We start from the raw sequence: 1153433 nt of genomic DNA, 5'->3' as shown, positions 1-1153433 counted from the left end.
CTCACGCGACCGCAATCCTCTGCTGATGCTAATACTGTATTTAGACAATTATTTGCCCATGTCTTCTTCCATTAAATTTTAGCTATACATATATTACAAATATTTTTTTTTCATAAAGACACATATGTCATCAGCAGAGGATTGCGGTCGCGTGAGTTATAGTTGCCTGCACTAACTATAACGGGGGAATTTCATTGGTTTTTTATCAGTAAAATGTCCAGCTAACTATAACATGTGTGAAACCTATGGTTTTTTCAGTGAATATATATATATATTAGCACACTCCGCTTGCAGTTTTGCTGCCGCTCATCTGAGTGACGGATCACGGACCACGTTATCAGTGCAAAAGGTGTTTATTTAGACTCCTCAAACACCAGCCATCATGACGCATTTCGAGCCCTCCGGCCCTTGATCATATAAATATATAATATCTACTGCCGGTCGCCAGTAGATAGTTATAGTTAGGACCTAGTTTCCATAGGAAAAGCGTTTTTTGTTTTCCCATTGACTTTAGCGCGAAATTATCAAAACTCGTGGGGCGCTCCGTTCAGCTCCTATTCTGAAAGGCCCCCCAAGCCCCGGGGACCGCCATCCCCCGGGGCTTTTGTTAAATATTTGCGGGGGGAGCACATGGCCCCCCCACAGCCCCGGGGACCGCCACCTCCCCGGGGGCACTAAGTATATTAATTTGGGGGTCTGTTACGGACCCCCGAGCCCCAGGGACCACCACCCCCCCAGGGCTGTGAACACGTTGGGAGGGGGGCCGCGCGGCCCCCCTCCTTGAGCCCTTGATGGCCCTGGGGACCGCCACCCCCCAGGGCTGGCTCCTGCAGTGTCCCGGTGTGTCCACCCCGGGACACTGCTGTTTGCCATGACAGGGCGGGAGCCACGCAGCTCCCACCCTGTCATTGCAAACTGCTTTGCTTCATTGAAGCGAGAGCAGGAAAACCTGCTCTCACTTCAATGAAGCAAAGCAGATTGCTTTTCCACACGGGGAGCTGCATGTCAGAAGTCGAGCGTCTTGTACCCTTATTGTAGGTAAATCCCCGTGAAACATCAAGTCCCAGAATGCATTGTAGGAGGTAGTTCATTGTATGCCTTCCCATGCTGCATTAGGACAAGTCAGGTGACTGCTACCGGCATATAGCCTGCCTGCTCCCATTCCTGATTGCTTGGCCTTCCTTCCTGTTTGAGGACCACGCCCCCTTCTTCATGTTTGGAGCTCCCCGTAAATGGCTGCCCGCCATTATCCCATCTGACCTGTTTCCTTGGAATCTGCCGTCAGACTACCTTTTGTCCTCGCGCTTGGAAAGCGCTCCTGCTCCCTTCTGTCTCGCGCTTGGAAAGCGCCCCTGCTACCTTTTGTCCCGCGCTTGGAAAGCGCTTCTGCTACCTTTCGTCCCGCGCTTCGGAAAGCGCTCCTGCCTTGCTGTTGTCAACCGGGTGAACAACGCGGCTGAAAGCAATCAGTGTTATTTTGTATCACGTCTTTTGACGACTGCGTGCGGTAGCGCAGTTGCATCTATTCCTCGTTACTTTGTATCCAGCTGGTCACCATCTGCTCGAGGAAGCACGGTGGAATACTTTTCACTTGACTTTACCTTCTCTACATGCGGTAAGCGTTGGGAATCTTTTTTAACGGAGTACTGCACTGCTGCATTCTTTTTGGATAAAAGACTGTACAAACTTTATTGAAAACTTTATTGACAACATCTGGGTACAGCGTTTATACAGGATTACAAACCTTGCACTGCCCAACATTTCTCAGCATCTCTTGGGCCTCTGTCCTGTTTCTTTTTACCTTAGTGCACAGCCTACCGTCAAGGTTGAGAAAGGACTACAGACCCTATTCGGTGTGTGGAGGAACAATAAAGACAGCGCGTTATAAGACGCTGTAAGCTCCTATTGTTTGTGGGTCCAGCTTTTCTCTCATTGGATTCATAGTTCTGCAACTTCCTTCGTTTGGTTCCTTTGCCTTCATAAAAAGAGACCTCAGTTTGTTTGATACCAATCTTGGTCATGTAAGTATGAGAAGGCATATAATGTATATAAGTAGTAGGGGATATTAACAAGGAGATAGGGCTTATGTGTTCCTTTTTGTTTTCTGTCTCCCTGCAGGAACCTGATATCCGGCGCCTGACTTCTATTTAGAAGACTTGGTGGTCCTTTCTGGTCTCTTCACTCTCTAAGGGGTCTACATCTTACTGTAGTGTACTCTATACCTATAGAGGTGAGAAAATAAAGATTATGACAAGGCCTATGTGTCCCCTATGTGTTCCCCAACGTTTCGTGTACATGCATGTACACCATGCATTTTCCCTCCATGGCCTGTCAACCATGATGCCTATGCTATAACGTGGCCTGCCATCAAGTCTCCCATGAGAGAAACGACAAATCTGCACTGAGGCCTACACGTTTTGCATCATGTTTTCCTGCACTCATGCCATTTTCATGAAAGCCCATTTTGTGGCTCAGCCGGAGCCCGAAAAGAGGTTTCAGGCCTCAGACGCTCTGAGAGCTGCAGCTGCGTATCCTTGGCCTCGCACACTTGGGCCTCAGCCAAAAGGGCCCAGTCTGGGGTGCCGAGATAGTATTGAGCACGGTTATCTGCTTACTCCTACTGAATCACATGCCTGCCTGGAAAAGGAGGAATAAACAAAACCCGCCTGCAAAGGATAGAGCCTAGCCTTTCTGTCTCCCTTTCAGTGATTGCAAAGCTCACGTCAGTGAAAAACCCATAGCCCCCATGTAAGGCCCACGCAGTGAATAAAGAAATAGAAGCCACATCGGCTCTTGGTGATGGGCAACCTATGTCACAGATCAGTTCCTGCTCCGGACTTTAGATATCAGATAATACAAGATGTGCTGGTCGTCCTGACACTGAAGGCCTCTCTTCCAGACTCCCCGACTGCACAGCAACCTTCCCCCAGTTACACGTCAGTTACACGTCATGCTCGAGTTGAGCACAAGTAAGGCAAAGTTCCAGTAAAGTTCCAGCTGATCACGCAACCCCCTCCAGGTACCCACCCACCTATGACACTCACCTGTGACTCATCAAGTGGACGCCCACATGGACACCCACCTTCACGCCTACTTACACGCCCACATGCTCTTATCTCATTTTCTCTTGCTCTGCCTGAAGTGCTCCTGCTTACGTATAATATTGAATGTATATATACTGTACTCTGTGAATAAAGTTTCAGAAGACCCTTCCTGATCCCTTGTGGTGATGGAACCATTCTCCCTATAACTCGAGTTATTGGAATAAAGCCCTTTTGAACCTGATACCACGGACTCAGCCTCTTGCTTTATGCATGATCCTATTGATACCTATAGAAATTATGAGTGCGTAATACTTTATTTACGACATTTATATGGCGCCCGAACAGGGACGAATCCCCTTCCCCACGCGCCGGAGATGAAGGTCCAGTTTCCCCCCTTCTACAGCCGTGACAGACTTCAAGTGTACACGTCGCGGGTTTTCCCGCCAACTCCCTCAGGCCAACGGAGGAGACGGACTGCGACCAGGCATCCATACGAGGCGGTGAGGATTGCGGATCGTCCCGACCCAGAGCCCACCCTGCGAGAGAGCTGTGTCCGAGGTTTCTAGAGATCCGCCAAAGATACGCCATTCCCGCGCATGCGCAGCGTCGAGTGTCCGAGGCCTTCAAGTTCTGCTTCCCGGTGAGTTTCATGGGGGTTGCATAAAGACGGGTTCATTTAATGAACACGGTAAAGACGTGTCTCACTCGTGAGACCGGTATGGTTGTGCTGTATTCCAGTGCACAGAGTTTTCAAGTATTCAAGTATACAAGTGCATGCATAGAGTCATTCAAGTATTCAAGTATTCAGGTGCACCGATTCAACTGTATGAATGTTATTGTCTTAGTCAGGTTCAGTTAGGTTTGAATGTGTCAGGTTTGTATGTAAGATTGTTTCATTGTGATTTTGTTTTAGGTTACATTTCAACATGCCGTTGTTTTCGAAACTGCGTAAAATAGGTACTAGGAAAGGTGTATTAGAGGAATCAGTTAACATTCCGCCTAGAGACACACCTGGACATTTCATGTACTGTAAACATGGTTTAGAGGCCGTGTTGTTTTTAGAGCTATGGGTAGATTACACGAAGGATTTAGAGACACAGTATAGATGGCCTATCACGGGAACGTGGGATGCGGAATGCATTATGAAGGTAGAGGAAGAGCTATGGAAGAGAAAATGTAGACCTGCTCAGAAGGATGCCATTGAGTTTTGGCGCAAGGAGTCACATAGAAGAACAGAGAAAGAGTTCCACAAAGCAGAGCAAAGTAGACAGGAGTCTGAAAAACCCAAAGAAAAGAAGTTACAGGAGGAAGGGGAGCGGGTAAAAAGAGAACAGGCTGAAAGAGAAAGAAATACTGTCGTTGCTGGTATTTATCCCGTCCTTTCAGAGGAACTAGCAAGAGTGGCCCCAGTAGAAAGACCCGTTAGAGTGCCACCACAAGTACCCCGAAAAATAAGACCAACAGCATCCGAAGCGTTTGTTACCGCCTACCTAGAGGAATCCCCACCAGCATACCTAGACGGATCTTTCCCTGCAACCCCAACACAGGCCCAGCTCCAGGAGCTCGAGGACGGCGGGGAGGGATCCGGGACAGCATCAGGAGGGGGGCCGACTGTAAAAGTAGACATCTCCGAATGTATATACGATCCAGATCCAGGAAAGGGCAATATGCTCGTGATTTCACTAAGACTTAGACAAGCAGTCGCATATTTGGAAAAATTACCAGATATGGATAAAAACCTAAAGAAAATGTACAATTTCATAAGAACAGGGGAAGGTCCTGAGTGCATAGCAGAGGCCACACAAAACAGAAAAGTAATTATTAAGAACTATATCCTTCGTTTCCTAATTAACTGTCTGATCAGGGAAAAAGACGAAGGTGACGGGGACGTACACCCTTGTTATATAGGTTGGAGTGATCACATAGATGCCGGTCAGCATGATAAATCAGGACAGACAGACAGCATGTTGACCAAAATCCGAAAGGCAATAATAGCCTCACACGAAGCAGGACCGGACAGAAAGGCTGAGTCATCCTCTGATGACGAAGCCGGGGACAAAGACAAAGTACTATACGTGGGCCATGCCCGACGGTTCGAGAGGCCCAAGGGCCTCAATTACCGTAAACAGGGAACGGCTATAAAAGAAAGATATTCCCTTGAGAGTTTATTCCAAACTACCGAAAAGGCCCTGAATAGATGGATAGGTAACGACCAGCCCCTCACCCCGACCGAAAAAGAACTAGCACGGTCAGCCACCCTGTGGGTGTCCCAATATGATACATATAATAATGATATAGTAGCCCAAACGTTCTTGAGCCTCCCACCAAATGAACAGCGCATAGCTGGTGTTTACATGGTCCAACATTTGATTACATTGTATGAGAGTCAATATTCTCATCCCGGTCTATTGTATAAGTTGCTGGACGACATAGTACTAGACAGGTGGACGAACATGGGTACTGAATTGATTAATGTCATCCTAGATCAGCGACACAAATATATAGAATTCGTGACTAGGTCCCTGCTTCCCGCTCCACCCCATGATAGGCGACAGTTATACGACAAGCTGAACCCCCTACGAGAGGTTCATCCTGTAAAAGATACAAACAATGTGCTACAGCGGGTGTATGTCTACAAGCCCTTGTCAAAATTAGAGATACTGGAAATGAAAAAGATGTTGCCCTCCCATGATAAAGACCCGGGGGGTTTTCACCGAGAACTAAAAGACATTCTCCGCTTAGGAGAGTATACATATGCTGACATTCTAAAATTATTGAAAGTACTATTGCCTGCTGGTATTTACGAGAAGCTTAAAGAAAAGGACTGGGAGGTGGGAGAGAAAAAGATTAGCTGGGATGTGTTGGAAAAGGAGGATGCAGCCAGAGCCCCGGGGGTTGGTCTGGGTCCCCGAGCTAAAGAATTACCTGAATTCCTTGTACAAGTTTTGCCTAGATTATTAGTTACTAAAAAGGAAGACTGGGATGCTATTTCAGCCTGTAAGCAGAAACCAGACGAGGACACAAGCGATTTTTACTCTAGGTTTGAGAAATGTTTTACTATCAATAGTGGCCTTAAGCCCGGTAGCGAATCATATCCCCATCTTTTCGTGAGCAAACTAGTAGAAAATTCCCTACCCGAGATTAAGTATAGGTTACTGAAGGTTGAGAGTACTTGGCAAGCAAACAGCCCTTCACAAATGTTACAAATGTTACAATATCACCAAAACAGAATTAGAGAAGAACACGAGCAGGAAAAGAGACGCATGAAAGACACAAAGATGAAGATGCTGGTGGCCCAATCGGCACCGGCAAACACAAACACGAACAAGAGTAGCGCGACACCAGTTAAAGGGAACTGTAATTATTGCAAGAAGCCAGGCCACTACGTAAATGAATGTGCAGTCCTGAAACACAATATAGCTACAGGTAAAACAAAGCCACGTCCATATCCTCCCAAGGAAAATAACACACATCAGACATCAGATACGTTTCCACCGCCGCCACCGCCAGCCCATGCACCTGCACCCACCCACGCTACAGCACAAATGTATCAGCACGCTCAACCTAACTATCCAGAATACCAAGCATATTCATGAAGCAGCCTAGAGAGGGAATTCGACTTGCCCCTTATTCCAGTTCCTGTGGACCAAGAGGGTCCCTATGTACATGCACGTTTACTGGGACAGGATAAAAAGTTTTTGATTGACACTGGGGCGAGTAGAACTACCATCAGTCATTCCGAGGTTCCAGGGGCACCCCTCTCGGGCTCAAAGAGCATATCCCTGGGTTTTTCAGGAAAGCCAATTATTAATGAAGTTTCGGAACCAGTCTCTTTAGGAGTTGGTCCACTGATACATACAACAGACTTACTGCTTACTAAATCATGTCCAGAAAACTTACTTGGTATAAAGACATTAAAGGAACTGGGAGTAATTATCTGTTGCTCGCCAGAAGGAGTGCGACTGTATTTACGTGATTTCAAGGGACATTTTGCAATAAAAGATTTTGACATCAGGCTCCAAAATGTACCACAACACCTATGGGCACAAGGTCCGACTGACATAGGTTTCATGAACATTACACCACACCAGGTCACCCTCAAAGCAGGAGTAGTGCTGCCACGGATACGACAATACAAGATCCCACCTGAGGCTGAAGTAGGGTTACTGAAATTAATCGACGAACTCATTGCACAAGGGGTGGTGGTGGAGACTGATTCAAACGTATGCAACTCACCTGTTCTTCCTATTCTTAAGCGAACTGATCCCAAAGCACCACCTGTCTATAGATTAGTTGTTGACCTGCGAGAATTGAACAAATGTGTAGTCCCACAGTACCCGGTGGTCCCGGACATTTCTTCATTATTGACTGCTATTGACGCAGAGGCTACGTTCTTTACAGTTATCGATCTGAAGAACGCATTTTTCAGTATCCCAATACATCCAGACAGCCAATATCTTTTTGGCTTCAGTTTAAAAGGCCGCAGCTTCAGATTCACAAGAGCACCACAGGGCTTCACAGAGAGTCCTAGCATCTACAGTCAGGCACTCAAACAACAACTAGACATTATTCATATGCCTACCACTACAGCGCTGATACAGTACGTAGATGACATTCTCATCACAGCAAGATCAGAAACTGACTGCGAAGATGCATCACTCACGGTTTTACACTTTCTGGCTGACAAGGGGCACAATGTGTCCCCTTCGAAGTTACAATTCTGTGAACAGCAAGTGGCGTACCTTGGGCACTTGCTGTCCAAGGACGGTTGGCGACTGACACCGGAACGTATTCAATTGATTTCTGGCCTTTCACAGCCCAAGACACAAAAGGAGGTACGTGCATTCATTGGCCTCACTTCATATTGCAGGCAGTGGATTCCCCAGTATGCTTACATAGCCAAGCCCCTAATACAGTTGACGACACAGGAGGCAGCTTCTACTAATGTCCTCCCTTGGACACAAGAACACACTGTGGCATTTGAAGAATTAAAAAGAGCTTTATGTCAAGCACCAGTTTTAGCGACCCCTGATTACAACAAATCTTTTATGCTTTTTGTGACAGAGCAGGATGGAACAGCACTATCTGTCCTCACACAAGATCATGCAGGAAAACACAAGCCCTGTGCTTATTTTTCTAGTACATTGGACCCAGTAGCCCAGGCTTTGCCTGCGTGCCTAAAATCTGTTGCAGCAACGGCCTTAGCCATAAGACAAAGTGACTTGATAGTGCTGGGCCACCCCCTGACAGTACAAGTACCGCACGCAGTGGAGGTTCTCTTGAACCGGACACAAACCCAACACCTGACTGTAGCGAGACTGACAGGTTATGAGCTGACGTTATTTCAACCACACATAGAGATCAGACGATGCAACATACTGAATCCTGCTACTCTTTTGCACTCTAGTACAGAAAACGTTCCACCACATGACTGTGTTGAAGTAATACATACCGTGACTAAACCAAGACAAGACTTGACAGATGTTGCACTCCCAGACCCTGACCTAACACTCTATGTTGACGGCTCATGCATGAGGACGGGGGCGGGAGAATTAGTGGCAGCGTATGCAGTGACCACTGCTACTGAAATCATAGAGACTAAAAGAATAGACATACTGTCAGCACAAGCAGCAGAGCTCATCGCTCTGACACAAGCATGCATAAGAGCTAAGCACTTGAGAGTAAACATTTACACCGATTCACAATATGCATTCGGGGTAGTTCACGATTTTGGAGTACTATGGAAAGAAAGAGGTTTCTTGACCTCTCACGGGGCCAAGATACAGCATGGCCCCCTTATACAAGCCTTTCTCAAAGCGATACATTTACCGACTGCCATAGCTATCCTGAAATGCAAAGCACATACTAAAGCCACAGATACCATTTCTCAAGGCAATGATCTGGCAGACCGAACTGCTAAACAGACAGCTCAGACCCCACTAGACATGACGAACTCACAGATACCATCAATGACCAAAGCCATGACAGTCAGGGATCCTTCCAGGGATGTACAAGATATACAGACACATGCTACTCTAGACGAATTAAAGAAATGGTCGGAACAAGGAGGGGTTCTGACTGATCAGGGTTGGATGACTAAGGGCAAGGCAACATGGTTTCTTCCTGATTCGATGGTACAAGTGATCATAAATACCGCACATAGTCCTGCACACTTAGGAGAGAAAGCAATGCTAGACAGCTTACAGAATATCTGGTTCAACAAGCACCTGCGTGCAGCAGCGAAACAAAAGGTCAGAACATGTATGATCTGTTGCCAATTCAATCCAGGTAAAGGCATTCCGGTTGAACAAGGTGGATTCTCTCCACCTGACCATCCTTTTGAAGTCCTCCAAATGGATTATATCCAAATGAACAGATGTAGAGGTTACAAATATGTCCTGGTAGTTGTAGGGGCACTCACAAGATGGACAGAAGCCTATCCAGTCCCTGATTATACTGCTGTAACTACCGCCAGACAATTGGTGCGAGAGTTTTTCCCACGTTATGGATTACCGCGTGTCGTATATTCCGACAACGGTCAGCCTTTCTCCTCTGAACGCATGAAGCAGGTGTCCCTTCTGTTAGGGTATACCTGGAAGTTTCATTGTGTGCGACATCCTGAAGCAGCAGGCCTTGTAGAAAGGCACAATCAGACCTTAAAGACAAAACTAGCAAAGATTTGTGCAGAAAAAGGTGTAGATTGGATGGTAGCCCTGCCGGTTGCCCTCTTTTACATGAGAATGGTAGCCCATTCTAGAACTGGCTTATCTCCTTACGAAGTGGTCTTTGGTAGGCCACCGAATATGTGGGGCACTCCGATGCCTAAAAAGATTACTGATGTTGATAGTAACATGCTGACAGATTACCTGGCTTCCTTGATGTCTGCACTACTCTCTTGTCGTTCGCAGGTTGCCGCCGCCTTCCCTGACAACACCCAGGTCAAGGAACACTCCATCGCTCCTGGGGATTATATTTTAATAAGGAACTTTGACAGGACGAGCCCTCTTGAGCCGAGGTGGAAGGCGCCGAAGTTAGTGCTATTGACCACAAGGACAGCCGTTAAAGTCGAAGGACGGAAAGGATGGCTGCATATACATCACTGCAAGCGCTACTTCGGGAATAATGACTCTTTTAAAAAGGAGACAAACTTTTCAGACTTTGAGCCCCCTTTACTAGAGGAGACTCCTCAGCAGGAGTACAAAGCTAAACTTAGATCTAGAAAGCCAGACGCCGTTTAATCAATTAAGTCCACTAGGTGGTGAATCGGTTGAACATGTATTCTGACTTGCATAAGATCTCGGACAATGATAATCATAAAAAGTGCAAGATGAAAAGCAAATACTGTAAAATATTACGTGGTAGATGTATAGTGACTTTGATTTTTCTATCTCTTCTGTGCATCACGATAATATGTATCAGCTTAATACTACATGCTATTTTTCCTCCTATTGCCTCACTCTTACACTCCTCCACTAATGATACCATAAAGCACACATTTAGTGATCTGCCATCCTATGAGCTATCCTATCGACTTGCCCTGCGCAACAATACCTTTATTCAGATGCTGCACCATTCACATCAGACTAGCAATGCTACAGACTGCTGGGTCTGTGGCCGACTTCCCCCGTATCAGAAGGTGAAGGGAGTGTTGCCTCTTTTCCCTTTTCCGTTCTCCCATAATGGTTCTTGCGGAGCATGGTTTGCCTTAATGACATCCATCAACGGTGATGCCAAAGAATGTCACGACAAGGAGTGTAGGGGTGACTGGGTATGGGGTAACTTGAATAAAGTCATGAATGAAGCATGTTTCCCAGACGAAGAAGGTCTTCCCCAAAGAAAAGGTACAGATCTAGAAAATGAAGAGTATCAGCAAGGAAATGCGACCCTCGACTTTATAATGTTGAATGTCAAGCCCATACACAATGTAGGTCCATCCTCAATTACAATCCTGCCAGTAAAAGGGGACTTGTGTGTCAGAAAAGAAGGCTCAGTACATTTGGGGCACAGCGAGTGTAATACTATAATAGAGTTTAAAGACAAAGGAAAGTCCTATTTCAGAGCATCACGACACACCTACTTTATTTGTGGCCAGACAGCCTATGTACAGCTGCCCTTAGACTGGGGTGGGACGTGCTACATATCATTTCTTTTACCACCCGTTTTCTTGGCCCCATCGAACTATCATCAAGATCCCCAACTAGCACTTATCAGACACAGACGAGGGCTCGATGCCTCCGGCATTGACCAGACCGAGACAGCTTGGGAGCAATATACAGATTTCAACAAAGGATTCTTTTTCTTCATAGGTCCCGTCCAGAATAGTAAACTTATCCGCAGGCTAACAAGGATTCTAGAAACAGTTGTAAATGAGACTGCATCAGCCCTGGGGAACTTGACCCAGGAACAGTCTGCTATGAGAATGGTCGTTCTTCAGAACTGCCTTGTTCTTGATGTCATCCTGGCGGATAGGGGCGGGGCTTGTAGAATCATCGGCTCCAGCTGTTGCGTTTTTATTCCTAATAACGCACCATCTGTATACAAAGCAATAACAAGGCTCCACAAGATTGCCCAAAGCATACATCAAGACCCAGGCACGTGGACTTGGTCCAGTTGGCTCTGGGGAGTAATATCGGCATGGGGATGGAAAGTGTTGACCGTCTGTGGGTTAATACTACTAATGGTATTCAGTTGTTGTCTATGTCTGCAGTGTGGCCCGGCCATTTGCGGCCTGTGTGCTACTGTATGTGTTCCACGTCCCCATATACAAAGCATTGAAAATGGAAAAATAATGCTGCAAGAACAGATCGACTGTCTCATGAGAATAGATGTGACATGAAGGGTCCACTAGGGGACAAGGAGGGAATGAGAAAATAAAGATTATGACAAGGCCTATGTGTCCCCTATGTGTTCCCCAACGTTTCGTGTACATGCATGTACACCATGCATTTTCCCTCCATGGCCTGTCAACCATGATGCCTATGCTATAACGTGGCCTGCCATCAAGTCTCCCATGAGAGAAACAACAAATCTGCACTGAGGCCTACACGTTTTGCATCATGTTTTCCCGCACTCGTGCCATTTTCATGAAAGCCCATTTTGTGGCTCAGCCGGAGCCCGAAAAGAGGTTTCAGGCCTCAGACGCTCTGAGAGCTGCAGCTGCGTATCCTTGGCCTCGCACACTTGGGCCTCAGCCAAAAGGGCCCAGTCCGTGGTGCCGAGATAGTATTGAGCACGGTTATCTGCTTACTCCTACTGAATCACATGCCTGCCTGGAAAAGGAGGAATAAACAAAACCCGCCTGCAAAGGATAGAGCCTAGCCTTTCTGTCTCCCTTTCAGTGATTGCAAAGCTCACGTCAGTGAAAAACCCATAGCCCCCATGTAAGGCCCACGCAGTGAATAAAGAAATAGAAGCCACATCGGCTCTTGGTGATGGGCAACCTATGTCACAGATCAGTTCCTGCTCCGGACTTTAGATATCAGATAATACAAGATGTGCTGGTCGTCCTGACACTGAAGGCCTCTCTTCCAGACTCCCCGACTGCACAGCAACCTTCCCCCAGTTACACGTCAGTTACACGTCATGCTCGAGTTGAGCACAAGTAAGGCAAAGTTCCAGTAAAGTTCCAGCTGATCACGCAACCCCCTCCAGGTACCCACCCACCTATGGCACTCACCTGTGACTCATCAAGTGGACGCCCACATGGACACCCACCTTCACGCCTACTTACACGCCCACATGCTCTTATCTCATTTTCTCTTGCTCTGCCTGAAGTGCTCCTGCTTACGTATAATATTGAATGTATATATACTGTACTCTGTGAATAAAGTTTCAGAAGACCCTTCCTGATCCCTTGTGGTGATAGAACCATTCTCCCTATAACTCGAGTTATTGGAATAAAGCCCTTTTGAACCTGATACCACGGACTCAGCCTCTTGCTTTATGCATGATCCTATTGATACCTATAGAAATTATGAGTGCGTAATACTTTATTTACGACAGAGGAGTAGACTCTGGGAGAGTGAAAAGATATTATCTTCGCTCCCGTGGATATTGGAACCTCTGTCGTTGGGACAGAGACCGGACAGAAGGCAAAGCCCACGTATTTAATATCCCCTGAGCGAAGATGGATAAAGGCGCTTCATATGAGGCGTCTCGTGTAGACCCTTTGTGCCCAGCTGATCCTGACATTACCATGTCGGAGTTAGCAAATACTGTAGTCACTTTACAGGCCGAACTCAGAGAGTTAAGGGGTGAAAATCAACGCTTAGTAACTGAACTAGGGATATTAAGAACACACACATCATTGGAGGCTGTCAGAACAGGAACATATCCTAAGCAGAAGCGTAATTACATTCAGCCAGGTCATTTTCACCTCCCTTCACCAGACACTTCAGGGTCACCTGCTCCTGCATCTGCCCCGGTTAACGTAACTGTTGTCACTCCCCCACACACGCCCTTGGCCATGCCTTAACGTTTCAATGGGGATAGCACGAAATATGCAGTCTTTATGAACCAATGCCATCTCCAGTTCTTGTGTCGAGCTGCTGCATTCCCAGATGATGCCGCTAAAGTTGCATTCATCATTTCATATCTAAGCGGGAATGCCGCACTTTGGGCCGTGCCGTTAGTAGACAACGACGATCCTGTCCTATATAATTTGGTCCTTTTCAAAGAGAGAATGAGGAGTTTATTTGCTCGCCATTCATATATGCAGGCAAGCGACAATGAGTTGTTGAACCTGAAACAAGGGTCAAAGGATCTCATTACATATATAACCACGTTCAACAGGCTAGTCACAGAGACACAGTGGCCTGAAGAAAAAAGGACTTCCTTATTTTATAGGGCGTTAAAAGATGAATTAAAAGACATTCTGTCTCAGATTGTAGATCCTCCAGAGGAGTGTGCGTCTTTTATTGACTTAGTGGTCAAATTGGACCATAGGCTGACAGAAAGAAAGGGAGAGAAGACTAAAGGGGACTATCCTCGTCTTCTTCTTTCAAGAGCTGATAAAAAAGAGCCCAAAGATACCAGTGAGCCTATGCAGATAGGGGGAGTTAGAGGCCCTTTGACTGCGGAAGAAAGAGAAAAACGCAGACGTTTAAATTTGTGCTTGTACTGTGGTAAGGGAGGGCACTTCGCTAGAGAATGCCCTGTGAAGCCTAAAAAATTAGGTAGCAGTATTCTGAATAAATCTGGTGCTGTGTCGGTTTCGGAAAACTAAGTGACTTGGTAAATTTAGGGATCGATTTCCCAAGTCCTTCCGTGTCTCAGATCTCTCAGTCTGTTCCTAATCACTTAGCTACTGTGCCCAAACATTTTATTATATCTGCGGTATTCATTCTACCCTCCCAACTTAGAAAATCCATGGCTATATTAATTGATTCGGGGGCTACCGGGAATTTCTTAGATATCACGGTAGCTAAAGCCCTTGGGTTGCAATTTATCACGAAACAACATCCCGAAAAAGTGCAAGCTGTGGACGGATCAGAGTTGTCATCAGGATTGATTGAACATCATACACCAGACATTATCATGGTGTGTGATAATGGACACTCAGAAGCAATCTCATTCGATCTCATCGATACTCCCACGTTTGGGGCCATTTTAGGGGTACCCTGGTTACAACGACACAATCCCTTTATAGACTGGGTTGCTAGAACAGTAACTTTACGGTCCTCTTTTTGTACATTGCATTGTTACAGAGAAACGGCGCTTTGGCAAACGCCTTTATGTTGCGCAACTTCTTCATCTTCTACCTCTAGTCTGCCTGTTGAGTATCAACACTTTGCTAACGTGTTCGATGAGGTAAAAGCGACAGCTCTACCACCACATCGATCATATGATTGCAGAATCGATTTAATTCCTGGAGCCGAGCTGCCCATCAGTCGAGTGTATGCATTGACCGAACCCGAGACGAAATATCTGTATGATTACCTGCAAGAGATGTTGAAGAAAGGTTTTATTCGACATTCTACTTCCCCGGTCTCCTCGCCTCTTTTCTTCATTCCCAAATGAGAGGGCGGATTGAGAGCGTGTCTGGATTACCGCGCCTTGAATAAGGCGACGGTGAAAAACAAATACCCTCTTCCACTCATCTCCACTCTCTTGGATCAAGTAAGGAAGGCGAAAATATTCACCAAACTCGATCTCAGAGGAGCCTACCACTTGATCCGAGTAAGAGAAGGAGATGAGTGGAAAACGGCATTTCGTACAAAATTCGGGTTATACGAATATTGTGACTCTGTAATGCTCCAGCCGCATTCCAATTTTTTGTAAATGAAATACTTCGAGATTATTTAGATCTCTTTGTGATCGTCTACATTGACGACATCCTGATCTATTCACAAAACACTCAAGACCATGTAAATCATGTTAAACTAATACTGCAACGTTTGCAAGATCATCAGTTGTTTGCCAAATTGGACAAATGTTTGTTTCACACACAAAAAGTTGATTTCCTGGGCTTTGTTATTTCACCTGAAGGGATTCACATGGATCCTGCCAAGGTATCTGCAATCACCAATTGGTCCAGCCCCAAAACTGTGAAAGAAATACAATCCTTTTTAGGGTTTGCTAATTTCTATAGTGTCTTTTGATTGGGATAACAATGCCGAAAAGGCTTTCAGGGCCTTAAAAGAAAGATTTACCTCTGCCCCCATCATCAGACATGCAGATGAGACCCTACCTTATTTTGTGGAAGCAGACGCTTCTCAATATGCAGTGGGAGGGGTATTGTCGCAGCGAGATAGGAATTCGGGTACTCTCCATCCTGTAGCTTATTTTTCGAAAACACTTTCACAAGCAGAACAAAATTACACGATTGGGGAACGAGAATTGTTAGCCATCAAGATGGCTTTTCAGGAGTGGAGACATTATTTGTTGGGGTCACCTCATACTATAACCATCTATTCTGATCACCGCAATCTTCAATTCTTTAGATCAGCCAGAGCCCTCACCCCCAGACAAATGAGATGGGTGTCTTTCTTTTGTGAATACGACTTTATCATCACCTTTCGGCCTGGTGCCAGACACGGAAAAGCAGATGCATTGTCCAGATTAGGAAAAGAATACCATATCACAGAAGAAACTCCCATACCCATCATTCCCGAAAACAAGATTGTTGCTTTGGAAACAAAATAGGAGATAACTGCTGACTCTCTCCTTGCCCGACTAGAACTAGAGTATGATAAAATAGGACAAGAACAGTGGGTAGCTGATCCATTAAATACGGTAGTAAACGGTTTGTTTTATCATGAAGGAAGGTTGTTTCTTCCCTCCACTGAAACCCGTTCACTAGTATTGAGGTGGTGTCATACCTTACCCTTAGCTGCACATCCTGGAAGTGAAAAGACTCGCCAAACTTGCCAACGGTGGTTCTGGTGGAAAGAAATGCGTCAGGACATTTCTGACTTTTGTAAAGCTTGTTCTACCTGTGCACGACAGAAATCCATGCATAGTGCCCCTGTGGGTCTGTTACGTCCTTTACCAGTCCCTGAGTGTCCCTGGTCTACTATCAGCATGGATTTTATCACTGATCTACCTACAAGTAGGGGTTATACAACGATTTTGGTGGTAGTTGATATGCTATCCAAAATGGCTCATTTTATTCCTCTCAAAAAACTTCCCAGAGCAATAGAACTCATTGATATCTTCATAGACAACGTAGTGAGGTTACACTGGTTACCCTCGGTCATTGTGTCAGACAGAGGCCCTCAATTTATCTCAAAATTCTGGCAAGGCCTCTGTAAAACTCTCCACATAGATCACAGACTCTCTTCTGCTTACCATCCACAAACTGATGGACAAACAGAGAGAACCAACCAAACCCTTGAACAGTTTTTAAGATGTTTACTGAGTACTATAACCAGTGAATGGAGTAAAGCCCTTCCCTTAGCAGAATTCGCCTACAACAATTCCACGCATTCTGCTTCCAAAATTTCCCCTTTTTTCTTTGTGACAGGGCAACATCCAAAATTCCTCCCGTTACATCTGCCTCCTGAACTGCTAAACATACCTGCTGTACTTGAACATCACAAGGTACTTAAGAACATATGGGAACAAGCCACAAGAGAATTATTCGAAGCTAAACAAAGCATGAAGGAACAGGCTGACAAACACAGGCGATCCGCTCCTGTCTATTCTGAAGGGGATCAAGTATGGTTATCCCCAAAGAATCTCAGATTAACAGGACCACGTAAATTCTGACCCAGATATATTGGACCCTTCCCTATACTCCAGATAATCAATCCAGTAGCCATGAAACTCAAGCTCCCAACTGACATGCAGATACATCCAGTTTTTCATATATCTCTCCTTAAACCCTTCATTCCACCTTCTATTCCAGAACCTCCACCCCCGCCCCTCACTGTGAAAGGAGAGGTAGAGTTCGAAGTCAGACGGATTGTAGATTCCAGAAGACATCGAGGAAAAATACAATACCTCATAGACTGGGTGGGATATTCTCCTGAAGACAGAACCTGGGAACCAGCAGAGAATGTACACGCCCCAGTTTTAGTCAGGAGATTCCATGCATTGTACCCCTCTAAACCCATACCTGTTAATAGACCGTTAGGGGGGAGAACTGTCAGAAGTCGAGCGTCTTGTACCCTTATTGTAGGTAAATCCCCGTGAAACATCAAGTCCCAGAATGCATTGTAGGAGGTAGTTCATTGTATGCCTTCCCATGCTGCATTAGGCCAAGTCAGGTGACTGCTACCGGCATATAGCCTGCCTGCTCCCATTCCTGATTGCTTGGCCTTCCTTCCTGTTTGAGGACCACGCCCCCTTCTTCATGTTTGGAGCTCCCCATAAATGGCTGCCCGCCATTATCCCATCTGACCTGTTTCCTTGGAATCTGCCGTCAGACTACCTTTTGTCCTCGCGCTTGGAAAGCGCTCCTGCTCCCTTTTGTCTCGCACTTGGAAAGCGCCCCTGCTACCTTTTGTCCCGCGCTTGGAAAGCGCTTCTGCTACCTTACGTTCCGCGCTTCGGAAAGCGCTCCTGCCTTGCTGTTGTCAACCGGGTGAACAACGCGGCTGAAAGCAATTAGTGTTATTTTGTATCACGTCTTTTGACGACTGCGTGCGGTAGCGCAGTTGCATCTATTCCTCGTTACTTTGTATCCAGCTGGTCACCATCTGCTCGAGGAAGCACGGTGGAATACTTTTCACTTGACTTTACCTTCTCTACATGCGGTAAGTGTTGGGAATCTTTTTTAACGGAGTACTGCACTGCTGCATTCTTTTTGGATAAAAGACTGTACAAACTTTATTGAAAACTTTATTGACAACATCTGGGTACAGCGTTTATACAGGATTACAAACCTTGCACTGCCCAACATTTCTCAGCTTCTCTTGGGCCTCTGTCCTGTTTCTTTTTACCTTAGTGCACAGCCTACCGTCAAGGTTGAGAAAGGACTACAGACCCTATTCGGTGTGTGGAGGAACAATAAAGACAGCGCGTTATAAGACGCTGTAAGCTCCTATTGTTTGTGGGTCCAGCTTTTCTCTCATTGGATTCATAGTTCTGCAACTTCCTTCGTTTGGTTCCTTTTCCTTCATAAAAAGAGACCTCAGTTTGTTTGATATCAATCTTGGTCATGTAAGTATGAGAAGGCATATAATGTATATAAGTAGTAGGGGATATTAACAAGGAGATAGGGCTTATGTGTTCCTTTTTGTTTTCTGTCTCCCTGCAGGAACCTGATATCCGGCGCCTGACTTCTATTTAGAAGACTTGGTGGTCCTTTCTGGTCTCTTCACTCTCTAAGGGGTCTACATCTTACTGTTGTGTACTCTATACCTATAGAGGAGTAGACTCTGGGAGAGTGAAAAGATATTATCTTCGCTCCCGTGGATATTGGAACCTCTGTCGTTGGGACAGAGACTGGACACTGCATGTCAGCAGCTCCCCATGTGGAAAAGCAATGCCGGCTCCCACAGGACTTGTGGAGCCGGCAGGGTCGTGGGGGCATTGGGGCTCCCCCACGGTCCCCAACGGATAGGGCCTGCCCCGGTGGATGGGGTCCCCGGGGCTAAAAGTGGCCTGGGAGGGGGCCACGCGGCCAAAATTAAAAAACAAATACAAATAATAAACTAAATAAATAAAGGTCGGCCCTGGGGATGGGGTCCCCGGGCCAATAGAGGCCTGAGGAGGGGGGCCACGCAGCCCCTCCAAATAAATGATTAAAAAAAAAAGCACTGGCTATGCCCCGGGGGATGGGGTCCCCGGAGCCGAATATGGCCTCGGGAGGGGGGCCACGTGGCCCCCTTCCATTTTTTTACAAAATAGGGGTCAGACCCTGGGGGATGGGGTCCCCAGGGCCTATAAAATAGGTAAGGATGGGGGGCCACACAGCCCCCCTTCTTAAAAAAAAAAACAACAAAAAAACACGATGGTGCCGGAGGCCCCGCCCCGTCCCAGCAACACTCTGCAAACGCGCCCTGTGGCGCGTTTTAAGTTGGGGAATTCATTCCCCTTCAATACTGGGGTCCCTGGGGGCCAACTAGCCCACCAGGTACCTCCAGTAAGCGCCACAGGCCTGTGTTGCAGAGAGATGGTCCAGGCCACGCCCCTTTTTACACCTCTCTGCAACGCAGCTCTGTGGTGCCTACTGGAGGTACCTGGTAGGCTAGTTGAACCGCAGGGACCCTCAGCATCAAGGGGACTTTATCCCCCAACTTAAAACGCGCCACGGGGCGCGTTTGCACAGTGGTGAAGGGAGGGGGCGGGGCCTGAGGTGACATGTGTGCATACCGCCCTGTGGCGTGTTTAAAGTTGGGGAATTAATTCCCTTTCAATCCTGGGGACCTCTGGGGGCCAACTAGCCCACCAGGTACCTCCAGTAAGCGCCATAGGCCTGCGTTGCAGAGAGGTGGTCCAGGCCACGCCCATTTTTACACCTCTCTGCAGCGCAGCTCTGTGGCGCTTACTGGAGGTACTTGGTGGGCTAGTTGGATCCCAGGGACCCTTAGGATTCAAGGGGACATAATCTCCCAACTTGAAACGCGCCACGGGGCGCATTTGCACAGTGGTGAAGCGAGGGGATGGGGCCTGACGTGACATGTGTGCAAACACGCCCTGTGGCACATTTAAAGTTGGGGAATTATTTCCATTTCAATCCTGAGGGCCCCTGGGGGCCAACTAGCCCATCAGGTGCTTCCAGTAAGCGCCACTGCGCTGCATTGCAGAAAGGTGGTCCAGGCCACGCCCCTTTTTACACCTCTCTGCAACGCAGCTCTGTGGCGCTTACTGGAGGTACTTGGTGGGCTAGTTGGACCCCAGGGACCCTCAGGATTCAAGGGGACTTAATCCCCCAAGTTAGAATGCACCAGGGGCGTGTTTGCACAGTGGTGAAGGGAGGGGGCGGGGCCTGAGGTGACATGTGTGCAAACACGCCCTGTGGCACGTTTTTAGTTGCGGAATTAATTCCTCTTCAATCCTGATGGTCCCTGGGGGCCAACTAGCCCACCAGGTACCTCCAGTAAGCGCCACAGAGCTGCGTTGCAGAGAGGTGGGCCGGGCCACGCCATTTTTTGCACCTCTCTGCAACACAGCTCTGTGGCGCTTACTGGAGGTACCTGGTGGGCTAGTTGGACCCTGGGGACCCTCAGGATTCAAGGGGACTTAATCCCCCAACTTACAACGTGCCAGGGGGCGCGTTTGCAGAGTGGTGGAGAAAGGGGGCATGGCCTTTGTCTACCTCTCACAAATCCCACTGTGTGGGGCTTACTGGAGGTAAAAGGTAGTTAGTTCAGCTAACTATAACTCGCGCCCCCGCAATGCACTGCTGATGATGTCACATATTACACCACTCATGATATGGTCAGTGACATCACTGATGACATCTCTGATGACATCTCAAATGACATCATCCATGTGATAATTTGATGCATCTTCTCACACCCTAATATAACCTTTGATACACCCACTCTAAATTACAGACTGCCATTCTCAAAACCATAGACACTCCAACACCAATAACTACATACCCACTCACTGATTCTTAGATTTACACACACATCCACTCACTCAGCCGTACAGTCACTCATACTTATGGTCACTCAGTACAGGACTATCATATGCACTCATACACCTATATAGACACTCACACACCACCACTCATCCATAGAGGTACTCACACACCTAGTCAGTCATGCAAGTAATTAATCACACTGCCATTTACTCACCTATACAGTTATACACACACCAGCTCAATTCCGTACGCTCTTATACAATCACTGATACAAGCACATACTCATCCATGCAGCTACTCTCACAATCACACCCTCTCACTTATAGCCATTTATATACTCCAACACACATATATACTGCCTTTCACATATGTAGTAACTCACACATGTACCACTGAGATATACATTCACCCACCAACACACCTATACACACACTCACACACCAATACAGTCCATCACAGATGCACTCTTGAAACCATGCACCCAGTAAATCACCCACTCACACATATAAGCACAGAGTCACACACACCCCACCCACATAAACACTCAGGCACCCATACAGATACTCAGACAACCAATCAATAACCCATATAGACGCTTATGTAGCTATTCACAAACCCATGCAGCTGCTTAAACACCAACAGACAGACAGATACAGACATTCACACAGTTTAGTCACTAACCCATGCATTTAGTAAGATATGTTTAATCACTCACTTACAGAGTCAGTCACGCACCTACTAAATCATCCATTCAGACACTTATACACCCACTCATTCTTCAATACGCCTTTCCCTATATATATTAAACATATTTAAACTTTACAGAAACACACAGTCACTGGATGATGTCATCAGGGATGTCATCAGTGATGTCATTTGAGATGTCATCAGTGATGTCATCAGCAGTCATCAGCAGTGCATTGCGGGGGCGTGAATTATTGTTAGTTGAACTAACTATAAAAGGGGAATTTCTATGGTTTTATTCGAGTGAAATGTCCAACTAACTATAACTTTCCCTAAAACCTATGGTTTTTTCAGTGAATATATATATATATATATATATATATTCACTGAAAAAACCATAGGTTTCACACATGTTATAGTTAGCTGGACATTTCCCTCGTAAAAAAACAATGAAATTCCCCCGTTATAGTTAGTGCAGGCAACTATAACTCACGCGACCGCAATCCTCTGCTGATGACGTCAGATATTACATCACTGATTACATATGTGTCTTTCTGAAAAATAAATATTTGTAATATATGTATAGCTAAAGATTAATGGAAGAAGACATGGGTAAATAGGTGTCTAAATACAGTGATGTAATATCTGACGTCATCAGCAGAGGATTGCGGTCGCGTGAGTTATAGTTGCCTGCACTAACTATAACAGGGGAATTTCTATGGTTTTATTCGAGTGAAATGTCCAACTAACTATAACTTTCCCTAAAACCTATGGTTTTTTCAGTGAATATATATATATATATATATATATATATATTCACTGAAAAAACCATAGGTTTCACACATGTTATAGTTAGCTGGACATTTCCCTCGTAAAAAACCAATGAAATTCCCCCGTTATAGTTAGTGCAGGCAACTATAACTCACGCGACCGCAATCCTCTGCTGATGACGTCAGATATTACATCACTGATTACATATGTGTCTTTCTGAAAAATAAATATTTGTAATATATGTATAGCTAAAGATTAATGGAAGAAGACATGGGTAAATAGGTGTCTAAATACAGTGATGTAATATCTGACGTCATCAGCAGAGGATTGCGGTCGCGTGAGTTATAGTTGCCTGCACTAACTATAACAGGGGAATTTGATTGGTTTTTTACGAGGGAAATGTCCAGCTAACTATAACATGTGTGAAACCTATGGTTTTTTAAGTGAATTTGCAAGGTTTTTTAAATGCTAATTCCTAACTATAACGTGTGTGAGACCTATGGTTTTTTAAGTGAATTTGTACAGTTTTTTAAATGCTAAGTTATGTATTTATTAATATATATATTTTTTCTGGTTTTTCACCGTGCGCGCACCGTGCACGCGCTGTGGGCGCCCGGTGGGCTTCGCGCACCGAGCACCCACGATGCGTTGTGCGTGCCGTGCGCGCACGGTGCGCGCACCCCGCGCTTTTTCGTCAAAAAAAGAAATGTTTTTTTCAGCCTTGGGGGTCCTTCAGTGACCCCCTGTCAAAGGCTAGGGGGTCAGGAACTGTCCACCCTGCCCCCTTTTCACGTTCTCCACCTTTGTTTTTCACTGCCTCAGACTGCGAGAGACAAAATGGCGGCCGACACTTCCTGATTTCGACCGATTACAATGTTTACTGACATCTAACAACCAATCAGAATTGCGCTCGCGCACGTCACCGTGAGCGCCTATAGATATATATGTACTTTTAACTGAAATTTTCTCAGGAACTACTGAACAGATTGACTCCAGATATTCAAAAGGCACATCCCTGACCTGAGGACTACCTCTCTGCCAAATTTCAAGTAATTCTGTTCAGCCGTTCGGGCTGTACCTTGGACTAAAGGTCCCTATGGAAAAATGCATGGGGAAAATGCGTTTTGGGACCCCCCTTTTTTCTCGGCCCCCGCTTGACTAATCACCCCGAGACTTTCAGGGTAGGAGCGGAGCGGAGCGCCCCACCTATTTTGAAAAATTCGCGAGGATTCGTCAACCGGCGCCAAAGTTATTCAAAATAGAATTTTCAGATTTCCTATGGAAACACGGTCCTAACCATAACTACCTACTGGCGACCGCCAGTAGATAATATATATATATATATATATATATATATATATATATATATATATATATATATATATATATATATATTACCTACTGGCGGTCGCCAGTAGGTAGTTATAGTTAGGACCACGTTTCCATAGGAAAACCTCAACATTCTATTTTGAATAACTTTGGCGCCGGTCGACGAATCCTCGTGAATTTCTCAAAATAGGTGGGGCGCTACGCTCCGCTCCTACCCTGAAAGTCTCGGGGGGATCCGTCAAGCGGGGGCTGAGATAAAAGGGGGGTCCCAAAACGCGTTTTTCCCATGCATTTTTCCATAGGACCTTTAGAACGAGCTACAGCCCGAACGGCTGAACAGAATTACTCAAAATTTGGCAGAGAGGTAGTCCCTAGGTCAAGGAAGTGCCTTTTGTAGGTTTGGTGTAAATCTGTTCAGTAGATTCTGAGAAAATAGCCTTTAAATCAATATATATATCTGAGCCCGCTTACGGTACGCTTACCGTACGCTTACGGTAAGCGTACGGTGGCGTGCGCGAGCACGATTCTGATTGGCTCTTAGATCTTAGTAAACATTCGAATCGGCCGAAACCAGGAAGCGGCGGCCGCCATTTTGTGTATTTCACTCTGAAAAAAAAGAGTGAAAACAAGGAAAGGGGGCAATGAGGAGAGTTACAGACCCCCTAACATTTGTAAGGGGGTCAAAGAAGGACAGAAAAGTACAAAAAAAACATTTATTGATTTTAAAAAAAATCACGGGGTACGCGTACGGTAAGCTTACGGTAAGCGTACGGTAGAAAAAAAAAAAAAAAAAAAATGAAAATCAGATTTAAGTGTTTAGATATTAGGGGGCTCTAAAAAGAGCCGTTGTGTTTATGAAATGATTTTTTAGTGGTACCTACAAGTAAGTACCGATGCAGAGTCTAAGGTTCAAGAGGAAGACTCTGTTCCCTTCATCATTGAAGTGCACACCATCTCCTTTATAAATGTCTTGCATGTCATAACGCAAGTTGTTGTGGTAAATGGCACCCATACCATAGTCACGGAGGAAAGCAGAAACAGATTTGTTGACGTGCTTTCTTGCTTTGTCATCGCACCGCGTGCCCACCGTGCGTGCACGGCACTAACTGCGTAAAGTGGGCGCGCGGTGTGCGAAGCGCACCGCGTGCTCACTGTGCGCGCACGGTGCGCGAAGCGCACCGTGCGCGCACGGAACGAACTGCGTTAAGTGGGCGCGCACGCCACGAATGGCGTAAAGTAACTTAGCATTTAAAAAACCGTACAAATTCACTGAAAAAACCATAGGTTTCACACACGTTATAGTTAGGAATTAGCATTTAAAAAACCTTGCAAATTCACTGAAAAAACCATAGGTTTCACACATGTTATAGTTAGCGGAAATTTTACTGATAAAAAACCAATGAAATTCCCCCGTTATAGTTAGTGCAGGCAACTATAACTCACGCGACCGCAATCTTCTGCTGATGACATATGTGTCTTTATGAAAAAAAAATATTTGTAATATATGTATAGCTAAAAATGTATGGAAGAAGACATGGGCAAATAAGTGTCTAAATACAGTATTAGCATCAGCAGAGGATTGCGGTCGCGTGAGTTATAGTTGCCTGCACTAACTATAACGGGGGAATTTCATTGGTTTTTTATCAGTAAAATTTCCGCTAACTATAACATGTGTGAAACCTATGGTTTTTTCAGTGAATATATAAATATGTATATATATAAATATAGCCAAAATATGTACAATTTCAGTAAAATGAAATTAATTTGAAAATTACAAACACAAGTGCATCTTGGGAATACAACATAATACATGCTGGGTAGTTTTGCATCTTGCATTTTTATTTTCGGATTTGATGATGTTAGATTTTACATATGTCTTTTTGTTTTTCTTGTTTGTGTGGTATGTATAGGTCAACCACCCTCATAAGAAAAAGATCTGTTAGCCCATCACAAGGAAATCTTGGACGCTGTGGGTCCATAAGCGCCATAGCCTGCACCACGGGGAGCAATGGGAGGACCTGCGACGCTAGGCCAAAATCACAGCAGAGGTCCAGCTCAGAAAGTTCTCCTGGGAGAGGAATCAGTTGGCTGCACCATGACCTCACTTAGTGGCCTGCATCTTGTCGGTGGTCAACCCACCGCTTTATAGAGACCTGAAGGCCAGAGAGCAGCAACAAGGGGGTAATTGTAGGGTTGATGGTATGGTATTGTATGATTAATAAGGATTTTGTTTCTGAATCACCAAATTATTCTGAGTATTGCTACTCAAGCCACAACTATACAAGTGTGAAGTCCATCCTTTCTACAAAAAAAACTAAAATAGGTGTAATGTGAGTGATACTTTATGGTCAGTAATACATGTATAACATTATAACAACAGCTCAGAACTGTCTAAATATAAATGCCTAAGGCATATGGAATATTAGAGAAGGTTTGCATACATATGTGTGTATATATATCTATATCTATCTATATCTATATATATATATATATATATATATATATATATATATATATATATATATATATATATATATATATATATATATATATATATATATATATATATATTACCTAGGTAGTTATAGTTAGGACCCCTTTTCCATAGGAAAACCTCAACATTCTATTTTGAATAACTTTGGCGCCGGTCGATGAATCCTCGCGAATTTCTCAAAATAGGTGGGGCGCTATGCTCCGCTCCTACCCTGAAAGTCTCGGGGGGATTCGTCAAGCGGGGGCTGAGATAAAAGGGGGGTCCCAAAACGCGTTTTTCCCATGCATTTTTCCATAGGACCTTTAGAACGAGCTACAGCCCGAACGGCTGAACAGAATTACTAGAAATTTGGCAGAGAGGTAGTCCCTAGGTCAAGGAAGTGCCTTTTGTAGGTTTGGTGTAAATCTGTTCAGTAGATTCTGAGAAAATAGCCTTTAAATCAATATATATATCTGAGCCCGCTTACGGTACGCTTACCGTACGCTTACCGTAAGCGTACGGTGGCGTGCGCGAGCGCGATTCTGATTGGCTCTTAGATCTTAGTAAACATTCGAATCGGCCGAAACCAGGAAGCGGCGTCCGCCATTTTGTCTCTCGCATTGAGAGTTATTTCTCAAACTTGATGCCCAAAAACATGTTACGGGGCATTTTTGACAACTCCCTCCCACACAGTCATGTTGAGGGAGTCCCCAAACATCCCCCAAGAGCAAAAACGGTTTTATTTTTTTTTCGGCAATTTCGCCGAGTACGCTTACCGTACGCTTACCGTAAGCGTACGGTAAAAAAAAAAAAAAACACTATCCACACTTACCCCACCCCCTGTGCTTTTGGTGGCCGGAGGCCACCAAATGTACAGGGCTTATTAATAGGTAAAAAAAACAAAATTTTGGCAACATGAAATTATAAAATCGAAATAAAAAAAACACTATCCACATTGACCCCACCCCCTGTGCTTTTGGTGGCCGAAGGCCACCAAATGTACAGGGCTTATTAAAGTTGATAAAAACCGTGCACGGAACGAACTGCAATCTTCTGCTGATGACATATGTGTCTTTATGAAAAAAAAATATTTGTAATATATGTATAGCTAAATATGTATGGAAGAAGACATGGGCAAATAAGTGTCTAAATACAGTATTAGCATCAGCAGAGGATTGCGGTCGCGTGAGTTATAGTTGCCAGCACTAACTATAACGGGGCAATTTCACTGGTTTTTTATCAGTAAAATTTCCGCTAACTATAACATGTGTGAAACCTATGGTTTTTTCAGTGAATTTGCAAGGTTTTTTAAATGCTAATTCCTAACTATAACGTGTGTGAAACCTATGGTTTTTTCAGTGAATATATATATATATATATGTAGATATGTATATTTCCTACTGGCTGTCACCAGTAAGTAGTTATAATTAGGATGTAGTTTCCATAGGAAAAGTATATTTTTACGACTTGCATGTCTCTTTAGCCTCATTTGACAAATCTTAACAAAATTTTCCGTAAATGTACATATATATATATACACATAAATTGAAGTAAATATTCAAAATAAAAAGGTTGTTTTGTTGTTGAATTTATTCACATTTGTGGACAACAATATTTTCCAGGACACGTCTACACTCCCATATTATTATGGATGTTGCCATATTTTATTCTGATTTGTATATACAAGAGAACTGTGTGGCATTATCTTAATTACTTTGGGGGTCTATTAGGATGGCGGTCGGAAACCACCCCGACCGCCATGTTAGCGGAAATCAACCGTCCGCTGGTACCGCGGCAAAAGTGGCGGTCCGATTAGGATCAACTGCCAAAAATATCCGACCGCAGTGTAACGATGCCACAAAAGCCCGCTGGAAGGGGGCGGAGCTGGTGAAAATCCATCCGCAGCGGTTGGATTCGCGGCGGAAGCACACAAAAACGCCGCGAGGCCAGCGGAGTGACCGCACGTAAAATTAGGATTCCATTGAGGTGACAGCGGGACGATCCGCTGTTTCCGACTGCCTCGATTGCAAACAGTGATGAATGGGAGAGCCGGCAGAAGGGCTGTTGCATAGCCACCGCCGCGGACGCTCCGTGACAAATATGGCGGTCGACAAAAAAAACACACAACAAGGCCACCAAGTGCACACATAAAACTAGCTCTGCCACCAGAAACACCTAACACACCCCAATGACACACCCCATCGCAGCTTAAAAAATACAAATCCAGGACAAAGCACACAACACACCTGACAGCAATACTCCATTTTGACACACCCACATAGCTGAGTATAAAACCAGCCCCTTCCCTGACCAGAATCCTTTGCACTACTCCCGCCCTGAATGAACTAAACCCTGCAGCACATTGGAGAGGCAAAACACCACACATCTCACCAGCACAACAACACACACATACCACCTACACCACCCCCATTACCCTCACAACTGCACCTAAAACCATTTGCACATCACACACCATGGCACAAAAGAAAATGCCAAAATTCACTGAGAGTGAGTTTTCAGTCATGGCAGATGAGATTATCAGAGTAGAACCACAATTGTTTGATACCCTGGTCCAAGAGACACCATTAGCTACCAGAGCACAAATGTGGATAAGGATAGTGAACAAGGTCAATGCAGTAGGGACCACCCCGGGCTCCAAGGAGGAAATTGTGAAGCGGTGGCATGACCTCAAGAGGATGGTGAAAGAGAAGAACCACAAGAACTATCAGCTGGCTCAGATGACTGGCAGTGGCCCTACCATTCCACCAAGAACATTCACTGCATGGAAGGAGAAGGTGCTTGCCAAACCTGCATCCAGAGAGTCTCACAGGAATAGCCGGGGAAGTGCAGGCTGGTACAAACAAATGTATACCGTTACACTGCTATGTACTGTCTTGCAAAACTACAAAGCTACACCTCCGAGGCCCAATCCCATTAATCTGTACCACAATACCCAACACTAACCCCATCTGAATCACTCCAAAGGTAGCCAGCAACATTCCCAGGGTTGCATGTGTCCAGAGCCAGCACTACAACTCCCACCAGACCCCCTTGACCACTGCTCAGCAAGATGGACAACTACCCCACCCAGCCAGAAGCATGTGGCAGCCATTGTATCTCACCAACAAAACTTACAGGTAGGTAGCCATCTTCCCAAGGAGGACTGTTTGGGGGTGGGAGGCCTGCACTGCAACTCCCACCAGGCCCCCTGTCCCACCCCTGAAGGGGATGGAGCACTGCCCCCAGCCAGAAGCATGTGGCAGCCATTGTATTACAATAAACAAACTTAAAGGTAGGTAGCCATCTTCCCAGGGAGGGCTGTTTGGGGGTGGGAGGCCTGCACTACAACTCCAATGAAATGCCAGAGGGTGACACTCTTGGTGGAAATTCACCTATGACAGCAGATTGTTGTACTGTTGAAACGACCCCCTTCCATTTTCATCATCATATGTACTGACTTGCATGTGTAGGCACTGTTTGCCCTCTCATATTGCCCCTGCATGTGACACTTCTGATGCCCCACATTAAACCTCAGTGTGAGCCACCCTGGCCTGCACAGTGACTGTTCAATTTCACAAGGACCCATCACTAAATGGACCGAGTGAGACATATGGGTTGTCTGCCACACTATCCCTCAAAGGGCTATCTCAGGCCTGTGTATTGCACAAAACAGACCTTGTTCAAAGGGTGTGAGATTGTGAGATCATGTCCCTAAATGTGACCTCCATGATACAGTGAGCCATTCACAGGGCAAGGACATTGAGGGGTGTGCAGTGTTGGACACAGTGAGTCTGCCCCGCCACATTACTTACAATCTAATGTATGTCTTGCTCACCCACAAACTGGATAGCAGATGTGGGCCTCCTTCACATTGATTTCTGTGCTGGCATTCTGCATGTGTATGAGATGGCCAGGCACTGTGTCCATCCTCATACCTGCATGCATTTTGGTATGATTATCCCATGCTTATGTACATTCTGTATTGTCTCTGCTAAACATGTCTGTGAAGTTGTGCTGAGTTTGTGCATGCTCCTGTACTGAGAGATAGTGGTACATAACCCAGTGTCACTGAAATTTTTACCTCTTGTCTCCCATGCCTGCAGCTCAAAGTCCACCAGCGTAAGGCCGTATGGAGGGCCATTGCACGCAAGGTGCGGACTCTGGGTGTCTCCAACCGACGACACACACACTGTCACAAGAGGTGGGATGACATCTGCCGGCTGAGCAAAAACGTGACAGAGATGACGCTGGGGCTGCTCCCTCGGACTGGCAGGTTGGCGCGCCAGAGCATGACACCACTAATGGCACACATCTTGGCAGTGACACAGCCAGAGCTGGAGGCACGTTGGAAGGTCCATCAGCAGCAAGCTGGGGGTGAGTATTCTCGGAAGGGTCAACTCAAAAAGAGAACCAGAACCGGTTCAAAAGATATATGTTGGGTCCTAGTAAATAGGTACCTATTGAAAAACAAAACAGAACTGGAATGAAATGGACAGATAAAGATACATCAAACACCCAACAAAGGACATAGATATAAAAGTATATATCTTTTTATTTGTGTTTTATTTTTTAATTCAATTATTCATTTCAATTTGTAATTTTTTTTTTTATCTAATAGATACATGTATAAATATTCAACATACAATCAAAACACATCAGTGTATATATCTGTTCATCAGAACAAAGTTCAAGGCCCCACACAAAAAAAATCCAATTCATACATCTACTCACTCAATCCAAATCGCATTCAACAACACACATCATAAAATAAAACAGATTATCCTTAGGTGTTCAGATGGGTATAATAGTTGGTATATCTTCCAACGGAAGCCAGGTGGTACTCAAAGAGGAAGGAGGTCAGCGAATCAAGCGCCAACGCGCGTTTCGGTATAGGACCCACTGGGGGGCCCCACCTTCATCAGGGCGTGGACCAAGGATAATAAGGGGCAAGAACAAGACCTAAAAGTTTAATGAAATAAACACATATAAACCAAAAATAGTAAAATCGGATTCCAACAGCAGTTAGCTACATTCAGATGCATTTTTATTCAAAAAGAACATTAATGTAATTCAGTCCAAAAACAATTCCAGTAAATGACGGATACAAATCAATCATAAAATCATTTAATGTGGCCCAATGGGTCCCGAGGTAGCTCAAACAGACATTCACCAAGAGAATATAAGGGTCAAATGAGAAGAGAATAAAACCCAGCACCAAGGTAAACACAAAGGAAGATTCAAGAATAAAAGAAACATCACATAAAAGTTTAAAGAATTAAGCAGGAAAGGGCCTACACCAAACTTCCGAATTAACGGGTGTAAAGATTGAAATATATGCCCATGAGTGAGGGAAAGGTTCTTCCATAGCTAATACATACTAAACACAGGATCCTTGGTAAGCCGTAGGCGTCAATCAATCACACCTATATTCAAGACGTCGTCAGATATCTGACGAAAGCATCCAGCCTTATTCAAACGAAAAAAATTAAATTTATGACTCAAATCTATGCGATACATAAAAAACCTTGTAATGGCATGGAAAGATCTAACTACATTAGAATTTACAAAATCAATAGGGACGAAGTTAAAGACATACTTGGATCGGTGAAGACGGCGTGTGAAAACAAGTAGCCAATGCTATACAGCGGGTATCATCAAGCCCAAGGGCGTCGGGGTGCAAAGATATGCACTCGTGGATGGGTAGCCGATTGTAGAGAGGGAACGGTAACTGGAATGTATGAGCAAAAATCTATGGAAAAAAATAAATAAACAAACATAGTTGTATGTATGACAACCGCTAATGATAACGGACGGCAAACCAAAAAACCACAATAGTGGGTCTCGGCGGCGATATGCTAACACAAGTAATCAAATGAGGATGTTATGCGGGTAAATGGTGAAATACAGGCCACTGCCCAGCATGGAAATGTGCGGCAAACCAAGAGCAGATACCCGTGGTGGCGCTAAGCGATCAGGGGGGGGACCTATGGAACAGCAAATCGCTACCCAAACGTACTTACTAGCTGGTCAGGGGTTCGGATCCCGCGTTCCCTCAGTTTCACACGAATGGCAAGAGTGGGCGTCAGGAGACATCCTTGCTAAAGGAACTGGAGGTCCCGCCATTCTATATACACGTAGCCGATCGATCATCAACCAATGAAGCACTGGATGAAAGGAGAGTAACTCACCATAGAAAAGGGACTGGCGCACAGTAGAGAAATCGGCGAACCCCGCGCCATCTTGGAAAGGGTTCCTGATACCAAAATATAAAGGGGCCACTAATGCTTGGTAAGCAGTGTAATACAATACACATGGGTTAAAAATAATACTAATCTAGGACGGGCTATTGGGACCCGATGCTGGATAGAGATTTGCACAGCAGAGGCATTCGACTTCAAAGAGTATAGTTCCAACAATGCAGACATAATCGATGTACAAAGTCCTGCTGATGCGGCGAAAACACATTCTAGATCAAAAAAGAACATTGATGGGGTCGGAAACGCAAATGTAAACCCCAGTGCACTAATCACCAAAACCAATAAAGTTAATCATACAAATAAAGGGAGAAAAAAGTAAATCATAAATCCCTCACATAGGGATGCATTAGTACCGCAGGTTCCTTAATCAACAGCCCTGGATAGAACGCAAAAAGGAAAGGAGGGTAGGAAGGGAAGAAAGGGAAAAGGAATTAAATCAGAATCATACCTTCTAAAAGGAGAGTGAAGCCATACATAAAGTCATAGGGAGGAGATACTCAGAACCGGAATATCATATGATGGCATTCTCCCACGAAATAATTTCATTTAGGCCATGCTGGACAGAGTTAAGATAAAAAATCCAAAAGGTTTCCCTTTTCTTCCTGATAGAAGTGGGATTTCTTCCCGAGGGAGTGTATATCTTCTCCAAGATAGTCCATCTCAACTCGGTATCTTTGTGGTTCTTACTTAGCCAGTGATTGACTAGGGGGGCAGATGTCTTATTGGTGCGGATATTAGATTTATGTTCGCACATCCGCAGTCTTATCTCCCGGCTGGTTTCCCCGATGTAGGAGAGATTGCACGGACAAATAATGATATATATCACATTAGATGACCGGCAATTGGTCATTCCATGGAGAGTAATCATTCGATTATTGATACCAATGGTACTGCCCACAATCGCCTGGGGACATGCTTGGCAAGTGCCACACTGGTGGTTGCCTTCAACAGGTTTAATGCCGACAATAGCAGTTTGTGTGGGTGTTTTTTTCTTTTTATCCGAGATCTTACCTCTGATCAAGCAGTTTTTCAAGTTCTTGTTCCGCTTAAAAGCAAAAAGAGGTTTGGGAATCCCCATCCCATCGTTACCAACATTCAGCAGATACCAGAGGGAATTAATAGTTTTTCTGACCTTATGATTAATCTTGGAGTGCTTCGTGACATAAACCAACTTATCCATCGGGTCAGGTTCTCTTCGCTCAAACATGGTATCTCTGTTAAAATATTGCGCTCTTTTGAAAGAGTCTTTGATAAGCTTGTGAGGGTAACCTCGTTTGAGGAATTTGGTTTTGAGAATGTCGGCTTGGACCAAAAAGTCTTTCATTTGTGAACAATTTCTACGGAGACGTAGAAATTGGCTAAAAGGGATGCTATCCCTCTGACTCCTCGGGTGATAACTGCCATATTGAAGCAGTGTGTTTCTGGCAGTTGGCTTAGTGTATAAGGACACACTTACTTTGTTGTCATGATGTTCGACCCAGACGTCTAAAAATTCAACCTTTGTGTTGCTGGAATGAACAGTAAATTTAAGGTTGATGTCCGCTGCGTTCAACCAAGCTACGAATTCGCCCAAGGGGTCATGGTCTCCGCTCCAGATGAAAAATATATCATCTATGAAGCGTGACCATACTCGGACGTTCTCGTAGAAGGGTGCCATGGTGTTATAGATGTTAAACTGCTCAAATTTGCCCATATAAAGGCATGCAATACTAGGGGCACAAGATGCCCCCATGCTTACTCCCTGAATTTGGTGAAAAAAATCACCGTTGAATTCAAAGTAGTTGTCATTCAGGACAACCTCAAGACACTGGATGACAAATGAGAAATTGGTAATCGGATTATCGTTGGTAAGGATTTCTTGTATCACCGATAGTGCTCCCTCCTGCGGGATATTAGTATATAACGATTCCAGATCTAGGGTCACCAAAAGCTCCCTATCTGGATCAAAAGGGATGTTTTCAATCTTGGAGATAAAGTGGCCCATATCTCTCACATACGACTCCAACTTACTCACCAAGGGTTTCAAAAAACAATCCACATATTTCGCAAGGGGTTCAAGAGCCGAACCGATGGTAGAAACAATGGGCCGTAAGGGCGGGTCCATGGTGTTTTTATGTGTCTTGGGCACCCCGTATATGATGGGTAAACGTGTATATCTAGGGGTTAGATATTCTGCCTCTTTGGTGCAAATTAGTTCCTGGTCCACAGCATAGCTGACCATCGACAGGATCCGGGTTTTAAGGTTGCTCTCAGGGTTTCCTTTAATGGGCTTATAGTGTCTGGTGGAAGACAACAGCATGTTCATTTTTTCAATGTAGTGGTCAGTGCTAAACAGAACAATACCGCCACCCTTGTCACATGGTTTGATAGTCAGAGACTTGTTGTTTTGGAGGGAAACAAGAGCTTTCTGTTCAGCGGGAGGTAGGTTGTTAGTGGGTTTGGGCACATATTTGATAATTTTAGAGATCTTAGACATAACCGCTTTTTCGAAGGAAGGGTGACTTTTGTTGTGAGTGACTGCATGTATTCCAACCCTGAGCCAGTGCTTGGCTGTGTGATGTTGCTAGTGTGATGCAATGGCTTGTAAGTGGCCTCTGTGTTGGGTGCAGCTGTCATGCATTATCGCTACATGTACTTTCTCACGTCATTGATGTTATGGACCTTGACGTTGCATTCTGAGTTGCGGCCTTATGGCATCGGCTGCATTGGGGGAGTCAGGGACACCCCATGGCAGTGAACGGCAGTGTGCCTCACCTGAGTGTGCTTTCATCAATATGTGCAATGCCTGACCTCAAAATTGTAAGGACTACACATCTGACACCAATGTGCAACTGTGGTTGTGCCCCAAAGTACAACATGGTGGATGGCATGAGCTCATGGCCATTGCAAACTGACATTTTGGAGTCTGTACCTGTGTTGGCCCCTTATAGTGACTCCATATGTGACTGTGACAACATGTTGGGAGGTACATCTTTTCCACCCACAGGGCCCTAGGTATGCTCAGAGGGATCTGTATGCTTTGCTTGCATATGATGTTTGTGTGAATGGCACTATACTGAACCTACGTCTCAGTTTCTTGCAGCATCTACCGTGGGCACAGAAGGACAGGGGACGGACACCAGTGGTGAGGCATCAGGCATGACTGCTACCCACGAGAACACTGACACTGATATGACCAGCGCCTTGGAGGGGGACAGGAGTGTGCTTGAGGAATCTCAGCCAGAGACACCAACCTCAACGTCATCTGATGCCAGCAGTGACTCCTCTATGTTGGCGGGCACAGAGAGCGGGAACTCTGCCTCCTCTTCCACCACACAGCGTCCATTGCCCACCCTCCCAGCTACTTCCACTAGTGCTGCACGTGTTTGCATCAGTAAGAAGGGGAGAGTGTCCTTCCCCCCAGGCACCGCTGGCCCTACCCGTCTCCCCTACTGCCCAAAGAAAAGCAGACAGTAGCCGTACCTGCTGTGAAGCTGGTGCCTGCTAAGAGTCCGCAGAAAACACCCTCTAGGCAAAGTTACCCACAATCTCAACTCCCATCCACACCCCTGTGAAGCAGGGAATGGAGGGCACTGTAGGGGGTTCACCTGGTCAACAGGGGATGGAGAAGAAAAGGCAAGGCCAGGCCAAGCGTACCGCTGGATCCAGCAGGTCCCCAGAGGGAGGGCCACCGGCTGCACCTGATGCAGCTTTGGTGGAGAGTGTGCCTGTTGTGGCCGCCCCATCTCCCACTCCTATCAAAACCAAAATTCCATATTGAGTCCCCAAGAAGTGGAAAGGCACCCCTCCCCATTCTCCCACCCACACTGTGTCTCACGGCAGCATGTCTCCGCCTCCACGTGCCATCACACCACCCTGTCCAAGCAGCCCTCCGGCTCACAAAGCCACTGATGCCTCTACCTCAGCTGGTCCTCTCTCTCCCAGGTCCAGTCTTCCAACTGGCCCGACAATCAGCCACCTCCCAGTTCAACTGACAGACAAGTCTGAGGGAAAGTCCCCCTCACACACCTGTCTCTCCCACAGCGGTGCCTGGACTGCCCATTGTTATCCCCTAGCTGTGTTGCTGACCATGGCAGTGTACAGTCTCACCCATTCCCTGTGCAGGGTCTCATGCACACGTGCTTACTCTAAAATATGGACTGGCCACTGGCCTTGCTGTTTATTACTGTGTTTGCCCATTCCCTGTGCAGGTTCTCATGCACACATGTGCCTACTTTGAAATATGGGCTGTCCACTGGTCTAGCTGTTTATTACTGTGTTTGCCCTTTCCCTGTGCAAGTTCTCATGCACACATGTGCCTACTTTGAACTGTGGACTGGCCCCTGGTCTTGCTCTTGTCTACTTTTGATGCCTATCTCTGTAATATGTAATAAAGACAGTTACTCCTGTTGTCTGCTTTGTCAGTGTCCTTGCTAAATAAAGGGTTTTCTGTGTGGTATGGTTTAATGTGACACATGCTCTGTATGCCACTTTAACACTGCCAATGGCTTGTTCCACTTTTTCAGGGTTTAGCACAGGTGACAGGCACTTCAGTTTGTCTTGACTGAGGCTTGGGGTTGCAATGATGGTTGTTTGTGATGACCTACTGTTATCCTAATCATTCTATGGTCAGGTTTGCTAAATTGTACACATGTCATGTTTGGATGCACTGCCAGCACAGAGGGGGATTCTATCCACAGGAGTGCAGGCAGGGTGGCCAGGGTCCATCATGTCTCTGTGATCTTTCTTGATGTGTGAACAGCAGTGTTGGTGTATGGTCACCTTGTGATGGCCAGTCATCCTAGTCACATGGGTACATTTAAATGTGTGCACTTGGGTGGTCATGAAGTGTGCTGTGTGAAGGGGTGACTTGGTCAGTAGTGTTGATGTGTGTGTGCCCCTGCAATGGCAACTGCACACATGTGTCACCCAGGAGTTGAGTGCCTGTTAGTTTGATTAGTCAGCCCTGTGCTTTTGATTGTGTGCACATGTGGGAGTTGTAGGTTGTGCACTGTTCAGTGTGTTGGTGTGTCATTGCACTTCTGGGGACACCTACTTGTTGTTGCTGCCAGTTGTGAGTATGCAGAGTGTGTGACTGGTAAGTCTGTGTTGTGTTTTGTTGATCAGCCATGTGTCTTGATAGTGTTTGTGCTCACTGTGCAGACCTCCTCAGCCACACTGACATTGTGGGTGTGTTTTCTCATGCATTGTTGTCACTTGAGGCATTTTTGGCTCCAGTATGGCATGTGGGATGTGGAGTTATACCATCCCCTATCTGTGCTTCTGATGCCTACCCATTGTGAGTGACTACTCCATCTATTTGTGTATGGTGCACTCCTGACCTGTCCACTACTGACGTACACACCACTTCATTCTCATGTCAGCTATCCCCTTGGGTTGCCAGTGCGTGTTCCTCCCCACCACTTCATTTGTTACACTATGCTTTGTGGTGCTGATCTGTGCACAGAACCAATGTGCCAATCAGGGCAGTTTCCCAATTAGTTATGTGTGCTTTTCTTGTACTGGTTTGCAGTCGGGTTTGCTCATATGCAGTGCAAATGTTTGTGCTGCACAGTCCTCTGGTCATGTAGTTTGCACGTGGGTGTTCCTGAGTTGTGCATCTGTGAGTGTTGGGTTAGCTGTATGTGTGTTTGCTGAGGTACTGCTACCCTTCCTGTGTTCTGTGATGATTTGTTTTGTGGGGGTTCATGTTGTGGCACTCAGATATTTGTGCTACTGGTTTGGTTGGTGTGCACACACTGCTTGTTGTGCATGCAGTGCTGTGAGTGTATGTTGCCTTGTACTTGCCTGGTGTGCATCCCCTGATTTACAGCTGTGTTTGCAATGTGATGGATTGGCATGTGCATCTGTTGTGTGTTTGATGTGGATGTGTGCAGTGTTTGGCCTGTGTTGGCTCGTTCAGCTGACAGATGCTCTGTGTGTGATGTTCTATTTGCATGTCATTGTGTGTGAGTTGTTTGTGCACTGTGATACCTTCAGATGTGTGTTGCAAGTGTAGTGTGCATTACTTGTGTGTCTGTCACATGCACTTAGGAGTATTCTTGTTCCTGAGCTTGTTTTGAGTGCACCTTGGTCAGTTTTTAAATGGGGGGCTGGCGGTAACCCTGATAAACCACAAAACTGGGTTACACAAGATGATTGGGTCATGCATTTTGAATCTTTATATGCAACTGATGAAAACATATGCCCATCTCTAAACTATCGATATACTTTTTACAATGAAGATGCCTTTAGTCTGGGTGATGTTGTTACTGCCCTTAAGTCATTGGTTCCTGGGAGGGCTCCTGGGATGGATGGAGTCCCTGCTGATATTTTTTCCTGTAATAGTGAGTTATGGGGTAACTACATTTTAACTTTAGCCAATTTGATTGCTAGAGGCGCTCCTATCCCGACATCCTGGAAGGGAGCAGAAATTATTCCAGTGTTCAAGAAGGGGGACAAGTCTCTCCCCGCTAACTACCGTCCTATCAGCCTGATAGATACCACACAAAAGATCTTAGGCAGGTTGATCTTGAACAAAGTGTTGGATTGGGCCCTAGATAATGCAATCCTTTCCCATCTACAAGCTGGCTTCAGAGCAAGAATAAGCACCATCGATCAGGTGCTGCATTTGCTATGCTTTACTGGAAGGTGGTCTACTTGGGGGGAGGCAGCCTCTATGCAGCTTTTATTGATCTTAGGGCAGCCTTTGACTTAGTCCCTCGGCAAACCCTATGGGCTGTCTTAGACAATCTGGGGATGCCAGCTGTTCTAGTTTCTCTAATTGCTAGACTCCATTTAGACAACTTTGCGCAGATCAGATGGGGTGGTGTTGGACAAGTGACCAGGCAGTTCCCCATCCAAAAGGGGGTCAGGCAGGGCTGCGTCCTCGCGCCAACCTTATTTTCTCTATACATTAACGACATAGCAAAACTATTAATAGATGCGAAAGTGGATGCCCCTTCTCTGGCAGGTGCGAAAATTCCTATCTTAATGTTTGCCGACGATTGCCTCATAATTTCCAAAACCCCGAGCGGCCTACAGAGGTCCTTAAGTTTGTTTGAGGAGTTCTGTTTAGCCCGTGGGCTTGAAATTAATGTCTTAAAGTCTAAATTCATGTCTTTTAACCAACCAAAATCTTTTAAATGTAAGATATTTATGAATAGTTTGCTATTGGACCAGGTCCAAGATTTTACCTATTTGGGCATTTGTATTCAGCATGACTTGAGCTGGAAAAAGCAGGTTAACTTGGCATCTCTTAAGCACTCTCAACTCTCTGGTGCTTTAAGTAAAGAACATGCCAAATCTTTGACCAAACCCATTGATCCTGCTCTTCGGGTCTATGATGCAAAAGTGGTTGGAGCTGCACTTTATGGAGTTGAATTGTGGGGATTTGAAAATCTACATAAGCTATCTTCCTCTGAGAATAATTTCCTTCGAAATTTAACAAGTCTACCACAGAGCACTCCCCTTTGCCCTCTATTCTATGACCTTGGTATGAGACCGTTAGCATTAATTGCCTCATTCCGCCCTATTCTATACTGGAGGCGGTTATGGGTTACCCCCGAACTTAGGCTTTTTGCTCTTGGCCTCATGGATATTATTAAACTGGACATTTGCCGAAAGGTCAAGTGGCTCCGTAGGATCTACGAGTCACTTCGGGACTTGGGCCTAAAAAATCTGTGGGAGGATCCTCAAAATGCTTGTTTCCCCACCAAACAAGTCTTGAAGGCTTTGTACTGGGAAATGGTAGCATCCAGAGTTTTCAGATCAACAGCACCGCTTTCACTATCTGGCATCTTCTTCGACTTTAAGGATACCATTTCCTTGGCACCTTTTTGGGATGAGATAACCAGTCCTTTGGACCGGAAGCTTTATTTTCAGTTCAGAGTTGGTAGTCTCCCAGTAAGAGAGTTTACATCTAGATGGTCTACAGAAAATGTACTTAATTGTCCTGGTTGTACTGCACCTGTTGAATCTGTTAATCACTTTTTGTTCCAATGCCCTTCCTACATAATCCCTCGACAGACCTGGCTTAAACCAATGTGCCGGACCTTGGGTACCACGAATACCAAGGTGGCTGTTCGCATTTTACGATCTGCTGAAACTTCATTTGTTTACATATCTGTTGCAAAGTTTCTTGGCAGGGCATGGGTGATTAGGAGTAAAATGCTGTCTTGATTAATTTTCCTTCCAATGAATTGCTGAATCAGTTTGTAAATATCTCTATTTATTTATTGTTTTAAACCATTTTTAAATATCTTAAATATCTTAAAATGTTCTTATCTTTTAACATGTATGATATAAATATGCTTTTATGACAATCGTCGAATAAAGCTTTCTTGACTTGACTTGAGTGCACCTTGGTTGTTTGTCCTCCTATATTTGAGCTGTCACTTGTCAGGATTGTGCATGTGCATGCATGTGGTACACTATAGCACCATGTTGACTTGATGGGTGGTGTGGTATGTCGGTCTGTGTTTTCTTATTGACCCATTGATCCCAGTTTGTGTCCATGATTGTTTTGAGATGATGTACTTCTTGTCTGTGTTGGGGTATGTTGTCTGTGCATTGGTCCTGAGTTATAATGTGTGTACTCCTGTTCTGTCTGGGCTCCCATTGCATTTCCACTGTTTGTCTGCACATGTCTGTACTTGTTGGACTTCTGTGTATGTTGTTTGTGAGGTTTGTGTTTGGATATTGTTTTTGTGCCAGCATTGGTTCGGGCATCCCTGAGTGTGTGTGTGATGTTTGTGGATGCACCCCAGGGAGTGTGATTGTTTGCCAGTGTAGTCACAGGACATTATTTGCACCATTCTGTGTGTTTAACATTGGTGTTGAGTGGTGCAAGTGTGAGGTGGGTGGAGGAGGGGTATGTGTGAAGGATCCAACTTCTGTTTGACAGTTATGGAGTCTGGCAATGGGCCCTGTGTGTTGTGCTGATGACATACACATGTCAAGTAAGTTGTGACAGATGTGTGGCTGATCACTGTTTGACTTCAGACACTTCCTATCATCCCTGTGCCTATGCATGGCTTGCCTTGCTGTCCCCTGAGTTGTAGCACATGGGTCACTGTGGTTTAATTTCACTCACTGTGTCAGCCATGTCTGATTTGATGGCCTAAGGGGGTTGTGATATGTTCTTTCTCTTGCATGTGATGTACACATGCTTTGTGGCTAGCTCCTTGGCTTTCCATCACTGTCCACCTAAATTTTGTCTTGCCCATTTCTTGTCCTCCATTGCTGCTGACATCTGATATGTGTATGTGGCTGTGTGTCAGTGTGGGGTGTGTCTGGGTGATTTGACAGGTAGTGTGTACAGTTAAGTGATTGTTCATATTCAGTGTGAGTGTTCATTTTGTGATTGGACTCAGTTTGCTTGACATAAGTGGAGAGTGGGTGTGGGGAGGAGGGTTGCTCTGGCCCTGAGCTTCTGTGCTGGGACAGTCTCCCTGGTTGTTTGGTGTGTGTGGTACAGGGTCTGGGTTCACCTGGCTGATTAATTGTGCAGGGGGGAACAGGAGGGGTACACAGCACGCCCCCTAATGGGTGTGGGGGGCCTAGTGTGTGAAGGCTAGAGGTGTGGCCCTATGATCTTTGTGGACTGCCCATGCCTGGCGCTGGCACTGCCTACTACATTGTGCGCATGTTTTACTGCGTCTTCACCGCTGCGGGGACGTGACCGGGAGATTGCTGTGATTTCACGGTTGATGGGTGACCTGGATGCGGAGGGGTGATTTTGTGACAGATAGGACATGTGTGGGTACACTTGGGGATGTGTTCCTGTCCCCACCAGTGTGTCTGGTGTGGACAGGAACCGTATATCAGCCCAGGAGTTGTGTGTTGTGGTTGTGTGTGGAGTTGTGTCATTGCGTACCTGCGGCGTTGTCCTTGACGGTCCATTACTTGCTGGTAGTGGATCAGGTACAGCACCGGAAAGACGTGTAGAGCGGGATCCATTACGGTCGGGACCGGGTGGAGGGGACCGGGAGTGTTGTTACGTGCTCCGCTGTCGTGCTTCCTCCGTCTCTGGTTGGGTGGCTTCTCCGTAGCAGTGTGACGGGCTATTTGGGGCATCCTGATTTGTACGGTGGTCGGGACGTCATTCCGCACGACGGTGGGTCTCTCTTGGCTCCCACCACCCCAGTGGCGTGCGCATTTTTATGGCGTTCATGTCACACCGTGGAGGACGGGAAATGGGATATGTTTGCCCATTGTAATATGGCAGGCATGAGGACCGCTGCTGCCGTGCGGAAAATGACATTTTCCACCACCGCCTGCACCGCAGTGGTGCCTCGGCCCGCCATCCTAATGAGCCAATTTGTTTTATTTTCCTCCATGTTTCACGTTAACTGATCTTACATGGCTTCTGAGACACCAATATTGTATCAACGGTATGTATACTGTGTATGTCTTTACTCAGACAGTATCAACCATAAATTGTTTCCTGTGCATGAGTTACAATACATGTGCAAACATGTGTTGCCTCTGATGTTCTGTGTAATAATTGCATATCAGTTATAGTATATTATTGGCACAGTGAAGGGAATAATACTTAGATCTAATAGCAACCATTTCTGTATCTATAACAAGAAATCTCCCAGCATTATCATTTGACAGTTGATCAACTACAGTTGAAAGCTTCAGAATTTGTAAGATTACCCCAACTGAGGGTATTAAAGCACCAAAAATATCCCCTATAATTTCAGCAGCACTAATTCCCCTTTTGAAGCAAGTATGTCTTTTTTCATTGGTTCTACTGTTTTGAATAACATGATACATTTTTGGAATGATGATTCCCATGTAGCAACACCCATACCATTGGTAGCCTGTAATAAGCATTCCTCCTACAAACATAATATACTCCTGGAAATACAGGATCTGCTCCTGCCAAATATCTTCCCCAAAGTCCAAGTAGGAAGGTATGATCACTTTCATTGTAACCAACAAATGTATTGTTATGATTGGTTTTGGGTTAGTATGCAAAGTTTTTTTATGTTGCCAATACAGAGCCACGGCGCATGTGTTTCCCCCTTTTTCATTTCCCCCTCCCTGTGTGCCCATGGTGGTGTTCTTATTCGCGTATCAGATTTCCTTTTTATTTCCCCATTTCTATCTTCTACAGAATTAATAAAATCCTTCTCTATACTATGTAAAGCACAAGTCAGATTATGTCGGTACGCATATACGGTATCTATAGTTAATGTGGGTTGTAAGAATTCTCCCATTATCTTAGCATTTCACGCATCTGGCACTACAATCAAGTTCTTGACAGAAACCTCTGAAAAGATCAAATCATAAGTTGAATAATAATATTGTAAATGTCCTTTGCAATAAAATAAACTTGTTAGTACACTACAAGAGATACCATAGGTTAGTGGTAAGTCGTGATAAGTCACCTCCTCAGAAAATGAGGAAGGTAATTGCATGCACACGTAACAATCTCTTGCATCCATAGTGACAACATACTCATAGAGCAATTTAGTAAACAGTGGCATAGCAAGGGGGGATGGGGGCTGTCCGCCCTGAAAGGCACAAGTTTTGGGGGCAGCGGCCTTGCCCCTCCTCTTTACATGAGTTTGCAGCAGGGACGGCAAACCGCAAGAGTCCTTGCCAGCATCCCGTCCATGATCTTCAGCGCGGCTGTGGGGCTGCAAAGGCAGGGACCGCCATGGGCGGCAAAGTGCCTAGCTACACCACTGTTAGTAAACAGTTTAGTGAGAAATCGTTAATGGACTGATCATCATGCCTCCTCACCCCTTACCTTGCGCTTCTCTTGGTAGACTTTGAGAAGGCCTTCGACTCGGTGGACAGGGCTTCCGTGAAGATGTTCTTGACATGATGGGACTTGGTCCCCGCTTTCGGGCCATGGTCAAGGTTCTGTATGCCCTCCCGAGGGCTCGCGTTCTAGTTAACGGGGTCCTGTCGGAGCCCTTCCCGGTCTGTAGGGGAATGAGGCAGGGTTGTCCCCTTTCCCCCCTGCTTTTTGCTTTAGTAATGGAGCCCTTGGCGTCCTTGATGCGGTCTTGCGATTGGATGCGGGGATGGGAATGGCCCAGCGCTGCACCAGATAAAATCGCCCTCTACGCGGACGACGTTCTCATCTACTTGGCAGATCCTGCCCGGTCTGGTCCCCATTGTCTTCGTATCTTGCAGTCCTTCGAGCAGGCCTCAGGTCTACGTTTGAATCCCAACAAATCGGTCCCGGTTCCCTTGCACCTCTCTCGGGAATGCTTTGACTGGCAGTCCGAAATACCTCTACACCGTCAGTCATTCAAATATTTGGGGATCTGGGTGACCCTGCTGCCCGAGCTCAGCTGGGCCCTCAATGTCACTCCACTGGTGAAGCGAGCCAAGGCGGATCTCCAGCGGTGGCAGTCGTTGCCCCTCAACCCCATGGGGAGGGTGGCCCTTTTCAAAATGATGGTGCTCCCCCTCTTCCTTTATGTGCTTCAGAATACCCCCATGTGCTTTCCCAGAGCCTGGTTCCGTGAACTTGACGGCTTAACCAGCAAGTTCTTATGGGGGAAGGGTAGGTCCAGATTAGCGCTCAGTACTTGCAGGATCCCTTCGTTCGATGGGGGTTTGGGGATGACTCACCTTTACCTCTACTATTTGGCCACACGACTCCTCTCCATACATGACTGGTTCAATGTGGGGTGGTCCGATACGGCCTACAGGCTCGAGCTGGGGGAGCAGGGCCTCGACAGAATACAATTGTTTCTCTATGGGACCCCGATTCCATCCCGTCTTCCGGAGGTGACGCGCTCTGTATTACTGGCCGGGCGGGCTGCACTAAGGCACACCAACTGGACACACACACCGACCCATTGTACACCCCTGTGGTGCGGGACCTGGCTCAGGGAGGTGTCCGGGCTTCGGGGCTTTGAGCCTTGGGACCTTATAGGCATCAAACAGCTTGGGGACATTTGGGTGGGGGATCATATGCGCTCCTTTCAAGATCTCCAAACCAGGTACTCGCTGCATCACTCGCAATTCTTTTGCTACCGCCAGCTGCGGCATGCCCTACACTCGCACCTTGCAACAGGCACGCGACTGCCAGATCATAGCCCGCCTGAAGCACAGATTATGTTTGGGGACCTGGGGAAGGGGGGCATTTCCCGCATTTACCGCACACTGATTAACAACACCCCAACTTCCTTGGACCGACTGCGGACGCAATGGGAGGACTGGGTGGGCCCCCTGGAAGAAGAGGACTGACGAGATGCCCTTATGGCCCCTAGAACGGTCACCGCCTCCGCTAGGCCGCGCTTAGTGCAGCTCTACTATCTACACGCCGCATATCTCACCCCTGTACGCCTTTATCGCGAGGGGCTTAGTCCGTCCTCAGCCTGTACCAGGTGTGGCCAAGACCCCGTTGACTTCCTCCACATGGTTTGGGCCTGTACCCTCCTGGCGGGATTCTAGGAAGAACTCTCTGAGGTTCTGGGGTGGGGGGTTCCACATGACCCTAAGCACACGATTCTGGGCATCACTGATGGGTTAGACGGGTCGCGCAATGAAAAACTGTTCTTCACTACAGCCATGGTGGTAGCCAAAAGGAACATTGCAGCCTCTTGGAAGTGTCCTGATCCCCCAACTGTGGGGCATTGGCGGAATGGGGTGGACTGGTGCGCCACACAGGAGAAAGTTATGTACGCGGCACATGGTTGCCCCAAGAAATACCGCAGAATTTGGGAGAAGTGGTTGGGGGCAGAGGTCTAATCACGAGGGGTTTGATTATTTCCACCGTATCTTTGCTTTATTAATGTCTGTACACTGGGTAGTGGGATTCTGTGACTGTACTTCTCGATTATTGAAATATGATGCGATTTGGCTGGTGTGTTCCTTCTGTAAACTGAATAAAAATGTGTTTATCAAAAAACAATTTAATACCTAAGTACTTAAAATGAGTTGTGATGTATTATGACCTCAGGTTCTCTGGAATCAGTCATTCAAGGTCTCCCACATTTAGCATTATGGTAGTCTTATACCATTGAACCGTGAGATCCAAGCACTCCTCATATATCTCTTAGCATAGGCACCACCTGCCGAATGCATATATAAGAGTACGTTGTCTGCATACAGAAATATACAGTCCTCTAGGCTGCTCTCCCACTGGACCCCCTGTGCATTCTGCCGCACCTGCACCGCCAGTGCCTCCATAACTTATAATAATACATCCCCAAAGTTCTTCTTTTCAAGGACCTGGTGGAGATAAAGCCCCTCGACCATTGCAGTAGGTCCCGACAAAGCTCCTGAGTACTTTACAGCCTACAGAACCTTGTTAAACATAGCTAGTACATGAGGTTTGAGGATGCATTATTTTTAATGAACTCAAGGTGGAATCCATTGGGTCCTCTGTTGGCATCCTCTGAATGACCTTAATGAATACTTCTTTGGTAACCAGGCTATTGAGGTCAGGTTTGTCCTTGGGCGGAGGCGTTTTGGATGCGTTGTAGTTGACGCAGGTGTTTGACTGGGATTCCTGCGTAGAGTATGTTGCGTTGCGTTGTTTTTCTGATTTGATTTACATTAAAATGGTTCCAATACATTTTTGCAACCAACTAGTAATTACCTTTCTGTCGTGGTTAATTTTGCACTGCAGCTTCCACTTTTATTCTTCATGTCTACAACCGTACTATCTCTTTCCTGTGGAGGGATAAGACTCAAGTATTTAAGCAGTTTGTGGGGAGGGGGCTGGTGTGGTCAGGTATTATAAGGAATAAAATATCCTTTATGGTACCTTGAAAAGGATATTGCAAGTCACCTCAAAATTTCATGACTCTTATAAAAGAACTCTGTCGTCGGCCTTGTTTGTGTGTATGGTCACATATCTCCCCGTTAACTTGCAATATCCCCATAATGTGCGGAAGCAGGTACTTTATGCCATATTCAGTTGGATGGTGTTTCCTATAGCGCAAAGGGATGCACCCTACCCCTACCATTGCTCTGGCTGTACCATGCGGTTGTGCTGCCACAAGCATGGCAGTTTTTGCCTGGCTCTGTTTGGAAATTAAGCTTAAGCGACCTTTTCATTTGTTTAGTCTATGATCCAATGTCACGTAGGTTCTCTTATTTAACACTCGCTCGGGCACAGGGAGCCTGTGCTGTTTCTCCAACCCAGCTGTGCAATACAGCTGGGTTGGGGAAACCTGGGGGCATATTAACAAGCGGCAGCGATAATTATCGCTGGCCGCTCTTAGCGAGAAAAATGTTATCGCAGAAAATGCTCGCCATGCTAGCCTTGTATTAACAACGCATAGCGCAATGGCGATAATTTCCCAGCGATAGAGATGTTTTCCATGGAACATCACTGGTTTTCCAGCGATGTTCCATGGAAAACGGCGATAACCTTTCTGATACGACCCTGTGGTCGTATCAGCATATCCACCCCCAATGGTAAGTATAGCTAAGTCTGCATTTTAGCAGACGTTAGTTTTTGGAGAAAACAGCTGCTTTCTCCAAAAACTAATGTCTGCTAAAATGCGTGGGCAGCCTTGTAAATATCGCGATGTGTACATCAGCGATATTTACAAGGTTATACTGCCCAGTGACGCCCACTTTGCATCTCATTACAGATGCAAAGAGAGGCGTCGGGTAAAAGGGTGCTAACATGCGCTAATGCATATTATTACCTTCTTGTAAATAGGGCGGTATTTTTATCTCCGCTTTTTTGGCTTTGAAACCCAAAAAAGCGGAGATATGGCCCTTGTAAATATGCCCCCTAATCTTGCATGTCAGTTTGTCCGGCCTAAGACGGACGGCTAAATTGACATGGGCACTTAGAAGTGCACATCCACCACTCCTCGTCCCTCCTCCCATGGCCCCGCTCGCCCATCCTACAAAGGCTTGCTCAACCAGCAACTGAAAAATAAAACCTTAATACAATTTTTGATTTTTTTCAGCTGCTGGCTCTGAGCCGGTGGGGCGAGCAGCCGCTGTAATAGCAGCATTAGAAGTAAATAAATGGAGCACATATACAGCTACACAATGCGCATATTACTTGGCGAGTGTTCCTGTAGCAACCTACATTATGTAGGCTTTCCTTGGAGTTTTAATCAGTGCATCTTTTTGCCTTCCACTATTCTATTTAGTAGAATGTTCAAACTACTTGTCAGTCTCATATTTTTCACATATCCTAATTAAGGGTCACATGGGAGTGTTAAAATCTAAATTTAAAGGTCCACCGATGTGTCCCGTAACATCAGAGCAGGTTTAGTATTTTTTTTTTTAAGTTAATTCAATGGAGAAATTGTATGAAGTATGCTCCTTTAAATAACGATGAAATCACTATCACCCACAGGACCACCCTTAAACCTTCTGGGGTCACCTTTTCTCATGTACAAACACACGTCTACTTTCATGCAGATGTGTTTCCAAATAAAAACATCAAACGGATCGTTTTACACACTCGAGGGTGAAAATTGTTTTTTTGCTGCATCCCCTACAGTCCCGTGGAAGGCGTCCAATACCAAAAGGTACTCCCATAGGCGCACTGTTTCCACATAATTATCTTTGGGAAATTAGCAGAAGACCTGAGCAGGATGTAACCACTGTTCTGAAAAATACACAGAATACTTTATTAAGAAATGGAAACGTGCCAACCTAGGTGAGACATAATTAAACGGTTTGAAGAGATTCTCTTCTATAAAACAACAGACTTGTTATTCAACTCCAGAAATAGGGCGTCGTCCTGGTGCTGAAAGCTGGCATGGCTGCACCAGACCAACAATTACCAGATGTTTTGAGAGGGACTGATTGCTTCAATGGCTGAGTCCACACATTCTGCACATCGTGTCCAAAAGTCTGGATTCCTTACTTTTATACGGGAGTGATTGGGAATTGTTCTGGGTTCCCTTCATGCCATCAGCGGTGGCCATCAGTGGTGGACAAGGCAGACAAGAAAGGGGGATAGATTCCAGGCTATGAGGACAAAGTGTCAAACTACAGCTTACTCGTGTGACTTTCAAAAAGTATATCCAGATGTTAATGGTTTCCGAATCTCGCCCATAATGTGTGTAACCTGTTCCCACAGGACATCTCTAAATGGGCGGCGACTGTTTCTGGGTCCTGATAGAGTTCAACCCTTGCCAGGCTGCATCACTCACTGCCGGTGGTGACAAATGTAGATGTTGGGGCTCAGTCACAGACAGAATGGTTCAAGTAACCAGGGCACGCGCACCATCGTGTAGGTGGCCGTGACAAAACCTTGCCCAAAGGGTCACATTACAGATCTGGCTGCTGTGCCTTGAAGCCCAGCTAGTTCATTCCCTGATCTATATCTGGTCCGCCATTACATCCAAAGTGACGGTTCAAGAGATGGAGCACAGGCATATCTCAGGTGTGTGAGTGTGTGTGTATGTGTGTGCGCTCGTGTGTGTGTGTGTGTGTGTGTGTGTGTGTGCGTGTGTGTGTGGAGGGGGAGAGTGAGTGGGGGGGGGGGGGGGTAGGCAAGTGAGGAAGGGAGAAGAGGCCGGGTCTCCATCATGTTGGTGGCATCATCCCCTCGCTTGGATGCTGGTCCCCTCTCACAGGCCTCTATTGGTCTAACATCTCCTCCAGTTACTTCACAGGAGTACAAGGTTTTCCAACCCATTAGTGCAGGGCCTCTCTCCAAATCCTTTTACTTATTTTCAAAGTTTATTATGTTTGCGACACACTGGGGCCTACTCAAAAAGGAGTATACAGTATGTAAAAAAGTACTCCTGTAATACTCCTCACGTACTCTTACCTGCATTTGTGAATTGTCTCAGAAACGTCAACTCCATGTTAGTAAAAGTGCAAAATGGGAACAGCTCCTTCTATTTGAACTAACTGTATATGGATACTCGCTGCATATTCACATTTTATTGCCGTTTTTAGATGCTTTGGGGCTAATTCAAGAATGCACACAAAGTTACAAAAGACTACTAAAGTAGTATATTTTACGTCCTTTTAAATGCCTTTCTGAATTGGCCACACTGAATTTACGCGTTCGATGTACTCGCTTTAAAGTGACTGAAAGGCGCCCAGCAGCGCTCTATACATATACTTAATAAAAAAGTATGAACACAGTGAAAGGAGAAGCCAGCACATTAGATTCTGCTTTGAATAAACAAACAACACAGCACAGACGGGACATATAGAGACAGGAATCAATGTGCTGTTAATAGCACTGCCCACCAAGAATTACTGCACACCATCATACAACAACATATGCTAAGAAAGAAATCTGAACATGCACCTAACACATGGAGAATAAGCAACTATATGCCTTTTAGGGAGCTAGACTTCATGCCAGCAGCACAGCCAGAGTCAGATACAGGGACGGGATAATTTGTCAGGTGGGTGGGTGAATGGAGGTGTGTGTGCGGGTGTGGGCGTGTGTGCTTTTGTGTTTGTGTGTGTGTCACACACATATGGGTGGTTTGTTGATTCAGCTGGAGGTCACTGTATAATTGAGGGATTGCACAGTCACCCACTTAAATGCAATGGATATCGATTTGCAAAGTCTGAGGGGTAGCAGAACTATCAGACACTCTTTAACTCTGAAAATAATCCGGGCTTTGAGAGCTCTGGTTATTTTCTGTTCCTGCCGCTGCAGTTAATGCCCCTGAGACTAGTGGTAGGAAACCACTGATGGGGTTAATAACGAGGAGCAAGCCAGGGTAGCTGTGGAGACTCCTGATTGGCCTCCATGTTTAATGCTGCTTGAATAACTGAGGGGAAGTTAACTACTTGTAATCCCAATTCTCCAAAATGTGAATCTTAATTGAAGTCAAACATTTCCACCCATACATGGGATTCTGGAGCACTTAACAAAAGATAAAAGCGACTCTCAAGAAAACCCCTATTTTATGTGAGACTATCTTCACGCTACATTGACAGATTTTTGTTTTCCACCGTAATGATCAAGGTATGTGTGAGGGTACGGGATGTGTACGGTCGAGCGAGTGCAATTGACGTGCCAAGTGAATTAGAACTGTCTAATCATACCCAATAAATTTTAATATGGTGGTTACCTTGTCAGAGATAAAAACAATGGAATGAGGGCTCTCAGGAGAGCTGAATGAACCATGATGGTGTTAATGTATATGTGAGGTCGACATGTTTCAACCCTATTAGTTCAGCTGGATTCCTGGCTTTTCCTTGGGACCAGAAAGATCCCTACCTTACAACTAGAGCGGAATGTGTAGTGACAGGTACTCTCTGAATAGGTAAATAACTCAATGTAGAATTGTCCAACTTGTAGAGAAAGAAAGGATTGAAAGACATTATAACTATAGGTTCAAAACAAATGTGGGCCGATGCTTCTTAGTGTTTGAAACGGTTACTCAGGTGTCCTCATGGTGGATACAACATGCTTCAGAGGAGCTAAAAAGTCGCTGTTGCAAGTGCTCATCCATACAGCAAGCCAGTGACCACACGTGTAAAAACTTAAAAAACATAATGCACTAAAGTCTTACAACATATAACATTGATAAGCACAGGGTAGGGATGTCCGAATAGATGAGAGTAGGGACCTAATCCTGTTGAATCAATCTGTGAAGCCCCTTAGGTCAGAAGCAGAGGATTGTGCGCTGCTGCTAAGAGACAGGAAGAAACAGCGAAGGATGTCAGCAAGGGAACAGGAGAAACACTCTGGTAATACGGAGAAGTGTACCCTGCAAAAGATGCACAGTGAAAAAGTACTCACATAGTCCTGCGTGGCGAGCTCCAGAGACCTACCCTACTTCTGCTCACCTGGAACAGGAATGATAGGGTTGAACAGCAAAGTATTTAAGGTGAAGATTGCTCTGGTAATGATCGCCAGGTGTTTGAAATTGTGAGCCCAGTGTGAGCTGTTATGTTGGATGGGCGGGCATCACTGTGGAGAAGACCAATAGTATCCCCGGGTAAGGTCTGGAATGAAAATTAGGCCTGGTGTAAGCATGTACGAAGACGTATGCATGGTAAACAGATGGGGAAGCATGGAGCAGATTTCCATAGTCAACTTGTCTCCACGAACCTCCTACTTTTATGTTCTACCAAAAATACAGAAGGGATCCTTTCCCTCCTCGAAGATGGATCGTATTAGGGATACGCTCTTTTCTTGAGCCCTTGAGCAAGTTTTGTGACCACTTCCAAGAACCACTAGTTGAGAAGACCCTATCCTTCTTAAATCCTACCAGGGATGTTTTGCACCTGATCGCAGATACCAACCTTCCACAGGGTATTGGCTTACTGGTCACCCTTGTTGTGGAGGCCCTGTATACAAACATCCCTCAGGACACTACCATTGAGGTCATCATGGCAAGCCTTCGAACGGAAGTCTGTACTTCAGCCACTCCTATCGACTTCATTATAGAGTGTACGACCATCACACTGAAGAACAATTTCTTGAAGTTTAAAGATCAACTTTACCATCAGATGCGAGGGACCTCTATGGGGCGCACCTTTGCCCCGAGCCTGGCCTGTCTGTATATGGCCAGTTTTGAAGGAGAACATATCGATGAGGACCGGATTCCCTACAGGACGAACATCCTGTCATGACGATGCTACATTGATGATATCATCATCTTCTGGAAGGACACCACCACCACCTGTCGGGAATTCTGCTTACGGATTAACTCTCTGAGTCTATTTTTGAGATTTACCCAATGCATCACAGACATGGAATTGCCTTTCCTTGATCTCCATAAATGAAGGGGCTTTATTTACCGACACCTTCAGAAAAAACCCGAACTGGAATAGTCTGCTTTGATTTGACGGCCACTACCCCGGCCCCTAAGGAAAAACTTATTGTTTGGACAATTTCTCCGTCTCCAAAGAAACTATAGTACCTTAAAGGATTACGATATACAGGTCAAGGACCAGGAGTATACCTGGCGATCCTTACAGGAGCAATCTTCACATTAAATACTTTGCTGTTCGCCCCGATCATTCCTGTTCCAGATGGGCAGAGGTGGGGTAGGTCACTGAATTTTTAGGGATTCTGTGTGCCCCTATCTCCTCCTTTGGTGCCAGAGCTCACGGAAGCCCCTTTGTGCAGTCCACCCTTGCTGGCCTTCTGTGTGCCCTGCCCCCTGGAGTTCCTTTGTCTGCCCCCTATCACCCAGCAGCCCATGTGCGCCATCCTCCCACATGCCTGCTGACTCCGTGTACCCCTCCATCTCCTTTGAATGACGTACCGGCTTGCCACTGCAGTGCCTCTATATGTCTCTCCTACTCCTAGAGATACTCTATGCAATCCAACCTCCTCTCAAGTGCCCCTGACCCCCTGCAGCTCTTCTGTCAACCCCACCCTTGCAGGGCATGTATGCCAACCTACCCTAACCCTGCACCCACTCTGTGTGACCCTCATTTCCATGGCAGCCACTCTGTGGGCCCCCACCTGCCCATCAACCCCTCTGTGTATCCTCCACCCTTTGCAGATTCTGTACGTCCTTGCCTCACCGTGCGCAACCCACTATGTGGCCCACATAGGTCAGCTCCTGTCTGCCCCTGCTTCTCCTCTATGTGGCCTCTATTTGTGCAACTGCGCCTTCCTGTAGCCCCTGTGTGTCGCCTTACCCTGTATCCACTCCAAACTCCACATGAGGGACAACTGTGTGCCCCACCTCTATTGTAACTGCCTCCAACTCCTGCAGCACCTGTTTGTCCATGCCCCCTGCAGGTCCTGTCTGCCATTGCCCCTGTAGACCCCATGTGCCCATCCATTCCCCAGTCCCAGCCTGTATGTTCCCTGCCTCCCCTGAATCAGCTCTAACTACCCCTCTTGCCTCAAAAGCCCCTGTGTATCTTGAACACTCTTGCAGCCTGTGCGCCGTCCTTAGTGGTCCTGTGTGCCCCTCGCTCTCCAGCAGGCCCTCTTTGGAGCATTCAGTCACTCCTGCAGACCTTCTGTGTGTTGCACCCCCTGCTGCCACACTGTGTGCCCCCTGCGCCTTATTCCATGTGAAGCCTATTTGCCCAAACCCCACTGCAGCTGCCGTGTGCAGTGGTGTCCTACCCCTTCTTACCCCACTAAGTCCCAGCCGTCTTCCTCCCACTCCACTTTTTCTGAATATCAGGAGATATTTAAGAAAGCAACTGAGGGCAGGGAAGGGAAGGGGGTGTAATATAGACCCCGAGGACTGGGCGTTATGATGTTTTTACCCAGCTAACCCTCACCTTGGCCAGGGACTGGTGCTATAGCTGGGAATCAGGTCTCAGCTCAACATCCGTGATTGCAAAACTTCTGAAAGCAAATATTCTGTCCTTCAGATTCAAACAGTAATCAAATGCCTAAACAGACCTAACCACCAGACCAAATTAGTTTAAGTGTAACAACTATACCCTACATTGCACCTATTATGACATTGATAAAGCCACTTAGAAACACATACGGTAAACTGGAGTCTGATTTATAATATTTTAGAAGCTAAATACATTTTTCTCACAGCTAAGCAGCTGCTGCCCCAGAGGAACTATCAGGTCTCAATTCCCCTAATCTAAGCACAAGAGCCCAAAACTCCAAATAACAAACATCTGGAGCCTTGACAAATTAATGCGCGACTGCCTACTCAACAGTGGATTCAACTAAATCACTGAAACTAAGAGATGACAGATAATATCTAATGACTATAATTAGATTCTCAAAATAGAGGCACCTCGAATGTCGCTCTGGATCTCCATACCCCAGAATGGAGAGTCAGCAGTCCCATTGACTGTCCCTGTGTTTCAGCCCTAAGATTATAATTTCTTCCCAGTCCAGCCACTTGATCCCTCACCCTGTATCAAACACATCACCCTTCACTCTGATCCTTTACTTCCAGTGTCGCACAATCTTCAAAACCAATCCTCTCATATCACACCTTTCTTGACCTCACCCACTACCAGCACCCAGAAAATGATATATCTCCTTAACATGACTCTCCAGCCTTACAAACTAAAGGCCATATTCTGAAGGAGCTATCGCCAAGTTAACGGCACTTTATCGCACCCAAAGTTGCGATAAATATATCGCCCCATTCACAAGCTGGTGTCAACAGCCCATAACACCAGATAACCCGTGATAGCAGCCGCAAAAAGCATCGCCACAGATGACCCCGGCAACTATTGCTAATGAGATGCAGAGTAGGCATTCTCGTGCCAAAAGCCACGACAACACCATTCCACAACATTCTCAACGACCAGACAAATCGGCGATAAGATCAGGAAAACATGCGATAAGGCGCGTTAGCAGCAGGAAACTAACACCTGCTCTGACCTGGTGCAAAGTCGGACGGCAGCCTGCACCACAAAACGGAGCACAGCCCAGACCCACACCTGAAGAACAACAGATGCCATGGAGCCACTGAACATGCGTGCCGGACACCCAAGAGGGCCACAACACCCACCATACCAAGGACCACACCAGCCCCCGGACACCCACCGCCCCCGCCCCCGGACCAACACTGAGGCAGCGCAGACAAAGACAGCGACCTTCCCAAAATGCACCAACCACACAGACCCAACACCAGGGAATGTCATTGCCCACTACATGCCCAAAGGGACAACCCTCCACCGCATCCTGACCACTATTGCCCACAGGCTGACGGTACCAACACAGCAGACAACCAACATCCCACCTCAGACAAAGCTGCTGGCCGTGCTGCAGGTGCTGGCCTCTGGTACCCTCCAACCAACATCAGCCTGAGACGAAGGAGTCACACAGCCAGGGCAATCCAAGTCCCTCACAACGGTCATGGATGACACCATCAGCTTGGTACCCCACTATATATACTTCCCACACACTGTGCAGGAACAGCTGGAGACCAAGTAAGGCGTGTACGCCACAGCTGGCTTCCCGCACGGATCAGGGGGCAATTGACTGCACACATGTCCTACTAGTGGCCCCTGGCAACACTGCACACAAGATGCGCAACAGAAAGCGCACGTATCCCACCAATGTGCAGGCAATAGTGGACCACCGGGGAATCTCCGCCAACGCTGCCGCAAACCACCCAGGCAGTGTGCCTGTGCCGACCGCTGTGCATCCGGGGCTCCTAACTCTGTGCAGCTTACGACAGGGACCCTGTCTTAATGAATATTGGATGACCTCTGTGACGGTGTTCTTTGGGTCATTGACGTGCATGTGGCCCTGCGCTGTCCGCTGCCTCTTGCCTCAACTGCGGACTACCAGGGCTCACACATCAAATCGAGTCCAGACCGGCCGGACGTCGCATCACCGCAGGAGACACACGCCACCATCGCAAGGGCCAACTCCATCCACCATCTGCCAAAGTCGAAACAGTGGTACCGGCAGACTAATGGAGTTGCTCAGGCCTGCCGCGGATGCCATCCGCGGATGCCATCAACTGCCTGATCCCCTGCTCAGCACTCTGGGTGCCACTGACGCAGTGCACTGCAACGCATGAACCGTTACTGATTGAGTTTTGCACTGCGGAGAGGTTGCGCAGCAATGTCACCTCAGGCAGAGTGGGTGACCTGGGACGTTGATGAGGAAGTTGATGCAGGTGTAACACTCCACTGCATCTGCATCAGGACTAACCCGAAGGGACACAATCCTAGCAATTTCTTCACATGAGCGCGCTCATCTCTAGTGCCCCAACCTCAGTGCACTGCATCTCACAGACACTTCTGTTTGAAGGTTGGGTGACCGCTGTCCTTGCTCTGGCTCCCTCCATGTTGCTCAGCAGTTGACTCTGTTATGCAGGTGTTTTCTGTTTCCATTGCACTGGTGTCCACTGTTCAAGTTGTTGCCAGCACCAAGCACTCCGTGCGGGCTGGCTTATACTCACCCCACACACATCCAACACAGGCGTCACTGTACATGTGGCCCTGCCAATAAAGGGGTCAGGTGCACGTGCCCGTTGCCAGTTCAACATGATATATGCGTGTGTCCCTGTGGTCTTGTTGTATGCATGAGGGCCCTGGGCCCTACGACATTACATTGTGCTGTGTACAGCAGATGCAGACGCAGGCATAGGGTAAGACCTTGGACATGTAGCTTTGTCGTCAGCCACTCAATGCATATGAGGAGTGGACTGGGCCGTCTTACAGAGGTCCTGCTTAGGGGTGTGAATGATGATTCCGTAACTCTGGGCGTGGTTCATTGCGGGACATGTGCACATGCATGTGTATCTGTCGTGGTGTGGGTCTCCATTGTGGGGTGTAGGTGGTCCCTGATGGGACTTAAACACCCACATATGTGAACTACTTTGGCTTCCATGAGATCTGACCCCACCCGCACCTGTTCGGCCACCTCCTTTTGTCATTCTGACACCTGGCATAGGAATGCGATGTGTGCTTCGGTGAAGTGTTGGGAGCCAGGCGTGGTGGCGGGTGCTTCCTCTTGTGTGGTCTGTGCAGGGGCTGGGGGTCTCCTCTATGTAGCTTGGCTGCCCTGCTCCTGGGGGTGGGTTGCCTGAGATGCCCATGAGCTGTTGTAGGGCGTCGGAGGTGTGGTGGTCATCTCCGGCATCACTGATGGGTTGTCTGGTCTGACCTGCTGGAGCTGTTTTTTTGTCCCTCTGCAATGTGAAGGGGAGATGCATGTTGACATTGTGTTGACATTTATGTTTGCGCATTGTTCTTGTTTACATGCAGACTGCGTGACAATGTACATTGTGACTGTTTGGGCGGTGCTGTCAATTTGGGGGGAAAGTATACATTGGGACTACATGACGGATGTGAGGTTGTATCTGTGCATATGCATCTCACAGTTCCCTGCACTGTCCAATGTGATTGGCCAGTTTCTGAGCATGAGCGGACCCAGTTCTGCAGTGTCGATGTTGCACTTGGTGCCACATTGTCATGGGATGTGCTGTGATTGCTATGTGTGTGTGTTGCAGTGTGCCACGGGGATGAGGGACATGATCCTGGGTCATTGTAGGTGTGCAGTGTGCTATATTGATTGTGCATGTGTGCCATTGAGCCCATCTCCCCCCCGTTCCCCCAGTCCCTGGTCGCTACTCACCCCGTTGTCGTTGTGTCAGGTACTCTCGAGCTGTGTCCGTACTCCCACCTCCTTGCACCGTCTCCACACTGATGACTGGCCTCCATTTCCTCCTGCTCCTCCTGTGGCCCAGGACTCCCACCTCCTGTCGCCGTTGCTGCCTTCCTGTTGGCGGCGTCTTTGTGCCTGGTTTAGGTTTTCAGGTCATGCCAGTGCCTCTTGGCCTCCTCCATTTGCCTCCTCGACACTCTGGCTGCATTCCAGGTAGTCTATTTGTGGGACAGTTGCTGGTAGTGTAGTGTAGTTCCTATTTCCCTTAGAGGCTCTGCACATTGGAATAATATACACTATAGTTCTGTGCATAGAACTGAGGTCAGTATGCTCCTATCGAGTATATTAAACTTAATTACTTGTGTGCCAGCTAACTCAGAGGTCACTAGAAACTTCTCGAATGAACAAGAAGGGATTAGTTTCTGACAACCGCATAAACATGACCACTTTGTTTCCTTTCAGAATTGGAACGTGTCTCAGAATCGTGGAAACGATAGATAACAGTTTCACTCAGTCAATCGTGCATGCTTAGTTTCTTGGGAGTTACACAGAAAATAGGAAGACGGGCCTTTTCAATAAAAAAGGATTTATTGAACAGTCTTAGTTCTCGTGTAAGAGATATGAGCTGTCACGATCATTAGACAGTAAACAAGATATAATATGCACAGCGTCAGCAGTAATAAGAAGTAAAACTGCAACAGCATTGACTCTAACACACCCGCAAGGGGAGTTGGAACACTGGAAGCTGGAATCTCTGTGTGCAGGGAAGACAGCGTCTGTTCAGTGCGTCAGGCGGGGACTCGAACTCCAACAGGACTTGCCGTGGAGAGCCGTATAGCCGAGCTGTGCCATGCCATGATTTGCCAGGGCAAGTGAAGGTATATTTATACCTGGAAGGTGTCTAGGAATGTTAGCATTGACGTAGTCGGGCAGAGGAAGAAGTCATGAATGAGCCCCTAAGGAATAGTAGTTCATGCATAATAGATGAGTTCTTGGAGAAATCAATAATCCAAGCAGGGAAAATCCCAACTGCTTAAGGGTCTGGTTTCTAAGAACTCGTTGTGACGTGGGATGGACAGATGTAGGTGACCATGCCTGTATTTGGATCTGCATGGCCAATGCCTAAATAAGGACTGGAATATTATGCCTAAATAAGGACAACTCGAATTGTGCCTATATAAGGACATGATTCAATAGACCTATATACGGGTATCTAAAGCGACACACAACACCCTCTCCACTTTCGATAGAACGACATTACTAAATGCTAAACATGATAGATATGTAAAATAGAGTATCAAATGATTTACTAAAAACATATCTAAAAAGCATAAAAATCGTCACTAAAAACAGTGGCTATGCATTAAAATGCAATAGTGCTGTACATAATTAAAGCAAGTCTCATTCGAAACAAACATATTCCATCGATCGCTAAATAAATGAGCACAAGTATATACAAATATACATACAATGAAATGGTTCAATGGTACAGAAAGGAAAAACAAACCATTTCATGTCATGAATACATTGGTGTTAAAAAAAATATGATGACAATGTGTCCCCGGAAGTGTTCAAGGAAATCTATTCTCTATGAATAGTTCTACTATAAGCAAAGTCCATGAGCCAAAAAAGAAAAATGATAAAGGGAAAAAATGAAAAGTTCCAAGCTTTGTCTCTTGTTTTTAGAAAAATGAAGGCCAAATTCAGTGATTGTCTGGTACAATGTGAGCCAAATCAAAAGTCAGTGGAAGGTGTCGGAGAGAACAAGTAATCCTCCAATCCTGTAGGTAAGAAGTCGTCCACCGATATTGGTGACAGGTCAAATACCTCGTTTAGAAGATTAACTGCACATAGATGTGAAACATCGTCAGTAGCAGTATTCAATGTTACCTGTGCGCCTGTTGATCCGTCTTGTACCTCAGCAGTAGCATGTCGCGTCTGCGAGATCTCAATGAATGCTGTCATCAGGATTGGTAGCCGCTGGGGACAACACAGAGCATGGGCCGTTATCGGGTCCAGCAAAGTATCGATATCCGTAGGCATGACTGATGAAAGTGTCAGACATATGTCTAGCACGCATTCTTCACCGCAAAGCAGGCAGCGCAGAACAGGTATGATGCAATCCTGCCAGATTGGTCTGAATGACAGAAACCATGTGGCGTTCAGTTCTCGTAGACGAGGTAAACCCAGTAGTTCTACTATGCGCTCACAACACCTCCTCTCTAGGAGCACTTCCTCCAAATTGCTGGGAGTGACGTTGGTGGATTGGCTTGCCATAGCGTAGCAGGAGGAATAAAAATAGGATTCATGAGTGCTAAAAGAAGCGGTAGCCCACCAAACACCGAGTGCATAAAGTTTGGAATGATTCCGAGGACTGCTTGAAAAGGTGTTAACAGTCCTGAACATATGGTCTTAAATACATGCACAATCCCGCTCGTAAGATACATCCCAACATTTCCGTGAAATGTGTAGGGCAGTTGGTAAGTAAAAGTCTGTATCTCAGCCGAAGTCCTTGCAATTTGTAGATCATAGGTTTCTTTGGCAGAGGTCAAAGGCACAGTTTTCTGCAAAAGAATGGCTTTCATTCTACTTATAGTATCAATTTGTATAGAAGAGATGTTCAGTGAAGGCCATAAAGGCGACTCCCTGACTGTGTCTCTTTGGGGGAACAACACTTGCATACAGCAAGTGATCCTGGAAGTAACCATTACTAGATATGGGATACCTGGCAACATTCACACAAAGGTAAGAGGTGGAAAAGACGGAGAAGTTAGGTCACAGACTTAGTGCTTAAGGTGGGGAGAGGCATAAATTGTCTCTTGTTGCCCTCACACACCCTGAAGGATGTCATGCTTCATCATCGGGCGGTTGCTCCTCGTCGGGCCGGCGGTGCAATGCCCTACGGGTCCCCCGAAGGGTCTCTTTAGCGGAGATCTTTTAGAGAACTGCCGATGGGTGCATGTGGGTATGTGGATCTAAGTACCATGTGAGAGGTGAGGGTAGTGCGTGCAGTGTGAGTTAAAAATACCTAAGGGTTTCCAAACAAAGAAGAACATTTTTTTTAATAAAGAGGTGCCCTTGGTAAACTAAAAAACCCGTAGGTTAACAGTTACCAGTAGAGACGCAATGTGTCTGGGTAACTAAACTATGGTCGACATGTTTCACGCCTGGGGAGGTCAGGAGGATCCTTGGCGTTTCATCAGGACCGGGGGTGATGGTGATGTGAGGTGAGTGCACAAACTTATTAGTGTGAGTAGGGTACCATTAGCCCTCTCACTGATCAAATAGGGGGTCGCCTCCTACACTACTTGTGTGTGGCTCTTGAATAAGTTATGCCCCCTTTGATCGCGACCTAAGACAAAAGGGAAAAGAAAGCAGAAACAAAACAGAGAGGAGTAGAGTTCAAAAACAAATATACCGCTCATGCTGGCACATGTGGAGCGTCAGTGTATAAACATTCTGTACACTTAGCCAACAGACAGTAACTTAAAAACAGGAGATGAGACATGAAAATGCCAGGTTCAGTTCCGGTTACTCAGTGTATGGTGTGTCCCGTGTCAGCTCCTAGACTCATTGAGTAACCTTTGCTCCTCACTTAGGTAAGCCCGTACCTAACGCTCCCCGCTATTCTTTGACTGGGGGAAGTGTGGGTCATTGAGCACGACCTCCTCTGTCTTAGTGCTCTCAAGATCGCTACTGGTCGCACGTGGTATTGACCCACTGTCACTGCAACAGCCAGGGGTTTTGTGGTTTGGGACGCCTATCTACCCCACTCGGATGCCCCGTTTTGGGTTCAATGGCGCCCTCCCTTCCATGCCCCTGCCTGGAGCTGACACGGGACACACCATGTGTGATGTGCAACCCCCTATTTGATCAGTGAGAGGGCTAATGGTACCCTACTCACACTAATAGGTTCGTGCACTTACCTCACATCACCATCACCCCCGGTCCTGATGAAACGCCAAGGATCCTCCTGACCTCCCCAGGCGTGAAACATGTCGACCATAGCTTAGTTACCCAGACAAATTGCGTCTCTACTGGTAACTGTTAACCTACGGGTTTTTTAGTTTACCAAGGGCACCTCTTTATTAAATTTTTTTTATTTCTTCTTTGTTTGGAAACCCTTAGGTATTTTTAACTCACACTGCACGCACTACCCTCACCTCTCACATGGGACGTAGATCCACATACCCACATGCACCCATCGGCAGTTCTCTAAAAGATCTCCGCTAAAGAGACCCTTCGGGGGACCCGTAGGGCATTGCACCGCCGGCCCGACGAGGAGCAACCGCCCGATGATGAAGCATGACATCCTTCGGGGTGTGTGAGGGCAACAAGAGACAATTTATGCCTCTCCCCACCTTAAGCACTACGTCCCTGACCTACCTTCTCCGTCTTTTCCACCTCTTACCTTTGTGTGAGTGCAGGTTGCCTTCCGACTGCACTCACTACGGAACAGTGCCTCTTTTTTGATTACCTCATTGACTTTACGGAGCATAGGCACTGGACCATTAATGAGCTCCTGGTCCCCCCTTCTCCCTGATTTTTTAATACCTGGCAACATGCCACAACAGCTCTGATCATTCAACATGAGGTAACTCCCATTAGAAAGTTGTCCAAACGTTGGATTAATCACAGCGGCTGGTGAACCTTGCAGGTGGCCGGATAAATTTGAAATGGAACCGCTACATGCCCCGTGTAAACTAATATCCCGATATATGAGTGAACCGCATTTTCACAGTGTGTACCGCTAATTAACACTTTACGCCCCCCACTCCAACATCTGTGTGTGTATGGTAAATCCCAGGATGTCTTGATGTATTCTTTACCCAACTTTTCATATTTGCCCGTTGGTATGTATTTGAGGCAATAATGAAAATGGAAGGTTGTAACAGGCAGAGTTATTTTGCCATGAATTATCCATTCAGTAGCTGGTTTTTCTGCTACAGTAAATGGCATTTTTCCATTTTTTCAATGCTCAGCACAGTATACTTAGCTCCCCTTTGTGCCAGTTCGATCTGTTTATCAGTGAGATTGTATTCTGAGAACAGAGAAGACGTGTTGATGAAACACCAAGGCACATAGCCTGCACGCAAGTTTTGTAGCGTCCAGCCTAATGACGGAATAGACTGGCCTTGTTGCAAACTGGACAAAATCTTGGTCCATAATGTCTATTGCTGAGGATACAATGTTACCCAATGAATATATCCTGGATGACAGAGTCGTTGACCTATTGTCAACTACAGCGAGAGTTTTCTCTAAATTAATACGATCAATTTCTCGTATTCGTTCTGCAGCGTCTGCTTGGGTAACCTTCCATATTTCATTATAAGCAGCATAGATACCTGAATCTATGAAACGTTTTTGACGCGGTTTTCTTGGTCCTAGCAAGAAATCCCTATGGTCTGCGTCGTCTTTAAGTAAAGATAAGTGTTGTTTCGCATCCTCTAGTGTAGATCTGTGCAGCCAGTCGAGGCATAATTTTCCTACACTGTATGTTGTTACTACCCCTAGATGTTGTCTTTGGACATAGCGTGGGTCTGGCCTATTGATTGTGAAATCCTGTGTTCAGTTCAGGAATCTTTCTTGACAGTTGTTTGTATCTATGGGCCAGAGCAACCATTCGGAATCTGTTCTGTTATTTTGTAGAATTTTATGTACGTTGACCTCCCCCCGTGTAGTGCTATCACTGGCAGGTTTAGGTATAGACGGAGTCTTCATGTCTTTGATCTTGGCTTATCCAAGGCAAGACGTTTGTTGGACAGTGTCATTCAAAAACATTATCTGCTGTGGGATGATGCAGGCTCTAAACAAAGCTTCTAACCCCTGCACTTGCTAATCTTTTGTACCCCAGACAGATTTTGTGTCAATAGTTTGTTTCCAAAAATCGAAACCCTGTCTAGACAGTTGGTCAATAAAGGATGCAGAATAAATCTGTTTTGTAGTTGTTAGCATATTTTTCTTTCCTGTTTTGTTGACATTTTTATAATAAAACGTTTCTGGGATGGATGTATTGTACCCTGAAAAATATGGAAACTGCTTCTCAAATATTTTTGAGCTACCCCTCGGTGGTGTAGGACAATGTTCCCATTGGTTATACTAAAATAAATTTCTAGGAGTTGTGGATTTATGCAAGAAATGATTACCATAGTGGTTGTAACAAAAAAACTGTTCATAGTCTGTTGAACCCTCTAAATATTCATGGTTAGAAAATGCAGCAGACCTTTCTAGATCAGACATCATGTTTTTAACAGTCTCAAAATCCCAATCATCAGAACGGGTACTAGAGGTAATAAAGTCACTTAACGATATTTTGAATAAGTGTGGAATCTTCACAAGTTCAGACGGACCGAATATATCATAATCCGTTTTGTCCCAAACTATACCATCTTGTATAGGAACGGCTGTGATGTTCACTGCTGACAAGTCTCTTGCTTCATGATGGGATGATTTGTGTGGTTTAAAAAGTAAGTTCACAGTTCTGCTTTCTGTGTCCAAGTGAATATATCTTCTCTCCGTCAACATGCTCAAAGTTATTACCAAAGCAAGCCAAAGTAGAAAGAAGACAATTCCAGAAATAATCCATAGTTCAATCCATGGTTAAACCAGATAAGTCTTTTTCAAGTCATGAAAAAAGTCTTGTGCTTGTTCTTTAAAAGTCTTTTTTGCTGGCGTCGTTTCAGGTTCGCAGGGATCCTCAGAAAACGTATCAAAGTTAATGAAATAGTCAGAGGCAGTTCTGTCAATGGGTGGAATTGCCTCAGGATTCGTTGAAATCGCTGGCACCAGCTGATCACGTGTTACGTTGGTGTAGACAGGTGTATCAGGACGAACTGTTTTTGGGTTTTAAGAGGAACAAGTTACATAGCATTGTTGCTTAGACCTTCATTTCTTACCGCTGGAGTCTCAAAGGTGATGAGTCTTTCAGTTTGAACCTCTCGGATAGTAGCTAGAGGAGTGTGTCTGCTATTTGGTCAGAGTCCACTTGGCCTACTGTTTAGTATCGGCCACATAGTGTGGTTTGATGAGGTCGATGGACACAAATCTTTTCTCCTTTTTACCAGCAAGGGGCGGCAGGAGTACTGTTCTTGATCCGTGGATTGCTAGGACAGGTACTGGTTGTCTGTAAGAAGTCCCAAATTCCTTCTTATCCGCGATCTTTTCTCTGACTAGATCCCCAAGTTTTGGGATCCAGACAGGCCTTGCTGGGATGGCTGTTTTCTCCCCAGTGGTGGTTGGCTTCAGGAAGACGTTGCTTTGTTTCGTTCTTAATTCATTTAAGTCCTGTAAAACAGCCAAACGATCTTTGATAACAAAAGGTTTATTTTCCACTACTGTGCCTGCACATTCTAAATCTGGGACCCAGATTCTTGTCCCAAATAGGACCTTATATGGTGTGATTCCCCCTACAGATATACTTGGCAAATTGTTTAAAGAGCGTTGGACCCCATAAAGATGTTTGACCCATCCATCACCCGTACCTAATACTCTAGCTGTTATAGACCACTTTAAGTCCTGGGTTTTTTTTTTCCACAACAGAATTTCCCTCAGGATGGAATGGAGAAGAGTACCGCAATGCAACGCCCAAACTGGCCATGGCTTCTTTGTAAGCTCGAGAGCTAAACATAGGGCCCTGGTCAATTGCGTATGTGCCGATAAAGACTCGCACATCTTTTATAACAGTTCGAGAGTTAGCCGAGCGCTGAGGCAACATCAATAGGAACCTTGAGCATGAATCCACTGCGACCATGATATATTTATAGTTACCATCCCTTTGCAAGGGACCGCAGTCATCCAGGTAAACACAAGGTAATGGTTTATCTGAAATTAACAGGGGCGTCTGCGCAGGATGTTTCACTGTAGAGACTTTCACCTTCTGGCATATTTCACATTCCAAAACATAGATTTTGATCTGTTTCCTAATGCCAGGCCACCAATATCTCTGTTTTAATAACAATACCGTGGCGGAAACACCTGCATGGGCAGAGGCTATCCCTTCATGTGCTGCTAGGATTAGTCCTAATCTATGTTCCATGTTTGGAATTACCCTATCCCCCACTCCAGGGATTCGAGCAAACGGAACATTATTCGCATCAATTCTCTATGAGTATTTAAGTGGAAACTTTTTAGGTAACGCTGCGCCACTGACTTTGCTTGAAGCATTCACAGCCAGTAATATCTCACTTTCTATTTTCATTTTTGAACGAGTGATCACAGCTATGGAGGCTGTTTGCACAGCCCCCTTCGCGGCTTCGTCAGCCAATGAATTCCCTGCAATGTGAACGCCATCACGTTGATGACTCAGCGTGTGTATCAAGTGAGTGTTTCGTAGTCCGTCTCGCAACTGCATTACTTGTTCCCAAAGCATTTTATGCTTGATTGTGCCACCCTTTGCATCTTTGAAACCATTTTGAAGCCAAATCTGTAAATATTCATTATATGATTGTACACAGTAAAAGGAATCACACACTATAAGTGTGGGGAATTCGCGATCCGTATTTTCAAGTGCAAATTTGAATGCTTTTAGTTCAGCTCACTGAGCTGTACAATCGCCTAGAGATTGTGTTTTTGTAACCATCGGTCGGAATTTACCATTGCATATACGACCTTTAAGGATCGCGCAGGCTGCACTGTAAGCTTGCTTACTCCCGGTAGAGGGTTGTGCTGATATAAATTATAAATTTGTACTGGTCAAGAGGGAGAATCTCAATAGGCAGAGGACATTCATGTTCATATTGCAGGAATGCTTGAGTTTTCAAATAAGGATCAAAAACATATTCAACATCTGTTGCAGCAAGAGAATTAACCCATTGTATCCATCTTGGATATAAAGCTTTTGCATTCGGAATGCTCGCTTTTGTAACCGCCTCTAAGGCTAGTACCGGAGTCACGACAATAATGCATTTTCCCTGGGCTAGAGCTCTTTCTTTTGCTACAGCGGTTTGAACTGCTGTCAGAATTTTTTCGTTTGAAGTAAAGCGCATTTCCGTTTGTGTGTACAAATGGGATTTGTATGCAATCTGTACTTTTTCACCTTCTTTAAACGTTAAGTAGGTAAATCCTCATTGACCCAGAATTTTTTGGATCACTAAGTTACGTGTATTCACGCGTGTTTGTAAGTGGTTTGTTCTTAACATGTCAGCTTGTGTTGAACGCAGGATATTTGTGTGTTCCTGTGTCCAATCTTTTTGTTTGAAATCCTGTTTGATGAATTTGTAGAGAGGTTTAACCCTTTCTGTGTAATTTAGAATGTAAGTTCTTCCAAAATTCAGGAAACCTAGAATCGACTGTAAGTTTTTCAGCATTTTTGGAAGTTGGAGCAGCGAACATTTCTCTAAAAAGTCTGCTGCCAGGCTTTTGCCTTCACTTGAAAGTTCATATCCTAGCAAAAGGACATTGAGATGGGCAATTCCAGATTTTTTTTAAAAATTGAATTTGTAGCCCTCAGTGGAAAATCCCAGTATTATGGTATTTACCCTGTTCAAGTGCCTATCCAGGTCATCGTCTGTTAAGTATATGTCATTGACATATGACAATGCCTTATCATCATAAATTTGTAGTAACTCTGTTACTCTTGCTGAGAATAACCCCAGGCTGTTCTTGAACCCTTGTGGGAGTTGACAAAAGTGACGCTGGGTCCCCATTATTGAGAAAGCTCTCAAGTACCTACTTTCAGGTGCTATGTTTTGACAAAAGAAACCATTTGAAATATCCAATGTGGTTTTATATTTTTTACGCACAATATTATTCATTAATGCTGAACTGTGTGCATTTTGCACTGCAAATGTTTTAGAACAAGTGTTCAGGTGTCTGTAATCCAAAACTAGACGATATGTGTTGTCTGCAACAGGAAACAAAAGATTATGCAAACAATTGGCATGAGACACACCCAACAGTGGAGCCCTCTATAGAACAGCACCTAAACTGCTATCCCTTCCATATTCATGTCCCTAAACAGTTGCTAGGGGTTTGTGTGCACACTGAATCGCACCCACTGTTACAATGCAAGTCCCCAACAGGACCTAACAATTTCAAAACAAAAGCACAGGTGCACCACACATCAAAGATTCAGGAAGAACAATAATATAATTCATTCCCCACATCGAGGTTCTTCAAAAACAGTTCCTTTTTATTCCAAGATTATAATGATTCATTTTTTCATTTTAAAATACAAAATCATAGATACAATTTGATCTCGACAGCACAGTCGACGCGTTTCGTCCTTGAAGCGGACTTCTTTAGGGCTGTTTAAACACAAACACATAAATATACATATAAAGACATATACAAACCCAAGACATTACATGTTACAAACTCCATAGACACAATTACGTATAATTATATTACATCAACATAACCATTTAAAAGGCTACATAGCCTCTTTGTAAGAAATGAACGTATTCATTCAGTATAGCTCTTCTTTTTACCACTCAACAAATACAATGCAATATTGTTGCTCTTGACAATCATTGACATTTGTGTCCTAAGGATAAAAATCCTACATGAAAAGAGGACGGGAGGGAGAAAGAAACGTGTTCAACATAACCTCAAAGCTACCTGATTGGATCCCGCAGAACCAGTGAAAGCAAGGAGAAAGGGAAAAGGAAAAGGAGAAAACAACAAGGATATAAGTCAAGCATGAAAAGTGAAGAGAAGGAGCTCAACCGAGCTTTATAGTCTGAACCAATCAGCCAATTATATCTGGCTCAAATGCTTCTTCTCAACACTGCCTATAACCATTACCTCATATAGGCAATGCAGCAACAATAAACTTAAAGCTGCCAATGGCGTTTAGAGTGTCAACATCTCAACATCCCATGCTGTATGGGTGCATGAGTACATAAATATTCAATGATACCCACCGTGTATAAGATGCAAAACTAATCAATCCTATTCGGAAAGAATAGATACAAAGTCAGATCCGTAATTCTGTAGAGGATTCCCCTTTTTCTTATGTAGAATGAGATTATCTGAAGTCGAAAACAATAAGCGTGGTCGACATTTAAAATCACTCTATCGTCCGTGTGTGAAATCAATACACTGTAATATTTTGTCAGTGAATACCAGCCCTCAGGTTGGATACTTACATCAGAGCATTCTCTAGGGTCACCATGTTATTAAAAATCTGACCAGGTCACGTCATTCCAACCATTTCTTTGTTGTATAATACAGAAAGTATCAGTCTTCACAGCCTAAGGCAAAAGGGAACAGATTTGTGTAATAATATGGCCTTAGGGGACAAATCTTACAACGAAACGATCCTGAGACATCCCTTGACATAATCCTTTTAAAATTTAGCATAAATAGCTGATTGTTCTAGACATCACCATTTACAAGCACGTTACACGATACACCACGTTACTACTGCCGACTGAAAAGCCAGCCTCCTACCAGTATTACTGCAAGTGTAGGAGAGATACCGCCGGCCACCAGGCTCTTTTCCCACAAGTATATATGACCCAAAGTTTGGGAGAAAGGGTTCGAGTCGCATGCAAAGTACTTTAGTTAGCATGGGACTGAGAACGTCGTACTAACCGAGCAGCCTGTGGAAATACACCCGTAATATATGACAAAAAACAATGAGCAGGGAGCTGAACCGATGTCATACTGTACCTAACTAACAAGGTCAAGTTATATTCTCGTTGTAACAAGTATCCCGTAATTGACTTACCGGTATGAGGCTGTATCGAGCGCCCGAGTGTTCCGGAGATAACGGCTGGCGGGCAGAGAAAAAAGTAACGAGCAAGCAACAACCAGAGGAAGTTCAACGTTTAAATATACGTGGTAATTACCATTCAACAAAGCACACCTGTAGACCTTCACAACGTGATGTACGGACGTCTCCGTAGATCACGAAAAGTTCTCCAGCGACGCGGCCATCTTGAAGTGGTGTATTTAGATGGCCGACTACTATTATTTATAATCTGGCCTGAAAACGCTATGGCGTTCATTTGTTTAGAGAACAAATCCAATATATTTTGTTCTTGACATCCATAACAATCTTTCTTTTTTAGATTAAAAAGGAGGCACAGAGACCGGCTGCCTCCACAGGACAAGATAGCGTAAATGGCGGCCATCTTGTGTCAGGCAAATGTTAATGTATGCAGTCAAACTGAATTGACAACACAGAAAACGGCCGCCTTAATAGGTCATGCAGAGTCTAGCTTATAATGTGGTTCAAATCGTGTCAGGCAATTACTATTATATGCAAACAGTCTTAGATTTAACTTTAAAATGTGCAACCACCATGATATGATTTATATTCATTTTATATATATAATCCTAATGAGGCTATTAGTGCACATTTCATGCTTATGACTATGTGAAGAACAATGGAAAAAGGGGTACCCCGAACACCAGAAATCAATTTCAGAGTGTAAATATGTCGCGCAAGCTTGTAAACCAATAATAAAGCAGGACCCATAGTAAGGTAGTGCATTTAGATCTAGGCACAAACATAAAACAGGCTTTCCAAAACAAACTTAATAAATCAAAAGAAAGATAACCAAAAAGGAGGGAAGTAAGGGTCCAGAACCCAATTGTTCACGGACTCGATAATTCTCGCTTCGGTGCCCACTCTAAGCATGAGTTCACACTATGCAGCTCTGGGCAACAAGCCTGCTTAATCTCCACAACGGCCCCCCGCGGCGGGATGCCTGGCTTTCACCTTGGGGATGCCCAGTACGGGTTATCTTACAGGGAAAAACCAGGATGGGTTCCCAATGCAAGCGCCAAGATGCCCGTAGGGTGATAGCTGCGCTCTATAAGTACCTCAATCAATCAATCAATCAATCAATCCTGGGTCCATTAGCTACAAAGACAATAATTGACATGAGTAAATAACAGAAAGAACCACATTAGTAATGGAAGTCATTACAGGTACATCAAAGGTCGAAAACTACATTCAGCCCACATTGTCCAGTGGCAAGGAGTTCCTCAGAAAAAAATAATAACAAGTCCAGTATTCACATAGTGGTAGCTAAACACCGCACATTGGCTACAGAAAGTAGTGCATTTCGTCATCGCTGTTATGTCCCAATTCTACACACTTGAGTCTACATATCTATGCAGCCTCATTTTTTCTCAGGGCCAGTTCCCTATCTCCTCCTCTTGGGTGGATCGGGATATGGTCTATTCCCATAAACCAAAGGTCCTCCATACTACCATGGTTTTCCTGCATGTGATATGTAAGAGGGTATCTAAGATCCCCTTTGCGGAGGGCACGTAGATGCTCCTGGATTCTTATTTTCAGGGGTCTCTTGGTGCTGCCCACGTAGATCTTATTACACGGGCAGCCCAGAATATAGGTCACCAATGTCGATTTACAATTAATCATATGATTGATGTTATATGTTCGATTGGTGTTATAGCAAAACGTTTTAGTCTTGTTTTTGCCCAGCCTACATACGTTACATTCATTGCATATAAAAAAAACCTTTGTAGTTGAAGTTAACCAAGTCTGAGGTTTAGGAGTAGTGACATAACTAGGGCACAGTTTGTTACGCAAATTTTGTCCTCTTCTGTATGTCACTTTTGGAAAAGATTGTTCATTGATGAGGTGCATGTTTCAATCACCCCTTGATATTCAAGTTGATCTAAGATCTCCCTGACCTGTGTTTTCCTTTATTTATCTACTGTTTTTATTTTTTAGTTGCACACTTGGATTTTAACACTTAGCACATTTTGGTCTTTCGAACGTGTGTTTTTAGTTTCTATTACCCACGCGTATGGTTTACTTCCGGGTCGTACGCTTTTCTATCCGGGTCACCAGATCACAACACTTTGATTACACCATAACGCGAGGACGCCGAACGGGCGACGTTCGGTTTATGAGCTTTATCACAGGTACGACGCTGCTGTTATTATGATCTAACATGTCACGTTTTATTCACATTTATCTGTTATAACACGAGGTATTAATCAGCACTTTGTACAAGATCATACCGGCATTAATTTTCGTTTTAGGCATGTTCACCCGCTTTTAACACGCACCTATAGGATTGCACTGATACCGCTTTCGTTTCTTTTACGCATGTTTACGATTATTCAACACGAGCCTTGCTAGACTCACGGAGCACGCGAATCACCGTCCATTTGCCATTTAAATGGCATGATTTTGTTTTCACAAAACATTCAACTAATTGGGTTGAGGTAAATCCTTTACAGTATTATTCTTCTTTTCACTTTCAACGAACACTTCCTGTTAACACACAGACACTTGTATTTTTATGTTTTGAAAAACACTATATCACTACTTAAGGTTGATAATTTATACTTATCAAAATTTGAATTATAGCGTTCGCATTCTGACCATGGATCAAATAGTTCCTCTTAACTTTTTCAGGGAGAACCCCCTAAAGAAGGGCTGGACCCGAAATGCATCGGGGATTATTCTTTGTCAACCCTGTGAATCCGAAGAATATGGGGTCTATTAGCATGGCGGTCGGAAAATCACTCCGACCTCCATGGTAGCGGGAAAACACCGCCCGCCAGGACCGCGGGAAAACCGCCGGTCCAATTATAATGCTCCGCAGTGGAAATCTGACCGCGGCGGTCGGATAGCGGCGGTTAACATTGTGGCGGGCGGTGCTGCCAGCAGCACCGCCGCGATGTCCAAACAAGCTACTGCCAGCAGCACCGCCGTGATGTCCAAACAATCATGTTCTGCATGTCCCTGCACTGTGTTGCAGGCACTGCACAGTGCCTGGTACAGGGACATGTAGGGGGGGTACCATGGGTACCCCCCAATGCACCCACACCCCCAACACATTGGGGGTCCGCAATGGACCCCCGGAGACATTCTCCGCATGCCTTTCCATGGCGGTTCCACCGCCGCGGTAAGCTGGCTACCGCCGGCATCATAATCGTGCCGGCGGTGCTTGGCCCTGATCCGCCACAATTGTAGCAGTCCAGCTCCACACGCCAGGCAAGCGGGCGGACTGCAACCGGCGGAAAAGTGGCAGGCGGAAAATCACACCGCTGAGGTCACGACCGCAATGCTAATCGGACCGGCGGTGTCCAGGGCTTCAATGGCGGGCGGATGTCCGCCGCCGGTCCGGCGGTTGCTACCACCCGCCCGGCAGAGGTCATCCGCCCTCCATCCTAATGGACCCCTAATTTTCATATACACTTTGAATTGTCTTGAATTGAGATTTTTTCATCAAATGAACAAAAAGCACAATATTGGATTATGAAATGGAATAAGCCAATGTGATATATGATAATCAGAATCTTGAATTTTTAAGGCAATTATTATTGCAAAGGAGTGCTTACATGAGTGTGTCCTTTTAGCCTATAAGGACTTTTTCCTGCATCAAGCTACACACCCCATGATCAGGGGTGATACTCCATAGCACCCATAAAGGATTACCCACAGACTAAAATTGTATAATTATTTTATAAAACTTGGGATCCGACCACTTCCATACCTACTTCTTGTTTGGTTTTGTAACAGGAAACAAAGGATTGTTCATTGATGAGGTGCATGTTTCAATCACCCCTTGATATTCAAGTTGATCTAAGATCTCCCTGACCTGTTTCTTAGCTTCTTGCTTAATAGGGTACTGCCTTTGTGCAGTTGGTTGAGTTTTTTTTTATTGGATTTTATGGTGATGTGAGTCCTCATCCCATCGGACTTTATTTTTATATAATGCTGGAGCTTGGGCAACTGCCCATTTCCTGGCATAAGTATATTTTAGATGTACTGGAACATGGTTGGAGAAGGCTGGCATAATGATGCCTTCGCCATGTGGGCACTCCCTGACAAATTGTGGTGGCCAGTCTTTTTGTGCTAGAAGTATGTCATAACCCCTTGAAATCTTCTCCCAAAAGAGTGCTTTCACTTTTCTTGGTATGTCTCCCTCCATCCAGAGTGTTATTTCGTATAACTTTTGTGGAGAACTAACTCTGGTGGTATTCAAGTCCACTATCTCCAGAAGTTCCTTCTGGTTCTGGCGAGCTATTATTACTTCTGCTGCACTGTCCAGCATTGTCTGAGCCCATTCTCCGTTCTTGAGTTCTGTCCTCAGGATTTTCTGCATGTCTGATCTTCAGACCTGCTACCTTTTTCTTGCTTAATTGAGGTTTTGGTTTGTTTTTCTGAACGTGTTGATCGTCTCTGGACTTCACGCGTTCTTCTTTGTGTTCTGACCTTCCTCTTCTTTCGGATGTCTGTGAAGATGTCTGAAAGGTACGAGAGGAACGTGTATCAGTATCTTGATACCTGTCAGGTTTTCTCAAATTGTCCCTATTCCTGAGGTTATACCTCCTTTCAGTGGGCTCCTTTTGAGGAGACCTACCTCGGGATTGAGAACGTTTCTCTTTTGAAAATTGTTTTTTGTTTTCCCACTTCTTTTTAGAAGATGTAGGATTGTTTTTAATGAGTCTTTTTCATGACCCTCAGACAGTTGTGGTTTAACTGGTTCCCCACTTAAACAGTCACTGCCTAATTCTTCATAGGATTTTTTGATTATTCTGGGTAGTACATGTTGATGTTCTGTTACATCAAATTCTCTTAATTTCTGGCGGATCGCCACCGATGCTGCCTCACCTATTATATTAGATAATATTATTGTTGAGACCTGGTCGAAGTTTTTCAGTAATATCATACCTAAGTTCAGAGCAGGCTCTGCCCTGTATTCATTTTGAATTTGTTTCAGGACATCAGGTATTACCGCAAGAGACAGAACACAATGGGCCCGATTCACAGAACTAACTTAAGACAAAATCCTAAACTTACTACCATTCTGGTATTCACAGAAGGTACTTACTCATTTTGGTATTCACAGAAGGCACTTACTCATTTCGGTATTCACAGAAGTTATGAGTCCTAACTTTAGGACTCCAAAATGCCTTCTGTGAATACCGAAAACCTTAAAATTTGGATTTTTCTCAGTTTAGTAGTAGTATAGTTAGGACTCCTAACTTTAGGACTCCTAAATGCCTTCTGTGAATACCGAAAGTCTTAAAATTAGAATTTTTCTCAATTTAGTAGTAGTAAAGTTAGGACTCCTAACTTTAGGACTCCTAAATGCCTTCTGTGAATACCGAAAGCCTTAAAATTTGGATTGTTCTCAGTTTAGTAGTGGTAAAGTTAGGACTCCTAACTTTAGGAGTCCTAAACTGAGAAAAATCCTAATTTTAAGACTTTCAGTATTCACAGAAGGCATTTAGGAGTCCTAAAGTTAGGACTCCTAACTTCTGTGAATACCGAAGTGAGTAAGTGTCTTCTGTGAATACCAAAATCAGTAAGTGCCTTCTGTGAATACGAAAATGGTAGTAAGTTTAGGATTTTGTCTTAAGTTAGTTCTGTGAATCGGGCCCAATGTGTTTTAGTATAGATGACAGCAAAGACTGTGCCCCAAGTGGTGCAGTCTTCCAGATGTGGTGTGATCCCCATTGGTAAACAGATTGTTAGGATTCTGGGTTTCTCATAAAGGCTAGTATTAGGAAATACTGCTTCGATTTGAGCAATTTTTGGAGCTATCCAGAATGGAATTTGTTCACGTTTTGTGGCCATTTTACCCATGACAGCGTGTAAAGTCTGTGGAGTAATTTTTAGTGTATTCCCCTTATGAGGGGTCTGATTTGGAATGGTTATTGCTTGTTGGACTGTTAAAGTCTGCATCACATATTGTACTAACTGTGTGTACTTTTTTATTAACTCTTTGAGTTGAGTGAGTAATTCATCATCTGACATTGTTTCAATGTCAGGATGAGGTGTATAGCCGGGTAAAATCGGCCATGTTGCTCCTGGTCTACCTAGTGGACCGAGCCTGGTATGTGATTGGGCGCCTTTAAACCAGAGCTGATGCTCCTGGTATGTGAGTGGAATTTCAATATCCTCGAAGGGAATGTATTCTTCAGGTGGTCCATCTTCTTTGAAGAAGTGAAACATTTTTGTTACTGGATTTGATTCTGGGAATGTAATCCATGAATAGAATTCCTCAGTCTGAAAAGACTTATGTGCCTCTATATCAAAAACTGCTCTACCACCTCTTGGTGTTAGGCCATGTTTTATAAGTTTTAGAGTGATGGCTCTCCTTAAATTTGGATGGATGTTTATAACGCCCTCATCGGTTTCATTTAAACCTGTAGTATTTAAAACTGTGACAACTGGATCAGCCGTAGCCTCTGTATCAGACATTTTGTTTAATGAAAAATGTAGAACAAGTTTCAAGGAAACAAAGATAAGGTGCACAATATTTTGGAACACTGTATCCTTCAACGTTGAATAAACCAAACAGCTAATACATAGGACTCTCGTCCTACTCAGCTATGGCGGATATTATCCCTACCCACTCCAGACGTCTTATGGAGTATTATGAGTAGGGGTCTCTGAGAAAGCACGACTGAGTTATCTAGCGTTAAATTAGTGCCTTACCAAACGTTGGGCGCCATTTAGTGTAGTTCCTATTTCCCTTATAGGCTCTGCGCATTGGAATAATATACACTATAGTTCTGTGCATAGGACTGAGGTCAGTATTCTCCTATCGAGTATATTAAACCTAATTACTTGTGTGCCAGCTAACTCAGAGGTCACTAGAAACTTCGCGAATGAACAAGAAGGGATTAGTTTCTGACAACCGCATAAGCATGACAACTTTGTTTCCTTTCAGAATCTGAATGTGTCTCAGAATCGTGGAAACAATAGATAACAGTTTCACTCAGTTAATCGTGCATGCTTAGTTTCTTCAGAGTTATACAGAAAATAGGAAGACGGGCGTTTTCAACAAAAAAGGATTTATTGAACAGTCTTAGGGGCATATCAGCAAGTCGGCACCATGAAATTATTGCCGCTTTTGCATCCGTTTTCGGGCGAAAAGTGGCAATAATTTCATCACCTTATCAGCAAAGACACGCGCGTGTTTTGCTGATTTAGCACCCCTTACAACAACGCCCAGCTTTTCATCTCTAATAAGATGCAAAGTGGGCACTCCGTGCCAAAATACCTGGAGAAATGTCGCTAACTGACATTTCTCCAATTATCAAGCTGCACACAAACAAGCAGAGCGGTAAGAAAAGTAGCGCTAACCACAGTTATCGCTACTTTCCTTATGCCTGCTTGTAATATGACTTAGCCATGTAATCCAATGGGAGGTGGATTACATGGCTAAGACCAACCTGCCCTATCAGCAAGGTATCGCTGGTCGCAGTGCGATTATCGCTGGATTTCCAGCGATAATCACACTGTTTTCCAGCTAACGCATGGATTCCTATCGCTTGGGAGATAAGCGTTGCTGATAGCACTCTATCTGCGCGATAATCCAGCGTTAGCCTGCAATAATTATCCTCGCGCTAAAAGCGCTGAGCGCTAATTATCCCAGGCCCTTGCTGATATGCCCCTTAGTTCTCGTGTAAGAGATATGAGCTGTCACGATCATTAGACAGTAAGCAAGATATAATATGCACAGCATCAGCAGTAAGAAGAAGTAAACCTGCAACAGCAGTGTCTTTTAGCTATGACCTATATCTATATACATACACATAAATACACAGGCTAAAAGCGGATACTCATCTGGTGCTTCTAAATAATTATACCCCAGTGTACCTTACTTGAATGTAGTGCAAGGTAGGAAGTAGGTGCTGATTTAAGCTATAGTTGGTATGAGCTTAAGTTAGTATATTGTATGAGATGCCAAGAATTTCCTTAGGTTCTAGTCAGTTCCATACCTTAGAATGAGAGAGGTGGGAATCTCTTTCCAGATCTCGAACTCTAACACCCCGCAAGGGGAGTTGGAACACTGGAAACTGGAATCTCTGCGTGCAGGGAAGACAGCGTCTGTTCAGTGCATCAGACGGGGCCTCGAACTCCTTCAGGACTTTGCCGTGGCGAGACCTATAGCCGAGCTGTACCGTGCCGTGATTTGCCAGGGCAAGTGAAGGTATATTTATACCTGGAAGGTGTCTAGGAATGTTAGCATTGACGTAGTCGGGCAGAGGAAGACGTCATGAATGAACCCCTAAGGAATAGTAGTTCATGCATAATAGATGAGTTCTTGGAGAAATCAATAATCCAAGCAGGGAAAATCCCAACGGCTCAAGGGTCTAGTTTCTAAAAACTCGTTGTGACGTGGGATGGACAGATGTAGATGACCATGCCTGTATTTGGATCTGCATGGCCAATGTCTAAATAAGGACTGGAATATTATGCCTAAATAAGGACAAGTCGAATTGTGCCTATATAAGGACATGATTCAATAGACCTATATAGGGGTATCTAAAGTGGCACACAACAGTAGTGTTCTGTCACCTCCGTGACGCTGGTCTTGTGTTGCTGCGGACTGCACCCCGTCTTCCTCTCCCTCCTCTCCCTGGCCTTCACTGACCCCGTTGTACCTTGCTGGTGGTCTGTTGGACTTGTGGGGTTCGCGTTGGCCTCTGCGCTCGGTCAGGGTGCATCAATGGTGCTGCGCACTCTTGATTGTTTGATTGTTTCTGGTGCGTTTTTCTTGTTCTGCTTTTATAGTCCCCGCCAGACGTGTTGGATTTGCTGGCCTGTTGATGGTTTTTGCAACTTTTTGTATCGTGCTTGACCTCATCGCAGATTTTTTTGCATTCGTGTTTCGCATTTTTGCGGCGTGGCGTTGAATTTTACACAGTTATTTGATGCGTTATCTGGTGACTATCGCATGGTACCACCGTGTTGTAAATACTTGGTTAACATGACGTAAATTTCCCGAGGTAGACTGTGATGTTGTAGGTTGCGTTAAGTTACTTTTGCGATGATTATCACCCGTTCTTGTGAATATGCCCCTAATTTCTGTCTTAATCCTCTAAAAAATTACCCACATCACTCTTTTAATCATGCCCCACTCAATCTTCTGTGAACACTTTTGACACCTATACCTCTCTGACTGTTTTAAACATAGTGAAACTAAACTACCACAAGAGATTGTCATCACCTCTGCTGCCACATTGGAAATAAGAAGGAAAATTAGGAACTCTGGGATTGAACCAAATCTCTATCCATCACTTCTCACCGAGCAAAGGACTACTGCTCTCCATTCCAAAACAGGTCTCCCTTACACAGACAGGGTGCACCAGGAAAAATCAACTAAAGACCATCAGCCCTTTCAAGAAGTACTGCATCGCAATACACCAATATCAATGATATATTAATACCTTACCAACATCAGCATAATTCTTTCTTGAATCCACCAGCTGCTGCCAAATCTCAGCAAATCGTGATAGCAGCACTATATCACGGCATCAAGATCCCCTGGAACAAGGATCGCTGTGAAAAAAGAAGATCTGATATAGGCACTCCCCAATCAAAATCAGACGCAGTTGCCATGAATGTTAAGTAATGCTAGATAGCAAAAGCAGAAACCAAATCTGCAACCAGTAGACCAGTACCTTGAGCCAGATCTTAAAAAGGTGGTAAAGAGCTTGCAGTGATCCATACAAATACACTCTCAACTCTCTTCATTAACCCCTTCAGTGCCCATGACGAGATAGTCTCGTCATGGAGCGCGGTTGCGCTGTGCCCATGACGAGACTATCTCGTCATGAACCCCGCCCGCTAATGAAACGCCCGGCACAGGGCGTGGAAAGGGCGGGGCACTGAAGAGGTTAAAGTCTTTCCCAATGAAGAATGTGAAATAATGTTTATTTGCTGTTCTCGGAAGCACAAACCTTGTAATCCAAAGCCAATAGGAGCAATAAATGTTTTCCCATCTCTTCATATCCCAGCCAACAATGCACAAGATGAATGTGTTGGTTAGCAGCAGATCAGAGTAAAGGAGGATGGCATAACAGACACAAAAGTGACACTGGCTATCACTACTATGCCTCGTCGTTGCGATGGGCACTGAGTTCAAATGGTAAAGCTGAAATCTCAGATATATCTGCGTTCCAACTCTAAGTTCCCTTGATGCTCTGAAATTCCTAAGAACGGAAACATAAATTTTACCTAATAAACTAAGGTCAAGTATTTGGAATTAACTTACTTTTTAACTGATTAAGTATCCACCTTCTATTTTACTATAACATTCTCTTAGATTCAGGAATATATTCAAAGTTGATTTCCTAAATTGCAACTATGCATTTAGATTTATAAAATTCCCTTTGGATAACAAACCATCACTTTCCCAACATTTATAGAATACAAACATCAAGAAAAAGATATATCTAAGTCTTGAGGGATGAAGATCCTTCCTGTTAGACCTGTCAGCCCTAGGGTGGTCTTACCCCTTTTTTTGTCCTTTTCACCTTATTTTTGCCACCGTATTTGTTGGACCTAGGTCTCTGGGCGCCTTACCATTGCCAAACAGTGCTGAGGTGCAGGTGCTCTCTCCCAATAACATGGCTGCCACAGGCCCCTGCTACTGCGGAGTGGCCATTGAATACACGCACTAGTAGTTAGGAGCAGGCTGGGACATAGTGCTACTGTATCTTAGCCGTCCCGCCTTTTTGTCCCATTGACCAACATGTGAAAGCTCCTGGAACCTTCCAGCTCTGGGAGGGATTATGCTTTGCCGCCTTTACAGGAGGGTCACCTGACCTAGGGGTATAAGAGGAAAGGAGGGAAACTGAACTAGTCAGTTGGGGCACCACTGGACCTGGGGGAACCTCTGCCGGAGTATAGGCGGTTGGGCCTAGGGGAGGAACCTACACTACTGAGACTGACTGAGCTTAGGCCCTGCTGCACCCAAGTTAGATGAGGGACTCTGCCAGCCTGCTGATCTTGCCCAGTGAGGGGGAAACCCAGGGGACCAACTCCAGTGTGTTGTAGGGAACCATCCTGCCTCTGAAGCCTGCCAACTCAACCCCCTTCTTCCCCCCCAAGAACCTACACTGAGACCTGCTGTGTAATCTTTCCACCGAGACAAGCGCTGAACTGAAGTAGGGGACTGCCTGCTGTGAGCACTACTGGGGGATCAACCATGTAATCAGCGCTGTGTCACCCTGAAGCGCTCCTTTGCCTAGGACTTTTAATGACTGCTGCTGCAAGAACTGTGCCCCCCCTGCGCTGTGCTACTTAAGCACTGTGGGGCAAATTTATGAGCCCCTTGCGTCACTTTTGCGTCACTTTTCCCATGTTAAAAGTGACGCGAAAGTGGCCCCCGAAGCCTGGAGAGGGCCACCGCGGTATTGGTGAAGCCCGCACTGGCCCAGAGAAGCCAGTGCGTCCTTCGTCAGGTGACGGGGGTTCTGGCCGCATCATCAGTCGCGCCCCGTTTGCGCCGCACAGCCATTGGTGGTGGCTGCAGCACCCCCAGCGAGTCGCGCTGGGATTGGCGGTTGCGGGTGCGCCTCTCGAGGACCGTGCCCTGATTGGTCCTGAGACGAAAACAAAGCTGGTAAGCCGAGGCCGGTCCAGACCTCACTGTGGGGGATCCGAGAGGAGCGGGAGCCCCCCTGCCTCGCCCAGACGGACCGCGCGTGTGGAGCTTTTCCTGTGCAGCAGCTTGCTGTCTCAGGCTCTCAAAAGTTGGACAGGTCTGCTGTCCAAGGCACAGCTCTTCCCTAATGCCCCTATCACCTTGGGCCTAAGAGCTCTACCTGGTAAGGGTCAAGTTCCGTAGGCTCAGTTCCCTCTAGGGCTTCCAAGTCCTCTCCCTTCGGAGAGGGGTTTTGATTCTTTTGCTGGTCAGATGCTGGTTTACTGGTCTTCTTACCTTTCCTCTTGGAAGGTTGGTCCATTCTTTCAGGCTCCACACTTCTGTTTCACCCTGCTTTCGGCTCTGTGCTCTTGTCTTCACACACACAATCTCAGGGATGTCCAGCATTGCTACATGGGTTTTTAATTCTACCTCAGCCCATGCTGAGGTTTCCAGGTCATTACCAAGCAGACACGCAACTGGAAGCTTTGGAGAGACCACTACCTGCTTCAGGACAGTAACCCCCTTCCCCTCAGTCTAATGTCACCATAACCATGGCATGGTTAGAAGTAACACTGTCAGCATTGGTGATTGGGTGAGATTTCCCAATCAGGTATTGCTCTGGGGTAACCAGTGTATATCTCACCATAGTTACACTGGCACCTGTACCCCTCAGGGCTTCTATTCTAGTCCCATTGATCCAGGGGTATTGTAAAAACATCTTTAATTTGGGTGGCCACACAGATAAATTGGCAAACTCAACTTCACCCTCTGTTACTAGAACTGCTTCAGTGTGAACCCTGATTTGCTCTGGGCACTGTTGATCCCATCTGGAGACTGACTACACCTGGAGTAGCTACAGGGGGACTAGGGGGCTTTGTGTTAGAGCAAGTAGCATCTCCAGTTAAGTGTCCCAACTTCTTACAGTTGAAGCACCAGGCCTTAAGGGGATGAAAGTTATTTTCCTTGTACCTATTATTGGACTGGGAGGAGTTTGGGTATCCACCCCCCTGTGCAGGTGTTTGGGGCACTTTTGAAGACACAGGCTTTTTATCTTTGGGGTTCTCACCCCTTTTCCCCTGGGGGGGTTTTGTAACCCCTTTCTTTTGGTCACACTCAATTGCTGTTTTTGTTACCCTTGTCTTGAACTAGTGGTCTGCCTTCTTTCCCAATTCTTGGGGAGAAATTAGACCTAGGTCTACCAAATGTTGATGTAACGTTTCATTAGTGCAATTACTCAAAAAATGTTCTTTCATAAACAAATTGTAAAGTCCATTGAAATCATGCACATTATTTCCAGTTAACCAACCATCTATTGTCTTAACTGAGTAGTCTACGAAGTCAATCCAGGACTGATTTTGGAGTTGTGAGCCCCCTGAATCTAAATCTATATTCCTCAGTTGTGAGTCCAAAGCCCTCAGAGTATTTTTCTTGGGTTCATAAGACTCAGCATTTGCCCCTGTAAGGGTCAGGAGTCTGTCCCTGCAGTTACCAGTGAACTGTTACCAAAGGAGTGCCCCCAGTGTGACTTCATCACTTTTCTCATTTTACAGACCCTCTCAAAGGCTGTGAACCATTTTGTGATATCATCACCCTCTTCATATTTAGGGACAATCACTCTTTATCCTTACTTAGTAAATTGCTGCCAGCATTGTTGGGAGCTAAGCCCATCTCTGCTCTCTCTTTCTCTTTCTCTAGAGCCAGGAGTCTGGTCTCTAGTTCCAATCTTTTTGTCAACCTTATTAAAAGGTTGGTGTCCTCATTGAGGCTGTCCTCAATGTCCTCAGTAGCACAAGATCAACCTGTGTATGCTCTAGGTGCTGAGAGGTTTATTCTTGGAGTAAGGGCAACTGGGGCCCTTCTCTCCCTGGAAGTGGAAGGTGGGGGTTGGTAGTTATCTTCATCCCCTCCCTCTACCTCTTCATCTGAGAGGTCTTCACCATTCTCAGAAGGATGGTCTTTAGCATACCCTGCCAACAGCTCCCGGAGCTTTTGTTTGGATGAATGGGACCCCATGATTATATTTTTAAGTTTGCATAGAGACCTTAACTCCCTAAACTCAAAGTGGAGATAAGGGGTGATGTTGAGCTCCTCAACCTGGTTCTCTATGCCATTGTGATTTTCTTCACTAACAGCTGGGTTCTTCTTAAGAGCCATTGTTAAAAAACACATCTAACCCCTCTTACCCCTAACTAAAGTAAACTTTTAGTTTTCTAAAATTCTAAAGGGACTTAACCAAGGCTATCACAAGACTTTTAGTAATTTGGAAACATTTGTCAATTCAAAAATCTGAATTCTAAAGACAATTTAAGAGTTCTGTCGTGTGATCAGATGGTGACTAAGTCAGTCCAACAAATGCAAAGATCCACCAATGTAGGAAGCTGGCTCTGTGTATACTATACCAAAATGAGGTATAGTGTGCACAGAGTCCAGTGGAACCCCAAAAGTAGGCAAAGGTAAAAGTTGATAGCTCCTTACTCTCTATTTGTGGTAGTGTGGGCGAGCATTACGGTTTTATCAGAGAACAGTGTTAAGCATTTGCTGTACACACTCAATTAGCAAATGGTGTCACACACTCAAAGACTGAACTCAGACCAATTTGATTTGTACAAAAATATTATTTTGTTATATTTATTTTCTAGAAGCAAGGAAGCCTGGCACAAGTAAGTGTAAATGATACATTTCAAGGCAGGTTGAACAATACAAGCAACCTGAATGAAAATGTCTTTGTTACAGGTTTGTAAATCTTTTCAATACAGGAAAAATTACTATTAGATTACTTATGATTACTTTACAAATTCCTGTATGGATTACTTTTTCTACTCAGTGTGATATGCCTAGATATCACACTGGGACATTTCCTAGAGAAAAGGTAAGTAAAGCAGTTTTTCAATTTCTCATACAAAACCAACTCCACACTGAACAATTTTCAAGAAAAGCAGTCAATGCAATCCTATTGTAGGAAATTGAGCTATCGGTTTCAGGTAAGTACACGTTTGTGGAAGTTGGTATTCTGGGGTTAGAAACAGAGTTCCCCCAGGGCCAAGGATGCACTCTTGAAACACCCTCAGTGGCACTGGGGCCGCCGGGTGCAGAGTGCTGAAGCCCAATGTTATCCAACGGGGGATAGGGGGCCTCCGGTTGGTGGCTGCTCACGAGCAGGCCACATGGTTGTGAGAGCAGAGCTCCTGGTGTTAGGCTTAGGGCATAGGGGGGTCCGAGTTAGCACCCAAAGTACATCCACAGTGGCGCAGAAGTGGCTGGGTGCATGGTGCTGTTTTGGAGTCGGGTGCTATGTTGTTTTCAATGGGGATTCTCCGGTTGCAACAAAGACTGCAAGCTCGGGGACGAAGAACTTTTGGAGGAGACCACCGGTTGGAGAGGTAAGTTGGGATGCTTGGGGATGCTGGGACACTGTCAGTTGGGCCACCCAAGGTCGTGGGGCGTCGGGTGCAGGGGCGTCTTTAGGCGTCAGGATTTCTTACCAGCTCCGGTTGCGGTCGTGGGGGTCCTCCAGAAAGAGACTGCAGGCTTCGTTTGGAGTGTCGAGGCAGGTCAGAGATCACCCGATCTCAGGTGAAGATTGCCGGGGAGATCTCCTCGTGGTGTTGGGCCACTTGAACTCGGGCTGTAGGCTTCGGGTGCAGAGTGTTGCAGACTCAGGGTTTTGACTGGGGCCAGAATCTGTGGGTGAGCAAATCCGGTGCTCACAGGAGACAAAGTCTTGGGTTTGGAAGGCAGGGCAGGTCCTTCGGGTTCTTGAAGCTGCTGGCTGCAGGACACACTGGGATTTCGCTCAAGCAGATTCGAGGTGGGGACAGGCCGGTAGGGCTGGGGCCAAGTCAGTGGGCATCCTCCTCTTCTTAGCTTTGGCATGGCTTCTTCGGTCCTTCTTCTTCTTTTCTTCTTAGTTGGTTCTTGTCTGCGGAGGCAAGGTTCAGGGGTGCCTTTAAATACGAGATTTAGGGTCTTTACGGGTAAGTAAATGGTTGGGACCAATGGGTCCTTTCCCTGGGGTGCGTACACCCCCTATTATGCCACCCTCCAGCGGGAAGGGAGATATGCCTCACTCTGGTTGGCTGGGGATCCCATCTGCAAGATGGCGGCGACTGAGAGTTGTGTTTCACCTTGCCCCCCCACCTGAAGGGTGGGGTTGGCAAAGGTGGGCATACCTCCTTTCCTCACTTGGTTTTCCCACCGATTCTCCCTCTGAAAGTGGGGGTCAGAACCGGTGGCGGCCAGTTGCTGGAAGCAGCAAAGGCCTGGGGAAGCTTACCCTTCATGGACCCTGCCCATCCTGGGGAGGAGGCTTAGCACCTTATCCCAGGTTGTGCATTGTTTCAGCCCACCGAGAGCACCAGGCTCTCAACCCAGGGGTCCAGAAACATGTCTGGTGGTGGCAGCTGGCGAGTAGCGACTCAGCCTGGACACTAGTGTTAGGTAGTTTTTCAGGGGGCATCTCCAAGATGCCCTCTGTGTGCATTTTTCATTAAATCCCACACTGGGTACAATGTGCTGAGAAGTTTGATACCAAACTTCCCAGTTTTCAGTAAAGCCATTATGATGCTGTGGAGTTCGTAATGACAAACTCCCAGCATCATATACTCTTAATGGCATTACTGCACTTACAATGTCTGGACACTGTAGGGGTACAGGGCACGTGCACCTGTACCCTCATCACTGGTATAGTGCACCCAGCCAGAGGGGTGGCTGACCTATGCCAGGGCAGTGGGTTGTAGGCATGGCACACACGGATGTGTGCCTTGTAGATTCTTCACTTTGTTCTGCACCAAAACACACATCCTGCAATGGCAGTGTGTATGTGTAAAGGTATAATGCCTCGAAGGGTGGCACAATAAATGCTCCAGCCCTTAGAGGCCTTCCCTGGCCACAGTGCCCTTGGTACCTGAGGTACCATTTACAAGGGACTGACTAGTGGCCAAAGAGTGCCAATTGGGTTTTGTCTTCAATTGCAGTTTAGGGAAAGAACGTAGGCCCTGGGTACCTGTTTTGCAGGAACCCAGGGCACACTCAGTCAAAGTACATCAGCAGTTTAGCAAAAAGTGGGGGCAACCATGCAAAAAGAGGGCACTTTCTTACACAGCTAGATTCCTGAAATGGGATAACCATTGACAAAGTATAAAGTTATAAACTTGGCGTGATCATGGAGTCAAAGCTCTCCCTTGAATTTCAAATCAGCAAAGGACAAGGGATTCATTCTAATGAGAACACTTAGATGTATTTGACCCTATTTATGACTCTTACAGAGGAAATAGGTCTCTCTGGACCTAGTGATATCTTTTTCTGGAACACACAAATGGACTCTACATTGGGCTCTCAAAAATTGTCAAACTACGAACAATCCAGAACGCAGCTCCCAGAAAAGTATTCAATTTAAAATGATGGAGCCACTTTACTCTCGCATTAAAATAACTTCACTGGCTGCCAGTGTCTAGCCGAATATCCTTCTAAGCACTTTGCATTGCACACAGGGTGATCCATGTGACTTGAGCAAATTTCTTGCAATGTAAACTCAGGCCATTCTGCCTAAAGAGAAACCTTAGATCAAATAATGACCCATGCCTGAGTAGCCCTCCTTACCAAAAGAACTTGTCTGGATGCAAATTCCTCCTCACAGATACAGAATAGACTGCCAAAGTGGTATGGACTATCAACAATCATCAAGAATTCAGATGAGCATTAAAAACTTGGCTTTTTCTACATGCTGGACCCAACTAAATCCATCCAAAATGGTGGGCTGATTTGTATATTCCTTCTCCAATCCTATACTTAGACACCTTGCTTACAACCCAAAGAGTAAATTGTGCATTGCGTCTAAACCAAGTCTGGAACACACTCTCCAGGCTTCACACACAATTCCAAAACTCAAACCTAAAGGATGTAACAACTACCAGCGTCCTTCTCCCAGCCATGCACTACAGATGTATTGATTACTCACCAACTGTCTGAAAAGTGCTTGGGGCCTTGGCAAGAGGAAGGAAAGGGCTATAGAAATACCACAATACAAAACCTTACCTCCCACAGCTGGCACACGTTCTACAACGTCACTTATTATTTCACACATACAATATTGCAGAGCATGGATAGCATAATCTATGGCAGAGCTGATTACATCAATTGTTATTACACATGGATAACATTTCACATTTAAATGACAGAATCATAGAAGACCACTAACAATACCCAACACACTGCCATACAAAGGAATACAATGAATATTGGAACAACAACAAAGCAATGAACTGATCTCAGTGTCAATTACCAAAACACGCTTTACATTTGGATGGGGTTATGCTTACAATCCCTAATCCCCAATGATCAACTCATACAAGTAAAAACATTACATCTCTAGAGCAGAAAGAAAAGTTTTATAGTGATAGACATCTAGGTGGAAGCATTTAATCGAACCATCTCTGAGGTGTATAGAAAAGTAACCAGCTCCTTGGTGTGCGTGCGCCCGGTAAAGGCACAGACAGGATTGACCTGTGCACTGCAGAGCAAGGCACTCTCCCTCTTTTACCATTTGTACAGATCCTACCAATGGTGAGAGCTAGTGCCCTCGGATGTAACTGCAGGAACCAGCGGCGTAGAAAGGGGGGTGTGGAGGTTGCGGCCGCCCCGGGTGTCATCACTGATGGGGGTGACAAAATAGTGGAGGGTATAGGGATAAGGAAGGGGAGGAGGTGTTTCTTTCCGCCAAAGTCTGTCTCTGCAGTTTGTACTCGAGGGGACGGGGTGAAATTTTCTGCACCGGGTACCACTTGACCTTGCCACGCCACTTGCAGGAATGCGTCTGACGTGGTGAAATATTTAGTTCACGGCTGTGCACTGAAATCAACTGGATTTGATTTTGGGCAGAGAAGGCAGACCCAGGTGTTCCGCAGGGAACATAATCTGAGATTACAGAACAGACCCCAGGGGCCCATCTAACATGCTCAACCGGCATGGTGTGTCACTGTAGACTGCAGTGTATTTATAATGTATCAGAATAGTGACATTGCACAACATAATTTACATGGCATTCACATTGCATTATTTATATGGGCAAAAGCAAAAAATGGCCAAATAAATGTCACGGGGTACACAGTGTGCTCCTTTGCATGCCTGCGGTGCCCGAAAGGCCCCTGCGTTGAGCTGCTTTCATCTGGAACTGTGTAAGGTGAGCGATTGCCAGTAATCACAGCTGAGGGGGAGGCCGGTGTGTGATTAGAGATGGGCCAAACTTCAGGGCTTGAAGAAAACATAGCAGGATTTGTGTGAATGGTGCACGTGTTCCACTAATGCAGTGTTGAGACATCGTGTAGTCCTTCCTCTTTGCACACGTACTTTGAGGCAGATTTACAAGCCCCCTGCGCCACCACTACGTCACTTTTCGTGACGTAGTGGTGGTGCAGGGGGCTCCTAGATATTTACAAGGAGAGGAAAAGCCACACTGCGTGACTTTTCCTCTCCTCGTAAATATGGCCCCTTCACACACAGCACTGTGCGTTCAAGGGGTGTTCCATGGGTGCTGCTGTGGGTGTTCCCACGCAACACCCATGGAACAAGAAACATCTCCAGATTGACGAGAATTCGTAAATCTGGAGATGCGTGTGAATGCTACGCCACCCTAGAGGTGGCGTAGCGAGGCGCAACGAGGAGAAATGTTTTCATTTCTCCTAGTTTTTATTCCTCTTTCAATGCGTGCTGCATTCTACAGCACGCATTGAAAGGGGAAAATGCCTCTTGTGATTGTTTTTGTGCAGGAAGGTAACAACAAAAAAGCTACCAGGTGATGGGACATAATTGATAGCACCTCACTTATTCAAATGCCGCCTTATCAGGCCGTTGGTGCACAAAAGACTCCAGCACCCGTCACCTAATGGTGCCTCTGTAAACAGATTCAAACAATTTTTTCAAAAAGGAGGTGCACTAAGCGTAAAACACAAGAGTCCAAAATGTTTCTTTCCTTTTTCTGAATTTTATTTCGTAATTGTACACAACGACAGCCAACGCGTTTCGTTCCTATATAGATAGATAATGGAACTTCTTCAGGGCTCAATTTTAGCAAAATTGGCAGACCGAATCGATCCTAATCAGTTTCTTAACAACATCAATTTATCAAGATATAACAGATTCAGATAAGTCGTCTCCCCCAAATACGGGCACTTTTTATGTCCAGACTACCTTAATAAGCGATTTCCATCTCAGTAACCGGTTTCGTCTGCCTCGGTACGTTGCCAGAAAGGAGCTTTCTGGCAACGTACCGAGGTAACATGTAACATGTGGTTGCAGGATTCTGTATATTTCAGAAGAAACAATGAATAGTTTTTCTCTGGATTGAATTACAAATTATCTATTTCTCTACTTTGAGCCCTGAAGAAGTTCCATTATCTATCTATATAGGAACGAAACGCGTTGGCTGTCGTTGTGTACAATTATGAAATAAAATTCAGAAAAAGAAAAGAAACATTTTGGACTCTTGTATTTTACGCTTAGTGCACCTCCTTTTTGAAAACATTTGTGCAGGAAGGTGTCCCTGCCTGCACAAAAACAATCTCCCCACGACGCAGGCATCCTTGCACCATGGTGCAATGGTGCCTGCGCCAGCGCATGGCTGCAGTTTGTGCACCAGCGCAGGGGGAAGCACAGAGATGCGACATATTCTTGTAAATATGTCGCATCTCTTTGCTTTCCAAACTAACGCAGCATGGCGCAGCAAAATTACTTACTGCACCGTGCTGCGTTAGTTTGTTGTAAATCTGCCCCTTTGTATTTGCCAATAGCAATGCGTCATTATGTTTTTTAAACATCTGAACTCCAATTGAGGTGTATTACCAGCATTTGAGAAAGGCAAGGTGCTGAAGCGCATCACGCTGGTTGAAAATAAATTGGAACCTGACAACCCGCAGTTGTGCTCCTTTCTGTTTCCTGGGGAAGCGGAGTTGGTTTTATATACAGGGCTCGAGTCGGGGGTACACGTGGGTGGATGGCGTCCACCCACTCTTTTCACAGGGTGGACGCCGTCCACCCTGCCAAGAAGTTGAACCCCACTCTAAAATATGCTGAACTCGTCCCAATGTAAGTTTGAAACACCGGGATTCATTCAGCAGCGCCTGCTCATTATCTGCTTTCCTTCCAAGCAGCAACGTGCAGACGGAGAAGGGGGTTTTGTCATCTGAGTCTCCAGCTCGGCCATAACAAAGGCCGAACTTAATGGCCCATTTGGCCTTCTTTGTCCGAGTATCCAGGCTGGGGGCTGCCTGTAGCCTCACACCCAGATATAATGCAGAGGATGGGAAACAAAAGTAGCAGCTTGTTAACACTTCAAAGGAACATAAGAGAGGCACGATTTTGACTTTGTTCGGACCCCCATATATAATAGATATTCATGCACTGTAAGAATGTCAGATGCGTTACTCTGTCCCAGTGCAAAATAACAATTTAAATACCAGTATTTTTAATTTGTTTTACAGCACTTTTCATCCCAATGTAGGGTGCCTGATCACTTTACAGCAAACATACATATTATATTGTCAATAAATCACACAAATTTGAAAATCATTGTACAGGATGTGTTACCTAAGACAGTGAGGGTTACTGGGTGTAGGAGTCACATATCATCCTTCAGAGCTCACTGTGCTACACTAGAAGGATTACAATGCAAATGCAATTAACAAAAGGATCTCTGTGTTCAAAGCAGTAACCTATACCTATCTACATAAAATAAAATCTGTCATCTGCATGTTACATGATGTACTTTGCAGGATGCACATTCACCCTGTATGCTACTTTAAGTCAAAACTAGGACTAGAAAAAAACAGATCTTTCCATCAAATGTCTTAACCACCTGGCAGCTACAGCAATCACATCTACATGGAAATGTGCTGCACACGGAATATTACGCCTGGTGGGGTAGGCTGGCAGCAGAGTTAGTTTGTCAATCCTTGGGTAAAGGAACCTGTCAAGTGCCGTGATGTCACTTCTTGTGATGTCACTTCCTGTGATACTACCTAACCTGGAGAGTCCCCCCACTTCTGTTTTTTAGGACTTGTGCCCTGTATATATATCTATATATCTATATCTATATCTATCTATCTATCTATCTATCTATCTATCTATCTATCTATCTATCTATCTATCTATCTATCTATCTATCTATCTATCTATCTATCTATCTATCTATCTATCTATCTATCTATCTATCTATCTATCTATCTATCTATATCTATCTATATCTATCTATCTATCTATCTATCTATCTATCTATCTATCTATCTATCTATCAATCTATATATATATATGTGTATATATATATATATATATATATATATATATATATATATATACTTTTTTTCACTGAAAAAAACATAGGTTTCAGGGGCGTTATAGTTAGCTGGACATTTCCCTCGTACAAAACCATTGAAATTCCCCCGTTATAGTTAGTTCAGCTAACTATAACTCGCGCCCCCGCAATGCACTGCTGATGACGTCACATATTACATCACTCATGACATGGTCAGTGACATCACTGATGACATCACTGATGACATCTCAAATGACATCGCTGATGACATCACTGATGACGTCATCCATGTGATCATTTGATGCATCTTCTCACAATCTAATATAACCTTTGATACACCCACTCTAAATTACATACTGCCACTCTCAAAACCATAGACACTCCAACACCAATAAGTACATACCCGATCACAGAGTCTTAGGTCTACACACCCATCCACTCACTCACCCGTACAGCCACTCATACTTATGGTCACTCAGTACAGGATTATCACATGCACTCATACACCTATATAGACACTCACACACCGCTATTCATCCATGGAGGTACTCACACACGTACTCAGTCGTGCAAATAATTAATCACACTGCCATTTACTCACTTATACAGTTATACACGCACTAGCTCAATTACTCATATAAATACTAACACATTCTTATGCTCCTATAGAATCAATGATACAAGCACACTCTCATCCATACAGCCACTCACACTATCACACACTCTCACTTATAGTCATTTCTGTACTCCAACATACATATATACTGCTGTTCACATATGTACTAAATTACACATGTACTAATGAAATATATATTCACTCACTAACACAACCATACACATAGTCACCCACCCATACAGTCCATCACAGACCTAGTCTTGAAACCATGCACCCAGTGAATCACCCACTGACACATCTATGCACAGTCACACACATCCCACCCACACAAACACTCAGGCACCCATACAGATACTCAGACAACCAATCAATAACTTATATAGACACTCATGTACCTATTCACAAAACCATGCATCCGCTTACACACCAACAGACAGACGCATACAAACATTCAAACAGTTTAGCCACTAACCCATGCATTCAGTAAGATACGTTTAATCACTCACTTATACAGTCATTCACGCACCTACTAAATCCTCCATACAGACACTTATACACCCACTCATTCCCCAATACAGCTTGGCATATATATAAAACAAAATTAAACTTTACAGAAACACACAGACACTGAATGATGTAATCAGTGATGTCATCAGTGATGTCATTTGAGATGTCATCAGTGATGTCATCAGTGATGTCACTGACCATGTCATGAGTGATGTAATATGTGATGTCATCAGCAGTGCATTGCGGGGGCACGAGTTATAGTTAGCTGAACTAACTATAACGGGGGAATTTCAATGGTTTTGTACGAGGGAAATGTCCAGCTAACTATAACGCTCCTGAAACCTCTTGTTTTTTCAGTGAATTTCAATGTTTTTTAAATGCTAATTCCTAACTATAACGTGCCTGAAACCTATGGTTTTTTCAGTGAATTTCAAATGTTTTTTAAATGATAATTCTTAACTATAACATAGCTAAAACCTATGGTTTTTTAAGTGAATTTCAAAGGTTTTTTAAATGCTAATTCATATCTATAACTTTTCTCTAACCTATGGTTTTTTACTGAATTTCATAAGATTTGTAAATCTTTATTTTTCAGTGTATCAATTGCTTTATTTAAGTTTTTTATACTGATTTTCTTCATCTTTTAAAGTTCTTTTTATTACATTTTTTTAAAAATATTACATGTTTTTAGTGAAATTTAAAAAAAAATATTTGTAAACATTTTTTAACTCTATTTTTTGTTTTCTTTTTTGATTGTTTTTTAAACTATATTATTAATCTTTTTTTAAAAAAATTATTTTTTGGAGTCGCGCACCCAACACGTTAGGAATCGCGCATCATATGCGAGAGAAATCAAGCACCCAACGTGATAGGATTCGTGCACCCAATGCGTGCACACCAGGGGGGCACGCTGAGAGCCGCGCTGGATGCGTGACTCCTAATTTTACAGTAAAAAAAAAAAAAAAATAGCCCCTATCACTAATTTTTATTATCCCCGGGAACCCCATCCCCCGGCGGCTTATAAAAAATGTTGGGGACTGTGGGCGTGTTTCCCTGCTCTCTCTTTCAAAATCCAAACAAAGTTTGCTATGGGAAGGCGGGAGACTCCCGCCCTCTCATAGCAAACAACAGTGTCCTGGGGGTGGACACCCCAGGACACTGCAGGAGCCGGCCCTGGGGGGTGGCGGTCCCCAGGGCCCTCGATGGCACCTGGAGGGGGGCCATGCAGCCCCCCTCCCTCAAATTAAACCCCGGGGGTGGTGGTCCCCAGCCCCCACACCCTATTTATTTTCTAGCCCTGGGGGGTAGCAGTCCCCGGGGATGGGGGTCCCCTCTGGGCCCCCCATTAAATGGTTCAGTGTTTGCCTCCGGGATTTAGCCCCCGGGGGCTAATTATTAAGGAAGCGCGGAAGTCCGCGCTTCGTTTTTTTTTTGTTTACAGCTGGATCCGCGCACCCTGTGCGCATTTTGCCGTTTAAAAGAAAAAAAAAGGTGTCCTGGGAGTCCTTCTGGGACCCCCTAAGCAAGTCTAGAGGGTCAGAGTATTTCTACCCTGCCCCCTTTATATGTTTTATACACTTATTTACCTTACTTCTTCAGCCTCGCTTCTACCGAGGCACAAAATGGCTGCCAACAGTTCCTGGTTTCAAATGTTGACAACCACTTGACAGCCAATTAGCATTCAGCGTGTTATCGGGAGGGTGCGCGCACGGTGCACAGAGGGTGCGCTCAGGGTGCGCATAGGGTGCGCGGATCCTCCGAGGCCATAGATATATATGTACTTGTAACTGTAATTTTCTCAGAAACTACTCAACAGATTAACACCATTTAAGCAAAAGGCACGAGTCTGAACTGAGGACTACCTTTTTGCCAACTTTGGTGTAATTCCGTTCAGCAGTTCGGGCTGTAGCTGCGACTAAAGGTCCTATAGGAAAATGCATGGGGAAAACGCGTTTTGGGACCCCCCTTTTTTCTCGGCCCCCGCTTGACGAATCACCCCGAGACTTTCAGGATAGGAGCGGACTGGAGCTGGCTAAAAGTTTTGAAACTTATTGGGAATAGAATGTTGCGGATTTCCTATGGAAAATAGGTCCTAACTATAACTACCTACTGGCGACTGCCAGTAGGTAATGTATATATATATATATTCACTGAAAAAACCATAGGTTTCACACATGTTATAGTTAGCGGAAATTTTACTGATAAAAAACCAATGAAATTCCCCCGTTATAGTTAGTGCAGGCAACTATAACTCACGCGACCGCAATCCTCTGCTGATGCTAATACTGTATTTAGACACTTATTTGCCCATGTCTTCTTCCATACATTTTTAGCTATACATATATTACAAATATTTTTTTTTCATAAAGACACATATGTCACCAGCAGAAGATTGCGGTCGCGTGAGTTATAGTTGCCTGCACTAACTATAACGGGGGAATTTCATTGGTTTTTTATCAGTAAAATTTCCGCTAACTATAACATGTGTGAAACCTATGGTTTTTTCAGTGAATTTGCAAGGTTTTTTAAATGCTAATTCCTAACTATAACGTGTGTGAAACCTATGGTTTTTTCAGTGAATTTGTACGGTTTTTTAAATGCTAAGTTACTTTACGCCATTCGTGGCGTGCGCGCCCACTTAACGCAGTTCGTTCCGTGCGCGCACGGTGCGCTTCGCGCTCCGTGCGCGCACAGTGAGCACGCGGTGCGCTTCGCGCACCGCGCGCCCACTTTACGCAGTTAGTGCCGTGCACGCACGGTGGGCACGCGGTGCGCTACGCGCACCGCGTGCCCACGTTACGCTAGATGGGCCATGTACGCACGATGCGCTTCGCGCACCGTGCGCACATGGAGGACATATGATGCACTTCGTTTTGAAGGGTAATATTTTAATTTTTCGGATATGTTATAAGCCATGCACAAATGGTGCCCTTCGGGCACCATTTGCACACGGGGTGGAGAGAGTGTGGATCAATTTTTTTTTTTTTTATTATTTTTTTTAATATTTTAGTTTAACTCATCTTTAATAAGACATGCACAATTGGTGACCTTCGGGCACCAATTGCACACGGGGTAGGGAGAGTGTGGATAATTTTTTTTTTTTTATAATTTTTTACCGTACGCGTACGGTAAGCGTAATCGGCGAAATTAGCGAAAAAATAAAAATTCCGTTTTTGGCCTTGGGGGATCTTTGGGGACTCCCTCCACATTGCTATGTGTGTGGGAGCTGTCTAAACAGCCCCTTTACATGTTTTTGTGCTTTATATTTTAAACATCACTCTCAGTGCGAGAGAGAAAATGGCGGCCGCCGCTTCCTGGTTTCGGCCGATTCGAATGTTTACTAAGATCTAAGAGCCAATCAGAATCTCGCTCGCGCACGCCACCGTACGCGTACGGTAAGCGTACCGTAAGCGCACCGTAAGCTGGCTCAGATATATATATTGATTTAAAGGCTATTTTCTCAGAATCTACTGAACAGATTTACACCAAACCTACAAAAGGCACTTCCTTGACCTGAGGACTACCTCTCTGCCAAATTTCTAGTAATTCTGTTCAGCCGTTCGGGCTGTAGCCCTGTCTAAAGGTCCTATGGAAAAATGCATGGGAAAAACGCGTTTTGGGACCCCCCTTTTATCTCAGCCCCCGCTTGACGAATCCCCCCCGAGACTTTCAGGGAAGGAGCAGAGCGTAGCGCCCCACCTATTTTGAAAAATTCGCGAGGATTCGTCGACCGGCGCCAAAGTTATTCAAAATAGAATGTTGCGGATTTCCTATGGAAACGTGGTCCTAACTATAACTACCTACTGGCGACCGCCAGTAGGTAATATATATATATATATATTATATATATATATATATATATATATATATATATATATATATATATATATATATATGTCTCCTCCACTCGCCTTCACTCTTCCCTTGGTTGGTATATGTATGTACATATTCTCCCGATGCTCATGAAGAACCCTCTGCCTGGTCAGGAGGGTGGCTGAAATGCAACTTCAGGTGATGAATAAACCTCTCTTGTTTCATGCCACCCATTCCAGAGTGAGCGTGTCATTTGGACAAGTGCTGATAGTGATAGATAGATAAGATAGTTAAAATAGATAGACAGATAGATGGACAGACATTCTTCAGCAAAGACGTGATATCAAAGTAATCCTGATGTACTGAATGTGGTTGTAAAGACTCCCAATGAATTTCCATGCATATATCTCTTCTCATTCAACCCATCACAAGGTGGGAGCCATATTACAGTGTCTAAAACTATTTTATTTTTATGCTTCAAATATTTCAGTCCAGCCCCAAAGTTTTGTGGTAATGCTGTGATGTGTTTTTCTGCCAAACTCTGCAGTACCCACATGGGAGTGACTTTTTCTATCATCCGCAACATCATTCTGGCTCATTATGATCTGTTAGGATAGGACAGCATATCATAAACCCAGATGAAGTCCGTCTCAGGACGAAACACATTGGCTGGGGTAGATTACAATATTTAAAGCACAAAATAAAATCATTCTGCATACTGTAATATGGCTCCCACCTCAGGATGGTTTGAATAAGGATAGAAACACTTGTCCACATGACTATAATGATAACTCTGAAGAACTTCCAACAAATCTTTTTTGACTCTGATTGAGCGGTCCCTTTTATATATGGTTTTCTTCCCTTTTATATATGGTTTTCTATTTATATTTGATGATTCCTGAGCAGTGGAATCATATTGTTGTGTAGTTCCTACAAATCCGTATAGGATCTGCACGTTTAAACAACACAAACTAAGGGATTGGTGTCCAGACTGATTGCAGACACCCCAAATGTATATGTTAGTCTGTGGAATGGCTAGCTCACAATGCCACTATCAGCCCCCCTCACCAATGAATGAATAGTTTCTAGCAACTATCTAACATGACAACCCTAACCCCTCAGGGATCATGGAAACAGTACAGTAGTTTTCGCTCAGTCACTCGTGCTCACTTTGTCTCAGAGAGATACACAGAATAAACAGTGGGGCTGTTTTCAATAAGCATTTATTGAACCAGTATCATTCTAGTATAAAATATGTGTGCTGCAACAATCATGAAACAGAAACAGATATACACGATTAAAGCACCAAAAAAGTAAATAAAAGGTAGAATTCTTCCATGGTGCTAAAACAGTGAATATATGCAGGCATATAGATACATGGCAGTAATCATGAGTACTCCTATGATGCAAACCCTAACTAGATCTACCTAAGTGTACCTAGCATGTATGTAGGTGTATAGCCAAGAATCCCCCTAGGAAAGTGCCAACCCCATTACCTGGTGTGAGAGATTTAAGAACCCTGTCTAGGTCTCGATTTGGACACCCCGTAAGGGATGTCAGACCACTGTTCGCTGGAGTGTCTGCGTGCAGGGACATCAGCATCTTGTGTCAGCATTGAAGCTTCTCCTCTGTCTTGCCCAGCGAAGATGTGCTACTTATATACTGGAAAGGTACCTTCAGGGGTTATAGATGTGTCATGGTACTGTGGGCATGTCGGCCAAGGATGATGATAGCGGTGACTTCTGTACAGAGTTATTATGCAGAAGATGATAATCCTGCTGTGATACTAAGAATTCTCATGAATAATAAATTAGGCTAGTTTTGGGAGAAAACCGCACAATGTTTATCCGGCACCTAACTAGGTAAAAGGTCAGTGCCAGAAACATCATGTGGAGCAAGGTAGGACAAATGTAGGTAAAATGTTGTGCAACTTCCTAGGCCTAAAATTGGGGTACATTGTGGTTCATAACACCCACTCCTCATCTGACTGGACGACAAAACTAACAAATGCTAAAATATGACTGTTTAATAAAACATAAAAACCCATTGCTAAAATTTTAGTATAAAACATATAAAACATGGTATGTGTTAAAAACAATGAAAAAGTAAAAAAAAGCTCTATAAGTCCTGTAAATAGTCAATACACAGTTAGACCAACTGGGCACCCTGAAAGCCGTAGTGCTCAGTGCGAGCAAAAGAGAAAAATAAAGCAAAAATGGTGTTTTCGAATGCCAATTTGGGTTGTTTCCCATCACATGGAGAGCCAAATGTTTATGTGTCCTGTGTGGGAAACGCAACATCACTGCTGCTTGCCTTCACTGGCGACGGTCTCTGTAACAGCTCTTGGATCAGGTCAATGGAGCAAAGGTGAACTTCTCCGGTTCCCACAGCTGCTGCTGAGGAAACAGTTGAAATATTTGAAGCCTGTGTGCTTGTATAGAGCCGATATCCATTCCGACAGGAGCTGATGCATCCTGTGGTTGATCTAAGAATGCAGGCATCAACATTGAAAGACGCTGAGGACACTGTAACATGTGGGCCTTTAAGGGGTCCAGTAGTACGTCTATGTCTGGTTGCACAGCCGATGGAAGAGTGAGACACATGTCCAACATGCCTTTATATCCGCAGTATAGGCAGCGGAGCACAGGCAAGACACAGTCAACCCAGACTGATATGAACGATAGGAACCAATGCTCGCTTAGATCCCGAAGCAAAAGTGTGCCCAAATGAAGTACCATGCGTTCACGGCAATCTTGCACAAGGAGTGCTTTTTCCATCTCTTTGGAATCTGGGATGTCAATTGCGTAGCAGGAAAATTAAAATCAGGATACCCACTACTAGTAGTAGGACCAGTGGAAGCCATTCAAAAATTCTTCCTAATACAGAGTGTATGAATGCTGGAATCACTACGAAGACTGTCTGAAAGGTGCTTAACAGTCCAGAACCTATAGTCTTAAATAGGTGTATTATTCCCTTTGTCTCAGACATGTTAAAGATACGATGCACCATTTCCCGGAAATGCAGCGGGAAGTTAGTTTGTACTAGTGCCTGTATCTCAGCTGAGGACCTTGCAACCTGGAGATCAAAAGTCTCTCCGGCTGAGGCTAAGGCCAAATACTTTCGTAAAAGCATGGCTTTCATTCAGCTCAGAGAATCAAACCGTAGAAAGGAAACATTCAACGAAGGCCATAGCGGTGGTGCCTCCCTGACTGTGTGGGTCAGTGGAAACAATACGTGCATACAACAAGTAACCCTGGAACTTACTGTGGCCAGATATGCGATGCCTGGCAGATTCCCACAGCAACTTTTATTATTCAACATCAAATAACTCCCAATCGAAAATAGCTTGAACACCGGATGAATCATGGCAGCTGGGGATCCCTTTAACTGACATGATAGGTTTGCAACCGAAGCATTACAAGCTCCATGAAGCATAATATCCTGACAATATAGAGATTTGTCTGAACCGCTGAGAGAGGCTTCAGTGTCCCCATTGTGGTAATGTACCTTTTTAGGGGTACTCTGGTGCAGGGTCACCCTCTCGTCCATGGGTTCCAAAGACTAACAAAAAGAGATCGGCACTAGAGTTGGAATAAAATAACAAGTTTATTAACCCCTTCAGTGCCCATGACGAGATAGTCTCGTCATGGAGCGCGGTTGCGCTGTGCCCATGACGAGACTATCTCGTCATGAACCCCGCCCGCTAATTCAACGCTCGGCACAGGGCGGGGAAAGGGCGGGGCACACAAGGGGTTAATCACTCATGAGTAGGACCACGTCCAGACAACACTCTCAAGTATTGCAGGAGGAAGTACACTGAACTCACAAACCATCGTCCTTATATACAGCTTTTGTTGCAATGCAAGCATGTGGACAGAAATGGAAAGAACAAGTTTAGAAATAGCTATCAGCAAACAAGGGCAGATAGATGACTAAATGTCAGCAAATTGGGTGGGGGAGCAGGAATGCTTATGACAGCAGTAAACAGTCACACCCTGTCCCGGTCGCCCCATTGTATCTGGCATCTACTCACTTTTGGAACCTCTCAGCCAATTCAGTGATTTCTTTCTACGCCCCTTGGTTCAATCAACACCGGCGTACCTCAAAGATACCCGTGATGTTTTAAACCTCATCCAATTGATCAACAAGGAGAACACAGAGGACATCAATCTCTTGATCACCCTCGATGTCGAGGCATTATACACCAACATCCCTCAAGATGCCACCATCGAGGTCACCCATAACCTTCTGAGAGAATCCAAACTCGCTACCAACACGCCGGCGGAGTTCATAACAGCCCTCATCTCAGTGGCTCTGATGAACAACTTTTTCAGGTACAAATCCTCCATATACCATCAGGTCCAAGGTACCAGCATGGGGAGTACCTTCGCTCCTAGTCTGGCAGGCCTGTACATGGCACACTTTGAGGCGACCTACATTTTCACCGACACAAACCCCTTCAATGAGAACCTCGTCACGTGGAGACGCTACATCGACGACATCCTGATCCTTTGGAGGGGCCCAAGTACCCTAGCTAAGTCCTTCCACGAATGGATCAATAACCAGGACCCTCATCTACGCTTTACCATGACGGCTAACACAAAGGAGATTCCATTCTTGGACCTCAATATTAGCATTGAAAATCGAGTACTGCATACCACCACCTACAAAAAGGACACAGACTGCAATAGCCTCCTTTGCTACAAGAGTTTCCATCCGAAAGCGTTGAGAGAAAATTTACCCTACGGCCAATTCTTGAGGATCAGACGTAACTGCAGCAGGATCCATGAATTTGATTCACAAGCTAACCATCTGACCAAGAACCTTATGAATAGACATTATCCGGGAGATGTCATCAGAAAAGCCAAAAAACGAGCCAGAAACAACACCAGAGAAGGCCTTCTGGAAACAAGGACGCCTAAGACCAACGACCTCATCACTTGTGTCACAACCTTTACTCCTCTCTCTAATCAAATCAAGAAAATTGTCAACCGGAACTGGAGAATTCTCAACAGCGACACCCTGGCCATCGAACCACCCCTGTTTGCTTTCAAAAGAACTAGCAACCTCCGAGACCAATTGGTACACACACGTCCCCTGAACCCACAAGTAACCAGGGAGACAACTTTGTGGAACACCCCGGCTGTAACAGGACACTATCCCTGCGGGAACTGCGGCGCTTGTTCCTCTACACGGCACACCAAGTCACTCCAACTAGGGAACTTCCGATGGGAACAGTGCAGACATACAAACTGCAACACCAACTGTGTGTATCTTATCACTTGCCCTTGCTCTCTACATTACATCGGCATGACCACCAGAGCAGTTAAAACCAGAATCAGTGAGCATAAAAGCACAGTATGACGAGCACGCTCAGCCACTAAACTTACCAATCATTTCTTGGAAAAGAACCACCCTTGTGAGGCTATCCAGTGGACAATCCTAGAAGCTAATCCTGGCTGGAACAGTGACTCCTCATTCAGACGTGAACAACACTGGGTCCACCGCCTCCAGACCAATACCCAGGGCCTTAACGATGATATCCCCTGGACAGAATTATGATTCACTCATGTAATAAACATCAGAACAGCCTCTCTCTGGGAGAAACTCGTTCACTTCTGTGTATACATGGTCTCTAATTACCTGACCCCAACACCGGGATCTCTTCTCTCTCGCCTTCAGATAGGCGTTTGTGTGATCTTTCTACCTATGTGTACGCTGACACACATTGCATTCCATACTTACACCTAACGGTGGCTTCCCTTTTTCATTGCCACCTTGGATCGAGGACATGCTCATCCTTTTTCTTGTGTATTCTTATGACTTTTTGGTGCTCAATAACCAACAGTGAGAATTGGGTGCCCGATACTGTTTTCGACACAATTCAGCTACTGACTAAGTTTGAAGCCTTCTACACACACTGCCCATATACAGCACTTCCAAATTCTTTATAAACTCGAACTCCATAGATTTAGCCTAGACGCATGCGCACCTCCGCACCTCAGTGGATCATGATACGCACATGCGCTGTCGACATCTTCCGCATCAAGGACACCACGTGACAAACCCGGAAATGGTCGGCTACCCACTCCACGTAGCGTAGCTAAAAGAAACGGCAGATGCCCCCAGCTCTCTACCTACGAGCAGGCGTCCGGACGTGGTAGGCGAGTCACGCCAACACCTGAGCAAAACCGTGAGTAAATTACAGATGCATTGCCTTGAGTGACCTTACAGCGTACGCTTGCACGATTATGCCACGTTTATTACAAGACGACTTACTTTACGTCTTTTGCCCTGTCTCTCTCCCCCCTGCGCCCGGCATTTTTCCTGATTACCTAGCCCAAGAAGGTGCGGGCATCCCCCGCCATTAGCTCATGAAGAAACTTTTTCTTTGTATCTAGGTAAGCTGACCATTATACTCCTTCTGTGCTCAGCTTCAGCGTGTTTTGTGTGTATTTGCTCCTGGTCAAGACAATTAGTTGAGAGACTTGACCAGGTGTGCTCCGTACCTCTGATACCACACTACGATTTTGGGTCCTGACCAAGTGTGGCCACGAGGCGCTGTGTACAGGCGGTGCGTATCTCCACTTGTCCTTTAACCAAAAGGGCTTTCTATTTGGCTGCCGCGACCTGGTCCGGGGCGATCCATATGTTGTGAGGAGGTTTTTTCATCCTCTGAGCCCGGGCATGAGTCCTTTGCCTCATGGTCTGGGGTTTGAATTGCCTCCCCCTCCATTGCGCCCCGTTTCGGTTTGTGACACCACCACCCCTTGAGTGTTCATTTACACTTTTTCAGATCTCGCTGAGATCACTTGTGTTCATTGTCTCACTCCTGTTCTTTCGACTGCCTCCCCTGCACACTTCTTGCCAGGGCTTACATATCAGAGGACAGAGCAGTTTGCACTCTGACCCCTATGTGTTATATATTTTTTCTCTTTATGTTTCCACAGGTCATATTCGAAGGGGGCATTAATCTTATTAGGATATATATTGGCCACTGACTAGTAGCTGTAGGCCTCTCCCCCTCCTCTCTTTCCCCCACTTATGAGACTTCAAGTGGGCCATTTTTCACCCCACTTTTAACACAGATTTTCGTGCACTCACTACACTCCACCTACACTCTTGGTCCTGAAGAAGGATCGTTTGACCGTTTTCAGGCGTGAAACATGTCGACCTTTAACGCAGTTACCGAGGGTACATTGCGCCCACGCTGGTAACCCCTAACCTACGGGTTGTTTTACTCTGCCAAGGGTACATCCTCATTAAAAACTTTTTTGGCTACCCTTAGGCATTTTTACTCGCACTGCACGCACTGCCCTTCACACCCTACCTGTTACCCACACACCCACATGCACCCATCTGCAGCTCTCTAAAAGATCTCCGTCAAAGAGACCCTTCGGGGGACCCGTAGGGCATTGCACCGCCGGCCCGACGAGGAGCATGACATCCCCTGGGATGTGTGAGGGCTACAAGAGACAAGTTATGTTTCTTCCAAACCCATGACCTGACACCTCTTTTCTTCCCTTTCCTTGTCTCTCTCTTTTTTGTCCCCCTAAGTGTGAGGACTACGTGTTTACTAATTGTATACACATAACTTGGAACAGCGCCCCTTATTTGATTTACATATTATCCTTGTGGAGCACGGGCACTGGACCAACAACAGGCTCCCGGTCCCCCCCCCTTGAATTGAGCAGTAAACAGTCAACAGATAACATCTAAGACCAGGTGCACTGGCACCTACAAACCCCCAGCAAGTACATAGCTTAGCCATGTCAGTAGGTCAACTAAAATAGATGGCACAAGCAGAGTGAAAAGGCAAACAGCAGAGGACGAAAGAATTACGAAGGAAACAAAATAGACACCACAGCCAAAATGGCTATTGCTTATGCTAATGTAAAATATTACACGTTTCCACAGACACCCCTTTAGCATAAGCTAAGACATTTTCTTATGCTAAAGGGGTACGATAAACATCATGGATGTCAATTAACATAATTTCACAGATTTCTCGTTCTATTGCTGAACGGGCATTTGCATTTTGGACATTCGTTATAGACGATACACAAGTAGTACAAGTGGAAATACAGAGAGAACAGAGCATTGGCCCACATTGAATACATAAGCAACAAGAGAAGAGAATTGCAATAATTATGAACAAGGCTGACAATATTTTCAGACCCCATACAGAAAATATGCTCCAGAACTATCCAGTCCAAGTCCATGTTCCTGAGTCTTGATGTATATCAGTGGCTATTTTATGCATTTTGGAAATGGCATCATATACAGAAGGGGCGTGATCAGGGATGAACACGCAGCAGCTACTCCTGATAATGCGACATGCTCCACCACGATCAGCCAAAATAACATCTGGAACGATTCTATTTTGTAAAGTCACAATTCTCGTAATTTGGAGTTCTTCTGTAATATTTGCAAGAGCCATTGCTGTTTGATTAGTCACAGCCTCTACTACACGGGTCAAGCATCTAATTTTCCTACTGTTCAAAGCCGCACCAACAAAGAAAAAGAGTCCCAAATTAAAGTCAACATATTGCTGTAATGCAGTGTCAGTTTGATCCACTTCATCATTATTTATAGTTCTTTTGAATCTGTTCAAGGAAATGTCATTAAACAATATTTTATCTTTATGATAAGATGCAGGTGCCAAGAATACAGGAGGAAGCAATAAGGACACATAGCATATTCCAGACCATCCAATTGGTAGATGATAGCAACCTTTAATTACACAAATGAAATAAGTGTTGTGTGAGGATAGAAAACTGCTATTGTTCGTTCCAGTAATATTCAATACTGTAGTACAGTCACTTTTTCCCACTGGGATACTGCCAAAACTGCTCACACAAAGATTTGCTCAGGCTCTAGTAACAGCAATAACAGGAGGCCCGTTACCCTTGGCCGTTTGAGTGTTGGGGAAAACGTAGCTTGTGGAGGAATTTCCTTTGTGATACTCCTCCATTTCCCATACAGTTCCTTTGGCTTGTGGATCCCCTTCCTCATTGGGGTAACATACCTTATTTAGTTTCGCATTAAATCCTCCTATATTAGCTAGAGTAATATTACTGATTTCAGAGGCCCACAACAGAGCGAACCAGGCTCTACAGGAGCCATTATATGGCAGAGGAATGAAGGGTGTTCCTCCCTTCTTCTGATGGTCTGGCATCATTCCACATACCCAGCAGTTGGTAGTGTTCGTAGCATTATGAGTATGATGCAACATTTGTATGAAAGTGTTATTGAGATATGATATTCGGTGCTTCTTTTCATTATAGGGAAGAGTGAAGTCATAATGTTCTGTGGGTTCAGGAGTAGTAGCAGACAGTAAGTTTCGAGCCGGAGTTACTTCCTCCACAACCCACATTATTACAGCAATAATGACAGTAGTCAAAGTTAGTCCAATGATGAACATTGTGCATTTGCTACAGAGTTTTGCAGCATTCGATTTCTTCTCCTCAGGCATGCTCATCTCGTTGGCAAACAACAAAACAGATGGTGCCCTAAGGTCCTGGTCAGGCGTTGGATTCTTCACTAACGTTGAGACGAGTAGTCACTAAAAGGGTACCCCCCCTTTGTAGTCAGTCTCTAACCACCTAGGACAGTGGCTCAACAGTCTCTCTTTCCGATGAAATGTCTTTCTTCCTGGATCGAAGCAGATATCTAGATGCACCAGAAATCGTGTGGTCGGGGAAGACTTCCTCAGGCCCTTCAGGTGACGCTTCAGAGAGAACAGACCCCACTGTCTACACTAAAATGATATAGTTAAGCCCAAGGATGGGTCAAATCAAATAGAGTTAGGCCTCGGGCCGGAGCGAGTTCAAAGGAATCAAAAGAGCAAAGAAAATAAAAGTAACATATTTTATTGAGATAACAATGATCTGATAATGATTTTAACCAAAAATGTATACAATGGTGATAACTATAAAAATACAGTCCCACACAGAGACACAAACAAGCACACTATCATTCACACGACACATTCATATATGTGAAAAAACCAAAACAAATAGGTTCTTTATATATATAGTATTCTCCGCACATAAACATTCCCATCCATATTGGAAACGGGCTGATCCAGTCCCGTTTGGTGGAAATAGTTAAAGTTCTTCCAATGGGCCCACAAGGGCAGGAGCCAACGCACGTTTCGGTGTAAACTACACCTTCATCAGGGCAACGACGATGTGCGGTGTGTGGGACAACACAAAACGGATCTATAATAGAATCATACACAAAAGTGAACACCACAACAAAAATGAATGAAACATCATCAAAATTAATAGAATTATGCTAAAAAACAAGGAACATCATAATCCGTAAATTGATGTACAACAAAAACATGCATATATGCATATTGCTCTTTTCAACAATTAGATTTCAGAGAACGGCCCGAGGTTTAAGTGATATTAGGGTAACAAAGAATCAAACAGGTAGGAGGCTTAAACGTAAGGAAGAACAGAGTGCACCCTGCAAGATAGGGTCTATTCATATGAGAACAAGTTTACAAACCAAGAACTATGTCTGCACCCAGAGTGTGGAATGGAACGGGAAAAAGCGTGCAAAGGGAATCAGCCAATACAGTGAAACGGAAAATACAAGTGGAAAGAATCACAGAGAGTGGATAAGTTTATTATTGTAATAACGTATAGATAAAAAGTCGGAAAAAGAGATATATAAATGATGCAATACCTTTCACAGAACTGTATGCAAAATAGACTTTTCAAAACAATATGGAAGCTACAAATGCTAAACGTCAAGGGTACAGAAGTGTTCTGTAGAAGAAAAGAATGAGCAGGACATCAGCAAGCGATAATCAGATCAAGCCTAAGGGTCAATAGAGACAGTGTAAGAAAACAGAATATACAAGAATCCAAGTCATAGGTGGGGAACAAAACACAATATGGAAAAAGCTTACCACGGGGGAGATGAAATACACTGTATTCCTAATTCAAATTTAGGGTGCTGCAGTCAAAGGGCCACCCCCATTCGGCCTATCAGTGGTAGGTCCCCAGATTATGTAAGTCCAGCCCAGGGAGTATTTCTAAAGTGAAAAACAAGAGAGCAATAAATCCAAGAGAGGTCAGCTAAGGACCCAGAATACATGTTGAACCAAAAGCTAAGGAATATAAGAACTGCATAAATCACCACCTTTGGCTGGTGGTCCAATCGAGTGGTACGCGAATAGTCCACAAGTAGATTCTTGGAGACTCAGCAATTGGGGGGGGGGGGGTTGGTCGGAAAAAACGGGATGAGGCAGATGTCCGGTTCGTCAATGGAGTGGATAATCTGAAAAAACGAAACGGACAATGTGCTTAAGGGTTTCTAAACATGCGAGTGCCTGGTAGGTAGTAAATCTCAGGAGCCAGAAACCTTCCAACACACTAAGGGGGGTCATTGAATAAAGAGTATCCGAAACGGAAGGAATATTCTTCAGAATAGTAACAACCCCTGCTACAATGGGACTAATACGAACCAAAAAGGCGGGGAGGGATTTAAATAGGTCCAATGACCTGCCATAGTATTCGGGACCGCCACAGGGCAAACTGAATGGAGACACCGGAGAGTCTTACCGTAAATGAGCACGATGCTCAAACGAACGTCTATTCCAGCAGGATGAATGCGATGGTATCAGTTCCGAATGGCGAAGATGACCTGGGCCAAACCGTCCGGTGATTAAATAGGCGGAACCCTTCAACAATGGGTGGCATGTACCCAGTTCTTCCGGATGGTCACTCGCTCGGACTGCAGTTCTGTTAGCAAGGAGGACCTGCTCTGGGCCTCGCCACCGAGATGCCAGAGAATTTGTCAGTTGAAACAATTTCGTCAGCACAAAATCGCCTGGCCGCAGATCGTGGTCTTCACCCTGTGACCTATCTGGAAGGGCTTCCTGTACCTGCTGATAAATAGAAGACAGGCTGTCAGTTAACTGATACAAATAGTCACTCATCAGCACATGGGGTACATCATGCATAGGGCGAGGCTTAGGGATCCCCAAAATATTCATGGGTCTGCCAAAAACGATCTTGTGTGCATATCGATCTGATAGCGAACCCTATTGATGTTATCATTGTGCCGGACAGGGGAGAACTAGGAACCAATCTTTTAGACAGAGCACTACGGGTAGCCCCTGTATCAACCAGAAACCAATCAGTAGATCCCAAGACATTTGCGTCAATATAAGGACCCATTTGATCTACTGGCACCTCAACCGGTCCCTTACCCCATCCTAGGCATCCTATGCGCAATCAGAATCTGCAAGTGCATCAGCAGAATAATCAGACATCTGGTATTGATTTCGTCTATCAAAAGTATTAGAGTAATTTGCTCCTTGTTCAACTGCCTCAAACATGGGACGAGCTCCTGTACCTCCCCTGTTTCCTGAATTCCCTGGGCGTCCTCTTATACTATCCCTTCCCCACTGGTACTGCTGACCTCGCAAAAGAGGGAACTCAGAACGCCAATGCCCAGTCTCTTTACAATAAGCACACTGATCAGGGGACAAATTTGCTCGAAGAAGAGGGGGCACTCCAGGTGTATACATTGCACATCTGCCTCTTCCACCTCCCCTAAATGGTGGACCATATACTTGGGCCAACATAACTTTTGTCTTTAAGTCTTTAACCTTCTTATCCTCCCTGCCTTTCGCTTCCTGTTCCTGTCGCTCATAATATTGGGCCTTGGTCAAAAGGGAAACTGGGGAAGACGTGGTTCAAGAACTCTCGCTAGCCTTTAAGCAACTAGCTATCTCCGGTAACATATTAGTGACAAATTTGTCGACAAACAAATGCTTACCTGTATCATCGACCAATTACTTGCCACTAAAATCATGGAATGTCTCTTCAAATCTTGAAAAGAAATCAGAAACTAACTCATCCTTTTTCTATTTACCAATCTATTTTCTTAGGGAATATGAGTGTTTTTAATTTAGTCACAATAGCTTTAGGGAGATCTAATATCTCCTGTTGAGGTTTCTGCACAGGCTCCCTTTCCGCATCTATTTCTTCTAAATGTTCCCAGGTATCACCATATGCCACATTATCATCTATTTTACGTATTGTTTTCCACATATCAGGGGGTAGAATAAGCCCAAAGAACATATCAATATCTGGCACGGTCATAGTGCAGGAGCTGATGGCTTCCTCCACCTCCTCATAGAAGGTGGCGGGATTTTTCCGGGGCTCGGCAAAGCAGCCTTAAGAGCCATAACATCTGCTCTATTCCAAGGAGTGTAAACCCAATTATATATGATATATCCCTTTGCATCATCCGAAGTTTTATCACCATTTGTTCCCGCACCGTTCAGGGGAACATACAAGGGTGCGGCTTCACGCATTGGTTTCATAGTAACTTTATTACTGCCGGAATTGTCTCCTTCCATCGGAACATCTGTTGTCTCTGCCTGGGATTGAGCTGCTTCTACGACTTTACTCTTTCTAGCTAATTCTTGTTCCATTCGTTAACGTAATGTTTCATTTCGTAATTTAACTATTCGCCTAATTGTATCATGTATATCTGAAAAAAGGTAAGTCCTATCTACCAGCCGCTTATAATCAACGTTTAGATCAGCTGGTTCTGTTTCGTCAGAAATATGCCGCCAACCATATATTACCTCCCAACAGCACTTTTCTATGAAATATAACTGGTCTATATCTTTCCAAGGTTGAACCATATTTATGAGGATCGTCGCTGTAGTAGTCCGACGGGCTTCCTCTTTAGCAGCAATTTTTTATGTATTTTTTTATGCTTTAGTCAAAGTAGAGCGAGTCTGTCGCCCACCTTGCTTGTCTTTATCTTTATCCTCTGAAGAAGAATGCTCCTCGTCAGAAGCCTCATCCTCAGGGGCACTTGGAGTGGTAAATTTATACGGGGGTGGGGGTCCTTCTAATAGGATGCAATCATCTCGAGGCGTATTAAGTAGTGGAAAGATAGGGTGCCTAATATTATACTGGCCATTTACCTCTAATCGACGTTCCCTATTTTCCTTTTCTATTTTTTCCTTCATTTCTTTGTCTTTTAATTCCAATGCTTTTTGATAAATCGTTTTCCGCTGCTCTTTTTCTGCTATAGCTTCTGTTCTCTTTGCTCTCTCTCGCACTTCTTTTATCCCACATAAGTACACAATCAAACATATCCTGTCTATTCTTTCTTTTAAATAAACACTGCTCTGCATATTGAACCTTTTTAGAATCGAATGACCCATTCACTGGCCATTGTAAATCGGACTCTTTCTTTGTGTATTTGTACCACAATGAACCGCACATTATGGGACAAATACCATATTTAATATACCTCTCTTCTATTTGGCGTCCCTTCTGGAGGAGCCGGCGGTCTTTGTCCTAAAGTATTCTTGGTACCCCAAGAGCAGCAACATCACTTATGGAGTGTGCTGAGAACAGGCATGTTTTTCCAAGTATATGTAAAATATTACTACCCCAAACAAATATTCCAAAAAGGAGAAAAATCTCCACATTACCTGCCTTCAGTCTTTGCAAAGAATGGATTCCAAACCAAAAAACCAAACCAAGCAAATCAAGAGTTCCGCTTCAGCGACCTTACCAAACAAAAGTCTCCAACTCCCACCTGCTGATCTCTGGTTGACCTAATGGTCACTGCAAAAAGTATGCCAAAGAAAGCCCCATTTAAGACCGGCCACCACCTGGAGGGTCAAATCGGGAAAACTGGAAAAGTCACATTGGCCTGCAAAGACAAGGGTCTCCTCATGCAGTGCGCATGCAGTGCGCATCCTCAGTAATATTTCGATCCTCCGTCGAGACCACTCCTTCAGACAGCCACGTCTCCAATGGGGCTCCACGTGCCGGGCGCCAACTGTGGAAATGTACCTTTTTAGGGGTACACTGGTGCAGGGTCACCCTCTGGTCCACGGGTTGCAAAGACTAACAAAAAGAGATCGGCACTGCAGTTGAAATAAAATAACAAGTTTATCAATCACTCATGAGTGGGACCACGTCCACACAACACTCTCAAGTGTTGCAGGAGGAAGTACACTGAACTCACAATCCATCATCCTTATATACAGCTTTTGTTGCAATGTAAGCATGTGGACAGAAATGGTAAGAACAAGTTTAGAAATAGCTATCAGCAAACAAGGGCAGATAGATGACTAAGTGGTCAGCATTTGGGAGGGGGAGCAGGAATGCTTATGACAGCAGTAAACAGTCAACAGATAACATCTAAGACCAGGTGCACTGGCAGTTACAAACCCCCAGCAAGTACATAGCTTAACCATGAGTGAAATGGCGAACAGCTGAGGACGAAAGTATTACCAAGGAAACTAAATGGACACCACAGCCAAAATGGTGTTGCTTATGCTAATGTAAAATATTACACGTTTCCACACCATTCCTGCATCTAAATCTGTACGGTAATGCCCAAGATATATGTATATATTCCTTACCCCACGCTTCATACCTGCCTACTCGGTGATACTGTAGACAGTATTGAAATTGGAATGTCGTGACTGGCGTGTAATGTCGCCATGGATTAACCATTCTGTGGAGGGTGACTCAGCTATGGTGAAAGGCAATTGGTCCAATTTTTCAGTGTTGAGCATTGAATATTTTGCATCTCTTCGTGCCATTGTCAACTGTCATTCGGTCAGATTGTATGCTGAAAACAGAGACGTATCACCAGGGAACGTGACCAAAGCGCAATGATTTTAGCGTCCAGCTCAATAATAGAATGGATGGCATTTGCGACTACCCATCTTGAAAGATAGACAAGTCCTGTTCTATTATATCTGTTGAAGAATACACAATGTTGCCCAGTGAATAAATCCTGGATGTTAATTTGGTCATGCCATTGTCGACCACTTCCAAAGCCTTTTCTAGGTTAACCCTGTCAATCTCACGCAATCTCTCTGCAGCTTCCTGTTGAGAGATTTTCCATACATTATAAATGGCATATAAGAAGCGTTTCTAACATGGCTTCTGGGGACCTAACCAAAAAACCCTAAGATCCATGTCTTCTGAAAGTAAAGACAAGTGTTGTTACACCTGGGACAGTGTTGAGGCTTTTAGCTACTCTAGGCACAACTTCCCAACACTGTAAGATGTCACCACCCCTGGGTGTTCTCGTAAGTAAAGTTGGTCAGGCCTATGGATACAAAATTCTTTGGTGGTACCCATGAATCTTGACTGACACCTATTTGTGTCGAAAGTCCAGACCAACCATCCCTTTCAATTGGGGTCTGATGATTTGTATGAACCATCATGTTGAATGTCATTTCAGTGTATCCTCACTATGTTGTGTGTAATTCTGCCATCCCTCAAAGTGTGTAGGTGAGGGGATCGAGGTGTGGTCAAATCCTTGTCCCGGGGATGATCCGGATGAGAGTAATGTTGTTCCCCCTTCCTTTTTATTGTTGTAGTTGTCGTTCAACCCCTGTCCTGAAGAGGCCATAAGCTAATACTGGCTGAAACGTGGTCACGTCGTAGAGTTGGAGTCGTTTTTACTGGGATTTCATGGTGAGGTGACTCAACATCCCACCCTACATGATTGCAGTATAACGCAGGAGTAAGTGCTATCGCCCACTCCTGCGCGTATGAGTGTTTTAGTGATTCTGAAATGAGTTTGGAGAAAGCTGGTAATATTACAGTTTCTCCTTTTGGGCAGTCCATAATAAACTCAAGTGGTCAATCTTTTTCAGTCAAACGGATATTGTATCCAAAAGTCAGGTTCTCGCAAAAGAGTCCTTTCACTTTCCTCGGTATGTCCCCCTCCATTTGGATAGTTATTTCATGTAACTGATGTGGGACGCTTACCCTTGTATCAGGTGTTTCCACTGTGATAGGTTCATTCAACGCTGCTGTCAACAGAAATTCTATCAGGTTCTGGCAAGCTATTGTTACTTCTGCTGTACTGTCTAGAATCATCAGAGACCATTCCCCGTTCAGAAGTTGAATCCTTAGTAGCCTGGGCATTTCTTTTTTTAAGGCCAGCTACCTTCTTTTCAAATTGAGGTTTATTTTTGGGTTTAGCTTTTTGTTTGATAATGTAGTCTGAAGTGCTATGTGTGTCTCTTGGCTTGACTCACTCCTCTGAACTGTGTTCTGACCGCCCTACCCTCTCTGAGGTTTTAGATGAACCCTGAAAGGAACGAGAAGAACGTGTATCAGTATCCTGATACCTGTCAGGTTTTTTAATATCATGGTTTCTAAGGTTATATTTCCTGTCAGAGGGCTCCTGTTGAGGAGACCCACCCCTTGTTTTTGATGCATTCTGCTTGTTTTTTGATTGATTATTATTCCAATTTTTCTTAGTAGAATCAGGTGCTTGCTTTGAGTTATCCTTTTCAGGATTACCCATTAATTGTGGTTTCACAGGTCTCGCTTCCAAATCATCTCTTTCCAGTGAAGCATAGGTCTGTTCAATAATTTGAGGTAACTCCCGCTCATGTTGTGCAGGAGTGTATTCCCTCAAGCGTTGGTGTATAGCCACCATGCTGCCTCCCCCTTTATGTTGGCTAACATAATAGTGAATACCTGGGAAAAATTGCCTATCAATTTCATCCCCAAGTCCAGGGCAGGTTCTGCCCCGTACTCATTCTGTATTTGTTTTAATACTTCTGATATCACTGCTATTGAGGGGGGACCATGAGTCCTGGTATTGACGGCAGCAAAAACTGTATCCCAAGTGGTACGATCCTCTATCAGAGGAGCTATCCTCATTGGCAAGCAAATTGTAAGTATTCTGTGTTTTTCTTGAGGGCCTGTGTGTGGAAACACTGCCTCAAGCTGTGCTATTTTCTGCGCTATCCAGAATGCCATTTGCTCACATTTAGTGGGCATTCTTCCCATAACCTCATTCAGCGTTTGTGGGGTGATTTTTGTTGCGGTCCCTTGTAGTTGACCTGTTTGAGTGACCCTTGTAGGTTGAAGTGTGAGTGTTTGCATAACCAACTGTGTAAGATTTTTGTATAGATTTATTATTTCTTTGTGAAGGGGATGTAAGTCTGCTGCTGGCAATGTGTCAATTTCTGGATGCGGTGTGTAAGCAACTAGAACCAGCCAAGTTGCTCTGTCTCTGCTGAGCAGCCCGAGTCTCACTTTATCTGTGGTATGTGGGAGGGCGCCTTTAAACCAGTTTATATGTTCCTGGTACATTAACGGGACTTCTATGTCCTCGTATGGATTGTATTCATCTGGTATTTCATCCGCAGTATGAGAATGAAATGTATGTGTACATGCATCTACAGATGGGAATTTGTGAGTAGGGGTCTCTGAGAAAGCACGACTGATGTACTCAGATTTGACCATTAAATAAGAACCAAACCAACGTTGTCAGCAACATGTCAAGTATTTCCTACAAATCTATATATGATCTGCACGTTTAGACAACATAAACTAAAGGACTGGTGTCCAGACTGATTCCAGACACCCCCAAAGTATATGTTAGTCTGTAGACCAGCTAGCTCACAGTGCCACTATCCGCCCCAGTTACAAAGGAGCGAATAGTATCTGGCAACTATCAAACAGAACAACCCTGACCCTTCAGGGATCGTGGAAACAGTACAATACTTTTCGCTCAGTCACTCGTGCTCACTTTGTCTCAGAGAGATTCACAGAATGAACGGCGTGGACGCTTCCAATAAGCATTTATTGAACCAGCATAATTCTAGTACAAAGTACGTGTGCTGCAACATCCATGAGACAGAAACAGATATATACGATTACAAGCACTGACAGAATAAATAAAAGGTAGAATTCTACCATTGTGCTAAAACAGTGAATATATGCTGGCACATAGATACATGGCAGTAATCATGAGTACTCCTACGATGCAAGCCCATTACCAGATGTGAGAGAACGAAGGACCCCGTCTTGGCCCCGAGTTGGACACCCCGCAAGGGATGTTAGACCACTGCGTGCTGGAGAGTCTGCGTGCAGGGACTTCAGTGTCTCGTTTCAGCATGGAAGCTTCTCCTCTGGCTTTCCTAGAGAAGGTGTGGTACTTATGAACCCAAAAGGTACCCTCAGGGTTTCTTCCTAGATGTGACATGGTACCGTGGGCCTGTCGGCCAAGGATGACGATAGCCAGAGGCGCAACTAGAGCCAAATTTCGGGGGGCTGAGCAAAAATTTTGGGTGGGGCTGAACTTTAAGCAATAGGCAGAGTGGAGCTGCAGGGGCTCTTAGAAGGGGTGGAACAACAGCAAGGCCTCATTAACATGCAAATGGTCTTTTAAAGACCTGTGAAGTGCTCGGTGCGGCTGCTTTTTTGCCCAGGAAGGTGTCTCATCCTGGGCTGCCGCACACGGCGGGGGGGGGCTGAAGCCCTTTGAGTCCAATGGGTGCTGCGCGCCTGACGATAGCAGTGATTTCTTTACAGAGTTATTATGCAGAAGATGGTAATCCTGCTGTGATACTAAAAATCCACATGCATAATAAATTAGGCTAGTTTTCGAAGAAAACCAAACGAGATTTATTCCCTCTGGGCCGGTCACACCACCACGCACCGCGCACACTCCCCGTGGGTGTGCCCAGGCTGCCCCGATCCCGCCGCTGCCCGCAGCTGTGCTCCTGACCACTGGCGTTGTCTCAGCCTCCGTAGCGCAGCGCCGCTTCCTGCTGACTGCTTGGCTTTTCTCCCCTGTTGCCCGTTTGTAGCCTGCCACTGTCATTGCGGTATTGTTTCCCCTGTGTTTGTTGCTGCCCCTGGTGCCCTTCTGTGCCCAGCCTTTTCTCTTTTTTGTCTAAGTTTCGTTGCCCGCCATTTTTTTCCCTGCTGTGCCCCCGCCGCGTTTCCCGCCACCTCCCCGCTCCCCGCCGCTGCTCCCCTGCGGCCCCGCCCCCTTCCACCTGGGACCCTTCCCATTCGCCGCCCCGCTCCCGCCTCCCAGCTGCCCCTCCCTCCCACTGGACCTTATAGGGAGGAGTGCACGCAGTGGTGTACAGTGACTTCAGTCCCTCTGGGCCGGTCACACCACCACGCACCGCGCACACTCCCTGTGGGTGTGCCCAGGCTGCCCCGATCCCGCCGCTGCCCGCAGCTGTGCTCCTGACCACTGGCGTGGTCTCAGCCTCCGTAGCGCAGCGCCGCTTCCTGCTGACTGCTTGGCTTTCTCCCCTGTTGCCCGTTTGTAGCCTGCCACTGTCATTGCGGTATTGTTTCCCCTGTGTTTGTTGCTGTATCCCCTGTTGCCCTTCTGTGCCCAGCCTTTTCTCTTTTTTGTCTAAGTTTCGTTGCCCGCCGTTTTTTTCCCTGCTGTGCCCCCGCCGCGTTTCCCGCCACCTCCCCGCTCCCCACCGCTGCTCCCCTGCGGCCCCGCCCCCTTCCACCTGGGACCCTTCCCATTCGCCGCCCCGCTCCCGCCTCCCAGCTGCCCCTCCCTCGCTCCACCCCCCCCACTCTCCTCAGATGGCAGAGTGGCAAACGCGCAGCGTTGATGCGCAGCGGGCGCGCCCGAAGCGCGCCGAAGGTGCGCCAAAGTTAAGCCCGTCTGCGCCCATCCGCGCCTGGACCGCGCCCAGTGCCAGGACCCCTGGCCCCCGCAGTCACCAGTCCACCCGCCGGACCAACGACGCCACCGAACTCAACGCACTCAACGCCGGCCGAACCCCGGGTTGCTACCGAGCCACACCGAGACGCACCCACGGACCCTTCTGCTGTCACTCCTGCAAGTTCACCTGCATCCGGACCTGCACTACTCCAGCACCGACCAAGACCAAGATGAGCAATAGCAGCAGCCACCTGAAATGCATCCTGCTCCACACCCGCTCCGTCCACAGACACGCCGTCGAGCTCTGGAACTTGCTCGACACAACTTCACCAGACGTCGACTTCCTCACAGAAACCTGGATGAACGCCTCTTCAGCGCCCGACATCGCCATCGCCATCCCAGACGGCTACAAGATCATCCGAAGGGACCGCATCAACCAGACCGGAGGAGGCATCACCATCATCCACAAGAACACCAGCCGCATCATGACCAACACCGACGACACCCTAGCACCCGCCGAGCACCTGCACTTCCAGGTCCACATCAACCCCAAGACCACCCTCAGAGGCACCCTCATCTACAGACCCCTGGGACCATGCACACAATTCAGCGAAGACATCGCCGACTTCATCAGCCCACACGCCCTCCTCTCCGCTGACTACATCCTCCTCGGGGACCTCAACTTCCACCTGGAGAACAACAACGACCGCAACACCACCACCCTGCTGGACAACCTCGCAAACCTCGGACTCAAGCAGCTGGTGAACACCCCCACCCACTACGCGGGACACACACTCGACCCCGTCTTCTCATCCAGCAAGGACATCCCCCTCATCCACGCCACCGGACTCCACTGGACGGACCACAGCTGCGTCCACTTCAGCTTCAGAAGGACCACGATCCACCACCACCAGCAACAGGTTGCACGCAGAAGCTGGAACAAGATCACAGCCAACCAGCTCGCGACTTCCCTGAGCAAGAACCCACCCACCAGCGCAACGAACCCCAGCCAAGCGGCCACCAACCTCACGAAGTGGATCAGCGACTGCGCAGATGACCCCGCCCCCCTGAGGACCCCGCCTAGCAGACCCGGCAGCAAGAAATCCCCATGGTTCACCGACGAACTCAAGAGCTCCAAGAAGAACTGCCGAGCCCTCGAGAGATCCTGGCGCAGAGACCCTACACCGGACAACATGACTGCCCTCAAGCTCGCCACCCGAAAACACCACCAACTTATCCACGCCACCAAGAAAACTGCATTCAAGGAACGACTGGACAACAACGCACACAACAGCAAGGAACTCTTCAACATCGTTAAAGAGCTCTCCAACCCCAACGCCGGAAACAACGACATCACCCCTTCGCAAGACCTCTGCAACTCCCTCGCCTCCTACTTCCACAACAAGATCGCGGACATACACAACAGCTTCAGCACTCAACCAACGCACGCCACGACCGAACCACCGCCCCCCACCACCACCCTCCGCGCCTGGACCCCGATCAGCACCGAAGACACCGTCCGCACGATTAACTCCATCCACTCCGGAGCTCCGACCGACCCCTGCCCTCACCACGTCTTCAACAAGGCCAACGCTGTCATCGCACCCCACCTGCGGGACATCATCAACACCTCCTTCGACACCGCTACCTTCCCGGAGAGCTGGAAGCACGCCGAACTCAGCGCTCTACTAAAGAAGCCATCAGCCGACCCCACCGACCTCAAGATCTACCGCCCCATCTCGCTGCTCCCGTTCCCTGCAAAAGTCATCGAGAAGACCGTCAACAAGCAGCTGGCCGCCTTCCTCGAGACGAACGGATCCCTCGACCTCTCGCAGTCTGGCTTCCGGGCCAACCACAGCACCGAGACCACCCTGATCGCAGCCACCGATGACATCCGAACCCTGCTTGACAACGGAGAAACAGCAGCCCTCATCCTCCTAGACCTCTCCGTGGCCTTCGACACTGTCTGCCACCGTACACTAGTGCAGCGACTCAGCAATGTCGGAATCCAGGAGAAGGCACTGGAGTGCATCATCTCCTTCCTCGCCGGAAGGACACAGAGAGTCCGCCTCCCCCGTTCAGATCTGAAGCCACCGAAGTCATCTGCGGCGTTCCTCAAGGCTCCTCGCTCAGTCCAACCCTCTTCAACGTCTACATGAGCCCCCTCGCAGACATCGCACGCCAGCACAACCTTAACATCATCTCCTATGCCGACGACACCCAGCTGATCCTCTCCCTCACCAACGACCCCGCCACCGCCAGAGCCAACCTTCACGAAGGGATGAAAGAGGTAGCCGAATGGATGAAGAACAGCCGCCTGAAACTGAACTCGGACAAGACGGAAGTCCTCATCCTGGGATCCTCACCCTCCACCTGGGACGACTCCTGGTGGCCCCCCGCCCTAGGCAGCGCACCCAAACCAACAGACCACGCACGCAACCTGGGCTTCATCCTGGACTCCTCCCTCTCCATGACCAGACAAGTCAACGCCGTCTCCTCGTCGTGCTTCAACATCCTGCGCATGCTACGTAAGATCTTCCGGTGGATCCCCACCGAGACCAGGAAGACGGTCACCCAGGCCCTCGTCACCAGCCGTCTGGACTACGGCAACTCCCTCTACGCCGGAACCACCGCCAAACTCCAGAAGAGACTCCAGCGGATCCAGAACGCCTCAGCACGACTCATCCTGGACATCCCCCGTCGCAGCCACATCTCCGGACACCTGAGAGACCTGCACTGGCTCCCGGTCAACAAGAGAATCACCTTCCGTCTCCTCACCCACGCACACAAAGCCCTAAACAACCAAGGCCCAGGATACCTCAACAGCCGCCTCAACTTCTACGCCCCCAAACGCCAGCTTCGATCGACCGGCCACGCCCTCGCCGCCGTCCCCCGCATCCGAAGAGCCACCACAGGGGGACGGTCCTTCTCCTACCTCGCCGCCAAGACATGGAACTCCCTCCCGACCCACCTCCGCCTGACCCAGGACCACCTCGCCTTCAGGAAGCAACTCAAGACCTGGCTGTTCGAGCAGTAGCGGACCCCCCTCCCCTAGCGCCTTGAGACCCTCTGGGTGAGTAGTGCGCTATATAAATTCTTTGATTGATTGATTGATTGATTGGCACCTAACTACGTAAAAGGTCAGCACCAGAACCGTTATGTAGAGCAAGGTAGGACAAATGTAGGTAAAAGGTTGTGCAACTACCTAGGCCTATATTGGGGTACATTGGGGTTCATAACAATATGAGGTAGAGGGCTAACTCACTACTCTGAATTACTGACACCGATCCAATAAGGGTCAACACTGCTCTCTCTTTAGTTATAAAGAAATTGCAACCAGTATATGGTTCAATTCAGGGGCCCACATACACAAGTCATCGTGTCGTTACTAAGCCTGACATTACTTTACATCATAACAAGCTTAGTTGAAAGATTGGAAGCTGAGCTATGTATTCTCATCGTGACTATCGGGACTGGTATTAATTTTCGCAAGTTTTACGTTTACATCTGTAGACAGCTGGACGTTGTGGCACTGCGATACTTCACACTGGCGTTAGTTTTCGGAACCAGAGCCAAGGACGCACACCACTTCAATCAGGTAAAATCATCTTCATAAGCCTTTTAAACACATCCCTCGTTGAGTAGGTACTAGATATGCACCGGCAGCGACCTTTAGTTTTGGTTGGATGCGGAACCAAATAGTAAAGTAACTTCTTACAAGTTTTCTTACAGGCGCTTGAAAACTGAGCGGGTGCATTGTCATTGTTTAGTGTAACCCAATTGCGACCCCTGCTGGTAATTTTAATGAACAGTAGATGCTGACGTACTTTAACTATAAAATTGAACGAGGAGGTTACATCGGGAATTTCAATAGCTCTAACGAACTAACTTAATTTCCCCGTGGTATAATACTATTATACGTATATTGCCGAGTTTCCTCCCTTGAGAACAATTGCCAGTATCAAGCTATCAAGTCATTACTTTGCACACAGTAGAGCTGTTGTAAACTGAATGTGGAAAGATTTACGCCTGCAAAAAAACTCTGCTCTTAAACAAGGAATATTATTTTTTGTACCATTGCCACACATTGTACATGCGCCATTTTCTCTCTTTTACCGCGTTCATCTTTCTTTTGCACGGATATGCGACTCAGTGGAACCATCACTGGCATTTTAGGCTTGTCTTGGCCGTTAAATTCCTCTGTAGGGACAGAGGTCTTGCACGGGTAGTGATGGCGCTGTGAGGGAAGGAGTACCCTTCTTAAGCAATGGAAACGTTACTGGGGGTATTGTGCCCTTCTGGTATGCCATGGGCAATCATAGGGGCTAGTAATGTGTAAGTGGGGCATTAGGGCACTCGGGAGGATTGAAGAAACCACTGGCATTTTAAGCACTCGCAGGGGTAGTACAATCTACCCTAGGGCAACACGGGGAAGGGGAAGCCTCGGTTCCCTTCCATGCACCACCCCTGGTCTTGTGGCCCTTTAAGAAGTTGAGCAACTGAAAGGGTAGAAGGGGGTGATTTGGGTTTGTAATGGTCTATGGATTACCTATTTTCCTAACACAGCTGACCAATGGCAGCACACCACCCCATGGGCGTCCGCAGGGGGGGCAAGGAGGGGCGCTTGCCCCCCCCCCCCTGGAGTGCTCCTCCTTGCCCCCCTTGCGGCCATCCATGCTTTTACGGACGCCTTTTGTCCGTAATTACGGGCCCTGCAGGGAGCAGAGCTGTTCCCTGCCAGAGGCCTCAACTCCCTGATCGGGCGCCTCGCACTCCTCCTCGCAGCCCCTCCCGCCAATTGTCATGCTGTCTGTGGCTGATTATCACAAACAGAATGACAATGGCCAGTTTGAGCTGCGCGCCACAAGCACGAGTGGTTAGGTCTGGACACAAAGACCTCCTTTTAACCAGTGCTTAATTTGCAAAAGCAGAAGTGCCGGTGCCGAAAATGTTTCCAAGGAGGCCATAGCCCACTTCTATCTCTGGTGTGCCCCACCTTCAACACTAGCACTGCCTCAGTCTATCTTCTAACCTTGCTCTGATGTTTGTCCCATAGGTCTTTTCTCTAAGAGTCTATCCTCTCACCTCTCTAATCATTTTCTATCGTCTTTGTCACACCTGGTGTGTTACCTACTTCCCTGTATTTCTGATTTGCCCTCTATTCCTTATGCATTCTACCCATGCCCGTTTTCATCTTCCTTTGTATCCATATTCTGCTTTCTCTCCCCTCGATCTTGGCTCTTTACTTTCACTCTTCTAGCAGTGATTAGCTGTATCTCCGCTTTATCCTTTCTCTGCTCTTTTTTTCTCTCTGTCATGTCCTGTCCTCTACATCCTTTCAATCTATCTTCTCCCTTCTATCACTGTCTGCTGCGCACCATGTCTGCCTTCTCTTTCTCTCTGTATCTGATTTGCTCTCCTCCTTTTCTTCTACTCTGCTGTGTTTTATCCCTCTCTTCTCCTTGTTTCTTTCCCCTCTTTGCTCTTGCTCTCTCTCATCTTTACTAGTGCTCTCAGCCCTGTCTCTAGCCTGTACATGTCCCTGCTATTTTGTCATTCCTAAAGAAGGGCAAGGTGACATGTATTTTAATTCTTTATCTAAACCGACACGACACGAGTGCAAAAAAAAGAAATGCACACCAAAATAAAATGCTTTTTTGCACATATTAATCAGTGCATTGCGGAACAGGCGACTGCTCCAGCACAGCAGGTTAGGTCACTGCTAGTGCCTCCTGCAATTAGTAGGTCCAGGGGTGACAACGGCATCGGCATCCAATGCTGAGCTTGCTGTGACCCTGATTGCTACAGCACAAACATTGTCCCCGGCCGTAATGCTGCCAATGCCGGTGTGTATGGCTGTGGCGCCTGCTGGACTCACGCGCTGAACAATTAGCATGCTGGGGGGCAGCGCACAAACAGGTGACTCCATGGCGCACAAAAGTTGTGCTTGGCCACAGCCGTATTAAGCACATTGCGGATAGCAGCAATGTAGGGCTGCCATCTATACCACTCTGGTCACGAAGCAATTTGAAAATGCACACTTAATTTAGTTTATTCTTCCTCGCGACCTCACTCCCAAGTTCCAAATGAGCTCTCGGAGCTTCCTTGCCTGAAATCCGTCATGAGCTAGCCCCCACCTACAATTAGCCAATGGGAGGCTCAGGCAATGGCAGGGTGCAACAGACTCGGGGAATCGAACGCAAGCCATTTTTTGACGATGACTTCTTGAATTCGTGACAGGTGTGATGACATCATCACTAACGTGGTGATACACAATCATGCCTGCCTGAACCGGTGTATGCCTGCCTGTGAACACATACCAGCCAGTCACCATGGCAAGGTATGTTATACTTTATATTTTGGAATGGAATAATTAATATTGAGACGACCACCTGCAGGTTCAGAAATAAGTTCCGGTGCTGAGCACCGGAAAGCACCGGCTCAAATTAAGCACTGCTTTTAACACAGTGTAGCTTGAGAGCAAGAGGTCTTCTGAATGAAGTTCTGGGGGGGTTGATGCATTATTCTCCCAAGTCAAAAATTGAGGTTGCGCCATAGCCCAGATTTCAGATCCCACCAAAACGTACACAGACTCGTGTCAATAACATATCTATCTGCCAGTATGCACCCTATCATGTCTGGCAGGACATGCTGACCTTGTGTTTCACTGCCTCCTATCCCCCTGCACCCCACTCCCCACTGCCTCATATCCCCCTGTACCCCACTCCCCGCGCTCAGGGCCGGCTCTAGGGCGGTGCGACCGGTGCCACCGCCCCGGGTGCTGACTTTGTGTAGGGGGCGCTAATATGATTTTAAAAGCACCTGCTTCTTTCCTGGACTCCTAGAAATTTTCAGCCACCGATACAAATGTCTAAATGACTGCAGTGATTAATGCACTTCTTAGAGAGGGAGAGATCGAAGTTTTGTGTAATGGAAGTTTCTACTCATCCTAAGGTAGCGCAGAGGGTTACTATGCTTGCTGCAAAGAACGTGCAGCTCACAAAGTGCGTATAATGTAATGTAAATAGGTCAGTGGGTCACACTTTTGTCAGAGAGACCATATTGTTGATAACTCTTTATGAGTTAAAATCCTAATGTGGAACAGTGAGCAAGTAACTGTTATGAAAGATGCATGCAAACTGTAGGGTATGGGCTAGAGCGTTATGATTTCCCCCCAGCTTTTCATTATCCTAATGTGGCAACATGGGTTAATTTGGGTAGAAATCAATTCTTATTAATAAAGGGAACCCCCCATCCATGGTGCTAGGTTTTAAATTCTAGGTTTCTGATTCTCCTGGCCAAGCCCTCTTAAACTATCCTGCCTACCTGTACGGATGACCTGTGACTCCTACACCTTCTTGTCCTCTCTCTTATGTAACATTTCCTATGCACTGTTTACACACTTATGATTGTTTGTCTCTATGTAATCTGTGTAATGTAAAGTGTTCTGACACCTTACACGGATAGGAGCGGCGCTATAAAATGAATTAAATGCACCTGAGACTGAATGGTTACGGAGGCTTGAGGGGCGCTGTGAAAGGATGGTTATGAAGAACCTGTAGTGGAGGTGGTCATTGGGGGTGCCAAAAAGCATTGTCGCACTGGGCGCCACGAGCGCTTAAGCCGGCCCTGCCCGCGCTTACTGCCTTATATCCCTCTGTACCCCACACCTCGCGCTAACTGCCACAACATATCCCTCTGTACCCCACACCTTGCGCTAACTGCCACAACATATCCCTCTGTACCCCGCACCTTGTGCGCACTGCCACAACATATCCCTCTGTACCCCGCACCTTGTGCACACTGCCACAACATATCCCTCTGTACCCCGCACATCACGCTCACTGCCACATATGCCTCTGTATCCCACTCCTCACACTCACTGCCTGATCGCTCATTTTACCCTGCCATTCATCTTCTACGTGTTCTCTCCCCTTCCACTCGTTCTACCTCTGTTCACCCCCTTACTTCTTTTAGTGCCTTACATCTTTCTCAATATCTCTACTTCTTTTCCTTTTCAGTAACATCTGTGGCACATCTCTGCACTTCCATTATATCAACGCACCCCTCTACCTCACCTGTCTACCTCAGTCTTTATTGTTCCCTCTTCCTCAGCTGTCTCTACATGTCTATGACACACCTCTCCCTCTCTCTACCTGGCCCCCTCACGTTCTACGACTGCGTTATTCTCCCCTCTCCAGCTTTGATTTACCTGTCGCTGCTCCTGAATCTTTTTCTTCTACACCTCACTTCTTTGTCTACCCTTCACCCCTCGCTACCCTTCTGTTTGCCTTACTACGGTCTTTACCCGACCCACCTTTCAGTGCCTCTTCCCATTTCGCCTCACTCCCTCACAGCGCTCTCCTAGCATGCATCGGTTTCTCCCCTCACCACCATGCCTGTCTCTACCCCTCCTTATCTTTCTAACCAGCCTAACTTTCTACCTTCCTGTTATTCCTGGTAGCGAACCTTTCATTTCACCCCTCCGGTTGTATTACCTATGCATTCAAATTGAGTAGGTCATTGCTGTGCTCCCAACCAGACATCGAGACCCAGTCCCCTAGCCTCTCAACATGCCCAGATATAACAACAAGCATTGGCATAGCCAATTGGTCTCGCCTTTGGGACCTGCTGCAGAACTAAATACTTATACTGCCGGCATCATACTTACCCAGCGCCAAGACGCCTCGGCAAAAGTGAGCTATTTAAGTTCTTCAGTCAGTGAGTCAGTCATAAGGTCCCAAAGGCGAGACCTATTGGCTATGCCAATGCTTGTTTTTCTCAGGTTGGCCTGAACATTACCCGATCCTGATTGTCTGCCATTTTAGCCCCGCCCCCATTGATTAACATTAGCCACGCCCCTTCATTTGCCAGGTTCGCCCCACCCTGGAAAAATTTCTGCGGACGCCCATGCACCACCCCACTAATTGGCTCTTCAGATTCTCCAATGTCATGCTCCATGCTCGAGATAGTCCAATGCTAGGCCTCTAGGCTGGGGGTGCTTTACTTCCATCGCCCCCCGTAGACTGTAAGGGACACTGCCAGAGCCCCTCAGCTGCTGAGAGACCCAGCTCTCGACCAATTCCTCTGGCTGTGTGACGCATATGCGTTTCTCTTTCACTGCTACAAACTCGCCATAAACAGAACAAAGTCTTCAGTGTACATCAGCGAGGAATGGACATAGACACAGAAAATGGCTTCAATCAACACGGACATAAAGAAGGGTCCACAAAAGGTAAAAAGGCACACAGGATTATAACGTTTGATTCACATTTATAATTGGGTGCCTGGAGTCTACACTCCTGTCAGCAGCCTCCAGTGACAGCTTCTGCTCTTCTTCATGCAGCCTCCGTAGAGGACAACCTCAGCCCTGTTACATGCATGCTGCATTGCCATCATGTGACCTAATGATCCGGGACCGCAAGAATACAGCTGTGGCACCAAAGGGCGCCAGCGCCCTATGAAAAGGATATCATACACCCCCCCCCCCCCTTCACACCCAGTGGGTTTTAATCCGATAAAAACCACAAACCAACTATCTAACAACACAGATGGAAATAGAAAACCCAGGCATAGACAAGGGAGCAATTTGTGATGCCACAAAGAAGGGTCACCTGAACCATAGAGGGAGAAGCATCAGAGGGAAATGATGAGGCGTAAAGGGGGGCACCTGGGGCACAGGACGAGGAGCTGGAACATCTACGGCAAACAGGGTGGGGCATGTGAATGAATTCTGGGGGTTGGATAACTGGAGGTGATGCACAAAGAAATGTAGAGTCACACCCATACAGGGGTGGGATGCCCGAGGGTACTTGCAACAGGCACTTGGTGTGGAGTGGACTGTGATGGGGAAGCCTCAGGCTAAGAGAAAGGGGCACTTAAAAGGGATAATTGGTGAGGGCCATGCAGGAATTGCACCTCAGAGTGATAGATGGTACCTTGGGGCATTTGGAAAGGGTAAGTGGGAGTAGAGGGAGATCAGAGATGCAGGCGGGACACAGGCTTAGAGGGAGACTATGGCATTAGAGAAGGTGGTCAGGAGGTGATCACACTCACAGAGATGAATCCTTTGGGGTACAGAGCACTGACAAAGAGTTATTGTGGATCCAGGCTACAGACTGCAGGCTGCAGATAGCACGCGGGTAGGGTCAGGTTTGTCCCAAGGTTGCACCCTACCGGGGGCAGGGTGACAGTGGACCAGCCCGTCTGTCATGAGCTCCCTCAGGTGTCAGCACTGGCAGACTCAACACAGAGATTCCTAGCGCGTCACAGCCTCAGCACACTGACGCCACTCATGCAGGCAGAGACAAAAGACGAAGGGAGACCGGAGGCAGCACCTCCCACACAAAAGAGCACAGCAAACACCCCCTCTGCCAGGCAGGGCTGAAACAAACTAGGAACGAACCGCACATCTCTTCACACCCTCGATGGAAATATTAAGCTGCACTGATCGCACCACTGGAATTATGGGGCAGGGAGGACACATTTATGCGGCAAGGTATATTCATTTATGAAGAAAGAAAAGGCAAATGACGTGCTGCAATGTGCCATGTTCATTTGTCTGTCATGTTTACACTTCTGTACAGTGTCTGTGCATAGGCTGTACCTCATTAATGCCAGTTTAACACTCAAATACAACAATAAACAGCAGAAAGGTGAGCAGTCGACCTTTACAAGGCGTCTTGCACTGCATGACTACACGCGTTGACATGTTTTAATTAACTTTTGATCCGTTTGAGGTAGAAACAAAAAAAGTTATGTTCAATCCTGCAACAGATGTTGGATCATGTGGCAAGTGTGGTAAATCCATAGTCACGCAGAAAAAGATATAGCCGCAAAATCTCATAATTTCAGTGTCTCGAACTATAAGTAACAAATAGATTAATTTACAATGAATCCAATCCTGATTAACTCCTCAAAATCACACCAATGGCATCAGGAGATGGAGTACAGCTCAACACATTCTGTAATGAGGTTCCTCAACTTGCTGCACTCGCCCACTCACCACTACCGTTCCACGTGCATCACACACTCACAGCACACTGGCCTCACTCAGACAGAGACATACAACTGGAAGAGATAGGACACAACAAAGAGCAAAACTGGGGGATTTCTGAGGGGGGAAGCCTGGAGCCTGGAGAGGAGATACATGCCACCCAGGAGGATGGGATTCTGAGGGGCACATGTGCCAGTTTGGTTCTTGTGAGCCTGGGTAAGTGGCTTTTAAACCAGGCGAGGAGAACACATGCTGGCAATTAGAGACAGCAGTCACAGGTGGAAGCTCAAAGCAAGGCCTCTGTGCGCTGAGCCAATGTGGATGGAGCCTAGGTGCCCCCTAGAGGAATTCTTTATGTGTGGGCACAGAAAGGGGTCATCTAGGACACATAAGAAGGTGCACATGGACGAACAATGCCCATGGAGAAAGAGGGGCCTGGGGAAGCACAGTTCTTGGGGCACTTAGACAGGGTAATTTAAGTTGGGATACATTTTGTGAGCATAGGGTTAGGTCAAACTGTAGGACAGAGAAGGAGGGTGGGCCTTGGGGCGCTGAGGGGTGTGACAGAGGGCACAGAGAAGGGCATCAGTGGAGGTGGCTAGAGTGTGGGACAACCGGAGCACCACATAGACACACTGTGGGTGGGGATATGTGAGCAATGTATGAGGGCTAATATGGGACTCTCATAATGAGTGGTACCCTGCATGCACTGAATGGTACTGATGGAGCAGGTAGAGCAACATTTTGTATACTTCCTCTATTTTGCATGAAAGTACTAATTGAATAACCTACTTATTATAATTTACTAATTGTGTGCTGTGATATATTAGTCTAACCATTCGCATACACAAATTATACGTGGGAAATTGCCATTTGCATGGCAAAATAACTCTAATAACTAAAATACGTACGCATATTAATAGTAGTATATGTGGTAATTAGATATCACATGATATATGTCGCTTTTGTGACGTTTGCATTTTCGTGGAGGACCGTAAAGGTGAATATATTGCTTTAAATGTCGCTATATGCTAGGAAAAGACTAATACATAAAGGGATTAGTGAGGGGTTAACATTAGAATCTTCATTTCTTTGTATTAATTATTCTTTTGTGTTGGTTTCGCTTAAATTAGCATTTGGGCCTACCTAGAAAATGGCGCCCGAAATGGAGTTTAGAAGTGGCCACCATCTCGTGAGTGCGAAGTCTACTGCGCAGACTCGGATGGCTCCGTGAACTTCCTAACAACCTTTGCACACCCTGTCCTCAGTCAAGGATAGGATCTTGGTGGACTGCCAAGACCCCGTACAGTAGAAACTGGTATAAATGAACAATAGAATCATACAAGTAAAAACCAAAACTTTGCAACACAAGGACTATGTCATCTCTGGAAGTGATTCGGCAAAATCCATGTGAAACCTGACGGACAAAAATCAGATGTTTTTGATTAGCCAATCACAGATGTTCTCCGCCTAAAAATGTTTCATGTTATCCCAAAATTTATTATAAAAAGAATAGTAGAATAGGGAGGGGTCGGACATTCGGCGGTTACTATGACTGCACACCCTCTTTGGCCCTACAGGCGATGACTGATGCTGGCACGGCTTCTGGTCCTTTGGCGAACTTTGGGACTGTAACGTGCTGAGCAAAGGACTTTCGGACCTTGAGCTTTGGCCTGCTTTATTTGAACAAATTAACGGCTATTTTGATTATGCAGAGCCAAAAGAAATAGAGAAAATCCAGATAGCCAGAATAGGTAAATATAATTACCTGGGATTTGAAATTAATTGATCTAAAAATTCTAAACTTTTGATGAAACAAATGCTAATATTAAATCGCAATTAAATCTTGATAAACAAATATTGATTAACAGAATTTATGAGTTTTTGGTTTTTAGAAAATAAAAGATTTAGAGTCTTAAATGTGTTTTAGCTGATTCTAAATCACCATCAACCAATCCAACTAATTGGTCCGCCGACCAAGTGGGCGGAGTGCCTTGATGTTTGGGATTAGGAATCTATAGGTGACGAATGTTAATGTATATTCTGTCAAATAACTTTTCTTCCCTTTAGGTTATAAGGTATTCCCCACATGTCCAGCACTTGAATCATTCATTCCTCCTGTGTGCAGACCTGTGAGTGAAACGTGCGAGTGTTGGTGTTATGGGCCCCACCAATGAATGCGTGTGTAAATGAGTTAGTGTGACGATGGGTCTGCGACGCAGGGAGGATAAGTGTATATATATAATTTTGCTCTTTCACCCCTGTCTCGCGCTGGATCACTTTTTCTGGTAGCAGTATGATGGTTTTATTGCATTGGTTTGGTGATTATTGTTTATAGATTTGATTATGGTTTATTGATTTCCCATTTTTGCTTACTGATTTTTGATTGCTGATGTTTGGATGAGTATTGGTTTATGTATTAACACTCTATGTTGAGTCGCGTTGAGTTCTATGTTGTTTGACGGCTTCTGGGATGTAGGAAGTCGGAAGTCTGTAATGATTCCATAGTAGGGCAGATTGTTCGCTGCTCTCGGGAAAGACGGAATTATTGTGCCCTGTAGGTACACGGGGAACACGTGTAACGATTGAAGTTGTACAACGCATTGTCTGGGTTCGATTGGTAACATCGTCGTGTGTTGCCGTTAGGGATAATTTCTGTTTGAAAGAAGTGTATGGGTAGCGAAGGCCACCTGTGAAAATTTGTTCTTAAGTACCATGAGTCCAAAAGGCACTCTGAATATGCTTATCACTGGAAAGGTAATAGGTGTTCCCTAAGCTTGTGAGAAGAATAAAGTAGAGGGAAGTGCTACTTTATTAACGAGTGTAATAATTCTGTAGTAGGGCAGATTGTTCGCTGCTCTCGGGAAAGACAGGATTCTGTGTGAATGAACTACATTTTCCGTATGAATGTGTGTGAATAAAATAGCATTCAGGTTAATTGTGAAACTCTGGCTTTATTTTTCAGGAGCAGAGCGTCTCCAACAGGTGTCTTAATTCTAGAGAAACGGTTAGCTAATGCTTGTCAGAAGGGTAAGGTAGAGGGAAGTGCTACTTTATCAACGGATGTAATGATTCCGTAGTAGGGCATACTGTTCGCTGCTCTCGGGAAAGACGGAATTCTTGTAAAAAAGGTCAAGACTATACTTTTGTTAGCGAAACAGATAATCATGGCGGTTTTTGTCGTTACTAACCGATTTGTGAGTCAGAAAGAACGTAAGAAAGTTCGCCGATAACATTTGTAAAGGAGGGGTCAGCAGAAGCAGGAGTAGCGAGAAAAGGTGACGTCAGAAAGACCGCGCTGGGATTGGCCAGTCAGTAAGAAACGTAGACGCTCCTGATTAGTGCGTTAGTGTATGCCGCGCTAGGAGTGGAGAAGTACAGGGGGACTTAGACGCTCCAGATTGGTGCGTTAGTGTGAGTCGCGCTGGGATTTGAGATTTGCAAAAGTGACATAGACGCTCCGTATTGGTGCGTTAGTGTGAGTCGCGCTACGATTGGATAAGACAACAGAATAGTCGTAGGAGAAATCTAGCGATACACGGAATAGATAAAATGATGTATTACGATCCACCAGAAAAAGAGAAAAAGTCCTGGTATGGAAAGATCAAGAGTTTATTTAAAAAGGACAAACCGATTGTGACTAGAGAGGCACAATTGCTTCCTCCACCGAAATCGCCCGCATCCTTCATGGTTGCGAAATATGGATATCTTACATGTATTTGGTTGGACAATTGGGCAAAGTACACAAAAGATGATGGAGTTTTAGCATTTCCAGAACATGGTTCATTTCATTTAGCGGTTTTGAGAAATTTGAGAGAAAGAATGATGAAACTAGAACCAAGACCTAGACCTACACAGTTTGAAGCATTGACAGAATGGGAAGATGAGATGTATGACAGAGAACGGCAACAGTGTGGCGGAAGGTGCAAATATATGTTTGGTAGATCGTTTGGACAGGAAAATCATGAGGATAGAATGAAGAGATGGCGAAGTGCAAATATGACTGATGGGTTGTTCCCTATGAGAAATGCTGAAGAGATTAGCAGTAGAAAATGTGTGGAAAAAAGAAATAATACAGAATCAGGAGGGTACGGTGTGCATGAGTCAGAGGATGATGTTCTTGATGACATGTTTTATAAAAACCCACCCCCGTATCAATCAGATTCCACATTGTTGACACCAAGTGCCCCAGTAAAAGAAACACCATGAAATACAAAGTTTGAATCAATACCACATGAGGTAGGAAGAAATAATCCCTTTAGAGAAACAGAAAAAACACAACCTGGTAAAATGGCTGATGAAATTTCAGCTGAATTAGCGAAGACAACTTTAGAGTTAACTGAAAAGAGTAGGGAATTAACTAAAAACTTAGAAGCTGTAACCGTTCCTGTAACCATAGGACCTGTAATGCCTATCTTTGATAAACAAAAGGATAGTGAGCATTGTCTGACGATTCCTTATAATAGTAATAAACAAACCGAAATGCAAAGAAAGGGTTCAAACGAAAATTCATGGAGACAAACGGTAGGTATTTCGGAACAAAGTACGCCTACAAATTTGACAGTAAATCAGAGTCTAGTGGATAGAATAATAATGACAACAGAATCAGTACCAGGGTCACCAAAAGGTTTAGAACAAACAAGAAATGAACCAAATCCCGCGGGTCCTACTTCTGAAGAACTAAGTGAATGGTTGAGGAGTTTACGGCGGAAAGATGCAGAGCCCCTACCTTTAGATGTGGCCAAGTTGAAAATTGTCTTGGAAGAATTAATAGTAGGGACTATCCCCACGGAAAAATTAAAAGCATATCAGGATGAAGAGTTATTGTTTCTATGTAAAAGTATAACCTGGAGAGCAAGAAATTTACATGAAAGACTAGAAGAAGTAGCAAATAAAATGGGTATTGACTTTGAACAGGTAAAGTCTTTACAAAAACCATACCGAGTAGACTTTTCCGAAAAGGATATTGAGAATTTGAATACTACAGGACGAACAACTCAGATTAAAGATTTAATCATTTTACTAAGAAAATGGGGAGATGTAGATAAATGGAAAGTAGGTGGTTTCGGAAATGAGACGAACAAACAGACAAAACGTTTGCAGCCTTCCCAGTAAGAGAAAAAGAAAAGGTGGTAACTGAGTGTCCCATGAGGGAGATTCCTGGTGGAGGCTATGTGCATATCCCCTGGACCAGACAAGATACTTTATCATGTACCAATGATTTCCCTCGACTGCGCGAGAAGCCGGTCGAGTGGTATATAATGGATTGGCCAGGGGTAAGACTCTGGGCTAATATGGCCCCCCAGTGGAGTTCTACTCCGCATTTGTGAGCTCTCTGGCCTCCAGACTGGTCACACTCTATATTGACCCCTTCCGGATAGGCTGACCTCCGGATTCCACGCGGACTGCCACCAACAATCCCATACTGAAAACTGATCCCATGGGTGGGCCCCCATCAGCGTTTCGCTCACTGACCATGCTGAACTTGGACTTTAAAATCCTCAGCAAAATATTGGTGGGTAGATTGCTCCCTTATATGCAGGCTCTGGTGCACAGAGACCAGAACGGCTTCATCCCTAACCGAAGTACGTCACTCAACCTTCAGAGATTGTATTACATACTTTATCATTTTGAGGCGCAAACTGATCAGGAGGCATTTATTATGTCAATAGACCTTGAGAAGGCCTTTGACTCTATCAGATGGGACTTTCTAGCGAGGGTTATGAAAAGGATGGGAATGTGGGAGAGGTGGGCTAGGTGGGTCTCTCTCCTTTATACGGATCTAATGACTCGAGTGAAGACTGCCCCGGACAGGGTTGCCCACTGCCTCCCCTGCGCTTTGCCATGGCTATAGAGCCACTGGTGGAACTATTCAGGAAGGAAGGCGGAGGTGCTGGGATATTGATAGATGGCCATGAACATATCATCTCACCGTATGCTGATGATCTCCTCTTATAATTGATTGGGGGTATAGTCAGAATGCAGAGGGCATGTCGGCTCCTAGAAGGCTTTGGATCCCTGTCAAGCTTGAAGTTATTCAAGCTCATACATGTGTATTCCCTTATGTAGAGGGAACACCTTGGCCCCTGGATTTTCCTGCTGATCTTATCTGGCCTCCATCATCCTTTAAGTATTTGGGGGTGTGGGTTTATCATGACTTGGAGGATGTACAAGACGGGAACCTTGGGAGGGAACTCGTGTCCCTTCGGACATGTGTGACCTTTTGGAGATCCTTGCTACTCCCACTTATGGCCCGAGTATCTATTGCTAATATGGTGATGCTCCCCCCGCTTGCTGTATTCTTTTTACAAACCTAACAGTTCAGATACATGTGACTTCTCCGTGACCTCATATGGGATGGTCACTGCCATAGGGTGTTTCTGGTGATCATGAGGCGTCTGCTGGATGCTGGGGGTCTGGGAGCACCAGATAGTGAACTACAGCATCTGGCCACACAGCTGCAGTGAGTGGCTAGATTGTTAGATGATACTCATACACATTTCTTGGACCTCTTGGGGCTGGCCCCATATCAGGAGCTCTTGTTGGCATCCCTGCAGTGCCCGGGGGTGACTATTACACAGCCTAGTGTGCTGCTCCATGTGGCATTACAATGCCGGGGTTACTGTCTCGTGCGGATTCAGAGAACCCCACCTATGTGCACCAGCTCTGCCCCTGCTGGGCCTCCCCCATGGAGACCCGGTCACTTGTTTCATCACTGCACAACACTCAGGATTGATGGAAGCGGGGATTAGGATGGTGGGAGATTGTTTTCTGCAGGGATTCCTCATCCCCCTAGAGGGCTTGGCTATACCCATTCTTTACCTAGGGGTCAATTTCTAACATACGGGGCTTTAACGCAGATGTTCATAGACTTGTGGGACAGGGGACGATAGGAGCCCCCACTGCACACAGTCCTTCAACTTCTTCTGTTAATGAGCACAGCACGTCACATAGTGAAATGGTTCTACTGAGTATTGTGTGAAATGGAGAGGAGACCGCTGGCGTCCCTGAAGGCGCTATGGGAAGCAATACCGGGGCATAATATTATAATATTATAGCTAGAGAATGGGGAAGGGTGATGCCTTACCCTAAGAAGATTTCATGCAATACTAGACTGAAATATATACAATTTAATCATCTGCACATGACATACCTCACCCCCATAGATGGCATATCATATATGGGGATGAACCCCAGAGCTGCCCACACAGTCAGGTGCTTGACGTGTACTTCTCCCATATGCCCTTGGGATGTCACTTACTACAAACCTTCTGGACTGCAGTATTACACCGGCTTCAGACCACACTGGGGCGCACCCTTCCCTGTACATTACAGATTGTCTTTCAGGGAGCTTCCCCAGACCCAAGGCTCAGAAAGTGGGCTGTAGGTTTATTGACCTGGCCCTGGCCTTGGCTCACCGAGAGATAGAAATAGCCTGGAAATCGGAAAGCAGGCTGAGACTAGAGACATGGGAGAAGGATGTCACTACCTGGGCAGAGGCAGAGGGACAGGCCCTTAGAAGGGTGATGCCTAAGGACTGTCCAGGCATCCATTGGCTGAAACATGGAAGGAGATCTTCATGAACTGGGAACAGCAGAGGACAGATACAGACACAGAACCAGTTATGGCTGATAGCAGAGAACAGGAGGTCCTAGGAGACCTGGCGCAGAGAGAGCCATAGGAGAGGAGGGCGGCGAGGATAGGGGTACCGGGAAGATGGATTCTATGCAACCCGCATTTGTGATGCTAAGTCTTCCCCCGGCCGCAGCCCTGGTACAGACATTCCTGGTCTCTACCGCCCCCCCCCCCCCCACACGTCCTTGGATCTAGATTGACCAGACACTACTCCCACACATGTTAAGCTACCTGATTACTGGTAGCTTTGACGGTGCACACACATGCACCTTTGTGAACTGATTGATACCCGGCCCCCCTCTACTCCCTTGGAGACATAAATGATGAGGCGCTTTATTAGTTCTTTAGTTTGCTGAAATGTGTTTCTTTTTTCTCCAAGTTCCCCCCTCCCACTATTGGCCTACAATTACAACATCTGAAGCACACAGTACGTAGTGCCAGTGAGTGCCCATTGGCTATCCTACCCAGGTGCAAGACCTGCGGGGCGGGGGGAGAAGGTTTGCAGGTTGCACACTTTGGACTGTTTGATTCCCCAAAAATATTGAATCTCCCCTGAGGGACGTACACCCACAGCCATAATCCCTGCTTACTCCTCTCCCAGAAGGCTGGCCACTAACCATATTATTTTATATTGCAGTCTGATACTTGAATGTTAAAAATGTGTTACTGCTCGAAGTTTGATTATCAATATACTGTATTGGACAATGACTTCAAATGTCAATACACATTTTTTTTTTAAATAAGAAAAGAATACAAAAACATTGGTGTGCTACTCACTACTGTTTAGATCAAGTGAGTGAATGAGATATTGAAAAGGAATCAGGCAGATGTTTTTTAGTTGGGTTGCTTGATGTTTTTGAAAAACATGTACCAAATGCTTTCCTTTAAAAAGGAACAATAATGGGTGTGGCTCTAATCAGTAAGGCTGAGCCATTTTAACAATAAGAACAAACCACCTGCCAATACTGATAATTAATAATAAATCCAAGTTGAAACAACGCAAGAACAATGAATCAATGCATACCGTCACTAATCAATAGTGTTTATTTAAACAACATCATTTTGTTCAATTTTATCTTTTTTTTCTCAAAATAATACTTTATGTACAAAGATTCCAAAAAACACCACTACAATAATACAAGACGAAGAGAATTTAGGATAAGATTTTGAACCAAATCACACAAAGACCCTACTCACAAACATACTACATCATTCATACCACATTCCACAATCATCAACAAATAACATCCTACAAACACTCACATGCCCACTCCTTGGATCCCTGAATCTATTCCCTAACTTGTGGACCAAGGGACTTAGACCAAACAAAGGAAAGATCTACAAAGCAATTGGTTGTGCAAACCATCTAATCTCAAAAATCTAGAATCAAAACATCAGTTATTTAAGAAAGCACAACAAAAACAACATATTTTGAAAAAACAATTGTTTAGTATAAAAAGGAGGTCTACGCGTTTCGAACCCACTTTATTCAGGGGTTCTCTTCAGGACCAAGACACTATTCGACTCTCACCAAATGAGGAAAGTACAAACGAGTTCTCTGGTGCAATTCTGTGAATAGCAAGAGATATCGTAGTGTTGAAAAAACATAGTGTTGAAAAAGCCTCTGCAAATATTTACATTTTTCTGTTTCATCAATCTGTCCCAAGGCTGAGATGATGAAATGTTAAAGAGCGACAGTTTTTTTGTTTAAACCATGTCGCTGATCAAAGGCTATTTCGGCTTCAGTCACTGGGAAAAATCTCAGCTCCGCGCTCGCATACAGAAAAATGTAAATATTTGCAGAGGCTTTTTCAACACTACGTTTTTTCAACACTACGATAACAATTGTTTTTTCAAAATATGTTGTTTTTGTTGTGCTTTCTTAAATACCTGATGTTTTGAATCTAGATTTTTGAGATTAGATGGTTTTCACAACCAATTGCTTTGTAGATCTTTCCTTTATTTGGTCTAAGTCCCTTGTTCCACAAGTTAGGGAATAGATTCAGGGATCCAAGGAGTGGACATGTGAGTGTTTGTAGGATGTTATTTGTTGATGAATGTGGAATGTGGTATGAATCATGTAGTATGTTTGTGAGTAGGGTCTTTGTGTGATTTGGTTCAAAATCTTTTCCTAAATTTTCTTCTTCTTCTATTATTGTAGTGGTGTTTATTTGAATCTTTGTACATAAAGTATTATTTTGAGAAAAAAATATAAAATTGAACAAAATGATGTTTAAATAAACACTATTGATTAGTGATGGTATGCATAGATTCATTGTTCTTGCGTCGTTTCAACTTGGATTTATTATTAATTATCAGTATTGGCAGGTGGTTTGTTCTTATTCCTTTAAAAAGAGCAGGCTGGTATTTCTTCTCTTGCTATATTGTGTAGGCTTGGTATATTAGAAAAGTTTAAAAACAGATAGAATAACATATACATTTGAATGCGTTGCTAACGCATATGAATGTAAATGCTTTGGGGCCGATTTACAAGAAGGTGCCTCAGTGTGGCACCGTAAGCCCTTTGGCTGTGCCATGCTGCAGCACTTTTCAGGGCAGAGGAATGCGACATATTTACAATGATATGTCACATTCCTGTGCTCTCCCCTGCGCCGACACACAAACAGCTGCCATGCACTGGCGCAGGCACCCTTGCACCATGGTGCAAGGATGCCTGTGTCATGGGGAGATTGCTTTTGTGCAGGAAGGGGCACCTTCCTGCACAGAAACAATCACTACAGGCATTTTCCTCGTTCAATGTATGCTGTAGAATGCAGCACGCATTGAAAGAGGATAAAAACAAGGAGAAACAAAAAATATTCTCCTCGTTGCTCCTTGCTATGCCACCCATAGGGTGGCGTAGCATACTGACGCATTTCCAGGTTTACAAATCCTCGTAAATCTGGAAATGTGTCTGGTTCCATGGGTGTTGTGTGGCAAAACCCACAGCAACACCCATGGAGCGCCCCTTTCACCCAAAGTGCTGTGTGTAAAGGGGGCTGTATTTACAAGGACTGGATAAAGCCATGCAGGGTGGCTTTTCCTGTCCTTGTAAATATGGGGCAGAGAAATGCGCTGCCAGTGCATCACAAAAAGTGACGTACTGGCAGCGCAAGGGGCTTGTAAATCTGTCCTTCTGTTTAAAAAAAAAAGACGCAAATAGTTCAGTGCCAACCATGGGCCTTATTTAGAGTTTTGAGGACAGGATACTCCATCACAATGTGGTGCATATCCTGTCCTCCGTATTCCAAGTGCCATAAGCTACAGTGCATCTGTAACATGGCGAACCAAACATCTAGCATGTTCCTATGAAGTACACCGTCCACTAAACAGTAAATATGGCCCTGAATGTGCCCATTTGCCATGGGTTACAAAACTTTATGAGGCCCCCCTGTAAAGTATGATGAGGAGGCACCCAACATACCCTCACCGATCTTGCCCCCAATACCCTACGTCACAAAGCCTCAAGGAGCCTGTGCAACAGGGAACAAGCTTGGTGATTACTGGGACACACGGATTTTGGTGTATGGGCTTCCCCATCACTGGGGAAAACTCTATGTAGGTGCTATTTAGATGTTACTTATTGCACCCGATAAATTCCAATCCCAAGAGTGTTGGATTTTATTGGGATTGATAAATATTGAATATACCTCAGCGGCACACATAATCAGGCCCTAAGTGCTGTATTTCCTTTTCACTTTCTTCTCTTTCTCACTCTCTGCTCCTTTCATACCCATCTCTTTACAACCTCTCTCTCTCTCTCGTTTTCTCGGTCTTTATTTCTTTCTCTCTCTCTCACACACTCACTTTCTCATGTCCCTATCTGTCTATTAGGTGTCTAATATTCACCTGTATGTTTTTTTTACATCTTACATGTCTCTCGCTACCTCCCGCTATCTTCTCTCGCTGGTGTATCTCTCATTTCTCTCCCCACTCTTTCCTGTGTTCACATTCAGCTACTTTTCACTTATGTCTTTATAACCATTCTCTCGCCAATTCTCTCTCTCACTCACACGTCTCTTGCTTACTTGACTCTCTCTCTCCCTCTTTTGAGTCTTCATAAAGTCCTCTCTCCCCTTCATTCCTTCTTCCCTGGTGGTCCTTTCCCTCTGTTTCGCTCTGTTCGGATTCTCCCTCCTGTGTGAAGTGACACAGTCTCACAAGAGCCTTTTTCCTGGATTTTCGATTTTGCAACAATAAATCAATAAAAGTTGCAACTATGTTACTTTCAGCAGACTGCCAGCAGAGCTGACAGGGCAGGCTTCCCACAGGCAGCAACAGTTGCTGTTCTCTGTTTTGTCAGACCGTACTGATAACATTGCATGCGTGTTTGAGGGGGCTCCGTCAGTGCCTGTACCCCCGAAACCACCGCATCGTGGGGGCTGTGGGGGCCTCGGTCACACCCCGGACAATTCGATAGCCAACGGGTTTTATAGTGAAACCGAAACGGAAAAGTGTTGAAGCAAAGTATATGAGAGTTTGATACTCATTGGTTTGAATGAACATGCTAAGGTTAATATATTTTATTATCCGAGGTTTAATTTCTGATTATTAATTATCACGCAGGGGCGGCTCCTCCATTAAGGCGGAGGAGCGTCGCCCCACCAATTGAAATTCCTCCGCCATGCCCTAGAGATGAAAAATAAGATGGTAATACAGTTAACCTATTACCATTGTATTTTTCGATAACCCCGTCCCAAGCGTGGCATCAGGACTGGAGCGGGGCAGCTGCACACTGATAGCAGCAGAAAGAAGTCATGGGCAGGGCACTTATGTTTAAAGTGTGCATGTCCCTATGGCCAACCGTCTTGCGATGTCCCACCAGACATGCACAGTTTAAACCCCTCAACCAAGTTATCTTGGGTTGTTGTGTTGAGACCCAGCAAAGGCCATCAGTGCTCTTTGTAGCACTGAGAGAGCCTGCTCCATCCAATCCTGGTGATGCTCTAATGCTGCATGAAAGCCGAGCCAGGATTGGTTAAGGGGTTTGCTTGGGGCCTGTGCTGGAAGAGTGAACATACGGGAGCGTGGATGTGCTGCAAGGTAAGTTTCCTTTTCTTTTTTGAATGTTTTTAATTGCCTACATGCATTACATTACATTTTCAAATTTACGATGATGTAATGCATGTCAGCAATTTTGCTGATGTAATGTGCCCATATGCACTGGCATCTACCTCCCATTTTCCTGCCCAACCTATCTTACCTGAGTTCTGGCAAAAGGAGGGTCTGAGGAACTTCGATTTTCGATCACGATCGAAACGACCCGCCATTTTGTAACCCGCCGCCATTTTGTGTTGCCATCACTCAGGCAGCACGGCGAACGAAGTCTATTCTGCTTTTCCCGTAGCTTGGTGTCGAAATACGTCCTCGGCCTTGTTTGTGAAGCTGGTGTTTGGACTAGCCGAGTACACTAATCCTTGTCTGGCTTTCCTAATCCCTGTTTCAACTATCTATAGGCTCACACCAGTCTTTCCCGATCATATCTTATCGACTGGCCTTGCCTGTCTCCTGCTAGCATTCTCTTGTGTCATGACTGTCCTCCAATACACACAAACGTATCTCACCACCTGCAAGTCAGTTGTAATCTGTTAATAAATTAGTTCGGGTGGGATGACAAACACAGTTGGAGGAGAAGTCTCTTCGAGTCATCTGATATTTCTATTTTCGAACCTTTCTTACTTGTTCCGCCTTATTTTCCACTTACCCTATTGGCTCTTTTCTTCTTTGCTTGGGGCGTGTGTTTTGTTAATAATTATATATTGTATAGTATTTAATCTGATGCGCCACAGAGTGAAGTGGCAGTCTCCTGGCAACCTACTTTGTGTACTTCTAGGATAACTGTACTAGCAGCAGCTAAATAAATCCAATCTTCTAACGCCGACAGAGTGTCCCGTGTCTCTGTGTAACGAAGCAGGTGAACCCCGGAGACAGAGGGCATACCCTGCGCCGCCAGGTCCAAAAGGTTCTGGTTCTTCAATTGGCACCCAACGTGGGGCGGCTTCAGTGGTACCTGTTCTGCTCGAAGGTCGTGAGGAACCGCGCAAGAAAATTCCGGAGGGTTCGCGAGCCACACTAAGCGACCCTGTATGTCGAAAGTGGTCTGAAGGTCTTTTGCAGCGCAGTTACTCCTTCCTGACGGCTACTGGCGACCGCTGCCCTGACTGCCGCCCTGCTTTGGCCCATTCCTTTGGTGATGTATGGTAAAGCGAGACGATAGACAGGCCTCTGTTGGTGGAAGAAGACGTCCTTAGTTAAGTTAAGTATTTTCGTGGGTCGTGCCCACAAATTTTGGTTCTTTGTTTGATGTCCTTAGGTTACTTAGATTTAGTCATTGCAACGACTAAAGCCGAGGGTAAGTGCATTTGTGCTGCGTAAACTGAGTTTTATTCCCTTGGAGTTTGTGAACAGTCCAGAGACATTGTGAAATGCCTGGTCTGACTAAGTTTGGAAGAATTTGTTGTCTTGGTTGTAATAGGGACTCCCGACTTGAGGACTCTTGTCTGATCCCTTCGGTTGGAACTCCCACATATGAGCTCTATTCGAAACATGGTATCGGCCCCATTGCCTTTAACGAGACATGGACTCGATACACGAAGAAATATGGTGTTCTTAAATGGCCAGAAAACGGTAGTTTTGACCCTGATGTGCTAGATAATTTAGAAGCAGTTCTGTTCAAAAGAAAAGCCCGGCCGGCAATGTTTGACTCTTTCCGCCTTTGGCGTAAGAAAGCCAAACAGAAAGAAATTAAACAAGCAAAACGAGATAGGAAAGCACAGGGTATGACGATTATACAGGCTGCCCAACAGTTCAAGAATGATGAAATTGACAATGTGACTGAAATTTCAGAAAGACAACATCGTATGGCGATAGATAAATGCTATCCGGTGTTGCCTGTTTCTCCTTCTGATAACAAGAAAGATATAGAAGAAGATCCCCTAATGTCCCATTTATTGAGGTTGCCTCCGCCCTATGCGCAAAATGCCAATGTGCCTCAGCGGTTACAGCCTGCTCAGTTGCTGGTAGTACCTCCGCCGGTTCCGGCTCTTCAGCATTTGCCTCCTCCAGTATTACCGCTCTTGCCGGTTTTACCATTAGTTTCAACTTCTCAGCCTTCATCTCCTGATCTTAGCTCTCCTTTGCCTTCTGCTCCTCCTGTAATTTCTACTCCTTCTCTTGATAATTCTCCTAATATTCTGTCTCCAGTTCTAATGTCTAATTCACCGTCTATTCGTAAGCGTCTCACAGATTCTGTCACCAGTATTCTATCTCCTTTCTTTGGAACTCTTAATGTGTCTCCGGCTTTTGCTCGAAGACAATCTCGTAGTCAGTTCCCAGATTTCGAGGAACGAGAGAAGCTAGATTCTCTTGCACGAAGATGGATCAAGAAGGGTCCACAATATAGTGTGTCTGATATTATGCCTACCTTTTTGCAATGGAATGCGCCTACGCAAAGGTATGTTTTTAATGTAATGTGCGATATTCTCATTAAAGAATGGGAAGATGTGAGTTTGAGTCCGATCTCACAAGATTTGTTAGATGTCCAAGCCGATTTTGAAAAAGGACTTATTGTAGGTTCTAAAGTCGAGTAAGCTGTAAGGACACTCATCTCTTATAGAACCTTATTGTTCTCTCAGATATTTCTTGATTCTGATCCGTCGGTTAAACTGACGTCGAAAAATTACCCTATGAGAGAGGTTCCTCCAGTATGGAAGGAAGAGGTTGCGGGAGTAGGTGCTAATCCAGCTATTCCAGCTAATTTTCAGCGTATATGGGTACATGTACCATGGAAGAGATCTGAAGTTTTGGCCCTTAAGCAGACTCTACCAGATCCTCGTAAGAACCCTGAAGGTTATTACAAAGAATTATCGAAGACAATCGATGCTTGTATTATGAATCTGGCAGATATCGATATGTTAATGGGTAATGTAGTCCCACAGACAATATGGGCTAAGATTCGTAGAGAGGATCATGCACTGGAACTGGGTGCTACTTGGAATGTTATAGCTGATACAGATAGAGACCAAGTGGGTGGCGCAAAGCCTGACGCTTTGATCTCGGAGCTTCCTGGTAGAATCATTACGTTAATGAAAACTATGATGCCTGCATTGAGAGTGAATTGGGATAAGCTAGCAGCATGCAAGCAAAAGAAAGATGAAAGTGTCTCTGATTTCTTTACTCTTTTCGAGGAGACATTTATCGATGACAGTGGTCAGGACATGGCTACCGAGGGTGGACAGCGATTATTCGTGGACAAATTTGTATTCAATTTGCTTCCCGAGCTGTCACACAAATTAAAGGATTCAGAAAGTTCTTGGGCTGTTTCTTCTTCTCCCCAGATATTGGCTACTGCACAATATTATGAGAATAGGAATAAAGAAGAAAAAGAAAAACAAGAGAAAAAGACGAAAGATTTAAAAACGAAGGTTCTCTTGCAGCAAGCTTATCCGCCACGTTATGTTCAGCCTGAGACTCAACAGCCACCGCAGTTTCAGAGATTGTATCAGAAACCTGAGCCATACATTCCGCGACCTTTGTTAGGTCCTAATCAATGTGCCTATTGTAGAGAGGAAGGTCATTTTAAGAGCAGTTGTCCGGTTTTATTGCAGCGCAATGGAGCGTCATCTGCTCCACAAGGTCGTGCTGGCCTCCAGTCAGCAAACAGAGGTAGAGGTCGAGGTATGTTAACTCAAGAACAGCGTGCCCTTCCTTCTCCTAATTCCATGAACTACTTTGATCAGCAGAATGTGAGATCCACTCAGTATTATAATGAAGACCATTATGTTGAAGGCGAGAATGAGTGTCTTCATGCCAACTAGGACAGCCATGGACAAAGTAGAGGAGTTGTGCCAATCCCAGTAGATCAAAATGTCCCTTATGTCAACGTCACTACAATAGGTGTATCAGAGCCATTTCTTCTAGATACTGGAGCAATGAGAAGTTCTATTATTCATTCTAAACTCCCTGGGGCACCTTTGTCTGGCTTAACGAATGTTTCTGTAGGATTCTCTGGCGCCCCTGTTCGCAATCCGGTTTCTTGTCCTTTGCCTATTTCAGTTGGTCCTTATGACTTGGAAGCTTCACTTCTGTTGACGAATGGTTGTGGTGAGAATCTGTTGGGTCTAGACCTATTGAAAAGAATGCATGCTACAATATATTGTTCTCCTTCAGGCGTACATCTCACTCTAGGTCAGAAGTTAATCTCCCCAATGTATCTGTCTAAAGATCAGTTTCCTCCTGAGTTGCTTTCTCTTCCGACAGCACTTTGGGCCACGGGTCCGAACGATGTGGGTTGTCTTGAGATACCGCCTTATGTTGTTACTCTCAAGCCCAATGTTGAATTACCACGTATCCCACAATATCGAATTTCTGATGAAGGTGAAAAAGCGCCTTTGGAAATCATTCATGATCTTATTCGGAAGGATGTGGTTGAAGAAACGAGAGGTAACACATGCAATAGTCCTATTCTTTCTGTTTTTAAACGTACTGATCCTTCTCAGCCTCCTGTGTACCGGTTTGTGATTGATCTGCGAGAACTAAACAAAATTGTGATTCCACAATTTCCTGTTGTTCCAGATATCACTGCCTTGTTGACTATGATACCTTCCACAGCGACTTGGTTTTCTGTTATTGATCTAAAGAATGCCTTCTTCAGTATTCCCATTGCAGAAGAGAGTAGGGACATTTTTGGTTTTTCTCTTGGAGGCCGAAGCTTCCGATTTAAGCGCGCACCCCAAGGGTACTGTGAAAGTCCCTCCATTTACAGCCAAGCTTTGAAATGTCATCTTGATACTTTTCATTTGCCGTCTGGTGCTGCTCTCATCCAATATATGGACGACTTGTTAGTCGCCGCCGATTCAGAAGATATCTGCAAGGATGTCACTGTTGCACTGTTGCGTCACTTGTTTAAACTGAATCACAAGGTTTCACCTTCCAAACTACAGTATGTTTGTCGAGAGGTTACCTACTTGGGTCATCTCCTATCAAAGGAGGGACGACGATTGACACCAGAACGAATTCAGGCGATTGCTCGAATGTCTGTACCATCCACACAAAGGGAAGTACGTGCTTTTCTGAGAATCACTTCTTATTGTAGACAGTGGATCCCTAACTTCTCTTTGATTGCCAAACCTTTGTTGGCACTCACTTTAAAAGATACGCCTCAGCCCCTTCCTTGGACTGAAGAGTGCCAAAAGAGTTTCACTGATTTACGCACTGCTCTGTGTTCTGCTCCTGTACTGGGTACCCCAGATTACACTAAGCCTTTTACGCTGTATGTTCACGAGAAAGAAGGTTGTGCATTGTCAGTCTTGACACAGCAATTTGGAGATAGATAGCGGCCATGTGCTTATTTTTCGGCTACGTTAGATCCCGTAGCTAAAGCATTGCCTAGTTGTCTCAAAGCCACAGCAGCCGCAGCAATTTCTATCCGACAGTCCGCTGGGATGGTGTTAGATAACACTCTCATTGTCATGGTGCCACATGCAGTGGATACCTTACTAAACAGAACGAAAACACAACATCTTACGAGTGCACGTTTAACTAGTTACGAGCTGACGCTATTGGCTAGTCACGTACACATCAAACGATGCAATACTCTGAATCCAGCTACTTTGTTGCCCCTTCCAAATGAGGAGAGTGTTGAGGATCAGCATGATTGTTTCTTCCGTACTGAGGAAGAGACAAAAGGAAGAATTGACCTGAGAGACACACCGTTAGAGAATCCAGATGGGACTCTATGGGTAGATGGTTCTTGTTTTAAGATGCCTAATGGAGATACGGTTTCAGCCTATGCTGTAACTACCTTACATACGATTGTGGAAACTGCACGTGTTAGACACAATTCAGCGCAAGCAGCAGAGTTGATAGCACTGACGAGAGCTTGTGTATTATCAAAAGGGAAAAGAGTGAACATGTACACTGACAGTCAGTATGCCTTTGGTGTCGTGTTCAATTTTGGGCGTCTCTGGAGAGAGAGGGGTTTCCTAACTTCACATGGCACTAAGATACAGCATGGCCAGTTAGTGACTGATCTCCTTGAGTCACTTGCTTTACCCGTCCAAATAGCGATAGTGAAGTGTAGTGCTCACAAGAAGATTACGGATGATGTTGGACGAGGAAATGCATTTGCTGATGAAACAGCAAAGAAAACAGCGAGAGATTCAACGAGTCGAATGTATATGGCAGGTCCTGCGAATTGGGTCAGAGAGAGAGGAATGTGTGAGAATACAGTAGAAAGCGTGAAAACGATTCAGAAAGAGGCTTCAGAAAGAGAGTTGAGCAAGTGGAGAGAAAGTACGGGAATGTTAGATGAGATGGGTTGTTGGGTAGAATTATCCGAACATCAACGTTGGTTGTTACCGGATGCTTATGTACTCCCAGTGGTTACTATGGCTCATGGTCCAGCTCACTTAAGCACAAAAGGCATTTGTAAACTTTTAGCCCCAGTTTGGCAAAATGAGAATATCCCAAAATGTGCAGACAACGTTGTAAAGCATTGTATTGTTTGTCTGATGTACAATCCAGGAAAGGGAACCCCCACTCCAGCAGGTCACTTTGCTCCTCCGACATACCCATTTGCAGTGTTGCAAATCGATTACATTCATATGGATCGATGCAACAACCTCAAATATGTTCTGCTGGTAGTATGTGCCTTTTCGAGATGGATAGAAGCATACCCTTTGAAAGATAACACAGCTTTATCCACAGCCAAAATCCTTCTAAAAGAGTTCTTTCCCAGGTTTGGATTGCCGTGCATTGTCTGGAGTGACAATGGGAGCGAATTTGTTGGCCAAGTCATGCAGAAAGTTTGTGCAGGTCTTGGAATCAAGCAAAACTTCCACGCGGCAAATCATCCACAGTCAGCGGGTTTAGTAGAATGTTACAATGAAACCTTGAAGTTAAAATTAGCGAAGATTCAAGCAAGTACGGGACTTAATTGGCCTGATGCTTTGCCGTTAGCTCTGCTATCCACCAGAACTGCAGTACACTCTCGTCTGGGACTTAGCCCTTACGAAGTGGTGTTTGGCCGTCCGGCCAACATATGGGGAACACCTCGTCCTAAAAAGTTCTCAGATTTGCCCTACCCAATGTTGATTGACTATCTGCATGACCTTACAACTAAATTGCATGTCCTTCATGGACAGGTTCAGAGTGCTTTGCCGGAGGCTTCCACAGACCCGGGTCATTCTATCCGACCAGGTGACTGGGTCTGTACCCGAAACTTTCAGAAGAAGAAGAATTTGGAACCCAGATGGCGGGAGCCTCGTATGGTCCTACTCACGACAAGAACAGCGGTGAAAGTTGAAGGAAAGAAAAATTGGATTCACGGTGTGCATTGCAAGAAAGTACCTTTGCCCTTGCCTTTTGATCAGTGGGTTCGTAGAGGGGTTGGTGACTGTGAAGGCGAAACAGTTCCACGATTTGTACCCTTTAGCGATGCACACCTGAATGGGACATTGACTGAAAAAGAGGACGACGACATTTTACAGGAAGCAATTCCATTGCATCGTCGCTTGAATACGACTGAACCAAGAACATTGTTTCAAGATCAGAGTGTTCTGGGGAAGGAGCGCTATAACCTCAGGCCCAGACAAAAGAACAATTGAACTTTCTTCTCCCTTGTGTAGTGTTCTGTTTAGGTTGCAGGGTCACGGTAGGAGTCTAGGTCACGACCTGAGTAGTGACAATAGGTCTGCAGGATTTTCAGTGTCATAGGACGGTAGAGCATCGTGACTTCAGTGATTGAGGAAGATTGCCGTGAGCATCCACTAGTGAAAATGGAAACTACACCAAGTAATAAAGAGAGAAGAAATGAAATGAAGAAAGCATCTTGTAAAATAATGTACAGTCGTTACAGTGTAACTCTATGTGTTTTAATATCATTATGTATTGCTTTGGCGATTATTGGTTGGATAGTTTATGTTTTGCAGCCAAGAAACACCTCCCCTTTCTCCTCTTTGCCTTCTTCTACTATCTCTCCACACCTCTTTCATACTTTTCCTTCACATGAACTTGTCAGAAGAACCGAGTATCACAACAATTCCTTTGTCCAACTATTACACCAGCATCAATTAGTGGTTAACACAACTGATTGTTGGGTATGTGGTTGTAACGCCCTGAACGTCTCAGGATCGTTTAACAGACACGACAATGAGGACGCAACCACTAGTGAAGGGTTAGTTGTTTTAATGAAGGCAAATATAATACAAAGAATAAACAAGTTATAGTCACTGGAATCCTCCAGGCTAAGTACGTTACCAGCCCACAGCACGGATGGTCCTAACCGTCCTCTGCATATACGCCGGTCCCGGCGTATGCCAACAGAGGGCAGAAATGAAATGGCCGACAATGCCAATCGGTAGGCTGTGAGGGGCACGAAGAGTGTTGGGGAGAATCGAGGAGTCAGGGAAACACCCAGCCGGGGTCTCTACCTGAAGGGAGCAGCCGCTCAACCTCTTCCTCAGACTGCACCGGGATGCGGAGTCACCTCCTGGTGATGCGTCACCGATACCCCAATCACAAGCAAGAAGACTGAACCGAGAGCAGCCGCTCGATCGATCCTGTGGACTTCCGAGTCTGTAACGCGGCAAACACCTCCTGGTGTGCGTTACAGCTGGCAGTCCCTGTGTCTCTGGTCGGGCTGGGAGTTACGACTCCAACCAGCAAAAGCGCCACTGCGCTTGGACTCAGCCGAGTCAAAAAGCGAAGCTCAATGGTTGACCGGTAGAGCTTCCGGGTCCTTCACAGGTGACGATGGGGCAAGACACGGCCCAGGGAGTAACGACTCGACCTACCTCCGTTCTTGCCTTACTGGAGCACCACTCCGGAACACTGCTCTTCACGAAGCAGGTACGTCGGTGTGAACACAATATCCGACAGCGTTGTACCTCCCGGTTCCTCCCTTTATAGGGCGTGTTTTCCTTGAGTTATGTAACAGCTCTCCTGTTTACATAAGGGCGTGTTTCCTTGAGTTATGTAACAGCTCTCCTGTTTACATAAGGGCGTGTTTCCCTTGAGTTATGGAACAGCTCTCCTGTTTACATAAGGGCGTGTTTCCCTTGAGTTATGTAACAGCTCTCCTGTTTACATAAGGGCGTGTTTCCCTTGTATGACAGGAATTCTTGACAGTACATCCTCCCTCTCAGCGGCTCCCCACGGGTCCAGCGCTGGCAGGAAAACGCCGATGGAACAAGGAGACCAAGCGCGGAGCATGAACCCCTTCAGCCGGTTCCCATGAATGCTCCTCCGGGCCATAGCCTTTCCACGCAACCAGGTACCACAGCTTCCCCCTGCGCCATTTGGACGCCCGTATGCCCGACACTTCATACTCCACCTCCGACTCCACGCATACCGGCCGAGGTGTCCCAGACGGCTTGGAGGGTGCTGGTTTGAGCAATGATACATGAAAGACAGGGTGTATCCGCAATGACTGGGGCAAGCACACCTTCACGTTCACGGGACCCATACACTTGGTAATTCGATAGGGGCCCATGTACTTGGGATGGAACACACTGTTCTTTCGAAACCTCATGTTTCTTGTGGATATCCAGACGTAGTCTCCAGTGCGGTACAGTGGCCCGGGCCTTCTCTTCCTATCTGCCGCAGCCTTGTATCTTCTCTTGGCCTCTATTAGGACAGCCCTTGAGCGCATCAATGTGTCTTTTATGTGTGCCACCCTGTCCGCTGTGGCGGGAATCCTGTCCTCTCTGAACGGATGTAGAAATGGCAAGAACCTGGGATGTTGGCCATAGTTGCTATAGAACGGAGATGACTGTGTGGAGCTGTGAGTGGCGTTGTTATAGGCTATCTCTGCAACCCATAGCAAGTCGACCCATTCTTCCCTGCCCTGGTCCACAAAACATCGCAGATACTGTTTGAGCGTTTGGTTCAGGCGCTCGGTTTGGCCGTCCGTTTGAGGGTGGTAGCTGGTGGACAGGGCGGTCTTAACATGCAGCGCAGTGCACCAAGTCTTCCAGAATTGCGCAGTAAACTGCGACCCCCGGTCCGACACGATCACCCCAGGTAATCCATGCAGTCGTACCACATTCTTTAGGAGTAGTGACGCCAATTCCCCGGCCGTAGGGACTCTCTTGCAGGGGATGAAGTGCCCCATTTTCGTCAAGTAATCCACCACCACCAGTATTGCCGTCATCCCCTGGTCTACCGGTAGGCCCACCACGAAGTCCAGTGATATGCTATCCCATGGTCTATCCGGGGTTGGAAGTGGATGTAAGAGCCCTTGGGTTCGGCCATGGTCGGCCTTCATGGTAGCACACGTAGGACACTCCTGTCCCCACCTCCTGACATCCACTCTCATGGTTGGCCACCAGAAATGCCGTCCCATGCTAGCCACCGTTTTTTCAAAGCCCAAATGACCTGCGCATGGAGAGTCATGGCACCAGATGAATGCTTGTTTCCTTAGCCTAGGCGTGGGTATCAATAGGCACCTGCCCTTCAGGGGTATCCCGTCCTTCAGCTGCCATTCTCTGTGACTGAGGAGCCACCTCCGCCATGCGAATGACCTGATCCCTCTCTTTATTCCCCTCAGGAAAGTATCCGGTTGGATAACCCCCAATACCATCCTCGGGGAAATGATGGAACGCTCAGTCGCAGGCAATGGTTCCTTAACTGCAGATTGACGGGACAGGGCGTCCGCCTTTCGGTTTTCCGTCCCCGGCCGATATGTGATGCGGAAGTTGAACCCCGCAAAGAAGATCATCCACCGCAGCTGCCTGGGAGAAAGGTGTCTAGTGGCAGTCATGAACTGTAGGTTCCGATGGTCCGTGTACACCGATACCACATGTCTTGCCCCCATCAACCAATGCCTCCATTCGGTGAAGGCGTCCTTGATTGCGAGAAGCTCCTTCTCCGCAATATGGTAGTTGCGTTCGGCGTCGTTGAGTTTGCGGGACATGTACGCAACGGGATGAAGCACCCCTGTGTCGTGGTTGCGTTGGGACAAGATAGCCCCCAGCGCCACATCCGACGCGTCCACTTCCACCACGTAGGGGAGATCCGGATCGGGGTGAGCCAACACCGGCGCCTTACCAAAGGCGCTTTTCAGGGCCTCAAAGGCTTTGTTCGCTTCAGGGGACCAGACAAACTCCTTGGACTTCCTCAGTAGCTGTGTGATTGGGGCCACCACTCCTGAAAATCCATCTATGAACCGCCTGTAAAAGTTGGCGAAGCCAATGAAACTTTGGACGTCCTTCACGCTTTGGGGCACCGGCCATTCTTTCACCGCCTTGATCTTTCGTTCTGCCATCTCCTGTCCCTCTGGACTCAGCATCACTCCGAGGAATTCCACGGATGTGACGTGGAAGTCACACTTGCTGAGTTTACAAAACAGCATGTTTTCCCTCAGCTTTTGGAGCACAGCTTTGACGTGGTGTACGTGCTCCTCCACACTGGACGAATAGATGAGGATGTCGTCGATATATACGACCACGTAGATATCCAACTCCTCTCTGAATACCTCATTCAAAAAGTACTGAAAGGCTGCCGGGGCGTTGCACAGACCGAACGGCATGACGAGGTACTCAAAAAGGCCGAACCTGGTCTTAAAGGCGGTCTTCCACTCGTCTCCGTCCCTCATGCGCACCAGATGGTATGCCCCTTTCAAATCCAACTTGGTGTAGATACGAGCTTTCTTGACCTGTTCCAGAAGTACACTGATGAGAGGCAAGGGGTACCGATTTTTTATGGTTATCGCATTCAATGCCCTAAAGTCCACACAGGCTCTCAGCTCCCCATTAGCCTTCGGGATGAAGAAGAGTGGCGAGGCGGCCGGAGACTTGGACGGGCGGATGAATCCTAGCTTGAGGAGTTTATCCAGGTACCCCCGGAGATGCACGTTTTCAGGCTCCGTCAGGGCATACAGCCTGCCACTGGGAACGCTGGCCCCTGGCACCAGGTCGATCTGGCAGTCAAACTGTCTATGTGGTGGTAGCACTTCCGCCTTCACCTCATCAAATACATCCTCAAAACTGTGATAAGCCTGGGGGAGAGCCACATCTTTTTCTGCCGCTGTAGCCACCGTCTGACTCCCGCTCTCATCTGCGTCAAGGGATTCCGTTCTTATTCCACAATGCAGGATGCAATACGGTGACGTCATTTCGATGCGATGTGTTGGCCAATCCACAAAGGGGTTGTGTTTCTGTAGCCACGGCAATCCCAATATGACGCCATATTGGGGCGCTCGGATGATGTTAAAATCGATTTGTTCCAAATGGTTCCACCCATATCTCATCGGAAGGACCCCCGTGTGCTGCCCGATGGGCCCCGTCACCAATCGCCTTCCGTCTACAGCATAGACGTCTTCGGGTACAGCTTTGGGAAGAAGCACTAGCCCTAGCCTGCATGCCTCGTTGTGGTCCATAAACATGCCAGTGGCCCCTGAATCCACCATGGCCACAACGGGTATCCACTGGTCATGCACTCCCACGTGCACCATGATAAACAGGTGTCGTTGTCCCTTAGTGACCGAGTTGGAAAGTGAAGGGATGGATGAGTGACTCCGAGATGCCCCTTCTCTGGTCTTGGAGTCCTCTAGTTTTCCGCCGGTATGTCCACCACGGCTGTTACCGACCGGTTGGCCCGATAACGTGACGTCTTCGGTTTGGCAGGGCATTCACGTACGTAGTGGCTTTTTTTGCCACAATATAGGCACAATCCTTGTTTACGGCGTGACTCTTTCTCCGTGGCTGTGAGGCTCGCTCGTATTGCGCCGATGTCCATGGGTTCTCCCTTGGATGCGGTGGAAGTTTCAGGACTTCCCACCGTCACATAGGATGGAAGGGATTTTCCTTTTCTCCCATGATCCCCCTTTCTTTCACTTAGCCTATGTTCCAGCCGTAATACCAGGTTGATAAGGCCCTCACATGTCTTGGGTTGAGGGTCAATATGAGCCACGGCGTCCTTGAGCTCATCGCACAGCCCTTGATGGAAGAGCGCCGTCTGTTTAGCAACAGGCCACTTGGTTTCCGCAACCAGCCTTCGGAACGCGTTGAGATACTGCACCAGGTCATTGGATCCCTGTCTCAACTCAAGCATTTCACGGTCCGCCGTGTACGAGTCAGCCCTTCTGTCGAATACCTTCAGGAATTCCTCGCGAAAAGCACCCCAATCACATAAGAGGGGGTCGTCCCTGCTCACCAGAGGTACGGCCCATTGTGCCGCGTTTCCAGCCAAATAGGATATAAGGAAAGCCACACGAGCCTGACTCGTGGGGAACGCCTTTGGTTTGCACGATAAATGTAGCGCCACTTGTGTGAGGAATACCTGCACTGTGTTAGGATCCCCACTGTACCTCTCTGGTGTCGCCAAGGGGATGGCTACCGGCATTTCCACTACTACCGCAGGGGTCTGATTCGTGAGGGAGGTGCTGGGCGTGAGCGGGTCCAATTGGATAGCATCCAGTCTGGCTTTTACATCGGCTGTTTCTTGCCTAGAGGCAGCCACTTCAACTTGCATGGCCGCTAAAGCAGCCAGCACATCATCAAGTGTTGCCATGTCTGTTATCGACCGGGAGACAGTTAGTGTTATTAAGGTCGGATATTTTGTAACGCCCTGAACGTCTCAGGATCGTTTAACAGACACGACAATGAGGACGCAACCACTAGTGAAGGGTTAGTTGTTTTAATGAAGGCAAATATAATACAAAGAATAAACAAGTTATAGTCACTGGAATCCTCCAGGCTAAGTACGTTACCAGCCCACAGCACGGATGGTCCTAACCGTCCTCTGCATATACGCCGGTCCCGGCGTATGCCAACAGAGGGCAGAAATGAAATGGCCGACAATGCCAATCGGTAGGCTGTGAGGGGCACGAAGAGTGTTGGGGAGAATCGAGGAGTCAGGGAAACACCCAGCCGGGGTCTCTACCTGAAGGGAGCAGCCGCTCAACCTCTTCCTCAGACTGCACCGGGATGCGGAGTCACCTCCTGGTGATGCGTCACCGATACCCCAATCACAAGCAAGAAGACTGAACCGAGAGCAGCCGCTCGATCGATCCTGTGGACTTCCGAGTCTGTAACGCGGCAAACACCTCCTGGTGTGCGTTACAGCTGGCAGTCCCTGTGTCTCTGGTCGGGCTGGGAGTTACGACTCCAACCAGCAAAAGCGCCACTGCGCTTGGACTCAGCCGAGTCAAAAAGCGAAGCTCAATGGTTGACCGGTAGAGCTTCCGGGTCCTTCACAGGTGACGATGGGGCAAGACACGGCCCAGGGAGTAACGACTCGACCTACCTCCGTTCTTGCCTTACTGGAGCACCACTCCGGAACACTGCTCTTCACGAAGCAGGTACGTCGGTGTGAACACAATATCCGACAGCGTTGTACCTCCCGGTTCCTCCCTTTATAGGGCGTGTTTTCCTTGAGTTATGTAACAGCTCTCCTGTTTACATAAGGGCGTGTTTCCTTGAGTTATGTAACAGCTCTCCTGTTTACATAAGGGCGTGTTTCCCTTGAGTTATGGAACAGCTCTCCTGTTTACATAAGGGCGTGTTTCCCTTGAGTTATGTAACAGCTCTCCTGTTTACATAAGGGCGTGTTTTCCTTGAGTTATGTAACAGCTCTCCTGTTTACATAAGGGCGTGTTTCCCTTGTATGACAGGAATTCTTGACAGTGGTCTTATGCCCCATACTACTGAGAAAGGAATACCATATCTAGTTCTTCCTTTCTCCTATGAGGGTTCTGCTTGGGCATTCTTTGTTATTTTCTCCAATGCATATCAAAGTAAATTCAGACGGTCTGTTACTTCACAAATTAATTATCCGGATTTTAGTCATAGTTCTTTGATTAAGGGTATGGTAGTTATGGCTAAAATCATGGAGAATAGCAAGATTTCCATCGATGAAAGAAAAGCATTCACCAATTGGAACGTCACCCAATACATGTCGAGTCTTAATAATAAAATGGGAAAGGAGAAATCCTCACCAATCTGGACTATACCGCATCAAGGTAACTTCTGTTTAAAAATAAACGATCGCTCTTCTGACACTGCACCAAAGAGTAACTGTTCCTACACGTACATTTATTCCTCTCTGAACTCACCTCCTCTAGTACCGTCTCAAGGCACCTATTTCATTTGTTATGATAGAGCTCATACCTGATTACCAACGGGTTTCTCTGGTACCTGCTACATAGCTTTCCTTCTTCTTCCTACTTACACTGCTTCTGCCAATTATCACCGAACCCGTCTCAGCCGAGGAATCATTGACTCAAAAGACACCGCGGGACAAGAAGGAAGAGATTTCCTTAAAGGTTTTCTTCCCTTCTGGGGTCCAATGGCCAACAGCAGAAATATAAGGCAACTGGTCCGTGTCGTAGAGACTACAATAGACATCACTGTAGGAGCCTTGAGTAATATCACGGCAGAACTACAGGCGGATCGTCTTATGACCTTGCAAAATCGAGTTGCCTTAGACTTTATTCTTGCCGATCGTGGTGGAGTATGTAAATTGATCGGGTCAAGCTGTTGTATTTTCGTTCCTAATGACGCTCCGACAGTATACCAAGCTATCTCCAAGTTGCATATAATCTCCGAGTCTATTCATCAGGACGAAGGAGATTGGTCTTTAACGGAATGGTTTTGGGGACTACTGTCCAAATGGAGTTGGAAAGCATTGACATTCCTTGGAATAATCTTGACTATCGTATTTTCTTGTTGCCTTTGTATGCACTGTGGTCCCGCTATCTGTGATCTTTGTGCTGCTATGTGCATCTCAAGACCCAAACCTCAAGTGACAGAAAACATAAGGATGATGCTACAACAACAGCTCGATGATCTCATGGCTATTGATGTGGACTCAGATTAACGTGAGTCTATCTTGCCTGAGTTCTGGCAAAAGGAGGGTCTGAGGAACTTCGATTTTCGATCACGATCGAATCGACCCGCCATTTTGTAACCCGCCGCCATTTTGTGTTGCCATCACTCAGGCAGCACGGCGAACAAAGTCTATTCTGCTTTTCCCCTAGCTTGGTGTCGAAATACGTCCTCGGCCTTGTTTGTGAAGCTGGTGTTTGGACTAGCCGAGAACACTAATCCTTGTCTGGCTTTCCTAATCCCTGTTTCAACTATCTATAGGCTCACACCATTCTTTACCGATCATATCTTATCGACTGGCCTTCACTGTCTCCTGCTAGCATTCTCTTGTGTCATGACTGTCCTCCAATACACACAAACGTATCTCACCACCTGCAAGTCAGTTGTAATCTGTTAATAAATTAGTTCGGGGGTGGGATGACAAACACAGTTGGAGGAGAAGTCTCTTCGAGTCATCTGATATTTCTATTTTCGAACCTTTCTTACTGGTTCCGCTTTGTTTTCCACTTACCCTATTGGCTCTTTTCTTCTTTGCTTGGGGCGTGTGTTTTGTTAATAATTATATATTGTATAGTATTTAATCTGATGCGCCACAGAGTGAAGTGGCAGTCTCCTGAGAACCTACTTTGTGTACTTCTAGGATAACTGTACTAGCTGCAGCTAAATAAATCCAATCTTCTAACGCCGACAGAGTGTCCCGTGTCTCTGTGTAACGAAGCAGGTGAACCCCGGAGACAGAGGGCATACCCTGCGCCGCCAAGTCCAAAAGGTTCTGGTTCTTCAGAGGAAAGTCCATTCATATATGGGTTTTCAAATGTATATGTCAGAATAGAATGAAGAAAACCTTTAGATTTTGTCTTGTTTTCCAATCTTGCTAATTAATGTGCCCCTTTCTTTATTCAAAGTGCATATAACAAACTCAGATATCAAGTACTGAACCTACGATGTGGAGTTGTCTTTAGGTCGTCTTAGGAAGGGTTGGAACCTGGTGTAATATCGGGGCGGAGGAACCCCTGTCAGGCAAATCCCAAGTCATATAAAAGCCTGTTTGTGCCTTTAGAAGTCTAAAAAATATCACATTTGGGTTGGTGTTCAGCCTGGGGAAAGTTCTAATTTACTTTTTTCCATCTGCCTTGTTTTGACCCAATAGATGTGTTCCTAATCATATCCTCTTTATCTGTCGCCTCTTCTCATTCTGTCTTGTTTCCCTTTTCAATTTCTTACATCTCACCGTGATCTGGGCATCTTTTGGGGATATCTTGGGGTCCTTTTCTGTCTTTAGACAGGTTTGTTTTCCTTATCTCACCTACATATTCTAAATTGTTCTTCTCTTCCATCTTCGTCTTCGCTCTCATAAGACTTGGCCTCCAAATAAACATCTTTTTTATACCCATGCCTTTTTTCAGGATGCACATTCTTGAATAAAAGTCTGTAGCGCTATACTTTGGATTTCAGCACTTGTTCCTGTAATATAATGTGTTACCGCTTTTGGGTGAATGCACATTGCATGCCTTCTTCAGTTGCCTGTACAAGCATGGCAGCAGAAACACATGAAACACCACCCATTTAAGGGACCACTGTGACACTCGCTTTACATATTTTGAATTGTAAATTATTCATAGGCGGAACAGTTTAGCACCGTCATCATCAGCAGAAAATGCCACTCAGTAGCACTATCCCAATTATCCCCCTTTTCCATTTCACGTCTCTGGTATGAGCCACACCGGACTTTGCTCACCTCAGCTGATTCCCAGATGCTGCCAGTGTTGCTTTGGGTACTTCTTGCAACCTGGAAAATGACAAGTGATGGGGGGCAAGCAGCGCTTGCACATACCTTCACTGCTCTGTAAGCATACCACCGGTATCATGGAACCAAAAATAATTATTACCAGTCTACATTCAGAACCACCAAGCAGTCATCATCTTCAGTCACAGAAAATACTAGCGGTGTCAGTTGGAAAGCTTTACTTCCAAGACTGGTATGAAGTTTTTTTTTAAAATAATTTGTGATCTACAAAGCAGCTCCACAACCCCACCACACCTAGAAAGTCAGGAAAAGGGCTAAGTTAAAAGTAAACAAATAAATCTATGGTTTTCCAGCTGCATAGATCTGCAGACATGCAGACATGGAAGCAGGAGGTCCATATGCTGATGAGGGATTTAGATACCTGAGGATATGGGGGGCCACATCAGTGCCACAGACGTGGGCCCCTAATATTGTCCCTGTGCTGGTTGAAGTCAAAAGGGCCTTCCGGCACTGGGGGGTATCCTTCTTCCACTATCTGGTATCCTGGCGTTTATTTTCGGCCTGGTGTCATGCTAATCTAACATGTGGACAGAGGCCTAGCCTCTCTCTGACAATTAAAGGTCCAGGGCCTGTGCTGTACTTTGTTGTGCTGTGAATCTAAAGGGTCACACTAAACGCGCTCTCATAAACATCACAGCAACAGGGAAGGTCAATGCCTCTGTGCAGATTACTCTTACAGATAGTCACCCTGCAAGCCCCAGAGAAAGGAGACAGTAGAAGTGATTCTGTCTCTGTCTTCTAGGGCACAAACAAGGATTGTACTCACATACACCAGACAAGCCTTATGGGTCCACCTGGCAATTCCTAAGAAAAATAGAAATGGCACGCTGTCATGGATAAGGCACTTAAGACTACAAGACAAAGGATGGGTCAGGAATTGCCTTGTGGAAACCAGGAGCCAACTCCTGTACAAATGAGTACACTTATACACAAGTGAGGACCAAATAGTACACTTACCAGACACAGAAGCCCAAGAGCAAAGTGCAGAGCAAGCACTAGAAAGGCACCTAGGAGCTGTAACAAATAGTCAGGAGCACGGTATTCATCGAAAAACTGGGGAACAAACAAGCAAGTCAACCACAAGTATTCTGGGGATGGAACAAGCAAGAGACAGGAACTTCAAGGGTAATAGAACAGTATAAGAATCTCTGAAAAAGAGAACATAAACTAGGGGCAAAATCTCAGGGACTGAGAATAAATACAAGAGCTATTGTAGAAGCAAAAAGGAATAAGTGAGGGTAAAATAATAGCAGGAACAAAAGGAACAGATTAGGAGCAATAAGAAAGGGAGCATTCTAGGGGCGGAACCAGACTGTAGGAAAAAGACAGACATGGGAGTAAGCAAAAGCAAAGCAGGGTTGGGAAAATCTGTAGTAGGCTGCGCAGGAACATGACACAGGGTCTGGCTGAAGCAAGGCAGGAACCAAACTGGAAAATAAGCAACAAGAGGTCTGAAACAAAGAGGAACACATTTCAATGCACGAACAAGGAGCTTCAGCAAATGGCAGTTTACAAGCAGTTCCAGGCAGCTGCAGCGGGGCCGAGTCACATGACTGGGCAGTACAATACTGGTCGCAGGTGTGCTTAATTCCATTGTCTCACAGGTCCTGGAGGAGAGAATCCAGTGCTGAGGAACAGCAGGAGTACTCCAGTAGAAGGCAATGGGCAGCAAATTCCAGGGCTTATTGAATACTTGGCAGTGCATTATGGAACCTGAAGTCCTTGGAAACGAATTTAGGTTTTCAATTGTATACAAGATTCAAATAGGAAGCATGCAGGTGTCAGAGAGGGACTTTGGATGAGTTTTAACAGTGATTTTCAGGCTGCAGATGGTCCATGTACAGCCTCCTCCAGAGGTAGAACGATGGAATCGTAACACAGGCACGGCTTCGCAAGGCAGAGGTGGTGCATTGTCTGTACTCCTGAAGCTGGAGGGCGGAAACCCAGAGACTCAAGTGATCGGGATGGAAAAGAGACTAACCATAGAAATTCACTGACAACATGTAACAGGGGATTGCTGATTAGTCCTTCCAGAGTATGGCCATTTGGATGATGCTAGGGTTGAAGAGAGGGTCCACAGTTTCTATTTGTTAAGGTGAGGACGTTTCTAGATCAGGCCTATTCTTTTGTCTTTCCTTGATTACTGCTCGGGAAGACTGCTGACAGCCAGGTACATGCGCATCACATTTCATTGTGCCCGTATTGGGATGCTTTTGCTCCAGTCCTACCTACCGTGAGAAGCATTACTTTACACAAAGGCTATGTCTTCAGAGCAGCCTGTTGACACTTGAAAAAGAACCACCCAAACTGGTTCTGAGGATTGAGGGATTAGATCCATATCCCCCGTCGAGACAATATATATAAAAGTGGGTGTGTTCTGCAAAAATGCTCGAAGAACTGTTGTGTGACCATGGTTGGTGTCTGCTGATTGCCAGTCTCCCAGAGATGAGTTGATATCACCTGTAGTCTACATTTTATGTCAAAGGAGCTAAGAGCCTTCCCGGTCCCTAGAAACATTCCTATCTGCTGAAAGAGAAGGAGTCTGCTTTGCCCTGCACGAAGAGCGACAGTCTAGGAGGAGAAGCCTAGTGTTCTCCTAGAGTGGAGAACACCCAGAGAAAGCAGACTGTCTAAGAGAGTAAGCCAGGGCCGGCTAATGCTGGAAGTGGGTTCCCGGGTCTCTCTCTCAACACTATGTCTCTGAGCAGACTTGGACTGCTCACCCTCGTTGCCATGAGATTTAAGTGTAGAAAGGGATGTCCTGGGCCCAGTTTGCAAAGTGTCATGTTTCCCTAGTGCCTCTCGCCAGCGGCCTGAAAGCAGGACAGTCATCCCTCGCAACGAGACTCCTCCCATTATTACCCCTGGAAGGTGACAGTCTAGTCTTTCAAAGGCGCATAGGTGACGCCACAGGGCGGCCGGTCGTCATTTCCGGCTGCACTGGCATATCACGGCAGAGAACATCAGTCTTGGCGCTTCGGATTCCACTCAGAGCTTCGCCGACACGCAGGAGCGTAGCGAAGGCTCTACCAGCAACTGGACAGTCGGTCCGGACCGCGCAAGGGCGCCTACAGTTTCCTCCTGGCGACTCGTGCGAAGGCACGGAGCCGCCCTCACCTTGTTCTTTTCCGCAGCGCAGGAGCGCTGGACCTTCCTTGGGCAGTTCGAGCCGCCATTACTTTGTTCCTACTTATAGCGCAGTGGCGCTTTCTCATTGCTTTGACGACTCGTGCGACGGCACGAAGTCGCCATAACCTTGTTCCTACTCATAGCGCAGTGGCGCTTTCTCATTGCTTTGACGACTCTTGCGACGGCACGAAGTCGCCATAACCTTGTTCCTACTCATAGCGCAGTGGCGCTTTCTCATTGCTTTGACGACTCGTGCGACGGCACGAAGTCGCCGTAACCTTGTTCCTACTCATAGCGCAGTGGCACTTTTTCATTGCTTTGACGACTCGTGCGGCGGCACGAAGTCACCATAACCTTGTTCCTACTCATAGCGCAGTGGCGCTTTCTCATTGCTTTGACGACTCGTGCGACGGCACAAAGTTGCCGTTACTGATTTCCTTCACGCAGCGCAGGAGCGCTTTATGGATATTCGTTCCTCCTTGGGTGAGCCACACAACTGCACGGACATCGCGGATGTCGTTTCCAGCAGTTCCCCAGCAAATGAACACCGAACTACCAGGTAACCAAGTAGGGATTCCTGCTCCACAGATCTCTGTATCTCTCCCCGGTGACCATTGGATGTGTGTGTTCTCACTAACCCCCGTGCCTTAGTTACCCCTGTCTCCTCTCTTGCCTTTAGGTAGCGTGGACTGCCACACAGCCTCAAGAGCCACGAAGGGTGCCCCTTCACGCCATCCACTCCCGCTCTCACCACCCTTCCTGGCAACCTCCCCCGGTTCCCTCCTTGACCTGGCTAGTGTATTTGGTCCTTCCAGTAACAGAAGGGCACAGGTGGGGGTTGCCCATGTCGTCCCTGTGGGATCCCTCCACAAACACGAGGTAAGAATTGTGGGGATCTGACAGAATCCGAAGCCGAACCTTATTATCCTACACGGACAACATGGAGAGCCCCGAAGTTACTGTACAGGACATAGCAGCGATGTTGACCAGCATCCAAGCTGAGAATCGGAGCCTGAGAAATGATGTCACTGCCTTACAAGGACAGATGGGTGCAGGACACACAGGAACCTGGGGCGCGCCCCCGGTACAACAGCCCCGACCAGCAGGAATATTGAGACCACCCTTGTTTAACCCGTGGGGTCCGGCATCCACTCTCTCGACTACTCCTTCCCCTGTTCAAGTTCTTGCACAACCCCTGGCACAGTTGGCCGCACCAGAACGTTTTTATGGCGATAGTACGAAGTACAGCATATTCCTCAACCAGTGCCACCTACACTTCATGGCCAGAGCGACTGCATTTCCGGATGATGCCTCGAAGGTCGCCTTTGTTCTCTCATATTTAGGAGGTGACGCCGCTCAGTGGTCCATTCCCTTGGTGGAGAACGACGAGCCTCTGCTATACAACTTTCCAGTGTTTAAAGAGTCCATGAGACGTATGTTTGCCCGCCATACGTTCGTGCAAGCCGCGGACAATGAATTGCTAAATTTAAAACAGGGTAACACGAACTTATTGCACTACATCACCACCTTCAATCGATTGGTAGTAGAGGCTAACTGGCCAGAATCCAAACAAGTATCGGTGTTCTATAGGGGTCTCCGGGAAGACCTAAAGGACCTCATCTCCCAGATAACCGAACCACCAGAGGACATTGGTCAGTTTATTGATATGGTAGTGAAACAAAACTATCGCCTACAAGAGCGGAGAACCGAACGATCCAAAGGAGGTGAGACCAGACTCCCAGCATACAGGGACGCCCCAAAATCCCGTGAAACGCCCGAGCCCATGCAGATCGGAGGTGTTCGTGCTCCCTTGACTAAAGAAGAAAAGGAAAAGAGACGGAAACAGAACCTATGCCTTTATTGTGGCAAGAACGGTCATTTTGTGCGGGACTGCCCGGCAAAGCCACGCCAGCCCACGGAGAGGACACCTTCTGCTCTATCAATCACCAGAGAAGAAAGAACGGGAAACGGGACCTCCCAGTAGACAATGGGGTCTGTCTATTGGGACTACAAACCGAGAAGAAGCAGACCTCGAACACCTGCGCCAACCACCACCATATGGGCGTGCCGGTGCTCTTACAGTCATCTACAGGATCCTCCTGGCATGTCATAGCCCTAATCGACTCTGGAGCGACTGGGAACTTCATCGATGCCCGTTATATGACGGGTCTGGGCATGCTGAAACGAGCCAAACGAAAACCTCGAAATAGTGAAGGCAGTAGACGGTACGGACCTAACCTCAGGACTGATCCGATACCAAACAGAGGATCTGCGGATGGTGATGGAAAATCAGCATACTGAGACCATCGCCTTCGACATCATCGATGCCCCTCAGTTCAGGCTGATATTAGGCCTTCCCTGGCTGGTACAGCATAACCCCCTGATTAATTGGGCTACTGGCAAAACAATATTGGACTCTGTTTTTTGCGCCCAATCCTGCTACCCTTCAGACAGGAAAACCGTGACTAAAAAGGTCCAGGCCTGTATCCTGCCTAGAGACGGCATGGGCTTGGTCACTCAGAAAACTATACCCCACGAATACAAGGACCTGGCCCGGGTTTTCGATGAACAAGGAGCCAATACCCTTCCTCCACATCGTCACTTTGACTGTAGAATTGACCTGATCCCGGGATCCACGCTCCCTTGTAGTCGGGTTTACTCCCTCACAGAAAAGGAAAACGACCATCTCCGAACCTACCTCACACAATACCTTCAGAATGGGTTCATTCGTCATTCTAAATTTCCAGTCTCATCCCCTCTTTTCTTCGTGGCGAAGAAAGAGGGTGATCTACGCACTTGCATCGACTTTAGGGCGATGAACGCCATAACCATTAAGAACAGGTATCCTCTACCCTTAATTCCTGACTTATTGGACCAAGTGAAAAACGCAGCCATATATACCAAGCTGGACTTGCGCGGTGCCTACCATCTAGTCAGAGTCCGAGAGGGTGATGAATGGAAAACCGCCTTCCGGACGCGGTACGGGTTATTCGAGTACCGCGTCATGCCCTTCGGACTCTGCAATGCCCCAGCCGCATTTCAGTATTTCATCGATGAGGTGTTACGGGACTTCATCGACCGTTTCTGCATCGTGTATATCGATGATATACTGATCTACTCTGCGGACATGGAGGAACATCTCCAACACGTACGAGCCGTTCTCCACCAATTGCAACAACACGGGCTGTACGTGAAACTGGAAAAGAGCGTGTTCCACACCACAACGGTGGAATTCTTGGGACACATTCTGACACCAGGAGGTGTTCAAATGGATTCCAGAAAAGTCGACGCCATTTTGAAGTGGCCATCCCCAAACTCCGTGAAACAAGTCCAGAGATTCCTAGGGTTCGCGAATTACTATCGACGCTTCATCGATGGGTTTTCCCGGATTGTCACCCCCATTAAATGTCTCATGCGCAAAGGGGTACATTTCGCATGGAACGCCAAAGCAGAACATGCATTCCAAGAACTGAAGACCAGATTCACCTCGGCTCCGATCCTGAAACATCCTGACCCTACACGTCCCTTTATCGTGGAGGCCGATGCCTCGCAGAACGCCCTAGGGGGAGTATTGTCACAGACAGACAGCAAGACCAATATGCTTCACCCGGTAGCATACTACTCCAGGAAGTTGCAACCCGCTGAATGCAACTACTCCATTGGAGATAAGGAACTCTTGCCCATCAAAGCACGCGTTTGAGGAATGGCGACACTACCTCAAGGACGCTAAACACACGGTGACCATCTTCACCGATCACAGGAATCTAAAGTTCCTTCGTTCAGCCAGAGCATTGACGGCGAGACAACTACGCTGGACACTCTATTTTAACGAATTCGATTTCCAGATCACATATAGACCTGGAAAGGAGAACGCTAAAGCCGACGCCTTGTCACGACTAGAGGAAAACGAAGACCAGACGCCCCCCATAGACCCAGTACCCATTATTCCCTTCTGATGCTTCCAGGGAGTAGTGACGTCCTCTGATTTCTTGACACAACTCCACCACGAGTTACAAAAGAAAACCAGGGACGAATGGGCCGGAGACGTCCAAGGACTCACAGAAAACAACGGATTCCTGTTCAAGGACGGGCGATATTATTTACCATTGACCACTCACCAGCAACAAGCGCTGGTCATGTGCCACGACCACCCCCTGGCTGTTCATGCAGGATACCAGAAAACCAGGGAACTACTGCAGAGACAATTCTGGTGGCCAACCCTTAATCGTGACACACAAGCCTACATCGCCCGCTGTGCCATCTGTACTCAAGGTAAAACGCTCTCAGAACCCGCAGTAGGGTTGTTGCACCCTATTTCGGTTCCCCCTTGCCCATGGCACACTGTCTCGATGGACTTCGTGGTAGAACTCCCTAAGACCTCCACAGGACACACTACCATCCTTACCATTGTCGACCACCTAACTAAATGGCGCATTTCGTACCATTAACCCATCTACCTTCCGCGGCGGAATTGGCAGCCCTGTTCATGCAGAACGTAGTAAGGCTACATGGTATCCCATCGGTTCTGATAACAGACAGAGGTACTCAATTTGTGTCCCGCTTCTGGACGGAAGTCTGCTCGCTTTTACAAATGGATGCCCGTTTATCGTCCTCCTACCATCCCCAAACAGATGGACAGGCTGAGCGAACAAATCGCACTATGGAACAATACCTCCGTTGCCTGCTACTTTCCATGGAAACGGAATGGTCCAAGGTGTTATGGATGGTGGAGTACGCCTACAATAACAGTAAGCATACAGCAACAGGAGTTTCACCATTCTATTGCCTCCAGGGACACCATCCCAGGACGACTCCCTGGGAAGAGGCCCAGACATGTGGAATGCCTACATTACAAGAACACCACGCTTCCCTCCGCACCATATGGCAACAAGCTCGATTTGAACTCGCAAAAGCCAAAGAAAACTACAAACACAGCACAGATAAACACCGAGAAACCGAACCAGCCTATGTAGTGGGAGACAAGGTGTGGTTATCCATCAAGAACCTCAACACCCATGGGCCCAAGAAACTGTTGCCCCGCTATGTAGGTCCTTATCCCATAACCCGTGTCATCAACCCCGTATCCATGAAACTCTCACTACCTTCTCACTTGAAAATCCACCCCGTCTTTCACGTCTCCCTCTTGCGCCCTGCTCATCCTGACAGTTCAAAGGCAGAGCCCTCTCCTCCTGTTCCCGTGGATGACCACATGGAATACAAGGTTCGGGCCATTCTTGATTCCCGTAGAACCAGGGGGAAGCTCTATTACCTAGTGGATTGGAAAGGATATGGCCCGGAAGAACGCTCCTGGGAACCCGTTTCACACGTCCGCAATGCTCCTTCAGTAGTTAGAGCCTTTCATGCCCGACACCCTCAGAAACCTCGTCCTGTTACCCCTCTTTAACCAAAGGGTTGGTCTGTTTTAGGGGTGGGTGCTGTCATGTTTCCCTAGCGCCTCTCGCCAGCGGCCTGAAAGCAGGACAGTCCTCCCTCGCAATAAGACTCCTCCCATTATTACCCCTGGAAGGTGACAGTCTAGTCTTTCAACGGCGCATAGCTGACGCCACAGGGCGGCCGGTCGTCACTTCCGGCTGCACTGGCATATCACGGCAGAGAACATCAGTCTCGGCGCTTCGGATTCCACTCAGAGCTTCGCCGACACGCAGGAGCGTAGCGAAGGCTCTACCAGCAACCGGACAGTCGGTCTGGACCGCGCAAGGGCGCCTACAGTTTCCTCCTGGCAACTCGTGCGAAGGCACGGAGCCGCCCTCACCTTGTTCTTTTCCGCAGCGCAGGAGCGCTGCACCTTCCTTGGGCAGTTCGAGCCGCCATTACTTTGTTCCTACTTATAGCGCAGTGGCGCTTTCTCATTGCTTTGACGACTCGTGCGACGGCACGAAGTCGCCATAACCTTGTTCCTACTCATAGCGCAGTGGCGCTTTCTCATTGCTTTGACGACTCGTGCGACGGCACGAAGTCGCCATAATCTTGTTCCTACTCATAGCGCAGTGGCGCTTTCTCATTGCTTTGACTACTCGTGCGACGGCACGAAGTCGCCGTAACCTTGTTCCTACTCATAGCGCAGTGGCGCTTTTTCATTGCTTTGACGACTCGTGCGACGGCACGAAGTCGCCATAACCTTGTTCCTACTCATAGCGCAGTGGCGCTTTCTCATTGCTTTGACGACTCGTGCGGCGGCACGAAGTCGCCGTTACTGATTTCCTTCACGCAGCGCAGGAGCGCTTTATGGATATTCGTTCCTCCTTGGGTGAGCCACACAACTGCACAGACATCGCGGATGTCGTTTCCAGCAGTTCCCCAGCGAATGAACACCGAACTACCAGGTAACCAAGTAGGGATTCCTGCTCCACAGATCTCTGTATCTCTCCCCGGTGACCATTGGATGTGTGTGTTCTCACTAACCCCCGCGCCGTAGTTACCCCTGTCTCCTCTCTTGCCTTTAGGTAGCGTGGACCGCCACACAGCCTCAAGAGCCACGAAGGGTGCCCCTTCACGCCATCCACTCCCGCTCTCACCACCCTTCCTGGCAACCTCCCCCGGTTCCCTCCTTGACCTGGCTAGTGTATTTGGTCCTTCCAGTAACAGAAGGGCACAGGTGGGGGTTGCCCATGTCGTCCCTGTGGGATCCCTCCACAAACACAAGGTAAGAATTGTGGGGATCTGACACAAAGCCATATAGGGCAGACCGCAGTACACCAGTTGCAAACTACCACATTTTAGGCCAAGTTGCCCCATCTGCCCTGTGGCCCCCTGAAGAGAGCCTGGCATTGGGTTTCAGGAAAATGAAAGCTTTGTAATCATATCATACCCTAGAGCTTCTCGCATTCTGTCCTTCCCTATTCAGCTCATGTCTCTTTATCTGTCCCAAGACCCCCTTTTACCCAAATATCCTAAGTGGTGAACACAAATTGGCCTAAAGCAGGAGCAAGGGCTTGAAGTCTCTGTGATAATTAAAAAGGAGGTCTACGCGTTTCGAACCCACTTTATTCAGGGGTTCTCTTCAGGACCAAGACACTATTCGACTCTCACCAAATGAGGAAAGTACAAACGAGTTCTCTGGTGCAATTCTCTGAATAGCAAGAGATATCTTAGTGTTGAAAAAACGTAGTGTTGAAAAAGCCTCTGCAAATAATTACATTTTTCTGTTTCATCAATCTTTCCCAAGGCTGAGATGGTGAAATGTTAAAGAGCGACAGCCGCTCGGCGTGTTTTTTTGTTTAAACCTTGTCGCTGATCAAAGGCTATTTCGGCCTCAGTCACGGGGAATAAAATCTCAGCTCCGCGCTCGCATACAGAAAAATGTAAATATTTGCAGAGGCTTTTTCAACACTACGTTTTTTCAACACTACGATAACAATTGTTTTTTCAAAATATGTTGTTTTTGTTGTGCTTTCTTAAATAACTGATGTTTTGAATCTAGATTTTTGAGATTAGATGGTTTTCACAACCAATTGCTTTGTAGATCTTTCCTTTATTTGGTCTAAGTCCCTTGTTCCACAAGTTAGGGAATAGATTCAGGTATCCAAGGAGTGGACATGTGAGTGTTTGTAGGATGTTATTTGTTGATGAATGTGGAATGTGGTATGAATGATGTAGTATGTTTGTGAGTAGGGTCTTTGTGTGATTTGGTTCAAAATCCTTTCCTAAATTTTCTTCTTCTTGTATTATTGTAGTGGTGTTTATTGGAATCTTTGTACATAAAGTACTATTTTGAGAAAAAAATATAAAATTGAACAAAATTATGTTTAGATAAACACTATTGTTTAGTGATGGTATGCATAGATTCATTGTTCTTGCGTCGTTTCAACTTGGATTTATTATTAATTATCAGTATTGGCAGGTGGTTTGTTCTTATTCCTTTAAAAAGAGCAGGCTGGTATTTCTTCTCTTGCTATATTGTGTAGGCTTGGTATATTAGAGAAGTTTAAAAACAGATAGAATAACATATACATTTGAATGCGTTGCTAACGGGAAACATCCTTTACCACGCAACCATTACAATGCGGTATGGTTACATCGTGGTTTTTACAATGAAAGTCGTTACACCGACTTGCACTGGAGGGCGCTCTAGACTAAGCAATAGTGTGAATTACTATTCCAACACCTTCCCTACTGTACGTAGACTGGAGTTGGAATAGTAATTCACACTATTCCTAAATCCAGCGCCCTCCAACGCAAGTCGATGTAACGACTTGAATGTCAAAACCGTGATGTAACATACCGCGTTGTGATGGTAGGCATTGTACCATCATACATCCGTTGCTAACGCATAGGAATGTAAATGCTTTGGGGCTGATTTACAAGAAGGTGCCGCAGTGTGGCACCGCAAGCCCTTTGGCTGTGCCATGCTGCAGCACTTTTCAGAGCAGAGGAATGCGACATATTTACAATGATATGTCACATTCCTGTGCTCTCCCCTGCGCCGACACACAAACAGCTGCCATGCACTGGCGCAGGCACCCTTGCACCATGGTGCAAGGATGCCTGTGTCATGGGGAGATTGCTTTTGTGCAGGAAGGGGCACCTTCCTGCACAGAAACAATCACTACAGGCATTTTCCTCGTTCAATGTATGCTGTAGAATGCAGCACGCATTGAAAGAGGAAAAAAACAAGGAGAAACAAAAAATATTCTCCTCGTTGCTCCTTGCTATGCCACCCATAGGGTGGCGTAGCATACTGACGCATTTCCAGGTTTACAAATCCTCATAAATCTGGAAATGTGTCTGGTTCCAGGGGTGTTGTCTGGGAAAACCCACAGCAACACCCATAGAGCGCCCCTTTCACCCAAAGTGCTGTGTGTAAAGGGGGCTGTATTTACAAGGACTGGATAAAGCCATGCAGGGTGGCTTTTCCTGTCCTTGTAAATATGGGGCAGAGAAATGCGCTGCCAGTGCATCACAAAAAGTGACGTACTGGCAGCGCAAGGGGCTTGTAAATCTGTCCTTCTGTTTAAAAAACAAGACGCAAATAGTTCAGTGCCAACCATGGGCCTTATTTAGAGTTTTGAGGACAGGATACTCCATCACAATGTGGTGCATATCCTGTCCTCCGTATTCCAAGTGCCATAAGCTACAGTGCATCTGTAACATGGCGAACCAAACATCTAGCATGTTCCTATGAAGTACACCGTCCACTAAACAGTAAATATGGCCCTGAATGTGCCCATTTGCCATGGGTTACAAAACTTTATGAGGCCCCCCTGTAAAGTATGATGAGGAGGCACCCAACATACCCTCACCGATCTTGCCCCCAATACCCTACGTCACAAAGCCTCAAGGAGCCTGTGCAACAGGGAACAAGCTTGGTGATTACTGGGACACACGGATTTTGGTGTATGGGCTTCCCCATCACTGGGGAAAACTCTATGTAGGTGCTATTTAGATGTTACTTATTGCACCCGATAAATTCCAATCCCAAGAGTGTTGGATTTTATTGGGATTGATAAATATTGAATATACCTCAGCGGCACACATAATCAGGCCCTAAGTGCTGTATTTCCTTTTCACTTTCTTCTCTTTCTCACTCTCTGCTCCTTTCATACCCATCTCTTTACAACCTCTCTCTCTCTCGTTTTCTCGGTCTTTATTTCTTTCTCTCTCTCTCACACACTCACTTTCTCATGTCCCTATCTGTCTATTAGGTGTCTAATATTCACCTGTATGTTTTTTTTACATCTTACATGTCTCTCGCTACCTCCCGCTATCTTCTCTCGCTGGTGTATCTCTCTTTTCTCTCCCCACTCTTTCCTGTGTTCACATTCAGCTACTTTTCACTTATGTCTTTATAACCATTCTCTCGCCAATTCTCTCTCTCACTCACACGTCTCTTGCTTACTTGACTCTCTCTCTCCCTCTTTTGAGTCTTCATAAAGTCCTCTCTCCCCTTCATTCCTTCTTCCCTGGTGGTCCTTTCCCTCTGTTTCGCTCTGTTCGGATTCTCCCTCCTGTGTGAAGTGACACAGTCTCACAAGAGCCTTTTTCCTGGATTTTCGATTTTGCAACAATAAATCAATAAAAGTTGCAACTATGTTACTTTCAGCAGACTGCCAGCAGAGCTGACAGGGCAGGCTTCCCACAGGCAGCAACAGTTGCTGTTCTCTGTTTTGTCAGACCGTACTGATAACATTGCATGCGTGTTTGAGGGGGCTCCGTCAGTGCCTGTACCCCCGAAACCACCGCATCGTGGGGGCTGTGGGGGCCTCGGTCACACCCCGGACAATTCGATAGCCAACGGGTTTTATAGTGAAACCGAAACGGAAAAGTGTTGAAGCAAAGTATATGAGAGTTTGATACTCATTGGTTTGAATGAACATGCTAAGGTTAATATATTTTATTATCCGAGGTTTAATTTCTGATTATTAATTATCACGCAGGGGCGGCTCCTCCATTAAGGCAGAGGAGCGTCGCCCCACCAATTGAAATTCCTCCGCCATGCCCTAGAGATGAAAAATAAGATGGTAATACAGTTAACCTATTACCATTGTATTTTTCGATAACCCCGTCCCAAGCGTGGCATCAGGACTGGAGCGGGGCAGCTGCACACTGATAGCAGCAGAAAGAAGTCATGGGCAGGGCACTTATGTTTAAAGTGTGCATGTCCCTATGGCCAACCGTCTTGCGATGTCCGACCAGACATGCACAGTTTAAACCCCTCAACCAAGATATCTTGGATTGTTGTGTTGAGACCCAGCAAAGGCCATCAGTGCTCTTTGTAGCACTGAGAGAGCCTGCTCCATCCAATCCTGGTGATGCTCTAATGCTGCATGAAAGCCGAGCCAGGATTGGTTAAGGGGTTTGCTTGGGGCCTGTGCTGGAAGAGTGAACATACGGGAGCGTGGATGTGCTGCAAGGTAAGTTTCCTTTTCTTTTTTGAATGTTTTTAATTGCCTACATGCATTACATTACATTTTCAAATTTACGATGATGTAATGCATGTCAGCAATTTTGCTGATGTAATGTGCCCATATGCACTGGCATCTACCTCCCATTTTCCTGCCCAACCTATCTTACCTGAGTTCTGGCAAAAGGAGGGTCTGAGGAACTTCGATTTTCGATCACGATCGAAACGACCCGCCATTTTGTAACCCGCCGCCATTTTGTGTTGCCATCACTCAGGCAGCACGGCGAACGAAGTCTATTCTGCTTTTCCCGTAGCTTGGTGTCGAAATACGTCCTCGGCCTTGTTTGTGAAGCTGGTGTTTGGACTAGCCGAGTACACTAATCCTTGTCTGGCTTTCCTAATCCCTGTTTCAACTATCTATAGGCTCACACCAGTCTTTCCCGATCATATCTTATCGACTGGCCTTGCCTGTCTCCTGCTAGCATTCTCTTGTGTCATGACTGTCCTCCAATACACACAAACGTATCTCACCACCTGCAAGTCAGTTGTAATCTGTTAATAAATTAGTTCGGGTGGGATGACAAACACAGTTGGAGGAGAAGTCTCTTCGAGTCATCTGATATTTCTATTTTCGAACCTTTCTTACTTGTTCCGCCTTATTTTCCACTTACCCTATTGGCTCTTTTCTTCTTTGCTTGGGGCGTGTGTTTTGTTAATAATTATATATTGTATAGTATTTAATCTGATGCGCCACAGAGTGAAGTGGCAGTCTCCTGAGAACCTACTTTGTGTACTTCTAGGATAACTGTACTAGCAGCAGCTAAATAAATCCAATCTTCTAACGCCGACAGAGTGTCCCGTGTCTCTGTGTAACGAAGCAGGTGAACCCCGGAGACAGAGGGCATACCCTGCGCCGCCAGGTCCAAAAGGTTCTGGTTCTTCAATTGGCACCCAACGTGGGGCGGCTTCAGTGGTACCTGTTCTGCTCGAAGGTCGTGAGGAACCGCGCAAGAAAATTCCGGAGGGTTCGCGAGCCACACTAAGCGACCCTGTATGTCGAAAGTGGTCTGAAGGTCTTTTGCAGCGCAGTTACTCCTTCCTGACGGCTACTGGCGACCGCTGGCCTGACTGCCGCCCTGCTTTGGCCCATTCCTTTGGTGATGTATGGTAAAGCGAGACGATAGACAGGCCTCTGTTGGTGGAAGAAGACGTCCTTAGTTAAGTTAAGTATTTTCGTGGGTCGCGCCCACAAATTTTGGTTCTTTGTTTGATGTCCTTAGGTTACTTAGATTTAGTCATTGCAACGACTAAAGCCGAGGGTAAGTGCATTTGTGCTGCGTAAACTGAGTTTTATTCCCTTGGAGTTTGTGAACAGTCCAGAGACATTGTGAAATGCCTGGTCTGACTAAGTTTGGAAGAATTTGTTGTCTTGGTTGTAATAGGGACTCCCGACTTGAGGACTCTTGTCCGATTCCTTCGGTTGGAACTCCCACATATGAGCTCTATTCGAAACATGGTATCGGCCCCATTGCCTTTAACGAGACATGGACTCGATACACGAAGAAATATGGTGTTCTTAAATGGCCAGAAAACGGTAGTTTTGACCCTGATGTGCTAGATAATTTAGAAGCAGTTCTGTTCAAAAGAAAAGCCCGGCCGGCAATGTTTGACTCTTTCCGCCTTTGGCGTAAGAAAGCCAAACAGAAAGAAATTAAACAAGCAAAACGAGATAGGAAAGCACAGGGTATGACGATTATACAGGCTGCCCAACAGTTCAAGAATGATGAAATTGACAATGTGACTGAAATTTCAGAAAGACAACATCGTATGGCGATAGATAAATGCTATCCGGTGTTGCCTGTTTCTCCTTCTGATAACAAGAAAGATATAGAAGAAGATCCCCTAATGTCCCATTTATTGAGGTTGCCTCCGCCCTATGCGCAAAATGCCAATGTGCCTCAGCGGTTACAGCCTGCTCAGTTGCTGGTAGTACCTCCGCCGGTTCCGGCTCTTCAGCATTTGCCTCCTCCAGTATTACCGCTCTTGCCGGTTTTACCATTAGTTTCAACTTTTCAGCCTTCATCTCCTGATCTTAGCTCTCCTTTGCCTTCTGCTCCTCCTGTAATTTCTACTCCTTCTCTTGATAATTCTCCTAATATTCTGTCTCCAGTTCTAATGTCTAATTCACCGTCTATTCGTAAGCGTCTCACAGATTCTGTCACCAGTATTCTATCTCCTTTCTTTGGAACTCTTAATGTGTCTCCGGCTTTTGCTCGAAGACAATCTCGTAGTCAGTTCCCAGATTTCGAGGAACGAGAGAAGCTAGATTCTCTTGCACGAAGATGGATCAAGAAGGGTCCACAATATAGTGTGTCTGATATTATGCCTACCTTTTTGCAATGGAATGCGCCTACGCAAAGGTATGTTTTTAATGTAATGTGCGATATTCTCATTAAAGAATGGGAAGATGTGAGTTTGAGTCCGATCTCACAAGATTTGTTAGATGTCCAAGCCGATTTTGAAAAAGGACTTATTGTAGGTTCTAAAGTCGAGTAAGCTGTAAGGACACTCATCTCTTATAGAACCTTATTGTTCTCTCAGATATTTCTTGATTCTGATCCGGGGGAAAACTCTATGTAGGTGCTATTTAGATGTTACTTATTGCACCCGATAAATTCCAATCCCAAGAGTGTTGGATTTTATTGGGATTGATAAATATTGAATATACCTCAGCGGCACACATAATCAGGCCCTAAGTGCTGTATTTCCTTTTCACTTTCTTCTCTTTCTCACTCTCTGCTCCTTTCATACCCATCTCTTTACAACCTCTCTCTCTCTCGTTTTCTCGGTCTTTATTTCTTTCTCTCTCTCTCACACACTCACTTTCTCATGTCCCTATCTGTCTATTAGGTGTCTAATATTCACCTGTATGTTTTTTTTACATCTTACATGTCTCTCGCTACCTCCCGCTATCTTCTCTCGCTGGTGTATCTCTCTTTTCTCTCCCCACTCTTTCCTGTGTTCACATTCAGCTACTTTTCACTTATGTCTTTATAACCATTCTCTCGCCAATTCTCTCTCTCACTCACACGTCTCTTGCTTACTTGACTCTCTCTCTCCCTCTTTTGAGTCTTCATAAAGTCCTCTCTCCCCTTCATTCCTTCTTCCCTGGTGGTCCTTTCCCTCTGTTTCGCTCTGTTCGGATTCTCCCTCCTGTGTGAAGTGACACAGTCTCACAAGAGCCTTTTTCCTGGATTTTCGATTTTGCAACAATAAATCAATAAAAGTTGCAACTATGTTACTTTCAGCAGACTGCCAGCAGAGCTGACAGGGCAGGCTTCCCACAGGCAGCAACAGTTGCTGTTCTCTGTTTTGTCAGACCGTACTGATAACATTGCATGCGTGTTTGAGGGGGCTCCGTCAGTGCCTGTACCCCCGAAACCACCGCATCGTGGGGGCTGTGGGGGCCTCGGTCACACCCCGGACAATTCGATAGCCAACGGGTTTTATAGTGAAACCGAAACGGAAAAGTGTTGAAGCAAAGTATATGAGAGTTTGATACTCATTGGTTTGAATGAACATGCTAAGGTTAATATATTTTATTATCCGAGGTTTAATTTCTGATTATTAATTATCACGCAGGGGCGGCTCCTCCATTAAGGCAGAGGAGCGTCGCCCCACCAATTGAAATTCCTCCGCCATGCCCTAGAGATGAAAAATAAGATGGTAATACAGTTAACCTATTACCATTGTATTTTTCGATAACCCCGTCCCAAGCGTGGCATCAGGACTGGAGCGGGGCAGCTGCACACTGATAGCAGCAGAAAGAAGTCATGGGCAGGGCACTTATGTTTAAAGTGTGCATGTCCCTATGGCCAACCGTCTTGCGATGTCCCACCAGACATGCACAGTTTAAACCCCTCAACCAAGATATCTTGGATTGTTGTGTTGAGACCCAGCAAAGGCCATCAGTGCTCTTTGTAGCACTGAGAGAGCCTGCTCCATCCAATCCTGGTGATGCTCTAATGCTGCATGAAAGCCGAGCCAGGATTGGTTAAGGGGTTTGCTTGGGGCCTGTGCTGGAAGAGTGAACATACGGGAGCGTGGATGTGCTGCAAGGTAAGTTTCCTTTTCTTTTTTGAATGTTTTTAATTGCCTACATGCATTACATTACATTTTCAAATTTACGATGATGTAATGCATGTCAGCAATTTTGCTGATGTAATGTGCCCATATGCACTGGCATCTACCTCCCATTTTCCTGCCCAACCTATCTTACCTGAGTTCTGGCAAAAGGAGGGTCTGAGGAACTTCGATTTTCGATCACGATCGAAACGACCCGCCATTTTGTAACCCGCCGCCATTTTGTGTTGCCATCACTCAGGCAGCACGGCGAACGAAGTCTATTCTGCTTTTCCCGTAGCTTGGTGTCGAAATACGTCCTCGGCCTTGTTTGTGAAGCTGGTGTTTGGACTAGCCGAGTACACTAATCCTTGTCTGGCTTTCCTAATCCCTGTTTCAACTATCTATAGGCTCACACCAGTCTTTCCCGATCATATCTTATCGACTGGCCTTGCCTGTCTCCTGCTAGCATTCTCTTGTGTCATGACTGTCCTCCAATACACACAAACGTATCTCACCACCTGCAAGTCAGTTGTAATCTGTTAATAAATTAGTTCGGGTGGGATGACAAACACAGTTGGAGGAGAAGTCTCTTCGAGTCATCTGATATTTCTATTTTCGAACCTTTCTTACTTGTTCCGCCTTATTTTCCACTTACCCTATTGGCTCTTTTCTTCTTTGCTTGGGGCGTGTGTTTTGTTAATAATTATATATTGTATAGTATTTAATCTGATGCGCCACAGAGTGAAGTGGCAGTCTCCTGAGAACCTACTTTGTGTACTTCTAGGATAACTGTACTAGCAGCAGCTAAATAAATCCAATCTTCTAACGCCGACAGAGTGTCCCGTGTCTCTGTGTAACGAAGCAGGTGAACCCCGGAGACAGAGGGCATACCCTGCGCCGCCAGGTCCAAAAGGTTCTGGTTCTTCAATTGGCACCCAACGTGGGGCGGCTTCAGTGGTACCTGTTCTGCTCGAAGGTCGTGAGGAACCGCGCAAGAAAATTCCGGAGGGTTCGCGAGCCACACTAAGCGACCCTGTATGTCGAAAGTGGTCTGAAGGTCTTTTGCAGCGCAGTTACTCCTTCCTGACGGCTACTGGCGACCGCTGGCCTGACTGCCGCCCTGCTTTGGCCCATTCCTTTGGTGATGTATGGTAAAGCGAGACGATAGACAGGCCTCTGTTGGTGGAAGAAGACGTCCTTAGTTAAGTTAAGTATTTTCGTGGGTCGCGCCCACAAATTTTGGTTCTTTGTTTGATGTCCTTAGGTTACTTAGATTTAGTCATTGCAACGACTAAAGCCGAGGGTAAGTGCATTTGTGCTGCGTAAACTGAGTTTTATTCCCTTGGAGTTTGTGAACAGTCCAGAGACATTGTGAAATGCCTGGTCTGACTAAGTTTGGAAGAATTTGTTGTCTTGGTTGTAATAGGGACTCCCGACTTGAGGACTCTTGTCCGATTCCTTCGGTTGGAACTCCCACATATGAGCTCTATTCGAAACATGGTATCGGCCCCATTGCCTTTAACGAGACATGGACTCGATACACGAAGAAATATGGTGTTCTTAAATGGCCAGAAAACGGTAGTTTTGACCCTGATGTGCTAGATAATTTAGAAGCAGTTCTGTTCAAAAGAAAAGCCCGGCCGGCAATGTTTGACTCTTTCCGCCTTTGGCGTAAGAAAGCCAAACAGAAAGAAATTAAACAAGCAAAACGAGATAGGAAAGCACAGGGTATGACGATTATACAGGCTGCCCAACAGTTCAAGAATGATGAAATTGGAGGAGGAGCCAAGATGGCGGACGGACAGGACGTCTGAGCTCCCGGCTCCGCAGCCCGTCTGCTGTTTACATGACATCCTGATCTTTAATCCTGCCTACGGCGCGAGCAAATGTAACCACGAATGCGCTGATACTTCCCGCATTCCTCCGATGTTCCCGCCGGCTTTTTTGGTCGAGGATTCATAGAGTTTGCCGACTTTGGACTTTGCCCACGCATTCTGGCCCGACCACCACCGCCGGACACCGCTTATCACGTACGGTGAGACGACCTGGGGCTGGACCGGCGCCGGGGGAAATGTGACCGGACGTGGAGTGGGCGGCCTGGCGGAGCCTTCTTCGCGACGGAGAGAATTCCTGTACGATTGGGTCCGGGCTGGCGAATCCTCCTTTGTCCTCCTACCAGCGGTCAGAGCGGTGACCGTTTGAGAGCGCCCACCACCCGCATTGCAACACAGCCGAGGGCTCTCCCATCGTGTGAGCCCCGTATAGCGAGCAGCAACTCCTCTTGCCCTCACTATTGTTCCTCCGTCCTATGGAGTCGCCCTCACCCCTCCGAGGTGGGCTGGCGGCGGAAATGGTGTCGGTGCCGGTCTGCTTCGCCGGAGAGGCGGAGGCCGCCATGTCCCTGACGCAGGCTTCACTGCCTGCTGTCGAGCTGGAGGGTGTCCCGGTGGCGCCTTTACATACAGTCGGCATGCTGCAGCAGGGAGCAGACCTGACCTATGGTGATATCCTTCTAGCCCTGGGGGACTTGCGGGCGGCATGGTGCCAACGCACTCGAGAACTGGAGTGGAAGATAGATGCTGCTATGCCATCCAGGGAACTACTGCGGTTGTCTGACCCCCCAATGCCTCTCATTCCCTTCGAGGCGGATACAAATTGGCGACAGGGGGGTACTATGGATCGTCCTCTCCCTGGTTACAGTGTCGAGGGTTTGTCTAATGATCAAGTTGCAGATACAAAGCTCCCTTCCACTTTACAAGCTGAGACTCTGCCTCTGCGGGTGTTGCCGTGTCTGCCTCAACATCGCCGGAGTGTGTGCCGTTCGGTGGGGAAAACTGTGTTTGTCACTATCGATGTGGTGATGGTCTATGACTGGGAACTCTCGCTTCTTCTCCCTCTGCGTCTTCTTTGCCGTGAGCGGCCATCTTGCTCCTTTGTTCTGCCTGAGGTACACTCCCAGCGGCGGCCATGTTTGGTGGGGTCTCCGCGTTCAGGCCAGGGTTGATGTTGCCTCCCTTTGATGATCCTGCTTGACCACCTGGCATGACCCGGACTAGAATATTTACTTATGTATCGGTTGTGCCGCATGTGTGTAAATTGCTACTGTTTACCGCGGGGGTGGATCTGTGGGGCCGCTCAGGATCGGGCCGGGGCTGGGCGATTTTCTTTAGTTTGCTGTACGTATTGGCGGGCGGGGACTAGGATGAGGCTGCTAATTCTCTGCTTTGCTCGCACATTTGAAATGGAGTCTCCCCACCTGCCGCTTTGCTTGCTTCTTCAGTTGTGCTGATGATTTTCAGGGTGGGGGATGCTTAATGGGCTGTGGTGACCGGGAGTATGTAACATTTCCTCCTCCTGCCTTCTCTGGGAGTCGGAGACTGGGAGGTTATTTCCCACTCTCCGGACTCTCTTTCCTACTTGGGGTTCATTTGGGGCGACAGGCATGCCTATTGGGGGGGGGTGGGCCATGGCCTTCCGCTGGTATGCAGGGTGGGGGGATGGGATGTGTTCTATGTCTTCTTCGTCTCTATGGCCCTCTCTCTCTTTCTTTCTCCCTTCCTCTTTGGTTTCCTTTTCTTTTATGTTTCTTTGTTTCTTCGGGGTCGGGGTTCAGTGTTAGTAAGGAGCTTATTGTGTTTTATCATTCTGTGGTATAGTGTATGCTCTTCGTCCCTGGATGGTGGCCGCCTGTCTCCTTACCAATGCCTTCCTATATAACGCTTCCTTCTGGGTGCTCCGTGAACGGTGATGTCCCTCCTGGTCAGTGATTAGCTTCGACTCTGTTCGAAGTACACTACGTTGTACTCGACAAAACCATAAAATTAAACCTTTTCTTATCCTGACATTATTGTTCTATGTTCTCCAATGTCATAGCGGCCGGCCCCGAGGGGGTTGTAGGCAGACGCTGTGTATTGTGCATCTATCGAAATAAAGGTTTTTAAAAAAAAAAAAAAAAAAAAAAAAAAGAATGATGAAATTGACAATGTGACTGAAATTTCAGAAAGACAACATCGTATGGCGATAGATAAATGCTATCCGGTGTTGCCTGTTTCTCCTTCTGATAACAAGAAAGATATAGAAGAAGATCCCCTAATGTCCCATTTATTGAGGTTGCCTCCGCCCTATGCGCAAAATGCCAATGTGCCTCAGCGGTTACAGCCTGCTCAGTTGCTGGTAGTACCTCCGCCGGTTCCGGCTCTTCAGCATTTGCCTCCTCCAGTATTACCGCTCTTGCCGGTTTTACCATTAGTTTCAACTTTTCAGCCTTCATCTCCTGATCTTAGCTCTCCTTTGCCTTCTGCTCCTCCTGTAATTTCTACTCCTTCTCTTGATAATTCTCCTAATATTCTGTCTCCAGTTCTAATGTCTAATTCACCGTCTATTCGTAAGCGTCTCACAGATTCTGTCACCAGTATTCTATCTCCTTTCTTTGGAACTCTTAATGTGTCTCCGGCTTTTGCTCGAAGACAATCTCGTAGTCAGTTCCCAGATTTCGAGGAACGAGAGAAGCTAGATTCTCTTGCACGAAGATGGATCAAGAAGGGTCCACAATATAGTGTGTCTGATATTATGCCTACCTTTTTGCAATGGAATGCGCCTACGCAAAGGTATGTTTTTAATGTAATGTGCGATATTCTCATTAAAGAATGGGAAGATGTGAGTTTGAGTCCGATCTCACAAGATTTGTTAGATGTCCAAGCCGATTTTGAAAAAGGACTTATTGTAGGTTCTAAAGTCGAGTAAGCTGTAAGGACACTCATCTCTTATAGAACCTTATTGTTCTCTCAGATATTTCTTGATTCTGATCCGTCGGTTAAACTGACGTCGAAAAATTACCCTATGAGAGAGGTTCCTCCAGTATGGAAGGAAGAGGTTGCGGGAGTAGGTGCTAATCCAGCTATTCGAGCTAATTTTCAGCGTATATGGGTACATGTACCATGGAAGAGATCTGAAGTTTTGGCCCTTAAGCAGACTCTACCAGATCCTCATAAGAACCCTGAAGGTTATTACAAAGAATTATCGAAGACAATCGATGCTTGTATTATGAATCTGGCAGATATTGATATGTTAATGGGTAATGTAGTCCCACAGACAATATGGGCTAAGATTCGTAGAGAGGATCATGCACTGGAACTGGGTGCTACTTGGAATGTTATAGCTGATACAGATAGAGACCAAGTGGGTGGCGCAAAGCCTGACGCTTTGATCTCGGAGCTTCCTGGTAGAATCATTACGTTAATGAAAACTATGATGCCTGCATTGAGAGTGAATTGGGATAAGCTAGCAGCATGCAAGCAAAAGAAAGATGAAAGTGTCTCTGATTTCTTTACTCTTTTCGAGGAGACATTTATCGATGACAGTGGTCAGGACATGGCTACCGAGGGTGGACAGCGATTATTCGTGGACAAATTTGTATTCAATTTGCTTCCCGAGCTGTCACACAAATTAAAGGATTCAGAAAGTTCTTGGGCTGTTTCTTCTTCTCCCCAGATATTGGCTACTGCACAATATTATGAGAATAGGAATAAAGAAGAAAAAGAAAAACAAGAGAAAAAGACGAAAGATTTAAAAACGAAGGTTCTCTTGCAGCAAGCTTATCCGCCACGTTATGTTCAGCCTCAGACTCAACAGCCACCGCAGTTTCAGAGATTGTATCAGAAACCTGAGCCATACATTCCGCGACCTTTGTTAGGTCCTAATCAATGTGCCTATTGTAGAGAGGAAGGTCATTTTAAGAGCAGTTGTCCGGTTTTATTGCAGCGCAATGGAGCGTCATCTGCTCCACAAGGTCGTGCTGGCCTCCAGTCAGCAAACAGAGGTAGAGGTCGAGGTATGTTAACTCAAGAACAGCGTGCCCTTCCTTCTCCTAATTCCATGAACTACTTTGATCAGCAGAATGTGAGATCCACTCAGTATTATAATGAAGACCATTATGTTGAAGGCGAGAATGAGTGTCTTCATGCCAACTAGGACAGCCATGGACAAAGTAGAGGAGTTGTGCCAATCCCAGTAGATCAAAATGTCCCTTATGTCAACGTCACTACAATAGGTGTATCAGAGCCATTTCTTCTAGATACTGGAGCAATGAGAAGTTCTATTATTCATTCTAAACTCCCTGGGGCACCTTTGTCTGGCTTAACGAATGTTTCTGTAGGATTCTCTGGCGCCCCTGTTCGCAATCCGGTTTCTTGTCCTTTGCCTATTTCAGTTGGTCCTTATGACTTGGAAGCTTCACTTCTGTTGACGAATGGTTGTGGTGAGAATCTGTTGGGTCTAGACCTATTGAAAAGAATGCATGCTACAATATATTGTTCTCCTTCAGGCGTACATCTCACTCTAGGTCAGAAGTTAATCTCCCCAATGTATCTGTCTAAAGATCAGTTTCCTCCTGAGTTGCTTTCTCTTCCGACAGCACTTTGGGCCACGGGTCCGAACGATGTGGGTTGTCTTGAGATACCGCCTTATGTTGTTACTCTCAAGCCCAATGTTGAATTACCACGTATCCCACAATATCGAATTTCTGATGAAGGTGAAAAAGCGCCTTTGGAAATCATTCATGATCTTATTCGGAAGGATGTGTTTGAAGAAACGAGAGGTAACACATGCAATAGTCCTATTCTTTCTGTTTTTAAACGTACTGATCCTTCTCAGCCTCCTGTGTACCGGTTTGTGATTGATCTGCGAGAACTAAACAAAATTGTGATTCCACAATTTCCTGTTGTTCCAGATATCACTGCCTTGTTGACTATGATACCTTCCACAGCGACTTGGTTTTCTGTTATTGATCTAAAGAATGCCTTCTTCAGTATTCCCATTGCAGAAGAGAGTAGGGACATTTTTGGTTTTTCTCTTGGAGGCCGAAGCTTCCGATTTAAGCGCGCACCCCAAGGGTACTGTGAAAGTCCCTCCATTTACAGCCAAGCTTTGAAATGTCATCTTGATACTTTTCATTTGCCGTCTGGTGCTGCTCTCATCCAATATATGGACGACTTGTTAGTCGCCGCCGATTCAGAAGATATCTGCAAGGATGTCACTGTTGCACTGTTGCGTCACTTGTTTAAACTGAATCACAAGGTTTCACCTTCCAAACTACAGTATGTTTGTCGAGAGGTTACCTACTTGGGTCATCTCCTATCAAAGGAGGGACGACGATTGACACCAGAACGAATTCAGGCGATTGCTCGAATGTCTGTACCATCCACACAAAGGGAAGTACGTGCTTTTCTGAGAATCACTTCTTATTGTAGACAGTGGATCCCTAACTTCTCTTTGATTGCCAAACCTTTGTTGGCACTCACTTTAAAAGATACGCCTCAGCCCCTTCCTTGGACTGAAGAGTGCCAAAAGAGTTTCACTGATTTACGCACTGCTCTGTGTTCTGCTCCTGTACTGGGTACCCCAGATTACACTAAGCCTTTTACGCTGTATGTTCACGAGAAAGAAGGTTGTGCATTGTCAGTCTTGACACAGCAATTTGGAGATAGATAGCGGCCATGTGCTTATTTTTCGGCTACGTTAGATCCCGTAGCTAAAGCATTGCCTAGTTGTCTCAAAGCCACAGCAGCCGCAGCAATTTCTATCCGACAGTCCGCTGGGATGGTGTTAGATAACACTCTCATTGTCATGGTGCCACATGCAGTGGATACCTTACTAAACAGAACGAAAACACAACATCTTACGAGTGCACGTTTAACTAGTTACGAGCTGACGCTATTGGCTAGTCACGTACACATCAAACGATGCAATACTCTGAATCCAGCTACTTTGTTGCCCCTTCCAAATGAGGAGAGTGTTGAGGATCAGCATGATTGTTTCTTCCGTACTGAGGAAGAGACAAAAGGAAGAATTGACCTGAGAGACACACCGTTAGAGAATCCAGATGGGACTCTATGGGTAGATGGTTCTTGTTTTAAGATGCCTAATGGAGATACGGTTTCAGCCTATGCTGTAACTACCTTACATACGATTGTGGAAACTGCACGTGTTAGACACAATTCAGCGCAAGCAGCAGAGTTGATAGCACTGACGAGAGCTTGTGTATTATCAAAAGGGAAAAGAGTGAACATGTACACTGACAGTCAGTATGCCTTTGGTGTCGTGTTCAATTTTGGGCGTCTCTGGAGAGAGAGGGGTTTCCTAACTTCACATGGCACTAAGATACAGCATGGCCAGTTAGTGACTGATCTCCTTGAGTCACTTGCTTTACCCGTCCAAATAGCGATAGTGAAGTGTAGTGCTCACAAGAAGATTACGGATGATGTTGGACGAGGAAATGCATTTGCTGATGAAACAGCAAATAAAACAGCGAGAGATTCAACGAGTCGAATGTATATGGCAGGTCCTGCGAATTGGGTCAGAGAGAGAGGAATGTGTGAGAATACAGTAGAAAGCGTGAAAACGATTCAGAAAGAGGCTTCAGAAAGAGAGTTGAGCAAGTGGAGAGAAAGTACGGGAATGTTAGATGAGATGGGTTGTTGGGTAGAATTATCCGAACATCAACGTTGGTTGTTACCGGATGCTTATGTACTCCCAGTGGTTACTATGGCTCATGGTCCAGCTCACTTAAGCACAAAAGGCATTTGTAAACTTTTAGCCCCAGTTTGGCAAAATGAGAATATCCCAAAATGTGCAGACAACGTTGTAAAGCATTGTATTGTTTGTCTGATGTACAATCCAGGAAAGGGAACCCCCACTCCAGCAGGTCACTTTGCTCCTCCGACATACCCATTTGCAGTGTTGCAAATCGATTACATTCATATGGATCGATGCAACAACCTCAAATATGTTCTGCTGGTAGTATGTGCCTTTTCGAGATGGATAGAAGCATACCCTTTGAAAGATAACACAGCTTTATCCACAGCCAAAATCCTTCTAAAAGAGTTCTTTCCCAGGTTTGGATTGCCGTGCATTGTCTGGAGTGACAATGGGAGCGAATTTGTTGGCCAAGTCATGCAGAAAGTTTGTGCAGGTCTTGGAATCAAGCAAAACTTCCACGCGGCAAATCATCCACAGTCAGCGGGTTTAGTAGAATGTTACAATGAAACCTTGAAGTTAAAATTAGCGAAGATTCAAGCAAGTACGGGACTTAATTGGCCTGATGCTTTGCCGTTAGCTCTGCTATCCACCAGAACTGCAGTACACTCTCGTCTGGGACTTAGCCCTTACGAAGTGGTGTTTGGCCGTCCGGCCAACATATGGGGAACACCTTGTCCTAAAAAGTTCTCAGATTTGCCCTACCCAATGTTGATTGACTATCTGCATGACCTTACAACTAAATTGCATGTCCTTCATGGACAGGTTCAGAGTGCTTTGCCGGAGGCTTCCACAGACCCGGGTCATTCTATCCGACCAGGTGACTGGGTCTGTACCCGAAACTTTCAGAAGAAGAAGAATTTGGAACCCAGATGGCGGGAGCCTCGTATGGTCCTACTCACGACAAGAACAGCGGTGAAAGTTGAAGGAAAGAAAAATTGGATTCACGGTGTGCATTGCAAGAAAGTACCTTTGCCCTTGCCTTTTGATCAGTGGGTTCGTAGAGGGGTTGGTGACTGTGAAGGCGAAACAGTTCCACGATTTGTACCCTTTAGCGATGCACACCTGAATGGGACATTGACTGAAAAAGAGGACGACGACATTTTACAGGAAGCAATTCCATTGCATCGTCGCTTGAATACGACTGAACCAAGAACATTGTTTCAAGATCAGAGTGTTCTGGGGAAGGAGCGCTATAACCTCAGGCCCAGACAAAAGAACAATTGAACTTTCTTCTCCCTTGTGTAGTGTTCTGTTTAGGTTGCAGGGTCACGGTAGGAGTCTAGGTCACGACCTGAGTAGTGACAATAGGTCTGCAGGATTTTCAGTGTCATAGGACGGTAGAGCATCGTGACTTCAGTGATTGAGGAAGATTGCCGTGAGCATCCACTAGTGAAAATGGAAACTACACCAAGTAATAAAGAGAGAAGAAATGAAATGAAGAAAGCATCTTGTAAAATAATGTACAGTCGTTACAGTGTAACTCTATGTGTTTTAATATCATTATGTATTGCTTTGGCGATTATTGGTTGGATAGTTTATGTTTTGCAGCCAAGAAACACCTCCCCTTTCTCCTCTTTGCCTTCTTCTACTATCTCTCCACACCTCTTTCATACTTTTCCTTCACATGAACTTGTCAGAAGAACCGAGTATCACAACAATTCCTTTGTCCAACTATTACACCAGCATCAATTAGTGGTTAACACAACTGATTGTTGGGTATGTGGTTGTAACGCCCTGAACGTCTCAGGATCGTTTAACAGACACGACAATGAGGACGCAACCACTAGTGAAGGGTTAGTTGTTTTAATGAAGGCAAATATAATACAAAGAATAAACAAGTTATAGTCACTGGAATCCTCCAGGCTAAGTACGTTACCAGCCCACAGCACGGATGGTCCTAACCGTCCTCTGCATATACGCCGGTCCCGGCGTATGCCAACAGAGGGCAGAAATGAAATGGCCGACAATGCCAATCGGTAGGCTGTGAGGGGCACGAAGAGTGTTGGGGAGAATCGAGGAGTCAGGGAAACACCCAGCCGGGGTCTCTACCTGAAGGGAGCAGCCGCTCAACCTCTTCCTCAGACTGCACCGGGATGCGGAGTCACCTCCTGGTGATGCGTCACCGATACCCCAATCACAAGCAAGAAGACTGAACCGAGAGCAGCCGCTCGATCGATCCTGTGGACTTCCGAGTCTGTAACGCGGCAAACACCTCCTGGTGTGCGTTACAGCTGGCAGTCCCTGTGTCTCTGGTCGGGCTGGGAGTTACGACTCCAACCAGCAAAAGCGCCACTGCGCTTGGACTCAGCCGAGTCAAAAAGCGAAGCTCAATGGTTGACCGGTAGAGCTTCTGGGTCCTTCACAGGTGACGATGGGGCAAGACACGGCCCAGGGAGTAACGACTCGACCTACCTCCGTTCTTGCCTTACTGGAGCACCACTCCGGAACACTGCTCTTCACGAAGCAGGTACGTCGGTGTGAACACAATATCCGACAGCGTTGTACCTCCCGGTTCCTCCCTTTATAGGGCGTGTTTTCCTTGAGTTATGTAACAGCTCTCCTGTTTACATAAGGGCGTGTTTCCTTGAGTTATGTAACAGCTCTCCTGTTTACATAAGGGCGTGTTTCCCTTGAGTTATGGAACAGCTCTCCTGTTTACATAAGGGCGTGTTTCCCTTGAGTTATGTAACAGCTCTCCTGTTTACATAAGGGCGTGTTTTCCTTGAGTTATGTAACAGCTCTCCTGTTTACATAAGGGCGTGTTTCCCTTGTATGACAGGAATTCTTGACAGTACATCCTCCCTCTCAGCGGCTCCCCACGGGTCCAGCGCTGGCAGGAAAACGCCGATGGAACAAGGAGACCAAGCGCGGAGCATGAACCCCTTCAGCCGGTTCCCATGAATGCTCCTCCGGGCCATAGCCTTTCCACGCAACCAGGTACCACAGCTTCCCCCTGCGCCATTTGGACGCCCGTATGCCCGACACTTCATACTCCACCTCCGACTCCACGCATACCGGCCGAGGTGTCCCAGACGGCTTGGAGGGTGCTGGTTTGAGCAATGATACATGAAAGACAGGGTGTATCCGCAATGACTGGGGCAAGCACACCTTCACGTTCACGGGACCCATACACTTGGTAATTCGATAGGGGCCCATGTACTTGGGATGGAACACACTGTTCTTTCGAAACCTCATGTTTCTTGTGGATATCCAGACGTAGTCTCCAGTGCGGTACAGTGGCCCGGGCCTTCTCTTCCTATCTGCCGCAGCCTTGTATCTTCTCTTGGCCTCTATTAGGACAGCCCTTGAGCGCATCAATGTGTCTTTTATGTGTGCCACCCTGTCCGCTGTGGCGAGAATCCTGTCCTCTCTGAACGGATGTAGAAATGGCAAGAACCTGGGATGTTGGCCATAGTTGCTATAGAACGGAGATGACTGTGTGGAGCTGTGAGTGGCGTTGTTATAGGCTATCTCTGCAACCCATAGCAAGTCGACCCATTCTTCCCTGCCCTGGTCCACAAAACATCGCAGATACTGTTTGAGCGTTTGGTTCAGGCGCTCGGTTTGGCCGTCCGTTTGAGGGTGGTAGCTGGTGGACAGGGCGGTCTTAACATGCAGCGCAGTGCACCAAGTCTTCCAGAATTGCGCAGTAAACTGCGACCCCCGGTCCGACACGATCACCCCAGGTAATCCATGCAGTCGTACCACATTCTTTAGGAGTAGTGACGCCAATTCCCCGGCCGTAGGGACTCTCTTGCAGGGGATGAAGTGCCCCATTTTCGTCAAGTAATCCACCACCACCAGTATTGCCGTCATCCCCTGGTCTACCGGTAGGCCCACCACGAAGTCCAGTGATATGCTATCCCATGGTCTATCCGGGGTTGGAAGTGGATGTAAGAGCCCTTGGGTTCGGCCATGGTCGGCCTTCATGGTAGCACACGTAGGACACTCCTGTCCCCACCTCCTGACATCCACTCTCATGGTTGGCCACCAGAAATGCCGTCCCATGCTAGCCACCGTTTTTTCAAAGCCCAAATGACCTGCGCATGGAGAGTCATGGCACCAGATGAATGCTTGTTTCCTTAGCCTAGGCGTGGGTATCAATAGGCACCTGCCCTTCAGGGGTATCCCGTCCTTCAGCTGCCATTCTCTGTGACTGAGGAGCCACCTCCGCCATGCGAATGACCTGATCCCTCTCTTTATTCCCCTCAGGAAAGTATCCGGTTGGATAACCCCCAATACCATCCTCGGGGAAATGATGGAACGCTCGGTCGCAGGCAATGGTTCCTTAACTGCAGATTGACGGGACAGGGCGTCCGCCTTTCGGTTTTCCGTCCCCGGCCGATATGTGATGCGGAAGTTGAACCCCGCAAAGAAGATCATCCACCGCAGCTGCCTGGGAGAAAGGTGTCTAGTGGCAGTCATGAACTGTAGGTTCCGATGGTCCGTGTACACCGATACCACATGTCTTGCCCCCATCAACCAATGCCTCCATTCGGTGAAGGCGTCCTTGATTGCGAGAAGCTCCTTCTCCGCAATATGGTAGTTGCGTTCGGCGTCGTTGAGTTTGCGGGACATGTACGCAACGGGATGAAGCACCCCTGTGTCGTGGTTGCGTTGGGACAAGATAGCCCCCAGCGCCACATCCGACGCGTCCGCTTCCACCACGTAGGGGAGATCCGGATCGGGGTGAGCCAACACCGGCGCCTTACCAAAGGCGCTTTTCAGGGCCTCAAAGGCTTTGTTCGCTTCAGGGGACCAGACAAACTCCTTGGACTTCCTCAGTAGCTGTGTGATTGGGGCCACCACTCCTGAAAATCCATCTATGAACCGCCTGTAAAAGTTGGCGAAGCCAATGAAACTTTGGACGTCCTTCACGCTTTGGGGCACCGGCCATTCTTTCACCGCCTTGATCTTTCGTTCTGCCATCTCCTGTCCCTCTGGACTCAGCATCACTCCGAGGAATTCCACGGATGTGACGTGGAAGTCACACTTGCTGAGTTTACAAAACAGCATGTTTTCCCTCAGCTTTTGGAGCACAGCTTTGACGTGGTGTACGTGCTCCTCCACACTGGACGAATAGATGAGGATGTCGTCGATATATACGACCACGTAGATATCCAACTCCTCTCTGAATACCTCATTCAAAAAGTACTGAAAGGCTGCCGGGGCGTTGCACAGACCGAACGGCATGACGAGGTACTCAAAAAGGCCGAACCTGGTCTTAAAGGCGGTCTTCCACTCGTCTCCGTCCCTCATGCGCACCAGATGGTATGCCCCTTTCAAATCCAACTTGGTGTAGATACGAGCTTTCTTGACCTGTTCCAGAAGTACACTGATGAGAGGCAAGGGGTACCGATTTTTTATGGTTATCGCATTCAATGCCCTAAAGTCCACACAGGCTCTCAGCTCCCCATTAGCTTTCGGGATGAAGAAGAGTGGCGAGGCGGCCGGAGACTTGGACGGGCGGATGAATCCTAGCTTGAGGAGTTTATCCAGGTACCCCCAGAGATGCACGTTTTCAGGCTCCGTCAGGGCATACAGCCTGCCGCTGGGAACGCTGGCCCCTGGCACCAGGTCGATCTGGCAGTCAAACTGTCTATGTGGTGGTAGCACTTCCGCCTTCACCTCATCAAATACATCCTCAAAACTGTGATAAGCCTGGGGGAGAGCCACATCTTTTTCTGCCGCTGTAGCCACCGTCTGACTCCCGCTCTCATCTGCGTCAAGGGATTCCGTTCTTATTCCACAATGCAGGATGCAATACGGTGACGTCATTTCGATGCGATGTGTTGGCCAATCCACAAAGGGGTTGTGTTTCTGTAGCCACGGCAATCCCAATATGACGCCATATTGGGGCGCTCGGATGATGTTAAAATCGATTTGTTCCAAATGGTTCCACCCATATCTCATCGGAAGGACCCCCGTGTGCTGCCCGATGGGCCCCGTCACCAATCGCCTTCCGTCTACAGCATAGACGTCTTCGGGTACAGCTTTGGGAAGAAGCACTAGCCCTAGCCTGCATGCCTCGTTGTGGTCCATAAACATGCCAGTGGCCCCTGAATCCACCATGGCCACAACGGGTATCCACTGGTCATGCACTCCCACGTGCACCGTGATAAACAGGTGTCGTTGTCCCTTAGTGACCGAGTTGGAAAGTGAAGGGATGGATGAGTGACTCCGAGATGCCCCTTCTCTGGTCTTGGAGTCCTCTAGTTTTCCGCCGGTATGTCCACCACGGCTGTTACCGACCGGTTGGCCCGATAACGTGACGTCTTCGGTTTGGCAGGGCATTCACGTACGTAGTGGCCTTTTTTGCCACAATATAGGCACAATCCTTGTTTACGGCGTGACTCTTTCTCCGTGGCTGTGAGGCTCGCTCGTATTGCGCCGATGTCCATGGGTTCTCCCTTGGATGCGGTGGAAGTTTCAGGACTTCCCACCGTCACATAGGATGGAAGGGATTTTCCTTTTCTCCCATGATCCCCCTTTCTTTCACTTAGCCTATGTTCCAGCCGTAATACCAGGTTGATAAGGCCCTCACATGTCTTGGGTTGAGGGTCAATATGAGCCACGGCGTCCTTGAGCTCATCGCACAGCCCTTGATGGAAGAGCGCCGTCTGTTTAGCAACAGGCCACTTGGTTTCCGCAACCAGCCTTCGGAACGCGTTGAGATACTGCACCAGGTCGTTGGATCCCTGTCTCAACTCAAGCATTTCACGGTCCGCCGTGTACGAGTCAGCCCTTCTGTCGAATACCTTCAGGAATTCCTCGCGAAAAGCACCCCAATCACATAAGAGGGGGTCGTCCCTGCTCACCAGAGGTACGGCCCATTGTGCCGCGTTTCCAGCCAAATAGGATATAAGGAAAGCCACACGAGCCTGACTCGTGGGGAACGCCTTTGGTTTGCACGATAAATGTAGCGCCACTTGTGTGAGGAATACCTGCACTGTGTTAGGATCCCCACTGTACCTCTCTGGTGTCGCCAAGGGGATGGCTACCGGCATTTCCACTACTACCGCAGGGGTCTGATTCGTGAGGGAGGTGCTGGGCGTGAGCGGGTCCAATTGGATAGCATCCAGTCTGGCTTTTACATCGGCTGTTTCTTGCCTAGAGGCAGCCACTTCAACTTGCATGGCCGCTAAAGCAGCCAGCACATCATCAAGTGTTGCCATGTCTGTTATCGACCGGGAGACAGTTAGTGTTATTAAGGTCGGATATTTTGTAACGCCCTGAACGTCTCAGGATCGTTTAACAGACACGACAATGAGGACGCAACCACTAGTGAAGGGTTAGTTGTTTTAATGAAGGCAAATATAATACAAAGAATAAACAAGTTATAGTCACTGGAATCCTCCAGGCTAAGTACGTTACCAGCCCACAGCACGGATGGTCCTAACCGTCCTCTGCATATACGCCGGTCCCGGCGTATGCCAACAGAGGGCAGAAATGAAATGGCCGACAATGCCAATCGGTAGGCTGTGAGGGGCACGAAGAGTGTTGGGGAGAATCGAGGAGTCAGGGAAACACCCAGCCGGGGTCTCTACCTGAAGGGAGCAGCCGCTCAACCTCTTCCTCAGACTGCACCGGGATGCGGAGTCACCTCCTGGTGATGCGTCACCGATACCCCAATCACAAGCAAGAAGACTGAACCGAGAGCAGCCGCTCGATCGATCCTGTGGACTTCCGAGTCTGTAACGCGGCAAACACCTCCTGGTGTGCGTTACAGCTGGCAGTCCCTGTGTCTCTGGTCGGGCTGGGAGTTACGACTCCAACCAGCAAAAGCGCCACTGCGCTTGGACTCAGCCGAGTCAAAAAGCGAAGCTCAATGGTTGACCGGTAGAGCTTCCGGGTCCTTCACAGGTGACGATGGGGCAAGACACGGCCCAGGGAGTAACGACTCGACCTACCTCCGTTCTTGCCTTACTGGAGCACCACTCCGGAACACTGCTCTTCACGAAGCAGGTACGTCGGTGTGAACACAATATCCGACAGCGTTGTACCTCCCGGTTCCTCCCTTTATAGGGCGTGTTTTCCTTGAGTTATGTAACAGCTCTCCTGTTTACATAAGGGCGTGTTTCCTTGAGTTATGTAACAGCTCTCCTGTTTACATAAGGGCGTGTTTCCCTTGAGTTATGGAACAGCTCTCCTGTTTACATAAGGGCGTGTTTCCCTTGAGTTATGTAACAGCTCTCCTGTTTACATAAGGGCGTGTTTTCCTTGAGTTATGTAACAGCTCTCCTGTTTACATAAGGGCGTGTTTCCCTTGTATGACAGGAATTCTTGACAGTGGTCTTATGCCCATTACTACTGAGAAAGGAATACCATATCTAGTTCTTCCTTTCTCCTATGAGGGTTCTGCTTGGGCATTCTTTGTTATTTTCTCCAATGCATATCAAAGTAAATTCAGACGGTCTGTTACTTCACAAATTAATTATCCGGATTTTAGTCATAGTTCTTTGATTAAGGGTATGGTAGTTATGGCTAAAATCATGGAGAATAGCAAGATTTCCATCGATGAAAGAAAAGCATTCACCAATTGGAACGTCACCCAATACATGTCGAGTCTTAATAATAAAATGGGAAAGGAGAAATCCTCACCAATCTGGACTATACCGCATCAAGGTAACTTCTGTTTAAAAATAAACGATCGCTCTTCTGACACTGCACCAAAGAGTAACTGTTCCTACACGTACATTTATTCCTCTCTGAACTCACCTCCTCTAGTACCGTCTCAAGGCACCTATTTCATTTGTTATGATAGAGCTCATACCTGATTACCAACGGGTTTCTCTGGTACCTGCTACATAGCTTTCCTTCTTCTTCCTACTTACACTGCTTCTGCCAATTATCACCGAACCCGTCTCAGCCGAGGAATCATTGACTCAAAAGACACCGCGGGACAAGAAGGAAGAGATTTCCTTAAAGGTTTTCTTCCCTTCTGGGGTCCAATGGCCAACAGCAGAAATATAAGGCAACTGGTCCGTGTCGTAGAGACTACAATAGACATCACTGTAGGAGCCTTGAGTAATATCACGGCAGAACTACAGGCGGATCGTCTTATGACCTTGCAAAATCGAGTTGCCTTAGACTTTATTCTTGCCGATCGTGGTGGAGTATGTAAATTGATCGGGTCAAGCTGTTGTATTTTCGTTCCTAATGACGCTCCGACAGTATACCAAGCTATCTCCAAGTTGCATATAATCTCCGAGTCTATTCATCAGGACGAAGGAGATTGGTCTTTAACGGAATGGTTTTGGGGACTACTGTCCAAATGGAGTTGGAAAGCATTGACATTCCTTGGAATAATCTTGACTATCGTATTTTCTTGTTGCCTTTGTATGCACTGTGGTCCCGCTATCTGTGATCTTTGTGCTGCTATGTGCATCTCAAGACCCAAACCTCAAGTGACAGAAAACATAAGGATGATGCTACAACAACAGCTCGATGATCACATGGCTATTGATGTGGACTCAGATTAACGTGAGTCTATCTTGCCTGAGTTCTGGCAAAAGGAGGGTCTGAGGAACTTCGATTTTCGATCACGATCGAATCGACCCGCCATTTTGTAACCCGCCGCCATTTTGTGTTGCCATCACTCAGGCAGCACGGCGAACGAAGTCTATTCTGCTTTTCCCCTAGCTTGGTGTCAAAATACGTCCTCGGCCTTGTTTGTGAAGCTGGTGTTTGGACTAGCCGAGAACACTAATCCTTGTCTGGCTTTCCTAATCCCTGTTTCAACTATCTATAGGCTCACACCATTCTTTACCGATCATATCTTATCGACTGGCCTTCACTGTCTCCTGCTAGCATTCTCTTGTGTCATGACTGTCCTCCAATACACACAAACGTATCTCACCACCTGCAAGTCAGTTGTAATCTGTTAATAAATTAGTTTGGGGGTGGGATGACAAACACAGTTGGAGGAGAAGTCTCTTCGAGTCATCTGATATTTCTATTTTCGAACCTTTCTTACTGGTTCCGCTTTGTTTTCCACTTACCCTATTGGCTCTTTTCTTCTTTGCTTGGGGCGTGTGTTTTGTTAATAATTATATATTGTATAGTATTTAATCTGATGCGCCACAGAGTGAAGTGGCAGTCTCCTGAGAACCTACTTTGTGTACTTCTAGGATAACTGTACTAGCTGCAGCTAAATAAATCCAATCTTCTAACGCCGACAGAGTGTCCCGTGTCTCTGTGTAACGAAGCAGGTGAACCCCGGAGACAGAGGGCATACCCTGCGCCGCCAAGTCCAAAAGGTTCTGGTTCTTCAGAGGAAAGTCCATTCATATATGGGTTTTCAAATGTATATGTCAGAATAGAATGAAGAAAACCTTTAGATTTTGTCTTGTTTTCCAATCTTGCTAATTAATGTGCCCCTTTCTTTATTCAAAGTGCATATAACAAACTCAGATATCAAGTACTGAACCTACGATGTGGAGTTGTCTTTAGGTCGTCTTAGGAAGGGTTGGAACCTGGTGTAATATCGGGGCGGAGGAACCCCTGTCAGGCAAATCCCAAGTCATATAAAAGCCTGTTTGTGCCTTTAGAAGTCTAAAAAATATCACATTTGGGTTGGTGTTCAGCCTGGGGAAAGTTCTAATTTACTTTTTTCCATCTGCCTTGTTTTGACCCAATAGATGTGTTCCTAATCATATCCTCTTTATCTGTCGCCTCTTCTCATTCTGTCTTGTTTCCCTTTTCAATTTCTTACATCTCACCGTGATCTGGGCATCTTTTGGGGATATCTTGGGGTCCTTTTCTGTCTTTAGACAGGTTTGTTTTCCTTATCTCACCTACATATTCTAAATTGTTCTTCTCTTCCATCTTCGTCTTCGCTCTCATAAGACTTGGCCTCCAAATAAACATCTTTTTTATACCCATGCCTTTTTTCAGGATGCACATTCTTGAATAAAAGTCTGTAGCGCTATACTTTGGATTTCAGCACTTGTTCCTGTAATATAATGTGTTACCGCTTTTGGGTGAATGCACATTGCATGCCTTCTTCAGTTGCCTGTACAAGCATGGCAGCAGAAACACATGAAACACCACCCATTTAAGGGACCACTGTGACACTCGCTTTACATATTTTGAATTGTAAATTATTCATAGGCGGAACAGTTTAGCACCGTCATCATCAGCAGAAAATGCCACTCAGTAGCACTATCCCAATTATCCCCCTTTTCCATTTCACGTCTCTGGTATGAGCCACACCGGACTTTGCTCACCTCAGCTGATTCCCAGATGCTGCCAGTGTTGCTTTGGGTACTTCTTGCAACCTGGAAAATGACAAGTGATGGGGGGCAAGCAGCGCTTGCACATACCTTCACTGCTCTGTAAGCATACCACCGGTATCATGGAACCAAAAATAATTATTACCAGTCTACATTCAGAACCACCAAGCAGTCATCATCTTCAGTCACAGAAAATACTAGCGGTGTCAGTTGGAAAGCTTTACTTCCAAGACTGGTATGAAGTTTTTTTTTAAATAATTTGTGATCTACAAAGCAGCTCCACAACCCCACCACACCTAGAAAGTCAGGAAAAGGGCTAAGTTAAAAGTAAACAAATAAATCTATGGTTTTCCAGCTGCATAGATCTGCAGACATGCAGACATGGAAGCAGGAGGTCCGTATGCTGATGAGGGATTTAGATACCTGAGGATATGGGGGGCCACATCAGTGCCACAGACGTGGGCCCCTAATATTGTCCCTGTGCTGGTTGAAGTCAAAAGGGCCTTCCGGCACTGGGGGGTATCCTTCTTCCACTATCTGGTATCCTGGCGTTTATTTTCGGCCTGGTGTCATGCTAATCTAACATGTGGACAGAGGCCTAGCCTCTCTCTGACAATTAAAGGTCCAGGGCCTGTGCTGTACTTTGTTGTGCTGTGAATCTAAAGGGTCACACTAAACGCGCTCTCATAAACATCACAGCAACAGGGAAGGTCAATGCCTCTGTGCAGATTACTCTTACAGATAGTCACCCTGCAAGCCCCAGAGAAAGGAGACAGTAGAAGTGATTCTGTCTCTGTCTTCTAGGGCACAAACAAGGATTGTACTCACATACACCAGACAAGCCTTATGGGTCCACCTGGCAATTCCTAAGAAAAATAGAAATGGCACGCTGTCATGGATAAGGCACTTAAGACTACAAGACAAAGGATGGGTCAGGAATTGCCTTGTGGAAACCAGGAGCCAACTCCTGTACAAATGAGTACACTTATACACAAGTGAGGACCAAATAGTACACTTACCAGACACAGAAGCCCAAGAGCAAAGTGCAGAGCAAGCACTAGAAAGGTACCTAGGAGCTGTAACAAATAGTCAGGAGCACGGTATTCATCGAAAAACTGGGGAACAAACAAGCAAGTCAACCACAAGTATTCTGGGGATGGAACAAGCAAGAGACAGGAACTTCAAGGGTAATAGAACAGTATAAGAATCTCTGAAAAAGAGAACATAAACTAGGGGCAAAATCTCAGGGACTGAGAATAAATACAAGAGCTATTGTAGAAGCAAAAAGGAATAAGTGAGGGTAAAATAATAGCAGGAACAAAAGGAACAGATTAGGAGCAATAAGAAAGGGAGCATTCTAGGGGCGGAACCAGACTGTAGGAAAAAGACAGACATGGGAGTAAGCAAAAGCAAAGCAGGGTTGGGAAAATCTGTAGTAGGCTGCGCAGGAACATGACACAGGGTCTGGCTGAAGCAAGGCAGGAACCAAACTGGAAAATAAGCAACAAGAGGTCTGAAACAAAGAGGAACACATTTCAATGCACGAACAAGGAGCTTCAGCAAATGGCAGTTTACAAGCAGTTCCAGGCAGCTGCAGCGGGGCCGAGTCACATGACTGGGCAGTACAATACTGGTCGCAGGTGTGCTTAATTCCATTGTCTCACAGGTCCTGGAGGAGAGAATCCAGTGCTGAGGAACAGCAGGAGTACTCCAGTAGAAGGCAATGGGCAGCAAATTCCAGGGCTTATTGAATACTTGGCAGTGCATTATGGAACCTGAAGTCCTTGGAAACGAATTTAGGTTTTCAATTGTATACAAGATTCAAATAGGAAGCATGCAGGTGTCAGAGAGGGACTTTGGATGAGTTTTAACAGTGATTTTCAGGCTGCAGATGGTCCATGTACAGCCTCCTCCAGAGGTAGAACGATGGAATCGTAACACAGGCACGGCTTCGCAAGGCAGAGGTGGTGTATTGTCTGTACTCCTGAAGCTGGAGGGCGGAAACCCAGAGACTCAAGTGATCGGGATGGAAAAGAGACTAACCATAGAAATTCACTGACAACATGTAACAGGGGATTGCTGATTAGTCCTTCCAGAGTATGGCCATTTGGATGATGCTAGGGTTGAAGAGAGGGTCCACAGTTTCTATTTGTTAAGGTGAGGACGTTTCTAGATCAGGCCTATTCTTTTGTCTTTCCTTGATTACTGCTCGGGAAGACTGCTGACAGCCAGGTACATGCGCATCACATTTCATTGTGCCCGTATTGGGATGCTTTTGCTCCAGTCCTACCTACCGTGAGAAGCATTACTTTACACAAAGGCTATGTCTTCAGAGCAGCCTGTTGACACTTGAAAAAGAACCACCCAAACTGGTTCTGAGGATTGAGGGATTAGATCCATATCCCCCGTCGAGACAATGTATATAAAAGTGGGTGTGTTCTGCAAAAATGCTCGAAGAACTGTTGTGTGACCATGGTTGGTGTCTGCTGATTGCCAGTCTCCCAGAGATGAGTTGATATCACCTGTAGTCTACATTTTATGTCAAAGGAGCTAAGAGCCTAGAAACATTCCTATCTGCTGAAAGAGAAGGAGTCTGCTTTGCCCTGCACGAAGAGCGACAGTCTAGGAGGAGAAGCCTAGTGTTCTCCTAGAGTGGAGAACACCCAGAGAAAGCAGACTGTCTAAGAGAGTAAGCCAGGGCCGGCTAATGCTGGAAGTGGGTTCCCGGGTCTCTCTCTCAACACTATGTCTCTGAGCAGACTTGGACTGCTCACCCTCGTTGCCATGAGATTTAAGTGTAGAAAGGGATGTCCTGGGCCCAGTTTGCAAAGTGTCATGTTTCCCTAGTGCCTCTCGCCAGCGGCCTGAAAGCAGTACAGTCATCCCTCGCAACGAGACTCCTCCCATTATTACCCCTGGAAGGTGACAGTCTAGTCTTTCAAAGGCGCATAGGTGACGCCACAGGGCGGCCGGTCGTCATTTCCGGCTGCACTGGCATATCACGGCAGAGAACATCAGTCTTGGCGCTTCGGATTCCACTCAGAGCTTCGCCGACACGCAGGAGCGTAGCGAAGGCTCTACCAGCAACTGGACAGTCGGTCCGGACCGCGCAAGGGCGCCTACAGTTTCCTCCTGGCGACTCGTGCGAAGGCACGGAGCCGCCCTCACCTTGTTCTTTTCCGCAGCGCAGGAGCGCTGGACCTTCCTTGGGCAGTTCGAGCCGCCATTACTTTGTTCCTACTTATAGCGCAGTGGCGCTTTCTCATTGCTTTGACGACTCGTGCGACGGCACGAAGTCGCCATAACCTTGTTCCTACTCATAGCGCAGTGGCGCTTTCTCATTGCTTTGACGACTCTTGCGACGGCACGAAGTCGCCATAACCTTGTTCCTACTCATAGCGCAGTGGCGCTTTCTCATTGCTTTGACGACTCGTGCGACGGCACGAAGTCGCCGTAACCTTGTTCCTACTCATAGCGCAGTGGCACTTTTTCATTGCTTTGACGACTCGTGCGGCGGCACGAAGTCACCATAACCTTGTTCCTACTCATAGCGCAGTGGCGCTTTCTCATTGCTTTGACGACTCGTGCGACGGCACAAAGTTGCCGTTACTGATTTCCTTCACGCAGCGCAGGAGCGCTTTATGGATATTCGTTCCTCCTTGGGTGAGCCACACAACTGCACGGACATCGCGGATGTCGTTTCCAGCAGTTCCCCAGCGAATGAACACCGAACTACCAGGTAACCAAGTAGGGATTCCTGCTCCACAGATCTCTGTATCTCTCCCCGGTGACCATTGGATGTGTGTGTTCTCACTAACCCCCGTGCCTTAGTTACCCCTGTCTCCTCTCTTGCCTTTAGGTAGCGTGGACTGCCACACAGCCTCAAGAGCCACGAAGGGTGCCCCTTCACGCCATCCACTCCCGCTCTCACCACCCTTCCTGGCAACCTCCCCCGGTTCCCTCCTTGACCTGGCTAGTGTATTTGGTCCTTCCAGTAACAGAAGGGCACAGGTGGGGGTTGCCCATGTCGTCCCTGTGGGATCCCTCCACAAACACGAGGTAAGAATTGTGGGGATCTGACAGAATCCGAAGCCGAAGCTTATTATCCTACCCGGACAACATGGAGAGCCCCGAAGTTACTGTACAGGACATAGCAGCGATGTTGACCAGCATCCAAGCTGAGAATCGGAGCCTGAGAAATGATGTCACTGCCTTACAAGGACAGATGGGTGCAGGACACACAGGAACCTGGGGCGCGCCCCCGGTACAACAGCCCCGACCAGCAGGAATATTGAGACCACCCTTGTTTAACCCGTGGGGTCCGGCATCCACTCTCTCGACTACTCCTTCCCCTGTTCAAGTTCTTGCACAACCCCTGGCACAGTTGGCCGCACCAGAACGTTTTTATGGCGATAGTACGAAGTACAGCATATTCCTCAACCAGTGCCACCTACACTTCATGGCCAGAGCGACTGCATTTCCGGATGATGCCTCGAAGGTCGCCTTTGTTCTCTCATATTTAGGAGGTGACGCCGCTCAGTGGTCCATTCCCTTGGTGGAGAACGACGAGCCTCTGCTATACAACTTTCCAGTGTTTAAAGAGTCCATGAGACGTATGTTTGCCCGCCATACGTTCGTGCAAGCCGCGGACAATGAATTGCTAAATTTAAAACAGGGTAACACGAACTTATTGCACTACATCACCACCTTCAATCGATTGGTAGTAGAGGCTAACTGGCCAGAATCCAAACAAGTATCGGTGTTCTATAGGGGTCTCCGGGAAGACCTAAAGGACCTCATCTCCCAGATAACCGAACCACCAGAGGACATTGGTCAGTTTATTGATATGGTAGTGAAACAAAACTATCGCCTACAAGAGCGGAGAACCGAACGATCCAAAGGAGGTGAGACCAGACTCCCAGCATACAGGGACGCCCCAAAATCCCGTGAAACGCCCGAGCCCATGCAGATCGGAGGTGTTCGTGCTCCCTTGACTAAAGAAGAAAAGGAAAAGAGACGGAAACAGAACCTATGCCTTTATTGTGGCAAGAACGGTCATTTTGTGCGGGACTGCCCGGCAAAGCCACGCCAGCCCACGGAGAGGACACCTTCTGCTCTATCAATCACCAGAGAAGAAAGAACGGGAAACGGGACCTCCCAGTAGACAATGGGGTCTGTCTATTGGGACTACAAACCGAGAAGAAGCAGACCTCGAACACCTGCGCCAACCACCACCATATGGGCGTGCCGGTGCTCTTACAGTCATCTACAGGATCCTCCTGGCATGTCATAGCCCTAATCGACTCTGGAGCGACTGGGAACTTCATCGATGCCCGTTATATGACGGGTCTGGGCATGCTGAAACGAGCCAAACGAAAACCTCGAAATAGTGAAGGCAGTAGACGGTACGGACCTAACCTCAGGACTGATCCGATACCAAACAGAGGATCTGCGGATGGTGATGGAAAATCAGCATACTGAGACCATCGCCTTCGACATCATCGATGCCCCTCAGTTCAGGCTGATATTAGGCCTTCCCTGGCTGGTACAGCATAACCCCCTGATTAATTGGGCTACTGGCAAAACAATATTGGACTCTGTTTTTTGCGCCCAATCCTGCTACCCTTCAGACAGGAAAACCGTGACTAAAAAGGTCCAGGCCTGTATCCTGCCTAGAGACGGCATGGGCTTGGTCACTCAGAAAACTATACCCCACGAATACAAGGACCTGGCCCGGGTTTTCGATGAACAAGGAGCCAATACCCTACCTCCACATCGTCACTTTGACTGTAGAATTGACCTGATCCCGGGATCCACGCTCCCTTGTAGTCGGGTTTACTCCCTCACAGAAAAGGAAAACGACCATCTCCGAACCTACCTCACACAATACCTTCAGAATGGGTTCATTCGTCATTCTAAATCTCCAGTCTCATCCCCTCTTTTCTTCGTGGCGAAGAAAGAGGGTGATCTACGCACTTGCATCGACTTTAGGGCGATGAACGCCATAACCATTAAGAACAGGTATCCTCTACCCTTAATTCCTGACTTATTGGACCAAGTGAAAAACGCAGCCATATATACCAAGCTGGACTTGCGCGGTGCCTACCATCTAGTCAGAGTCCGAGAGGGTGATGAATGGAAAACCGCCTTCCGGACGCGGTACGGGTTATTCGAGTACCGCGTCATGCCCTTCGGACTCTGCAATGCCCCAGCCGCATTTCAGTATTTCATCGATGAGGTGTTACGGGACTTCATCGACCGTTTCTGCATCGTGTATATCGATGATATACTGATCTACTCTGCGGACATGGAGGAACATCTCCAACACGTACGAGCCGTTCTCCACCAATTGCAACAACACGGGCTGTACGTGAAACTGGAAAAGAGCGTGTTCCACACCACAACGGTGGAATTCTTGGGACACATTCTGACACCAGGAGGTGTTCAAATGGATTCCAGAAAAGTCGACGCCATTTTGAAGTGGCCATCCCCAAACTCCGTGAAACAAGTCCAGAGATTCCTAGGGTTCGCGAATTACTATCGACGCTTCATCGATGGGTTTTCCCGGATTGTCACCCCCATTACATGTCTCATGCGCAAAGGGGTACATTTCGCATGGAACGCCAAAGCAGAACATGCATTCCAAGAACTGAAGACCAGATTCACCTCGGCTCCGATCCTGAAACATCCTGACCCTACACGTCCCTTTATCGTGGAGGCCGATGCCTCGCAGAACGCCCTAGGGGGAGTATTGTCACAGACAGACAGCAAGACCAATATGCTTCACCCGGTAGCATACTACTCCAGGAAGTTGCAACCCGCTGAATGCAACTACTCCATTGGAGATAAGGAACTCTTGCCCATCAAAGCACGCGTTTGAGGAATGGCGACACTACCTCAAGGACGCTAAACACACGGTGACCATCTTCACCGATCACAGGAATCTAAAGTTCCTTCGTTCAGCCAGAGCATTGACGGCGAGACAACTACGCTGGACACTCTATTTTAACGAATTCGATTTCCAGATCACATATAGACCTGGAAAGGAGAACGCTAAAGCCGACGCCTTGTCACGACTAGAGGAAAACGAAGACCAGACGCCCCCCATAGACCCAGTACCCATTATTCCCTTCCGATGCTTCCAGGGAGTAGTGACGTCCTCTGATTTCTTGACACAACTCCACCACGAGTTACAAAAGAAAACCAGGGACGAATGGGCCGGAGACGTCCAAGGACTCACAGAAAACAACGGATTCCTGTTCAAGGACGGGCGATATTATTTACCATTGACCACTCACCAGCAACAAGCGCTGGTCATGTGCCACGACCACCCCCTGGCTGTTCATGCAGGATACCAGAAAACCAGGGAACTACTGCAGAGACAATTCTGGTGGCCAACCCTTAATCGTGACACACAAGCCTACATCGCCCGCTGTGCCATCTGTACTCAAGGTAAAACGCTCTCAGAACCCGCAGTAGGGTTGTTGCACCCTATTTCGGTTCCCCCTTGCCCATGGCACACTGTCTCGAATGGACTTCGTGGTAGCACTCCCTAAGACCTCCACAGGACACACTACCATCCTTACCATTGTCGACCACCTAACTAAATGGCGCATTTCGTACCATTAACCCATCTACCTTCCGCGGCGGAATTGGCAGCCCTGTTCATGCAGAACGTAGTAAGGCTACATGGTATCCCATCGGTTCTGATAACAGACAGAGGTACTCAATTTGTGTCCCGCTTCTGGACGGAAGTCTGCTCGCTTTTACAAATGGATGCCCGTTTATCGTCCTCCTACCATCCCCAAACAGATGGACAGGCTGAGCGAACAAATCGCACTATGGAACAATACCTCCGTTGCCTGCTACTTTCCATGGAAACGGAATGGTCCAAGGTGTTATGGATGGTGGAGTACGCCTACAATAACAGTAAGCATACAGCAACAGGAGTTTCACCATTCTATTGCCTCCAGGGACACCATCCCAGGACGACTCCCTGGGAAGAGGCCCAGACATGTGGAATGCCTACATTACAAGAACACCACGCTTCCCTCCGCACCATATGGCAACAAGCTCGATTTGAACTCGCAAAAGCCAAAGAAAACTACAAACACAGCACAGATAAACACCGAGAAACCGAACCAGCCTATGTAGTGGGAGACAAGGTGTGGTTATCCATCAAGAACCTCAACACCCATGGGCCCAAGAAACTGTTGCCCCGCTATGTAGGTCCTTATCCCATAACCCGTGTCATCAACCCCGTATCCATGAAACTCTCACTACCTTCTCACTTGAAAATCCACCCCGTCTTTCACGTCTCCCTCTTGCGCCCTGCTCATCCTGACAGTTCAAAGGCAGAGCCCTCTCCTCCTGTTCCCGTGGATGACCACATGGAATACAAGGTTCGGGCCATTCTTGATTCCCGTAGAACCAGGGGGAAGCTCTATTACCTAGTGGATTGGAAAGGATATGGCCCGGAAGAACGCTCCTGGGAACCCGTTTCACACGTCCGCAATGCTCCTTCAGTAGTTAGAGCCTTTCATGCCCGACACCCTCAGAAACCTCGTCCTGTTACCCCTCTTTAACCAAAGGGTTGGTCTGTTTTAGGGGTGGGTGCTGTCATGTTTCCCTAGCGCCTCTCGCCAGCGGCCTGAAAGCAGGACAGTCCTCCCTCGCAATAAGACTCCTCCCATTATTACCCCTGGAAGGTGACAGTCTAGTCTTTCAACGGCGCATAGCTGACGCCACAGGGCGGCCGGTCGTCACTTCCGGCTGCACTGGCATATCACGGCAGAGAACATCAGTCTCGGCGCTTCGGATTCCACTCAGAGCTTCGCCGACACGCAGGAGCGTAGCGAAGGCTCTACCAGCAACCGGACAGTCGGTCTGGACCGCGCAAGGGCGCCTACAGTTTCCTCCTGGCAACTCGTGCGAAGGCACGGAGCCGCCCTCACCTTGTTCTTTTCCGCAGCGCAGGAGCGCTGCACCTTCCTTGGGCAGTTCGAGCCGCCATTACTTTGTTCCTACTTATAGCGCAGTGGCGCTTTCTCATTGCTTTGACGACTCGTGCGACGGCACGAAGTCGCCATAACCTTGTTCCTACTCATAGCGCAGTGGCGCTTTCTCATTGCTTTGACGACTCGTGCGACGGCACGAAGTCGCCATAATCTTGTTCCTACTCATAGCGCAGTGGCGCTTTCTCATTGCTTTGACTACTCGTGCGACGGCACGAAGTCGCCGTAACCTTGTTCCTACTCATAGCGCAGTGGCGCTTTTTCATTGCTTTGACGACTCGTGCGACGGCACGAAGTCGCCATAACCTTGTTCCTACTCATAGCGCAGTGGCGCTTTCTCATTGCTTTGACGACTCGTGCGGCTGTGGTAAATATTTCTCCTTTACCGGGACTGAATTTGATACAGAAACATAATAAAATAGCTCAGTAAAATGAGAGGCAGAATCCGTGGTACTAGAGGTTCGGAATGGGCTTTATTCCATTAACTCGATTATAATCGGTTGCTCCCAATGTTCCGTCACCACGAAGGTTCAGGAAGTGAAGCACACACATTATTGACATGAAATGGCTTTTATAATACATACATTACAATGAAGCAAATGCAATAGGCGTAACAATTGATAAGGAAAATGACGAATTGTCTACGTAACCGAAAATGGGTGGAACTAGGAGAAAAAAGGAACATAATTGGTTACGAGATCATATATAGGTGGATCTATAAGATAATACTTGGCATAGATGCGCGCGCAGCAGCATGACGTGTAATTGACGTGTAACTAGGGGGTGAAGGGGACTTGACATTTAGCTCTACATGTGGAGACGAGAAGTCTGAGGGGTCAAGTCAACCTAATCCCAAATCATATCTAACATCCTATGTTTAAAGAACTGTGTTATCCATAAAGAAGGACTCTCGGACAGAATCTATTCTATACTGACTGTGTGTGCGTGTACAAGCGTCTAAGTGTCTACACTAAATGCGAGGGCAGGAATCTTCCATAGTAACAGGGCTATGAATTACTTGCATTAAGACAGAGAAGCCGGGCCCTTTGCTTGGTAGCTGGAAGAATGTTTACTTAAACTACTAGGCAGGAATGCATCGGCTGAGGGGGAAGCAGATAACTCGAAGGTGAAATACAGTTCTTGGCAGAGAATAGGCTGATGTCAGGCTTCGTGAGCCGCGCAGAGAATGAGACAGAGTTCATGGTCACAGATGCAGGCTCAGACTGGAGCTTTCAGAGGCAGAAGGCAAGAGGAGTTTTGATGACAGAATCAGGGCCTACTTGCCTGGACTGTAAAATGGCATAAGTGAGCCATACAAAGCCGGTGGCCTTTTGTACTTAGGAATGGAATATCCGGCCTATTCATGGCAGATCTGACAGAGGACATGTTGACGGTGGACGCACATGTATTTGCGTCTTCATAACTGGAACTGGAGGGAACATACATGTACTTGTGACATGTACATAGAACCGTTGGGGTCCAAGATAGGGGACATAACTGACCAGAAAAATCCATATTTCCACATTCCCTCCTTGTCCCCTACTTGCCCGTTAAGAGATATCAATCTTCATTAATCCATTGATCTGTTCATATAGCATCATTTGTTCTTCTTTCTTCTTCCGGGATCTTGAATGAAATCTTGGTGGTGGAATACACGATGTGGCACACAGACCACAAATCGCTGGTCCACATTGTAGACATAGACAGCAACTGAATAGTATGAGAAGGCCAATACCTAGGAAGGACAGAACTCTCCATCCCCAGGCTGATATCACATTCCAAAACCAACTGGACCAAGTCCAAGTGCCTGGGTTCTGGTGTATCTGGCTTACAATCTTGTGAAGGCGAGTTATGGCTTTATATACTGATGGCGAATTTTCTGGTATGAATACGCAGCAGCTTGATCCGATGACCCTACAAGCTCCGCCTCTATCAGCCAGGATGACGTCAAGGACAAGACGATTTTGAAGCACAACAATCCGCATAGCAGACTGCTCTTCTGTTAAATTGCCTAAGGCGGAAATAGTTTCATTCACTACTGCTTCAAGGGTTCTAGTTAATCTACGTATCAGCTTACTATTGGTAACGGTACCTATATAGGGAAAGATGCCTTTATTGAAATCTACATACTTGTCCCATGCTGTCTCAGTATAATCGACAATTGGGAGATCTCTCCGCTCTCTATGGTGTACTAAATGAATATTTCTATAATAATCAGGAGGAGCTAGGAAAACAGGTGGCAAAAGGAATGCGATATAGCATGTACCATCCCAATCTAAAGGTAGACGCATATATGCAGTCTGACCACATATAAAGTAGGAGTGGCGATAAGCTCTGAATGAAGATTTGCCTTGATCACTGAATTCTACTGTAGTAATGCACTTACTATGGCCCATATGTATGGAACCAACCTTTCTTACACATAATTCACCTTTTGCTGGGAATACTGACATGGTGGGTAAGACTAGTTCAACTTCGGATACAACATTTAGAATCATGAGATTAGGTGTAAAATTACCTAATCCATATACTTCATTTTCTAGATCAGTTCCTGTTCTTTTGGGGCGACCCTCCTTGTCAGGATAACAGACTTTGAGTAAAACTAGGTTCAGGTTTCCCCATACCCACTGATCCTGGTAAACTGCGGTGTCTGAGTCTATGGAATTCATTAAACTAAACCATGCCCCACAGGAGCCATTACGTGTAAATGGATGTGGAAAGAAAGGCAAGACTCCTTCATAATTCTGATAGGGAGGGAGTCGGCCGCACACCCAACAATTAGTTGCATTACTAGTCTGATGGGAATGGTGTAACATACTAATGAAAGTGTTATTGCGCAGCGCAAGTCTATAGGACAATTCATGCGGTGGTAAGTCACTAAAAGAATGTTCTGCAATAACATTGTGAACATTTCTGGCAATAGGGTAATATATGTGCAACAACATACTGGTAATAATTATTAAAAGACTTAAGGAAAACAAAATTAATAATGTCCCTATACAATGGCTACGCAGTGATTTACAATACGCCTGTTGTTTCATCGTTTTTCGCGACTGTTCATGATTCAGGTCTAGAGGATACATGTCAGAGACAGATTCAACCGCTTCACCTAGGAGAGGACTTAAACAATCAAACCGTCTGACGTCCTCGGCCTCAACTTAACTTTGTAGAGTTCACTTTCAGTTTTTTCCACCAAAGGAAGTTTTGAATCAGTCTGTGAGGGAGTGCAGGGCACAATGTCTATATCCGAGTATTGTCCATGAAATTTCTTGATATGACTTGAATGAATCCAACCCTTGCGGCCCTCGATCTTCACGGCTGTTCTTGTAGTCAGCAGAACCAACTTGGGTGTCTTCCACCTGGGCTCCAGCTGAGTCTTTCGGTCGAAATTTTTCACAAATACAAGATCACCCGGAACTATGTCATGGGGTTTCACCTCAGTATTGTCGGGAAATGCTGCAGCAACCTGTGAACGACAAGATTGTAGTGCAGACATCAAGGAAGCCAAGTAATCTGTCAGCATATTACAGTCAATATCAGTTATTTTGCGTGGTATAGGCGTCCCCCACATATTTGGTGGTCTACCGAAGATCACCTCATACGGGGATAGCCCTGTTCTAGAGTGTGCTACCATTCTCATGTAAAAAAGTGCAACTGGTAATGCTACTATCCAGTCGACCCCTTTCTCTCTGCATATTTTGGACAGTCTGATTTTCAGTATCTGATTATGTCTTTCTACGAGACCTGCTGCCTCGGGGTGTCGGACACAGTGGAATTTCCACTGATATCCTAGCAGAAGTGAAACATGTTTCATTAATTCGGATGAGAACGGCTGGCCGTTATCTGAGTAGACAACACGTGGTAAACCGTAGCGTGGGAAGAATTCTCGAACTAACTGTTTGGCAGTAGTCGGGGCAGTGTAATCTGAAACCGGGTATGCCTCCGTCCAACGGGACAGAGCGCAGACAACTACGAGAACATATTTGAATCCTCGACATCGTTCCATCTGGATATAATCCATCTGGAGGACTTCAAAAGGGTGATCAGGAGGATGAAATCCACCCTGTTCTACGGGAACACTTTTTCCTGGGTTGAACTGGCAACAGATCATACAGGTACGGACTTTTTGTTTGGCTGCTGCTCGTAAATGTTTATTGAACCAAATGTGTTGAATGCTGTCTAGCATAGCTTTTTCTCCTAGATGTGCTGGACTATGGATAGTGTTAATAATGACTTGGACCATTGAATCAGGAAGGAACCATACAGACTTTTCTTTCATCATCCATCCTTGGTCCGTTTGGATCCCTCCTAATTCAGTCCATTTCTTTATTTCGTCTGGTGTAGCATGTGTCTGTATGTCAATTACGTCAAGAGTAGGATCTTTAACTGTCATACAATGTGTCGGCATCGGGACTATTGTCTTTGTCATGTCGGATGTTTGGGTTTGAGCAGTCTGTTTAGCTGTTCTGTCGGCTAAATCATTGCCTTGAGAAATGATATCAGTAACTTTCGTATGAGCTTTACATTTCATAATTGATATTGCAGTAGGTAGATGTATTGCATCTAATAAGGCATGAATGAGGGGTCCGTGCTGAATGTGGGCACCGTGGGAAGTTAAATAACCTCTCTCTCGCCACAGCACGCCGAAGTCATGTACGACTCCGAATGCATAACGTGAATCAGTGTATATGTTGACTTTTTTACTTGTGGCTTGAATACAGGCTTGTGTCAGAGCGACAAGCTCTGCGGCTTGAGCTGACAAAGTATTTATACAATTAGTTTCAATGACTTCAGTATCTGTTGTGACTGCATAAGCAGCCACTAACTCTCCTGTACTTGTTCTCATACATGAACCATCTACATACAATGTCAGGTCTGGATCTGACAATGGAACATCTGTCAAGTCTTGTCTAGGTTTCGTCGTTATACTAATAACTTCAATACAATCATGAGCTAGTGGGTCTGTTCCGGTTACTGGCAAAAGTGTGGCAGGATTCAATGTGTTACAGCGTCTGATTTCTATATGTGGCTGAAACAATGTAAGTTCATACCCTGTAATTCGTGCTATAGTCAAGTGTTGTGTTTGCGTTCTATTCACAAGGACTTCTACTGTGTGTGGTACTTGAACTGTCAATGGATGTCCTAACACTATGGCATCGCTTTGTCTTATTGCTAAAGCTGTCGCTGCTACTGATTTCAGGCATGCAGGCAAAGCCTGAGCTACGGGATCTAATGTACTAGAAAAATAAGCACATGGTTTGTGTGCTCCTGCTTGTTCCTGTGTGAGTACTGACAAAGCAGTACCTCCGCGTTCTGTAACAAAGAGTGTAAACTGTTTTCTGTAACATGGCGTTGCTAAAACAGGTGCTTGACATAAAGCTTTCTTTAGGCTTACAAAAGCTTGTGTATGTTCCTGAGTCCAAGGGAGAACAGTCGATGTGGCTGCCTCCTGTGTTGTCAACTGAATGAGTGGTTTTGCTAGAAAGGCATATTGCGGGATCCACTGTCTACAGTATGAAGTGAGGCCTATGAAAGCCCGCACCTCCTTTTGTGTCTTGGGCATTGGCATGTTAGCTATTAACTGAATGCGGTCTGGTGTAAGCTGCCTTCCCTCCTTGGACAGCGAGTGTCCAAGATAAATAACTCGCTGGACACAGAATTGCAGCTTAGAAGGGGACACCTTGTGCCCCTTTTCGGCTAGAAATTGTAAAACTGTCAGTGATGCTTTTTCACATTCAGGTTCGCTTCGGGCGGTGATCAGCAGATCATCGACGTATTGAAGCAGAGCCGTGTTAACTGGCATGTGTATACTGTCAAGTTCTCGTTTCAGTGCTTGGCTATAGATGCTGGGGCTTTCTGTAAATCCTTGAGGTGCGCGTGAGAATTTAAAGCTACGTCCATTTAAACTAAATCCGAATAAATATTGGCTTTCCGGATCTATTGGGACGCTGAAAAAAGCATTCTTGAGATCGATTACAGTAAAGAATGTCGCTTCGGAATCAATAGCTGTCAGTAATGACGAGATATCTGGGACCACAGGGAATTGTGGCACAATGCATTTGTTTAACTCGCGCAGATCAATAACCAATCGATATACTGGCGGGGCCTTAGGATCTGTTCGTTTAAGAATCGGTATTATTGGTGAATTACATACATTGGAGTCTGTTTCTACAACTACTCCTTGGGTAATGAGCTCGTCAATGATTTGTAGTAAAGCCATTACAGCATCTGGGGGTAACTTGTATTGTCGCATTCGTGGTAGCACCACTCCTGCCTTTAATGTGACTCGATATGGTGTAATATTCATGCAACCAACATCAGTAGGGCCTTGTGCCCATAGACGTGTGGGTAAAGTCTGTAATCGGGGATCCATGTCTCTAGATACATAGTGACCTTTAAAATCACGTAAAAACAATCTTACTCCTTCCGGAGAACAACATATTATGGCTCCTAGAGCTTTTAACGTTTTTATTCCTAACAGGTTTTCTGGACATGATTTAGTAAGCAATAAATCTGTAGTTCGGGTCAAAGGTCCTATCGTAAGTGGAAGAGGCTGTGACACTTCATTAACAATAGGCTTTCCTGAAAAACCCAGGGAAACATTCTGTGAGCCTGAGAGGGGTGCCCCTGGAACTTCACTACGTTTTATTGTTGTTCGACTTGCCCCTGTATCGAGTAAAAATTTTCTATCTTGACCTAATAATTCACTGTGTACATAAGGTCCTTCTTGATCTACTGGTATCTCGATAAGGGGTAAGTCAACTTCCCTCTCTAGGCTAGTTCATGCGTAACGCTGGTACTCAGGATATTCATACTGTGCGGTCTGATACATTTGTCGTGTTGTTGTCTGTGTGGCAGTAACAGGCAACGGTGGTGCAGCTGGCACAAACTGTATTGGCTGTTGTGCGGCTGGCATGGCCTGGGCATGCTGCAAAGCTCCTTGTTCATTCTGATCTTGTCTGAGTGGCCGTGATCTTTCTTGTGTTTTACCTATGCTGATATTATGTTTTAAAACTGGACAATCGTGTACATAATGACCTGGCTTTTTGCAATAATTGCATGTCCCTTTTACAGGTCCTGCTGAATCGGAATGTGTCATACCCTTTTTATGTCCTTCAGCTGGAACTGTCTGGGAAACTAACATTTTCATTTTCGTGTCTTTCATGCGTCTGTGTTCATGTTCTTGTTCTTCTCTAATTCTATTGTGATGGTACTGTAACATTTGTAACATTTGTGATGGAGTGTTACCTTGCCAGGTACTCTCGAACTTTAATACTCTATTCTTTACTGGGGGCAGAGCATTCTCAACTAATTTTGTTACAAACAGATGTGGGTATGATTCGCTACTTGCTTTTATGCCACTATTTATACCAAAACATTTTTCAAATCGGGCATAGTAATCACTAGTGTCCTCATCTTGCTTCTGTTTACAGGCTGAAATTGTACCCCAGTCTTCCTTTTTCGTAGTTAATAAACGCGGCAGTACCTGTACTAGTAATCCTGGTAATGCCTTAGTTTTGTCCCCAAGTCCTGCTCCTGCAGTTCGGGCCCTTTCTTCTGCTTCTAATACTGACCATTCTATCTTTTGGTCTCCTACCTCCCACTCTTTTTCCTTGAGTTTCTCATAAATGCCAGCAGGCATCAATACCTTTAATATTGTCATAATGTCGGGGTAGGTATACTCTCCCATGAGTAACATGTCTTTAATTTCTCGGTGAAAACCCGCTGGGTCTTTGTCATGACTGGGTACCACTTTCTTCATTTGTAACAATTCTATTTTCGATATGGGCGTATATACAAATACGCGTCTAAACTGATTGTCCTCGCCTTTTATTGGGTGCACTTCTCGTAAGGGATTCTGTCTATCTATGTGATACGTTGTTCTTTCCTTGACGGGCAATGGAACATGTTCTGAACATACAAAAAGAATATATTGCTTTCTTGATTCTAGAATTTCTTTAATTAATTTAGTACCTGCACCTCTCCATCTATTCGTGAGTAATTCAGTCAATATGTCGGGTAAGGGACCAGGATCTGAATGCTGACTTCGATATAGTATAATGAGTTGTTGAATCATATAAATCCCAGCTAACCTCTGTTCATCTGGGGTAAGATTCAAGAATGTACGTACTACTGTATCATCACTATATTTTCCGGGACTGTCCACCCAATGGACAGCTGCCCTGGCTAAATCTTGTCCATCCATAGAATCGAGGAAATGATAACCCCTTCGTTCTCGGAGTAATTTGTCAGCTGTTTGGAACGAATGCTCACTAGACCTTATATGGACTATGGGTGTTGGGAAACTCCTGTTATTGTCTGGACATATCGGGCGTATCGGGTCATTAAGACATCTCGTACTATTACAAGATCTTCTTTTACCTACATAGGCTATAGTTTCTGACTGTCCTGTGGGCGGTCCTGACCCTTCTTCCTCGCTTTGTTCGAACTCGTCTACCTCTGATCTCTCTTCGTGTAGTCGTTCTATTTCTCTACGGATCTTTCGGCACATGGCTATTATACAATTTTGTTTATCATGTCTCCCTTCTGATATATTCTGGCTCCATCTTGTAAGAATTTGCATTGCTTCCGGGTCTACCCCCGGTCGGTCTTGATTTCTGATCACACAGTTTATGAGGAAACGTAACAGTTCCCCCTGTATCTCTACCTTCTGGTATTCCATAGCTCTGTTAATACATCCTGGATCTCGCCCTGTGTGGACAAAATGGTATATATTATCTAGATGCGCAGTCATTCCTGGTAACTTCCCTAAATACACTGCGGCTCGTCTGATACGCAATGATGCTAGGGTCATTTCGTCCTCTTTTCCAGGCACAGGGTCATATCTGCAATCTACAAGAAGTTCCTTAAGCGCACGGGCACTAAGGAGTTTGGGTGTACGTGAATGTGCTGATTCTTGAAAAGTGAGTTTATTTATTCTGGGTGGCGTAGAAAAGATATTGGTAGCACCTCCCGTGGCCCCATCTGGGGTGTCGGGTGTGAAAGGATTCGTTGAACGTGATACAGCAACTATAGGTGTGGACACAGCTATAGAAGCAGCTGTAGGAGCGGATGTAGAAACAGATGTGCTTGCCAGAACTTGTGACTCGATTTGTTGCTGTAGGGATACAGGTGCTGGATCTGAGCGTTGAACCTCCCTGGTATGCGGTCTATGCGGGGCGGAATTAGCATACTCGGGAGCCGTGTCATCTAAATATGAGGAAAGAAAAACGTCTTCTGCTGTTCTAGGATGCCCCTTAGGATGTACCTTTATTGGGAACAATGGGGGTGGCAAGTCTTTCGGTATTTCTGGGGTAGCCTTAGGTAATCCTTCGGCCAGAAGGGGATACATACCATTCATAAGGGCATTTCTTTGTCTGTCTACTTGTTCTGATTTCACTCGGGTACCTTCCTCAATTAATAGATTTTCTTGAACTTTATTGGAATTCTCTTTACTCTTCTCTTCCTGTCTACGTGCTTTTTCTGTTCGTCTATGTGATTCTTTACGCCATAATTCAATGGCATCTTTCTGTGACTGTCTGACTTTCCTTTTCCATAACTCTTCTTCTACTTTCATGATGCACTCTGCATCCCAGGTTCCCGCTGTGGGCCACCTCTGACTTTCTGGTAATCCCTTGGTGTAGTCTACCCATAAATCAAGAAATAATATAGCGTCTAAGCCATGTTTATGATACATGAAGTGCCCTGGAGTGTCCCTAGGAGGAATAGGAACGGCTTCTTCGAGAGCCCCTTTTCTAGTAGTGATCTGTCTTAATTTCGAAAAGAGCGGCATATTGAGAACTGACCTTATACTTGATTTTGACCACTGACCTGATACTTGATTTTGAACAGACTTAATACAATAAACACGATAATAAACAGTCATTCATACCACAATATACAGAACGTATTAAAACATATTTAAACATTAAACATTAAACCTTAACTGAAACAACAATGATGATCGTCTGCATAACTAATCACCAAGCTTAATTCTCGACAGTAACTAGACAATAACTAGACACTTCGGAATACTTCGGAATACTTGATATACTGCTAAACAGTACAGATACACTGCTAAAACAGTGCAGACCGGATTTTGTGTACCCAAACCCGTCTTGACCGGCACAACCTATGTGCACGTCAGAAATGCCTCCCCAGCAATGGTACTCACCGGGTAGCTTCGGAAACGGAAGGCCTCAGTAACTTGAACTTGACTCGGACTGGACTCGACTCGACTCGACTCGTCGGACACTGGGCTTGACTTCGGACTGGTGGGTCTCTGTATACCTCGGATCTTGCTCTCTCAGCTAGGCTCTGGTCGGGATACTTCGCACTTCTCACCGCCTCGTCTGGGTGTTGATCGCAGTCTCAGTCGCCCCCGCTTGACCGGAGGGAGATACAGGAAATCCTGCTGGTACGCGTTGTTGTCCGTCCAGCTGTGGCAGGAGACCGGGCCTGCAACTCACCGCCGGCGCGTGAGATGAGAAAGTGTCCCTATTCGGGCGCCATTCATGTGGTAAATATTTCTCCTTTACCGGGACTGAATTTGATACAGAAACATAATAAAATAGCTCAGTAAAATGGTAGGCAGAATCCGTGGTACTAGAGGTTCGGAATGGGCTTTATTCCATTAACTCGATTATAATCGGTTGCTCCCAATGTTCCGTCACCACGAAGGTTCAGGAAGTGAAGCACACACATTATTGACATGAAATGGCTTTTATAATACATACATTACAATGAAGCAAATGCAATAGGCGTAACAATTGATAAGGAAAATGACGAATTGTCTACGTAACCGAAAATGGGTGGAACTAGGAGAAAAAAGGAACATAATTGGTTACGAGATCATATATAGGTGGATCTATAAGATAATACTTGGCATAGATGCGCGCGCAGCAGCATGACGTGTAATTGACGTGTAACTAGGGGGTGAAGGGGACTTGACATTTAGCTCTACATGTGGAGACGAGAAGTCTGAGGGGTCAAGTCAACCTAATCCCAAATCATATCTAACATCCTATGTTTAAAGAACTGTGTTATCCATAAAGAAGGACTCTCGGACAGAATCTATTCTATACTGACTGTGTGTGCGTGTACAAGCGTCTAAGTGTCTACACTAAATGCGAGGGCAGGAATCTTCCATAGTAACAGGGCTATGAATTACTTGCATTAAGACAGAGAAGCCGGGCCCTTTGCTTGGTAGCTGGAAGAATGTTTACTTAAACTACTAGGCAGGAATGCATCGGCTGAGGGGGAAGCAGATAACTCGAAGGTGAAATACAGTTCTTGGCAGAGAATAGGCTGATGTCAGGCTTCGTGAGCCGCGCAGAGAATGAGACAGAGTTCATGGTCACAGATGCAGGCTCAGACTGGAGCTTTCAGAGGCAGAAGGCAAGAGGAGTTTTGATGACAGAATCAGGGCCTACTTGCCTGGACTGTAAAATGGCATAAGTGAGCCATACAAAGCCGGTGGCCTTTTGTACTTAGGAATGGAATATCCGGCCTATTCATGGCGGATCTGACAGAGGACATGTTGACGGTGGACGCACATGTATTTGCGTCTTCATAACTGGAACTGGAGGGAACATACATGTACTTGTGACATGTACATAGAACCGTTGGGGTCCAAGATAGGGGACATAACTGACCAGAAAAATCCATATTTCCACAGGCGGCACGAAGTCGCCGTTACTGATTTCCTTCACGCAGCGCAGGAGCGCTTTATGGATATTCGTTCCTCCTTGGGTGAGCCCACAACTGCACAGACATCGCGGATGTCGTTTCCAGCAGTTCCCCAGCGAATGAACACCGAACTACCAGGTAACCAAGTAGGGATTCCTGCTCCACAGATCTCTGTATCTCTCCCCGGTGACCATTGGATGTGTGTGTTCTCACTAACCCCCGCGCCGTAGTTACCCCTGTCTCCTCTCTTGCCTTTAGGTAGCGTGGACCGCCACACAGCCTCAAGAGCCACGAAGGGTGCCCCTTCACGCCATCCACTCCCGCTCTCACCACCCTTCCTGGCAACCTCCCCCGGTTCCCTCCTTGACCTGGCTAGTGTATTTGGTCCTTCCAGTAACAGAAGGGCACAGGTGGGGGTTGCCCATGTCGTCCCTGTGGGATCCCTCCACAAACACAAGGTAAGAATTGTGGGGATCTGACACAAAGCCATATAGGGCAGACCGCAGTACACCAGTTGCAAACTACCACATTTTAGGCCAAGTTGCCCCATCTGCCCTGTGGCCCCCTGAAGAGAGCCTGGCATTGGGTTTCAGGAAAATGAAAGCTTTGTAATCATATCATACCCTAGAGCTTCTCGCATTCTGTCCTTCCCTATTCAGCTCATGTCTCTTTATCTGTCCCAAGACCCCCTTTTACCCAAATATCCTAAGTGGTGAACACAAATTGGCCTAAAGCAGGAGCAAGGGCTTGAAGTCTCTGTGATAATTAAAAAGGAGGTCTACGCGTTTCGAACCCACTTTATTCAGGGGTTCTCTTCAGGACCAAGACACTATTCGACTCTCACCAAATGAGGAAAGTACAAACGAGTTCTCTGGTGCAATTCTCTGAATAGCAAGAGATATCTTAGTGTTGAAAAAACGTAGTGTTGAAAAAGCCTCTGCAAATAATTACATTTTTCTGTTTCATCAATCTTTCCCAAGGCTGAGATGGTGAAATGTTAAAGAGCGACAGCCGCTCGGCGTGTTTTTTTGTTTAAACCTTGTCGCTGATCAAAGGCTATTTCGGCCTCAGTCACGGGGAATAAAATCTCAGCTCCGCGCTCGCATACAGAAAAATGTAAATATTTGCAGAGGCTTTTTCAACACTACGTTTTTTCAACACTACGATAACAATTGTTTTTTCAAAATATGTTGTTTTTGTTGTGCTTTCTTAAATAACTGATGTTTTGAATCTAGATTTTTGAGATTAGATGGTTTTCACAACCAATTGCTTTGTAGATCTTTCCTTTATTTGGTCTAAGTCCCTTGTTCCACAAGTTAGGGAATAGATTCAGGTATCCAAGGAGTGGACATGTGAGTGTTTGTAGGATGTTATTTGTTGATGAATGTGGAATGTGGTATGAATGATGTAGTATGTTTGTGAGTAGGGTCTTTGTGTGATTTGGTTCAAAATCCTTTCCTAAATTTTCTTCTTCTTGTATTATTGTAGTGGTGTTTATTGGAATCTTTGTACATAAAGTACTATTTTGAGAAAAAAATATAAAATTGAACAAAATTATGTTTAGATAAACACTATTGATTAGTGATGGTATGCATAGATTCATTGTTCTTGCGTCGTTTCAACTTGGATTTATTATTAATTATCAGTATTGGCAGGTGGTTTGTTCTTATTCCTTTAAAAAGAGCAGGCTGGTATTTCTTCTCTTGCTATATTGTGTAGGCTTGGTATATTAGAGAAGTTTAAAAACAGATAGAATAACATATACATTTGAATGCGTTGCTAACGGGAAACATCCTTTACCACGCAACCATTACAATGCGGTATGGTTACATCGTGGTTTTTACAATGAAAGTCGTTACACCGACTTGCACTGGAGGGCGCTCTAGACTAAGCAATAGTGTGAATTACTATTCCAACACCTTCCCTACTGTACGTAGACTGGAGTTGGAATAGTAATTCACACTATTCCTAAATCCAGCGCCCTCCAACGCAAGTCGATGTAACGACTTGAATGTCAAAACCGTGATGTAACATACCGCGTTGTGATGGTAGGCATTGTACCATCATACATCCGTTGCTAACGCATAGGAATGTAAATGCTTTGGGGCTGATTTACAAGAAGGTGCCGCAGTGTGGCACCGCAAGCCCTTTGGCTGTGCCATGCTGCAGCACTTTTCAGAGCAGAGGAATACGACATATTTACAATGATATGTCACATTCCTGTGCTCTCCCCTGCGCCGACACACAAACAGCTGCCATGCACTGGCGCAGGCACCCTTGCACCATGGTGCAAGGATGCCTGTGTCATGGGGAGATTGCTTTTGTGCAGGAAGGGGCACCTTCCTGCACAGAAACAATCACTACAGGCATTTTCCTCGTTCAATGTATGCTGTAGAATGCAGCACGCATTGAAAGAGGAAAAAAACAAGGAGAAACAAAAAATATTCTCCTCGTTGCTCCTTGCTATGCCACCCATAGGGTGGCGTAGCATACTGACGCATTTCCAGGTTTACAAATCCTCATAAATCTGGAAATGTGTCTGGTTCCAGGGGTGTTGTCTGGGAAAACCCACAGCAACACCCATGGAGCGCCCCTTTCACTCAAAGTGCTGTGTGTAAAGGGGGCTGTATTTACAAGGACTGGATAAAGCCATGCAGGGTGGCTTTTCCTGTCCTTGTAAATATGGGGCAGAGAAATGCGCTGCCAGTGCATCACAAAAAGTGACGTACTGGCAGCGCAAGGGGCTTGTAAATCTGTCCTTCTGTTTAAAAAAAAAGACGCAAATAGTTCAGTGCCAACCATGGGCCTTATTTAGAGTTTTGAGGACAGGATACTCCATCACAATGTGGTGCATATCCTGTCCTCCGTATTCCAAGTGCCATAAGCCACAGTGCATCTGTAACATGGCGAACCAAACATCTAGCATGTTCCTATGAAGTACACCGTCCACTAAACAGTAAATATGGCCCTGAATGTGCCCATTTGCCATGGGTTACAAAACTTTATGAGGCCCCCCTGTAAAGTATGATGAGGAGGCACCCAACATACCCTCACCGATCTTGCCCCCAATACCCTACGTCACAAAGCCTCAAGGAGCCTGTGCAACAGGGAACAAGCTTGGTGATTACTGGGACACACGGATTTTGGTGTATGGGCTTCCCCATCACTGGGGAAAACTCTATGTAGGTGCTATTTAGATGTTACTTATTGCACCCGATAAATTCCAATCCCAAGAGTGTTGGATTTTATTGGGATTGATAAATATTGAATATACCTCAGCGGCACACATAATCAGGCCCTAAGTGCTGTATTTCCTTTTCACTTTCTTCTCTTTCTCACTCTCTGCTCCTTTCATACCCATCTCTTTACAACCTCTCTCTCTCTCGTTTTCTCGGTCTTTATTTCTTTCTCTCTCTCTCACACACTCACTTTCTCATGTCCCTATCTGTCTATTAGGTGTCTAATATTCACCTGTATGTTTTTTTTACATCTTACATGTCTCTCGCTACCTCCCGCTATCTTCTCTCGCTGGTGTATCTCTCTTTTCTCTCCCCACTCTTTCCTGTGTTCACATTCAGCTACTTTTCACTTATGTCTTTATAACCATTCTCTCGCCAATTCTCTCTCTCACTCACACGTCTCTTGCTTACTTGACTCTCTCTCTCCCTCTTTTGAGTCTTCATAAAGTCCTCTCTCCCCTTCATTCCTTCTTCCCTGGTGGTCCTTTCCCTCTGTTTCGCTCTGTTCGGATTCTCCCTCCTGTGTGAAGTGACACAGTCTCACAAGAGCCTTTTTCCTGGATTTTCGATTTTGCAACAATAAATCAATAAAAGTTGCAACTATGTTACTTTCAGCAGACTGCCAGCAGAGCTGACAGGGCAGGCTTCCCACAGGCAGCAACAGTTGCTGTTCTCTGTTTTGTCAGACCGTACTGATAACATTGCATGCGTGTTTGAGGGGGCTCCGTCAGTGCCTGTACCCCCGAAACCACCGCATCGTGGGGGCTGTGGGGGCCTCGGTCACACCCCGGACAATTCGATAGCCAACGGGTTTTATAGTGAAACCGAAACGGAAAAGTGTTGAAGCAAAGTATATGAGAGTTTGATACTCATTGGTTTGAATGAACATGCTAAGGTTAATATATTTTATTATCCGAGGTTTAATTTCTGATTATTAATTATCACGCAGGGGCGGCTCCTCCATTAAGGCAGAGGAGCGTCGCCCCACCAATTGAAATTCCTCCGCCATGCCCTAGAGATGAAAAATAAGATGGTAATACAGTTAACCTATTACCATTGTATTTTTCGATAACCCCGTCCCAAGCGTGGCATCAGGACTGGAGCGGGGCAGCTGCACACTGATAGCAGCAGAAAGAAGTCATGGGCAGGGCACTTATGTTTAAAGTGTGCATGTCCCTATGGCCAACCGTCTTGCGATGTCCCACCAGACATGCACAGTTTAAACCCCTCAACCAAGATATCTTGGATTGTTGTGTTGAGACCCAGCAAAGGCCATCAGTGCTCTTTGTAGCACTGAGAGAGCCTGCTCCATCCAATCCTGGTGATGCTCTAATGCTGCATGAAAGCCGAGCCAGGATTGGTTAAGGGGTTTGCTTGGGGCCTGTGCTGGAAGAGTGAACATACGGGAGCGTGGATGTGCTGCAAGGTAAGTTTCCTTTTCTTTTTTGAATGTTTTTAATTGCCTACATGCATTACATTACATTTTCAAATTTACGATGATGTAATGCATGTCAGCAATTTTGCTGATGTAATGTGCCCATATGCACTGGCATCTACCTCCCATTTTCCTGCCCAACCTATCTTACCTGAGTTCTGGCAAAAGGAGGGTCTGAGGAACTTCGATTTTCGATCACGATCGAAACGACCCGCCATTTTGTAACCCGCCGCCATTTTGTGTTGCCATCACTCAGGCAGCACGGCGAACGAAGTCTATTCTGCTTTTCCCGTAGCTTGGTGTCGAAATACGTCCTCGGCCTTGTTTGTGAAGCTGGTGTTTGGACTAGCCGAGTACACTAATCCTTGTCTGGCTTTCCTAATCCCTGTTTCAACTATCTATAGGCTCACACCAGTCTTTCCCGATCATATCTTATCGACTGGCCTTGCCTGTCTCCTGCTAGCATTCTCTTGTGTCATGACTGTCCTCCAATACACACAAACGTATCTCACCACCTGCAAGTCAGTTGTAATCTGTTAATAAATTAGTTCGGGTGGGATGACAAACACAGTTGGAGGAGAAGTCTCTTCGAGTCATCTGATATTTCTATTTTCGAACCTTTCTTACTTGTTCCGCCTTATTTTCCACTTACCCTATTGGCTCTTTTCTTCTTTGCTTGGGGCGTGTGTTTTGTTAATAATTATATATTGTATAGTATTTAATCTGATGCGCCACAGAGTGAAGTGGCAGTCTCCTGAGAACCTACTTTGTGTACTTCTAGGATAACTGTACTAGCAGCAGCTAAATAAATCCAATCTTCTAACGCCGACAGAGTGTCCCGTGTCTCTGTGTAACGAAGCAGGTGAACCCCGGAGACAGAGGGCATACCCTGCGCCGCCAGGTCCAAAAGGTTCTGGTTCTTCAATTGGCACCCAACGTGGGGCGGCTTCAGTGGTACCTGTTCTGCTCGAAGGTCGTGAGGAACCGCGCAAGAAAATTCCGGAGGGTTCGCGAGCCACACTAAGCGACCCTGTATGTCGAAAGTGGTCTGAAGGTCTTTTGCAGCGCAGTTACTCCTTCCTGACGGCTACTGGCGACCGCTGGCCTGACTGCCGCCCTGCTTTGGCCCATTCCTTTGGTGATGTATGGTAAAGCGAGACGATAGACAGGCCTCTGTTGGTGGAAGAAGACGTCCTTAGTTAAGTTAAGTATTTTCGTGGGTCGCGCCCACAAATTTTGGTTCTTTGTTTGATGTCCTTAGGTTACTTAGATTTAGTCATTGCAACGACTAAAGCCGAGGGTAAGTGCATTTGTGCTGCGTAAACTGAGTTTTATTCCCTTGGAGTTTGTGAACAGTCCAGAGACATTGTGAAATGCCTGGTCTGACTAAGTTTGGAAGAATTTGTTGTCTTGGTTGTAATAGGGACTCCCGACTTGAGGACTCTTGTCCGATTCCTTCGGTTGGAACTCCCACATATGAGCTCTATTCGAAACATGGTATCGGCCCCATTGCCTTTAACGAGACATGGACTCGATACACGAAGAAATATGGTGTTCTTAAATGGCCAGAAAACGGTAGTTTTGACCCTGATGTGCTAGATAATTTAGAAGCAGTTCTGTTCAAAAGAAAAGCCCGGCCGGCAATGTTTGACTCTTTCCGCCTTTGGCGTAAGAAAGCCAAACAGAAAGAAATTAAACAAGCAAAACGAGATAGGAAAGCACAGGGTATGACGATTATACAGGCTGCCCAACAGTTCAAGAATGATGAAATTGACAATGTGACTGAAATTTCAGAAAGACAACATCGTATGGCGATAGATAAATGCTATCCGGTGTTGCCTGTTTCTCCTTCTGATAACAAGAAAGATATAGAAGAAGATCCCCTAATGTCCCATTTATTGAGGTTGCCTCCGCCCTATGCGCAAAATGCCAATGTGCCTCAGCGGTTACAGCCTGCTCAGTTGCTGGTAGTACCTCCGCCGGTTCCGGCTCTTCAGCATTTGCCTCCTCCAGTATTACCGCTCTTGCCGGTTTTACCATTAGTTTCAACTTTTCAGCCTTCATCTCCTGATCTTAGCTCTCCTTTGCCTTCTGCTCCTCCTGTAATTTCTACTCCTTCTCTTGATAATTCTCCTAATATTCTGTCTCCAGTTCTAATGTCTAATTCACCGTCTATTCGTAAGCGTCTCACAGATTCTGTCACCAGTATTCTATCTCCTTTCTTTGGAACTCTTAATGTGTCTCCGGCTTTTGCTCGAAGACAATCTCGTAGTCAGTTCCCAGATTTCGAGGAACGAGAGAAGCTAGATTCTCTTGCACGAAGATGGATCAAGAAGGGTCCACAATATAGTGTGTCTGATATTATGCCTACCTTTTTGCAATGGAATGCGCCTACGCAAAGGTATGTTTTTAATGTAATGTGCGATATTCTCATTAAAGAATGGGAAGATGTGAGTTTGAGTCCGATCTCACAAGATTTGTTAGATGTCCAAGCCGATTTTGAAAAAGGACTTATTGTAGGTTCTAAAGTCGAGTAAGCTGTAAGGACACTCATCTCTTATAGAACCTTATTGTTCTCTCAGATATTTCTTGATTCTGATCCGGGGGAAAACTCTATGTAGGTGCTATTTAGATGTTACTTATTGCACCCGATAAATTCCAATCCCAAGAGTGTTGGATTTTATTGGGATTGATAAATATTGAATATACCTCAGCGGCACACATAATCAGGCCCTAAGTGCTGTATTTCCTTTTCACTTTCTTCTCTTTCTCACTCTCTGCTCCTTTCATACCCATCTCTTTACAACCTCTCTCTCTCTCGTTTTCTCGGTCTTTATTTCTTTCTCTCTCTCTCACACACTCACTTTCTCATGTCCCTATCTGTCTATTAGGTGTCTAATATTCACCTGTATGTTTTTTTTACATCTTACATGTCTCTCGCTACCTCCCGCTATCTTCTCTCGCTGGTGTATCTCTCTTTTCTCTCCCCACTCTTTCCTGTGTTCACATTCAGCTACTTTTCACTTATGTCTTTATAACCATTCTCTCGCCAATTCTCTCTCTCACTCACACGTCTCTTGCTTACTTGACTCTCTCTCTCCCTCTTTTGAGTCTTCATAAAGTCCTCTCTCCCCTTCATTCCTTCTTCCCTGGTGGTCCTTTCCCTCTGTTTCGCTCTGTTCGGATTCTCCCTCCTGTGTGAAGTGACACAGTCTCACAAGAGCCTTTTTCCTGGATTTTCGATTTTGCAACAATAAATCAATAAAAGTTGCAACTATGTTACTTTCAGCAGACTGCCAGCAGAGCTGACAGGGCAGGCTTCCCACAGGCAGCAACAGTTGCTGTTCTCTGTTTTGTCAGACCGTACTGATAACATTGCATGCGTGTTTGAGGGGGCTCCGTCAGTGCCTGTACCCCCGAAACCACCGCATCGTGGGGGCTGTGGGGGCCTCGGTCACACCCCGGACAATTCGATAGCCAACGGGTTTTATAGTGAAACCGAAACGGAAAAGTGTTGAAGCAAAGTATATGAGAGTTTGATACTCATTGGTTTGAATGAACATGCTAAGGTTAATATATTTTATTATCCGAGGTTTAATTTCTGATTATTAATTATCACGCAGGGGCGGCTCCTCCATTAAGGCAGAGGAGCGTCGCCCCACCAATTGAAATTCCTCCCCCATGCCCTAGAGATGAAAAATAAGATGGTAATACAGTTAACCTATTACCATTTTATTTTTCGATAACCCCGTCCCGAGCGTGGCATCAGGACTGGAGCGGGGCAGCTGCACACTGATAGCAGCAGAAAGAAGTCATGGGCAGGGCACTTATGTTTAAAGTGTGCATGTCCCGATGTCCAACCGTCTTGCGATGTCCCACCAGACATGCACAGTTTAAACCCCTCAACCAAGTTATCTTGGATTGTTGTGTTGAGACCCAGCAAAGGCCATCAGTGCTCTTTGTAGCACTGTGAGAGCCTGCTCTATCCAATCCTGGTGATGCTCTAATGCTGCATGAAAGCCGCGCCAGGATTGGTTAAGGGGTTTGCTTGTGGCCTGTGCTGGAAGAGTGAACATACGGAGCGTGGATGTGCTGCAAGGTAAGTTTCCTTTTCTTTTTTGAATGTTTTTAATTGCCTAGATGCATTACATTACATTTTCAAATTTACGATGATGTAATGCATGTCAGCAATTTTGTTGATGTAATGTGCCCATATGCACTGGCATCTACCTCCCATTTTCCTGCCCTACCACTTCCCGTAGGTGGCAGCTGCCACTGCTTTACATAGAGGAAAGTCCATTCACATATGGGTTTTCAAATGTATATGTCAGAATAGAATGAAGAAAACCTTTAGATTTTGTCTCGTTTTCCAATTTTGCTAATTAATGTGCCCCTTTCTTTCTTCAAAGTGCATATAACAAACTCAGATATCAAGTACTGAACCTACGATGTGGAGTTGTCTTTAGGTCGTCTTAGGAAGGATTGGAACCTGGTGTAATATCGGGGCAGAGGAACCCCTGTCAGGCAAATCCCAAGTCATATAAAAGCCTGTTTGTGCCTTTAGAAGTCTAAAAAATATCAAATTTGGGTTGGTGTTCAGCCTGGGGAAAGTTCTAATTTACTTTTTTCCATCTGCCTTGTTCAGACTCAATAGCTGTGTTCCTAATCATATCCTCTTTTTCTGTCGCCTCTTCTCATTCTGTCTTCTTTCCCTTTTCAATTTCTTACATCTCACCGTGATCTGGGCATCTTTTGGGGATATCTTGGGGTCCTTTTCTGTCTTTAGACAGGTTTGTTTTCCTTATCTCACCTACATATTCTAAATTGTTCTTCTCTTCCATCTTCGTCTTCGCTCTCATAAGACTCGGCCTCCAAATAACCATCTTTTTTATACCCGTGCCTTTTTTCAGGATGCACATTCTTGAATAAAAGTCTGTAGCGCTAGACTTTGAATTTCAGCACTTGTTCCTGTAATATAATGTGTTTCCGCTTTTGGGTGAATGCACATTGCATGCCTTCTTCAGTTGCCTGTACAAGCATGGAAGCAGAAACACATGAAACACCACCCATTTAAGGGACCACTGTGACACTCGCTTTACATATTTTGAATTGTAAATTATTTATAGGCGGAACAGTTTAGCACCGTCATCATCAGCAGAGAATGCCACTCAGTAGCACTATCCCAAATATCCCCCTTTTCCATTTCACGTCTCTGGTATGAGCCACACCGGACTTTGCTCACCTCAGCTGATTCCCAGATGCTGCCTGTGTTGCTTTGGGTACTTCTTGCAACCTGGAAAATGCCAAGTGATGGGGGGCAAGCAGCGCTTGCACATACCTTCACTGCTCTGTAAGCATACCATCAGTATCATGGAAGCGAAAATAAGTATTACCAGTCTACATTCAGAACCACCAAGCAGTCATCATCTTCAGTCACAGAAAATACTAGCGGTGTCAGTTGGAAAGCTTTACTTCCAAGACTGGTATGAAGTTTTTTTAAAAGTAATTTGTGATCTACAAAGCAGCTCCACAACCCCACCACACCTAGAAAGTATACTATCAGAAGTCGGGAAAAGGGCTAAGTTTAAAGTACACAAATAAATCTATGGTTTTCCAGCTGCAGAGATCTGCAGACATGCAGACGTGGAAGCAGGAGAAAATTTGACCACATCTCTCCCCACCTCAAAGCTCTGAACTGGCTGCCCCTGGAGGCCAGAATACAATTTAAACTGGCCTGCATAACTCACAAAGCTCTATACGCAAACTCACCGACATTTCTTGCACAAAAACTCGTGATATCCGGACAGGCCAGAAATTCCCGATCTGCCAAAAACCTGCTGTTGCAGCCAGCAAAATTCCGGAAGAAAAAAACCTACAATCGAGCCTTCTCTGGAGCCACTCCTAGAATCTGGAACTCTCTCCCACCCTCCGTTAGAAGACTCCCGTCCTTGGCACACTTTAAGAGGGAGACCAAAACTTTCTTAATGGGAAAATACCTCATCTAGCGAACTCCTTACAATCAGACTTGCCGCTTGTGCCCTATAACTGCCTGCTCAAACTTTTTATCCCATTTGTAGTGTCAACTGCAGCTAGGATGCACCTCGTGGATTGGAAACTATGTATTGTATTGTTACTCTGCATACTTTAATTTTTCTCCCTCAGGTAGCTTGAACTTGAAATTGAATCTCCCCCTGTATCCCTCTCTCTCCCATTGTGATCCCTCCCGTCCCTACGTCTTACTCCCCCCTCAATCCTGTAAAGCGCTCTGATACCCTCACGGGTCTGGTTCGCGCTATATAAAACTGTAAAATAAATAAAATAAATAAATAAATAATCTAACATGTGGACAGAGGCCTAGCCTCTCTCTGACAATTAAAGGTCCAGGGCCTGTGCTGTACTTTGTTGTGCTGTGAATCTAAAGGGTCACACTAAACGCGCTCTCATAAACATCACAGCAACAGGGAAGGTCAATGCCTCTGCAGATTACTCTTACAGATAGTCACCCTGCAAGCCCCAGAGAAAGGAGACAGCAGAAGGGATTCTGTCTCTGTCCTCTAGGGCACAAACAAGGATTGTACTCACATACACCAGACAAGCCCTTATGGGTCCACCTGGCATTTCTAAGAAAAATAGAAATGGTACACTGTCATGGGTAAGGCACTTAAGACTACAAGACAAAGGATGGGTCAGGAATTGCCTCGTGGAAACCATACACAAGTGAGGACCAAATAGTACACTTACCAGACACAGAAGCCCAAGAGCAAAGTGCAGAGCAAGCACTAGAAAGGCACCTAGGAGCTGTAACAAATAGTCAGGAGCACGGTATTCATCGAGAAACTGGGGAACAAACAAGCAAGTCAACCACAAGGATTCTAGGAATGGAACAAGCAAGAGACAGGAACGTCAAGGGTAACAGAACAGTATAATAATCTCTGAAAAAGAGAACATAAACTAGGGGCAAAATCTCAGGGACTGAGAATAAATACAAGAGCTATTGTAGAAGCAAAAAGGAACAAGTGAGGGTAAAATAATAGCAGGAAAAAAAGGAACAGATTAGGAGCAATAAGAAAGGGAGCATTCTAGGGGCGGAACCAGACTGTAGGAAAAAGACAGACACGGGAGTAAGCAAAAGCCAAGCAGGGTTGGGACAATCTGTAGTAGGCTGCGCAGGAACATGACACAGGCTCTGGCTGAAGCAAGGCAGGAACCGAACTGGAAAATAAGCAACAAGAGGTCTGAAACAAAGAGGAACACATTTCAATGCACGAACAAGGAGCTTCAGCAAATGGCAGTTTAGAAGCAGTTCCAGGCAGCTGCAGCGGGGCCGAGTCACATGACTGGGCTGCACAGTACTGGTCACAGGTGTGCTTAATTCTATTGTCTCACAGGTCCTGGAGGAGAGAATCCAGTGCTGAGGAACACAAGGAGTACTCCCGTAGAAGGCAATGGGCAGCAAATTCCAGGGCTTATTGAATACTTGGCACTGCATTATGGAACCTGAAGTCCTTGGAAACGAATTTAGGTTTTCAATTGTATACAAGATTCAAATAGGAAGCATGCAGGTGTCAGAGAGGGACTTTGGATGAGTTTTAATAGTGATTTTCAGGCTGCAGATGGTCCATGTACAGCCTCCTCCAGAGGTAGAACGATGGAATCGTAACACAGGCACGGCTTCGCAAGGCAGAGGTGGTGTATTGTCTGTACTCCTGAAGCTGGAGGGTGGAAACCCAGAGACTCAAGTGATCGGGATGGAAAAGAGACTGACCATAGAAATTCACTGACAACATGTAACAGGGGATTGCTGATTAGTCCTTCCAGAATATGGCCATTTGGATGATGCTAGGGTTGAAGAGTGGGTCCGCAGTTTCTATTTGTTACGGTGAGGATGTTTCTAGATCAGGCCTATTCTTTTGTCTTTCCTTGATTACTGCTCGGGAAGACTGCTGACAGCCAGGTACAGGCGCCTCACATTTCATTGTGCCAGTATTGGGATGCTTTTGCTCCAGTCCTACTGTGAGAAGCATCACTTTACACAAAGGCTATGTCTTCAGAGCAGCCTTTTCAATTTCATCTGGGGTCTTAAGTATATACCCCGGTACCTCAGAATTCAGCTCATTAATGGTGCCTCTGGCCAGGTCTTGCTTGGTCTTCCATGCCAAAAGCTTCCCACAACTCTCCCCATACTCAAATCGAGCTAGTTTACTGGCTTGCCATTTCTTTTTTAACCTTAAGTCAGTAACAGCTGCCAGATCTGACTGTAGAGATTCTAACCTTGCTGGCATGTTCGTTTCTGAGGGGTTACTCTGATGTGTAATAATATGATTCTCTATTACTTGTATTTCTTTTTCTATTCCCACAACTTCTGCTTTATACTTTTTGTGTCTAGCAAGTTGTATGGGGGTTATTAAACCCCTTAAAAAAGCCTTATACGCATCCCAAACCATATGTATCTGGGCCGTACATAGATTAATTTGAAAAAAGGCCTCTGTTTCTGATGTTAACTTCTCAGTTATTTCTTCTTCCAGAAGAATGGCATGCTCCACAGTCCATCTTCTAGAAATCGGTCTAACTGGTACCTTAAGAGTTAAAGACACCGCTGAATGATCAGAAAGATGTTCCCCTACATGGTTGAGATCCTGGACCCATTCCTTTAAAACTGTACTCAAGAGAAATTAGTCTATTCTAGACTTATGATTGTATTTCTTATTATGGAAAGTATAACCCCTTTTCTTGCCCATATTTTTCCTCCATACATCATACCAAGCAAGCTGTTTCATAGTGTGTTTAACCAGTGCAGCCATTTTGTAGTTTAGAATAGCTCTACTTCTCTGTGATTTATCAAGTACCTGGTCCAGGACCACATTAAAGTCTCCAGCCAGTATTAATGGATCTGTATAATTCAATAATTTAGACAATACATTTTTAAAAGGCCCTGGCTCGTCAGTGTTTGGGCCATAAAATCCTGCCACTGTAAACTTAAATGTATGGCATTTGACCCCGGCTATGACCCATCTTCCCATTTTATCTACCGTACTGGACTCAAAAGAAATAGCTGAATTTTTTAAAATAATTATAGCAACTCCTTTTGTTGAGTGTTGTTGTTGCATAGCACAAATAACATTCTGAATCCATTTTTTAGATTTACATAAATACTTTAGCTCACTTTCCAACAAATGTGTCTCTTGTAATATAAGAATCTGTTCTGAAGTATCCCTCAAGTACTGATTTTTTTTTTCCATTCTATATTTTGTTCTCAGTCCATTAAGGTTCCAGGAAAGCATCTTTAAACCAAAATTCTGATTATACACTGGGCAGCCCATTCTCTTGATCTTTTCTCTGATTAATACCTTCTATACTAGCAATATGAGGATTTGGACATATTTATTTTTATTTTCTCCCACTGCTCCTCACCCTGTGCTCCCTCCCACACCCCTTTAGTGAACCCTTCCCTGGAGAACCCCCCCCCTCCTTACCTCCTCCATGGCCTCGATCACGGCCTGTTTAGCCCCTCTTCTTAGGTCAGGAGCTTAGTACTAAACCTTACAATCTTTTCATATCCCGAGAGATGCTGTCACTCTACCTCATTCCCCCCTACTCCCCCTGATACAGACTGTAGAAAAGTCTCAGCATCTTCCACTCTTCTGAATATCCTCATTATATTGTTATACATCACTTTCAGTGACGCTGGAAATTTTAATTGTGCTGTTGCACCCATTTTTTAAAAAGAATCTAGTAATTTTCCCAGTTCCCATTGTCTGGAAGCTGTGATTGCCGAGACATCCGATCTTATCTGGAATGTTATATCATCTGCAATCAAGGAGTTTAATTTTAGTGCTTTGTTACGTATCTTCTCTTTCAAATTGTGTGTCAGAAAGTGTACTAGGATATTCCTTGGCCTCGTTTTGTTAGGATTGAGCATAAAAGGATCTGTATGTACTCTTTGTATATCTGCCATCAGAGCCTCCTCCGAGCACTCAACATGTGTTGCTTGTTTTATTAGCTTTTCTACGTACTCTTTTATTTTATTTCCCTCTGCTCCTTCTGGTACTTTGAGCAAGCGGATGTTATTTCTCCTTTGAGAATTTTCTAACGACTCCAGTTTGTCTTGTATTTCCAGATCTTTTTCTTTTAATGCCGCTATGCTCTTTGTATTCCCTTCCATCTGAATTGTTAACTCAGTTACAGTGAGTTCCAAGGCCATAGTCCTGGCAGCAAGTGAATCTATCTTGCTCTCTAATTTTTCGCACAAGCTTTTAATATCCACTTAATTGTTCTCCCAAGTCAAGAATCTATCTCTCATCTCTTTAGCAAAAGCTTGTAACATGTCACACAGTGATTTTGACTGCTTTTCACTCCCAGTGTCACAACTCATAGTATCAGCAACCTGGGCGTGAGCTCCCTCAAGCACGTCAGAGTTGTCTCTAATTTGCCCAACTTGAGATTTATCTACAGAATGCTGTATTTCTGATATCTCTATGAGGTTGTCCCGATGGATCTGACCCACCTCTGCTGCCACCATAGTATTATCTACTTTGTCAGCCATTTCTGAAACTAATAGTTCTGCCTCATCCATTAGTGGAAGAAATCTATTGAAGGTGGGGAAATTCCTCAGTGAGTCACTTGGATCAAATAAAGAGGTTTGCTCTATTGGTTTTAATATTAGCGTGCTGGGGGTAACTTTAAAATAGCTTCTCAAGGAAGGTGTTAATTTAGGAGTCCCTTTAGTCAGGGAACCACTCTTCTTTTTGCAAGGAGCTTTTAATTTAGCTACGCCTAAGTCTTTCTTCTTCAGTTTATTCTGTGTAGGTGGTTTTTTGTTAATTTTTGTTTGCTGTATCTCAGGATTGTTTGTATCTTCGCCTCCTTGAGAATGCACCATGTGTGTATTTAATTTTGCACTTCTAAGGGAATACCTGATTCACCCCCAGCCTGAATTTACTGACATGCAGCCCAATTCTGCATCCCTTTGCTGCTCTGTCTTACCTCCCCTACCAACACGAGACACTCCAGAGACTCTGCACAAGTTTTTCGCCTCCAAGTCCCCATCCGTAGCTTTCACCACTTGCTGCCGCTTTCTCTCCACCCAGCTCAGGCACTGAGACTGTATTGTCTTATCCGGCACCGTAACTGTGCTGCCCCTGCCTCTCCCGCCCTGGAAGGGGAGCACAGCCACAGCCCTCCTCCCCCAGTCCAGCTCCCGAGCTGCACACGCCCAGAGCAGCTCCCAGATCGTGCAAAAACCCGGCAACTTCCTCGGAGACCTCTCCAGGCAGAATCTCTCCGCCTGCCGTCCCGGGACAGCCGGGACATCCACAACCACCACCTCCAGTCCCGCCAAACCACGCCGAGAGCCCCAACGGCCCCCGCCACAAAGACGTTGACCGGTAGGATCAACCACGGCAGACGTGCAGGTCGTCTCCCACGAAGGCGCTGAAAAAGGACTCAAACCAAGGTATTACAGATCTCTTACTTCTTGATAATTTCAGTTAATTTCAGTTTTCAGTCTTGGGGGAGGGGAGGCAATCAGTGTAATCAAGACCTCAGGACACGTTTTTCGGTGTGAATCTGCTCCCGACCTACAGAGCCTCCGCGACCCGCTACTCGCCGGCCGCCATGTTCTCCCCAGCAGTGGAGAATAATCTTGTTTGACCAGGTCAGTTCATCTTGATTTTTTTTATAAGTGCGGTGCCGTCTTGGTTAACTTGGTGGGTCTGTGGACCCTTGTGATACAGAGCATTTTTGAAAGTTCTGCCAGACCACTTGTTGATTTGGCTTATTCTTGAAAAGGCCTGGGGCTAGAGCCTGTCTTATCTTGGTGCAGTCTGAGGACTGACTTGTGGTTTCCTTTGCTGGACATGGTTTGAGGATCATCTTTGGAAAAGCAATTGAATATATTTGTGAATATGGTGCACCATCAGTTTGTTTTTGGTACGGTCTGAGGACTGTCTTTTGGGGAAAAAAAGCACTTGCAATTGCTTTGCCAGGCAAAATAATGAATTTGGCTTCTTTTTGAAAATGCCTGGAACGAGTTTCTTGTAGTCATTGTTGTTCTGCAGACGCACGATTGAAGGAAGATCAGCCAGCACAAATAATAGTCATAAAATATATGTTTGTTTTTATATAGGAAGAGGAGGCTGTCTATGTTAGATTTACTTTGAACATGGCTGAAGGAGGTTAATAGAGGCGAAAAAGGATGGAAAGGAATGTAGGCATTGCTGGATGGCAAAAAAGCTGCTTTGAGTCTCAGGCATAGACTGCATTCTGGGAGTGGCACGTAGAAATTCGGTGCATGAAGAGTGAAGACAATGAATGGGGCCTGCTTAGATGCTTCAGTCTGATGATGCTCAATTAATTAATTCATGATTGATTTGAGTGTGTTGAAATTAGATTTCACCTCATTGTAGAATGTGCATCTAATTTGGAAAATGTGTTGTGTGAACATTCGAGGTAGTGTATATTTGTGCTGAACAGACACGCATTTTAAAAGTGCAGTAGGAGAGATGAAATACACAGCTCGTGATTCAGTGGCTGTGGAAGGCTTGCTGTTTAGCCTTGAGATGAGAACGGAATGTCTGTAGCTGTTTCTGTTCGGTCTATTCATGAGAGGGAGGCATGCAGAAAGGCACAGTTTTTTTTCCTCTTCTTGAGTTCTAACAAAAGAAACGGAGAGAGGGGGGGATTGAGCAGCTTCTGTGAGAAAGGCAGGAGAGACGTGCAGAGATAACAAGCACAGAACGAGGAGTTTAAGTTTTATGTTTTGAGTAACAGGCTTTGTAAAGTTTTAATTTGTCCTATGCATTTATTTCTCTTTATGGGAAATGTTGCAATTACTAATTATTGATCTAGCTATATGCTGAACACACCCTTGAATTATATTTCTATGTCTCATTTTACATGAAAAATAGGTTTTTCCCTCCTTTATGGGGTACTTTGTGTGGAATATGCTTGGTGAAAGAATAGTTGAGCTGCTGTTTCTAGTTCTGCTGTTTTTGCTCCTGCCATGTAGCCCAGGCTGTGTAGGTTATGGCACATTTTGCTTTCCTTTGTCCCCGACATTTGTGGCCATTTTAACAGTTAGTACCCCTGACTGGCATATTGTCTCGATGTCCTTTCGCTAACGCGCATACTTGTGGCATGGCTAGCAGTGATGATAATGTCTGTTATTTCTGCTGCCATTTCCACTGAGGTTTTTCACCCCCCAATATTAGTGAGTACTGGGACACAGGTATGTGGATTTGAGGATAGAGACTGGATGCAAATGGAGGAACGCGTGTGATCTGAGGTGGGAAGTGCAGAAAAGAGGGAACAAGCTATTTCAGTTGCTGTCGCCAGGGGAAAGATGAGAGAGTGAAGTGGTTTCTAGATTTTAGTGGGCAGGATTTGTGTCTTAAAAGGGGATCTGATTGTTTGTTTGCAGATTTGTTTTTACTGTGTTATTTGCAATAGCAACATGGTTGTAGGCATTTGGAAGTATTTGGTCTACACTGCATCTTTCTGTTACGTATTTAACATAGCACAGTGTTATGAGTGTTTTGGTGGGTGTTTCAGACGCATTAGTTGTAGCACATGTTTTGCGCACTCTTGCTCTGATTATTGGTCCTTCTTACTGTGGGTTTTCTGTTTGCGCTCATGTCTAATTGTGGTGAGACTTGGATGGGTTTGGTATCTTACTATTATTGCCTTTCGGCAGGTGAATGTCTGATGCTGGGTCTTAATGTGAGCAGTACATAGTGTTTGCCCCCCCCCTTGAGTTTTGCAGATGTGCCATTCACTTTATAGGCAACAGACGATGCGGAGGTGGGATTATTACAGATATCCCAGGTTTTGATCTCAGCTATAGACAATGCTATTTTGCCTTGTATCCCTTCCTGTCTGGTACAATGCGCGGGGCAGCGAGCCTTGTTGTGTATGATACAGGATTTGGTTCAGAAAGGTGTTGATGAGGAGACAACAGTTAAATAGTAATAGCCCCATTAGTTTGATTGTGTTTACAATTTTGTGACTGATTGGTGTCCAGCTCATGTAAATGTGGTTTTTCAATACCCTGCTGTTCTAGCCATTGCTATGCTTCTGCTAATGGTTCTTTTAGCTGCTGCAATATTTTTTTCTATTACTGATCTACAATACATTCTTTGGCGGTACTATTTATTTCAATAATAGGTCTTTGTCCGGATTCACGTTGACTGGTAGGAGTCATAGGTTCTGCTGCGCTTCTTAGGACTATGCAAAAAGACAGAGCATCTATAAAAATGTTTCAAAAGGGTAATGACTTGCTCATCGTTTCAGACACACAGCAAAGTTGTAGGGACAGTACAGTTCAATAGTGTTAGACTTGGCATTCTTGGCGTGGTTTTCCCGGACCTTTTGCCTCTACCTCCTATATTTTTGATGCTGTGCTGGATTTCTTTTTTGCTGGCTTAGATGCTTTGGGCACTTTGCCACTGCTGATCAGTGTCACAGTGCAAGTGCTCTCTGTGTAAATCGATATTGTGCTTGTTTCTCCCAGATTGGCAAATTTGTTTTACCAGTAGATCCCTAGTAAAGTGCACTGAGTGTGGCAGGGCTGGTAAATAAATTGCTACTAGTGGGCTTGCAGCGCTGATTGTGCCACCCACATGAGTAGCCCAGAAAAGATGCCTCAGACCTGCCACCATAGTGCCTGTGCCCAGAAAATATTGTAGCTCATGGTCATAATTAAGACCAGCTTCAACTGCCCTCAAGCGCATGATCCACCTAGCCTCATTTCTCCACAGCTGGAGCTCCCTATTCCCACCTCGTGGGTCTGACTTAACATGTTCAATACCAAAAAATTGAAAAGACTTAGATGGACCTTGTGCCAAGCAATTGTGAACATGTTCTGCAATCGGATATCTAGAATCATTGTGTTTTACTGCTCTCATATGCTCACTGACACGATCTTTTAATGCCCTAATGGTGCTGCCCACGTAAATTTTTTGACATTTACAAATAGTAACATACACCACATATTTGGTACTACAATTGATGTTAGTTAGAATATCGTATGTTTGACCCTTTTCGTCCATAAATTGTTTTGTTTTGTCTTTTGCAAACTTACACATACCACAATGACCACATTTGTAGAATCCCTTACTGAATTGTGACAACCATAACTCCTGTTGTTTGTCAGTAGGGTAACTGGGACTCAATAATGTACCTAACGTCTTACCTCTACGAAAGGTAATGTGAGGTTTATCACCCAAAAATTCTTTTAATGTCATGTCTGCTTTCAAAATGTTTCAACACAAAAAGTACTGGCACACTGTAGCATAAATTTATTTTTGTTCTGGAATAGGTGGAGGAAGTGTGCTTTATCACAAACCACCAACACTCATTTATATTATATTATATGGAGAAAACCCATCCAGAATGCTACAAAATTAAAAATTGAGTAGGTAAGAAAAGTCAGAATGAAAGAGAATGTGAAGTCAGTCCACAAAAAGATACACTCTACAGAAACCCTCGATGATAAAGAGGTGAAAAAATGTGTAGAGAGAGAGAGTACCTCACGTGCGCACCACCAGAGGAGCTACTGGTTGGTTCTCACCAGCTTGCCCACGTTTATTTCATCATCGGCAACTCTCTCTCAAGAAAAAAGTGTGCAGTGTCCAGTGAAAAAACACATAACACAAGACGGTGTAGTGTAAAAAACAAAGAAACACATAAACTGTGCAGACAAAGACAGTAAAAAATAGTGAGGGTATATAGACTCTCAAATAATTGTTTTATTCTGGTTAGGAGTCTATCCCACTACTTAAAAACACAGCATGTTGCATACCTTGGTAATGACGGCCAACATGTTTCATTGCCAATTAAATTTGTGGCAAATTCATCAGGGCAAGAAGGGGTCAAGGATCACCTTCTCTGGACACACACCTTTAAAATGGACTGACAAACACAAGAAAACAAACATACAGCTTAATCAGTTCGGCGAGGGATGTATTCACTGTCCATCCTAAAAATGGTTATGGTAATGAGCTTAAATCCATTACCTAGTTGGGGCTATGGGCCCACATACCAGCCACCAACTAGTCGCAGGGGCGTTCTGACCTCTTTACTATCGCCTTCCTGCTCTGCAAAGCACGACCGTAGTTGGTGCCTGCACCTGTAGAAAAAGTATATAGACCATATAGACCTAGTCTAACACGGCACACTCTCTGCACATTTATTGTTCCTCGATCTCTCATAGATCTTTCACCTAACAGGTTGAGAGTTCTGCTCAACCATGTACCCTTTCAGCGATTCACCCATTCATTTCTGATGCCTCACGTCAGCACAACCCGTTTTCAAATATTTCTACACACCTGAGCTGGCTTCGAAAACGACACCCCTCCTATTCGTGCCACGCTTAAAAATAACCTTGGTTTTCACATACCGCGACATCCACGCAACATCCGAGGGTGCAGACAGCCTTTTCTCAGTGGCTCATGTACCCCCGGCTTACCCTGTAACTGTACACCCAGGCGGTACCTCAACACTGGAACAACTTGCAGCGCGACTGTGTCTGTTTTCAAAACCGGCTCTTGCCCCATCTCGCGAGACTACGCGGTTTCCCGGCTCGTATCAATATACTAAGGGGAAATGCAGCGGCCATCTTAAAGTGGTCTTGGGTCCTGGTTTCAGGTAATTCAGAACTTACTGGAAAAATGTTTCACAACCACAGAACGGTTATTGAGTGTGTGCCGTATGACTTAACAACAAGCCCGAATCCAGCGGGCTAACACTCCATATGCAAAGGACGTATTCCTTCTCACAAACAGCACCCCTCGAGTGGGAAAACGGATCTCTACTAAAGGATGAAAAACGCGGCAGCCATCTTACCAAAGATAGATATAGAAGGAAGAAACCAGTTTGAGATTAATGAAATTAAGTAAACTCCAGACTGCAAAGTAGAGCGCACATATGGGTTCGAGGACATGAGTGTGTGCACCATTAACATATTACACAAGCCGCCCTCAACAATAAAAAGAGAGACAAAGACTCGACCCGTAAGCCACCAAATGCCCACATTGGAGAGCAGATATACCCCACGTTTATCATTTCGGATCATACAGCTAGACTTTTCATGGGTAAGACTACACTTATTGTGCCTTAAATAGAACATCAAGGATTGGTGCGGGTAGTGGGGTCATAATTCCATGGTGTTATACTCAGCTTATTAATGACCACCTATCTGCTCACTTTGTTCCTCTCAATTTGGTCATTAAGACCAATGGTATCCCCCTTCTCTGAGTAGATCCAGCGGGCCTCCTTCACAGCCAATCTCTTGTCTATTTCGCCAATGTCGCCACAAACTTTCTCCAGAATGACCCACTTTAAAGATCTAAAGTGATGTTGCTGGTCTCTGTAGTGTTGTACCAATCGTGTAGTGAGCTTGCCGGCCCTGATCGTGCTCAGATGTTCCTGTATGCGTACCTTGACCTTTCTAGATGTAAGACCAATGTAGTGTAGGCCACATGGACATGTCAGTCTGTATATTACATGGCATGTATTGCAATTGGTAAACTGACGGAGAAACCAGGTTCTCCCACTACCTAGTGTAATTTCAGTTGTTTTCTCCGTCAGTTCACACACCGAGCAGCTACCACAGGGATGATGTCCTGGGGGTAGGCTTACATTCTTCTGACCATGGGCAGGTCTTGTATGCACCAGTCTGTCCTTCAGGTTTTGCGTCCTTTTAAACGCGAATCTGGGCTGGGGCATCTGAAAGTCACTAGTTGATAACAATGACCAGTGTCGCTTGATTATTTGTCTGATCTTATTAGACAACGGGTCAAATGTCAGAACTACTGGCAAGCTCTCCCTTGCTTCCTTTTTATTCCTCTCAAGCAATGCCTCCCTAGGTGTATTGTGAGCCCTTTTGCGAGCTCTAGTGATGATTCTCTTAGGGTAAGCACGTTGTTCCAATTTCATGCTCAAAACCTCTGATTGATGTAAATAGTCAGTTGTGGAGGAGCAGTTTCTGCGATATCTCAGAAACTGACCAACCGGGAGGTTGTCCCTTAGAGCTCTGGGGTGGTACGACTGGTAGTGCAACAAGGAGTTTTTGTCAGTGGGCTTATGATGAACGCTGGTGCTAAGTCCATCATTAACCACAGTGATGTCAAGGTCAAGGTACGTTGCCGTCTCTCTGCTGAACTGCCAGGTGAATTTTAAACAGTTGTCAAGCGAGTTCAGCCATTCCAAAAATTCACAAAGGTGTTGTTGAGTGCCCGTCCAAATACACAGAACATCGTCTATATATCTCTTCCAGAGGCAAATGTGCCCCTGGAAGGGATTGGAGGGATGGTCCAGGTAGTGTTCCTCGAATTGGCCGACATAAATACATGCCAGGCTCGGCGCGAATGTAGCGCCCATAGATGTCCCCGAGATCTGTAAATACAGGGCATCTTTGTGACAGAAATAGTTTCGGGTAAGGGCCAACTCCACACATTGCATAACAAAGGACTGAGGAGTGTCGTAAAACCACTCCTGAGCCCCCAGGGCGCGAGCTGCTGCCACCAGCGTCGCGTCCTGGGGGATGCTAGTGTACAAGGACTCGATGTCGATGGTCACAAGTAACTGCTGAGAGGAATCAAAGTCCATTTCATTGATGATGTTAAGGAAATCGGTCGTGTCCTGAACATATGACCGTTGGGTGATTACAGATTCCCTGAGGAAAAAATCAGCAAATTGGGAAAGGGGCTCAAGTACCGAGGAAATGCCCGATACAATAGGGCGGCCTGGGGGTGGACGCTGGGCCTTATGAATCTTCGGCAGAATATAGAATGCCGGTATCCTGGGGTTGACGTTGACGAGGAACTCTGCCTCTTTGGCAGTGATCCATTTCTTCTCCCGCGCCTGTGCCACAATGATGGTAATCTGTTGTAGCAGTTCAGCCGTGGGGTCACGTGCAAGAGGACAGTAGTTCTTCCTGTCGCTCAACAACCTCAGTACTTCCGCCTCATAGTCGCTGGTATTCATAAGAACCACAGCGCCCCCTTTATCAGCAGATTTGATGGTAAGTGCAGCGTTATCTTGCAAGGATTTTACTGCAGCCCAATCCAATTTGCTCATGTTGTTGAAGGTGTTAGCCTGTTGTGATTCCTCAAGTAGTCTAATCTCATTCAAGACCTTATTCTCAAAAACTGCCACCTCAGGGCCAAATGTGCTTTCAAAATGTGCCAGTGCTTATTCAAACTCTTATATAAAGTTCCACTGATAGAATTATAATCAGCAATCATCCTAATAATAGGTACTTCCAGTGTCTTAATGCGGGTCGGTTTCAGTGTAGATGCTCTATTGATTTTTGAAGCTCTATGTTTGGCTTTAATACTATCTAGTCTAGAATAACCCCTTTGGATAAATCGTCTTTCAATGTCTGCATTGCATACATTGACTCTCTTCACTGCAATTGCGACGTGCTCTCATCATTTCACCAAACGGAATGGCTTTTTTCTGTTGCCGAGGATGTGCACTATCCGCATGCAATATCGCGTTACATGAAGTAGGTTTCCGATACATATTACTATGGATCTTGTTGTCTTTCACATATAATTCTACATCTAAAAACACCACTCTTGTAGAGCTTGCATGCGATGTAAATCTAATATTCATGTCATTATTGTTCAGATAACTTATAAAATCATGCAATAATTCTACTGTGCCTGTCCAAATCATTAGGCAGTCATCTATATAACGACCCCAGTAGAGGATCTGATCATTCCAACGACTGCCTGATGGGCCCCATACCACCATCTCCTCCAGCCAACCCATAAACATATTTGCGTAGGCTGGTGAAAATCTGGAGCCCATAGCCACTCCTTGCGTTTGCCTAAACCATTCCCCTTTAAAGAGAAAATAGTTATTGCATAATATTAACTCTGTCATAGTCAACAGCATTTTAGTATTTTCCCATTGACTAGCCGGCCTTTTTGATAGAAAATGGTTAACTGCTTTTAAGCCCAACTCATTGCGTATACTGGTATATAATGATACCTCATCAAGTGTCACAAGCAACATATCTGTTTCCCAAGTAATGTCTCCTAGGATATTAAGAATATGCCTAGTATCCTTAATATATGAGGGTAAGTTAACCACTATCGGCTGTAAAAACAAGTCCACATATTGTGACAAGCGCTCAGTGGGTCCACCTATCCCAGATACAATTGGCCTCCCTGGTGGAAAAGGGAGGTCTTTATGAATCTTTGGTAAGGTATACAAGCATGGATATCTTGTACGATTCACTTTTAAATACAGTAACTCATCATCATCAATAAGATCATTGTCATGCCAATTATTAAGAAGTCCATTGATCTTAGTTACAAGAGAGAACATTGGATTATGAGCGATTCTTTCATAGCATTGTACATTATTCAGTTGTGTTTATATCTCTTGTTCATAATCAGTCTTATTCATCACAACAAGGTTTCCCCCTTTATCTGCCTTCCTAATAATTAAGTTAGGATCTTCCGCCAATGTATTCAGCGCCTGACGTTCTTGCCTCATTAGATTGTCTCTATAAAACCTAGAAGTGGCTGCATTGGTATTAGAAATTTTATCCAAATCATTAATAACCAATGACTGAAAGATTTCAATATTATTGCCACTGACCAGATTAGGAGACCAACGAGATTTAGCTTTAAGTCCACTAGTTATAGATAGGTCTGGTCTGATATCCAAGTCCTCTAGTACTCTAGATATCGCCACTGGATCTTCCTCCATTTCCGTAATTGAAAGTAACGTTACAGTGTCTTGGATATCACTAATTGTCAATGTATTCGATACTGAGTTACAGATTTGCGATACAACTTCTTTATTTGGTTTAGGGTTCAAAGCAAAATATTTTTTCAGTTTCAGACGCCTGACAAAACGAAACAAATCAATTTTTGTGTCACATAGGTTCCCTTTATAATTAGGGTAAAATCCCAAGCCTTTCTTCAGAACCTTGATCATCTCGTCTGTAAGTAAACAGTCTGACAGATTAATTACCTCTACTTCTTCTATATCTGACCCATTTATTCCTTGTTTCATGTTTCATGATGTTAGTGGTTGGTAGCTTTGAGACATATGAGGTCATTTTACACTTGTAGCAGTAATAATTAATAATATAGCTAATATCATTAGGTGTCTCTTACAAAAAAACTCACTTCTGAATATATTTTAGTAACCAGATGCCTATAGGTAAAGAGTTTAAATTATGTTGGTTCAATAGAACCCCTCTTTCTCTTCTAGTGTGATCTACATTAGAAGTGCTTTTATATTCTTTGATGTAGGTTAATAAGAATGTGTGGGCGCATATATAGTCCGATATAGAGTCGTATCTAATTATATATTGGTACGAAGATAGTACTGGGAACAGTACGAGCACGCTTTGGTTTTGAAAGTTAATACTTTTCCAAGATGGCAACCATGCTAAACTGTGTGGGAATCATCTATTTGATGTTTATACTTGTTTTTGATTTATTTTAATTGCACACACGCATTCCTAAAACTTGGCCATACAGGTCACTTCAATCTTTATTTTAATACTGGGCGCATATATGGTCCGATTTTGAGTCGTATCCAATCATAATATTGGAACGGAGATAGTACTGGGAGCAGTACGAGCACGCTTTAGTTTTGAAAGCTAATACGTTTCTAAGATGGCGATCAGAGTTAGTCACCTCGTTGATTCTTATGCCTACATAACACGACGGCGGTGTCACATGATTGCCTATGCGTACCTGTATTCGGGGGCAGAAGTTTGGAGAGGTAAGCGGGTTTGAAATCTCCCGTAATAATTTAGGATTACCAAGGAAGTAGGCAGTTAGATTTGAATATTATATTTATCCCGTAGGTCGCGGTACTTCAGGGTACCTACTTGAAATTTAATTTGGAGCGAATAGACCGAAGATTGGAACGTCATTGTGTGCATACTAATACGCGAGTCTGGGGTAAGGTGGATTTCAGGATCAGTGGTTTGTGTCAAGTTTAAACGGTTTTTAGTATATACGACTGTTTCAATGCATTTATACTGTTCGTAGGTTACTGAAGACTACAGTCCTGATACCCTAGTGGTAACTTATGAGCCTATTTGTTTTGATCTACGTTGGAATTGGAGTGGCCGATCTCTCGGATTATGTGAGGTGAGAGGTGTTCAGAAGCATAAGTGTCAGTAATTCTGATCACTGTGGATTTAGCTATTGTCATCATTGATCTTTTATTAGTTTTCGTGATTGTTTTTCTTAGGAATTATATGGCAGCATTATAAAGTGGCTTAAATATTGAGAACTTGGAAGGAATTTGACTCATTTTGGAAATATAAGGAGGTAAGAGGAAACGGGTTAGATAGCGGACGAACCGCTTTGTGATTGACTTATCTGTGCCTTATGTGTCTCTCAGTTGTTAACACAAACTTAATGTTGATCACTATAGGAAGTATTGGACTAAAATAACTCAAGGTATGAAATTATTAAGAGATAACTTACATAGCATGCAATTCACAAGTTTCGGGTGTTATTACCAATATGGATTCATGATGAAATAACTAGGGAGTTATAATTGAAGCCTACTTGGCACTTTGGCCCCACACACAAAATGATTGATTTCTTAGGTATTACTGCATGTAAATGATATAATTTTGATCTGTTAACATGTGTAATATGGAGCTAATGTACAAGGATTGCATGTCTTTCTATATGCACTTTAATCTTTCCTCTACACGAGCTTGTATATTGGGCTTACTTAAGCTAATTTATGTTAAAATATGGAAGATTCCATTTTTGTAATTCTGCATTTCTTCCAGCCCAGAGGAAGTCATTTGGGTTAATCCCTATTGCGACGAAACGCGTTGGGAGTGGATGTGTTGTGGCCAGGAATCCTCAGGATCGCGCGTCGTATGTAATGGTCCACCTCTCGACACCACAACGGTCTGATGATTGTTACACAGACTCCATGGAGTGGTCAAGCGAGGGAAGGGTAGGAAGGGGACAGCAGGGAGGGAGATCTGAAATGACAACAAGACAAAAAATAACACCACAGATAATTACTTTGTGTGATTTCTCTAATCCTCCCCCTGGCACATTTCTAACGAAGGCCTAACTTCTCCTGCCTCCTACCTGTAAAAGAAAGAGATAACGCTGCGGGTAATTCTGGTAGTGTCACACACCTGGTTGTATGTTGTGGTTCTGTAGAGAAAATACCAAAGTAAGTATTGGTGCTACGTTACCCCCTTACTAAGAAGCCTCTACTATCTGGGCCACCCACCTTGAGGAACCTGAAGGTAGAAGGAAACAGGGGATGGAAGAGCCAAGGTCCTGCTCACTCGCTGTCCCTCTGCCAGAGAATACGTATACAACAAAGAGTCAACATGAAGCAAATATCATGGATTCACTTTTCACAAAACATCTACCGCACATCATGCAGTCATCTTCTCCTTTGTATCAGGAAAAGCTCTGATCCAACCAGATTCTATTTCGTTTCGTGTCATAAACAAATAAACTTGATACCACAATGTTTTTGTTGTATTTCTACCAATGGAGTACTATAAATGTTACTTGTTTAATTCAGCTGTCTCTTTCAGAATTGTACTCCTGTATCTTCTAAACACGACCTATTTCTTTATCATGCACCAAACAATAGTTATGAAGGCCAGCCGGCCTCTCCATAAGGAAAAGTAAAGATCTTTCCCTGCAAGAGCTAATAGGAATGCTCGCCAACAGGGAAAGATAGTCGGACTGTTTTTAGGGCATACGCAGGAGTCTCCGTTGTCTTCCCTGCATGAGCAGCCGAGCGCTCGCCAACAGGGAAAGACCTCTATTTCGGTATCCTCAAGCCTTGACGTAATGTCTACGTTGAGATACTTCACAGGTCTGCCTAGGAAAACTACGTTCTCCACTCGGAGGTTCAACAGGGACTATACACAGGAGTTCTAGGGGGCTTCACATGGAATCACAGGTTTGTCAGCATATCAGACGGAGCCTCGGGAGCGCACTCCGAGAACCCCTCACAGCCACCACAATAAGCGGAGAGATAAGCGCTGAAAACACCACCAAGCGCGTGGAATACTGAGTCGGTGCAGAGCACCCTTACCAGCCTTGGCGCCCAGCAACTCTCTCCAGGACGAGTAAGCGGCAACCTCTTGCCGCCATCGGGATCCTTCATATGCGCGGACTCGCTTGCGGGCTGACATCACCAACGTTGCCGCAATGAGCATCATGGGAATTGTAGTTCCTGATGTGGTCGCGTCGACGCGCTAGTAGGCAGTGTTCTTTCTGTTTTCCACCCCGTGGGCTATGACAGGAAGACTTTATGAAGATTAAAGAAGAACGGAAGCCTAAAACGAATAGTGTTTTTTTCTTTAATTTTCTCACTTTGTGTTTAATAATTGCGTGTGCATCAACATTAATCGTTAGTTAATCAATCAATGATTGAGCTTTTGAGGGAATGGGGTGTTATTCCCTAGTTTGGTAGCACCGCAGATACTTTTAAGGAATCTAGTTATTTATATTGTGGATTCCTGTTGGAGCGCTAGGTCTTTTCCCCTTACACCCAAAGTTTTGTTCCCTTATTAGTTAGCCTGAGTAACTGGGTTGTGAATTGTGAGTAAGTGTAGTGTCCACCGGAAAGTAACTGATGATGTGGGAAGGGATAATGTGTTTGCAAATAACAAGGCTAAGGAAAATGATCAAAATGACATGAAAAGAATGTTTGTAGGCCCTGCTGGGTGGGTACCGGAAGTCCTGATGTTTGAATATAAAGTGTGGCACAATTGAAAGGACAAGTGATGGTGAATTGGTAGGCCAGAAAAAGAAGAGAAAAAAAACATACACCGTCTCCCAGCTTGTTTGCCTGCTGTGTAAGTAACCTGACCCCTAAGCAAGGATATCCATACAATACAAAATATAGGACTATGCATCAGAAAGACATTGAAGGGATAGGCTTGCACCTGACATACACCAAGAAAATGGCACGTGGTCACTCAAGGGTGGTTTTGGGGCCTATTCGAGTCTTGGGGTTGAAGGATTATAATTTTCCTAGTTGCCATAGCTGGCCTTCATTTTGACATGTAGTCTGTGCATATATTGCCTTCCTGCCTGTATAGCTTTGAACGGTGTCTATTATATATTGTATGGACGTTCAGACTCTGCTGGTGGCCAAATTAGTTGCTAAATGTTGCCTATTTTTGAGCATTTCTTTTCCCCCTTTTCTTTTAGAATTGTAAAGACCCGTACCTAATGGCACCAATAAAGCTTAGCATGCATGCTAAAAGGAGGGTCTGTTAGATTTGAAATGTTATTTCCGTTATGCACAGAGTTGAAATGCTCCCTTTGCTATGCTCAAACTCTATTTTGTGCTAAATTAGCATCCATGGCACCATCTTTATTGGCTCCATCTTGTTCTGCAACTAAGATCAAGCTTCTGTCTCATAATGCTTGCCTCAGCAGAAAGGCTGCCCCTGCGCCTTCAGCTTGTACTTCTCAAGGTTGAAGCTTTGCTGCACTAATGAATGTACTATCTATTGTTGCATTCCTTTCCTGTTAGATAGGCCCGTTCCCACATCTCAGAATGGTAGGCACAGGCCGAGCGGCCTTGGGGCTCAGCTAGCATGTACCTAGCACCAAGACTGTGGCTTATCCCTGGTTGCTGCCTTTGTTCACTGTTGCCTGGACTGGAATTTTCCAGTCTGGGCATGTTCTTGGGGTATTGGGAATGTACAATACCCAGCTCCAGGGTGGGGGGAGTCAGTCCATCGGCAGTCATTTCAGGACACTGGTCAGACTGGACTCCACTGCAGTGTATTATCAATAAACTAACTGGTTTGTATTCTCTACTGTCTGACCGACTCTTCATTTATTGGGTAGGCATAGAGGTGGTTGTCAGTGACCAGGGTGACCTAATCAGGCCACTTCCTTCATAATCATGGTGTTTTAGATAGCACATGGCTGCCCCGAAAGGCTTCCTGGTGCTGAGACAAGCACACCTGAAGGACATAGGCGAGTCGTGCTGAATTTAGAATAGAAGTGTCTTTAGGAGTTTCCTGAATGAGCTTTCTGGCTGTGTTTGTCTGAGTTTGACAGGGATGGCATTCCACAATTTGGCAGTCAGAAAGGCAAAGGAACGGCCACTGCATCTGGATCTCTTGACCTTGGGGATGGTCAGCAGAGCAGAGTTCTTGGAATGTAGTGATCTACTTGGCACAGGGCAGATCAGTTTTCAAATCAAGAGGGGACCTTTTCCCTGCATAGCACAATGGGCCATGCATAGGGCCTTGAAATGGATCCAGTCCAATTGATAATAACAAATGTTGCATTATTCTGGGTTTCCACATGTCACCTGATAAAAATACTACCTCACTTGTATGGGTAGGCCTGGTGCCCGTGACAGGAAAGGGCCCAAAATGCGACAGGGATACATCATATTTTTCCACTGAAACCTGACTCTTTTTTGCAATGTGGGTAGCTGTGGATCCTGGGCCCTTGGCAAGCTGGCACCTAGGTAACACTAGCAAATCTGCACATATTTTAAAACTAGACACCCTGGACAATCCATGGTGTGGTGAGTTGCACAAGTCAAGAGATCTTAATATAAGAATTAGGTGGCTGTGTTGTACTGCAAGTAGCTCTGAAGATGTTTGTTCCTGCTAGGCATTATGTTTTCACTCCAATTGTTTAGGCCAGGATTATTGTTAAACCTATCATCCTTAAGGTGGTCTTCCATCAACCTTTTTGCCTGCTAACCTCTACTTTTTGCTGAGTTTTTTTGTTGGCCTTAGGACTCTCACTCAGCACTTTACCACTGGTGGCCAGTGCTAAAGTGCATGCGCTTCTCCCCTAAACATTGTGACATTGGTGTATACATGATTGGCATATTTAGTTTACTTATAAGTCCCTTGTAAAGTGGTATACCACATACCCAAGGCCTATAATCTAAATACTACTAGTGGGCCTGCAGCACTGATTGTGCCACCCACACAAGTAGCCTTACAAACCTTTTCAGGCCTTTCATTGCAGTGCCTTAGTGAGGAGTTTATTGCTACCCCGTCTGTCAGCCCTACTCCTCTCATAGGCTAGCATTGGGGATTCCTTAGAACCATTTTAAGCTGTAAATCCTGATTGGAAAGGAGTAGATGCATCATGTTTCATATCTTTGGAATGGAAATGATAAATCCCTTTAGTGGTAAAGCTGGATTTAACATTACTGTTTTAGAAAGTAGACATTGCTCTACTCTTACTGCTCTGTGTGCCTTGCAGCCTGTCTCCAAGTAAGTAAGTATTTTATAGAGTGCACGATTACAAAAGTATCATGACACTAGCGGAAAACCTCAGACACCTGCCCACAAGACATGAAATTATTTAGAAGAGTGTCATGCCTGCCGGGCCCGCTATGTCTAGAACGCGGGCTATGGCAGAGGAGTATAAAACTCCTCCGATCCCGTGCTAGAATGCTTCGCGTTCTAGTGTTTTGGGAACTCATTAGCGCTTCCAGGTCACTCACCTGTGCACTTCCGGTTCTTCAGCGGGATCTCAACGTTCCTCCTCTGACTTCTTCGCGGCTCCTGCATTTCCTCGCCCTCAGCTTCCTGAATTCCTGTTGTGGCTGTCCGGCTTGATATTGACATTCCTCCTCGGATCTTGTCGCAGTTCCTGCAAGCCTCACTAGCAATCCTCGTCTCTGGATTTCTTCAGCCCTGCAAACAAAAGAGAGGGAACAGCGAGCAGTTACTTCGCATCTGCGGTAACAGCGCACATTGCGCCTGCCAATAGTCTTGGTAACTTATTACTATCACAAGACACTTATCGGAGTGTTGGACCTTTGTCCTGTAAAATAGACAGAATACTCTGTCAATTCTTCTTGAAGTTAAGGAAGTATAAGGTATAGCTGATAAGCAGGGTATTGTTTCACAATTAGCAGGTTGCTAGGGTATCATTTGATTCGTTTTTCTTCAGTTGCAGTGGGCCATTCCTTGTTTAACAATGGTGGGTGCTCCTTGTTTTTCTTTCGTTTTCTTTTCAACACCATATTTTGGGCATTATCACATTGGTGTTTTTTCTTTTACCTTTCTGTAGATAAGAATCGCAGATCTCACTTGGACAGTTTGTTGCTACGTAGTGGAAGAGGGAAATTTCTCAGGTAGTTGAGAGATGCACCACACTGCTATATCATTGTTGAAACTCATTGCCCATCTCTCTTTCACAAATTCATATGTTCCTTTTATCTTGTCACATGTAGGAAATCTTCCCGACTGCCTGGCCTTACTCTTGAGTGGGAGACATAGTGGGACACTTTTTTCTCTCCTTATTTCTTCCCCTGATTTCCCATTGTTGCTTTGACACTGTTGGGCACGGTGGGTGGATTGGGAAAGTTGGGACCTTCCATCTTGCATGTCGTTCTTGAGGAAACATAGGCAGGAGCCTGACAAAGAGGTGACAAAAAGCAATGTTTTTAACGAACTTCTAAAGAGAGGATAGCTGGATTGGGATCTTAGAGACACGGGCAAAGAGTTCCAAAGTTTGCTTGCTAGATAGGAGAACCTTCTGACACCCCATGTGGCCCTTTTTATTCTTGGGATGACCACCAGTTTGGCTATAGCGGATCTTGTATCTCTCCACGGGGAGTACCAAGTAAACATGTATTGAACATATATGGGTCAAAAGCTATGCAAGGCCTTGTGAACCATGCAGAGCAAATACATTTTTCTCTGTCCACCACTGGCAGCCAATGTAGCTTCAGGGCTAGTAACTGAGCTGCTAAGTTCTACAAAGATTTTAATTTTGACTGAAGCCGTTTGTTTATCCCTAAGTAAAGGGCGTTACAGTAATCTATCCTTGAAAGGATCAGAGCTACCACCACCATTTTTTGCAATTCGCTGAGAATAAACAGGGAAAACTTTCTTTTATATTTTAATTAAATAAAAAGAATATAATGCAATTGATCAATCAATCAATCAATCAATCAATCAATCAAGAACATTTATAAAGCGCGCTACTCACCCGCGAGGGTCTCAAGGCGCTGTGGGGGGTGGGGGGGGTGGGGGGGAGTCGCTACTGCTCGAAGAGCCAGGTCTTGAGGAGCTTCCTGAAGGAGAGATGGTCCTGGGTCAGACGTCTTGGCCGCCAGGTAGGAGAAGGACCTTCCTCCGGTGGTGGTTCTGCGGATCCGTGGGACGGTGGCGAGGGCGAGGCTGGCGGAGTGGAGCTGGCGGGTGGGTGTGTAGAATGTGAGGCGGGTGTTGAGGTATTCGGGGCCCATGTCGTGGAGAGCCTTGTGTGCGTGGGTGAGGAGTCTGAACGTGATCCTCTTGCTGACGGGGAGCCAGTACAGGTCTCTCAGGTGCGCCGAGATGTGGCTGTGTCGGGGAATGTCCAGGATGAGGCGTGCCGATGCGTTCTGTATGCGCTGGAGTCTTTTCTGTAGTTTGGCGGTGGTCCCAGCGTATAGGGCGTTCACGTAGTCCAGTCGGCTGGTGACGAGGGCCTGGGTGACCGTCTTCCTGGTTCCAGTGGGGATCCACCGGAAGATCTTTCTAGGCATGCGGAGGGTGTTGAAGCAGGAGGAAGTGATGGCGTTGACTTGCTTGGACATTGTGAGGGAGGAGACAAGGATGAAGCCCAGGTTGCGTGCGTGGTCCGTGGGCTTGGGGGCGGTGCCCAGGGCCGGGGGCCACCAGGAGTCGTCCCAGGCAGAGGGGGAAGGTCCGAGGATGAGGACTTCTGTCTTGTCTGAGTTCAGTTTCAGCCGACTGAGCTTCATCCATTCTGCGACATCTTTCATTCCTTCCTAGAGGCTGGCTTTGGCGGTGGCGGGGTCGTTGGTGAGGGAGAGGATCAGCTGGGTGTCGTCGGGATAGGAGATGGTGTTGAGGTTGTGTTTGCGAGCGATGGCTGCGAGGGGGCTCATGTAGACATTGAAGAGGGTAGGGCTGCGCGAGGATCCTTGGGGTACGCCGTAGATGATCTTGGTGGCCGCTGCGCAGAAGGGCAGGAGCCGGACTCTCTGAGTTCGGTCGGAGAGGAACGAGGTGATCCATTCCAGGGCCTTTTCTTGGATCCCGGCGTGGTGGAGGCGGGTTGGCAGGGTGCGGTGGCAGACAGTGTTGAATGCGGCCGACAGGTCTAGGAGGATGAGGGCGGCAGTTTCACCGTTGTCAAGCAGGGTCCTGATGTTATCGGTGTCTGCGATGAGGGCGGTCTCGGTGCTGTGGTTTGCTCGGAATCCGGACTGTGATGGGTCGAGGGAGCTGTTTGACTCGAGGAAGGTGGTCAGCTGCTTGTTGACGGTTTTCTCGATGACCTTAGCGGGGAAGGGGAGGAGCGAGATGGGGCGGAAGTTCTTGAGGTCTGTGGGGTCCACCTTGGGTTTCTTCAGGAGGGCACTGATCTCCTCATGCTTCCAGCTCTCCGGGAATGTGGCGGCTGCGATGGAGTTGTTAATGATGTCCCGGAGTTGGGGTGCGATGATGGAGTCGGCTTTGTTAAAGATGTGGTGTGGGCAGGGGTCCGCTGGGGAGCCGGAGTGGATGGTGTTCATCATGTGGGTGGTGTCCTCCGTGCTGACGGGGTTCCAGGTGCAAAGGGTGGTGGTGGGGGGCGTTGGTTCTGTGGATAGGTGCGCAGTCTGGGCGCCGAAGCTGTCGTGTATATCGGCGATCTTGCGGTGAAAGAACGCGGCAAGGGAGTCGCAGAGGTCTTGCGATGGCGTGATGTCGTTGTTGCTGGCGCCGGGGTTGGAGAGCTCTTTGACGATGCTGAAGAGTTCCTTGCTGTTGTGGGCATTGTTGTCCAGTCGGTCTCTGAAAGATGTTTTTTTGGTGGTGCGGATCAGTTGGTGGTGTTGGCGGATGGCGTTCTTGAGGGCTGTCATGTTTTCTGTTAATTGGTCGTGGCACCAGGCTTTTTCGAGGGTACGGGAGGATTTCTTGGACTTCTTGAGATCGTCGGTGAACCATGAGGCTTTCTTGCTGTCGGGGTTGCTTGGGGGTTTTTTCAGTGGAGCAAGGGCGTCGTCGCAGTTGGTGATCCACTGTGTGAGGTTGCGGGCTGCTTCGTTGGGGTCTGTGGTGTTGGCGGGTTGGTTTTGGCTCAGGGAGGTGGTGAGCTGGTCAGTGGTGATCTTGCTCCAGCATCTAGGATTCCTAGGTTTTTTACCTTTTGGACCAGGGATGATAATGAGCTAAGATCAGCTGGCCACCATGTATTGTTTCAAAAATGAGTGTTCTTCCCAAACAGAATGACTTTTGTTTTTTCTGTGTTTAGTTTTAAACAATTTCCTAGCATCCAGGCTACAACCTGGGATAAACTATTATTAAAATTATTGGACGCCATGACTCCCTCTTACGGGATTGATACAATAATTTGTTGTGTATCATCCGTATAGAAGATGGCCAACAGGCACCAGAAAAGAGATATAAATGTTAAAAAGTGTGGGCGATGAAGAGGACGTCTGAGGCACCCCACAGGGCAGAGAAAAAGCAGCAGATTTAAAACAGCTCAACTAAACAATTTGTTCTCTGTCCGCTAAGAAGGATCTCAACAGGGCCAAGGCTGAGTCCCCTATTCCAAACCCCTCAAGCAGATTGAATCCCATGGTTCACTGTATCAAACGTGGCTGAGAGGTTTAGGAGGATCAAGGCTGCCCTACCTCCCTCATCCACAACCCTGCAGATCTCCTCAGTAGCAATCACTAAGGGCAGATTCCGTGCTGTGTTTTGGCCTAAAGCCATGTTGGGAGGGGTTTAGAGTTTTGGTGGAATCCAGATAGATCGTGAGATCCTCGTTTATGGCCTTTTCTAAGATTTTAGCGGGGAGAGGCAGGCGAGATATTGGACGGTAGATCTTAGTCATACAAGGATCTAGTGATGGTTTCTTTAGACTAGGAAGGATCGATGCCTTTTTCCAGGCCCCGGGATAGTGACCTACCCTTAAGATACTGTTCAGTAATTCTGTCAGAGTCAGATGGATTGCAATCAGCAACTGCGTGGGGTGGGTGACAGCTACACTCTGTGTATTCTCTCTAGACAGCCACAAACACAGGAAGGGTATGTGTGACCTAGAACTCATCTGCATTCATCTACATTCTGATGGCTCTTGCTGGGCAGGAAGAGGGGAGCTGACACTTACACCTGAATAGGCAGTGTCCTGTGTCCCACACAAAAGGGCTGATTGCCCCCCCCCCCAGATAGCCTGGCAGATAGGGCTGGGATGAAAGAGGACCTGTGCACTTCAATGGTCTACTTTGTGTTGAAATGTAAATGGTATGCATTCATTCTGCAAGTGTGTTGCTCCATGTAACATAAGCATTCGCGGCACCATTTTAAGTTGAGCCACCATTTTGAGCCATGACCAAAACTAATTTCTGTCTCTATTTTGTGTCTGCCTCAGCGAAAGTAGCTGCTATATTATTTTTTCCTTTTCTTGTATTTCTACAAGGTTGAGTTTTGTTGTGCTAATGAATAGACTGTTCTTGTTGCCACATACCTTTCTCACTAGATAGGCCTGCTCCCACCCTTAGAACGTCAGGTGCAGGCAGAGTAACCTTGACGCTGAGATAACATGTACCCAGACCTGGGATTGCAACTCATCCTTCTGTATCTCCATTGTTCACCGGCTACCAACTGGAAATTTCCAGTCTGGGCATGTCTTTAGTGGTTCTGAAAATGTACATTACATGTTACCCTGTTGGTAGAAGTCAATCCCTCTGCAGCACTCTAAGGAGGCTGATCAGACTGAACTCCACTCTAGTGTACTTTCAATAAATACCTTTGGTTTGTATTCTCTACTTTCTGACTGACTCTTCATTTGTGAGGAAGGCTGAGAGGTGGTCGCGATTGACCTGGGTGGCCCTTATTGGGTCACTTCCTTTAGTTGAAGTCACCGCCACTTCAAAGGTGTATTTGGTTATAAGTACTGGGGCTCTGACCCTACCAAGACAGTACACTGCTGGACCTGTAAAGAACTCTTCCAGGAGCAAAGACTGCTTTGCCACAAGGATTGCCACTTTGCTTGACTGCTGCTCTGAAGGAACTGCTTTCTACTTTGCTGAGCTGCCCTGCTTCCTGCTGCTCTCTGCCCTGCTGAGAACAAGGACTGGACCCATCTCACTTGAACCCAGAGTGACTCGAAGGGCTTGTACCCTGTTCTAAAGTCTCAGGGCCATCAAAGTCATCTTTGAACTCTGCAACAGCACCTGGACTCTGCCGTCTGTGAGTCCTGCCCTTCCAAGTGGTGCAAATCCAGTCCTGGGCCCTTGAAAAGTTATTTCTGCTGTCCCGAACAATCAAAATCGAAGCAGTGATGACTCTGCACGAATGGGAACAAACGCATTGCCCTTCGATGCCGACGCAGGAGTTGATCGACGACATCGCCCAGACGGCCTGCGCTGTTCGATGATGACAAGCAGCGTTGCTCAACGACGACGCACTGCCTGCATCGTAAAGAGTTTAGACACTGAAGCCTTCATCCAATGCGTGGATCAGTGCTGACGCTTTGCTTCCATACCTGGGATCGGCGATGACGCGGCGCTTCCTTGACTCCTCGCATCGAGTCTTCGACTTTGAGGCTTGCTCCATTCAAGGTACTTTGTCAGTGAGATCTGCCTGAGTCCTGTAGCCGGCCTGTCCTCCATTATGGTCGGCCTGAACTTTAGATTTACCCATGTCTAGCACGACCTCAAGTACCCCGTTAGCGCTATGACGTCTAAGCACTTTTTTTAGTTTATTCTTTAAAGATTCATAATTTCGGCTCGACTTATTGGATTTTTGTCGTTTTGGTCTTTATTTTCTCATAAAATTATTCTTCATTTTTCTATACCTTTGTGGAGTATTTTTGAGGTGTTTTCATTGTGTTACTGTATGTGTGTTTTGCAAAAATACTTTACAGATTGTCTGTTTAGATGAGCCTGCCTGTTCAGTGCCAAGCTACGAGAGAGTGAGCACAGTTTATCTGTTAGTGTGTATCTAGCTTACGCTGACTAGAAGTGTGGACCCCACTTGGATAAGGTGCATACCTCTGCCAACTAGAGACCCAATTTCTTACTATAATATATTGGTTTTATCTATGACATATTAAATGGATGACGTCAAAAACTCGGTTGACATTTCCTGAGAGAGAATGAGTAAGACTTATAGGTGTAATAACAAATAGCAGCACTTGGAAGCACATAATGACTTGATGATAGTTGCAATCACCATTGGGAGTTCAAGTCCAGTGAGGAGAGAAGTCAAACCTTGGAACAACAAATTTCACAAGTGAATATGACCAGCATGAATGAGGAGTAACATTATGAATAAACATCTTTTGCCGTTCAGATTTTCGCCTAGGATGTGGTTAGCATGAATCAGAAGATAACAACAGAGAGCTCTGAAATGTCAGCCCTTGTACAGATAGTCTCTGGGTCAAGAGGTGCTATATTATGATTGAAGTTGAAGAGTGGAGGTGTGTGATGGCAATGCAACTTTAATGATTAGCGCCGAGTGGTAGTGTGCAATGACTCGATTGTTGGTGGCAAAAATATTGGGAGTTTGAGTCCATTATAAACAGAAACCATCATTTTGGGAAGTTGCTTTTTACTATGGAAATTGTTTCTCTTCAGTTCAACAGTCTTTATTCTGTCATAACAATGACCATAAAAACACAGATTTAAGAATACATGTATATCGTATAATTTTTCCAATTCAAAGATTTTTGAGAAAATCTCACACATCGAATAAGACGAATTTAAAGTATCAATGAATAACACTTGTGTATGCATTTAAAAATACATTGTATAAAATTACTTTATGAGCACCCGTGGTGATTGGCATTCATTTAAAACTATTGACGATCTTCATTAGGGCTAAAAGGAGATTGTTTCTCTTAAATACATTACCTTTTAGCACTTTGCAGTGTCATATCATGCACTAAGCTTTAAAGAAGAGGAGATAGACTGCAGAGGTATGGTAACGGTTAGCGCCAAAGGGGAGCACACACTGACTGAATAGTTGGTTGGATTAGCAGAAGGAGTTCGAGTTGGCTAAAAGCTGTAACTAAAAACGTGGGAATTCCTTTTAAATTTGACTATTAAAGCATTCAAAGGTACGATTTTTCAGGACTATAGAGGCTATGGGCCCGATTCACAAAAGTAATCTGAGACAAAATCCTACCTTTACGACTTTCGGTATTCACAGAAGGCATTTAGGAGTACTAAAGTTAGGTCTTTGCCTCAGTTAATCTTAAATTTTAGTCTTAAATTAAACTTATAAACAAACTTAAGTTTCAGTGAGACAAAATCCTAACTTTATGACTAGGATTTTGTCTAAGTTAAACTTAAGTTTGTCTTAAGTTTAACTTAAGACCAAAACGTAAGTTTAACTGTGACAAAATCCTAACTTTAGTACTCCTAAATGTCTTCTGTGAATACCGAAAGTCGTTAAATAAGAATTCTGTCTCAGATTACTTTTTTGAACTAGGCCCTATATCCTGGTTTTTGAACAATCTATTTGTTTGTGTGTTAAGGAAGGCAGGCACTTGTGGCAGGCTTATGCAATAGGAGACTGTTATATTATCTATGAATTGTTAATAGTGATGTGAATGCCAGAGTGATGTATGTGTCCTTCCATCTTTTGCTGATTCCATTGTTTAGGCGCTCATTCTGGACTGGAAATGATGTCAGATGCCAAATTGCAGCACCATAGGATTTAAGAGGCTTGAGTTTGTATTGCCAATAGTTTTCGAAATAAAAACATTGTCCGGGAAAATGTAGTAAATGTGAATTAGGTATCAAAATGTTAATAGTTTGGAATGAATGGATTGATATTGGGTTGTTTCTTCCTCTAGCGTTTGTTTAAATAGACTAAGTACTGAATGATATGAGTTGAGGTGCTGCAGTCTAATCACCTACATTGTATATTTAAGTTCACTGTGTATTAACTCTATGAGATGTTTGAAAAAAAATTGAAACATTCAGACAATGAACCTTTACACTGATAAATAGGAGTAGGCTAAGCAGAGGAACACCAGCAGACGGGCCTAGGAAAAATATTACAGTTAGGAACACTTGAAAGTTCATTCAGAGCACACAAGTAAAATTGCATCAACTTGTCTTCGTTCTGCTGGGCGATGGGGAGACAAAATGTGCAGACAGGAGCCTGATGGAAGAGGGTGAACACAAGAGTGAAAACAGAGACAACAGCAGCCTCAATTTTTTCCAAAATTGAGTTTTTCACCATAATGTGTCCTAACCAAATCATATTAATAAACACACTTCTACAAGTAGTATTAAACTCATTTGAACTATAATTATATTAATTCAGCATTCGTGTATTGGATCCAACATAAAAATCATTAACACTTCATAATATTTGTTGCACAAATAATATGAGCTTTTAAAAACACTCTAACATAAGCGAGATAGATTAACAATCGCTTAGTAGTTAAAATACAGGTTAGTTGTTAAATCATTCCTTGTGAATACTCACTACTGATAGAGTGTTTGGTAGCATTTTCCATGCCGCTTGTATGTGGCGTTCTACATAGCCACCATCTTGGAATAGGTTTGTGCACAGCCTAAATTTGGATGTCCCTATTACAAGACGCCAGATGTTCGAGATGTATTCAGGGGCACCATTTTAGAGTCAACTATATTATAGAAAGAACTAGTGTCTGTGTTTGTATTCTGCCAAGGGAACAGTTATCATGTAGATTTAAGATGTAATACATTTAGCAGATGTCTCATATACTATTAGCAACGCAATAAGCTTCAAAAGTGAGATAGACAGGGCATTATACAACAGTAGCTGAACCAAGTGATTTGCCACATAATCATCTTTTCTCACTCTATATGTGGACTAAAATAATGCACAGAATCTTGTTGACATGTATGTCTCCATATCTGTGGATGGCAAATGTAATTTGCTAAGCGTATCATTGTTGTTATATATAGTTAAAGAATTGCTCAGCCTTCGATTCTGCAAAGAGATATTCATTCCCATCCTAGTCACGTAAAGTCAGTAAGGTCCGACTCCATTCCTGGTATTACCCCAATTGTATCTCCGGCAAAAGTTCTCCCATTTTCTGCCCAGTCGCTGTCATGACTGGTATAAACACTGATAACTCTAATGTAATTTGCCCTTAACATTCTTATCATTCCTAGCACTGAGAGAATGTAAAGTCATTCAGATAATAACCTAGATATAACACCTGATGCAACACCCAGTCATGGGAAGTTGTTGGAATCAAAATGTTTTAGCTGTACTGCTCATGCATTGTACATGTTAAGTTAGCATTTGTGGCACCATTTTATATTCAGCCGCAATCTTGAGTTATGATTGAAATTGACTTCTGTCTCTATGCTTCAGCTAAAAGTAGCTGCGATTATTTTTTTGTTTGTTTTTTCTCCAAGGTTGAGCTTTGCTGTATTCATGAATACATCGTTCATATTAGTGTATACCTTTCCCACTAGATAGGCCTGTTTTCACCCTCAGAGCGGCGGGCGCTGGCAGTGTATCCTTGGTGCTGAGATAGCATGTACCCGGTCCCAGAGTTGAAACTCATCTTACTGTACTCCTTTGTTTTAGCTGCATGTGCTAGTAGATTTCCATTAGGGGTGGGACATTCTTGGTTCAGAAATCTTACATATTGTATCTCTAAGTTTGCTGAAGTCAGTCCTCTCTGCAGCACCCCAAGAGACTGGGCAGACAGGGCTCAGCTTGAGTGTATCTGAATAAACATATACTTGGTTTGTATTCTCTATTGTCTGACTGACTCTTCATTTGTATGGAAGGCTGAGAGGTGGTCGCGAGTGACCCTTAACGGGCCACTTCCTTTAGTTGGCACCCGAACAGGGACTCCATCAGGTGACCCATCCTCGCCCACGGACAGGTGAGGAGGTCGGGGCCATCGTCCAGTCGGATGGGAGGACCAAGGATCCCTGCACAAGAGAATTTTGAACTTGCAGCTGCCCCGTCTGTCTGACTGGGCGGTGCCTTGCCCAGTGGTGATCCTGACTGGGGTCCAGGATGGCGAAACCCTTGGATTTGACCTTTTAGTCCGAAGTGTCAGCAGTGGAGAATAAATTTGTTTGACCTGTGTGCACCAGGTGAGTTTGCTTTGGTTCTTTGTGGATATGGCGTCATTTTGGTTTGTATTTGACACGGTCTGAGGACCGTCTTTGGACAATCGCTTGCATTTGTTTGAGTTCTTTATGAACATGGTACCACTTTGATTGTATTTGATGTGGTCTAAGGATCGACTTTGGTAAAGGTATTTGCAAATACTTTGTTAGGCATAAGTAGTGAACTTGTTTTCTTATCAGAAAACCTTGCTTTAGTAAAATGTTTTGTTTGGGCTGTCGTTGTTCTGCTGATGCTCGATTGGAAGAAAGTCAGGCAGCGCCTTCAGAAGGTGCTCCTAATTTTGATACGTATGTGAAACATGGCATTGGCCCTATTATCTTTAGTACACTATGGCACAAATATATGAGGGACAATGCCGAGTTGCAGTGGCCACTGACAGGTACATTTGATAAGCAGAAAACCGGGTTTGTACAGGAAAAATTGTTTGCAAGAAGAAGTATGCAGTCTATTTTAGATACTCTTTGGACATGGCAGAAAGAAGCCAAACAGAGGCGGATGAAAGCAGAAAAAGAGGCACAAAAGGGGAGAATGCAAACAGTGACTCAGAATGCGGTAACACATGATAGAGAAGAGATAGAAAAAGGAATAGACTGTGCAGATAGGAGATTTCGATTACAATGTGAAAAGTCTTATGTAGCTCAAGAAGAGAATGACACTTTTGTAGAGAAATTGTTAGATACCCGAAACCCACCTCCGTGCGCCCTGCAGAGAATATACCCTGCCTTATCACAGGCTCAGCCACCTGCTCCTTCTGTCTCTTTTGTTGCTGTTTCTTTCTGCTATTGAATGAGCTGTTTTGGCCACAGCGCCTCCTGTCCTCTCTTTGTCCTTGCCCTCTGTGACTATGATGGCTACCAGTCTCCCTGCTACATCTATTGTTTCAGCATCCCTTTTGCCAGCTCTTATGCCTACAACGCAGCCAGCGGCAACGTCGGTGCATGTTACTTCTGTTGCTACGCCAACCTTGTTCTTTCATTCCCCGATATCACTGAGTAGCGGGACACCAGTGCGTAGAGTGGGGGACAGAGATTGGGCGACAGTCAGGGAGCGTCTGGGATGTACATTGATACGATCTGATGTGGGAAATGAAGACAAAAAGATAGTAGCCAATCAGGCTGCCCAGTAGGCTTGCAACCCCATTTACAGTGTGGAAGATGTGTGGAGTGTGATGAAGGATTATGAGCCTTTTTGTACAGCAGCATGCCCTTAAGCACATGTCAGCAACTTTAAGCGGACTTTGGGAGCAGTGTTTCAAGTATGCAGCACCTCATATTATCTATGACATTTAGGATCATGTGTATGTTGCTGATATGGCGCCTGGTCAAGTTTTGGGTAATGTTGTGACACTACTTGCTTATCGGAGTAGGTTGCTTGAGAAGAGCCCGAGGACACTATCTCAGTTTCCGATGAGGAAGGTCCACCCCAAATATCACCCTGAAATACCAGAGCTGCGGGATCAGCATGATGTTGTTACTAGACCAAGGGTGGAGGCCCATTTCCAAGAACAGTGGGTTTATACTCCATGGAAAAGGAGTGAAGTTCTGTCTCTTAAGTCTCAGTTACCTGACCCTAGGAAAAATCCTCCTGCTTTTTATAAGGAGCTGACAGAGGATGCCTCTTCAACAGTAATGGCACTTGCTGATATCGAAATGTTTTTTGATCTGCTAGTTCCGTTTGATTCCATGTTGCAAAATAAAGGGGTACCTGGGACCAAATAAAGCCATGGGATCAGAAAAGGAAGCCCGATGATAAGCCTAGGGCAGATATACTCGCTTTGCTAGGCCGTATTATCACATATATGCATACTCTTATTCCACCAAGAAAGGTTGATTGGGACAAGTTTTCGGCTTGTCGACAGAAGAAGGATAAGAGTGTGTCCGATTTTTTCACTCGGTTTGAAGGTGTATTTCTGGATTAGAGTGGGCAGGATTTGTCTGTTGACGGAGGTGTCCGATTGTTTGTTAATAGGTTTGTAGCAAATTTACTCCCAGAGATCACGACTCGGTTGCAGGCATCTGAAAGCACCTGGTCCACTTCTTCCCCTTCTGGTTTTTTGAACATGGCACAGTATTATGAGCACAGGGAGAATAAGGACAAGGAGAAGACGGAAAAAAAGCATAAGGATTTGAAGACAAGGTGTTGTTACAGCAGGTTTCTAGGGGGAAAAGTAGAGAAAGTGGTGGTTCGGACCAGCAGCTTTCGCTTACCAGCCGGAATACTAGGCCTGTGGGGCCGAATCAGTGTGCGTATTGTAAGGAGGAGGGTCATTGGCGTAGTGAGTGTCCAGTGTTGTTGCAGAAAGTGGTGGCTCCTAGAGGATGAGGTTCTCGTGGACGGGGTCGGGGAGCTGGTGGACAGGACAAGGCTCAGCATGCCGCGGCCTCACAGGATGGCCTGGATAGTAACTATTTTGATGACACTAGGGGTGGACAGTATTATCATGATGACTATGATATGGATGAGGTGACAGAAATGTTTCACAGCTAGGACAGCCAGGGACAGAGTGAGGGACCAGTTTAGATACCTGGAGATCAGCACGGTCCTTATGTTACTGCGGATTTGCATGGCTCAGCTAAGGAGTATTTGGTGGATACAGGTGCAACAAATAGCTCTATTTCTCGTTCTTTGGTCCCTAGGGCGGCTCTGTCTGACCATAATAACGTTTCGGTAGGATTTTCTGGTGTACCGGTTGCAAGCCCCATTTCTAAACCCCACTACATTCACTGTAGGTCCTTTTACTGTAGATTCACCATTTTTGTTGACGTCTAATTGTGGAGAAACTTTGATGGGTTTAGATTTGTTGAAGAAGTTCCATGCTACAATATATTGCTGTCCAGAAGGTGCTTACATGACTATAGGCCCGAATGTGGTATGTGCTAGACAGTGTTTGTCCAAGGATGCACCCCTTCCCGCTGAATTTAAGGAAGTGCCCCCCACTCTGTAGGTGACAGGTGACACAGACGTGGGATTGTTAAAAGTACCACCTGCTTCCATTTGAGTTAAAGACAATGCGATTTTGCCCCGCATCCCTCAGAAATAAATACCGCCAGCAGGAGAGCAAGCTCTATTGCAAATTATACAGGATTTGATTGAGAACAGTGTGGTTGAGGAGACTAATGCTAATGTATGTAATAGCCCTATTCTTCTCATTCTTAAACGGGCACCTCCGGGTACCTCTGACGATCACGCTGATGTCTATCGCTTTGTGATTAATTTGCATGAAATTAACAAAATAGTGGTTCCCCAGTTCCCGGTGGTCCCTGACATTATTGCTCTTTTGACGATGATTCCTTCTACAGCTAAATTCTTTTCTGTCATTGACTTAAAAAATGCATTCTTCAGTATTCCGATCCAACCAGACAGCAGGTACTTGTTCGCTTTTATACTAGCTGGCAGAAGCTTTAGATTCTGTTGAGCTCTTCAAGGCTATACTGAGAGCCCTAGTATCTGTAGTCAAGCTTTAAAAGCCCAATTGGACTCCCTTGCTCTTCCTGCAGGTAACGTATTGCTCCAGTATGCAGACGAAATTCTTGTTGCTTCCGACACTGAACAAGGTTGCAAAGACAGTACGGTTAAATTGTTGTTGCATTTGGCACACCACGGACATAAAGTGTCCCTTTCCAAATTTCAGTATTGTCGACAGGCGGTTACCTATTTAGGTCACCTACTGGCGAAGGAGGGTAGGCGATTGACCCCTAAGAGCATCAGTACCATTGTTAAAATGCCTATTCCTCAAACTCAAAAAGATGTGCGCGTTTTTATTGGCGTTACTTTCTACTGTTGTCAATGGATCCCTATCTATTAGTTATGAACAAAACCTCTGCTCTCACTAACCACTAAAGATGTGCATGAACCCCTGCCTTGGACACTGGAATGTCAACAGTCTTTTGAACAATTAAAAGTTGTGCTTTGCTCAGCTCCTCTGCTTGGTACGCCTGACTATGCAAAGCCGTTCGTGCTGTACGTACACGAGACGGCTGGTTGTGCGCTTTCTGTTTTAACACAGGCCTTTGGAGGTAAGCAACAGCCGTGTGCTTATTTTTCTGCTCTTCTTGACCCTGTTGCAAGAGCCCTCCCGAGCTGTCTAAGAGCGGTCACGGCTGTGGCTGTCTCTATAAGACAATCGGCTGGACTCGTGTTTGATACTGACCTCACAGTCATGGTACCTCATGCTGTGGATACCCTTTTGAATAAGACCAAGAGGCAGCACCTCACCAGTGCGCATCTGAGCGGTTATAGATTAACCCTCTTTGCACAACATGTCACGTTTAAAAGATGTGCCACTCTGAACCAAGACACGTTACTACCCCTCCCTTCTGAGAATTAGGAAATTGATATACATGATTGTATCTTCCAGACAGAGGAGGAGACAAAGGGGCAGGTAGACCTGACTGATGTTCCCCTATCTGACCCCCAAGGGGAACTATATGTGGATGGCTCTTGTTTCAAGCTACCAGATGGCACTACAACTGCTGCGTACGCAATTACAACATTGTGCACGCACAGTAGTTGAAACATCGCAAGTTCCCTAACAGTTGGCCCAAGCTGCAGAGCTAGTCACCCTTATTCGAGCCGGTGAGTTGAGTGAGGGACTGGTTGTTAATATTTATATTGACAGCCAGTATGCCTTCGGGGGTCACCCATAATTTTGGGCGACCCTGGGCAGATAGAGGGTTCCTCACTTCCCATGGGATAAAAATTCAGCATGGCCCTCTTTTACATAAGCTTTTGTCTGCTTTGACACTCCATAAGAAATTGGCAATAGTGAAGTGTAGCGCACATAAGAAAGTTACTGACGTTGTGGGAAAGGGGAACGCTTTTGCAGATCTGCCGGCCAATGAGCCAGCCTGAACGAAGATGAAAAGAATGTTTGTAGCAGGTCCCGCTAGGTGGGTGCCTTAAGTCACCATGTTTTAAGATACTCTCGAGAATGTCACAGAAATACAGAGTGAGGCTTCGATAGAAGAATTAGCAATATGGCAAAAAAGCACAGCACGTTTGGATGAAGAAGGGTGTTGGACTGATAAGTCAGGAAAGCAGAGATGGATGTTACCAGATGCATTTGTGGTCCCCGTGGTCACAATGGCACACGGGCCAGCTCATATCAGTGCTAAAGGTATTTTTAAGTTGTTAGACCCCATATGGGAAAATGACAACATTCCAAAGACCGCCACACATTTAGTAAAATACTGCATGGTGGGTATGATGCACAGTCCTGGCAAGGGTACCCCTACACCCCCCGGTAATTTTGCACCCCCCAATTCCCCGTTTGAGGTCCTCCCGATGGGCTTCATTGAAATGGATGGGGTCAATAATTTGAAGTATGTGTTGGTAGTTGTTTGTGAGTTCAGTAAATGGGATGAGGCTTACCCCACTAAATAGAATACAGCCATTGCGACTGCAAAGATACTCCTGGAAGAGTACTTTCCTCGCTTCGGCTTGCCCCATTTGATCCGGAGTGATAACAGAGGTCATTTCAATGCCAAGGTTATTCAGCTAGTTTGTGAGGGACTACACATCAGACAGAAGTTCCATGCTGTAAATCACCCCCAGTGAGCAGGTCTGGTTGAGATGTACAACGGTACTCTCAAACTGAAATTGGCAAAGATTCAGGGGACCACAGGGTTGCAGTGGCTTTACCATCAGCTCTTTTGTCCACAAGATCAACAGCACATTCTAGGACAGGCTTGTCACCCTACGAGGTCGTGTTCGGACACCCAACAAATCTCTGGGGCATCCAGGGTCTGCTTAGGTTTTCTGAAGTTGAGTATCCTTTACTGACAGACTACCTGTATGAGTTAACTAAAAGTCTGCGTTCTATTCACCAACAGTTATATGACTCCCTGCCACCTCTACCCGAGAGGCCAGGACATGATATTCGGCCCGGTGACTTTATCTTGGTGAAGTATTTCCTGCGGAAAAAGAGTTTGGAGTCCTGTTGGAAGGGACTGGTCCAGGTCCTCCTTGTCACCCGCACAGCCGTAATGGTTGCCGGCCAAAAGAACTGGATCCATACGCATCACTGCCGCAGAGTGCCTCTGTCCTTACCCTACGACCAGTGGGTGAAAGAGGGCATCGGGGACTCAGAGTGGGAACAAGTCCCACGATTCGTCCCCTTTTCTGATACCAAGCTCACGTGGATCCAAACGGATGCCAAAAATAATGAGGCGCTAAATGCGGCAGTGCCCGTGGAGATCAGGGCCTTTCAGGAGCCCTTTTCCATTGGCCCCTGTGTCTGTGCCCCTTTTTGTTGACCCCTCTGTGCCTGAAGTAGCTAGGTACAATTTGCACCCTCGATGGAGGAACAGTGCCCCAAAGGAGAAGTCAGATTAGCAAGGGATGGACTGCGCAAGTCAGGGTGTACTTTGCCTATAGCACCAACAGTGTTAGTTTAGGGCGAGGCATGATTGGTGCATTGTTCGGACATTGGACAGGATAGATTGAATGTGCTCCCTTGGAGGGGGGTACATTATCCTGCACAACATGGGATTCATCGTGAGCTAGGACTGAGCAGCTCCACCGCCGGTGCTCAAGAGCACCAACGTTGATGAACAGTAGGAGTCTACCAGTGAGGCTCTGACGGACACTGGGAACACTTGCCTTTGCCATCAGTTTTATTACATTCATTTTGCCTGGATCCATAATGTATCCATTTGGTTGGCCTACTGAGGAGGAGGAGCAGCCATTTGCATCACCGCGACTAGCTCAACGGGGCTGGTCTAAAAAGAGTAAAAAAGTTTTTGCATCAATAATTGCGATTGCATTAATATTTGTTTTGGGGATATCTTGGTTCATGGAGAAGAAGTATCCTGCACATTAGTACAACACCCATTCACCCTGAATACATTTTTGTCACTTTGGCCCCTCACAAAGGGGAGCACCGAAAGTCTTACCAGGATAATGTATTTATACAAATGTTGCATCAGGCTCATGAGGTATTGTATACAACTAACTGTTGGGTTTATGGACATCTTCCCTCAGTGACTCATAAAAGTGATAACTTGTTGTCCATGCCACTGTCATACATAAGTAGTTGCAAGGATTGGTTTGCATTGCTCAGTATGGTATGCCCTCATCCCCAATTATATACTCTGGATAGGACACTTGCTGATCCTTGCACTATGGTACAAAATGTACATTTCAGTCATAGGGCTCCCCCCCGGCGGTTCAACATGCCAAGAGCCATTTGGTAGATTGTGTTTAAGGACCTGCATGAATGCATACAAAAGTGTAAAGAACGGGAAATTGTCTCGAATGGAAATAGCTGAGTTCCAAGGGTTTAACCCCTTCAGTGCCCGCCCCTTTCCCCGCCCAGTGCCGGCCGTTGCATTAGCGGGCGGGGTCTATGACGAGCTGGACTCGTCATGGGCACAGCACCACCGCGGCCCATGACGAGTCCAGCTCGTCATGGGCACTGAAGGGGTTAACACGTCAGAGTATTTCCAGTCTTTCCAGGCTCGTAATGTTACTGAGGGCAAGCCAATACCAGTGTCAGTGGTCAACACGACAGCTAGTTTTTGTGTCCAGGGGGCTGTTACTGAAAAGCTTAGCTGCTTTTTATCATCTTCTGTGATGTTACCAATATTATGTGGGCTAGATCTCTGCATTTTAAAACAACAATTTTTTTGCAATAAATATAATGAAATACACATTACATGTCTAGTGATCGTGTGTAAATCATTAATGAACGATTGTTTGGATTGCAACGGCTCCTTGTTAGCAACACAAAAGCATTGGGACTGCCTCATTTATGTATGGGGTGGGGTTCTGCTGGGCTACAATAGCCTGTTTTTCACATTCACTGTTGGTGCGTTGAACTAAGTCTGTGTGTGTCACCCGTGAGTGTCACAGGTGAAAACAAACCTTGCAGAGCTGAGCAAAAGACTGAGTTTATGCAACATTGGCGCTTCAACATTCGGCATTCGAATTTTCTAGACTTTTCAGTAGTTTCTGATTGCATACTCAAAAGACTAATTTTACGCTTAAAAATGGATGCCTGGATTATCCTGCGTAATATTGGCATGCTACCGTCTACTGTTAAATAGGGAGCACCATTTACCAGAGGTTTGTTAAGCGCTTGACTGATAAAAGATTAGTTCCCATTTGACTTCTGAGTATGAATCTCATGCTAATTGAATCTGTTTGCTAACATGGAACAAGAAACTTCTATTACGGTAGGAGTTATTTCTGGGCACAAACACACTCTCTTTGCAAGGTGTGTTCCAAAGAGGTAGACATGGTGAATGCACATGCTGCATACCTCTTTGAAATATTAAATATTTGTAAATGCATTCACTTTTGCACATATGTTTACTCAAGGGTGGAGGTTTGGAGTTTGATGATCTAGTTCTCAATGGAAGTTTTTAGAGATACAGACCTGCACACTTTGTAGTTACACATGGACAATACTGAGACCTAGAAGTCTCTTTGAGACATCAAGTACAGCAGGCATGGTTTGGTGATCAATTGCCCCATATATCACCGAATAGTAGTAAGGAGTGACAGAGTCACCTATCACTTGTGGGCTGGGGTTAGGCCATGTGCTGACATACACACTTTTACACTTCCATAAGAAACACACAAATTGAATTAAGTAATGTCAGTCTATAGGCAACTTACACAATAGATCATACAATTGACTTTTATAGGACAAGTTCCGACCGGACCTGCACAACATGTGCGCACATGCAGTATATGTAATACATCCAAAATATGTTTATGTATTAAATCTAAAAATAGTGCTTCAGGCTAGTGCTGCAGACATGACAACAGTTCACTAGAATCTAGAAAGAACATCTGGTGGCAAATTTAACTAAACCATATACAGATTTAGCACACATAAGTAAAGCAACATTCTGGCTACTTTTATCTGTTTATTACATAATTTTTTGACATACTTTTTTGCAGAAGTTGACTAGCCTTCAGTCTGTATAAAGGAATGCATCTCGAAGTGAGGAGGTACATATAAAATCCCTGCTGGGAATTTCATACTGTCATGAGTCTACTTGCTACATTAGGTTGAGCAAGTGAAGCCTTTGTAATGATTTACTTTTTCTCATGTTTTCTGAAATATATTGGTCGAAAATGTGCACGGACATGTTTGAGACAAAACAAACCGAGAAATGTTTTTTCTCCTGGCACTTTTAGGCTACATGCACATAATTCACATGAAGTTTGTACAGAAATTCCATTCCTATATGTTCTGCTTGGGTTTTCGGATCAGATAGAACCCGCTCAACAGAGCCTCTCTAACCCAGCCAGAACGTTACCCCCCCCCTCCCTAGGGCCTATTCACACCTAAGAAACCACATATATACATATATACCACCTAGGGACAGGGAATTCCTACTATATATATATATATATATACACACACACATATATATATATATATATATATATATATATATATATATATATATATATATATATATATATATATATATATATATACCAAGACCTCTTATAATACACGTGGCGGCCTCGCGGTCCCAAATGGACCCAGGACTTCCTGCCCAGACGGCAGCCTCAGCCTCGCGGTCCCAAACGGACCCAGGACTTCCTGCCCAGACGGCAGCCTCAGCCTCGCGGTCCCAAACGGACCCAGGACTTCCTGCCCAAACGGCAGCCTTAGCCTCGCGGTCCCAAACGGACCCAGGACTTCCTACCCAGACGGCAGCCTTAGCCTCGCGGTCCCAAACGGACCCAGGACTTCCTGCCCAGACGGCAGCCTTAGCCTCGCGGTCCCAAACGGACCCAGGACTTCCTACCCAGACGGCAGCCTCAGCCTCGCGGTCCCAAACGGACCCAGGACTTCCTACCCAGACGGCAGCCTCAGCCTCGCGGTCCCAAACGGACCCAGGACTTCCTGCCCAGACGGCAGCCTTAGCCCCGCGGTCCCAAACGGACCCAGGACTTCCTGCCCAGACGGCAGCCTTAGCCTCGCGGTCCCAAACGGACCCAGGACTTCCTGCCCAGACGGCAGCCTTAGCACGAGTTCATCCTATAATTACCACGACATACAACAAGGGAATTAGTGTTACTATGTATCAGATCACACAAAGACTGCTAGTTGAGCACAACCTGTTCCCCAGTTCGAGGGGCTCCTTTCTCCCTTCTTCAGTTACCACCTACCTGATCAGGATTAACATCTGTTCATATCAAATCACAGCTGACTAGAAGAATAGGCTACCCTCTTATACAAGAACACGCAGCACATGTTGATTCACTACAAACTGGATACTTTATTTAGTCACTACATACACACTCACAGAACATAATACATATCACATATAACCTGCAAAGAAAAGTGAAAGATTAAGTTGTACACTCTAATAATAAAAGGGTTGACATCACCTTGGTCGTATGTAGCCTGCACTCAATGGTCATCTAGGTTCCCTTCTCGTCTGTGCCTCGGCTTCGCCTGGAAGTCACACCTCCGCAGTCACGGATCTACTCCCTTCTCCTTCTCCGAGTCACTGGGACCTCTTCCTCATCGGCTACTCTCTTTTCTCTTTGGCTATTCTGTTAGAAGAATATCTATCTCTCGGTTTTTCTCCACCTTCAAGTTTGTCATCTGTCTTCCCTGGAATAAGTAGTAGCTTTACTGCTAACGGCCAGGTGCCGCCTACGGACTAAAAGCCATTGCCAGTATCTGCCTCAAACTTTCACTAATATAGAGGTGCATTTTCTCATGGAAAATTCCAGCCCGTAACCTGCCGCCCACCAAATTCTTGTACCTCCCCGTACCAAGGACACGTTCCCAGCCGGCCGGCCTGATGTAGTGTCTTCGGCATGAAGAAAAATACAATCCTTCGATAAGGGCCGGCCTGAACCGGTTCTCTCCAAGCGAATAACACCTCATAACTAAAACATCACCCTCGACCTAGAAACTTTCCAAGCTGCCGGAGCGGAAAGAAAGATGGAGTCTCTCCCGTTTAAGGCCTACCAGGCCTGGATTCAGCACGGCTCCATGAAATACCCTCACTATAGAACAGATTACCCCTAATACTAACGAATCTATCCTCTAGGATATATGTGCAAACCCTGATCTATGGGGAAGAACACAGGATCATGTCGAAGTGCCTAATAAATAGGCTCTATACACTACTCTAACCCTTAGACTTGGATGGAAAGAGACTGAAGTCACATTAGTTCCCCTTAATCACAAGAGAGCCGGGAAAATCGAGCAGTACATTTCACCCTTGACTTCAGTCTATTATACATTCATTAAATGGAGCTAACATCTGTGGAAGAATAATATGAAACAAAGCTAACTGATCTATGTCTAGTACCGAGTGTACAGAATTGAAGTAGTGAAGGAATACACTGAATAAAGCAACAGATAGAAATCAAAACAGCAACAGCAATCAGAATACCACCTAATGTTTGACGTAGCATGTGTACGTCAGGCAACCAATTAAAGAGCCAGTCAAACCAGCCCTGGTCAACGTGTTTTCTAACTTCTTCCGTTAAGTCACGCAACTCGTCAATATGTGCACGAATGGATTGTGTATGATCGGACAAGTTAAAACAACAGAGACCTTCAAAATCAGAGCAATCATGTCCATGTTTAAGCAAAAGATAATCAATGGCCACTCTATTTTGCAAAATGGCCCTACGTTCACCCTGGGCATCTAGTAGCATGTCGGACAGGACTGTAGAAGTATGATTAATGGATTTCACCATCCAGCAGGCCATTTTCCCAATGGTTTTGGCATTATAAACTGCCAAAGCAGGAACACCAATAATTGAAATAGCTAGGCTAAGGTATTCAGACTTGGAATATAAATGCAAAGATGAGTCACAATCCTCCTGTAACATCACTGTATCTCGAATCACACGAGAGTTGGCATCCGGATGTGATGAAAACATCAACAAACTGAGTCTCGTAATGGCACAAGGGCCTCCGGAAATGTTTGCAGGGACATATGGCCAGGAAGTATTACCACATGAGAAAAGCCATCCGGCCGGTAGTAACATCGTGCGATAATGACTGGGGGTAACTACCAAACTATTGCAAGTCATATTGTTCTGAACTGAAACACATGTGGTCGGTGTCCTTTGAAAGCACAAAGTCCGTTCATGAGCTGTAAATGAAGTGGCGCCTTTTAGTTTTAGGCGTAGACATTCAGAGATCGCACTAGGATTACACGTAAGAAAGAAGCATAAATCACCTTGTGTGATATTATAGGTAACTATTTGGGACTGGATGGGGGGTGGCTCGTTCGGCAGTTCAGTGCATAAGGGGCAATATACATGGGTAGCAAAATCACCCAGGAGAACATTAGGACGAGCCTTTGAAACATTGAAAATGTGAATTAGGGTTTCCAATGAGGCAGGGACAGCAACCAGACAGGTCGCCAGAATATCATGTACAGATCTCATCGGTGTCAAACAGAAGTGAGGGGCATCAGTCACCCTCTTGGCTAACGATGTCCAAAAGTTCGATGATGAATCCCACGCAGCGAAGGAACGCAACACTCGGGTTCTCAGTTCATCCCGGGTTGACGGGATCCCTCCTCTCTCATCGTACCATCCCAAAAGGAGTCCAGCACCGACACATCCTGCAGCAACAGTCCAAAGAATGATCTGAAAGAGAATCAAATACAGGCATTAATCATTCTCGTAAATAACATTTGTCAGCCGGGACCGCCTCCCAGCTATCTTTCCCTGGTCTCATAACCAAAATGGTATTGTCCTGACCGGTGGCAATAACCTCTGCTTGTTCAGGGGGATTCTTAGGCGACTGCACCCAAACCCTAGTCCCAGGGTTATCCGTAGAGCCAAAACCTTTCTGGCCTCGTACAGTTAGCAAAGTTGGGGCAGTGCCTTTCATTAATGAACCACTGAAGACAGGCATAATGAGTAATTGAGCCACTCGGTCAGTGCGGTGTATCAGTAAGTCAACCTCACTGCTATTCAGCAGAAGCACCTTAATCTCTCCCTGATAATCGCTGTCAATTATTCCTCCAAGCACCTGAATGCCTTTTACAGCCAGCCCCGATCTAGGGGCGATTAATCCGAAATTCCCAGGTGGTATATGAATACCAACACCGGTAGCAATGATGACCCGATCCTTACCTTTTAAAACGGTGTCATCCATGGCATGCAAGTCTAAACCTGCCGACCCTGGGGTCGCTCTACATGGAGCCAAAGCTCCAGGAGTAATTTCCCAGTACATCACAGTCTCTCTGATTTCATTGGGCTTAGCATCAACATTCGGAGGAAACAAACGCATAAGTGGGGATTCAGCATTTAGAAAAGGACGGTTATTCAAAATCAATAACGCTTGAGGCAAAAAGTCTCGCCAATTCTTATACTTGTCATTTGTTAACTTACGCAGCTGGTCCTTTAGCAGGCCATTCAATCTCTCCACCAGGCCCGAGGCCTGTGGATAGTAGGGTATATGGAATATCCATTCAATATTGTTTTCCGCACAGAATTCCTGTACCAATCTTCCACGAAAATGGGATGCATTATCAGATTGAATTTGGAATGGCACACCATAATACATCATAATCAATTCTAATGTTTTAATGGTATTCAATTGGGTAGCTTGCTTACAGGGAAGGGCTACCAGCAGGCCACTGTATGTATCAACAATAGTGTAAACATATTGACAATTCCTACTCATAGGAAGTGGACCAATGTAATCAATCTGCCAAATTTGAGCGGGCAGTTTTCCGCGATGTAAATGACCTTTAACAATTTGGGGCACTTTACGTTGTCTGATATGCTGACAAACGGGACAGTGTAAAATAACATTTTTAATTAAATCTAGGGGAATATAAATTCCTCGATCAGCAGCCCACCTGCTAGTGGCCTTCTCTCCAAAATGTCCTGCCTTCTGGTGTGCCCATTTCGCCAATCCCGCAATGTCAGAATCTTGCCTGTCCACCACTGCCTCAGCAATTTTAGATTTCTCATCTGCAATGTTATGAAAAAATTTGTCAAGAGAATCTATCGGGGTGTGAGCATCCACATGGAAGATTGTAACAGTACTCTGTGGGAGCATCTCCCAAATCTCTTGCCATAACTCTTTTCCCCACAATTCTTTGGAATGTAACTTCCAATTATGGGAATGCCAAGTCGGTAACCAAACAGCCAGTCCATTGGCAGTAGACCAAGAATCAGTGAAAATAAGACATGTACCAGGTAACTCTTGTTTCAAAACTTGATAAACAGCGTAAAGCTCGGCAAATTGGCTGCTTTTACCTTCACCAGTTGTGCTCAGCAATTTCTGTGTGACCGGATTATAGGACACCGCCTTCCAGTGCCGTGTCGTCCCTATAAACCTCGCTGAACCATCCGTGAACCAAACATGGTTTCTGTCCGCTGCGGACAAATCATCAAAAGGCTTACCCCACTTGACAGGAGACTCCTGTGCTAAAGGTACGGAACATTCACTCTCAGTCTCAGTCGACGGCGCTCGCGCCACCTGCTCATGTAAAGAAGCAACTCCTTTCGGGCCCACACGTGCCCTGTCTTGTATATACCATTTCCATTTAATCACACTCGCCTCTTGAGCATGTCCAATTCGGTGAGTTTTCGGCAAACTCAGAACCCACTGCATGATAGGAATTTCAGGACGCAAAACTATATCATGTCCCAAAGTCAATTGCTCGGTATCCACCAGAGCCCAATAACAAGCAAGTAACTGCTTTTCCAAGGGTGTATAACGCTCACCAGCATCAGGTAACTTTTTAGTCCAAAAACCTAACGGTACTCTACTCCTGCCTTGTTTCTGCCACAAACTCCAATTTGCATAAGGGCCCTGTACAGACACATTCAAATCCACGTCACCATCACGTACAGGCCATAAATCCAGAGCATGTTGAATTGCTTCTTTTGCCAGACTAAACGCATCTTGCTGTGGTTTATCCCATTCAAATGCATTCTTTTTACGCGTGACCCGGTACAAGGGGGCCAATATTTGACTCAAATGAGGAATATGCTGGCGCCAAAAACCAAACAGGCCAATGAAGCTCTGGGCTTCTTTCCTATTCCTCGGAACTGCAAAATCAAGAATCTTCTGTTTAACCTGAGGGATCACTTCACGGTGCCCTTCATGCCAATTAATACCCAAAAATTTTACAGCCTGGGACGGACCTTGCAATTTATCTGGGTTGATTTCCCAACCTTTCCCACGCAGGCACTCAATGATCCTGTCCAATTGGGTCTGAACTTCCTCCTGTGTGTCGCCTTGGATCAAAACATCATCAATATAATGACATATCTGAATTTGGGAATGAACCGGTACCTCAGCCAAATGCTCTGCCACCAGCCGGTGACATATTGTAGGACTATGCACATAGCCCTGAGGAAGACTCCTAAACGTCATCTGACGCCCGTTCCACGTAAAACTGAACTGTTCCTGACACTCAGGGGCAATTGGAATAGAAAAGAAAGCATTAGCAATATCAATGGACGCATACCATGTACCTGGATGCTTTTGGATTCTTTCAATTAGGGTAATAACATCCGGTACTGCAACAGTCAAAGAGGGCGTGTGTTTGTTCAATTCTCGATAATCAACAGTCATGCGCCAAGAATTATCACTCTTACGTACAGGCCAAACAGGATTATTCCAAGCAGAAGTAACCGGGGTTATAACACCTGCATCCACCAACTCCTGAATAGTGGTACTAATCTCCTCATGGCCACCTGGAATACGATACTGCTTCTGACAAACCACTTTTGTCGCCTGGGGAACTTGTATGGGGGGCATTCTTAAACGACCAACCCGTATAGGCCTGGACGATATATAATGCGTGGTTCCAAATTGGTAACACCCATCATCTAGATGCAACGTCATTCCTTTCAAAATATCAATTCCAATTATGAATTCTAAGAGTGGCACCACTAGTACAGAATATTCTTTTCTAGGGATTCTACCTATTCTCATTTCAAGCAAAGTTTGAACTGCAGGGGTTTCTTTTCCACCTAATCCGGTAATAGTAAAAGGCTGACCTGTAAACTTCTTTGATTTTCCATGAATAAGAGTGGCCTCCGCTCCTGTATCTACCAATGCTCGGGCCCTTTGGATATTACGATGTCTCCAATAAATATCAATATCTACATAGGGTCTATTATCTCTGTGAGCCCATCTATGTACCGGAGCTTGACCTATTTCCTAGTCATTCTTACTGCATTCTGTGTACCAGGACAAATCAGGATAAAGACTCTCACGTTTCTTAGGTATCGGTACCTCCTGTTCATATCCATTCCCCGTACGGAGCGGATTCGAGTCTTCAGCATTGTACTGCGGGTTACGATCGACCAAACTGTGACGATCCTCTCTCCTCCTCAACTCAGGGGATTGATCCCTATCATCTCTACGTCTGCTGTAAACATAATCATTTCTCCCCCTTTCTCTTTCCCCCTCTCTCTCCCTGTCTCTCTCACGACGGGGGGACACATCACGTACATAACGTCGATCATCACGACGAACAGAGCGCCCACGGCGGTCGTCATCACCGCTTCCGTCAGAACCACCACGATCACACTCAGTGGTCCGAACACGCCGGGCACCCTCCTTCCGATCCAAGCCACGTTTGCGAAACAACTCCCACAAACGAGCGGTAGTCTCACCGTCAATGTCCTCCCTACGCACACCATCAGCCAGAAGACCAGAAAAGATATCACGTCTAGTAAGTTTATTTTCACCAGGAGTACGAGTGTCAGGCCGGGACTGACGTTCAGGTTTAAACCACTCACCCAACTCACCGAGCTGGCGTACCGACTCCAGTACCGTAGATAACACATTACCAGTCTGATTAATCAATAAAGTCATCATGACCTGCTTATAGGCAACAGGGGAAGACCGAATAATGCGATTCCGCACAGAAGATGTCAACAAACCATCAAGCAACCTGTCAGCAGTACCCAGAAAAATTGCCGTTTTCATCACCTCCTCTTTGAGACGTTGCGCAGCGTCGCGCAAAGTATACCACGGCTTGTCATTCACAGGCCAGTCAGACTCAGTAGGATATTTTTGATTACAACCCTCAGTCGCCAATTGAAGTAAAGAAATTTGACCACCACCATTATAGTTACGAAAATGATCCTGTACAGTAGAATCCGAACTCAAGGAACAAAACTTCAAACAATCGCCATTATCTAACATAAGGCCCGCAGCGCCCAGTTCATAAAGGCGCACCATCCATGTGAGCAAGGTCTCACCAACTCGCTGCCGAAATCGCTGCAAAATATCACTAATTTCTTGTTGAGTAAAGTCCTCTAAAGAGTCTAAAGAAATACCCTGCGGAGCAGCGGGAGACTGCTGCAACTTCCGACGAAAAACTGGATGCGCAGAGACCGCGGGACGAGCATCACAAGGAGCCCGATCAGTACTCGTAGAGGGACAATCAGTGTAAGAGGTATCGATCCCACCCGAAGAACGAGCGTAATCACGGGGTGCACCATCAGAGGTGCGAGAAGCAGACTTACAATCATGACGGGAACGAGAAGACTCGCGCTTGACAGACTCCTCACCCGAGGAACAAGAATCACTCGAGTTCCAGATATTACCATCCCATTCATCAGGATTCCAATCCAGTCCGGCTTTCGCCACGACCAGACGCACCTTTCGCGTCGAAACCCGACCGCGCCTGTTTTTGTATTTATAACGAGCAATTCGCACAGCCGCCCTTTCGGCAATAGTTTGGTAAGTCTCCAGCTTATCAGCAAGCAACTTATTTTGACACCGCAACAAAGTATGAGAATTCTGAATCTCAACAAAGTGCGCTTCCACATCTTTAAGAGAGATCTGTAATTTCAACAATCTCTCATGTAGAATCCGATACGCAGACAGAAGAATCCAACCTCTGCGCCCCAAAATGGGAATCTCCTCACCCTTCGATACGGGTGCCTTCTGCAAACAAGTAATCACATTAGCCGGCTCCGCCAGCTCCAAAGAAGAATTCCAATTCTCACTCAAACCAGTAGAATCAGCCCACTCACGGGCCAAGGCTTCATAAGGCGTTGAATCCCATCCGGGAATATCAACGGGCAACTTAAAAGTAGATTTAGATCTCCTAGAAAACATTGTGCAAAAGAAAAAGAAGAAAAAGAAGAAAAAGAAAAGAAAGAAGAAGAAAAAGAAAAAAAAAATCTATACACACAAGTATACAAAAATAAAATGCAAACAAAACCACGCACGCGCCGAAAGCAAACACAAGACAACCACAACGCACACAGGTTTCGTAAACGGTTCGTGACGCCAAATGTTCTGCTTGGGTTTTCGGATTAGATAGAACCCGCTCAACAGAGCCTCTCTAACCCAGCCAGAACGTTACCCCCCCCCCTCCCTAGGGCCTATTCACACCTAAGAAACCACATATATACATATATACCACCTAGGGACAGGGAATTCCTACTATATATATATATATATATATACACACATATATATATATATATATATATATACCAAGACCTCTTATAATACACGTGGCGGCCTCGCGGTCCCAAATGGACCCAGGACTTCCTGCCCAGACGGCAGCCTCAGCCTCGCGGTCCCAAACGGACCCAGGACTTCCTGCCCAGACGGCAGCCTCAGCCTCGCGGTCCCAAACGGACCCAGGACTTCCTGCCCAAACGGCAGCCTTAGCCTCGCGGTCCCAAACGGACCCAGGACTTCCTACCCAGACGGCAGCCTTAGCCTCGCGGTCCCAAACGGACCCAGGACTTCCTGCCCAGACGGCAGCCTTAGCCTCGCGGTCCCAAACGGACCCAGGACTTCCTACCCAGACGGCAGCCTCGCGGTCCCAAACGGACCCAGGACTTCCTACCCAGACGGCAGCCTCAGCCTCGCGGTCCCAAACGGACCCAGGACTTCCTGCCCAGACGGCAGCCTTAGCCCCGCGGTCCCAAACGGACCCAGGACTTCCTGCCCAGACGGCAGCCTTAGCCTCGCGGTCCCAAACGGACCCAGGACTTCCTGCCCAGACGGCAGCCTTAGCACGAGTTCATCCTATAATTACCACGACATACAACAAGGGAATTAGTGTTACTATGTATCAGATCACACAAAGACTGCTAGTTGAGCACAACCTGTTCCCCAGTTCGAGGGGCTCCTTTCTCCCTTCTTCAGTTACCACCTACCTGATCAGGATTAACATCTGTTCATATCAAATCACAGCTGACTAGAAGAATAGGCTACCCTCTTATACAAGAACACGCAGCACATGTTGATTCACTACAAACTGGATACTTTATTTAGTCACTACATACACACTCACAGAACATAATACATATCACATATAACCTGCAAAGAAAAGTGAAAGATTAAGTTGTACACTCTAATAATAAAGGGGTTGACATCACCTTGGTCGTATGTAGCCTGCACTCAATGGTCATCTAGGTTCCCTTCTCGTCTGTGCCTCGGCTTCGCCTGGAAGTCACACCTCCGCAGTCACGGATCTACTCCCTTCTCCTTCTCCGAGTCACTGGGACCTCTTCCTCATCGGCTACTCTCTTTTCTCTTTGGCTATTCTGTTAGAAGAATATCTATCTCTCGGTTTTTCTCCACCTTCAAGTTTGTCATCTGTCTTCCCTGGAATAAGTAGTAGCTTTACTGCTAACGGCCAGGTGCCGCCTACGGACTAAAAGCCATTGCCAGTATCTGCCTCAAACTTTCACTAATATAGAGGTGCATTTTCTCATGGAAAATTCCAGCCCGTAACCTGCCGCCCACCAAATTCTTGTACCTCCCCGTACCAAGGACACGTTCCCAGCCGGCCGGCCTGATGTAGTGTCTTCGGCATGAAGAAAAATACAATCCTTCGATAAGGGCCGGCCTGAACCGGTTCTCTCCAAGCGAATAACACCTCATAACTAAAACATCACCCTCGACCTAGAAACTTTCCAAGCTGCCGGAGCGGAAAGAAAGATGGAGTCTCTCCCGTTTAAGGCCTACCAGGCCTGGATTCAGCACGGCTCCATGAAATACCCTCACTATAGAACAGATTACCCCTAATACTAACGAATCTATCCTCTAGGATATATGTGCAAACCCTGATCTATGGGGAAGAACACAGGATCATGTCGAAGTGCCTAATAAATAGGCTCTATACACTACTCTAACCCTTAGACTTGGATGGAAAGAGACTGAAGTCACATTAGTTCCCCTTAATCACAAGAGAGCCGGGAAAATCGAGCAGTACACTATACTAATCATATTTTCACAGCTACAAGCAAGCTTCACTCCCCAAAGAGAATTCTGTGGTGCAGGTGGTTTCTTCTTTTAAATGATGTTCGATACAAAGTTTGTATCTAATCTCATGAGGTCCAAGGAGCAGTCTTTTTGGAATGCCTTTCCAACACTAATATTCATAAATCATTACACATCCTAAGCAACTCCTGAATGTTTTACCCATACAAGTACAACAGAGCTGTTCCCTGTGAATGGCTCCTCAGCCGGTGGCTGGCTTCTGTTGTAGTGCAGGGAACTTTTGGTGCTAGAAACTTCAAACCCTACACACAACGTTTATTAGGTGTCTTCCCTGTACAGCAATACGCAATCCCTGTTACTTTCCTTATATAAAGCTGGTCCTTCAGTTCTGACACTAGAGCAAAGTAGGATTTAGCTTGAATTCCCTCAATTATATCCTTCAAGAAAGAGCTCAAAGTACTCCATATGAACAAATTTCTTCCCTAGATCCTAAGATCACCTTTCTTCGTAACCATCCATGTAGAAGGACCAGCGGGTGCGGCAGCGGGGTGGGCACAGCCACATGCTCCCTCCGCATAGAATCGTCCTTGGTCCAGAAGGGGCGGATGACAAGGCATTCGAACAGCAGATGGACAATGTCACATGTTGTGTGGTCGCATCCCCAGCAAGAAGAGTGAGGCAATAGTCCGACAGTCAAAGCTGCACCGGTGTCCAGTGCGATCCCTATAGGTTCTTGAAAAGGCTGAACTTCAGATTCTCCAGAAGCTCCCCCAGTCCTCCTCCTCATACTCTACCTGAAGGTGGGCCTGCCAGGTTGCCTTCAGGCTCACCACATGCGTCTGAGAATAGAGATGGCGAATCAGGAGACTATACACCCCAGACATCATGCTCTTAAACTTCCCCCATGTATTAAGGTAGCTGAGCACTGGGGAGGGACCGACAGACCAGGGCTGCGGACCCAGCATGCTTGTAAGGCAATGGTGCAAGTGGGTGTAGCGCCATTGTTGGCTAAGAGGCAGGCCAAATTCTTCTTGCAATGCTGCAAAGAATTTGAGTTCATCCTTAAAGCAGGTGGGAAGTGTGGATCCCCACTACATGCCAGTGGCCCCAATCAAGAATGGCCACATTGTACCAGATGGGGGCTTATCATGTAGGTGAGCGTCCACCGAGAGGAGCTTGTGGACCTGCGATGACGTTCTGGACACTGCCTGCAGCATGCGATTTGGAGGCCTGGCTCTGGAAGTATCGGGCAGGTAGAGGGACAGCAGTCCAAACGACTATCCATGAGTTGGTTTTCTACTGCAACTCATAACGGGGGTCCAGGAATGAGGTGTGCATATACGCCAATTGCGCTCGGTGAAGGACCATGCAATAGTGCTCTACGGGAGCTAGGACAATGCCTCCCACGGACCTGTGGGCGATGAGTTTCCTAATTACCAAGCGGGGAAATTTTGGCACCCAAATGAAGGTCTTGATGTCCCTGTCGCTTGCCGTAGCACCGTAAGAGGCATCAGAAGGAGGAGCATGCCCAGCACATAAGTGAACTGCGGGAGGGTCTCCATCTTGCCTACCTTTATTTGTCCCCACAGCAATAAGTTCAGGTGGGATCACTTGTGGAAATAGAACCGCATAAGTTCCAAGAGCATCTGTCACTATGCCCTCCAAACCTCTGTTATTTGAGACAGGCTGCTCTCCATTGGAATGGTTATCTGGCAATGGCGGAGCATGTGGTCAATAACAAGCGGGGCTACCATGTATAGGTATGTCCACAATCCATTTCGACGGCGTAGGGCCGCCACCAAGGGCTCCATGGTGAGGAAGAACTGCAGGGGGGATAGCAGGCGTTCTCTCATCTCATAGAAATCGACAAGATCTCTACATTGCCAACATTATAGCTTATCTTGCACCCGAAGGCATAGTCTGGGAAAGGATTCCTTGTTAATTTATGGGACCCACTGAGACACTGCAATTGTATATGTTGAAAGTTTCAATGAATAATGTGATTAGTTCTGATTCCTTTTCAGGTCTGTGAGACTTTGATGTAAGCAAATTACTATTTGATTTGCAGGTTTATGCTATAAATAATCGATCAATCAATCATTTGTAGAGCGCACTACTCACCCGTGAGCGTCTAAAGGCGCTAAGGGGGGGGGGGGGGGGGGTGCTGCTAGTGCTCGAACAGCCAGGTCTTGAGAAGTCTCCTGAAGGCCAGCATGTCCTGGGTCTGTAGCAAGTGGATCGGAGGGTGCCATGTAGACGTTAAAAAGGGTCGGGCTGAGGAATGATCCTTGGGGTACGCCGCTGGTGATCTTGGTGGCTTCGGATCGGAATGGAGGGAGGCGGACTCTCTGGGTTCTGCCGGTGAGGAAGGAGGTGATCCAGTCCAGGGCTTTGTCGCATATCCATGCGTTGTGGAGGCGTGTGCGTAGAGTGTGGTGGCAGACGGTGTCGAAGGTGGCCGAGAGGTCCAGGAGGATGAGGGCCAGGTATTCGCCATTGTCCAGCAGGGTTCTGATGTCGTTGGTGGTGGAGATGAGGTCGGTTTCGGTGCTGTGGTTGCTGCTGAATCCGGATTGGGACGAGTCCAGGGTGTTGTTTTCCTCAAGAAGGCGGGCCAGTTGCCTGTTGACAATCTTCTCGATGACTTTCACTGGGAACGGGAGCAGGTAGATGGGCCGGAAGTTCTTGAGGTCCTTTGGGTCTGCCTTGGGTTTCTTGAGTAGAGCGTTGATCTCGGCGTGTTTCCAGCTCTCCAGGAAGGTAGCGGTTTCGAAGGAGCTGTTGACGATCGTCCGGAGTTGGGGTGCAATGATGGAGCTCGCTTTGTTGAAGATGTGGTGAAGGCAGGGGTCGGATGGTGAGCCGGAGTGGATGGTTCCAGGAGAGCTGGAGGCTGGTGTGGCTGGGGGGCGGTGAGTGTGAGGTGTCGGCGGCTGTCGGGGGGGTCTGGGTATTGAAGCTGTCGTGGATGTCTGCGATCTTGCGGTGGAAGCAGGTGGCTAGGGAGTCGCAGAGGTCTTGCGACAGTGGGATGTCTTTGGAGCTGGAGCTGGGGTTGGCGAGTTCCTTCACGATATTGAAGAGCTCTTTGCTGTTGTGCGCGTTGTTGTTGATGCGTTCCTTGAAGGAGGTCCTTTTGGCGGTTTGAATCAAGTTGGTGGTGCTTGCGGCTGGCGTTCTTGAGGGCTGTGTGGTTGTCCAGTGTCTGTTTGTGGCGCCACTTCTTCTCAAGTCTTAGACAAGTCTGCTTGGATGCCTGGAGGTCTGCGGTAAACTGGATGGCCCTTCTATTGGAGCATCTGTTTGCGGGTTTCTTGATCGGGGCGAGAGTGTTGGCGCAGTCGTCAATCTAGTGTCTGAAGTCGCGGGTGGCTGTGCCGCTGGGGTCGGTTGGTGGGTCTCGGACGAGGGTGGTGATTAGCTGGTCTTCGGTGACCTTGTTCCAGCTGCGGTGCGGGATTCGTTGCGTGTATTTGTGCACAGTGGGTTTCTCAAAGGAGAAGTGGATGCAGCGGTGGTCGGTCCAGTGAAGTTCGGTGGTATGGCTGAAGGTGACGTGGTCGCTGGCGGAAAAGATGGGGTCGAGCGTGTGTCCGGTGGAGTGGGTGGGTGTCATGACGAGCTGTTTAAGTACGAGGTTGGCAAGGTTGTCGAGCAGGGTGGTGGAGTTGCTGTCATTGGTGTTCTCCAGGTGGAAGTTCAGGTATCTGGGGCGGATGCAGTCTGTGGATGGAAGGGCATGCGTGCTGACGACGTCGGTGATAGTGTCGCTGAACAGTGGCTGGAATCCGGGGGGTCTGTAGACGAGGGTTCCTCTGAGGGTGGTGTTGGGATCGGTGTAGATCTGGAAGTGCAGGTGTTCGGTAGCGCTGAGGGTGTCTTCGGTGCTGGTCGAAATTCTGAGGGTATTCCTGTGGACGATGATGATGCCTCCTCCTGCTCTGTTGGTGCGGTCCCTGCGGGTGATCTTGTAGCCGTCCGGGATGGCTACGGCAATGTCGGGCACTGAGTAGGGGTTCATCCAGGTCTCCATCAGGAAGGCGACGTTCGGGGAGGATGAGTCGAGTAGGTCCCAGAGTTCGATGGCGTGCTTGTGTACTGAGTTGGTTTTGAGTAGTATACATTGGAGATGGTTGCAACCCGCCCTGGTGGGGGGGGGGGGGGGCAGAACGAGCAGGTGTTCGCTGGCTGGTGAAGCTGCAGCTTCGGCAGGAGAAGGGTCCGTGGGTGAGCTTCGGGGTGGCCTGGAAGCAGGTGGATGATCAGCCAGTGTTGAGTTTGTGGAGGATGTTGGCATCATAGCAGCGTTGGGCATCGTGGCGCTCGTGGGGGCCAAGGGGTCTGCCGCTGGGCGTGGTCCAGGTGTGGATGGGAGCAGACAGGCTTGCCTTAGTTATGCCTTCGGCACGCCAGCGGCGCGCCTGCTGCGCGCGACCGTGCAGCGGTCACCATATGCAGGGGAGAGACGAAGAGCTGGGAGGCAGGAGCGGGCCATAGGGGGAGGGGTCAGCGGCGGCAGGAAAAACAGAGGGGAGACGAAGGGGAGCAACAGCCCACAGCAAGGGCTGTAAGGGGAACAATAGTCAAACAGTAACAACAGTAACAGATCAGACAAAATTACAGCCAAAAAACAATCACCATGCGCCTGTTTGGAGTAACCTGAACCAGGGTAGTCTTGAACCCTGCAACGGAGAGGGGCTGGCTTCAAGGCGAAGCAGAGCACCGCGGAGCTGCCGGGGAGAGTGCGTGCCTTAGACCGAGGTCTGAGGACTCACATGCGCTCCCCTGCAGCGTTCATTATAATGCAGGGGAGGGGGTAGGGGGAGGGGCTGGGAAGCGGAAGCAGGGCGGTAGGGGAAGGGGTCAACAGCGGCGGGAAAAAATCGAGGGGAGACGAAGGGGAGCAATAGCCCACAGCAAGGGCTGTAAGGGGAACAGAAAAAAAATAGTCAAACAGTAACAACAGTAAACAGATCAGACGAAATTACAGCCAAAAAACAATCACCATGCGCCTGTTGGGAGAAACCTGAACCAGGGTAGTCTTGAACCCTGCAATGGAGAGGGGCTGGCTTCAAGGCGAAGCAGAGAACCGTGGAGCTGCCGGGGAGAGTGCGTGCCTTAGACCGAGGTCTGAGGACTTACACATGCTCCCCCACAGCGGTCGCCATAATGTAGGGGAGGGGGGAGGAGCTGGGAGGCGGGAGCGGGGCGGTTGGGGAAGGGGTCAGCAGCGGCGGGAAAAAACAGAGGGGAGACGAAGGCGAGCAACATCCCACAGCAAGGGCTGTAAGGAGAACGGAAAAACAATAGTCAAACAGTAACAACAGTAAACAGATCAGACAAAATTACAGCCAAAAAACAGTCACGTAGGGCCCGATTCACAGAACAAACTTAAGACAAAATCCTAAACTTAGTACCATTTTGGTATTCACAGAATGCACTTACTACTTCTGGTATTCACAGAATGAACTTACTACTTTTGCGATTCACAGAATAAACTTACTACTTTTGCTATTCACAGAATGGATTTAAGACTACTAACTTTACGTCCGCACTCGGGCCGGAAATTCCGGCCCGGAGGCGGAGCTTCCGGCCTGGAGGCGGGGCTTCCGGGCCGGAGGCAAGGCTTCCGGGCCGGAGGCGGAGCTTCCGGGCCGGAGGCGGAGCTTCCGGCCCAGAGGTGGAGATTTTAAATCTCTGCCACTGGCCGGAATCCCCACCTCCGGCCTGGAAGCTCCGCCTCCGGCCCGGAAGCCCCGCCTCCGGCCCGGAAGCTCCGCCTCCGGGTCGGAAGCTCCACCTCTGGGCCGGAAGCTCCGCCTCCAGGCCGGAATTTCCGGCCCGAGTGCGGACGTAAAGTTAGTAGTCTTAAATCTATTCTGTGAATAGCAAAAGTAGTACGTTTATTCTGTGAATCGCAAAAGTAGTAAGTTCATTCTGTGAATACCAAAATGGTACTAAGTTTAGGATTTTGTCTTAAGTTTGTTCTGTGAATCGGGCCCCATGTCTTTGAAAAATTGTGTTTCATATTTACATTTTCTAAATTACAAAGAAATGCACCGTTTTTTTAATTGTGGTTATGAAATTCACAAAAGCATTAGATCCTGAGAAATGTACATTTACGCGTGGTATATACAATAGGAACACTGCAAGGCCTTCCACGTAAATAAACATAAAAGTTTCCCTGAAAGTTTTATCATTCAACGTTGCAGACCGCAGTTAATGAGAGAAGCCTCGGCCAGCGTGCTCCACATATAGAAACCCAATAAATGGCATTTGTGGATACTTTGTACAGATGACAAATGCATCTATTCTACTACCTGAATTTGCACCATATGGTATCCCCATCTGAGGCCTTTGCTTGCAAGATAACTTCGCAGAGTGCACATAGTTCAATACCCACAACCACTTGAATTCTGGTGATACTTTTCCAAATGACATGGGCACTATATATATTGAACCATGTATGTCACGATTACTCACCGGACCTCTGCCCCCTTGACATCCCTCAAGGAAGACGCTGCCCGTTGGGATCGGCCAAATGGGGGACTACCGCAGCCACCACGGAACTACAGCTCCCATCAGCCTGTGTGCCGGCGACGCGCGCGCACAGGAAGTGACGCGGCGCGAGAGCCGGGAAGCCATTTAGCCCGGAGAGCGAGGAGATACGCTCGCAGATTATCCTGGAGCCTGACCTGAACCTCGTCGCTGTGAATTCGTGGTGTTCCCCGGGTGCGGTAAGGGTGTCAGTGACACCGCCAAGAGTCCTTTCGTGCACACGTTCTTGCTTTCTTCAAACCGGTAACTGCTAATCAAACTTATTCGTGAGACCTTATTTGGGAAATACTTATCCTACCTGATTGAGTGCGTGGAGCGCACGGAAACGATTGACATTACCAGGTGGTATGACTATAATACCACGCTGTGGATTTCATTGTTCAACCTTGTTCTGCCTTATCAGATGTCAAAGCTCAACGCCTACTGTTATACGTGAAGCCTACCATGTACCGATGATATGTGTGTGTGTTTATTTCGTCTTCTAGCTGGGTGTTAATAGAGTGGCCGCTAGGCTGCAGCATAAGACCTTCTTTCCCCAGTGAGGCCTACCAGCACACCTTTTCTGGTTGGTACATGTGTTACGCCCTATAAAAAGGTATATTCAACTGCTGTGTAAACTGGGGGGGTTTATGTGTTGTTTGTTTATCAACAGTCATGCCATTTGAGTAGCGTATACAGAACTGAGGCATCCCTGAGCACCCTGCATCTAGCTGGCCTTGAAGAGGCTGTGACAAACCTTAATCGCCCTTCTTCTGGCAAAGCTAGATTTGGTTCTTTTCCTTTACAGGTAGACCTAATCATTTATGAGAGACAAGTGGGTGATATTATTAATTAAGGTATATGCGATAGTGCTAACAAACCCTGTGCTTCCTTTACAGATCTCCCTCCCCGCTGTTCCCTTCCTTTCCTTCTCCCCGATTGACCCCCGTAAGCTTCCGTGCCTTTACGGCAACTCAGAATTAAGGTTGTCAATAGGGGGGCCCCCATTGAGCAACGAACCGATCCTGAGAGGCCTTCGCGGGACCTGACAATGTAAGCTAGTCTCAGAACTCCTTACGCGGGCTGCTTGCCTAATCAGATGCAAGCCACATTGATGCATAAATTACTAAATTGACAGATTCAGTGTTAATTGTGGGATATCTTGACATAGTCCATTGCATGCCAATTGGTATGTGAGCTACTTTGAGGTTTTTCCTTGAAATATTGATACATACATCCTTGATTGTGAGATCCATTGCTACAATCCCTTGTTGTTTCCTCTGTATATTTTCTGTTCTGATGAAGACCCTTCACTAAATAATTGTGTTTTGGGGGTCGAAACGTCGAAAGACAACTACTACAGAGGACTGTTTTCAAATTGATCTAGGGTCTCAACACTCTCATTGGGAGTGTCTGCTTTTCAATATAAATGCCCTTGTCAGTCACATGTAAATACTTGCATAATGTATGGCACTTGAAGACAAATCATTCACTTGATCACTTTCGCTGTGCCATCACATTCTTAGGAGCACCTTAACCTAAAAATGGATTCATAAAACAGCGTTCTTATTTGTAACAAGACAATCTCATTGTGAAATAACAATAAAATTATATATTAAATTCTGAACCATATTAGTGAAGGTTTTTGTACACTATTGCAGTGGAAGTCAATGGCTACACTTCCCCCATAGGGACCACTTGTGTCTCTATAACTGATCCTACCTAGGTTGCAGGGTTACTGGGCTGCCCCTTATTTTTTTGGAGATGTTTCAAGCACATCTGCTTTTTGCTACACACAGAAAAGAGAAAAACCTCTGAGAAATCCGATTGAACACGATTAACATGCACGGACTCAGTTACACTGCACAGCTTGCTGCAACTGTTACTGTCCAAGGCTACGAGCATTGGAAAGAAAACATTACTGATAGTAATTTAACTGAATCCATTCAGAATCGTGTTTTCAATTTGACTGTATGTGATTTTAATGTAAAACCATATGGCTTCAAGATACATACGTATGATTCTAGGTAATGTTTCATTTCATATTATGCCTACATGTTAAATGTACAAAAACAAATTAAACATTGTGATATTATTATATTTTTCTTCATGAAAAAGATTGTTTTGAAAGTGTTCCTTGGCACAAAAATAGATTTGATAGATTATGCGTATTGGCAAATTAAAAAGAGCTTGTTACGGCCTAAATTCCAAATGAGGTATTTTAACCTCATGCAGCAAGAAAATTGTTTTTACTGCAAAGAGATTATTTTTTATCGGAAAGTTAAAGACTTTCAAAGACTTGATTCCCTATCAGCTAGGCTGCACTGTTGCAAAACAATGCCTATGTTTTTCATCAAGCAACCTGTAATACAGTTATCTACAGAGAAGCATACTATAGCAAAAACTGAAAATTCCATCAGTACTCTTAAAACAATTAATTCTCCTACACTCCAATACGTGGGTGCAAATAAAATTAGGTGCAGGAGATTACTTAACAAAGAAGATCCCTACGACCACAGGACTGAAGCAGGGCTGTGTGCTAGCCCCAATACTTTTCAATCTTTTTATGCCAGGATGCACTCATGCAACTCACGTGCCGTGAAGCTGGGAGGCTTGGCTTTATCAAATCTATTTTATGCGGATGATGTTGTGCTCATTATCCGGACCCCAATTGGCCTACAGCGCCTGGTCAATGCAACATCTTGTTATTTAGAAGACAATGGACTGAACGTTCACCGAGAAAAACAAAGGTCATGTGCGTGAATACACGTCGAACAAAGTCATTCCATCCCTGGCACCTGGGAACACACAAGCTGGAAATTCTACAAGAGTATAAATATCTGGGAGTCATTATCGACAGCAAAGGGAATTTTTCCGCCCAACGAGAGGCCATAAAAAAGAGGGGGATAGCGACAGCCGTGGCACTAAGAAATCTGAAACATGAGATCTCTGGCACAAGTTTCTCTTCGCTGATTTGGGTGATACAGAAGAAACTCACACCGTCTATCATCTACGGAAGTGAGGCCTTGAGAGGGAGGGACGGAGAAATACTGGATGGCACTGTAGCAAGAGCACTATGAATGATTTATCGTTTGCTGAGATATCCGTCCTCCATACAATTGAGATTAGAGTTTGGGATTCAAGAACAAGAGCTGGCCCGCAAAGGAGCATACATTAAAAGCTGGTATGAAATTAGAATGGGGGACCCAGAAACCCTAAATGCCTACTTATGGAAAGAACTGCAAGTTAAGGAGGCAGGACTAGCTAGACGCTATCTGGAAGATTCGCTCGATCAACTAGGCCTATGTGGCCTCTGGGAGACATCGGGACCTATGTGAGCTTCAAAAAACTAGTCAACAAAACTGTTAAAAGAGAGTCTCTTATATAGAATAAAGCCATCCTGTCAGAGAGGGCACACGGCTGGTTCACTATTCAGAGCTACACCAAAATTATGCCGCAAACATACCTTCAAATCGGCTTATCCAAGGCCTTCAAACAAGAGTTCCTGAAATTTCGCCTAGGTATACTACCACCTGCATACCACTTGCTGCTGTGGTTACGCCCTCCCATGCCAGCAACCTGCTGACTCTGTGGGGAAGGGAAAGAGGACATACTGCACCTCCTCACTATTTGCATGGAGCGTTGAGAATTACTTAGACCACTGTTCAACCGGAATAGCATACGGTCTTGCAGACAAGCAGTGATAGCAAGCTTCTCTGGAGAGGACGTCCAGCTGAGTTGCCATCTGGTAAAATTCCTGCCCATAGTGGACACAAAGATAAAAGATAAATAACCAATACACAATAATACAATGACATGAACACATAAACTTAAAGAAGACCTTGGGGGACGAGCCTCTTATCAAAACTGCAGCAGATGAGCCGACCAAGCTACAAATTAAATGTTGCTTCTACCATTGTTTTCTAATTGTACAAGATGGCTCTTGAAATCCTGCTATTGCTACTTTTGCACACAAAACACACTAAATTTTGCCTCTCTTGCTAGGGACTTGGAACCACAATATCCCAGTGATGCCATTCCACAAATTTTAACCTATTTTTATTGATTCTCTCTGTGAAACTATGTTAATGTAAAATTGCCAATTTTGACTCTTTTGCTTATTCATTCTATGTTTAAGTAAATTATTGCAACGGTTTTAATTAATCACGCAAATAAAGATATCCCTAACAATTCATACAGAGAAGCAGTGCCATTAAAGTAGCATTCAAGTTTAAGAGCAACTATCTGTGAACACTTTGTCAATCTACAAGCTGAAGAAACTGTTTCCAACACACTGGTTGTACTAACGGGTTGCACTGCACTGTAGTTACCCATCTGGAAGCATGTAGAAGTTTATGGGTCATCAGAATCACCAAATACTAATCTACCAGCAGTGCTAAAACCTGCTCTCGCCAAAGAAAAGGCTACAAAACATCTCTTCGTCATTGGATTCCTTCAACAGCAAGGATGAGCTTTGTCTGCTCTAACAACCTCAGAAAGTAATGTGCTTTCTCTGCATTACTCAGCTCAAGAGCTGTGTTATCTAATTCAACAGTTGCTCTGCTGTGTTGGATTCAGAAGCCATCTCCAAAGAATAAATAATATTTATTCTTTGGAGATGGTTAATTCAGTGGAACGCTCACATCATCAGCGGAAAGAAACAAAGATGACCATATTGCATCCCAATACACAAAAGTAACTGCACCGTTTTTTGTGAGTATTTTTTAAACAGATAATTTTGAATGGGATTGATTACACTATTTGGCCTTCTTTATATTTTCTTTCTCTTTTTGCACCCAGAAGCAATATTCAGAAAATGAAAATTTCATTTGGTTCCCTTTCATTCATCATGGTGGTGCATAATACCCGTGTTTATATTCCTCGCCTATGATGTTGCACATTTCAGTATGAAGACATGTATTATTGAAAATGTAACAGGTTATGAATTGCTGTTTCATCAAATGCATGTCTCTGGCATGTGTTTTTATTCTGTAAATGTCTAATGAATAACTCTGAGAAGCAAGATCAGTCAAAACACATTCAGAGATAATTTAGTGACTATTTAGCTTAAAAATTATTCTGGGAATGTCATAAATCTCATCACGGTTTCCTTACATAACTCTATTATTCTAGGTATTTTAATCACTTGCTTTTAAGAATTTTTGTCATAGTCTTAGGTTCTTAAAAAATAAAGGACGGGTTCCATTTTAGCTATAGTCTCCATTTTAGTTTCTTTACCTATGGCCCCAAATCCATCTTAGGTAATGGAGGGTCCCACCTTAGACACTGGGAGACACCATTTTATTTATCCATGGAATATCGCAAGAATAGACAGCATGGGTTTTGTTACACTCTAACGAATATCCCCATCAATGTAATACACCCCTGTGAAGTAACATTCAAGCCAGGGGGTTGACATAAAGTCCAACAACATTTCTCCTGCTTTCCTACTGAAACACTGTCATGTCTGGTATAAACACTAATAACACTAATGTCATTAGCACTTATCGTTCTAATCCTTCCCAGAACTGAGAGATTAGCAAGTCATTCAGATAATAACTAGGCCTGGGTGGAGCTCATAGAGTTGTCCTCCATGGAATTCCACAGAGTTACTGGAAAACTCCTTGAAATTCCGCAGAGTTCTGGGCCCTGGTGGAGAAACTTGCACCAATTGAGACATTCCTTGATTGGTCTCCTGGTGCATGCAACCCCCCGCATAGTACTAATTTCTTGTCAAAGAAATTAGCAGAAGGAGCTGCTGCCCCTGACCTCTGCTCGTCAGAGTTCGAGGACCTTCTCAACTCGCAGGCACCCACCTGCGCCTCATCCCTGGTGGTTCAGTGGGGAGCTTCTCTGCTCTGCCACTGCTCTGCCCTCTGTCTCTCTGCCTTCTGATCTGTTTTTCCTTTTCCTTCTCTTTTTCACTTTTTACTTTTTTTTTCACTGTTTCTGCTCTTTTCCTGCTTCTACTCTCTTGTCTCTTTTTGTGCCTTTTTTCCTCATGCCCATTCTCGCCCCCGCAGCCCCCCCTCCAGCATCACTTCCCACTTTCCCACCTTCCAGCTGTCCAGCTCTCCCCCTCATACTACTTATGGCGACCGCTGTGCAGCAGCGCTGCTGGCATGCAAAAGGTAAGCCCGTCCGCACGTTTCCATGCCTGGACTGTGCCCAGCGCCACATACCCTGGTTCTTGGACTATCCACCACTATGACGCCAGCACCCTCCATGCTCTCAACACTGGATGCCACACCACAGGCCACCGGGCATCGCTGATGGACACCCAAGGTCCTTATTCCTACCAGAACTGCAGCTGCACCTTCACATGCCACCGCACACCAGCCCCACCCACCGCACGACTATCAAAAGCAGACCTGGCTGCCTCAACTGCATCCTGCTCAAAACACGCTCCCTCCACAAACACGCTGTGGAGATCTGGGACCTGCCCAACTCCATCAACCCCGACATCGCCTTCCTTACGGAAACTTGGATGCACCCCGCCTCCCATCCCCCCCCGGCCATTGACACCACCAGCCCGGACGGCTACAAGATCATCCACAAGGATTGCATCAACAAACCAGGAGAGGCATCGAAAGCAGCCTTCGCCTCACCACCCACGCGGACGACGTCTCAGCCAACATGGAACACCTCCACTTCCAGATCCAGACCAGCCCGAACACCACTCTCCATAGCACCCTCTTCTACACCCTCATCTACAGACCTCCTAAACCCCACCCACCCTTCAGGAATTCCATCATCGACTGCATGACACCCCACGCTCTCGCCTCCAGAGACTACATCCTCCTTGACGCCCTCAACTTTCACCTGGACAACTCCAACGACAAAAACACATTGTCCCTGCTGGAGTAGCTCGCTACTGTCGAATTCAAACAACTGCCCACCTCCCCAACCAACTCAGCAGGACAGACTCTTGACCCATCTTCTCCGCCAGCGACAACATCACCTTCAGCCAAACCACTGAGCTACAGTGGACCGACCATTGCTCCTTCCAGTGCGCCTTCACCAAACCCACCATCAACCACCATGCCCACCACGCTATCCTCATAGAAGCTGGAACAAGGTTACCAAAGAACAGCTCACCACCGCCCTCAGTGAAACACCTCCACTGACATCGACAGATGCCAACACAGCAGCAAGCAACCTCCACCAATGGATCTCCGACTGCGCCAACACTTTGGCTCTCCTGAAGAAAGCCCCAAGCAAGCAACACTTAAAGAAAGTCAGCTGGTTCTCTCCCACCCTTCATGAGTCCAGACGCACCAGTAGACGGCTCGAGAAGAGGTGGAGGAGCAGCAAGACCCCAGAAGATCACTCAGTCTTCAAGACCGCTGTCACCGCACACCACCACCTAATCAGAACAATGAAGAAAGATGCCATACAAGAAAGGATCAACGCCAACGCACTCAACAGCAAGGAACTTTTCACTGTGGTAAAGGAAATCGCCAGACCCAGCACAGAGATAGCAGACATCTCCCTCTCCCAAGACCTCTGAAACAACCTCACCACCTACTTCGCAGCAAAATCAGAGAGATATACGACAGCTTTGATAGCCTTAATACCCAAGACTCTCCCACCCACAACCACCACAACATACGACGCTGGACACCAACAAACTCTGCTCAGCTGGATCTCCGTCACAGACGATGACACCCTCAAGATCATGAAGAGCATCCACTCCAGAGCACCCTCGGACCCCTACCTGCATCACATCTTCAACAGAGGAGGCACCACCATCGCCCCCAAACTCTGCCAAACTATCAACTGCTCCATCAACTCTGTCACCTTCCCGGAAGGCTGGACACACGCAGAGATCAACCCCTTGCTGAAGAAACCCTCTGCTGACCTGACGGACCTCAAGAACTTCAGAACCATCTCGTTTCTTCCCTTCCCAGCCAGAGTCATCAGGACGGCCATCAACGCCCAACTCTGCGAGTTCATTGAAGCGAACCACATCCTGGACCTCTCGCTCTCCAGCTTCTGAAGCACCGCTCTCCTTACCACCACAGACGATGGCCACGCCCTCTTCGACCAAGGTGAAACTGCAGCCCTCATCCTCTTGGATCTCTTGTCTGCCTTCAATACTGTCTCACACCGCACCCTATACACAAGACTCCACGGCGCTGTCATCCACGACAATCCCTGGAATGGATCCGCTCCTTCCTCACCGGTCGAACACAGAGTCAGACTAACTCTGTCCTCTCGGGACCCACAGACATCAGCTGCAGAGTGCCTCTAAGCTGCCCCCGAGCCCCAAGCTTTTCAACATCTACATGGTCCACTCGCAACCATTGTCAGGAACCACAAACTCAACACAGAGAATGTGGCCTAACAGCTAGAGCATTAGACCTTGAAGCTGGCGATCTGGGCTCAAGTCTCGGCAGGGACGCTCAACATCCTTTAATTCTGGGTAAATAACTTAATCTACCCGTGCCTAACAAAAAAATTAAAAAGGATTATGTCCGTCTGTAACGCAACTGGTGCAATGTAAAGTGCTCTGATACCTATGGGTCTAGTTTGCGCTATATAAAAATCCCCCCAAAAAAACATTGTCTCCTATGCTAATGACACCCAGCTTATTCTCTCCCACACCAATGAACCGTCTCCAAGAACAACTTTCACAACGGGATGAAGGCTGTCGCCGCCTGGATGAAGAACAGCTGCCTCAAGCTCAAATCAGAAAAGACCGAAGTCCTCATCATGGGCTCCACCCCCTGTGTCTGGGACAACTCCTGGTGGCACGCAGCACATGGAACCACCCACACACCCACCCACCCACAGACCACGCGTGAAATCTCAGCATCATCCTGGACTCCTCGCTCACCGCAGTCTCATCATCCTGCTTCCACACGTTACGACTGCTCTGAAAGATCTTCAAATGGATCCCCACCAAGTCCAGAAAGATGGTCACCCACGCACTCGTCAGCAGCAGCAATATCGACCACGGCAATGCACTCTATGCCGGCATACCCCAGAAACTCCTTGCGGAACGTGCAGAACGCCTCCGCTAGACTCATCCTCTATATCCCCTACTACAACCACATCACCAGCCTCCTCAGAGACCTCCACTGGATCCCAGTCAACAAAAGAATCACCTTAAGCTCCTCACACTCGCCTACAAAGCCCTACACAACACGGGACCTGCATACCTCAACCACCCAACTCGCATTCCACGTACTCACCAGATACCTCCGTTCTGCCCAACTGGCCCTGGCTACCATCCCACGTATCTGCAAGAACACAGCCGGAGGAAGATCTATCTCGCATCAAAGACCTGGAATACCCTACCTCTCCACCTCAGGCAATCACTGTCACTGCCTCAATTCAGAGAGGACCTCAATGCATGGCTCTTGGACTAAACTACAGCGCCTCAACAGGCCTGCAGCTCTCCCCCGTGCCTTGAGACCCTGACAGGTGAGTAGTCATGATTTACAATGCTATGATTGATTGATTGAGTTTCTAAGGCCACCTGACCTTGGTGGGTGTTGGTGGCTATCCATGGCTGCCCAGCCCGCCAGTCTCTCCTAGCCTCCTCTGCTGGCTGCTGCTCACTCCGCTGAATAGGGAAAAGCCCCCGCTGCTCCAGCTCGAATTCAATTCACTGCGAGAGCCAGCTTAGTGCAGCAGGTAACACCCAACTCCAAGGGCAGCAATAACTGCAGTGCACATGTCGTATTGGTGAAGGTAAGCCTGTCCTGATGAAATCCCATGATAGGGTCAGGCATGCCCAAATTGATGGCCCTGCATCCCCCATTTTCTTAAGGTCAGGCATGCCCAAATTGATGGCCCTGCATCCCCCATTTTCTGAAAGATGTGTCTAAAATTCTTCTTCTGGCACCTGTAATCTATGTCAAACATTCCTGAAACTATGTCAGAGGTTTTTATCCCTGATGATAATTTAGTATTTAAGGACCACTACTCATCAACCTTAAGTAGAGAGAAATTTCACTCAGGTCACAGACGCAGATCACAGATCCAGATGAGCACAGCACCAGATTCCGTCTCGACAGAAGAAGCCTCCTGCAAGACTCCCCAAGGCTCATTGAAGCATTCCATTCTGCCTTTTACAAACTGGTGCCAAGTTTGTGTTCTTGCACAGATGCAATCTCCTAGCTCTTGACTACCAAATAACAAACCTCTTGTCCAGGTATGTGCACCACCTCCGAACTCAGGCTTATTGTTTATTCCTCTGCTAGAACTAGCATAGCACTTAGAGATAGCACAGTGAGGGTGTGTAAGGGCTATAGGCTGTGATGTTAAGATTTTCCATTGTTTTCAATGTTATTGAAAAGCTTGGCTGCTTTTTATTATCATCTGTGATGTTACCAATATTATGTGCACTAGAGCTCTGCATTTTAAAATAACAATCTTTCCATAATAAATATGTTGAAATACATATTTCATTTATAGTAATCTTTGAGTGTGTAAATTATGAATGTGCAATTGTTTGGATTACCACTGCTCTCTGTTAGTAATGCAAAAACATTGACACCCCCTCATTTATGTATTGGGTGGGGTTCTGCGGGGTTACAATAACCAGTTTTTCACATTCAGCGCTGGGGTGTTGAACTAAGTTCACTAGTGTCACCCTTGGATGTGAAAACAAACTATGCAGAGCTGAGCAAAAGATTCAGTTTACACAAAAGTACCTAGTAGGTACTGAGCGGATATGAACTACACAAGGCAAGATGGATGCTGGAAGTTGAATGGTACCTCAGATGCATGCATTCTGCTGGATAGTCTCTGTGGTAGTGCTCTTCGGGTGCATGCATAAGACAGCACCTTCCGAGCCAGGTATTAAACATTCACTGAATATACTAATGATTGCTGCAATGTGTTTACCAATTGCCTTGTTATAATTTTAAGTTGGTGGGTGCTTATATAACATGTTTTATAATATATGTATAATTTATGTACGGTGCATATGATTTGCATAAACTGTAATAATTCTTTATAGTACTGATTATACTGCTATAGTAGGTACATATGAGGGTCTCTCGGGGGGAGGGTTCCTAAATTGTAATTGCGGGTAATGGAATGTGCTTATTTGCCTCACTGTTTGACAGTAAATGGGTCTCAACAAGCACTGGGCTTCCTTTGTTACTATGGGAGGTATTTGTGTCTTCCCACAGTGCCACTAGAAAGATTGTGTAATCTGCATTCCTTAGGAGCAGAATTTAAAACTGTTTCTTTCAACAGGTTTACATCCACAAATTGCTTGCAAAAATTCTTAACCTGTTGTATTCCTTAAAATCCTGCATGACAAACTGACCTTCACTTGAAGTTTTACTTACTCCTATACCTTTTTATTTTTTAAATGCATCTCTACTTCCCTTCTACCTTCTGCGTGCCTCACCTGTATATAAATAACTCTAAATCTCTTGCTATCTATCTTAAGCACTTTTTGGAAACCACAACTATCTATTAATTCAAGCAATCAATTTCACCCTCTAATGATCACATCTATGTCAATATTATACCACAGAAAAACTGGAATGAATGCATGCAAAAATAACCTCCATAATTAATAGACTCACGACTAACTTTGGGCTCCCGGGTGGTGTGCTACTTGCTGTAAAATGCTTCAATGACTCTTCAAGCTAGTAGGCGCTATGTAAATGCAATTTAAACACATATAGGATATCCTACATAACTGATATGGGATATAATGTGTATAAAACCTTGAAGGAGTCTCTTAAATCAATGACTAATTTATACTGTGAATCAAGCCAGACACCTCAAGGGACTACAATGATGCACCTAAACAGGCAAAACTTCACACTTGTATTGGGGGGACTTCAAACTAACTAATAGCAGCCATAGCATTGTTAAGTCGCCTATTCCTAAAGATTTGTCAGTGAGATCTCACAGTCCTACCATGATGTTTGTATATAATATGGAATAGTCAAATTTGGTGAGTATGCAGTACATTGATGTAACAAAAAGATTTAAGTGTATTGTATGATAAACCGTTGTACCACTGTATGTTCGCAACATATAGCGGCAATATGATTGGACAAAATTTCGAAATTCCATAGTACTTAATGTAGTCAATACGAAGTGTACATATTTCAAAGGCGAGTGGAGGAAGCGAAGCCCATACCTTTAATGTGAAACTGGTTACTGCATCACTTGCTAATAAGGTTCTGATCAATCCCCCAGAAAGTACTGAAATTCACGGTCAATATTCAGGCCTTTGTCAGCCGCCCCTAGTTTCATGATCCTTCTTGCCTCGGTTTGTCGCAGTTTCAGTTCCCTAGTTCCACTCCGAGGATCAATATGTGTTACTTCAATACCATGAATTTGAAAATCAGCACTGGATACTTTTGCTTCACGTGTCGTAATTGTGAAGCCATGGGATATCTGGCACCCCCCATTTCATAGCTCTCAAGTGTTCTGATATCCTCTTGCGTAATGCTCTGATCGTGCTTCCCACATAGATCTTATTACAAGCAGAGATTGAAACATAGACAACATATTTGGCTGACGGTTGATGGTGTGGAGAATTAGCATTATGTGTGACAGCGGAACCCACATGCGACTGTCAAGATTGAAATTGCTGAACATGATTGCTTTAGAAACTGGAGGGCATTTGGTGGTACAAAGTGGTCTTAATTTGCTGTGGTAAACAGATGTGCGTTCCATGTGTGATGGACATCGCCCTGTGCTCCGACTAAACATTCCCAGAACCAGAAACGTGAAGTGCAGGCCAAGAGCATCTCAACAATTCCTTAAGTGAGACCGAACGCCGGGTCCTGTTTCGTGTCATGACAGATGACAAATAATGAAAGGGATTCACGCATTTGTTGCTTTATTGGAAGTGCTATATACATTGAATTAGTGTCATTATTTACATACATGTTTTTTCCAAAGCAAACCCCTCTTTATATTCACACAACAGGGCACAGCATTCAGTTGCATGGAATAGTTGACATGTTTTTGGCGTGTTGTTCACATTTTTGGTTCTGGGAATGTTTTGTGGAAACACAGAGCTGTCTCTATTACACGTGGAATGCACAATGGTTTTGAACAGGATATCAATACCTCTGTGTACCACCAGATGCCCTCTAATTTTTTAAGCAATAATAATCTGTGATTTGAGTGTTGATGGGGGATGTGGGTCTGGTTGTGGCAAATACTGCTAATTCTCTGCACCGCTAACTGGTGGGTGGAAGGTATAACTACTGACACACCATGACACATCTATTGATGACACTAGTGTACACTGGTTATTAGCACTCTCATCAAGCGTTTTGATAAGAAATTAGAGGCTCCTCCATGGGTTGTTGAGAAATGTATTTTCGGTTTCATTTTTATTTACAGTTTATATATAATTAGCAAGTGTATCCTCTGATGAAGGACCAACCAGTCCGAAATGTATTGAGGACACAATGTTATTTCTTGGGTGAGTAATGCAATTTCTGAATGATATTATAAATTTGCAACATTGATTCAAGATGAAATTTACGATGATGTAAAATACAAAGAACAATGTGAAGACAGAGTGAAATTATACACAGCAAGAATAAATAGCTTCAAATGTATCAGTATTACAGAAAATTCATTTGTGCACACGTGTGCCACTATTGAGTAGTGCAGCAAGGGTCTACTTCCCTCACTGGTGAGAGCAGATATTCCCCCTAAATTAAATCTACTTTAGTGAATTTGCTGCAGCTGTGGGGGTTAGAAGAGTCTCACCTCAGCTGTAAATAAACAGATATATTCTCTACTTTTATTGATAATGTGTTTCCTTTGACGTCAATTCGTTGAAGCTGCAGCAAGGAATAAAACTGCTAGGGGTTACAATGTTGCTTCTAACATAGGGCGAAATCCAGGTTTTTGGTTTTAGCCTGAGCAAAACGTATAACAATTGGTCTCTTTGTCTAAGTAAGCTAGAGATAGTGGTTGGTATAATTAACCAGGTCTTGTATTTAACCACTATTTCCTGTGAAAATCCATGCTGGAGTCCTTGAAATGTTTGGCCACAGCTCTGGCCGCAGGTGACCTACTCAATGTGGCCTTTACATAGGTAGGTATGGCAAAGGACGTACCCGCTTTAGCGTATGGTGCTCATGTTGGCTTGCAACTCCCGACCATGATTGCCATACCCTTCAGAGGCTCATATGGAACTCCTGGGGCTTCTGAGCTCTATCCTTATGAAGCTGCTAGGCTGAGACTTAACTTGAACTTATAGGGCTTAATCCAGGGGTCTCCAAGCTTTTGTGTAGGAAGAGCTACTTATGTTCAACAAAACTCATTACGGGCTACTATTATTAGTGTTGTAATTGTAACCAGCTAAGACAAGATTACATTAGTGGCCACTTTACCCAATCCACCAGCCGTCATCACCTCGGTGCATTGGGAAGGGTTGCCACAATAATGAAAGAAAAGGCTCAGTCAACTTGGGATGCTTCAATGTCAGTAACACATGCCAGCCACAGCTGCAGTGCCCCTGGCACAAAAGTAAGAATGTTAGAATGAAGTCTCCCCTCAAGATTTATCACTCAAAAATCAGCTTTAGATATATTTTCGAAATTCGGCCATTTTCCTCCTAACATCAGCTTATGAGTTCGAAAAAGGCACACATTTCCGTCTTGGAATGCACAGATTTGTCATACAAGTATTAATTTAACCATGCAAAAGGTTCCTGTAGGTTTAGATGCACACTGGGGAGCTACTAACAGGTAGCTGGAGTGCTACCAGCTGCTCACGAGCTACTCGTTGGAGAAGCCTCGCTTAAACCCACCTGTCCTACTACACCTGAAGATGGAAGCGTGACGTCCTGTATCCTGCCCCCTCAGTTCTGCTGGTCCTCTACTTCTTACCGAGTCTTGTTCTTGTGCAGCGCTTCGCTGCCCATGTGCTGGGCAGATTTAGAAATGAACCTTTTAGTTTGTGCCTCTTGATTTATTGTTTGATTCTATTTTAACTCACCACGGAAGTATTTATGTTCAATTGCTGTGAATTGAACTGATATGAATTGCTCTAATATTGTTGGTGTATAGTTGCAAAGAATGTATCTGTTACGTAACTGTTTATTTGTTTCAGTTAACTTTTTATAAAGGAAACATTTTAACTCATTAAAATAGCGGGTTTCCCCCAAAAAAGTTAGCGTATACCTACCAGCACTGCTGGTGAAAGGCTTTTCAGACGGTAAGCCTGCAGCTTGCACTGCCTCTCCTGACCTCTGTCGCCTGTAGGAAGAGGCGGAGATTCATCTGTCAGATGGAAAGGCCGCCCTCACCCCCTCTGGGAGCCATCTAAGCTTACGAGTTTTAAAATTATGGTTTTGGTTCAAAAATACCATACCGGACTGTTTTTTACATGGTGAGAGGAAAATGATGTTCCCTTCTCGAAATGCTGAAATAGAAATCTAGTCAAATGCAATCTTCCGTTTCTCCACCAGGGGGAGACACAGCCCAAAGCACCACACCTGCTCCTTATCACATTCAGCCAAGCGAACGTGTTCTACGAAATTTCTTCAAACATTTAAGATTCCTCTTCTGGCTGTTGTCTCCGTGGCCCTTGCGGGACCTGCTAAGAACCATTTTCGGTTGCTCAGACTGCAGGGATACCGGCTGAAAAATCACTCCAGTTCAATCAATGTAACAAAAAAAGTATCCATCCTTCATCATAACGCTTCTACAAGGTTTTACAAAGTATCTCTCGATACATTACCCACATGAAATGCAGCATCAGAGTAAGTTTTAAGGTTCTTTTGTTTAATGTGTGCACAGAAACTGCCCTTGCATTAAGAAAAGAATGGACAAATTATATTATGGGTTCCCTTTGTTAGAACAGTGATTTACCAAATGTACCATTTTAAGAGCAAACAATCTTGCAAAATACATAGATAGGTTTATAAGATAGACATACAGATTAATAGAGAGAAGGGGAGAGTGCTTGCTTGCTTGCTAGGTAGGAAGATAGATAGATAGATAGATAGACACACATAGATGGATAGATAGATAGATAGATAGATAGATAGATAGATAGATAGATAGATAGATAGATAGATAGATAGATAGATAGATAGATAGATAGATAGATAGATAGATAGATAGATAGATAGATAGATAATTTACTCCAGTTGGGACAGTCGTGGCAAACCGGGACTCCACCTCCCAGAATCCACTGGATTGTTAAATGTGAGAAGGCTGGAACAGGTGCCATGATGTCATGCAGCCATCTGGAATATGTATTGCTAGGTGCCCTGGCTGTGCATGCTTGTCTACAGGTAGAGAGGGTGCAAACAGGTCCAGGAGGGCGGATATATTGCTAGGTGCCCTGGCTGTGCATACTTGTCTACAGGTAGAGAGGGTGCAAACAGGTCCAGGAGGGCGGATATATTACTAGGTGCCCTGGCTGTGCATGCTTGTCTACAGGTAGAGAGGGTGCAAACAGGTCCAGGAGGGCGGATATATTGCTAGGTGCCCTGGCTGTGCATGCTTGTCTACAGGTAGAGAGGGTGCAAACAGGTCCAGGAGGGCGGATATATTGCTAGGTGCCCTGGCTGTGCATACTTGTCTACAGGTAGAGAGGGTGCAAATAGGTCCAGGAGGGCGGATATATTGCTAGGTGCCCTGGCTGTGCATACTTGTTTACAGGTAGAGAGGTTGCAAACAGGTCCAAGAGGGCGGATCCGTACCTGCTTTTCAGGATATCCACGGACTATGAAAGTGAGTTCATTCAAAATTCAATTTATTCTGAAACTCCGGCCTGTATCTGGCTCTCTAGGTCTTATGAAAGCACTTTGCAAATGTGATCTTCCTTAAATATTGAATGGATAGTACTCCCGGCATCAAGTCAACTATTTCCATACCAATGGTTAACTTGATGCTGGACGTATTCTCCGTTCGGTAATAAAGGGATACATTTCCCAAAAAATAATTCTTGAAGTAATTAATTCACAATTGGAGCCCTGATGAAGTCGAAGGTTTGACACCTTAATGACAAAACGTGTTGGCCAGAGAATTGAAGGCTATATTAAAGAACATAAGATTGGACTACTTTTTTGTAGGACAGCTTATTTTCTGTGTGTTCAAATTCTTTTTCTAACTATATAGAGCTTCTGCTCCAAAAAATGAACAAGCTAAAGGTTCCTAGTGAAATAAGAATGAAGAGAAAAACCGACACGCATATAGCCCCCAGACCCAACTACCAAGCCAAGAATGCATTTAGGGGTCACACCCAAAACACCCCCCATTGAAGCTAAGACCCTGCCTGCCCCAACTGGGTCTTGTAGTTCTTCCTCAGAACTCATGACCAACGTCACATACAACACAATGGCCTGCGTCCATACTTCTATGATCACTTATTTTAAATGTATTTCCACTGCACGCTCTTTCCTTTGTCTCCGCTATGAGAAGCCTGGATTGTAGAGAAGTCAAGTTGGTGCATGTGGGCAGGGCTCAGTGCTTAATTTGAGCTGGTAGTTTCCGGTGCTCGGCACTGACACTTAATTGTCATCACCACACTCATCACTCTGCCACATGGTGGCGCTGCTCATCTAATTAGAGATGAGCAGAACAACGGTTATTTATTAATACAATATACATTCAATACCTGCCTCCCCAACCATTCCTTTAGCTTCGGGGACCTGGAATCATCTGAACTGTCGCACTTGCAGAGGCAAGAGATGGTTAGGAGTTGTTTTGGTGCCATCTGTGGCAGTGATGATGGAGCAATGGGTGGTGTATGCTGCCGTGGCCTACTGTCAGGGCCCTGGCACTTATTATTTTACAAATTAAGCACGGGCAGGGCTCCATGATTTCAGTCCTCACTTTTTACAAATCTTGTTATCAAGTGACTGACACTCTATGTACTAAGCAGAGGCTGCAAAAAGAGGAGGGCATGCTGCAAATGAATAGGGCGAGCCGAACCAAGGGTCGGGCTTGGCTCTAAGAGTCCAGGTACAAGCCAAGCCATGAAAACGTTTGGCATGAATATTCAAAAATATGATTCAGGTTCTTCAAACCCCAATAAAATGTATTTCTTGCGGTGGTGTTTCACCCTATCACTGCATAAACAGACATATTATAAAAAAGTGATTGATTTTAAATACAAACTTAGAAATATTGATTGCTGCCCCCGTTACCCCCAGCCCCGCGTCCCAAGCGACAATGCCATTAGTGAATTAGGAGGCAGGTCAGTATTCATGCAGACCCTAAATGTGGCCTAAATTGTTATTATAGATAGAGCAACATTATGGACTGTTAAACCATACATAAGAGATGCTTGTACGGCACACATCCTGAACTCAAGTGTGTAAAGGTGCTTTCGTAGGAGGTAGAGAAAAAGGAGGGTTAGTTAAATAAAATGTTGGCCTAGGATCACACAGTTTGGACAAGCAGGGAACCCAGTAATAGTTCGGGGTTATTTGAATTACATTTTGAAATTCAGCCACCAGATGTGAAAGAGGTGTGTGTCTCTCTCACTCTCTCTCTCTTCTGTTTAACATCAAATGTCACTGTTTTGTCTTTTATTCTTGGTACACAGTGAGAAAACCCAGCACATAGAAGACCAGACTCAGGGCCCGGAAACCAAACTACCAAGCCAAGAATGCCTTTATTTCGGGGGTGTTACATCCCATACACCCCTCTGAGGCTACGCCCCTGCTAGGATACTCCGCCCTACATGCACTATTCTCCTTCTTTTGCATTGTGGTGTGCTGTCTCTTTTCAGGTAAATAAACTCGGACCTACTAGGTAGATTCATGTATACAGGCTCTTTTCAGTATTATATATTTATTAGTCTTGCATTAATAAACTTTCTCTTGTACAGTGTTGCTTTTTCTCTGCTCCATTTTGCTTATGTCATTGTATACGCTTCTTTATGAGCTGTAATGTTTTCTATGTAAAGGGATCTGACGCTCTTGGGCCTTGTACTCGCTAAACAATGCAACCTAATAAATAAATCAGTCAATCATATCCAGGGCCATGGGCCATTCAATTAAACAAAAATGTGTTTCTTCTGTGAGCCTAATCCAAGCTAGGGTTCTTTCCAAGCCCCAGAACCTGTTTTTAGAGCAGGCCGGAGAATGAAAGCAGACAGTTCATTGGATATTTCCTCCCTAGCTAATGACTGTAATCTGTCACAGGAAGTTCACATGAAATGAATCTGAAAAAGGAAAATTTATCTCCGTTTCATTACATATTGAAGGGCAGTAACTCTTTTAGGAACATTCTGAATGCTGGGCAGGTTTTTAAAATCGGACAGAAACAGTGCTGCGCCAATTTCAAATCAGGTGTTCTGCTCACATTGTGCTTGGTCCTGACCTCATCGCACACACGGTGCGCAGGCAAATCAGGGTAACAAGGGAAAAAGAGCGTGCGGAGCAGCTCATCACAAAGACAAATTTCCTATGGTGATCACATTGGCAGGAAAAACTCAGAATCACACACAAAAGCAACTCCATGCCGTGTTGTAAGGGTATTTCCCCAGGTGGTGTTTGCACCTGATTGCGCTTACAATGAGGGCATCTTTATCAGCAAGGTCTGGCCAGAGGTACTGTGATTCCTATAAATATTATAGGTTACCTACGGTGTTGGAATTGATCTGATAGAAGAAAATAAAGTACAAACATATGTAAAAACTTTAATGTATTTCAAATGTATGACTACAACCTTCAGAAGAGGCTGTAGTGTGGTGGAGCGGGGGAGCCACTCACACCGGACATGGGAACTCGAGATCCCTGCAGCATCCACTCTGAATATCAGTGGCTTGGAAATCTCATAGGATGAGACAGTCCATAGGATGAAGTCTGAGATGTGCCTGTAGGAATAAAAGCAGTGTGACACACACACTCTGAAATGTTGAGGTTGGGGTGTCTTGGTGGAGTGAACCTACAAAACTCTTGCTTGCCTGACTGGGAAAGTCAGACAGTTTATAAGGAGACACGAGCTTTCTTCCGTTCTAGAGAACTCCAATCAGGGACATCTGCAGGTAACATAACAGATAAAATTACCAGGTAGAAGGAGGTTTCATGCCACTGTAATACCAGGTAGAGAGGCCTGACTTTTCATTTAAAAAACAAATGCATGTTGGGAGTTGTAGTGATTGCTTTTTCGGACTGCTACTATTGAAGTAAAGAAGTGATGTAGCCTTGTTCGCATAAGAAAGGCCCAGGACGGAAAACACTACGTTCCAGTTTCATGGAGTCACACGGTAATCCTAACCATTGCAATAGCTTCATATTTTAGTGATCATGCAAAGGAGAAATTTCTTTTTTGTAATGAAGTGAGTGAGAAAAATAGAGAAACATAAGTAAAAATAACATCAATTATGGTGAGTTGCTTAAAATAAATCAGTCCCTACGAGCATCATCAAGCAGGCAGCAGTATTCAACGGCATTCAATAGCAGGAGTGCGCGCCTGTGGCACATGCTGACAGATTCGGATGCTGGTCGCTTCCGCTGGCTGCCAGCGATAGCCAGGAAAGAAGCATTAAGTCAACTGGAACAGCAACAAGTAGTAGTCACCAGACTCAACATCCAGAAGCATCAGCTAGCATGGTCAGTCCAAGGAATCATGCAGCAGCAGCCAGAAGAATCCCCGTCACATGCATCAGTGATGAACAGCAAGGTTTGACAGAATAATCAGCCAAGCAGCAGCATTAGCAGTCACAAGCATCACCTGACATCAGCAGCAAAAGTATCAGCAGTTAGAAACATCATTAAACTTCTGCATCCAAAAGCAAGAGCTAAGATCAACATCAGAAGCATCAGCCTGCACCAGACGCATCGGCAAACACCAGAAGCATCAGCCAGCTCCAGATGCATACGCCAGCATCTGTAGCTAGATGCATCAGTAGCAGCGCATGCTAGGTATCAACAGCCAGAAGCATCAATGGGCATTAAAAGCAAGATGCATCAATAGCAGAGCATGCTAGGTATCAACAGCCAGAAGCATCAATGGGTCATAAGAGCAAGATGCATCAATAGCAGTGCATCCTCAGCATCAATAGCCAGAAGCCTCAATGGGAACTAGCATCAAGATGCATCAGCCATCACCAGAAGCATCAGCCAGCACCAGAAGCATCAGCCAGTATCTGCAGCGGGATGCATCAGTAGCAGGGCATGCTCGGTATCAACAGCCACAGCAAGATGCATCAGCCAGCACCATAAGCCTCAGCCAGCATTTAGATGCATCAGTAGTAAAGCATCCTCAGCCTCAACAGCCAGAAGCATCAATTAACACCAACCAGTAGTTAGTAGTGTAAGCATTCAGAAGCATCAGCTACCTTCAGCAGCTATAAGCATCAGCCAGCAGTAACAGCAGCCAGAAGCATCAATGGGTACTGGCTTCAAGATGCATCAGCCAGCATCTGCAGTGAGAGGCATCGATAGCAGAGCATCCTCGTCATCGCCAGTTAGAAGCATCAATGAGTGCTAACAGCAAGATGCATCAGTACCACATCATCTTCAGCATCAACAGCCAGAAGCATAAATTGATACTCACAGCAAGAGGCATCAATAGAAGAGCATCCTCAGCATCACTAGCCAGCAGCACCAATGGGTACTAACGGCAAGAAGCATCAGCCATTACCAGAAGCATCAGCCAGCATCTGCAGTTAGATGCACCAGTAGTAAAGCATCCTCATCCTCAACAGCCAGAAGCATCAATTAAAATCAACCAGCGCCAGTAGTTAGTAGTGTAAGCATTCAGAAGCATCAGCTACCTTCAGCAGCCATTAGCATCAGTCAGCATTAACAGCAGCCAGAAGCATCAATGAGTACTAACAGACAGATGCATCAGCAGCCTATGGCGTCAGCAGACATCTGGAGCTAGAAGTATCAGCCGCCAGAAACATCCGCTGGCTTCAGCAGCCAGAAGCAATAGTCATAATCATCAGGAGCTGGAAACATCAGTGGCATCAACAGGCAGCACTAAACAAACACCAGCAACCATCTTCCCCTCCTGCCACCACTTTGTAAAAGGCTTTGCAGCGGCCAATGCGTAATATTGACTGTTTAAGTTGTGCTTTGTCCTGCCTTCGCTTTTGCTGTGATCCCTCATCTCACCCATCATCCCGCCGTGAGGGGAACGGCTTCCTACACCGCCTCTGGGACCTGCTGACAACCTTGCCGAGAACTTGCCTGCCGTGAGGGGAACGTCCCAATAAACTACTGTTCCCAGCATTCCCTGCCCGGGCGCCTGCCAGTGACGTCATCAGGCAGCGCCGGGGAGGGATTTAAGCACGCAAGGCATCCCGCAGCGCGGGTTGTGCTTTGTCCTGCCTTCACTTTTGCTGTGATCCATCATCTCACCCATCATCCCGCCGTGAGGGGAACGGCTTCTTACACCGCCTCTGGGACCCGCTGACAACCTTGCCGAGAACTTGCCTGCCGTGAGGGGAACGGCCCAATAAACTACTGTTCCCAGCATTCCCTGCCCGGGCGCCTGCCAGTGACGTCATCAGGCAGCACCGGGGAGGGATTTAAGCATGCAAGGCATCCCGCAGCGCGGGTTGTGCTTTGTCCTGCCTTCACTTTTGCTGTGATCCATCATCTCATCCATCATCCCGCCGTGAGGGGAACGGCTTTCTACACCGCCTCTGGGACCCGCTGACAACCTTGCCGAGAACTTGCCTGCCGTGAGGGGAACGGCCCAATAAACTACTGTTCCCAGCATTCCCTGCCTGGGCGCCTGCCAGTGACGTCATCAGGCAGCGCCGGGGAGGGATTTAAGCACGCAAGGCATCCCGCAGTGCGGGACGGGCGTGGGACGGGCGCGGGCGGCGCCCGGGCGGAGCCCGGGCCAAGGGCGGGCCCGTCCTTGCCCGTCTAAGCCCGGAAAAGACTGGTCTGGGCCCATTCTCTAACTTCCGCCTTAGGACACCATCAAGTTTGTCAGGACATTAAATCTTGAGTGAAAGGTATTGTGGGGTAATAGCAGGGGGAATCTTGCAAGATTGTTATATGTCTTGTATGAGTAATTGATTGCAAAACAATTTGAATAATGGGCAAACGTAAATCTATGGAAGGAGGGGCCCAGCAGTCTAACACAAAGAAAGGGAAAAAAATAAAAAAAGCTACTGCTTCTAGTACTAACTGTGCCCTGACCCGTATTCAAAATCTTGTTACCGACTGTGAGGTTATTTTAGCTGACAATACATTACACCATGAGGTAATTCCCAACCTTAATGTAGAAGAGGTAGGCCAACATAGAGGGAAGGTGATCCCAGATATGTTTAAAAATCAAAAAACATCGCAATCCTTACCAATTTGCTTAGTGCACATCCAACCGGGGACTAACTCTGTGCCCACTGCACATGGATCATCGGGCTTTATAGACAATGATCTATTAATTACAGAAGACATTAATACTGACAAGGGGACTACATCGCTATGCCTAGGGGATATCACAATCCCATGTAGTAATAAATATGCTGTCTTGGAAGGGGAAACAGGTGATGTGTCACAAGTAATCGCTCAGGCGTCTAAGAGGGGTTTAGACGAAAACATGATAGATACATGCGCAGAAAGACCCGTGGGCTGGCCAAATTGTCTTGGTACCAACAAAGCTATCCTGTTGAAGCTAGAGAAACTCGAACAGGATATGATGGATATCAGGAATTTGCTGGCGACACTATCCCAGAAAGGGAATGTAGCTGGGATAAATAAAACACTGCACACTGGCAGCCCCACTATAATACCATCACCATTATCCCATTTATCATTCCCCGTCCCTAGGCCCCCAGTTGAGGGTGAGTGCCCAAAGATTTTATCGTTCAGTACCAAATCTTGCACCAAATCATACGCGGATACCATGAGATCGCATGGTGCAGATTTGTGTAATAAGCCCGGTCTATCATCTGTGCTACCGGCTAGTCATGGGAGGATGGAAAATGATAGAATCAGGAAGGGGAGGACAACTTTTTCATCTGTGATCAACACCAAAAGAAGTTCTAATAACATAGTATATATGACTGGTGTCCCTAAATTAAACAATAAACAGGGCTTTGAATCTAGGGAATCCTTACATAATAAAGCCATTCATTGGCTCAGACATGTTAGGGGCTGTAGATCTATCATTAGAGAAGACTTGGTAAATGTCAAGAGATTGTCCCTACACAGTTCCAACAGCGACTGTATTGAAATTCATCTAAACAACCAAATTATGGCGGACGACTTGGTGAATTTGGAGTTTCGGTCCTCCCCGCCCAATCATTCTAGTATACAGATTAGGCGTCTCCCCTTATGGTCCACTCTAGGGGTAGATGATGATTCAGGTCTTAATAGAATAGACTGACTAATAGCCGCCAACCATAGTCCTCATCAAATCCTTGGGCCTGAGCTTAATCCTGTGGTGAATATCCCCACGGCACTGATTGTTCCCCCTAATGTTCCCAGTATGGACCCGCTAAACCAGACCATGAGTGAGGAAGGTGAGGTAGGAGAGGGCAATTCTGGAATAATCCACATACTCTCCTGGAACATTGCAGGTCTCAAGAAGAATCTGGCAATCCCTGATTGGCATGGTTTTGTTAATAAATACGAGATCTGCATGTTCCAGGAGACTTGGAGTCTGGAACCCCTGTACATGTCTGGCTACTCCACCTTCTATATACCGGCCGTAACCCAGGGTGTGGGCCGCCCTTCGGGGGGATTACACATTTGGGTTAAGGTAGCACTGAATTTGGATATTAAAGTCCATAATGCCAATTCAGAGGATATTCTCCACTTATCTTTTAAAGGGCCATTAAATGGTACCGGAGTTGACCTTTTCAATGTGTGTGCTAGAGGAGGTCCTTCTAACCAAAATTCTGTTACCATTTCCTCTTTGGAAAAGGTCCTAGCAGGTATCCCCCCACTTTCTAATATTATCTTGGGAGGTGACTTAAACTGTACATACAAACCTTTAAGTGAGGAAGATCTTTTAGGGACCCTTGAGGACTGAGGAACTTCGATTACGATCGAATCGACCCGCCATTTTGTAACCCGCCGCCATTTTGTGTTGCCACCACTCAGGCAGCAAGGCGAACGAAGTCTTTTCTGCTTTTCCCATAGCTTGGTGTCAAAATACGTCCTCGGCCTTGTTTGCGAGGCTGGTGTTTGGACTAGCCGAGTACACTAATCCGCGTCTGCTTCTCTAATCCCTGTTCCAACTATCTGTAGGCTCACACCATTCTTTCCCGATCATATCTTTTCAACTGGCCTTCACTGTCTCCTGCTAGCATTCTCTTGTGTCATGCCCGTCCTCCAATACACACAAACGTATCTCACCTCCTGCAAGTCAGTTGTAATCTATTAATATATTAAGTTCGGGGGTGGGATGACAAACACATTTGGAAGAGAGGACTCTTCGAGTCATCTGATCTTTCTGTTTTCGAACCCTTCTTACTGGTTCCGCTTTGTTTTTCACTTACCCTATTGGCTCTTTTCTTCTTTGCTTGGGGCATGTGTTCTGTTAATAATCCTATATTGTATAGTATTTAATCTGATGCGCCACAGAGTAAAGTAGCAGTCTCCTGAGAACCTACTTTGTGTACTTCTAGGATAACTGTACTAGCTGCAGCTAAATAAATCCAATCTTCTAACGCCGACAGAGTGTCCCGTGTCTCTGTGTATCGAAGCAGGTGTACCCAGGAGACGGAGGGCGTACCCTGCGGTTCTGGTTCTTCAATTGGCGCCCAATGTGGGGCGGCTTCAGTGGTACCGGTTCTGCTCGAAGGTCGTGAGGAACCTCGCAAGAAAATTCCGGAGGGTTCGCGAGCCACACTAAGCGACCCCTGTATGTCGAAAGTGGTCCGAAGGTCTTTTGCAGCGCGGTTACTCCTTCCTTACGGCTACTGGCGACCGCTACCCTGACTGCTGCCCTGCTTTGGCCCATTCCTTTGGTGATGTATGGTAAAGCGAGACGATAGACGGGCCTCTGTTGGTGGAAGAAGACGTCCTTAGTTAAGTTAAGTATTCTCGTGGGTCGCGCCCACAACTTTCGTTCTTTGTTTGATGTCCTTAGGTATCTTAGATTTAGTTTTTGCAAAGACTAAAGCCGAGGGTAAGTGCATTTGTGCTGCGTAAAACTGAGTTTTACTCCCGTGAAGTTTGTTAACAGTCCAGAGTCATTGTGAAATGGCTGGCCTGACTAAGTTTGGAAGAATTTGTTGTCTTGGTTGTAATAGGGACTCCCGACTTGAGGACTCTTGTCCGATTCCTTCGGTTGGAACTCCCACATATGAGCTCCACTCGAAACATGGTATCGGCCCCATTGCCTTTAACGAGACATGGACTCGATACACGAAGAAAGATGGTGTTCTTAAATGGCCAGAAAACTGTGGTTTTGATCCTAATGTGCTAGATAATTTAGAAACAGTTTTGTTCAAAAGAAAAGCCCGGCCGGCAATGTTTGACTCTCTTCGCCTTTGGCATAAGGAAGCCAAACAGAAAGAAATTAAACAAGCAAAACGAGATAGGAAAGCACAGGGTATGACGATTATATAGGCTGCGCAACAGTTCAAAAATGATGAAATTGACAATACGACTGAAATCTCAGAAAGACAACATCGCATGGCGATAGATAAATGCTATCCGGTGTTGCCTGTTTCTCCTTCTGATAACAAGAAAGATATAGAAGGAGATCCCCTAATGTCTCATTTATTGAGGTTGCCTCCGCCCTGTGCGCAAAATACTAATGTGCCTCAGCCGTTACAGCCTGCTCAGTTGCTGGTAGTACCTCCGCCAGTTCCGGCTCTTCAGCATCTGCCTCCTCCAGTATTACCGCCCTTGCCGGTTTTACCATTAGTCTCAACTTCTACGCCTTCACTGCCTGATCCTAGCTCTCCGTTGCCTTCTGCTTCTCCTATAATTTCTAGTTCTTCTCTTGATAATTCTCCTAATATTCTGTCTCCAGTTCTGATGTCTAATTCACCGTCTATGCGTAAACGACTCACAGATTCTGTCACTAGTATTTTATCTCCTTTCTTTGGAGCACTTAATGCGTCTCCGGCTTTTGCTCGAAGACAATCTCGTAGTCAGTTTCCAGACTTCGAGGAACGAGAGAAGCTAGATTCTCTTGCACGAAGATGGATCAAGAAGGGTCCACAATATAGTGTGTCTGATATTATGCCTACCTTTTTGCAATGGAATGCACCTACACAAAGGTATGTTTTCAATGTAATGTGCGACGTTCTTATTAAAGAATGGGAAGATGTGAGTTCGAGTCCGATCTCACAAGATTTATTCGATATCCAAACTGATTTTGAAAAAGGACTTATTGTAGGTTCCAAGGTTGAGGAAGCTGTAAAAACACTCATCTCTTATAGAACTTTATTGTTCTCTCAGATTTTTCTTGATTCTGATCCGTCGGTTAAACTGACATCGAAAAATTATCCTATGAGAGAGGTTCCTCTAGTATGGAAAGAAGAGGTTCCAGCAGCAGGTGCTAATCCAGCTATTCCAGCTCACTTCCAGCGTATATGGGTACATGTACCATGGAAAAGATCTGAAGTTTTGGCCCTTAAACAGACTCTACCAGATCCTCGTAAGAACCCTGCAGGTTATTATAAAGAATTATCGCAGACAATCGATGCTTGTATGATGAATCTGGCAGATATTGATATGCTAATGGGTAATGTAGGTCCACAGACAATATGGGCAAAGATTCGTAAAGAGGATCATGTACAGGAACTGGGTGCTACTTGGGATGCCATAGCTAATACAGATAGAGATCAAGTGGGTGGTGCAAAGCCTGACGCTTTGATTTCGGAGCTTCCTGGGAGAATCATTACGTTAATGAAAACTATGATGCCTGCATTGAGAGTGAATTGGGATAAGCTAGCAGCATGTAAACAAAAGAAAGATGAAAGTGTTTCTTTACTCGGTTCGAAGAGACATTCATCGATCATAGTGGTCAGGACATGGCTACTGAGGGTGGACAGCGATTATTCGTGGATAAATTTGTATTCAATTTGCTTCCCAAACTGTCACACAAATTAAAGGATTCAGAAAGTTCTTGGGCTGTTTCTTCTTCTGCCCAGATATTGGCTACTGCACAATATTACGAGAATAGAGACAAAGAAGAAAAAGAAAAGCAAGAAAAGAAAACAAAAGATCTAAAAACAAAGGTTCTCTTACAGCAAGCTTATCCGCCACGTTACATTCAGCCTCAAACTCAACAGTCACCGCAGTTTCAGAGATTGTATCCGAAACCTGAGCCATACATTTCGCGACCTTTGTTAGGTCCTAATCAGTGTGCCTATTGTAAGGAGGAAGGTCATTTTAAAAGCAGTTGTCCGGTTTTATTGCAGCGTAACGGAGCATCATCTGCTCCACGAGGTCGTGCTGGCCTCCAGTCAGCAAACAGAGGTAGAGGTCGAGGTATATTGACTCAAGAAAAGCGTGCCCTTCCTTCTCCTAATTCCATGAACTATTTTGATCAGCAAAATGTGAGATCTAATCAATATTATAATGAGGACCATTATGTTGAAGGCGAAAATGAGAGTCTTCATGCAAACTAGGACAGCCATGGACAAAGTAGAGGAGTTGTGCCAATCCCAGTAGATCAAAATGGCCCTTATGTCAACGTCACTACTATGGGTGTATCAGAGCCGTTTCTTCTAGATACTGGAACAATGAGAAGTTCTATCATTCATTCTAAACTCCCTGGCGCACCTTTGTCTGGCTTAACAAATGTTTCTGTAGGATTTTCTGGCGCCCCTGTTCGCAATCCGGTTTCTTGTCCCTTGCATATTTCAGTTGGTCCTTATGATTTGGAAGCTTCACTTCTGTTAACAAATGAAAATGTGGTGAAAATCTGTTGGGTCTAGACCTATTGAAAAGGATACATGCTACCATATATTGTTCTCCTTCAGGCGTACATCTCACTCTCGGTCAGAAGTTGATCTCCCCAATGTATCTGTCTAAAGATCAATTTCCTCCTGAGTTGCTTTCTCTTCCGACAGCACTTTGGGCCACAGGTCCGAATGATGTGGGTTGTCTTGAGATACCGCCTTATGTTGTCACTCTCAAGCCCAATGTTGAATTACCACGTATTCCACAATATCGAATTTCTGCTGAAGGTGAAAAGGCGCTCTTAGAAATCATTCACGATCTCATTCGGAAGGGTGTGGTCGAAGAAATGAGAGGTAACACATGCAATAGCCCTATTCTTCCTGTTCTTAAACGTACTGATCCTTCTCAGCCTCCTGTATACCGGTTTGTGATTGACCTGCGAGAAGTAAACAAAATTGTGATTCCACAATTTCCAGTTGTTCCAGATATCACTGCCTTGTTGACTATGATACCTTCCACAGCGACTTGGTTCTCTGTTATTGATCTAAAGAATGCCTTCTTTAGTATTCCAATTGCAGAAGAGAGTAGGGACATTTTTGGCTTTTCTCTTGGAGGCCGAAGCTTCCGGTTTAAGCGCGCACCCCAAGGGTACTGTGAAAGTCCCTCCATTTACAGCCAAGCTTTGAAATGTCATCTTGATACTTTTCACTTGCCGTCTGGTGCTGCTCTAATCCAATACATGGACGACTTGTTAGTCGCCGCTGACTCAGAAGATATCTGCAAAGATGTCACTGTTGCACTGCTACATCACTTGTTCAAGCTGAATCACAAGGTTTCACCTTCCAAACTACAGTATGTTTGTCGAGAGGTTACCTACTTGGGTCATCTCCTATCAAAGGAGGGACGACGATTGACTCCAGAATGAATTCAGGCAATTGCGTGAATGTCAGTACCATCCACACAAAGGGAAGTACGTGCTTTTCTGGGAATCCCTTCTTATTGTAGACAGTGGATCCCTAACTTCTCTTTGATCGCCAAACCTCTGTTGGCACTCACTTTAAAAGATACACCTCAGCCCCTTCCTTGGACTGACGAGTGCCAAAAGAGTTTCACTGATTTACGCACTGCTCTGTGTTCTGCTCCTGTACTGGGTACCCCAGATTACACTAAGCCTTTTACGTTGTATGTTCACGAGAAAGAAGGTTGTGCATTATCAGTCTTAACACAGCAATTTGGAGATAGACAGCGACCATGTGCTTATTTTTCGGCTACGTTAGATCCCATAGCTAAAGCATTGCCTAATTGTCTGAAAGCCACAGCAGCCGCAGCGATTTCTATTCAACAGTCCGCTGGGATAGTGTTAGATAACACTCTTATTGTCATGGTGCCACATGCAGTGGATACCTTACTAAACAGAACAAAGACACAGCATCTCACGAGTGCACGTTTAACTGGTTACGAGCTGACGCTATTGGCTAGTCACGTACACATCAAAAGAAGCAATACTCTGAATCCAGCCACTTTGTTGCCCCTTCCTAATGAGGAGAGTATTGAAGATCAACATGACTGTTTCTTCCGTACTGAGGAAGAGACAAAAGGAAGGATTGTTTTGAGAGACACACCTTTAGAGAATCCAGATGGGACTCTATGGGTAGATGGTTCCTGTTTTAAGATGCCTAATGGGTATACAGTTTCAGCCTATGCTGTAACTACCTTACATACGATTGTGGAAACTGCACGTGTTAGACACAACTCAGCGCAAGCAGCAGAATTGATAGCACTGACGAGAGCTTGTGTACTATCAAAAGGGAAAAGAGTGAACATTTACACTGACAGTCAATATGCCTCAATGTTAATTGACTATTTGCATGACCTTACAACTAAATTGCATGTCCTTCATCGACAGGTTCGGAGTGCTTTGCCGGAGGCTTCCACAGATCCAGGTCACTCCATCCATCCAGGTGACTGGGTCTGCATCCGCAATTTTCAGAGGAAGAAGAATTTGGAGCCCAGATGGCGGAAGCCCCGAATGGGGATGTATGTCGTTACAACGCACACTTTTACAACGCATGCACTTACAACGCATTTTTTACAACGCAAAATCCATTACAACGCATTCCATTACAACGCATGACACTACAACGCATTTTTAAAAACTACCTTTACAACGCATTCGATTACAACGCATACTACCTTTACAACGCATACCATTACAACGCATAATATTAAATTGCATTTAAGGTAAGTATTAGATAGTATAGGGGTAAAAATTACTTTTCTAACTCCAGGGGGTGCAACAGTAGGGTAAGTGTTGGATAGTATAGGGGTAAAAATTACTATTCTAACTCCAGGGGGTGCAACAGTAGGGAAAGTGTTGGATAGTATAGGGGTAAAAATTACTATTCTAACTCCAGGGGGTGCAATAGTAGGGTAAGTGTTGGATAGTATAGGGGTAAAAATTACTATTCTAACTCCAGGGGGTGCAACAGTAGGGTAAGTGTTGGATAGTATAGGAGTAAAAATTGCTATTCTAACTCCAGGGGGTGCAACAGTAGGGTAAGTGTTGGATAGTATAGGGGTAAAAATTACTATTCTAACTCCAGGGGATGCAACAGTAGGGTAAGTGTTGGATAGTATAGGGGTAAAAAATACTATTCTAACTCCAGGGGGTGCAACAGTAGGGTAAGTGTTGGATAGTATAGGGGTAAAAATTACTATTCTAACTCCAGGGGGTGCAACAGTAGGGTAAGTGTTGGATAGTATAGGGGTAAAAATTACTATTCTAACTCCAGGGGGTGCAACAGTAGGGTAAGTGTTGGATAGTATAGGGGTAAAAATTACTATTCTAACTCCAGGGGGTGCAACAGTAGGGTAAGTGTTGGATAGTATAGGGGTAAAAATTACTATTCTAACTCCAGGGGGTGCAACAGTAGGGTAAGTGTTGGATAGTATAGGGGTAAAAATTACTATTCTAACTCCAGGGGGTGCAACAGTAGGGTAAGTGTTGGATAGTATAGGGGTAAAAATGACTATTCTAACTCCAGGGGGTGCAACAGTAGGGTAAGTGTTGGATAGTATAGGGGTAAAAATTACTATTCTAACTCCAGGGGGTGCAACAGTAGGGTAAGTGTTGGATAGTGTAGTGTAATATTATGCGTTGTAATGGTATGCGTTGTAAAGGTAGTATGCGTTGTAATGGAATGCGTTGTAAAGGTAGTTTTTAAAAATGCATTGTAGTGTCATGCGTTGTAATGGAATGCGTTGTAATGGATTTTGCGTTGTAAAAAATGCGTTGTAGGTGTAGTGCGTTGTAAAAGTGTGCGTTGTAAAGGTTGTTCCCCCCGAATGGTTCTGTTAACAATGAGGACAGCAGTTAAAGTTGAAGGAAAGCACGGTGTGCACTGCAAGAAAGTACCTTTGCCCTTGCCTTTCAATCAGTGGGTTCGCAGAGGGGTTGGTGACTGCGAAGGCGAAACAGTTCCATGATTCGTACCCTTTAGCGATGCACACCTGAATGGGACATTGTCTGAGAAAGAGGACGACGACATCTTACAAAAAGCGATTCCATTACACCGCCGCTTGAACACGACTGAACCAAAAACATTGTTTCAAGATCAGAGTGTACCTGGGAAGGATCGCTACAATCTTAGGCCCAGACAAAAGAACACTTAAGACTTTTTTCCTTCCTTCTCCTTGTGTAGTGTTCTGTTTAGGTTGCAGGGTCACGGTAGGAGTCTAGGTCACGACCTGAGTAGTGACAATAGGTCTGCAGGATCTTTCAGTGTCATAGGACGGTAGAGCATCATGATTTTAGTGTTTGAGGAAGATTGCCGTGAGCATCCACTAGTGAAAATGGAAACTACACCAAGTATTGAAGAGAGAAGAAACGAAACAAAGAAAGCATCTTGTAAAATAATGTACAGTCGTTACAGTATAACCCTATGTGTTTTGATATCATTATGTATTACTTTGGCGATTATGGGTTGGATAGTTTATGTTTTGCAGCCAAAACACACTTCCCCTTCCTTTTCTTTGCCTTCTTCTACTATCTCTCCACACTTTTTCCATACTTTCCCTTCACATGAACTTGTCAGAAGAACCGAGTATTACAATAATTCTTTTGTTCAACTATTACACCAGCATCAACTAGTGGTTAACACAACTGATTGTTGGGTATGTGGTCTTATGCCGTATACTACTGAGAAGGGAATACCATTTCTAGTTCTTCCTTTCTCTTACGAAGGTTCTGCTTGGGCATTCTTTGTTATCTTCTCAAATGCATATCAAAGTAAATTCAGACGGTCTGTTGCTTCACAAATTAATTATCCGGATTTTAGTCATAGTTCTTTGATTAAGGGTATGGTGGTTATGGCTAAAATCATGGAGAATAGCAAGATTTCTATTGATGAAAGAAAAGCATACACTAATTGGAACGTCACCCAATACATGTCAAGTCTTAATAATAAAATGGGAAAAGAGAAATCCTCACCAATCTGGACTGTACCGCATCAAGGTAACTTCTGTTTAAAGATAAACGAACGCTCTTCTGACACTGTACCAAAAAGTAACTGTTCCTACACATACATCTATTCCTCTCTGAACTCACCTCCTCTAGTACCGTCACAAGGCACCTATTTCATTTGTTATAATAGAGCCTATACATGGTTGCCAATGGGTTTCTCCGGTACCTGCTACATAGCTTTTCTTCTTCCCCCTACTTACACTGCTTCTGCCAATTATCACTGAACCCGTCTCAGCCGAGGAATTATCGACTCAAAAGACACCTCGGGACAAGAAGGAGGAGATTTCCTTAAAGGTTTTCTTCCCTGCTGGGGTCCAATGGCCAATAGCAGAAATATAAGGCAACTGGTCCGTGTTGTAGAGACTACGATAGACATCACTATAGGAGCCTTGAGTAATATCACGGCGGAACTACAAGCGGATCATCTTATGACCTTACGAAATCGAGTTGCCTTAGACTTTATTCTTGCTGATCGTGGTGGAGTGTGTAAATTGATCGGGTCAAGCTGCTGTATTTTTATTCCTAATGACGCTCCGACAGTATACCAAGCTATTTCCAAGTTGCATATAATCTCCGAGTCTATTCATCAGGACGAAGGAGATTGGTCCTTAACGGAATGGTTTTGGGGACTAATGTCCAATTGGGGATGGAAAGTATTGACATTCCTTGGAGTCATTTTGACAATCATATTTTCTTGTTGTCTTTGTATGCACTGTGGTCCCGCTATCTGTGATCTTTGTACTACTATGTGCATTTCAAGACCCAAACCTCAAGTGACAGAAAACATAAGGATGATGTTACAACAACAGCTTGATGATCTCATGGCTATTGATGTGGACTCAGATTAACGTGAGTCTATCTTGCCTGAGTACTGGCAAAAGGAGGGTCTGAGGAACTTCGATTTTCGATTACGATCGAATCGACCCGCCATTTTGTAACCCGCCGCCATTTTGTGTTGCCACCACTCAGGCAGCACGGCGAACGAAGTCTTTTCTGCTTTTCCCGTAGCTTGGTGTCAAAATACGTCCTCGGCCTTGTTTGCGAGGCTGGTGTTTGGACTAGCCGAGTACACTAATCCGCGTCTGCTTCTCTAATCCCTGTTCCAACTATCTGTAGGCTCACACCATTCTTTCCCGATCATATCTTATCAACTGGCCTTCACTGTCTCCTGCTAGCAATCTCTTGTGTCATGCCCGTCCTCCAATACACACAAACGTATCTCACCTCCTGCAAGTCAGTTGTAATCTATTAATATATTAAGTTCGGGGGTGGGATGACAAACACAGTTGGAAGAGAGGACTCTTCGAGTCATCTGATCTTTCTGTTTTCGAACCCTTCTTACTGGTTCCGCTTTGTTTTCCACTTACCCTATTGGCTCTTTTCTTCTTTGCTTGGGGCCTGTGTTCTGTTAATAATCCTATATTGTATAGTATTTAATCTGATGCACCACAGAGTAAAGTAGCAGTCTCCTGAGAACCTACTTTGTGTACTTCTAGGATAACTGTACTAGCTGCAGCTAAATAAATCCAATCTTCTAACGCCGACAGAGTGTCCCGTGTCTCTGTGTATCGAAGCAGGTGAACCCAGGAGACGGAGGGCGTACCCTGCGCCGCCAGGCCCAAAAGGTTCTGGTTCTTCAGGACGACATAAAAAATTCCATCCCTATTCTAAATCTGAGTCCCATTAAGAGGTGGACAGCGAGGGCATTGCAGATCACTGCCCTAACTATGGAATTTAATCTTCGGGCACTAAATGGAAGAACTATTTCTGACCCCCATGGGGCTATGACCTTCAACAGATTAAATGGGCCATCGCGTATTGACTATATCATTTTAGATACAAACTCATGGGGGTATGTGGTTGACATGAAGGTCAAGCAGATGCCAGATAGTGATCACAATCCACTCTGTGTAGATATTAGATGGCAAGCAAGGGAAAGCACTACAAACGCACATTTAGTTTCAAAAGCAGTGATCCCTACAAATTGCAATAGAAGGCTCAAATGGCATAAAGTGTCCTGTCATGAGGATATCCTATCTGGTATAGGTCTCCAAGTGGCCTCTAAGGCAGCAGAATTTGCTTTGCTCACCTCCATGCTTGCTGAGAAGAATAGTGTAGACCTGAGTAATTCTTATAAGGAATTTATAGAAGGTATAGGCTCTCACAATATTTCACAAAAGTTTTTATTTTTGTTACGGTACTCTTTCGAGGACCACAAAATAAAATATACATTATACTTTCCATTTAATACATTTTCAATGAGATTTTCAAAAACTTAAAAATTCTGTAACAGACGAATTCATTAGGAGGGCTTTTGCATAATAATAAAAAGTCTTTTGAGTTAACGATCCTGCAGGACCGATAGATGGGCTTAAGACATGTTAACCTTGCGTTTACAATTTCTGCATTTGGACATATAAAAAGTAAGTGTTCCAAATTCTGGTTGCCCCCTTGACAGAGGGTACAAAAGGCAGAACTGTCAGGCCTCCAGGAGGAAGTAAAGGTTTGTACAGGAAGTGTTCCCAGGCGCAACATCATAATTGCACGCCTTGCACCATGTTGAAGTGTATACTCTAAATAAGGCTGGCATTGTTTGTATTCCTGGGAGGCTACATAGATCTTATATGATGATAGTCTATTACAATGTAAGTGGTCAATCTCGTAGCTCAGTTTGGGAGTGAAATTTTTTAGAAAAAGTTTGAGTTGGGCTGGTGACCACGTAGACAAAATTGCCACACTAACTTTTGCAAGTTGTAGGGCCTCTCGCATATTTGTTAAGAAGGTAATATGGGTAGAGCTGGTCTCGAATGTCTCTGTTTTTAATAAACTTCTTAGTGTGCCTTCTTTTGAATGAAGAAGGTTATAGGCCCACCTTATAATACTAGCTATGGCTGCAGCATATGCACTCGTGATGGTACATTCCAGTCTCAATGCTTGTACTGGGGTAGATGTAGAAATCTTCAGTAGTTTTTTCAATATTTTACCTTCTACTGAGTCCATATAGGTCCATTGTTTAAAAGGAATATATTCCGAGGCGTAAGACAGGACCGGTGTGATTTTGGCTCGATAGACTTGAATTAGTGCCGAGAAATGCCTTTGTCCAGTGGCCAAGTATAAGCGGGACAAAGCCCCAGCATGTAGGTCACTTTTCCTTTTCAGGTGATTGATTTGGTTGATGTTACTCATGTTTTGTGAGAAAATTCTGCCCAAATATGTATACTCCTTTACTTGTTCTAACTTCTCACCACCCAACTTCCATTCGTACCTTACCCTTTTCTTCTGGTTTGAAAAAGCAACCACTTTGGTTTTGTTTGTATTTGGAGTTAAAAAATTTTTTATAGAATACTTGTATAAAATGTCTAAAAGATTTTGTAATCCGAACGGTGTTAGGTCAAACATGACTATATCGTCTGCGTACAGCAGGGAATGAATATATTCAGTGGCTATCTTAGGAGGAGTGCATATCCCTTGCTGCAATTGGGAAGGTAAGTCACTTAAATACAGTGAGAATAAAATTGGAGCCAAGAGGCACCCTTGTTTCAGGCCATTCGATGTTCGTATTATCTTCGATAGGCCCTTGTCACTCCCCATTTGGACACGGCACCAGGTGTCGCTGTGTAGGTTCACTATCAAATGTAATAGCTGCTCCGGAATGCCCATTCTTCTTAACTTTGACCACAGGGTCGGTCTGTCCACTCGATCGAAAGCTGTCGAGTAATCAATGAACGCTGCGTAAATAGTTTGTTTTTTCCCTGTTGCGTACTTATCTAAAATGGTTTGGAAGATTGCTACATTGTCAGTGACTGAGTGGTTTGGGCGAAATCCGGACTGAAATTTAGGGATTAGACCCGATGAGAAGGCCCAATTTTTCAGCCTATCCAGGATTTCTGCTGCAAAAATCTTCCCGGCAGCGTCCATGAGGGCAATTTGCCTATAGTTTCCCGGTATGTTTCTTTTTCCTTTTTTGTAAATCGGGATTATAATACTTCCTTTCCAGGAGTTTGGCATTTGACCACTGTCGAATATATAGTTAAATAGCGGCGAGAGCACCAGTCCCCACTCTTTGTGTTCAGTTTGGTAGACCTTAATAGGTATCTGATCGGGGCCAGATGCACCCGTGCTCCTTGCCTTCCTGATATTCGTAGAGACTGACACTGCCGATGTTTTATTGATCTTAGTATCATTAGTTTCCACAATTTGTTCTCCCGCCTCTTCATTTTTAATAGACTTATTCTGTTTATATAGCTCACGAAGGTAAATATCCCAGTTTTCTTCTGAAACAGGAGTTGCCTCCAGCTTCTTTTTGGATCCCGTCATTTTTGCAATCAGTGACCAATATTTGCGCTGGTTGTTTTGTTTAGCTGCTTGTTGGATTTCAGTCCAGTTGAAGTCCTGTTTCAGTTTTTTCTGTTTAGTTTTTTCTCGTCGGATTTGATTCTTTAATCTATTGATTTCCTTTTTGTTTGCTGACGAGAGGTTCAGATACTGGGCGCGTATCAGCCTATTGAGTTGTTTTACGACTGGTTGGTTCCAGTTTTTATTCTTATTTCTCCATTTACTTTTTACTGATCTGTTGTGTTCTAACTTACTTTGTAGAGCTTGTTTAAGGTTATTCGTTAATTGTTCGAAATTCTTTATAGGGTCATCTGAATATATGTTAGTCAATATATTGGTTTCGGAAATTAATAGCCTCAGATAGTCCAGATTTTCTGTCCCCCAATAAACGCGACGCCTTGTTATGTTTACTTCCGTTTTTGTTGTAAGAAATATTGGCCGGTTATAAGAAGAGGACTGTGCAATCCAATGGGTAGAAAGGTTTAGAAGAGCATGATCACTTTCTTCATTGAATATTATTGAGAGTTGAATCATTTGTTCTTTTTCTTCGATCCCGCATATAAAATAATCCAGGGTAGAGGGAGATCCATTTCCTTGCCGTGTGTATGTTGCTGGTATGTCACCGTTGATGTTACCGTTTAATATAGTCCCATTAATGCTGGAGAGAAAAGATAATAGTGCGCGTCCTCTCTTATCTGATTTAGATCCTTTTGGGAATTCAGGGAGTGATGTTTCCAAAGATTCCTCTTTGAAAAGACGAGCCCATTTCTTTATCTCACAGTTTGAAATTTTAGCGTTCAAATCCCCCATTATGAGATATGGCAAGTGAGAATGATCTTCAATGATATGGGTGATAATCTCCATTAGGCGGTCAAACAGCAAATCATTATTATTACTGGGAGGTGCGTAGATATTGAAAAGTAATATTTTTTCAAGTTTGGCTGACGCTTGAGTTCTGAGGGATACTTTTAAACATTGTAGATTGGCTATGTTTGTATCGATTATTTCCTGTGACCAAGAGTGATCTTCTTTTAATAATATTGCCAGACCACCCTTGGCGTGTCCCCTTCTAGATCTTTTTGCCAACGTTTCATATACATAGTATCCTTTTTGGGTAAAGGTATTAATTAACCATGTTTCCTGGAGAGCAATGATGTCAGGGGAGTTTTTGATTGCATGTTTCATTTTTAAATCAGTTTTCCCTGCCAAGTTTAAGGACAATAACGTTAGACCTTTGCTAAACTTGGTGTTGTTGTAAATTCACCGTTTTTTTGCTGTTTAAGGTTTCTGATAACCATGCCCACGATTTTATTGAGTTCTCAGTGTTACTAGAGCTTGAATTCCGGGACCATACTGACCTCTCTCCTTGAATTACTTGTATTTTGAGTGAATCTTTCCTCATAATATTTGATGCTAAATCTCCCCAGTTAAAGCTATTGTTTTCATTTCTTCTATTGGTTTGTCCTAATGTACCTTTGTTTAGGTTGTTGATTCTAGGATCTTCCACCGAGATTACATCATAGCCATTTTTGTGAAGAATTTCCTTCTCTCTGATTATTATTCCAGGCAAAACTGGGGAATAAAAGGATACCTGTACTAGTTTGTTATTTTCTTTTATTGGGAAGAGTACTAGGTCGATTTCTTTACTTGTCAGAGAGTTCAGAGATGGTATTTCTTGTAAGAGATTGATTATTCTACCACGATTAAACCGCTCCTTATCTGAGGGAAATAGCTCTTCGATTGTTATGTGTTTAGATGGAATTACTTCCCATGATTGAGATTTATTATCATGTAGTTCTTTTATATCCTTGATATTTTGCGTTGTTGATCTGTTTTCTATCGGAGGACAAAATACGTCTACTTTTGGGTTTAAGGGTTTTTCTGATGGTATTTTTTGAGTTTCTGGAGAGGTCACCAAGGTTACGGGAGTTAATTTTTGGAATTTAAGCTTATTCCCTTTTTTCCTCTGTATTCTCCTCAAGGGTTTTCTCTTCTTCTTCCCCCTTACTTTTTCCCTAGTGTTCCTTTTTTCAGACTGTCCTCCTTGGCTGAAATCCTGTTCGGCAGTAACTCCCGATATTTCTGCTTTATTTTCCCCGATAATCTGATCACGATTATTATCGGATACTTTATTCAAAAAGATAGGATAATGTTTAGTTTTGTTTTCGGTGATGGTTTCCAATTCTTCTTTGAACAGTTTTTTAAGTGAATATGTAATAAGAGGTTTTTCCTTATTTCTTAGTCCCTTAGTTTTAGTCTTAATTATTAGTACGTCGTTCGTTTGCGTGCTTGCTTCCTGTTGTTTTGGGGTAGCACTTCCGTTTTTATGAAAATCATCTATTTGTTGTGATTCGACTTCTCCGGGTTGTTTTGGTGGGACTTTTTTCTTTTTTTCTTCAACCAGGAATTTAAGTATTCCTATTTGTACGTCTAAAGTATCATCCGAATTAGCTAAAATTTGACCAAGATGAGTTAGTACTGATTCCAATATTTCTTGCAATGAGAAAAGTGCTTTTGACAGGGGAGAGGCAGCATTTACAAGATTTGGATTTATAAAATTAGGGTCTGATAGGCTGGCCAGATTAGAATAAAGGTTAGGCGATTTTTCTGGTGAGCTGGTTAGTTGATATTTTTGACTTAGCAATATTTCTGTTTTTTCTTCTTTGGTATTCGTGTTATGATTTACAGATACATCGAAGAATAAGTCGTTGTCCTGGTTTTTTATAGGTGTTATAGATGTTATTTGAGACGTATCTGGGAATGATTTTTGACATTCTTCCAAGAGAGAGAAATTTGCCAAATTACTTTCAGTTGTTATTTGACCTTGTTTATTGGGTTTCTGATCTGAGAAATGTAACGAATCATGATCAACCTTATTTATTAAAGGATCCAGCTTATTTTGATCATCAGTAGAGTATGGAGAAAGATACTTTTTCTTTGAGAGGGTAGAGAAGTATTGTCTTATAGCTGGAGTACTTGATATTTGACCAGGTTTTAGTGATTTGTCAACAGATTTTCTTACAGCTGCATCTGTCCCCATACGCCTCATGTAGATTGTCCGTGAGCGTAGTTTTTTTAGAGCCCTCATACTTGGGACCAGAAATCTACTTTATAGTTTATGGTGGTCGCAGCAGGTTTTGTGTATTTGTAATAACTTTATCTTTATCTCACAATCTCAGTTGATCAGTAGGAAATGGGGGGTTTTTTGCACGTCGGTTTCAGAATTTGGTTGTGTAGTGTCCTCGTGTGCTGAACGTTAGTGGGATGGCCCGTCCCGTCCTCGGTCGTCCCCGGACGGCCACAGACGGCCCGCCCTTTGTCCGGGCTTCGTTCCGCGCTTGGTCCCGCGCGCGTCCCGCGACGCGGAAGGGTAATTGGTATTTCTACGTTTCGTCAGTGGGCAGTGTCCGTGGGCGTGTCGCCTGGGGGAAGAGGAACGAGCTGATCCCAGCTTGGAATTCTGGTCCTCGCAGTCCCCTAGGTTAGGCGCGCTGTAGTTCTTCGCCCAGCCTCAACCCTTCTGACTCCAGCTGGGAGCGACAAGCAGAGCGTGCGGATTGCAGCTCACGCTCACACCAGCGAGTCAAGGGGAGGCGCACCACGGAGCAACAAACAGAGACAGCATCAGCTCAAGCACAGCAACTCAGGACACAGTTGGTGAGCAGAGGTAGAGATCCCTCTCCAGGCACGAGTAGCAGCAGTTCACAAAAACCAGATAGCGGTGAGTGGCCCTCATTTTAAAACAATGGGATCTAAGGGTGGGACAAAACTAATAGCTAAAAAGGGTAATCCATGGTTCACTGCAGAATGTAGAGATCGGAGAAAGGCCATTTCATCAGCCTTACAGAAAAAAGATCCTATAGCTGTAAGGCTGGCTAGACAAGATTATAGAAAATCTATAGATGCTGCCAAACGGGCCTGGGAGGAGGATCATTGGCAGGAACTAAAGAAGGCGGCCTTTTTAAAAGACTCTAGTATTTTCTGGCCTTTAATAACCCAACTAACTAAAAGAGGCTCAGACCCTATCCCCAACAACATAACTGACCAGCAATGGTTTCTGCATTTTTCTAAACTTTACTGCAGTGAGGTAGAGTCTGGCCATTCCTTGACTGCCAATTCAGACCCCGAATCAGTACCTATGCAGTTTGAACCAATAGATTTTTTTACTCTTTTGGAGGTACAGACAGCTATTAAAAGTATAGCACCTGGGAAGGCTGTAGGTCCGGACGGGCTGCCAGGAGATTTAATTCTTCACGACCCTACAGTATGGGCAAACCTTATTCTCAATTTGATGAATTTATTGTTAAAGGGCTATGCAGTTCCAGATTCCTGGAAGGGCGCGAAGGTAGTTACAATTTATAAGAAGGGGGCGAGAGAGGACCCTGCCAACTACAGACCGATAAGCCTAATTGATGTCATCCAAAAGGTGGTTGGCAGGGTCCTTATCTCCAGAATGGGGACCTGGCTAGAAGAGGGAAACTTTTTAACACATCTACAAGCGGGTTTTAGACAGAAAATAGGTACTATGGACCAAGTATTTAGATTTACAGCCACTTACTGGAAGACTGTTTTAATCGGTAAGGGGTCATTGTACGTGGCCTTTATTGACCTTAAAACCGCTTTTGATCTTGTCCCCCCCGAGTCAAACTGTGGCAGGTATTGCACGATATGGGCCTTCCACGATACCTTCTGGAACTTATTAAAAGATTGCATGATGGCACGTATGCGAGAATCAGATGGGGGAATGAAGGCCAGCTGACTGAAAGAATACCCGTGCAGAGGGGGGTCCGCCAGGGATGTGTGATGGCTCCGACTTTATTCTCCCTCTTTATAAATGGGGTGGCAGACCATTTGAGGGAGGACCCAGCGGATGCCCCCGGCCTGGCAGGGGAAAAAATACCTACCCTCCTCTTCGCAGATGACACCCTCCTTATGTCTAAAATCCCCACTGGCCTCCAGAAACTTCTGGACAGGTTCAGTGCCTTCTGTAACAATCGTGGTCTTATTGTCAACACTACGAAAACCAAATTGATGGTTCTGTCCAGAAACAAAAAACCTAAGAAAATTAACATTGTACTAAATGGCACTTTATTGGAGGAAGTTGATGCATTTGATTACCTAGGGGTCAGGTTAAATTGTAAAATGAAGCGGGATTCTCACATCGCTAAGATGTTGTTAAATTTTAAGAGAGTGACAGGAGCAATCGCCAGAGACCATCGCTTGACCTCTAGTAAACCTATCAGCCCTGTCTTACTAGTTTATGAGGGTAAGGCATTATCCGCAGCAACCTGTGGCTCCGAACTGTTGGGATCTGAAAGAGCCACTGACTTAGTTACAGCGGAACACAAATTTATGAGAGAGTTAGTGGGTCTTCCAGTCTCTACCCCCATTAAACCACTACTTCATGACCTGGGACGTCGCTCAATTAAAGATATTGTTGGACTCCGGCCTTTACTGTTTTGCGTTCGTCTTAGAAGGACGCCGGAACTTAGCAACTATACCGCAGTCCTCGATGAACTCATTGATTTGAATGGTTTTGGGGTGATCCCTTGGCTGAAAAATTTAAGGCACCTGGTAATCAATCTGGGGTTAAAAGAAGAATGGCTATCACAGCAGCCCCCGCCAAAAGATACCATTAAAAAGCTATATTGGGCGAGGATAGAAGCAAGGGACTTGGGAAACCCCAAGTGGGGCGCTTTAACCGACCAATTTTTGTCCCGTAAGCCAGTACCGAAGCTGGAATCGTTCCTTGATTTTATCTCTACACCAAGAGATAGATCCTTGTTCCTTAAAATGAGATTTGGTACGCTACCCCTGAATGTCTTTACGGGTAGCTGGAAAAATTTTAAGCTCCACCAAGCAGTTAGTCCGGGGTGCTCTAAGCCAACCGAATGACTGGGCCACTTCCTGTTTGCCTGTAGGGCATACAGGGGGCCCTGGAAAAGATGGCTAAGCCCAGTGTGTAGAAAATTGGGAACTAGGCAGTGTTCAGTGGCCCTTCGCATCCTAACAACGGATACTACATCTTTGATGGTAATTTGTGGGGTTGCTAAATATTTGGGGAAAGCGTGGCAAATAAGAACTAAGCTTGCTGAATTGAGTATTGGTTAGACCGTTAAAAAGTGTAATCGTGCCGTTTTATGAATTAGCACCTTATTAATTGACATATTTGGCCCTGCTACATTTCCCCGGGCTTGTTGTTTTTTTTACTCTTAATCATGAATTTTAAGAAAACTTACTTTTAAATGCTTCTTTTTAGTGTGTATTTGTATACTGTTTTTAGCAAGTTATATCAATTTATGATGAAATTGTTTTTATTCAATCTAATTCGATCTATGTTGTATTGTACTTACTTTTATGATACCTTGCTATCGAATAAAGTATTATACTGCTACTGCTAGCAAAAAAAAAAAAAAAAAGTAAATAAAAATCAATAAGAAAGAAATTAGTTGACATGGGCAGAAACGTAACGAACAAAATATATGACAGCCAGCACATTTCAGAAAATTACTATTCAAGTGGTTTTAACTATTAATTATTTTCAAGACTGGTTGCATATTTTGACTGTAAATAGGGATTTAGAAACACAGTGTAAATTATGAATATGTATAGTGGTGTCTAATCTGCAAGGGATCCAAATTAATTTTAATTACTGCCTACGGTTTTTAAATTGTAATATTTCACACTTGGCTGCAAGACACTATAAGATTCGCGTGGAGTTTTAACTATTGCACTTTTATTCTTTTTAATAGCTACATAAAATATGTGTGACTTGGTCAGTGTCAGCCCGAGGAGCATTAGCCATCAGTAAGAAAACGCACTGCCAGTACCAGTCTGCATCAGCACCGCCCAGCCTTAGGTAGCATCAGCAGAACAGGCGGGGGAGCCACTGAAGGCTTGAGGAAGACTGATGTCAGATGTCTGCAAGGGGCTCTTCCGCCCTTGGTCCAAAAGTGAGTCAATCCTTCATGCGGCAACTGCTTCCCACTGTCACATTAAACACCAGGGTCCCCACCACTTCTGCAGCAGAGGACCGCTGCCAAGCGCTGTACCATATTCATGTTGTGGATGGGCTGAGAGCGGAGGCCCTGAAGAGTGCTGTGAAAGTGCTCAGAGAGGGATGTTATGATAAAGACTTCTCTCCGAGGAACTCCACAGCCTGCCACAGTGGTTTGCATGTGGTGGTTTTCATGACTAAAATGATGCCTCCATCTCTGGCAGAATTAAAAATAAGCTCACAGGGCGTAGGCTTGGTGTGGCAGGCCTTTGGTAACTATCAAATCAAATCAAATCAAATCAAATCAGGTGTTTCCTAAGTGCGAATACTCACCCGTAAGTGTCTCAAGGCTCTGGGGGCTATGGGGGGGGTTCGCGGGTTCCAGTCCATCAAGGAGGGGGTCTGTCGAAGAGCCAGGATTTGAGGTTTCTTGCGAAGATGGGGAGCGATGTTATCTGTCTGAGGTGGAGCGGAAGGTTGTTCCAGGCTCTGGCTGCGCGGAAGGAGAAGGAGCGGCCGCCCGATCTGGTCTTTCTGGTCTGGGGGACCACGTCGTAGGAGAGCTGGGCTGATCGTAGGGTCCTTTGGGGTGCGTGGAATTTGAGTCAGCTTTTCAGGTATGCTGGTCCGGTGTCGTGGAAGGCCTTGTGAGCGTGGGTTAACATCTTGAAGGTGACTCTAGCTTCGATGGGGAGCCAGTGGAGTGTGCGCAGGTGCTGGGAGATGTGGCAGTGTCTTGGCATGTTGAGGACCAGTCTAGCGGCAGCGTTTTGGATGTTCTGTAGCTTGCGGGCGAGGTTTTTGTTTATTACGGCATAGAGTGCGTTGCCATAGTCGAGCCTGCTGGTGACCAGGGCGTGAGTGACGGTCTTTCTGTGTTCGAGGGGGATCCATCGGAAGGTCTTTCGTAGGAGGCAGAGGGTCTGGAAGCAGGATGATGAGACGGAGTTGATCTGGTGGTCCATTTTGAGCTCTGAGTCCAGGATGATTCCCAGGTTGCATGCGTTGTCCATGAGGGTGGGCGGGCTTCCGAGGGCGGGGGGCCAACAGGTGTTGTTCCAGGCATCTGGGTTGGGCCCATAATGAGTACTTCCGTTTTGTTGGTGTTTAGTTGTAGGCAGCTATTTTTCATCCATTTGGCGACGGCTTCCATGCCTTCTCGAAGGTTGTGTCTGGCGGTCTTGGGTTCGTTGGATAGGGAGAGGATGAGTTGGGTGTCGTCTGTGTATGACACAATGTTGAGTCCATAGGTTCTGACGATGGGGGCCAGCGGAGCCATGTAGACGTTGAAGAGCGTAGGGCTGAGGGAGGACCCCTGGGGGACTCCGCAGGTGGTAGGTGTAGGGTCTGATAGGAATGGGGGGAGTCTGACACGCTGCGTTGTGCCAGAGAGGAAGGAGCGGATCCAGTCAAGGGCCTTGTCTTGGATCCCTGCGTCATGGAGTCTGCGTATTAGGGTGCGGTGAGAGGTCGAGGAAGATGAGGGCTGCTGTTTCTCCTTTGTCCAGTAAGGTACGCATGTCGTCTGTTGCGGCGAGGAGGGTGGTAACCGTACTGTGTTTTTTTCTGAAGCTGGATTGGGAGGAGTCGAGGATGTTGTGCTCTTCGATGAATGTGGCGAGTTGGCTGGTGATGGCTTTCTCGATGACTTTCTCTGGGAACGGGAGCAGGGAGATGGGTCTGTAGTTTTTTAGGTCGGTGGGGTCCGCTGAGGGTTTATTCAGGAGGGGGTTGATATTAGCGTGTTTCCAGTTGTCAGGGAACGAGGCGGTTGTCAGGGAGCAGTTGATGGTGTGGCAGAGCATGGGTGCGATGGTGTCGGCAGCTCTGTTGAAAATGTGGCGGGGGCAGGGGTCCGTAGGGGCCCAGGAGTGGATTGACTTCATCGTCTTCAGTGTGTCTTTGGTGGTGAGGGCTGCCCAGTTGTTGATCGCTGGCTTCAGGGTGTCAGGGGTGGTTGGTGAGGGTTCAGTGTGGTGGTTGTCTTCGTCGAAGTTGTCGTAGATGCTCTTGATTTTGTGGTGGAAAAATGTGCTGAGTTTGTCGCAGAGGTCTTGTGAGGGAGGGATGTCGGTGGACTCGCAGGTGGGTTGGGCGAACTCCTTGATGATGTTGAAGAGTTCTTTGCTGTTGTGTGCATGAGTGGAGATTGTGTCTTCAATCGCTTTTTCCCTCACTTTTCTGATGAGTTGGCGGTGGGCGTTGGTGGCGGCTCTGAAGTTGTTGTGGGCTTCTGTGGATTTGGTGTTCCTCCAGGCCTTTTCGAGGCGGCGGCAAGTGCGTCTGGACTCTCGAATTTCGGTGGTGAACCATCTAGCTTTCTTGGCGTGGGTGTTGTTGTTTTTCTTGAGGGGGCTAAGGTGTTGGCGCTGTCGGAGATCCATCTGTGCATGGTTCGGGCTGGGGTGTTGGAGTCTTCATTTTCCGCGATGGTTGGGGTGGAGTTGCTGAGTGGTGAGGTTAGCTGTTCATCGATGATTCTGGTCCAGTTTCTCCATGGGAGCAGATGCTGGTGTCTGTGGATGGTGGGAGTTCTGAAGGTGAAGTGGACACATCGATGGTCAGTCCATTGGAGTTCGGTGGTGTGGCTGAAGGTGATGGAGTTTCCTGTTGTGAAGAGGCGGTCGAGGGTCTGTCCTGCTGAGTGTGTGGGTCCGGTCCTCTGCACTACACCTGCGTCATGCAAATACCTTGGGCTCTTCAGGACCATTGTTTTGTAGTGCATGTAGTTGTATTGAGCCTCTCCTGAAATCGATCTCTTTGTTATGTTAGCGGATGTAACCACCTTTCCCTTCACTTTGTATTTTGTTTTCATAGAAATATTTTTGTTTTCATTTGAATTAATATGCAATATGTATATTTATACACTGATGTAGCTCCTCAAACAATTCAGATTATACGTTAAAATGGGCAAAACAAAGAGACATCTATGGAGTTGCTAAATTGCTCAATGTGAAAACAGGAAACCGGGGATAAATCCCATCTTCCTCACTTGACCAAATTGTGTGATCCTAGGCAATCAACTTATTACTCTTTGCCACGTTTTGCTTTATCATTTGAGAGCACCCTGAAATACATCAGTTCAAGTTGCGCACTGTGCAGAAACCTCTCTCGTAGATGTTTTATTAGATCACTCTGTTGGTCTGTGTATAGCAACTTACGCCACAAATAGTGGATACCTACAACTGACTGTGTCTCGGTTCACTAATACTATAGTCAGAGAAGTGAGGGATAAGAATGTCTAATTTCATGTTTAGGAACTGTCACTTCTAATGAATGCCACTGAATGCAGCTATGCAGTCTTATGAACTAAAGCGAACTGCTTCCAAATGTTAACAAAAAATATGTTTTTCCATTTTTAAGAGATTTTATCATATTTTTATATAACGTTTATTGAGGTATTTATAGGTCAGATATGTAGCTTGCTCTACTCGTGTTATGATATCTGGCTCGGGTCTCTGTAAAGTGTCTGGCGTTCTCAGAAGCAAGCCTTGGCCAGCATCAGCCATGAATCACCAAAATACGGCGGATGCATTCAGCATCAGTAACAAAACCACCAGAATTCAGCAGCAATGCCACCAGTGGAGCAGCCAGCCTGCTGAGGGCACTGGTGCAGTGAAGGAAATGAGCCACTGGCCTCTGTTTGAACTGTAAACTACACCAATACTCGGTCTCGGTGTCACTGTACCTGCTGCGCCAGTGGATACTGCCACCCAAAGGGATTCCTCTCTTTTTTTAAAGAAGTCTACTGCCACCCAGAGCCAGCAGCAGCCTCGTTGAAGCCGCGCCCGTTTGCAACAGCCCCTGCTAGCATTCACATCCAGAAATAGCCCTTAGCCTCAGAAACAAGTAACAGCCTTAAGCAGTACCGAGCACCAGCAGCAACACCATCAGAATTCAGCAGGAACCAGAGACATCATTCAGAAGCAGAACCAGCCAGAAACAGCATTCAGCAGCAGCACTACTGCCTCCGGCACCAGCAATAAGCAGCACCAGTCACAAGCAGCATTTAGCAGCAGCAGTACCAGTCACAAGCAGCATTCAGCAGCTGCGCCAGTCACAACCAGCATTCAGCAGCAGCACCTCCGCATCCAGCACCAGGCAGAAACAGCATGCAGCACCAGCCAGACACAGCATTCAGCTTTACACTGCATCACCACCTGGAGCCAGAACAGCATTCAGCAGCCGGAGCCAGAAGCAGCACCGCCGCAGCCAGTCCCGTTTCCTTCCCGTAGGACGCCTCGCCCCGTGCACGTGGCCCCGCCTCTTGCGCGCGCTCCCTCCCTCCCGCCCGGGCCGGCTCGCGCGCATCCCGCTGGAACCGCTGCTGATGCCCCCGGCTCGTGAGGACAGAACCAGTCGGCGCTGAGGAGGGGAGTGCCGGGCAGGGACCGCTTGCAGACCCCGCGAGAGACGGGAGCGGAGCCGCAAAGAAGGAAAGGCTGAGCGGCACGAGAAGCCCAACGCCGGCGGCACAAGTGCTGCTTCTTTTGTTGGGTCTTGTATGGGACGCCCGGGACGGCCAGCAGCGCCTCCCGCTGGAGATGTTTACGGCTGGCCCGAGGGGGCTGTGAGCACGGGGTGCCGGGGTCAGCCCGAGATCTTCCCGGGCTTGGGATCTGTGCCAGCGCCTCTGGGTTCAGCAGGAGCGGCTGGATCTGGCCCCATCCCACCCTTCTGACAGGACTGCTTGGAAGGATCCGAGTGTTGTGTGTGCATTGACTCTGCCCTCCGGGTCGGGCTGCAGGAGCAAGTGACCGAACCCCCTGGGGGCAGGAGCCACGCACCCTGCAGCTGGCTGCAGGAAAAGTGACATTTACCCAGGGCTGCAGGAGCAAGGCACTCCGATCCAACCCCTGGCTGCAGGAACAAGTGGCCTCGAACCCCGGCTGCAGGAGCAGGGCGTCAAGTTCAGCCACAGGAACAGGTGAGGAGACCTCAAACTCCGGCTGCAGGAACAGGGCATTCCAGACACTGGCTGCAGGGGCGGGTCACTCCAGTCCAGCCCCTGGCTGCAGGAACCATTCACATATTATCTTGGTCGCAGGAAAAAGTGACATCAAGCCCTGGCCAAAGGAACAGTTCACCACCATCCTCTGGAGAGATTGTGTAACCCCTAAGCCCAGCTGCAAGACCAGGACACACACAAGCGCACTACAGAAGCCTATCCGCTAGTGATGATAACAAGCCCCCTTGGCCTCTGAGCGCTTGTCTCTAGGGCCCTCGTATACTCCCCTCCTTGCACACAGAGGTGGCTGCCCTCTGCAGTTTATGGAGTTATAACGCTGCAGTAGACACTCAACCTGCTCGCTAGCCGTCAGAACTCTTGGAATAGCCGCATGCGTCTTCGTGAACCCCGGCCTGTCCCCGCAACCGAGGACCGTGCTCACCACACTTGGATCAGCGGAGCCTCGCGTGGTGTACCCTCCTTTCAGCACGGATTGGATCGTTTCCCAGACGCGGAAAGGTCGCCGCAGCCAGCCAACTGAGGAATTTCAATTCATTTTACTCCAATAGAAGGCACACCCAGGGGCTCTGGCAGGGGTCTGGAGAAGGGTTCCAGGGGGCCTGGAGTTCTGGAAAGTAGGCTGGGGCAGTGGTACATTGTGGGGTGGGTGGTAACTGGAGCATATAAGGCATCTCCCAGGAACGTGACCTCTTGGGGCCTAGGGTTAGTTGTTGCTTCACCACTGTTGTGCGTGGGACGCGCCACCAGTGGGTAGCTTTAGGGAAAGAAAAGTAGCCTTCTAGCGAGGAGAGTGGAGTAAGTTACAGTGAGTCTTCTTGAAAGCTGGAAGTAGTAAGTGGAGAGCCTTTTGCGTGTAGCACGCGTGGATCTGGTTACGACGAATGTGGCCTGAGCAAGTAAGAACCCAAGGTGAGTGAACTCACACTTGAGGACATAGTCACTTGTGGTTCCTATCACCCTTGGTGGCTTCAATAGGGCAAGATAACCCAAGCAGTTGTCCTGGGGGTGAGGACGTTGGCTCCACATGGGTTCAGTGACAGAGAAGGAGGTGGTGTTGTTAAGGGGGGTTGCACCTGAGGGGCCCATCTCTTGTGAGTGACTGGGAAGATTTGGGTGACCAACATATCTCCAGCAGCTCTTTGTGGTTAAACGTAAGTGGAAGGGTGAACTCCAAGTGGGTACAGGGAGGGTGCTTAGAGTAGTGTTTGGGTGGCCTCCTGCTGGGTCAAGCCTTGCGTGTTGGGTGCCTTGTGGTGAAACTGCGTCTTCTTGCCGCCATCATGGAGGAGTGGCGGCAGTGCGGCCGCTGGCTCATCGACTGTAAGGTTTTACCTCCTGACCATCGTGTGGTGTGGCCCTCAGCGGTTGTCTTTGACCTTGCACAAGCCCTGAGGGATGGTGTTCTCCTCTGCCAGCTGCTCCATAACCTTTCACCCGGATCTATTGAGCTGAAGGACATCAACTTCCGGCCTCAGATGTCCCAGGTGAGCATGGGGTGGGATTGAGAAGGCCTCATTTTGGTCACTGGTTCATGTTTCGTGAGAAATGTATCCAATATCTACACAGGCAAGACCACACATCCAATTAAAATAGATGCATATTTAGTAAGAGGCGGTGGAGTCCTCTGATTCTAAACCTCAAGTCCGTGTAGTTTATTCACTTACAATGCACAGCAATGCTTGAAACCCAGCTTCTAGGCGCAGGCCAAAACAAGACCGGCACAATACAAGCCGGGCACAACAAAATATCAGAAACTAGACGTCAAATAAAAAACTTACTTTGAAAGACTTGGAAAGCACCCAGCATTGTGTGAAAAAACCACAAATAATGCAGGTGATAGTCTGTAAAATTGGTGCTAACCGGGGCCAGTGTGGCTCCTGGAAGCTGCACACTTACCCTCCGGGCAGGTTACAAGAGGTAAACGATATGGATTAAGGATCCACCATTTTATAGTTTTGTGGCGATGGGGTGGGGGTGGGAATTGCAACATCACTGTAGAAATGTGAAGGTTTTTGGGGTTAGGAGGTTCTTGTTAGTCTTGTGCTCAATACACCCCAGGAACTACTGATTGCGTGTAATCTTTTTTGCTTATGTACATAACTGAAAATCTGAATTTGAAGCCCGCACTTTGAGGAGAGTCTGCTTGGGGTTATCACTTGTGTCTATGTAGTGCTTATTATGTCGGAAGCGGGCTTCGGTGCGCTGAAGATCTCTGAATAGTGCCAAAGGATGAAAGAGCAAGTTCTTTAGAATCCACACACATTGTGTGTATGGAAACGGAGATATAGGTGCATTTATTTTGTATAAAATATTGTGTAACAGCAAAGTGTGCTTGGCGAGAAGAGGCGTCAGGCCTCCTCAGTGGCCGCTGTCTAAGTGCGGACCGGCCTCCCACGCGGATCGAGTTTCTGAAAGAAATCGAAACCTTGGCATCATTTCAGGCTGTGATTGTTCGCTCAGCGCTGAGAGCCCTCTGTGATTGTGGGCTGTATAAATGAAGTTAACGTAAGATTTGCATGGTGTTTCCATAACCTCCATGCTGCCTGGCTGTACTCTCAGATGCTGTGGTAGGGGCCTGAGGGAGGAGCCATAATGTGGGCGGGGTCTGTTCTCTAGGTGCACATCCTTCATACGATGGATGGGTTGCAGCTTTTGGGAGGGCGTCCATAGTTATCTGCCTCGTCTGTTAGATTAATTTTCTATTCTTTAAATGCATATATATGTTGAATTGAAAAACTGTTTTTTTCAACTCACCTTCTTGTTTCATTTCTGCATTTAAACGGCTGTCTGGTCTTTGGTTGAGTGACACACTGTCTTCTCATTGTAGTTATCATGTACCTGGTGTAACCATGCATCCATCATTGGCATTTGTTTTTAAACTGATGCATTCTGGGACTTGTAGTCATAGGTTGATGCTTGCCATCTTCTGACATTGAGCCACGTGGCAACCCTAGATTCATGGATGAACAGCCCAGTTCTGTCCTCTTTGGGGGGGCGGTTGGGGGTATTCGGCAAAAAAAACATGCGTTTTTACCACTTTGATATTATATTCTACATAACATGAAAAATGTGTGGGGGTATTTTATTGCGCTGGTCTGGCGAGACTTATGGAGAGGGCTCCAAAAAGTGCTACCTGGCCAGCCTAGAGCTACAGTGCATGTGCGCGGGCATAGCCAATAGGTGTCGCTTTTGGGACCTTATAAGTATTTAGTTATGCAACTGTTGCATGGCTAAACACTTATATTGTCCCAAAGGCGAGACCTATTGGCTATGCCAATGCTTGTTTCATTGTGTATTTATGCGTTTTATACGGCATGGATGTAGCACTGGTCTAAAGCTAACACGCTTTACAAGTTGTAAAAATATCGTAGCATCAAAAGAGGAAGGCAGAAACAAGAAAGTATCATTGGGATCAGCTGGGATTACAAAATTCAGCTGTCAGTGTCATGGAGAAGGCGTGGCCATGCAGGTCACACGGATTCTGAACTGGCAGGGAGCTAACCTTCTACTTTCCCTGTCGGGGGAGGGGGACGGGCACGGGAAACCTGTCTGACAGAAAAAAGTCAGATTAATTTGCATTTTTTATTTAATTCTGGCTGTTTGTCAGGTAGGCACACGGTTTCTCACTTAAATATCAATGGTGCCTTTCTTGAAAATACCCTCTGAAGGAGCTTTTCAAATATCTGTGAATTACTATTTTTTGTATTATTTTTGTATTTTTATATAGCACGCACTTGGTCCAAGAGCATTAGAGGGCTCCAGTGACCACAAGGTCGTATTACAGAAGGTAGGGTTTTCATTTGTTTTTAGACACAGGAAGATTACATTTGTACCCAGAATCACAGGATGTTGATTCGACGCCAGGACTTGAACGGGGTTCCATCGGCAATTCTGCTGTCAGGCCGCATCTTTCTACTAAACTGGATTGTAGAGTTTATTTAAGCAAAGTCAAAACACACACTTCAAAGGAATATACCTTGAAATTGGTTTCTTGTGACATAAGTTAGACGGGAACGCCTACTTTCTAAACTGTCTTCAATGTAGACCTTTGAGTATATTGCATTGTGTCAGCTGTAACTGCATCTAGTGAGTTTGGCAGACTGCTCACATACGTCACGGTGCCATTTTATTCAATTTCAACTTCCTGGCACATTTCCAGAACAGCTCTAGCGACATTAGCAAAATAGGCTAATATTCCAGCAACCAAGCATTTTGTTGTGAAGTAACTACCCTTTGTAAAGAGAGATGCTTAATTTGTGCTGGTGGCTACAGGCTGTGGGCACCAGCCCTCCTATTTATGGACCAAGACTTTAGTTTCATGATCAGTCTTTGACCCAGAGCACGACAAGCAGAAAAATGAGGCTTGAAGGGGCAAGAGAAACTTAGGAAATCACTGTCAATGGGTGAAAAGACCTGGAAAAAGTGAGGTGGACAGGAAGTGGAGGGGTGGGAGAAAGAGGCACAAGTTGGAATCCAGATTGGGCAGCCTTGGTATTTGGCAACCCCGGCAATGGCAGCACCAGTGACTGTCTCCTGGGAAAAAATGTGTGCACCTGCACCTATTTAATGCAGATAAAGCAGTAGAAAAGCTCTCCCTCCTATGTGTCTGAATCTCGTGTTGTTTTGTACTTGCGAACAGGCTATTACCACTACTGCATACCTCGAAATAAGATGCTTCCCAAGGGGAGCTGAGAATTCACTTTGTCTGCGAGTTGACACAGTGATGTTAAAACACGACTTGGCAGGTCCATTTGTGGGACTTCTCATTTGCTCGAGCTACAACGCGTATTTTTGCTGAACTCAGCAGACTGGGCAGTAAATTAATGGAGTTTGAGATAATTGTGTTTTTCCAGGGATATTGCAAACATGCTGCACGTTCTACACTATACGCTTAATTGTTGTTGACTTACTGTAAATTGCCTTACAGTTTAGACTTCAGCCAGGGAGAGGGCTACACCCAGCCTAAATCTGTGCCATAGAGATTTCCGTGGAAGATGCACAATTCTTAATTCCTGGCCAATTTTGGCATTTTGGAGAGTTCTGTAGGGCTGCCTGAAGCCCTAGAAGGTGAAAAATGACAGAGCAGTGGAAAGGAAGGGGGAATGTCAGGAGCTGAGGAGATGCGGCTGTCGTATCAGCTATCAGTGTTTTTGTCCTTGTCGCCGACTGTAGTGAGTGTTGCAATGGCGGCTCGACTGAGGGGCGGGTTGGTCTCAGCAGTGGGCATTTGTATAATGAGTTTGTGCAGGGAAACGGACCATCCCCAGCCAATTCTGTACCCATCAGAGGGCTTCTCTGCTCCTATCTTCTAATGGCCGCCTTCGTGTCAGAAACATGCAATGGGGGAGGAGGACACACTATCCCACAACCACTAATAGTCAGTGTGCTAGAATTTAATGGCATGTTATTTCCACCAGGCTTATCCTATCTGTATGTTATCTGTAGATTTGGACCTGCGTGTTCTGATTGGTTCCTGGGCTTCCTTTACGATTACTTCAGCATTGCCCTGCTTTGTGTTTCTCAGGGACCTTGAAGAGTCATGCAGCTGATAAGTTGCCCATGTCATGGAACACCTCCAGCCAGTCCGGTTATGCCAACAGCGTGGGATTTGTTTGAGCCTTTATTTACAATGAATGCAACAATAGGTGTACAAGTCAAGTTAGTCTGAACCAGGCTTGGGCCAGAGCAGTGTCTGCTTCAGAGCGTGTGACGTGTACATCGCACCAGGTGCCAAGGTCGAGGGGGCGCCCTTGGCATGAGAGGCTAAGAGGAGATAAGAGACCTCTGCAAAGACTTTTGTGTGCACGACATTTTTCAGGAGGTAATTGCAAGGGCCATAATATCTCTGGTACTTAGTGACCTGCAGATCACCGATTAGTATTTTATGTAGGTATCTCTGGGGGTTACTGCTTTTTTCACAGATGTCCTTTCATTGCCTGGAGTTCATAAGTTACAATCCTTCTATTATTGCGCATTGAGCTATGAACTGGCATCAAAGCGCCGCATGAAAACTGAAAGGCATAGGATCACAACCTTATTGCTTTTCCCCGCAAAATCTTGTTCTTTTAAATTTGCTAAAAAGGGCTCCTTTGGGATGTAAATTCAGTTTTATTAGAATGACACCCCCAATCATTGGGTTACATATAACATCCTGAGTTAATGGGGGTTTGCCAACACTTTGCGCCTGATTTACATCACAAAAGTGATGCAAAGCTGGCAGCACATTTGTTTTGGGGCTTCATTTCCAGTGCAAATCCTGACCTGCGTTGGCCAGTAGCCCCGAGGCAGCACAAAGGAGCACTATGCGCTACTTTACGTCAAGCACACATACCATGGGTGAACATTGAAATTTCCCTTGCACCCACCCTGGATTTTGACACCACTCCCCACCCACAAGCTTTGGTAGAAGGGGATTAGCATCAAACATTTACACCTCCTCGAGGCAGGCGTAAAGATGGAGAGAAGATTTACTTTCTCCAATCCTTTCCAACTTTGACAAAGCAGAGCATTTGTCCTGGAAGGGTTCCCTTCCAATATAAAACCCGTACTTGGCATCACAAAAAATACATCTGCACTATGGTCCTCATCGTCCTGAGTAACATTCATTTACATACTTGTGTGACTCATTGTCTCTGTATAATATGTTTGTGGTGTAAAGCGCTCCGACACTCTATATTGGGATGAGTAGTGCTATAAAGTAAATGTGGTAGTGGGAGCCAAGGAGAGATGAAGAACACCATCGGATGGTGGTACAGAGGGTATCCATGAAGGAGGTGGTCATCTGGGGTGGGACCGCACCAGCAGAGAAGGTCGCACCAAATACCACCAACACTAGAGCCGACTTTGAGAATTCTGCCTCGGGCCCGGCCTTGGGGCTTCTCCTTCTTTATGCAGCTTTGTAATTGGGGGAGAAAGCAAGTAGTGTCCTGTAAAATGGGTTGTTGCTGCAACACAGGATGTGCATAAACTACATCAGCAAGATGTCTTTCTCCTTCCACCGATTTCTATGCAGAACATAAAAATGAGGCTAGTAGACTGCAGTGCAGCCAGCTGGGGTTCACATCACCAGCCTGTAATGGGAGAGCAGCTGAAGGGCATGTTCCGTGACCTCACAGTGTCTTGTTAAACTGTTATATTGCCCAATGAAGCCTGGTACTTCTTTTGAAATAGTGGAGTGTGTTCAGTCAAGGTCATTGACTCCATCATGCCAGTATATTGATCTTTGTCCTTACTTGAAAATTTGCCCCAAGATGCTCAGATTTCTTATTGAATCTTGGCAGTTTGTCCAACTGCTTTGTGCTAGTTTGGCATTTATTCATTTGTGATTGAATAGCATCAGGTTTACCGAGTGTTAGTGCCAAGTAGATTTAGTTTGTGACTTCTATACTTTGCACACAGCGTGTGCTAATACTGGTGCTTAATTTGTGAAATAATATGTGCTGGGGCCCGCGGTCTTGCTTGAAAGTATGCAACTGGCCTTGGAATATCAAGGGTGACAAATACCAAGGCTGTATAGTCTTGATTCCACCTAATTTCTCTCTCACCCATCATCAGGCACACTTTCCTCTTTAGCTCACTACATTCTTTTCCATCCCTGCTTTCTTTCTTTGTATTTTCTTCTTCTTTCCTCCTTTTGTATTTTTCTCTCTCTTGCTCTGTGCCAAAGTCTGATGAGAAAAAATAGGTAGCAATCTAAAAACAATGAGTACTGACGAGCCCTACCTACAACCACTGTGTCCAATTAAGCACTGTCTAACACGACAACTAAAACACGACCCTGCACAAAGTTGTGCACTTTTTTGTAAAACTAGAGACAGGAGGGTGGTTGAATCTTATTCTCATGGTCTGTGCGCTAGGACAGTTTGTGTGAACCGCTGCAAATAACTTTACGTTATTGCAAAAGTTGTGAACGGCTACAGATAAATAAACCCTTATTTGCTTTGATACAAAACGCTTACTAAAAAGTAATTTATATACTTGTGGTTTAATAGAGTGAAACGCTGCTCTGCGGGCTCTACCCCTGTATAGCACCGTGAGCTTTCTCCTCCTTTTGAGAAATCCAGCTCTCTACCAACAGAGATGTATGGTGAGCAGAATCATCCTTTGACACCACCTCCTCCCACAAACATCGTTGCTAGTATATCGTAGGTGGACAAATTGCAGTGAAATATACAGCTATGTGTTAGATTCTTTAGTGTCCGGTCCTTGCATTTAGTAAATGGATTTCCAGCTGCTCCCAAGGCAAATTAGTATTGCAAAATTGTATAGGGTTCTAGCTACTTGCAGCTATCCTTTTAGTGCCTCATTTGGGGATTGTTGTGCAGCATCTATATAGCGCTTACTACCCCTATGTGGGGCACTGAAGCGCTTGCCTACATGGGTAGCACACTGCGCTGTGTAGTATGTGTGGTTGGAAGGATGTTGTGTGGTTGGAAGGATGTTCCGGTCGCAGTAGGAATCTTTCTGAAAAGACATCCCCTTTTACTTAAGGATAATCTGGCAGCTGATGTATCCTTGCTGGACAACTGGCTTAAATCCTGTGTTAATAACATGGCCCCCCTCCAAACTCAAGTTGCCAACAGAGGTAGACCAACTGCACCCTAGTTTACTGAAGATCTTAGGAAAAACAGAAGCCATTGTAAACATCTCGAAAGGATATGGCGACAAGACTATGATACTTGTGCTAAGCAAATTTATAAGAATGCTTTGAAAGCATATTATTGTAAAATTCGCATGGGCAAAATGAATTTCCTCAACATAAAAATTGAGCAGGCAGGCAATAAAAGTGCGGAACTTTTTAGGATTGTAAAAGATTTTATGTCCCCCCAATGTCTTAAAAAAAAACCCTTTACTCCTACTAAAGCATGGACTGACAACATTGCCCTATTTTTCTTTAATAAAATTTCTTCTCTTCAAGCCTCCTTTGAAGCGGCAAGCCCCAACTATGACTCGAAGTTAGACTGGCTGCTCCAGCAACCTCCCCCCACTATAAACTGCTTACGACATATCCCTGCTATCCCTTTAGAGAATTCCTTACATCTTCTTCGAGCTCTAAAGTCTGGCTCCCCAGCTGACCCTTGTCCTGCTAAAATCCTGGCCGCAATGGCTGAGGTAATTAACCCAGCAGTCAATAAGATTTTGAATCTCTCACTTTCCTCGGGGACTGTCCCGGAGCAATGGAAACTGGGTAAAATTCTTCCCCTGTTAAAAAAAACCCTCCGTAGACCCCTCGATGGCCAGTAACTACAGACCCATCTCACTGCTTCCTGCCCTATCCAAAACTCTGGAGAAATATGTTAACCATATCCTCGGAGAATTTATAGAATCTAATAACATTCTACATTCCAGTCAGTCCGATTTCCGTGCTAATTATAGCACCGAATCCACTCTCCTCGAGATCTCAGAATCAATAAAAGTCACCTTGGATAAAGGCAAGCGAGCAGTTCTGGTCCTGCTCGATTTATTGGCAGCTTTCGATACCGTTCCCCATGACCTTCTCCCCGATCGTCTTTGGAGGTGCGGTATTGGGCACACTGCCTTAAAATGGTTTCGGTCCTATCCAACCAACCGACGGCAAACTGTCTGGTGTCCCCATTTGAGGCCTGTATTCAAGCTATGAATGTAGGAGTCCCCCAAGGCTCCATCCTGAGCCCCACACTGTTTAATGTGTATGTGGCTCCTCTGGCACTGCTGGTTGAATCCTTTGGCACCAGAATCGTCTCTTATGCAGACGACACTCAACTGCTATTTACATGTGCCAAGGGTGAAGTCTTGGACGGGAAGACCATCAAGCTCTGCCTTTCGGCAGTCTTTAGCTGGTTTAACACCAATCACCTGAGATGCAACTCTGATAAATCAGAAATGATTTTCTTTGGCGGGGCACCAGATGTTAACTGGCGTGATTGGTGGCCTTCAAATATGCCTCCTCCCACTGACTTAGCTACCACGGTTAAGAACCTGGGGGTGAAAACGGATAGTAAGCTCTCCATGAATGCCCAGGTTCAATTGGTGGTAGGCACCTGCTTCGGCCTACTCAGGATGATGCGAAACTTTCTTCCACTGCTCTCTCAATTGCACAGAAGGATTGTCGTGCAGGCCTTAATATTGTCTCGCCTCGACTATGTGAATGTTCTATATCTGAGTCTACCTGAATATCTTCTCAACCGTCTCCAGGTGGCTCAGAATGCTGCTGCCCGAGCGATTTTTCTTGCTGATAGACGCACCCACACGACCCCTCTCCTGAGAACACTTCACTGGGTCCCAGTACGTAAGAGGGTTCTCTTTAAAGCACTGGTACTGGCCTTTAAGGCTTCTCACAATATCGGTGCATCTTATCTTGGGGCTCGTTGCCAACCTTACGTTCCTTCACGTACGCTACGGTCCTCCTCTGCCCAATTGCTTCTCACTCCCAGGTTCTTCCTCTCACGTCAGGGAGGCCGTACCTTCCAGGTACTGGCGTCCTCTCTATGGAATAATCTTCCCCCCTGATCTAAGCCAGGAAAATGATCTTCTGTGTTTTCGTCACAAATTAAAAACGTTATTGTTTTCATGATCCGTGTCTGTTGTATTTGATTGCTGAGTGCCTTTTGTTATGGGTTCTAAGACTAGCGCCGGGACACTCTTGGGAGTAGCCGCGTGCTTAACAAATACCCAGTAACATAACATAACATGTTGTCTTTCTTTTGATCTTATTCCTATGTGAGAAGTGTTTCCATACGTGATGATCACCGAGGTGTGGTTATCGTGTTATGGGATGCACCATGTAGCATTGCGGGGGATGGTAGAGATGCACATTTTAATGGTTTTCAGAATGCTGGTAGCTTTGAACAGGTCTGCTGGTCCCTTTATGGTATTTCATGTGATATAGTCTGCTTGCCTAGTTACTGCTCTGTTTTGTCCAGTCTGAGATTCTTTGTATAGTTGCATGCCTGAGCTGGCATGGTTGGAGGAAAGCAGAAGTGGAGAGCTCTGTTACGATGGGCAATTCCATCATCTCATATCATGGGGTTTTTATGAGATGTATAGGAGTGATCTTATTGTATACATATTTGGGACTTGCAGTGAGGCACTATATTAAAGTCGTCTGCATTGTCCAGCAACGTGTGCCAGATCTCTTCAGTTATTCCAAACCTGTTCATTGGTGATGTTTGTTAACTTGGCCAGTGCTGGTGACCCTCATTGCAGATTTGTCGTATGTGAATGTTAGAGGTATAAGTTACAATGTGCTGCTGACTGCCGCATATTATGGCCTCAGTATTATTGTGTACCATAACTGGTATATATGCAAGCACATAACTACCTAATGACATGGCGAACCATAGGTCAGCCTTTCTTAACTTACCTGCATATCGAAATCAGTTTCCTGGTTGAGATGTTTCCAGTTTGTGGGCTGTAAATTGAAGATTGCGCTTGAGGGTGTGATTGTTTTCTGGGCTCCGTTGCCAGGGTGCTGGTGCTGCAGTTATCTAGGAAATAGCCATGTTTCCAACTGTCTTCAGAAGCGTGTATGCTCCCAAGTGCTTTTACTGATGACTGGTAGTGAGTTCCAGAGTTTAGTGGCTTGTACTGAGTGCCTCCTACAGATACCTTATGGTTGGGAGATATGATAAGTGGTGCAAGCCTGGCTGTCAGCAACAATGCGGAGCGCCTTGAACATTGCCCTTCTGATGATAGGTAGCCAATGGAGCAATTGCAGGACTTGTCATGTGTTCTCTTGGGTGAAGGCAGAGAAGAATCCTTCTGGCAGCATTTTGGATGAGTCGTATTTGGCGTGTGATGAATGATGGTCTCCAAGGTTTAGGCTGTCGGCATAGTGAAGCTTGGAGATTATGACTGTGAGGATAGCTTGCAGTTTATGTTGGTATACAAGGTAAGGGATGATGTGACATAGTGTTTTCATTGTGTAGAAGGCACTCTTTGTGACGTTAGTATGCAGCATCAAGGATAGGTCTGAATCCATGATTACTCCTAGGTTTCTAACTTCTCTTGATGTTGTTGGAGGGGCTTGAAGTTCATTAGCCCACATGCTGGTTGGATGGTACTTACGCCATTGTCCGCAGGTCATAATCACAGTCTTTGCGGCACTGAACTTTTGGGGGTTATTCATCCTCCATGTGTTTGACTTGATGGCAGTCATCAACTTGTGATTTGTAGAGGATTTTTGGGCTTTTCATTATGCGAGTGTCATCAGCATAGCTGTAACAGTTGAGGTTGTCTGACTTAATCAGATTTGGACAGGGGGTTAGGGAAATGTTGAATAATACCAGGGATATGAAGAACACCGCGATGTTGTGTGGGTTGAGGTGATGTGAAAGGTGGTAGGTTGACTACACTTTGTGTGATGAAGAGAATTCCATTTCAAAGCATTTTCACGGATCCCGAGATCATGGAGCGTTTGTAGCAGTGTGTGGTGGAGGACAGTTTAAAATGCAAATGATAAATTCAGAAGCAATAAGGCGGCTACTCAGTCTTTGTCCTCTGAGAGTTTTAGCTCATCTCAGATGGCTATGTATGCTGGCTCTTTGCCTCTGGTTAGTCTGAAGCCGGACTGTGCCTGACATACAGCCATAATGTTCTGTAAAGTTAGAGAGTTGAGTAAACAAACATTTTTACTAAGGATGGTCCGTTTGATACGGGCCTGTCGTTTGCTTGGTTGGATGAGCCAATATTTTTCTCTTGAAGGAGAGGTCCAATGTAGGACATTTTCAGCTTGGGTGGGAATGAACTTCGTTCCAGGGACTTGTTGAGTGGTTACGCTCTTTGTAATGGGTATGATAATTCCTGTTTCTAGGCAATCCATTTTTACATACAGTAAGCGTGTAAATTGCACAAATTTCCAGTATAAGCAATATAATCTGCACACTCTTGATTCATTCATCATTAGACAGCAAGAACAAATTACATTAGTTGAATGGTAGAATCAGAAATACTTACGTGTGCCATCATGATTTTTGGAGTTCACGTTGCTCATTCCTAAATTACTGTAGATTTATTTTGCTAATAACTTGGTTTCTTCAGGGAGCACTCTTTTAAAGTTGCAACCAAAATGTGTTTTGCCTTATGCAGTAGGCAGGCCTAGGCTTTCTCTTGGATAACTGCTGTAGGTAAGTCGATATTCTCCCACCTCTTGCGCATATGGGGACTGTCCCGGAAATTGTTTGTCTTCCAAGTGGCAGGAAGCCTCCTATATGGGCTTTGTGAAGCAAACTAAAAAATAGCCAATCTCTGTGGCTCTCTCTATATATAGGTCGTTCTTTTTCTTGGGTAAGGAGTCTCTTCCAGTACTATTTTTTCTGGCTTGGATTTAAGTTCAAGTTGTATCGACGTTAATGGGTTGGAGGGCAATTTTCTGGGCCAGTTAATGTTACTCAGTTGCCTCAGAGCTTCTATTATATTGTATTGCGTTCCCAGGAGCGTTTGTTTTCCCCTTTGTTTGCTTTCTTTATCATTATATTTGGGTTCTTGCATAGGGAGGAGACTGATCTTAGTTCTGCTCTTGTGGTTTTCATTTGTAGGTATATTTTTGTTGGATTTGTTTTATAGTTGTGTTCCGATTCCATTTATATTGTCTTATGAAAAGGGAGTACAGTCTTACGTCGTCGTAGAATGGATGTGAACGTTGATTTTGACTGGTAGGTACTTTCCATGGGGCATGCTGTGTCTATCTCATGCTCTGCATTTTGCTCTCTCATATTCACACTCAAGCTAGTTACTTTCAGTGGCGTGTTTTTTATTAGTTTATAATTACTTCAGTGTTCTCTCTGTGTTTAGAGCCTGTTGTTATAGCAGGACACTTCTGATGCACATTCCATCTGTATTAAATCCCATCTCCTGCCAATGCTGTTGTAAATTTATTTTGGAGCGCTTGCTTTTCTGACTACTGCTATTTCACAAAAGACACACAATTGATGGACGGAATGCAGAACACATCAAAACATTCACCCCCAGTCAAGAGATCTGGGTTAAATCCATCATTCTTTTGCTCACCGTGCCACCCCAGTTTAGACCTGGCCATCTGCAAATCAGTCTTGCTATTTCAGGGCATACCAGATCAGAAGGTGTTCTTTTGAAACTATTCTGTATTAAGTTAGCCCCTTCCTACTTTTTGCTTTCTCTCCTTTGTTTCTTTACTTCCCTTTATTCTTACTTTCCTGCCTGTTTTCATTCTTGCTCTCCTTCTTGCCTTCTTTCTTTTTCCCTTCTCATACTGTATCTCATTCTTTCATTCTTGCCTTCTTTCATTTCATCTTTCCGTCACTCATTCCCTTCTTTCTTTCTTTCCTTCTCTTGTTTTATCATTATTTCCTACTTTCTCTTCCCTGTTCTCTTTCCTGCTCACTTTCCTTCTCTTGTTCTTTCATTCTTGCCTTCTTTTCTCATTTTCATTCTTGAATTTTAATTCCTTATTTCTTTCTCTTACCTTCACTCATTCTCAATGTTAGCCTTCTTTATTTCTTTATTTCTTTCTAGCCAGCCAAGAGTTTTTAATTTTACTAACATTAAGTGTGTAACATAGTTACTTATAGGGGTTTTAATCAGACTGCAACTATTAGTCTGTGGTTGGTGGTGTTCACATTTTTCTTCCAGCCTGCATTAAGGGGTAATGTTTTAGCCCACTTCAGCCATTGGCTGACTTCACTACGAGTTACGCCATGGGGCCCTTTCACAAGGAACCTATCCACACGCGAAGTTGCTCCCTTTAGTGCTAGGGGGTACAATGTTTTTTTTTTTTTTTTTTTTTTTTTTTTAGACCAAAAATCTTTTTTGCCTGTAGTAAATTACTTTTTTAATTTATGAGGGGCCAGCATATTCCCAAACATTGAAGGTTTTCAAACACCATAACAAAACAAGAATTGCCAGAAGGCTGGCGGCCGGCGGCAGACCATTTAACTTTGCCAGTGAATTTTGATTATTGGTCATTAAATGCAGTTCAATTGACATAATTCTACCTTTGAGCCAGGCTTTCACCAAAGCTGTGTTTGTAGGTGTGAGGTGCCCCCCAAAGGAGTGACACTTTCTGTCGGTGTTTAGGTCATCAGTGAGTGAAGAAATTGTTCAGTTTATAGGATATTTCTGGAACTGTTGCCACACAGTTTAAGAAAATTGAAGGGCTGCGATAAGCAGTCGGGGGAGACTTTGTAAACTACAGGGTACATGGTCTGATAAACCACAATTTCTTAGCACAGAATAGGGCAACTTCTAACACGTCTTGTCCTTTATATTTAGAATCTGAAGTAGGTGAAGGCCCTCTCTATAACTGATGGGAGTAAAACAGGACAAAATATCTCTGTTCATTTTCAACACCTGTACATTTATTTAACACTGTTCTGTAATGCCTCTTCCATAGAAGTGTCAGTCAACCTTGAAATAAGCTGCAGAGACGGCGATCATGGGGTACTATGTACAGGGGTCTAAAGATTTAGATTAAAGCACGGGTCTCCGTGTCAGCAGTTGGCGCATCATTGACCATGTCTGTCATAGTTCAGCGTTTGATCCTGTTATTGACAGTGAGGATCAGGGAAGGGTGATCATGGAAGGGATTAACGCTGCAGCGGGGGCTCGGGAGGGGAGAGTGGTGGGGTTGGAGAAACAGAGAGCATAGGTAGTTTTTGAAAACTGTAGGGAAGGGCTAGGAACTGATTGCTAATTAATTTCAAGATTATCACTTTCTTGCTGGAGAGGAAAAGGTCTTGTTCACATCACGTTTCGGCTGAGTTCCAGATAGATGGGTCTGCAGCAGAGATGGAATGAGAGTTTGCCACATGAGTTTATATTTTCTTTGAGTCAATCAATCAATCAAAGCATTTGTATAGCGCGCTACTTACTGGTGAGGGTCTCAAGGCGCTAGAGGGGTTGGGGGATGACGCAGCTACTGATCGAACAGCCATGTTTTTAGGTATGTCGCAGGTGGATGGGTAGGGTGTTCCATGTCTTGGCGGCGAGGTGGGAGATGACCTGCCGCCGGTGGTCGTTCGACGGATGCGTGGGACGGTGGCGAGGGCAGCGGAGCGAAGCTGGCGGTTCGGGGTGTAGAAGGTGAGTCATTCATTGAGGTTGGCTGGTCTGGCGCTGTGGAGAGCTTTGTGAGCGTGGGTGAGGAGCTTGAAGGTGATCCTCTTGTTGACCGGGAGCCAGTGCAGGTGTCTCAGGTGGGCAGTGATGTGGCTGTGGCGAGAGATTCTGAGGATGAGGCATGCAGAGGCGTTTTGTATGCGTTGGAGCTGTTTCTGGAGTTTGGCCGTGGTTCCTGTGTGGAGGGCATTGCCGTAGTCCAGCCTGCTGCTGACGAGGGCTTGGGTGACCACCTGGTCCATCTGTAAATCTTGCGGAGCATGCGGAGGGTGTTGAAGCAGGAGGAGGAGACAGCGTTGACTTGCTGGGTCATAGAGAGCGTTGAGTCCAGGATGAACCCCAGATTGCGTACGTGGTTGGTGGGTGTCGGGACAACTCCCAAAGTGTTGATTTACTTCAGTCATGTTCAGATTGAGGTGCCTTCCTTTTGAAATGGACAATAAGCTTTTACTCTTGGAAACAAAAAAGTGGTAATGCCCTTGTCCGAAACTTCCTACTCTATGGGAATCTCCTTATATAAGACATGCAAGGGAAATTTGCATAGAACAATTTTAATTAGAGATTCATTTTACTCTTATTTTACCCCAAACTCTGTTTTAAGAACTTTTAGATTGGCTTTTCATCTTTCCACCTTCAAACATAGCTAGGCAATAAAAGGGCCCATGCCTGTCTGGCTCTTAATATAATTTGTACTTTAACCGGATTTATTGTGGCCAGACAGTCGCTGTAATTAAGAGTCCCTGATTGGGATCGTGCGTGGCTGCCAGAGCTCCAGTCTAGAACAGCGTGAAGCTGAAAATTACATGTTTTGATAGTGAAGGAATGGCTCTAAAACACTGTTTTCATAAATCTGGGATATTCAAACTGTTAGTGGGTTGTATTAGAGCCAGTTTGTGATCGATGCGTGTTAACATTTACGTGCACGGTTTTTTATTGCTGCATCAGCAGTTCATAAAGACATGCAGGCACCGAGGCAGCACGTGCCTTCTCCCGGGGCTTTTGTTTTTTAATGCCACACAGCCATAAACTTCAGTAACGAGGTTGTATCACATGCCTTTCCTCACTACTCCATCACAGCCCATGGGACCACAGATTATCAAACTGACACAGAGGTCATCCCCCACCCAAGTGTATTCCCTCTCAAGACTTATTTTGCTGGAAATATATTTGGGTCGCGTGTTCTACACCCAAAGAAATCAAGAAACCTTCTTTGAGGTAGTATTCTCATCTTTAAAAACTTGTTTCAAGAAGGATGTCATCTGGAGGCAGCCCTGCGGCAACATTAAACATCATCAGTGCCCGTAATATGTGGATTCACTGGTTCAGACTCGCCCCGCATCCATCACATCTTGGACCGCAGGTCCCCTCTTTGGGAGCTAGTGACATGCATAGTTTATTAAATAATGCAAGTTAGCTGCCTTCAGTGACCATGAATGTGAGAGTTCATTAAAGAAAGGTCAAGGAGAGCAAGCAAACTACCTCCCTTACACAGATGCATCCAAAAACACCCTGAAGTGGAAGCCAAATACAGTCAAATCAAGCCAAGCACATGATTTACTAAGCAGATGGTTTGACCATCAGCCAATCATGTGAAGGGTCTGACTGAGTAAGACAAATATATGTTAATGAGCAGCGCCCACATTTAGAATGCTCTTGGGGGAGGGTGGGGGGGGGGGGGAGAGGGTTCGTTGAGGAGTGGCACTTAAAGCAATGAGGGTGTGGGGTTCTTATACCTCACCCCAGTCCCACCACCAGCAAGACTCCAGCCATGGACCCAGAGATCACTGGTGAAAGTAGGACAGGTGAACATGAATGGATGTTGTTTGGTTCTCTGTGCAACCTACGCTTGTTGAGTTAATTATGAGCTGGTAACCACTTTAGCACAGAGGGATGTAGCACTTAACGCTATTTTTAGCATCTTTGCAAACAGGCCAAAGACTGAATGGACACACTGCAGTGTGACCCTCCTGCTCACGAGGGGCTTACCAAGGGGCATGCTGGAGCTTGATAAAGTAAGAAAGTTCCAAAACGAAAGGACAGAAGACTTCGAAACTATTTCTAAGATTGGCCATGTTTGCTCGACAAGACAAAAGGCCTGATGACAGGAGGCATAATTGAAGTCCCAGTTCACACAGCTGGTCCAGATGCCGCTGAGAACTCTGGCCTCCCCATAAAAGGGCCAATGGTCAGTCCTCACTTAAGGCGCGGTTGCTCCGCATCCTTCTGGTCTGAGAGTCAGTCGAGGACCCGCCCTTTCCGGTACACTTATTCGGTCTATGTAAATGAACTCGGAGCTCACACCGGTGTGTAAATCTGATTAGAGTGAATACGGAGTCCGAAGTCGATCATTGAACTCGCCACGGCACGTGGTTCCAGTAACCCCTTAGCAAGCAGCGTCTCCCTGTGTTTTTATTGTGTGATATGAGTCATGATGACAGGCCCCGCGGTGAACTGCGGCGCGAGGCGTGATGCATCTGCCTATCACCACCGTAGCCTCTTTTCAATACATTCAATCGTCTTCGTGAGCGGCGCGTGTAAAGTAAAGCGCCTCGAGGCTCTGGTCGTTAGTTCTGCTTGAAGGGGGATGGGCGAAGAGCGCGTGCTGTTTCTGTTTTTCAGCAAGATCCTGAACTGCTGGCCGTGTGCTTTGGGAGAAGGTTTAGTGATTTGCTGCATTTAAATAGCGCCTTCTACCAGACGGTCTGCATGCGTGTAAACCTCGGTTGGGGAGTGGTGAGCCGCCCAGGGTATATCTGTTTATTAATTCTACATGGAGATGCATGCAAGGAAGGCGATGGCCAGCCACGTGCACCCACTTCATATAGGTACCCGTTGTCTGTCGTTGCAGTGAAATAAATGTGGCCCAATAATACATTTTTTGGAACAACGTTACTTATAACGCACGGCCTTCACACGTTTATGAGTACAGTGTCAATCCATTTTATTACAACAGTACAGCAGAATTGACATGGGAAAGATAGTTTTCAGGCTCACATATCGCACATTGCAAGGACTGTTACACAGGGAGCATCGCTCTCTAAAAGTCACATGGCCTCTTTAAGGTGATTGTACCATTATGCACATTCAACCCACTGCACCCTGGTCTTGGTTTAATAGTAAAAAAAAAAAAAAACATTTATTCATGTATAATTCCATGGGATGAAGAGCAGACTAGAACGTTCTATTTATCACCAGTAGCAGGAACTTGTTGACCCGTATGATGCAGGAGGGATGGCGCTTCTAGGCACCCTGACTCCAACGTTAGCCATCCCCTTCATTCTCCAGCAATAAAGTAGCATCCTTGAGAAACCGCTGGAGATTTGTGCTCTGATATTCAGAAACCCACACTATCATTTTATATCTCATATATATTTAATATTTTACTACGAATCCCCGAACTGCGTGTTGAATGAAGCTATGCTAGAAACACACAAAAGGGGCGTCTCCGCGAAAAGAGGTACATGGCCACCCTATGCAAGGTGGGTGGGTGCGTGTTTTGGGTCATAGGGGAGGTGCGAGGGCATAAGGCACGGAGCATCTGCTGGTTGAGTGCGCCCTGTGGGGTCATGCACATGCTCCCCGTGACATCATCACTGTGGGGAGGGGGTTGTGGGGGTCGGTGGTGAAACGGGAAAGGGGCTATGTAGGCCCCCTCCTTTCACTTGGATGTAATCAAACGCAGGATCATTAAAAGATGTTTTACGATCGATATACTTATTGTGCGCTCTCGTCCGAGTCGTGTCACCGGCGCCCGCCCCTCCCCCACCCTCCAACCAAGCATTGGTCAGCTGCTCAGCCTGTTTGTTCTTTTAATGAGACAGAGAAACGCCTTATATTGTTAATTTGCGCGGTGACGGGCAGATATAGCAGACGCAGTTCAGAACCCGGAACAAAAGCTGAAGAAAACCCAAGGCAGCGCCACGAAAGGGAAAAACCACCGTCGGCTCTGTACTTCCCGCTCCGCGCGTGTCTGCAAACGGAACTTGAGATAATTGCATGGCACGTGGGGCGTGGACCAGAGGCCGGCGTTAAAGGGGGTGGATATTTCCCACAGAGGTCAGTCACAAAATGGGTAACCTAGAAAAGCGGGTCATTTTCAGCTCTTTATAATGTCAAATAAACAACGTTGGTTCAAAAGCAACGGTGTGTACACGTGTTCACCACCTTCATGAACACAGAGGACAAGCGGCAGCTGCAGTGCAAGCTTCCCTTGTACATAAGAGAGGGTTTAAAGCATGGGCACAGGGGGCAAGTGCCTGGGGGCCCAGCTTCCAAAGGGCCCCAACATCCAACCAGCCCCCTGGGAGAGTGAACGTTCTCTTCATTTGAACACGGTGGAATCTATTTATCTATCCAAACCCCAACCCTTCCTGCCTCTATTTCTGACTCTGTCTCTCTAACCAGCGTCCAGGGCAAGACCTATTTTAACTATTTTTTGTGACCTCGTTAAATTACGACATATAAATAAAGAATTGTTTGGTAGCATAGAGACTTGGATTACAAGGAATAGGGCAGTAAAATTCATATTTATTCCATAAAGGAGCCCCAAAATATGTCGTGCCCAGAGCCCCCAAAATCCTTAGGATGACGCTGGGCAGGCACAAGGTAGAAACTCACAGGCACTGCCCAGGCAGCAGCGTTCCTAGTCTCCCTCATACATAAGACATGCACAATGTAGAAAGCTCACAGATACTGCCCAGGCAGCGGTAAGGTGAGCCTCCCTCATACATACGGCAGGCACAACATAGAAAACACACAGGCACTGCCCAGGCAGCAGTGCTGCGAGACTTCCTCGCACATAAAGCAGGCACAATGTAGAAAACTCACAGGTGCCGCCAAGGCAGCAGCGTTGCTGTCTTCCTCATACATAAGGTAGGCCCAATGTAGAAAACTCACAGGCACTGCCAAGCAGCTGTGGTGCGAGCCTCCCTCATACATGAGGCATGCACAATGTTGAAAACTCGCAGGTGCTGCCCAGGCAGCTGTGGTGCGAGCCTCCCTCATATATAAAGCAGGCACAATGTAGAAAACTCACAGGCGCTGCTCAAGCAGCGGTGGCGGGAGCCTCCCATATACATAAGGCAGGCACAATGTAAACAAGCATTTACAATGCAACGGTCTCGGCATTGTCAAAGTTATAGGTATTGGTATTGCTCATGACATTGCTTTTATTTTTGCCTTCAAAAGATTGAAAGAAACAGCATTGTTATTTGCAAGTTAGTAGCTTAATCTGTCTGAAATGTGAGACCTACTGCATTTGCACACAGACACAGAGGCAAACATACAAAGCCAGTCATACAGAGCCACCTACACAGAGCTTTTTGCATAGAGCAACGCACACAAATAGAGCCACCCATACAGAGCCACCGACATATACAAAGATTTACCCACACAGAGTCAGAGGCAGTTATGCATAGAGGCACCTACACAAAAAGTCACCCACATAGAGGCACATAAAGACAAACACATACACATATAGAGCCTCCTGCACACACATTGAGACACTCACACAGAGGCACACACACAAAGCCACACTCACAAAGACACACATACACAGAGCCACATACACATACAGCCACACACAGAGAGCTACACAGATATACAGAAGCACACAGACACACATAGATCTAGCCACATTCACATTGATCTTGTGAGCTAATGAAGAAGTGGGATGCACTTTACCTCTTGTTGTAAGCTTTATTTTAGCGAGGAGTATTTATTGATAGTAGTACTTAGTGAGAAGAGAGTAGTATAGTGTGGTTAGTATAGTAGTTTGTAAATTATAGAGTATTGTAGTTGAGTTAATTAGGTTGTGATGGAGAGGTATTATGAAAGAGTGAGTAGTAAAATGTTATTTATAGAGTGTTATGAGCTAGATGAGAAACCTAGACAAGATGGCTTACCTAAGACCCTCAAACAGCACCATACATACCGGGCAAAGCACTCCATGCACGACGCTGCACGGGGACGACACGGCCCGGGGAAGCCCTGTAAAAAAAAACAGAAAACAAGCCGGGGAATTAGAAAACAAGCAAACAACAAATGAAAATAAACAAAGATCGCTTACCTTAGAGCTTCGGAAAGCGCTCTGCACATCCCAGCAACAGACACAAAAATAAACCTGAGAACGTCCATGAAAAAAATAAAAATACAAACACGCCCACCAGTGAATAAGGGACGGGCTTCAAAAAAGAGAAAGAAGCGAAAAAACACGCCCCCGAATCCAAAAAAGACGGGGCTTGTTTGGGGAGACAAAGCTCTTCTCCAATGGCTGACCAGCATTAAAGAGGCCAGCTAATGGCGAAGAGGGGCGGGTTCAAGCCTCACTTCTGAAAAACGTTAAATCTCGCGAGCGAGACTGCGCAAGCGCAGCCTTCGCTAGCCGAGACTTAAAAACACACAGGCGCTACCCTGGCAGCAGTGTTACTAGTCTTCCTCATACACACGGCAGGCACAATGTTGTAAACTCTCAGGCGCTGCCCTGTCTGCGGTGGCGCGAGCCTCCCTCATACATTATGAAGGCACAACATAGAAAACACACAGGCGCTGCACTGGCGGCGGTGGTGCGGGACATCCTCATAGCCCTGATGGTGGCCTCGAGCGCCAGTGGATCAGACCTTCAGGGAAGTGGTGGGTTCACACCAGAGGTCGAAGTATGCTGGATCGAAGGGATGCGATGTGCCCCTATTTTTTTGATTTATGAAGTAACGTTCCCTTACTTTTTGTAAAGAGACAACCTTCCCAGAGAGGTTAATTCCGATAGTTTCAATTCTTCATCTGAAGTGCAGTGACTGTTATGTGCTATGAAACCATAGTGGAGCAAACAGCTAAACAAGCCTTCCTGCCAGGCTGCCTTAATGGAAAAAAATGCAAATGTGCCCAAATTAATCTGTAAACTTAAAGGGTAACTTGCAAATGTAAAGGATGCTTGGAAGCCAGGACTGGTTTTAATTGATCGAATCACTCGAAGCTTTGTGATGACAAAGATTAATTATTTTTCAATGGTTGTGGAAAGAATTAACAACTGAGCTGTGAAGTGTGTGCGTTTAATTGTATTTATATAGCGCTTACTACCCCTGAGGAGCTGTTAAAGTATTGCACTACGTACAGTCTGGGTATTACCAAAATCTATATTTTGAAAGCACTTTTTAATCTTAAAACATTTGCTCATTTTGTAGCAGTCTATCTTCTACTGTATATAATGCAAGTTTAAAATAGAGGCGTACATATTCACAGTGCTTTTTGTCACAGGATGTGATCTTGTAGCATCAAAAATACACGTAACTAATCTCCAACGCACCAACCAAGATTTAATTCTGTGGCTCTTTGCTTCTACACAGACCTCTGCAGTGCATTAACTAATAGAGGTTTCATAATGTAATATACTGAATTTCTTACTGACTAACTACTGTTTTAAATGTATTTTTCATTTAAGCGGTGCATTATTCTTTATGTAGCTAGCAGACTGTGAAAGACCGAAAAAGATGTAAACATTTTTTAGCCACACCTTTGACTCCACTCTCACACTCGCTAACCTCGCCCCCATTGCATTCAGCATCACAGTTCACATACATTTTTGTAATGCACTTCGACCGCTGGTTCACACTATGGGCTACAAGTTAAGCTTCAGGGCGTTCTAGGTTTGCTACTGTCACTTATGCTGGCTTCACACGGCATGCCCTTTTAAGCAGCCCTAGCAGGCTGGCATCGAATGGCTGCAGTCCGTAACTCTTCCAGATGGTAGACGGATGGTGACAGTACCAATGGAGGTTGGCGGGGGTGGCTGCTCATCACGCCCATTGGTGATGCACACCCAGTGCTGCTACTTGGAAGGAATGTACAGATCCCAAGTGACTATGGCCAGGGCCACCCTTGCTCCTGCCTGCGCTGGTTCTAAGGGGTTTGCCAGTATCCTGCACCACACCCTGGCACGAGGCCTAGCCATGTGTGTCTTTGCAGCACCAGAAGACCACCTTGGCAGAGCCCCTGTGAGTCTCTCTCCTGGAGCCGTTTGTCTATCCCTGGATTGTGCTCCTTATGCCTGCAAGTTTGAAGCAGATACATTGTCTCATATTCCAAGATGGTAGCGCGGATATTACATTAAAAGTTGATTCGACCTAGCTTAAACCGATGTGCGCTTCACAATGGAAGTACCCCTTGGCACAGCAAGGTTACATGGAGCTTCAGTGATTTCCTGTGTCCTCTTTTCTTGACCTATCACTTGAATACTTTCTCCCCTACTTGCTTCCTGACACCGGTATATACATAGAAGTCCTCAGCCGAATACATTACAGACAGTTAAAGTACCCCGAAAGCTCCAGTAAACCTCACCACATTTCTCATAGTTCTAACTTGTAAATCAAACCTCATGTATATGAGATTATTGTTTTGGTGGGCGGCAGGTGGATCTACGGGCCCACGTAAGTCAATGAGGATCGCAGTTTGGGAGAGGTGCGGGGTTCACGGGACAGCTCTATCGCTCGAAGTAGAGTTGGAAGAACTTATGGATCTTTGGACCAGGTTGATATCGGAGAGTGGACGCTGGGACAACTGAAGGCTATGTATACTATGCCAGATGGGTTACAGACTTACTTGGATTGTAGGTTGAGTGTGAACGCTTTGCGGGCTGCTATAGCACTGAAGTTGAGGTTGGTGGTACTTATGGTTATGTGGACCAGGTTTATACCCGAGAGTAGAGGCTGGGAGAGCTGATGTTCATGAGCTTGTATAGATTTCTGGGAGAGGAGGTTGGGAGAACTGAAGGATGTTTGAAGTCTGCTACATCATTGAAGGTGGAGGCGGGACTCGGTGGAGCAGACGGATGTATTGGCCCAGGAATAATACTGGGGCGTGAACTGCCAGTCCCACATCCCTTAAGGATCTCTGCTCCATGTCGGAACTGAATAATGGAATCCTACCTCGTGTGCTCCGCTATCGATCTGCGCGTCATGTGATAGATCTGCGGCTACCCGTCCGCGCGTCGATGGAGCACATCGAAAACAGCTAATGAAGATTGCTACAAGTCCCCCGAGTCAGAAGGCAGGAGTGTGTCTGAAGGGGGGAAATGTATCAGGAAATCCTTTCTTTGCTCATTGATGAGGAAATTGGCTGCCTCTTTTAGGAAATAAACCATGCAAAACGCGATTCCAGTGGGTGCCTACTTTTCCATGCTGAACCATTAACAGGAAGTCCTTTCCCCCACTGTCTCGGCTCCAGACATCTGTTCAGTGATATCTACATGCCCAGAGGCTTGGCATATTTTAGGGTTTGTCCCCGAACCTCCTGGATTTGGGTCACATTTCAGGGTGAAACACCATTTTCCCAAGGCCCCCCCACATGTCATGGCAATGTCCTTGTTACTATCTCAAGTTGATGTAACTCTGCAGGTCACTGTGGAGCTGTTCCCTATTAAACGTCTATGTTAGAAATCCATATTGTGTGATGAAGCTTTACGTTTTCACATGGTCCAGGTTCCGTCTCTCAATTAACCCCGGTCATGCTCCGTGGTCATTTGGTGCCTCCCACACAATTGCAGGTCTCAGTGTGGCACAGCACAGAATACAAGCATCTTTTCCTTAATGTAAGGTATTTGTGTATTGAGGGATTCCGAACAGCTCATTATATAATTATGCAAGGTGCTTTTTTGGAAATATTTAACTATGCAATTTGCAGGGATTGAAAGTTTCGTTTCTGCTTTATCTTGTGCTGTAAAATACAATTCTATCTCTTCGTGAATCAGTCCAAAGTATTGTTGCTGCTTGGCCTGGTCCCCAAGATGCAAGGGCTAGGCTGTTCCTGTGATTTGACCTCTTGTGGTCGATAATGCTTCTTGGTGCTACACTATCAGTCTTTTGTCTCTGATGTACTGTCAGGTGAGCATTGAGGCTAATTGTAATGGTAATTTTATTGTAAAAGCTGTCTAGAGACCATGCGGCTATTTCATGTTGGCTACCTAACCAATTAATTTCCTTCCAGGACTACCCTGTCAGGTGGGATATGAACCAGTGGCCCGGAAGAAGAATAATCTAAAGAATTAAGATACATAAGGAAGAGGTTCCATGTTGTTCTTTGCATCAAAAGAAATGTTTTTTGGAGAGTGCTGGAATGCTCCATTCTGGGGACCCCCCCCCCCCCCCAAGCGCTCTTTCACTTTCAGATTCTCGCTTGGGTGGTCATGGAAATGAAAGAAATACTATGACGGGACAGCTCTGCAGGTCTCTGTAGGAGGCAGGATCTGAATGTAAAGCGAATGCATCACATTATTACAAAATCAGCCACCATCTAAATAATGCTGTTAGCAAAACCCAGCCACTGATCGCCTGTGGTTCCTGGAGTCCAGGTGGAAACGGTGAGAAGCCTTGTGGTGAGGTGCAGGTGGTTGGAGCTAGCTGCCTCCTCCTTGTATGGTTAATACCATCACAAGTTCATGTGGGGGAGGGGTGTCACACGTGAAGGGCACACTTACAGATACATTTAGTGTCATCTATTATTGAATAATGTGCCAATGACAGGCCATTTAAGCTTTTATGTAGCAACGAAATCCTTTAATGTGCAAGATGTGGTAGTTTGCTTTTTAGGTCTGGTTTGATAGAACCGCTGTCTTGATACCTATTGTTACCAATGCTTTGAAATATACATAGTTTATTTTAGCTCTGCTCAGAGTAGTAATTTTCTCTCGCCTCATGCTATTGGCGGTATGGTGTATCATTCCACTTCCTGCCTTGCTTTGCAATCGATGAAGGACTATTTGGACTATTTTCAATCTTATTAACCACACATTAAATTGTGTCTTTCATAGATGCATTCCAATCAGAAAACACTGGTTGTCTGTTTTAATTTCACAATGTAGCTGGCTTTTATAATGTTTTTAGACTGGACTCAACCTGCAGGCCAGGTATACTGGCTTCGCCAATGCTTGTTTTAATAGAGCCCCTGTGTACCTTCCAATAATCATCAAACTGTACGTTGATAACCTTTACTCCAAGACACGCATCTATTACAGGTACCAGTGATGTATGCAAACTACTTTCAGTGTTGGTATGAAAAGCTGCCTTTTTGTGTATGTACATTTCTTCTGTTCATTTCAATGGCAGCAAGACATTTCGGAAATATTGTGAACTACTGTAATTTACGGGTGTGGCGTTTGGTGCAAATGATTATTACGGGTAATCCATGTACTCTTGTGGTGTAATTTATAAAGTCTCCACCTGTCTCTCACTGGTAATCAGCGGCACAGCTGGACGTCTGTGATGACACTGCGCACATTTCTAAGAGGCGCTTGCGTATATTATGGTCCTCCGAGACCTATGAATCTATGGTGTAAATACTTGATTTCCTTGATTATTTAAGAGGAACACATCATCAGCTCGAGCTGATCAAGTAGAACATTCAAGACCCATCTCTACTTATTGACTTCTTACATAATTAGACTCTCAGCCAACCCGTGTTTCGTCGAATAGCAAATTGTGCCTCGACTTCTTCAGGGCTGATAAAATGTAGAAACAATGAATATCTGATATGGGGGATCCACGTTCTGTGCGCCGTACCTGCAAATGTCACATATATAATCTCTAAAGCGGCTGTCTAATTTGTATCGCTGACGTTTCAATTGGATGTACAGAAAATCTCCCTCTGGCTTGAATTGATGAATTGGATTAAATTGGACTAAATAATGTACAACCCTGGGATTGGACGTTTGACTCTGCTTTGAACTCGAGTGCTCAGATCTTCCTATTTACAGTGATAGACAACCGCCCCCCGGGTAAGAGACCTATATATGGGGTAGTATTGATAGCCGCCCCACTTCTAGAGTACCAACAACTCATGATACATTTGTCTACTTTTTTCACTATCGTGTTGAAGCGCGCCCTGACCTGTGGTCTGGCTATCAGTCTCTTGTTTGTTATGTACTAAATGATGGCGATGTTTGGAGGTTTCTATGCTTGGTCTGCTTGTAAATAATAGCTGCTCTGCCCCCATTAGCAAGATTAGTTTATAACTCGAAATGAACTTATTGTTTACATCAAACTTGTCTGTGGCCACTCCTACTGTCTGCTGCCACCAATGATGCCAGAGAATGAACAGACACTCTCCAGTCTTTCCACTGGCACTAAGATGACAGGCTGTGGCCAGGGCTGGATTCCTCTTATTATTGGAAAGGAATATGGTTTGAAACTATTTGCAAAGATGCCTCTCAAAGATGCTTTTTTAGTGAGACAAAGAATCCTGCCCTCACCAGCCTCCTCCTGTTTCATTTACTAAGGCTGAGGGTGAGCTGGTTCAATTAATGGAGTCTCAAAAGGGGGCAGGCAGTTGGTCTGAGTTTGGGTGTATTTTGGGTTGCAAACGTAGTTTGAAGAAGAGGATAATGTAGTTTTAAATGCGACGGATTCACCTTGTTAGGATGGCTGAAACAAGCAAGCAAAATGCTGCTTCAGCTAACTTATTACAACTAGAATCTGGCCAATTCATTTGGTTGAACCAGTTCAAACTCCATTGCTTTTCAGTGGTTAAGGAGGTTCAGTTCTATTTTACACGGGTGTTATGATAGTCGTTGGCCGTGTACTGAAATGGTGGCAGATGCGGTTTCCTGTGTTTGGAATGGTAGCTGTTGATATGTGATGTGTTTAATTGGTAGCAGGGACTGTTTCATGTGGTTAAATACGTTGATGTGCTTAAAATGATAGCTGTTGATAGAACACGTGCTTTAAATAGTAGCTACGGCTTTTACATGTGCTTGTGTTGGTAGTTGCTGATGGGTTTTAAATGGTAGTTGTTGTCTGGCCCTCCATTTTAAGTTGGGTACCTGCCAATGAAGCAGAGCATAGAAGCCTGGTCGAACAGTAAGTTTTGGTTTCCTTCAGTTAAATAACGTAGGGGGTGAAGCTGATATTGCTGTGGGTTTGGTTTGTTAACAGCTGTACGCATCTTGTGCTGTTAGGAGATGTGTGCCTGTTAGCATCTTTCTTTGCAGGATATAGAGTTCTTTCATGCTTTAAAATGTCCATGTCTCATCTCGGCTTCCTTCATGGATGTGACTGAGTGACACAATGGGTTTCTGTCTACAATGGCGCACACACACTTTGTCAAAGATGCTTTCAAATATTTGGAGGAAATTCTAGAAATCTGGGAGACCACAGTGCCATTAATGTTTCCTTCCCACTTTTGAATCTGTTTTGCAAAAATATATGTATATTGTTGTGCTTCGTCATTAAGTACTCTAAAAATCCCTTCTATTCATTCAGGGCAGAGGGTCGTGATTTAAACATAAAGGGATTACTGAGGGGTTCCAGCAGGTCCTGCCCACCAAAAACCCTCTGCTAGGAAATCTGACTGCTGAGCAGGCGTAAAGCTGCTTATGCGGCGGCTTGTTTCTCAGAATATGATCCTAAGCGACTAAGCAGGTCAATTTACATTGAACCAATTAAAACGGGAAGCTGCGAGTTCTGGGCAAAAGTCACGAGAGGTAACGCACTGATGGGGCATTGTGAACTGAGGAGACAGGCCATGTGTTTGGAAATCCTTATTAAATCCTTTCTTTTGCAATGGTATAAGCTCTAAACCGGTGTGGCGTTGATCCTACCCTAGGGTGCTACATTTTTAAGCAGGGAGGTGCCACAGATTGTCAGTGAACCGTCAGGTTGCTGGGTGATTAAGTAGTGGATTTTGACTTCAATAAATTGCATATGAGTTGGTTGCTAATTACTGCCCAACTAAGCAGTGGCTCGCAGACTATTGCATCCGCTAGTGACCTGGGCCGTTTGTTTCAACAAAATCATAGGGCAGCGGAAGTGACATCACACAGCCTTTGACTGACTCCCCCTGCTCCCAATGGCACCACAGGAAGAAGCGGCGCATCCCCTTGACATCACAGGAAGTGACATCACACACCATTTATCTTCTCTGATGATAGCACAGAAAGTGACACTACTTGGTCTTTGCCCACAGTGAAAAGTGTTCCTGCTGCCTTTTTTAAAACGATATTTCCGAAAGCTCCTGGCTGCATATTATTATGAAATAGTGACTGTCAGAGACTTCATCAACCCCGACTAAAATTAGCTAACACAAAAGGCAAACCTACTTTAAAAGATCATTAATCTGTGTTAAATTGCAATGGTTGGAAAGCAGCACTAAGTGGCTGCAAGCGCCAACTTGGGATCGCAAGCGCTACACTAACTACCGATCAACTGTGTTCGGCAGAACGTCAACAGATAATGATTGGCTTCGGGGGAGGTAAGTACCCCTGTGCATTCATGGCAGCTTCAGGATTCGTCATTATTGTCTTGATTGCTCAGTGGTAGGTTTGCCTCACCTCTGTTTTGTTCTGGTGAAAGAGGTAAATAAGTGTCATGATATTCATTGACTAGAACCTGCACATTTTCTAAAGGTCTTGGCTCTCTAAACTCAAAGCGACTATAATAAGACACCAAGATTTGAGACTGAGTAGGTGAGGTACGCACTCCAGATCAAGTAATTTCAGATCTCATCTGAAAATACAAGAAGTTCTGTAGTTGGCAGGTAGTTGGCTTTATGGAATGCAATTTTGGTGCTTGGACTGAAAACTAACTTCTGTCCGTCATAGTTAGATTAAAACGTGGAGCTTGTGTCTGGCAAAGGAAAGCCAATCTTGGGCCTTTGGAGAACCACACAAAGTTGTCTTCCTTCAAAAACTGCGGACCTTGGCCATAAAGCTCTTGTGAGTGATGCATGCACCCTTAAGGGACACCGTACTCACGAGCCGCAACCAGTGGAGGGTCTATATGTTGGTGAGGCATAATCATGGCTTTCAGCTTCACTGCTGGCCTGCTGGCACAATCTGGATTCTCTGATGACCCGTCTATCACTTTTGGTTAAGTGGACCCATACTTCTTAAGACTAGGGATGCCAGGTCAGAATCAGGGTATAGATTTCTGTAGGCTGGTGACTTGGTTGGGCCTAGGAGCACTCCGGGGTGCGCCTCACTCTATCAGTCCTCTGAACACCAGGTACGTTACCGGCATCCTTGATGGGGTTTTTTGAGGTGCTGTGAAATTTGGGGACATCTCTGGATGGTGTTTGAGTGCCCTGGGAAGAATATGCCCAGCCTATGGCACCCTGCCATCCAGAGGTGCAGAGCCCCTCTTCAGGTAATTGTAGAAACCTGGTACAGACCATGTTTACAGTCTTTGTGGCTGACCACACTCAGCGCATGCATGATTGTCACGGGGGCACCAGTGGGGGCACGACTTCTGACACCCAACCTGAACGGATGGCTGATTGTTCCTTTACGCCTTGGCCACAGGACTGGTACGGGCCCTTTAATTCCACCAGAGAACCCCGTGGGGAGGAGCCGACTGTCTACACGACAGACCACGTCATCCAATCAGAGAGCTCGGGACCTGCTAAAACGAACCCGGAAGAGGAGAAGTGCGCGAAAGCCGGAGGACGAGTGAAGAGCCGAGAGAAGGAGACGGAGCAGGATCGAGTGAGCAGTGGAGAAGGAGAGACGACTAAAAGAGAGTGCGGAATCCGAGAGACGGCGCCGACGGAGCCAGGAGGCCAACGGATACGCTACTCGCCCCGCCACGTTCCTGGAGGAGCGTGGCTGGGAAAGGTACGTGATCGTATCTTGAGTCTGTCACAGTTACGGGGAGGGTCGAAGTGAATGAGACGAGGGAGGTCACGGGAGTACGGGGAGTGTTGAGGATTCCTTTTCTGTGGGTTAACCACGCTCAACCCTTCCAGCCTTCTCTGCCTACGTTCACCTCCTTACCTCACCTGAGTTGCACGAGTCGCACGAGTTGGTGGTAGTCCCCGGTGATCCCTCACAACCCTTTTCCCCCTCAAAGCGCCATTGGTCCCTACAACCCTACTCACCTTTGTGTCCCTCTGTATCTCTTCCCTGGGTCACGGACGGAGGAGGCGGAGACAGTCCCTACGGCAGAACCGGAAGGAGAGACGATCCCTGCAGAGGAACCCAAACCGGACAGTGGCCCCTGGAGCAACAGACCGCATACAGAAGCTTAACCGAAGGACGCTTATTGAGCTAATAAAAACCCGATTCATTATCTCATCTGTGGGTCCCTGTCTTGATATACTAGGCGATCCACCCCCCCCCAGCACACCGATCCTCACAATGATACAAATCGTTCGCTTAGAAAATGGAGACAAAGCAGGACCTACAGGCTTCATGTGCAACTTGCAAGTGTCGTCTGAAGCAGGGGCGATTTCTCTTCTTGGGAGGAAGAGTGTAGCCCCACTTGCTGCGAGTGCAGTGGTAAACACAGAATAATAAAATGGTCATTACCATTTTATTCTTCTGTGTGCCACCGGCTGTAGTGAGTGGATGGTGTGGGCGGGGCTGATTCCTGCAGATTGCAGGAGGATGCTGTAGGTGCTCATTACGCACGTCAGACTGGCTGGCTGCCTACAGCCTGCCAATCTGATATGCGCACTTAATAGCGCTATAAAACAGCTGAGGGATTACAGGCACAGGCCCCCTGCCTCAAAATGAGCGCTGGGTTAGCCTGCTCCAACCAATCCTGATTGGTTGGAATTTGTGTTGACTATGGAGGGAAGTCCTTCCCTTTCTGCTCCTCGTCACCCCCAGGATCGGCACGGGGAGAGGAGTATCGATTTGGCGGGCCCGGCGGCTGGCAGCATTTACGGTGAGTGCTGACCGTTAATTAATGTTGCCAGCCACCACTGGTCTGAAGTACAAATGACCCTCTGGTGCCAGAGGGGTTTTTGAGTAAGAGTCTGCACCCCGGCTTGTTGCAAAATACGGGGTTCACAGTCAAAGGGCAGGGTCATGTGCGTCACAGTAAAAAAACACTTCTGATTGGGCCACTGCAGGTCATGTAGAGTTCATTGAAAGGGAAAAGCCAGTGAGAAGCAGAAGAGGAGCAGGCAGTGCCTAAAGGTTTTCCGGGTTGTGTAATGGGGTGGAGGGCATGCAGAGCCCCAAAAGGCCATGGCGCCTTACTTCTGGCTTCATGTGGTCTGCAGAGAATAAGAAATGCTGCAAGGCACTTTACAAGCGGGACCACAGTTAACAATTCAGAAAGCCGCATTGCACATAAACCCTTCATTGCCAGTCTGCGGCTAAACGGGCCCCAGGCGTGGAATCCGCAGCGGAATGGCATTGCGATATGTGAAATATGCATGACCCCTCCGTAATACAATGAAGGACCAAATATGCATGACCCTTCGTATTACAGTGATGGACCATGGCACTGAGAAGTGTGAAATATGCATGACCCCTCGTATTACAGTGATGGATCACGCCTTCTGTTCTCCACGAATACATCAATTTTCCTGTTTGTGCTTTGCATTCTAATCTGAAAATTCACCAATTGGCCCCATCTGGTTTGTAAACCCTTAAGCTAGGCCAGGCTTGTTAATCAACACCACTTTGCATTCTGGGACGTCGACTTCTCAATGAACACCCTAAAATGTGATGTGCTGTGGGGCACAAGGCTAATACATGATAAAGATGGCACCCATGACATGCGTCCAGAGGCACCTTTCTATTGCAGCGCAGAAGGCACATTTTCCCGCTGTTGGTAAGAATGGGACATGGGAAAATGGAAGAAAAGAGGGAAGCTATAATTCTTTAATTGTGAATATGGAAGGAAGAGAGGGATGAAGGGCAAGTTTGGCAGAGACCTGCCAGGACAACTCACAGGTTAGAATCCCGAAATTCAGCCTTTCATCCTTGGATGTTGATAAAATGATGGAAATGACCCTGGGATCGCATATGAGTTCTGTAGGTGAAGTCGTTGGATTTTAGGTCAGGCGACTCCTGTCTCACCTACGACACACTACTCTATTGTTTAAAACATTAGTCCTGTGGCTCCCTTCCCTTAGCAACAACCTGGGCATCATTGGACGCTGGTAACAACACATACGGAGGGGGATGTGCATCTGGATCACAACTGAATTAATGCCATTGAGCCCGCACAGTGCCGAGATGCTGACTTGGGTTGGGATATGGTGCAGGAAACTGTGCTAGTCCTAGAACACATCTGGCTGGCAACGGGCCAGTGATGCCAGCGCCAGCTGGGGAATGGTCACTTGTAGCATCTGCCAGAGCATGGCTAGGGGCTTCCAGGGCAACTCTGCCCTGTGTGCCAACCAGGACTCGACTCTTGTGGAAATGTGTAGTGGTATTTGAGTTTTAGAATATGCCAGGTCAGAGAATTCCACAGTTTAAAGCCCTCTGCTGAGAAAGCTCTTCCTCCCTTCAGATGCCAGCATTTTGGGCTGTCTCTTAGGGGTGGGCAGTTTATGGTTGAGGGGTCCCAGAAGGATCAGAGTTCTGCGTTCTGGGCTTAGACGGTCTTCATAGAATTGTCTACCCTGAAACTGCCCTCTAGATTTTTTTTTTTTAAGTATGACCGTAGGTCACATTCGAAAACGCAACATTCCAAGTAAGCACTCTGTCAGTCTGATCCAGAAGGCCCCGGGCTGGTGGTGGGTCCGAGGGGAACGGCATTGAGAAGTCTGAATTAAGCATGGCCGCTTCTTGGTGGTGCTGCGAAATCATTCTCCGGAGAGTGCCTGATTTGCCAGCTCAAAGGAAAAGAAGTGTGTGCGAAGGACATGTCAAACCATTTGGAGGCAGGCCTGGCTGAAAATATAACCATCTGAGGGGGACAGCTTCTCATCAGAAGCCAGGGCGTTGTCAGTCTGGAAATAAAAATGTAACTGCAAAACAAACAAAAAAAGTCCAGAAGACCAGACTTTTCCATGTTTGCCTCGGGGCTGTGCAGCAACCTCACCGGCAGCATCAGAAGCGCCCCAAAAATACTGCAATATAGAAAGTAGTTTTTTAATCCATGTAGGGAACACTACATCGACTCTTTTTAGGACGTGCATCTGCTTCTTTTTAAATGATCTTAAAATGCAGGACTTGGTCCACACTCTCATTTAACACTCTGCTGCCTCCAAGCTAAGTTTGTTCTTTAGAAATACCTCCTCATAGATAAATAGCCACATAATCTTCTGACCAGGAGCATGTATGTACCATCGTCTCCCTAACCAATGTGTCCATCACCAACCTTTGCTACTCTAGTGGGGTAAGTTCCGCTTCTCCTCCAGCCTCTTGCAGTTATCACAGAGACTTACCCACTATAACAAGCGCTTCTTCTGGGTTGGAAGGCTCCCACAAAGTTCCCCCAATATGTTATTCTGAGCTGTTGTCCTGCTGAGGTGGTACTCCAAAGGGCTTTGATGAATGGCGGGAACAGAGATGCGAGTAGGCATGTAAGGGGGATACCTTATTATGTCGAGGATGGAGGGCCAGCAAGGCTTCCAGGATGGAGCTAAGACCCAGAACTAGGGCGATCAAGGAACCATCGCAGCATGGTGTGCAGCACAAACCGCCCGCCACGCATCAATTCTGGCTCCAGGCCTCCCAATCCATGCAATTTATTTTTGGGCTTTTCTTTCATGCCCTATACTTGAAAAGAGCAATGGGGCTCCCTGCCTCACTTAATAAATATTCAGCATCCAAGCTTGTTTCTATAAATTGGAGCGCTGCGTGGAGGAGCCGACATGACATATGAAAGGTATTACAAGCCAGGCGGCTATAAAGCTTTCAAGGTACATCTGAAAGCCCTGCACCCGGTTGAGTAATCACCAGTCTCGAGTGTGGCTCTCCGGAGCTTTTACCTTCTCCTAGACGAGGTGCATGTGGGTCTAGCAAATCAAATCACTGAAGGCGAGGGGTACGTGTCTTGGCCTCCCTCATGGCCGCCACCGTGTAGATGCCCGAGAAGGGACCCAGCATCAGAATCCTGCATCTGAAATGCCGCTCCCATCACGCAGAAAGGGAAAGGACTGGTGACGAAGTGGGACATGTCCAGGGCTTTCGTACATAAGTGGTTAAGATTTGTAGTAAAAAATCAGCCCTCATTGCGTTGACTTCATGGTATGCAAAATTAAGAGTCTTCGCTTCAATGGATTTAATTACATTTTATGTAAAATCTCAAATTTCATTGATAAAGAAATTGCTGGAGAAAACGTGAAAAACGATTCTTCTGGAGATAAAAATAAACCCTCTAAATTGACTGATTTATGTTTCAGTAAATACTGTGGAAATAACGCCTTGAAAAATCTCTTGTTGATGGTGAATCTTCTCACGGAATGGGAGTAGGTCACCAGATATGAAATTAAAACAATATTCAGAATGTCAGGAAGTTAAACAATCATGCATTTCGTCTACTTAGGCTGGTAGAATTCTACTTTTCACACTCTTACTGCCGAGTCTACAACTTGCCCCACTGTAGCAATGTAGAGAGGCTTTGCTATACTGAGGTACAGCAATACTGTTGACAGTACACCAAGCATGTCACCACTCTGGTCTGTGAGACTTTCGTGGGAACATGCCGGTGACCCCTAAAGTATCCGCTCCCAGTATTGCATGATGGGAGTGACTAGATGGTGGAAAGAACGTCAGTCCTGTGACCACCAATGAAGATTGTTGAGTTCATTTTGCATGTGTTCCTGAGATGTCTAATATTTTAATTTTGCAACTGTGCAAATGCCATGTCCCTGTGTCCCCATGGGGCACCAATCTGAAGGAAGCAAGGAAGCTTATGTGGAAATGCAGCTCTACGCCTCATACATGTCTGCTACAAGTTTGTGACTTCACGTTTTGACACCCCAAACCCCTATAAACTCCTTGGAACGACAGAAACCTCTATCCACATATAAACCCATAAAGAGTTGTAAAAGGGGACAAGGTTGAATTGGCACAACTCGAACGCATAAGCTGCGTCATTTCGTCAAAACATTCCCCAAATCCTTTAATGGAGTTGTTGCTGCTCACTTGCAATATAGGATCGCTCAAATGTAATGTTTTCATATATATATATATATCTATCTATCCCAACAAAAAGCTCCGAGCTTTAAAGCAGCACTCAACGGAAATGGGTTTAACTAAACCTTTTATTTAAGGAAGGCGGCATCATACAACCCAAAAAGTACCTTTCCCTGACGCGTTTCGGTGCTCCCAGCACCTTAATCATAGGGCGGCAGTATGGCAACCATGAAGTGGACTGTCACCTTTTATTTCCCATCAAGTCATTCGCTCCCCAGTGAGCTGCATGCTGGGTGTGGCAGTCTCGATTCTTCCGTTTTGGTACGGTCATGTAGTTTGCCTACGTTGTTTAATGCCGATGTAAATGAAATTTAAAAGCCCTCAAGTGGGCCTCAGGTCGTATCTCCCCTTCCAATTGTTCACAATTCCGTGCTTTGTTAAACCCATATCCGTGGAGTGCTGCTTTAAAGCTCGGAGCTTTTTGTTGGGATATATATATATATATATATATATATATATATATATATATATATATATATATATATTACCTACTGGCGGTCGCCAGTAGGTAGTTATAGTTAGGACCACGTTTCCATAGGAAAACCTCAACATTCTATTTTGAATAACTTTGGCGCCGGTCGACGAATCCTCGCGAATTTCTCAAAATAGGTGGGGCGCTATGCTCCGCTCCTACCCTGAAATTCTCGGGGGGATTCGTCAAGCGGGGGCTGAGATAAAAGGGGGGTCCCAAAACGCGTTTTTCCCATGCATTTTTCCATAGGACCTTTAGAACGAGCTACAGCCCGAACGGCTGAACAGAATTACTAGAAATTTGGCAGAGAGGTAGTCCCTAGGTCAAGGAAGTGCCTTTTGTAGGTTTGGTGTAAATCTGTTCAGTAGATTCTGAGAAAATAGCCTTTAAATCAATATATATATCTGAGCCCGCTTACGGTACGCTTACCGTACGCTTACCGTACGCTTACCGTAAGCTTACGGTTGCGTGCGCGAGCGCGATTCTGATTGGCTCTTAGATCTTAGTAAACATTCGAATCGGCCGAAACCAGGAAGCGGCGTCCGCCATTTTGTCTCTATCGCACTGAGTGTTGTTTATCAAACATGATGGCCAAAAACATGTTACGGGGCTGTTTTGACAACTCCCTCCCACATAGTCATGTTGAGGGAGTCCCCAAACATCCCCCAAGAGCAAAAACGGTTTTATTTTTTTTTCGGCAATTTCGCGGGGTACGCTTACCGTACGCTTACCATACGCTTACCGTAAGCTTACCGTACGCTTACGGTAAAAAAATAAAAATAAAAAAAACACTATCCACACTTACCCCACCCCCTGTGCTTTTGGTGGCCGCAGGCCACCAAATGTGCAGGGCTTATTAATAGAGAAAAAAAACGTAATTTTGGCAACATGAAATTATAAAATCGAAATAAAAAAAAAAAATATCCACATTGACCTCACCCCCTGTGCTTTTGGTGGCCAAAGGCCACCAAATGTACAGGGCTTATTAAAGTTGATAAAAACCGTGCACGGAACTAACTGCGTTAAGTGGGCGCGCACGCCACAAATGGCGTAAAGTAACTTAGCATTTAAAAAACCGTACAAATTCACTGAAAAAACCATAGGTTTCACACACGTTATAGTTAGGAAATAGCATTTAAAAAACCTTGCTAATTCACTGAAAAAACCATAGGTTTCACACATGTTATAGTTAGCTGGACATTTTACTGATAAAAAACCAATGAAATTCCCCCGTTATAGTTACTGTAGGCAACTATAACTCACGCGACCGTAATCCTCTGCTGATGACATATGTGTCTTTATGAAAAAAAAATATTTGTAATATATGTATAGCTAAAATTTAATGGAAGAAGATATGGGCAAATAAGTGTCTAAATACAGTATTAGCATCAGCAGAGGATTGCGGTCGCGTGAGTTATAGTTGCCTACAGTAACTATAACGGGGGAATTTCATTGGTTTTTTATCAGTAAAATGTCCAGCTAACTATAACATGTGTGAAACCTATGGTTTTTTCAGTGAATATATATATATATATATATACACGTGTGTGTGTATGTATGTGTATGTATATATATATATATATATATATATATATATATATATATAGGGGTTGAGCGATGTCTACCTGGCGAAATCCATGCTTAAGAACCACCATGACTGGAATGCAATGAATGGATACGCCCACTGAGGCGGGACTATAAACAATTGCTGCAAGTGCCGCGAGAACATAGCTGCGATTTCCCCCGTGAAGATACCAGTGAGCAAGGACTGAGTAGCCCGAAGCGCGTTTGGTGAACGTCACCGCGAGGGAAGGGTGACGCTGTATGCCTTGTTAACCTACTGAATAAAAGGAAGAAATCACGTTGCGTGTGGTGTCTCAACTGTTGGAGCATTGCATTTGGATGTATAGCGGCCAGGCTCTAGGTCACGAGACGCCCCACCGCGGATGCAGCGGATCCTGAGCACCCATCACTACAAGGTGTAAGTGGAGCAAAGTGGTCGTTTCTGTGAGGTTTTACGAACAGTGATACAACTTTACCTATCTCCAGCAAATAATTTTATAAGATTAGATACTTGGGGGTTGAGCGATATCTACCTGACGAAATCCATGCTTAAGAACCACCATGACCAGAATGCAATGAATGGATACGCCCACTGAGTCGGGACTATAAACAATTTCTGCAAGTGCGGCAAGAACATGGCCGCGATTCCCCCGTGAAGATATCAGTGAGCAAGGGCTGAGTAGCCCGAAGCGCGTTTGGTGAACATCACCGTGAGGGAAGGGTGACGCTGTATGCCCTGTTAACCTACTGAATAAAAGGAAGAAATCACGTTGCGTGTGGCGTCTCAACTGTTGGAGCGTCGCATTTGGATATATATATGATAATGTGTGTTGTACAGTTTGCTTACAAAATAAAAATGTCTTTTGTAAGCAAACTGTACAAAACACATTGTTTTAATTCTCATGATTTCTTTTTCTTTCTTTTTCTCTCTCCCTTTTCTTTACCGGAAGAAGGGAAGGGACCCACACTACTCCGGTATTTCCACACTCACGGGTTCCCTAACCTTTTTTCCAGAGGCACATGGCGAAACTGTATCACGTCTGTCAAGATTGGTCACCTGTGGTTTGATCTTTTTTCTCTCTTTTCCTTTTTCGGCTGTCTCTGTGTATACACTACTGTGCTGGCTTATGAACTTTGATACTATGGGCACATGCCCGGTATGGAGGAGTCACTAGAATATGGTATCATTGAGGAGAGCATGTAGTGGGGCACTGACCCAATTTCTATGTACAACTTAAAGGATGACTACCCGGCTCACTGGGCGACATGTACTTTTATCTCATTGAACGTGATGCATTCATATGTTTAATTCTATTACACGGGCCACGTCTCCTTTATTTAACTCCTCGAGGGACCACTAAAAGTTCTACACATCATATTATCGTTTGTACTATCACAAGCACTACAATTAGATGTATATGTATGTACGTTTCCATTTATATGTATGCAGTACAGCCAGAGTATATGATAAGGCAAAGGGATGGTTGGACACACAATTTTAATGCACTTTATTGAAACACAGGTCTTTTTCACATATCACGTGACCACCATATCTCATGAACAAACATGCTTAACCGGATGCAGGGGCCGAGTTTGGACAGTGCATCAGATGGCAGCAACCAGCATCACACACTGTTATTCATGCATGTTGCAAGATCACTCCTAACTGTGATATTATTTAAATGTTATCCGTTTGCATCTATTATAACACAAAATTATTTTCTTCATTGTTTTCAAGCTTATTATTGCTATAACCGTTAGCACAATTATGTCACTTTTTTCCTTATACCTACGCTCACGGATGTCAATAACCCGGACAGTATACATGAGAAATACAGATCTTTTCTGTCTATGAATGCATTATAACCAGTTCCAATATGGCCGCTGTAAATCTCGATCCCGCAAGGGCCTCTGTGTAATAAGTCCTGTGTTCATTGTAATATACCATGTGGTGGTCAGTTTATATAATGGTGACTGTGATTTCACTTCCACCGTGTGAGCATGGCGTAACTGCCGAAACGCGTAGTGTGGAAGCACAATAAACTTACCAAACTATCATTTTCGTTGGATCTTGAGAGTGCATTATTTTCGCGTTGCGATGCGGATTGGATTTATATATATATAATATATATATATATATATATATATATATATATATATATATATATATATATATATATATATATATATATATAATGAAGGATCACAAGAAAACAACAGCCAAGGCACAAATCTGGATCCCGAAGGATACAATGAGTCACAAAGAAATAAAATATTCAAGAAAGAAGTGTCTCAAACAAATAGACTCAACAACAAAGAACAAAAATATATTTCAACTACATTTCAGCTTCCGCTTTCCTCAGGTAGTGTGTGGAAATATGGATTTTCCTGGTCAGTTATGTCCCCTATCTTGGACCCCAACGGTTCCATGTGTATATCACAAGTACATATATGTCCCCCCCAGTTCCAGTTATGAAGACGCAAATACATGTATGCCCACCGTCAACATGTCCTCTGCCAGATCCGCCATGAATAGGCCGGATATTCCATTCTTAAATATGAAAGGCCACCGGCTTTATATGGTTCACTTATGCCATTTTTCAGTCCAGGCAAGTAGGCCCTGATTCTGTCATCAAACTCTTCTTGCCTTCTGCCTCTAAAAGCTCCAGCCCGAGCCTGCATCTGTGACCATGAACTTTGTCTCATTCTCTGCGCGGCTCACGAAGCCTGACATCAGCTTACTCTCTGCCAAGAACTGTATTTCACCTTCGAATTATCTGCTTCCCCCTCAGCCGATGCATTCCTGCCTAGTAGTTTAAGTAAACATTCCTCCAGTTACCAAGCAAAAAGGCCCATCTTCTCTGTCCTCATGCAAGTAATTCATAGCCCTGTTACCATGGAATATTCCTATCCCCTCGCATTCAGTGTAGACACTTAGACGCTTGTACACGCACAGTCAGTATAGAATAGATTCTGTCCGAGAGTCCTTCTTTTATGGATAACATAGTTCTTTAAACATAGGATGTTAGATATGATTTGGGATTAGGTTGACTTGACCCCCCAGACTTCTTGTCTCCACATATAGAGCTAAATGTCAAGTCCCCGTCACCCCCTAGTTACACGTCAATTACACGTCATACTGCTGCGCGCGCATCCATGCCAAGTATTATCTTATAGATCCACCTATACATGACATCACAACCAATCATGTTCCTTTTTACTCATTATTACACCCATTTTCGGTTACGCAAACCAAACGTCAATGTCCTTATCAATTGTTACGCCTACTATATTCACTTCATTATAATGTATGGACTATAAAAGTTACTTCTTGTCAATAAAGTATGTACTTCACTTCCTGAACCCCCGTGGTGATGGAACTTGAAGCATCCGATTATAATCGACCACCGGAATAAAGTCCATTCCGAAACTCTAATATCACGGATTCTGCCTCTCATTTTACTGAGCTATTTTATAATGTTTCTGTATCAAATTCAGTCCCGGTAAAGGAGAAATATTTACCACATGATGGCGCCCGAATAGGGACACTTTCTCATCTCACGCGCCGGCGGTGCGTTGCAGGCCCGGTCTCCTGCCACAGCTGGACGGACAATAACGCGTACCAGCAGGATTTCCTGTATCTCCCTCCGGTCAAGCGGGGGCGACTGAGACTGCGATCAACACCCAGACGAGGCGGTGAGAAGTGCGAAGTATCCCGACCAGAGCCTAGCTGAGAGAGCAAGATCCGAGGTATATAGAGACCCACCAGTCCGAAGTCAAGCCCAGTGTCCGACGAGTCGAGTCGAGTCGAGTTCGGTCCGGTTCAAGTTCAAGTTACTGAGGCCTTCCGTTTCCGAAGCTACCCGGTGAGTACCATTGCTGGGGAGGCATTTCTGACGTGCACATAGGTTGTGCCGGTCAAGACGGGTTTGGGTACACAAATCCGGTCTGCACTGTTTTAGCAGTGTATCTGTACTGTTTAGCAGTATATCAAGTATTCCGAAGTATTCCGAAGTGTCTAGTTATTGTCTAATTATTGTCGAGAATTAAGCTTGGTGATTAGTTATGCAGACGATCATCATTGTTGTTTCAGTTAATGGTTTAATGTTAAATGTTTAAAGTGTTTAAGTATGTTCTGAATATCGTGGTATGAATGACTGTTCATTATCGTGTTTATTGTATTAAGTCTGTTCAAATTCAAGTATCAGGTCAAAATCAAGTATAAGGTCAGTTCTCAATATGCCGCTCTTTTCGAAATTAAGACAGATCACTACCAGAAAAGGGGTTCTCGAAGAAGCAGTCCCTATTCCTCCTAGGGACACTCCAGGGCACTTTATGTATCACAAACATGGCTTAGACGCTATATTATTTCTTGATTTATGGGTAGACTATACCAAGGGATTACCAGAAAGTCAGAGGTGGCCCACAGCGGGGACCTGGGATGCAGAGTGCATCATGAAAGTCGAGGAAGAGTTATGGAAAAGAAAAGTCAGACAGTCACAGAAAGACGCCGTTGAATTATGGCGTAAAGAATCACATAGACGAACAGAAAAAGCACGTAGACAGGAGGAGAAGAGTAAAGAGAATTCCAATAAAGTTCGAGAGAATCTATTAATTGAGGAAGGTATCCGAGTAAAATCAGAACAAGTAGACCGACAAAGAAATGCCCTTATGAATGGTATGTATCCCCTTCTGGCCGAAGGATTACCTAAGGCTACTCCAGAGACACCAAAAGACTTGCCAACCCCATTGTTCCCAATAAAGGTACATCCTAAGGGGCATCCTAGAACCGCAGAAGATGTTTTTCTTTCCTCATATTTAGATGACGCAGCTCCCGAGTATGCTAATTCCGCCCCACATAGACCGCATACCAGGGAGGTTCAACGCCAAGATCCGGTACCCGTATCCCTGCAGCAACAAATCGAGTCACAAGTTCCGGCAAGCACATCTGTTTCTGTATCCGCTCCTACAGCTACTTCTATGGCTGTGTCCACACCTGCAGTTGCTGTGTCACGTTCGACGAATCCTTTTACACCCGACGCCCCAGATGGGGCCGCGGGAGGAGCTGCCAATGTCTTTTCTACACCACCCAGAATAAATAAACTTACTTTTCAAGAGTCAGCGCATTCACGTACACCCAAACTCCTTAGTGCTCGTGCGCTTAAGGAACTTCTTATAGATTGTAGATATGACCCGGTGCCTGGAAAGGAGGACGAAATGACCCTAGCATCATTGCGTATCAGACGAGCCGCAGTGTATTTAGCGAAGTTACCAGGAATGACTGCGCATCTAGATAATATATATCATTTTGTCCAAACGGGGCGAGATCCAGAATGTATTTACAGAGCTATGGAATACCAGAAAGTAGAGATACAGGGGGAACTGTTACGTTTCCTCATAAACTGTGTGATCAGAAATCAAGACCGACCGGGGGTAGACCCGGAAGCAATGAAAATTCTTACAAGATGGAGCCAGAACATATCGGAAGGGAGACATGATAAACAAAACTGTATAATAGCCATGTGCCGAAAGATCCGTAAAGAAATAGAACGCCTACACGAAGAGCGATTAGAGGTAGACGAGTTCGAACAAAACGAGGAAGAAGGGTCAGGACTGCCCACAGGACAGTCAGACACCATAGCCTATATAGGTAGAGGAAGATCTTGTAATAGGAATCAGACTAGATGTCATACTGACCCAATACGTCCAATATGTCTAGATAATAACAGGAATTTTCAAATACCTATAATTAATATAAGGTCTAACGAGCATTCGTTCCAAACCGCCGACAAACTACTCCGAGAACGAAGGGGTTATCATTTCCTCGATTCTATGGATGAACAAGATTTAGCCAGGGCAGCTGTCCATTGGGTGGACAGTCCCGGAAAATATAGTGATGATACAGTAGTACGCACATTTTTGAATCTTACCCCAGATGAACAAAGGTTAGCTGGGATTTATATGATTCAACAACTCATTATACTATATCGGAGTCAGCATTCGGACCCTGGTCCCTTGCCTGACATACTGACTGAATTACTTATGAATAAATGGAGAGGTCCAGGTACTGAATTAATTAAAGAAATTCTAGAATCAAGAAAGCAGTATATTCTTTTTGTATGTTCAGAACATGTTCCATTGTCCGTCAAGGAAAGAACTACGTATCACATAGATAGACAGAATCCCTTACGAGAAGTGCACCCAATAAAGGGTGAGGACAATCAGTTTAAACGCGTATTTGTATATACGCCCATATCGAAAATAGAATTGTTAGAAATGAAGAAAGTGGTACCCAGTCATGACAAAGACCCAGCGGGTTTTCACCGAGAAATTAAAGACATGTTACTCATGGGAGAGTATACCTACCCCGACATTATGACAATATTAAAGGTGTTGATGCCTGCTGGCATTTATGAGAAACTCAAGGAAAAAGAGTGGGAGATAGGTGATCAAAAGATAGAATGGTCAGCATTAGAAGCAGAAGAAAGGGCCCGAGGTCCAGGTTCGGGGCTTGGGGACAAAACTAAAGCACTACCAGGTCTACTAGTACAGGTACTGCCACGTTTATTAACTACGAAAAAGGAAGATTGGGGTACAATTTCAGCCTGTAAGCAGAAGCAAGATGAAGACACTAGTGATTACTATGCCCGATTTGAAAAATGTTTTGGTATAAATAGTGGCATAAAAGCAAGTAGCGAATCATACCCACATCTGTTTGTAACAAAATTAGTAGAAAATGCTCTGCCCCCAGTAAAGAATAGAGTATTAAAATTCGAGAGTACCTGGCAAGGTAACACTCCAACACAAATGTTACAAATGTTACAGTACCACCACAATAGAATTAAAGAGGAACAAGAACATGAACACAGACGCATGAAAGACACGAAAATGAAAATGCTAGTTTCCCAGACAGTTCCAGCTGAAGGACATAAAAAGGGTATGACACATTCCGATTCAGCAGGACCTGTAAAGGGGACATGCAATTATTGTAAAAAGCCAGGCCATTACGTACACGATTGTCCAGTTTTAAAACATAATATCGCCATAGGTAAAACACAAGAAAGATCACGGCCACTAAGACAAGATCAGAATGAACAAGGAGCTATGCAGCATGCCCAGGCCATGCCAGCCGCACAACAGCCAATACAGTTTGTGCCAGCTGCACCACCGTCGCCTGCTGCTGCCACACAGACAACAACACGACAAATGTATCAGACCGCACAGTATGAATATCCCGAGTATCAGCGTTACGCATGAACAAGCCTAGAGAGGGAAGTTGACTTACCCCTTATCGAGATTCCTGTAGATCAAGAAGGACCTTATGTACATAGTAAATTATTAGGTCAAGATAGAAAATTTTTACTCGATACAGGGGCAAGTCGAACAACTATAAAACGTAGTGAAGTTCCAGGGGCACCCCTCTCAGGCTCACAGAATATTTCCCTTGGTTTTTCAGGAAAACCTATTGTTAATGAAGTGTCACAACCTCTGCCACTTACGATAGGACCTTTGACCCGAACTACAGATTTATTGCTTACTAAATCATGTCCAGAAAATCTATTAGGAATAAAAACGTTAAAAGCTCTAGGAGCTATAATATGTTGTTCTCCGGAAGGAGTAAGATTGTTTTTACGTGATTTTAAAGGTCACTATGTATCTAGAGACATGGATCCCCGACTGCAGACCTTACCTACACGTCTATGGGCACAAGGCCCTACTGATGTTGGTTGCATGAATATTACACCATATCGAGTCACACTAAAGGCAGGAGTGGTGCTACCACGAATGCGACAATACAAGTTACCACCAGATGCTGTAGTGGCTTTACTACAAATCATTGACGAACTCATTGCCCAAGGAGTAGTTGTGGAAACAGACTCCAATATATGTAATTCACCGATAATACCGATTCTTAAACGAACAGATCCTACAGCGCCGCCAGTATATCGATTGGTTATTGATCTGCGCGAGTTAAACAAATGCATTGTGCCACAATTTCCTGTGGTCCCAGATATCTCGTCATTATTGACAGCTATTGATTCCGAAGCAACATTCTTTACTGTAATTGATCTCAAAAACGCCTTTTTCAGCGTCCCAATAGATCCGGAAAGCCAATATTTGTTCGGATTTAGTTTGAATGGACGTAGCTTTAAATTCACACGCGCACCTCAAGGATTTACAGAAAGCCCCAGCATCTATAGCCAAGCACTGAAACGAGAACTTGACAGTATCCACATGCCAGTTAACACTGCCTTGCTTCAATATGTCGATGATCTGTTGATCACCGCAAGAAGCGAACCTGAATGTGAGAAAGCATCACTGACAGTTTTACAATTTCTAGCCGAAAAAGGGCACAAGGTGTCCCCTTCTAAGCTGCAATTCTGTGTCCAGCAAGTTGTTTATCTTGGACACTCGCTGGACAAGGAGGGAAGGCAGCTTACACCCGACCGCATTCAGTTAATAACTAACATGCCAATACCCAAGACACAAAAGGAGGTGCGGGCTTTCATAGGCCTCACTTCATACTGTAGACAGTGGATCCCGCAGTATGCATTTCTAGCAAAACCACTCATTCAATTGACAACACAGGAGGCAGCCACATCGACTGTTCTCCCTTGGACTCAGGAACACACACAAGCTTTTGAAAGCCTAAAGAAAGCTTTATGTCAAGCACCCGTTTTAGCAACGCCATGTTACAAAAAACAGTTTACACTCTTTGTTACAGAACGCGAAGGTACTGCTTTGTCAGTACTCACACAGGATCAAGCAGGAGCACACAAACCATGTGCCTATTTCTCTAGTACATTAGATCCCGTAGCTCAGGCTTTGCCTGCGTGCCTGAAATCAGTAGCAGCGACAGCTTTAGCAATCAGACAAAGCGATGCCATAGTGTTAGGACATCCATTGACAGTTCAAGTACCCCACGCAGTAGAGGTTCTTGTAAATAGAACGCAAACACAACACTTGACTATAGCGCGACTTACAGGATATGAACTTACATTGTTTCAGCCACATATAGAAATAAGACGCTGTAACACATTGAATCCTGCCACACTTTTGCCAGTAACCGGAACAGACCCACTAGCCCATGACTGTATTGAAGTTATTACTGTAACGACAAAACCCAGACAAGACTTGACCGATGTTCCATTGTCAGATCCAGACTTGACATTTTATGTCGATGGTTCATGCATGAGAACAAGTACAGGAGAGTTAGTAGCCGCTTATGCAGTCACAACAGATACTGAAGTCATTGAAACTAATCGTATAAATACTTTGTCAGCTCAAGCCGCAGAGCTCATCGCTCTGACACAAGCCTGTATTCAAGCCACGAATAAAAAAGTCAACATATACACTGATTCACGTTATGCATTCGGAGTTGTACATGACTTCGGCGTGCTGTGGCGAGAGAGAGGTTATTTAACTTCCCACGGTGCCCACATTCAGCACGGACCCCTCATTCACGCATTATTAGATGCAATACATCTACCCACTGAAATATCAATTATGAAATGTAAGGCCCATACGAAGGTTACTGATATCATTTCCCAAGGCAATGATCTAGCCGACAGAACAGCTAAACTGACTGCTCAAACTCGGACCCCCGACATGACAAAGACAATAGTCCCGACACCGACACATTGTATGACCGTTAAAGATCCTACTCTTGACGTAATTGACATACAGACACATGCTACACCAGACGAAATAAAGAAATGGACCGAGTTAGGAGGGATCCAAACGGACCAAGGATGGATGATGAAGGAAAGGTCTGTATGGTTCCTTCCTGATTCAATGGTCCAAGTCGTAATTAACACTATACATAGTCCGGCACATCTAGGAGAAAAAGCTATGCTAGACAGCATTCAACACATTTGGTTCAATAAACATTTACGAGCAGCAGCAAAACAAAAGGTCCGTACCTGTATGATCTGTTGCCAGTTCAACCCAGGAAAAAGTGTTCCCGTAGAACAGGGTGGATTTCATCCTCCTGATCACCCTTTTGAAGTCCTACAGATGGATTATATCCAGATGGAACGATGTCGAGGATTCAAATATGTTCTCGTAGTTGTCTGCGCTCTGTCCCGTTGGACAGAGGCGTACCCGGTTTCAGATTACACTGCCCCGACTACTGCCAAACAGTTGGTTCGAGAATTCTTCCCACGATACGGTTTACCACGTGTTGTCTACTCAGATAACGGCCAGCCGTTCTCATCCGAATTAATGAAACACGTTTCACTTCTGCTAGGATATCAGTGGAAATTCCACTGTGTCCGACATCCCGAGGCAGCAGGTCTCGTAGAAAGACATAATCAGACACTGAAAATCAGACTGTCCAAAATATGCAGAGAGAAAGGGGTCGACTGGATAGTAGCATTACCAGTTGCACTTTTTTACATGAGAATGGTAGCACACTCTAGAACAGGGCTATCCCCGTATGAGGTGATCTTCGGTAGACCACCGAATATGTGGGGGACGCCTATACCACGCAAAATAACTGATATTGACTGTAATATGCTGACAGATTACTTGGCTTCCTTGATGTCTGCACTACAATCTTCTCGTTCACAGGTAGCTGCAGCCTTTCCCGACAACACTGAGGTGAAACCCCATGACGTTGTTCCGGGTAATCTTGTCTTTGTGAGGAATTTCGACCGAAAGACTCAGCTGGAGCCCAGGTGGAAAGCACCCAAGTTGGTCCTGTTGACCACAAGAACAGCCGTGAAGATCGAGGGCCGCAAGGGCTGGATTCATTCAAGCCACATCAAGAAATTTCATGGACTATCTTCGGATATAGACACTGTGCCCTGCACTCCCTCACAGACTGATACAAAACTCCCTTTTGTTGAACCTAACAAATCTGAAAATTATAAACTAAAGCTTAGGCCCAACCAGTCGAGCAATTTGATTGTTTAAGTCCTCTCCAAGGTGAAGCGGTTGAATTGTCTCTGACATGTATCCCTTGGACCTAAGTAGAGAAAATACCCGAAAAATGTTGAAACGACAGGCGTATTGTAAATCACTGCGTAGCCACTGCATAGTGACATTATTAATTTTGTTTTTATTGAGTCTTTTAATAATTATTACAAGTATGTTGTTGCACATATATTACCCTATTTCTAGACATGTTTATAATGTTGCTGCTGAACATTCTTTTAGTGACTTACCTCCGCATGAATTGTCTTATAGACTTGCGCTGCGCAATAACACTTTCATTAGTATGTTACATCATTCCCATCAGACTAGTAATGCCACCAATTGTTGGGTGTGTGGCCGACTCCCTCCCTATCAGAATTATGAAGGAGTCCTGCCTTTCTTTCCACATTCATTCACACATAATGGCTCCTGTGGAGCATGGTTTAGTTTAATTAATTCCATAGACTCAGACACAGCAGTTTACCAAGACCATTGGATATGGGGAAACCTGAACCTAGTTTTACTCAAAGTCTGCTACCCTGACAAGGAGGGTCGCCCCAAAAGAACAGGAACTGATCTAGAAAATGAAGTGTATGGATTAGGTAATTTTACACCTAATCTCATGATTCTAAATGTCGTATCCGAAGTTGAGCTAGTCTTACCCACCATGTCAGTATTCCCAGCAAAAGGTGAATTGTGTGTAAGAAAGGTTGGTTCCATACATATGGGCCATAGTAAATGCACTACTATGGTAGAATTCAGTGATCAAGGAAAATCTTCATTCAGAGCTTCTCGCCACTCCTACTTTATATGTGGTCAGACTGCATATATGCGTCTACCCCTAGATTGGGATGGTACCTGCTACATTGCATTCCTTTTGCCACCTGTTTTCCTAGCTCCTCCTGATTATTACAGAAATATTCATTTAGTACACAACAGAGAACGGAGAGATCTCCCCATTGTCGATTACACTGAGACGGCATGGGACAAGTATGTAGATTTTAATAAAGGCATCTTTCCCTATATAGGTACTGTTACTAATAGTAAGCTGATACGTAGATTAACTAGAACCCTTGAAGCAGTAGTGAATGAGACTATTTCCGCCTTAGGCAATTTAACGGAAGAGCAGTCTGCTATGCGGATTGTTGTGCTTCAAAATCGTCTTGTCCTTGACGTCATCCTGGCTGATAGGGGCGGAGCTTGTAGGGTCATCGGATCAAGCTGTTGCGTATTCATACCAGAAAATTCGCCATCTGTATATAAAGCCATCACTCGCCTTCATAAGATTGTAAGCCAGATACACCAGAACCCAGGCACTTGGACTTGGTCCAGTTGGTTTTGGAATGCGGTATCAGCCTGGGGATGGAGAGTTCTATCCTTCCTAGGTATTGGCCTTCTCATACTATTCAGTTGCTGTCTATGTCTACAATGTGGACCAGCGATTTGTGGTCTGTGTGCCACATCGTGTATCCCACATCAAGATTTTCATTCAAGATCCCGGAAGAAGAAAGAAGAACAAATGATGCTATATGAACAGATCAATGGATTGATGAAGATTGATATCTCTTGAAGAGCAAGTAGGGGACAAGGAGGGAATGTGGAAATATGGATTTTCCTGGTCAGTTATGTCCCCTATCTTGGACCCCAACGGTTCCATGTGTATATCACAAGTACATATATGTCCCCCCCAGTTCCAGTTATGAAGACGCAAATACATGTATGCCCACCGTCAACATGTCCTCTGCCAGATCCGCCATGAATAGGCCGGATATTCCATTCTTAAATATGAAAGGCCACCGGCTTTATATGGTTCACTTATGCCATTTTTCAGTCCAGGCAAGTAGGCCCTGATTCTGTCATCAAACTCTTCTTGCCTTCTGCCTCTAAAAGCTCCAGCCCGAGCCTGCATCTGTGACCATGAACTTTGTCTCATTCTCTGCGCGGCTCACGAAGCCTGACATCAGCTTACTCTCTGCCAAGAACTGTATTTCACCTTCGAATTATCTGCTTCCCCCTCAGCCGATGCATTCCTGCCTAGTAGTTTAAGTAAACATTCCTCCAGTTACCAAGCAAAAAGGCCCATCTTCTCTGTCCTCATGCAAGTAATTCATAGCCCTGTTACCATGGAATATTCCTACCCCCTCGCATTCAGTGTAGACACTTAGACGCTTGTACACGCACAGTCAGTATAGAATAGATTCTGTCCGAGAGTCCTTCTTTTATGGATAACATAGTTCTTTAAACATAGGATGTTAGATATGATTTGGGATTAGGTTGACTTGACCCCCCAGACTTCTTGTCTCCACATATAGAGCTAAATGTCAAGTCCCCGTCACCCCCTAGTTACACGTCAATTACACGTCATACTGCTGCGCGCGCATCCATGCCAAGTATTATCTTATAGATCCACCTATACATGACATCACAACCAATCATGTTCCTTTTTACTCATTATTACACCCATTTTCGGTTACGCAAACCAAACGTCAATGTCCTTATCAATTGTTACGCCTACTATATTCACTTCATTATAATGTATGGACTATAAAAGTTACTTCTTGTCAATAAAGTATGTACTTCACTTCCTGAACCCCCGTGGTGATGGAACTTGAAGCATCCGATTATAATCGACCACCGGAATAAAGTCCATTCCGAAACTCTAATATCACGGATTCTGCCTCTCATTTTACTGAGCTATTTTATAATGTTTCTGTATCAAATTCAGTCCCGGTAAAGGAGAAATATTTACCACAAGTGCAAGATGGTTTGCTCAGTGACTGCTTCTATTGTGGTACATGGGTGGTATAGATGGATATGTTTGCTGTTAAGTGTATCATTCCTTCTTGCTAAAAGTACTTCCATTGGAATGCATGAGGGACTATTTTACATCTCAAATGTACACTAAAATGTTCACGATTCCAAATTTAGTACGCTGACTCTTATACATTCACTAAATGGTTTCAAGCAGTAAGTGATGAAACCAGCCAGTATTAGGGATTTTCTACTGCTCTAAGTGTAGGATTAGGGCGGTAAATGGGGCGTTGTGTGGGTTCCAGAAGTATTCACAGCATTCTTTGTGAACCCCCAAACATTTGACAAACTGCACACCTAAGCCTCCGTTATACTTATTATTATAATTGGTGGTTCTATTGGGAATGCAGTTATCATTTATTCCAGGATGCATAATTACCTAGATAATAACCTCACTACCCCATTGACCCCTTATCGAATGGGAATAGTGTGAGAATATGTTGCTGCCCCGGTTCCCACATTTATCCCCAACATTCTGGGCTTTTCTTTCCTTACACATTTTTGCATTTTGTATTTTGCAAGGTTTGCTTGAAAGATGGGTCATACCAAATGCAGCACCATGGAAGGGGTGGTTTGTGCTAAGCAAGCACCGCTCTCCTCGTTATTGCTGCTCTAGTGCCTTGAGTAGCGCTGGACTGGCCATTTAGTCACTTTGTCATTTCCGTGGTGGGCTACTGGCTGAGTGTCTGATTTCCGGGCTGCCATGATCCAGGCCTGAAAGTGCTAACTCGCCTGGTTTTTGCCAGGGCTGAATGTTGTTCCCAGGCCGGCCCTGGGCTGGAGTGCTTAGAGGCGGCATTGATGCCAAGCGCCTTGGCAGATAATCTTCTCTCCAAAGCATAAGCTCTCTGCAGGATCGGAGCGGAGCTCACTTCCGGTATTTCAGAATTATTTATATTAATGAGCAGTCCAGTGTTTCATAGGCCTGTCATGGTAGTCGTGGCTTATAATAGCCACTTAAAGAGACGTGCCTCCTCCAGCGGCTGCAGGAGATGAGAGACCCCCGTGAGTGCCTCACCAGAAGCATCAGATGAAAGACACTTTTCCAGATACATGTATTATTGAAAGTCTTGTAACAAATTTGTGATCAGAGGCCCTGGCGCTCGCCCATGTTCCAGCCTCTTTTGATGTGCCAGAGTAATTTGAGGCTCATTACCAGATCCATTCTTCGTGTCTTCTACTAAGAACAAAGCAAACTTAACCCAAACTGAATAAAAAATTAATTCTCTCATAAAAAGTGTTACATTTTATTAGAGCAGGCCCCGCTGGGATCAAACCCAGTTATGTATGTCTCATCTATGTTTTTGTCTTTACTACATCGTGGTGTATGTTTCATTTAAACCATCCTAATTTTCTTAAAGGAAAAAAAAAACCGATTTCTTATTCTCAATGCCTGGGCCGGTTTCTCCCCCCCCCCCCCCCCACCCTGCAGTATTTCCTTCCCCTGCGGTATTTCCTTCCCCTGCGGTATTTCCTTGCCCTGCGGTATTTCCTTGCCCTGCGGTATTTCCTTGCCCTGAGGTATTTCCTTCCCCTGAGGTATTTCCGTCCCCTGAGGTATTTCCGTCCCTTGCGGTATTTCCGTCCCCTTGCGTTATAGTGTCTTCCCCTGCGTTATTATCTCCTGCTGCTGTATTACCTTCCCCTTTGGTATATTGTCTTCCCCTGCGATACTACCTTCAACTGTGGTATTACCATCCCCTGCGGTATTACCTCGCCATTTCAAGTTCTGCTCTTCATAATGGAGATGTTCTGTATTATCACGCTCCCCCCACACCTTGATGCAAACCTCTGAACGTGAAGTATTTTGCAGATACAAATTCCACCAGATTGCTCCTGGTGATGTTTGCATGGGGGAGGGGAAGTGTGATATTATCATAATAGTTATAAACCTGATAAGGGCTCAGACTCCTACTTGGCCTGAATTAGGGTTATGGACTCTCCTAGAATGAGGGCTACATTGTTTTTTTTTTTTATTATGACGATAAGACTCCATCGACATATCGGAGTGCTATAAATAGTATGAATAACAGTTAGAAAACTCCTGAGTACCCATTTTATTGATCTCAGAAACATGAGGCTGGGTCGGCCCAACAAGGATTTAACCTTGTGTGCTGCAGGTTAGCAGAGATTTCTGCAGCATGTATATTATCTCTGTGCCAAGCTTACCAGTTGCTGCTGTACTCTTGTTTGGGTGTTCATCCCATCCTTTCCCATGGCTTACTCCGGTTCTTGGCTGTTGTTGGCAGCCATGTTTTTTAAAATTAATTTTGAAGGCTGGAGTGTCAATATTACGGATTACTTTCGCTTTGCCAGGAGGTTCTCTACCGGTTTTCAGATGAACTGCCCAATGGTAGGTAACCTGTTCAAGAAGTGAACGGTGGCACTCCAAAGAAACTTCAGTGTCTACTGGGCGCAGCACAAATCCTCACAAGAGTGAGCAGACAGGGCTGTGGTTGTAAAGTAGTCCCTCATGCAGTTCAATGCAAGCACTAGAGTCGGGCACAAAGGGCTCAAAGGGCTTCGGTCCCCTCCCCCTCATTGTGTGTGTCAGCCCGGGCTGAGGCAGCTTCCCGGACACACACAGACAGTTCTTGAGCTGCTGTGGGCTGGCGTGTTATTGCAGCAGCACCCAGGTACTTTACAGGTCTTTAAAAGAGCATTTACTTGATAACAAGGATTTGCTGTTTTTCCACCAATTCCTAGAGCCCCTGCATCTCCACTCTGCCTATTCCTCAAAGCAGCACATTACTTTTGCTGCCACAGTGTGAGAATGCATTTCCTGAAAAGGAACCTTAGGCATTGTTCTTTTGCAGTTTTATACAGCTCAAACTCCACCCAAATGTGTTGAGGCACTTTTGTATGAGCACCAGTTACATTATACAAGGACACATTGCTGGAAGTATTAGCCCCTGCCCTGAAATTTGGCTCTACATTGCTTGTATTAATAGCCCCCTGCCGAAATGTGGCTCTAAATTGCTAGAAGTATTAGCCCCCTCCACCCCCTGAAATGTGGCTCTACATTGCTGGAAATATTAGCATCCCCCGAAATTTGGCTCTAGTTGCGCCCCTGACTAGAGTGGAGGTGGAAGAATACACCAAACAGACAACAGTATTAGTTGGAAAATGGACGCTCTACTGGGCTGAGTCAAGAAGTGATTGACAAAGTCTAAAGTCGCTGGCTGTAAGAGGCTGCTCGAAAAAAGACAATGGCTGAAAGGGGGTGGGTATAAGACCCACTTAATGCATACTGTAAGTAATACATCTTTGTAGCAGCTGTGCTGTCAGGCCCACGCCTAATAGAAGCACTTTTGGAGGCTTCCTTCCCCGGTGAAGCGTCGCCTTTCTGCCTGGCGGTGCATTCTGACACTGGACGTTCGTTTCCATTTTACAAATTAATGCTCCCGCGTGCATCTTTGGCCGTCAGCTGTGTAAGCAGTGTTAATGAAATTACCTTTTTACATCATTGCATTTGTCTCTTTAAAAAAAAAAGGCAGAGATGTCTGTTTTCCATAAGCAGAAAAGGCGCCTGCTCACACTTGGGGGTTCTCATCTCAGTGGGACATTAGCATACGCTATGATTTTCAATAAAACATCGTGCGTTTTTTCCTTGAACTGGATGGAATTCGTTAAAAAGATACCGCTCGAAGGCAAACGTATTTTCTACTCACAGTTGTTTGTATTTATGATTTCAGTTAAAACTGTAAAAGTTCTGAATATTAAATTATTCTGGTGAGGGAGGCAAGCATCACATTATTGTCAATGATTGACTATGTCTCTAGCCACCGCCAACGCGAGACTACAAGCGCAGAGAAACTCTGACTGGTGGGCCAAGGAAATCCCACCCCTGCCGCCAAGCCATGTAGTTCCATGAAGCACTTCGTGAGCGACGCCCCCAATGAGTCATTCCCCCGCCCCCAATGAGTCATTCCCCCGCCCCTGAAAAAAAAGATGGCCTGCCTTAGAGGGCTCCCAATCCAAGGCTTCGGGAGTGAAATCATTTATCACTAGGAACACTTAAATCATTTCCGCAAAACAGTAGGTCATGTGCACCCCCGCCAAGTTAGTTTCCCTGTTGCATGGATGGCTAGCTGCTTCAGTCGAGGTTTTTTCTTGGAAATCTAACACTTGTAGTCTTGTTTATTCCATTACAAAACCGGGGCTGCAAGTTTCAGAATTCAAAGAAAAATCCTGGCCTGGAGCAGCTTATCGTGCATAGATCAGGGCAGCGTGACATCTATGCATGTACCTGTCCAAAGAAGACCCTATAAGAGGTATAGGTCGAAACGTGTCGATATTATAATTCCGGCCACCTATGATGAACCTAGTAGGGCCCATTAGACACCATTGGATAACTTGCCTGTGCTTTTCAGGACACTGTTACCCGTCCCCCCCACCCCCCCACACTTTATTAAAACTAATACTGGAACAGTAGATTGTGTCCAAAGGCCTGTGTCCTTTACAGACACTGGGGTTTTGTTTATTAGTCAAGTTGGTAGCATAGTAGTCAACCAAGGAAAGAGAGACGTAGTAGGAACAAGGTTGCACATGCACTCAAATATAGTATTTTAGAAGAGTCTGTGTGCAAGAAAACGAGTGATGTGTAGCTGCCGTGCTCCATCTGGATCAAAACAAGAGGCATGTGCCATGTAAATGCCATGCATGAACTCTATCATGGCAAGTGCGATGTGGATGCAATGCTTGGACTCGGTCATAAGAGGTGAGTGCTTTGTAGATGCTATGTTTCGACTTGGTCATTGCAAGAGGCAAGTGCCATGTAGATGTCATGCTTGGACGAGGTCATAGCAAGAGGCAAGTGCCATGTAGATGTCATGCTTGGGCGAGGTCATAGCAAGAGTCCTGTGCCATGTAGATGTCATACTGGGACAAGGTCATAACAAGAAGCTTGTAGATGCCACCCTTTGACTTGTGCATACAAAGAGGCATGTGCCTTGTAGATACCATGCTCATACTGGGGCATAACCAGAGACACGTGCCATGCTTAAACGGATTCATAACAGGAGATGAGTGTCCTGTGGCTGACATGCTAGAAGTAGGTCATGACAAGAGGCACCTTTCCTGTAGATGCCATGCTTGGACTAGATATGAAGAAGAGATGTGCCATACGGATGCCATACTGCGACTGGCTCACAAAAAGAGACAACTGCCTGATGGATGCCATGCTTGGACTGGGTCATAACAAGAGAGAAGTTGCACCCACATTCCAAGCTAGTAGCTGTTATCCCTGCCACACTCCACAAAATCCACCTAACAGTAACTCTTAGTTGCTCCAATTTTTCGGAAGTTGAAAACATGAGAACCAACTTGAATGAATGAATGAATGAAAGGTAGGTTTATATAGCGCAACTGTCACTCCAGACGGAGCCTCCTGGCGCTGAAAATAACCGGACTGACTGTTAATGTGCGAACTAAATAAGGGCAAGAGAGTAGGCGTCAGAGAGACCAAAGATCCAGGTCTTAAGGGCACGTTTAAACGGATCTTGCTGTTGTATTGCCATCAGTTCCTTAGGTAAATGATTCCATGCTTTTGCTCCCAGTATCGTAGCTGATTTTCCTCCCTTTGTTGACAGTTTAAACCTGCCCACTGCCAAAAGATTAGCCGAGCTTGATCGTAGTGTTCTGGCAGTAGTGTATGGTTTAAATCTGGCAGAGAGATAGGCTGGGCCGACTCCTCGAACGGCTCTAAAGGTCGTCAAAAGAAGTTTAAAGGGGATTCTTTTGGGAATTGATAGCCAATGTAGAGTCTTCAGAGCAGCTGAGGCCGATGATTTACGGGGAAGTCCCAGAGCCAGCCTAGCAGCTGCATGTTGGACCACCTGAAGCCGTCTTAGGGAAGATTTGTTAATCCCAACAAGAAGGGTGTTGCAGTAGTCCAACCGCGACAGTATAAGAACTACTGTTACAGTTTTCCTTGCTGCTGCTGGAATGACATTGAAAAACTTTTTCAGTGTACGAATGTGGCTAAAGCAGGTCCCCGTTAGTTTTGAAACACGAGGCTTGAATGAAAGTGAGGTGTCAAACAGAACTCCCAGATTTCTGGCAACCTCAACAGTGGATGGAGGGGCTGCCGTAGCCTCTGGCCACCAGTCTTTGGGTTGGAACGTGTTGTTTTTACCAATGGGAAGAATCTCTGTTTTGTCGGTGTTACAACAGAGATGGTTGTTAGTCATCCATTTAATGATCGCTGCGAAACAGGCTTTAAAATTCTCCTCAGCTAATGTCGATCTATCCTCCAGAGACAGAATGAGCTGTGTGTCATCAGCGTAGGATGTGGTCTCAATTCCGAAGGAAGAGATCAGTGAGATCAGTGGAGCCATGTATATGTTAAACAGCAGGGGACTGATGGAGGCCCCCTGAGGGACACCCGTAGAGACAGTGCGTTCAGATGACACACAAGATCCCAAAGAGATGACTTGTTTCCTGTTGGACAAGAATGATGATATCCATGCCAGGGCCAGGTTTGTGATGCCGCATGATCTTAATCTGGCTAACAGGATGTCATGGGAAATGGTATCAAACGCGGCAGACAGGTCCAAAAGAATCAAGACTGCCTTCCTGCCACTGTCCAAGATGAATTTTAGGGTGCCAGTAATCTCAAGTAAAGCCGATTCTGTCGATTGTTTAGGACGAAAGCCCGACTGTCGAGGATGAAGGATAGATGCAGATTCAGTGAAGCTGGCAAGTTGTTGGCATACTATTTTCTCAGTGATCTTACCCAAGATGGGGAGAAGCGAGATAGGCCTATAATTGGATAAAATTGAGGACTCTACATTCTGTTTCTTCTTTAAAGGTTTGACAATCGCGAATTTCCAATCTGTGGGAACATTACCCAAGGCGAGTGAGGAGTTCACTATGCCATTGATTACTGGATTAACTACATCAATAATATGATGTCAAAACGTCGGAGGGCAGACGTCCAGAGGTGAACCAGATTTGCAAGCTAATATAGCCTCTTTTGTTTGGGCTAAGGTAGCAGCTTGAAATGATACCAAAACCGGAGGATTGGTATTGTGGTCTGATTCACTTGCGTCAATAAAATCTTCCAGTTTCCAAGTCCCAAAGTTCCTTTGAATGTTTAGGTCGAGGACTACCGGTCTGCCGAAGGCAGAACCGGAAGTCGAGATTTAATGTTTCCTAGAGTGGCTCCTTAGCCCGCCTCTCTTTTTGCCTCTCCTCCATTGGCTGGCTTCCTAAACGGAGGCCCGCCATTGGAGGAGAGAGCCGTCCCTCCAAATAGGCTCCGTCTTTTTCAGATTCGGGGGCGTGTTCCTTGCTGTTCTTTCCACTTTTTAGCCACGCCCTTTTAGAATAGCAGGAACACGCCCCCGAATCCGAAAAAGTTCCGGAGCTTCCATCCGCCATTTTTTCCCTATCGTCTGGCCGTGAGGATCCATCCTGTGGCAGCACACAGGCTGCTCTTGCCACAGACTCGCTGTCTCACCGGGGCACTGATGGGGCTTGCACGGCGCTTGTGAACATTAGTGCAAAGCCAGGACACAGGGCTGAGACGTCCCGCTACCTCGGCAAAGAACGGTGAGATTGTTTGCCTCGTCGCCAATGTGATATATGCACAAAAAGGCCACATCCGTAAAGTGTCGGGGCAACATGAGGCTGGCGGGGTAGAGGGGGTCGGAGCCACTTGCGAAGGGGGCTTGCCCAAACCCACTTTACACGATCATTTTGTATCGACATCATCAGCCCTGGAAGAACAGACCGAGCCATTAGTGCGACGGCTAAAACCGTCCTGAACTCCCCAGCACCGGATTTAAAGAGCCCACATCACTGCTTCAGGAAACACGGAACCGACCTCCGAGAGTTGTGTCTGGAACAAGGCGACACCAGACCTCCTGCTGGCATGGGCCGTTTCACTAGAACCCCTCCCCCCCCCCCCCCCCCCCACACAGTTTCACTGCTTACCCTTGAGTGCTGTAGTGAAAGTCACTGTGGTCAGTGCGCACGAGGCGGTTCACCATCATGGTGGCACTTACCTGCCTGAGTCTTCACCCACTCGGGAGGTCAGAGGTCTTAGGAGCAGACGTTCCTGCATCTCGAAAGCCCAAGTTTAGACTCTCACAAGTGCAGACAGTCACAGAACAGACCGAGCCATTAGTGCGACGGCTAAAACCGTCCTGAACTCCCCAGCACCGGATTTAAAGAGCCCACATCACTGCTTCAGGAAACACGGAACCGACCTCCGAGAGTTGTGTCTGGAACAAGGCGACACCAGACCTCCTGCTGGCATGGGCCGTTTCACTAGAACCCCTCCCCCCCCCCCACACCGACCACCGGCACATCTGCATGCCTGGCACATGTATGTTGTTATCACCATGCCTCTATGCCAGGCAGAGCCGTGACACACATCAGTACTTTAAAGATTTCTTTCAAAGCGCCTCCGGCTGTCCTTGGCGCTATGTTTTATATAAAGCGCACTGACGCCAACTCATCAGATTTCTAAAAATACTTTTGAATAAACGAGTTGTTTGTAATCAGACCAGAGTAGACCCCAATACCCCAAAGCATAGAGAGGGGAAGTACCGAGGGGCGGGGAAGTGGGGGGTCATACATAACATAATAGGAAGATGTCAGAGAACAGAAAATGTGACAAGAGGCTGCAGACGTGCCTCGGCGTGGGGGGGGGCGGGTCACAAAGTTCGGTGGAGGCTTCGTGGCACTCGATGAAGAGACCTGTAAAGGGAGGGAACAGCTCATTGGAAGCTTATGTCACAAAAATGTTCATCTGGAACTTTCTGGTTCGAGGACGGAGGAGTTTTTTGCTTGTGAGATCTTTGACACCTCTGATATTTGTAGGATTAAGTGAACAGGATAAGCTGGTGGGATCTGGTGTAACTGGTGTGAGCTGGTGTTCACTGGTGTCAGCTGGCGCGAGAGAGGGCGGAAGAGAACACTTACCATCACCATGAACACTTTAGCAACCCAAGGCCCACACTTCCCAAAGATGCGCTGTATGGGGCTTGTAAATTCTAAGCTGCCGCCGAACCATCTGGCGTTTATTGGCAGAATTTAAGCCAGCCACATTCCAGCACCGACATTTTAAATACCTCCATGAGGCATTAAAGCAAAAACCCAAGAAACAAGCATTTACAATGCAACGGTCTCAGCATTGTTAAAGTTAGAGCTATTGGCATTGCTCATGACAATGCCGTTTCTTTAAATGTTTTAAAAACAAAAACATAAACAAAAACAATGTCATGAGCAATGCCAATAGCTCTAACTTTACCAATGCCGAGACCATTGCATTGTAAATGCTTGTTTTAACTTTGTCCTCAAAGAAGCATGCAATTTCATTGCAGAGTGCCACAGACGATGGTATGGTGGTGAGCAGGGCCTTAGGATCAGTAAAAGATTTTACAATTTTAAACATTTCTTTTGTATTGTTCTTAGCTATAGAGATTTTATTGCAAAAGTATTCCCTTTTAGCAGTATTAATGGCCAACTTATATTTCTTCCTAAAGGCTTTGAAGATATGCAGACTGGATACTTCGTATCCTCTCCTCCATTTACGCTCCAGCTGCTTGCTATGTAAATGGAGCTCCGCTAGGTCCCTGGAGAACCAAGGGTCATTGTGGATCTTCCTTTTGGATATTCTAGTGGCTCTCCTAGGGGGTTCCAGTTTGTTTCCAATGGATGTGATCCAGTTATTCAGTCTGACTGAGTCCTCTTCAGGTTCCCCTATGAGTTCCGGTACAGTGTTTAAGGCCGTAGCTGTCAAGAGGGGATTAGAGGCCAACAAGAGCCACTTCCGCTTACTAGTATGAGTGTGGTCACTGTCGTTTGTACCTATACTTCCTTTCTGGCTGAGAAGTAGTGGAAGTCTGTACATAAGAGTTAACGTTACGAAACAATACAAAATATGTTCATTAAGTGTGATTTTACATAAATACATTACATGTCAAAAATGTACAGTGTCATTTCGCATATTTACATTTTTAAGCTTGTGGTCATTGTGTGATTTACCTACAATTATACCATTTTCAGTCACGCGCCAAAGCAAGGATTCGAGCCCAAGTCTCAAAAGTTGGCAGCTTGGTCACTACAAGACATCTTCCAGGCTCTGAAACTCTCGAGTTTCTCTATCCAAGTAGCAGAGAACCTGCCTTTTCGGAGTTGTTTAAAAGCATGGCTGCCTCCCAGGTTTGTAATTGGGCCACTCCCTGCCTGGTACATCAGTTGCCTGTCACAACCCTCTGTCAGCTGGCCTGTGGAGCACCTGTCATCAGAGCTAGAATGCTGACAGCATCTGTTTGCAAGTATCTTAACTTGACGCTTTCTTCTGGGCGCAAACTGAGTTGCTTCAAAACCACTTTGTATACATATCTACGGATAAAGCCTTGGTAAACACCACACCTGTGCCTACATCAGACAAAGATAAATGCTCTTTCTTGGCTTCCTGGAGCTCTAGCTAGATTGGACGCAGTCCAGATATGGGTGGAAAACATGGTGCAGCCGCAAATCCTAAGATGAATGCCCTCAGAATTGAACAATGTTTAGCAGTAGCGGCTGCTACCGATTGGGAATGGTGCGGCGGGGGTGGATGGGAGGCGTGGGGGGAAGGGGAGTGGTAATGGGGCAGGACTGAAATGGAAAACAAAATAAAAACACTTACCTGGGCCGGCTGTCCGTCCACAGCCTCTCATCCGTCCTCTTCTTCTTGTCTTCGCCTGCAGCAGGAAGCACCTGGACGCCCAGGCTCCCCATAGTAATGCAGCGTTGTGATTGGTCTGAGCACCGAACCAAGATGCTCAGACGGGGACTGGGAGGCTTTGCATGTTGTTCCCCAGGCTGTGTAAAGCAAGCCTAATGGGGAGGATGCAAAGTGCGGCAGAACTGTTTGGCCGACCTGGCCAAGCAGTCATGCGCACTTAAGGAGTGCAAACTACTCCTCTCCCTGCTCTGGGCAGCCCTGCCCCGCTTTCAGAGCCACTGACTTAATAGGAAAAATAAAATTATAATAACGGTACATTATTATCATTTAAATTTCTCCTTTTGAGCAGTGGGGCGACACACCTCCGCCTTAGTGGAGGAGCCATCACTGATATTTACGCTGGAGGGACTGGGACATGATGGAGACTTTATCATCTCTAAGGGAAGCAATTGCAGTGCAGAAAGAATGTATTTTCAGCAATAGAGTTTTCTTATACATAGAAGCCACAATGGGACCCTGAAGGAGAAGGCTCAGGTTTAAAATCTGAATCATTTCGAGGGAAATGTAAAGTGAGTGCATGCACCTGCTTTCAGTACGACATAGCAGCGATGCATACAGTAACTAAATTAAACAAGCATATGCAAAGTCATTAGATTGCACCTTTTGGCTGACAATTCAGACCTATTGGCTTTGTCAATGCTTTTTCCCGATACTGTACTGCATCAGTAAAACAAAAAAGAAAGTGCTATGACCTGGAGGTTACCATTAGGCATAATGCGTGTATGTGCATGATACTACGGTGGCCCAGCCTGATGACATAGGTGCCCGCATGGATCACCATGCATGCATGTGAATATGGTATGATCTAGCTAACATTGTATTTACTTTTTTTTTGTACCATTCCAGGATGGTGGATGCCTATCTTGAAGCAGTAAATTAAAAAAAACATGTTCAAACCTTTTTTATTTATTTAAATAAATCTCAGAAATTGGGGTGGGGGAGCAGCAATGGAAGATCGGGTGGAGAGAGAAGTCAAGCCAGGGGGCGAGTGGGAGGGAGGATGAATTGAGTATCTTGAGGGGGGTAAATAAAAAAAATTAAATGTGGAAAACGCTGGGTGGTGAGGGGGTATTAGAAGCAACAAACAATCTGGGAGGGAGGAGGGAGCTATATGAAGTGACTGGTATTTGAAAGTAAAACTAGCGCACAAGCGAGAAAGCAAGAAAACTTGCACTCCCTTGAAGAAGTGCAAGGGAAAGAAAAAAGTAGTTCCTGAATATGACATGTTGAAGGATACAAGTTGTCCAATCAAAAGGATGGTAAAGTAGCTATGTTTGATGGGGAGGGAAAAAAGCAGTACAAGGAGAAGGAAAGGCACAGACTAAGAAACAAACAATTGATATTGTCAATAAAGTGAATCCGTGGAAAGCAATGGGCTGGTCCAAAGCCCATTGTAAGTACTAATATTGTCCACAATGGGTCTTCGACATCAGACAACTAAAAGCTGTCTGTAGGCCAGACCTATAAAAGGAATGAGCTGGGAATAGTGTAGAAGCACAAAAGAGATAGAAATGGTGGAGCAGGGGTGACTCTGGGCATCCTATCAGCAACTGGTGCCCTTGGCTACTGATTAATATGGATATATGTATGAAGTGCCCCTGCCAGTGAGGGGGTAAAAATCAGGTACGTGATGGACAACCCTGGATGCACCTGGCAACGCAGTTGATCAGATTGGAGTGTACCTTGTATACAACTTGATTGGGCAGGTTCACACTGAGCTTTGAGCAACTGATGCTTCTCATTTACAAGGCACTCCAGCGTCTGTTGGGGTCAGTTCGCCTTGCTCTCCCCACGGCGCCTTGGCTTACGGACACTCGCCTTTTTCACAGCTCAAGACTTTCAGCACTCTTTTCTTATTATTTGGGGGGGGAGCACGCGGATAAGTTCTTCTACCACTCCTCCATGGCTCCTAAGCTGATAGCACGAGGCGCCCGTACCGGACGAAACACATCCCACCATGACAGGCCTATGAAACACTGGTCGAGCTCAGGCCCCCGCTTCACGTGCAAACAATAACGCCTCTACAGATGGGCTAGGAGGTGGAACTGACACGGGCAGCGGCAGCAGCTCTGATCGACCCCCTATGGATCCGGTTAAAACATCTAAAATATCTAATTCAGCTAACATGAATATGAATATGCCCGCGATCCGCCCTTCCCTCTTGGCCGCTTCCACTATATCTCCTAGTGGTGAAGGGGGTCCTGGGGGACCGGGACTACCTACTTTCTGTAACAACGAATCCTTGGGGGAAAACATGGGTTCAGGGCATCTCTCCGCTTCTGGGGATACTCCTTTTTGTGGCCCACTGCCTGCTTCACCCGCGTGCCTGACTGGTGCGTCGCTAGATGTTGAGCCTCCTTCTCCCCAAGACAAAATCATCACTGAAGCTATGACTCCGGGGACCGCCGAGGAGGATGTAATCACAGCCCTCCACTCTCCATCCATCCTCGTAGTGTCATCTTCAATTCACGAACTTCCAGAGCTACCCCTGCTTATCCCAGGTGTCTTGGGTGGAGAAGGTGGAGAAGGAGAGACTCCCCAGGATATGGGAAACTCAGACTTCAATCACGATAATGATGCAGAGTCCGATGCAGAGTCTGACGAAGAACCCGAACCATTTCTCATCTCTCCGGCCAATGTTATAAGAAAATCCTCACGGAAGAAGGGTTGGTTCAAGGCTAAAAACAAGCTAAAAGCAGGCAAGCCCTCAGCAACTCAGAAAGCTGTCATTACTTCTTTGCCCGCGCAAGTCAAGCCCATAGCTGAAAATAGCCCTTTACGTAAATGGATACAAGCCAATGGAAATGTAAGGAAGATGGCTCTCCGCCTGTCCGGTGCTAGCTCTCTGCTGGGAGATCAAACAAAGGAAACGCCTATGGCTCAATCTCAACCTCAACCTCCATTGCCAATGGATATATCAGTACTTTCCTCTCCCACTCCTGCTCCTGCTCCTGCCCCTGCATTCACCAACCCCTGTATATCTGTCTCCAGTTCTCTGACCGACTTAAGTAGCCTGACTACTACTGATACTACAGACACTCAGGAGAAAAGCTCAACTTCTAATACTACTATTCCTGAGCAATCTATTCTGCCCCCTACTGTTCCAGAGCTCCCTCTCTCTGATCATACAAACCTCTCGCTATCTTCCGATTTTGACTCTGATAGATCAGGAAAACATAGCTCTCCCCTCAATATCATCTTGCAGACCCTATCTGCCCAACACAAAGAAACACAATTACAGTTTTCCCAACTCAGAGAGGACAATGCTAAGATACAACATTCCATTCAGGACTTAAATAAAAAGGTGGGAGGGGTAGTTCAAGACATTGAATCTCTTCAGCAAAGGGTCTCCAATGTGGAGGAGACAACTGCTTGTAATCAGAGTGTGGTTAATCAATATCAAGAACAGATCGGCAAGCTTCAAGACAAAGTTGAAGATATGGAAAATAGACAGAGACGCCTTAACCTAAGACTTTTTGGCATACCTGAAGGATCGGAAGGGGCTGACCCTAGGGCGTATATGGTATCACTTTTTCAGAAAGCTTTCCCGGAACTCTCAGATTGGGATTGGGACTCTCAGCTTCAGAGAGTTCATAGACTCCCTTCTTTCACAGTTAACAAGGCGAATAGATTTCCTCGTCCTTTTCTGATTTATTTTGGGAACTTCCTTCTTAGGCAGGCTGTCTCACTCAAAGCTAGGCCCAATTCACCTGTCACAATTAATTCTGTAACATTCTTTGTAAGATCAGACCTTAGCAAAACTACCATGGATAGACGCTGGAGGCTTCGCCAGCTCATTGATCCATTTAAGGCTCTGGGTGGCCAGGCCTTCATACAGGAGCCTGCTCGCCTAAAAGTCATCCACGGTGGGCGGACTTATGCATTCACAGATGAAAAAGAGGCAGAACAGGTTCTAACGAAATTAACACCTTAACACCTTAACACCTTAACACCTTAGAGCTTTGAAATATACTACTAATTATACTACTATCCTACTATCCTTCAATATATAATCAGGGGGTAAAATTTAAAATTTAATAAAAAAAAAAAAAAAGGGGATAGGCGCACGTGCACTTTTATACTCACATAACTCAGGTGTACTAATTGTAATTAAATTGCTTTAAATTTGCTTAAAAGTAAGACCCAACTTTTGTTTAGCAGGTTGACCTCTGCTGCTCCTCTCTTGCGCTGCCCAACCACCGGCAGCTGGGTATTAGAGGTTTCCCTCCTCTTTGGGATAGGGGTTCTCATCTGAACCCCCAAGGGTGGTCATTCTGGGGTGGGTTTGGGGGGGGTAAAAATGTTAAAATGATCAGGCGGGAGGGGAAGGCTATTTGTTACTATAATTTGTATTTGATGTTGTTATGCAGTATGAAAAAGTATAATCAAGAACAGGCAAAGCGTTTTAATAGACTGAAATGACACACAGAATCAGATGTTTGGTTTGGAATGTATCAGGACTCAATGGCAGGAACAAGAGACGGCTCGTCTCCGAGGAGCTTAATTTGTACAAGCCACAGATCGTTTTGCTTACTGAAACACATATTATTTACTCTGACCGCAAGCTTTTGGGGCAGTTAGGATACGACGTGCTTATTTGTTCAGAATGTAGTCTACCAACTAGAGGTGTCGCTATTTTGGCACAGAAAAGGCTAAATATAGAATTGACTAAAACAAAGGTTGATAAAGCTGGCCGTTGGGCTACGGCTCAAGTGCTCTGGGATGACAATAATTTTACCTTTTGTGTATTTTATGGGCCGAATACTGATGACCCGTCTGTCCTAGATAGGCTAAACATTGAACTATTGGATACCTGTGGGGAACTTATCATAATGGGGGACTTCAATCTTATTATGGATTATAATATCGATACTACTCGACAACGAGCATTTCAGAGGATGCGCCGCTCACGAGCCGCACTTATCGAACTTGGACGTATTCATAATTTAAAAGATGTTTGGCGAACAATACATCCCTCTACTGCCGGCTTTACATACTACTCTGCCCCCCATCAACTCTGCTCAAGAATTGACATGGTTTGGGCATCAGATAATATTATAAAGAATAGCCTCATCGAGCTGTGCCCAAGAGTCACATCAGATCACAATCCAATAGTGATATCATTTACCCCGCCACGGACCAATCGGAAACTTAGGACATTCACCTTTCCCAGACATCTACTATCTAATACGGACTACATCATCCAACTTAAAGCACACGTACGCGAGTTCATTGCTATAAATATTAATTCTGCTGCTCTGAGTATAGTTTGGGATACGGTTAAAGCAAGTGTCCGTGGGTTTACACAACAGTTTGTCTTCAAACAAAACTCATTAAATAGACGTGGCTGGACGGCCTTGAGCAACACCATAACTATGCTTGAAAACCAGCTGTCACAGGCTCTGATACAGGATGTGCCAAATATTTCTGACATATGTCAAAAGTTAGCTTCATCTAAGCTCAATATTAAAACAAGACTTATGGAGAAAAATCTAAATAGTTTGCAAAAATTCCATATATCTCAATACGAGAATGGGGATAGGGTGGGCAAAATTTTGGCATACAAAATTGCTGATGACAGATCTAAAACTCTTATAAAGGAAATTAAGGGCCCAAACAACTTGGTTTACACCCAACCGGAACAGATTCTCCAGCAATTCGTCGCATTTTATAGTACATTATACACTCCAGAGGATCATCCTGATATGAATAAGATACAAGAATATTTAGATACTCACATAACTAAAGGAAACCAGATCGAAGACCAGGAGTTGCTCTCTGAAAACATCACTGAGCAAGAGATTAGGAAAGCAATTGCTTCACTACCCCTAGGAAAAGCTGCTGGAGAGGACACTATCCCACTAGACATTTACCAAAAATGCTCGGAGGAAATTCTCCCATTACTCACTGATGTGATCAGTAATGTTGGGATAAATGGGGAGGCTCCTAAATCCTGGAACACAACCAGGATGGTCTTTTTTTTAAAAAAGGGTAAACCGGCGGATCAATGTGGGTCCTATCGACCCATCTCACTCATCAATGCAGATGCCAAAATTTTTGCCAAGGTACTTGCTTCCCGATTAGCTCCACTCATCCCTCTTCTGGTGTCCCCTCACCAACATGGCTTTGTTATGGGAAGAGATACTACTGCCCATATTAATATGGCCATTACTGCATTCGATGTTGCCAGAGTTGGACCCACCCCACTCGGTATGATTCTCTTGGACGCTGAAAAAGCCTTTGACCGAGTGGGGTGGGAATTTCTCTGGTCAACAATGATCACTATGGGATTTCATGGCCGATTTCTTAAATGGCTCCAGGCTTTATATAACCGTCCTCCAGCTACGCTCTGCTATGATGGGCTAACTTCTTCTAGCTTTTTCATCTCTCGTGGCACTCGGCAAGGGTGTCCGTTATCACCCTTGCTCTTCGCGCTATCGCTTGAACCATTTCTCGTGGCATTACAAACGAATCCTAAAATTACCCCTTTCATACACGGTCAGAAACAACTAAAAATAACGGCGTATGCCGATGATATTGCGGTCTATTCAACCAATATCCCATTAGCTATACTGGGAATCACTGAGGAGGCTAACAAATTCGGGTTAGTCTCCGGCTATAAACTTAACTCACATAAAACACAAGTTATTCTTAACTATAAACCATCGATTCAAATAGAAGGGACTTGCAAAACAGCCACTTACCTTGGTATTAAAATCTCTTCAGACACTAATGAGATTATCAAACTTAATTATGAGACTCTTCTTAAAGAAACCGCTACAACTCTAAAAAAATGGCACAAGGTTCCCTTAAGCATGGTAGGTAGGATCAACCTAATTAAAATGAACATACTACCAAAATTCTTATATTTATTTAGGTCCATACCTCTTCTTGTTAGTAATGCATACTTTAAACGGCTTGATGGGATCTTTAGCAGCTACATCTGGGGATACAAGAAGGCCCGCAGGTCAATAAGTCTTCTTAAACTACCTCTTAACCAAGGTGGCCTGACCTTTCCCGATTTCAGAGTTTACTATTTTTCTGCTTTTTTGAGCCGTCTCCGTGGCCTGTTTATCCGTAACATACAAACGATATACTGTTACCAATTCGCCCTTGGCGAAGACTCCAATATGTTTCTAGCCAAATCTATTGACCCAAACTACTTCAAGCGGGTAAAATTTAAGACGATCAGAGACACGGTTAAAATTTGGCAACTTATTTTAGCCAAATGTAATACGTCTTTTTTTCATCCTAAACTGTCTCTATGGGCGAATCCCGGTCTTCCGGACATATTTCATGACGGTGTATTTCATAAGTGGAAGGCTGCCGGAATTGAAACACTCGGTGACCTTTATGGTAATGATGGACTATTATCCTTTGAGTCACTAAGAGTAATCTTCAAATTACCTTCAGTTGCACAGTTTAAATACATTCAGATACATGACTACTTAATACGCAAAATAAAGCTACTTAAAATTGAAGATTCAGATATATGGAATTGCTTTTACACTGTTAAGGTTAGATCACTCATCAGTTTAGGCTATAAAGTTCTCACATCGTTCAAACTGGACGACTGCGGGAATATCGCGGATAAATGGAGCTCCCGTTTGGGGTTGAATATCACAGCTAATCAGATATCATCTTCACTTACTAGTTTTAACCGCTCGGTCCAATCTTCCAGCTTACGTATACAACAGTATAAAACGATATTTCAGCTATATTATACTCCGGAAAAAGTTTCAAAATGGTCTAGTAATAGTTCCAGCAGTGACCGGACAAGGTGCCCTAAATGTGACCTGCTAGCCGCTACTCTCGAACATATGATGTTCATGTGTCCCCGACTCACTGAATTTTGGTCTAAAGTTAGCCAGGGTATTACGCAGATCTTGACACAACCAATCATAATAAGCTTGGCCAATGTTTTGCTTGGCATCCCCCTGCTGAATCATCCATCTATAGCCTCACAAACTGATCTTATTAATCTTATTAATATCCTGATTGGGTGTGTCGGAGGTCCTATTCTTCGGCTGTGTCACCGACCCTGAGTGGCGGCAATGGTGGCCATCTGAAATGAGCCCTCCTGTACAATCATCTGCGGTTGCTAAAAATCTTGGCGTCAAACTTGATAATAAGTTATCATTGAGAGCGCACATCCTGGGTCTGGCCGGAACCTGCTTTGGTATTCTGAAGATGCTCCGCAAGTTTCTTCCACTGCTTTCTGCGGAGCATAGGCGGATTACAGTGCAGGCGCTTATCGGGTCCCAGCTCGACTATGCCAATGCCCTCTTTCTTGGCCTCCCTGACTACCTGGTCCAACGCCTTCAGGTGGCACAAAACTCTGCTGCCTGTGCCATCTTTGGCCTGCATAGGCGGTCACGAGCCTCTGGGTTGCTGCAGAAGCTTCATTGGCTGCCTATCCGTAAGCGGATTATGTTCAAATCCCTTACGTTGATGCATAAAGCCCTGTTTGGCTCAGGGGCTGGGTATCTACGGTGTAGATTGGCCTTCTATCGTCCTGCCCGCTCACTGCGGTCCGAATCTCTTTTTACTGCCGTGGTGCCACGTGTACGGAAGGTGCGGACTGGGGGCCGTTCCTTCAGCTTTGACCCCTTCAGTGCCCGCCCCTTTCCCCGCCCAGTGCCGGCCGTTGCATTAGCGGGCGGGGTCTATGACGAGCTGGACTCGTCATGGGCACAGCGCCACCGCGGCCCATGACGAGTCCAGCTCGTCATGGGCACTGAAGGGGTTAAGGCACCCCAGCTGTGGAACTCTCTGCCACTGGCGCTACGCAGTACCTCTAATCTGCTTCAATTCAGGAAGAGCCTGAAGACTTGGCTTTTTAATGTTTAACTGTTTTCTTTGCGGGGTTCTTTCTTTCTTTCCTGTATTAGTTTTTTCTTGTTATGTTATGTTATTACACACGGAGCCGCCTGTGGAAAGCGCCGGGACACTCTTTTAGAGTAGCTGTGCGCTATATAAGTTTATTTTAACATAACATAACATAACGTGTGCCAGACTTACTATCGCTAGGACCTGGATCTCTTGCAACCCTCCACATGTGATGGAGTGGTGGCTTCTTGTCAAAGAAATTCACACCATGGAAACTTCTTTAGCTAAGATCCGAGGCCACAAATTTTTACAAAACACTAATAGAATCTGGGGCTCATCAACTCTAAGTAAAGACTGAGGGGGCTTCTATGGGTGGGGGTTTTTTTTTTTTTTTTTTTTCTATGCCATTGAGTCGACTCTGATACAACTGATACGGTTTCTGATCTGAATATACATGCTTTGTATTCCATTGCCTGTTCGATTTGATCAATGTGTTTAATTGCCTGTTATTCTAGCTATTATGTGTTGTCCCGTTCTCCTGTCCTGATCTCAATAAAAAATTTCAAAAAAAAAAAAAAAAAGAGTGTTTGCTGGCCACCCTTCTCCAAACAGACGGATCCTTGGCCTTCGGTCCCATTCTTGCTGTCCATTGTTGCGTAACCTCATGCCCTGCAAACCTGTATTACAGTATTGAATGGAGTGTGCTGCATTGTGCTCGCACAGCCAGTCATCACTACAGCAGACAGTTCCTTCATCTCTCCTGCCATTTCATGGGCTTCTGCCGCGAGACCTAATCCATACTTAACAGGTCTTTTGAATTTTTTATAACTTGGTTCTTTATTTGTTGCTGATCTCCCAGCTGCTGCTCAGAAGTAGATAATATTTCTCTATGGCAGCGTTTAATATGTGAGTAGCAAAGTTTCGCCGATGGGAGGGTGTGGGCACTCATTAAAATATTGTGCAAACATATGCAAATTAGATTGGATTCTACAGTGCGACGAAGTAGATCTTTTTATCTGCACAAAAAAATGTGCAGAATTTTGGCAAAGATTGTGTATTACGTTTTGCAATTCTAAAGGCCAAAGAAACTCTGCAGAAAAAACGAAATGTTCATCCTTTGTACAATATACAGAACAAAACCAAAGGTTAGGTGCTTTTCTAAAAATATGTATGGAATTCCTGCTTTTAGGCCAAGCATATTAAAATCCTAGAGATTTTTGGCACATCAAGGACTCCCTCTTGCACAGCACCAGAAGGGGAAGACCTTTTCGGATCTTTCCAGGGCACGTCGAGGTGCACCTCGTCTCTCTTACTCTGTGAGTAACCATGAGTTAAGGAGAGCTCCTGTTGACTGCAAAGGTTTAAATATTTTTGTTAGGATCATTGTCAATTTGTGCAAGTCATGCTCCATCATGGAGGTCCATTCCAATCGCTCTGCATTTATTTACCCGTGGTGTCCAAGGCTCGTTGTAGAAGTTGCAACTCTCTGCGACATTAAGGGCAGTGTTTCATATGGGGATTCAGTTGCCTATTTTACCTACACATTAAAGCCATACTTCTATGTAGGACACCAATCTCTCGAGTTAAATGTACAATGAAACACTTAACCAAAATGATTCCTTTGCTCATTGGATTATATTGAAGGGTCCAGAAACTTTTATCCAACCTGCAGTTTTAAGTCGGGAGGATGAGCGGTGCGCTATGTGAAGTGCTATTGAAGATATAAAGAGGACACCGACTGAAATGGCAGTTGGTTTGAATTAGTTAAAAAGCCATCACTTCATCTCGTCTTTTCACCTTTACTCAGACCACAATATTGGGATTAAGATTGCTTTCTGTACTCATCAGATTTCTTTGCTGATGTGTTTCGGCTCTCGATACTTAGCTATAGGAAATCTCTTTAGCTGAGAGCGTGTTCCCTGTGATAATGAAATAAGCATACAGCTGGGGTGTAATAAGCTGCAGGTGCATTAACCATGTGGTCCGGGCATCTGAGGGCCACTGCATCTCACTGTCTTTTACTATGAAACTGGGAATGGGGGAGATGCCCCAGTTTCCGAGTTTTCAGTGCAGTAGCTTCAGGGAGGTGTATGGGGTGTCACAGGGCTTTAAGTGGGATGAAAAAACTGGGGGGGTCTCAAAGGGGCGTGGCTAATGTAATTAAGTGCTTGGCTTATAACGGGTAAGCAAAAAATCTGTGCTTAGCATAGGGTGCCGCCCAACTGGTATATTGCTGCTTCTGTCATTGCATCCAGATATATAATACAACACGTAACATTACACCTATAACAAACCAGGATTATTGGCTTTGTCAATGGTTGTTGGTTGCATAAGCAACAACTATGACCTCATTGAATATAATATGACAGTCCTTCAGTTCTGAAATGTTGAGACTGTGAAAGAACTTTAAGAAGTCTCTTCAAAGGTATCCCAAAGGCATTAGGGAGTGGTACTGCTGCAGAGTTAAGATCTTTTTTTTTCACCCAGAGGGTGAGGGCAAAAATGGAGAGGCTGATAGGGACCCGTCTCAATACCTGCTTTTTAAAACTGCCGGTGCTCAGCACCGTCGGGACCCAGGCCACTTAAAGCCCTGAGGTGGCAACCCCTCACCTAATAAATGCATTTTCCAGTTCCTAGTAGGGTCTGGAGACTCTGAGTTCGGTTTCGCAGTGTCCGAGTTGGTTTTCCCTTGGGTTCATAAATACAGCACCAATACGTGTTCCTCTTAACCTGTGAAGAACATGCTTAGACCAGCCCCTCCATCTTCCTCCCACTCACCACTTGGCATGGATAAACAAAGACAATTAGTAGGCTATGCTGAGATCTAATGACTCTTACAGAATCTGATTCGAAGAACCCTTTGATAAGTCAAACTGCTTCTTGTCTTTTTTTGTCCTAAGTGAAGCCTTCAGTTGTCTAATTCTCTCAGGTGTTTTGGTTTTTAGAAACTATTTCAAAACCTCTTTGCCATGCTGGGTAGGTGAGAGCAGAGTAGATGTCAATGGTCCTCTGTCCAGTAGCTCTTCTGTTTCTATGGCAGGGAAGTGATGTGGATTGGTTGAACAGGACAGCAGCACACAGCATCCCTCCTTGTACTTGGATGCTTTTCAGAGGAAAGTAGTGAACATACGAAGAACGAGACTCCTTCCATGTACATGTTCATACTTTCCAGCAGCCTTTTTAGCAATGATGACCTGCAGGCGACTAACCTCTAACACTCATACTTGCTTTTTCTTCCTACACATTTTGGAGGGCGTCTTCGTTGAAGAGCTGAGCGGATGAACTGGTGCCAAGATAGTTACCTTCTGATTCATCGGATTTGGCTATTCCTCTCCTCTTCATATTGTTTTTTTTTTTTTACTCGGCCACAGAATATACTGTTTTTTGTAACAGCACCTCCTTATCGCCTCAGATGCCCCTTCTGCTATAAACATCTTCTCTCTAGCACCCCACTGTTCCTTGTAGTTAGGTTAATTGTAAATACCAAGTACGTGATGAAAAATTAGGAAAGTCTCGAGATGGTAAAGACATGCATGCATGGACCAACGTCCTCACTGGCTAAGCTACGCCCGGCTTGTTTGCATTAGAGGCTATGGCCACTTGCCTTCCCACTGGCGGAGTCCTTTCTACTGAGGTTTCACCCAAAACTGTTGCATTGGAAGGACTGAAGGTGCTGACATTTGTCCAGTATGTGTGCATTTCTATAGTGCGAGCCTAGTTAAAAGGTAACGGAGTACTGTACAGGGTCCGAGACGAGCATAAAGTCAGCAACTGACCGGAGAGGCAGCTGGTTCATTGCCTGTTGCTGCAGTGTGATGTTGTGCTCTTTAAAGAAGCGTGTCTCCAGCTCTTTCCATAATTTTAGCAACATTGGGGCATTCCTGAAGGATAGGAGGAGGTTGTTCCAGATCTTTGATGGAAAGGCATGCGGCCTTGTTTTGCCCCCAATTTTTCTTACACTTCTTTGTCTCCAGTCCAATGGAATCCTGCCTGCGGGTGTGCTGAGAACCATCAGAGATGGGGAGCTTGTCTGCAAGATAAGTGTGGTGCTCATCGTGATGGCTTTGTAAATGATGCAGCTTGTTTGAAGATGGTGCGGGCTGGAAGGGGAGCCAATGGAGTACTATCAGGACGGGTGTGTTGTGAACTCTCTGGTGTGGTTGGCAGTGAACACAATCCGTGTGTGAACCAATCGATGTTATTTATTGACCATACTTACTTTATTTTGTTTTTTTTAGCACACTCACAACAGTGGCCCAGACTGCTTCACAGTTTGGGAACAAGGTCTAATGTCAGAAAGAGGACAGAAGAGGCAGCAGAACTACATACAGCATTGTAAACATAGATCGGAAATATACAAGTACACTGATATATGCCTGGTTCTCACCATGATACCACATGGCCAAACCACGTAGGTTACACCGTTTTCAAATCAACTCAGAATCTAGATGGTAAAGGAAGACTGGCAGGCTTTTTTTTTGTGGAGGTAGAGATGTATAGGCAAACTTGTCCCGAGGGCATCAGAGTGCTTTGCAAAGTTAGTATAGTTCGGGGGTAGTGATGGTAGGATGTAACGGGGGTTGACGGAATGAATGAGTAGCTTTTTCGGAGGTAGAGATGTATGGGTTCCTCGATGGCGGGTGGAGAAGTGCGTCTGAGCACGTTGATTATTTTAGGAGTGTGAGTTCAGATGTCTGATGAGAAGAAGCTGTGAAGTGCAGGTATGATTGATTGTTACATAGTTCTTGAGGTAGACCGTTCCAAATTGTAGGTGTGTTCTGAGAGAAGGAGCAAGTGAGTGATTTTTTTAAATTTATTTTTTACTTTGATTTCGGTGGAATCAAGAGCAGAGTTTTTGAGCTTCGCACAGGCCTCTTTGGCCAGCTTTTGAACGTTTGTTAGTGAGGTAAGGTAATTAGGATTTCCGGTGTAGAGAGCTTTGTGGGTTATGCAAGCAGTTTTGAAAATGCTTCTTGCTTCGATTGGTAGCCAATTGTGTTTCTTGGGTGTCGGAGTAATGTGGTCATGTCGCCTCTCCCCATAGAGAAGTCTGGCCTCTGCTTTGAGTGTGGATTTCATAGGTATGATGTGGATTTTTGAAGTTCCTGTGATTGTTGCTTTGCCGTAATCCAGCTTGGAGAGGACTAGAGATTGCACTACAGTTTTTAGATCTTCAAGGGGAATGAAGGGTTTACTTGTTTTTTAGACGTTTTAGCGTGTAGCCACGGTATCACTATGTTCTTTCATGTTTAAGTTATTGTTAAGAGTAATCCCTAGTGACTTTACAGAGTCAAAGATAAATAGTTTGCAGTTTAGTGCTCTTAGGTTGTCAAGCCAGTTATGGATAGCATATGACTTTCCTTTAAGCGGGATATAGAGGAGTTCGGTTTTGCTTGGGTTAAGTTTTAAGTGGGTGTTGGTCAGCCAGGTTTGTACCATGGAGAGAGTATTATTTAGGTGTTGGATGTCTTTAGATGAAGAGATTTTGATGTAAAGGTGGGTGTCCTCCGCACAGAGATGGGAGGCAGTTCCGGCCTGTTTTGGGATCATTGCAAGGGGTTCCAAATAGAGGTTGACCAAGGCAGGGGACAACATTGATCCTTTGGGAACTCCTTGTGGGTCTAGTACTGCTGGGGAGGTGGAATTATTTAGTTTGATTAGGTGGTATTTTTGGTCCAGGAATGAGGCGAACCACTGCAGGACAGTTCCGTTGATGCCAGCATGCTGCGAGAGGGGGTTTAAGAGAATGTTGTGGTTAACGGTATCAAAGGCCGATGAGCGATCCAGGAGGGTTCAGAGGCGGGCCTCACCGTCATCGAAAGATCTGTGTAGGTCATCAGTGATGATCAGGATTGCAGCCTCAGTGCTGCAGCCTTTCCTAAACCCCGATTGGAATGTATCCTTAGGATGGATTTTTCCAGAGAGACTACTTGGTCATAGCGTCGTTTCTACTCCTCTGTTCTGGAACACGCCCCTATCTTGCTTTCAATCGTGCCATGCTTCGTTAACCCTTTCTTTCTACCTGTAGCGAGACCCACCTGCTGCTGGTCTTTCCAGTCTCTTCTGCAATGCATTCCATACCTACCAAGATGGAAGTTTGAGCTACTATCTACCAGTTTTTCTTAGTATGCGCTGTTCATGACTTTACTTCATATCCTCCTGTGGAGGGCTAAGCCGGGAATGAAATACCAGCTGACCAAGTTACAAGTTTGAGCTGCAGTTGGAGACTTATAACGAGGGCAGGGTCATCTGAAGCCTGCATCATTAGACTGCTGGAGCATTTTGGCCATGGAGGACCGGATATTCTTCTAAAAATTCCTTTTCCCCATAGCCTTGAGGGGTGGTAGGGTGTGGATCTGAAAAATAACCGCACAGGCTGCAGCAGAGCACTCTGCCTTTAGCCAACGTTGCCTGTTTGTTACTTATGGTGTTCAGACATGGTGTGCCGCCTGCGGAGCTGCAGTTAGTGACATACCACCTGCCGGTGGAGGGAGGTAGTTCACCTCTAACATTGGCATGATCTTGCCCTCAGCTTCTCAAGCCCCACCCTTCCATTACAGCTCCATAAATGTGTTACAACGTGTTTCATTTTTCCTATTTGAAATGTTATTTTCTACTTTGTATTTACACTTGGTATGCTCCTCTACACTCACCCCTGTTCTGATCTTGGTTCGCCCCGGGGTTCCAGAGAGGCGACCTTAGAATGTTGAGTGAGGAGTGAGAATTCTGGTGGAGAGAGGAGTGGGATAATAAAGCTTAGTTCTTACCTCTGAAGACTTCGTCTTTATATCACTGGCGACAAGGATGGGATTGCCTCTCCTGAGGGTTGGAGGCTGGGCGAGGTGTCGGCCATTTGGGAAGGAAGGACAAGGGAGGCAGGCTAGTGTTAAGAAAATGGACGTATCACACTTTAGAGCTGGCTACACCTTTGTGTTTAGGTTAGACATTAGCCTTTATCTCAAAATATATATATATATATTCCAGTTCCCAGACACCAACACAAGGACTCCAGTTGTAATTAAGAGATTCTCTTTTATTTTAGTCATTTCAGTTCTTTTAGGTAACACGTTTCACCTGTATCTACAGGCTTGCTCACACCAACCTATATATATAATATATTTTTAGGTAAAGTAGGTAAAGGCTAATGTCTCATCTAAACACAAAGGTGTGGCCAGCTCTAAAGTGTGATATGTCCATATATATATATGTATATATATATATATATATATTTCCAAGCTGGGCCTCATCATCTGTTGTGTCATTCACATTTCTATTCTGCCCACTACAACAGATTGCATAAAGAAGTGTGTCAGCCCGTTTTAGCTCTTGGCTAACTTCTTTGCGTGTGACAGCATTCTGTTTGCCAACAAGAACATCGTCTCACAATGTAGTTGCCTTCATTGCCAGGGGCCACAATGGGAATGTGTGTTTGAGGAGCCCACGAACATTTTTGTTTGTAGCTAATTTATTCGTTTATTTTATTTATTGGCGAGGGCCCGGTAGCTCCCTCAACAAGTAAGTTTTTCAAAAGCCACAACAAAGCCAAAAGGCTTGCAACCATTGTCAGACTTATTGATGTTGCCAAGGCTTGTTTTAGGTAGAGGCCTGAACATTTACATATAACATTTCTCTTAAATTGCTTTCAATAAATAAGCCCCATACCACTAGCTCAAGTGAACAGCGCACTTGTGAGCTGTGTTTACAGTGACCCTAAGGGAGTTATATTCTAGGTTTGGCCAGACTAGTGCTGACTGCCGCCCTGGCTGCTACAGAAAAAGGAACCGGAAGACAGAACATTCAATCCCTTAATTGTGGGTTTAGGACAGAAACCAATTTTAGAATCCGAGTAGGATGAACTTGACACAGCGAGTATGCTTAAGTAATTTTGTGAAATGAAGATTCATCCAAAAGTCATGTCAAAGATTGCTTGTAGAATGGAAACTTCCTACCACAAAGAAAGTGGTAACTGCGTCTCAGAAGATGGCTGCCCCTCCCCGCATCTCGAGACTTCTTTTCCGTCTCTCTGATCTCCTGCTTTAGTTTACTCTAGTTTCATTATGTGAAAGGCACTTTTTTCTTTTAATTGAATGAGTGGGTTTTCAAGAGATACTTGCTTTACCACTGCCCTTTCCATCTTTGGGCCTTCCTGTTGAGTTTGCTGGATTTTAGCAACCTTTGAGTGGCACATACCCGATCAGGTAATTTTCTTCCATCTGAGAGGAAGTCTTTTTGCCCAGTTTTGTCTCTCCGTCAACTTTGTGCCTTATTCTGGCAGTCACTGGCAACCAAAGTAGTTTTCTTTTTGGAGGGGTGAGAGGAGGGGCAACAGTTCTAATTGCATCCAGGCTACATTATTCTGATGTGTTGGCTACCTGCATATCTGCTTTTGATGTCCCGCACGAACTGTTGTATAGTAATCAATTTACGATCCTGCTATTAATCACCGTTGCCATATTTTAAGAGGGCAGGTAAAATACAATTTCACTGTTTGTGTACTCCCTTTTCCATAGAAACTAAGCCTTTTTAGACCATGTTTTGGAAACGAATTCAGTCTTGTGGGTATTTGTGGTGGCACTAGAAGGCTGCTGTCTGCAGTTGTCTTAATGTAGCACCGGCCCTGTAATAGTGTTTCTATTGCTGAATGGTTTGTTGAAAATGCTTGCTTTTTATCACCCCATTTAAAGCCCAGCTGTGCGGTTTTGTGCAGACAGAAGATGAGTTTGGTTTTGCGGGGTACTCGTTCGAAGATGGATTTGCCACAAAGGATAGTTCTACTTTGTCAGCATAGGTGCCAATGTGCAAGATTGTGTTTTCAGATTTTCTTGTCTTCCTGAGACACCCTGAGTTTAAACTTCACTGTTCATGGCCAGATGAAGCAAATTGTATCTAGAGACAGGCTGCTTTCGGCAAGATCGGAGGGCGAGGGAAGTGTGCTCTGCACTCTGGAGAGAGCGAGATATCACACGTGTCACATATCAACTGTGCTTAATGAACTATGATTGTTTGAGGGTGTTATCCTTTTCTTAAATGTATGGTAATTTAGTTAATTGTTATAGTATTCATATTGTCACCACTATTTGGATCCCAATTGTGTTTTTGTGTATTGTTTAAAGACTATGGTCTAAATAACCAAAGTTTTCTCTCTCTCTCGCTCTCTCTCTCTCACACGCCCTTTGTGGTGATATAGTTGAATTCTAACCATCAATGTCATTCAAGGAAGTGATGCGGAAGTGAGTTTAAAATCAATACGTAAAGTTTTAGAATAATAACATACCTTAACATTCTCACCAAAGGTCAAACACACACATTGCAAAGGACATACTGATAAACCACTGGTAGGTTGACTTGGTTGTATGTCGGCGCTTCTTACCCCCCAAGAGGCTCTCAAGCGCTTTGCCGATGGATACATAGTGCAATTTCCCTTTTAATTTATTTCTCGATCGAGCAACAGAGCGTGAAGCTCGGTTAAGGAAGCGTCCAACCAGAGATGTCTTGTGTATTCATTCCATATTAGGATGGGTTTTGTCTTTTTAGGGGACCTACGAGGATCCAAGAGGGCGTATCCATGCCAGATCTTCCAGATAGCCACATCTTCCAGATAGCCACATCAGATAAATTCCATTTAATGAATCTGAATGGAACTTGCGTTTGACCTGGTGGTAATCATAGAAATCTCCCTCGTCTGTGGAACTTCCGCCTGTTTTCTGGGCAACATTGATGAGACTCATTGTCCATCCTTGTGTATTCCCACAACAATTTGACACCGGTTGAAAAGAGCCTGTTTTGTAAATTAGCCTACAGTAGAGAATAGGCCTCACTCATGGACTTTAAAATATCTGCAGCCCTTTCACCTGCGAGCTTCACTTTAGAGTTAAAATTTAAAAAAACAATATATTTTATGTTAACACCGTATACCGCATTTCTGCAATTGTATGAGCTGTAAACAGCAAATGTTACTTTTACCTATTTTGATGGTACTCTCTGTGCTGACCTCGAAAGGACTGAAAAATGATTTCACCTTGTTGGAACTTGAACTGGTGACTCGCGGTCACTGCCTGTCTCAGCAGCAAGGTGTTCATCTCACTGAGCTACCCTGCAGGAAAACACATAATACACACGAGTAGATGTACGCGAACACATTTTTAAGGAAGAAAGCGGGCTCTTCTTCAGACACTGTATTCACTAAAACATAAGTATTAAGAAAGAAACATCGGCTGGTGCTTTAAAGGAAGGATGGGGTGAACTCTAAATCACTCTGTTCCTCAGCAAGCTTCTGAAGATGGCATGGTTTCCTAAATGGCCGAAACTTTGCTTGCCTAAGAATTTTATTAGAAAACCTATGTACGGAAATACTTGTACTAAAAGCGAGTCTTTGCTGGGATTTTTTGGGGGGGCTAAAAAACCTACTTTAGGAGAATCCTTTTTTTCATAATTAAAAATTTGCAGCCTTGGCTTTCAGAGTTTTGAAAAAAACTTAACCGAAGTTGAGGAGGACAGACTTAAACACTTTGTACGGCGTCAATTTCAAAAAGCCCTTAGCTCTTTTGATATATTCTGAGTTATAAAGCTGGGAGAGTCCTAAAACCAAAAACAAAAATGCATTGCAATTTTAAAGCAAAAGGTGAGACACACATCCCTTTGAATTGTGCATTGTAAGTGGTCTCAAATTGGGGTCTGTACATTGATCCCCCCCTTCTTTTGGCCAACAGGTTTCGGCTCAGAACCACTGGTCAACAATTAAGTGCAGCATCGCTTATTTCTTCCAACGTTCGTGGCTGAAGCCATCTATAATATTATAATTTAAGGACCTGGCACTTTAATCTCTTTATTTTACCCCAGGAATGAGTGACTCCCTGCACAGTTAAGTTATCTCGATCCCTTCCTCCAGTGGCCCTCCGCATACATACTACTGCGAACGTAAAATATAAAGGTCCAGTTTATTATATCACATTGTACACATGTCCCTAGCTTAGTTCTCAATTCTCTTACTTTTGTCAGATTTGGGTAGGGTGCTTATTTCCTGTATGAAGAAATTGGCCTAGGATCACACAATGTGGTCAAGTGAGGGAACTTGGATCTTCTGGATTTTAAACACAGCAATTGAAATGCTAGGCCACAAGTACTTTATCTCCTCACGCTCCTCACACTCCTATGATGTAGTTAGAACAAGCAGTACAGTTGAGGGGCAGGTCTTCACATCTAAGGAATGCGGTCGAAACATGTCTGCAACACCCTAGGCAGACAATTGCATAGTCCTCTTGGACTCTGGTTGATCTCAATTCACAAGGACCGTTGTTGTTAGACTTGTGGACGTGAACTAACCAGTGTGTAGTTAAATACTAAGTTACACAGATATACATATGGTAAACAACATGAAAATGACAAACGGTATCCATTAGATGTAGCAGTTCAGTTCTCTGCTAAACCTTTAATTTTAAAATGCTTTAGTGTCTTAGGAGTCTGATGGACGGATGAAAATTGGCCTGTTCCCTCCAAATTCATGCTTGGCTGTCAGTGGAATCATTTCTTGACGGCACGCGGAGATTCAGGCATTAAAATTAGCTTTAGGAATATTGTTTTAATTTTAAAAAACTTCATGTAAGGAACACTTGTCTTCAACAATCATGGAATTATTTTCCTAGTCCAGTAAGCCCTCGGCATACTGAAAGTATTTATTTAAGCAGAATATAGATGAGGGGGCTCTGATCTGACCGTGCAGTGTCCCCTTTATACAGAATACACGGTGCTTAGATTAAATGAATGCCTAAGCTTCTTTTTATAACGTACATATTATTTAGATTAGATTAATGCCAAAACTCTTTTAGGGTTTCACTTTCCCAGCTGTTTTTTTTTAATCCCTTTGGATTCTTATTATGCATTGAAATCACGTTTTAACGGACATGTCAGCAAGTCTTCAAACAAGGATGGTAAGCGAGCGCAAAGGTTTCTTTAATATATGTTTTGCAAGCACATGCAATGGAAATTAAATGTATAAAAATAAAAAATGCTACTAAGGAGGGTGAGCATATGTTTGCAAAGAAAAATATCTAGAAAATATGCAGAAAACGTACAGTTGCAGCAGGCGACCACAAAATAAGGTGCACCATATTTGAAAAAATGTAATAAAAATAAAGTACCTGCCCACCAGCCAAAGTGGGCTGAGCGACCGCCCTATGCTGTGGGTGTGGAAGCAAAGTGCGAATGGCACTTGAACAGACCAAGGGATGTAGAGAGCTGACGGAAAGCCTCTCTGTGTATGTTGATATAAATGGATGTATTTATATTACAAACATTTTTGATTACATGAAGCTGGCGACTCCGCTAAAGCGGGCTCTAGGTAAGAAAATAAGTTGTACAGATAGAGACAGAGAGAGAGCAAGAGAGAGCGGGATAGCTTTGGCCAGCTTCCTTCATCATTGGCTGTTTTGTGTTTTTCTGAGTTTGCAGCTGGTTGCATGGGCTGCCCATCAAGGCCATGACACTTCACAGATAGTTGCATTGTCCTATTTCTGTTCCCATTAGATTTTGGTTATGGGACATTAAGTGATCTTTTTTTACACTATGGCCAGTGTGCGCTCTTTGACGCATTTACTTAACTATTGTCATGACATTTTAATTTAAGTTTTCTTCTTTCTTTTAAAAAAGAAATGTGTGCTATTTTAATGCAATAGCCTGCCATACAGACTCTGTGCTATTGGCATTTGCGTGTTCATTTGTTTTACTTTGATTTTATGATCTATTTAGATATTTTTTTGTTCTCAAATTAAATATGCGCACACACAGGCTTTTGTAAAGCGGTAACAAAAATACTGACTTTGTCAGAGGTATCTACTGAGTAAAATGATCCTATGTATGCCTTTTAGGTTCAACACTAACAACTTAGACTTCGTCATCGGACTTCTTATCATGATCCTTTTCTTCAAAGGGGTACAGCTTTACTCTTCAATGCTGTGTGTTCAGCACAGGGTCCCTACTCCCAGCTTTCGCATTGTTCTAGTCCAAAGTGTTGCTTCATATGTGAATTTGTTTTTTTTGGACAACCATGGGCAACACACAGGGTTGTCAACCTATTGGAATAAAAAAATGCAGACCTATTGGCTTTTGCAGCGCTTGGTATTTATAACTTAATGGTGATTTTTTAAAAAGTTTATTATAGCTATTTTAGCAATGTGTAAAGGCACTGGTCGAATATGTATACACCTGTGTGATGCTGCATTGCATTCTAGAATGTGCTCTTATAGAACCACACCACTTCTTCCATCCATCACTAACATTAAATTGGTCTCTGAGGTGTGGCTGAGTTGAGCCACCACTTTCCTCTACTCTCTCACTCCATATTCTCTCCCTCAATTTTTTTAAGTACCAAGATACACATTTTAAGCACACTTTGTGCAAGGATAGGTCCAATTAGTTCAAGATTTTCAAAATATCCAAATCAGATAAAGGTGTAAATAACAAACCTAAATGGAATTCATGTACATAGTCATTGGTTAGTCTGATAATTTGACTTGGTTTAGGCAGTCATGGGCCTATAGTGGACACCGCTGATTGGGGGAACCAATTCCTCGTTTGGCGAGAGCAGTGTGTAGACTGACCGTGATCTTATTAATGCCTCGTCCCTTCTCACCTGCCTATACCTTCTACACTCTTCAGAGGGATGTATAATTTCAGTCCTTCACTTTGTACATCCTTTTTATTGTGAAATAGTTGTCAGACTGACCACTGCTTTCAGACTATTTGAAAAACTTGAGCTACCTCTGCAATTTAATTGATCAATTTGATTAATGTGCACACCACAAAGTGAATCAGCACTCCAGTGCAAGGAAGCAAGAGCAATAACACAGTAAAGTTTACAAATATGAGTGAAGAAAGAAACACCATAGGCTAGAACCAGGTCCCATGTGCCAATAATTCATCGTATAGCTCGCTCATGAAGGATTTTCCAAGAGAGACCAGTGCAGTGAGGGATCCAGTGGTAGTTGCTTAGAGAGTTTGTTGACTTGAGTTAATGAGCCCCTGACCAGTTTGGTGGTGTGTCTGAAGGGAGAGGATCTTGGGGAAGAGGGAGTTTGCAGAAGTCATTTTCCTATTTGAGGAAGAAGACATGATTTTTCACTGGTGTGTTGAGGAAAACCTAGCCAGCAAAAATTTGAAGGATTGTAAATTTCAATGTGGTATGAAAGGTAAGATAGTAGAGAGATCTAAGAAAGAGGGAGAGGAGATTCCTTATCGTTAACATGCTTTGAGCAAAATTGGTTTCCACAGAGTCCAATTCCACACCTCCAGAACCGAACCACAGTTCCGGCAACCAACCTGGTGGCCCCAAAAATAAACTCAACGTGGGAGCCACAGTGAAAACAAACCAGACTGATGTAGCATCACCTGATGCTGAACGTAGTCAAACAACTAACCCTACATTCTTGTCTATACCATATTATACACGGATACTGTAAGAACAATCGTTTCCTCAAAATGTATCTTCCCACTGTGATAGTAGTGCCAGGCTACTTGGAAACTAGAAATTACGGAGGCTTTCAAAACGTAATCCCAAAAGGTTCTGCAATTAGGGTACTGTATAAGGGACTAATTTGGGTATACCAAAAGGTTGGAGGTCACACATTCTGAAACATTAAGAGCTCTGACTGATAATTCATCCTAAGAAAATATACATGGCCTAAAAAGTAAAAAAATGTTTGTGAGGTACTAGAAACCTTGCCATATGTACCATCCCTAAAACGTTCAAAACGGAGGTGAAAGTCTCATGAAAAATAACGTTAATAAATAGCTCACTGATAAACTGGAGAAGACACGGTTAAAATTAATTCTTTACAAGTAGTAAGTCGGAAAAAATGACAGAAGAAGCGTTGTTGGCTTGTCCTAGAAAAAGCTGGGTTCTAAACGGAGTCCAGAAAAATGTGTTCAGACCAGCCCCAATTTGTGGATGAAGGGAAAAATTACATACTTATCTTCAATAAAGTTTTGTGTGTTCATTCAGACTCGTTTTCAGGCTTAATAGCTGATGATCACTTCATACAGCCATCTATCCATCCCTGGAGGCAGCCCATGGTCCTCAGCCTATCGGGGAGTTTCCCTGTATCCCATATGGCTAGTCAAGTCCTCCATCCTGTGACGGTGTTTAACTCTTTAAGTATCACTTTGTTTTATCTTTGTGTCTAGGTACTCATTGTCAAAGTGTCAGTGCACCTTCCATCCAGTGTCCCTATCAGATAGTTATCATATCTATTAATCATTGTTTTGTATTCCCTTTCATGTATGTCCCTACCTTAATCTACCCACCCGCAAACTAGATCTCGCTCTAGAAGTGTCGGCATTTTCCCCAGTGTCTGTATAAGTTCCCTTCCTGTGTTGGTGTGTTTCTGTCTTAGTTCGTACAAGTCACCTTCTTCCATGTCTTAATATCAGGGACGGCTAGTAACTTTAACAAGCATTGGCATAGCCAATAGGTCTCGCCTTTGGGACTTTATAAGTGTTTGGGCTTGGAGCAAGGTTCGCCCTCCCGTATCACTCTAATCAGGATCCCTCTTACTCTGGTCTCCCCCTTCTCACTTGCTCCCTCGCGTATTCTGCGCATGCGCATGCCGGGCCTTGGTGCTTCGGCTGCTCTCGGCCATTTCCGCCTCTTTGTTAGAAACTCCAGATGGAATTTGTGGCTCTCCGCCTCTCCCCGCCGCCTCCTCCTCCTCGCGGGGGGATCCCCGGAGCACGCGGACCCCGGGCCCCCCAGCAGCGAGCGGGCGGGGGGCGCAACCCCCACCTTCAGGCACACAGAGGCGGCCGATAGCCGGCAGCGGCGGTAGAGCCCCCTCCTCTGCAGCCAACAGCACCGGGGCCCCCGGACACCCCGGTGGCTGAGCGCCTCTATCACCGGCCCCGGGGTCCCTGCAGACCTAGGTTGACACCGGACTGCCCCTGCACATCCCAGTCGTTCCAGTGCACAGCGCCAACAACTCGCCGGACCCGCTTCGCGGGTCCCGCTTCGCGTTCAGTCACCGCGGAGGATTGCTGATTGGGACTGCCTGCCTGCCATCTGGGGGAAAAGAATCAGGACCGGGGCTGCGAGCAGCAGGGACTCCATAGTCCAGGAGTCCCTGCGAGCCCAACCACCAACACCTGGGCTGCTCTCCCTGGCCGACACGCCCCCAAGCCCGCGGGAGTAAAAGACGATTGATTCCCCCCTAACAGCGGGACAACTACTTGCTTACTTCAAGGTTGACGCCGGACTGCCCCTGCACATCTCAGTCGTTCCAGTGCACAGCGCCAGCAACTCGCCGGACCCGCTTCGCGGGTCCCGCTTCGCGTTCAGTCACCGCGGAGGATTGCTGATTGGGACTGCCTGCCTGCCATCTGGGGGAAAAGAATCAGGACCGGGGCTGCGAGCAGCAGGGACTCCATAGTCCAGGAGTCCCTGCGAGCCCAACCACCAACACCTGGGCTGCTCTCCCTGGCCGACACGCCCCCAAGCCCACGGGAGTAAAAGACGATTGATTCCCCCTAACAGCGGGACAACTACTTGCTTACTTCAAGGTTGACGCCGGACTGCCCCTGCACATCCCAGTCGTTCCAGTGCACAGCGCCAGCAACTCGCCGGACCCGCTTCGCGGGTCCCGCTTCGCGTTCAGTCACCGCGGAGGATTGCTGATTGGGACTGCCTGCCTGCCATCTGGGGGAAAAGAATAAGGACCGGGGCTGCGAGCAGCAGGGACTCCATAGTCCAGGAGTCCCTGCGAGCCCAACCACCAACACCTGGGCTGCTCTCCCTGGCCGACACGCCCCCAAGCCCAAGTACTGTACTATTTAATGAACCTGGTTACCCGCTGCGCGGGAGCGCGCGGGAGCGCCCGGGGCTAAGCTCGGGCAAAGGGCGGGCCGTCTGAGGCCGTCAGAGAACGGAGGAGACCGGACCGGGCCCTCTCCATAACAACGAGGTACTCCCAGAACCTAACAGTTTAACAATCCAGCACATCGTTTGAGAGCTCTAAGTAGCCTGGTGTAAACTCTGTTTATCAAATTCTGTTGCCGACTAATTGTTCCGCCCGATTGTGGAGATGGTTCTTACGAGAGGGTCTAAAGATAAAGTAAAGGGAGGTGGGGGAAAACGTTTAGGTCCTATGGATGACTTTATTACCAAGGTGAACAATTTCATTGACCAAAGCATCACCCTAATAGAAGGTAAGGTCTCTTTAGATCTAGCCTTGGCAAAGCGGTCATCCATGGGAAACTTGAAGAATGCAAAAACCCCCGAGACCCGCCAAATTGAGGGCTGTGGCCCCACTCCCACAGGTAGGAGAAGTCTACCAAATAATGTAGATCTATCAGCTTCACAACTATCCGATTTTCAATTAAGTCTTGATCTAGAAAAATCCCCAGTACTAATCCCCGAAATAACCCCGGATGAAATAAGAATTACTAGAGGGAAAAGGGAGGGGGCAATTAGGAAAAGAAGAACAAAACCTAATAAATCGATCCCACATGACTCTAGTACTCTAGATGAACCAAAACCTTCAACACCCACATCTGACAATCCCCACTCTGGTAAATCAGTTATTAATCAGCTTACGCATGAAAATTTAGATTCGCTTAACGTACTTAACTCGATTTCTTCTTCACCTATTTATTCGCAAAGAGACAATTTAAACCCTGTGTCAATAGCCAACATAGCAGACCTTCTAAAAATTACCATTACCCCACTCGAATTAAGGTTGTCTCGGATGGAACAACAATTACAGCTTCTTATAGACATTATGAAACCAAAACAAGTAATAGGGGGGGGGGACAAAAAAAAAGAGAAAAGAATCAAACCTCCCCTTCAAAAGGTGTCATATACGCAAAAATAAACCTCTAAAAACGCCCCTTCTGATTCTACATCCAAATTACCACCTCCCGAAACAACCATCATAGAGAGAATAGAAGATCCTATTGCTAACTCCAACACTTATCCTTCTCAGAATAATGTTTTGGGAGCAGCAGCGCCAGGGCCAAAAAACCCCCCTCTCAAGGGGAAAAAGACGCTCCAACAAAACAAACAGGTCCCTAACCAAGTAACAACTGATCACACCATAGCTGACACGAGGGGCTGCAAAAAAAGGTTGGCAGTTGACCTACCTCCAGAAGCAAGCCCCTACGTGGTAGTTATGGTAGGAGTTCCCGAGCTAGAAGACCATGTTGTGGAAACTACCTGGTCACTGAAAAATAAGGTGCAGTTTTGGTTAAATAACAACTGTCCCATTACTGAACCCGGGTCATCTAGGATCCTGATGGTCCGTAGAACCCCGTGGGTGGGAAATAGTAGGAAATCAATTCCGGGTGACTGTATTCTGATTTCCTTTGACCACCCATGGGTGGTGGACCACATATGTTCTTGGGAGCGTTCAAACACCCATGGCGAAATAGGTATTAGGCGTCTCTCCTTTTTTTACCCCTCCAGGTTGCCAAGGGAGGCTCAAATCACCAATGCTCCTTATTGGGAAACTATAGCCCCAGTCCACGATAATTACTTCAATCGTTGGAACACAGTGGGCCCTCGTTTCCACGAGCATGGTGGTTATAGGCCAAATTCAGGCCCACAATTTCGGGGAAGAGGAAATGACGACTGGGGCTTCCATCAATTGCGGACGTTAAATAGAGAGCCAACCAAAAGGGAAACCTGGTTTGGGATTCCCACGGACAACAGATTTAGTGTTCTTGAAATGGTCGATTGACCACCAATCAATTCCAAATCCATCGATCATAGCTCTTCTCAATTAACATCTAATTCCACAATGGATTGTTCAATCCAAGAAACAGTGCATAATGTAGATCTGCATTCTCTATCCATTCTTTTCTGGAATATAGCAGGGCTCCGCTCAAAAATCGAAGACGGTTCACTGATACATTTTTTGGAAGGGGGGAATATCATATGTCTCCAGGAGACTTGGTCCCTGACAGAGCTTCACCTCCCTGGCTATAAAACGTATTTTACGCCAGCGTTGGGGGGTGGCTCTGGAAGACCCAAGGGAGGGTTGACTACATATATTGCCAACACAATTAATGATCTTAAAACATCTTTGGTGCTGTCTGATCCAAATTTCCAACTATTAAAGCTCCTCTTTAATAAATTTGAGCCTATTCTTTTGCTCAATGTTTATAATAATCTTGACGAGGAACAATTCCTGTCTCTCATCAATTTAATTAAGGAGAAATTGGGACATAACTCTCTACTTGGTAAGGGGTCAGTCCACCTCATATGTGGAGGAGACTTAAATATCCACCCATGCCCTCACGTCGGGAAAAATAGATGTGGAATTGTGGATGAAGAGAACGCTCCTATTATGAACTTTAATCATAGTAAAGCGGGGATTGCAATGAACAATATGCTGGTTGATTTAGAACTGGAAATAGTAAATGAATTGATTCCAGACTCTAATCTTTTACAACCAACGTATGTGGGTAGGGGCTTCAGTACGACAGTGGATTATATTCTTCTCTCCCCAGGCTTATTACCTCGAGTAAGGTCCTCTGAGGTACTGTTAAACACTTTTAGCGACCATTCCGCTCTTAGACTAGAAATCCAACAATTGAAGGGACAATCGGAAATTAGTGTAATCGCCTCAACGCTCGCTCAAAATAAATTGGAGTTGGGCAGGACAAATGGTTATACAGTAAAGTGGGAGACGCTGGATCCGGAGATAATCACGGCGAAATTGGTAACGGAGTCATATTTAAATATAACCAATTGCCTCGATCCAACGTTGCCTGAAGAAGCTGTTTTAACCAACTTCCTACTAATACTGGAAAAGATTAAGGAACTTCTTACAATAACATCCAGGAGGTCACCCTCGATTAAAAAAGGTTGGTTTAATCATTCTTGTACCATGGCCCTGTCCAACTTAAAAAAGGAACTAAAAAAAACAGTGAGAGATTCAGAAACGATTCAATTGCTGAGGCGTCAATATGTCTCCGTACGAAAGCAAAGAATCACTGATTTAAAAATGAAATTGTGGGATGATTTACACTCTAGCGCTGTATCCAAGGATAGTTTGGCTTTTTGGCGTACTGTCAAAACTCCATATCTCTTGGGCGCAGACACTCCTAAGATAGAAGTGGCTATCGATGAGGCTACGTGGGTGGCACATTTTTCGAAATTTTTTAAAAACCCAGTAAATACCAGCAAAAGACTAGAACACAGTCTCCCAAACGTCAACTTCCCCATCTCCCTAACTTTTGATATCACTGAAGTTCTAGCGGCCTTGAATGCTAGCAAAAGCGGGAAAGCTCCAGGCCCCGATGGGGTCCCAGTAGACTTGTTTAAATTTAACCCGGATCTCTGGACCCCCATTTTAACTAGAGTATGCATAGCAGTGGCAAAATTGGGACTCTTGGACTCTTGGACAAAGTCGATCATGGTCCCAATTTTTAAAAAAGGTGACCGCCAAGATGTCAATTGTTATCGTCCCATTTCCCTTTTAGATTCGCTAGGCAAAGTGGTCGGTAGAATCGTTCTTGAACGACTCCAGCAGTGGGCAGAGGAGGGAAACATTATTTCAGACCTCCAATTCGGATTCCGGGAGGGGTTTGGAACGGTAGAGCAGGCCCTGAACCTTAGTCTGATTCTGGGAAAATACTGCCAAGGAAAAAAAGAAACTGTGTATATGGTCTACGTAGATTTATCTCCTGCTTTTGACTGTGTCTCACACACGAAACTTTGGAATATCTTGTTACTCATGGGAGTGGACTCATCTCTCGTAGATTTTATGAGAGAATTATATTCGGGCGCCACCGCTAGGGTGCGTTTTGGCACAAAGGGTGAATTGACTGCGCCGTTCGGAGTGGAGCGAGGCGTCAGGCAGAGATGTGTCCTCGCCCCCTTCCTCTTCTCCCTGTACACAAATGGCCTGGAGGCGGAGATGTTGAGGGGGGCTCTGGACCTACCCCGGGTCAAACGGCGATTGATACCCGCCTTGCTCTACGCCGACGACGCGGTCATTCTGGCCCGCACCCCACGCGAACTGCAAAAATCCCTAAACAGATATGTTGAGTTCATGGGTAGCCTGGATTTACAAGTTAACGTGAAAAAAACATTTGTCATGGTAGCCGGGCGAGCCAAAAAGTGTGTAAAGAATATTTTTCTTAAAGAGCAAAAACTTGAGGTGACTACGAAGTACTGCTATTTGGGGATAATGATTGACGATAGGCTTAACTGGAGAGCAGCAGTGGAGGCCAGATGTCATTTGTTTAAAAGAGCAACAATGTCCCTGATAAGTTTTGCACAGAGGTTAGGGAAAAGACCTCCAGTGGAGCTGTTAAAAATGTACGTAGCTAAATGCCAGGCAATTGCCCTTTATGGAGCAGGCCTGTGGGGAATCGCAGAAATCAGCACCCTTCAGGTTGCCGAAAATAACTTTTTAAGATTCCTTTTAGCAGCACCTATGAGCTCCTCAGTATATGCCCTTCATCTGGAGCTTGGTATTCCCTACCTTGAGGACCTGATAAGAATTCAACCGCTATTGCTCTGGCGTCGTATCTGGTCTTCCGAGAACAATGTGTTTTCACAAGAAATTCTGATGGACTCAATGGCCATAGACCACTATGTAACAATTCAATGGTTGTGCTATGTAAAAAAATTTTTTAAGGATCTAGGTTTGGAGATCTATTACACAGATCCAAAAAAAATTAACGAATTGTCAAAGAAAGGACTTAGAAAACTGGCTTTAATGCATCTGGAGTCCTTGAGGCTGACTTCCGTGGCATCGAAACCCTCGGTTGTTCATGCTAATTTAATTCAGACCACTTACTCCATTCAACCTTATTTGACAATACAGATTAGCACTTATCACAGAATGTTGTTAACAAGATTTAGACTTGACTCCTTTTTTAGGCTAGTATCCTTCCCCAAGAGAAACAGCTGGGAGAAGGTTTCCACTCCTTGTCCGTGTGATGAAGTGTCAACTCAGTCAAATTTACACACTATCTTGTTTTGTAAATTTCATCATCCACATAGGAGGGTCTGGTTGCTACCTATATTAAAGAGTTGGGGATTAAGACAGTGTCGACCGGCGATGCTACGCCTTCAAAGCCTAGATTCCGAATTGACCTGTTATCTTGTCCTTAACTTTCTAAAATGTATTCTGAAACATAGGAATAATTTGTAAGCAGCAGTTTGATCCCAGTATTTGTAGATGAAGTAAATCTTTGTAAATTCTTGGTTTTAACTATATGAGCTGATAATTGATTAGTTTTAATTTTCATCATTCTCTATTTTATGTGCGATGTCTTATTTGTAACTGCTCTTTTATGGTTTTTTAAAATTGTAAAAACCGAATAAAGAATTTAATAATAATAATAAGAGTTTAGCCATGCAACAGTTGCATAACTAAACACTTATAAGGTCCCAAAAGCGAGACCTATTGGCTATGCCAAGCGGCCGTGAAAGTGAAAGTGATCGCTATCAAATATCAAAGCGCAGTAAAAAGCAGCGCGCGCACCCGCGCACATGCACTGTAGCTCTAGGCTGGCCATGGTAGCACTTTTTTGAGACCTCACAAAAAGTCTCGCCAGACCAGTGCATGCGCTGGGTCAGGCGAGACCTAAAAATCGGTGGGCATGATGCTGAAAAAACTCACCAATATGCTGCTGGTCAGCGTCTCTCCTCTCCCGGACGACAAGCAGGAATAGGAAGGTAGGTGGTTAACTTTCTGCATGCTAATCCAACCAATCCTGGTGCTGCTCTCATGCTTTTTTCAGCAGGACAGTAGCTCCAGGATTTGTTGGAGCAGGTTAACCCAGCACTCATTTTGAGGCTGGGAGCTTTAGTGAGTATATGGCACACCTGTTGCGTGGTAAATCTTGATGTACAGATGACAGGCGCATGGTTAATCTTGAGGCGCCTCCTCGCGTATTTGTTATTACTTGAAGTTGTATGTGTTTAAGTGTCTCACGTGCCCTATAAGTAGTGGGTATGGATTCCTTCAACAGTTAAGTCATATACCTTTGGCTCTTAACTGGCCGGTCACACTGTGCCTACAGACCTTGGAATACAATTACTCCTTTCATGCTTCATGAAGTCCTGCCCTTTTTTTACATATTTGCAACAAGGATGGGATACGAACCCTTGCATGCAAAGCACAATGGATTAGCACTTGTTTCAAAATGTGATTATGTTCCTCCACGGTGTCTGCAAATATCGACATCATCCTGATAGGCCTGCACCCCCTGAGATTGTCAACCAGATTATCTATTAGCGTTTGAAATATGCTGGTGGCTGACGTCAGCCCGAACAGTAACTTCAGATATTTGTATGCACCAAATGGTGTGATGAATGTAGACCACTCCTGTGACTCCTTTGCCAGAGCCACTTGGTGGTAATCTGACCTTAAATTGATCGAAGAAACTCCTTTCATACTTCGCGGAGTCCTGTCATTTATTACAGCGGCCTGTGCCTGCTGACTCTGAAGTGCGCATGTCGGATAGACTGGCTTTAGACAGCAGGCCAATCTGACATGCACATACAAATTAAGGTAACAGTTCCTAAAGAAATATATATGCCAGTATGGTCTACTAGGCAGGGAAGAAAAAAGGGGAGGGGAAATGACAAGTAGTCTCAGATGAGGTTCGAAAGTGGTAATGTGGTGGAGACTAGAGACTCCTGGATGGTACTAGAAGTGCCCTCACACACCCTTGCGGGTGCAAAGCATCATCATCGGGCTGTGCTCCTCGTGGGGGTGGCGCTGCAGTCCCTCACGGGCCCTAAAAGGGCTCTCTATCGGAGATCTTTTGGTGGAGTCGCCGTAGTTGTGCGTGTGGGTGTGTGGGGAGGGGGGGTGTGTAGTGGTGAAAACTAAAAAGACCTACTGGTGCCCTAACTATTTATTGGTGGGTCCAGGAGGTCTATTAAAAATTAACGGGGATTGATGTTATATAAACATACAGAGTGGGGAAGAACGGTAAATACGTCCCACTACTCTCGACCCGTAAGAGTGAGGGTTTAAAGTGAGAGAGAGGGGGTGCAGGTGGTGGTCAACATGTTTCGCGCTGTTGCCGGTCCCTAATGGATCCTAGCGCTTCGTCAGGACCGAGGTGGTGATTACAAAGTAAGGGATGGGATTCAGAAAAAAGAGGGGGAGTCTGCTGTAATCCCAGAGACACACAAAAAAAGGATAGTTGGAGGATCACGGGTTATTCGTGTCCTAGACGTCGAACCTGTGGGGGAGAGGGAGAGAATAAAACATAAAGAGTAATGTTGGGCTTCCTACGGTAGAGGGCTCAAGAAGCATGCACCAATAAGGAAAATATTCCTGCCGAAATCGTGCTAGGAATAGGTGCTCGTGCCCTGTGTAACGTCAGTGGAAGTGCCCAACACTGGGGATATTAAAGAAAATGAAAAACAAGACATATGCAAACTGCAATTGAGGTTACTCAGATTGCCAGTAAAATGTCCCTACAGAGAGAACCAGCCTAAATGTGATGGTGACATATGCCAGACTCAGTTAGAACGGTGTGCGAGGTGCCTAGGTTGTGCACACACCAGTGGATGATTGACTTGCTTATACAAGTGAGGCGGAATGTACTGGGGATGAATCCCTGGCAATGATTCAGTAACGTAGCCCAGGTGTAGTGGGGTGAGCACTTATGAATAAGGCATGTGCGTGCTGTAATATCATACCAAGAATTGCAGGTGCTGGGCATGTCACAATGCAAAAAACAGGTGTGAGAGGCACGTGAAAACGACGTAGAGAAATGACACATGCTTTCACACAAGGTTTGAAAAACAATCCTACCCGTAAGAAGTCAGGGTCCAAGCTGTACCGGATCTTGACAAACTGGGGCGGGGGCTACAGCTGTGAATTAAGCAGCATAAGTCATGTTCGGGGGTGGGGTGGGTTGTGGCTCGCACACGGGTTAGCCAAGGATCGTCACGTCGTCTGAGACAAGGGACCCAAACACTATAACGACCATCGCTACATAGCATACAAAGTACTTACATCTGCCCCGGGAAATCGCGTTGATAACCTAAGGTGCCTCCAGAGTCGCCGGTAAAGCTGTACGGCGATCTCGTGTTTTATATGCTCAAAGCTAATTGGTCAAAGAGGTAGAGTAGGTATTGAGAAAGGACTCAATAACGTCTCAGAGAAGGTAGCGGCCATCTTAGAACGGTAAAATGTACGAACATTTTCCTATTCCTGTCTGATGAAGGCTGTAATCGTGAGTGTTGGGGTTAGTGTGGGTAAAGATATCCCATGTAGCCATAAGCTGTGGCTGTGGATTGGGTATGAGTAGTTGGTTCAGAGTTCTAATGTTGGGACTCATCTATGTCTCACAAAAAGGTGGCGGCCATCTTGGAACGGTAAATCATCCCAACCTTTTTATATATAGCTATATGGTAGGGGCTAGTGTCCTCAATGGTGGGGTCAGGGGAAATGTGAGTATCGATATCACATATAACCATATGAGGTGGATATGGGATGCATATGGTTTGGTGATCCGCAGTTGTTATGTTGGGACCGTCTATGTATACTCTGTTAGGGTGGCTCAGCAGGTAGAAGGTGCAATGTCACTGAATAGGTTATAGCATCACGCGTGGAGTGAGCTCCACGGAATATCGTCATTAAGGCCAGATACATTAGACTTAAGTCTAAAGACCCATCGTTGTTCGGTTTTGAAGAGGGTCCCGGCAGACCAGGTGGGATTGTGATCTATGACAACCCAACGTAAGCTATCAGGGGAGTGGTTATGTTCTAGAAAATGGTTCTGCAGCCTTGTCTGGGTACGTTTGCATCTTATTGTGCTCTTGTGTTCCCCAATACGGGTTTTGACAGGTCTTGATGTCATCCCGATATAATGGAGTCCACAGGGGCATGTCAGTAGATAGATGCAGTTCTTGGAGTTGCAGTTAGTATGTCGTTTTAATTGCCATGGTCTAGACATCCCTAGATCAACCTCTTTAGTAGATCTAGTTTGAGGACAGCAGGAACACGACCCACAGGGAAAATGGCCAGAGATGGGAGGTAAGTGCCAAAGTGTAGTGGGCGGTTTGGGGATGGTTCTGGGGCGTGTGTGTACAAGGATGTCCCTCAGGTTTTGGGTGCGTTTGAAGGCAAACAGGGGGGGAGGTCCCGGATCAAATGTCCCAGTACTGAGTATTTGCCAGTGTCTTTTAACTATTTTTTGGATAGTGTTGGAGCGGGGGGTGAACGAAGTCACGCAGGTAAGTGCGGTGTTCTCCGGTCTTGTTCTTGTTTCCAACAAGGATTCGCGATGGTTGTTTCTCGCCCTCTTGTGAGCTGTTTTTATGATCATAGTTGGGTAGTTCCTAGCAGTGAGGTTTTTACTCAGTATGGTTGATTGTGTCTCGAACTCCGTAAGGGTGTTACAATTTCTTCTTAGGCGTAGGAACTGACCCACAGGGAGGTTATCCCTAAGTGATTTAGGGTGGTGACTTTGATAGAGTAGAAGGCTATTTCTGTCCGTTGGTTTTTTGTAGTTGGTAGTGTAAAGCCCACCCTCTTTTAGTGTGATGAGGAGGTCCAGAAATGGTATGGATTCAGGGGAGTGAGTTCCTGTGAATCTGAGGAAGGGATCAATTGTGTTCATCCAAGTGAAAAAGGCGGTACACTCCTCTACACTGCCTCTCCAAAAGATGAGGATGTCGTCGATGTATCGGCGCCAGAGGAGGATGTTTTCATGGAATGGGTTGGAAGGTGTCCTGATTTTTGCTTCCTCCAAGTCAGCCATATAGAGACATGCCAGGCTCGGCGCAAAGGTGCTGCCCATGCATGTACCTTGGATTTGGTGGTAAAGTTTATTGTTGAATGCGAAGAAATTTTCTTTAAGTGCAAGGTAAGCGCAGTTGCAGATGAACTGTATCGGAGTGATGTATGGCCATGGGTCCACATTCTGTAGGGCACGTTCAAGGACTGTTAGAGTGGCGTCCTGAGGGATGTTCGTATACAGTGCCTCAACGTCCAATGTCACGAGCAAATCAATCGTCTCGGGGGAGTCAAAAAGTTGTATCAAGTTGAGTACCTCCATGGTGTCTCTAAGGTAAGTGGGTGTCTTGCTGACTAAAGGTCGTAAGAAGAAGTCGCAGAACTTACTTAGAGGTTCAAGTAGGGAATCAATACCCGAGACTATGGGTCGTCCCGGAGGAGGATTCATGCCTTTATGGATTTTTGGAAGGCAGTAGAAATACGGTGTCCGTGGGTTGGTTTGATTCAGGAAAAGGGCCTCATCATGCGAAATCCAATCCTCAGCCTCAGCTTCTGTGGTCATGCTCTGTATCTTGTTCACAAGGCGTGACGTTGGGTCTGTTTCGATGAGGTGGTAATATTTGGTATCTGTGAGTTGTCTTTCACATTCTGCTTCATAGATTCTTTTGTCGAGGATGACGATCGCGCCGCCCTTGTCAGCTGGTTTGAGGATGATCGTCTGGTCATCCGCAAGACTTGTCAGGGTACTTCGTTCTGCCTTGGATAGGTTATCGTAGTGATGGCCAGTGACTCTGTTCTCGGTGACTTCTTTAAGGACTGCCTGTTCGAAAGTGAGGACTTCGTTGGGAGTCATAGCTGAAGTGGGGGTAAACCTGGATTTATTCTTCAAACCAGTCCCTACTACCGGGGGAGCAGGTTTACCGTCAAAGAATGCCTTGAGACGTATTTTCCTGAAGAAAAGGTGGAGTTCCTGATGGAGTCTAAAATCATCCTCTCTGGGAGTTGGAACAAAACCAAGACCTTTCTCCAGGAGTTGTTGTTCGTCCGGGGTCAGTGATCTTGATGACAGATTCACTACTAGGGTTTCGTTGACTTGCTCCTGAGAGTCATCCTGTCCTGGTCTTGCCACTGGACATTCTTTCCTCCTGTTCTTCTCCTGCCTCTTCCTCTGCCCCTCCCTCTGTTTAGAAAAGGTGGGTTCGGAAATTGATTATACTGAGGTATGGGCTGGTGGGGTAGGGACATTTTACTGGCAATCTGAGTAACCTCAATTGCAGTTTGCATATGTCTTGTTTTTCATTTTCTTTAATATCCCCAGTGTTGGGCACTTCCACTGACGTTACACAGGGCACGAGCACCTATTCCTAGCACGATTTCGGCAGGAATATTTTCCTTATTGGTGCATGCTTCTTGAGCCCTCTACCGTAGGAAGCCCAACATTACTCTTTGTTTTATTCTCTCCCTCTCCCCCACAGGTTCGACGTCTAGGACACGAATAACCCGTGATCCTCCAACTATCCTTTTTTTGTGTGTCTCTGGGATTACAGCAGACTCCCCCTCTTTTTTCTGAATCCCATCCCTTACTTTGTAATCACCACCTCGGTCCTGACGAAGCGCTAGGATCCATTAGGGACCGGCAACAGCGCGAAACATGTTGACCACCACCTGCACCCCCTCTCTCTCCCTTTAAACCCTCACTCTTACGGGTCGAGAGTAGTGGGACGTATTTACCGTTCTTCCCCACTCTGTATGTTTATATAACATCAATCCCCGTTAATTTTTAATAGACCTCCTGGACCCACCAATAAATAGTTAGGGCACCAGTAGGTCTTTTTAGTTTTCACCACTACACACCCCCCCTCCCCACACACCCACACGCACAACTACGGCGACTCCACCAAAAGATCTCCGATAGAGAGCCCTTTTAGGGCCCGTGAGGGACTGCAGCGCCACCCCCACGAGGAGCACAGCCCGATGATGATGCTTTGCACCCGCAAGGGTGTGTGAGGGCACTTCTAGTACCATCCAGGAGTCTCTAGTCTCCACCACATTACCACTTTCGAACCTCATCTGAGACTACTTGTCATTTCCCCTCCCCTTTTTTCTTCCCTGCCTAGTAGACCATACTGGCATATATATTTCTTTAGGAACTGTTACCTTAATTTGTATGTGGATTGATTTCAGGAGCACCGGTACAGGACCTTCTCCCTCTCCTACTTATCCCGCTCCTTGTCCCCCTATTCTCTTTACAGTGTGTATACAATCTGACATGCAGCCTGAGCACCTGCAGAGGCCATCTTGCAATCTGTAGGAATATGCCCCGCCCCCACCATCACACCCAGGCTAACGCGGAAGGTGCCATACAGAATAATAAAATGGTAAGGACCATTTTATTACTGTTCTTTCTTTGTTGTGCAGCCGGCGGGGCAATGCTCCTCCGCCTTAACGGAGGAGCCACCAATGATAAATATAGTGTTGTCTTTCTTCCTAACAAACTTGTCAGTGTATCTGTCTTCCTGTCTCTTTGTTAATAGTTGTGTTCCCTTGTGCCCTTTTAGGTGTCCCCTATGTACTAGTGGCAGGATGTTTCTCATCCATGTCCTCATTTATGTCTGGGTGCACTTGTTGGTGCATGAGCTAATATGAGGTGCCCCCACTCAGTGCTAGGAAAGTGTGCAAAAGACATTGCAGCCTGTGTAGATGAAATGATCAAGTGAGCTGGGCCACACCCTGCTGCCCCTTGGTCTATGGTGCCAGAGTGCTTCGTCTTCTCATTGTGAGGAAGTCACCTGTGAGGACCTTGAATTCAAATTAATTGGGGGCCTTCCCAGCTGCGGAAGCGGAGGTGACAGTGTCAGGGTGGGTGGTTTAGGGATAGGATTCTGGGGCCTGGGTCCTTGTAGACCCAAACAGGTGTCACACAGGATGTCATCCTTATGTGGTAAGTGCTGGAAAACCCGGAATGTGGGCCCAGGAAGGGATATCAGGATCACTCGACCTCCCACCGTAATGGGACATCCGGATCTCATGACCGGTCACCACTTAGGAAGTCTAAGCAAAATGGAATTGAAGAAGCGGCCTTTGGAGTGAGATGCGGAAGGAGAAGGGCTAGATTGTGGATGGAGAAATTTCTGTAATGTTGGAGGGGTAGGGTCTTGGAGCGAGATACTGAACTTGTGCAGAAAAAAAGACTAGGCTGGAGGTGGCGGCCATGAGTCAGGTAAGGCAGATAATGTGTTCAGAAAGACTGTGAGGAAATGGAAGAATGGGATGGGCAGAAGTTAGTAGGTTTAGGGCACAAAGGCAGAGAAAAGAAAAAGTTATGGCTAAGGTTTGTTGTTGTTAATGGAGCAGAGTGGTAAAGGGGCAGAGCGAGAGGATTTGAACTCCATAGTGACTCCACCTCCTCTGCCTTCAGCTAAGTCAGTCTGGTTTAGAAATAGCATGGAAGAAGGAATGAGGCGCTGTAGGAGCTAACAAGGGTCTGTGCATGAAAAATGACTCCACCGAGTTCTAAAAAATGTAGAGGATAGAAGGGCTGTGAGGGGGCGTGAAGCTAGAATTATTTGAAATGATAAGGCTGAGAATGGGGAGTGGGGTTCTGTGGGGTGAGCAGAGCCAGTGGGGTCAGAGCAGAGCACTGTCCTCAAGAGGTTCTGGTCGCGGGTTGTGTTCAAGTAGGGCAAGTGGACAGAACATGACCATTGGTTAGTTGGAGATGGAGAGACCTTAGGACATTATTTTGAATCTTGTCCCCTCGGCTGCCCTAGGTAGAGAACGCCTTTGCAGGAACTGACGGAGTTATATTATCAGCCATGGGGTTAAATATTGGCAGTCAGTGGCAGTCACCAAGGAGGGTGCGATGGGTCATTTTTAGGGCAAAGAAACTGAGTTGAACCCGCTTGCTTGGGGCGAAGGGGTCAAGAGTCTGGTCATCTTTGAGAAGAGCTGTAAAACTGGCGTTATCTTTATTTGACAGAAGCCTTTTTTTATCATAATCTTTAAACTTAACTGATGAGGCTCCATAGATGAATGACAATGGGACTGGTTAACCTAGTTTAGACAAAATGGCCTAGTAGCACCACTTGAGTGGTGGAGATTGGGAAAGACACATACTTAACTAAGGCGGAGACATAACCTACACCATATACTTTGCTAGGTATTGGACCATGGAGTGTGCATGTTTACAACAAGAAAGAATCACCTTTTCCTTTCTGGTTTTAAAATTGTACGTTTCAGTGCTGGTCCGCACTCTTGTAGGGAGTGGGTGGCCCCAATGTCTCTGGCCGAGCGATCCAATCCCGTGGACGTGGAGATCCAATGCAGCGGGCGTGGAGATCCAATGCTGCGGGCGTGGATATCCAATGCCGCGGCAGTGGAGATCCAGTGTCCCCTGGCGTGGAGATCCAATGCTGTGTGGGGGGGAGATCCTGTGTCCCCTGTCATGGAGATGCAATGCAGCGGGCGTCGACATCTAGTTTCTGCTGGTGTGGCGATGCAATGCCCGCTGGTGTGGCGATGCAATGCCCCCTGGTGTGGCGATGCAATGCCCCCTGGTGTGGCGATGCAATGCCCGTTGGTGTGGAGACCCAATGTCTGTTGGCGTGGACACCCAATGTCTGTTGGCGTGGACACCCAATGTCTGTTGGCGTGGACACCCAATGTCTTTTGGCGTGGACACCCAATGTCTTTTGGCGTGGACACCCAATGTCTTTTGGCGTGGACACCCAATGTCTTTTGGCGTGGACACCCAATGTCTTTTGGCGTGGACACCCAATGTCTGTTGGCGTGGACACCCAATGTCTGTTGGCGTGGACACCCAATGTCTGTTGGCGTGGACACCCAATGTCTGTTGACGTGGAGACCCAATGTCTGTTGACGTGGAGACCCAATGTCTGTTGACGTGGAGACCCAATGTCTGTTGACGTGGAGACCCAATGTCTGTTGACGTGGAGACCCAATGTCTGTTGACGTGGAGACCCAATGTCTGTTGACGTGGAGACCCAATGTCTGTTGACGTGGAGACCCAATGTCTGTTGACGTGGAGAGCCAATGTCCGCGGGCGTGGAGAGCCAATGTCCGCGGGCGTGGAGAGCCAATGTCCGCGGGCGTGGAGAGCCAATGTCCGCGGGCATGGAGAGCCGATGCCTGCGGGCGTGAGGACCCGATGCCAGGGGGGCTGAAGACCCGATGCCAGTGGAGCTGGAGACCCGCTCCCTGCAGGGGTGGGGATGCAATACCACGGACCCAGAAGGTGGAAAGAATGGATTAGAGAGGCTGTGGCCAGCAGCTTAGGTGTAGCTGAAGGGTTGGGGCTGGTGGGTCATAGGTTAAATGTAGTTGTGATTGGATGTCACAGAGGGAGCCTGCAGCCAGACCTTTTACTCCAATGAAAACAAACATTAGGATCCTGTAATTGACCTTTTACACCCAGTTTGGGTGCAAACGTTGTCCTTGTCGAGTTTACTAGTGGATTGAAGAAGTATTGCGGAGGCCAACTAGAGAGTTATTTCGGTAATCTAGTCTCCTGAATACTAATTGTGTGAGAGGCATGCATTTGAGGGGATGAGAGATGGGTGAGAGACATGCTTTGAGAGGGTGAGAGACATGCTTTGAAAGGGTGAGAGACATGCTTGGAGAGGGTGAGAGGCATGCTTTGTGAGGGAAGAGGAATGCTTTGAGAGGGAAGAGGCATGCTTTGTGGGGGAGAAAGGCATGCTTTGTGGGAGGAGAGGCATGTTTTGCAAGGGTGAGAGGCATGCTTTGCAAGGGTGAGAGGCATGCTTTGCAAGGGTGAGAGGCATGCTTTGCAAGGGTGAGAGGCATGCTTTGCGGAGTGAGAGGCATGCTTTGCGGAGTGAGAGGCTTGCTTTGTGAGGGCGAGAGACGTGCTTTGTGAGGGCGAGAGGCACGCTTTGTGAGGGCGAGAGGCACGCTTTGAGAGGGCGAGAGGCACGCTTTGAGAGGGCGAGAGGCACGCTTTGAGAGGGAGAGAGGCACGCTTTGAGAGGGAGAGAGGCACGCTTTGAGAAGGAGAGAGGCACGCTTTGAGAGGGAGAGAGGCACGCTTTGAGAGGTGAGAGGCACGCTTTGCGAGGGTGAGAGGCATGCTTTGCGAGGGTGAGAGGCATGCTTTGCAGGGGTGAGAGGCATGCTTTGAGAGGGTGAGAAGCATGCTTTGTGGGGGTGTGAGTCTTGCTTTGAGAGGGTGAGAGGCATGCTTTGAGAGGGGGAGACGCATGCTTTGCGGGGGTGAGAGGCATGCTTTGCGGGGGTGAGAGGCATGCTTTGAGGGGGTGAGAGGCATGCTTTGAGGGGGTGAGAGGCATGCTTTGAGGGGGTGAGAGGCATGCTTTGAGGGGGTGAGAGGCATGCTTTGCGGGGGTGAGAGGCATGCTTTGCGGGGGTGAGAGGCATGCTTTGCGGGGGTGAGAGGCCTGCTTTGCGGGGGTGAGAGGCCTGCTTTGCGGGGGTGAGAGGCCTGCTTTGCGGGGGTGAGAGGCCTGCTTTGCGGGGGTGAGAGGCCTGCTTTGCGGGGGTGAGAGGCCTGCTTTGCGGGGGTGAGAGGCCTGCTTTGCGGGGGTGAGAGGCCTGCTTTGCGGGGGTGAGAGGCCTGCTTTGCGGGGGTGAGAGGCCTGCTTTGCGGGGGTGAGAGGTATGCTTTGAGAGGGTGAGAACCAGGCTTTGAGAGGGGGAGAGGCATGCTTTGTGAGGGGAGAGGCATGCTTTGTGAGGGGAGAGGCATGCTTTGTGAGGGGAGAGGCATGCTTTGAGAGGATGAGAGGCATGCTTTGAGGGGGTGAGAGGCATGCTTTGAGGGGGTGAGAGGCATGCTTTGTGAGGGGAGAGGCATGCTTTGCGGGGGTGAGAGGCATGCTTTGCGGGGGTGAGAGGCATGCTTTGCGGGGGTGAGAGGCATGCTTTGCGGGGGTTAGAGGCATGCTTTGCGGGGGTTAGAGGCATGCTTTGCGGGGGTTAGAGGTATGCTTTGAGAGGGTGAGAACCAGGCTTTGAGAGGGGGAGAGGCATGCTTTGTGAGGGGAGAGGCATGCTTTGCGGGGGGAAGAGGCATGCTTTGCGGGGGTGAGAGGCATGCTTTGCGGGGGTGAGAGGCATGCTTTGCGGGGGTGAGAGGCATGCTTTGCGGGGGTGAGAGGCATGCTTTGCGGGGGTGAGAGGCATGCTTTGCGGGGGTCAGAGGCATGCTTTGCGGGGGTGAGAGGCATGCTTTGCGGGGGTGAGAGGCATGCTTTGCAGGGTGAGAGGCATGCTTTGCGGGGGTGAGAGGCATGCTTTGGGGGGGTGAGAGGCATGCTTTGCGGGGGTGAGAGGCATGCTTTGCGGGGGTGAGAGGCATGCTTTGCGGGGGTGAGAGGCATGCTTTGCGGGGGTGAGAGGCATGCTTTGAGAGGGTGAGAGGCATGCTTTGAGAGGATGAGAGGCATGCTTTGAGAGGGTGAGAGGCATGCTTTGCGGGGGTGAGAGGCCTGCTTTGCGGGGGTGAGAGGTAAGCTTTGAGAGGGTGAGAACCAGGCTTTGAGAGGGGGAGAGGCATGCTTTGTGGGGGTGAGAGGCCTGCTTTGCGGGGGTGAGAGGCACGCTTTGAGAGGGAGAGAGGCACGCTTTGAGAGGGAGAGAGGCACGCTTTGAGAGGGAGAGAGGCACGCTTTGAGAGGGAGAGAGGCACGCTTTGCGTGGGTGAGAGGCACGCTTTGCGTGGGTGAGAGGCACGCTTTGCGTGGGTGAGAGGCACTCTTTGCAGGGGTGAGAGGCATGCTTTGAGAGGGTGAGAGGCATGCTTTGAGAGGGTGAGAGGCATGCTTTGAGAGGCATGCTTTGAGAGGGTGAGAAGCATGCCTTGAGAGGGGGGAGAGGCATGCTTTGAGAGGGGGAGAGGCATGCTTTGCGGGGGTGAGAGGCATGCTTTGCGGGGGTGAGAGGCCTGCTTTGTGGGGGTGAGAGGCCTGCTTTGCGGGGGTGAGAGGCCTGCTTTGCGGGGGTGAGAGGTATGCTTTGAGAGGGTGAGAACCAGGCTTTGAGAGGGGGAGAGGCATGCTTTGTGAGGGGAGAGGCATGCTTTGAGAGGATGAGAGGCATGCTTTGAGGGGATGAGAGGCATGCTTGGAGGGGGTGAGAGGCACGCTTGGAGAGGGAGAGAGGCACGCTTTGAGAGGGAGAGAGGCACGCTTTGAGAGGGAGAGAGGCACGCTTTGCGAGGGTGAGAGGCACGCTTTGCGAGGGTGAGAGGCACGCTTTGCGAGGGTGAGAGGCACGCTTTGCGAGGGTGAGAGGCACGCTTTGCGAGGGTGAGAGGCACGCTTTGCGAGGGTGAGAGGCACGCTTTGCAGGGGTGAGAGGCACGCTTTGCGGGGGTGAGAGGCACGCTTTGCGGGGGTGAGAGGCACGCTTTGCGGGGGTGAGAGGCACGCTTTGCGGGGGTGAGAGGCACGCTTTGCGGGGGTGAGAGGCATGCTTTGAGAGGGTGAGAGGCATGCTTTGAGAGGGTGAGAGGCATGCTTTGAGAGGGTGAGAGGCATGCCTTGAGAGGGGAAGAGCCATGCTTTGAGAGGGGGAGAGGCATGCTTTGCGGGGGTGAGAGGCCTGCTTTGCGGGGGTGAGAGGCCTGCTTTGCGGGGGTGAGAGGCCTGCTTTGCGGGGGTGAGAGGCCTGCTTTGCGGGGGTGAGAGGCATGCTTTGCGGGGGTGAGAACCAGGCTTTGGGAGGGGGAGAGGCATGCTTTGTGAGGGGAGAGGCATGCTTTGTGAGGGGAGAGGCATGCTTTGAGAGGGAGAGAGGCATGCTTTGAGAGGGAGAGAGGCACGCTTTGAGAGGGAGAGAGGCACGCTTTGAGAGGGAGAGGCACGCTTTGAGAGGGAGAGAGGCACGCTTTGCGGGGGTGAGAGGCACGCTTTGCGGGGGTGAGAGGCACGCTTTGCGGGGGTGAGAGGCACGCTTTGCGGGGGTGAGAGGCACGCTTTGAGGGGGTGAGAGGCACGCTTTGAGGGGGTGAGAGGCATGCTTTGAGGGGGTGAGAGGCATGCTTTGAGAGGGTGAGAGGCATGCTTTGAGAGGGTGAGAGGCATGCTTTGCGGGGGTAGGAGGCATGCTTTGCGGGGGTGAGAGGCATGCTTTGCGGAGGTGAGAGGCATGCTTTGAGAGGGTGAGAGGCATGCTTTGAGGGGGTGAGAGGCATGCTTTGAGAGGGTGAGAGGCATGCTTTGAGAGGGTGAGAGGCATGCTTTGCGGGGTTAAGAGGCATGCTTTGCGGGGGTGAGAGGCATGCTTTGCGGAGGTGAGAGGCATGCTTTGAGAGGGTGAGAGGCATGCTTTGAGAGGGTGAGAGGCATGCTTTGAGAGGGTGAGAGGCATGCTTTGAGAGGGTGAGAGGCATGCTTTGAGAGGGTGAGAGGCATGCTTTGAGAGGGTGAGAGGCATGCTTTGAGAGGGTGAGAGGCATGCTTTGAGAGGGTGAGAGGCATGCTTTGAGAGGGTGAGAGGCATGCTTTGCGGGGGGAGAGGCATGCTTTGTGGGGATGTGAAGCATGCTTTGCGGGGGTGAGAGGCATGCTTTGGGAGGGTGAGAGGCATGCTTTTGAGAGGGTGAGAAATGCAAAAACAACAATTGATGGACAGAATGCAGAACAATGTCATACATTCACCCCAGTACAGAGATCTGGGCCTAAATCCATCGTTTTTGCTCACCATGCCATTCCAGTTTGAACCCAGCCATATGCAAATCAGTCTTGACCCTGTGCCCAGTGGGAACAGTCCAGCCCGGACTGCCAGGCCAGGTCCTCCCTGGACTGTAAACAGGGATCCTAGGACCCGTTTTGGGGTTTCACCCCTCATCCGCCAGAATAGCTTGACTACAGTGGCATGGAGAGCACGGGACCCACGTCTGGGCATACCCGTCCCAGTCGGGGTGACAAATGCAAAACTAATAATTTATTTATTTGAGTTTTATATAGCGCTGGCTAGACCCGAAGGTATCAGAGCACTTTATATAAGGTTCCAAAAAGTTACAAAATTACATGAGTTACAAGTTACATCAGTTACTAGAAAAATATTTCACGAATGTAGAAGACGAGATAAGTGGAGCTTAGAAGGGAAAGGGTGTAGGGTAAAGGGGTAGGAGGGAAATAGGATGGAGAGACGAAGGAGAGTATTCCCAAAGTCCGGCTGGGTAGGTGACGGCCGAGGGGGAAGTCCACAGCCCATCTCCTCTATAGCTATCAGGTAGCTCCACCGTTCATTGGTCAAATAGCTAGGTCTCAATGGGAAAACATTTAGAGAGCAGAGTGGACAAGATAAATGGAACATAGGGGGTAAAGGGGTAGGAGGGAGAATGCAACAGAGAGACGAAGGAAAGTCTGCCCAAAGTCCGGCTGGGTAGGTGATGGTCGAGGGGGAAGTCGACAGCCCATCTCCTCTTTAGCTATCAGGTAGCTCCATCCGGCATCGGTCAAAAAGCTAGGTCTGCACGGTCAGAGGTAAGTTCGTAGATTAAGTATCCTGATGGGTAGGCTGGATAAGGGATGGATAGGGAGTAGCCATTCCTCAGCGCCTGGTCATACGTTTACCCCAGTACAGAGATCTGGGCCTAACTCCATCGTTGTTTTGCTCACCATGCCATTGCAGTTTGAATCCAGCGAAATGCAAATCTGTCTTGACCCTGAGCCCAAAGGGAACAGTCCAGCCTGAACTGCCAGGCCAGGTCCTCCCTGGACTGGAAACAAGCATCCTAGGACAGGTTTCGGGGTTTCATTGGACTGGGCTGGACTGTTCCCGTTGGGCGCAGGGTCAAGACTGATTTGCATAGGGCTAGGTTCAAACTGGAAGGCATGGTGAGGAAAAAAACTATGGATTTAGGCCCAGATCTCTGTACTGGGGTGAATGTATGACATTGGTCTACATTCTGTCCATCAACTGTTGTTTTTGCATTTGTCACCCCGAGTGGGACGGGTATGCCCAGACGTGGGTCCCGTGCTCTCCATGCCACTGGAATCAAGCTATCCTGGCTGACGAGGGGTGAAAACCCGAAACCGGTTTGTTGCTTGTTTCCAGTCCAGGGAGGACCTGGCCTGGCAGTTCAGGCTGGACTGTTCCTATTGGGCGCAAGGTCAAGACAGATTTGCATATCGCTGGATACAAACTGGAATGGCATGGTGAGCAAAAAAACTATGGATTTAGGCCCAGATCTCTGTTCTGGGGTGAATGTATGACATTGTTCTGCATTCTGTCCATCAATTGTTGTTTTTACATTTGTCACATTCAGAGAATGCCACTTTTATTTCCAGTGGTGAATTCTGTTAATACTTTGGGCCCTATTTTGTAAGGAAGGAACCGCTCCTGTTATCTCTTGCTAGAGATCTGAGCTCGCGTATATATATGTGATTAAAAGTAATCATTGCCTGACGTACCTGCTGCAGTTCTAATTCTTCTGACGCTATCCCCACAAATCCTCCTGCCCCCCCTCGACTTAGTACGGGGTCTGCCAATAGAGATGCATCCATCACACCCCATTTAAAATGCCCCTCCCAAAAAAGGTGGCTAAATTGTATTTTATGGCTAAAAGAAAGCGCAATCAGAGCTGAGTAATTGTGGCTGAGTCCCAGAAGTGAATGCATGAAAATGTTTCTGCAGCGTTCACGATGCTATTAATCTCCTAGGCCTCTGTGGGCTGTCACGGGCGTGAAAACAACATTTCATAAAAGGGCTGTGGATGAGACGCATTTTATATTCTCTGTTCCAGTCACAACGCCGTGTGCGGATGTAATGAGGAAGAGCTGATTGTGTAATTGAGATTACTGGTAAGAACGATGCCTAGTCAGTCCTCACCTTCAAAAAATGTAACGAGGAAGAACAGACTGTGTAATTGAGATTACTGGTAAGAACAATGCCTAGTCAGTCCTCACCTTCAACAAATGTAACGAGGAAGAACAGACTGTGTAATTGAGATTACTGGTAAGAACAATGCCTAGTCAGTCCACACCTTCAACAAATGTAACGAGGAAGAACAGACTGTGTAATTGTGATTACTGGTAAGAGCAGAGCGTAGTAAAGTCCTGTGCAAATGTAGCAGGGAAGAACAAGACTGTGTGAAGAATAAAATTACTGGTAAGAGCAATTCCAATTCAGTTCACGCCTTTTGCGAATGTAACTAGAAACAACAGACTGTAACTGAGATTGCTGGTAAGGACCGTTTCTAGTCAGTCCACGCCTTGTACGAATGTAACAAGGAAGAAACGACTGTGTAATTCAGATTACTGGTAAGAGCAATTAGGACTTCTCTGTGACTCTGTTGTAGGTAGCAGGATATTGCTTGGTTGCTCCTGTCCTCCTCCAGTTACCTTGATTTCCTCTTGTGTTAAAAATGCAGGGCTTTGCTTTCCCTGTGGGAGGGCCAGGCCCTCCATCATCAATAAATGAGAAAACGCTGTCGCTTGAAACCAGCATCAGTCGCCTCCGAGTGACAGACTGCACTCGTTAATGGCGGGTAATTAGGAAAACTGCGCTCATAGAGCGCTTGAGACCATAGGATGGGATTTATTTAAGTGAAAGGTAGTGTTGGTGGCACAGCGATCCTCCCGCTGGCTCTGATGCCATGCTGGCATCAGGTGTACATCGCTCCTGGCACATCCATCCAATGCAACCTATCCCTGCATGCATCTCTAGTTGTGCTGGTACAGGGGAGACTCAGGAGTCCGGGTAAAAATTAGGCCTGCGTGAGATCTCAACTATGCCGGCGTAATTGATATCATTTCTGGCATTTCATGTTCATTTTTCCCCGCTAAATTCCCCAAAATTCAACATTACGTCAAATTGCATAGTTGAGGGTTGCTCAGGTAAAAATTCCCCTCCAAGGACCACCCGAAAAATGCTAATGTACAGAACATGAGCGGCACTTGGTTGCGGCATTTGTTTTTTATGCGCTATATATTTACAGTGAAGTGTGTCGTTGTCAGTTTTGGACATGAGGACGCACTTCACGGTAAAATAAAGCACAAAATGCCATATGTGCGTTTTGTATCATTCTTTCTAAAAAAATGTGTGTAATTACACAAAAGAAAATTACGAGAATTTCGCACAGCCCTAGTGAAAATGTGTAACTACTCCCCAGAACGAACACAGTGGGACCCACTCTAAGGAGCTTCCCACTTAGGGTGATGCTCAAGCCAATGTTTAGTATAAACATTCCCACTCTTTTGTGTGCCCTTTAAAATGTTGGTAAAGCAAAAGACCACCTCCCCTCTAGGGCATATGAAGGTGTACCCCATGCTGCAGCGTAAGTTACTTCTTTAGAAGCCCCGGCTTCGTTGGAGTTGTTCTTTCCTCGTTGCAGTGGTCTGTGCTGGGCATTAATTCCATCCATAAGGGCTTTGTAAAATATGGGCCAACAAGAAAGGTCATTCATTGCATCTCCACCATAGGTGGGACTTTATTTTCCTAGTTTGTTAGAACTTGTATATGGGTTCCAATTGTTTTATTTGGAAACTATAGTGATATTAATGGAAGCTTCCCATGTGGGAGACACGTTGAAGGATCGGGAGTGAAGCCACGAAGCTCATCCGGCTGTCATTGAGAAATACACAATGTCAAATAAGTGGGCTGTGAAAGGTGCCAACAAGGATGAAAGGCAGGAGGGAGATGGTCACCTTGAATCACATCACGGTGAGACACCCCAACGAGCGTGCTACAAAGTGGGACTTTTGAGGGCACCGACCTCTGAGATCATCCATTGAACAACCGAAATGATCCAACCTCCCACAACATGCCCAATCATCCGTGGAGTGATGCACTGCACAAAATATGCAAAACTTACCAGGAAACCCTTACATTTCTCAGAAACTCCATTTTTTTCAGAGAGCGCTCCAAGTTAATTGCATCCATTCAGCAGCGACAGCCCCATTTTGCGATGTCAAGCCCTGTTGGTAGTACTCTCTATACCAGACAAGACCTTGACCCGGATGCTCAACATTCCACTAAAGTATTACAGTTTTTGGAGTAGTAAAATGCAAATCAATGAACAGACTATTAATAAAAGCAACTCCGACACGTGTACGTGTTTCGCTCTCGTTCGAGGTAATCAGAGGTCTGTATCTTTTGACATACAGATGGAAGGCGCCCAGCAGTAGTAAAACTAAAATACTTGCATCCTTTGTGTGAGAAGGTGGCTTGGTGGGTAAAGGTCCCGAGCCCCGTCCACGCGGAGATGAACTGGGTCCCTTAGGGTCTTGGGCTTGCCTTTCCCAACTAAGTCGGAGCAGCAAGGTAATTCTTGGAGGAAAAGCATGAGGAGTTAAAAGCAGTTGCTCAACCAAGCCACAAAACAGCTGAAAAATAAATTAAGACCAGAACAAACTTGGCTGAAAGGACAACACTTTACTAAGCAAAATACTGCAAAAATGATATGAGTGTGAGCCAGAGAACAAAGGTTACAACTTGTGAAGCGCTGAGCAAATAAAGGAGACACATGGAACTCGATGAAGGCTGGTGCTAGAAAGCATTACCTTCATCCAGAATGTCAGCTACGGGGGCGACAGCCCCTTTAGGCTGCTTATTTTAGGGGGGACATTTGAAAATAGCAGTCAGAAGAGCAGGGTCATAAGAGTTGGGTCATAAGAGCTGTGACGCGATGTTTGTTGAAAGGTTCCTGGAGTCTTCAAAGTTGTAACAATCATGAAACACTAAAGGATGGGGGACAGTCCTCGGCTCTCTTGGCATGTTGTTCGTGGGGGCACCCCAAAACCGACCAGGGCTCTTCTGCACTGCCTTGAGCGCTGTAGATGAGTATGCACTTCATACAGGTCAGCAGCATTCCTGTAAGCCTCATAGCAGCTCTAGGATGCCAACTCAGCAGTCTTTAGGACTGACCCTTCAGTAGACTTGGTTCAGGGTATTTTGGGGTTCGGTGTCTTCCCATGGCCAGCACGTTCGAGACCTCTGCGCACAGCTCCTTGAGTTGGCCTCTTCCCAGCAGTAGTTTTCCCAGAAGAGCTTCTGCTAGCAGTTCTATGTGCAGCATGCTTGGGGGCTTTTCTGTTTCATTTTTCCAGACTTTTTATAAAATACTACAAACTACTGAGAACTATAATTCTTCTTTCTTCTAATTTTTTATATGGTGCGAACTCTATCAGGAGGGCTTTACATAAGCAGCAGCTACATTACACAAGGACACATTCACTTTTTAGTTTCTTTTGGCTCAGGAATATGAAGTGATTATGCCCAGAATCACGGGATGTTGAGGCGACGCTGAGACTGGAACCCGGTTCCCTAGTGCCACGGTCGGCAGCTCTGGCCAGTACGGCACACTCTCTCCCCTAGAATACTCTCCGTGGGTGGCCCTTGCGTGTACGTGCTGCTCCCAGGTCACGTACCCGGGTTGGTGGGTGACGCACGCTGTGCGGTCAGTTACCCAGTGACATCGATGTGCTGGAGCAGAGAGCACGGGCTCCCCGCAGTGAGCCCCCAGCCTCGCGCCAGTGAGTTCACTCCGGCTCGCCCCGCAGTGGGAGAGCGGCTCTGGGCGGGAGTCAGGCCGCGGTGACTGTCAGCCTGGGCCGAGGCAGCAGGGGGTGATGGGAACCCGCAGCGCCTCGAGTTTAGTCGGAGCACTTGAGGATCCGTGGAGGGCCGCCGCTCTTTGTGTAGCGCCTTTGGTTGGCCTTCTGTCTGGTGGGTGGGGGGCAGTGGGAGGGGCTGAGGAACAACGAAGCACATATTGGACGGTTTCGAAACTGGCAGCAAGCACAGTAGTGCCTTTGAAAACTGCTAACAGGGCGCCTGTGTTACTGTTTTCACTCTGAGGCCCCAGTCTCTAGTTTTCGGTCCAGGCAAGGGGTCTCTCTGCCTTCTGGTGCACGCGGTGCTGGGTTTTAAACTGGGCAGACAAAAAAGGAGCCCACATACCTGAACACTGCGAACACACCTAGGCTCAGTGACTGGGCACGCTCTTCTCTAGCTGGTACTGACGCCTGTGCTTGTATGATTCTGCGATGTGTGGCTGCTGGGTTGAGCATCAGTGCTGTGAGTGAGTGTCCACAGGTCCGGATGTGTGGGGGAGGGCTCAAGGTAAGTAACTCTTGTTGCGTGTATGTGAGTCTCCTCTTGTAATTACTTTTTGAAATGACCGTACTAGCATTAGTCAATGACGTCATGCGATTACTCACACCCCTTGCAGTAGGTGCACACATGTAGCTCTTGTAAAAGATTACTCGCCTCTTACCTCGTGTGGTAGGTGATGACCTCTGACCAATGCAACAATCTGATTTTGTACAGAATACTTCGCTTTCCTGTGCCTCATAGGAGCCATCTTATGTAAATACATACTCCTCCTTGGGCAGGCCTGCATGCTAACAATCGAGAACAATAGCCTTTCTAGAATGTTGCTTTGTTTGATGACGTCTGTTGGTGGGTTTAAAGATGCATTGTGACATCATTCATCGAGAGTGTAATGGATCTTGTATACAATGCACTGTCAGTGACGACCACAGCTTTCTCTTTAAATGCGTGCATATTAGCACTGGCTGGATAAAACACTGACAATACCGAGAGAAAATGCTCAGATCCACCTTACTGGAGGGAGCTTCTGAGGGACATTGTTTTGTTTATTTATTTACGGCTCTACATAGTTGGCCATGGCAGCACTTGCAAAATGGTTCATAATCAAGTAGAACGTGGCAACAATGAGTGGAAAACAAGACTGCAGGACCAGTGCACCAACAACAAGAAATGACACCGATGTACAGGAGCGATGATCTACGCAGGGTGAGGAGCAGCCATCGCAGGGATCACCGCAGGAAAAGGTGACAAGCCAGCCATCAGCAGGCATAACAACCGCATCCTACAGAACGTCAAAGGTGGCGGTGCCCTTGAGATAGCAGGGTTTCCGCTCCTTATTGAACTTCAGTAAGAGGGATTGGTTCGGATTATAGAGTTGGTAGAGTTCAAAAACTTCAGAGTGCGGTCTCAGCAAGCATGCTGGCGTCTCATTTTGTTCTAGAAGTTTGCTGCTTGTATAAGGAAATTGAGCTCTAAGGGAACAGGATTGCTGATATGGTGAGTTTGTGAGCCAGTATGGTATGGGTTTCTGAATGTTACATTTTATGTACTATTCAGGTCATTTTAATTGTGCTCCTACATCGACCGGAAGCCATTTGAGGGAGGGTAGGAATGGTGCGATATGGTCAGATCTTCTGCTTCCTAAGTCTAGCCTTGCAGTCCCATGAAGGCAGTCTTCAGAGGGGCAAGGAGACGTGTGAGGGTTCCTGCCAGTAGTGCTCTGCCATCCAGGAGATGTCTGAGGGTACCTGCCAGTAGTGCTCTGCCATCCAGGAGACGTGTGAGGGTACCTGCCAGTAGTGCTCTGCCACCCAGGAGACGTGTGAGGGTACCTGCCAGTAGTGCTCTGCCATCCAGGAGACGTGTTAGGGTACCTGCCAGTAGTGCTCTGCCATCCAGGAGACGTATGAGGGTACCTGCCAGTAGTGCTCTGCCATCCAGGAGACATGTGAGGGTACCTGCCAGTAGTGCTCTGCCATATGCAGTTTAGCCCCCTAAGGAGTTTGTTGTGATGTTCACCACTTTTGGGGGCGGAGGGTGGGGATTAGGCGAGTACTGAGATTGGAATTTTTGTCCAAAGTAAATTCCAGGAATTTGGCGCAATCACTGATGCAAAGCGTACAAACTAATATGTTGAGTTGTTAAATGTGAGGTGTGCACTCGAGAGGGTCATTAAGAGGATTAAGATGTAGACTAGGAGGAATTCTGTTTTGGAAAGGTTCAGTTTTATGTTTGTATTGACATCCTGGACTGGATGTTAATAGTTATGTGGGCCAAGGAAGTGAGACCTCAGATGAAGAGATTTTTATATACAGTGTCATAAGGCGTCATAAGGAAAGAGGAGGGTTATAGTTAATGGAATGTCGCATTCTGATGTGTGCAGGTGGCTGCAAGCAGTGGGAACTGGCCTCATTTTTGTGGAACAGGACTCATTTTTTTTCTCATGACTTTAAGAGAGGAAGGTGGAAAAGGACAAGGAGACAAATAAGTAAAGAGTGCACATGGACAAAGCAGGGATGAAAAACAAAACTGCAAAAATTAAATAATGATAGAGTAAGTGGAAGGTGGTGGAAGAAAGAGGCCTGACATGGAATTAAAACTCGTCTACCCTGGCATTCTCCAGCACCAGTGGCGGGGCTTGTAAGAAAAACGCTGCACTTATAAACAAACATATATTGATTTATTACAACTTAAGTACTGTTATCTTTCTGTATTTAGGTTAAAGAGAGTGTTGTATATGATAGAGAATTGTGGGACATCCTGTAGAAGAGAGGTGGGTGAAAGAAGGAGTTATATTTTTTATTTTGTAGGAGCCCTAGTTTAAGTAGGAGTTGTTATCTGGAAGCTCACTCTGGAAAATGAATGCAAAATCAACCCTTTATCTCAACTGCTCAATGTCAGATGTTACTCTTTGGTTTTGTAGTCGGTCTCACTGCTCGCTTTTTCCTGGTTAGAGATCACCCCACTCTCATTTCAGATGGTTTGCAACTTGGTGTCTTTTTTAATGACAGTCTTGCCTTTATTACCAACAAGAACACGCTCATCAGGAGGGCATTTTATAATCTGCAGCAGAGAACCCTCCACTTCTGACTGTTTATTCAAAATACTCTCTGGTTCTTGCCATTTGGACTGTTGCTGCAGAACCTCTCGAGGCTTCCGATTTAAAAAAAAAAAAAAAAAAAAAAAAAATAATAAAAACCAACAAAAAAGATGCATGGGATCCAAGTTCACACTACCGTGGTCATCTGTAGACACCGGTTCATTGATCACTTCGAGTTACTGCACTGGCTCCCCATCAAAGAGAGATCACAGATTGGCAATTTAAATTTCCACCAGTCCCTCCAGTATACATTTGTCAATTCTTCCAGCTAGACCAATCATCAGGGCATCTGAGATCAGCATTTACAAACCTACGGGCAATCTGCGTTATCTAATATGTAAATATTTGACAGCAGATCTTGCTACCTCCTGGGGTCCTGCCTCTGTATCTACTTTCCTCTTCCCCTGAGATCTGAAAGATTACACCTCTTCCACACAGCTTGTTGTCCCGCCTTCTCTGGTCTGGCATCCAAGGTCAGTCTTCCTGATGGAGAACTTTCTTCTGCAGACCACATCCCTCCTGAGTTCTGCACATGTTTCTGGGCTTCAAAACAAAGGTCTTTCCAACGAAGGAGAAAGGACAAGCTTTGCCATCAAGGGGCAACTCAAGAACACCATGGTCATGCATCAGACACTTTTTATTAAAGGCTGCTTCAAGATTACGCACGACTTCCTGACACCAATGCTGTTCCCACTTCTTCCTGCTCCCTAAGTGTCACGAGGCTGCAAGTTTACAGCTTGTAGCCCTCCTCTACCCTCCAGGCATTGCACATATAGGCCCACTCATCACTAACCGGATTCACATCACACTCTCTCTCTCCATTCTGCCTTCAACAACCAAATGTACCATCAAAGTGTACAGCATTCCTTGTAGAAATGCTTCATTCTTATATGAAAATATTTTTTAATATAAAAAATACAACTATTTCCATTAAGGAAACCACAGAGCCTTGAATGCGTAATTTCATCAACAGAACCACTTGGTTGTCGTTCATTAAAAGCAGTGTTGCATGTGTGTGTGCTTTACTCTTACCTCCTTGGGGTATGCCAGAATTTCTCAAAAACTGCTCTTTTCTGAGCTGCACCAAAGCACAAGGCCAGTATTGGTGTGCACTTTGAGTTGTTCTGTGCGTGTTGTGCACCACAGAATGGGGCATGCCACTGTCGGCTCTCACCGTGCCGCTCCACTCCTACAAAGTACACTACATTTACAATCCAAATAAGTTTCGGGGTTATTCTTGTGTTTGTTTTGCTCACTCTACTGCTTTCCAAAAACACTAATCACAGCATGCAAGAACAGAGAGCCCCACCCTCCTAGATAGGTGAAATAACGAGCTTGTGTTTGTTAGTTTTGTGGCTAATCCCGACCCTAGAGAATTTTTACAAATATTTTTGGGTGCAAAAGCATGTTCTACTGTGACAAAGTTAACCTTTACAAATTTGAAAAACTTACCTTTTCATAAATTGTATTCCCCACTGTTGATTCCACACCACCCACTGTATCTCTATCGTAAAAACAGACAGAATTAGTCTTCGTATCGGGTGACCATGTGAACAACTTTACTTTTCCCTCTTGCAGAAACGCCTGCACAATCAGTTCTGCATTAGGCCTCCTAAGTGGGTGTGCAGTTAAGAATTAGACAGGTCCTTTGTTGATATATTGATATGCGTTTGCTTTGGCCACAATGTTACTACCTGCCCTTGGCAACATGGATGTAGAAGAAAGACTACTGACTATTCAGAGTCAAGGTTGTATTTTCAGTCGCTGTACATGATGGAATGATGGCTGAATGGTTGAGCAGACCCGGGAAAGGGTGGAGTTGCAAATTAGCAATATTTAGAATACAGAAGGGGAAGGGTGGCTGGAGAAGGCTTCAGGGGTTGTGATTGCTGGCATTGGTACATGAGATGTAGGAAGCAGAGGTTAACTCCTCTGTGTGGATGTAGATGAAGTGATGACAGGCGTGGAGCAAGTGTTCCAGGGAACATGCGTTGCTCGCGGATTGTGGTACAATAACTAGCAACGGGTGATCAGGAGAACAGAACTAGAATTGCGCAGCTTAAGACTTAGTGGAGACAGCTGTATGTGAGGGGTTGGGCAAGAACAGAAGATGTAACTCAACAACATTTTGGGATATCGTGTATGCTTTGTGATGCTCAGGTAGCCAAGGCGAAAAACCATGAGGTGTTTTATGCAAGTAATTATGGCGGCACAGTTATAGAGAACAGTTGTAACTACATTGTCTCTTACAGTTCCCCTTTCCACAGCCTTGTTTTTTAGCCTTATTCGAAACTAGCGGTTAGAGTATTTTAAACCTCATCAGTGTATAATTTCACAAATGCCATGTTCATGTATTTATTTTCCAGTAGCTCGCTGCACACATGGAGTCTGTGGGCTTTACAGTATAGGTTGGTCTGGGGAGTACTTAATTACTTTTTCGAACATCGGTGTGGGTGGCAGGTTGCGTCAGGCTTCCTGAATTGCTAGGATCGTGTATACTCAAACACGACTACAAGCGACTGCATATTCCTGGCTCCTGAACCGCAAACCAGCTCCGACACAAAATACCAACAGAGGTTTCAACAAAAATACTAGGTTTTATTACAGCACAAGCTGGAAAACTCCAGACTACGTACAGGGCCACCGGAACGGTTTCAGTGTTCGCAAATAGTGGTACTGCACTATTTATTTTAACCTGGCTCTTTTGAGTTCGGAAGATTTCTGTTTTGTTGACGGAAGAGATCCTAACCAGCTTTCCACCACCATTTTGGAAATGGGTGCTGGCTTTGATCCCATTTTCCCTATGAAGGTCCCATGCAGCGAGGCCTGCTTCTTGGGACTACTTTTGTTTACGGGCAGAGCTGTATTTTAGCGCGCCCTCCCAAGGGTAATTCTATGAGATGTGGCGGAGGTGGGAGAGAGGCAGTGGGACTTTATAGAGAGGGTGGGTGGGGGGTAGGAGGCTGTGCTGATGATTGTCATTTCTATTAAGCTTCTCGGTTCAGTGTATGCATTCTTATTTCCAACATATACTTTATTTGTTAGGGCTGATGTAACATCAGCTTTAGCTGTCTTGCCAGCCTCATGTGTTCCAACAATCAGAAAAGTCCTGATTCTATTCAGGTGGCGTTTATAAACCATGAGGGCGAAGCCAGAGTAGTTCATAAATGTTACCTGAGCCCCAAGATGGCAACATAGGCCCATATTACATGCTACTTGTTAAGTATTTTTTATATTACATGATTTATTAATTGTTAGAAAGATATGTGAGTCATCTGCTTAGTATTCATTGTTTGCCTGAGACTGCAAACATGTCTGTCAATGTTTTGTAAATTATGTGGTTCGTTGGGGATAATTTGCTAGTGTTTGAAATGTGTTTTATGCAACAATGAGTGCTATTTAGTAACATGCAAGGTGCATAGTAAGGAAATTAAAGACATGCATTCTAAAATGGGCTCCTTTCGTAGTACATTGAAACTACTGAGCAAGTTTAACAAGACACATAAAAAATGAAAATAAGGAAAATTAAGTGGTATGGGTGGCAGTGTAACTTTAGGCTGAGAGGCTTCCACCTGTCCAATGTTGATTGTCTCACCCTGGGGAGGATTCCTTTGTAGGTGTTTGTATCAGAGATTGGCCTCCTAGGGTGAGCTTGTCAGGTGTGCTGAGTAGTGCTCTGAGAAGAGCAATGCCGTTGTGAAAATATTTGTTTCCCTTTACTAGCACTGAAACAAAAAGGAGATGCCTGCATCCATTTAACACTTTTATTTGTTTAGAGACGTGAAATAACTTGCAAAAAAAATTCAAAACTGTGAAAAATTCAGAGCTTGGCCTATTTTGCCTGGAATACAAGCTTGAAACCACTGGCAAACATTCAATACAAAGGCTTACCCATTAATATATATATATATATATATATATATATATATATATATATATATATATATATATATATATGATGCGCTTTTGGTCAGTCCTCTTCATCCGTTGGTTTGTTCAAGTGTCATTCACATTCTGGCTGCACCCACCACATCCTACAGCACGGAGAAAATGGATCCGCACTGTTGAGCCATTGACACTTTCCAATGTGAGTGCCAGGTCTCCTTTCTTGTACAAGTGCACCTCCGCTTAAAACTACTCTTCCGCATAGTTGTGTGTGTGTATACTTATTTATAGGGGCTTTCAGCCAGCACCTTCCATCCATTGGTCATGGTCTGCTGTTGTTATTCACATTTTTTTTCCGCCCACTACAGCAATCATTATAAGGCCATGGGTCCGCCCACTAAAGCCATTGGCTATCTTCGGTCATGAAGGATTGCATTCTTCTCTTCCACAGGGAGCACATCTGCACAAAAGGTAGTTCACTTCAACGCGAGGGACTACTATGGCAATGTGCGCTTTTTGAAACCAAAAGAATATTTTTGCTATGAAACAATTTTTTTTATATATTGGCTAGGGCCTGGAAGCTCTCAGAATAATAATGTTTTTGAAAAACATGACACAACAAGCATTGACAAAGTCAAAAGTCTAAAGGCCAACATCATATGTTTTGGATTTGTCAATGCTTGTTTTTTTCTTCCTTGCAAACATGCATGTCATCTATAGATTACGTTCTCTTTTTTACCTACTTTCACACTTTTGAGAGCCTGATTACGAGTTGCACTGTTCTGGTCGGATGGAAAATCTACGTGTAAAATGTACATTCCCGTGCAGTAACACCGCACCAGTGCGTGTAATTAGGATTTGAATTCCATGGAGCGTGGAATTTTCCATGTGAAAATGAATATACTGCTTCTAAAACCACATGGAATTCATAATTCCTTGGGATTTCATGCATACATCTACGATCTGTTTTGAGGAGGTGAGAAAGGTAGGAGGGCAGCTCTGAGTGGTAGGTGTGGAGGAAGGAGTTGTGTTGAGGATGGAAGAGACGGGTAGCGTTTAGTAAGGGGGGGCTTTAAATGCCCCTCCCACGCCAGAAGAAAACAAATCATGGATGAGGCTTGGCTGCTTTTCCCACAGCCGCGTGTGAATTTACTGGGGGGAATTACCACCTGGAAAACCCAAGATCAGCCTGAGCGGAATTCCATGGGATATTTCTGCACTCATTATCAGGGCCTATAGGTCCTTTGCATAGGTTTCCCTGCACGGAGCTGCCTTCGGGCATGGTACCCGAGCAGGTGACATGTTTTCGAATATTATTGTAGTTCTGCCATTTCGAAGTACAGATTATTGTGTGTCCCATCAAAGGACCTACTACTGAGGATTATTTTAGGTGTCGCTCATCAAAGAACAGAATCTTGGATCTTATTACAGGTGTGTGTACCTCATCAAAGGACAGGTCATTGAATATTATTGTAGGTGTGCCTCATCAAACGACAGAATTTTGGGGTCATTATAGGTGTGTGTGCGCCTCATCATAGGACAGGCCCTTGAATATTATTGTGTGTGCCTCATTAAATGACAGATTATTGGGCGTTAATATAGGTGGGTGTGCGCCTCTTATCATAGCAAAAATTATTGAATATTATTGTAGGTGTGCCTCATCTAAGGCCAGATTAGTGAGGTTCGTTGTAAATGTGAATAGGTGTTTGTGCCTCATCCAATACTGCATTGATGGGGGTTATAGGTGTGTGCGCCTCCCGGACCTGCAAGCGCCTAGATACCCTATCGGGTGATTAGCCGCGCTTTTAAAATCCTGATTGATCAAAGGACAGATTATTGGGGGTTAATATGGGCGTGTGTGACTCATCAAAGGCACAGTGCTCGGTATTGAACGCTGTGGTAGAATCGGTATAAAAATCTCCAATAAATAAAATAAAACATTGGCGCGGGTGTTGAGGCCCGAACATCTGTCTTCTGTAATGTTGGGCACTAGGCCCGCATGCTGTGTGCAAGGACAGACACAGGACACATAGTTAGGGGTAGTGAGAATGGCCACGAGCACGTGCGCTCTGCCTTTTTATTAACCGCGTCACCTGACACAGTGACGTCGGTGGTGGGTGGGTGTATAGTGTATTACTAGGAGTTAGAACACTAGAACGTGTCCATGCACGGACACTACATCTTCGACTCACCTGGACATCCTGACTGCCCAGTTGCAGACATTTCTTCTGGATGTTGTCGCCTCTAACCTCCCTCGGCCACGGCAGCAGTCCTGCACCTCCCCTTTGTAACCAGCCCAGACCCGGCGTCCCCTGCCTGGGGCTGGTAGAATAGCTCGCTGAGTTACCTGCCTGCCGGGTAAGGTATGACGTTCTATGGCCATACGTGGAAGCTTGACTGACCGCAATGATTGACGGCTCATGAGCTCCCTCACTTCCGCTTCTCCAAATATAATATTAAAAAGAAGCCTGGTAACTGATCTCATGGGAGTCGCAAAGTTGCTGCTGTTTCATAACAGTTTGGTCGATCGCTGTTGCTATGGAAACAAACTCTACCGACTGACAGTCCTATAACACAGTATGCACGGCCAGCCCAAGCAGCATGCTGATAACATGGACCCCTTCATGGAAGTTATTAAATATAACAAAGGGCAGGCCTAGTGTCTGGAAGAGATGTTCCCAGTGTGTAGACATTTCACATCCTTAGGACAGCTGAGTTACTTTTTAATAACTAGGGATCTCACGCCAGACAATGGTATGAGCCGTTCACCTTTCACAGGGCCGTTATTATAGTTATCAGCCTCGATGGCCGTGTCATAAAAGTTAAGAGATGCAGATACAGTGTGTTAATTAACCTGACGGAAGCCGAAGGCTGACACAAAAGAGATGGTAATTATTGCTACGAGTTTTCCTCTTCTGCCTTGCGACATCGCTGGGGCTCTAGACAAGGCCACTTATTCATCTTAATGCCTCGTGAAGGGCTTGGCTTTTGTGCTGGGTGATGCTTACAGCGGGCACACTTTTTCTTGCTTCACAGCGCTAGTGCCGCTTGGAGACGTACGAGTGGTGTCATCTCTGGGAGTTCAGACGTAGGCCGTAAACATCGACCTGCAACATACACTGACAGAAAGCTTTATGGCGCCTTTCTATCCGCAGAGAACGTCAACAGGCCCGTTTTGAGGCCTTTTTTACAGACCACCTGTGACAAGGCCAGTAGTTTTTTAGGTCTCGGCTAGCGATGGCTGCGCTTGCGCAGTCTCGCTCGCGAGATTTAATGACTTTAAGAAGAGGGGCTTGCACCCGCCCCTCTTCTCTCCTGTTCTCCATTGGCTGGCCTCTTAAATGCTGGCCAGCCACTGGAGAAGATGTCCAGTCACTCCGATTATGCCCCGTCCTTTTCGGATCGGGGGGCGTGTTTTTTGCGCGAAGTCTCAGGGAGGAGACAACAGCAAAACACGCCCCCAAATCCGAAAAGGACGCTCCCTTTCTCTGAGGCATTTTCTGCTGTGCCTCGGAGAAAGGCGGTGGTGTCTTCCGGGTCCCTCGGCTTGTTTTGCTTATTTCACTGTTGTATCGTTCTTTTCCATTTCTCAGTCTCGCTCCTGCCTACACTCCGTCGCTGTTTCTTGTTCTTTCTTTTTTTCTGCCGATTTATATAGCGCGAAATCGATCCGAAGGTATTGGAGCGCTTTACATAGGCACCAGTTACGTTACACAATGACTTTCATTTTTTTGGTATGCACGGGGAGATTAAGTATCACAGTCGACCCCGAGGCTCGAACCTTCGTTTTCCAGCTCCAAAAGTCAGCAGTCTAGTATCAAGACCACATCCTCTCCCAATTATTTGTATGATCTCTTTGCATTCCAAGATTAAAACGCGCATCTCGGAATCAAAACACACAAATGTGCAAGGCTGAAGTTAATCCAGGCTGATTTGCACACACGCGGGAAGTTGAGAAATTCAAGTTTCGCAGACAAGTCAGTACGCAGGATTTCACCGTGCGCACGCGCACCTGAGCAAACTAGGCGTCTAGATAAGGAGCTTAAACCAACTGAACACCGGTAGAAAACGTGTTCGGTGCCAACCCTACTCGTAGCAGGCTTGTGCGACAGTCAAAGCACGGTACTCGGGCTTCAGTTTTATGGGTACCGTCTTCTTTATCAACAGTCTTTCCCCCGATCATCCGAGCCAGGTTCGCCCTTCTTCTATTTCCACTGACCACTCTAGTACCCGCCTACCTACCAGTATTGACACTTCCCGGCTGCCTTACTCACACGCCTTTGTCCCTCTTTCAGTCTTTAATAAAGTTTTCGGGTGTTGAAGCTTTCTTTTCTGCCAAGATGGCGCAGTACGATCTCACCACGAAGATCGCACACTTCCTGGATCGGCACCTTGTTTTCCCGCTACTGGAGTTTCTCTCAGTTAAAGAGGTCAGAGAAGGGAGGGGACGGGATCTAAAAGTGTAATGCAGGGCTCGTGGCCGCTGTGCATGTGCTTAGCGGCCCAAAGCCCCTGCCTCGCCATCTGACTGTCTCTATAGACGATGATGCAGCGTGTAGCTGTAGGCAGCTCACCCTTACAACAGGCGCTCAAATGTGTTGTCCACCTCATTCAATCTGCAAGAGTCGCATCTCAAGAGATACTTCGCATAGTCGAGTCATTTGTATAACGTTCACTCCGTGCCCAATATGTAATTTAGGATCATGTTATAAAATCAATTGTGTATATATAGTCGAGGGAACACTATTGGATTGAAAGTCCGCATATTAAAGGTTAGATTCGTATGTAACTCAGGGAAATTGTAGGGCTAGTTTTCTTCTACTCAGAAGTAGGATTTTGTTTCATTTATGTTTACGTCACGCCGATTGCGTTATTTCTAGGCTGCTCAATATTTTAACCTGATCGTTTTTGTTGTTAAATATTTTTGTTAAAGCTTCAAATGATTGTTTATAAAGTAGATGTAAATAGGCATATTCATATCGTCGCTTTTACACCCCCCACCCTTAACTCCGATATAAAGAAATAGCCATAATTATGTCGTCTACACAGAGGTCCAAATTGCCCTGCCAAGGTCGGGCCCACAGAAAATGCTATTCTCCGAGTTATGTCAGATTGTTCTATTATCTCAGTTTACAAAATACAAAATACAAAAACAATGTCAGGAGCAATGCCAATAGCTCTAACTTTAACAATGCCGAGACCATTGCATTGTAAATGCTTGTTGACCGTGTAACTTGTTTGCAAACCACAGCAGAGTTGAATCATGGGCAGCTGTACTAGTTCACGCCTGCACTCCATGCTTCTGTATATATGTGTATGTCTCTACTTACTGCACGTCTGTAGCAAGTGCTGGCTTTTTGACTAATATGGTAACCATTCTTGAATTACTGGAAAGTAGACCCAAACCTGCTCGGATCCCCACAGATTTTGTCATGGACCTACTACGAATCGCCTTAGAGAACAATTATTTTCTATACAAATATGATTTTTATCTACAAATCAAAGGCGTATCTATGGGCGCGTGCTTTGCCCCAAACTTTGCCATCCTGTTTGTCCACAAACTTGAAACCTCCCTTATACTCTCACCGAATAACCCGTTTAGACACCAGATTTCATTGTGGCGTAGGTACATTGACGATGTCCTTTTACTATGGAAAGGAAACGCCGCCACTTTATCATCTTTCATGGAGTGGCTGAACAAATCCCAAACTCACCTAAAATTCACATGTGAACATAAAACAAATGATCTGCTATTTCTAGATCTGAACATACACGCAGAAGAAGGCATGATTGGAACGTCACTTTACCGGAAACCAACGGAGAGAAATACACTACTACACTACTCAAGTTACCACCCACGTGGGCTTAGAGACGGACTACCTTATGGACAATTCCTTCGGATCCGCAGGCACTGCAAATGGCGCAAGGACTACTTTAAAGAATCCGATGTGTTGTGCAAGAAATTCATGGATAGGGGCTACCCACGCAGATTGGTTTCACGAGCTCGAAAAAGAGCCTGGTACTGCCACCGGGATGTCTTACTTACACCACAACCCAAGAAAACCAACTCTCGGATACCATTTGTTTCCCAGTTCAGCCCAAGTAGCAATGAAGTCAAGAAAATCATCACACGAAATTGGACACTCCTTCGCACCAACAAATCCTTCCGAGAACCACCCCTCTTTTCATACAAACGCGGTAACAATTTATCTAACCACTTGGTCCATGCCATCACTTGGCCTAACAAACCTACCACACCCAACACCATTACCTCCAACTGGGGTCTACCACCCATATTGGGCCACTACAAATGCCAATCATGTAGTGTTTGTGAACTAACGATCAACACCAAGGAGTTCAGGTTCAATAACCAGTCACATGTCCTGAATACTTTTACCAATTGTCGCTCACAGAATGTGATCTATGCCATTGAATGCCCATGCCACCTCATCTACATTGGACAAACTACTCAGATGATTAAACAGAGAATCATTCAGCACAAAAGCAGAATAAACTGCAGAACTACCACAGCACCACTGGTTACGCACTTCTTGGAAAAGAACCATGATGCCCTAGACATAAAATGGCAAATAATTGACCAACCTCGCCTTCCACCTAGAGGTGGAAATCTCCAAGCTCTTCTAAACAAAAGCGAATGCAAATGGATAGCACGCTGCAATTCTGTACATCAGGGTCTTAACACAATTGATGAGTGGAACAGTACCATCCATTACACCACCTGAGACCCTGCTAATTTTTCTGTACCCTCTGTACTCAGGAACTACTATGTTAGATTCTCTACGCCATTCCGGATCAGCCCATAGACCTCATTATAATCCCATAGTGCTGCTTGTAAATATGTAAATAATTGAATTGTTACCATGGGCTTATTGTATTGTGTAAACCCTGAATTTGTTTTTGTTTTTGTTTTTTCCAACTGTCAGCATCCGTCAGCATCCTTGTTTTCCACTATTCCTGCTTGTAAATATGTAAATAATCGATATGTTGCCATGGGCATAATTGAACCCTATTTCTGTTTTCATACTGCCAGCATCCGTGGCCTTTACATACCCCCACTCCTCCTTGCCCCCTTTTCAACTGCCTCCTTTGTCCCACTCTCACCGTCCTCCTGGATCAGGCCACTGATCTCATCCACTTGCCAGATTCACTCCCCAGGTTGCCAGACGTGTCACTATACCATTTTGCTACTTACACGAGTGACTGGTTAATTGATTGTATGATACCTTGTATTTCCGACTGTTTACATCCGCGACAGTCTCATCTCCCTGCCCCGCTCACACTCCTCCCCTTCTTCTTTCTCCCCCCCCTCGTGCACTTGCCCCTTTTCCAATCACCTCCTTCGCCAACTAACTCTTCTCTTTCCTTCTCTTCCTCCCGTCACTCAGCGTCCCTAACTACGGCGGCCTCCCCGTCCCGCCTGCCCCTCCTCCTTATAATTCGCCCACATGATCAGAACCGCTGTGACTGATCGTTCGAGCACACGTCCGTGGCTCGCTTTGCTGCCGCTGATTTACTCCTGGCACCGGATTCACTCCTCCTCCCGCGCTCCATCAATCGGGTAAGCTTCTCACTCGGACACGGCCTCTCCGCCCACGATCCCGGGCTGTCCTTGATTAAACTTAACTTCTGCCCCCGTCTTTGGTTCTCCTCAGGCGCTGTCCCGCCCTCCTGCACCGCGGCACTAATTGACATTGCCTGCCGCTACCCTACATCATAATTCAATTTTGGTAAGTCGCTTGCTTACATTGCCGTTCTCCACCCACTTCCGATTCCCCCCGTTTCACTCATGTCCGATTCGTGATTTCCCTCCTTTAAATTTCCGCAGATACCTCGGGGAATCCCTGGACCCCCGGTTTGCACCGCGATTCGCCGCCAGTAATTCACGGCCTTCCAGCTTTCGCCTCACCTCTTGAAGCCAGGTAGGCTCCGAACGCACATTGCCCCTTCCTCTCCTCTTCCTCTTCTTCTCCCACTTCCCCTTCTTCCCCTCCCGTTCAGCCGCCCTGATACTTTTTTCATCCACAGAGCACTCCACAACATAGGCATCCCAGGTCCTGATGATGATCCTAAATTGAGAGGATCGAAACGCCGTCGACCACTGTCCACCAGCACCAACTCCTCTGGCGCATGTCCATTCGGTTCACTAAATCAATGAAAAAAAGCAATTATACCATTGAATAATTTGTTGAATGAACCGTTTAACTTGTACATATTGTATATTCTTCCGCGCCGCTTGCTGTGGTTTTCTCATGTCGTCACTAGCGCCGTTACCTCACCAGCACGAGCACTTTACACACGTTCTACACTAGGGTTGCCTTGGTATTGATACCCTGTAGTGCAGTAACTACCATTGTATCCTTTCTTTGATCTTCTAAATACATGACGCCTATAGGCGCTTGAAAAGAACTACTTGAAGCCTCCTCTTTTTGTGCTGTTGTTTGTAATGTCTTGTACATACCAGTCTAAATAATCTAAATATATCCTGCTGAGATATTGTTGCACTTACATTGGCTTTTTGACTAATAGCACGGTGCATTCTGGGACTTGTAGTTTCCCTTTCCCTTCATCAATAGGGAGCATTAAACCTCAGTGGGAAGCAGGCAGTCGGTTTAAAATCCAGGATTGCCCACAGACCACATGCATGAAGCCTGTTTTCTCCAGAATTCCAAGGGTGGCTGTTAGTGCAGCAAAGATTGGAAGAAAGCGATGAGGTGCGGGACGCATCTTTGTGATAGGGTAGTAGGTTTTCACAAACAAAAGAAAGTGATGCAATTCATTTTTGGCGAGAATAAAAATGTTTTCATTTCAAAACAGTGCTTTAAATGGGCAGGCACTGTCCGGTACTCTGCTTTACATTAAAACGGAGAGTACCTGCACTTCCCAGCACCTCTGCAGCACATGTAATGAGCGAGTACTGGCACTTCTCACCAGCAAGCAGGCCCTCTGCAGCGTGAGTACCGGCCCTTCTATATTTCCATTTAAAGCACTGTTCCGAATGGATTGTGTGGCGCAAAGCTACAACACTTGGCAGTGACCTATCTCTTTTACTGCTGGACTGTGGCACCGGTGGGAATGGGACGGAGTGGAGGGTGCGATGATGCAACAAAAGCAAAATGAGAAAAGAAAACATCACCGGACAAAAAACAGTAGTGGTAGTAGTATAAATCTTTATTCGGTTAAAATATAACCATAGAAGATGCAAATGAACCATAAAAGCGTAGTATAAAGAACAGATTCCAATAAAATGTCACCGAGCACATAATATAAAATCCGACCCACGTTCGGATCATTATAACATTGATTACAATTCCAGGTCAAACCTAAGAGGAGGCCTTGAATGTTGCAAATAATACAAAAGGGCTTCTACCAGCTCCACCGGCGCTAACTGAGTAAACATAAGATAACACCTTTATTTTCCATCCCTCAAACCAAACCCTTGATGAGATTAAGTCCCTGCCTCCTGAAGCTTAATTACACAGCTCAGAAAATTGGCTTCGCACACACAGGTGTGAACATTCCTAAGCATTAAAAGATGTAACATAGCAGGCCTCACCTGTTTGAATTTTAGATCTTTAAGAATTGTTTTCTAGGCCAGGTAAAGTGTGGACAAAATAATACAAAGTGAGTGAAAGTTGGGGCCGGTGAGCTATCGCACTCAGAGGGGACAGAAGTACACTGGGCAAACCAATCCATAGGAAGCTGATCAGTTGCACGTAGAGATTTATCCTAAACCTAGTCAATAATTGACCATGATAAACATTAATCACCCACATGAGATAAGGTTCTGTTGAGGGTTATGTTTTTTTTCTCTCTCTAAAAACAAAAATCATGGGTGGCAGATTTCTGTAACTCAATACTCTCTCTTGTGGCTGTAGCACGGGTGGTAAAGGTGTGTTTTACCGAGTAGTAGTCTGCTTTAGTGATTTTTTCAGGGGTAGGATACAGATAAGGGCAACCTTGAATGACAAATTCCGATTTTATGTTACCAAGCCAAGCAAAAGCTCTTACATTTTCCACAGAAAGACAATCCCAATAAACACTCTGTGAAGGGTTAGCTTGCTTTTATACGACAACGAACTCCATCGTAGCAAAGGTGTATTTAAGACCCAGTTTTCGTGAACCACAAATGTGGAGGTACTTTGTGGGACTGCCAGTAAACGTCTTGCACATCTATTCTCCTCAACCTCAATCATTTTACCCCCAAATATCACAGCCAAAAGTTGAAGTGGCTACACATTTAGCCCTATAGACCTGACGGAGGGGCTTAATTGGTTTCCTGCCTAGCCATGCCACAAAATCCAGAGATGCTCCCCATAAGGGAGCAAACATTGATCTTTTAGATGTGAGAAGGGGACCCCTGGCGTACCTATCATTGAATTAAATAACAAGATAGTTAAAGGTGTGTACTTGTACAATAATATATTTGTTGCAGAAAAGGTCTTTGTGTATAGTGGGCTTAGCACTGACAACCGTTAAATACGATTTTGTATGATTTATAGAAACATCTAAGTGATCCATAAAGTCTGATAAGGTGTCTAGTAATAATTGCATCCCCTTAGCCATCCACGAACGTGGACGACATTGCCTGCATAAAGCAGAACTGGTATCGTACTGTGGGAAATATCACATTGTTTATCTATTAACAAAGCATCTAGGCGATTAATGTAGATGGTAAACTAACGGGTTATTGGGTAAGATCTTGATAAACAGCCATCTTGTCCGTACCTACAAATGCAGACATATTTTTGTGTATGTCCCCCAAAGAGGACACCAATGTTGGGTCTACCTCTGTGACACCATCATGGTCCAAAGTTTGGTTCTATTTACCTGGTCTAATTCTCAGGTGAGATCCACAAAACTTAAAAAGAGGGTGCCTTTTTTGGACATAGTATATTTGAGTTATTAGATGTAGGTTCAGGCACTGGTCGATTGTACCTAAATCAGGCGTGAACCCATACTGTAAGACAGATATAATGTTATTCTCCTTGGCCATAGGGATAGCCTTTCCAGATCACCTGACCAAAGACCTTGACAGATGTATCAATCAAGGAAATGGGCCGGTAACAGCTTGGGTCGGCTCGGTTGCCCTTTTTAAAAATAGCAAGAATGATCGATAGCACCAATGAGCTTGACGAACCATGTAACACAGCAACATTTAATACATTAGTTAACAGGGGTGCCCAAATGAGAGAATCGCTCCTGAAGAGGTCTGCTGACACTTATTTCTTGCCAATCTCCTGATTGCCCCTGCAACTTCAGTGACAGAAAATGAAAGATTCAAATTCAAGGTGGTAGACTGTCTTCTTCTGCCATAGAGATCAAAATAGTCCCAACCTCAGACGCTAAAAATGGACTATTAATGACCCTCTAAAGGTGGTGCTATCATGGGAATCACAAACACTCATTAACTGATCCCAGGCATCGTCTTATAGGGACTCTTTCCTTTTCTTGATAGCGTTCTTATACAAGCAGCTTAAGAATCTCACCCCTCTCTAACCATAGGCTTGCGTTTGAGGGCCTTCTGTACATCATGATGAGCTTTCGAGTAGGCCTGGTCAAACCAGTGTTCTGGCCTGGAGACGTGTGGCTCAATGGTTAGAGCGGCAGACCTCGATGCAGAGCACTGGTCCGGGACCAGGGTTCGATTCCCGTCGCGGCAGGGTCTCTGGCTATAAATTCCGCGGACCGGATATTCTGGCCTCAGTGCCTATTCTAATCATGGGTCCCACGCTGCAACTCTGGGCAATAGCTTGCTTAATCTCCACAATGGCCCCACAGCGCTGGGGATGCCTGGCTTCACCCTGGGATGCCCAGGAGTGGACATTTCACAGGGAAAAAGCCAGGAAGGGTTCCCTAGCGGTATCAATACAGCGCCGGGAGACCCCGGTCCGGGGTAGCTGTGCGCTATATAAGTACAAACACATTTATATTTACTGGGAACATTAAGAGCATCCCTCCTGCTTTCCCATAGTATACAGAACAAGCCTTCAGGCTGTCTTTTGGCTCAGAATCAAAGTTAAGGCTACAATCAAACTCTCTACTCCTCTGGCAGAGCAAGTAACTCTTCTAGGATTACTTTTGACAATTTCAGCAACCTGCCCTGGTCTGTAGGCGCAAGATGTGCAGGCGCTGGTAAAGGCTGCTTCTGATGTAAAAACATAACCAAAGTGTTATGATCACTCCAACCAGACTCTAATACCATATACACGGCTAAAACGTGTAATAGGGATCTAGAGAATAAAATGTAATCAAACTATTCTTTTGCAGCCCCTGCTTACATAAGTAGGGTTCCCTAAAGAATTTGGTCTAACCAGATTTAAGGATTGCACTAAAAGGTTTGCCTGTTACCCTTGAGAGGTATGCTCTAAATGAGCACTAGAAAATTCATTCCTCAAAACTTAGTCCTGAAACATCTGGCTAACGTTTTTACAGGGATGCATATTAAAATCACCCACAATTACAATTGGATTGAAAGCGATGGAACTTGGGCCAGATTCTGGGGAGCGAGTCTTCAAATTCTCAATTGCCAGGTCCAATAAGCTAATGGCATTAGAGCATGCCAAATGGCCATGTGAGTTATAAATATTTAGAACAAGAAGGTGTGATTTATCAGGAAAGGTGAGAATTACCACCTTGAGGTTAAGGGAATTAGTCTCCAACTCTTCTATTAATCAATTCAGAGACAGAGAGATTAAAATTCAACCTCCTCTTCTACCTTAGCCCGGCTACAAGGCGATGGACTGGCTGGGTGGAAAAAATGAGCAAAAGTAATCTAGGAAGGAGGTATTTTTACTTGCCCAAGTTTCTTGATGGGCCAATATGCTATATTGTCACATACAATCCAGCCAAATCTGATCGCTAACTTTCTCCTGAAGCCCAGCTATATTCCAAGACAGAAAACTAAGCTGGTCAACGACAACATCCCTTGTAAGAGGGGGATCCCCTTTCTCCCCCCCTGTGAAGCATTTACCTCCACGCAGCTGGTGAGGGGTAGTCAGTCCGCCTCCTCAAGTGTGGTAAGTATTGCAAATCTGTTTGGGGGGGGAATAGGCATAATCTTTATGTTAGCTGACCTAGAGTGAGCCCCATGATGCCTTTGATTACACAAAGATGGGGTAAACACTGACGTACTCAGATTGTGGGCAGTGCATTGTCTGTAAAAAAAAAAAAAAAAAAAAAATCCTAAAATTAATCACTATGCAAACACCATGAGAAGTGTTTGGGCCCCGCCCTACCCACTCAGTTCGGAGCACCATATTAATTTGCCCATATATACTCATATCGGCCCCTCCCCTTATGGTCAGTCAATGTGTCACTTTCTTTCTCAACTTTTGAACATTTTCACTATCATTAGCCTTAAGCGAGGGAACATTTTCCAAACAACCATGTAGGGTGTTAAATCAGGCGGAAGGTCCAAATAATCGGTATTGGACAGATGTGCACCCATTAGCCCCCTAGGAGCTGCTACTGGGCGACCCTTACTTGCTACCTTCAAAACCGGGGGTAGCACCAAAGGATGCTTCAACATTAGTTACAGCCAGTATATTGGCAGCAGTATTAGTCTTCACTGTGCCAGCATCCTTATGGTCCATACGATTATGATCAATATTATATCTGGGTGGTGAATGGGCGGGTATGGCGGTCACATAACTATTCCCTCTGGGGTGATTATCCGGGATGGGAGACTGTTCCTTTTCTCTGGGAAAATCAATTAAAGGTGCGGAACAATTGGTGGGGCTCCTGTGGGCTAACTGGTAGGTGGAGCAGGCCTACGTGCGAAGCAATGGAGTTTAAAACCCTTGCCGCCACTACTTGTAGGTTTGTTGAGGGTGAATTGTATCGCTAGGATGAACGTCCTTTGTCTTCACTTTATAACATTGGGTTATCTTGGCTTTGGAGACCTTGGGCGCCTGAACATAGGGCAAGTGTCTTCCTATGCTGAGAATGTCCTCCAATATTAGGTTATCGATGTCCTCTAGGGTGCAGTTTTCAGTCGTTTGTCTCCAAGCAGTCTTAGGCTCCTTCCCAACACTCAAAAAATATCAACTGCCTTTCTCTTGCCCATGTCAAAGTGAGGTCTTATCACAGAGCAACAAAGAATAGGGCAGAGTTTGTCACCTACTAGTATAAAAACCAGCGCGGTAAAACGGAAGCTGAGAGACTCCTCCAAAAACAGCCACACATATTTAGAGAGCAATTTTACCAAAGAAAGACTAACATTATCTGGATGCAGAACCAAGGAGGAATGCCCTGCCTCTTCCTGACGCTGATGGGCGTGGACGGGCCCGCACTTGGCTCAAGCATGGCCCGCGCGGGTCCCGTAAAGTGGGAGATGTTGATACGCTTTCTAGTGCAGGGAGTGAGCTCCTCTTCCCCCTCCAGGCATTGTGGGGTTTGCCGTCTCGTTCGTGTCCCGCGTAACGAGGGATGACGATGCGCTTTATAGCTCTGGGGGTGAGCTCCTCCTCCCCCTGTAGGCATCATGGGGCTTGGTCCCCTGTTCATGTCCTGTGTGCAGCGGGAGATGTTGATGTGCTTAATAGCAGTGTGGGCAAGCTCCTTCTTCCCCTCCAGGCGTTGTGGGGCTTGCAGTCCCCTGTGCATGTCCCATGCAGCTGGAGATGTCATTTTGGTTTGTAACGCTGGGGGCGAGCTCTTTTCCCCTCCAGTCATTGTGGGGCTTGCTGTCCCTCGTTCATGTCCTGCGCAGCGGGAGATGTTGATGTGCTTTGTAGCTCTTGGGGCAAGATCCTCCTCCCCCTCCAGGCGTTGTGAGGCTCGCAGTACCCTGTTTGTGTTGCAGTAGAGAACTTTCCAAAGATAATAAAGAGGGGTCGGTGATGGGCAATAGGTGTGGGCATCATTCATGTTGTTGGTAAAAGGGTGCATTCCCCGCTGATGGCACAAATCTTGCCAAGAGGCCAGGCAAATGGGCGACATTGCATTTACCAAATACTACTTACTAATAAAGTGATTCGAGAGGTCTATTTAGAGTCCTTAAGGGGGTACAGTGAATTGGAGCACCTTGGAAGCCCACTCCGTTAGTGTACCACCACACTGAGTGTGTCTCGAAGACATGCCATTATCAGCCTTAAATACAGCACACATTTAGACCCACAACACCTGGATGGTGAGGCACATAAGTACCCAGCAGTGGTGCTACTTTGACTGTGTATGCATGGGTCCATCTCCAATCAAATAAAGTCGTGACCACCCACCCGTGGAGGCAAATAGGGTTGGAAATAAAACAGTGAATTTATCAAGCAGTCTTTAATTTCTTTATATAAAGAAATATTTGTAGTTACTAGATTGTTTATTAATAGCTTTACTTTGACGTCCACAAACTGTGAGACAAGTTTTGGTAACTGCACATCGATCTGTCATTGCTGCCTAACTGCCAGTTGGCCCAATTTCATGAAGGTGAGTCACTTCCATTCCTTTTTAGGTCTTGCTTAAAAGAGCGCATGCAGTGTACTTGGAGCCCTTCCATTGTTTACAGTTGGTTGGCTTCATAGTCACTCATTTCCTTTCTGCTCTTTGGTCAGTGCCAACCGGTTTCACTTCCCGTTTGTCCCTTCCCTGGAGCATGGCCCAAGTACTGTTTCTTTGCCCAGTGTCCTTCCACTGCTCCAGATTTTAGAGCTACTTTTTTCTTTAAGTTGCAGCACTCCACTAGAGTGCATGTGTTTGCAGGCTGTCCCTTTCATCCACCTGTCTCTGTGTTGTTCCTTGCCTCCAATCTCCGTGATATTGCTTGCATCCCCCTACCTTCTCCGAGATGTTGCTTGCTCCCTCAGACCCTACTGCCCCGTTCCATAATGTCGCTTTCTCCCTCTCGCCCTCCTGTTCCTCTCTGAGATGTTGCTTCCCCATCACCCTCCCATTCACCCCCCCATCATTCTCCATGATGTTTTTGCTCCCTCCCGGTGACGTTACTTGCCTCCTCTTTCCCCCCCCCCCCACCCGCCCACCTTGGTGCTTGCACCTTCTAACATCACAGGCATCCAGCGAGATAGAACAGCCCATCTGTAAGTCTGGGAGTGGTAAAGCGAGACCCAGGCTACACCCCTGCCTCTAGCTGAGAGCACCACTGTATTCATTGCATAGGCACTTTAAAAAGTTTAAAAAAAGTTTTTTTTATATCTGTCTGGGATCATGATTTCTCTTTTCTGGCACATTTGTAATCAGAATTCTTCTTTGCTTTTGTGGCTGAATGTAATCTCTTGTTTTCTACATGTTTCGTTCTTCCCACTATAAATATAATCGACATACTCCAAGCTTCAGTTTTTTTTTTTAACTGGCTGTCAGTGAAACAAATAATTGCCTTCAATCACTAAGACACACCTTTCCATAAACCCACGCAGAGCAATGATCCCCAACGCATCCAACCCCTCATTGTCAGAAAAACCTGGCACACTATTTGATCCGCAAATTGTCTCCTTGTAAACTATCCACTACAACTGACACCATACATTGTCAAAGTCAACAGGTATTGTGATGTGAGTTTGTTTTGTGTTTTAACTATTATAATAATTTTAATCATAAAGTTTTCTCAGCCTTTTCTATTCCATGGAGAATAGTACACCATCGTCGGTATGTTTGTACCCTCTTGCCCTCTCATCACGCCAGAGAAAAAAAATTGCTGGTCGCTCCATAGCACTTTTTTTCTTTCATCTTGTCCCCTCCCACCCGTTCCTCTCCATGATCTTGCTTCCCCCTCCCGTCCTCTTGCTTGCCCCTGAGCGTCCCGCATTGTTGCTTGCCTCTTGATTACCTCTCTCGCCCCGTACTGCATTGTTGCTTGCCCCCTTCCACACTCCCGTCCCACTAGAAAAAAAAGTGCTAAGACGCAGTCAGCACTGGCATCGTCATAGCGATATCAACATTTCTGTTACTAACTTTGTCATGTTGCACAGCAGCTATGCTGTAATGCAGCATTGTGATTGGTCTGAGTGTTCCAGTTCGACGCTCACCTAGGGAATGGGGGTCTGGTTTTATTCTCCATGCAGGCTGTAATACAGTCTGCTTGGAGAACAGTAAAAGTGTGCATGACTGTTTGGTCAGCCCCAGAGGCCCCACCAAATAGTCATGTGGACTTAGGAGTGGGCAAACCACTCCTCCCATGCCCTGCTCTGAGAGCAGAGCACTCCTGCCTGCCCGCAAAGCAGCATGGAAACATAAAATAATAATAACTCAAAGTTATTATCATTTTATGTTTCCTTTATTTGCACTGCTTAAAAGCAGTGAGGCATTGCTCCTCCCCGCCATAGCGGAGAAGCCACCACTGTATTCATCCAAACCAAGGGCTTCAGCGGATAGGGTTTTGAATGCTGATACTCGGGACACTTCGTTTATAATGGGGAACGCTAAACTACAAGTCCCAGGATGCAATGTGCAGCCGACTCGAAGAGAGTGGCTGCATGTGAGACGTCAGAGGACAGCACTTGTGAGACATTTAATATGATGTGATGTGAACATGTGGTCCCAAAGCCACGTCTTCTCCCTGGTAAAAGCTCGCTTCGAGTAGGGTGACCAGAATTTTAAAGCCAAAAACTGGGACATTTCCCCAAAACAGAAGGACTACAATTTTACTTCAACCCAGCACACAGAATAACAATGCTCCTTAGCAGAGAATTACAGAAGAGGCAGTTAGAACATACACAAAATTCTATTTTTAGAGCCAGTAGCATGCCTCTTAAACAAAATTGCTTTCCCATAACAGCTGCTAACTACCCCTGCTTTGCAAAACATAAAAAGATACCTCCCACCGTGTTAAGCCGCCCCTCTCAAGTAACCCGGACCTGAGCTTAATTTCCTGAAATCTGCCGGGACAGCTGGCAAAAAAACGGGCCTGTCCGGGCAAATCCGGGACGCCTGGTCACCCTACCTTCGAGGCTGTACCATTTATACGCAGTTCTTACATTTGTGAAATTAAAACTCGCAGAGGTGGAAGCAGAGATCCGGGCAGAGGCTGCGTGGGGCTCTCCCGAGGTCTTGGCACGCCGCAGTGAGCTGTATAAACATCCTTCCCAACAGCCCGTTTTCTAGCCTCTCCACTGAAGGCATTTCCGGGCTGCAGAGGACTTGGCCTGGGCCCAGGAAGGGACGTAGACGTCTGTTCCCCGCGCAGCCCCTGCTCCTGGCTTACACGCTCGTAGGACGGTGTCTGGGAGCAGCCCGGCCGGAGGGAAGGGGGGACGCTTGTCTGACGCATAGGCGAGCAGCTTTGGTGAACTGGACACACAGGGCGGATATCCGGGCCTCCTGTGCAGTCAAAGAACGGTGCCCATCACACATCTATCCAACACCCGGAAGTGGTGTTTAATATGTGCCGGTGTGTTGCAGGTGGGTGGTGGACTTTATTTTTCGGGACATAGGAGCCGGTTTTCTTCATCAAACTTTTTTTCTAGGAGCAGAAGATTGAGAGACACAAGTTAGAGAAGAGGAGAAATAATGACAAATTTGAGAACAGGGTGGTGGGGAAGTACCAGTAACAGAGATGTTCAGAGACAGGAAGTGTAGGGTGATTAAGAAAGCGGCATAAGGTGGCGACAACACCAGTCAGCCCTGGTATTTGGCAAAGGCCTAACTTTCAGCACCGTCAACGGACTCTTAAGAAAAACTTTGGTCTCCTGTGCTAATTATTATAATTATTCCAAATTAAGCACCGTCAATAGGCGGAGGCGGTTGAGTGACTTTCTCTCCACTGGCATAAGATTTTGGAGTTGCTACTGTTCGCATGTCCTCCGCGTCACCACCAGCTCACCTTAGCTTTTTTTGTGAAGAAATAGCGCTATGCATTCGGTAACCTGCCCGTGCAGATTCTATTGCTTTACCTTGATACTCTTATTAGAGCCAGTTCTGAAATTGGAAAAAAATGTACTCCTGAAACCCATACATTGGTGGTGAAGGTGTGGTAGGCAAGGAGCTGGATTTATGAAGGGTAGAATCATAAAGAAGCGGAGTTTTAAGTCAATTTATGCATTTTCTCTTGGAAAAACCTACTGCAAATTTATTGACATCAAGGGCAAATTTCTAGTAAATCTGTTCTATCTTATTTAATTGGTCACAAAGAGGCTGCAAAGAGTTAATACACCTGCTGAAGATAGCTTTGTGTGCCCAGCAAATATCAGAGGATTATAGAAATGGTAAGATAACTCTGGTGGATAATGCAGATGCGGGAGAGTTCTCTGCCGGCCCATCCGTTTTGACTGATAAAGCAGCATAGATGGTTATTGTGGCTGCTGCCAACACATAATGTAGATAGGTAAGTGGCGTACGGCTTTTGCCACAGAGATCCTTATGTCATTTCTAGTTTATAAACTGCATTCTCTCAAATATAGGACAGCGAGCTATGAACTGGCATCCAGGAGCTGCATGCAAACTGCAAGTCATGGGTTTAGATCTTGATTGTATTTTTTATCAGTCAGTTATTCTAAGTTTGTAAAAATGGATTCCTCTGGATAGGAATAAAGTTAGTACAGATAACCTTGATTACTGCGTTACGTTTTAAATCCTAATGCTAAAACAATTGATGGACAGAATGCAGAACAATGTCATTCATTCAACCCAGTACATAGATCTTGGCCTAAATCCATAGTTTTTTTGCTCCCCATGCCATTCCAGTTTGAACCCAGCCATATGCAAATCAGTCTTGACCCTGCACCCAATGGTAACAGTCCAGCCCGAACTGCCAAGCCAGGTCCTCCCTGGACTGGAATCGAGCATCCTAGGGTCGGTTTCGGGATTTTACCCCTCATCAGCCAGGATAGCTTGACTCCAGTGGCATGGAGAGAATGGAACCTACGTCTGGGCATACCCGTCCCACTCGGAGTGACAAATACAAAAACAACAAATTTGTATTTAAATCCCGACTTAATGTTTCTCTTGACCGTTCACTTATGACATATATTGCCCTCAAATATGATTGAAATGCAAGTCACACACCATATAACCCTCGCTATCTTATGAAACATTGTCTGTACATTGATTTCACACATGCAAGGTTTATTGTCTGTCTGTGTGATTTAAAGTGCTCTGAAACCCTACACTGTGGTACGTTGTGTTATAAAAGAATTAAATAAAAAATAAATTAGTGAGAGCCATCTAAATCGTTATTTGTTTAATCCCCCTGCACACCGATACATCTGGCATTTCCCTAGTACAAGCACATCTCTTACATAGGGGGTTGAAGAAACTCAAAAAACCTGCCTCTGGAACATAGTTTATCCAAATTACTTGTGAAGTGATAATCTGTCCCCCTTTGTTTCCCTCCATTGCATTGGCATCTAGGTTTTAGGCTCCAGATGGCTCTAATTCAGGATGATGCCTGAAAAAAAGAAAAGCTGGCCCTTTAAATCAGGCCTTTGTTTTGGGCTCAGCTTGAAGTGAAAATAAGAAAGCCCCTTCACTGCATCAAGGTTGCTGCTTGGAACAGAAGGCAGACCATGTGCATGTGCTGCTGTCGGAATATGACACCTGGACAAATTCACCATATTTTACTGTGTCGGTCCGAACCCGGGGAGATCCCCTTCATTTCATGCATTGCTTAGAGATGTGTACATAACACAACTTTTTAAACATACAAGTGTGTTAACCTTTCAGTGAGTCTCCTGGTTTAGACTTTTTTTGTTCTCACTTTTGTGCTTTAAAAGTGAATCAAACTCGCTAATTTGAGGTGAACAATACTACCAATCCCAGAATGCTTTCTGAATGCTTAAGACTGTAACATTGCATCCAGGGTCTGATTGGCACAGGACAATCAGAGTGTGCCCAACAGGCTGGTGTGACAAGTCAGAAGTGGGCTGGTTTTTGGCTGTTGCAAGCCTCTTATATGGTCTCAGGGCCGGTTTCTACTGTTAATTTATTTGCTATTAAAACAAACATTTGCCTGTAGTAAGCTCAAAACCATGCAGTCTTCTATGCCTCCATCCTAATATACAGTTGCAGCCGGCATTGCTCGCGGGTCGGGGGCGCTCATAGAGGTCACGCATAGGTGTCATAACAAAAAAATGTTTTTACCTCGAGGCCGGGGTCCCACGTCTTCTCTGCTCCTACTCTTCTGCTTCTGACAGGAAGCATTTAGGAACTGAAGGGGTTACGTCCAGGAAGCAGGCATCCAGGCTCCCTCGCCCTAAGCCACTTGCAATGCAGCGTTGCGATTGGTCTGAGCGCCATGACACAGCAGTCAGCCAGGGGCTGGAGAGGTGGACATGGTCTCCATGCAATGCAGCCTGCATGGAGAAGGGGTAAGTGCACATGGGTTTGGGCGGCTGGAGAGGGCCGACTAAACAGTAATTGCGCACTCAGTAGTGGGCAAACCACTCCTCCCCTGCCCTGCTCTGTAAGCAGAGCAACCCCGCCCACTGGCAAAGGAAACATAAAACGGTAATAACTAAAAGTTATTACCATTTAATGTTTTTGCCTCTCTTACTGCGAGAAAGCAGTGGGGCGATGCTCCTCCGCCCTAGTGGAGGAGCCGCCCCTGCTAATACAGCCTGTCTTTACGAGTTAAAAACTGCCCTGAGTTGCAAAAAAGGGCCACACATTTTTCTATTTAACTAATCGGGGTCACTTTTATTTTGGTCCCTGGGCCTACTTTCTGTCTCAGTCCGACCCTGATGGGGCCCATGGCAGCACAGAATTATATGGCAACCGTAGTCAGATGAGACGGTGCTTCCACGGTGCCCGTGAGCTAGCTGTTTTTTTTTTGGTGCCCCACACTAGTGAACGCATGCGATTGATTCCCATTTTCGGTAAGTTGTATTGGTTTGAACTGCTTTAGCTTTCAAAGAATAGTGCCCCCCCCTGGATATTTTTACTGGGTAAATTAGAGAAAAACCTATTTGAATACACAATTCGGCTCCGAATCACAGACTTGCATGAGGTGACCACAGAGTACAAATGCACTTTTAGGTTGGCTATAATGCACACTTGCCTAGACCCAAATCATATTGCATAATAAATTCCAGCCACACTCCTACACACACTGTGTGTGGACTAATACAATGGTATGGTTATTCCTAGTGTTTACCTTTTCCATCTAAGGGCCTCCCCGCTGCCTCATTCAACTCTGTGGATTGAACCCTCAACTCATATATAAAAATGCTGATGTTTACTGTCCCTCCACTAATTGTGAGAGAAGGAACCACACGCTCCCATCAAGCACAGGATACATTGTATTGTTGCTGCATCTATATAGCGCTTCATACCACTGACAAGGCACCGAAGCACTTTTTCGACAGATATCTACTACTGAGGTGCAGAAGGGTTCTCAGATGCATACTGAAACAGCCAGAGACTGGCTTACACATGTGGGGCTCAACTCACAAACATCTAGGCCAGACAGTCAAATATTACCTTATAGTCCTAGTCTGGCATACATTTTGTAATTCTATAGAATTCCATGAATAATACTGTGAACATGCAAATGTCACAAGTTTTTAGGCGTACGTCTGTAAGAAAATGCAGCAAAGTTCTACATTTCTACTATGGAAATAAAGTGCAAAAGTTAAATTGCGCTTTAAGTCGAGCCTAGAGTCAGCGCGCATGCACTACTCTGCTAGACTTATTGTAGTGGAGTATGGAATAGAAACCCCGCCCACTCTCCGCCCGTATTTGTGACATTGTTCTGCGTAAATACTGGATTCTGATTCATAAATAGGCTTGTTAGTCCCTCCTTAGTACCGCCTTGTCTTTATTTGTAACCTCCCATGGCGACTGGCCCTTTTACTTTGATTGTTATACATTGTCTTCTTAAGTCTGTAAGCACTACTTTCTTTATTTTCTCTTACTGCAGGCAGCACACGGGCGCCCACTTTCACTTTAACAACACAGGCGCCCGGTATTATCTCAATCCCCCACCCCCCCACCCCTGATTAGTCCAGTTTTTCTTTACAAATGTTAACTTTATTGATTGTTTTATTTATTTTCAGTGCGGGCACACCACTGTTTTTACCTGGCGCCCAGATCATGGGTCACGCGCATACGTTTTATGTACAAAACGCTGCGCTTGTTTTTCATTTACTGATCCCGTAGCCGCACTAGCACTTTAGCTGTAAACATTGTAAGCTAAAGTGCGAGTGCCACGGTTGCTTAAAAAATAAAGAAATCGAAAAAATATGTTTTTCTATTTCCTTACTGTTTAAGCCATTGCTGCACCCGCGCTTGAGCTTGCGATGTTTACAGCTAAAGCGTGAGTGCGGCTACGGGATCCGTAAATAAATGACAAGCGCGGCGTTGTGTACATAAAACGTATTGCATCTGCTGCACTGTTGATAGCTGTGTCTCTTGGCTTTGAGTGTGTGTTCGTAGCTATCCATTGCCCCTCTGCTTTCAAGTGTCCCCGTATCATGCGTCGCACCTTCAGCCAGTCCCCTTTTTAAAAAAATCAACAATAATGTGCATGATGGGATTTTTCAAACGATCTTATTTTAAAATAAAAACGGATATCCCAGAATGCAGGTGCCACACATAGTTAGGGCCACCGGTGTCAATTGGATGTCAGTAAAAAGTCAGTGCTGACTTTTCAGTGAAAGAATTAAAGATGCTGGCACGTGCATTTTCGGGTACCCTATTATAAGTACGGGCCTACAAATCCCAGCATGCTTAATGCTGATGGTACTCTGAGATGGTTGTTGCAAATTATGCCTTTCACAAGTGCCTAGAAGCAATGTGGTGTGCGGTACACAAACATGCAACAAAAAATAATGCTTTGAAAGCGAGCATGAAATAAAAGTAAGCAGTATTTTAAGAGGCAAGAGCTGCACATTTAGGAGAAATCATCTTCACACCTGTATGTTTTAATACATCGTGCCCTAGGGACTGGGTGAGAGCAGGGCTGTAATCCTTGGCTAATATTTGCACTACTGCAGTCACAAAAGAGACTGCTTGACAGCCTAGCCCCCGAGGCAGCTCCTCCCCGTCACCAGTCGTACACAAGCATTTGCAATGCAATAGGTCTCACATTCACGCGAGTTTGAGCTATTGGCTTTGCAAATGACAATGCCTTTTATTTATGTTTTGGTTTTTAACATATAAATACAAAGCATTGTCATTTACAATGCCAATAGCTTAAACTTGCGTACCTGCGAGATCTATTGCATTGCAAATGCTTGTTTTATTTTCCAAGGGCAAAACAGTTTTGCGGTGTCTAAATACCTTCCGCTACAATTTCAGAGCTATCTCCCCTTTTCCACCCTTGACAAGGATTTAGTCCCCACCATTCCACCCATGCCACCCTCACTGACTGGAGAAGATGGAACTGTCCCCACAAAGCTCATGGGAACCCACAAACCCGCTGTTTCAAGGTTGCAGGTGTCCCCACCCTGAAAGGCGCCTTTCGTGCCTCTGTGAGCAGATTCACTGACAAGAAACGTTTCTCTACACTGAAGGAATTTTGAGTATGTCTGACTCTGTCTACACAATGCAGATCTACGCCTTCTGAATGACTGGCATTCACTCATCATCGACATCACTTGTCAATGATGGCGTTTGCACGCTTCGGTACAGGAACGGTCCAAAGATCATCCGTGCCAGAGGTTAAAGTGCATTTGTAGATATGGCGTTAGCCATTACAGTTTGACTTTTTCCTAACATTATATGCATAAGATACCTAGTTATAGGGGCATTTTAGACAACCTCTTCATCCATTGGTCTGAAATTGTCATTCACATTTTTCATCCACCCATTAAAGCGTACAGCATGTGGCAGTAGATCAGCCCACTTCAGCCATTGGCTACCTTCACTGTGAATGAGAGCCTTCTGCCCTTTCAGAAGGAACACATCCACACACAGTAGTTTCCTTAAATGCCAGGCACTACTTTGGCAGCATTTGCATTTTGAGATCCCCCGCCCAAAAAATGCTTGCTTTAAGCAAATGTGTGTGTTTTTTTTAGTTTGATGAGGAATCAGCAGCTTCATTAAACAATAATGTTTTGCAACAACCATGACAAGTCAAAACAAGCATTGATAAGACAAAAGCCTGGCGGCCAACACCAGACCTGTTGGCTTTGCCAAGGCTTGTTATCTGTTGGTCCTCCATCAAAAAGGCAGTATGATCTACCTTTGCTACTCTTGCTGATAGGGTCATAAAGTGGCTGCCTTATAGGTACACCCACCCTCCCTAAATATCACTGCCAATACCTGTATGAATCAGCTCCTTTGTGCGTGGCCAGCACACTGTAGTGCGGCTCTCATGAATTTGATATGGATTTGTCCTAATGCCTTTTCACCTAGTGGTGGCGGGGGGCAGCCGTAAAAAACAAAGGACTCAAGCAAGCAGCATATAAATATCTCAGGTGAGGAGAGCTGCGAGGGTGGAATGCAACAAGAGCATCTATCTATCTATCTATCTATCTATCTATCTATCTATCTATCTATCTATCTATCTATCTATCTATCTATCTATCTATCTATCTATCTATCTATCTATCTATCTATCTATCTATCTTTCACGCTCACTCACTTTCACGCTCACTCACTTTCACGCTCACTCACTTTCACGCTCACTCACTTTCACGCTCACTCACTTTCACGCTCACTCACTTTCACGCTCACTCACTTTCACGCTCACTCTTCTCTCATGAACACTTCTAGCACAGATCTCTTACACACCAGCCTGTCTACATTCAGCACATCACGCAGGGACTTTCTCTTCACCATAAACGCACCATTGAAGACCAGTGCTTATTTTGTAAAATATGAAGTGCAGGTGCTCAAATGTTTGTCGGAGGCCACACCTATTTTTATCTGGCTCCACCCACTTCTGCCACTGGCTCCGCCCACTTACTATATTAGCTCCACCCACATCTCAACTGGCACTGCTAAAAGTCAGATGTGATAATAAACCAAAAGCGACCCACACTAGACTGCAGCACTCTCCACACACCACAGTGCAGCCCAATTCCCACACTTGACTGCAAAACCAGTGTCATGCACCAGTAGAACACCCTCCACAGACCAGGCTGCAGCACCCTCCCTCCACACCAGACATGCCAACCCTCCCGATTCAGGCGGGAAACTGACGATTTCAAGGCTAGTCTCCCACCTCCCGATTCCTGCAAGCAAAAACCCGATTCCTCGGGGGTTTCAGCTGACAGGGCTTGGTATTGTGTAACATGCTAATTCTTCCAGCAATAGTCAGAGTGGCGATGCAGGGGCTCTAGAAGGGGTGAAAAACCAATAAAGCCCCATTAACAACCGAATGGTCTTTTAAAGACCTGTGAAGTACTCGGGGACGGCTGTGTGTGTGCCTGGGCTGCCACACAGGTGGGGGGCGGGGGTGGGGAGGGGTGTTGGTATGTGCACTGCCAGCAACCTGCCAGGCCAGTGCACAACACTTGCATCCCCCTCTCTCTGCAGCCATTGCGCTCCATGCTTCTGAAAGGTAAGAAAAAAACGTGCATTTGTGTTTCAAATGTCCGATCCTGCAGCAGCACACTTCCAAGGCCCATACATGCCAGTAACCCGATTCAAGGCCCCATTCTCCCGATTTTTTTTTAAAGAATCTCCCACTTTGCTCTTCTGAAATGTTGGCATGTATGCCCCACACCAGGCTACAACAAAAACCACACACACGGGGCTGGCAGCACCCTCCACACACACCACGATGAAGCAAAATCCAAACTGCATTTCGTCGTGGGGAACGGCCCGAGAAGTGAAGAGCAGTCAAGTGAAGTAATTAGTGCGCGGCCGCGCGCCATTTTGGACTACAAGTATTACACCGGCTGCTGCGCGGAGACGCCAGGCAGGGCCCGCCCCGCCCTTGGCTTTACACTAGGCCCTATCGAAAAATCACATTGGTTAGGACTAGGGGGACGGTTAAAAACAAAAGTGTGTGTACCACCTACTACGGCCGGCGGGCTCCGCGGTGGTTACTAGGCCAGAGCAAGCAGGCTCTGGCAGGCACAACTGGGCTGAGCAGGGCTGGCAGCAGTCAGTGAATCTGGATTGCGTAATCATATCCAGTTAATTTAATCAATCTTAAATGTGGGGCTGACGGAGGCTGGCTGCCCCGCTGCGCCGCCAGGCCAGTGCCTGCCACCCCCCACGGTGATCAGATCAGGTGACCGTCAGTCGGGTCGTCAAGGCCATCACGCCACCCCCACCACCACACTCCAAAATGAAAAACAGCGTTGGTTTTTATGGCAAATGATGGCATATTGGCATCGCTAGTAGCAGCTACTAGAACAGTACAGTACAGTCAGTACTACTACTAAGTAAGTTAGTACTTAACTTACCGCTACCAGAGGTGGGCCGGCCGGCAGGCGGGCGGGCGGGCCGGGACTCACACGTCACACCGGCTGCACTCACGGCCCTTTTTCTTTACTGATTAGGCCTGCCTGGTGCTGCTTAATAACACTAGTACCAGTCAGAGTTAGACACAGTACTCTAGTGGATGTGGCTGAATCTCGATACCTGCCTCAACCACGCCACACTGGCCATAAGTTGGCAGGGTATGCTCAGGCGTGAGCCCCTTGCTCACTTTGCCACTGGATTCAAGCAAGCCTGGCTGAAGACGGCTGAAATGCCAGAAACCGGTCCTAGGAAGCTTGTTTCCGGTCCAGGGAAGGCATGGCTTGGCAGTTCGGGCTGGACTGTTCCCATGAGGCACAGGGTCAGACTGATTTGCATATGGCCATGTCTGAACTGGGGTGGCAGAGTGGGCTAAAGAACGGTGGTGGATTAAACCCAGATCTGTTGACTGGGTGTGAGTGTTTGATTGGTTCTGATGCTCCATCCATCACCACTCCTTTTGTACTGCTCAGTGTAGAGTTAAGCAAACACAGCAGGATTCAACTCTTCACTAGCAAACCCCAACGTCGTTGCTTAGAGCACTCGATTGTCCCTGGAGGAAACTTGGCGCTCAGGCTTACAGGCTGCAGGATAAGACCATTCACGCACATCCATGGCGATGGTGAGGCTGCAGGATAAGACAATTCACGCACATCCATGGTGATGGTGAGGCTGCAGGATAAGACAATTCACGCACATCCATGGCGATGGTGAGGCAGCAGGATAAGACAATTCACGCACATCCATGGCGATGGTGAGGCTGCAGGATAAGACAATTCACGCACATCCATGGCGATGGTGAGGCTGCAGGATAAGGTAATTCACGCACATCCATGGCGATGGCGATGGTGAGGCTGCAGGATAAGGCAATTCACGCACATCCATGGCGATGGTGAGGCTGCAGGATAAGACAATTCACGCACATCCATGGCGATGGTGAGGCTGCAGCATAAGACAATTCACGCACATCCATGGCGATGGTGAGGCTGCAGGATAAGACAATTCACGCACATCCATGGTGATGGTGAGGCTGCAGGATAAGACAATTCACGCACATCCATGGCGATGGTGAGGCTGCAGGATAAGACAATTCACTCACATCCATGGCGATGGTGATCTTCCTCTTGGCTTGTTCTGGGTAGGTGACGTCGGTGTGGATGACATTTACCTGAAAGGCCTTGGCATCCTGAGGGACTCGTCGAAGGTGAGGTTGAAGATGCACTTGACACGTTCACAGCATGGAGGGTGGTAGGTGGCAGGTTCAGTGATGCCCAGGGTGTTATCTCGTAGATCTCTTTCTGTGCCTCTTGGCTAATTGAGACATTCTTTACACTGTGAGATCCAAACGGATAATATTAGTTGCTTTATGTAGATCCAATGGACAAGTCTAGGTCCTAGGGATACGATGAAATGCATAAGATTAATTTATTATTTGATCGCACTTCAGCGCTCGGCTCGCTATGGAGCACTTCAGCACATTACAATGCAGTGTTCAGAGAGCTGCAGTTAAATCAGTTCTGAGTCCTCTTCTGTAATGAGTTCTTAGTCTGTTTGCGGAATTCTTTATGATCTCTTACTTCATTTGATTTTATTCCCTCATTCCCTCAGGTTGCGTCATCTAGGCTTGCAGTGAACCATAGATGCACTTAAACATTTTAGGGATTATTATCCGCTGTTGATGGGACATTTCAAGCTAATACCTAGCAACACCATGCTGAAGGCACATAACGTGGGAAGGGGCAGTTATCAGCAGTTTATGCCCCAGAGTGTGTGCTCAATAAGGCTGCATCTGAACTCGGTCTGTCCCACCCACTACACGCAGAGAGAGGCCAACTCTTCCAGCCAGTTTCATGCACCTGATTTACACTTATGCTGAACTCTGGTAGACCTGAAATTCAGGAAAATAATTCTGCGTACTTGTATTCTGCTCAGGGCATTAACCGCTGATTTCGCCATTTCTCACAGGTCTGTATCCGTGTGCATAGGTCATGGCAGAAAATTACGGGAAATAGCAACAGGCGGAAGTAAAATCCTGAAACTTCAACGGGCTGAGCAGGCAGTATATCAGAGTAGGGGATGAACACGCAAATGAGAGAAGATATGGGGTTCCTGGGTGGGTTACAGAACCGGGCAGTCCCCAGTTTTGTAATGGTCCGCAGGTATGTTCAAGACGACTGTTGATTCTGAACTATATTAGGCGGGTGGAGTGGGAGGGCTAGTGGGAAGATTAAATTGTGGTAATATTTTGTATCCCTATCTGCCAAACTCACTCTATGTATACTGTAATGTTTTCTGAAGTATTTTTTCCCTTTTTTTCTGGTTAATAAAAATAATTTAAAAAAAGAATCCTGAAACTTGTAGGCTGTTAGTGCGACTCCCCATTTGTCCCCAACACTGAGACCATCCCACAATCTGTAATTGGTGGATCCAATCTTTTTATCCTTTGAGAGAGATAACACAATATATTTATTTTCACAGAAATACAACTTTAACCCCTCACAAGGTCAAGCAGAGACCATCAACATACAAACAAGTGTACAATGCCTAATCAACAAGGTCTTACCCATTGTAACAACTATTACTGGTTCCTTCAGAATACTGGTGAATAATATTTCTGTGGGCATAGCCAAAGTATCTCTGTACTTATTACTGTCTCGTCAAAGCCGGCATTCGTGCTGCGCTGTGATTGATTTGCCAGTAGATGCATTCCATCATCGAGGCATTTACGCGCATTGACATCCACTTGTCAAGCGATGAACTTGCCGTCACTCTGCTCAGTAATGCCGTTGTCCCAGATTGCTGCCCGAGGCTGGTGTCTGTGTTAAACAACGGTGCCAAGCAAAAAGTAGAGGGAAATTACTATATTTTTCTTTCCCCGCCCCTTCGTATTTTTTTTTCTTGGTCTTCCATCTACTTTTTAGGAAATGGAAGCAGAGCCTCTTGGCCGCGACAGGAAGCCCAATGTTTGAAGAATCCCTCCTTCCTGTGAGTGTTTACTGTGCATTCATGAAGACTTTGGTTCTGGCTTGCTGGTTGTTAAGGGGCCATCACCAGAGGGTGTACATAGTGCCCTACTTGACTTTGGATGGACTTTTGATCAAGCACCAGATAAAACACCAGATTCCCTTTCAGGTGTACTTGGATTCCTGACGTCTGTCTAAAAAAACACTCAGAGGAACTACTATATTAAAATGACATAGCATAGGCTGGCAGCACTGAATGAGAGAAAGGTTGCATTGCCCAATCTGAATTAAAACAGAAATCCTAATATTGGAGAACACAACACCGCCTTTCCACAGTGCCAGTGGCCCTTTAGTCTAAATCCTACTCCCTAAATTACACAAAGATAAGACCTGGTGACTGTATTTAACTGCAACCTCTCATTCACCCCTCAAAACCCCTCCATGCTCTGTAAAATCCCCCTGCTGTGCAAGCCGCTCACGAAATTGAACCCAGAAGACATAATGTTGTGGGATGCTTAGACTATATTGTAATGCAATTCAAAAAGGCCTGGTGAAAATGTGATGCATAAACTCCAGAGACTACACAAGCAAGCCACCAAGATGTGCCTGGACTTATGTAAGTTTGATCCTGCAAAAACAGCTACCAAAGCGCTCCACCGTCTCAAAATGGATTCAAAGACTAAATTCAAATCTATTTGCATCATCCACAAGGGCCACTACAACAAAGGCTGGCTGTTGGAAACGACCACCATTTTCACAGTGCACCCCCAGATGTTTGCCTGGACTGTTGTTGCGGGCTTTAAAGATGACCTTTGTTGCCCAGAATCGCAGGATGTTGAGCCTATGCCGAGATTCAAACCTGGTTCCCCACCTCCATAGTAGACAGCTCTGGCCATTACGCCACAGCTTCCCCCCCCCCCCCCCCACCCCCTTGTAGAGTGTCTTGGTTAGTAGTTAGTTCTATTATAGGTAGCACTAATAGGAGTAATCAGCTGGTGGAAGCTGCCTCATGAGAAGAGCCCCGGCTCTTATTTGTTCCAGGCATGGGGGCACTTGGTTGGTGACTGCCTGAGGAGACCGCCATGTGAAAACCATCAGAGATTGACTCAACGTGATTAAATTACAGCGAATCATCGTAAGAGCTTCCAACGGAGTTATCCCTTTCAGCTGTTAAATGGCCTATCGTATCATACTCGCTGCTTGGAGCTGCTATGGGTCTCTATTTCTGTGCAGCTGCTTGGCAAACTGCTGTGCAAATCATGAGAACGGAGCCACTTCAATTTTCATCGAGATACAGCAGGTGTGTGCACGTGACATGCAGCGCATTCGTTTAGATTCGATGTACACCAACCTCCCACCCCTCTTCAGCCCCTCCCCCACCAACCCCCAAGATAGAGACTCATCAGAACTGGGCTGTAAAGCAACATCCGTCCTGGGCAAATGTTCAACATGGCCGAGCACTTCACGAGGGCGCAACTCAAATGGGCCACTGGGGAGGTTGGTTGGGCCCGGTCAGCTGAAGCTGCTCTGAAGGTAGCCCCCTAGCCCGCTCTCTACTGGGGAAATGCCAGAGCGACAGAATGGCCAGTCCAGCTCCCTGAACTAGGCAGATCTCGACCCAGCCCATTGGTGGGATCATGGCAGGAAACGAGATCTTTCTCCATCCTGAAAAGTGCAAATGTATAGTTTCTTTCTGGTAAATACTTGCATATATTAGTTCTGTCTTGTGAGATCCATTTCTAGATGTGAATCCTGGTGCCCCTGAATGTTTTCAGCTGTTTTTCAAATATGGTGAAGCTGTCACTGTTGTTTAGCTCACTAGCTTGTGCAAAATATTTTGCCCCAAGGAATTTTTGCCAAAACCTCATACTTTTCTCATCTTTCTGCATTTTCACTAAGGTAGCTCGGGATAAATAGTTTGTGTCAGTGAAAAATAGCAAAAGTTATCAGTCAGTCAGTCAAAATAGTCTTTATTACGATTATTCATCTTAAAAGACATGTAACAAGATACAGTAGCCATAATGAGAATCGCGAGATACATAGTTTATACACAACAATTCGTTTAAAATTTAAATAACCATAAAACCATAAAACTCCTTCTAAAAGAATAAAATTAACACATTTACTGTATCTCACCATTTCTTTCACGGATAGCCCAAGACCAACTTAAAAATTTAGCAACCCCTATTATAATGGTTTGATTGTCTCCAATTTTCAAGAGACGTTTGGCGATCATGGCAGAGGTTGTACAAAAGGATCTGCACAGGGGTTTGAGCCACAAGCCCCTAGCTAAATGGGAGGCTGGACAAACATAAAGAAGATGGTTTATGTCTTCAATACAGTCAGGGCAGAATGGACACCTGTCTCCCATACCAGTTTTCCATTTGCTGGTGAATTTCCTGAGTGGGAGCGTTTCTACCCTAAACTGATGGTACAGCTTACGATCTCGGGGTTTAGTGACCAAGTCCCAATACATTTCAAGGGTTGCTCGGGATAAATAGTTTGTGTCAGTGAAAAATAGCAAAAGTTATCTTACATCCTTCCAGGAGAGCAGTGCTCGAAGAACGGATTTTGAAAAACGTCCAGTCACACGTGAACTATTGTAAAAGGGAATTGCACAAAAAGAGTGGCTGCACAGTCTGGCTCCACCACTGTAATGAAGCCTTCTTCCTGGCTCATGGGACAGCCACATCATAGGTTCTGGCTGTTCCCCTTAAAAAGAATATTAGGAAAGTCCTGCTTTCATGGGGCTGGCGGGGGAGGGTCACATGGATTAGTAGAAATCAATATTCAGAGCTAGAAACTATTGTTACTTATTAAGAAACTAGCTCTTCTGTCCCTTGATTGACACAGATGAGTCCAAGCTGCAATAAAGTGCTGATTCATGCCAATCTGAGTGGGAGTTGCTGAGTCACAGTCTCTGCGGTCTAAGATTGCAGGCCTGACCAAACTGGGCTCCCATCCTGGTATGTGTTGGATGCAGTAAGCCGGACAGTCATTGGGGTGTTGAAGGAATATGGTCTGCATGCTAGTGGGAAGAGAATTGATCCTAATCTGTTCTTGCTAAGAGTTTTATAAGTGCCCACTCACCTCCTGGGTGTCCCCATGGGTTTTCAGGATTTTAAAGAATACTAAAAAAGTGGTTACATTCCCTTGGTTTTCATGTATTTATTTTTTAATAGATCATCTATCGTGTTAATTGTGTTATTTATCCTACCTGTTACGTACAAGGGCTTTCTTCTAAGCCTTACTTATACTGTGGGCAGAGTACCTCAGCTGGTATTAATTATTCCTGTATGGACTTGTTCTGAACAGTGTTGGCTTGTCACGTTACAGACACTACACAGTACTAGAAAGTTGCAATAGCGAGTAAGCGCTATCGAGCTCTCTCGGCCAGTGATGAAACTGGTTCCCGTCATTGGTTGGGTGGCATTTGGCTGAGGATTTAGTATGGTCCTCACTCTGATTGATGAGGCTCAGCCCTAGCCTAGTGGCAGAGGGGGGGGTGGGGGGGGGGGTCTGTCACAGTGCGGGTCACCAAAAACAGTTGAGTATGCATCTCATCACCATAGCAACAGTATGCATCTTTATCTTAAAGACTGAAGGATAGTTGCCCCAGGGAACAATGAGTTTTGTGTATACACATGACTGAAGGGTTGCGTACCACTACAGCATATGTGCTCATTTTGTGGATCGAAGATAATCTGTGCTACAAGACACCTCCATTCCTTGTTCTTATACCATGTTGTGGCCCGAAGGCGAGCATCCTCCACAGGCCTCAAGGCATCTTGGACGTGTTACGTACCTAGTCGGCTACCTAGGACACCCTGAGCACCACTCTCCATTCAGCTGTAAAGGGTAGCCTAATAGAGTGCTCCCATCAGTGGTTTCATTTGTGAGATTAAACGGAAGTAGAACCACGCCACTTCCTGCATTGCCACTGTGGTCACGACTGGAGGGTTCCTGTACCACAGACTAGGGCTAGTGGCTAACTGCACTGCCGTGCTCTATAGGACACTCTCCCACTGAGCTATAGGCAAGGGCATTCCCTCCTCAACCCTTTGTTTTCATGTATCTTCAGGGACCTCTTTCAAGCGATCTAATGGATTACTGAAATATTCATGATTATTTATTGCACATTTGCATAATTGAGTAAGCAATTGGTGAATGTGTACATTGCGTGCCCTCAAAGTGTTTCACTGGAAGCAGAATATCCATTATTTACAGCTAGTCATATAATTAAATAGACCATGTAAATGATGACTTCTAAAGCTACCTCATGGAGAATAGCTGCCCTCCGGGTCTATTGATGAAACGGTTGACTGGGATGGAGGACTTTGGACCTTGAATGATGCTCTCTCGTATGAGGTTGTATAGTCTCCTGAAGTTAGGACATCAGACCTTGACTGCTTTGGAAAGGATTTATTCAGTTTGCACAATGCAAATTATTCTCATGGTGATATTTCCTGAAAATAATGATAGTATCTGCATCAATGTGCAAACACAGGTACTCAATAAAAGTTCTTAGTTCCACTCCAATGTTTTTCTGCCTCTAAGGTGTTGTTGAAATGTCTTCATTCCTTGCAGTCTGCCACTCCCGTATTCAGGATGTTCCCTGCACCCAGTGCTTTGCTTGAGTCCTGATGCATACAATGGAGATGGAAAGGTTAAATGACTGTTCAAACCATCCAACCTGTAACTCTCCTACAGCCTTTTCTCTGAATGGAGCGACTTGATTAGCTGATAGTATGATTGGTGCCATCCTTATGCCAACCAACCATTCCCTATTAACCAAAGCTGCTCCTCCGCCCTACCCCCTATAAACAGTATCACTCCCACCCCTCTATCTGCCACTTTATCTGCTAACGGCATTGTTACCTGACTCCCCTCTACTTCTAGGCAGTCCTAGGATCCTTCCTTGTTTGATGCAGCAACAGACTGCCAAATAGGTGACGTTCTCTCCTACTTTGCCGACTTTGCCACAGAAGATATGGTTATCCCAAGTTCAGGAAGAGATCTTGTGGTACAGTTGACTCTTGGTCAGGCCTCAACATCTGTGAGTTCACTTGTTCATACAGATCATCCCTAATGCCTTTTAAAAGTGTCTTGTCAATTTATTTATTACAAATCCTTTGTAGTATCTCGTGTGACACCGGCTTGTTTCTCTTTGGTCAACGGGTATTTAACCATGGCACCATTCTTGAATAGGAGTCCTGGCTTCTGGTTCCACTTCTAGGCGCAGTCCTGAATTAATTTTGTATTAGAAAATTGGAATGTTAAGAACTCCTCTTGAAAGCAATAAAATGGCTGAGGGCTAATAATGACTGGTACACACAGTCTGCTCCAACATTCTAAAGTTTGTCTTTCTGTTTCTCTCTTTTTATGTAGCACATTTTCCCACATTTTCCCTTGGTGGGTGGAATGTTTTTAAAAGCCTTATAGCCCGTCTGACTTGAACTGTCCCAGTTGTTAAAGACCCTCTCCCTCATTATAGACCCTCGCCTATGGCTCAGGACCCTTAAAAACGGGTATAGCCCTTGGCAGCGGGCTATAAGGCTATAATAGTTACCAATTACTTAGAATAATTTAAACCACAGAACCACAAATGACCCGATATGGTCCTCCCTTCGTTGTTACTTGCCAAATAGTCACGTGGCTGCTCTTCTAGTTACACCAGCAAAGAAGTCTCTTGCTAATTGAGGTTCTCCCTGAAAATACAACCAGCTCCTTAAATCGCTTTTTACATTGGAACCGTATAGATATATTATAATTTACACAACTTAAAGTGCTTTTGTATATTTTCCTGTCCAGAACTTACACATGTTTGAAGCACCTTGGAGATGCGTCTAGGAGAATGTTATTGCGTATTAGTGATCAGCAGGTCTCTCTAAACCGCACCATCTAATGCAGTGGGGATTCATAAGCAAACGTACACATTTAAGACCAGTACAATGTGTTTACCCACGGTAAAATGCACAAAAGTAAATAGGGCGGAGTTGCAAGCCAGACCTGGAGTTAGGAGTTGGACTTGATGAACCATTGCGCTGCAGGGAGAGTAGTCGTACCTCAACGCTTCTACAAGAGGAGCCACGTCTCCTGGTTTCAGTGGGAATCCTGTATCAATTCAGGGAAAATCTTCTAGTTCAGGGCATCATGAGTGGAGGTAAGTATTGACTTATTGCCAATTCCCAATCACTGCTAGATCACCTCTTAAATTCCCAAAGAATCACAACGTTTTTGTTGTGGGTAACCATATATAATCTATATGGTGTCCTTTGATGTCACTTTCGAGCAAGTCCAATTCTTAAAAATAAATATGGTGCTAAATATTGTTATCTGATATGAAAGACAGGCATGCGGAATGCTCTCCCTTGTATTTTTCACTTCCCACTAAATAGCGAATGAGGGTACTATACGAAAGAAACATTTATAATTTTAAGACTTTTAAATAAAAAATTAACATTAAAGAAGGACTAAAGAGGATATGTTTGTGTTTTATGGAGACTGAAATGAAGGTCTGGTACCAGCGCATTTAGCCCTCTGCAGAGGTTGTCTCGAAGACATTATCGCGTTTTTTGGTGCAGTCCCTCCGATCCGAGAGGATGCTTGCTTGCTAGTTACCCTGTAGGTGCAGTTTTTGTCCCACGGGTATACCAGTCCAGTTCGAGATCGAGAAACCCAGTATACAGTGAAGGCTTAAAGAAGTTTGGGTTTAGTTAAACCTGACCTGGAAGATAAGAAGGTAACCAGTGCTAATCTGCAAAATGTTTTTCTGTGGTTCAAGTGAGAGATTCCTCTGTGCACCTAATCTTCTTGGTTTAGCATCACTTGTAGCAACCTACTGAGTCAAAGGGGAATCTTTACCTGCAGGGCATTCTCTGAGTCAGAAGGTGTTGACACCAAGACATGGACGGAGTCTGCCAATCTGGAATTGCTAGCCTTCTAAATATATTCATATAGAAAATACCACGAGTCACTCTAGCAATAAGTTGGATACATGTATAGGTTATGGCCAAATATGACACACTGGTTGTTCCCTGGGTTCACTGGGAAAGGGAACACCCCATTAACAAATGGCAACTCCAGCGCCTGCATTGGTTCTCTAATCCCAGAATCACTGTGTCTGTCTTGCTTGAAATCCTTTGCATCTAGCTCATTTCCGCAGCCTAACAAGTCATCCCTGGTTCACCCTGGAATGAGTCCTTGTTCTGGGCATCGTCACCATGTTCAAGACGCTGCTGATTAAGCCTCTGGATAATGTGTCTCTGTGGTATATCATCTACATTCAACAGAAGTGTAATAAAACTGATAAGTGAGGGTACCTAAAAATTGCCATGGACCGCAGGTAACGCATGGAAACTCATGGCTACCAGTTAATCTTTCTGAAGACGCAGATGGTGCAGTGCTAACTGTTTCTTTTTGTACCTATGGTGCTCCTTTGACAACTTTTAAATGTCAACTGGTCGTGCATTGCAGAATGGACTAAAAAGGACATTAATGCAGGATCCTGAATTAGACGCGTTGAACTCGCTTTGACGGTGTATATCTTGGCAGTATCTGCTTTGCTTGTTGAGGCTCGTCTCGCGGTAAAGAACCCAAACGTTTCAGAAGCCATCCGAATGCTGCTCTCCATATCTTAAGAGCTTTTTGTTGAGTTAATAACTATGTTTCGTGGATGCTCTGCCAACAGTCAGGTACGCTTCGCATTCATGCGCCGCATTGAGAGGGAGAGAGTTTCCCGCCACAAAGAATGAGCTGTTAGTCTTTAATTCCTCCTTGGCAGGGATTCTCCCGACCTCAGGAGGTGGGCGGGAAAGCATTAGTCGCGGCCTCTCATTTCTCATTACGCCTCTAGAGCTGCGTTCAGCGAGGCAGGTGTATGATGTAGCTTCGCCACACAGTGTGCATTAGAAGGGAGTAGGTTTCTCAGTCAAGGATGGAGTCCAGGGAGGGACTTTCAGGCAAGGGAGTTCCTTGCCTGTTCCTGGAAGAGGCTGCACCATGTCATTATGCCTTGAGTCACAACATGGAGTAATGGTGCTCCCCTGTCTAATTTGTAGGGAATTTGCCGCGGGAGGGTGGATCGCTCTCGAAGTAGGTGTGCAGCTGGGGAGCCTGATGGCTGCAATGTAAGTACTGTTTTGCAACATAGGAGGTCTGGCTACCACCTCTGTGGAGTTTCCCCGATTGCAAGATGGAGAAACACCGCACCGTCCCCACTGCCCAGAAGCACCAATCCCTGTCCTCCATTTTGTCTCTGTTAATAATCCGGCTTAAACAGCAATACAGACTCTATATAAACATCTCTGGCAACCCCCTTCCAGTCTGCTTCTGACGAACAGCCAGCCTGCTGTTGGAGGTTGTAATCATGAATAATTTGATTTTGCTGCCCGCGACTGACCCCACCACTCCCTTTTCATGTCAATATGTAATTTACCAAAATGCTTAAATTGCATAATTCTGAAGAAGGTTTTGGCTGTCGTTGTTGCTTTTGTTGGTAGGATGCAGGGTGTTGCATTCCAAACTGAAGGAGGCGATGGCAGCTTCTCTGTGCAGCTGAATGACCTTGTAATCTGTAAAGTATAAATGTAGTGTAATTTATGACACCGGTGCGTAGAAAGTTTCTAAATACTTACTCGTTTTGTAGGTGAGGGAGTGAGCCACAGAAAGATTAGACAGTTTGACTTAAAACACAACGTTTGTTCCTTTGAAAAAGTTGGGATTAGAACAGTGGGTCAGTTTGACAGAAACTGGCAAACCACTGGATCTTGCAGGCAGGGTGCACTAGTGCAAGCTGCCATATCTTCTGATTGCACAATTTGCAGTGTTTTACAGCACCGTTTTTCGATGTGCCTACAGTGTAGTGTGTATCACTCCCTCGTGAATTGAGGTGGTGTTACTGGCTTCTCTGAGTGCGTGTTGGTGACGAGTGGCTCGTTGAAGGAGCCTGAAGGGTTTCAAAAGCTGATCGCTGACTGCACATGCTCACATTGAACATTCTATCCTTCCCGGAGGGATGTAGGTGTCCCAGAAGTTTCCTTGAACCTTCCTGAACTCTGTCCAGACAGCCCCTTCAGTAAACCATTCTTTTGATGATCTACACATTTCCCACCTCCCTGGGAATGAATGGGGCACGGACTGGTGCATGTTCCATAATGGGAAGAAGCACGGTCCGAAGAGGATTGACTCGAGAGTGCCCAAGCCAACGAGGGCACTTCAAATTTTGAATGTCCTTGCACAATCGATTTATAGAGAAGAAAGATCCTTGTGGCACTTTCTTAAATGTCAAGAACACCCTCTGCACACAGGGCTTGGTTCCCAACAGCACAGACTTGAACTTAGCCACTGGATCACATCTCCTTCAGCTGCGGAATGAACACTTCCGGTCTAGGAATGAACACTTCCGGTTTAGGAGTTTACACTTCTGGTCTAGGAATTTACACTTCCGGGCTAGGAGTTCGTGGCTTGTGCGAGGTTTTCATAGTTTCCAGATTGGATATCATTATTTGCAGTGTTACCACATTTATGATGTTTTTCATCCTTGGTCATTTTTCTTACAAGCCTTTATGAAGAGCATTCCATACCTTTGTTGGGCCCTGTAGCACACCATGTTTGTCAGAGGGGTTAGTTGTAGGTGGTGACTGACTGGGAGAGGATCGGTGTAGCACTGAAGCAGCAGGGTAGTAGTAGCAAGGGTGATAGATTTAGTGAACATATTTCTTCCTGGTTTTGAGTTTTGGTTAACATATCTTTCTCCTGGGCTTTAGGTTTAGTGAACATACTTTCCTCCTGGTCTTGAACCGCACCATCCTTGGTTGTTATGAGCAGGCCATGTTTTCAAGTAGTTACACCCACTTCGATTGGCCACATCGGAGTCTTATGACCAGCCTGAATGTAATTTGTATGTCTTACTTTGTCTCAGATGGAGCTGTGCACTCTGTGTGTTTTATTTTTGAATAGCTGCTGAAAATTGAACTTCTTTCACATGTGTTTACACTCAGCTCTGCGCATATTATTAGGATCTTGGCATTGCCATCACTCCCCACACAGATTTCTTGTTGGCTGAACGAGGCTGGGTACGACTACAATTTGCTCAAGATCACACATGGCTGTACAACAAGACTGAACTCTCATAGATTCATAGCTAGCGCCTCTCCTTCTTGCAATTTTTCTCTCTCCTGTGTCATAGCGCGGGGACACACCGTTGTGGTGTAACCAAGCGCTCTATAAATGTATTAAACTAAACTAAACTAAACACAGACGCCTCCATGCGTAACTGCGATTGGAACGCTTGATTCTTGGCTCGAGAAGCAGTGTCTCGCCGACATCACCCCACCCCTCCGTAATCCCAGTGATTCGCACAACAGCACCGGAGGGTAACTTTCTAGGAAAAGTCATAGTCCAAATACTACACTGTCAGTCGAGGAACGCCTTAGTTGTGGTCGGAAGCCCAAAACTTGGCCAAATTTCAAGAATGGATGGAATAACCAACGTTAGGACCAGAGATCTCCATTCCTGCTCGTGTTTCTTCTCTTCCTTTTCAAAGAATGGAGGCCGCCACAGGCTATGAGTTGAACTTGCTGAAACTTTTCAGCTTCTGTTTTTAATCTAACGGCCCTGCTTGCAGGAAAAGTGCTTTTGCAACCTAAGTGGGTGATTGGCTGCTGGGAAGTACCGGTAGACAACTCTTGAAACACATTTTTTTGTGTTGGGACCACTTGCCAAGGCCCTGTTTCCCACCCACATCTAATGTGCGGCCAGATGTTCTGTTGACACAGAGTCTGGCCCTTTCATGAAGAGGCGAGGGCCCTGTTACATGGTCTGTGCCAGAAGCAATGATGAACATACCTTGGATCTACGTCCTTGGAGTCGCAGCATTTTTATTTTTATATAATGATTGGTTCTAACTTATGATTTCACATTCATTCTGGGCTCAAGTCACCTTCCAGACATGCATGTGTTTAACCCCCGATGTTTAGTCTGTTCTCAGCTCTGATGTTCTGTTGTCCCTTGACGGTGGTTCTCATGGGATTTCCTGTAAGAGATGCCACCTCTGGAAATGGTAGAGTTGCACCAGAGTTCATCTTTAATGGCCCTAGACTAGCTGCCAGTGACTGGTACCCAAAAAGTCATTAACTCTTTTCCTGCTATTTTTATTTTTAATTGAGTTTCTTTAATTTGATATTTTTTTTCCAGAAAATGTGGTACCTCCTGTAACTTGACACCGCAGGTGACCATCTGGTTCATATGCGGGGACATGAATGAATGGCCTGCTACTAGTGTTCATGCCTACTTCTTTCTTTTGCCTACAAAGGAAGGATGCGGTGATCCGTCTTCTTAGGTGTATGGGTCTGTTGTTGAACGTTATTGTGTGTGTGACCGCTAATGATGAGGTGTATATATCTGATTACTGGGGGGACTTTCGACCACCTATAGTTCATCTCCTACCAACATGACTGCAGCCCTTACTCTCGGCAATGGTAACGGGAATGGTGGGTACCACAGGGAGACGGTGAAAGAGCAGGTGGATAGAGTGCAACAAAGTACACAGAAGGACCAACTACCTCACACCAAGCCTCAGTGACCACTTCTGTTTTGTGCTGTTTCTACGTGCTCAGTTTCGGACGGTCTCAAACGTATGCACTACATCTACTTGCATCCATCCACTCTGTGATCGCAAGCCCCTCTTGGTTTGAACAAGAGTACTGCCTCCCACCCTGGTGGCCCCGAAGGGAAGAGGCATTGTGACTTCAGCCCCTTGTTTGGTCAAGAGTTGAAACATTGAAGCATTGGCATCGCAACACCGAATTCATTCATTGGTTGCAACCCAACTTCTGTTCTGATTGTAGTATAGTTGGTGTGGTGGGTCTAGATAGTGACTTTTGAGTCCTAGACATGGTCACTTTTATGCCACACGATCAGTGGTCTAATTAAAATTTTCGATATCTTCAAGGCATGCGCAGAACCTCACAATATGTTGCCTATGTAGTTTGTGGAAAGCTATCTGTTGTGCAGGTGGTGTTAGCTATACTGAAGTTTGATAATTCTGATCTGTGGCGTATATCTCAAACTAGGAAGCAGTTGGACATGGGGATTGGACATGCTTTTTACAGCAGCTAATTTAATAAATTTTTGGAATGTAAAATGCACCAGTCGCGGCATTGAGGCAAACAAGCAAGTTGCCTTTACTCGTACCTCTAATGAGGGTGTGCCTTTCCTTTATACTGTATTCCCACGACCAAAGTTTTTGCTGTGCTGATGGTATCTTGTGGCCTTTCCTGCAGACCCCCTAGATCTGTGTTGAAGTGCTACGAGAGTGGCTGCTATTCGACAATCTGTAGGAGATGTTTATCTACTGGTGAGACAGTGTGACCCTACATCTCATGAGATTTTCAGTATGGATCCAATAGTCCTCAGGCATGTGTGGCGAGGTGGAGCAGTGTGGTAGTCGTGATGGCCAAGCTCCTCTTAGTTGTTCTTTGCAGAATCCAAGGTCCGAGTTGGAATGGCTTCCATATGAGGCCATGAGGACGCCTTGATAAATAGATATTTTCCTTTGGAACACCTAAGCATGCAGTTTACTGTGCATGCCACAAGGCAGGCTGTAGAACGTTGTACCCTATGATAAACCAGGAATGTTGAAAACTACTGAAGTTAATGGGCTGGCCATGCCTAGGTGGATGAATCAAGGGCAGTATTTTCCCCTACAACAACCAAATATAGCACCTTCACCTGCTGAGTGGCCAATCCAGGAAATGTGCTGTTTATGATTTACACCCTTCTATGAGGACAAACACTTGGTGAAATCTCCCCCCCCACAGGAATGTTGAGCATGGCTCTGCATCTCTGACCTCGAGCACGTATTCCTCAGGGCTTGCAGGTTTGTGAGAAGCTCCCCTTCTGACACAACAGAGGGTGCAAATCCACAAGAGTGTGTACCTTCTCAACTCATCATTTGATCTTTATTTCGGTCGACTTGACCATAAAAGAATACATTATACAACATTTTTTTTTAAAAAAAACAACGAAGGATACAGTGGTAATTTCCAGGTAATTGACCAGAATATAAAACAATCATTTGGTTAATAAAAGCTTAATACATTTAGTACGACTGTGCCACATTGCCGTTAAGAATTTTGAGACTGCAAACACAATTGGGGCAGAGAGGTCTCTTTTTAGAATCCTGTATGCCGGAAGGTAAGTCCTGAAGCCCAGGTTTTTGAGGAGTGGGACCAGCCAGTGCTGTCTTGCTCTTCTATATGCCGGGCAGAAAAATATTATATGCAAGTCACACTCCCTCGGATGCGCACACGCTGGGCATTGTAATGAATTCTCAGAATTTGACCAGCCAGCGGTGTGCGCTTTAAGAGGAAGGGTGCTGTACCTCCATTGCATGAAGAGCTTCCTGGTGAGCGGGGGGCCTATATTATCATACACCAGCTCTTGGCAATACAGGATTTTGGACTCTAAGAATTTACCTGTAAGGGAACACTCCTGTATGTTTTTAAATTGGAGACATAAACAGTGTTCATAATAATCTATGGCTAAAGATTTCCTTGAGACTCTGGGACATGTGATTTCCGGGTGAGACCATAAGTTCTGTCTTCCTAGTGCCTCACAGGTTTGTTTAATATGCCTGAGCCAGGGAAGTCGTGCAGGGTTACAAAGTTTGAGGATTTCCTGAAGTTCAGATCTAAATTCGGATAGTTCCGGTGTGGACCATAGCCTTCGCCAATACAGTAAGGGTTTGAGGCATAGTTCTTCTGAAATTGGTCTGAGGCCTAGGTCAAGTCTCAAAGGTAGGAGGGGGGTGCTGAGGGGGAGAGCTGTTAGCTGTCTAAGGAAATTATTCTCAGTCACCTGGATGGGCTGAGTGACAGTGTGTCCCCATATTTCAGCACCATAGATCACTGCCCCTTTTGCCTGTGATTTATATATTTGTAGGCAAGGGGAAAATGGTTGGTAAGTCAAACCCCGGGTCATCCTTGCCAGTCCTCCTATCATTTGAGATAATTTCAGGTTCGCCCTAGTGCGATGGGTGTCCCAGGACAAAGATTGATTTAGTGTTAACCCCAGGTACTCAAATGTGCAGACCCTCTCTAGCCTGGAGGGCCCGAGCGTGGGATTGGGGCGAGTGGTTGATGGGGGGTTGAAGATCATATACTTAGTTTTTGCCGCATTGATCTCCAACCCCCGAGATGCACAAAAGAGTACAAACCCATCAAGAATCCGCTGAATGCCCATGGGAGACTTGGAGAGCAATAGGGTATCATCCGCAAATAGAATAGCGGGTACCCTCGTGCCTCCAAGCCTCGGAGCGTCAGTATCACTCAACGCATTCAAGTGGCTAATCACCCCGTTGACAAAAAGGCAGAACAGAGTCGGTGCGAGCACACAACCCTGTCTAACCCCCCTGTCAACGGGGAAGCGGGCCGTTAGGGCGCCCCCTCTCCCACACCTCACCCTTGCATAGTTTCCCCGGTGTAGTCTTCTCAGGATAACTAGGATGTCAGTTGGGATGCCCAGGTCATCAAGAACAGTCCACAATTTTTCCCTAGGCACTAAGTCAAATGCGGCACGTAAATCGACAAAGACCGTATATAGGGTGCCACCCTCTAATAATACGGTCTTCCAATGAATAAGATTTAAACGAAAAATCTGGTCAATGGTCGAAACTTTCTTTCTGAAACCAGCCTGATATGTGCTCATGATGTTGGACTCCTCAATCCAGTCCTGCAAATGGTTAAGGATGAGTCTGCCGAAAAGTTTCTGGGAGACATCGATGAGACTAATCGGTCTATAGTTGGCTGGGAGCAGAGGAGAGCCCTTTTTAAAAATTGGGACAATCTCTGCGCCCAGCCAAGTATCAGGTAGTTCCATGCCCTTCAAAATGGAATTAAATAAAAACGTGAAGTAAGGTGCCCAGACTTCAGGTTCTTGCTTGAAAAGGTCGCCTGGCAATCCATCCAAGCCTGGCGCCTTTCCTGTAGCAACTCTACTAGACGTGCCCCTGCTATGACATGTACCAATGTTCTCAACTCAAGCAGTCTGTCTTCGAGAGGGCTCCGAAAGCAGTATGCATGCTCATGTGCATATGGTAGACACCTTGATGTAAGCTCTCTCACAGAAGCCTCCTCTCCTTTCGTGACACAGGACAGACAGACCCTGAGTAGAGAGAAGTACATTCTCCTTATAGGAATGAGCATCTTCTGAGAAGAAATACTCAAGACTATGGTCGAGGTATAGACTAGTGCCAGTTAATCCCCGGAAAGTTGGGGGTCCAAAATATGTTGCTTGGAGAAGGGCCGGAGGGAATCTAAAGGACCCATAAGAAAAGGACCTTACTGCCCATTCTTATCACAGGTGCTCAGAGAAGAACCCAGCCAGCACATGAAATGCTGGCAGCTATTAAGGATAGTTTATCACCAAGACATTGGCCTTCTGAAAGTTCTTGGTCCTCACCTGCCATCTTCTAGAGGGGCGATAGATTTGCAGTCCCACCCCACAAGCCCAGACTTTGCCATTTGTTTTTTCCTTTGTTCCTCTCCGAAGAGAAAAAATTATGCATTTGAAAGAACTGAGCATGTCTTCAATTTGTCCCCACCTGCACCTTCATCACGACAACGTTTTTGGGACATTTTGCTTGTAGTGGCAGATCCACTGGAGACTGATTGAGAATTTGGACCAAAAGGGACTAGAGATGAGGAAAGCCCTCGCTGTAAGACTCATTCCTAGAGCATCGCCCTAATCACTTGGTAGCTGTTCCTGGGGTCAGCATCCTGTATGGTTTCATCAAGGTAGAGGAAGGTCTTCCAGTGACTAAAATAACAGGATACCAACCTGGGAAATTTGGACAGAGCTTTAGCTATAGAAGCTGTATGTCTTCAACAATTATTGTGCGAAATGCCTGCACTCTTTCATGTTTATCTCTCCATTCAATAGTTGTCATATCCATTTGGTCTGTTTTGTTTAAACACTATCCATCGCCCTCACTTCACTCAACACCCACTAGTAAGCTTAGCTTGAGGTCCACGCCGTCATGAAGGAGCATTCTTCAAGGTGAGACGGCTTATCAAGACTGCTCCCTTATTTGATCTCAAATCTTCATCTGACTGTGGTGCCACAAAATAGCCCAATGCCCTGTACGTGGAATTTATGAATGCCAGGTTGGCCACCGATTAAAGTCTAGACTGCAGTAACCAGCCTTGAATCAGTCCCTAGGATCAGATACTCCATAGCATCGTATTAAATATCTTCTACGATCATTGGTCAGAGAGCAGATCCTGCACAGAGTGATGTTTTAGCCACAAATGTGTCATTAACAGTATCCTGGCCTCTCTTTGTAAAAAGATATACCCACATATATCCAGTAGACTCCTCAGACCTATCTTTGTCCTGAGGCATCATGCTCATGCAGCACATTTGCAACCGCATGCACAGCTGAGGAAATGATGCATCTCTCTTGAGGCTCCCAGGTTCTGGATCAACCATGCCACACTCAAACCCATCCGAAGATATCAAAATGTTTCTGTTCCACGAACCAAGAGACTGCAAGTCTTTAGTAAGTAACTATGCGCACACATCTTCATACACTTGCTAGAGAACACTTAAATATATTAAATAGAACTAAATAATGTGGTTGCGCCTGGGGAATGCAAGAGCCATAGGGGCCACGTTATTAAAATGAATAAATGCTACTCGTTCATCAGCGCCTCCTGGCATAGTGATGTTTAGCGACCTCACACATGCTGCTACTAGCACTCTACCCTGCAACACTCGGAAGCACTCATACCTTCTCCAGCCCAAACCTATCTCCTTAATACGACGCTTCATTGGAGTTGACCCAGTTCTGCTCTGTAGCATGTGGTGAAAATGTACATTGGTGACCTCCGAAACCCTCTGCCTGGTAGCCTACGGTGAAGGCAGAGTTCTCACCCAGCCTGTGGTCCTGCTGCGGAGAGGCTTCCAAGTGGAGTCAGTGTTATCATGTGGTCCCTTTGTGTTCAGTTGGTGCAGCCTCCAATGCAGGTGACGCAGAGCATCTGGACCATTGCCTGGTACATTATACAGCGAACCAGCTGTTGAACAGGGATAGCTGGCAGCTCCTCAGGGTGGTGAGGCCTGTAATGCTTTTACTTTGCAGGTGATCTCACTGGCTCACATCAACAGCAGTGCTGACAAGTTGTGATCTGCTCTGCATTAAATGGACAGCATTGAACACTTCCAGGGACCTGGAAGAAGCCGAAAGTAGCATCTGCTTCAGATAGAGTCCAAATATCAAATCCAGCCGTAGGGTTTCCGCTCTTTGGTCCGGGCTTCTGCTCGCTTCCTCTGGGCAGGCCTGCCAGCATCCATGGCACCCAGTATTGTGTAAACACAACTCTGATCCCCTTCGCCCAGAGCTGTTTCCGATCCCTTCGTGAAGGCATTCTACCCAAGGCACTGCATCTTTCACTGATTGTCAAATGAAAGAGATCTCAATGATGAATGGTGATCGATGTAAAGAAAGCTTTATTTTCCACTTTTTGTTACACTGCTCTATTGATAATTTCCAATTGTAAAATGCGCCCTTACTGAAAGCATCCACCATCATTCCCGGAGCATACCTGCACGATACAAATACATGAACAATTAATTTAATGCACAAAGCACTATTTCAGCGCCAACTTTATCATTAAACCTACATTTTTATTTTTTCTTAAAATTAAGAACTGGCGTCTGCCACGATAATCAGTAAAACCCTTAGTTAAAAAATTGGGTTATCCAGGGTTCAAGATTGTCTTGCATTCGCAACCCAGGTCAATGGCTGGCAAGGAGAACGGGCTGGTTAATGCACCTTCTGTGGAGATATGCATCTTACTTAAAGATTGCATGCTGGCGTAATTGCAGGGAACGCTTAGTTTCTCATCTATCAGTGGTCGGTGAATGAGTTCCATTGAAGGAGATGACAAAACGTTTTTGAGGTATGTAGACATTAGAGAATTGGAGATATATAAAAAGCAGCTTGTTTATAATATTGAAAGAAGAGGAAATCTTTACTAGATAGAAATCTAAATGGTTTTAGGTTTCCACTAGCAGCGCATGCATGTTCTTTTGGAGTCCTTTTGTATCCTATCAGAAGGCTTAGAGACTGCTCATTGCTTGTCATTTGTTGGCTTCATAGTCACTTTCCTTCGCTTGCTCCTTGTTGGTCAACTGCCATAGGCTACTTTCCTCTTTGTATGTTTGTCTTTCACCTGGAGCATGGACACATTATTTGTATCCTTACACTGCTTATAATTATAGGTGCAACTTTTTTCGTTGGTAGAGTGCTGAAACATAGAGTATCTTTTTCAGCTGGTCCCCTTATATACTTTTCCCCCTCCCTCGTCCATGTTGTTGGTTACTCCCTCTTGACCCTCCTCCATCTCACATATTGTTACTTGCCCCGAACCCCTGTGGTGTTGCTTGCACCTGCTCCCTCCCTACAACCCTATTATTGTTGCTTGCCCCTGCTGCCTCCTTCTCATCCTGGTGTTGTTGCTTGCCCCCATTCCCTTCCACCCACCATGGTGCTGTTGCTTGCCCACGCTCACTGCCACCCACCCTGGTGCTGTTGCTTGCCCCGGCTCCCTCCATCCCTAGTGTTGTTGCTTGCCCGCTAAGTATTGTTGTTTGCCCCCTCGCTCCCACCTGAGTGTTGTTGTTGCTTACAAGTGTTAATGCTTGCCGCCACTCCCTCCCACCCTAGAGCTGTTTTGTCTCTACTCCCTCGCACCCTAGTGTTGTCGCTTGCCCCGAGTGTCTCCCTCCCACCCCAGTGTTGTCACTTGCCCTGTTCCCTCCCTTCCTCCCCAGTGTTGTCGCTTGCCCCCACTCCCTCCCTCCCACCCCAGTGTTGTCGCTTGCAACCGCTCCCTCCCTCCCACCCCAGTGTTGTCACTTGCACCCGCTCCCTCCCTCCCACTCCAGTGTTGTCGTTTGCCCCAGCTCCCTCCCTCCCACCCCAGTGTTGTCGCTTGCCCCAGCTCCCTCCCACCCCAGTGTTGTCGCTTGCCCCAGCTCCCTCCCACCCCAGTGTTGTCGCTTGCCCCAGCTCCCTCCCTCCCACCCCAGTGTTGTCGCTTGCCCCAGCTCCCTCCCTCCCACCCCAGTGTTGTCGCTTGCCCCCGCTCCCTCCCTCCCACCCCAGTGTTGTCGCTTGCCCCTTCTCTGTCCCACACCAGTGTTGTTTGCCCTCAAACTTGTTCACTTGCCCAGTTTGTTACTTGCCCCCCTACCTCTCTGTGTTATTGCGTGTCCCCACCTGCCATAATGAAAAATTACTGTGAAGCAGTAATGATATACACTTTTTTTTCTCCATACCCTCAATGTGCATATTGCCTTGCCACTGCCCTCTGTGATATCTTCACCTGCGTGTATCATAGCACTTTTTTTTATTTTCATCCATGCTGCACTGCTGTACAACATGGCTAAATATTGACAAAGTATACAAATGGAGTATGCAGTTCCTTAAAGAATCAAGAAGGTAAACAGATAAAGTAGTAGGTTGTGAGAGGTCTGAGTAAGCAGATTGAGGGGGAATCTAACTGCTCAGAAGCAAGAGCCCTCACTCACCCAGATGGGTGGCATGTTTCATCATTGGGCAGCTCCTAGTTGGGCCGTTGCTGCAATGCCCAATGGGCCCCTCGAGTTTTTTTTTTGCCAGAGGTCTTTTGAAATAAGATGCCGTGATGAAGTGTGAGTCGAGGTGCAGTGTGTGTAGATTGATGTGAGTGTGGTATACAAATAACTAAGAATGACCATATAAGGTTTAAATACCGAGACCTCTTGTTGTAAGTAAAAACAAATGGTGGCTGTGTGGGAGACAATGATCCAGTACATCTCACCGGAAAGTGAAAATGTGGGTCAGTATGTGTCTTGCCATAAAAAGTCCCTTTGGATCTGGGTAATTCGTCAGGCCCATGTAACCTAATCTACCAATGATTGGGGTTATAGTAGTGGTAATTGACAACAATACCCAATCTCAAGTATTCACCCTCAAAGTGTAGGGTATACCTTAAGATACATAAAAACTGACCCAATTTGAGTAAGTATATGGCCCCTTAGATGATGGCAGAGACCGTGCTATCTGTGTAGTAAAAGGCATCCAGCACACTAGGAAATCTTCGACCTACCCCTCTCTGCCAAACTGGAGGTAAATATTGACCAAATCCATAGTTCTGGCCTCCTAGGTGAGAACTATTTGCTTTGTCAATGCTTGTTTATTTTGGAGCATTGCATTTGGCAAGGTCTCCAGAACTGTGATTTTAATTTGTCGTAATTTCTGTCCTGCGATAATGGAGATTAACGCCTTTGGACAGTCATCATTACAGGTGGAGCAAGAAGGACTATTTCATCATTAGTTTCCTGTAGCCAGACTGTTTTTGCTGAACTTTTCTACCCTTAAAAAACGAAATTAGAGGGTTCCTTATCCTTGATGTTCTGTTGGGAGTTCTAATCTGCTGCTGATTGTACCACATCTGCTGTGCTTGCCCCACACTTGCCATATAGGCCATTCTACACACCCACATGCTCTCAACCAAGAGTAACATATAGAGTAGGATGCTCTCCATCTCCAGTACAGGTTTCTCCCTGGTCAGGGGTATAACGCTCTATATTACGTAAATCAAAAGTAGTGCAGTACCTGCAGTTCACTTTACTTGCCTGCAAGTGAGATTAGGCCTTACCTTTCCTCCGCTTGGCACTTGCATACGCTCTGTAGCCGCCCATGGCGGTGTCTACTGCGGTGGTCACCGTGCTGTTGCCGCTTCGAGTCTTTGCTGCAACGCCCTGCCTTCTCATCAGAGGGGTTACAAGCCGCTTCAACTGTGCTGCAGATCTCATGTCATCAAAAGTACAATAAGAAGTACAGAAAGAGTGGCTCTTAGGTCAGCCCTCTTCAGCTTTTGGCTTGCTTGCGTTTTACATGGTTTTCTTTGCCGAGTGAACGGTGTACACAAAGGCCCTGCATTTTACTGATGATTGTTATCCCATTTACATTCATATTAGGTTTTGGTGACTAGAAGTCAGTGTCTGCTTTTTGTTGTGTTTGGGTTAATGGCGATCACATTGATTTTAAAATGGTGAGACCGTACATCTCCGATACCTTAGGCAAGGACCCGCCGTCTAATTTCCTGAGGCTCTTACATCGTTTTGTATTTTGCTATCCAAAAAGCAGCAGTGCCTGAAAATCAGGCTGGTGTCTGTAAGACCTGCCTGTACAAAGGCTCTGTCTGCAAATGCTGCTCCGCTCTTCCCACAGGATCTAGAAACAATCATTCAGATGACTGAAGTATGGCGCTGAATCACTTGAGGCATCAGACCCAGTGGCGTAGCTAGGGGGGGGGCAGTGGGGGCAGTCCCCCCCAGGCGGCACTATTTTGGGGCGGGCAAAGGCATTCTGATAAGGCTCGGCTTGCTTTCGTGGATGGGCAGAGAAGGATTAGGACTCAGGCGATGTCCTCTTCTTTTTTGTGCTGGCAGCTGTCCCCCCCTCTCTTCCTACTATTCCCTCTCTTTCTGTCTTGCTCCTCACTTACTGAAAACCGTAAGAAACGGTTCACAACCTCTTTCCTTGTTTCATTTAGTTGCATCCCTGTGAAATGGATCCAAAAAAGAAAAACACTCTTGCGGGAAATGCCCTTTTTCTGACATTTTTCTATTAAAAAATGCAGCGGGATGGAGAGAAATAGAAGGTTTTTAATATGAAAAATAAATACATAACTAAATAAAGCAAGACAGAGTGGTTGCAAAGTGGCCAGATTGGTTTTATTTACATCCAAACACATCAGCCTCACTTTACAGAGTTTGCCAGTGAAGCACTACTTTTGTTTTCATGTCTTTCTTTGAACAGCATTGTTGTCCCCAGGTGCGGAAGTGCACCATTCCTGGAGGTACTGCAATACCTGGTTGATGGATGGATTGAAAAACAAAATGTGTACCATGGCTCTGTTTATGGATGTGGTCTTTTTAAACCATACTGCTTACGTTTTGTAAGGATATAAGCAATGGACATTGAAACGGTTCCCTTCAGGGCCCTGTAGTCATGTCCTTAACTTTTCAGGTAAAACCACTCGATGATTTCTGAATAGTGAGTGAGAGATCGTTAAGGTAACCATGTTGTTTCTGCTTACATTTCAAATGCTTTGCTTAATCTTGCATTCTCTATGAGTGTTTGCTTTTACTTTTTTTTTTTAGGCAGCATATTACTCTTATCAAGTGTATAATTTGAATTGAACCACATCCAAGTGTTTATAGCGGGCACAATTAGATTGTAGCTGAAGGCAGTGAGAGTTTCTCTCAGTGGGGCAGTATGGTGTTCAGTGGGGGAGAGGATGTGGCACTATGGCCAGAGCTGTAGAATTTGGAACTGGGTTCAGCCTTCATGACCAGTCCACCAGACCACTCTACTGAGGGAGCATATTCCCATGCTAGACCTTACAAGGCCCCACTAGACCTTAGAAGGCTTGATGTCTTAGCACAAGCAGGTGTACCCTAGTGGTGTCAATTGTGAGTTAACCTTGAAGGCCTGTCCACCACAATCCATACTGAAGTTCATCTCCAGTCTTGCGGGCAGGCCTACGAAGCAGCACACCCTAGAGCAACAGTGATCCAGTCACTCTGACTGTCACTGAGGTCACATGAACCTTGAGTAGGTTAAGGCGGTGCAAACGGTGTGACCACACTGGGTACCTATTTCGGTGGGTGCGTAGTGTTTGCAAGTATATTATGGTTTTAAAAAAACTTGCTGCCACCTTCCTGGCCTCCAGCAATTTTCAGAAACAATAAAAATGTCATGATAACTTCGGTGATTAATGTTCTTCCTAGAGAGAGATCCCAGTTTTGTCTAGTGGAAGGGTTGACTCCTGGAAAGGTAGCACAGAAGGTTAATATGCCTGCTGCAAAGAACATGTACCATGCAGATCACAAAGTGCACTGCTTTAATGGGGGGACTATGATGAATGGTCATTTAATGTCAGCTGTAGATGATGGGTCCCTGAACAGTGTCATGTATGTGCATGTTTGCATTGTGCTGAGGGGATTACCAGGTAATTGTTCACGCAGCTCTCTGATGGATGTCACATGCGGTTTTTCTGAGTCCCCAGATAGATCATGCAGTCTGTGTGTTCCCTTTTGTACTGTCAGTCACCGGTGTATTCAACTGTGTAGCTTTGGACCTTGTCATGTATGTGCATGTAACTTGCATGATCGAGGTAACTATTAGCGGCGATACTACGTGTCTCTCAGTCCTCTTTCAAGTGCTTGCCGTCCTTTTTCCCCAGCAACCCCCTACCCCCCCAGGGGCGGCAATCTGAGGGATAGCCCCAGGCGCCACAAGCTCTAGCTACGCCTCTGCTTCTGCCTACATTGTCCATCGTTCACAGACAGAGGCCAGCTCAGTATCCATTTCACGCTATTTGTGACAGTTACTACCTGAAACATCTAAGCTTTCTGCTTGCGAGGCGAGCCTCAACTCCTCTTAAGTGCAAAATTCAGCCTTATTTTTCACCATCAGACTTTAACTCTGAACCAGAGAGTGAAGCAGAAAAGGAAGAAATAAGAACGAAGAGAAAGATGAGAAAATAGTGACAAAGGGAGAAAGAAGCAATTAAAAAGCGCCTGGAGGAACTAGTGAGACTGGAACTGTAGAGTGGTAGAAAAAAGAGGCATGAGGTGGAATCCAGACTAGGCAGCCTCAGTGTGCGACAAAGCTGGCATTCAGCAGCCCTGGTGGGGGTCTCCTGAGAAAAGCTGTGGGAGTGCCACCGGTTTCTGTGTTTACAAATTAAGCACTGCCTGCAAGTCCCCAAGTTAAAAGTACACTTTTATGCAAGTCCCCGTGTTAAAAGTACACATTTTGGCTCACAATTGACGTGTCAGACACACTTAGAGACATAGAACATTCCTTTAACGGTAATGTGGTGTGCACTGGTTTAAGGGTGCACATCGATTGTCATGAAAAAATAAAACCGTAAATACCCTTTTTACGTTAATTTAGTTCAATCTAAAAGCTAAATGGCTTCAGGGACCTCAGTGCTGCCTTCCCACCAGGGGTGTGCAAAGGCTCATATTTTCACCTGCCAGCTTTGCAAAGTTGTTGATTTGTCACGTTTCATGGTTAATATTTGCCCGAGTGAGGACTTATGTGCCTTGGGAGATAATTTTTACGAACCGAACCAAGCTGGAATCGAAGTGCAAAGTATTACTCTGGAGTTTTACCTTTAGGGAGCCTTTACAATGCATGTTTTATTATTTATTTTCACATTTGTCTCTGCAGGTTTTCAATCTGCAGATTTTCTCTTTTCACTCGTGGCAATGCCGAAAACGCTGCCCTTAAAGTTGCAAATATTTCTGTAAAACTTTGCAAGGATAGTAAATAAACACTTCCCAACTCATTGACAGCTGCCAACGGAAGCCCTTGATGGACCTTCCGGTTTTCATGTGTTTTTGAGGCCAGTGGACTAGAGGGACGTGTGAAGGAATCTCCTTCATCCAAATTGCAATAACTAAGGTCCCTGAATCCTTGTGTATCCTGATAATCCCAGGCACATATATATTTACTTGTTGCATTTACTCGCGGTCTCTGCAGACCAGATGTAAGTCGCGGCATTGCCTGAGGTCCTCCCCAGTTTGTGTCTTCTAAACAAACAGCCTGAAGCTTCACCTCTCTGCTTCGAGAGAATGAGTAACCAGCAGAGCTGCTGCGGTGGCATGAACCTTTGTCCTCACTCTGCTGAACATAGCCGTGGACCCTGTGATATCATCCTCTTCCTCAATGCGCTGGACCGTCCTGTCAGAAGCCATTGCTGTTTGCTTGGGTTCCAGATTCACCGCTTGTCAATGTGCTGCTGAAGACCACTTTACGCCTGCAGAAAATTACTGAAACGTAAAGCTCTGGCATGTCACCCTCCAAGATGCCGTACATAAATCATTCATGTAACTAGCTGTGGCTTTGCAGGTATGGTGCACGACTTCCGCATTCACATGCAGCCTGCACAGATAGTGTCCTTCCCTTTTCCTCAGCAGTAGTAACAAGTGAACATGTAAAATGATGCCCAACAGGTGTGAAACTTTGTTTCCAATGGCCTAGTAGCGGCTGGTATCTTGGCAACGAGTCTTGTGTGTGGGGGGGGGGAGGGATAACAAAATTTTAAAAAAATACTTACCACCATCCATTCTCCGATCTGGCTCCGCTGCTCCGATCTGGCTCCGTGGGCACTCACAGGCTCCCAGAATCCCCTGCGGCCAATCCTGAGACTGCATGAAAGGAGCGTCAGGACGGGCCTGAGCGCCGTGCGTTTGCGCTCCCAGGTAGACTGGGCACCTGTGCCTGCTCTCTCCAACCCAGCAACGCAGCTGGGGTTGGAGAGAGCTTCAGTGCGCATGACGGTTTGGCCACCCTGAGGCGGCGGGCCAAACCGTTGTGCGCACTTGTTACATTAGAGAACACTCCTCCACCAGCTTTCATCTCTGGACCCGCCCCCAAGCCTCGGCTCCAATAGCCATCATAAAACGATAATAAACAAGCATTTATTATCATTTTATTTGTCATTGTTTGTTTGCCGGGCGTTGTAGGGGGGGCGCGGAGGTAACGCTTCTCAGCCATAGCGGAGGAGCCGCCACTGTGAGAATGGCCCTTGTGGCCTACCAGAGTTGTCTATTGTCAGATTAGTATTCAAGAGAAACACACCTGTGAACCAGAGGTCAACAATGAGAAATGAAAATTAATTACAACGGTGTTGCATGTTCATTAACAACACTGCGTCTAAGACCGGCGGCCCTCACTACAAAAGGGCAGTTATTTGGTGCAGCACTACCCATCCTGCTAGATAACTGCCTGCATGGTGAGGCAGTATAGTTATCTGCCACGCCCCTAATTACATTGGCCACGCCCCTTTGAGAGACACCCCCTAGTTTTTTCATCCCACTTAAAGCCCTGGTGGGTGGAAAATGCGGTACCGTACCAGCGCATACCTTCCCCTCGTCTGAAGTGCCAAAGTTGGACTGATCTGGGGCTTTTATGTACAGATTGTGACGCATGTCACATGGCAACATTTGTGCAGGAAAAGTGCCATATTTTTGCACTACAGGTAACCCCACTTGGGATTAGGACCAATGTGCGGTTGACTGCGATGACAGGGTTCACCCAGTGCCTGCAGGAGGTGCCTTCGTGTATAGGTGTCTAACCTGAGATTCTGCCTCCCTGCACAGATTAAACAGAGATTTTCCCATTCAATGACCTTGTGCAGCAGTGCACGTGGCGTCAACGTGCAGTCACGTGGTTATCATCGTTAACAGGATGACTGGTCCATGAGCCAGGTGACCTTTGCCCTCTTTGAAGTCTGAGAAGCGTCTTCCTTCAATGCAGGCGTGTTCCTTTATTCTCTGAAGCAAGGCTGACTGACTCGACTGCCGCAGACATCCTGCTTAGAGTCCTTTCATTGTAGCAGCAACAGCCCTATGACGCGTACCCATTGCAAGTACCGGAGAAAGCAGCCATTATTAAACTGCAAACCTTCTTCAGAGGTAAAGCAGGTGGCTGGTGGCGAGGTTTTAGACTAGCAGGGACGCGTAGATTTCCCAAGGTGATGTTCAGTCACTCTTACTGAATATTATGGATGGGAGCTCAGTGGCGCTGTTTGTGACTGGCTTTATTGGTGGCTTTTGACACCACCACAAATCACCATGTCTGGCGCTTACAAAACGGAATTAGTAGTGGAAGAGAGCCCTAGCCTGTTTTTTTCTTCTTTTGTAATGGATGGTCCATTGTGTGTGTCTGTGAATCAGTGTCTGCTCTTGAAGATAACCTCTGGTGCCCCTCGGACACTTGCTGGCCGTCTGGTCTTTTCAATTTCTGTGTTCAGTTACTTCATCTCTTTTTTGTGTCATATTTTATCTATTCCGATAACAGATAGTCTCCTTTTCTTTTCTCTTTTCCTTTCACTTTTCTTTACTCTTTTTTTTCTTTTCTTTTCGTTTCATTTCGTTTCCTTTCCTTTCTTTTCTCTTTTCTTCTCTTCTCTTTTCTTTCCTCTTCTTATATATATGTTATTGTTCTTCACTCGTTTGCCGTACATCTTCATGACAATTCTTATGCATCAACTTGCATTGTCTTATATCATAAACATTGTTGTCATTTGATTAAACCATTTCGTGAAGTAATGTGAATTTTTTTAAAAAAAAGTTTGGGCAATAATATTGAGTCTATCGGCGATAGAAATAGGCATTCTGTTTCAACAACTTACTTGTATGATAAAAAAGAACTATTGCCCAGTCCAGCCCGAAGTTAACCTCAGATTACATGCATATGTCATGCCCAAATCCTCCTCATTGCTTATTATTGGCAATAACTTTACCAAATGTTTGCTTTGTTAACAAAGTGTGTTGATGCTGGGGCCTCCTAGTAGAGGTAGTCCTTTGAGCTCCCTTATTATACTGAGAACGAACTTGCCAGTATCCAATTAGGCCATTTCCTTTCAAACATGGATGAATAATAGGAAAAGCTTAAAGGCAACGAAAACCGAAAGTAAAGAAAAAAGCACTAACCGCTTCTTAGCGCTTTTCTTTACTTTCAGCCATGCTGTGCTGCTATACAACATGTCTGAAAAAAATGACAGTCAATAACTCGCACATAGGTGAGACCTGTTGGCTTTGCAAATGCTTGGGTATCTAAGAGCCAAATGGATGCCATGATCGGACCTTTGCCACATTTCGCTGAGAATTACACGTTAAGCATTAAGCCACTGACTTTATACTTTACATTGTCTATTAACCAATCTTTGCTGAGTGTTGACACAACATTTCTATATCAACGGTGAAACAGCTGACTGCCTGCTCCATCCATACTACCCAGCCCAGGAAGTGTTTGCACCAATGAACCACGTTGGCATATGTGCTAACGGCACCTATGGACTGTGCCACGCGCTCCCCTACTCCCATAGATCGCTCAGCTCATGTTATACATATTCAGTGTACAAAAACGCGTGGAATAGCTGCAACCCTACAAGCTGTATGAATGTCAATGTGGTACCCAGTGGGGATTACACATCAAAACCAAAGTGTGTATCATCAGTGGTGGCCTCTCCGCTATGGCGGAGGAACATCGTCACCCCCGCAGTCTCAAAACTTGTAAAATAAAATGATATTGAAACGGTTTATTATTGTTTTATTGTTCAGAATCTAAGGGCCGGCAAGTCGTGGGGGCGAGAGGGAGTGGTGGACACTGCCATCAGTGAGCATGTCGGTTTGGCCGGCCGTCACAGGAAGGCCAAACTGACATGAGCTTTGAGCTGTCTCCAACCAGCTGAGTTGCCGGGTAGGAGACAGCAAGCACAGGATCCAAGTCTCTCTGGCTGCGCAAATTAATGGCGCTCGGGCCAATCCTGATGCTTCTTTCAAGCATGAGAGCTTTGTCAGGGTTGATCGTACGGCACACAGGGAGACTGTGTGCTGCAGCGAGGACACAAGGCAGAAGAGCGTTGGGCGGTAGTTGCGTTGTTTTTTTCCCTATTTTTAGGTCTCACCTGGCGTTATCAGCGCACATGCGCTGCGCTCGCCTTGCAAGGGCCTTTTGGAATCAATACGGATTCCAAAGCTAGATGTGCACTCGTACGGATGGACAGAAGATGTGCATGCGTACGGATGGACAGGAGATGTGCACGCGTACACATCAGCAGTTTCGAAGTCTGCTCACTTTCCCTCCCTCCCCCCCGTCGGCTCCAGATCACACGTTAATAAAACGTAGTAAAACGTTTCAAAGCTCTTAAACCTCATTTTTTGCGGAATAGAAAATTAGGGAGCATTTGCCGAATCCGACTATCTATGCAGAGCTCAGGGGCGGCCATCTATTCTTCCCATCGTGCTTAATATTTGCATATATCTGTGTCTTTCTGCCTTCGACCCTCCATAACTTTACCTCTGGCTGTGTAATATTGTTAAAGGCTAACACTCTTGTGGGATTAATAGCTCTGATTTTACAAACGTCATTGTATTTGTGTGTCAGTTTAAATCCACATTTGGTTCAACCAAACCAGCGAAACTGAACAAATCTGCGTTTGAAGTGGAGAAAAGAAATGGGTGAAAATAGGGCCGAGCTTTTTGAGCCAGTCAGGTTTTGAGTGTATGCTTAATGAATATGTATGAGAGAAGTTTGCATGCAGTGAATTTCAATGCAGATTATTTCCATGTGTATTAGTCGTTCCGTACACCGGACTGATTTTTACTTACTGTATTAGATAAACATTGATTAAAACATGTCCCCTTGGTTGTACCTCTCACTGAATTAAGGCCCTTTATGAATTGCCACAGTATTTGCTTCCTTGTGCAACAGAATTGTTAAGGCTTGTAGTGTAAGAATACATTAATGGTGACACATTGATTATGATTTAGAAATCTTTAGACCTTATACATTTCAAGGCTTGATAAAAATGTAGTTTAACACTCACATATGTAATTATGATTAGCATTGAAACCATGCAAGCCCAAAAACGGAGTGGCGTGCCAAAAACCACACAATGCTGTCTATTCAGGCTGTGTCACCACAACAGCGCTTGCTCCCCGGCATTAATTGGTCTTCTCACAGCAAAAGAATTCAAATAATATGGAAGAGTGTGGGGGAAATACTGCTATGCCTGGGTGCCTGTTTAATCTCCACCTCCTCTGCAGTGACTTGGAAAGTGCAGTGGCGATTTTAAGTTCCACCTCTACCTAAAAGTGGGCCTTTTCCGAAACTTGTCTCTCTAGAGAGGTTGGTTTTTTGCGACATTTACATTTTTTAGGTTCTCAGTAATTTTTGCAGATGCAGTGAATGTTACAGGCCCAATGTGGTGTAGGGAAGAGAAATCTCTACCGTTCTGTGTCTAAGAAAAGCACAATTATGCTGCGCAAACATGAGACAGTCTGGGAAATCTAAATGCTGCCATACTTTAAATCGGCACTCTTGGGTTCGGTGCTCCATTCAGCTTCTTTAAAATTTTAATAACTTTCATTGAAGTCTTCTTGATTTTTGAATTAGGGCATGAGAGGTGCACATTTTGAAGTGGAGGCCTAAGTCCTGCAAGTTTAACTCTCACCACCTCATTAGACTTAAACCAGTAATCAATTCTCAATCAATCAATCAATAAACTTTATTCGTTTTTTTTCACAGTAAAACCATAAAAGTCAATTCATCAGAACAAATATCAGTAAAAATTCCAGCAAGATACAAGGATTAGAGCAGTATAATGAATAAAATCACATAATTACAAAGCTAAAAGGAAAGGCCGCCCCAACAAGATTAATCACAACTGGACTAGAGTCTGAATGCAGTTCTTAAACAAGCATTGAAAATGCAATAGGTCTTGCCTTTGATTAAGTTACAGCCATTTGTTTTGCTAATGGTATTGTATAGCAAAGCAAATGGCTTCAGCTTAATAAAAGGCGAGACCTATTGCATTTTTAATGCTGGTTTTATAAGTTGTCTTTGTTGTCTGTTTCCCCCCACCTCCCCGTCCATCCCCCCGCCACACCGTCCGCAGACCAGCTGCATTTGTGTGTTATGTAAAGTCCCAATAATTATCGTGGTAACCGCCTTTTGAATCCTATGCCAGGGATTATAATAACTGACCACTTTCCCCTCTAACTGTGCCAAGCAGTGACAAAGTCAGTAGGTCTTGCCTACAGCCACCGTGGGGTCTATCATAGTGCTATTTTTCCCATTTTCATTTTCAGCCTTCCTGTACAGTAGCTGTGCTGCTGTACAACATGTCTAAACAGAACAGTGACAAAGCCACCGGCTCTTGTGGTCACAAGACTCTGCCTGGTGTGCCAAATTCCTTAGGTTCATGTGTGATGTGCTCCCCAGTCCAGGTTTTTTCTTTGAATTCTGGAACTTGTAGTCTTGTTTTTTTTGTTATAAAACAGGACTACAAGTCCCAGAATTCAAAGAAAAAAACCTTGAATGTAGTTGCATATCACTCATGGCCCCGGGCAACTTGGCAGCTAGGAACACCTATTGGCTTTGGCCATCAGCAGTTCCTCCGCAATGGCGGTGGAGCGTCACCCCACTGGCTCAGAGCCAGCAGCTGAAAAATAAAACAATATTTTATTATCGTTTTATTTTTCAGCTGCTTGCTGAGCTAGCTTGTGTAGGGAGGGGCCGGGCCATGGCAGATGGGGCAGAGTGATGTGCACTGCTAAGTGCGCATGCCGGTTTGGACTGCCGTTTTAATCCTGCCAAAATGACATGAGCAACTAGGTTTCTCCAACCCAGCTGCCAGGTTGGAGAAACAGCACAGACTCCTTGTGCCTGAGCGAGCGTTAAACCAGCCCGCTCCGGCAAATCCCGCTCATGCCAATCCCCAGGCTGCTCTCATGCTTGGTAATATAGAATGAGAGAAGTGCGGGAATTCGATGGGGGGTCTCTGACGCTGTCCCAGGGACTGCTGGGATCAGGAAGCAGAGGAGCACCAAATTGTGAGACGGCTAGCAGCATCAGGTAAGTTTTATTTAGTTATTATTACCCCTCTGCTCTCCCCTCTGCACTTCTCCTGAGCTCCCTTCACCCGCCACACCGCTTTTTATTTGTGTAGCCCACCACTGGCTGTGCCGATGATTATTTTCAGATAGTGTTCTGTTCATGAACTTGAAATAGGACTATCTAGTGGTAGGAGATACCCCGGATTACCCCTGGTGCACTTTGCATGCCTTGCCTCATCGGGTCTCTTGCATCATGAAGGCACCAGCAGGAACAGAAAGTTAACAGGGCCCTAAAGGCCTTGTTTACAGGTTCTAAAAGCCTTGTTTGCTGCCTATAGTTTTCACACCTTGCTGCTCCCTTAGTCTTTGAGCACAGTGCTTGATGCCGTTGAGGTGCTAAGGGTGCGAGAAGGGGCGAATGCTGTGATGCGGCAGGATTCAAAGGGCTTGCAATATCCCTCCTGCTACCCACTACATTTTGAGAATCCAAAGTCAATTGTTAGCCTTTTTTCCTTGTGGACCTTTGGAACATAAATTAAATGCTACTGAGAGAGCTGTGAAGGTGGGACTGGAATGAGGAGGTAATCGCGAATGAGATTCGCATCTTCACACAGAAATTTGGGAACAAATCTGGTACAATTAAAGTTTACTGTCCACTCCTGTATCCCAGTCTGAGACCTTACATGGAGCTGCTACTAATACCTCCCGAGCTACTCCGCAGGAAAGAGAATGCCTTTGGAGGCAATTTTGATATCTGTCCATAAAATCATGTGATATCACTAAGACTCAAAATAAGATGGGGACCAACATTGTTTAAAGAGAAAAAACAAGCATTGGCAATGCCAATAGGTCTGGCTTTATAGGAATGTTGTATGGTAATGTGAAGCATTGTAGATAGCATGGGAATGTGTATGTATTCGTGTGGGAGCAAAGAACTGTGGAATCATATTGGTGTAGGTTGAAATGTCAGGTGACCGTTGCACTCCCAAAGCAGACCTAAACATCTATGTAGGTTAAGACTGTCTACCTTCCACCTGTCCTGCTGCCATCGAAAAACACCATGAATTATTTAGTAATCTAAGACACTTTAATAGCATTACAAATACAATGTCATGTGTGTATCCCTGAAAGTTCAAGCTCTGGCAGCTAGATAAGTAAACAAAATGATCACAGATATGGAGGACACACACTTTTTGTGGAAGCCCACAACTTCTGCCCAATCAAGACATACTCCTGGCTCCCAAAATATGGGCGGAGCCAAAGCCCCTTTCCTGGAGAAACTCATATAATTGTTTGAGAACAGCTGCACTATCAAGCCAGACCATAATAACTGTAATCAAAACTGGTGCTCAGTGAATGTCCTTGGAAGAAGACCTTATTTCACAAGCCTCCTTCTTCCATGGCCTTGTCCTTTGGATTCCCCAGATGTTTATGCCTCTATTCACAGAACATTTTTACTCAAATACATTCCACTTTTGTGGCCAGAAAAAAATCCGAATGAACAGATTTAACCGTATACATCTATCACAGAGAAAACTAAGACAGTAGAACTGAGACTGGGTTAGTGGCTGTGTGCAGGGCCAGCTTTAGCATTGGTGGCGCCCTGTGCGACAATGTTTGTTGGCGCCCCCATGGACTCGCTCACTACCACCCCTTAACATCCCCCAAAAGTCTCCATAGCCACTCTCTCTCTCAGATGTATTTCATTCGTTATATAGCGCCACCTATACCAGTGTAGGGTGTCAGAGCAGTTTACATCACACATACATTACACAGAGACAATCAATCATATGTGTGTCAATCAGTGTATAGGAAATATATGACATAAGACAGAAGACTACAAGGTGAGTCACATGTCATTCATACTGGTAGACAGTATAGTTTAAGAGTGCTTGGTCTGGAGAAGCACAGACTCAGAATTTAAAACATCACACTATGGTGGTTCCATTTAATAATAAGGGTTTGTTTTTTTACCGAAATGAGCCCTTTTTGAAACATTAGAATAATGAAAGACGGAGGAAAAAATCATAATTCTCTAATCTATAACTTGCAGTTTGCTTGAAGCTCTTTGATGACAGCTAATATCTCACTGTTCCATGTTAGGATTTTAACATCTTCACGGCTAGTAACAAAAGGAATTCTCTGACAAAAGCACAAACCTATTTAAACTATATGCACTTTGTCATCTGCATGGTACACATTCTTTGCAGCAGGCACATTAACCCTCTGTGCTACCATAAAATAAGCTAAAAACTCCACTTGACAAAACTCCTTCTCTCACCAGGAAGAACATTAATCACCGGAGTTATCTTGTCATTTTTATTGTTGTATGAAAATTGGGAGGCCAGCAATGCAGCAGCAGGTGCTTTTAAAACAATAAAATACTTTCAAACAAGGCGCCCCCTCGAAGAGTCAGCACCTGGTGCGGTGGCACCGGTCGCACCGCCCTATAGCCGGCCCTGGCTGTGTGGCCTAAGACACCTCCAGAAGAACTGTGTGGTCACTGATTTGAATGCCTGTGGGGTCTCTCGGCCTTTCACCCTTCTAAGGTGGTTACACCAATTCTAGTGGCTCAGTGTACTAATGCATCCAATGCAGGGAGCTGTGTTTGACCTCATGATCACAGGCTTGAATGCCAATAAGACCACTCAGCCTTTCTGAAGTGGACTAAATAAACACTGTTGAGTAATGGAGAGTGATTTCAGAGATAACAGGCCTCTTCAGCTAACACTTTCACATAACACTGTAGACTGCAATCTTCGCATGGGGTTTTCCAGTGGTAGGACAGAAGAGTTGCCATTGGGAAGGAAGTGAACATTAACAAAGTTCAACCTTTGTGGGTATCCACAGTTTTTTTTCTAATGATTTTCCGCTCCCATTTTGCACCCCTATATTTAGTTTCACAGACTTGAACCGTGTGTTTACTGGATGTGAAACACACCCTAAGACCCCAAGATTTCTTGGAGCGAGTAGATGGAACGGCTTTTTCCACCTAGATGACATTTGATTTAATATTATTTCCACCATGTTTACTTTATCCTGTGGTTGGTGTGTCCTGTGGGCCGTCCACAGGAGTAAGTATGGAGGAGTGGTATGCATCGAAACATGGCAATCTCTGATTTGCATATATTTCCGTGCGTTTCACTGGTGATTTTTGCGATCCCTTGAAAGTCCCAAATCAATTAAACTTATGATTTTTAAATGCTGAAAGGACCATGCAATCATTGATGCTACAGGGCCTCTCAAATCTACAGCAGGTGCCATCAACCAGAGCAGTGTCCTAGAATGCCCATTGTTGGCAATTCAAAACTGGGTACATAGGGCTGGTTATTTTCTGTGCACTAGATAGCCCCTTTAAGCTTTTGCAATATCTCATTCTTTTATTCATTCAAACTTGCATTCTACATTTCTTCTTTAATGAACTACTTTGATGTAAACCGCAGGCATGTTTGGTACGTAAGCTCTTGATATTCCAAAGCACTGGTGTGCTATATCAATGACAGATTGTGGGCAATCTAAATTGCAGTAAGTCAATGTAACACCACATATCACATCTTATAATATATCACACCTTATATTGCATCATCTTTTAACACATTCTTTCTCTTCACATTCCATATATCGTATCACATTTCACTTCACATATATTGCATAATTTATTATGGCATATATCGTATCAAATTATGTAACATATACATTATATCCCCTCATTGTATACATTATTAGCATATAATATTATCTCATTGTCATTGTCACATTATATAGAATTATTCTATATTATCACATATATCATATACTGCATCATTATCTTATATCCGTATCATGCATTATTCAATGCACCATATGAGCATCCGTGGGGGCTAAGCAGTGGGATCGACCAATACCAGAAACCGTGGTGGAGGCTAGAGAATACCCAGGGTGGGTGTTCCCGTGAAGTGAATGGGGAGGTGAATGTAGGTTGGGATGTCCCTTTTCCGGGACCAGTTGAGCTTCAGTGATTGGCGGCCTAGTTTTGCAGACCTCTAACTATGCACCTTAGAATTAGCCGGTCCAACTGAATAATTCAGCTGCCCTCCCTGTCCGCTGTCTCCCCTCGTTTGTTCCACGCGGCTTCGAATGCCCCACTGAGCAGAGATCTGAAGAGTTTATTTTGGCAGGAGTTGAAACCTCGAAAAATGGAGCATTCTCGAGTCACCTGCTGCGCGCTCCGAACCCTTGAATTATTCATTATTTGCTTAATCGTGAACTTAAAATATCCTTGAGTTTGATCTGCACTTGTTGTGGAGTCTGCTGCGCACTGACTAATCCTGCTTCCTCTCCAGAAGATGTGAAATAGATTATTTTCTGAATTTCATCAAATGTTTTAAGATGTTTCTTGTGCGAGAGGTGGTGTAGCTTGAGAGTTCCAATTACCTGTGTGCGGCGAGCTTGAGAAGGCGAAGGGTGGAATGATGAGTTTGCTCACTGTGGGATTATCAACCTCTCGATGGGTATTCGTTTCTGATGAGGTAGGATTGAAATGCAAATTTCTTGCTGTGAGAAGGCCTTGGCTTGTATATACTTAATCTTTCCTATTTGCTTCTCTCGCCCCATAACAGTTTTTATGCTTGAAGAACATCCGGACATTCTTAAAAGTGTGTCACGACAAGTTTGGCCTGCGGCACGCTGATCTGTTCGATCCCTTCGATCTTTTTGATGTGCGGGATTTTGGGAAGGTAAGGCTGCTTTCGTCATGGCTATCAGTGTGATCATGTGTGATGGAGCAGGACTCGCTTACATGCGTGTATATGGGGGTGTTCTGTGCCCCATTCTCGTTGGCCTTTATCTTCTAAGTGCACTTTGGATCATGGGAAAGCAGAAATTGATGTAATGTCCACTTGGTACACAAGTAAAAGGAAAATGGAAGAACAATTCTGGTTAAAAAAAAAAGTGAACTGTCTTTAAGATAATCCAACCCTAACTTTGTTGAACTTAGTACCTGTTCACTGAAAGTTCATAATTTTGTTAGACTGTTGAAAATTGTAAAAACTTGATTACACCCCCCTCTACACTGCAACTAATTATTAAAAAACAAATGCTGTTGACAGATTCAGCTATTTTTGTGTGGGTATACTTGCACAGTGGTTTGGTTGTGACTTGTTATTTTCTGTGCTTTGGTTTGGATTGCTTTGAGCACACAGCGATGCTACATTGCCAGGTGGTGGCTTCCCTTTGCAGTATGAGCAATGGGACAGATGCTGTACGCAAGAGATGTTCGCCGGCCATCTACTGTGTACATTCCGAGGGCAGCAAACAGATAGATGATGCTCACCATGTGTCGCTGTTTTTTCTATGTTGGTGATAGATTCAGCTATATGTAATGATTTGCACGGCACATCTGTTCTTCATCGTCTCTGAAAGGCGCCTGGACCCAGACTGTGTGTTAAACAAAGATGGCCCTACCGTGGGTGTGAACAGATGTCTCTATCGAAACGTTGAAGAAGTCCACAACTTTTGTGTTTGCGACCATATTGTGTCAGGTGTGCCTCGGAAAGGGTTCTAGGCGCCAAGTTAATCCACCGCCCTCTGGCATTTAAGTATCAGGTGCGATCTGGCGATAAGTCTCACCTGGTGTGTGTGTTTCCTTTGCAGAGAAGTCCAATAATGCTGCAGAGGGGGCATTCCTCTGCAAAGCCAAGCGTAGAAAGGTTCTAAGATTGTGAACATTCATTCTCTTGTTGGTGGATTCCATAGATGCCATCTGTATTGCTACAGCTCTCCTGTTTGCTTGTCGAATCAGAGTGCTTCAAAGCACTTGCTGTATACATTTTGTTTGCAATGGATGTATGTGGAGGGGTATGCGCATTAGATGGATGCAGGTGTATCTAGATCTGAACACGCTGTGCAGTATCCAACTTGATCGCACCTGTGAAACTTGCCAGAGTGGCACAGGGCCTTGACTTTGTTCTCTGTGGCAAGTCCTTTCCCAGCAATTATGTGATGTGTTTCAGAAAGGAGGTTCTACCTTCTTGTAACAAACCCTTTTACCAATAATATATAATACTGTGGTATAGAGTGAAGTGACTCATGCTGTACTAGTTGTGTGATGCCAGCGCCTTGAGACCACGGCAAGCAAGGCGCTATACAAATGTAGAGATTTAGCCTGTTCATCGCCTTGCCCTGTCTTCTCTCCTTGCTTTCATGACTGCGCAGATAATACTTTTCAAACTTTACAACGTTACTTCCTGTGGGTTTCAACGGTGCTATCCGCAGGCGTCAGACTGTAGCCTAGCTGCATGTGTGCTTTTGTTTGTTTTGTATTTTTGCAGTCTTTTGAGTTTGAGACCTTGGATTTGCGGCTTCTTTCTATTAGAATTTTGGGTCGGATTCCTAAGAGTGCGTATGAGCCTGGTTATGACCTTCCCTCTCCTGCAGACCAATCCCAGACGCTGTGACTCTTTGACCCATGAGTCACTGGAGTGTTTCCGCAGCGAGGGTTAGACTAAACGTGGCTCTTTATTAACCCATGCCACAAGAGCTGCTTCACCCTTGGTTTGGGAGTGTTCCTTGACCTACTGTGGTGTGTCTGTGTGTCTGTCTGTCTGTCTCTAGAACCGTTCTTTGGCATGATTAGTCATTGGGTTTGAGAATTCCCACAATTTAAATTTTTTCCACATTTTGCTCTACGCCAATGTATGGTGTCTTGGCCACTTGAACGGGGAATGCGGCGCAAAGGGATAGACTGCTGGTCAGTATGTTGCAGTTGTTGTGCTGTGAATGATGGTTAATTTATTCAGAGCAGTTAAACAGGGGTCTCTGAAATGCATAAGGTATTTATTGCAAGTTAATTACCCCCTCTTACTCCAAAATTTTCCTTCAGTGCTACGTGCACTGGCTTCTCCGTGCCCCAGTATTTCAGGTGGTCGTCGCTCCTCACACTCATTCTTTGCCTGTCCCGGGTCTCCCTTATCAGTATTATTTTACGAGTCCTGACGTTCCCCCTCAGTAGCACTTTCATTGGTTCCTTTACCTCTTTAATCTTGGTGTAGTCTTTCTACCATAGTGTAATGATGGATTTCTTCCTGTTGGGTAGTCCTTAACACTTAATGTTCCCACACGTTAGTATGGCGCTCTGTCCCCAGAGTTCTTTAGTGGGTCTCGGCCTCCCCTGACAATATTCTTCAAGTTGTTATGTCATTTCCCCTCAGTTTGTATTATTCTCTCCAGCCCTTGCCCGTCCAATTAAATGAAACGAGCTGCATCACTCCTCTTTTATTCGTATCTTGGTAATTGCCTTCTGCTGCAGTTTTGTACTTCTTTAGTAATCCGTGTATTCTCTACCCCCCCCCCTTAAGCCCAGCAGTATGCAGTGCAATACTTCCACCTTTCCATCATACTTGAGAACAGAGGTCCTACACAGAATAGCCCAGGCTTGTCCGGTCCTCCCATCTCCTCCAATCAGTTCTTCCATTAGATTAATCCTTCCTAACCTGTAGGATCATTTTCCATTGGCTCAGTCCTTCTCATGCTGGGACATATTGCACTGATTTAACCCTTCCCTCCCACATTCTTTGCATTGGTTCAGTACTTTCTTCACATGGAGGTTTTGTATTGGCTCAAGCCCTACCTCGCACTGTGTTTCTTGCATTGTTTAAGGTCGTTCCCTTAAACGGTATTTCTTGCGTTGGTTCAGGCCTTCCTGGACACTATTTATTGCATTGGTTCAGGCCTTCCCTCATACTGTATTTCTTGCATTGGTTCAGGGCTTCCTGTGCACTATTTATTGCATTGGTTCAGGCCTTCCCTCATACTGTGTTTCTTGCGTTGGTTCAGGCCTTCCTTCACACTGCATTTCTTCCGTTGGTTCAGGCCTTCCTTAATACTGTATTTCTTGCATTGGTTCAGGCCTTCCTTCACACTGCATTCCTCCCGTTGGTTTAGGCCTTCCTTAATGTATTTCTTGCGTTGGTTCAGGCCTTCCTTAATACTGTATTTCTTTCATTGGTTCAGGCCTTCCCTCATACTGTATTTCTTGCGTTGGTTCAGGCCTTCCCTCATACTGTATTTCTTGCATTGGTTCAGGTCTTCCCTAATACTGAATTTCTTTCTTTAGTTCAGGCCTTCCCTTATACTGCATTTCTTGCATTGGTTCAGGTCTTCCCTCATACTGTATTTCTTGCATTGGTTCAGGGCTTCCTGTACACTATTTCTTGCATTGGTTCAGGCCTTCCCTCATAATGTATTTCTTACATTGGTTCAGGCCTTCCCTCACACTGTATTTCTTACATTGGTTCAGGCCTTCCCTCACACTGTATTTCTTGCGTTGGTTCAGGCCTTCCTTAATACTGTATTTTTCATTGGTTCAGGCCTTCCCTCACACTGTATTTCTTGCATTGGTTCAGGGCTTCCCTCATACTGTATTTCTTACATTGGTTCAGGCCTTCCCTCACACTGTATTTCTTGCATTGGTTCTGGTCTTCCCTCATACTGAATTTCTTTCATTAGTTCAGGCCTTCCCTCATACTGTCTTTCTTCCGCTGGTTCAGGCCTTCCCTCACACTGTATTACATGCAAAGTTCAGGCCTTTCACGGGCACTGTATTTCATGCATTCATCTAGTTCATCCCTTCTCCCAGTTGATTCAATCTGTCTCCAGTACAGCGCCCTCGACAATTTGTTTAGTCCAAGGACTCGGTTTTCATACTGTGGACTGACACACTTAAAAATCAATAACACATAATAAAACAGAACAGAAGGGCGTGTCCTTGTCAGAGATGAGATCTCTCCCCAGAACATATTTGAGATGTGCAAGGTGTACAACTTCACAAACAAAAGCCCAGTCTTTGACGTTTCCTTTTCGATGGGCCTTGTATTTTATTTTGACTCCATGTACTGGGCCATTGGCACATTACTTTATTTGCTAATTGGATGAAAACTGTGTGTGCAATATTTGGATCCAGTACATTGGTTACTAAGGTCACTGATTGGATCTGTCCATTAGAATTTGCAAATTAAATTTGAATTTCTAGTTGGTTTCATCACAAACCTGCCTCTCTTCCTAATCATTGTCTCACAGGTGGTCCTTTGCCGGTGTCTGGGGATGGGGAAGGGAGGGCGGAGAATGTTCTTGTCAGTTTCAAATAAGTTTGTACATCATGGCATATGTGACAGACCGCCCCTGGTGACATGCTTTAGCAGCAGATGGTGCCGTCTGTTTGGCTCAATACCCAAGCTTCATCTGGAATGTGTGTCATCTGTGGAGTGATGTGAACCTGCATAGATCTTGGCAGCAGGAAGCTGGCTTGTGTTCGGTGCACTTTGGGCAGACTCACTGATTGTGAATTCCGGAGGAGCGGAGGCTCATGGGTGATTTGCTTCAACACTCTGTATGGAATGGATCGATCCAGCCTTTTTTCCACGAGGAACAGCTCGAGGCTCTTCTGACATCACTGCTATTTAGTTATCGTCTGATGATTTTTTTTAAGCGCTACACGCTGCTTAGAGACTGCTTCAGAGCGCTTAGCCCCCTCCCTCACTCGTCGCTCTAACTTAAAAGTAATACCAAATGAGACCAGGCAGGAACAGCTCAATTGAAGCTGGACGAGAAATGAGAGGTTACAACATTTGTGATATTTTAGCCCTAAATGAAAAGGTTTCATGTATTGCTGTCGCACCATGTGATTTTGTACAAGAAATCTGTTCTTTGTCCTATGGGCCAGCACTGTTTGGATAATGGCAGCTCTATGATGGAGGACATTATGTGACCTTGAAGTGCCATAAAGCCATTGTAAGTGCCTAACATCCTGTCAATCGATGCAAGAGGAGCACCAAACACAGGGCCGCTGGTGACATGCAATGTATGTCCGGCCTACCTGACCTTTGCCCCTCACTATGTACAGTTCACTCTTTAATATATAAAAACGATCTTTGCTTCTAGGCAGAGGCAGCCAGTAAGTACAGCTTTGAGGGGGCGACACTCGCACTCACGCCCACACACACACACACACACGCGTGCACACACTCCTATACATGCACAACACACACTTACTCCTATATACATGCACATACACTCCTACATACATGCACACACACTCCTACATACATGCACACACTCCTACATACATGCACACACCAGTCAACTAAAACACTGCACTTGACTGTTGCAGCTCTCGGAGGAGTGAAACCTTGGAGGTGCTAGGAGAGTTGGGACTGCTGCCTTAACTCATTGGCTGACATTTAGGTCAACCATTGAGGGGAGGCAGCAGTCTCTACCTTGTCACAGAGTAGTATGAAGTCAGAGAGAATGCTGACCCCACCCACTCTGTTAGGAGGTGTCTGTGATTGACACTCACCCTGGGCACTTCAGAGCTGAAAACTGAAGAGTCCTGGTACGAGGCTCTCACTGAAGAGGTCACGCCAACAGGAGCTGTGACATCCTCAGCCCAGCAAAGTTCAGCTCAGGCAGCCAGGAGCCTGCACATTTAGCGCATGTCTAGCTGCCTGACCTGAGAATAAAGAGTTTTTGTGAGGTTGACCTTGAAACCTGCGTGCGGGGGCATAGTCCCTCTGCCCTTATGGACGGGCTGCTGCTGTTTCTAGATATTTTGAGTTCTTCTGCATTGTTACTTTTGTGAGATGTCTTCCCATACCCAACGGTGTTGAGATCTCCCCTTCCCTCCTCTATGCCTTTCTCTTCCTGAAATGTCAGGCCTGATCCCAGTCTCCATATGGGCCCGTTCTGTGGGTTCACGGTCTGACTGGAGAAGACCCTGATTTAGATGGGATCTGAAAGTGGCGGTGAGTTCCTTTTCTTCACATGATTATCTCCTATTCCATTTTATTGGCACTATCTCCATGCCACACCTTCTTCCGTTTCATAAATGGATTATTGACTGTTAGAATGATGTGCACTTATAAAGCTACAAAAGCAATCAGTCAAAGGTATAGTGTAATTTCCATGAAATCTGTATCTCCTCCTAGAAAAATATCTGCTTTCTGCCCTGTAGCTCTGAATGCTTCCCTTTATGGTTTCTTAAAGTTTGCCCTTTGTTTCTGTTGGTTTTTGTGCTGGTCCTCGCCCTGCCTCCTCTTTTAAGCATAGCATGCACTTCATTACAGGGGTTTGGAGTAGTTTCCTTGGTGCTCAGTTCCAAGAGCATAAAATCACAGACGCGGAGAAAGAGCCGTGGTTTCTTGGACTGGGGTTTCCTCGCTTGGACTCCATTGCTTGCTGGTTACTGTTCTTTTTGCAAATCTGCCAGCTGGAGGAAAGATCCTTGAAAGAGTGAGAGCCAAATATCCCCAATCTCATCTCAAGCTCAAGGCTTTGCTGGATTCCCTGCATCCTCCAGTCCAGATACCTGTCATCACCCATGATGGCAGCAGTGTCCTTTGTCCTTTCATGGGCAACAGTGGAAGCGCAGATGGGCTTCCCAGGAACCGTGAGCATAATCTTCACCCTGGCTCATGACATTTTTTCAAGATCCAGTGCAGAATTGCCCAGTCGGGGCATACTTTGGCCTTCTTGCCATAGGAGGGCACTGGGCACAGCAAAGGGTTTCCCAAAAAGACCTTGGTGTTCATGCAAACAGCAAGTTGCAACAGTAAACCAACATTGATCCTCAGAATCAAATACACAGAAGAAACCTTGGTCAGCTTTCTCCCATTAAGTTTTGCTAGAACCAAATAATGAAGACTCGTGCCTCGTGCCCGATCAATGCATGAACGGAGATCTTGCACGACAATAGTTTTATGACCTCATTCAGGATAACTACCTGGAAAGGTACCTCAAATGCTGATGATTGAGTTTCACTTCCTATTACTACCTAACTTCACATGAGCTGAGATACAATCTTTTTACAATTGTAAAAAAGTGTCTGTCAGTGGCACCAGCATTAAACTCATGAAATGCAACTGCAGTGAAACGCCTCTAAACTAAGCTGGCAAGAAACAATTACAACAACTAACAGAATAGGCAAATGTCCTTGCGAGAAAGAGGAAAACTGTATTGAACTTAACGAAAACTACCTAATTTTTGCAAACCAATTTTTGTCCACCAGCGATTGTCTAGACCCATCGAAGGGTTGGAGAACTGCAGGAAGGCTGCAGCAAAACCTATGCACACAATTCCCTAAAATAAAAACTAGACAGAGCTCCCATGGATTGCAGGAATGGCACAAAACAGAGGCCCAGTTAACCAATAGCACAGAGAGATGCAGAGGAGAACATATACACGAAGGTTAAAACAGGAAGACAACGGCTTGACGCTACCCATAAACCCAATGGTTTAAAAATAAGGGAGGTGGGCATTGAACCAAGCCATGCACTCAGAGCATCTCTGTGACTGCAAGCGTAATCATTAACTGTGCATAAATAAGAGCAAAACAGCCATGGAATGAAACTGGCCTGGCCACTGGGCCCACCTTCACATAGCCATTCAGAGAACATGTGTTGTCTCCTCCGCAGATGCAGATCACTTCCCCTTCGACTGGTTTCTGTTTGTGCTGAAGTTGACCTACAATGAGGTGTCCTGTGGGGCATGTCATTATTAGCAATTTATTAATAGTTGATTATGAACTGGATTGGTTTTGTTTGTTCCTTAAATTTGAATTTTTTGTAGGCTTGCGCACAAATACATTTCTGGATCTAGGACTGGTATTTTATTCCTGAGTGGATTCCATCGAAGCATGCACGTTTGAACAGGATGCTCCGCAAGTATCACTTGATGAAGTATGACCCATTTCAAGGTCGCCTCCACTAGTCACGTGAGGCCATCTTGTTCGCAGTCCATCTTATCCTAGCATGCTGTTTTTGAGAGGTCATTTTCTTGACTCTGCTAGAGTGTGCAGTGATGCAGAGCTGCATATGTGCACACGTGTCATAGAGTACATCTGTGTACCTGCTGGGGCATTGTACATGTAAGACGGCTCTTTGTCGCTATTTGGCAAGGACATTGAAGAGGGATGTGCTAAGATAGCCAGAGAAGTAATTGACCCTTATTATTAATGATGGAGGTGCCCTATCATCCAAACCCGCTTTGGCCCACCCTTGAAAGCGATGCCTTCAGTGTAAGACATTAGGACTCGGGCGCCATGTGTTCTTATGTGTCACAGTCACTTCTCATCGCTGAAAGACGAGGTGGCTCCCTCAATTTAATTAGCTTGTGGTGACAAAGATGGATCACACGTTATCAGTTATTTTTTACAATTCTTTCTCCCCCAGGCTCCTAACAAAGAACGTATACAGTAAAGCAGGGCGGTGTGATTAAAATACTGTAATATCTGTAAAAACTGAAAATCCAAAGAGCTGTGTAAAAAAAAAAAAGTCAGATATTTGTTTTATGGAGAATGTAATGGTACATGATCCAATTTGTTTTGCTGTCTAAGACAATTTAAAGTAATAATTCTGTGGTCGAATTTGTGTAAATTGGCTGCAAAAAGGATTTTGTGGGACAGTACCCTCCTTGTTGTCCACCCCATACACTACTCGGAAGTGTCTTCAAATATATCTTGAATGTGGTACTTTCAGTAATAATTTCATTTATCGTGTATGCTGGCAGGTTTTCTTTTCCCGTTGGTGCCGTGCGTTTATTTATTTTCTTTATTGTCTCACGGTTTCTTTACTGAATTGGTTGGCTTTCTTATCCCCTTTTTCTCCTGGGCCTTGTCTTCGCCCCCTCTCACTGGCTGAACACCATTGCCTTGGGCCACTGATTTTATTCTCGTATTCGAGCACAATGTATTTCCTGTCAGTTTTACCTTTCACTTTTTCAAAAGCATTTCTGTTGTTGAATGAATCACAAGTTTAAATCCGCACACATGTTGCATATTAGCTACCCAGCTCTTCTGAGCTTAATCTGTAAACTCTTTTCTCAGAACTTCCATCTGACCCTGTTTTCAGCCTCTGTCTTTTATGTTGTTTGTCTGTAATTGTGTACTGTCTCATTAGCTCTTCCAAGCCGTGGTTACAAATCTTCTAGTACTTAAAATATTTCACCCATTCTTTGTAGGAGTATATTGCAGAATGCCTGATTATTTGGTCTTGCCTTAGCTGTGTGTTGTTGGAGACATATTGTGAGCGAAACATTACATAGAGTGGGGTGTGAGTGAGCCCCCTACTCATGATTGAATGTCTTTCTTGTCTTTCTCACTTTTCTGCTCTAGATTCAATTACTCCCCCCTCTATCTATGTGTTTGTCTTGCCCGGGAGCATTTCGGTCTCGCCGTGTTTTGATTGGATGTCATGAATCCTTCTACTGCTGACATCAGACCGTACATTGCAGTGCCTACGGAAGACTATTTTATCCCTCGCTCTTGCTCTCTCTCTCTGCTCCTTCATCCTCCTGCCTCTCCCTCTCTCTCTTTATTCAAAACCACTCCACCAGTGCCCATTCGCCCTTCCAGCCGCCGCCTCCTCAGCACCTCCTGCTGGACAGCCTCCTTAAAATGTTTTTTAAACATTTCAAGATGGCGGACATGCATGGTGGGCATCTTTGAATGGCTTTCCTTTAAGCAAAACAATATCCATTCAAAGATGTCTCAACGTTGAATGTATTTTCTTATGCATTAAGAAAATACACTCAAATGTGGCCGCCTCAGATGTTGTGCATACGCGGAGGCCATGTTGGAAAAAAGCATTAGCAAAGTCAGTAGGTTTCATACGCAATTCACTTGGCTTTGGTAATGCTTGTTTTTTTTTTTTTTAGAATATCACTTCTTGCTTACTAGTTCTATAAGAACGGCAAAGTGGACAGCTGGGAAGCAATATATTGATTACATTTTCACTATGTGCTTTACAATTTTCTGCTACATATGGGCAGGATATTTGTGAGGTTTCCTACAGTTAAGTGTTAATTCTTGAGGAAAGATCTCTTTTATATGAACTGTTTCTATGCAAGTCGAGATTGTGTTTGGAACCTATTTTTTTCACCTATTTATTCTACTGCAGCGTGCTGTTCTTTGGTCTCCCCCCAAAAAGTATCAATGGCCTTTATCTTTGGCAGATTTAGCGAGCTGTTTGGGTGGTGACCACATACAGTCGGACTATGGGCCTGGGGTATTGTATGAAAAGACTGGTCATAAAAAGGTTTCCTGTCCAGAATCCCAGAGACGAAGCTGTTCAGCAGTTGTGAATTGGTCACCACCTCCTTTGAGGAGTAACTTTTGTAATGTAATGTAATGAGGTGCTTATATGGCGCTCTATCACCCGACGGGTATCCTGACGATTAAAAAGGAGAGTCCCCACCAGAAGTTAATAGGGGCAGCCGAGGTGTGAAACAGGAAGGGAGGAAGAGAGAGATAATATCAGAAGGAAAGATTACTCCAGCCTAGGGAATAAAAACGTTTTCAACTTTTTCCTGAAATCCATAAGACTTTGGACCTGACGTAGATCCAAAGGGAGAGTGTTCCATAGCCGAGAAGCAACGGCAGAGAAGGATCTGCTACCTGTTCTGGACCGCCTGAACCGGACTACATTCATCAGAAATGCAGAAGCAGAACAAAGGTTTCTAGTTGGAGAATACCAACTTTTCAATGGTTTACGACCACAGTCACGGTCACAGAACATTGACGCACGCCATTCTGATACGCATTTAGTAGAAGAGACCCTTTTTCCCCACCCCTGACAGGTGATGATTTGGAATGGGTCTGTAAGCCCATTTTACATGTCGAAAACCCTTTTCTGACTTGCAAAATGAGGTTAGTACATAGCAAAAAAATATTTTGTGTTTGAAAACTCTGTGATTTTCTAATAGCAGGGCTTGTGACTGCAAAATGGCTTTGTACATCACGCCCGACGTCGGCTATAGTCACGGGGATCTTTACCTAAAGATGCATAATGTACAGGATTCTTAGTTGGGGGTCTCCAACCAGTAGCTCGTGAGCTACTGTAGCTCTCCAGCTACCTCAGAGTAGCTCACCTGTGTGCAGCCCAGCTTATTAAATCAGAAAGCTTTTGCTTGGTTGAATTTATTATACATATAAAAAAATTGAAATTATACAACACTGATAATATTAGTAGCTCTCAATGCGTTTCATTGAACATATGTAGCTCTCAGTACAGAAAAGGTTGGTTGCTAATGTAACCCGCCATGGGCAACATTACATTTAGTCTCCTTTTCTCTTTCTTTTTCTGCCAAATGTACATGTGACTGACGGCGGGCCTTACTCTGTCTTCACAGCGAAGCCTTTCATTTATCTTCCTGCAACTCTCTAACCTTGTTTTATGTATGCAATGCACATATTTCATCATCCCCACCCTTTCTGTCAAGTGATTACTCATACCCTAAAGGCATGCTGCTTAAAAGCCAAGCCGTAAATCCAGCAATCCAGATGTTTTTCTTTTATTTCTTAAGAATTTACAATGAACATACAATATAAATGTAGGGATGTGTGGCACTTTTGCATAACAATAAAATATAGTTGAGTGTTTCCTCGTACTTCTTGGTTAAAGAATACCAAATGCTCTGCAAAACCTTGACAAAGTGACAGATGCATTCTACAAAGACTACATTAAGGCAGATTTCAAAAACAATAATGAATTAGAGGGGAAACCTATTGCACAGAAGGAACTTCTAATACAGCCCATGTTCATATTGTAGGAGCAATGGTGCTACAAGTCATTTCCCCCTCACTCATACCCCTCATCAAACACAATCGAACATTCATATACATTCTGTTAGTTAACATCAATACATCAGTGTGACTATAAATGTCCCCCAAGTGAGATTTAGTTTTTTAAACAGTATTCTTAGGATATGACGACTCAGTGTTTCAGGGCCACAATTTCACCCCTGTCTTCTTCAGGGAAAAAATTATTCTAACACTTAGAAAATCCCAGTTCCGCTGAGCATGTCACTGGTCAAATCTTCTGACTGAGCCAACAATCTGATTGATTGGATTTCTTTTATCTGTAAGTCGCACTTCTCATCCCTTTCTGTAAACATGCCGAATAGACCCACCAACATGGTTGTCTCAGCTGGCCCTCAGACTAAATATCTTGCGGTTGTTTCTTCATAGGTCAGAACCTGCTCACAGTTCCAAAAACTAATTAAGCGGTGGCTCCACCATGTCTTTTTAGGTCGAGGGACCGTCCGGTCTGCCGAAGGCAGAACCGGAAGTCCGGAGATCTTATGATGCTTAGAGTGGCTATTTAGCCCGCCTCTCTTTTTGGCTCACCTCCATTGGCTGGCTTCCTAAATGGAGGCCAGCCATTGGAGGAGAGAGCCGTCCCTCCAAATAGGCTCCGTCTTTTTCAGATTCGGGGGCGTGTTCCGTGCTCTTCTTTCCACTTTTTAGCCACGCCCTTTTTAGGTCTCGGCTCGAAAGCTGCGCTTGCGCAGTCTCGCTCCGAGATTTAATGTCTTCTCTCCTCTTCTCCATTGGCTGGCCACTTAAATGCTGGCCAGCCATTGGAGAAGAGTCTTTGTCTCGCAAAACAAGCCCCATCCTTTTCGGATTCGGGGGCGTGTTTTTTCGCTGCTTTTCGCTGGGCGTGTTTTTCTCTCCTCCAGCCAATGGCAAGAGGAGAGAAAAGAAAAACACGCCCCCGAATCCGAAACCGCCGCTGCGTTTCTCCGAGGCATTTCTGCTTCGCCTCGGAAAAAGGCGGCGGTGTTCATGGCTCTCACTGCCCTATCCTCGCAACCTGGAGCTTGTGGTGAGGTGTGCTCTGATGTTTACGTTTCCAACTCAGGTCACAAACCATAACACGTTTAAATCCTGGTTTCTCCACTTGACACCAACCATGTGATCTTACGCAAACCACTTTAACTCCCGGTGCAAAGTTCTGGATTCCCCGGGAACGGTCTAAGCTCCAATATTAAGCCTTATCTTGGAAGACTGCATCCTCCTGCACTGGAGCCACACTGTTGGGGTCCCCCGTACCCCAGGATGTCCTCGGTGCTGGCAGAGCTGCAGAAAGGAGGTCCAAGGGTCCGTCCCTGCCGCGCCGCTCCTTATGCGCCCTTGGCTCCTCTGTGCACTGCACCCTCAGCTGCAGCGGGTGGAGAACGAAGGATCCGCTGAAGAGTGGGCGCGGTGCCCTGGCACCCCCGGGTCCGCACGGGTCCAGCTGGGAGTGCGAGGTGAGTGTGTGGGGTGCCACAGGTGCACTCTTCTTCCCCTGCAGTTAGCCTTGCGGAGCTCTCAGCTATGGCACAGTACCGGTGCTTGACACGGATCCTCCCCCCTACCTTTAAGTACAGTGCATCCGCCCTATCCAATTACAGCGCCATTTCCACCCCCATGGCCCCTCCCGGCCCCTTGTGCGCTCTATTGTTTGCTAACAAGCTTCTGATGCAATTTAAGAGCTGCCAGGCTCTGCCAGGCCGGGAGGATGTGCCTTATTCATGAGGCGCTGCGGTGGCGAACCTTCAAGTCTTGGCACCTCCCACAGTGCCCTCGTGTGATGGGCAAGGCGCTATAGGTCACCCCTCTAAAGGCAGCTCAGTGTGTTGGGACCCTACTGCAAAGAGTACCGTTAAACCCAGGCTGTCATGATTGGGCAGATATAGGCCGCAATCCTTACGAGGTCGATATATTTACAGCCATATGTGAAACTCAACCTGTTATCCTTCGGAGATCTATATAATCAGGGCCACTTGAATTATGCGATTCTGCAGCCGCAGCGTTTTCCACATACCCATTTGCCACTTGATCCATCCACTGCTGTATCTGCAGATTTTAACCAAACAATGCGTCTAGCTGAATCGCATCAAACGTTACTAAATATGTGGCGACCCCTGTTTCCGCACAGTAGAATGCCACCCGCAAAGGTTGACTGGTTATCCATCCTTCAGTTGTTTATGACCGTATTTGGTTGTTAAACGGGTACCAATGAGGTCAAATCTTTGGCCAGAAAGTGTTAGCAAGTATGAAAAACCACAAAATAATGAAGCAATACTATAAAAAAGTGCCTCATTATACTGCATAGTTGCCCTTTTTGCCTCCTAGTTTGGTCCTCCCTTTCTGCGTCATTCGAGTGGCCTAGGAGATAATAAATATCTTATTCAAATTAGGCATGTCATCTTTCCGAGGTCGATAAAAATAGTCCTGCAGGTGACACAGCCTTTAATCCTTCTGAGGCTGCTAATGTGAAGGACATTCTACTCACTCCCTCCACTGTTCAACAGCAATCTAGATGATACCATGAAAGGGGCGGGGGAGGGGGGAAATAAATGCTCTATAATTGTATTATCTTAGCTTTTATTTGTCTCGAGGATTGTATTCACAATGTTAGCATACACTATACATTGGTTCTTTTCTCTCCAGCAGATCTAGCATTTTTGAGTTTACCACTTTACTGCACCTCCTTTCAGCACTGAAGTTGGCAGACATAGTGATTGTGGTGCGGTTGTGGTGGGAAGGGAACGTTTGGGAGTACTTGTGAGGGGGGAGATTAAAGTTAACAACCTCCGACTGTTCAGGGCAACGCGTTCTGCTTACATGATGAGTGTGAGCTCAGATGCATGATGGGTCGTGTAGTTTCCTTGGTCCTTGCGAGGGTAGTTAATCCTACCCAGATTGTATTTTTGTTACAGGTTCGGATTTATAATTCTCCTGTAAGAATGAGTTAAAAGTAGGGCTACAAGTCTTAGAAGGCACAGCGAAAACATGAACTCAGCGAGCTGCTCACGCATGAATCAGGGCACACGAGAACTTAAACAAATTCGTCTTCAAAGTCTCCTAAGTGGCCGAGGTCAAGAGGCAGGTCAGTGGGTCCTATAATTCAAACAGAGGACGTAGATTTAGGGCTAGAGCAGCCGACTTTGGAGCTGACGCACAGGGTTCGAGTGTCAGCCTTGGTTCAGCATCCTGTGATATCTTAATCTTCCCGTGTTTATAAAAAATGAATGTGTCTTGTGTAAGGTAACTGGTGGTCATTTACAGCGCTCCAATACCTTCGGGTAGAGGTTGCGCTATATCAACCTGCAAAAAAATAAACAATGGATTTAGGAAGAGAAGGGGGCCGCAGAGGTGGGTGTTCATAGCTCTTTGACTTCACAGCCTGTAAGCGCTTTGTGAATATACACATCGTTAGTTTAAACAAGCGCGCGCCTCGCGCTACAAGTGGGAGGGGTGGGGGGGAGTGCAAGAGCACAAAAAGCGTTTCCCTTGCAGGAGCATTTGAGAGTGATTAAGCTATTGACATTGTAAATAACAATGCCGTTTCTTTAAATCTTTTAAAAACAACAACATAAACAAAAATAATGTCATGAGCAATGCCAATAGCTCTAACTTTAACAATGCCGAGACCATTGCATTGTAAATGCTTGTTTTTTACTGACCCTTTTCTCTGCAAGCAGTGTTTTTGACTGCTTTCTCCTGCCTTGTCTTTTTTTATATCCGGTATACTAAACAGACGATGCCGGTTTTAATCAGCCTCTGCTCAGTTAGTCTTGTTGCATTACTTGTACATCTCTCTGCTTTTACCTGCACATCACCTTGTGTTCGTTTTTTGGTCTCCTTACTGTTAGTGATGCTTTTACCTATGCATCTCAGAGCTTTTACCTGTGCCCCTCCCTGGTTCTGCCTGTGCGTCTCCCTGCTATTTCCTGCACATCACCTTGTGGTAGTCTGTTGATCTCCTTACCATTAGTGGTGTGATTACTGGTGTCTCTCTCTGTTTATACTGGTGGGTTCCTCTGCTTTTACCAGTGTATCTCCCTGCTTTATCCTGTATGTCTCGCAGCCTTTGCTAGTTAGTTTCTCTGCTTTTATTTGGACATCACCCAGTTCTTTCCTGCCCATCTCGTTTGCTTTTACTTGTATGTTGTGTCTCTGTATGAGTCCCTTCTTTTGCACACGAGTGTCCCTGCTATTGCACACCAGCCTTGCTGCTTTGACTTGTATGTCTCCTTGCTTTTATATGTGCATCTCATTGTATTAGTCTGTTGGTTTCCCTGGTTTGCCCTGTTGGCATCGCTGCTCTCGTCTGTCTATCACCCTTGCTCCTCTATTTATCTCACTATTTGTGGTTGTGGGCCGCCCTCTTGTTCTTGGTTGCCTCATGGATTCATTGTGCAAATAGTAGTGAAAATACTACCATGTTGCCCATATCAATACTGCTTTAAGCTGCTTTGCCATATCCGACTGATGCTCCCCATGTTACTACTAGGCTTGCATTTATTCTGTATATTTAAATAGATGGTGTAAAAAGCTGACCTCTTTAGGTGAACACTTTGACACATCAATTGCCAAAATAGACACGTGTGTGAAGAAAACTTTACTTACAAAACATTATTTAAAAGGTATATTTAAATTAATTGGGAATTTAAAAAGAAAATCCTGACCCCTCCCCAGCCACCCTCCCCCTCCAACCACCCTCCCCACCCCACCTCCCAACTTACCTGCTTTCCTGATAACCTGTTTCACATTGTGTGCGGTCGGGTGGTCAGGGGGCATGTCTTTGAAAGGTCCCAACAGGGCCTCGCAACACCTCTATTCTGCAGTCGGGATGCGCTCCTCCCAGTGCTGGGCGGGGGAGAGAATCTTATGTGCCTGTATTCTCTGTACCCATCCTTCCACAATGAACACAACACCACATTCAGCTAAGAAAGCAAGCAGCAGCTGCTATGTCAGCAGTGTTCGGCTAAATCCATATCTTCATTCAAGTAGCTCAGAGTGAGCAATTAGATGGCAACCGAGTAGATCATGGATGGCCGGCTCTTGGAGTGTTGGTACGTGACCATTGATGGCCAAGAGCTTGTGTAACCATAGAGTAGATAATGGATGGTGGTTGAAGAGGACACAGCAAGAAAATGGGACCCCCTTCAAATGAACTTCAGGTCAGGGAAAAAGGGGAAATAAACACTAACATATAGTAAAGCTTCCCTCACGACCTCTTTTTTTCAAACAAACAAATTAATTGCAAACAGGGAAAAGATCAGGCCTAAAAACAATGATGCTACACACAAAATGTTTTTTATAATAATTTTTTTGATAATTTTAATTTTTATTGTTTAGCTTTTTCAATTTGTCTTAGATCAACTTAATCCATTTCTTCTTTTCATATTTAAATAATATTTAAGAACCACTGATTAAATTCATTACAGTGAAACTGCATCATATAGACAGCAATCCTAGGGCACATAGATAGTAAAGCAAAATGATTGTACCATCATACCTTCTCATTCACATCCATACCAACACATTCCACATTCATACATCTAACAGAATCAACAACCGAAAAAAGTTTTTCTCATATACTAGACATTTGGAGCATGAAATACATAAATGTCTTCTATAATTAGTGAGACAACTGCAAAAGCAGGATGTTAACGTCACAAGGTCAGTGGTCGACGCGTTTCGATGGCAATGTTGCCACCTTCATCAGGACCAGAGGTATATTTCAAAAAACGGTAAGGCCCCAGGAAGACCTGAAACAACACATACATAAAAAGTCATAAATAATTGGCCTAATCTTCCCTATATATATATAACCAAAAAGGAATTTCTTCACATGTTAGGTGAACACAGGCTGACCCATAGTCATTATGCAAAAGGGCAATGTTGGAAAATTCAAAGAGAAAGGGAAAAATCATCAAGGAAGAAGTTTGCATTTGTCATTCTATTGATATAGACATCCTTCAATTTATACAACTAGTGTATTGCATGCAGAGAAGCATGCTTAGTGACTCTACTTTTAAAGAGACAGAGAAAGTAGTTCATCAAATGCCACCACCGGACAAGTATTAAAGCACCAAGTGTCTAACCAAAGTGGTCATATTTTGTGCAGTATTTATATCGCTATATCATCGTTCAAAAGAGGGCTTACTTTTTTTTAAAAACTTGAAAAGTACGTATAACCCGTCACACATGGGACATCCAATCCATCACGGTTTGTAGTTATTCGAGATATCCTTTTATAAAAAATACAAAGAACTGATGTTGTGTAATTCATAACAAGATAAGCGGATTATAAATGCTGGATGAATACACTATTCTGTTACCTGATAAGCGGGGAGGAGATCTTTCTGCTATTCTCCACGAATCACGGTTACTAGATAACGGCACTCGCACAGTACCAAGCTAGAGTACCTGCATTTTCGAATTTAATCGTTACACCAATGAAAGGTCCCCTTATTTCTATTGCTGGAAAAAACAACAAAACAGATTTCATTCATCTGTTTTTCTCTGAGCGATAGCAACATATCCCGTGGCCCCACGGTGTTTATTTTTAATATTTAATTTGGGGGCGCAGTTACCTAAAAGACGTTCACATATCTAAAAAAATGTGCTATACAGCGGTACTGACCCTTTAATGATTATACGGGCAAATGCTAAGTACTTGTTCAAAGAACATTTTTTTGAAAAAAGGGGAAGGAGGGATAGATGTTTTCGCCAACAGGCGACGTTTCAGTTATGATTTTTATAGAATTAACATTTCGACAGTCATGGTTGAGTACCAGATGGCCACTAATACAATCTAGTTATTCTATCAAAAAACGGGCGTACAAAAACTCGTACAGATTAGAGTTGACCCGATATTTGATCGTTCTAATGGCTGACCTTTTGGTGAATTGTAGAGCAGGTCCACTCACGGGACAAAAAAACAGTATCAGTACTGCATCGTGGTATCTAAAAGGATCGAAACATAACGATAAATTACACTAATTTAGGTTCTACAGTTAGTAGATCAAAGCTGTTAAAGACCGTTGTGATTTAACGTATTCGTACACGCATCAGGGCTTACCTTCTTTGTGAGTCTCTTGTAGTATACGTAGTCCTACGAGTAACCGGCAGCCGCAAAACGGCAACACGCAAACGTCATTTTACGCGCGACCTGATATATTGTTGCTTAACCAATCAGAAATAGCAACGTGAGGTCAGTGGGTGCAATTCCACTAATTAGTTCATAGTCAGGGAAAGGGGACTGCTTTAATACTTGTCCGGTGGTGGCATTTGATGAACTACTTTCTCTGTCTCTTTAAAAGTAGAGTCACTAAGCATGCTTCTCTGCATGCAATACACTAGTTGTATAAATTGAAGGATGTCTATATCAATAGAATGACAAATGCAAACTTCTTCCTTGATGATTTTTCCCTTTCTCTTTGAATTTTTCAACATTGCCCTTTTGCATAATGACTATTGGTCAGCCTGTGTTCACCTAACATGTGAAGAAATTCCTTTTTGGTTATATATATAGGGAAGATTAGGCCAATTATTTATGACTTTTTATGTATGTGTTGTTTCAGGTCTTCCTGGGGCCTTACCGTTTTTTGAAATATACCTCTGGTCCTGATGAAGGTGGCAACATTGCCATCGAAACGCGTCGACCACTGACCTTGTGACGTTAACATCCTGCTTTTGCAGTTGTCTCACTAATTATAGAAGACATTTATGTATTTCATGCTCCAAATGTCTAGTATATGAGAAAAACTTTTTTCTGTTGTTGATTCTGTTAGATGTATGAATGTGGAATGTGTTGGTATGGATGTGAATGAGAAGGTATGATGGTACAATAATTTTGCTTTACTATCTATGTGCCCTAGGATTGCTGTCTATATGATGCAGTTTCACTGTAATGAATTTAATCAGTGGTTCTTAAATATTATTTAAATATGAAAAGAAGAAATGGATTAAGTTGATCTAAGACAAATTGAAAAAGCTAAACAATAAAAATTAAAATTATCAAAAAAATTATTATAAAAAACATTTTGTGTGTAGCATCATTGTTTTTAGGCCTGATCTTTTCCCTGTTTGCAATTAATTTGTTTGTTTGAAAAAAAGAGGTCGTGAGGGAAGCTTTACTATATGTTGGTGGTTGAAGAGGGCCATATCGTGCGGGCGATAATCTTCAATTTTCTACAACATTTGAGCAAGTAATTGATTGCTTTTCACAGGACTATGGCTTTTGATTAATGGTGGTCCAGTGACTGTAACCATTGAGTGCATAAGATATCCTTCATTCCGGCCATGAAGATATGCAATTGTGTAACCATTCAGTAAGGGTGCTGCTTGGGTAGCAATGAAATGTAGCCAATAAGGCCATGCACAACTGGCGGTAGGTGAGTATCCAAAGGAAGGACGGATGGAGTGTGAGGAATAATAATGAAGACACTGGCCACGTGTTATGTGGCTAGCGAAAGGATGGAAAGTGGCTAGTAATGGGTAAGTAAATCTTACCGATGGAGTGAATAGTTAAAGGCTGAAGAGTGATAAGTATTGGGCGAGTCAGTGGCTACCTACTGAACAGATGGTGGAAGGATTGAAGAGTCCTGGTGATGTGACTATTGAGTTATTGGGTGGATAATGTGGAGTGATAAATAATTGTGAGTCGGCTGGCTAGCTTACGAGCGTGCAGGGGTGACTGTCCACAAGGAAGGCTGGTGAGCAGCCAGTGGCATCATTGTGCCCTGCCAGAGTTTCTTCTCTCTGCCTGTAACGGAATCCCCTCTATGGACCCTGAGAGCATCTAGCCGTACCTTTTTTGATTCAACCTTCAGCTAAAGCAGTGCCCAATAATATGAGAATCATAAAAATGTGCCTTACTGTCAAAGCATGTCGAAATGAGTGTAAGATCCAAAGCATTACAAGATCTCTCTCTCACGCCTCCTCATCCTCGAATCCATGTTGTGTCATTTCTACGAAATGAGATCAGATGCGCTTCTAGCCCGAACCCAGCAATAAATCATAAGATTGTGCCTTTTAGCTCAATGTTCATCTCTTCAGTTTACATATATATTTAAGTTTAATCCTCTGCTCTTTATAGCTCACATTTTAGATCAGAGAGGCTGTCATAGCATTCAGATACAATTCTGTTAATATTTGATGTCCTCTTCAATCATTTATCTGCTTCAGGTTAGACTGAACTGAATCCGTTTTTTTGAAGTTGTGAAATGGCTTTGACACATAACCCGGGCAGCTGCAGTGTCAGGATGAGCCATGACTGTGGCGCCATGTGAGCCAGAGAGGTACAAACACAATGAACCTTTCAGATCCAGGCCTCCCACTGGCTTCTGAATGACCTCCTGAATCCTGTGAAATATTTACCATTCTGGGGACATACTGAATAGGTAAAAGCCTAAGAAAGGGGTGGCGCGGGGGATTATTTATGTTCTGGTCTTCCGAGATATCCCAGAAGTGATATCCTTGGATCCAAGTGCACTTTCTGTCTTGTAAGACTATGAAATTTCATGCAAGTTTATTTTCACAGTGAGTAATTGTCAAAGGACCTCCCGCTTGATAAAGGTTATTGAATCTGATAAAGGCTTAAATGACCAAATTTACGCTGCTAGCTTGCAGCATCAAAGTATTCCAGGTGCTGTGCGATAGAGGGTCCTTCTCTTTCTGTCGCATTTATACCCCATGTTAGGGCAGGCTCAGCAGATCACTGCTCTAAATGCATTTTCTATCAACTCTCATATGTATGTATTCAGACCTCTATGAAGGCAGAGGTCCCCTGAGCTGGACCTGCAGGTTTGGTACAGCTCTGCCAAGAACACTCAGGGAGGCCACTGAACCGGAAGTGTAATTGAAGTACCCTGCGATCCAATGGTGGCATAGGTGAAATTGTAAACTGTTTGTTATTATGCGTACAATGAGTTTGAAGGTCTTTATCTTTGCTGATACCATGCTTTCTAGCTTCAACTTGAAAGTGCATGTGTACAATTTTGTACATTTTTGTAGTTTGATGATCTGGAAGAGGGTGTGCGTAGTCTTGAAAAACACCCTTCTATATCTCGTCAGTGCTACACATGATTTCTAATGAAAGAATTTTCACTTTATTTTGCCCAGTGTTATACTCGAACAGGGGATTGAATCTGCTTGATAGTGCACAAGTTGTGTCACGCGGGCTTATTCTCAGATGGTAGCTCTTTAGAGTAGGAAGACACCGGGGCACTCGCCCCCTGTTTGTGGGAGAGTACTTTAAAGTTTTGGTGTGACAAGTTCTATCTTTACAGTGAAACTGCTCTAACTAGGTCTTGCTGCCTTTCAAGAAGGTCCCTCATTCAGAGTAGATGAGCATCCTTCGCCCGCGAGGCATCTTAACGGGGTGATGTCAGTTGGATCAATACCATGTGGAACTTGAGATTGGCAGTTTCCAACCGGATCACACCATGCTACCTGTAAGAGTGCAAGAATATTGTTTATCAAAGCAGTGTAGATTTTGATGGTAACATGGTGATCGTGCCCTGGTGAACAGTTTATCGGGGCAAAGGTTTCATGGTTTACAGGTGTAGCAATGACATCATATAGCAGCAATGTTGTGGTACAGGAGCACTGGCATCCCCATCTGAAAGGAGTGGTATTATGGTACCGGTGCAACAATGACATCATATAGCAGCACTGTTATCATGGTATGTGTCATTGGTATCGTATAGGAGCACTTGTATCACCGTATAGTAGAAGGAGTGAGTTCTCGGTTCAGCAGCATTGGTACCATGGCACAGGCACAATCCATCTGCTGTGATTCATACGAATTTAGCCTCATGGTGCCTCAAGTCTGCCTGATCTTTAGAACCCGGATTAATGCAATACTGGGGGTGTTAGAAATTGCAGTTTCAAGGTTGCCTTTAGTCTGTATGGTTTTGTGCTGCGGCGTCAGAGGACAAAATGTAGAGTTTTGATTTTTCGTCAAAGTACGTTCATATCACAGCACTCTCCAATGATGGCTTCTCCTGAGATCGGGCACTTCATGGTTAGGTACAAAGAAGAGCCTAAAGATGAAGTGATCTGCAAAAGACACCCGGACAAATATAAGCAAGTTAGTATATGGGGAATATTAAACCACATAGCAATTACTTTAATTAACAAGCATTGGAAATGCAATAGGTCTAGCCTTTGTTAGAATTGGAGCTATTGGCATTGTAAATGGCAATGTTTTTTACTTATGCAATAGGTCTTGTATTTGTTGGAGCTATTGGCATTGTGAATGGCCATGTTTTTAACGTATGTGTTATGGAGTGTATTGTATGTCATGTGTTCTGTAATTATGTGGGTTGGATTGAATTACTTGTGTAATTGTGTGGTTTGGAGTGGATTTGTGTATTGGAATCATGTGGCATGGTATGCTCTGGAATTATGTGGATAGTAATTATGTGATATTGCGTGTACTGGAATTATGTGGAGTGGGGTTGTGTGTTTTGAAATGCAATTATGTGGAATGGTATTTTGTGTTGTAGAGTGGTATGTAGTGGAGTTTAATGATGTGGTGAACGGTTGAGGGCTGCCTTCCATGGCACACAAATGCCTATAAATAATACTTTTAAAATTACATAATATATCATGTAAACGGCCAAACATGAATGCACTTGGTAAGGATATGCCTTCCTACCTTAATAAAACAAAGAACTCTGTTGTTGGTAAGGATATCAAAAAGAAAAACTTCTCTTGGACCTAATTGTTTATAATCAGATCTTCACACATACCCAATCAACCGTATTTCTAATGTGTAAACAAGACCTAAATGGGTAAGGACAAGAACAAGGATGTAAACCCAAAATAACAACCATATGTACACAAAGACATGAACTTGCAAATTGTACTACAATCAGAATTTATTAAAAATATAAAAATATAGTACAAAATACAATATTCGACAATAGATATATGTTAAAAGAAAAATATAAAAATCATCATGAGAGAAAACAACTGATATGTGAAACAATTAAATTCATTAAATAGAGGTTATTGCCAGACAGGAATCTAATATATTGTCACCATCAGTCTATTAATTCTTATTTGTTTTTTGACATGAGGCAGTTCCTGGATATAACCCAAAACAGAAGAGAGCGTTGGTAAGGATATGCCTTCCCACCTTAATAAAACAAAGAACTCTGTTGTGTCTTTTTTTGTAGAACTTTGTACAGCATACTCATTACTTAGTGACTCATGTAGCACCGCTGGAAAGGAAGTTCACTGTATCAGCTCAGCACTTAAAAAATCATTTAGGCGCTCAGCTAAGCCATCAAGTGACTCGCAGTCACAAGAACAGTCTGTGTGAGTGACAGGCTGATCCGGGCAGTAGATCTTAGGTCACCGATCGGCTGGCACAGGGTCAACACTTTTATACCACCAAGTGTTACATAGCTCTGTGGTGTTTTAAAGTTTAGACATGGGGTATGCTTTGGGTGACTAGATGCTTATTGAGTGACAGTAGACGGGTTGTGATGGGGCCGTACATTAAAAAGGCATGAGGCAGGCAGTTGAAACTGTCCACACTCTACTCCAGGTTGAAGTTTTGTTTGGGGCAGGATCGTAGAGACCGTGGGCAGGTGGTAAAGCAATGCCCCACTCATGCTCCGAAAGGCTCAATTATAATCTAGGTAGACAACCAACCAACAAGAAAGAGCTGGGCGTGCTGAATGCCCTTTGACTGAATACAGCATGCCTCTCAGAGCAGTGCATGCAGTGCCCAGGTTCGACCTAAAACAGCTCCCTTTTAAAAACAGCTCCCTTTTAAAAACAGCTCCCTTTTAAAGTACAAGTTTGCTAAACAGAAACGGAAAATAACTCCCCCTGTAGCCTAACAGCCTCACTGACACCAATGAGCTATGCCATCAGAGTGTGTGTGTGTGCGCGCTTGTGTGTAAGATGACTGGAAAGAGAGCCTTCATACTTCAAAACAAATAAAGCCCAACAAATACGTTATTTTTCATCCTATTGTGTGTCTTGAGTACCTCCAACAATTTTACAAGATTTTAATGCTAATAAAATTCAGTAAACAGTGCAACATCAATACAAGTAACAGAAACTATCTTGTCTGACACTTTTTGGAAACAATGTCTCACTTTCCTAGTCCGTGGATGTCTGTTGCTGCAGCCTTTATGTACATGTGCCACTTAATGATGGCTGCTTGGTTCACATTAGGCACCACAATTGGACCAGTGTGCCCTGCTCACACCCATGGATAATATGGGATGATGCCCTCATAGAACGAAGGGGCAAAGCGTAAAACAGACTCCACCGACCTTCCCCAGATATCGCTCCTGTAATGCTAGTACTATACTTTTTACCTGTGAACTCCTGGGTCTCTAGCCCAAAACATAAAACAGTGTTTACCTCTGAGGAATACATAATTGAAAAGGGACGCATGTTCTCGGTGACAGTTCGGATACAACAGTTTGGTAAATTCTCCAAAGCCTTCGAACAGAGCTGTGTCTGGTCACATAATCATCATACTTGCTCCGGCAATTGGTTCTTATAAACAACACATTTGTTTTGGGAATCTTCGTAATGCAGTCTTAAAATACACTATATTCCGCAACAATGCCTCATAACAGAAATGTGTGTTAGTGGAACAGATTTTTCTTTAGCCACGTGCACACTGTCTAGTACCTAAAGTGACGAGAAAGGAACAAACCCTTTCAAACCTACAAACACCCACACGCACGTCCCTGTAATCACACAACAGCTCCTAACCAGGCAGTACTTTATGTGAACTATGTAGAAGTGTAGAATTCCGGCCTGTGCCTTATAAGCTGTACTGCAGCTGCTGAAACGTCCAAACGGCCAATCAGTTATTCAATTCGACAAAGTTCTGCAAAGCTCAAACATTCTGGCAGAGCATCAGCAGTGTAAATATGGAAAGGATATGGTCAGAAGCTTGCAGAAATGGCACCCGAGGGCCCTACAAAGCAACCCTGCCGTCAGAGGGCATACCGGGCCTTTGGAGATGTAGAGACAGCTGCACCGCGTCCCAGGCTGCCATTTTCCTTCATACGATGTGTGACCGCTGTCGAATCAGTGATGCGCCAGTGGGTGGGAACACTAGCTGCTTCTTGGAGTATTCACGCAGAGCACACCGGACTCTAACAATGCTGACAGTACCTGTTAAGCCACTCCAAGTTGTCCACGCATGTTGCTTACAAACACCGCAGTACTATTTCTCCTTACGTTTCCTACGCAGCACGACACAGACATGCTGCCAGAGTACACCACAACCCAGCTGGAGGTGGCCAACAAATGGCAGTGCAAGGAAACTTGCAAGAAATCATGATTAGTGTACGGGTGGGTTTCATTGTAGGGGAGTGGGATGGGAATGGGGTCAGATGGGGAAAGACTTGGGGATGGGGGACTGTGACATGGAGGAGGAGTGGGGATGAGGGAGTGGAGGACTAACAGAGTTGGGCAAGTCGCACAGGAGAAAACAAAGGCGCGACTGCCATGGTTGAAGCTGAAGCTGCTTAAAAAATAAATAAGATAAAGCGCGGCATGCTGCGCTGCTTAAAACGCAAGGAAACTATTTAGCACCTGCCTCTGAAGTAAACACTGCTGGTCCATGTCCAGGAGCAGCTGGCATGGGTGCTGTCCAATGGCTGGAGCCACCGTGCTGTGCCCGGAGAGGCTGGCTGAGGAGATACGGGCCTCTATAGACATCTTGGTGAGCTGTACCATCTGGAGGCTGGATGGTTTGTGTTGAAAGTCGCAGGCACCGGTCAATTGGGGGAGCAGGCCGGGAGGACACAACGCAAGTTAAAGGGACGGTGGAGAAAGTTGAGTTTGGTGAGCTGTGCAGAACAAAAGAAAGGCGCGTGGCCACCATTGTTAAAGCACGGCATGGTGCAAGTAGGCTGCGGGTCACATGATTTTGCCGCACTGCGACTGTTGATCCCGTGGATGTGAGTGTGTGTGTGTGTACCCCCAGTGGCCATAATGAGCTGGCAAGCCACAAAACATAAAGCCGTAAATCCTAAAGATGATATGCACATTGTTGGGTGTGCGTTTAAAAAGCAGGAGTGAAAGCCACAAAATAAAAAGCCGTAAATCCAAGACATAAGCGTATTGTTGGCCATGTGTTTGAAAAGCATGAGGGAGGAGGAGGCAGCTGCTGCCGAAGAGGGTGCAAGCAATTCCTGTGCTTAAACAAGCCAAAAGGAAAAAGAGTGCTCCGAAACTAATGAATAACATAACGAGTAACAGCACATGTAACAGGGGCAGTCCTCATGAGAGGTGACAAACGTAGAAAAGAAGGGGCTACTGAGCTTATTAACCATTTACTAAGGACAGTAAAGGGAGCCAATTGGAAAGATGTGCGGGGCTTAAAGCCCATATTCCAGATACAGCATGACTCAGAGACAGCGCATGCGCTGCCTAGGTGAGACTTTAAAATGGGGGGGGGGGCTTATTCAGTTTGCTGTTAAGAAAAATTAATAGGAAAGTCAAATTTCATGGGATCATGCTTGACATTGTAGACTCTTCCGTTTTAACTTCCCAGATCAGGGCAAAGAGTGAGGCACTTGGTTTTGGTCATGTAGGCTTTCCCTGTGAATTTGTGGCTCTGATGTGGATCGGAGGGAGAGAGCAGCATCACTGGGCTTCTGCAATGGATTTGCCCAAATGATTGCCTGATCATTGTTCTGTGAAGTCCTCCATTTTGTGATGGAAGCACCCCCTCCTTCACGTTTCCTAAAAGCAGACACCCTGCAGTCATTTGTGACTACTGTTTCCAATAGATTGTATCGGATCACCCGAGCGTAACTAATCCTTTTGACCGACTCTATGGATTCAGTGAGGTATGCGTATTCTTTCAGATGCACTGTAAAGATTCAATCTGGCGTGACATCTCGTCTAATGACTACACCTCCTCTCTGAAATTTGAGGTGACCGGAAATACCCCAGCAGTCTTCTTATGGGCCTCGTAGTTGACTGGCATACGGATTTGTTTGGCTTTTTTCTTTCTTTCTTTCTCTTTTTAAATTTGGCATTTGTTTTGCTGATAGAATCTGAAAGTGCTTCCTTTACTTCCTGCCTTCAATGAGGATCCTGAGCTTTAAATTAATCTGTCACTTTGGTTTATTGCCACCAGTCCTTACAATGTCATTTTAATTTGTTTGTGTGTGGTGCAATGAATCATTGTTAACCTACTCTGGTGTGCTTCCATCCCATACTAATAATAGTGAGACGCACAGGTAGCGGGGTCTGGATGGAGGGCCGCGCGTGGCGCTCCCTGTTGAGCCGCTGCCGCCTGTCCTGCTAGGTTCCTTGCGCCTTTTACTGCTGGTGGATCTAGCCATCTCCAGATTTCCACTCTCTATGCTTCATCAGTGCGCTCCATCCTTAATGGTGTGTGTATAAGTGATAGGCTTTTGCCTGAGAGAGCTCTCCATTCTTACTAATTACCTATTAAAATGCAATCATTGCCGGGTGAAAGCCAACATTAAAAGGATGTCTGTAAATCTAGCAACTGGTTGCTACCGCTCAGAGGTTTGTTTCTGAGCATCATCAGCCTGTATTTCGTTTTTAGTGTCTTTTCTACAGGCTCTTCAGTGAGCTGTACACATCTTGCATATTTCTTTGTATGCAAGATCCTGAAAAAAGGATAACGGTGAACCTCAAGCCGCAATACATTAAAAGAAGATGAATCCTGCAGTCGACTGCAGCTAGTGCAGTCAATGGAGTAGTGCAAAGGGCCAGGATATTTTCAGTCCCTTCCTGTGCCTGCTTTATTTTGCAACCACAATGATATATATATATATATATATATATATATATATATATATATATATATATATATATATATATATATATATATATATATATATATATATATATATATATATATATATATATATATATATATATATATATATATATATATATATATATATACACAGACACACCCACCCTCCTCTTTCCTCTCTCTCCCCTTCTCCCCTCTCGCTTCTCTCTCCTCTCACTTTTTTCTTCTCACTATATTCACTCCTCTAAGGAATTGTTATAATGATTTGTATAATATTGTTTGCCATCGAAGACTATTTAGCATTAGTTTACATGATGTGATAACACATTTGTAAACCTTTGAAATATGCCACATCATGCCTTAGGATGAAAATAGCTGTTTTTTCCTGTAATTATTAGGAGTTGATCAGATTTCGTTGCATGTAGATGCTCACAACCAACCAGGTAGGTATACTGCTATTGGTGCAGCAGCGCGGTGGCCGTGCATTGCTTGCCTGTTGTTCATTGGATGAGGGGCTTGAGACAGATCTTCTGGATCCCTACTGGATGACTGGACTCTGATCGTGTGTTGGGTTTGAGGCCCCCGAAGACCCGGTGACCTTGGCTAATCAAGTCAGTGCTCTCAAGAAGCTGTTAGATTAGTAATGCATTGGGGCATCATATGTGCACCGTATGACCATTGCATGTTGTCTACGGCTTCGCTTCATGGTCTTTATTTAAAATCTTATGCCACGTTGATGTTTTGTGTGGAAACTGTGACATGGCTGAATCTGACCAGGAACTGAATAACGCAGACGCGATAAGATATTGATGAGGTGAGTTAACGTTTGTGTTGGGACCCAAAATATCCTATCAAGAGCACTGGAAAGGGTAAATGTTTCATTTGAAGGTCTGCTGTTTATAGACCTCTGGGTGTTCTATAAAGTCAAAAATAAACATGAGTTACTTTCTAGAAATAGGATTGCAGCCTACAGGAAATCAATAACAGTGAAAGGTTCAATAACAATAAAGTCATCAAAGATAAGGAAGGGGAAAGGGATAAGTCTGAAGTTCTTCTCAGAAGGAAGAAGTGAGGAAGCAGGGTGAGCAGTTATGGAAGAGAGATTTAAACATGGGTACCAGTGAGTGAAAAAAGCCTGTTCAAGTACTAAAAATCTCAAAAATATAAATCATCGCAGCTCTTTAAATTGGAGTGAATGCCAGCAGCTAACGCTTGAGACTAAGTAAGCAGCTGGTTTCAAAAATTAGTGCTTTAAAAACCAATCATCCCATCTTAAAATGGAACCTTCTGTCAAGGGGATACCAAAAAAGGGCCTCACAGGTAAAAACATCGCTGTTATTTGCTTAATCTGGCAATCTCACAGGCTGTAGAATTTAAAACGCCCTTGATCCACATATGGGCTCACGGGGTAAGTTGTGGCAGAACTGCCTTCCCCGCATTCACATGAGTGAGCACCAGGTCTGAACTACAGACTGGAACCCGCTGGCCAGAGGCGATGGCCTTCCCTGGCCCAGCAGGGGCAGCTGGTATGAGACCTGCTCCTACCTTATAGCATTATTTTGAAGTTATGCCAACCATGGTGAAATCAGCAAAATCTCTTAAACTCTCTACTTTCCACCCCTATTTTCTGTCGTATCCTGCAGCAGTCAGATAAATAGAGCTCTGCCCCCTCACCCCGTAAGTATGGTGCTCTTAGCTACAGGGAGATGAACCTTGGCATAGCTGCGCACCTTGCAACTTTATCTCCGGGAGTTTCCCATGGTCATGTAAATGCCCTGGCTCTATTCTTGCATCTAGTGTGGAATCTGACCCTGTTGCAGTGCAGTCAGCATTTGTCCATGATGATAGTAAGATGCGTGCGCCAGGGCTTCTTCCTACTATCCGGGAAAATTCTCTTCCTCTGCGGGTTGCAGCCCTTCAGCAACATTTGCTGGCCAATTGGTTTTCTCCATTTTTATTTAGTCAAACAACTACAAATAAAGCATTTTTTCCAATTTATATATATTTTTGGGCCTCTGGCTATTAGAGGGATTCCCTCTACCCTCAGATCCCCCCCTCTTGTCAGAGTGGTGTTTGCCATCTTGTCTGTAAATGAACAACTACTAATGACTTCCCCGCCAAGTTGAGGTGCAGTATGGAATAACTGTGAAGTTCTACATAACATGGATCACAGAAAAAAATTATCCCAATATCGGGAATAACTTCTATTGATCCCAGGTCTACCATCATTATGAACATCGTCAATTAACAAGCGCATCCATCCATATTCCATGGGGTGCCTTGGCGAGTTGCATGAGGGATTAGGTTGATACTAACACCTGTGTGCCTATATGTAACCTGGACCAGTTCTTAATTTTTTACACTACCTGGATGTGACTGTTAGTTTCCTTGGTACTGCGGTTCTATTGCGGCCAATGTTCATGATGTGGCATTTGCACTGGGTGGGCTTGAGCTGAGAGTATCTTGCTTGTCTGAAGATGCCTTGGGCTGGCGACTTCCGCCTGGCAGAGTTGCCTGTGATGCCATGTTTAAGATGTTTATGGAGGAGAGCTGTGTGTCTGGAATACTGGGCTGTTGGAGCATGACTGAGAACATATTCGGTTATTCCTAAGGAAGACACCAAGGGATGGTCTTTGTTGAGAACCCTACTCTGAACCTGTCCTGTGCTAATCCTGACGAGCGCCCCATGCCCCCATCATCATGGCCGGGAGGGATTGTGCTGATTATCCTTTAGAAGCTCAGGTCAAGAGATGGCCAGTGAGGTGAAAGTCTCAGGTGAACCTTCTGGGGCCATATAATGGATGTGACACATATTCCTGAATTGCACTGGGCACACCTTTCAGAATGTGCGCCCAGCGCAATCCAGGAAAATGTGCCGCATTATGGAGATCTGCACCCTCCTGCAAGGGGACGTGTGGGGGGTCCATTTGACCCCCTTTCCCCTGCAGAGGGCTGCAATCAGTGTCAGTGTGCCTCCTGAGAGCTTCTTCGCCTCTGTGCCTACGTCTGTAATACAGCTTGGGCACAGAGGCAAAGGCATTCCCTCATTTGCATGGCGCACGCCCCATGCAAATGAAGGAACGCCCTCTGAAGATAGCACTGGTGCTTTGTGCTCCCGCACTATTGGTATTACAGAAGGAGCCGCACTAGTGTCTGCAGCCCCTTCTGTAATACTAAAGTGCCCCGGGGGTGCGTAAAGCAGGTGCAATTGCCTGTTGCACCCCTGGGGCACTTTGTGTAATACGGCCGATGGAATCCACACGGTAATGATGTCACTTGTCCAAACAAGACAGCGGGGTAATTCGAATGCACACGATTAATACTTGCCTTTACCCTATCATAGGGTAGCCGAGTCCCTGTCTAGGTCCTAGGCGTGCTCAATGCTCTAGTATACGTTTATGGAGTTTATACTCGTATGATTCCCTAAGGCCTGGAAGGGCAGCATGAAGTATTCATATTTCTCTTGTAACTATTTCTCATTCTCCTGGTGAGGACATCATGGCACTTAAAAAGGTTATCTTTCATTTACCCACAAGGAGACCGGAATGCACCGAACTTTGGCCTTAAGGCTCCACCTTGCACAAAGGAAATGTGATTCTTTGACTTTTGTGTGCACTTGTCTCTAGTTTCCTCTCTCCCTAGGCTGTCTGACGGGGATGCCTATGAAGCACGTTTACAGTGTTCTTTGAGTAGAGCTGTAGCAGATGTATGTAATGCACATGCACAGTGTTCATTGAGAAGAGCTGTAGCAGATGTATGTAATGCACATGCACAGTGTTCATTGAGTAGAGCTGTAGCGGTTGTGTGTAATGCACATGCACAGTGTTCATTGAGTAATGCTGTAGCGATTGTGTGTAATGCACATGCACAGTGTTCATTGAGTAGAGCTGTAGCTGTTGTGTGTAATGCACATGCACAGTGTTCATTGAGTAATGCTGTAACAGTTGTGTGTAATGCACATGCACAGCGTTCATTGAGTAATGCTGTAGAGGTTGTGTGTAATGCACATGCACAGTGTTCATTGAGTAATGCTTTAGCGGTTGTGTGTAATGCACATACACAGCGTTCATTGAGTAATGCTTTAGCGGTTCTCTCTGATGCACATTTACAATATTGAGCAGAGCTATTACTGGTTCCCTCTGATGCACATTTACAATGTTCATTGAGTAGAGCTGTAGCCGTTGACTATGATGCATATGCACAGTATTCATTGAGTAGAGTTCTAGCGTTGTCTGCGATGCACATGTACAGTGTTCATTGAGTAGAGCTATTACTTGTTCTCTCAGCTGCACATTTACGATGTTCATTGAGTAGAACTGTAGTGGCTGACTGTGATTTTAATGAAAAATGGTCATTGATTAGAGTTGTAGTGGTTGGCTCTAGTGCACATGCACAGTGTTCATTGAGTAGCTCTGTTGCATTTGTCTGTGATGCACATTTATAATATCCAGTGGATTTTACTCCCTTGTGCGCATGAATGTTTGACCTGCCATCTCGGGCCGGACAAACATTCATGCGCACATAGCATGCTCTCCACCCAGGCTGCATTACGGCCTGGGTGGAGAGCATGCCCGTGCCCCTATTCCCCGTCTGAGCATTGAACCACGGCGCCCAGACAAATCACAATAATGCATTCCGTTGTGATTGGCTCAGGAGAGCCTGGGTGTTTCAGGTGTCCTTCCTGTACCGGCCAGAGGAAGGGGTGGAGAGATGCGACCAGGAGCACGCGGAGTCGCATAAAGGAGGTAAGGTTTTTATTTTTCATTTGCCCCCTTCTTTCTGCACCCCGCCCCGATCAGTGCTGGCCACCACTGTGTGCTTTATTGGTTGTGAGTGTGTGTGCACGTGTGTATAATACGTTTTCTCCCAATTTCACTCTGCTGTCTTTCCTTGCGCCCTGTGCTTCCCCTTGCACTTTCAACCACCCCTTGCTCCATATATGTCCTTGCCACATAACTACATGTTTTAGGGCACATATTTTTAGATGCAGGGCTACCGCAGCACCCGCAGATATGTTAAGAGTGTTTCCACAGCAAGGTATTCTTCAGCCGAGCCTGAATGAGGGTGTGGCGCCTCCTTTTCATGTGTCCACACAGCCTGCATTGTTCCCACCCTTGCACATGAGCTGGTGACCTTTCTTAGGACTGCCCTAGATTGCCAGTTTTCCCTCTGTGCCATCTTCTGTGCTAGTTCTGCTGGGTGATTTCTTTCTGTTAGTCATGGAAATGGGGTCATGAATGAAGCCTGTGTCTTGTAATCCTACGAGTGGGCGTGGGGCATCTCGGCTTACATGAGTTCTTGGAGTTCTGCTTTCTTGCGCGAGACTATGGTAAGAAAAGGCACAATGCAGAATCTTGGATTTCTTTTATATTAGAATATTGGCACGAAGTAGTGCGCGTGACAGGAGAAATGCTGGAGCCAGGCATAGCGTTTTTCTAAATTTCTTGCGATTTTTGGGGCGATTTATACCCTTGACTTGAAATATAGTGCCTGGATTGGTTGTCCAGCGCCTTTTAGGTCTCGCCTGACCCAGCGCATGCGCTGGTCTGGCGAGACTTATTAAGAGGGCTCCAAAAAAGTGCTACCAGGCCAGCCTAGAGCTACAGTGCATGTGCGCGGGCGCGCGCGCCGCGTTTTACCGCAATTACTTTCACTTTCGGCCGCACGGCCGCTTTGATGTTTGATCGTGATCGGATCGCGATCACTTTCACTTTCGCGGCCACACGGCCGCTTTGCATAGCCAATAGGTCTCGCTTTTGGGACTTTATAAGTATTTAGTTACGCAACTGTTGCATGGCGCATGCGCTGCTCTGCGAGGCATACTGTATTGGCATATGGGCTTGAAGCCCCGCCCACTCTCCCATATTTGTCATTGGCTTGTGTCATTGTCCTTCGTAAATGGAGGCTTCTGATTCTTTAATAGGCTTGTTAGTCCCTCTTAGTGCCGTCTTCATTTGTAACCTCACATGAGGACTGACCCTTTTCCTTCGGTTGTTACACGGTATGTCTTATTTAGTCTATAAGCACCATTTTCTTTCATGCTCCTACTCCTACTGCAGGCACTGCATGCTTTTGCAACATTCAGTCATTCAGTGCGCCATGCACGCTTCAACGGGCGCTGTTACAAAAAAAAGCATTTGTTTGTCAACTTGACAAACAAATGCTTTTTTTTGGTAAAAGTGCCCCATACCGCACATTCACTTTAATAGCTGCCGGGGACCTTTCTTTAGACACCGCTCGCCTAGAGAAAGAGGGGTGACCTCTATTACCGTGAAGCACAGAACTGGGCGCTTGTAAATAACAAGCATTTGCAATGCAATCAGTCTCACATTTTAGAAACTTTGACCTATTGGTATTGAAAATGACAATGCCTTTTATTGTTGCAGCTTTTTTAAACACATACATAAAAGGCATTGTCATTCACAGTGCCAATATCTCAAAATCTCGTAATTGCGAGACCTACTGCATTGCAAATGCTTGTTTTCTTCTGTATCAAGAATGTTCCAGGGATGGTAGGATGCTGAACTATACAGAAATGCTTCTCAAGAATGTCTAACGTGGAAGTCCCATCCACAATATGTCAATTAAAACTGACATATGTCGACAACGATAAATATTGGATAAAAAAGTACTCTTACTAATGTATTTATCATTTTTATTTTGTAAAAAGGTAAACAGACAGTAGGAGCTACAGTTAGGCCGCGCTTGTTGAGCTTGGGACTGACCACCATTCCCTGGTTCTTCACTGGGTGTGGCTGTCAATCGAGCGGGGCCAGAGGTCTGAGGGGAACACTGAAATAGGACTACTGCCGTATTTTACTGTCCAACTAGCAGATATTAACACACATTTATTTCCTACTTGCACTGGCGTCCATTGAAACAGTGCTGTAGGATTGCTTCTTTGGCATACTCGTTTCTTGAGCTGTTTCAGGATTGGTTTGTGTTTTCCAGACATGAGTGGTAGAAATTCAGGAGGTGAAAATGGAAATGCTTCCAGAGAGCCGGCTGCCGACTATTTTCAGCGACTTACTGGGACTGAACCTAGAGACCGGCCAGGAACTATGACAAGATGGCGTCTATCTCCGCACAGAACTTATGAGGGATGTATTTCCACTCCGTTCCAGCTGGTCGAGACGCCAGAAGATTAAAAAACAAAAATCCAGGATTAATATCAATGCATAGTATGGGGTCGGATGGTGCATTCTTTTTTATTTAATATTTAAAGGTATCGTGTGGGTGTGATTGCATGCATGCATCGTTCCACGCTACTCTGCTTTTTATGGCAAATGCGGGACTCCATCTCCGTTAAATCCGGATAACGAGAGAATTAAAATACAGACCTTTACCAAGTACACTCCCAGAATCTAGATAGGATCTGAAGCCTCCCCAAGTCAGAAAAACCTGCATTGCCAAAAAGTAGGATTTACCCTGGCTGTTTTCTGCCTCCTGTAAAGGATCTTGAGTCCCTTTCTTGGGCTCTTGTCCATGGCCAGAACTCTGTACCCTCACACGGAGTTCACATCATAGAAATACACACACATACATTCATAAGAACAGTGTCCCGCAAAGATAAACTTGGCACGACCGCTTCAGTGTAGGTACGTTCAGGTAGTGCTTGTATTAAGGACTTTATAGTTGTCAACTGTGTATCAGTATATTCACACGTGTATATATTACCTGGAAAAAAATAGCGTAAAGGGAAGCTTTGATTAGCTTTGGTTATAACAACTAAACATGTTTGAAAACTCTTCAAAATTTACTTAGAAGCAATTAAAGTACAATTATAGTTATGCATAAAAATCAAAAACACTGTAATTTGGAAGTCATACTTAACTCTCACTCCATATCTCATTGAACAGGCATGCACGCCGTAACTTGCACACCAGAAGCAATGCTCATGACCTCACCTTTGATGTAGCAGATGAATGACACTTTACATAAATACATACCACTTCACCACTAACACTAGCAATGAGACAACTATCATCATAGTATTATAGCTTGGTTTGAATAGGTGTTATTGAATAATGTGCTATTAGGGGTAGTTACTTATTGTTTTTTTGTACAAATTGCAGTGGTATAAAAACTCGCATTTCATAGGAAACCGTGAAATACAGAAAATATTTCACGGTTCTTTGTGAAATATGGATTCCATCATCATAGTGGAAGTCCCAAAACCACTCTGTAGAGTTTTGCCATTGTCATGCCTTCTAGGATTATGTGGCATGGAGGAAAACATCTTTTTGACAATGCTATATACATTATGCGCAAAACATTCAAATTATGGGGCAGACTCTCTGACTGTAGTTTCACCCATTTGAGCTAGAAATAGTAGTTTTTACAAAGCCTGAAAATTATGTCACAAATATCATGACTCCACAAATATGCACTAAACGCTATAGCCAAAAATTGTATAAATTGACTGCCCATTGCTGTTATCAATGATTTATTCTTTAAACGTATACAGTATTTGTTAGACTTGGGGGTCTCTAGATGGCACAGGTATGCACTTGTGACAAATAGGGACCCTCGCCTCTAGTCAGGGTAAGGGGGTACACTCCTAAAATAACCCCTGCTCACCCCCTTGGTAGCTTGGCACGAGCAGATAGGCTTATCTCAGAGGCGGTGTGTAAAGCATTTGTGAACACATACAGTAATCAAGTGACAACACTACAGATGGACACCACACAGGTTTTATATAAAAAATAAGTATTCTTTATATAGATTTACCACAAGACCATAAACGACAAAAATCCACAATACTGTTACTTTAAATGGTAGTTTTAGCTTAGTTCTTTTTAGTTCTTAAATGCGACACTTTAAGTCAATGTACCTGTAGATGCGACACGCAGGGCAACGAAAGTGTTGCAACGATGTTGATGCGATGAAAGTTTGGTGCAAAGAAATAAAGACGTGAAGATCTTCCTGATGCGGCTCACTGCTCTGATGTTGCGAAAGATCTCGGCTCAATGCGTCTGCTGCTGCGGCGACACCCTTGTCCAGTGATGCGATGACAGCAGCTTTGGCGGCGACACTCTTCTCCAGCGCTGCGAGACGCTTCCGCTCGATGCGGCAGTTACAGCGGTGACACCCTTGTTCAGTGATCCGACGGGAGCAGCTCCGGCGGCGGCACGCTTCTCCTTGGATGCGAGGTGCTTTCCTTGATGCGGTGCAATGCGACAGCTACAGCGGCGTCATCCAAGATGCAACGGCAGCGGCTGTGACGGTGACACGCTTCTTCCTCGATGCAAGACACTTCTCTTGATGCGGTGCAATGCGTCAGCTACGATGGCTGCAACGGTGACACGCTTGTTTGGTGTTGCGGGGCGCTTCTCGGAATGCAGTGCAATGCAACAGCTACAGTGCAACACCCTTGTTCAGTGTGCACCGGCTGCAACGGCGACATGATTCTTCTCCGTGAGTCGCGCTTCCAGCTCCTTGCGACACGCAGTCCCTCAGAAGGCCTAAACACAGCAGCAGGCACTTTCCAAAGAACTCTGGGGAGCTGGTGGTTGAAGTCTGTTGTCCCTGAGACTTCAGCAGGAGGCAAGCTCTTTTCCTAGCCCTTGGAGATTCCTCACAAGTTGAGCAAAAGTACACACAAAGTTTCTTTCTCCTCTCTTTGGCAGTAGGCAACCCCTGCAGGCCAATCCCCCAGTTTCAGGGATAGTCTCTCCTCAGTTTCTTCCTGGATCTTCTCCTCAGCAGATGTTTCTTCTTGTTTCCCAAAGTGATCTAAATTCTTGGGATCAGGGTCCCAATACTTATACCCCAAAATCCTTTGTCCTCTTAGGGCAGAGGAGCCTTTGCATAGTCCAAACCAGTTCGGGTCAGTCCTGGAGCACTTTGTTTACCTGACTCCTTCTTTCCTTTCTGAGTGCAGGGCAGAGACATCAGACCCACCACAGGAGGTGGAGCCAGCATTGTGGAGGGAAGGCACAGCCCTATTCCGGTCCCAGGTGCAACTCCTCCCTCCCATCTAGATGCAGATCTCTCTATTCACCACTGGGCTACCTCACCCTGTCTCCTGGAATTCCCCAGCCCTGTCACTCAAACTGCAGAGAAGGAATGCACAGCCTACCAGAGGCAGGTTTGAATAATTCGACCCGAAAATACCTACTTTCTAAAAGTGGCATTTTCAAACACAGAATGTTAAAACCAACTTCACTAAAATATGTATTTTATCACTCTGAGTTCAGGCATACTAAATTCGAATTTCTACCATGTTCCCTGAGTCAGTTAGGATTATAAGATGTAATAATCAAACTGCCCATTCTGGCCTAAGGAGAACAGGTAGCCTTGCAATAGTGAAAATCGAAAATGGCTGTAATTCCCTATTAGAACATGCCACACACACCAGGGCATGTCCTACCTGATCCTTACAATGCACCCTGCCCTTGGGCCTACCATAGGGGTGTCTGATATGAAGAAAATGGAAGGTTTAGGGACTGGCAAAAGGGTGCACTTGCCCAGTTAGCACGACAGTACTAAACTGCACGCAGACTCTGCAATGGCAGACCTTAGACACACTTTTACAGGCTGCTTCTGTGGGTGGCACAACCAGTGCTGCAAGCCCACCAGCAGCATTTGGATTTACAAGTCCTGGTCACTCCTGGTGCACTGTACTAGGGTCTGACAGGTAACCCAAACCAACCAATCATGGAATCACAAATTCATACATCAATTTACAATAGGGAGCACTTGCACTGTGGCACTGGACAGCAGTGGCACAGTGCCCTGAGCAACTAACACCAGCAAAAACAAATTAGGCAACAGCAAAAATGGAACGGAGACCCATGCCAAGGTGCCGGGTCTAACAGTATTTGTTTTGTTATTTTATAACACCACTATGCCTGTCCCTCGACTCTTTAACGTATCCCAAACCTTTCTGACTACTATGGACTTCCAAACTTACCTCCAAAGGCTTTTCTCTTTCTATCCCATTCATCCAGCTAACAAGCCACTCTCAATAACATTTCACCTCACCCCTCTACTGATCCACCTCAATGAATCTATCCTTATTCAGCACACAAGAGTAAATCCATGAGATCGCAGGAGCTCACACTTAAACTTACTAGAACCCATTTTACAAGGAAAGAGGAATCGCACATTACTAATCTACTGCCTATTCACATCTAATCTTGAGTTCCAGAGTAGCATGCTATTTCCTACAAAGTCCTTCAACACCTCCTCAGTGGTAGTAAGCGCTATGTAAATACAATTTTCAATTACAATTTGATGAACCGAATGCATGTGCCAGGACTATGAGCGGTAGATATATATTCCATAACGCTGGCTAAAACAAATTCACAGTCTAACTTCATGTTGGCTGGTGCCTTCCCTGGGTAGTTTTCCGGTTGAGAGCAGAGTAATTATGCCACTGGAATATGACGACTCAACTGGGAGAAAAGCAGGCCCAACCCATAAAGCTTTTAATATCCATAAGAGTCCCCTATGGGCATTACAAAACACACATTCTGTATGCAAAAGGCACGACCTCATTGACAGAATTAGAATTTCCTTGCGAAAATCCAATTACCTCAAGCAAAATAGTCTGCCTACTTGATTGGCTGTTTCGCATGAATAAATCGGGTTGGGATTGGAAAAGTGGAGCAGAGTGGTGCTCACCAGGGATGGCCATGCAGAGTAATGTGCATCAACAACATAGGAGCATGACGATTCCCTCCATGAGACCACCAGAAGTGCTCTTGTCAGAGTCAGGAATAAGTATGTGGGATAAAGTTGAAGGTGTTTCATCATAGAAAAATAACAGAAGCAGAATAGTTTTTAAAGTGCAAAGAATACTTTACACTCGTAGTTCAAGGATAATCCATCCGGCCTAGATGTAGAGAAGAGGACATATTAGTTTAATTCTTTGGGATTCGTAGATTTCCGTGTGGAATTTTGTATATTCCATACTGAGGTCAAATTTAGACCTGTTTCTATACTGTTGGATTTACTCATATCAATGGGAGATACACAAAGTAATAATTTCGACTTCAAAGATTATGTATTTTTACTTCGCAAGGCCTGAATTGTTTCGTAAATTTAACAAAACTTAATTTGTGTTTGAAAATTGTGAAGCAATTTTTCACGCATATATTTCCTGCAAAAAAATCCCCTTATTTTGTTTTTAATTCTTCAACAAATTGTGGTGCTTTTCTGATTTTTTTCTCCAGAACAAAGTCTTGCAAAATTTATTTTCTCCAAAAATTGAAATAACAATCTTTGCATACTTTGTAAACTTATGAACATTTGAGAAATTCTGATGAAGTTTAGAGAGGAAATGTTTTGGTCTTCATGCGTGTCTAGAATTGACATCTTTGTGTCAAATGTTTAGACCGGCACTGATCATCATTCAATAATTAATGCTCTTTTATCACTAAACTTTATCTCTAGAGCACTCCACAATTCTGATCTGAAGACCGCACAACATACCTACTGCTCTGTAAACCACACAGCTCTGAAGTACATGTAGAGCTCACAAACAGTCAATGATCTTCAGGCCATACAGCACTCCCTGATCTGTAGACCACACAGCATTCCCTGATCTGTAGACCACACAGCATTCCCTGATCTGTAGACCACACAGCACTCCCTGATCTGTAGACCACACAGCATTCCCTGATCTGTAGACCACACAGCACTCCCTGATCTGTAGACCACACAGCATTCCCTGATCTGTAGACCACACAGCACTCCCTGATCTGCAGGCCACACCACATATGTCCCAATCTGTAGACCACAAAGCACCGACTGCTATATAGATGATATTACAGTCACTAATCGGTAGATCTCACTCAGCTAGTAGTACTAAGTTTAGTTCACCGATTATTTTTTTAGGCCATACCACATACCTTGGTTTGAACACCATTCCAGCTTTACTGGATCCTTCACTCCACCATCACACGTGTTCTCAATTTCATTATTATCTTTCCATAGTTTATCATTTATATACAGGCTAATGCTTTTGGCCTTCGTCGGCAGGTATTAATAGGAAGGGGACGAATAATGGCTCAATGTAAAGAGATGTGCCATGGTTTAGTTTAAAGTATAGCACAGGGAGCTGAACGCCAACCCTACGCTGGGGGTCTTGCAAGCAGTGATGGAGCGGTGATTAGGGGTCTGCAAACTTTTTGTAATGTTAATGAAGTCTCGCGTGGATGCGTAGCATTGTCCTACCCATTGCTTGCGCAATTTCCTGCTTTTCCTTTATTTATGTCTTATCATAGCTTTTCTGTGCAGAATGGAAACCTACCAGTAGTACTGATAATGTCTACCCCAATTATGGGAAATTTCCGAAACAAAAACGTTGCAAGGTGACACACCCCTAGTGATGGTGATAGTGGCAGCTGTTTTTCGCTAGAGATGATTTCCTCTGGGCCCACCAGCATATGAATATATATTGAGAGACATAGTTAGGTGCAGCGGAGGGTTTTTATCAGTGCTTTTAATTCAGATCTCCTACTTTCGTTAGAGTTTTATTGCCTCCAAGAGAGAAGTTGCAGTTCTCTTTGCCTCAGCAGACTTCTAGTAATTACCATCGCCTGAAATTAAAAAATGACTGGCAAATTAAAATTTAATTAACTGAGGGCCGGATTAAAGACGGCACAAATTGATTAACTTAATATGCTAATTAGACATCATTTTAATTAGTTGCTTCACTTTGTTTCATTTGTTTCCCTTTTTTCATTTTTTGCTGGTGATGGGCAAGAGATTAGAAGCAGGAAATTGTTTTTGGGCCTAGAACACTAATCACACTGTCATGTCTTGAGCCACAGAGCTGCGCTGTTCGTTCATTGGCTGCCTTTAGGACTGTTTGGGTCATGATGTCTCCAGATAATGCAGAGCAGGATAGCCTGAACACTGAGATGTCTCTTTATCTAAGATTGTATATACCTTACACCTTTTTGCAAGGTTGGCATCCAGTGCAAGCTACACTCCTAAGGGACAGTAGCACTGCAGGCAATTGTTCCTCATTGCTGGATGGTTAGATACTCCTGTGCAGAGGTTCTTGGAGCAGAACCTGTTCACCGCGCCTAGCGCACACTGCATGAGGTTCCCACCAGGCACTGGAGACCGTCTAGTTTAAAAGAAATGTCTCCGGTGCTTCTCAATTTGTAGATGATAGGAAGCTAAATACCATGATCTGTCTCAAGTTTACCTATCTTCTCTTCTGTGCCACACTGGGGCGACTGGGAAACTGCTCGAGAGAGAAGCATAACCTGTGGATGGGGCAGTGTCTAGTGTCATAGCATCCCTTGGGAATTGAAACAACAAAACAGGAAGTAGTGACACTAGCATCTTGATGGTCCAGTGAGGAGGCAGTTCTGGGTACAAGGTACAAAAATAGGAATGAAATAAGAACAGGGTGTGGCACCTTGTAGAACTATTGAATGTAGTCTCTACAAACTCAGCGGCGGCCGACACAAAGTGGTAGGGCGGGTGGAGGGCGCGTGGCATGGGGAGAGCGGGAGTCGAAAAGTGTGAGAGGGCAATCATTTAAAAAAAAAAAAGGTAACTTGAAGCTGCTGGCCGCCTCGCGCTTCAGTGTTCAGTTGCTTCCTGGTCCCAGAAGACACTAGGGCAGCATCAGAGAATCCCTGTGCAATCCCCGCACTGCTCTCATGCTATTACAAATACCATCCGAGCAGCGTGGGGATTGGCTTGAGTGGGCCGGTTTAACACTCGCTCAGGCACAGGGAGTCTGTGCTGTTTCTCCAACCCGGCTGTGCAATACAGCTGGGTTGGAGAAACCTAACTGCGCCTGTCTGTCTGGCTGGCCTAAGACAGCCAGCCAAACAGACATGCGCACTTAAAAGTATACACAGAACTTCATTCCTCCTCCCTCCCATGGCCCGACCCCGCCCCTCGCTACACACGCTGGCTCCGCCCCCAGATGACAAATAAAATGATAATAAAATATCATTTTATTTTTCAGCTGCTGGCCTTGAGCCACTGGGGCGATGCTCCTCCGCCATTACCGAGAAGCCGCCACTGACCAGATGGAGGTCGTTGTCTGGAATCGGGATTGAAAACACACAGTATTTCTCCGCTCACCCTAATTTGGCGACTTTCACAAGCCTGGAATCATTTTTCACGCTCCCACCATGCCAAATGCTTCTTGTGGACTTCAGTGAGGTCAATAGCCCTGCAGACCACCCCATTCCTTCATACGTGTTCATAATGTGTTCTCCTCTATTAATTTCAGTGGAATGCACGCAACCAATGGCAGACTTCACCCTTCTTTGATACTCACTCAGTTGAAAGGTGTGCACCGAAGGAGTTAGTTTCTTTTATAGATATCTCCCCACATTGCGAGGGTTTCTCAGTTCCAGGTTCCAGGTTCCTGATACTGAAACCAGCACTTCTTTGACAGAAGGAAGGCCACAAACACATTTGTAATATGCTCTCGTCGTACGCCCCTACTGTGTTTTCTCTTTTGTTTGAGGTGCAATGGCCTAAAATTCGTATTAGGTTTTGAGGTCCACATTCTTTCCCCTCTTGGCCTTCTCACCTGTTGAATCACAAGGTCCATATTCTTGAAAGTAGGCACGCAGGTGGTCTTCATGAGTGTTAGCGAATGTGAGGTGAGCCAGCGACTGAGCTTCTGGCAGCCACTAGGATCAGGTCTACCCTGCCCGAAGCCTGACAGGATGTGAGATAAGCCAGAATCCGACACTTCTGGTAGCTGCTGGAAACAGTGGCAGGTGGAGGCTGCCAACTGTGTGAGTGGGTGCCAGGGAACCAGAGTGGGTGCTTCTGTCAAGTGTTGGGAGCAGAGGTGGGTGTAGGTGGCCTGAACGGTGTAAGGTAAGCCAGGAGCTGGTGCCTCCGGCAGTAGCTGTGGATGTAGACTGCCTGAGCGGATTGAGGTAAGCCAGGAGCTGGTGCTTCCTGCAGCCACTGGGAGCAGGAGTGGTTGGCAGTTGCCCAATGCCTGAGAGGATATGAGGTAAGCCCGTAGCGGGTGCTTCCAGCAGCTGCTTGGAGCAGGAGTGGTTGGCGGTTGCCCAATGCCTGAGAGGATGTGAGTTAAGCCAGGAGCGGGTGCTTCCAGCAGCTGCTTGGAGCAGGAGTGGTTGGCGGTTGCCCAATGCCTGAGAGGATGTGAGTTAAGCCAGGAGCGAGTGCTTCCAGCAGCCGCTGGGAGCAGGAGTGGTTGGCGTTTGCCCGATGCCTGAGAGGATATGAGGTAAGCCCGGAGCGGGTGCTCCCAGCAGCTGCTTGGAGCAGGAGTGGTTGGCGGTTGCCAAATGCCTGAGAGGATGTGAGGTAAGCCAGGAGGGGGTGCGTAAGGCAGCCCTTGGGAGCACTGGTGGTGCAGGCTGCCTGCATGTATGTGAGTCCAGGCATGAGCTGGTGTTTTTGGCAGCTGCTGTGGTCGGGAGCGGGATTACGGTGCCGAAACCTGAGTTCAACCAAGGCGAGATTGGTGAAGAAGTGAATCCCAAACAGTGTGTGAGCCCAGTCCGGTATTGGGAGACCTCGAATATATGACTTTCTTGAGTCCATTATTAATTGTATTGAATGACCAATATCATATATCACATGCAACTTGGCTTTGATGCCCTTTTTGTTGGTGTATCCTATTTTATTTTAATATCATGTTCCATTTTTAACTCCCTGCATTGTTCCGTGGGTCTCTGGAATCTGCAATTACACAATACTTTGAAATAATGTGTTGCTCAGCTTGAGTGAGTTCACCTTGCTTCACAGCCGGGATCTGCTACTCTCGTGTCAGCCATTTTGGACAAAGGTTGACAGGAAGCCACACCGCGGTCCTGTTTCTCTTCTGGTATTTTCGCAGTACCCCAGTGACAGCCCCTCCAGATTTTCATGAAGCACTTGTTGATGTTGGGACAATGCGAATGTCCACGGTCCTTTTTTTAGTTAAAACAAATATATTTTCATAATGTTGCACCTGAATATACTATAGTTATGCTCTTAAATGTTGCTTTTTACGTCGATTTCAAGATCATCCTTCTGACCATATATAGCATACACCTGAGCCTACAGGTGTGCAGAGCATGTACTGCAAAGGGAGCATTGGTGGTAAGACCTCCATACTGCCATGCTCCACGCCTTTGAGTAGGATGGTACCAGGACCGCACGCTTATGGAGCCATAATACTCTAGGGGTCGATCAGGTGTCATGGGGGAGACTGTACATTGGTTACTACTAGAAGATTTTGGTTTTGACTCTGCAACCAGCCATGGGCAACTGCATGGTCATCTCCAAACTCTTTTCTCATAATCCTCTTTGTGACCAGCCAGTCGAGCTTCCTTCTGGTGCCCAAGATGTCACAGCCTCTCGATGACCCAACTGGTGAAGCCACCCTGTTTCAGGGAGCTTCTAGTAAAAAATAATAATTGTGCATAAGCAAATAACCAGGGAGGCTCCTCCGTGATAGCAGAGCGCTGCTCTCTGGTCAGTAAGTCAGCAGTCAAGCAAAAAATAAAATGACCGGTGACTGACTGAGTCGATGCCAGCCGTGTAGGGAGGGGCGGAGCGGGGCCGGGCACAGCCGGGATGAGTGATGGGCGCACTGTAAGTGCACATGACTGTTTGACTGGCTGTTTCTCTAGCCCAGATGTGTTGCACAGGCTGGTTGGAGAAACGTCACAGGCTCCTAGGCACTGTCTGAGCAGCAAGCCATGCCACTCAGGCCAATCCTGACGCTGCTCTCATACTAAGTATAACATGAGAGCAGCGCCAGGATTGGGTGGAGAGCCTGTGCCCCAGTGCATGTTGGGAGAAGAGCCGGAGAAGAGGACCGGGGCGGCCAAGACAAACATTAAGAAAATTATTATTCCCCCTAATGTTCCATTCCGCCCTCCACTTTAGTATTGTGGCAGCCGCCACTGCGATTAACCAATCAATTTCTGGTATGATTAGCTGAGCATTGCGGCTTGTGATCCCGTGTGAAGCGATTGTTTTATCTGGCAAGCCAGGTGTTTGTCTCCTAAACTGCTTTGGTTCTTTAAAGACGACCCAGCAGCACTTGTAAATCTGCGGCACTTCAGGCTTTCACCAGGAGCCCATCCGCGCACAAAGTAGTTCCTTTCAGTGCCAGGGCCTTCTATGTTGGTGTGTTCATTTGAGACCAAAAATATATTTTTGCCAGTTTTAATTTTTTATTGGTGAGGCCCAGGATGTCCTCCAATAATACAGTTTTACAAAAAGCATTGGCAAAGCCAAAAGATGCAACCAACCACAGACCTGTTGGTTTTGCCAATCCCTGGGCACCTTAATGTAAACCATGGAATGCCTCATGGGAGGAGCAATGCCATTTTCAAAGACCTATAGGAGGACAAATATTGCCTTTGAGACAGTACACATGAACGGTTGAAAATTATGAATGCACTGGGCTTGCATAAACCATTGGTGGATGGTACTTTCATTTCTTATCGAATCAATTTCATACTAATCCTAAAGTGTCATCTTCAAGCAGATCTGTGTTTGTGTTTTCCTTCTGTCCAGTTGATTCTTCCCTTTTAGTGTACAGCGTGGTATTCCCCAGACTTTTCAATCACATGACCCTGTTTTCCTTTAATTCCGCAAGTTCAACAGCATCATTAACTCGCGTCCATTTTCATCGCAGATTCATTTATTATAATTACAACTTATAGATCCAGCCGCACCTAGTGATTCCATCGGCCCCTTAAGGTGACCATTGCTACCTTTGTAACCTTTAACATCACATCCTGTCTGTGATCTCAAAGTCTCAATTTTCTGCCTCTTTTTATTTATTTTAATTGAAAGGGGCACATGTTTATCTGTCCACGTGTGCAGTTAAGCCACTCCACAATGTCTTTCGAAGCATCACTGGCCAGTTGTATGAGCAGAGTAGCACCAACTGCATTCAGCCACTCTTTCCTGGGGATGTGGCATGCCTTCTGCCATCTCCTTGCGCTCTTTGCCCTTCATGTGTGCCCTATGAAATGCCAGTGTCCTCTGTGCATCCTCTCGCCACCTGTCACCCACGACCACTATCCTCTGCACAATGCGCCGCAGCCCATTACAATCCTTAGTTGTTCATGTTTGTTCTCTCTGTGGCATCACAATGTTGCCTCTTGGACACACCATTGGGCCTCTGATACTAACTCCACGACGTGTGGCGCTCCACCACTGAACACTGGATTTTTCAAGGGTACCAGCGATGCCACAGTACACCGTGCAGAGCATCTGTGTGCCCAGAAGCTTGCCTGGCGGCGCCTGGATCCTTGTTGTAAATTGGAGCTGGCACCTATCAAAGGCAGCCAAATTAATGTGATTAACACTTTAGATCATTAGGAAAATTCATGCGCATGTGGTTCTTTATCCAGGCAGAACGTCAGAAGGCGGCACAAGATAGAATTAAGAGGCACATTGCTACAGCTGCTCTCGAAGGCAACCATTGGATAGAGCGGATGCTGATACTGTGGACCATTGTGCACGCTGCCATGTTTCAGAGGCAGCCATTTGCAAACAGCCTGCAATACTGTAAGACTCCTACATTGTTTTTGCAATCCAATTTTGGTTGGTGTTCGAGTGTGTGTACGTTTTCAGTGTTGCATTACAGACTTGCCATTTTATTATGGAACTGTTTAGGTCATTCAATGACTTTAGAGAGACTGCTGTGAATATACAGAATAGACCTGTCACGTACTCAGCTTACTTGAGAGGCAGTACCCACTCTTACCTTTAGGTGGAGCTATTCCAAAAGGACCACTGGATTAAGCCAAAAAAAACCTCAGTAGAAGCCACCAGGACCATATGGTGGAAGCAGTCAATAAAAACACTGTCTGCGTTTGGTGTCATCACAACTCCCCTAAGGCACCTATATTGTGTTATAAATGTGCAAATGGCTCATTGATTTGCTGGTCACCTTTACCTGCAAACCTATTTCTTGACAGACCAAGAAGGCTGTGAGTTTGCTGATCCACGTGTGACTTAACTGAAGATAGAGACTGTTCTCCAATGGTAGAGGTGGGGATCTAAGGTTAGCGCTGATGTGCTACGGAAGAGTTGTGGCATTCAGTTATGCGAAGGTAGGCCCTCTCATTTAACATTAGCAACAATACCAATTGCAGTTCGCGTAGCTGTAGAGTAGCCGCCAGACACTACTGCACAGTGGGTTTTGCCCACAAATCCAGAGCATCAAAGCATTACACAAGGGAAAAACATCTAAGACCCCCTTGGGCCCCTATCATCTCCAACTACCACAAGTGGGAATGCTGTGCACATTTCAGAAGCCCCTCTGGCATGTGATTCTTAACTTTTCCCATCCTCCCTTCTGCTGTAAATAACACCGACGGGGGATCTGTTGCAGCAAGGAAACTACTGGAGATACCGTTCGCCCATCCATGAGTCTTCTTCACTGTACGAAACTCTACAGTCAATCAATCAATTATTTATAAAGCAGAGCAAATCAACCGTGAGGGTCTCGAGGCGCAACAGTGACCAAGAAATGTAAGGGAGAACAGTCTCTGCAGCAAATGTAAGCAGGTCCTGACCGAGGACCCGCACGTAAGACAGACAGGGAAGCACAACCATGAACATGGGCGGTGAGTACAGATGGACCAGGTGAGTCAGTGTGGCAGCTTTAAAACTGCATTCGCTGAGGTGGTCCCAAAAACTGTCTCCTTTCCACCAGAAAGGCGTAATGACGAGAAACTGTGCATGAAAGGCAATATTTTTAGGGACTATCTTGACCTTAGGTAAGTTAGAGAACCAATATTCTCCATACTAACTGCTACATTCCCAAGTTTGAAACCAAATTATGCTTTTTCCGATTCACAGGAGAGATTGATAGGGAATTATTAGTAAATTAGGGTAGAGTCAAGGACAAATGCCGGATGGAAGAGGTTTCTCTTCACATATAGTTAGTACTTCCTGTAGGATGTATCCTGGATAGCAGTGATTTCTAAAGGGTGGAGCCTTTAGGTACAAGGACCTGGCCCCATACCTCTTGCATCTTGTTAAGGGCCACACCATGCCTTCTGGGCAACTGGCAGGTTCTTGGTAGGGCTTCCTGCAGCATATCTCTGAGGTTAGTAAGACCGTCGCCCCCGAAAGTGTGAACTCTGGCTCTGGAAATTGATTCGCTTGTAACCCCCTCAGAACCTCCCGCCCCCCTTGAGTCACTCAGTAATATATCTGCGGTAATCTGTATCAGTGGGGTCCAGGTGAGCCAGATCAAAGACATATCTTCTGGATATTCACAAAGGATACATTTAGATACAAAGATTCTGCCATGGATCCGACGGTCAAGACTTACATAGGACCTCAAAGTTTTTTACGAGTGACTAAAACATCAAAGCTTAAACAGGTAATCCTAAAATGAACCAGCCTCTGTTATTTAAGAGTCTGGGAAGGACCTCGCAGAAGTAAATAGCGTAACTTGTTCTTCTCGTTGAAGTCCTAACAGCATCAGTGTTTACATGGCCCTGCAGTAGTGTTTACTGCTGTCTGCTTCCCTAGCCTGCCCTTTTCCTGTTTTTGTTCTGTCCACTTCCTGCTCGTTGAACAAGGTGGTCACCTACGGGTCAGACTGCCCCGAGCCTTGGGACTTAATTTCTCCGATTTTTATTCTGTTTGTATAACTTTAGTGAGAATTGGGCCCCAGCTGAAGGCTCGTAATACAGTTTTGGCTAAGAAGGTTTTGTTGTGCAGGTTCTGTCTGCAGCTCATCTCTCGTGATGGCGGCTCATAAATATGCGAGAACTCTTGTTTTGCTGACTTGAATCCTCGACAGGCAAATATTTCTTTTCTTTTTTTCTTTGACCATCGTGTCTGTGCACTTTACAAAAAGAATTAGGTTGTAAACGTGTTACATACAGTAAATCCCATCCAACAGACAGAACATAATGTGCAAAGTCACCAGTGCAGAAGAAACCTCAAATTTTTTAAATACCTCAAAGGACCACACCAAGGGAATAACTGAAATTCTTGTATGTTATTTTCTTTGAAGTGGATTTTTATTAGCATAAAACCTTTAAGTAGAACATTTAGTCTTTCTTGTGCAGCACAAATAAATTGGGCGTCAAACATAAAAAGCAGTTTGCAGTATCCAATCCAATTAAGGGATCCATCCCCTGACACACTGATGGTTCCTAAACCGGGAGAAAGGGGTCTACCATAATTGAACATCTTTCAATGATGTCTGTGTTTGGGAGCCATGTTTAATGTGTCACTTCCATTAGGTTATGACTTTAATCTATGCGCATGCTTAAGGTCGCTGGAACGAGAGTTGAGCATTCCCCAGTAGAAATATAATGCACCCATCATCTTTTGTATGCGTCCAGCAATTTGTAGCTTAATTCGTGAATATAGCTTCTGGCTATCTATAATTGGGGCACATTTTATGGCTTGTTACATTGTGTGCTTTTAACACGTGTTGTACGCCGCCCAATGGGCTGAGCGAGCTGCACGTCATAAGTAATGGTCTCCCAATGGTTAATTTCAAAAACACTTTTGATACATTTGAGTAGTACATATATGTATTTGAGAAAAATGTTATACTTGTGGCTGACAAAACCAAAGAGACTGCATACGTCTCCTCTACTGATTCATTGAGGCGTTAGGTGGGATTTGAACCGTTGCCATGGAACGGCCTATGACACCAAAGGCTTAATGACCTTGACTCTGAGCTATAGCTCCTGCTGTCCTCTCTATGCTGAATGTATCGTCGTATGGTGTGGGTACCATAAACACGCAAGTCTTTGGTTGTCCTGATATCCCTTGGTAGTTCTATCCAACCCTGTGGTTTTCCCCTATGGGAATTAAAATGTGCCAACTCCTCAACAAATAGATGTACAGATCACGTGCAGCAGTTTAGGATGAGTGTTTAAGGAGTTACCTACGGCGGGTAATATTCTGTTCCTACATAGGGGAAAATCCCACAGCTGATTTATCTAAAATTTTGTCCCTGGATTTTCTGGTGGTGTAGGGTCCATTGTGTCACAAACTTAGAACTGTGTTGTGATGAGTTTTGAAACTATTCTGTGACAAAAAAGGTCTTCACCCTTCTCCTATTGGAAAGCTTCTCTTTTGTAAGTGAAAGCCAAGATAAAAACCATTTGCACTTGGCCGGAATGTAGGTTTCCTGTTTAGGGCTTGAGACATAGATGGGCAATGTAGCCCATAACTGAAGGCATTGTGTGCAAATTACTGTAAGTCCATAAGTGACACCTGTGTGCAGCGGCTGCATGGAGAAGGTTGCCCAAACGTCCCTCCTTTGTGAGTAGACTCCATATGGTCTGCTCACCACCAGCTAGGATGGCAGAGCCAGGAGCAAGATGCAGAGTCACCAGTGAGAGCCCGTTCACAGTTCCTCACCATATACGTGAACTCCACACTCTGGAGAACCTTGGAACCCTGGTCAGAAACTGTAAGCCTCTGCCCATCTCCATAACAATAAGTGGTCTCTTACTACCATCTTCACAAACTGATTGCAGCGTGTTTTGATGCGCATAAATAGGCTTGGAAACGCTTGCTTTGAATGTTTATCATAGGTTGGATGCAGGAGATGGGTGGATGTCCTGGAGAGGGTGGTAAGTAAGATGTGCCCTAGAGATGGGGACTCACTCTTACCAGCATCCCCACAGTACCCACTGCTCCTTGTGGATGGAAAAGTGGCAATGGTGATGGGGTTTGAAGCGTCCTGTGCATGGTGGCATAGTGAGGAGGGGTGATGGAGAGGGGCCTTCCACATGTGAGCTGCTTGGGTCTTTCCTGTGTCCCCTTAACGTTTTCAGCGTAATAATATTGGGGAGAATTGCATCCAATCAAAAAGCTAGTGCTGTGGAGATGGGCAGACCATCAGTTAGTGTAAAAAACACACCTTAATACAAACCTAACGCAAACCGAGACATAGGCAACACGAAATCTTGGGTTTCCGGTCTCCGAGGCCGGGTGAACAGACCCTCTCCTTCTCACCAGATTCTCACAGCCATGGGGCAGCAGTTCCTTTTACATTATTGCATTCAAATACCTGATGCCCATATTACATTTGGTAAGCAGTGTCGCAACATGAATATTTCTGTGTAGTATTTGCGCTGGCAGTGGTTTGTTGTAGGGTGTCTTGACGCAGGACATTTTATACTTGCCACCAGGATAGTTTACGAACACGTACAATGTTGAGATTTCCTTGTCTTTGCAGAGCACCTTGACAGGTACATTGCCTTTTGGGGTATAGGTGAAATACCTGTTCTCTGTTGATTAAAGGAAGTACGAAGAGCAGGCCAGGTGAGACGTGGAACAGGTTCCGTTACTGTCTTTCAGGAAAGTAAAAAAGAAAAAAAATGTCCCCGGCCCCAGGCACGTTTCTGTTTTGTTCTTTACATGTTTTTTTTCCTTCTGGGCACGCGGAAATAGTGCTCTGGGTTGCAGTTGGTTGCTCTGTGACCTTACCAGTAAAGTTGCACTTTGTGTACGAAAAGCCTTTTTTGCAGAATATAACAAGCATTTGCAATGCAATAGGTCTCGTATTTACGAGAGTATAAGCTCTAGGCATTGTAAATGCCAATAGCTTAAATTCTCTCAAATGCAAGACCTACTGCAAATATTTTTTTGTTTACAAGTGACCCATGCCGCGCTTTCACATTAATAGAGGCCACACCCCTTTCTTTAGACAAGCCATGTCTAAAGAAAGGTCCGCGGCTGCTATTAAAGTGAAAGTGCGGCATGGGGCGCTTTTACTAAAAAAAGCATTTGTTTGTAAAGTTGACAAACAAATGCTTTTTTTGGTAAAAGTGCCCCATGCTGCAGAACAACCAAATTGTGAAAACGACCAAAAAGTGAAATAGTAAAAAAAAAAAAATGCGGGAGTCTGTGCAGTGGGCAAGGAACGGAGCATATTTCAAATTATAGCGCTGAGTTACTAAAAACAGGCAAATTAACAGAGCCTGCTTCGCACGGCGTCTGTGCAGCGGGTTGGGGTGGGAGGGTATATTTATAGATGATGCCCATTAAGTGAAAGCGCGCATAGTGTGCTGCAAATACCTCCCAAAAAAACATCCGCCATTGCTTAAGCTGGTGTGCCGTCCGTGCTCTTTACATTAATTACTATTAAAGAAAATAGCGCTCACAGCTAGATAAAGCAGACCGTGTAAGACCACAAATTAAACGTCCAGTCGTTATGGGAGGTTACAAATGAAGAAAAGACGGTACTAATGAATGAAAAGCAACGATTTTTAAAGGACTGTAACGGGAGCCAATTGAAAAGATGGGCTGGAGATGGGCAGAGCTTTTAGTCCATTCCTACAGCATGCCTCGTAGAGCAGCGCATGCGCTGCCCAGCCTCGACCTAAAAAACATGCAGAGGGCTAAGAGTTTGACCATTTCTTACCATTGCTTGGCTTTATTTGATTTCTTCTTATTGAGTGGCTTGCCTTCCATTTATTTTGTTTGTTCCACCTTTGGAGCATGGCCTCTTTACCATTCTTTTTATTAGTTAACTTGTATACTTCCACTGCTCACATATTCGGACGACTTTTTTTCTTCATTCACCCCTTCATGAGAGTAAATTATTTCATGCTCCCTCTCGTGTACTGCTTCCGCCCTAAAAACTTGCTCGGTAACTTCCCCTTCACCCGCCCCCCCCCCACCTGCTCCTCTGATGCACCCCTCCCCCCAAAATCTTTAAAATTAATGCTTTTTCAAAAATTGTTTTTGGAGGGCCCAGCAGCTACTGCTTGCTGCTAAGCCTCTCTGAAGTCCAAAATGTACTTTTGTGGGTCTTCATTGTTACCTCGGCAACCCCCACTCATATTTGCTCCCTCACCTACTCCTCCATTGCTTTCCCACCCTAGCAGTCCTTAAAATATATATATATATATTTTCAAGAATCCGCACTCATTGCGAAAAGCGCTTTGCTATAAATGATACAAGTGGCATCTGCTGCCTTGAATCTGTAAATAAAAATACAAACAAATAGTGCCCACGTCATTCTGTAGGCGTGCTTGCATGGTGATGCATGCATTAGTATGCTTCATCACATATGTACACCAATATGGAATGACGCTACCTATGCTGCATTGTGCCTTTCCTTTTTAGGTCTCGCCTGACCCAGCGCATGCGCTGGTCTGGCGAGACTTATTGAGAGGGCTCCAAACAGTGCTACCAGGCCAGCGTAGAGCTACAGTGCATGTGCGCGGGCACGCGCACCGTGCTTTACCGCGATTACTTTCGCTTTCACGGCCGCACGGCCGCTTTGCATAGCCAATAGGTCTCACTTTTGGGACCTTATAAGTATGTAGTTATGCAACTGTTGCATGGCTAAACACTTATAAGGTCCTAAAGGCGAGACCTATTGGCTATGCCAATGCTTGTTTTTTTCTTGTTTTAGGGTCGAGCCTGCGAGAGCATGCGCTGGTGAATACGTCTTGCTTGCGTGATACTATTGTTTACAAAAAGAGCTAGGAGCCCACCTCTTGCTCATCATTTGTTGGCTGCAGCGTCCCTCGTCTTTGCAGCCACTTTAATTGGCCAGTGCTGGCCAAACGTCATTTCTTATCCTTTCTGTAGTGCAGGGACCAAGCACAAAATAATGAAACGTAATCAGTGCCCGTCCGGTGCTCCCGATGTGATGGTGCTATTTCTTCCCACTCGTCCTGCCTGCTGCTCCCTCCATAGCGCTTTTTTAAGGCACAAATGATCAAGATGTGAACAAGTTAATATCCCCTGCTGTAATTATACATACACTTCTCCCCTCACAATAGACTGTGCCCCCACTCTAAACACCTCCACTCTACCCTAATCTACCCACTTCACTGCCAGGTCCATAGATCCTCAGAAACAAAACCTCCCAAAATCCCAACTTAGTGCAATTCCACCTCAGAGTATAAAAGACCCGAGGAACTAATGGGGTTAATGGGAGGTGGAAGAATGTAGGGTATATACACTAGGAAGGTAGATTTGAGAAAAAAAGACAATAATTCAATTTATCGCTGGATAGTTAAAGTGTGTGTATGTGTATATATATATATATATATATATATATATATATATATATATATATATATATATATATATATATATATATATATATATATAGTACTCTCTGTACTCATGTAGCTTAAAGAAATAAACATTGCATGTATAATTCACCATGTCAGCAAGAGCGATATACTTCAGAATTAAACCTGACATTCAACTTCTCATATACGTCTTTCTCACCCAGAACATTAAAGGTTAACGTAATGCAATTCCACAGAATACATGTCCTAATAGTTAAATTAAAAAGAAGTTAATTAGAGTCATGTCGTCCATGTTCATGTTTAGGAATCCAAGTCCAGCATAAACGTATGTTTGAAATCCAACAGAACATCTGCTGAACACAGATCAGTCACAAACAGTCAATGAATGCACACGGCACAGAGCCGTCCAATACAACACAATATTCGTGCGATGCAAAGCTCTTCAAAATCGGCAACACTCAGATTGCCTGCTGCCCGCTCCAGACCACCGAATAACACTCCCTGAACAAGAGTCCAACTTAGCTTGAACTGCATTGCAGGATACAGGAACAATGTCCATGAAGAATTACAAGACAACACCACCAAAGAATTGCAGGAACAATGGCAACACCGCTGACCATTAGAGCCGACGAGACGAAGGATTAAGAATAGCAGATGCCACCCACACTTCTGACTCTTTAAATGCTGCCCAATCAGCGCACATTCTGTTCTGCTGAGTTTAAAGTCCTGCAACCATGGTGGCCATATTGGAGTGGTATGAATTACCACAATACGACTGCGGTTTTCCTTGTGGTTCTTGCTGCCTCCCGCAAAATAGCTCCTTCTTGTTTGTTATTCCCGGGGCTGAAATGGGCATACAAACAGCTCACCGTGACATCCACTCTACCCCAATCTACCCCACTCCAATCTACACAACTGTACTCCTCTCTACCCCACTTTACTCCACTATACCCCACTCTTCCCCATTGCACCACACTCCACCCCACTCCACACTACTGCACTCCATTCCACTACAATCTACCCTAATCTAGCCCACTCTACCCACTCCATTTCTACTCCAATCTAACCCACTCCACTCTACCACAATCTCTCCCACTCCACCCCAATCTCCCCGCTCCCAATCTAGCCTAATCTACCCCACTATACCCCAGCATCTCACTCCACTCTACCCCACTCTAAACAACTCCACCCTACTCCCATTCTAACCCACTCAAGCCAACCCCAATTTACCCCACTCCAATCTACTCCACTCCACTCCAATCTACTACACTCTAATTCACTCTACCCTACTCCACTCTACCCCACCCCACTATACTCTAATTCACCGCTCCAGTCTACCCCAATCTCCCCACCTCCCTGCAATCTACCCTCATCTACTCTACTCCAGTATGCTCTAACATACTCCACTTCAATCTACCCCACTCCTCTACAATCCACCCAACTCCTCTACAATCCACCCCACTCCTCTACAATCCACCCAAACCCCTCTCACTTTTATCCATGCTGAACAGCAGTCAAATTTGTGTACAACAGGTCTAAAACACATTGCCAATAGCTCCTGTATAGGCGAGACTCATTTACTTTGCCACTGCTTGTTTCTTTTTTGCTAATGCTACTAAGCAATCAGAAAAATACATTTGGTAAATCTGCAGAGAAAATCTCACCCTGATCTCGACCTGACACATTTACTATAGCAAGATTCTTTAATGACACCATGAGTGGTTGTGGTGGCAAGAGCTGAGGTTTAGGTTCTGCCTTCAACGGGAAGTCTAGATCTGGTTTCCAAGTACAGGCTAGAATAAGATGCAGGATTTTCCAAGCAGAGGTCGAGGACGGACCCAGATCTTTAAAAACCTGCCCTCTTCTATGTCTAAAAACGACACATTTGGGAGCAGAAGACATTTACCCTCAGATGTTGTCCAGATCGTTTTGTGCACCGGCGGCATTGGGCCATAACATTTGAACCAGTCCATGTGGGTATCGGACACCTGCAGTTGTGAAATTGTTCTCGGGACTGGCAACCTCGTTTCCCATTTTTAGGACATCTGATCATCTGTCTGTTTTTAGTGTTTAGGTAGCTAACTTCTGATGGCCTTCTCTGGAAATGCTGAGCATTGTGAATTAGTTATTCTAAAAGGTCTGTTGGTGATCCACAGCCCTCCGCCTTGTACTCCAGGTGAAGGTAGGTGTTTGGGTAATGGCATTTAACACATTGGTTTAATGGGTTTGGCTGCAAGCCGGTTGCAGAAGGGGGTCGATTGGGGTTTTGTGCTCCTTGGGGAGAACAACCAGACCCGATCGAAGGACCGATCGGTCTCCACCACTCTTGGCCATTCTAATCCCAGGGAAGCTGACCAGGCTTTCGTATGCACACAATATACAACTAATGTGTTATGGTCCAATCCATGGCTCTTGGGGCCCTGGCCCCCTGTACACGCTGTTCAGTTTTCAGGGGGTTTGTTGTGCCTCCAGATCCCTCTAGATCCTGTAACTAAATCAGGACATTTAGAAGATCACAGCATGTAATATGTAAAGAAAAATCACAAGGGATCTGAAGCTTCCTCAATCCTCATTTTGAGTGTGTGGGATATATGGAACACGCGCGGGTATCGCTAGCGGTTTTCAACACAGCCACCAATGTGTGATACTAATGTTGCTTTGGTAAAATGTGTGAAACCCAACGAGTAGACCAGTGTTGCTGTCGGCATGAAACTTTAAGGAACGACCAATTTCACTTAATACTGTTCTCTCCCCCGGAGCTCCCGCGGGAGCTTGCGATCGCGAAGCACAGCGGCAAGAAATGGCGGAACCCTCCAGGGAGGCCTAAAGGCTTCCTGCTAAATATAGGAGGCTGGGCGGAGGGAGGGAAAAGATACATTAAGATAATGTATCCAGGGCATAAAAACCCTCTGCTTCTGTGGCTAACAGGAGCACGTGACATGGAGGATGGGAAGTAGCCTCTATAGAATACACGATTTCAGATTGCCACATGCAATATGCAACAAACATTGAAAAAGCAACAGGCCTGGCCTGTGTTTTTAGTCCTGACTTCTGCCATGAAAAAAAATTATTATTATGATAGGTTTTTGTACACAGTACTTATGTGGGGAAAATAATTTAATGTGTGATGATTCAGTGTACTTTTGAGGTGTAAAATAGTCCCTTTTTGTTGCAGCATAAGCACTACTTCGGCAGAATGATACACCAAATAGCCAGTAAGTCAATTTGAGCCAGAATTACCCCTCATGGTAGAGTCAAGTGCACTCTGTGTATTTTAAAGAATAGGTCCTGCAGACCTTTTCGCTGTCAAGCCAGACCTAAAGAATGAATGGAACAGGCCTTATTAGGCTTTACAGATGTGTGGTGCATTTGTATATAATGCACATTCCACATTGTCATCGAACCTCAAGGTTCAATGCTCTTTGGCTACGATGATGTAAGATCTTATCAATTAGGAGATTATTGGCGGCTATGATGTGATGGACCCAATTTACAAAGTTTGTCTGTGAGTAGAAAGCGCATACTCCTAATTTATGTGCCTCATACTCCTGACATAGGTGTTCCATAAACCTGACGAAGGTGAGCCTTACTCCTAACTTAGGTGTGACATGCACCTGGATTTCCAGGAGTAAACTTCACTCGATCATAGATGAAAAGCTGTGTGTCTTGGGCTCGGTATGCACCGCACATTCGCACTTGTCAAGATGTGAATTGATAAGCAAAATGTATTAGCAGACAGCTGTGGGTCCTACTTCTCTGATCAGAAGACCTGTCCTGCTGTCTGGACAAGGGCAGTACTATTTGAAGATTTTTGCCTGACTTTGTTTTGCAGACTCTGAAAGAGTTGAGTCTGGAAGAGCGAGTTTGATTTTTTATTTATTGTTGATATTTTTGCTACTGGATGTGAGGTGGGTGTGAAGCTTCAGTACTTTGAATCTGAAAACATGCCCTACCACCAGGGCTGGACCGGGAATTTAAAACAGCCGTAGCAAAAATAATGAATTTAGCCCTAGTGTACAGAGGTGCTAATGTGCACTAGAACCAGAGAAACTCTTACAAGTGCTTCTGGGGTCGCGTAACGTACACCACCATTCCTGCCTCCAAGTGTCAAAACCAGCCTTCTGGGGCTCCAGCCTCCCAGGGCATTGCCCGCTTACCCGGCTGGCCAACCTGACCATGGCTACCACCAGCTTCACTCCCTAGATGATCCTAGGATCTTAGTGAGCACTGTACTGAAATCTCTGGGTCAAAGAAGCTTTAAGGACCCCTTATCCAGATGAGGTGCGTTGGGTGCTTTGGACATGTAGGTGTTGTACTGTTATTTAGACACACGCGGGTGACTTGCAGGAATCTTAAATGTTAGTTACCACTGAAACTATCCGGAAGAAGGAAATGGAACAGCTTTCAAAAATTCTTTGTTTCACCTACCTGTAATTTACTCACTGGTTGCACAACTATGACTTGCAAATTGCTCATTGGTAGCAGTCCAGAGGTATTTTCCTTGGTGTACGGAGTGATGCTGTGCAACGCCTAAAAGGGTCATTGGCGGCGTAGTATCGCCGTTTGTAAATACATTTGCTTTGTAAATGCAGAAGTGAAAGTCAGAACCTAAATCAGCTGCAGAGTTTAAGAAGAATTTAAGATCTGTCTTTCTAACAGCTAGATCATTTGATTAATTAATTTATTGATTACCCAATAAAATGCCGATCACCTTATTTTAATTTTTAGTATCTTTAACAAATGCATCAAAGACTAGCCTGTATTGTGCCAGAAAGACCTTTTACCATGGACCACCTTTAAGCCAATGTTCATAGCTCACAGAGAAGTCCATGGATGGACCTCTCTTCCTTCAACAGAAACTTTGATTCCTGAATTCAAGACTTACCCCATTACTGACTATTGTTCCATTAAAAAAAAGACTGTAACTTTTAGAACCTGCATCTCAGCCCAGACAATTCATGAAGGAATTAAATACATTGTTCTTGTCATCATTAAAACACAAGATGCAGGGGGTCATCTGCTCAAGTGTTGTGTGCTAGCCACAGCTTGGGTTCTAGTGCCATTTGCCGTGGGTGTCTGGAATAAATAGTTGTCATGTGGACAATACTGTATCGATTCCAACTGATGGAGCCAAGTGCCTGGCTTCATTTTCAGTTGATGGTCATGTTGTACTGCATTTTTCTTGTCATTGTTAAGAAACAGGGAAATTATTTGAATGGTGCCTAGACAACATTGCTGACAACACTGTTCTGATCAGCCGCAGCCTGCCGTAATGGGCTGAGGGGACACGCCCTCTCACCACTTGGCCACCATAACCCACCATAAGAGTGTCTGTCAGGCTTATTTTTAGGTCGGAGCTGAACTTTGCCAGGCAGAAGAACTCACTACTCCTGTGGATGTGACTTCTTCAGCCTGGCAAAGCACCTCGAGCCCCCCCCCCCTTCCCTGAGGGGGGGGCGTCAGTGATTGCCTCAGACCTGGGCTCTTTAGTTGTAAGCCCTGTAGTGCCCAGCCCGAGTGTCAATCACTGACACCTCGTCACAGAGCGGGGTGGGGTTGGCAGTCTCACTGAGCCCAATCCCACTCTGTGAAGAGTGACGGACTGCTACCTTCCTCATTGGCTGTCTTCGGTCATTCAATGATAGAAGGCAGCAGTCCCAACCCACCTGGGATCTCCGAGGCAGAGCTGCACAAGTAAGTATGATTTTATTTCTAATGTTTAGTGCATGCGTGCAGGAATATTTGGGAGCAAGTGTTGTGAATGTATGATTGTGCACATGTGTAATGCACAAGCGTGTCTTTGAGTATATGTGTGCATTTGTTGCCCGACTGCCCCCTCCCTGCTGCAAGTACAGGCCACCACTGACCCATCTGCAGTATTCAGTGCTGTGGCTTCTGCCCAGGATTGGAACTCACTCTTGGAGATTTCCAGTTGCAGTAGCTTGGAATCTCAATAGTCCATTGACCCATTCTCCATCACACAGTCGAATGTAAAGACCCAGCAAACACAAAAACAGGTTCAGCACACTGGGTTATATTCAACCTTAATGATCTAGCACTAGAAGGCTTCCTATTCCCAACACGTTGAGCCATTATTATTGAAAAATGCATTGAACACACATGTTTGTTAGCCAGCTCCAAAAGTTCAACAATGTAAAGTCATCATTTATTATCATACATAAAGACATCCCCGTGCCATGCACTGCCTTCAGCCTGTGCCCGGGCCCTGCATCCAGTCCCCGCAGGCAGCCAACCCCAAGCTGCGCACAGCCTTTGGCTGGGCCATGCGTGGCGGGGGTTGACCTCAGTGGTACACACAATGCAATGTTTACCAATATTGTCTTCCTAAAAGTAAAATCTTATTAAAATATATGTCTTTGGCTTTCTTTTCTTTAAAATGTGAAAATAAATAGTGAAATGCCAATTGTTTTATTTTTTATTAAAAATAGAAATGAGTCTCTCATTATGATCTTTTCACAATTTCAGTCCTAAAGTGGCATTTATGAGAACAACCTTAATGAAGCCTTGCATTTATCTTCAGGCCACATATAACAGCAGTCATAGCATCAGTCCTTAGGGACTCCCAGCTGTAGAGCACAAGCTTCAGTTTGGGAAGTCCTCTAAAAAACATATGGTCATGGTTTCAATGACCCGGGAGACTTACTGTTTTTTCTCATGTTGGTGGGGACTGCAGAATTCCCTGCAAACCCCCCAACATTAAAAACAAGCATTTGCAATGCAATAGGTCTCACATTACTGATAGTTTGAGGTATTGACGTTGCAAATAATAATGCAACGCCAATAGCTCATACTTTCAGTAATGACAGACCTAGTGCATTGCAAATCCGTGTGTAGTGAAACAGGAACCAGCATTGTATGTCTCAGTGGTACCGCAAGCTGCTCCTAGAGGTCCCTAGTGAGCAAGGCTCCAGCACCGCATGTCTCGGTGCAGTACCGCAAGCTGCTCCTAGAGGTCCCTAGTGAGCAAGGCACCAGCACCGCATGCACTGCATGTCTAGGTGCAGTACCGCAAGCTGCTCCTAGAGGTCCCTATTGAGCAAGGCACCAGCACTGCATGTCTAGGTACAGTACCGCAAACTGCTCCTAGAGGTCCCTAGTGAGCAAGGCACCAGCACCGCATGTCTCTGTGCAGTACCGCAAGCTGCTCCTAGAGGTCCCTAGTGAGCAAGGCACCAGCACTGCATGTCTAGGTACAGTACTGCAAGCTGCTTCTTGAGGTCTCTAATGAGCAAGGCACCAGCACCGCATGTCTACAAAATTGGAGTTATTGGAATTATAAATGGCAATGCTTTTTACCTAGCCATGTTGCCAATAGGGGACCTCCTTTGGTCACATATGGTGAAGTAACCACTGCCAGCCTAGCTTAGGACCAAGTGTGTGTCCTGCCTGAAGCCTTTTAAGAAAATAGTGCCTTAAGGCTGTAATTAAAACCTATGGAGTAACAACACATGTAACAGGGGGTGTCCTCATGGGAGGTTACAAGAAGAGACAAGGCGGTACTAAGGAGGGACTACTAAGCCCATTGACCAACTAAAAGCCACCATTTACAAAGGACAGGGAGAGGAGCCAATTAAAAAGATGGGCGGAAAGTGGGTGGAGCTTTTTGCCCATATCCTGAATATGCAAAAAGAACTATTGATGGACAGAATGCAGAACAATATCATACATTCACCCCAGTACAGAGATCTGGGCCTAAATCCATTTTCTTTTTGCTCGCCACGCCATTCCAATTTGGACCCAGCCATATGCAAATCAGTCTTGACTCTGTGCCCAATGGGAACAGTCCAGCCCAAACTGCCAGGCCAGGTCCTCCCTGGACTGGAAACAAGCATCCTAGAACCGGTTTCGGGGTTTCACCCCTCTTCAGCCAGGATAGCTTGATTCCACTGGAATGGAGAGCACGGGACTCACGTCTGAGCTTACCCGTCCCACTCGGGGTGACAAATGCAAAAAGAACTATTGATGGACAGAATGCAGAACAATGCCATACATTCACCCCAGTACAGAGATCTGCGCCTAAATCACGAATATAGCATGCCTAGACGAGAATTAAAAATTGGTGAAGTCCCTGTCCCTTCTACGGACATCACCAAAAATATGTAACTAGTTCTTGTAGGAACATATGGGGCGCTCCTTAAGGGAGCAGTAAGTAATAAATGAGCGGCTGCGGTGCAGGAGCTGGTAATTTGTTTTAATAAAGTTAAAGGGTGCCCCAGTGTCTCCGGATAGCAATCTGTCCCTCATTGGTTCACAAAAACTTGCATAAACGTGTACTCAGGAAGAGATGAATTGTAGAAAAGGGAATTTTTATATTAATTTTGATTTATTTGGGAATTTTATGGGGCGGTATTGTGAGGAGGCTCCTGTGTTACACTCCCGGCTTCCTATCACTGCCACCACTCAGAGGTACAATGCCTACATTCAGGGCAGAGCTTTTCTATGCGCCATAGAGGTCTAAAACCAGTCCCTGAAAATACAGCTTCCTGATTGGTCGGTTGGAGATAGCATCCCATTGTCGTTACTTAAAGTCCCAGGCTCAGAGGAAACCTATTTCTCCACAGCCCAAAAGATGACCGAAGGGTGGAGAGCCCAGCCTTGTTTTCTCACTTAACAGATGCCTCAGTTAGCCGCAATATCATCAGGATGAAGGGTGGGATTGGAGGAGACAAAAACATAGAAATAAACCTCTCTGCAGCACCTTTTTGCAAAAATGTTCAACTCCTGCTCTGGCTGGTTGAACCACCTCATTTGTCATGTCTCTCGCGTCGCATCTGGTCTTGGAAAACTATTCCAAATGAGGAGTAACTGCTATCAGGCATTTTAAATATGGATGAACCACGCTTGGAAAGCTCGTGAAATGAGAAGGTGCTGGAGGGGTTGCCTTGGCGGGACAATTCCTATTAACAGAATTGTATCTTTATTTGTGGCCTGTTTTCTAAGGTAAGCCATTATGCACGCTACACAGAGAGCGCAGCAGATTTTTTTTAATTTAATGTCATTTATATTTCTCTCTGCATGTGGTGGGGTGCCAGGTTCTCGGGAGCCATACACATTGCAATTTAATATTATTTTTTACCAGGGTATCCAGCAGTCGCCTGAAAATATAGAATTTTGTTTAACAGAATGATAGAATCAGGGTCCTGTAAAATGTCCTTCTCTTGTGGTCTCCATTTTTTAAAATTAGAAATGAAATGATTATTGAGGTCAAATTCAATATCCATGTGGGAATTGACAGTGGAAATTGCTGCAGTTTCACCCAATTAGACCAATAGTAGGCGTTGCCAGCCCTTGGGGTCCTGCCATGGGGCAGTGAAGGGAGGAGTATACTTACTGATGGAGGAAGTTACTTGCTACAAGGCGCAGGAAGTACCGGTCAGGAGCGCGAGTGTAACTGGGCATCAGGTGCTTCTGCACAACTGTCTGTTGGAGCAGCACTTGCGACAGAGAAGGACTGGGTGAATGGGCGTGTCTGATGAACTGGAAAGGATAAATGAAATGAAATGAAAATTATATTTATATAGCGCGTAACTACCCGGAGGCCTCGCAGCGCTTCCGCTGATTACTGTAGCGAGCACCAAGGTAAATCAACACGCCTTCGCAAACAAATGGGTCTTTAAAGCTTTCCTGAATGCCAACCAATTATTATTCTCCCTGATGACTAAAGGAAGAGAATTCCAAAGTCTGGCGGCGGTGTGGGAAAAGGAACGGCCGCCCCATCGGACTTTGTTGACCCTTGTTGTAGTTGCCAGGTGCAAAGAACCGGAGCGGAGGGGTCTGGAAGGGACATAAGGCACAACAAAGGGGAACAAGATGGCAGGGCCTGTTCGGTGGAGAGATTTGTGCACAATGCACATAGCCTTAAATTGTGTTCTGGCAGCCATTGGAAGCCAGTGCAGTTCCTTTAGAGCTTTCTTAGCTGACTGCCAACGGGGAATGTTAAACAATAATCGGGCGGCACAGTTTTGAGTAACTTGGAGCCTGTTTGTCACTGCTGCCGGGGCGCCTAGATATAAGGCGTTACCGTAATCCAGGCGGGAGAGAATCAGGGCCTGAACCATGACTCTCCTCGCCTGGAAAGGGAGCAGAGGGAGGATTTTGCGGAGCATTTTCATTAGCCCCACACATGTGGAGGCAGTTTTGGTAGCTTGGACCGAGAAATCTAGCATACTATCAAGCCAGATTCCAAGGCTCTTTATCTGGGGCTTAGGGAAGGGAGGGGTACCAAGACATGTAGGCCAATGGGGGCCAAAGTGGTCGGCGGAGATTTACCCAGTAACATAATCTCCGTCTTCTCCCCGTTAAGTTTAAGACAGGAAGCTTGCATCCACTTAGCGACGGCCTCTAGACATAAGCCCAAGATGTTAGACGGCCCCTCAGTGTGGTCCAAAGAGACCACCAATTGTGTGTCGTCCGCGTAGGTGACGATACGCACACCGAAGGGTGGACTATGTTTGCTAGAGGACCCATATAGACGTTAAAAAGAGTGGGGCTCAGGGACGAGCCCTGAGGAACCCCACAGCTAAGTGGTTGCTTAGAGGAGACTGTCTCACCCTCGAATACCTGGAAAAAACGCTCCTCCAGGAAGGAAGATAGCTATTTCAGGGCCGCGCCCGACACACCCATGCCTTTCAGACGTTGTAATAAAGTGGCATGGTTGACAGTGTCGAACGCGGCACTAAGGTCGAGTAATATGATGGCTGCTTTTCCTCCCTGGTCCAACACAGCTCTAGTTTCTTCCGTCACTGCTAGAAAAGCGGTTTCAGTTCCGTGCTGAGGACGGAAACCTGTCTGAGAGGCGCATAGCAGATTATTGGATTCTAAATAGTCTACTAAGATGTTGTTAATGTGCCTCTCAAGCAGTTTGCTCATCCAAGGAAGTAGGGATATAGGGCGAAAGTTGGCCAAGTTGTTCTGATCTAAGGTGGACTTTTTCAGAAGGGCCCTAACCATCGCACACTTCCATGGAGCTGGGACGGTGTTAGAGGCGATGGAGGCATTAAGGACATCCAGGATAACCGGGCGGATGACATCAATGGCCTTAATAAGGGTCTGTGGAGGTGCTGGATCATTAGGGGATCCCGAGATGAGTTTGGGGATCATTCCATCCAAGGTGGTGGAGTCTAGGAAGGGGAATTTGTCCAGCGAACAAGGGATCGCGGGGTCAGAATCCATTATGGAGGCAAGCTCCGAAACACCTCCATCAGTGGAGAATGAGGAGTAAATGGTCTGGAAAGCAATAGGGGTAGTGACACAAGACATTGGTTGAGGAAGGAATCCCAAGAGAGGATGTGGGAGTGATGAAGTGAAGTAATGATGGCTGTTCAGTGGGATCTGCAACTTGTCTTGGTGCACTGGTACCAGAACCTAGGAAGAGGAAAGAACAAATAATTTTGCAGAGAGATAGGCTAGTGCGCTTTCTTGAACTGAAGATGGTCCTTAGGTTTGTTGGTAAGTTGAGACCAAAGTGGTGCCGCGTTGGTACTATACGTGGCACCAGCAGAAGGTAGAGTCCAAGTGATGAGGTTTATTGTGCCTTGTCTGTTGTCAGAAAGTTGTTTTTCCGGGTGAGTACAGTGCAGTACCGTGTGGTGGACGCTGGATTGAGAAATACTTCGGTCTGCTATTATCCTACTTGGTAAACACATTAAGTCTCAAATGACTTGAGCCAATCCTTTCACAGTTAGTGTGTTTCTGATTGTAAAGGACTGCAAGGGGAAGAGTATGCATCTTAAACCACCTATGCACAGAAAAAATGTCCTAGGCTAAAGCGAGTTCCTTGAGAGGTGGGCTCCTCTACAATGTGTGTTCTTCTTTCAATGACAGCATATGGTTCTGTACTTGCTCCCTCTGCGAGTCTAAATCATTTTTGATTGATCCTCAGATAAGAGCATGGTTACTTAGTCCTGCTCTGGATAAATGGAAGACCCTGCCTTCCAAAGCAGTTGTACCCATAGTAGAGTTGGTAAACAAAGTTGCTTATCTCATCCTACTTGTTGTCCTTTCACTCACTGCTAAGCTAACATCTGGGAGTTGGATGCAGAAGTGGAATGTTGAGTGGACCATTGTTTGACATGAGATGGAGATCATGTGATCAGTTCTTGCCACTCTGAAGTTGAACCAATGTAAAGCTCTTAGAATCTCATGAACTCCCCAGAGAATCAAAAGCTGAACCTGGGTTGGAGTACCACCTACATATCTAGACAACATAAGGCTTTGGGCTCAGAAGAGGACCATCACCAGCCTCAGGGCTTCCAGTGACACTTCATTTCAGGAGTTTGTTGACTTGTAAGGACAGATTTAGAAGCATGAGTTTTGGTTTTAGCAGACCCTTGCATTCTGGATTATGGCACAGATGCTTGTGTAGTAGACAAGAGGACCTTTGCATGAGTGGTAGTTTCATGGTTCCTTGCATCCTGGGCTAAGAGACCAGAAACCTCGTATTCTGAAGCGTCCGAGTGATCGTTCAGCATGAGAAAAGTCAGTCCGAATTTTTTGCGTTCAGGAATATGAAAGTAGGGAGGTCTTTGAGTTCTGAATTATGAAAGTAGTGGAACCATACATCTTTGTGATTTAGAGCGTGATGTTAGTGGGGCAGGGAATCTGATAGCATGTGATATTATTTTCCAAAACATCTCTTACAAAAAGTACTTTTCAGAAACACCTTCACAAAATAGCATTGTTTTACCATACCAGCTTAGACCAAATGAATCATTGCATTCCATGGCACATAAACAAGATTTAGCCTAAAAATGTGTGCTTGTAATTGGAAAACATTTTCAAAAAGTAATATGTATTAAGTTTCATTGAAGAACATTTTGTAACTAATTTAAAACATGTGAATATTTTGAAACAGCAAATGGTCATTCAAGGATAAAGGGAGAAAATAAAAGGAGCAGGGATACATATTATGAATGAGTATGTATGTATGAGTATTTTTGGAGAGAGATCAGAGAAATGTGTCTATAAAGCATATAACAAAACCGGCTTGGGGCTATACCACCAAAAAACAAATACACAATAAGATAATATAAACAATATAAAAGCAAAATTAAATATATGAATTAGTTGTGGGTGTTGGGGGGTGGCTTTCTCCCAAATAAAATTAACATTGAAACATTATAAAAACATAAACATTTATATAGGTGTATATGGTCTGCCAATGGAAATACAAATGCCATTAGAAACAGATATATATATATATATATATATCAGAAATTATAGAGATGTTGAGAGAAGATCAAATTTCATGAAAAGATGTCAAAGTAACACACTACATAGAAAAAATGTGTTCTTGACAAAAGATGTTTTTTTGCAAACGATTTTTGGGAAAATGTTATCTCCTGGAAGCTGGAATCTTCTGGAACAAGTGAACCCGGGGATCTTGGTTTTCTGGAACATGAGAGTGCAGGAGCAGAGTATGTTTGTGGTTGGTGTATGACAGTAGTGGTGCAAGAAATATCATCCTGGAATATATGGGACTAGTGGAGTGCCGGGTTCTTGTGATCTAGAGTATGAGATACGTGGCAAAGTCTATTTTGTGTTCTGGATTTGAAGAGAATGGGTATATTTGTTTTCTGGATTACAAGAGTTTTGGGAATAGATGGATTTTTGTATCCTAGATTGGAAGACTATGGAATTGGGGGGGTTCTTTGTGTTTCGGGTTAGAAGAGTGGAAGCAGGGCAACTGTGTATTCTGAATTAAAAGAGGGTAGACGCAAGGGATCTTTGTGTTCTGGATTTGCAGAATAGGGATGCAATGGATCTTTGTGTTCTGGATTTGCAAAAAATAGAAGCAAGGGTTCTTCGTGTTCTGGATTTGAAGAGAGTAGGAGCAAGGGATCTTCGTGTTCTGGATTTGAAGAGAGTAGGAGCAAGGGATCTTCGTGTTCTGGATTCGAAGATTGTAGAAGCAAGGGATCTTCGTGTTCTGGATTTGAAGAGTGTAGAAACAAGGGATCTTCGTGTTCTGGATTTGAAGAGTGTAGAAGCAAGCGATCTTCGTGTTCTGGATTCGAAGATTGTAGAAGCAAGGGATCTTCGTGTTCTGGATTTGAAGAGTGTAGAAGCAAGGGGATTTTTGGGTTCTGATTATGGGAGCAGTATATACCCGTGTGCTCGAACACAATAGTTTTGGAGCGGAGATGTTTGTTCTTGACTAAGAGAATTAGATAGTCGAGTCATAGTTGAAGTTCCCTTGGACAGACCTGTGTACTTCTGGCTTAAGATACTAGTTAGGTGTAATTAGCGGTGTGTGGTAGAAACAGGAGGGCTGTGCAGGTTGCTCTGAGTGTGATTCCTGTGGGAAGATGTCTATGCTATGAGTGGGAGAATGGGGTTATGCTCATGGTACTGAAACATCTCAGAACCCTAATTATGCATGTTCTCTCTCTACACTTAGATACAGCACACTGTCCTGGCGTGATTGCCGTCTAGCAGTAGCTGAGCACGGGATGTTTCATCTAAGCATGGATTGAAAATCTCCATGTTTGCACCTTTGTGTAGCCCCTGGAACTGGTCATGGTTATTGACTATGCAGTTTGGAGAAGGGTGCTTTAATGGCAAGGGGCTGCATTAGGGTTCTGCTGGACCTGCCATGATCCTTCCCACCTTTTTGGGTATTTAAAACAGAGAAAGCACAGTTATGATTACGGTGCCGATGCCATTGCACTGCGCCCCTGAGTGATGGTAGAGCCACAGGTCTCACCTCTGTGTTGGAGACTGGGTGAAGGATCTGCTCATTTGGGAATAGGGGGTTAAGGGTTTTGTGGGAGATGCTGCTTTGTAAAAAGCAATTTTTGCGAATTACAGACCCCAGATGCCTCCATCACATTAAGTGAGATGATCTCCAAAACCCCAGAGTCGTAGGAGCTGTAGGATAACATGGATCTTTTGTATGGGTGCGCTACTTGTGGTCACATGTGTGGCACATGCTGGCTTCATTTGGATTAAAATTGCATTTACATAGCGATTACTATCACTGACAAACAGGGCGCATTGCATGTAAATGCAACATGCAGTAGTACTGAATGCACTTTAAATAGTAAACCCTCAGCAGAATGGAATTAAGTGCCAGCAGTGAAATACCATCTGCATCCTCACACGTACATGTAGGCACCTTAAAGTAGTCCATAATCCAGTGCTTAATTTGTAAACAAATAAGTGCCTGGGCTCTCGTCGGGAGACCACTGCAGCTTGCACCACACATTGCCCCTGTTAGCTGGCAACGACAGTACAAACACAGCTACTAATCATCACACACAGCTGTTGTAGTGCCCATACCTAAATGAGCCTGACAGCGCCACCATGTGGCAGACTGTCATAAGCCACGGTATTGGCAATTAGGTGCCGGTGCTGAGCACCAGAAACCACAGGCTCAAATTAAGCACTGTCCTAATCATGTGAAAATGAGAGACGCGTTAGGGCGAGCATGTCTAGAGCAGTGTGTTTGATAGCCATGCCCTTATTTGCTCATGTTAAACACATGTTCATGGAGAGTAAGAACTCCAGTCACACTGGAAGAGGACTCTGCGGTGGACAACACAGCCTCTCTTTAACATCTTTCATCGCTATTATTATCGATGCACTATTAGTCATCAAGGTAGTAGTGTAAGATATTTGTTATTAGTTGTAGGCAGAGCTCTAATTTTTCTTGGCAAACTCGTGAGACAAACACAGCAAGTACGTCATGTTTTCTGTGTTTTGATATGCTCGTGTAAAATAGGTTATGGGCCATCGTGTTCCTCAAGTGTAACTGTCCTTGTTAAAATATAAAATTACAGATGGGTAACTGTTTGTTACGGGGATGTTTTTCACCTTGGGTTTCTGAGTGACATCATATAGACAACCAGAGCGAAGCTTGAGTTTCTATAACGTCACTCAGATCCCCAAGATTTATAACATCCTCGTAACTCAGTTACCTTTATATACTTTTATGTTATGTATGGCGCCCAAAATCATCTGCCCCTGCTTGTAACAGCTAGTCCGTGGCAAAGGAGCAATGGGAGAGCCATGCCTCTCCTCCTTGACCCAAATGTGGAACAAAATGCCTTACCTACTATCCTCACCAACCATCTTCCCTGCCTTCCTTCCCCCTCCTGCAGCTGTGCTTTATGCATTCAGTCAAAGCAGACAAGCAGCGCTGCATAGACCGGCTCCCAGAGAGCCCTGTCAGCGTGGCCTGGAAGGCCTTTATGGTTTAGCTACAGTGGGTAACGAGTTTTGTTATCAAATGTTGCTACATCATAGCAGTAAAAAATCAGATTTAAAACCTGGTGTAAATGATAGAGGCTTCCTATGGGACCCATGCATAACAACGTAAATGTGAATCGTGTGAGCAGGCGCGCGTCGAGAATTAGATTTTCGGACACGTCTGCAGCATTCTTAAGGAGTTCAGATTATCCGGCTCTGTTACTGCGCTTGTGAAGTTTTTCATATTATCTAACAGTGGTTGCTCCTCCTCTAAGGTGGAGGAGCGGTGTCCCACTGCCTTAAAGCAATGCAAAGGGAAAAATAATTATAATAATGGAACGTTATTATCATTTTATTTTTAGTATTGCAGTTGCAGCCATTTTAGGTTAGGGCAGGGTGGGTCTGGGCTCCAGTGACTCCGGGGTAGGAGGCGTGGGTGCTGCACCATAAGTGTGCATGACTGTTTGGCAGGCAGTCTTGGGCCGGCCAAACCGTCATGCACACTTTGCATGTTCTCCACCAGCTGTATTGCACAGCCTAGGTGGAGAACATGCATAGCCTGGCAGTCCCACTCTGAGCACTGAACCATGGCGCTCAGACCAATCACAACGCTGCTGTAAGGCAGCGTCTCGATTGGTCAGGGGAGTCTAGGAACCTGGGTGTTTTCTGGTTCCTGCGTCGGAGGAGAGGCGGTGGCTGGTGACGGCGACCAGCAGGTAAGTTTTCTTTATATTCTTTTTTTTCCTAAGCCCCTCCAACCTTCCCCCGCCCCGTTCCCTACCAGGCGCCACTGTTATATGAGTGCACAAAGGTTGTGTTTGGACTCTTGGGATTGCAGATTGCTTTTATTGTAATGCAAGCAGAGCTATTGGTGTGGTTTCGGCTCCTTGTTCTGCTTGGGGAGAAGGAATCTAACCTAGTTGCTACCTGATAGAGCCTGTGTTACATGTACATGTGTTCACATTCCTTTGCAGTCCATACCTTACACGTGGCACATATATATCTATGTGGACCGCATGGTGATGTCATGGTATGTCTGGTCAATGCCATAAGGCAAAATGTTAGGCTGTGTTCAGCATTTCACCGCTGCTAAATCAAATAGCAGGTTGGCATGAAAAGGAAATCAGGCAGCAGTGGTGTCTGAGAGCAGGACTCATCCGGTACTTTAATTCAAGAGTCACTTGGTGGATGAAATCAAGAATTATCAGGTGTATGAATTCAGGAAGCACCAGGTGCATTAAATCAAGAGTCACTAGGGTTAAGAAATCAAGAATGACCAGGTGTGTGAATTCAGGATGCACAAGGTCCATTAAATCAAGAGTCACTAGGGTTAGGAAATCAAGAATGACCAGGTGTGTGAATTCAGGAAGCACCAGGGGCATTAAATCAAGAGTCACTAGGGTTAGAAAATTAACAATTACCAAGTGTGTGAATTCAGGAAGCCCAAGGTACATTAAATCGAGTCACTAGGGTTAGGACATCAAAAATTACAGTGTGTATAATTCAGGAAGCACCAGGTGCATTAAATCAAGAGTCACTAGGGTTAGGGAATCAAGAATGACCAGGTGTGTGAATTCAGGAAGCACCAGGGGCATTAAATCAAGAGTCACTAGGGTTAGGAAATCGAGAATGACCAGGTGTGTGAATTCAGGAAGCACCAGGGGCATTAAATCAAGAATCACTAGGGTTAGGAAATCAAGAATGACCAGGTGTGTGAATTCAGGAAACACCAGGTCCATTAAATCAAGAATCACTAGGGTTAGGAAATCGAGAATGACCAGGTGTGTGAATTCATGAAGCACCAGGGGCATTAAATCAAGTCACTAGGGTTAGGAAATCAAGAATGACCAGGTGTGTGAATTCAGGAAGCACCAGGGGCATTAAATCAAGAATCACTAGGGTTAGGAAATCGAGAATGACCAGGTGTGTGAATTCAGGAAGCACCAGGGGCATTAAATCAAGAGTCACTAGGGTTAAGAAATCAAGAATGACCAGGTGTGTGAATTCAGGAAGCACCAGGGGCATTAAATCAAGAATCACTAGGGTTAGGAAATCAAGAATGACCAGGTGTGTGAATTCTGGAAGCACCAGGTCCATTAAAAGAAGAGTCACTAGGGTTAGGAAATCAAGAATGACCAGGTGTGTGAATTCAGGAAGCACCAGGTGCATTAAATCATGAATCACTAGGGTTAGGGAATCGAGAATGACCAGGTGTGTGAATTCAGGAAGCACCAGGGGCATTAAATCAAGAGTCACTAGGGTTAAGAAATCAAGAATGACCAGGTGTGTGAATTCAGGAAGCACCAGGGGCATTAAATCAAGAATCACTAGGGTTAGGAAATCAAGAATGACCAGGTGTGTGAATTCTGGAAGCACCAGGTCCATTAAAAGAAGAGTCACTAGGGTTAGGAAATCAAGAATGACCAGGTGTGTGAATTCAGGAAGCACCAGGTGCATTAAATCATGAATCACTAGGGTTAGGAAATCGAGAATGACCAGGTGTGTGAATTCAGGAAGCACCAGGTCCATTAAATCAAGAATCACTAGGGTTAGGGAATCGAGAATGACCAGGTGTATGAATTAAGCAATCACAGGGTGCATTAAATCAATAGCCACTAGGGTTAGGAAACCAAACATTACAGTGTGTATAATTCAGGAAGCACCAGGTGCATTAAATCAAGAGTCACTAGGGTTAGGAAATCAAGAATGACCAGGTGTTTGAATTCAGGATGCAGAAGGTCCATTAAATCAAGAGTCACTAGGGTTAGGGAATCAAGAATGACCAGGTGTGTGAATACAGGAAGCACAGAGTGCATTAAGTCGAGTCACTAGGGTTAGGAAATCAAAAATTGCCGCGTGTATGAATTCAGGAAGCACCTGCTGCGGTAAATTAAGAGTAACTTAATGTATGAAATCGAGAATTGCTATGTTTTGATATTTGCAAGATCAAGTGTACAAGGCAGGAATCACCGGGTGCAATAAATCAAACGCCGCTTCATGGATGAAATCAAGAATGGCTAGATATTGAAATCAGGAAGCACAATGTGCATTAAATCAGGAGTCACTTAGTTATGAAATGAAGAATTACTAGCTGTAGGAAAACATCAACCATCAGATGCATTAGCCAGGGATATCCAGGTCCATTAAAATTACTAGGTATATGAAATCAGGAAGAACAAGAACAAACACACCCAAGACACCCCAATTACTAGGAAGGATGAGAACAATTGTGCTATCATCTGATTTGATGTGAATTGGAAGGAAATGATCCTTTTCATGACCGTGACACTCACCCATCACTTTGGTGGCATGGTTCATCATGGGGCCAGGGGAATTAGCTTCAAGGGGATGTTTGGGGTGTTACACCCCCCCTAAAGTGTATTTTCTGCTACACAGTTGGGTACAGAAGCTTTCAGTTGGGTAAGGTGTTGTGTTTGTTGGATTTAACCAGAAATTGTGACATGCACACAGACAAAAAAGCACACACAGTTCCTATCAATCTGCATTCCTCTCCCTTTCCACTGTCCCTTAAACCCCTCTCATTCACCCTAATTGTCGTATAATGTATTTTAAGATGATAGGCCTGCGTGATTTTTGGAAAACCTGAAGCTCACGCAACCTCAATCTTACTGACCAAGCTAGGGCTCCTCTTCACGCACCCTGCGTGGGCTGCAATCCTGCTAAGCAGGGGAGCTGCTGGATGGTTTTTACAGCAGAGTCCTATGATGAACTGGTTGGAAAGGATCATGGAAGGTAGGGTACCCTCTGACGTATATATACAAAGATTTAAAGCTACTAAAAACACTGGTCAGCGTGTTACAGCCCTGGAGTTGCCCATTAGGAGGTGCATATGGGCTTTCATCAGGATCTTAAGTCTAATTTCTGTATCAAAAAAAGACCTAATTGGGGTGAGTGAAATGAAAATAGCCCAATGCTTGACCCGATGATCCTTGCGGCGCTGCTGGGAATTCAATAATAAACCACGTTTGCATTTTTTTAGGTAAATAAAACATGTTTAAATAAGGTCAAATATCACTTAAAGTAATGCCAAGCCAATATCCTACTGCTCATGATCAAAGCATTTTAACCTCCTGGCATCCTAGGGACTCCTGGTACCCCACAGCTTGGGATGACCTATACAATGCTGGGACTGATACGCGTCACCTATGTCAGTGTCGTGCGAAAAGAGACAAAGTGAAAAATGGAACTTATTCTTGAATCAAATGTTTCACTTTCATTTTCCGGGTGAGTGAAAATGTAGATGATAATTACAGGAGACATTTCACAATGAGAAGAGAAATGCAGTGACTCACAGGCAATTTTTCAGTAGCACAAGAGAGAGTTAGGTCATCTAGATCAAAGACCTAATGCTTTAATTTTATTGCATCCTCAAAAGAGTGTATCCAATACAGCAGAACACGTGTTCAATACCGCATGCATGTTGCAGCACACATGCATCCAGTGCAGTGCTTCATGCTGCAGCACATGCGTCATGCTGCAACATACATGCGTCCAATGCAGTGCACAATGCTGCAGATTAAATACTTCCTATGCAGTGCAGCCTGCTGCAGCGCACATGCATCCGGTGCAGTGCTTCATGCGGCAGCGCATATGTCCATTACCATGCATCACGCTGTATTGCATGTGTCCAATACCATGCATCATGCTGCAGTGCATGCGTCCAATACCATGCATCATGCCACAGCACACATGCATCCAATACCATGCATTATGCTGCACGTGTGTCCAATACCATGCATTATGCTGCAGCGCATGCGCCCAATACCATGCATCATGCTGCAGTGCATGCATCCAATACCATGCATCATGCTTCAGCACACATGCATCCAATACCATGCATTATGCTGCAGCACATGCGTCCAATACCATGCATTATGCTGCAGCACATGCGTACAATACCATGCAGTATGCTGCAGCACATGCATCCAATACCATGCATTATGCTACAGCTCATTCGCGCCCAATACCATGCATCATGCTGGAGTGCATGCGTCCAATAGCATGCATCGTGCTGAAGTGCATGTGTCAACATGCATCATGCTGCAGCGCATGCGTCCAATACCATGCATCATGCTGCAGCGCATGCGTCCAATACCATGCATCATGCTTCAGTGCATGTGTCCAGTACCATGCGTCATGCCGCAGCACACGTGTCCAATAGTATGCATCATGTGGCAGTACATGTCAATACCATGCATCATGCTGCAGTGCATATTTCCAATACCATGCATCATGTTGCAGTGCATGCATCCAATACCATGCATCATGCTGCAGTGCATGTGTCCAATGCCATGCATCATGCCACAGCACACATGCGTCCAATACCATGCGTCATGCTGCAGCGAATGTGTCAATACCATGCATCATGCTGCAGTGCATATGTCCAATACCATGCACCATGCTGCAGCGAATGTGTCCAATACCATGCATCATGCTGCAGTGCATATGTCCAATACCATGCATCATGCTGCAGTGCATATGTCCAATACCATGCATCATGCTGCAGCGAATGTGCAGTGCATATGTCCAATACCATGCACCATGCTGCAGCGAATGTGTCCAATACCATGCATCATGCTGCAGTGCATATGTCCAATACCATGCATCATGCTGCAGTGCATATGTCCAATACCATGCATCATGCTGCAGCGAATGTGGCCACTACTATACATCATGCTGCAGCGCATGCATCCAATCGGTGCTTTAGATAGGGAAAAATAAGTGCAAGTACTCATTAAATTGAACTCGGGCGTGGTTAGTGGGCGAGGCTGGAGGCGGAGCGAAACAGTGATCGACATTTCAATTGAGTATTCATTTTGCCCTTACATTTCCGTTAATAGTAGTTTCAAACTTCCCATATCTGCAGATTAACATCTGGATATGTTAATAGAGGGTGGTGTGAAGACCTGCTGGGAATAGGTCCTAAATCATAACAGAAGGAGCTTTTAAATGAATGTAAACCATCAACAGCACTATTGTGGCTAAAATTCAGTGTGCCTCAGAACAAGAGAGACTTTTGAATAGCAGCATTAATAATGAGTTCTACACCAATTGCAGGACATATCAAGAAATGTGAGTAATGTATCAATATAAACAAAACTTGTTAACTCATTACACAAAATGAAGGCCAAAGACAATATGTTAATCTTTTCATATTTTGCAATATTTGCAGCTTCTTACTATCATACTGTTCTTACTTGGTTGCATTTGGCACAATATCCATATATTCTAGAGTGCACGCGCACATCACACAGAAACAAGCGGACATGCACACACAAAAGCACTCCACACATTTCTTTGAATCTCTCTCTCTCCACTTGGGATTCTTCTTGTGTTTCCTCACAGTAACGACAGTGTGAATGTGATTGTCAGGCCCTGCTCCATCAAACACAGCAGGACGGTCCAATATCATGCATCATGCCACAGCACACTTGTGTCCAATTCCATGCATCATGCTGCAGTATGTGTCGAATACCATGCATCATACTGCAGCGCGTGTCCAATACCATGCATCATGCTGCAGTGCATATGTCCAATACCATGCATCATGCTGCAGTGCATGTGTCCAATACCATGCATCATACTGCAGTTCGTGTCCAATACCATGCATCATGCTGCAGTGCATGTGTCCAGGACCATGCATCATGCTGCAGCGCATATGTCCAATACCATACATCATGCTGCTGCGCATGAGTCTAGTACCATGCATTATGCCACAGCACACATGTGTCCAATGCAATGCATCATGCTGTAGTATATGTGTCCAATACCAGGCATCATGCTGCAACATACATGCTTCCAATGCAGTGCATCCTGCTACAGCACACATGCGTCCAATGCAGTTCTTCATATCCCAGCACACAATGGCATACGCATGATCTTTGCATCCTGTATTGTACAACGTAATGCTTAGTAGAATGGTATGAAGCGCGCTTGATTGTGAGGCAGAGGGGATTGAATGAATGCAAAGGGCAGATTTACTCTGATTGTTCGGGATTGCTACCACCTCGCTGTCCTGTGTGCTGCCTCTCTCCTCTTTAGCCTCTCTTCTGTGGTAGGCATGCTGCTCCTGCACTGCTGCTGCCTATGCTGTGCATGTGAAGGGCCTGTGTGCTGTGTGTTTTTATGCCTGCGCTTCTGCTCTGTGCGCAAGTTACAGCGCCACTGTTACTGACCGTGCTGTGCCTATTCTGCATGTATAAATGCATGAAATAGATATTGCTGACTTTTATACATGTGTAAATGGATATGCATTGCTGATGCATGTGCAGAGGTTACGCCTGCACTGCTACTGCTACGTGTTCAGTGCCTCTTCAGCATGTGTAAATAGATATTGCACTGCTGCTGTCTGTACTATGCCTGTACGCTACATATTGGTCATGCCTGCTTTGGTGTTGCCTGTGCTGTGAAACACACAAGATGATGGACGGAATGTTGCACATCGGCAAAACATTTACCCCCAGTCACAGATATGGGTTTAATCCATCGTTATTTTGCCCACCACGCCACCCCAGTTCAGACATGGCCATATGCAAATCAGTCTTGACCCTGTGCCTCATGGGAACAGTCCAGCCCGAACTGCCAAGCCATGTCTTTCCTGGACCGGAATCAAGCATCCTAGGACTGGTTTCGGGGTTTCACCCCTCTTCAGCCAGGATAGCTTGACTCCAGTGGCGCAGTGATCACAGGACCCACGTCCGGGCATACCCTTCCCACATAGGGCAAACTGTTTTGCTTGCGTATGGCCCTGCTGCTGTCCTTGCTCTGTGTGTGTAAATGCACAATGCATTGCTGCTGCCCTTGCTGTGCCTGTTCTGCATTTGTAAATGTGTACGACACTGCTGCTGGCTGTGCTGTGCCTGTTATGCTTGTGTAAATGTGTATTGCATTGGGGCTGCCAATGCTGTGCCTGTTCTGCATGTTGCGCCTGTGCTGTCCGTGCTGTGCTTGTTCTTTGTCTGCAAACGTGTACTGCTCTTTTGCTGTCGCTGTCTTGCGAGTGAGGGAAGACCTAATGCTGCTGCTGCCAGCATGGCACTGCTCTGTGTACTGCACATTAACAGCAACTATTCATTGCACGCCCGCCAGAGCGCCTGGCTTTGTCAAGAAGGTTCTTCTTACAGCATGATGGTGCATTCTCGACATTCCGCTCTTTGTTACATCTGCAGTGTGCGCCAGGGCTGCGGTACCCCTGCTTCTTCTCCACGCATCACTGTTTCGTTTGACAGGGTCTCTCTCCCCTCTTTATAGCGCTTCTCTGCCCAAGTGATTAAGTCGGTGCTATATGTGACCTTTTCATCAGACCCAGATGCTGCGCTCGACAAGAAGCCTGTACCAATGCAGTAAACGCCGTGCCTGCTCCGAGAGTGACGTTTACTTTAACTGCTCGTTCCTGTGCTGCGCCTGTTCTTTGTATAGTGGTGACGCATGTGCCTGTGCTCCCGTCTAGTGCTGTGTTGCAGCATATAGCACTAGAGCGCATTGGTGATCTTGCCCGGCCCCACTGCTGTGTGCCGGGTTGTAGTGAAGCGCTAGCCCCAACTTGACAAACAACTGGGGATCGTGCACAGCACCGCACTGGGGGATGTTGCTGTGCTCTGCCGTCTAGTGCTGTGTTTTGCAATAAGCGCTGTAGTGTGTTGCTGAATTTGCCCCGTCTCACAGCTCCGGGCTGGGTTATATTGAAATCTCATTCCTAGATCGACAGACAGAGCTGAGGATGTTGTACAGCTCTACACTGGGGGGAGGGGGGGGCTGCAGTGCTCTGCCGTCTAGTGCTGTGTGTTGTAACACAAAGCGCTATAGTGCCCTGTCTCACAGCTGTCTGCTGGGTTGTGCTGAATTCGCATTCCCAGCTCGGCAGACAGAGCTGAGGATTGTGAACAGCGCTGCACTGGGGGTGCTGCAGTGCTCTGCCGTCTAGTGCTGTGTGGTGTAACACAAAAGTGCCCTGTCTCACAGCTGTGTGTTGGGTTGCAGTGAAGCTGCATCCCCAGCTATACAACGAGTTGAAGACTGTGCACAGCACTGCACCAAGGAGAGACTAAGATAGGGGCTGGATTAATGCACGGCCTTGACGAGGATACTCGTTGCATAGCGCTCCGATGCCCATCTGTGCCTATTGTCCGTCCTCTTAATACATAATTGCACATCTGACTCTACTGGTGTATGATTAGGTGCGTACACTGTGCCTCTGGGGCGTGTGAATGGGAGTGCGGGGTTCTGCGAGGGCCCTGTAAGAGCTCTGGGGGGAGGGGGACACTGCCCGCCTGACACTGCTAATGGGACTGAACTGCCAGCGCAGTGCCTCGAAGACCCTGGGCGCTTGTTTGTATTACCAATTACACTCCTGCACCGGTGCGTTGTTATGAGCTGCTCATTTCATGTCTGCGCTCCATCCTTAAGGGAAGACATTATGAAACCCTGGCACGTGGCTCTAGGTTCATGTACAGTATAAAGGGCCGGAAGTGGCAGATATCTTGGCGAGCAGGCATTGCGAATCCACCACTCTCGAACACAGCGGGCACTTACGGGTCCAGGCTGTGCCCCTCCCCCACCCCAGGTGGTTGCTCCCGTCTTTTCCCAATGTGTTCAGTTGCATGCATTCATTAAGTAACATTTATCAGCCATATGGTTGTCTGGGCCAGTTGGCAAGAGTCCACCTAAAATCCTTATCTTCTATGAACCTGTGTGTTGGCTGGTAGACTCCAGTATCTCTTGCGTGCATTAGTTCGGGCTGTGAGCCCACCCTCGTAAAACAGAATCTCCAAACATTTCATTATCATGTGTCTCATACATGTCACAATTTTAAACTGGGAAAGTGGGAGAATAAAAAAAAAAACATATCGGGAGAATGTGTTTCCCTCATTGACTTCTGTTGAAGCGGAGGCATTGTCAGGTGAGAGGCCGCCAAAATAGAGCCACTTTTGCTTCAAGAATCGTGAGTCTCCCACCTGAATCAGGTCTGTCCTCCTTTATGGTGTCTTGTTGGGGCTCAGTAGGGTAACTCCTCCACTGCAGAGATCTGTGTATTTTCTAATGGTCACAAGTTCGATTCCCGGTAGGTCCACTCAGCATTTCATCCTTCAGTGGCTGATACAATGAGTACCATTGTCTTGGGTAGCAATACGTATCTGTTATTCAGTGACAAGTTGCCCCTCCGGGTGAGTGTTCATTTTTATAAATACGTGTTGTGTTGTGTTCCTCTGAAGATTTGCCGGGTATCACACTGCTGATTCCATCAAACCGGTTGTATTTCATTCATGCGGCTAATTCTATAACCCAGTCTTGTCTGAGGAGGGCAGCAAATTATGTGAACTAAGTTCAGTGTATGAGGTCAGGCAGCTGTTATAAACCAAACTTAGGTCATGGAGTCATACAACAGATTCTATAAACTAAGCTTGGTTCATGCAGCCATACTGTTGATAGTATAATACAAGCTCACTTTACTCTGTGGCACTACAGATTCTATAAGCCAAGCACTGTTTATGAAGTCATATCCAATTCAATGGTTAAGTCAGATTTGTAATAAATATGAAGGAAAAGTAACTTTTAGAAACTTACAATTTCCTTTCCTGAAGTTCCTGTGGGCTAATTTACATTGGCTCTCCAGCTTTTTCCAGCCAGTGATTAGCCTTGAATAGGTATAAAAAGGGTTAGAAAGTTGAGCATACAATAGGTGACTTGAATGGTCAAAGATGACTCCTCTGAGTTCAGGCGAATATGCAGGGCAGAGGCCGTGGGCCTCCCTTTGACAGCACAGGGCCAAATCCTGCTTGAAGGGTCGTTGAGCCACATGTAACACTAGAGGCACACTTGAAAAGGAAATAACAGTATACCAAGACCATTCCTATGCATCCACAGTTTAGCGACCGGAGGACCATGCTTTTGTCCTATCTTAGTCTGTTGCCTCAAACTGGAGTTTAGTGTTAGTTGTGGATGGACACTAGGAATACCATAGTCCACACCACACACAAACCTCCAAACCTTCACCCTCACATTTAGTGTGGCAGAAGACTTTCACCATCTTGAAAATTCCTTGACACATGGTGTGTTGTTCCTGTTTGCAGTAAGGCAAACAGGAACTACTGAAAAAGTGGGTAGGGTTGGATTTGGGAACTCTAACCCCATTGGTTAGAGCGGGTCCAGAAGCACCGGACTCCTTAGCAGGTTTCAGACATAAATGTGGACACTCCAGGCACCCACTTCAGAACCCTTTCTAGACCTGGGGAAGAACAGAAGACGACTGGACCTGCTGTATGGGCCCTGAGAGGAGCCATGAAGAATCAGACTTATTCCCTCTGGTGCCCAGGGCAAAGGCCTGCACTCCAGAGTGCCAGTTGGCCGACCTCCTGTGTGGCTAAAGAGATAACAAGCTGCAAGATGCCTCTTCCTGGAAGTACCCAGCTGACCAGTGGCATCTGGACCTGGACTGGACCTTGCTGTCTGCCTCCCCCTGGCACACTTTGAGTTTCTAAATGCCTCCCCTATGATCCAGGAGGTTTCAGAATTTTACTCCTTTATTTGATTGGGACTTGAGACTAAGTCAGAAAGTAAAATCTTTGACGAGGATGAACCTGGTTGGTGTACCAAACCCTTGCTCCATCGCGGTCTGCCTTAAATTGCACCTAGGTCCTGGTTGTCCGCAACCATTGATTATAATTAACGCTTTTTGATGCTATTTCTATTTAAAACTTTAACATTCATATCTCTACCAGAGTAAAATTTAATAAACTAAATGATACCCTAATGAAAAACATCCAATAAGTGGTATTGAATGTTTGTCATTAGTGTATAATTTGGTTTATTAAATTGTACTCTGGCTTTCAAATTCAGTTTGGGATTTTTGTTGTTTTGCATTGTAATTTTATTACTGTTATGGTACTAGGTTAACACTTTTCACATTACCCAAGTTAAGCCTGTTTGCCTTGTGCCCTAACTATCAGGGGGTTGAGCTTAGATTTATTTAGTGATTTAAGGGTTCACAATGACATGGATTAGTATTATTCCCTGAAGTGGGCAGTCACTCACCCCAAATAATAATCATATTTCTAGTACCTAGCAGATACCATCTACCAAGTTATGCTCACACAGTCACGCCGCAGATTCCATCAGGTTCTTTCAAGTTACACTGCACATGCCATCAATCAAGCTGTGTTTTCATAGTCAAACATCAGATTTTATCAACCAAACTTTATTCACTTTGTTACACAGCATGTGTCCATGTCGGCCTTCAGTGCCTCGGAAGGAATATTGTCAGGTCCTGTTGCCTTCCCATTTCTCAGATGTTTAATAGCTGGCAGTGTTTCTTTCTTGGTTGGTCTGCTGCAGTTGATTGGCAAGTCCTTGTCCGCTTGCTGAATGCCTGGTGGAGACTGCAGTACAGGCTGGTTTTGCAGTTTTTTAAAGTGCCCCAGCCATCTTCGTTGCTGGCCTTCATTACCCATGATTGTCTTCCCAGCTTTGTCTTTACCAGGTCTTTCTTGCTTGCTATATCTGCCAGAGAGTTTCCTTGTTATGTCGTAGAGTTCTTTAAAGTTTCCATGTATTGCTGCTCTCTGGGCATCTGTGGCCAGGCCATTGATGAATCTTTGCTTGTCTGCTCTTAAGCTTCTCTTTGCTTCCTTTTTGGTTTAGGTGTATGCTCCTTGGCTGTCGCTTTGTCTGCACTTGTTCAACTGGTGTTGACTGCAGCTTTCTTTTTCTTTCTCACTTGGATTTTGCAGAAGTTTTAGTGGAAATCCATTCCTTATGCTGGTGTATTCTGAGACCCAGTACCTCTTGACAGGTTGATGTCACTGTTTCTTTGATCTTCCGACACTGACTTTCTACTGGGTCTCTGTTGTCCTCTAGTTCTTGCAGGACTTGAAACTTGTTACTGAGGGTGACTGAGTATTTACTCCGTTTTTCTGCTTTTTGATGAGGGTGGTGTTATATCGCTGGCGTTGGTGTGTCGGTTCCATCCGTGCTCTGTTCAGCTCTAGCCTGGCCATGACAAGGTGATGGTCTCACACCACATCTGCTCCTCTCATCCCTGTCACATCCTGCAGGGACCTTCAGAACATTTTGACAATGCAGACGTTGTCGATCTGATAGTCTGTTGAATGGCGCAGTGATACCCAAATTGCCTTGTATATTCTTTTATGTGGAAATGCACCACTGTCTATCACCAGACAATTCGGGCACAGAAATCTGTGAGCCTTTCACCATTCTCGTTCGTGACGCCAAGGCCATGGTTGCCCATGACTACTTCGACCCAGTGCTGTCACTTCCTATCTTGGCATTGAGGTCTCCCATCAGCATGGTGATGTCTATCTCAAGACATGCTCTACCCCATGTTAGGAAGGATTTGGGAAGAGGAAAGGTGCATTCAGACTGGAAGCAGGGATATCTGATCAAGATTCCTAAGAAAGGTAACCCGAGTAGCTGCACAAACTACAGGGGGATAACTCTTCTATCAACGCCAGGCAAAGAGTTTGAGTCTTCCTAAACAGAATGAAGGAACAAGTCGATGGACAGTTGCGAGACCAGCAATCTGGCTTCTGCAAAGTAAGATCCTGCACCGATCACATTGCAACACTGTATATCATCACTGAGCAGTCGATGGAATTTAACTCCCCCTTCCCCCCCAATGTAAACTTCATCAACTACGAGAAGTATTTCAATAGAGTGGACAGGAAACTCCTCTGCTACTACAGTGCGCCAAATAAACTTATAAGAATCATCAGAGACTCTTATGAGTAAATGACCTACAAGATAGCTCATGGAAGACAACTCAAGGAAGCCTTTGAAGTGAGTAGCGGAGTCCACCAGGGTTGTTTGCTGTCACCTTTTCTCCTCCTGCTGGCCATAGACTGGACCAGGAAGACATTCTCAGCAAGGAAAAGAAGTGATATCCAATGGACAACATGGAAGCAGCTCGATAACCTGGACTTTGCAGACAAGGTGGTCGTACCGTCCCATAGCCATCTGTGGATGCAAGAGAAGACCAACAAAGTGACAGCCATATTGGTTTAACATCCATTAGGGAAAAGCCAAGATGATGAAGGGTAACACAACCAGCACAACTGCAGTCACTCTTGCAGGCGATGCCCTGGAAGAGGTTGTGGCCTTACCCTACCTGGGCAGTGTCATAGTCAAGCCGGGCGGCACAGCCATAGACGTCACAGCAAGAGTCCGCACAGCCAGTGCTGCCTTCATTCAGCTGAAGAAGATCTGGAGCTCCAAGTTCCTAACCAGGCCTAGGCGTAGTTCGCAGAGTTTTGCTACGCGGAACGCCGTGAACTTACACGAGTGGCAGAGTGCAGTGCGAACTGCAGTTTGTGCTGGTATTCCTGCCGCTTGGGTAGAAATTCTACTCGATCAGCAGCTAGCGCTCGCGAACTTACCATTCGCGAGCGCGAGCTGCCACTCGGGTAGAAGCGGGGAAAAAACTCTGCTGCACATCGCTTAGCGGAGTTTTCTGCACTCCCCGAGCTCCGTGTTGTGCAGAAAACTCCGCGAACGGAGCGAAGTTCACCACCCAGGCCTATTCCTAACGCTGCAAACCAAGATCAGGCTTTTTAACACCAACGTAAAATCAGTCCTTCTGTATGGAGCAGAAACTTGGAGGACAACTGTGACCACCACCAACAAAGTCCAGACCTTCATCAACACCTGGCTGAGGAAAATCCTCCAAATCCGCTGGCCAAACACCATCAGCAACATCGATCTATGTCAGCAGACTTTCCAAGGCCATGGAAAAAATCATGAAAAGACACTGAAGCTGGATAGGGCACACACTTCACAAGCCAGCATCAAACACCACTAGACAAGCCGTCACCTGGAACCCTCAAGGGAAAAGGAAAACAGGAAGGCCAAGAAACACCTGGCGTCGAGGTCTCGAGGCTGACTTCAAGGAAATGGGTTACACCAGAAGTCCAATTGAAAGAAACGTCCAGAGATGGCTGGAGAGTCCTGGTTGATGGCCTAAACTCCAGGAGGGGTAGTAATCGTAAGTATGTACACAGGATGTTCCACTCACTAAACCTCATTCGTGTGGTATGCAGCAGATTCTGTAACCCAAACAGAGATCATTTACTCATTCAGAAAATCTGAACAACCTTACTTTTTTATATTGTCAGCCCGAGAATCTATTAACTCACCCTGATGTGTAGGTTCACCCAGCTGACATCAACTTTATGACACTGCCATTGTCACATCCATATCTTTAAACCAATCATTGCTTGTGTAGTAACCTAGCAGATTCTGTAAGCTAAGCATTGCTTGTGTAGACACACAGCAGATCCTGTAAACCAAGCATCGCTCGTGTAAACACACAGCAGATTCTGTAGGCCAAGCATCGCTCGTGTAGACACACAGCAGATTCTGTAAACCAAGCATCGCTTGTGTAGAGACACAGCAGGTTCTGTAAGCCAAGCATCGCTTGTGAAAAAACACACAGCAGATTCTATAAACCAAGCATCGCTCTTGTAGTTGTACAGCAGATTCTGTAAGCCAAGCATCGCTCATGTAGACACACAGCAGAGTCTGTAAACCTAGCATCGCTCTTGTAGTTGTACAGCAGATTCTGTAAGCCAAGCATCGCTCATGTAGACACACAGCAGATTCTGTAAACCTAGCATCGCTCTTGTAGTTGTACAGCAGATTCTGTAAGCCAAGCATCGCTCATGTAGACACACAGCAGAGTCTGTAAACCTAGCATCGCTCTTTTAGTTGCACAGCAGATCTGTAAACCAAGCACTGTTCGTGTAGACACACAGCAGATTCTGTAAGCCACACATGAATCCAGAAATTCAGGAATTGAATTCATTTTACTCCACGGTGTGTATCAAAAAATATATTCACCGGAATATTTACAGTATTAACCAACCAAGGAACACATACAACATAAAACAATTAGTGATTCAACGTGCTAGTTGACATATAATTGACCACAAATTCACATATAACAAATATATACAATGAGCAATACACAGTGATAAACAAACAGATCCAACATCAAGAGCATAGACCACAGCAGGATATGATTTCCTAGTTCTGTTTGTGGAATTGCGTGGAAAAATTGGACAAGTAATGTCGACGTTTCAACCCTATGTAGTAGTGCCGAATTGTGTGCATCAAGAGTGGGTCTTCATCAGGACAAAAGGCTGGCTGGCGGCCTGGGATCAGAATTTTGTTTTATAGGATATGGATTCCTGGTATCACATTAAAGGAAATGTCAGCCGACATATAGATTGATCATGAATTCTTGACGATAATAAGCTCAATTAATGAAGAAAGTGGTGCCGTCATAGCGATCGCCACATAATGATATGCTCAGTCAGGACGTCTATATCCGTCTAAGACTCGGCCGCTGTGTTCCTTGGTTGGTTAATCCTGTAAATATTCCGGTGAATATATTTTTTGATGCACACCGTGGAGTAAAATGAATTCAATTCCTGAATTTCTGGATTCATGTGTGTGTTTCGTTGTCTCTCATTGAATGTGTACTTGCTCATTGGTTAATTGTATTAAGTACATACTGAAATAAGTTTGCGTGCTTCCCAACAGAACCCTTGCTTTTTTGTTTTCGTTATAACGCCCAGGTTCTGAGGGTTACTGGGTTACCCCATTATCTTTAATGATTCTGTAAGCCAAGCATCGCTCGTGTATACACACAGCAGATTCTGTAAGCCAAGCATCGCTCGTGTAGACACACAGCAGATTCTGTAAACCAAGCATCGTTCGTGTAGACATACAGCAGATTCTGTAAGCCAAGTATCGCTCATGTAGACACACAGCAGATTCTGTAAACCTAGCATCGTTCGTGTAGACACACAGCAGATTCTGTAAGCCAAGCATCGGTCATGTACACACACAGCAGGTTCTGCAATACAAGCATTGCTCCCAGAGTCCCATTGCAGATTCTATAAATGAAACCCTCGTTGCTACATTAAGTCAGCAAAATGCTGCTTTGATGCTGTAAGGAAGGGTTCGCCTTGTACTGACGGATCTGCAATCTTCGGGGAGGTGAAGGTAAGAAGGTTCTGCAAATATTGAACAATCTGTTGCGGGAAGCTGTGGCCCCAGTAAATAATCCCCAGTTTCTGAAGCCTGGAGGCAGACACGTGAGCTCGATCCGGCAGTGACAGCCACGCTTTCTGGTCTTTGCAGTTGACTTCAATAGAAGGCGCACTTTAATGAGAGAAGAAAGCCAGTGGGCGAATGGTGGCTTTGGGAATTGGATTTATTGAACCACTAAAAGGGAATGTTATGTGTTTCTTCTCTTCTGGAAGTGCAGGCTCCTTTCCACTCTCGGGCAATACTCGCTGGCAGCCTTGTGCACCCTTTGATTGACAGCTGTTTTTTGATCATTTCTTTAACCGTGAAGGGTGGTGTCCTATTTATTTTTCGACAACTATCGAGGACTGTACGGATCTTTTGTGTTATGTTTGTAGCACAGTTAAGTGTGTTAATTGTTGGTCTGTATTTATTTTTTATTCAATATATTTTTAGTAGAGATTTATCACCAGTCAGTAGTGTCCGTATGCTGGACACCCTACATCTATTGAAGTGCAAGTGACCCAGTCTCCTCGTCTTGTGGGGCACACTTTGGGTGGAAGCACTTCCAGGGCCTTGGCCTCCACCCACACCGATGGATTTAAGGCACTGGTTGCTAATGCTCTCCACGGCAGTTCAGCCCCACGCTGGATCTACTCCTTGGAAGGAAGCTGCCCCAACTGCCCAGAAGAGAGCCTGGATACAACCTTATTCCATCTCTCCCAGGGGAGAATATGGGAGCAATTCTACTATAGCTGGCCCATGAGGGGTTATGGACAAAATCCATCCAATTCTATTTCAACTAGAAGAGAATACAAATATATTGCACCCAGACGAGAGTATAGACAAAAGCTGGTAGTGTTCCACCCAGGCACCCATGGGGAAACCATGTTACTATATCATGCCTGGAAATAATTATAGAAATGATCCTTCTCTGCCATTCCCAGAGGGAGTATATAAGCCATCTGAATTTATCCCACCACGGAACTAAGTCTCTATCTCATTTCTTAATACAATTCTAACCTACATAGGTGAGGGTACGATAGGGACCCCGCTGTATCTCCACTGGAGACAGTTGTGGAAATAACATTACCCTATCCTGCTTAGAAGTGAGTAATAGAAGTCATTGTTCCTCAACCAGGTGAGAATAGTGGGAGTATCCAACAGGCAGCCCATAAGAGAGTAGTCAAAATTGTTGCATTCTTTCCAAGGCCAAGCTAGAATACGGGGAACCAACCTGGTCCAGCACACAGTAGACACACATCATGCTGTCCCTCGGAAGTGATGTGTGAAAGCCATCGTACTCGCTAGGGTCCAATCGAGAGCAGTGGAAGTCTCATACTTTCTCTTAGCTCATGAAAGGTCACGTTCTATTGGTGGCGTTGCTGAGCTGGGCTGAGGTCGCTCTCAAAGGATGGTGTGCCTGCATCTGTGGACCTTCCAAAGGAGAAGAACTGGCCTATGTTGCCCAGGGTATTTCTGGAGGTGTAATTGGGGAGGCACAACATTTGGGGATGTGCACCTCTTACGTGGTCACTGAGCTACTCTGGGCATCGTATGAATCGCCGGGCTGTTTAACCTTCCCATCTTAACTTTCAGATTACTTCCATGTTCATAGAAATTGGCCTGTCGAAATCAGTGACCTAAAGAAATTTACAGCAGTGTGTTGAGCAGAATGTACGACGGAATCCCGCATGCGTTTAGCACGCATGCGTTCATCACTCCGTCATTAGAACGAACGTGTCGTTAGTATGCATTCGTTCAGCACTCTAGCAGTTTTAAACACTTGCCTTAGAGGGGTGTTGGACTCTTGAATAGGATCATTTAATATTCCAACTCCAGTCTGTGCAACAGTAGGGAAGATGTTGGACTTTAAATCAAACCCCACTTCAACAATGTGCCTCCGCTGTAATGGCTTGTGTGCTGAATGAATGCGTGCTAATGACGCGTTTGTTCTATTGCCAGCGTTGTGAAAGGACAGTATGATTCTGGCTTCGTCCTAAAGGACGATTACCTGTTGAGCACCGTGATCTGTTCACAGGGATCTATTGGTGCAATTTAATGCGGAGGTTCATTTCTCCATCATTGGAAGCCAACTTAAGACTTACCAAAGCCTGTTTGTGTGATGCCAATGCACTTAGTGCAGATTCTTCTTTTTTAGCTATTTTCTCTTCAGTACCCATTTTCTGACTTATAGATTTTCTGGCCCTTCTTTCTAGGTCCCCACTGCATACGCCCGCCTCCTTTGTTCACTGTTCAGCATTATTTCTAGAGGCGTTCTCTTGCTTCTCCAAAGTTCCATGTTTACCATTTCCACAGCAGTGTAGTTTGGGTCTGCATGTTCCATTCCATGATGGCATTTTGAGAGTAGGCATCCAGGTGCTCTATCTGCACTGATGTCTTCCCTGCTCCTTTAAGAAATGACCATTGAGGGATGCGGTACCTGGCAATCCAGCCCTACCGACGCAAGGAGAGGGGATATTTAAATGCAGATCTCGTGCCCAGAATTGCGGAGTGTTCACCGATGAGGGCAGGGTTGGACTACCGCTTACACTTTCAGGATTGATGAATACCTCTGCACGTGAAGTGCACGTGGCTGAGTGCAGTGTTCACTGCTTGCCCAGTCTGAGGGCGGCTCGTAAACAAATGTAACATTATGAATGAACCAGCCCTTCGAGACCACCCTTATTAGGACAGCAACCGCTAAATAATGCACTAATTCTAGACTCCTAACTTGGTTCGACTACTATTTAAATCTGGAGGTCACCTGAGGTAAAGCGGGCCAGTGTTTATTCCTTTTAATGTAGTACACGAAGCTACCAGCCGCTGACTGCAATATTTACAGGCTGGATATTCCTTCTGTGATGATATCAGATTTTATGTCTGCAGCTTCTCCCCTGGGCAGCGCTTTCATCAATAGCTCACTCTTTGTTTCCTCAATATTACTCCATTCAGCGGCTCGCGCACTCTCTTCATGTAATAACTATTGGGTGCGATGCTTCCTGCTTAGGCCGCGATCGATCGCTGTCAGAATGGCTCTGTCTGGTAGCTTTGATGTCCATTGTAGGAGGAGTGGTTTACAGTCCGACAATCGATGGGTTCCTTTCAGCCCACTCCGAACCCTACAGGGCGCGTTCCATTGGTGGGCACTGGCGATGACTGAACCGGACTTCTTTGATATTGATCCGTACTCAGCCTCTTGGGACCCTCTTCCTTAGGAATTCATGTCTGGTGTCCAACTGGACCTTAGCAGGAAAAAAACCTCTATTTAATAAAACTGTTTCACCTTTAACTCAGTGATCAATCCACTTGGGCCATTAGCAGAAGGTGTTGGAGCAATAGCCATTGACATGCTCAGCATTTGATTGGCCATGGGAGATTTTTAATACTGCAGCGGTTTTTGTCTCACACCTGCACCTGTTTGTGGTTTGCGCACGTGACTGCACAGTTACCTTTACACAGGACTGTACCCCAACCCACATTTAGTGCACTGTTTCTTCACAGGGTTTTATCTGTTGTAAATTCCACACCACCTTCATAATTGCAGTTTCTTGTAAATATTAAAATGAGTGTTTTGCAGCCATCCAGTCTAGGCAAAGATTACGTTCTGACACATCTCTAGGACACTTGTGTCCTATTGTGCCCCACATTGGACCATAGGTTTCATCTCAAGAACTATCTACCGATTGTTGGCTTCTGTTATCTGGTGGATTTCAGATTTGCCCAAGAATGTCTTGGCTTTTCCTTTCCTATCCCTAGTCTCTGGACCCAACCTTCTCTCACAGCAAGTTCATATCAAGCCAGCAGTGCCTTTGAAGCCTGAGAGGGCTGGCTCTTCCCACTAGCCCTCAGCATGGGATATAGGGTTTAGTGAGCCCAGCCAAGCCCTACTAGACATGGTGCCAGATGAGGCTTTGATGTTGAAGTATTTTATTCTCTACAAATTATATTTTAGGAAGTTAATGCTGGTATCACATTCCTAAGGAGAATATTTTTAAGTGATCAGAAACACCTTATTAAAACAATAAAAATATTCTCTGCTCTACTCCATGCTTTCTTTGTATCTCATAGTTCATATAAATACGAAAGGTATGTGTCCCCTTGACTCTCACCTTAGGTTATGCAAGACCGTAGTCTAGTGTAATCTTTTGGCACCTCTCTATTTTTGGCACTAATTCAGCTATATCAATAGTGGGAATATTTGTAAGGTTTTAGAACGTATTGTGAACTATCGCGCTATCATTTACAAAGAGCACATTTTGAAGTGCACAAAAATGCAGTTGTACGGATACAACTATATAGTGCACAAAAGATAATGTGTGGCCATTGGCTTTCAGCTAATGTTTATCTTTTGTACATCACAAGGTAAAGTGTCTTAATCCCAATAAAATCTTTGTATCCATCACACTTCTGAATTACAAAAATGCCCTTCGTTTGTATTTTCCTAACTGCTGATATACACAGTTCCTTTATAGATGTTTAAATGTTGTTGTGTTAACAAAATTGACCTCCTACAGTCAATCCTTTCACACTCCCTGTACCCCAGCAAGATTGTCAAGTAGTTCAGTTTACAAATGCCTCTCAATTTCTAGCGCCTATGGCCACAGCGCGCTCCTGAGAAGCGCGATTCACTTGCAAAATAGACTATATTTTTTCTCAGATGGTCTCTTGGAACCAAGGAGCTGTAGCGCCAAGAGGCCAAACCAATGGCATAAGATCGACTCTTCAGTTACCACCGGACAATACATAGTAAACATATTAACGGGTGTTGATGACCGCTGTTCTCTTCATGATAAAGCAACTCTTGATCTGGAGACCCCGGTTAAAAAGGAATCCTTAGGACTACGCTTCCTCCTGAGGCTCCCCGCCTAAAGTGTGAACCCTCTTAATCCAGCACTTACAAAGCTCTGTGTTCTTTTCACAAAGTGTCCTAAGCCCACCTGCCATGGCAATGCTTCATGGGAGAAGCTGTATTTGTGAATCAACAATGACCCCAAGACCATACTCGAGTACCTCTGAGAGCACTTCTCACTTATGTGCTGAGATTTCTCCCTTCTATGAAGCACTCTGATGGGTCTGTGAGTATTGTTCACACTCTAGCTGAAAGTGAAAACATGTGTACCTTTCCTTTTCTTGGGTTAATATTAAGTGTATCGACTTCATTATCAAGGAAAAGGGACCTAGGCCAGTTGGGTATTGTGGCATCCAGGTTTGAGTGCTGGCATAAGCCACAGTGTTCAGTGCACCCCACGCTCAGACTGGGTTTCGAGGTTGCGTGATCTGGCTGGCGAAGACGTCTACAGAATCCCAGGCTTCTTCCGCCGTCCTGGAGCGCAGAAGTTGCAATCTAGTTTTCCTCAGGGTGCCACTGAACCTCTGGTCCCGGCAAGATCCAGCAAATCTTGGGGTGAGCCAGCCCTCCTGGCAGACCACAGTCCTTCACACAGTACCCAGTGGAGGGGTGTAGTGAGCCGGTCTGGCTGTAAGAATCTGTGCAAGAGGGTGGGTGCTTGGAGGTAGGAATCCTTGTCACAGGTGTGCTGTAGGGGGACCATGGTTCGGGTAGCTCTGGATGGACTGGTGGGATTACTCTGTACTGGCCGAAGAAAGACCCTTCTGCATGCATCCCTGGGCAAAAGAGGTGTTGATGAGGGCATGGTCTTAAGTTTGAATTCACAAGTGCTCAGTCATGCTGTTTATTACCAGGTACCATTACTGAATCTAATTTTGAACACTGCACTTTCAATCCTGGTCTTCGAGGACAAAACAAATACATCAACGCCGAATAGATTGATGGCCAGGCTCCCACGGATCCTCTTCATATTCACATACATTTCGAGGTGGCATTTCTCTTCCGGCGCGTGGCTCCCTTCTGAAAGCTTTGTCACTTTTTGTTTGTGTGGTTCATTTTGCTTCCTCTGTTGTTTGTAAGGATGTGAGCTTCTTTGGATGGACTTTAACCTTTTTACTGTAAGCCCACATTCTTAATTTACTCTTTTAAGGTCTTTCTGCCAAAGTTTACAAGAGGCCTTTTTGTGCGAAGTATTCTCCTGAATGTTCTGGGTGTTTCAATGTTGTCTATATTTCTTGATTGATCCAGAATGATTGATTGTCGTCAAGTATTGGAATTTCTGCAGCAGTTGTCAGGGATGTTTCACTCCATCCTCTCTCATATTCTTTAATTGTGTATGAGTGGCTGTACTCACTCTGCGGTGCTCATGGGCTGTCGGCTGCCTCCAGTGTGGCTTTCATGCCTCCGCTACAACTGAGCGTTTCCATTTTCAGGTCATTCTCATAGCTCAGGAACATCAATGTGTCCTTTAGGACTCCAGGCCCTCTGGTTTTTGTTCCATTTTGCTTCATGGTTTTCTTTGCCAACAATAGAGAGTCCTGCTGTGAACTTTACTGTATGAGGCTCAACTGTCATGACCACTATATTTGACTTTTGTCCGCTTTAGGTAAAGTTGCTGGCAGTGATTTCCTGTTGTGTTTATAAGAGCCTCTAACGCCTGGAGGGCTCTTTCCAGGAGGACCAAGGGAACTGAGTCATCAGCTTACAAGAGGATGGGTATTCTGACATAATGATTTCAGGAAGTATCTATGGTGATAGAACAACAAACAAAAACATCACTGGACAAAGAAAAATAACAAGATTGCTGTCTACACTTCAAAAACGAATTTGGCTCCCCCTCCAAGGCGTACATCAAGTGCAAGTCTCAATGCATCATTTACAAAGTCAAATCCAACTAAAAATCTAATTACCCAGCGGGCAAATTCTTCATAAGTGACTATACTCACACCACTGTCCAACTGAGCTTTAAAGAAAGGAGGAGTAAATAAGGCAACAAGCCATCTTCTCTCTTGCTGCTTTCCTCTGGAGCAGTGTCCACCTACCACTCCGCTGCGACTGGCACCCTCACCGTGGAGTTCAGGAAATATCTCCTAATCCTCCTCTTATGAGTGCACCTTCACGCCCCTAAACTGCCCCCGCTCAAGACTGTAGGCCTGAGTTGGTTATGGTGACAAGCTATGGGGCTGCTTGGTGGACTGGAAACATTTTCCCCGATGCTGTAGGTCTAGTTTGCTTATTTTGAAACTTTCTGAGAAAGGCAGTTTGTCCAGTTTACTGCTTGTAAAAAGCATTTGTTAAAGCAAGTAATCAAGCTGTATTTTATCAGATTGTGTTACAGGCTGTAAACATGTGTTTTGTTGCATGTAATCTCACAGATTACATAGTAGGCAAGGGTTTTGGCATTGTCCACCCGTTCTTTCAACCTCTAGGGGTTTTCACCTGTGGTGATTCTTGTTAGACCCTGTTGACATGTGTTATATATTGTCCTGAAAGCTGGATTTTTCTACATATTTATAATTTTATAAATGTATACATCATTGTTGCTGGTTTGTGTGCCCTTCAAGAGCTTGGTGTTGGATAAGGTATAAAGGCTTCCTCCGTTCATTAGGAAAATTCATGTTAGAATTCATAGGTTTGATGTGTTAATTATGAAACGTTATGACAAAGCCAGTTAGCCTGACCTCTTTATTGTGAAGGGCATATGTAAAAGATAATAAGATGTAAAGAACACACTCTTTTCACTGTTTGCTAAAGCCTATAGGCAAGTGTTTTGTTTCATGGAATTACACTAGCGTTTTTTTGGATGGTGACCCACCCTAACAAACTGTGGGGTGGAGGGTGGGAATAGAAAATATGCTCTGCAATATTTCTTGTTAAACCCTGTTAGGAGAGATAGCATTTTGTTTTGCCAGCTGTAATTTTGTACGCTTTTGCATTGTTATGACTAGATCTTTGATGGTTGCCTTGAGGAAGAGGTTATGTTCAGTACAGTAAGTCTGAGTTGGTTATGGCAACGAGCTAAGGACAACAGCTATAGGCTTTATGAAATGTTATAAGAGAGGGCATAGGTCTGTCTGCTTAGAATGAAAAATTATTACAAAGGCAGTAGGCCTGTTTTGTTTATTGTGAAAAGCATGTGGTAAATAGACCTCTAACAGTGTATTGTGAACAGAGTGTGGAAAGGTATTTGGTTACATGTAGTCTCACAGATTACCATAGTAGGGAAGCGTTTTGGTGTTGGCCACCTACTCTAACAAACCCTGGGAGTAGAATTTCACAGTTGTTCTGGGTAGGCCCTAAGGAAAGGGGCTGTACTTAGTTTTATCAAGTGTAATTTTGTAGTTGGTTGCAACTTTATAAATGTATGCCTGATGGTTGGAAGCTGGTGCACACTTCAGTATGTCTGTGTTGTACCCAGTGTAAGGCCATTTGTAAAGGCCAAAGGCCTAATTGGTTCAGTGGGAAAGTTATGCCAAATTCCTTAGATGTCTTCTGTTCCTAATGAAAGGTTATGACAAACCACGTAAATCTTAATTTTTGTGAATAGCATGTGCCAAAGGGTGGACTGGAAGCCTGTGGGCATCATTTGTTTTACACAGAATATTGTCGATTTCTGTAGAAGGTTGGAATGTTGGTGTTGGTGACCCACCCAAAGAACCCTTGAGGATAGACAATTTGCACTATTGTAACCCCTTATTAGGCTATATTAGTATGGAATTTACATTGCTTTGATAACAGCATTTTGTACATATGTGGAATTTTATTATAGCATAGCTGACGGTTGCCTTGCTGGAAGGTTTATGACCAACAAAGTAGGTCAGAGTTGGTCATGATGGTGATAAGCAAATGATAAAGGATAGAGGCCCGATTGTTTATATTGGAAGGTTATGATAAAGGCAGGCCTGAAATCTCGATTGTGAAAAACAGACGTTAAAGTCAAAAGCATTTAAGGGTAGGTTGCTAATATTCTGTACTAAAGCCTGCAGATAGGTATCTTGTTACATGAAATCTTACGGATTATCATAGCAGGCCGGGGTTTTGGTGCTGGTCATCCCCCTGATAAACCTATAGACGATTTGTGCGGCCAGAATCCTTGTTGGGCCTTCTTAAGTGGGATAGTATTTGGCTTTGCCAGCAGAAATTGTGCATGCTGTGTCACTTTATGAATGTATGCCTGATGGCTGGTTTGTGGGGAAATTAAGTTCAGCACAGGCCACAGTTGCTTATGGCGACAAGCCAATGACAACAGCTAGAGGCCTGATTGGTTCACCAGGAAAAACATTTCTGATACCTTTGATGTGATTTGTTTATTACGAAATGTATGATGAATGCGGTTGGCCTGACACATTTATTGTGCCCTTTCTACTTATGTAAAATAAATTAAAAGAATTTTATTGATCATGTGTGTGTGTTTTATTGTGGTTGTGCCAGAGGGAGAATGAGAGAATTAGCCACTGATGGATAAATAGATGCATGAGTGCAAAGACAAGTGACACCATGCATGTATGATAACTTATTGAGCGCCTACACCCATTATTAACACAAAAGGCACTTTCATGTTTAGAGCCCAGATACAAACCCACCTTTTTAAAGGACCGTGATTGCTCCCCCTGGACCCCTCTTTGTCAATCTTAACTAGTCTTTCTACTTACTTTTGACTCAACCTTGAGCCGGGTCGCTCCTGCTCGAGCAGCTGGAGCACCCTTTAAAAATTCATTCATTCATTCATTCATAAGCCAGACCTATTGGCGACATTTGTTATGCCATATCTGCAGTGGCGCCTGTTTATATTGACTTTAGAAGGAATCAAGGTTGATTTGAAAGAATCATCTGGTAAATGATGTTGCAGTAGATTTTTACAACCAAATCAGATATTATCAAGCAGAGACATTCCAGACCCCCTGTTGTCTGTGATTGTTGATGATGTAAGTTTGAGTAAGCACTTTTTGCTGTATGGTCCCTTTAACACTGCCAGAGTTGACACCATTGTCTCTGAGGCTTCATGGACCACACAATCGCAACTCGTTAAGCTCTTCAATTAGGTTAACATTCGTGAGCAATGTCCAGAGCGTCATGAATATGCTAATGAGTTCCAGGTTAGTGGTTATATTGAGTTGTACAGAATGAGCCACATCCTATGTGCTGAAGCATTGCTAAGGACAGACCAATCGCAAGGGCAGTAAGTGCCTTCGGATCTGAATGGGATTCCCAGATGTTATTGCTTTGGAAAGGTTAGCACGCTCCTTACCTAGTAAAGTGCCAGCGATTGATGGTGCTACCTGTTATCGCAGACGTGTTCAGACCTCCCAGTTTCAACAACAACCTCACTGTGTGAGGAGGTGGGTGGGACCTTGAAGGGTGCGGGGCCTTGTGCCGAGAAGTACCTAGGAGGCACTTTTACCACCGCCCAAAGCACCCTTTCCCCCCAAAAAAGAAAAAAAAAGCTTGCAGAGACTGGTGCCGATATCCTAGGGTGTTTTCACACCCCTTAATGGATGTCTGCGGTTCAAAGCCTCGGAAAAAACAAGTGTTTTCAGCTCGTTTTCCCTGCCACACTGTTGTATCGGCTCCTCATCGGGTGAACGTGTGATGGGATCTGATATCACGTGTTACACGGTGGCACCGTGTGAGTTGGCAGATCTACATGTTCACACTTCCTCTTGTGAGTAATGATAAAAGTTGCCTTTTATTGCTTTCAGCTTAGATAACGCCCTAGCTGTTTCCCTCTTAATGACGTTTTCTATATTGCCCTATCGGAGGATGCTCGTTTTGCCCTCTCCACAGTCACTCTACCCTGTAGCACTAGTCCAGTGCCACTCCCTCACTCAGATATCATGCCACTGCTTCTAAATGACACGTTTGTGTGCCAGGTGTGTTAATCTGTGCCCATGCCGCATCGGTAAAGGTGGAGGTGCTTTCATCCTTAAGCACCACCCATCCACTAGGCCTACAGTGCCCCCAGTGGCAGAGATGGAAACTGCAGGTCAGTGCAGTTAGTCCTTCAACCCCTGCAATGGACACTGTTGCACACGTGACTGCTCCTCCCTTCTCCATCTGTCTTCTATAGTGTCCAGCACCCTATAAGATGAAGCAGGTTACAGACTTAAACTCTAATCTACTCGCAGTCCACTACCCTCTGCTGCCTCTGTTTGAGCCTCCTCTACTCGTTTCCTGCTCTGTTTTGCCTTTCCTGCTTGTTTTTCTGCCCTCTGTTTATACATTTTTTGCAAGTCTTTCTGCCCTGTTTTGCATTCTTTGGTTTGATTTTCTGCCCTCTGTTTTGCCTTTTCTGCTCGTTGTTCTGCCCTCCATTTTGACTTATTTGCTCGTTTTTCTGCCGTCTGTTTTTCCCTCTTCTGGTCTGTTTTGCTTTTTCTGCCCTCTGTTTTTCCCTCTTCTGGTCTGTTTTGCTCTTTCTGCTCATTGTTCTGCCCTCCGTTTTGCCTTTGACTGCTCATTCCTTCCCTCTTCCTCCCGGGTCCTCGAAACCAGGCTTTTCAGCGCAGACCTCACACCCCAGCACCCAGATACCCCCAGGGGTGACAGTACTACGCTCTACAAATGCTGATTGAGTTAATCCTTTATTTACCTATTTATTTATTTCAAATATATTTAGAACCTGATATTTAAGCCCTACGTAACCCCTTTGGAAGTTGGGAAATATCAAACAAGCAGCTAACACATTTCTGGAATAGTAATTCTATTTTGAAGATGTTAGTACATATAATTTACATTTTTGTGTTTATAAGGGGCACAGTGTCCCCTAAAAGGAAACTAAAGACAGTGTGTAGGGGATCTCACCTTATTGCAATATACATGTTTTACAAATAGCTTACCGATTATTTTTTATTTCAGCTAATCTTGATTAAGAGTAATGAAAATGTGAGTTCAGTTGTGTTTTAAAACTGGAAAAGGTCTGGTAGAATCTTCATTTACAGAGGCGCTACCAATGTGGACTGCCATTGATAGGTGACCCGGTAGGACTCTTCAACACGCTACATCGGATGCTGTCATGGAGAGGAAGCTGGCAGTGTTTAGGAAGCAGGCGGGGAGGAGCAAAGTTTGGGCAGACATAGATGGGGTAGAGTATTTGCAAGTCTCAGAGAGCATGGCTACTACTGCGAGGAGATTAAGGCACAGATTAGACGGACATGGAGATGGGAAGAGAAAGAAGTGTCTTGAATGTGGTGGAAGCTTGGGTAGAGGGATAAAATTCAGAGGAACAAGTGATGGTCATTGTTGAAGCCCAAGTAAAGTTTTTTTGCCCACACTTTTAATTTCTGTGTTGGTGTATGCAGTTTGAAATACATTGATTTAATTTGCTTATTTCCGTATGTATACATTGCAGATCTTTGATGATCCAGACAGACAAACGTAGCTCGATCTCCTTCTTGTCTTAGAGGCCTTCAGACCTTCTGGGATCTCCTCCCTTTAAGAGATAAAGAGGGACAGAAGACGTACCCTCATGCCTTTAAACATGCCTGATGCTTAACTCCAGTGGGGGAGGCGTGCAAGAGAAATCGGCCATTTGCATTTTTCCTAAAAATACAAGAAACTCAGTTCTTTCACCAGTAAAGCCAAGAAAACAAGAGTCCATCCCAGATTTGTTTATGTAATCGAATGGATGAGCTATATGTTCTCTGTGACTTGTTAATGTGTTCTCTGATCGTATCACCGCCTCTCTTGGGCGCTTTCTGGCGAGACCCCGTCGAGCTGAGTTAATTCAAACTAGGGATCCCCGCAGACTTCAGGATTGATAATATTTAATGAACATGCATACACACATTTACATCACTGCCTGCTGGGCTTATGGGAATGCGCCTGAGAATGTGTGTAATATATCTTCAGGTTTACAGAATTAATACGACATGAGTTTTGTTTATGCTTGAAGTGGCATGCAAGGTTTTTTTTTCTTTGGAGTTCAAGTATAAAAAACAAGCTGCAAAACGATACATATGACTATCAAAAATCTTGTTTGGCATTTGTAATATATTACATTATAATAAAGATTAAGAATTCAAGTGTTAATGTTTCAAACTCGTAGTAGGATCAACCTTTCATCGTAATTGCTATTAATCACTCGCATTTTAGTAATAAATACGTTTCAAAAATGCATTAAAGCCGGATGCCCATTTAAGAACACAAGTTAGTCGTGAGTACGTACTCAGTAAGTTTGATAATCACAACATAACTTGGCGGGTATTCTCGCACGACAGGTTAATTAATGCTATGGGTATTTAAAAAATATATATATGTGTGCTTATATATGTATATATATATATACGTGTGTATATATATATATTTCACATTATTCTCCCACCCATCATAGCATGGGTGGTCACAAATATTATCTCAAAAAGTATGGTCTCTGGTGTGGCCCAGGACCGCATTGATAGTCGAAGGGCAGGGGTGGGCATAGGGGAAGTAAAGCATGCATATGCTATGGTCAGTGAGCCGTGGAGTTATTTTGAGGGTGTCATTCAATACTGTCCACTAAAGTAAGCCCCTAGTCTCTAGAAGAGTCCTAGATGTGGCAATACGGTGTAATGCTGTATCGGCACCGCTATGCCTCTACCTCGCCTCAGGGTAAGCCTTCTCAGTTTGCTATTGCTACCCAGACCGAATCAAGTGTACAAAAGAAAGTAACTTGTTTAATGAATTGGAATGAAATAGAATGGCACAACACAAACCAGAAAACCTGAGATCAATCCCAGGTTCCCCGCTTGAACAAATTATGTTATCCTAGGCATTTGTTTTATTTCACTTTGCCTCCTTTTTCTTCGTTATTCCATTTAAGAGCACCTACAAATACATGAGCTATTATGTGTGTTGTACAGACCTTTCTCTTGTGTTTGATTTAATTACCTATATTGTTATCCATGTATAATAACAAAGCCACCCAGAGAGCTCCACATGACAAGTGGCCTGCCCCTTAGTTCACTAATGGCATTGTTGTCAGGATGGGGGAGACATGAATGTTTGTATGTTCATGTTTGAAAACTATCACTTTTGAAAAATGCTTCTCAATGCAATGATATCTGATGTATTAAGGTGAAACGCTTCTGCATGCTTATGAAATACACTTTTTGGAATTTTTTATAGAGATTATCATAATTGTACACGTCTGTTGCAAGATGTCTTAAAAATGAGTGTATTCCTAAAGTTGAGTGGTGCCGGCCATCTTTTCTTCGTTTTTGGTTCACTTCAGTTCACCTGTAAATAAATGCGTGCCCTTTATTCTAGCATCTTGCTGAATGTTGGTGCTCTGTGCAGTAAGGAGCAGCCCTCTGCTGCTGTTCAGGAGGGGGCTGCGTGTAAAGTTCAGGAGACCCATAAGCATCCCCAGGCCGTGCTTTGAGTAGGACTGCATCATAGCAAACAGCATGTCTCGGCGGGTCAGCCCACTAAGTGAATGGGTTCTTTGCACTGTGAGTGACAGCCTGGTCCTCAAGACACGGGCACCTCCGCCTCAAAAGAAGTACACCTCAGCGCCAGTGCAGGTTGGACAATAATTTAAAAGTGATTTTTTTCATTCCATCGTTTATTTCTTTCTTTAGGTCATCCTTACATTATTAAACCATGTCTTCAAGTTAATGTGATTCGTGTTCATGGTACCTCTACTCTGCACCAGTTATAATCATATTATCCTATGATGTGCATTAAAACCAAAAGAGGTTTCTAAGCATATCTGCCTGCTAGGATCGCCCCCGCCTGTGCTACTGACATTAAGTGTATTATGAACAACGGTAATTCCTGTTTTTGTAAAAAAAATTATTGCAAGCCAATGGCTAAAACGGTTAGGCAGTGCCATTTGTTTTGGTATTATTATCATTTTTGACATATACTTGCAATTTTAAAAAAAATCCCTGTACCAGCTGCAAAGGTCAGCTTGAAAATGCATCCGTCTGTTCAGCTCATAAAAGTGTAACATTTTGTGGGCACTCTCGATGCTGTCAGGGAAGTGAGGTATAAACAGACAAGGCGAGTTTCCTACATTCACAAAACCAGTGGGCAATAGACCAGCAGGTGTGGCAGGGCGGCTTCGATGTGGCAGGCTCGGAACTCCTGACTTCAATCCAACCAAACCTCTCTCTGCACCAGAAAAAGCCATGGAGGCCATGATTCTTGGTAATCCAAAGCGCTTTATTTAAACACGGTATTCAGACTGCCTGCAAACATTATCTGTCCCAACGCGTTTCAGCTCTGGTATTAAGCCTTCCAGAAATGACCGTGTTCATATACGATACCTTAATGGCATAATTTACAACGCCTGAGTGTCATTTCATTGGCGCCTGCGCAGTGAATTGAAACCGGCACTTAACTTTTTCTGCGTCTTGTGTCCACAGATTCTAATGGACACAAGACGCAGAGTTTAATATTTGGTCAAAAAGATTGCCTGTGCCCTGGTGAATATGACTTGGCATGGAATGAATAATTTGAAAACAATGTGCTGCAAGAGAATGTTAAGTGCCGGTTTCAATTCACTGCGCAGGCGCCAATGAAATGACACTCAGGCGTTGTAAATCATGCCATTAAGGAATCGTATATGAACACTGTCATTTCTGGAAGCCATGTTTGTTATTTCCCGTGAGCAAGGCTTGATACCAGAGCTGAAACGCGGTGGGACAGATGATGTTTGCGGGCAGTTTGAACACCGTGTTTAAATAAAGCGCTTTGGATTACCAAGAATCGTGGCCTCCATGGCTTTTTCTGGTGCAGAGAAAGGTTTGGTTGGTTATATATATATATATATATATATATATATATATATATATATATATATATATATATATATATATATATATATATATATATATATATATATATATATATATATATATATATATATATATATATATATATATATATATATATATATATATATATAGAGAGAGAGTTAAACTAGTGGGTGAACAGGGCTGATCCAAACCTCTCTATGTATGCATATTTACTATTTGTATGTTTAAACAGTCTGTGAAACATTTTGATATAACATAAACGCACATTAATAATTCAAACGATGCATGTTTCTGTTTATCAAGCTTTTAACAGATGGGACTGGCGAGGCATATAAAATTGGCCTTAATATAACTGGAAGGAAGTCTACATATACGTGCGACCCTCGCATGTCCCGAGATTTTCGCCCTGGTCTGCAAGGGCTCGAGGTCAGAAAATGTTTCTCATGCTGTACCACCTCTTGACCTGGTTTCTCATCACTTGACCCCGGGGTCACAGGCTGATTCTCTCAAGTCATTAATATAAAAGCACCAGGCAGTGCTGAGAGCACTTTCGCCCACTCCTTTTAATGAGGACACTTGTGAAACAGGAGACAAGAGCCAACGACGGTGGCCTCTGTGATCCAATAAGCCTCTTCCTGTGACCTTTGCGTTTAAAGTCTTTCTTTGCTTTCCGCGTATGTTCTCTTAGTTGCAGGATTGCCCTGTGGACTTCCGGGGGAGGCTGCGCTTGTGTTAGGCCTTTGAGTCCCCATCGGCATCGTCTGCGTAATCAGATTTCAAGTTGATGTGTTTTGCGTCAGCAAATTGCTCCCAGAGCTTTGCCTGGCTGGGTTGGAGAGACCTGTGATGGATTTTACTGCAGGATAAACGCCTGCTAGTGGCTGAACCGCAGATGCAGAAATATCCCGACGTTGTCAAACTGTATATTAATATGAAATGGGATACGCGTGTTTTGGACCGAGCAGGGGGAAGGGTCGTCTGCCTCTGTCTCCCCGCCTGCGTGTTTTCCTCGTTCACCTGGTAACAGTTCTCGAGCCTGTCTGTACGTCCCTGTTCCCACGATCCAGTTAGTGTGAGAAGCCTTAAGCTCCCGTTGCAGTGTCTTACAGTTCCTGGTCTGTGTTAGCCTCCATGTTTCCTTGCCACTGTTTTCTGATGTTCTTGAAAATATTCTGTTTATTCTCCCTCCTCCTTGCAGCCATGGCTCCTTGTATATTCTATTACTCGCTTGATTGCCCCTCCTAAAATACAAATATACGGTTGTTCCACAGCACTTTCCACTCGAACGACACCACAAACGTGCAAATTCAACGCATAGTTTTAATTCTGTCACCTTTCCAAGCCTGGGTCCAACCACAGAGAGACTCCCCTCCCGGACCCCTTTATCAAACAGGCCCCTCCCTCTCCGTCTCGCTCGACAGGTGTTGGAGTCCAGTTCATCTTTCCTTGAGCAGGCTGTGCGTAGGAAGCATCCCAATGTTCTATGATTGTCTGTGCTCGGTCCCTTTAAACTTGCCACAACGGGGCTTTAAATATTGAGTAGTCCCTGGTGTCCACCCGAGTGATATTACATCTTTTCTTACTGTTCTAACCAATTGGGCTTACATTACATCCTCGGTGATGCGCATCCTGTGTTCTGCTCAGTGGTTGGTTTTGGGTGGAAGCCCACATTGGTTTTGTCCCTATTTATAAAATGCCCAGTCTTGACTCTGGGGACGTGTGAGGGGCGTGAGTGCTTGTGCTACCCGAGTACGTCTGTGCCCTGTGTCCCCTGTCAGTGTGTCCCAGCGTCCATGCTTGCGGTTCCCTGATCTTCTGTGTGTCCAGGGCATGCTGTAGGGCAGTGCGACTGGTGCGGCCGCACTGGGCGCTGAGCTGTGGAGGGGACATGGACTTCAAGGAGGGGGGGCTGTATTTAGCACTAATTTATGATTGGAGAGATGTGGGGCACTTTTGACCGGTGGTAGTGACAGAATCCGAGGAGTCAGTCATGGGGTGTGGGGGGGGGGGGGTGGAGGGGGCACCAAAAATTGGCGCACAGGGCATCACCAGCCCTAAAGCCGGCCCTGTGTGTGTCTCACTGTTGATTGATTCAGTTTGTGTGTCACTGTCCCGTTGTCATTGTTCGTGTTACTGACTCCTTCTCTATCCCCCCAGCACTGGTAGTGTCTCTCTCTCTCTCTCAGTCTCAGTCTCTGTCTCTGTCTCTGTCTCTGTCTCTGTCTCTGTCTCTGTCTCTGTCTCTCTCTCTCTCTCTCTCTCTCTTTCGCTCTTTCTCTGTCTCAGTCTTGGAGTTCCCTTGATTCTTTGTATCCTTGTCTTAGTGTGGGTGTCTCGCTGTGTCAGTGACTCCCTGTCTCAGTGTTGGTGTGTTCCTGTCTCTTTATTAGTGTCTCCTACTCCATGTTGGTGACCGTGTCGCCCAACCTGCTTCTCCTTATCCCAGTGTCTACCTGTCTTGGTGTCAGTGTCTCCTCTCTCATTGCAGTTAGTGTCTCCCTATCTTAGTGTCTCCCTGTCTCCCTGTCTTCCTGTCTGTGTCCGTGTCTCCCTTCTCCAGTGTCTGTGTCTCCCTCTCTGTGTTGTTTTCTTCCTGCCTGCGTCTCAGTATCTCCTCGTCTCAAAGTCTGTGTCTCCCTCTCTCTTTGTCAGTGTCTCCTTATCTCGATTTTCCCTATCTCAGTGTCGTTTTCTCCATCTCAATGTTGGTGTCTCCCTCTCTGTGTCGTTTTCTCCCTGTCTTAGTGTCCGTGTCTCCCTGTCTCAATGTTGGTGTCTCCCTCTCTGTCTGTCAGCATCTCCGTGTCAATGCCACCCTTAGTGTCCATCTCTCAGCGTCTGTGTCTCTCTCGCTCTGTCAGTCTCTCTCTCTGTTTTCCCTTTGTGTCATTTTCTCCCTCTCTATCTCACAGTCTCCCTGTTCCTGTGTTAGTGTCTCCCTTCCTCATGTTGTGTGCGTCCCTGTCTGTGTTGATGACTCCCACTCAGTGTCTTCCTCTCTAATGTTGATGTTTCCTATCTTGGTGTCTCCCTCTCTTTGTTGCTGTTGCCTGTTTCAATTTCTCACTTTCTCAGTGTGTGTCTCAGCCTCTCGGTGTCTCAGCCTCTCGGTGTCTCAGCCTCTCGGTGTCTCAGCCTCTCGGTGTCTCACTCTCAGTGTGTCTCCTTGTCTCGGTTTCTCCCAATCTCAGTGTTTCTCTGTCTCCCTGCTCCAGTGTCAATATCTCGTTGTCTCTGTGTCTGTCTCTCTGTGTTGCTTTCTTTCTAAGTCACGGTATCTCCTTGTCTCAGAGTCTGTGTCTCCCTCTCTCTTTGTCATTGTCTCCTTATCCCAGTGTCTCTCTGTCCCATTGTTGTCTTCTCCCATGTTTTATTCCTTCTCCACGAGACCTGTGGTCCTGTTTCATACAGGAGGATCCTGGCTTCCGGGCTGCAGCCACTCCGAGCCTCTCGCTCTCAGGAACATTCCATCCTGCAGGTTTTCCTGAAGCTTTGGCTAAGTTCTCAGTGCTCAACCCTCTAGTAATTGTCATTTGTGGTACGAGGTCTGTAAGCCCCCCTCATCCCCAGTCCAAGGTTCTGATTGGTTCCACGCCTGCCCACGCCATTGTGCGAATCGCTGCGGCTGAGCCATGGTGCCGGCCTGGGATTTTGTTCTTGTGACTTGTCCAAATCTCCCTTCATCTCTCTTCCTCCAGGCTTGGGCACAAAGCGTGATTAGGATCACGCTCACAGGCATAGAAAATTGAAAGATCATCTGGGCCTAGCTTGGGCGGCCTCTCGTTTAGATTTGGTGCCATTGTGAGCAGCAAGGCCTCTGTAGGGATCTTATGATTCCACATTGCAGCCTCTGTGGAGCTCCTGAGATAAGGTGGCGATACCGCCTTTTCCATATGCATGGCGCGGCATGGGGAGAGCGGGAGGGCGCTTTCTTGCAGGAAATGATAGCCTTCAGTCTGGTAATTGTCATTATTTTCTTTATTGTTTTCCAGTGTTTGATTGACAGCTGCATTACAGGTTCTGCACTGCTCGGCTTTTCGTCTTGAGCATCAGTCCGACTTCTCCTTTTCATTACACGCTGACTGACACAAATCTGGCACGGAAGACCCGCTCGTCGTACAGCCGTTCACGAGTCCATTATGAAGCGACTCCTCGCCAGTCTGAGCTCATCGAACAGTTATTAAATTCATCTCTTCCACCTACAAGATGGATGATGGGCCACAGCATAATGCAGGGGCTGTAAGATTAAAGCGACTTGGAACAGTCCATTATAGACCGCGATAAAGTCTCAGATGAAGGCCTGTTTCTAGGCATAGGCCACGTACGTGTTCGCTTACTTACACCCTTGGTGGGGCTGCCACTGCTGAGGCCATTCAACTGGGGTTCAGCTACATGGTTGATTGAGCTTAAAAAGATACCTCATCTTGAGGGCCAAAATGGCTGTGCTGTGGCCCAAAGTATGTGCTGAAAGCGATTCTGCAGGACACACAGGATTTGTGAGGCACGGGGCAACACTCAAGAGGGCCTACTGCACCATGAGACATTCAGTTGCATCTTTTATGGCCCACTGTGCATTACATTGGTCCACTGTGAAATATTCAAAGAAGCTACACACATATTCAGCTTTCATACATAAAACAATACGCTGAAGACCCGCTGGCTGTACTGTTGCTTTGTTCACTCGTTGCAGATGATAAAGTCTTCCCATTGGTCGCATCCCATTAGAGTAGGATGGCAGCCATTCTGAAACCCGCCTCTCCTTCCATCATTGCTATGAACAGAGATGGAAGGGAGGCTCCTGAAGAAGTAAACCTCACTTTTCCTTTCTGAAAAAGTCCTCTTTCTGAAGCCCCAATATTTAAGTGAAGTTTTATGACGCTCCATGTGAGGGGGTGACTATCTGGGAGGGTGAGGGGGAAGAAGAAAGCGAGTGTGAAATAAGGAATATGGAAGGGGCGAATGAAAATGTCCTACGTTTGCACTTGCACACCCAACAGGTGCACATCTACCAATGCCTCTGGACTCCTGAACACTTCCATGTCTTGGAATATTGGCCTCATGTTACTACAGTTAAAACTTTTTGACCAGGTTCTATTGAGAGCTCTTTGGAAACGCAGGAAATTGGCCCCCGGATCATCCCTTTGAGAATAGTCCGAATTAACAGGTTTTTATTGCCCTCTCAAGCAAGCGTGAATTCCACCTAAAATATACAATTCCTTCTCGAACATCCTTTATAGCTAGAGGCCATAATCTGTAAACCTGTCGCTACCAACAATCACTGCAGCTTAGTAGTGAGCCAGGGTACAGTGACCCTGATTTTAAAGAACAGGCTTAAATGTGCACCCTTATCAAATGCAACATTTCCCTCAACTTTAATTTTCCCCCATAAACATCTTAAATGATTTCAACAAACAATCCCGCAGGCGCCTCGTTGGTCAGATAAGTGAATTAGCAGGAAATTACATTTTCCATAGGAGAAGAAAGTGATATTAGTGCAGAGAGTGCACTATGATGTTATGGAGCTCTCTCCCCCTCCACACTCTGACAAAATGTGCAATGCTGATAGCTCACCACACCACCACCACCACCAGCACCACCACCACCACCACCACCACCACCACCTTGAGGGCTCCAGCACGTCCTCCCTCCCTGACAGGGTTTAGGGCCCCCGGGGACCGTAGTCATTCAGAAGGTCTCATCCGCCATCTCCAGCTCCTTAGTCCTGCCATCAGTCTTAAAATAAAACAAAGCACACAAGTCTTTGGAAATCCGCATTACCTTTCTTTAAAAACTTGCGTTGTAAACTCTCAAAACATTCTCTTTCCACATACAAAGCATGGAATTAGCTTTTCTCGTTCGCCTATATATTTTCCACACTGTATCATCCTAAATGTAGAGTTTTTGCTGGTTATTTGTTTTAATCAACATCTTTCAACATTCTCCTTCTGAGATTGTGCTTACGTTTGCATCAAGTATACATTTATAATTCCAATAAGCACAACAGTTTTTTCTGACATTGCTTAAATGCCCTGGTTCTTATTAAGGAGGGCTGCCTTTGTTTTTTGTTAAGGTTCTTTGTATAAAACACTTCCACAGGAGATTTTCTTTGATGTGACCCCTGTTTAACTTTAGTAGCCCACATTAGACAGTCATATTCCCTCTGCCTCCATTTCTAAAACTGACAAATTGGTTGTTATTGCATGTATAGTGCCTTGCTGCCACTGGTGAGGCCCAGAGCGCTATGCCTCACACTCTCGTGGCATGCAGGTGCACATGGGATGATCGGCCAGCCGTCTTAGGTCGGCCAAACCCCTCATGCACAGTGAAGCTCTCTCCAGCCTCAGCTGTGTTGCTGGGGCTGTAGAGAGCAGACACAGGCTTCCAGTCTGCCTGGGAGCGCAAGCTGCCGATGCTCAGGCCATTCCTGAAGCTGCTCTCATGTGAGAGCAGCTTCAGGATTGGCTGCAGTGCAGGCTGGGAGCCTGTGCCCAGTCCCAGAACCAGTAGCAGGAAGATCCGTTGCGCGGGAGACCGCGGCGGAGGCAGCATTAAGGTAAGTTTATTTTTAAGTTTTCAATTTATTTTTTATTTTTACCCAAGCCTTCTCCACCTCCCTTGCCCGGCCTGCCCCCCACTTTTGCAGGGGATGGGCCGCTACTGGTCACAACCTTCTGATGATGCCCACTGAGGTCTCGACCCACAGATTTGGGAATGCCTGCATTAGCATCTACATGCGGGTCACTAGTGAGGCCGGCCATGTCTCTGCCCACTCGTACTCCTCCCCAGGCCCGCTGGCTGCCCTCTGCTAGGATTCTGCTCTCTCCCCATCACTGCGGCCGCTGCAGACCTGCTGCTTGGAAGAGCACCCATTTCTCCCGCGCCTGACACTTTCTCCAGCGCCTGACGCTTTCTCCATCTCCAGCTTCAGGCCTGACGTGTTTCAGAGCTCATTACATTTGACATTTATTTACTAATCGACAGAAGACCCTGAAACTGCCGCCTGCAAGGACGAGAATGGATTGATGCGGCTGGTGTTACAGTACCACTTCGGAAAACAAATTTAGCCCCTCCAGGGTCTGTAAATTAGTTCGGATTCCAGCCAAGAAGTCCCACTCTGTATTTATAAACTGGCCCTCAGAAGAGGTGCACAGTAGGGGAGATTACAGTTTCCAAAGCACAGTTTAGCTCGGGAGTTTCCAACCAGGAGCTCGTAAGATACTGTAGCTACCAGTGAGTAGCTCACCTGTGTGCAGCCCAGCCTATTAAATTAGAAAGCATTTGCTTGGTTTGAGTCAATATACAAATACAAAAATTGAGATTATACAACACTAATAATATTAGTAGCTCTTTTGAGCTTCAGCAACTCCTAGCCCGTTCCTAGGCCACAGCCCTCCCTTAAATCCAGCCCACCCAGCGCCGCATCAACTCTCATGCCTTGATATTATCATTTGATAATTAGTCATTGGTTGTTGCAATAAATAGCAAAAAAACAAAAAAGGCCGATCAGACAGAAAACATTGTCACTTCTAGATAGTGTCTGAAGAAAGGGATTTGTACGCACCATATGTTTTTCTGGTTTTGTGTGTGGTTTGATTTCCTCCTTGAAGAAGAGCAGGCCCAGGATGCAAACATTCCGATAATTACTGTCCTATAGGTATAGAGCACTGCCAGCGTTTAAGACCGATTATATTTTTTTCTGTATTACAAATACCGAATGTAATCAGTAAAAATGAAGATGTTTGAAGCAGGTACTTATCAATTATTTAATTAAAGTCAACTTAATGATTTTGTGGGTAACTGAAAAACCGGGCTTTACAAAATGTCCACACTTGCCAGTTTTAGTGGTGAGTAAATATTCCTTTAAAAAACACATCCCACAGCCGTACCCTGTGCCAGCTCGCGGTACTTGTGCACCGGCACAGCACTGCGTAAGGGCAAGTACTGGCATGAGCACTAGGAGTTCTCTTAGCCTGAGTGTGTCGCCTGAGTGCGTCCCAGGGCCAGTCCACCTGACCTTCCACTGACCTGGTTGCTTGGCTTCTTGGAGCTCCCTGGAAGGGTCCAGGTACCACCAGGGCAGAGAGTATCTGTTGCTAGGCCGTACCTTGTGATGCACAGTGCTGGCTCCTTTGACTGTGTCTGTCTGATTATAGCTTTGCTTTGGCTGTTCCTCATGCTGCTGCTTCTGTCAGGAGAGATGCTGGTGTTGGTATAATGCACTTCAACAGAACGAGAAGGGTGAGAGCCGCAGCACAAGTTCCTAGTGTCCTGCTATGTATATGTAGGATTGTCACAAATGTAATGTCAGTGGTGGCTGCTACCAGGGAATAGTGGTGAGGCGGGGAGGGGTTTAAAAACAAAATGAGAGAGCGGAGAAAATAAAAAGACAAAGGAAAACGCATTTACCTTCCCGGCGGCCAGCTCTCCTCCGTCCTCTTGGTCCACGAGTCGTGCAGGAACAGGAAACACCCAGGCTCCCCTAGCCAATCACAATGCTGCCTTACAGCAGCATTGCGATTGGTCTGAGCACTGTGGTTCAGCGCTCAGATGGGGACTGGGAGTCTCGACATGTTCCCCACCAGGCTGTGTCATGGAGCCTTGTGGGGAACATGCAAAGTGTGCATGACTGTTTGGCCAGGCCAAAACAGTGGGCCAAGCAATCACGTGCACTTTAGAATGTGCTCGCCACTCCTCCCCCCTGCTCTGGCTCCGGCACAGCCCGCCCACACCTTTACAGCGCGAAAGTATACTGAACCAAAAAAATGCTAATAACATTGTTAATATAATTTTCTTTTTCTTGTGGGGCAACGCTCCTGCGCCTTAGTGGAGGAGCCGCCACTGTGTAATGTAAACTGAGTTACATAACCACTGTGCATGAGGGGGCTTTTACAGAGGTAGAGGGGGGCGTTCTAACTCCTAGAGCTTCACATTAGTAATGATGTCCTTTTACTCTTTCTTCATCCCATACAAAAGACGTCTGGGTAAATCGATTGCAGACACAATTACCCCAAAGCATGGTTCTTGGGTATGCATGGGAAGACCTGGGGAAACACTCCTGGCATTACTGCCAAGACACAACTTGAGAAGGCGCATTTGGGAGACTGTGGTTCCTGAGGAAGACAAGGGAGCAGGTCTCCTTGGGCACGACATGAAGGATTTTGGAAAGAGATCTGGTCTGGTGGCTAAACACCTAACCTCTGGGCATTGGAACGGGCCCTGCTCAATGTACCTTAATATTTGGGAGCCCGGAGCTCTACTGAACACACACAATATTGACCAGTGCCGCCCGATGAACCACCAGCGGGTACTTGTACCTCATGGCTCATGGGAAGGTTCACAGAAAATCATTAAAAAGCCTGAAACCTACGTCCTGTGGTTTACTCAGATTTTTCACTTTCTGAGGATTCACAAAAAAATCCCGGAAATGTGCATGGAAATTTAGGCAAATCATAGATTTCATGTTTTCTTATGCCCTACACTTAATCTTGAGGCTTGTCTGTATTTGGACAATCCGCTGGAGTGCTGCATTTCGGAAACCGCCATTTGCACCCACAGATGTCACTTCCGCACCCCTCAGTGAAACTGAAGTGCGCGAGAAGTGTTGAAAATCCCATCCCAGGCTGTTAGTGAATCTTTTTCTTTTTAAGTCCTATCTTCCATGAAGCATTCAGCTTCTAGGTGCATCTTGGTCCAGTTTTCATAAATAAAACATCTGATACACTTTTCCAGAATGGGCATTTATTGAGGGAGTAGCTAGTAGCCGAGTGTAACATTGAAGAACCACTCATCACCTCAATGAAGTGTAGGTTGGGTCTCGTCAGACGAGTGATGGTCGCGGGTAGTGACTGGATATTAAAAAGCAGCTTTGATTTGATGCAGTTCTTACTTTAGCGCCAACGACCAACCTAGCTGCATCGAGGCACATGTATTTTGTGCTTATCCCAAGTTCTAGTTCTTGATGACCAAGATATGTCCAGGGCGGTCACATTCATGCCATGATTTTCAGGATACCAATTATCTTTGTGTAAATACGTTGCATTTGGATTGCTTGAAAGTCAATTTATTTTTCCTCAAAATCTTGAAATTCTGACATTAGTCTCGATTTATGTTGAGCACTCCTGTTCCACACGAAGGACAACGGGAACACCAGAAGCATAGAACAGCCGCAGCAGACTTTAGCAAAGCTTCTGTGTACTGACCCGGCAATGTGCATTGATCTTGTTTGAGTGGGATCCAGAAGCGGTGGGCGCTAGGATGAATCGTGCTTTGTGCCCATTCCATTCTTGGCCTCTCTCCAAAGATATTAAACAGGTGTGAAAATGAATATCAACTACGTTTTTTTTTCTTAACTTGTAACTATCAAGTTGCTGTAAGGCAGGGATGTTTAATGTGGGCCAATAAGTGATGCCTTTACATACAGTAAATCTCATTAAAAAAATCATTTAAATGATCAGTGGCTATCTTGAAAACTTGACATGGATCTGACCTTCCGGATCTTCATTGGCCATACCTACCTTAGGACTTCTTGTTTAATTCAAACAGCATGTACAAGCAAACATTTTACCACAAAACCCAGAAAGTAAATACATTTTTGAGGCTTATAGCCAAGCCCTTCAAACTGTGGTTAGCCCTGAAAAGAGAACATTACACATTTAACGCAGTATCAGCAAGGAATCTCAAATTAGTGGCGAAAGTAAACCTTCACAAAAAAATACAAGAGACCACCGTGACACTGTGTAAAAATAAAAATGGCAAAAGCGATTTGTAGCAACAATGATTCTATAAAAGACCAGGGTAAACGCACCGGGGAGATTACATTTCAAAGTGCGAGAAATGTTGAAAACATAAATTATATGCAAAACCTCCAGCGATGAAGCCTCAAAGTTATCAGTTGTGTAACATTCTCGGAGTCTAGGTTTGGGATACGTGAGTAGTATTCTTTTACCTATTTTTACATGCTGTTATTAATTGGCCCCAACAACATTTAAAATTAGAATACTCACGGATTATTCATGTACAAATAGAGAGGAGAGGGCCCGTATGCTAATAGGGAGTTGGGCGCTTTGGGGCTGATTCACAAAAGCATATAAGAGTGAGTAAAAATACTCTCGTAGTACTGCTGCCAATACTCATAAATGCTTTTCTGAATAAACCTTGTAATGCGACAAAGTTACGATAGAAACGACTCCTCGACATAAGATGGCCCCAGGGCTGCTCATCTGGAGGGTCCATGTGTGATGAGGGCTGCATGATGTCTCCAGAAGATAGAGAAAAAGATGGAAATGCCCTCTACTAGGAGAAAGATGCTTCAGCGAGAGAGCGAGAGCTGTCCCCTCCCCGAAGTACTGCAGTGGTAATGCCTAAAATGTAATTGTGGGGTCAAGTTTTGTAGTACAGTGACCACTTGTCAAATGGTCACTATTGTCTGGTCAGATAACTCAACTGACGAGGATAGGTGATCAGAAATGATGATTATGAGCTATAAAGTGCTCTTAAAATTTGACAAAGTCAATAGTCCCTCTCTCAAGCTGAACCAATGGTGCTGTTGAATGACTGTGTGAGGTATCTCCTTAAGCTCTGCCTGGCTTTGCGACTGGGTCTGATGATGCCGTGTGGGTGTAACCTTCTACCCACTGGGTTTCGAGAAGTCCCTTTTTGCTTTTCCATCTTGATTGATTGCCACGTGTGCTCTTCGTAGACATGGAATGACCTCCCACGTCACAGTGCATCCTTTTCACTTCTTGAGTTCCGCAAGAAGCTGAGCACCTGGCTCTTTAAATAAACGCACCAGGGAGACAGACGGCTCCCCACCTGCATAGTGAGTGGATACCCTCACAGGTGATTAGCACATTATACAAATAAACATAACATACTATTTAGGTTATGTTTAATCGCTGTATCTGAAATAAGTCAGATCTGGTCTTTCGTCCCTGAGCCTAAAGATGGAGTGCTTGCTTATACACAGTTACTATATGAGAGTCGTGCCCTACAGGTTAGACGAGCTCCGATGTTGGCTTCCCTCGTTGCCTACAAAAAGTCCACTAAAACCTTGGAGGGAGGCTGGCCTAGGATCGTAAGCACAAAACAGATGCTGGTTTACCACCAGTCGAAGGGTTGTGGTTCAACTGAAAGTTGAACAAGGCATCTTCTGTCCATTGACAGTAAGTGTTTTCTTATTCGGTTGACATCCCCAGTCATGTTCTTGGTGCTTGATTCCCATTGGCAGAGGAGGCAGTATTTTGGAAGTCTATTATGGTGTTTCAGCGAAGAGTTAATTCAATATTCTTGTGTGTGTTGTTCTACAGCATTGATCCGGCCGGCCTAGGGCTGAACAAAAGACACATATTTACATAGAAGCTGGACCTCACAGAGTTCATCATTGACCGCTGCTCTGACTTTCGATTACGGAGGAAGATTTGCATTCAGGAGGGCACACGTTCTTGAATAATTACCCTTGGTTCAAGAGATGAGTGATGTCTCCTTGCTCATGCTCTGCAGGTACCTCACCTCTGCAGGATTCTCTTCTTTCTAGGCTTAGATCAGTCTTCATACCTTGGGCAGCCTGGCCGGGCTAATTACCGTCGCCTGTATCTTTCTGTAAAGGTTGTCCGTGTGCATACGTTTGTGGCTGTAGACCATGGTGTACAATCTTCCATGGAAGGAACAAAGGTACACATTAAAGGAAGCCTGGGGTGGAGGATTAGGGATTGGTTGGCTCTTACCTTCGTCTTGTAACATTTGAGGATACTTCAGCTTGCTAAAAGGACACTCAATTCAATATAATACATTGAAGCACAACAAATACAAGGGGATAAGAGTGGGTTTGAACTTAAAGGAGATTCTGTTCATGTCTGAGGAACATTGAATACAAGGGTGCAGTTTTAAAGTATTTCTTGATATGTTTGTCACAACAGGCTAGATTACACTGTGAAGAAGTTATTAGAAAAGGACTTGGACAAATCGCACAAAAGTATTTATTGTAGAAAATCACTGCCAAGTAGTGTTGCAGCCTCATTTGGTGTTGCCTCTGGGCTGGTACCTTAAGACGTTTCCCACATTTCCAAGTGCGATTGACCGGCCGTGTTGCATTAATAACGCGCAGAGAGCCGCAGGCTTGATCTGATGGGGTTGGCAATTTGGCCAATTGATGGTTTTTAGAGGCCAAATTATGTGCAGAAAATGTCTCTCACCTTGCCTCTGTTAACAGACTTCAGCCAAGATCAAAACTATTAAAGAAACATCCAGTGCTGCTGTCTTAATAGGCCATAGTGTATGAAATTAACTTTAACAAAGGACCAAGGAATGGTGAAAGGAAGGAGATCTTCTCTTCTAAGAAACACAGGTGGTGCCAGTATTCTTTGCCATCTTCGACCCTCAGCCCAAGTTGAGAACAGACCAGGAGGCTGTTGAGTCCATGGGATTGAGCAGGACGTGACTGGGAATGGAGGGTGGCGTGTGCTACTGTGCGCCCAAGCGTATTATTCCTTGTCCCATCCTAGGAATAAGGAAATGTACTTCTTGTATGAGAGTTGTTCAAGTCGAACAGGCTTGGGGTTGGTGAATTTGTTAAATTCCTGCCCTCAGTGTGTTCTACTCTTTTCTGTTCCTTGCCAACATCATTTACTTTTTTGCTCCTTCTGTCTGTAACCTCTGTAATAAGCCTGGATCCTAAGATGCACTTCTTTGACAAGGGAAATTTCCATTGTTTACAAATTAAATTTACATGCTGCAGCAAGTTTCAATGAATATTCATTTTGACTTCAGTTTCCTTTGCAGTTGTAAAGAGCAGCACCATATAAAGGAATTTGTGATAGATACACTTAGTTGTAAACAAAGTACTTTCTGAATCATTTAACCGCTGTTCCTTCACCCATAGCCTCTCCAATATACCATATTGCATTGTATTGTAATTGTATTTATATAGCACCTACTACCCCTGATGAGGCGTCACCACTGTACAGCTGTAACTTCATTCACTGAACTCAACCACTCCACTGCATTCATTCCTAGCACTGTACACTAGCACGGTCTACAGCTCTACTACTTCCACGCACTGCTACATCAGCTGCTACCACTCTACTGGATTAACAACTACATTCCACTTTACGACCTTCTGCCGCTCTACTAGATTATCATCTACCCCGGAACTTTATAACCTTCTACTACTCTGCTACTCATACTAAGCTACTTTAGGCGCTTTGATTTCTACTACTCTGCTGTATCAGCCTGTGCCTCTCTTGAGCATCATATGCTAATACTATACTCCTACCACCTTCCAACTTTCTGAACATCCCCTCTACTTTAATGCACCAATTTGCCTTGCTCCGACTGCATCGCTTCTTTCCAACATACAACATTTTCTCCCTTCTAGTGAAAGTATTAAAATTGTAGAGCATTTTTCACCTTTTAGTTCACACTTTTGTATCTGATGGCTTTCTGTTGTTGGTTTTAGTTAGAAAAAAAGTTTAATAGTAGTTGACTTTCTTTACTGTGAACACTCAAATTTGGCGCGCTATTGTTTAGGCGGAAGTATTGCTGTGGTTGCTTTTGTTTTATCTCCTATCGTTTTTGGGGGGATCGTGAAGGAATGCAGCTCTCTGCAGTCTAGCATATTGGAATACCCTTTTTAGGTCTCCCCCATCACCCAAGGCAAGCTGTCTGGTTACAAAAGACCCATTGTGGACTTCCCAATAACCTTAAGTGGATTAACAGCCTGCCCATTGTTTTCTATTGGATGGCTTTATTGTCACTCATTTTCTTGTTTCCTGTTCATTGGCTTCTTGTGTTTGTCTGCACCCTATGGTAGATCCTCTTTACCATTCTTTAGTTTAATGTTTTCATTTTGTGTTGGGTCAGGTTGCAAGTTGCTGCTCGCCAATCTGCTTTAAAGAAAAAAATGGTTATTATACTATTTCAGTTGAGTCCTGCTACAAAATGACACAAGTTCGTCATCGCACAATTATTTTCGTCTCTTTTGGCCAAGCAGCAAAGCAATGCTGAAAATACTTTGTGGCATTGCTAATGCTGGTTTTCCTTCATTACACCATGATGCACCATAGATTTAGCTGTGCTTTACTTCACATTCCTTCACCTCCTCATGACTTTAAACAGTCTGATAATCATGAAAACTATGAAATGTCTTTGACCAATGACTCTACAGCCCGGCTCCCATTCATCTGACTACTTTGAAGCAAACTGTTGCGAGGGATGCTACAAGAAGCAGGGACATATTGCCCGTCCTCCCACATTTCAACCCTTGGCAATCGACAGTATTTTCTACTTGTTAGATGATCTAGCACCCCCTGCTGGTGACACTATGTGCAGCTGCCCAGTAATGCTCTTCCCTAGAGCTCATAAAATCCTAGCGCACCAAAGACCAGTGGATGTAGCGGCGCTACTCATAGCCAGTGGGTCTCCTTAGCACAGAACCTTTACAATGTGCAGCAATTCCACCACAGCTTAACTGAAAAGAGATACTTCTTGTTGTTTCAAATCCTGTGTGTGTCATCAGTTCTGCCCTTCGTGGACTCTCGTTGACGCCAAGCTGCACATTAAAATGATCATTGTGTAATCGGTGTGGACAGATTGGAAGTGACAGCAAGCGAGTTCAAATTCATTTCATGACGCTGAGTTCTTGCATTAGAAGCTGGTCTTGTGTGAGTCACAGGCGATTACATCCTACACATGTTGATTTCTAAGGTACGACCCCAGCCATGACCCCAGACTCATGCCTGGTCTCACTCATAGACGGTGATGAGAACAGACAACCCTGCTATGAGACAGAAGACCCTGGAACCAAATGATAGAACCCCTCTCGACTCTCCCAGACACACACCCATAGTCCTAAAACAAGAGAAAGCTATGTATCTATGAAGCACCCCTCATATCAAGCTATTAGAAATCGCCACAAAAGCAAACTATAGATTGCCCCTGAACATAAACGTATAGAACCAGTCTCAAAACCAAGCACCCGAGGACCGGACAGACTGATCTAGTTGTGGCTGTACTACGGCGCAGAGTGGGGTGCTTTTACTGAAAATTACGGATTTGCTCACTTCAAAGCAAGGATACTAGACTCACTCACAGACTAAAGCGTGTAGGATGGAGTTATCACCACATGGAAAGATGCCACCAATGACACTGAAGCCTTGAGAAAGTCACGGGAAGATTTCCCAGTTTGTTCGACGAAACACGTGTTGGCTGATCAGAAAGAAAAGAATAAAAGAAAGAGAAGATTTCTGAAACTGTGTTTATAATTTGTGTATACTTGCATTGGTATTTAATATTACACTACAGACGAGTGCTGAGGATTTTGTGATTTCTATGTTGGCTTTGGCCACAACTTTGGGGGAGGTTGGTGGTTCTCCTCACCTTACAGCACCGTAACTCAATACTGTCCTGAACTGATGTATGTGCGATTATTCCTAAGGCGCTGTATAACCTATAACTATACCATTGTCAACCAAGTAGAGGCACAGCGACGGCAAAGTGCATTTATCTTAATTTTGTTAAATTACTTGTAGAGTGCTCCTACACCCCACAGGATTTCATGGTGCTAATGTTGAATGAACCTACCCTTGGATGAGAACTGGAAAAAAATACCAAAGTGGGATCAAGCTAAGTTTTTCATTTTCCATAGAAAGAAATGAGGTCTGAGGTAAATACGATGGACTCAGGCGATATTGGGGATAAAGCAGGAAAAGTGCGACAGCCCGGCCTAATCCATGAGAAGCTCTGCTCCTGTAACCGCCTGAGGTTAGTTGAACGCAGTCTCTACCAGGAGTATATCTTACCAGCTTATTTTTAAGAAATACCAGTCCTGAACCATACATGGACCGATACGTTAAACACATGGATTTAAATACAATCCTGACTTCGATGGGTAGCCTGTGAAGTATTTGACATTTACAGGCTGAGTCTGCACTGTGTTTAGGGTCCCGCCAATACGAAAAAGAGAAGGACAACACTGATGGCGCTCAACCACATCATCTATAGAACTCTACCACATCATCTATAGAACTCTACCACATCATCTATAGAACTCTACCACATCATCTACAGAACTCAACCACATCATCTACAGAACTCAACCACATCATCTACAGAACTCAACCACATCATCTACAGAACTCTACCACATCATCTACAGAACTCAACCACATCATCTACAGAACTCAACCACATCATCTACAGGACTCAACCACATCATCTATAGAACTCAACCACATCATCTACAGAACTCAACCACATCATCTACAGAACTCAACCACATCATCTACAGAACTCAACCACATCATCTACAGGACTCAACCACATCATCTATAGAATTCAAACCCATCATCGATAGAACTCAGCCACATCAAACTAGACATTCAACTGTAAAGCATGCCCCAGTTCGAACTTTGCAAAGCAACCAGTGTGGAATTGTTGAGTGTCCATGACATCCAACATCCACAGTGGTTGGTTTGTTCTCTGGTTTAATGCTAGTCCATAATTTAGTGTTGGGAGCATTGTAGAATTTTATGTTAGGGTGATGTCAAGCTTGATGTGGGGGAGCTGGGTTGTGGTGGTGGGGGGTGGGATACTCAAAGCTTGGTACTGTGGATGTTGAATGTCATGGATGCTCCACAACTTCATGTACTCTAGAAGTTGCCATTTTTTTAAATGAGAGAATGACACATGCAGGAATATTTTCAGAGATTGCCACCATCAAGGCTGGTCTGGGAGATTGCCGCATCACACCTGCTAGGAGAGATTGCTGATGCCACACTGAGAGATAACAGACACGAGGGCTGTGAGAGATTGCCTAGCCCAAGGCTGTGTGAGATTGCAACACTAAACTACAAAACAGCTTCAATAGTAAACTTTAGAACTTCTGATGCCATTTATAAATCATCTGATCACAGACAGAAAGGCGGAATGACTATAGACTGAACATTCACTTGAAAAGCTAAACACATCACAAGGCTAAAGGCTTTGTAGTATCTTTAATACTAGAAAGTAGGTGTCAAAAAGTTTCTGTAACGAATATAATGACCATTCTGGGTCTCCAGAAGAGGGTGTTGATGAGTGATTGCCAGGCACAGGGGACAGGTTATAGCTAAATGATGCCACAAATCCTCAAGACGGCAGTGCAACAAAGCTTTATTGATGTCTATAGCCAATAGTACCTCCAAAGCGCTGACTCATACAGGAGCAGCCTCTTGACTGATGAGGCTGGAGTAACCATGGTAGATCCCCATTCCGAGTGAACACTTTATAAGTTCATGAGGATGAACGCAAAATATGACTGCATTGGGTACTTTTGTACTAGTGATGGGCAATTTTACTTCCTGCCTGGCCTGACATTGGCAGCAACTCTTAAAAAAATATTCTCTTAGCACTTGTTAGGTAGTTTAACGTTGATTTGCATATATCTCCAAAATTACCTGCCACTATAAGAAAACTAAGTGGACCAAGTAAAAAAACATGGCTTTCACCTGATGCAGGATGTTTGCCGCAAACTAGGTGGCTATCTTGTAAAGAGTTACCAAGGGGTCCACAAAAAGCTAATAGTAACCCCTGTGAGGTCTGAGAGCAGCCCCCGCCTCAGCGCCTCTGAGGTTTGTGGTCCCACATGCTCTTGCCTCTGCGATGCAAGGCCGGCCCTCTTCGGAGAGGTTGAGAGTAATGTGTAGCCGTGTCGCGGGCGGTCATCAATGTTTAAAGTGCTGGCTCACTGTAACTTGCCATTATCTTTAAATTAACGCGATGTTCAATATTTAATGCCCTTTAAAGGGAGAACAAGACTCTGCTATTCCAAACCTTGACACTAAAAAGCTTTTCCTGTACATGGTCTTTGTCTTGCTCGTCTTTCGCCCCCACAGGAGCAGGGATCACTTCCTTGCCTCCAGCAGATCTTCCTTGAACTTTACTTGTTGCTGTTTCTTTAGATTTGGAGAACTGACAGGCCGAAAAAACCAGAAACTGAACATTCCTCACCCATAGATGGATGTCTGCGCATGTTGACGCCATTCGGATCTTGGTGCCTTCATAAGAAAAAAAATAAACAAAATGTACATTAGTGCTGCAAATGGTTAAACAGGGAGTTCTAATAATCCAGAGAAATCAAAGGCCTCGTATTTGGTGACACCCCATAAAGCGTTCATTGACCCCACATTTTTATTTAAAACTGGTATAAAAATGACTTTTGAATTTTAATAAGGTGTTTTCTAAGCCAAGGCATCAGGCTCGCTTGACCAAAACTATCGGAATCGAAGTGTATTTTTTTATATTTATTGCATAATTTAAATTTATGTAGATATTTTTATATTGTATATATTTAAGATGTTGTTTACATATTTGTTTGGATTATCTTTGTTATATTCTGCTGACGCTGCTTTAAAGCACTTCAATCCAGAAAGGAAGTCGGGAGGATAAGGGTTCAGGCAGCCACTGTTCCAGCATCACAAGCATTACATAGCAGTACCTTCTGAATATTTATTGCATGGTGTAATATTATCAATGCGCTATGACCATCAGTATTGACTGCAGCATTGAAATAGCGACATCGAGTGGCTTAAGTGCTGGGATGCGCCATCGATCTGAGGCACTTGGAAGGTTTGAGGTCCAGCGTCCCAGGAGGAACTCATCACTTCGGGCAATAAATTCTTGAACTCAGTGTTGAAGCTCTGCAGTCTGGGTGGGGATCTGCTGGCTGCTTTCCTAAGTCACTCAATTCCTAAAAGCAGCAATAAATATTTACTGTCTTACTGCGGCTGCTGGCTGTGGAGTACCTGATGCTGGCTCAAGTTGAGCATCGCAAGGGTTGCAGAGCCCAGCGTACACTAGGGCTTCACGCTAGTGTGCAGGCGCCGTAGGAGAACACAGCGCAGCCTTGCTTCCCACCCCGTTGAGACGGGATTGATTCTTGCTGGAGTGTATACAAACCCCCTAATTGATTGATTGATTCTTTATATGGTCCAGTCAATCGTTTCTTGATAGAGCTTCTGCTTAGTAAACTGTGCTATCTACATAACTTCCCATTCATACTATGTGTTGCTGTGGAGGCACATGATTTGCTTACTCTTGCAATCTAGTGTTGGTTGCGGACATAAGTCGTTTTTCTTCAATTAAGTTTTGAGTCACGAGATACATCTCCCTTGTTCCTCAGTGTGCATGGCCTTGGCTCTACCCCTAGGCTTTTTCCCCACTATCTGGTTCTGATGTCAAAAGCAAAAATAGAGCTGGTATTGATAGCTCACCGAACAGTGATATTCAGTCTAGTTTTTAAAATGGACAACAAATATGCAAATAATCTTCACTGAAATTCACTGTGTGTTAATGTGCCTCATAAATATTCTTTGTCATTCTGGCTCGATTTTCCTATTTATTCGATCCACAAACCCGGCACTTCTTTATTTGGTCTAGGGTCTTTATTCATGTGCAATTAAACAAGAAATCATCACATCTACAAATACCCCTCCAAAAATACTCCATCGTCCTCTTGCTCTGCTCCCAGGAAATGAAACTCTCTCCTGGTGACATTTAAAGCTTCAGATCTCAGCACCGCTTGGAAAGCCACCAAGACGTCGGTCTCCAAGGCAGACCTCAAGTAGTTGCTATAATCTGCACTGTTGTCCTAAAGACAGTTTCAATTCATGCTCCTTTTTCTTCCTTTATTTTTTTAAAGATTTTTAAATACGACGTGGTGCCTTTTGGATACTTAAAGAGCGCTGAAATCAAACAACATTTTGGAAATGGAATAGATGGAAGACGTTGGAGTCCATTTGGCTCCAGGGGTTGGGGAGGGTGTCCGCTCAGATATTTTTTCTGTGACTTTCCCTTTGTGGGTAGTTCAGGTAAAAGTGATAAACAGCAGTTGAGTTTTAAGGCCTTCTCTGAACCACAAGTAGTTTGGCTTTGCACTCCCGCTTGTATTAAGTGCCGATCTCCCCTGATTGGTGAAGCTCTGTAGCCGCTTGAGAGCGTCCCACCTCTGCCAGTTGACACAGCTCAATGCGGCTTGAGTACTTACCGTGTTTCTGTTGACACAGTTGTACACGGGCTTGAGAGCGTCCCACCTCTGCCAGTTGACACAGCTCAATGCGGCTTGAGTACTTACCGTGTTTCTGTTGACACAGTTGTACACGGGCTTGAGAGCATCCCACCTCTGCCAGTTGACACAGCTCAATGCGGCTTGAGTACTTACTGTGTTTCTGTTGACACAGTTGTACACGGGCTTGAGAGCGTCCCACCTCTGCCAGTTGACACAGCTCAATGCGGCTTGAGTACTTACCGTGTTTCTGTTGACACAGTTGTACACAGGCTTGAGAGCGTCCCACCTCTGCCAGTTGACACAGCTCAATGCGGCTTGAGTACTTACCGTGTTTCTGTTGACACAGTTGTACACGGGCTTGAGAGCGTCCCACCTCTGCCAGTTGACACAGCTCAATGCGGCTTGAGTACTTACCGTGTTTCTGTTGACACAGTTGTACACAGGCTTGAGAGCGTCCCACCTCTGCCAGTTGACACAGCTCAATGCGGCTTGAGTACTTACCGTGTTTCTGTTAACACAGGTGTACACGGGCTTGAGAGCGCCCCACCTCTGCCAGTTGACACAGCTCAATGCGGCTTGAGTACTTACCGTGTTTCTGTTGACACAGTTGTACACGGGCTTGAGAGCGTCCCACCTCTGCCAGTTGACACAGCTCAATGCGGCTTGAGTACTTACCGTGTTCCTGTTGACACAGGTGTACACGGGCTTGAGAGCGTCCCACCTCTGCCACTTGACACAGCTCAATGCGGCTTGCCATGCTTCTGTTGACAGTGATCTGCACTGGCTTGGGCACTTACGCCCTCTCTGTTGGCACAGCTCAGTGCCTGCTAGATCACTTTCCACCCTGTTCCACTGACATAGCCCAGCGGCGGGTGGAGCCCTTACCACCGCTCTCACCGTCTGAGCTATGATTTTCTTGTTGGTTCTTCAGCTCTGTGGATGATACAGGATCAATACAAGCCGGGTATGAAAAATGCTTTGCCGTAGGTTTCTGATACAGACTCTTGTTGGCCACAGAGTTTGCAAAAACATTTGAACTGCAAACTGAGCGATGTGTGTATTTATGGTCCGTTTGATGTAAGGTGCCAACATGTCACCTTTATGTCTATTTTGCGCCTTAGGAGACTATGATGAGAGCAGAAGGAGGCAGAACAAGGCAAGTTTGCGGCAGACGTCAAAACGGGGAGCGCTCTTGGAGGATAATCTGGGTCGGCTCTTTGCAGTGCATTTGGCTGCGACATGTTGTGTTACCCGCATCTGTAAAGTGTGCATGTGCCATTTGTACCCAGGGTTGGACAGGGACAGAAAATAGGCCTTGGCACCGAAATAAAAGTTCCCAAATCAGGGAAGTTTTGAACTTGTAAAAACATGCTGTATTTGTTTATTGCAAGGTATTGGTGAATGCATGCGTTTGTGATTGTTGCAGGCACGGTTTGTGGAGCAAGGAATTCAACAGTAAAAATAGACCCGCCAGACCATGCTACATGGCCACACACTGACAAAAACAGCCCACACACTGACCTCTCAAGTCAACCAGTCTCTGGCACTGCCAGGTTGCCCGAGAGTAGTGTTTCCCACACTGGGGGTCGGGACACCCTGATTTTCGTGTATCGCGACAGTTCAAACAGTAAATAAAGATGCCTTTAAATTGTGTATTTACCTGTCACATTTGCCCAGACAGCGTTAGAATGTCAGGCTATGTCTTCTGACAAATTGATGCTTAATTTATCAACCTGGGATTGGTGTTTACGAACTTGTCTCACTTTGCAGTCAGAGAAAGAAAACAAAATTAATGATGTGTCAATCTTGCTGGTGTGTTGGGAGTGTGAAAAGAAAGGCTGTAGGTTGTCCGTTTTTTGCAACACTCAACAAAATGTAAATACCTGTAAATAATTGTACACATTCAGCAGTTAGGAAAGCAAAAACGAAGCACATTTTGTTTGGTAATTCTGAAGTGTGATGGACACAAAGATGTCAATAGTATAAAAATAAATCCAGGCACTTAACTTGGTGCTTCACAAATGATAAATATTCACTTATACTAGATTTACACACATTACTATATATGTGCAATATAGTTTTATCAGTAAAACTGTACATCTGTGCAAGTTTGTAGCCATTTCAATGGAAAATGTGCTGCCATTAAATGACTGTGCTCTACCACATGATGCTGTAGTTACAGTATAAAATCGCCTGCTTCGTATCCAATAAAGCTCGGTGCGTCACAAATGTTTGTCGTTATAAAAACTGGTTCTAAAAATTTTTGGAAGCACTTTCATAGAGGTCCGTCCAACCCTGTTTGTATCCCGTTTTAGTCCTTTCCTAATCTGAGACATATTTTATGCACATTTCTGGATTTCACAGCAGAGTCATTGAGGTCTGGTGTCATCACATTGAGGTCTGGTGTCATCACATTGAGGTCTGGTGTCATCACATTGAGGTCTGGTGTCATCACATTGAGGTCTGGTGTCATCACATTGAGGTCTGGTGTCATCACATTGAGGTCTGGTGTCATCACATTGAGGTCTGGTGTCATCACATTGAGGTCTGGTGTCATCACATTGAGGTCTGGTGTCATCACATTGAGGTCTGGTGTCATCACATTGAGGTCTGGTGTCATCACATTGAGGTCTGGTGTCATCACATTGAGGTCTGGTGTCATCACATTGAGGTCTGGTGTCATCACATTGAGGTCTGGTGTCATCACATTGAGGTCTGGTGTCATCACATTGAGGTCTGGTGTCATCACATTGAGGTCTGGTGTCATCACATTGAGGTCTGGTGTCATCACATTGAGGTCTGGTGTCATCACATTGAGGTCTGGTGTCATTATTGTTTGGTCGGTGAAGATACACCTGTTGGCTGCCTTGTTTAGTGATGGTTGACATTGAATTGGGTGAATTCTGCATTTTAGTGGTTTTACACAGTGAATGCCGATATGAAAACGTGGAGGTTCACAGTACCTCTTACATTTAAAGCACCACTGGTAACATTGCACAGATATGCATAAAGGTACAAATAGGTGAACCAGGTGACTCCACATCATTGGGAATCGGTTTTTCCGGCCTGTCATTTCATGTAACAAAGCATAGGATTATGGGGGTTGCAGCAGAACGTAATGCAGGTCCCTGCAGCTCCTTTGGTGCATGGGGGACCCTAACCGCCCAGGCACCCTGAAACTTGTCAGAGGGGCCCATTCTGGCACAAGGCCAATGTATATCTGTGAGATATCGGATCCTCAGGAGCCCCTCTTCACATTCTGGATGGGGGCTCAATCATTTTACATTATGCCACTGGGTTGTAGTGTTGGTTTGCTAAGACACTTGAAAGCAATGCGTAAAGCCCAGACCAGCAAAAGTCTCCTAGTCGCAAGGAAACATCTGATTCGCATAGCTCAAATGCACAGACCCAGGTAAGCTACTTGAGCCACGAGGAGCTTTGCCTTCTCCTTCCTTGAAAGAGTTTGTCGTACTCTACACTTGAATTATTCAGGAATGTTATTCCCCAGGGTCCTTTCCCCAGGTATGTGCAAAAGGAAAACCGAGGCATGTGTCGGGTGTAGAAAAACTGCCCTTACAGTATTGTGACATGCTTCATCATAGGGCGTGCTACAGACACCACTGGGCAGACCAACGCCTGGGGTGGAGCAACAAGGAGGGAAAGACAATACAAACAAATGTACAGAATTAGGATCACCGAAGGAAAAGTGCAGCCACTGAGTGTTAAAACTAGCTCAGATGTAAACCCACTGCCAAATGTATTCCAGGGTCATCTGGCTAGAATAAAAACGTGAAGGATGGAGGTGAAAGGAGAATATTTAGATTACTCACCCCTCCTTTACTACCGCTGGTCTGCTCAGGGGTGTCTGTAGCACGCCCTATGATGAAGCATGTCACAATTCTGTGAGTGAGGGCAGTTTTTCTACACTTGACATGTGCCTCTGTTTTCCTTTTGCACATAATCTCTTTTTACTTCTCCCTTCCCTACTCCTTTATGTGTGATTCAGTGACTGATCGGGGAGGCTGCAGTAGGGAGTTATCCTCTCCCCCCTTCTTTTTTGTGGATATTTTTCTTTCCCCAGGTGCCATCCCTTTACCCAATTTGTTTATCAAATGATCCTTTAAGTTATCCCTGCTCAGGTTTAGGGAGCTCACCTGCGCCTGTTTTCCCACTGCTTTCTAGAAATGATATTCCTGCATTTATAAAAGCAAAAGCTAAGAGTACTAGAGTGTGAAGAAAAGAAAAACAGGACTTCTGAGTGACTAAACCTTGTGTGGGGTGACCTTTGATCACTGTGCACGCAGAAGACTTGTTGTAGAAGGTTAAAAAACAAACCAAATTTGTTAGGGCTCCAATTACTCCCGCACAAGATGACAAACTCTAGGTAACGCAGAACACATAAGTCACAGCTCCACGCAGGTCAGATAGTGTCTGCAGGTGGGAATCCTCAATGGCGGCTGGCTTAAACAAAAAATGGTGGGCACGAAGGCGCATGACTCAACATAAATTCCGAAACACAACCAGTGTAGCACTTCTGTTTGCTTTCCACGAGCAGGAAAAGGAACGCAACTCCAACTCATCCTGGAGCTGCTTTCATGCTGTGAAGCGGTACAAAAGGGGGTGGTGATGAAATGCCAGAAACCGGTCCTAGGATGCTTGTTTCCGGTCCAGGGAAGGCATGGCTTGGCAGTTCGGGCTGGACTGTTCCCATGAGGCACAGGGTCAGACTGATTTGCATATGGCCATGTCTGAACTGGGGTGGCAGAGTTGGCTAAAGAACGGTGATGGATTAAACCCAGATCAGTTGACTGGGGGTGAGTGCTTGCAATGTTCAACACTCCGTCCATCATTTCCTTTGGTTTTTGCTTCATGCTGTGAAAGCAGCTCCAGGATTGGTGAGAGCAGGCTCACCCAGCGCTCAGATTGAGGCTGGAGGCCAGTGTCAGCAATCCCAAGACTGTTTCACAGCCTTTGGATTGCTTTGTCTACAGTGCGCATGTTGGGTTGGCTGTTGCAAGATGGCCGGCCAATTTTACATGCGCACTGTAGACCAATGTTGTCATCCTGCATGTGCAGGATTCAGCCGTGCCTCCACCCTCACCCTACACAGCTCAAGCCTGTGTGGTGACAAATAAAATGGCATTGATGTTAACCCTGGGCGAGTTCAGTGGCCTGGCGGAGTTACACCATTCATTGCCCCCCACCCTCCTGCAGTCCCACTACCCACCACACCCCCCTACCTGCCGCACTCCAAGCCGGAGCAGCAGAAGCAGAGTGCAGCCAGCAGCAGGAGCTAGACACCATTTGGGAGGTAGGTAAGTGCTAGACTCCTGTCCTCTGCACCGGTAAACTCCGCTCCACTGCGAGTGCAGAGTTTTTTAAAGCTTCGCACTCTAAACCGAGTGCGGAGTTCTAAATCTCTGCAAATTCCGCTGGAGGAGTGAAGTTAACTGTCAACCTTTAATTGACATGCCACTTTATTTATTTGAGTAGACAGCACTTTTACTTCTGTATTCAAAGCCAGAAAAAAAATTGACAAAGCCAGTAGGCTATGCATAGACGAAACCTATTGGCTTTGCCAATGCTTGTTTCTTGATGGAAGATGGGGACATCCTTTCTGTTAGAAAACACTTTGTGGGAAGAGGGTGTGGATCTATGGCCAGAGCTGCTGACTTTGGAACTGGGGGGCTAGGTTCGACATTCGTGGTGACCGTGTGTAAGGGAACCGGTGCTCATGTAAAGAGCTCCAATCCCTTCAGGTCGAGTTTACTCTATATAAAATGCTTTAAAAAACGATGAGGCATGCCTGGACATAGGTTCAGTTGTAAACTAGCTGCCTTTATTCATTTACAAGCTTGGATTTATTTCCACAAAACACTACGGATTCCCCTAGCACCAAAAACTTGCTATTTTATCACTTTGCACCAGTCCATGCCTTCTAACCACCCTCTGGGGTTTAACCAATGGCCCATAAAAGCCGATGAACCTACCACGCCTTCCGGGCATGATGTGCCTCTCTTGGGCACTATGGCGTTTTAAGGTGTAACTGAATGTAATCCCTTAAAGCCGGACAAATGCTTGCTTGTACCCACAAGGCTGGAGCAGAAAAGTTTGTCAATACATTTTGGTTCACACACATGGATGGGCGCCCCACGCTATGATAGTGCTCTGCTGAAATCTATCTGTGTGTGCTGAGCCTAGCACTGAACAGGTGGTGATTAATGTTGCACAGCAGCCTGCGCTGCTGTGCAATATTGATCAGCACATCAAGGTGCCACCAGGGACATGCATGGGAAGAGGGAGCAGAAACTAACAGCAGGTGGAGGACGTGGTGAGGGCGGTGCAACACAAGGGAGCTCCATGGGAGACGAGGGAGATTGCAAGGTGAAAAGTTAAAAAAAAAAAAAAAAAAAAAGTACCTGAAGGACCACTCAACCAGTGGAAGGACACTGGCCACAAACAGGAAGCTGTGCTAGGTTCATGCTGGACGGCAGGAAAAAAGGCTGAAGCTCTGAGAGGAAGCAAGAGGCACTGACCATTACAAAGAAAGGAAACAAGTGACATGGAAGCCAACCAGTGGTAAGTATTGATAAGTAACTGGTGGGCTCTAAGCCCGTCTCAAGCTCTGTTTTTTTTATATGAAAAGATTTTAGCGACAGCGCATGTGCACAGTCTCAAGCAACACCTAAAAACCTCTCTCCCACACTGATCTCCCGGCACACGTTTCTCTCCAGGAGAAACCAACCCAGACCCACTGTTGACACTTGAAGCATGCACCATTTTCCTTTTCTTTGTCAGGTCCTGCTGCACTCTGGGCCAGAGTGAAATCTTGCACGCATGCTGCACCACTCAGTTACATGTGTGTGTGTCTAACGTGTTCTGTTATGCGGTGTCTCATCCGCGGCTGTCATGGAGGTATCTTACGTTGCGCGTGTGGGCCTCGCAGTCAGCATAGTAATTCCGTCGCAAGAAATCTGTGACATACCGCATCAAAGTTGCGACCGTAAAAGCTGGTGTCTGACAGCATGAATAAGTGAAGAGTCATATATAATTTAACAGCTTGGAAGTCAGGCACGTAAATTGATTTCAAACGCACTGCCTGGGTGCTTCGGTCTGTGGGATGAGTGAGCACTGGTAATGTTTTTTATTTTTCTGGTGTGTGCTCGTTTTCTGCTTATAAAAGAAGCTGTCAACAGAAAGGCGCCTGTGAATGTGGTGATGCAGCTTGCCCCTGTAGTGTTTGGAAAGGTGAAGTGTTGACCCTCAGAGGAGCCAGTGCCACACAATTATTGGTTGGCCATGAGTCACATGGACAGTGGCGGCTGGCTTGTACCGAGGGTGGTGAGCACAAAGAAAAAACCCACTTTATTTCCGATCAAATGGAGGAGTCGCCCTCTGCACATAGCCCAATTTTTAATATAAATTGAGAAGATTTCAGAAAGATTATTTGGTTTCCATAGTGCTTAGCACCCTTGCAGTGGCGTCTGACACAAATAAAAAGTGGTGAGGCATGTGGAGGGGATGCGGGCGCAGCGCAGTGGGGTTAATAATAAATAAAACTTAGCTGATGCTGCCAGCCTCTTTGCACCTCTGTGTTCCTCTACATCCGGATCCCAGCAGTCCCTGGCACAGCATCAGAGACTCCCCATCGAATACCAGCGCTGCTCTCATGCTATTACCAAGCATGGGAGCTGTGTAGGGTTTGGCCTGAGCGGGCTGGGTTAATGCTCGCTCAGGCAGTGGGAGTCTGTGCTGTTTCTCCCACCCGGTTGTTCAAACCAGCTGAGTTGGAGAAACTTAACTGCGCATGTCTGTTTAGGCGGCCGGCCAAACTGATGTGCGCACTTAGCAGGTCACATCACTTTGCCCCATCTGCCATGGCCCGGTCTCACCCCTCCCTACACACGCTGGCTCAGCCAGCAGCTGAAAAATAAAAAGATAATAAAATACTGTTTTATTTTCAGCTGCTGGCTTTGAGCCAGCGGGGCAGCGCTCCTCCGCCGTTGCAGAGTAGTGGCTGTAGTACCCTTCATTATTCATTGAAGCGCTATATGGTGGGTACCATGCTACTTCATAGCCCAAAGTTTGAGAGATCACTGAACAATCTTCGCCCCCCCGCCCCAACTGTGTCAGGTTAAATGCACCCCAAGTGGACTGACCCACCCAGCGAGGCCTGTGAACTGTGCTGTGACTGGTGTGGAACTAGTCAAAACAGCACCTTATACACACTATGTGTATCGGGTGCTTAAACAATGCTTCAGTGAACCCTGTGTCTGTGACTGGGAGGAACCAGACAGTTCAGTACTTAACTGACATTATGCTTTCCCGGCGAACCAAATGACATCATAGCGAGCTCCTGTGGCTCCCGGATCACCTGCACGCCCGCTCTCCAGAGACTCATGAGATCCCGTTTAAAATATCACCTTATGCATCTTAGGGGCCCAGCCCAGTAGCAGCTGGCATGCATAAGAGGGTGGTGAGCACGAGGGGACAAAAATAATAAAAATAAAAGTAAGAAAGAAAAAATAATCCCACTTACCTTCTATGCGCCACATCCTCCTCCTGTCTTGGGGCTTCTCCAGGCAGGCAGGCTCCAGGAAACGGCAGTAACCAATCCTGGCGCTGCTCTCATGCTGTATGACAAGAGCGCCTGGATTGGAGGGAGCTGCCTCTCTCGCCGCTCCCAAGGGCATTGGAGCCCTGTGCTGTCTCTAACCCAGCTGTCTAAGACAGCTGAGTTAGAGAGGTTTAAACTGCACATGTCTGGCTGGCCGTCGCAAGATGGCCAGACAAAAAGAAATGCGCTCTTTAAACCTCAGTGCCCTGCCTATCAAATGTTTGTAAGTTGTTTGTTTGAGATTTTGAGGAGTGGACTGGCATTTGGATTTGCATTGATCGTACCACTATGTGTTTTTTGGAGAAAGATGCATGGGTGTTGAGTTTCGAACGTGCTGTGGTTCTATCAGATATTAGGAGCTGTATGAAAAGGGATTGAGGGATGCTTTTTATTTCATTGCCAAGGCTATGCCCCTTTGGACACACAATGCCCCCCTATGTGCCTCTTACCCCTTCTGTTCACACATTGCCCCCTCTGCTCCATGTGTGCATACACTGACCTCCCCACTTCCTGCACCCCCACTACACACACCGTGACCCTCTGCTCCCTCTGAGCATCCCGGTCCTCTCTCTTGTGCTTTCACACTGCCCCACTGCTTGTACCCTGCTCTATCTGCTGCATGCGCCTTATGTTCACAAATGTCCCCCTCTACCTATGCAGTGTCCTATCTGCTTCCTGTCCCTCTGCTCCCACAGTGCCCTCTCAGTTCACACACTTCCCCCACACTTTGCCCCTATGAGCACTCACTGCTGTCTCTACCCCCTGCAGTGTCTGCTCACACACTGCCCCTTCTGTCCCTGTCCCTTCTCACATATGCCCCTGCTACTCCCTGCCATTTCTGCACCGTCCTTGTTGTCTATTCTCCCTGCTCTTTGTACTCTCCGCCCCCTTTGAACACTCGCGATCCTCTTTGCGTTTCGCCCCATCTATTCACACACTGCCCACTTGGCTTCATTGCTCTCGGCTTTACTTTCCACTTTTTCCTGCATCCAAGCAGCACGCGGGTCTGCAAATTCTTTTTTTATATGATTATCTCACGGATTTACCACTCTCTGATAGTCTGAAGAAGCAAATTGTGCAGTTGGAAGCACTGGTGGAAATGTATCCTAGGTTCTATACTGTACACCTGTAGTCCTTTTTGAGGTGGGTGAAATAATTTGTCAAATGGTAAAATGGTGAAAGCCCCCCTTTTCCCCATTCTGCTTGTGAAGGGAAATTGGCAGTGGCAACTACCAATAAAAAAAATGCGGGTGGACACGACGGCTCCAAACTCACCAGTACAGCTCCCGCCGGTGCAGCACTTCTATCGCTGACCGTGTCCACAAGCAGGAATGGGAAGGACTTCCTGTGTGCTCGAGGAACGCAAATCCAACCAATCCTGGAGCTGCTCTCATGCTGAGAACAGGATTGGTGGGAGCAGGCTAATCTAGCGCTCATTTTGAGACTGGGGGCCTGTGCAAGCAATCCCCTGGCTGTTTCAAAACCTGTGGATTACTGGGTCTACTGTGCACATGTCGGGCTGGCTGTAGCAAGAGAGCCGGCCAACCCAACATGCGCACTGAAGGGGCAACTGTAATCCTAAAATGCAGGATTCAGCCCTGCCACCTGCCCTCGCATTTGCGCCAGTAAGTAGAAAATGTCATGGAATGGCATTAAAATGATATTGCCATGCTATTGCTATTTTATTTATTTGTGTGTACCTGCTGCACTGCAGCGACGCTCCTCCATTACTGAGGCGGAGCCGCCCTTGGAAATTGGGCTATAAAAGCACCCAAAATACACGCAACAGACGAAACAGGCGGATTACTGGCGTTTTGTGCGATTCGTGCAATTTGTGTTTCAAAGTATCGTCTAGGCGAACCATATGAACTACAGAAATTGCTTAGGATATGGTAGTCCGCGGGTCGGTCACTGCCTTAGACTTCATTTTTCATCTGTGGCAGGCGGAAGCGGGTCAGTGATGTGTCACCGCAGTAGGCTTCATTTCACCACAGAATGGAAAAAAACAATTTGCCTTGTCCTAGCCACCTATAGCTATTTTCCTTGTGTTTTGTTAGAAAGACGTGTGCACCTGTCTTGCCTGTAAGTAAAGGCTGATAAAAGATATTCTTCCCCTCACTAAAGTCAGTTCAAATGGCATTGCCAATGTATGTTTTCATGCAAGATGTTCATGGAACGGTGCACTCCCATAAACGAGGTGAACAGAAATAATATTCATAGTGGCGTATTCCACTTTGCAAAATGTAAAAAATACACCATTCATGCGATCCTGTGTCCTGCAGGACTCCTTCGATCGCCCATGGCTTTTTAGACTCCAACATTTTGCGTTGTTGGATTTTGAATCCTTTGTGACAATGTTATAAAAACAAAATCTCAAGTTCCAGAATGCAGCAGGCTAGTACCTTAAAAGCCAGGACTTGGTGAATGTGTCAGATATAATAATGGGCCAGAACTGAAATTACAAGAAATCAAGTGTTAATCCATGATTTTTGGACCTATGTTCTTGAAAGCGGCCAAAGGTTAATCGATGATGTGGTAAAAGGGCAAAGACTGCATTTCTAATGCAGATATTACCATTCCAGTGCAGATGGGCACACGTGTACCTGCCTGCAACACCTTAGGGGTTGACAAAAACATTAATGACCCTCACCCAGTGAAAGCCTCCATGGGGTATGGATCATATACTACAGCCCCTCTGGGCTACCTGACCCCGCCTGTGGTCACGCTGTCGACAAGCAGCAGCTGAACTTATCACCTGAGGAAGAATCCGTGATGCTGGAGCCTCAGGTACTAAGCAGAGCCCTGGCTTCGGTGTGCTCGGAATTGCTCCTTGGTGGACCCCTCACGTGAGGGCCCCGGGCTCTCAGAAGATGCACCCCTGCTCATGCTTGAAAACGTTGTCTACTCTCTGCATCTCATCCACATGGTCTATCGATGGTGGAACCTGCTTGAGGAATTATGGTACGATCATTCTTACGCTGGTCTGCATGCATGGCAATGGAGCTGCATGCATGGCAATGGAGCTGGAGCAAAGGACACTGGAGGCAGTATATCACAAATGTCATTAAAAATATTAAAGGTCCTTTCAGATATATTACCTTTCCAAAAGGATCGTCGTTAAATAAGCATTAAGTTAGTCATGTAGTTAAAACCTAACACTGGCTAGGCAAATACATTTGTCAATCCCTGTTGGTTCCCAAAATATTTTCCCCACAATGTTTTTTCACAAAGGTGGGGGCTTTCGCTCTCCTGGTAATGAATGGAAATCAGTTTAGGCTGGCACCAGTATTCACAATCTAGTTGGTTGTGTTCATCCACACAAAGGAATGCCTAATGTTTTCGTTTGACATAGTTTCCGCACAGTAGATACCTTTGGAACTGTGTATGGTGCTGAACTCTTTCACCATATGAGCCAATAAATAAATGTTGCAGTAAATCAAAATCAGATTATTGCGGTTCTGGGAGGGTTGGGGGTCTTACTTCTCTTCTTTAATCTTTATTTCGACTTCGTAAAGTCATAAAAGAAATACAATACAAGTACAACCAAATTTTTCACAATAAACAAACTTCTAGGGTGAAAAAGGTTACATCATCTAGAGAAATATCTATCGGAAATAAGAACCACATATGATACAATTAAGATTTCAAATCATCAAAAAAGTTCTTCTGATATTCCATACGGCAGCTAAATACTTGCTAACAGCAAATACAGTAGAGGGGGATAAGTCATATTTCAACAATCGGTAGGCATTCAAGTGGTGCCTAAAACCCCAATTTCTGCAGATGGGAATAATCCACTTTTTCCTTGATTTCAGGTAAGATGGACAAAAAAAATTAAATGAATATCATTCTCCAGCTCGTTCGTACAAGCTGGACAATTTTTGGAAGTAGGTGGGTGCCAACTACTGGTGAGTGCTCTAATTGGTAAGGCATTGTGTCTCCATTGGAAGAATAGTTTCCTAAGACCAATGGGATTAATGTCATCCAAAACTGTCTCCAACTTGTAATAGTCCTTCACTGTTAGAAAGGTAGTAGACATAGGCCCCAGAGTATTAGTTGCTAGAGAAACAGTCAGATTTCGGTCGTAATATAGAGCAACCAAGTCTTTGCGGGATATAGAACTACATGCCTCTTGAGGATTTGCCCACAGGGCCGATAGGCCCAACCCCGATAGTTCGTCCTTTATATACTTGAGCCATGGAATTTTACATAGGGCTGTATGTTGGTAAAGCTCCATGAATTCACAATGATAACTCAAGAGTTCAGGGGTTGTCCAGAGTCGTCTCCAGAAAGTAAGGAGCTTCACACCTAATTCTTCCTTTATTGGTCTTAGTCCCAGATCAAGCCTAAGGGGAAGAAATGGTGAACTCGGCGGTTAAGCGGTCAAGTTCCGTAGCAACTTGTTTTCTGTTGCAACAATATCATGGGCGCAGTTGTTGCCCCACAATTCACCACCGTATATTACTGCGCCACGCGCCTGCAATTTATACATTTCGAGTGGCGAGCCAATAGGATGTATCATGGATTTTTTCCATAAATTCAAGATAACCCCCGCCTTTTGAGATAGCTTTAAATTAGATTTTATCTGATGGTGGGTCCACGTCCTCTTTTCGTTCAGGGTCAGTCCCAGATACTCGAACGTGTGAACTCTCTCAATACTGGTACCATGGATAACAGGATTGGGGCGGGTTGACCTAGGAGGATTAAAGATCATAAATTTTGTTTTGGCCGTATTGATTTCTAGCCCCCGGTCAGCACAAAAGGAGATGAAACCATCCAAGACTCGTTGAGCACCCATAGGTGTCTTGGCGAGTAACAAGGTATCATCAGCAAACATGATAGCTGAGATACCTATACCAGCGAGTCGTGGAGTGTTGCGATTTGGTACTTCGTTCAGGTGGGAGATGAGTCCATTTACGTAGAGGCAAAACAGGGTCGGTGCCAGGACACAGCCCTGCCGTACCCCCCTTTCAACGGGGAAGCTAGCTGATAGGCCTCCTTCTCTCCCACATCTGACCTTTGCAAAATTATTGGTGTGAAGACGCACTATAATCTGCAAAAGAGGTGGTGGGAGGCCTAGTTCCTGCAACACAGTCCAAAGTTTCGTGCGTGGAACCAGGTCAAAGGCCGCATGTAAGTCAACAAAAATGGTATAGAGTGAGCCCCCCTCCACCCTGACTGTCTTCCACAAGAGCATGCATAATCTAAAGATCTGATCAGTTGTTGAGACGCTCTTTCTGAATCCAGCCTGGTAGGGGCTCAGGATCTCAAATTCCTCCATCCAGTCCATGAGATGGTCTAGGATCAGCCTTGAGAAGAGATTCTGGGCAACATCTATCAGACTGATAGGCCTGTAGTTACCAGGGAGCAAAGGGGACCCCTTTTTGAAAATAGGGACAACTTCTGCACCCAACCATGTAGAGGGAATTGGCATACCTCCGAGAATTGCATTAAATAATGCAGTAAGATATGGGGCCCAGACTCTGGGTTCGTGTTTGTACAGATCACCAGGACCCCGTCCAGACCGGGAGCTTTACCCGCAGGAAGCAGGGATATAGCACGTTGGACCTCGCTCAGGGTAAAGTTACCGTGCGTAGCATCACAACGGATAAATTCTAGTGAAGGGGGGTCCCCCCTGTAGAGAGTGCTAAAGTGTTCTTCCCAGATTTCAGGGGCAATATTAGGATTTACTGCTGAGTCGGGTTCCGTTGCGCCAGTGGACACAATCAACCAGAATCTCCGTGAGTCTCTGCACTGGAGGGCAGATGTTAACCTGTCCCAATTTTCTGTTGCCCACTCAAGTTTGGCATGGTGTATTAAAATCCTATAGTTACGTCTCTTTTGTTGTATATCCTCCCTGTTGGCTTTCTTTTTTATTGCATCCAGCAAACCACTTTTAGCCGATCGACAAGCCCTGTTATACCATTGGGACCGTCTACAGGTCCTTTTAGTACAAGGAACAGTTGGATTGAGTATATCAGCTAAGGTGGAGAATAGCTCTTTATTAACCTCGGCCAGTTTTGGACAGTAATCAGGGGAAGAGTGCTGCTCCATAAGATTTAGAACATCGTCCAGTGCACGTCCAGCCCTCACTAGACTTGGGAGAGTTCTCCTTGATTACCAGCCAATTTAGCCCATTTAACTCTGCGTTTATTGTTAGTCAGAGTAGCTTTATTCAATATCGGAGATTTGGGTACTGAGCGTGGGTCACCGGGACACAAACCAGATAGAGATACATCCAGTATCAAGGGATTGTGATCGCTCTCGCCCCTGGAGACCACCTCAAAGTCCAAAACTCTATTCCACTCCTTACATTGGAGAAAAATGTAGTCGAGTCTAGCCTCCCGCCCTGGCTTGTTAAACGTAGGCCTTGAGGGATTGTCCGACGTTGTTCGGCCATTACAGTCCCTAATTGAATGGGTCATCGCCAGGGAGGTGATTTGGACGGCCAAGGGAGCCCAAGACCTAACCATTGGGCCCGCGACCTGTGGGATGTGCCATATTTCATCCTCATCTTGATTTATTTGGTCCACCAACCCCTGAAGTGGTTAAAAGTGGGAATTGAAGTCTCCCGCTATAAGGAACATTATACCCTCAGGGATCTTGGATAAAACATTGGATAAAACATCAATTACCCCAGATTCCGCACATACATTCACGGGCCTAGAATACACATTAATCACGGCTAACTTCGTGCCTAGAGACCAATCTAGTAACAAACAGAGAACATCCTCAGAGCCAGTTTCTAGAGTCGTAACACTGCAGCCCAGATGTGTGGCGACCCAAGTGGTTAGGCCTCCTGATGGGCGGCCTCTACCTCCCCACACAGCCGGAATAGAGAAGGTAGCAAAGCCCACACGATGGCATTCTTGCCTTGCCCATGTCTCTTGAAAACAGTATATATGATGGAGGTCTATGAAGGAGCCCCAGAGAGGGCAATCGAGCTTACTAGCTAAGCCAGCTATATTCCACGAGAGAACTTTGTGTAATTGATGAATTTACGGTAGAATCTAATTTTTTACACATAGAGGGTTCACTCGGGATCATTGGAGCAGTTGGAGAGGCAACAGAGGAGGCGGGACAATTGGAGTGTTGGTTAGGGGATAGGATCACTTCAACAGGGGAGTTGGGAGTGCCATCCACTGGGCTCAGTCAGTCAACCTCTTCGAGACAGGCACACCTATTATTGCACGAGTAGTCTCTTCGTGTGTGCACATCAAAACGTATGTGCCTCTGACTTCTACTTAACAAAGAAGGTCCAACCCAAGTCCAATTTCCGTCAATCTCGGGCTCGGAAAAGGTAGTAATTGGAGGGTAGAAGAAAGACAATGGTAGGGGTTTGATAGAGGTAGCTCCAGTATTGCCCAACCAATTACAAATAAAAGATGCAATCTGGGGCTTGCTAAAATTCAGCAGGATACAGTCACCCTTAATTTTCTTTATAGTACTTACCAACCAAGAAACCCTCCTGACCATTAGAACCTCAGAGCTTATATTTGGGGGGAGAGGCCTATGTGTGTTAAGCCAGCTGGTCACTTTGTTTTTGAGAGAAGCATAGGTCTCTGAGTCGGGGTTAGTAAGCTCTGGGACACCACTTAAGATAATAACATATGGCGCTGCTTCAGGTGGAAGATTGATCACATTTTTCCAACTGAGACCAGCCACTTCTTCACGAGTACGGTTACCGGGGTCCCTAGAGGTTCCCCCTGCTTCTATATGGTTTAGTTTAGGAGCTCCAATAGGATTTCTAGTTGGGATAGGTGGATGACTTTGGGCAGGTAAGGGGATGGAGATAGTAGAAGAGGAAGAGTTAGAGGTAGGGGGTGGAGCACTAGATGAAATAGGATCCGTTCTGGGAAGGAGAGTTATCGAAGCTGCAAGTGAAGGAAGAGAAGGTGGTTGGGGATCACTCGTGCTCTTCACAGATGCATTATGAGTTTTTCCTCCACTCCCCAGTGGGTTAGCTGTATCTGAGATAACCCTTTCTATATCTTTAAGCCTTGCATCGATAGCGTCAAACCTAGCCATCATCGGAGTGAAATATCCCTTAAGGACATTATTTAAGGTGTCTATGAGGGAATGATTCCGCCATTCAAAGCCTTCACCCCGATCTAAGGCAGGGAACAGGGACTCAGAATGGCAGGGGGTTTTCACTGGGGATGTATTGGATGTCACCCTATTAATTGTAGGTGTCCTAGTAGGAGTTATAATCAAAGTGTTTGGGGCAGTGTTGTGGGAGCGGTCCAATCTCGCTTTTTTCCCTCGTTTAGAATTCCACTCGCGTTTTCTTTTGGGAACTGCCCCCTGATGTGTCAAATGGGCATGGCACGTAATTGGGTCAGATGATATTTCAAGCCTTTGGGGGGGGTATAGTCTCGGGAATAGGTTGTAGTATGTCTCTGCCTGTAGAAGTACTGGACCTGAGATCATGTAAAACCGATTCAATTGTTTGATCAATAGTGTCCAAGAGAGCTGTGTTTGAATCATCCAAATTCGATGGGGACCTAACAGAAGCAAGTAAGCCCAATGAAGACCTCCTGGTACTATTAATTCCATCAGATAAGCGTCTTTCTAACATATTCAATTCGCTTTGGACAACAGAGTTCGCCCTAATAATAAAATTGTCCAAGGTACCGGCTACATAGGGTTGTGCTCTTGAAAGTTTACCTCGAGTATCCATGATAGCAGTCGACTTACACCACAGGAAACAGCAGAAGTAGAAGACCAAGAGACGGGGCCCGGTCCGGTCTTGTCCGTGCTTGAACGGGCTTAAACGGGCCCGCCCTTTGCCCGGGCTTCGCCCCGGTCTTCGTCCCGCTCGCGTCCCGCTTACGCGATGATGGGCGTGGGTTAAATAATGGGAAAAGGAGGGGCCTGGAAGAGTAACCAGGTGCGGTGTTGCAACCCGCCTCAAAGCACCCTGGTCCTTGCAGTCCGGGCAACGTTGAAAGCCCAGGGAGGTGTGCAGCGCTATACAAATTGTCCTATAAGCTCCTCCGTGTCAGCAACAGCTAAAAAGTAGTAAAATCCAAGTCCGCGCCTGCGAGCGGCTCCCGCGAAGCGGGGGCCGCGAGGCTTTAAATGGCCGGTGTGAGTGAGAGGAGGGGCCGGGAAGAGGAACCAGGTGCGGTGTTGCAATACGTTTCAAAGCACCCTGGTCCTCGCAGTCCCAGCAACGTTGAAAGCCCAGGGAGGTGTGCAGCGCTATACTAATTGTCCTGTAAGCTCCTCCGTGTCAGCAACAGCTAAAAAGTACTAAAATCCAAGTCCGCGCCTGCGAGGGGGTCTTACAGTTTTCAACCTCGCCTAGCATTGCCATTTAATGAACCCTGATGGTTCCAGAAATAATCCAAATGGGGATTTTGAGTTAAAGTTATATCCTCACTACTCCTAATTGAAGTTGAGATGTTATTGGTTGCCCTTTGACCTATGAATCTTGCCTGGCTCATGCTTAAGCGTCAGTAGAAAGGAAAACGGTCCCCTCCCTAAGCTCCTGACCATCATGGACCTCTGGTTCACTCTGAGATCACCGCTTAGAATTTCAATTTTATTAAAGGTACCTGGCCTAGCCTTGTGCAGAAGACTTTTATTTGCTTGGTGTTGGCAGCTGTTAAAAGTAAAGTAAACCCAACATTCTAGAATCAGAACCAGTCCATTTCAGCCCAATGACTGTAGAACCCAGCCTCTTTCTTGGGCTCCAAGACTTCATGTGGAATCAAATCCTTCAAACTCCTGAACTCCACATCCGTGCTTTATTAATGGAATCACTGAGCAACTATTAATCATACATATGAATTAGCAAACGAGCAGTATCTGAGTGTATGAAAACTATACAAATCTGTTGTCTTTGCAACAAAATCAGAAAAACCTTGCAACCACACCAGTGGGCGGGCTGGGAGGGATAACGCTTACGCCTTTGTGTTTTTAATTAAATCTATGTTATGGCTTCACACATGTGCAGAATCTACATTTCACATCAAGATTGAAGGCTAGCATTGTGCATGAACTAAGCTATAAGAGCCACACTGGAAACATTTTCAACAAGTTTGACGCAAAACCTCGCAAGCCGCCAGCATTATAACACCAATCATCTGCCTTCAATTTCTCCTTCAGTCGGCCACCAGACAGAAACAACTTACTTGCCATTGCACCCTTTACTGAATGAGCACTAAATACACTCAGATCCACTCCAGCCTTACTCAAGACCATCTTAACCCACCTTCCAATAGTTGCAGACGAAACCAATTCAAATTACTTCACGTAATACAGTAATAAGTGATAATTCCAGCACATCAAAAATCACTCATCCTTGTTTCATATTCTTTCACACATTTGACAACACAGACTTCTAGATAATCAACTTATAAATAAAGCTATAGATAAAATTTAGACAAAAATATAGATTAAAAAATTGACAATGTCATAGCCTTAGTTCATTGAGTTACATGAAAAATAACTTCTATGACCGTAAAATGTATAACGTCAATTGCTCTAACAGCTCCTACTCATCTGAAAGAAACTAAGCACTACTAATTAACATCCCACAAAGTGCTATAATGAGGCTTTGGAGGCCTACACAAACTTATGCCTTTCATAACACAGCAAACCAAAACATCTTTACCAAGAGGTCTACCCTCGGTCAGTTTGTGACCGGCTGCCACCGCAGACCGATATCAATTAATCATTCTGTAGCTCAAAAACCTTACTACATAAAATAGATTAAAAAAATTACAAATCTACAGCAGATACCTTGAAGGAATGCAAAACCCTTTCCGTGCACCAAAGTACCAATGCCCCTCTATATCTGTTCTGTGTTCCTGGAGTCCAGGGCTCTTTGAAAAGTTCCAAAGACTTGTTGGAAAGTCCTTTAAACTCTCTTCCGCCCTGCATGAAGGTTCAGGGCCCCGCTGTTCACAAAAGGATGCTTTTCTCCTTCCTACCCTATAAGGTAACCTGGAAAAGTTGGAATTAACAATGGCTTTTTCCGCTTCTAACTCCATCACTGCTGGGAGCCAGTGTCGAGGTACCCAAAACAAAGTGACTCTGAACCATCAAAACGACTTTTTGAACTATGGCATAGGGAGGAAAGACACAGCCTTTGATCGCCCTGCATTCCTGCTCGAAAGCGTCTACACCTTTTGACTCCAGAGCCAGGCCTCAAGCTGAAATATCTCACCAACTGACTCATCAGATACACCTCAAAAATGTCAACATATATGTCCCCAAATTGCCTGCAGTCTGCAAAATCAGTGGTTGATAGAGACTTCATGTACTGTAATCTCTCAAATAGTGGGGGCTCTAGTCTGCTTGACTATTGCTCTGACCTGGCAGATACTCTCTTCTGAAACCTATTTTGTGCACCAAACCGAAACAGCATAAATCCTTCACTAGCTCTGTCAGATTGTGTGATCTGCTTCCTCCTAGTTGACCTACATACTGCATCACTCGCGCGTTGTTGTTCATTCATAACAAACTATTACATCTGTGCAATGTTTTTTTAAAAACTCTTTAGGGCAAACAAACCTGCCACAATTTCTAAACAACTTAAATACAGCTCCTTCTCCAGACTCCATCTTCCTCCAGTTTCTTGAAAGCCCAAATGAGGCCCTCAACCATACAGACGTGCATCCGACTCTAATCCGAAATCTGGGGGCTTTCCAGAAATTGGCCAGCTGCTCCAGGTTTCCAAATTCTCTAGCCCCTAAAGCAGCCCCTCCCTTACTTCCTCTGTCAGAGGAACCTGCTCCCCCATACCATTGATCTGTCAGGAAACTTGCATCTTTGAAACCCTGGAATGGTTTGTAATGAAGAGGACCTAGAAACAATGCATGAACCAAGGCCCTGTTACACTTGCCAGTGTTCTTATGGAACCCCTATCGCTGTTTAAAATAGTTTGAAGCTCTCTGCCTTTATCATCTTGACTGTCCAGTCGTGAAGTCTCAAGACGGCCTTCAACATTCTAATATCTAATAGTTTCCTCTTGAACGACCTCATTTGAAACATTTTCCTCCGTTTCCATATTGTAATAAAGTAATGTAGCATTTTTTAGACCCTAAACTATATAAAGGCCAAATAAACTCCAGAGAATGTAACGTAACCTGTTTGTCAATTCACAATATAAAATACAATTTTAAAAAACGAGTGAATTACCTCACTCAAAAATTGTATTTGTAATTGCATTTATATAGTGCTTACTACCCCTGACGAGGCTTCAAAGCACTTTTTTGGGCAAGTAGTAGGCTACTCCGGAACCCGAAGAGGATTAGTGGTGAATTAGTATAGAGAGATATGAAATTAAATTGAGGAAAGGACATGTGAGTTTGTTATTTGATTGAAAAAGGATAGAGGAAGGAAGAGTTTGTATTTATATAGCAGTTGCCTCTTCTGATGAGGTGTTGAAGAGCTTTTCGTCGGTTTGCACATTACTCCAGAACTCAAACAGGATTAGTGGGGAATTAGTATAGGGAAATATTAAATGAATTTATTGTTTCACCTTACTAGCTTCAGCCCAGCAAACAGAAAATAGGAGCTATGAGCAAGACAGCTAAGTGTAATGCTCATCACAAGCCGATAAAGGTTAGCTCAGCTGTCAGTGCTGCCCTCAGTGTGTACACGCACACACCGGCAATGAAACAGAAATTATAGTAAGCGCAACGGCACACACCTAACCTGTCCGTCACCAGTAGTCAAACGATTTTCTCCATTTTTTCCAATACTCATCTTTGTAAACCGAAACCCAAATACAGTCTAATTTTAAGAAATGTTTTAAAAAGTCCCGTAAATTGGGAATTCCCACCGCCATTGAGCAAACCAAACTTTCCATGAAAAACTGAAAATACAAATAAATAAATATATCAAGCAAATAAATAAAAATCTTTAACCCATAGAGCATCAAAGAGAATAATAAGATGTCGAGGAGCAGTAAAGAGAACCGAACGGATCCTCAGGTCTTTGGGCTTCTATTGACTGGATGTTGGCTCTAATTCTAGAATGTTGAGTTTTGCTGATGTTTACTCATAATCGCTTCTGAGGTGTAGCAAATGAGCCTTACACATAATGCTGCCCTCGGTCTTGGTATAAATCAGGTGCTGGGGGGGTATGCTTGTTCGACATCACCCGCTGGATGCAGGCAGTCGACCGTACCTCATAAAGGTACTGAAAGGCTCCCACCAAGCAGGTACTCTCCCACAAGAAGCACCTAAGAAAGAGGTGTGACAATCGCATTGTGGGAAAAGTAGCGTTGACAGTTGCATTGTGGGAAGGGCTATCCCAAATTTTCTTTAAGAATTACTACTATGGCACAGTCTGGATGAGGTCAAGTTCGAACATCCTATCCAATACCGAAACCTCACTAACCCAGTTGCATGTTTGTCTACTCTCACTGGCACAAAACAGTCTCATATTTATTTTTGAAAAAAATTCTTTATTAACAACCGAAGCAGTGATTTCCAACAGGAATGCACTAGATCCCTAGAATTTGTAACATTGGTAACAAGCGCTCTGAGGATGACATGCCAGAATGTTATCAAACTCATTATTACTAGCTTGTTTCTTATGTAGCGCTTCATCAGCGGCAGCTCGTCCGCAATGGCATAGGAGCGTTGCCCCACTGGCACAGAGTCATCAGCTGAAAAATAAAACAATATCTTGCTATTTTCAGTTGCTGGCTGAGCCAGCGTGTGTAGGGAGGGGCAGGGCTGGGGCTATGGGAGGGGGTGGAAGACTGGTTGGTGCAGTTATTAGTACGCATGTGTGTTTGGCTGCCATATTAGGCCGGCGAAACACACATGAGCACTGAGGGTTATCCAACCCGGCTGTATTCATCAGCCGGGTTGGAGAAACAGCACAGACTCCCTGTCCTTAGCAGAGCATCAAACCAGCACGCTCCCGCGAACCCTGTTCTACTCTCATGCTTGAGAGTGGCACAGGGATTGGATCAATCAATCAATCATAGAGCGCACTACATACCCGCAAGGGTCTCAAGGCGCTGGGAGGGGGGGGGCGCTTCTGGTCGAACAGCCAGGTCTTGAGTAGCCTCCTGAAGGTCAGCAGGTCTTGGGTCTGTCGTAGGCTCAGTGGGAGTGTGTTCCAGGTCTTGGCGGCGAGGTGGGAGAGAGGTTGTTCTACGGATGCGAGGGATGGTGGCGAGTGCGAGGTCGGCAGAGCGAAGCTGGCGGCTGAGGATATAGAAGGAGAGTCGTCCGTTGAGGTAGGCTGGGCCGGTCTTGTGGAGTACATTGTGTGCGTGGATGAGGAGCTTGAAGGATATCCTCTTGTTGACGGGGAGCCAGTGCAGGTTTCTCAGGTGGGGGGTGATGTGGCTGTGGCGTGGTACATCGAGGATCAGTCGTGCAAAGGCGTTTTGGATGCGTTGCAGATGTTTGAGCTTGGTCGGAGCTCCTGCTTAGAGGGCGTTTGCGAGGTCGAGTCTGCTGCTGACGAGGGCCTGGGCGACTGTTCTTCTTGTGTCTGTCGGGATCCACCTGTAGATCTTGCAGAGCATGCAAAGGGTGTTGAAGCAGGAGGAGGAGACGCAGGGACATTTTAAGGAATTTGGGGGCCCTGGGCCGAACATATTTTGGGGGCCCCTGTTCAGAACAGCTTTGAATTTATGATCCAATTTGAGCCCCTGTTTCCCACGCAGTTTCCGCTTCCTCAGCTGCGTTAGCGATCCAGTTTGCATCATAGGCATTAGCCTATATATTCCTGATGCAAATGGACGCATCCAGCTGACAGTGGTAGGATTTAGTGTTTCCTGCCCTGCTACCAGGTTTTTAATACTTTTTAAATTGTATATGTGTGGCTGAATTACTCTGCGCTTTTTAACAATTTCTCCTACCTACACGCACTTGCACTTTACTTGATTCTGCATGCCTAGATCTCCTTAGCTGCTCCGATTCGCATCTCGCTTTTCCTCCAGTCCTGGTCCGCCGCGGCTAATACGTCGATTGTGCGGAGGGCTGGGGCTACTATCTGGCTCCTTGCTTTCACCCACGCAGTTTCCACTTCCTCAGTTGCGTTAGCGATCCAATTTGCATCACGGGCATTAGCCTATATATTCCAGATGCAAACGGACGTGCGCAGCAGACGTGCGCAACGGGCGTGCCGCTGGCGTGCCAAAGGCAAACCCGTCTGTGCCTTGAGCTGTCCTGCGCCGGCCATGCTGCCCAGTTCCCCACCGGTGAGTTTCTTCCACTATATTACAATAGGGTAAAACTGCTTAGCCTTAGGCGGCTACCATTATGTCAGTGCTCAGTGGCTGATCCGAGCTTGACGGTAGACTTTCAATGCAATAAGTGCAACTGGTCTCTCCTCCAGCCCAGGAAACTCACACCTAAGATCCTCCCACGCAACAATAAGTATAAAAACAATAAGAAAATAGAGGACTTAAAGGCCACCCTTTTAAATTGTCTCTCTATGCAAAAGCATTAACCACACATTTATGGCCTACTTTCAGACGAACAGCCTGATCTTTTATTTCTCACTGAGACCTGGCTGTCTGAAGCCTCCAACCCTACTATCACCTCGGCAAGCCCTACGGGTTGTAAAATCCTTAGGAGGGACCAACTGAGTATAGCTGTTTTTCTGATTTACAGACCTCCCAGTGCATTTGGAAATTTTATTACTACGCTTAATACAGCCACCAACCCCCTGGCCTTAAAATACAACTGCCTAATTCTGGGAGATTTCAATATACATATGGACAATGGAAAAGACCCTCAAACAATTTCCTTGTTGGAGACGCTGCAGGCCTGCAAAATGTTTCCATCTATATATTTGGCCACCCCTGAGAAGGGCCATACCCTAGATCAAATCTTTCACAACTTTGACATAGCAGTAAGCCTACCTCTTCCCATTAACTGGTCTGGCCACCTCCTATTAAAATTTGTCATTCCCAACTCTGCCACTGCCCCTTGGGCTAATGCAGGGCAGAGGGTCCCTAATTACAGGAGGTTCCATAAAATATCCATCCCGATGTTAGGAGACGCCCTTGTCATTCCTCACCGGAGCTGTCTGGCTGCCCCGACTCGGACGCCCTCTCAATAGATTCATCGCTCTGAACCACCATTGATGCAGCGGTACTGGTTGTTTCCCGCTCCTCAAAGAGGTCGGCCCCACTAGCTCCATGGTTTAACGATTCCCTCAGATCTAGCAAAAGAAATTGTAGAAAAATGGGATGGAAATGGCGTAAATCCTATCTACCTGAGGACAGGAAGGTGTATAAAGACACCTCAAAACCTCATTACATTCTCATGAAGGCAGCCAAAAAAAGCTTCTTTCAAACCAAGATCGAAAATGCCCAAAATAAGAGTAAGGAAATCTTTAGCATAGTTAAATCCTTTACCGCCCGAAAGCCGGCACAAAGGAAGGGCCATGCACGGAATAATGGTCTAAGCAGATAGCGCAATTCTTCCACAATAAGATCTCTGTGATCCAACATGCCTTCACTAACATCTCAGAGGAAGAACTGACCTTCTACCTTAGTTCTAATAGCAAATTTCACCTCTTGGATCCTCCATCTCACTAGCTTTCCCTGAGCTTCAGCTTGAAGAGTCACTGACCCTTCTCCATAGCATTAAGTCTGGCTCTCATACCGACCCATGTCCAGCGAATATCCAGAACCATTTGGCTCCCACCATAAACCCCAGAGTAAAACAGCTCTTTAATGCTTCCCTCTCCTCAGGCAACATGCCGAAATTATGGAAGAATGCTAAGATTCTTACACTGATAAAAAGGCTAACGCAAAACCGGTGGACCCTGCCAACTACGAGGCCAATCTCTCTTCTTCCGGCTCTCTCCAAAGTACTAGAGAAGCATGTAAACAAGGCCCTCCAAAAACATATTGAAGATGGGAAGCTCCTTCATGAGTACCAATCCGGTTTTAGGGCTAACTACAGTACAGAGTCCGCTCTGCTGGAAGTGACTGAATTTCTCAAGGGCATGCTGGACCAGGGAGGCAAGGCTGTTCTGATGCTGCTCGATCTGTCGGCGGCCTTCGATACGGCCCCACATGAGAGGCTCCTGGAGAGACTTGCTAACATCGGCCTGGGGGGGACCGTCTTAACATGGATGTCATCCTTCTTGGCAAATAGATCTCAGGACATTTGGCTCCCCCTTTCTCATTCCCGGTTCCGGCCATGAATGTAGGTGTCCCTCAGGGCTCTATTCTCAGTCCTACCCTTTTTAAAATATATCTATCCCCCCTTGCATTTCTGGTAGAGGAAGAGGGCGCCAAAATGGTTTCCTTTGCAGATGACACTCAGCTGATTTTTATGTGTGAGAAAGGAACCAGCTTTGACAGGGCAATGATTAGGTCTTGCCTAACAAAGGTTTTTAACTGGCTTAAGATCAATCAGCTGAGGTACAATCCTGACAAAACTGAAGTTGTTTTCTTTGATAATCCAGAAACGCCTGACTGGAGCTTTTGGTGGCCAAAAGATCTGCCGCCCCTGCCCGCGGAAAAGAGGAAAGTCAAAAACTTAGGAATTGTCATAGACAAGACACTCTTCATGAGCTTTCAAATCCAAAATCTAACTGGCGTTTGCTTTGGCATACTCCGGCTGCTAAAAAAAGTCCTGCCACTGTTACCGCTTGAGAGCAGAAAGATCGTGGTACAGGCTCTGGTGACATCAAAGCTTGACTGTACCTCGGTCTTCCCAAATCCCTTATCCAGCGCCTACAAGTGGTACAAAACGTGGTGGGCCGAGCCATCCTGAGACCTAAACCCAGATCTAGTATGACCCCTATTCTTAAGTCTCTATACTGGCTCAGGATAAAATATTGGATCGATTTTAAAGCGATGACCATCTTCTTTAAAGCTTTTCAGGGCTTAGGAGCCGGCTACCTAAATAAGCGCGTTAATCGCTACACAACATCTAGACCCCTAAGATCTTCCAATTCAGCCTGGCCATCATGCCTAAAATATGCCGTGCCCGCACTGGAGGCAGATCCCTTGGCTTTCTAGGCACAAATTTGTGGAATTGCCTCCCTGAGTCTCTGAGACTAACCACAGAAGTATTCACTTTCAGGAAGAACTTAAAAACCTGTCTTTTTAATAACTGATGGGTCTTTTACGCACGTTTTCCTCCCACTGTCACGCGCCAGGACACTCTAGTCTGAGTAGCTGCGTGCTTTATTAAATACACTATTTAATTTTATTAGGCCCCTGACAGTGCAAAGGAACACTCGTCCAAATTCTAAGGGCCTTATTTATGAGGCCTTGCTTCACTTTTATGCCGCTTGTGCGTCACTTTTTGTGACGCACTGGAAGCGTAAAAAATGTGCCATATTGCGCCCTATTTTCAAAGTGACGCATTTAGGCAGATGCGTCACTTTGTAAACCCATACCTACCCAAACCCATTATACCTGCGCCAGGTATAATGTATGCAGGGTCGGTGTTGCCCCGCAAAAAGCCTCGTAGAAGTGGCGCATTGAAATCTATGAGAACTCAAGTGCGCCACTCCTAGGAAGCCATTGCGTCAATATCTTACACCTGCCTCACAGCAGGCGTAAGACTGATGCAGGCCCTTTCACATGGGGCATGTGAAAGGACACATTGTTGGAGTTGCGTCGATTTTCAGACACACTCCAGCAATGCATCACTTTTGCACCTACAGATACATCAGAAATACTGACGTATCTGTAACTCCTTGCAAGATGATGCGTCATACAGTCAATATGACGCATCCATCATGTCGCAAGGAGGGCGCACTAAGAAGTGACGCATCCCTGTTTTCACACAGCGATGCATCACTTCTCATAAATAAGGCCCTAAATGTGTTTACATCTAATATTCAGGGATAGTTATTGTGTTTTCAATATTGTAACACAGCAGCAGCTCACCAATATTGCTGTAAATAATCTCTGTGACGCCCTCCCATTTCTTATATGTTAGGCCTCGTTTTGATCTAAAAGAAACTTTTTTATGTATATTGCATGAAACATAAACACAACATATCTCAGCAAAATGGTTGTACTAGACTCACACATCAGGTACATAAAAATAAATTAAAGGAAAACAGTATTTAAAACAATCTGTTTAAGAAACATTCAGGGTCATTGGGGCAAAATTCTGGAGAACAGAGCTGACTCTGTCAGGGGGCCCCCTCAAAGGCTGGGGCCCTGGGCCAGAGCCCACTTTGCCCCTGCATTAAAACGTCTCTGAGGAGACGGCGTTGATTTGCTCGGTCATGGAGAGCGTTGAGTCGAGGATGATTCCCAGGTTGTGTGCATGGTCGGTGGATGTCGGGGGTGCCCCCAGTGCCGTCGGCCACCAGGAGTCATCCCAGGCTGAAGGGTTGGAGCCGAGGATGAGGACCTCCTTCTTGTCCGTGTTCAGCTTCAGTCGGCTGATCCTCATCCAGTCCGCGACGGCCTTCATTCCTTCGTGAAGGTTGGATTTGGCGGTGATGGGGTCCTTAGTGAGGGAGAGGATCAGTTGTGTGTCGTCGGCGTAGGAGATTATGTTGAGGTCGTGCTGTCGGGTGACGTGTTTGAGCGGGGCCATGTAGATGTTGAACATTGTCGGGCTGAGGGAAGATCCCTTGGGTACGCCGCAGATGATCTCGGAGGCTTCGGATCGGAAGGGGGGGAGGCAGACGCTCTGGATTCTGCCCGAGAGGAAGGAGGTGGTCCATTCCAGAGCCTTGTCTCGGATCCCTATGGCGTGGAGGCGTGCGCATAGTGTGTGGTGGCAGATGGTGTTGAATGTGGCGGAGACGTCCAGGAGGGTGAGGGCCGCGGTCTCACCGTTGTCCAGCAGGGTCCTGTCGTCGTCAGTGGTGGCGATGAGGGCAGTATCGGTGCTGTGGTTGCTGCGGAACCCTGACTGGGAAGGGTCCAGGAGTCTGTTTTCTTCAAGGTATCGGGTTAGCTGTCTAACGATCTTCTCGACTTTGGCCGGGAATGGAAGTAGAGAGATGGGCCGGAAGTTCTTGAGGTCTCTAGGGTCTGGATGGGAGTTGTGATAATATCCCAGGGATTCCTGGGAGAGGAAAGGCAGCTGGCAGCACCAGGTAAGTGGTTTCATTTTTAAAATTTTGTTTTTGTCTTTATCCCCCTGCTGAGCGTTTCCCCCGTGTGCTTTCTGCTGGCTCCCTCTCCCCCCTGCATTCCCTCCACCCACCCGCATTTTTCTGTGTCATCCACCACTGCGCTTCATATGGTAGGACTGTGGTTTCTAATTGCTGTAAATAACAGATAATAATATTACTCATTCCTGGTGGTGAATTTACAGACCTTTCTTGCCAGGGTTCGAACTTGTGACCTGCCAATCACCGCTTTTCTCCAGTGGCCATGGCTAGCTCATTCAGCTATCCCTCTGGTGTTCAATAAATAGGGTATCTGTCTGGTCGGACTATATTGCCTTCAGCCTAGTATTATTAAGGTCTCCATTCATGTGATTCTCCCTTCATGTCATAATGCAATATCGTTTGCCAGTCCAAAAATACAAAAATAATGCTGCTGGAATAAACAAACCACTAACAAAATGAAGGGGGCCCCTGCAGAATGTGATGAGGTGCCCTGGAGTCTCCTATATATCACAGATAGTCTTTGACGTTGGGCTGAATGGGGCCCCCTTAAATGGTTGCCCGCCATACCGTGCAGCCGGGGCCTGCGTTACACCCCTCACCCAGTTTAATGTTATCCAATTTACCGACATCTGAAGGATGGAAGGCTGAGTTGGCCTTTCAAAGTTGTGACTGTAGAGATCACTGCATATTTCAGAAGAGACATTTCAACTTAATGAGCCAATGTGCCTGCTATTCGACGATCACTTTTTCAACAATGTGTATCCAATGTTCACCAGTTGGCAACATTTTCACAGTTCTGAAAAATGACCCCGCCATCCTCAACCCCCCATATTCCCCCTCACGTACACCTTCCTTCCCACCGCCTCCTCAGGGCCACCACTGAAGGGGTCTTCTCGTGGGTAAAGCTGACGGTGGCTCCTGCCTGCCCCCTTCTAGCTGTGCCTAGTCCCGGCTGCACCCCAGCCTGCCACAGTGCAACAGATGCATTCTGTAATTATCAACCTGTTCTTCCTATAAAGAAGGCCCAGTGTTTTCATAAACCCTGTCCACTTAATTATAAACTGCCCTGAACCAACTGATTTACTCTGCCCCTGCCCTCCAATAAAAGGACCTTTACAGCTTGGCCTTTGCAGTGTTAACCCCTTCGCTGCTGCGGACATTCCGCTGCAGCGCTGGGGGGGGCAGGGGGGCAGCGCGGCGGGCCTGTGCTCATGACGGAGCCGCTCCGTCATGAGCCACAGTTGAGCTGTGCTCATGACGGAACGGTTCCGTCATGACTCCGCCCATTTGCGTTGTCGCCCCGCACAGGCGGGGAAACAGCGCCGCGCAGGCGGAGCGGCCGCCGGCAGGATTGTCATGACGGAACCGTTCCGTCATGAGCACACGACAACCGTGGCTCATGACGGAACGGTTCCGTCATGAGCAGGGAAGGGGTTAATGAACACGTGTTTGTTTGTGACCGATTGTAAACGGCGAAACCTGATAAATTGGCTGTGTTCGTCCACAGCTGTGGAAGTGCTGCATTTTAGCATCAACTATTAGTGGCAGTAAAAGCTTCAGGTGTGTTATCTCTCAAAGATCTACCCTTGTTTGTATTGTTGAACTGTGTCAGGTACGTGTTCACTCAGTAGTGTACACCAGTGGCGGCTGGTGACATTTGAAAGTGGTGAGCGTACATACAATTATTGCCATACTGCACTGTGGCAAACGTGCGTCACAAGCGAGCCCGAACAACCCACTCCCCCTGAGAAAATGTTGAAAAAAGAATGGATAAATGGGGCATTTACTAGCAAACTTGAGAAAGCAGGAAGGCTAATACAGCAATGCGATTTAATTATTTATCATTTAAGAAATTGGCAATTTTTATGAGCTATAGAGGACAATCTTTGCGTATGCTGGTGTTATCGTTTGCCCATATTAACTTTTGAACACACTGATACACTTGTAATGGTTTTACCTATACAACACATACATTCATTGACTGTGCAGTGAAACGTACAAACAAAACAGGCATCACACAGAGAGAATGTCGTAGTAAAATAGATATCAGAAATGTGCAAAGAGCTGGTTATGGGTTTCTGGGTGAAATTTACGGTCGAGTTACAACTCGCGCCCCTCACCGGCACCACCTCACTGTGTCTTTCCACCATTTTGCCAAGTGCCTTCAGCACTTGAAATAACAAGCATTTGCAATGCAATAGGTCTCGCATTTGCAAAAGTTTGAGCTAGTGGTATTGTAAATGGCAAACCTTTGACCTAAGTATTGGTTTTGAAAACGGATAAATAAATGGCATTGTCATTTATAATGTCAATAGCTTAAAGTTTTGCATTGTGAATGACAATGCTTTTTATTCATGGTTAAAAAAAACAAATAAAATGCATTGTCATTTATAATAGCAATAGCTCAAACTTGTGTAAATATGAGACCTATTGCATTGTAAATGCTTGTTTTGTGATAATGGGGTGCTCTTTGGAATGGAAGAGAGAGGGTGATTATGGGGTGCTTTGTGGAATGGATGAGAGAGGGGTGTAATAGGGTGCTGACTGGAATGGGGAGAGGGTGAAAATGGGGTGATCCTTGGAATGGAGGAGAGGGGTGTAATAATGGGGTACTCCGTGGAATGGAGGAGAGAGGGTGTGATAATGGGGTGCTCCTTGGAATAGATGAGAGAGGGGTGGGATAATGGGGTGCTCCTTGGAATGGGGGAGAAGGATGTGATAATGGAGTGATCCTTGGAGTGGAGGAGAGGGGTATGATAATGGGGTGCTCCCATAATTGGAGGAGAGGGGTGTGACTGGCCACGGTGGGGGGACGTGCTTTCTCCAACACACTCCCAGCTTTGTGGAACAAACTGGCCCCAGAACTTAGGAAGGAATGCAATTTGCTATCCTTCAGGAAAAAGTTAAAAACTGTACTTTTTAAGCAAGCATGGAGCAGACCCTAGGCGCATTGCTGGGATCAAGTGAATGCCATACCTCACTACGTAATCTGGACAAACAGCGCTTAGAGACCCCGGTGGTTATAACGCGCTATATAAGTTAAATAAATAAATAAATAAATAAATAATGGGGTGCTGCGGTGTGCTCGTTTGACCGGTGGAGACAGAGATGACCCCAGCAGAACTGAAAAGGTGAAGCACTGGAGCAGAAAAGAGGCTTAGAAATTGAGCACCCACGGGGGTCTCCTTGGTTGCTCCTAGACCCCACTGCCCCCATCTCCCAGAGGACGACTCTACTCGCAGAGATGGTTTCACTGCGACTGAGGTTGTTAACATACAGGCTGCCTGACGATTGATTTAGGGAGACAGACAGGGGCACAGGATGTTTGAGAGGGCCCGAGTCACTCTGGAGATTGACTGGTGGTGGGAGGGCAGAGCCTTTGAGGCGGGAGGGCAGAGTCTCTGGAGGGACGGTGGGTGTGGGGTAGGTGGGGGGGATAATATGACAGAACCACCGGGGCAAAAAAGGCAGTATCTATGGAGTCACGAGGGCGAAGTTACTAGGTGCGGTCATTGGAGGTAGGGAGTAGAATCACAGAGGCAAGAAGGGCAGAGTTACTGGAGGGACGAGGGAGCAGTAGGGGCTGTTATTGTAGGTACTAGGGCAGAACCACTTGGGCAAGAAGAGCTAGGTCACCGAAGGCATGAGGGAGCAATAACTAGGGCCAGTGGCCGAGGGCAATAGTGCAGAACCATCTAGGCAAGAAGGTGAGTCGTATGAGTAGCTAGTAGGACCCGGCGTCTCTGAATAACATGCACACGCAAGCCAGGTGACACTCAATGACACGCGTTACTTACCCTGTAGAACATCGAGGCTCACACTAGGGGAATGTCCCTGTGCGATACCACCCCGACAGACAACTAGCCCGACCCTCCTTAGAGCCCTGTCACTACGGAAACATTTACCGTCCTCTTAGTGGTCCCAAGATGGACTGGGGAAAAGCTCAGCAGGGGACCCAAGCACTTTCACGCAGGTGTCACCCTGCTGTAACAGTGCGAGCCCAGTGCTCAAAGGGGCGGGCCGGAGCAGGGTGCAGGAAACGACAACGTCTGGTGTAAATAAAGCCGGTGGCTTTCCGCGCCGGACTGCGCCGCAGAAGCTGGTTATAGTCTGACCGCCATGGCGAAGTTTGAAAATGCCTGATCGGGGAGCCTAATTACTGCGAAAAAAGTAGAAGAGTAGCGAGAAAATGCTTTACCGAGGAACCTCAACAAATGAACATGTGGGAAATGCTACGCCAGTCAATTTGACCTTGTAAATACACCGCGGCCCAATGAGCCTTTGAGCTACTAACCAATCCTGAAGTTCGCGTACACTCACCAATCGAAAACGTACGCGTTCCTGGCCAGCGGCAGTGAAGGCAAACAAAGTGCTCTTGTGGGTCCTGGACTGGCGGCGGTGATCGGGGGCACACAGAGCCTTCAAGCTTCCGGGCCGGCAGGGATATCAGCTCACCACGATCCCCTCTGCTCACGGGTCGGCGGCAACCAGCGCCTCTGTTCACGATGTGCAGGCGCTTTGGCTGGCAGCTTGATCTAGCGCTGTGGAAGCGCAGACACACAGTTCTTCAGATTTGTATTGCGGAGTGTCGACGCGTGTTTATTTTTTGCATCGCGCTTTTACGCGATACAAAAAATAAACACGCACTGCCATTGCAAAAAAAAGGTACACACCATATCTTCCGCTGTGGCCTCAAATGTTAAAGCCCTTATAGTCGAATAGCATTTAGAGAATATAGTCTAACAAAAGTACTCTAACAAAACCTACTGAGAGGGCGTCGTGGGAGCTGAGATAATGAGAACTACCAGTAAGTAACTAGCACTCGCTGTGACCCCTAAACAAACAGTATGACAATCTCGCTGATTGTACCTTTCTTGGTACCTTAAATGAACGCTATACTCACATTATGTCCGTAAACTGAACAAAATAATGAAACCTGATCTACCAAACTTCCTTGTTAGCGAGCACAAGTGGGATTGACAAATTAACCAGGGAACCCCATTCATTTCCTGGTAGCCCAACTAGAACAAATAAGCAGAGCCCTGCACTTAGCACTGAAGGTTCCCAATTACATGCGTAAGACTGCCATCATCCAGTCCAGGTATGACGATGCATTCTGGAACCTCCAGTGAATGCATAAAGAGAACAAGCAAAACGGAGGAGACCTGGAAGGGAGAGGGCTGCCCGCGCATGCGCGGTACCTGTCACTTTCGCGTGCCCAGTGGCGGCGCGTGCAGCCGGTGCAGACAGCGCCTGTCCCCTTCCGGGGCTCCCGTGGTGAAGAGGGAGCCCCGGCGCCAGAGAGGAAGTGCGGGAGCTGAAGTCCCGGGTCCCAGGAGGGGGCCCGGGTGAAGAGCGGCAGATAGCTGTGCGGGCTCCCATGACTAAGGAGAGAGCCCCGCGTCGTGCTGGCTGTAGTGGAGCTGGAGTGCTCCGGAAGCGCCGCAGCTAGCCGCCGTTGAGGAGGATTCCCCACGCAGACCGGGTGAGTGGGCCACTCCACGAAAGGGCGAGTTTAAAAACAAAACAAAAAAAAAAACGAAAGTGAAACTGCATGCTGGCTTGCGAGGGAAGGGGGACAGGAGATGTGCACGCCGCGTGGATGTAAGCGCGTACACAGGCTCCAATCCGCCAAAAGCCTGCGCGTGCCCATCTCCTGTCCCACTTCCGAGGCAAGTCAGCAACAATAGATCCCGCTGGTGACAGCAGCGCTTCGCGCTGCGTTGGCCAGGCGAGACCTAAAAAGGAGCAGCCCTGTAATTAATAACTGTGATAAATTGTGTTTCTCTGGGCGTGTGTGCTCTTCAGTGTGTAGGGACGGGAGCGGTTGGGGGTCCCTGGTGGCCAAGGTGGGTGTCACTCTGAGAATGGAATTAAACATGGCTTGCAGAAATGTTATTTGGACCCCGTGTCATCAACTTCGAGGGGCCTCCCATAGGATACGTTTGTAAGTTTGACTGTTTTTAACTTTAAAAAGCACACGTCCTGCAGCACAACAGAAGACACTGTGCAGATACAGTATTTGGCACCATTTAGTGGTATCATCGTCATCATCTTTAATATGTATTAAAACAAGCAAAAATACCTAATATAGAACTAATAGCTCAGCAAGTTCAAATATGTGAAGATGTGCTGTGGTCATTACGTGTACTGCGGTAATTACATTTCACTCACGCCATGAATGTGAGAAAGTGATTTGTGTAGCAAAATAATAATAATAAGAATCCACATTTGTAAAGCGTGAACAATCACCCGTGAGGGTCTCTAGGCACTGGGGGTCGTCGGGAAGATTAAGCAAGCTATTGCCCAGAGTCACATGGTGCTGGGCTAATCTGCTGCCGGCGCTGGGGATCGAACCGTGATCCCCAGATTCCGGAGTCAGTCGCCCTGGCCGTGGCGCCACACCTCTTTCCGAGGCAGCACAACGCTGCCTGCAAAGCAATATAGCACTGCGGAGTGACATTATAGGTGCAGGATCTTGCAGATGACTTGGATGGAACTAGTATAAAAACACTGCTGCCAAAACCCAGAAGCATGTTTCATTAGACACATAGTAAGTATAGATTGACTAAAGGCTGAAGAGTGAAGGCCGTCAGACACAAAAAAATATTAGGTGCATTCGTAAGGCGCATGTTCACCGCAAAGGGCATCTTGAATAACAGATGTGCTGTGTTCCTCAAATCAGCGGTTTTCTGACCAGTAACCAAGAATTTGTTCCCAAGGTGAGGACATTTTCTCGCACACAAAAACACCATCTTACACTTACTTGCCGACATGCTGCCAGGAAAAGATCTTGAGCGCAAAAATGAAAGACTATTTCACATGGAAAGAGACCATCAAGACCGGGTACAACAACAAAAAACTGGGCCTGTGAATACCAAGTCACTAAAAGCGGTACTGAGCACGATACAAGCTGAAATTGTAAAATTACCAGATAACCTTGTGTCACCACGGATGAAGTAGTCAAGTTCTGGATTTTGACACCACAACCCTTTGCATTCTGGGAGTTGTGGTCCTGGTTCGCTTCAGTGGATTTAATATATCCAAGACACGTGTAAGCAATGCCTTTTCTGAAAGAAAAATCCAGTAGCCGAACAATACTTCCTTCCTGCCATTGAATCATCCTGTAACCTTACACCCACTGCTAGTAAAACTGCACTTCGGATGACCAGCTCACTTCACACAGAGTCAGTTGTGGCCGGCATGATGGGCGGGTGAAGGGGGGGGTCGCGCATGGGGGGTAGGCGGGAGGGGTTTAATAAATAAAAAAACGTACCCGCGGTCCAGCGTTTTTCTGCTGCCGCAGCTCTCCTCGGCAAGCAGCCACCCACAGGCAGCCTCCCTCCCCTTCGCCAATCACAACTCAGCAATGGCAGCGTTGTGACTGGTGTAGAAGGCACCCAGCCGGACGCCTACTGGGAGGCCATTTTCTCTATGTAGGCTGCATGCAACTTACATAGAGAAAAGGGAGAGTGAACATGACTGCTTTGGTCGGCAACAGTCAGGGCCCACAACAGTGGGCTAGCCATGCCTCCCCTGCTTTCTAGCAGACCCTTCCATCCGCCCGCCCTCAACCAGGCACTTCTGCTTTACCTAGTTCTGTTTCTGCTCCTCGCACTGTCAGAAAGCATTGGGACAACACCCCTCCGCCCTAACAGAGGAGCCGCCCCTGGTGTACACTCCCCAGCATGCTGAAGAGTTGAATATACGTCAATATTTGCCAGTTCAGCAGTCATCTTGGCTGTGGGTAGGAATCCCTGAGGTCACTGGTTTGGGGCTGGCAGTGACGGGCACTCCTGGAGCAATCATTGCACATCTTTAAAGGGAGCTTAGGAAGGGAGTATGGTCTGGTTTGCAGACATAAAGGTTTTTCAATTGGTTGTTGGCAAGGAATAAATGTTTCATGCTTAACACATGGAGTTACAATATTGTGCGAGTGACCGCACAGTGGCCATGATGGGTTCAGGCCCGGTTTTGTTTCTTGTGTGCAATCCTTAGCAGTACTTGACTGCAAGAAGAGTGCAGTATGGTCATTTTTGTTATGTCTGGCTTGACAGTGCAGCAGACTGCTTAACCTATTGTTAATTCTTAGAAATATACATATGGTAGACTGTGGCTCCCCTCAGTGGAGTATTTCTTTCTCACATCATGCCATTGGCCAGTTGGTGCATTATTTCACCTCCTATGGATTTCTTGCATTATAATGCATAAGGAACTAGTTAATATGTAATAATCTGAAACATCACATATTACATTCTTTCTCTTGCGATGCTTTGCATAGAGAAATTAATCACTTTTAGGTCTGGGTGTTGACAGCATAGCTGTCAACAGACATGCTGCTAAAAATAGACCTTGGATGGGCTTTGTGCTCTCCCCTTTCAGACACTATCTTTCTTTGACAAACCTCTTCATCTATTGGCTCAGCCCAGTGGATTATTCATCTCTCACCTAATGCTATTAGCTGTTTATGTGCTGCTCCCTCCAGTTGGGGGCTTCCATTGAACTCCACAAAGGACTTCTTTACAACTAAAGCCCTCTCTGTTCACTCCAGCTGACTCCCTCCCGTGTGTCTCCCTCAACCACCCAGGAAACCATCTGGAGGCTCTGGAAATTCTTGTCGCCTATGACCCACCCCACGTGTTGCTGATCTGCTGCTTTCTCCGGGGCCGCAGGAGACCGAGGTATCCGTTTCTTCAGGTATGGAGGCACCTGGTGCTCTTTTGCATCTTTAGAGGAGTTCATTACTATGAGAGGAGTATGGCCTCCTTGCTCTGACAGCAACAAATCTACCTTGTCCTGCCCAATGAGATAGAATTGTATTTGCAGATCCAATGTTCATGCTTAGTGTTAGACCCCTCAACAGGTCAGGTCTAGATAGCTATGTAAACACACTGGCTGTAATGTGAGGGTGCCATGCATAGCTTTGCGCTTCTGGAAGACTGATATTCATTGATACACCCATGAGAGACAACTTTGCATCAGTGTTTGGTTTCTAAACAATCCATATTGTGCTCTAGACGCCACTGTTGTGTATGTATTTCTTCTGTCTCTATTGGGAGCTTGAGCACCACCTTTGCCTGTTGACTGATCCATATTAAAGCCTTTCATGTAAGGTGCGCTTTCAGCTCCCTATAGGCTCCCAACCACTACCTTTGCTGGGTTGACTGGTCCTTCATCCCCCTTGAGCAACCAAGCTTCATATTTACATGTTTGCCTGGTCTTCATTCCTTATTGGCCCCCTACGCTCCACCTTTAGTTGTTAGGGGGGACCTTCAGTTCCTGGTGGGCCCCTGTGCACTGTCATCGCCTACAAAGCCACTAAGCACCTCCAATCCTACTGGCCACTGAGGGCTCCCTCTGCATATGCAGCTGGGTTGCCGCTCTTTACTAGGCGCCCAAGCCCCTTCTTAGCAGGCTAGATGACCATTCAGTGCATATTCGCACCATCAAACCCCGTTGGGCATCGGAGTGATACCTTCACGTGTCCCATTGGTCTCCAATGCCTATTAGGCTGCCAAGCATCATGTTTGCCTCTTGGTCTGGTCTTCAATCCTGATTGGGCCTCAAATGCTACCTGTACATGTTTGCTTTGAGCTCCTAGGCTGCTCCTATTCACCAGGGTTGCACATGTATCTGGCCTGCAGTCCCTAAAAGCCTCCTAAACTCTACGTTTGTATGCTCGACTAGTCTGCAAACACTCCCCTCACCACCCAACTAGTCTATGAGCTTAACTTTTTCCCAATTAAGGTCTGTTGAATATTAACTGGCCGCACGTGGTTTTGTATCAGTAACAGTATGATTACTAGAAGCGGTGTTATAATAGGCTCATTAGTGCATGCCTGAGATTGCCACGGCATTCACGCAGTTCTCTCTTCTGTTGCTATGAGGCCCGGAAGTTCCACTTGAACAGTCTCCGGAGCAAGCCTTGGATACTGCACCCCCCACACCTGCACTGTGCCCGTGGGCGCGTGAATGAACAGCCCTCTCCAGCCTCGCTCTGGCGACACACCATTAAACTCTCTTTCGAGGAGGATTTATATCTCGCGCACGCGTGAATGACCACGAAGCGCGAGCATGTCGGCTGCACGAGAACAGGTGATAGATCAACTGCAAGCACCCGGATGCTGTTATCAGATGAACCGGCTCGTACCAGATGCACCGTTCCGGAAGTTCCAGCACGACAGAGCGGAATCAGAAATTCAGTGTAACCCAAAGCCGATAAACATGTCTGTGAGTTTCCAGAATCTTGGGCCCCTCATCACATTCTGGGGTGCCCCAGCATCTGGTTTCTACCAGCACTACCCTCAGAAACGTTCATCCGCCCTACATGTCACTTAGGGTCATTCCTAAGCGGCCACTTCCTTTTGTGGGTTTTCTTTGATTTCGTGTAAACTTGTCCTGTGTCTTTTACCACTTTAAGTAGCATGTGTGGAAGGGTTCGTGAAGCGATTCATGAGCTGAAGTATCACCGGAAGCTGATTGGCCGAGACTATCGTCTTAACCCGGGCTGCAGTTTATACTTTGCCGCTGACCGCGGACCCCGCAGGGGCCCAATAGGCGGTCGGCGCCTTAGTGGCCCCGGGGCCCCGGTCACCCCTCCCCACTCTTTCCTCCGGGGGGTGGGGGCAGAGACACTGACTGGTGCCACCCCTTCCGTTTCAGGGGCCGGAAGGACGCGCAATGCGCGTCACTTCCGGGCCCAGGGGTGAGGGGGAGGCTATTTAGCCTTCCCCCACCCTCACTGGCGACCGTAGAGCACTCCAGGAGGCGCATTAATGGAGCAATGCGTAAATTCACAGCCCAAAGGGGTTTGGGCTTTATTCGCCATGAGATGATTCGGGGGAATGTAAAGGGGTACTTCGACTTGGATGGAGTACACCTCTCCCAAATAGGCATGGACCTGTTCTTATTGGATCTAAGCGAAGCATTGGTGAATAGAGGGTGCAGGTAAAGAGCTAGGTTGGTGGGGGGCCCTGGCTGCGACGGTTAGCCGCTTCCAGGGCTGTGGCGGAGTTACAGGGCGATCTGGAAGCAGGCCGGTACAAAGGGTACCTCTGCGCGGCACACGTGGTGCCTGAGCCAAATCGAGGAGCCTCCAGAGAGGTCCCGGAAGCCGGTCGGCGCCCCGCTAGGCCTGCGGGTCGGTTGTGGGCCTGAACAACCGGGGGCTTGCTATGCGACGCTCCGCCCCGAGAGGGGGGGCGTGAGTAATTTTCAACGGCACGTGATCGAAAAGAATCACTTGGGGGGCAGCATTTGCGGGTCGTCCCCGTGCTGCCCGGCTCATCAGGCGGGCAGGTGAAGTAGATGGCCACCTGCCCTTGGATCGCCCGTAAGATAACCCACCTATTACATATCCTGGAATTATGTAATAAACCTGCAGCATTTGTTACCCACTTACAACTGTTTCTTGTGTTTTCATTGGGTAACCTAATTTGGGGGAAGGGGGGTGAGCGGGGTGCCCCTGGGGGTACTATGCCGCTGACCGCGGACCCCGCAGGGGGCCAATAGGCGGTCGGCGCCTTAGTGGCCCCGGGGCCCCGGTCACCCCTCCCCACTCTTTCCTCCGGGGGGTGGGGGCAGAGACACTGACTGGTGCCACCCCTTCCGTTTCAGGGGCCGGAAGGACGCGCAATGCGCGTCACTTCCGGGCCCAGGGGTGAGGGGGAGGCTATTTAGCCTTCCCCCACCCTCACTGGCGACCTCTTTGTCGCCCACCTCGCTTTTCCCTCCCTACCGCTTACCCGGCATAGGTGTGTTTGGGTGGGGGGGGGGGGTTTCTGAGCGTTGTAATATTTTCATTTTTCGTTGCAGGCGGAGTTACAGGGCGATCTGGAAGCAGGCCGGTACAAAGGGTACCTCTGCGCGGCACACGTGGTGCCTGAGCCAAATCGAGGAGCCTCCAGAGAGGTCCCGGAAGCCGGTCGGCGCCCCGCTAGGCCTGCGGGCGGTTGTGGGCCTGAACAACCGGGGGCTTGCTATGCGACGCTCCGCCCCGAGAGGGGGGGCGTGAGTAATTTTCAACGGCACGTGATCGAAAAGAATCACTTGGGGGGCAGCATTTGCGGGTCGTCCCCGTGCTGCCCGGCTCATCAGGCGGGCAGGTGAAGTAGATGGCCACCTGCCCTTGGATCGCCCGTAAGATAACCCACCTATTACATATCCTGGAATTATGTAATAAACCTGCAGCATTTGTTACCCACTTACAACTGTTTCTTGTGTTTTCATTGGGTAACCTAATTTGGGGGAAGGGGGGTGAGCGGGGTGCCCCTGGGGGTACTATGTTAAACCACATGAAATAGCTTTTTGTGGTGGCCCCCGAGAGCAACAAGAGCTCTCCAACCTCACTGGGGTCTGAGCACACAGTTGGGCGATGGCGGGAGGCCATCTTGACACCTAAGGAACAAAATGTGAGGGTTCAGGACCTGGATACCTGCAAAGGAGACTGTAGGCAAATAACAAAATCCTGTTCCGCTCACAAGAGTCACAAAAAAACTACACTTCATGGAAAGTTTAAAGAAAACGGGCAAGGACAGAAAAGCTAGTAGGGCTGGGGTAAAGACATTCCATATAGTGAGTGACTGAGGGAGTCACATTGTGTGTGGGGGGGGGGGGGCGACCGAACGCGCCCAAGGCCCACGCGCAGCATTCACTTAGGATAGGGGTTTTGTAAGGTTCCATATCCTTGTCCGAAGCCAATTCAGAAAGACAGATGGGAGCTTCCCACAGACTCCGGGGCAAGAAGAGTGGGAACAGACTTGGCCAGAAGGCCAAGCCTATGCTTCCAGGGGTCAAGGGCAGAAGATACACCTGATGAGGTTTATACATATTTTAAAACAAATAATGTCGTAGTATTAATCTCTGACACCTTATGTGGCATCAGCTAGCTTAGTAATATCTCCACCGCAGAGAGTTAAAGGACTTGTATACCCACTGAGCTTTGCCTGCACTATATAAGCCTACTGACACCTAAATAGAACTCAGCAAAGTGGCATGTTGGAACACTGGCTCTTTATGAAATTAACATATGTTTTTCTTACCGTTTGTAAACTTGAAGACATTCCTTGACATGAAGTGCAGTCATCCCTTCGGAACATGTATGTTGAAGCTTCATCCCTAATGGCCTGGAGGAGGCATCCAATTGCATGTCTGTGAGCACAGATGTGTCCAGGGAGGTCAGGGAAGGCCAGCCCTGCACATATGTACCTGTACACTCCATATTGTTTCAAATTCCCTTACTCTTCTATACTGGAAACCCAAACGATTATTAATGAGCAGAAGAAAACACTTTCTCAGAAATTATAATTTTAGAAAATACAAATTAATTTTTTTTAATAGTTTGTTTTAGTCATCATGTAAACACGAAAATAAAAGGAATGAAAGAAACATGAGAACACTTCTTTTTTTAAATGTATGTTTAGGTGGTCCAATTATCTGATTTTGAACTTTATTTGATGTGTTTTGGTCAGCTCTTGGCTAACTAGTCAGTATTTCGCTGAATATTGAATATTCGATCCTAATCTTTCTGGTAGTAGTGTGCAGATGAACAGGTACAAATGAACAAATGTTTATTAAAGTGTTTGATTTTAAAAACAACTCGATGTCTAGTATATTGTGAAAATGTGGACTAGGGATGAAATATTTTCTGTAGTGTATGATATCAACTTGAATAAATAGATCTATATTTTTTTTAACATTGTTTCTAGTTTGCTGACCTTGGGGTTGGTATGTGTATCTCTCTCGCGGGTATGGTGAAAACCTGAATACAGATGAATGAGGATAGTGTGTGAGTGGATAAATCATAACATCTATTGAAATTCTAGTGCCTTCCAAAGGAAAACTCTTGTCTGCAGCATAGTTATATAGCCAAAAGGCATGGTTCATAGTTATAGAGACAATGAACAGCAGTATATGTTTACATAGGAAATAGATACCAGGTGTGGTCTTTTGATTTAGAATTTCCGGGCACTGCCTAGTTCTTAACTCCACTGATACAAATTGTTTACTTTCAAAGCATCCAACCATGCCTTCACCAAACATTTCCCCTGCCTAGTCCACCCGCTGAATCAATTCTTCCTTCATTCTAAAACCATCAAAATACTTTCAGTTGTGAAATAAAGTGCTCTTCATCAGAACCTCATCTGAAACCTCTACCAGTAACACTTGCTCAACACTGACAAATGCAGCTCTACTTCACCTAAACCATGATCCTGGATAACCCTTGCGTCTCAAAGTGGGCTACTCCCACAGACTATTCTCGGGTGTGACCAAGTAATCCTTTCAGTCCCTTAAAATACATTGCTTGTGCCACCTGCACTCTGTTACACATTTGCAGAACCACAGTTCCTTCCTCCGCTGCTCACACCAGACATAAAAAGCAAAAAGAACAGATGATGGACGGAATGCTGAACAAATAAAACATTCACTCCCAGTCACAGATCTATAGTTTTCTGCTCACAATGACACCCCAGTTTGGACCCAGCCACATGTAAATCAGTCTTAACCCTGCTGCTCATTGGAACCGTTCAGCCTGAACTGCCAGGCCAGATCCTTCCTGGACTGGAAACAGGCATCCTGGGACCAGGTTTGGGGTATCACCACTCATCAGGCAGGCCAGCTTGAACCAGTGGCACAGTGAGCATGGGACCTACATCTGGACACCCCCTTCCCACTTAGGGCGACAAATGCAAAAAGAACAGATGATGGACTGAAAGCTGAACAAATCAAACATTCACCCCCAGTCACAGTTCTGGGATTAATCTATCGTTTTCTGCTCACAATGACACCCCAGTTTGGACCCAGCCACATGTAAATCAGTCTTAACCCTGCTGCTCATTGGAACCGTTCAGCCTGAACTGCCTGGCCAGATCCTTCCTGGACTGGAAACAGGCATCCTGGGACCAGGTTTGGGGTATCACCACTCATCAGGCAGGCCAGCTTGAACCAGTGGCACAGTGAGCATGGGACCCAAATCTGGACACCCCCTTCCCACTTAGGGCGACAAATGCAAAAAGAACAGATGATGGACTGAAAGCTGACCAAATCAAACATTCAACCCCAGTCACAGATCTAGGTTTAATCCATCATTTTTGTTTGCTCACAACCAGACATCGTGCAGGATTGTAGAGAATTTCCTCATTCTTGTGTCCAGATCGGTCCCTAGCGTGTTTCCCGTCCCATTACTTTGCACATAGTAACTCCCTTTGCACCTTTGGACACTCCATTTGCTCGAACCACCTCCCTAATCTGTAGATTACTGTTGCTTTGTGTCAGGATTTTAGTAACATTGCTTTATGATGTGAGGACAGTCCAACCTTAAATTCAAAGCTCTGCTACCACCACTACACCTGCCGCAGCAGTCCACCAGCGTACATGTATACAAAGACATCGGATTGAGTGGGAAAGGATGGCTCCATTGTGGGGGCTGAAAAATGGAACATTACACTTCTTTGTGCCTATTGTGGCTTTTGGGATCCCTCTCATATAGGAAATTAACTGGGAAAAGAACATTTTCTACAATTAATTTCGGCGGGTGCGGTAGCAAAATGAGGGAACACTGCAAGAGGCACAGCCTGTACTAGTTCATATCCAGCCCTCTGCTGCTATCATGTGGTATAATCGTTCTGGAGACTGCGGTCACCTGTGAGTAGTGCTGGTGATTCCATAAGGTGAGTAAGGCAGCAGTCTTGGAGTGCCACCTAGTGGCAGTGGCAAATACTCACAGAAGGCAAGAAAAATAGACATATTTTAATCTACAGGGCGCGTGCAAGCAAACTAAGTGCTATTATACCTGATCTTGGCACTATTCCTGTCTGCCCGCTTACCAGGAAGTGTCGTCTGCCCTGAAGTTGGTATTAATAACCAACCAGGAAGCGCTGAGATGTTTTAGCCAACATTATTTTTAACCAGTCGGAAGGCTCCGGATCCGTGCCGCAGTCACTGGGGATGCCTGGGGAAATGTCAGTGACTTTGTAATATAAAGTGGGAGACAAACAAGTACCAACAGCTGGCAACATCATTCCAGGGAATGAGATTTGCATCGCTGTAACTTTACTTTTGAAAAAATAAATTATTTGCAGGATGTAATGCAAGCAATGATCTCAGACTGCCTTCTGCTGCTCTGCAGACGGTTGCGTCCTCAGGCTGCAATGAAGATTGCTCATTTACATCTGAATGTTAATTCAGATTTTCGTGCTGTTTTTGGATGGAATTCTAATTAAAATCCATTTGCTGCAAGACCTGCAGCTGCCTTTCTCCTTACTTGACGGGGGGTGGGCAGAGGGAGAGGGGCGTTTTAATGAGTTAAGGCCTTCATGTTTTGATTGATGTTGTTGCTTGTAATTGGTGCATTGTGTTTGGTCACAGGTGTATCATGTCCTCTTACTGGGTGAGAAGTTGGTGGCAGCTGCCTGCGGCATGCGTGGGGTTGTTGTGATACTGTAGACTGTATGGCAATTTCAGTTGTGGGAGGTGGAGGGTGATGAGGGGTTTGATAGGTTGTGAATGGTACCTAGGCCGCAAGAGCATTTTTTTACAGTACTTTCAGGGGTTCTCAAGTGTGTTCTAGGTGGAATGCAGCTCATTGTAATAGTTTGATAGGCTTTTGAAGTGTGAAAAACAGCACACCAGTGTTCAGGCAGGTGGTCGATGGTTACTGGTTTGAAGGTGTGTCATGTCAGACGCTTGGCTGCACTATTGGTGGTTGTGCGGATGGAGGTGGATCATCTCAATGTTGACGGTGGACGGTCTTGGAGACGAGGTAGATCATTTAATGTGTTTGACAGACTGTCAGTGGATTGAGAATGCACAATTCCGATAGTTGGATAGGCTGCTGATAGTCACTGGATTGGAAGTTTATTATTTTCAGCGGTTTGGCTATCGTTGGTATTTGGATTGAAGTTGCATATTTCAGTAGATTGTTGGGCTGTGACTGGTTGCTGGATCGATGGGCTGTCTTGGTTGGTACCTACAGTGACCCTGCATTGTGTACAGTGTGATGTGGTGATAGCAAAAGGGTAGACCAGTTTGCCAGGAGAAGACAGGCTCTATCATGGTATCACGCCCTGTAGGGATTAATCACACTATTTTAGTCCTAAAAAGCCTGAAGGGCACAAAATATACTGATGTATCTCACAATGCCGCATGCTTGTAAGTAAGGAGACACTGCTCATAGGACATCTTCTTCATTAGCTCTAACCACCACCATCATCTTTCATCTCTGGTGTGTTCACTGCACTCTCATTTATGTGGTGTCCAGCATTTTAAAAGCCTCACCTAAGCTGTTGTGTCTGTACGTCTTTAGGGACGTGGGGATAGTGGGCAACCTTTTGTACCCTTTGTGTAGCGAGCCGAGACAGGTTATTCTGTAAGGAAATAAATACTGGTTTAGTATGAGGTTAAGTTTTGGGATAAACGCCTACATCCACCTGGCTGAGCATTTATTCTTTCCTGGTGCCGACACCCCAAAGCTCCAATGTGTTGATGAAGCGAGCAAGAATGCCTCATTCAAGCAGCTCTTGTATTTACACTTCTGTGACATATGCTTATGTCCAACTCCATCACTTACATGTCGTGTGTTAGGATGTAACCGGGTATTAAAGGGATTTGAGTTTTTTTGTGGTAAAATACAACCCTTGGATTCCGACTTCGTTTTAATGTGTTTGAGACTAATTTCAAATAGTGCCTCTGTGGATTTCATATACACAAGGCCATAAGTCTTCCTGGGAGATTTCTATGTGTTCTAATTTCCCCCTAATACAGCTAACCCTAGTGAATATTTTCAGTTGATTCAAGGAAGCCTGTCCTGTGTAATCTTCCATGTGCTTGGCCGTATCTATGCTTGGCATGCATGGGTCTCTTATCAGCAAACAATAGTCTTGCCTGGTATAATAATTTAGAGATTATGGCTACCTGTTGGAAAACGAGGCAGCATCTGTGAGGCCTGCTCAAATAACATGACTACATTTGTCCTTCACTGGGAACCAAACACCCAATTGTAGCGCCTGACTCTCAGAGGGTAGCGTTGCAGAGCAGTCTGAGGCTTACTCAAGGGAGGTGGTGTGGGCTAGTAATCGCCATTTGCAGGTGCACAAAAATAACACTCTATAATTGATTGTCCAGTCTGTACTTTGCTTTATAAAAGTAAGAGTACATTTATTAAACACACACACTACTCAATACCATGCACCAATTTACAAATATACATAAGCTGTTGGAATTACTTTGTGACATTGCATAACATCTCCACCCCTCCCGCAGGGGGGTGGGGTCTAGTACCACCACTCCCATGTATGCACATCAACTTGCCCCCAATGCAGTTAGTTGAACATAACCTGGAGAGAGGGCCCTGCGCACTGGCACCATCCTAGTGGCGACCCACCCCATTACCTCAACAAGCATTAAAAAGGGGTAAACCTGCCTTGGTGACACATGACCCTGACTGAGCATCTCCTACTGACCATAAAGTATGCACCTCTATATCTTAAGGGCTAGCAGTCTGGGGTCTTCACCTAAGCGCAGCAGCAAGAATCCATGTTTACGCACACTTTAGAATGACAGTACTCATCACCTTGGTTGATCATTTGAATGCATTGCAATTACAGCCCCTAAGGGCATCACAGATTAAATCTCAGGATTGCGAATATACAGCCAGACACCCTAGCAGGACTGTCTGGGAATATAACCCCACTTGGCTTATGACATCTCCTTACACATGTGACTTACAGTCCCTTCAAAAGAAGTACTCCTGGCAACTACACTTCTCCAGTGTGCCTCTTCACTTTAAAAGAAATCCCAGGTAAAAGCATGGGATTACGTAAATACAGCCAGACCCCCTAGCAGGAAGGTCCAGCAACATAATTTCATTTAGCTTAACATCACCTTACACAGGTACTTCACTTTACACATGTGAATTTCAGTCCACCTAAAAAGAAATAACCAATAGTAAATGCATTTCGGTGCAATTACACCACTTCACCTCCAGGGGATGCCCTTCTCCAGACATCCCCCAACTCAGCCCTTCACTCCGTGATGCACTTCATAGTACACACTCAGCTGTAGAACATAAGTTCCAGCCTAGAAGGTGTTAAAGGCTGGCTGAGCCCTTGAGAGGTTATTCTTTCAGATGCCCCGTGAAACTTAGGGGTGGACTGTTTTTCTTTATGCTGGGGGAGACTGCAGTGCTCCTGCAGCCCCCCTGCACCCCTTTTCACATGTGAGGGTGACCCCCTCCTCTGGGGGCCACCTGGCACCAAAATGGCAGATTTCTTCGTGCTGGGGGGGGGGGGGGGGAGACTGGGCCTCTCCAGCAGCTCCCCCAGCACCTTTTCACAAGTGAGGGTGACCCCCCTCCTCTGGGGGCCACAAAGCACCAAAACGGCAGATTTCCAAATGCCTGGCGACGCATTATGGGGCGCTTCATGCTCCTCTTTACCAGCCCCCGCCACTGGGAACACTCTCCTCTGCCCTCTGGGACTCTGAGAGCGTAGATTCAGCAGTGTGCTGTCTTCACTGGCTCCCTGCGCCAGCCTTTCGCCTGGCTCTCCTCCGTGGCCTCTCTTCTCCCTGTGCAGAGGCCACTACTCCTGCGCACCGGTCCTGGGCTCTTCTTCTGGTGCTGTTAGGGTCCTCCTTCCAACTGCCCATTGCGCCAGGCTCCAGAACCTTCAGCCTCAGCAGACCACACCCCAGAGAGACCGTATCTTCCTGTGCAAGCACTTTTTAAAAGTTGAGTAGGGAGCTGGCAGGAAGTCTCTGTTGGTCCTATCAAACAGCGACACATCACGTCCCTGCCCCTGCTCCCTCCTTCTTGTCCAGCCTCTGAGCTTGTTCAAAATGGTGTTGTCCAGGGTGTCTGGCCACCTGTCTGAAGCCTCATCCCCCACGCTGCCTTCCTTGGTGCAGCCTGGTACCCGGCACCCAGTGACAGCTGCTAACTGATGAGCCTGTATCCCCTCCCATCTTCTCTTCCTGGAGAGGAGGCCCTAGCTTGTGGAAGGTTATCAATCCATCCAGCTGAGGCCAGCCCTCAGCCTGGGTCTGGTCCTGGCTGGCTCACAGAAATATGACAGTTCTGGATGACCCAAAAGCAGTACAAATATGACTTTGGACTCTGCAGAATACTTCTTTTCACCTCCAATACAATGGACTTTAGTGCATGTCTGGAAACTGTAGGCCTTGTGGAAGTTAATTTAGCCATGGGCCTCACATTCCCTTAGGGAAATAATGAAGTGAAAACACAGTAAAACACACTGACTTTCCCTGGCATGTTTCTTTCCAGCGTATAAAGCCTATTCCATATCACCACCCAATACTGCATAAGTCCTGCCACACCATTCACTTTGTAGCTGCTCCTGGACTGCGCACGCTTGGAATCTCCCCTGCGCAGCCCGTACACGTGTGCACACGCATGTACACGTGTCTGCATGGAACCAGCCCGGTGTCCCTTACTCTAGCTGCTGCGCAGTGGCCTGGTCAAGCCAGGGGAACACCAGTAAAATCCCCATGCAGTCTCTTACATTTACATCCTGAGTTCACTGTGGGTGAGTCCCAACTTATGAGGCTCCCCCACAGTAAAAGCTCAACAATCAGGTGCTCAAAAAGCAAAAAATCCGGGCTGCCCATAGTGTCAGAACCACCTTCTAACACTACCTCTGTCCCACATGTGCTGTTCTAAGTGAAATTACATGTGGTTGATTTTTTTAAACTTGTCATTCTCATGCATATGGCGTTCATGCTGAAACCATGTTAGTCAGTTCCATTCCATGTCATCGCTCAGACTCTTCCTGTTGGGTGATAGTTTGGAAATCTACCCTAGTTCTCCGTGGAAGAGACAGTTTTTCAAATGTTGCTCATTCTATTTTGATAATTGACATTTTTCAATTATTGTCCAGTCTAAATCATTGGCTGTGCGCTGTTTCTCCAAGAAGTCTGTGACTAGTTAAAAACTTTCCAAACCTGGCACTTGCTTTATGTCCATGTGTTCTGATAATTGCCTACAGTAGCAGGACCAGTGTAGCATAATTGGTGTAATAGCTGGGATGTTAATAGCACCAGTGCTGTTTGCTTTAGCCGAGTCGCCGATATAAATGCCGTCAGTTGAGTAATACCATTAATGGTAACTGGTGTGGATTTATACACACTTTCAGTATTCGACTAGACTATGAATGGTCGCCAAACTATAGATGTTAACTTGTATAGTTCGTTAGTGTGTCGTTGGTAGCTGGACTAGAGTTGTGTAATGTCAATGGTTGGACATGCTGGGCAGTGGAACCTGGATTAGGCGATGAGAGGCCAGTGGTTTCTGGAGTTGCTGAGACTGTCGCAGGAGCTTGGCTGATGAAGGTGTAGTTCAGAGGTTGACTGGTCAGGTAAAGAGAGGAGTACTTATGTGTGTAGTGCAGTACTTGACTGGTTAGCCAATGAGAACTGGACTGAAGGCGTGTAGTCAAGTAACTGAGTGATCTGCTGATGGGAGGTGGGTGAAGGTACGTCATTCTGTGGATGGATAGACTGTCAAACAAAATAATTGTACTACTTTGGACTAGGCCCGACTTTTGTTGGCCTAGAATCTAAATTGTATATGGTCAATGTGTGTTTTTCAGTATTTAACGAAGCTGTCTTTGGTCAGTGGCATTGGGAGACGTTTTAAGTGTGGGTAGCATCTGGTTTTGCAGCCGTAGAACGTATTTTTCCTTCTTTACTGGTTTATTTTTTGGTAACCAAACCCAGCAGTGAATAACAAACATGATGTACTGTACATTTTACACGAGATCGCCAGTTACTGGCGCGCCAGCGTGCCAGCGGACAGATGAGCTGAGCCACTGGTTCTGATGAATGAGCATTCAGCAGTGACCTATGGTGCTGCCGCCATTAATTCAGATTAATAGAGAGCCAACTCCATAAAGTAGTAGTCTCCTGTGTTCGCGTGGCCCTGGTTCTCTTCTCTGGTCTGTGGCAGTCAACACTGCCACGCCCTTTTAGAGGTGGCATCTCTATACTAAGGAGGCAAGAGGCCTGATCGTACCACCGAAGGGAGTACAGAAGATAGAGGGGCTGAAGCACCAATCGTGAATCTGTGCCTCTGCCCCACCCACACCTTTCCCCCCTAAAAGTCCCAGCTCTCATAGTAATGGGGGTCTTGGGGGTACTTCTTTGAGATTAGGACAGGAGACTGCTCGTGATTTAAAGCACATTAAGGGAAGGTGGAGCTACGAAGGCAGCCCTGCGGCGGACGCAAGGATAGGCCTGGGCGGTAAATTCCGTTCCGCTCGCGGAATTTGCGTAATTTCGCGTTCCGCGGAGAACGCGAAATTGCTCAAAAGTCTGCTTTCCGCGATTTCGCGAAATTTTTGCTTGTTCGCGTTCTCAAAATGCGTGTTCGCGAGATATTTCTCCCCGAGCACGCAAACAGCAATTGTGAACAGGAAAAAAGCATCGCGAACAAGCAATTCCGCGTGTTCGCGGAATTTCTGCATGTTCGCGGAGATTTTTTTCCCGTTTCGCGGAGATTTGCGGAACGCAATTACGCAAATTCCGCCCACCCCTACGCAAGGACGCTCTTTTAGGGTTTAGCAGTAAAGCTGGTCCTAAGGTAGAAAAGGCTTATTGTAGCTGATACCATAATCAACGGCCCACCTCACCAACCCCACGGGGATACGCAGACATCTCACCCTGCAGCCAGTACCAGCACAGGGATAAGAGAGCATCTCACCCTGCAGCCAGTACCTGCAGAGGGACAAGAGGGCATCTCACCCTGCAGCCAGTACCTGCACAGGGATAAGAGAGCATCTCACCCTGCAGTGGGATAAGAGGGCATCTCACCCCACCCTGAAGCCAGTACCTGCAGAGGGATAAGAGAGCATCTCACCCTGCAGCCAGTACCTGCACAGGGATAAGAGCATCTCACCCTGCAGCCAGTACCTGCAGAGGGACAAGAGGGCATCTCACCCTGCAGCCAGTACCTGCACAGGGATAAGAGAGCATCTCACCCTGCAGTGGGATAAGAGGGCATCTCACCCCACCCTGCAGCCAGTACCTGCAGAGGGATAAGAGAGCATCTCACCCTGCAGCCAGTACCTGCACAGGGATAAGAGAGCATCTCACCCTGCAGTGGGATAAGAGGGCATCTCACCCCACCCTGCAGCCAGTACCTGCAGAGGGATAAGCGAGCATCTCACCCTGCAGTGAGTACCTGCAGAGGGATAAGAGAGCATCTCACCCTGCAGCCAGTACCTGCAGAGGGATAAGAGGGCATCTCACCCTGAAGCCAGTACCTGCACAGGGATAAGATGGCATCTCACCCTGCAGCCAGTACCTGCACAGGGATAAGAGTATCTCACCCTAAAGCCAGTACCTGCACAGGGATAAGAGAGCATCTCACCCTGCAGCCATTACCTGCACAGGATAAGAGAGCATCTCACCCTGCAGCCAGTACCTGCAGAGGGATAAGAGGGCACCTCACCCTGAAGCCAGTACCTGCACAGGGATAAGATGGCATCTCACCCTGCAGTGGGATAAGAGGGCATCTCACACCACCCTGCAGCCAGTACCTGCAGAGGGATAAGAGGGCATCTCACCCTGCAGTGGGATAAGAGGGCATCTCACCCTGCAGCCAGTACCTGCAGAGGGATAAGAGGGCATCTCACCCTGAAGCCAGTACCTGCAGAGGGATAAGAGAGCATCTCACCCTGCAGCCAGTACCTGCAGAGGGATAAGAGGGCATCTCACCCTGAAGCCAGTACCTGCACAGGGATAAGATGGCATCTCACCCTGCAGCCAGTACCTGCACAGAGATAAGAGAGCATCTCACCCAGCAGTGACTACCTGCAGAGGGATAAGAGGGCATCTCACCCTGCAGCCAGTACCTGCACAGGGATAAGAGAGCATCTCACCCTGCAGCCAGTACCTGCAGTGGGATAAGAGGGCATCTCACCCTACAGCCAGTTCCTGCACAGGGATAAGAGAGCATCTCACCCTGCAGTGGGATAAGAGGGCATCTCACCCCACCCTGCAGCCAGTACCTGCAGAGGGATAAGAAAGCATCTCACCCTGCAGTGGGATAAGAGGGCATCTCACCCCACCCTGCAGCCATTACCTGCAGAGGGATAAGAAAGCATCTCACCCTGCAGCGGGATAAGAGGGCATCTCACCCCACCCTGCAGCCAGTACCTGCAGTGGGATAAGAAAGCATCTAACCCTGCAGTGAGTATATGCAGAGGGATAAGAGGGCTTCTAACCCTGTAGCCAGTACCTGCAGAGGGATAACAGGGCATCTCACCCTGTAGCCAGTACCTGCAGAGGGATAACAGGGCATCTCACCCTGTAGCCAGTACCTGCAGAGGGATAAGAGGGCTTCTCACCCTGTAGCCAGTACCCTCAGAGGGATAAGAGGGCTTCTCACCCTGCGGCCAGTACCTGCACAGGGATAAGAGAGCATCTCACCCTGCAGCCAGTACCTGCAGAGGGACAAGAGGGCATCTCACCCTGCAGCCAGTTCCTGCACAGGGATAAGAGAGCATCTCACCCTGCAGTGGGATAAGAGGGCATCTCACCCCACCCTGCAGCCAGTACCTGCAGAGGGATAAGAAAGCATCTCACCGTGCAGTGGGATAAGAGGGCATCTCACCCCACCCTGCAGCCAGTACCTGCAGAGGGATAAGAAAGCATCTCACCCTGCAGTGGGTTAAGAGGGCATCTCACCCCACCCTGCAGCCAGTACCTGCAGTGGGATAAGAAAGCATCTCACCCTGCAGTGAGTATATGCAGAGGGATAAGAGGGCATCTCACCCTGTAGTGAGTACCTGCAGAGGGATAACAGGACATCTCACCCTGTAGCCAGTACCTGCAGAGGGATAAGAGGGCTTCTCACCCTGCAGCCAGCACCTGCAAAGGGATAAGAGGGCATCTCACCCTGCAGCCAGCACCTGCAAAGGGATAAGAGGGCATCTCACCCTGAAGCCAGCACCTGCACAGGGATAAGAGAGCATCTCACCCTGCAGCCAGTACCTGCAGAGGGATAAGAGGGCATCTCACCCTGCAGTGAGTACCTGCACAGGGATAAGATGGCATCTCACCCTGCAGTGAGTACCTGCACAGGGATAAGAGGGCATCTCACCCTGCAGCCAGTACCTGCGCTGGCATAAGAGAGCATCTCACCCTGCGGCATGTACCTTCACTTAGATAAAAGGGGGCATCTCACCTTGTGGCCTGTACTTGCACAGGGAGATAAGGGGGCATCTCACCCTGCGGCCTGTACCTGCACTGGGATAAAAGGGGCAGCCAATACTTACACTCTTCGGCAAAGTGTGGAGAAGAAGCGTGGTGAGTAGCAGACTTCCAGCGGTACTCTCTCACCCATCATGTGTATGAACTTAGTAGCCGTTTTGTTATCCGATAGTTCTGTTGAGTATCCCCAAACCGCGGTCTTGAGCCCCGTTCTTCCCCGCTGGCGGGGTTCCGCTGTGTAAGGGCCGGTTACAGTGCGCGCCGATTGAAACAATGTATCATTTCCAAATGTCTCCTTGCCTGGAGCATTCAAACCGCTGTGTAAACAGCAAGAAATGCTGAAGCTCCCAGAACCCGCGTCCCCTGACCCGATCAGATAGAAATGCAATCCGCCTCTCATGAGCTCATGGACTTTAAAGTTGGCGGATCTGAGCAAATTATGAACAAGATACATTTTCACGCATGGACGGCGCTGGCCGCTTGCAAGAACCACGGGGGGCTGGGCGTTCAGTCATCATGGGCTGTGGTGGGGGCACGCGAGAGTCACGCGCTAGAGAGTCTGAGTCTGGAAGAATTACAAGAGGTGATGCACATATTCACATGGCAGCGGTGGGGGTCTCACGAATCCAGTACCATGGCGAGGGCATTCAGAAATCATGGGCGCTGGAAGGACAGTTCAAGAATCGTGGGCGGTGGTGGAGGCATTCAAGAATCATGGGAGGTGGTGAGGCAATTCAAGAATAATGAGCTGTGGTGGGGGCATTCAAGAATCATGAGCTATGGTGGGGCAATTCAAGAATCATGGGCTGTGGTGGGGGCACGCGGGAGTCGGAGGTGGTCGGTCATTCAGGAATTATGGAAGGTGGTAGGGCAATTAAAGAATCAGTGGAGGTTGTGTGGCAATTCAAGAATCATGGGAGGTGGTGGGGGGCATTCAGGAACCATAGGAGGTGGGGGCCATTCAAGAATCATAGGAGGTGGTGGGGCATTCAAGAATCATAGGAGGTGGTGGGGCATTCAGGAACCATAGGAGGTGGGGGCCATTCAAGAATCATAGGAGGTGGTGGGGCATTCAAGAATCATAGGAGGTGGTGGGGCATTCAAGAATCATGGGAGGTGGTGGGGCATTCAGGAATTATGGGAGGTGTTGGGGCAGTTAAAGAATCAGTGGGGGTTGTGGGGCAATTCAAGAACCACAGGAGTTGGTGGGGACAATTTAAGAATCATGGGGAACGGGTGGTGGGGAAATTCAAGAATCATGGAAGGTGGTGGGGGCATTCCAGAACCATGGGAGGTGGTGAGGGCATTCCAGAACCATGGGAGGTGGTGGGGGCATTAAAAAACAATGGGAGGTGGTGGGGGCATTCCAGAACCATGGGACGTGGTGGTTGCCTTCAAGAATCATGGCAGGTGGTGGGGGCGTTCAAGAATCATGGGAGGTGGTGGTTGCCTTCAAGAATCATGGGAGGTGGTGGCCTTCGAGAATCAAGGGAGGTGGTGGCCTTCAAGAATCAAGGGAGGTGGTGGCCTTCGAGAATCAAGGGAGGTGGTGGCCTTCAAGAATCAAGGGAGGTGGTGGGGACATTCAAGCATCATAGTAGTGGTGCAAGCATTCAAGCATGGGCAGTGACATTCAGGAATCGTGTGGTGGTCTTCTGGAGTCACAGGCAATGGTGAGAGGGGCTTGAAGAATGATAGAACATGGTGGGGTATTCAAGCTCAAGGGTGTTTGTTGGGCTATTTGATAATTGTGGGCTGTGATAGAATTATTGAAGGAATCATGGGCCGTGATGGGTGAGAACCCTAGGTGATGGCTGTGGGGCAGGTTGGCATGCAAAAACCTGCGGCAGTGGAGACCGGTGAGAATCACAGGCTGTGGGAAGCACGTGGAAACACCATTGTTATAAATGAAAAAAACAAAAAAGCTTTGACAGTTCTAGAGTGTCCCAAGTAAGAAACCCCTTAGATATTTTCCTTATAATTGTTTCTTGCCTGTTGGGGCCTCCGCTCCATTACCTTGGTTGTGCACTACCAGATCCAGACTGCTTTATGGGTTAAGACTGTTTCCACATTATAATGTTGTTTGTAAGGAGTGCGGTCTGTGTGCAAGTAGCATTCTTCAAAAGCAGCATTCCCGTCTAGAATGACAAGTTGGTTAGATAAGAAACAAGCAGGAAGAAGTAGGGTGGAAAACATGACCCGTGCTTTATGTAAAAAACCTGCTTCACCAACAGCTTGGGGTTACCTGATTTCTTCAGCTCGACCCTCATTGTTCTGATGACTCTGAAGTGGAACTTGCTGTGGATCGACTCGGTCTCATGATGATCACCTCTGCGTGGCAGTTGTCTTATGCATCCATGGACATCCGAAACATTGCTTATGCCCGAGCCTGGCTTCCTCCGCTCCTGTCGCAGGCCGTAACTCTTGTTTATTGGAATACCCACCACTGAAGATGCTGACCGCTAATATAGAAATATAAATGTGGCGGTCATATCCCTCCTCACCGTTCCCACCAGGTTGTATTTCTTCTACTACTTGGGTCTCTCCTACGGACCTTGGCCACAGAGTGAATATGTGAGAGTTCATAATGATGTCGAAGACATTTGACCATTACACAGCTGATGCGTACGTGCTATCCTAAATAAAAGGAGCACCTTTAACACTCCTGGGTTACACGTCATAGCTTTGCCATAGAGCCAACTGTTCAAGCTCAAGAGATTACTTTATTTCCTAGGAAGGGGCATTTCTTTTCCTACTAAGGTAGGTTCACTTTTCATGGGAGTTGTTTCGTTTTCACGGAGGATATTTTACTTTCCATTGAGATGCTTTTTTTCATTTGACAACTTTCCACTCATGAGGGGCATTTTTTTCGGATTATGGGGAGCAGTTTTTCTCGGATCATGGGAGCAGTTTTTCTCATTTTATGGAGAGCCGTTTTCTTGGCCTATGGGGAGCAGTATTTTTCAGCTTATGAGGAGCAGTTTCTTGACTCACGACCAGTTTTTCTTGACCCATTCGCAATTTTTCTTGGCATATGGGAAGCAGTTTTTCTCGGTTTATAGGGAGTAGATTTTCTCAGTTTATTACAAGCAGTATTTCTCTGCTTATGGAGAACAGTTTTCCTCGACTCATGAGCAGATTTCCTCGACTGATGAGCAGATTTTCTCGACTTGTGAGCAGTTTCTCACGACTCGTGAGCAGTTTCTCTTGACTCGTGAGCAGTTTCTCTTGGCTCGTGAGCAGTTTCTCTCGACTCGTGAGCAGTTTCTCTCGACTCGTGAGCAGTTTCTCTCGACTCGTGAGCAGTTTCTCGACTCAACGGGGAGTTTTCCTGCTCATGATTAATAATGTTTTGGCTCATGGGTGCAATGTCCTTAGTCATAGAAAGGTAGGTTCATGGCTTTTTTGGGAACCTCAGGCTCCTTTGGGTAAGCTGTGTTGCCCGTAGTGACAGTTTCATCATTTATTAGAGTAATTGACTGTATCACATTTTCTGACATTCTTTCTCATCTGGACAGTTAATATTCATCTAAATTAGAAAAGGCTCATTTTAATTTGATTTCCTTCCCACTAGGAGATAACGGCCTCTTACCTTTCTCTGCTTGGAGAATTCTGGAAATATTGGACTTTCCCTCCAGTGAGAGGGAAAGGCAGAAAGCTGAGCTCCCGAGGCTTAAGGTCTTAGTAATTCTGCTTTCTCCAATATAACAGTAGCAACAACCGTGTCAGCGCATCTGGCGGGCAGCCAGGTCTCGCTCTGCCGGGCAGGCGCTAATCTAGTGTTGCTTCTCAAACACTCTACGAAATGCCAGGCTATTGTTCAGTAATATCTACTTAAGCTCCGCTGTGAAGAGGCTGCTTGAGGCGGTCTACCGTAGACGGATACAAATAGTGCTTCTCTGTAACCTGGCCTCTTGGGGGCATGTTTCTCGTGTAGGTGGTCTTTCTAGTGTGATACAGGCCATTATCCCAAAGGGACTCAGGTGAAGGGCATCTGCAGGTAAGGAGGTGCTTGTGGAAAGGATGTTGTGTCCAGGATCCCAGCCAAGGGTCAGTTGACTTTGATCTTAGGATCCAAGTTTTCTTAAGTCGCAACGATGACTCTGGGGCTGTGGATGGGAATAACAGGATTTCACCGACGAACCAAAACATCAATTCGTCTACTTGCGTCCTTTAGCAATTTAGCATTCTTCGCTCCCACCAATTATCAAGTGTTTGCAGAACCCAACCAATGGCCTGTGAACGCTAAATGGTCCTTTAAAATGTTCACTCCGAGTAGACCCCTCTAGTGATCATTAAAACGCCCACAATTAACTTAGGTCACATTTTTACCCACAGATGGTACCAGAAAACGATCCTATAAAAAAAGTTGTCAAATCATTAATAGCAGGTGAAGTTAATAGCCCACCCAGCCTTGTGGATTTTGACATTGCAAGGCTAAAATGTGCAGGTCATAGAGGGGTTTTTCCTTTCAGAGAGGGTGGGCGGTTTGGTCTATAAGGGGTGAACGTTTCCCGTCTCAAATTGGTGTGCACTTCCAGTCTGTGAAAGTATTTTCTACCTGTTAAATGGCCGGAGATACCTGTAGGTGAAATGGAAGGCTTCCCATGTCTGTAAAAAAAATAATTTAATCTCCCAGTGAGAGGGCAGACGTACGCCCTCTCAGAGAAAGGAGAGACATATACCTCTGAAAGTCAAAATTAATCTTTGGCTGTGCACGTCTTTCGCCTGCTCTTTTCTGTGGTTCATCCACCTTTCTCCCCATCACAGACTATTAAACTTTGACTTTTCTCGTTTCTGCCCGTTCCCTTTACTTTGGTGCTGTCAGGGTCCCGAGCCTCACACCTCAGCCTCTGCCATGGCTCCTGTCGGTTTCCCGCGTGTCTCATCAGGGCATCTCTCATCCGGGCATTGCTCGTGGGTGGCTCCAGGCCCGGCCGGGAGTCAGGCAGCTGGATAATCCAAGGAGACAGATGTTTCAGCTGATTTTATTTAAACCAGGTGGGCTGGAAGTAACTCTCTGACAGATAATGCCCTGGGAGCTCACAGGATTCAAAAATAGGAAATGCGGTGGAATATGTAAAAACAAAATTATATAATCAGCGAAAAGCATATGCGGGCTTTACGAAAGATTATTTTGGGGAATCTAGGTTACACACTGCGCAAACTTTTCCAATCTAGTTATTTAGCATCCCGGTCTGCTGGTGCAGACTCCTGCGGCCTCAAGTCACCTTTAGCCAGACCCACACCGGCCTCTTCCACGTGGCCCAAGCGTTGAATTCACATTCCTGGCAGGCAACGCTGGCGTTAAAGTTCTTTGCAATCCCTACCTGGCAGTCATGCCCCTTTGTTATTCTTGTATCGTGATCCCAGAGGGCTTCTTCTGTGTGTGTAGACCCCATAGAGTGCTGCTGAGCTGCCTAGCCCTTGAGCTTTGCTCCACCAACCAATGTTGCACCTGCACCTTAATCTGCACCTGAGCCCTGATACCTGCTCTGCCCCTGTCCTGATGCTCGCTCTGCCCCTGTCCTGATGCCCAGTGTTTTTGCAGTTTGCTTTCCACAGAGGACTACTTAATCCATTGCACGCTGGACTCCAGTTTCTGCTTCTCATCCTATAAATATTTGTGTTGTACTCCACAGCCACTGGATTTATGCATTTCTGATGCTGCAGAACGTTTCTGCATAGTTATTAATTTGCCGCATTTGCCACATAATGCATCATCTGCCGCATAATCTGCAGATTTTAATTAAAAAACATAGTTTCTAGCTCTAACAGATCAAAAGTTACTAAAAACTTGGCAACGTGTTTGCATGTAGTGGAGGGCCATCTTTCAGTTGCTAATTTCTGTATTTTGTTTTTGAATAGGTGCTTATGAGGTGACGTCTTTGCTCTGACAATAATACCATGTGAAAAAATGACAAAATAATAAAGTAATGCTATAAAAAAGTGCTGCATTATGTCGCATAATTTGGCTTTTCTTGCCACATAATTTAGTACACCTTGCCACATAGTTTTGCGCTCTACTGGTGCATAATTCCAGTGGCCCTGGATGTACCTCAGACCGGATGAGCTTTCTACCCTAGTCCTAATGCACTATCCACCTAAGTTGTGATGCACGGTCTACCTGAGTTCTTGTGCCTTAGTCCACATGAGTCCCAGCCCCCATTATTCATCATGGCAGGCCCCCCTTGGTTCTGATGCACAGTCTGTCCAGACCTTATAGCTCCCAGGTGTGGTCATCTCTTGCTCAACAGCCTGTGCCATGCCAAGGAATAACAACTGATGTTTTATGTGGGTGGTGGGAGCCATTGCATGTTTTTTATTGTAAATTTGAATTTCCACATGCTAGCTTTATATCTGAATTTGGATGTTGTGTATATAAATGTGTGCATTATTTGTTTACAGCCCTGATGAAGTTCCTGTTAGGGGCGAAACATGTTGGCTGGGCTGTTGTTGGATTTTCTAAAGAATAAAGTATAAGTTTGCTTTGAAATATGCCGTGGCTCCTGCATTATTTTGAAATGTATGAGAAGAATCTGTGTTTGAATGATCACTACACCAAGCCAAATTTGCAATAATACTTACTTGACTTCACAAGCTATTTGTGTGCATTGGCTGGACATGAAAGAAGAAGAAGTTGCATGATTGGAATAAGAATTTGTGCTGACATTGTATTGTCAATTAACATTTGTTTTTGGACTTCTTAAGCACTCCCTTTTTGCATATGTTTGTTTGTTTGAACTTCTGGTTTCTGAGCAGTTGACCCATTAGAAGATTGAGTGCAATTGTATTTAATCTTTGAAAGCAACACCCTTACAGCCTGGTAGAGCCAATACTGCTCTTGTTGGATGTGTTTCTAAGGAATAGTGTGTTGTGGTCTGGAGAACTCACAGTGACAGAAAACTGCTGACTCTTATGTATGGGGGAGCTACTGTGGGGGCAAATCCTCTCCGACTACATGTACAAGTAATGCAGCACGAGGGACCTTTAATGAATGGCATTCCCCAAGAGGCTATCAAGAGCAAAGTGCAGCAGAGTGTTTGTTAGTCCATACTACTCACACAAAATAGGAGCATGAGTAATAACAGATAATATGTAAAATCGGGTGCTTTGTACCAGAGCCATGAATTATTCCTCTTTGATGAGTCTGTGATCCTGGGCATATCGCTTAACCTCCCTGAGTCTCAGTTCTCTTATCTACGACAAACAGAAAAGACGACCTCCAGTATTAAGCACCTTATTAGACAAAAAACACACTGCCTCTGATATTTACTAGCCGCCTGGTTTTTAAAAAGTCACAGAAGGAAATAGCCAGTTTCGTTTAGAGGTGTTTCACTATCTGTCACCATGACACCCCGCCTTCCCTTTCTTCCTCTCAGTTATAGCCACTAGTTTCACATCCAGGAATGCTCTCCGTGTTAAATTCTGCTTTACACATGTCAGTGGTGGGACATCGTTTTTACCCTCTTCCTCATTTGCTTGCACTTTCCTTACCGAATGACGTCACCAGCTTTCTCAAGTTCCCAAGGATATCCAGGTCGGTTTGTCTATGCACCAGCTCAAATTAAAAGACACACAATTGATGGACAGAATGCAGAACCAATCAAAACATTCACCTCCCAGTCAAGAGATATGGGTTAAATACATCATTCTTTTGCTCACCATGCCACCCCAGTTTAGACCTGGCCATATGCAAATCAGTCTTGGCCCTGTGGCTCATGGGAACAGTCCAGCCCGAACTGCTAAGCCAGGTCCTCCCTAGATCGGGAACAAGCATCCTAGGACCGGTTTCGCGGTATCACCGCTCTTCAGCCAGGATAGCTTGAATCCAGTGGCACATTGAGCCCGGGACCCACGTCTAGGCATACCGGCGCACTTAGGGCGAGAAAGCAAAAGACACACTTGCTTGTTGCCGGTCCAGGGAGGATCTTACTTGGCAGTTCGGGCTGGACTGTTCGCATGAGGCACAGGGTCAAGACTGATTTGCATATGGCCAGGTCCTAACTGGGGTGGCATGGTGAGCAAAAGAATGATGGATTTAACCAGATCTCTTGACTGGGGTAGAATGTTTTGATTAGTTATGCATTCCGTCCATCAATTGTGTGTCTTTTGCTTTCTCGCCCTAAGTGCGCCGGGTATGCCTAGATGTAGGTCCCGGGCTCACGGTGCCACTGGAATCAAGCTATCCTGGCTGAAGAGGGGTGAAACCCCGAAACCGGTCCTAGGATGCTTGTTTCCGGTCCAGGGAGGATCTGGCTTGACTGTTCGGGCTGGACTGTTCCCATGAGGCACAGGGTCAAGACTGATTTGCATATGGCCAGGTCTAAACTGGGGTGGCATGGTGTGCAAATGAATGATGGATTTAACCCGGATCTCTTGACTGGGGGAGAAAACCGAATTTAAACTGATTTTTCTCACCCCTTGCTGCTTTAATCTACTCATGGTTGTACTCCCTTACTAACCTTAATATTAAATATTATGTGGCACTGATGGAAGATATTGTGTGGTACTGATAATCAATGTGTGATGCCATCGGACAAAATTCAGCAATATGTACTGCCTCTGTGCGACTCACATTTTCTGATTATAATTCGGCCATAGTGATGGTTCGTTGTCTTTATAGTGCACTTTGTGGTGATTGCTGTGAACTCACATGTCTTGGTGGTTCCTGTGGCATGTCATGCCCACAGTGAGAAGCAGTATGTTCGTCTAAGGTCGTTTCCTGACGTATTTTGGTGCTTTTTATGTTTGAAAAAGATGTTTTAAGAATAAACTATAATTGGGGCACCTGGAATTATGCGGGAGAAGAGGACCTCGTTTTGCACTAAGGTTGACAAAATTATGCGTGAAGAAAAAGTGAATGATGCAGCATAATAAAACGGCATAATCTGTTATATCAGTATTTTGTTGTTATTTCATTTTAACAACTATGAATACTGTCTGGGCAAAGTTGGGTTGTATTGGTCCCATTTAACACTTGATATTAGCTATCAGTAACTAGTAGGTGACTAGTTAACCATTGCAAAGTTTGTATCACTGCGTGGAACTATTTGTTGCACTTTTTGTTTGGCCACTATTGATCAGTTTGAGCTGGAAACAATTATTTATGAAAGCTGTAAATTGTACAGAACATGGTGGATTATGTGGCAAATGCAGCAAATCTATAATTATACGGAAAAGGATGCAACCGCAAAATTGCAGTGACCCTGGCTATAATGCTCCTTTCATCTTTCAAAGTATGTAGTAATAACACTGCTTAGCTGCAATGTAAAACAAGCATTGGCATAGCCAATAGGTCTCGCCTTTGGGACCTTATAAGTGTTTAGCCATGCAATAGTTGCATAACTAAATACTTATAAGGTCCCAAAAGCGAGACCTATTGGCTATGCAAAGCAGCCGTGCGGCCGCGAAAGTGATCGCGATCAAACATCAAAGCGGCCGCTAAAGTGAAAGTAATCGCGGTAAAGCGAGGCGCACGCACCCGCGCACATGCACTGTAGCTCCAGGCTGGCCTGGTAGCAATTTTTGGAGCCCTCTCAATAAGTCTCGCCAGACCAGGGCATGCGCTGGGTCAGGCGAGACCTAAAAATATAGTGAAGCATGGCCAGTGTTATTCTGAGCAAACACGGGCCCCCGCCGTGAGATGGGAGGAAAGTGTGTTATCCTAAATCTAGTCACCCGCTCCCAGGCTCTTTAGTTCTGCATGATTTTGTAATTAACCCTGAATTATATTGCAGTTAGTCACACTGGTCAGTTCTGGGCTTGCAAAAATTCCTGGGGAAAAACATGAACTTGGAGGATTGCGATTAATTTTTTGCACATTGTTTTATCATTAAAATGGCTAATTTAATTGTCAAGTGAGTAACCTTGCCAGCTACTCCCGCCTGTTTGCATGTTTTTTTTAAAACTGATGGATACTATACAGCACATAAATTAGTGGGTGTGCGTGAGTGTTGGTGTTTTTTTAGTGTGTTTTAGTTATGGGACTTACTCCCTGGTCTTTAAACCAGTTTCCAAGCAGTGCCATGTGTAGTTGGTCAAAGGGGATTGGAAGGAAGCGAAAACAAAAGGGTTCAGTGGGGACAAAACAAGACAGAAGACCTGGGGTGTGTGCTAAAGAGATGAATGTTGTTCCTGCATTTAAATATAGTGTGTGTATTTCTAGCATGAACAGCGCCACCAGAATTATGTGATTCTAAATTGCTACAGCTTTTTTTTAAAACATAATTATGGATTTGCCGCATTTGCCACATAATCCATCATCTGCTGCATTATCTGCAGATTTTAACAAAAAAAGAATGTTTCTAGCTGAAACTGAACAAAAATTACTGAAAATGACTCCAGGTGTGTTTGTGTGCCATATAAGGCCCTTCGCGAAGGTTAACTGGTTATCTTTGGTTGCTTATTTCTGCATTTGGATGTTACACTGGTACTAAGGAAGTGGAATATTTGCCCTGACAGTATTACCGTGCTTAAAAATGACAAAATATTGAAGTTATACTATCAAAAAGTATGACGTATTATGCAGCATATTTTGTCTTTTCATGCCACATAATTTGGCCAACGCTTCTGCATAATTTGGTTCTACCTTTCCGTATAATTCCTAATCATGAATTGGAACTCATTTCATTATTATACAGTCCTTTAGTCAAGTTCTCAAAACGTTGTGCTGTGCAGAGAATACATCAAAAGTCAACCCAGCTTTTTTTTTTTTTCTTTTTTTTTAGGTCTGGTGTAGCCAAGACCTTTGGATTTTAATAAAATTATATTTATAATATACTTACTAATAATGGCTTTCAGGGAGCTCTCTTCACCCTTTGATCCGCCAGTGTATCATTCATATTTGTTGTTCCATCCACTAGATCATACTGCATTGGACACAGGGCCTGTCCACTTCAGCCATTGGCTGACCTCTCTGTCAGTGACCGCATTCTCTTCTTGCACACTATGCACTCACACACAAAAAGTAGTCCCATGGTACATTGTTAACTCAGACGTTGGCAGCCAATGCTAGACCTGTTGGCCCTGCCAGTTCTTGTTTATTTATTCGTAACTAAATCCATAAAAGTGCAGAAGAGGATGACTAGTGGCTTAGTTCCTTAACTAGCAGTTTTCAAAATGATTTAACTGCCTTGGATACTAATTCTGCAGCATTTGTGTCTCTAACTTTCCTGTTTGGGTAACAAAAACTTCTTTCCTGTCCCTAGTTACTGCAATACATGAGGACATTGCGGCCTCTGGGTGTGGTCTACACTTGTTACTGGTGAGAGCTGGAACATTGTTTTTGTTCAGATGCTCCTGATAGAACTGCAACTGATGAGCTCTAGAAACCTCAATTTTACTTATGCACAATAACTCGTATATCCCAAGGCAGCAGCAGCTTATTGCACAGGTTCTCGCATCCATACCTTATATCCGCTGTCTGCAGCGGCGTGTCGGGCACACCTGTTGCACAGCTGCGTATCATTCCCATGCATAATTGATATTCGTACTGTCGCGTCATTGCATGCATAGGTAATGCAGAATTTAGCATGAGTGCCTGGTGTCGAATTCAGATTTACTCTTTCGTTCTCCTCGTGCTGGCTCCGTAAAGGGTGTTCATTAATGCGCTGCCATGGCCACGCAAATGGTTTTCATCGGTCATTTGTTGTCAACCAGTGGGCATGATGGATGGCCAGCCTTGAGCTTCTGTAGGTTTTATTTTCACCTTGATCCATCGACTACTCGTGATGTCTTCCCCCATGCTTCAGGGCATGCAGTGTCCCCACGATGCGTTGGCGTCTCAGTTCCAGATCCCATACAAGGTCTCTCTGGATTGTGACCGCAATGAGGACGAGGGTCAAGACTCTGTCCCATCACTGACATATGCAGAACAGAACTCTACACCGAGAGCATTCTGGGAAATGCAAAGTACTGACTGTAAATGAGCGGATGAAAGACAAAGAGGTGAGGCAGAGAAACACTTCTGAAGGACTCTGGACATTTCTTTCTCTGAATGGGTTTTTCCCAACCGGGTGGCTAGTACAGTCCAGGGACAGTTTTTAAGGTGCTTTATACTGGAGGTTAGATATATGTATTCTGCATTTCATAGATAAGAGAAGTAAGATGCAGGGCGGTAAAGCGATATGCCGAGGATCACAGACTCATCAAAGGAGAAAAATGCAAGCCTCTGGTCCGAAATACCCTATTTTAAAGGTGACCTACTACAATTACGCATACACCTGTTTCGTGTCAGTAGGATGGACTAATAGACCCGCTGCTGCACCTTGCTCTCAGTGGCCTCTGGAGGAATGCCTCCTTCATTAAAAGACCCTCGTGAAGCGTTACCTGGATCAGTAATGTGAGCCTTTGCTCGCACAGTTGGTCCCCCACACCTATGAGGCCGCTGTTTTGTGCCACACTCAAGCTGACATATTGCACCTCGATACCCTCTCGGATGATGAGTGCGCTATACAAGTCAACATAACATAATATAACTGCTTCCAATATACAGAGAGTGGGTTTTCGCTCCTGTCTTTTCAGCCACTGATTTTTTTGCCCCAGCCTTTTCAAACTTTACCAGTTACATGTTGGCTCCCCCCACTGGAGGATTATTCTCTCACCTATTGCCGTTGGCTGTTTAGTGTATCCTTCCGTCTACTGGCCGCTGCTTGCATTGAACTGCTCAAGAAATCGCTTCACAACTATGAAGTTTTCAATACAGTCCATTTTTCTTTCTTGTCTACCTTTGTGTTAGCATGTAATACCCAGACCCATAGACTTTGCCAGTGCCTATTTCTTCAGCGTTAGCAGTAAGGTGGGTTTTAGTATTTTCTTTGCATTACTGGCTTCTTGTCTAGTTTTAAATTTTAACAAATTATTATCTTTACTCTACAAAATGTAGAGGAGGGTCGTGTGCAACTAATGATTGGAAGCAGACCTCAACTACAAGACCAACAAACTTGATTATTGGCAGGCCTTTCTCATCTTAATTATATATGTTCATAAGTATATGTTTATTTACATGTTGAGTGCTAGCGCGTTGCTTCCTGGACACTTCAGAATACTGACATGACCGCCGTTGATAGACTGTGATCACATGGTGTTTGGGATGGTTCATATTAAAGATCTGTTGGTGGATAACCAGCAAGTAGCTCCCCTGAGGTGGGTGTCCACCTACCTTTCTGTGCCTGACACAAGTTTGCTGGTTAAGGTTCTTGTGTCATTAGAAAGTAAGTGCCTGATCCCTACATAAGAGGGACAGGAAAGTTCAGCACTGTGTGCCTAGAATCCAAGGACTTGCCTGAACAGCGCCATCTGCAGGTCATTTCTGCAGTAGAGGTATTTCTGTGGGATCTGGATGATGGGTTAAATGGCTTACACAGTCAGAGCATGGCGCCAGGGCACGTTTGGCCTCAATGCTCTATCTGTCTATGGTTGACCCTGCAGATAGGGGAGGGTGATTGAGACTGATGTTGCAAGAAAGGTTTTTAGCCATTCACAAGAAGGCGGCCAGAGGAATTAGCCCAGATATTTAAGCACATGGCACACATCATCTTGAATTTGAACTTCTGTTCCATCGGGAACCAGTGGTTTAATTTCAACTACATTGTAATAAGATCACTTTTTCAAGTCGAGGCATAGCCAGCTGGCCTTATTCTGTATTCTCTGCAGTTTTCTGGCTATGTACTTTGCATATGCGTGCACACACAATCTTGGAATTGTCTGCTTTTAATGTCATCGGAGATTGTGTGATGTGCCATTCAATGGTCCAGGTTACGACTGGAATTAGGGCTCTGCAGACCAGAACTGGCACTTCAGGGAGACTTAATCAAGTACTACATTAGGGTCCTCAAAGCCTCGAACAACACTAAATCTAATTTGGAAACGGTCTTCAGGGAAGCGGACTGCCCTTGCCACATCAAGTTGGGCCAAGCATTAGAGACCCTGAAAATCAAAGCAGAAATCTTACACCTACCTGACATTCTGCAAACAGCCTGGTCAAACGCCATGAAGCGGTAAGTCCGCTTCATCTTGTATGAAAAGGATCGAGCATTAGTCCGCTACAACACCAACACGTCGGCACTGGATGAGTCCTATACTCTGGGGAAAGCCCAACAGTACTTACGGGAAGCCCTATCAGCCCAGGCTCGCAGAAGAATTCTTTTCATGAGGCTCATTGCCCTGAAAATCTCGGACTTTAACTCAACATGGGCGCAAGAAGACGGAGCAGTCTCTTGTTGGCTAAGCAACTATCAAAGGGAATCCTGGCTTCATCTACTATGCTGCTGCCCTAAATTGGCCAGCGAACGACAAAGGTTGCTTCACCACATTTTTAGGGCCCATGGCACAAGGTCCTGCAAGGAGGGTTTGGACTGGTGTTTCTCGGCAACAAAAACCTCCGTCCTCGTCATAGAGTGGCGAAGTTTACTCACTCCATCAAACAGGCACTAGAGACCCTGCCACGGCTCCCTGAGTCAAGGACAGGTACTAAACTGAAACTAAAGAAGAGCCAGGCCCTCTAGTAGCCCACCTGCGGGAAAATACACGGAATCCATCAAGGAAAAGCCTCCACAACGAGAGGCAACCTGGCGCCCAGTGGCGTAAAATACACACCTCCTTATCTGCGCCTGCAAAGGCATCATAAGAGTCAGCTCTGCTAACATTACAAGTAGTCGGCACGAGGCCGTACCACCTTACGCCGAACCTCAAAAGCCTAATATCTTACTGCCAAGCCGAAAACCACGAACCACAGCGGAGCACCCATAAACCCGCTAGGTGTCCATGAATGCACCGCCTTACAGAACTGTTGTGCCCAATCACGCACTCTCAGAATTTCACAGACTGTTTAATGGACTGCAAGGAATTGGCAGTCACCTCCACAACTGGCAATGAAGAGACATACATTAAAAAAAAAAAAATCATTAACAGTTGTTATTGGAATGGTTGTGTAACATGAAGTTAACCCCTCGCTCATCGGCAAAAGGTGATTTCCCAACAAACAGTTAATCTGCTTGAAGTATGGGACCAAGCAGCCAAGCAGACGGAGGGCTCCAGGCAGGGAGGAGGCAAGAAGGGCTGGCGCCGAGTTTAGTTGGTTTTTAAATAATCGGTCAATAAATTGACTTACTTACTAAATGGTCCTAGTCTAGGGGCAGGAAGATGGAACTTGTCTAATTGTAGGCGTGAAGGCATGCTCCATGTTACCCTTGAGGCTGCAAAACTCAAAATCAAATCTAACATGCAGTGCCCTGATTTTTGTATCAACTTTGATGTATCGCCTTCAGATACGTATCAAGTGAACACTATTATAGTTCTGCTAGCATCTTCAACCATCCGCTAAAATTACTGTGCTTTATACAGGATCTAAAGGTGGCTAGGGCAGTCTGTAAGGATGTCTCTGTTGTGTGGTACCTAAGAAAGAGATTGTACAGACTGACATCAGAGCAAGAGTGATACAAAGTAGGTAGTGCTCACATTGACATCACAATGGTATTTATTTGCCTGCATTACAAAATTGTAGTGCTCTGTTTCTTTAAGTTCTGATTTAAGTCCAGCCTAGCAGACCGTGACAACTTTCTGATTGTGAAAGACCCATTATGGGTTTACCAAGAACTTACAGGGGCTTATCGCGGCCCATTGATTACCATTGCTTGTTTTCACTGTCCCTCTCATGCGTTTGCTTCTTACTTGATGGCTTTCCATGCACCAGCTTGTCCATCTTGTGTTTGTCACTCCCCCAGGGATAGCTACTTTACCATCTCTCTGATTGGCTCACTTTTAGGGAGAAACTTTCTTTCTTTACTGTTAACCATTTCATGAGCGATAATTTGTTTTCAGAGTTCTCTTTTTTGTGTGTTTCTCCAAACTGCCAAATGCCTGCCCCCACGCTCCATTTCGCTGCCTCACTCGCGTGCTTCTCCCACTCCCTTATGTTGCTCTCTCGTGTGTGCTGTCTCTCCCCTTCTCCCATCCACTCCCGGTTGCTTCTCTCCACCAGTTCCTCCATTATCAGCAATCTTTTTTTTTTCTTCAAATTTTTTATTTTTTAACTTTTTTATTTTATTTTGGTATGGCGAGGACCAGGCAGCGGAAATGCTGCCAGCTTCTCCTCAATAAAAACTGTTTTTGCTCTACTTCTATTTAGTTATTTTTTTAATTTACCAGTCCATCTTGGATGAAAAAAAATAGGATGTCGTCTTCTTATGGGTGCTGATGAGCAGTGGTGTATGTGCACATCTTCCTGTATGCACGCGCCTAGCAAATTAAGTGGCTGTGGCATCGCAGCTTATTTTTGTGATTTTGGTCATTCTGCACAGCATCACCACAAGGCTAAAAAGTCCCAAAGGTGAGACCTGTTTCCTTTGCCAATGCTTGTTTTTCTTGACAACAGTTGGTGAGTGGGTAAACAATGTAAGAGCTGCCCCCTGTGTGTGTTTGTGTGCGCACATGCATGGATCTGGTATTGTCGCATAAGGTACCTTTTCGTGTGGCGAATCAGACTGCTGGACTTCTGTGATCTCACACAGGGCTCCTACTCGACCTAATCCTGTTTTTCACATATCCCTGTGCTAGTGGTTTTTCCAACGTGTATCAAAGGTTATTTTTTCTATTTCTTTCTATAATATAATTTTGGGGACACTCCAGAATCTCTGTCCATTTAAGCTTTGGGTAGGCAATAGCCAAATGCTTAAAAAAATGCTACATTGAGTTGTGGCCAAGGCAGCATGTCAGAAGTGTCAAGTGGATTCTTCTGGGCACACGAAGCAGGGACTTTCAGTTTTAGGGGGGTTGGAGGCAGTGTGGTCCCACCCCTGAGCAGACTTCACTATGCAGGGCAGAGACGATGCGACTGAGGTTTTGGGAGCTTGCATAGAGTAAGGTGCACCCAGCCTGGTTTACTCGGGGAGGCTTGTTGTTCATGGAGGCCATGAGAACCAGCCCTCCTAGTCCCGTCCCACCACAAAAGTATATTGTATCCTAATTTAAACTCCATTCTAATTAAATTTTAAGAGTTCAACGCTAAGGATTAAGATTTCCGCAGTCCGCGTGACGCTGCCTCAAATACAAACGTGTATGGGGGGGAATTTGGTTTCCATGGAAACAAGCGGGAAGCACGCAGAGGTTAAACAGTTAAAAGAAGGGTCTTTCCAAGCCAAGTTTTACACCCGCGGTTATGTGCTCAGTTTCCGTGTAGAGATTTAGTGTTATGATTTGTTGTTAATGAATCCGCTGTTTTAATTAGTGAATTGTTGAATTACTTTATTCGATAGAACTCGGTTCACGAGTTCACGTGTGCGTGAAAGAAAAATTAAATTTGGAGCAAAAAAACCGCAGCGGTAAAGTAGAGCAGAGGCGATTCAACAGCAGTTTTAAAAGAAGTATCCGAGAAGCGCAGATCGTCGGTTCATTCATTATTGCGAGATCGGACGGTGAGCTCTCTGGCCTTGCAGAGTCCATCTGTCCGTCCAGCAGGACGCGCGGACTGACGGCGCCAGGTGCTGACGCTTATTTCTCAAGACGTTTTGTGGTTTTCTGCCTCTTTGAGCAAACCGTGCGTGGGGCCTGTGGCGTCGCTTGTGTCCGTTATTTATCTTTATTTTTCGGATCGCTAGGGATGTACTGGTATGTACTTTTATAAAACACCATGAGAGGTGGAAAAGTACTACGGGTGCGTCAATAAAACCGTAACGGATGCTTCTCTGGACAAACCTCCGCCCCCACTGGCCGATGGGAAAACACCCAAACAATGGACAATTCCACCCATTTTGCCACCTGTCTGTTATCCGTCTTAAACACACAGTTCCAGATCATCACACATGACCAGGTGCCGTCACTAGGAGCAAGTTCATTCAATGGTGGTGTATAGGCCCACAGCACTTGGGATGCTGGGAATTGTAGTTCCACGTTCTCAATTTAAGGCCTCACTTAAAAATTCATAAATATGTATAGCTGCATTGTTACTGAATACCATACTCTGAGCCTTCGCAAGATTGTTCTATCCATGCAGCAAGAGAAAGTGTCATCATCACTCATTAAAATATAAATAGTTTGAAGTTTTGCTGCACAGTAGATGTTGACTAACAAAGAAGGGAACTCTGCAAGGTCGGTCCTCGTACCTTGGGGTCACTCTGTAACTTTGAACTTCTCAAGGCTTGACGATCTTGGGGAACTGTCTCCCGCTCACCTGGTCCGACCCTACAAGCATTTCCTTCAAGGAGATACAGAACCGAACCTCTTTAGCTCCCCAGTTACGGATCTGGTTTTCATCACAAGTAGCGATGATTCCGACAGCAGAGCGCCAGATGTAATCAAATCACTAAGATGAGTACATAGTGCGTTACACAGTTTATACACAAAAGCAATACTGTAGGAAAGTAGGATGTGCTTCCTCCCTAAATTGGTTATGGTGAGTACCTCAGTACATTCCTATTTTGCTACTGGGGCACCCTTGTAAGTCCCTAGTATATGGTACTAAGGTACCTAGGGCATGGGTACCCCAGGGATCTCCTATGGACTGCAGCATATATTATGCCACCCATGAGGGACCTTCCAAACTCCGACTACGGGCCTGCCATTGCAGCCTGTGTGAGTTGGTGCATGCACCTCTCACGAAAGATATGTTTCCTTATATTTTATATCACTGCGCATGAAACCTATAAGTCACCCCTCTAGCAGGCCTTTCAGTCCCAACGGTAGGGTGCACGGTTCGGAGTGTGAGGGTGGCCCTGCATGAGCAGACCACCCCTACAAACCCTGGAGTCCATTTTCCAGACTTTGTAAGTGAATCAGCCGTTACGATAGAGAGGCCCTGCGCCATTACGCGAAGACCAACTCTAAACTGGCTGGAACGAACCTGGGCATGTTTGGTATCAAACATGTTAGACTCATACCCCAACACCGTATCCGGTGCTGGAGGTATGATTCCATCCATGGTGGGCCCCTCAGGAAGCCCTCCATGCTCCCGAGACCGATCTTACAAAGCCTGACAGCAACCTAGGGCTTTTGCCAACCCCAGAAACGATTCGGCCCTCCTGCTGGTGGGCCAAGCCGGAGCAGGGAAAGGTAGGACCATAGGTTTCCTGTCACAGGGAGGTGTGACCACCTCCCAGTCAGGATTTAGTGTATTAGGCCGGGGTGGGGGCGCTTGCCAGTGCCACATAGTCTGCTAGAAGGGCACATTTGGTGCCCCCCTTGCATACTCCAGTTCAAACCAGCTCAGGGAGCTGTTGGCCCCCGTTCTACTTAAAGCTGGACAAAGGACATGGGAGTTAACTCCCCTCTGTCCAGCCCCTCCTCTGGGAGGGACCCCTGAATTATCCCAACCCTCTCCTGAGGGCATTTAAGTGCTTACCTCTGGGTGGGACGCTAGATTCGTCGTGGGATTCGATTCAGCTCCAACTCCACTTCATCTTTGACTGTCTGGACATCTTGACCGAGTCGTGCTGACCATTCTGGACTGATCGCATCGTCCTTTGCTTTGGGACCGAGACTGCGACTGCGAAGACTGTCCGCTCCTGACCTCGTCGTCCTGCAAACCCGTTGTACCATCGGTGTTTGTACTCCATACAGGTTCCGTCCTTGGCCTGTGGACATTTAAAGACATCCGAAGGAATCCCCCTTGGAGTGAATGAGTCACTTCCCTGCATCTGTAGCACTGCAACACAATAGACCGGTCTGACAAACATGGGCTCCATCGGACTCCATGTAAACAAAAAAAGCAACAACAACAATAAACAACACAACTTTGTCAGTTGGTTAAAGGTATCAAATTACTAATCAAACATTTCTGTGTGAAAAGTTTGACTGGAGTTCGCCATCCTAGTACTGAATGAACACCACGCTAGCTTACGTGTTTCCTGGACCCAGTATTTGAGCATTTCCCATCCATCCCCTCACAACATTTTGTAAGGCAGCCTCGACCTTCATATATGACAATTTCTGCAGTCTTTCCCTTCAAACACCCATCAACATTCAGCACTTGGGGGCTCCCATTTTAAGACTCCTTCTTGTTGGGCCAACCTGGAAGCATAGATGGGTCAGTTTGTATTGGGGCAGATTAAGGATCCCTACCCCACCCTGTCTAGCCATACGGGGGAGCTTGGAAACCACCATATTCTAAAATATAAAATGACTTACTATCGGTATACACCTAAATTGTGTGCGAAACGACCCCTCTTCATTTCTACCTCTAATGCAGGTCCAATCTGCCCCTTTGTCATAACATTTGGCTCTGTTGCAGGATACTATGTGCAGAATTTAGAACTACATGACCCTCATTGTGGGTTGTATGGCAACCTACTTAGGCTCTCCAATGAAGTTTTTGATCCATCAATTAGATTCATTTAGAATTTTCCTTATCCCAACCCCAGACCGAAGGGGTTTCAGGGCACTTTACGGAGGTCAGTAGGTAACACAACTTTAAATGCAATAAAACAGAGATAGGCATACACAGCATCATGTTCCTTCTATTAGTACTCAGTGGGGTCTGTCCAACCTACATTTCAGAATGACCGCTGGTTGTATGTACTTTTTTTGGGAGGGCTATCCAAGAAAACTTTCTTTCTTGGAAACTCAAGAAATATATGTTGCACAACTCAAGTTTTATTGCACTTGGTCGTGTGAATCAAAATATGACAATTTGATATCTGCGACTTAGCAACATTCTTTGATGCCCTGTGTGCCCTGTCTGAGTAATGTCTGCCCGACATCCTTGGCCACCAGTTGTTTCTTCACATTAGATACAATTTTTGTAGTGTAAGGTAGTCCTTCTGTCTTCCTCCATGTTGCTGTTTTTCCTTAACATAAAACTTGTTGCGAAAGATGTATTCTGATGTAGCGACCCTCGATCTTTGTTTGATCTTATGAGGTGTCTCCGGCTTGGAGAAAAACTGAAAAGACAGCTTTTGGCCCACAAATTCAGCAAGAGAAGTGTGGTGTTGTGTTTAAGTGTATCTCCTGAATGCTCTAGATCTACTGAGTAAACTGTGAAACCTTTGGCTGTGTGCTCATTTACAGAGGTGAGAATCGAGGACTTTTTGGGGTCATCAAACAGTCCTTATGCAAAATTGTAAGTTACGAAAATGGAAACAATTATGGGTAACTAACTATATGTCCCAAGCAGATCACTATTCTGTCGCTGGTCTCTGTTGCCAAAGCCAGGCTATCATTTCTCACGTTTTGTTTTGTACTTTGAGGGGTAGCTGTCCTTGGGTCTGGACATACGGTACAGCTGTCTGACGACCTATTGTTATCAATTCTTTAAAACCTACATAGAATGAGCTTGGCCTCCTTACAGACGAGTCTTACTTTCTCTAGTAATGCTATTGGCAGTTTGGTGTATCCTTCTTCTTCCTTAACATGCTTTCATTTGCATGCTGAACTACCTTACATCTGAAAAGAGAACTTAGACATCATAATGTATAGCATATGCAACTCTTTATCTAATGCACACATTTTATAAAGTAAGCAACCCTTTTTACAAAATGTTCTTGCATAGGCGCGCGTGCTATCCAGGCCTTAACAAATTATCATAATTGTGAAGGTCTTTGTTTACTTACATTGGCACATTAAAGCCAGTCTTATTGCTAATGCTTGTTTTATTGGACTGAAAAATGTGTTGAGGCAGACAATCCAATCAGGTTCCAAGATGTCACAGTTTCATTTTAACATGTTATTGTTCGGAACTGAGGAACATTCCTGCATTAGGTGGGAGCTTCATTTAGTTTTTCTGTATGATACTGTAAATTCCTTCACCGTGTGCATTAAGTGGCTATGGGTGGCGCAAAGAGGGGTGGCTTGCATGGTTGTGCTTGAGCAGTGGTGTGAGTGGTCTTAGGGTTGGGATGGGTGGTGTTCTACATGGTCTTCTGTGTGAGGTGTGCTCTGGATGCTTGTAGGTCAGTGGGGAAAGTGTCTTAGTCTCCAAGCTGAAAACTGTGGATTCAGGATATTGTAGCTTTAATCATGGCTTCTCTGCTAGATCATATTGTGGGATTCTGAGCACATTGCCTTATCTTCCTTTGCCCAAGTTTCAATAAGTGCCAACATTGGGAAGGGTAATGGTTCATATCCTTCTTAACAAACGTGGCGCAATTTGCTTTACTCATAGTTCCAAGTAGTGATCCGCATTGCCCATTCGTGCTTACTCTCCTTGTGTATAACCCGAACCTTGGACCGCGTAGAGCCAAGCGTAGGCTTGGGGGCTCCCGATCGAGTCAATATTTTCAGGCTTGTATTCAAATATTTGAGGCTCTTCTACCCTTTTAGTGATCTCTCTGCATTTATTTTTCCAGTATCTTTTTGCATTCGCCTACTTGTTAAAGACTTCACTCATAGGAAATGTTTTACTTGTTCCTCTGGAGTTAGCTTTTTCCAGAATTTTTGTGAACAATGCATTTAAAATCTAGCAACCATATGTTTCATTAATAATTTTTCCTCTCATTCGCAATGATTTATTCTCTATGGGTAATGTTCTTTGTTTAGCGTTCTATTTTTCAAAATTCCATTTTAAACCTTTGTTTACATTTGCACAATTTATATTTTTTTTATTGACGTCCTGAGTCATTTATCATCTTCTTGAATTCCTTTTACAGTACTTCTTTGTAGTGCCCTTCATTCAACCTTATGGATTTCTCGTACTATAGCCAATTATAGCCGACACCTGTTTCGCTCTTGTAAGTTCATGTCTCCAGGGAGCATTTTCAAGACAGAGAATGTTGCTAAATTATCCACATAAAAGAAAAGACTCTAATAACAACCCAACTTGAAGCCATTGAGTGTTCCCAGAATATCCCTGTCACTTTTTCAGATGTGCATCAGCGCCTCTTTAGGGGCCTGAAGCACTATAAAAATTCAATTACAATATGTGCTCAGCTCTCAATGTATAGTTGATCATGCCTTATTATTGGTTTCCACTCATAATTAACTATGTATCGGGCTACAGGTATATGGTTATGCCTTTTTCATCACTTCTTCTACTGCAAGTCTTCGCATAAAATCATTTTTGGTAAAGAAACGTTTAATCTAATATTAACTCTTATTCTCAGTGGTTTGGATGCCAGTTATTCGTACATTTTCCTATTCTTAACTTCTTGTGTAGTTTTAATACACACTTGGGTTTAGCCCTCATGTATTGTTCCCAAATTTGTGAGACCATAATAGGTTTCACTGCTTAGCTGACCTTTAATCTGATTATTAAATTAGAGGGCGAGCCTTCCTTTAATCATATTATTCCCTATATTTGTCTTACATTAGTCAACTTTGTTGACTTTTAATTGTCAGATTTTTTTCACCAGAAGACCTTTTCTTATAGCAGATTTTCCGGAAATTCAAGTAAGATAAATTTACATACAGAGTCCAGTTGGAATTCATCCACATATTCAATGGTGGCCTAATCTTTCCGCCATGGATCCGACCCTCTTCTTGTTGGTGTCTCAGCAATTCAGAGATGCCTAGCCTTAGTAGGGGATGGCTGGATCCATTTCTCAAGTTCACAATTTTCCTGTCTGATAAATTTGCCAGCACTATTTTACATGAAAGGAATTTACATAGGTTATCCTGAAAATCAGCCATTGAGCCAACCGATGTGGTCCAACATTGGACAGCCCACATCAGGCTATTCGAGCATTACAAGAGCGCACCACTTTAGTGTAGAGAAGAGCAAACTTTGTATTTCACTGCAATCGAAGGTCACATATAAAAAAAGTACTTTATGAATATGGCAAAGAGCTGCATTGGCAAAACATGTATACTGAAAATTGGATTTCATGAATAAATCATAGGGAAAAGATAATAAAATCATGTACCGCTGAGGATCCATTTTTCCTTCTAGTAAGTCTGTTGTCACATCAGAGTTGTGTACACCCACTGTGAAATTAGAGAGACAGGCCCTTCTCCTCCCGCCCCAAAGGACGGTACAGATGCCACACAACGCATTCTTTGTGTTGGTCCTGTGGAGAACATTGACGTATTTTTAACAAAGTGTCCCATCCTTGTATCTTTGAGGCACTTGAAGATTGGTTCGAAAATTAAACAATATAATTCTTCACGGGAGTCCAGAAGTGGAAACATGTAAATGTACAGGCATGCTGTGGCGATCCGGCAGAGCTGCGTAGTAAAATCTATAGGCATGGACGACAAAGCACCGGAATGCATTTAGAGAGCTCAGTGGAAAGGGCAAGTGGGGAGCATATCAAAGCACGAGGCAATTATAGTGCGCAACAGAAGATTCCTAGGAAGAGAGGGTGAATTAAAATAATCAATCATCGAGTGAAACTTACGAAAGGTGCAGTAATGACTATTCATTGTGAAGGGCAGTTAGAACTGCAGAGCAGGAAGGTGAATGTGTAATTACCATAAACTGTAAATGTCCAGTAATGGATCTAGCGCATAGCGCTGGGGTTCACCTGTATCTAATGTTGCAGGTTTTTGAAGTAATTGAACTGAAGCACAGAGGAATAACGTCTACAATTCCTCTTTGTTGACTGTGGAGTCATTGGGTAAAAGAAAGGGCTCCTGGTTCCACAGAAAGGGACTAATACACTAAATTAGATTTTCTTTGGAGCCACTTTCTTCATTGCGGAGTTTGATGAGGGTTGGTGGAGAAAGAGAGAAACACTGAGTAGGGTTAGGTAATCTTCGGAGCAGGTGGGCCAGACCACATCTGAATTTTTCTGAAGGTGAGTAGAGGTTGCACATGATGACCTGTTGGACAGTGGGATGACACACTCTTGCACTCCAGACATCTGTGTTTGGCGTCATGGTCACAGGTTTAACTCCCAGAGGGGGCAATTGGCCTTTCATCCTTCGGAGAAGAGAAAATTATGATTGTTGAGCCAGGTAACAATAAAAATCTGTTGTTTCAGCATCAAGAGACCTAAAAGTGAATGTGCACTTTTCTCATCATAAGATAATGAACGTATTTGCAAAGGCTGGTAGCCCCTGCTTAGACATTAGTGAATTGAAGGGCAAGGGAAGAGAAGACGCTGACACACCACTGGTGAGAGGTTGGACTGTGGCAGGATATGCTGTCATGTGATAAGTCGACAGCTTTAAGAGTTCTGCCTGGTGAGAAGTTGGATAGCTGTAGTGCACACTGTCACTGCTAAGACGGTCTCCCATTGTAGAGAAAATGCCCCTTCTGGTGTCAGAGGAGTAGGAACATAAATACTGTTGCACCTAGTGAGAGGGGGAGAACATGCAGTTACACTTTGTGGCCAAGTGGGCAAGAGTCTCGTACATATGCGCACACCCTCAGCATCATCCTCTACAGCCAACTGACCATTAAACGGCAAGTCAACGCAGTTGCCTCCTCCTGCTTCAACACCCTTCGCGTGCTCTGCAGAATCAACCAATGGATCCCAGCCGACACCAGAAAAACCATCATTCAGGCCATCGTCACCAGCCACCTTGGCTACGGCCATGCTTTTTACGCCGGCATCTCCGCCCAGCAACTCAGATAACTTCAGACCAATCAGAATGTGGCAGCCAGGCTCATCCTGAACCTCCTCGAAATGACCCACATCATCTCCCATCTCAGACACCAACACTGGCTCCCCATCCAGAAGAGTTGCCAGTTTAAGATCTTCACTTATACCTACAAAGGTCTACATGATCATGGACCGGCTTACATCGACCATCGATTGACTTCCCTTCAACCCGCAAGACACCTGAGCTCCTCTGCTCTAGGTGTATCCCCCCCCTTCTTTTCCTACATCTGCGCTAAGACCTGGAACGATCTGCCCCTCCATTTTCGAACAGCACCCACCCAGGCGGTCTTCAGAAAAAATCTTAAAACCTGACTCTTCGACTGCGATGTCGCACCCTCCATACCCAGATGCCCCTACGGGTGACAGTGTGACGCTATAGAAATGCGGATTGATTTACACTGTTACACTAGCTGGATGGTGCATGTTTGTTATAAACTGCGACACCTCTAGAGATCCACCTGCATCCAGCCTTTCTGCCAACTTGTTAACTTGGAGCAGCTTATCTAACCAGGCTTTTTTCTGCCTAACCTACTGTTCTTTGTGTTTTGCGTGAATCACCGATTTACTTCTAGACTTGTATGTGCCACTCTCTGGCTTTGGGATGGTTTATCCATGGGTATGTTCTGCTCTAGCAACTTAATCAGTGGTCTGGAGCATTTAATGACTCTTGTAAATGTAGAGAGGCTTATCAAACTACATGTGCCTCTAATCTATTCTCTCAGTTCCATACGCATCATTAGCCATACACTGGCTTATCTGAAGATTTCTCCACCCTAGAAGCTTGGTCCTTCTTCTAGAGTCCTCAGTGCCTTTTTGTAAAGTTGGGCTTATCAAATAGTGTGTTCCACTCACGCTACTGTTCTACCTCTTCGTCTTCCATATGGGTCTTAAATAGGGGTGTGTGAAGGTGTTGGTACCGTTTGCAACATTCTGTGGATATCTTTAACACTTTTTGCTTTTCTCGTCTCTATGAGAATCGTGACTTCTGAAAATTTGTCATTGGTATCTTTTTTTAATATTGTCAAAATAACTGTGTGCACAAAATCTAATCCGCAATGCCATTACGCACAGTAAAACTTTGCAAAAGGCATTCTTGCACAGTAACATTCTGCATACATTTTCCAGCTTGGTTTGGTTCGATTAGAGCAAAAATGAACTTGCCTCGCAGGGCACAACTTTGCGCAGGCAATGGTTAACCAGTAAACTCCAAAAACATTACAAACTGCAAAAATGAGGAATTCTTCAAAACCTTGCTAGGGAAAAAAACGTTCCCCACTTCTTCTGATTCTTGTTCAAAGGTCTTCGCACCCCACGTATAGCCAGTGATTTTACATGGGCGAAGCAAAGCTGTAATCCCTGATAACTTGGAGGACAGCACACTCGCTGTAGCCCCATCCTAGAAGAGAAACAGCCAGCACCCAAGAGAGCCGGGTCCATGTTGGATTACTGTACTCTACTTTAGTCACATATCATAGTTCCAAAGCGGATAGATGATACCTTAGATGTTTGTAGGGGACCTGCAGCGATCTAGGTTCATGGTCGCTCCTGGGCTCACCCGTGATGATGCTGGAGGTCACCCACCTCTTTGTGTGATGCACTTTAACCACCGCCACTTTCTAAAAACCATACCGGCTCCTGCTGTGTGTCTTATGCCACAATTAGTGAAGAAGATCGGACCTACACCTGGTTGGTTTCTCACAAAGCAGTAGAGTATACCTAGATGATTGACTATGCATAGCGGGCAGTGCGACTTCGTGCTTGTGCGTTTCCTCACACTCCAGCGATAAGTATATTTATATTCCTTTCTGATTTGTAACCTGTTCTGGGACCCGAGTAGACTGATCCGCAAGATTTAGTACGGCCCTATGCAAGGAAAAGAAATGGCCCAAGCCATCATTCATCCTCCTTTCCTATGTGAGTGCGGGGTCAAGATTTCAGAATTTGAGATGTCGTGTTTCAAGGTTTTTAGGAATAAGTTGTGGGATTTCATGGATTTTTAAAATTCTATTGGATCAGTAGAGTAAATTGGATAGGACCAGAGATAATTTGTTTTAGTAGCCTTAGGATTTCTTCCCAATGAATCAATTAGAAATAAAATGGGGCTACAATGCATTCTAAACATATTTTAAACAGGCCAAGTCAGTGATGTTGGTCACACCGGAATAGGATTTAAAAATTAAAGACAATATTCCAAGGATGACCCTTAAGATGATGGTTGTCCTCCAAGCTTGTTGTATTAGACGTTCTGGCAACCAGTTCAGTTAGTGTATAGTATTTATATATTACCCCCAAAGGGCAGACCCCATTTCTCCTAATTCGTTCTGGACCAGTAAGGGGCATTTTATTTACCACATTTGACCAATAATAAAATAGGATGGAGTTCAGAAGCAACCCTACAGGGTACTTGACTTCCATAGTCATAATACATGCAGCTGATGCACAGCAATGCTTTACTCTCCATCAGTACATCCATGAGAACCCGTTACAGGCAGAAATGCTCATATACGACAAGGTTCCACATTGCAGCAGTATCGCACATATATTGCCGTTTCCACGGTCCTGCAGTATTGTATACATTTGCGTAATAATGGAGCAAACCACGTGTACGCAGTTTCCAGAAGCTACATTAATGCACCAATGTTTCCATTCGCATATTGCTGCAGTAAAGCTCCTATGTGTTCAATTTCCTCGGCACTTGGTAATGCGCGCTGTTGTCATATCCTCACAATATTAGAGTAATGCACATCTGCCCAATGTCTGCACTGCTGCGGTAAAGCAGAATTTTGACCAAAACACAAATGCACATATTTGCTTGTCCAAAATGCTGTAGACATTCAGAGCTTTTCCCACATCTAGGCACAGCAACTAGGGGTGGGCGAGCCAACAAATTAACAGGGAGAGCTGAACCAAGGGTCCGCTCTGGCTTTAAGAGCCCAGGCACAAGCCGAGCCTTGAAAATATTTGGCATGTAGATCATGCAACAAACATAATAGTCTATTCTAAATTCGGAAAGTGTATATTTAACACTCAGAAGCATTTTACCTTAAAACATTAGGTTACATGTCTGCATTGAGAGACATTTATTAAAAGTGAGAGTTTTTAAACATGTACTGAAAAACATTCCTGTCCCCGCCCTGACGACAGTGCCATTAGTGAGATAAAAGGTAAGTCACTTGTCATATGAACCCTATATGTGGCCTAGATTCGTATTATAGATGGAGCAACGTGTAGGCCATTAAAATCAAACACAAGAGATGTTTTTGTACAGCACACATGCTGAACTCTGGAATTTCAAGGTGCTCTCATATGTGAATCGAACAAAGAAAGGGCTCGCTGAAATCAAAGAGTTGTCGAGGTTCACACAGTTTGGTCAAGCAGTGAAGCCTAGATTGATTCCAGGTTTTCGGGTTTCACACTTTGTTATTCAGCCACTAGATGGATATCTTTTTCTGACATCAAAGTTTAAGGCTTTGCCCTTGATGCTTGGTGTATGTGATTGCAGTGTGGGTGACAAAAAGATTCTATATTTGGCATTATTTAACAGTGCAAACCTCGCCCCTGGACATAAAACACTTCACAACATACACGGACTAGGTTATGCTGTTTTATGTTTCAGCAAAGCGGTGCTGAGTCACGGCGGAGATCCGAACCTTGTCCCCATTGTGCATGGTCACCAGTTGTAACCAGGTCTGGACTGAGGAACCCAAACCAGCCCTGGCAATTTTTTCAGACCGGCCCTCACACACGGGGGTTGGGGGTCGGCAAACGTGAAGCACTGCTGCTTAACAAAACCAGCCCCCAGCACTGCTGCTTTTGTTATTGGGGGCCGATATTGCAACATCACTACAAAACCGACCCCTACAGCCTCCCGGGCAAATGCCTGATGCCCACTAAGGCCAGTCCGTCCCTGTTTGTAGCCCGGAAGCCACATTTTCTTATGTAAAAGCTCGGCTCCTTTTGGGCTCGTGGTTCCAGGAGGACCTCGAGCTGGCTTCTAGCTCGAGCCCAACTGATGTTTGCAGTGACTCCTCCCCCCCCTCTGTAACAGCAATGCATATATTTTCTCAATTTCCACAGCAATTAACATTTTTATTAGATGTTCACAAGGTGATGGAATACACATTTTCTCAGGTTGTGTAATTCAGAGGCAAACCACACTTTTCTTTTTACCACAAATTTACAAACTCAATAGCACACAGTCACTGGATACAGGATAGATCGATTTGCCTGCAGGCACATACAGAGGGCACATATGTATGTACACATAATTATATGGCGCCAATCTAACTAGGAAGCCCTGGGGCACTGTACATTACATGGGGGAGAAGGGCTGGGAGACCATCCATTGGTATAATTCAAGAGCTGATTACACAAATCCATTCCTCACATTGCATTTCACATTTTTATGCACAGGGGGTGAAGTGATTTTCATTGAGTTACACAATGTTTAGTCAATGCTGAGTCTGGGTTTTTGACCTGGATCTCAAGTTCCTAAAGTCTGCAGCTCCAGCCACCAGGCCACGTCTCATCTCAACAGACAAGCAGGCAGAATGAGAGACAGGCTCAGGTATGATCCAGGCAAGCACATTTAGGCACACAGACAAACCCAGTTACAACACAAAGACAAGCACACCTGAAAGCACATACACAGGGACTGTTAGACAAACAAACCAACAAATACTTAGGAGGTGCACGGAAGTCTTGTTTACCCCGCCCCTTTTGACGGGCGTGGTACACAGTTCCACCTGCTTACCGTGACTGTACAGCTGGCCTGGCCACCCTCTAGACCAGTGATACTCAAAGTACAGCCCGGGGCCGCTTGCGGCTCTCTTGACCTTTACATGAGCGCCCCCTGGTGAACAGCAGCACTAACTGCTGTTTAGTTGCTGAGCAATAATATTCATAAAATAATGTTAAAAAGCAAGCTTTTATTAACCTTCAATTAAATGCTAATAAATGCTTGCCTGTTTACTTAACATTTTTAGACCTCCTTACACAATCCCGGATTCACCCAGACCCCCTTTACCGCCACCCTTCTGGCATCAGTGCAGCCTTCGTTCACATGGCAGATAGTATTTTGTGGACCCTGGGCAAATATTTGCGAGTACCCATGCTCCAGACCAACACCATTGACAGACCTCTCCATCTAGCTGGCACCGTCATTGACTCGCTGCTCTTGCTACAGCCGACGCAGGGCAGGGAAGCAACGGGCACCTTCAGACGGTGCTAAGAAGTGTGAGCTGCATTCGGCCTGAGGTGGTGTGTGGCGGGCAGCCTGGGTTGAGTGCACACAATCGCGCAAGTGCACAGCACACACTGGGTCAGCTCATACATGTTTGAGCCAGCAAGCCTTCCATCTTGCCGAAAGATTGGGGCCAATTTTCGGGTGAAGCTACTATAGAGAGTAAAGTTTAGTGTAAAAACGCATTGTTCCACGGATCCATTTTTAACATTATGCCATGTTGTGGTTCCAAACACTTTAAAAAAAATAGTTTTTGTCATTACTCACTTTTTGTGTCTTGCATGTATATATATATAGCCACACTGGCCCTTACTAAGAAATACAAGACAGAGCACAGACCACTTGCTTTAACTCTGTAATTTGAGCAATAATCAGTGAGCCGTATCTCAGTGACCAGTATTGTGTATACTATCACAATGATGCGGCTGAATCAGTGACCAGTATCGTGTATATACTATCTCAATGATGCGGCTGAATCAGTGACCAGTATCGTGTATACTATCACAATGATGCAGCTGAATCAGTGACCAGTATCGTGTATACTATCACAATGATGCGGCTGAACCAGTGACCAGTATCGTGTATACTATCTCAATGATGCGGCTGAATCAGTGACCAGTATCGTGTATATACTATCTCAATGATGCGGCTGAATCAGTGACCAGTATCGCGAGTGCCCACTAATGACCAGAGTCACATGTTTAGCAGTGAGCACGGTCTGTGCAATGAGAACCAATCTCCCCACCAGTGAGTCAGTGTGACTCAGTGGCATCAATGCCTGTTTGCAGTGAAGTGGCTGTCGGGATTCTGTGGTTGTTGGGCTGGTGTGACCCCCTGGGCCTGAGAGATGAGACCCCCTTTGGGAGATCTCGCAGTTTGCACTTCCTTCACAGCACTGCACTAGTGTTAATATTTGCTGGTGTTTCATAGAACGAATACATGCTTTCTTTTTGCCTTTGAGATGCTGTGAAGGGAGTATGAATCCAAATGTAGTGTGGTTCGGGGTCTATGCAAGGGGTGATTTGATGGATACTACAGGCCCATCTCCTGTGCTCCTTACTGTGCCTATGGAGCACCTATGGACACTGTGTAGTGTTCAGGGCTATGGGTGCTGCTGAACTCGCCTTGATCACCTCCTGTGCTCCCTCATTGTGCCTTTGTGCGTTTCAGCCTGTGCATCTTGGGTGTGCGCCTCTCCTGTTGTCACTGTGGTGTCCCATTTCAGAGTGTCTTTTTTGTGGTACATCTGATTGTGTCTCTTTTGATGCCTGAGGGAGGGGCCTGTCCTTATGTTTGGTAACTTGTTCTCGCTGATAAAACCAGGAGAGGGTCAAAGGTGGGCTGAAAAGCTCTTAATGTCCAGGAGCTTGAGAGAAACCGTCATAGACACCTTTGATAAGAACCTTCTTGACAAAGAGAAAGCCTGGGTGATGTGTATTTTTTCAGAGTTACTGGACCGTGATCAAGGATGTGCTGATTTTCTTTTTTTTTTTTTTTAAATCTTTTTAGTAGTGTTTTTTTTTTTGGAAGCATAAGGAAACATAAGAATGTGTTAATTGTCATGTATAATTATTTTTTTCTTTGTTGCATAAAAATGTGAATTGATCTGTGTGACATTCCCAAATTTGCTGCAGTTTAAGAACCACTCTGAAGAAGCGCGGGGTTAAACACTCATCCCAGCCTTCCATGGCAGGGTTCAACCAACAGAGCCTTGTGATCTTTGGGGGTGTATCTGTCCTTTGCCCCTGGCATGTAAGGGGAAAGCCAGCGTCAGCCTGAAGATCTGAATGCTGCAAGCTGGGGTTGGTTTGTTGAGCCTTTGAACAGTAAAAATCCACCTAGGTTTTCAGAATAAATAGCATACTGAAAGTAGGTGATTATTTTTGGCCCCTGCATATTCCATTTAAACACATTTTTGACATACCTGACACTTCTTTACAAGTAAATAAACGTTCCCAGTTAAGGTGGATCAAAAGTTATTGATAACTCTCCACACAGAGGGTAACATTTACGTCGGATGCTTTACCAGAGTGAGCGGGTAACCTTGCAGATATTGACTCTTATATTTTGTTATATTTTTCTATTAAAAAAGATAATGTTTCTCTCATCCGGTGTTTAAATCTCCGACAGTACAAGTGCTTTTGAGTGCAGCAGGAAGCAGTATTCGAACACTTGAATGTAAATTACCCGGCTGGAGAGAATGACACCTTCATTGTCCTGGAAATGGTTTGTTATGCGACTGCACTCCTGCAAACTCGCCTCTACATCTGAGACACTTGTTCTTCTCCGAGCTGAAGTTATTAAGAGGGCACTCAGCGGCGAGAACAGCCCTTGAAACACCCTGCATCTCTGGAAGCGCTGAGGCCTTGAATCTTAAAGCCTTGAATCTTAAAGCGCTTCCTGGTGAAGCATTTAAAAAACAAACACTTAATGTTGCATACTGTTGTGCAGGGCTGTGTCTATATGTTTAGGATTTTATTTAGGGGGGTTTATGCACCATGTTCCACATGAGGCCTCTTCACATTGTGCAAAACAGAGAAGGAACTATTAATGCTCCAAATTCAGAATTACTTGCTGTCGATCTTAAGAAGGCAGAGGCAGCTTTCTATCAGTTTATGGGATTTGGAGGAGAAGACAAAAACAGGATATTTAAAGGCCCAGCATTCCCGAGGCTGCTGCCGCTACTGAAAATGCCCTACCAGCCAGCCTAGCTCCTTTCCGGGCTAGAACAGTCAGATTATGTAGGAAAGCAGAATGTGCATTACTGGAACCCCTTAACCTCCGACTCTCTGCAGCACATCCCATCCAGAGCCTGAACAAATATGACCACATCCCCCTCTCCATCCTCATGGAACTCTTCTCGCTCCCAGTCCAGGTTCACACTATCGTCAAAATCAGCGGCATCATTTATAAAGCCATCACGACATGCACCCCTGCATATCTTGCCGAAAAGCTCACCATCTCTGGTGGCTCTCGACACTCTCATAGCCAGGATACCAGCAGATTGGAGAATAAAAGTGTAAAAAAAAAAATGGCAGCCTGGCTTTTCCATCCATGCGCCCAGGATCTGGAACAACATCCCTGTATCCATCAAGACTGCCCCAACGCTGGCGCAATTTAGGAAAGAGTTGGAGGGGCGCCTCTTTAAAGAACACTACATTACAACGCATTAACCGGCCACAACCCAGCTCCCGCTCCTGTCCCTGGTTGACTTTATGCTCGTCTTTGACCCTGTGCAGTGTTGTGCTGCCTTCAGGCTAGATTCACAGCATAGAAATACAGTGTTCATATGTTTGGAAATTTTGACCTCGTCCGTAGCGGTGCAGTCTTGTTTGGATTTGGGTGGAGTTTGGCAGACAGCTGTAGGATCAAGATAAAAGAAGGAAGTGTCTCCAGGGGTCATACTTTATCCCTGAAATCAAAACTAACACCCCCTGCCAAAGCTAGCAGATGGTGTGGAAGGGAGGTCACACAACAGAATTTCAACTGGTGTTTCAATAAATAAAAGGAGAACTTATAGCCACTTTTTCTTAACTATATTTCCCTAAAATTCTCAGTAATTTTGGTCAGCTGGAGTTCATTACAAGCATTACAAGAACACAGGAATCTGTTTGCAGGATACCCACAGGCCTGTTTTTAGAGTGACTTACATTCAACTGCTCAAAACCTGGTCCTGCAAGCAATTATAAGCTACTGAATAACATGTTGATTTTCGTAGTACAGGTTCCTCAGTTTACATTTCAGCACCCATAGATTCTCCTTCATACGAAAGAGAAAGAGACCAAGAATGTAAATAAACTGGTGGCAGGAGGATGCTGTGACCATGTATTCTAAGGAATGAATTTTTTTTCTGAATTCTGTGACCTTATAAAGAAATTCTGCCTTTGGCATCATTCCTCTTTATGGTCGGGATCTCCATGGTAACCTGCAGGATTCTTACAATGGAAGGCAGAAGATATTACATACCATATGAGCTGTTTAATAAATATATGTGTAATGAATGTGGACGGCTTTGGTAAACATGTGTAGTGGACTTAACGCCAGCCCATTGCTCGTCTTCAATGTCATTCTCATCAGCTTGCTTCTTTTTCAATGACTTGCCTTCCTCTTCTTGTATTAATCCTGCCCCTGGAGCATAGTCTTGTTGCCATCCTTCTGATTGGCCAACTTCTACCGCTTGCATTTAGAGAATTACTTATTTTCCTTTTATTAAGTACTCCATGAGAGTTCATGTGTTTTCTAGCTATCTCCCTCATGTCTAGCTTATTCCCAACACCTCCACCTCCTGCTCTGTGTTACTCTCTCACTACCCCAGCTCATCCAGTACTTTCTCTTCTCCTTCCCTTTTAATTTATTTTTTCTCTCTGGGGCCCAGCTACCGGTGCCCCATTGATGAACATCTTCTCCTGTGGCATTCTTCACGAAAACGGTTTCTTTTTAAATTGTTTGTACAGCCTAGAAGTTGGTTCTTGTTGCCAGGTTGCTCCTATATCCCATGCCCTTTCCACCTGCCCTCTCCCGGTTGCTTCACCCGCCACCTATCTTTTGCCCCCATCCTTTTTGTGGCAGTCTTTACATTAAAAAAAAATCTTTCTTTTTCATTTTTATGAACCCTTGAGGCCCTCACGGGTGAGTAGCGTGCTTTACAATTCCCTGATTGATTGATTGATTGATGTACGACCCCGGCAGCTGCCATTTTCTGACGGGAGGCTGCTGTTGTGCACCTTTAAATATGTTTGTTATTTACTGCTCTTAGATTGCCTCCCACCATCTCGTGACTGTAGATCAGAGGTCTTCACACTGTGGGGCGCCGTGTATGTGTGCCCAGGGGGGTGCAAATGGGTCTGCAATCATATGTGAATAAAGATAGCCTGTAACGTTTCTAGGCTGTCTTCATTTACATGCAGCAGTTAAAGCCCATAAAAAATAGTGTGAGGACGTTACTACTGAGTAAGATTGGGCATTTTCAGTAAGTATGAAGGGTCAAAGACGGCTAAAAATTGGTATTTTATTCACCTTCGGGTAACTGCATATAAAAACATTCACAGACCTCAAACGAAAAATAATTGCAAGTTAAGCTAATCAAAGGGAAATATATTTTTTTACCCTATGAAACCTCAGTTGGCTAATGTGATAATTGCCGATATCTTCGTGTGACTAGAGAGTCACATAATTAATTCCTGATTGGTGCAGTGAGTAATAGTGACTTATTTATAGTGCTACAAAGTCCCAGTCTGTGACAGAAAGCACTGTCATTATTTTAAAATTGTATTACACTGTATAAAACAGGCTGCTGCAAAATACTGTTTAAGAAAAAAAAGTGCTATAAAAATACACATTTTAGTGATAAGCATTCAGACTATATCTAGAGTAAATATTGTTATATGTGCCCATTAAAAGGGTGCCCTCTTTTTAAAGGACACATATATTACCTCTGAAAAAGAATAAATATTTATCACCATGTACCTGCGTGACTCCATTAGTTAAAAGTTACACCTGCTTGAAAGTGGCCTTTATCTTTGGTGATTAACTAATGCACACATTTACAGTTTTCCAGGTAGCGGGCACCTTGGTGAGAAGGAATGTTTCTTCTTTAGTTCTCTACTACCAGATGTACAGCAGAGGAGCCACCCTCCCCCACCCACTTTGAGTGGCCACTGGACCCCAGTGAGGGCAGTCTTACTTTGAAAAGGAACATAGGGTTGCACTGGGATCGCATTAGGGCCCAGTTCACCATTGTTGCCCACGGAACAGGGTCCAAGGAAAAGGGGAGGGGGGGGGGGGCTAAGGTGCATTTTTTGTTTTTGTTTTTAACACAAAGTGGCAGAAAACCAATAGTTCTAAAAGGCGAGACGCATTGGCTTTGCCAATGCTTGTTTCTATTCTGAATATTCATGAGCTTGTGATAGTCCCCCTCAGCTAGTTATCCCCTTCTGCACGGGGGCCAGAGGAGGGTGAGCTGCTCCCACTGGTCCATACCCATGGGGTTAGTGTCACAAAAACAAAGCGCTGGCATGGTCAGAAATGACACCAGGCCGCTGCAAGGCTGGCCGGGTGCGTCTGGCGCGGCTTTCATGGCCCGCCCCTGCCAACCAGATGATGCTGGTTAATTGAAGGTGGTGTTCAGCCAATTAAGTCAGCCTTGCTGCCGAGCATCTGTTTGCTTAATCGGATTGACAGCTCTTGGGAGAAACAAAAACATCACCACTTTCCCATTCAGAATGTATTGTGCGAGGTCATTCGTTATTTATTTTAGATGCGTGGGTGTGCACCTAGCTCCGAGGATTAGCGGGGCTCTCTAAAGAGAACATGTTTATTGCAGCAGGAGCTCCTCAAACATGAAGTGCTGCGCTTTGAGCTGGATGGAGTGTGTGGTCCTGATGAGAGCAGATCAGTTAAAGCAGGCTGTGCTGTGATAGGGTGAGAGCACAGTGCCTTTTCCCATCATGGTTAACATCCCGACTTTCAACTTTTTTTACAATATACTCACATTTCTCTTTTTCCGCTCTTCTCTTGTTACCGTTTCTTCTCTCCTCCTCTTTATAACTCGCATCCAACTCCAGCGTTACAATCATTCCATTGCGACACTAGCCCTCTTCCTTCACTCCCCATCTGGACCATCAACTTCAAAGATGTCATGAAAGCTCGAAATGGCTGTTCTATGAATGTCTGTCCAGGCTCTCATGGGCCTAGACCAGGCTCCTGCAGGATCCAGTGAAGCCCGTCCATAGGGAATGAAGACAAGGCCGCAGGAGGGTGCGCAACATCACCAGACTGCAGTATTTTGGGTCTTTGCATCACCAGGCCTCCTAAACTGGCAACAGTCCAATGCTTTCATGGCGGGCACAACTTCCAAATGTCCTGATTATATGATTTTGACAATTAATGAAAAGCTGGTACCTTTACAATCACTAATAGAATGGGCAGAAACAAAGGCTTTGATTTTTAAATTTGAAATAGAACTGCTCCCAGCCAGGGCTGTGTGTTTATTTTAATATATTACTCAGTTTTAGCTTTCATTTATGAATCACAGGCATTCTAGAAGTTGTAGTCCTGTTTCACTTTAAATAAACCTACTGCACTAGCACTTTACATGTGAAAGTGCTCTAAAGGAGAGGAATGGTAGCAAAAGTAGTCCTGGATTTCAAGGGATTGGCCATAGTGCAGGGGTCAAACACAATCTTGTAAACAAGACCCAAGTCAATCGATGGCACCTAATATTCACATTCTACCAACTTTTTACCTTTATATATTGCACAAAAAAAGTTTTTATTTCTTTGTAACGCAATGGTTTTAGTTAACTTATGCAAATAAACTTATTTATTCATTCATTCAACTGGACGAGAGTTCTTGAGATGGAGAAGAAGAATTTGAATGGGGTGTTCTGATGGCAAAAATTATTGCATAATCTTATACATTTCATGTTAATCGTAATATATAAACAGGTTTAATCTAACACTACCATAATAGTCCTTGGGGGAGTGCTTGGGGAAGCGATCCCCTCCTGTCTTTATAAAATCTACAATGCCTCTTCCCACTCGTCTTGTACCGTTTGCACAATGTCCAGGGTTTGATTATGGCAGGCCTTGCCCCAATGTGTGCTGGTTTAGTGCAGACTAGAACTGCCAGTGGCAAATGCGAAGGAGCATCTCCAGCCACTCAATTTCCAGGACCACTGCCACGTCTTCTCAATGCACTCATCTTTTCAACGCCTTATCTTCAATGGAAATCACACTAGACAAGCATTTACAATGCAATGGTCTTGGCATTGTTAAAGTTAGAGCTATTGGCATTGCTCATGACATTATTTTTGTTTATGTTTTTGTTTTAAAACATTTAAAGAAACGGCATTGTTTGGAGCGATTCCAAGAGGTCACTCCAACAGCAGCGATTGCGCGCTGCGTAGGCGAGACCCAAAAACGACTACAAAACTCAGAATACAGTGGGTTGTCACCTGAAAGTCGAGGTCTAGCAACCGTGCCCGCGATGATAGTTAGAGTTTTAAGGGTACCTGGTGACTCTGGATCACGAAGAACACAATGCTCCTCCGATGCCTGCCTTCTCTATAGAATCAGTTCCGGGAGTGTACGCTTTGTTGGCTCAACCGCCAACATGCATTGAGCTGTTAATGAAAGCCCAGTTTGAAGCAAAGCATCCTTTGTGACAGAGCGACCTGTTAACCTTGGTGTGTTACAAACACGTTACACGAGGCACCCAACCAACCCCGGGACAACTGCCATCCAACCAAGGCTACGAAGACACCAATGTGTAAGCCGCACAACAATACGCTTGTGGAAGACGAACACTCTAATAACACACTTTCTGAATAAAGACTCTGGAAAGGATGTGGCGTTACCAATACAGCAGCCGACTTTGGAACTGGGAAATCAGGTTTGAGTCTCACGTTGGCTGGACATCCTGTTTTTCTAAGCAAATCACCTTATCTTGTGATCATGAGTAAAGTAACTGGTGCTCGTGTAAAGCGCTCGGATACTGTTAAGTCGGAAACCTTCGGGTCAAGTTAGCGCTATATAGAAACTGCCCAAAAAAGTGACGCGTCAGCAGCTGCTGCTCTCAGAACGACTCACCTCGGATGAAGATTCTAAACCGCCATTTTCAGCGTTCCACTGAAATCTAGAAGCTTCCGGGTTCACAGACGGCTGATGATCACGCGCAAGGTTTAGCTGGACAGGACGCTTACAAGGGCGGAGGTTCACCGCAATAAGGAGTCGTAAGCTGCGTATCAGAGGAGCAGGGACCCTTCCCATTTTCGCGGGTTGCTGGGCAACTGCTACATGGGCGAGATGTGTGTCGACTTCCCGGTCTGTGGAAAGACAATGCGTGCAGGTCGGTGCACAGTGGAAGAGTTTAGCTAAAAGTAGCTACTTAGGAGGTGGATTCAGAACCCATCTAACCCCCACTGCGTGTTTAAGCCTCGTCTTACCCTTAGTAGACGCAGGTCCTGGGCGGACACGCACAATACCGCAACCAGAAACCTGAACAAAGTCCACAGTGGGCTTCGGCTCGATCAACTGTGCGCCCGTCCTGTGACCGAGGGAGCCGCCGTGAGAACAGAACCAAAGCACTCCCCGCCAACAAAAGGACACGAATGGCGTTCTCCAAAGCCACCTAGTTTTTTTGTGCATTTATATAGCGCAAACTCTACCCGAAGGATCAACAAGCGCAGCCTTCGGTAGTCGAGACCTAATAAACACGAGAACGTCCCTGAAAAAAGAAAAAAAAAAACACGCCCACCAATGTAAAAGGGACGGGGGCTTAAAAAAGAGAAAGAAGCGAAAAAACACCCCCCCGAATCCGAAAAAGACGGGGCTTGAATTGACAGACAAAGCTCTTCTCCAATGGCTGACCAGCATTTAAGAGGCCAACCAATGGAGAAGAGGGGCGGGTTCAAGCCCCACTACTGGAAAACATAAAATCTTGCCAGCGAGACTGCGCAAGCGCAGCCTTCGCTAGCCGAGACCTAAAAAGCAGCCATCTCTACTCTACCAAGATGGATGTCTTTCCTGAGGCTGTGAAAAAAGGTCTGCCCTCTTGTGGTAGGTTCTGTTATTGCAGCATGTACAGATCTCTAATCCCTTGTTAAACTCCTGAAGTACTGCCCCATCAGTTCTGAAATTGCAAAAAGTTGACTCTGGGATTTTATAAATTGTGGATCAAGGTGGGGCAGGGGAAAGGGGGTGGAGTCACAAGGGGTGGGACTTGAAAGGCAGAGTCTGGCAGTCAACATATGTATTTATTTAAAGATAAATCTGCTGCAAAGAAATTGGCAACAAGCACAGATTTGACCACAAATCTGTTCCTAAATCACTTAGTTGGTCACAGAGGCTGGATTTTAGAATATCTTACATAGTTTAAGACACCTGCTGCATAGATCTTTATGTGCCTGCCAATTTTGAGGGCATAACATTAGCAATAAAATAACTCTGGTGCTTATTCTAGTTCTGGGAAAGATCTGTGTTTTGGCTCACCACAGTTTTGGCTCAGAAAGTAAAATAGAGAGTTATTCTGTCTGCTGCAAAGCACATAGTGTAACAACAGATCACAGATTTGTATTTTATACAGATAGGTAAGTGGGTTACAGCTGACACAGGTCCTTTCCTTACTCCCAGTTAATAAGCTGCAATCCTTCTAATGTAGCACAGTAATGCATTTAGCAGCATCATGGAGCTGCAGGCAAACTGTAAGTCATGGGTTTAGATCATTTTCATTTCCCCCCCCCCCCCCCAATCTGTTGTCATCCTAAAATTGTAAAGAATGGCTGCTCTGGGAATTAATAAATTCTTAGTAGGACAGACAACCCCAATCACTGTGTTATGTTTTATATCCTTACATTGTGCTTCTCTAGACCATTTACTCTTAACATATAATGTCTACAAGCATGGATAATATGAGTTTCCAACACCTTCTAATCCTCTTTGTCATAAATTATATTTCTTGTACATTGATTTACACACGCATGCGTATTTGTAAAGCACACTATCATCCGCGAGTGTATCCTGGTGCCAAGCAGGTGGGTGTGGCTAGCCATGCCTGTGGTAGGCTGATTCATTGAAAAGCCAGGGCCTCTGCTTCTTGTGGATTTGAAAGAGAGGAGGAGGCGTTGATGTGGGGTGGGAGGCTGCTCCGTACTTATACGATTCATTGTGTCTGTGAGTGATGTAAAGCACTCTGGCATCCTGCACTGGGATGAGTTACTCATTAAGAGAAGTAAAAAAAAAAAAACATTTATTAGGTGTGATTTCAATAATTATTATTGTATTAGTGTAATTACTTACACACACACAGATAAATCTTAAAGTGCATGAACATCTCTTACATGGGGGAGGGGGCGCTGAACAAAGTCAAAAACTTGCCTCCAATTCCTAGTTTCTCTAAAGTACTTGTAAAGTGACAAGCTGTGCGCCTTTGTTTCATTCCATTGCATTGGCATCTAGGTGTTAGGCTCAGGATAGCTCCTAGCCAGGATGATGGCGAACAAAAGAAAGGCTGATGGCCCTTTAAATCAGGCCTTTGTGCCAGCCTGAAGTGAAACTAAGAAAACCCCCTCGCTGCCTGCAGGTTGCTGTCAGAATAAAACCTGACTCATCCTGGTGGGAGAACTAAGCACCCCTACTATTCCAGTTATTAAGCTGATATTTGTATCGCTGGAACATTATTGTTTACTTTTTTCTTTTTACTGCGTATTTTCTCTTATGCAGTTTGCATTGTGGAGCGGCAACCATGTCACTTGACCCCTCCCACCAGCAGCGTGATGGACAGATGTTATTCCTCTATGAAGTCCGGGTCTAGCAGAGATACAGAGAAACATTTCTCTTATCACACCAGACAGTAATATTCACGCAGAAGGAAACGTTTCTATGTGACGTCAGACAATAGTGAACATATAAAGGAACATTTCACTTATCACACCAGACAGTAATATTCACGCAGAAGGAAACGTTTCTATGTGACGTCAGACAATAGTGAACATGTAAAGGAACATTTTACTTATCACACCAGACAGTAATATTCACGCAGAAGGAAACGTTTCTATGTGACATCAGACAATAGTGAACATATTAAGGAACATTTCACTTATCACACCAGACAGTAATATTCACGCAGAAGGAAACGTTTCTATGTGACATCAGACTATAGTGAACATATTAAGGAACATTTCACTTATCACACCAGACAGTAATATTCACGCAGAAGGAAACGTTTCTATGTGACATCAGACAATAGTGAACATATTAAGGAACATTTCACTTATCACACCAGACAGTAATATTCACGCAGAAGGAAACGTTTCTATGTGACATCAGACAATAGTGAACATGTAAAGGAACATTTTACTTATCACACCAGACAGTAATATTCACGCAGAAGGAAACGTTTCTATGTGACGTCAGACAATAGTGAACATATAATGGAACATTTCACTTAGCACACCAGACAGTAATATTCACGCAGAAGGAAACGTTTCTATGTGACATCAGACAATAGTGAACATATTAAGGAACATTTCACTTATCACACCAGACAGTAATATTCACGCAGAAGGAAACGTTTCTATGTGACATCTGTGGAAATGTGGATTTTCCTGATCAGTTATGTCCCCTATCTTGGACCCCAACGGTTCTATATGCATGTTACAAATGCATGTGTGTTCCCTCCAGTTCCAGTTTCCAAAACGCAAACATATGTGCGTCCACCGTCAACATGTTCTCTGTCAGATCCGCCATCAATGGGCTGGATATTCGATTCCTAAGTATGAAAAGCCACCGACTTTATATGGCTAAGTTACTCCATTTTTACAGTTCAGGCAAGTAGGCCCGATTCTTTCCTCAAAGCCTTTCCCTGCTCTCTGTCTCTGACAGTTTCAGCTTGAGCTCGCATCTGTATCCATGAACTTTGTCCTACTCCCTGTGCAGCTAACGGTGCCTGCCTCGGCCAGTTTTGCCTGCCTGCCAAGAAGCTGTATTTCACCTTCGAATTATCTACTTTGCTCTTCAGCCGATGCATTCCTGTCTAGTGATTTAGGTAAACATTTCCTTTAGCTCACAAGCAAAGGACTCAGCCTTTCCGTCCTCCTGCAAGTAATTCATAGCCCTGTTGCCATGGAAAGTTTTCTGCCCCTCGCATCTCATATAGGCACTTAGACGCTTGTACACGCACACACAGTTAGTATAGAATAGATTCTGTCCGAGAGTCCTTCCTTGTGGATAGCATAGTTCTCTAAACATAGGATGTTAGATATGATTTGGGATTAGGTTGACTTGACCCCCCAGACTTCTCGTCTCCACATGTAGAGCTAAATGTCAAGTCCCCTTCACCCCCTAGTTGCACGTCAATCACACGTCATGCTGCTGCGCGCGCATCTATGTTAAGTATTATCTTATAGATCCACCTATGCATGATAATCAGAGCCAATCATGTTTCTTTCTGCTCCTTATTACGCCTAGTTTCGATTACGTACCACTATGTCATTTCTCTTATCAATTGTTACGCCTTTTGCATTCGTTTCATTGTAAATGTATGACCTATAAAAGTTACTTCTTGTCAATAAAGTATTGTACTTCACTTCCTGAACCCTCGTGGTGACGGAACCTGAAGGCCGCGACTCGAGTCGGCCATTTTGGAATAAAGCCCATTTAGAAAACCTCTTATACCACGGATTCTGCCTCTTGTTATTCTGAGCTATTTTACTTTATTTTAAGATTCCGTATGAAATTCAGTTTAGGTAAAGAAAAGAATATTTACCACATAATGGCGCCCGAATAGGGACACTTTCTCATCTCACGCGCCGGCGGTGCGTTGCAGGCCCGGTCTCCTGCCACAGCTGGACGGACCATAAACGCGTACCAGCAGGATTTCCTGTAAGCTCCCTCCGGTCAAGCGGGGGCGACTGAGGCTGCGATCAACCCAGACGAGGCGGTGAGAAGTGCGAAGTATCCCGACCAGAGCCTAGCTGAGAGAGCAAGATCCGAGGTATACAGAGGCCCACCAGGTTTTCGAAATCCCGATGTCCAGAGGGTCCGCTGTCCGCAGTCATCGAGTCCTGTCCATTCTCTGAGGCCTTCCGTTTCAAGGAGCTACTCGGTGAGTACCATCGCCGGGGAGGCGTGTTGACGCGCACATAGGTTGTGCCGGTCAAGACGGATTTGGGTACACAAATCCGGTCTGCACTGTTTAGCAGTGTATATGTACTGTTTAGCAGTATATCAAGTATTCCGAAGTATTCAGTTATTGTCAAGAATTCAGCTTGGTGATTAGTTATGCAGACTGTCATCATCGTCGGTTATTTTTAAAATGTTTAATGGTTAATGTTTAAAGTGTTCAAATGTCTTGCATATTGTGGTATGAATGATTGTTCATTGTTCACTGTTCATTATTGTGTTTTTTTCGTATTAAGTGAATTCAAGAGTAAGTATCAGATCAGTTGTCAATATGCCGCTCTTCTCGAAGTTAAGACAGATTACTACCAGAAAAGGGGTGCTTGAAGAAGCAGTTCCTATTCCTCCTAGGGACACTCCAGGGCATTTTATGTATCACAAGCATGGCTTAGATGCCATATTGTTTCTTGATCTATGGGTAGATTATACCAAGGGATTGCCGGAAAGTCAAAGGTGGCCCGCAGCGGGAACCTGGGATGCAGAGTGCATCATGAAAGTGGAGGAAGAGTTATGGAAAAGAAAAGTCAGACAGTCACAGAAAGACGCTGTTGAGTTATGGCGTAAAGAATCTCATAGACGTACAGAAAAAGCACGTAGACAAGAAGAGAGGAGTAAAGAAAGTTCAAATAAAGTTCAAGAAAATCTATTAATTGAGGAAGGTATCCGAGTGAAATCAGAACAAGTAAGTAGACAAAGAAATGCTCTTATGAATAGTATGTATCCCCTTCTAGCCGAAGGATTACCTAAGGCTGTTCCAGGGATGCCAAAAGACTTGCCACCCCCATTATTTCCAATTAAGGTACATCAAAAAGGGCATCCCAGAACCGCAGAAGATGTTTTTCTTTCCTCATATCTAGACGACGCAGCTCCCGAGTATGCTAACCCCACATCACATAGACCGTCTGGCGGAGGGGTTCAACGTCAGGATCAGGTATCCGACCCCGTGCAACAGCAAGTCCCGATACAAGCTTCGGCAAGCACATCTGTTTCCGCATCTGTCCCCACAGTCGATTCTACAGTGGTATCGACACCCATAGTTGCTGTGTCACGTTCAACGAACCCATTCACACCCGACGCCCCAGATGGGGCCACGAGAGGTGCTAGCAATACCTTTACACCACCCAGAATAAATAAACTTGTCTTTCAAGAGTCAGCGCATTCACGTACACCTAAATTCGTAAGTGAACGTACGCTTAAGGAACTCCTTGTAAATTGTAGATATGACCCGGTGGTTGGTAAAGAGGACGAAATGGTCCTGGCGTCATTACGTATCAGGCGAGCCGCAGAGTATTTAGCAAAGTTACCAGGAATGACTACGCATCTAGATAACATATATCATTTTGTTCAAACAGGACGAGATCCAGGATGTATTAACAGAGCTATGGAATTCCAGAAAGTAGAGATACAGGGGGAACTGTTACGTTTCCTCATAAACTGTGTGATCAGAAATCAAGACCGTCCGGGGGTAGACCCGAATGCAATGCTTATTCTTACAAGATGGAGCCAGAATATATCAGAAGGGAGACACGATAAGCAAAATTGTATAATAGCCATGTGCCGAAAAATCCGTAGAGAAATAGAGCGTATTCATGAAGAAAGATTGGGAACAGACGAGTTCGAGCAAGATGAAGTGTCCGAGTCAGGGAATTCCGCAAGACAGTCAGAGACCATAGCCTATGTAGGCAGAGGAAGATCCTGTGACAATGCTAGATGTTTTTCTGATCCCATACACTCTGTATGCCCAAATAATAGCAGAACGTACCCGTCGCCTGTAATAAATCTGAAGTCTCCTGAACATTTGTTTCAAGCCGCAGATAAAATACTACGAGAACGAAGGGGTTACCACCTCCTCGATTCCATGGATGAGCAAGAATTAGCCAGATCAGCCGTTCACTGGATTGACAGTCCTGAAAAATACGGTGATGAGACCGTAGCACACACGTTTTTTAACCTTAGTGCAGATGAACAACGTTTAGCTGGAATTTATATGATTCAGCAACTCCTTATACTATATAAGAGCCGACATGCTGACCCTGGTCCTTTACCTGATATATTAACGGAACTACTCACGAACAGATGGAGGGGTTCTAGTAACAAGTTAATTAAAGAAATATTAGTGTCACGTAAACAGTATGTCCTTTTTGTAAGTCCGGATTCTTTCTCGCTGCCCCGCAGAGAAAGAACGCCGTATTATATGGATAGACAAAATCCCTTACGAGAAGTGCACCCAATAAAAGGCGAAGACAATGAGTTTCACCGTGTATTTGTATACACACCCATATCAAAAATTGAATTGTTAGAAATGAAGAAAGTAGTACCAAGTCATGACAAAGACCCAGCGGGTTTCCACCGAGAAATTAAGGACATGTTGCTGATGGGAGAGTATACCTATCCTGATATTATGACGATATTAAAGGTGCTCTTACCTGCTGGCATTTATGAAAAACTGAAAGAAAAAGAGTGGGAAGTGGGAGACCAAAAGATAGATTGGACAGCATTAGAAACGGAAGAAAAGGCCCGAGCTGCAGGTTCAGGGCTCGGGGATAAAGTCAAAGCATTACCAGGTTTACTAGTACAAGTACTGCCACGTTTATTAACTACGAAAAAGGAAGATTGGGGTGTAATCACGGCCTGTAAACAAAAGCATGATGAAGACACAAGTGACTATTATGCCCGATTTGAAAAATGTTTTGGAATAAATAGTGGTATAAAAACAAGTAGTGAGTCGTATCCACATTTATTTGTGACAAAATTAGTAGAAAATGCTTTACCTCCAGTAAAGAATAGAATATTGAAATTCGAGAGTACCTGGCAAAGTAACACTCCGTCACAAATGCTACAAATGTTACAGTATCATCACAATAGAATTAGAGATGAACAAGAACACGAACAAAGACGTATGAAAGATACAAAAATGAAAATGCTAGTGTCTCAGACAGTACCGGCTGAAGGACATAAAAAGGGTATGACACAGTCCGATTCAGCAGGACCGGTAAAAGGGACATGCAATTATTGCAAAAAGCCAGGTCATTACATACACGATTGTCCAGTTTTAAAACATAATATCGCCATAGGTAAAACACAAGAAAGATCACGGCCACTCAGACAAGATCAGAATGAACAAGGAGCTATGCCGCATTCCCAGGCCATGCCAGCCGCACAACAGCCAATACAGTTTGTGCCAGCTGCACCACCGTTGCCTGTTACTGCCACACAAACCACAACACGACAAATGTACCAGACTGCACAGTATGAATATCCTGAGTATCAGCGTTACGCATGAACCAGCCTAGAGAGGGAAGTTGACTTACCGCTTATCGAGATTCCTGTAGATCAAGAAGGACCTTATGTACATAGTGAATTATTAGGTCAAGATAGAAAATTCTTACTCGATACAGGGGCAAGTCGAACAACTATAAAACGTAGTGAAGTTCCAGGGGCACCCCTCTCAGGCTCACAGAATATTTCCCTTGGTTTTTCAGGAAAACCTATCGTTAATGAAGTATCACAGCCTCTCCCACTTACGATAGGACCTTTGACACGAACTACAGATTTATTGCTTACTAAATCATGCCCAGAAAATCTGTTAGGAATTAAAACTCTGAAAGCCCTAGGAGCCATAATATGTTGTTCTCCGGAAGGAGTAAGGTTGTTTTTACGTGATTTTAAAGGTCACTATGTGTCTAGAGACATGGATCCCCGACTCCAGACTTTACCAGCACATCTATGGGCACAAGGCCCTACTGATGTTGGTTGCATGAACATCACACCATACCGAGTTACACTCAAGGCAGGAGTGGTATTACCACGATTGCGACAATACAAGTTACCGCAAGATGCTGTAGTGGCTTTGCTGAAAATCATTGATGAGTTAATTGCCCAAGGAGTAGTTGTAGAAACAGACTCCAATGTATGTAATTCGCCGATAATTCCGATTCTTAAACGAACTGATCCTACTGCTCCACCAGTATACCGATTGGTTATTGATTTGCGTGAACTAAACAAGTGCATTGTGCCACAATTTCCTGTGGTCCCCGATATATCATCATTATTGACAGCAATTGATTCCGAAGCAACATTCTTTACTGTAATTGATCTCAAGAATGCCTTTTTCAGCGTCCCAATAGATCCGGAAAGCCAATATTTGTTCGGATTCAGTTTAAATGGGCGCAGCTTTAAATTCTCACGCGCTCCCCAAGGATTCACAGAAAGCCCCAGCATCTACAGCCAAGCACTGAAACGAGAACTTGACAGTATCCACATGCCAGTCAACACTGCACTGCTTCAATATGTCGATGATCTGCTGATCACCGCGAGAAGCGAACCTGAATGTGAAAAGGCTTCTCTGACAGTTTTACATTTTCTAGCCGACAAGGGGCACAAGGTGTCTCCTTCTAAGCTGCAATTCTGTGTCCAGCGAGTTATTTATCTTGGTCACTCGCTGTCCAAGGAGGGAAGGCAGCTTACACCAGATCGCATCCAGTTAATTGCTAACATGTCAATACCCCAGACACAAAAGGAGGTGCGGGCTTTCATAGGCCTCACTTCATATTGTAGGCAGTGGATCCCTCAGTACGCATTTCTAGCAAAACCACTCATTCAGTTAACCACACAGGAGGCAGCCACATCGACTGTTCTCCCTTGGACTCAGGAACATACACAAGCTTTTGAAAGCCTAAAAGAAGCTTTATGTCAAGCACCTGTTTTAGCAACACCATGTTATAGCAAACATTTTACACTCTTTGTCACAGAACGCGAAGGTACTGCCTTGTCAGTACTCACCCAGGATCAAGCAGGATCACGCAAGCCATGTGCTTATTTTTCCAGTACATTAGATCCCGTAGCTCAGGCTTTGCCTGCATGCCTGAAATCAGTGGCAGCAACAGCTTTAGCAATCAGACAAAGCGATGCCATAGTGTTAGGACATCCATTGACAGTACAAGTACCACATGCAGTAGAAGTTCTTGTGAACCGAACACAAACACAACACTTGACCATAGCAAGACTTACCGGTTATGAACTGACATTGTTTCAGCCACACATAGAGATCCGACGGTGTAATACATTGAATCCTGCTACACTATTACCTGTAATTGGAACAGACCCACTAGCTCATGATTGTGTTGAAATTATTGAAATAAAGACGAAACCTAGACAAGACTTGACAGACGTTCCATTGTTAGATCCAGACCTGACGTTGTATGTAGACGGATCGTGCATGAGAACAAGTACAGGAGATTTAGTGGCCGCGTATGCAGTCACAACAGACACTGAAGTTATTGAGACAAATTGTATAGATACTTTGTCAGCCCAAGCAGCAGAACTTATTGCTCTAACACAAGCCTGTATTCAAGCCACAAATAAGAAAGTTAATGTATACACTGACTCACGTTATGCATTCGGAGTTGTACACGACTTCGGCGTGCTGTGGCGAGAGAGAGGTTATTTAACCTCCCATGGTGCCCACATTCAGCACGGAACCCTCATTCATGCCTTGTTAGACGCAATACATCTACCAACTGCCATATCGATTATGAAATGTAAAGCACACACGAAGGTTACTGATATCATTTCTCAAGGCAATGATTTAGCTGACAGAACAGCTAAACAGACTGCTCAGAATCGCACATTAGACATGACAAAGCCAATAGTTCAGGCACCAACACAGTGTATGACAATTAAGGATCCCGCACTTGACGTAATTGACATACAGACACATGCTACTGCAGAAGAATTAAAGAAATGGACTGAACTAGGAGGGATCCAGACAGATCAGGGATGGATGACGAAGGAGAAATCTGTATGGTTTCTTCCTGACTCTATGGTCCAAGCCATTATAGCTACAATTCACAGCCCGGCGCATTTAGGAGAAAAAGCTATGCTAGATAGCATTCAACACATTTGGTTCAATAAACATTTACGAGCAGCAGCTAAACAAAAGGTCCGTACCTGTATGATATGTTGTCAGTTCAACCCAGGAAAAAGTGTTCCCGTAGAACAAGGTGGATTCCAGACTCCTGATCATCCTTTTGAAGTGCTCCAAATGGATTATATCCAGATGGAACGATGTCGGGGATTCAAATATGTTCTTGTAGTTGTCTGCGCTCTCTCCCGATGGACTGAGGCGTACCCAGTATCAGATTACACGGCCCCGACTACTGCCAAACAGTTAGTTCGAGAATTCTTCCCACGGTACGGGCTACCACGTGTTGTATATTCAGATAACGGCCAGCCTTTCTCATCCGAATTAATGAAACATGTCTCACTTTTGTTGGGATATCAGTGGAAATTCCACTGTGTCCGACACCCCGAGGCAGCAGGTCTCGTGGAACGACATAATCAAATTTTGAAAATCAGATTGTCTAAAATATGTAAGGAGAAAGGTGTTGACTGGATAGTAGCATTACCAGTTGCACTATTTTACATAAGAATGGTAGCACACTCTCGAACAGGGCTATCCCCGTATGAGGTGATCTTCGGAAGGCCACCAAATATGTGGGGGACGCCTATACCACGTAAAATAACTGATGTTAATTGTAATATGCTGACAGATTACTTGGCTTCCTTGATGTCTGCACTACAATCTTGTCGTTCACAGGTAGCTGCAGCTTTTCCTGACAACACTGAGGTGAAACCCCATGACGTTGCTCCGGGGGATCTGGTGTTTGTGAGGAATTTCGATCGGAAAACCCAATTGGAGCCCAGGTGGAAAACACCGAAGCTAGTCCTGCTGACCACAAGAACAGCCGTGAAAGTGGAGGGCCGCAAGGGATGGATACATTCCAGCCACGTTAAGAAATTTCATGGACTATCCTCGGATATAGACGCTGTGCCCTGCACTCCCTCACAGACTGATTCAAAACTTCCCTTTGTTGAAAAGAATGACTCTCAGAACTATAAATTAAAACTTAGGCCCAAACAGTCGAGCAATTTGATTGTTTAAGTCCTCTCCAAGGTGAAGCGGTTGAATTGTCTCTGACATGTATCCCTTGGACCTGAGTAGAGAAAATACCAGAGAAATGTTGAAACGACAGGCGTATTGTAAATCACTGCGTAGCTACTGTGTGAGGACATTATTAATTCTGTTTTTATTGAGTGTTTTAATAATCATTACGAGTGTGATTTTGCACATATATCATCCTATTTCTAGACATGTTTATAATATTACTGCTGAACATTCTTTTAGTGACCTACCGCCACATGAATTATCTTATAGACTTGCGCTGCGCAATAACACCTTCATTAGTATGTTACATCATTCCCATCAGACTAGTAATGCCACCAATTGTTGGGTGTGTGGCCGACTCCCTCCCTATCAGAATAACAAAGGAGTTCTGCCTTTCTTTCCACATCCGTTCACACACAATGGCTCCTGTGGAGCATGGTTTAGTTTATTAAATTCCATAGACCCAGACACAGCAGTTTATCAACAACATTGGATATGGGGAAATCTGAATCTAGTTTTATTCAAAGTCTGTCACCCTAATAAGGAGGGTCACCCCAGTAGAACAGGAACTGATTTAGAAAATGAAGTGTATAAATTAGGTAATTTTACGCCTAATCTTATGATTTTGAATGTCAAATCCGAAGTTGAATTAATTCTGCCCACTATGTCAGTATTTCCAGTTAAGGGTGAATTATGTGTGAGAAAAGTTGGTTCCATACATATGGGCCATAGCCGATGCGTTACTACAGTAGAATATAGTGATCAAGGTAAATCTTCATTTAGAGCTTCTCGCCATTCTTACTTTATATGTGGTCAGACGGCATATATGCGTCTGCCTCTAGATTGGGATGGTACCTGTTACATAGCATTCCTTCTGCCACCTGTTTTCCTAGCTCCCCCTGATTATTATCGAAATGTTCATTTAGTACACAAAAGAGAGCGGAGAGATCTCCCAGTTGTCGATTATACTGAGACGGCATGGGACAAGTATGTAGATTTCAATAAAGGTATCTTTCCCTATATAGGTACAATATCAAATAGTAAGCTGATACGTAGACTAACCAAGACTCTTGAAGCTGTAGTAAACGAGACTATAGCCGCCCTAGGCAATCTGACAGAGGAACAATCAGTGATGAGAATTGTTGTTCTCCAGAATCGTCTTGTCCTTGACGTCATCCTGGCCGATAGGGGCGGAGCTTGCAGGGTCATCGGATCCAGCTGCTGCATATTCATACCAGAAAATTCGCCATCTGTATATAAAGCTATAACACGCCTTCATAAGATTGTAAGCCAGATACACGGGAATCCAGGCACTTGGACGTGGTCCGGGTGGTTTTGGAGTGTGATATCAGCCTGGGGATGGAGAGTTCTATCCTTCCTAGGTATTGGTCTTCTTATGCTCTTCAGTTGTTGTTTATGCCTGCAATGTGGACCAGCGATTTGTGGTCTGTGTGCCACATCATGCATTCCATATCAAAGTTCTCGTTCAGAATGCCGGAAGAAGAAGGAAGAAGAAATGATGCTCCATGAGCAAATCGATGGAATGATGAAGATTGATATCTCTTGAAGGGCAAGTAGGGGACAAGGAGGGAATGTGGAAATGTGGATTTTCCTGATCAGTTATGTCCCCTATCTTGGACCCCAACGGTTCTATATGCATGTTACAAATGCATGTGTGTTCCCTCCAGTTCCAGTTTCCAAAACGCAAACATATGTGCGTCCACCGTCCACATGTTCTCTGTCAGATCCGCCATCAATGGGCTGGATATTCGATTCCTAAGTATGAAAAGCCACCGACTTTATATGGCTAAGTTACTCCATTTTTACAGTTCAGGCAAGTAGGCCCGATTCTTTCCTCAAAGCCTTTCCCTGCTCTCTGTCTCTGACAGTTTCAGCTTGAGCTCGCATCTGTATCCATGAACTTTGTCCTACTCCCTGTGCAGCTAACGGTGCCTGCCTCGGCCAGTTTTGCCTGCCTGCCAAGAAGCTGTATTTCACCTTCGAATTATCTACTTTGCTCTTCAGCCGATGCATTCCTGTCTAGTGATTTAGGTAAACATTTCCTTTAGCTCACAAGCAAAGGACTCAGCCTTTCCGTCCTCCTGCAAGTAATTCATAGCCCTGTTGCCATGGAAAGTTTTCTGCCCCTCGCATCTCATATAGGCACTTAGACGCTTGTACACGCACACACAGTTAGTATAGAATAGATTCTGTCCGAGAGTCCTTCCTTGTGGATAGCATAGTTCTCTAAACATAGGATGTTAGATATGATTTGGGATTAGGTTGACTTGACCCCCCAGACTTCTCGTCTCCACATGTAGAGCTAAATGTCAAGTCCCCTTCACCCCCTAGTTGCACGTCAATCACACGTCATGCTGCTGCGCGCGCATCTATGTTAAGTATTATCTTATAGATCCACCTATGCATGATAATCAGAGCCAATCATGTTTCTTTCTGCTCCTTATTACGCCTAGTTTCGATTACGTACCACTATGTCATTTCTCTTATCAATTGTTACGCCTTTTGCATTCGTTTCATTGTAAATGTATGACCTATAAAAGTTACTTCTTGTCAATAAAGTATTGTACTTCACTTCCTGAACCCTCGTGGTGACGGAACCTGAAGGCCGCGACTCGAGTCGGCCATTTTGGAATAAAGCCCATTTAGAAAACCTCTTATACCACGGATTCTGCCTCTTGTTATTCTGAGCTATTTTACTTTATTTTAAGATTCCGTATGAAATTCAGTTTAGGTAAAGAAAAGAATATTTACCACATATAATGGAACATTTCACTTATCACACCAGACAGTAATATTCACGCAGAAGGAAACGTTTCTATGTGACATCAGACAATAGTGAACATATTAAGGAACATTTCACTTATCACACCAGACAGTAATATTCACGCAGAAGGAAACGTTTCTATGTGACGTCAGACAATAGTGAACATATTAAGGAACATTTCACTTATCACACCAGACAGTAATATTCACGCAGAAGGAAACGTTTCTATGTGACATCAGACAATAGTCAACATATAATGGAACATTTCACTTATCACACCAGACAGTAATATTCACGCAGAAGGAAACATTTCAATGTGATATCAGACAATAGTGAACATACTAAGGAACATTTCACTTATCACACCAGACAGTAATATTCACGCAGAAGGAAACGTTTCTATGTGACATCAGACAATAGTGAACATGTAAAGGAACATTTTACTTATCACACCAGACAGTAATCTTCACGCAGAAGGAAACGTTTCTATGTGACGTCAGACAATAGTGAACATATAATGGAACATTTCACTTAGCACACCAGACAGTAATATTCACGCAGAAGGAAACGTTTCTATGTGACATCAGACAATAGTGAACATATTAAGGAACATTTCACTTATCACACCAGACAGTAATATTCACGCAGAAGGAAACGTTTCTATGTGACATCAGACAATAGTGAACATATAATGGAACATTTCACTTATCACACCAGACAGTAATATTCACGCAGAAGGAAACGTTTCTATGTGACATCAGACAATAGTGAACATATTAAGGAACATTTCACTTATCACACCAGACAGTAATATTCACGCAGAAGGAAACGTTTCTATGTGACATCAGACAATAGTGAACATATTAAGGAACATTTCACTTATCACACCAGACAGTAAAATTCACGCAGAAGGAAACGTTTCTATGTGACATCAGACAATAGTGAACATATTAAGGAACATTTCACTTATCACACCAGACAGTAATATTCACGCAGAAGGAAACGTTTCAATGTGATATCAGACAATAGTGAACATATTAAGGAACATAACATTTACCACACCAGCCAGTAATGATCACACAGAAGGCATTATTTCACCATGACATCAAACAATGGTGAACTTATAAACAAACATTTCGCTGTGATATCATTCAGGTGAGAACCTACACGGGAACCTCTCGCCTTGACATCAAACGTTAGTCTTTCCATATAGACGCATTTGATGGAAACGTCAAAGGTGAAACTATTGTAACTCATAAATGTGAGCTCGGAGAGTAGTGATAATAAAGCTTGGAGATCGTGAAGGCATGAGTCACGGCCTTAGATCAGAATATTAAACACCTTTATCAATCAATATTTAAATATACTGAAAATATACTAAGTTTGTGGTGTGTCGATTCTCCAGCAGACACGTCCCATGCAGCCTGCTACATTCAGCAGCAACTCCTGAACAAGTAAAACTCCTCTTTCCAAGCTCTGTGTCGCTTTGCGGTCCCAGCGCAGTAAAGAATAAAAATATCCCTCTATTTAAAAATGTAATGATGATTTTGTGCATGGAGGTGTCCTGTCGAGTGCGGTTATGCGGCGAGCGCGCCCCAGGCCCTCGTCCAGGCGCTGTAAACTCCCTTTGCCGCGGTGAACCGTGCGCGACATCCTCTAATGGCCTGACTCGTTCTGCGAGTGTGAATTCTCAGAACTGTTTCTCTATTCCAGGGTCCGCGACGCTGCGGAAAATGGCTGGCGGCGGAAGGGGACAGAAATTAAGTCCGGTTAATTCACTCAGCGCAGATGTTGCGCTGCCCACGGCTTCTGTGGGCAGAAAGCCAACCTGTGGCGCCGCCGTGTGTTCAGGTGGAGCAGAGGTTCCCTGCGCCCTTGAGGGCAAGGACGTTTGACCAGCCTCCGCTTAAAAAGGAGAGAGCACAGTTTAGTATTATTACGTTTTTCAAGCTTCGTGAAGAACTACGAAATTATTTGTGAAAGGTTTCGCGTTTGCATGAAATTTATGGCTTTAGCAACAGTTTGTCTGCTATGTCATTATTTCACGAAAAGGGTCCGCACAAGATGACCTTCGCGGGAAACGGTGTTCTCCTATGCATTTGGATTGCGCATACTTCTCCTATGTATTTGAATTGCGCATTTGGATTGCGCATAATTCACCTATGCATTTGGATTGCGCATACTTCCTATGCATTTGGGTTGCGCATAATTCTCCTATGCATTTGGATTGCGCAGATTTCTCCTATGCATTTGGATTGCGCATACTTCTTTGCATTTGGATTGCGCATACTTCTCCTATGCATTTGGATTGCGCATACTTCTCCTATGTATTTGGATTGCGCATTTGGATTGCGCATACTTCTTATGCATTTGGATTGCGCATACTTCTCCTATGCATTTGGATTGCGCATACTTCTTATGCATTTGGATTGCGCATACTTCTCCTATGCATTTGGATTGCGCATACTTCTCCTATGCATTTGGATTGCACAAACTTCTCCTATGCATTTGGATTGCGCATACTTCTATGCATTTGAATTGCTCATACTTCTCCTATGCATTTGGATTGCGCATACTTCTCCTATGCATTTGGATTGCGCATTAAGCTTTGCTAGAATTAAACTTGAATATTAAAAAAATCTCCAGAGTAAAATTGATACCACGATGTCTTTAAAGAACAGTAATAGAGGAGGAAGTAAACCGGGAAGCGTTGTGAATTTTGCACATGGTGAAAATCAGGAAGTTTGGAAAACTTTCTGTCAAAGAAAAAACTTTGCAATCCCCTAGTTTTAAGTGAAAAAGTGATCTTGGGGAAGGGAAAATGAATAAAGACATTTGGTGCTCGGTCAGGGGATTTACGAGAAGAATGAACAAAATAGTTTGAATGATTAGATTGATAGGATTGTTCATTCTCTTTGAAATTGAACTGAAGACCTAATGAAGGCCTTAATCGCATCCTCCACGGGGCCTTTGTTGGCCTAATAGGTTCTTGATTTTGTGTTGTATGGATGCTGTGGGCAGATGCGGAGATCCGTGTAGAACCGCTGTTGGTCCTTAGCCGGATCCGGCTTGGTGATGGAGTTACATTTAAATGTCACATTGATGGGCAGTTGTTGAGTGACTGAGTGTATGGTTGAGTAATCAGTCTTCTATTGGGTCCCGCCCTTGGAAGTACGAGAGCATTGTGCATGGGCAGCTTATATTTTCTCCGATTATGCAATGGTTTGCAAATTTCTCCCTCCAAAACTACAAAGAAGGGCAGGCGTTCACAAGGCAGGGGATTTTTTGTTCAGATGTCAACAGCAAAGAATCTCTTCATGATGGTCACTGCAGTATTTTAGCTCATGACTAGTACTCCAATTGTGCAGTTTATTAGCATCACACGATAGCCAACAATCACAGAGGTAAACCAATGATGGAAACATTGCATAGCTCTGATTCAAGGAGGCTGTTAAATGTATTTGCATTGTAAATGTATATCTTTTTCGCTTAAATTGCAAGAGTTCTTGGCAGGCTCTGTCATGCTTCTACCATAACATGCTTACACGGCTGGTTTCCCGTCTCCGTTGGCTTAGGTACTTGATACCGGGGGACCACATTTTGTTTTCCTGCCCGTCTTTGTAGGCTGCGCTACATGCTGCGTCTGGTTTCCTGTCTGGGGTGCCTAAAAGGAATCCAGGAGAACTCGTCACAGTGTCCTGGCAGGTAGGGAGGCCTGCTGGGACATTGGGTCATTTTCTGGTTGATTTGGGTTCTAGTTAGCAAAGTGTGATTCAGCGGTGAGATTACACAACTGCTTCTATGCTCCACCACCTCGCTCTTAACATTACCTAACAATGGCACAGTCCTTCCAGCCTCTTGAGGACGACAACCTTTTACTAAGCCTCACCAGCGCCTCGAAGACCCCAGATAGGTAGTAAGTCTTTCCAGGCTCTTGAAGACCTTGCCCTCTGAGGAAGCCTGCCAGTAGTAACCTTTAGCCCAGTCAGCCTTTTCCTTTTACGGGTACCTCCGTCTTGGGTCTTCATTTGTTTCCCAGCAGAAAGCAGTTTTTCCTGTCCGCCGGCTCCTGGAGTTTCTGTATTTCCTGGGCAGGAGCTCAAAGTTCAAGGAACTCCTGGGACATTTGGCTGAGCTTAACTGTTTACTAAAGTTAGAAAAATTCCTTTAATGCTTTGGTTTGTTATCTTGGGAAGATCTCGGTGCTTGAAGGTCCAGATTCCTGCATTTGCCAATGTTCTTCACTGTTGTTAATGACTGTTTTTGAGCGTATTTAAGTTGCCGTTGTGGTGTTATGGGCACAGACAGACATGGACATGCGCAACATACGGACTCACACACTGACACAGACACACACTATGAACACACAAAGCACTACACACAGGACACACTCTGAACACACAATGCAACACAATGTGAACACAATGCACCACACACTGAGTATACAACCCATGGACCCCATATTCCTTTGCCTCTGTTATTAATGCACAGACAGCCGTACTTTCACCAGCCACTTATCGTAGGTGCTGTATCATCTCAACGAACCTGCTTTGTAAAGAGAAAACGGTGTTTTGGCTGTTCTGTGGACTGACATGGTGTCTGTACTCTAATTTCCTGAAATGTGTTGGTTTGTTAGAAAAGTCTTTTATACGGGAGCAGATAGAGACAAGGGCAACGCATCTAACATGAGCTGTGCGTGGATATGGACCTGAGCTGAAGGTCAGATTTGCCTCTTCGGTGCCCAGTCCGGTGTGCCCTCTCTATCAGTTGACTCCACCTATATTTCGGGAAGTTCTTATTAATTTAATAGGGTGAATGAAATACATTTCTGAGGGTGGGTGCATGTATGAGAGTACTGCCATTAATTTGTTTGTGTTAGCGTAGATGGCCAGTAAGTTCATGGAAGCCAGTGTCGGCCACCTTGATGTCTGTGGAGTGAGTTGTAGGGTAAACGCTTATTGAGTTCTGTTCTCCTTTTGACCAGAAGGCAGTAGAGTCTCCTATGGACAGGCTTGATGTGGACATAGTCATCCAAATAAGAGCTCAGCCTAGTGTCGTTTTGACATTCCAGAGTAGATGTCTTTGTAGTGGTCCAGCAGTGGCGTAACAATACTTTAGGGGGGCCCTCCTTTGGACTAACTAAGGAGCTCTCATGCCAGGTTATTGTGCTGAGGGGGCCCACTGGAGCTCGGGCCCCCCTCCGCACAGCAGAGGCCTTTGTTACGCCACTGTGGTCCAGATGAATATGAGCACACCAAGCAACAGCATAGATTTTTTGGGTAGTCCATCGTCCAAGAGATAACCTTAAACCCAGCCATAAGTGGTAAAGTTCTGGCTCTCATGACCGTACTCACTTTGGGGGAGAGGGGATTGAAGGAAAGGATGTTTCTCAGCCAGCGCACCCCGGTTGCATACCTTTAAAACTGGCGTTAGAGGTGGGCACTTGAACTTGTGCCATCAGAAAGGGAGGTGAAGGCTTCATTGGGCCTTTAAAACAAACCTCCATCTTTTAGTTATTCAACTAGGGTCACAATGTGTTTGAAATGTGTGAGTTCTCTTTAACCCCTTCGATGCTCATGACGGAACGGTTCCGTCATGAGCATCGGTTGAGCTGTGCTCATGACGGAACCGTTCCGTCATGACCACGCCCGCGCTAGAACCCTTCAGCACCGCGGGGGAATCCGCGCAGCGCTGAAGGGGTTAAATAGCCTCCCACCTCTCAATCTTAGAATACAACTTTCTTACGCATACTTCTTCTAATGGATGTGTGTCTGTTCCGACCAATATTGCCTATTCCTTCTGAGTGAACGCAAGAAGATGGCGGGCTGGCACTCGGTTCTGTGTATCCACTGACTGGTGCCATACACACTTTTCCTGCCAGCTCCAGGAAGCACCAGTTTCATTAAGGGTGGGAGGACATTGGGAGATGTGTGCTCTTACCGTGGATGGCATCATGATATCAAACCCTATCCCTAGGCAGCCATTTCAAAACAAAGTCTTTATGTGAGTGGTTCTGATGTCAGGACACCTAAGCTATCAGAGAGTTATCTTAGTGAAATTATGTGAATACTGCAACCTTGTATATTTTCTGAATTGTAGCTCAACAAGCTTCTCAGTCCCATCTATTTGATGCCCATCACCAGCTCACTCGGTCTGCATTGGCATGCCTAGATATTCATCGTGCAAGGTTGTGGATCACGACGGCGTGCAACCTCATCCGCTGCCTTCATTGGAAACTTAGAATCCTATTCACCCGCTCCTATTTTCCAGAAGTGAAGATGTACGTTGCACGTCTTGTGGCATCCTCCTTTCCTTTGCAAGAACCTTTGATAGTTTTCTGTATTTGCACAACAAAAGTGGTGTGCGGGGATGCTTTAATCAATTATAACCCCTGGTAATTATTTGAGGCGGCTTTCTACACCTTTTTTTTCTATTCATCTCCTATTGCAAGGAAAATCAACCATAAGCAAATCAGCCATGGCAACACCTCAAAGGGGGCAGCTCAGCTCACACTGATTGGACAAGTCACATTTTAACAGAAACATATGTGCCTTAGACTTGTTTGTGCCTTGAGAGACTCATCAGCCAGGGGGCAGCCTTCATTCCGGACTGTATAGTAAGTTAAGGGTCTTGATCATGTATTTTACCTTGAGACCAGCTTCTCCAGATGACAGCTGACTTGAACTCAGGTCACCAACAAGGGTAACATCAACCATAAGGATCTAGACCCCTCAAACCCTTTGAGAAGTGTTCTGACTGTAAATCCAGTCTTTGTGAAATGCCTGGCCTGCTGCAAGATAGGCAGGGAAATGGTGTGAGTGGTAGTCTCCATTTATGTTTTGATTTTCTTTCAGAATTGTATTTTTTCACTTCTATCGTAGATCAAAAATCTCATTCTTATTGAACTTAGCAGTAATGGTTAATATAATGTCCCGGGTCCTATATAATGTGCTAATCGTCGATCCTGCTTTTGGCTTGCCCCAGAAGGTTGAATGTGCCAGCTGGCAAGGACATGCTGCCCAAGACCACCAACTGCATGAAACTCTTCTCCTCCCGGAAAACTGTTAAGCCTCAGACCCCAGGTGTCCAAGGAAGTGGCGAGCATGGCACTATACTGAAACCACGTAACACTACTTAGCAAAGTCTGGCAGGAAGGCTCAGTGATCTAAATACCCAATGCAGTTATAAGTGGTGTTATAGATTTCATGAGTTTGAGGCAGGCTCAGCCTTCCTATTTTCTGAGGTGGGTAAATTGAGTGCCATAAAATATGAAACAGTAACTTATGTTATTTGCAGCACTTAGAACCAGCAGGAGCTGTATTTATCGCTGAATAAATTAGAAGTCTTGACTTTCCTGCCCAGATCTTGAAATGGTAGCGCCCACCCATTCGACTCCATGTCAGTTTGCTATTAGTGTACTCCTCGGCTCTCATCAAGGAGGCTGTTTATTGTAGTCTGACCTGTCTTCAGTGGTCTTAATGTAATACTGGCCCTACACCTAGAACTATCAAAACAAGGGGACATGTCTTTCCGAATTACCAGGATGGGGGTTACGTGTAATTGATGTAATATGAACACTTGATCTCCACAGCCCGATTGCCTAACTTTAAACACTCGCTGGAGCTGTTGAGGTCTATCTCATGAGAGGTACGGAGGAAGCGGAGCCGGATGAAGTCAAACTCAGTTGGATATCACTCGTGCAGTAGATATCAGTATCCATTCATGGTGCGCATCTTAAAAAGGATGGTAGAATATAAAAGTTGAAACCGTGACGTTCCATGACCTAACTGGTCAAGAGATGTTGAAAAGAATATTTTTTCTTCTTCCAGGAATTGCACTGGTGTTCATTTTTTCAGTCGCTCGTTTCATCCCAAGCAATTCTCCTAGTCAAGTATGGATCAATATGGTATCTGATTAGACTTCAGAACTTCAGAACTGCAGAGCAGCCAAGACCTGTCCTTGATGCTGCCAGTTTTTAGCATGGGACTTTTTAAGGGATGGTGCTCCCTACCAGGCGGCAGATTCTGAGTTCACATTCAGGGTCTGTTTCACGGTACCCGTCAATTTTTGCTTTTTCTGTGCTTTTCATGTTAAAACTGAGTAAAAGCCAGTTCCGCAAACCGCTGTTAGAAATATTTGGGTTTTTGTAGAACTTCCAGGGTGATTCAAAGGTCATTGTACCAGTGATTTGCGTTAATATTGTGTGATCTACCACCCCCTTTTCCAATGTTTCTGTGCCCCAGGACACTTCAATGTGAGCTTGTCCTCAGGATGTGTGGCTCCAAGGTAAATGGCTATCAATTTTGAGCCACTTGTCATGTCGGGAAAGGTCCATTGGTCCTGCACAGGCCTGCTGGGCCCTTACACAGAGAGGCACACTGGCAAAAGAAAGCAAAGCAGAGTGCTGGGTGGGAGGGAGAGAAACACATGGATGAGACAGAGCAGCGCAGGAGGTGAGAAGCACACAGACAAGACAGAGCAACACTGAGGGAGAGGGAAGCACAGAAGCACACAAGGGAGACTGCTACTAAACACATGCACTTGTGGAGTACTTAGCAAGAAGAAATGAGGGAGCAGAGTGGAGGAGTAAACGCAGACTGATGAGAGAGAGCAACATGAAGCAGGAGGAGAGAAGCAAATGAGGGCGAGAGTTGGAAAATACAGGAACTCGCTTAGAATGGTTTAGCAAAAAGAAAGCAGTTTCCTAAAAGTAAGCAGTTGAAGGACACACATAAAGCTCCTCTGTTCCAGGGGAGTTACAAACAGAAGATGGATAATGCAAGCCATTGAACAAGAGGCAAGCAAGTGAGAGCGACAATGAAGCCAATCATGAGAAATGGGTGGGTTTAAGTCACTGTAAGATTTTGATAAGACGACTTTAGGTTTTTGCATATAGACAGCTTGCGCTTTCTTATAGGCTCGACCTAAAAATAATATAAAGCAAACACCAGGAGAAGATGGATGCAGCGCTGAAACTTTTCAGACACTCACCCCCAGTCACAGATCTGGGTTGAACCCATCATCGTTCTTTAGCTCACTTCGTCACCCCAGTTCAGACCTAGCCATACGCAAATCAGTCTTGACCCTGTTCCTCATGGGAACAGTCCAGCCAAACTGCCAAGCCAGGTCATCCCTGGACCGGAAACAAGCATCTCATAATCTAATAATGGAGCAGGAGAGGCTCTGTACCAAAGGAATTCAGGTTACAAATGAATGAAGTTCCCCTTTATGGCGCACCAGAGTATGTCAATATTTAACTTATCTGGAATTAACTTATTTCACTGAATCATATGAAAGTTATTATAGTACAGCTATATTTTACTTTTCCGTGAAAGTGGGTAGGAACGCACGGCTTGCATGTAACAGTGACATTACCCCATAGCGTCTTGGTAGTTGTAGTTCAGTTCTCACACAAAGTTCATATTTATTTTTCAGCTAATGCCATCTTTCGAAATCGAATCTCTAATACACCAGTGTTTCGGGATTCCCCCCTTGTCAGTAGAGAATGTTTACGGGTTGCTGGACATGCTGCCTATTTTCTCAGGTAGAATCCCACTCATAGCGTGCAGGCGTTCCGTAGCTCCTCAGCCTGAGGGTGGCTCACAAGAGCCTTTTATCAGTGAAAGTGGGTAGGAACGCACTGCTTGCATGTAACAGCTCATTACCCCATAGCGTCTTGGTAGTTGTAGTTCAGTTTTCACACAAAGTTCATATTATTTTTCAGCTAATGCTGTCTTTCTAAATCGCATCTCTAAGACACCAGTGTAATTTACTTTGCCGTAGACTTATTTAAGGAGACACCCATTTCCTTTTAATGAAACGTTTTTATTCACTCTTATCGCAAGTTGTTGAAATTTAGAAGTCACCTTATTATGGTACATTTTTCTTGTGTTTCCTCTCTAGTAAAAGATGTGTGTGTTGTACTTCCTTAGTGCATGATTACTCTCTTATTCTCTGATCACACTGTTTGTGCTGTGTACTGGCTGTAGAAACCATTCCTCAGAAGGAAAGTTTCTACAATACAATTCATTTATAGAGCGTACAGCTACCAAAAAAGGTGTCCCGGCGCTAGCGGTGAGAGGCCACTGAGTTCAGGGCTGAGACCAGCTCAAGAGGGAATTATTAAAGAGTCGAAGATAAGTGTATTAATCTTTTTCCTGAATGCTGTTTCGGATGGACAGCTTCTCAAAGCCACATTTCTTAAAAAACATATTTCTTTAAAAACTCTAGATAGGAGTGTGTAGTTGATGATTGATCACTTAACCTTTATGAATCTATCGTAGTGGATGAAGATTGTAGATCAGGAGTGACATTTTTCTCACTGCCTTGAAATATTTGAGGTCTTGGGGATCTGTTCATCTGTGAAATTGCAATCTCCTCTGATCATTAGCTCCTCGCAATTCATGTGTGTACATTTGTAAAACGTACAAATATAACTAAAATTGTTTGTATTAGGTTAGCATATCTTATTCATTGTAAAGCATTAATTTATCATTCTAAAGCCACCTCCACGCTCGATCCTCTCTTGACAGCCTTACACTGGCTGTCCATCAGAAAACATCTCATTTTCAAGCTCTGCTGATTGGCCCTCAAAGCTTCCAGGCACTCAGTACCCTCCAACATCCTTTCCAGACTCCACCTCTTTAAACCCACCCGTTTGCCCAGGACTGCAAAGCACTTTCTAAGATCCCTCGGATTTGCGCTGCCTGATATGAGGGCCGTCCCTTCTCTTACCTGGCCCCATTCCACTGGAACAGTCTCCCTTTGCATATTAGCTCCTCTTTGGCTCTTCCAAAGTTAAGAGCGCTGAGATACCGCTTCGGGAGTGAGTCGCTGCACTATAAACCAGCAGTCAACATAACAGCAATATTGTTTTGTTGGTAACAGTGAATAGCTGACCCCTTTAAATGAAAGCTTTGAGTAAATGTGAGTGCACAGTGCATGACTAGGGCAGACATACAAGTTCTGTAGGACTCTGCTGTGAAGGTTACAGTATATCATTAATTGGTGCAGACCTTTGTGGAATGTGAGCCAATCAGAGCATCACTTTGACATTAATTAATTAGTAAATCCCACCCTAATATATGTTTGCTGTAGGAGTGCTAACAGGTAGGGAATTCCTTATAAGTTGTTAGTTAGCTAACGAACTGGATTCAGTAGATCTAAATATGTTCAACATATAATAACTAGAACTTATCCTAAGGTATTTGTAGCAATGATATTATTCCATAAAATGCAAAAAGTGGTTTGTTTTTGCAGTATCTTACACCACTTTTCTGGCACTGGTGTTTTTTTGCTGTTACCCACCTTCTAATGTCGCGTGTGGCTTTTTGAACCCATTGGAATACTTACCAAAGAAGAGTGATCTCTTTCCCACTCCATAAAACGTAAGAGCATGTTTTTATGTTATCTGGTTGCCTCACAGAAGTAGCTTGGATTTCCCCTTCGTCTGCTGAACAAAGGAAACGATGAACTGGCGAGCACTTCCGGGTGCCTTTTCTATGCCTTCCATTCTCAGAACCTACTGCTGTCTAGCATTTGTAACCTTCCAGGAAGCGGGAGTTATGTATTTATGTATTCTTCAGTGCTACCACTTTTTATTTTTGGCATTTGTTCAGGGGGGTTCGCCAAAGCCCAAGGGTGACCCTGAAAGGCAAAATGAAAAAAGCACACCACGCACTATATTTGCAAGTGGATGGTGTGAAATAAATGCACCTTTAGCTTGTTCACATTCAGTGTTTCCACTAGCTCTTGTGTAAGAGTAATGCATCTTCCTGCCAATCCCTAATGGGTAAAGATACATAGCTCCTTACTACGCCTGTACTATTTCTAAGCACTTCTTACTTTATGTGATCAGGATTTGCCTTGCCACCTTTTCTGCACTGACTTGGTCTCATAGAGCTGCGGTCTTTCTGTCCCACATAGTTCTGCGATTTCTTGTTGGCCGGACCTAGGATCGCAATGTATTATGTTTCATATGCAGCACATTCTGTATATTGATTGGGTGTAATTTATGCTGGGTCGCATGTATTACGTTTGCTTTGTCTGTTGTTTTTTGGATTGTGAAGGTTCCTTCGGTTTGCTGGAGGACTGCTGTGCTGGTGGGATGTGGATGAGGAACATTGGAGTTTTTTAACTTTGAATTGTGTGGATTTGTATTTAGTTTGGGGAGGCAAAGGACTTCATTGTTTGTGTTTTTTCTTCCAGGGGTTTATATTAGGACCTACTGTGTGCCAACCATGTGAAAGTGTGTGGTTGCAGTCTGGTCTTTTTAATTGTGTTTTGTTGAGTCTATAAATATATTTGTTTGTTTGCATACTTGTTGAATATTAAGTACGTTTTCATTTGTGGTTGATATTTTTTTCCATTTTGTTATTGTGTTGATTGGACAAGATGTTTATTTTGCCCTGCATTCACTAAATGCACAGGTATGGCATGAGTGAAATATATATGTTGTGGGGTAGATAGTATTTTTGATTATCTTTACTGCTGTTGGACAGCATCTCGTCCCCGAGTGCTGGTGCCTTTTGATGCTTTGCTAGTTGTGCGAGAAAATGGTGTTGATTTTGTAGATCGCATTGGAGTACAATCTTGACTGGGTCAAGAAAGTTGGATTATTTGCCAACCTGACATCTTTGAGGCCATTGGTACTGTGTTGGTTGCTTGAGGATGTGGTGTGTTGGTTGATTGAAGATGTGGTGTGCTGGTTGCCTGAGGGTTTGGTGTGTTGGTTGATTGAGGTTGTGGGTTTGTTGGTTGATTGAGGTTATGGGTTTGTTGGTTGATTAAAGATGTGGTGTGTTGGTTGCATGACGACGTGGTGTGTTGGTTGCATGAAGATATAGTGTGCTAGTTGCTTGAGGGTCTGGTGTGTTGGTTGATTGAAGATGTGATGTGTTGGTTGATTGAGGTTGTGGTGTATTGGTTGGTTGAAGATGTGGTATATTGGTTGCATGACAATGTGTTGTGTTGGTTGCACGACAATGTGGTGTGTTCGTTGCATGACGATGTGGTGTGTTGGCTGCATGAAGGTATGGTGTGCTAGTTGCTTGAGGATCTGGTGTGTTGGTTGTTTGAGGTTGTGATGTGTTGGTTGTTTGAGGTTGTGATGTGTTGGCTGATTGAGGTTGTGGGGTGTTGGTTGATTGAAGATGTGGTGTGCTGGTTGCCTGAGGGTTTGGTGTGTTGGTTGATTGAGGTTGTGGGTTTGTTGGTTGATTGAGGTTATGGGTTTGTTGGTTGATTGAAGATGTGGTGTGTTGGTTGCATGACGACGTGGTGTGTTGGTTGCATGAAGATATAGTGTGCTAGTTGCTTGAGGGTCTGGTGTGTTGGTTGATTGAAGATGTGATGTGTTGGTTGATTGAGGTTGTGGGGTATTGGTTGATTGAAGATGTGGTATGTTGGTTGCATGACAATGTGTTGTGTTGGTTGCACGACAATGTGGTGTGTTCGTTGCATGACGATGTGGTGTGTTGGCTGCATGAAGATATGGTGTGCTAGCTGCTTGAGGATCTGGTGTGTTGGTTGTTTGAGGTTGTGATGTGTTGGCTGATTGAGGTTGTGGGGTGTTGGTTGATTGAAGATGTGGTATGTTGGTTGCATGACGATGTGGTGTGTTAGTTGCATGACGATGTGGTGTGTTGGTTGCACGACGATGTGGTGTGTTGGTTGCATGACGATGTGGTGTGTTGGTTGCTTGAGGATGTGGTGTGTTGGTTGCTTAAGGTTGTGTTGTTATGCACATGACATGCCATATACTACTCTCTGCATGTGACCTGTACATGAGATGTGCACATATCCGTATAATGCTCTTCTGTCTTTGAGATGCATCCATCAACCTACCACTATCGTTTGTGGATAGATGTATTCACCGTTACTACAATATTGTGGTGTGTATGTGATGTGTGCACTTTATTAATCCCCCTCAAGTACTAGGTACATGACCAGGTTCCGACAGAGCACTGCGCATCTTCTGCACGTTGGTTCCTCTTTGCCGGAGTTAAACATGTCAGTTTCTCTTTACAATAATGAGAAAATTGCAGGCGGATATGCTGCCCACAGGAACCAGAGAACACATCCTCCCTTCCCATACAACCCTAGCCCTCCTTCCTTTGCGGTTAATATAAAGAGATTTCAACAAATACTGCTGCTTATTTTGGATGCACTACCCTTACCAAGCTGCTGGAATGGAAAAATAAACGCGGTGAAGCTGAAGTCCTGCTTCTCTGAGCGAGGTTTTAGACCTTCTCACACAGTGTTGCGTTTATGCGCAATACATCTTCGAGCACCAAATCCAGCCAACTAGTCAAAACGTAAACTGATTGTCTAGTTTCTGTTTTTTTCATAGCTTATTCTTATATGGGCAATTTAGTTTGTTTAGCTTTAGCCAATGGCTTTTGATTTTACCACAATCATATACAGGGGCGGCTCCTCCATGTGGGCGGGGGAGCATCGCCCCTCTGCTTTCTTGTAGTGCGAGAAAGCAGAAGGGTTTGGTTATGGTCCTGCTGCAGGGCAGGGGAGGAAAGGCTTGCCCACTGTTGTGGGCGCTGACTGTTTAGTCGGCCCCAGGAACGACCAAACCAGTCATCTGCACTCTTCGTTTTTCTCCATGTAGGCTGCATGCAGCCTGCATGGAGAAAACGTCCTCCCCACAGACGCGTTGCGGTCGGCTTCCCAGCCAATCACAACTCTGCAATTTCAGCGTTGTGATTGGCTTAGGGGAGGAGACGGAGGTTGCCTGCTTCCTGGGACTCGGAGGGACGCGACGCGGGACCAGACAGGGCATGCGAAGGTAAGTTTTATTTTTTTTTACATTTAATTACCACCCACCCTCCCCCCGAGTGAACCCCGCCCCCTCCCCACCTCCTACCCGTGAGTCATGCCGGCCGTGACTGATTATATGTGTACTATAGTTAGATATAGAGGCTTTCAGACAGTCCTCTTCACCCATTGGTCTGTTATTGTCATTCACATTTAGGTCAGCCCATTGCACCAATTGGCTACCTTCACCGTAAGTGACATCATTCTGCCCTTTGAGAAGGAACATATCCAAATACAAACTAGTTCTTTAATTACCAGGGGAAGGTGTGCTTTTTGAGACCAAAAGTATTTTTTTTTTAGCCTATGTGTTTTGTTTTTAGACTTATGAAGGTGTGCAAGCTTCCCCAACAAAACAAGCATTGACAAAGCCAAACGTGATGAATGCCAGCCTATTGGCATTTGTAATGCTTATTTTCTAATTAAACCACAATGTTTCTTGATGTTTGTCTTTGAATTTACCCATTTCATTTTCTATACCATGATGTAGTTCAGACTCATCCACACTAATGCACACTGCAAGGCTTTAAATCTTTAAAAGGCAGAAAGACAACATCTGTGTTACCGTGAACACCCTCTTTTTCGGCCCGTCTCTGCCACTTAGTCTATTTTTCCAAAGTTGGGCAATAGCAGTTAATTTTATATCGCACAGTTGTCCTTTCCTCCACAAATCTGTCCGGTTTTAAAAATGTGCATTATGTGCCTCCAGTTTACCGGAAGATGGGCACTTTCAGAAATGTGTTCTAGTCCAAGCACTGCCTCCCGAGCCCAGAGGGGTTAATCGACATTGGTTACAGTGAGGAGAGGGGAAATAAGGGTTAGGGAGCGGAAGGCTGAGAAAAAACACCAGAAGAATAAAGTAGTCATATATGAGAGAGGCCAGAAAAAGCAGAGAAATTATATTTCGAGGAGAAAGTTTAAAGAACAACAATGTGATGGAAGAGAATAAAGGTATTCTGAAAAGAGGAGGGCCATAAAATGCAGTTATAGAAGAGAAAAGGCAGAAATGACAAAGGAAAAAGAAAGGAAATGAGAAAACAAAGCGACGAGAAATCAGAAGACTAGGAGATTACATGGCGGTAATAATAGAGATATAGAAATTAGAAAAAATGAAAAGAGGAGAAGAATAGAAAAGAAAGACCAAGAACAGGGGAAAATCAAGAGAGGAGAAGAACTGTGTGAGAAAGGAGAGGAGAGATTAAGGTGCCGATTACGATCCTGTAAAAACCGGGTACGAACCGTCGGACGGAGGGTTTTCTCCGTCTGACTCGTACCCGGTTGTAAAACTTTACAAACATGCAAGTACGATTCGCACGGAAACACCATTTCCGTACGAGTACAAAACACCGACCGACGAAAATATACATACAAATGTGATCCGGGGAAAGCGCCGACGTGACGTCGGGACGCTTTCAGGCAGCGTTTCACGAACCAGGAAGTACGATTCGAACCGACAGCAGTCCGGACGGCAATATTTGTACGGCACCCAAAAAGTGCCGGAAAAGCGAAGCACGCCGTGAAACGACCAGATTAGGGGGCCCGGTACGTGCCGTACCCCCCCCCCAGCCCTCGTGAGTACGCGCCAAACCCCCCCAGCCCCCGTGAGTACGCGCCGTACCCCCGTGTATGTACACCCCTGTACGTTCAAGTCATACCCCCACCCGTGTATGTACACCCCTGTACGTGTCGAACCCCCCGTGTATGTACACCCCTGTACGTTCGAGTCGTACCCCCACCCGTGTATGTACACCCCTGTATGTGTCAAACCCCCGTGTACGTGTATGTACGGTGCGTACCCCCAGCGCTACTGGGGGTACGCACCGTACATACACTGGTGGGGGCACGACTCGAACGTACAGGGGTGTACATACACGGGGGGTTCGACACGTACAGGGTTGTACATACACGGGGGGGTTCGACACGTACAGGGGTGTACGTACACAGGGGGTTCGACACGTACAGGGGTGTACATACACGGGGGGTTCGACACGTACAGGGGTGTACGTACACGGGGGTTCGACACGTACAGGGGTGTACATACACGGGGGGTACGGCGCGTACTCACGGGGGCTGGGAGGGGTGGGTCGGCGCGTATGTGGGCACATGTCTCCATGGTTGCAATGGGAGTTCGGTGCGGACGGTGTTTTTACCATACGGTTGTGACATCGGATGCACGGGATGGATCGTACTTACGCGGTTGGACTTCACTTTTCACGTTTGTACGGTAAATCGTCCGGGGAGGTGTCGGACACATTTTCCGACCCGAGGACGTGTGGGGAATTATTCCCAATGCGACTCGTATGGAGTTTTTCCCATGCGAATCGTAATTGGCAGTTTGTACGGCACTTATACGATTCGTACGGTAAAAAGACCGGATACGAGTCGTACGGGGAATTTTTTTACCGGATCGTAATTGGCACCTTAATGTGGACATGGGTGTGAGGCGCAGGGAATAAAGCGGAGAGAAAATGGTAGATTTCATTTTAAAAAGATGGAGTGGAATTAATGGAGAAAAAGGAAGAGAAAAGAGATTATGACAGGTGGGCTGACTACGAGTAAAAATAACAGAACGAAGATTAGAGTGGAGTTGGGTGTCTCTTTTGAGTCCAGAAACCTGTTTCGCCCATTTTCCACAGATCCTGCTACTAGCCGGTCAATACAGCAATGCAGTTGGGTGCTGTTTTGTGATCAGGATTTCAGAAAAATGTGTAACTCATAAGAGGCTTTTATCAGTTTGACAGCATCACACCAACACATTGAGACTTCTACTGACTTTACGTCCCATCTATATCACCTTCAATTCAATTTGCATAATCATTGAAACAATATAGATTGACACTCCTCCATACCTGGCATAAAAAACCAAGACCTGTGGAAGGCAACGAAAATAATGCAGCATCACCAGACTTGAAGCCAAGAAATAGAAACCCTGATGCCAGACTTTCTAGTTACAAGGTATGGAATGCTGTCCAAATCCACAAAGATTCCATCTGTCCTCCACTTTAGGGGAATAAATGTCAACCTCAAACACTTCCTCATTGCTCTAGAACCTCTCTACAACCTGACGTTCCATAAATCACAACCCAAGCTGCCTCCACACCCTGCCACCACGTCAACTCCTGTCACTTCTCTGTACAGTGCTTGGTAGCCAGGTTCATCCTATATAAATCCACGTACAAACATGCATGCTTACACGATCATGCTGAGGCCGCACTCACTGCATGGACGTTGACAAAGTGATCCCTATCAAACATCCCTGTGGAAGGTCTTCAAATCCGAGGCTGCCACGGCTGCTGGAAATAGGATAAGCTGAATTAACTTTACAGACCCGTAGACTACAGACAAAGTTTGGTTGGATGTCCTAAGTGCAAGAGGGCTAGACTGCACGTACATATCAGAGTTGGCCGTGCGACTCCGGACTGCTGTTGCAGCATTTGCCTTGCATCTGGTTCCATTTCCCACCAGAGTTTTCTGCTGTTGATCTCGGTCTCAAACACCCAAAGAAAACACCTCCATTCGGCGTCTGGTCTGAGGGTCCAGCGATCTGATCTGTTGTGGAGATCCGCATGCGACCTAAAAGGCGCGATGGTCCAATCAGGACTGCTCACTCTGAAACCTCTGACACCATGAGTCAGAGACAACAGTACCATTGTGTAGGCCCTACACTGTAGGGTAAGATAAACAAATGTTACAATGCTCCTAAATGGAAATGGAAAAAGGGAGTGCAAGAGCTAGAACGGAGATATTAACCCCAGGTCTAAATGGCTGAGTTTGGCGCAGCCAATCAAATTGTTTAAAATGCTGTCTTTACCTACGGTTCTTTGCCTGGCTTCTAAGTTCACTGAAAGTCCGAACGAGGCCCAAGAATAGGGGTGGCGCAGAAGGACATTAACCGCCGTTAATTTCCCTTCCCCATATTATGCACCCTTGATTGTTCCTTGCATACATAAGGGCAGGGTGGGCAATCAACTACTCTTAATTTTAGCTTTAAGTTGCCTGACTTATAGAGCCACAGGGCGAAATTCTGAGAATGTTGTGCTTCCTCGTCCAAGTCACAGGGACGTGAAAGGAAGGGAGCTAGGGATACAGAAGCCAGGGACAAACGAAACAGTAACTTATAAATAGCCTCCCATTTCTGTGTCTGAAAATTAGCATAGCCCCGAGTGCCGCCTTATTTCCCTCTGCACACTGCTGGCTGATGGGCGGTAAATCGCGCTAATGGGCAGTATCCGGCCGCGGCGACAGCTCAAGATATTCAGATTTATTCTCCATGCCAGGGAAATATTAAGCAGTCAGTTCTGCTTGAAGTCCCCAATTGTCCAGTCCAAGAGGGGAGACTTTTTTTCTCCATATTCATACACAGCAGCGGGTCTGTGTGTGGTGGGTTGGCGACAGTCGGACCCCATAGTGCACTCTGACCCTTGCCTGAGGGGCTATTCATCTTCATAACTAAAATTCCCAGCTGCAGAATTTGTGGGAGGACTGAACATAGAATTCAAATGTGGTAGAGCTTTGGTTGGAGTCTCCTTTTTTTACATCCGGGTCCCTGCGATTCAGCAGAGTTCACCCAAGTCTTGTCCGCTCCAGTAGCTCGTCTTCATGAATGTGATATGCAGACGCTCCTGAGATAAAATAAAACCCATCTGGTCAGAATTAGAAGTATATGAGCAGTATGTCTTAGTGCATCAAAATAGAATTTATATGAATGCATCTCTATAGGGAGCTCCAGAAATGCTTGTAGTTCGATGTCAACCAACAGTGTTGTTTCCTGTACCCACGCAGTGCACGTCAGAGATTTGTGTATGTAGATGCATCCATAAAGTGTCATCCTGCTGTGTAATTTACTCTACCCATACAGTGCACATCAGAAATGCTTGTATGTGGATGCATCCATTAATTGTCATCTGGCAGTGTAGTTTACTCTACCCATACAGTGCATGTCAGATATGCATGAGCGAAGCATGCATGACGCATCTGCATAGCATGATCCAGAACAATTATAGCAGCGTGTCTTCATACATCCATGTTGAGCATGCCAGAGCGGTTTGGAGTGTGGTATTTTCATGCATCCAGAGTGTACTCACCAAACATGCTTTAAATGTGCCCTCTGCAAAGCACCTTGGTAAGACCTTGGGTCTGCTCAGATGCAAAGGTTTCGACTCCTGCCTCTCTCCTTGGCCTTCACCTTGGCAAATCGCTCAGCGCACAGTCATCGCTTCTCGGCTTCATTACATATACGCAGAAGGTGATGGCAGTATGTACATTTGGCTGATGTATGCAGTTTCACTGTGAGTTAAATAATAAATTGCTTCTGAGAGTAAGAAGCAGAACCCTGTTTGATTTCATCCTTCGAAGGCTTTGTAATTCTCCGATCGTTATTCATTCTCCGAGCTGGAGTCTGTAAACTGGGCACACACTCCATCAAACCTCAGTCCTGTGAGGGCATGTTAGGCTCCGGGTCCACCCTGTAGGCAGAGCATCAGCCCCCTTTAAGCGCACTCGCTCCAGGGCATGGTATAGTAGATGGAAGTTTCCGCCTTGTTGGACTTCTATATCTTGCTGTTTAATGGGGCAGTTAACTAAGCTTAGGGTGCATTAACAGCACAGCCATGCTGTCATCGGTGTGTGAGGGCATGGTGCTCTTAGAAGCACTTGCACTGCACTGCCCCCCTTCTTACCCTCACAAAGGGCTGCTGTTTTACAATGAGTTGCCCATATTTTGCATTGCAATTCTTTGCAATTTTAGAATGAGACAAAGAGTGATTTTACCCAGCCCCACGCTTGTTTTCAAGTGTAGAAGCCTGGATTCGAGCCAAGGGTCAGAATCCAGGACTTCAGCCTCAAGGCGTGTGGCTTTGCCACTGGATGGCTTGCAGGTGGGCACTAAAGTGTATTCTAAACATGGACTCTGTATACAGCATACATCAGACCTATTACATCCAGCTGGCTGGACTCACAAGCTGAGCTTGGCATTCCTGGCTGGTGTAAATGGAGACATTTTCCACTGTGAATGTGTGTTTGTGACAGAAATGTCTCTGCAAATTAGCCCTCTCTGTCTTTTTCACGAGTCCTGAATAAAACTCCAGTTTAATTATCATCACACATTTATTTGGAAAAAAGCGGTTTTAAAGGTTTATCGAATAATTCATGCGTGTTTGCACAGTCCTATTTTAACCTACACGTTATTCTCCAGTAAGTTTGTTATGCACTTATTTTTCCAGTTTAAAGTTCCTCGAATTTGCAGCAGCATATCATTTCAAGCCATGCAGAGCACGAGAGCTTTCTTCTCTTAACTGAGTGTTCTCCAGCAAAGGGTAACTGAAATCGTTTTATTGAAAGGGTCCATCCTACACCGCTTACTGGGCTCACATCCTCGTCTTCATAGAAAAGCCCCATTATGGAATAATTCTGCAATTCGTATTAATAGACAATCAATATCTTGGCCTATTTGGGAAACAGCAGGTGTTTCTACCTTAGATCAACTTTTTTCAAACGGAGATATTAAATCATTTGCCCAACTGCAGGAAGAATTCCATTTGCCTGATATACAAGTCTCAAAATACAACCAGTTACGACAATCCTTACGGCGGAGTCTAGGACCTCCACCATGGCTCTTGCCTGACTCACCAATTGTAACATATCTCCACACTTGGGGTAAGATGAAAGGAGCTACATCTGGCTTTTACCAAACTCTCACTTCGCATCTTTTTTCTCAACCCTTATCGCAAACTTTACGTACTAAATGGCAAACCTTATTGTCAGTCTCTTATACTGATAATGAATGGTCTGACATTCTTAACAATCTCAACAAGGGTGCACGTGAAGCACGATTGAAATTTTGCTTATTCAAGATCTTACATGATTGGCACTGGTCACCAACAAAACTGCATAAAGCTGGCTTGCTTCCCCATTCAAACTGCTGGAGATGTGATAGTACGTCTTGTAACATTTCTCATATCATTTGCGGATGTCCAGTGATCCAACCCTTTTGGAATTATATAGGTAAAACCTTACATTCCACGATGCCTCTACAAACTCCACTTTCGCATGCTACCATTCTTCTGCATGATACACGTCAATCACAATCACTCTCTAAACCACAAGCCCGACTCTTACACACAGCCTTAGCTACAGCCAAAATTTGTATACTACGGCAATGGAAGTCACCTCAACCACCATCACAAGAAATATGGATGGTGGCCATGATTCAAACAGCTTCCTACGAACGTATTATATACAACATACAGGATCAATCTGATCTCTTTCTTCGAGTATGGTCACCTTTTCTAGCTTTAAATACCGATGCTAATATTAATGACCCATCTACACAGTAATTTAATTCTTATCCCTTTTCATTCTCATTCATCATTCATTATTGGTGGTTAATAAATCTTAATACATATTGTGTCTACCTATTTGTTGTTGTTTTTAATAGCTACTCACCAGAACACTTACATATAATTCTGTATCTTTTAATATATATATTTATACATCAAGTGAAATTATTATCCCTTATATTCATCTTTTCTCTATTCTTATTGGTTTTCTAGAGTGTCTTCTTTTCTCAGGAACATATTTATATAGCTTTATATAGCATTATGTCTTATATTTGTGTACATTTTCATTTATCGCTTTCTTTTGTGTTCCCTTCTTTGCCTTCCCTTTCTCTCTCCTCCCCCCCCTTCCCGTAATTCCATCTTTTATGGCCTCAATATAAAGTCAAATATTTGTTTTTGCATGGATCTGTTTATGTGTTTATTAAATTATATAATATGATTAATTATTCAGAAAGTTTTATTATATGCTTATATATAACAATTTTCTTATATATTTATTGTATGATAATGCAAACAGTTATTATACTATATGTATTCTTTTGTAAATTTCAATAAAAAATTGAACCACAAGAAAGGGTCCATCCAATGGAATAAAAATACAGCTCTCTTACGCAGTCGAGCACTGCTTACAATTACCAACTATAGGAATTCTAGCGCGTTCCTTTATTTATGATGTCAGCTTCGGGTAGCTTTGGTTTTGTGACACATTGTGACATCTTTCACCGGATGGGGCCACTATTTAGTGTCTTGAAGCAGTTAATTGTGTAATTCAAGCCTTCCTTCACTGATTCATTCACCCATTTAAGTATCATTTTTCTCTTCAAACTAATGTTGTTTTTGTCATATATCTTTTTGGCCATCTTAATGGGCCCAATACACAAAGTCCAAGTGAAAATAAATTGGAAATATGTTCTTGTAGGCCTAGGTTTGGAGCAAATTTCTAAGGTCATGGAATTCACAAATATTGCAGGAATACTAAAAGACAATGACCTCAGGATTTCCAGGTACTTAAACCCTATGCATGCAGATTTTCTACCTGCGTGATGAACCTTCTGCTCAAATTTGGCCAATTTTGCAAGCTTTCTTTTTTTAATTTTCCCGGTAGATAAACGTTTTTTCTGTCAAGAAACTCTTTTCCTAACACGTCAGATAAATATGGAGATGTTCTCTCGCTATTTCGAAAAGATTAGTGGCCGTGGGGCACACTGAGGTTCCTGAATATTATTCAAAATTATTCTCTTGATGCTTTGGTAGGGTTCAGGTAGGCATCTCCCTCTGACCTGAGGGCGTATTAGTAAAGATTCAAATTGCTTTGTTTGCATCATAAAATAGGCTCCTGGTTTTCCGTTTTTACGGATTTTTACAGATTATTACAGACAGAAAATAAAGTGTTTCCTGTCTGTAATTATTTTTAAAAGCTGAAAAATGCAGAAAAGTGTGCTTCTTGTGGGTGACTCTCCATGCTGTTTTTCGTGATTTCTAGGACATCAGCTGAGCAGATAGGCAGCGTGGGAAGTTACAAATGGATTGAGATTTCCCTAAATGCAGGTGTATAGTAACATATATTTGTATTATAATGCTCATATTTACCTTAAGGTCTAGTTTATTGCTATATTTTGCTACCTAATTTGCTGAAATATGACAGGCAGCAAAGTATGAGTGCATGTTTATCAGTTACAAAATAAATATGGATAAATGCCAATAAGATGGGTAAAAATAAATATGGATGAATGCCAATAAGATGGGTAAAAATAAATATGGATAAATACAGACGGAAATGTTAAAAAAAAAAAAGAAATACCATAAAACCGGGAGCAACATCCCCACTTCGACCATGACTTCCTATTCACCCAATTCCCACCAGGAAAATGCCCTTTACAGGAGGATACGGACTTGCGTTTCCAGGATGGGCCCTACCAGCAAAAAGTATGAGTGCTCGCAAACATGCCCAGTTGTAGGAGTTTACTTGTGTTTGGGTGGTACTAGGTCCAGAAATGTCTACAATCCTGATCTTACCTTAATTGCTAAATTCAAAAAAGCCACAATATGTAATTATGATCTTCTTCAGCACTGGATCATTGCGATCGGCATCATTGTATTCGGCACTGGCTTGCGAACATTGTCTTTGGCACTTCATTAACGTCACCCACAGTATTGGCTGACTCCATGGCACCAAGGACACAATGTGCGTGTATTCGATTTCCGTTTAACAACCTAAGGGATGGGTCCAAGTTCACTTATGCTGAATTAATTGAAGTAGCAAAACTGAAAACAATAATCTGCCAAAAAAGCTCAGACCCTGGGCACTATGTCCTTGGTGTCCTGGACTTATCTGGTAATCATGTCAGATCGCTGTCTTCAGCACTAGGTCATTTTTTTTCCTCTGACTCATCATTCATAGCATGGAGCACTGGCTCCTGGTCCTCTGCACTAGCTCCTGGTCCTCGGCACTGGCTCCTGGTCCTCGGCACTGGCTCCTGGTCCTCGGTACTGGCTCCTGGTCCTCGGTACTGGCTCCTGGTCCTCGGCACCGGCGTGTGGTCCTCGGCACTGGCGTGTGGTCCTCGGCACCGGCGTGTGGTCCTCGGCACCGGCGTGTGGTCCTCGGCACCGGCGTGTGGTCCTCGGCACCGGCGTGTGGTCCTCGGCACCGGCTTGTGGTCCTCGGCACCGGCTTGTGGTCCTCGGCACCGGCTTGTGGTCCTCGGCACCGGCTTGTGGTCCTCGGCACCGGCTTGTGGTCCTCGGCACCGGCTTGTGGTCCTCGGCACCGGCTTGTGGTCCTCGGCACCGGTTCCTGGTCCTCGGCACCGGTTCCTGGTCCTCGGCACCGGCTCCTGGTCCTCGGCACCGGCTCCTGGTCCTCGGCACCGGCTCCTGGTCCTCGGCACCGGCTCCTGGTCCTCGGCACCGGCTCCTGGTCCTCGGCACCGGCTCCTGGTCCTCGGCACCGGCTCCTGTTCTTCAGCACCGGCTCCTGTTCTTCAGCACCGGCTCCTGTTCTTCAGCACCGGCTCGTGTTCTTCAGCACCGGCTCGTGTTCTTCAGCACCGGCTCGTGTTCTTCAGCACCGGCTCGTGTTCTTCAGCACCGGCTCGTGTTCTTCAGCACCGGCTCGTGTTCTTCAGCACCGGCTCGTGTTCTTCGGCACCGGCTCCTGTTCTTCGGCACCGGCTCCTGTTCTTCGGCACCGGCTCCTGTTCTTCGGCACCGGCTCCTGTTCTTCGGCACCGGCTCATGGTTTTCTGCTCTGGCTCGTGGTCCTCAGCACTGCATCCTCTTCTTCTGCATTGCATCTTCGTTCCAATTAGCTGGGAAAATCCTAGAACGTTGTTATAGGCCTGCCGTACTAGCACGAACATGTATAAATTGAGCTAGATGTGTCAGAGTAAACATTCAACGAGTCTGGGCTTACAAGGACAAAGGGGGATGTAAAATATTAAACTATGAGCTACGAAGATTTCTCACAATAAATGACTGCTGTTGACATTTCGTGAATTAATTTGCAATTCACAATGTACATATCGCACATACTTTACCAACAGCTAATCTTGCTCTGACCATTAACTGAAGAAATTTGCAAGTATTTGAGAAAGTGGGTTCAATAAACTTGATGCGTCACCTGACATTTGTAAAGAAACCTGAACACAATAATATAGGCTTTAAGCATATGGCGAACCGATTGTCTTCCAAACGGTAATTCATGTTATTTTTATTCTTTACATTCGTCGGAGCGTCACAAAAGGAAGATAGTATCTACATTAATATAGGTGAAATGTGATAACCACACCGCATATTTTTCCAGTCAAGATTTTTCCATTTGGGTTCAACTGTTGACACAAAAGTTGAGCAGTGCTGCGGAGTGAATTATGAAAAAATACGACTACATGCAATCCAGAGTCCTTGTAAAACGACTACTTTTGCACGCTATACTCCATGCTTTCAATAGTGTGCATTTGAGTTTGATGTATATCACTGAGTGCCTTCATAGTCTTTCATCCGACCAATCAATTTCCTAATAAGAACGGACTCTCTTTTATTTTTGGATTTTATAACGCTTCCGATGGTTTTGGGTCTGTGTGAAATGTGTTCATTATGCGCCTTGCGCTTCATCCTTGAAGTACGTAAAATCCATAGCATTTACCTTTGATTCGCCTTTTACCTACAGACCCGGATCCTAGATCCATGGGTATTAGGGATAATGCCGCATTTGAGCGGGTTTCTTGGAAGCCGGCTTTAGCAGCCGTGTTCTGCATGTGAGCCTCGCAGGTTTCCACCTCCTTCAATAGACCCAGTCAATAATGAACTTGAAATGGCAAGGGAAGTCATCTTCTTGCTTTCCTGTCCAGGGACTACCGCCTGGAAGCTTTGCTCCGGCATTAACATACATATTATGAGGCTGTTCAGGGCATTTAACCCCAGCTTCAGTGAGGTCAAGCGGAAACTCTAGGTGCGAGGTAATGTGGTTAGTAACTTTGTTGAACGTTTGCTTTGGATGTATGAAGATACAACGCGATCATTTAGATCGCGGTACATTACATCGCTGCTTTTACAACGCAAGTCGTTACAATGACCTGCGCTGGACTTAGGAATAGTGTGATTTACTATTCCAACTCCAGCCTACATAACAGTAGGGAAGGTGTTGGAATAGTAAATCACACTATTCCTTAGTCTAGAGCGCCATCCAGCGCAAGTCATTGTAACAACTTGCGTTGTAAAAACAGCGTTGTAAGTGTATTGCGGTGTTTTTTTGACCGCGTTGTAAAGGTCGTTTTCCATTTGCTTTAGCTGCATTTTGGGATTACCCAGTATCAATAACACTGAAACACGTGGGGGATGCAACTGCTTCCTAGCCCGGACTACCTTCCTGCTCAAAGTGTTTTTTTTTTTTGTCCCAACTTTAGACTAGCTCTACAGTGCGTTCATCATTTCCAATTCTCATTCCCGTGTTCATCATCTGTCGCAGCGCGGGGACAGTAGTGCTCAGGGAATGCGTCCACTGTATGGATTCTTGGGTTTCTGTAGGTGGCCCAGTAGCTTCTCTGAGTCTTTAGAAATTGATGCCCACATATGGTACTATCCATGAAACTATTATTGTCGGACACCCCAAATGTTGAATCAAGATGCTTTGGAGAGATAGGCCAGTGTAATAGGGTTTGTGGTTAAGACGGTTTCATTGGCCCTCTTTTCTGTGCAACCACCAAGTTCAAATTGTTGCTTCTCTTAGAATGCCTCGTGCGAGTCTTTTACCCTCTTGGTAACTCTCCACTCTCAAACCTCACTATATCTCTCCAGAAACGTAGCAACAAGAACTGAATGCAAGACAACAACACTAGTAACACAACCACTATATTGACCTAGCAATTGCTTCAACGTTTCATTGCCTTGGCTGCGCTCCAGCTCACAAATCACCTTGGTCTGGCTTTGCCATACCAAATATGTCCAGTCGAACGTGTGGCGAGTTGAAGCAGTGGTCAAAGTCGATGCTACGGGAAGGTGTCCAGTGGTCTGTTATTGGGATCGAGATTGTGGCAACCACTCCCCACTATTGGTATAGCACATTCTTGTTATAGAACTAAACATTGTACATGTAAACCTCCAATCGTGCTCTAGTGCATTCTTTTTATGGTACCGCAGACTGTACTGTGTAATCGCTCCTTGACCTCCACCGTGGTTACAGTACATTACTTTATGGTCTTGGAGTTGCTCTATGACTGAACTGCGTGCGCCGTTGTGAACAGGAAGCACTGCTTTTATTCCATCATAGTGACAGCTTTGGTAGCTTATATAAGGGTTTGGAAAAACCCTTTTATCTTAAGAATGCCCCGCATGTATACAAGTGCCACTGTAATGTACACACCCCTGATCTAACACGACACTCAACACCACGGACCTTCATCCCGAGGATTGCACGTACTGCCAGCATACCAGGGAGCGAGTTTCCGCCTCTTTGAAAGTGCGAATGAGCGAGTTCGATGGTGTTTTCATAAATTGTTCTGTTTGTTTTTGTGAATTTAGAACAGGAGTGCAGTGACCTGTCTTGTTGAATTGTCTGGTCTTACAGTGTGGAGAATTTGAGATTGTTCTATCAGATAAATGAGGCTCTTGATCCACTCTTGTATCAGTCTCCAAAATGTGTCCCCCAATTTGCACTTTGGTCTGCTTTACTAGGACCCAATGAATGACTATCTGACAGCTCTGTCACCATTAGCTCCCCTTATATCATAGTAGACTTTAAAAAAAAGGATATTTGTTATATTAGTTCTCATGGTGTGACTCTTGGGGCAGAAAAGGACCATTAGCACCTGCAACCTGGGTTTCCATCAAGACCAGTTGAAACACAAACACTTTGAATATCTGATTAGTATCTCGGATCAGTGGGTTGAAGAGGATTTAAGAAATTTCTGCCAAACCCATTAACAAGGATGTGGGAAACCTGTCACCACAGATGTAGAAAGGGGAAGTGACATAGAATCTCTAGGATGGAAGTTGTTTCCTCAGCTGTGAATACCGCTTCCTTTGGCAGGAGGAAAGCCCTGCTTATTTGCAAGGGAAGGACAGTTCCAGGGGATACCTGGGTCCCTCAGATCCACACATTTCATTTCGATTGTCCAGGGAGCTTTGTGCAGCTTCGGCACTTTGAAAGCAACACATTATTAATTCTACACATCTGTCTTTCACTACAATAGTGTGTGTAACCAAACCTTTTGGCAATTCTGGTAAATTCAAAAGAGGTTCTTGAGATGTATCTAGTGACTGGACAGAGTGCTTGCTGAAGTTCCACCATATGAAAAGGAAAATGTTTTACTACTGTAATATTGCCTATCTTGCCCTGATCTAAAGAATGAATACTTTACAGCTCCTAATGTATACCCCCTTATCACAGGTTTCTGCTATTTCATTGGTGAGGACAAATAAGGGGATTTCACAGCCTTCTCTTCGCCCTGTTCTCAGCACCTTGGTGTTCACCAAGTCATTTCAGCCAATGGACCTTTAGAGCAGGGTTGTGATCTCTTTGGACAATGTGATTTTCATATTGTAGGACTAGAAAGTCTTAAAGGGTAATATTAAGATCTTTACAATGACTTGCTCAAGGACCTGGAGTTCTTGATCAACAGTAAAAGGCCTGATCAGCCGTGAGCGTTCAGAGCGGAATCCTGTCTGAAATTAAAGGTGAGAATAAGGAAGGAAGAATTCTGACTGATTCTCAAGGAGTCAATGTCTCACTGAGAATTCACCCGCGTTGTGGGTCCCTTTTCCTTGTGCTTTCGTATAATATTCGTAATATCTTTACTTACTGACAATACAGTGACTGAAAACCAGTCCTCTCTCACTAGATATTTTACAGGCCAAGAAGATACTGTTTTCTCTGCTGAAAATAAGGTAGTGGTTAGACCATATGGGCGGAATCATGCCCTACAGGGGATCGGCACAGACATGATGATAGTCAGATGCCAGTTAGAAGTCTGGGGAGCTCACTGAGAGGCAGTCTTCAGAGGAGTTGAATTTACATATCATCTGCTTGAAGCTTTGATATCAATTGTGATGAAGTAGTTTGTCAAGTTGAGTGGTGTATTTTCTTGAACATTTGCAGCATCTCTGTAGATTGGCGAACTAATCACCTGTAAGGAATGAAGCGTAGTTTCCTCATGCACCTTGAAAAAGAATGTCTAGCACAAATACACAGAGAGTAATATTTGGGTCAAGGCGAGATCATTTCAGTGTGGTAGACAACTGGATGCAGAAAAGAATCTTACATGAAAGAAGTTAGTACCTCGATAATGCCCTTCCACAATGTATCATGATATCCAGTGTGGCTGCACAGGTCAAAGGGCAATGGTCTTAAACAGTGTTGATAAACCTGTGATGGTTGGTGCAAAAAATGGTTTCCACCTTGGTTGGAACCTTCCAATTCCATCTTCCCAGCCCCCCTAAGGGTTCTCTGAAACTCTGAGGAGCTAGCCCAAACTCTGATTCAAAGTAGGTGCTGTTCTCTGTTGACCATCATTTGTGTTTGGTTTTGTGTAAACTGCTGTCAGACGTGATTCTACTGAATATTTCCATCAAAGCTTTCACTACAGATGAGGCAGCCTTTTCAAATATCCAGGAACCCAGAGTATGTATATCCCATATTTCCTTTGCATCCAAATGTGTGTGTAGTTTGAAGCCTCAAATGTTATGATGCAAGGCCCAGGGAACTTAAGATTCTATAGATGGATCAGCCATTAATTTCCATCCAAGCACCGCACTTTCCTCTTGGGTAGATCGGAGAGGTTCTGTACTAGGCCTGGGCGAAGCACTACGCTACGCTCGCGTAGTTTGCGAAGTTCGCGCTACTTCGCACTACGCGAACTGCACGTAGCACAGTGCGAACACGCGTAGCGTAGTGTTGCGTAGTGCTGCGGTCATTTTTTGCTTGCTCGCGGTCCTCAACGTCAAGTTGGCGACCGCGAGCAAGCAAAATGACATCCTGGCGAGACTTTTTCCTTGTTCGCGATCGCGAGCATGGAAAATAAACCTCCCGGCGAGATTCCCAACGCGAGAAGGTCAGGTTTCTCATTGCGAGGGGTCGCGTATGCTCGCGACCGCTCGCGATGAGAAACTACCAGTTCGCGTTGAGAAAGCTGCAGCTCGAGGAAAAATCTACTCGAGCAGCAGAAAACTACAGCTCGCACTGTGCAAGATGCCATTTTCAATGATTGCACAGTGCCGGTTGCTTGTCCGCACTGTGCAATCATTGAAAACAACATCTTGCACAGTGCGAACATGTTACTTCGCAGTTCGCGAAGTGCTACGCGTAGCTCGCGTAGTGCGAACTTCACTTTGCGTAGCTTCGCGAAGTGCTACTTCGCGAACTACGCCCACCCTTAGAAGTACACAGCAGGTTTTGGTGCTCACCCGGTCAGGGGCCTGCGCCCTCTAATCATGTATTGCAAATCGCTTACATCGGAGAACATTGTGCAGGCGACAGGCTGGTTTAATGATTCGATTTTCAAGAAATGTTTTTAAGCCTTTAGCCCAGACGGTCTGAGGGGTGACTTTTGAGGTTCAAACTAGCGTAGTTTCAGAGCTTGGTCATGACAAAGAATACTGATGGCTCTTCTAGTTTGCAGGAAAGTTCTGATTTTTTTCAAAGACAATAAGCCAAAATCTATGCCACCAGGTCCTCACAAGAGACTTGCAAGTAGCAGTTGGGTGATTAATTGTTTATGAAACAATGCGCTCCTATGAGTAGATCAAGAAGTGTTTTGCATGATAGTTTCTTTTCAGCCCCTCCCAGAGGGATTGAAGGATTCGTTTGCTGGTCTTCCCTCTGTGCTGACATCAAATCCACATGAAGCATGAAGACTGGCTTTGAGGTTGTTTGGCTGTGTGTTGTGATTTTTCTTGGCTAGTGGAATGTTGACATGGAGGACTCTCTGAATATCTGCTGGGTGGGACGGGTCCTGGATTAGCTGTTCTTGATGGTTGTTTGCCAATCTATTAGCAAACGACTACATGTGCAGCGCATTTAATGTGCCGCTGAAGCTAAAGGCAAGCTTTAAGCTGAGATCTGTGGTCCAACTGGCCCAGAGCTGGTTCCTCCCTCATGCTGACATGGTTGGCTCCAGGAGATGTTAAAGAGGTGGTGGATGTGAAAACCAAATGAAGGGAATGCAAGAACTGCAAGGAAAGCTTAAAGAGTATAATAACACAATGGGCGTGAGAGAGGTGGAGTGTAAAATTAGGGATGTGATAAGAGTTGAGAATCTGAGAACAATGGGTAATTGGAGGTCAGTGTGCATGCATCTAAGGAGAGTGCTAAGGGTAGGAAGGAATAATGCGAGGTTGGGAAGATTTATTTATGCATATGTTATTATATGCATTACGATATGCACACTGAAACCTGGATTATTAGTACGCTGTACATGAAACAAGAGAAGACATGCATTATCTTGCATAAAACAGGAGAAAGAAAAAGAAGTGAACAAGCTGAGACATATAGCAGATTAGGGTTCGGTTCGATGGTCCCAGAGTGAGGCAAGAAACTGAGAACTGAGCAGGTGGGTGATGAACGAGAGGAGTAAATGAAGGCGAAGACACATCATGGTTGAAGCAGGAACCATTCTTGGGAAGTATGGCTTGGGCAGTCAGGATAAAGTATAAAGTGCAAGAAAAGAAGGAGGGTAATCCTCATGAATGCAGACAAAAAAAATATGGAAAGACTGGAAAAACTGCGAAAATTAAGGCGTGACTCTGAAAGATTAAATTCAGAAGAGATTAAGCCATGTTTTAGTGGATGAATGGTTTATATGGCTTAGATAAACTTAGTTTGTAAAGCGAATAGGTCTTGACGTTTTGACCTATTGACTTTGCCAATGCTAGTCCCCAATGCTGTGCAGCATCGGCAAAAAAAAAGAAAAAAGGTGCAATTACGCGATCATGAGCATGCATGAGTCATAGGCACATGCTTGTGTTATGGTGATGTATGCATGCTCACATGTCTCACTGCATACATTCGCACAACTACAAAAGGACTTTGGTGCCATTTTATTTACCTGTTTACTGTCCCAAGATGGCGTATGCAGTAAAAATGTTCTTAGTATTTGCGCAAAGCCGCTTTTGTGACAGGGGAGTGACTCTTTAACAAACAGCAGCTGACAGACCCTCAACAAAATTTAAAATAAAACAGTTTTTTAAGGACTCTGATGGGTGAAAGCGCCATGGAGATGCAGGAGGGTGAGCAGATTGGGGAAGCGATGGGGAGTGGGTGGGAGGAGCAATGGAGGAGCTGGTGGAAGATTAAAAACATATATATCAGGGATTAGAAGGAATGAACGAAGAGGAGAGAGAAACATTTAAGTGCGTTGGGTGGTGGCTGTGATATGGAACAAGAGAAGAACATCAGAGAGGGAGCATGTGGGGAGAAGAGAGAGTATCTCAAAGTACAGGGGTGGGTATTTGAGGAGAGTGGAAGCAGCACACAGGAGAGAACCGGACAACACATGCACTCTCATGGAGTGCTTAAAGAAAAAGAAAAAAGTAGTTCACTAAATGTTAAATATGGAAGGAGAGAAGTCATCCATTCTTAAGAATGACAAAGAGGCTATGCTCCAGGGTGGGACATACACAAGAAGAGGAAAGAAAGCCATTGATTAAGAAGCAAGTCATTGAGACTGACAATGAAGCCAACTGGTGGTGAGCAGTTATTTTATAAATGCTATGGCCTACATTACTTGTAAAGTCAAGTTGATGTTTATTGTATTGTGTATCTTGAAGAAAGGGAGATGTGTTCAGGTTTGTCTTGGCCGGTGCAATGTTCGCTTACGGGATTGTACAGAGCCCCCCCCGGGAGAGTGAAACTGGCCCAAGATCAGACATTCTGCAGAGCTGTGGCTGGAGGTTGTTGTCTAGGGAGTGTCTTCATTCAATAAACACAGCACTGAGCAGCACTGGATGCTGCCTCTGTTAACACGCCTCGTCACACCTTTCTACTTAGCACTGAGCAGCACTGGATGCTGCCTCTGTTAACACGCCTTGTCACACCTTTCTACTTTGCCTTGTGTGGATAGGCTGTTGGGATAGCAACGCTAGACAATGGAAGAAGGTGACATAAGGCGCGTGGGGATTTGAAGCTGGAGGATTTCTTCTTGGCTTCAAGGACAAGTTCATCTCTGTGGTTTGTTCCTTTTTCTAGCTGCTGAGTGACCGCAAAGATGAAAAGCGCTACCTTCGCCTCCGTATCTTTAATAGAATCTACACTTCCCTGTAGGTTGCTATAGAAAATCTGTATCACGTCACCCACGCTCCTATGGTAGCCTGGTGTTAACATTTACCTTTGTATTGCTTTGCAGCATATACATATAATATATATCATTACAGCTTTGAATCCAACCTTTGTGCTCAGGAACCACTCACTGCTCTTTGGAGACGTTTCCTTCTACAAGATGCTACAAGTCTTGGCTCATAACCTTGCCCGGCTTCACCAGTGTGGCTTAGAATAACAAAGCATTCATGTGCATTTATTAATTGCTGTATCTCCACGCTTTATCTAATAAACGTAAACTTTTAAAAAAAACAGAATGTCAAAGCATTTGCCATCATTGGAAGGTAGATGCCCTGTTCACTTCATTGCACTGCTGTTGGATTGTGCGAGGGGCCGAGGCTCGCCTGGGTGTACCACTGGCAGTGTGTTTGCGTATGAGGGACAGAGGCTTGCTGTTCCAGTCCACGTTGTGTTGCAGCGCCTTTCACTGTGTGCACCTAGAAGTAGAAAGGGTACAGACAAGGGTATCTATTTATAAGATCATGTTCAAGCTCGAAGAAGTTGCATGTGCAACCCCAGCCGGAGCGTCGATGTTCACCTAAGTTCAGCTCTTATGAGCTCCCTGGCTGACTCTTGGCAGAGTGCACCTGTCATTTTACAGTCCTCACACTGAAAACACTTTACTGCAACCTTCCATCCCCCAGTGAGAGAGCTCACACTCTGAGCACTCTCCCGCACACCTGTCATTTTACAGTCCTCACACTGAAAACACTTTACTGCAACCTTCCATCCCCCAGTGAGAGAGCTCACACTCTCAGAGCACTCTCCTGCACACCTGTCATTTTACAGTCCTCACACTGAAAACACTTTACTGCAACCTTCCATCCCCCAGTGAGACAGCTCACACTCTCAGAGCACTCTTCGGCACACCTGTCATTTTACAGTCCTCACACTGAAAACACTTTACTGCAACCTTCCATCCCCCAGTGAGAGAGCTCACACTCTGAGCACTCTCCCGCACACCTGTCATTTTACAGTCCTCACACTGAAAACACTTTACTGCAACCTTCCATCCCCCAGTGAGAGAGCTCACACTCTCAGAGCACTCTCCGGCACACCTATCATTTTACAGTCCTCACACTGAAAACACTTTACTGCAACCTTCCATCCCCCAGTGAGAGAGCTCACACTCTCAGAGCACTCTCCGGCACACCTGTCATTTTACAGAGTCCTCACACTCAAAACGCTTTACTGCAACCTTCCATCCCCCAGTGAGAGAGCTCACACTCTGAGCACTCTCCCGCACACCTGTCATTTTACAGTCCTCACACTGAAAACACTTTACTGCAACCTTCCATCCCCCAGTGAGAGAGCTCACACTCTCAGAGCACTCTTCGGCACACCTGTCATTTTACAGTCCTCACACTGAAAACACTTTACTGCAACCTTCCATCCCCCAGTGAGAGAGCTCACACTCTCAGAGCACTCTCCGGCACACCTGTCATTTTACAGTCCTCACACTGAAAACACTTTACTGCAACCTTCCATCCCCCAGTGAGAGAGCTCACACTCTCAGAGCACTCTTCGGCACACCTGTCATTTTACAGTCCTCACACTGAAAACACTTTACTGCAACCTTCCATCCCCCAGTGAGAGAGCTCACACTCTCAGAGCACTCTTCGGCACACCTGTCATTTTACAGTCCTCACACTGAAAACACTTTACTGCAACCTTCCATCCCCCAGTGAGAGAGCTCACACTCTCAGAGCACTCTCCGGCACACCTATCATTTTACAGTCCTCACACTGAAAACACTTTACTGCAACCTTCCATCCCCCAGTGAGAGAGCTCACACTCTCAGAGCACTCTCCAGCACACCTGTCATTTTACAGAGTCCTCACACTCAAAACACTTTACTGCAACCTTCCATCCCCCAGTGAAAGAGCTCACACTCTCAGAGCACTCTCCGGCACACCTGTCATTTTACAGTCCTCACACTGAAAACACTTTACTGCAACCTTCCATCCCCCAGTGAGAGAGCTCACACTCTGAGCACTCTCCCGCACACCTGTCATTTTACAGTCCTCACACTGAAAACACTTTACTGCAACCTTCCATCCCCCAGTGAGAGAGCTCACACTCTCAGAGCACTCTTCGGCACACCTGTCATTTTACAGTCCTCACACTGAAAACACTTTACTGCAACCTTCCATCCCCCAGTGAGAGAGCTCACACTCTCAGAGCACTCTCCGGCACACCTGTCATTTTACAGTCCTCACACTGAAAACACTTTACTGCAACCTTCCATCCCCCAGTGAGAGAGCTCACACTCTCAGAGCACTCTCCGGCACACCTGTCATTTTACAGAGTCCTCACACTCAAAACACTTTACTGTGTACCATACATCCCCATTCAGAGTGCTCAAACTGAGCGCACTCTGCTTTACACCTTCTGACAGTGATCGAGCTCACACTCTCACATCACTCTACTGCACACGTTCCATCTCCTAGACAAAGAGCTCACATGCACGCAGCACTCTATTCCACACCGTCTATCTCTGGTCAGAGAGTTTATACTGTGAGAACATTCTGCTGTATACCTTCCATCTCCCAGTGGGAGAGCCCACACTCTCATAACACTAAGTTGTACACCTTCCATCTCCTTGTCTGAGACCTCACACTTTAACAGCACTCTGCCACACACCGTCTATCTCCCACTCCGAGTGCACACACTCTCACAACACTCTACTGCACATCTTCCATCTCCAAGTCAAAGAGCTCACATGCTCACTGCACTCTACTCCACGCCGTCTATCTCCTATTCAGAGAGCTCACAGTGTGAGAACATTCTGCTGTATACTTCCCATCTCCCACAGTGAGAGAGCCCACAGTCTCACGGCACTCTAATGCACACCTTCTATCTCCCAGTGAGAGTGCATACACTCTCATAACACTCTACTGCGCACCTTCCATCTCCCAGTGAGAGTGCTCACACTCTCATAACACTCTACTGTGCAACTTCCATCTCCCAGTGACAGCGCACACACACACACACACTCACAGCACTCTACTGCACACCTTCAATCCCCCGGCCAGAGAGCTCACACTCTCGCAGCACTCTAGTGCACACCTTTCATCCCCCAGTCAGAGAGCTCACACTCTCAGAACACTGAACTACACACCTTCCATCTCCTAGTCAAAGAGCTCACATGCTCACAGCACTCGACTCCACACCGTCTATCTCCTATTCAGAGAGCTCACACTGTGAGAACATTCTGCTGTATACTTCCCATCTCCCACTGAGAGAGCTCACACTCTCACACCACTCTACTGTACACCATCAATCTCCCAGTGGGAGAACTCACACTCACGGCACTCTACTGCACACCTTCAATCTCCTAGTCAGAGCTCACCAGCTCACAGTACTCTACTGCATACCTTCCATATCCCAGTGAAAGTGCACATATACTCACATCACTCTACTACACACCTTCTATCACCCAGTGAGAGTGCATACACTCTCACAGCACTCTACTCCACACCGTCTATCTCCTAGTCAGAGAGCTCACACTGTGAGAACTTTCTGCTGTATACCTTCCATCTCCCAGTGAGAGAGCCCACATTCTCACGGCACTCTACTGCACACCTTCAATCTCCTAGTCAGAGCTCACACACTCACAGCACTCTACTGCATACCTTCCATCTCCAAGTGTGAGTGCACATATGCTCACAGCACTCTACTGCACACCTTCCATCGTCCAATGGGAGAGCCCACACTCTCATAACACTATGTTGTACACCTTCCATCACCCTGTCAGAGACCTCACACTTTAACAGCACTTTGTCACACACCGTCTATCTCCCACTCAGAGTGCACACACTCACAGAACTCTACTGCACAACTTCCCTCCTCAGTCAGAGAGCTCACACTCTCAAAACACTTACTTTTTATCTCCCAGTGAAAGAGCTCACGTTCTCAGAGCAATCTACTGCCCACCTTCCACCCCCAGAGTGCACACAATCTCACAGCACGCTACTGCACACCTTCCATCTCCCAGTGAGAGAGCTCACACTCACATCACTCTGCTACACAGGAAGAGAGCACACATTCCCAGTGTGCACACACACTCACATCACTCTGCTGCACACGTTCCATCTCCCAGGGAGAGTGCACACATTCCCAGTGTGCGCACACACTCACATCACTCTGTTGCACACGTTCCATCTCCCAGGGAGAGAGCACACATTCTCAGAGCGCATACACTCTCACATCACTCTGCTGAACACCTTCCATCTCCCAGGGAGAGAGCTCACACTCACATTACTCAAATGCACACCTTTCATCTCCCAGGGAGAGTGCTCACACTGTCAGAGCACTGTACTGTATGTACACCTTCCTACTCACACCACTCTTAAAGGCTCCAGTCACCGCTTCATGGCACACTTCCCTCTTGCCTTGCACTCTCATGCAGCACAGGTCCGACCAGCCTTCATAAATGTATCTCGACCTGTCTCTTTTAGATGGTGTCCCCGTGGGAACGATTCAGTAAACACTGCTAGAAGCCATGTCTGGTGCTCCTATGCTCTCAGAGTCTTCACTGTGGTATCCTGTTCACTTTGGTGGCTGATTAGACTGATTAATTAGGTTATTCCTTCCTGGGCCAGGGGGGAGGGGGGGGGGCAATTGTCCAGCTTTGACCCCAGCTGTGGGTCATGGGCTGCGCAGTACACCCATGCCAGGTACGTCTGTGGCTGGGTCCTTTAGCACATCTGCTCCGTCGTGGCCCCTAGGATGCTCGGACCTGCCTCGGACTCAAGCAGGCAGCCTCACTCGTGGCAGGGGGTGTCTTCGGTCTGCTCCAGCTGTGGCCCCGGACAGACCTCACCTCAGAATTCCTTTCATTCTTAAATGATGTCCCTTCCTTGGAGTGGCTGGCTCAAAGTACTGTGGCAGCCCAGGCTTACTGTACATTTTACGACAATCCTCACCCCTCGTCTTATTTTGGCTCCCACAGCAGCGCCATAAACGATGCCCTTTCGAATGGGGTTAAAAATACGGCCCTGTAACCAACTTGAGAACCAACTACCATCATTTTACAAAACCGGCAGACATTCTTCGAGTCCCTATTGCCTGCTGTGTTGCAAAACTGCAATAGGCCCTAAAGCAAGCCAGGGATGTGGGCCCTGCCTCCGGTTTGATCGCATTAAGCAGGCACTATTTTGGGGTAGTGAGCCCCTGGAATACCTCTCCTAATGGGGAGTGATTCTATTCAGGGCTGTAGAGGCTGGAATCCCTATAAGGTCTCTGCAAAGAAATGCCTCTCAGACCAAGATTGCTGTAAATTTTAGAACAGGGATCTGTACACGTCTCCCTGCTTCGGTTCTACTAATGAACTTATTCTAATTCGGATACAAAATTAAACAAAACTTTATGCATCCCATGTTACGTGTAATCCAGCTCTTTCAATAAACTCTCTTATGCTGGGACATTGTCTGATTCACTTTCTTTGCGTTTTCATGGCGAGTATTCAATATCAAATTTTCACATATACAGAAAGAAAACACAATTTACACACTTTACAGAAACAACAAATGTGAGACATACTTCACTGTGATGCTGTAAAAAATAGATAATCAAAAATCACAACTTGAACAAATGAGTAACAATATGTGATATAAATAAGTTACAAACAAAGAGACATGTCTTTTCACAATGCACATATAACATCTGTGTTTGCAAGTGGTTTGTGTCCTCTAGTTTGTGGCAAATTAAACCAAATATCTTTTTGAAATACAGTGTCCTATTCTTATTTGTTACTGGGACTTAGTTGCCTTGCGTCCTCGTACATTTTAATATATAGAAAACTATATTTCGAGGTCCTGGTGTCAGAGCCTTGAATGGATAAGTTATTAAGGCGCCCGTAGTCGCGCTTTCTGTGGGGGGCCTCTCATGCACCGATTAATTGTTTATGCTCTTGACTCTGTAATGGGATACGCCAACACGTTTCGACCTTCAGGAATGAACCCTGTTGGTAGTTGTGGAGAAGGTCTTCTTCAGGGCCGTGTATATTCTTAAGGAACACGTATATCCATTTTTTTGAGGAATGGGAGATTCTTGAAATGGATTCTATTTTCTGCAAAGGAGGCTTTCTTCCATGGTGAACACGGAAGGCTGTCGCCTCTCTTTTCTTTTCTCGGTGCTTGGGCTTGAAGTAATTTGTCTCTCGAGTGGCGCTTCTCTCACTCCTTCTTTCCTCTCAGCCAAGGGAAAGGCCTGTTCCAGATCAGAGTGGGGTTTTTGTTAAATACTTAAACACATTCTCTAAAAATACAAGAGGATGTTTTTTTTAGTTTGAAAGTCAGACATAAACATCTAGTTGCTTTAAAGTCATCAATTTAAGAAGTAAATAACTACATAAAATGAATAGATGCGAGCACCTCTCTTTGGCGTGGTTTAGACAGCGACAGAGGTAGGAAAGGGAACTTATAGGTGTTTCCATATCGAGTGGCCTTCCTTTGGAAGCTCTGACTAACCCTTCACTCTAATTTTTAAATGAAAATATAATCACGGTACCCCTCTTTCCATTATCCAGTTTGAGCCCCCCGTTTTTCAATGGAACATCCAAGCATGACTCACATATTAATGTTGGTGGGTTCGGTCATCCTTAAACTTTGAACAAGTCAACGGCTCTGCAGTAGTTTTACTGCATGATCAGTTTTGAACTTGTGGAATCGCATTCTAATAAAAAAAAAAATTATATATATTATCGGCTCTCATCCTCTCGCGTCTTGACTACTGCAACAGTCTGTACCTTAATTTGCAAAAGAAACACCTGTACAGACTGCAGTTGGTGCAGAACGCTGCAGCGAGACTATTGACAGGCACTCCTAAACATGTTTCAATCCGAGAAGGAATGAAGAAACTTCATTGGCTACCAATTCATAAACGCTCCCAATTTAAGGCCTTGTGTACAGTCTTCAAGGCATTAAAAGGCAATGGCCCGGAGTTTCTTAAGGCCTGTTTTAAGCAGTATGTGCCGGGGAGGGCACTGCGCTCTTCGGAGGGCAATCTAGTAGTGGTGCCTAGGATAAAAAAGGCCAGCTGGGGAGGAAAGTTGTTTTCATATGGTGCTGCTACTGCATGGAATGGTCTGCCGGCACATATGAGAAAAATGGAGGAACTTCTCTCTTTCAGAAAGGGCTTGAAGACTTGGTTGTTTAGGGATTAGACACTCGCTCTCCAGGGATGATCAGCTTCTCAGCGCCAGGACACCCTTGGGTATAAGCGCGCTTTATAAGCTCCTAATAATAATAATAATAATAATAATATTAGAAAAAAAAACAACTGGACATGCATGTCGTGCTGTTAAAGGGCCTCTAAATATTCAAACATGGCCGAAACTCTGCAGAGATATGACATCTCAGTGCACAGACGTGCATGTGAGATTGGTGTCACTGGTGTGCCTGGGACTTGAAGAGGAAATGCTCTTTTCTCCCCACAAGGAATGTTTGTGTGTCTTGTACAAGAGCTGGCAACCCCCGTTGAATGTGGAATGCGTCACAGGTATGTGTTTAGCTGCAGTGTCCCTGTCATGTCACAATGAGTGTGACACTTTGCCCCATTGACCTCTCACCGGTAGAATGCATGGTGAGCTGAACACGGGTTCCTGCTTCCCTTAAGTCTTCAACATGTTGCAGTGGCTTGTGTACCAAATATTATTTTGCTAAGTGTATGATCATTCATCCATATACCTGCTTCTTATGCTGAAGCGTCCAAGTCCTCACTCTTTTTTGCTTAAAGTTCATTCATTGGTGCAGCGACAAAGCACTGTAACACTTTGTCGGACTCTCCTCCACAACTTCTAAACACTACTCTTGTAGGCCCCATGACAGAGGCACACTGTCAGTAGTGTAACAAGGATGCCATGGGGCCTGGTGCAAGCAAGACAAATGTCTCCTTTGCTCCCGGGGTGGCAAAGTACAGCATTACCAGGGTTCATTGTGCCCCGGTGCCACTGCACCTGCTACATCAATGGTAGAGACACGTCCCTGCGCACTCCTAGATCTAGAGCTCTTCCCATCCTCACAAGGGCTTCGGCGCCTGCTCACGGGTGTGAATCGCTATATAAATTGCTTCAACCAGCCTCCTTGGTCTGCCAGCAAGAAGAGAAGACTCGTTAATGTACTGGTCCCTGGTCAGACCTGCGTGGAGTGACTTGACCCCAAAGAGGAGGCTGTGGATGCTGTGTGCTTAGACATTGTCACCGAGGGGCTCCGCTCCTTTACAGACTGGAAGAGCTCACAGCTTCTTGTTGGCTCGGATGATTCTACCCAGACTTTTCCAGTGATTCAAGAATCGCAGGTGACTTCCTGAAAGTATTTTTTGTCAAAGATCAGAGTCTTTCAAAATTGTTGAACGAGCACGGCCTTCTTTTGCCCTCTTGGGGGTTTATATACTGTTTTTGACTTGTCTTCAGAAGAATGTAGCGTGATGGAGTGGACTCTCAATGGTGATGAAGGCAAAGTGCTGGGTGGTTTTCGCAGCGGTAGAAGGCGCTACGCAAATAGAGGTAGCATAAGATATACGCGGGGGGTAGCATTAGATATACACGCGGGGTGGGTTGATGTGGGGGGGGGGTGAGGTAGTCACTGTAATGAGAAGTCTCAACACACCATGCTTTTGAAAGCGATTTATGGCTCTGGCAGTGTGTGGGCCCGACTGAGGGCGTCATCAAAAGTGGTGCTATTTGGCTCTCACCTCTGTACTCTTTTTTGAAGAGAGTCACTCCAGTCTCATTGTGCCACGAGGTTCTGTTGCCCTCCCAGATATATACATCCCATAGTTTGTGAGTCCATGGACGATATTCTCACCTTGTGACTAGGGTCCATGCTGGCATAAGAGTCTATAGTGACTTGTGGCACACGTGCCTGTGGCAAACTACCCCTGGGAAGGGTTCCCGGGGCCCCAGACCAAATTAAGGACCCATATTTCCCCATTTGTGGCTAAGGATTATATGTACAAAGTGCAGAGTCTAGCTGTTTAACTGAGCTGGGGACTTGCCCTTCCTCCCCCGTCCCCCGTAAATCAAGATATTTCTGAGCTCTCGGCAGCATCCCGCCTTCCTCTGGGTACCATCCAGCCCTGCCCAGACGGGGAGCAGCCCTAATTCGAAGAGAATGGGACATCTGGGGACATAGACGTGTGCTTTGCTACCGGAGCCCATTAACTGGCCAGATGAAGACCAGTGTCTGCAGGAACATCAGGACAGCCCGCCCGCCTCTTCCTGTCTGCCCACGTGACGGCATCAGCTGGCAGGGCAGATGGGGGCTATTGATTTGCGCCTGCTGTCTTGCAAAGTAAGGGAGAAGCGAGCCTCGTCGCCAGGATAACACCATCTATCATTAACTCGGCTGCCCTTTTAAGGTTCACGTGGATGGTGGTAATTAGATTCATGTACTTAATTGGCGCTAATCGAGAGGGAAACACCCATTCACCGCGCCATTGTGACATGTGAGCTGTATTATACAAACAGTAAAAAGGGGGTGCTTTTATAGCGCCTGGGAGCTGTTACTTTTCTAAAAAGACACAGCGACCTCCGAAGGATGAAAGCTTAAAGTAGGCCCAGCAGGTGTTCTCCAGACTAAATGATTCTGCAGTTGATGCATGTGTCCCCTAAGCCGCAGCACCACAAACTGAATTGCTTCTGGGCGCTTGCAGTCTAAACCAGGGTTCTCCAATATCGACCCTGGAGGGCTGGATCCCTGCTAGATTTTTAGCATATCCACGTTTAGATAAATGTAGTCATTTAAAAGTCTGGCATGGATCCGGCATTCCAGGACCGGCATTGGAGAACTCTGGTCTAAATAGCACAGTCCAGTTACTTTCAAAAAGTGCATTTTACAAGACGCAGATTAACAAAGTCAGACTCTCTCGAGTTGAGGGGCAACATCCTCACGCTTAATCTCAGACCTCTTCTTTTGGGTAAATGGGCGCAGAGGCACTTGGAGTTTAAAGGGATGCGCCCACTGTCGCCAAGTTATGGTTACGAACCGAATGCACAATTATAAGGCAGATTTCCTGACACCGGAGGCAGCAATTTGGGCAGAACCCCTGACGCTCCCCGAGCGAACACCGACATATTGCGAGGCAAAACGTCTTCTTGATATTTGTGTCACATCTTTAAACCCCAGGATGGCATCGAGAATTAACTGCACCCACAGTGGAGAGGAAATAACAATGAAGGTTATGGCATTGAATTGGTCCTACCAAAAACCAGGATGCAAATTCCAAAACACCCCTTGAGCAAAAAGGCTAGAAACATACTTTTCAGCCCCAAATCCATTTTTCGTGTCTGAAGTCTCCCTCGTTGTATGCCATTAACCGCCCATTCATGCTTCATGGAGGCCGCTTAAATGTGTGATCACTTTTCATAAAAGCTACCGGCACAGACCTGGATGCCCTACATGTTTTGGGATTTCAGTTATGAATTAAGGATTCCTGTTTCTTGAGGCGTGACATGGTCGGGCAATGTCGTACACTCCTCATTCTACCCTTCACCATACCCAGGTCATTGGATTTACCCCAAGAGATGCATTGCTGCTGTGAAAGCTTTGGCGGCAACGAGGAATCTTTGGAAACAGGAAGTCCCGCCTCACAACAGGAAGTTGTACAATTATAAATATGGAGTTGCCAACTCTGCTTCAGAAACCTTTTGTAAAGGAAATCTACTCCTCCGAGATTCCGAAAAAGTGAAAAAAATCGACCCCAGAGATTTTGCGTGTGCACCGACCATGCTTATGCAGGCAGGGAAAAAAGACTGTTTGACGCATTACGAAATGTTCATTTAATATTTTGAAAATACAGGTAGTATAGCTCCTTGTGTATTCCCAGCAAGGAGTCCTTAGTGCCTCCCCTGTGATTTTTGAAGAACTGGAAGTGAAGTTTTACTCTTTCATTTCACTCTAACCTTCAGGTGTGCAGGACATTAATAACTCGCCACCTAAAGGGCATGCTAGCAGATTTCCTTTCTCTTCCAAAGGTCAGTGCGGAAGACTTATCCTCTAGCGGAATAGGAGCGTTCGAGCGGTGAAGGAAGATATTTGTTCAACATAATGAATGTTCTCTCTTTGCACCCCTAAACTCCTCCACAGAGTCTGACTTTGTTAATCCGTGCCTTGTGGTCTTTGCCAAGTTTTTTATATTTTTATATCTCTTGTCTCTTAGCTCGGGTATCCGTCAATGTCGTGACCTGCTCGGAAGACTGACCACAGACTAAGAGCCGTGTGTCGCTTCCAACACTGGAAAGTAAAAAGGCCGAAATGCAGCTTTGGAATCTGATGTAGGTCCAACCTCTTTCCAGGAGCCAGTAGGACTAAGTGTATTGCTAAGTTAGAAACAGAAGAGTATAATGCGGATATTGATTTTTTTCCCTAGTTGCTAAATTTGGCATCAGTTTGTAATGAGCTTTCTTAAAACCTCTCCCACCGTATTTGACACAATGTAAAATAGTCTTGTTCAAGTTAGCTTGTTCATGCCATTATTTGAGCGAATTGCCACCCGATATTGTGGTTCTCACTGAATTTTAATAACTTTTACTGTAAGTTCATTTCATATCTTGGCATTTTAGGTCCAGCTGCAGGCCGCTTTAATGGCCTGTTCTGGATAATACCAACCCTTAGGGTGGGCTTTTGGCCATCCCATTGCTTACCATTGGTTGACCTCCTAGTCAATCTCATTGCTTGCATTTTTTTCCATGGCTTTCCTTCCTCTTGTGTTTTGTTCCTCCTCTGGAAAATAGCTTCTTTACTACCATTTGACTGGACTGCTTGTATCCTTCCAGAGCGCCACAATATTTTTTTTCTTTTGCTTCCAGAACTTCACGGAGGTGTATGTTTTCTAACTCTGTCCCTTATGTAATGTTTCCCACAACACATCCCCACCCTTCTGCTCTCTGTTTGGCTCCTCCACTTTCAAGGTCATCTATTGCTTCCCATTCCTATCCCATTTGGCTTTATCTAGATTCTTTAATTGAAACACAAATATTACCCCACCATGGTACTCCATTGTTTACTTCCCCGCTCATCAGCATTTACTTCTTCTCAAAGCCCCACCACCAGCTCCACTGTGACCCTCATCCCACTGCATTTTCTTTTTTATCCTCTTTTTCCTTTTTTTGTGAGACCTGGTAGCTGCAATGAGCGATCAGGCTGCTCCATGGTTTAAAAAAAAAAAAAGTGCTTAAGTGCGTTTTTATGTTTTTTATTTACTGCTCCAAGATGGTCCTCTGCCATCTTGGAATGATAAACAAAAATTAATACAAAATGGCCGCTGCTTACATTTGTGCACATGACGACGTATACATGTGCATGCATCACAATACTGCTTGCTTTTATTAAGTCTTTTTTTTCCCCCTTGGGTTTTGATTTTGATAATCACCTTTGACAATAGACCAATAACCATTTTTTGGCTTATGCTGAACCAATAGGTCTATATTATGAAGCCAAACAGCGAGATCTATTGGCTTTGTCAATGCTTATCCTGAAAGGGGATCAGATTGTTCTATACATAAGTCAGGCAACCTCCTTTTGTGTGCTGTAGATTACTTGAAAGCCTGATATGTGACTAGTTCTGCGTCAGCCCTAAATGCCTTTTACAGTGACTGACCAACCAGGAAATCTAGTTTCCTTATACACCAGAAGACACTGGCTCTACTCTAAATGCTGAAGGAGGAGATTGATTTGTGTTTGCTCTATATGCACTGTTTACAACTAGTAAATCCATATTGTGTGCTCATTTAAAAAAATATATATAAATGCGCCCGCTTTCCATCCAGCTTTCAGCTTGCTTCTTTGAATGATGCTAAAGGATGCTCATATTTAGCCTTATTGAATCAACCAATCAGAATGAACAATTTACTTTTCTGTGTACACATTTGGTAGAAAATAATGTGATTATCTACTGCAGTTATCATCTACTGCATATGCTGCCACCCTGATGCTCTAGCCTTCAGATGTAGGACACACTGAATTCCAAATACGTGTCTGTCAGGCCTCAGGTAGGGGGCTCCTGCTTTGGAACACACATCCTGTTAGAAGGTAGAAACTGGAACAATCGGACTCAGAAAGTGACTGCCTACTACAGGGGGACTTCAGGGATGGAGGGGGGGGTCAATATTTTTGGGCGAAATATGCATCATTTTCCAGATGATTGCCCAATATTACCTGCATTACTCAAAATTTCCTTGGCTGGTATCTTGCATGAAAATTTCAAGCGAGGGCGAAACCTCGCATGAGAAAGTGAAAGGAGATATTGGTGGGAGGCTGCTTCCAGGAGAACATGTCTTCCACAAGACATTTATGTTCGATTACTTAGTGTGTGACCGCAAAATGGCAAAACATTTCTTGCAATTGAAATATTGCAAAATTCTCAAATTTCTTGAGATTTTGTTTTCATAATTAAAGGTATTTCCACGTTTGCCAAAAACCTAGCTGACCAAGGGAGCTTTATTTTTGGTAGCCTAATTCCTTATTCCTTCGAGGCCATTGGAGTGTTTGAAAATCTCCAATATACACTACTTTAAAGCCAGCTTTTGCCAACCCATGCAACCATGCAGTAACCTGATGGGACACAGCATAAGACTTAAGGGGCTCTGTATAACCTTCATTCTGTGTTAAGTGCTGGGGTGTGGTTTATGGTGCTTGGTTGCAACCATCAAAAGGTGACGTGCCCAAATCCAGTTTGCTTCGCTCAAACAATCCCACTCGCAATCTCACACAAGGCAGGGATCAGCCCACAGTAGAAAGTGTGTGCCGTGAGACTCTGTGGGACAGGTCAGGAGCGGGAAGCAAGACCAGCACACATCTTAATTATAGATCTGGTGTGAATCAGTGTTTGATAATTCTGACAATGTCCTTTTGCTAAAATAATTCAAGCGAACTATGACCAACTCTGCTATATCTTCTATACTCCAGTAGCGGTTGCTCTCACCGCAGATTGGTGGGGCGGAGAGGGGTGTGGAGGATGGACAGGTGATGAAAAAAAAGAACTTACCTTCTCATCGCCAATCGCCACTCTTCTCCTTTCTTCTGAGACTCCCAGACTCCCCTGCGGCCAATCCCAGATTTTCTCTCATGGATGAGAGAAGCGCTGGGATTGGCCGGCATGGGCCTGTTTTCTGCTCCAAAGGGGACTGAGAGCCTATGCATGCTGTTCTCTCCACCCAGCAATGCAGCCCGGGTTGGGGGGATGTCAGTGCTCATGACCGTTTGGCCATCCTGAGACTGCCAGCCAAACCGTCATGCACACTGAGAGCAGTTCCATCACTCCTCCTGTGACTGCACCCCCCGCACCCCTCCCCCCGTGATGGCCCTGCCCACAAGATGCGGCAGGAAAGGAAAAATAAAACGATAGTAAACACGCTTTATTATCGTTTTATTTTTCAGATTTTTAGGCAACTGGTGGGGGGGGGGGGGGGGGGATGGTGCGCCACTGCTATTCTTTGGATATTTCCCTACTTAGCATGTCATCTGCTCCTCTGACAGATAATAGTGGCAGGTTGGGGGCCACAATACCCTCAAGTCCTTACATGGCTGGCAATTTCCAGTTGTTTGTAAATACACATGAGGGTGCTCAATTTTCTACTCCATCTTCGTCTTTTAGTATCTCCCTGCACAAATACTAAAAATACATAAATCATGTTTGGTCAGGGGTTAAATACACTACCTTATTAAAAAGATAATTGTTTATAAAGTAATTCCTTTATACAATTAAAAACAAAAAGAAACGCTTGTTCGTGGTCAGCACGTGCAAGCTTTTTACTACTCGCACAGCCCTGGGCCTACTGGCTTTGTCAATGCTTGTTTTTCTTTATGCCTGACACTTACTTAGGATTCTGTTCACACGTGTCCAAGACAATGCCAGGCCCAAACTCTATTTAAAGAGTTTTCTGTAGCCAAGCTTTTTGTATTTCCCCCATCACTTCCGCTTGCCCTCTGTCCACAATGACTTGGTAAAGGCAAAAACTGGCTCTTGCCTTGCGTGTAATTGCAGAGTGACTTCGTTTGTTTTCTTTTGTTTGGAGAGCGATGATTTACTGGAGTCAAAGAAGAACGTCGTTTTACTGCATTCAATATCATTATTGTAGCTGTTCAAAATGTGAAGGAGATAAGCTGGCAAGTAGTGAAAGGATCTTCGGTTCGTGGTGCCTTTGATCCTGATGAGCACTGTGGCCGCGCTTGGCTTTGCTTTCATGACCTCTATTTCATCCAGGTATTCTCTCGTGGTCTGCAGTTCCAACATTGTGATCAAGGCTGATGTAGTGTCTGTCTCTCTTCTTCCTTGCTCGTCCACTGTAGTCACCTTGTGGAATGTTTGCATTCGTTGATGATGTAGTAGAATGTTGGTTTCCCTGGCTCTGAGGAGTTCAGTCGGGAGCTTGGGGCTGAGCTGAAAGGAGCCTGCTCCTGGTGGGGTTTTTATTCTTACTTATCTTTAATTACTACCTATGGACATACCACCGTGTACCATCTACTTGAAATAAATATATACTTGAAACTTAATGAATCCTGATCACCCTTCACAACAGCTGATTTAAGACTCTGGAATGTTGGCAGTCCTTTGCGGAAGAGGGGAGCAGAAAGAATTAATAGGATACCTTTGGGGAGATCGCGGACTCCGCCGCCATGCCCTTTGTTCGGGAGCATGGCAGCGGCCAGCAGATTAACAGTTTCCTCTCTGCCCACTCGTCTTCATCACAGCGTTAAACAATGGGAGCTTTCCAGCAGCCGTGCAACCCTTTCAACTTTGGAAACCATCCTTCGACTCCCCATTGTGAGCGAGTAAACCAGAAGCAGGGGTCTTCAAACTAGGGAGCTGCCCACCTAGGGGAGCCTTTGGTTATCCCCCGGGGAGGGAAGGAGGAGGGGGGGCAGACTCTGGCCCACAGATGCACTATGCTAATAACAGTGCTTTGTTTTAAGTGGAAAAAGCATGAGCAGCAGTAAGCCACTCTATAATGAGCCATCACTAACATGTTTTGCCATTGATATCCTAGCAGGGAGTATGTGTCAACAGAGACGGGAATCCAAATATTCTTCAAACCCCCCATCCAATGTCTGATAATCATACTATTAATACCTTTACACGTTAGGCCTGGCTGACCAAAATGGTATGTGTGGCAATCATAAATTTGATTGCATTTTTAAAGGGTAACAAAACTTAACTGCAATGCTTAAAGAAGTCTAGACATGTTTAAACACTGCCAATTTAAAGGGATATTTGTGGGAAATTCTGATGGGGCCCGAAGATTTTTTTTGTTGAAACTGGGAGGAGGAGGGTGGTACGTGGGGGCAGGATAAAAAAGTTTGAACCCCACTGGTGGTGTAAATAAACCAGCTATCATTGCACCTGCTATTTCTTCCTTGGAGTGATCACCTTACAACTCTTGCTGTTCTATTACAACTTGTTTCACCTTTTTTTTTCCTGGTAGTACATTTACTTTTTTTATTGTTTTTTGTTTTACTAGATTGTTCCCTTTTTGCATCCGAGTTGTTGCTGGCTGGGCAACCTTCCGGCACAATCCTATATATGTGGGCACCATCTGAGACCTTTACCTCCATTTTTAGGTCTGCCTTGATATTGCAGCTGTCTACAAGACCTATTGTTGCTTTAAAATAAGCATAGAGTGGGGTTTGGCTCCCCGAGAGGATGTAGCCCAACGGCTAGGGTGGTGGATCTCAAATCTGGGGAACCAGGTTCAAGTCTCAGCAATGACACTCAACATCCTGTGATTCTGGGCAAATCACTCAATCTCTCCGTGCCTAACAAAAATGAACGTGTCCTTGTGTAAGCAGCTGGTGCTCATGTAAATCACTCTGATACCTGATACCTTTGGGTCAAGTTTGCGCTATATAAAACTCCGGGGGGAGGGGGAGGGGGAGGGGCGGAAGTACTTCTGTACATCACATGCTATCGGCTCTTTTGGTGTATCATTCTGCACCCTATGAAGTGCTTGCATTGCAATACCTGAGGCACTATTTCACATATCAAAGGTTTAATTAATCGTTTCACATTGAATTATTTACCTCATAGATGTAACAAATGTAGAAAACAATCTTTTTTTTATATATATATATTTTTGCCTTGACTCAAAATGAAAGCTAGAGCTGTTGGCTTTGCCAATGCTTGTTAAAGAGACAAGTCTTTGTTTGTAACACAGGCAGGGTCTCTGGGCCCTGAGAGACCATGCAGCACTATGCTGGAGTTGAGCATGACTTTAGGCTGTGGACATAGAGAGGTAGCATTCTGTATTTTCCCGATCCGGCACCACCGTACTTGGAAACTCTAGGAGTACGTGGCATTATATGTCAGGATGGTAAAGTAAGACAGTTGTTCACTTATTATAGGGCCGATTGCCCTATGCACCTGTGGCATCAAGGAGCAGTTGAATAAACAGCCATACTTTAAAATATTGGTTTTGAGTAGGTACAGGGCAAATTAAATAACCTCTAATACGCTAGGACAGGGTTCTCCAAAGTCGGTCCTGGAGGACCAGATCCATGCCAGATTTTTAGCATATCCCCATTTACATAAATGTAGTTGTCCCTAAAAATCTGGCATGGATCCGGCCCTCAAGGACCGACTTTGGAGAACTCTGATCTAGAATATAATATGCATTGCATTACCTTTATTCTTAAGACCGTCTGTGCAATGTCCTGTTTTTATTCTGATCCTTTTCCTTGAATTCCCCAAGCTTCCATCCAGAGTGGATTCCAGCTCTCCACTAAGCTGCATTGCCGGCTCCAGTTGTGGTGTTAAGAAGCAGCTGTAGCCCCCTTCACCTCCCCATCTGTATGGTTTTTATCCTACTGCTTAGAATGCAGAGGATAACATTTACAGATAATGTGACTTCAGACTTCCGGACAGTGGCATTTGAGCCTGCATCCCGATAGGGCAGAGCAGGACTAGGCCGAGGTGGTCAGAGGGTGCCCCTTCCCCCTAGTGTCTGATGTGCGGCCCATTAGGCTCAGATAAGAACCCATTGTGCAGTCCAGGAAGTCTGCAAAGGGCAGTGATCAAATATGGATGCTCTCAGACAGCGGGGGGGGGGGGGGGGGCAGCGGCATGCTGCTTCAAAGGCCCCCTCAGGCTCTGAATTCCTACCTTTATCGCAAGCTCCTCGTCTAATCGTCAGGTGCCAGCCAGTGCCTGTGAGCAGGCGCCCGCTGCGCGTCGGTTCTCACCAGTGCCTGGCCGCAGAGGGCACCCTGCCTGTTCCCACCAATCCGCTTTCACCTGTTTCCTCTCCATCTCACCGCCTCAAATACACCGCTCTGGGTGGGAAGCTAATCTGTGCGTGGGGAAGTTCAACTGGACCCCACATCCAGAGAGGAGGGGAGACAGCTGCATATCTCACCAGCTGTATATCTCACCAGCTGCATATCTCACCAGCTGCATATCTCACCAGCTGCATATCTCACCAGCTGCATATCTCACCAGCTGTGTGGAGCCAGTCTGCCCACGACCCTTGAGAAGTAGCCAGCCCATGCTTAGTCCTTTAGCGACGTAACGGGTCTAGCTTTCATGGTTACCCTCAGACCCTCTTACACTGTCATTCATGATGTTCATGCTTTAGTTTCCACCCGTTTTGGTCACCCCCTGATTTCATGTCACTGTCGCCACAACTGCTTTTGATTGACATCCATATTTAATTTTCTCATACGATTTGTTTTCTATTGTAACCCCTTATTTCCTTCCCTTGTGGCCCTCAATTTTTCCTTTCATAAATTTTTATTTTCCTTTCTTTGTTTCCTCCCCTTTACATCTTTTCATTTGTCCCTTGATTTCTGTTTCTTTTCGTCACCCCTGATTTTTAGATCTGGCATTAGCCAAGAGCTTTTGATTTCACTAAAATGATAACATATACTTTCTTATTGGGGCTTTCAGCCAGCCCTCTGCATCCCTTGGTCTGTTATGACGTCATTCACATTTTTCTTCCACCCACTCTGGCAAACTGCATGGAGCACTTAATGAGCCCACTTCACCTATTGGCTAATTCCACTGAGTGACGACATTCTCTCTTACACAAGGAGCACATTTACACAGAGTAGTTCTCTTGAGTGCCGCAGGTAATGCGGTTCTGTCTGAGGCGAAATACATATATATTTTTAGGCATAGTTTAAAAAAAAAAAAAATTTGTCGAGGATCCAACAGTTCTCCAAGCAATGAAGTTTTGCTAAAACCATGGCTAAGCAACACAAGCTTTGGCAATGACAGGTGAATGCATGCTCTTTTTACCCCCTACTTTTTGTTACCCCTCCTAATAACTTTTTGGGGTCCCTAATTTCCTTTACTACCCCAGGTTTTCCATTCCTTTTCACTCTGAATTCACCTTCTGATTTATTTGATAGTTTCCACCATATTGTGCTTTGCTCGCCCTTCTGCCGGTCAATTCTTCCTTGTCCGCGTGCTCCAAGAAAGCAACGCAATGTGTAAAACTGGCTGCCCTTCTGAGCGCAGAATAATGCAAGTAAAGGGACTGGTAAAAATGTTAAGTTAACGACAAAAAAGACATATCATAGACGTCCCATGGCGGCATAGTGAAGCTGCACTACAGTAATTTGGAAGGTGGGGGAGTTGGGGCAGGGAGGGTGTCAGATTTGACTCTAGGCACCTCGTGTATTTCATTTCGCCTAGCAGGTCACAAACCCTTGCAGTAGCCCTGAAGTTCATTGCCTGTTCCAGGTAGTGTAAAGAGGAAATCCAATTAGTTTCTTTTTTGGCCAAAGTTGCATCTCTTCCGCACCCAGCCCTCTGTATACAGGGTTGGCTTCTTTATAGCTTTTCTGCTTCGATTACTCGTACAGAAAGTTCCACCTAGGCAAAGATGGCCCAAAGGCAGGCGCTAAATGCAAAAAGAACTATTGATGGACAGAATGCAGAACAATGTCATACATTCACCCCAGTACAGAGATCTGGGCCTAAATCCATCGTTTTTTTGTTCACCATGCCGTTCCAGTTTGGACCCAGCCATATGCAAATCAGTCTTGACCCTGTGCCCAATGGGAACAGTCCAGCCCGAACTGCCAGGCCAGGTCCTCCCTGAACTGGAAACAAGCATCCTAGGGCCGGTTTCAGGGTTTCACCCCTCTTCAGCCAGGATAGCTTGACTCCAGTGGCATGGAGAGCACGGGACCCACGTCTGAGCATACCCGTCCCCCTCGGGGTCACTAATGTTTTTTATTTGTCCCCCCAAAGGCAGGCGCTTCCAAGTCAAACTCCACGCGGCTGCCTTGTGTGTGATAACCTGCTTCGATGAGCAGCGTCACATCCTTCTGATTTCTATGAAGCAGCTTTTCATACAGTCCTTTAGAACTTTAGGGACGCCATAATTCCCAGAATTACATTAGGGTGTATGGTGCTTTTATTCATACCCTTGATTCTTTCCAGCTCTCCCACCGCAAAAGGGGGGACCCTGGTATCCCTTTCTTATTGCTACAAAAGGCAAGGTCTACTCTCAGTGCAACCTACTATGGCTATGTCTATTAAGGCATCGATGCATTCATGTAAAGTCCATTTGTTCGCCTATTGTAAGTCTCTCTTCTATGTCTGTTGTATCTAGTGAGCGTGCCGCTTGCGTGCTTAGTATGGTTTTCCTTTGCCAGCATGTTTGTGATGTTTTCAAGCTCCATCTGAAAGATCCTCCCAGGCTGTTCTCTCCAATAATCACGCAGTCGCTAATTTTCTTCCCTCAGGAAGGGCATCTAAATTATCCCCGCCTGTGTAAGGCTTTAACCTTATTATCTCGAGAGGTGAAAGCACTTGTTCACTTAGTACTTTTTAATAGGTACACGGCTTGACGCAGCCTTTCTCCACCAAGGAGCTCTGGAGAAGAGAGCGCTGTGACATGGGTTTAACCCCTTGCCTTCCCTTGCTGCCGCTCTACGAATGGCTTTTGCATTGGAGTATCGAAGACGTATCCGCATGTAGAAAGAATATCCTTTAATATGTCTATACCCGAATCCAGTATTTTACAGCTACATGCCGGTATAGACCACAATATCAGAAAATTTGCTTCGAGGGTGGAAATGTGTCCATTATTGAAGCACCCAAAAGTCATTGATTTTGTGGTGAGGACTATGTAGATGGACAATGTTGTCAATTATATATTTTTATAAAGCTTTAGGAGAATAAGGGAATTTAAACCAAACCCCCTCAGTTTTCATACTTGGTCAGGTTGTTGTGTCATAATGTGTCTTCTCCCTTAATGCTCAACATGTCTGGCGCGGCCACAACGTGGAGGTTAGAATAAATATGGCACGGGAATGGCCTTCTTTTTTTTATATATTTCTTTTTATTTAACATGAGAACAGCATGGCAATACATGATACATGTTTTGAAGTATGCATTCAAAAATGGCATGCACGTTTTGGGGACACAAATATCTGGGACAAACCACAATTAGCGGTAAGGGAAATCAGGGAGAGAGAGACTCATCTTCCGAGGGGACATTTGGGGGAGTACATATATTTCCCCGGTAAACATTTCACTTGCACCATACTGAGGACCACTTTTTGGGACATCCCCTTGCAATGTAGACAGTTTTTTCCCTGAACATGCACCAGTCTAGATCATTTTTTCATGCTGCCAGAGTCGGCGGCGACCCCACTCCCCACTTTTAAGCAATGTATTGTTTTGCCACCATCAGGCACAGAGTAGCCCAGAGTTGATCCATATCGGTAGGTTCCCAGACATTAAGCAGACACCTTTTGGCCTCTGGGCGTATATCCTTCTTCAGTACATCCTGCATGACCAGTTGAATAAATTCACACTCCCAAATTATATGGAGGAACGTGCCTAATTGACCACATTGCCGTCTACAACACCCCCCTCCGCTCTCCCCATGTGCACCATTTGGGGCCCTGTTACATATCTCCTGTGCAGGATTTTTAGTTGAATGAGTCGTAGACTAGCAGAAATCGCCAACTCCCGTGGAAAGGCCACCGCCTCACACCATTCCTCATCATCAAAAACCAGGCCGTCACTTTCCCAACTCTCTCGCAAACGCGCAAGGGGATCCGGGGTGTTATTAATCAATTTTTTATAAGTTAGCGAGATTGCATTCTGTGGGAGGTATCCATCGAGCAATCTGTCATCTAGCGGCGAAGACTCGGGGGGAGGGGGTGGAGCCCCTCTGTAGGTTTGTTACAAGTGCATGGTGGACCTGCAAGTATCGAAAATATTCTGAACCAGTTAACTCCTACTCCTGCTATAGTGCGTCAAACGTGAGCACCTCACCCTTCACCCAGGGATCTCCAATCCGGGAGACTCTGATAAGGTCCCATTTGTCAAACCCCTTAGTGGACCACAGATTGCCCAGTTGTTCCGAGTCCCACAAGGGAGTTGCCTAAGTGAGTTTCCTGTCCCATCCCAAGCTTTTATTTGCAGCATGCCACACGTGGACGGCGTGTTTGGTTGAGCGGGTTAAGGGGTATTTCCTGGGGCTCGAGTACAGGGGGAATGGCCTTCTTGAGTAGGCAAGTTCAGCACTGTGAGAAGATGAGATTGTGAGAGGCTGGCAGAAGAGTGAATAAAAATAGCATTCTGAATTTGAAGAAACATTCCCTAAATGGATTGCCTTTTATAAGTGGTGTGATCAAGGTACAGAATATATTTATTTTGTGAGCGCTGGTTTACTGGGGTCGCGCCAGTTTATCAAACGTTTATGAGATGCCAGAGACTGCATCAAAAAGTTGTATTTGAACCCGGTTGCCGGGAATAAATCTAATCTGCTCCAGTGAAAGGACCTCAGACCTACTGTACCAAAAGTAAGGCGATTGGGTTTCATCAGTGGATGATCTTTCCATTGGTGCGAGAACACTGACGTGAGCAATGGCGCTATGTTCTGAAGAGTCTCCTTAGAATGCCTAAGGAAGTGGAATGTCCAAAATTAGCACCTAGTTCTGAGTTTACCCTATCCCACTGCGCTCAACATAATGTAACGTAAAAGCAAGACTGTCTTTGTCCGTAGTTCTTTTTTGAGAGGAAATTTCAGCATTGGGGTTTTGAGGAAAGAGGCAGACTTGGGATTGAAGGCTATACTCCATGCTATACCGGTTTCAGCAGCATTGACTTGTTTTCCCAAAGTTCCTTGTTCTGCCAATGATGGAGACGAGCAGGATTACGTCATGACTGTGATCACCTGAGACCTCTAGCTAGAGCAGAGCATTAGCGGTGCATTGTTGACATCCCACACCAGTGGCATATCTAAGAGGGCGAGCTTCGGTATTGAACAGGAGTTAGAATAAGGATGCACCGCTCCCGTCCCGGATCACTTTTGACTGCAGTAGCAAGAAAGAGATTCTGCCCCTTAAAAAGAATATATTTTTATGGCCCGTGTATTCAGCGTATTGTGTATCTCAAAGCTTTGGGATAAAGTAATTCCAGACATGGGCTGGTGTGGATGTACACATGATCGTCAGTGGTCATGATCACGCCACATTCATGATGCTGGTCACAAACCTACATCCTATGCATCAACCATAATGACTTCCATGTTGCTCTGTGGGAAAGAGCTCTGGTAGCCTTTTCCCTATAACCGGTTTAATTGAAACACCGAGCCTATACTCAGAACCTGTTAGGAAAGTCCGCAAAATCTTAACGGAGCCATCCTGTGAATAATATCACAATAGGGCTCAAAGCCCTAGCAAGCAGTATCAAACCAAGGAACATTCTGGAAAGCCTGCTGTTGTTGAAAATTGATCCAGCTCATGACTGGATAAAGAGAATATTGTTTCTCTCCTCTGCTCCTTTAAGAGATCTAATAGAGATATTGGAGCTGCAGGATTATGACGGCAAACATTGCCCGCCTACTGATTTCTTAACTGTCCGGCGGGAGCCTGTTAGAGAGGATGGATGGCTTCCGCTGGGATTCAAAGCGCCATCCTATCTAATTATGTCTGCTTTCTTTAGCGCCGCCGCCTCCTACATGAGCCTTCTTCTGTGGTTGGTAAGAGCCAGGCCGCATAATTCTCTGCTATACTGTGTGCTGTTTGGATTCTCTGGAAGAGGCTGTGCAGATGGGGGCGAGCATCTTAGTGTTGCTTCCCTGCTAGAATGAGATGGGCAGTGTGTCCCATTAGGGCTACCACAGGTAGAGAGCCCCCACCCCCGAGTATTGCACACACTGTCAAGAATGGGCAGGATGAAGGCCACAGGGTAGCCTTAAGGGGCCAGCAGCTAACGGCTAGGGATAGCAATCAATGCTTTGTCTCTTCACAGAGTACCTCAGACTAACGATCAGTTGAATTGGCTCACTCACTGTGAGAGGATGTGGCGTTATGGCCAGAGCTGTGCGGTTTGGAACTGCGGTCTGGGGAACCAGGTTTGATTCCCAGCAGCTGCTCAATATTCAGTGATTCTGGGCAAATCACCTAATCTCTTATATTGTATCTGTTATTTGTAAAGCGCGACTATCACTCCGCGGGAGTATCATGGCGCTGTGCACAAATAAATGGGAGGTACAGGATGGTCCAAAACTGCCTAGGAGAGTAATGAAGCATTTAATGGCTAGAAGCATAGAGAGTCCGGAGCTCCAAAAATCCCGGTTTTTAAAGATTTCCTGAAACAGGCTTCAGACTGGATGAGACAAAGATGGCTGGGAAGTATATTCCATGCTTTTGCCCCGAGGACAGTTACTGATCTGCCTCCTTTAGTTTTATATTTGAAGGGTGTGGGTTTTAAAAGGTTAGCTGAGGGGGATCTAAGAGGGCGTGTATCTAGATATTAGATACACGGGTCCCCCGGCCCTGAAAGCTCTAAAAGTGATGACGAGTATCTTGAATCGCACTCTTTTGTGAATGGGTAGCCAATGCAACCCTTTTAAAGCTGCGGATGCTGAGGAGTGACGTGGCAGCTTTTAAGTACCAGGCGAGCTGCTGAGTGTTGAACGGTCTGACGTTTTTTCAGGATTGCTTTGTTGGCACCTGCGTAGAGGCTATTGCAGTAGTCTAGCCTAGAGGTTATTAGGGCTGCTGCAACAGTCTTCCTTGCTGTGGCTGGGAGAAGGTCAAAAAACATTTTCAGGTCCACCTCTGACATCAACATGACAACATCAAGGCATCACAGCGCAATACTCCACTCTATTTCACTCTACCCTCCCCCCACACATGCGCCCAAGTCCCTTCTCTCCCCCACTCTCCTGCCTATTCTCCCCCCCTCTACCCCTTCAACCACACCACTCCTACCCTTTCCTGCGAGAGATTCCCCCCACATAATCCCCGCCACCCCCTCCCTCCCCCCTAAAACCAATACCCCCGCACCACTCCGTCATCCTGGCACTGTGGCCTTACAGGTTAATAGTAGTTAAGTCCCACCCAGGTATTGTGATAAGGCTCATCATAAGAACACTAAGTACAACACCTTCCCCTCCCCATGCCTCTACTAGGCCCTCAGTATGGCCAACTCAACTTTAAAACAGGGCACCTACCCTCCCTTGTACCCCACACGCCGCAGCTGACACATGGCAGACGCGTTTCATTTCCTTACATCACCTCCCTACGGACTTGTACGCTCCGGGCATAGCCCCCCACTGCGCCTAGGAACCGGCACGGCCCTGTGATCAGACACGACATGGGCCCCTATAATATGTTACCGCCGACACCCCCCCCACCTGGATAAGGAACATTTCACAATCAATACGGGAGGAGCATTGAAGCGTATTGCGGTAGATAATTCAAAGCCCACCTCCCCGTGAATCCAGTCTATCTTGTCTGTGTATGGAGTACCCCTGGGGAAGGGCCTGCGCACTGTCTGGGCCGCACCACTCCCAGGGCCATGATTCTGCAACAAACAGAATATCAAGGTTCCCATCCAGGATCATATCGTGAATGTTCTGAGTGTGCGGGGGGAGAGATCGAGCGTGAAGTAGTCCTACCAGGAGTGATTTGGAGGGCCTCGCTGCTTTCTTAAGTTGTTCTGGTTGGGGGTCATGTGTAAGCTTGCATTTCATACATGTAATGGGGCCGTTCCGGTTTAGGTGCAAGTAGTTGTCACAGTTCTGTGGGGTTTTCTTGACACTGAGTAATACATCTCTTGTAATAGCAGACCTGGCTTGAAAAGGGCAGACTTGATGCCTTTTTAAAAAGGGATCTGACCTTTTTAACGTGACTGGTGCAAAATGCTCCAATGCCCACGGGCAGAGTTCATTCAATAGAAAACTGTAAAACAAAAACAAAAAATTGACCAGTTCCCCTTTACCCCAAAGGTCATAACCACACTGATGTCCTCACAGTAAACTGCAGTCCCCACCCATGGTGCGGAGTGTGTATAGGAAGGGGTTTCTGGAAAAACAAATTGTAAGTCAGAAAAGCTACAAGTGCTAAAAGCACAGGTCTCTGCAAGACTTCCTTTAGTTGGCGGGAGGTAGTGTGGGACAGTGGGTGCACACATGGCCATGTACTGTTTGCACTGGCTGTGGCCTGTACTGCCAGGAATCTGTTTGCAGCCAGCACCTGCGGGCAGTGTGTAGGGATGGCAGGCTGAAAGCAGTGCGGGGTAGATACACGACTACTCTCGGATACATATGGTTATTACACCATTAGTGAAGAAGTCTAGGTTCTGCTATGTGCTCCCTTTTCCTCGCCCCAAAGGGCGTCTCGTTTCACTGGCGCTTTGCTAACTCCTGTGCACCTTACTTTGCCCACCCAGCTGACCTGGTTAACAAAACCAAAGAGGGGTATTTGTAGACTGCTTCTCCACTCTGTAGGGGGGATCTTGGCCCCATTGACAGATAAATGAAGTTGTTTACGGAACTGGGTGGTACTCCTTTTATCAACCTCAAAAGTATAAAAGGCTGAGCGGGCCTGGTGGATTCGTACCTGTGACCAACTGGTGCGGTCTATATAATTAATTCACATAATTCTTTTCCTCTATTACAATTGACTAAAAGAAGCAGATATTTTTGTAACATTGCAAGTCTCGCCTGCTGTCACTTTGAAGAGTAACTGTGGCACCCTGCAGGTAAGGAATGGCTGGGCTGTCCTCCCATCATGCATTTCGCCGGAGGCGGGCCTTTCATTCTTCCTGGAACAGCTGGAGCCGCACGTGAGATAGACTTCGAGCCGGAGACGGTGTTGAGAGGGGAGCGAGGAGGCCAGTCTGAGGGTGTTGTGCCTGTGCCGTGCGTACGTGCTCGACGCCCAAGACACGTACAGGGGAAGGCCTCCTCCACAGTGCGTTGGAAGGAAGCTGGCCGGGCCCGCCACCCTCCGCTTAGCTGCAGGAGAGGCGAGAGCCATGCTTGCTAATTCTGCGCCTAATGAGCTCGCGAGCCGCCGTGCTGTTTGTGTAATATCGCGCAACGCTCCCAGTAGGGCACGGGGCTTCGGGGAGGCCTACTGCAGCTCGGCTAGTTCAAGTGTGAGCCTGGCACCGTGCCGCGCGCCCCACGGTAGGGCGCCGGCAGCCAAGCTGCTCCGGCGTCGTACTAGCTCCTTTTGCTTTTCTTACGTTCCCTCCCTCCTTCGGCGCCCCTCTCTCTTCTTGCTGCATTTAGCATTTCACCGGGCACTCTTTCATCAGCCGCTCTGCGCTGCCCATCTGTCTCATTCTGTGCCCTCCCCAGCGCTTTGAGCTCTCTAGTTTGCTCGCTCGTTCTCTTCTTGGACTGCCTGTCTGCTCTTGTTGTCTCTGCTCCCCAACTCCTTTGTTACACTTGCCATTCTGTTTATTCTTATCTGATGACCCTTGGCTCGTCTTTCCTGCCCTCGTTTTCTCAAATTCCTTCCCTGCTCTTATTGCACTCACCACGGAACAGCTAGATAATTCTGAGCCAGACCCACCAAAACGTTTGAAAGTCGTAGGTACACTCCTACATTTGCGTATATTTACAATTTAGAGTATTACCAATCCCAAAAGGCAGTGGGCCTACCCCACCTCCTCATTGCTGGCTCCTGAAGATTGTGCTCAAGGTGGGCTGTCAGCAGAGGTGACGTGCTGGAAGTGTTTGTGAATACTCACACACTACCATAGCTGTCTGTTCACAGTGGCCACACCCTGTCGACTCCCTTGCACCGCCCATGTTTCCTCTGCTAACCCTACACTTACAAATTTAAAGGGAACAATGTATTATACGAGCATATTTTGGAGCAGAACATTTAATTTGAATTGAAAGCAGATAATTTTATGTTAGCAAAAATTGCCAGGTCTGTTTCCGTGATTATATTTGTCATTCCAACTGCACAATTTTGCCTTTTCTAAGTAAAATGAAGGGAGATACACAAAGGGTTTATTCCTTCCCAGCTTTGATACTATATATTTAGGTCTCGCCTAGGCAGCGCTTGCACTGTCTCTTTGAGACATGCTGTATTCATGCATGGACTTAAAGCTCCGCCCACTTTCTGCCCATCATTTTAATTGGCTCCTGTCACTGTTTTGTAAATGGTGGCTTTTCATTGGCCAATAGGCTTAGTAGTCTCTCCCTAGTTCCAACTTTTCTTGTATACTCCCATGAGGACACTCACTGTTACATGTGTTGTTACTCAGCAAGTTTTAATTACAGCTGAAAGTTTGAGCTATTAGCTTTGCATTATTATTAGCAATGCCGATAGCTCAAACTTAAAGCAATGCGATACCTATTGCATTGCAAATGCTTGTTTTCTATTGCTCCCATTCTGCATGGTGTTTCTTTAAAAGATATTAGAAGGATGAAAGCAAAGACTGTCCCATTATGGCTGAGTGGGAATGGGGAGTATGGCTGGGGAGACACAGGCTGACAAAGAGAGGGATGTGATTAGGCCACGTGAGACAAAGGCTGACAAAGAGAGGGATGTGATTGGGCCACGTGAGACAAAGGCTGACAAAGAGAGGGATGTGATTGGGCCACGTGAGACAAAGGCTGACAAAGAGAGGGATGTGATTCGGCCACGTTCTTCAGATGGACTTTCGATTTGGATGTTCTTCATAGAGCTCATGTCCTGATCGAATTCTTTGATTTCTGGAAATGAGCAGAGCATTCCTGAATTTTGCCATGCAGAATGGGAGGAATCGAATCCCAGTCTTCTACACAGACCACAGCAGAACAAGAAAAAGACTGTAAGCTCCGCATAGCAGTTTGGACTTTTGAATCAGTTGTTTTATTTTGATTTTAATAAACAGTTTGTGGATATGCCGATTGTTTGATGTTTCTCCAGCGCCTAGATGCGTGGTCCTCTGGCATTGTTGAACTTCCTAGGCTATGCACCCTATTGGTATTGAAACCAGCCAATTCCTGTGGTTTGTTGCAGGATCCAATCAACAGATAGAAGATGCTGCCTGTCGCCAAGAGAGCGCCAAGTCTTTGATGGCTCTGAGTTCCTTCTTGAGCACCATTTGGTTTTCGATACATTTACTATGCCGTGAACTGTATTAGGGCCTGGATTCAGAGGCAAACCTTTGAAATTCCAAGTGGGTTAAAGAGGTGCATGGATGCAGAGCTCTCTCAGCTCAGGCCTCCGCCCTCTGGAACTATCTTACCTTTCAATTAAGGCCCCAAAAGACCTTCACTTAGGAAAAGATTGAAGAAGAGGTAATTTCTCAATAAAATAAAATGGTAAGTAGCTCCTCTGGGCTGCCTCTTATTGGGCCTCTAGCGCCAAGAGGCCTTGAAATGCTACATGAACACTTAACAAGAAATCAATAACATAACTGTGTGTGTGACAGCACAGAGCAGTGTGATTTTGGGAGTCACTTGTGAGCTGTATTGTGTCTCAACCACCTGTCACATCCACAGGTCCTCAGACCAGTGTTAATCCTGAGGGTGAGTGCACAGCGGTCAGTGCACTGCGTAAAACAAAGGAGACTTAAGTTCAGATTTCCAGCCAACAACGCTGAGCAGGCTGGTATATGTAGCTGTACATTTCCTTCTCATCAGAGAATCAAAATGACTCCATATTAATAGTTGTTGGCTCAAAAAGCAGAATGTGAAGGTGATTGCCATGACGCTTTGAGGGGAGGGCTCTCTTTCCTCAAAGCCCGCCCACTTCAGTCTATGCTGGTTTTCGTTACCATTGATGTAGACTGTCCTCAAAGCCGCTCATGACTGCTCTATCTCCTGCACGTACACAAGCGCAAAAGAGAGTAGTCGGTGAAGGGAGAGGAACCCGTCTTGCAGCACTTCCTTCTCTGAACTGTGAAAATATTTGAACAATGTACCCATCCGGGTGGCGGCTTGAGTCTCTCAATAATGAGGGTCGTAGCAAACCACACACCTCCTTTGAGGTGTACCTGCATAAACCTGTAATCCACAATACACACGGGCGAACAATTTGAACGAGAGCTATTTTTAGGTCTGGCATACCAGCATAGCGGTCTGGAAAGCCTAGATTGAGTGGGTTTTAGTTCCTCCAAAATGCGTACTTCCCGCTCATCTCAGGCTAATAGTTATTCGATGTACCATCCCACCTCCTTTAAAGGGCTTACGTTGCAATGCACGAAGGGCTATCTTGCGTTTTTCAAAAGTATACTGATTTATCACTAGCAAAATTATGTATCTCATAGTTGCATTGCATCCATAAAGCATTCCTTTTTTAAAATGTATTTTTCACAGCCGCAGTCTAACTCCATTTCTAGGCAGGAATGAAAGTGTAAACCAAACCTCATAACTTTATCAACGCTTGTTAACCCCTTCGACGCTTATGACGGAATGGTTCCGTCATGCACGTCGGTTGGGCTGTGCTTATGACGGAACCGTTCCGTCATGGCCCCGCCCGCGCTCAGAACCTTCAGCACTGCGCGGAAATCCGCGCAGCGCTGAAGGGGTTAACATGCGAGTTTAACCCTGCCATTTCACTTATTTGAAGAATAAGAACCTGAAGTCAAACATCTATAAACCATAATATCTAAACCATAATCTAGATTTTATTGGATTTAAAAAAAAAATGAAATGGATTTCTGAGAGAGTAGATTTTTTGTGGTCCTCTTTTTGACATTCTACCCTTCTAATATTCTCCCATCTTCTGCCTTTATCATTACCAGGACACCGCCCCATCCTTCCCGAAAGAGTGAAGCAAGGAGTACAGAGGGGTGAACCTCCCATTTAAAAAAATGAAACAAGATTGATTTGGAGTACAGTGGTACCCCATAAAAAATAAAAAAAAAATAAACCACACTGAGGGGGGAAAAGTCTGATAAACATTTAGGTGGCCAGCCGAAGCTCCATACAGCTTTTTTCTGGGTTGCTGCCTGCCCCTTTCAGTCAGCTCCCGTTACCACTTTTTCCTGAAGAGACAGTTGACTTACAGACCAGGAAAGCAAAACTTAAAGTCAAGTTGGGGAGGGGTAGAATTAGAGAAACCTCATAGAATTTTAAACAACACCCTCCTTAGGTGGGGATTTCACCACAGGGAACTCGTAGGTGGGCTGCATTTGTCTATGAGATCCCTGCGGAAGAAAGTCCTGGAATTGATATTCAGTAAAAAATCTAAAACTGTATTTTACAAAAATATAAAAGTAATTTACAAACACAAAAAAAACTATTTGTACTCACATCTTGACTGTGGCTTCTCATTGGCTGCTGCCACCAGACCCAAATTCTGCTGTCGTTGTATAGTGTTTAACAATATCCATGGTCTTTCCCTTCCTTACCGTACAATTTAGGGTGCTCTTTTGAACTTTGACCCCCTGCCCCCCATTTTCTATCCTCCATACCAAACCTATTTTAGATAATTTCCCCTCCTTGCTATTGAGCTCTGAACCCCCCACCACCTCCTCGCCTGCTCACCTCATGTTTTTGTGCAACTGTAAGTAAACATTCTTGCCTCAGCTAGAGTAGCTTATTAACAGTTATTCTGCATGTAACTTGAATTTTCGCCTCTTTTAAGAAACCAAAAACCGAAATCATTTCTTGAGCTTAATAGTTTCAAAATTTCATCTGATCCTGGCAAAGATCTCAAGGCTATTGGAAGAAGACAGATCTTTTTTTTTTGGCAGATGGTGGAGGCAGGCGGAAAAGCGACTTCTGAATCCTGGCGTTTTTTCCCCTGTCACGTCTCATCCCAGAAAAGAGCGTCATGGTACCCAGAGCAGCCCTGCCCGCGGCTTGCGCTTTTTTAGGTCAGTCGGTTGCTTTCTGCTCGTTTGGTAAATTTAACTCCTTTTAAGGGATTTGACTTTCCAGAGTCCTTATCCACTGCTCATCTCTGAGCTCCCTGTGGACTCCAAATGGCATTAGCTAAACCAAAGTGGCGTTAGTGCAGTGCAGTGGAGAAGCCCAGCATAAGGCTCTAAATTGTAGACCATCAGGACAGGAGAACTTTCCTAGCGGGCAAATCTGCAAGGTCCTGGGCACATTCAGACAGACAAAGCGCTTGCCCTCTTTAATAGGTCTTGTCATCAAGGAAGGCCACAAGAGAGTGAACGTTTACTGCTTAGAGAGGGACGGATGGAACCTTGCTTCCACATCCTACAGGGTACCCAATGAATGTGGGCAACATGCCCATGGTGGTACTGTGTTTGATCTTGATGGACCCAGGCCAGCATATGGGTTCACAGAATCCTGTACATTCACATCCTATGGTTTAATCAGGGAGTGTGAGATAACATGCCCATGGTGATACTGCGTTTGATCTTTATTGACCCAGGCTAGCGAGAGGATTCACATAATCCTATATGTTCTTATCCTACAGGGTAACTAAGAAGTGAGACAACATGCTCATGCTGATACTGCGTTTGATCTTGATGGACCCAGGCCAGTGTAGAGGGTTTGCAGAATCCTGTAGTCGCATCCTGCTGGGTAACCAAGGAGTGTGAGACAACATGCCCATGGGGAGAGTGCTTTTGATCTTGATGGACCCAGGCCAGCGTAGAGGATTCACAGAATCCATGAAGCACTTACTAGTGTAGAATCTTTTTGCAGTGCATGGTGGGGATCTCGGAGTTTCAGATTGAAGAACTGAATACGGAAGTACTAGCATGCTTTGCCTCCAAAATTACTCTCAATCGTGCAGCACTGAACCATGAGTTCTGTTTTAATGGCTTTTCTGAATAATGCTAATAAGTAATTGTAATTGTACATAATGCAATTTCTGCACACAAATATCAAATGTTACTATTACCTGCATTAATTGTACTCCATTTGTCTGCCTTGGAAGGATGATAGGGTGGGTTGGGTAAACCAGGCTATCGATGGGTGACCTGTAGCTCACTCAATTAACAGGCAACTCCCCTTAGACCTATATTATTTTGCATAAGATTGTATCTGTGCATGAATTGATTAGTGCAATTAATCCATACGTGATTTGCACACATGAATATACTATTACACGATTTTTTTCCGTTTTTATACAAAATTAATTTTTTTATTAAAAAGATTAATTTTACCGATAAATACAATCATATAACTGCTATAAGTCAGTGTTAGACGGCGACCTCAGAGGAGCCCGGAAAGGGGGTCCTGACTACCCTGAGACCCACCCTCAAAGTATCGTAGCCGGGCACTGGCGGGAGACTCCTCAGGAGGAGAAATCTTGTAACGAGGATCGTACTTCTGGCACCACACGACACAGAAACACCACACCGTGTGTCCTTAGGAATCAATCTTTATCAAACAGGTTAGCACTGCAAATATGTACAAGGAGAGCACGGGCTCAATGAGTCTCGGAAGGGATAGGGGGTAGCGGGACAGTCTCTGGTAAAAGGTTCAAGGCCAGGACGTACCCGGCACACAGCTCACAATCCTCGAGCTGGGGGGTAGGCTGGTTATCGTGGGGTCCGGCGGGACCGGTGGAGTCTGTGGAAGCCGCGAGTCACTCAGCGGGCTCAGGTACAAGTTCGGAGGTCTTACGATCTTCGGGGAGCCGCGAGTCACTCAGCAGGGCTCAGGTACAAGTTCGGAGGTCTTACGATCTTCAGGGAGCCGCGAGTCACTCAGCAGGGCTCAGGTACAAGTTCGGAGGTCTTACGATCTTCAGGGAGCCGCGAGTCACTCAGCAGGGCTCAGGTACGAGTTCGGAGGTCTTACGATCTTCAGGGAGCCGCGAGTCACTCAGCAGGGCTCAGGTACAGTTCGGAGGTCTTACGATCTTCAGGGAGCCGCGAGTCACTCAGCAGGGCTCAGGTGGTTCTAAGTTCCAGGAGCCGCGACCGCGTCAGCAGGCTCTCGTTGTTCCAGCGTCGAATCTGCCGGACAGTCCCAGAGCACCCCTTGTTATAGGTCGACCCCCCTTTGATGTCCGGAGTCTGTGCAGGCAGGGGTCTTGTCACCTGGGGGTCGCTTGTCGGGGTTTCCTGCCATTGTCTTGTGATCTTTCCTGGGCCGGGTCGGGAGGAGTCCCAGACACCCAGCAGGCGTGGAGCCAGCTCTCAGGGAGGCCGGAGGGCCGATCAAAACCCGTCGTCCCAGGGGAGTTCAGAGGTGCGACAGAAACTGCTCCTCCCTCTCTCATCCCCTGGAAGCGTGATGTCCTCCAGCCGGAGTGGCGCCTCTAGGCCCGGGTCGCGCTGGGGCCGGGCGGCCATCTTGGTGCATGAAGTGGGCACGCGGGCCCGGGATGGCCGAAGGGGGAGAGGCCATGGACGAGGATGTCCGGGTCGGGTGCGTGTGTTCTGGTGGAAAGGATCGGTTAGGCCGGGAGCTCGGGGCTGCAGGTACCAGGTGAGGTGGTGCGGGGACCAGTAGAGCTATGCTACGAGGCCGGGTCCAACACGCGTCCCCCCCCCCAGCTGAAAGCCGGAGAGATCTGCCCATCATCTTGGGGGGTTCTCTTCGCTGAGGCGGAAGAACCGGGAGAGGCCGTCAGCGTTGGCGTGGTCCGTACCAGGGCGATGTTCTACGGTGAAATCCATCCCCTGGAGGGAGATTGACCACCGCAGTAGCTTGGGGTTTTCTCCCCGCATCTGCATGAGCCATCGCAAGGGCCGATGGTCGGTTTGGACTTTGAAATGGGTGCCGAACAGGTAGGGGCGTAGTTTCTTGAGTGCCCAGACCAAGGCAAAGGCTTCGCGCTCAATGGTGCTCCATCGCTGTTCTCTGGGCAACAGCCGCCGGCTGAGGAAGGCGACGGGCTGATCTAGGCCTTGGTCATTCACCTGGGACAGGACGGCCCCAATGCCATGCTCGGAGGCATCGGTTTGGACTACAAACTCCCTGGAGTAGTCGGGGGCCTGGAGGACGGGGGCCGTGCACATGGCCTTCTTTAGGGCATCGAACGCCTCCTGGCAGGCGGTCGTCCACTGCACCTTCTTTGGCTGTTTTTTGGATGTGAGTTCCGTGAGGGGGCCGACAAGGCTGCCATACCCCTTGATGAATCTTCGGTAGTAGCCAGTAAGGCACAGAAAGGCTCGGACCTCCGTTTGGGTGGTGGGGGGTTCCCAGGCCACGATGGCGTCGATCTTCGGCTGTAGAGGGGCGACCTGGCCACTCCCGACCTGGTGCCCCAGGTAGACTACTGATCCTTGCCCAATTTGGCACTTGCTGGCTTTTACGGTGAGGCCTGCCTGGCGCAGGGCGGTTAGCACCCTCCGGAGGTGCTGGAGGTGCTCACTCCATTCGGAACTGAAAACGGCGATGTCGTCTAGATAGGCTGCGCTGAACTGTTCCAGCCCGGCCAGGACTCTATTCACCAGTCGCTGGAAGGTGGCCGGGGCATTTTTCATTCCGAAGGGCATTACGCGGAAACGGTAATGCCCATCTGGGGTGGAGAAGGCGGACCGCTCCTTGGCTCCCTCGGTGAGCGCAATCTGCCAGTTCCGCAGGTGAGGTCGAAGGTGCCGAGGAACCGGGCTGCCCCGAGTCGGTCAATGAGCTCGTCGGCTCGTGGAATGGGGTGGGCATCGGCTCGGGTGACGTCATTGAGCCCCCGGTAGTCCACGCAGAACCGGAGCTCGGGGGCGACACCGGGGGCCGCTGCCTTCGGGACCAGGACCACGGGGCTGGCCCAGGGACTGTCAGATGGCTCGATCACCCCCATGGTCAACATCTTTGAGACTTCAGCTTGAATGCAGGACCGGACCCGGTCTGGGACCCGGTATGCTCGGTGTCTCACCGGCGGGCTGTCCCCGGTGTCCACGTCATGGACGCACCAGTCGGTGACTCGGGGGATCAGGGAGAAGAGGTCGGCAAATTGTCCTAGTAGCTGGCGGCAGTCCTCTTGTTGCTGGGCAGTGAGAGCTGGGGAGAGGTTCACTCCCTCCACGGAGCCATCCTGCTCCTTGACACACAGGAGGTCCGGGAGGGGATCGGACTCATCTTCGGCCCCGTCATCGGTGGCCAGCAGGAGGCTTAGTTCTGTCCGCACGAAGTGAGGCTTGAGGCGGTTCACGTGAAGGACCCGAAGGGGATCCCGAGGCGACTGGACGTCCACCAAGTATGTGACTTGACTCTTCCGCTCAATCACTTTGTAGGGCCCGGTCCACCTGTCCTGGAGGGCGCCTGGCTTCACCGGGGCCATGACCCATACTTGTTGGCCCGGCTGGAACTCGACCAGAGTGGCATTCTGGTCGTACCAGCGCTTCATCTCTTCTTGGCTTGTCTCTAGGTTGGCCTCGGCCAGTGCTCGGAACTTCCTGGTCTGGTTCCGGAGGGTCAGAACATAGTGGAACACATCTCGTGGGGTGGTCTGGGGTGCCGCCTCCCACCCTTCCTTAACCAAGCTGAGGGGGCCTCGGACGGGATGTCCATAGAGCAACTCAAACGGGCTGAACCCTAGGGACTTCTGGGGGACCTCTCGGTAAGCGAACAAGAGGCAGGGGAGCAGGACGTCCCACTTACGCCGGAGGGGCTCTTCTAGGCCGGTGATCATCCCTTTCAGAGTCCTGTTAAACCTCTCTACTAGGCCGTTCCCTTGGGGATGGTAAGGGGTGGTGAATTTGTAGGACACTCCACATTGTTGCCACAGGGACGTCATGTACTTCGAGATAAAATTAGTGCCGCGATCGCTCACGACCTCGCGGGGAAAACCTACCCGGGAAAAGATCCCCATCAGGGCCCGGCCCACTACGGGGGCCGTGACGGTGCGTAGGGGGATCGCCTCAGGGTATCGGGTGGCGTGATCCACCAGGACCAGGATGAAACGGTGACCTTGGGAGGTGGGGGGGTCCAGTGTCCCCACGATGTCGATCCCGACTCGTTCGAAGGGGGTACTGACGACCGGGAAGGGTTGGAGGGGAGCCTTGCGCTTCCCCCCACTCTTCCCACTAGCTTGGCACGTGGGACAGGACTTGCAGTGGGCCTCTACAGCTGCTCTCATTCTAGGCCAGTAAAAATGGGTCACGAGACGGCTGTAGGTCTTGTCTTGGCCCAGGTGGCCGGCGAGGGGGACGTCGTGGGCTAAGCCCAGGAGGAAGTCTCGGAAGCGGAGGGGTACCACCAGCACCCGTCCGGATCCCAGCTCCACCGACTTCTGCTCACTGTATAAAATGTTATTCTCCCAATATATTCGGTGCGTTCCAGTTTGGTCGCCTGCGGCTTGGCCCTCGGCCTGGCGCCGTAGTCCGACCAGGGAAGGACAAGTGGCTTGCTCCCGGCAAAACTCCTCCCGGGTGGGCCCGCCCTCGTGGCGCCATTGGGCTAACTCGGGTAGATCGCCCAACTCGGGGACCGGGGCGGTGTCGGACAGTGAGGGTTCGTCGCTGGCGACGGGCCCTTCCGATGGGGGGGACGGGAGGACCCTCGGTGGTTACTGCTCTGACTTCTTCGGTCGGGGCGTCTTCGACTTCTCCCAGGGGGGGAAGTCGAGCTGACATAGATCGGGTGGTGGCGCACACCCACTCAGGGAGCCCCATCATCTGTAGGTGGGCCTTGCGCTCGACGTGCTTCCAGGGAGAACTCTCCAGGTCGTTCCCTAAGAGGCAATCGACCGGCTGGGAGGTTCTTACGGCCACCCTCAGTTTACCTATCACTCCACCCCACTCAAACGGCACCAGAGCTACCTGACACATACTCTCTCTATTATCTGCGGAAATTACCGGGCAAAAGACGTTGGGGAGGATCTGCTCCTCGGGGACTAAGTGCCTGAGGACACCGGTGATGCTGGCCCCGGTGTCCCGCAGGGCCTCTATTTGGTGGCCATTGATTTTGACGAGCTGCCCGTATTTCTTCGTGTTGGAGGGCAGGAGGCTACCAGGGACCATCTCCCTATCTCCCAGGGATACTAGGGCCATGGCTGCGGGTTCCCACTCCCCGGTTTCCTCAACCTCCTCCCCCAGAGCTATATTGGCTATCTGTCTTGCAGGGGTGTTTTGGGTGGCCATGGGGCATTCTGGGTCATTGGCGTAGTGCCCGGGCTTCTGGCAACGGAAACAAGTGACGGTTACCCTGTGTCCCCGTCTCCCAGGGGGTCCGGTTACTGGTGGGGGGGGCGCTGGGAAAGGTGGAGGTTGGGTCTTTGGGGGGCTAGGCTGGGACTCTCTCTGGCCTCCCTGGTTCCCCCCTCCTCTCTGGCGGGGTGGTCCCTGACTGGCTCGGGGGTATTCTCCTACCATGCCCCGGGTGACCCGGGTGTTGGTCCAGCCGTCTGCTTCCACCGCCAGCTTCCTGGGATCGGTGAGTTTGCTGTCAAGCAGATGCTGGCGTAGTTCCACAAAGCAGTTCGCAGCCAGGTGTTCCCACAACAGGAGGTCGGTGAGTTCCTCAAGGGTGGTGACTTTGCTGCCCTTGACCCACCCATCGAAGGCCCGACTAAAAAAGTTTACATATTCCACCCAGGTGGTGCCCGGGATTTTCCTGCAGTCCCGGAATCGCTGACGGTACATCTCGGGGGTGAGACCGTACCTTGTGAGTAGAGCCTCTTTCATGTGGCTGTAGGAGGTCTGCAGAGAGAGGGGTAGGTCGAGCAGGGTGTCCCTTCCTTCGCTCAGGAACCGTCCCCACAACCCTGCCCCCCAGTCCTTCTGCGGGACCCGATGGGAGGTCATGGCGACCTCGTAGGCCCTGAACCATTGTTGAATGTCATCGTTTTTATAATATTCCTTGACCACGTCCTTGGGGATGTGGACCTTCTGCTCCGCTGGGGAGGTCGCCTCTCGGTTTCCCGGGGGCCTCCCTTCCTCGCTTCTGGCCTTGAGCTCGATTTCTTTCAAGCTGCGTTCGTGCTCTAGTTGGAGCTTCCTTCCTTCGTGTTCCCGTTGGAGCTTCTTCTCTTCTAGCTCGCCTTGCACGCACATTTGCTCTACTGCTAGCTTTTTCTCCGCTAACTTTAATTCGCCTTCGATTTTGAGTTTAGCTAACTCGAGTTCGTGATTGCGGCTTCTCTCTCTGTCCGCAAGTTCTTCCGGGGATAGGCCCCCGTCTGGTACGATGCCTCGCACCTGATTGCTGCTGCTTTCGCCTTGGGGAGGTTCGGCCTCGTCGGGGCGCTCCCCCGTGTCTTCCGGGTGGGAGGCCCCGGCCTCCACCCAGGCTTTCAGTGCTTTCTGCAAATCTTCCTTGGTGTTGAGACCGGTGGTAGCGATTCTAAGTTCTTTGCAGAATTGCTTTAGTTCTTTGTGTGTGTATTCTTCTAGTTGTTCCACCTGGAACACCCTGTTGGCGTTGGTTTCTGCGGGGATCATGGCGTTTCCTTCTGCCATCTTTGTCGGTAGTGCGTCCGTCGTTCACGGTACGATCTCTCGGTGATGGGCCCGAATCCCGTCGCTTGCCACCAATGTTAGACGGCGACCTCAGAGCAGCCCAGAAAGGGGGTCCTGACTACCCTGAGACCCACCCTCAAAGTATCGTAGCCGGGCACTGGCGGGAGACTCCTCAGGAGGAGAAATCTCGTAACGAGGATCGTACTTCTGGCACCACACGACACAGAAACACCACACCGTGTGTCCTTATGAATCAATCTTTATCAAACAGGTTAGCACTGCAAATATGTACAAGGAGAGCACGGGCTCAATGAGTCTCGGAAGGGATAGGGGGTAGCGGGACAGTCTCTGGTAAAAGGTTCAAGGCCAGGACGTACCCGGCACACAGCTCACAATCCTCGAGCTGGGGGGTAGGCTGGTTATCGTGGGGTCCGGCGGGACCGGTGGAGTCTGTGGAAGCCGCGAGTCACTCAGCGGGCTCAGGTACAAGTTCGGAGGTCTTACGATCTTCGGGGAGCCGCGAGTCACTCAGCAGGGCTCAGGTACAAGTTCGGAGGTCTTACGATCTTCAGGGAGCCGCGAGTCACTCAGCAGGGCTCAGGTACGAGTTCGGAGGTCTTACGATCTTCAGGGAGCCGCGAGTCACTCAGCAGGGCTCAGGTACGAGTTCGGAGGTCTTACGATCTTCAGGGAGCCGCGAGTCACTCAGCAGGGCTCAGGTGGTTCTAAGTTCCAGGAGCCGCGACCGCGTCAGCAGGCTCTCGTTGTTCCAGCGTCGAATCTGCCGGACAGTCCCAGAGCACCCCTTGTTATAGGTCGACCCCCCTTTGATGTCCGGAGTCTGTGCAGGCAGGGGTCTTGTCACCTGGGGGTCGCTTGTCGGGGTTTCCTGCCATTGTCTTGTGATCTTTCCTGGGCCGGGTCGGGAGGAGTCCCAGACACCCAGCAGGCGTGGAGCCAGCTCTCAGGGAGGCCGGAGGGCCGATCGAAACCCGTCGTCCCAGGGGAGTTCAGAGGTGCGACAGAAACTGCTCCTCCCTCTCTCATCCCCTGGAAGCGTGATGTCCTCCAGCCGGAGTGGCGCCTCTAGGCCCGGGTCGTGCTGGGGCCGGGCGGCCATCTTGGTGCATGAAGTGGGCACGCGGGCCCGGGGTGGCCGAAGGGGGAGAGGCCATGGACGAGGATGTCCGGGTCGGGTGCGTGTGTTCTGGTGGAAAGGATCGGTTAGGCCGGGAGCTTGGGGCTGCAGGTACCAGGTGAGGTGGTGCGGGGACCAGTAGAGCCATGCTACGAGGCCGGGTCCAACAGTCAGTCTTCATCATTTTATAAAACAATACAATTCATATCATATTGTGAAAACAACATTTGTTCAAAACAGTTGAGTTTTTTTATATGTACACAACTTATAGTTGTAATATATACAAATGACAACCCCCAAATCATGAAGACAATCAAAACGCAAACACATTCATAACTCTGACTCATTCACAATCACACAAAGGCACATATACTCAGTGGGTTCAAGGAGCATGTAGATATAAGGACATCTCCCGTCTTTGGTTCAGATGACATCAACCTAAGTAGGTCTGGGCAGATATGGTCTACGCGCGTTTCGGTGGAATAACACAACACTGGACCACCTTCATCAGGACCTCGCCCAATTAGGGTATAGTGTCTCCAAAGTTATGCAACATGGGGGTACCTAAGGGACAATGATAAAAAGTATATATATATATATATATATATATATATGTTTTTCCATTTTTTTCCATTATTAATCATCAAAATAGTCCATGCACCAAGCAACAGTCATTAATAACAAAACTGCAAGCAGTGTATCAGACCCTCTAGTGGTGAACGAATATAGGAGAAAAAATCCTTAAAGAGGTGTGCTTGATGTACCCCTAGGGTTTCTAGCGTGTGGCCCATAGTACCACAATCAAGAAATAGTGTTTATAGAGAGAGCTATCCCCAAAAGAAGAATCCCAAAGTGAACACATTTTTGTGCTGAAAAGACTATAGTCCTAGAATATAATCTGCATCCAGAGTTGAAATACAGATTAACAAAGTAACTAATTTAGATGTCCCTTACTCTTGGGGGTTGAATGCAATATTCGTAATCCAAATTGATTCCAAAAGGACAGATCAGAGAGCACTGATTCTTTTACATCTCAGGTGAATCCGAGTAATGCAATAAATGCAACCAAAAAAAGCCATATATATTATAAAGGCTACATTTGTCTGTCTTCTCCTGTATCGTTTTGGGGTAACGGTGGTTGTGCTCTAATAAAGACTTTTACTTCTTGGCTTGGCAAGGAATGGTCACTTTCTTTCTTAGCAAATCTGTACAGCTGAGGGACAATTTCCGTGCATTTATTCCAAAATAAGTCTGTAAGTACCTAGAAAGATTGTTCAGAATCAACATTTAATAGAGCAATCTGTAGGTAGTAATTCCTACCTGAGCTATGTTCTAGAATGTGGCCCATATAGATTAACAGGGCATCAATAGTAATATACTCACTATAATTTGATATACCATGCAGTCCAAGGAGATCCCGTACCCAGTTGCTGAGTCGTATAGTGGGTAGTTTGGATGGTAGAAGATTAAATAGATTAATGCAATGCCCTCTGGGCCGGGGCCTCCATATTCTGACCTACAATTAAAGCATATAATGGTGCTGTGAGTGTGATGTCTCTTACAATAAGGCCTAACATTTGTTCCCCCCTAGGTACTCCTCTTGGGCCTAGTTTATCGGTAATAGTTATAGGTGCAACATCCTCGAGATAAGCAAACTAGCGGTAAGGATAAACAATAAAGTCGGCATCTCGAGAATTATCGGTGACGTGGTATAGATGTTGTTGGCTATCCGTCCCATGAAAAGGTTTTTGTTCTTAATATGGGACCGATATCCACCCTGCGTCAGAGGCACATCGTATCACAAACTGAAATATTCACCCCGAGCCGGCAGCGGCGTCGCCCTATAGTTAGTGGGCAAACCTATATCAAGTGGTGAATATGCGCGGTGCGCATCTAAAAGTAAGTATACGGGCATAATATTATTTCGTACAAATGTGGGGAAAAAAAAGAGAAAGAGAAGGGCTTTCGCCACGAAGAAAATTAAAAGCCCCAGCAGGTTCAATAAGAAACTCGGAGTGCCGCCAAGATGCTGTCGCATTGTGACGCCGCATCAAAGTACTCACCTCCTCTCTCGGATTTTACGTCTACTACGTCAGATGCCTCAGCATCCCGCAAGATTAAAGTAGACCTCAGCGCCGAAAACCTACATTTATGCAAAAAAGATGGCCGGGCGTACGTAAGGTTGAAGCGTAATCACTATCTAGGTAGGACTACGAAAATTGAAGAGATTCTCAGGCGAATGTAATGGCTATCGAAATAGGACTTACAAAGCAGAATATGTCCCTAACCTGAATATAATGGATGAAATGACGCGTTGCTAAGTCTAAACAACCCTCAAATTGAAACTCAATAAACGGTTGTTGGTATGAGTATCTAACAAGTGACAGTTCTTATTCATGTGTTTGACGCATAAATAATTTTTTGAGTGTAGCAAGGGGATCCTCATATTAGTCAAACATGGCGGCCATCATAGAACGGTAATCATATGAGGCCAGAAACACATACTCAGAATTATTTGCTGAAGACAAATTTTATTATGTCAAAATATTTATACGCAGGCTTGAAATGAAATGGATCTAAATGACAGTAGCGTGGTAACCAACCATCGTCAAGCACGTCTATTATCCATATGGGAATAATCATGTCACCATATTATTGCAGATCTCAATGAGATGCGATAATAATGGAATAAAGGTTGTTGACTCCAAAGACAAATGTTAAATTTAAATACGATGATGGTGAAATACAAGATAATGACTCAAAGGTCAAATAATAAAAGAACCTCCTCGTGATAAAACTATATTTGGAGCAATTATTTGTCAAATCCCCAATAAGTCAGTAAGTAATAGAATATACAGACGTGTAGAGTAACTGGACATTCAATTATGACGTTAACGGTTTGTGATGTTCCATATGATTTCTTCATTTAATCCACTCTTGACACTATCAAATGGGAAAATCCAAAAGGTTTCCCTTCGTTTTCGAACAATGTCATTGGATTGCCCTGGTTTGGATTTGATCTTTTCCAAGATACACCAACGCAGATCTTGTTCATCATGGTTTTTATCCAGGCAATGGGCAACTATGGGGGCAGAGACATTTTTTGTACGTATAGCTGATTTATATTCGCTGTACCGTATGCGAAATTCTCGGCTAGTTTCCCCTATGTATGCCAGTTCGCAGGGGCAAAATATCATATAGATAATGTTGTTACTCCTACAGTTACTGAGATCTCTCAATTGCATCATTTTGCCTTTCTACGTGATGGTATCTGTGACTAAAGCTGTGTTGCAGGCATGGCAGGATCCACATTTGTGATTACCTACAATGGGGGGCAATCCAGTAAGGGTGGTTTGTAAACATGTTTTGCGGGTATCTTGCCTTGTGTGTACTAACATATCGCGTAGGTTCTTGTTTCTCCTATATGCAATTAGAGACGGTGGGAGTTGTTCTCCTTCATGTACATTGAGGATTTTCCAATTCTTAGTGATGAGCGATTAATGACACATACTGTCTGGTCTTTTGGAGTGCGCGTTTGACCAAGAAGGAGGGCCTCTCTATTGTAATTTTTGGCTCTTTTAAATGCTGTTTTAACCAGCCGATTTGGGTAACCACGGGCCAGGAGACGTTTTTTTAACCCATCACCATGAGTATGGAAATCTTGCATCGTGGTGCAGTTACGTCTAATTCTGAGAAATTCTCCAAAAGGTATGGAGTCTTTCTGGCATGTGGGGTGAAAACTCTGATGTTGTAAGATGGTATTTTTCGCTGTGGGTTTTCTGTAGAAACTCACTATTAGACCCTCTCGTGTACCTCGAATCATTATGTCAAGAAATTCAACTTCTACACAACTTGAATGTGAAGTGAATTTAAGATTGTTGTCGCTGGCATTGAGCCACCTGATGAATTCATCAAGCATGTTGCTATCGCCCTTCCAAACGAAGAATATGTCGTCAATGAACCGTTTCCAAAGACTAACATTTTCAAAAAAGTGAGCCGTCTCATTGAAGATATGTGTCCTTTCCCATTCACCCATGTAGATATTCGCGATACTGGGAGCACAAGATGCTCCCATGCTGGTACCGTTCACTTGTTGGTATGTGAGGCCATTAAACTCAAAAAAGTTGTTCATGAGGACAATTTCCAAACACTGCAATATAAAGGCATCAGGTCTAATGCCCGGGGTTCTACTGAGAAGTGATGTCACTGCTTGTAATGCTGGGCCTTGCGGGATGTTCGTATACAATGCCTCTATGTCTAGTGTCACCAAAATATCTTCATTGGGATTAAATTGGGTTCCCTCGATCTTGTTTATAATATCGCCAGTATCACGAATATAAGAATCATAATTTCTGGTGAGAGGACATAGAAAAGTATCAATGTATTTGGAAAGGGGTCTGTACTAGATCCAATTGTGGAAATGATGACCTGTAGCTCACACCAGGTGCACAGCAGCAACACTTAACTCACTGAACCATTTTGCCACAGTAGCACGTGGTGTCCTAATATTAAACTTAATCATCCAAAAGTTTGGTTCCTGGCAACAAAGAAAAGTGTCTTAGACAGAACTTCAAGATGTGCACCGTTAGGGATTGGAATTAATGTTGAGAAGAGGAGCACAACATGCAATAGGATACGTCATCAATGTTTACTTTGTGGTGTATTACTCCCAGGACGTACTTTGTACAAGCCCCAAGACTCTCTAACATCTGACCTATTGCATTCTTGAGTGTGGAAAATTCCTCAGGACAGTGGAGTTGTGGTTGGGTGATCCAGCTACTTAAGGCCAGCAGGAATGAAACCGAGGGATTACCACATAGGTGACCTCAGAAGGACTCCGTGTGCACTGCGTACTCTGTGACCAGTGGTTTGTGGTGACTTCATTCAGACATGACTTCCTGGATGATACTACGCGGCATCAGTCAAATGACTCTTCTCATTCATGTCAAGGGAAGAGGGATGTTGAATGAGCCCAACTAAAAAAAAACGAATCATGGTGACGGAGTAACAGAGGTTTCATGAAAGGACTGGTGGAAGGTTACCCTTGAATAGAAGGGATGGGTATGGATGTGCCTGGCTGCTTCCTGTGTGGCGACTTCACTCTCTTGTTCACTAGTGAGGAGTGTTTAAGGGCTGCATAAGGTGCGTATCTCCACACAACCAAAGATCACTTAGAATGCATGTAGGACCCTGCCACCAACACGCTTCACACATCTTTGAGTAGTGGTAAACCCTAATAAGAAGTCTAGCAAATTAGAAGAGATGTTTTAAGGCATGAGCAAAGTGGGCTCTGGCCCAGGGCCCCAGCCTTTCAGGGGGCCCACTGGTGGAAGCAGCTCTGTTCTGCAGTGAGGCTTGCCTGATGACCTTGAATATTTCTTAAACAGATTGCTTTTTTTAATGTGGGTGGTGTATGAGAGTCCATTTCAGACATTTTGCAGAGAAATGCAGCATTTCATGCAGCATTCATGAAAAAGTGTTTTTTTATATATAAATACAGGACTTCACATATGAAAAATAAGAGGTTGTCACAGAGAATATTTGCAGAAATTTTAGTGAGCTGCTGCTGTTGTACTGTTTTGAACACATACATCACTATCCCTGAATATTAGTTGTAAACACATTTAGAATTTGGATGAGTATGCATGTGCACTGTCAGAGACCTGGCCAAAGAAAGAAGGGCATGAAACAGCTGAAATTGGATCATAAATTCAAACTGTTTCAAACAGGGGTCCCCAAAATAAGTTTGGCCTAAGACCCTCAAAATCCTTAAAATTAAGGATGGGCGGAATTTTCAATTCCGCTGGCGTAATTGGGGTAATTTATTAATTCTGCGTTATTCCTGTAATGCAGAATTACTAATTAATTCAGTTGGCGGAATTAAATCCGCACTGTAATGGTACTGACACAGAGCTCAGAGGGGGCAGTGCCTCTATTTGTAAAACACACCTGCAGATCAAACTTTAATTTGCAGCGATTTTTTAACATATGGGACTGCTCCCTCTTCCAGCCCTCTTTAAGTACCACTGCAGGGCACATACTCTTCGGTGCCCTTACATACTAATGTAAAGATGCTGAGGGGTATGCACTGCACTATAGTCACTCTATACCCCTCGGTGCTCTTACATAGCTATGTAAGGGCACTTAGGAGCCGTTCATACCTCTCGGTGAACTTGCATAATAGGTTTGTATGGGTACCAAGGGGTTTGCACTGCACAATCCGTTGCCCATTCGGCCCCTTGGCCGAATTCCATGGAGTGAGTGAAATTCCCCCACCCCTACGGAAAAGTCCCTGCAATAAATGCCCCTAATCTTGAGATGACCTCATGTGCTCGCAAGCGTTGGCTCTAGTTGCCATGGCATCTATGCTGGCCACGTTTTTATTGGGTCGAGCATGGGCAGTGCATGCGCTGCTCTGCGAGCCATGCTGTATTGGAGTATGGAATATAAGCCCCACCTACTCTCCGCCCATGTTTGTCATTGGCTTGTGCCATTGTCCTTTGTAAATGCTAGCTTCTGATTTGTTAGTAGGCTTGTTAGTCCCTCCTATGTGCCACCTTGTCTTCATTCATAAACTCCCATGAGGACTGGCCCTTTTACTTTGGTTGTTACACTGTGTCTTTTTTAGTCTGTAAGCACTATATTCTATAAGTAGTTTCTCCTAATGCAGGCACGACATGTTTTCCTGCAACATTCAGCGCGGCGTGCGTGCTTTCACTCTAAGCAGTCCGAGACAATGGCGGCTGCTTCTTTGCATAGGTCTCGCATTTGCAAGAGTTTGAGTTATTGGCATTGTACATGACAATGCTTTTTATTTATGTTAATTATCAAAACATATAAATAAAAGTTATTGTCATTTACAATGGCAATAACTTAAACTCTTGCAAATGCAAGACCTATTGCATTGCAAATGCTTGTTTCAAGATGTGGCTATGTAAAACGAGTTTGAAAGAGCTTCGAACAAGGACACTGTGGAGAGTGAGAGGATCTTCAGAGCTGGTGAGCCCAAGCGTAGACCAGGAGGCCATTGACACATGCCAGATGCCCACTTGAGATTGATTTGCATAGAATTTATCTGAATAGAGCTCATTTACGCAGCCTGTGATTATCCAGAATACCTGGCATGGATCTCCGTTGGTACCATGGCCCTGAAAACCGAATGCTTTCAGCGTATGTGGAGCGCTCTTGGAGGAAAACTTCAGTTTTAGCTGCATTGCTGCAAACCCCTGCACCGTTCCAGGTTGGTACACGCCCTGCCATATGGTTCACTTAAACATGATGTGCATAAGGAGGCTCTTTATTCAGTGGCGGCTGGTCATTTTAGGAGCGATAGGGTCAGACAGGACACAATCACAGCACACATACACACTCACACCCATGCATTCACACACAAATCAATACCAAATATTCAAACATGTACGCACGCACCAAACATTAATTTAAAAAAAATCATACTTACCTTTAGCTCTGCCTCAGAGGTCACATGAGGGTTGGGACTGCTGCCTTCCTTCATTGGCGGACCTCAGCAGCAGTCCCAACCTCGTCACAGAGTGGGATGGGGTCAGTGAGACTGCTGACCTCACCCCACTCTGTGAAGAGATGTCACTAATTGACACTCGGCCCTGAGTACTTGATGGCTTAAAACTGAGGCGGCGAGGTCTGAGGCAATGAGGGGGAGGGCCTCCGGGACCTTTGCTGAGCAGAGGAGGTCCCCCCCCACTGGAGCCGTGACATCCTCAGCCCAGCAAAGATCAGTTCAGGCAGCCAAGAGCCTGCACATTTAGCACAGGTCTAGCTCCTGGCTGCCTGACCTGAAAATGAAGAGTGTCTGTCAGGCTGACCTTTGCTCAGCCTGACAGACAGTATTCTTGAGGCGCAAAACGTGAGTTGGTGCAGCCTCTCAGCACATATGAATGAGCTGCGGCTGCGTGTTTAGAAATCAGAGGATACACTGTTTCTCTAAAATCTAAGCTCAGGACTACAAGGACCAGGATGCATCAGGACCAAATTAAGACTGTACAGGGTCGGACTGGCCGTAGCGGGCACCGGGCATTTTCCCGGTGGGCTGGAGGGGTGTGGGCCGGTTTTGTGGCCTTGTGGGCCAGTTTTGCAGCAGTGCTGCAATATCGGCCCCGCAACAAAAGCGGGAGCGGTGCTCCTCACTAGCACCCTCCTACCCCCGCTCCCAGGGCCAATTGAGCAGCAATCTGCCAGGGCTGGTTGTTGTTCCCAGTTCAGCCCAGCTCCTGTATGAACTTGGGAAGCATGAAAGCCCTGTATGGTTCACTGAGAGAGTTGGGGTTCAGGGGAGACGCTTTGAAACTCATCCTTTGTGATGTGCTTCTGCATTCAGTGCAGGTGTTGGAATCTAGGTGGCGAGGTCACCCCTTAAGTAGTGCACGTTTGAGGCTTGCATGGTAATTTTTGATGCGTGGAAAGGAGCAAACTGATGTTAAATGTGGATATTGAGACAAAAGATGGGTTAAATTAAACATGGAAAGCAAAGAAACGCGGAGAGCAGATGGTGCCCTGAGATGCTGCGTGCTTCCAAGCTGTCATGGGATGCCACGGCAGGGTCTGGGCCAGATTGGAAGGCGAGGGGAAGGAATTTCATCACAGAGCTCGCGAGTGCTGAGGGTGGCTGCTCCACCAGTGCAGATATTAAGAAGTGCCTTTAAACCCAAACTGTATCCCAGCTTGGTCGCAGGCTTCAGTGAGGCCACATACTTTGGTGGGGCACCGTAGCTCAGGAATTGTATCGACCTTGAAAGGATGAACCGTTAAATCGGTCTGCAGGGAGTAAAATCAGGGATTTATAGGTTGCTCACATAGATCTACAGTAGGCACCTTAACCCACTAACCTTTATCAACTGCATACACGTATTGGGAGTGCGTTTCCAAATAGAGGGAACATCAGCTTGACGCAATGCATGTATATGTTTCCTCATTTCAGTGTTTGTGTCAGATAGGATTTGCACATCACAACTAAAAGACGTGTACTGCAATAACAGTTTCCCTATCTAATCGGCTTTCCTTTCCCTGTCTCCCCCCTCACAAATACTGTACGCTCCTGCCAATCTGTTTGTGAACAATTAAATAGTTTTTGCCACACAGAAGTCCAACGATTGTCTTTGCCTCTGCTTGTTCAGCTGGAGGAGACAGCTGTGCACTACATTGTCACCAAAAGACACATACACTGCACTACTCTCACTAGTGAAAAGCACCAACACTAGCATTCTATGTATATCCACTGGTTCTACCTTTTTAGGTAGAACCAGTGGATACATTCACACTTTACGCCAGTCAGGCGGCCGCCGTGGACATGAGCCGCCATTACAAAAGGCCTTTTCAACAAGGTTTCAGCTATTTTTGGGACTCCTCGCCACCCGTAACAAATGACTAGATTCTGCTTGCATTTCTTATTTGCGAATTGCTGAAAGGTGGTGCTTTTTCAGAGAGTGGTTGCGACGTCTGCTAAACATTCATTTATTTTGAAATGCCTGCATTTGGCAAGCGCACTGGCTCCCAGGTGTTTACAGGCGCTCCCAGTGGCATAGATGAGCCCAAAACGTATTCTAATATGAGTAAGGATTTCGATATCTTTTAAACTAATGCTCAGTGAGTTTTGTGCGTAGTCATTATAAGTGAATCTAATAGTCTTGCTGTCTGGACTGAGAATGCCTGGCCCGAGTGCATGTTGGGAAAGAAATCGTGGATTTTGAAGGATTTGTTGGCGGATCATAGTATGATACGTTTTAGTATCTAGCATGAAAATTTCAATACAACCGGAGGTATGGAGGATATGTAATTAATAGTACAGAGTATGCAAAATCTGTGTAATTTGCTTTTGTGTAATGACGTGAAATTTTGACAAAATTACGCTTAATTATGTAATGCAAACCGGTATTGTATTTTAGCATGATACGTGTACTCACATCCACGCAGGGCATTTCCCGCTAAAAAAATGGTGTTAAAAACACTGTGAACTTCAGCCACTCGTGTTATATTGTTTGCGTTGTTAATTGCGTTTGCAGTACATATTTTTCCACCAGCAGCCTATTACATGATGTGGCGTAATAACGTACCTTTCGGACTTTTGCATAACAAGAGTAATGTGAAATTACGCTCATTATACCAGCATAATGAAAATTGTCATGTGCCTAATTAATAGTTCTTAGATCAAATAAATCATTGCGACAAGACCAATGCTATTAGAATTTCTATAAAAAGTAAGCATTCATTACGAAATTTCAAACTTGTTTACTGTCTCCATGAGGGTTTGCCCATTTCCATTTTAATGTTGGTTCAGCCATTCCAAACCCTTGGTAGCGATGGCTACCTTTTTTCTCGTTGACTCCTACTGGGGATTGGTTCACCTTCAGCTGGACAAGGACTGCATCAGATAACTTCAAAGTCCAACATAACAAGACCCCAGACTTAGAATTGCCTTTCATTGCAGTGACGTGTATAGTTGAGGATACTGCATTTTTATCTTGTAAAATACAGCTGTTAATTACGCGCTGTCTTTTTGTTCATGGATTACAAATGTGTTTTGCTTTCTATTCCTAGGTCATATCTGCCATATCACGCCTCTCCTATCACAGCATTGCTATAAACAAGGGAATCAGGTAAGACTCAAATGTTCAAGATAATGCATTTAACACATTTATTTGATTGCATTTTAACTCAACATTAGTTGCTACTATAACAGTGCATTTTTCTAACTAGTTAAATTTATTGATGTTAACAGTAATCAGTTACCTACCACGTGTCTACCTTTTGATTTCAGCTGGCAAGACATGCCTGAAATAACCTTATAGAATCCGTTAGTTTCCAAGTTATTCAAGAATCTAACTCAGAAAAATGTGTGTGGGGCAGATTAGGTCAAGGTGTTTAATGTTAAAATTCAAAGTGCAGCTTGTTTACAATTGAAAATTTAGGTCGGCAAAATGTACATCACTAATGTAAAATCGTGTGCTACAAGTAACGAAACGATCTTAATTTTTTCCATTAAACGGTTTTAAAATTGAATTTGTATATGCGCCTATGGATTCTCGTTGATATTCATTTGCCAGTATCGCTACCATCTGGATTTATAGATAACAATTAACACAGACTTGGTGTCCAGACTAGATGTACTGCAACATTTGTCACATTTTGAACTATTTAGAATTGGGACCATTTAAATTTTTATTAGAAAAATCTGTGGTCTGTATAATTAGTATTCAAGAGCAAAACTCATACATTTTCTGGGTAGTTTGAATGATGTTTTTCGATGACATTCTACAAGATCCATCTGAATTCTAATTGACCAATTTAAATATTTAATACCTTTACTCATTTCACATGCAGTGCTAGTGAGCTGGGAATTCAAAGTGAGCAATAGGTTAAACCCTTTCAATTGCCCTTCATTGCAATGTAAATGAGAGCATCAGTCTGTAAGCATTCCAAATGGTGATTGCTTATTTCAGTTGACCAGTCTGAATTCAATAATCCTACCAAATTTGCTGAATGAGAAGGGTTGAAGACATTCGACTCACACCATTTTCTGGATTGTCCAACATGATTTAGAATTTCCACATTCAGAATCGACTGTTTACCTTAAGGGGATTGTTGCTACTGGATGCAATTGACGGGATGCTACAGAATTGCTTTGCACCACCAGTCACTCCATTGTGCTTGCATTAGTTTAAACCTGAGATTTGCTAAGTTGGTCCACAAATGCTCAAGCTATCCACATGAGATAAATTTAGATTCACTTTTAAATGGGCATTATTTATATACTCTGTGGCTATTTTTAGATTCTTCACGTCCAGAATAGATTGTCGGCCAATATTGGGCACCTCTGTATAATTAGTATGAATAAATAAATGCTGACCATAGAGATATTGATTGATTGATTGATTATGTGAAGAGACGTGTTACATCACACCCTTATCTTGAATCAACTCTAAGACAAATGAGTATAGTTTTCAGCTCTTTCGCTCTTTTCCCCCGAGATACTGCATTGCACATTTCTTTCCTTCCAACAACTTTGAGGGGGTTCCAAACAGTCACAACCTCACGTTATTTAGTCAGTCAGACACATTCTTTATTCGGATTCATAAAACTATAAAGGATGCAAAAAAGTATAACAACACATTTTAATTGAAAATATTAAAAGAACATTGTTTAATTGCTAATGTGTGAAATCCGCCACAGATGTACAAGCACTAAGACCTGCTATATAAACCTAACTGGCGGAAGGATCACCGGGTAAGTTTAGACTAGTCGGACAAAAAGAAGACTTTTTATTTCTGGAAGTTAAGTAGATCCGGCTCCCCTATGAGGTTCTCTGGATTGCTTATTTTGGCTCACACACAGCTTATGTTGGCTTCACCTATATTCAAGTAAATTGAGCTACTTGCCTTCCTTGGGAGTATGAGTCAGATCACTAGACTTCTGTTATGAGAAGTGAGGGAACAGTACAAGAAGTGAGTTGAGTTCAAATTAAAAATAAATAAATATATGTGATGGAATTTTCAGACTGAATCATTTAGATGAATAACATTTAAACAACGGCAGTCGCCTGGTGAAGTAGTACAGTCCCTTACGCTATGAGGCCTGTAATGGAAGCAGCAGCATGGTTGAGGTGATAATTCGCTACAGAAGTTGCAGACTAAGGGGCCGATTATGATGTCGCACGGAAAGGCTCCGAATGGGATTGGGTATTGCAGAATCCGATTCGGAACCCTGTTCCCAAACAAATTGTACACATTTCCCAACAACCGATTAGGATGCCCAGAAACCGTTCGGGCAGACCGAATCAGTTCCGAAAGGCATTCAGACAGCCCGAGTCTTTCGGAGCTGAATCGTACAGCTCTATGGACACCGTTTCTGAACGAGCTATGACGATGACTGCTATTCCGGTTCGGTCTGCCCGACACAAAATGGCTGTCAGAATCTGTCTTTTGGGGTCCGTTGCGGGCGCCCCTTCACCCAAAGGCGTCAGATTGGGGCCAGTGGGGGTACCCAAGGGACCCCTCTTCCCAACCATGCACAATGTGGCAGGCACCATGGGGTACCCGCCACATATGCAAGGTTTTCCCCAACCAACCCTTTTATCAAAGCGAATCCGACCAAACGATGTTGGGAAACATCGTAACCGGTCGTTCGGACTCGCAGGACCCGATTCATTCGGAAACAATTCCGAGACCGATTTGTTCGGAACAGTTTCCGAACAACATCATAATCGGCCCCATAAGAATATAATCCAGCCAAAATAAGTGTTCACAAAGATTTAGGCTTACTGCAGACAGTTTTGTGTGTTATTCCTACAGCCAGACTAAGTCATCCAGCACTTTCTCAAAGACAAACAGGCTTACGCTGAAACTACACCACAGTACCTACTCTACCAGCGCAATGTGGGCCTCATGCCAAGAGATCAGAATGGTACAGGGAGCAAAATGCCACTTTGTCTAGAATGGGAAAATGGCTTGAAATGGCCCGAGAAGGGCTTGTCACAATCCTGACTTCATGGTATTCCTGCTACGACAGAGCACTTCCTGCGGCTTCACTAAGGATGCAGTGGCCACTTGTCCAGGTGAGCTGACGCAGAGAAGCAGCAGTTCTTTCCGGGGGTAATTTGTAGGCCTGGGCTAAATTTCCGTTCCGCTTGCGGAAATTGCGATAATTTGACATTTTCGCGTTCCGCGGAGAGCGCGAAAATGTCAAAATTTCTGCATTCCGCAGCTTAGAGATAATTTGTTTCTTGCTCGCGCTGTAAAATAATACATTCTCGCGCGTGCGCGATCACCTTACCTGAATCCCCGCGTTCGCCGACAAGTTTTCCCGATCCAGTCGCGTTCTCCATGAGATGTTGGATTGTTGGTAGCCATTTGCGCTGTCTCGCGACAGTTCACGCCCGCAGTAATGTCATTGGTCGCGCGATTACATCTTTCTTCTCGCGATCATGCACCGCGAGAAGAGTGAAAACAAGATGGCCGCGCCCGCGAGCAACCGCATGGGTAAGTTGGCGAGCCGCGACCACGCAGAAAATACCGCGAACGGGCGGGAAAAAAACTTCCGCATGTTCGCGATATTTCCGCGTGTTTGCGGAGATTTTTAACATTTTCGTGATAATTTGCGAAAGTCACTTTTGCAAATTCCGCCCACCCCAGGTAATTTGCCATCTAACGTCACTCAGAGTACACTTACTGTGCAACGAAGACAAGCACTCAAGGTATCACTTTTTCATCCAGCCTACAGTAGGCCCTTTGTACTGGTGACTTGAGGGCCGTATAAGACACAAGAGTGTCACTTTGTAGACTTAAAAGGATTGTCTCCGGAAAGCAGGAAACCAAGCCTACAGAGCAATGTGTCTTTGTAGCCACAGTCTTTGCAGGACCTTTGGGAAAAGCAAAGGAAATGGTACGGTGGTTAAATTGTAAAAAAAAAAAGTGCTGGGGCTCTTGTCAGGAGATAGCTTGCACCAGCCCATTTCTTCTGTTAGCTTTGCCTAAAACAGAACCAACTACTAACCATGGAAGTGCGGAGAGAATGTGGCATAATGACTAGAGCTGCCGACTTCAGAGCTGGGGAACCAGGTTCGAGTCTTGGCATCTGCTCAACATCCTGTGATTCTGGACAAATCACTTAATCTCCCTGCAAATGAATGTGTCCTAAACTGGTGATCATGAAAATTGCCAATATTTATGATTAAGTGCCTGTGCTGAGCGCCAGAAATCACCAGCTGAAATTAAGCGCTGAAAGGTATTACCTGGGAGGGAGGGGTCCAGATAGAGATTACCCTTTCTCAGTGTGATTCCCAAAAGCTCTAATGCGGATACGGCCAATTGCAGCAGACACACCATGGAGGGGTAGGTAGACCAGGACATGTGGAAGAAAGGTCCCGACCACACATTTGCTTGACTCCACTTCTAAACATTAACCTGTTTAATACAGGGCATCGCCACACAACTATTGGCAGAGCCATTATTGCCAGCAAGATCAGATCCAGGCCTAACCCAGGGTAGATACAGAAGCACTGGGAAAGACAACAGACCTGACTTTTTGTTACAGGTACTGTTTGGGAATTGTTGAGTGACTTTGTGTGTTTGGCCCCCAGATGTCTTGGAAATACAACCCCCTAATGAAGCAAAATCATGTCTACAATAATATGGCAGCTGGGAGTAGGGCCCTTTTACTAAACATACTGCATGAGCAGGGTAAAGCTGCGCCACCAAGGAAGAGTCTTATGACAGGGAGTTAGAAGATGAATCTATTTTAAGTGGTTAACAAAAAATACACACAGGAAAATATTGCATAGCAGGTACCTTTGTCAAAGGCCTAGAGTTTGTGGTATATATTTTCAAGAAAACGCCTGTGTGTACGCACCTTTTTCGTTTGTCAGTATTGAACAAAAATAATCTGTAAATCCAAAAAAGAGGTTATCATGACAACAATAATGAAAAAAATGAAAGCAGAAGCACGATTAGTAAATAAAACTGTTCCTAAAGCACACAGCTCCTAAACAAAACGCCATAAATCAGCAAAAAAATTGAAATGTTTCATCAAAATAAATACATGAAAACCCCACACTGCATCATTTCCTAGCTGCATGTTCAGTTGCATCTGAAATCTACCAAGAGGAGTAATTGATGTCCCATCAGCAAACCTAATGGGAGCACAAATGGGACACGTAGCCATCCTTGAAGTCCCACGGGATTGATGGACAGCCCATCCAAGCAATGACAAAGCATGAATAACACATGAATGTCAGTGGCCGCAAGGGCTGACCGAAGGCCTCCGAGTACTTCTAGTGCACTTGTTTGAAGAATTGATGACATGAGGTTTTCCAGACTAAAAGCTGTCTGTAGCCAGACCTTACAAATTCCCGTATGGAACTCAGCCGCGTAGATGGATTTCTGACTGTCTCCGGCACTAGTTGATTCCGCCAAGAATTGAGCGCTGTATTGCCAATTTAGAGAATAGGGGCGTACATCATCATCAGGTACCTGTAGATGTGCTGCAGGTGCAAGTCTTCGAGCATCCTTAACCTGATACTCAGAAGGAAGGCTAGATTTTTTGCTGCCATTTTGTTATGGCTTATTTTGCGTACTGCTCTCACTGGTTTTCAGCCATTCAAAGAGCATCACAGAAAATAATGAATTCTTTTTCGCCCGGTGTGGTGTAAGAAGAGCATTTACATGTGGGTTTTCTTTGACCCTGTGGTGGAGAGCAGCAAATCTAGATGGAAGAGAGGACCTGTGAGGATTTGATGTTGGGTTTGTCCGTCTCGGTTTGCTGTAGAATGCGGGTTGTCCTCTATGGCTTTGGTAAACGTTGAATTGGCTGTTGCATGGGAATTAAAGGCAGTATCTGACGCCCGTGCATGATGTCATACAAGGTAGCATGCTGTTTACGTCAGTCGTGTGCACTCCCACAGCAGAAGAACTCAGGTCTTTGATGGACTCTCTCCCCTCGGAATGAAGGATCAGAACACTGAGTGTGTCAATACTCACTCAAGACTCCTCTTGGAGTGTGCTGGACTGAGCAAGTGCATGCACATGTAGTGGACCCATCTGGCTTTTATTTGACATGTATCGGTATTTTATGTCAAGACTCAAAAAAATGAGAACCTCGCAAAATATGATATTATCTTTTTCTCTTACATCGAAGAAATACAACTAAAGGCAATCCGGAAATACTCAAGAGGTCACTAAACTATTTCTGACAGAGTGGACAAAGGGTCAGAAATAAGTTACATGATGTGCAACCTATGTCAGATTTGTCATAGCGTGCTGGTACATAGATCGTTGAAAGAAGAAACAACTTGTATATTTTACCTCCTCGTTTACGTGTGCACACTCTGGTATTGTTCGTCCCCCACAGTAACACAATATCCAATACTGTCCAGGTCAGGATAGCAGGGAGTAGCTAGGGTAGATTGGACTACTGTAAGAGGTTTATGGGGAAGGTGCCTCTGGAGCAGGCTGGCCTGCACTGAGCTGTCTGTAAATTAATCTGTTGCTAATCTCATTATCCAGGCTTCTTCTGTGTGGCTGAATCCTCTCAACGCTGCACTGAGCAGCTTTCTAGCAAAAGCTGTTCCGAATTATGCCATTTGTCTGTCAGAGTCTGCAAATTCCTAGGAGGTTCTGGCGTGTGATCTGCTGCTCCATTCATTCATGCAGCCAAATCAATCCCAAAATAACACATTGTCTGTGTGTTATATATATATACACACCCTGTGGGTCCTATTCACAAACACAAGTTTACAACCAAATTTATCTCATTTATGCCTGTCAAGAATTCTGAAAGGGATTCCTGGGAAGTGTAAACCCATTTACATATGCGAAGCTCGCGGCCACCGGCACAGATTTCCCTTCACCCATTAGTCCCACTGATGGGGTGGGAAGATGGGCATCGCAAGCAGTGGTGGACAGTAATTTTAAAAAGCAGAGGAGCATGCCTACACATCACTCACACCCATGCATTCACAACACTCACTAACAATTACACATACATTCATGCATAAACGCATACATGCACCAAACATTAAAAAAAACATAAAACTTACCTTACATGCAGATCTTCTACAGGAAAGCCTTGGATGTCCCAGGAGGATTGGGACCACCGGCTTCCCTCATTGGCTGACCCTAGGTCAACCAATAAGGGAGTCCGGCATTCCCAGGTCTTGGAGGTCTCAGAAGGGTTGAGTTCAGGTCAGCCAATGAGGGAAGGCAGCAGTCCCAACCTCGTCACAGGGTGCGATGGAGTGACTAAGACTGCTTCCCCACCCCACTCTGTGACGAGGTGCCACTGATTGACACTCGGCCCTGCACACTTCAGAGCTTAAAACTGAAGCGCCCAGGTCCGGAGCACTGGGTGACACTTTCCCTTGTCATGAAGGAGATGACCTCGCGGAAATTTTGGCAGATTTTAAGAACTGCTGCGCTGAGTATCGGCAGGACCCGACCCATTTAAAGCCCCTGGGTTTTACCAATGTCCTCTAACATTGTGAGCAAGGATTCCTGGATGGGAAGATTTGCATCAACCTTCCCTACAAGACCGCATAATGCCCAAAACATTTCCCCTTGCTGTTCATTTGTGAAATAAAAGCATCTGTGATGGACATGGGGAAGGTGGTGAGTTGGGGCCACAGATAATGAAAGCCGATATCTCAAGCTTTCTTGCTCCATGTCAGAGAAGCCTACACATATCAGATGTTCCCTCCAGTGGCGGCTCCTCAGCTGTGGCAGAGGGGCATCGCCCCACTGATTTTAAGCAGTGCCAACTAGAAACATAAAAAGATAATAACTTATGCTTCATGTCCTGCTGCTTTGCGGGCAGGTGGGCTGTTCTGCTCTCAGAGCAGGGAAGGGGAGGAGTGGTTTGCCCACTTCTACGTGCGTAGTGACTGTTTGGTCAGCCCTCTCGGGCCGCCCAAACCAGTCATGCGCACTTTCCCAGCCTCCATGCAGGCTGCATTACAGCCTGCATGGAGAACATGCCCACCCCTCCAGCCCCTGGCTGAGCGTCGTGTCTCAGCTCTCAGACCAATCACAAGGCTGCAATGCAACGTTGTGATTGGCTTAGGGGAGGGAGCCGGGCTACCTTCATCCTGTTCCTGGAGTCGAAGGCAGGAGAGCAGGAGCAGAGACAAGGGACCAGGCGGCAAAGTATGTTTATTAATTTTTTTATTTCCCACCGCAACCCCTGCCCTTGCACCCATGAGCCATGCCGGCCGCCACTGGTTGTCTCTCTTCCCATGATCTTGCTCATTGTCTCGTCACCAGTCTATTCAAAAAGGACCATTGGAACAATTTTCACCAGTTATGACCGGGTTGCTGTCCTAAAGACATCCACTTCCTAAGGAGACTAGCTATCCATGCGTCGAAACAGAATCAAAAACAGTGACTTGTAGTCTAACTTAGAAATACCGTCCTATATGTGAGGGTGGGCTGGTGTGGCACTCGACGGGTTAATTTTAATATGAATCTAGAGTGAGGCGGATGCAGTAGACTATGTATGTATCTTTTCCGCTTTCTGGCCTCAGGGTTGCATTAAATAAATAGCAATCGTTTGTATGACTAATTGCTTTTTCTTGGTTCAATATCAAACTAGTGACCTTTATTGTCTGCTTTATCACCTGAAAAACACCTCCTCTAGATGTCGAGGCAGAACAGAAATGAAAATCGATGGCACCATGCAAAGTGTGCCTCAAGAAAGTGTGTTGGCCACCTTCATATTTTGCCAACGTATCTTTAAACTGAAAAGGGTACCCACTACCCAGTCACTCAATCCCCTCTACCATCCAGGCACATTTCTTTGCCTAGTTTCCTTGTACTTCATACCCATGGTTTCAGATATTGGTGTTTGAAGGCTGGGGCGAGGCTTGATGTTTCGGACTATCATTTACAGTGGGAAGGTTTCCCATTTACATTAATTATTGAATAATTCTGTCTGTAACTTCTGAGGCGGTGTCTCCATCGCTGAATTGGTGTAGGAATTACGCCAGCTACTGGGAGGATACCATCTTCTATTTGAGGAGAATAGAATGTTGTAAATAGCAGGGTTGGCTCGAAAAATAAAATGCTAATAACGTTATTATCATTTTATTTTTTGTTGCTGAATTCGGGCGGGGCTGGTGGCACAGAGAAGAGGAGTGGTTCATGCACACTAAGGGCCTCATTACGATGTCAGTTGGCAAGGCTCTGAACGGCATTCGGATTTTCCTAACCTGTGTCGGAACCCATGTTTCTGACTGACAGATTATGATGGAACGTTAACTGTTCGGTCCGTCCGACTCGGTTCCGACCGGCATTCGGAGACTCCGAGTCAGTCTGAGCCGAGTCATATAGCTCTATGGACTGCATTTCTTAACAATGTATTACAATGTCGGATTCAGACAGCCTTTCCGACTCGGTTTGTCCGACATGGAACGGCTGTTGAAAACTGACTTTGGGGGCCCCCCTTCACCCGAAGGCCTCCAGTTGGGACCCGTGTGGATACCAATGGGAGCCCTCTTCACATCCATTCACAGTGAGACAGGCACCATGGTGTGCCTGCAATAGGGTGCATGGTTTTCTGCAACCACCACTTTTTTCAATGAGAGCCTGTGTTCTTGGTCGGAACACAGGCTCCCATTGAAGTCAACGGGAGTCCAACCAAATGGTGTTCAGAATTATCGTAATTGGTCGGTCGGACTTTCCGAACCCGAGCCGGTCAGAAACGATTCCAACAAGGAGTCTGTAGGAATGCTTTGTGATCGACATCGTAATGAGGCCCTAAGTGTGCATGACTGCTTGTCTGGCGGTCTTGGGCCGGCCAAACAGTTGTGCGCACTTTGCATGTTCCCCACCAAGCTGCAATACACAGCCTGGTGAGGAACATGCACAGGCTTCCTGTACCTGTCTGAGTACCGAACCAAGGCGCACAGACCAATCACAACACTGTATTGTACCCTTAGGGGTGCCTGTGTGCTTCTAGGACTAGTCAGTAATGATGGAGACGGCAGCGAGGAGGTAAACATTTTTTTCTTTTTTAATATTTTGTCCCCCCGTTCCCTGCCAGCCGCCACTGACACACACAGAATGAATTGTTTGTGTGTGTGTTTATGTGAGCAAGCATGTGTCAAAACGTATGTGTGTTTCTGTACTTGTGTCAGAGCATGGGCAAGTGTGTGCTTGTGTCAGTCTGTTTTTCAAATCCAGTGTATCACAGTGACAGTGTGTGTGTGTTCTTGTTTCAGAGCACATATGTGTGTGTCTTTGTGTCAGGATGTGAGTCCTCTTAAAACATGTGTGTGTTTGTGTCACTGTATGTTTGTAAGAGCAAATGTGTCAGACAATATGCGCTTGTGTCAGAGGGTGTGTCACATCGCATATGTGTTTAATTCTCTCCATAGCTGCCTGGTAACAGTGCTTACAAAATGTTGTTGCCTGACTCACTTGCTAGGTGAAAGGGTTAAACAATGCTTTTTATCCCTCACTACTTCTAAACTTCACCAGCCACCACTGGTAATTGTTTGGGTATTCTTTGGCACAGAAAGGCCCCTCCAGCAAGATGATTTTGGTGGTAAAAGACAGTAAGGATGGCTTGAAAATATGTATGAAGTGGCAATTTTTGAGAAAATTATTTATAATCTGAACGATAACTTGCAAGAATTTGATTGCATTTGGGGCCCTTTCTGGTCCTACAACAGTTATAATATAGCTACCTCATATATATTTAGGGATATTGCTCCCCTGGTAATTCTGTCCACTTAAGTGTTATTTGGTATATTCAAAAGTTATGTTGAAATGATAGTTCTCATAAACATGTCATTGATATACTTGAATGCTCTTTGCTCTCCCCTTTTCCTACTCGATTTATCTTCAAATATATCATGCGTATTTGTTAAATGATGATATTTACATGCTGAACATATCCTGTTTTGTTTTGAAATGGCAATAGAAAATTGGAGGGAAGAAAAGGACCTTCTATGAAATGTCATGCCTTGGATGACACTACTGCCCTTCCAGTCCTGTGTCTCTGATCCTCGTGCGGCGCTGTCAGAGGGGATCACCATTGCAGGTCTGGGACTTGTGGCGACCTGTCAGTTTCCAAAGCTGCGATGGCCTAGGGGTCTAAGTGGCGAGATTCCTCCAGCGGAGGTGGTTTGCTTTGCGACGTGTCGGGGTCAGGATGAGGCCAAGTCTCGCTGAAGAGCATCACCCCACCTAGAACCATTCTTGACAGACAGCTGAATGGAGGAAGACTGAGAAACCCTATCTTCAGGGGTTGAACTCTGAAAGTTAAGCTTCCCTTCTTAACAACCGAGGAAGCTGCATGCAGTGATGAGATTGCGTTGTACGCTATACTTTAAGCTTTCCTCATCTGCAGGTGTCTTCGATAAATACAGTTGTCTCTATGGATCCATTCTCTTGAGGCTACTTATTCTCAGTGGTAGGTCCAAGAATCAGGAAAATACTTACAATTGTGAGGCAGTGCCCTTAATTAGGCCTGGGCGGCAAATTCCGTTCCGCTCGCGGAATTTGCGTAATTTCGCGTTCCGCGGAGAACGCGAAATTGCTCAAAAGTCTGCTTTCCGCGATTTCGCGAAATTTTTGCTTGTTCGCGTTCTCAAAATGCATGTTCGCGAGATATTACTCCTCGAGCACGCAAACAGCAATTGCGAACAGGAAAAAAGCATCGCGAACAAGCAATTCCGCGTGTTCGCGGAATTTCTGCGTGTTCGCGGAGATTTTTTACCGTTTCGCGGAGATTTGCGTAACGCAATTACGCAAATTCCGCCCACCCCTACCCTTAATGCAAGCTCTCCTGCAATCTACCAGGCAGCTGTTGAAAGACCTGTTGAAAAAACTCAAGATATCAAAAGGTGTCTTTGCTTCTGGAACCAAAAGAGTTCTATGACCAGATGTTCACAAAACTTTTAAAAACAAATCTTGAAATACATGTTCTTTGAGGAAGCCTTTCAAATGTGGTACTATTTACCTCTCTCCCTCAGGAAATTACCTATCCATATTTTCGAAATGAGCTCAAATCGTTTGTGAAAAAGTATTTTCAAGATGTTCAAAGCCTTCTTTCCATAATCAAACTACATGATGGTTTGCTGGATATATAAATTTTGGGGGGGGGAGGGGGTTGTACTTATATTGTAATTAGTGCCTTTCATTACGTAAAGGTCTGGGCAGAATTTCGAATATGTTGAAGTAATCAGAGCAATTTCGTAAATTCGGCATTACTCTTTGCCATGAAATTACTGATAATTAAATGATTACTCCTGCGTGCGGAATTAAGACTAATCTGGGAGGGGGAAATACTACTGCAAGAGCAAATTGAGAGAGCTCGAGTATCGCGCTCGCTATTCTTGTTCTTCTGCATTTAGCGTTGTTTCTTAGCGCAAAAGTGCAATCACACGTCCATTTTGGACACAAGGCGGCATATTGATTTTAAGAATGTGGTGCTAAATGCCTGTAGTAAGTTGGGGGGAAAAAGGTTTTGCTAGATTACTCAAGTTGATAGGAGAGGAGAAGGATTTAGCAGGCTGTGAAATATGAATCCTATTCCTGAATTGAATAGAAGTATTACTGAGTCCCCCAATTTCCGCCACACAGGAAGCTTAGTACTCCCATCTCTGAATAACAAAGGCCAGATTTGTTGTGAGGAATCATAATGGGAAACCTCAGTAGGTAGAAAATAACTATTGGTAACATCATCATTTTACTGGTGTGTAGCCTGCCCTCTCGTGATAGAAACAAAAGTGACAAATTCTCTGATAAGTTAATTATTTTAACATCTACTAAATTGACGTGAACTATTTCTTTAATATAGAGAGAGTATTTAATTCCCAAACTTTCAATACCTTTCGAATTCTTGGTAAATCCATAATCTTTAAACATACCCATCAAGCAGTATTTATTTAGTGGCATAACCTCTGTTTGATCAATTTTTAATTTATAGCCTGATGCAGTTGAATATTCCATTAGTAGGTTACAGTGGTGTTGGTGACCCACAAAAATGGTGGGTCGACATAAATATAATAAAAAAAACATAGAAACAAATAAACATTTAAATAAGGAAAAGCAAATTTCACTTACCTGAGCCTGCAGTACATCCTCGGTGTTCACCATTCTCTGGCTGCAGACTCGCCCGAGCTCCCACGGGTCCTTGTCCAATCCAAACACCACTCTCATGCTGCATGAGAGAAGTACTGGGTTGGCTGGAGCAGTCTGCCTTAGCACGCCGAAGAGCACTGAATGTCTGTGCCTGCTCTCCAACATAGCTGTCTAAGACAACTGGGTTGGAGAGGTTGAATTGCGCATGTTGGTTTGGCTGTAGCAAGGTATCCGGCCAAACCGACATGCTCAATTCACACTGAAAGGGCCACTCGTCATCGCTGACATGTCGGCAACAATGATGCACTGGCCTTGCCCTCATTGCTTGCCAGAAAGCCGGAAAAATAAAATGGTAATAACATTTTTTAAATCAATTTTATTTTTCCATCTCTCTGGGTAGCAGTCTGTATGTGTGTGTGGGGGGGCGTTCCACTGCACCTATGGAAGAAGTGCCACTGATAAGTTAAACAAGCATTTGCAATGCAATAGGTCTCGCATTTTAGAAACTTTGTCTTATTGGTATTGTAAATGACAATGCCTTTTCTTAATGCAGGTTTTTTAAACACAAATAAAAGGCATTGCCATTTACAATGCCAAAAGCTCAAAATCTCGCAATTGCGAGACCTATTGCATTGCAAATGCTTGTTTGTTATGTCACTGGTTGCCTGATGCAGATTCTGCAACTTGGATGGCAGGTGTGGGTGGAGCATAATAGACACAGGTTTTCTGTGATTAATTGTGCCATCAAGATGATTAAAAGATATAGTGTACCTCCACAGTTCTGGTTTCAGGAATGTTCTAAACTGGTGGTGGTAGGGTTCCGTTCTCAGAGTTGCACTGAGAGTTCTACCCGAACCTACCAAGGTAACTTGTCGTTCGTGCTAGGCACTATGTAATTATAAATCCCCACCATTCACCACAAGGTCACAATTATACAGCAGAGTAGCCTAAATGTTTACTGAACCTTAGTAAATAATTGCTGTTTTCGTCCATATAATGATACCGGGGGCAATGCAAGTCCTGTCTGGAGAGGTGCGTGCCTGACACTCCGTGGCCTATTTCCGTCAACCTCTGAATATACAGCACGACTATCATGTGGTTGATGGAACCACCACAGGGAAATACCACGAGTCCGTCACACCATGAACCCCCTGCTAAACCACCTGGGCCGCCAACAACAGGCATCTGTCAGCAACGTACACTTTGTGACATTCTTACAATAACCTTTAAACTGAGGAACAGAGGGAAAAATAACTGAGTACATCTATAACAGTCCTGTGTTTCCAGAGTAGGGCAGAGCCCTGCCCGGTATTTTGAAACAGAGGGAATTGCGCATGACGCGTGTTCTAAAGAGTATTGGCTGGGAGGCGAGGTGTGGCACGTCAGCCTTCCACCCAGGCCACATGTGGAAGGGTTGGACGCAATTACTCGCTCCGCTGTTTAATAAGTGAAAAGCACTTGCCATGGCAACCACGGCAGCTTGGACAACATGTGCTGCTCGGGGTCACGTTACACGCTTGGAAGTTTGTGTCTGGTGTTTTGGGACTCGCCGTGGCCCTCTTTTTTTTTTTTTTCTTTTTTTTTTTTTGAAACCGTTTATTACAGAATCCAAAAAATATACAAAGATGGGCCTACAACCTTCAGGCCGGCCGCTAGCAAGCAGAAGGAGCATGTGATACAGACAATAGCACGCATGCTGCGGCAGAGGGAAAGTCACAGGAGTTGGAAGAAGCGTTGGCAGCCACACCATCCGGACCCCACATAACGGTTTCTTTTTAATATAAATAACAGCAAAAAACAAATCCACAAGGCAACCCACAATCGGAAACAGCAGCATGTGCTCCCCGAGGAGGGGGACCCCACTAGTCCATAGGAGTATCGAGGGGGGGAAAAGGTCAGGACGGGGACTAAGTAAACTCATTGCCCAGAACCGGAAAGACAAACTGGCTAAGGAGACGGGGCCGGTGACGGATCGGGCAATAACGGCGGGGTACATATTCCCCCACGGTAGGCGTTCCAGGGGCCCCACACTTTCACCCATTTCCCAGGCTTACCTCTCGCAACATACACCACCTTTTCCCGGAACATGCACCAATCCATGTTATCCTTCCACGCCGAGACAGTCGGCGACCTCTGGGAACCCCACAGTTGAGCAATGTCACGTTTGGCCACCATATATCCCAGAGTCACCCACCACGTCTGCGGCACCGAGTAGTCGGTTGGCTCCCACACATTCAGAAGACATCTCCTCGCCTCGGGCAGCAGCGGCACACGCGTAACTACCCGCAAAACCTCATGCACACCACGCCAGAATCGCGCCACATCCGGGCATTCCCACAAAATATGGAGAAAGGTCCCCAAAGAGCCACACCCACGCTTACACAACCCGTCCACAGCATAGCCCATACGCATCAGCCTCGGGCCCGTAACATAGACCCTATGGAGTATCTTGAGCTGGACGAAGCGAAGGCGGGCCGGTATGGCCACCTCTTTCGGGGAGGCCACCGCAGACACCCAGTCCTCGTCATCCAGCTCCAGTCCATCGGCAACCCATGCCTCACGAAGGCTAGTCAGCAGTCCCTAACGGTCATTGATAAGTTTTTTATAAATTAATGAAATCGTGCCGTCCGGTACATGCCCATCCAGCACTCTATCTTCTAGCGGGGAGTACTCCGGGATGGAGGCGACGTCCGGAAAAACGGAGCACAACGAATGACTAATCTGCAGATATCGAAAATACTCCCTGTCCTGCAGCTGGAATTCTGTCTGCAGCACATCGAACGTCTTTTATCCCCCCCTCGTCCAGAGGTCGCCCACCCTGCTGATGCCTATCATGTCCCATTTCTCAAAGCCCTTCGAGGTCCACAGGGAGCCTAGCCGCTCAGATGCGTATAGTGGCGTCGCCCGGGTCAAGCGGTCCTTCCACCCCATCGCCACGTTGGCCGCGTGCCACACTCGTACCATGACCCGCGTGGGGCCCGTCAGACGTGCGTCGAGCGAGCTAGAGTAAAGCGCCCGATTATAATCACCACCCGGCAGTAACATCTTATCCATTTCAAAGGCAGGGTTTAGAGCGGGCCCGTAGAGGCCGTGATTGATCGCAGCCAGCTGGGAGGCCCAATAATATCGCTTGATATCCGGGAAAGCGACCCCCCCCGTCGTACCACGGGAGCGTCAGCTTCGCCAGGGCGATACGCGATCTACCCTCCCAAAACAGTCGGCGCTGCAGACTCTCCACCTCGCGAAAGTAGCGCGCCGGGACGACGTCCATTGTGTTCTGTAAAGCGTACAGGAAACGTGGCAGCGACATCATCTTAAACAATGCTGCCCGGCCGAGCGGCGAGAGCGGCAAGCGCCTCCAACGCGCAACGTCCTCCTTCAGGCGCTGGAGGGGGGGAAGCAAATTCTGATTATGTCGGGCCTCCGCGTCCAGGGTAATGAAGACACCCAGGTACCTAAATCCCCGCGGGGCGATCTGGATAGGACAACCCCGCGGAAGGATAGGATCCTCCCCAGAGAGAACATACACACACGATTTAGCCCAGTTGATAACAAGGCCGGAGTTGAGGCCAAATGAGCGCAATACATCAACCAGTACTATCAGTGATTTACGTGGGGAAGCCAGGTACAGAAGAATATCATCAGCGTATAGAGATACGCGGTCCTCATACTCAGGGGTCCAACGGAGACCACGGATAGAAGGATGCCACCGCAGCCACTCCGCCAGGGGCTCCAAGGCAAGCGCGAAAAGGAGCGGTGATAACGGGCAGCCCTGCCGAGTGCCCCTGCCCAGCTCGAACGGAGCCGACACTCTACCGTTCACAACCACCTGTGCCAGCGGTCCCGAGTACAACAATTTTACCCAGCCGATGAATCCTGGGCCAAACCCAAACTTCGCGAGTGTCACCCAAATATATGGCCACTCAAGTGTGTCAAACGCCATAGTGGCGTCCAAGGTCGCCAAAATGGCCGGCTCCCGTATGAACGGGACACGTGCGAGCACCCCATGCAAGCGCCGCAGGTTAAGCGCAGTGTTGCGATGAGGGATAAAGCCGGACTGATCCTGGTGAATCAAGTCGCACACCACGCCAACCAGCCGAGTAGCCAACACCTTGGCGAGAATTTTGGGCTCCGCATTCAACAGCGAGATAGGCCGATAGGATGTGACCCGGTCCCGCGGCCTCCCCTCCTTGTGAATAACCACAATAGTAGCCAGACGCTGGTCTAGCGGGAGGGAACCCGCCGAGTGGGCCGCGAGGAACATAGCACGGAGATGCGGCGCCAGCGTATCCGGTCGCAGCTTGTACAACTCGATGGGAAGACCATTAGGACCCATGGCCTTGCCGGAAGCGAACGAACGTATGGCGAGGGCAATTTCCTCAGATGTTGGGGCGGCGTCCAACGACACTCTGTCCTCCTCCGAAAGGGAAGGCAGCGCGATATCTCTGAGCAGGGCATGGGAATCCTCTTCCGAGCGGGAGGACACCGGGGAATACACCCCACGGAAATATTCTGCAAAGCAGACAACAATTTCTTCTGGCTCAGTGACACACACACCATCCTGTTTCTCAATCGTTGGGACAACTCGACTCGCTCTCTCCTTTTGGTCCAGCCACGCAATCAATTTACCAGCCTTATCACCCACATCATACAGTCTCCCCTGTTGCTCTCTACTGAGGCCCCTGGCCGCCTCCGTGACGAGGGCCTTATAGGCCGCTTGCTTGAGTCGGAGAACATGTAATTTGTCATCCGTCACCCCACATTCTAGATCATCCTCCAACTCGGTTATCTCAGTTTCAATACGGGTCACCTCCTCCCGCTCGCGCCTCCGGGAATGGGAAATAAGGGACAGGGCCTCCCCCCGGAGTACCGTCTTGAACGCCTCCCACAGAGAGACCGCCGATGACACAGACCCCACATTATCGTCAAAGTATCGCTTAAGGGATTTAACCAACTCTGCACGAATGGTGGGGTTACGCAGGTACCAAGGATTAATCGGGACCACCCTACCCTCTCCCCTCGGGAGAATATCAAAGTGCAACAAGAGCGGGGAGTGGTCTGAAATACCCCGCGCCAAATGGCGCACCTCCCCTATCCTCCCCGCATGCGCCGCCGGCACCAGGACATAATCTAGCCTTGAGAGACTACCATGGGCCCCAGAATGAAAGGTGTACTGTAGCTGCGTGGGATGTTTCAAACGCCAACAATCCACCAGCCCCAAGGTATCCAAGAGGCCAGACAACCACGCTTGGGCACGGGGGAGATCCCTAGGGAGGTGACGATCCTCCATTCCGGAAACCACAGCGTTAAAATCCCCCCCAACCACTAGAATCCCCTCCGGAAGGCCAAGGAGGAGGCGTCCCAGATCCGCAAAGGTGGTCGTCTGCAACCCTGGCGGGACATAGACAGACACAAAAACGACCACTCTGCCCTCCATTCTACCCACCAGAACCGTGTAACGTCCCCTGTCATCACGGAGCACCTCATCAATTTCCAACGGGAGCGAGTTCTTGGCCATGATGCCCACACCCCTTGAACCAGACGTGAAGCCCGAATGGGCCACAAGGCAGTAGCCCCGTCGATTCATAGCACAAAAGGAGTTGCCAATGAGGTGTGTCTCCTGCAGAAAAACTATATTGGGTGAAATTCGTTTCAGGAACTGCAGGACCACACCTCGTTTTATCCTGTCCCCCAGTCCATTAACATTCCAGGACAAAAGACTCAGAGACTCAGTCCCCTACCCCCCATCATAAACGAAAGCAATCACTCGTCCCCCAGAGAGCACTTTAGAAATAGCACACTGATACTTTTGCCTTGTGGTGTAAACGAACAACACCCCACCCCAACCCAACCGCCCCAACAAAACTCCCCCCTCCCTGCACCCCTGCATGAGCCCAGACAGCCCCCCCAACTTGCAGTGTGCCTGTCGCCCCTATATAATGAAACTAGCTAGACCCCCTAGAGGAGGAAAGAGTACCCCTTCTAGACCCCGCACCACCTCCAGAGGAGGGAAAAACGAATACAGAAGAACGAAAAACCCTAAGCTTGGCCGAAAGTGGCATCATATCCGTCCAGAGTGAGGCCCAGTATCAACACCTCAGTCCCGGTCCAGGGGGCCGTCTCCTCCCGCCGCCCCCCCCGCCATCCCGATCACGACCCCCAGACAGAGTGTCCAGCCAGTCCCCGGCCACTTCAGGACGATCAAAAAAGTGCGTGCGACCATCCACCTCTATCCGCAGCCTGGCCGGGAAGAGCATGGCGTATTTTAAGTTCATGTCCCGAAGCCGCCGCTTGACGCCCAGGAAACTCAGTCTCTGCTTCTGGACCGCTTGGGTGAAGTCAGGATAAAAGTTCACCTCCATGTTCTCCAGCTTAAGCGGCCCTTGTAGTCTGGAGGCTTGCAGAATCGCGTCTCTGTCCCGAAAGTTAAAAATACGGGCAATGAGAGGCCGCGGAGGGGCTCCGACCTACAGGCTTTCCCCCGGTAACTCTATGAGCCCTCTCCACGGCAAAGAATTTACTCAGTCCCCGAGGCTGGAGATGGGTAGTGATCAGGTCCTCCACAAAGACATCCGCCGCCGCCTCCTCCCGTCCCTCGGATACTCCGATGATGCGGATGTTATTCCTCCGGGCCCGACTCTCGGAGTCCTCCAGGCGCCGATCCATGAGCGCACTCGCCTGACGAAGTCGGTGCACCTCCGTTTGGAGGGCCGCCACCTCAGTCGTGAGGCCCGACGCGGTGTGGGCCAAAGAATTGACCCGGTCGTTGGTCTTGGAGAGATCAGCCCTCACCAGGTTGACATCAACTAGGACCGCGTCAATTTTATGGGCTAAGGTGTCAAACCGCTGGCCCACCGAGGCCTTCATCTCAGCAATGGCGCCCATGACGTCTTGCAGAGTCAGCTCTGTGGGCAAATCCGGGGCATCCGGGGGGCACTCAGAGGACTTGTGTGGTCCACCGGGAGATCCTATCGGGAGGGTGTAGCGGACCATGATGTTGGCCTGATGTGCGGCGCCACGCCGGGTCGACTTGGCCTTCAACCGATCGCCATCTTGTTTCGTGGCCATCGTCGCGGGTCTCACACCCTCACCAGCCACGCAGTAAAAGGCCAGCAATCAAGGCCACGGGCTCCGGGGGGTCACCCCAGGACGGCGGAGCGGGCCACAGCAGGCAGGCAGGGTCACCCAGCGAGGCCACCCCAACACAAAGAGCGCCGCGATCCCACTTGCAAAGACGGCAAGGGGGCGCGAAAGTGAAAGTGAAAGTGCGGGGTACGCGACTCGCCAGGCCCAGCCCGCCGTTGTTGTTCACTTTGCCACCGGGTCGCCCCCAAACGCGAGTCCAGGGTCAGGAGCGAAGCAGGCCGCAAACTTCAATCGGTGCTCACTCCGGCGCCCGAGGTCCGATTCGAAAACGGGAAACGGGTACCACCTCGGCTCAGGCTCACCGACACAGTCCCCTCAACCGATGCAGGATGAAGACAGGATAAACGTAGGAGGTCGCGGAGGTCCTCGGGAGCCTTGCACCTACGCGGCCATCTTGGTTGCGCGCTAGGCTCCTCCTGCCGTGGCCCTCTTTTGAGTGTTACCAAAGCTGTTGATTGTTTTGTTTAGGAGTAGAGGCAGAAACCCATGTTTTCCTCTAATGTGCACCCATATGTAACGAGGCCATCCGGCACGTGCCGAACGGGCAATCAGTATTGGACAACCCTGGGAAGGAAATATAAACAAGAGCAGCCACACGGCCGCAAAAGAAATGTGAGGTATGCAGCTGGCACACGGCTGCGCTGCTGCTCGCTCCCGAGCTCCCTAGGCCAGGGGAGAGAGAAGGTGGGACATGCACCCACCTTTGGCCAATTGCATGCTGTCTTTCTTAGAAATACGCATGCAAAAGCCAATAGTGTGTAAGCAAAAAAAAAAGCACACAGGCAAGTTTAAAGACCTTACTAGAAGCCTCGCAGAGCAACGCATGCGCTCTGGCGAGACCTAAAAAGCAGAGATAGAAGTCTGTGATTCCTAAACATAGAGTAATACGTCATCTGCACACGCTAGGAACGTCTCTTCCATTTCCTCCTTCTATAACAATAAAAAGAAGATGACTTGCAAATATTTTCACAAAAAAAAAATGGTTCTAAGGATGAAATAAATTATAATGGTGACAGCGACATCCCTGTTGTGTGCCCTTGCGCAAATCAAAATATTTTAAGCCCATATCATTAATGGAGGTTTTGGGCGAAGTGTAAAGAAAACCAGAGTTCTCATTTTAAAATTTCAATCTACACATTCGAAGGTTTCTCCATCTCTTGGGGTACAGCTGCAACCAGCTTTACTTTCGAGGCAAAATGTATAATATCCAAAAACGGCTAGAATAATCAGTAATAAACCAGCACTTAAAAAAACCTGGTTGCTCTATACCAGTTAGGTCTGGAATGTAGTCATTAATGCAGAGGGCTAAAGTGTTATGTTAGAGATTTGTAAATCACCTGGTTACTCCAATTCGGAGTGTCCTCCCACTGGATTCCAACTGAGAGCCAGGTGAAGAAGTCAACCAGTTACTGACCTAGGTATTGTCTGAAGAACTATGTTTTCAAATTTCTACTGAATACGATTTCAGAGGGTGCCAGTCTAAGGTTCAAAGGGAACAAGTTCCCGAGTCTAGTAGCCGAGAAACTAAAGGAACTACCATCCAGACATACTCCACCTCTTTTTTAGGGATCACTGTCCGAGCAGTCCCTGAAGATCTAAGGCTTCGTCTAGGAAGATATGGTTTGATCAGAGTGACGAGGCCCTTTCTGATTTAGGATTCTATGGATGAAACATAGTGCTTTGAAAGAGATTCTGTCCTCAGTGGGAAGCCAATGAAGGTTAGCAAAAGCAGTGCCAATAGACAAGTGTCTTGGAATGTTCAGAAGCATACATGCTGCAGCATTTTGCACCCTCTGAAGTATTTCCAGCCTGCCCTTTGAGGCCCCTAAATAGAGCACGTTTCAGTAGTCAATACCACAGGTGCTTGGATTACAGTTCTTTTGGCAGAATCAGGCAGGAACCCTAGGATTTTTCGTAGCATCTTTAGAATTTCAAATCAGGTTCCAGTAAGAACGAAAACCTTGTTTTTGAAAGACAAGGTGGCATCAAACTAGATGCCAAGGTTTTTTTACCTTTGGTTTGGGAGTGGGCATAGGTCCTTATTCAGTCGGCCACCAGGCAGTAGTCCATAAAGATGGTTGCTTTCCTAAAACCAAGATTTCAGTTTTGCCTGCGTTTAGTCTGAGGCAGCTGGAATCCATCCATTTGTTCAGATCTACTATACATACCATAAAATCAGCTGCAGCTTTGTCATTGTCCTGCGCCAGAGTTATAACCAATTGGGTGTCCTCGGCGCAAGATACTAATTTAACGCAGTGGCACTGATTTACTTCCCCAAGGGGGTGCCTATACAGATTAAATGAGGCCCGACTCAGAGCTGAGCCTTGTGGTACTTCTTGCTTCAAAGGCCGTATCTCAGAGGTATAGGACAGCTGAAACACATGCAAGGTCTATCATTGGAGGAAGTCCTCAATCCAACCAAGTGTGCAGCCCCCACATCCAGCATCCAAAGTCGCTCTAATAACAGACCATGGGACACGGTGTCAAAGGCTGCACTTAAGTCAAGCATTACTAAGACAGTGAAATCTTTACAAAGACAGCCAAATCTTTACAAATATCTTTCAGCATTAATAGGGGATATAGATCTCTAATTGACTCGTAATTACAGAGCTTTCTCTTTCTTAGGAATTAAACAAAGAATTTCTTCTGAAAAAGATCCAAAGTCCTTATTTTTAAAGAGTAAACTGTTTAAGTAATGCCGGTAATTGTGGAACTAAAATGTGTGAAAATTGATAATATAATTACTCTGAAAAGCCGTCTCGGCTGGTAACCTTGTACTTGGGTAAGTTGACTAGAGCTGCTTTTAGATCAAAAATAGAAATAGCGCTATCCAGTGATGAAAAATCAACTAAAGGTCAACAATAACTGGTGCATGGTTAGAACTTAGGGTAGGGCCAATTTCAGCATTGACAAGAGAACTCAGCAGATTATGAGTAAAAAAAATAGTCTATTTTAAAATGGTGAACAGAAGAATTGAAAGGATATTCCACATCATCCGGATTATATGTTCTCCATGCACCTATTAGTTCACTGGAGAGCATTGATAAAAACAAATAATCTTTTTGCATTTCTACGGGTATATACTTGACCTTACAGCTTCTGTGTAAGCAAGGATCCATACGTTGGTTACAGTCACCACCAACAAGAAATTCTGTATCCAAACATGAAATTAATTTAGTTGAAACCTGTTTCCAAAATTGAACATCCACCCTGGTGGGGCCATAAACACTAAATATAGATAATGGTGTATTATTGAGTTTAAGACTTAAAAGAAGCCATCTGCCCTCCTCACCCATAGCTTAGTTTTTGGCAATGTGACGGAGGGATGGGGGGCACAGCCTGCCAAGATGGCCAAGTAGACATGCCCCATAGCTGCCCCCACAGTGGAATTACACATCCTGCATAATCCTGCAATCCTGTTCCAACCTCCAAATTTTGATGGCGGCAGCTGCCCCAAGGGTCTGTGAGACAACATAGACCCCTGGCGGTCTCCTATGGTCCAAATACGGCGAGATATTGGTCCCGGGCCATTGTTTGGGGTTCAACGGCGTGCACCATTGGCATGTTGCGGCCACATGAGGTTATTCCCCCATAGTACCCGCCTTTGGGAGTTGTGAGTGGCTCTGGGGGCTGGCGGCTTTCCTGGGATCCTCTTCCCAGACCTGCGGCTCAGTGGGTGACGAAGCGGTGAGCAGTGTAAGAGTTGACCCTGTCCGCCGGACCGGCCCCCCATTTCCAAGATGGCCCCTGCAGTGAAGATAGTGGCCGGACGTTGAGTCTGGTACATTTGGCTCCCCGCCTGGGTGCCACATGGTTTTGGGCCTGATGAAGACCTGTGGCCCTTGGAGGAGGCTACTGGGAGTGCCCGTGCTGCGGTAATCCGAGAGGAGTGATGGTGTTCTCCGTCTCTCCACCGGGAACGGCCGTGGCTGCTTCCCCCTGTTGAAGCAGCATTAGAGTGCTGTGCATGACTGGTCTGGCCTGTGCGAATTCGTGCTGTGGGCTCTGCACCTGCCCCCACCGGGGAGGTGAATGCCCATAATCCTGGACAACATTGGGGCAAACTATCTTTCAATGAGGTAAGGAGTGGTGGGGGATGTAAGACCGGGATGCCCCCATCGTGCAGATCCCTGCTGGAGGAGGCCTGAATGTGTGTAGTAGGGGCTGGAAAATCCTGCCTCCCTCCTCAATGTACCTGACGGTGACTCCGGGACCGATGACTGGTCTGGCAGTACGCTGCCGATTTGTTGGATGTGAGTGGGTCGGACCCCCTGTTGCTCTGAGCCCACTGGCTTGATGGGGACTCTAGCTGTGGTGAAGGGACTGTGTCTTATGCCATCATGCGAGCATTGTTAATGTGAGAGGCTCTGCTGCGGTCTTGTGCTGGGTTTGAGAAGAGACCTTGGAGCTCATCAAGGCGATCTGTTGTTGCATGGGGCCCCTGCACACTGGATTGCGGTTGTGGAGACTTGTTGCACGTAGAGGAGGGCGGGTGACTGTCCTACATGTGCCTAGTGCTATAAACCTCATCTGGTTCCTGTCCGGATCCCTTGAGACATCCATGGCAACATCCCAACTTTGAGAGCGTTAGAGAGTGATGCGAGTTAGACACTGAATAGTGGGGTCTGTGTTGATGTGCACTGGGCACTGGAGACTTGGATTTGATGCAGTCTGGTGGTTTTGAAGATGACACAGTGGGAGTAGACAACCCTCGATGCTCTGAATCTAACTTTGACGGGGAAAGATAAGGGCACAAAGGCAGCACAGTCAAATAAGGTCGAACAATACACTGGACCCAGCCAGGGTCCCCAAAGACAGACGGAGGGGGAGCGCTTTGAGACCGAACCGAGGGCCCAGGCACTGGCCACCCTGGAGACTAATCAGGGTATCAGGATGACACTTGAGGCTAAGATGGACGCTAGCTATCCAGGTCAATCACTTAAGGTTGGACCTCCAGAAAACCACATATCGAGTCATGAGCACTGAAGATCATATCGCCACCCTCAAGACTGAGGTCAAGGCCCTGCAGGCCATGATGGCGGAACCGAGGGCCCAGGCACTGGCCACAATAGAGATCCTGGAGGCCAATCATGGTATCAGGAAGACACTTGAGGCTAAGATGGACTCCAGCTATCCAGGTCAACCACTTAAGGTTGGACCTCCAGAAAACGACATATCGAGTCATGAGCACTGAAGATCATATCACCACCCTCAAGTCGTAGGTCAAGACCCTGCAGGCCATGGTGGCGGAGCTTAAAGATGCTACGTCTCACATGACGGTTCGCATAGAGGATGCAGAGGGGCGAACCAGATGAAATAACATCCGCCTCATAGGATTTCCCGAGCTGGCGGAGGGCCCATCAACCAAGTTGCTTTTGGAAGACTGGACAACAAATACGCTCAAACCTAAATGTCTTTCAACGTGTTTTACAGTTGAAAGGGCACATCAAGTGTTTCCAGCGGTGCCCCGGCCGGATGCTCCCCCAGGTGCCTTAATAGCCCATCTGTTTAATTACAGGGACCATGATGTGATACTTCAGCACGCACACACCCAAAGCCCCCCACGGTCTGAAGACAAAACCATACTCATCTTAGCTGATTACACTAGACGGGTTCAAGTCCTGCGTAAAATCTGTGTGCCAATTAAACAAATCCTGCAAAAACACAACATCGGATACAGTTTATTACTCCCGGCCAAACGTAGAGTCCTGCATGAAGGTAGGGTCCATTTCTATGAGTCACCCTGGGCGGTGTCTGATTGGTTCAACATGTTGGATCTGTCCCAGGACTGGCGGACCCACTAGAGCAGTGACGCCATGGAGTATGCCGCTCCAACAGAAAGCATAGTACAGCAGAGGGACCCCCCTCGGGGTCCTGCTGGAGAGGGCACTGGTCATATCCTGGTTTGCCTAGATGGGACTCTGCAAAACGAGATGACAGACTTGCCCACACAGAACTCATTTTCTCAGCTGCAAACTGTCCCCGACACTCTCAGATAGCACAGATGCTGGGTGATTAGGGGTAACTAGCCACGTACAATCAAATATGTCCCGAACCATCAGGCACCTGCAGATGGTTACACTGTATGTATGGTACATTTCACTTTGCAGAATGTCAGATTGGATAAAATGTAATGTTGTGCTGAGCTGTTCATTTTTGCGCCATTTTTTGTTCTTGACTATATACTTCCATGATATCAGTATGTTGCCAGATGTTCTGATTGTATCCACGAGTGGGAGCGCCTGTGAACCACTTCTCCACTGGGTCGCTAGGAACTCATTTGGAACTGGTGATTCGCTGGGGTATTGATACACACTGAGGTTTGTTATAGAGGCTTAGTTTAGATTATGGGGGGTGTGGGGAGGGAATCGGGACCCTACTGGCCAAAGATTGTATTGAGGGGGTTCTGGTAATTCTGCCTTTGGGAGGGACTGGGGTGGGGAAAGAGGGGAACATTATATATTTAGTCTTGTTGTTTCTGTTTAGGCAGCTTTCACTGCTGGTCGGTATACCTTAAGGGTTTGCAGTCGCATGATGGATATTGAAGACTGAAGTGGTGCTTCTAGAGAGCATTATGGTTGAGAAAGGGACCACTTACAAATTCCTCAGTTGGAATATGAGGGGTCTAAATAAACCAGCAAAGAGAGACAGGGTATATGCATATCTGCGCCACTATAAGGTAGTGGTGGCCTTTACAGGAGTCTGACGTGTAGGGCGATTGTATCAAGTATTTGAGGAGGTGATGGTGTGGTCAGGTTTACGCCACTTCGTATTCTGGGTACACCAGTGGGACCTTGATATGGGTGGCCCTTTCTGAAAACGTCAGTACAAGTGGATCGGGATGGCCGCTATATAATACTCGTTGGGACACTGGATTGCCATGATCTATGTTTGATAAATGCGTATGCTCCCAATGCATATAATGGTGCATTTTATTGCACGGTCTTGGCGGTGGCCCAACAGCACCTGGATTCTGAGATCATAATGTCTGGTGACTTTAATTATGTGATTGATGGTGAGCTTGATAGGTCTTCCCCATGCCGGGCCACAAAGCCCAACAGGACGTCGGCTCTCGTGCAATTGCATACAAGTGTCGCCAGTGCTTATTTTGTAAAAAAAAAAAACATAAGTGCCATGTCCCTTGTCAAGAGGCCACCACTGCTTGCATCACCCATTACCCCTATCAGCAATGCCATCACAGTACTCAACTACTAATCACCACACTGCTACAAGTCTGAGAATTCAGACTGATCGAGGGCCCCAAAGCTATAAGAATGGCTTGGGCGGCAGGTATTAGTTGTTTTAATGTATATTGAAATAATAAAACAACTGTTGTTCTGCTTATCCCTAAATCACACAAACAGCGCCACCATGGGGCAGCTGTCATAAGTGCCGGTGTTGATAATTAAGTGCTGGTGCCGAGCTCAAACCACCTGCTTAAATTAAGCTCTTGATGTGGAACTTGTAGACTGGGACATTTGAAAAGGACAAAGTATTATGTGCTGAATTGGTTGCTTCACCATGCATTGTGTGTAGGGTGACCAGATGTCCTGGTTTTCCCCGGACGGTCCCGGTTTTGGAGCAGTGTCCCGTGTCCCGACACTTTGCTTCAAATTAAAGAAATGTCCCGGTATTTGCACAGCGTCTGGGATAAACAAATAAATGTCCCGTTTTTTAAATAGTGTCTTGGTGCGCCTGCTGTACTTCTGAAATCAGTGTGAGCAGTCAGTGTGAGCCAGGCGCAGCGAGAAGGTGTAGCCGCCCAGGAGGCGTCACAATGGGGAGTGGAAAGCCAGCCAGTCGAGCAGCTCAGTGAGTTAATGCTCCGACCGCGGGGATCTGCATCAATCCTGAAGGCCACCTGTATACAGGCCAGCAGGATGGGTTTACCTCTGGGACCGGGCAAATGCGACTGGTCTCTATTGGGTTCTCCATTTGTGCCCTCACTGTGACAATTTTCTTTTTACTGCTGCAGCAGTACCACGCTTAAGTGCCTTCATAGAGACCCGTTATAGTTCTTTTCACAGTCTCATCATTCAAGATCTGAAGCATTTTCAGTGTTATGTACAACCAAGCCAAAGTTGTTGCTTATTTAACTAATGCAGCTAACAACAACTGACAAAGCTAATAGTCCTGGGTTTTTGTATGTGTATTGTTACTTGTATTATTATTCTGGATACAATGACAGAAGCAGCACTTTTTTCTGGCAGGATGCTATGCTAGGCACAGATTTTTTTAGATTATGTGTTTTAAGCCATGTCCTTAATTACATCGGCCACGCCCCGTGAGAGACCCTCCCTCACCCCGTTTTTTCATCACATTTAAAGCCCTGGGTAATTCTGTCAGTCCTACTTCTATGTCTATGACCTGTCCCGGTTTTTTGTTTTGAGAATCTGGTCACCCTAATTGTGGGACAAAGATGAGGTCACCACGTGCTACACAAGGATCTCTGATCTGTGATGAGAAACTTCACCAAGCAATGATACTTTAGTCTGATCTTGGGAGTCCGCGACCCAAAATGGAACAATGCCATAACCCCACATCTGAAGATGCGACTGGAATACATTCTATTCGGAAAACGCCTCAAATCGGAGCTGTTCAAATTTACCATGGGCGGGCACACCCAAGACGGAGGATGAGCCCAAATGACATTGGAGAAGTGTGCCACCCAAACTGATTGCATTCTAACTTTAGCTCTACCCAATGGCATAGCTGGGTCGCCATGTCTTGTATACAAGAAAGATAATTGCTCCCTTCACACGACCAGCAAATAGGGCGAATTGTGCTCCTTGCCGAACTGCGCCAGCCTGCAGCTGCACTTTCGAGCCTGTTGGTCATTACTCATCTACCTCCACCTTCATTCATTCACCTATCTTTTTAGGTCTTGCCTGAGCCAGCGCTTATAGCGATGCTCTGGCGAGAGTCTTAGTAAGCAGGTTTTGGAAGTGCTAACCTAGTGGCTTTTTTCAGGCCTCCAGCTTGCGTTCGCGATGTCGTGCACGCGCACAGCTGCTATCCTGGTTTCTAGTATTCCTTGCATGGCTGGCTTTCCTCCCCCTCTCTCACCCACTCCTCCTCCTCCCTTACTGCATGGAAGAGTTTCAGCCTTCTCCAGTCTGCAAATGAAACAGACCAGAGCGATAAGCTTCATACCTAAAAATACACAATGTAAACACATTTTCCAGGTCAGGTTTATGAAGTGGTTCTTTACCACAAACTAGCGCGCTTTATAAAATTCTTAAAATAAATACATAAGTGAATACATCGCTCTTGTCTTGTGGAGTACAGCTTTTTTTTTTTTTTTTTAACATAACCCCCATAAAAACCCAGTATTTTAGCTGTCCATGTTCAAAATGCCTATTCCTAAACCGCTTAATAAATTAATATTCACAGTGAAAATACAGCATTCGGTACAGTGTCGTGCAGGAATTCGGAAACGGGCCGTGCTGGTGCAGTTCACGTCACGTACCTCTCCCTCGCGCCTCCGCGCTACACATCTCCACGGCGCAAAGCAGGAGCCAAAGCGCCTTTGCGGTCATTTTTAGGGAGCTTATTCAGGCTTCTCCTGCGGGGAGTCTGAGGTCGGTGTGCGCTCTCCCAGAGTTCATGCGAATGAGGGACAGCCTTTAGGGGAAAACATGAATCACTGCTCTGGACAAACCATTAGTGCAGGACAAAACTGCTCCAATTCTTGTCAACCTCTCACTATGCCAAATCCACGGAGGAATGGGCAGCCGGGCCAACAACACTGTGCAATTATGCGCCTCCCAAAAACTGCCACTTCCCCTATCGCCCCAATCATGGTCTCTCCGTATTGTCAAGGAAGGGATGTCTTGAAATTCGTGAAAAAACAGCTTTTAAAACGGGAACAGAGACGCTTTTGTGTGCCGACAATATGACTGACAACGTGATGTGCAAAAAAATAATATGCTTGAAGAAAATTTCTTATATTAAAATATGCAGGGTTCATCTGTTTTACAGCCCGGGCATTCCCCACTCTCTCTCTGGTCTCTCGCTCTGTCTAACTCTTTGTAGTCTCTCTCTAATCTCCCCTCTCGCTCCATGCCTTCTTCTCTACGTTTCTTCCTCCCTCTCTCTTAATCTCTTTTCTCTTATTTTCTCCTATACCTCTCTTTAAACTTTTCTCTTCTTATCTCGCTTCCGTCTTCCTCTGCACACTCTTCTCTCTTTCTTCCTTTTCGGCCTCTTCTCATTTTTCAATCAATTGTTGCTATGTCTCACTCTCTTTTATTCACACCTTCCCCTGTTTTTTTCTCTTTCCTAGTTTGTCTCTTCTCTTCCTCGCTCAACCATTCTTTGTCCTCTCCCCTTTTCTTCCCTCCCTTGCTCCATGCCTACCTCCCTCTCTTCTCTTTTCTCTCTTTAATTTATTTTGCTCTCCTTCTTGTCCCATTCATTTTAAGTCACATACAGGTACCTAATTAGAAAGCCGGCGTTTAAAGGAAAGTGACATGTGTATGTCAAACTATTCGGTGTTTTCAGTCTGTTTTCTGGTGATGTTTATTACTTTCTCTCAGTTTTTATATAGCCTGAACTCAATCAGAAGGATTTGGAGCGTTTTACAAGATCAACACTTATATTATACAAGGGCAAGTTAACTTTGCTTTAGGCGCAGGGAGATTAAGTGACTTGCCCAGGATCACAGGGTGTTAACGAAAACATAGGGACTCCAACCCAGTTACAAAAGCGGCAGCTGTATCCCTTAAACCATATCTCATCTCCACCCTTTTCCTGTTACGCTCTTTAATTTGCACACTATTATCCCCCTTTCACCTGCATGCTTCACCCATCCCAAAGCACTTAATCGTCACTAACTAAACACTTATAAGGTCCCAAAGGCGAGACCTGTTGGCTATGCCAGTGCTTGTTTTTTTAAGACACAAAAGAGCCTTGAAGTCACCAAACGGTGATAACATATGACTTTTAAAAAAACTGCTAAAATAGTTAAATAACATCCTCCCCTGACTTGAAGCGTGCGTGGCACATCGCCCTTTGATTGGCGGGATCCTCCCGCAGGCTCCATTTTCACGTGACACGCATGGGCTGTAACCATTGGCTGCAGGGTCTAGTATGCTCGCAGCGTCGTTTGTTGGTTTTGACGGCGAGACAGACGCCTACGCCGTGCGTAACCTTGAGCGTCTATTGCTGGCAAGGAGCTCAGCTTTGGCGCCTTCGAGGCCTTGCTGGCTCCACGTTTCATTTGGTGCCGTGGAGACAGCAAGACACCACGCCCCCTAGAGCAATGGGCTGGTGCATGACAAATATAGTTGTTGTTTTCTGACAGGGTACGTGAGGCGATAAACAAATCGGAGCTGGTATTTCCAGTGCTCCCTGTAGTGCACTAGACTCTTATTAATGACCCGCTCTAGATTGGCTTTCCTCCCCACAGGCTGGAGGCATGACATTTACCTGAAGACATTAGGATGCTCGTCAGAGCGTGCCGCAGCTAAAGATAGCAGTGATGAGCTCGCTGTAGAGTTACAGGGCATTAACTCTGTGCCCGTGTGAATGCCCACCAATCTGAGCTGTGTACCAATGTACTCGGAAGTATGAAACACGGGAAAAAATGGGGCCAATGGTATAGGATTCAGATAAATAACTAAGGTGTGACCCGCAGGGCTTGGTCAGTCTTTTCTGTTATGCTTGCATGGGAAGGGCAGAGAGCATTCAGTGGCACCGGGGTTGTTGGGCAAACAAATATTTTTCCATTCCACATAGTTATTTTGGAATGTTTGCACTCCTGTATGTGGCATGTCGGCCCTGATGGCTCAGTGTACTAATGCACTCACTCCAGAGATATGTGATGGACCACATGTTCACACGTTTCAATCTGAGCAAGTTCATGCAGCCTTTCATCCTCGAAAGGTTGATAAAATGACTACCATCGAGTTGGGCAACAACAAAACATTTGTTGTAGAGCATCAATTGCAGTTAGGGCTGGCGGCAGGGCACAAGTCGGGGGTACACGCAGGTCCCCCCACTATTTTCACAGAAGTTGGGCACCACAAATATGCTGAACTTGTCCCAGTGTAATTTTCAGACACCGGTACACATTCAGCAGGGCCTGTACTTTGTCTGCTTTCCATTCCTAGCAGCAACGTGCAGGCGGTGAGGGGGCTTTTTTTCACCTCCACATAGGCCGAAATGAAGGAGCCATCAGGCCTCCTTTTGTTTAAATATCCTGACTGGAAGACACCCGGAACCTCATAATTAAATGTGAACGCCACGGAGAGGAAACAAAGGCACACAGCATCTTATCTCTTCACAGGTACTTAAGAGAGGCAGCTTTTGCCTTTGTTTGGTCCCTGTGTATAAGAAATGCATGCACTGTAAGAATGTCAGATGTGGTCGTCTGTCCCAGTATTTACACAAATAACAATTTCAATAGCACTCTTTTATTTCTTTTATAGCGCTACACAAGCCAATGCAGGGCGTCAGAGCTCTTTAAGTAACATCCACATTATACATTGACAATAAATCATGTACATGTGTAAATCAATGTACAAGATGAGTTAAATGAGACAGGGTTAAAAGGTGTAGGAGTCACATGGCCTTTATAGCTCACTGTGCTATATTACAAGGATTACCATTTATGAACTGCAATTAACAAAAGAATCTCTGTGTTAAAAGCAGTAACCCACTTTACTATCTACATAAAAAAATCTGTCATCTGCATGTTACTTGATGTGCTTTGCAGGAGACCCATTAACCTTATACTACTTTGATTCAAATCTGGGATTTCACAAAACAAAGATCTCTCCAACAAATGCGTTAACCTCCAGAGTTATCTCACCATTATTAATATTCCCTGAGATTTACTGGGCACCTTTACAGCAGATGTCTTAACCTAATCAAATATTTTAAAATGTGAACTTTGCAACCAATTAAGCATAACAGATCTACTGCCGCGCTTCACCTTGTTGCCAATTTCCTTGTGGTAGGTTTAAAAAAATAAATGTATTAGTTGAGGCCCAGATTTCGCGTCGGGATTACGACTCTTTTTTGACACAACCCTGATGCCATCCCTCATTTGTTAAATCTCATATTGCGCTCAAATGTACTCATGATATACCAGCTAAACGTATGTGAGGTCTTAATATCTGATGTCACTTCTTGTGGTGCCACTTCCAGTGAGGTCACTCCCTGTGATGTCGTGTGCAATGTCGCGTGTTGTGACATTGTGCGCTGTGATGGCACGCGTCATGATTTCCTTTGCATACTGCCTAAACTATTTAGTCCCCCCACTTATTTTTTTAGGACTTGTGCCCTGGCTGGCGGTCTTTGAAAATGGTTGGCTGTCACATCGGCCAGGAGTTCGCCCCATTACAAAATAATTTGCCTCACTCGTACAGAATCCGTCTTGCATTTACTCTTACACTTCATTCATTCTATCTCACATTCTCTCACTCATTCTCATGCACAATCACTCCCACTCACTGTTACTCACACAAACGTACTTCTACTCACTGTTTCTCATTCACACACATTCACAGACTGGGTCCTGCTGCTGCTGCACCATGGATAGCAACACCCATGACTCACTTCCACTCCCTCTCAGAACCTCCAATCAATCACTTGTTCCAACACATTCACTCTCACTTGTTCATACACACTCTCAAACACAGATTCTCACTGACTTTCACTCTCATTGACACTCTAAAATATTCTCACACTTTCACTAAATCCCCTTCACCCTCAATCACTCACAAACTTACACACACGCATAGAGAAATAGCCTATTTTTTAATTACCCTGCTTACTTCGCAGGAAACTCGGAGGCTCCATGGCAGCAGCAGAGCAGTAATCTGGTGCTGGGCTTTGGAACTAGCAAGCCCTGATTCCCAACAAGTGGCCAGACGGAGCAACAATGGCAGGTTTGAAAGGAAAGCTTTTTGATCGGACTGGAAGCACCACTCTCTATGAAGTTGGGATACGCTGGGGATCCTGCCCCTTCTGCTCTGTGTGGCTTTTCATTGGCTAAAGAGATGCATTGATGTGCGCCCTGACAGCCACATTTTAGCAGATGAACTGTGCTGCCTGAGGCATGTGTGTTATGTCTGCTAAATAAAATTGATTGGGCCTGTTTGAGGGGATTGTAGTTGAACGATGCCCCTCAGAAACGCACAATCCAGACATCCAACTACAGAGAATTTTATTCTGAAACAACACTTTAAACAACACTTTGTAGCTGGATCAAGCTTCAGCCCCCTCCTGTCATCAGGAGCCTGGATACAATTCAGAGAGGGCTGACCTGTGCGCTAATCAATCAATCAATAATTTGTAAAGCGCACTACATACCCGTGAGGGTTTCAAGGCGCTGGGGAGGGGGGGGGGGGAGCTGCTGCTATTGGTTCAAGAGCCAGGTCTGTAGTTGTCTCCTGAAGGTCAGCAGGTCTTCGGTTTGTCGCAGGTAGCGGGGGAGGGAGTTCCAGGTCTTGGCGGCGCGGTGGGAGAAGGATCTACCTCCGGAAGTAGGTCTCCGGATGCGTGGGACCGTGGCCAGGGCGTGGTCAGCGGAGCGGAGTTTCCTGTTGGGTACGTAGGAGGAGAGTCGACTGTTGAGATAGGCTGGGACGGTTTTGTGGAGTGCCTAATGTGCGTGGATCAGGAGCTTGAAGGAGATTCTTTTGTCAACTGGGAGCCAGTGCAGGTTCCTCAGGTGGGGGGTGATGTGGTCGCGGCGCGGGACGTCGAGGATCAGGCGTGCAGAGGCGTTCTGGATTCTTTGTAGTCTGTTGATGAGCTTGGACGAGGCTCCGGCGTAGAGGGCGTTTCCGTGGTCGAGCCTGCTGCTGACTAGGGCCTGGGTGACTGTTTTCCTCGTGTTTGTCGGGATCCATCTGTAGATCTTGCGGAGCATGCGGAGGGTGTTGAAGCAGGTGGAGGAGACTGCGTTGACTTGTTTGGCCATAGAGAGTTTCGAGTCGAGGATGACTCCCAGGTTGCGTGCGTGGTCGGTGGGGGCTGGGGGGGACCCCAGTGACGTGGGCCACCAAGAGTCGTCCCAAGCGGAGGGGTTGGACCCGAGGATGAGGATTTCCGTCTTGTCTGAGGCGGCTGTCCTCCATCAAGTCTGCAACTGCCTTCATTCCCTGGTGGATGTTGGATTTGGCGGTGAGGGGGTCCTTGGTGAGGGAGAGGATCAGCTGAGTGTCGTCGGTGTAGGAGATTATGTTGAGGTCGTGTTGTCGGGCGATGCGTGCTAGTGGAGCCATGTAGACGTTGAACAGCGTCGGGCTGAGGGAAGATCCTTGAGGGACGCCGCAGATGATCTTGGAGGCATCGGAACGGGGGGAGGCGGACTCTCTGAGTTATGCAGGAGAGGAAGGAGGAGGTCCAGTCCAGGGCCTTCTCTTGGATCCCTGTGTCGTGGAGGTGTGTGCGTAGAGTGCGGTGGCAGACGGTGTCGAAGGCGGCGGAGAGGTCCAGGAGGATGAGGGCCACCGTCTCGCCGTTGTCTAGCAGGATCCTGATGTCTGTGGCAGCGATGAGGGCGGTCTCGGTGCTGTGGTTGCCGCGGAATCCTGATTGGGACGGGTCCAGGATGTTATTGTCTTCGAGGGCATTGTTGAGCTGGGTGTTTACTATCTTCTTGATAACCTTTGCTGGGAACGGAAGCAGGGAGATGGGCCGGAAGTTCTTGAGGTCGCTCGGATCCGCCTTGGGTTTCTTCAGTAGGGCGTTGATCTCTGCGTGCTTCCAGTTCTCAGGGAAGGTGGCGGTCTCGAAGGATAGGTTGATGATTTTGTGCAGGTGGTGTGCGATGGAGTTGCTGGCTTTGTTGAAGATGTGGTGCGGGAGAGGGTCGGACGGGGATCCGGTGTGGATTGTTCCCATGGTCTTGATTGTGTCCTCGATGCTTACATTGGCCCAGGTTGTCAGGGTGCGTGGGGTGCGGTGGGTTTGGTGCGGTGTGGTCGGCAGGGGCCGTCCGGGGTCTGAAGCTGTCATAGATGTCGGTGATTTTCCGGTGGAAGAAGGTGGTGAGGGAGTCGCACAGGGCTTGCGAGGGTGGGATGTCGTTGTTGCGGTGTCCATGAAGCCCCCTCGCCAAGCTACACATAAACTCATGGGACTGCACCCTTCAGCCCCTGATGAGCCTCTGCTGACCAACAGTGGACCTGTCCGCCTAAGGCTATATTTCATCATGTGAGTATACAGTGCGATAGGGGGGTGTGGGCAATGCGACTGGGGCCTACACAGCCAGAGACATCCTTCCCCACAGCAATAAGAAATTCATCTTGTCCCACCTTCCTTGTCCTAGGGAGGTTTAATTTGGAGTTCAGCTGTGTGGAGCGTTCACACTTGCTGAGAGCCCTTTCTTTGCAAGTGTTTCCTGCTCTGTGTGATTGTGCCGCTTTACTGTGGCAGTTTGAGAAGGCATGAAAGCATGTGCCACTCTGCAGCACCGTGTGATCCTTCAGACCTGCAACAGACCCATTAGGTGTGGTTTACAAGTAACAGTATGTTATTCCTTGGGAAATATATTGTCATCAATAGTACAAAAATACACTTAAGACACTTGTTGTTGTGGGAGTTTGGAAATAATGAGAGTGGCCCAGGCTGGTCAGGTAGCCCTCTGAAGCATGCCTGTACCAGTGGAACTGTGGAGCACTCTGTGTGGCAAGTGCCAGGCCTTTCACATGTGGCTAGCATCTTCTGCCCAAGGTTAATCATGGCAACTTGGAGAGCTTTGTGAAAAGTTTTTGGCCTAGGAAAACTGGGCCTGCAAGTGTGTGGATGCTTATGTTTATACAGTGTGCATTACTTCATGATGGATTTACTCCAATGCATACTTTGTATTCGCTGAGTAAAGAGAAGTTTTAACCATGCATCTGAACTTGTAGCTGCTAAAGAAGCGAGTGAACAAAGCCATCCTATATGCCAGCTTTAATATAGGAAACCTGTTCATTTATTTGAAGTATTGAGACTAATAGTTTTTCTGTCAAATACACTGCTTTCCAATTATTGATTTTAGTGTTGCATTTTTTTGTGAGTTTTGACTAAAGGTTGCAAATAGAGAAAAAGACAAAGGGTGTCATTGGGGGCGGAGCAGTTGCACTTTAACATGTGTGTTTAGGCCTGCATGCACAATTGCTTATCAGAAAACAAATAACCATTAGCCATGCAGTGGTCAGCTTCTATGCACTGAAGGGAGAAAGTAGATGGACCTGCTGGCTCTGGATCAATGATCCCTTTTTCTAGAGACCTGGATTTTTGCCTTTGGAGCAGTAGCGCTGGGACTTTGGCTTACAATGGGTCCCAATTTTTGAGTCTCACCTTCACAGCCAGCCAATCCTCCATAGCCCTGTGCTTTTTGGTACCAAAAAAAGTTTTTTAAAAATCCTTTTTAGTTTATGTCTCTGAAAAACAATTGGTTGCTGGGTACTTAAATATTTGGTGAAAAAATATTTTTAAAAATACTCCCCTCATCTTATCTCAAGGACGACCATATGTTTTCCTTCCATTGCGCTACCCCTGGCCTGTCCGGCGATATCTGGGCACTTGTTTAATACACATTTTGGGCTTGGTCTCCTGACCCTGGGAGCCGGGGGGGGCGGGGGTGGGGGTTGTACATGGCACATCACAGGTTCAGTATTATATTTCCTTTTTCTCTACTGATCCATCATCTTAGGTACTACCTCCAGTGCTTAATTTGCGCCATTGGTTGCAGGTGGGCCCCCCGGCTCTCATTTTTGGGCACCAGAGCTTTTTTTCCTTATCAGACATTGTCCCAGAGCAAGTGAGATAGAAACACAAAAGGAGGAAGAGGAGGCAGGTAGGAAGAGAAAGACCGAAAAACATTGACAAAGGGAGAAAGTGGCAATAAAAAAGACCCTGAAAGCGTGAGATAGAGGAATCGAGTGTCTGGTGGTGGATTAAAGAGGCATGAGGTGGAATCAAGACTAAACAGCCTTGGTATTCAGCAGCCTGATCATCAGTGATGCTGTCACATGCTTATCAACAACCCTTTGGATGACACACTTGTTTCTTTAATAAACTAAGTGCCTCCTGTGTCTGTAATGATTAAACAGGACTCTGATTTATTTCATGCTTCAATGGTAGGTGAGGCCGACCCTTCCAGGTCTAGCACATGGGAGAAAGAGGAAGATTGATAACGCATTCTTTTTTAATCCTTTTCGGAGGTTTTTTTAACAAATGGTTTTTTTTAAGGAGTTATCAACAGTGTGTGCCTCCGGGTTTTCATTAATAGCTTCATTCCTTCAAATATTTTTATTTAATCCAATATGAGCCCCAGATCAGTATCTCTGTATTGACCCATATTCAGCTAATTTTCTTATTATTTTTAGACTTTGATGCACTCTGAAAAAATCCGTGTGGCTTGGCCCCAAATCTATCTCTTTGTTCACATAGTCTTTGTACTGCCAATAGGATGTCTAAGGGGGTCATTGCATGTGATTTATGGGTCTGTACAGTTTGCAAACTTTGTAAGCGAAAGTTAAATTTCAACCAACTTTTAATCAAAATGCTCTTACTCCAGAAGAGTTATGAAAGAAGAGATTCCAAATCTGCCTGTGGTTATTAGTTTGACTGGAGTTCGCTGGTCAGTCACACTTGCTTTCACAGCCCTTAAATTGCACGAACGGTGTTCCTTGATTTGCAAGCTTGCACTGCGCAAACGTACACACCTCTCATCTCAACAGGTAGGGGAATGGTTTAGAATGTGATATTGTGTGGTTGACTTATAGGGGGAATGCACAATTTGTGCCACATTATTACCTACAATGTATAACAAGAAGGCAGTAGGTAGGCTGGTATGGAAAGTTGTTTGGTGATTGGTTGAGAAAGAGAGGTGTCATAGCTCATGAATGGAATGTTTATCTCTTCAAGTTACTTTATTACCTTTTGTTTTCACTGGTGGTCTGCTGGCAGAGGTAGAAACAAAGTGATTTTGTGTGGAAAGCATTTTGATGAAACATTTCTTGTGATAGCATTTTTTTATTTTTTAAAGGAACCGGATACAGTTGGTGTACAAGGTGTGGTCTTGCAAACTTGTGCATGTTAAATGTTAGCACTAAAAAACATGAAGGTGTTTAATTGCAGTTCTACTTATGTGGGGTTATAGCAGAGGGGCAAAGGAAAGAAGTGGCATGCTTTGCTCACATTATTGTTACTGACGGGTGATCACTCTGCAGAGGGCAGTAATTGAATGGGCATGGTAACCAGGGCATAAGTCCTAATAAAAGCAGTGGGGAGACTAACCAAGTTAGGCAGAATGCAAGTGACATCATGGCACGTGACATTACTGTACGTTATATCACACGTAGCATCACAGAAAGTAGCAGCGCAACAGAGTCCCGTCAGAGGTCTGCAGTTTCCTGTGAACCCCTAGTTTATGGCCCTCAAGCAGGACTGCACAGATGGGGCTATTCCCCTTGCACCCATTTGTGAATCAAGAGACAGACGCCAGGCACACAGAGCCACGCACATTGAAATGCCCAATTTCCCAAAGTGACATTTCCATCACCGTAATGTCATACCCACTCCCACTACCAGAGAGGATTTGCCATTACAAACTCATTGATACCAAATATCATACTGTTACTATTCTGCCCGTAGAAAATAATGCTAGACAGCCTTTCCCTACATCCCCTCGTGCTAATCCAATGTGAGAAGCTGGCCCCCAACATACCGAACACACCATCCAGTGTGATTCACGACTCTTGCAGGTAATACAGGCACACCTGCCCGACCTCTTCCCAACAGCACACCCCGTCACAGGGAGAACTCCGATTTAGCAGGAGGCATGCAGAACCTTGGCACACAGCTTTGTAAACAAAGTCGAGTAACAGTAACCCGTGCACACAGCCCCCACCAGGACAAACCTGTGGCACTATTGATGAGCTACCTCTGTGGATGGCACAACCAGTACGGCAGGCCCATGGAAGCACATATAAGATACGTGCCTCTGGTATAGGTCTTACCCCATGACAAGGAACTTACAGCTAACTCAAATCAGCCAATCATATATACACATATGCATTGTGTACATGATGAGCCCAGCACCTGAACACTGCATGACAGAGGCAAACGCGCCCTAGTCCTAAACTAGCAAAACAAGGTCAAAACATGAGGTCTGCAGCTAAAAAGGTTAGGGGAGACCAGGCCAACAAGTCTAACACATTTGCTGGAGGGATCTGTGTTTTGTCTAGTCACAGTTTTGCTCAGAGGGTTAATGTGTCTCATTCAAAGCACATTGTGTAATGTGCGGATGCCAGATTTTTATTTTATGTAGATAGGTAAGTAGGTTACTGCTTTTAACACATAGATCTTTTTGTTACTTACAGTTCTTAAAGTACAATCCTCCTACTATAGCACAGTGAGCTATAAGGGATGATATGTGAATCCTACACCTTATAACCCTCATTATCTTATGTAACAATCCTGTACATTGATTTACCAACGTATGATTTATTGTCAATGTATTGTGTGCATGTGTAGCGGCGCGCACTGCCAGGTGGTATTTTAATTGTTATTCGTGCAAATACTTATACAATCACATATGACATTCTTAAAGTGCATTCATAAATCTTATGTACAGAGGTTGAACAAAGTCGAAAATCTGCCTCCAAATTATGATTTCTCTTAGGTACTTGTGAAGAGATAACAAGCTGTGTGACTTTTACCCCTCTATTGCTTTGGAAACTAGGAGTGAGGATTCAGAGTGCTCCCAGGCAGGATTTTACGGGAACAAAAGGTCTGATGGCCCTTTAAACCAGGCCTTTGTCTTTGGCACAGATATTTTTTAAAAAGTCCCCTCCCCACCTGCATGTTGCTGTGAGAATAGAATGCGGTTAACTGTAGGCGCTGCTGAATGTGTCACGGTGTTGGAAAATTACACCGGGACAAGTTCAGCATATTTGGGGCACAAGCTTATTGGGAGGGAGGGGCGGCGTCCACCCAGTGGAAATAGTAGGAGGACGCCATCTAGCGGCATGTACCTGTGACTTGCGCCCTAATGATAACTATATAATTTCATCACACTTTAAAAATGACTTCTGTAGGGAGAACTCAACAGCAGTTTTGCCACTAATAGCAATATTTACACTACATCAACTTTGATTTTGTTAGCAAAGTATCTAAATATTAAATGGAGGCAAAACGTCCATCCTGCAGCCATACGTTCTCAATGTGTGCCTGTTATGTGTTCTGTGACTTTACGTGTGTTGTGTGGTATTGCATGTGTGTCTGTAGCTTCATAGTATGTGTGTGTCAGTTTCTGTATGTTTGTTTATGGACGTGTATCTTGTTCTTGCATACCATGGACAGTCTGCCATACCCAACTCTCTGTCAATATGTTCCTCATACTGGTTGGCCCCTTCTTTTAAAGCACCTACCCTCACTTGACCCCACTGTCCCTTTCCGGTACCCGACTGAACTCTCCTGTATCCTCCTTGCCCACCTGATGCCCAAGGTCCGCTACCGTCTACTGGTTCATTTTGGGGTCGATCAGCCCATTCACGGGGTTCCCTCCTCATTCCTCCCTTTCCACTCTCATGCCACGTCTAGCACCTATAAATCTCCTTACAGCAGCTTAATGTGCTGTGAATGCAAACAATATGGCATCTCTCTCAGTCTCTGGGTGACTAGATGCCTTGGGGTCTCTGGTAGGTCTTTGTGCGTGGATGCCTGTTTGCTGGTCTGTGGGTGACTGCAGATGTGTTAGTCTGTTGTCTGCAGATATCTTGGTATGCCTGCGGATTTGCATGCATATGTCATCTGTGTGAGTGCGCCTGAATGCTGTGTGTTTGCAACACAAAAAGATGATGGACGGAATGCTGAACCTTGTCAAACATTCACCCTCAGTACACAGATCTGAACCTAAATCCCTTGCTTTTTTGCTCCCCATGCCATTCCAGTTTAGCCCCAGCCATATGCAAATCAGTCTTGACCCTGCTCCCTATGGGAACAGTTTCAATCCGAACTGCCAGGCCCGGCCCTCCCTGGACCGGAAACAAGCATCCTGGGACTCGTTTTGGGGTGTCACCCCACATCAGCCCAGCTAGCTTGAATCCAGTGATACAGTGAGCACAAGGCCCACGTCTGGGCATGCACTTTACAGAGCTGAAACATATTTGTTTTGTCAGTGCTTATTGATTGTCATGTTTACGTAGAACATTTACTGCTGTAACATCTTTTATTTTAGGTTTACTAAATAGATTGCATTAAAAGATCCACATCATACAAATGTTGGGAACTCGACCTACCGTCTTGACTGAACACAAGAAAGGGTAGTAGGTAGCAAGAGAGGTTTGCTCATAGCGAGTCGCCTCTAGGCGCTTCTGCACATAAAGGTGTGTATTATGCTCGTGGAAGATGCCAGATTGTAACCAGTGAAGCTTTGGCGTCTTCCCACCAGTGTGCGTGTAAGTGGGTACACAGCCAAGCTGCTCCCGAATTCATCCCTTTGGCTCTGTGCTGAGACTGGCATCGGCGGCCCTGGTCTGTGCCAGCCGCGAGCGCTGTTTTGTGTTTATTCTGAGCTCCTGCTCACTGGGACCTGGAAGGACGCCAAGTGGGTGAGCAACAGATAATGGGGGCAGACTGGCGGAACGGGACGGGGGCGGCAAACGTTTGAATATTCCTTCCCTCGATGGCTGTTGGAGTTGCTGTTCGAGGCTCACACGAGTGGTGTGTTTAACCCCGGTGTCTTGTTAACCGCTGTTCGGCGTGGGCTCAAGGAAGACGCCTGGCTCGTTCCTTCGTCGGTGCAGCCAGTTACACGGCTTCTAGTCACCCAGACCCGCCTCAAAGTGCTCATTGTGAGAAACTGTGAGAGAGAAAACGGCTGGAGGGGCTGGAGGTCTCTGCCAAGTGGAGGCTGTTTGTGCGGCCTGAGAATCCCTCCTTTGGCGGAATGCCCTCCAAACACTGCAGCGTGCCAGAGGCGTAAAGCGCCTTCATGATCTGCGTCCCACGCGCAGGCTGCAGCGCTTGGCGAGGGAGCCGGGTGAAAACCTGGGGGTTATATGAGGACAGACTGATAGCATTGTAACTGTAAAGTCCACACTGCTAAAAAAGCAGCAGGCGAGGGACAAACTGTGAAGGTATAGCAGCAGGTGAGGGTCAGACTGACAGTATAGCGGCAGGTGAGGGTCAGACGGTGGCAGTATAGCTGCAGGTGAGGGACAAACTGACAGTATAACGGCAGGTGAGTGTCAGACTGTGACAGTGTAGCGGCAGGTGAGGGTCAGACCGTGGCAGTATAGCTGTAGGTGAGGGACAAACTGTGACAGTGTAGCGGCAGGTGAGGGTCAGACTTTGAAGGCCTAGCTGCAGGTGAGGGTCAGACTGGGACAGTATAGCGTCACAGACGGGAGGGTCAGACTGCGACAGTATAGCGGCAGGTGAGGGCAGGCTGACAGTATAGTGGCAGGTGAGGGTCAGACGGTGGCAGTATAGCGGCCGGAGAGGGTCAGACAGTGGCAGTATAGCAGCAGGTGAGGGTCAGACGGTGGAGCATTGGCCATTTCCCCGGCGCTTGATATTATCTGCCCCTTACAAGCCCAGAGTTTAGCACCTTGCCTCGAACTCCTCGGCGTCCCATGGACCTTGGAAATCTTTACATTTTTTTCAACTACATCTGGGGCCTTCAAAGACCCGCACACCCCCAAAACCAACCTCCACGAGGGAATGAAGGCCGTCACCGACTGGATGCAGAACAGCCACCTGAAGCTAAACTCGGACAAGACGGAGGTACTAATCCTCGGACCCACCCCCTCAGCCTGGGACGACTCGTGGTGGCCGGCCACACTGGGAGCAGCACCAACACCCACCGACCATGCAGGCAACCTAGGATTCATCCTCGACTCCTCCCTCTCCATGTCTAAACAGGTCAACGCCGTCTCCTCCTCCTGCTACAATACCCTCCGCATGCTCCGCAGGATCTACAAGTGGATCCGACCGAAACAAGAAGAACGGTGACACAGGCCCTCGTCAGTAGCAGACTGGACTACGGCAACGCACTCTGCGCAGGAATCCCAGCCAAACACCTACGATGACTACAACGCATCCAAAACGCCTCCGCCTGACTGATTGCCAACGTCCCCCGCCGCAGCCACATCACCCCCCACCTGAGAGACCTACACTGGCTCCCCATCGACAAGAGGATCACCTTCAAGCTCCTCACCCACGCACACAAAGCACTCCACAACACCGGACCAGCCTACCTGAACAGCAGACTCAGCTTCTCTACGCCCCCACCCGCCAGCTCCGCCCGCCAGCCTCGCCCTCGCCGCTGTCCTACGCATCCAACGAACAACCTCCGGCGGCAGATCCTTCTCCTACCTCGCCGCCAAGACCTGGAACACCCTCCCTACCCACCTAGGACAGACCCAAGACCTGCTCGCCTTCAGAAGACTCCTCAAGACCTGGCTCTTCGAGCAGTTGCGGCTCCCCCTCCCCTCAGCGCCTTGAGACCCTCACGGGTGAGTAGCGCGCTATACACGTACTCTGATTGATTGATTGAAAGGGCAGATTTGGAGCTTTGCGTGTTCTGGGATGTAAACTGAATCATTTTTGCATATTTCACAAGTAGTTGCCAGAGTGTATATATATATTTCTGACGTTACCCACCACTCCTGGTAGCTAATAACATGTGCTTTTATTTTTCATATGAAGATATTGTGTCATAATGCAACTTTATGACCTAATCTAATACTGATTGTTTCCTGATGGGACCGTTGTTCCTTTACAATAGCACGTACCCTTGGTCCCTCTGTACCCGTGCATGCCCCTTGTTTTATGGTAAAACTCTGACACTGAGAGCACTGTTTCAGGGGAGCCTCAGACTCTGAGAATATAGCAGAAGATGAGTTTCAGGCCATTATAACATAACAGCAGGAGAATGTCTTCTTTTGAAAACGTAGCAGAAGGTGAGGGTCAGTCTCAGTAAACACAGCAGTAAGTGAGGCTCAGCCGCTGAGAACATAGCATAAGGAGAAGGCCAACCTCTAATACCGTAGTAGCAGGTGAGGGTCAGGCTGACAACACAGCAGAAGGAGAGGCTTTGGCTATGATAACAAAGTAGTTGGGCTAGTTTTTGATAGTATAGCAGCAGGTAGAGGTCAGACGCTGAAAACACAGCAGCAGGAAAAGGTTGACTTTGGTAGCATAGCAGCAGGTGAGGCTCAGGCTCTGAGAAACATGGCAGAGGAGAAGGACAGCCTCTGATAAGCCGCAGGAGAGGGCCAGGCGCTGAGAATACTGCAGCAGGTAGAGGTGACCCTCTAGTATCACAGCAGCAAGTGAGGGTTAGGCTCTGATAACATAGCAGCAAGCGAGGGCAGGCTCTCATAACATAACAGCTAATGATGGTCAAACTCTGATAACATAACAGCAGGGGAAGGCCACCCTCTGACAGCATAGCAGTAACTGATGGTCATGCTCTGATAACATAGCAGCAGTTGTGGCTTACACAGGTTAGACATAGCAGCAGGTGAGAGTCGGACTTCCATCGCAAAGAAACATTTGAGGCTCGGAAGCAGGGAACATAGAAGAAGGCAAGGTGCGGGTTTGCCTAACATAGCAGTGAATGAAGGTTAGACTCTGAGAACTCAGCAGGTGAGGGCCACAAAACTACTATGGTGCATTTTCAAACGAGATCTGTGAACTTTGATAAATGTTTTCCCTGCTTCTGATAACTTTTTATCCAGTGAAATCCCTTCACGCACAGACTGTTCTGTAAACTTAGTTATGCATAATCCAGTAGTTTTCACGATTGGTTTACAAGAAGTGTTGTGCTGCCTGAAGGTAAGTATGAAGTGTGTGGCACAAATGCAGGGCACCGCCTCAAGATGCAATAAACCTTGGCCCCCAATCTCCGGACCAAATGATATAAATCATGGAGACATCAGGTACAGTTTTGCCAGGTGTGAATGCGCAATCGGTGAAACCTCTGCAGGGACAGAAGCAGTTGATTAGGGGAAGATCCCAGTAGCGGCCGGCATGGCTCGAGGGTGGGGGTGAGGGCGTGGGGGCAGGGTCATAATGTAAAAAAAAAAAAAATGTAAAACCTACATTTCCGCCGGGTCCTGCGTCTTCACTGCTCCTGCTCTCCTGCCTCGGACAGGATCAGGAAGGAGGCAGCCAAGCTCCCTCCCCTAAGCCAATCACAAGGCTGCATGCAGCGTTGTGATTGGTCTGGAGCACTGTGACACGGTACTCCGCCAGGGACTAGAGGGGTGTGCATGTTTCCATTCTCCATGCAAGCTGCAATGCGACCTGCATGGATACGAGCAAAGTGCGCATAACTGGTTTGGGTGGCCCGAGAGCGCCGACCAAACAGTCTGTGTGCACTCAGGAGCGGGCAAACCACTCCTCGCCTGCCCTGCTTGGAGAGCAGAGCAGTCCGACCGCAAAGAAAGCAGTGCGAGAAAGCAGTGAGGCGACACTCCTCCACCATAGCGGAGGATCTGACCCTGGAAGATCCTGCAGCACCCTGGGGGTGGCGTACTACGTCACCTAACAAGTATGGCTCATACCTTCTCAGGCACCCCCGGCTATAGCCAGAGCAGCAAGGCTGGGCATTAGTCTGAACCTTGGCAAACCCAGAATCTCTGTCCAGGCGGTGTGACCTCGGGTATAGCGGTCCCACACCTGTCCCGGGAGCCCAATGTTGTTCTTAGGAGCCTCTTGCAGGGCTGCTGAATGTAAGGGTTGCTAAATACTAAGGCTGCCTAGTCTTGATTTCGCCTCCTGCCCCCCACCCTGTTTCTTGGCGCTTTATTTCATTCTTGCAGGGTAGTTTTGCCACGCTCTTCCACCTTTCTTTTCCTCCTTCCTTTTCTCTCTTTACTTCTCTTACTCTAGGTCAAAAATAAATCTTAATCCTCAAAAATGAGTGCCGGTGCCCCCCACCTGCATCGATCGACACACAGTAGGCACTTCCCCCCAAAATCAGTGCCCTGGTCCTTACCAGGTAGGTTCACAGTAAACTTGTGTCACACGTATGTACATACGTGCATTCATGCATACACATGTTGGAAAGAAACACAGACAAGTAAAGGACCACAGGAATGTGGAGTTTGCCGATGCAGACATGCCCTGGAGCATCTGATACTGTACTTTTGTTTCCCAGCAGGCTTTGCTCAAGCTTGTTAATCGTAGGTTGTATGCAGATCCCAAATTCCGAGTATGATTGACTTCTTTGCGTGAGCCTCCAGACTGCCTCCAGCTAAGATGTCGAACGATTTTCATTTTCCTGTAAGATATCACATCCCATGCTCTTGCCAGCTCGAGTGGAAAACGTGGCTTCCAAGAGACGGCCTGTGAGCTCTTGTGGAAGAGAAGCTCTGTACTTGGTAAAGGTCCTCAGAAGGTGATATAATGAACAAGGGAAATGTCACCGTGCTCGAGGCCCTGGCGTCGCAAGAAGAACAGAGGCGTAGAAACAGCGGCCATACTGTATGGACATCGCGCAGCAGGACACAGCCTACTACAGCTACTTGCATCTCACGGAAGTTCCAGACGACCAGTTGCAATTTGTTTTTGCATGATCTGTCCGCAGCATGCGGGGTCCTGCACGTTGGACCATGTGGCCAGCAATTAAAAAAGGGACATTGTACTATTAATCAATAGACAGCATTTAAAACGAATATACACAATAAGACACTAATAAATCGTTTTAAGATGCAGGACATTTGCCCTTAGCAGTTCATTTTTCTTTAGAAAGCCATATGGTCCCACTGGGATGCAACAGAAACAACTGGCAGCTGGAGGTCCCACCAGGGGTACATCAATTACAGAACTGATTACCACTAGACAGTGGCGTCACTAGGGGGGTGCGGACCGCACCGGGTGACACCATCACATGGGGGTGACACCGTGACACCATCGAGGGACTGGGGGCGTGCTTTCGACTGTACTCACTTTTCCAAAAGAGAGACTCAGATGAGAAAAGGTATGCATACCACGTAGAATATGAATGTTTTCAATTGTGTGGCACACTTTTTTTCTTAATCTTTTATGTTGCAGTTTTTTTGGAGAGCGAGCGTTAGAGGGCCCCTTTGCCAGTCCGTCGCCATTCGACCCCATTATGAGTCAGCATCATGAATAGGACGGGGGCGGGGATCCATTAATTACGTGCCTGCTCAGTAGTTGAACACCGAGGGTGACATTCATAGAATGCATCGGAAACATCAGGCTTTGCAAACGGAGATGAAAATGGCACGTTTGGAACTGAAATTTTCCACCTCCAATCTCTTCACATGAAAATTGCGGGCTTTTGCGAAAGGTGCCATTTTTTGCATTGCATTTTCAAGTCACTCGTTGTAATTTGACGAAGTATTAAGACGGAGAACAATCATTACACCTGCATTTTAGCTGCTAGCGTTTGGGTGTATCAGCATGCGCAACTTTCAGGAATTTTGCAGCTTTGCGAGCCTCACCTGGAGGACTTTATGGCTGTAACTGTATTTGCTGCAGCAAAAGGCTAAGATTTGTTTCCGCTCTGAATGAATGAATGAATGAATGGATGCAAGTTTGAGCTGGACTCTCGTCTATTGGTAATATCAAATCAAGCTAGGCAGGGCAGGGCAGCCCAGCAAAGTGCTCACCATGCATTGGTCATATGCACCTATTACGATCTAAGAGCATCGCAAGGGAATTATGCTTCTGTGATAGCCCGTTGCTGCTCGAAATCTAATCCACTTCAAAATACATTTTACCGTTGCAAAGGCTGAATTTAGTTTTGTTGGAACATGCAGTGGCGTCACTAGGGCGGTGCAGGGGTGCGGACACCATGAGTTACAGCACTGGGCACTGGGTGACACCAACCCTAGTGACGCCGCTGCCACTAGAATTTCCAGACCTGAGGCTAATCGATTGGTTTCCTACCTGGGACGACCGGTTCAAATCCCTGTACCTACTCCAGCTCTGTGGTCTTCATCGGCCCACCTCCCAACTGTGCACCAGTTAAGTATTTTGTAATTCGTCAGAACGTACAAGCTTGTTGGCACTGTAACGAAATTTGCCGGCGAAGTGACTGATTGTGTGACCTACATTCTTTTATTAGGACTAAATATTTTATTTTTATATGTTTTAGGAGCAGGTGGTGCACATCAGAAAAGATAAATACAGCTCTGTAACCCCATTCAGTTACAAGTATTTAAAAAAAACAAAGGGCGCATTTAAATAGCTTGCATTGGGAAGTAACATACTGTATTTTAAGAGTTTTGGGAAAACGTTCTGCATATGTTAGTTTGGCATTAGATTGTAGATACTAGTTTAGTGTATATTGTGGCGCGTTGAAATTGTAACCATAGTTTTTAATGCCAACTTGTCTTCATTTCCAGACATATAAACTGTGGTTTACCAGACCCTTATTTTTAGGTTTAGATGAAGTGATGTTTGCCAGTGAAATGCCAGCGTAATTCAAGTGTATGCGTAACCCTGCTTTTGTATTCTGTATTACACATGTAATTGGAGTTTCCTATTTATATATTGATGAAAGACATTCCCTCCTCCAGCAAATATTCATAAGCCTTGCGGGCTGTGGATCCATCAATGGCCAACGCGTTTCTGAACGTGAAAGGTTTAAAAGGCTCTGAAGGAAAAGCGAAGAAGGTCTCGGATAGGAAAGACTCGAACGCTCTTTGGTACCACCGTGGGAGTACTTCACATGTGGGGAACTTTATGGGGTATCCCGCTGTAGTTTGTGCAGACGTTTCTGAGTGGGAAACAGTGTGTTGTAGGGGTTGATGCAAGAAGTGTTGTTGGTGCTGTTCTGATGCAACTGGATTCAGATAAAGATTGGGTTGTGACGTACGGTTCTGTACGCAGGGATCACCTGAGAGAAGGAATTGCATTATAGAGACGCAGTACCTTGCTTGTGCTAAGTTACTCAGGGATGGAGACTTGAATGGAAGGTTTATCCCAGAAAGTTGCATGTAGATTAGGTCTGAAAATGATTACCAACCAACGCTACCCTCAAAAAATGCAAAAGACACACAATTGATGGTCGTAATGCAGAACAAATCAAAACATTCTCCCCCAGTCAAGAGATCTGGGTAAAATCCATCATTCTTTTGCTCACCATCGCACCCCAGTTTAGACCTGGCCATATACAAATCAGTCTTGACCCTGTGCCTCATGGGAGCAGTCCAGCCCGAACTGCCAAGCCAGGTCCTCCCTGGACCGGAAACAAGCATCCTAGGACCGGTTTCGGGGTTTCACCCCTCTTCAGCCAGGATAGCTTGATTCCAGCGACACGGTGAGCCCGGGACCTACGTCTAGGCATACCCGGCGCACTTAGGGCGAGAAAGCAAAAGACACACAATTGATGGACGGAATGCAGAACAAATCAAAACATTCTCCCCCAGTCAAGAGATCTGGGTTAAATCCATCATTCTTTTGCTCACCATGCCACCCCAGTTTAGACGTAGGTCCCGTGCTCTCCATGCCACTGGAATCAAGCTATCCTGGCTGAAGAGGGGTGAAACCCCGAAACCGGTCCTAGGATGCTTGTTTCCAGTCCAGGGAGGACCTGGCTTGGCAGTTCGGGCTGGACTGTACCCATGAGGCACAGGGTCAAGACTGATTTGCATATAGCTGGGTTCAAACTGTAACGGCATGGTGAGCAAAAAAACGATGGATTTAGGCCCAGATCTCTGTACTGGGGTGAATGTATGACATTGTTCTGCATTCTGACCATAAACTGTTGTTTTTGCACCCTCAAAAAATGTAGCACAAACTGCTGAATGCCACAAAACCTCACCACGTCACTTCCAAACCTACTAGTGCTACCCAGTATCCATGCAATCTTTTCACGATGCCCCACAAGTGCCTAAACCCCATCTTTTTTTACCCAATTTCAATGATGCCGGTATCTTTATGAATAGCTAAAATAGCAAAGATCCAATAAAAGCATCCAAACGAATGACAGATCAACCCCAACACCCACTAAGACACACAGAAAACAAACCAGCAATGATCTTCATATTCGTTCTCACAACAGTTCTGAAAGCTTCCTCAAAGAGTATCCTTAGAAGCTTCCAATACAGCTTCTCAGCCAGCAGCAGTATACTGCTCATAGTACTTAAGGACTCCGATGACCTTCTGACCCTACTCAGAACTTATCTCATCCACTTACCATTTTAAACACAGCCATTTCCAGCTCTTCTCACCCAGCTCTCAGATAAAACGAAAAACAATTCCCTGCCCACCACCCAAATCCAAGATTCTGAAAAATATTTGTGACATCCAAATACAGGGCTGCAACCACTCTATTGTCTTTTTGACCGAACACAATCCAATTTCTGCCCTAGCTCCTACACACAAATTGCCTATCTACAGATCTGGAATGGTTGCCTTGAAGCTGTAGGCAAATTGTGACATGGCTCCGAGTTCCAATAGACCTCACTGCAGTCACTAAGATCAACGCAGTCTACCACAAGCTCACTCTAGCTTCCTGTGGGCCATGGGTACTGTGATGTGACAGAGGGCCGCAATGATGCCAGCAGGGTGGCTATCAAGGGGGCAGGGAGGTAAGGTGGGTGTAGGGGAGGTGAAGCATTTACATCATGTGGCTGAATTGCACAATGTGAAACCAGAAAACCTGGATCAATCCCGTCTTTCCCACCTGATCAAATTGTGTGATCCTACGCAATTGTTTTATTTCATTTTCCCTCCTTTTGCTTCATTATCACATTTAAGAGGATCCCCAGATACATGTCTTCAGGATTTGTACGGCACAAAACCTTCTGTTTGATTTATTAAACTATAACGTTGTTTCTGTACAATAGCTACCCAGGCAACCCAAAGGGTGCACAGAGCAATTGACGTGCAGTTCACTATTGGCATTGTTGATAGGGTGGTGGGGGTCAGGGGTAATAAATGTTGCTACATTTCTATTTGAAAACTATCACTTAAAAAAAAATACTTCTCAGTGCACTGATATAATCTGATGCACCAAGGTGAAACCGTTCAGTATGTTAATGAAATACGCTTTTGAATTTACCTCATCATATTTTTACATGTTTGCTGCATGATTTCTTTAAAGATGAAGGTGCTCAGGACACTGTAGTTACTTCTTTTCTTTAACTTCAATTAACATTTAAAGAAAGGCTTGCCTGTTTATATAACCTCTTTTTAAAGTTTAGTGCTAAGCCGAGTAAACAGCAGCCCAGTGCTTCTGTGGACCAGGGGGCCGCTGGTAAAGTTCAGGAGGGCCGCATGTGGCCCCCGGGTCTTACTTTGAGTATCAATGTTGTAGGCCCTGGCCGGAGTCTCGGACTTCCTCTGATGTGTCCCTGCAGTTTGCCTCCGCCATTTGCACTTTGCCTCTCTTTGCCCAGCACATCTCATGCAGTGGCATAGGACTACAAACATCTTAACATATGCATAAACAAGTGCCCTTTACATTATCTGGGCCTCAAAAAATCCCTATTGACTTTAGAGTCGTCAGTAGTAAGAAGCTTCCTTGATGGAAACCAGGCTGAACTACTTTCCTCAGTGCTAAAGGCACCACCAACCTCCCAGCCATCCAATCACTGTGCATCCTGGACCAATTAATTAGCCCCGGCATTGAGGTGAAGGGGTTAGGAGTCACCGCAGATGCTGAACTAATTCTTGACACTTAGATTAGATACATATTGAGGATATTACACCACTGTCGTAGCCCCCTCTTGCATATTCTCCCCCAGTTGCATCCCTGATCAGGACCACCCTGTTGTAATGCCAATGACCACTCTGGGTTTAACAGCGCTACCTCATCCTACATTGCCCTGATGAACTTTCAAACCAACATTCCAGAGATCCAGAAAGAAATAGCCAAAAGCTGGAAGAACTTCTGTGATTCGCACTTTTCCAGTTCTGAAAATCACCCCACTACCTTCTTCATCTATTTCATGGTCACCATAAAGGCACCAAATACATCCACGAAAAGTATACTAACTACCTCTTCTGTTGTGACCAACCAGGAGCCACCAACCAGGAGACCCTGATGCAACATCCAAATCTCCCTTACGCTTTGTCGCGGGACAGAAAAAAAGACCGATCCAAGGGCTGTGATACCTAATGAGGAAATGAGTCATTAGTCTATAAGTACCAAAAACGGTGGCCAAACATAAGTATGCCATTGAATACTCAACTAGACTCCTCAACGGAAGTTCAGGCCAGTATCCAGTAAGGAGGCCAACCAAAGGTATGTGATTGCGTTCTGTGGGCAAATGAAAACAACGAACGCTGGGAACCAATGGCCAGAGGAAGAAACCGTGCGACTCACAAATGTACCCGTCCTAGGACTGCAGAGTACTGTGCGTCTTGTACCATCTCATCCTGTGACCCAATGACCCGGAAGTGCCTGCTGAGTTTGAGCTCTTCACTGAGACAGGACGCGAAAAACCCACCTGTCAATGGCATCTCTGCCAAGGACATCATGCCCCGAAGCTGTCTGCTCCAGCCTTGATGGTATTTTGTTGTTGAAGCCTGATGTGCACCCCCTGATTGCTGACGCCTGCGCCCCGCTGCTCGAGGAGAAGCTGAAGGATGCTCAAAAGAAAGGAGATGCAGTCTAAGAAGCTTCAACGCGCTACATTTACTTCTCTGAAAGCGTCTCTTTTTTTCTAAATCCTGTACGCAGTATGTCCTCAAACTGAATCTGTATAAACAGAATCTTATTTTGAGAAAGTCCCGCATTCGTTCAGTGTAGGTAGCCAGAAGGCTGCCCTCTTGGAGGCCTGATAGAGCATCCTCCACACATTTGGACCACGCTGCACCTGCATGTGATGAGTATCTTTAGCCTCCTGCCCATCCCTTAGAAACTACCTGCCCTCACTACGGAGTCCGCTCCAGCTACTGGAAGGACTGCGACGGTTCCCGATACACAATCTATCGCCCCTGAACCCACTGAATTCTAAAACCCATACGGTATGTGTCCAGCTGCCCATAAACGACTGTAACTGTGACCGAACGGCCTTAACTGCCCAGATCACACCATGTTCAGTAACATAGAAAACCTCGCCCATAAAGAAATGCATTATTCCACACTGTACTGTCAGCATCGGGCCCTGGTGAACCCTTTGAAACCCTACATGCAAATTGTTAGAAATCGAAATGTACCTCTAGTTAATACCAATAATTTCCTAACATAGCTCAGCGAGTTAAGTGCTTACTGGCGAAATCTGTGTGTAAGCTTCAGGAATGACTCTCGGAGTGGCCAACTTAGACTTCCATCCTTCTAAGCTTTATGACAGACACCCCCCAATAAATGTATTTTTGATAAATAGTTGGGTGCTGCTTTGAGTCGGGTATGGTGAGGTGTCTGTCGGATTTCGCCTGGATTTTTTTCACACAGAGACAAAAAAAGCACACACACACTCCCTCTCTCTCTCTGGAAAGACTTCAAAAATGTTTATTTGACAAAATAATGTGCTTTCTCTCACTTAGTACCCCTACCAGCTCCCTTTCCGCTGCCCCTCAAGCCTCTCTAGTGTGTTCATCTTGTTGTATAATGTATTTTAACATTATGTGCCAGCGTGATTGTTGGAAAATCTGAAAATCCCCCCCCCAATCCCAATGTTACGGAACAAGCTACTCCCCCGCTTGATGAAACAAGGTATCTGAGCGGAAGGATAGCGACATGCATTTATCTCTTGATTGCATTGACCGGAAGCATCTCAATCTTTGTCCTCGAGCACTCTTTAATAATACAACTTACTCTGCTCATGGTTGGTGTTCATAGTTTGCTGTTATTCTGTTCAGATGGAGCATTTGTATTCCAGCTGCTCCTCGGCTTCCCCCTTCGACGCCTTCTCTTCTGAAGCCCGAGGTGGCAGGACTGTTCTCTTCGGTCATTGTTGTTTGTCCAGCACAGCATGGGAGAGCGCTTGGAACAGGATGAGGGGAGTCAGGCAGCAAAAATTGTTATGCAAGGCAAGCTGTGGTGTGTGTTTTGATTTCTATGGGAGCAGTTCTTTTCGGTCCCATGATCTGATTCTGTTGGTTGGGCCTGTGTGAATAACCTTATTTTCTACCAGATTTTTTCTTTTTTTTTCTTTCAAATAACTTCCGGAGATTGTACCCCGTTTGAGGTTGGGTTATTTTTATGGGTTGTGGACATACTTTGTACTCACTGGAGTAGTTTTTAAGTTAGGCGTTCAGTTATGACAGTGATTCGCAAGCCTAAGAACTTCTTGTCAGACAACCTGAACATGGCCTTTTATTCGGATTCCCGAATCTTCATCGATATGAATTGTAACTATAATAAAATAAATACACTTCTTGGAATGCGCTGGCATTTTGCTTTATTTGTGTCTTCCTGTGTGACATTGGAGAGTGCTGCAAAATTTAAACTCGTCTTCTCACTGAGGTGGGTGCTGAGGTGGATTGAAAATGCATCATTCTACAAAACCACACAAGTTCCTATTAGAACACTGATACTCAAAGTACGGCCCGGGGGCTGCATGCGGCCCTCCTGATCTTTACATGCGGCCCCCTGAGCAGCAGCAGCACTGGGCTGCTGTTCACTCGATTCAGTATTAACATGAATACAAATGTTAAATATACAGCAAACACTTATTTAAAGGTTAATTGCAGTTAGGCTAGGAAGTAACTAGGCCCTGAACTTTAGGAACCCCTTCCATATTAAAGACAACAAACAAGTAAAAATTCCATAGTCTTTTCAAAATTCAAGAAGTGTATTTCAATGACATGTAGAACCATTTCACCTTAGTAAATCAAATTATAGCAGTGCATTCAGAAGTATTTTTCTTAAAGTGACGGTTTTCAAACATGAATTAAGAAACGTTCATGCCCCTGCCACCAATGCCTTGCATTACTGATTACATCCAAGCACAGTAGATGGTTTTTAACAGCATGCATCCCAAAGTCATGTTTTTCGAGTTCCTCTTACATGTGATAATGAAGAAAGAGAAGGGAAATTGAAATAAAACAATTGCCCAAGGTCACACAATTTGGTCAAGTGGAGAAGTCGAGAATTCATCCCAGTTTTTCTGGTTTCAAATTGTGCAATTGAGTTCAGCCACTAAATTTACATGCTTTGCTCCCCCTACACCGATGTTACACCCCTGCTGGCATCATTTCGGCCTTCGGTCACACCAAAGCGCAAACTTTGCGGCCCCCGGGAAAATGTTTGTGAGTACTCATGCATTAGAACAACCATTGAAAAAAAAATGGGTCTCGTTTCCCTTTTGGTTCCTGACCAAAACATTTAAAAAGGCCTGCTGCATTGAAAAAACACCCAAACTATTGTTTCTACACACAGTGCATCAATGATGTAAAAAAAAAAAAAATGTTTGATGAATCAGAATACTTTTGAGATGTAAATTAATCCTCCATGGCGATCAATGCTACCCCTTCAGCAGGAAGAATGATACATCAAACATCCACTGTCTTGAGGTGAGAGAGAGAAAGTCCTGTGGGCGGGGGCAAAAAACATTTTGTGTATATTTTAAAGAATTGAAACAATAGGTCTTGCAGACATCTGCATTGTCAAGGCAGACCTGAAAAAAGATTGCTGCTTCATGTGCTGTGTTTCTAGTTTTGCAAGTCAGTGATTGCTTTTGCTTGACCTTTAGCATACGTGGTGCTCCAGGCAACAATGCACTGTACGCTGTTGTTGACTTACGGAGCCAGGGCCTGTGAGCGCCAGCTTCTGTGCTCATTTTCTCATTGGTGGCAAGCCTGTCGTTATTGTGCATGTACTACTGATAAACCGTGCCAGGTGGTATCATACATCTTTCCCCATCATAGAGCTATCATGCACATTTCCAAAGACCAACAGGTCCATACATCACTCGTGTCCCTATGAAGAGTCTAGTAAAGTGTTGTGGTCTCTGCGATGGCTCAGGTGCGCCCCTTTGTGAGTAGTGGGTACCTCCACTTCTCAACACCTCCAGCGTTGTGGGAGGTAAGGAGACACCTGAGTCCACAGGTGCTAGCGATGGAGTCACATCTGCTGAAGTAGGGCTCCCTGTTCTTTTGCCAGTCTCTCTACTGGCTGCTAGCCTCACGCAGTGTCGCTCTCCTCACCATCAGATGCCATGGTGGAAGCCGCACCTTTTTTAACATGACGCATTATGAGTCATGTGTTTCTCACTTCGTGTCATAGATTTCATTGTTCCCTTCACCGCTATTACTGTCCTTTGGACACATTCAGAAGGTGTTCTAAGTTTGCCTCCTGGTGTCTGTCCCTAAAAAGCACCTTGTGCCAACATTAACTTCAGGGAATTTAGCCCTTCTCTGCTGACCGGATCAGTGTACGTTGACTCTTTTTTAGTCTTGACTTGCCAGGGACCTCTTGTTCCCTCTCTGCCACCCCAATGATGGTGTCATGAAGAGCACCGCCAAGCAGACCTGATGCTTGTGTGCACTGGGGCGTGCAATGTGGAGTTCCTGCATGCGCTCAGTGTGCTGCCCAGTATGGATTTTCACTCTGCTCCACTCCTTTGCAAAGAACCTTGTTTTACGTGTCGATAAAACGTTCAGCTTCCTCCTTTGCTTGGACCTCGCATGGAGTGATCTTGTGATGTTTGATGCTCAAGGCATTCAGGTGTTCTTGAAATGTACCTCCTTTGAAGGCAGGTCCATTGTTTGTTTTGAGGACTGTTAGCAGAGCATAAGCAGACAATACTTTTTCTAATTTAGGTTGTATGTTCTTAAAAGCAGTTGATGCAACAAAATGTGTGCCCAAGGAACTCCAGGACATGTTGAAAACTAAGGCCCAACTCGGAGGGGAAAAATCAGATTTCTTCAAAAGGACAATCTTATGGAAGAAGTCATATGGAGTTGGCAACTGTGCCAAATAACTGAAGCAGCACATATTGACCAGGTGTCAGTAAAAACCAACAGATGTTCATCTGGCACAAAGCAGAGATCTCTGCTAGCTTTGGACCATGGTATAATGTAGACATCCTCGGTGACGATGAGAGGACATGTTCCTGCTTCAGTTGTTTGGCACAGCTCCCAACTCCATATGGAGCAACAAGACTTTTTCCCCTGAGTTGGGCCTTAGGTTTCACCATGTCCTGGAGCTCCCTTGTTGAACTTATTTGGTTGCATTTTAGCAGAACATGCTTAAATTGTTCTGTATCCTCCCCAACTAAGTTTTCACTATTCGCTGATTTGCTAGCTGTGTAACTCTATGTTGTAGTTCCCTCAGCACAATTATTTTGTTTCCCTGTCTGATATTCTTAACTCATCACGTATCCTCCACAACTCCGTAAGAGTAAGCAAAGTGGTTGCTTCTTTCTGATGAAGGCCAGCAAGAAACCTCTTCCACAAATTAGATTGGACAGTGTCAACCACCAGCTGAATTTACCCATCTCCTGCCAAAGCCTGTGCTGTCTCTGTTACGGTTATCACCTTTGGATAGGCAGTCTGTGTCACAAAACACGTGTAGTCCTCTGTGATTTTTGCACTTTCTTGGTCTCAGTAGTTGCTGAGTGACAAAAGAGATAGTCGCTAGATTGTATGGTCCTGCCCTGTATCATACTAAAAATTGGTATTTCTGCAGCTGGAGAGCCCATGTTTCGATTCAAGGAGGTGGGTATTGATCAGGTCCTCTGACTAGTAACATTTAATATCACTTATGGCATTGAAGTCCTGGCCATATTGGGTCAAACAAAAATTATAGCAGTCACACTTTATAGGAAAAGCTTCCTTCTTATCTGTGAGTACATACATACATACATACATACATACATACATACAGTTTCTCTGTGTCAGTTAGCGCTGTACTTGCGAAATGTGATGGGGCTCAATCGGTTGCTCTGGTGTTCTTGTAATAGTACTTCACCCAGACCTGCAGGGTTAGCATTACAGTTCTCTCCATCACTGTTTAGCACTCAAGTAGCTCGCGATTGTGGCACTCAAAAGGGTTTCTTAATTGTAATTAAATGCAGATTCATGTTCATACGACCACTTCCAAACTAAAGCTGCTGATTTGGTGAGATTGAGAAAAGGTTATATTAGAATGCCTGTTAGGCATGAAATGACCACAGTATTTCAGCATTCCCAGAAAAGCGGCGGATGTCTGCTACATTCTGGAGTAAGGGTGCACTGCCGGTGTTCTCAACTTTACATAAATCTAAACTTATACTGTATTATGAGATGATGTATCCAAAAAACCTGATACTGTCTTTCAAGAATTAATATTTTTTACTGTGAAACATGCAACTGGCTTTTTTTCAGGCATTGCACAGCGTTTCTGAGTCTTCCATTGTTTTCATTGAGCGAGGACCTAAGATGAGGACATACCACTTACGTTGATGGTGCTATCTAACCCTGATAGCGTGTCTTTATAGCTTTCTGGAATTCTCTAGTGCCTGAGGACATGATGAAGCATTGTCTTTTGTACTCTCCTAGGCGTGCAGGGATTGAGAGGATTGTAATGTAGCACCTTGTGTCACTGAGTACCAGTAGATGGTAGCCTGATTCGAAGTACAGCTTGGAGAACCTTTGGTACCATTGAGGACTGCCAATATGACATCAGCCATGATAGTGAGTGTGGCATGCTTTCATGATGGCAATGTTCAGTATTGCCAAATCTATCCAGATACATAAAGCTTCAGGTAATATGGGCTTAGTGGCTAGTACCATAGGCGATACCCAGACTATTTACCAATTCACCTGCTCTATGACCTCTGGTTGCTCCAACCATTAATTTTCATCCTTCTCTTATGGTCACAAATCATTCTGCGTCTTTGGGCCACATGCTGTACAGACTTCACAACATGTAGGGTGAGGGTTCTGATTCCAAACAACCCAATCCAGAAAAGACAACTTGGTAGTCTTTAAACATTTTGTTAATGTTTCTTGTTTTCATTGTGTGTGAAAATAATACTTTGCAACTCAGCAGAGTACAAGTGCTAATTTAAGTGACAAAGATTTGAGCCTTGGTACAGTTAGTTCTCTGGGAGATGCTTAATTCAATTGTCCCTCCTACTGGCATTAGTTTAAGTCCCCATATGGGTGTTTTTGTTGGGGTCAACTAGGGCTGGGCTTCAATTGCATAAATTCTGGTTTTTGTCAAAATGTTTACTTCACTAAGGCCTCAAAGTCCGTCAGTGAGCTAAAAGTAAGTTTTGTATTTCACATATTGGAAGTAGTCTTTTTTTCTAGGATGACCTGACAACGAATAATATCAAGAAGACTATTTCTTACTCATGTTGACTCTAGTATATGGTTAGGGAACCCCCCCCCCCCTCCAAAGGAATGTGGCTCGGGATATAGAATGTAGGGATTTTACAGTGGCGGTGTATGGCGGTGTATGTTTGGGCATTCAACCACTCCTGCTTCTGTGGCACGCCCTGACAAAATGCTTGTGCTGCCCCCGTGCAGAGCACATTTTCCCCTGTGTTGGGTACTTATCAGCTGGTTACCACACTACTTTGGCTGCGTCTTATCACTTACAAACCGTGCCAGCTGACATACTACAGTCTCAGGGATGGAGCTATCAATAAACAGTGCCAGCTGACATACTACAGTCTCAGGGATGCAGCTATCAATAAACAGTACTAGCTGACATACTACAGTCTCAGGGATGTAGCTATCAATACCTGTACCAGCTGACATACTGCAGTCTCAGGAATGTAGCTATCAATAAATCGTACCAGCTGACATACTACAGTCTCAGGGATGTAGCTATCAATAAACAGTACCAGCTGACATACTACAGTCTCAGGGATAGAGCTATCAATAAACAGTGCCAGCTGACATACTGCAGTCTCAGGGATGGAGCTATCAATAAACAGTACCAGCTGACATACTACAGTCTCAGGGATGTAGCTATCAATAACCTGTACCAGCTGACATACTACAGTCTCAGGGATGGAGCTATCAATAAACAGTACCAGCTGACATACTACAGTCTCAGGGATGGAGCTATCAATAAACTGTACCAGCTGACATACTACAGTCTCAGGGATGTAGCTATCAATAAACTGTACCAGCTGACATACTACAGTCTCAGGGATGCAGCTATCAATAAACCGTGCCAGCTGACATACTACAGTCTCAGGGATGGAGCTATCAATAAACCGTACCAGCTGACATACTACAGTCTCAAGGATGCAGCTATCAATAAACCGTGCCAGCTGACATACTACAGTCTCAGGGATGTAGCTATCAATAAACAGTACCAGCTGACATACTACAGTCTCAGGGATGGAGCTATCAATAAACCGTGCCAGCTGACATACTACAGTCTCAGGGATGGAGCTATCAATAAACCGTACCAGCTGACATACTACAGTCTCAGGGATGCAGCTATCAATAAACCGTGCCAGCTGACATACTACAGTCTCAGGGATGTAGCTATCAATAAACAGTACCAGCTGACATACTACAGTCTCAGGGATGGAGCTATCAATAAACAGTACCAGCTGACATACTACAGTCTCAGGGATGTAGCTATCAATAAACTGTACCAGCTGACATACTACAGTCTCAGGGATGCAGCTATCAATAAACCGTGCCAGCTGACATACTACAGTCTCAGGGATGTAGCTATCAATAAACTGTACCAGCTGACATACTACAGTCTCAGGGATAGAGCTATCAATAAACAGTACCAGCTGACATACTACAGTCTCAGGGATGCAGCTATCAATAAACCTTGCCAGCGGACATACTACAGTCTCAGGGATGGAGCTATCAATAAACAGTGCCAGCTGACATACTACAGTCTCAGGGATGCAGCTATCAATAAACCGTGCCAGCTGACATACTACAGTCTCAGGGATGGAGCTATCAATAAACAGTACCAGCTGACATACTACAGTCTCAGGGATGCAGCTATCAATAAACCGTGCCAGCTGACATACTACAGTCTCAGGGATGGAGCTATCAATAAACAGTACCAGCTGACATACTACAGTCTCAGGGATGCAGCTATCAATAAACCGTCCCAGCTGACATACTACAGTCTCTGGGATGGAGCTATCAATAAACAGTGCCAGCTGACATACTACAGTCTCAGGGATGTAGCTATCAATAAACAGTGCCAGCTGACATACTGCAGTCTCAGGGATGGAGCTATCAATAAACAGTACCAGCTGACATACTACAGTCTCAGGGATGTAGCTATCAATAACCTGTACCAGCTGACATACTACAGTCTCAGGGATGGAGCTATCAATAAACAGTACCAGCTGACATACTACAGTCTCAGGGATGGAGCTATCAATAAACTGTACCAGCTGACATACTACAGTCTCAGGGATGTAGCTATCAATAAACTGTACCAGCTGACATACTACAGTCTCAGGGATGCAGCTATCAATAAACCGTGCCAGCTGACATACTACAGTCTCAGGGATGGAGCTATCAATAAACCGTACCAGCTGACATACTACAGTCTCAGGGATGCAGCTATCAATAAACCGTGCCAGCTGACATACTACAGTCTCAGGGATGTAGCTATCAATAAACAGTACCAGCTGACATACTACAGTCTCAGGGATGGAGCTATCAATAAACCGTGCCAGCTGACATACTACAGTCTCAGGGATGGAGCTATCAATAAACCGTACCAGCTGACATACTACAGTCTCAGGGATGCAGCTATCAATAAACCGTGCCAGCTGACATACTACAGTCTCAGGGATGTAGCTATCAATAAACAGTACCAGCTGACATACTACAGTCTCAGGGATGGAGCTATCAATAAACAGTACCAGCTGACATACTACAGTCTCAGGGATGGAGCTATCAATAAACAGTGCCAGCTGACATACTGCAGTCTCAGGGATGGAGCTATCAATAAACAGTACCAGCTGACATACTACAGTCTCAGGGATGTAGCTATCAATAACCTGTACCAGCTGACATACTACAGTCTCAGGGATGGAGCTATCAATAAACAGTACCAGCTGACATACTACAGTCTCAGGGATGGAGCTATCAATAAACTGTACCAGCTGACATACTACAGTCTCAGGGATGTAGCTATCAATAAACTGTACCAGCTGACATACTACAGTCTCAGGGATGCAGCTATCAATAAACCGTGCCAGCTGACATACTACAGTCTCAGGGATGGAGCTATCAATAAACCGTACCAGCTGACATACTACAGTCTCAAGGATGCAGCTATCAATAAACCGTGCCAGCTGACATACTACAGTCTCAGGGATGTAGCTATCAATAAACAGTACCAGCTGACATACTACAGTCTCAGGGATGGAGCTATCAATAAACCGTGCCAGCTGACATACTACAGTCTCAGGGATGGAGCTATCAATAAACCGTACCAGCTGACATACTACAGTCTCAGGGATGCAGCTATCAATAAACCGTGCCAGCTGACATACTACAGTCTCAGGGATGTAGCTATCAATAAACAGTACCAGCTGACATACTACAGTCTCAGGGATGGAGCTATCAATAAACAGTACCAGCTGACATACTACAGTCTCAGGGATGTAGCTATCAATAAACTGTACCAGCTGACATACTACAGTCTCAGGGATGCAGCTATCAATAAACCGTGCCAGCTGACATACTACAGTCTCAGGGATGTAGCTATCAATAAACTGTACCAGCTGACATACTACAGTCTCAGGGATGGAGCTATCAATAAACTGTACCAGCTGACATACTACAGTCTCAGGGATGGAGCTATCAATAAACCGTGCCAGCTGACATACTACAGTCTCAGGGATGTAGCTATCAATAAACCGTGCCAGCTGACATACTACAGTCTCAGGGATGGAGCTATCAATGAACTGTACCAGCTGACATACTACAGTCTCAGGGATGCAGCTATCAATAAACCGTGCCAGCTGACATACTACAGTCTCAGGGATGTAGCTATCAATAAACCGTGCCAGCTGACATACTACAGTCTCAGGGATGCAGCTATCAATAAACCGTGCCAGCTGACATACTACAGTCTCAGGGATGTAGCTATCAATGGTGCAAGAGGTGCAGTGGCACATGGGTGAAGGCATTTGAGGGTCCCCCCCTCACCCCAGCTATAGCCGACATTCAGTACCAAACTAGGAGGTCGGTGGCTCTTTTTTCGTGCTTGGATCAAGGACAGCAGCTTGCTCTCAAGAAAGCATATGAAGACCGTGACACCATCACGTGACCAGAGGCACCCTTAGTTTAAATCTGAAGTGATACACTTGTCTGGGGTTCCTTCTTTAAGGCTGGACTGGCAGTTCTGCTGGGATCTCCATGTACTTGCCCACGCGGACTGAATTTATTATTATGAAATGCATTCTCCAGAACTGAGTTATGTTATACAACCCGCTCACTCGGGCTGATGGTGGAAGGTTCCCTAAAAGCGTCAATAAAAATAATACAAACACCGGTGTCCTCCTGCTCCCAGTTGGAGGACGTTTGCTGCTAATGTGATATGTGTCATGTTATACAAAGCAATAGTGAGGGACGGAGCTTGGTCAGTAAGATCGGGGGTGGTGTGAGCTTCAGGTTTTCCAACAATCACACCGGCATATAATGTTTAAATCAGTGCTTAATTTGTAAAATATTAAGTGCCAGGGCTCTGACCAGGAGGCCACTGCAGCTGCACCACCCATCACCCTTGTTATTGCTGCCAAAACAACTACTACCCATCTCTCTCACATGTAAATGCGACAGTTCAGATTATTCCAGGTCCCCAAAGCTAAAGGAATGGCTAGGTAGGTGTTAGCAATTTTGTAATGTATATTGTTTTCCTAAACAACTGTTATACTGCTCATCTCTAAATCACATGAACAGCGCCACCTTGTGGCAGACTGCCCTAAGTGTGGTGTTGACAATTAGGTGCCGGTGCCGAGCACCGGAAACCAATTAAGTGCAGGTGCTCAGCACCGGAATGCACTGGCTCAAATTAGCACTGGTTAAAATACATTATACAACAAGCAGGGTCCGTTATAGGGACTTAAGGGGAAGAGGAAAGGGAGAGGAATGCGGATTGGTATGAGTACTAAGTAAGAAATACAATATTTTCAAAAAATTATCAACATTTTTTAGGACTTTGAAAACAGAGATGAGAGAGAGTGTGTGTGCGTTTTTGTTGGTGTGCACATGGAAAAATCCCAGGTGAAATCCGACAGACACCTCACCATACCCGACTGAAGGGATCTGAACCCAAGTATGCATGAGAAAATTAAGTTGTTAGAGGGAGGTAACATCCCAAACACTCCCCCTGAAGCTACTCCCCTGGCAATAGTTCATTCACCACAAGGAACAATATATTTTTGCACATCCATCAGCACTATGGGCTTTTAAAGGGGGATAAGCAGTGTTGTGGTAGGCTGAGCCATGGAAGCCTCCACTTGCACCTTATTTATGTCATTCAGCTCTGTTGATGATAGAGTATGCTGAGTGCCATTAACAACACTTCTCTAGATACCGGCAAGATGTTCTGGCTGCCTTTGGGGGCGAGTGCTTGGATTCCTGTCCTTCCTCTTTTCTGTGTCAAATTTCTTGCAAGAAACCTATACTATGCGTTGTCGCCAGAAATTCAATATCTACTTCATAATGCTGCTGCATATGCAGTAACCCCAGCATATCTATAGCTTTATTCCCAGCAGTTGTCTGTTGGCGGATCACCACTGATCGTCCCAGAAGTGCTTGATCGCGAGGACGCTTGCCAGCTCCCGCACTCTCAAGCGGATTCCCCATCACTGGAGCTCACACACCAAATCATTCTTTTTCATCATATTCGACTGTACTTATCTCTTGATATTCCCCCCGCTCACATTATGCTCCGCCTCCCTGGCTGCAGTTTCTTCCGCTAACCATTGAGCCCTGTTTTGAGTTGCCGTCTGGAGATACCATCGAGGGACGAGATAGAAAATGGGTTGGAAGCGGAGAGCTTTAATGCGAGCGAGCTGGTCCCGAGATGCAGAAATTTAGTAAATGGCCCACGCATCACATCTCTTGAAAGGAGCCATCTATCTCCTCCCAATGAAATGCTCCACTCTGAACATGCTCTATGATTAGACTTATGTTACATGGGACGGATTGACCTTGATGAGGCCTGCTAGCATTGACGCAGATATTCATCCTCTAAAAGAGATAAAGGAAGGATTGCTGGAATATGGAATGGCAGCGAAGAAAAACAAGCATTGACAAAGCCAAGAGGGCTGGTGATGTCTGCTGACCTCTTAGCTTTTCTAATGCTTATTTCATTTGTGAATCACTTTTTGCATGAGGGGCATGCATTGTAGAAAAATAATCTCACACACGCACACCCTCTAATTTCCTTATTACAGGCAATTTATGATGCACCTAGTCACCTGTAATAAAGAAATGACTTGGCTGTTCAATTGTAATAACTCATTACAGTTGAGTTCTGATGTCAAAATGTCTGCTACTAGAGCCAGCAACCAAGGTGCAAGGCAGGACACGGAGCATAAAAACCTGCAATTTAAGAAAGACAAACTAAAATTTTACTTGGCTTTTCCTCCTCTTCCGATTTTCAAGATGAACAGTGATAAGCACAAAGGAGATATTAGTGGCAACATGTTTATTAATTGCACGCTTTAGGTAATTGTAGAAAAGATAGAATCTCTCTATAAATTCTGAGCTACAGTACTTTTTTAAAAAGTTGGCTTGAATTAGACTTATTCTAATATATCTTTGCAACAAATATCTAACTGCTTTTTTTGCTGTGTTTAATTTAGCATTAGAGATTATACTTGTAGTCTTCATGTTTGCAAACATACTATCTCTTTCATATGAAAGAGCAATGGACCAAGTATTTAAGTAGATTCTGGGAATGGGGATGGTGTAACCATGTATTATAAGGCATACCGCAACCCCTGCCATATATTATAAGCAGCTTGGTGTTTCATGACCTTATAAAGTAATTCTGCCTTTGGCCTCCTTCCGCTATATGGTCATAGAAATCCTCGGAGACTTGCAATATTCTTATAGTGGACGGCAGGTAAACTTCAGTGTATCAGTGGAGGGGACTACTTATTGTGAAGTGTGCACATTGCAAAAGAGATGCTTGCCCAGGGGCGTAATACAGGCACCCGCAGCCCCTGCGTAGCGGGGGGGCCCGCGCTCCAGGGGCCCCCTCACTTCATCAAGGAGAATTAAAACACGCCCAGCCTCTTAATAAATTAAATGGTGCACTGCACACGGCAATTGAAAAAACACATTTAGGAAAGTGAAATATAATTTCTGGACCTAAAGCGCATACACAATACAATATTGGTACAAATACAACCTGTCAAATTCAAAGTAGAAAAAATATATTTTTTATTATTTATATTTCATATTCATTATGAAGTGCATTAGATTTCCATACAATTTAAAAAGAACATGTTGAGAGGATAATACCCTATACAATTAAGAAGTACATGATATTTATACTTTTATTCTCCTATTCTATATTGTGCATCTTGCCACTGTGCTATAAATCTATTTCCTGTCACAGTGTCAACAATACATTTTGTCTATAGAATGAATTGGACATTCAGCACAGACAAATTATATACAGATTCTTATTTCTTTCTATGAAATAGTCATTTATTTCTGGCATGGCCCTGGAGATTTTTAAATCCTATGCGCGTTTCGGCTGTGTGCCTTCATCAGGAAGCCATGTATATTGACTATGAAAACCTATACAGGGTGCATATAAACACGGCACGCACACACGCCTGGGCCCCGAGGGTCAGGAGAGAGGCTCGCCTGAGCCTCTCTCTTATTATAATTAAATGGTGCACATGTTACAGCAGAGCAGTGCGCACGAGCCGGCCCCGGCCGGGCCTCTGCCCTGCTCTGACCTCTGAGCCTCTTCATTCAGGAATAGTTGTGCGGGCATGGGCCTGGTGAGGCTGTGCTGCTGCTCTTTATAATATATTAAATAAATGGTGTGGGCAGGTGCGCGTGGCGCGCAGTTGTCTCAGCGACGCGTCTGCGCAGTGCGCGGTATCGGGGCTGGTGAACAATGAATGAACTGCCTTGCTGGCCCCTGATTGAATTTATCGTGTGCAATGCGGGGCTCGCGTTACTAAAAGTGCAGCGTGCGTGTGAGACTTGGGTGTGGCATATCCGATCCCAGGACCCAGCCATGGACGCTACTACGCTGAGAAGGACCATCCGGTCCCAACCATAATAATATTTTAAATTATTACTAGCCCCTGGCCTGCCTGGCTAGCCTTGCCCTGCTGCCAGTGCCTTCTCTGCCGCTGTGCCCTGCCCGCTCACGCCTGCCTCTGAAGAGTAAAGCTGCAGCCTGCAGGCCAGGCCAGGGCCAGACCCGCCCTGCCCTGCCCTGCCCCGCCCAGCCCCAGCTGTCAGGTCAGGAGGTGAGTCTGCGTCTGAGGCTGCGAGCCTAGGCAGGAGTGGTCCGTGGGTGGTGGAGTCTCAGTGGGTGGCGGGTGGGGATTCGGATGTGACATTAATTTGGAATGAGGGAGGCCATCGTGGTGGGGCCCGGCTGGGAATAAAAGGAAAACAGATACGGTTCTAAGGTAAAATGGTGCGATGGGTGGGGAGGTGTAGGAGTGCAGTGAGTAGGAGATGAGATGATCAGGGGGGCGTCCGCAGGTGAACTGTGTGCAGAGGGCAGAACCTCAGTGAGGGTGCTGTTGAGTGGGGGAGTGGCTTAATGTGCGTAGCTAGATGCGGGGCAGGGATTGCTCAGGGTAGTGGGCCGCTTGGATAAGAAATGTAGTATGGATGAATGTAAACATCATAGGGCTGGTGTTATTTATAGGCAGATGTGCTCGCCGGAACGTTGGGACCCAATCACTCCTCTCGCATGATAGCGCATGGCATGTCTTTACTCTTTTTTGATACCACAGCTTCCGGGGTCCTGGCGCATCTGGGCAGTGGGGGGGGGCGCACTAGTGGGGCTACATAGAAGGCTGGAGAATGAGCTCATGGTATAGAATTGCTGGCCACAGCAGAGCCTTCCAATTGATTGTGCCCTCGAGGTGCAGCTGGGGTTGAGGGCCAGGGGTATTGAGTGGGGGGATGCAGAGGTGAGACCGGGTAATAGTTGGTTGGTAAGGAAGAGAGATTAGAATGGAGATTGGTGCGATACGAAGCAACGGTGAAGAGTAAGAGAAGAAAGTGGGAGACACAACAGAAAAAGAGAAGGAAAAGTTGAGATACAAGTAAGTGGGAGGGGAAAAGCCAGACCAGTGAGAGAGATCCGAAGAAAGGAAATATGGAAGGAGAGACGTGGAGACTGACAGAGAATAAGATTGAGAGGAGTGAAGTGAGGTCGGTGATGGGTGAACAAGTAGAATGAAAGGAGAAAGAGCGAAAGGAGTGACGAAGATAGAGGAAAGAATGAAGGGGGGGAGGCAAGTGCAAGCAGCTTTATTTAAAAACGCTGCAAGACATTTATGTAAAAAAAAAAGTGTCAAGATATTGGAGCGACAGTCTATCAAGCATGCAGCAATAACTTAGACACTGGCATCTCTTATATTGCCATTGGATTTAATTTGATTGTGAGGGACTGGAAATGGATGGGGTAGAGAAGAAATGGGTGAAGTCATTGTTTCTTATCTGAAAACATTCAACTTCGTTCTTAGAACACACAAACATTTAAAAGTAAAGGCTGCACATTGTCCACAATGTCCACAGAAGTAGCACATACTCTACCTCTCTCTCTCTATCTCCTTCTCCATCCCTCTACCTACCTCCCTCTCCCGCCACCTCCCTCTACCGCTCTGTCCCTCCCTCTACATCCCTCTACCTCTACCGCTACCTCCCTGTCCCTCCCTGTCCCTCCCTTTCCCTCTACCTCTCTCTCCCTCCCTCTCCCTCCCTCTACCTCTACCTTACTCTCCTCCCCCTCTACCTTCCTCTCCCTCCCTCTTCCTCCCTCTCCTGCCCTCTCCCGCCTCTCCCTCCCTCTCCTTCTACCTCCCTCTACCTCTCCCTCCCTGTCCCTCCCTCTAGCTCCCTCTCCCTCCCTTTCCCTCCCTTTTCCTCCCTCTACCTCCCCCTACCTCTCTGTCCCTCCCTCTACCTCCCTCCCTCCCTCTCTCCCTCACTCCCTCCACCTCCCTCCCTCTACCTTCCTCTCTCTCTACCTCTCTGTCTCTGTCCCCATCTGTCTCTGTCCCTGTCCCTATCTGTCTGTGTCTGTATCTGTCTCTGTCCCTATCTGTCCCTATCTGTCTGTATCTGTCCCTATCTGTCTGTATCTGTCTCTAGGCGCAGTTGTCCAAATTCTGAATTTGCTTACATCCAGGCACACAACGCCCATTGGGCTAAAAGGGCTTCAGCCCCAGCCCCCCCCTTACCCCGTCGTGTGTGGCAGCCCAGGCTGAGACAGCTTCCCGGACGTGCACACAGACACACCTGAGTACTTCACAGGTCTTCCATTTGCTTGTTAATGAGGCTTTGTTGTTTTTTTCACCCCTTCTTACAGCCCCTGCATCTCCACTCTGCCTAGAAACGACAAGGCAAGGTCCGTGGGCCGCCAATGAAGGCCTGCAGGGCTGTACTATGAGTACCACCGATGTAATTAGTTTACACAACTTTAAAATACTTTTTAAGTGCTTTGAACTGTATTTGCTATTGTGTCAGCTAGAAATTACAGCAAACCTAACCACACAACACAGTATGGTTTACTCCCGTCCAAGATGAACAGCAGCAGAGGAGCGCCCGATGCCTCTGACCTTTCCCTCCCCACAAAGACCTTCTCGGATTCTCACAAGCAGGAGCGCGTGCTCTCCCGCCCCCGCTCGCAGGCCCAGCACTTTCACTTTCCATAATATTATTTGGATTGATACTATTTATCTGACGTGGGGTTTGACTTCCTTTCTCCGTGCACCAGAGAATCTGGCAAACGAAGCAGACAGAACCAGCAGCAACCCCGTCTACACTGCACCTGCTGCACCCTCTGCTTGAGTGGCTCCCCTCCCCGGATTGTGACACTGCCTGGGCCCAGCACACGCCAGAGGGGCAAATATAGGGCAGTAAGGCCCCACACTTGAAATCGGTGAAACTGCGTCATCAGAGGAAAGCTGTGTGAGGCTGTTCATGTTTTAAAGCGGAAAGCATGGACACCAATGCCCAAAAATGCCAGGGATAGTGAAAGTGACATCAGATGCCCTTTGACCGTGTGGTATCACAGTGTTGACCCGCATTCCTAGACACTGTGGCTGGCCCTCAACAGCCCCTATTTGCTGCTGGTGAGCGCAGATAGGCTGTCTTTGGCAACAGTACCCTGCGGCCAGCCTATATGGCGTTTGCCTCAACACTCTCCCCATTGGCTACATCATAGTAAGTGTTACAGTCAAGAGGTGAAAGGCGTCCAATGTGCAGAACAGGGCACCCATCTCAATGCGCACAAGAACGCACGGCGAGCGCTACGCGCAGAATGCATAGGATGCAATATTTATCTCATGCACAGCACCGACTTCTCATTATGTAATGCACCACTGCATACCTTTGTAAACTGGATTCAGAGGCTTAGTTTTTTCTGGTTCCAGGCAGTACCCCCTGGGCCTATTCCTTACATTTTAAATTTACATTTACTGCAGTAGTGCGAGAAGGCATTTCATGAAAAAGAATGAATATAAAGTAGTTGCCAAAAGAAAAATACAGCCATGTGTTTAAAGACACTGAAAGACCTCGTCTTGACACTAAATTGGGTTATAAATAAAAATGTATGTATTCATTTGTAATGTGACTTTTCTATCTTTGTTTCCTTTAATTATCAGTCATGAATCGTTCAGGCAGCCCTAAAACACAATTAAAAGTGTTTTCTATTTATATTTGCTGTTCGAAGTATGCACAGATAAGTGCTGAAAATACGGCTTTAGGTGAATGCTTATTTTTGTCCCGTATGGGGCATTAAAATGAGCTGGCAACCTTAATTATAAGACTGGAAGTTTGTTGCAGGATCAGCACATTATTTCCTACACCCTCGATCTCTATTCATGCCAGAATAACAATAGTTTAACTTTTTTCTCTGTTGCACCAGCCTTCAAACTCTGCAATTAATTTCGCCAGGCTCCTGCAAGTACTGTTCCTACTCATAGTCTGATTTTCTATATGTATCTATCTGTCCTTTGAATCACATGAGGAAGCAGTAAGTAATATGGTACTCTGCCAGTATATCATACTTTAAATATTGTTCGCTTATATATAGGCTACCTCAATATTCTGAACATACATTTATAGAGGCAAGAAGAAAGGTATTCAGTTTAACCTGACTACATGCACCCTCTTGACACTTTATTTTGCACAGACAAAAGGGGCATCATTTGAGTACACCACTTTGTTTATTTTGCTCCTGAGCTGGTTATTGTTTTGCCGGTCACTTAAATATTTGTGCCTTTATGCACAAACTTAAGGGGCATACTTTGTCGACTTGTTTAATGTTCATGCTGCTAAACTTGTTTTCGTTTTTACCACTCGCGTTGAAATATTTGCACCTTTATGCACAAATAAAAGGGGCATTGTTTGACGGGACGGGTTTGTTTATGTTGCTAAATTGTTATTACTTTACCAGGCACTTTGAAATATATTTATACCTTCATGCACAAACAAAAGGGGAATTAGTCTGACTAAATAGGTTTGATTTATGTATGCTGGTGCTTGCTGTACTTGTTTTACCAGTCAGTTTGAAATATTTGCACCTCCGTGCACAAACCGTGCATGTGCGCGGGCGGGCGCTTGACCGCGATTACTTTCACTTTCGAAGCCGCACGGCCGCTTGGCATAGCCAACAAGTCTCGCTTTTGGGACCTTATAAGTATTTAGTTATGCAACTGTTGCATGGCTAAACACTTATAAGGTCCCAAAGGCAAGACCTATTGGCTATGCCAATGCTTGTTGTATATTGCTGGACTGGTGATTGCTTTATTATGCAATTTGAAAGTATTTGCACTTTTTCTGTTGCTTTACCAACTACAGTTTGTATAGATTGTCATTAGGTACTTGCTGATATGGTTTGTTTTTATTCTACGGGCAGTGTTATTTATGGTGTTGCTTGCACTTGTCTGTAAAACGTGTGCCTTAAATCTTGTATTTAGCATTGTTTACACCACAGAAATGATAAATTAAAACAAACATCTGCATCAATGTTCTGAAGCATCCAAACAGTTTTCTGCCTCAGCCTTCTTTGCCTGTCTGTTTAGCAGTGCTTACTAATAAAGCCCTGATGGTAGATATTTAAATTGCTTCCTCAGTTCACGTTATCATGCACATCCCTTGACAGCCGCTAGTGTGCGGCATGCAGATAATTCAGCAGTCTATTTCTCTTGACTTTCGCAGGATACTGAGTTATATCTCGTGTACTTCTCATGTATATTGTCAGTCGAGTTTTTGTGGAATTGCAGGTTTGGGTTTGTCTTTCAAACTTTCAAGGTATTGTCCATTAATGCCAATTCTATTTCAGACCCTTCATAGTTATTCTTCAGCTAGAGGCAGTTCCTGAGACAATAGGATCGCTCCTTGGCATTGTTCTGATTGCTGCCTCAGTTAAATAATCAGCTTTTGACAGTATTGTTACAAATGGCGTAGCTTGTATGTTAAGAGTATTTCTCATTTTAGAACATAGAGAAAGACAATATAGAGGCATTTCATTTAAATGTTGGAGGTTTCAAATCAAAATATACTAGATTTCTGGGTGGTTGGGCAAAGTGGTAGGTGGGGGCCGGGCCGCCGGGGGGGGGGGGCCCTCCATGTGCTTTGCAGGGGGGCCCCCCTCAAGTTTTCTTATGCCACTGAGCTTGCCGTCACTCAGTCTGGTAAGCATATGGCTGAATCTCTGTGGTGGGTGGAAGCAAAATGTGTATGAGCCTACAGCAGACCAGTAGATTGAGAGGGCTTACTTAAGTACTGTGTAAGTAAATATGTATTGTATGTTTATTTTTATTATTAACAAATGTTCTTGGCTAATGCCACATCTAAAAACAATGCTGTTCTGGCTATCTATTCCGTTCCACCCACTCACGTAATGTGTCGCTTAATTCAGCTCGAACAACCTATTGTCATTGGCAGAAAATAAAAAAGACTGTAACTTCGTACAAGTCAAGAAGAGTTGGCACCTGGCAACTATTTGACCGACATGATTGATTATTTTTTAGTCAAGACTTGCAAAATAACAAAGCCAGAATGTTTTGCCATCTTTGAAATACACATTTTAAACAGTAAATTCAGTAAAAAATTACTTTAAAGTTATTTCCAAGCTATTTAAGCTATTCTTAAATTGAAGTAAAGAGAAGCAGGATTGGCAAGCCAATGAAAAAATACAGTGGGATTTAGAAAACATTGTGTTCAAGTAGCAGGCTGAGCTCCTCCATAACCTCAGAAAATTAACAAATGGCTGTGTTTTTCTGGGAAAGGTGGCAACCCTGTAGGCAGAAAAATAGATGGCTAATTCAAAGCACCATTGACTCGTGCATCAATTCATCCCACTCTGGCCTCTTCATGCAAGCACACCGGTGTATGCAAGGCAGTCCTATGGCTCCATCATGCCCTACTTAGCACGGCTGTGCACGTGACTAGAGAAAAGGTACAAAAGGGAAAGTCTAACTTAGCGAAAACCTCAAACTGTGGGGGAAAGTTCGACCATTCACCTTGCAACAAACGGCGACCAAATCCCCTTCTACAGCGTGTTCCGGAGATGGCTGCAGCTAGAGCTGGAGTGGCCTAGTGGGCAATCAGGCAGGGACCGGTCAGCTGGTCTGACAGATTATTATGTGGACCTCTTTTTTTTCATATCGGTTTGTGGTCCGGTTTTATGGCCAGGTGAGTCGGTCTTTACAAACATTGCCTGTAGAAAGTACAAATTCAAGCAGTCTCCTTGCAAAATACCTTGCAAAATACCAATACAGCCTGTCTTTAACAATTGGAAACTAGCCCGATTTCCCAATGTGGGCCACTGGTTTTTTTTTTTTTTAGCCAACTGGTTTACCTACGGGTGCCGCTATTATTTTGATGCCCAGGCCTATTTGATATCCCAGCCCGACTCTACCTGCAGCCGACTACATATCACAGGATTCCTTCTCAAGACCATTCTCCATAATATACAGCAGCAGAGAACGTTCATGTTTAATTAAGGATCTCATTGCATGTAACACGGTGAGCATTTGTGGCCAGTACCGATGGTGTCCACTCTTGAAGCCTTGCAAGTAATACTGGCCAGGTGTTTCATCCTATAGGACAAATAAGAGGGAAAAGCTTGTAATGTTCTGTGTGCAAGGCTGAATAGCAGTGATAATACAGTTATAGCATAGCAGTGCTAATACAGTTAGAACATAGCTGTTTAGGCCTTCATAGGCTTACGGAAAGCACTATATAAGTTTAATAATGTTTGATACAAAATGTGTGTCGCTGAAGTTCAAGATACCTGTTTGCCGCCTCTGCATTGATGCCCTGTTTCACTTTGTAGTCTAGTAAGTTTACAATTTTTAAAAAGTAATACTAGTAATAAGCATTCCAATGACCGATCTAAAAGGAATCAAGTCTATTATAATGATGATAAGTTATTTTTTGCGTTTCTTTACTGTTTCTTGGCACTGTAAATAACAGTAACTAACCTGATGGTACCCATTGTATCAGCGTTGGAAGGGTGCATGTGTGAACTGGCCTAGTTGGGGTAGGTTCCTGTGCACCTTTACTAATAAGCATTGACCTGTGCAAAGCCAATGAATAAACACCTCGTTCCCAGAGCACTTACCAGTTGTTTTTCTTTCTTTGAAGGTCTTTCCCCTCAGAAGAAACCACCGAGAACGAGGAGGATGTGTACCGCAGCCTGGAGGAGTTGGCAGAGTGAGTTTCTTTTCATTCTTTCTCCTGGGGTCTGGGAAGGTGCCCTTACTCCTTGTAAAGCTGAGGGCGCGGTGCCTTTCAAGTTCCTGCCAAGATGGTGTAATACTCCTTCCTCCATCTGACCGCTCCCCACTGCGGCCTGAGAGCCCTCAGCATTGGCTCTTCTCGTGGATGATTCATCAGATGTTTGTTCTGAGGGCCGCCATCTTGAAGTGTGCTGGATAGACATGCGGATAAGCGCTGGGGGCTAGAAGTTAGTCTTCAAAAATGTAAACCAGGAATGTAGATTGCCAAAATGTAAACTTGAAAGTGTAAACTGCCAAAATATAGCCTGATAAAGCAGACTATGACAAAACAATTTCAACAATCTGGACATCAACAATAACCACTTTTGCAAAATTCCCAAGTCCAACCAATCACATTTTTCACCGGTTGCAGGAATGAATTAAATTAATTCTTTTTCTCCAGGCCCAGCTTATTTATGGATATGTGTTTTTTTGCATCATGTGCATATCTAGGTAGTTAATTAAGCCGCATGATCTTTATTTTTGCAAGCTATGTTTCAGAGTCCTCGTTTTTCTCGCCTTTATTTTGTTATGTTATTTAGATTTGTTGAGCGCACTTGTAACCCGTGATGGTGTCCAGTTGCTTTTTCAGACTGTGTTTTCCCAGGCAATAAGTAGATAGCGAGGGAACCCCTTCGAGAAGTGATACAGAAATCCCATCATTTTCACATTCCAAGACTCCTTTCAGCAAATTACTGTGGTGTAAAAACATGGATGTCTGCCTGCATATGGAGGCTGCCATGTGTCTTCTGGCGCTGTGCACTCAGATAACATGAAACCATAATCTTTTTTTAAATGTGAGATGATGGTTGGTGCTTGTCTCCTCGCTCCTCACACTGATAAAACACTAAACGTGTTGTTTAATAATTCATACCGGAGAACCAACGTGTCGCGTTCTTAAACGAGAGCACTTCAAAGGATGGATCAGGTCTTTTGTATGGAAATCTCAAATTGCGACTCATTTCACACATCGTACGCCCTCAGGATCCTGTAAGCAATGTGCATGAACTCCCACAGGAGTACGCATTCTCTCACCATGTGCTGGATCCATTTTGCCCGTTACAACAGTACGTGAGCAGCCCATTCAAGCAGCTTTTGTGTTTTTTTTTAAGCCTCCACTCCCGCATTGCATTTCCGCACTCCCGCTCCATAGCGGAGCATGCAAGCGTGTGAGATCCAGAACACACAGAAGGTAGCATTTCTTGGCGAACCATCTGCAAATTCATGTATACGCTAAGGCCATGTCTAGTGGCCTGGCAAGGCTACCAAGGGCCTTCCTCATAATTGCCAACCTTGAGATTGAGTAGTTTTTGAGGAAAATTCCATTGAAATCAATGATAGATATTTTGCTTGTTTGAAGTTGAACAGGAGTCCAAGGATGGTGACTAGAGCGGCATGCTCTACTGCAAGGAAGGAACATCACCCACCTCTGTTGATGTCTCCAAGCCCCATTCCCCCCGGCGCCACTTGACTGAGTGGGTTTTTGGTTTCAGGATTGGCGGTGGTGGTTCTCTTTTTCTTTGTACTGTGTTTTATGTTCTAATAATTACAGTTTGTGAGAAGCCATGAATTTTAAAGCAGATTTGGTCATTGATATTGGTGAAAATCTGAAAGGATCTATGTTTAGCCAAAAGTATTCTTTTTTCTTAAATGTTATGGCAAATTTTGCATTTTGCATTTTTAGGTACACTGGTCCAGTAAAATTAGTTTAAACTGGGGGAGGTAGGTTGTTGGTAGCCCAAGTGCTTTTTAGGGGTGGTTATACAAAATGGTTCACTTTAACAGGAAGAGAGTGCCAATGACTAAAGGTGAATATAAGTTACACAGAACTGCATAGGCCTTCCAGAATTATTTTGTTATTAAAAAGTAGTGGCAACGAGGAACCTTATGCCAGTGGCGTGCATGGGTTTCAAACGCCATTCTATTCAGCGGGATCTTGGTAATAAAAGTTAGTCACCATGGGTTTCCCTGTCAGAACCCCAAAGTAGCATTAATGCACATACGTGTCAAGTTACTACAGTACGGTCCGGTGCCCTCGAGGCAACAGTGATGCACACTGCACCTAATTACAGCAATTATAATCTGATGCATATAATAGTCCAACATCTGCAGTAATGTATAGTGTTGCTTTGTTTTCACGATGCACACTTATGCGCCAATCATTCCACTTTGCACGTTTTCAAAAGTTTGCATTTTAATGTTTTATTACACTAGGGTTAGAAACTTTGGCATATAGGTTGCACGCACATCTTCATCTCTGCACTGGCCTGTCTCACTGTGATTTGAACCTGCATCCAGTATGTTGAACACACATTTCAGCAGTAGGTGCTCTAACCCATTGTGTTTTCTAAATGCAGCTTGAACCCATGACCTGCATGCTACACTTGGCTCTCTTGAGTCGGTATGTTGTCCCCACTGAACTATGTTGATACGGTGATCTCATGTGACATCTCACCCACATTTAACTCGTCAGACACAGAACTAGATTAGGTGTGTGCTGTTTTCTTTATTTTCATTCCTTTTCCTTGTTTGTCCTTCACTTCCCTTCTTTTCGAGCACTTTTTCCTTTTTTCCTGAAGATTTTCTCCTTTTACTTTTTACATTTGCTGATGTCTCTCTCCATTCTTTTTCGTTACTCAGCAATTTTCTGTTTCACATGTCTAATGCCTTCCCTTTTCTTTTGCATTCTCTATAACTTTCATCATTTGTGTACGATTCTGCTTTTTCTTCATGTTTTATTTTTGTTTCTTTCCTTTCATTTTGGTTCTTTTCAGCTTCTGTTTTTACACTTTTCTTGTGGTGCTTGCTTTTTCGCTTTTCCCATTCTTTAGTTCACCTCTTTTTTTGTTTTTTCATTTTTTTGTTTCTCTTTTTCTTCTCTTATTTTCTGCTGTCTCCTGTGTATTTATGTTGATGAAGTGACATGTGCAGCACCATGGTCTTAATGCATGGAGAGCTAATTTTGAGATTCTTGGAACAGCTGTGCAGTGCTCACATGAGTGATCCAGTGAGACGATAGAAGGGCACAATGGGAGCAAAGAGCAGATGAAAGACCACAATGGGCAGGCCTGGACGTCTGATCAGCTTGCTTGTGACCACTTACGTAAAAAAATCTGCCCAGTGATTGGCCTCATAGCAAAAGTGCTGTAATGCACAGCTCAGCAGAAGGGCAGAGGATGTAGCCTTATGGCGAGAGCGGTCGACCTCGAAGCTGGGGAACCGGGTTTGAGTCTCGGCAACGACGCTCAACATCCTGTGATCCTGGACAAATAACGTAATCTCCCAATGCCTAACCAAAAATGAATGTGTTCACCTGTAAAACTGGTGCTCATATAAAACTCTTAAGAAAAAATAAAAAGGTGCAGTGAGCGCCTTCCTGTTCTGGACCTGTGTCCTCTGCAGCGTGCAGCACCAATGATTGGTAAGACCCTGGAGATCTTGTTTACACACCTTGCAAAGCCTAGGGAATGAATAATACAACACCCTTCACCCTCATCTGCATACATGATGAGATGGGCTGCTGGCTGCCCTTATAAGTCAAGCGAGGCCAAGCACGGGATCTTGGTAGGAAAAGGGGGTGTGGGGTACTTCAGCTTCCTTCCTCTGAGCAGCGACCAACAGCTTCATTCTGATAATTAGACGATAAACTAAAAGTTGGTAGCCCATGAGTAGTTGTGCAACTGCATTAATTATGACACTCGAGAACACCATTAACATTACCAATCATGAAGCAAGGCATTGTGTGCTTTACATTGAAAGGGCAAGCAAGTACTTTATATGTAAGAAACAAAACGAATCTGGGGGCTCATAAAATTCCTCCATGATTGCACAGGGAGCGTCTGATGTACAGTATAATAATTGGCCACCTGGCATTTAGGAATAAACCTTATGTCTCGACTAATGTATAAAAATAGTGTGAATGCTCATTATTTAGAAAAGAGCTGTCTGACAGCAAATGATAGTTGATGGGCCATCTTCAAATAAATATATGTATTTGTATATATATATATATATATATTTCCGAAAACCACAAGTTGCGCATCCCAGTTGCTGCCCCAGCGGCGGTGAACCGCTACCCACGCATCCACAATGGCAACATACTCTGCATCAGCAAAAAATGGGTACACTCACGGAATATAACGAGTAAAATGCTTTTTAATGTGTAAGCCTCCTGCACTGACAGACGCGTTTCGGCGTTCATCCTTTACCGATATATGTATGTATATGTTTATTTAAGAAAAAGAACATGACAGAGGGGCTCGTTATGGTCACTGAAGCATGCTGGGTGTAGGGAGCAAGCAAGTAAATGCCCCTGAACTGGGTGGTTTAGGGTATCAATGGGGGAGGTGGGTGGGAGCGGGCGTTTATAAATAAAAAAAAAACACAAAAAAGGCTAGGCAGAGAAACAGTGGTCCAGCTTGGGGGTGAGGGGTACCAACATGGAAACTGTGAGCAGTGGGAATGTGGGGGAGGAAGTAGCACATGAAGGAGAGAGCAAAAAAAACACATGTACTCCCTTGGAATCCTGAAAGAAAAAGAAGTAGTAGATCCCTGATGCAAAGCTGTAGGATGGTAAAGATAAACAGAAGACTAGGAAGTGAAGTGTTATTTTGAATGAATCAAGCAAATGAGGTAGACAAGCAAACCAACCAATGGTGATCAGTAGGCTGCCCCAAAACCAGTGCAAGCATTGGTATTGTACACAATTGGTCTTCGACAATAGACAGTAGGCAGCTGACAGGGTCACAATGAAAGTCCTGTCAGAAGGAATCAGTAGGATATGTTTCATGGGGTAAAGGGGAGGGAGATTGCCATAAACTAAGACGGGCAATGGACCTGGTAATGGTATTGCCCATGGTGATAATTAACTCTTATGTACTTTACAAAAAAGATTGTGACTTAGAAGCCAGCTCTGCATCGCCAACAATCAGGATTCCAGAATGTCCCTTTTTTTATGATGTCTTCTCGGGTGACGACACCTTTTTTGCCCTGCCTTTTAAGACTCACAGCTGCATTCCACTTAAACCCTCTTGAGATTATCCATGATGATGATAGTTTGGAAGTTCTCCTTGAACCGTTCTCTCTCTGCTAGAAGGATTGGCCAGAATATTTTGTTTTTAACTATCTGGAGCTTTAAGTATTGTGTTGTATCTCCTTTTCTCTCCAGCTCTGTAGTCGATCTTTAGTTGATGGAATAGTCAGTCATTTCTTAGGCCTTGAAGAGTGAAATATTATTAAGGCTCTCAGTCCACTGTGTTTAATCATTCATGAACAAACACAGGTGAGAAGTAGACCCCTTATTGTGCCCCGTCAGTGTTTATTTTTAAAAACGCAAACATACCTACAGTAGGTCTTAAGTGACCCGCCATGCTATCTTCCCTGACTGTCAGGCCGTTATCTTCAGATTGGCACCATGGCGAGTGGAAACGGGATGATATTTTCTTAAATATTTAGAAATGAGCACATTTTATGTTATCAAACCTACTTTTATATGATTATACTGATTCATCATACATACTTCCTACTAGTTCGAAAACTCAATGACTGATCAGTTAAAAAAAGATGGAAATGTATTGTTTGCATCTTTATATTTTCATTAAGCAATATATATATATATATATATATTGCTTAATGAAAATATAAAGATCTTTGCAGTTGTTACAAATATATATATATATATATATATATATATATATATATATATATATATATATATATATATATATATATATATTTGTAACAACTGCAAAGATGATCAAAAAGTAAATGTGGATAAAGACTGCCTAACATGTTTGAAAATAGCACAGAACTAGGAGTGGCACAAGAAGAATCAGGGTGCAATGAGATATTGTAAAAAATCTGGTTTTTGGTTGGGGTGTGGTGTTATCCCTGCTCAAGCAACAACCACAATCCCTTCCCTGGTGAACCACAAATAGTCACTAAATTAACCTGTGCCTTCGGTAGCTTGGCAAGAAAGCAGCCAGGCTTAACTTAGAGGCAATTTGTGAAGTATTATGCCGCACATATACAGTAATAAGTGAAAACACAGCACAAGATAGATCCCGCACCAATTTAGAAAAATAAAGTACAATATCATAAATTATTTGAGACTAAAGCAAAGAAATTCCAATCAGTAGAACTATATATTTTCAAATTCAGAATTTAGGTAAATATAGCGCCTAAAAGCACAAAGCAACATTTTTTTTTACATTTTGCTGATTTGTCTCTTTCCTTTATTTTTTATTTCATCTGTTATTTTTTGTTTCATGTGTATAACTCTTTCCCTTTTGTTTTTCATTCTCTGTCACATTTCATAATTGGTGCATTTTCCTGCCTTACGCAATAAATTAATGAGTTATTTAATAAATTAGAAATTAGGTTATTGAAATTAATATTAGTTAAATATAGATTGGTGTTAAATTCTTCTAAAATATTTATTTTAAAATATAGGATTATGGTATTAAAAAGCGAAATATATTTTTAAATTTCAATTGAGAGTTTATTTAATGGGTGGTAAGGGAATTTTAGGATTCCATGATGGGTAGTTTTTAGGGGTGTTTTGGAGTTTTTAGGTTAAGGGATAGGTGGTGTATTGAGGTAGTAAGGGGGTTTTAGGGCTCTGGGATCGGTAGTAGACATGGATACTAATGAGTTTTAAGTGCTCAGTAGTTCATATGGGAGTAGTAAGGCGTTTTATGGGCTCAGGAATGGGTGATGTATTGAGATAGTAAGGCATTTCATGGTTCATATACATGTGTATACATGTATTTATATACGTGTGTGTGTGTTTATATATATACTGAAAAAAAGTTAAAGGTATGTTATAGTTCGGTGAAAATGTCAGTTAAAACATACAATTTTAAACTAACAAAACCACTGAAATTCCCCAGTTATATTTATCTCAAGTAACTATGATTCATGCCCTAAAGTGACTATAACTCGCACCCCAGCTATGCACAGTTTTGTCATCAATGACGCCATTTCAGATGTTGCAGTGATGTTATCAATGATGTCATAGAACATGTCATCAGTGATTTAATATGCAAGGTCATAAGCTGCTCATGGTGAAGGGGTGAGTTATAGTTAATTTAGGTAGGTAATATATAAAACTTCCACATGGGTAGTTATTGTTAAGAAACTTTGGCGCCATCTGATGAATTTTCACTAAGCTTCCCCCAAAAAATTAATCCTCCTCCACATCTTCATGGAAGGTTTTAGGATGACCTTTCAAGCTGGGGGTTGAGGAAAAAGGTAGATCCCAAAACACAATTTCCCTATGCAATTTTCCATAGAAAGCTTGATCAGCGGTACCGCAAAAACGGCTTCACAGAATTACACCAAATTAAGCAGAAACCTAGATCTTGGTCCAGAAAGTATGCTTTTTGTGATTTGGTGTAAGTCCGTTCAGTAGTTTTTAAGGAATTAAGATAAAAAAATGTTGTATGTCTGGACAGTTGGGTTTGTGGGAAGCTCGCACGAGTCCAGCTATAAAGCACCTTCAAAAAATAGGGGAATCTGATTGGCCAAGAGCGCTTTTTCCCCCATCGGCTGCATTGTCACCATGGGAGCTCGCGCTTTGATTGGCTGGGTGCAACATGAAGAGAGTTTTGAACTAAAAAAAAAACCAATTAAATATAGGTATTTCAGTTGACTATAACTTGCGCCCCTGCCATGCACAGCATATGACCTCATATATTATAACACTCATGACTTGTTCGGTGACATCATCGATAACATTACTGATGACAAGTGAACTAACATCATTGACGACAACGCTCTGTATGGCAGGAGTGCGAGTTATTGTTAATTGAAATAACTATAATTGTTGAATTTCAATTGTTTTTTTTAGTTTAAAACATTGTTTAAACCTTTTCTGCTAATTATAACATTACTTTTACCTTTGTTTTTTCAAATATATATATATATATATGTATAGAGAGCGAGAGAGAGGTATGAAAGAAATCCTAAATAAATTTTAAATATGTATTCTAATTATTTAAAATTAATATAATAAACTAATTGTATGTTTTAATTAGTTTTAATATTTTAAAACTACCTATTAATTAACCCCCAAAACATTTCACTACCCATGTACAGAAACGACCTCTGACCTTTAATGGGGATATTGGACCCTTTTGAGCATGAAGGAGATTTTTAACAATCTAGATGAGGGAACAGGCCAGGCACCTTAAAATGCCTTCAACACAGACCTGAGGATGGTAGTATTGACAATCTATGCCACCACCATTTGTGAAAAGACACGTGAGGCCAGTGTAGGATTATTCAAATAACATGGCTATGATATGAACGGGTAGATTAAAGTCATGTGATGAACTGGACAATGACGTGACTGCAGTCCATGGCACCTACGCAGATGATGTCAATATTGCATTTAGCCATTACCGGTAATGCCATTTCCAGCGTGTCCCACACTGTGTATAGTGGGAGGAATGAGGATGGACACACGGGGAGGCCGGCCCCATGGAAGCTTACTGAAATTTCAGAAGGGGGTGACCTTGCCAGTACCCTCTGGTCTTCTGCAGGTGGGCAGGATAGAAGCAGCGAAGGAATGCAAGACTGATGATGACTTTTGAGACCGTGGCTAGATCATTTTGAAGCCCTGCTAGTGTAGAAGACTCCGTGATTCAGCTTGTGCATAACTTTCTTAGCTGTTGAACTGGATTCCGTGGTGATGGGTTCACAGCGGCCAGTGGACATAGTGGCTAGACTGAGAGGACTGTTGGAGAAGACTGCAATCAAAGAGAAATATTACTTGTGGTCATGCGGCATGCGTTAAGCCATCCCACCGTTGCTTGTAGAGTAGTGGTAACAGGAATGACATTATGCTAGAAAGTGACGTTTGCAAAGAGAAGGGGGCATTACAACCCCAACATAGGACCAACATTTTGGAGTTATAGAGGAGGGAGCTACTGGTGTGGTGAGATTTTTGGACCACGATAATTGTGCGACATTGTGGCTTCAGGATGGCCTGGTGACCTGGAGGGTGGAAAGTTTTTCCATTGTGTTGAGCATGGGTGGTTTTGAGCTGTGCTGGAAGGAACATTGGTTCATGGAACGGTAGCTGAAGGAGTGAAGAAGTGACAGCACCGTATCATCTTTATGGTAGTATTTTTGGTGGTACTGGCAGTCCAACTGTGAGGGCAGGAGTTGTAGAACAGAAAGCTGTCTTTTGTAGTAGATGAGCAATCGTTCAGGTGGCGGACAATTTATCTACGAAATTAACTGAGACAACTGGTGGTGTTGTGCTTGAACATCTCGTTGCGGGCAAGACCCATTTCTGGACTGAATTGATGCGGTATCTGCTTCACAGCGGGCGAAGTTCTGTGGTTTATAGCCAGAATCCAACATGATAGCAGTGACAGTGTTGCCACAATGAGGCGGTTTAGATGGTAATGGCATGGCAGCTGGCCCAGAGATCACAAGTAACATCAGCGAAGATTTCGTATCACCAAGCGTGGAGGGAGTTCGTAGAGTCAGAAGTGAAAGCAGAAAGAGTAACATGGTTAAATACTGATGGGCCAGAGAGAGAAAGGGCTGTCCCAGTGAGAATTGCAGGAAGGTTAGTAGACATTCTGTTCTATGGGAAATGTTTCTAAGCCCGTGAGTTTGGGGTTTGGAGGTGGAGATCTGGTTTAAAGACTATTGGAAGCCTGGGACAGGAACAACTGGAAGAGTGGGGACTCAAGGATGCTGATTTCAGTGAACATTCTGCATTGAATAGTGACCTTGGTAAGATTTTATGTGCACACCTGCCTGGGAATGTTGACTGTTCTGATGTTCATAAGAGCATTCAGGATAATGGGCATTGTGGGGGTAAAGGAGTGTAGAGGACGGCTGCTGGAGGATGTGCTGGTGCAAGGGGAAGAGATCCGTATCTTGGTATGGATGGTAGAGGGCTGTGGATAGTGAAGTAAGTACAGCAGCATTAGTTGTGGGAGTTATACCCCTCATGCTTCCTGGAAGTAGCTGAGACAAAGAGGTGAGAACAGGGGCCCCCTGTACGTGGCGGCATTGAGGATACTTCTGACTAACAGTGGAACCCTAGGTGTTTCGTCAGCCACTGCTTCAGGATGATGACAGCCAAAGAGGGGTTTCAACTGGAACTGGAAGAGGGAGATTTGAAGAGGCAGGGCAGATTTAAGTACGTCTCTGTATGGAATTATTTGCTAGCCGTGAAGCAAGGGGAGCTTGGACTGCAGATTGACATTGCTTTTTTGTTGTTGATTGGCCCAATAGTGAGGAGTTTGTTGAAAAAATATATATATTTGTAGCCACTCCATCCTAAAATGGTATGGCCTAGGAGCAGTCGCGGCAGCATGACTCGTGGCTGGGGGTTCGCTGTGGGGAAGGAATTTGGGGGGTGTTTAATTATATATATTTTTTTAACTTGCCTTCATGGGTCCTGCAACGTTGCGGCTCCTGGCCGGGTCCCGTTTTCCTGCTGTCCTGCCGAACAGGAAGCAGGCGGCCTCCCTCCCTTTCCCTCAGCCAATCACAAAGCAGTGGGTCGACGCTCCTCCGCCCTAATGGAGGAGTCGCCCCTGCCTAGGAGGCATGTGGTGGACTCACTTAATGCCCACATTGTGGGAGTTGAGGGGCAAATGACTGTGCCCTGATGTGGACCAGATTCTTGACTTGGTACAACTTGCTGGGTTGAGATTGATTAAAATGAAAAGAAAGGACACTCAAAGTTAGAAGCATTAGCTTCCCGGGAGAATATGGAAAGGTGTTAAGAAGCCACTGTGACCAACAGAGTAAGGAGGTGTTGGCCTTTTGCAAGGCTGAAGGGAATGAAGCAATGGGATATACAGAGTACGACTCCCCTCTGTTGTTCCGGCATGCACCTGCCCCTTCTGGGAAGCAGGGTTTATTTGGAAAATGGGACAGGGTTGTTGGACAAATGGTGAATGGAGCAATGGTGAGGAATTTAAGGAAGAGATTGGGTTAGTAAGTAACCAGTACAACAGAAAGAGGAGAGGGAGAGGGAGAGAGAGAGAGAATGGAAAAGTGAACTGAGAGGTAGGGCTTAGGGGTGGCAATTGTTTAGGGAAGGAGGGAAGAGATAGTTATTCGTGTTTAGGGCATGCTAAAGTGTGTGGTGTAGTTGATGAGTGTGTTCATGACACTTCCCTACTAACGCACGCAGCTCTCGAGCAACAGTGACGGCTGGGACAGCTTTTCCTGGCAGTCTCTGTGCTTCTGGGGTTTGAGAAGAAAGACAAAAGCAACCCGTGCGGTGTCTCACATCCTTCAAGTCCCAAGTTGAAAGCACTTCAAAAGTTCAACTTTGGAAGAGCGCTATTTCTGTGGTCTCCACGTGGCACAGAGTCCCTTTCTGGGAAAACGAAGGAAGGAAACGCAGGGCTGCCAGGAGAGGGTTTCGGAGACATCCATGCGCGACAGTTGGCCAAATAAAGGAACATGCTTACATCACACTTGGCAAACTTCAGAGCTGAAACACAGTCGAAGGGCATGAGCGGCTCTACAGTGTGAAAGGCTCTTTGCCTGGCTTCAAGTCGTTATGCTTTTGTGGTGAGGCAGTTAGAGCATCCTCCCTAGATATTTATGCCCTACACATTCCTGACACCTTCACAGGGAAATCCTCAAACGGTGTGACTCTGGCCATCATGCTGTGAAGACTCCAGGTAGCTTTCTCCTGCTTCCGGACCTGATGAAGACCGTCCCTGTGTCGCTGAGCACAAGCCAACAAAAGTTGTGACTTGAAATGGCTAATGCATTATGAGTATAAGCCATGGGTCCAATGTGGTAGCCACTTAATACATTGTGTAATGCACACCAACAAAGGGCTACATTTAGCGAACGAGCCTGCGTTTGCTTAATCCCAGCAATTTTTACATGATTTTTTTTAATATCGTCTACTAATATTTTGCTTGAGTGGTTCTTAGCCAGAAGGCGTTTCCACTCGCATTCGCCTCTATGGCTCGAGGCTACCGCTGTGCGGTTATGTGACCGCCACCTGCTCGGTTTTAACCACCTCATCACGTTCTGTACCGGATGCAGTGTCCCAATTTCTATTCTTGCTTGCCTAATATCTTTGACATCAGTCCTGTTGAGTGCAGGCCTCTGCATGGGAGCCTTTGTGGGTATCCAGTTATTGCTTAGTGATTTATTCTCTTCTGCTAGGACTCGGTGTCTGTGTTTAATGTTAAGCAAGTGCCTTTAGAGAACTGAAAGGCCCCAATGTCTGCACCCACATACCGCTGAGGACAAAAAAACACCCATGGCCTAGCCGTATTTTCTAACAGGAGTGCACCATACTCAACATTTTCCTGATGGAGACTGTCTTAGTGCTAGAAAATCCCATCTGCTATTTTGTGCCTGACTTTTTGTATTTTTGTAGGGGTTGCAAGCATTTTACTCCCCACTTGTTTTCTGCACTGATGCTAAGCCAGCAAAGTTGATTGGCCACTTGGTAAAAAAAAAAAGTAGTGCTGACTGAGAGTTTGCAGCCTCACCCTGCAAACATCTGGAGACATGGGCGTAGGAAGTGTGGGGGACGCGGGGGATATACCCCCCCCAGATTTTGGAGTGGGGGGACACGGGTGGGGGGGACGAGGGGACAAAGGAATTTCCCCTCTCCCTTCTGTTATCGCAGGGCCATTAGCACGCGAAAGCGCTACCTAATGGCCCTGCACTTGACCTGCCTGGAGTCAGAGGCCACCCGCCCTCTGCCTTTTGTTATGCTGCAGGAAGGCTCAGCCGTTCTGGGAAGGGCAGAGAAGGGAGAAAAAATAAACACTGTCTCTTTTCCTTCATGGCAAGGACCGTGTCCACTACTCCTGATCTGCCTCTGGCGGCTGCCCTCCTCTCTTTATTCCTCCATCTCTTTCTGTCTCTGTCTCGCTCCTGCTTACGTGCTGATTTCAAGAGGCAGCTCTTAAGGTACTCTCTCTTGCCTCTCCTTTTCTTTATTTGTTTCCCTGTGAAATTGATCCAAAAAAGGCTGAACACTTTGGCTGTAAATGTCCTCATTTTCTTACCGTTTTCTATTGAAAAGAAAAACCTCGGAATGGAGAGAAAAAATAGTTAAAATACCTAAATAAAGCAATACAGAGTGAACAGCAGACAGGCCAGACTGTTATTTACACCCACATACATTAGCGCCACTTTACAGAGTTTGCCAGTGAAAGCGCTACTTTCTTTTTATCTTCTTTCTTTGAACAACATTGTTTTCCCAGGGTGGGTAAGTGCGCCATTCCTAAAGGGACTGCAATACCTGGTTGATGGGTAGAGTGGAAACGTTTAATATGATCGTTTTCAACTTTTTAATTATTTTAGCTTATAAAATGCGGCTCTGTGTTTGGGGATGTGGTCTTTTTTAAAGCAAACTGCATACATTTTGAAAGGATATAAGCAATGGACATTGAAAGGGGTCCCTTCCTGGTCCTGTAGCCATGTCTTGAACTTTTCAGGCAAAATCAATTACTGATTTCTGAATAATGAGTTTAAAACCGTTAAGGTAACCATGTTTTTTTCTGATTACAGTTCACATGCTTTGCTTATTCTTGCATTCCCTGAGTGTTTGCTTTTTCCAGGGTGTTATTCATTTTTTTCAGCCAGCATTTTACTGTTGTCTAGTGCATAATTTGAATTTAGTCGCAGCACAATTGAGTTGTGCTGAAGGCAGTGCGAGTTTCTCTCAGAGGGGCAGTATGGTGTTCAGTGTGGGAGAGAATGTGGCACTCTGGCCAGAGCTGCTGAATTTGGAACTGGAGAACCATGTTCAGACCTTCATGACCAGTTCACCATACCACACTCCTGACAAAGCTTATTCTGATGGTACACCTTAGAAGGCCCGATAGACCTTAGAAGCCCAGGTGTCTTAGCACCCGCAGGTGGACCTGTCCACCACAATCCATACTGCAGTTCACTTCCAGTCTTACGGGCAGGCATATGAAGAAGCACATCCTAGATCGACAGTGAATCTGTCACTGAGGTCACAAGACCCTTGAGGCCAGTCCACCTCACCCATTGGTACCTCCATTGGCCTTTTTCCAGCACTAGCAGTGCAACTTGCCAGGGGTTGGCAATGTAGGATTTGCATGCACACCAAACTTAGGGGGTGATTATAATGGCAGTGGGACCGCCACGTCACCCCGTCGGTGGCGGTCCCACCGCCATTGGTGACTGCATCACAGCCCGCCATATTACAATCAATCAATCAAGCCATTTATAAAGCGCACTACTCACCCGGAGGGTCTCAAGGCGCTAGGGGGGGGGGGGGTGGCGCTACTGCTCGAACAGCCAGGTCTTGAGCTTCTTCCTGAAGGGGAGGTGGTCTTGGGTCAGGCGCAGGTCGGGAGGGAGGGAGTTCCAGGTCTTGGCGGCCAGGTAGGAGAAGGACCTTCCTCCAGTTGTCGCTCTTCGGATGCGGGGGACGGCGGCGAGGGCGTGGCTGGTTGATCTGAGATAGCGCGTGGGAGCATAGAAGTTGAGGCGGTTGTTGAGGTAGCTCGGGCCTTGGTCGTGTAGGGCTTTGTGTGCGTGGGTGAGGAGACGGAAGGTGATTCTCTTGTTGACGGGGAGCCAGTGCAGGTCTCTCAGATGTCCGGAGATGTGGCTGCTTCGGGGGGGGTCGAGGATGAGTCTGGCTGAGGCGTTCTGGACCCGCTGGAGTCTCTTCTGGACAATGGCGGGGGGTTACCTGGCGGTCGGAAAGACCAACCACCACGCACCCAACGGGATTCTTGAGCCCGCCGGTGTGGAAGGGCTCGTGGTTCCTACAATGCTTGTGGTGCCTACCATGCACCGCAGCAGGGATTACGATGTCCCTTACCCGCCAGCTTATCAATGGCGGTTCACCTGCCATGGAAATGCTGGCGAAAGGGACATTGGGGGCCCGTAGCAGGCCCCTTTACCCCTGGCCCCCAGACATGTGTCCTGGGGGGCATCTATGATGCCCCACAACATATCACTGCACCATGTGGCAGGCACCGATATATTTAACATGTTCCTTTTTTTTTTACTTTGCGGCGGATGATGCAGCCAGCAGCACCTGCAGCAATGTAAAAGATAGGCACTGCGAACACCGTAGTGGCAGTCGCATTGTAATGCCTATCGTGGGGCCTCCACCTTGAAGGCCAGCGGTCCCATTCCCTGATTCGATGGCGGTGATACTGAAGTCCGCCTGCCATCATAGTCAGCCCCTAAGTTTGCATTTTATGAATATGATTCAGCGGGAAATAAATAGATGTTTGCAATTTAATTGACTTTGGTTGGCCTCTTATCTATGAGATTTCCCTGTTGAATGTGCCTTTACATTATACATTTTCGGTTGTATGAATTGATTGCATACTACACTCTCCTACAGGTATTAATTTGAGTGTCATTAGGAGTGTCTGGGACCAATTGTTTTCTTAGGAATTGTTTTCTTTACTAACCTTTGCAAAGGGCCCTAAACTTCACAGCAACACAAGTCACATTTCTTTTAGTAATTTGGGATCCGTTTGAGCTACAAAATTGTTTTGGAGGAAATCGTTAGATTATGCAGCAGATGATGTATTATGTGGCAAACATGATACAGCCATAGTTAAGTGGAAAACATTTTTCCACTTAATTTTGCCCCAACATTGTAGTTGATCAATTTGTAAGTTCCCCAAACCCAAAAGTCGAGTTTGGGCACAATTTGCATTTTAAAAGCAGCCCTATAACACAGGGTTACTTTTAAACTGACCTCAGGCTTCAGCAGTGCACACATGCAAGCGCAGAAAGGGCTGCTGGCCTCTAAACTGCCATGCCTTATTATATTCTAGGGACTTAAAAGTAGTTCTAATCCCCCTGCCCTATTATGTACTAGGGCCTTATAGGAGAGATCATGCCAATCATAGGGGTACCCTAACCCATAGTGCACCCTAGTGTATGTAGGTGTTTTCACTGTATTTTTAAGTGCCTCTTTCAGAATAGCACTGGCTGTTTAGGCAGAGGCCAGGGTCAGTCAGTCAGGTACCACCAGTACCAGTCAGCAAAAAGTTGGGGAGTGCCCAGGGCGGCTTTGCAACACTAGAGAAACACAAACTCAGAATGTAAAACATAACACCATGGTTGGGGGGTTCTCTTCAATAATCAGAATTGATTTCTATCCTAATGAACCCATTTTCCAACATTAGGATAGGGAAAGACTGGGGAAAAATCATAACGTTCTAATCTATACATTGAAGTTTTTATGCAGCTCTTTGATGACGGTTAATAGCTCACTGTTCAATGTTAGGATTTTAACTTATAAACTTCAAATACCAAAAGAATATCTCAGACAAAAGCAGTAACTCACTGACCTTTTGAATTAAAACTTTCACTAGACAAGCCTTCAATCTCTCTCAAAAAAAGAACATTAATCACCAAAGTTATCTTCACATTTTTATTGTTGCCTGAAAATTGCTGGAGACCAGGAATGCAGCAGCAGGTACTTTTCAAACCATAATGCACTTGCAAACACGACGCCCCCACCCTAAGTCAGCGGCCTTTGTTTGCTTTGTGCATTAAGATGCAAGATTCATATATATGGTTTTTTTAAACATTTGGTCTCATTACTATATGAATGTAAATAACAATAAAGCATACATGCAAACTGTGACTACATGCCTGCTTTTCTCAATATTTCACTTCGAAAGTATGCGATTGTATTTGTTTAACGGGCGGTGATTTGTATAGGGTCACTGGAAAGTGCACAAGGTTGTCCCTGTCCCCCCCCAGAATTTTAGTGTCTCCTACGCCCCTGTCTGGAGAAGGCATTACGTTTCTGATTCATTTTCTGCAATCAGTGAGGTTTTATAACATAGTAAAAAAAAAGTAACGGTAAAATTGATGCTTGACCCTTTGCCCTCTGGAACCAGGCCTTGGGAAGGCCCTTACAAGCAGCTTCCTTATTTGCCTCAGTTATGATTGAAACGGAATGGGATACCCTGTCTCCAGCAGATGTTAGGAGCTCCGCCATTTACTGTTGTCTGGCCACGTGCCAGCCCTCCGCCGTGACATCACACACACACAACCACGCACCCACATACTCTCTATTCCTTCCTGCCCCAATCAGAAAGTTACATTTTTGGTGAAATGTGAGGTGGGTTTACATAGTTTAAACTTCAATAAACAAACTGAGAGAACAATAAAACGCGAATTCATGAATTGCTTTCAATTAGACTTTCTGAAATCCTATGAAAATGGCGTCGTCTACCTGCCACCGATGACATTTGCACGCAGCGCACCAGATGCTCGCTGCCAGGCTGCAGTTTTCCGTCAGTGCGGCAGGAGAACCGGACAGATGGCGGCCTCCACGTGAGGTTTCATGGCTCACTCCGGAGAGGCGCTCATTTTACCTGACTTAGCTCTTCCGCTCGGGGCGCAGCTGGTGGAACGTGCTCCGTTCTATCCCCCAGTTTTAATCCAGAGATAATGACACCAAAATGGCTGCTAAAATTAAATCCCCCTTAAACAGAGCATGAAAAGTGCTTCCCACGGCAAGCAGGAGCAGGTGTGCTTTCGCTGACTTTGAAATGTTACTACCATAATCTAGGTTACTTTTATCCTCTCTTGTGTGAAACTCATTGTTTGTGCTTTATAGTATGAGATGCTTTATTTGTGGTTATTTACAAAATCTTCAAATATATCTTTTTTTTCTGGTACTTTTTTTCTAAGTCCTACATTCTTTTTTCCGGAATTTTAATCTTTTTAAAAGAAACAGATTTTCTACCTTCCTGCTATCCTTATGCAGTGATGTATTCATAGAGTACATCTGTTAATCTGGATGTACCACATACATGTGGACGTTTAGTCTGGATTCATGTTATATTTTGTGTACGTTTTTGTGTGCATGTCATGGTGTTAGCACACCTCATTCTTGAGTGAAGTCTTGTTTAGTACGAATTCTGTGTCATTCTTTCAAGTTAACTTTAAGTCCGTGCTTAATTTGTTTAAAGTGCAGGGCCCAAATTATTTCTGAGCATCACGATCTACTTCATGCATCTTTCCACCCCCATCCTACACTTCCTGTCTTTTTATATCACTTAATTTAACTCCCAAACCTGGATATACAGCAACTATGTTTATTCTCATCCGACTCTCACATCACAGTGATGCTAGAAATATAAACAATTTCCTATGAGAACCGGCCATCGATTGAAAGGGCAGCAATGTGAATAGGGCTTACCTGGTGAAAGGCAGAGAATAGACTACATGAGTGAAAAGGGCTTAGGGAACCCAACATGTCCCTAATACATAAGTATCAGCACATCTCACTCCCTTAATATTAGCCCCCTCTTAGCAATTCTGCTATACATTAATTGGGTAGTCCAATCCTGCTCAGCTGGCCTAATACACTGTAAAAAGGCAAAGTTTGCAATTTTCAGTAGAGCTTCTATACTAGTTGGGTGATGCTTTTGAGGCTGGTGCATCCATAAGACAAGGTAGAGCAGCTGCAACGGTTGGGGTACCAAATTACACTAAAAGTCAAGAAATGTTACTTGTAATACCCAACATCCTTGCACCATTCCTAAAGATATCTTACCTATGCCAAGGACACTCCTGTATTTTTGAGGGTTGATGACGGAAACTCATCAAGTTCGATTTACCTCTGACCGAAAAACTTCAGCGGTCAGTGCAAAATACTTTTTTAAAGTCAGACAGCAGCAGTACCAAGATGTCCATATGTGGAGACGATAACTCTGGGGAGTGCCCTTAATTTCTTGCCAGGTAGACACTCCCAAGGTGGGTGATAATCTCTCCACCCATGCTCAAATTAAGGCTGTATCTGTATGTTTTTCAGCTCAGCGTCTTGTGGAAAATGCAGCTGCTTTGCTACTGGTTTCTTAGAGAGCCTAGTTTCTTCATCCCCACTTTTATCTCGGACAGATACTTGCAATGGTTTACAGGCCTGACCAGTAGCCAGCCCCAGCGGCTTGCTCTACATATTATTAGTGCATGCTTGGCTACAGAAACCAAGGGTAGGTAAAACATTCTGCATGCCATGGGACAGCTCCTTTGGTTTACGTTAAGCCACAGGATTCTGTTTCCATCACTATGCCCCAATGCATAAAGCCGCCTGCTAAGACTAGATTTTAATATATTGCTTTAAGCACCTAGCCACAATCACAGATCTGTGACCAACCCCCCTGCTGAAAGTCTTCAAAATCTGGATGGAGTTTACTGGTACAAGCGCCTTCGCAGTTTAGGCCACAAGACATTGAACTTATTTGTTTATTTATTTATTTGCAGAGTTTTATATAGCGCTGGCTAGAGCCGGAGGTATCAGAGCGCCCTTACATGAGGATCAGCGAGTTACAAGTTACAAAATTACATCAGTTACAGGAGCCAAGTATAACATAGGAGAAGAACAGTGAATACACAATAACATGGGTTATTAGCGCATAGCATAGCCAAGACACATGTCAAATGGTGCATGGAAGGTAGGGGGTAATGGTAAAAATGGGTACAGAATGCATTATCGGGTCAGGCAGACCGGCAAGAGGGAAAATACTTACAAAACAGTCACAGTAAAAGACATACAAACTGGCTCGGGACCAACAATCGTAAACATCCCGTGAATCAGTGATACAATAAGATGGGAGGGGAGTAGGAGACCAAAAGGGGGGGGGGGAACGATTCGAGGAAAAGAACAGACAGACTAACAAGGAGCAGTCCAGCATCAATGAGGATAGGTCAAAACCGCCAAGATGGAAGACCCAGGCCATGGGAACTGACAGCATCAACCCAAAATGGCGGAACACACAAAAATCCAACACGAAAACCAAAAGGCAGCAGACTCGAAGGCTTCCCACAGGGTCGGATGGGGGAGGCAGTCACATGACCACGGAGGGAGAAGGGCAGGACACCGCTGATCACAAAGCGAGTCGTCGACGTACACACACCCTGGGCTCCAAGGGCAGCAGCATCACCATTCAGAATGCTGCAAAGACAGGGGAATGTCAGATTCGGGCGCCAGGCAACAGCCCCGGAGAGGTGGAGGTAGCAGCGGGGACCAGGAGGGCGTGCTCCCCGAAAATCAAGAAGCAAAACAAGCTTGGGGGAACTGGTCAACAGCGCCGCAGTACTCACCGCCGCTGAACCCCTGCCGGGAGAAGGAAGACTCCTGCATCTCCGTTGTCGCTAGGGAGGTGGTGCAAGAGGAGAGGCAACTGCAGCAAACCCCGGAGGGTAGGGGGCGGCCAGGAGGGTAGATCCCCAGCCCATCCCCTCCCCAGGCAGTTGCCATCTACAAAAACATGTCAAGGAGCAGTTGTTTCTGATCAGCCACTCCCATAAATCAAGGTTAGCCATCACCTTTAGACCACCAACAACTGATGGAGCAAAGTTAAAAGGAACTCCTACGATGGCACTAGAGCAGGAATATCTGTATTTTGCTTTGTGTGTTGAAAGTCCTCTCGTAGTTTCGGCTCCTCAAGTCAATCCCCCACAGTGTGTTTGTGTTCAGAACAGTCTTTGACATGGAGATTTAACTGGTATGTGGACAAGACAAGGAAGCAGCCAGGCATTAGAAAGCTGCACAACCTGAAATTGTCACATATACTGTACTGTAATTACAAGTTGCCCACCTCAATGGTCAGCTGCTTATTGCCCAAACAAACAAAAAACCAAATTGGTATGTGAAAGCTTAACAAAGTGAAATAAGGTAAGAGCTGTTGCAGTTTTGATGGGCAGTGCCTGCACTTCTCAGTATGGCTGCCATACCAGTGTTGAATAGTACCAGCACTTCACACCCTGCTGTTCTTATAAATGTGCACTTCTGTACGTGCTCCAGTTGTAAAGCAGCAGTACTCTCACTTTTAGTAGGGTTGCCACACTTTTAATAGACGCTATCATCGCCTCCCAGCAGAACTGCTATACCTCTAATTACACCAGTGCAGGTGTTTCTCAGCAGGATTGATCTAATGTGACTAGGACAGTACAGCAACTTCTCAGCAGGTAGCAGACATTTTCATGGTTAAGTAATGCATATATCCACTTTCTAATCTCTTTATTGAAACGTACACTGATATTAAAGTAGAAGCGTTCTCCATTGTCCTCCCAAGGGTGAAGCGTCCTCCCAGTCGCCATTTTTGGGGACTTAACCCCCACACACTTAAGACACGAGACAAAGAGGATGTTTCTCCACCAGTCTGCACATCCACATATTCTGCACACAAATTGAATCTGGTCTGAGCTAAAGACCAGGCCCCAGTCAGGAATCCCTCTTCCCAAACGACCCATTCAGAGTCACAAAGACATATATGGCAATCTAACAGTGCCAGAAGAGCTCGTCTGGCAGGTCACTAGGTGGGCCGATTCTTTGGTTGTTTGTGGGCCTGTTCTATGTCTGGTGGCCCAGGGTTTAGAATTAATTTCTCTAGTTATTACAACAAACATTGCCTGCAGCAAGCACAAATGCATGCGGTCTTGCATATCTTGGGAAATACGATTTGCAAACGTGGTCCTTTTTAGGTCTCGCGCGGCGTTGCAGGGCAGAGCCCTGCTTCGCCTCTGCCAGAGATTTTGTAAGAGAGGACTTTAAGACGAGGGCTTTAAGCCCCACCCCTCATTTCCATTGGCTGACTTCATTGTTGATGCTAAACGGTGACCCGCCATTGGAAATGAGGGTTTTCTGTTCACACCCTTTCTCCCCGAGCAGGACTGGCTCACCTGCTTTGCTGCTTTCGCAAAGCAGTTTCTTATCTTTATGGGGCCAAACACATGGCCCCATAAAGATAAGAGATCCCCCTGCTGCCACATTGTCTCCACACAGCCAGTGAGCCTCCTCCCAGACTCCCTCCCTCTGCTTCCCCAACGTTCACCCAGCCTCTCCCTCCTTCAACAGAGACAGCAAACTAATTTAAAGGGACATTTTTTAAACTTTATGTTGTTTCTGGAATTCTTTGCCCTTGCCTTCATAATTGGTGGGTGCTTTATTTATCCAAAGGTTGAACCAGAGGAGCTTCTGAAAAAGAAGGTATTACCCTCCCATATTTTGACTGGGACACCACAGCGTGCACAGACCCACCGTCAACAGACCGTGTACAGCTCCTACGGGCTTCCTCCGGCCGGCAAAGTTAAAACACAGCATAGACCTACCGAGGGGACTGCACGGCAGAAGCTGTGATGGAGGTAGATTAGTAAAATACCATTAATCGCACAGTCACCAGGGTGATAATTTTCCATTACTCTTTCGTACTACTCTGCCTCTCCCCATGTGGCTGGGAACCGGATTTCACTGACTGAAAATTCTGGAAGATAAGAAGACACAGCATATAATATACACTGGTTTATAAACAGTTTTATACTACATTTTCTAAGCACTGCGAATGAAAAGAGTTACGAATACCCAATTTAATGACTCAATACACCGCCATCGGAGGACGTGTACAGCTCCTATGGGCTTCCTCCGGCTGGCACGGACAGCCGCGCTGGCAGAAGCCATCGATAATCCCCCAGGAACGCCGGAATACCTTCTCCTGCTCTTTATTTAGCCGCTTCCGGTTTTCATTAATGTTATATGTTATTGGCCTGATGACAGGGAGATAAAGTTCAGAAGCAGCACGGCTATGGTGCAGTACAAACGTGTTCTGACCACAGAGGCCCCTGCTTGAAAGCTAACTTACCGTGCCTTTGTGCTAATGATGTGGTTTAAATAAAAGGTAGCTATATGTTTAGCATATCGTCTTCTGGCGCGAACATGGCGATAGACAGCTCTTTTATGGACTTTTACTCTCTTCCCATCTTCCACAACAGTGATCCGCGAGCCTGATTGCTCCATTATTATTATTGTAGTTTTATATATTGCGAACTCGACTTAAAGGTATCAGAACGCTTTACATGAGCACCGGGTACATTACAGACGGACACATTCATTGATGCAGGGGGGGGGGTATTAAGTGATTTGCCCACAACCACAGGATGTTTAGCGTTCCTGCCGAGACTCGAGCCTGGTTCCCCAGCTTCAAAGTCAGCTGCTCTAGCCGTTAAGCCACCCCCTATCCCCTTAAGCCTGCCGTTGACATGTCTGGGAATTCATAGGGTTTAGCCTCAAGTTTTCAGGGGGTAAGGGTCACAGTGACGGACGCGTCTTCTTAAAACACCAATTATTGGCGCTGTGCTTCGGTTTCATTCTGCGGCGTTTAAACCTGAGCTTGGAAATCACACACCCAAACATGTATTAAAGAACGCTCCAAGCTGATGTGTAAGGCCCCCGCTGAGCACAAAGCAAAGGGGAGTTGGGGGTGTGAAGGGGAGGGGCGAGACCATGGAGGGGATTGCTACATGTGCAGGGCTGCAGCAGAGAATTAGAGGGCATGAGTATTCTTGTATGTGTGTGTGTGTGTTTTTATTAGCTTGCCATCAAGCTGGTAATGGCTTGATTCTATCGACTCTGATTTCAAGGGGGGGTGTGGAGACTCAGGAACCTCGAGAAACATGGTACAGGAGCAGAAACGTAGGCTGGGTATATGCTGCTGGGCAGATAGATGCAGCCAGGCAAGTACAGTCAGATGGCGGCGGCGCAGACAGAAACACATACATTAATGAACAACACGTTTTGATTGGCCAGTTACTGTTATTTAGGGGTGACAGAATGCCCTTGGCGCAAAGGGGCGCTCCAGAAGTGGCCCAGACAGCATCAATCGATTGCTGTGACATGGAACTCGCTGGTGCTTACACCATTCTTTCTCCTCATTGGTCCTCCTTCCACCCGCACCTCTCAGTGCTTTGACGCAATCAGCATGGGTAGAAATGGCACGTGAGAGAAGGGAGCACAGGAGCTACCAGAGAAGGATGGATATGGAGAAAGGACTGCGAGTGAGAAGAGTACAAGAGGAGAATGTGCGTGGGGTGGGAGGCAGTGGGGAGTAAGCAGGGTGGCAGGGGCAGCGGAAAGTAGAATGGAAGAGATGGAGGCGACAGACATTGAACGCGAGAAGATGTGAATGAGGGAGGGAGGGTAGGTAAATAAAAGAGAGGGCTAAAAGGCCTGGTGAGAGAAAGAAAAGTTGGAGAACTCTTGCGGGAAAGTGAAAACGAAAACCCACGAAAACAAGCAATTGCAATGCAATAGGCCTCGCATTTACACGAGTTTAAGCTATTGGCATTGTAAATGACAATGCCTTTTATTTATGTTTTAAAAACCAAAACATAAATAAAAAGCATTGTCATTTACAATGTCAATAGCACAAACTCGCGTAAATGCGAGACCTTTTGTATTGCAAGTGCTTGTTTTTTTAGCTATCTGATTGGCTAATGGGGGCTACTTTAGTATGGCTGCTGGTGCCTATTTTCTGTCCAAGCCGGCCCCTGCCCACATGGGCGTAGGCTTGTTTTCATTTCAGTCATGCACACTAAAGAAGTGATCATTCACTTAGCCCATAGGAAGCGCCTTGTGTGCTTCGACAAGAGGTAGGAAAGTGCTATAGAAATACTAGGAAAGAATAAAAGTACAGTGCCTGCTGTTGAATATTGCTCGTAAATGTTTCTTTGCGGCAGCACACTCTGAATGTCTCTTTTTGTACTTCCCATAACATTGACATTTAATGTTGACTTTTCTGTATGGCAGGTCGAACTGTGGGTGGAATGTCAGCTTTGATTCCCCAGTAACAATGCAGTTCCCCTTTAGCTCCTCGGGCCCAGTGTAAAGCGTGGCACCGTGCCAGATTAGCATATGTCAGCCTGTCAGGTGGGCTGGAGCTGCACGTCAAGGCTGGCCCTCCTGCAGGCATCATTAACTTCTCAATGGGGAGGGAATGTCGAAAACTCAATTCCCTCTGTTTCTTGACATTAAGAGTTGCATTGCTGTATTATAGAACTTTACAATTATGCCTGCTTCTAGTTATCTCAAATAAACGCACAAAGAACTGTGATTTGTGTGAATGCGAAGTTAATGATTTTTCGGCCCTAGAAGTGTTAGTTAATATGTAACTTTACAGAAAAATAAAATACAGAACCCAAAGAATCGAAAACCCATTTAGTAGAGAAGCAAATGAATGGAAATGTTGTTCGATTGAAAAGAAAGGGTAAACCCCAAGAACAGTTTAACAACTAAAATAAAAGCATTGCTTAGGGACTCCATAGCAAACATCAGTGTTGTCAATAAAGAGGAACACAAGAGGGAGGAGGCACAGTTAGAGAGGCAGGGTCTGGCATAGCTTGAGAGGAGCACTGTGAATTCAGAATCCTACACCACCCCAGAAAAAAATAGTATTAAGGACATAGGAGACTGGGAAATTAACTCATTTTTGAAAAAGGGTTAAAGGGGGCGTTGTGGTGTTGAAGTAAAAAAAAAATGGGATGCGGAGGCAGGATGGAGGAAGGGAGGAAAGCAGTGAAAAGAGGTGAGGTTACCCCTCCCCTCCAACAAAACAGCAATTTGAAATATTCAAATGTCGCATTGTGACAAAATGTGGGCTGAGAGGGAGGTGACTCAAAAAAGTACCTGCGGAAAACCTTGTAGAAAAAGCAATATAGATAACTAATTTTCAAGATTAATAGAATTTACACTTTAAACACTCTGTGAACGGCTTTTACTAAGTTATTACTGCTATTGATTAACCCTGGGCGTAGTTCGCGAAGTAGCACTTCCCGAAGCTACGCAAAGTGCAGTTCGCACTACGCGAGCTACGCGTAGCACTTCGCGAACTGCGTAGTACCTTGTTCGCACTGTGCCAGATGTCGTTTTCAATGATTGCACAGTGCGGACACGCAACCAGCACTGTGCAATCATTGAAAATGGCATCTTGCACAGTGCGAGCTGTAGTTTTCTGCTGCTCGAGTAGATTTTTACTCGAGCGGCAGCTTTCTCAACGCGAACTGGTAGTTTCTCATCGAGAGCGGTCGCGAGCATACGCGACCACTCGCAATGAGAAACCTGACTTCCTCACGCTGGGAATCTCGCCGGGAGGTTTATTTTCCATGCTCGCGATAGCCAACTTGATGTTGCTGATCGCGAACAAGGAAAAAGTCTCGCCGGGATGTCATTTTGCTTGCTCGCGGTCGCATACGCGTGTTCGCACTGTGCTACGTGTAATTCGCGTAGTGCGAAGTAGCGCGAACTTCGCAAACTACGCGAGCGTAGCGTAGTGCTTTGCCCAGGCTTACTATTGATCTCAATAATTTTAGTTAGGCTTTTTTGTTTAGGTGAAATGAATTCTGGGGTCTGTATCCAATGAATTTATTTAATCAAATCCCATAGCTTGGAGGTAGCTTAGTGGAGCAATATATAGTGCTGTATTGGCGCATTTGCATCTCAAACAAGAGGAACCGTATGAATTAGTGCTGTGTGTGTGTGTGAGCTGCGCCTATGATTGGATGGCAGGATTCAGGAAGTGATGGGTAAGGGGTGGAAGCATGCCATCTAAACACACTGTGGAGTTATTGTTTGAAGCCACGCCCAGTCTCCACGCATATTTGTGATTGGCTTGTGTCAGTGTCCTTTTTCATTGTCCTTCGTAAATGCTGGCTTCTGATTCGTTAATAGACTTGTTTGTCCCAATTTAGTATCGCCTTTTCTTCATCTGTAACCTCCCATAAGGACTGGCCTTTTTACTTAACAGTACCGTGTAAGCACTATTTTCTTTCACGAGTTTCTCTTACTGCAGACACGACATGTTCATTCAGCGCGTCAGGCAGGCTTTCACTTTCACTTTCCAAGCAATAGGTCTTGCATTTACAAGAGTTTCAGCCATTGTCATTGTCATTTACAATGTCAATAATTTAAACTCTCGCAAATGCGAGACCTATTACATTGCAAATGCTTGTTCTAAGTGACGCTGCTTGTTGGTCACTTACTTTTTTTATACAATTATGCTGATATAGCGACCCGAGTTTGTGAGACATATGCAGCCTGATGCATATTCCTACCAGTCCAGCCTCCCTGCTCTCCTCTTCCTATATACTTAACTATGCTTCAGTCGTGTTCTTTGCTGTCGGATAAAGTCGTTATGGTCAGCTTTTCTAAATTTTAACTTAGAAAATGTATTTCAATATCTAGAGACCGCCATTGCCAAAGCAAAAGAAAGTCGCCGATGGTTGTCTGCAGCACAGCCTCCTTACCATGACTGGATGACTCGTATCCACACACCACTTGAGAGTGTGTGTGTCTGGTCCACCGGTCTCCTTCGTGTGCTGCATCTCACCCACCAAACACAAGCAGAACCCCACGCATGATCTGTGGTGCTCTCTTCCACGTATGCCTCTCCTTCTCTCACCCAGCTTTATTTTTATTTTCTATCCCAAACCACCCCAGTCTTCTCCTCCAGATAATCTGTTGCTCCTTCACCCCTCACATGCATTTACATTTTTTGTGCACTTTTTTTTTTTTTTTTTGGAAGGCCCGGCAGCTGCCATTGGCTTCCGGGAACTCCTGCATCAAACGTGCTTTTATGTACTAAGAATTTTTATGTATCAAAAGATATAAGTAGTCTCCACCACCTTTGATTGGTCAATTTTAAAAAAAGGAAAATGGTGCCCGCGTCATTCAGTAGGTGCAGATGTGCAGTGATTCGCGCTCGCACCTCCAGAGTGAGGCGACTGGCGATAGCAGCTGCATCATGGCAGCTTTTTTTTCCATTTGTTTTCTGCCGATGCTCTGCAGCAACGGCAGAAAGTATTAGCAAACGCAATAGGTCCAAACATACATAACGGAATAGATTTGACATGGATATGCATCCCTGCAGATAGAATTGCAACAGAGCACTTAATTAGTGCCACATTAAAAACATTCTCTCCTCAAAATGCATAAATTATCCATTTGGGTATTGAAATCAGTTAGGTGATCCAGTGTCGCAGGTTCTGACAGTCACTTCTTACATTTCCAACTATCAGTCTTTTCCCTTTAGTCCTCGTTATTGTGTACTCTGTTATAAGTGTGTAATTTATACTACTCATGGAGTTACGTTGAATGGTCAGCAAGTAACCCTTCGGTCTGCCTTTTGTAACCAGAAGGTGCAGGCGACCAGGGCACTTCACTGGTTGCACAAGTGTTTACTTGTTGCCAATGCAGAGATAGAGCATACAACTAGCATAGGTAATAGCCATGCTTATCAGCAAGAAAGGAAAAGCTCCTGTGAGGTTTACTCAAGCTTAATTGGCACAAAACCCACAAGCAGGCAGATTAAACATCAGTGAAGTCAAATGCTGAATATGTAAGGAAATCCCTCACTGACCTCTGAAGCTTCTGCTCAGTTGAATAAACCATTTGGAAGCAAGAAGAGAAGAATCATTTCATGGTATAAGACACGCACAGCTGCTGCCAGCCTACAGACCAATACAATGAGCCGATTGTTAAACCTTAGAGCCAAGCGCTGTAAAAAATCAAAGAAAGCCAATATAAGACATTGGACCTAATGCGGACAGAATTAACTACCAACCTGGACAGAAACACTAGATCCTCTCACAAGCAATTACAAGTCCTTTGGCTTATTATAATTAACCTGGTAATTAACTGATTAGGAAGCAGGTTATCTCCAATTGAGTCTTGATTAAAACATTATAAAAGGCTACTGCATTGGAAAAAAAGAAAGCAGAAAATACTGCGAGATAAAACATTTAATGAGTCCTGATTCAATGTACTTTGAGATGTGAAATAGTCCCTCAAGGCTCAAGCATTGCAAAGCAGGCACTGTGTAGGAGGTGGAATGATACATCAACCATCCAATGGCAGGGATTGAGAGAGAACTACTCCTCTGGGTGGAGCCAAAGCCTGCTATATGTATATTTTTTAGAATTAGAACTGCACTGTCAAGCTAATCCTAAAAAGGCTGACGTGAGTATAATCGTATGCGTTACCATGACAGTGTAAAAGGTGGTGCACAAATCAAAGTAGAAGAAACCTTCTCAAAAGCCAAACTAAACAAAGTATAAAAACATTCCTTAATAAGTCAGCGGATACGGTCAAAGAGATTGCTAGGTTTTTTTAAACATCATCAACTCCCTGCAGTTAAAAACAGAGAACAAGCGATTAATGAACAACAAAGACAGGTAGGCAGTGTGAAGCAGTAAAGTGAGTGTCGATAAACCAGGACAAAATATTTCTGGGAACCCAAGATACCAGTTAGATCTGCTGGGAGGCCAGACACGAAACTTGAGACTACAATAAACTCGTAGATGTGTCTCATTGTCCCTCAAGTGTCACGTGACTCAGTCATCAGAGAATGCTGGCTCCAATCCTGCACTCACTGTTTAAGAGTCAATGTCTTCATGTGGGGCGGTCTAATTAGTTCACTTGCAAGTAACTTAGACTATAACTCTTTGAAAACATTAGGTTGTTAATCAAATCCACTGGACTGCAAAGTGTTCTTGATGACCTGGCACTGATAGGTAGCCTTACTTTGGTAGTCATGGATCGCCTTTGGAATCTTACAAGTATTTAGTTATGCAGTACAATATCCTTGGTGCAACAACATCAACTGTTGCATGTCTGAACACTTATAAGCTCCCAAAGGTGAGACCTATTAGCTATGCCAAAGCTTGTTACTCATGCAATCACATTCAAATTCAGGATGTGCAATACACTAATGTTTAATTTAATAAAATAAAATGTTGCTCCATATATTAAGAATTTAGGCCACATACAAGGGACCGATGACGACTGACAACTCTAAATTCACCAAAGGCAATTGTCGTCAGGGTGGGGTGCACAAAGGTTTCTAAGATTATGCTCATAAATGATCGCTTTTAATAATTACCTCCCAATGCAGTGATATATTCTGATGTGCTTAGGTAAAACGCTTCTATGTGTTAAACACACTTGAATTTTTGAAGAGGTTTTTTGATATTTTTACTGATGTTTGTTGCATGCTTTACATATCAACTATTTTTAAGGCTCGGCTCGCACACGGGCTTGCAGAACCAAGCCAGACCCTTGGCTCGGCTTCGGCTCTGCCTCTTAACTTGTTAGCTCGCTCACCACTAGGTATGATAGTTATATATAACCTTACAGATTACATGTAGTAAGGTTTCGTCATGCAGCAAGAGGAAAAATAATTATTTAGGTTTAGAAGCGCTGCACAGTTTAATTTTAAGATGATCTTATTGGCATCACTTTTTTACTTTAACAAAAAACAAGAAACGCTACAGAAATCCATAGTGTTAAAAATGTTATGATTTAGTAAGCTTTGAAAAGGCGTGACATAGCAAACTGGAAACTTGGAAACTCTGGGGACATTACTGTAAAACCAGCAAAGCTTGGTTCCTAAGAGTTTTTTGGGAAGCACTGTTGGGTGTTGGGGGGGTGGTGGGAGATGGGTGGCGGTTACAGTTGCAACAATCATCTGAAGTCCCATCACAGAAAGCACATAAGTGTTGCCGGAGAAGTGGCGCAATTCCCACACGAACCTTCTCGAACACATATACATCCTCGGAAGCTCGAGAAGCGGCATACCGCTGGGGGCATCACACACTACAAAAGTCACTGAATTATGTAAAGCTCCCACATCAACAATTGGAACCATACAACGTTCAGGTCTGTCTGGCGAGTTATTAAAAAATGAGAGAATGGAAGCCAGAGGGCGTGGAAGGATGCACATGGAGAGATTGGAAGCCAGAGGGTGTGGATGGGTGCACATAGAGAGACTGGAAGCCAGAGGGTGTGGATGGTTGCACAAAGAGAGACTGAAGCCAGAGGGCGTGGATGGATGCACATGGAGAGATTGGAAGCCAGAGGGTGTGGATGGGTGCACATAGAGAGACTGGAAGCCAGAGGGTGTGGATGGGTGCACAAAGAGAGACTGAAGCCAGAGGGCGTGGATGGATGCACATGGAGAGATTGGAAGCCAGAGGGCGTGGATGGATGCACATGGAGAGATTGGAAGCCAGAGGGTGTGGATGGGTGCACATAGAGAGACTGGAAGCCAGAGGGATGTGGATGGGTGCACATGGAGAGAATGGAAGCCAGGGGGCGTGGATGGGTGCACATGGAGAGATTGGAAGCCAGAGGGCGTGGTTGGATGCACATAGAGAGACTGGAAGACAGGGGGCGTGGATGGGTGCTCATAGAGAGACTGGAAGCCAGAGGGCTTGGATGGGTGCACATAGAGAGACTGGAAGCCAGAGGGCGAGGATGGGTGCACATAGAGAGAATGGAAGCCAGGGGGCGTGGATGGGTGCACATGGTGAGATTGGAAGCCAGAGGGCGTGGTTGGATGCACATAGAGAGACTGGAAGACAGGGGGCGTGGATGGGTGCTCATAGAGAGACTGGAAGCCAGAGGGCTTGGATGGGTGCACATAGAGAGACTGGAAGCCAGAGGGCGAGGATGGGTGCACATAGAGAGAATGGAAGCCATGGGGCGTGGATGGGTGCACATGGAGAGATTGGAAGCCAGAGGGTGTGGTTGGATGCACATAGAGAGACTGGAAGCCAGAGGGTGTGGATGGGTGCTCATAGAGAGACTGGAAGCCAGAGGGCGAGGATGGGTGCACATAGAGAGAATGGAAGCCAGGGGGCGTGGATGGGTGCACATGGAGAGATTGGAAGCCAGAGGGTGTGGTTGGATGCACATAGAGAGACTGGAAGACAGGGGGCGTGGATGGGTGCTCATAGAGAGACTGGAAGCCAGAGGGCGTGGATGGGTGCACATAGAGAGACTGGAAGCCAGAGGGTGTGGATGGGTGCTCATAGAGAGACTGGAAGCCAGAGGGTGTGGATGGGTGCACATAGACAGACTGGAATCTACTCGTTCAGGTTGAGAATGTAATGATGTAGCATTAAAAAAAAAACAGACAGCTGCTTATAGTGCACAAATAAAGGTATTCTCTACAGAAGGGGCGAAAGTGCACCTTTGGGGCTTTTGAATCTGTTTCCATATGATCAGAATGCTCAGATAAAGGGCAACAGGGTAAAATAGGTTGGGATAGGGCGAAAAATCAAAGAACGCACTGTTGCCAGTTAAGTAAATTGACGAAATGTTAAAATGCCTGAATGGAAATTGAATGGGCAGATAAAGGACTAGAATGGGTTGATACTTGTTGGAATGCGTGATAAAGGGTTGGAATGTACTGATGCAGGTTAGAACGTGATGATAAATGTTTAGAATGAAGAGTTATAATTCTGCTATGCAGGTTGGAATGTGCAGTCGACTGAAGTGAGCCATGCAGGTTGGGAGGAATGTGCCGACTAAAGCGAATGAATGCACTCATAGGGGTAGGAATGCACTGAGTAAAGGTTAGAATGCACTCATATGAGTTGGAATGTGCTGATTAAAAGTTGGTCAGAAATGGATGACGTAATGGGGGAAAGGAAACTCCTCATAAAGGGTTAGAATGCACTGAAATGGGTTGGGATGTGCTGATTAAAAGTTGTTCTGAAACGGGTGCAGTAATGGGGAAAGGGAAGTCGTCATAAATTATTAGAATGCACTGATATGGGTTGGGTTGTCTTCATCAAAGTTTGGAAGGAATGATGCAATTTGAGAAGGAATATGCTGATTAAATAGCTATAATGAACTGTTAAACCCTAGAACGTGCTGGGAGAAGGGTTAAAATGTACTTCGTAGGGTTGGTGTGTGCTGAATAAAGGTTACACTGAAGAAAGATGTCGTTTGACAATTAATGTTCTGACAAAAGGTTAGTATGGGATGATACTGTGTGGAATGACCTGCTAAAGTCTTACAAAGACTAATGAAGGGTGGAATGGGTGCACGAAGGGCGTGAACGTATGTTGATAGATCGAAGGGTGAGGGTGGCGGCTATAGGAAGCGAGCACGATGATGAATGGCTGAAATTCAGTAACGCCCTGGAACAGGTGGGGGAGTACAGCGTAGACATCAGAATGCACGGATTTCAGTGAGGAAGACTTATTAAGTCTTACAAAGGAAAGTGTTGCTAAAGCTCACGCAAGGCATCACCACAATTCAGAAGTGCTAATGACAGGTGAGGAAGGACATTAAGTAATGGAATGTCCAATGGAAGGGCTAGATGAGCCGAACAATATGGCCGGTGCTGGTAAAAGTTTTGAGAGCAGGAAACAGGTTACACATGTACTGGCATATTTGCACTGCACGGATGCAGATTGGATGTGCACTAGTACAGAGTCGTAGTTTGGAGATATATTGTGATAAAGCACTGATTACGGTAAGAGGGCGCTTGCCTAGAGTGAGGATATATCACCGCAGCACCGCTGCGGCGTCGCTAGTTACAGACATCTCCGGCCCTGACTGCACTTCATTTTGAAAATATAAAGACCGAAGCTGGAAATGAATGTACTCTCTATTAAACAGAAGCCTCGAATACAACTATAAAAGTCACCAAGGATGATTGAAGCCTAAATTGAAAAACAAGCAATAACCGCGCGGCCGTGAAAGTGACACAGGCTCGCAAAAGTGAAAGGAAAAATGATGGCGGCTGCGCGCGCACGCTTGCGTGAACGCAAGCGCTAGGTCACCAGGCAGCACTTTGAAAACCCCGATACTAAATGTCTCGGAGAAGCACATGTGCTAGCTCAGCGAGACCTAAAAAGGAGGACTGTTGAGAGAGTATTGGATGGGGGGGTGGTCACCAAGTTTACATGCTGTACCCCTAAATAAAGAATCACCGTATACCTCAGAAATGCGTGCTGTTCGTTATTGAAGTTGTGACACGACACCCGGACCCAGCAAAAACATCTATTATGGCAACATTAAAGTCTTGATGAAGGTGCACGTCATCAGGTAGGATTGGGCGTAATTCAAATTAGGCCTGATTGGCTGGTGATGTGGTCCATTGAGTTGTCAGGCCCGTACTTGCCCATTGGCTGGAAATGGTGACGCTTTTTCAAAGCAAACACAAAAAGGTGTTAGACGGAATGCTGAAACTTTTCAACCACTCACCCCCAGTCAATGGATGTGGGTTTCATCCATCGTTCTTTTGCTTACTATGCCACCCCTATTTGGACCCAGCCATATGCAAATCAGTCTTGACCCTGCTCCTCACGGGAAAAGTCTGGCTCGAACTGACAGGGCAGGTCCTCACTGGACCGAAAACGTCTTTCAGTGCACCAGATACCAAGGCTACTAGACTGGAATCCACCACCTCGTGCCTATTTAATCGACTACTAGACACACCCTGACCATTTATCTCTCTCCTGCAGATTTCCTGCTTTCTCCCTTTGTGGCAGTTTTTCTACATTTCTCTTCCTTCTTCTTTCCCTTTGTGTGTTTTTCCCTCTCTTGCTCTTTAGAAATGTTTGATGAGGAAATCATTGATCATGATTGATTGATTGAAGTTTCGGTCCCCAAGCATAAGTGCCAGTAGGCCCCACCCTCTCTGATTAAGCACTGCTCAGTGGCGGCTCCTCCGTTACGGCAAAGGAGTGTCGCTCCACTGCTTTTAAGCAGTGCAAATAAAGGAAACATAAAATAATAACTTTGAGTTATTATCATTTTATGTTTCCATGCTGCTTTGCGGGCAGGCGAGGCTGCTCTGCTCTCGGAGCAGGGCTGGGGAGGAGTGGTTTGCCCACTCCTAAGTGCACAATGACTGTTTGGCCGGTCCTCTGGGACCGTCCAAACAGTCATGCACACTTTCCCGGGTCTCCATGCAGGCTGCATTACAGCCCGCCTGGAGAACAAGCCCAGGCCCCTATTCCCTGGCGGAGCGTCGAACCGCGATGCTCAGACTAATCACAATGCTGCATTGTAGCTTTATGATTGGTCAGGGGAGCCTGGGTGCTTACCAATCACAATGCTGCATTTCAGCATTGTGATTGGTCAGGGGAGCCTGCCTGTGTTTCCTGTTCCTGGAGGTAGACAGAGGAGAACAGGAGCAGAGACCTGGGACTCGGCGGCAAGGTAAGTGTTTATTTTTTTCATTTTTTTTACATTGCCCCCCACCCCTGCGAGCTGTGCTGGCTGTCACTGGCACTGCTTTGTGTGCTTTCAGCCAGCTTCCATTCCTTGACCTGTTTTTGTCTCTTTCACGTTTTTGTTGCGCCCACTGAGGTATATGGCATGGGACAATGGGTCAGCTCAACTCCGCCATTGGCTGACATCTTTGAGAATGATGGCATTCTGCTCTTGCACAGGGAGCACATCTGCACCCAAAGTAGTTCTCTTCAGTGCCAGGGACTAATATGGCAATGTGTGCTTCTGAAAAAAAAAAAAAATCCTTTTAGCCACTGTTTGTTTTCATTTAGACTGACGGGCAACTGGCAGCTCACCAACAATAAAAAAAAAAATTATTTAGACCGACGGGCAACTGGCAGTTACCCAACAATTAAAATTTGCAAAACACCTGACAGAACAAAGAACCAAGCAGTGGCACAGCCCAAAGGTCTGCCGTCCAATGCCAGAGCAATTGTTGTTTTTTGAAGCTTGTTATAATACTTTTTTTTGCTTCGAATACGTCTCTCCAAATAACTTGGCAACTACTGTACAATGTTTCAGGGTATTCATGTTTACGGTTCCCAATCTCTCTATCCCATCTCTTGCTCGTTTTATATCCATAAATATTCTCTGAGTCACTTTTCCTTGCTCTATATTGACCTTTCCCAAATCAAGGATGTCGCGCTTTTCACCCTACCCCCACCTCCTCACTGGCTCTCACAGGTTCTGGTTTCCACCAACATGTGTATTTTGATTTTTGAATCCTAGTTATCAATAAACAAAAACATGGAGTGTATTTCATTTCATTTCAGCATTTAACTCCTCAGCCATGATCCCTTTTTAACTACATGCCACCGTCATGACGGTGCAGTGAAGTATATGATCTCCGTCGACATGTGTTGTAACCAGGAGGCCAAACCTTTGACTCTTGCCAAGGCCAACTCAGCATTCCATCTTTCCGGGGTTTCTAAACTGAGTGCCAATAAGTTGGATAGAAGTAATAGTGTTTTCTGCAATGCTTAACGATAGCAACATTGGGATGTGAAGCTCTGTTTTCCTTTTTTTTTAATGTCCGCCCCTTCACACAGGGACCTTATCCTCATGCATCACCATCTTAGGCATCCGCTTTTTTCCATTTTTCAATCTCCATCACACAAACTTCAGCTTTTTTTTTATGTCTCCTTCTCTTGGCCAGTCAGGTGAATATAATCTTGCCACCACACCAGGTGGACAGCCACAGCCCGTGAAGGTAAGAGCGGTGGGGCCGGATGGAAATCTGTCGAAACCCACCCTCCCCCACCTGGCCACACCGCTCTTACCTGTACGGGCTGCGGCTGCAGGTGGACCTTAGTAAACTTGGTAGTTTGTCTAGCCAATCACAGGGATTCCCAGCCATCTGGCCTTGGCCATCTATCTCGCCACCATTACACTCTTAGATCTTTTTATTTTCTGTCACAGAGCTATTTTTCCACTCTTCCATTCATCATGAAACTCAGCTCTCTATTTGTTTTCTCTTCACAACATCCGGTCCACACACGAGGATAAAGGTGTCCAAAGGACACATATTGCCCCCAGGCACACACATACCCATTACCAATGGCTGCCACTAGGTTTGGATTCTCTGCCTGATGACCAGTGTCCCACACCAAACATGGGATCTGCGTTTTCCAACTCAGGAAATGGCCGTGCACCTGGCCGTTTACCTGGTCACTCTTGACATCCTGTGACAGACCTCCGGCACTATCTGATGACAGGCCCTCTAGCCCAAGCCTTCAAACCCTTTGTCCAAACATTCTTATATAAAAAACATTAAGCTGATCCCCTGCAATAGGTTTATCAATTAGGTTGGGCCTTCAAACCCATGGAACTATGGCGCCTCAACCCTACTAAGCCAAGAGGCCAGTATCATTCGAGGCCCAGCTACCATCCTGGACAGAGTACAAAAACACTTCATCTCACTTTACGGGATGACCTGCCGATCAGTGCTGACTCCACCGTGCCAGCTGTGCTTTTCTTCTTTTGCTCAGTGGGGGACGTATTAACACTGCCCCACTCAACACATTAACAACCAGCATGAAAGCCGGCAGACGACCTACAGTCACAACACTTAACTCCCTCAAATCTTGCACCTAACAGTCCCAAACCAAGCCATTCTTCTTCATACTGTCCCCGGGGTCTCCACTCTCACCCATCGTACTCCTCATGCGTGTGTGTGCACATCAAGACCCCACAACCTCACTTTACATTCTTGTACTGACGAGTTGCAAATCTATCTCGGATAACGGGCTGATCAGTAAAGAGAACTTGACCTGAGCGAGTTGTGTATAGCACACAGTGCAGTCACCACACTGGCCCTGGATTTAAAGAGAGATCTTTTTGACTCAGCACTGTGCCTATCCACTGACGACTGAAGAGGGACAGAGACCACTTCCATATCAAACCAGTCACCAGAACCAACTCTTTCCCGTTACCTATCCAATCCCCTGGTGCCACCCCTAACTCTATCTCAGAAGCAGGGCTACAAACTCTAAAACAGCCACCTACGCGTCCCCAGGAAGACCCACCTACCGCATACACACATCAAGCCTTTCCGTTACTCACCTCCATGACTGACCGATGGTGGCAAATGTTGTTCACCTACTAGACATGCAGCAGATATCGGATCTTCTCGTGGTCTCTGCATCAGTCAATCAGAAGGATTAGTTTTGTGTCTTTCTCTCTGGCATTCGGTGTTTTAAGTTGTCCTCATCTTCTGAGTACTTGCTCCGCTCCCCCGATTTATCTTCTACTAGGAATAGTGATGTTAGTGAGTGGTCACTCCTTGCACAACCGGCATCCTTACTCCATCTTTATCTGACCACCCACTTATTGCATCTTTTAGTTCATATATTGCAGAGTACACTTGAAATATTTTTACCATAAACCATCCTGGGTTGTTAAACAGTTGGACTTGCTGGATTCTATGAACATGGGCTGAAGAGATATTCAGGTTTTAATCTTTGTTTTTTAATACAATGGAAAGCCTCGTATTTATTTCCGCGCTTTGATGCGCTACAATATCTGGACGTTTGAAGTTGCTAAATTCCAGGAAACGGGGGTCCAATTCCGATTATAGCATTTGTGATTCACTCTGTGTAGTTTTGGAACACTGTAACATTTTCATCTTGCAAACTCTCTCGGTGACAATGCCTTTATGTCATTTTCTGCTTATATCCTGCCGAAAGCTTGATTTTCATACCTTGCTCTTGATTCTTGAAAGGTCACAGCTGAAGGTCGCTGCTGCACACACTCTGGCACTGACCTTCCTCAGCACGCATGAGCGGCTTTCATTCGAACTTGTCTCCCCCGCCACAGACCATTAAAAAAAATCCTCTATACGACTCTGTGTCTCAGATGAGTGTCTTTTACTGGGTAAAGCAAAGCGAGACACACACAGAGCCATAGAGGGGCTTTGCAACCTTGAAAGAACAGATGGAATTGGCGGAGCGTTTCATCTCCACATTGAATGAATGAATGAAATGTTTCTAAAGTACAAATCCGGCACCCTCTGGTGAAATGGTGCCATCCTCCGCTTCCCCCGCCCAAGACCTTTATTTTTAATACTGCCAGGCCTGGTCCTCCCTGAACTGTGTACACACAATTATAGCTACCCGAGAGTTGTAATCAATTACATTACGTACCCGTGTCCCTAGTAGCACTACTTAATCGGAGTGTTGGGCATGTCAAAAAATGTGAAGGGCTGTCCTCACACACCACCATCCTCAGATTAAGGAAAGAAAATGTGTTTTTCATAGCATTTCATAGGGACTGATAATTGTGTCATGTACTTGCGGCTGAGTGGGGGTCGCGTAGCAATTTTTGCATTCAGTAAATGCAGGCACGACTGGTCTGCATTCAGTAAATGCAGGCACGACTGGTCAGCATTCAGTAAATGCAGGCACGACTGGTGAGCAGTCAGTAAATGCAGGCACGACTGGTGAGCAGTCAGTAAATGCAGGCACGACTGGTCAGCATTCAGTAAATGCAGGCACGACTGGTCAGCATTCAGTAAATGCAGGCACGACTGGTGAGCAGTCAGTAAATGCAGGCACGACTGGTGAGCAGTCAGTAAATGCAGGCACGACTGGTCAGCATTCATTAAATGCAGGCACGACTGGTCAGCATTCATTAAATGCAGGCACGACTGGTCAGCATTCAGTAAATGCAGGCATGACTGGTCAGCAGTCAGTAAATGCAGGCATGACAGGCCACGCTCCTTCTGGTCTTGTAAATAATTGTACTGTTTTGATGTTAGTCATACAACTACTGGTCTTATATGAATATTAAAAATGGTTGTGATTTATATAATCCCGTATGTGTTGAGTATTTTTAATATGTAAACAGAGGGTTATTTGCCGAGTCAACATGAGTTTATTGAAGCTTTAGCTAGAGAATTAGCAAAGTGAAGCTTAGAGTGTACGTTCGTCATGTTTTTTTTAATTAAAAAAACAGACATCTCATTCATGCACATGGAAAATGTGACACATTTTATCCTCACAATATACATTTTCCAATGAGTTAGCACCTTATACCAGACCCAGAACCTCAAATGTCATCGCACATGCAGGAACTGCTAAGCATCAAAAGATCCTGCTTGCAGCTTTCTTAAGATCTCTGCATGCCAGGTTTCACACTAGTGGTTCTGGTTTAGAGTTGAATGTTTTCAACACCTAGTATTTCGAACACAAAAAAGGAATTTGTTGTCAGTCTTAGCTTTTTGTTGGGAAGTGGTGGTGCAGTGGAGTTTGGAGCGTCAAGGGCTTTACCACTGTTGTAGTTGAGGATGTTTGATGTCTTCCCCTTCCCTTGAGATGTTAATTTCTAACTTTTCTTCTTCACTGTGCAGCGAGCATGAAGTTGGAGGTGAAAGTGAATATGACCTCGTGCCGCCCGAGGATGAGGCGGATGATATATACGAAGACATCATCAAAATTGAGACTCAGCAACCCATGGTAAGTCCTTAGGGGAAAATTATCCCAGAGAATGGGAGAGACTGGTCTGGCCTGGAATCCTTAAGCATTTCTCTCTTCTTTGCCTAGAAGGATTTCTGTCTGTCTGTAGGTCTTTCTCTGTCCCCAAGTCATCTTTCTCTGTCCCAGAGTTGTCTTTCTCTGTCCCCAAGTCATCTTTCTCTGTCCCAGAGTTGTCTTTCTCTGTCCCCAAGTCATCTTTCTCTGTCCCGATTCACCTTTCTCTGTCCCAGAGTTGTCTTTCTTTGTCCCTAAGTCATCTTTCTGAGTCGTGTTTCTCTGTCGCCGAGTCGTCCTTCACTGTCCCCGAGTCGTCCTTCCCTGTCCCCGAGTCGTCCTTCCCTGTCCCCGAGTCGTCCTTCCCTGTCCCCGAGTCGTCCTTCCCTGTCCCCGAGTCGTCCTTCCCTAGTCGCCCTTCTCTGTCACGAGTCGCCCTTCTCTGTCACGAGTCGTCCTTCTCTGTCATGAGTTGCCCTTCTCTGTCACGAGTCGCCCTTCCCTGTTCCCGAGTCGTCCTTCCCTGTCCCCGAGTCGTCCTTCCCTGTCCCCGAGTCGTCCTTCCCTGTCCCCGAGTCGTCCTTCCCTGTCCCCGAGTCGTCCTTCCCTGTCCCCGAGTCGTCCTTCCCTGTCCCCGAGTCGTCCTTCCCTGTCCCAGAGTCGTCCTTCCCTGTCCCCGAGTCGCCCTTCTCTGTCCCGAGTCGCCCTTCTCTGTCCCGAGTCGCCCTTCTCTGTCCCGAGTCGCCCTTCTCTGTCCCGAGTCGCCCTTGTCTGTCACCCTTCTCTGTCACGAGTCGCCCTTGTCTGTCACCCTTCTCTGTCACGAGTCGCCCTTCTCTGTCACGAGTCGCCCTTCTCTGTCACGAGTCGCCCTTCTCTGTCACGAGTCGCCCTTCTCTGTCACGAGTCGCCCTTCTCTGTCCCTAGTCGCCATACTATAAGGGTAAACATCCAACACAGATGTGTTAGTAAAAGCCATGAAAAGACAATGAGAAAATAGAGACAATAAGCATACCCGTTTTAGTGACACTCAGTGGAGTTGATTGATTACAATTAGATTCAAGGTGGTGTACTATGTTAGTGAGACAGCGATAATGCAGGACTTGACTGACTGCACCGGAGTTTTGTGCTGTAGTAAAAGTTCCCTCCGCTCAGAGTTCTTTGCTGAAGCTCCGTCTGCTTCAGACGTGGTTGTCTTTTTGTCTTTACACAGAGAGCAAGGAGAGGCCCTCAATGCCACGTGTGATGAGTAGAAGTTGGGGGGAGGGGTCAAAGGTTTGCTTGAACCCACAAAAGCATTAATTGATTCCCATTCAGCATCATGCGCCTGGAAGGTACTCTTCTTGTTAAAGAGGAGCTGTTCCAATGCTCTTTGTTAGGATGATGGATGGATGGCCTTATGCAATATGTTAAGGGGGAGGTTATTTGAGCTCTTTGTTTAGAATGTGTTTTGCTGTTGCTCCTTGTTAAGCTCCCTGTGCTGCTTGATTTGGGGATTCCTTTGCTTTTTTATGTAAACAAGCAATACAATGATATCAGAAACATACATGTCAACAGCGCGCTGTAAAACACCAGCCCACGCCAGTATCAGGATCACGAAGGGCTGCCAAGTTATATAAACACATTTAGAATCCAAATATGTTCATGAATATTGTACTTATGCAGACTATCAAAGTCATTAGCAATACCGATGTAATATATGACGTCTCTCAATTCTGTCACTATATCTCAGAGTAGGTACATCCTTCCAGCATGCAAAGATACTCTCCACCCTACCCCAGAAACACCACCGATATCCGCCTCTCGGCCACAGACCATCCTTAACAGGGCCCATCCATCGCTATTTTCTACATCCCGCTGGCCCATGTAGTCATATTGTTCCCCATTGATGTACTCAGTCCAGGTTGGGGGCATCGCGTCCGTTTTGGCTTGAAGTGCAAGTACGATCGTATCCCACTGTGTAATGGAGGTAGAATCTCTTTTTTGTCTGCCTGTAAGCATCACAACCTTTATCTCTACCATGGTCCATTTTAGTAAATCTCACCTCCATACAAGGACACTAGGTGCCCCGGCCGCTTTCCAGTTCCCCGCTATACCTCTTCCTTCCCATCAGCAGTGCCAAGTCTATGAACTGAGATGTGTGTTTAGTCTTCGCCAGTCTGCGGAGCGTGCCCAGCAGGCAGAGCACGAGGGCTATTAGTTAGAAGATGGTTAAGGGGGTCGCAGCTGTGTTCCTTCTTGGGATTTAATAACCACATGCGCCTCATTGAGGCGGTAGACGCCTGTCCTGCTCTTCCTTTGAACCTCTGCTGAGCAAAATCCCAGTCCATAATCCTTATAAATTGGCTTCATGAGCCCTCCTCAGTGAATGACTTTGTAGCTGCAGCCTGCCTTCCAGTAATGAAGGGACTTACAGTCATACTGTTTGGGGTTTATATTTATATGAGGCCACTGGCCGAGGTTGTTCGTCCGTGTGGAGTTAAGATCATCTCCTATGCAGACGACACACAGCTGGTGGTCTCACTGGCACATGAGGCCAACATTCCCATGAGCGGGGGACTCTGTAAATGCCTTGAGGAAGTAAAGAGCTGGATGTCTTCCTCATCACTCAAGCTAAACGGGGACAAGACGGAGCTGATGCTTCTAGGTCCCGCGAATCCTAGCTCCTTCAATTCCCTGTGGCCACCCTGTCTGGGCACCTCCCCAACACCCAAGGACAGCATCAGGAGTCTTGGGGTGTGGCTCGATAAATCCCTGTCATTCGACACACAAGCTACCAAACTTTCCGCCGCCTGTTTTGGCCTTCTTAAAATGCTCAAAAAAAATTCTTCATCTTTTACCCATGGAGGCAAAACAAGTGGCCATCCAGGGTCTGATCCAGTCCCGCCTGGACTTCAATAACGTCCTATACCTCGCTGCACCAGACTACACACTGCGGAGACTTCAAACAGTGCAGAACTGTGCAGCCCGGACACTGCTCCAGCTCCCACGCCGACAATCCATCAGAGCTAGTCTGACCAGTCTACACTGGCTGCCAGTCCGCCAAAGAATCCACTTCAAAGCCTTGTGTATTGCCCACCTGGCTTTCTGGGACAAAGGCCCAATCATCACCTGCGACCTAATCTCTCACTACCATCCAAGCAGAAACCTACGGTCAAACCAGACTTTTCTGGCCACCGCACCCAGAATAAAAAGAGCCAGAGCAGGCGGTAGGACCTTCACCCATAACGCTTCCAAGCTATGGAACGCCCTTCCTCTTCATCTGAGAGCCAATTCTAATCTTACCTTATTCCGGAAACAGCTCAAGACTCTTCTCTTCAACTCCCCACAATAATTCTGGTAACTATCCCCGCCTCTGCCTATACATCGGTCGGTCCCTCAGCGCTTGGACGCCCCAGGGCATCAATCGCGCTTAATAAATCCACATACAAATACAAATACAAATACAAATACTGTTTGGGGTTGTTACAAATAAGTGCAGAATAGAAAGAGTTGAGGGCAAAGGTGAAATGTGGGCCTGTTTGCAGGGATTTCCCATTCTGACTACAGGGGGGGGTTTCCTGTGGACATTCCACTCTCATTATGATGGTCTAGACGTCACAGCCTGGGGCTTTCCATACAGACAAAGCAGTTGTGGTGAATAGTTGGGATGCTTAAGGCTGCTTTCCTAGCCCAAGCCCAATGAAGGGGAAGGTCTTTCTCTATGGCTGACTTTTGTTTTAATTTTCTTTGTAAAATATGTGACTGTATATGTTGCTGCCGGTTAATCCAATAACAGTTATTCCTCTTACAAAATACCTAAAACCCTCAGATCTAAATTTGGTTTTTCAACCTGAATCCAATTTCGACACAATTGTCCTAAAGTGAGTTTGAAGCTTCCCTAAAATGACCAGCATTGGCCCACCAATGCAAACAGGAACTGTTCCTTGCTTTGCATCGTCCAGCCATAGTAATATACTATTTAAGTACCTTCTAAGGCTTGAATATCTTTGGAAGCTAAAACATGTGCCACCATCAGAGTGGTACTGTGCATCAATGGCAACGCCACTCAAGGTAAGGTAGTCTAGATTTGTAGCATAGCTCCCTCTGTGGAACAAGCAATATTCTGTATATTGTTGCTTACCTCATATTTTAGATATTTTACACATTTTCCAGAGACTTTGTTTGAATTTTCGGAAAGTATTTGCAGATTTTCTAACTTAGGCAGAAAGTTTGTAGAAACAGTATAAATGAAGGAGGAATGGCTAGAGCAATGGAGGGGAGCCAAAATGAAAGGTATCAACATAGGCTAGCAACATTGAGGAAGTCATATGCTTAAAAGGGGAAGGAGCTGGCCTAACAGCTAGGGTGGTCGACCTCAAATCTGGGGAACTGGGTTCGAGTCTCGACAAGGACGCACAACATCCTGTGATTCTGGGCAAATAACTTAATCTCCCGGTGCGTGACAAAAATGAATGTGTCCTCATGTAACGTAACTGGTGCTCGTGTAAAGCGCTGATACCCGATACACTCGGGTCCAGTTCACGCTATATAAAACTCTATAAAAAAAAAAAAAAGTTATAATAATAATAATAATAAAGGGGGCATTCAATGTAGGACAAGAAAGCTCTCCTGGCCACTCTGTATTTCTAACAGTCACCAACAACAGGGATCCTAGAAAGCTCATTTGGTTGATGTTGTCAGGTAGGGTTTTGAGATCATTCACCGACGGCCCCTTTAAAAGCGCTCACTGTATTTACGGTTTGGTTGATTGATCAGTGGGTACCTCCATAGATTCCTTGCTCTTCCTTGCAGGTGCCCAGTGACTTGTATCTACTGTCACTAAATGCAGCAAAAATTATGTTCCTAGGTGTGTTATGTTCACAGAAGGGGGCCTCTCTCAAAGTCTGTGGGGGGAACAGACTTCCTAGGATCAGACACAGAAAACCTACTGAGATGTGTGCAGGGGAAGCATGCTACCGAGAAGACATTGGCATCAGGTCTCACAAGAGGCAGCTGAAGATAGTGTGTGTGAGGAGACCGAGACCCTACATGATTCAATTAGTTTATTTTCTAAATGTTCAAGAATGTAGAAAACAAGTAAAGTGAGGGCAACCTGATTTACTTTTTTCATTATTTTTGGCATTGCCCTTCCAATATTTTTCTCGCTTCTTTCCACAGATTTTAGTAGCCTTTTTCTGCACTTATCTGAAAGTATTTCTGCGGAATTTCCCTTTTTTCACAGATTTGGTCTGTCTCTACTCAAGGCCAACCAAGACCAAAGCAGTGGACTACTTGTTGATTTATTTGTGGTTTTATCCAGAGCACATCATTGAAGCGAAGAAAGCAACACGTCTTCCCTCTATGGCCCGTCACATGCCGGACCTAAGGATGCACCTCATCAGACTGCTGCCCCCTGTGGGAGAGAGATAGGCCTGCTGTTTTCTGCAGGTCGTCACTCATGTTGGTCTTGGCCACAACTGCTGCAGGCTCTTGTATCTCTGGAGTGTGACAACTTATGGACAGAACCTACTCACCGGTTGGTCTAAATATGAGACTACGCTAGAGGTCTGCGAGAACAGTGCAGTGCTCTGAGCTTCCATCTGCCCACAAGCATAGTCTATACGATAACTTAACCCTGATGAAAATAAAATGGTTATACATAAAATGAATTTTACTCTCTGTTCGGATTCTCAGCACCCTTGAAATATAGTAGTTGGGATCTCCCGGGGTTGCCCTTTGGATACTGTGATCATGTGATATTCTGAGTGTGACGGATCCATTGATCACCTTCCTCATCCAGTAATCCTTATTGAACCCTCTGGTCCTTGCCTATTACAGATTTATAATAAAACACACTTTTCTTGCAGATCTTGGCAAAGGTGTCACTTCCTGATTATGTGGGCACCTGGATATGTGAAATCTGTAGACCGAGATGCACTTGGCATTTCTTGTGGGGATTGCGTAGGACTAGAGGTGGTCCTAGTTCAGCATAAGATAAAGTTTGCTGCCTACTACTATCTGTCCTCTCCAAGAGGTATGCGCCGGAGTCACTGCTGAGTCAGAGATGAGTATAGCCCGTAGCAGAAGGGCTGCCACTGCTGCTGATAGTCACCCTCAGAGATCAGAGCATTTTAAACTGAAGGAGGAGAAACAGTAAGAGAAACCTTGGAATATGGAGCACAGACTATTGCAAACTAAAGATGAGTGACAGCAAGAGAAGCACTGGAGTATTAGATCAGGAGATTGATGGACAATAGTCATTAGGTTAAACGAAATTCTTCTAATTTGCATTTGTGGAATTAAACAAAGTTATGTGAAATATAAAACCAGCATTCAACGCAATATTTTAGAGTAAAATATGTTCTTGTGCCTATTTTGCCTACGAGGATGCACTTTGCACTTAAAAAATAGCACAAAATAAACAAACACCACAAACTCTCACGTTTCGTCGTTCACGTTGTTCCTGTGCACTCGCGCTAAATGTTTGCGTGCGCAGCATGTCATGGTGGAGAAGTGTGGCAGGGGTTCAATTCCTCGCCTCGGCGGGTCTTGGGCTCAAAAATTCCACGGACCTGATAATTCTCGCCTCGGTGCCGTTCCAATCATGGAGTCCCACTCTGCAACTCTGGGCAATAGCTTGCTTAATCTCCACAACGGCCCCCACAACGCTAAGGATGCCTGGCCTCCACCTTGGGGGTGCCCAGGAGTGGACGCCTCACAGGGAAAGCCAGGATGGGTTCCACAGCGGTATTCGTACAAGCGCCTTGAGACCCTTGCGGGTGAGTAGTGCGCTATACAAGTATCAATTTACATTATGCGATCTGGTGTAATAGCATAATATTTGTGATTGTGTGTAGCAAGCATAACTTGAAATTGCACAAGATCGCACCAGCGTAACAGAAATTTCACCAGGCCTATTATTGACCCTCTGCCAATCAGAACGCTTAGAATGCGGTCACTAACTACTGTTTTTAGCCCACAGTCTTGGCTCTGTGATAGTGGCACGAGTCAGAGAGAGATGGTGTCTGCGTTTATTGTACAAGGTTACACCTTGCCATATACTGCCCCGCCACTGTCTTAAGATTCCCCCCATGTAAATACCAAGAGTAACTAAATACATAAAGTATTGCAGTCAGCCTATTTCCTTCCCACCATTAAGGACAATCCCCTTGGAAGTATATTTGTAGGGCTGGCAGTTACCAGTAGATGAGACCCCAGCCAGTGGGCATTAATCTGCGATAACACAATGAGCAGAGGGCAACAACAATTAATTCGAATATTGGATTGTTTTTAGAGCTTCATTCAAGACTACGACAGAGCTCCATATTTTGGAACTGGGGAGCCAGGTTTGAGTTTCGACATCGCTTACCATCCTGAGATTCTGGGCAAATCACTTGATACCCTCGCTTTACTCTCGCTGTGTAATGTAATCTGGTGCACATGCAAAGCACTCCAATGCCCCATTTTTGTGCTATATAAAAACTGACAAAAGAACCATGGTCATTGTGCTCCACCCACTGTTAACCTTGCAAACCAACGAGGTATGTTTCTGTTTCCGGTGCTGTAGAAGCAGACATACATATAAAAGCTTAACAAGGTGTAATCCGCTGAATTGTACAGGCCCCTCAGAACACTTCTCTTCTGCCTCTCAGTTGCTCCATCTTGTGTAAGTAACCTGAAGCCGCTTCCCAGGTGGCGCCGTATAAATGCATACATTAATAAACACAAGTTTCGAGATCGCGGAATCACTGTCTCTTCCACATGAAAGGTTGATTGGCTGCACGAGGCCGGCCATTCGTTTCCAGCAGCCTCAAGTGATGCATTCGCGCCATTGATTTCCCTATAAACGCCTGCTTCTTTATTCTCCCATCGATTGCACAGTCTGCGCGCCCATTAAATTAAACTGCTCTTCAAGTATATCTGGAATGTGTTATTGCTTGCCTGTTTTCTCTTCCAGCCATGGCTTGTTGAGGATTTTGTATTGTATATGTAGGATGAAGTTTCATATTGTGTTCCCATTTGTAATAATAATAATAGCTGTTCCTTCCACTGAAAACACCATGAAGCTATTTTATATGTGTCTTGAACAAAATGGTGCATCACTTCCATGTGAACCTGCTAACGCCGCTCCTTGTATTTTTTCCATGCCTCAGATTAGGTACATGCAGGTAAGTGAGACAATGGTGAATGGATGTGTATGACTTGGTTTTTGTTTTTGCGTGTTCGCAGTATGCCTGAAACAGTAGGGTGTTGGCAGATGCGGTAATCTGTGGCCTCACATGTACGCGGGCAGCCACCCGTCATGGTTAGGTCTTCATACACAAAGGGATCTGAAGCCTTCCGGAGCAGGTGAACGTGGAGTCCGGGAGCCTCGGCTGCGGCTCAGTGTCCAGTGCCCGTCCCTCATCAGTGGTCAGCAGCCGTCGGGTCCATGCACACAGGGGCTCCAGGCAGGTTGTGAGATGGGTGGGAAGAAGCCGTTGTTGAGTCCATTGTTGTGGCAAGCTTGTCATCATTCTTGGCTTTCAAATGGCTTCATGACCTACATGGCAGCATCAGCAGGTCATGACTTGCTCTCCAAAAAGACTTTAGATTCCAAGACCCACAGCTTTTTCCCTCAATTATTAGTGTTGATCTACAAGGAAGAACATGCAAAGCATTGTTTGCTGACACTACCAGACTGGTTGAGGGTGCGCAACATGACATGGGTCCTACACAGCAGGTACGCCTGTCATACAGTCAATTTCGTTATTTTACTCTTGAAAGGTGTTACATTGTACTTTCTGTACATGCAGGGAGTTCTCAAACACCCGCAGGTGAAAACCTCTCAATAGGTAAATTCATTCGTAAACCACTTCATGAGGTCCAATCCCTAATTCTCCTACATGATCAGGCTGGGTGTGTCCTCTTCGACCATGAGTCTTGTGGTTCCAGCGCAGCACCGATAGGGCTCCGCTGGATCGCACGAGCTGGACTTTTTGGTTCCCAGCACACTCCTGCTATAAAAGCAGCAAGTGTGTGTGCACAGGAGACTGGCTATCTCGTGGATGGTGGAGATTTCTTATGCAATCTGTAGGGGCAGAGGGTTGTTGAAACTGCAGACTCAGAACTTCCTTAGCCTGTATGGTCGGACGAATAACAAAGAATTAATCTGTAGGATGTATCATCTCGTTTCTGGAAATCAAGCGTCCCACTTCCATTTAAATGTTCATTACCAGCCCCGGACCTCATCCAATTGCGAAGTCGAACCCTATGATAAAGTTGCAGAAGATGAGAAGTGCAAAAGTTGGCACTTTTTTGGTGATGAGACAATTCAGTTTAACACCTAATTTCTCGCATCCTTTGCTAAAGGGTCAAAGCAACTAAATGTGCCAAGAGAACTCACAGAAGCAGGTGAAAGGGTAAGCTGGAGCTTTTCCCCACATAGAAAATACAACATGATTCTTCTCACTGGCAACGATACAGCGGGCCATGTTTCTTCAAAACAATCCTGCAATAGCGGATTTTTGCCCTTTACCACCACCCACCTACAGGTAAAAGACTTTGATTTGGTGCCAAGATTTAGAACAACTTGCTCCTCTGGCATCCTTACCTTCTTGCACAGAGCCGATTCTGGTTCTATTCAAGCCCATCTTCATGCCCTGCAGCTTTTTCTGATCTCTTATATTACAAAGAAAAAGTGTACCCAGCTTTGCCCTATCTTTATCCACCCTTCTGTTTGGAAGTTCAGCCTGGCTGGTCACGATGCCGTGTACTCCAGAGACATCAATATTGTCTCCCAGTGGGCATAGAATTGTCTACATGGTCGACAGGTCCAGGTACTGGTCACTGTACTCTACTTACAGTCCGCGACCCTTGTTTTTCTCTTATTTTTCTGGCCATTTTCTTTGCTGCAGAATTCTCTTGCCTTCTCCGCTTGTCTCTTCGATGTGTATGGATGTATTCCCCTTTAAGCCTGTTGAGCTAAATGGTGTTTTACAGCACCCTGTTTCCTGAAGAAGACCATTAGAATTTTGACGTGGGAGTCAAAACGTTAAAATACTGTACCCATAGATGATGAATGGAAGTATCATTTGCAAACGGTTTTTTCCCAGAGTACAATTATTTATTCATTTCTACTGCTGGTGACGTTTCTCTCTATTTCAGCTTGTAGCTAGGGTTGCTACATTTTAACACATTTGATTTTACCCTGTGCAAAGACACAGAACACTGTGCCGTATGTTTACCATCATTTATACAACCATGTGTATGTTTTGGAGAGCTTTATGCCACATATGGGACTAAACTGACTGGTTCAGTCTCGCTGTAGGCATTTTCCTAATGTTATTGATTGTGCCGTTTAATGAGTTGATTTATTTATTGCATTTGATGCTGTGAACAGAACTCTGCAATATGTTTTTGTGTCAATATGAGAATTGTTTTTTTTAACTCACTCGAGGGAACAATGTTTTCTTTTTCAGTAGCATAATGTGTCTTCAGTAAAAACGTGTCTGAAACATGAAGATTATTGATGCTGTCGGCAGCGGAGATCTTCTTAAGATTGGTCATTGACGCTCTAGTGTAGTGCATAAGATGTAGAGTTTCAAACACCGTATACGTCCTTAAGTACCACGTATTTAGCGTAGGGCTTACCAGGGCTTTATCCTTCACCAGTTCCAAGTTACTGTTACCCTTCAGAGAACTCCAAACACCATCCTGCCGACAGGATCACATCCTCCCTCTCGCCCATCATTGTGCTGCATCTCAACCACAGCGGCTGCAGATGCTCAGAACCCAAGAGAAGACAACAACGTCCTTGGGCCTTACTCAACCTATTGTCCTTCTCGTTCGATAAAATATGTACCATTGGGTGTGGTCATGGGAATGACTTTTCTAGACGCCTGTAAAAAACCACAGAAAGGTTGCAGCCCTTACTACAATTATTGCCTGAGAATCACTGGTGTGGCTCGCTGCTTAGCTTTTTAGAAAACATCCCAGGCATAGTGGTTATTATCCAAAGCATAAGAGGTGGCACTTCTGATTGGTGAACCTGGCACAAGTTAGCCATCCGTGGTACTGTGGTCCTTCTTGCTTTTATGCCAGCCATCCTTGGTTCATGCGATGGCCTCCCTTGTGCCACCACTGCCATAATAACGGCCATCTTGGATAGATATACACATTTAATATCCTTGACATTATGATGTCCATTAGTGCATCCAAACGGCCTTCCCAGATCTAATGGTGATCCTTCCTGGCACTATTGCAACCGTTTCCGTCATTATGGAGCCAATGACGTGTTGTGTACATTCTTAGAACTACCGTGGCCATTTTAGACATAGTGAGGTTTTTTCTCTTACGCAATTCTGGCCATAAATGGTAATAAGGTAGCCCTGGTGTAGAGGACCCGTCGTCACTCATAGTTGTGACTATGCTAAGTATAATAATGTGGCCTTTTTGGCATCTGAACGACATTATTGAATGACGTGTGCTTTCCTAGCATGTGATAGTGATACGTGGGAATGTGTGGGAGAATATGTTCCTATCGAGGAGCATTACTTGTGAATACATGATGAAAATGACAAGCTGATATTTGGGGCCAATCCTATGCACTTTATTGCTCACAAAGGTGATTTTCGGGAAGCAAAGGTTATTTACAGATATCCAGTTTTTGGATAATTTATTTATTTTACTTAGAAAGAAAAGTTTAGTTGTGGGAACAAAATGCGTGCACTTTAAAACAATGGAACACTTGGAGGGAGTTGGGGGGGGGCGGCTTTTAAGAAAACTTTATAGATGAGCTTTTATTGCAAAATGTGCATTTTATTTTTTCAATCACAAACTGAAGGGTAGGGGACAAAACTGTTTTTCGAGGTTACATTTAAAATAGATATTTAAGTGATGACAATCATACTGACTGCAGCACACTTTTTGCTGGTGTGATAAGGTTTTCACTGATATTTTATTACTCAGTTGGAAGCATTCGTCATTTTTATTCATAACATTGCTTATGCATTATTATTACTGTCTGATGACTGAGTGGGAGGATGGGTATAAGCTATAGAATATATATGCAGTCTGAACCTCTGATACGCCTGGAACCAAAGTGGTATCTCTTCAGTTTGAAACTTTGAGATATTTGTAGCCAAAGAAATAGATCTACCCACTGTGGCCTGAGATTGAAAGTCATGTGGACATCTTCACACTTCCATTCTGCACCTTCCAAGTAGATTCACAGTCATAATCTAGTGATGCAAAAGAAACTGCACTTTCTTAAAGATCTTTGGTTTTACTACAGTGCTTAATTTGTGCCGGAGTTTGCCCATGCTTGGCACTGGCATTTAATTTTTAAAACGGACATTTTTTCACTACAGTCGACCACATGGTGAGGCCTATTTTCAACAGAAGACATTCGTTTAGCAAATTATTATGCACTAAACAATAATAATAGTGTCACATACAGGCCACTGGCACCACTAGCAGGATCAGTGTGTGGTGTGAACTACAATGGCCGTCTAAGCCATTCTTTGACTTCACCAAATCTAACCACAGGTGACAAAAACGCACACATTTCACTTGGTCATCATTTAACAAAGGAAAAAGCCAGCCAACATTCGGAAGCCTGTTTTGAAAAATATGTATCTCTGGCAGCTTCCACATCAGTGCAAAAGGTAATAAGATCTGATGCTTTCAAAGGAGGGCATTCAGGTTTTTGATAACATACAGTGCCAAGGTCAAACCATTTCTGTGATGGTCTTAGAGAAACAATCATAGCTTTTCATTTGTTTGGGAAGGGGCGGTAAATCTATTTCCAAATCATATAAAGGCCAGGACTCCACAGGGAGAAAGAATAAATGCTCATACATTTGAGTATGTCTGCAAACAAGTCATGGTTGCGCAATCCTGCAGGTAGGTGCTCTTGGTATTCTTTTTGAATCCCTAAAAAGATGATAATGCGCTTTAAATAAAGGCACATGCCCACCATGTAAATGTCTGTTTTCAAAGGTCTTTGTGGATAAGGCAATAAATATTTCAACTGGAACTCCGCCTGGTTATGAGCTGGCAGAACAAGTCTGGAGCAGGTTAGCTTGCACCTTAAATTGGACTAAATTAGGTTCAAAACAGAACTGCTCCACTTCCCAGAAGTCTCCCCTAATCTCAACCTAAGGTCCTGTTATTAACGATGGCAGCACCCAAAGAAGACATATAGTTGGTTGTTAAGATTCAAAAGAAACTCTTGGGTCCTAGCCTGATGTTTTCAAAGTTTATCACAGTAATGATGTGGTAATTCTAGTTGTTATAACATCTGACTTGTGTAAGAAAACAAAAAATAGGCACAATTCTCGCCAAGTTAATATGTGCCAGTCTGCCTCTGACAAAGAAATATGCTTAGTCACTTAAAAAGGTGTAGGTGACAATTAAGATTCCAGTTTTACTCGCTTCATCCCTAAAATGGCTGCAAGATCCACACTAAGTTATCGGCACTAAGCAATCGACCGTTTTAAGTGCCATATATTGCCGGAAAAATTCACCTGCCAATATTCCAAGAATCAGGTGATCTTGTTTCCAGATGCGTACAGCACCTTCTAAGCATCCAGGTTTCAAACAGATGTCCAAAATATTACAAAAAGCTTGCCTAATTTTGTTAAAGTCACAATCCGCATGGACAATCAGGTTTGCCTCATATATTGCAATAGTGGGAACAATTTAAACTGAGGAAATGGCTTTTCTGTGTGGTGTTGGTGGAGCTCACAGGAATGCAGTAGGACCTCCATTAACCCAAAGACCTTTTACGACACAGATATTGTGTGACAAGGATGTATTTCTTGAACCAACACCATCAGTAACTAGCACTAAGGCGTATGCTCTCTGCTCAAGGAAATCAGAGGCTGTCTTGTGTCTTTGTTCTCCTTGTTGATGACATCAGACCTTTGTTTGTGTCCTCACCCTATGATGTCATTGGTGTAGTGAATGGTGACGTACGATGCAGAATAGGAATCGTGCTTAGGAATCTGACATGCTACCCACAAGGATTGGCTGAGGACCCATGTCTCTATTGTTGATTGACATTTAGGAATGCTTTGAAGCAGATAATGAATCAAACTAGGCATAAGGATGATAAGAAATTGTTGCAGGAAGCTCAAAAGCAGGTCTGGCAACATTGGCACCTTCTCCAAATTTGAGTGGGGTCCAGTAGGGTAATGGGTATCTCCAGCTGACTGCATCTCACCAGAACACTTTGTTTTGAACTCCAGCTTCTGTTTAGCAAATCTCCACATCTAGAAACTTTCAGTCGTGGTTCAATTAGATCTAACTAATTTGAGTAAAAATAATGACTTGTCAAAGTGAAAAGTTGTGCCCAGGTCCGCTGAGTCTTGTATGTATGTGCATGAACTAGCCACTAGCCAAAAGGGAGCAGAGCACTTTCAGCATCAAAGACAAGCCCTTAGTCAACGAGTGATAGGAGAGGGAGCCTGATTGTGGAGACCTTAGTTAACCCAATGTGTAACAGTCCACCCACAGCAGGTTTTAAATTCACCTTTTCTGATTGATACAGATTCCTCTCTATTAGACTGGCCGAGACTCCAAACTTGATCCAGACGCTGTCTGAGCAGTGCTGTTGTGCACCGCTGTGTGGAGTTGTGCAGCTACTCATTGGTTTTGTTCTGCCCCGGAAGTGACAGAGCAGACCACCAAAAAAGCCCCACTCCTGCGCACCAACATCAGTTCTTTTCTTTCCATGCCTTCAAGCACTACTCTGTCTTTTTGTCCGATTGACGTTACCTTTCTTCAAAAAATTGAAATCCAGTGTGGAAGGAAACGATGTCCCAACCTGAAAGTATAGGGTTCAAATCATGCGGTGACTGCTGGAAACAGATGTCAGTGATGACCCACACGAGGTGTACCTTTGGTGTTTGTGCTTGAGGGCACGGCTCTAATTCATGTGAAGGATTTCCCTTCATGACCCCAAAGGTGAGCCGGGACTGTGAAGCGGAGCTGTACATCACCAAGTTTCAGAAAAAGCCACACAAGTCCTGTTCCCGCTCGAAGTTGGGGGCGCCGACCCGTTGCCGCTATTGAGGCAGTTTCAATTACATGTCCTCTTTGTTGTCGACGGCGTCTGGTAACTTGAAGTGCAAATCAAAGTGGAAACTCAAAAAGGCCAAGTAAGACTCGTCTCCACCCCTCCGTACTCTATCATCAGAAAAGTTGCAGGGACATAATGGTGCCACTACGTCTCGCACTTGAACTCAAACGGATGTGCCAATTCCACAACTTGTCCTGCTGTATCCTGAGTTTCTTGGGTCATTGAAACATTGTAGAAGATCTAGGGAGAGGTCCTGTTGCATGTTTTTGGTACTCTTATGTTGCTAGTTACTTCTAATTCGAAGTCAGTCCTGAACTGCTGGTGCCGGAGGAAGCCTTTTTGCCGATGGCCCACTCTGAGCCGAACTTGTCTCAGCTCCTACTGAAGTCACGTCCTGACCTCATTCTGACCACCTGGTTTCTGGACAGTCCATTTCAGCCACAGCTCTGCATCTACCACAGAGCTGCCCTCAATTGGCCCACATACTTTTCTCTTCTGACTCTGATCAGAGTTTGCTGGCATTACGAGATAACGGAGATGATGGAGAGGATTTTCTATCACGTTATGAGGGCAACAGTTTGTATGTGAACTTCAAAAGGCCAATGGGCTTGACACTTCCCCTGGTAACGGATTGGTGTGTCCCCCCCACCCCGGCCTCCAATTGAAGAAAGTACTTCCTTTGCTCTAGTGATTAGATGTGATACGGAGGTTCTGGAACTACAACTTCCTACTGTGCAGGTCAAACTTATTATTCATACTGAAGTTTTACAGCCTGGACAAGTTGCCTTGGAGCCCTTACTGCAATTCAGTGAAGCGCTAACCGATCGATTGATGAGCGCCTGGCCTTAACCTTGCTCTTACCCACTTGTGACCGGGCAGGTTGCCAGGTGCCACAGACTAGTGCGAGATGTCCCTGAGTTTTTGATTTAACACATTACCCCAGAGAGTCTGTTGGTTTAGGCTTCTACCAGCAAGGTAAATCCCACTTTGTTTCCAACGACTCCCCAGAGCAGAGTCAAAGTGAATTGAGACATTCGAGAATCAAATGTTTTCTTTGACCAGCCTACCTTTGAGGTCAATCAACACAAGCTGATTACCTGAACGATAGATGCATGTCCTCCAGGACGTGGTCGGCAAGATTTTACTAGTGGATCCAGAAGAGTTTAGGTTCTTACTGGCTCAGACTTTTCAAAATTGTCAATGCAGCCAAGCATGTAAATCGAGCTGGCCTGGACACTACCGATTTCTTTGGGCGAGCTGTCTGTCCTTGCATTGGCCCATCGCTATGAGTAGGTGAGAGTCACAAAGTTTTCTTGTGATGTTCAGGAATCCCTTATGGATATGCCTTTTGATGGATCCCTTCTTTTTGGCGAAAAAGCAGACTCTGCCATAGAGCACTTTAAGGAAAGTCGAGCCACAGTCAGCTCTTTGGGCATCTGACACCTGCCAGGTAGTTCTCTCATCAGTATTGGCCCTTTTGAGGCTACTCCAGTGGTTTGGCATAGAGGGGAAACCAGGAGCCTGTGCCCCAGCTTCAGTATTCTCCGCTCTTTCATGGTCAGGAACGGGGATTCGGCAGACAGTGTGCAGGGCACCAGTTTGGTCCTGCAGGAGGTTGTGGTATGATCCCATTCCACAGACCCTCCACCTGGGGAGGTGCTTGTTTGGTGTGAATTGTAAAGGTGAGGAATGAAGAACACGTTACTTACCTTTGGTAGCGCTCTTTTTGGTGGATACTCGATCTAACCACATTATCAAGTAAAGCAACGTTCTAGAATGTCCACTGCTGATGATTGGTAGCAGTACCGGCCTGTGCTCTAAGAGAAGCTTTCTTTTTTCCTGTAATATGGACAGCCCCTTTAAGGCAACCACTCCTGCAGGGTTGTGGTTGAACAAAGGGAATACAACTCACAGAGAACAATCTAAATATATGTTATGTTTAGTTCACGTGCCGTTGTACATTTGGGTGAGGGATATGGGTGTTTGTGAGCGACTTGCATGCCAGCACTGTAACAAAAGTGTGGCTTTGTGGATTTTACCTATTTACAGATTCAAGCATAACTCCATTTCTAGCATAATTTCTAATTCTGCAATTTCACCAGAAGGGTTTAGTGGAGTCTGTCATGTTACAGTATGTCAGGATGCTAAAATTCCTTTTTTGTGCTGCAGAAAATGGGGATGACGGAAGATGACAAAAGAAACTGCTGCTTGCTTGAAATCCGCGAGACGGAGGCCAAATACTACAAAACGCTCGAAGATATTCAGAAGGTGAGTCGTGATGCAGTTGTCAATCATACAGGTGCCTTTGCTTCCATGTCAGGTAACTTTGCTGTCACCTATCTGGGTTTCCCTTAAAAATAGATTGACAGCCTTTGTTCTGCACTCCGTTTTTCCTTCTTTGTACACCCTACTGGTGTATTCTTGCTGAAGCCATCCACTATCTTCTTTCCTTTCCTCCTCAATCTTCTGTTACCTTCTCTCTCCGATGTTCTTCCATGTCCTGCTTGTTCCTTAGTTTTCTCTGTTTTCTTTTTACATTATGAAAATGCCTTTTTTTTTTTTAAATTTCTCCATTTTACTCCGCTTTCCTGCTGTACTATTTCCTTTTAACTGTTTTTATGACCTTTTCCTTCAGGACGTGTGCTTTGTCTTTCTCCTTTCATACTTTTCTTCCTTCTTGTTCTTTCTTCAGCTGTCCATCTTCAGCTGTCTATCTCCCACTTCTTCTGAAAGACTCTCCAGGTTGTCTTCTGCTTTCCCTTTTCTTCTCTTGATTCTCCTCTCCTTTGTGACATTGATACCCTACCACGCTTAATAAATAGAAGGTATTGCCTTCACGAGAAGAGACGTCTGTGCTATCTCTAATCCCACCGCTCATGCACACCACAGGCAGGGGATGATAGCGCCTGCCTTAAAGTACCTGCCATGTGGACCCGAAGACTGGGATTGACCTGCGTGCTAATGGTGCCCCCAGCAGCATGAACACTGTGTGTACTGAGCACTGAATTTAACTAGAGCAGAGTAGTGCCTCGCTGCCAGCGTCCAGGGTACATTATGGTGCAAAATGGGGCTGCAGGAGCTTTATTACCTGCACCACCAAACTTTGGAATTCAATGTCTTCTCAACTTATAAAAACTGAGTTGTTCTCCTTTTGGGAAAGCTCTCAAAACTTGGCTATTCAATAATTAAAACTAAGGACTCTGCCTTTCTTATCTTTGAGGGATTATGATTTATCACTAGAGCTACAGGGCCTAGACACCTCAGGGTAGGAGTGTGTGTTATACATTTAATTTTCCTTTCATTATTAGTGCAGATAAAATGTGAATGGCCTTGATGTTAGGGAGATCACTCATGCAAAAGCATGTAGGATTGCCCCTCCCCCATTTTTGGTGCAGATGAAAGATGGATGACCTTGATGTTGGGGGGATCACTCATACAATATCATGTGGAAGTCCTACCCCCCTCTCAATGCCATACCCATGTGGTGGTCAGCTGTTAGGTTGTAGAGGTGGGGGACGTGAAGCTGTCAAGAGCTGGATTTCATGACTCCAGTAGAGTTAGCTAATGTTAAGAGTGAAGAGGTTCTGCTAAATGAAGCCTTACATGCAGCAGTCGCTCTGGCTGCAGGTTTGCGAATCCAATGTGATGAATCAGTGGGTTCGGGTCATATCTTAGTTGAAAGCAGAGAGGTGGCAGGGACACACTTACGCATGTTGTAAGAGAGGAGAAGCATTATTGAGGAGACCAGAAGGACCACTCAGGAGCAGGTGAGACACCTAGCCCAGTCTCGGCCTCTCTGATCCAGCTGCCTCTCAGTGAGGACCCAACATCCAATCATTCTCTTGCATCACAAGGCACACGAGTTGCTGTCGCCACACTGGGTTAGCCTTCCACTTCAGGACCCTGACATCCATCTGAAGGGCGTCCCTGCTTTTTGCTCTTTTCTTCCACTATTGTCGTTTTTATTACAGAAATGAGGGGTTATGGTTTCAAAGCAATCTCTAGAAAACCCTCCTTTCAATACAGTTGTCGTGGGCATTGCAGGTCTTATGCGCGCACGTCGAGACAAGGAAGTCCATTTCAATTTGTATCCATTGTTCAATGTACTTGTCACTACGTACCACAAAAGGTTGCAGCCGATCATGCGTAAACCCTGGAAGTAGATCGGTTTCTGGTAATTGTTTGTAGTTTTTTGTGTGTATGTGTGTGTCTTATCATGATTGCTCTCTTTGATGCAATTGAAGCCGTAAGACAGCTCTCTTTAGAGATCTATTATGCGGTAGGTGTGCCTGCATTGCCTCTAGTATTTTGTTGTAAATGAGTGGTTTGATTTTCCTACATTTTGTTAGGTCCCTTGCCATGTGGGTTGCTCGTGCTCTTATTTGGGCAGCACCAGTCCATTCATTCATGCAGGAACTTGATCCTGCGGGGGCACTCGTTCTTGATGCACGCATGTGCTGACATACCTGCTCCCTTTATACAAAATTTACAGTAATCCTTGAGAGAGCTCATTTTACAAGAGGTTGGCAATTTAGCGGGCATGAATTATAAATGTGGATGCAGCCTTCTTGCCTGAAATCTGATTTAATCTCTGCAGAGTACTGAATTTGTATTTGAGGTTTAGTATTTGCAACGCCTGCACGCGTGGAACTGCTTAGCTCTGGATTTGAGGCCTTCGGTCAATCGTCAGCGCACTGAGGTGCTGTGCTCTCCAGTTCAGTAGATGAAGTGTTCTCTATGGCTATGGCCATCAAGGGTCAGAGGTAAAGACTTTGGTATTCAGGTACCAACACTTGAACTGCCTGACACTAAACGGAATTTTTTCTTTACTGTTTGTTAAGTGACCCGTTCTGGCAGAGGTGCACTCTGAGCACTTTCAGATCCATTGGGCTGTAAAGCTGTAGCAGTGAAAGAGTCCTTTGGCCTCACCCAACGGACGCCACAACTCTACTGCTGGAATCATTTAATTTATCCCGCGACAAAGTTGTGGCCATGCCCCCTAGTTCCAACCACATATACAAGTGAGGGTCTTGATGTCTTCAACCCATGTGTAAATTACCAGTTGCACTTGATGCTCACTGTCCGAGTTGACTTCATCCACTCCTCCCCTTCCACAAGGTTTGCCAGCCAGCCTCCAACAACCAACTCCAAACTGACAAACAAAAAGCTGATGGCGCCTGTACAACTGACCAGAACATGCATCTGTCCCATTTGCAATCACTCTAGTATGGACTAGGGGTGGGCGGAATTTGCGTAATCACGTTACGCAAATCTCCGCGAAACGGTAAAAATTCTCCGCGAACACGCAGAAATTCCGCGAACACGCGGAATTGCTTGTTCGCGATACTTTTTTCCTGTTCGCGATCGCTGTTTGCGTGCTCGGGGTGAAATATCTCGCGAACACGCATATTGAGAACGCGAACAAGCCAAAAATTTTGCGAAGTCGCGGAACGCAGATTTTTGGTCAATGTCGTGTTCTCCGCGAAACGCGAAATTACCCAAATTCCGCAAATTCCACGAGCGGAACGGATTTTACCGCCCAGGCCTAGTATGGACTGAGGTAATAAAACACCTCAAATAAGTCTACAAATTTGGTAACTAAAAGTATGTCAATATATAATTTGTTAGAAATAAAATGTGTGTTGCTTAATCTTTGCTGTTATGTCAGGTAGTAAAGCATAGCCCGACTCCTGCTGTAAATGCCACCATCCACATTTTGCCACCTTTATCCCTTCTCTGTTCTTAAGAAGTGACTGTTGTTCCCTCCTTTCATTTGTGTGATATTCAGGATTAATGTTTAGATGCAGGCTTTTATACACTCTTCATAGTACAGGAATTGAGAAGGAAAACCTGCAAGTCCATTGGAAATTACCTGGCACACTTTTACAAACTGATGCTCAACAACAATTCGTCCATATCAACGGAAAAACAACCACAGCACACCCTAATCAACAGGCACAACTACAGCACTTCTTGATCAACTCGCACAAACACAGCACATCCTAGTCAACAGCCTCCGCACATTCGAATGAACAGGTACAACCACAACACATCCTAATCAACAGGCACAACCACAGCATACCCTAACTAACACGCACAAACACAGCACATCCTAGTCATCAGCCTCAGCGTGTTCTAATGAACAGGTACAACCACAACACATCCTGATCAACAGGTACAACCGCAGCACATTTTAATAATTGCAGGCATCACCACAGCAAATCCTATTAAAAAAGGTACAACCAGCGAGACAGAGAAAGTTGTGTTTTTTCCTACACACTTGGCTTCATTCGCAGGTTCTCGGACCTTAACAACTGTTCTGGTCTTTATTCTTTCAGAACTACATGTTTCCACTGAAGCAAATCCTCAGCCCCCAAGAGATGCTGGATATTTTTGTCAATTTGGAGGTGAGAAGACTGAATTTCGTTCTTTGTTCACTGTGAGATGGCTATGCTTGGTAGTGATGTGTCTTGTATCCACTATTTGAAAATGCAAACGAAGGGCTGACGGACAACATTGCGTTCACGCCAACTGTCACTGAAGATGTGTCTATGACCTGTATGTTGCACAGTCGGAAGTAGTGTGCATAGTGTCACTTGCAGAGAGAGCAGATCTCTACTTTTAACTTGTTGATCTGTAGATATTGTACTTTGATACTGTGTGATGAGAATTGATTCTTCCAGTCTGCCAGTGCTCTCTCGTACAACAGTAGCAATGCACACATTTGATTAAAAAAAAAAAATAGCAATAGAGTTTTCCATTAGGGACATCCTTTCTAGTTTTTCTTAAAAAACAAACCCGCACAGGAGCTTGGCTCCTACCGTCCAATTACATTAATTAATGGGGATGTAAAAATATACTCAAAAATATTAGCCTCTCGTTTATCGCAGGTAATTCATAGGATTGTATCCATAGGCCAGCATGGTTTAATCCCCGGCAGGGGAACAATAGATCATATGAGAAGGATCATTACCTTGTTTGATGCCAGACAAGTGTCAGGAGACCCTATTGCGGCAATTGTGTTTGATGCCGAAAAAGCATTCGATAGGGTCTGCTGGCAGTTTCTTTGAATTACGATGCGAGAAAAGGGATAGACACTTAGTTTATTGCGGTGGTTAAAGCTCTATACAAGGATGCTGCAGCTAGTGTTTTTATAAATGAGGAGATGACGGAGCCCTTCACAATCACAACAGGGACGCGACAAGGGTGTCCCTGCTCACCTCTCCTTTTTGCACTGTACATCGACCCTTTTTTAAAGCACCTGGAATGAGCTTTGAATATTCCCCCCATTTTTTTTGTATGGGCATGAGAGCAAGGTGTTGGCTTACGCCGATGATACAGCATTAGTCACCTCTCATCCCGAAGCAGGCTATTGTGGCATCAGATGAAAAAGCCCGGAGATATGGTGCATTATCAGGCTATACCCTGAACAAGCATAGGACACAGATTGTCACCAACGTGTTTGCATCCCTTGACGATTACAGGGTAGTTAAAAAAGCAGTATATTTAGGGGTTACGATAAGATCTGAACTTGATGAGGTGGTAAACAAAAATATGGTGCCTCTTTGCAAAGAAACTAAAAAAGCACTAAAAAATGTAAATAATTTAATTTGACATATAAACATGGTTTCGTTTGAATGATTGGATGTCAATTTCTTATGTGGATATCCTGAACGTTCTGCATAGACTGAGTTCTTCTTTATAAATTGGATGTAAATTTATTAGGTGCATATCCTGAAAGTTTGGCATTGAGTGACTTCTTGAAGGTTTGGCATTGATCCTTCATTCCAGGACCTACCTTGGACATGTTTGTTATTGGCTGGCCTTAATTGCTAAGAACAAATGGGATGTAGAATTCAAAAAAGTTAACGAAAAGAGCGCACCGCGTCAACCTATTAGCAGAGGTGTTCTGGAGAAATGCTAGCTTCCTTTGCAAAGTCTGACAATTGGACAGCTCCAAACCCTTTGAGACCAGGCTCTCTCTAGAGAGTGACACAGTAGCATTTTGGGGGGAATCCAGGGCATTCATAACGTCTGGGTTACGTAGGTAGCGTTGTAAAAGTACAGGGTCTTGCGTTCACACAGCGTATGAAATCCAGGTTGAAACTTGGTAAATTTAATTAATCTCCCAAAATGAATACTCTGCAAAATCTGGCTCCTTACCCTAGCATTTTTAAATAAAGTATAAAAGCGTTTTTCTGCTGAATAAATGTTTGCACCATATTTAGTCTCCCCAAAAAATGTCAACGTGAAAAAATATATATTTTGTATCTGTTTTTCAATTTTAATTCCTGCACATCTGTTTGCCAGCAAATGTTTCAAGCAAATGAGGGTGTGTGGAGGAGACCTTCTTCTTGAGAGTAATTGTTTAAACCTTTTCCAGTTTAATGGTGATCACAGCAGGAATCCGCTCAAATTCATTGGCAAAACATCAGTTTCACAGACCTACATTTTGTAACCTAGAATCTGTAATGACAATCATGTTTCAGTCTCAGGGAATGAGATCGATAGAGCTCTGTGGCTTTATGGTCACCTCACCTACTCTTACAAGTTTGCAGCGTGCTCAATGGTATCATCGGAAATATCGTGTTTTTAACCTGTCAGTCCTTGTACCTTGTCATGACGATTTCACCAGGGCCTTCCTTGACAAAAATTCCTTTTTCATCCCTGTGTTAACACACAGCTAGAGTGTCCTAGTATCTGAATTTCTCATTTCCTTTGCTGAGACTGTGGGGTAAACCATTTCTCTGTGAAAGTATGGATTTCTAAGTGGGATCCTAACTTTTCCTGTAGAGCTAATTAAAGTGGAATTCACTTAAAAATGTAAACCCTTACTCTGCCCTAATTTAAATGTGTTGTTTTTTTCCTTGGATGTTAGGACCTCATTAAAGTGCACTACAGCTTCCTGAAGGCCATCGATGTGTCGATGATGTCTGGCGGAAGCAGCTTGGCGAAGGTCTTTCTGGAGTACAAAGATCGGTGAGTGGAAAGTGTCACAAGTGCTGGTGCCTTTGGTTGTCACTAAGTGGGAATATTTTGCATTCTATACTAAATGTCAGTGTAGTAGCAGGTTAGTGGAACATCTGGCTTATGATCCTTGTCCACCAGTGCAAAATGAATAAGAGGGTGAGTCTGTCATAACCTGTTCCATCCGGCATGCTTGGCAAGTGATACTGGGTGATGCGACGTTTAGACTCAATATCAGATATGAGGCTTATTTGCCATCTTTATACAGACCAAAGGAAGAAGGTCTTGTTCTGCGCTCTTTCTTAAAAAAGGTATTGGAACAATGTGTAGTTCTCCGAAATACATGGTGTTCTTGAAGCCTCCAATGGCTCTTGGAAGTTCTTTATGCCATTTGTTTTATTTAATTTATGGAAAGAATTAAATTAGCAGAATTGTTGTTGAATGAAATGGCGCTATAGTTTCTAAATACATCTTACATTGCGCTCTCTCTCTCTCTCTCTCTATATATATATATATATATATATATATATATATATAACAAATATGTGAATCGATTATATAATATGCTATTCATTACCACTGATGAGTGTGGGCAGGGACCATGACTCTCAAGAGTTACAGCCTGGTGTGGGTCATGTTGACCCTGCCAACGTCAACTATGTCTGTATTCATTTATGTAGTTTGTGGGTATCGCAAACCTTGACAAGAGGCACTGGTACAGAGTCCAGCGGAGTTAAAATCAGCAAATGATTGAACAGACGTAGACTGTGTATTCATTGTAAGCCTGTGTTCTTAAAAGAGGTGCAGCTTCAGCTCTTTTCTAAATTGGAACAGTACTAAGAGATAGAGGGATATTGTTCCAGATACTGGGTGCAAAGATGGACAACAAATGTTGCCTTGTTTTTTCTTCTCTTTTACACGTCTTTGCCTCCAGTCTGATTGTGACCTGATTGCATGTTGACTACGCGCCACTAGAGAAGGTGAATTTTCATCCAGAGACCTGGGGATGCTGCTGTGGATGGCTTTGCAAATGATGCAGCTGGGTGTGAATATAGTATTTTAGTTACCAAAATAAAGTCCTTTCCTCGTGTATAACAAGGCAGTCATTGATACCAAGGGAGTGTCTAAGGGGCTGCAAGGAAGGGAATCAAGCACATGATTTTGTGGGGCAGCCATAAGGCAATTATTGCTGAAGGGGGAGTCATGATATTGTGAGAGGTCCAAATGAAGTCAATGTGTACAGCTGGGTAAAATTCCTAACACACTTAGGGTAAGTTACCCACAAAGGTCCTTGAATGTGAATCAGGGAAAATTCCTGCTACATGTGCATAAACTTATCTGCTTGGGTCAAAGACAAAGTTTTCCCTAAGGTGTCAGAGTGTCATAAATGAGGCCTGAAGATGTCAAACATTAGCTGCTGTAAAAAATGAAATGTCACACATAAACTGACTTAAACTTGGTAGCCCTGTTTGACATAGTTAAATGTAGGCATGTTGTCCCCTGCATATGCAATAAACCAAGGGCAGGAGTTCTGTAGGAACATATGATTTATTTTAATCCAAAGAGATGCATTGAAATGGTGACAGCATCTCTTACACTAAATGCGAACCCCTCAACAGCTAATTAAACATTTTTACCAGGGCTATTGGAATTATGCAGCATTGAGGACTAAATTAGGTGGCAAGAAAATGCTAATTATTTTGATGTAATGTTGCACATTTTGTGATAGTATTACTTTATAATTTTGTCATTTTTTTAACAAGTTAACTCTTCCTGGTCAAAGGTTGAACTAATTTGTACCAGTTTAAGATACAAATATAATCAAAAACAGCAGAAAGCTGGCAGGTCGACTTGTGCATAGGGCCTTCTTTTACACAGTAACACGTCACTTAGATTTCAGTAACTTTTAAAAATGAACGTCCCACCTCCATAGTAAATATCGACTGTAAAATCTATGTGAAAATCCTTGCTCTCAGCCTGGAACCCATACTTAACAAAATCATACACCCCTCCCAAACAGAACTCATCAGAGTCAGATTTATTACTGATAACATTAGACTATTCAGCCGTGCAATAGAGAAAGACCCCCACCTTGATCACCCGGCCTGTGCAATAGCGCTAGACGTGGAGAAAGCCTCCAATAAGGTCTCCTCGCCTTTCCTCCACGCCACCCTCACTACCTTCATCCTAGGCTCTTATTCAAATGAGTCTCTCCTTATAGAAGGAGGCAAGAGCCAGAATAAACATTAACGGCTCTCTATCTAATACATATAACCTCCAACAGGGTACTAGACAAGAGTGCTCCCTCTCTCCCCTACTATTCCTACTCACACTAGAACCCCATCTCATACAAATTAGAGGGCACCCTTCTATACCAGACATCCCTTTCAATGCAGTCCCACAGAAAGTAGCTGCCTGTGCGGACAATATCCTCCTGTTCACTACCCAGGCAGATCTAGCGCTGCCCAGTACCATGTCCACGATCAACATTATGCCCAGGCTTCTGGATATTATCTTAACAAAGATAAAACGGAGATCCTCCCTCTTAATATCCACTGTGATAGATCCATTGTTGGCGACAAGGGTCTCAAATGGGCTCCCCACAAAATAAAATACTTTGGTCTATTGTGCCTCCCAAATCTTAGAGAATCCATTAACCATAACGAGAATATGACCTTAGGCAAAATTAAGGACATCATATATAACTGGTCCTCTAGATAAATCGTATGGTGGTGAAGAATAGAATCCTTCAAAATGAAGATTATTTCCCTTATCAACTTTCTAATTAGTATGTCACCCATACACCTCTCAGGCACTTTCTTTGCCAATGTAATCCTCACTGAATTTCTATGGTAATGCAAGAAAGCCAGAATTGCCTTAAAGAAACGAAGACTACACAAAATATTAGGTGGTCTGAATTTACCAGATTATAGAAGATATCAGCGCGCTTTCCAAGCTAAACAGGGAAGCCTTTGGCTCTCCCTCCCACCTCTCCCTCATGACTCGAGATTGAACAAGCACTGGCCAGACCACTCTACCTTACCTCTTTTATTCCATATAAGAAAATAGTAATAGAGCACTCAGCAAGCATCCTTATGTGCACAGCACAAGCCCTCAGAAAGATTGATAACAAACTCCCTGTCAAAATGCGACACTCACCTCTTGCCTCACTATGGCATAAGGAGCACCTAAAACTAGGCGGCAAAACTATTTTTCTAGAGACTTGGGCACAAAAAGGTATACTGGTATCAGGAGACCTTGATACCACCCACAATCCCTTACCTTTTTCCCATCTTAAAGCCAAATTTGACCTAAATGATCTGGACTCCTACCGCTCCTTAAAAGTTAAAGCAATTCTCTCCAGGCACAAATCCTGTGACACTGCTGACTACCCAGGACTCTGTGCTTATACAGCAAAGGAGGCTATGCAGCTACCAAACTCTACACTGTCCTATCCACTATTAGTTCTGCACTAAACAAATCAAAACAAAATAAATGGCAATCACTCCTACACGATACAAACAGCCCTAAAGTGGCACCTCTGAACTGGTCCTACATCTGGGCGAATGTAACCTTGAACAAAATACCTCCATCCTTAGCTCAGAGTAGATACTGGGTGTCTCATATGTCTCACTGGACCCCAGCCAAACTGTTTAAACTCAGTCTTCAAAAAAGCTGAGCTGTGAAAGAGGGCCAGGAGTCCTGGGTCGCGTGCCGCTGGACCTACACCTTCCCTAAGAATTTTTGTGCAGAAATAAGTAAAACCACATCACAAATTCTAAACCTGATTTGGACACCAACCCTGTCCTCTCTTACCCTGGGTATGCTTCTGCCCCGACATGCACTCCTTGCTAAACAAGGAAGGGGCATTCTTGTCACAACTGGCCTTAAAGTCATTCTCTCAGAATGGATAGACTTATCCAGACTTTCTCCCCACACTTTGTGGGAATGGGTACAATTCAACAGAGGGGTGGATAATTCCCTGAACCCATACCTAAAAACAACATCAAGGAAGAAAGATAAGATCTTCTCCAAGCTAGATAACTTCATGCTTGTCACATCACTATAACGGCTTCCACGGCATCCCCCTCCCACACCCCTACCCTACCCAACCTCCACCCCCCCGGGCATACCTCTCCCTCATCTCTGCTCTTACTTATCTCTCGCCTGCCCCTTCTCCTGTTTTCTTAGATCTCTATCCGCATAATGAAATCAGTTGGGGTAATCCACAGCAGATACTCACCACTCATATCCTTGATTCCATCCACACAAACAACAATACCCTCACCTTCTACTCACATACATACAACTAAACGTACCCAACGTTTTATTTGTCGCCTCCCTCGATAAACCGAGAATGCAATACTCTACTGCATTAAGGTCTCCCCAACGGCAAACTGTTAATTCGTACATCTACCATATCTGTGCTCAATTGATCTTATAAAATCTCAATAAAAAATGACTTGAATTTAAAAAAAAGATTTCAGTAACTTTTGATCCTGTTTGAGTTAGAAACAAATTTTGTTTTGCCTCAATCTGTAGCTTATGCAGCAGATGATGAATTATGCAGCAAATGCATGATAATGTGGAAAACGACACAGCTGCAGAATCGCATGATTCCAGTGGCCATGTCTATTACCGAAAAAACAGCAATTTCCAATATCACCCAGGCCTGCGTGAGCCATTACATACATATGCACTATGCTCTATGTATTTTATTGCATGTGATGTTTCTATCATTGGTGTTCCTAGAAGTGAACGTCGGGGTGGGGGGGGGGGGCACACATGAAGTGCCAGATAAACTGGTGCTACACCTGGGCACACGGAATAAGGCATTACATGGAATGGGGATCTGTCAGGCTTATTTATGGTAGATTAATTTGCTCTGCGAAAATAAAAATAAATTGCCTAATCTTCACCTTTTGGTGACTAGATTTAATTAGCATCTGCACATCCCTTACAAACCTACTCCCCTATGTAGGCGTCAATCAGGTAAACATTCACTCAGCCCCTAAAATTAAATTTTGATAATAAAAATGATTTCTTCTTTTTCTTCTTTTGTGGGTTGCATCTATAGCAACCTTTGAGTCGCAGCACAAAGGCATGTACATTTGAGAAGCATTTCTAAAAGTGTTCTGTTCATTTTAAAAGGTGGATCATTGTCAAAAGTGAACTCTAAAAAGGATCAAATTAAAATACCTTTTTGTGTTATAAATAGTTAAATAAGCGAAGTTCTCAATTTTCGAGCGATCTGACTGACGCAGTGTGTGCCCTTGCGCAGACCGTGCGGCACTGTGAGGGTTTGGGTAGGAGAGCACAAAGTAATAAATGCAGTTCACCATATTGTGTGCAGCTCTTTAAGAATGACTTTGTGGACACATTTTCGAATGAAAATGAAATCTGTTAATACCCCTAAAAGCCAATTGTGTCATCTGAGTAGTAAGGCAGATGGTGGGCCTTCTCTGCTCTCGCTGGACGCCTGGGTGCTGCTGCCACTGGCTGGATTCCATGGGGAGCGCAGTCATATCCACTTTTTCATCTTCGAGCTCTTAAACTTGGATGTACTCAGTGCTCGCGCTCTGAGCATCCTTTGCTAATGTACATGTCAGACTTGCTTGTTTATAAATGAGCTGCAATTTGTCTGATGTTTACAGTTGCCTATATGTGTGCACACCTGAAAAGGTGCACTGAAGGTACGTCTGCTTTCAATGGAACAGTGCATGTGTGAGTGTAGCCTTAGTCTGCTTTGAATGCACCCAGACCTCTTACCTGGCAAGCAAGGTCAAGATCTGGGGTGGTCTACTCGCCATCCTCAGTACCAATATTGCCTGGCTGGAAACCAGAGGGCGCTGAATGGTTGTCAGACCTTTTCCTGCTCTACATCGATGATCTGAACCCGAAGCCCTGTGCAGATCAGTCCGCTCTCTCATTCACTTCCACAAGGAGCTTCGCTTTAGGTGTCTGTGCACCCCTCACTCTTTTACTGTGCTTCGCTCCTCTATGGGTATATATGTGCTATTAAGGTATCCTAATGCTATGCACATGTAGGCACGGATACTTTGGATTTCAGATCCAGATACAACCTTCAAGCTTTCTGAGCCCCCAAAATAGAGCACTTGCAAGGTCTGTCTGGCTCATACACACCAGCTCCCCAAGACAGCAGCTTGGGCAGACTCCATCTGCAGTTTCATGTCTGGGAGATCATGTTCAGGGGGGCCTGGCCTGCCAGTTTAGGCTGGACTGCTCATTTTGGAGCAGGGCCAAGGCTGATTTGCATGTGGGTTGTTCCTGTCTGGTGAGTTAAAAAAATGCTGGAGTGGAATGCAGCCCCGCATAATTAGCAGTGACCGAGGTTGATTCACTCACTCCACCTGTCACTTTTTTGTTTCCTCAGTGTGACCGGTATCCTCAGACGTGGGTACTGTAAGCGCTGTACAACTGAAACCCAGCTGCACCCTGCTGGCAAGGCCGAATCTGGTCTGGGGTTGCTTGTGTTCCCGTTCAGAGGGAACCTGGCCTGGCAGTTTGGGCCGGACTCTTCCTATCGGAGGAAGGTCAAAGCTCATTTACATTTGGCTGGTTCCTGTTGGAGGGGCGTGGTGGTCAAAATATCGATGGACTGGCATGCGCGCGGAGTCATTACCAGTTGCTGAGATGATGTCAAGCATTCCACCCACCACTTGTTTGCCTTCCTCAGTAATCCTGTATACTGTGGGCAGGAAGTATGATCATGGCCCAGTGTCTCCTGTTCTCCAAAGCCATCAGCATGCACACACTCCAAGGGCTTGTTCGAGACTATTCACCCTTGCTCAGTGGCTCTCGGCTCCAGTGGTTCTGGCTCTAGCAGGGGCTATGACCCTCCGTGCAGTGCAGGTCTAGGCCTATAACGTATAGTGGTAAATCTGGCTGTGATTGAACTATCTGTTTAATGAAGACTTTTTTCTGTGTTCTGTATGTGTGGCGTGTCCTTGTCTCCAAGTAGGTCAGCTGTGGGGTGGACAAGTCCTGTTCGCACATTCGCCTTATTCCAGAATCTTGGCCTTTATTTCATTATTAAAATGTTCACTCTTCAGGTGGGCAAAAACTGCATTTTGTCAGTTCCATGGTGCATTGTCAGTGCAATTCTTCAAACTTTCAGACCAGAAGAGAGCAAGCATTCATGACGTCAGACTATCACCCAGTCCTTGCAGTGAAAACTGGGGACCGTCTATGACCTCACAAACATTCACCCATTTCCACCCCAGTACATGGATTGTGACATTAAGCAATGATGAGACAGGCTGAATGTAACCTTAGCTGGGGGCACCTGTGAAAGGAATTGATGTGAATGAGGCCGTCCTGCAAACCCACGGGTTTGTGGCTCATCCGTGAGTCGATGAAAAGACAGCACGGGGCCTATCAGATTCAGTGAAAGCCTTCCTTTCCTTCAGTGTGAGTGAGTGTCTGCTTGAAGAGGGGGAAGCAGGTCGCAGCATGAAAAAAAGAGTGTTTTCTAAACACAGGTGAACTTCCTGACCCACTTTTGAGAGGTATTTGCGGATGACTTTTAATGCCGCGCGATGCCCGCTGGGCAGATTGCTGAATTAATCAGGCCCAGGGCGCTGGCGCGAGGAGCCGGTGAGTGACAGCTCCGCGCGCGCGCGGGGGAGCCTCTCTGCATTGCAAAGCAGGCCTCGAGACAGCCGCTCTCCGTTTTACATATTTCTGCCACAGTCTTGAATGATCACTTTCTTAGCTTCGAGTTGTTCTGCCCTGTTTTTACTGATTTCTACCTGCGCAGTCAAACAGTGGTGATCTGCCTACCTGCAATTACACCTGATGTTTCCTGGACCGTGGTGTAGAATCCTCAAGGTTGTTAAAGCCCTCACACATATTGTTGGGTTGCCACAACGTGGTTTTAGAGCTGTAGAGATGCTGTAAGTATGTTGTGTGTGTGTGTGTGTATGGTGGGGGGCGAGGGATGAGGGGGAGGGGCAGTACTGTAAAACTTCAGAAAGATTGGCAGGGTGGCAGATCTGCAGGGGTCAGTACACCGCTGCGCTGTGCTTGTGAAACGTGTCAACTTCAGTCCTACCGCTGTGGGAATGGTGGGGAGGTGGGTGATTGACAGCCTTCATCTGGCTTGCCTTTGCTCTGTACTCAGGAATTGGCAGCACATGGTGTGATGAGGGTTTTACATGGAGCCTGAGCGACCCAGGTTCGAACCCCAGTGGTGTTTCCTCTTATAGGGTTGAGAGGGTGAACCAAGGATGCAGAAAGTACATTTCTGTGGAGAACATGGACAGCCTTGAGGAGAGCCGAAGGGGGTGAGGGGTTTTGGCTTGGCTCGGCTCGGTCTAAGAGTTAAAGCACAAACCGGGCCATCAAAACATGTAAATCAATCAAAATATGTCAGGAAAATATAGGAGAAAGACCTAAAAAAAAATGTTTGCACATTTCTGAGTGTCCCAGTGAAATTAAAGCAAGTATATCACTGAATTGAGTGCATTTAATTAAAAGTATTATTTCTTAAACATAAAACCTTCTTGAATACCGCTGTGCCCCGATGACAGTGCTACTAGTTACCCAAGGTGTGTCATTTTGTCATATTCTCTAATTATATAGTTTGACTGTTATTAAAACATAAACATAACAAACACACATATATATATGTGATCAAGGCCATCTGGTGGCCGAAACGTGTAATGGCGTGCTGTGTGGGTGCTGATTGACATTAAAAACCTGTGAAGCACGAGTTGGTGTCCGTGTGCTTCTTCCTCGCCGGTCGGAGGTGGGAGATAGCTTGTTTGATTTTCATATGTATATATATATATATATATTCACAAAAATGCCCCTTCCGACTGTATTGACCCAGATGGGAGGTGGCGCACACTCCGGCGGAGCGTGCCGGTAATTAAGTTCCAAAGTAGAGAAAAAGCAATCCCAGTGCGCTCTCAGGAGACAAAGCCACAGACACGAAATGCAAAGAGGGGTTGTTTATTCCACAACGCGTTTCAGCTCGGAAGCCTTGATCACGTGGAAGAATGTGTACAACAGGGTAACTGATAAAGTTGTAATTCATAAACATGGACATGGGACTGAAAGGCCAGCCCAAAGGCATATTCGCCGACTACGGCAGACATGTTGGAATGTGCAACAAAGAGTAATAATTGTCTGGGTATGCATACATAATTATCAAGTGATCAAACAACAATGTAATTGAAAATAATGCATGAAAAAAATTGTTTCAAATGTATACGCTACACGAAAATGAAAATAATAGGAAAAATGCCTAGAATCAAACGAATTGTAGCGTTATTGTGAGTAAATGCATAGTGCTTGCGAACACGAGAACAGGGCTGGTGCCTGGCATAGGCTCATCAAAAACAAATTAAATGTATGACCCAACTGGGTTTGGATGAGGGGATAAAAATAAAATGAATGAAGTAAATTGAGATGTGAACCCAAATGGGTTCGCGTTACGATAGGTAACAGCGTGTATGTCAGGCAAAAGGGTCAAATTTGTATGAAATACAACCTGAGGGTCAAATACCCCAGGAAAATAAGTATAGTGCATAAGTCCCATAAAGTCCAAAATTAATGGAATGCCGATAGAATCAGTTACCGTGCTCGAAAACGTGAAGAAACGGAAGGAAGGGTAGGTGGCCCGTGCGGAGTGAGTGCCAGTGAGAGGGCACCTTCCTTTCTTCCTGAAATGAAAAAAACACAAAAAAGACATTGTTAAAATTGCCATGGCAAATACTCATAAAAGTACATACATAGTCAAATGGGAAGAAGAATCTCAGACCTGTAATCAGAAAAATGAATATCATGAGGTGAGCGAGAGAACTAAAATTGCCACATAGTTAATGACACAGACATAAAACAGTAGTAATCCTGACAAATGGTTATTCCTTTAAATGAACGGACAATTCTTCATCAAAATTGAGGCCCCCTGGGTGTTTGGTTTGAAATTGGACTATGTACTTGGACTCACGTTGCCTTAATTTGAGTACCCTGTTGCCTCCTCTAAAATTGATTGTAATTTGTTCCAATATGAAAAAAGTGAGGAGTTCAGGGTTAGAAAAATGTGTTTCTTCAAAGTGGCGGGCCACTGGGTATTTCACATCTTTGTGGATTATGGCTCGGTAATGTTCAAGGATACGTTTTTTGGCAGGCAGGGTGGTGCTGCCAATATACCAACGCAGACAGGGACATTCAATGACATAGACAACAAAAGTGGTGCTGCATGTCAGAAATTCTCTGATTTCTTTCGTGACGCCATTATAATTGAGTTTGTTGCGGAACTTGCTGTTCTTACAGGCCTTACAATGGCCGCAAGGGTAGAAACCCTCGAGGCCATGTTGATGTCTGGTAGGGTAAATGGTGACATCACTTCTCACCACCATGTCCCTAATGCTCCTGCCTTTGCGATAGGTGATACTTGGTCTGTTAGGTATGGTCTCACCAATTATATTATCGCATTTAAGGATATCCCAATGTTTGGCTATAGTTTTGTGTATACTGCTAGAGTCAGAGTTAAAAGTCATGATCATCCTGGTGGTGTTAGTGGTGTCATCATTTGTCTCGGTGGGTTTGTCTGAAATGGTATTCTCCCTGGGTATGGCATCCGCTCTAGTTTTGGCTCTCTGGAGAACCCAGTTAGGGTATCCCCTGAGCTTGAAACGTGAGATCATCTCCCTGCTGGTGGTTTCATATGTCTCTGGGGTGCTGCAGTTCCTCTTTGCCCTCAACAGTTCGCCGTAAGGGATACTCCACTTGAGTGTCTCCGGGTGGCTGCTGAGGGCATGCAGCACACTGTTGCCTGCAGTTGACTTTCTAAAGAGAGTGGTTTGCATGGCATTGTCAATGATTTCTATCTTGACATCTAGAAATTCTGCACTGTTTTTGCTGATATGGCTGGTCAAGACAATGTTGTTATCATTGATGTTGAGTTTGTCAATAAATTTGGTGGCTTGTTCTTCATCGCCATTCCAAATGACAAACAAATCATCAATGTAACGCATCCATGTGGTGACTTGGTCGAGATCTTGTTTGTACTCAGGGTTGGTGAATACTTGTTCCTCCCACAATCCCATAAAGAGATTCGCCAGACTTGGGGCAAAGCAAGAACCCATAGCGATCCCGACCACCTGTCTGTATAGTTCACCGTTGAACAAAAAAATATTGTTGGTCAGACAGTGATGGATCATTTCAATAATCATGGCATTGTGGTCTCTGAGACGTAGGGGTCTGGATTTGAGATAATATTCACATACCTCTATGCCCTGACGGTGGTCAATAATGGTGTAAAGTGACTGTACGTCCAGAGTGATGAGACAAGAATTGGTTTCCCATGTGATGTTATTGAGTTTTTTGAGGAAGTCTTTTGTGTCCCTGATGTAACTGGGAAGATTACTGACATAGTCTCTCAAAAAATGATCAATATATTTGGAGACATGCTCCGAAACACTGCCCCTGGAGGATACAATAGGGCGCCCGGGGGGATTTTTGGGGTCTTTGTGCAATTTCGGAAGAAGATACAGTGCAGGAAGGATAGGATGGTCATTCTTTAAATAGGTATATTCCTCCCACTCAAGTAGACCTTTCTCTCTCCACATGATAAGCTTGTCCCATAGTGTGGTGATGCTGGTATTATATCTGTCAACCCTGATATGTTCATAATAACGGGTGTCAGAAAGTTGCCTAATGGCTTCAGTGATATATCCGTCCCTGTCTAAGATGACAACATTGCCGCCCTTGTCAGCAGGGCGGATGATGATATTGTTGTCTTCAATCAATGATTTAAGTGATTGTCGTTGTGTGTAAGTTAGATTGTTGTATTGGCTTCTCTTCTTACTGTGTCTCAGAGTGCATAAAGACTTGGTGACGCAATCATGAAATGTATCAATGGGATCATAAGGAGATGTTGGAAAGAAGGTGGATTTAGGTTTGAAGCCTGAGGAGGCATGACAGTCAGTGGAGAGGCCGACTATATCAGCAACTTGAGTTGTGCTCAGTTGTTCTCCACTGTTGGCACCCTCCGTTCCTGAGCTGCAATTCTGATCAAGAACTATCATATCACTCAGTATCTCAATATCGCTTAATGTGATGTTGTTCAAATGGTGCGATGCATTAGACAAGTTCTTACTGGGATTGTTCAATCTTTTGAGTTTGTGCCATTTTTTTAATTTGAGTTTTCTTACAAACTTAAAGATATCAATTCTAGTATCAGTGAAGTTGAAAGGAGCAGAGGGGCAGAAAGAAAGACCTAGGCATAAAGTCATTTTTTCAGTCTCAGTGATGTTTCTTTGAGATAGGTTGACAACTGTTTTGTTTACCGTAATGGAATCCATTAATAGTTCTTTCTTGGGCGAGTTCTTGTTCCCACGGTGCCCCTGGCTCTGCCTCTTCTGCCATCGCTGCTGAAGTCTCTTAGTCCTGTTTCGTCGTTTCCTCGGCCTCTGCCGCGACCTCTTCCCCTCTGCCCCCGTGTTCTGGTTGCCGGAGTGTCCTGCCTCGTCCTCCTGCTCCGGCGCAGATGGCGGTACTCCTCTAAAAAATTCACGGGTCTGTTGTTGGTTTCAGTGATTGGGGACGCTTCTGTTGAAATGTCTGATTCTGTACCACTGGCGGTAGATGTAGATGCTGTCGAGATAAGGAGGTTCTCACTTGTGGGTACGATATTGGCCCCTTTGGTGTTGTATAGATAGTCGAATTTTTTGCTAAACGTGAGGATCCTCCCACTATCATAGTCATTATAATCCCTATTCAGCTTGCGTTCTTTGCGCGCTTTAATCTCCTCTTCGTGTTTGGCCAAGCGCTCTTTCATGATGGTAATGGAACTTTCTACAGTTGCAGTGTCAGAATATTTTTTCAAGTCTTCTGTCAATTCTTGTATCTGTTTGAGAATGTTGTCTCTGTCAATCCACGCATACTTAATTAAGATTTCTAGCATTCTCTTGGAGCTGATGGCCGAATTTTCAGACCATTCAGTCAGCATGTTGGGATTCGGTGTCTCGTATGTCGGGGTTATGAATATACGTAACCCCCTTGGAACCATGTTTTGGTCCACATAATTCTGGAGTGAAGTCGCCTCCCACCACTTCGAGATCTCCGATCTTTTCAATTTTTCAAGAGTCTTTATTTGTTCATCTATTGAGGAAATGTGACTCACTGTAGGTTCAGTGGCAATCTTGTCTCTCGATTTCCTCGAAAACATAACTAGGGCAGCTGCCCTTCTTTCTTCTTCCTCATTCATAGTAAACAACCCCTTAGTGTGATAGTAGTGTCTGTAGTGAGCCTCCCCCTGTGTAACTCACAGGTTCCTCCTGCCAAACATGGTCGTCTCTGATAGACCGTGACGAATAATAGGTGTGCACTAGAGTGAAAGTGCCAATGTCCTGGTGCAAATGGTGCAGTGTTATAACCAGAAATGCGGTTCACTCTAGAGGCTCCGTAGCGGTAACGGGCACAGTGGACGTACATACAGAGGGAATCCAAATCTAAAACTGCTTCTTCCGGACTGTACGCGAACCACTCACCAGGGTAAATGTGTCGCGCACTGGTACGTAAAGGCAGAGAAAGGAAACGGACTCACCTCGTTAATGTCGTCGAGTGCTGCAGCGCATTGCACGATACACCATGGATGGCCGGTCTTGTTGCAGTCCTCCGTATTCCAATATTCACAAAAATGCCCCTTCCGACTGTATTGACCCAGATGGGAGGTGGCGCACACTCCGGCGGAGCGTGCCGGTAATTAAGTTCCAAAGTAGAGAAAAAGCAATCCCAGTGCGCTCTCAGGAGACAAAGCCACAGACACGAAATGCAAAGAGGGGTTGTTTATTCCACAACGCGTTTCAGCTCGGAAGCCTTGATCACGTGGAAGAATGTGTACAACAGGGTAACTGATAAAGTTGTAATTCATAAACATGGACATGGGACTGAAAGGCCAGCCCAAAGGCATATTCGCCGACTACGGCAGACATGTTGGAATGTGCAACAAAGAGTAATAATTGTCTGGGTATGCATACATAATTATCAAGTGATCAAACAACAATGTAATTGAAAATAATGCATGAAAAAAATTGTTTCAAATGTATACGCTACACGAAAATGAAAATAATAGGAAAAATGCCTAGAATCAAACGAATTGTAGCGTTATTGTGAGTAAATGCATAGTGCTTGCGAACACGAGAACAGGGCTGGTGCCTGGCATAGGCTCATCAAAAACAAATTAAATGTATGACCCAACTGGGTTTGGATGAGGGGATAAAAATAAAATGAATGAAGTAAATTGAGATGTGAACCCAAATGGGTTCGCGTTACGATAGGTAACAGCGTGTATGTCAGGCAAAAGTTACCTTTTGCCTGACATACGTCATAAGTGCATAAGTCCCATAAAGTCCAAAATTAATTTTGGACTTTATGGGACTTATGCACTATACTTATTTTCCTGGGGTATTTGACCCTCAGGTTGTATTTCATACAAATTTGACCCTTTTGCCTGACATACACGCTGTTACCTATCGTAACGCGAACCCATTTGGGTTCACATCTCAATTTACTTCATTCATTTTATTTTTATCCCCTCATCCAAACCCAGTTGGGTCATACATTTAATTTGTTTTTGATGAGCCTATGCCAGGCACCAGCCCTGTTCTCGTGTTCGCAAGCACTATGCATTTACTCACAATAACGCTACAATTCGTTTGATTCTAGGCATTTTTCCTATTATTTTCATTTTCGTGTAGCGTATACATTTGAAACAATTTTTTTCATGCATTATTTTCAATTACATTGTTGTTTGATCACTTGATAATTATGTATGCATACCCAGACAATTATTACTCTTTGTTGCACATTCCAACATGTCTGCCGTAGTCGGCGAATATGCCTTTGGGCTGGCCTTTCAGTCCCATGTCCATGTTTATGAATTACAACTTTATCAGTTACCCTGTTGTACACATTCTTCCACGTGATCAAGGCTTCCGAGCTGAAACGCGTTGTGGAATAAACAACCCCTCTTTGCATTTCGTGTCTGTGGCTTTGTCTCCTGAGAGCGCACTGGGATTGCTTTTTCTCTACTTTGGAACTTAATTACCGGCACGCTCCGCCGGAGTGTGCGCCACCTCCCATCTGGGTCAATACAGTCGGAAGGGGCATTTTTGTGAATATTGGAATACGGAGGACTGCAACAAGACCGGCCATCCATGGTGTATCGTGCAATGCGCTGCAGCACTCGACGACATTAACGAGGTGAGTCCGTTTCCTTTCTCTGCCTTTACGTACCAGTGCGCGACACATTTACCCTGGTGAGTGGTTCGCGTACAGTCCGGAAGAAGCAGTTTTAGATTTGGATTCCCTCTGTATGTACGTCCACTGTGCCCGTTACCGCTACGGAGCCTCTAGAGTGAACCGCATTTCTGGTTATAACACTGCACCATTTGCACCAGGACATTGGCACTTTCACTCTAGTGCACACCTATTATTCGTCACGGTCTATCAGAGACGACCATGTTTGGCAGGAGGAACCTGTGAGTTACACAGGGGGAGGCTCACTACAGACACTACTATCACACTAAGGGGTTGTTTACTATGAATGAGGAAGAAGAAAGAAGGGCAGCTGCCCTAGTTATGTTTTCGAGGAAATCGAGAGACAAGATTGCCACTGAACCTACAGTGAGTCACATTTCCTCAATAGATGAACAAATAAAGACTCTTGAAAAATTGAAAAGATCGGAGATCTCGAAGTGGTGGGAGGCGACTTCACTCCAGAATTATGTGGACCAAAACATGGTTCCAAGGGGGTTACGTATATTCATAACCCCGACATACGAGACACCGAATCCCAACATGCTGACTGAATGGTCTGAAAATTCGGCCATCAGCTCCAAGAGAATGCTAGAAATCTTAATTAAGTATGCGTGGATTGACAGAGACAACATTCTCAAACAGATACAAGAATTGACAGAAGACTTGAAAAAATATTCTGACACTGCAACTGTAGAAAGTTCCATTACCATCATGAAAGAGCGCTTGGCCAAACACGAAGAGGAGATTAAAGCGCGCAAAGAACGCAAGCTGAATAGGGATTATAATGACTATGATAGTGGGAGGATCCTCACGTTTAGCAAAAAATTCGACTATCTATACAACACCAAAGGGGCCAATATCGTACCCACAAGTGAGAACCTCCTTATCTCGACAGCATCTACATCTACCGCCAGTGGTACAGAATCAGACATTTCAACAGAAGCGTCCCCAATCACTGAAACCAACAACAGACCCGTGAATTTTTTAGAGGAGTACCGCCATCTGCGCCGGAGCAGGAGGACGAGGCGGGACACTCCGGCAACCAGAACACGGGGGCAGAGGGGAAGAGGTCGCGGCAGAGGCCGAGGAAACGACGAAACAGGACTAAGAGACTTCAGCAGCGATGGCAGAAGAGGCAGAGCCAGGGGCACCGTGGGAACAAGAACTCGCCCAAGAAAGAACTATTAATGGATTCCATTACGGTAAACAAAACAGTTGTCAACCTATCTCAAAGAAACATCACTGAGACTGAAAAAATGACTTTATGCCTAGGTCTTTCTTTCTGCCCCTCTGCTCCTTTCAACTTCACTGATACTAGAATTGATATCTTTAAGTTTGTAAGAAAACTCAAATTAAAAAAATGGCACAAACTCAAAAGATTGAACAATCCCAGTAAGAACTTGTCTAATGCATCGCACCATTTGAACAACATCACATTAAGCGATATTGAGATACTGAGTGATATGATAGTTCTTGATCAGAATTGCAGCTCAGGAACGGAGGGTGCCAACAGTGGAGAACAACTGAGCACAACTCAAGTTGCTGATATAGTCGGCCTCTCCACTGACTGTCATGCCTCCTCAGGCTTCAAACCTAAATCCACCTTCTTTCCAACATCTCCTTATGATCCCATTGATACATTTCATGATTGCGTCACCAAGTCTTTATGCACTCTGAGACACAGTAAGAAGAGAAGCCAATACAACAATCTAACTTACACACAACGACAATCACTTAAATCATTGATTGAAGACAACAATATCATCATCCGCCCTGCTGACAAGGGCGGCAATGTTGTCATCTTAGACAGGGACGGATATATCACTGAAGCCATTAGGCAACTTTCTGACACCCGTTATTATGAACATATCAGGGTTGACAGATATAATACCAGCATCACCACACTATGGGACAAGCTTATCATGTGGAGAGAGAAAGGTCTACTTGAGTGGGAGGAATATACCTATTTAAAGAATGACCATCCTATCCTTCCTGCACTGTATCTTCTTCCGAAATTGCACAAAGACCCCAAAAATCCCCCCGGGCGCCCTATTGTATCCTCCAGGGGCAGTGTTTCGGAGCATGTCTCCAAATATATTGATCATTTTTTGAGAGACTATGTCAGTAATCTTCCCAGTTACATCAGGGACACAAAAGACTTCCTCAAAAAACTCAATAACATCACATGGGAAACCAATTCTTGTCTCATCACTCTGGACGTACAGTCACTTTACACCATTATTGACCACCGTCAGGGCATAGAGGCATGTGAATATTATCTCAAATCCAGACCCCTACGTCTCAGAGACCACAATGCCATGATTATTGAAATGATCCATCACTGTCTGACCAACAATATTTTTTTGTTCAACGGTGAACTATACAGACAGGTGGTCGGGATCGCTATGGGTTCTTGCTTTGCCCCAAGTCTGGCGAATCTCTTTATGGGATTGTGGGAGGAACAAGTATTCACCAACCCTGAGTACAAACAAGATCTCGACCAAGTCACCACATGGATGCGTTACATTGATGATTTGTTTGTCATTTGGAATGGCGATGAAGAACAAGCCACCAAATTTATTGACAAACTCAACATCAATGATAACAACATTGTCTTGACCAGCCATATCAGCAAAAACAGTGCAGAATTTCTAGATGTCAAGATAGAAATCATTGACAATGCCATGCAAACCACTCTCTTTAGAAAGTCAACTGCAGGCAACAGTGTGCTGCATGCCCTCAGCAGCCACCCGGAGACACTCAAGTGGAGTATCCCTTACGGCGAACTGTTGAGGGCAAAGAGGAACTGCAGCACCCCAGAGACATATGAAACCACCAGCAGGGAGATGATCTCACGTTTCAAGCTCAGGGGATACCCTAACTGGGTTCTCCAGAGAGCCAAAACTAGAGCGGATGCCATACCCAGGGAGAATACCATTTCAGACAAACCCACCGAGACAAATGATGACACCACTAACACCACCAGGATGATCATGACTTTTAACTCTGACTCTAGCAGTATACACAAAACTATAGCCAAACATTGGGATATCCTTAAATGCGATAATATAATTGGTGAGACCATACCTAACAGACCAAGTATCACCTATCGCAAAGGCAGGAGCATTAGGGACACGGTGGTGAGAACTGATGTCACCATTTACCCTACCAGACATCAACATGGCCTCGAGGGTTTCTACCCTTGCGGCCATTGTAAGGCCTGTAAGAACAGCAAGTTCCGCAACAAACTCAATTATAATGGCGTCACGAAAGAAATCAGAGAATTTCTGACATGCAGCACCACTTTTGTTGTCTATGTCATTGAATGTCCCTGTCTGCGTTGGTATATTGGCAGCACCACCCTGCCTGCCAAAAAACGTATCCTTGAACATTACCGAGCCATAATCCACAAAGATGTGAAATACCCAGTGGCCCGCCACTTTGAAGAAACACATTTTTCTAACCCTGAACTCCTCACTTTTTTCATATTGGAACAAATTACAATCAATTTTAGAGGAGGCAACAGGGTACTCAAATTAAGGCAACGTGAGTCCAAGTACATAGTCCAATTTCAAACCAAACACCCAGGGGGCCTCAATTTTGATGAAGAATTGTCCGTTCATTTAAAGGAATAACCATTTGTCAGGATTACTACTGTTTTATGTCTGTGTCATTAACTATGTGGCAATTTTAGTTCTCTCGCTCACCTCATGATATTCATTTTTCTGATTACAGGTCTGAGATTCTTCTTCCCATTTGACTATGTATGTACTTTTATGAGTATTTGCCATGGCAATTTTAACAATGTCTTTTTTGTGTTTTTTTCATTTCAGGAAGAAAGGAAGGTGCCCTCTCACTGGCACTCACTCCGCACGGGCCACCTACCCTTCCTTCCGTTTCTTCACGTTTTCGAGCACGGTAACTGATTCTATCGGCATTCCATTAATTTTGGACTTTATGGGACTTATGCACTATACTTATTTTCCTGGGGTATTTGACCCTCAGGTTGTATTTCATACAAATTTGACCCTTTTGCCTGACATACACGCTGTTACCTATCGTAACGCGAACCCATTTGGGTTCACATCTCAATTTACTTCATTCATTTTATTTTTATCCCCTCATCCAAACCCAGTTGGGTCATACATTTAATTTGTTTTTGATGAGCCTATGCCAGGCACCAGCCCTGTTCTCGTGTTCGCAAGCACTATGCATTTACTCACAATAACGCTACAATTCGTTTGATTCTAGGCATTTTTCCTATTATTTTCATTTTCGTGTAGCGTATACATTTGAAACAATTTTTTTCATGCATTATTTTCAATTACATTGTTGTTTGATCACTTGATAATTATGTATGCATACCCAGACAATTATTACTCTTTGTTGCACATTCCAACATGTCTGCCGTAGTCGGCGAATATGCCTTTGGTCTGGCCTTTCAGTCCCATGTCCATGTTTATGAATTACAACTTTATCAGTTACCCTGTTGTACACATTCTTCCACGTGATCAAGGCTTCCGAGCTGAAACGCGTTGTGGAATAAACAACCCCTCTTTGCATTTCGTGTCTGTGGCTTTGTCTCCTGAGAGCGCACTGGGATTGCTTTTTCTCTACTTTGATATATATATATATATTATCTACTGGCGGTCGCCAGTAGATAGTTATAGTTACAACCTAGTTTCCATAGGAAATCTCAAAATTCTATTTTGAATAAGTTTGGCGCCGGTTGACGAATCCTCGCGAAAATTTCAAAACTAATGCGGTGCTCCGTTCAGCTCCTACCCTGAAAGTCTCGGGGTGATTAGTCAAGCGGGGGCCGAGAAAAAGGGGGGGTCCCAAAACGCGTTTTCCCCATGCATTTTTCCATAGGACCTTTAGTCGCAGCTACAGCCCGAACGGCTGAACAGAATTACGTGAAATTTGGCAGAGAGGTAGCCATAAGGTCAAGGAAGTGCCTTTTGCAGGTCTGGTGTAAATCTGTTCAGTATTTCCTGAGAAAATAGCATTTAAAAGCATATCAATATCTACGAGCGCAATTCTGATTGGTTGTTAGATGTCGGTAAACATTCGAATCGGTCGAAACCAGGAAGTGTCGGCCGCCATTTTGTGTCTCGCAGTCTGAGGGGGTTAAAATAAAAGGTGGAGAACTTGAAAGGGGGGCAGAGTGGACAGTTCCTGACCCCCTAGCCTTGGTCAGGGGGTCACAGAAGGATCCCCAAGGGCAAAAAAAACAATTTTTTATATCGCGAGGTGCGCGCACGTTGCGCGCACGCCGAACCGTGGGTGCACCGAGCGCCCACAGCGCGCGCACGGTGCGCGCACGGTGAAACACCTGAAAAAAAAATAAATACATAACTTAGCATTTAAAAATCCGTACAAATTCACTGAAAAAACCATAGGTTTCACACACGTTATAGTTAGCTGGACATTTCACTCGTAAAAAACCAATGAAATTCCCCCGTTATAGTTAGTGCAGGCAACTATAACTCATGCGACCGCAATCCTCTGCTGATGACGTCAGATATTACATCACTGATGACATATGTGTCTTTATGAAAAATAAATATTTGTAATATATGTATAGCTAAAGATTAATGGAAGAAGACATGGGTAAATAAGTGTCTAAATACAGTGATGTAATATCTGACGTCATCAGCAGAGGATTGCGGTCGCGTGATTATAGTTGCCTGCACTAACTATAACGGGGGAATTTAATTGTTTTTTTACGAGTGAAATGTCCAGCTAACTATAACATGTGTGAAACCTATGGTTTTTTAAGTGAATATATATATATACATACATACATACATACATACATACATACATACATACACACACACACACACACATACATACTGAGGTAAAGGGCAGGGCCACAGATCACACAATTCATTCAAGGGGAAGCCAGGATTTGAGTAGAAGATTGCATATTGTGCAGTTCAGAGACAGTTCCTGACATCTTCTCTTTTATTTAACCCCAAGGATTAGTCCTTTTTGATAAGTTATTCAATTATTGTCATATTGTTATGGGTTCATATGGAGTTCACTAAATACACTTATCGCATCTTTAATCATAATGGCGCTCTATACACGTGTATGTATATGCGTCGTGGTAAGATTTAAAGGTGCACTTTAGTGTTTACAGTGTTTACATACACAATGAAGATAAAGTACCGCGACCAGGCATACCTGCCCGAAATAATGCGGCACTTCGCAAGCATCTCCTTGGAGAGCTGGAACCGAGGGAGCAAACTCTGCGGGGGCTGCCAGGCCTATATTTTTGTAGCTAATGATTTAATTGTGGTCTTTGAGGTATTGAGCCTGCCCTGAAATCATTCTTTTTCTCAAGTCAGTGGCGCCACCTATTACATTAACATTAAATTGCATCTCTTGCCTTCCCTTACTCTGCTGGCTCGCCTGTCTTGACAGACAAAACAATTTTGGAAGGGGCTCAACACCTCAGTAACTGCAGTTAAATAATTATTGTACAAAATGTGATAATGTTTGAAATGGGTAACTACCCACCCCAAGGAACAATCACACCTGATTTGTATTGTATGTGTGAACTTTGCCTGGTTTGTTGCATTTTCTTGGGTTTGGCCTGCCTTGTGTTATGTTCATGGTTTTGGACTGTTCTTTAGTTTGAGTTGAGCAGCATGCTTGGCTTTACCATCCTTTGGTTTGATTTAGTTAACACAAGGCTTTTCTAGACTTCTTTAGGATTCATAACTCTGATCAAGCCCACAGTGTATACCTGTTTCTCGGTTGGTTTATACGGTATACATGCCTTTGGTAATATCATATTTTCTGCAGGTATTTTTTTTTCTCTATGTATGGAGTTTTGCAATTTTGCATTACAGTGATAGTTTTTGTGTTGTGTGTATGGCTGTGGTTTTGCTTACACATTTAGCAAGCCGCTAACCTGGCTTATTCCATTCTTGGTAGTGGTACGATGTATACATGGATCCAGCCTGACTTCTACTGTGTGATTGGCTCTGGTCTGCCTTGTATTATGCATGTGATGTTTGCCTTGATTGCATGGTTTTGTGTTCAGCATTGCTTTGGCTGGCTTGTGTGCTATCTGTAACTTTGGTTTGGATTGGACCACATGCAGAAGCTTGATTTGGCGTGTATGGTTTGCGTAGGATTAGCTTGTGCCGAATGCTTGATATTGACATGCCATGCACCTTTTAACTAAGTAGTAGGACTTGCAACATTCCATCAAATATATTTGTTTACCTAAGCAGGGGGAAGTCTTGACAAACCCACCTTCTACAATTCAAAAGTAGTGTAGAGCCCCTGCTCTACATAGGAGCAAGGATGAACATTTTTGGAACTGTTCCCTATCCGAAGAAAAGTCGGTGCACAGATGAGCTCAGGTAAACTTTAGGATAATAGGCAGCAAGGTGGAATTTTTCCTCTCAGGATGTTTCCCATGAAACACTGGTTTCAGCAAATGAGTGACACCAAGACAGAATGCACACTTGTGAGAGAGGCGTCGAGCATGCCGTGAACTTTACACACTCACAGGGAGACCTGTCTTGGGTAGTGAAGTCCTTCCAATGGAGCAGCAGCTCCCCTGCCGCGCTCCCCTATATGCAAGGTTCCTCCTCTGAGTACCTTGGGCGTTTGCACAGATGGGGAGTGCACGTGCGACAGTTGCCACGTGCTGAGTGATCTTAGCGCATCATGATTCACAGCTGTATCAGTAAAGCAGAGGAGTGAACATGCAGTCACCTGCTGTGCAGCATGATTGCGACGTGTGTTGCGTCTGTGCGGTCTACTATGTCTACCCAGGGGATTCACAGAGAAGAGTTCTGCAGCTCAGACGGTTTTCTGTCTATGATCCTGTTGTAATCATCCCGCTATCTACAGATTAGTCGTTTTTAGGTCCTGCGTTAGCCAAGACCTTTTTATTTCATCAGAACTTGCCTAGCTTCCACGTTTCCTAGGTCCATGCGTGATGTGCTGCTCCAAGCCAGGTTTTTTTAATTTCTGGGACTTTGTCCTGTTTTATTATACAAGTCTGAGAATAAAAAATAAAAAAAAACCTGGACTGGGGCAGCTCGTGATGCATAGACCTGGTAAACTTGACAAGGCTGAAATATATGTATAATATGCTTACTTACATGGACTTTCAGTCCCCACCCCCTTTCTTTATCCATTGGTCTAAGTTGGTGTCATTGACATTTTTCTTGTGCCCATTAGGGCACACAGCTAAGGCAGTGGGTCAGCCCCCTCCATCACTAGCACACTTATCTGTGAGTCATAGCATTCTGTCCTTTTATAGGTAGCACTTCCACAACCAAAGTAGTCCCATCCAGTGCCAAAGACTACTAGGGCAATGTGTTCTTTTTGTGCCAGAATATATATATTTTGTCTTTAACCATTGTGTTATAGTCTTTAGAATAAAGAGGGCCCACCTGCTTTCCACACAGAAAACAATTGCTAAGAAATGACAAACCAAAACAAGCATTGACAAAGCCAAACGTTCGGCAGTCATGACCAGACCTATTGGCTTTTCCAATACTTTTATACTGTTAGTGAATTTGTTGTAATGTTCATTTCATGGGTTAGGAACTTATTGACAAGGTAGCTGCCCAAGACAAGAAGTTCCTCCCCAAACTGCCTCTTTGTGAATAATGTTAATTAATGTATTTTACCCTTTGTGTCTTATACTTTCTTTTGGTCTCCTGCAGAAAGCCCACAGCATAAGCTTTTTCATGACCTGCCATGGTCCTTGGTGAAGGCTTGCTTTTGATCAGCTCACTTTTCACTCTTACCTTGGGTTGCGTGTTAAACGAAAACGCGAGACCAGATGAAGTCTTTGGTTTTTATTATGATTATTAGGTACAGAATGATAAAGTAAAGTCTCTTCCTCTATTCTTCAGCGACAGAAGCGTTTTCTTGTACGGTATCCTCTCCGTCAAACATCCAGGGCGTAAACACCAAAAAAAGAAAAAGAAACAAGATATCAGCGCTTCGGGCTGTGACGTGCAAACTTTATAGGGAAGGGAGTGGGGGGGGGGAGATACACCCGACCTGCGTGCATTCCGGAGAGTGTTGTGCAAGAGACCATCACCTGAGGTGAAAGCAAAACAACCAGGTGGGTCTCAATCTGTGCCCAGCCGAGCGTCAGTGTTTTCTCCCTTGGAAAGACCAAGTCTTTCCCTCTGTCCGCCTCCCACTTCCCATGAAACAGGCACGCACCTGAGCAAGCCACGCTCCTCCTGGAACGCTGCTGGGCAGCTCTTGGGGGTGTTGGCCTCCGGGCGCCTGTCTCGATATCCCGGGATCGGCCTCCGCTCTTATCAAGGTGTGTTCAGCGTTCTCCTCTCTTCCGGACTGCTTTTCCTAATCTTCGGCTGTTGGGTCACGAGGAACTGCTCCCTGCTCCCACGCGAAACCGCTCCTCTCTCCGCCATATCGCGTGGCCTCCTCTTCCTGTTCTGGTCTTATGTTTCTAAAGGGGGTGTGGCTCATGTCTCCCTCCTCGTCCATAAACTGAACATTAAAGGGCCCATAACAGGAAAACCCAGGGTCCTTCTCTATCCCCTATAAGGCGTTGTCGATTGGGCACGGGGGCTGTAAAGAAAGCAAAGGTTCGGATTTATGAGGTAGGGTCCATTCTTCCTTCCTGTCAGGGTCAGCAGGGTGCAGAGCTCGACACCGTGCCTGTCCTTCCAACGATCTTCTTAAGGATCCTTGTCCTATTCTCTGAATGCTGGCTTGAATGTGATGGCTTTGCAATGCTTTTCTCAGGCTTAAGGAACTACTTTCAGCCTTTTTGCAGCTCCTCTTGAAGCTGCTGCCTTTGGATGAAACCATGGCTTGGCAGTTCGGGCTGGACTGTTCCCATGAGGCACAGGGTCAGACTGATTTGCATATGGCCATGTCTGAACTGGGGTGGCGGAGTGAGCTAAAGAAAGATGATGGATTAAACCCAGATCAGTTGACTGGGGGTGAGTGCTTGCATTGTTCAACACTCTGTCCATTATCCCCTTTGGTTTTGCTGTGTTCGCCCTAAGTTGGCAGGGTATGCCCAGACGTGGGTCCCTTGCTCACTTTGCCACTGGATTCAAGCTAGCCTGGCTGATGACTGCTGATTAGCCATAAACCGGTCCCAGGATGCTTGTTTCCGGACCAGGAAGACATGGCTTGGCAGTTCGGGCTGGACTGTTCCCATGAGGCACAGGGTCAGACTGATTTGCATATGGCCATGTCTTAACTGGGGTGGCGGAGTGAGCTAAAGAATGATGATGGATTAAACCCAGATCAGTTGACTGGGGGTGAGTGCTTGCATTGTTCAGCACTCCGTCCATCATCCCCTTTGGTTTTGCTTTGGATGAAACCAGACTGCTGTTTTAATTAGTGCCTTGATTTTTACCCTGTCCTTGTCATTTGTGTAATTAAATTAATTTATTTTAAACAAAAAAGCGCTGATGGTTTCTGCTTTCCCCACACTTTAGATTTCTCCACCATTGGCATTTCCTAGACAGAGGACAAGCTACTCCTAGTGTAGTTGCGCACACAAAGATCATTAGAAAGCATCACGAGATGTAAGCAACCCCCTCTGAGAAGCGCAGCTACCAAATAGTGCTTCAGTGGCCCCGGCGGTGTGCAATATTTGACTTGGAATGAGTGAACATGCAGGATGTTGAGTTGTGTGAAGCATCTCTGTAGATAAGTCGGCCAGGTGTCCTGTCTTATGACATTTGCAACATAATATTTGTACTAGTGGACATGGCTTGGCCGAGAGCTCTCCAAAATAGTTTCAGAAGAAGACAGTGAGCTGTAGTGTGAAGGGTATCTGATTCTCCCTACAGTCCATCTGACTCTACTCGTTCCTTCCTCATGCCAAGATTTCTTCAGCTAGAAATCTCGGTTTGCTCTTAAGCTCCATCTCGAAGACTTCCAATGATGCCAGCTTATGGGTGCTGATTAAACAAAGTCTGAAACACCTCTCCCTCCATTCAGCTAGTGTCTCAATCAACTTTTGTCATGCCCAAAATTGACAACTGCAACATACGTGTGGTTGCTGTACCCCAACACTCATTCTTCCATTGGGACAAAGCCATTCGGTTTGTAACGCAAACCCTCTTCGATCTCCGCAAACACCTAATGTCGCATCATCACAACCCCATCCTGACACTATGGAGGCTTACTGACCACCGCTCGTAGAGTGTGAGTCAAATTAGTAACCCTGTAATATATGTGATAGACGTAGCCGGCGCATGTATTCTTCTTGTCTTGTATAATGTCCCATGAATCGTTGTATTACCCACGCCTTTGAATGTGGCCCTCCACGCTAAGGCTGTCTTTATGTGTGTGCCATCACAGCTAGACAGCTGGATTACGAAGGCTACTTACCGACCAGTGGCCATTTGCAAGCTTCAGACTCTGCTGAATTTTGAGGGACGTGTCCATTATGTACTTCACCATGGTCAAGTCGGCCTTAAGGGAAGCTTACGTGGATCTTTTGCCTTGAGATGTGCAGGAGGCAGGCGGCGTTGTGATGTCAAGACATGAGGTGAACCAGCAGCAAAGAGGGTGCTCCACAGCTGTTGGACCAATCCTCTTCCAGTCGGTATAAACATAGAGGACAATGTGTTTATATTGCGATGGTTGTACGTATGAAAAGGTGTGCATTATGTTGTTGGTGTGCATACGGAGAAGTGTGCATGTTCCTTTGGGTGTTCATATGGAGAAGGTGTGCATATTCGTCTGCATATGTAGAAGTGGGCATGTTCCTTAGGGTGTACACACAGAGAAGGTGTGCATATTCTTGTTGGTGTGCATATTGAGAAGCTGTGCTTATTCTATTAGATGTACATATTCCTGCCTGTGTGCATACAAAGAAGGTGTACTTGTTCCATTTGGTGTACATCCCGAGAAGGTGTGCATACGGAGAAGGTGTGAATGTTTCTGTCGGTGTACATACGTACAAGGTGTGCATGTTTCTGTCCGTGTGCATACGGAGAAGGTGTGAATGTTTCTGTCGGTGTGCATACGGAGAAGGTGTGCATGTTTCTGTTTGTGTGCATACGGGGAAGGTGTGCATACGGAGAAGGTGTGCATGTTTATGTTGGTGTGAATACAGAGAAGGTGTCCAAGTTTCTGTCGGTGTGCATACGGAGGTGTGCATGTTTCTCTCGGTGTGCATACGGAGAAGGTGTGCATGTTTCTGTCGGTGTGCATACGGAGAAGGTGTGCATGTTTCTGTTGGTGTGCATGTTTCTGTCGGTGTGCATACGGAGAAGGTGTGCATGTTTCTGTCGGTGTGCATACGGAGAAGATGTGCATGTTTCTGTTTGTGTGCATACGGATAAGGTGTGCATGTTTCTGTCAGTGTGCATACGGAAAAGGTGTGCAGATTTCATTGGGTGTACATACAGAGAAGGTACACATTTACAGTGGAGAATAAATACAGAGGATAAAATGCGTTTATTCCTTTTGGATATAAATGCTTAAAAGCAGGTCCAGGTGTTGTAGTGGGGTGGAAAAATGTAGGAGATGATGGTAATATTCAATAAGGTGTACTCACAGAGAATAAAGCACCTTTAGCCCAGCTGGATATGAATCCGCGGAAAAAGGTGCTCATATTCCAGTGGGGTATAAATACAGAGAAGGAGGTTCCTGTGTGTATCCAGAGAATGAAGGCGTTCAGGGTATAAATCCAGAGGAGAGGGTGAGCTTATTTCAGTTGAGTATAAATATAGAGACGAGCATGATCCGCCTTTTTCTTGATACCAGCCTGTGTGCATCCAGAGAATAAGGGAGTTCAGGGTATAAATACAGGAGAGGGTCACCCTGTTCCGGTGGGTTATAAATACAGAAGAGGGTCACCCTGTTCCGGAGGGTTATAAATACAGGAGAGGGTCACCCTGTTCCGGAGGGTTATAAATACAGAACAAGGGTCACCCTGTTCCGGTGGGTTATAAGTACAGAAGAGGGTCACCCTGTTCCGGTGGGTCATAAATACAGGAGAGGGTCACCCTGTTCCGGAGGGTTATAAATATAGAAGAGGGTCACCCTGTTCCGGTGGGTTATAAATACAGAAGAGGGTCACCCTGTTCCAGAGGGTTATAAATACAGAACAAGGGTCACCCTGTTCCGGTGGGTTATAAGTACAGAAGAGGGTCACCCTGTTCCGGTGGCTCATAAATACAGGAGAGGGTCACCCTGTTCCGGAGGGTTATAAATATAGAAGAGGGTCACCCTGTTCCGGAGGGTTATAAATACAGAAGAGGGTCACCCTGTTCCAGAGGGTTATAAATACAGAATAGGGTCACCCTGTTCCGGTGGGTTATAAATACAGAAGAGGGTAACCATGTTACGGAGGGTTATAAATACAGAACGAGGGTCACCCTGTTCCGGAGGGTTATAAATACAGAAGAGGGTCACCCTGTTCCGGTGGGTTATAAATACAGAAAGAGGGTCACCCTGTAGGGTCACCCTGTTCCGGAGGGTTATAAATACAGGAGAGGGTCACCCTGTTCCGGAGGGTTATAAATACAGAACAAGGGTCACCCTGTTCCGGTGGGTTATAAGTACAGAAGAGGGTCACCCTGTTCCGGAGGGTTATAAATACAGAAGAGGGTCACCCTGTTCCAGAGGGTTATAAATACAGAATAGGGTCACCCTGTTCCGGTGGGTTATAAATACAGAAGAGGGTAACCATGTTACGGAGAGTTATAAATACAGAACGAGGGTCACCCTGTTCCGGAGGGTTATAAATACAGAAGAGGGTCACCCTGTTCCGGTGGGTTATAAATACAGAAAGAGGGTCACCCTGTTCCGGAGGGTTATAACTACAGAAGAGGGTCACCCTGTTCTGGAGGGTTATAAATACAGAAGAGGGTCACCCTGTTCCGGTGGGTTATAAATACAGAACGAGGGTCACCCTGTTCCGGAGGGTTATAAATACAGAAGAGGGTCACCCTGTTCCGGTGGGTTATAAATACAGAAGAGGGTCACCCTGTTCCGGAGGGTTATAAATACAGAAGAGGGTCACCCTGTTCCGGAGCGTTATAAATACAGAAGAGGGTCTCCCTGTTCCGGAGCGTTATAAATACAGAAGAGGGTCACCCTGTTCCGGTGGGTTATAAATACAGAAGAGGGTCACCCTGTTCCGGAGGGTTATAAATACAGAAGAGGGGTCACCCTGTTCCGGAGCGTTATAAATACAGAAGAGGGTCACCCTGTTCCGGTGGGTTATAAATACAGAAGAGGGTCTCCCTGTTCCGGAGCGTTATAAATACAGAAGAGGGTCACCCTGTTCCGGAGGGTTATAAATACAGAAGATGGTCACCCTGTTCCGGTGGGTTATCAATACAGAAGAGGGTCACCCTGTTCCGGAGGGTTATAAATACAGAAGAGGGTCACCCTGTTCCGGAGGGTTATAAATACAGAAAGAGGGTCAGCACCTTCAATTTGGATTAGAATTGCAGACAAATGTGCATTTTCCAGTGGGGTGGAAACACATTCCAGCTCGGTGGCACCTTGGGACAGGGCCCGTTGGTTGTTGGCTTTACGCCTGCTCAGCATCAGTAAAAGGAATAGGAAGTCACTTCCCACATGGACACATTATGGTGTCCGGCTGCAGTGGTGAGCGTAAAACTGACCAGACCAGGGAGTAATCCCAGTGTTAGAATAAGCAGTGCATCACTGCCCCCACCCTTGTGGTGACGTCCTTCAATGTTTGATCACAGCCATAACCAAGGACAAGGTGAATGCTCAGAAGTTGGGGAGATCAGTGCCCCAACAAGTCTTCTGCCTCAGCTCCCTTATAGGCTGGAAACGACTTCTAGGAGCTTTGAAGAGTTAAGCGTTCTATTCTAGATCAGACGTGCCAAATTACTGTTTTTCTAAGCTATTCTAGGAATCGTTCAGTGAATGCTCCAGCAATTGGACGAAATTGGACGAGAATCTGCATATATTTCCGACGAGCTGAGGCTGTCATCTTGGCTAATTTGCCTTTAATTATTTCATATTACGTTTGGCAGTCGAGTAATGGGGATTAGATCTTTCCGTCTGCCGCTTCAGAAAAGAACTTTCGATGCGAAAGATGCTTCTGCAGGAATAGAGACCCCCGCAGTAGTGTAAAATAAAGATAAAAAACATGCATGTCTTACCTCGGTTTTACACAACCGGCCTCCAACCAGAGGTTTTTCTAATGGGGCAACCTTAGTAGGAGAGAAGGGGGGTGCTTACTGAGGGCAAAATACTTCCTGACGTGCACCACTATTAGAGATTCATCGAATTGCACCTGGACCTCAGTTGTAAATGTTACTCAAGAAAGATTAAATAAATGGGGACACCCCTTGCATACCCGTCTCTGTTCACCTGTGTCAAATCTGTTTTTGAAGAGACGATGAAGTGAGTTTGTGTACCCCTAAATGTCAGATTGGACCCTGATCTGTCGTTGCTTCAGAAACTATTCAGTACCTTTGCCACTGTATCCTGGATATGGCATGCACGGGTTAGCTGATAGGACCCCCAGCCTCCAGATCTTGTAGGGGGCTTTGTGGAGGTGCACGGGTGCTTTCTGGGAGGGCATATTTTTAGAAGAGCTTGGTGCCAGGGCAGTTTGTTTGTGATGACCTCAGAACTGGCGTTGTTTGTATATCTCTAAATCAGAGGTTTTTATTATATACCCAACACCGACACTGACTGTCATGCCAACGTGGTTGTTGGCCATCAGTTTATGATGGAGCTGTAGTTTTAGGCGCAGACATATTTTTCCGGATGGATACTCCGACCATATCAATCCTTGGTTTATGTTGCAAATGTTGTGCTCTGGTTGGGCTCTTCAGACTGGCTCCCTTTGCTGTACGTTTGGCCATGTTTTTGCTTTGATGTTGTGAAGCTCACGCCAAGTGCTCACCTACTTGGCTGAGAACTTGATAATTTCTACTTCAATCACAGAAAGGCGTAAGGGCGGAACTGATGAAGTTGGGATGGATTATGGCCTAGAGAAGGCCAGAGTACTCGCCTCCATTATTTTATTTTATGTTTTCCCTATCACTGACCCAGAAGCGTATTGTTGTTCCTGGACACTGACTTGCTGTCTTCAGAAATGGGGATTTTTCCTTTGACCTACTGTATCATAATCCGTTTCCCCGCCTATGACATGTTTTGTTTCATAGTTCATTGTAGTGTTGTGCTCTTGCATTACTCCATCTTTCATCAAATTTTTACCTGAGCAGTAAGCTCAGCGTGGCCAACCAATGTCAATCGTAGATCAAACCTTCATCCTCATAGCACATGTGTAACCGTACTGATCCTGCAGTTGCCATGATGCCGAACCTTCGTCTCATGTCTTGGATTAATAACACAGTAGACTTTATGCCCCATAGTTACCTGTGCATTTATCAGCCATGGGTTTAGAAACAGGCAACATCAAACCTGGTGGTGTGATGTTTATAGTGTCTGGTCCTGATGTTAGCGGGATAATCAGAAGGATGCTCCAGCATCGTTAGAAACGCATACAAGTTAGACACTTTAACATCGTTTATTGTAGGCAGAGGTAAGCAGGACTTGGCGTAGCTGGGCAAGGGCAGCCATGACTCACTGTAGGTTCTACTCCATTTTAGGATGATTGTGCATTGTAGACATTCTGCTTTTGTTGGTGTACTGTGGCCTTTACCAATGTATGTACAAGGATATTTTTGGTTATAATTAGGTGCTGTATTCAAACCTGCTCTCTTTCTACCACCTCTCTCTTCCCAGAATGCTTTCCTCCCCCTACTTGGTCCTCTCCAGCAGAACCCTGCCTGAAGTTAGGGACACTCAGTCGATCTAATACATTAGACATTTTTTTTAATATAGTGGCCTTTGCAATAGTTTTGCTGTCTCCTAGGTGCCTAAAGTGAATATTTGTTACTATGATCCAATGCAGTGGTACTCGGTTTAACAACCTTGGAAGGATAGACGTCTAAGTTAGCTCTACCAGGATGCTACGGCTTGACCTGCAGGTTTAACTCCATGAATGGTCATGGTGGCAAGAAGAAGTAGAGTGATTTATGCAAATAACTGCCATGAAATCCCAACTCCTGCCTCCGGGCTGACGGCCTTCAGTGCCACAGCCACTCTTAAGGTTTCCAGCAGGACTTGCTTGCCAAAGCCTCAGTAACTCAGGGGCATCCTTATCTTGAAGTGTTGCAGGCCCATCCTGGGATGGCCACCTCACTCCGGGTCAGCACGGACACCTTTTCCAGTCATGAACTTTTTACTTACAAATCATTGTTGTGCGAATTATCTCAATGGAAAGAAACCAAGACTTCAACACCCAGAATTCATTAGCTCACACACAGAAGCGCAGGACTGGAACCTTCAGTGCTCAACCACTGATGGCCTGTAACATAATGCTCATTCTGATGAGTTTATCTGCTCGAATCCTGCTTTGCTTTGTCATTTCTGCATGCTTGGTTTCTGTGTCTGTGATGTCATGTTACTGCTACAAAAGTATATAGAGCACCATTCTAAAACACAAACCTTTTTTAGGCCTGGAGAGTTTATTAAAATTATTTTTATAATATATTTACTGATGGGGGCTTTTAGCCAGCCCTCTTCATCCACTGATCTGTTATTGTGTCATAACTATCTTCCTTCCATCCACACAAGTGTAACTGCATGGGGCAATGAGTCAGCCCAATTTACCCATTGTTAACAATACTATGGGCCACGTGTATGCACCTTTTTTAAGGTTGCAAACGGCCCGATTCACAGAATAGGGCCATTAGAAACCAGAAAAAAGGCTTTTCCTATGTAACAAATCCTATTTGCAATTCGGTAACCTATTACCGAATCGCAAATCGGGTTTGCGATTCAGTGTTAGGAAGGGGCGTGTTTAGGGCGTCTGTTCCTAATACCGAATTGCAGTGGTATGTAAGAATGTTTTGCGACCAAAATGTGATTGCACAAAATACGCCTTTTACCACCAACTTTAAGTTGGTGGTAATCCTTTACAAATAGGTAGGGGTACCCAAAGGGACCCCGTAGCCTTTGTGAATGTTAGTACAAAGATGTTTTCAGAGCAGACAGTGGTCCCACAGACCACTGCCTGCTCTGAAAAAATGAAAAGAAAAGTTTTCATTTTTTTTTTTTTCTTTAATCACAACCCATTTTCCTTTAAGGAAATCAGGCTGCATTTAAAAAAAATTATTGCTTTATTTAAAAGCAATCACGGACAGTGTGGTCTGCTGACCCTAGTAGGTCACCATCTCCTAGATTTTTGCGATTCCTAATAGGTTGCCTCTAGCGACCTACCTAATTAATATTCATGAGGTTGGTGGATTTGCAACCCCCTTGTATTCACTAAATGAAACTCTTGGCATTTCATACATTAGGAATAGTGATTACCTAATTGGGATTCACAGAAAATCGCAATTAGGTAATTGCTATTCCTTATGTTGAGACATGTGGCCCTAAGTGACTTCATTCTGCTCTTTCCAAAGCTACTACTATGGAAATGTGTGTTAATTGAAACAAGGAAAAAATATTTCTGCTTTTAGACAATGTTTTCCTCAAGTCTGGAGTTAGCAAAGAAATTTGGATTTTACTATAATTATATAATTACTTCTAGGGAATTTCAGCAAGCCGCCTTTTTTAATATAAAATGTCATAATTTATGTTTGGGGAATAATGCCGTCCATTAGAATAGGTACGTTTTAGCTCTTTCAAGGAGTTGTGTGCTCGGTCTAAGAGTAGTTACCTATAGATCAGTGGGGGTTGAGCGAGACCTCTGCTTGTTGTTCTACAGCATTAGCCCAATTGCAGCCAACCCCGGCGCTTCTTCCTTTTAGGTCCCATGGACCCAGGAGCACGCCTAGATTAACATGTACGTCTCTTGTTGTATTAGATGTGTGCTAATAAACAATGACCTCAGCGGTTCTCGGATCCAAACATCCCCTTCAGTCCCATGCCATCCGCCATCTTGTAGATTTGCACAGGCACCACTGAGGCTGCTGGTATTGTTGAGGCAGAAACGTTGACACTGTCTACATTGTTGCGGCACTGGGCTTACAACAAGCTGAATTTGAGAAACGCTCGCCAAGCGAGCAGACTTGAGTCAGAGGGAAGAAAGAACGGGATTTGCAGTCGGATTTTCAATGCTTTTCTCCTTCCCTTCACAGAACTAAGACCTAGTATTGTGCTTTGTTCCGCCTTCACGGCTACCTTACCGGACTCTTCAATGAGCTATATATGAATGGCTCCTGCTCTGTGGCGTGATCTTGTAGCGGGAGCATGTCGCGGGTTATGTCCACGGGTGGCGTGAATGGACTTCCTATTGATGCAGCGGTTTCTTAAACGGTCTAGGTGCTGACAGGCTAGCAAGGAGCCCATGAGTGATCTCTATTGGCTGCGGAGTCGTTGGGTATAGGCGGCGACATTAATCTTCCTATTCACTTAGCCGCTTTGTGTTCCCGTTTAACGGCCCAGGCTCCCAGCTCAGGGTTTCCCAGGCATTCTGTAGTGACTAATGTACAGCATGGTGACGACGGGCATGGTGCCTGCCAACTCTGGTACACTACAATAAAACTGGCGTAAGGTAACATTGTAAAGGAATGTCGCGCATGCTCATATTGAGGCAGCGTGGCCTCTGTCATCATAGCAAGCAAGTTTCCTGTCTCAGCGGGTAATGATGCCCTGGGGGGTTGCCAAATATGTGCATTTAATTTCATTTATAGTCATGATGTATAATCTCGTTTTTTCTTTTTCTTCCCACATATATTATACAGCAATATTTTCCTCGTTCTTTGGAAACCTGGTCAGCTGAAAGTAAAGGCTACAGCTGAGTCTAAAATGAGGATAATACAGCTGCGCTTCTTTCTTGCAGGATAATCACAAATTCATCCTGATAGTGTCAGTTTTCGCATTAAGAGTTTTTTTTGTAAACAACCAGACACAATATGCGTTTCAGCCAAGTAAACAAATACTCCTACTGTGAGCTGTAGACCATTCAAGCCCAATGGGACTTGTTCCAATAGAGCAAATGTTGCTGGTCTTGTACGGCCGCAAAGGCATAACATATTTGATGTGTCCTCAAATGTCCGTGGTCACCAAGGAGATCAAGATTTCATCCTGTAAATGTGTCATCTCTCTCGATTAATGTCCACAAATGACCCTGACTTGCCAGCGGGCGTCTGTGCTTGGGAGTGGATAGGAGCTCCAGGCAGAATCGAATGTTTTGTAGCGACAGAAGAAAGTGGACCCCATGTCGATATCTGCTCAAAGTTTCCCATTGGACGCTATGATTTTTCACCAGTTCACCAAGATGAGAGCTGCATTCCACCACATCCTGTAAATGTACGGTCACCCGGGAGGGTGTTCTGGTGCTGAGCAGGTGAGTCTAGCCAATCTTAGGGCTTAGTGTTGTTACCAAAAGAGACAGAACCTCAGCTTCTTTCAGAGTTCAAAAAGAAAGAGGGAATTCAAGAAGTGAGGGGGAAGCTTGTATGATTAGTGTCCAGTTTTTCCACGCTTTTGGAGCAATGTAGGAAAAGTCTTGACTGCCAGATCTGGTTTTCTTCTACATTTTGCTGGCCCACTGAAGCACCAAGTTCTTTAAGTCTGTTACTTCCCTTCTTTTTAACTCAAGAAGGCTCACATCAGAGGCTAGTTCATTTTCAGGCGTCATTGGTGATGCTCAGAGGCGAGAGTGGTATCAAAGTGGTATTCGTGTGCTTTCATTGGCTCATCCTTATGAATCAACAGCGACATCTGTTTTATCATTAGTGTGCAGCCATGAGATCAATCGTCCAGGCACTCCCACATGCTCATCCGTTTGCTGTCAGCAGTCTGCTGCCGTTGCGCTGACATAGGAGGATGCTGCCTGTGGTTCCCATCATGGGACAGTGCTGCCATGAAGTCATGCAGACCTTTGCTCCTTGGTGTGCTCTCAGGCCGCCATCAGAGCGCAGGCATGTGTTCACTCATCGGTACACCACCAAGAGCACATTAGTTTGCTCTCATCATTATGCTGCTGGATGGTTACCATGACGATATGGGTGTTTATATAGCGTTCACCAACCTTGATAAGGTGCAAACGTAGTTTTTGTAAATTTTTTATTGTTTTTTAGAAGGTGCATTCATGAAATTACAACAAAGGCGTGAGGAAGTGCAATGAACACACCAGGATATCAACCTTACGCACAGCGAAAAAACGTATTCCAAAACAAACATATACCCAAAATTGCCCCCAAGAAACAACAGTGCACTAATGCACTCCATCCCATAGGGGGCACCATGAGAGAACAGGGCAAGGGGTAGAGGAAATCATAGAGCAGTAACAATAAAGCAGCAAAGCGATAGCGGGGAAGGACGGCTGGAGGGAAGCAGAAGAGAGGAAAAGGGGAAGGGAGGCAGGGAGGGGAAGACAGAGGGGCAAGACTGGGAGGAATGGTTCAAAGAATCAAGACAATAGGATAACAAAAAAATAGGATGGGGCAAGGGCGGTCCGCCTACTATGTGTCTCAAAAAAGAGAGTAACCAAGAAGGTCGACCAGACTAATCAGCCAGGCCACGGCCTAGGGTCTTCTGATGAGTTGGTAAGGCGGTTTGAGTATTGGGTTAAAAGCTACTCTCTGAGAGCCCAGTGTTTAATCCCATATAAGGGTTCCTGCTATATGTGCGTTAAAGTTGTTCTGTGTTTTGACTTATATGGCATAATCCGCACTATTAGGAACTTCTACATTGTATTGTAATGAGATATATATATATATATATATATATATATATATATATATATATATATATATATATATATATATATATATATATATATTCTTGAGGCTTTGATGCACTTTGGCTAGAGATAGCAGAATTCTCTGTGTGATGCTTACAACATTAGAAGCTTTTGTTATGCAGAGTTAAACTTTGCTTTGCTGTTTATTGCAGTTGACACACATTTTGTGATTGGTTTGCCATTTAATTTGTCATGCAGTGTGTTATATAAAGTTGCCACAAGCTGTCATGTAGTCTGCCATGCCATATATTCGTAACAGCATTGCTTTAAATGGAAGCAGAGAAGTGCAAGTACCCACTACTTAGAATACCTGTTAGCTCCTGAGAAGTGCCGGCACTCTCCCATTAAATGTATTTCTGCAGTACTGAGAAGTGCAGGTACGATCTCTCTCAAATGAAAGAAGTTCAGGTACTCGGTGCCTGCCCATTTAAAGCACTGTGTAAAAGGCGATGCACAAGGTCACACAAGTGTACAGTAACCTTATGGTAATAGTGGTATCAATGTAATACTATATGCAGCCTTCCCAGAAGTGCCAGTATCCCAGCCCCTCGTAGTGATGCTCTGCCTCAAGGATGCACAATAATGATTCAACCCAGCAGTGATGTCAACTATTCTAAGCCACCAGGAATTACATTACGGAGTCAAAAAAGGGGCAACATAATTCTGGCCCCTGGAGCATGTAAGTCACTAGTAGCAGAGCCAGACTGGACGTAGCGTGCACCGGGCTGTTCCCCGGTGGGCCGAAAGGGTGGGGGCTGGGTATGGACCGGTGGGAGCTTTTTTTTTGTTAGTGGTGCAGTGTTGCAAGATCGGCCACTTGTAACAAAAGCGCAAACAGCAGCGGTGTTCTCGCCAGTCCCCCATCCCCCTGGGGCCAGTTGGACCTAATTTGCCAGGGCTGATTTCCGATCCCAGTCCAGCCCTGACTAGGAGATACATTGAAGTCTAGACCGAGACACCAAAGTTTGTGGGTTAACCAAAGAAGTATTAGGTAGATGCAGTAGTCTGCTGAGGTGACATCTAGTCGTGTCTGTAGGCGGAGACATGACTAGATGTAGTGAAGAGACAGTGAAGGGAGTAATTGGAAAGAGTACAGAAGTCATGGCAAAAGGGCAGTTGATGCTGTACCCTAATTATTAGCTTATAAATGGCATTCACCCCTTTTTATAGGCAGCCAGTTGAATTCCCATGGGTTCACTGAAGAGCAACCGAGGAGCCAGTTGCTTGCACTGGTTATAGAGTATGGCACGGGATACTCCTCTGTGCAGTCTCCATCACCGACAGACTGGCATCAAGCTAAATTCTCTTTGTGTCCTCCCAAAACACAAAGAGGAAATATCAGCCTATTAACAAATGTAACCTTGTTATGTTTATTGATAAGAAGGCTCTACATTACCAGTCTCTGAGTGACATCTAAGGATTGTTTCATGTAGGTCTTAAAGATGCTGGTGAGACCTGCCATTGCAGGAACAAGGGTCTGAGCCAACATCATTAAAAGTCATAACAAACCCAAAAAGACTTGCACTTTAGTTGGTTTCTCTTATACCACAGAATGCCGGGCCGATAAAACACCCTGGGATATGTAAAGAAAAAAGCATCAACATTGTCACATGATCTACCCAGATGAGATGGCCTAGCCAATCAGAAGCCAAACCAATGTCCACTTTAGGAAACTGCAATATTCCTTTCTTCACCAGGACATTTAACTGACGTCAGTGGCTATCTTTCAAGAAGGAAGTTCAAAATATCCAATATTTAAGGGAATGGGTTGTTGCAGGAGTAAAATACTTTTTAAGCAGTACATTTGTCACTATACCTTGAAGCTCATTTTTAACATAATCAGATCAATGTCTTCAAACATTTACATCAAAATCCATGCTGTGATCAGTGTATTGTGATGGCCGTTGTTGTACTGCCAGATAGTTATCAGTCAGCTGCTGTGAAGTCCATTCGCTGCACAAGGTCTTCCAAGAGCCGTCGTGGTCATTACTGTATCTCCAGAATGTTTAATCTGCTGCTATGAAGTCCATTTGCTGCACAAGATCATCTGAGAGCTGTCGTGGTCATTACAGTACCTCCAGAATGTCATCAATCTGCTGCTATGAAGTTCATTTGCTGCACAAGGTCATCCGAGAGCTGTCGTGGTCATTATTGTACCTCCAGAATGTCTTCAATCTGCTGCTATGAAGTTCATTTGCTGCACAAGGTCATCCGAGAGCTGTCAAGGTCATTATTGGACCTCCAGAAGGTCACCAGTCTGCTGCCATGAAGTCAATTTTCTGCACGAGGTCATCCGAGTGCTGTCGTGGCCAATATTGTACCTCCAGAAGGTCTTCACTCTGCTGCTGTGAATTCCTCAGTATGTTGCCAGCAGTGTGCTGCACGGAGTCTTTCCTCTGCTTCTACAAGTTCTTAAATGCCATTTTGTTTGCTTGTAATGCTTTGTCTGTAAGGTCATCAATGCTCTGCTTGTAAGTCCCAGTTGGCTTCTCCTGCTGATGATTTGGACAATGTCAGACTGACTTTCTCTGTAATTCAATCTAATCCTAAATGTTACTTCATTCCATAAGAGCTCTAAAGCTGAACGTGTTGCTTCTTGTCTTTTTATGATCATAAATGTACCATCTGTTTGGTTGTTAATTCTAAAGATCGAACTCATCCTTATAAAATCATTTTATAACCAGTAATGTTTTAATATGTGAATCAACCGGTGACAAATGAAAATTCAAATGAAAGTTTTTTTTATTTTATTCTTTATTTATTTCTGTTTATAATTTCTTCTTATCGTGGAAATCACAGAGTCACACTGACCTCAGAGGTTTAAAACTCATTTTCATCTTCATTGTAGTGTTTCTTTATATGATTTGTGCTAGAATGTTGTGTTCTGTATGAGAATGCACAAGAAAGCCATCTGCTGGTTTAAACTTCTTGGCAGCCATCTTTGTGCTGGCAGAGGCATATGAGAGCTATCGACATTAATACACAAAACACTTCTCATGTCGACTCGCTTTTGATCGCTCTTCCAGGTTTTGGACGCAGTAGTACTCATAAAGTTCAAGACCTGTGATAATGTAACTACTTGTGTGTGATTGTAGGATTATTTATTTCAAAGGAGTAAATTGTCGATAGGTGCCAAGGTAATCTCTCTGCACACAAGTAATGCCAGGTCTTATCCCTGTTTCTGCCACAGCCCCTTTCGGAATGCTACTTCTGTGTGGTCTTGGCATTAACGCCAATGCGAATAGCCACACAGGCAGTTAAGTGTGACTCTAGTGCACCGGCTTGTACTTTCAAAGTGCCTGAAATGCAATTGCAGAAGCTTCGTAGTAAGATTTTACTGTTAGTAGTGGCTGCATTTCTCTGGAGGTGTGAAGAGGAATGCGCTTGTTGATTTGTGAATTAGGAATGTCACCAGTACTGGGCATTTCACCATGTAGGGTATATGTGGCAGGATGTGGTCAGGTTTTCACGTTGTGGTTTGTGTTGTGCCATTTTCAGCTTGCCTCAACCTGTACGCTTGCAGGTCTGTCGCACTTTACCTATATGTACCAACACCGTTGTTTGGGGAGATGTTTCTAGCAGCGAGGCTGATGCCTGCCACAACTACATCTAGCAGTTGGGATGTGCTTACAAACAGTTCTAAGAAACATAGAGGGCTTCCAAACAGAACCCTTCATATTCTCCAATTGGGCCCCACCAACCAGCCTCTGTTCTTTAAGCAAGCTTTAAGATATGTCCCTGCGTCTGATCAGCTATGGCTTCCTGTCTTTACAAATGTGTTACTCTAAAAGCTGGTGTAAGTCTCTTTACAATAACTTCTATTCATGGCCATAGACCATCAGCCAAGTTATCTGAAGAAGGGTGGCAGTCACTAGGAACCAGCAAATAGGAAAAGACGGGCAATAGATACTAGGAGTTACAACGGGAGGGCATTACTTTAACTAAATGTGGTGATCCATCCGTCCTGGGGTTTCTTTGTAGTGTTACATATGGCTTGTGTGTTTTCAAAAGCATGCAGTGCCGCTTAATATAGACAAGGCTACTGCCTGACAAATAGAAGTTAGTGTAGGGCTAATATTAAGCAGGATCCCCTACATCGGTGGCGGCCGCTTGTTGAAGCTGGATGTGAGAACTGCATGCTCCGGAGTGCCTGTCCTTCCCCAGTAGGGGCCTGACCCCAAGATGGCGTCGGCTGGGGTTCCGTAGGGCGGTTCGGAGACTGAGAAGCTAGCGGGTGGGCAGAGGTATCTCCTATCTGGCGGGGCCTGAATTCACAGTGCCAACAGGACTCCATCACTCCATCCCCCCAGGAAAGAGAGCCCACATGAGAAGGGTGGAGCACTCAGAGTTTTGAGACACTGGGGGTACCTACTCTGGGGTCTGGAACTGAATTCCTTCACAACGCCGACACATGGAGCGCTGCCACAATGCCTTACTCTCAATTGCCTTACTCTCAATTGCCTTACTCTCAATTGCCTTACTCTCAATTCTGCTTCTGTGAATTGGGCTTACCTTCGGAGCTGTCCCTTCAACCCTCCTCTCATGAGGCAAGCTGCAGGAGGAGGCTGAAGGCGCTTCCTAGTAACACCGGGACTGCTACCGTTGATGGAACTCTGACGATGACCCATGGGCGGAAACCGAAACTGTTTGTACTTACTTCGTAGACCGAGTACCCTTGGCCATTGCCCGGTGGACCTGTCCTATGCAGCTATAGAGGAGTCTAGTTCTGGTTCACCCCTCAGCCGTCAACTTCCCAGCCGGACATCGGACTTTGTTTTTCACGGTTGTTCTTGGTTTATCTGTCTTTCAAACTGACTGCTTGGTTCCCCCTGATGGACTTTCTCCCTCCTGCCTGCTTTGACTCTATCGACATTCCCCTCCCCTGTTTTCCTTTCCCTCTCTCTGTTATGCCACGCACTAGAAATGCATACTACTGTGTTACTGTGGCTTCATCATGTGTCCTTATGTGCTATTCGCTAGTAACTCTTGTTTTTACTATGTAATCACTGTGTAACTAATGTAAAAATTTGTAACTTGCAACTCGCTGTTCCTTATGTAAAGCGCTCTGATACCTCCAGGTCTAGCCAGCGCTATATAAAACTCAAATAAATAAAAATAAATAAATTGGCCAGAAAACTAGGTTAGGTAGTTCATAAAATGCTATTCCTGGAATGGGTAAGATTCACAATCCAGGAATTCAAAGCAGAGAACTTGGAAAAGTGAGAGAATAATTCCATAAATAAAACATCATTGAATAGTGGTATTTATAGTGCGCCTGTAGAGGTGGTCTACGTACATCAGCTCGTGTCGGTATGAGTAAGAGACGGTGTTTAACGTTATGACAAGTATGCCAGTCATGTATGCTAGTGTTCTTCCTTGTGTACACCATTGTTGTTCATCTGCATGCCACACATCAGATTGAACACTTCCTGCTGTACAAGATAGAATAGAACTGTCAGCTTTCATGTCTTTGACAGTAGGATCCGTGCTGCTGACGTGTTTGAATACAAAAATCATTTAAAGCTTATTGGAATTTCTTTTGATTGTATTTATATGCTTTTTGATAATAAATGTGATTAGAAGGTTGCATTAATGTAATATATAACGTTTCAGTGGTTAATAACAAAACAACCACAAGGCTTCAATCGATGTCAATAGTTGCTATTAGAGTAACATCTATGAGCATTGCTCAGGTGATGGTGAATGTGGTGGGCGAGATCGAGGTAAAAGTGAGAACCCTTTGAGTTTGAGGAGCTTCCTTTGAGACCCCCTTGAATATGATAACTTGTGATCCAGCATTTTCTGGGCCCACTTGCTCGCTATTGGTCCTCCAACAGAACCTTTTCTCCGACTGAGAGATGAAGGGATTTACCTCTTGCATTAATCATATTCAATCAATAGTGCAACCCATTTGCCTGCACAATAAGGACCAGGAATCTCTAGTCAAATTTAAGAAAGTTTATTACACATTGAATATCAAATTAAGAGACACAGCTCTTAAAACCATGCTATAGAAGTACAAAATAGCAGCAGGTAGTCCCTACCTGTAGAAGAAATGAAGGCGCACCAATATCAGATAGACAAGTCATTCAGTCACAGCAATACAAAAGATTAAAATAAGTGTTTGGTGCTCAAAGAGTTGCACATTTTGCTGTCTATGCATGGATAAATAAACAAAAATAGAGTTCCAGGTAAAAGGATGGTTCTGAAAATCTAAAGAGTCTCAAACCAAGTATTTCCATTATGCAAATAAGAACAAGGCAGGAGAAAAAATAAGTAGGGAAAGTGTCAGCATTCCAGAAGCTCGATTAAGAGTCTTCTTGGGTCATGGAAGTAAGGGAACACTAAGTTATAACACAAATCTTCTTGGTAACACCCCCTTGTACTTATCATCAAGGGTCCATTATTCTCATCCATTTCTCATGTTGCAGACTGCAATGATTTCTAAATATCCCACACCAAACATGGCAGCGACATCATCTTCTCTTGCACAGGCTAGATCGCACCATTTGAGGACTAGACCTTTCAGTTGATGCTTTGGTTCCTCATGTTCTTTCGTCAAGGTCTTCTTCTCAGACTCCTTCTCTAGGTCTAGTACAGTAAGGTATCTATTCTACAACTAACAATGCGTGTGAACATCTACAAGAAGTGTCACGTTAGCAGAAAATAAAAAACAGTATTTTTGCAACATGGTGAAATATAGGCCTATTTATGACAAGTTAAAGCATTAACTCAATAGTGCAGATTCAGTATGAGGGTGCACATTTAAACACAAATTAATATAAGTTTCTAGTGCATTAGATTCATGTTACATGTAACATACAGTAAATCTTCAAAATAATCATGTGAAAGTATGGCTAGGAACTACAGTTAAATCAAACATATGAAATGTTAATGCACACATTACATAAACCTTTTATCGTTTTAATTGAAATCATATTCTGCACATATGACGATGGTTTTTATGTAGTTTGCTAATCAATAAATGTCATTCAAGATATTAAAATGCACATTATGAAAGTTGAACTTCCTCTCTATAGTAAGTACATTATCTACTAAGTAAGGGTGGCTTATTTCATCAAGACTTCAAACAATCTATCAGTCAGTTATTGTAGAAACACACCATGTGAGTAGATTCTCTAATCCTACAGTGTATTCACTCTTAAATAATGATGTCAAGTGCAACACTTTACATTAATCATTAAACCACACAAGGAATGTGCTAAGTGTACGTTCTCGATCACTACGATTAATTCTCCTCCTAGGTTCCCAATCTCCCGCCGCCACATAGTGCTCGAGCATTCCCGCCCCTGCGCCAGACACTGGACGATCTCATATACCATTCCTGGGGTAAGTCCATATATTTTACAGTCTGGTACCACCAGCTTCCTAGGTCCTGCCCCCTGATCTCTCAATCCCATTATTGCAGCCTATACGTTTCCACCTACTGATCGGCGTACCCGCACCGGCTCGTCCAAACGATTTTCACGGACTACGTGACCGTTCACGCCCACGACTTCCACCCCCCGCCCGCATCCTCCATCCACACGCGGCACTACCACCGTGCCGGCAACCCACAAGGGTGCTCCTACACCCCACCCCATCCAATAATATTCCAGTCTACTGCGCACCCCCGGCCGGGTTGGAATTATCACCGGCTTTGTGGGACCTGCTCTCCAATTCCTAACAAACGCCACACAGCCCTGAAGAGTCACAGGACAATTCCTAGTGACAAAACACGTGTCGGCTGGTTGCTTGTTTCAATTGTCGTTGCTTCATTAAACAACTTTTTAACATTACACTGGTGTCGACCGTTGCAATTGTAATCCAAACGAGACTTCCATAACATTGTTATACCCCCAGCACATGTGCCCAGGACTGTGCTCATTTTCCAGTGTAGGTCCTTTGACTCACACAATTCTGGGGGTTATTGGGTAATTCCCCCAACCTGGCAGCACTGTACCTACTCGGTTCATAGAATACACCACGCAAACTAGTCTAAGCACCATTCTTCCTGACTTTATTAAAAACCCTACCCCTAGCTTTCATAAACAAATCAGATGTAAACATTAGCAAACGTAAATCATCAGATTGAGCCATTTGTGCTTACTATACCATATATACATGTCCTAACGATTACTAGAGATCTATCTGTGTTAACATGGTCTGTGATCTAAAAGGTATCATAAAGGTAACTGGTCTTTTGTTATTTATGGTAGGTACTTGCTCATAAGAAAGGTCTTCGTTTCTTTTTTTTAAACTGTTAATCATTCACAAGCATTGGAAGTTCGGTTTTAACTTTTGTTCCTCCACTTCTAGTTCCTAAGGCACCACTGGAAGAAGCACCCAAGACATTTACTAACTATACAATCTAACTTGGTGGTGTGCAAATTGCCGGCCTTTGAAGCCATGAGGTTTGAGGACCCTGCCATGTGGTCTTATTTTCCGCCCACCTTTAATGAGTGAACAACCTCAAAGAAGAGCATGCCAATGTCCCCCTAAGTGAAAAAATCTGCTCTTCATATGCCACTCACAATTGGGGTTTAGCTTCTTTGCCACCACTGTCCGTTTTGGAAGAAAGGGGAGGGTCAACCATGGAAGTTGGGCTCACCACAGAACTGCAGTCATGCGACAACTTGACCAGTGTTCAGCATCTCCTCCTCTTGCTCTACACTGCCATTTGCTTCTATACTGGGTAGATATCTGGACCTCATTGATCTGCAGAATTGTGCACACTGTGTCAATACACAACCTGATATCCCAATGGCTTTACAAATTCAATTCAATAAGACCCCATAAAGAAGTGTTGAAAGAGGTCGTGCTATTACAGCGGTGTTGGGCTTGAAGACGTTCGACCTCCTCCTTCATGATGCTGTTTGCGCATTAGAAAAGAACATGTTTTGATGCTCTTTTAATGTGCATAACATTTCATACTGAAGCTTTTCAGCCCTCTTACATCTTTACTAAACAATTTTATTTTGCATTTGCATATTTTATGCATATCATGATTTACACTGCACTTCAGTTAATGAAGTTCCCATTCCCAGAAGGATGCTAGCTTGGCTAAAAAGACATTTATATCATATTCGAGTAAAAAGACATATAGTACACACTGCCGGAACCTATTAGATGATGATTTTGCTACATTATAATCTTTCACCACAAACAACAATGCAATATAACAAAATCAGCACATGTAATAGCAGTTCATTAATACCACATCTCCTGAGCAGTGCTAGCTGGGCTGCACCGTGAAATGTATACTGTGCAGGGTGCCTTGCATTGGAACATGCATATTGTAGTTGCCATCATCGGAGCATGGAATGACAGCTCTGTGGTACCCTCCTCTTACACAGGGCTACATGTCACTGCAGTGCTATTCATCTTTGATGCTCAAATTCAGAAATGGTCCTAAATAAATATTGGGATATAATTGGAGTTAATTGGTTTTTAACAGAGGTGGGTCATTGAGTACCATTGTGATTAATATTTAAATTATTGTATAAACTGGATATGAAATTCCTTTTTAAAGTATTATGTTTGTATGTCAAATTTTTATGGTCCATTAAACCGAATAAAGTTATTTTTGATTTGATTTGAGTACCATTGTGTACATAGATTTATTTTGCCATTTTGGTTCGCAGTTTTTCTATCACTTGCTCTGGGATTCAAAAATACCTCTGCACGGTGGCAGCTTGCCTAAGCTTGTTGATCAGAGTTTGCAAGATGTGAGCTTTTTTTGCTGTTGAAAAAAGTGCCTTTCTTCTGTGGACCGGGCTTTTCTGTGCAGAAATATTCAAGGTGATGCAAGGCAGAGTTGTTTGTCTACGTGAGAACTCTATTCTTTTTACTGCCAGGGGATTTACAGGCAGCAGACTACTTGCATGGTCCAAAGGAGGTGGTAATCCCACCTTCTGAAGAACCTGCCCAGCTGTCCTCATTCTTCATCCTCTTTTCTGTGGAGCAATAATTGTGGCTGCTTCTATCTTGGATAAGGTCCTACATCTTCCTTTGCTTTCTTTCTTGAGGTCAACCTTTTTACAGTTTCTCTCTGCCTAGAGGAGTACCTTAATGTTAGTTGTGACAGTGATGACGCTAGAGTAATCCTCCTGGGCCTTGGTAGGGTCCCATAGTAGCTATTCTCACTTGCCATTCACTTGCTTGGGTAATTGGTGTTTTTTTAGTACTCTTATGAGACTAGAGGCAAGGAATCTGTAGTACGATGCAGACGGGGCCGAACCCTGCTAAAGGACACCTTGTCCACATCAAGGCCTTATTCAACATTTCTTTTACAAGTTTCCGGAGCCCAACTCTGTACTCCTCCGTTTGTTGATTTCATCTTTAATCCTCAGACCTCGCTGTTAAGTTATTCTCCCCCATCTACTCATTTGTACCATGCCAAAACTTTTTCCCACATCTTAATCTGCCTTAAAGACAGACCAACCTACTAATACTCTATCCTGAAGTACCACAATCAGTGCAAGTCGGTGAGTCAGTGGACACGCCATTTCAATTTCTCTTTGTGCATTTAAAACTAATTTTAAAAAAGCAGCTGTAACTCCTTGTCTTTTGCCCTCTCAGCTTCATCAGCTTCTTCAGGGACCGGTACGCCCTATGTATTGTAAATAAATGATTTCTCCTAAGAGGTGCAGGCTTTACAGAGGCCCAACGTACTTGCCAAAGGTGCTTTAAATCCAGCAACGGCAGGTCTGTTCTCCACATTTCCTCTGGCAGTGTGAGGGGCCCATCTTCACCTTGCACCAGCATCCAGTACCATTTTGACACCTCTTTCTTCTGAGGAAAAGTACTTTGCAGTTTCTCTTCACATTCTGTATTTCCTTCTCCTACATCTCCCTGTTCACTTGCCCAGCTTGTCAACTGGTAAAACTCACATTTAGAGAGCCTGTTGTCTGTGAGCCGGGATAGTGTTTCCCTCAGTTGTCCCCATCTTGTTATTCTGGCATCTATAATTGGCCCATCTACTATATCTTGCAGGCAGCCTGTCATTCCAGGTGAGTTCCATAAAGGAGCAAATTCGCTGTAATACAGAATTCCTAAAATCCGCCTAACCTGTATCCAAACTTTAAACGTGCCACTTCGGGTCTTTAGCCTAATCTTCTTAAAAAGACTTGGAAGGCCAGATTTGAAGAGGATGTGGTCGCCTTCTCGCAGCAAATCTTTAGTTTAGGGCTCGATAGTGAGAGGAAGGCAGCTGGAAACCTCCCCTTAGAGGTAGCTGTTATGTTCTAGGTTTGGAATTTATAGGTGGAATGTCATTTGGCCGTGCCGGGTTCCGAGTCAGGTAGTTGTGGAGCCAACTTCGGGATACGCACTGGAGTGGTCATGTGCTGTTTTGAATAAAGCCTAATTTTATTCATACATCTACTGGTTGTTTTGAGGACTGCAACATATTTTGGCGACGAGTGGCGGGCTCGGTGAGCACAGAACAGCCTCTATATGATCTTCATGCTGGTTGGACTTGTGCAGTTACCAAAATGATGAGGGCTCGCAATGAGTAGCGCTGTACGCATTTGCACAAACTGTACTACCATATTGCTAAAGGAGGGCTTTCCTTATGTTAAAGAAGGCGCCTTTTGAATCTCCACAAGTGCACAAACTAGTTTTCAACGTACCTTGCACAGTCTTTGACCGCGAGCTTTCATCGTGGTTTCCTCCTTCTGACATCACACGCAGCTTCGAGGAATTAGCCAGTAATGCTGGAAACGGAAGGCCTGCAATGTTGCAAGCCCTACCACCTTAAAAAAAGACCTAAGTGTTCCCTTTGTCGGCCACCTTTTAGGAAGCCTTTCTTTTGCTTGTCTTTCTAAGGCGATAGGCATGCCCTGCATTTCTGCCATAGGAATTCTCTTTTCAGCGAGTTGCATGCTTTTCCTATAAGGAGTACTTGCCTGTTCTCATTTTCTACCTTCTTTCCAGTGTGGTGTCATGTAGACCATTTGTCATGTAGACTACTTGATTTTTACATTTATCGTATCTTTTTAAACTCTTTATTGAGGTGAAGCTGTTAAAGAATTTGTTGTATCCTTTCTTTTTCCTTTTTCCCTTTCCTCTTTCCCCTTCAATTCTTTGTTTCTTGGGTTCCTTTCCTTCCTTATTTAATCCCTTCCTGTAATCATTTTCTCTTCAGCTTTTTATGTTATTTTGTTAAGGGGGGGAGATGGTGTTATGTTCTCGATTTGGAATTTATAGGTGAAATGTCATTTGGCCGTTCTGGGTTCCGAGACGAGTCAAGCAGCTGTGGAGCTGACTTACGGACACGCACTGGAGTGGTCGTGTGCTGTTTTGAATAAAGCCTAATTTTATTCATACAAAGTCTACTGGTTGTTTCGAGGGATGCAACAGTAGCCTTACATTTTTCAGTTGAACAGCCCAACATTATTGCTGGAAATCTGGGATGGCTATGCCTCCTATTTTACTCTTACGCAGCTTCTTCCAGGCGGTTCTTGCCCCCTTAAAAGCCCATATAAAACTACACAGCTTCCCTTAAAATATTCCATACCTTTCTGCCCTAAAGCTCAAGAGTATCATTTTAAATATGAAGGTGAACTTTGGGAGTATTATCATTTTAGTGCCTGGGTCATTGTTGCTTACGTTTGACAGCAGACTGCTGCCCCGACTGTTTGTTGTCACTAGCCACTTAGCCAACACCGTGATTCAGTAAACAGCCCGCTTTGTTGTTCATAGCCCACTTCACCAACATCATGATGTAGGAAATAGCACGCTTTGTTGCTAATAGTCCACTTCACCAACACCAGGGTCGAGGAAAAAACCAGTTCTTACAGCAGAGCCATCTGCAGGGTCATGGAAATTATACATGCTTCTTCAGTTAAAGAGAGTTTTGCTTCCGTGGTACTCTTTGTCTGGCATGGACGAAGTCTTTGCTACCTGGTGGGGCAGGCTAGCACACCCTTTTATCATTTACTGAGGCAGTTAACTAATCTAGGTGTAGACGTAGCTTTGGGCATCAGACAGTTGTTTTGGGGAGGGTGCACCTCCAAAATTCATGGGTATACCAACCAAGATGGTCTGTTACAAACATCACGCCACCATATGCCACTTTATCGGGGGTCTTTATTCTTCATAAGGGTTGTGCAAGATCAGCCTCTTGTCCCATCCATTTCGGGGACAGCAATCATCTGTAAACAATAGGTTCAGGCTTCTCTCACTAGTGAATACGCTGTGCCTACTTGCAGACAGATGTGGATGTTTGAATGATCTACATCATTCAGAATCCAAGGATGCCGAACATTTTCTCATCATGTCGGGCACCAGCTTCAGTTGTAATGTAATGTGATAAGCATTTCTGAAGCGCACGGCTACCTCAGAAGAGGTCTCCCGTCGCTATCAGCTGCCTAAAGAAAGGGAAGCCCAGGAGGCTATATTTCAATAAAGAGCTGGTTTTTAAAGCCCTCCTGAACTCTAGTTCTGTTTCCTCAGGCACAGGTGGACTGGCATAGAGTTCCAGAGTTTTACTATTTTTACCGAAAAAGACCTGCCACCTTGCTGGGCTTTAGAGAAGCGTGGAAGCTGAAGGAGCTGCTGGTGGTTGGATCTCAGGACCCGTTCCTGGTGATACAAATGCAGGCTCTGCCTGAGATATCTCGGGCCTATGTCCCTAGTCGCTCTAGAAGCCAGGGTCAGGGACTTGAACTCTATTCTCCTGGCTAACAGGAGCCAATGCAATTGTCTCAGACGAGGGAAGATATGATGCCGGAGGGGAACCCGCGGAATCAGCCTTGCCGCAGAATTCTGAATTATTTGAAGCCTGCGAGTCAAATAGGCAGGAAACCCTATATTGAGGCTGTTGGCGTAGTCTAGCTGTGATGTCACCAAAGCATGAACCATAGTCTTATGGCATGCCTACGGAATGAAGCGTAAAAAATTCCTAATGGATTTCAGCTCCCAAAAGCAGGTAGAAGAGATTTGACGCACCTGAATCGTAAATTATAGGTCCTTATCCAGCCTGATTCCCAGGTTTCTAGCCGAATCTGCTGGAATTGGAGGTGAATCCGGATCCGTGGGCCACCAAAGATTCGGTGGAGGAGGTGAAGCCTGACTGAAGAACAAGATCTCAGTCTTATCTGCATTCAGTTTCACACAGTTCACCTTCATCCAGTCCAAGATATTTTTCAGGCATTCCTTGAAGTTATGAAAGGCAACCTCCGAATGTTCTTTAAAAGAGAACAAGAGAAGTTCCCCTTGTGATATGGTGTAAGAGAACATGCTCAGACCCGCATCTTCATTTTTCCATAACGTTTATGCCAGCGGAATTGCTTGTTCACTGAGATTTCCTTATCTTTTTAAGCATTTGCCATCCATCCTGTACCTCATTTGGGTTGTTCCTGAATAGAATGAATGTTTGCAAATCAACTTTTGCATTGATCTGTACTAGAAGCTGATTTCCAATCACTTGCTGTCGCTGGCAGTGCCTACAGATTGGTTAATTTTGACCCACATCCAAGACTAGACGAAGAAAGTGTTGAATCTATAGGTCCTTGCTGCTAGAAATATCTAAAGTTCAGATATTTTTGGGGAGCACATCATTAGCTTTCCATCAGGGTTAAGACGTAGTTGGCTTGAGAGGGTTCACACAGCTATTACAATCATGGAAATAGATCACTTAACTTACGGCAGTCTGCTCTGCGGTTAAGTATCATCAGTAGCAAATAACACATATGTATGGTATGATAAAGGTAACTCCGGTGGCATAGAGAAGCTGTGTAGGGTAATAATGAATGCAGCTCTGGCAGCATACCGTAGACATCTAGGGTACGATGAAGGTAACTCTACTGGCATAGAGTAGGTGCCTAGGATGTGATGATGTAACTCTGCTGGCATGCACTAGATATCTACGGTAAGATAAATGTCAAGGTTGGCAAAGAGCGAAGCATGGGGTATGATGAAGATAACTCTGGTGCCATAGAGTAGATACATGGGGTATGACGGTGACTCTCCTGGTATGCATTGGATGCTCAAGGTTTGATGGCGGAAATGCTGGAGGCCACCGGTAAGTGGTCCAATATAGATATTTGTGGTATGATTAATGTAATGCTTGGAACCTGTGGCAGATGTTTGAAGTAAAAGAAAGGACTATGGGAGATGGCTGTGGACAGAAAGTGATAATGTTGGTAGCCTGCCGTGTGCAAGTTGGCATATTTTAAGACTGGTGGCATACAGCAGGACGCAATATTGAAGGCATAGGCTGAATGAATGCGGTTGTGGAGGCAAAAGCCAGCAGAATTTACTTGTTCTGAAATGGAAGTAACGCAGAAGAGGATTCAGATAGGGATATGTTACAGAACACAACAGTGGTGTAATATAAGATACTGGTGACGTACCACGTGACAGACATAATGGAGAATGCCCGGAACAACGCTGACAGAGCCACGTGTTACGTAACATCACTGCCTTAACCATGCATATGCTGGTTGGGGGGGGGGGGGGGGTGGGAGTTTTTAGGAGTGCAGGCGGTTTTAGGGGTCATGGTGGGGGGGGGGTCCGGGTAGGTTTTTTAATTGGGGTCAGGGATTGGGGTTATTTTGGAAAGGGAGAGGTTTTTAAGGCACAGGGCGGGGGAGGGGTACTTATAGGGCCATCGCAGGGGAGGCGGGGTCAGGGTAGTGTATGGTAAGGGGCATGGTTTAGGCTTCAGGGGGCAGGGAGGGGAATGGGTAGTTTTAAGGGCAGCGCAGGTTTAGGCCTTAGGGCAGGGGGGCGAGGTAGGGGGTTCAAATGTTAGGGTAGGGGGGTCGGAGTAGTGGTGAACCTTAACCACGCATACCCCTTTACCATTCATGCCTTTACAACAAAAATGCATGGTAAAGGCTTGCGTGGTAAAGGAATGCAACGTTAAGCTGGATTTGTGGGTCGGGTTGCCTAGTAGAGGCATGCGTGGTTTAGCCATGTGTGCCTCTGTCATACAACCAGACATTAATGATTTTTTGAGGGGCCTGCAGTGAATGACTGCCTGTGGAGAGATATCCCAAGCATCACACAGAGCGAATCATAAATCTTCACGTCTGTGCTGAATGTAAAAAATCTGGAAAATTTGAGTAAATTGAGTAAGTTAAATCTTGAAAAGTGCTGAGGCTAGGCTTTGAAAACCAGAAGGAAATCTGTTTACTTTGCTCTCCAGTGCTCTGAACAAACGTTGGCCATTACATCTATCCAATTTTCCTTCACAGGCTTTCTATTTATGGTGATTACTGCGGCCAGATGGAACATGCGCAGAAATGTTTGGACCGACTGATCGCGAATCGAGATGATGTTAGGCAGAAAGTAGAGGTAAGTATGGAAAGTGGAGATGGTTACTTCATCTACAGTTACAAAATGCCCAGGTTTTTAAAAAATTATTTTTCACTGTCATTCCCTTTCTATGCCTTTTTTAAAAATTTGGTCGTATCAATTCTCTATCTCATCTGCAGACAAATTACCCTCCTAATGTAATTGGCCAGAAGATGTTGCTTTTTCCTGACTCTCGATTTTGTGTTGATTCTTCTGTTGCATTGTCTTCCCATCAAGGATTCTCTTATTATATACTACTGGGAAATGCGCCCCGTAGAATAAAAATTATTTCCTATTGATTGAGCTGTACAGGAGAAGAAGACAAAACACAACTCAATAAGGGAATTAAATCGAGCCGGGGAGGCTCAGCTGATGAAAGGCCTTCGTGCTGGACGGTGTGGGTTTCTACCCTCCCACTCATTCTAACTCCATCCACCCGCTCTATTGCAAGATCCATTTCCCCTTAATGGTGTTGAGCTTGTGGGACCCATTACTCTGCGGTAATGAAATAGTAACCGCAGGTTTGTGATGGCAGGATCTGCTCTCTGTCTAATTTAATAGAGTTGAGTCTTTGTACGTTAGGGGTGAGTCGGGAGCTGCAGTGAGCTGAGGCCAGAACAGAAGCACCGCTGTAAATTATTTAAAGGGACAATGGTGGCTTGTTGCCAGCATATTCTCCCTAACAGGAGAGGAGGGGACAATCTGAAATGTGCAAAATCAAATACCATCTTCGCCACCATCACTGCCTGATTTTGGGCAAGTCTGGACTGTCTTTGTTGTTGTAATTAGAAATGTGTGGTGTTCTGTTTCGCTTAAATGTCCGCCTCATCAACATTCTTTCGTGCCCTTCTTCAGGAGTGTACGCTGAGAGTCCAAGACGGAAAATTCAAATTACAGGACTTGCTTGTGGTACCAATGCAGAGAGTCCTGAAATATCACCTCCTATTAAAAGTAAGTGATCCTTCCGTTTCTGTTTTTATTCGTTCTGATTATTGGCCATCTCTTTCTTGCATGCATGTCAAAGTAAATGGTTTCTAAGCGCTTATGAAACGGGGTTATTGTAACCAAGCAGAGCGATACACATATTTGTGACCCTAGATGCATGAAGGGCAGTATCTGCCATTCTAGAATATGAACTGAGACCTTAAGACTGCATGCAGACCACAACTGTGGATGCCAAACCACATGTACCCAATCTGCTGCTGTATGGAGCATTTGCAAGCTCTTCTGCGTTTGCCTGGCCAGAAGTGACTGGAAGCTATGCTGTTGTTCTTTGTTAAAGATCTTGTGATGTTCATGTTATCCGTGATTTTTGTTTAAGAACTCTACTTATTTTGTAGTTGTTTTGGGTCAGACTGGTTGGAGGATACCTAGTTTCAAAGAAGAGCTGAGTTTGGGATGACTCCCCTCACTCACCAGTCTCTTTCTACATTTTCTGTGCTATAGACCCAGTACAAGAGAACAGCAAGAGCTTGTAGGTCACACTTTTCGCTCCAGTTGTATTCAGTGAACACTATCCTGTGACTGCATGCAGAATTGAAGGTGTTTACTCTAGGCATACAGTCGTAGAATGCCACTCCCCTTGATGCTTGCCTGGCCTTGTGCTGCTCCTGGCTTTCCATTGGTCTCTGCTCCATTGTTTGTGTTGACGATCTCCTTGTCAGTGGTAGACAGAACTACAGACCCCTAGATACAAATCTGTGATCTTCTTTTCCTTCACCACTGACTTGAGTACATAGAAGGAGACCAGAGCAGGTGCTCTCTGACTTGCTACTGAAGAGTCATTTGTTTGTGGGATGTAAAGTGTTGGGGGCAGCAAACACTGAAGATGTGTGGGGCATGTGTCCCAGTGGAAGGATATCTGTGCTAGACTGGAGAAGTGTCATTATCTCCCCTCAATTCCCTGCTCCTGGTCAGCATTGATGCTACCTTTGATCTTGTAGGGGACAGTGAGCATCCCTGCTAGGAGAGACACACATGACAGTCTAGTCTTGCCCAGTCCTAGGACCTTTCCTGCTGATTTCAAACAAAAACCTCTCAAATAAAGCTTATGTTCTTGTTGGAAGGTGACCAGATTCCCTCTCAGAGGGGCTTCAAATGTAGTCAATGTGCAAGATGTACTACAAGAGATTGAACCTCCCTTCTTTAAAAGGCCTGATTTGAGCATCTTTTGCAGGGCAGTTGAGGTTTCACAGATTGTTGCCAGTCTAAAGGTGAAATGTTCACTTAAATATATGAGGCAGGAACGAGATTTGAGCTCCAAATGTTCTGAGGTGTGTTGCCCTGGAGGAGTTGTGCTCAGTTCCGATAGGTAGTTGTTAATGGCAGTGAAGCTTGGACTGAGGATCTTTCGTCAAGCACTGGCAGCAGCCTGGCTGCTGGGGATTTTCTTACATCCTGCATGGCACGTCCATCCTGTCCTAGGCTACCTAGTTCCTTCCACATTGCAGCTCTATGGTTGTCTTTCCCACTGGTGCAAGCAAGACCAGGTGTCATGTTGGTGTCTGGATGTGAATGTGAGTTTCTTGTAAGCAATCTAGGGGACTACACCACTGGTGGGGAGTAATGACGGGAGGGACATGCCTATCACCTTGAATGACAGGGCGGGTATGCCTGCCAAGTGCATGGACTGAGTCCAGGAATACATGACCTTGCATGCAGAAGGTTGATTGATTGTTCATCTCCAGTGGACTAACTATGTGTGGATGAGGAGAGAATGTTCTGTTGATGGCATTTTATGTCATCGTTCACATGAGGCACAGGCCTTTTCGGGAGTGGGGAAGAATGATTTCTCTGGGAAGGCCCCTTGTTTGGGGTCAGGCCGATGCGGTATTAGGAAAGGACATCTCAACGACCTAAGGGTGGAGTGTGCTAGCGCTAGGCTGGATCGACCAGAATGACTTCTAGGACCCATGCAATTTCTACATCTTATTTTGTATGCTTTATGCAACTAGGAGTCTCTTGAAACCTGTATCCTCCAGTCTCCTGTCAATCAGTAAGTGAGTGATGCACGGTGGGGCACAATTATCTGGACATCCAGCCCAGGTGGGTGAGGGAGGGCACTGGTGAGATCCCTTTTAATGTCTAGAGTGTGGGCCCAGGCAGACAGATGGACACACAGACAGACGCCCCAGTGTCACATTGCATCGTGCCAGCCAGGGATGTTAAGTCTTGCCTGACCCTCAGAGTGGTCCCTCTTCTGGACATAGGTGAGTTTGATCCTCTCACTGGCTCATATCATCAAATGTACTCCCAGAAAGTCTACTGGGGGCACATGTGAAACGGAGAGAACCTCCTGTCTCCCTGCGTATACGAAGGTAAGAAGACCCCAACGATCTGCTCAAGAGTGTTGAGGTGCAAATTTCTAACCGGAACGGCAGAACTTGATGAGAGCATTATGCCTTATTCTGTAGTGATTGACCCAATGTGATTACCCGAATGTATGTTTCACTGCTTGAATGTAACCTGTTATTTGTCCTAGATACCCTAATGACTATGGAATCAAATTTTTATGAACATGTTTTGATTGATTTGATTATGCTTGTGGCGCCTTTGAGATGGGCCCCTGCTGTAGTACAGCTATAATCAGGGCCACAGGAATTATGCAGCAGGAGAGGCCAAATTATGTGGCAGGGTTGAGTAAATGATGCTGCAAGAAAAGACAAATTATGTGGCATAATGTGGCACATTTTGCAATAATAGTACATTATTATTGTCATTTGCAAACTAAGCAATGCTGTCTGGGCGTTGGCTACCAGTTTAACACCCAAATATAGCAATAACCAATAGAAAGTTGACCAGTCCCGCTTTGCCACGGGATTTCAAGTGCGCGTCAACACGTGTTGCTGCATATTTAGTAACTTTTGAACCAACTGAACCAGAATGTTTTGTTGTTAAAATCTGCAAATTATGCGTCAGATGATGGATTATGTGGCAAATGCAGAAAATCTATTATTATGCGAAAATTGCAGTGGCAGTACAATCGCATAATTCCAGTGGCCCTGGCTACAATAAGTAAACTAATAAATATGTTACCAATGTACCCAACCAGCAATGTCTGTCTTTAGTCTTCAACTTATTTAACAGTCTATGACCCTATGAAACAGATGGAGGCACAAATATGTATAAAACGGAGTTGTGAAATTGATTTTGAGAACCATAAAACTCCCTGACATTCACATGTAGCACATCAACACTATGAATCTCGATGCTTGGACATGGTGGTGAGACTTGCTGTGTGGCCTTTGGAAGTTTGATCACGTTTCACGAGGGTTAGAAAGCCTTTGCATTGGTTCCCTGTAATGGAAAGCATCATGTTTATCTGGCTTAATGCTTGAGCGGTCAGCGTTCCAAGAAACTACTGCAGAATAGCGGAATTGCTGAAGGGCAAAGACTTCTGGATGCTGGGCCTCTGCTTTTCAATGGCGTATCGCTAACTCACCACCTTACATGAAATCACCACCCTTTCAGGAGGGCTCTTTTTTAGGGGTCGGGGCAGTAAGACTTATGTTCAAACATAACCAAACGTGACCACGCTGCTCCCCTCATATCAGGAATTACCACTGAAACACTTATCAGGGAATCCCCAATGCATTCCTATGAGAGGGCAGCCTCAAAGCAGTGAGAAACCAAAATGGCTGTTTGTCACTACCAGGACATGTCATGCTGTTAAGGCACATGTCCTACCTTTTACCTATATTGCACCCTGCCCAGAGGGCTAGCTAGGGCCTACCTTAGGGGTGACTGACATGTAGTAAAAGGGGGGTCACAGACGTGGCAACCACTTTGCGTGCCACATCACAGCCGCATAAACTACGCGCACATACCCTACAGTGGCAGAGGTCTGTGACAGGTCTGAAAGGCTACTTTCGTGGGTGGCACAATCAGCGCTGCAAGCCCACAGTAGCATTTAATTTACTGGCCCAGGGTATATGAGATACCACCGTACAACGGACTGACAGGAAAATTAAATACGCCAAACAGGTGTAGGTTACTATGTTTACCACAGAGAGCACACGCACTTTACACAGGACAGCAGTGATAAAGATCCCAGAGTCCTAAAACCACCAACATCATGTCAGAAAAAAGACTAGGAGGCAAAAAGTTCAGGGATGACCCTGCAAAAAGGGCCAAGTCCAACAATTGGTCAGGTATTGTTCAGTGCATCATATAAAGGGAGTCGCGTAGGCTGTGACCAGCAATGGTTGTTTTCAACCGGAAGTATTTTTCGGGCTGAGATTAAAAATATGCTTAGATTCCACATTGATCAGTTTTTTCAACTCCAGTCTTAGGACAGGGTATTTTTCAACCTATGAGCCAGTAAAAGTCATCTTGAAGACATTGTTTTATGACCCCATGTCTGTTTTACAGTCCACTTTATTGTTTGTGTAGTTCAATTAATAAGTAAGTTTGCTTTGGTCTCTAAAATGTAACAATGTTTTGGGAAAATTGAAAACTCAGCATCAATAACTGGCATAGCATTCTGCAATGTTTTGAGTTAGTGAGATCAGCAGACTCCCCCACGAGGCTCAGATATCACCGTAGATGGTATCCAAATTCTCCTTTGTATAGTCTAGTGCAGTGGTACTTAACCTGGGGTTCCCGGGCCCCTGTGGGTCCCCGGGCCTCTGTGGGTCCCCATGACCTCCTCAGAGGGTCCTTGACTGCTTAGACAGTTCATCAGTATTACCAAAGTAGTACAGTATATAGGCATAAAACAGTAACATGCAAAATTGAAATTTTTAAAATCCCCAGTGAAGATAAAGAAATTTGGTTGTAAAAATGAAGTTGCTGTCCTTAGCTTGGTACAGTAAACAGAATTTAGTATGGCTGATTGGTGGCCTCAATTCAAGCATCGGTATGTGCTGACAAAGCATTCATTAGAAGCAAAAAAGGTGCAGTAATATGCAAGTGTCTAACGCGTTGCCTTGTCTTTTAGCAATAAAACCATATTTTGAAAAGCTCCAACTTTGAAATAAATGTTGTTTGTCTAATAAATTATGTCTTAATTTTTGTATTTGTATGAAGGATACTTATTTCTGTACTTGTTGTCTACTGTTTTCAGGTTCATATCATGCAAGTTGCTTAGTCTGGGCTCCCCGGCTTCCAGTGGTGATTCACTGGGAGTCCAGGGAAGTAGCAATATAAGAAACCATGATCTCGTACGACCTTGCTAAAGCAACGGGTTGTTGGGAAGTATAGGTGTCGAAAAATGGCATACCTTTATATATTAGGCCTAATTGTGAACACTAAGAAGGCATCATGCAATTATTGTACCCATCCGTAGACGCCTCCTTTTTCAGCACCGAAGGCCCCATCTTGGGTAGTATGTTCCTCTCTGAATGCCTTATCTATTGTGTCCAGCCCTGGAGGTCCTAGGTGGAGCATCGTACCCTGTATCCAGTGCTTGAGCCCTCATTTGTTGAACTGGGGTTTGTTTTGGATGTCTCCTGGTGTAATGTTGCCATCCATGTTAGCCTTATGTGGTATGAAGTGCTCAGATATGAAGACCACCTCTGGAGAATCATGTCCCCTTTTGAAAGCATTATCTTGAATATTCTTTCCAGCCGTAGAGCCCCCAAATTTGCAATTTTGCGTCGAAAGCTGAGAAATAGGGGCTGTTTCAATGGTGAAAGGTTGAGATTGAACAGAGCAAATGAGGAATAATGTTTGGGAGAAGCATTCATATCCCTACAGAGGGAGAACGCAGCTCAGGTGCCGGCCATCTTCAAAAAGATGAGTACCCCTTGCACACCAGAGGGGAAGCTCAGCAGTTAACACGCGAAGACATCTTTATAGAAAGGGTACTGAATGCATGGTGTAACTTTCAGAAGAAGTGGATGAGTTATAAATAATACATCAACTTACTTTAAAGAGCCCTGAGAGAGATCTAAAAATACCTCTTTGCTGGGTAAACAAGGGAAACGCTGAAGACCTTGAATGACCAGTGTCAGTCTTAAAATGATGAATGGGAGGTGGAAGGGGCTGGCAATCCTCACGTCCAGTGAAATTATATTAACTTCTTTTGCATTCCTATTTTTATTACTCACAAGAGGGGAAGGGTTATTTTTCAATTCAGTTTTTGTGGGTTAGATTAAAGTTATGAATGTAGGTATGGATATTTATATAACATAATCCTAGCTGTAGAGCAGAGGTGCTGTAGTTTCTGAGGGGGGTATAGAGAGAGGACACAAAATCATATGCAGAAGTGGAGATCTTTCAATTATATTTTTCACATTTACGAGTTTAACATGTGATTTGCCCAGTAGCGTAGCAGGGGGGCTGTCTGCTCTGGGCGACACGAGTTTTGGGGTCGGTGGCCTCCGCCCCCGTGTTTACCTGTGACCGTTGTGGGGCGGCAAACAGGAATCGCCGGCATCCCCCACTGCTCCTACATACAGCTGCCACAGGGCGGCAAATGCAGGGACTGCCACGGGCCGGCCAAAGGGCTAGTTACGCGCAAGATCCTGAGTTGAGCGAAAGGATCGCGCAAGGAGGCAGGTTTACAAGAGAAATTCAGGTTTATTTCTCTGAAAGAAGAACCCATCCAAAGCGCCACATCCAGTCAAGGCAACAGACCTGGTCATTTGAACTAATACATTCCATCACCTGGGAGACCAGGAGCAAGTACAGAACCCCTATTTGCCATGACATATGACATCATGCTGTGGCAAGCAGAATACCACACACACCTTCCCCCGTTGACATAGAAAAAAACAAATGAGGCAATAGCGAAAGTGGAAGTAACAGTAAACAAAACATTCAGGAAACAAAAATCTTTTAACTTGTTAACCTTTGCATTTTCTAGAGGATGTGCATCAAGGACCAGAAACTGTTCTAGTAGCAGTAATGATAACCTTCAAGATACAAAGTCTTTTAAATAGCATGGCCTTTTGACATTCCTCGAAGAAAAGCGTGGAGAACCAGAAACAGTAACGGCATCTTTACTAATTACAGATTTATCACAACATTCCCCCCATTGTACACACAGACTCTGTTCAAATTCCAAACCCTGTGGTCTTGAGCTCTGACAGCATTTTTGAACACTTTTATGACTCGTATGGGTTTAGAAAACTTGGCCTTGGTACAAGGTTGCTTGATGACTACTAAGTCACCTACCGAGACCGTGGTTTCTTTAGTGGATTTCTTTGAATCAAAGTATGATTTTCTGGATAAACACTTAGCTTCTTCTCTTTTGCACCAATCTGGAGTAACTTTCTCAGATGAAGAGAGAGAAGCGGAACCTTCGAAGTGTCTTACCCAAGAGAGCTCAACCAACGTACAGGGAGACCTGCCTCTAAACAGAGCAAAAGGGGACTTTCCAGTCGTGCTATGTGGTGTCACCCTATAATTTTCAACTTTTTTTTAGAACTTCTTCCTTCCAATTGAGGCCAGCACCCTTGGACCAAGAGATGGTTTATTTCTCTGAAAGAAGAACCCATCCAAAGCTTCACATCTAGTCAAGGAAACAGTCCTGGTCATTTGAACTAATACATTCCATCACCTGGGAGACCAGGAACAAGTACAGAACCCCTAGTTGCCATGACATATGACATCATCAGAAGAACCTGCCACATGCTGTGGAATGCAGCATACCAAACAACGCCACTGGATTTGCCCAGTAAATCTTAGCTTTCAGCTGAGTGCGAAGTATAAAATTCAAACCCAGTATTTGGTCCCCCAAATTGGCTGTTTATTCACCAACCCTTGAAAGTAAATGTACTTTATGTGAAAGTTGTTGAATATTTCATGCCATATTTATTAGCGGTGCCTTACCTTAGTGTGAAGCGAATGGGAATTTAAAGCTTGTCCTTCTCTGATTGGTCCCAAATGCTGAAAGGTCTCCCAGTGCCCACCCCCCATGCCCCTCCCTATGTCCTGGCATGACAGCAGGCTTTTTAACCTTGGGTGCAGTTACAGACCTGTCTCCATCGATAAGCTGTTTCTATGCTGCAGTCACTGGACAGTTGTGCATATCAATAATGGTAGGCAAGTGTAAGTGTTCTGTGAGATGTCTTCCTCAATTGTCTTGTCACTGATAACCTGGAATTTTCATAAAGATGCTGGATTAAGAACTCAGGGACTTCAGTTAATCTCATAGCCACATATTGGGTGTGCAACAGTTAGCAGCAACGCTTTCTCTGCCTCACTGCCCCTCCAAATAAAGGTAGCAATACCCCTGGAAGCTAACAGGTACATTTGAATATCACTGCGCCTACAAATCTTGACCTCTAAGCTTAGGCAGTAGTTGAAAATTGTGGTGCCATTGTCTGCACAGTCGAATGTCAAATCGTGCCATTATCCTGATGTAAAGTCCTCTTTACTAACATGCCAGGTGACCTCTTTGCTAACAAGCAGGACGTGATATTCTTTTTGCATGTACAACAAATGGCCGGTGGTATAATGTTAGGGAAACATTAGGGAAACTGGCGCTACAAGGGTGATGTCATCGAATATCTAAATATAGAACTGTATTAACTCAACGGTGCTGTAGGGTGGAGAGAACCACCGGCCTCCCCAGAACTTGTGGCCTAAGCTCTAAATACAAGAAATTGCAATCCCCAGCACGCGTTTCTCTTTTTCAAAGAAATAACAGCAGTAGCATACGTAAATCCACTTAATCACAAAACATAGTATTGAGGTTCTTTGCTTCTTTTATTGTTTTCTTCTTGTTCTTTTTTATTCGTACAAGTTCTTAGCCAGCCAACACGTGTTTCGTTGCCACAGTGGGAATATAAACCAGCGACTTTTCCAAGGATCTAAAATCACTTGTCCTAATCTATTTCAAAATCTCTCTCTCTCTCTCTCTCTCTCTCTCTCTCTCTCTCTCTCTCTCTCTCGCACGCTCGCTCGCTCGCTCGCTCGCTCGCTCGCTGCTCTCTCTCTCGCTCTCTCTCTCGCTCTCTCTCTCTCGCTCTCTCTCTCTCTCTCGCTCTCTGTCTCGCTCTCTCTCTCTCGCTCTCGCTCTCGCTCTCTCTCTCTCTCTCTCTCTCTCTCTCTATATATATATATATATATATATATATATATATATATACATATATATATCAATCCAAAGCACACTATTCCACCTGGGGCCAGCCGAACTCGTGGCGGGTGGAAGCGGTGGTGGAAACCGCTTATAAAACAACAAAAACAAGGAGTTCATGGCACTCACAAGGTCGGTGCACTCACGGGGTGTGTGTCGGCTATAAAACATCCGCAGACGCGTTTCTGGCTATTGCCGTCATCAGTGCGGAAAACCCATCAATAAAACAACACAGTCATTTAAACGGTCCTGCCATATGTTTGGTGGATCCTTGGCCAATGAAGGGCCAGCAATGGGGCGTCACCGTCATGATTATTTATTGCCTAATGCAATATCTCCCATCGCTGAAAAAATCAATTGGCAGCCGTAATAACTGTGCCTGCACATCCCTTTGCCCGCCGCTGGATTAAAAACGAAAACACTGTGAGTGTCCCACATATGGTGAAACACTCTGACTTTGTGTAAGACAGAACCTTAATAGGTCAACAGAGTCCATAAGCGGCGGTTCAGGCAGCCCAAATTGAATCCAAAGCACAGTATTCCACCTTGGGCCAGCCGAACTCGTGGTGGGTGCAACCGGGAAGCGGTGGTGGAAATCGCATATAAAACAACAAAAACAAGAAATTCATGGCACTCACAAGGTCTGGTGCACTCACGGGGTGTGTGTCGGCTATAAAACATCCACAGACGCGTTTCTGGCTATTGCCGTCATCAGTGCGTAAAAGCAGTCAATAAAACAACACAGTCATTTAAACGGTCCTGCCATATGGTTGGCAGATCCTTGGCCAATGAAGGGCCTGCAATGAGGTGTCACTGTCTTGATTATTTATTGCCTAATGCAATATCTCCCATCGCTGAAAAAATCAATTGGCAGCCATAATAACAGTGCCTGTACATCCCCTCGCCTGCCGCTGGATTAAAAACGAAAACACTGTGAGTGTCTCACATATGGTGAAGCACATAGTCTTTGTATAAGCCACAACCTTAATAGATCAACAGAGTCCGTAAGCGGCAGTTCAGGCAGCCCAAATTGAATCCAAAGCACAGTATTCCACCTGGGGCCAGCCGAACTCGTGGCGGGTGCAACCGGGAAGTGGTGGTGGAAACCGCTTATAAAACAACAAAAACAAGGAATTCATGGCACTCACAATGTCCGGTACACTCACGGGGTATATATATTTTACCTGATACCTTGTACAGCCATATGCGTGGTACAGTCTTGCATGAAAACAGCAGCAATGTGTGGTAAAGGCATGTGTGGTAGAGGCATTCCTTGTAATGTCATGCAACCATCAATTAGCATACAAGTCTGAGCATCAGAGCTCAGCCAGAAGGGAGGTATATTATCCTGGATGGTGGAAATCTACCCAAATTTGCAGGTGAATGGCCATCTATGTTGATATCACAAATTCTGCCATGATAGAGAGAATTGCTCTCTTAGTAAACAGAAAAGCTCTCTAACTGTATATGGGCAAAGTACCTAAGACTGTCTGACAATTGTCTGATTTATAAAACTTATGCAACAAAAACACTTGTCTAAAGTTAACTCAGTTTCCCTGAAAGTTACCCCCAACTTGTGAAGCATCAGTTTCTTGATCAAATTTGACCTTTGATAGATGGATCTATAGTAAAAAGATCACCAGGTGTCTTAAATTACTCTATCTTATTGAATGTCTGTTGTATTTTTTTTTTAACTATCCCTTCCTTTTCTCACACTAATATATTTAATAAATGTACATTTTTATGTCCCTGCGGTGAGAGACATCCTCTGTTCAACATGCTGGCCTGGTCCGTTTGGCGAGAAGGCGATCCATTCCCATTGTTCGTGGTTTCGCTTTCGTGCTCTTGACCAGTTCTCGAAGGAGTAAATCGCAGGTGGGGTCCGACAACTGAAATCCCTTTTGTAGAATACATTATTGACGATAACCCACGATGCAGCTGCATAGAGCTGTTGTTAATTGCTTGTTTCAAGGCACAAGCAGTTGGGTTCAATATCCTATACTAATTCTGGATCAAATTTCTGTTTTATCAATCTCCGTCGTGTCACATGCATGGTGCATTCCTCGAACCCACGGTCTTGAAGAGGGAGGACACCAAGCTCAGGGTCTGGTTGTTGCAAGCCAAGCGCACCTGTGTGAACACAGCTGCCCTGTCTTCTTCCTAATTAAGCACTTTGTCGAAGGAATTCATGGCATGCGGCCTTCCATGTGACTCTCGGTTTAGTTGTTTGATGATTAACCTGCATTTTTTGCTTTCTAAGCATGGATTGGTTTGGTCCATCAGTTGTGTGATAGCTGAGAGGGACCATCAGGTGTCTCAGCAGATGTGGCAAATTAGAATAGAATTCAGTGAGCACCTCACATGGCTCAACAACTGCTCACCTAATTTTCAGTGTCTGCCTAGCCCCTCCATTCTTGTCCTTGTGAAATCGTTTATCCTTGCTTGCTACAACTATGCACTCAGATTATTGTTTTTAAAAATAACCTTCCAAAGTCATAAAACCTGAGTTTAAATTGGCCGTGAACATTAGAATCTTTTCAAACTTATCTCCTCAAAACCTGAAATGCTCACATGTGAATCTTGTCAAAATGATAACTCTGTTTTCTGGGAGTCTATGCACATGGGGCCGCCTCCAAACCAAACTCAGACTTGGAGCTCTCACTTTGATCCCCACTCATCAAAGGGATGACACTCGTTCTATGTGCTTGGAATGGGTCAACACATTTTCTTTACCTATTCTTCTCACACGGGATACAGGCCCTAGTGATATCCCATCTAGACCATGCAAGTGGGCTGCATTTTGGACTCTCTTGATAATGTAGTGGCAATCCTAAAAGAATCCAGAACAGGGTAGCCAGACACTTGCTCAACAAATGGGGCCACCTCACCCCTTCTCTCAAAGCTCTTCTCTGGTTACAATTGGCAAATTAAATATCTTTCCTTGACTTCTGCATGGCACTCTAGGAACAGGACCAAACTTCCTGATATCAAAACTCAGAGTATACACAAAGGAGAAACCTCAGATCAAGGCTGGCCCAAAGACCATTAATCCCCCATTATTTTCCAAAATATAAAACGTCCATGTATGAGCTGCTTCTCAGTACAGACATGCAAGCTGTGGAATATATTCCCAAAGAGAATAAGTACCATACACCACTATCAAGAGAAATAAAGACCTGGATTTCCCGAATCAGGCCCCAGTTGACTCTCCGGCCACAATAAATGTCCGGCTTGTTTGTTCTGCTTGCAATCCTGTAGACACTTTCCTTTGCCCACAATTCACGTATTAAATGCTCATATATATCACTGCCCCAAAGCTGGAGCACAGTGTTTAGGTCTCACCACACAGTACTAATAAATGTCCCTTTAACAAGCACCCTTCTCCCATGCTAGTGAAGCAGTGTACTAATCACACTACCATCAAAAAAGCATATTTAGGGCCTCAGCAAGAGGTAGGAAGAAAGAGTAGAAATGGTATAATACAGTACAGTGGCACTCATGCCCATCCAAGCCTTATTCAGGTAATATCTATATGGGATCCCATATGAAAGGCAAGGCACGGGGCCTCAATTTGGTGAGGTAAAGGAGTAGTAGCTGTAGGGTGCTGTCATTAGTTAGTTTTAAAAAGGATTGAAAAATGCCCAGTTTTTTAGTTACTGAGGAGTGCTCATGCAGAACAAATATATTTTGCCTGGGGTGTCATACATCCTTATGCAATTTGTGCCAGGGGGCCTTCTGAAATTGCCTGGAGGCAGTTGTACAAGCTGTATGCCTTCTGTGGCTTTGGCTACTCAGAAAATCTACAGTGTGTGCTTTTAGTCTCCAACTTACTGTGTTATGGATGGTGTAGAAGTCTGTAATACGGTGTTTTCACTCAGGCTATTTTGAACTCAAGGTTTGCCCCATGCAGTACCGAGTGGCCCATTCCCCATCGGAAGGGGTTACTAACTCGTTTTTTTTTTTTTTAGGAACTCCTCAACCACTCTACGGACCGCCCTGAAAAAATGCAGTTGAAGGAAGCCTTGGAGGCCATGCAGGTAAGAGCTTCTTACCTAATTCTTGTTTGTCCTCCATGGCCAAATGCAGTGGTTGATGTGCTTTGGAGGTGCCAACTGGTCACAGGTAGTGCCTTTTCTTTTGTTGGTGCGGTATTTGAAGTGTTTGTTGTGTAGTGGCTGCTAGGCGTCACACACCTTAGTTTTCTAAAAGACTAAATGGTAAAAAGAATTGACATGTATATAATATGTATGAAAGTTGATTTCTCGCCGCGTGTATCCACTGCGGGTTGCCAAGGAGTGTCGCCTTATTACGTGGGTGGGCCTATGACTTGCAAGTGTTGTTATACCTGGCTGTCCTCTACAGGCCTGCAATCTGACAGTTGCCATGGCTTTGTAGTTAAGCCCTTGGCAAGGTTAGTGCTGCTTCAAATAGATGTGGTTTTAGGACTGGGTCACATTGGCCTTTATAAATAGTGACCAAGACCCAAGCACTTGGGTGCCGTGTGTAAGTAGTCTAGTTACATGGCCCATAATTAAATCTAATGTTATTATATTATCATAATGGACTACTATTCATTCAACATCATATCCTTGCCACACCATGCTTTGTAAAATCACCTCGGTATACTGTGTTCCCAAGCGAAATGTGTGTCAGCTGGTCAATGTTATACATAAAATGGATTCAACCATCTACTACTTTCTCAGAGGAATCTTATACGTAAGATTCATTGAGTCAATAGTTACTTTAATATGAGTGCTAAGTCTGCAAAAACAATGCACTTAGAAATGTGTGTGACTTCAGATCTTTATGACCACTCAATGTGGTCTCCAAAAACCATCTTTGGTTCTGCCTCTTTGTTTTACCAGAAACACCTTTCTCCCCCAAAAACACTCAAGTCTCATTGGTACTCAGACTTGCAGTTCTCCTCTTGAATTGTTAGTGAAGGTAAAATTGTGTCACTATTTCTCCCTCATCCTTGCAAAGAAAGGCTCAGTTTTCCTGGCAGCCTTCTTCAGGGCATTAAAATACAAGGCTGCTCTTCATGTGAGAAAAGCACTGGTGCATTCTAGTCAAGCTTAAAGTTCCATTTAAAAAAAGACCTACCCTGGTGGGCACAGGTTCTAGACATTAATTTACTGAAATCCTAGTCTTGGATCCAATGGAACTTTGGCCAATAAACTGTATAGCAAAGCATATCAGACTCCTCAGTGAGACGCAGTGACCCAGTGTCATGAGGAGTCTGTCCGGGAGTTTGTTACACAAATATGTGAATATTTTGAAAGGTGTGCCAGCTTCACTTAGGGAGCTCTTCAATTGATACCACAGCTGCCACCCGCAGGAAGCTTATGGATTTGTTCTTTGTGGTTGTGAGTGATAAAATGCGTGTGGTTTCACTGATGTATCGAACTTTTAGATGCGTATATAAGAAATCTCACACACACACTCACTTTGATTACTAATTGCAAAGATAGAACCGCTGGCCAGTGGGATTATTAGGTACCTGGGCTGCCTGGTATTTATTCAGAAGATTTTGAAAGAATGTTGTTTTTGTTTTGCTTACCTTGGCTCCATACTTTTCTGCTCAGATTATTGAATCTCTATACCCGCGTTGTCTTTATCTCAATTTACACCTGCATGTCAGCATGGCGAAGAGTTTGAAGTTAGCACGGTTGCTAGTCATGTTTCTGCTTTTGTTCGTGGAAATCAAAGGCAAAGATGCATATATGGGCTTAACTAATGCAAATGATTAGAACACCTTGAGAAGATGCTACCTCACGTTGACGTTGTCAGGGTAATGCTTCCTCCTAGATTTGCATTACGGTTTTGTAAATATGCACTTTATGCAACCAAGAAGTGTTTTATGTCCACCTGAACTGTGCAATTAGGTCTTGCATTAGAAGAATGAAAGATATACCCACAATACATGTATTTTCTATCCTCCAGACATTTGGTGACAGAATGGGTCATGGTGTACCACACGTTTCTTAATATTTGAGTCTCTCTTTATTTTAGATGTATCTGCACGGAAGTCTATATTCTTAGCTGTGGGGGAATGTCCTATAAAAAAGAATATATATATATATATATATATATATATATATATATATATATATATATATATATATATATATATATATATATATATACATATATATATATATATATATATATATACATACATACATACAGATGGAAACAGACCACAGCTTTGAATAAGATGCTTCCGTTTCTCTTCTTAGAAGCTTTCCTTTCCTAATTCCAACTTAATTTAACAACAAAATCTTCCCTGGCATTTCACATCCTTCATTGAGTGTGCTGTATCGCAATCACAGAATATGTAGAGCCCATAAAGAGTTACATTTGTTTCTCATTTCACCCATCCATTCCTCAGTCTCTCTAATCTATTCTTTTATCCAATTGTTCATCCTTTCATACTTACCACCATTCATTTGTTCATTCATTTCACTTTCTGGCCTCTCAAACTTCTATCCCTGCATCCTTATAACCGCCCCTCAGTTAAACCCTTTTGTCTAGCGGTCCATCTGTCTCCCTTCCTTCTATCCTCCTCGTGTGTACTCCTTTGCCTCATAGTTGCATGCCATGTCCATCCGTTCATCTGTCCATCCTGCCTTCGCTAATCCTGCCTCTTTCATCCACCCCTTCATCCATTCTTCCAGCCATCTTTTAATGCCGTTGTCTTTATAGGCCAACCCTACTCTGTTCTGTCATCCGACAATGCTTCCCTTCCTCAACTCCTCCATCCAAGTGATGGTTGCGTTTTTTTCCATCAACGGTAGTCGTCTGAAGTCGTCTCTTTTTAACTCATGGGGATTGCTTGATATATTATATACACAGTGACTTAATTTTTTTCCCTCCCGTCTAGGACCAGTCCCAAACGTTTGGGAAAAAGTCAAAGATGTCAAACTTACTTTTATTCCTATATTTCGGGAAATGATCAATTTTCTTGGAATTTTCAAATAATTCGGAAGTAGTCAAGGAAATCTATGACCGTAGTACGTCTCATTTGACACTCCTTCGTAAATATGTATTCTGCATGCAGAATTGCAACAGTGGCACAATCCTTTCGATGCAGGTGTGCATTTCCACATTTGAATTCATTTTATTTGTCCAGACGGAGTACACGTTTCCCCAGGGAGAAGCCCTTTTTCCATTTGCCCCATTCAATTTTGGGGATATTTCCTCCCTACTTTACCCCCAATGCAGAATCTCGGTCACTGCTGTCATCTGTGTGCATTTCCAGCTTGGGAAACTACTTCTGAATCAATGAACGAGAACTATTTATTTAGATTTTATTAGCAGGTTGCAAAAGTCTAGTTCCCCTTTCTTAGAACTAGGAATTAATCATTAGCCTCCGGATTTTATTTTCCAGCGCCTATTTAGGTGTGGATATATGTATCGAGATGTGCACCTTACTGTTAGCACTCTGTGTAGCAATAGCATATCCAAGGGTTAAAAGGTTTTCAGACTTTACAACTGATGAAACATTCTATGTTCTGCTTCCTTGTGTTACAAATGTCATTACTTGTCCTCTGTCCTCCCATTGAAATGCTACCATTGACAATTTTACTCCTCAGAATTGTTTTGCCTCCCTGTATTCTATTTATGTTTAGTTTATTTTGATAAATGAGGTCCCCACTTATCAATGGCTGCCTGGCCAGTTTGTTTGCAAACTTCCCTTCACAAAAGCCTCTGTGAGGGTCTGGCCTGCACTAACTCATTCCACTCAGAAATCCTCCTGTTGGTCACTCAGCAATGAGCCAGGGATCGGAGTGCCATTGAAGGAGAGGGGAAAGGAGGGGAGCTATTTATGTAAATAGTAAACCTGGGCGGAGTTCGCTGAGTTGCATTACACCGAACTCCGCGAAGTAGAAAAAAAATTCCTCCGCACTACGTGGAGCTTTGCAAGCGGCGGAGTACAATAGAAAAATGCCGATCGTGGTGATTGCACAGTGCTGGATGCTTGTCCGCACTGTGCAATCATTGCGAACGGCACCAAAGCGGTCCCTGTTTTCCTTTTCTGCCACTCGAGTAGATTTTTACTCGAGCGGCAGCTCTCTCAACCCGAACGGGCAGTTTCTCAACGCGAGGTGTCGCGAGCATACAGGACCACTGGTAATGAGAAACCTGAATCCCCGCGTTGAGAAATATCACCGGTATGTTGATTTTCCAATCTTGCGCTCGCCAACTTTACGTTGACTAACGCGAGCGAGGAAAAAAACTCCGCTCCGTGGAGCAGAGTTTTTCAGAACTCAGCGATCTCTGCGTAACGCGGAGTGCAGAAAACTCCGCGAGTGAAGTTCACCTCCCATGCCTAATAAATAGTCCTGGTGTGCAGGCACGAGGCGAAAGAGCAAATGTGGACAGTTGTGCATGTGGAGGCATACATAGCTAGTGGGATTAGTTAGAACTTTTAAAGGAGTTAAGCATTGGCGTAGCTGGGAGGGGGAGGGGGGACGTACGCCCCGGACTGCTCTCTGTTTGGGGGAGGCAGAGGTGAACAAGTTGACTGGTGGTCACCCCCAAGAATAAGTCGTCTTCTGTCGATCACTCCTCCCCCATCCCCCCCACAGAACAAGTTGTCTGTCGATGGCCACCTCCCCCCGTTCTTACCTGCCCTGGACGGCAAACTCGGAGACAGCCCCGGGTGACAATATATCTAGCTTCATCCCGAAATGGGGGTGTCCAAGTGCACACCTGCTTCTGTAGATTTCACTGAAAAGTTTATCCATTTTAAACTTGTTTGCGTGCAGCCCGTGTCGTGGTCTGCCCAATCGCCACGTGTAGTTAATTACAAAGCAATTAGGGGTGAAGTAACACTCCTTCTTCCGGACGCTACGCCACTGGAGTTAAGTATGTCTTTACAGGAGTTTGGAGGGTCACCCTCCCCTCAAGGATTTACTCCAGGCACTGACTCGGCTCCGGGGGTTCTGATTGGTACAGTAACACCCTACAAGTCATTTCCTGTTTGGAGGGCTGCCCCCGGAGGTCGACTGTGGTGTTGCTAATGCCCCTTACAGCTGCTTGGTCTGGAGAGGTATATTGTGAAGCCGCCGTGGTTGAAGGGGGATCACACACAAACCCCTTTCTGAAAGCACAGCTGCTCACAGCCTGTGCATCAACAGAGCAATCGATCGTTATTACCTGAGCTGGTACATTAATGTGCTTGATTCCAGGTGGGGAGCCTCTTCCTGAGAGTTATCACTGGAGTTGTTAAGACATAGAAAATATATTCATAAAATGCTTATGTACGTACACTAATTAGGCATATTGCAGAAACGTTTACAATCAATCATTCATATTGCAATCAGGGTCTCATTCCATACATATAGTGCCACCTTAGCATCAATGCATGGATGTAAGCACTGTTCAAAACAGTTTCAAGGCATTGGCAAAGTGGGCAGCTGCCGAGGGCATCCAACATGAGGAGCCAAGGAAAAGAGATGGGGCCAGTCAGGAATGATCCCCACTGCGTGCATAACAAACAGATCATTTCCTAATTTGCCAGCTTGGAATCCTTCGCATGTGCCTGGTGTGCGGGCTGCTTGCCGCAGTTTAGCTCTCGCGCTCTCAGGCAGCTGATGGCAATTGAATTAAAAAAAATAGTCTTTCTCTGTTTCTCCTTTCGTTCACCTAATGTTTACCTCAACGCTCCCTCTCTGTCCCTCTCGTAACCTATCACTACAGCTCTGTGTACCTACACAGTGGTGAATTTGTGAAAAAGTGCCTGGGCTCTTGTCAGGAGACCGCTTGCACCAGCCCATTGCTCTTATTAGCGCGGCCTATAACAGAACTAACTACTAACCATGAAACCCTGCAAGTGGTGAGAGGATGTGGCACAATGGCCGGAGCGGCCAGACTTTGGACCTGATTCGAGTCTCGACGTAGGCTCAACATCCTTTGATTCTGGGCACATCACTGGATCTCACTGAGCCTACCAAAAGTTAATGTGTCCTTAACTGGTGCTATTGAAAAGTGCTCCAATGCCTTTGGGTCGAGTTCACGCTATAAGCGCCAGTGTTGATGATTAAGTGCCGGTGCCAAGCACCGGAGACCACCGTCTCGAATTAAGCACTGTAACCTACCACCCTCTTTCAGTATCTTGACTTTGCCTCTGCTTTCCCTGTCACTCAGTATTCCTCTCTCTATCTCCACCGCTCTCTGTCTCTCACAACCTCACCCCTGTATCACTCTCTGCTTACCGCTCCATCTCTTCCTCTCTTCACTCCCTCCTTCCTCTCTAGCACTTTTAGCTTTTCACTCTTTCTTAATCCCGCACTTGTCTGTGCTTCTCTGTCATTTCCCTTCTTCATCACTCTCTACCATACCGGTCTCTACCTCACATCTCTCTCTCTAACTCCTCTCTCTACCTCCTCTCTCTCTCTACCTCCTCTGTCCCTCATCTCTCAATATCCCTCAGTGTTTGCTTGTTTTCCCTCCTCCCTCTTTCTACTACTGTTCGCACACGTGTCAAAATGATCAGTTTCTCTGGAAATGCAACAGTCAGATTTCATGGCCCGATAACCTTTAGCAGGTCAGACATGCCAAAATGTACCAGGTGCGAAATAGGGACCAAAGTGTAACATGACTACTGAATAGGCATTCTAAAAGTGGGAATCAAACTTTTCATAAATTAAAAGAAAGTGACTATTGTTCTGGCAAATACCTACTTAATTTCTTTTTTATTTTTCAAATGTCCATGAATTAGAGCTTGATGATGACTTACCTTGTATTATTACATTATTGATAGCTTTGTTCCGACAAAACTTCCCGGCTGGTGCAAGCGGTTGTCTGAATGAGGTCCCCTGTGGTTTTACAAAAACCTACAGTGGTTATTGACAGAGGTTGTAATTAAAGCAATTAAATATCGTCTTCTGGCTTTAGTACAAAGGATGGTTCCACAGGCTTCCTTTTGCCAGAGGGCTTGGCCCACTTCTGGGAGCCGTGATCACCCCGCTGCATTGTGACTGGGACACAATGGAGAGTCTGTGCTCTTAGAGAGACGCTTCACCACAAAGCAATCACTTTTTGTTCTTTTACTTCCTTCTCTTTAACTCTTGATCTTTTTCCAGTAAATCTCAACGTGCTGTCATTATATTTTCTAACCATGGTTTTGGGAATCAGTGCACTTTCCCGTACCGTCCTGACCCTAAGAATAGTGCAGATACTTGCAGTGCTCCAGGTAAAATGCTATGTTGCATATAAATTTGTTGCCCTAAGTGGCAAGGGTATGCCCAGATCAGGGTCCCTTGCTCGCCACACAGTCAAATTCAAGCTAGGCTGGCTGATGAGGAGTGATACCCCAAAACCCGGTCTCAGGATACTTGTTTCCGGTCCAGGGAAGACATGGCCTGGCAGTTTGGGCTGGACTGTTCCCATATGTTATGTTATGTTATGTTATAAAGGGTTTTATAGCGCGCTCAATTACTCAAGAGTATCCTGGCGCGAGCAGTTATCAGAAACCTTGGAGAGTAGAATGCATGGATCAGCTAGTTAAAAAGAAAAGTTTTAAGCCGTTTCTTGAGGGGTCCGAAATCCTGAATACTTCGTATTTCTAAAGGGAGAGAATTCCAAGCCAGGGCAGCTTTGACAGAGAGGGAATGGTCATCCGATATTGGGTGACTGAGCGCAGAGCTCTGCTGGGGACGTAGAAGCAGAACCGCTTCCTGGTGTATAAAGTGCCCAAACCATGCAGAGCTCTGTGAGCCACCGTAAGAACTTTAAATTGCACTCTTTGGGCCACTGGAAGCCAACGCAGGTCACGCAAATACTGTCTCACGCTAGATCTTCTAGAGATGTTAAATAGAAGTCTGGCCGTGGCGTTTTGTATCGTTTGCAATTTACTCAACAAATAGCCAGGGATACCACAATAAAGGGCGTTGGCATAATCCAAGCGAGAGAGAATAAGTGCCCGAGCGACCGTTTCCTTGGCATGCTTGGGAAGTAAGGGAAAAAACCTTCTAAGAGATTGCCAAAACAGACACCGGTGAGTTTCTTGACTTGCACCGAAAAGCGAAGGTCGTCACCGAACCAGATCCCAAGGTTCTTAGCAGGCGCACCCACTGACTTTGGGTGAGGGAAGTCAGACGGCCACATATTTTCTTGAAAGGCAGATAGAAAAGAGCCATATAGGAGGACCTCCGACTTATCCTCATTGCACTTCAGTTGGGCACATGCCAGCCACTGAAACATGGAGGAAAGGCAGGTCTGCGCCAGAGAAGTGGACAGGTTGCCATCTTTCCAAGTAAATAGGAGCTGGGTGTCATCGGCGTAGGCAATTATTTTTGCCCCCAGCTCCTCTGCCAGGTAAATAAGAGGTGTCAGATAGATGTTAAAGAGTAATGGGCTCAAAGTAGAGCCTTGCGGTACTCCCGTAGACACTTTCCTGGCCGCTGAAGAAAACGGAGGTGACCAGACCTGCTGGGAGCGATCTTCCAAAAAAGATTTAAGCCAATCCAGGGCAGAGCCTGCAATGCCGATGTTAGCAAGGCGGGTAAGTAGAAGATGGTGGGGTACCGTATCGAAGGCGGCAGAGAGATCAAGCAAAACCAAAGCCGCCCTGCCGCCCGCGTCCAGGCACTCCCTAGTTGTTTCTGCTATATCTACTAAAGCCGTCTCAGTACTATAAGTTTTCCTAAATCCGGATTGAGCTGGATGAAGGGCGCCGGAGTTTTCGATAAAAGTATCCAGCTGACGGAAGACGACTTTTTCACAAACCTTGGACAGGGCTGGAAGAAGAGAGATGGGACGATAGTTAGCTGCTTGTAACGGATCTGAGGGCTTCTTAAGGAGTGGCAATAATTTAGCCTGCTTCCAAAGCAGAGGGACCTGCGCTGTGCACAAAGACAGATTAATAATTGATGTTACTGCAGGGTAGACGACCTCGGCTACTCCTGCCAATACTCTGGCAGGGCATGGGTCAGAAGGTGAGCCTGATTTAGGGGTATTAAGTATAGTCAATATATCTGACCCAGTTGCAGGGGAAAAGCCGGTGCATATAGGCGGCGCTGAGGGCGGAGGGATGTAGGGCAGATGGTGGGGAACACCAAGTCCCTGAATATTCTTCATCACACTATCTTGGATGGCTTGTATTTTCCCAATGAAGTAGGAGGAAAGCTCCTCACATCATTGAAGTGATGTGGGAGAGGCCGCTTGTTCGGCGTAAGGTGACAAAAAGCTTCTGACAATGGAGAAGAACTCTCTACCATTGTTTTTTGCTTTAGCAATGCAATCTGCATAGAAGCTACTCTTAGCCAATTTAATGGCCGTATAGAAGTTGCTTTGAGCTTTACGCAAGGCAGATTTTGCTGGGTGAGAGACAGAGCTGACACCCTGCTTAATCCAAGTAGCAAAGCCATCAACCGCCAAGTCCAGGTCACTAGAAAGCACCGGTTGAGTGAAAGGGCCGTATAAAGGGCTGGTATTTCAATTTTCGGTGGAGGTTTGCATTGAACCAAGGCACTGGGGGGCATTGGCGACCCCAATGTCCAGGAAAAATGGACCAGAAAATGGTCAGACCAAGTAACCTGGATAGGGTTCTCTATAGATAGTGCAAAGTTGGAACACACCATGTCAATCGTATGGCCACCTGAGTGGGAAGGAACTTTAAACCACTGAGTTAGTTGCGCCAGATCAAGAAGATCGATTAGTTCCTTAGTGCCCGGGGACCCGGGACAGTCCAAATGGATGTTAAAATCACCCACCAGGAGAAAGTATGTAAAGCGGAGAGCACGAGGGACAATAATGTCATCCAGACTCTTCAAAAAAGCGCTCGACGGGCCGGGGGGGGGGGGGGCGGTAGACCAATGTGCCACCCAGTGTAAAGTGTGGAGACAGAACAATGAAGAAGTCGAGAGCCTCCCCGTTGACCAGCCCAACTGTCACCTCACTAGTGAAAACCCAAGTATCTCTTAGCACTACAGCGATCAATCCCCCTCTACCGGTTAGACGGTCAGCTCTGGCAATTTTATATCCCAAGGGAATAGCTTCCTCAATAACTGGGGTGCAAGAGTCATTAAGCCAGGATTCAGTAACAAACAACAGATCCAAGTTGCTATCAGAAAGGAGTTCATGGATATCTAAGGCATGCTTGACTAAGGAACGGGCATTAATAAGCGCGGCCCGCAGCTGGGGGGCTTTCTCAGAGTGAGAGACAGGGGCTAAGGAAATAGCTTGCAAACGAAACTGGCAAAGGGGGCACTTCCTCCCTGTGCTATATACGCCAGTCCATGTACTATCTCCACAGCAAATAGTCATCTTCAGCGCTAATAGTTCAGAGCGAGTGTATGATCTACTTCTGATCTGATCTCCTGGCCTCAAACTCCCAGCATGGCTGGCGCTGAGCGCTCCCGGGACGCGGACGGGCGCAGACGGGCTTGCCTTAGGCGCGCCTGCGGCGCGCGTCTGCTGCACACTTGCGCCAGCGTTCTGATTTATGCAGGCAGGCAACCGGTATCAGGTGTAGGAGCCTGGGAGAATAGACAGTCAACCCAGCCACACCCAAAATGGCGGCTCGGGAGCACAGGGAGCCTAGAGAGCAGGGTCAAGAGTGATTTGCATATGGCTGAGTCTAAACTGGAATTTTGTGGCGTACAAAAAAAACAATGGATTTAACCCAGATCTGTGACTGGGGGTGGGTGTTGGATTTGTTCAGCATTCCGTCCATCATCTGTTCTCTTTGCATATGTTGCTTTTGGACAGCTTGCAAAGCACAAAAAAATGCAAATCCTCCAGCCCCTCCATCTGATACAACACGGGAGTGGGTGGTCACTTTAATTGCCCTCCGCACATGTGCACCAGTGGCTTCTTGGCGCTAGGTGACCTAATATAAAACTCTGTGAGCCAATCCTTAAATTTCGTTTGAGGCTAAACCATGAATAATTTAAATATCCCTTCACCCTTTCAGATGATGCTGTAAAAGCAATAGCATGTAGTGTTTGTTTCATTATATTTTTCAGACAGATGTTCGGACCTGAGACAATCGGAAGTGGACCCATATATTCAGGTCAACTCGATATTTTTGTATTAGATGGAAGTATGCAAATTGATGTGGTCCAACATGTCAGGGCAGCATCTCGAGCTAAGGGTCTGGGACGAAGGATGGCAACTAAAATGTAATTATTATAATACGAGTTACCCCCAGGGCATCCCAACACGGGAGAAGGAAATCCGAAAGAGCTTTACAATCCTGGCTACACACGTTAAAGGAGCTCACACTCCTGCAACCAAATATCTTTATTGATGTTAAATTCAAGCAGCTGTTGAAAGTAACAAAAATGAAACATTGACTTTCTTTTGCTCTGTTTTTCTAACTTACAGTGACAAGCAGAACAAACACGTTTATTTTTTTCACCCCTTAGATAATTATAGAAAAGTTAAAATATTTTGGCATGTTTCTTACACAGTTGGAGATACCGGACCTTTTTGGAAAGAAAATAAAAACAGACTTGTATTCAACTGATTCTAATATATTTTTGAAACATATGTTCAACAGGTTTTTGTTGTGTTTTATTTTTGGCTAGAGGTTCTATTTTCATTCTTCATGTTTGCAAACATGCTTTCTTTCATATGAAAGAGCTACGCACTAAGAATTAAAGTGCCTTGTGGGAAAGTGATGGTGTGATCATGTATTATATGGGATAAAGTACTCCCCTCCAGTACATGATAATCACATTGCAAGTCACCTCTGAGTTCAATACCCTCATATAGGAACTCAGTCTTCATCCTCGTTCCTCTATATGGTTATGGAGCTCCTCTGTGACTTGCAATATCCTTATAATGTACAGCGGGCATACTTTATTTCTTATATTAACTAATCCAGCATGAAACATTGATGGGAAAAATATTGCTTGATGATGAAATGGCAGGACTTCTGCATAAGCCCCTGTTATGGCTTTAACTCCATGGTAACGAGGCCTGTCAAAATTTGCGAGGCATGGTTCACCGGACAAACTGAAGCATAACGCACAGAGTTAAGACATTTTTTGAAGTCACGATTTGAAAATGTTTGAAAACATGTCTTCTCCTCCGGAGAGGCAAAGCAACATTTTCTAGACAAAGTTTTCCAACTTTTTTTTTTTTCTTTCAACAATCTCTGTATACGATCTCTTTCTAAAACAGATCATAAAAGCATCAATTCATCATATAAACCATAACACAGTATTATAAAAAGGTCCATACAAACCACAGTTTAGAACCTTTAAAATCATTACAGGATCTTTAATTTCAAAAGTAGGCTCTGCCAGTAAAAAATATTATTTAAAAATATATATGGGAGCAGCCGTGCACTTTAAACAATTCCGGTAACTAAGGCCCCCAACATTCAAATACAATCAATTTTTCCCAGTTATTACAGCGATTTAAATCAGGGGATCCCAGTTCTTCCTCCTTCTCAAGCATGCACACAAAAAACATGCTGCAGAGAAGCAAACAAAGGGGTCATGAAGTGCCTTTAGAAAATACCATGCCACCCTGCATTGAGTGAAGTTGTGACGCCTTAAAATCGGGAGGATTAAAGCTCTCCTTTCAGTATGATAAAACTTGCAGAATAACACTATATGTAAGTCCGACTGGGGTGAGTGATTGTCACAGGGGCAGGGGGGCAAATCTGAGTGTTTAAACTTCCTCACTGGATGGGCTACCATCAGAGGGATATAATTCAGGTGGAAACACAATAGAATAAATCTATGGTGAGGGAAACTGATACACGAGAGATATGAGAATCCATCACTCAATCTTGGGGGATAGGATCATATACAATTTCCCGCCCGTTGTTTGTAATTTTATTCCCTCCGAAGAAAGTTAGCCCTTTGAAGATACGACTCAATGATTTGCTTCTTCGAGACGTTCCTATACAGCGAGGGGTCCCGGAATAGATTTCCCTGCCCAATTGCGTTCAATTCAGCCTCTACATAACTGAGCCACCCACCCTGCTGTAGTGGTCCACCTTCAGGCAGCTGATGATTATACGTTGCGTTAAGTTGACCGTGGACCTACGCCAGATGGAAAGCCACAGCTGGATTGGGGCCAATCTGATGGAATCAAGCAAGTAAGGTAACCCCAAATCAAGATGTAAAGTATAATTTGAGTGTGAATGGGGTAAAGATCCGGAGAGGCAAAGCAACATTTTCTAGACTGAAGTTTTCCAACTTATATATTTTCGAACTTACACGGTTAGAAATTTTATTTGGAAAACATTATGTTAAAATATGTTTTAAATGCAATATACATTTAGCTTGAAATATTAAATTAGAATTTCTACTCATTTAAAAAAGATATAGTTTTTGACCATTAAATCCCTAAATTTAACACCGCATTGCTTCTGCCATGCTGTATATCTCTCTAACCCCTTCACTTACTGTTATATTCCATATAGGTACCCTGATATAGACCTAGGTAACTTCATAGCCCTTCACCTATATTCTTCCCTACATTACACCTATAGCGGTTTACAGGGACTGACCTTTTACCTAGATATGACACTGCATTCAGAACGCGGGTTTTTCCCTAGTTCCAAAATCACATACATTATGCATGAGGATTCTTGGAAGCACAACAGGACTACCATCTCCTGAATAATATCTATGTATAAAGTTCATGCCCGACGTCATCCTTAGGCCGACACAGTAATACAGCGAGGTAGGACCCCTGGGGAGACCTATGGGTATATATACTTCACATCTTGCTAAGATAGACAGAGGAGACCAGGACTACCCGGCCGACACACTTGACGCGAGACTCTGAGGTTCCTGCGTGCAGACACTCCAGCTCGCAGTGGTCCAACATCCCTTGCGGGGTGTCCAACCCGAGACCAAGACGGGGTCCCACAGTCTCTCACTTCAGGTAATGGGTTTGACTTTATCCTGGAGGGATTCTTGGCTTAACACCTACACACATGCTAGGTACACTGAGGTATATCTAGTTAGGGAGGCATTGTAGGAGTATGCATCTTTTATTGACATATATTTTATATTCTCGTATGTATTCATGATTATCACAAGATGGTAGAACTCGATCATCCCTTTACTTTCATAGTGCTTTTAATCATTTATATCTGTTACTGTCTAACGGTTGTTGCAGCTCATCTATTTTACACCAAAATAACAACTGTTAAATAAATACTTATTAAGAACGCCCAGCCTGTTTATTCTGTGTATCTCTCTAAGACAGACTAAGTAAGCACGAATGACTGAGCGAAAAGTAGTATATTGTTTCCACGGTTCTGAGGGATCAGTGTTGTCATGTTCGATGGTTGCCAAGAACTATCCTCGGTAAGAGGAGATTCTAGTGGCACTGTCAGCTAGCTGATACAAAAAGGCAACATACCCGGTGGGGGTCTTCAGAATCAGTCTGACGCCAATCCTACAGTGTGTGCTGTCTGAACGCGTAGATCCTGTATAGGTTTTATAGGAACTACACAACATTACTCATTCTCAATCCTTTGTCCTTGTCCCAATTTTAATAGCGAAATTTCACTTCTTGCCAAACTATCCCTATGTCTCATCTAGCCCTGGCGTATGTACTATCTTTACTCTTTCCCTAGCTTAACCAAACTCTCTATTAACCAATTATTTCTGTCAGCATGACTCTTTGCACTTACCTATTTTAGATTGTAATTTTTATTAAAAACATTTTGATCTAAAACATTTTAAACATTTAGTTATCCAAACTTTTTACATTTTTCCCTTCAGTTTTGAACCTCTGGCTTCAAAGACTCATGGCTAATTCATAGCACGTCTGCTCTTTTCAAGTTGTTTCTCTTTCCGACATCACTTGTGATCACCGATGTCCACCGGTATATAACTACCTTAAGCTTTGCAGCATCTTTACAATGTGTTGAACGTTCATGATAGTTAAAAAAAACCTGTGTAAGAAACAGCAGCGAAAATGCATATGCAGCCACTCCAAGCTCGCAGCTTGAGTTCTAATGTTTGATTAAAGAAACTTCATCATTTTTTTGTATGTAACGAGTTCGCTTAATTTTAGAGTTATGCAGAAGGAGGAAACGCTGACATTTACAAATCAACACTTTGTAATCTATTACAAAAAACAAATACATTGTATTAGCATAATAAGTATGTGGCAGTTCTTAATTGTAATTGCTGCAGACTTAATTCACCCAAGACAGTAATAAAGCAGAACTGATAAATATACTGCTGGGTAATACTGCTGTAAGATAATACAACAGAACTTTTAAATTTATCCTGGGTAATACTGCTGGGAGATAATATAACAGAACTGCTAGATATACTGCTGGGGAATGCTGCTGAAAGATAATAAATAGCGATGATAAATAATAAATATACTGCTGGGTAATACTACTGGAAGATAATACAACAGAACTGGTAAACATACTGCTGGGTAATACTACTGGAAGATAATACAACAGAACTGGTAAACATACTGCTGGGTAATACTGCTGAAAGATAACACAACAGAACTGCTAAATATACTGCTGAGTAATACTGCTGAAAGCTAACTCACAGAACTGCTAAATATACTGTTGAAAGAAAAAGGTGCTCACGTAGGTGTTCAAAAAAGTGCATGAGCAGCAGTTCAATGTGAAAAATTACGTGTCGCGTGACACGCGCGTCTACAGTCATTGGCCAGATGTTTGCCTCACGTGTCTGGCGGGCCTCGCGTGTGTTCTGTAAACATACGATTTCAGGTCAGTGCTATACTACATCAGAATGTGTGCAAGAACATAACTGATGAATAAACTTTCCAGGCTCCCCATGCGATTGAAAATAGTTTTCATTTCCCATGGATTGCAGTATACTGCCCCCTCGTGTCTAGGGAGAGAACTTCTTCGTTCATGTGAACATCTGCAGTGCAAAGGATTCTGTAGCATTCAAGGAGGAGATGAAATCGGCAGATGGTTGCTCATCTCAACGACAACCAGGATAAGGGAGGTGTGAGCATTTTATTTTCCCGCCCTTTTCGTTCTCTCTTGGTGTTCGGGCAACCCGTTTGCAAAGTCGGAAATATTTCTTTATGCTGATAGTGAATGTGTGCGGTGCCACCTGAGACCTGCAGATCCACGAACCGGACAATATTTACTTTTTTATGTACCTTGAAATGCATAGGTTATTAGAATAACAATTACACCTATTAATATAATTGAACCAAGTCATTGCTGCAACAGACCCACAAGGTTCGGATGGCTCTGAGATAATCAGTGCATGGCTGTTCCAGTGTTTGGTAGACGTCAACGAATCGCCATGTGCCGGAGCAGCGTGAGGTTGAGTGACGCGTGAATGATGCTTGTTCCCAATGTAGCTAATCAATAAAGGCCTAGTCGTTGTTCGGCAGGTATGACACGAGTAATGCTGGCAAAAGCAGTGAGTGTTGGAAGGCTCTCTGAGAGGGGCGGTTGGAGGTTGGGGCGCTCAATGTCGGGGCTCATCGGTGCCGGGTGTATTGTTTGAAGGGCTGCTTGTTCCGGGGTTCGTCGTTCTGGGTTGAATTTTCGTGGGGTTTTCATTGGACAAAATCTTGCCAAAAGGATGATCATTGGCGGTCAATCATCCTCCACTTGGTCAATATTTTTTGACTCATCCTTATAATCGTTACATTTTCAGACTCCGGGAGTCGCAGCTGATCATTGCAAGCCACTTTTCATAGACACTAAACATTGCACGTTAACCATCATAGGCTGCCATTGGTCTGCTTTCATTATATACCACTGATTGATGCTGAAACAAAGTGGGCTACCAGTTCTTTGTCTTATCTGTGCATGGCAAGTGACTGTACTGATGATTATGGATCAGCTAGTATTGCTTTAGTTAATCAATGCATTGCTGATCATGGTACTGCGTTTTATATGACTAATTACAGGCCCATTGTTGTGGGGCTGGGGTCATCAAAATGAAGCTGGGGCTTTAATGCGACAATGACCTCTTTTAAAATCAAAACAAGAAAAGTCTAGCTGGGAAAAAGAACGACATATCCAGCATCTGACGTCATTTAGTGGTATTATCAGTGCTAGCTGCTTTGTTAATAATAAAAAGGGCACCTTTGCTTTAACATTTGTAAATGAATACTGCAGCACGAGCCTGGGGTCCTGGAAAAAGCAACCATCAGCACAAACTAAGCTTTCAAGTTTTTTTTTTTGGGAAAGCATACTGCAAGTTTTGCATGAAATTAGCAGATCGACAGATAAATTCAATAATTAATGCAGACACTGAAAATGTCTACATTCCATGCCATGTGCTTGCTTCATCCCTGAGCTACAGTGACAGTTCAGGAACTGTGTCTATATGTGCTGCTAGATGGGTACCCTGGTTATGATGTATCAGGACATCTTTATTTTAAGTCTACACTTAAGCTCGTCAGTTGTCGTCACTTTTTCGTATCTTTAAACTTCCATTGCTATTTGTTTAAGTTGCTTTTGTTTTCTTTGCAGGATTTGTCCATGTATATAAATGAAGTTAAAAGGGACAAGGAAACATTAAAGAAAATCAGTGATTTTCAGAGTTCGATAGATAACTTGGTAAGTTTCACGAGGTGGTTGGTGGTTGCCTTAGAGCAGGCTGTATTAGCCTCAGCCTAAAAGACTTGTCCTGGTCTTTACTTTAAGAAACTGCCATTGAGAAGTAAATGACTCCAGTAGCTTCAAATTGATCATGATATCTTTCTAGTTCTCTGCCTCTTGTTATGCATTGGTGGTCTCTTCCTCTGCCATCCTGCAGTTTCTCTGTGTGCATCTTCATCTCTTATGGAATTCATTCTGTTTCCGAAACCTTCCCCATTTCACCTATTCTTATTCTCTTCTGTTTCTTGCAGCTCTTGTCTCCCACTCGAATGTCACTAGTTTGCTTCACTTGAGGTTGCTCACCAAGCACTTGCCTCGTTTGATTCTTATTTTATTGCCTGTAGCTGGTCTTTTGAATCTCTTATGCATGTTTTTGGCACTTTTCTTTGCCAAATTGCTCTGTATGTCTGCCTGACTCTTAATGCGGTTCTTTCTCTCATTTTCTTCACGTAACTTTACACTACAGTTATGTATGTTATGGGAGTTTAATTCTCACTTGGCTCTTTGTGATTAAAAATGATAAAACATGACTTTTTCTTCATTGTCCACAGCAAGTGAAGTTGGAAGAATTTGGCCGGCCGATGATTGACGGGGAACTGAAAGTTCGCTCTATTGTAAACCACACCAAGCAGGATAGGTGGGTATGTGGGAGGGAGTAAAAGTGTGCATGTGAGGCGCAGTGAGCGATTATAAATAGGTGTGCACTCTTTGGGCGTGGCTAGAATGATGCCACCATCAGAAGCTCATCCTTAAATGATAATTTTGTAATGTGATTTATTTTGAGGAAGACAGTTTTGTTTATAGTGTGGATTGTACTTACCTTAGAATTAGAAGGACATAAGAGGGTGAACATGGCAAATGATTTCATTGAAAGATCAGTGTCTGATTCCAAATTGGAAGGTGCTGGGGACACAGGAATATCGGGGCCAGAATTACCCGTATTCCTGCCACTGTACCATGCAATTGCTAGTCTGAACAGCCAGAATGGGGAATTACACGAAGGAACCTGAGTTATTGTTGCTTTTTCCTCAAGTTTTTTCTAGATTCTGGCCATGATTATGTGCAACCATTCGTTCTGCTTCTAGTAAGAGGAATCTGTGGGTTAAAACATAGAAAATTCTGGGTGCCAGTCCTCACCTAGTGAACTTGGCGCTGGACGACTAATGCCTTCCACTGAGCCATTGCTTCGTCTCGTCGTCTTCGGAACCGAGCCCGGTTTGTTATAAAATACAAATTCACACTACCTGAAAATGCTTTGCGGTTGTTTCTTTTCAAAATCATCATTCTTGGCACAATGCCAAATATATATATGGTTTTAATGAGTCTGTTCAGGGAGGAAGAGAGGATTACATGTATACAGGGGAGAGTTTAGTGTCTTGTATTTTGAGATGACTCAGCCCAAGATCTGTTGAAACCGTGCAGTAAGAGGTGCTTCACTTTTGGTCTTTTAACTGCTCCTTGTAGTGAGAATTGTTTTTACAAGATGAGGCTTTTTTGATGTGTACATGAAAGGGGGGAATGGTGGTTTCTGGTGGGACTCATTGAAGTACAATGGCCTGATGTTTTTGAATGGGGAGACACTCACTGAAGTCTTTTTGTTTCAGGTATTTATTTTTGTTTGATAAAGTGGTGATTGTCTGCAAAAGGAGAGGCTACAATTACGAACTGAAGGAGATCATTGAATTGCTCTACCATAAAATGACGGACGATCCCATGACCAACAAGGACATCAAAAAGGTAGGTGGACAAAATCATCTCTTTTGCTGCACTTCAATCATCTGCTTGACCAATGCAAGCAAGAATTGCATCGGTCAAGCAGAAATAGACCATTGCAGTAAACGCAATACTGCTGAATGTACAAGATAGGCACAGTTCTATCCTAAATGTTCTGCTGCAGCATTGGCTGACCGATGTCCCAGGTCAGTGATACACAAAGCACGGCCCGGGGGCCGCTTGTGGCTCTCTTGACCTTTACACGTGGTCCCCCTGGTGAACAGCAGCACGAGCTGCTGTTTAGTTGTTGAGCACTAATATTTAGATAAAAATCTTAAAGAAACGGGCAAGTATTTGTTGACCTGCAAAACAATGCCTGTCCACTTATTTAGACCTCCTTACACAATCCTTGACCCACCCAGATCCCCACCGCCACCCTACTAGCATCAGTGCCGCCCTCGGTCCCACCACAGACCGTAGTTTGTGGCCCCTTGTCAAATGTTTGCGCGTACCCATGTCCCAGGGGATGCCAGTTTGACTGCAGAGTCTGCCGCTGTCCTTATCATTTTGTCATTAGCGCCCGTTGTCATCCTTACTGAGACAATCCACCACTCACGCTTCTTCTCAAGAAACTGGTCCCCTGCTCTGTTAGAAGTAGGACATTATTGCTCTATTGTAAATGTTGCCCTACTTTGAGAGCTTTGTATTTCTGGTGTTGGTATAACCTTCAAACCCGTATGCATAGCGTTGAATGTCTCATACTATTAGTTGAATAGTGGATGTTCCATTGTGGTGTGGCGCTCTCATTAATTGTTGAAAAGTTGGTGTTTTAGGTATTTTATGAAGCTAAATTGGAGTTCTCTGTGCAGGTTATATGTGTGTGTGGTGTTTGCTTTATCTGGATGCTCCTTTCTTATACATGGTCCTGTCATGGAGTGGAGACAGCCATGGTCGTCTTTGGGAAGAACATCTTTATTTACAGGGTGGGCCTAAATGTTTTGTGGCCTTCGACGCAATGGAGACCATAACATTCTCATGATCAATTTGTTTCAATGGCTGTATTGGCTTACGATATTCAGGTATAACTTTTGGTTCTTTTTTTCTTCTTCTCAGTGTATTCACCCACCCGAATATTACTCTACTCTAAGATTTTTTAGCGTTTGCTTTTTACCTCTTTTGGAAATTGTGGGTATCCCACATCTTCAGGAATCTATGCAAAGCCATTGCTACATTTTCAGTTACAATGGCTTGCAGGTGTGCCTGCATGATGCCTCATTAATAGTATTTCTGCTTTGATGGCATACATAGACTACATGGACAACAGATGGCAGAGGGAGTGATTCTGGAGTTTCATGACCTCATTAGATGCTAGACATTGGGTTCTCATAAAGATGTTCCCGGGGCCGAAATGGTTTGTCTGTGATGTGACCGAGGGCTGCATAGATGCCAGCCAGGTGGCACCCAGGAGCGGGGGAGTTCTTGAGTGGTACCGGTAAGGTGGGTGTAGAGGAAGCAAAAGCTATACATTTAGTGGGTGAATTGCATAATGTGAAAACAAAAAAAAACCTGGGCTTAATCACATATAAAAGGAATTTGAACTCCATGACTTTAGGATGTGTATTGTACGAAACCTTCTCCCGTATTTGATTTAATAAACTGTAATTAAGGCTCCCACTTTTCCGTTTTTACTGATTTTTACATATAAATACAGACAGAAAACAATGCGTTTCCTGTCTATATTTATTTTTAAAAGCAGGAAAAAATAAAAAAATTTTGCTTCTTTTTGGCGACCCTCCATGCTGTTTTTCGCAATTTCCATGAAAACAGCTGAGCAGATAGACAGCATAGGAAGTTAAAAATTGGTTGATATTTCCATAAATGCAGGCATATGTTAACATATAATTTGCATTATAATGCTGATATTTACCTGTAGGTGTAGTGTCCTGCCACATTTGGCTGCTTAATTTGTTCAAACGCGACAGGCAGCGAAGTATGAGTGCATGTTTATCAGTTAAACAAATGTGGAAATATACCATTTTAATACTCCATATATTTGCAAAGTACGAAATAAATATGGATAAATACCAATAAGATGGCAAAAAATAAATATGTATAAATACAGACGGAAATGTTTAAAAAATAAATACCATAAAACCGGGAGCTCTAACTATAATGTTGTTGATGTATATTAGGAACCCAGCCGAAAGAATGCACTTAACAACTGACTTGCATCTTAGATCACTATTGACGTTGTCAGGATGGGGTGAAGAATGAATATTTGTAAATTCATGTTTGAAAACTATCGCTTTTAAACATTTACTTCTCAGTGCACTCATATGATGAGATATATTAAGGTGAAACAGTTCTGGATGTTAAAGAAATACAATTTCTGAATTTTGAAGAGACCCTATCATATTTTTACTCTTTTGCTGCAAGATGCCTTGTAAAATAAAGGGGTTTCTAAAGTTAAGCTGTGCAGGTTAACTTAGTTACTTCCTTTCTTTAACGTCAACCTTTAAATAAAGCCTTCTCTGTAATTTAACTTCTTTCTCAATGTTGGTGTAGTGCCCTGTTGAGTTAAGAGCAGCCCAGTGCTGCTGTTGACCCCCACACCCACTGTGCAAGACTCCACGATGCAGGCATCCATGACAAAGCCCTAGAATGGATCTGCTCCTGCCTCACTGGCCGAACGCATACAGTCAGACTTCCACCGTTCAACTCAAAACCCATAGAGATCAGCTGAGTGCCTTAGGGATCTTCCATGAGCCCCACCCTCTTCAACATCTACATGGCCCCGCTTGCAGCCATCGTCAGAAGCCACGGAATCAACATCGTCTCCTACGCCGACGACACCCAGCTCATTCCCTCCCTCACAGACAAACCCACAGCCACCAAGAGGAACTTCCACAGCGGAATGAAGGCAGTCACCACCTGGATGAAGGACAGCTGTCTCAAGCTTAACTCAGACAAGACCAAAGTCCTCATCCTGGTCTCCTCCCCCTCCGCCTGGGATGACTGTTGGTGGAACGCAGTGCTCAGAATCCCTCCCACACCCACGGACCACGCACAGAACCTCAGCATCATCCTGGACTCCTCGCCCTCTATGAACCGCCAAATTAATGCTGTTTCGTCCTCCGGCTTCCACTCGCTCTGCCTACTTTGAAAGATCCTCAAGAGGATCCCCACCAAGTCCAGGAAAACGGTTACCAATGCCACAAGTAGACTTGACTACAGCAGCACTACCCAGAAACTTTAAAAAAAACTGCATACCATCCAGAACACCTCCGTCAGACTCATCTTGAACATCCCATGCCGCAACCACATCACTGGCCACCTGAAGGACCTTCACTGGCTACCGGTCAACAATAGAACCAACTTCTAGCTTCTCACCCATGCCAATAAGGCCCTCCACAACGCTGGACCTGCTTACCTCAACCACCACCTCTCCTTCTACACTCCTGCCAGACATCTTTGCCCCGCCCAACTGGCCCTGGTCATCATCACACGGATCCGCAAGACCACAGCTGGAGGAAGATCTTCCTCCGCCTCTGGACCTCGGGCAATCGCCATTGCGGCCGCAATTCAGAAAAGTCCTCAAGACCTGGCTCTTTGACAGAGCCAGAGACCCCCCCACTCAGCGCCTCCAGACCCTCACAGGTGAGTAGTTGCTCTTTATAAGATCAGTTATTGATTGGTTGACCAGGGGACCGCATGTAAAGGTCAGGAGTGCTGCATGCAGCCCCTGGGTCGTACTTTGAGTATCACTGTGGTAGACTGTTTTCTCTACCCTACCGCTTAGACTTTCTAACCCCACACCCCTTTTCAGGCACAATAAGTTGACTGTGTTTCTTAATATCGCAGATCCACTGCATTATGCATTGTGTAACAACTGTGATGTTTCTGAATCTAAAAGTCTGTTCGACTGCAGACTTTAAGATGATCAGGGGCAAAAATTAGGATTACAAGTATTTGTACAACATTACTTTTTGTCTTAAATCCTGTGAGGATTACGTCTTGAAGGGGGGGCGGGAGGGAATGCTCTTATTAATCTAGGATTTAAATAATAGCTGACACTAACAACAATGCAAATTCTGGATTACATGGGTGTGAAATCTTGTGCTTTCGAAAGACAATTACTGCTGCTTGTGGCTTGGCCCTTTCTATTTTAAACGCTGTGCCCCTTCATTGTCTATGTTGGCTGCCGCACCCAGCTAGAACCACTGGTTTAGATCCTATCACTTGTTAGTATATGTTTGGTCAATGCTTGTTTTCCTGTCCAACATATTAGATGGTTAGCACTTAGCAAAGGGTAACATTCGACCAAAAGTCTCTTCCTGGGCTCTGAAGATTCAAGTATATTGTTGGAGGAAGAGGGCCTGATGGCTGTGACATGGGCACTTGGTTCTCAGTTCCAGCCTTTAATATAACTAATCAAGGGTTTCTGGGAGTTGTAGTGTGGGATTAGCTCGTTTCAAGCATTTGGGCTGACACAATGGAAAACACTTGATTTGAAAAGGAAAGCACAGACCTGCAATGTTGTATCCCTGTGGCATGAGTTATCTGGTAACCATATGGCCCTCATTTCTGAGTTGCGTGGAGTGGTAACCTTGCATGATTTACCACTCACAATTAGAGGTGTTACTGGGTGCTCTAAGCTGACTGAAAATGTGAGCAAAAAAGGACACAGAATCTGGATAAAACATGCAGTAGAGAGCCTAATAATTTCCTGGGGCCCGTTGTTATTCCCCATTCCAGGCTAAACTCACGGTGGCTCTAACTGTAGTGACACTGGTCGAACTAGGGAACCCTAATATTACCCCCCGCCCCCCCTTGTAAGTAATCATCTCAGAAGGAGGGTCCTGTTCTGAGGACAAGTGAACTGGCGCGTGCAAGGCTGTAATTACTGCCTGTGCAATGCGCATCCTGCTTCTATGCAGTCTCCAATATCTGACTATTTTTAGTGTAAACAAAAAAATGCTTAAGCACATTTGTTCCAGGGACTTTTCTATTTGTATCTATTAGGCAGGGTTATTGGGGCATGACGGTGTTTGAGTGTGCATCTCAGGGTGCAGATGGCTCTCTCAGTGAGGTGCCTGTTAGTGTCACGGCTGCACAGTGCAGGAAAAGTCCCTAATTGATGCTGGAGAATAAGACCAGGTTATTATTGCCTTATTATTGCAAACTGCGCCGAAAGACATTCGAAATTTACAATTATTCTTTAGAATTATGACCGCCAAATCTGCCAGTTTGGCTACCTATTTTTGACAAACATTCTGCCCAATGTGTCTCCTGGGTTTCTTTTATAATGAGTATTTCTAAACCCAGCCTTTCTGTGTAAGAATTCTGATATATGGTTGTTGTTCCAAAAATACTTTTCCCTGCTTCTCCCGTGTCTTACCTGTATGAGAATGTTTCTTGTGTTAAGAATGGACTATCTCTGTTTTATCCTCCAGGCTTTCGGGGGTCTGAATGTTTAAAATCCCATGCCTTTCTGCAAAGCTCTGGTTGTTGACTCTAGACCCCATTGTAGTTTCTTACACTCTATTTAACCCGTTGTTATCCTTCTGGGAATTTAGCGCTCTCCTCTGCATATAGTACTCCAATTGAAGCCTCCAATAGGCGACCAATCAATTTTTTCCTGCCTCTCTACTCAAACTTGTGTTTCCAGTCAGTGTGTGGGTTTGAGCAGTCATGGTGGGTACAAAAAATGTTAGTCCAGATCCTGGGTGAATAGTTGGGGGAGGCCTGTAGCCATATTGCTTCCTTCTTCTCCAGTCTGATAGTGTCCTGGCTGCGGGTGTGCTGAGACACTGGAAGGATCTTCTGGTATCTAGAGGTGCCCGTATGAACAAACTGGTGTCAACTGGCTATGTTGTAGAGGCAGAGAAGAATGTTGTAAATGCAGTAGCGGCTGTTGTGCAGTCGGAATGGCGGAGTGAGGGAGGGGACTGGGACGGGAGAGGCAAAGAAAACAGTAAAAAAAAAAAAGAAAAAAAAGAACTTACCTGCTGCTTCGCGCTTGCCGAAACGCCCCTCTTTTGCTTCTTCCTCGCTGCAGGCAGTGGCTCCCAGGCTCCACTGCGGCCAATCCTGACGCTGCTCTCATGCATGAGAGCAGCGTCAGGATTGTCCTGAGCGCCGAGGATTTGCACTCTCAGGGAGACTGGAAGCCTCTGCTTGCCCTCTCTCTCCAGCCCAGCAATATAGCTGGGCTGGAGACAGCTTCACTGAGCACGTGGGTTTGGCCGGCCTTAGATGGCCAGCCAAACCCACATGCGCACTGAAGGTAGTGCTCACACTCCCCCTCCTGACTTGCCCCGCAATGGACTCGCCTCCAAGCCTCATGAAATGAAAGAAAAATAAAACGATTATAAACAAGTTTTATTATCGTTTATTTTTATTTTTATTTGAGGCTGGCAGGGGGGGAGCCGCTACTGTGTAAATCTATCTCTTTAGAAGCTTCAAAGTGTGGCTGGGGGTCTTGTGTATATTTTCATTGAAGAAGAGGTGCTTGGAATTCCTCTTGTCCGTGGAGTGTCGGATGTGAAGAACAGGCAAGGGTCCATGCAGTGTTTGATAGTCTAAGAACATTCTGCTTCTGTTGGCAGCTTCATTGATGGTGCAGGAATAGTGCTCATGTTTGTCTGGTGTGACAATTTGTTGGTGTGTTATCCAGTGTGACTTTAGTCATCATGAAACCTTTGTGGGTTGTTTTTCTTCCATTTTCTTTCCTATCTGTGTACTGAGTGTTTGTTGCCATCAACCTTTTGGGTGCTGAAGGGTTCAGCTTCCACCTCCTTTGTTTATTTGCACCTTGGGTGTTCACAGATGTGTTGACGTTCTTTAGGAAGTGTTGACACCAGACATGGAGCAGGCTTAGTGAGAGATGAGTATGAGCTTTACATCGTTGATGGAGATGTCTTTGAATGATTTGAAGGTTTAGTGTTTTCATTCTCATCCCCTTTAGTGCATGTAGCTGCAGAATAAAACATACTTATTGCTACCCATCTTACTGGTGCTCATTTTATCCATCTCAGAAGGATGAAGGGCTGAGTGTGCTTTCCATGATTTGAAGCAGTGACCATCAGGTTAAACACAGATTCCTGTAAGTGGATTCATTACTCAAACTAGCATCACGGGTTGACTGAGATGCCAGGCCTGCATATTTGATCATTGCCCTAGCAATATTTAGGCAATTAAAGATTCAGACACCTAGACCTTCATCTCAGGCCTGCTAGGCTTTAAACACTAACCTTTCATCCTGTGCTGTGTGGCAGGAATTCCCTGCTGCGAATGGGTGGCTTTCTCATTGGCAGCAAATGTAAATTAGTTACCAGTCTTGACCCTGTGTCTCATGGGAACAGTCCAGCCTGAACTGCCAAGCCAGGTCCTCCCTGGACCGAAAACAAGCGTCCTAGGACCGGTTTCGGGGTTTCACCCCTCTTCAGCCAGGATAGCTTGATTCCAGTGGCACAGCGAGCCCAGGACCCACGTCTGGGCATACCTTGCGCACTAACAGCGAGAAAGCAAAAGACACACAATTGATGGACGGAATGCAGAACAAATCAAAACATTCACCCCCACTCAAGAGATCTGGGTTAAATCCATCATTCTTTTGCTCACCATGTCACCCCAGTTTATACCTGGCCCATATGCAAATTGGAATCTGGAGTGTAGCAGCAATTTTCCTGTGGTTTGTCCTGCATCCGTCCGTTTCCAGGCTACAGCATCTTCGGAGTGTAGTGAACACATGGTCAGTGCTGTGGGTGGTGCTGCCACCTCTGTTGTCCTTGATTATATCCCAGAAGTCCACATTGACATACCCACTTAACACTACTGAAAATCCAGCAGGACGTCAAGCTGTGAACGAGAGAAAACGTGTTCCCCTTCCTTGTGAGTCTGAAGGTCATCTGTAGGTCAACACTTTCCTATACTCACCACTAACCAAATGTATTGGTGTAGCATTTCTTCTTTGTCTTAGTTCCCTTGTACAACCGTCCCCCATTGCTTCTGTTACCTGCCGCACCCCAGTTTAGAGAGTCCTAAATCTCTTACATAAAACAATTTGACGTTCAGTGCTTTGACATGCACATATTATCTCCTAAAAAATTAAAGGATGAGATGGGCTTAGTTTACAGGACTGTTAGCTGCCTCCAAGAGAATTGTACAGTCTCTTTAGGGGCGTGGTAATCCACTGAACTTTCCCATTTGTTTTAATATCTGTATATTCTCTTTTAACTTGGTTTATTGTTGGAGTTTGCATGCCAGAAATTATAATAAATGTTTTGTTGACATGTTTTTTTGGTGTTCTTTAGTCACTAGTATCTACCAGGCATTCTATGCTGGATTGGTCTTGTTAAGACTAAATTTGAGTTTGGTGTTCGCTTGACTGACTCAGTTGAGGTTAAACGAGTCTAAACTAGTTACTCGCATAACAGAACCTTCCTTGAATCATTGGCCAAGACAACAGCTGCCTTGTTTAGGTCCTAGTCTTTGTTTTGAAGCTCCAATTACAAGTGACTTTCCAGCGAGAATTCAGACCAAGTCTAGTTAGAAATAGCTCTAATATCATCACTCGGGCTATTTAGATGTCAAGGTAAACATTTGATTACTATTTTGTGTTTGCTCCCACTGGCACCAATTATGCACAAATATAAAGTTTGAAATTAATGCTGGCTTTGTCATGAGCTCCCTACCCTTACACCTTCCAAGACAGGTGTGCTATCGTCACACTAATACACTTGTTGTCCTCAGTGGTACTGGTACGACATTTGTGCATGAAATCCATCAATGAAATTGCAGATTGAAGCCCAGAGATTGGAGGCCTTGAAGCATTTCGAGATTTGCTATTTATGAGTTCCTTTGTGGCAAGACACACGTTTCTAACCAGTGTGTATTGTTTTTTTACTTTGACTCATAGCCTCAGTTTAAATAGCAACAAGTAACACTTCTATTTAACTGGACCATCCAGTCAGCATTGGTCAGGATTCTGAAAATCCACACAAATTTAGATCCACTTTTTTTCTTTACTAGTTCTCTGTGCATAGTTACCAGGAGAATGACGTGATGAGTATAGAGCTCCTTCAGTTTCGTTTTTGGAACATGTGGAAAATACATCTTTTTATCCGGTGTTTGTTGAAACTTAACTCTTTGTATGGGATTTGGTTTTTCAACATTTGCCGTGTGCAACTTTAATATAAATACTTTATAGTACAATTTAATGTTTAATAACTACTACAAATTATACAATGAAACCTGTATTAAGTCGTCATTCTGTCTTGTTATTGGCAAGACTGTATAATCTACATTCTACTTAAATTGCTAGTCAAAATTCAAATTAAGGATTTTAAGGGCCCAATTCACAAAGCTTTTTTCCCCAGGTAAGTGTGACAAAGATGCGGAGAAACCTCAATTCATGATCGCAAATTTCACATCCAGATTCACAGAATCAGAATGAGGGTACCTTTGTATTTCAATAAACCACTATTAAGTGGGCACCTACAATCTCTAAGAATTGTGGATGTTCTCAATACTTTAGCGGGAGGTTTCCCACCCTGGAATTACATGGAAATGAATTCCTTTCAAAACTAGAAATAAGTGACTTTCCAGGGTTTGAAAATTGAAGGGTCACATATACATAATGTTGATGTTTCCTCCCACTTTTCAATGCGGAAAGGAAAATAATCTGTTGCCTGTAGGCATTTTGTTTAATGGAATGTAGGGTAAGGTATTTCTCCACAGTGAAAATGTTTTACTATTGTGGGAGCAGTTGATTATTATGTACTAATGCATGTGTCCTAAGAACTTACTCATGCAGATATTTCCACCTAAAAGGAATTTTGCTTATCTAAAAATATAAGCAATGGAGAACATCTGGAAATGTTCTACTTGTGTACTTTTCCATGTGTACTCTTATGAATCTTTGTGAATCCTGTAAGTAGGAAAATCTATTCTAAATGTGGAAATAAACGTACTGGAGTAGACATCTGAAGTATTAAAACTCAGGCCAAAGTTAATGCGGTGTTTCTAAGATCTTTGACCTTTTACCTATATTTTACTTAGGGTTGGCTTTTTTCCTTTTTCTGTACCTCTCAGTATATTATTGCTTTAACCCTCATACACTGCTTAATATTATTGTAACTTTTAATATTTCTTGTACTGCACTAATATCCTAATGTTAGGTGATCAAGCATCATTTGAGAAATTTAAAATGAGATAACAAAATGGTATAACAATGTGCAAAGAAGAAAAATGATGAAATAAAAAAAATGATGAAATAAGAAAAAATTAGCATTTTAACATCATCTGCAACATCATTTATGTGGATTGCCAAAATTACAAAAGTAAAAATTACAAATAATTTGTAGTTAGGTGGCCAGAATGTTTTCACACTCATGAAGCATAAGCACACCAGCCCGGCTTGGTAATTACTCCACTATTTCCGATTACATGAAATCTAGTTAAAGATCATACATACTAAGCATCAGGCCTTTAAGGAAGGGAGCCCACTTAATCTACAGAATTGGACCTTCCATTTTGTTTTTTTTTCCATGTACTTAACAGTTTTCTATAGTAAGACTCCCCCAAATTGGCCGTTTACAAAAAACATTAAGGAGCTGCAAGAATATTAATGTAGGAAGTAATGATGAGAGATACTGCTTGGTGAAATGAAATCAGGAGTTCTTCATAGTCTAATATGTATAGATGAGGATAGAAAAGATGGTGTTTGAGTAGTGTCCCCAAAGAAAGGAGGTTTAGTTCTTGTGTGAGATTTAGAGCACCTTAGGTTTGATGCATCGCCAGAGAAAGGGTGTTTCAAAGCTTGGGAGGGTCTTGAGTTTGAAGTTCCAGATAGAGGAGTTTTTGCTCCTAAGACTTCGCTGCCCGCCAGACACAGGAGTCCGTTTGACCTTCGAAGGAAGACTTATTAAGCTCGTCCATTTATACGTGAATATGTAAATTTTGTTCCAGCTTTCAGGGGGGAGTCAGTCATTGTTGGTCTCTGAGAATAAGGTAGATAGCATCCAATATTTTCTTGGATGATGAGTCATGCTGTGAAGTGAAAATCGATGATAACTTGGTTAGAGAGCATTATGGGATGCCAACCATTGCTGCGTTGGCCATTTCCAGGTGGGATGTGATTTGAGTGTGGACTACTGTTTTCAGCTGTTCTTGTTTTCCACAAGTAACCTTAGATATGAGACAAGACACAGAGGAAAGACCCTTAAAAAACTGAGCTCCTCTCTTTGTAATGATTTGGAGCGAACTCTGAGATGATAACCATGTTAGATTTATAAAAAGCCATAAATTACTCTTTTCTAATATGCTTTTGGACTACTTCTGTCTGACTGGGACCACTGCCCGTCTAAGGTACCTAGCAGCAGAGAACCCCTCTACCTCTGATATTTCCTGCCCCACACACAATTCACGTGAACCCTTTAACTGGTGTTCTGATGATCTGTCTCTGAGCCATTGTATGTGTATCACTGAACTGAAACGCGCTCTTAAAGGATACAGCCACAAATATTGAGCACTCTGTAGCTGTTGTGTGGACATGTATAGCACGCAACATGTTTACACCCTAAATACACAAAGATGTAATTTTAAATAACATGAATGGTTTTCCTCTAATCTACCACCAACTCTCAAGCCTGGGGAAGACTTCCATCCCTCTGCGAAAGAGCCCTTCCCATTTCAACCTCCGCAACATCCAATTGCTGCATTTTTTCATAAAACGAGTCCCATTTGCAGTGCCATCTTGAGTATTTTGGTTGCCTCTGACGAAATATTTTGTGTGCCCCTGTTTGGAATAACTACATTTTATTTCCCATTTCTTTGCTAATTCAAGTCCTATGTTGCCTAAAAATATTGAATTATTTGTTAAAGATTAAGATACAAAAATACACAGAAGTGAGCTAGAGAGAAAATGAACTGCCCCAGGTGGCCCCTTGCAATTGCCCACTTTGCCCAATGCCTTAAAACGCCTCTTCCCATTTGGTATACAAATATTTGGCTTCCACCCAAAAGCATGTGTGGTATTCTTAAAAAGTGCAAAAGCTTTGGCCTCAAACACTGCTGGGCATATCAATAGAAACCCCAGCATTAAAGAACATTTTCATTCATAGCTCGAGGTCTCAGAGGATCCTTCACTCATTTCCATCTTTCTTTGAGATTCATATCTATAGAACTTCCACAGTAAATAGACTTTGTCATGGTTTCCAAAAGCAGGTATTATATTAGTTCCCAAAACCTCTTTCTGCTGTTACCTGTTGATATGTGATATTGGATTGCATGCCTGGGGAATAATTGAAAAGCTAATCTGCATGACCTTGATTTATAAGCTTCGAGTATAATCAAAACTATTCAATCTGTTCCTTCTATGCCTTCTAGTCTCATGGGAAAATGGTAAGCAAAGACTTTTTCACTGCTTATTGTGCTCGACTCCCCTCCTTTCTATTCAAGCCTGTTTTTGTGTCGTACGTGATGTAAAGAGATGAAAGTGTAATTGGGGTGGTTAGACTGACACCGGGCACAAATAACCATATGAGACAGCCACTGTCGAACAGACGTCACTGCGGCACCACAGTCCCAAGCAGGCATTTAATCAATATTCAGCGCTTTATGTTTTCTTATGTTTTTTCAGTTTTTGCGAATTCCCACTATTTTAGCCAGGGAATGTGTATAAAAAATGCATTCTCTTAAAATCATTGCACTATTAGAGTAAATACTGCTTCTTGAGTAGAACTACTTTTTTTAAATCCAATGTAAACATATTTATTGTAAGCAGTAGTTTACTAGTAACCCTCCTGTCTGTAGCAGTAAATAGAACCCACTATCCTGTGGTTAATGATGGGAATTAAAGGTTTCCAGAGTTTGCTGTGTCAGCAGCATGCTGTTCCCAGGTTTGGGATGTCATTTATCAAATCAATGCCTTCTGAGAATTATAGTTTTTAGTTTGCTCTGATTGAACCAGTTGGACTACTGTTCTTTGTAACAATGGCTTTCAAAAGGAAAGTCCAGGACTAGAACAACTGTGCTCCCCTGATATAGAACAATGTCGCTGCCTTAACTCATACAGTGGATATGGGACAGGTTGAGGAAGGCGTTTAATACCTAATTTTAATTTCTGGAAGAAAAGGTTTGCATACTTAAAATAATAAACATTTTCTATTTTTTTTGGTTCCCTTTACAGTGGTCCTATGGATTCTATTTAATTCATCTCCAGGGGAAACAGGGTTTCCAGTTTCTCTGTAAAACAGAAGACATGAAGAGGAGGTGGACGGAGCAGTTTGAGATGGCCATGTAAGGAATTCTTTTGTGCGCTTTTCTCAACATTGAGTTGTCTGGTAGCAGGTCGACTATAATGTATCTTACTACTGATGAGGCCACAAAACTCTGACTTGCATCCGGTTCCAGGGTACTTTTTTGGAGTTCATAGTTAGAAGGAAATTGTATGTTATATATCGAAGGTCTTGACTAAGAGGTGTGAGGTTCATATTTGTACTTCAAACATGGTGCTTTAAACATCAGTGCACGTAAGCATGAGGAGTTCTAGAGAGTGAATAGCCACATTTGTATATCCTACCGTTTTAGTTGTTTAGGCTACATGGGGACACCTGAAGCAACACCCAATATGCACCACAAATCAATCGTGTTGCATCTGTTCAATTCCACAGTATGCACAGTTAAGAACCCCCGGGTTGTGTACAGCGTGGGGACCAGTTATAAGTGGCAAAGGCCTATCTTCCTTGGGCATACATATAAACTGCCAGGCATGAAGTCCTCTATCGAGGCCGACGAGGAGTACGTGTATCATGTCCAGACAGGGTCTTACGAGTGTCAGCAGTTAATACTACTCCTTATCATGTGTTCTACAAGCAGTTACTCAGCTAACCTTAAGTGGTGCAAAATACTAACATCATTGACTAATATAATAAAATCCAGCACCTCAGTATCAGGTTTTTGTAAGTTTTAAAGTAAATAGCATAGCTAAAGTAGATTCTGTCTTGTACTTTCATTACCTAATTTCCATCAAACAGGAAGCTGATATTTGTTGTAAAATTAACAGAATAGAAAACTAGAGCATTATATAGAAATCTCTTGAATGCCCTTTTGTATGTGAAGGTGAGATGGTTTAATGTTCTCACATATTTATCTTCATCATCACCAATAATGCATGCACATTCTCGATTTTTTTCTTCTTACATGTTAGGTCAAATATTAAACCAGATAAAGCAAATGCCAATCACCACAACTTCCAGATGTTCACTTTTGAGAAAACCACCAACTGCAAAGCATGCAGAAAGTTTTTAAGGTGAGTAAAATTCTCGTGGGTGGCTACTCACCTAATCAGTTTGGATTGTGCTTTTAGAAATCCACCTTACTTAATGTGTACTTTCTGTATAAGCCATTTCGTTGCTCTTTTGTCATGTTATGTTTATTTTTTGAAACCTCGTTATTTATATTAATAGATTACATTAAATGTCAGAAAAATGAGTGTTCAATCGAATTGATGTAATACTTGGATATAGATAGCAGCATAGTTGTCCTATGGGATCTGACATTCGTGGTCTGTCTGTGTTGAAACTGGGAATGGAAATCCATGCAAACTATAGGAAGTGTTTGATTGAAAATAAGATACCTGTTTCACCTGTAAAAATACCACCAGTCTGCTTTGTACTGGCTCAACATTGATATTGTGACCTGCTATTCTGGCCGTCAGCTGTGAGTCACATAAATACAAAATTAAAATTGAAATGTAAGTCCATTGTCATCTTATAAATCACCAAGGACTGAGGCTTGAATTTTCGAACTGGGTTGTAGACTGAAGACTAAATATACTTACTGTGCGTTTAAATGTGCACCAAAATAGTCTTTAAAAGCGGTGTCTTGCAAAGGTTTGATACTAATTGTTGAGGACATACTATGAAATTGTCTGCATAGTAAACCTCTATCAAGGTTTTATGCTTTTTAATTTCTAATACTTTTTTTCTTGCTTTTCACTTTTTCCTTTTAAATTAATTAGATTTGCCTCCTTATTTTCATTTGTAAAGCTCTGATTGCATTCTCACCCACCCACCATTATTTTGTTTTAGTTCCGACTTCTTCATTAACACCACTTTGTTCTTTCTTATTTTTTTTTGCTTTTAAAATAAATATCCTTTAGAAAAAATCTATTCCATACAGAAACAAAGGCTGAAAAGGTTAGCTTTACATAGAACATAATTTGTTTGGGATATTAATTTTAATGTCCCTATTTTAATTTGATAGCTTTGCTTCTTTTTTCCAGAGGGACGTTCTATCAGGGATATCTATGCCCGAAATGTGGAGTTGGAGCCCATAAAGAATGTCTTGAAATTATTCCCCCATGCAAAATAAGTAAGTACATGGAACTTGATACAGCTGTTACCGGGAGATGATTGTTTAGTTAAATAATTTTCTCGATGTTCTGAAATGCATTTCCTTTACTATAGAAAAAGTTTTCACTGTCTAATCTTGGGAGATTTTTATTTCAAAAGGAATGTTCAATTCAGACTTTCTATCGACTCCCAACTAAAACCTGGTTGAGAATTCCATATGTTTTTTGAGAGAAATTGACTCTGCGTACAATTGTGAGAATTTTGGGACTTTTTCTATTTTGGTCTTTGTAGGAATTTGAAACAAAACTGTAAAGAACAGGAAATTTTGGTAGTGTTTTCAAGTATCTAAATATCTGTCTGAAATATCGACCTACAAAAATATTGCATCCAGATTATCTACGTTAGTACAGCATTGTAATGTAGGTTAGGTGCCAGGATGTGGCATTAAGAAAAGTAGATGTATACTTACTTTAACCCTGCAGAGACAGTAGAAATAGTATTTAGAATACATTTGAATTTTATTATTGCGATAGTGACCAATCTTGGTTAGAAAGGAAAACAAATGCTGTGCTAAATGTATATTTACAATCCGGTGGATTAACAATGTCACTGCCTTTAGAACCCATCAAGTTAGAAGTGTTATCCCTTTATTTTACACCATCTTGATGTATTAGTTGATTTGTAATTGCTATTTTGTTCATGCAATTAAAATAAAGCTACAGTTGATGTTCCGAGCTCAATTTCCAGTTCCCCAAAGAGACATAATAAGAAGCTTGAGGCCAGATCATAGCTATGAGCACGTCAGATCTGGACCAAAATGTTTTTAAACCCTCCCATTGAGCTCTTGTTACTGCAAAGTCGGGTGTGGGCAAAGTTTGCAAACTGGGGACTGTCCAGTGAACACACCGAGGAAGGAGGGGGCATAGGAGGACATCGTTCAGATCATTTCAGAGTTTTCAAAAGGAAATATTCGAGTGATCTATGTTGGAATATGAACTAAATAAAGATAAGAAATTATCTTCACTTCTAAGTAAGTTGAAATGGCAAAATCAATTACATTTAAGCAATGGGAACTCTACTAAAACTTCATCCTCTTAAATTATAGAGTGATTAAGTAAAGAAGAAATAAGGTATAAACTGAGCAAGAGGAGAGAGATTCACACTGCGTATAAGAAGGTTATGTCGCTGTGTTTGCAGTTGAGGGTGAAAAAAGGTGAAAAAACCTCAAACAACTTCAGGTCATTCTTCACAGTCTGTTCGATTGCAAAGTTGAAGGGTACCCCCTTCCAGCTTGGCATGATGGTTTCAAAATGTTTTGTGCTTCTTCAGATTGCCGGTACCCACTGGTTCAGCTCTGTCGCAGTTAACTGTGTTTTTTAGATAAATGGCTACACATGATGACAGCGTTTAAGACTATAATCCCAAAATGTTACTATGAAATGACTATAAAGGAAAGTAAAAATAAATGTAAGCCTAACTATGGCCATCATCAACACTAGCCATGACCTTAAAGCCTAACGCTAACCCCTGCCCTTCTAGCCTAATGTTAATGCCAACTCTGTCCTCAAAGTCTAATTCAAATTTAACATTCACCCTAACCCTACAATCAGTCCTTAATTTGAGCCAGTGGTTTCTGGTGTTCAGTACCAGCACTTATCAACACTGGTGGTTTTCATGAGCACCAAGTAAAGACATTTTCATTTCTGATAGGTACAGGGAGATTAAGTGATTTGTCCAGAATCACAGGACGTTGAGCTGCCGCTGAGACTCGAGCCTGGTTCCCCAGCTTCGAAGTTGGCAGCTCTGTCCATTATGACACATCCTCTCCCCACTTTCATGGTTAGTACTTGGTTCTGTTTTAGGCCGTGCTAACAGGAGAAAAAGGCTGGTGCAAGCTGCCTCCTAACGAAACCCCCGTCATTTTTTTATTTTTTACAAATGAACCACTGCCTACAATAAACAGTCCCCTACAGCCCCACACCTATGACTAACGCTAGCCTTAAGACTGACCCTAGGTCTGAACTAAGGCTGGTGCTTGCACCCTGTACAGTGTCAGTATAATTAAGGTAACCTCTTAGTTCTGAGGCTATGACTCATGGTAATCATCTGCCTACAGCATGCCATGAGCCTCAACCTAATAATAATCCCATACCTTATTTACCCAGGGCCATTAGCCCAATTCTAACCCAAAAACTAAAACTGGCCCAAAACCTTAAAATGAGACTAGCGCCAAACCTAAGTCTAATGCTCAAGTGTGTTTTAAAATTTTCATTAAAATAGGACCCTCACCAAAACAACTGTATTTGTGAAGCACACATTCACACCGAGAGGTACCTTGATGCTGTATAACAGTTGTTTATAGTTCCACAACACCATGGTACTTATTTTATCGGGCTAGGAAGGGTGAAGGGCTGAGAAGACCTACACAGATTCAAGCCAGAGACCATGAGGGTAAGTAAATATTCCTGTAGTGCTCCGAGCCCTCAGACCCATCCATTATTATGTTTTAGGTGTCTTAGTTTTATCTAATGTGACTGCCTGTGAGGATTTTCACTGCCATTAAGCATTATTGGGGTTTCATTCAGCACAGCGGGTGTTAGCGGGGCGCATGGAAGTGTTTAACATTCACGCCAAGCTCTTTTGCATTTGAAACTGATGAATATTTATGCTAATAAATTTTGCCTCAAGGATTTCCAGCAAAAAGGTATCTTGAAGGATTCTAGGCATGTGAGCGAGAGGTGGAATGTTAGGAGAAAGTAATTTCTTTTGAGCCTGCATATATTGATTTTGGTTTATAATTGTGTTAGAAAAAATAATCACAGATTAGAAAACCGTAATGAGAGCAGAATAGGGAAGCAACCCTTAGACTAAGATTCAATGCTTATTTTCCTTCCCAATTGGCAGCCCTTCCACAGGACTCTGTTCACAGGAAGTTACATATTTTGTGCTTGCTTGCTTGTCTTTTTTGTCAAATAGTGTTCAAAATATATGTTCGATAATAAGGTTTGCACAACCAAGAGTAAATTGTGAAATTAAAATATAAAACAGTTTTCAATGGGGATGTTTGGTCCTAGTCCATTTACGTGGTCACATTTTAATTTAAAGTGATATTTTTCCCCATAATTGGGTTGTTGTGTTATTTTTGCCAGATGCATACCTCTGGGATCATGGTATTGTGTATTTACTGTGAAAAAAATATGTTGAACAATGAACATAAATGTTAGTCGAAACATTTGTTGTTTTTAACTGCAGAGGGAATTGCAGGATCTTTCTTATAAATGTATTAGAAGATGCTGCCGAGGTTTTGCCTTAATTACACCATAAAAAGGGGCGGGGCATGGGTGTTCTAAGGGAGCATGCTTCAGGCTATGTTATTGTCTTGGAGGTATTTGTGAACAGCTTAAGTGAGTACTTGTTGTGTTAACTGTCTTCTCAAAAATCAGCTCTTGTCCTTCTAAGGGATCACATCCACTCCTAACTCTTAACTTCTGACTGTGGACAATCACCAACACTTTTAGTTTGTGCAGAGCTGTAATCTTCATCCACCCACATAAAAGCACCTATATCCTACTGCTGTGATAGAGAGCTGCCTTTTGCAAAGACAGTTGCCTCTAAAGTTGAGCTTGGATATGTAAAAATTATTTCCCTTAGATTCTGTACTCCCTGCTCCTGCAGTTTTAGGTCTTACGGACAGTATTAACTGTTTTTTGTTGAATGACTTATTGTATAAAATGCCAATTCTTAAAGTGAGCTTTGGAGCAGCCCCTTATTTATCGTTGTTTGACTTTCCTGTCCATTTCATTTGTTTGCTTCTTATTCAATAGTTTTCCTTCCGCTTTCTGTGTTTGTCCCTTCTCTTGGAGCATCGCTCCTTCACCATCCTTTTAATAAGATGACTTGCATCCTTCCACTGCAGACAATAGAGGGACTATATTTTCCTTTGCTTTCAGCACTTTAGGGAAATGCATGTGTTTTCTTGCTCGACCTCTCCCCTGTGTGCTGCTTCCTCTTCTCATCGCCCCCTCCCCAGCACGCTCTGTGTTGCTTTCTCACCCCACTTCGTCCATTGCTCTCACCCCCATTCCTATTCTGGTTGGCAGTTTTTTAATACCCTCCTGAGCTCTTCATATTCTCTTCTGCCCTGTTCACTGCTGCCTATTGGTGGCTTTGATTTGCTCCTCCTACCCGCATTACTCTTTTGCAACATAACCCTAATTGTTGTTTTTTATTATTACTTTTTTTTTTTTTTTTTTACTTTCTTAGGCTGACCTAGCAGCTGCAGCCTGGTCGCTCATTCCCCTAAAAGCGCTTTCGAGCTCATTTTATTATTTTTTAAATGTATCTTGTCAAGATAGGCATCTGCCATTTCGGAATGATAAATTGAGAATAAAATGAAACCCAAAATGGCTACCACATCCTGCCATATGCTCACGTGTGGTGAGTCGCCCTATAATTTAAATTATAGTTCCTCTGTTAGCAGTCATTCCGATGCTGGTAGCTGTAAATGCACAAGGGGTTTTAAAAGTTAGATCTGTAGCCTGGCAGGAATAGCTTACTGAAAGATAGCTTCAAATGGCATTTTCATTGTCTCCTATTGTTTAAAGATGTTTCCTTTTAAATCCCTCCTGATTTTAACAGTTTATTTATTGTTTCATTTTCTGTTCCAGTCGCTCCAGATGATCTCGTAAGTAGATTTACATTTTTGTAAATAGCTCATTATCATGTGATGTGAACGTTGCCTTATGTTGTAGGTCTGAAATGTGTGTGGGTGATTTAAGGATGTTTTTTTTTTTTTACATGCTCCTGATCAGTCAGTTTTGTCTCATTGCACTGAAATTTACAGAGTATCTCAAAGATACCTTGGTCTTTTCAATATTCATAGAACAGTTAAAGGGTGATCCATGTCACCACTACTTTTCCCGCTTGCCTCTGATACCGCTGAAATATTGTACGGATTTTATGTCTGCCAGGAAAAGTCTCCGTTGCTTCCTGGGCCCTTTAGAAATAAAGTCAAACTCGGCCATTTCTAAGTATAGTTTCCTTTTTTATACGAATTCGCTGCAGCATTGATCTCTTCTTGAGTGTGTGGCAATAAATTCATGTCTATCCAACATGCACAGATTATCGTTATTGCAAACCCAGGCACCTGGTTCCTGCTTCACCTTACGTTGCAATCTGTCCTTTTGTCAGATCGCACAGCCCTAAGGTCTTATAACTGGGTTTGGGATGCTTCCCAGTGAACCAACGCACCTCACATACTAAAGTACTCATGATTCCAAAATATCAAATCCAATCGCTTGCACACGCAACACCACACCAGAGGCATACTGTTTGCCCATCTAATTACACAACTCTGTATGATCTGCTGAGTTGTGAACAATCACTTACACTCACAAACAATGCAGAAAGACCCTACAAAGTGGTACCCAGGCCAGAAATGCCATGTACAAGAGTTGATAACATAACATAGCAGCTGCCTTGTCTTCCACATCGCCCGATCTTCTATCTGCAAAGAATACTATTTCTTTGTATTACTTAGTTTTAAATCCACCCCTTTTCTTTCTGTTACAGGATCCTGTCAGCATGGGCTCTGGTAAGGCCTTTTTCTGTTGGGTTGACATGTATGATCCAGTTTTTTACGAACATGCAGCTTGGCAATTTGTGTCTCCGTTGTGTGTTTGTGATACAGAACCTTTGGTGTAAAATTGTAAAGTAAATGTGACATGTTTTCATTTTAGCTTAATTAACTTCCTTTACAGCATTTTATAGGGTATATATTTTGTTCTGTTGCCCCCGTGATAATGAAACTATGGGATTATTGACTTATGATGCCTGAAAATTGTATGGTTAGGCCAGCAGCACACCTGTATACTCTGATGGCGTTAATACGCTTTATGAAAGAAAAAAAAAAGCTCATGCTGTGTTTTTTCTGGGAATGTCATCAACAGTGTGATATCACACAATGTGCTTGTGTGTGCACACTCTATTACATTCTCTTGGCATCATAAGCATGCCATTCCATCCCCCAATGAATGAAAGCTTCACCCCACGGTTCTTGTAGAGCAATCAGTTGTGAGAAGACTTGTTTATAGTTGTGCCCCTCTTGTATTTCTCTCCCAGGCCCTAAAATGGTGGCAGTCCGCGGTTACTATGGCAACCCAGCACCTCCGGGAAAACCGGTTCTTACATTCCAGATGGGCGATGTCATTGAGCTGCTGAGAGGCGATCCAGATTCCCAGTGGTGGGAGGTAAGGGTGCTCGCTTGTCTTTCACTGCACCTGCTGGACCGCTAGTGGTGTTAGAATAAGAATCTCTTAGCTGTGTCATTTATATATTGTTCTGCATGAGTTAGCATTCGCGGCACCATTTTATGTTTAGCCGCCATTTTGAATCACGCCATTAGCTGCTTATTGTCTCCGCACGAAGCAGGCTGTGGAAAGTTTCATTTTTCCAAGGTTAGGCCTTGCTCTGCTAATGAATACACTGTTCTTATTAGTGCATACCTTTCCCACTAGATAGAGGCCTGCTCCCACTAGTCCAGCAATGGCCGCAGGCTGAACAACCTTGGCATAGAGATAGTGTATGCCCGGTCTCAGGATCGAAACTTATCCTTCTGTAGCTCCTTTGTGAAGCTGCCTCCACCTGGAAATTTCCAGTCGGGCGTGTCTTTATTGGTTCTGTATCATACATAATGTATCACCATGTTTTCTATGTCAGTCCTCTCTGCAATACCCCTAAGTGACTGGGCAGACGAGGCTCCGCACGAGTGTATCTGAATAAACATATACTTGGTTTGTGTTCTCTACTGTCTGACCGACTCTTCATTTGTATAGAAAGCTGAGAGGTGGTCGCTACCTTCAGTGGTACTGGTAGCCATATCTGCCTATTCACCGAAAACTGCGTATCAAGGTGCCGGTGAAGAGAACTCTTTCTTATGTGGTACCCATCTGAGAATATCGAGGAGTTTATCCATGTGTGGTGGACTGATTTATACCAAAGCACAGTATTCAGGATGATAGCTACACATCATGTTTCTGGGAATTATACACTACAAAAGCTATACAGGGCGATTACTCTGCAAATATAATAGTTGATAGAATCAAAATAATGCCATTATTTCACTCAAGTGTTAGGATACCATTCCCTCTCCAAAAATGTACACACGGTCCCTACAGAAATTAGTATTTCTAAGAACCAGTCGCTTTTTTTAGAGCTTGGTGAAGTGAATGAAGCAAAATAAGGAACATAGACATATTAACTTAGATAGTTGTATTATAGAAGCATTAACTTAGATGACAGCGGTTTAAAGTGTGACCATAACCTCTTTTGGCCAACTTAAAGGAGGTAAATGATACAGAGTGGACCAAAATATGGTGAAAAGGTTGAAGTCTATGGTGAACTGTGGATTCTTAAACAGTTGCAGTGCATGGATTTATTTTGGATAATATCCTGGTGCAGTCATTTTGCAGTGACGTCTTTTTACTGCTCAAGACATCATTACTTAAACCTATTAAACAAAGTCCTGTAAAGTGCTAACGGACCCTGTTCCGTCTCTGAATAGGTACAGCCTTCCCCATGGCATCTCATGCCTCAGTCACTGCACATGATGGTTTGCCTGAAGAAGCACTTCGTGCCTGTGCGAAGAAAGTGAAATGCCATTGCCATGCTTTTCCCTCCAGTGTCAGAATGCGAAGTGATATATTTGGTTTTTAATTTTGCAGGTTTTTTTCTGCAATTTTATGTAACACACACTTGGCCCAATGGCATTGAAGCACTTTGCTGAGCACCAGATTACATTACACACACATTACAGATTACATTAGGCACAGGGAGAGTAAGTATTACACGATGTTGTTGAGCAGATGTCAGGAATCGAACATGTTTCCCCAGTTCCAGAGTTGGCAGCTCTGGCCGTTAGGCCACATCTCCTCAGTGTCCATCAGGATGATCCAATGTTTCAAACCATGCCCATTTCACATTAATTGTACTTAGTTTGAAATGGTGCACCGGTAATCCTCTTATCCAAAATGAACAAAGCAAACAGTCGTAGTGATTGGTGTTCCTTTTTATTTTATTTTCTGATCTTTTATTCCCATATATAAAACATCCAGCCAACGCGTTTCATTCAAATAGATAACTTGAACTTCATCAGGGCTTTCCAAGTATAAAATATATGTTCAAATATTCCCACTACTTCGTGTAAGTGAATGATGTAAACCTTAGATTCCTCCTCTGTATGTTAGAGGATATATTATCAGTAAGTCCTTACTTGAATATTAATCCATACGAATGGCCTCTGGTTTGATAGCCCGTCAGTAGTACCTCCAGTATGGAAGAAGCCGTCCACATGCCAACTATTATCGAGTATTAATTTCACAAAATTATCCCACACTTTAATGGTCATCGGTGTAGTAGCAGGGGCTTCTGGTTACACTGACAAACTGGATCAATGGGACCTTCTATCAGAAACTAATGATGAGTGATCTCGGCCATCCTGTGAGTGACAGGCTGCCCTGGCTTGGTTTCTGATATACTGAATCCTCTGGGACACGTAATGAGAGCAAATTCCATGGTGTCACATTTACAAATACATACATGATGGTAGGTGGAAATACCTATGGTGACATCCTCCCAACAGTTCACACCCCTATTACGGCCTAAACTTTAAGACCATGAACCCCCCATTACACTAGGCTGAATATAATGGGCTGTAACTACCAAAAGGAAGACTTTATATGGGCATCACCACATTAATAAAAGCAGAAGTATGTCATGATAACCAATAGAACACCATTGAAAGTATGAAAAGGAAGGCTTTGTAAGGGCATCACTACATTAATAAAAGCAGAAATATGTCATGATAAAACCAATGCAACAACAATAAAACCACTAAGGAGGGTCCCCTCTTACAGTGATGTTCATTCGTACCTGTAATGATTCACTACATGGGGAAAGTTCCACTTTGCTAGTGGTGGTGTGCTGTACCCACCAAGAGTAGAGTCTTCAGGCCTCATGGCCTCAACATTTTGCAGTACACAGGAGCTTGATTTTTAATGCTCTCCCTCCTTACACAGGACCTGTCTCTTGTCTCGACACCTGACTCTTCTCCTGGGCCTGAAACTTTCCTCAGCAGAACTCACAGCTCCTATACATCCTACGGGTCCCCCAGCCTCCTTTGGCCACTTACTGAACACCTGTGTAATCTTAAGCCAAGGACCCCCTCCTTCTGGAGGTCACACTCCTTCAGGACCAGTCCACAGAAGATCCAGTGGAACCCTCCATAGTCTCCCCCAGCAGGTCCATCCCACTACTTTGTTGCAGGGGGTGTGGGGGAAGCAGCGCTACAGGCTCCAGAGAAACAAGCCCTAGCCCCTGGATGCCTACTGAACCAGAAGTCCCTCAGTTCATCTTTATAGTCGGGTCAAGTATCTTTGCTTTACCTGCTGGACATTCCTCCAGCGATGCTTCGCGCAGGTCCAGATTGTTCTCCAAAGTCTCTCCCTTGTGCAGGGATTTCTAAGTGGGAGTGGAAAGTTCTAGAGATGAGGCACCTCTGCACTGCCATAGGGTGACATTTCTACCACTGTCCCAACCCTCCTGCACAGCATTTCCATGCTGGCACTGTTAAGTGGACTTTTTAAAGATCTTCTTTGAGATCCTGAGTCCTTCCCCTAACCTCCAGAGCTGCGTTGTTCCTTCCCTCAAAAACTTTAAAAGGCAGCCTCTCTTGCGACTGGCTGGAGCGGTCTGGTTACTCTCATTTGATTCTGTGGTGTTGAGCTTTCCCACGTCAGGTGCACTATGAAAAGTATTTAGCACTTGCAGATTCTGTCCCCACCCCCTCCCCTTCCACGAGCAGTCCTCCTTACTGGCAAATGGCCATAATGCGTGGTGACCTTTGATCCTCCAGTTGGCCTGCAGAGTAATTAAAGTGGCCCAGCAGGGTGATTCAAAGGACCGAATCTAGTTAGGAGTTGAGTCAAAGACTAATGATTAATCTTGCAGTGGCACAAGGAGTGCAGATATGTGGAAACAAATGCCAGATCTGCCTTTGGTATCCTGATTTACCAAAGGATCCGTGCATCATATAATTCTGTAGACCTAAGTTTGGTGAAATGGTATTTTGATGCAGATTCATAGCATTGTATAACACAGTAAAGCGCTCTACATTCTTCAGTATAACGCTCACTCATATTGAAAGGCATGCCCAGGCCAGCACCAATCCCTGAAGGGGCCCTTCGGTGACAGGCCCTTCCGCGACCGCCCCCTTCATGCACCTCTATACAGATTCCAGGCTGAATTAGACTGTAGTTTCACATGCTCCGCTAGGTCCCATGTGCACACGCATGAGCTTCCTACTCTATCATAACATTAGCGGAACTTATCTTAAAAGGGGGGTACTGTCAGTTTGCACTCTCAATCCATGATAAAATAGCAGAGCATTCAGTGACTGATCTCCGATAGTGAGACTCACTCACGACAGAATTCCATAAACCAGGTGGTCCGAAAAGAGAAAAATCCAGGGAGATTTATTGGGCTGGAACCTTTTTCTCACAACTTCCTATTAAAACATTTAGCACCTCTTATAAGCTTGACATTTCACAACAGTGAGAGCTTGTATTCCATAGAGTTTATTAAACAGGAAATCTATACATTTAAAGTATTAAATGAGGAAAGCAAAATAAGGACCCCCTATAAGTTCATTTTATTAGATTTCCAAAACCTATTTCACACTGGTGTGTAATTATGCTTAAGACAGATTTAACACCGGTAAGGCATTTTTGTTCTTTTAAATACTGTGGTGATATTTGACAAATCTGTGCAAAACTTTTGGAAAAAAAAGTTCATCCTGGGTTCTTCATGGCTAGTTTTGTGCAAATCCATGAAGTCTGGACAAAAAAAGCAGGGGCTGTCCAAAGTGACATTTCCTATTTTAATTGGCATAATATTCTTTGTTGCTCACTACTGAATAAACAGCTGAACGGAATTACATAAAACTTGACATTCACGTAGAATTTTATTGAGCCTTTGATAATCTAGTGTAAATCCATTCAGTAGTTTTTGAATAATTAGCGTTTTAAAAGTGCGGATTCCCTAATTAAATTCGAAAAATAAAGGCACACCTTTCAATTACAGAGCTTTTTCTCCCATTATCCATTGTGAATTATTGAATTCAGTGGTAAACTTGCCAATCTGTCATGCTCTGATTGGATGACCATCTCAGGAAAATGTCTGTTATGGCAACCATTATCCAACACGGTGCACTTGGCATCACGTTGGGAAAAATAAAATATGCATGCGTGGGCAGGGGGAGCCTACTCTTACGAGGAGGCACATTTGGTGGAAAGAGGGCACAGAGACACCTCTCTGGTAATACAATTGTTAAAGTATTTTCAATGTCAGATTCGCCAATCCTGATCCTAGCCTTCCTTGGGACCTCTGGACCTTCCTTAGCATTCACCAATCCTGAAAGATACTTTTCTGCAGTACAGTGGCTGTTAGCCAAACCCCACCGGGTACAGAGAGGATTTGCCATCTGTGGTAGGCTTGGAGCAGGGCCTTGTTGTACACCAGTCTCTGCGGCCAACTTCCGCTGCGAACGGCCGAAGGCATGTATTGTGAGGTTGGCTACCCAAGGTGGTTTAGGCACAGGGCCTGGCCGAAGGCAAGGGTCTGCGGCTAAGTCCAGCTATGCAAGGCCAAAAGCCATGTGCAGCAAGACTAACCATAAATAGGAGTTTAGATAAAAGAAACTGTTGAAACATGCACTTAAACAAGCTTAAGAAATTCACTGAAAAAAGTTAAATGTATTTTATGGTTAAAAACCAAAAGCTAAAACTACAGAAATTCAAAAGATATTCTTAGATAAACTGTTCATAACTCGCATGCAAGTCATGCACTGCTTACACCTTGTATATGACATTACTCTTGACATGTTAAATTACATCATTGATGACATCTCAAATGACATTAGAACATGAATCTTATAAGAATAAAAAAGGGAAGTAAGGCGTCTTGCCATAAGCAGCAGGTGCTTGATGTCTACTGGGGAATGGATGCAGGATTATAACCATGCTCTGGGGCCCTACTGTACATCGGGGAAGGTTGTAATCAGTGGGCGTTGGATGACCACAGAGGGGTGGGTGCAGCGCATGGCACTGGGCACGGGCCTGCTTTGAACTGCTGTTGTACAGGGCTGAAGGCCATGTGCACTGGGGGTTGGCTACTCATGAGCACTTCAATGCAGGTCTTGTCTGACTGCCAGACCTTCCGAGCAACCACGGCTGCACACCTTTGAAGGCTGTGTGCAGTTGGGATTGCCACCTGGGCCCAGAACCTGGCTATTGGTCAGGCCTTGCGTCCAGCCCCCATGGTGAATAGCTGAAGTGATATGCCGTGGGGGTTGACTAAAGATTAAGCCCTGTGGGTATTCCATGCTTTGCACAGTCTTAGGGCAAGTGCAGTGTGGGTTGGTCTCCCACAAAGGTTTTGGTACAGTGTCTGATCCAGCAGCTAATACCTGCTGCCCACAGATAATGCATAGTATTGGTACCCCTGTATGCTGTCATCAGTGATATCATCAATGTCATTGTAAATGTCATCACTGATGTCATTTAACATGTCATGAGTGATGTCGTATGTAGGGTAGTGTTATGTGTCTGAGTTAGGCCCAAGTAGCAACGCTGCACATTTTCTTACATTGCCCTCTTTCTGCATAATAACATTTTACAATAGCCTTTTGCGCATATTAACGTGCGTGACAATGTTGGAATAATTTCTCTGAAACTGCTTTGCTTACACATTTCGCTTTCTGCAACATTATCATGATGCCTCGAACCATGAGTGCAAAGCCTTTGCACAAGCTTTACAATGTCATTCTATCGTAATCCATGGGGCGACGGGGCTATCTGCATAACAATGCTAATATGTATATACATTGCAAGGATGCTTTTTATTATAAATAAAAAGCATTTCCGGGGGTTAGCCAGGTGGGACACTTCTGCTGACATCGAGAGGTCCCTGCATGCTGAAGTTTCACCAGGCAGCTGCCTGACCTCTCCTTGAGGGGTGCACTGTTCGTGACCAAGACGGGGTCCTACATTCTGCACCAGCAGGCAATGGGGTTGGATTATCATTCTTGGCCACACACTCTAGACACGCATAGGGTAGGGATTGCATAATAGGAGTACATCTGATTACTACTTGGCTTTATGTGCCTGCATACATACACTGTTTTTAGCACCATGGTGGAACTATACCTGCTATTTACTATTTTGGAGCTTGTAATCACCTTAATATGCTTCTGTCTAAGGATTATCACAGCACATGTACTCTATACAAGAATAATATTGGTTCAATAAATATATTGAAGAATGTCCCATTGTGTGTTCTCTGTATAATTTTCTGAGAACAAGAGTGACTGAGTGAAAGGGTTCTAGATCTGTTACCACGATCCCTGAGGGGTCAGGTTTGTCATGTTCAGTGGTTGCCAGAAACCGTTCGCTCCCTGTTTGGGATAGAGGTGATCGTGGTGGCATTGAGCTGGCTGGTCTCTTCACCAACATATACTATTGGGGTGCATGGAATCAGAATAGGCACCATGCCCAAAGTTTATGTTGTCCACAAACACGCAGGTCCTACGGATTAGTGAGAACATCATGACAGTGGTAAGTAGTGTAGGACAGGGGTGCAAGTTATGGATAGTTTACGTAACCATAACAATTGAATTTCATTATTTAAAAAAAATATTTCGATACAGGCAAAATCAACTGGGACCATACTAACGCCCTAGTAATTGTGTTGCCAGGTTCATCATATTGTGTTCTGGTTAAATTCCTTTGTTTACACCTATTGCAAAAAAATACAAATCATGGATAAATGTACATTCTGACGCACTGAGTGCAATATGCTGTCCATTACCATTGTTGACAGAAGGGCCTCATCGTTTCCTCAAGCTATTGGCTCTCATGAATCATGGCCCCTCCCTACGATCAACAATGGCCATAAATAGCATATTACCCTCTCCAAATGTGTGTTTGTGTGTACATATATACATTTACATTATGCACAGTAATGAAAAGTAATATTCTCTATAAAAATAAATTTTCATTTGATAATGCACTACGAATGAAAAATATTCAGGGAAAGCTTTTGCAAGAAAGTAGGAATTCCAATGAAAATTCATAAACAAAATAAACATTTGGCTAAATACATGTGCATTTCAATAGTTTTCTCAAGCTGATGAAGATACAGAAATGAATGTCTCATTGTCCTGTGGTTCAAGGGAAGTTGGGGATCACAGAAGAGTCTTCTTGAGTATGTGTTTTGAGACGAAAAGCAACCATCCTCTTGGTCCTTTGATTGAGGTATTTTTTATTTAATTACAGGGAAGGTTAATCCCGACCAAGAAGTCAGGCTATTTCCCAAGTTCTTCTGTAAAACCATGTCCTCCTGATGATGGAAGGGTAAGTACTAATGAGGCAGACATTGCCAACGTTCTGGGCCTACCATGCTGTGGAAGCTGCCCTCTGTCTTAAATTTGTAACATACTAGCTAGATTGAGCCTTCTACATGGCAAGTATGTGCTCTCTAACTTTCACTTTGCTGTATCAATTTACAGCCTAATTCTGAGTACTGCAGTGTGTTTGAAATCAGTGGTATATGGGCCTGGTCTTAAGTCATGAGTCCCATGCAAATTGACACTTATGTATAATTGTTTTGCATGTTCAAATTCCTCTAGGTAATAAGTGGAGGGTTTTGCACAGCAACAACAGTGCAAAAGGGAATATCTTGCATTAGTATCAAAAGCATTGACCATCGGAAAATATTGCTTTCCATTTCTATGTTTATGTAGATTATTTCTAGAGCGCAACTGTTATCCAAAGCATGTGTCCTGGTGCTAATGCCGAAGAAGGGTCAACCGAGGGAATAAGAAGGATGGACTTGGGGACTTGAAAAGATCCAAGTCTCGAGCTTTTTTTTGTAAAACACGGTGGTAGCCTTGATGCATCTGATTGTCAGTGGAAGTTTATTCCACAGAGATGGGCCCAGGAGAGAGAGAGATCTGCCCCCAGACCTTGACTTACTAACCCGGGGAACTTTGGCAAAACAAAGGTTTGCAGAGCGAAGGTTTCTTCGGGGTGTAGAACTTAATTCTAGCTTGTATATTGCCCGGGCCAGTTCCGTATAGAGCTTTCTGGGTAAAAAGCAAGATCTTTAAAATTATCTTTTTTCTCACCGGGAGCCAGTGAAGACCATGAACAAGTCGTGTTGCATGGGGATTATGGGGTAACCGTAATATTACGAGCCGCTGTGTTCTGGACCAGCTGCAGCCTGTACATCAGGTAGTTGGGTATGCCCATCTAGAGTCCATTCCCATAGTCTGTGATGTGATCAGGGCTTGGATGTCTTGTCTAGGCGTAAAGGACTGAAGATAAAGAAACTTTCCATGATTGTGGACGGGCAAAATTCCCATAATTTGCTATCTCGTACTTATGTAAAATTTTGGCAAAATTACTTGAAACTACATGAAATGTAAATATGCCAATTGTTGATGGAAGAATGCATTTCATACTGAAACAAAAAGTACAAAAGCACCGCAAACAACCACATTCTGTTGTTCCTGTGCACTTCCGGTACATTTTTACTGTGAATGGTAGCTTTGTGGTAAAGTTTTATTGCAAATGACGGTTAATTGCATGAAGCTGTGTTATGGCAGAATTTCGCATACCAAGTGTAACATGAAATTCCCAAAATTAAGTGATTTACTCTGGCATAATTTACATTTCTCCCGGGCCTGCCCATTACATACGAGATATCTCAGAACCAAGTGCCACATCTGCCCTGGAAAATCCAATGTTGTGCTGTTATGGTGGTTCTCCTGAAACATTCTTGTTTGATTTGATTTGATGTATAGACTTGTTAATCGCATGTATGCCCAAGGGCGTCTTGGCGCTGGAATTGGCAGGAGCGCTTAAGTTTGGAAGGCCCTGGTGATTCTTACAATTCAGTTGGCGAATAACCATGTTTTCAACAGTCTTCTAAATGACAGGAGCGACGTGCTGTTCTTTATCGGGATCGGTAGATGGTTCCAGGTCTTCGCTGTCCCTAATAGGAAGCTTCTGCCCCCCAGCGGGCCTGCTTATACCTGGGAATTGACAGTAGTTGTGAATGAGCTGACCTTGAATTTCTGGCTGGCGTATACCTTTTGAGGTGTGTCCTCAAATACAGTGGTCCTTTACCCTGTAGGGCCTTATATGCTAGGCATTGTGATTTAAATGTAATTGATTTTTCCACTGGGAGCCAGTGGAATTCTCTCAATCGATTTGTGCCTTATGTTTTTTCCGTGCACCCGAAGAGGAAGCTGTTAGCATCCAACGCATGGAAGAATTTATTTTATGGTAGTCTACTACTGTGTACAATTAACATAATTTAATAGCCATTTTATTGTTAGAAACTAGCTTAGTTCTGGATCTCCTGGACATTAATAAAAGGGGTTTAAAAATTTATTTTAAATTACTATTTTCTAAATATTTTGTCTCAAAGCTGAAGTTGTACCGGCAGATCTGAAGAGCATCTCATGAAAATGTCCTATTCTAAAGGGTCTTAGACAGTGCACAGATCATTGTTTCTCTGCAGCAACGAGTCAGTCAAAGGCTTTATTTCGATAAAAATTTGTATCATAAAAGCAACAACGTACATACATAAAAGATACAATTTATCGTGTGGGGAAAAAGTGCTAAAAATTGGGCCATCTGGGATCAGTGTAGGGAAACGGCGAAGTAACATTACAGAGAAGACAATAATAAAAACAATGATTAATCAAATTAACCAGTTGTCTCTACGCCGACCTACAACATAACAATCTTAAAAATGTCCAGCAATAAATACATTTGGCATATGATATAAAAAATGTTGTTCCCTTTGCTTTTGATTGATAAAAGACAAACAAAGGAATGTAAAATTTAAGTAGACGAAAGAGTCATATCAGAACGAAGAGACTTGAGCCTGATTATCCATGACCACCCAAGAAATGTGGCCCCACCACAGACCAGCACAGCACTAGTATCTGATTGTAAGATTCTAAGGGCTACACGGTAGTTCTACGTGCCCAGCTGTCTGCAGACGGGTCTTAACCATCTGCCTCTTGGGTTTTTATAAGCTGGGCACTCAAACATAAGGTGTGCCGTGCTTTCGACCTTCCCACTACAGCTCGGGCAAATTGCCAGAGTTCGGTGGGGAGGCTTCCATTTTTTGGTGTACTCTCGAGTTGGTAGTGTGCCTAGTCTAAATTGTCTGTAGAGGTTTCTATCTCTTGGTTTCTGAACAAAGTCAAGGTAGGGCTCAAAGCTGAAAGCTTGTTTGTGTAAATAAAAATCTTCGGTTAGTCTGCCGTGGTTGGGATTGCTGATCTCTTGTGTATCGATCCATGCCCAATAGGCTCTTTTGAGATCAGTCTTGTTTATTGGTTTTCCGGACTCCCAGGCTTCTCTAAATCCCAACAGGAGAAAAAACTTCTTGATATTGCTCAACCAACCAACTCTATGTGAGCCCAGGGTATTCATCACTTCTCTAAGGCCCTCTACATACTTTGATAGCTCAGGGGTGCGCCATAAGCGGGCCGAAAAAAGCAAGGGGCGCAGTCTTGCCAGATCCTTGATTGTTCGCCTACCCAAATCGCTAAATAAGGGTTTGAGAGGGGTACCCCTTGGGATTGAGACCAATTCCCTCAAGAATTTGTTTTCTGACCTGGAGATTTCTTCGATGTTATCGAAACCCCATAGTTCGGCGCCGTACAGAGCCGAGCTAACTGCTTTTGCTTGATAAATCACTAAAGCAGGTGCAATGGGCCTGCTCTGCGAGGAGCGATGTTCTTTGATAATAGCCCCCGCAACCCGCTTGTGATTAAGAAGCATCTTGTCCAGGTGGGGTCTCCAACTAGCATTATCAGAAATTCTAATGCCAAGATAATCAAAAGTTTTTACAAGCTCGAGAGGGATTCCATCTAACATAGGGGTGATTTTAGATGGTCCACGTGATTTGAACGAGAGAAGTTTGGTCTTTAAGGTGTTTATAGACAAGCCTCTCAGATTACAAAACAAATAAAATCTATCCAAGAGCTTCTGCAACCCTGCCGGAGTCTTGGAGATTAGCAGGGTGTCATCTGCAAAGAGAAGGGCGGGGACCCTATCACCCGCCAGCGCCGGGGCATATGCTGGAATATCTTGTAGAAATTTTACCACCCCATTCACAAATAAAGAGAAAAAGGTGGGTGCCAAAACACAGCCCTGGCGAACTCCCCTATTAACAGGGATTTTTGCGTTTTTTTGGTTCTGGGTTCCCCATCTAACCTGGGCATAATTGCCCTCGTGCAGGCGAATCAGAAGGTCAAGGATTGGCGAGGGCACACCCATTTCCCTCATAACTATCCCTAGGCGATCTCGAGGGACCAGGTCAAAGGCAGTCTTCAGATCTATAAACGCCAAATGAAGACTGCCCTTGCCAATCAAAACCACCTTCCAATATAGGAGGAGGAGTCTGAAGACCTGGTCAATTGTACCTGTATTTGATCTGAATCCTGCCTGGTAGTGAGACAGGATATTGTTCTCGTTAGCCCACAGCAGGATTCTCTCCATCAAGACCCTGCCAACCACCTTCTGACCAGCATCAATAAGGCTAATCGGTCGGTAGTTAACAGGGTCCTCCCTGGAGCCCTTTTTGAATATTGGGATCCACGATTCGGGAACAGTGGATTCATTAATGAGAGCATTGAGCAAGATGGTAAAGTGCTTTGCCCAATTTTGGGAATCAGCTTGGAACAAATCTCCGGGGAGACCATCTGGGCCAGGAGCCTTAGCTGGGACTATTTTATTAATGGCGATCAGAACCTCAGATTCCACAAAGGGATCACATACCTCTGAAATAGAGGTAGTTACTATTGGGCAATTTGAAGGTCGAGAACTTTGTACATCCTCCCCAGAACAGAGTTTTTTAAAATGAGCGAACCACTCTTGATTTGGGATGGTATCAAGATCCAAACCTGTGGACTTTCTACACAGGTTCCAAAAGGCATTTCCGTCCTTTGCCAAACTAGCGGCTTTTAGTTCAAACCAGTGGGATTCCTCCCAAGCACGCTTTGCTCGCGTCACTGCCTTTCTGTACTCTTTTCTAGCACTTTGCACTTGGTGAGAGTCAGAGGTTTTAACGGCAGTTATTAGTGTGCTCTTTTTTTGTCTACACTCCGAGCTATACCATGAGCCAGGTATTTTATGAGCTTTTTTTTTATTTCTAGAAGGGAAGGGTGTCAAAAAGAATGAGCCTATCCTCATAACTGTGTCTGTGTAAATGCTCCCAACCCTTGAGCACCCGTCTAGGTCACTGCATGCTTTTTGTAGTTCCATGGTATTGGCTAGCAAGACCTCCTTTATGGCAATCTGTTTTTGTTCATTACAAATGATTTTGGGCCATTTAAGATATCTCCTGCAATTTGATGGGACTACTTCCTTAAAGAGCATGATAGAGCAGACACCAGAACTTGATGGATCAAGAGACCATGGGCTCTTCATAGTTAAGCACAGAGGATTATGATCACTTTCAATAGATGGAACTATGGTCATATCCACTGCGTTTCTCCATAGTCTGCGGTCGATCACGATATAATCAATTCGGGTTGGGCAGAACGTTCTGGGGAATGTGTTGGCACCAAGGATATCAGATGGAAGGCGTCCATTGGCTGCTCTTAGGCCAAATTCTAACGTTAGGGCGTTTAGTTGGATTACTACCGGTGTCCATTTTTTAATTGGAGGTAATGTCAAAGATGGTATACACCACCTGGCGTCCTCGTTCTCAATCTCAAGGAAATCTTCTGTAGCCAGGGGTTCGAACGTACAGTTCATGTCACCTGCCACCAAAATAAGAGAATCCGGCAAACACGAAGAGAGATCGTCTCCCAGGGTTGTGACTATTGATGACTTAGAGCCTCCACATGTTCCTCTAATATAAACATTGAAAAGCTCGATAACAGGACCGCCCCTAAGCCCTCTCAATGTCAATCGCATCACGTCTGGGGAAATGCAAAAAAAATCACAAGCCCTAAAATTGAGAGTAATGCTCACCCACACTATAAGACCTCCTGAAGGTCGCCCTCGCCCCTTTGAGACGGCTGGAACACAAAAACAGGCATAGCCAGATTTAAATAATGGAACAAGGCTCCAGGTCTCTTGGAATATGCATACATCATGGCTTGCGATCAAATCATTCCAATCTGGAAGAGAAAGCTTGGATCGCAGGCCAGCAATATTCCAAGAAATTATTTTAAGGTTTAGAAGAGGGGGCGATAAGGTATCAGTAGCGTGGGTATACAATTCGTGTATTTGGGGTGCATTCACTCCGCCAGCGTTAGTTACACTGGTGTTGTGAATCGTAGCAGTAGTATTTTGGGATTGGACCAATTCTACACTAACATTAGGAGAAATACCTGGTTTGCTCGATGGAGTCACATCTGGAGTTAGTCAATCAATATTGTCAAGTGCAGAATGGTCCTCCTCAGATAAGCCCTGTGCAGCACCCCTCCTCCTATTTAGTTTGACAGAGGGAAAACGCCTGAATTGAATAGCAGATAAATCTGGGGAGGAAGATCTAAACTCTAAAGCTAAAAGACCCTCAGCCAGGGGATGACTGGCCAAGGTGAGTTCAACAGTTTCTGTGAGGTTATCGTCAGATCTACGTCTTTGGGCCCGAATTATGTCATCCCTTATTAGGAATCGGCAGCCCCTAACGTGACGTATCCAATGAATAACCTTATTTTTCAGCGACCCTTCATCCTCTCTCCCCTTTGCTGCTGGGACCCTAACCATAAAAACCGTAGGCTTGTTAGAAACTAGGGGTATTTGGGCCTGGTTGATAAGTGGAGGTGAGCAGAAATCATGAATTCTACGCAGTGGGTTGGCCTGACTGGAGCGGTTGGGCAAAGTGGAAATCGAATAAGGCTTCGTCGAAAGGTTACCGGAAATAAGCCCAACTCTGGATGTTACCCTTGGTTCGTTCCTGCTATGTTCAGATGGAATGGCAGGGAAATTCTGATTTTCAACATGACTTAAAGATATAGGCTGAGTTGGAATAGGTAGTGGTAGTAGAGGGGATTTATCTGAGGGAATGGACGGTGGGTGTAAAATTGACTTTTTGATAATGGTCATCAGCTCCAAAATTAGTTGTTTCATTTCGCTGATTTCTTGCCTTAACGATTCAACAGTTTTCCCTACGTCAGGTACCTCCCCACCCATTTGATCTTGAGACTCCCCTCCCTCTTTCCTAATAACCGTGAGTTGTTGGTCTGGCTCTGAGCCTAGTTCCGATGATACAGCTAAGTCAAGGTTATCAGTTAATGCCGCATAGCGGTTAGAGCACACAATAACTACAGGATCAAGAGGTACTGGGTTCACATCAGTTCTCATAAAGTCTAAACCAGGAGAAACCGCCGGAGGGGTTCCCTTGTCGCTCCCCCTCTCGTCATTTTGAAGTACTAATTGGCGGGAGGGTACTTTGAAAAACATTTGAGGGATGGACGTAGTGCCGGATCCGTTTTTCCTCAAGGTAAATGGCTCAGTACTAGAGATAGGTAGTGAGTCTGGGGCAGCTTGTAAGATTGTTTCACAGTCCTCAACCAGCATCTCTATACGATTCATTAAACCAGGGCCACTTGTTAAAGATTTTTTGCAAGTCTTCTTGGCCTTTTTCCTTTTTTGCTGACCCACCTGTAATTGTTGGGATCCCTCCGGTAACATCCAATAACTTTCTTTTGCCCATCATTCAGAATGTTAATTTATGATGTTAAAATAAAACACTGGTCCAAGAAGAAATGACTGGCACAGGGCTGGGTACAACACATATGATTAACCCCGCAATGGTATGAACATTACCTTTGGTTGGACTCCAAGGAGGCCAACTAAACCTCAGATAATGGGCCCAGCCCGGCCTCTTCTGGCCCCTGACGGCCACAGATGGCCCGCCCTTTGCCCGGGCTTAGCCCGGCGGCCGCCCGCGCGCCTCCCGCGGGACGGGAATCCAACCTCCAATATATACAATCCGCTGTTTAGGGGAGTGGCCGTTGTTCGTCTGTGTGCCCCGCTGGAGCCTGGGGCTTAGAATCCCTCCGTAGATGCAGGCAGGCAAGGTAACTGCAAACCCCTTGCGATGCGTCTCCCACGAAGCGGGAGGCGCGAGTTGTTAAAATAACCCCCCACTGATTGGGTGAGTGACCTCTGTTCGTCTGTGTGCCCCGCTGGAGCCTGGGGCTTAGAGTACCTCCGTAGATGCAGGCAGGCAAGGTAACTGCAAACCCCTTGCGATGCGTCTCTGCAGCAACCAATAATGTATGTGGCTATATAAAATGTTTGTGATGCTTCCTCAGGACAGCTGGGTGGGCTGCAGAACCCTCTGCCCACTGTCCCAGGCCACCGTCCCAAGCACACCAAAGTTTTTCAGTAACTCTTTTGAGGCCGTCCAGCCCTGTCTGTGATGCTTCCTGTCCTGAAATAAGGGTTAACTTTAAATGGTGCTGATGCCAGGGACGTATCTTTCATTAGTGCAGAAGGTGCAATGACACCGGGGCACAGGGGTAAGCTGTGCCCACCACACCCTAATGGTGTCTATATTTAGAACCCAACCTTGACAAAGCAGGAATATTTTCTCCACTCGTATTAAGGCCCAGAGCTTGCTTGTTGCAGCTCCTGCTGAGGCCTTGATTAAAACTTGCATTTCCTAACACAGGTAAGTGAAATACTGTACTTCATTCATATTATTGTAATGCCCTCTATAAGCAAAGGCAAGTATTGCTTGACCTGGCAGGTAGGTAGAAGACATCCAAGAAGCAGCTTAGCAATGTATTGGAGTAAGAGATTTAGATATTGAGTCTGTCTGTCTCAGAAAAAAGGTGAGTCAGCTAGTAGTGCTGGATGTTCTGTATCAGTTGGTCATCCCCCTTTGCTCAGTTGGGGTTCTAAAGCAAATCAGCCAAGAAATGCTTCTGATATGGCAATGAGTTCAGTGCTGTGAAGGCAGTAAACTAACATTGTATGGTGAAGTGTCACCGTGACATGATATGTGCCTATAATTGCAATGTTTTTTTCATATTTAGCCTGGAAACAACAGACCACCATCCAGAGAAATAGACTACAGCGCCTACCCCTGGTGAGCCAGTCTTGACGTGAGGCCACGTCAGACCTATGTCTTGTGTACTAGCCTATATGCCCAACCTTGCTCCCCCATGTTCGTGTTTTATCCTGCATAACTGTCCCTATTTTATTAACACAAAATAACTTGACATTTCTTTTATGTAATTGTTTAGTAATGCATAGACTTGAAAATTAACATATTTTAATGTTTTCTTTGCTGTTCATGGACAATAACGTAATTCCATTCTAAACAAGGCTGTCAAGCATGCTGATACTTTGTGGCTTTCATTTATTTATTTTATTTTTGAATTCGTAGTATAGTGCTACTAAACGCTGAGGTTCTCAGTGCGCTTTACAAAACCTTTTGCAACGTGGAGGCAGTCATTATGTCTATTGGAAATCTTGTGTACATCTGTGACAAACCGTGTAAAATATATGGTGGAGATGGCTTTAAAGTGTTAGATGTGAAGTGGTACCAGCACAGTATACTCAAACACATAAAGAAGAGAACAGGCAAACTACCTCAGTAGTAGCAGATCACCAAAAATAACTAGTGAACGTTCAACATACATGAAACTATGAGATGACTATGTAAGTTATAATAAGTGTAGTTTAGATTCTGTGTCCATCCAGAGGAAAGGAGCATGACAGGAACATCGGTTAGCATTCAGCCTATACGTTTGTAACTAATTTAAAGATGTCGCAAGAAAACTTACTATTAAGAAAAAAATATTCTCCCTATTTTGCAGAAGAAACTCAAATTGTTTATCTCTCTAGCCCTTCATAGTATGCAAGCGGTAGGAATGGAATAGCCATTTTTTCAGCTTCAATGATCTGAAGCACATGCTTGCTGAAATGTAATGACATTTTTTTAAATCTTGACATAGCCAAGATATGTTGCTTGACATTTTCTGTGGAGAGGGGTGGATGAACTGAGGTGGATAGCTGGATAAAGGGAAGGAAGGAAACAGAATATGCAGCTTACTAAACTGTTTCCATAGGTTCGCTGGAAACATGGAGAGACCGCAGACGGACAACCTCCTCAAGTCGTACGTCACCGGCACATACTTAATCAGGGAGAGGCTGGATGAAGCAGAGCGGTTTGCAGTCAGCATAAAGTAAGAAACCCCGGTGTTATCTTTATTGATGAGATTATGTTTGACTTGTACTATCCGATATTGAAACTTGATGTGGATCATAGAGTAAGTCAAAAGATCTCCACCAAGTTGGAAATATTATTTCAGGGAAATGTGTTTGGCATAATAAAGGCTCAGAATTAACAATCACCCCAGGAACAAACATAGAAAGGGTGCACACAAGAAATTGTCTAAATTTAGAAAGAACACTTCCAGAGAATGGAAACTGTTCACAAGGTCGTATGACTTGGGTCAAACCAGCGCCTAAGACACAGGAGACCTGCAGAAGCGTCCAGGGCCCCATCTGAGGGTGCATGTCAGGATTTTCCAGTCGCTGGTGAGGCTGTGGCAACTTACTTACATTTTTCCATCATGACAGTGGGTATTTATCCACATGAGGCAGCTCTTTCCTCATGGTTGAGGGTCTGATGGAACTGGCCTCACCAACATGTCTGTATTGGGTATGTGCTCCCAGCCCGACAATTGGGATACATTTCCAGAGCTCGCATTAGTAGTGTCCCTGATGTGCTTGGGTTTTTCTGCCAGCACACCAGTGAGACTTTTTGTGTGTTTCCAAACAAGACTCCAATATATAGCTGATCTTGTCTAGGTGATGCTGAAAGCTTGGCTTCGAGGAGAGAGCTTGCCTCCCATAAATCTCTGATCGAATAATTGCTTCAAGCCAGCAAGTGATGAAAAATACATTTTTTAAACTGATTCCTGATTAGTGTGCGGATTCAGCTACTACGCTGCCTTGTCACACCACGTAGGCCAAGACACTGTCCAAGCACAAGCCAGCTAGTCCCCCATACTGACTCCTAGCACAACAATCTAAGCACTTATTTAATTAAGGAGATAATTGCTACCTTAAGTAGGATACCCAGGATACAGGTTAATGTTTTGTTTTTGGAAGTCCTGATACTCCGCGAGGGGTCCTGGATATTGTAGTCAGGCTAGTCCAGCAAGGAAACGTTTTGCAGAAGTCTAGGAGGGGTGCATGTCTGAGTCTGTATCCTTTAGTTTTACTAGCACAGCTGCAGAGCATGGTTGCCCCCCCCCCCAGGTTTTTATGAGGAGGCCACAAATGGCCTCCTCTTTGAAATTAATTTGCCTACCCAGTAACTTTTGAGATTGGTGCCTTTCCAAATACCATTAGGGCACCAATCGGGAATTCCTCTAGGGTTCCATTACATGAAGAATGTGTTCATGTCTTTGTCCAAAAATGTTAGGTGTCTTGATTGAGAACTTGCATTTTCAAATACAATTGAAACAAAAATACAAAACCCTTTCAAGTGTAAATCCATTTGGTACTTAAAATTATGCTTTGCGAATTCAACTCCGCATCACCACTTATACTCCCTTGTCACTTCAGATTGCACTGACTTTTTCTTTACTGTCCAAGAGAACATAGGCAGTTGAATTTGTAGTTAAAGGGTCTTAGGAAAGAATCCGGAGCAGTGAAGCTGTGTCATTAAACTGGTCTGATGTCATACACTTGAGTGAAGATATTCCAGCCAATAAGATAACATTGACTCGATCTGGCCATTGTTAGTCTGAAAGGATGCATTGAAACACAATGTAAGTGTGCACTCTCATTTAGGAAGGAGAATCTTAGCAACTTCAGGTACATATTGAGAGAATAAATCCTGGATCCCCTTGCACAATCTTTGTCTAATATGTTATTGGTCCAGGCAACCACTCTATGCCACGCAACAACAAGCCTTTCTCACAGCTGCAATACTATTAGTTTGCACTTCACAGTGATGCTTACAATATACTTAACTATTCAGTCTATGATAAATTGTATATACTCTGGTTTACCTCTTCCTATGAATGTCAAAACAATTTTACTATTCTCTAATTCAAGTATTCAAGTATTTTATTTAGCAGTTACTTAAAACCATTGCTACAGAGTATCTCATAGCGTTTCATTTATAAGGTATAATTTTTTTAAAAAGTATAAAAGAATCAGTAAAATCAGTGCAAAACATTTATTTAGCAGCATCCGACTCTTTTCTTTATGGCTATAATGTTGTTCTGTCCAAAGTTGGCGGCCGGAGGTTAGCATCTCGATTTTGTGGCATTCTCTTCTCTACTTGTCTCAAATATTTTACCAGGCGGCAGTTCAGCTGAGTGTCCTCTGGTGCGAAGCACGCCAGCACAGCCTGCCTCCGTGTGCGGATACCTCTCTGGTTAAAGAGTGGCTTTAATTAAAAGCTGTTTCTGTTCCTGTGTTAGTTCTTTGCACGTACAGAGCAGGTGCAGCATATCTTCATGCACCTCACCGCACAGGCGACTGATGGAATCAGATTTTTTTTTAACCAGTGTGGCTAGTGCTTTATGCATGGTAGCAAGCCAAGTCGGTACCATAGGAATTGTATTTTAGTGGATTTGGCAAACCCTAGGGCTAGGTATTTTTGAGTGGCGAGAGAGGAGTAGGAGCTCCGGATCATCCAGCCTTGCAACCTTCTGGATAGGGCTGCCTTGTCTTCGATTCAGGATTGATTTTTTACTGTTTTCTTTGTTATTTTTTGAGAAGGCAGTGGCTTATAGGTGTTTCCCAAAGCTCGATTAGACCCAGGGTGGTCAAACTTGCTAGTAGGTATTTTGTCGCTGGTGATATTTTTTTCTGTTGTAGTTCTGACCACAAATACCAATTTATGGTTCCTGGTTTTGATTTTCTTACTTTGTCCCAAAAGATGACTATCGCACCTTGTCTTGCAAGGGTGTGTTTTTGAACTCCAAACTCGAGCCTAATCTGTGCTGGAGAGACTCTTGTTGGTAGATCAAAGATTATTCTGTACACCTTTGCAACCACACCATCCAAGATCTTGGAGTCCCTTCCCCTCTGTGCCTCGCTCCCAGAGGTTATTGTAGGCAAACGTTTTGCCCGTATTACTTCGACCAATGGGGCAAGTGAGGGGCCGCTCAGTTTAGAGTTAAGGTTTCTCAACGAAACTGCTAGAGCTATTCACTTCTTTTTAATTGTGTCCCTTTGTGCTGCAAAATGCCCACCTTTCTCGATGATCACCCCCAAATATTTATACTCTTTTGCTGAGTCTATGCAGGTCTTGCCCCAAAACCAGACAGGTGTTTTCTTAGAATTCTTTTTGATTGTCATAGTTTTGGTTTTCTCCAAGTTAATATTCAGATTATTTGCCTCCGAGTAATCAAATGTAGTGTTAAGAAGATTCTGTAGACCCACCTTCGTTTGGTTGATCAGAACTAAGTCATCAGCATAGAGTAGATATGGTAAAACATTGATTCCCGACTTTTGTAGAGTATGAATTGCGGGCGTTTAGTAGCGGGTTAAGGTCTGCAAGAAACAGGTTAAATAGGGTTGGGCCAGCACACAGCCTTGCTTGAGACCTTTTGTTGTTGGTATCTTTCTTGATAAGGCTGACCCGTTCCCCAACTTTTCTTGAGTCCCGGTCCCAGTATGCAGATTAATTAGCGGGTTTAGTAAAGCCTGTGGTATGCCCCAGCCGGCCAATTTTGACCAAAGTCTGTTGCGATTTACGTGATCAAAAGCGTCCCGGTAATTGATAAAGCACAAGTGTAGTGGTATTTTTGTAGCCTCTGCCTTATCTATTAACAGAGTCATGGTAATTATGTTTGTTACAGTTCCAACAGATTTGGAGAAGCCAGTTTGGTTTAAGGGAATAATCGAATTGTCTTCTGCCCAATTTTGCAATTCATCCAGCAGAGTGCCTGCAAAGAATTTTGCCTCATTAACCAAAATGGCAACTAAGCGATAGTTCCTAGGCAGAGTCCTATCACCTGACTTAAAAATGGGTGAAATTATCGAAGCCCACCAGGACGAAGGAAGTAGGCCTGTCTGCGTTATTTCCAAGAACAGTGGACTAAGTGCTTTTGCCCAATAATCTGCATCTTGTTTATAAAGCACGGGTGGTATTCTATTTGGGCCCGACAACCCTTCTTGTCTTCCCTTCTTAAAATAGCTTTTAATTGTTTTAAGGTGATCATTTGAGGTTATGAATCCCTGCAGTTCTCCTTGGTTCCATTCATGTGCTGATACTTTATAATCATTGGGTTGATGCTCAATATTGGTATTCTGCAATTTGTTCCCAGGTTTTTTTCCTTTTGCCCTCCCCTATGCATAAGGGTTCAGTCTTTCATATCAGGAATTATTTTATTGAGTTATCATTGATTCCTTCTGTAAAGTTCCTAGTGTAGCCTGAATCAGATCATTATATTACCCAGCTCAGTGGTACTCATTGCTATGATCCTAAAAAGATGAAATGGTGATTCAAAGCTCCAAATCTTTTAAACATATTAAATCCCCAGAGCTATCTAATCCTAGTCAGGGTGGCAGTTCTAATTAGATTATCATCTTAGACTGAAAACTGCCAAGGGTGGGTGGAAAGTTGTGCTGTGTTTGATCCAGCTTTTTGTGTGTTGGCTGGTCACTTGATGTAGCTTTGCTACCTTTTTAAAAATATGCTACTTTGAATGTTGTGATGACTTATTGATTTTGCAATTTTTCGTATTTGTCTAAGATCTCATTTAGGACCTCCTCAATATTGCCCTTCCTAAAGGACCAAACCAAACCCATTTTTCTTTGTTTAATGTATTTAGTTTTATTTCATTTGCGGGTTGTATGGAAATTTCAGAATTGCATCCTGTCCTACAGAGGGCTTAACATGGCCCGAGGAGAAAACAAAGGTCAGTTTTGCAGATAAAATCAGACCAGATGCCTTAAAGCAGATACGTTCTAGTCAATAGTGTGACAGTGTGCGTCATGGAATAGGTGAGTTGTCAGTTTTCGATGCTCCTGTGGGCCGGTTCTATGTGCAGGTGCTTGGAAAGTAAGTTTGAGAATGGAGCGACAGCCATCACTAGGAGGATGGGCCTGATCCATTATTGACAGCAAGCAGCAAATTATCCTCACTGCTCCTGTAGAATAAAAAGAATTCACATTTGATCTAATTGACTTTTATTGTTATAGTGGATTCATCATCATATTTTGAACCAGCGGACCCACTGTGTAGTAAAACATGAACCTGTGCAACACGCATCTAACGGCTTTCCTTGCTTGCTTTGCAGATTCAATGACGAAGTGAAGCACATAAAGGTGATCGAGAAGGACAACTGGATCTACATCACGGAGGCAAAAAAGTTTGAAAGCTTGTTGGTAGGTTTTTTTAAAAAGTACATTTTTATCTGCTTAGTTTATGCTTTGTCTTGCACCTACGCACAGAATGTGGGCAGGGTAGAGTGTGTCTAAATTGCTTGGTGCTTTTCTGAATTGACAAATCTAAAGGTATGGCATGACATGAATCTAGGGCTGAAACCAGGGAGTCTGATGGATTATTGGCTCAACATGAACTTTTGGGTGCTCTTCACTCCTTAGAAGTCAAAGGGTGATGGATGCCAATGGGTGCAATATACTCTGTTCAACTCTGTCTGTCATACCAAGGACATCGTCCTTGCATGCGGCAACAACAAATGGATAACAGCAGTGGTGGTGAAAATTGAACACATTTTGAACATTGGTGCTTTGGTGGTTTAAGTCTGTGTGGTCTTGAATACCAAATGTAGATTCCCTGCTTCTTTTTTTGTTTCCTTGTGGAGCTACAATCCGAAGTCCATTGCTTTAATGCCTATATCTGATACGGATGTTGTAACTTATTTGTAACTAGATTTTGTGTGATTTTCGCCAAGGTGGTTTGTGTGTTGTTTTCAAAGTACTTTTTCGGTCTGTGGTAGATGCAAACTCCAGACATCAGTGGAAAATTGTAGGAGTCATTGCTTTCGCTGTGGACTTATTTGCACCTCATGGCAGCAGGGGTAAAGTCTGCGGTAGCAGTGTGTAATATTGTTCCTATTACTGATCATACTTACAGGGAAACTATAAAAGGTGAAAGAATGCCCTCACATAATATATTTTTTTTAATAAATTCAATATCAAATGGTGCAATTGCTATATTATTTAGTATATATTCAAATAATAACTAGAAGGGAAATGTAGATTTCAACACGTTTAAAAGTAGGAAATTGATAAACGCTCAATTCTCGACCTAGATAGGTTTCATTGCTTTGAAATTAAATATGCACGTAGAATGCAAAAGCAGGAACAGAGCAGGATATATAGCTTACTGGTGAGGTAAAGGTCAAATCTTATGGAATATGGGAAAGTTTCACTATTGAATTTAGATTTTGGTTAAATAAAGTCTCCCGTAGCAAAAACTGTGGATGATCGAAGTCGACCGTATAGCAGTGTTATAAGCCCAAACCAATCTTGGGAAGACAATTAAATTAAAGGAGTTGGCAACAGCACTTCATATTTTTTTTTACTTTGCCAGTATCCCATAATCCATTGTTATATTGCACATCATGCCGCCTCTGTTTGGACCTAGCCATATGCAAATCAGTCTTGACCCTGCTCCAACAGGAACAGTCCAGCCCGAGCTGCCATGCCTGGTCCTCCCTGAACCAGAACTAAGTCAACCCAAGACTGATGTTGTTCTTATTGGGTGTAGTTTGGTTCTAGTGACACAGTGAGCTTGGGATCCATGCTTGGGTAGATCTGTCCCTCTCATCAAGCCTTCCCTTTGCATATTTGCTTAGCTCCTATAGAGAATGATATTGGAAGTCAGCCCTGTCATTGGTGTTTTTTTTTAAATTTATATGGGAATTTGAGTTTTTAGCTCTGTTAATACAGTGCTTGACAAGGCAATATTGGTGGTACTGCTAATGTTTCCATGAAGTTCTCCGAAGGCTGGGTGAAAAGCAATGAAAATGATCAAAGGTGTAGTCTTGTCGTGAGAACCTCTCATTAACTGATATACCAGAATAGAAATCTAAGTTCATGTTCATTTACCTACTCTTTTGCCATTTTATCATTCTTCTTTTACCATTCTCAAAGAAAAAAGTACGTTTTCGAGGTGCATGGAACTCCTAATTCTTGTACTGTAACTATGCATGCATTTGTAAAATATTAAATGTGATGATGAATGTACATTTGAACAAGTTAAGTTGTTAGAATTTTGCACAGAACTCGTGAAGGGGTTCCAACAGATTTGCAAAGGACGGCTCTGTGTTGTCTGCAGGGAGCCTTTGAAGGGAGGCACGTCACAGGTGTGTGTATGTGGATGTAATGTGTGGGACTAGCAGAGTGGTGGCTTAAGGTGGAGAGAGATGTGCCTTAGGGGCCCACCACGGTATTGAGTATAGGTGGCAGAGGTATTGGGTGGGGACATTGGCTTGAGGTGTGTCATGAGGCCAACAGAGGTGTGGGGGTATGTCAACAGAGGTGTGGGGGTTTCTCAACAGAGGTGTGAGGTGGGCCCAAGGAAGGTGTGGCCTGGGCCCTGTTGGTGTGCAGATGGTGGCTTGCTGAAGTAAAGGTTGCTGCTCATGGAGATACAGATCAGACCCTATGTGCACTGATTCTAGCACAAAGGCGTGTTGCATTGGGGGCTTAGATCCTCCCTGCTTAGGCTGTCTGCAGAGTAACAGATTGCTGCGGTTCTGTGGAGCCAGCAAGGATAGCTTCTCAACAACAACGTGTGATGTAATTAACCTGGCAAAGCTGTAGATGAATTCTGTTGAGGGATAGTAACCTAAATATTAAACCTAAAAAAAGAACATCGTGTCTTCTGATGTCCATCCTGGAGGATCCAGAGACCTGTAACTCCACTGATTTTATGATTGATTTACATTTTCAGGAGCTGGTTGAATACTATCAGGTTCATTCGTTAAAGGAAAGTTTCAAACAGCTGGACACGACGTTAAAGTATCCATACAAGTCGCGGGAACGCCCCCCTGCGCGGTCCTCACCACGGTCTCCAGGTAAGAGCAGCACATTTAGATGATGTGAGCAGTATGCGTCGTGGTATATTGAGGATATAAATTTCATGTGCTTTGTTTCCTACTCTGATCGCATAAACCCCCTACAGGCCTCGCATCTCCTGGTACAGGAGAACTACTCTTTCCTCTGCTGTAATTCATGTGTTACAAATATTTTCCCTCCAGACCGTCCTCTGCTCAGATAGTTATAATTTGTAGCCTTATCAGTGTTTATTGAATGCCCACCTTGAATACTATGGCTCTGTTAACGTCACATATATATATTGTTCCTTAAGGCGATGTCAGGGACAGATCACAGGTTCAGCAGTGCTCTACCTCCTGTTGTCTGGTTTTAATGGTTCATTACTTGACACTTCTCTTTGGGGACAGCATGATTATTTCAATGTTGATTGTTTTCTAGAGTTTATTATGATTGTGTGATGCTTGAGTCTGTGCCGTGCGTGCCTTTCCTCTGCTTTTCATTTTGTTCTGCTTGATTACTGGCCTTACTCTAATTTCATTAATTTTTTTCTGTTCTTCCTCTACCTTTTATGTTTTCTTTAACCTCTTTGCAGCCTCCTGCGCTTCCTACAACTTTTCTTTTCTTAGTCCTCAGGGCCTCAACTTTACTTCTCAGAATTCGTCCTCTCCTTTCTGGTCAGGTACTATCTCTTTCTTGTGCACTGTGTTTTCATTTAGAGTGTACTACCACCTAGCGGCCATAATGTAAATTGCAGCTCTGTAATATATGACTGTCCTCTGTCTGTGCAGCAGCTTTCTTTTCACAAGCATTTGGAAAAGAAAGGCTTTGCATCTTGCTCCGTTCGTTTTGCAGACTATTATCCTCCTCACACTATTTGTCAAAACACACTTTACCTGAAAAACAGAACAACGTAAGGCTCATTATTTTGGAACATAGCCTCTTTCATTTTCCTTCCCTCTGCAAATCTACCCAAACCCAATCCATTGGTAATATCGACACAAACGAAATCCTAGCACAGACCCACTAAGGTGCCTCCGTGGCTAAGCTTGTGCTGACGTATTTATGCAATTATGGTCCCCACTCATGCTGAGCATAGAGTGATCCCTCCTGAAAAGGCATTGATGTTGCAGTACTCGTTAAGTTAACAAATATCAGCCATTAACCATACCAACTGACATGCTTCTGCTAAAGTCTCCGACCTGTTTTGGCCATATTTTGCAGAGAGAGCGAAGGTTTATGCAGTGTCTTTATAAATAATAACAGAAACCGATGATGTCTAATGTATGTATTTAAGTGGAGAAGTGTGGCTCAATGGTTAGAGCGGCAGACCTCGATGCAGAGCACTGGTCCGGGACCAGGGTTCGATTCCCGTCGCGGCAGGGTCTCGGGCTATAAATTCTGCGGACCGGATATTCTCGCCTCAGTGCCTATTCTAATCATGGGTCCCACGCTGCAACTCTGGGCAATAGCTTGCTTAATCCCCCCCAGACCACTTTAGCAATAGCAGCAGAATAATGATATAAAGTCATCTGGAAAAGGGAAGTCATTTAAGGGTTGTCGCGAGGCCCATTGAAAGAGTTGCATGTCAGGTGCTAATGGTAGACACAAGGATTCCATCACTTTTGCTGTGGAACAGTGTCCAGTGTGAGCCACGTGCCAGTGTCTGATATGGATTTGAAGTAACCCCTACCTTACCTTTGTATTTGGCCCCCATACCTCACAACTCTTTTGTGTTCGGGAAACAGTGGCAACAGTGCTCAGTGTGTAAAAAGATGAGTGATGGGGTCCCAGGGTTTTGCGTCAGAGCCCACCCACCACTGGTTCTACCGCATGACGGAGTTACCATCTACTGAGGCTACCTAGTCTTTATTTGCCCTCATGCCTCTTTATTCACCACCCTGCACTTTCTGAACCCTCTCTCTCGCTCAAAGCCGATTTTTCATCCAGAGTTTCTCCCCATTCATCGTTTTTCGTTCTCTCCTATTTTTTTCCCTTTCTTTCTCTTCCTCTGATTCACAGTGAGATCATAAAATTAAGTCCCAGTCTTCGAAAACAAGTGTCGATGCCCACCACCGGCACAAATTAACCCCTGGGTGGAATACACCAATGGCCGAATAGGGCCAGGCTTCGATTTTCACGTGAAACCTTTGGGGGTCTGCCTCCATGTTGACGCCCACCTCCTTTCTCGCACACACTTAAACTACTTTTTTAAAATGCCATGGTGCCCCCTTACTCTTGCATCACTGCTCCAGATTTTCTTCCCCTTCCCCTCAAATTTTCCATGGTGTGTCATCCCACTATCCAGTGCAGGCGGGGCAATGTCTGGCGAGCTGCACTCTGCTGCCAAAATCCACATACCGAAGATAGCTCTTGCAGTATCAAATTGTTAGGAAGATGGCTCATTATTTTGGGGTGTGGAGGGGAGGTAACTGTCTTCTGATTCTATAACAATTCATGAAGACCCCCTTTATCCAAGCTGCCCGGCCTAGAGTAGCTGCTCTTATCCATCCCAACATTCATCTTTTTAAACTCTCCATTTTGAACTAAATTAAAGGACGCACATGGTACACTCCCCCCCACCTTCAGAATCACCCAGATCCCTCCTTCTGATGTCAGAAGTGAAGTGGACAAGAGGGTACAGCTGCTGTGGATGTCTTGCACACAGGGGAGAAAACAGACCTCTACTTGTTAATCTGCCAGACCAACCCCAATTCTGAGAAGCCGGGCTACAGATGCGCTTTGGCCTAAACCCTTGTTTTTAGATGAACTTTGGCCAGAACATTCAGTTTTTCTTTATAGCTGCACATTTAACACTGCTAACAATACTGTGGGCAAAGGCAAATAGAACAAAACCTTCCCTAAAGACAAACATTATTTTAAAAAAAATCAACAACAAAGGCATGAGTCTGAGTTGTACTTTTCAATTTCAACTAAAATATATATTATATATATATATATATATATATATATATATATATATATATATATATATATATATATGTGTATATATACTGTGCTTTACCAACACTTTAAATACAATGTCTATATAACATTCCCCAGTCTTACTCCATTTGTTTGTCTGTTTATTAAACAAGGAAGTTGTTTGTATTTATGTTGTTACAACCTCACCGCCCGGTGATGTTTTCTAAGTGGTGTGATAATCGTCACATATTAAGCATTCATGACACTTTATTTGAATCCTGGATGTACGCAAGACATCCTAGCAGGAGATTTCGTGTGTAATGCATTATCTTCTATACCCGTTTAGGAATCTGTAGAAGTAATATAGACCAAACAAAAAAATCCATATAATTCCACAATAAGATATTTAATTCCTTGGCTCTCATATGAGATGGTGCTTTACTATAAGTGGAGCGGCACCCAAAGTGATGACAACAGAATCCACGGGTCCATATAGGTTACATATGACTTCGAAAGTGTTGACATGTGTCACTTTGACCAACAAACAGTCCCACTTTTTTCTTGGTGATACCAAAGATTATACAATTAAATGTCTCTTAAGTGTCCCATGTATAGCAAAATGGCTCGTGCAATGTTACTTCTAGTGCTTTTGATTTCCAGGGATTGTCTGATGCCTAGAGTTACCCTACACAAGCACAGTAACAAGCGCACATTGTGTCCAGTACATTACATGGCTATATATAACTGGTGGACAGATCGTAACATGGCTTTGATCATCCTAATATGTGACAGACCTGAGCATTTGTTCCAGACACCTGTGCTGAAGTGATGAAGTCTTATGTGCCCATTCTCCAAGACGGCTTGGCAATTAGCCCTCTTCCTGTGACAATGGCTTCTTGACAAGTGGCATCAATTCTCACGAGCACATAGACCCCCAGTTTTTAGATTTGTAAATCTGCACTCGTAGATTTACTCCCAAATTAGGGTGCAGGGTTACAAAATTGTAGAATTCACAGACACCGGTGTCTGAGAGTACTCCATGAAAACCTTTGTGAATTCCCATTTATGTCCATTCGAGGGATTAGTTCAGGTTTTCCTCTACTGAGAAAATATTTTACCCCTGTGGAAACTTCCCTTAGGTCCCACAAAACTTGGTAATGGTTCCTTCTCATTCGCGCCCTGAAAATGGATTGTCCTCGACAAGACTATCGCTCTCTTCCTTCCCAGTAAAGGAGCAGGCCGAGGAAAATATTTTGATTATACTGAAAATTGTATTGTGGACATCTACTCACATTTCTGGGTGCCCTCGCCTGCTAGTGAACTTCCCACCTGCCCCCGCCCCTAAGAGAAGATGAGGATATTGCACAACAGGGTAATATTAGCTATTAAATCTCTATATAAATGTAAGACCACATTTTGTGAACAAAAGAGGCTTTTATGAACCGGGTGCAATATTTATTGGCAAGAATCTAATTTAGATAATTGATTAAATTAAGATATTTGTAGTTTGATCGATATACCCTTTCGACATTTAATAAAATTAAGCTAAGCTATTTTTAATCAATCAACATTAGCACAATCTGTTTTTCTAAACCACCTATTATTAGAGAACTGTTTTCTTGAGCACCATGACAGACCTTCCTGTGGAACAAATTACATTTCTACATGGAATTTCTGAATCTTGAATTCGTTCAAATCTAGTGTTTTTTTGGCACATTAACATGAACCTATGACTCTAAAAATACTTTGTGAGTCTGGTCTTGAGTTCCACTAGTCATGTTCTTAACACCATTCAATAACTGCACCAGTGCTAGGGCTCAGAAGCAATTTAACATCCTGTTGGATTTTGAATTTTTCTAAACCACCTATTATTAGATCCCTTGCTAATTAATAGACTAACAACAAATAACTAAACATTTTACGTTTCTCATTAAGGAATTCTTATGTCAAACTTTTGTGTGAACATAAAATAGCTGGATATAATCAATAATTATTTGCAGCACCAACTATGTCTCTGCTATTGTAGACCGAGCACAACGTGTTTGTGCTGGGCTGCATTTCACGGCTCCTCTCACTTCTATTGGCTGCTTGTTCTTTGCAGTGCAGTATTTAAACAATTTGGTGCAGCCAAGGATTCAAGCACGTGATCCTCCAAACTCTGTTATGCCCTCCTTGACCGCCTTAGTGACCTTGAAATGTTTCTAGTATTGAGCAAAGCACCATAGAAGAATTGGTAGCTCCTGTGGATACACTCTGGAACTGGCTTGACAAATGAAGTCAATATCTTTAAGGACAGAGATGCTGCCAAGTTTAGATGGTGTCAATTTAGGGCTGTAATTGCTGCTCAAGCCGTGCATTGCATGCGAGTGATTTGCAGCTCTTCGAGGTTAAGGCGCTCTACAATTCCCATCCACTAATAATGCAGATACTCTTATAGGGCGGAATCGGAAAGCAGTTGCATAAGACAGGGGTCGACCGACTTGGAGTTCCAGGATTATGCCAGGAAACCTTAAACCTTCATGAGGCGGATTGTCCTAAGACAAACAATAAGAAGATAAAGGGTTGCAGCACAATCTTCTCATACTGTTACAACAATTTTTTTTTCCACATAGAAATATTTTTCTGCACCATAAGTAAAGTGGGCGGATTCCATGCCCAATCCCACCTTGAAAATACATTTACTCCTGTCTTTTGTACAAGCATATTTCTGCGTGTTTGGGCAGCTCATGAAAGATGTCTCTGCTCACCCACAACTTTACGACTTTGTGGGTTTTGAGAACTGTTTTCTTGAGCACCATGACAGACCTTCCTGTGGAACAAATTACATTTCTACATGGAATTTCTGAATCTTGAATTCGTTCAAATCTAGTGTTTTTTTGGCACATTAACATGAACCTATGACTCTAAAAATACTTTGTGAGTCTGGTCTTGAGTTCCACTAGTCATGTTCTTAACACCATTCAATAACTGCACCAGTGCTAGGGCTCAGAAGCAATTTAACATCCTGTTGGATTTTGAATTTTTCTATGTCTTTTTGGGGACATCCAAGAACAAAGGGCATTTTGTCAGCTGGTATTTCCTGGATTCACTGAGTACTGTTGCTGAAACAGAAATTGCAAGAGGCAAGGCTTCTCTTTAGCTACCGATAAATGTAAGTGCTTTCTGATATGCCAGGCAAAATGACAGCAGTGCTTTCAATTCCACAGAGGTATTGTGTGCCTGTGCTGGCTGTTCTGTTCTACTACTCTAGTCTAGACGTGTGTTGGTGGCCATCAATCAGCTATGGAATTGGACCAGTAGAGCTGTTCTCTCATATAATTTATGCAGATGACTAACGTGATCGTGGGAAATCGACGTATCCCTCCATCCCAAAGCCCCATCTGCCGTTTCTGCAAAACTTGAGAACATTTAGACAGTGGACAAACCCTGTAGTATGAAGAGTTGTATAAAGAAAGACATTTAGAGGTTTTGCATCAAGACAAGTATAAACTTTGGTCAAAACCATAGACCTGGAAAAACACTAAAACAGGAGAAGAGGTTTTAAAGTATGTCTGTAAAGAACCCACTGTCATTAACTCATTCAAGACATTAAACATAGGATAACAGACCAAGTGTATTTGCAAAGCACATGTTCACCCTTGGTTCTCTTGGCGTTAAAGTAAAAGATGCTTATTGTTACTCAACTATTTCCTGCAATCCGGTTTGGATCCTTGTTTGGTTTAGGGAACATGTTTTGGAGTCCAAACCAATCAATGTAATCAAGAAATAGAGGGGACCAGTGAGGACATTCGAATGAAAAGTTCATACCTTGATCGTGCTGCACATTCCATCAGCTCCAGCATGCCCAGTAACATCAAGTGATGTGGTGTGTTCGTATTGCATCCGTTGTTCATCATTGTAAAGTCCCATCTCCATCTCTTCATGCTTATGCCAGGCAACGTGTTTAGCAGAGTTCAACCTTGGTGTTATACTGCAAGGCACTTTGACACACAGCCTTATTTTCTCTGCACATGGTTGCTTTTCTGGTGCAACTAGGGGTGACAGCCTTTCAGTGACCATACACCCACACCAAAACATGAAATAGAAGCCTGCAGATTCAACATTTAGTCTTCACTATATAAAACGAGAGATCCGCATTGAAACTCCCCCCACTCACTCCTTTGCTCCAGGCTGATTCAATGCAGCATTCTCAGATCATGATGGATGGACAAGGGAAGGCGCGACAGCTGCTTTGCACAGATGTTCTATTCAAAGGATAGCAGTGCTGACTAATCTGCTGCACCAGTGCTTAGCCTGTACCTGACTTCTGGGTCTCAGCCACAGGCGTGGGCTTACAAACTGGTAACAGACAAAGCAAATTTCACTAGCTCTATTTTCAATGAGTATTCTGCTGTGAAAGTTTAGCTAATGACACATCTGTACTTCTACCCAGAGACACAAACCACCATTTCCTTAACAACAATGTGTAAGAGATAGTAATCTCACATGAGTGAATCTGTTTTAGATCCATGATCTAACATTTAAAAGGCAGAATGGATTGTGGCATTAAGGTTGATCTCTGCATTGCCAGGCACCACTTTTGAGCACTGTTTGTGACCATGTACATTGTTTTTGCACCAGTCTGATTGCTGGTCTTTTTGTCTTCTCCCATTAGTTTTCACACCACGAGCTGTAGGAACTGCAGTGGCAAGATATAACTTTGCTGCCCGTGACATGCGAGAACTCTCCCTGCGGGAGGGTGACGTGGTGAAGATTTACAGCAGGATCGGTGGTGACCAGGGGTGGTGGAAAGGGGAGACAAATGGACGGGTGAGTACGGTAGGGAATTGCAGGTTACAGCGTCACTACTGGGCACAGAGCCTTCAAAGTAATATTCTAAGTTGTTTAACTCTGTGGCTTGCCAATGTCTGATCCATTGCCTAAGGTCACAGGGACAAAATATCAAATGCTACCCAAGCTTATGCCCAAGTTTACTAACTGATGCATATTGAATTATGGCACCAAGTGTCAGATGCATCCAGTTTGTGGAGAATGAAAAATGTGTACATTTGAAAATTCACTGCATATTTAGAATTGCATTGAGATTGAAATGGGATGAGGAGATGCTGCATACAAGTACTGTAGTGCATTGGTGCTCAGTAGTAAGAGATGTATCTAAGAGGTTTTTCAGGGAGAGTTAACCAAGTAGTAGAGGTACAACAACTGTGATCTGGCCCTTAATGGAGCAGATATTTCCCGAATCAGTCCCCTAGCCTGCTGCCCCCGAACATCATTCGATTTCGTGCTAATCTTATCTCCCGGTGAGCGGCATTTGAGTAGACACTAAAGGCAAACCTTGGTGGGTATTATGAAGATTTGAAAATGCCATTTTGTCCGACTGTAATAAGAAATAGTAGTTAACACGTATGTAGTTTTCTAAAGGCATGGAATAATAGGCTAGTTAATCAAGCATCTGCTGAAGCATTTTCATTCCATTTTTTTTCTAATGGATACTTTTAACTGATTTCTTTCCTTTAATATATTCCCTGGTGCCAAACTGGATCCAGAAATTTTCCCAGCATTGTTCCTCACATGCCAGTAGGTGGGGCCATATGGCTAACCGGTAACTTCATACTGCCCTGGAAGCACTGGAGCACCATACAAGCACCACCTCTGCGCACTGACATCAGTTCTTTCTTTTCACATCCTCGGATGTTGTTCCAGAGCTCCACTCCCAACTTTACCATTTTTCCAATTAATCCAAACTTTGTTGCAAAGACAGCATGCCTAGGAGGTTGCGTCCCCCAAAATGGCAGGATTGAAGCCATGCAGCAGTTGCAAGAAATAGATGTCAGTCACAGACCTGCACAACATTTGCCGATGATGCTTGGCTCTGGCCGTGACTCAGAGGTACAATAAGTGATGCACCCAAAGGCAGTCACGGGGTAGGAGACAAAGCTTTGTCATTGAGAATTTTTGAAACAGCGGTCCTACATCAAGTCGTGATCTTGTGTGATGTGAATTTCGACAATTTCACAGGGATTGAGGCAACTGTGACTGCACCTATCTAATAGTATGGTAATATATAAATTTGACTTTTAGTGCACAGGACTAGAGGCTCAATACCCCTAAGCCTGCTGGGATTAGAACCCCACAATGGCAAATGCATCAATTTGATCCACCACTCCTTATTGTAACATTCTTCAACGTTTGTATTTAAATTGCACAAATGATGCTTCCTTCAAATGTTATTCTGTCACACAGTTAAACACGACATCAAGTCAGCAGGTGTATTTCTGTCTCTTTATAGATAAAACCGTTTCGTCCTCTCGACAACACACATAACACTCAAGATAGAAGGCCAATAATATTCTTTTTCCCTGAAGAAGTCCGAGAGGACGAAACGCGTTGGCTACGGTTTTATCTATTGTGAAGGAGAATTCACGGATAAAGAGACAGAAATACACCTGCTGAATTGATGTCATATTTAACTCTGTGGTCTTGTGTGATGTCCCTCTCTAAATCTTCTGATAAGCTAAAGTAAAAAATTCACCATAAGTGCAAGGAAGCCAAGTTGGATTCGTCCCCATATCTACAGTCAAAGCCAGCCGAGAATTTGTAAGGGTCTGGCGTATTCTGGCTCTGACCCAGTCCTGTATTTATTCTTTGTACACCCTGAATTCCCCGGGCTATTGTCAACTCCACTGTAGATAGCGTCTTTCTTGGTGGCCCATGCAGCAAATATTCCAGCTGCTACCGGCCTCCTCTGGTGCACTTTTGGGTCCCACAGACCTCTGTCCACAAGGCTTCCCCGCAGTGATTGCCCTCTCAGCACACATTTTCAGGGCTCATACTGAAGCTCATTCAGACTTCCACTCTGGCTTTGCAGGTCCATGCTCTGTACCGGATCCAGTTTCAATGCTGAGTTCTTACCCCAAACTAGCATGAGCCTATCTCATGCTATGAAGTAAGTATGGTGCAACCAGTGGTTGTGCAGCCACGCCTTCAGCCTTGACCTTGCGCTCAACACCAGTACTAGGCGCCTTCTTCAGCTTTGACTGCGGAGTGGTCCAGGGCCAGGCCAATGTCCCTCAAAATAGTGATAATGATGAGGACACACACAATCTGCTCACTTCTCATTACAATAATGATGGAATGTAATTTGACATGTAAAATGCCAGTGGGCTAGATGTGGGCAGTGACAGAGTCGGAGTTACCACCTGTTCCACCAAGAGAAGAAGGTGCCTCTTTTGATGTGGTGGTGGGAAGAGCAGCAGAAGTGCAAGATCTGCAATTGCCCACTTTAGAAACCAAATCTGATTGATTGACTGAAATTCTTCAACCATCTTGTTCTTCATCTGGCCCACTGTTACCATTTAACAAGGTCTTTGCATATACTGTCAAGGGCACTATCTTTTGACAAGACACCCATTGCCTAAATGTCTTGTAAAGGCATTCACAGGAAAAGGCAATCCTTCGAAGCCCTGGATAGGGAGTGGAAACGTATTGATTCATTTGCAAAGAAAATGTTTTCCTCAGCCAGCTTGGCTTTACTGTTTTTGAATGCAGTGTGCCTTTTCCCATAGGCACATCAATGCATTATGGGAAATGGCCAGTGAAATCGTATCACCGTTCTGGAAGACCTCAGAAACATTCTGGACCAAACATTCCAGGATGGACAGGATGCAGCACAATATCTGTTTGCGTACAGGTGTGGGCAGCATAGGTCATGCTGTTGGCACCAGCGAAGCACTTAGAAGGCACGCCAGTATATTTTCAGCTGAATTATCAGGGGGTTTCCAAGCATTCCTCATGGAAATGCCCTCCAATGGAATTAGTCGTATGGATAGAAGGCTGACTCTATGCTCAAATGATTCAAAGTCACGCCAGTGGCTTGGCTTGCTGGCAGTGTCAACCTTTCCAGCCATTGCAGCTCCTTTATAGTGGTGTGGGGGCCTTGACACCCCTACTACAAGGCCCCACACCAGAGACAGTCATTATTTTCTCCTGCCGCTTATTCCCCATCAGGTGCAGGGCTACAGCGGTTCGGATAGATTTTGAGAACAAGGAGCAGTTAACTGAACTGTGGTATGCTCCTGCCAGCCTAACGTGCAGTTCAGGCTTCAGAAATAATGCCAACAGGGAGTTTGAAAAGAAGAGAGACAGCCCCATGGTTCTCCAATGGAGCGCTGTGTTTGCCTGACCTAGCCAATTCTGGCCTTGCTCTTATACTGTTTACGATTGTAAGCAGCATGAAAGCAGTGCTTACATTGGCTGGGATGCCTGGGGCTTTCTGTGGGACCAGCATGATCATGTTTTGAGGCAGGCAGCGAGATGCGGGAGAATGTGACCTCGGATGTTCTGCTGGAGGTGTGGGAATCCAGGTAAGACTATGTTTATTTTTGCCACTATAACGAATAGTAAATGCTTTATAAATAGAATGTGCCCCAATCACCTCTGCATTGCAAAATTCAATTCGTAACAGAGAGGTGATCCGGACACATTCTATTTATAAAGCATTTGCCTTCTGTTATAAGCATGTTTAACTTTTACGTGTGTGCCCACCACTTTCAAAAGTCACCAGTCACCCCTAGCAGCAGCGAACGCAGCACTTTCAGGGAAGAGCACGTGCTGGTGCCCAAATCCATGTGAAACAACAGTGACAGCTATCCTTCAACTCTTTCTCCACTTCTGCAGCGGCCCCCAAGCCACTTTAATTTGTCCTCCCAGGGACACAACCAGCTGGTAGGGGACAGGATACAATATTTTGTCCCTGGCTGGAGATCCATCACATCTACAGATGGGTCATAGAAATTGTCCAGGGGGCTATGTTCTGCCTTTCAGTTCATCCCCTGCTCCTATTCCCTCCATAACCAAAGAAGTATTTGGCGGACCACACAGCTATCTTGATGCAAGAAGTCAATCTCCTCCTGGCCAAGGTGGCCATTGAGCAGGTGCTAAGCTCAAAGAGCAGCAAGGGGTGCTGTTTGTGCTACTTTCCCATCCTTACTGGGGCGAAGACTACTGGTCTGTACTAATTCTCCAGCCATTGACCTTTGTGAAGAAGGGCAAATTGCAAATGCTCAGTCTGGCCCTGATCCTATCTGCTGTGGATCCTGGGGACCATGGTGTTCTTGAACTTGCAGGAGGTTTATTTTTATATGCACATCCTGCAATACAAATGTCGTTACCTGCAATTCATGGTAGGGTTGGAACATTTGCAATTTGCCATGCTGTTTTTCTGTCTTCAGTCACTTGGGAAGCAACAAAAGTGATGGTGATGGCGGTTGCTCATCTTCAGAGATAGGGGATACATGTGTTCCTGTACCTTCCCTACTGGCTGCTCACTGTGGACTTGCCACAGTCTTCCGAGGACCACCTCCAGGGAAGATTCAGGATTTTTGATCTCTTTAGGGTTTCCATCAATAAGCCTAAGTCCATGGGCGTCCGCAGGGGAGGGCAAGGGGGGGCGCTTGCCCCCCCCTGGATCGCCGGTGCGGGCCCAGTCATGGTTGGCGCTAGGCATGAGCAGTGTGGGCAGCTGGGCCTCGCGGCTGTCTAACTAGAATGGGCCTCACCACGAGTCCATTATGCTTTTGAAATGGTGTACAAGTCACAGGTGGGCAACCCCCCCTCCCTTTGGGTTTGCCGATTTGGTGAACTGTGAAAGACACAAGGCTGGGTGGGGGGATGAGGGGGGGCCTCTCCTGGGCCTTACTGCCATGGGCTGAAACGGCAACATGACACCGCATCCCTTTGAGATGCTGCAGACTGGGCAGGGCAGGGTTTGTGGCCGTGATTAGCTTTCCCTGCATCTCATTCTCTGAGCTTAATCGCTGCATCTGCATGATAACAGCGTTAGGCAGACACTTGAACTGGTGTGAGGTGTGAAGTGAGCCCTGCCCCTGCATGAATGAAACTCAGAGCATCCTGCAGGGCTCACAACAAAAAAACAGAGCAACCTCACATCACGATGGGCGCTGCTCACTTCCAAAGAAGGGAAAGGGAGAAGAGCAGAAAATGGAGAGAGAGGTGGTTATTATTATTTATTTTTTACAATTCTGTTTTGTTTACTCTAGCATCTTTTGTCGTCTGGGGGTGGATTCTGGAACCCTGCCCAGGTTGGGCCCCCTTACCCAAAATTGAAAGATGCGAATTAGTTTCTTAACCTCTCAAGGGCCTCATTATGTTATTTTAACAGGGGAGAGATTTTACTTGGGTTTCTCCGTTCAGTGCTGCAGGGCCTGTGTCTGATTTTCCCTAGGAGCAGCAATACTTATGGTCCATGAATGTGCCAGACAACGTTGGACGAATCTGGCCATTACCCGTCCTTACGCCACAGGTCATGGCAATTCTAAAGGCATCATTCACACACTCCAAAGCCTGATGGCACGTCTCTGGCCACACAATGGGCGATTACCGATTTAATTTTTTGGTTGTGTTCGAAGCTCACAGACACAGAATGTAACCATTTTTGCTGCTGTGGGGAGCAGGCAAAAAGAAATAAATCTAGGTGTTCCCTTCCGACTCAGAAAACAGATTAACTCCTATGATTGACAACATTAAATATTTGAAGAGAGAAACAACACCATGATCGTCAGCCACAACCAAAGTAGAGCTACAGTTACAATATCTGAAGGTGCTTATGAACCAACAGTCCACGCAAGTGGTGGCAGTGGCCGACTGGCCACTAACAAACGTTTGGGGACGGGGACTTTTTTTCTTTTCTTACAAATTAATCTCTGAACTGGATATAATGTTCCCCTTTCATACACCTCTACGCGGGGAGATTCGGTTCAAATTAGAACATTTCCTCACTTTGCAGTCACAGAAAGGAAACTAAAACAGAGGTCATCATGTTCAAATAATTACAGCAGTTTGCCAGAAACGATTGCCTGATATTTAACAGTCTGTGTCGGAAAACATACTAAATGATGACAAACGAAAAACATATGAAGGGGTTCTATTGTTAATTTTCCTACTAAAACCTTTCAAGTTTTATGGGATTGGTTCATCAATTCCTGCATCCACAGTTTCAGCTCACTGACTGTTCCCACGTTTGTTTCTCAATATGTAAGAACCTACACTCCTCTAGGACCGGTGCTTAATTTGTAAGTAGAAGCCCCGGGGCTCTCAGTTTTGCTCAGAAGGAGCTGTTGTATGTCAGCACGCTGAAAGCCATGGCTGCATAGTCTTGATTCCGCCACCTGTTTCCTTGTTCCACAAACTCCTGTCCCGTTCTTTCACTCTTGCATTTTCTTTCTTTGAACCTTCGTCACTTTTTCCGGCCTTTTTCTTCCTCCTTTGCTCCTTGTGTGTTTTCCACTCTCTTGCTTTGGATAAAAGTCTGACAAAGAAATATAAGTACTGGTCCCCAAAAATGAGTGCCGGTGCGCATGCCCTCACCCACTGGCTCAAATGAAGCAAGGTCTAGCCCATGTATAAATTAATTCCATTCTTCCACCTTGGTTCTGAGGTTTCTACAAGGTCTCCCTCTTCATCTCACATCTATTCTTTCACACTTGCTCTTAAGACGCATTTTAACTCTGCTTTTCGGTCAAATCTTTGGATAATTTATCTGATAACTTCGTAACACAAGAGTCCCATTACTGCCAGCAGGCCTCCAGATGATAGTGCGATCTATAAAGGTTTTAATAACATAATGTAATATAACAAAACATTTTGGCAAGGGAAGCAGGCTCTGACAACTTCCCCACTGCAGAACGAAATGAGTAAAGGATGGAAGCCACCAATTAACCTCAACCTTGTCTACCAGGGGGAAGCCAGTAGTGATCCATGGCAGCAGGCCGGTGAAGACGGAGGCCACAAGGGTACGCAGTGACACAGCGATACATAGAAGAGTCCTTCAGACTAACAGGCCATGGTGACCCATGAAGACCCATGAAGAAGGAATGAAGTCTCCCAGACTATCTCAACTTATGGGTGGAAAGTTACTATTAATTGTCCTCCATCGATTTCCCAGGTCCCCTCAGATACATTTCATGGCAGTGAACAGGTTCTTTTCAAATGACATACAGGCCACTCAATTGATCTGGGTATGTAAACATTTTGAATAGGAGAGCATATGACTTCTGTGTCTAAATGCCTAGTGCAAGATGTTACAAACTGCTGTATGTTGTGCAAAAGTGTCCCATCTGGAAACCCTGTAGACCCAGTTAAAGCAAGTCACTAGAATATCCATTGCAGAAAGGTGCAGTCAAGGAAGACCTATCGACCAATCTCAAGCCTGTATACCTCTCAGGAGGCGCCCATAATAGGGAACTTTCATCCCGTGCACCAAAATCGCATTCTGGACCATACCTCTGACTGTGTGAACTGAGCGATCATGTGGGTATGACAACCTGTCTACTTCCAAGAACAACAAGCATTGGCATAGCCAATAGGTCTTGCCTTTGGGACCTTATAAGTGTTTAGCCATACAACAGTTGATGTTGTTGCACCAAGGATATTGTGCTGCATAACTAAATACTTATAAGTTCCAAAAAGCGAGGCATGTTGGCTATGCCAATGCTTGTTATTAAGTGACCTCAAAACACAATTTCTTCCCTAGAATGGGCAAGGCCCCTGAATAACGTAAAATAGGGCTAAGCTCATCCTCCATTTTCTTGCCCACCTACTCCTGGCTGAATGTAACTCCCAAGTCTCTCAGAACTCCATCTCACCAAACCCATGAACTCCGTTCTGTCCATCCTTATTGTTTGCCTTTTGGTCTCTGCCTCTGTTCTAAAGAGGTGTGCGTTGGAGGACATGTAGCCCTGCCACTTCCATGTTCAATGACTTGCAGAGTACACCTAAAACCTCCCCATTTATCAGTCCACTGCTTCCTTGTTTCAGTTTTCCTGCACCGGCCTTTACCTCTGCACTGAGATCTCCCTCTCTTGTTTTTCCACTGACTCTAAAGAGGAGGTAGGCATTCTTCTGTCCATGTTGAAAACCTGGCTTTCCCAATGAATTGTGCTGTGTGAGAATATTACACAGCCAGTGTCTAGGAAATTGCCAATATTATCAATGCATTGTTCACAGCTGGACTTGTCCCCAAAGTTTGGAAAGCCAGTGTTGTTAGCCCTCTGCCTTCAAAAGATGGTTTGGATGTTCCAAATGTTTATAACTCTGATCTCATGGTGCTGTTACCCACTTTGGAAAAAAAGGCAAAGCAAATCTTGAAGAATTCAATGCTGTGTACACTCCTCTGTGAGTTTTTGTCCAAGTAGATAGATGGAATCAGTCATGGCTTTGGTACTTAATGAGGTGCTTCATTAATATTGTTTGATACGATGTGGCTTAGCGAGGCTGATCCTACTAGCTCTTGAATTTGACACAATCGTCCACTGTACCATCATTGAAAGGTTTGCTGATGTGGATCTCTCTAGAACTAGGGGTTCTTAAAACTTCGTTTGAACCTTTAACACCTAAATAGCTATTATGAGAACCCTCAATCACGTATTTTAAGGTGGTGTTGGCGGTTTATCTTGATTCTCCGCCTTCAGAATACGCGTCAGCATTATCATTGGGTCCCTTGTGTTCAATGCTGCCTCCACCTGGAGGGAACCACTACTTCTTAGTAGTGATCAGTAATATTGGTGCAAAATAGTGATAGTGAAGTTAAAAGTGTCTTTCCCACACTGCCCTCAAAGAACAATATTTAATCTGTTGGGTGTCTGGGGAGACTATTAAAAATGAGAAAAAGTGGTGCTGTAGGTTAAATAATGTAACCAAAGCACATTAGGTGTCCATATCAAAAAAGGTCTACATGTTTCTGCCCATCTAGTGCCCCAGGAGGGGGTCGTGGGGCATTCTTCAGGACCTAGTCGTAGTGAGAGCCGGTGATGCCCAGTTCTAAAATTTGGAATTCAACTGTCTTCATAAATATGATAGCTAGCAATGTCTCAAGGTTTTTGTTACCTTAAAGCGTGTCCGTATTTCGGCTTTGCCTTGCCACCGTTGGCGTCTCGCCTCCTTTGCGGGCTGAGCACGACTTGTGCTGACGCTGGCTTGCAGGGCTCGTTCAGAACTGCTTTGGTTACATTATTTAACCTACAGCACCACTTTTTCTCATTTTTAATAGTCTCCCCACACACCCAACAGATTAAATATTGTTCTTTGAGGGCAGTGTGGGAAAGACACTTAACTTCACTATCACTATTTTGCACCAATATTACTGATCACTACTAAGAAGTAGTGGTTCCCTCCAGGTGGAGGCAGCATTGAACACAAGGGACCCAATGATAATGCTGACGCGTATGCTGAAGGCGGAGAATCAAGATAAACCGCCAACACCACCTTAAAATACGTGATTGAGGGTTCTCATAATACCTATTTAGGTGTTTAAGGTTCAAACAAAGTTTTAAGAACCCCTACTTCTAGCTACAAGTGATCCATTCCCCTCTTTGATTCATGATATAAGCTAAGGAAGAAGAATGGATGACTATTTCTTCTAGCTCCCTTCTCTCTTGATTGGATGATCTCTCTAGAACCACATCAACCTGATTTAGATTTTTTTGTTTTTTCCGGCCATTTTTAGTTTTTCCCTCTGTTTCATTGTAGTTGCCAGGTCGTCTGCTGTGGCACCTCACAAGATTTTTCTATTCCCCCTATCGGTTTCTTTGTTTATTTAAGCTCTTTGTCTTATTAGATTTCTTAAAAATGTATTTAATACTTGTGCTCAATCATGTCGGAGGATGGTGATGAAGTTAAAAATTTGCCCCCCCCTGGAAACATTTCTGCGGATGCCCATGCCTAAGTCCCACCTGAGCTCTTCACAAAGGATTCCCTTCATAGGGGCTGTCCAGCACACGGTAGCATTGAAGAAAGTTCCATCGCTACAGCTTGTCCGGGACTTTCAAGACACCAACCTCACATTTTAGGGTCAGTCCTGGATCTCGGTGAGGATGGTTCTGAGCTTCATGTTCTCCTGGTCTCATGCATTCTCAAAGTCTTGTTCGCCACATGGCACATACAAACCCCCCAATGGGCCCAGCACTGGGGTTGTATCTGCGATGCTGTCCGAATCTCACAGGAGGTATATCCAGACATCAAGTGCAATCAAGACCTACTGCAGGTCACTCTCTCTTGCCTTCCCAAACTTCACAGTTGTGACAGGCACATCCCCACAGGGGAGGCAGATGGGGGGGGGGGGCATATTGGAGAAGTGGATATCAGAGGCCTCTGGTTTCTAGGAGAGAGCCAGCTACACAGCCTCCATTTAAAGCATAGGCTCATCTGTTCATGCTGAAAGCCTTCCTTCAGATCATCAAGGGAAGGCTGGTGCAGGTCCTAATGGACAACATCACCACCATGTGGTACAGCAACAAGCGGGGGAGGGTTGGGGTGGGTCCTGGGTCCTATGCAAGGAGATTCTTCATCTCTAGAGGTGCCTGGAACAGCAGAACACATTTCTGATGGGCAGCCACCTTGCAAGGTCCCTGAATTCCAGAGCAGATGTCAGCTAGTGGGCAACGAGTTGCACAAGACCTCTTCAATCAATGGGGCATGCCCTTGCTAGATCTATGTTTTGCCATCAAGAACATAGTGTCCCATCTTCTGCATGCTCAAATTTCTGTCAAAAAAGGCCATTTGGGATATGTATTGAGCCTGCGATAGGACACTTGCCTTATTTTTGTGGTGGAAAGTCAGGACAAACTGGGCCTAAGTTATGTTAATAGTCCAGGACTGGACCAGGAGAGTGTGGTACCCAGAGCATTTACCCTCTGTTACTGCTCCCCTTCAGGAGGATCTCAGCAACAAACAGGAGAGATCCTCTACCATAATCTCGGTAGCCTATATCACAATGCATGGAGATTGAGTGGTTACAATAATATTCTTTTGACCTATCGTCTGAAGTGATAGATGTCATTCTTGCAGCCAGACAGACACACATCCATCCCCGAAGTCCATCTATGCTTTGTGCTAGGAAATGTTTGTGACCTAGTCTGATGTATTTCATCTAGACACTCGGAAGGCCAAACTCTCTTATGTTTTTATTGTGTGTTTTGCCATTGGCCCAGATCTGTTTTGCAGTGGCCACAGTGAAAGGTTAATTGTTTGTCTTTGAGACCTTTTTTGTTAGCCTAATCAGCCCTCTGTCTTTAAATCACCAGCTGTGATGCATTTTCCTAAGGATCTGATTCATATGTTCCTCAAAGCCATTTATCATGCATTAATGGGATCTAAATCTAGACCTGACGCTCCTTATGTGTATACCATACAAGTCTACACACAATTGTTGGCTATGGTTTCACACAATTTCACATTGTCATCGCTTCTGGGTGAGTGAGCTATGGGTGCTCTTCATGCAAACTCCCAATATCACTTCAAATTTACGCTGCGGGCTCGAGCTGCTTTCCTACCGAATGTGGTATCTCCCATGCCAATGTTCTGCACTCCACTACACCATTGGCTTGACGATGAGGGCCTTGAGTTTCTACATTGACAGCAAAAGAGACCATTGAGAGGATAATCGGGTCTTTGTGGGTCCAAGAAAGGCAACGCAGTGAAAAGAGGATTCGATGCAGGTGGTTAGTCCTCTGCATTTGAATCCGTTCCATGCTGGCTATGATGGACCCCAGAAGGGCTCATTCCACTAGGACTAAAGCTTCTGCATTGGCAAGGCAGGTGCCAATTGTGGATATTTGACAGGCTGCATTGTGGGATTTGGTGCCCACGTTCAAGAAACACTACTGGCTTGACAGCGAAGTCCGATGAGAAGGCCATTTTCCCTGCTAGGTCCTGGAAGATTTAGATTTAATTAACTCCTCAAATCATTCACCTTTGGGATGTCCGATTGTGGTATCGATTCTAAAGGTGAATAATCTGCTGTTAGACATATCTATTAGAAGAACAGGTAACTTCCCTTCCGTATCTCCGATTATGGTGGATACTCTAACCATGATTTGTCTCTAGCCTGCCATCTCTTTATTCTGTGGAATAGACACCTGAACATCATAATAAGATTCCTGGTTAGATTTTGGCACTCTGTCATCTGCAGTTTGTTTGAAGTGCTTTCCATCTGAGGGTGTGGAAGGAGAAACAATAGGAAACTGTCATTAGCATGCACGGTTAGTGCTTTTATGTGGCTCTGCTCTGTGACTTCCAGAGCAGCAAGCAGTCCACTCTGAACCTTGTGGTGCCACATACCAGCGCACAGGGATCATTGCTAGATAAATCTCCGGATCCCGGCTGGTACCTGGGACTATTCTAAAGGTGAGAAGCTTGTTCATTATGATATAGAAACCCACAAAACAGGATGGACTTTTGAGTATAGTCATAAGTTTGAGTTATTGTGTCACTGATCACTTCAGCGAGTGTTTTCACTTTAAATTCTCAGGTGCAATGTTGTCATGGTTAATGTTCTGGGTACATAGTCTGGTCATGAATGGGAAGATGGAATCCTATATCATGATTTAAGTATACTTTTCTATAATGTAATTTTATGATTTTTAATATGTTTTAATGCAGTGCAGGAGTTGTTTTGTGGTAGCCCATATTATGATAATGTCTTGTTATCCTAAGAAAGATGGGAGTTGGGTGACAATGTTCAGGCCTAAACATCTGACAAGTGGCCACTTAGCTGTCCTTGGAGAGGAGATATTTGACATTATTGTGATTTGCATTTCAGATTGGTTGGTTTCCTTCAACATATGTGGAAGAGGAAGGTGTGCAGTGACGTCCATATTGCCAATAAACATTCTTATCCTGGAAAAGCCACTCCTTTGCACAGTAGCCCATGCCCCAACCAAGAGACTAGCAAATCTTCCAGTATTAAGAATAGATGAATCCACCAGAACAGATGTTTAAAGATATGTAAAAACTGTTTGCCGAACAGGATGGATGCTGGTCGTCAATGGTATTACATGTATATAAGATTTATAAATCGGTTATATGAACTTTTACAAAAGTGTACTTCGAACGTGATTTGGATATGTCCACAGTGGAACTGGTGATTCGTTACAATGATGGACATAAGCTCCTCCCAAGTTTCCTTCTCAACAATCAGAAGATAATCTGACTCTTTGGTGGTATGGATTGTGGCAGCTAATTAATAACACAAATTTTCTATCGGAACAACAGAATTGAGCTAGTTTAAGTATTTCCTTTCTTGTTCCAGCCATTCTTGTGGGTTTTTCATGTAAACGACCATGATTTACCATACTTATTTCAGTATGAATTGTACAGTGGCGGTCCCCTTAGCTAGCACGCTCCTGCAGACGGAGGCTTCACAACAAACTGGCGTCCTACAAACCTTTTTTCCTGGAGAGTCCATTGGAATGTTATGGTCCTTGTTTGGAGTTGACATGAAGTGGCGTGAACCCGAAGTGGAGTTGAGAGATTAATCAAACATCAAGATCTGTTTTATCCATGTGGTTCCGGTTCTTATCTTTGAACAGTGGACTCAAGGTTTTACCATTTCTAATTGGTGCATTATAGATGTCTGCAACTTGTCTGTGGCGTTCTATATAGAGCTGTGCTATGCAAAGACAAAAGTTATATTTATCTGCAATTTTAATAGCGTGCGTTCTAAATAGAACATTTGTAACAAAATCCAAGTGATATTGCTATGCACATTGAATACCATTTGAAGTTTACATATCCAAGAAGAGATGAGTGTCGGTTGGCAGCTGCTGTGCAGTTAGCCATTAGCTTAGTCAACTTTTAAAGACCTGTCTTCTTCCTGTGATCATCGATAAGCATGCTAGCCACAGTGTACCTCATCTCAAGTGTTCTGCATTGTCATGCACTTACATGCCACTTCACTCACCAGCATTGGAACAACCTTCAAGTGTATTTGGCTTGACTCCAGTAATACTCCTTTATAGCTTGATTTGACCCTAATCTTGGGCAAGATGCAATATATCTAACATTTCAAACTTTGGTGTGATGTGAAATGGACAGAAATGACTCTTGGTAATTCCATTCTCTCTTCAATGTATGTGTTTTTGGGAAAAGTGTCCCTTCATCATCGTTTAACCTTTTTGTAAGGCCATGTTTTCTAGAGATTAAGAGCAGCACATCCAATCGGCAGAGGACATTAATGGCGGGATCGTTGTCATTAGCACTGACCTTTTTGGCTAGATTGCTCAGAGAAGATCAAATCAATGTTCAAATAAATTTGAGACTATTTTCCTTGTAAGGCATATAAACTCTTTAAAAAAAGCTAAAATATGTTGCCCCCTAATAATATTTAAACTTCTGCCAGATTTCCCTTTTCATCTACCCCATTGTTTGTAACTTTTGCCAGATTTCCCTTTTGATAAATTAAATTTGTAATATTGCTAAATTTCCCTTTCCTTCAATTGCATTTGTCTTATTTTCTGTAAGCTTTGTTAAGAAGTGTCAGGAGACAAAGACAGTAAGTGTCAACGATAAATCTTTCAAAATGTTAAACCTGTAAAGAAGATTTTGTTTATATTGTTGGAAAGCAAAGGAAAGAACATACATTTACACTGTACTAGATACAATGATATGCTTATCACAGTACCTCTCCTTCAGGTTTCTTCCTGTTTCAGATATTGAAAGCAGGTCCTAATATGGAGGACTCCGTAAGTAAGAAAACACTTCACTGTGAAGTGCAAAGTAAAATAGATGGAAAGAGATTTTGATTGGTAAATTAGAAATTTTCAATCTATGAAAAAGAGTTTTCCTTATATGCCTGAAACTCTTCTAAATGTCACACCGCAAAAATTAACTACACTGCTCGTACAGCTCTACTGAGGGAAACTTCTTGTGTTGCTCCTGCAGGGTGGGTTATGTCCCAAATAAACATATGTGGGTGCTGTCTGTTTTCAGATAATGTAGCTGGGTTTCACAATTTTTATTCATTGAATGGATGTGATCTCTAATTGAATCTTAACGTTTTTGGGTGTAGAGAATGGTGTTTTAGGAATTCATCCCTGGATTTTGAATTTACCAAAGAAAGAAAACCACCATGAAATGCAAACCAGAGAAGGATTAGGAATTGTGAGACAACAGTAACACTTTGCAAACATGTAGAGATTCCCTCTATCGCAGTAAAGTTCCATTAACAAAAAGAGGAAATAAAGTGGAATACATAAAATAAACCTTTTCACACACCCCTAGATTACCACTGTTCTGATAAAAACTTTCAGGGTGTACCTTTTGCTGTAGTTTATTAATCTTTGAGATATCTGAAACCTAAAATACATGGCCCAAAGTTCTGAGATATAAATCGCAATTTGTAATTACGGAAAAAGGCTGTGATCAGATTCTAAGCTACAACACAGTGACATTCACCCAAAGATAATGAATAAATGTGTTAAAAAGTTAAAGCAGACAAGCAACAGCACTGGTTGAGTGTGTAATAAAATATTGACTATTGAACAGGTCAGAAGAACAATAGCTTTTACATAGAAATTGCAAAATCAAACTTTTGCAATGTTGTGTTCTCTCTACTGGAATCTCCCATTAAGACAGCCAACAAACATATGTAAATGCAATAGCAATCTCCAAGAAAGCTATTATTTGTTTAATTGCACAGCCGTTAACAAAAGAAAATTCCACTTTCGATTTAGTTTCATTCTGTATTATGTTGTTAGTTACGATTTTTAATCTATTAGCCAAATCTATGGAATGTCCAAAATGTATTTATTGAAAATTGAGTCAATGGCATTTGTTCAGTTCCACCCAAAAAGATACACATTTCATGTTGTGTCACCGCAAAGACTTTAATTCTGTTTCAAACCTGTTATTGTTCATGATATCAAGGCATGTTTCAGAAGAGTGCCAAAAAGCCAACTAAGAAAATGCAACAAGCTACCAATTATTCAAGTTTCAAATATGGTGTGTGTATCAAATGTGTACTAGGTATTTGCCGTACATGTGCCAGGAAGTCACAACAAAATGCCTTTAGACCATACACTTCAGGCATTGGCAAGTCGAAACTTGGAGCCCAATCTGCCACCGCCACGTTGAAAGGAAGCTGTGTTTTATTGCTGTAAGAAACTCATTGAAATTATTGTGTAATTAATTCTAATGGATTATATATCTGTGAATAATAAAGGCAATGTTTTATGATGGGAAGACATTTGTACATATTTTAGTTCTTGGTGAGGAAGTTGAAAATTTAAAGTGAATAAGTAGCAAAATAATATGTAAAATGTCTTTATTTTTTGCACTGCACTATCCTGGGTGAAAGAAAGGGCCCTATTTGCAAGAAAGTTATATTTTTTGGTTTAGTGGGGTTTTTGTTCGAGAGTTTATTTGTGTTGCTGAATTGGTAGAACAGTGGCTGCTAAATTTTAAACAAAAAAAAACAACAAAAACTGCACGTGGTTTTATGGATTATTTGAGAAGGGGCAGGATATGTTACTTTTTATTGAGAAAAATAAATCACCAAAAATAGTCATATGTAATTTTACTACATACATTTTTGAAATTTCCCACCCCCACTTTGTACTAAAAATAAACCATGTTTTTCTTCAAATGGTTTCATTGGTTTCAAAAAATATTTTGCACTCAGTGTATTCGTCTGGGTGTGAATGCTGTATTTTAGAGTGGACTAGCCATTAGCCATATTTTGCCTGCAAGTCTTTCTATGCCTTATCACAATTTCCCCATTTCTTTCTTCTGTGTTTTAGGTACCAATAGGCAGGTGTACTGTCCAATCTAGTTTCCTCAATTTGGATGACTAAGGTCTCCGGCAGTGGTAACACTGAATGCTGACGGGGCGTAGGCATCGTCTACCCGCCTGCTTATCGGCCTCATCTTTCTTCCTTTTCCAGTCCTATAGGGAACTGTGGGGACTTGAACATTGATAGCACATATCCAGTGCCCTCCTGACAGGACTTGTATTTTTGAGGGTTCTGCGGAGTCCTGCGTTATCCCCTGCTGTATCACAGCTTGATGAAGGTTGTACCACGTTGTTTGATTGTTGCACAGCGACAGAGCAGTAAGACCTGCCAGGTTTAGAAGGTCAGGAGCATCCAAAGTGAATGCCCTCCCATCGTTGGCTGCCTGCAATACTAGTAGCTCCCGCTTCTAGCAGCCAGCTCTGAAGAGTATGCACCCTCTACACAGGGTGAAGATTCAGCCCTCCGATAATAGTGAAAATGTTCTCTTAATAATGGGAATCTGCATGTTAGCATCATATTCTTGCACAAATCTCCTTGGTTGTCTAAAGCGCTAGTAAACTCATAGTTATTAAATAAATGTATAAATTATATCCTGAGTAGGAGTGAGTGGAACTCGCAGAATTTGTCTCCGGAACGGGTGGAAATAGGCACGTTGTGCCACTTGCACTGTGATTTAGCAACGGGAGTGCATTCCACACTGGTAAACGAGTGCAAACGGCACCATGCAGTGCACCACAGGGTGCACCTACTACAGTTGGTTTTGCTGCCGCTCGAGTAGATTTTCTACTCAAGCAGCAGCCTTCTGGTCATGAACGTTGGCTATCGTCCACATTTGAAAAATATTGCCGGATGTCCTCCTATCGATCGGAAATCATGCTAGGGGACACCAAATCTTGCTCACCTACTTACCGGTCCGAAGCGACGTGCAAAAAAAAATTGCGCCATGTGGTGATATGTGGAATATGGATGAAACTTCGCTTTGCAAGAGTAACGCCGAGCCACCAAAATTCTGCCAATACCTCTGGGGGAACTTAATAGTCCATCCACCCATAGTCCAGTGGTCACCCTTGTTGAATGTCCTTGGCTCATCTGTCGCCTTACCCGTGTGCAGTCTAGGCCAGTAAGTCAAAAGTTCGTCCTTTCCTAGCCCCTTCTCTATGCCATGTTTCCAGATTCCTCGTGCAAACACCACAGTTTCAGCAAGAAGTTGATGGCTGTCTGCAGTTAAGTCCTGTGAAGAATGGTATGACCCTGCAGGCACCAACCATGTGAAATAGGATTCATCAACACCCTGACATCATCGAGTTACTAAAGTTACCTCGCCTTTGAGCTCGCCCCTTTACATATTTTAGTTCATGAATTAGCCCAGGTTCGAGGTGAAGTGGGTATCAGGAAGGGACCACGAAAGAGCGATTGGCAGATGGAATTTAGACAAAATCGTAGGGGAGTGTGAGGCCGGGGACAAGTATATAGTATCTACGGAGAGTCAGTAGGCTTTCCTCTCTGTGCACAAATGCTACATTTCTCCTACTTTATTTGAGCACTGATCAAGAGCTTTAAATTGGATACTTTTTCTGGATTTCTGCAAAAATTTTGCTTGGTAACGAGGTGGCGCTCAAGACTGCTGCCTTAACTTACCTCATGGAAACTGCACGTGTATTAAGGTTTGGTTCATTCTGCGTAAGTCCAACTCACAAACAAAGCCCTAAATTCGGGTATTTACGATTTGCATCAGGGACGCCCAAAGCAGGTAAAGGAGGACCCGATCCATGCTTTTTTCTCATCTTTATCTGAGACAAAAATACAAACAGTCTCTCTAAAGGGGCCACATTTACATTGTGGCTATACTGGAAATTTGACTGGAGTCTGAGCTATCTGGACTTATGTTGGACAGCGCTTATTTACACGTAAAACGCTGGAAAGTTTTGCGGCGCCTGATTAAAACAAAACTAAAACACGTTCTTGCACAATTCAGTGTTTAATTTGGGAATGTTATGAATTTACACACAAATTAAGCTGCACACATGTTGTCTAAAAATCATAGTGTACAGACTCTTTACATTGCACACATTTTAAAAATACATTTTAGTCAAAATATGAGCCTTCTCATTAAAAAATTATTTAAAAGCCCAAATATTCACCTAATAATTCTTTAGCACCGGTCTAAAATTAGGCAGGAATAAAAATAGAAAGTTCAGATAAGTAGTCAGTTTCTATTCAATAAATATTTTGTGCATTAACAAGAAATTTATTTAAACTGAGACTATATCTAATGACAAACAGACTCGCTAAAAATAGTCCCAAAAATATCAACAGTCGAACATTCACAATGTAAAAAATACAAGCACTGGTTGTGATTTTTTTCCCTCTAATTAAACAGCATAGGGAAGTCTTGCACAGGCACTGACCAACTGTGCGGAAAACTCACTAAACTCAAACTTGTACAAAGCTTGCAATCTTTGGCCAGAGCTGAGCAGATAATACAGCCTCATAAAGGAGCACTATCGGAAAAGTTGTGGTAATCTTAGAGGCAGATTATCCCAATCATGTATATAACCCCTTCGCTGCTAGCCTGCCTTGTCCCCCCTCCCCCGGTGCTAATCCTTTTTTTGGCTATTTGGGGTACTTCGCGCTTAGGGCCCTGTAACTTTTTGACCACATGAGGTATCCACGCCAAATTTGCGTCCTTTTTTCCAACATCATGGGGGTTCTAAAGGTACCCAGGGTTTGTGGATTCCGCTGGAAGGGACCCAGAAATTTGCCAAAATACAGCACGGGGCCAAAAACCCAGGTGACCCCGGTTGCAAAAACCAGGTCGTTTTGTGATGGGCAATTTTGATGTCCCCTCCATATGTTTTGGGCCTTTGCCTGTCGCGAGTACTTGGGCCTCCCACATGAGTGAGGCACCATTTTTATCGGGAGACCTGGGGGAATGCTGGGTGGTAGGAAATTTGTGTCAGGCCGGTGATGCCACAACTTTCCTACACAAAAATGTGTGGAAAAGGTGATTTTTTTCCAGCTAAATTTCAGGTTTGCAGGGGATTCTGAGTAAGAAAAAGTTGAGGGATCCATGCAAGCCATACCTTCCTATAATCCCCCAGGTGTCTAGTTTTCAGAAATCTGTGGGTTTGGTAGGTGTCCTTAGCTGGCCGCCGAGCACGGGGCCAAAACCCCAGGTGACCCCCCTTGCAAAACCAGGTCGTTTTGTGATAGGCAATTTTGATGTTGCCTCAATACGTTTTGGGCCCTTGCCTGTCGCGGGTACTTGACCCACCCACACAAGTTGAGGTACAATTTTTCTTGGAAGACTTTGGGGAATGGGGGTGAGTGGAATTTTGTGGATCCACACAGATTCCAGAACTTTCCACCACAGAAATGTGAGGAAAATGTGGTTTTTTGTATATAAATTTTGAGGTTTACAGGGATTCTGGGTAACAGAACCTGGTGGGAGGCACACATGTCACCCCATCCTGGATTCCCCTTGGTGTCTAGTTTTTAAAAATGTACAGGTTTGCTAGGTTTCCCTATGTGCCGGCTGCGCTAGGGCCCAAAATCCACAGGTAAGCACATCCTGAATAAAATTCACTGTCTAGTGGGCTTTCTGCCGCCCCGGGGAGGGGGAAAATAGAGTGCAATTACCCCGATATGCCCCCAAGGGGGACAGAAAGACTGTGGCTGTTCTTTTGGGGGCGGGGGGGGGGGCATTGGGATGCCCATTCTGGGAAGTCCCCACCCCTACTAATAGAAAAGCCAGCATAATCGCTGTCGCGTAGTGGACTTTCTGCTCCCCTCGGGGGGCAGATCAGGAGCCACTGCCCCCGTCGACCTCCTGGAGGGGGCAGAAAGGCTGTGGCATCTTTTTTGCGGGGATAGGGGCACTGGCATGCTCATTGTGGGCAACCCCCACCCCGAACTTAGGAGAAAAAGAAATCCCTGGTGGCTAGTGGGCTTTCTGTCCTACCCTGGGGGGGGGGGCAGATAAGTGGCTATTGCCCCATCTTCCTCCTGGGGGGCAGAAAGACACTATAATATTTTGTGGGGTGGGGGCCTTAACATGCCCGTTCTGGACAACCCCCACCCCTACCTATGTAAAATAAAAAAAAACCTGGGGGCAGATCAGGGGCTATTGCCCCCATCTTCCTCCTGGAGGGGCAGCAGGTCTTTAGTTTTCTTTGGGGGGTAGGGTGAGGGCATTGGCATGCCCATCTTTGGCAGCCCCCACCCCTAAATTAATCGTAAAAAAAAACCTTGGCGTCTCGTGGGATTTCTGCTCTTCCCTTTCTAATGATACCTCTCCTGACTTTCTACGTGCTCAGGGAGCTGAGATAGCCCCCTGAGCACGTAGAAAGTGAAACTGAAATGAGCTTCTTGGCTCATTTCAGTTTCATTTTCATTGCAATGACGTCAGCACGCCATACGCGCGATCGGCATTGCAATGAAAATACAAATTGGCCTCGGGAGGTTGGGGAAGACCCATAGTGATGACCAATTGTGTGTCATCGGCATAAGAGATGGTTTCAAACCCACATGACCTGATGAGTTTTGCTAGAGGAGCCACATAAACATTAAACAGGGTAGGGCTCATAATTGAACCCTGAGGCACCCCTTTGTTCAGGACCACAGATGCAGATGAATAGTTGCCCAGCTGAACCGAATGGGTACATTCAGACAGGAAGTACTTCATTCATTCCTGAGCTTTACCCGCGATACCAATCTCCCCTAGTCTTTCGACTAAGATTTGATGGGAGATGGTGTAGTAAGCCGCAGACAGATTCAAGAGAACCAGCACAGCTGAGGATCCCTGGTTTAACGTCAGTTTGATGGTATCAGTGACCTCTACTAGGGCTGATTCTGTGCTGTGAGATGCACGGAAACCTGACTGAGAGGGGTCCAGCAGGCGATTCGATTGAAGGTTGAACACTAGTTGGAGATTTACTAAGGACTCTAGGATTTTGGATATGAAAGGAAGTAGGGATATTGGTCTATAATTTCTCATATCCAGAGGCTCTGCTGTGGCTTTTTTTTTTAGAAGGGGTTTAATGCGTGCTGTTTTCCATTTAGGAGGAATAGTGGCAGACAGTATGGAGAGAGTACATAGATCTGTTATTGAGGTAAGCAGAATAGGAGTCAGAATGGTGATCACGTAAGTGGGGGCAAAATCTGACGGGGAACCAGTTTTTATAAAGTTTAATCTGAAAGAGACACGTTAGTGATAGATTCCTTACCTTAGAATATCCCCAGGCGTCAGACTGGATCCGGAAAGTTTTCGTCATCAGTACCCCTGCGCGTCTGTAGGCGTCGTTGTGCGGCTCCGCGTACTTCACTAGCATCGCCGCGGAGATGACGTTGTCGGAGCTACTTAGACGCGCCCACGCGCGCTGACGTCAGTGATTTCTTTTTCCATGCCAGCAAGTGCAGATCCGAGAGAGAGCGGTACTCCTAGTTTATATTTGACTTGGTTTCTGAGTCTTATTTTTTTGAGAAATCAACTTCTGGTGCAGTAGGGATGCCCGGGTTAAAGTCCTGTAGGGACTGCCGTCGGAACATGTCGGTGGCGGACCTGCATGACGTGTGTCTCTTCTGCTTCGGGCACGCCCATAACCCTGAGACGTGCCCCGATTGTCGGGCCATGGCGCCGAAGGCCTTGCGAGAGCGTTCCCGTAAGATGTTGGAGATCCGGCAATCGGTTCCACGCCACTCAAGGTCCCGCTCCCGTGGGAGGTAGAGGGACCAGGCGCGGAGTCGACACCATCGTTCGTCGGAATCAGGGACAGGTAAGTCGAGGAGCCATAAAAAGTCAAAGAAGCGACGTCGCTCTTCGTCTACCCCTCACCTGTCACGGGACACGGTGGAGGGGCGGGTGGTCACTCCCCTGCGGCTCAGATGGAGCCTCCGTTGTTGCCTGCAGCCTACCCGCCCTTCCCGGGGCCGGGTGCGACTTTGGAAGAAATACAGGGTTTCCTGTCAACCATAGGCCGTTTATTTGCCCCACTGGGTCCCTCCGGAGCGCCTCCGGGCCCCGTGGACCAGTTAGGTGGTTTTGCCCATGTACCACCGCCTTTGGCCCCGGCTACGACAGCCAGATACCCTGCGGCGCCGTTGGCTCCAGCCTCGGCGGACACGAAGCCGTTGCTCCCGGGCCCGGACTACGTCGAGCGTGGATTGGTCTAGTATCCCCCAATTCCTATTCCAGGGGGGGGGAAATTATTCACTTTCCCCTTGCCCCTCGTCCTTACCTGTCCTTATGCAGACGTGGATGAAGGAGAGCACTGAGAGGGGTCTGAGGAACCCCTCGCAGCCCAGTGTGAGGATGAACTGGACTGGGAGGGCGATGTGGAGAGTCCTGCTGATCTGGATTTCTCTCCACACCCTGGTACGCTGTCCCCTTCTTCCGTAGCTACGGAGGAGGTTGGGTCCTTTTCTGTGGTGTTACATAGGGCGGTGGAAGCTCTTTACCTCGAGCTCCCATCGGTGCCTATCAGGACCAATCTCCTGACTGAGGTGCTGCAGCCGGCGACCTCCTCGGCGGAGCCGCTACTGCCCTTTAACGATGCACTTACAGACATTCTGTTAAGCACCTGGAACAAACCTAACACAGGGGTTTCTGTGGATAGGGGTGTGGCACGATGCCATCAACCGGCCCTGGGTGACCCGGTTTTCTTACACAACACCCAACGCCTGAGAGTCTGGTTGTCTAGGCCTCTGCCTCTCCAAGTGCATTCCCTTCCGCTCCTCCCGACAAGGAATCCAAAAAACTGGAGCAGTTTGGGAAAAAGATTTTCACCTCTGCCAATTCGGGGTTTCGGGCGGACAATACTGCATGCCTTTTGGGCCGCTATTCACACTCTGTGTGAGACACAGTGGCACAGGTGCTGCCTCAGTGTCTGGCAGATGCCTGGGCGGTGCTCTCCCAAGCCATTACTGAAGGGAGAGATGCTGCGAAATGTACTATCTGTCGTGGTCTTGACACTGCCGACTCCCTCGGCAGGGCAATTTCCACTACGGTGGCGCTCCACCGTTATGCCTGGCTCAGGACACCTGGCTTCTCGGGTAATGTCCAGAACACTTTGTTGGACATGCCCTTTGATGGCAGGCGCCTCTTTGGTGACAAAGCGGATAGCACATTGGAACGCTTTAAGGACTCCCGGGCTACGGCCCAGTCCTTGGGCCTTGCCACCATGCGCACTCCCTTGGGGTCTGCTTTTCGCTCCTTTCCGGGTCAGGGTAGAGGCGCCCAGATGTGTTCCTTTCAGAGCCGCCAGCCTGCGCAGCAACAGTCTCAGTGCGGCCGCGAACAGGGGGCCCACCACGGTGGGTCACGGGGCCAACGGGCAGGTCAGTCTGCCACCGCCCCTGCCACTGCTGCCTCAAAACCTTCCTAGTCCGGTGTTTCAGGCCCACCACACGCCATTGGGCAGCAGGATTCGCCATCACCTCCCCCACTGACGCACCATCACTTCGGACAGGTGGGTTCTGTACATAGTCTGGAAGGGATAATCCCTCCCCTTCGCCTCTGCACCTCCAGATATGCCACCTCAATACCACCACATTTCGAGGGATCACTTGGCACTTCTCCAGCAGGAAGTTGTGGCCCTCTTGGCCAAAGGGGCCTTTGAGCGCGTTTCAACACCAGAAGTAGGTTGTGGTTGTTATTCCCACTACTTCTTGATTCTGAAGAAGGACAAGGGCCTGCGTCCTATCTTAGACCTCCAGAACGTTAATCGCTTCCTCCGGAAGGAGAAGTTCAAGATGCTCTAGCTTGCTCAGGTCTTGTCTGCCCTAGACCCGCAAGACTGGATGGTAGCGTTGGACTTGCAGGATGCGTATTTTCATATCCCCATCTTGCCGGCCCACCGGCGTTACCTACGGTTCAAGGTAGGCCACGAACACTTTCAGTTCACCGTGCTCCCTTTCGGCCTTACCAGCACCCCTCGGGTGTTCACGAAAGTGATGACGGTGGTCGCAGCTCATCTGCGCAGATCAGGGGTTTCAGTCTTCCCCTATCTAGACGACTGGCTGTTGAAAGCGGGCTCACCCCAGGCAGTCGTCTCTCACCTCCAGACTACGGTCGACCTATACATTTGCTGGGGTTCTCCATCAACGTCACATCTGATTCCCTCTCAGAAGCTCCTCTTCATCGGAGCGGTTCTGGGCACGGCGCAATTTCGGGTTTATCCTCCCGAAGAGCGAGTCCAGGACATTCGGGCTATGATTCTGATCTTTCAGCCCTTGTCCTGGATTTCGGTCAGGAAGACACTGAGGCTGCTGGGCCTCATGGCCTCCAGCATCCTGCTGATCAATCATGCCAGATGGCATATGTGGGCTCTGCAGTGGGACCTGAAGTTCCAGTGGACGCAGCATCAGGGAAACCTGTCCGACTACGTCCAGATCTCGAAGGACACTTCACAAGACTTGCAGTGGTGGCTCACAGACCAGCGTTGGGTCAGCGGCAGATCCCTCTCCCTTCCACAACCAGAGCACACAGTGGTGACGGATGCGTCCCTCCTGGTATGGGGCGGCCACATGGGAGAAGCGGAGATCAGAGGCCTCTGGTCTCCGGCGGAGGCCAAGCTCCATATCAATCTTATGGAGCTCAGGGTGGTCCGACTTGCACTGAAAGCATTCCTTCCCTCTGTCCAGGGGAGAGTGGTGCAGGTGTTCACGGACAAAACCACCGCCATGTGGTACTGCAACAAGCAAGGTGGGGTGGGGTCGTGGACCCTATGTCAAGAGGCTCTGCACCTCTCGACATGGATGGAACGCCAGGGCATTCTCCTGGTGGCTCAACACTTGTCAGGCTCTTTGAACGCCAGGGAGGATGAACTCAGTCGCCGGTGCATGCTGGATCACGAATGGTGTCTTCACTCGGAGGTGGTGAAAGGTCTCTTTCACAAGTGGGGAAAGCTTTGGTTAGATCTATTCGCCACCGAAGAGAACACGTAATGTCAGCAGTTCTGTGTGTTGGAGTTTCCAAAGGAAACACTCGCTCGGAGACGCTTTTCGTCGCGAGTGGCGTTGCGGTCTGTTGTACGCCTTTCCGCCTATACCACTTATACCCAGAGTGCTGAAGAAGATCAGACGCGACTGAGCGAAAGTCATTCTTGTGGCGCCGGACTAGGCTCGAAGAGTTTGGTATCCTGAGCTACTCAGTGTGAGCGTGGATCCCCCGATCCGACTGCCTCTTGGGGAGGATCTGCTGTCGCAGCAGCAGGGGGCAGTTCTCCACCCAAACCTGGCGAGCCTCCACCTCCTTGTGTGGAGATTGAGCGGCGACAGTTGATTCCTTTTGACTTGCCTCCTGAAGTCTGTAATGTGATTCTGGCAGCCAGGCATCCCTCAGCTAAAACTGTATACGCCTTTGATGGAACAAATTTGTGGCATGGTGCATAGCAGAAGCTGTAGCTCCCCTTTCTGAGGTCCTATTGTTCCTTCTCTCTTTGACCCAGCAGGGCTCTGCTCTGGGCACTATTAAGGGCTACCTTTCTGCTCTTTCAGCCTTTCTCAGGCTGCCTGATCAGCCCTCTCTTTTCAAGTCCCCTGTTGTCAATAGATTTCTCAAAGGTATTGCTCACCTTTTCCCTCCTATTCCTTTTTTTATGCCTCAGTGGGACTTGAACCTGGTCCTCACATTCTTAATGTGCCCTCCCTTTGAGCCTCTTCATAACTGTCCTTTACGGTTATTGAGTTTGAAAACTGTATTCCTGGTGGCTATCACCTCCGCTAGGCGCGTGAGTGAACTCCAGGCTCTTTTGTGCAAACCTCCTTTCCTTGCGGTTCATCTGGACAAGGTTGAGCTTCGGCCACGTCCCTCCTTTCTACCAAAAGTAGTCACTGCCTTTCATCTGGGGCAAACTGTCACTCTGCCCACTTTCTTTCCACCTCCGCACCCTTCCATAGAGGAAGAGAGGCTCCACTGTCTGGACCCAAAACGTGCGCATTCATTCTACCTCAACCGCACACAACCGTTCCGTGAGGATGACCGGCTCTTTATTGGCTACGTGAGTGCCAAGAAAGGCCAGGCTGTGCACAAGAGAACTATCTCCTGCTGGGTTGTCTTGTGTATTCAATCCTGTTACTCTTTGGCTAAAAAAGAGCCTCCGGTATGGTTGCGCGCCCATTCCACTAGGGCAACGGCGGCTACTACTGCATAGGGACGCAGTGTCCCACTGCAAGACATCTGTCAGGCGCCCACGTGGGCCTCGCTGCATACTTTCACTAAGCACTATTGCCTTGACAGTCAAGTCCGGAGAGACGGCTTCTTTGGCCGTTCGGTTCTTTGTGACTTTCTGGTGTAATCTCACTTCGTAGACCCACCACCGGAGTTGGTATTGCTTGGGTATGTATTCTAAGGTAAGGAATCTATCACTAACATGTCTCTTTCTGATGCACACGTTACTTACTTGTGTAATGATATATCTGTAAGAGACATCAGTTAGTGATAGATTCTATACTGCCCGCCCATCCTCCCCATTCTGCGAACTGTTATCTAGGGTTCAGGTCATCCCTTTCGGGGCCTAGTTCTATTGCACCAGTAGTTGGTCTCTGGCATGGCTCTGCGTTCCTGGCGCGGAAAGTCACGTACAGAACTGATGTCAGCGCGCGTCTAAGTAGCTCCGACGACGTCATCTCGGCGACTACGATTCCAGCGACGTAGGCGGAGCTGCACGACGACGCCTACCAACGCACCAGGGTACTGCTGACGAAAACTTTTCGGATTCAGTCTGATGCCTGGGGATGTTCTAATGTAAGGAATCTATCACTAACTAATGTCTCTTACAGATATATCGTTACACAAGTAAGTAACTTGTGCTGCAGAACTGTGTTTGATCCTCTGTAATGGGAGTGAAAGATTCCAAAGTAGAGGACTGAGAGGAGCCTTGAGGTTCCTGAATAATAGGTGTCGTATTGTTTGCAAAAGAGTTGTAGATATTGTTAATCCTTTGTTCAAAGTGTGCCGCAAGGTTCTCGCAATGTGATTGCGGAATGACTTTATAATAGGATTGCAACTGCTTGGGTTCTTGAGTACCTTGAGAATTTTAAAGAGCTCTTTAGGAGAGTTTTTTACAGAGTTAATTCTTTCAGCTATGTGAGTTCTTCTGGCAGTATTACAATATTTTAAATATGTCCTTAAAGTTGATTTGTAGGCAAGTCTTCCCTCCTCTGATTGAGATTTCCTCCATTTACATTCTAATTTGCTTACTATGGATTTCTCCTTCTTTAGAGATTCAGAGTATCTTGCTTTTAGTCTTTTTAGCGGGGCAATGATGTTTAAGGCCTTTGTGAGAGAGTCTTCAAAGGCCTTTAGTGCAAGGTTGATATCTTCATATTCTGTGATGGAAGGGGCAGTAAGGACAGGGAGAAAGGCAGAAGGAACTACCTTCCTTCAGGGTGTTGTAAATGTAATGCTCCGACGGAGAGTTTCCTTGTGTTTCTAAATGTCTAAGTGGAATTCAACAGAAAAGTGATCGGTCTACATCTGCACATCAGGAGTGTCTACTTGTAAATTAGTGGCATCTGTAAATATTAGGTCAAGGGTATGCCCTGCTATATGGGTTGGACCTGATACCCTTTGATGAAGACCAAGTGATTCCATCTCTGATAAAAGGTGCATGATGTCAGCCTCATTTTGATTATCAGTTTGCTAATTAAAATCCCCCAGGAGCAGAAAATTATCTGATGTTAAAATGCGTGGTGCTAACCGTTCCAAGAGCTTCGTACAGAAGTCTTTCTTTCCATCAGGAGTGCAATAAACCAGTGCTCCCTTCCAGGTTAGAATGGTTGACGCTTTTAATTGGAAAATTATATTTCCACTGAAAGGGTGGTACATAAGTCCAAGGTGTCCACTCTCAGAGGATTTCTTGTCATGATGGCTACTCCCCCTGCCTTTTTGTGCTGTCTATCACACTTGGCTATACTGTAAACTTGAGGGAATGCTATAGCTATGGAGGGGAGGAGGACAGATTTAGCCAAGTATCAGTAATGAAACCGATATCAGGCTTT

The 1153433-nt window shown here is 45.2% G+C and overlaps 1 protein-coding gene across 1 annotated transcript; it reads left to right on the top strand.

Annotated features, from left to right (window-relative positions):
- Positions 1 to 335671: 335671 nt before the first annotated feature.
- VAV2 (vav guanine nucleotide exchange factor 2) lies at positions 335672 to 1141285 on the top strand. Its single transcript, XM_085612602.1, has 27 exons — positions 335672 to 337876; positions 524263 to 524379; positions 843052 to 843110; positions 918873 to 918941; positions 958693 to 958798; positions 976029 to 976127; positions 980198 to 980266; positions 982738 to 982838; positions 1036077 to 1036176; positions 1037032 to 1037127; positions 1050172 to 1050240; positions 1067625 to 1067711; positions 1068305 to 1068390; positions 1069358 to 1069490; positions 1082659 to 1082768; positions 1083679 to 1083780; positions 1084756 to 1084844; positions 1089493 to 1089509; positions 1090397 to 1090418; positions 1090946 to 1091073; positions 1099213 to 1099290; positions 1107960 to 1108012; positions 1108998 to 1109114; positions 1114200 to 1114287; positions 1116824 to 1116947; positions 1124504 to 1124658; positions 1137464 to 1141285. The coding sequence occupies exons 1-27, from the start codon at positions 337673 to 337675 to the stop codon at positions 1137509 to 1137511; spliced, it is 2526 nt and encodes an 841-aa protein (XP_085468728.1). The 5' UTR covers positions 335672 to 337672; the 3' UTR covers positions 1137512 to 1141285.
- Positions 1141286 to 1153433: the final 12148 nt, after the last annotated feature.

Source organism: Triturus cristatus, chromosome 1_2, assembly GCF_964204655.1.
Source record: "Triturus cristatus chromosome 1_2, aTriCri1.1, whole genome shotgun sequence".
Lineage (NCBI taxonomy): Eukaryota > Metazoa > Chordata > Amphibia > Caudata > Salamandridae > Triturus > Triturus cristatus.
This window is presented reverse-complemented; position numbering and strand designations above follow the sequence as displayed.

Bases quoted from the DNA above. Each gene is read 5' to 3' on its own strand.
- VAV2 (XM_085612602.1), top strand. From the start codon at position 337,673: ATGGAGGAGTGGCGGCAGTGCGGCCGCTGGCTCATCGACTGTAAGGTT. The intron at 1,082,769-1,083,678 runs GTAAGGAATTCT...CTTACATGTTAG, and splicing joins GAGCAGTTTGAGATGGCCAT to GTCAAATATTAAACCAGATA. The intron at 1,090,419-1,090,945 runs GTAAGGCCTTTT...TTTCTCTCCCAG, and splicing joins TCCTGTCAGCATGGGCTCTG to GCCCTAAAATGGTGGCAGTC.